General features: G+C 51.5%; 362 protein-coding genes across 427 annotated transcripts; 175 read left to right on the top strand and 187 right to left on the bottom strand.

The window, feature by feature from the left end:
• Positions 1-4,336: 4,336 nt before the first annotated feature.
• On the bottom strand, positions 4,337-5,501 carry AAFC00_003299 (uncharacterized protein; the record flags this gene model as incomplete). Its single annotated transcript, XM_069342754.1, has 2 exons — positions 4,337-4,856; positions 5,131-5,501. 2 exons carry the CDS (start codon positions 5,499-5,501, stop codon positions 4,337-4,339), a joined length of 891 nt encoding a protein of 296 aa, XP_069199258.1.
• Positions 5,502-8,637: 3,136 nt separating this feature from the next.
• On the bottom strand, positions 8,638-10,802 carry AAFC00_003298 (uncharacterized protein; the record flags this gene model as incomplete). Its single annotated transcript, XM_069342753.1, has 5 exons — positions 8,638-8,716; positions 8,780-8,927; positions 9,039-9,956; positions 10,024-10,121; positions 10,177-10,802. 5 exons carry the CDS (start codon positions 10,800-10,802, stop codon positions 8,638-8,640), a joined length of 1,869 nt encoding a protein of 622 aa, XP_069199257.1.
• A 1,612-nt stretch (positions 10,803-12,414) lies between these two features.
• Positions 12,415-15,453, bottom strand: AAFC00_003297 (uncharacterized protein; the record flags this gene model as incomplete). The annotated part of the gene is made up of 1 exon (XM_069342752.1): positions 12,415-15,453. One exon carries the CDS (start codon positions 15,451-15,453, stop codon positions 12,415-12,417), a length of 3,039 nt encoding a protein of 1,012 aa, XP_069199256.1.
• Positions 15,454-15,907: 454 nt separating this feature from the next.
• On the top strand, positions 15,908-16,813 carry AAFC00_003296 (uncharacterized protein; the record flags this gene model as incomplete). The annotated part of the gene is made up of 2 exons (XM_069342750.1): positions 15,908-16,651; positions 16,748-16,813. 2 exons carry the CDS (start codon positions 15,908-15,910, stop codon positions 16,811-16,813), a joined length of 810 nt encoding a protein of 269 aa, XP_069199255.1.
• A 292-nt stretch (positions 16,814-17,105) lies between these two features.
• Positions 17,106-18,232, bottom strand: AAFC00_003295 (uncharacterized protein; the record flags this gene model as incomplete). Its single annotated transcript, XM_069342749.1, has 2 exons — positions 17,106-18,029; positions 18,119-18,232. 2 exons carry the CDS (start codon positions 18,230-18,232, stop codon positions 17,106-17,108), a joined length of 1,038 nt encoding a protein of 345 aa, XP_069199254.1.
• Positions 18,233-18,847: 615 nt separating this feature from the next.
• AAFC00_003294 (uncharacterized protein) lies at positions 18,848-20,989 on the top strand (the record flags this gene model as incomplete). Its single annotated transcript, XM_069342748.1, has 4 exons — positions 18,848-18,948; positions 19,003-19,723; positions 19,777-19,960; positions 20,016-20,989. The coding sequence occupies 4 exons, from the start codon at positions 18,848-18,850 to the stop codon at positions 20,987-20,989; spliced, it is 1,980 nt and encodes a 659-aa protein (XP_069199253.1).
• Positions 20,990-21,341: 352 nt separating this feature from the next.
• Positions 21,342-22,005, bottom strand: AAFC00_003293 (uncharacterized protein; the record flags this gene model as incomplete). The annotated part of the gene is made up of 3 exons (XM_069342747.1): positions 21,342-21,783; positions 21,845-21,899; positions 21,966-22,005. 3 exons carry the CDS (start codon positions 22,003-22,005, stop codon positions 21,342-21,344), a joined length of 537 nt encoding a protein of 178 aa, XP_069199252.1.
• A 5,445-nt stretch (positions 22,006-27,450) lies between these two features.
• Positions 27,451-30,333, top strand: AAFC00_003292 (uncharacterized protein; the record flags this gene model as incomplete). Its single annotated transcript, XM_069342746.1, has 4 exons — positions 27,451-28,292; positions 28,348-28,431; positions 28,484-29,351; positions 29,404-30,333. The coding sequence occupies 4 exons, from the start codon at positions 27,451-27,453 to the stop codon at positions 30,331-30,333; spliced, it is 2,724 nt and encodes a 907-aa protein (XP_069199251.1).
• Positions 30,334-36,714: 6,381 nt separating this feature from the next.
• On the bottom strand, positions 36,715-38,545 carry AAFC00_003291 (uncharacterized protein; the record flags this gene model as incomplete). Its single annotated transcript, XM_069342745.1, has 2 exons — positions 36,715-38,194; positions 38,250-38,545. 2 exons carry the CDS (start codon positions 38,543-38,545, stop codon positions 36,715-36,717), a joined length of 1,776 nt encoding a protein of 591 aa, XP_069199250.1.
• A 1,170-nt stretch (positions 38,546-39,715) lies between these two features.
• Positions 39,716-43,443, bottom strand: AAFC00_003290 (uncharacterized protein; the record flags this gene model as incomplete). The annotated part of the gene is made up of 8 exons (XM_069342744.1): positions 39,716-40,412; positions 40,465-41,027; positions 41,085-41,174; positions 41,232-41,411; positions 41,460-41,603; positions 41,657-43,258; positions 43,317-43,371; positions 43,430-43,443. 8 exons carry the CDS (start codon positions 43,441-43,443, stop codon positions 39,716-39,718), a joined length of 3,345 nt encoding a protein of 1,114 aa, XP_069199249.1.
• Positions 43,444-44,236: 793 nt separating this feature from the next.
• Positions 44,237-44,880, bottom strand: AAFC00_003289 (uncharacterized protein; the record flags this gene model as incomplete). Its single annotated transcript, XM_069342743.1, has 3 exons — positions 44,237-44,566; positions 44,620-44,810; positions 44,868-44,880. The coding sequence occupies 3 exons, from the start codon at positions 44,878-44,880 to the stop codon at positions 44,237-44,239; spliced, it is 534 nt and encodes a 177-aa protein (XP_069199248.1).
• A 1,100-nt stretch (positions 44,881-45,980) lies between these two features.
• AAFC00_003288 (uncharacterized protein) lies at positions 45,981-47,073 on the top strand (the record flags this gene model as incomplete). The annotated part of the gene is made up of 4 exons (XM_069342742.1): positions 45,981-46,050; positions 46,184-46,381; positions 46,509-46,664; positions 46,766-47,073. 4 exons carry the CDS (start codon positions 45,981-45,983, stop codon positions 47,071-47,073), a joined length of 732 nt encoding a protein of 243 aa, XP_069199247.1.
• Positions 47,074-47,320: 247 nt separating this feature from the next.
• On the bottom strand, positions 47,321-51,675 carry AAFC00_003287 (uncharacterized protein; the record flags this gene model as incomplete). Its single annotated transcript, XM_069342741.1, has 2 exons — positions 47,321-51,561; positions 51,672-51,675. 2 exons carry the CDS (start codon positions 51,673-51,675, stop codon positions 47,321-47,323), a joined length of 4,245 nt encoding a protein of 1,414 aa, XP_069199246.1.
• A 467-nt stretch (positions 51,676-52,142) lies between these two features.
• On the top strand, positions 52,143-53,687 carry AAFC00_003286 (uncharacterized protein; the record flags this gene model as incomplete). Of its 2 annotated transcripts, none has more annotated exons than XM_069348077.1 (5): positions 52,143-52,155; positions 52,211-52,832; positions 52,889-53,377; positions 53,434-53,579; positions 53,662-53,687. In XM_069348077.1, 5 exons carry the CDS (start codon positions 52,143-52,145, stop codon positions 53,685-53,687), a joined length of 1,296 nt encoding a protein of 431 aa, XP_069199244.1. The 2 variants fall into 2 exon arrangements, with proteins under 2 accessions (XP_069199244.1, XP_069199245.1); XM_069342739.1 differs by having other exon boundaries at positions 53,659-53,687.
• Positions 53,688-54,111: 424 nt separating this feature from the next.
• AAFC00_003285 (uncharacterized protein) lies at positions 54,112-55,144 on the bottom strand (the record flags this gene model as incomplete). The annotated part of the gene is made up of 3 exons (XM_069342738.1): positions 54,112-54,689; positions 54,780-54,853; positions 55,002-55,144. 3 exons carry the CDS (start codon positions 55,142-55,144, stop codon positions 54,112-54,114), a joined length of 795 nt encoding a protein of 264 aa, XP_069199243.1.
• A 592-nt stretch (positions 55,145-55,736) lies between these two features.
• AAFC00_003284 (uncharacterized protein) lies at positions 55,737-58,878 on the bottom strand (the record flags this gene model as incomplete). Its single annotated transcript, XM_069342737.1, has 2 exons — positions 55,737-57,459; positions 57,515-58,878. 2 exons carry the CDS (start codon positions 58,876-58,878, stop codon positions 55,737-55,739), a joined length of 3,087 nt encoding a protein of 1,028 aa, XP_069199242.1.
• Positions 58,879-61,384: 2,506 nt separating this feature from the next.
• Positions 61,385-62,463, top strand: AAFC00_003283 (uncharacterized protein; the record flags this gene model as incomplete). Its single annotated transcript, XM_069342736.1, has 3 exons — positions 61,385-61,742; positions 61,795-62,099; positions 62,161-62,463. The coding sequence occupies 3 exons, from the start codon at positions 61,385-61,387 to the stop codon at positions 62,461-62,463; spliced, it is 966 nt and encodes a 321-aa protein (XP_069199241.1).
• Positions 62,464-62,951: 488 nt separating this feature from the next.
• Positions 62,952-64,737, top strand: AAFC00_003282 (uncharacterized protein; the record flags this gene model as incomplete). Its single annotated transcript, XM_069347744.1, has 2 exons — positions 62,952-63,857; positions 63,928-64,737. 2 exons carry the CDS (start codon positions 62,952-62,954, stop codon positions 64,735-64,737), a joined length of 1,716 nt encoding a protein of 571 aa, XP_069199240.1.
• A 685-nt stretch (positions 64,738-65,422) lies between these two features.
• AAFC00_003281 (uncharacterized protein) lies at positions 65,423-66,989 on the bottom strand (the record flags this gene model as incomplete). The annotated part of the gene is made up of 5 exons (XM_069342735.1): positions 65,423-66,241; positions 66,295-66,423; positions 66,473-66,626; positions 66,696-66,815; positions 66,880-66,989. 5 exons carry the CDS (start codon positions 66,987-66,989, stop codon positions 65,423-65,425), a joined length of 1,332 nt encoding a protein of 443 aa, XP_069199239.1.
• Positions 66,990-67,449: 460 nt separating this feature from the next.
• AAFC00_003280 (uncharacterized protein) lies at positions 67,450-68,557 on the top strand (the record flags this gene model as incomplete). Its single annotated transcript, XM_069342734.1, has 3 exons — positions 67,450-67,531; positions 67,600-68,337; positions 68,400-68,557. 3 exons carry the CDS (start codon positions 67,450-67,452, stop codon positions 68,555-68,557), a joined length of 978 nt encoding a protein of 325 aa, XP_069199238.1.
• A 475-nt stretch (positions 68,558-69,032) lies between these two features.
• AAFC00_003279 (uncharacterized protein) lies at positions 69,033-69,755 on the bottom strand (the record flags this gene model as incomplete). Its single annotated transcript, XM_069342733.1, has 3 exons — positions 69,033-69,405; positions 69,482-69,696; positions 69,753-69,755. The coding sequence occupies 3 exons, from the start codon at positions 69,753-69,755 to the stop codon at positions 69,033-69,035; spliced, it is 591 nt and encodes a 196-aa protein (XP_069199237.1).
• Positions 69,756-70,601: 846 nt separating this feature from the next.
• Positions 70,602-72,179, bottom strand: AAFC00_003278 (uncharacterized protein; the record flags this gene model as incomplete). The annotated part of the gene is made up of 2 exons (XM_069342732.1): positions 70,602-71,622; positions 71,677-72,179. 2 exons carry the CDS (start codon positions 72,177-72,179, stop codon positions 70,602-70,604), a joined length of 1,524 nt encoding a protein of 507 aa, XP_069199236.1.
• Positions 72,180-73,040: 861 nt separating this feature from the next.
• Positions 73,041-73,869, top strand: AAFC00_003277 (uncharacterized protein; the record flags this gene model as incomplete). Its single annotated transcript, XM_069342731.1, has 4 exons — positions 73,041-73,242; positions 73,300-73,511; positions 73,561-73,777; positions 73,829-73,869. The coding sequence occupies 4 exons, from the start codon at positions 73,041-73,043 to the stop codon at positions 73,867-73,869; spliced, it is 672 nt and encodes a 223-aa protein (XP_069199235.1).
• Positions 73,870-74,693: 824 nt separating this feature from the next.
• On the top strand, positions 74,694-76,890 carry AAFC00_003276 (uncharacterized protein; the record flags this gene model as incomplete). Its single annotated transcript, XM_069342729.1, has 3 exons — positions 74,694-74,942; positions 75,005-76,713; positions 76,776-76,890. 3 exons carry the CDS (start codon positions 74,694-74,696, stop codon positions 76,888-76,890), a joined length of 2,073 nt encoding a protein of 690 aa, XP_069199234.1.
• Positions 76,891-77,570: 680 nt separating this feature from the next.
• Positions 77,571-83,844, top strand: AAFC00_003275 (uncharacterized protein; the record flags this gene model as incomplete). Its single annotated transcript, XM_069342728.1, has 3 exons — positions 77,571-77,637; positions 77,755-78,521; positions 78,577-83,844. 3 exons carry the CDS (start codon positions 77,571-77,573, stop codon positions 83,842-83,844), a joined length of 6,102 nt encoding a protein of 2,033 aa, XP_069199233.1.
• Positions 83,845-84,495: 651 nt separating this feature from the next.
• On the bottom strand, positions 84,496-87,169 carry AAFC00_003274 (uncharacterized protein; the record flags this gene model as incomplete). Its single annotated transcript, XM_069342727.1, has 2 exons — positions 84,496-87,056; positions 87,112-87,169. The coding sequence occupies 2 exons, from the start codon at positions 87,167-87,169 to the stop codon at positions 84,496-84,498; spliced, it is 2,619 nt and encodes an 872-aa protein (XP_069199232.1).
• Positions 87,170-88,380: 1,211 nt separating this feature from the next.
• On the top strand, positions 88,381-89,586 carry AAFC00_003273 (uncharacterized protein; the record flags this gene model as incomplete). Its single annotated transcript, XM_069342726.1, has 3 exons — positions 88,381-88,526; positions 88,580-88,950; positions 89,009-89,586. The coding sequence occupies 3 exons, from the start codon at positions 88,381-88,383 to the stop codon at positions 89,584-89,586; spliced, it is 1,095 nt and encodes a 364-aa protein (XP_069199231.1).
• Positions 89,587-89,792: 206 nt separating this feature from the next.
• Positions 89,793-91,131, bottom strand: AAFC00_003272 (uncharacterized protein; the record flags this gene model as incomplete). Its single annotated transcript, XM_069342725.1, has 2 exons — positions 89,793-91,024; positions 91,095-91,131. 2 exons carry the CDS (start codon positions 91,129-91,131, stop codon positions 89,793-89,795), a joined length of 1,269 nt encoding a protein of 422 aa, XP_069199230.1.
• Positions 91,132-91,668: 537 nt separating this feature from the next.
• On the top strand, positions 91,669-93,737 carry AAFC00_003271 (uncharacterized protein; the record flags this gene model as incomplete). 2 transcript variants are annotated; one of them, XM_069342724.1, is made up of 3 exons in its annotated part: positions 91,669-92,148; positions 92,315-92,473; positions 92,553-93,737. In XM_069342724.1, 3 exons carry the CDS (start codon positions 91,669-91,671, stop codon positions 93,735-93,737), a joined length of 1,824 nt encoding a protein of 607 aa, XP_069199229.1. The 2 variants fall into 2 exon arrangements, with proteins under 2 accessions (XP_069199229.1, XP_069199228.1); XM_069342723.1 differs by having other exon boundaries at positions 91,672-92,148.
• A 538-nt stretch (positions 93,738-94,275) lies between these two features.
• On the bottom strand, positions 94,276-94,894 carry AAFC00_003270 (uncharacterized protein; the record flags this gene model as incomplete). Its single annotated transcript, XM_069342722.1, has 3 exons — positions 94,276-94,445; positions 94,593-94,695; positions 94,772-94,894. 3 exons carry the CDS (start codon positions 94,892-94,894, stop codon positions 94,276-94,278), a joined length of 396 nt encoding a protein of 131 aa, XP_069199227.1.
• A 404-nt stretch (positions 94,895-95,298) lies between these two features.
• On the top strand, positions 95,299-96,880 carry AAFC00_003269 (uncharacterized protein; the record flags this gene model as incomplete). Its single annotated transcript, XM_069342721.1, has 3 exons — positions 95,299-95,742; positions 95,795-96,443; positions 96,507-96,880. The coding sequence occupies 3 exons, from the start codon at positions 95,299-95,301 to the stop codon at positions 96,878-96,880; spliced, it is 1,467 nt and encodes a 488-aa protein (XP_069199226.1).
• A 697-nt stretch (positions 96,881-97,577) lies between these two features.
• On the bottom strand, positions 97,578-98,231 carry AAFC00_003268 (uncharacterized protein; the record flags this gene model as incomplete). Its single annotated transcript, XM_069342720.1, has 3 exons — positions 97,578-97,631; positions 97,712-98,007; positions 98,144-98,231. 3 exons carry the CDS (start codon positions 98,229-98,231, stop codon positions 97,578-97,580), a joined length of 438 nt encoding a protein of 145 aa, XP_069199225.1.
• Positions 98,232-99,167: 936 nt separating this feature from the next.
• On the top strand, positions 99,168-102,399 carry AAFC00_003267 (uncharacterized protein; the record flags this gene model as incomplete). The annotated part of the gene is made up of 4 exons (XM_069342719.1): positions 99,168-99,290; positions 99,384-101,058; positions 101,115-101,431; positions 101,569-102,399. The coding sequence occupies 4 exons, from the start codon at positions 99,168-99,170 to the stop codon at positions 102,397-102,399; spliced, it is 2,946 nt and encodes a 981-aa protein (XP_069199224.1).
• Positions 102,400-102,847: 448 nt separating this feature from the next.
• On the bottom strand, positions 102,848-104,397 carry AAFC00_003266 (uncharacterized protein; the record flags this gene model as incomplete). Its single annotated transcript, XM_069342717.1, has 2 exons — positions 102,848-104,163; positions 104,286-104,397. The coding sequence occupies 2 exons, from the start codon at positions 104,395-104,397 to the stop codon at positions 102,848-102,850; spliced, it is 1,428 nt and encodes a 475-aa protein (XP_069199223.1).
• A 383-nt stretch (positions 104,398-104,780) lies between these two features.
• Positions 104,781-105,740, top strand: AAFC00_003265 (uncharacterized protein; the record flags this gene model as incomplete). Its single annotated transcript, XM_069348076.1, has 2 exons — positions 104,781-104,820; positions 104,881-105,740. 2 exons carry the CDS (start codon positions 104,781-104,783, stop codon positions 105,738-105,740), a joined length of 900 nt encoding a protein of 299 aa, XP_069199222.1.
• A 32-nt stretch (positions 105,741-105,772) lies between these two features.
• Positions 105,773-106,732, bottom strand: AAFC00_003264 (uncharacterized protein; the record flags this gene model as incomplete). Its single annotated transcript, XM_069342716.1, has 1 exon — positions 105,773-106,732. One exon carries the CDS (start codon positions 106,730-106,732, stop codon positions 105,773-105,775), a length of 960 nt encoding a protein of 319 aa, XP_069199221.1.
• A 340-nt stretch (positions 106,733-107,072) lies between these two features.
• Positions 107,073-108,735, top strand: AAFC00_003263 (uncharacterized protein; the record flags this gene model as incomplete). Its single annotated transcript, XM_069342715.1, has 2 exons — positions 107,073-107,150; positions 107,212-108,735. The coding sequence occupies 2 exons, from the start codon at positions 107,073-107,075 to the stop codon at positions 108,733-108,735; spliced, it is 1,602 nt and encodes a 533-aa protein (XP_069199220.1).
• Positions 108,736-109,244: 509 nt separating this feature from the next.
• On the bottom strand, positions 109,245-110,660 carry AAFC00_003262 (uncharacterized protein; the record flags this gene model as incomplete). The annotated part of the gene is made up of 6 exons (XM_069342714.1): positions 109,245-109,817; positions 109,867-110,177; positions 110,242-110,404; positions 110,461-110,503; positions 110,558-110,571; positions 110,625-110,660. 6 exons carry the CDS (start codon positions 110,658-110,660, stop codon positions 109,245-109,247), a joined length of 1,140 nt encoding a protein of 379 aa, XP_069199219.1.
• Positions 110,661-111,254: 594 nt separating this feature from the next.
• Positions 111,255-113,989, top strand: AAFC00_003261 (uncharacterized protein; the record flags this gene model as incomplete). The annotated part of the gene is made up of 2 exons (XM_069342713.1): positions 111,255-111,272; positions 111,329-113,989. The coding sequence occupies 2 exons, from the start codon at positions 111,255-111,257 to the stop codon at positions 113,987-113,989; spliced, it is 2,679 nt and encodes an 892-aa protein (XP_069199218.1).
• Positions 113,990-114,363: 374 nt separating this feature from the next.
• AAFC00_003260 (uncharacterized protein) lies at positions 114,364-115,975 on the top strand (the record flags this gene model as incomplete). The annotated part of the gene is made up of 4 exons (XM_069342712.1): positions 114,364-114,376; positions 114,439-114,483; positions 114,539-115,450; positions 115,506-115,975. 4 exons carry the CDS (start codon positions 114,364-114,366, stop codon positions 115,973-115,975), a joined length of 1,440 nt encoding a protein of 479 aa, XP_069199217.1.
• Positions 115,976-116,696: 721 nt separating this feature from the next.
• On the top strand, positions 116,697-118,178 carry AAFC00_003259 (uncharacterized protein; the record flags this gene model as incomplete). Its single annotated transcript, XM_069342711.1, has 3 exons — positions 116,697-116,753; positions 116,818-117,957; positions 118,017-118,178. The coding sequence occupies 3 exons, from the start codon at positions 116,697-116,699 to the stop codon at positions 118,176-118,178; spliced, it is 1,359 nt and encodes a 452-aa protein (XP_069199216.1).
• Positions 118,179-121,809: 3,631 nt separating this feature from the next.
• AAFC00_003258 (uncharacterized protein) lies at positions 121,810-123,097 on the top strand (the record flags this gene model as incomplete). The annotated part of the gene is made up of 4 exons (XM_069342710.1): positions 121,810-121,843; positions 121,912-121,937; positions 122,005-122,976; positions 123,032-123,097. 4 exons carry the CDS (start codon positions 121,810-121,812, stop codon positions 123,095-123,097), a joined length of 1,098 nt encoding a protein of 365 aa, XP_069199215.1.
• A 6,643-nt stretch (positions 123,098-129,740) lies between these two features.
• Positions 129,741-131,050, bottom strand: AAFC00_003257 (uncharacterized protein; the record flags this gene model as incomplete). The annotated part of the gene is made up of 5 exons (XM_069342707.1): positions 129,741-130,304; positions 130,362-130,470; positions 130,523-130,752; positions 130,815-130,889; positions 130,949-131,050. The coding sequence occupies 5 exons, from the start codon at positions 131,048-131,050 to the stop codon at positions 129,741-129,743; spliced, it is 1,080 nt and encodes a 359-aa protein (XP_069199214.1).
• Positions 131,051-132,042: 992 nt separating this feature from the next.
• AAFC00_003256 (uncharacterized protein) lies at positions 132,043-134,056 on the bottom strand (the record flags this gene model as incomplete). Of its 2 annotated transcripts, none has more annotated exons than XM_069348075.1 (5): positions 132,043-132,336; positions 132,393-132,440; positions 132,491-132,558; positions 132,612-133,544; positions 133,600-134,056. In XM_069348075.1, 5 exons carry the CDS (start codon positions 134,054-134,056, stop codon positions 132,043-132,045), a joined length of 1,800 nt encoding a protein of 599 aa, XP_069199212.1. The 2 variants fall into 2 exon arrangements, with proteins under 2 accessions (XP_069199212.1, XP_069199213.1); XM_069342706.1 differs by having other exon boundaries at positions 132,612-133,518; positions 133,604-134,056.
• Positions 134,057-135,234: 1,178 nt separating this feature from the next.
• On the bottom strand, positions 135,235-136,163 carry AAFC00_003255 (uncharacterized protein; the record flags this gene model as incomplete). Of its 2 annotated transcripts, none has more annotated exons than XM_069342705.1 (6): positions 135,235-135,366; positions 135,432-135,562; positions 135,623-135,726; positions 135,832-135,875; positions 135,929-135,959; positions 136,027-136,163. In XM_069342705.1, the coding sequence occupies 6 exons, from the start codon at positions 136,161-136,163 to the stop codon at positions 135,235-135,237; spliced, it is 579 nt and encodes a 192-aa protein (XP_069199210.1). The 2 variants fall into 2 exon arrangements, with proteins under 2 accessions (XP_069199210.1, XP_069199211.1); XM_069342704.1 differs by having other exon boundaries at positions 136,027-136,046.
• Positions 136,164-138,476: 2,313 nt separating this feature from the next.
• On the top strand, positions 138,477-141,514 carry AAFC00_003254 (uncharacterized protein; the record flags this gene model as incomplete). The annotated part of the gene is made up of 2 exons (XM_069342703.1): positions 138,477-138,564; positions 138,633-141,514. The coding sequence occupies 2 exons, from the start codon at positions 138,477-138,479 to the stop codon at positions 141,512-141,514; spliced, it is 2,970 nt and encodes a 989-aa protein (XP_069199209.1).
• A 692-nt stretch (positions 141,515-142,206) lies between these two features.
• On the top strand, positions 142,207-144,637 carry AAFC00_003253 (uncharacterized protein; the record flags this gene model as incomplete). Its single annotated transcript, XM_069342702.1, has 5 exons — positions 142,207-142,226; positions 142,302-142,371; positions 142,445-142,539; positions 142,656-144,392; positions 144,469-144,637. 5 exons carry the CDS (start codon positions 142,207-142,209, stop codon positions 144,635-144,637), a joined length of 2,091 nt encoding a protein of 696 aa, XP_069199208.1.
• Positions 144,638-152,369: 7,732 nt separating this feature from the next.
• Positions 152,370-153,722, bottom strand: AAFC00_003252 (uncharacterized protein; the record flags this gene model as incomplete). The annotated part of the gene is made up of 2 exons (XM_069342701.1): positions 152,370-153,494; positions 153,546-153,722. The coding sequence occupies 2 exons, from the start codon at positions 153,720-153,722 to the stop codon at positions 152,370-152,372; spliced, it is 1,302 nt and encodes a 433-aa protein (XP_069199207.1).
• Positions 153,723-154,832: 1,110 nt separating this feature from the next.
• Positions 154,833-157,773, top strand: AAFC00_003251 (uncharacterized protein; the record flags this gene model as incomplete). Its single annotated transcript, XM_069342699.1, has 7 exons — positions 154,833-154,928; positions 155,000-155,636; positions 155,698-156,038; positions 156,090-156,437; positions 156,491-156,743; positions 156,793-157,235; positions 157,282-157,773. 7 exons carry the CDS (start codon positions 154,833-154,835, stop codon positions 157,771-157,773), a joined length of 2,610 nt encoding a protein of 869 aa, XP_069199206.1.
• A 2,054-nt stretch (positions 157,774-159,827) lies between these two features.
• Positions 159,828-160,727, top strand: AAFC00_003250 (uncharacterized protein; the record flags this gene model as incomplete). Of its 2 annotated transcripts, none has more annotated exons than XM_069348074.1 (2): positions 159,828-160,252; positions 160,310-160,727. In XM_069348074.1, 2 exons carry the CDS (start codon positions 159,828-159,830, stop codon positions 160,725-160,727), a joined length of 843 nt encoding a protein of 280 aa, XP_069199205.1. The 2 variants fall into 2 exon arrangements, with proteins under 2 accessions (XP_069199205.1, XP_069199204.1); XM_069342698.1 differs by having other exon boundaries at positions 159,948-160,252.
• A 1,138-nt stretch (positions 160,728-161,865) lies between these two features.
• On the bottom strand, positions 161,866-162,771 carry AAFC00_003249 (uncharacterized protein; the record flags this gene model as incomplete). The annotated part of the gene is made up of 1 exon (XM_069342697.1): positions 161,866-162,771. One exon carries the CDS (start codon positions 162,769-162,771, stop codon positions 161,866-161,868), a length of 906 nt encoding a protein of 301 aa, XP_069199203.1.
• A 331-nt stretch (positions 162,772-163,102) lies between these two features.
• AAFC00_003248 (uncharacterized protein) lies at positions 163,103-164,962 on the top strand (the record flags this gene model as incomplete). The annotated part of the gene is made up of 2 exons (XM_069342696.1): positions 163,103-163,255; positions 163,316-164,962. The coding sequence occupies 2 exons, from the start codon at positions 163,103-163,105 to the stop codon at positions 164,960-164,962; spliced, it is 1,800 nt and encodes a 599-aa protein (XP_069199202.1).
• Positions 164,963-165,594: 632 nt separating this feature from the next.
• AAFC00_003247 (uncharacterized protein) lies at positions 165,595-167,338 on the bottom strand (the record flags this gene model as incomplete). Its single annotated transcript, XM_069342695.1, has 2 exons — positions 165,595-167,195; positions 167,272-167,338. The coding sequence occupies 2 exons, from the start codon at positions 167,336-167,338 to the stop codon at positions 165,595-165,597; spliced, it is 1,668 nt and encodes a 555-aa protein (XP_069199201.1).
• Positions 167,339-167,868: 530 nt separating this feature from the next.
• On the top strand, positions 167,869-171,747 carry AAFC00_003246 (uncharacterized protein; the record flags this gene model as incomplete). The annotated part of the gene is made up of 2 exons (XM_069342694.1): positions 167,869-168,826; positions 168,956-171,747. The coding sequence occupies 2 exons, from the start codon at positions 167,869-167,871 to the stop codon at positions 171,745-171,747; spliced, it is 3,750 nt and encodes a 1,249-aa protein (XP_069199200.1).
• A 165-nt stretch (positions 171,748-171,912) lies between these two features.
• AAFC00_003245 (uncharacterized protein) lies at positions 171,913-172,602 on the bottom strand (the record flags this gene model as incomplete). The annotated part of the gene is made up of 2 exons (XM_069342693.1): positions 171,913-172,236; positions 172,477-172,602. 2 exons carry the CDS (start codon positions 172,600-172,602, stop codon positions 171,913-171,915), a joined length of 450 nt encoding a protein of 149 aa, XP_069199199.1.
• Positions 172,603-174,198: 1,596 nt separating this feature from the next.
• Positions 174,199-175,500, bottom strand: AAFC00_003244 (uncharacterized protein; the record flags this gene model as incomplete). The annotated part of the gene is made up of 4 exons (XM_069342692.1): positions 174,199-174,459; positions 174,510-175,244; positions 175,303-175,385; positions 175,458-175,500. The coding sequence occupies 4 exons, from the start codon at positions 175,498-175,500 to the stop codon at positions 174,199-174,201; spliced, it is 1,122 nt and encodes a 373-aa protein (XP_069199198.1).
• Positions 175,501-178,320: 2,820 nt separating this feature from the next.
• Positions 178,321-180,763, top strand: AAFC00_003243 (uncharacterized protein; the record flags this gene model as incomplete). The annotated part of the gene is made up of 6 exons (XM_069342691.1): positions 178,321-178,390; positions 178,451-178,548; positions 178,618-178,893; positions 178,957-180,319; positions 180,375-180,567; positions 180,625-180,763. The coding sequence occupies 6 exons, from the start codon at positions 178,321-178,323 to the stop codon at positions 180,761-180,763; spliced, it is 2,139 nt and encodes a 712-aa protein (XP_069199197.1).
• A 608-nt stretch (positions 180,764-181,371) lies between these two features.
• On the bottom strand, positions 181,372-183,117 carry AAFC00_003242 (uncharacterized protein; the record flags this gene model as incomplete). Its single annotated transcript, XM_069342690.1, has 1 exon — positions 181,372-183,117. One exon carries the CDS (start codon positions 183,115-183,117, stop codon positions 181,372-181,374), a length of 1,746 nt encoding a protein of 581 aa, XP_069199196.1.
• Positions 183,118-184,778: 1,661 nt separating this feature from the next.
• On the top strand, positions 184,779-186,705 carry AAFC00_003241 (uncharacterized protein; the record flags this gene model as incomplete). Its single annotated transcript, XM_069342689.1, has 2 exons — positions 184,779-185,806; positions 185,862-186,705. 2 exons carry the CDS (start codon positions 184,779-184,781, stop codon positions 186,703-186,705), a joined length of 1,872 nt encoding a protein of 623 aa, XP_069199195.1.
• A 668-nt stretch (positions 186,706-187,373) lies between these two features.
• AAFC00_003240 (uncharacterized protein) lies at positions 187,374-189,197 on the top strand (the record flags this gene model as incomplete). The annotated part of the gene is made up of 6 exons (XM_069342688.1): positions 187,374-187,451; positions 187,505-187,543; positions 187,626-188,050; positions 188,110-188,254; positions 188,321-188,952; positions 189,017-189,197. The coding sequence occupies 6 exons, from the start codon at positions 187,374-187,376 to the stop codon at positions 189,195-189,197; spliced, it is 1,500 nt and encodes a 499-aa protein (XP_069199194.1).
• A 431-nt stretch (positions 189,198-189,628) lies between these two features.
• Positions 189,629-191,372, bottom strand: AAFC00_003239 (uncharacterized protein; the record flags this gene model as incomplete). Of its 2 annotated transcripts, none has more annotated exons than XM_069342687.1 (4): positions 189,629-190,412; positions 190,522-190,538; positions 190,720-190,845; positions 191,190-191,372. In XM_069342687.1, 4 exons carry the CDS (start codon positions 191,370-191,372, stop codon positions 189,629-189,631), a joined length of 1,110 nt encoding a protein of 369 aa, XP_069199192.1. The 2 variants fall into 2 exon arrangements, with proteins under 2 accessions (XP_069199192.1, XP_069199193.1); XM_069342686.1 differs by having other exon boundaries at positions 191,190-191,342.
• A 592-nt stretch (positions 191,373-191,964) lies between these two features.
• AAFC00_003238 (uncharacterized protein) lies at positions 191,965-195,163 on the bottom strand (the record flags this gene model as incomplete). 2 transcript variants are annotated; one of them, XM_069342684.1, is made up of 4 exons in its annotated part: positions 191,965-192,785; positions 192,833-193,549; positions 193,603-193,808; positions 193,863-195,163. In XM_069342684.1, 4 exons carry the CDS (start codon positions 195,161-195,163, stop codon positions 191,965-191,967), a joined length of 3,045 nt encoding a protein of 1,014 aa, XP_069199190.1. The 2 variants fall into 2 exon arrangements, with proteins under 2 accessions (XP_069199190.1, XP_069199191.1); XM_069342685.1 differs by having other exon boundaries at positions 193,863-195,151.
• A 1,780-nt stretch (positions 195,164-196,943) lies between these two features.
• Positions 196,944-198,179, bottom strand: AAFC00_003237 (uncharacterized protein; the record flags this gene model as incomplete). Its single annotated transcript, XM_069342683.1, has 4 exons — positions 196,944-197,392; positions 197,460-197,887; positions 197,953-198,038; positions 198,090-198,179. 4 exons carry the CDS (start codon positions 198,177-198,179, stop codon positions 196,944-196,946), a joined length of 1,053 nt encoding a protein of 350 aa, XP_069199189.1.
• Positions 198,180-198,869: 690 nt separating this feature from the next.
• Positions 198,870-200,876, bottom strand: AAFC00_003236 (uncharacterized protein; the record flags this gene model as incomplete). Its single annotated transcript, XM_069342682.1, has 1 exon — positions 198,870-200,876. One exon carries the CDS (start codon positions 200,874-200,876, stop codon positions 198,870-198,872), a length of 2,007 nt encoding a protein of 668 aa, XP_069199188.1.
• Positions 200,877-202,803: 1,927 nt separating this feature from the next.
• On the bottom strand, positions 202,804-207,849 carry AAFC00_003235 (uncharacterized protein; the record flags this gene model as incomplete). 2 transcript variants are annotated; one of them, XM_069342681.1, is made up of 1 exon in its annotated part: positions 202,804-207,849. In XM_069342681.1, the coding sequence occupies one exon, from the start codon at positions 207,847-207,849 to the stop codon at positions 202,804-202,806; it is 5,046 nt and encodes a 1,681-aa protein (XP_069199186.1). The 2 variants fall into 2 exon arrangements, with proteins under 2 accessions (XP_069199186.1, XP_069199187.1); XM_069342680.1 differs by having other exon boundaries at positions 202,804-203,727.
• A 3,665-nt stretch (positions 207,850-211,514) lies between these two features.
• AAFC00_003234 (uncharacterized protein) lies at positions 211,515-214,128 on the top strand (the record flags this gene model as incomplete). Its single annotated transcript, XM_069342679.1, has 5 exons — positions 211,515-211,625; positions 211,712-211,764; positions 211,842-212,056; positions 212,130-212,771; positions 212,849-214,128. 5 exons carry the CDS (start codon positions 211,515-211,517, stop codon positions 214,126-214,128), a joined length of 2,301 nt encoding a protein of 766 aa, XP_069199185.1.
• A 3,609-nt stretch (positions 214,129-217,737) lies between these two features.
• AAFC00_003233 (uncharacterized protein) lies at positions 217,738-218,808 on the bottom strand (the record flags this gene model as incomplete). Its single annotated transcript, XM_069342678.1, has 1 exon — positions 217,738-218,808. The coding sequence occupies one exon, from the start codon at positions 218,806-218,808 to the stop codon at positions 217,738-217,740; it is 1,071 nt and encodes a 356-aa protein (XP_069199184.1).
• Positions 218,809-219,968: 1,160 nt separating this feature from the next.
• On the top strand, positions 219,969-220,637 carry AAFC00_003232 (uncharacterized protein; the record flags this gene model as incomplete). The annotated part of the gene is made up of 1 exon (XM_069342677.1): positions 219,969-220,637. The coding sequence occupies one exon, from the start codon at positions 219,969-219,971 to the stop codon at positions 220,635-220,637; it is 669 nt and encodes a 222-aa protein (XP_069199183.1).
• Positions 220,638-222,569: 1,932 nt separating this feature from the next.
• Positions 222,570-224,353, bottom strand: AAFC00_003231 (uncharacterized protein; the record flags this gene model as incomplete). Its single annotated transcript, XM_069342676.1, has 2 exons — positions 222,570-223,846; positions 223,915-224,353. The coding sequence occupies 2 exons, from the start codon at positions 224,351-224,353 to the stop codon at positions 222,570-222,572; spliced, it is 1,716 nt and encodes a 571-aa protein (XP_069199182.1).
• Positions 224,354-225,431: 1,078 nt separating this feature from the next.
• AAFC00_003230 (uncharacterized protein) lies at positions 225,432-225,905 on the bottom strand (the record flags this gene model as incomplete). The annotated part of the gene is made up of 1 exon (XM_069342675.1): positions 225,432-225,905. One exon carries the CDS (start codon positions 225,903-225,905, stop codon positions 225,432-225,434), a length of 474 nt encoding a protein of 157 aa, XP_069199181.1.
• Positions 225,906-227,967: 2,062 nt separating this feature from the next.
• On the bottom strand, positions 227,968-229,436 carry AAFC00_003229 (uncharacterized protein; the record flags this gene model as incomplete). The annotated part of the gene is made up of 3 exons (XM_069342674.1): positions 227,968-228,158; positions 228,211-229,182; positions 229,277-229,436. The coding sequence occupies 3 exons, from the start codon at positions 229,434-229,436 to the stop codon at positions 227,968-227,970; spliced, it is 1,323 nt and encodes a 440-aa protein (XP_069199180.1).
• Positions 229,437-230,286: 850 nt separating this feature from the next.
• AAFC00_003228 (mitochondrial 37S ribosomal protein mS47) lies at positions 230,287-231,847 on the top strand (the record flags this gene model as incomplete). The annotated part of the gene is made up of 2 exons (XM_069342673.1): positions 230,287-230,406; positions 230,465-231,847. 2 exons carry the CDS (start codon positions 230,287-230,289, stop codon positions 231,845-231,847), a joined length of 1,503 nt encoding a protein of 500 aa, XP_069199179.1.
• A 292-nt stretch (positions 231,848-232,139) lies between these two features.
• Positions 232,140-234,483, top strand: AAFC00_003227 (uncharacterized protein; the record flags this gene model as incomplete). Its single annotated transcript, XM_069342672.1, has 2 exons — positions 232,140-232,753; positions 232,821-234,483. The coding sequence occupies 2 exons, from the start codon at positions 232,140-232,142 to the stop codon at positions 234,481-234,483; spliced, it is 2,277 nt and encodes a 758-aa protein (XP_069199178.1).
• A 229-nt stretch (positions 234,484-234,712) lies between these two features.
• Positions 234,713-235,534, bottom strand: AAFC00_003226 (mitochondrial 54S ribosomal protein bL19m; the record flags this gene model as incomplete). Its single annotated transcript, XM_069342671.1, has 2 exons — positions 234,713-235,245; positions 235,360-235,534. 2 exons carry the CDS (start codon positions 235,532-235,534, stop codon positions 234,713-234,715), a joined length of 708 nt encoding a protein of 235 aa, XP_069199177.1.
• A 319-nt stretch (positions 235,535-235,853) lies between these two features.
• AAFC00_003225 (uncharacterized protein) lies at positions 235,854-237,028 on the top strand (the record flags this gene model as incomplete). The annotated part of the gene is made up of 2 exons (XM_069342670.1): positions 235,854-235,956; positions 236,028-237,028. The coding sequence occupies 2 exons, from the start codon at positions 235,854-235,856 to the stop codon at positions 237,026-237,028; spliced, it is 1,104 nt and encodes a 367-aa protein (XP_069199176.1).
• A 482-nt stretch (positions 237,029-237,510) lies between these two features.
• Positions 237,511-238,101, top strand: AAFC00_003224 (uncharacterized protein; the record flags this gene model as incomplete). Its single annotated transcript, XM_069342669.1, has 1 exon — positions 237,511-238,101. The coding sequence occupies one exon, from the start codon at positions 237,511-237,513 to the stop codon at positions 238,099-238,101; it is 591 nt and encodes a 196-aa protein (XP_069199175.1).
• Positions 238,102-238,940: 839 nt separating this feature from the next.
• On the bottom strand, positions 238,941-242,053 carry AAFC00_003223 (uncharacterized protein; the record flags this gene model as incomplete). Of its 2 annotated transcripts, none has more annotated exons than XM_069342667.1 (4): positions 238,941-241,610; positions 241,668-241,701; positions 241,752-241,872; positions 241,942-242,053. In XM_069342667.1, 4 exons carry the CDS (start codon positions 242,051-242,053, stop codon positions 238,941-238,943), a joined length of 2,937 nt encoding a protein of 978 aa, XP_069199173.1. The 2 variants fall into 2 exon arrangements, with proteins under 2 accessions (XP_069199173.1, XP_069199174.1); XM_069342668.1 differs by having other exon boundaries at positions 241,942-242,041.
• A 1,447-nt stretch (positions 242,054-243,500) lies between these two features.
• On the bottom strand, positions 243,501-245,722 carry AAFC00_003222 (uncharacterized protein; the record flags this gene model as incomplete). The annotated part of the gene is made up of 2 exons (XM_069342665.1): positions 243,501-245,475; positions 245,526-245,722. 2 exons carry the CDS (start codon positions 245,720-245,722, stop codon positions 243,501-243,503), a joined length of 2,172 nt encoding a protein of 723 aa, XP_069199172.1.
• Positions 245,723-247,319: 1,597 nt separating this feature from the next.
• AAFC00_003221 (uncharacterized protein) lies at positions 247,320-248,504 on the bottom strand (the record flags this gene model as incomplete). The annotated part of the gene is made up of 5 exons (XM_069342664.1): positions 247,320-247,394; positions 247,453-248,100; positions 248,166-248,295; positions 248,353-248,427; positions 248,488-248,504. 5 exons carry the CDS (start codon positions 248,502-248,504, stop codon positions 247,320-247,322), a joined length of 945 nt encoding a protein of 314 aa, XP_069199171.1.
• Positions 248,505-249,426: 922 nt separating this feature from the next.
• Positions 249,427-250,659, top strand: AAFC00_003220 (uncharacterized protein; the record flags this gene model as incomplete). The annotated part of the gene is made up of 2 exons (XM_069342663.1): positions 249,427-249,498; positions 249,655-250,659. The coding sequence occupies 2 exons, from the start codon at positions 249,427-249,429 to the stop codon at positions 250,657-250,659; spliced, it is 1,077 nt and encodes a 358-aa protein (XP_069199170.1).
• Positions 250,660-251,220: 561 nt separating this feature from the next.
• On the bottom strand, positions 251,221-252,858 carry AAFC00_003219 (uncharacterized protein; the record flags this gene model as incomplete). Of its 2 annotated transcripts, XM_069348073.1 has the most annotated exons (2): positions 251,221-251,386; positions 251,438-252,858. In XM_069348073.1, the coding sequence occupies 2 exons, from the start codon at positions 252,856-252,858 to the stop codon at positions 251,221-251,223; spliced, it is 1,587 nt and encodes a 528-aa protein (XP_069199168.1). The 2 variants fall into 2 exon arrangements, with proteins under 2 accessions (XP_069199168.1, XP_069199169.1); XM_069342662.1 differs by having other exon boundaries at positions 251,221-252,858.
• Positions 252,859-253,857: 999 nt separating this feature from the next.
• AAFC00_003218 (uncharacterized protein) lies at positions 253,858-254,580 on the top strand (the record flags this gene model as incomplete). The annotated part of the gene is made up of 1 exon (XM_069342661.1): positions 253,858-254,580. The coding sequence occupies one exon, from the start codon at positions 253,858-253,860 to the stop codon at positions 254,578-254,580; it is 723 nt and encodes a 240-aa protein (XP_069199167.1).
• Positions 254,581-254,632: 52 nt separating this feature from the next.
• On the bottom strand, positions 254,633-256,110 carry AAFC00_003217 (uncharacterized protein; the record flags this gene model as incomplete). The annotated part of the gene is made up of 2 exons (XM_069342660.1): positions 254,633-255,158; positions 255,218-256,110. The coding sequence occupies 2 exons, from the start codon at positions 256,108-256,110 to the stop codon at positions 254,633-254,635; spliced, it is 1,419 nt and encodes a 472-aa protein (XP_069199166.1).
• Positions 256,111-258,901: 2,791 nt separating this feature from the next.
• Positions 258,902-262,905, top strand: AAFC00_003216 (uncharacterized protein; the record flags this gene model as incomplete). Its single annotated transcript, XM_069342659.1, has 4 exons — positions 258,902-258,975; positions 259,073-259,260; positions 259,312-262,809; positions 262,865-262,905. 4 exons carry the CDS (start codon positions 258,902-258,904, stop codon positions 262,903-262,905), a joined length of 3,801 nt encoding a protein of 1,266 aa, XP_069199165.1.
• Positions 262,906-263,768: 863 nt separating this feature from the next.
• On the top strand, positions 263,769-264,668 carry AAFC00_003215 (uncharacterized protein; the record flags this gene model as incomplete). The annotated part of the gene is made up of 3 exons (XM_069342658.1): positions 263,769-263,806; positions 263,877-263,947; positions 264,031-264,668. 3 exons carry the CDS (start codon positions 263,769-263,771, stop codon positions 264,666-264,668), a joined length of 747 nt encoding a protein of 248 aa, XP_069199164.1.
• Positions 264,669-265,206: 538 nt separating this feature from the next.
• AAFC00_003214 (mitochondrial 54S ribosomal protein mL43) lies at positions 265,207-265,836 on the bottom strand (the record flags this gene model as incomplete). The annotated part of the gene is made up of 3 exons (XM_069342657.1): positions 265,207-265,498; positions 265,640-265,722; positions 265,798-265,836. 3 exons carry the CDS (start codon positions 265,834-265,836, stop codon positions 265,207-265,209), a joined length of 414 nt encoding a protein of 137 aa, XP_069199163.1.
• A 320-nt stretch (positions 265,837-266,156) lies between these two features.
• AAFC00_003213 (uncharacterized protein) lies at positions 266,157-267,590 on the top strand (the record flags this gene model as incomplete). Its single annotated transcript, XM_069342656.1, has 5 exons — positions 266,157-266,182; positions 266,238-266,476; positions 266,539-266,666; positions 266,727-266,823; positions 266,923-267,590. 5 exons carry the CDS (start codon positions 266,157-266,159, stop codon positions 267,588-267,590), a joined length of 1,158 nt encoding a protein of 385 aa, XP_069199162.1.
• A 2,846-nt stretch (positions 267,591-270,436) lies between these two features.
• Positions 270,437-271,804, bottom strand: AAFC00_003212 (60S ribosomal protein uL4; the record flags this gene model as incomplete). Its single annotated transcript, XM_069342654.1, has 4 exons — positions 270,437-271,199; positions 271,260-271,410; positions 271,523-271,617; positions 271,695-271,804. 4 exons carry the CDS (start codon positions 271,802-271,804, stop codon positions 270,437-270,439), a joined length of 1,119 nt encoding a protein of 372 aa, XP_069199161.1.
• Positions 271,805-272,682: 878 nt separating this feature from the next.
• Positions 272,683-273,786, top strand: AAFC00_003211 (uncharacterized protein; the record flags this gene model as incomplete). Its single annotated transcript, XM_069342653.1, has 2 exons — positions 272,683-273,209; positions 273,255-273,786. 2 exons carry the CDS (start codon positions 272,683-272,685, stop codon positions 273,784-273,786), a joined length of 1,059 nt encoding a protein of 352 aa, XP_069199160.1.
• Positions 273,787-273,909: 123 nt separating this feature from the next.
• On the top strand, positions 273,910-276,583 carry AAFC00_003210 (uncharacterized protein; the record flags this gene model as incomplete). The annotated part of the gene is made up of 3 exons (XM_069342652.1): positions 273,910-274,765; positions 274,838-274,895; positions 274,945-276,583. 3 exons carry the CDS (start codon positions 273,910-273,912, stop codon positions 276,581-276,583), a joined length of 2,553 nt encoding a protein of 850 aa, XP_069199159.1.
• Positions 276,584-278,190: 1,607 nt separating this feature from the next.
• AAFC00_003209 (uncharacterized protein) lies at positions 278,191-279,537 on the top strand (the record flags this gene model as incomplete). Its single annotated transcript, XM_069342651.1, has 1 exon — positions 278,191-279,537. One exon carries the CDS (start codon positions 278,191-278,193, stop codon positions 279,535-279,537), a length of 1,347 nt encoding a protein of 448 aa, XP_069199158.1.
• A 743-nt stretch (positions 279,538-280,280) lies between these two features.
• On the bottom strand, positions 280,281-281,620 carry AAFC00_003208 (uncharacterized protein; the record flags this gene model as incomplete). The annotated part of the gene is made up of 2 exons (XM_069342650.1): positions 280,281-281,467; positions 281,527-281,620. 2 exons carry the CDS (start codon positions 281,618-281,620, stop codon positions 280,281-280,283), a joined length of 1,281 nt encoding a protein of 426 aa, XP_069199157.1.
• Positions 281,621-283,141: 1,521 nt separating this feature from the next.
• AAFC00_003207 (uncharacterized protein) lies at positions 283,142-284,638 on the bottom strand (the record flags this gene model as incomplete). Its single annotated transcript, XM_069342649.1, has 1 exon — positions 283,142-284,638. The coding sequence occupies one exon, from the start codon at positions 284,636-284,638 to the stop codon at positions 283,142-283,144; it is 1,497 nt and encodes a 498-aa protein (XP_069199156.1).
• Positions 284,639-285,100: 462 nt separating this feature from the next.
• Positions 285,101-286,423, top strand: AAFC00_003206 (uncharacterized protein; the record flags this gene model as incomplete). The annotated part of the gene is made up of 3 exons (XM_069342648.1): positions 285,101-285,386; positions 285,446-286,300; positions 286,365-286,423. 3 exons carry the CDS (start codon positions 285,101-285,103, stop codon positions 286,421-286,423), a joined length of 1,200 nt encoding a protein of 399 aa, XP_069199155.1.
• A 1,187-nt stretch (positions 286,424-287,610) lies between these two features.
• AAFC00_003205 (mitochondrial 54S ribosomal protein uL1m) lies at positions 287,611-288,675 on the bottom strand (the record flags this gene model as incomplete). The annotated part of the gene is made up of 3 exons (XM_069342647.1): positions 287,611-287,703; positions 287,767-288,331; positions 288,407-288,675. The coding sequence occupies 3 exons, from the start codon at positions 288,673-288,675 to the stop codon at positions 287,611-287,613; spliced, it is 927 nt and encodes a 308-aa protein (XP_069199154.1).
• An 868-nt stretch (positions 288,676-289,543) lies between these two features.
• Positions 289,544-291,315, top strand: AAFC00_003204 (uncharacterized protein; the record flags this gene model as incomplete). Of its 2 annotated transcripts, none has more annotated exons than XM_069348072.1 (4): positions 289,544-289,887; positions 289,956-290,104; positions 290,183-290,550; positions 290,614-291,315. In XM_069348072.1, 4 exons carry the CDS (start codon positions 289,544-289,546, stop codon positions 291,313-291,315), a joined length of 1,563 nt encoding a protein of 520 aa, XP_069199152.1. The 2 variants fall into 2 exon arrangements, with proteins under 2 accessions (XP_069199152.1, XP_069199153.1); XM_069342646.1 differs by having other exon boundaries at positions 290,162-290,550.
• Positions 291,316-292,351: 1,036 nt separating this feature from the next.
• AAFC00_003203 (uncharacterized protein) lies at positions 292,352-293,697 on the top strand (the record flags this gene model as incomplete). The annotated part of the gene is made up of 3 exons (XM_069342645.1): positions 292,352-292,408; positions 292,917-293,162; positions 293,218-293,697. The coding sequence occupies 3 exons, from the start codon at positions 292,352-292,354 to the stop codon at positions 293,695-293,697; spliced, it is 783 nt and encodes a 260-aa protein (XP_069199151.1).
• A 390-nt stretch (positions 293,698-294,087) lies between these two features.
• On the bottom strand, positions 294,088-295,139 carry AAFC00_003202 (uncharacterized protein; the record flags this gene model as incomplete). Its single annotated transcript, XM_069342644.1, has 2 exons — positions 294,088-294,981; positions 295,056-295,139. 2 exons carry the CDS (start codon positions 295,137-295,139, stop codon positions 294,088-294,090), a joined length of 978 nt encoding a protein of 325 aa, XP_069199150.1.
• Positions 295,140-295,462: 323 nt separating this feature from the next.
• AAFC00_003201 (uncharacterized protein) lies at positions 295,463-295,881 on the top strand (the record flags this gene model as incomplete). Its single annotated transcript, XM_069342643.1, has 2 exons — positions 295,463-295,660; positions 295,726-295,881. 2 exons carry the CDS (start codon positions 295,463-295,465, stop codon positions 295,879-295,881), a joined length of 354 nt encoding a protein of 117 aa, XP_069199149.1.
• A 227-nt stretch (positions 295,882-296,108) lies between these two features.
• AAFC00_003200 (uncharacterized protein) lies at positions 296,109-297,019 on the top strand (the record flags this gene model as incomplete). The annotated part of the gene is made up of 2 exons (XM_069342642.1): positions 296,109-296,174; positions 296,228-297,019. 2 exons carry the CDS (start codon positions 296,109-296,111, stop codon positions 297,017-297,019), a joined length of 858 nt encoding a protein of 285 aa, XP_069199148.1.
• Positions 297,020-297,661: 642 nt separating this feature from the next.
• On the bottom strand, positions 297,662-299,123 carry AAFC00_003199 (uncharacterized protein; the record flags this gene model as incomplete). Its single annotated transcript, XM_069342641.1, has 3 exons — positions 297,662-298,656; positions 298,720-298,831; positions 298,944-299,123. The coding sequence occupies 3 exons, from the start codon at positions 299,121-299,123 to the stop codon at positions 297,662-297,664; spliced, it is 1,287 nt and encodes a 428-aa protein (XP_069199147.1).
• A 1,370-nt stretch (positions 299,124-300,493) lies between these two features.
• Positions 300,494-301,683, bottom strand: AAFC00_003198 (60S ribosomal protein eL13; the record flags this gene model as incomplete). Its single annotated transcript, XM_069342640.1, has 4 exons — positions 300,494-300,895; positions 300,953-301,111; positions 301,195-301,275; positions 301,681-301,683. 4 exons carry the CDS (start codon positions 301,681-301,683, stop codon positions 300,494-300,496), a joined length of 645 nt encoding a protein of 214 aa, XP_069199146.1.
• A 480-nt stretch (positions 301,684-302,163) lies between these two features.
• Positions 302,164-305,311, bottom strand: AAFC00_003197 (uncharacterized protein; the record flags this gene model as incomplete). Its single annotated transcript, XM_069342639.1, has 2 exons — positions 302,164-303,618; positions 303,671-305,311. The coding sequence occupies 2 exons, from the start codon at positions 305,309-305,311 to the stop codon at positions 302,164-302,166; spliced, it is 3,096 nt and encodes a 1,031-aa protein (XP_069199145.1).
• A 4,174-nt stretch (positions 305,312-309,485) lies between these two features.
• On the bottom strand, positions 309,486-312,216 carry AAFC00_003196 (uncharacterized protein; the record flags this gene model as incomplete). The annotated part of the gene is made up of 2 exons (XM_069342638.1): positions 309,486-311,792; positions 311,851-312,216. 2 exons carry the CDS (start codon positions 312,214-312,216, stop codon positions 309,486-309,488), a joined length of 2,673 nt encoding a protein of 890 aa, XP_069199144.1.
• Positions 312,217-312,776: 560 nt separating this feature from the next.
• AAFC00_003195 (uncharacterized protein) lies at positions 312,777-313,952 on the bottom strand (the record flags this gene model as incomplete). Of its 2 annotated transcripts, XM_069342637.1 has the most annotated exons (2): positions 312,777-313,597; positions 313,649-313,952. In XM_069342637.1, the coding sequence occupies 2 exons, from the start codon at positions 313,950-313,952 to the stop codon at positions 312,777-312,779; spliced, it is 1,125 nt and encodes a 374-aa protein (XP_069199142.1). The 2 variants fall into 2 exon arrangements, with proteins under 2 accessions (XP_069199142.1, XP_069199143.1); XM_069348071.1 differs by having other exon boundaries at positions 312,777-313,952.
• Positions 313,953-325,813: 11,861 nt separating this feature from the next.
• Positions 325,814-326,516, bottom strand: AAFC00_003194 (uncharacterized protein; the record flags this gene model as incomplete). Its single annotated transcript, XM_069342635.1, has 4 exons — positions 325,814-325,872; positions 325,928-326,110; positions 326,190-326,361; positions 326,481-326,516. 4 exons carry the CDS (start codon positions 326,514-326,516, stop codon positions 325,814-325,816), a joined length of 450 nt encoding a protein of 149 aa, XP_069199141.1.
• A 712-nt stretch (positions 326,517-327,228) lies between these two features.
• AAFC00_003193 (40S ribosomal protein eS30) lies at positions 327,229-327,671 on the bottom strand (the record flags this gene model as incomplete). Its single annotated transcript, XM_069342634.1, has 3 exons — positions 327,229-327,252; positions 327,329-327,433; positions 327,612-327,671. 3 exons carry the CDS (start codon positions 327,669-327,671, stop codon positions 327,229-327,231), a joined length of 189 nt encoding a protein of 62 aa, XP_069199140.1.
• A 394-nt stretch (positions 327,672-328,065) lies between these two features.
• On the top strand, positions 328,066-328,827 carry AAFC00_003192 (uncharacterized protein; the record flags this gene model as incomplete). Its single annotated transcript, XM_069342633.1, has 1 exon — positions 328,066-328,827. One exon carries the CDS (start codon positions 328,066-328,068, stop codon positions 328,825-328,827), a length of 762 nt encoding a protein of 253 aa, XP_069199139.1.
• A 515-nt stretch (positions 328,828-329,342) lies between these two features.
• Positions 329,343-331,708, bottom strand: AAFC00_003191 (uncharacterized protein; the record flags this gene model as incomplete). Its single annotated transcript, XM_069342632.1, has 2 exons — positions 329,343-331,415; positions 331,478-331,708. 2 exons carry the CDS (start codon positions 331,706-331,708, stop codon positions 329,343-329,345), a joined length of 2,304 nt encoding a protein of 767 aa, XP_069199138.1.
• A 3,081-nt stretch (positions 331,709-334,789) lies between these two features.
• Positions 334,790-336,511, top strand: AAFC00_003190 (uncharacterized protein; the record flags this gene model as incomplete). Of its 2 annotated transcripts, none has more annotated exons than XM_069342631.1 (1): positions 334,790-336,511. In XM_069342631.1, the coding sequence occupies one exon, from the start codon at positions 334,790-334,792 to the stop codon at positions 336,509-336,511; it is 1,722 nt and encodes a 573-aa protein (XP_069199137.1). The 2 variants fall into 2 exon arrangements, with proteins under 2 accessions (XP_069199137.1, XP_069199136.1); XM_069342630.1 differs by having other exon boundaries at positions 335,714-336,511.
• Positions 336,512-336,775: 264 nt separating this feature from the next.
• On the bottom strand, positions 336,776-337,368 carry AAFC00_003189 (uncharacterized protein; the record flags this gene model as incomplete). The annotated part of the gene is made up of 3 exons (XM_069342629.1): positions 336,776-336,930; positions 337,014-337,281; positions 337,342-337,368. The coding sequence occupies 3 exons, from the start codon at positions 337,366-337,368 to the stop codon at positions 336,776-336,778; spliced, it is 450 nt and encodes a 149-aa protein (XP_069199135.1).
• Positions 337,369-338,817: 1,449 nt separating this feature from the next.
• On the bottom strand, positions 338,818-339,928 carry AAFC00_003188 (uncharacterized protein; the record flags this gene model as incomplete). The annotated part of the gene is made up of 4 exons (XM_069342628.1): positions 338,818-339,303; positions 339,376-339,617; positions 339,688-339,736; positions 339,791-339,928. The coding sequence occupies 4 exons, from the start codon at positions 339,926-339,928 to the stop codon at positions 338,818-338,820; spliced, it is 915 nt and encodes a 304-aa protein (XP_069199134.1).
• Positions 339,929-341,339: 1,411 nt separating this feature from the next.
• Positions 341,340-341,971, top strand: AAFC00_003187 (uncharacterized protein; the record flags this gene model as incomplete). Its single annotated transcript, XM_069348490.1, has 3 exons — positions 341,340-341,402; positions 341,777-341,846; positions 341,925-341,971. 3 exons carry the CDS (start codon positions 341,340-341,342, stop codon positions 341,969-341,971), a joined length of 180 nt encoding a protein of 59 aa, XP_069199133.1.
• A 563-nt stretch (positions 341,972-342,534) lies between these two features.
• AAFC00_003186 (uncharacterized protein) lies at positions 342,535-343,286 on the bottom strand (the record flags this gene model as incomplete). 2 transcript variants are annotated; one of them, XM_069342627.1, is made up of 5 exons in its annotated part: positions 342,535-342,668; positions 342,721-342,802; positions 342,863-342,986; positions 343,053-343,129; positions 343,200-343,286. In XM_069342627.1, 5 exons carry the CDS (start codon positions 343,284-343,286, stop codon positions 342,535-342,537), a joined length of 504 nt encoding a protein of 167 aa, XP_069199132.1. The 2 variants fall into 2 exon arrangements, with proteins under 2 accessions (XP_069199132.1, XP_069199131.1); XM_069348070.1 differs by having other exon boundaries at positions 342,863-343,129.
• Positions 343,287-343,788: 502 nt separating this feature from the next.
• On the top strand, positions 343,789-345,275 carry AAFC00_003185 (uncharacterized protein; the record flags this gene model as incomplete). Its single annotated transcript, XM_069342626.1, has 3 exons — positions 343,789-343,825; positions 343,908-344,550; positions 344,618-345,275. The coding sequence occupies 3 exons, from the start codon at positions 343,789-343,791 to the stop codon at positions 345,273-345,275; spliced, it is 1,338 nt and encodes a 445-aa protein (XP_069199130.1).
• Positions 345,276-345,490: 215 nt separating this feature from the next.
• Positions 345,491-346,522, bottom strand: AAFC00_003184 (uncharacterized protein; the record flags this gene model as incomplete). Its single annotated transcript, XM_069342624.1, has 3 exons — positions 345,491-346,136; positions 346,201-346,378; positions 346,435-346,522. 3 exons carry the CDS (start codon positions 346,520-346,522, stop codon positions 345,491-345,493), a joined length of 912 nt encoding a protein of 303 aa, XP_069199129.1.
• Positions 346,523-347,161: 639 nt separating this feature from the next.
• AAFC00_003183 (uncharacterized protein) lies at positions 347,162-348,295 on the top strand (the record flags this gene model as incomplete). The annotated part of the gene is made up of 6 exons (XM_069342623.1): positions 347,162-347,201; positions 347,264-347,334; positions 347,390-347,412; positions 347,472-347,530; positions 347,587-347,702; positions 347,759-348,295. 6 exons carry the CDS (start codon positions 347,162-347,164, stop codon positions 348,293-348,295), a joined length of 846 nt encoding a protein of 281 aa, XP_069199128.1.
• An 879-nt stretch (positions 348,296-349,174) lies between these two features.
• Positions 349,175-351,404, top strand: AAFC00_003182 (uncharacterized protein; the record flags this gene model as incomplete). Its single annotated transcript, XM_069342622.1, has 8 exons — positions 349,175-349,200; positions 349,301-349,351; positions 349,412-349,437; positions 349,503-349,529; positions 349,587-349,622; positions 349,676-349,824; positions 349,885-351,197; positions 351,254-351,404. 8 exons carry the CDS (start codon positions 349,175-349,177, stop codon positions 351,402-351,404), a joined length of 1,779 nt encoding a protein of 592 aa, XP_069199127.1.
• Positions 351,405-352,250: 846 nt separating this feature from the next.
• On the top strand, positions 352,251-353,796 carry AAFC00_003181 (uncharacterized protein; the record flags this gene model as incomplete). 2 transcript variants are annotated; one of them, XM_069342621.1, is made up of 6 exons in its annotated part: positions 352,251-352,364; positions 352,433-352,466; positions 352,566-352,654; positions 352,769-352,799; positions 353,070-353,581; positions 353,647-353,796. In XM_069342621.1, the coding sequence occupies 6 exons, from the start codon at positions 352,251-352,253 to the stop codon at positions 353,794-353,796; spliced, it is 930 nt and encodes a 309-aa protein (XP_069199126.1). The 2 variants fall into 2 exon arrangements, with proteins under 2 accessions (XP_069199126.1, XP_069199125.1); XM_069348069.1 differs by having other exon boundaries at positions 352,769-353,581.
• A 473-nt stretch (positions 353,797-354,269) lies between these two features.
• Positions 354,270-355,394, bottom strand: AAFC00_003180 (uncharacterized protein; the record flags this gene model as incomplete). The annotated part of the gene is made up of 2 exons (XM_069342620.1): positions 354,270-355,035; positions 355,123-355,394. The coding sequence occupies 2 exons, from the start codon at positions 355,392-355,394 to the stop codon at positions 354,270-354,272; spliced, it is 1,038 nt and encodes a 345-aa protein (XP_069199124.1).
• A 543-nt stretch (positions 355,395-355,937) lies between these two features.
• Positions 355,938-357,446, top strand: AAFC00_003179 (uncharacterized protein; the record flags this gene model as incomplete). The annotated part of the gene is made up of 4 exons (XM_069342619.1): positions 355,938-355,983; positions 356,032-357,179; positions 357,237-357,323; positions 357,390-357,446. The coding sequence occupies 4 exons, from the start codon at positions 355,938-355,940 to the stop codon at positions 357,444-357,446; spliced, it is 1,338 nt and encodes a 445-aa protein (XP_069199123.1).
• Positions 357,447-357,974: 528 nt separating this feature from the next.
• On the top strand, positions 357,975-359,252 carry AAFC00_003178 (uncharacterized protein; the record flags this gene model as incomplete). The annotated part of the gene is made up of 3 exons (XM_069342618.1): positions 357,975-358,193; positions 358,247-358,525; positions 358,578-359,252. 3 exons carry the CDS (start codon positions 357,975-357,977, stop codon positions 359,250-359,252), a joined length of 1,173 nt encoding a protein of 390 aa, XP_069199122.1.
• Positions 359,253-359,925: 673 nt separating this feature from the next.
• AAFC00_003177 (uncharacterized protein) lies at positions 359,926-360,393 on the bottom strand (the record flags this gene model as incomplete). Its single annotated transcript, XM_069342617.1, has 2 exons — positions 359,926-360,275; positions 360,360-360,393. The coding sequence occupies 2 exons, from the start codon at positions 360,391-360,393 to the stop codon at positions 359,926-359,928; spliced, it is 384 nt and encodes a 127-aa protein (XP_069199121.1).
• Positions 360,394-362,643: 2,250 nt separating this feature from the next.
• On the top strand, positions 362,644-363,662 carry AAFC00_003176 (uncharacterized protein; the record flags this gene model as incomplete). The annotated part of the gene is made up of 4 exons (XM_069342616.1): positions 362,644-362,924; positions 363,012-363,099; positions 363,175-363,489; positions 363,546-363,662. The coding sequence occupies 4 exons, from the start codon at positions 362,644-362,646 to the stop codon at positions 363,660-363,662; spliced, it is 801 nt and encodes a 266-aa protein (XP_069199120.1).
• A 963-nt stretch (positions 363,663-364,625) lies between these two features.
• On the bottom strand, positions 364,626-366,047 carry AAFC00_003175 (uncharacterized protein; the record flags this gene model as incomplete). Its single annotated transcript, XM_069342615.1, has 1 exon — positions 364,626-366,047. One exon carries the CDS (start codon positions 366,045-366,047, stop codon positions 364,626-364,628), a length of 1,422 nt encoding a protein of 473 aa, XP_069199119.1.
• Positions 366,048-370,970: 4,923 nt separating this feature from the next.
• On the top strand, positions 370,971-372,381 carry AAFC00_003174 (uncharacterized protein; the record flags this gene model as incomplete). Its single annotated transcript, XM_069342613.1, has 2 exons — positions 370,971-371,386; positions 371,445-372,381. 2 exons carry the CDS (start codon positions 370,971-370,973, stop codon positions 372,379-372,381), a joined length of 1,353 nt encoding a protein of 450 aa, XP_069199118.1.
• Positions 372,382-373,596: 1,215 nt separating this feature from the next.
• On the bottom strand, positions 373,597-375,066 carry AAFC00_003173 (uncharacterized protein; the record flags this gene model as incomplete). Its single annotated transcript, XM_069342612.1, has 4 exons — positions 373,597-373,682; positions 373,763-374,401; positions 374,453-374,570; positions 374,626-375,066. The coding sequence occupies 4 exons, from the start codon at positions 375,064-375,066 to the stop codon at positions 373,597-373,599; spliced, it is 1,284 nt and encodes a 427-aa protein (XP_069199117.1).
• A 1,088-nt stretch (positions 375,067-376,154) lies between these two features.
• Positions 376,155-376,859, top strand: AAFC00_003172 (uncharacterized protein; the record flags this gene model as incomplete). 2 transcript variants are annotated; one of them, XM_069342611.1, is made up of 1 exon in its annotated part: positions 376,155-376,859. In XM_069342611.1, one exon carries the CDS (start codon positions 376,155-376,157, stop codon positions 376,857-376,859), a length of 705 nt encoding a protein of 234 aa, XP_069199116.1. The 2 variants fall into 2 exon arrangements, with proteins under 2 accessions (XP_069199116.1, XP_069199115.1); XM_069347743.1 differs by having other exon boundaries at positions 376,179-376,859.
• Positions 376,860-377,241: 382 nt separating this feature from the next.
• On the bottom strand, positions 377,242-377,958 carry AAFC00_003171 (uncharacterized protein; the record flags this gene model as incomplete). The annotated part of the gene is made up of 1 exon (XM_069348068.1): positions 377,242-377,958. The coding sequence occupies one exon, from the start codon at positions 377,956-377,958 to the stop codon at positions 377,242-377,244; it is 717 nt and encodes a 238-aa protein (XP_069199114.1).
• A 594-nt stretch (positions 377,959-378,552) lies between these two features.
• Positions 378,553-379,189, top strand: AAFC00_003170 (uncharacterized protein; the record flags this gene model as incomplete). Its single annotated transcript, XM_069342610.1, has 4 exons — positions 378,553-378,561; positions 378,626-378,664; positions 378,730-378,804; positions 378,890-379,189. The coding sequence occupies 4 exons, from the start codon at positions 378,553-378,555 to the stop codon at positions 379,187-379,189; spliced, it is 423 nt and encodes a 140-aa protein (XP_069199113.1).
• A 312-nt stretch (positions 379,190-379,501) lies between these two features.
• AAFC00_003169 (uncharacterized protein) lies at positions 379,502-380,434 on the bottom strand (the record flags this gene model as incomplete). The annotated part of the gene is made up of 1 exon (XM_069342609.1): positions 379,502-380,434. One exon carries the CDS (start codon positions 380,432-380,434, stop codon positions 379,502-379,504), a length of 933 nt encoding a protein of 310 aa, XP_069199112.1.
• A 444-nt stretch (positions 380,435-380,878) lies between these two features.
• Positions 380,879-381,593, top strand: AAFC00_003168 (uncharacterized protein; the record flags this gene model as incomplete). Its single annotated transcript, XM_069342608.1, has 3 exons — positions 380,879-380,938; positions 381,004-381,500; positions 381,569-381,593. The coding sequence occupies 3 exons, from the start codon at positions 380,879-380,881 to the stop codon at positions 381,591-381,593; spliced, it is 582 nt and encodes a 193-aa protein (XP_069199111.1).
• A 6,966-nt stretch (positions 381,594-388,559) lies between these two features.
• On the top strand, positions 388,560-390,170 carry AAFC00_003167 (uncharacterized protein; the record flags this gene model as incomplete). The annotated part of the gene is made up of 3 exons (XM_069342607.1): positions 388,560-389,477; positions 389,575-389,896; positions 389,986-390,170. The coding sequence occupies 3 exons, from the start codon at positions 388,560-388,562 to the stop codon at positions 390,168-390,170; spliced, it is 1,425 nt and encodes a 474-aa protein (XP_069199110.1).
• A 661-nt stretch (positions 390,171-390,831) lies between these two features.
• On the bottom strand, positions 390,832-393,235 carry AAFC00_003166 (uncharacterized protein; the record flags this gene model as incomplete). Of its 2 annotated transcripts, none has more annotated exons than XM_069342606.1 (6): positions 390,832-390,962; positions 391,018-391,653; positions 391,702-391,945; positions 391,999-392,126; positions 392,181-392,401; positions 392,457-393,235. In XM_069342606.1, 6 exons carry the CDS (start codon positions 393,233-393,235, stop codon positions 390,832-390,834), a joined length of 2,139 nt encoding a protein of 712 aa, XP_069199108.1. The 2 variants fall into 2 exon arrangements, with proteins under 2 accessions (XP_069199108.1, XP_069199109.1); XM_069342605.1 differs by having other exon boundaries at positions 392,457-393,001.
• A 1,192-nt stretch (positions 393,236-394,427) lies between these two features.
• Positions 394,428-395,313, bottom strand: AAFC00_003165 (uncharacterized protein; the record flags this gene model as incomplete). Of its 2 annotated transcripts, none has more annotated exons than XM_069342603.1 (2): positions 394,428-394,842; positions 394,907-395,313. In XM_069342603.1, 2 exons carry the CDS (start codon positions 395,311-395,313, stop codon positions 394,428-394,430), a joined length of 822 nt encoding a protein of 273 aa, XP_069199106.1. The 2 variants fall into 2 exon arrangements, with proteins under 2 accessions (XP_069199106.1, XP_069199107.1); XM_069342602.1 differs by having other exon boundaries at positions 394,907-395,301.
• A 1,826-nt stretch (positions 395,314-397,139) lies between these two features.
• Positions 397,140-398,026, bottom strand: AAFC00_003164 (uncharacterized protein; the record flags this gene model as incomplete). The annotated part of the gene is made up of 2 exons (XM_069342601.1): positions 397,140-397,763; positions 397,829-398,026. The coding sequence occupies 2 exons, from the start codon at positions 398,024-398,026 to the stop codon at positions 397,140-397,142; spliced, it is 822 nt and encodes a 273-aa protein (XP_069199105.1).
• A 998-nt stretch (positions 398,027-399,024) lies between these two features.
• Positions 399,025-400,931, bottom strand: AAFC00_003163 (uncharacterized protein; the record flags this gene model as incomplete). Its single annotated transcript, XM_069342600.1, has 2 exons — positions 399,025-399,366; positions 399,420-400,931. 2 exons carry the CDS (start codon positions 400,929-400,931, stop codon positions 399,025-399,027), a joined length of 1,854 nt encoding a protein of 617 aa, XP_069199104.1.
• Positions 400,932-403,444: 2,513 nt separating this feature from the next.
• Positions 403,445-403,788, top strand: AAFC00_003162 (uncharacterized protein; the record flags this gene model as incomplete). The annotated part of the gene is made up of 2 exons (XM_069342599.1): positions 403,445-403,701; positions 403,785-403,788. 2 exons carry the CDS (start codon positions 403,445-403,447, stop codon positions 403,786-403,788), a joined length of 261 nt encoding a protein of 86 aa, XP_069199103.1.
• Positions 403,789-403,834: 46 nt separating this feature from the next.
• On the top strand, positions 403,835-405,230 carry AAFC00_003161 (uncharacterized protein; the record flags this gene model as incomplete). 2 transcript variants are annotated; one of them, XM_069342598.1, is made up of 4 exons in its annotated part: positions 403,835-404,043; positions 404,097-404,201; positions 404,267-405,161; positions 405,228-405,230. In XM_069342598.1, 4 exons carry the CDS (start codon positions 403,835-403,837, stop codon positions 405,228-405,230), a joined length of 1,212 nt encoding a protein of 403 aa, XP_069199102.1. The 2 variants fall into 2 exon arrangements, with proteins under 2 accessions (XP_069199102.1, XP_069199101.1); XM_069342597.1 differs by having other exon boundaries at positions 404,264-405,161.
• A 2,410-nt stretch (positions 405,231-407,640) lies between these two features.
• Positions 407,641-409,275, top strand: AAFC00_003160 (uncharacterized protein; the record flags this gene model as incomplete). The annotated part of the gene is made up of 3 exons (XM_069342596.1): positions 407,641-407,670; positions 407,824-408,013; positions 408,251-409,275. 3 exons carry the CDS (start codon positions 407,641-407,643, stop codon positions 409,273-409,275), a joined length of 1,245 nt encoding a protein of 414 aa, XP_069199100.1.
• A 1,419-nt stretch (positions 409,276-410,694) lies between these two features.
• Positions 410,695-412,481, top strand: AAFC00_003159 (uncharacterized protein; the record flags this gene model as incomplete). The annotated part of the gene is made up of 2 exons (XM_069342595.1): positions 410,695-410,751; positions 410,841-412,481. 2 exons carry the CDS (start codon positions 410,695-410,697, stop codon positions 412,479-412,481), a joined length of 1,698 nt encoding a protein of 565 aa, XP_069199099.1.
• Positions 412,482-412,743: 262 nt separating this feature from the next.
• AAFC00_003158 (uncharacterized protein) lies at positions 412,744-414,697 on the top strand (the record flags this gene model as incomplete). Of its 2 annotated transcripts, none has more annotated exons than XM_069342594.1 (3): positions 412,744-413,042; positions 413,117-414,046; positions 414,658-414,697. In XM_069342594.1, the coding sequence occupies 3 exons, from the start codon at positions 412,744-412,746 to the stop codon at positions 414,695-414,697; spliced, it is 1,269 nt and encodes a 422-aa protein (XP_069199098.1). The 2 variants fall into 2 exon arrangements, with proteins under 2 accessions (XP_069199098.1, XP_069199097.1); XM_069342593.1 differs by having other exon boundaries at positions 412,984-413,042.
• Positions 414,698-421,510: 6,813 nt separating this feature from the next.
• Positions 421,511-422,758, top strand: AAFC00_003157 (uncharacterized protein; the record flags this gene model as incomplete). The annotated part of the gene is made up of 3 exons (XM_069342592.1): positions 421,511-422,312; positions 422,379-422,651; positions 422,706-422,758. 3 exons carry the CDS (start codon positions 421,511-421,513, stop codon positions 422,756-422,758), a joined length of 1,128 nt encoding a protein of 375 aa, XP_069199096.1.
• Positions 422,759-424,032: 1,274 nt separating this feature from the next.
• On the bottom strand, positions 424,033-425,094 carry AAFC00_003156 (uncharacterized protein; the record flags this gene model as incomplete). Its single annotated transcript, XM_069342591.1, has 3 exons — positions 424,033-424,867; positions 424,924-424,973; positions 425,029-425,094. 3 exons carry the CDS (start codon positions 425,092-425,094, stop codon positions 424,033-424,035), a joined length of 951 nt encoding a protein of 316 aa, XP_069199095.1.
• A 994-nt stretch (positions 425,095-426,088) lies between these two features.
• AAFC00_003155 (40S ribosomal protein eS25) lies at positions 426,089-426,618 on the top strand (the record flags this gene model as incomplete). Its single annotated transcript, XM_069342590.1, has 4 exons — positions 426,089-426,091; positions 426,153-426,207; positions 426,315-426,524; positions 426,590-426,618. The coding sequence occupies 4 exons, from the start codon at positions 426,089-426,091 to the stop codon at positions 426,616-426,618; spliced, it is 297 nt and encodes a 98-aa protein (XP_069199094.1).
• A 550-nt stretch (positions 426,619-427,168) lies between these two features.
• AAFC00_003154 (uncharacterized protein) lies at positions 427,169-428,162 on the bottom strand (the record flags this gene model as incomplete). Its single annotated transcript, XM_069342589.1, has 2 exons — positions 427,169-427,702; positions 427,899-428,162. The coding sequence occupies 2 exons, from the start codon at positions 428,160-428,162 to the stop codon at positions 427,169-427,171; spliced, it is 798 nt and encodes a 265-aa protein (XP_069199093.1).
• Positions 428,163-429,407: 1,245 nt separating this feature from the next.
• On the bottom strand, positions 429,408-431,238 carry AAFC00_003153 (uncharacterized protein; the record flags this gene model as incomplete). Of its 2 annotated transcripts, XM_069342588.1 has the most annotated exons (5): positions 429,408-429,522; positions 429,582-430,280; positions 430,338-430,439; positions 430,497-430,624; positions 431,233-431,238. In XM_069342588.1, the coding sequence occupies 5 exons, from the start codon at positions 431,236-431,238 to the stop codon at positions 429,408-429,410; spliced, it is 1,050 nt and encodes a 349-aa protein (XP_069199091.1). The 2 variants fall into 2 exon arrangements, with proteins under 2 accessions (XP_069199091.1, XP_069199092.1); XM_069342587.1 differs by lacking the exon at positions 431,233-431,238 and having other exon boundaries at positions 430,497-430,705.
• A 1,702-nt stretch (positions 431,239-432,940) lies between these two features.
• AAFC00_003152 (uncharacterized protein) lies at positions 432,941-433,777 on the bottom strand (the record flags this gene model as incomplete). The annotated part of the gene is made up of 3 exons (XM_069342586.1): positions 432,941-432,967; positions 433,059-433,648; positions 433,729-433,777. 3 exons carry the CDS (start codon positions 433,775-433,777, stop codon positions 432,941-432,943), a joined length of 666 nt encoding a protein of 221 aa, XP_069199090.1.
• Positions 433,778-434,652: 875 nt separating this feature from the next.
• On the bottom strand, positions 434,653-436,991 carry AAFC00_003151 (uncharacterized protein; the record flags this gene model as incomplete). Its single annotated transcript, XM_069342585.1, has 5 exons — positions 434,653-434,837; positions 434,899-436,468; positions 436,529-436,755; positions 436,808-436,892; positions 436,962-436,991. The coding sequence occupies 5 exons, from the start codon at positions 436,989-436,991 to the stop codon at positions 434,653-434,655; spliced, it is 2,097 nt and encodes a 698-aa protein (XP_069199089.1).
• Positions 436,992-437,604: 613 nt separating this feature from the next.
• AAFC00_003150 (uncharacterized protein) lies at positions 437,605-438,783 on the bottom strand (the record flags this gene model as incomplete). The annotated part of the gene is made up of 2 exons (XM_069342584.1): positions 437,605-438,277; positions 438,392-438,783. 2 exons carry the CDS (start codon positions 438,781-438,783, stop codon positions 437,605-437,607), a joined length of 1,065 nt encoding a protein of 354 aa, XP_069199088.1.
• A 1,123-nt stretch (positions 438,784-439,906) lies between these two features.
• On the bottom strand, positions 439,907-440,545 carry AAFC00_003149 (uncharacterized protein; the record flags this gene model as incomplete). Its single annotated transcript, XM_069342583.1, has 3 exons — positions 439,907-439,982; positions 440,039-440,143; positions 440,202-440,545. 3 exons carry the CDS (start codon positions 440,543-440,545, stop codon positions 439,907-439,909), a joined length of 525 nt encoding a protein of 174 aa, XP_069199087.1.
• Positions 440,546-445,358: 4,813 nt separating this feature from the next.
• AAFC00_003148 (uncharacterized protein) lies at positions 445,359-448,005 on the bottom strand (the record flags this gene model as incomplete). Its single annotated transcript, XM_069342582.1, has 2 exons — positions 445,359-445,768; positions 445,839-448,005. The coding sequence occupies 2 exons, from the start codon at positions 448,003-448,005 to the stop codon at positions 445,359-445,361; spliced, it is 2,577 nt and encodes an 858-aa protein (XP_069199086.1).
• Positions 448,006-448,530: 525 nt separating this feature from the next.
• AAFC00_003147 (uncharacterized protein) lies at positions 448,531-449,739 on the bottom strand (the record flags this gene model as incomplete). Its single annotated transcript, XM_069342581.1, has 2 exons — positions 448,531-449,208; positions 449,263-449,739. 2 exons carry the CDS (start codon positions 449,737-449,739, stop codon positions 448,531-448,533), a joined length of 1,155 nt encoding a protein of 384 aa, XP_069199085.1.
• A 553-nt stretch (positions 449,740-450,292) lies between these two features.
• On the top strand, positions 450,293-451,405 carry AAFC00_003146 (uncharacterized protein; the record flags this gene model as incomplete). Its single annotated transcript, XM_069342580.1, has 1 exon — positions 450,293-451,405. One exon carries the CDS (start codon positions 450,293-450,295, stop codon positions 451,403-451,405), a length of 1,113 nt encoding a protein of 370 aa, XP_069199084.1.
• A 336-nt stretch (positions 451,406-451,741) lies between these two features.
• On the bottom strand, positions 451,742-454,714 carry AAFC00_003145 (uncharacterized protein; the record flags this gene model as incomplete). 2 transcript variants are annotated; one of them, XM_069342578.1, is made up of 1 exon in its annotated part: positions 451,742-454,714. In XM_069342578.1, one exon carries the CDS (start codon positions 454,712-454,714, stop codon positions 451,742-451,744), a length of 2,973 nt encoding a protein of 990 aa, XP_069199082.1. The 2 variants fall into 2 exon arrangements, with proteins under 2 accessions (XP_069199082.1, XP_069199083.1); XM_069342577.1 differs by having other exon boundaries at positions 451,742-454,318.
• An 835-nt stretch (positions 454,715-455,549) lies between these two features.
• Positions 455,550-456,946, bottom strand: AAFC00_003144 (uncharacterized protein; the record flags this gene model as incomplete). Of its 3 annotated transcripts, XM_069342576.1 has the most annotated exons (7): positions 455,550-455,583; positions 455,637-456,065; positions 456,124-456,267; positions 456,323-456,379; positions 456,435-456,589; positions 456,647-456,764; positions 456,891-456,946. In XM_069342576.1, 7 exons carry the CDS (start codon positions 456,944-456,946, stop codon positions 455,550-455,552), a joined length of 993 nt encoding a protein of 330 aa, XP_069199079.1. The 3 variants fall into 3 exon arrangements, with proteins under 3 accessions (XP_069199079.1, XP_069199080.1, XP_069199081.1); XM_069348067.1 differs by having other exon boundaries at positions 456,647-456,946; XM_069342575.1 differs by lacking the exon at positions 456,891-456,946 and having other exon boundaries at positions 456,647-456,730.
• A 4,745-nt stretch (positions 456,947-461,691) lies between these two features.
• On the bottom strand, positions 461,692-463,187 carry AAFC00_003143 (uncharacterized protein; the record flags this gene model as incomplete). Its single annotated transcript, XM_069342574.1, has 3 exons — positions 461,692-462,485; positions 462,542-462,981; positions 463,045-463,187. The coding sequence occupies 3 exons, from the start codon at positions 463,185-463,187 to the stop codon at positions 461,692-461,694; spliced, it is 1,377 nt and encodes a 458-aa protein (XP_069199078.1).
• Positions 463,188-465,265: 2,078 nt separating this feature from the next.
• Positions 465,266-466,367, bottom strand: AAFC00_003142 (uncharacterized protein; the record flags this gene model as incomplete). Its single annotated transcript, XM_069342573.1, has 2 exons — positions 465,266-465,639; positions 465,710-466,367. The coding sequence occupies 2 exons, from the start codon at positions 466,365-466,367 to the stop codon at positions 465,266-465,268; spliced, it is 1,032 nt and encodes a 343-aa protein (XP_069199077.1).
• A 513-nt stretch (positions 466,368-466,880) lies between these two features.
• On the bottom strand, positions 466,881-467,723 carry AAFC00_003141 (uncharacterized protein; the record flags this gene model as incomplete). The annotated part of the gene is made up of 3 exons (XM_069342572.1): positions 466,881-467,330; positions 467,391-467,512; positions 467,576-467,723. The coding sequence occupies 3 exons, from the start codon at positions 467,721-467,723 to the stop codon at positions 466,881-466,883; spliced, it is 720 nt and encodes a 239-aa protein (XP_069199076.1).
• A 1,108-nt stretch (positions 467,724-468,831) lies between these two features.
• AAFC00_003140 (uncharacterized protein) lies at positions 468,832-470,440 on the bottom strand (the record flags this gene model as incomplete). The annotated part of the gene is made up of 2 exons (XM_069342571.1): positions 468,832-468,906; positions 468,962-470,440. The coding sequence occupies 2 exons, from the start codon at positions 470,438-470,440 to the stop codon at positions 468,832-468,834; spliced, it is 1,554 nt and encodes a 517-aa protein (XP_069199075.1).
• Positions 470,441-473,763: 3,323 nt separating this feature from the next.
• AAFC00_003139 (uncharacterized protein) lies at positions 473,764-475,613 on the bottom strand (the record flags this gene model as incomplete). The annotated part of the gene is made up of 3 exons (XM_069342570.1): positions 473,764-474,485; positions 474,540-475,415; positions 475,478-475,613. 3 exons carry the CDS (start codon positions 475,611-475,613, stop codon positions 473,764-473,766), a joined length of 1,734 nt encoding a protein of 577 aa, XP_069199074.1.
• An 893-nt stretch (positions 475,614-476,506) lies between these two features.
• AAFC00_003138 (uncharacterized protein) lies at positions 476,507-483,023 on the top strand (the record flags this gene model as incomplete). The annotated part of the gene is made up of 4 exons (XM_069342569.1): positions 476,507-476,668; positions 476,726-481,972; positions 482,020-482,934; positions 483,006-483,023. 4 exons carry the CDS (start codon positions 476,507-476,509, stop codon positions 483,021-483,023), a joined length of 6,342 nt encoding a protein of 2,113 aa, XP_069199073.1.
• Positions 483,024-486,707: 3,684 nt separating this feature from the next.
• AAFC00_003137 (uncharacterized protein) lies at positions 486,708-488,691 on the top strand (the record flags this gene model as incomplete). Of its 3 annotated transcripts, XM_069342567.1 has the most annotated exons (6): positions 486,708-486,817; positions 486,873-487,175; positions 487,227-487,454; positions 487,509-487,545; positions 487,597-488,528; positions 488,604-488,691. In XM_069342567.1, the coding sequence occupies 6 exons, from the start codon at positions 486,708-486,710 to the stop codon at positions 488,689-488,691; spliced, it is 1,698 nt and encodes a 565-aa protein (XP_069199070.1). The 3 variants fall into 3 exon arrangements, with proteins under 3 accessions (XP_069199070.1, XP_069199071.1, XP_069199072.1); XM_069342568.1 differs by lacking the exon at positions 488,604-488,691 and having other exon boundaries at positions 487,597-488,559; XM_069348066.1 differs by lacking the exon at positions 488,604-488,691 and having other exon boundaries at positions 486,867-487,175; positions 487,597-488,559.
• Positions 488,692-490,305: 1,614 nt separating this feature from the next.
• On the bottom strand, positions 490,306-491,373 carry AAFC00_003136 (uncharacterized protein; the record flags this gene model as incomplete). The annotated part of the gene is made up of 1 exon (XM_069342566.1): positions 490,306-491,373. One exon carries the CDS (start codon positions 491,371-491,373, stop codon positions 490,306-490,308), a length of 1,068 nt encoding a protein of 355 aa, XP_069199069.1.
• A 3,573-nt stretch (positions 491,374-494,946) lies between these two features.
• On the top strand, positions 494,947-497,748 carry AAFC00_003135 (uncharacterized protein; the record flags this gene model as incomplete). 4 transcript variants are annotated; one of them, XM_069348065.1, is made up of 5 exons in its annotated part: positions 494,947-495,378; positions 495,429-495,526; positions 495,579-496,364; positions 496,419-497,454; positions 497,497-497,748. In XM_069348065.1, the coding sequence occupies 5 exons, from the start codon at positions 494,947-494,949 to the stop codon at positions 497,746-497,748; spliced, it is 2,604 nt and encodes an 867-aa protein (XP_069199067.1). The 4 variants fall into 4 exon arrangements, with proteins under 4 accessions (XP_069199067.1, XP_069199068.1, XP_069199065.1 ...); XM_069342564.1 differs by having other exon boundaries at positions 495,142-495,378; XM_069342565.1 differs by having other exon boundaries at positions 496,419-497,748.
• Positions 497,749-507,077: 9,329 nt separating this feature from the next.
• On the bottom strand, positions 507,078-508,475 carry AAFC00_003134 (uncharacterized protein; the record flags this gene model as incomplete). Its single annotated transcript, XM_069342563.1, has 1 exon — positions 507,078-508,475. One exon carries the CDS (start codon positions 508,473-508,475, stop codon positions 507,078-507,080), a length of 1,398 nt encoding a protein of 465 aa, XP_069199064.1.
• Positions 508,476-509,278: 803 nt separating this feature from the next.
• AAFC00_003133 (60S ribosomal protein eL20) lies at positions 509,279-510,050 on the top strand (the record flags this gene model as incomplete). Its single annotated transcript, XM_069342562.1, has 3 exons — positions 509,279-509,482; positions 509,613-509,789; positions 509,892-510,050. 3 exons carry the CDS (start codon positions 509,279-509,281, stop codon positions 510,048-510,050), a joined length of 540 nt encoding a protein of 179 aa, XP_069199063.1.
• Positions 510,051-510,458: 408 nt separating this feature from the next.
• On the bottom strand, positions 510,459-513,564 carry AAFC00_003132 (uncharacterized protein; the record flags this gene model as incomplete). Its single annotated transcript, XM_069342561.1, has 3 exons — positions 510,459-512,827; positions 512,901-513,467; positions 513,528-513,564. The coding sequence occupies 3 exons, from the start codon at positions 513,562-513,564 to the stop codon at positions 510,459-510,461; spliced, it is 2,973 nt and encodes a 990-aa protein (XP_069199062.1).
• A 1,302-nt stretch (positions 513,565-514,866) lies between these two features.
• Positions 514,867-515,787, top strand: AAFC00_003131 (uncharacterized protein; the record flags this gene model as incomplete). Its single annotated transcript, XM_069342560.1, has 2 exons — positions 514,867-515,415; positions 515,482-515,787. 2 exons carry the CDS (start codon positions 514,867-514,869, stop codon positions 515,785-515,787), a joined length of 855 nt encoding a protein of 284 aa, XP_069199061.1.
• A 284-nt stretch (positions 515,788-516,071) lies between these two features.
• Positions 516,072-517,543, bottom strand: AAFC00_003130 (uncharacterized protein; the record flags this gene model as incomplete). The annotated part of the gene is made up of 5 exons (XM_069342559.1): positions 516,072-516,245; positions 516,311-516,431; positions 516,496-516,903; positions 517,041-517,143; positions 517,243-517,543. The coding sequence occupies 5 exons, from the start codon at positions 517,541-517,543 to the stop codon at positions 516,072-516,074; spliced, it is 1,107 nt and encodes a 368-aa protein (XP_069199060.1).
• A 3,117-nt stretch (positions 517,544-520,660) lies between these two features.
• Positions 520,661-520,975, top strand: AAFC00_003129 (uncharacterized protein; the record flags this gene model as incomplete). The annotated part of the gene is made up of 1 exon (XM_069348063.1): positions 520,661-520,975. The coding sequence occupies one exon, from the start codon at positions 520,661-520,663 to the stop codon at positions 520,973-520,975; it is 315 nt and encodes a 104-aa protein (XP_069199059.1).
• A 105-nt stretch (positions 520,976-521,080) lies between these two features.
• On the bottom strand, positions 521,081-522,429 carry AAFC00_003128 (uncharacterized protein; the record flags this gene model as incomplete). 2 transcript variants are annotated; one of them, XM_069342557.1, is made up of 5 exons in its annotated part: positions 521,081-521,226; positions 521,282-521,373; positions 521,428-521,575; positions 521,635-521,675; positions 521,729-522,429. In XM_069342557.1, 5 exons carry the CDS (start codon positions 522,427-522,429, stop codon positions 521,081-521,083), a joined length of 1,128 nt encoding a protein of 375 aa, XP_069199057.1. The 2 variants fall into 2 exon arrangements, with proteins under 2 accessions (XP_069199057.1, XP_069199058.1); XM_069342558.1 differs by lacking the exons at positions 521,081-521,226; positions 521,282-521,373; positions 521,428-521,575; positions 521,635-521,675 and having other exon boundaries at positions 521,686-522,429.
• Positions 522,430-523,239: 810 nt separating this feature from the next.
• AAFC00_003127 (uncharacterized protein) lies at positions 523,240-524,429 on the top strand (the record flags this gene model as incomplete). The annotated part of the gene is made up of 4 exons (XM_069342556.1): positions 523,240-523,494; positions 523,563-523,674; positions 523,759-524,195; positions 524,286-524,429. 4 exons carry the CDS (start codon positions 523,240-523,242, stop codon positions 524,427-524,429), a joined length of 948 nt encoding a protein of 315 aa, XP_069199056.1.
• Positions 524,430-525,077: 648 nt separating this feature from the next.
• AAFC00_003126 (uncharacterized protein) lies at positions 525,078-528,431 on the bottom strand (the record flags this gene model as incomplete). Its single annotated transcript, XM_069342553.1, has 3 exons — positions 525,078-527,722; positions 527,776-527,958; positions 528,014-528,431. The coding sequence occupies 3 exons, from the start codon at positions 528,429-528,431 to the stop codon at positions 525,078-525,080; spliced, it is 3,246 nt and encodes a 1,081-aa protein (XP_069199055.1).
• Positions 528,432-529,175: 744 nt separating this feature from the next.
• Positions 529,176-532,033, bottom strand: AAFC00_003125 (uncharacterized protein; the record flags this gene model as incomplete). The annotated part of the gene is made up of 3 exons (XM_069342552.1): positions 529,176-530,684; positions 530,901-531,734; positions 531,797-532,033. 3 exons carry the CDS (start codon positions 532,031-532,033, stop codon positions 529,176-529,178), a joined length of 2,580 nt encoding a protein of 859 aa, XP_069199054.1.
• A 376-nt stretch (positions 532,034-532,409) lies between these two features.
• AAFC00_003124 (uncharacterized protein) lies at positions 532,410-533,217 on the top strand (the record flags this gene model as incomplete). Its single annotated transcript, XM_069342551.1, has 7 exons — positions 532,410-532,464; positions 532,527-532,549; positions 532,626-532,659; positions 532,840-532,874; positions 532,931-532,957; positions 533,012-533,081; positions 533,153-533,217. 7 exons carry the CDS (start codon positions 532,410-532,412, stop codon positions 533,215-533,217), a joined length of 309 nt encoding a protein of 102 aa, XP_069199053.1.
• A 698-nt stretch (positions 533,218-533,915) lies between these two features.
• Positions 533,916-535,742, top strand: AAFC00_003123 (uncharacterized protein; the record flags this gene model as incomplete). The annotated part of the gene is made up of 3 exons (XM_069342550.1): positions 533,916-533,980; positions 534,063-534,111; positions 534,183-535,742. The coding sequence occupies 3 exons, from the start codon at positions 533,916-533,918 to the stop codon at positions 535,740-535,742; spliced, it is 1,674 nt and encodes a 557-aa protein (XP_069199052.1).
• A 63-nt stretch (positions 535,743-535,805) lies between these two features.
• AAFC00_003122 (uncharacterized protein) lies at positions 535,806-536,793 on the bottom strand (the record flags this gene model as incomplete). Its single annotated transcript, XM_069342549.1, has 3 exons — positions 535,806-536,020; positions 536,080-536,458; positions 536,560-536,793. 3 exons carry the CDS (start codon positions 536,791-536,793, stop codon positions 535,806-535,808), a joined length of 828 nt encoding a protein of 275 aa, XP_069199051.1.
• Positions 536,794-537,090: 297 nt separating this feature from the next.
• Positions 537,091-539,037, top strand: AAFC00_003121 (uncharacterized protein; the record flags this gene model as incomplete). Its single annotated transcript, XM_069342548.1, has 2 exons — positions 537,091-537,133; positions 537,230-539,037. The coding sequence occupies 2 exons, from the start codon at positions 537,091-537,093 to the stop codon at positions 539,035-539,037; spliced, it is 1,851 nt and encodes a 616-aa protein (XP_069199050.1).
• Positions 539,038-540,079: 1,042 nt separating this feature from the next.
• On the top strand, positions 540,080-541,207 carry AAFC00_003120 (uncharacterized protein; the record flags this gene model as incomplete). The annotated part of the gene is made up of 1 exon (XM_069342547.1): positions 540,080-541,207. One exon carries the CDS (start codon positions 540,080-540,082, stop codon positions 541,205-541,207), a length of 1,128 nt encoding a protein of 375 aa, XP_069199049.1.
• A 5,767-nt stretch (positions 541,208-546,974) lies between these two features.
• Positions 546,975-551,021, bottom strand: AAFC00_003119 (uncharacterized protein; the record flags this gene model as incomplete). Its single annotated transcript, XM_069348062.1, has 4 exons — positions 546,975-547,829; positions 547,879-548,608; positions 548,660-548,730; positions 548,778-551,021. The coding sequence occupies 4 exons, from the start codon at positions 551,019-551,021 to the stop codon at positions 546,975-546,977; spliced, it is 3,900 nt and encodes a 1,299-aa protein (XP_069199048.1).
• A 509-nt stretch (positions 551,022-551,530) lies between these two features.
• AAFC00_003118 (uncharacterized protein) lies at positions 551,531-552,493 on the bottom strand (the record flags this gene model as incomplete). The annotated part of the gene is made up of 2 exons (XM_069342546.1): positions 551,531-552,369; positions 552,439-552,493. 2 exons carry the CDS (start codon positions 552,491-552,493, stop codon positions 551,531-551,533), a joined length of 894 nt encoding a protein of 297 aa, XP_069199047.1.
• Positions 552,494-553,537: 1,044 nt separating this feature from the next.
• On the top strand, positions 553,538-554,963 carry AAFC00_003117 (uncharacterized protein; the record flags this gene model as incomplete). The annotated part of the gene is made up of 4 exons (XM_069342545.1): positions 553,538-554,245; positions 554,320-554,410; positions 554,498-554,577; positions 554,658-554,963. 4 exons carry the CDS (start codon positions 553,538-553,540, stop codon positions 554,961-554,963), a joined length of 1,185 nt encoding a protein of 394 aa, XP_069199046.1.
• Positions 554,964-556,344: 1,381 nt separating this feature from the next.
• Positions 556,345-560,268, bottom strand: AAFC00_003116 (uncharacterized protein; the record flags this gene model as incomplete). The annotated part of the gene is made up of 1 exon (XM_069342544.1): positions 556,345-560,268. The coding sequence occupies one exon, from the start codon at positions 560,266-560,268 to the stop codon at positions 556,345-556,347; it is 3,924 nt and encodes a 1,307-aa protein (XP_069199045.1).
• A 1,698-nt stretch (positions 560,269-561,966) lies between these two features.
• On the bottom strand, positions 561,967-562,904 carry AAFC00_003115 (uncharacterized protein; the record flags this gene model as incomplete). Its single annotated transcript, XM_069342542.1, has 5 exons — positions 561,967-562,098; positions 562,165-562,370; positions 562,430-562,583; positions 562,655-562,747; positions 562,848-562,904. The coding sequence occupies 5 exons, from the start codon at positions 562,902-562,904 to the stop codon at positions 561,967-561,969; spliced, it is 642 nt and encodes a 213-aa protein (XP_069199044.1).
• Positions 562,905-564,124: 1,220 nt separating this feature from the next.
• AAFC00_003114 (uncharacterized protein) lies at positions 564,125-567,432 on the bottom strand (the record flags this gene model as incomplete). The annotated part of the gene is made up of 6 exons (XM_069342541.1): positions 564,125-565,191; positions 565,243-565,465; positions 565,512-565,730; positions 565,783-565,983; positions 566,037-566,402; positions 566,455-567,432. The coding sequence occupies 6 exons, from the start codon at positions 567,430-567,432 to the stop codon at positions 564,125-564,127; spliced, it is 3,054 nt and encodes a 1,017-aa protein (XP_069199043.1).
• Positions 567,433-568,658: 1,226 nt separating this feature from the next.
• Positions 568,659-569,126, top strand: AAFC00_003113 (uncharacterized protein; the record flags this gene model as incomplete). Its single annotated transcript, XM_069342540.1, has 3 exons — positions 568,659-568,819; positions 568,876-568,999; positions 569,058-569,126. 3 exons carry the CDS (start codon positions 568,659-568,661, stop codon positions 569,124-569,126), a joined length of 354 nt encoding a protein of 117 aa, XP_069199042.1.
• Positions 569,127-570,377: 1,251 nt separating this feature from the next.
• AAFC00_003112 (uncharacterized protein) lies at positions 570,378-571,244 on the bottom strand (the record flags this gene model as incomplete). Its single annotated transcript, XM_069342539.1, has 1 exon — positions 570,378-571,244. The coding sequence occupies one exon, from the start codon at positions 571,242-571,244 to the stop codon at positions 570,378-570,380; it is 867 nt and encodes a 288-aa protein (XP_069199041.1).
• A 698-nt stretch (positions 571,245-571,942) lies between these two features.
• Positions 571,943-572,960, bottom strand: AAFC00_003111 (uncharacterized protein; the record flags this gene model as incomplete). Its single annotated transcript, XM_069342538.1, has 3 exons — positions 571,943-572,559; positions 572,620-572,712; positions 572,771-572,960. 3 exons carry the CDS (start codon positions 572,958-572,960, stop codon positions 571,943-571,945), a joined length of 900 nt encoding a protein of 299 aa, XP_069199040.1.
• Positions 572,961-575,163: 2,203 nt separating this feature from the next.
• On the bottom strand, positions 575,164-579,270 carry AAFC00_003110 (uncharacterized protein; the record flags this gene model as incomplete). The annotated part of the gene is made up of 3 exons (XM_069342537.1): positions 575,164-575,193; positions 575,268-578,317; positions 578,382-579,270. 3 exons carry the CDS (start codon positions 579,268-579,270, stop codon positions 575,164-575,166), a joined length of 3,969 nt encoding a protein of 1,322 aa, XP_069199039.1.
• Positions 579,271-584,380: 5,110 nt separating this feature from the next.
• On the bottom strand, positions 584,381-587,160 carry AAFC00_003109 (uncharacterized protein; the record flags this gene model as incomplete). Its single annotated transcript, XM_069342536.1, has 2 exons — positions 584,381-586,859; positions 586,919-587,160. The coding sequence occupies 2 exons, from the start codon at positions 587,158-587,160 to the stop codon at positions 584,381-584,383; spliced, it is 2,721 nt and encodes a 906-aa protein (XP_069199038.1).
• Positions 587,161-587,850: 690 nt separating this feature from the next.
• Positions 587,851-589,503, top strand: AAFC00_003108 (uncharacterized protein; the record flags this gene model as incomplete). Of its 2 annotated transcripts, none has more annotated exons than XM_069342534.1 (5): positions 587,851-587,971; positions 588,029-588,156; positions 588,210-589,118; positions 589,180-589,334; positions 589,440-589,503. In XM_069342534.1, the coding sequence occupies 5 exons, from the start codon at positions 587,851-587,853 to the stop codon at positions 589,501-589,503; spliced, it is 1,377 nt and encodes a 458-aa protein (XP_069199036.1). The 2 variants fall into 2 exon arrangements, with proteins under 2 accessions (XP_069199036.1, XP_069199037.1); XM_069342535.1 differs by having other exon boundaries at positions 589,437-589,503.
• A 564-nt stretch (positions 589,504-590,067) lies between these two features.
• AAFC00_003107 (uncharacterized protein) lies at positions 590,068-591,466 on the bottom strand (the record flags this gene model as incomplete). Its single annotated transcript, XM_069342533.1, has 2 exons — positions 590,068-591,233; positions 591,289-591,466. 2 exons carry the CDS (start codon positions 591,464-591,466, stop codon positions 590,068-590,070), a joined length of 1,344 nt encoding a protein of 447 aa, XP_069199035.1.
• A 1,983-nt stretch (positions 591,467-593,449) lies between these two features.
• On the top strand, positions 593,450-594,642 carry AAFC00_003106 (uncharacterized protein; the record flags this gene model as incomplete). Of its 2 annotated transcripts, none has more annotated exons than XM_069342530.1 (4): positions 593,450-593,610; positions 593,665-594,276; positions 594,367-594,541; positions 594,595-594,642. In XM_069342530.1, 4 exons carry the CDS (start codon positions 593,450-593,452, stop codon positions 594,640-594,642), a joined length of 996 nt encoding a protein of 331 aa, XP_069199033.1. The 2 variants fall into 2 exon arrangements, with proteins under 2 accessions (XP_069199033.1, XP_069199034.1); XM_069342531.1 differs by having other exon boundaries at positions 593,477-593,610.
• Positions 594,643-595,397: 755 nt separating this feature from the next.
• On the top strand, positions 595,398-597,046 carry AAFC00_003105 (uncharacterized protein; the record flags this gene model as incomplete). The annotated part of the gene is made up of 3 exons (XM_069342529.1): positions 595,398-595,409; positions 595,486-595,831; positions 595,890-597,046. The coding sequence occupies 3 exons, from the start codon at positions 595,398-595,400 to the stop codon at positions 597,044-597,046; spliced, it is 1,515 nt and encodes a 504-aa protein (XP_069199032.1).
• A 652-nt stretch (positions 597,047-597,698) lies between these two features.
• Positions 597,699-599,862, top strand: AAFC00_003104 (uncharacterized protein; the record flags this gene model as incomplete). 2 transcript variants are annotated; one of them, XM_069342528.1, is made up of 5 exons in its annotated part: positions 597,699-597,760; positions 597,823-597,948; positions 598,006-598,682; positions 598,734-598,838; positions 598,889-599,862. In XM_069342528.1, 5 exons carry the CDS (start codon positions 597,699-597,701, stop codon positions 599,860-599,862), a joined length of 1,944 nt encoding a protein of 647 aa, XP_069199030.1. The 2 variants fall into 2 exon arrangements, with proteins under 2 accessions (XP_069199030.1, XP_069199031.1); XM_069342527.1 differs by having other exon boundaries at positions 598,731-598,838.
• Positions 599,863-600,966: 1,104 nt separating this feature from the next.
• On the top strand, positions 600,967-601,769 carry AAFC00_003103 (uncharacterized protein; the record flags this gene model as incomplete). The annotated part of the gene is made up of 2 exons (XM_069342526.1): positions 600,967-601,477; positions 601,561-601,769. The coding sequence occupies 2 exons, from the start codon at positions 600,967-600,969 to the stop codon at positions 601,767-601,769; spliced, it is 720 nt and encodes a 239-aa protein (XP_069199029.1).
• A 275-nt stretch (positions 601,770-602,044) lies between these two features.
• Positions 602,045-603,181, bottom strand: AAFC00_003102 (uncharacterized protein; the record flags this gene model as incomplete). The annotated part of the gene is made up of 1 exon (XM_069342525.1): positions 602,045-603,181. One exon carries the CDS (start codon positions 603,179-603,181, stop codon positions 602,045-602,047), a length of 1,137 nt encoding a protein of 378 aa, XP_069199028.1.
• A 785-nt stretch (positions 603,182-603,966) lies between these two features.
• AAFC00_003101 (uncharacterized protein) lies at positions 603,967-606,813 on the top strand (the record flags this gene model as incomplete). 2 transcript variants are annotated; one of them, XM_069342523.1, is made up of 1 exon in its annotated part: positions 603,967-606,813. In XM_069342523.1, the coding sequence occupies one exon, from the start codon at positions 603,967-603,969 to the stop codon at positions 606,811-606,813; it is 2,847 nt and encodes a 948-aa protein (XP_069199027.1). The 2 variants fall into 2 exon arrangements, with proteins under 2 accessions (XP_069199027.1, XP_069199026.1); XM_069342524.1 differs by having other exon boundaries at positions 604,765-606,813.
• Positions 606,814-607,595: 782 nt separating this feature from the next.
• On the top strand, positions 607,596-608,936 carry AAFC00_003100 (uncharacterized protein; the record flags this gene model as incomplete). Its single annotated transcript, XM_069342522.1, has 3 exons — positions 607,596-607,617; positions 607,726-607,747; positions 607,982-608,936. The coding sequence occupies 3 exons, from the start codon at positions 607,596-607,598 to the stop codon at positions 608,934-608,936; spliced, it is 999 nt and encodes a 332-aa protein (XP_069199025.1).
• A 476-nt stretch (positions 608,937-609,412) lies between these two features.
• Positions 609,413-611,073, bottom strand: AAFC00_003099 (uncharacterized protein; the record flags this gene model as incomplete). 2 transcript variants are annotated; one of them, XM_069342521.1, is made up of 2 exons in its annotated part: positions 609,413-610,702; positions 610,777-611,073. In XM_069342521.1, 2 exons carry the CDS (start codon positions 611,071-611,073, stop codon positions 609,413-609,415), a joined length of 1,587 nt encoding a protein of 528 aa, XP_069199023.1. The 2 variants fall into 2 exon arrangements, with proteins under 2 accessions (XP_069199023.1, XP_069199024.1); XM_069342520.1 differs by having other exon boundaries at positions 610,777-611,049.
• Positions 611,074-611,523: 450 nt separating this feature from the next.
• On the bottom strand, positions 611,524-615,670 carry AAFC00_003098 (uncharacterized protein; the record flags this gene model as incomplete). Its single annotated transcript, XM_069342519.1, has 4 exons — positions 611,524-612,119; positions 612,173-613,012; positions 613,069-613,337; positions 613,395-615,670. 4 exons carry the CDS (start codon positions 615,668-615,670, stop codon positions 611,524-611,526), a joined length of 3,981 nt encoding a protein of 1,326 aa, XP_069199022.1.
• A 322-nt stretch (positions 615,671-615,992) lies between these two features.
• AAFC00_003097 (uncharacterized protein) lies at positions 615,993-616,388 on the bottom strand (the record flags this gene model as incomplete). The annotated part of the gene is made up of 3 exons (XM_069342518.1): positions 615,993-616,015; positions 616,072-616,104; positions 616,211-616,388. 3 exons carry the CDS (start codon positions 616,386-616,388, stop codon positions 615,993-615,995), a joined length of 234 nt encoding a protein of 77 aa, XP_069199021.1.
• Positions 616,389-616,916: 528 nt separating this feature from the next.
• Positions 616,917-620,284, top strand: AAFC00_003096 (uncharacterized protein; the record flags this gene model as incomplete). The annotated part of the gene is made up of 3 exons (XM_069342516.1): positions 616,917-619,430; positions 619,483-620,045; positions 620,104-620,284. 3 exons carry the CDS (start codon positions 616,917-616,919, stop codon positions 620,282-620,284), a joined length of 3,258 nt encoding a protein of 1,085 aa, XP_069199020.1.
• A 969-nt stretch (positions 620,285-621,253) lies between these two features.
• AAFC00_003095 (uncharacterized protein) lies at positions 621,254-622,264 on the top strand (the record flags this gene model as incomplete). Its single annotated transcript, XM_069342515.1, has 2 exons — positions 621,254-621,332; positions 621,390-622,264. The coding sequence occupies 2 exons, from the start codon at positions 621,254-621,256 to the stop codon at positions 622,262-622,264; spliced, it is 954 nt and encodes a 317-aa protein (XP_069199019.1).
• Positions 622,265-623,151: 887 nt separating this feature from the next.
• Positions 623,152-624,275, top strand: AAFC00_003094 (uncharacterized protein; the record flags this gene model as incomplete). The annotated part of the gene is made up of 5 exons (XM_069342514.1): positions 623,152-623,536; positions 623,588-623,768; positions 623,819-623,919; positions 623,975-624,090; positions 624,138-624,275. The coding sequence occupies 5 exons, from the start codon at positions 623,152-623,154 to the stop codon at positions 624,273-624,275; spliced, it is 921 nt and encodes a 306-aa protein (XP_069199018.1).
• A 196-nt stretch (positions 624,276-624,471) lies between these two features.
• Positions 624,472-626,479, bottom strand: AAFC00_003093 (uncharacterized protein; the record flags this gene model as incomplete). 2 transcript variants are annotated; one of them, XM_069342513.1, is made up of 5 exons in its annotated part: positions 624,472-624,706; positions 624,840-624,988; positions 625,070-626,042; positions 626,160-626,304; positions 626,365-626,479. In XM_069342513.1, the coding sequence occupies 5 exons, from the start codon at positions 626,477-626,479 to the stop codon at positions 624,472-624,474; spliced, it is 1,617 nt and encodes a 538-aa protein (XP_069199016.1). The 2 variants fall into 2 exon arrangements, with proteins under 2 accessions (XP_069199016.1, XP_069199017.1); XM_069348637.1 differs by having other exon boundaries at positions 626,365-626,410.
• Positions 626,480-627,125: 646 nt separating this feature from the next.
• On the top strand, positions 627,126-628,332 carry AAFC00_003092 (uncharacterized protein; the record flags this gene model as incomplete). 2 transcript variants are annotated; one of them, XM_069342512.1, is made up of 3 exons in its annotated part: positions 627,126-627,488; positions 627,538-627,861; positions 627,922-628,332. In XM_069342512.1, 3 exons carry the CDS (start codon positions 627,126-627,128, stop codon positions 628,330-628,332), a joined length of 1,098 nt encoding a protein of 365 aa, XP_069199014.1. The 2 variants fall into 2 exon arrangements, with proteins under 2 accessions (XP_069199014.1, XP_069199015.1); XM_069348061.1 differs by having other exon boundaries at positions 627,538-628,332.
• Positions 628,333-628,844: 512 nt separating this feature from the next.
• Positions 628,845-631,676, top strand: AAFC00_003091 (uncharacterized protein; the record flags this gene model as incomplete). Its single annotated transcript, XM_069342511.1, has 6 exons — positions 628,845-629,029; positions 629,090-629,470; positions 629,520-630,089; positions 630,146-630,252; positions 630,302-630,507; positions 630,561-631,676. The coding sequence occupies 6 exons, from the start codon at positions 628,845-628,847 to the stop codon at positions 631,674-631,676; spliced, it is 2,565 nt and encodes an 854-aa protein (XP_069199013.1).
• Positions 631,677-632,173: 497 nt separating this feature from the next.
• AAFC00_003090 (uncharacterized protein) lies at positions 632,174-633,439 on the top strand (the record flags this gene model as incomplete). Its single annotated transcript, XM_069347742.1, has 4 exons — positions 632,174-632,495; positions 632,689-632,862; positions 633,029-633,086; positions 633,172-633,439. 4 exons carry the CDS (start codon positions 632,174-632,176, stop codon positions 633,437-633,439), a joined length of 822 nt encoding a protein of 273 aa, XP_069199012.1.
• A 191-nt stretch (positions 633,440-633,630) lies between these two features.
• Positions 633,631-636,678, bottom strand: AAFC00_003089 (uncharacterized protein; the record flags this gene model as incomplete). The annotated part of the gene is made up of 1 exon (XM_069342510.1): positions 633,631-636,678. The coding sequence occupies one exon, from the start codon at positions 636,676-636,678 to the stop codon at positions 633,631-633,633; it is 3,048 nt and encodes a 1,015-aa protein (XP_069199011.1).
• Positions 636,679-637,805: 1,127 nt separating this feature from the next.
• On the bottom strand, positions 637,806-639,346 carry AAFC00_003088 (uncharacterized protein; the record flags this gene model as incomplete). Its single annotated transcript, XM_069342509.1, has 2 exons — positions 637,806-638,197; positions 638,254-639,346. 2 exons carry the CDS (start codon positions 639,344-639,346, stop codon positions 637,806-637,808), a joined length of 1,485 nt encoding a protein of 494 aa, XP_069199010.1.
• Positions 639,347-641,675: 2,329 nt separating this feature from the next.
• On the bottom strand, positions 641,676-643,587 carry AAFC00_003087 (uncharacterized protein; the record flags this gene model as incomplete). Its single annotated transcript, XM_069342508.1, has 6 exons — positions 641,676-642,709; positions 642,766-642,850; positions 642,900-643,052; positions 643,105-643,298; positions 643,369-643,421; positions 643,475-643,587. The coding sequence occupies 6 exons, from the start codon at positions 643,585-643,587 to the stop codon at positions 641,676-641,678; spliced, it is 1,632 nt and encodes a 543-aa protein (XP_069199009.1).
• A 1,945-nt stretch (positions 643,588-645,532) lies between these two features.
• Positions 645,533-647,890, top strand: AAFC00_003086 (uncharacterized protein; the record flags this gene model as incomplete). The annotated part of the gene is made up of 2 exons (XM_069342507.1): positions 645,533-645,900; positions 645,961-647,890. 2 exons carry the CDS (start codon positions 645,533-645,535, stop codon positions 647,888-647,890), a joined length of 2,298 nt encoding a protein of 765 aa, XP_069199008.1.
• Positions 647,891-649,066: 1,176 nt separating this feature from the next.
• AAFC00_003085 (uncharacterized protein) lies at positions 649,067-650,131 on the bottom strand (the record flags this gene model as incomplete). Its single annotated transcript, XM_069342505.1, has 1 exon — positions 649,067-650,131. One exon carries the CDS (start codon positions 650,129-650,131, stop codon positions 649,067-649,069), a length of 1,065 nt encoding a protein of 354 aa, XP_069199007.1.
• Positions 650,132-653,063: 2,932 nt separating this feature from the next.
• Positions 653,064-655,761, top strand: AAFC00_003084 (uncharacterized protein; the record flags this gene model as incomplete). The annotated part of the gene is made up of 5 exons (XM_069342504.1): positions 653,064-654,260; positions 654,385-654,814; positions 654,880-655,339; positions 655,400-655,487; positions 655,543-655,761. The coding sequence occupies 5 exons, from the start codon at positions 653,064-653,066 to the stop codon at positions 655,759-655,761; spliced, it is 2,394 nt and encodes a 797-aa protein (XP_069199006.1).
• A 2,075-nt stretch (positions 655,762-657,836) lies between these two features.
• AAFC00_003083 (uncharacterized protein) lies at positions 657,837-659,730 on the bottom strand (the record flags this gene model as incomplete). The annotated part of the gene is made up of 4 exons (XM_069342503.1): positions 657,837-658,098; positions 658,149-658,622; positions 658,677-658,985; positions 659,042-659,730. The coding sequence occupies 4 exons, from the start codon at positions 659,728-659,730 to the stop codon at positions 657,837-657,839; spliced, it is 1,734 nt and encodes a 577-aa protein (XP_069199005.1).
• Positions 659,731-660,776: 1,046 nt separating this feature from the next.
• On the top strand, positions 660,777-662,250 carry AAFC00_003082 (uncharacterized protein; the record flags this gene model as incomplete). The annotated part of the gene is made up of 2 exons (XM_069342502.1): positions 660,777-661,810; positions 661,863-662,250. 2 exons carry the CDS (start codon positions 660,777-660,779, stop codon positions 662,248-662,250), a joined length of 1,422 nt encoding a protein of 473 aa, XP_069199004.1.
• Positions 662,094-663,079, bottom strand: AAFC00_003081 (uncharacterized protein; the record flags this gene model as incomplete). Its single annotated transcript, XM_069342501.1, has 2 exons — positions 662,094-662,449; positions 662,578-663,079. 2 exons carry the CDS (start codon positions 663,077-663,079, stop codon positions 662,094-662,096), a joined length of 858 nt encoding a protein of 285 aa, XP_069199003.1.
• Positions 663,080-663,992: 913 nt separating this feature from the next.
• AAFC00_003080 (uncharacterized protein) lies at positions 663,993-665,120 on the top strand (the record flags this gene model as incomplete). The annotated part of the gene is made up of 2 exons (XM_069342500.1): positions 663,993-664,867; positions 664,928-665,120. 2 exons carry the CDS (start codon positions 663,993-663,995, stop codon positions 665,118-665,120), a joined length of 1,068 nt encoding a protein of 355 aa, XP_069199002.1.
• Positions 665,121-665,775: 655 nt separating this feature from the next.
• AAFC00_003079 (uncharacterized protein) lies at positions 665,776-666,733 on the top strand (the record flags this gene model as incomplete). The annotated part of the gene is made up of 5 exons (XM_069342499.1): positions 665,776-666,016; positions 666,075-666,101; positions 666,162-666,298; positions 666,362-666,596; positions 666,651-666,733. 5 exons carry the CDS (start codon positions 665,776-665,778, stop codon positions 666,731-666,733), a joined length of 723 nt encoding a protein of 240 aa, XP_069199001.1.
• A 967-nt stretch (positions 666,734-667,700) lies between these two features.
• AAFC00_003078 (uncharacterized protein) lies at positions 667,701-669,780 on the top strand (the record flags this gene model as incomplete). The annotated part of the gene is made up of 6 exons (XM_069342498.1): positions 667,701-668,037; positions 668,278-668,624; positions 668,717-668,816; positions 668,880-669,238; positions 669,363-669,441; positions 669,602-669,780. 6 exons carry the CDS (start codon positions 667,701-667,703, stop codon positions 669,778-669,780), a joined length of 1,401 nt encoding a protein of 466 aa, XP_069199000.1.
• A 512-nt stretch (positions 669,781-670,292) lies between these two features.
• Positions 670,293-674,294, bottom strand: AAFC00_003077 (uncharacterized protein; the record flags this gene model as incomplete). The annotated part of the gene is made up of 1 exon (XM_069342497.1): positions 670,293-674,294. One exon carries the CDS (start codon positions 674,292-674,294, stop codon positions 670,293-670,295), a length of 4,002 nt encoding a protein of 1,333 aa, XP_069198999.1.
• Positions 674,295-676,944: 2,650 nt separating this feature from the next.
• On the top strand, positions 676,945-677,623 carry AAFC00_003076 (uncharacterized protein; the record flags this gene model as incomplete). 2 transcript variants are annotated; one of them, XM_069348060.1, is made up of 2 exons in its annotated part: positions 676,945-677,425; positions 677,487-677,623. In XM_069348060.1, the coding sequence occupies 2 exons, from the start codon at positions 676,945-676,947 to the stop codon at positions 677,621-677,623; spliced, it is 618 nt and encodes a 205-aa protein (XP_069198998.1). The 2 variants fall into 2 exon arrangements, with proteins under 2 accessions (XP_069198998.1, XP_069198997.1); XM_069348059.1 differs by having other exon boundaries at positions 677,272-677,425.
• Positions 677,624-678,115: 492 nt separating this feature from the next.
• Positions 678,116-680,042, top strand: AAFC00_003075 (uncharacterized protein; the record flags this gene model as incomplete). 2 transcript variants are annotated; one of them, XM_069342495.1, is made up of 6 exons in its annotated part: positions 678,116-678,118; positions 678,191-678,276; positions 678,335-678,637; positions 678,692-678,784; positions 678,843-679,206; positions 679,266-680,042. In XM_069342495.1, 6 exons carry the CDS (start codon positions 678,116-678,118, stop codon positions 680,040-680,042), a joined length of 1,626 nt encoding a protein of 541 aa, XP_069198995.1. The 2 variants fall into 2 exon arrangements, with proteins under 2 accessions (XP_069198995.1, XP_069198996.1); XM_069342496.1 differs by lacking the exon at positions 678,116-678,118 and having other exon boundaries at positions 678,200-678,276.
• A 206-nt stretch (positions 680,043-680,248) lies between these two features.
• AAFC00_003074 (uncharacterized protein) lies at positions 680,249-682,229 on the bottom strand (the record flags this gene model as incomplete). Its single annotated transcript, XM_069348058.1, has 8 exons — positions 680,249-680,867; positions 680,920-681,034; positions 681,087-681,216; positions 681,268-681,574; positions 681,632-681,659; positions 681,718-681,852; positions 681,905-681,920; positions 682,140-682,229. 8 exons carry the CDS (start codon positions 682,227-682,229, stop codon positions 680,249-680,251), a joined length of 1,440 nt encoding a protein of 479 aa, XP_069198994.1.
• Positions 682,230-682,716: 487 nt separating this feature from the next.
• AAFC00_003073 (uncharacterized protein) lies at positions 682,717-685,389 on the top strand (the record flags this gene model as incomplete). The annotated part of the gene is made up of 1 exon (XM_069342493.1): positions 682,717-685,389. One exon carries the CDS (start codon positions 682,717-682,719, stop codon positions 685,387-685,389), a length of 2,673 nt encoding a protein of 890 aa, XP_069198993.1.
• Positions 685,390-685,801: 412 nt separating this feature from the next.
• Positions 685,802-688,655, top strand: AAFC00_003072 (uncharacterized protein; the record flags this gene model as incomplete). 2 transcript variants are annotated; one of them, XM_069342491.1, is made up of 3 exons in its annotated part: positions 685,802-686,096; positions 686,169-687,167; positions 687,274-688,655. In XM_069342491.1, the coding sequence occupies 3 exons, from the start codon at positions 685,802-685,804 to the stop codon at positions 688,653-688,655; spliced, it is 2,676 nt and encodes an 891-aa protein (XP_069198991.1). The 2 variants fall into 2 exon arrangements, with proteins under 2 accessions (XP_069198991.1, XP_069198992.1); XM_069342492.1 differs by having other exon boundaries at positions 685,805-686,096.
• A 922-nt stretch (positions 688,656-689,577) lies between these two features.
• On the top strand, positions 689,578-691,563 carry AAFC00_003071 (uncharacterized protein; the record flags this gene model as incomplete). 3 transcript variants are annotated; one of them, XM_069342489.1, is made up of 6 exons in its annotated part: positions 689,578-689,714; positions 689,772-689,833; positions 689,890-690,283; positions 690,344-690,403; positions 690,455-690,996; positions 691,094-691,563. In XM_069342489.1, the coding sequence occupies 6 exons, from the start codon at positions 689,578-689,580 to the stop codon at positions 691,561-691,563; spliced, it is 1,665 nt and encodes a 554-aa protein (XP_069198989.1). The 3 variants fall into 3 exon arrangements, with proteins under 3 accessions (XP_069198989.1, XP_069198990.1, XP_069198988.1); XM_069342490.1 differs by having other exon boundaries at positions 689,593-689,714; XM_069347741.1 differs by having other exon boundaries at positions 689,659-689,714.
• Positions 691,564-692,541: 978 nt separating this feature from the next.
• AAFC00_003070 (uncharacterized protein) lies at positions 692,542-693,645 on the top strand (the record flags this gene model as incomplete). Its single annotated transcript, XM_069342488.1, has 1 exon — positions 692,542-693,645. The coding sequence occupies one exon, from the start codon at positions 692,542-692,544 to the stop codon at positions 693,643-693,645; it is 1,104 nt and encodes a 367-aa protein (XP_069198987.1).
• A 666-nt stretch (positions 693,646-694,311) lies between these two features.
• AAFC00_003069 (uncharacterized protein) lies at positions 694,312-697,155 on the bottom strand (the record flags this gene model as incomplete). Of its 2 annotated transcripts, none has more annotated exons than XM_069342487.1 (1): positions 694,312-697,155. In XM_069342487.1, the coding sequence occupies one exon, from the start codon at positions 697,153-697,155 to the stop codon at positions 694,312-694,314; it is 2,844 nt and encodes a 947-aa protein (XP_069198985.1). The 2 variants fall into 2 exon arrangements, with proteins under 2 accessions (XP_069198985.1, XP_069198986.1); XM_069342486.1 differs by having other exon boundaries at positions 694,312-696,507.
• Positions 697,156-697,756: 601 nt separating this feature from the next.
• Positions 697,757-699,092, top strand: AAFC00_003068 (uncharacterized protein; the record flags this gene model as incomplete). The annotated part of the gene is made up of 2 exons (XM_069342485.1): positions 697,757-697,911; positions 697,970-699,092. 2 exons carry the CDS (start codon positions 697,757-697,759, stop codon positions 699,090-699,092), a joined length of 1,278 nt encoding a protein of 425 aa, XP_069198984.1.
• Positions 699,093-699,342: 250 nt separating this feature from the next.
• AAFC00_003067 (uncharacterized protein) lies at positions 699,343-700,377 on the bottom strand (the record flags this gene model as incomplete). Its single annotated transcript, XM_069342484.1, has 2 exons — positions 699,343-699,604; positions 699,731-700,377. 2 exons carry the CDS (start codon positions 700,375-700,377, stop codon positions 699,343-699,345), a joined length of 909 nt encoding a protein of 302 aa, XP_069198983.1.
• A 1,167-nt stretch (positions 700,378-701,544) lies between these two features.
• AAFC00_003066 (uncharacterized protein) lies at positions 701,545-703,071 on the top strand (the record flags this gene model as incomplete). Its single annotated transcript, XM_069342483.1, has 2 exons — positions 701,545-702,202; positions 702,263-703,071. The coding sequence occupies 2 exons, from the start codon at positions 701,545-701,547 to the stop codon at positions 703,069-703,071; spliced, it is 1,467 nt and encodes a 488-aa protein (XP_069198982.1).
• Positions 703,072-703,792: 721 nt separating this feature from the next.
• Positions 703,793-705,892, bottom strand: AAFC00_003065 (uncharacterized protein; the record flags this gene model as incomplete). The annotated part of the gene is made up of 4 exons (XM_069342482.1): positions 703,793-703,975; positions 704,040-705,614; positions 705,672-705,816; positions 705,885-705,892. 4 exons carry the CDS (start codon positions 705,890-705,892, stop codon positions 703,793-703,795), a joined length of 1,911 nt encoding a protein of 636 aa, XP_069198981.1.
• A 662-nt stretch (positions 705,893-706,554) lies between these two features.
• AAFC00_003064 (uncharacterized protein) lies at positions 706,555-707,791 on the bottom strand (the record flags this gene model as incomplete). The annotated part of the gene is made up of 4 exons (XM_069342481.1): positions 706,555-706,593; positions 706,650-706,695; positions 706,762-706,871; positions 706,925-707,791. The coding sequence occupies 4 exons, from the start codon at positions 707,789-707,791 to the stop codon at positions 706,555-706,557; spliced, it is 1,062 nt and encodes a 353-aa protein (XP_069198980.1).
• Positions 707,792-709,182: 1,391 nt separating this feature from the next.
• Positions 709,183-709,626, top strand: AAFC00_003063 (uncharacterized protein; the record flags this gene model as incomplete). The annotated part of the gene is made up of 3 exons (XM_069342478.1): positions 709,183-709,243; positions 709,360-709,447; positions 709,536-709,626. The coding sequence occupies 3 exons, from the start codon at positions 709,183-709,185 to the stop codon at positions 709,624-709,626; spliced, it is 240 nt and encodes a 79-aa protein (XP_069198979.1).
• A 397-nt stretch (positions 709,627-710,023) lies between these two features.
• On the bottom strand, positions 710,024-711,506 carry AAFC00_003062 (uncharacterized protein; the record flags this gene model as incomplete). Its single annotated transcript, XM_069342477.1, has 2 exons — positions 710,024-711,203; positions 711,352-711,506. 2 exons carry the CDS (start codon positions 711,504-711,506, stop codon positions 710,024-710,026), a joined length of 1,335 nt encoding a protein of 444 aa, XP_069198978.1.
• A 318-nt stretch (positions 711,507-711,824) lies between these two features.
• On the top strand, positions 711,825-712,515 carry AAFC00_003061 (uncharacterized protein; the record flags this gene model as incomplete). The annotated part of the gene is made up of 2 exons (XM_069342476.1): positions 711,825-712,028; positions 712,144-712,515. The coding sequence occupies 2 exons, from the start codon at positions 711,825-711,827 to the stop codon at positions 712,513-712,515; spliced, it is 576 nt and encodes a 191-aa protein (XP_069198977.1).
• An 865-nt stretch (positions 712,516-713,380) lies between these two features.
• AAFC00_003060 (uncharacterized protein) lies at positions 713,381-716,085 on the bottom strand (the record flags this gene model as incomplete). Of its 3 annotated transcripts, XM_069342474.1 has the most annotated exons (6): positions 713,381-714,226; positions 714,275-715,434; positions 715,498-715,669; positions 715,733-715,859; positions 715,910-715,996; positions 716,057-716,085. In XM_069342474.1, the coding sequence occupies 6 exons, from the start codon at positions 716,083-716,085 to the stop codon at positions 713,381-713,383; spliced, it is 2,421 nt and encodes an 806-aa protein (XP_069198974.1). The 3 variants fall into 3 exon arrangements, with proteins under 3 accessions (XP_069198974.1, XP_069198975.1, XP_069198976.1); XM_069348057.1 differs by lacking the exon at positions 716,057-716,085 and having other exon boundaries at positions 715,910-716,007; XM_069342475.1 differs by lacking the exons at positions 714,275-715,434; positions 715,498-715,669; positions 715,733-715,859; positions 715,910-715,996; positions 716,057-716,085 and having other exon boundaries at positions 713,381-714,124.
• Positions 716,086-716,596: 511 nt separating this feature from the next.
• Positions 716,597-717,406, top strand: AAFC00_003059 (uncharacterized protein; the record flags this gene model as incomplete). Its single annotated transcript, XM_069342473.1, has 1 exon — positions 716,597-717,406. The coding sequence occupies one exon, from the start codon at positions 716,597-716,599 to the stop codon at positions 717,404-717,406; it is 810 nt and encodes a 269-aa protein (XP_069198973.1).
• Positions 717,407-717,654: 248 nt separating this feature from the next.
• On the bottom strand, positions 717,655-719,816 carry AAFC00_003058 (uncharacterized protein; the record flags this gene model as incomplete). The annotated part of the gene is made up of 2 exons (XM_069342472.1): positions 717,655-718,331; positions 718,385-719,816. 2 exons carry the CDS (start codon positions 719,814-719,816, stop codon positions 717,655-717,657), a joined length of 2,109 nt encoding a protein of 702 aa, XP_069198972.1.
• Positions 719,817-720,705: 889 nt separating this feature from the next.
• On the top strand, positions 720,706-723,715 carry AAFC00_003057 (uncharacterized protein; the record flags this gene model as incomplete). Its single annotated transcript, XM_069342471.1, has 4 exons — positions 720,706-720,855; positions 720,919-721,016; positions 721,329-721,457; positions 721,513-723,715. 4 exons carry the CDS (start codon positions 720,706-720,708, stop codon positions 723,713-723,715), a joined length of 2,580 nt encoding a protein of 859 aa, XP_069198971.1.
• Positions 723,716-726,159: 2,444 nt separating this feature from the next.
• AAFC00_003056 (uncharacterized protein) lies at positions 726,160-728,663 on the top strand (the record flags this gene model as incomplete). Its single annotated transcript, XM_069342470.1, has 2 exons — positions 726,160-726,167; positions 726,263-728,663. The coding sequence occupies 2 exons, from the start codon at positions 726,160-726,162 to the stop codon at positions 728,661-728,663; spliced, it is 2,409 nt and encodes an 802-aa protein (XP_069198970.1).
• Positions 728,664-730,156: 1,493 nt separating this feature from the next.
• Positions 730,157-736,011, bottom strand: AAFC00_003055 (uncharacterized protein; the record flags this gene model as incomplete). The annotated part of the gene is made up of 4 exons (XM_069342469.1): positions 730,157-731,147; positions 731,206-735,738; positions 735,814-735,836; positions 735,958-736,011. The coding sequence occupies 4 exons, from the start codon at positions 736,009-736,011 to the stop codon at positions 730,157-730,159; spliced, it is 5,601 nt and encodes a 1,866-aa protein (XP_069198969.1).
• Positions 736,012-736,916: 905 nt separating this feature from the next.
• AAFC00_003054 (uncharacterized protein) lies at positions 736,917-738,857 on the bottom strand (the record flags this gene model as incomplete). 2 transcript variants are annotated; one of them, XM_069342468.1, is made up of 1 exon in its annotated part: positions 736,917-738,857. In XM_069342468.1, one exon carries the CDS (start codon positions 738,855-738,857, stop codon positions 736,917-736,919), a length of 1,941 nt encoding a protein of 646 aa, XP_069198967.1. The 2 variants fall into 2 exon arrangements, with proteins under 2 accessions (XP_069198967.1, XP_069198968.1); XM_069348056.1 differs by having other exon boundaries at positions 736,917-738,605.
• Positions 738,858-740,470: 1,613 nt separating this feature from the next.
• Positions 740,471-741,963, top strand: AAFC00_003053 (uncharacterized protein; the record flags this gene model as incomplete). Its single annotated transcript, XM_069342466.1, has 2 exons — positions 740,471-741,659; positions 741,722-741,963. The coding sequence occupies 2 exons, from the start codon at positions 740,471-740,473 to the stop codon at positions 741,961-741,963; spliced, it is 1,431 nt and encodes a 476-aa protein (XP_069198966.1).
• Positions 741,964-743,904: 1,941 nt separating this feature from the next.
• On the top strand, positions 743,905-745,160 carry AAFC00_003052 (uncharacterized protein; the record flags this gene model as incomplete). The annotated part of the gene is made up of 3 exons (XM_069342465.1): positions 743,905-744,018; positions 744,086-744,152; positions 744,205-745,160. 3 exons carry the CDS (start codon positions 743,905-743,907, stop codon positions 745,158-745,160), a joined length of 1,137 nt encoding a protein of 378 aa, XP_069198965.1.
• Positions 745,161-746,098: 938 nt separating this feature from the next.
• On the bottom strand, positions 746,099-747,672 carry AAFC00_003051 (uncharacterized protein; the record flags this gene model as incomplete). Its single annotated transcript, XM_069342464.1, has 2 exons — positions 746,099-747,435; positions 747,489-747,672. The coding sequence occupies 2 exons, from the start codon at positions 747,670-747,672 to the stop codon at positions 746,099-746,101; spliced, it is 1,521 nt and encodes a 506-aa protein (XP_069198964.1).
• Positions 747,673-748,166: 494 nt separating this feature from the next.
• On the bottom strand, positions 748,167-749,083 carry AAFC00_003050 (uncharacterized protein; the record flags this gene model as incomplete). Its single annotated transcript, XM_069342463.1, has 2 exons — positions 748,167-748,483; positions 748,555-749,083. 2 exons carry the CDS (start codon positions 749,081-749,083, stop codon positions 748,167-748,169), a joined length of 846 nt encoding a protein of 281 aa, XP_069198963.1.
• A 1,126-nt stretch (positions 749,084-750,209) lies between these two features.
• Positions 750,210-752,790, bottom strand: AAFC00_003049 (uncharacterized protein; the record flags this gene model as incomplete). Its single annotated transcript, XM_069342462.1, has 2 exons — positions 750,210-752,200; positions 752,262-752,790. 2 exons carry the CDS (start codon positions 752,788-752,790, stop codon positions 750,210-750,212), a joined length of 2,520 nt encoding a protein of 839 aa, XP_069198962.1.
• A 358-nt stretch (positions 752,791-753,148) lies between these two features.
• Positions 753,149-754,992, top strand: AAFC00_003048 (uncharacterized protein; the record flags this gene model as incomplete). Its single annotated transcript, XM_069342461.1, has 5 exons — positions 753,149-753,165; positions 753,224-753,255; positions 753,315-753,349; positions 753,412-753,800; positions 753,855-754,992. 5 exons carry the CDS (start codon positions 753,149-753,151, stop codon positions 754,990-754,992), a joined length of 1,611 nt encoding a protein of 536 aa, XP_069198961.1.
• A 65-nt stretch (positions 754,993-755,057) lies between these two features.
• AAFC00_003047 (uncharacterized protein) lies at positions 755,058-756,345 on the bottom strand (the record flags this gene model as incomplete). The annotated part of the gene is made up of 2 exons (XM_069342460.1): positions 755,058-755,234; positions 755,317-756,345. 2 exons carry the CDS (start codon positions 756,343-756,345, stop codon positions 755,058-755,060), a joined length of 1,206 nt encoding a protein of 401 aa, XP_069198960.1.
• A 1,094-nt stretch (positions 756,346-757,439) lies between these two features.
• On the top strand, positions 757,440-762,407 carry AAFC00_003046 (uncharacterized protein; the record flags this gene model as incomplete). The annotated part of the gene is made up of 1 exon (XM_069342459.1): positions 757,440-762,407. One exon carries the CDS (start codon positions 757,440-757,442, stop codon positions 762,405-762,407), a length of 4,968 nt encoding a protein of 1,655 aa, XP_069198959.1.
• Positions 762,408-763,079: 672 nt separating this feature from the next.
• On the top strand, positions 763,080-765,064 carry AAFC00_003045 (uncharacterized protein; the record flags this gene model as incomplete). Its single annotated transcript, XM_069342458.1, has 4 exons — positions 763,080-763,146; positions 763,353-763,745; positions 763,810-764,465; positions 764,522-765,064. The coding sequence occupies 4 exons, from the start codon at positions 763,080-763,082 to the stop codon at positions 765,062-765,064; spliced, it is 1,659 nt and encodes a 552-aa protein (XP_069198958.1).
• A 591-nt stretch (positions 765,065-765,655) lies between these two features.
• On the top strand, positions 765,656-766,299 carry AAFC00_003044 (40S ribosomal protein uS13; the record flags this gene model as incomplete). Its single annotated transcript, XM_069342457.1, has 3 exons — positions 765,656-765,736; positions 765,796-765,884; positions 766,002-766,299. The coding sequence occupies 3 exons, from the start codon at positions 765,656-765,658 to the stop codon at positions 766,297-766,299; spliced, it is 468 nt and encodes a 155-aa protein (XP_069198957.1).
• Positions 766,300-766,776: 477 nt separating this feature from the next.
• On the bottom strand, positions 766,777-767,834 carry AAFC00_003043 (uncharacterized protein; the record flags this gene model as incomplete). The annotated part of the gene is made up of 3 exons (XM_069342455.1): positions 766,777-767,627; positions 767,684-767,735; positions 767,814-767,834. 3 exons carry the CDS (start codon positions 767,832-767,834, stop codon positions 766,777-766,779), a joined length of 924 nt encoding a protein of 307 aa, XP_069198956.1.
• A 1,009-nt stretch (positions 767,835-768,843) lies between these two features.
• On the top strand, positions 768,844-770,582 carry AAFC00_003042 (uncharacterized protein; the record flags this gene model as incomplete). The annotated part of the gene is made up of 3 exons (XM_069342454.1): positions 768,844-769,306; positions 769,364-770,280; positions 770,343-770,582. 3 exons carry the CDS (start codon positions 768,844-768,846, stop codon positions 770,580-770,582), a joined length of 1,620 nt encoding a protein of 539 aa, XP_069198955.1.
• A 423-nt stretch (positions 770,583-771,005) lies between these two features.
• On the bottom strand, positions 771,006-775,018 carry AAFC00_003041 (uncharacterized protein; the record flags this gene model as incomplete). 2 transcript variants are annotated; one of them, XM_069342453.1, is made up of 2 exons in its annotated part: positions 771,006-774,732; positions 774,801-775,018. In XM_069342453.1, the coding sequence occupies 2 exons, from the start codon at positions 775,016-775,018 to the stop codon at positions 771,006-771,008; spliced, it is 3,945 nt and encodes a 1,314-aa protein (XP_069198953.1). The 2 variants fall into 2 exon arrangements, with proteins under 2 accessions (XP_069198953.1, XP_069198954.1); XM_069347740.1 differs by having other exon boundaries at positions 774,801-774,886.
• A 1,202-nt stretch (positions 775,019-776,220) lies between these two features.
• On the top strand, positions 776,221-778,590 carry AAFC00_003040 (uncharacterized protein; the record flags this gene model as incomplete). Its single annotated transcript, XM_069342452.1, has 1 exon — positions 776,221-778,590. The coding sequence occupies one exon, from the start codon at positions 776,221-776,223 to the stop codon at positions 778,588-778,590; it is 2,370 nt and encodes a 789-aa protein (XP_069198952.1).
• A 1,004-nt stretch (positions 778,591-779,594) lies between these two features.
• AAFC00_003039 (uncharacterized protein) lies at positions 779,595-780,272 on the bottom strand (the record flags this gene model as incomplete). Its single annotated transcript, XM_069342451.1, has 1 exon — positions 779,595-780,272. The coding sequence occupies one exon, from the start codon at positions 780,270-780,272 to the stop codon at positions 779,595-779,597; it is 678 nt and encodes a 225-aa protein (XP_069198951.1).
• Positions 780,273-780,904: 632 nt separating this feature from the next.
• AAFC00_003038 (uncharacterized protein) lies at positions 780,905-782,760 on the bottom strand (the record flags this gene model as incomplete). The annotated part of the gene is made up of 7 exons (XM_069342450.1): positions 780,905-781,309; positions 781,371-781,459; positions 781,539-781,711; positions 781,828-781,872; positions 781,987-782,118; positions 782,562-782,651; positions 782,747-782,760. The coding sequence occupies 7 exons, from the start codon at positions 782,758-782,760 to the stop codon at positions 780,905-780,907; spliced, it is 948 nt and encodes a 315-aa protein (XP_069198950.1).
• Positions 782,761-783,809: 1,049 nt separating this feature from the next.
• On the bottom strand, positions 783,810-789,306 carry AAFC00_003037 (DNA-directed RNA polymerase II subunit RPB1; the record flags this gene model as incomplete). Its single annotated transcript, XM_069342449.1, has 4 exons — positions 783,810-783,822; positions 783,877-788,813; positions 788,881-788,951; positions 789,018-789,306. The coding sequence occupies 4 exons, from the start codon at positions 789,304-789,306 to the stop codon at positions 783,810-783,812; spliced, it is 5,310 nt and encodes a 1,769-aa protein (XP_069198949.1).
• Positions 789,307-790,315: 1,009 nt separating this feature from the next.
• Positions 790,316-791,749, top strand: AAFC00_003036 (uncharacterized protein; the record flags this gene model as incomplete). Its single annotated transcript, XM_069342448.1, has 1 exon — positions 790,316-791,749. The coding sequence occupies one exon, from the start codon at positions 790,316-790,318 to the stop codon at positions 791,747-791,749; it is 1,434 nt and encodes a 477-aa protein (XP_069198948.1).
• A 5,731-nt stretch (positions 791,750-797,480) lies between these two features.
• AAFC00_003035 (uncharacterized protein) lies at positions 797,481-799,086 on the top strand (the record flags this gene model as incomplete). Its single annotated transcript, XM_069342447.1, has 2 exons — positions 797,481-798,019; positions 798,075-799,086. 2 exons carry the CDS (start codon positions 797,481-797,483, stop codon positions 799,084-799,086), a joined length of 1,551 nt encoding a protein of 516 aa, XP_069198947.1.
• A 490-nt stretch (positions 799,087-799,576) lies between these two features.
• AAFC00_003034 (uncharacterized protein) lies at positions 799,577-800,477 on the bottom strand (the record flags this gene model as incomplete). Of its 2 annotated transcripts, none has more annotated exons than XM_069342444.1 (2): positions 799,577-800,083; positions 800,139-800,477. In XM_069342444.1, the coding sequence occupies 2 exons, from the start codon at positions 800,475-800,477 to the stop codon at positions 799,577-799,579; spliced, it is 846 nt and encodes a 281-aa protein (XP_069198945.1). The 2 variants fall into 2 exon arrangements, with proteins under 2 accessions (XP_069198945.1, XP_069198946.1); XM_069342445.1 differs by having other exon boundaries at positions 800,139-800,420.
• A 744-nt stretch (positions 800,478-801,221) lies between these two features.
• Positions 801,222-803,086, bottom strand: AAFC00_003033 (uncharacterized protein; the record flags this gene model as incomplete). The annotated part of the gene is made up of 3 exons (XM_069342443.1): positions 801,222-801,328; positions 801,384-802,841; positions 802,909-803,086. The coding sequence occupies 3 exons, from the start codon at positions 803,084-803,086 to the stop codon at positions 801,222-801,224; spliced, it is 1,743 nt and encodes a 580-aa protein (XP_069198944.1).
• Positions 803,087-803,839: 753 nt separating this feature from the next.
• Positions 803,840-805,115, bottom strand: AAFC00_003032 (uncharacterized protein; the record flags this gene model as incomplete). The annotated part of the gene is made up of 4 exons (XM_069342442.1): positions 803,840-804,356; positions 804,409-804,854; positions 804,911-805,035; positions 805,088-805,115. The coding sequence occupies 4 exons, from the start codon at positions 805,113-805,115 to the stop codon at positions 803,840-803,842; spliced, it is 1,116 nt and encodes a 371-aa protein (XP_069198943.1).
• A 920-nt stretch (positions 805,116-806,035) lies between these two features.
• Positions 806,036-808,175, top strand: AAFC00_003031 (uncharacterized protein; the record flags this gene model as incomplete). Of its 2 annotated transcripts, XM_069342441.1 has the most annotated exons (7): positions 806,036-806,389; positions 806,445-806,527; positions 806,583-806,994; positions 807,043-807,263; positions 807,318-807,667; positions 807,724-808,024; positions 808,103-808,175. In XM_069342441.1, 7 exons carry the CDS (start codon positions 806,036-806,038, stop codon positions 808,173-808,175), a joined length of 1,794 nt encoding a protein of 597 aa, XP_069198941.1. The 2 variants fall into 2 exon arrangements, with proteins under 2 accessions (XP_069198941.1, XP_069198942.1); XM_069348054.1 differs by lacking the exons at positions 807,724-808,024; positions 808,103-808,175 and having other exon boundaries at positions 807,318-807,711.
• Positions 808,176-810,494: 2,319 nt separating this feature from the next.
• On the top strand, positions 810,495-811,774 carry AAFC00_003030 (uncharacterized protein; the record flags this gene model as incomplete). Its single annotated transcript, XM_069342440.1, has 2 exons — positions 810,495-810,816; positions 810,876-811,774. The coding sequence occupies 2 exons, from the start codon at positions 810,495-810,497 to the stop codon at positions 811,772-811,774; spliced, it is 1,221 nt and encodes a 406-aa protein (XP_069198940.1).
• Positions 811,775-812,969: 1,195 nt separating this feature from the next.
• Positions 812,970-814,526, bottom strand: AAFC00_003029 (uncharacterized protein; the record flags this gene model as incomplete). Its single annotated transcript, XM_069342439.1, has 1 exon — positions 812,970-814,526. The coding sequence occupies one exon, from the start codon at positions 814,524-814,526 to the stop codon at positions 812,970-812,972; it is 1,557 nt and encodes a 518-aa protein (XP_069198939.1).
• Positions 814,527-815,695: 1,169 nt separating this feature from the next.
• Positions 815,696-818,286, top strand: AAFC00_003028 (uncharacterized protein; the record flags this gene model as incomplete). Of its 2 annotated transcripts, none has more annotated exons than XM_069342437.1 (9): positions 815,696-815,768; positions 815,829-815,894; positions 815,954-816,002; positions 816,057-816,196; positions 816,259-816,353; positions 816,407-816,583; positions 816,651-816,795; positions 816,843-816,998; positions 817,046-818,286. In XM_069342437.1, the coding sequence occupies 9 exons, from the start codon at positions 815,696-815,698 to the stop codon at positions 818,284-818,286; spliced, it is 2,142 nt and encodes a 713-aa protein (XP_069198938.1). The 2 variants fall into 2 exon arrangements, with proteins under 2 accessions (XP_069198938.1, XP_069198937.1); XM_069342438.1 differs by having other exon boundaries at positions 816,256-816,353.
• Positions 818,287-818,799: 513 nt separating this feature from the next.
• AAFC00_003027 (uncharacterized protein) lies at positions 818,800-820,683 on the bottom strand (the record flags this gene model as incomplete). Its single annotated transcript, XM_069342436.1, has 1 exon — positions 818,800-820,683. One exon carries the CDS (start codon positions 820,681-820,683, stop codon positions 818,800-818,802), a length of 1,884 nt encoding a protein of 627 aa, XP_069198936.1.
• Positions 820,684-821,384: 701 nt separating this feature from the next.
• AAFC00_003026 (uncharacterized protein) lies at positions 821,385-822,800 on the top strand (the record flags this gene model as incomplete). Its single annotated transcript, XM_069342435.1, has 1 exon — positions 821,385-822,800. The coding sequence occupies one exon, from the start codon at positions 821,385-821,387 to the stop codon at positions 822,798-822,800; it is 1,416 nt and encodes a 471-aa protein (XP_069198935.1).
• Positions 822,801-822,907: 107 nt separating this feature from the next.
• AAFC00_003025 (uncharacterized protein) lies at positions 822,908-824,011 on the bottom strand (the record flags this gene model as incomplete). Its single annotated transcript, XM_069342434.1, has 1 exon — positions 822,908-824,011. The coding sequence occupies one exon, from the start codon at positions 824,009-824,011 to the stop codon at positions 822,908-822,910; it is 1,104 nt and encodes a 367-aa protein (XP_069198934.1).
• Positions 824,012-824,523: 512 nt separating this feature from the next.
• AAFC00_003024 (uncharacterized protein) lies at positions 824,524-826,123 on the top strand (the record flags this gene model as incomplete). Its single annotated transcript, XM_069342432.1, has 4 exons — positions 824,524-824,571; positions 824,792-825,042; positions 825,145-825,424; positions 825,503-826,123. The coding sequence occupies 4 exons, from the start codon at positions 824,524-824,526 to the stop codon at positions 826,121-826,123; spliced, it is 1,200 nt and encodes a 399-aa protein (XP_069198933.1).
• Positions 826,124-826,435: 312 nt separating this feature from the next.
• On the bottom strand, positions 826,436-829,402 carry AAFC00_003023 (uncharacterized protein; the record flags this gene model as incomplete). The annotated part of the gene is made up of 1 exon (XM_069342431.1): positions 826,436-829,402. One exon carries the CDS (start codon positions 829,400-829,402, stop codon positions 826,436-826,438), a length of 2,967 nt encoding a protein of 988 aa, XP_069198932.1.
• A 977-nt stretch (positions 829,403-830,379) lies between these two features.
• AAFC00_003022 (uncharacterized protein) lies at positions 830,380-832,422 on the bottom strand (the record flags this gene model as incomplete). Its single annotated transcript, XM_069342430.1, has 1 exon — positions 830,380-832,422. One exon carries the CDS (start codon positions 832,420-832,422, stop codon positions 830,380-830,382), a length of 2,043 nt encoding a protein of 680 aa, XP_069198931.1.
• A 2,874-nt stretch (positions 832,423-835,296) lies between these two features.
• On the bottom strand, positions 835,297-837,239 carry AAFC00_003021 (uncharacterized protein; the record flags this gene model as incomplete). Its single annotated transcript, XM_069342429.1, has 5 exons — positions 835,297-835,561; positions 835,632-836,212; positions 836,272-836,710; positions 836,762-836,967; positions 837,168-837,239. The coding sequence occupies 5 exons, from the start codon at positions 837,237-837,239 to the stop codon at positions 835,297-835,299; spliced, it is 1,563 nt and encodes a 520-aa protein (XP_069198930.1).
• Positions 837,240-838,015: 776 nt separating this feature from the next.
• On the bottom strand, positions 838,016-839,052 carry AAFC00_003020 (uncharacterized protein; the record flags this gene model as incomplete). Its single annotated transcript, XM_069348489.1, has 2 exons — positions 838,016-838,983; positions 839,037-839,052. 2 exons carry the CDS (start codon positions 839,050-839,052, stop codon positions 838,016-838,018), a joined length of 984 nt encoding a protein of 327 aa, XP_069198929.1.
• Positions 839,053-840,153: 1,101 nt separating this feature from the next.
• Positions 840,154-845,966, bottom strand: AAFC00_003019 (uncharacterized protein; the record flags this gene model as incomplete). Its single annotated transcript, XM_069342428.1, has 4 exons — positions 840,154-841,147; positions 841,208-841,598; positions 841,771-845,736; positions 845,822-845,966. The coding sequence occupies 4 exons, from the start codon at positions 845,964-845,966 to the stop codon at positions 840,154-840,156; spliced, it is 5,496 nt and encodes a 1,831-aa protein (XP_069198928.1).
• Positions 845,967-851,200: 5,234 nt separating this feature from the next.
• AAFC00_003018 (uncharacterized protein) lies at positions 851,201-853,636 on the bottom strand (the record flags this gene model as incomplete). The annotated part of the gene is made up of 1 exon (XM_069342427.1): positions 851,201-853,636. The coding sequence occupies one exon, from the start codon at positions 853,634-853,636 to the stop codon at positions 851,201-851,203; it is 2,436 nt and encodes an 811-aa protein (XP_069198927.1).
• Positions 853,637-856,350: 2,714 nt separating this feature from the next.
• AAFC00_003017 (uncharacterized protein) lies at positions 856,351-856,954 on the bottom strand (the record flags this gene model as incomplete). The annotated part of the gene is made up of 3 exons (XM_069342426.1): positions 856,351-856,419; positions 856,479-856,795; positions 856,930-856,954. The coding sequence occupies 3 exons, from the start codon at positions 856,952-856,954 to the stop codon at positions 856,351-856,353; spliced, it is 411 nt and encodes a 136-aa protein (XP_069198926.1).
• Positions 856,955-858,424: 1,470 nt separating this feature from the next.
• Positions 858,425-860,252, top strand: AAFC00_003016 (uncharacterized protein; the record flags this gene model as incomplete). Its single annotated transcript, XM_069342425.1, has 4 exons — positions 858,425-858,528; positions 858,584-858,838; positions 858,892-859,301; positions 859,351-860,252. 4 exons carry the CDS (start codon positions 858,425-858,427, stop codon positions 860,250-860,252), a joined length of 1,671 nt encoding a protein of 556 aa, XP_069198925.1.
• Positions 860,253-860,665: 413 nt separating this feature from the next.
• AAFC00_003015 (uncharacterized protein) lies at positions 860,666-861,025 on the bottom strand (the record flags this gene model as incomplete). The annotated part of the gene is made up of 2 exons (XM_069342424.1): positions 860,666-860,858; positions 860,925-861,025. 2 exons carry the CDS (start codon positions 861,023-861,025, stop codon positions 860,666-860,668), a joined length of 294 nt encoding a protein of 97 aa, XP_069198924.1.
• Positions 861,026-861,520: 495 nt separating this feature from the next.
• AAFC00_003014 (uncharacterized protein) lies at positions 861,521-863,345 on the top strand (the record flags this gene model as incomplete). 2 transcript variants are annotated; one of them, XM_069342421.1, is made up of 3 exons in its annotated part: positions 861,521-861,848; positions 861,902-862,072; positions 862,126-863,345. In XM_069342421.1, 3 exons carry the CDS (start codon positions 861,521-861,523, stop codon positions 863,343-863,345), a joined length of 1,719 nt encoding a protein of 572 aa, XP_069198922.1. The 2 variants fall into 2 exon arrangements, with proteins under 2 accessions (XP_069198922.1, XP_069198923.1); XM_069342422.1 differs by having other exon boundaries at positions 861,767-861,848.
• A 686-nt stretch (positions 863,346-864,031) lies between these two features.
• AAFC00_003013 (uncharacterized protein) lies at positions 864,032-864,575 on the top strand (the record flags this gene model as incomplete). The annotated part of the gene is made up of 2 exons (XM_069342420.1): positions 864,032-864,140; positions 864,265-864,575. 2 exons carry the CDS (start codon positions 864,032-864,034, stop codon positions 864,573-864,575), a joined length of 420 nt encoding a protein of 139 aa, XP_069198921.1.
• A 27-nt stretch (positions 864,576-864,602) lies between these two features.
• Positions 864,603-865,143, top strand: AAFC00_003012 (uncharacterized protein; the record flags this gene model as incomplete). 2 transcript variants are annotated; one of them, XM_069342418.1, is made up of 2 exons in its annotated part: positions 864,603-864,953; positions 865,033-865,143. In XM_069342418.1, 2 exons carry the CDS (start codon positions 864,603-864,605, stop codon positions 865,141-865,143), a joined length of 462 nt encoding a protein of 153 aa, XP_069198919.1. The 2 variants fall into 2 exon arrangements, with proteins under 2 accessions (XP_069198919.1, XP_069198920.1); XM_069342419.1 differs by having other exon boundaries at positions 864,612-864,953.
• A 319-nt stretch (positions 865,144-865,462) lies between these two features.
• AAFC00_003011 (uncharacterized protein) lies at positions 865,463-868,112 on the bottom strand (the record flags this gene model as incomplete). Its single annotated transcript, XM_069342417.1, has 3 exons — positions 865,463-867,787; positions 867,860-868,008; positions 868,073-868,112. The coding sequence occupies 3 exons, from the start codon at positions 868,110-868,112 to the stop codon at positions 865,463-865,465; spliced, it is 2,514 nt and encodes an 837-aa protein (XP_069198918.1).
• Positions 868,113-868,539: 427 nt separating this feature from the next.
• On the top strand, positions 868,540-869,430 carry AAFC00_003010 (uncharacterized protein; the record flags this gene model as incomplete). Its single annotated transcript, XM_069342416.1, has 1 exon — positions 868,540-869,430. The coding sequence occupies one exon, from the start codon at positions 868,540-868,542 to the stop codon at positions 869,428-869,430; it is 891 nt and encodes a 296-aa protein (XP_069198917.1).
• A 198-nt stretch (positions 869,431-869,628) lies between these two features.
• Positions 869,629-871,259, bottom strand: AAFC00_003009 (uncharacterized protein; the record flags this gene model as incomplete). The annotated part of the gene is made up of 4 exons (XM_069342415.1): positions 869,629-869,745; positions 869,815-870,729; positions 870,798-871,061; positions 871,152-871,259. The coding sequence occupies 4 exons, from the start codon at positions 871,257-871,259 to the stop codon at positions 869,629-869,631; spliced, it is 1,404 nt and encodes a 467-aa protein (XP_069198916.1).
• A 602-nt stretch (positions 871,260-871,861) lies between these two features.
• On the top strand, positions 871,862-873,893 carry AAFC00_003008 (uncharacterized protein; the record flags this gene model as incomplete). Its single annotated transcript, XM_069342414.1, has 4 exons — positions 871,862-871,929; positions 872,062-872,089; positions 872,339-873,670; positions 873,735-873,893. The coding sequence occupies 4 exons, from the start codon at positions 871,862-871,864 to the stop codon at positions 873,891-873,893; spliced, it is 1,587 nt and encodes a 528-aa protein (XP_069198915.1).
• Positions 873,894-874,572: 679 nt separating this feature from the next.
• On the bottom strand, positions 874,573-875,875 carry AAFC00_003007 (uncharacterized protein; the record flags this gene model as incomplete). Its single annotated transcript, XM_069342413.1, has 6 exons — positions 874,573-874,645; positions 874,706-874,778; positions 874,837-875,370; positions 875,426-875,531; positions 875,607-875,648; positions 875,717-875,875. The coding sequence occupies 6 exons, from the start codon at positions 875,873-875,875 to the stop codon at positions 874,573-874,575; spliced, it is 987 nt and encodes a 328-aa protein (XP_069198914.1).
• Positions 875,876-876,811: 936 nt separating this feature from the next.
• On the bottom strand, positions 876,812-880,329 carry AAFC00_003006 (uncharacterized protein; the record flags this gene model as incomplete). 2 transcript variants are annotated; one of them, XM_069342411.1, is made up of 3 exons in its annotated part: positions 876,812-877,093; positions 877,151-879,840; positions 879,915-880,329. In XM_069342411.1, the coding sequence occupies 3 exons, from the start codon at positions 880,327-880,329 to the stop codon at positions 876,812-876,814; spliced, it is 3,387 nt and encodes a 1,128-aa protein (XP_069198912.1). The 2 variants fall into 2 exon arrangements, with proteins under 2 accessions (XP_069198912.1, XP_069198913.1); XM_069342412.1 differs by having other exon boundaries at positions 876,812-879,840.
• Positions 880,330-880,737: 408 nt separating this feature from the next.
• Positions 880,738-882,229, top strand: AAFC00_003005 (uncharacterized protein; the record flags this gene model as incomplete). Its single annotated transcript, XM_069348053.1, has 2 exons — positions 880,738-881,535; positions 881,588-882,229. The coding sequence occupies 2 exons, from the start codon at positions 880,738-880,740 to the stop codon at positions 882,227-882,229; spliced, it is 1,440 nt and encodes a 479-aa protein (XP_069198911.1).
• A 5,082-nt stretch (positions 882,230-887,311) lies between these two features.
• Positions 887,312-888,319, bottom strand: AAFC00_003004 (uncharacterized protein; the record flags this gene model as incomplete). Of its 2 annotated transcripts, none has more annotated exons than XM_069342410.1 (1): positions 887,312-888,319. In XM_069342410.1, one exon carries the CDS (start codon positions 888,317-888,319, stop codon positions 887,312-887,314), a length of 1,008 nt encoding a protein of 335 aa, XP_069198909.1. The 2 variants fall into 2 exon arrangements, with proteins under 2 accessions (XP_069198909.1, XP_069198910.1); XM_069342409.1 differs by having other exon boundaries at positions 887,312-888,223.
• A 2,525-nt stretch (positions 888,320-890,844) lies between these two features.
• On the top strand, positions 890,845-892,815 carry AAFC00_003003 (uncharacterized protein; the record flags this gene model as incomplete). The annotated part of the gene is made up of 1 exon (XM_069342407.1): positions 890,845-892,815. The coding sequence occupies one exon, from the start codon at positions 890,845-890,847 to the stop codon at positions 892,813-892,815; it is 1,971 nt and encodes a 656-aa protein (XP_069198908.1).
• A 1,675-nt stretch (positions 892,816-894,490) lies between these two features.
• AAFC00_003002 (uncharacterized protein) lies at positions 894,491-896,107 on the top strand (the record flags this gene model as incomplete). The annotated part of the gene is made up of 5 exons (XM_069342406.1): positions 894,491-894,602; positions 894,676-895,230; positions 895,290-895,595; positions 895,697-895,805; positions 895,927-896,107. The coding sequence occupies 5 exons, from the start codon at positions 894,491-894,493 to the stop codon at positions 896,105-896,107; spliced, it is 1,263 nt and encodes a 420-aa protein (XP_069198907.1).
• A 214-nt stretch (positions 896,108-896,321) lies between these two features.
• On the top strand, positions 896,322-897,237 carry AAFC00_003001 (uncharacterized protein; the record flags this gene model as incomplete). Its single annotated transcript, XM_069342405.1, has 2 exons — positions 896,322-896,524; positions 896,655-897,237. The coding sequence occupies 2 exons, from the start codon at positions 896,322-896,324 to the stop codon at positions 897,235-897,237; spliced, it is 786 nt and encodes a 261-aa protein (XP_069198906.1).
• Positions 897,238-898,295: 1,058 nt separating this feature from the next.
• AAFC00_003000 (uncharacterized protein) lies at positions 898,296-899,161 on the top strand (the record flags this gene model as incomplete). The annotated part of the gene is made up of 2 exons (XM_069342404.1): positions 898,296-898,569; positions 898,626-899,161. The coding sequence occupies 2 exons, from the start codon at positions 898,296-898,298 to the stop codon at positions 899,159-899,161; spliced, it is 810 nt and encodes a 269-aa protein (XP_069198905.1).
• A 259-nt stretch (positions 899,162-899,420) lies between these two features.
• On the bottom strand, positions 899,421-900,749 carry AAFC00_002999 (uncharacterized protein; the record flags this gene model as incomplete). The annotated part of the gene is made up of 2 exons (XM_069342403.1): positions 899,421-899,581; positions 899,642-900,749. 2 exons carry the CDS (start codon positions 900,747-900,749, stop codon positions 899,421-899,423), a joined length of 1,269 nt encoding a protein of 422 aa, XP_069198904.1.
• A 1,109-nt stretch (positions 900,750-901,858) lies between these two features.
• Positions 901,859-902,945, bottom strand: AAFC00_002998 (uncharacterized protein; the record flags this gene model as incomplete). The annotated part of the gene is made up of 2 exons (XM_069342402.1): positions 901,859-902,764; positions 902,835-902,945. 2 exons carry the CDS (start codon positions 902,943-902,945, stop codon positions 901,859-901,861), a joined length of 1,017 nt encoding a protein of 338 aa, XP_069198903.1.
• A 473-nt stretch (positions 902,946-903,418) lies between these two features.
• On the top strand, positions 903,419-905,427 carry AAFC00_002997 (uncharacterized protein; the record flags this gene model as incomplete). The annotated part of the gene is made up of 4 exons (XM_069342401.1): positions 903,419-903,601; positions 903,675-903,905; positions 903,978-904,135; positions 904,194-905,427. The coding sequence occupies 4 exons, from the start codon at positions 903,419-903,421 to the stop codon at positions 905,425-905,427; spliced, it is 1,806 nt and encodes a 601-aa protein (XP_069198902.1).
• Positions 905,428-905,599: 172 nt separating this feature from the next.
• On the bottom strand, positions 905,600-907,299 carry AAFC00_002996 (uncharacterized protein; the record flags this gene model as incomplete). Its single annotated transcript, XM_069342400.1, has 2 exons — positions 905,600-907,225; positions 907,294-907,299. The coding sequence occupies 2 exons, from the start codon at positions 907,297-907,299 to the stop codon at positions 905,600-905,602; spliced, it is 1,632 nt and encodes a 543-aa protein (XP_069198901.1).
• Positions 907,300-907,743: 444 nt separating this feature from the next.
• AAFC00_002995 (uncharacterized protein) lies at positions 907,744-910,557 on the bottom strand (the record flags this gene model as incomplete). The annotated part of the gene is made up of 4 exons (XM_069342399.1): positions 907,744-908,082; positions 908,141-908,328; positions 908,377-908,694; positions 908,769-910,557. 4 exons carry the CDS (start codon positions 910,555-910,557, stop codon positions 907,744-907,746), a joined length of 2,634 nt encoding a protein of 877 aa, XP_069198900.1.
• A 703-nt stretch (positions 910,558-911,260) lies between these two features.
• AAFC00_002994 (uncharacterized protein) lies at positions 911,261-912,434 on the top strand (the record flags this gene model as incomplete). The annotated part of the gene is made up of 2 exons (XM_069342398.1): positions 911,261-912,332; positions 912,394-912,434. 2 exons carry the CDS (start codon positions 911,261-911,263, stop codon positions 912,432-912,434), a joined length of 1,113 nt encoding a protein of 370 aa, XP_069198899.1.
• A 113-nt stretch (positions 912,435-912,547) lies between these two features.
• Positions 912,548-913,596, bottom strand: AAFC00_002993 (uncharacterized protein; the record flags this gene model as incomplete). The annotated part of the gene is made up of 2 exons (XM_069342397.1): positions 912,548-912,648; positions 912,705-913,596. 2 exons carry the CDS (start codon positions 913,594-913,596, stop codon positions 912,548-912,550), a joined length of 993 nt encoding a protein of 330 aa, XP_069198898.1.
• Positions 913,597-913,978: 382 nt separating this feature from the next.
• On the top strand, positions 913,979-916,078 carry AAFC00_002992 (uncharacterized protein; the record flags this gene model as incomplete). Its single annotated transcript, XM_069342396.1, has 9 exons — positions 913,979-914,251; positions 914,332-914,484; positions 914,675-914,696; positions 914,751-914,803; positions 914,858-915,022; positions 915,075-915,283; positions 915,347-915,875; positions 915,929-915,988; positions 916,055-916,078. 9 exons carry the CDS (start codon positions 913,979-913,981, stop codon positions 916,076-916,078), a joined length of 1,488 nt encoding a protein of 495 aa, XP_069198897.1.
• Positions 916,079-923,679: 7,601 nt separating this feature from the next.
• On the bottom strand, positions 923,680-924,685 carry AAFC00_002991 (uncharacterized protein; the record flags this gene model as incomplete). The annotated part of the gene is made up of 3 exons (XM_069342395.1): positions 923,680-923,785; positions 923,905-924,446; positions 924,572-924,685. 3 exons carry the CDS (start codon positions 924,683-924,685, stop codon positions 923,680-923,682), a joined length of 762 nt encoding a protein of 253 aa, XP_069198896.1.
• Positions 924,686-925,150: 465 nt separating this feature from the next.
• On the top strand, positions 925,151-926,697 carry AAFC00_002990 (uncharacterized protein; the record flags this gene model as incomplete). 2 transcript variants are annotated; one of them, XM_069342394.1, is made up of 3 exons in its annotated part: positions 925,151-925,248; positions 925,305-926,561; positions 926,619-926,697. In XM_069342394.1, the coding sequence occupies 3 exons, from the start codon at positions 925,151-925,153 to the stop codon at positions 926,695-926,697; spliced, it is 1,434 nt and encodes a 477-aa protein (XP_069198895.1). The 2 variants fall into 2 exon arrangements, with proteins under 2 accessions (XP_069198895.1, XP_069198894.1); XM_069342393.1 differs by having other exon boundaries at positions 925,166-925,248.
• Positions 926,698-926,770: 73 nt separating this feature from the next.
• Positions 926,771-928,396, bottom strand: AAFC00_002989 (uncharacterized protein; the record flags this gene model as incomplete). The annotated part of the gene is made up of 5 exons (XM_069342392.1): positions 926,771-927,128; positions 927,231-927,541; positions 927,673-927,818; positions 927,991-928,168; positions 928,361-928,396. 5 exons carry the CDS (start codon positions 928,394-928,396, stop codon positions 926,771-926,773), a joined length of 1,029 nt encoding a protein of 342 aa, XP_069198893.1.
• Positions 928,397-929,238: 842 nt separating this feature from the next.
• AAFC00_002988 (uncharacterized protein) lies at positions 929,239-931,038 on the bottom strand (the record flags this gene model as incomplete). The annotated part of the gene is made up of 1 exon (XM_069342391.1): positions 929,239-931,038. One exon carries the CDS (start codon positions 931,036-931,038, stop codon positions 929,239-929,241), a length of 1,800 nt encoding a protein of 599 aa, XP_069198892.1.
• Positions 931,039-932,169: 1,131 nt separating this feature from the next.
• AAFC00_002987 (uncharacterized protein) lies at positions 932,170-934,795 on the top strand (the record flags this gene model as incomplete). 2 transcript variants are annotated; one of them, XM_069342389.1, is made up of 12 exons in its annotated part: positions 932,170-932,393; positions 932,459-932,722; positions 932,775-933,375; positions 933,426-933,516; positions 933,569-933,674; positions 933,730-933,870; positions 933,935-934,054; positions 934,110-934,263; positions 934,316-934,432; positions 934,482-934,548; positions 934,599-934,674; positions 934,723-934,795. In XM_069342389.1, 12 exons carry the CDS (start codon positions 932,170-932,172, stop codon positions 934,793-934,795), a joined length of 2,034 nt encoding a protein of 677 aa, XP_069198891.1. The 2 variants fall into 2 exon arrangements, with proteins under 2 accessions (XP_069198891.1, XP_069198890.1); XM_069342390.1 differs by having other exon boundaries at positions 933,423-933,516.
• A 116-nt stretch (positions 934,796-934,911) lies between these two features.
• AAFC00_002986 (uncharacterized protein) lies at positions 934,912-936,068 on the bottom strand (the record flags this gene model as incomplete). Its single annotated transcript, XM_069342388.1, has 3 exons — positions 934,912-934,950; positions 935,012-935,500; positions 935,556-936,068. 3 exons carry the CDS (start codon positions 936,066-936,068, stop codon positions 934,912-934,914), a joined length of 1,041 nt encoding a protein of 346 aa, XP_069198889.1.
• Positions 936,069-936,494: 426 nt separating this feature from the next.
• Positions 936,495-937,745, bottom strand: AAFC00_002985 (uncharacterized protein; the record flags this gene model as incomplete). The annotated part of the gene is made up of 2 exons (XM_069342387.1): positions 936,495-937,344; positions 937,402-937,745. The coding sequence occupies 2 exons, from the start codon at positions 937,743-937,745 to the stop codon at positions 936,495-936,497; spliced, it is 1,194 nt and encodes a 397-aa protein (XP_069198888.1).
• A 1,555-nt stretch (positions 937,746-939,300) lies between these two features.
• Positions 939,301-940,197, bottom strand: AAFC00_002984 (uncharacterized protein; the record flags this gene model as incomplete). The annotated part of the gene is made up of 1 exon (XM_069342384.1): positions 939,301-940,197. The coding sequence occupies one exon, from the start codon at positions 940,195-940,197 to the stop codon at positions 939,301-939,303; it is 897 nt and encodes a 298-aa protein (XP_069198887.1).
• A 982-nt stretch (positions 940,198-941,179) lies between these two features.
• AAFC00_002983 (uncharacterized protein) lies at positions 941,180-943,427 on the bottom strand (the record flags this gene model as incomplete). The annotated part of the gene is made up of 4 exons (XM_069342383.1): positions 941,180-942,330; positions 942,387-943,196; positions 943,275-943,301; positions 943,388-943,427. 4 exons carry the CDS (start codon positions 943,425-943,427, stop codon positions 941,180-941,182), a joined length of 2,028 nt encoding a protein of 675 aa, XP_069198886.1.
• A 1,529-nt stretch (positions 943,428-944,956) lies between these two features.
• AAFC00_002982 (uncharacterized protein) lies at positions 944,957-947,097 on the top strand (the record flags this gene model as incomplete). The annotated part of the gene is made up of 4 exons (XM_069342382.1): positions 944,957-945,279; positions 945,356-945,395; positions 945,453-945,774; positions 945,833-947,097. 4 exons carry the CDS (start codon positions 944,957-944,959, stop codon positions 947,095-947,097), a joined length of 1,950 nt encoding a protein of 649 aa, XP_069198885.1.
• Positions 947,098-950,358: 3,261 nt separating this feature from the next.
• On the top strand, positions 950,359-951,728 carry AAFC00_002981 (uncharacterized protein; the record flags this gene model as incomplete). 2 transcript variants are annotated; one of them, XM_069348052.1, is made up of 2 exons in its annotated part: positions 950,359-951,388; positions 951,442-951,728. In XM_069348052.1, 2 exons carry the CDS (start codon positions 950,359-950,361, stop codon positions 951,726-951,728), a joined length of 1,317 nt encoding a protein of 438 aa, XP_069198884.1. The 2 variants fall into 2 exon arrangements, with proteins under 2 accessions (XP_069198884.1, XP_069198883.1); XM_069342381.1 differs by having other exon boundaries at positions 950,770-951,388.
• A 1,808-nt stretch (positions 951,729-953,536) lies between these two features.
• Positions 953,537-954,943, top strand: AAFC00_002980 (uncharacterized protein; the record flags this gene model as incomplete). Of its 2 annotated transcripts, none has more annotated exons than XM_069342379.1 (1): positions 953,537-954,943. In XM_069342379.1, the coding sequence occupies one exon, from the start codon at positions 953,537-953,539 to the stop codon at positions 954,941-954,943; it is 1,407 nt and encodes a 468-aa protein (XP_069198881.1). The 2 variants fall into 2 exon arrangements, with proteins under 2 accessions (XP_069198881.1, XP_069198882.1); XM_069342380.1 differs by having other exon boundaries at positions 953,567-954,943.
• Positions 954,944-955,606: 663 nt separating this feature from the next.
• AAFC00_002979 (uncharacterized protein) lies at positions 955,607-957,879 on the top strand (the record flags this gene model as incomplete). Its single annotated transcript, XM_069342378.1, has 4 exons — positions 955,607-956,881; positions 956,935-957,070; positions 957,121-957,631; positions 957,690-957,879. The coding sequence occupies 4 exons, from the start codon at positions 955,607-955,609 to the stop codon at positions 957,877-957,879; spliced, it is 2,112 nt and encodes a 703-aa protein (XP_069198880.1).
• Positions 957,880-958,886: 1,007 nt separating this feature from the next.
• AAFC00_002978 (uncharacterized protein) lies at positions 958,887-959,319 on the top strand (the record flags this gene model as incomplete). Of its 2 annotated transcripts, none has more annotated exons than XM_069342377.1 (3): positions 958,887-958,979; positions 959,035-959,113; positions 959,171-959,319. In XM_069342377.1, 3 exons carry the CDS (start codon positions 958,887-958,889, stop codon positions 959,317-959,319), a joined length of 321 nt encoding a protein of 106 aa, XP_069198878.1. The 2 variants fall into 2 exon arrangements, with proteins under 2 accessions (XP_069198878.1, XP_069198879.1); XM_069348051.1 differs by having other exon boundaries at positions 958,962-958,979.
• Positions 959,320-960,160: 841 nt separating this feature from the next.
• Positions 960,161-960,994, top strand: AAFC00_002977 (uncharacterized protein; the record flags this gene model as incomplete). The annotated part of the gene is made up of 2 exons (XM_069342376.1): positions 960,161-960,393; positions 960,469-960,994. The coding sequence occupies 2 exons, from the start codon at positions 960,161-960,163 to the stop codon at positions 960,992-960,994; spliced, it is 759 nt and encodes a 252-aa protein (XP_069198877.1).
• A 336-nt stretch (positions 960,995-961,330) lies between these two features.
• On the bottom strand, positions 961,331-961,993 carry AAFC00_002976 (uncharacterized protein; the record flags this gene model as incomplete). Its single annotated transcript, XM_069342375.1, has 2 exons — positions 961,331-961,752; positions 961,882-961,993. The coding sequence occupies 2 exons, from the start codon at positions 961,991-961,993 to the stop codon at positions 961,331-961,333; spliced, it is 534 nt and encodes a 177-aa protein (XP_069198876.1).
• A 1,508-nt stretch (positions 961,994-963,501) lies between these two features.
• Positions 963,502-964,087, bottom strand: AAFC00_002975 (uncharacterized protein; the record flags this gene model as incomplete). Its single annotated transcript, XM_069342374.1, has 3 exons — positions 963,502-963,704; positions 963,759-963,963; positions 964,016-964,087. The coding sequence occupies 3 exons, from the start codon at positions 964,085-964,087 to the stop codon at positions 963,502-963,504; spliced, it is 480 nt and encodes a 159-aa protein (XP_069198875.1).
• A 1,075-nt stretch (positions 964,088-965,162) lies between these two features.
• AAFC00_002974 (uncharacterized protein) lies at positions 965,163-966,596 on the top strand (the record flags this gene model as incomplete). Its single annotated transcript, XM_069342372.1, has 1 exon — positions 965,163-966,596. One exon carries the CDS (start codon positions 965,163-965,165, stop codon positions 966,594-966,596), a length of 1,434 nt encoding a protein of 477 aa, XP_069198874.1.
• A 964-nt stretch (positions 966,597-967,560) lies between these two features.
• Positions 967,561-969,923, bottom strand: AAFC00_002973 (uncharacterized protein; the record flags this gene model as incomplete). The annotated part of the gene is made up of 4 exons (XM_069342371.1): positions 967,561-967,737; positions 967,806-969,488; positions 969,556-969,699; positions 969,801-969,923. The coding sequence occupies 4 exons, from the start codon at positions 969,921-969,923 to the stop codon at positions 967,561-967,563; spliced, it is 2,127 nt and encodes a 708-aa protein (XP_069198873.1).
• A 1,742-nt stretch (positions 969,924-971,665) lies between these two features.
• Positions 971,666-972,759, top strand: AAFC00_002972 (uncharacterized protein; the record flags this gene model as incomplete). 2 transcript variants are annotated; one of them, XM_069342369.1, is made up of 2 exons in its annotated part: positions 971,666-972,299; positions 972,377-972,759. In XM_069342369.1, 2 exons carry the CDS (start codon positions 971,666-971,668, stop codon positions 972,757-972,759), a joined length of 1,017 nt encoding a protein of 338 aa, XP_069198871.1. The 2 variants fall into 2 exon arrangements, with proteins under 2 accessions (XP_069198871.1, XP_069198872.1); XM_069342370.1 differs by having other exon boundaries at positions 971,837-972,299.
• A 75-nt stretch (positions 972,760-972,834) lies between these two features.
• On the bottom strand, positions 972,835-974,176 carry AAFC00_002971 (uncharacterized protein; the record flags this gene model as incomplete). Its single annotated transcript, XM_069342368.1, has 3 exons — positions 972,835-973,269; positions 973,318-974,040; positions 974,126-974,176. 3 exons carry the CDS (start codon positions 974,174-974,176, stop codon positions 972,835-972,837), a joined length of 1,209 nt encoding a protein of 402 aa, XP_069198870.1.
• A 3,668-nt stretch (positions 974,177-977,844) lies between these two features.
• Positions 977,845-979,509, top strand: AAFC00_002970 (uncharacterized protein; the record flags this gene model as incomplete). Of its 2 annotated transcripts, none has more annotated exons than XM_069342366.1 (1): positions 977,845-979,509. In XM_069342366.1, the coding sequence occupies one exon, from the start codon at positions 977,845-977,847 to the stop codon at positions 979,507-979,509; it is 1,665 nt and encodes a 554-aa protein (XP_069198868.1). The 2 variants fall into 2 exon arrangements, with proteins under 2 accessions (XP_069198868.1, XP_069198869.1); XM_069342367.1 differs by having other exon boundaries at positions 978,163-979,509.
• Positions 979,510-979,900: 391 nt separating this feature from the next.
• AAFC00_002969 (uncharacterized protein) lies at positions 979,901-981,026 on the bottom strand (the record flags this gene model as incomplete). Its single annotated transcript, XM_069342365.1, has 3 exons — positions 979,901-980,040; positions 980,114-980,474; positions 980,538-981,026. 3 exons carry the CDS (start codon positions 981,024-981,026, stop codon positions 979,901-979,903), a joined length of 990 nt encoding a protein of 329 aa, XP_069198867.1.
• Positions 981,027-981,921: 895 nt separating this feature from the next.
• AAFC00_002968 (uncharacterized protein) lies at positions 981,922-983,697 on the top strand (the record flags this gene model as incomplete). The annotated part of the gene is made up of 1 exon (XM_069342364.1): positions 981,922-983,697. One exon carries the CDS (start codon positions 981,922-981,924, stop codon positions 983,695-983,697), a length of 1,776 nt encoding a protein of 591 aa, XP_069198866.1.
• Positions 983,698-984,196: 499 nt separating this feature from the next.
• On the bottom strand, positions 984,197-984,677 carry AAFC00_002967 (uncharacterized protein; the record flags this gene model as incomplete). The annotated part of the gene is made up of 3 exons (XM_069342363.1): positions 984,197-984,274; positions 984,355-984,505; positions 984,640-984,677. 3 exons carry the CDS (start codon positions 984,675-984,677, stop codon positions 984,197-984,199), a joined length of 267 nt encoding a protein of 88 aa, XP_069198865.1.
• A 523-nt stretch (positions 984,678-985,200) lies between these two features.
• Positions 985,201-986,686, top strand: AAFC00_002966 (uncharacterized protein; the record flags this gene model as incomplete). The annotated part of the gene is made up of 4 exons (XM_069342362.1): positions 985,201-985,537; positions 985,596-985,690; positions 985,743-986,617; positions 986,680-986,686. 4 exons carry the CDS (start codon positions 985,201-985,203, stop codon positions 986,684-986,686), a joined length of 1,314 nt encoding a protein of 437 aa, XP_069198864.1.
• Positions 986,687-989,890: 3,204 nt separating this feature from the next.
• Positions 989,891-991,707, bottom strand: AAFC00_002965 (uncharacterized protein; the record flags this gene model as incomplete). The annotated part of the gene is made up of 5 exons (XM_069342359.1): positions 989,891-990,720; positions 990,776-991,166; positions 991,229-991,292; positions 991,342-991,481; positions 991,549-991,707. 5 exons carry the CDS (start codon positions 991,705-991,707, stop codon positions 989,891-989,893), a joined length of 1,584 nt encoding a protein of 527 aa, XP_069198863.1.
• A 533-nt stretch (positions 991,708-992,240) lies between these two features.
• Positions 992,241-993,264, top strand: AAFC00_002964 (uncharacterized protein; the record flags this gene model as incomplete). The annotated part of the gene is made up of 3 exons (XM_069342358.1): positions 992,241-992,739; positions 992,794-992,910; positions 992,975-993,264. The coding sequence occupies 3 exons, from the start codon at positions 992,241-992,243 to the stop codon at positions 993,262-993,264; spliced, it is 906 nt and encodes a 301-aa protein (XP_069198862.1).
• A 43-nt stretch (positions 993,265-993,307) lies between these two features.
• On the bottom strand, positions 993,308-995,007 carry AAFC00_002963 (uncharacterized protein; the record flags this gene model as incomplete). Its single annotated transcript, XM_069342357.1, has 3 exons — positions 993,308-993,335; positions 993,409-994,883; positions 994,975-995,007. The coding sequence occupies 3 exons, from the start codon at positions 995,005-995,007 to the stop codon at positions 993,308-993,310; spliced, it is 1,536 nt and encodes a 511-aa protein (XP_069198861.1).
• A 1,278-nt stretch (positions 995,008-996,285) lies between these two features.
• On the top strand, positions 996,286-997,689 carry AAFC00_002962 (uncharacterized protein; the record flags this gene model as incomplete). The annotated part of the gene is made up of 4 exons (XM_069342356.1): positions 996,286-996,313; positions 996,371-996,457; positions 996,512-996,741; positions 996,796-997,689. 4 exons carry the CDS (start codon positions 996,286-996,288, stop codon positions 997,687-997,689), a joined length of 1,239 nt encoding a protein of 412 aa, XP_069198860.1.
• A 375-nt stretch (positions 997,690-998,064) lies between these two features.
• On the bottom strand, positions 998,065-998,974 carry AAFC00_002961 (uncharacterized protein; the record flags this gene model as incomplete). Its single annotated transcript, XM_069342355.1, has 3 exons — positions 998,065-998,459; positions 998,526-998,852; positions 998,911-998,974. The coding sequence occupies 3 exons, from the start codon at positions 998,972-998,974 to the stop codon at positions 998,065-998,067; spliced, it is 786 nt and encodes a 261-aa protein (XP_069198859.1).
• Positions 998,975-999,381: 407 nt separating this feature from the next.
• Positions 999,382-1,000,808, top strand: AAFC00_002960 (uncharacterized protein; the record flags this gene model as incomplete). The annotated part of the gene is made up of 3 exons (XM_069342354.1): positions 999,382-999,771; positions 999,830-1,000,145; positions 1,000,348-1,000,808. 3 exons carry the CDS (start codon positions 999,382-999,384, stop codon positions 1,000,806-1,000,808), a joined length of 1,167 nt encoding a protein of 388 aa, XP_069198858.1.
• Positions 1,000,809-1,001,088: 280 nt separating this feature from the next.
• AAFC00_002959 (uncharacterized protein) lies at positions 1,001,089-1,003,531 on the bottom strand (the record flags this gene model as incomplete). Its single annotated transcript, XM_069342353.1, has 4 exons — positions 1,001,089-1,001,248; positions 1,001,360-1,002,942; positions 1,003,048-1,003,310; positions 1,003,363-1,003,531. The coding sequence occupies 4 exons, from the start codon at positions 1,003,529-1,003,531 to the stop codon at positions 1,001,089-1,001,091; spliced, it is 2,175 nt and encodes a 724-aa protein (XP_069198857.1).
• A 591-nt stretch (positions 1,003,532-1,004,122) lies between these two features.
• AAFC00_002958 (uncharacterized protein) lies at positions 1,004,123-1,005,794 on the bottom strand (the record flags this gene model as incomplete). 2 transcript variants are annotated; one of them, XM_069347739.1, is made up of 3 exons in its annotated part: positions 1,004,123-1,005,113; positions 1,005,166-1,005,729; positions 1,005,784-1,005,794. In XM_069347739.1, 3 exons carry the CDS (start codon positions 1,005,792-1,005,794, stop codon positions 1,004,123-1,004,125), a joined length of 1,566 nt encoding a protein of 521 aa, XP_069198855.1. The 2 variants fall into 2 exon arrangements, with proteins under 2 accessions (XP_069198855.1, XP_069198856.1); XM_069342352.1 differs by lacking the exon at positions 1,005,784-1,005,794 and having other exon boundaries at positions 1,005,166-1,005,632.
• A 975-nt stretch (positions 1,005,795-1,006,769) lies between these two features.
• On the top strand, positions 1,006,770-1,007,539 carry AAFC00_002957 (uncharacterized protein; the record flags this gene model as incomplete). The annotated part of the gene is made up of 4 exons (XM_069342351.1): positions 1,006,770-1,006,789; positions 1,006,860-1,006,880; positions 1,006,940-1,007,079; positions 1,007,142-1,007,539. The coding sequence occupies 4 exons, from the start codon at positions 1,006,770-1,006,772 to the stop codon at positions 1,007,537-1,007,539; spliced, it is 579 nt and encodes a 192-aa protein (XP_069198854.1).
• Positions 1,007,540-1,008,237: 698 nt separating this feature from the next.
• AAFC00_002956 (uncharacterized protein) lies at positions 1,008,238-1,011,133 on the top strand (the record flags this gene model as incomplete). Of its 3 annotated transcripts, none has more annotated exons than XM_069342350.1 (4): positions 1,008,238-1,008,331; positions 1,008,391-1,008,714; positions 1,008,802-1,010,802; positions 1,010,874-1,011,133. In XM_069342350.1, 4 exons carry the CDS (start codon positions 1,008,238-1,008,240, stop codon positions 1,011,131-1,011,133), a joined length of 2,679 nt encoding a protein of 892 aa, XP_069198853.1. The 3 variants fall into 3 exon arrangements, with proteins under 3 accessions (XP_069198853.1, XP_069198851.1, XP_069198852.1); XM_069342348.1 differs by having other exon boundaries at positions 1,008,259-1,008,331; XM_069342349.1 differs by having other exon boundaries at positions 1,008,259-1,008,331; positions 1,008,391-1,008,732.
• Positions 1,011,134-1,011,891: 758 nt separating this feature from the next.
• On the top strand, positions 1,011,892-1,013,893 carry AAFC00_002955 (uncharacterized protein; the record flags this gene model as incomplete). Its single annotated transcript, XM_069342345.1, has 5 exons — positions 1,011,892-1,011,996; positions 1,012,061-1,012,125; positions 1,012,190-1,012,320; positions 1,012,376-1,012,875; positions 1,012,928-1,013,893. 5 exons carry the CDS (start codon positions 1,011,892-1,011,894, stop codon positions 1,013,891-1,013,893), a joined length of 1,767 nt encoding a protein of 588 aa, XP_069198850.1.
• A 5,048-nt stretch (positions 1,013,894-1,018,941) lies between these two features.
• AAFC00_002954 (uncharacterized protein) lies at positions 1,018,942-1,019,730 on the top strand (the record flags this gene model as incomplete). The annotated part of the gene is made up of 4 exons (XM_069342344.1): positions 1,018,942-1,018,996; positions 1,019,086-1,019,225; positions 1,019,301-1,019,429; positions 1,019,491-1,019,730. The coding sequence occupies 4 exons, from the start codon at positions 1,018,942-1,018,944 to the stop codon at positions 1,019,728-1,019,730; spliced, it is 564 nt and encodes a 187-aa protein (XP_069198849.1).
• Positions 1,019,731-1,021,658: 1,928 nt separating this feature from the next.
• On the top strand, positions 1,021,659-1,022,233 carry AAFC00_002953 (uncharacterized protein; the record flags this gene model as incomplete). The annotated part of the gene is made up of 2 exons (XM_069342343.1): positions 1,021,659-1,021,841; positions 1,021,892-1,022,233. The coding sequence occupies 2 exons, from the start codon at positions 1,021,659-1,021,661 to the stop codon at positions 1,022,231-1,022,233; spliced, it is 525 nt and encodes a 174-aa protein (XP_069198848.1).
• Positions 1,022,234-1,022,334: 101 nt separating this feature from the next.
• Positions 1,022,335-1,023,115, bottom strand: AAFC00_002952 (uncharacterized protein; the record flags this gene model as incomplete). Its single annotated transcript, XM_069342342.1, has 5 exons — positions 1,022,335-1,022,465; positions 1,022,513-1,022,549; positions 1,022,606-1,022,750; positions 1,022,811-1,022,884; positions 1,022,942-1,023,115. 5 exons carry the CDS (start codon positions 1,023,113-1,023,115, stop codon positions 1,022,335-1,022,337), a joined length of 561 nt encoding a protein of 186 aa, XP_069198847.1.
• A 501-nt stretch (positions 1,023,116-1,023,616) lies between these two features.
• On the top strand, positions 1,023,617-1,025,487 carry AAFC00_002951 (uncharacterized protein; the record flags this gene model as incomplete). Its single annotated transcript, XM_069342341.1, has 3 exons — positions 1,023,617-1,024,293; positions 1,024,352-1,025,202; positions 1,025,279-1,025,487. 3 exons carry the CDS (start codon positions 1,023,617-1,023,619, stop codon positions 1,025,485-1,025,487), a joined length of 1,737 nt encoding a protein of 578 aa, XP_069198846.1.
• Positions 1,025,488-1,025,947: 460 nt separating this feature from the next.
• On the bottom strand, positions 1,025,948-1,028,731 carry AAFC00_002950 (uncharacterized protein; the record flags this gene model as incomplete). The annotated part of the gene is made up of 1 exon (XM_069342340.1): positions 1,025,948-1,028,731. One exon carries the CDS (start codon positions 1,028,729-1,028,731, stop codon positions 1,025,948-1,025,950), a length of 2,784 nt encoding a protein of 927 aa, XP_069198845.1.
• Positions 1,028,732-1,029,964: 1,233 nt separating this feature from the next.
• AAFC00_002949 (uncharacterized protein) lies at positions 1,029,965-1,030,881 on the top strand (the record flags this gene model as incomplete). Its single annotated transcript, XM_069342339.1, has 4 exons — positions 1,029,965-1,030,113; positions 1,030,179-1,030,537; positions 1,030,605-1,030,776; positions 1,030,830-1,030,881. 4 exons carry the CDS (start codon positions 1,029,965-1,029,967, stop codon positions 1,030,879-1,030,881), a joined length of 732 nt encoding a protein of 243 aa, XP_069198844.1.
• A 382-nt stretch (positions 1,030,882-1,031,263) lies between these two features.
• AAFC00_002948 (uncharacterized protein) lies at positions 1,031,264-1,031,939 on the bottom strand (the record flags this gene model as incomplete). 2 transcript variants are annotated; one of them, XM_069342337.1, is made up of 4 exons in its annotated part: positions 1,031,264-1,031,484; positions 1,031,565-1,031,703; positions 1,031,833-1,031,874; positions 1,031,937-1,031,939. In XM_069342337.1, 4 exons carry the CDS (start codon positions 1,031,937-1,031,939, stop codon positions 1,031,264-1,031,266), a joined length of 405 nt encoding a protein of 134 aa, XP_069198842.1. The 2 variants fall into 2 exon arrangements, with proteins under 2 accessions (XP_069198842.1, XP_069198843.1); XM_069342338.1 differs by lacking the exon at positions 1,031,937-1,031,939 and having other exon boundaries at positions 1,031,833-1,031,898.
• Positions 1,031,940-1,033,792: 1,853 nt separating this feature from the next.
• On the top strand, positions 1,033,793-1,035,585 carry AAFC00_002947 (uncharacterized protein; the record flags this gene model as incomplete). Its single annotated transcript, XM_069342336.1, has 5 exons — positions 1,033,793-1,034,252; positions 1,034,306-1,035,221; positions 1,035,280-1,035,401; positions 1,035,457-1,035,527; positions 1,035,580-1,035,585. 5 exons carry the CDS (start codon positions 1,033,793-1,033,795, stop codon positions 1,035,583-1,035,585), a joined length of 1,575 nt encoding a protein of 524 aa, XP_069198841.1.
• Positions 1,035,586-1,037,447: 1,862 nt separating this feature from the next.
• Positions 1,037,448-1,037,873, top strand: AAFC00_002946 (uncharacterized protein; the record flags this gene model as incomplete). Its single annotated transcript, XM_069342334.1, has 2 exons — positions 1,037,448-1,037,745; positions 1,037,803-1,037,873. The coding sequence occupies 2 exons, from the start codon at positions 1,037,448-1,037,450 to the stop codon at positions 1,037,871-1,037,873; spliced, it is 369 nt and encodes a 122-aa protein (XP_069198840.1).
• A 1,055-nt stretch (positions 1,037,874-1,038,928) lies between these two features.
• Positions 1,038,929-1,040,554, top strand: AAFC00_002945 (uncharacterized protein; the record flags this gene model as incomplete). Its single annotated transcript, XM_069342333.1, has 4 exons — positions 1,038,929-1,039,061; positions 1,039,124-1,039,194; positions 1,039,265-1,039,939; positions 1,039,994-1,040,554. 4 exons carry the CDS (start codon positions 1,038,929-1,038,931, stop codon positions 1,040,552-1,040,554), a joined length of 1,440 nt encoding a protein of 479 aa, XP_069198839.1.
• Positions 1,040,555-1,044,924: 4,370 nt separating this feature from the next.
• Positions 1,044,925-1,046,586, bottom strand: AAFC00_002944 (uncharacterized protein; the record flags this gene model as incomplete). Its single annotated transcript, XM_069342332.1, has 1 exon — positions 1,044,925-1,046,586. The coding sequence occupies one exon, from the start codon at positions 1,046,584-1,046,586 to the stop codon at positions 1,044,925-1,044,927; it is 1,662 nt and encodes a 553-aa protein (XP_069198838.1).
• Positions 1,046,587-1,047,485: 899 nt separating this feature from the next.
• AAFC00_002943 (uncharacterized protein) lies at positions 1,047,486-1,047,833 on the top strand (the record flags this gene model as incomplete). The annotated part of the gene is made up of 3 exons (XM_069342331.1): positions 1,047,486-1,047,605; positions 1,047,666-1,047,686; positions 1,047,789-1,047,833. 3 exons carry the CDS (start codon positions 1,047,486-1,047,488, stop codon positions 1,047,831-1,047,833), a joined length of 186 nt encoding a protein of 61 aa, XP_069198837.1.
• Positions 1,047,834-1,048,024: 191 nt separating this feature from the next.
• Positions 1,048,025-1,049,273, bottom strand: AAFC00_002942 (uncharacterized protein; the record flags this gene model as incomplete). The annotated part of the gene is made up of 3 exons (XM_069342330.1): positions 1,048,025-1,048,685; positions 1,048,812-1,049,196; positions 1,049,264-1,049,273. The coding sequence occupies 3 exons, from the start codon at positions 1,049,271-1,049,273 to the stop codon at positions 1,048,025-1,048,027; spliced, it is 1,056 nt and encodes a 351-aa protein (XP_069198836.1).
• Positions 1,049,274-1,050,074: 801 nt separating this feature from the next.
• AAFC00_002941 (uncharacterized protein) lies at positions 1,050,075-1,054,226 on the bottom strand (the record flags this gene model as incomplete). The annotated part of the gene is made up of 3 exons (XM_069342329.1): positions 1,050,075-1,050,361; positions 1,050,412-1,050,560; positions 1,050,616-1,054,226. 3 exons carry the CDS (start codon positions 1,054,224-1,054,226, stop codon positions 1,050,075-1,050,077), a joined length of 4,047 nt encoding a protein of 1,348 aa, XP_069198835.1.
• Positions 1,054,227-1,055,138: 912 nt separating this feature from the next.
• On the bottom strand, positions 1,055,139-1,055,847 carry AAFC00_002940 (60S ribosomal protein eL33; the record flags this gene model as incomplete). The annotated part of the gene is made up of 4 exons (XM_069348488.1): positions 1,055,139-1,055,236; positions 1,055,290-1,055,390; positions 1,055,444-1,055,539; positions 1,055,819-1,055,847. The coding sequence occupies 4 exons, from the start codon at positions 1,055,845-1,055,847 to the stop codon at positions 1,055,139-1,055,141; spliced, it is 324 nt and encodes a 107-aa protein (XP_069198834.1).
• Positions 1,055,848-1,057,752: 1,905 nt separating this feature from the next.
• AAFC00_002939 (uncharacterized protein) lies at positions 1,057,753-1,059,687 on the top strand (the record flags this gene model as incomplete). Its single annotated transcript, XM_069342328.1, has 8 exons — positions 1,057,753-1,057,796; positions 1,057,864-1,057,957; positions 1,058,019-1,058,363; positions 1,058,424-1,058,621; positions 1,058,675-1,058,759; positions 1,058,816-1,059,100; positions 1,059,154-1,059,525; positions 1,059,581-1,059,687. 8 exons carry the CDS (start codon positions 1,057,753-1,057,755, stop codon positions 1,059,685-1,059,687), a joined length of 1,530 nt encoding a protein of 509 aa, XP_069198833.1.
• Positions 1,059,688-1,060,783: 1,096 nt separating this feature from the next.
• On the top strand, positions 1,060,784-1,062,568 carry AAFC00_002938 (uncharacterized protein; the record flags this gene model as incomplete). Its single annotated transcript, XM_069342327.1, has 6 exons — positions 1,060,784-1,061,035; positions 1,061,086-1,061,224; positions 1,061,278-1,061,467; positions 1,061,517-1,061,635; positions 1,061,685-1,062,069; positions 1,062,127-1,062,568. The coding sequence occupies 6 exons, from the start codon at positions 1,060,784-1,060,786 to the stop codon at positions 1,062,566-1,062,568; spliced, it is 1,527 nt and encodes a 508-aa protein (XP_069198832.1).
• Positions 1,062,569-1,063,216: the final 648 nt, after the last annotated feature.

Genomic DNA, 1,063,216 nt, shown 5'->3' with positions numbered 1-1,063,216 from the left:
CATCTCCGGCGACTTGGGCGACATCGAGCATAACGAAGCACGTATCCGCGCTCTCGATAAAGCCAGAGAGAATCGCAAAGTCGCCTGGACTACCACACATCACATAAAGCGTGTTATAGTCGTCCCGAAACGCGAGGTACCCATTCCGCGAAAAGAAAACCATTACACACTTGACAAAATATCTGGAAAGCAAGTTCTGGATTGGCGTTCCTATCTGTCCGCGAGGTCTAAGCATAATGTGCTCAATTTCGTGCATAACAGCATGAGACATGTCGACTATGCTGGACAGGCACCTTTCGATCGCGATACAATGATCGGACAACTAGAACGTTTGCTTATCGCATTCTCGCCCTGGCAACCTTTCCTTGTATCTCTACGCCAACTCTATCGCTGGGAACACCCGGCAAAGACAGGGCGGTGGCTGTTCGTCTGGTGCATTGTATGGTACATGAACTACGTAGTAACCTTTGCCCTGGCATACTTTGCGTTCAAAGTGTTGGAGAACAAATATAGCGAAAAGAAAGCTTCTGCTATTCGAGAGTCGTACAACCGAACCAGAGACAGTGGCAAGGCCGCACATAGGCTGACCGAGCTTATCAACAAGCACGGAGACGATTGGCCGGATTCTGCCACGGAGGAATTGGGTAAACTGCAGTACTACACATCCGATGTAGCTAGCTTCCTCGAAATAATGAACAACTTCTATGAGTGGCGTGCTCCTGGACTGACCTGGGCATCACTCTATTGGCTCGCTTGTGCTGTTGTCTTTGGCACTTTGACCAGCACGGATGCCAGCATGAAGACCGTCTGGCTGTTTTGCATCTCTAATTTCTTCTTAGGGTTTTGGGTAAGAAGTTGGTATCCACAGTATAGGCATATTGTCAATACAATCATGTGGATTTTCTGGGATATTCCAGATGACAACGAATGGTCCATGATGTGTCTTCGAGAAAAGGCACAGAATACACGAGTCCGCCTCATCGAGAGAAAAGTAGAGAAACAACACGCGAAAGAGAGATCTCATGCTTCAGCTTATCTCGGCGGCACGGCTGTCTCTGTCAACGGACCAATAGAGCCAATCGATGACATGCACAACAATGATTTCTACGACAGCAATGACGAAACCACCACATCCAGCAGCGACAGCGAAAGCTCGGTTGCCAGTGATACAGCATCCTTTGTGAGCGCCAAATCCTCGACCAGTATCCTAGACAGTCAGGACATCCTCTCTTTCCGCGCCCACCAAAATCAGATCCGAGGACATCTGACAATATACTCGTCCGGTCTGCGCTTCACGCGCCTCGACAAGAGTAAAGAAGTCTGGCGCCATACTTGGCCAGAATTGATCGAGATGCGCAAGACATATTCTTCTCTCGCACCTCCCGGTCTGCCTACCATTCCTCTGGTGCCCACCAAAGCTATGGGTCTGGAGTTTGTGTTTACAAACGGAGAGACCATGACGCTAAAGGGTGTCAAGGGCAGAGATCGAGCATTCAATTGCATCGTTGGGTTTTCGGGGCTGAGGTTTCAGGTCTTGCCTGTTGTTGCTGAGATTGATCCGAGGCAGTTTTGGAAAGAGATGAAGGGAGTCGACGGTGGGACGTGGTGATTTATTTTCCTATCTTTTATCTCTTCTATCAAGCGTTCTTTACTTGTCTTCTGCTTTTTGTGCCGTTGCATGTCAGTCCAGCAAAATGCGACTGTGTCCTTGCATGTTTACATGCCATCATTTCAATTGCTTCACCATATACGATTGCTTTCTGTGGTCTGGTATGTTACATGTTTATCATCGGCTCAGTAGCACTCTGTTGTCTTCCTTTCGGTAGCTAAGATCCGGCACTTAGCATGAAGCATCCTGCCTCTGAACAAAAAGGGAATACACAAGCTCCTTGCAATATATATTCCTCTCAGCTCCATGAATAACAGTCAAGGTATGCAGAATCTGAAAGTGACACTTCACACTTCTCGTGCTGAGACACGTTTCATCTTATCTAACGCCACAGATACTCTGACAACACTTGCATAACGCAAAGATAGGATACTTCTCCCATGTCATCCCTTTATTTATCTCACTCAAACGGCAACTCATACGACCGCATCCTATCTTGCTCTTCGAGAGTCTTGCTCCACCTACACCACACCCCCCTCTGCCTCCTTTTGTATACATCTATAAGAAACGACTCATATATGAAGAACTATATGTCAAAGCCAAAGTCCGAGCTCTCCCACTATATTCACTTCACTGCTACAGAGCAGAAGAATCTAGGACCGCTGCTTATCAGCAACGAATCCAATGCTAATAATCGAAAGGTCTAGTAAGACCGCACCCGGCGCTTACAGACAAGAAGCACACCCCCCGGTGGTATCTCACAAGGCATTCATAACACCTCGAAGCACAACCGATTCACAATTGCACCCCTAGATACAGGCAGGGAGACTTTGTAGATGTCCACTACATCACAATGAGATATCTCTTGATCTCACAAACAATATCGATGGTTCTATCAGCCGGGTGTCTGATTGTAGATTGATCTCTCGGCTCTCTTTTTCCTTTCTCGATATCTCCGCGGTATCCCCTACCGTTCCATTCTCGAGGGATATACGCACTTTCCAAATCTGGTAACAAGACGAAGACATGAGAGACATGGGGACTCGAGTAATGGAAGAAGAGAAAAATGTCTAGTGTCGACCACGGTATCGACCGCGACGTTCCGACTCCACGAACTATATCGACGGGTTTTCCATGGGCCCTGCGGCGAGTGATTTATCCCATACCTCTCTGCGCGGGGCGGTGTTTCTACATTCCGCAGTGATGCCCCCGAGACACATTTCATTGCTAACACCGAGACAGAGGCAAGATAGCTACGAAGGTCTTAAGTGAGGGTGAACCAAGCAATTAAGAAACCCCAGAAAATGTCAAGTGATTAGTCCATGGTACGAACCATACCACGAACTCTAGACCCGCAGACTATAGACCATGATCAAGAACCATCGTGTCATGAAGTATAACCCACATCTTTTGACTGCCAAAGGTCACAGTATCTAAGATGACAGCCAAGGACCGACAATTTCCGAGGATACGACTGTACCTGCATACCCAAAGAACAGAAAGAAACGTCTTGGAAATCGGAACCTCTGAGGGAACAAAGTTTATATATTTGTACATAAGAAGTAAGGAGCGGTAGATGCCAGAAAGATGCGACTGGGGTGAAACATGCACAAGAGAGATCCTGGTGAGATACAGCAAGCCAGCTCGTAGGAGATCGAGCGAGAAGAGATTGATTGCTGAGGAGGTGATTGAAGAGTTCTTGAACAATGAAGGGACGGAGATACGCCAGTAGGAGAGAAAGACATCATATAACCGAGCGCTTGGTTTCAGAGACCAGTAGGTTCACTACAAGTCCCTGAAAACGAATAAGCAAGTGTGCCTTGTGATTCCCATTGAGCACATGGAAACTTCAATTAGGTTGCATCAGCAGTAGCAGCGACAGTAGCAATGCCAACGACTCGGAAATACCATCGGCGGTTCCCCCTTCTCCTACTCAAAAGAAGAAGAACAAGAAGTATGCAGAAAAAAAAGAAAGGGCTAAGAAAAGACCAAACCGGAAGAGTCTGCTTTGGGATTGAACTAAAACATTAACAGTCGTTCGTGCCATCCTGCTGGAAGCATGCTACTGTAGATATTTATAACAGGAAAAGGCACAAAAAAGAATTAAGAGAGAAAAAGGAAAATGTCTCACTTGATCTCTTCACATCCCTCTGCTTTGCTTTCTTTTTCTTCATAAGAACGCTTGCATGGTGGTGGCGCAACGCATATGCAAGAACAATAATATTCCCCTCTAGTTCCTCACATCACCCCTGTCTTCTGTCGCGTGGCTGTCGAATCACACAGTCTGGGGGGTTTCAAAGGATGCATCAGCAGAGATGAGACCTCTCTCGGTCCAGCGATCCGAGACAAAACAATCACAAAATAGCATGAGATGGACCAGTAAGATCATTCAAATGTTTTGTCAATTATGTACTTTCAAAAAACCTGTTTCAAATCCATGCCTTGAACGTCAAAGACCTTTCTGTAGTCTTTGCGATTATACCCCAATAATATATCGCCTTCTAGTTCATATCTCGTCACATCGTCATTATTCAGTATACTCGACGAGTCCCTCCTCGTACACTGATCTCCGTGGGTTGCTCAACTTCAAAAAGGCCCAATCTCCGAATAGAGTCATTGCATGGACGATCTCTTTCTGTGCCATGTGTGTATCCGCAAAATCATGCAGGTGGCCAGGCACTGGAAAAAGGCAATCCGGGGCTCCGACACTCATAAGTGACTGCCAATCTACTCGATACGGACATCATCAGGATCCTGACCGACCAGGTAGTTCCCGTTGCATGCGTAGCTCGGGGTAGTGTCGTATCTGTTGTCGCCGTACTCCTCCGTCCGCTTGCCTGTCGTGTTGACGAAGATGTATCTGTACTCGAAATCGACACCAGGTTCGATGTCCACATATGCGGTGAAGATGGGCCATGCTGGGGGTGGGCTAGGAGAGCTACCCTTCATCTTGATCGCTTTCTTGGCGTTCCAGCTTCCGAGCTGTGGAAGACTACCAGTGAGGAGAATCGTTTGTCCCCACTTGGTAGGGTAGGCGGCCATGAAGGTGGCATTGACGTTTTTCGTGCAGGCAGTCGCGGGGACGACGTCTGCGGCTGGAACGGTAACGACAGAAGCATTCGCGGCCATGGAACAATCACCATGAGCGTGCTGGACGTATTCGACTTCGCTTGCTGTAATATCGCAGGCATATGCAGAAGTCGTGTTTGTGACGTGAGTAGTAGTAGTTGCGGTCATGGCAGTTCCACTAGATGCACACAAGAAGATCAGCACAATTGCTCATTGATGAGAAGAACAATGTTTGGTTCCCCGGAGTATGTAATCACTCTTGCGCCGAAGCTAGAGCAATGCGGTGATGCGTAGAAGGAAACCAAAGAATACGGACTGGGAGACATCGCCGCAGTGAGAAGACCCCAAGGCCAACGATACAAGGAAAATTGTGCGCGCTTGAAATGGAGGAACGCAGGAGGGAGTAGATAGAAGACAGAATCACAAGTTGCAGAGAAAAGGATAATACATACGTGGAGTCAGTGTAGTTTTCCAAGAGTCCAAGGGAGAAGTTTCCAATGGAGAAGTAGGGATACAGCTGGAAAGCAAAGTGCTGATCCGACCCTTGACAAGGAATCCAGCTGCCAGTCGGCACATTGACTGAGTACGCCTCCTGTTGGCTGTACGAGTTATCACCCCACGTTGCCCAGCAGTTGACTGGAGCGCCATCCTTGCTACTCGAGGACAGGTTGAAATCGACGTGGTAATAGTTCACTTGGCCATCTGGATTGCCAGTGGGTTGGTGCGAGGTCATGTACTCGATGACAAAGGGAGCGGCAGATTCAGCAGCCATTGCTCCAGCCGAAGCTACTACAGCAACTGAGAGGATTGAAGAGAACAGCATGATGAATGATCGATGAATCAAATCGCAACGGAATGCAGATAGGGTCGTGATATGTGGCCTTTTTTATGCTTCACGATTATGCAAAGTGAAACAAGCGGTAGACGAGCAAAACGGGTGTGGAGAAGAGGGAATCAGCCGCAAGTTTCAAAAGATTGTGAAGTCGTTTGTTTAGTGCCACGAGCAATTGTTGCTTACACAGGGCCAGAACGAGTGAATTGGAGATGGAGGATGAAGAAAGAATCGACAAGGAAATGGAAAAGACTATAAATGATCGGCGGAAAATCCCAAGGCACACGCGATGATGCTTGATGATACAAGTACCTATGCTGGAAAATGGGACGGCACGATGGTCTGTCGTTGCTTCCCTACCGGGCCCTGCATACAAGGTCGATGCACTGCCCGCACGCACGACCGTACGGTGCGCACATCAGGTAGGGTACCATACGCATGTAACCCCACCCCCTCGGACACGCTTTACTAGAACCGACTCGACGAATTCCGGATGGGGCTATCCAGAAAGGTGTGGAACGGATGCAAAGCGAGAAAAGACATGAATCAGAATCATGAAATAAAGTCTATAAACAGAGCAAGGAGGGTGTGTGTGCGACAAATCAGAGTGCACGAGGTGGCGTTAATGTCTGTACGGAACACTGTGACTGCAGCAAGCAGAGCAGGAAGCTCTGCAGGGCGAGGAAACACGAGGCACGGAAAAGGCGGTGATCATCGATAATTCTCCCATACCTGGTCATAGTATGCACGAAAGTGTACGCGAAAAAGAAGAACAGTTGGCGCGCGCACAGACACGGTGCGGCGCGGGCAGGTGAGAAACGTTGCAAGACACATAGGCAGTACAAGCTGCAACGCGCGCGAGCGAAGGCTGCGGCAGGCCCGAAAGTTACATACCCATGAGGATCTTCAGACTTGTATCTTCCATTGCTTTGGTATGGGATTGAAAGCGTGTCACTATCACGCTAGTCGAAACGGCCTTGAAAAGCTCCAGGCCGAACATGTAGAACGAAAGGTCTCTACAATATTTCTGCAGTGGTGTTTGCGTTCCCATGCATAGGCTGGCCGTGCAATGGTACACTAGAGGGAAAGCGCGTATTATGGACGCCTACGGGTCAGAAGGATCTTGTGAAACGCAGGCTTACTCGCGGGTTCCTGCAGATCAACCGTTCGAAATACTACTTATGCAGCTGAAGCTTTTAATAATTTTTGGCGTACCATAGTGCTGTATATAGTATTACGAGAAAGTCGGACCATCGATAGTCACTCTCTCGATTCCTGGACGGAGACAATTATCGCAGGGTTCGAACCCGCCAATGATATCCTTCTCCGTTAGTTCCGGACTCTGGGAACCACTCGAGACATGGTATGGGAAACGCTTGGGAAAGGGTTGGGAAAGGGATATGGTGACACGATTAGACAGGCATATGCGAGCAAGCTGAGCAGATCACCCGAACAGTGTAGAGTGAGAGACATGGAACTAGAAAGCGTACAGTAAGATATGAAGCAGAGAAACAAAAGATTCATGCCTAGACTAGCGGAATCGTGTACTGGCGAACAAAGGGTAGGCAATGGATCATCTGTTACCGCTAGTAAAAGACACGCACGCGGGGAATAAGACGTTGGAGTGGCGGGCAGTGGAGGTGGAACGTATAAGATAGCAATGGACTTCGCTCGACCGGTTGGAAGCATATCTCTGTCATAACGGGGAGATCTACAGCTCGCGTACACGCTTTCCCACCCCGTCACGTTGAGCAATCACGCTGGATCGGAGCCGACGATTGATGAGAGACAAGCGTAATGGACGTCGGCTCCGAAGGGTTGGTAAAGTGAGACCACTCAGCTCAGACCGGAACAGTTGAGCGAGTTTTGGGAGTCTGCAGAACTTCAAGTTGCCGTCAAACGTTTGTCAAAAACGTGATCTGCTGTCTGTGCCAGCCCTGGAATTGATGGCGACAAAGCTTCAATTGATCGCCGCATACCTGATCTGGCCTTCAACGTCTGTAAGCTCTGAGTGACATGTACCTTACCGTAGAGAAGGCCGGTAAGAGCAGCTCTGCGGGGTGGGGCTCCATTGCCACTCTGAGGCTGTGTTGAGTGCTTCTCACCTCGAAGATAAGGTATGATTCAAAGGCATGCTAGTCAATATAGTGTGCCTTGACTGGAAAAAACGCGCTATAATAAGATAACTTGACCCATATCGAGCAACATAGTCGGGTAGTTACCTAAGCGAATCTTTCAGATATCGTGAAAAGGCGAAAGAGAGAGTGCACACATGCTTCCAAAGCCCGGTCCGGCCCGTGCGCTTGACCGTTCGCATCCCGATACAGCAAATGTACAGTAGCATTTGGACCACGCATTTTGCAGTCGTCGTGGGTAGACTGCATGTTCTGCGCTGTACTGCATATTGGTTCCTGCAGACTCTCAATCGAAGGTCGGCTGCCATTTCATCGATGCGAGGCAGATCATTGGCATTATTTACCCCCATGTAGAAAAACTCGGTTACATCATATCGTTACTATTCTTATCATGAGGTACCTTATGTTCATGCGGGATTAGTGGCGATTTGTATCGTCCTTACACTTTTTACCCTTTGTCAAGATAATGGTTTATCTACTTCGTGTATGGCGTAGATCTGCTCCCGAACGTCATTTATCGCGAAGTGGTCCGTTGTGGCATCTCGGACAATTGTCAATCGAGTATGGTACAGGGGTCCTCTCCCTCCAATGTGGAGAGAAGACCTCGACCGCAGATATGCAATTTCGAAGATAAGAAGAGTGTTTGGTCGGTCAGTCGGTTGATGTACATAGGGTTACTTTGCATACACTAGCCACCCACATGCCCACGCCTACGCTATGGATAACGGGATCGAAGAGCAATTGTAGAAGTAGAATGGCCGGAACAATCTGTGCGATCCCCCGTTCAGTCACCGCCTTGGTGTGTGATGGGGATCGAGTGACCATAGGAAAATCCAGAAGCAAAACGGAAACGCCGATCATCTTGACCTACCTGCGAAACGCAAACCTGCAAACGCCCTTGTCCAGTCTTAAAAGTCCATGTCCAAAAGTATCCCGTGTCCTTCACCGAATTCACATCGTGTTCAGGATCTTTCTCTGCGCTCCTTGTTCCCTCAGAGCCCGTCACCGAGGTTTCGTCCGAATCCGCCAAGTAGTGCGGACGCACGCCTGGCTACATAGTCATTTGACCATCTGTGGTGGATGGTCAGCATTATCGTTGACAAGATCAGTATATGGGAAGCTGCAACGACATACATCTTGACTTTATGATCATCTCCAGCGGACGCGAATATGCCAAAGTCAGTCGGGTGCCAGGCCACGCAGTTGACAGTGCCCGGGTGATGCGCCTCTAGAGCAGCGACCTGTTGACCTGTCTGTGTTCGCCAGATGTAGAGACGTGAATCTGTGTGACCCGAGTTAGCGCCAGGCATATCTTAGCTTCCGATCCGCTCCTTCCACTTTCTGTGTTGTTGATGACGTTCGTCGCCAAGAAGAGTTTTCGGGAGGAACTCACCTTCGCTTCCACTAACGACAAAATTCTCGTTCGCGCCCCCAAAGGCACTTCGAATGACGAATTGGCTCTGCTTGAGACCGGCATATCGCTGCACAATCTCTCCAGTCGTGGAATCCAGAAGCATCAGGCGACCTTCGTTCATGCTGATTAGCACGGTCTTACCATCACGACCGAGAGTGACGCAGGTAAGTTTGTCTTCCATGTACCAGTCGGCTATCTTAACTTTGGTCTGGAAGTCGTATACGAGGACTCTGTTGTCGTCCGTGATGGCCGCTAATCGACTGCCATCCGGGGACATGCTGCAATCATTGACACGAAGCTTTCTCGAGTCATCGCTGTACCAGGCATGGATCAACTTCTGGTCTGTAAGCTGATAAAGGCCGAGTGGCCGATCGGCGTCTTGCGAGCCTACGACAAAACTGCCTCCGTCAGGAGCCCATGCTGCAGTTGTCACAGGATAGGTGAAGTGGTCAATACAACCCATCTTGTATCCACTCTTGGTGTCGTAGATGACGATCTCTTTGGCTTGTGAACAGCTGAGCAGATAACGGTCGTCAGGACTCCATGTAACATAACACACGCCTTGGTCGCTGGAGCCGCTATCGTGAATTTCTTGGAAGTTCCACAACTGCCGCCAGTTGTTGGTGTTATATATGATGACGTTATTGTCCTTTCCCGCAGAAGCGAGCATGGATCCGCTGTGTGAGAATTCGAGATTCCAGACCTCGTCAGTATGATCTTTGAGTTCCTGAAGAATGTGTAGAGGAAAGTCATTGCCATCGCAAACATGATCATGGTAGAGCGATGGTGGCGTAGTTGTATTGTGGTAGAGACATTGGCGGATCTGATGATCCTGCACTTGATCTAGTAAAACAGCCAAGCGATGTTCAGGTATCATAACCGACGGCGATATCGATTCTTCGGAAAGATTAGTTGAAGATACGAAGCGGAGAACGAGAGCAGAGAAGATGACTAGAAGACTCACTTGATAGCTCGGAAAGCAAACTATTCCGAGATTGACCTGCGGAGCCGTCCCAGTTCGCTTGAGATCGTAAATCACTTGCTGAGTCACACATTATCAGACTAGGAAACATCAGCGGAATTCATAGAACAAGGACTACATGAGGCTCGTCAGTACCTCGAAAGCGTATGTAGGCGTGACACGTCTTGATGTAGCGGAGTCAGCTCTTGACGAAGGACCATGAGCGCGGTAGCCAGATCGCCACTCTCCAGCAGTTCGAGGTATTTCTGTTGACGGATGAGGAAGAGCATCTCATGACGATCAGCAGACTCGGCCAGGGGCAGGCCAGCCGAGTGGATCGCCGGCGAAGAAGCGCCACTCGTCTTATCGCTGAGGAGTGGGTAGGCAAGGTTGAGTGAGATACCGTTGTCCTGTCGCCGGCCAAATAGAAGTGCCTCGGCTTCAGCCCACTCACCAGCATGAATGGCAGATCTGAAGGCAGCGACAGTGGGAAGCTCGAGTTCGAAGCCGCTGTCCCTGCTCAAAGTGCTCGCAGCATTGTGATAGCCTAATTCAGACAGACTCTGTATGAGTATGCGCGTCACCTCCTCCCGGTCGTGGCCGAAGAAAGGGGCGGTCGGCCTCTCGAAAGAGTGGCCATTTGTGCGGGCGTCAGATGTCGAACCGTTGCTCATAAGGCGAGACTTTGTAGAATCAGCATTGTTGCTAGAACCATTCGACAGGGGCTGTGACAGTATGTGGCTGCCGTTCGGAGAAGACTCGTCAGGATTGTCATGTCTCATATTCTCGGGGTACGAGGCAGATGCTGCACCCTTGTGTCGCTTGGCAGGAGGCGAATCAAGATGTGAAGGTGTCGCTGACAACAAAGGCAACGCAGGAACAGCGGCAGAGAGCGGTGATGGCGAAGGACTGCGGCGCCGCTTGTTCGGGGAGGTCAACGAAGCGTGGAGATCTCGCGTCGGCTGGATCGGAGGGACAATCGTGCTCGGACCGTAATTTGGTAGAACGGGAACAGAGGGAGCAGCAGGTGGAGAAAGTGAGGGGGGAAGAGGAGGCGGAGGAGGAGGGGGCGGAGAAAGAGAGGGAGAAGAAACGTTGATTCGGCGGTTGTCAGCCAGTCTGACTGAGGGCGGTTTGGTTCCGAAGAGTCTACACGACCTGAACCGGCCGGAGACTCTTTGACTGGGGATCCCTCAACTTTATCTATGTTTCTTTTGTTTCGCTTGTCTTTTCGTATTGCCACTCTCTTCGGCCAGTCCTGCTCTTGTCGCTGGCTCGCTTGTGCTTGTGCTTGTTTACGCCGCCAGATTATGATCCGACTGTTGCCTTGGTATCTTTTGTCTCTTCCTGTTTCCGTCCTTTCTCTGACGAACGCACGTTCGTGTCAGGCTCTGTATAACGGTCTTCTCTTCTGCCTGGGAATGCTAGCCTCTGGCTGCTGTGCCGGAACCGAATGACCTTTTGACAGAGGCTGGCTGATGGAATGACTCGTGTTCCGCTGGTCGGCGACGTGGACTGACCACCGTCAAGAGTTTAGAGGTCAAGGGCGCACCGGAGATGATTTCCAAAGGGTAGCGACAGCCGCAAATGTCGGCAGAGCGAAATGGCAATGCTGTAGGTCAATCAACTGTGTGATGGTTATCTGGGCACCCCCGCCAAGACAATGTAGAGTGTTATGGACGCAGTCCGGATGCGTGAAGTTTGGGAACAGGCAGCCACAGAAGCAGTGAGTATCAGAGTATCAGAGTATCAGAATCTCAACCTGTCAATATCATCAGGAAGAATGCCTTGAGTTGACTTTGGTATTCCTGCTGCACGATAAAGGTACGGTATAGGTACAGAATGTGCAGTACTGTAGTTGTAACAGAGCGACAAGGTAGGTAGTCAGTCAATGTGATCGGGTGCTAATAAAGACCGATGACCTAATCCAGCAGCCACTAACCTTCCAGTCTTGAGTCAGAGGGGCCATTCCGTCACCGAGGATACTCTACCATTGTTCTACCTAAGGTACCTTGGGTACTGTACCTACTCTACACCAAGACCGACGGAAGCCGCTACAGTGCGAATGCCTTACTTGAGTTTCCCTCATGTTATTCCCGGTAATAAGAATACAAGTCGTTCTAAATCGAGAGAAGAAAGTACGCGGTGGTCTGCTGATTGCGTGCAACATACTGTACCGTGGCTTGGATACTGCTACAAGCTCAATTCTAATTCGACGTGCAATAGCCGAGTACCTTCCACAAAATGATTTGATGCCGACACCTTGATAACAGAGTCAAGATAGAGCTTTATCAAGCTTTTAATCGACTCAAAGGGCTAATCGCTGCCCTGTATCATGCTATCTTGCTGCACTACCTTACCATTACTTGTACCACTCACCGCTCCCACGGCCCGTCACATGCCAAAAGTCGTTTCCGCCCTTGAATCGCCCCCGACGCCTGCAGGCACAAACCGACTTCTTCCAGACTTTTCGTCGTACATCAAGGTCCCCATCTTCCACTTCGCTGACGATTGCTTATTTGCTTCTCCGCCCCCGATCCTGTCAGATTGTTCATCTACATGAGCAACCCGACGGTCGTAGAATTCTATACTCTCCCGAAAATGTCCTCGATTGAGACGCATTGCTTTGGTCACTGTAGAGCATGCACTCTTGATCTGCTTTCCGTCTACAAGTACAACCTTTTGAAGACCTGGGAATGCCTGGCTCTCGCTGACCGTCTCCTCAAGGTGACGGTGACAATCTGAGTCTCGATCCCAATGTGCCAGGTTTGGGACGACAGTGACACCGATTGCTTCCAGCTTTTGCATCAAATCCTTGCTCTCTTCCACATCTCCTGCTGTGTACACGACTGTATTATGAAAGAGTCGGCAAGCTTCTCTCACATCTTCGGCGACTTTTTTGTTGTTCTCTCCCGGTGCTGCCTTCGTTGGCACCCCATTTTGAGCCGGACAGATCTTGGCTGCTGTCTGCATTGCCTTAACAACCTTCGGTCCTTGGTGACGTCTTTTCTGCGGCGATTCACCATTTCTCCCACTAGCATCGGCTGCAACTGCATTCTCGTCTTGAAGCAGACATCGCTCGTGGACCTGCGATGGTGTTGAGCTATATCGTCCTTCCGGCAAGACATTGGTTGTGCCTGGAAGCCTATCTCGCAAGGGTGAGGATGAGGCGGGAGTTGGCAACGGGACAATGCCTTGTGACGCTAGTCTTGACCCTCTAGTGAGTTGCAAGGGACGAATGGGCGCCAGAGGCGATGACTGTACATCATCTTCGTATACCGCTGTCGGTTCGAGTGCCTCACGCTTGCGACTTTTCATGACTGACATGCTTCGAGGGGTTGGCACACTTCGCGCAGACGTTGGGGTAACGTTGCGGCTTATCTCTGCGAACTTGCGTTTGCAGCTGCGTTCCAACCGTGCCATCCACTCAAGCTTCTCTTGTGACTCACTACCCATAGGCGCACTCAATGCTTCTTGAGCCGCATCTTGCAGTTCATCAAAGGTGATACATTCACGCCAGCTTCTGTCACCATGCATTTTTTTGACGCGAGGGTGTCTCAGCATGTAGAAGCCAGAGTCAGATGGTCTGCAGAAAGAGCTCCCGAGCACCTCGAAGACAAACGGCTTTGAGAAGTATACATCGGGTTGAAATGTCTGATCAGCATGCACACGCAAACTTGAGGCCGGTCGTTCAGCAAAAAACTTGCCTTCAGCATTGATCTGCTGCAAGATGGCAACTGGAATGCACTGATCCATCGAGATCGTTCCCACGATCTTGAATATCGGATCGACTTGGAGTCTTGTGACATCAGCCTCATTCACGAGGCAACCGAGGTGGAAGTGCGTCCAGCTGAGATCGAGCTCTGGACGTTTGTTGGCTTCTTGAGCACTGTAGGATGCCCCTATCACGGCGAAATCTGCCTCGTCTCCCATTCCTGCGACATAATCCTTCTTCAACTTGATGGCGGCGTGACAGGTTGGTCTGGTGTCGCTGCTCGCACCTGACGAGGGTATGACCAGGTAGGGAACGTCGCATGCTTTGAGCACTAGCCCCTCGTGGCGTAATGCATTCGAAGCCGCAAATTGGTGCATCAGCTTACGTTCTGCTCCGGGGCTTCCAAAGTCTATCACTGTGCACTCAGATGTCTGGGCTCTCCCATCGATCTTTTTGTACAGCGAGCTCAGACGGTGTCTACGTTGCTCGATTAACTGGTTGAGTATATTTTCGTCATCCAGAAGCAGTAAGTCAAAAAAGACTATCATGAGATGCTCTCCAGCTTTGGCTGGCGTGTCTTGCCCTGTACCGAGAAAGATCCCGGCGCGCGATACGTGGTTTCTGATCCTGTCGAAGCTGACTATACACTTGTCCGTCTCGCTGTAGACTACCATCTCGCCGACGAGTATGCACTGCCGTTTGATTTGACACCTGTCCGTACCTATACGAAGGCACTCGCGAATGGTGTCGTGCAGTCCTTTCCGGTCTTGTGTCGAGTCTCGACCGCTCTTGGAATATATCCTGACCCAATTGCCCTCGTTGCGGAGATCAACGTGTATTTGACAATATTCTCCGTCGTACTTGCGATCAATCAACCACCTGCGCTCGGCTGTCATGTTCAGGCAGTGTTGTATCGAGCGTGCTTTGCAGAATGCAGAACGGCTGATCATTGTGCCGACAATCGGTCTCATTGAGGCTGCCGCAGTCTGCCTGAGGATGATACGGGATTGCGGATCAGGCTGGCTGGGGTAGCTCGGGAAGGATGTCTTGAGCACTTTTGTTGCTGCCTCGATTCCATTGTGAATCATCAAAATATCACAGATCAGAAAGTGAAACAGGCGTAACACAAAGGGCTCGTCTAATGTAGCTGGTGAAAGATCCTTCAAGATCAACCGAGTGATCCACTTGGTTTCAATGGCAGTCATTCGCAACAGGAGAACCTTCAGTCTTATCTCACGGTCATCAGGAGATCGTGAGGGGGCTTGCATGTTAGCAGCGGAGAAGCGGTTCTGACTGGCAAGACATTGCATGAGGTCGTCCACTTCTACAATGCTGACCGCATGCATTGCTGGTGGGCCTCCCCTAAGGAGAACACGCTCGACGCAGTCACCCAAGTCCCCATTGCCGGGAATTTTGTGGAGCGCGAGGTCATGTCGCTTCGAAGCATTCAGGCCCAGACATCTTCCGAGTATCTTGACGAGTGTTGCGCTTTGGATGCCGTATACTCGATCCTTGCGTTTGTGCGGAAGTAACGTCGACAAAAAGGCAGAGGAGGACTTTGCATCTGAAGCATCGATGAGTTCGCGATTCGATTTGAACCACCTAGTTGTTTCGTCAAGATTGTGCTCGCTTATCTCCTTGCTGTTGTAAGGTGGGTCATGGCGCGCGATGTTTTCGAGTCTTTCCAACAGACCACAGACTTGGAAGAACTTGATCATCACTCATCAACATGGTGTCCGGCTCTGGCATATATCTGGACGATGGGAGCAAGTTCAAGCTATAATTGATGATCATGCAATGTGGGAGGTAATGTTAATCGGTATAGGCCTGGGCACCAGTGTTACGCGAATTCTGCGCGTCTTCGTCGTCGAAGACGCGAAATACTGCAAAGGGACAAAGAGGATTCCCCGCCCTCCGACCGTTGACGTCAAGACCCTGATCCTTCGGAGTTACGAGCTGCATCTGTGTGCCTCAAACACAAGGTATGGATAACTACCTCACCTTACCTTGCGTTGCCTAAGGTAATCTTAGCTGAGTGTTCACTTGGCTGAAATACACTCTCCAGAGCTCAAATCTGAAAGGAAATCTTCCCGATCGTCCTGGATGTTCTTGCAGTTTCCCTCTCTCCCGTGAATCTCCTCCAACCATTTGTGAGAACAAACAATAGCAACAATGAGTGACGCCGCAAAGCAATCACCACCACCACAAAAACATCACCGCCTGGTACAACGAGGCATCAAAGAGCCCAGTCCCCTGGGCACTGGACTCTTCGTAGGCCTCCGCAGTCTCGATCCATTCCTCCAGTATGGCATCCTCGACCGTGGCGTGGGCGCCTCACTCCTCCACAAAGCAGGCATACGCACTCTCTCCCAAGGCCCGCCAATAACAACCAACACCATCATCGACCGTCTCGGCATGTCACCCTATCGCCTAATCCTACTCGCCATGTCCGTCGGCAGCTCACTGAAGCAAAACTACTGGCTCCTGAGCATCTCGCAAGAAGAATTCCCCGCCTCGACCGCGCTGACGGTCTCGCTCTTCAACAGCGTGTGGAACTCGATCAACTCCTTCCTCTTCATCTGCAGCGCCACGTCGGCCTCGACCAACGGCGAACACTTCCCTCAGACACCCCTGATCGTCGGCTCGACGCTTTTCGTGCTCGGAGGCTTCACCGAGACCTTCTCCGAGTGGCAGCGTAAACACTTCAAGCAGGACCCGAGCAACAAAGGTAAGGTGTTTGACCGCGGGCTGTTCGGTCTGGCTAGACATATCAACTACGGGGGCTACACGCTCTGGAGAACGGGATACGCGCTCGCTGCTGGTGGGTGGGTCTGGGGCGCTGTCACTGCTGCGTTCTTTTCATGGAACTTCATCACCGAGGGGATCCCGGAGTTGGACGATTATTGCTCCAAGAGGGTGAGTTTTTCTGGTTCCTACTTTTCGTGTCTTTTGGTCTTGTGCTATTACTGGTACGAGTTATCGTTGCTGACTTACCCTTTTCTTCGCTGCTAGTATGGTGAGAAGTGGAGGCAGTACAAGGAGAAGACGCCGTTCAAGTTACTGCCTTATATCTACTAATCATGCAGTGGTGACCGACGCTAGGTGGTTTCTTTGGCTTGTTCTCTTCATCTCTTCTCTCTTGTAGTGTAAACGACAAATCCCAAGCTCTTTTAGTCTGTCACAAGTCAACAATCGAAAGATGCGTGGAACGAAAGGAAAGCTAGACGTGCAGCTTGTGCATGATTAAGGTGTTGTATTTGTCAAAACGAGATTCTTTTTCTCCTCCTCTGCTCTTGCAATTCTTTGTACTTGAGAGATAGCCGTACTGCGCAGGATACAGCCTCTAGTCAAAAAGAGTGAGAGAGCCTGTCTATTTGCTTCTCTTGTAGATCTTGCGCAAGAACTCCTCAAACACTCCCTTCTTGAGCCCCTCGCTCTCGTCGACGTTCTCAATCATCTTCTTGATCTCGCCGACCTTGTCCTCCTCGTAAGCGTGGTAGACCTGGTCGAGCTTCATCTCGTCGAACAGAGCCTTGACCTTGGCCTCGTTATCCTTGTTCTTACGACCGTAGTTTTCTTCCAGCACGGCGCGCTGCTCCGCCGTCGCGCGCTTCAGCGCCTGGTTCACGAGCCAGCTGCACTTGTTGTCCTGGATGTCGGTGCCGATCTTGCCGAGGGTGGTCGGGTCCGCGTAGTTGTCTAGGTAGTCGTCCTGGACCTGGAAGTACTCGCCCATGGGGATGAGGATGTCGCGGGCCTGCTTGAGGTTCTTCTCCGTGGCGGCGCCGCAGAAGTGCAGCGATAGCGCGACGGGCAGGTAGAACGAGTAGTACGCCGTCTTGTAGATGACGATGAAGGTGTATTTCTCCAGACTGAAGTTGTCGAGGTCGATGTGGTCCTCGGGCGCCGTGAGCAGGTCGCACGCCTGGCCTAGTTCTGTCTGGAAAGAGACTTCGTGGAAGAGTTCGATGAGGTCGATGTAGTTCTTCTCCTGGCGGAAGTATTTCTTCAGGAGAAGGTAGATGGCGCTCTCGAGCATGAAGGCGTCGTTGATGGCGATCATGCCGACCTTGGGCATCAGGTACCAGCACGGCGAGCCGCGGCGCGTCTTGGAGCTGTCCATGATGTCGTCCGAGACAAGAAAGAAAGCCTGGAGAAGCTCGATCATCCATCCTAGAGTTGCGGAGCGGAAGTATTCCTCTTTCGTGAGGTCTCCGCCTTTCAGCAATGCCGCAGTGTCAACGACTGACATGCCACGGTTGCATTTGCCTCCGACTGTGTTGTGGTTCAGTGACTGCCAGCCAGGGTCAGCTGACTTTATACAAAAATGGCAGGAGCAGCCAGGGGAGCGACAAAAGGCTGTGCCGCAATGGACGCACTCACCTCGACAAACCAGTTCAGTGCCTGGTCAGGCAACTTGTGCTGGCCGCATTCTGCCTTGAGATCTTCGACCAATTGAGGCCAGACGCTCTCGAACTCTTTAAGTGTGGTAGGCATGGTTGCGCAATGCTGTCGGGTATGGAGGGGCTTGCCTTGGACACGGGGTTGATATAAAACAGACACCGCTCTGACTGTGGGGAAAGGACCGATCCGAACAGTAAACAATCCACGAGAAGGCTGCGATAGTGCCAAACGAGAGTGGCGGAGGAAAGGAATGGCGAAGGATTGGTCGCGTTATTCAATCACTGCGGTGTCTGACAATTGTCAAATCGTACGACAATCAAATGGGGGGCGGTAAACAATTAGCATCTGTGAATCTTTGAAGATATGCGGGAAGCGGGCCGAGCCTTGTCCCATAGAAACCGAGACATTAGGCTGCAGGAACAGTCCGTTATATACATGATATCTACGATCATCGCAAAACCACATGGCAAAAGTGCGTTAACCGCTCGTATTCCTGACATCTTCGTATCCGGACAGGGAGCTTCAGGTAGATCTGATTCGCCATTGAATTGGCCTGAGTTGTGAACGTACTTGTGCCATCTTCCATTAATGGTGTAGCAGGGATTGCACAGAACACACCTACCCGATTGTTGGTATACTCCCTATCAGCCATCACACTTGGATCGGAAGAATCATTGAAGAGCAACGCGTAAAGCCAACATTTCTCGGATGGCGACACTATCATCCGAGCAGCGTCTGTTACTCCAAACTCAGCTGCACCAGGCTATCATAGCATGTAATGATCGCTGTTTATATCAATCAGCCAAATGGTAAGTCTCTACTTGAGCCAATGCCTTCGATACGGCCCAGTTGATGGTTCGAAGGGCAGCAGAATTACTAGACTCGTTTCCTGATGCGACGGATGAAGACGAAGACCATGGCTCGGATACCGAGCCAGACTCACCTCTGGATCAGACATCTCATCCAAATCCTTGGAGCACCAAGAATTTCACCAGCGATCCGGCAGAAGCGCGCTTGGAGCAGCACGAGTTGCCCAAGTTCCTCCTGGCTAAGTCTTTTTTTGATTGTCGAGAGTTCGATCGATGTGCAGCTACTCTTCTGCCAAATCTACTGCCTCAAGAACCTGTGTCGCGAGCATCGCCCGACGTGGAAAAGCTAAGTTTGAGCTCACCATCAAAAGGGAAAGAACGCGCGACCTCACGGCCGAAAGCAGCTCAAAAGCCAAAGACTCCACGATTAAGTCAAAAGTCTCTATTCCTCGCATTGTACGCCAAGTACTTAGCGGGCGAGAAACGTAAAGAAGAAGACAGTGAGATGATCCTGGGTCCTACTGACGGGCCGGTCACTCTGAACAAAGAGTTGACAACCATCTCTGTCATCCTTGGCGAGTTTCTTGACCAGAGAGGAGGTCTCGAGAGCAATGACGCGTCCCAGGGCTTCCTTGAATATCTTTACGGCATCATACTACTGAAGGGCAAGAACGAAGACCTGGCCAGAGCATGGCTGATTAGAAGCGTGAACCTCTACCCTTGGAATTGGGGCGCATGGCGAGAGCTCGCTGACCTTCTAGAGTCTGCGGAAGAGGTATGAACTAGAATTACACAGACAGACATTTCACCACTGACTTCCTTACGCAGCTGACCCGCATCACGGCACAACTCCCAAAAAACATCATGACTTTTATGTTTCATATCTACTGCAGTCAGGAGTTGTTCCAATCAAACGAACAAGTATACGGAGAAATCGACCAGATCAGCACTATATTTCCAAAGTCCGCTTTCCTGCAAACGCAGAGAGCTTTACTTCACTATCACTCAAAAGGTTCGTGCTGGGAAGGCGCAAATTCATGATTGATCGATTCCTGATTCTCTCCCAGAGTTCGATGAAGCGGATAAACTATTCGCGAATCTTCTGACTAACCACCGATACCGACTTGATGCAATGGATTCGTATTCGAATATCCTATATGTCATGCCCAACAGGCCGAAACTGGCATACCTCGCGTCTGTCGCATCGTCGGTCGACAAGTTCAGACCAGAGACCTGTTGCATCATCGGGAATTACTACTCACAGTCATCAGAGCACGAGAAGGCAGTCATGTACTTCCGCCGCGCTCTAACTCTGGACAGACAGTTCCTGTCTGCATGGACTCTCATGGGTCACGAATACATCGAACTGAAAAACACACAAGCAGCCATTGAGAGCTACAGGCGCGCAGTCGATGCGAACAGAAAGGACTACAGAGCCTGGTACGGTCTAGGGCAAGGGTACGAACTGTTGGACATGCACTCTTACGCGCTATTCTACTTCCAACGAGCAGCGGCTTTACAGCCCTGGGATCCAAAGATGTGGGCAGCGGTCGGGAACTCGTTCTCGCACTGCGGCAGATTACAGAATGCCATCCGCGCCTTCAAGAGAGCTCTTGTGGCTGGAAGCTATATCGACAACGGCAGTATAGCAGGCAGCTTCACATCATCCGCAGACCCACTCGTCGGAGCCGTTGGGGGTGCGCTCGATCCGGAGATATTATATCAAATTGCTCTGCTATACGAGCGCGACAACGACATGGAAGAAGCGGCAGCGTACATGGAGCTCACGCTCGCGCAGGAGGAAGGGCCAGACGAAGACGATTTACCACCGGGAACTCTAGCGGCAAACCCCGGCATAGGCGTGACTCAGACGACAAGTAAAGCGCGCCTCTGGCTTGCCAAATGGAGTTTCTACCGGGAAAATTGGCAGAGAGCAGCGCAGCTTGCCAACGAGCTCTGTCAGGACGAGGTCGAAGTCGAAGAGGCAAAGGCTTTGGTCAGGGATGTCAGAGCGAGGCTGGACGCGGAGAATCACGGTTGAACCCAGTAGCGTTGTTGATAGGGCTCGTGGGATCGAAGATCAATAGATAACAAATCTTGGACCGATGATCGCAGCCCGTTGTGTGTTGGAATTTGCATCTTTCGTGTCCATCGATGGGCATATGTACGCTTATGGCATGATGATGGTGCTGAGGGTGAGCGTCACAGAGACTACAATTCAGAGATCACCACAGGTGAAAAGGTTCAGTAACGTCAATTCTCGGCATGCTGCTCTCATGCTCTTATACTCCAGAACCTAGTGTATGTACCGAAAAGGAAAAGGAAAAAAAGGTATACAGTTTCGCCAGCCCCTCTGCATCCGACGGCTCCGCCAGTTCTTGCAACAGCGCAATCTACAAGAAGGCCAACAAGGCGCTGGAGAGGGTGGTGAGGGCGACGACGGACCATCCTGTGATCTGGACCTGCTTGTTGGTAATGCCAACAGTGACGTCCCAAGCCAAATGCCTCAGGCCGTTGAAGCTGTGGAAAGTAAAGGGCATGGCAATGATGAACTTGGTGAGGAACTTTGCGGCAACGGGCCATGCGCCAAAGGCGGCGGCGATGCTGGCGCTCTCGAGGTGCCAGCCGAAGGCGGGAGCGGCGAGGTAGGCCAGACTGAAGAGGTAGAGAGGTGCTGAGAGGGTGATGCCGGTGATACGGTTCAGAGACGACAATATCCAGGTGATCTGGGGTTTGTAGATGGTGAGATGGGGAGCGACGGGGCGGTGGAGGCGTTGTTTGGCGAGGATCTGTCGCGAGGCCTCGTCCTCGGGCATGTGCTGGGTGGCGGCAAGTCTGTCGTGGACGAATGAGTATTTTCTTCTTTTTTTGATTCCTTCTGTGAGTCCTTTCGTACCTCTTCTGGTTGATGATGCCAGTCGAGACAAGGGCGGGCTGGCGGGCGACTGCGACTACTCGAAAGGTCAGCATCCATCAATCAGCACGGATGAGTGCGGTCGTCGTCCAGGATCACTTACGCCGACGCAGCGACTGCTGGGCAATTCTTTGAGCGAGCATCTTGATGTTTGGGGATGGGGTATATCAATTGACGTTACTTGAATTGCTTCAATCTCACAGCCAGCCAAGTGGTTATACCATGACAATGATGGAGAGAGTCGGAGACGCAGTCGACATTCGGCTGTAGCCGCGGCTATGCTTGCAGCCAATCACCGCCTCAGCATTGTCAGCTCTTGCCTTGGTTGGTCACATTCACCCGAATATTTGCCGGGGATAGAGACGGTACTTGTACACGGTACAGTGCAACAGCATTTCGGTTTCAGGGACGGAAACTCATTCCAGCTCCATAAGGTTCCGGCGACAGGGAGCTATATACCGGAAGATCTTGAGGGATGTTAGACGACGTCCGTCGCCGTCGCATCATGGTTGACTTTCGGCATCTGGTCTTGGTTCTTTTTGTCTTTGCGGCAGTAGGGTAGACACCTGGAGAGGAACGGAGAACGTGAGGCGTCGCAAATCATACCAAGAAATATGCCGCTTGACCTCTTTCGGACGACTCGCTCCTCCATACAAAACTTTGCACTTCCGAAAGCCAGCTTCTTCTCTTTTCTCTTTTAGTCCAGGAATCTGCCAGATCACTGCTCGGATCATCAGATATGAAGCATCGGTGACTTTATCTAGCACTGTGTCGAGTTCTTCGGCACGCCGCCAGGTAGCTCTATGCAGGTTCCGCGAAGGAATATCCAGGCCCGTCGTTAATCGCGCATGAAATCTTTCAACCGTAGAAAAGTGCGTTTCATATCAGGGCTACATAACTACTGTAGTATACTTTACCATTATTGCGTGTCTCGGTGCTCTCCTTCCTGCTCTGCTTGCCCTTCGTGTTGTGGACGTCAAGTCCACGCCCCCCCCCCCCCCAAATCTTGTCTCGTTGAAGCAAACAATCTGAGCAAGCGATCGACATTTTCGGGCGTCCGGTGTACAAGATCCTTACTACCAGCCACGGACGATGCTTCACGACGTCTAGTCTGATGCACGTCAATTGCACCTTCCGTGAATATAGCAAATCGAAGCGAGGAAAGCTTGAGCGGATTTGGACGTCGATCATAACTTACGGTATGCCGAGAAACCTCTTGCCATGCCAGATTTGAACATACCTGTATCGTACAAATTGCCATTTTTCCGATCATCGTCCGCTGCAATGATGCCCCCCCCCCTTTTTCCCATGGAGGTTTTCGTCTGCATGTTTCATCTAACGCACATGATGACGCTTGACAAACACGGTCCCAGCACATGTTTCCGATTTCCTCGAGATCGCAGGGTTTGAGTTGACGAGAGTGCTGAATCAAAGGTGACCACCTCCACTACCCGAGGCACATCTTGCCATATCTTACCAGGCTGTGTAAGTAAGAGAGAAATGAATGCAAGCTCTTGTGCGCGCGGCTTACCCCCACCTCACGAACTCAATCGAAACATCTCTAATGCATATGTTTAGCTGATTGCGAGGTGAGCGTGGGGGTTATCTCTTTCTCACGGCTAAAACCAGTCGCCAAACTCTATACCACGACATGCAAGTGCAATTCGCGGGACTTCTGACTGACCGAAAAATCATTGATTAACAACAGACCGCCGGCAAGTGACACGGCCACTTTGAGGACATGGACGAGTCAGAGTGGGACAAGTCACAGAAAAATGGCCATGCTGCTGTCCTTACATGATGGTCATACCAACAGATCATTCATTGCCGTCACACGCCGTTCGGATCGAGGCTTGACCCTGTCATTAGTCATGGCATCGATGCTATAGGAAGTGCAGTGTACAGTATGTGGAGACTAACGTCTGCGACTGTTGCGTTGCACAATGCACATCCTCGTCACGAGGCACTAACTCCGCACTGATTAGATGATTTTTCTCTTCCTTTCTGAGCCTCAAGTCCTGGATATAGGCGTTCTAGCGCCCACTCTGCTCTCATTGCTCTACACCAATTGCAAAAGCCCGATCGTTGTTGATTCCAGAGATGCGTTTAAATCACTAACTCATCTACGCACTAGTCTTGGGCGCCCTAGTGCACTGTACATATGATACTTGCCTCGCCAATTACACATAAGTCGCTCTCGATTAGATCCCTTAGTGCCTGTCATTGAGCAAGTTGTTTGCGCACCATATGGTCCAAAGTGAAGCCGTCGCTAATGCCCGCAGATGCATCCCCCGATCCGATAAGTTGAACCCACTGGGTTCGAGCTAAGTGAACGCCTGGACTTCATGGTCGTTTGAGATAACATGGGTGGATATATCAGTCCTGACTCAGACCAATGCCAAATAGGGTCCCAATATCACCGGGACGCCCCGCACTCCCGCTGTCTGGAGAACACCTCAATTAAAGGTGTCCTTCGTTCCATGGTAAGGCAAGCAGGGAGCCAACGTGCCATGCCAGTCGAGGTAGGAAGGTACCTTACCTCAGCTACTTATGTCTAGCCTTACACGACTAAGGGCCTACGGGAAGGTGACATTGCGGTGCGTATCCAGACTCTAGACCGCGCATCGCATGCGTCGGCAGGATGCATCATTTCAGATGGGCGTATAGTCATCGTGGATGCAATTACTCTGGACAGTGGGTGTCCGACACTGTAGCGCAGCTTTGCGTATGCTCAATGACAGCACGCTACTTGTTCGCTTCGAGACTGCAACCATTATGCAGTGCAGGCAGCGTCGACGAGAGATCCAGTTTTTGTGCAAGTCAATCAGCGGGAGGATTTCTTGCCTGCTTGTTGACGGCTGATGCCGGTGCATCTGGTATACTTACATCATAGGAACTCAGGCCAAGAAGTAAGCCGCATATGCTAAGAACATCCGTCTCGAGCACCAGGCACGCTCAAACAACCAGAGGACAAGACTACTCGGAGCTTGTCACGTTGCACATACTCACCGTGATGGTGCCCCGGAACTGAGCATTGACAATAGATATTTGTGGCGTCACTTCGAGGCGCGCCAGCACACGAAGGTTCGGAGTCTCTTACCGAAGTCATCGGCATTGCTCGCTTGTAGACGCCATATTCTAGCAACAATTCAGGGCATTTGTAGGTCCCGTAAGTGCCTGACAAGACGTTTGTGTCCAGACCTCAAGCACGTCCTGTTGACGATAACACGAGACAGAAACTGTAGGGGCTTTCGCTTGTACGGCTATAAATGTAACTGCCATATTTGCCAAGGTGTAGGTTCTCGCATGCACTGTCCGTAATCAGTATCCGCATAGAAACATCATTCTGCGCAGAGGTGTTTCTCAACCGGTCGTGGAGCGTCACAGCCAGCCAATGAGATTCGCCATGTCTTATTTGTCACAATTGCCTGTGTGAACGTTTTCAGTGGTCCCAAGGCATGGTAACTTCCACATTTTCATTCTGGTGAAAGACTTGTGAGCATTCTCGATGTGGGCTAAGTCGGTCCGAGAGCTTGAGCTGAGAGAGGCAGCAATAGGACAAAGATTTCTAGGATCTCGTGCAAAGTTTTGGCTTCAACGCACTCCGCAATCGCACGTCGCTTAGCAGATTTCTTCGACAATTGATTATCTCGAAATCAATCTCGTCATGATCCGTACTCGATTCTGAGACTACAAATTCGAGTAAGAAGTGAGTGAGGATCGGCTGCATATATCCGCTTACCATCCTCCGAGAGAAAGGCGCAGACGGTCTTTTCAGTCGCTTGCTGCATGAGAGGTCCCTTCACTTTATCTAACTTACCAGCCTCTGGGGATGGCTAGGAGGGATGGCAATGACCGAGAAGAACCGGTGGTCTTCCAGTGCCAAGGAACGTTCAACAGTGGCCTAGCATTGCTGCTGTGTGGTGTGTCAGCCCGAGCTCCGTCAACGCTGTTAGTAGTTTATCCAGGTTCCTGGGCCTTTCGCTCAGAGTCTGCGACTAAGTGCACCTGCGGACGCGACACAGCACTGATTCAGTGAAGGATCAAACGGCGTTGTCACTTGCCCTGCTGGCAGGATCATCACAGGGTAGTGGATAGATCATCACAGTCATCATCTAAACTTTACGCATAATATCTTTCATTCGCTGCGAGTAACCCTACGCCACAAAAGCGTGTTACAACAGGCCCCGTAGCAGCTTAGATGAAAACTTGCGGCGTTATGCGGCTTGCTGTACGTTGTCCTCAAGGGGTTTGAGGCGCCTAGAATGCTCGCACATTTTGGCCTGGAAATCGAACACAATGATGACACCGGCCCGTCTCGAGACTATAGCAAAGTCCCGGGGCCGTGGCACGCTAGGCCGAGCTTAATAGATTGATCCTGTGCGCAATCGCATTTGCAGTACATGTAAGACTCGCTCGGACCATGCGGCCGTCAGCTGAGATAGATATTGCTGGGAGGCCATTGTCCTGCAAGATGTGTTTAAGCAAAGTCCTTACGGACCCACGCTCCGGGCCCGGCTTCAGCCAACCAAGTCGAGCTTCTTTGTGTCCTATGACATCGCCGAATCACCATGATCACCTGGGTTCTCGAGACGATGTTGGTTGTAGCTCCGATACACTTTATGATGGATTGCCGTCTATGGTGGACATAGGCTAAAAAGTCTCGGTTGGCCCGAACGTTCCTTGCTTATAGTAAGGTACGTGCCTATTTGAGTGCACGGCAAATTAGGGTGTACGTGATGAAGTAAAACGTGCGGTCCACATTGCGGAGAGACAAGCGCCATGACTGAACTACGATCCATCGCGCCCGAAGCATTCCCGCATGTGTTCGTTCTACATGATCCTCGCTATGGAGGTACTACGACACTTGTACATCGTCTGACAACGGCAGCGCATTGGGCTCCTCGGGTGCCCCGGCGCGGCTCCTCGTCTACTGGCGACCAGATACAGTACCTCTCCTCCAAGTGGAAACCTTTGAGAGAAGTACTCCCAGCCCATACGTTTGCCGATCTGCAGACTTTAGTTACTGGGAATAGTGTTCATTCTCGCAGATCTCCTCTCGGCAGGCGTGGGAAGCGGCAGGTTCAAGAATCCGCCTGCTAAATCGTTAGCCTTCGATTGGTGTCTACTAAGATCGCACCCAAGATATCAAACCGAGTATCGTCACATCGTTGAGCTTCCCCACTGTTCTTCGAGATGCTTGCCAACAGGTGCAATCTGTCCAAACTGCACGGCACGTATTACTAGAGGAAACTTATTTTTCCACGTACCGAAGGCTGCCCACATCCACACTCGGACGTTTACATACCGCTTCTCGGTTCTCAACCCTTGAACCTTGATGCACCGATGTGTCCCTGTGGCGTCGTTCCATGAAGCTCATATCCTGTTGCATTTAGGGCTTATGTCAAGACTGTTAATGAACGGGACGGTCCTAAACCTTTTTGTGCCCAAAGACTTTCACATTCCTGAATTACTTTCCGCCTTATAACCTTTCAATCCAGGAACAGCAATATCTAATCCACCGCCCGCCGCCCCCCCCCCTGTCTTATGTTCTGTTGCATAGTCATTCCTTATACTCAAACTTGAGAATGACTTCTGTGAGAGATGAACACAAAGTCTTCGCACAGTCGAAACCATTCTCTCATTGGCAGCAACGAGATCCACCTGGACCAGTTGCACAAACAGATAGTCATTGGCCTATAGTGTTACAACGCGAGCCTCCACCACGTCCAGTCGAACCAGGAGCAGGACTGAGCCCAAGGGGATCGTATACTGATGCTACGCATGGTCCGCCAAAACAACAGCTGCCTGGAGTTCAAGAGTTACTGACTCCTTCCATTCGAGATGAAGATCGTGCACCCAGTGTGGGCTCCTGGCTACGTAACAGCAGCACCCAGATATGGCACGACAGGGTTCTCCCATCCCTTGGCCAAGGTCTACCTAATGGGTCCCCCTCATCCCTAGGTCCGATGAATAGGCATCTACCAGAAAAGCTCGTGGAGGATCCCTACAGCAGATCTAGTGTGCATCTGCTTTCCGGTGGCCAACCACCTCAGACGATGCCAGCACTACCCCTGAGACGATCTGGACTGTCCAGCCCGGTTGCACGCAACGGCCTAGAGAGCATGCCTCAAGTCGGAGAGTACTTTGCACCTTCATCTTCTTACTACTCGACAATAACAGGGAACCCCCATGATGGCCACCTAGGAGAACGTAGAACAAGCTCCGTGTTCCCTGGTAAACTTGGTGGACCAGCCGGCCTATTCAGCTTGCAGATCGTCGGCCAACGAGATATCCCTGGCGAAGGGTTGTGTTATGTGTTCAAGGATGGGACGACTTGTCCGACCATCATCGACGGCGAACCTGTCAATCCATTGTGGGGCACCACGAAGGCGGGCAAGGCTCGGAAGCGACTCGCACAGGCTTGTCTGTGAGTTTCAAGATCGAGCATCGGACTCATACGCCACTTTTGCTAATTTGAGCAGAAATTGCCGCGAGAAGAAGATAAGGTGCGAGCCTGGGGAGAGTAGCTGTCTGCAGTGTGAGAAGGCGAAGCGAGAGTGTTTAAAGTACGTATTGGTCCAGCCAACATGAGACTGGCATCTCCTTAACATGTGCCAGGCCCTCAGCAGCCCAGACACAAGCGGATCTGTCCGCCAGCACATCATTCAACACATCACCAGAGCGTGACGATTGGAAATACCAGACCTCCCCGCGAACCAAGCAGCCCTCGGATGCACCGGCGCCCAAACGAAGACGCTCCGCTCACGCGGCTCAACAAGAGATTGCATTGGATCAGACCTCAACAGGCGACGATTCTCCTAGCATGGGACAGAAACGACGATTATCTGGCGACACGTCTCCAATCTTACTCAAACAGCCTAATGATCGGAAAGATAGCAAGCGTGGTACAACAGAAGATCTCGAATGGGCACCTTCAAAGGTCTATAGGGACACGCTGGACAGCCTACCTCAGTCGGAAGATCCTTACCAATTCGAGCCTGAAGGGACGATGCTCTTCTTGGATCTGTTCTTCGCACAAGTTGCTCGCGAGACTCGCATTATCTTCCCTCGACATGCCTTTAGACGCTGGGTGAGGAACTGTGATTCCAGGTATCAGAGCGAGTGCATGGTGCTCTATTCTGTACTAGCTGTAGGGTCAGCCTTTAGCAACGGTCGTTTCTCATCATTCAGCAAGATGTGCGTCGACAGAGCAACCCAGGCGGTCGCGAGCTCATACGGACGATTTAGCCTGGCCCTGATTCAATCACGGCTGCTCTTGGGTGCGTATTACCATCTGCAGGGAAAAGGCTCCATCTCGTTGGATTATACAGGTGCTGCGCTTTGCGTCGTCGCTGCGATGAGGCTCAACACTGAAGATGGCTGTGGGGAAAATCTCGACGAGCAAAGCAGACGAGTGTTCAGCTTCACTCGCGAGCAACTACGAGAGAGCCGGCGACGTACGTTCTGGGCTGCCTTTCTCGTGGATGTAAGTTTTGCCACCTTTAAAAAACCCTGGCCCATGTACTGATTTTTGCCAGCGATACAACACCTCCCCGAGGCGTCAAATGAACACCATCAATGAGGATGACGTGCAGACTCGCTTGCCTTGTGCGGAGCAGGTTTACGAAGACGGCTCACCCTCATCAGCTTCTTTACTTCAAGACATCGGATCCTCGACCACAGACGCACATAGCGCCACAGCCTATGTCATCACCGCAAGCACTTTGTGGAAAGACGTGATGCAATTCTTGCATCGTTCGATTCATCTCCCTCGGTCGACTTATCGAACAAAATTTGAATCCTTCCAGGAAACTATGCAGAGGCGCCTCTACGATTGGCAGCAGACCTTGCCGCAACACTTCAAGTATAGCCGCGAAGAGTTGGATCAGGCTATTCATCGCGGCTATGCGGGAGACTTTTTGGCAATGCACACGCTATACCTCTTCTCTCAACTGAAACTGTCGCGTATGATTAGGCACGAGCTCCTTCCGATGGATGTTGTTGCGCGCAGCATATGCGCCGCACATTCTCACGCACTACAACTACTAGCGCTGCTATGCGACGTCACGATACTTATCGCATCCGCCTCCAATATTGGTATTCGAACAACCGATCTAATGTCACCCTTCATAGCACAAGCAATGTCCTTTGCTATCGACACCTTGGGTGCGGGCGGCTTGCGAGAAGAGATCGTTACCACACAACAAGTGCTTTCGATTGCGATTGAGGTGCTACGTGATCTCTCACAACACTGTGTGAGCACTTGGATCTTAGTCAAGAAAGCCGAGAAGCGTTTGACGCAAATCGAGTCTTGGCCATCGGAATTGGACATCCGAGCGGGTAGAGGACAAACCCGAAGATGTTGGAGGACCCAGGAGCCCATGGACAAAGCTCCTCCCCTTGAGCAAGACGTCATGTACGGGGTCTCGTCTGCAATATTTTCCGAGGCCCTTACCGAAGGACGGTAATGATAGACGACGGAACGAACCATATTACGACTAGCATTGGAAGGTTATAGCACTTGCCACAAAGCATCTATACATTGTATTTTTAGGCAGGTTGTACACGGACTCTGCCGTTGAATTGCTTTGCCAGCCGGGCCGCCGGCGCATGCGATATCCTTTTCAAGAAAAGCTCTCAGAGAATGAAATTGAAATCATCACATGCGACAAGTTACCGAGCGTACGGCGCTCCAATAAAGCTTCGGCGGGCAGGAAGCAGGCATTGAACGAACGTTCACATAGTTACAGCACACTTCGCAAACGAGAGTACTATCTAATAAAGTTATTAGTTGGTGTGAACGCTTTGCCGCTGCGTGTCACCTCTGGCCGGAGATATGCCAAGAGTATCTTTGGGCGAGTCATAGTTTGATTACCAGTAGCACTTACCTCCAGCCGAATGCAAGATGTGTCCCATTACCGCGCCAATGATTTCATTTCGAACCTTGCCGTACCAATGCCTAGAGACAATCTGCCCTGGCGATCGGTCGCTTGTGATTTAGAGTTCACAAGTTTTCTCAATGCTATGTTCCTTGCGTAGGACTGTACGACTTTGCGCGGAGTGGGACCTCGACAACGGCCTCCTAACGGGCCAAGAGCGGACGTGGAAATAGTGGGCAGGCTAAGCTTTCTGGACATCACAGCCATGTACCTGCGTACTCGCACTTAAACTTACCCGCCCGGCATCGTACCGTAACGCAAAACCGCACAAGTAGCACTTTGTTCGTGTCAGGCGTGGGGGTGGTGGAGCGACGGACGAACCACCACCCGCTGAGAAGTGCGGACATACGTTCTTGGTTCACAGGCGCTCATCTTGTGACAGGCTAGTAAGCACCCGTCTCGCCTCCGACGCAGCCGAAAAGCTAAACGTATAAGCTGGCCGGCACCAAGCACGAGCAGAAAACAATTGCGAGATGAAACGTGGGATCATAGGTTCCTGAGATAAGGTCCGTGCTTACTCAGTTGTTTGTTACTCTGTTCAAGGTGATATACATGTCATAAAGGTGGGCTATCTGTGGTGATCACTTGAGTAAGGTACCTTAGGTACTATATGCCCTACTCGATATAGGCAAGTGATGGCTTTCACGAGGAAAAAGTACCTCCATCCGCATATTACAGTCCCCCGCCTCGAGGGTACCGTCATCGCACGTTGCTTCTCAACGTAGTCGGATCATGACGAGCATAAATTCAAATTATACGTTGTAGACAAGGTTAGGCTTTCATAAGTGCGAGCAGATGGCAGTAGCCCCGGCGCTACCTTCCCCTTGCCGGGTGCTTCACGTACCGGAAGTGTAACGAACAAGAAACTTGTACACAAGGCTAGGCTCTTCCGTCGCCTGGCAAAATGCCGCTGTTTTAGGGCATCGTCCCTTATTGCAAGTACAATATTGTCTCTAGCATTGTCGCCGTTGAGATCCTACCATTGTGTGGAGCCAGCTCGGCGAGCAATGTCCCAGATATCCAGGTCGTCGCAAAGCAAGCCCCATCTAGCCGGGTCGCATCGAGGACACCTTTTCTGGAGGTTCCACATGTTACTACTTTGATAGCGTAGCATACCTGAGTTGTAACAGCGAACGCCTGCTCGCTCACGAGATAGCTCCGAGTCAAGGGCACGACACGTACCTGCAAGCTCGGCGAGAACGACGACGACGACGACGACCACTACCACCACTATGACCCCAGTTTCCAATACTGCCGAGACTCGGCGATGCACGCCAAGCTGCGCAGACTCACGATGCTTACCCATGCCTAGATTCATTGAACTCAATCACAGGCCAGCTCGGGGCGCAATAGAGACAGGACTCTCGCCTTCAGATCTCTCTTTCCTTCCACTACGCCAGGAAAGCGGGCCAGAGAGGGCACCATCCTAGAGCTGAAGAATGCTGACCACTTATCGTGATGTATGCATGCAGCACTATTCTCGCAAAGAAAAAGGCTGTCGCACTGCTCAGTAACACTTCTTACGGAAGCGAATCATTTGGAAGATGCAGACCTGGCCAGGTGTAACTGCAAGTCCTTGGCGCTCACTCCATGAAGCTGCTGCAATCCAATTACTAGAAGCAGCTCCGTCGGAGTCGGTGCCACCAGAGCATTTGTGTCCCGACTTTGTGTTGCGAATGTGCAAAGATTCATGTCGGTAGGCCTGTGGCCTCCAACGGAATGGTATGTCAACCTGCCCGCACTCTTAGCCCGGAGAACGTTTGTTCTGTCAAGGTCTCTTTGTTTCTAATGTATTCGGGCCTGTATTGAAGGTGCCAAGTACTTGTTGACCATAGACTATCATAAAGTAGGCGGTCAAGGCACCATGCATGCGGTCCGATGGTGTCAGTCAGAGGTAATTGGCAAACCTGCGGATGTTGCATCAGTATTATTGGCACAAACTCGTGTCCTGATCGAGCGCAGGCGCAGGCTATGAGAGGAGGATGAGCATCGACCGACCATCGTTTCATGTCGAGCGTACATCGTGATCCCAGCAGACCTGAGCGTACGTGGCGACGGTACAGTTCAGCGCGATCACAGGTTGCAAACGTTTTCGTGTGCTGTGCTGAGCGACCCATTCACAGTGCCAGTAGTATGGAATTGGAGCGTCGCTAAGTGATGCAAGCAGTTGCATGCTTCAGCGCACGCGGCTCTGCTAGCCTACCCAGCCGATCAGCTCTTATTGCTAGGTACACATCGAAGGATCACGTACGATTAGGACCGAATAGCCTAATAGCACAAAATTGGGGCTCTCGTACAGGCACCCGGGTCCACCTCCTGGACAGCCCCAGCCTGCCGATACGAGTGGTCTGGACTTCTCCTCCAGATTCGATCTTGAGGCGCAACAGAGGCTAACGTTGATATTGTGTGAAATTGACAGATCGATTAATCCGCTGTTTAAAAACAGTGCATGACAGCAGTTCCATTCCTGCGGCGGTTATCAAGGCACCTGGTGATGCGAATATGCCTGAAGCCCACGGCCAGATGCGTCTCACTTAATACGACCTTCAAATCATATTGGCTGTGGTACTGTCTCCGACGGGAACCTGCTTACTATACGGACTTGAGTCCGACCAACTACAGGTACACGACCCCTCTTCGTTATGGCTTTGATTGCCGGTGACCATGCATGTCGCAATGCCGGTCATCTGCATGCGTGATCCCGCAGCTTACAGCTTGTTGATGCGTCTCATCATCGTACAAGTACATTACTATGTCGGCCGGCTACAGAAGGCACATAATCAATGTAACCCTAGCGGCAGTGTTTCCGGCATTGTCTTACGTGTGAATATCAATCTGATTGTTTACCCGGGGATGTCTAAGATCCACCAATCTCTATACGAGAACGATCACTCCATACATAAGAGATTTGAGGCATAATTGGACGTCGAATGCGGAGCAAAGTCCGATGGACTGCAGCAGATGCAAGGCATGTGTGGGGTCCGGCTACGTACAAGACATGCAAGAGGCTTACGCGGCGATGTCTTTTTTGCTACCCAACCGACGTACGCATATTCACCCCGTATTTCCGACTGCCTCCTCATGGATTACCTGGTCAATGGTCTTGCATAACCCTAGAACTCCCAAGCAAGCCACCTTTCCTCCTCAATTTGTCTACAATCTATGAGGCTGCTGCATCCAACATGTCTCATGCATATCCCCACATAAGCCTCGGTCGGCTACCTACTTTACATGTGGGCGACCTGGGAAATGAGGTGAGCAGCACGGCAGGTCTTATTGCTTTGGGGGCCGGCAGTCACGGCTTACCTTATATGGTATAGGAGAGTGTCACTGTTCACCGCTCTGGCCAACGATGCCGTGTGGTGGCTGGAATGGCAATGTTCTTGGGAGCGGCTTTACTAGAAGAATCCTGATACGGTTCCATGTTCTGGTCGGGTATTTTGGCATCCTTTTTGATCATCGAGGTCGCAGTACTATAGTGCTGCATTTACCGGTATAGTACTGTGCTGGCTGTTTTGTTTCTCCGATTCGCACGAGCTGTCTGTTTTGCTACCGCCACGATACAGAAGTGGATCCAGTAGTTCAACGATGAAGCGTCGAAGGAAGATGACTACTTGTCTAACTAGTTGTGGCAATTGCAATCTTCTGCACTATTTGAAATCTGCGAGCGATTGGTGGTTACGGCTATTGTCCAAGGTAGGCTTTTAACATGTCGCCGAGGCTGTGTTCCAAGAACCACATTAACGGCGTAGCGAATTGATCGAGCCATGCTTTTTGCCCGGAACAAATGAGTCGAGGTATGGTAGCCCTGGAAGGACGTGAACCTGTATCATACATCAAGATTTGGATACCTTGAGTATTGAGATGTGGCGGTGCCGGGCAAACGATGAACCGTTCGAGGATGTCGAAAAACAAAGACATGGGGCGACCCTGTCCCTCATGACTGCGCTTTCCCAGCCGCTGGTAGACAGTAAGTAAGCAGTGATATTGTTTCGATATTGCTCATCTGATTGTGTGTTCCACATTCGCCCGTTCTAACGACTCACTTCTCTTGATGGCTCTGAGTATGCTTTTCCTCGATAAATCATCACTGTGCACTTAACAACTCGAAGAAATGAAGAACAGTAATGCCCTTTCGTTTACAAACTACCTGTTATATATCTTACATACCAACGCCCATCCCCATCGCTTGATTTAGTCTACAGGAATAAAATGGTAATCTCAATAGACCCGCGCACATGGTACTCTATGTCCTTCCCCACGAGAACATAGAACGACTCATATCCCATTGCTGTAGTGCCACCAACTGTCCTCATGTGATAGTGAACTACATATACCGCAATAAACCCCAAGTGAACAAACAAGGCAGAGGGCAAGCAAAGAACGAAGACCAACGCATCAAGCAGGATCAAGCCAACATATCCAAAGTGAAGAGAACAGGCAACCGCTTCACTCGCCCAATGCTTCAGCTCCACCATCTCGCTGCTCCTCCGTCTTGGTTATAACCACAGCCTGCTGCTTCTTCTCCAGTCTTGTATCTAGGTGAAGGCTTATTGACCTGGTCCTGGCAACCTCACTGTCTAATACCCTTTGCTGAAGGACGGTACACATGGCAAGTACCGAGACAGACCCAGGACAGACCCAGGACAGACCCAGGACAGCCCCAGGACAGCCCCAGGACAGGGCTACGAACAGGTCCACGAACAGGTCTACGACAAATCCCTCTTCATTCCCAGAGATCTCGGCCGGAGATGCCAGAGCACCATGCCTTGCTCCAGCATCTAGTACTAGTAGATATCGCCATCATGAGAGCAGTTGTATCTGTCTTGCTGTGCCTGCCTGCTTGGTGTCTGTCTTCCTCTCAATCAACGCGTCCGTCCGGAAGCCTTCAGGCAGGCAGGTATGATCAGTAATCCGACCGAGCTGCGATTGTCGTATGCTCGGTGGCAGTAGGGCTATAAGCTGAGATTGTTATTTAGGAATCAAGTGTTTCTAGGTTTATTAAGCTGCGCGAAACGAGGTGTTTGAACTACGAGTTGGTTGGTTGCGTTAGTAAGGTTTAATGAGAATGATAACGGAGAAAGAGAGAGAGAGAGAGAAGGTCGTCCTCGCGGCCGTTTTTTTCTTTATATTCACTGATAACTGCCGCGGAGCAAAAGGCATACTCCTGTAAGAAGAGTCGAGAGAAGAGTCAAGAGGAGAGTCAAGAGGACATCACCAATTAACATCCATCGTCGGGACGCCGAGCAGGACTCACATTGTCCACATTGACTCTCTTTCCCTCTTGTTCTCTATTTCTTTACTCTTCCTTTTTTGCCTTTAGTGATTAGCTCACCAGTCGGCGTCCGCGCATGGCTCGCCTTTGTGAACCATACTTCTCTCTCTTGCGGTCGACACTATAATGGAATGACAGGCAGATATGCAAGCCAAGGGCAAGCAAGGTGGCTATATCTCTGTTCGCCATAAGACGGTACTGCCAGGTAGACTTCGCGTGACGGAACCAGGAAAGGGAGTGGGGGGAAAAAGATGGAAATTGGGTATACTCTTCGTTATGGGGGATTTTCTTCTGCTTCTGCTTCTGCTCCAAAAAAATCAACGTCAGCGCCTTGATATGACACCCTCCCCCAACACCCCGTGTGGAAACAGGGAGTCAGGTTGTGGTCAAGCACCTTTTGTCCACGCCAGCCTTCGCCTACCTATCACAACCCACTCGCACTTCCCTTGCCCGTCCAGACCTGGTGTAGCAGATAGACCCGAAAAAGAAAAATCTAGAGAAATCAAAAGGAAAATATGATGCGACCGTGATACCATTCTTCACCACATTTTTGCGTTTCTCTTTCATGATCATACCCTTCACGAAAAGGAAAAGACAGAAGAGAAAGGGAAAAGAAGAAAAGGAAAAAAAGCTTCTCATCGCCATAGATCCTGTCGACTTCCCTTGCGTGCGTGACCGCCACCGGCGTTAGCGAGACTAGGCGGTGGTTTCAGCCAACTCATCCTACTGCTCGCGCTTCCAACACTGCTGTTCGCCCAGTCGCGTCTTTGGTCATGGTTGCCGCCCGCAGACATGGGTCTTGGTGCTTCTTCCTGAGGGACAGCGAGAAAACCGCCGAACCCATTACCGACAATGACACTCTTGCGTGCGTCACCACCGAAACCACCCTGAGCCCATTGAGGACCCAGACCGCGAGAGGCGCTGTAGGCGCTCATCGGTCGGCCTCCGGTGGCAGATGCTTGCTTACCAGGGGCGGGAGAGGGTGTGATGGCCGTGAAAACCCATTCCAACTCATCAAGGCCTTTGCTGAAGACTTCGAGGGGCTGGTTCATGCCTCTTGGTGGTCCGATGCTCATCGTGCTTGCGCGCATGCCGCCCTCGGCGAAGGGGGTTGGTGGAGGAGGAAGCAGGATCAGCTCTGCAAAGTCGGGATCGCGCACATAGAGCTGGGTCAGCGCAGGCATGGCGTTGCCTTGCAATGACTGGGCCAGGTAGGCGTAGTACGAAGCAGCCGGCTTCTGCAAGCCGTGAGCATCATCTGAATCAGTAATCTCAAAGTGCAACGTCTTGAGAGTGATGGAGGTGAGTGGAGGGAGGTCGGCAAGCTCGAGGGCAAGGGATTTGGTGACGGTCTCGACGACGGCAAGGAAAGTCAGCGAGGCAGCCTCCCATACGACAGCGTGGAGATCCTGGATCGCAACTCCGGTGTTGTTCAATGACAAGCTCGACAGGATAGCTCTGTTCTGCGGCTTGGTCACGTATTGCACCAGGCCCTGATAGGTGAGAAGAGGCGTATTCTCGAGCGAGAGTGATTGTAGAGGTGGGAATTCGGGCAGCATCGGCGAACTAGAGAAGATGGAGTCGTCAAGCCATGCGATGTCGGAGATGGTGAGTTCGTGAAGGGTGGGCAGAGAGGCGAGCACGATACGGAGAGTGCTGGGCTCGACGGCGATGTTGTCGAGCTCTAGGATCTCGAGAGCCTGCCAGCATCGGTGAGACAGCAGCTCAAACGAAGCTTCCGACCCGCTCCTGTAGCTCATCTTTCTGATATCTGGACATCTCGCCTGCAGCTCGTGCACAAGTGTGGTACACCCCGGGTCTCCAGTAAAGGCGCCATCGGGAAGGTCGACGTATCTGAGGTTGGGCAAGGCAGAGATGGTACGGGCGAGGTCGGCCTTGCACGTCTCGCGTGTCATGTATGGCAATTTGAGCAGGGTCACTCTCGATCCTAGAACAGCAGATTCGCGTACTGTTCGACAGAAAAGACCAAGTCTGATCGAAGGAACATCCCCAGACTCGACAACCGCCTTGAACAAAGATTTCTTCTGTCGCTTCTCCGCCAATATCTCTTCCAGGTCACAGTAATGTACCGCGTCTATGCGTACGCTCCCGTATCTGCGTGTTCGCCATCATCAGCCTCTGCTTTTGCTTGTGGTAACGGGAGACTTACAGCATGTCCTGAGCTATCTTGTACCACCTTCGACACACTCGAGCAGTGTTGCCCATGTCTCGGAGGTCACAGAGCATGCAGCCATCGCCTACTGATGACCTCTCGCTGGGCTCGTATGTGTCGTCCTGGGTGTGGGGGCATATCTGGACAAAGATCCTCTGTAGTATCGCATCGGGCAGTTTCGAACTAAAGTCACGACCGAACCTGGCGGGGTTGGCTGAGTTGCGTGCCGGGGTGACGTGGTGGTGATCATCTCGGAGACGCGACTTGGATCGCAGGTGCTTTAGGAAACCCATGGTGGGCGGGATGTGGTATGGCCGATGAGTTGTGGTTCAAAGCGAAGGAAGGTAGCTTGTGGGTGTGCGGGCTTGGTCGATACGAGTGTGAATGTGAATGTAAATGCGAGAGATAGAGAGAGGGAGAGCAAGGCAGAAAGCTCGTTCACGTCAAACCGCCGCAAGGACGGATGACTAGAAAAGAAGGTCGAAAAGTAGATATTCCGCTGCAAGGCAACAAGCAAGAGCAAGAGCAAGAGCAAGAGCAGTCACGGTAAATGTGGCAGTGACTGTGGAAATTAAAAAAAGTGGACAAGTGATTGTTGTCAGCAAAGGCATTGGCTGCCTGAAACACACACACACACACACACAGAGCTTGCAGAGATGAGGGGAAGAAATCTACAGTATCAGAATCTCTCACTCTCCAAAAGACGAGACAAGTAAAGCAGGGCAGGGCAGGGAAAGAAAGACAAGAAGATAGACAAGTGCAGGATCGCTGGCAGCTTCATCTACACGTTCAGACGTCAGGTACGGGCACGAGGGGCCAGAAAAAGACCTGTGTTGTTTGGTTCAGGTCCAGGTTCAGGTTCCGGTTTAGGTCAGACTAGACTAGTAATTGATTAGCTACCTTACTCTACTGTCTCCGTACAGTACAGAGCATTTTGAATTCCACAGGGGTAACGCGATGCGGCTTTCAGAGTTTCAGGTTGCGACGAATAACAAAAGGGTCCAGCTCGAACCCCGCTCCAGCCGGTATTTACTGGTGCATCACTGCAAATCTCTCCTGAACCAAACGCCAATCGCAATCTTTTATCACATCTGACCATCAACGGCGCCTCGACGCGGCGCTTGCTCGAGAGAAGAAGCTTTGCTGACTGAGCTTGCTGTCTCTTATCATGACGTTTTCCTTTTTTCTCGTATCTGGCACACGGCAGCCCGCGTCGTTCGGACAGATAGGTAGGGTAAGGTAGGTACTATATGTGTCGAATGCTTAACGCGCAACGTTCCCTGGAGGGATCGCCCGGCTGCCCTTCGGTCTTGAGACGCGCTTTGGCAGCATTCTCGTGTATCAACCAGCCCCTGCCCGGCTTTCCTGACATTATTGCCGAGACGACACATGTACTGTAATGTGCTGCTACCTGTCTGCTGGACCTACTGTAGCTAGCCTCGATCAAACACTCTGCTACAGCCTCAGAATTGTCTGTGGTTGATGCCATTTGCGTCTTCACCTTGCCCGGACTCGGCATCTCTAATTCCCGCCTGATCTCCCGCTTCTTCTCGTCCCGCTGCAGGGCTCACTCGGCTGCCGTTGGTAGCATTATCGACGTCTGCGCCAGCCCGTAGTCTTCCGTCGTGACTGTGGTTTCGGTTGTGGTGTTGTTGTCTTCTGGCCTCCATTGCCTCTCCAATCTCTTCTGTCTCTGAGGCCATCGCCCTCTCCTCCGCTTCATCCTCGTCGTCGTCGTCGTCGTCATCATCCTCATCGTCGTCATCGTCATCTATCTCTCCAATATCTTTACCAACACCTGTGCCAAGTTCGGGTTTTCTCCTGCGTTCGAAGTCCTGGGCGTGAGCAGTGTGAAGCAATGTTCCGACTCTACTAAACGCCCGTCCAACAGGTGAATCACCTGCCATCGTAGACCTGCGTTGACGAGGTGTAGTGCTAGTTCCAGTCCTGCCTGGGGCATCGATGCCACTTGTGCGAGAAGCGACCGGCTCGAGCTCCGCAGAGGGTCGAGGTGCATGATTCGCTTGTGACTCTTCGTCAGGTTTGCTAGTTGGTCTTCCATTGGCTTCATCTGAGGGCTTGCTGGTAAGGCTGTCCTCTGAGGTCGACGAGACCTCGTAAGGGAGAGGTATATCACGGGAAGCGCGGAATCGCCCAACACTGTCTTCTATTAGCATGCCGGCGTGACCTGACCGAGAAGGATAATACGTACTTTGTGCAATGCTCGTTCTCGACACGGAACAGCGTCCACATGCCACGTCTCAGTACCTCACTGAAGGCGACCATGAACGAGACCACACTGGAATGCTGCGTTGTGTTGCCGTAGATGGCGTAGAAGATCCAGTTGAATCGGATGATGGGATCGATGACCATGGCGATATAATACCACCATGTATACTTGAAGGCTAGCGTCGAGCGAAGGAAGCGGTGTTTAGCATAGGGATCCATCAAACTCCAGTCCATGACTATATCCCAAACACTGCAATAGATTGCGTTGATTGTCGCAAAGAATATAAACATTGCCCGGAGCGAGTTCGTCTTGTCGATGCGATACAGACTCAAGCTCATATAGTACAATATTGTGAAACTGTACTTTCCGCCGTTGACCAGATGCGGAAAGACATTCCTCGTGTCCCAGTATCGGCGTAGACATTGCAAGAGACGCCAGATACCCGGCAGTGTCGAGAAGAACCCTAGCAAGCGTGAATGTGACGAGTTGCACTGTGGCGGATTATTCCAGTGCTGTGCATACAGACAGAAGAACAATTCGAGATTCTGCCCTCATGGTCAGTTTGATCAAGTGCAACTCTTCATTCGATCATGCAAGTTTACCCCTAGCGCATAAGTCTGCGAACAATACATATCTCCCAAGAAGAAGTCTCGGAACTCGACGGGATACAGACCGGCTACGAGCAAGCGCCACTACACGATGTTAGTCATGCCCTCGGTCGTCAAGACGAAGCAAGATGATATACATACGTTGGATCGGATGAACCAGAAGCGGCTTTTGTGATAGAGCACTGGGAATGGGGTGAAGACGATCAGAACTGAGAGACCTATGAGTACCACTGGCCAGTATATGTACATGGCGTCACTGGTAAAACGGCTGAAGTTGAGCCACATCATGAGTCCAAGCAAGAAGAACAGGAAACAGGGTATCTACTAGAGTCAGTAACAAGGTCGTAGGAAATCTGCCGTTCCACCTACCTCAGCTAATTGTCTCCAATCGAGGTTGTGACGGGTGTCGAATTCGAAAATGAACGCATAATTGACCTTGGCTCGCTGCCAGACTCGACATGCCAGACAGAACAGTAAAGTGAGCAGTAACATCATAGCGTATCCACCATATATCTGGTGGTCCGTCAGCATTGGTATTACAACACAAAAAGGAGAGCAGCTCGTACCTGCAGAAGGTAGCTGGTGTGAATCGCAAGCACAGGATCAGGATCGAAGGTCAAGTCTCCTCCATAGACCACGGCCTGTATGGCAAACACCGCACCTATACCCAGAAGCACTCCATTACGGAAGACACCACCGGTATAGTCTCCAGCACGCACTCCTTTGGCACGCAATTTGCCGACTGCGATCTTGTGATTGCCACGCTCGAAGTAGCGAGCATACAGGTCCTCCACTGCCTGAATGTGACTTTCCACAATACTACTGTTGACAAAGTACGCCTTGTTGACCTTTTCACTCATATATCTTCCGGACGGACGTGCATTGACGGTCTTGTCGAACTTTTTCGTGATTTTTCGGAAGGCAGTACGATTGAGTAGTGCATAGGACTTCAGCAGCTCCAATCCTCGATAGTACTCGGCCATGGCGATTTTCAATTTGTGCTTTGCCGCTCGGTAGGGAACCTCGGGTGACTTCTTGCGACGAACGTAATCCTGCATAGCATCCAATGGTCTTGGTCCCGAAGGCGTCCCCAGCTTCTTCATAGACTGAGCTGTCTTTGTAGCATTAGAACGTTTTACTCGCAGTCCTTTCTGAAGTAACCGCTTGGTGTCGTCGCCGTTGTTCCTCGAATGGTCCCCTGACATGACTTCGTCCCCGTCGGCGACTTGTCGATCACGACTGGTGCTCTTGTCTCGAGGCGATCCGGCGTGGAGGAGCTCTTCCACACGGCGATCTCGCATGATGTGCAATTGTTCTCGCAACACTTTCAGTCTATCGGTAGCCTCATCCTCCTTTTGCTTGTAGAAATCCTCGATCTTGTCCAGCTCTTTGTCCAAAAATGAGAAAAAGTCGGCCTGGCAGAAGTCGACCTCGCGATAAGCGTTTAGTGCAATGTCGTTAGGTGCGATAGATCGCGAGCCCATGAACGTAAAGGCCCTTTTCGTAGTAGATTCCGGGGCGGGTGAATGTCCGTTTTCGAGACCGGACATGGAACTAACACGCTTCGGCTGGAATATACTGCGGTATCTCGGCGCGAGAGGAGATTGATGCGATGGGGCATCGTCGCCGATCTGATAAGCGCTTCCGGTGCTTTGGTGGCTGACAGCACGTCGAGGCCTCGGAACAACAGTATCTGCCGAGTCTCTTGACACTTGCGGATCCAAGGCTGGACCAGGGAGTCTCAGAGATGAAGCTCCTCCACGACTCCATGTAGGGCTGCTCATGGGCGGACTCGCTATGATGCTACCATATTGGCTCACAGAGCGTCCGTCTCCATCCTTTCCACGCTGCAACGGAGTCCGCTCTCCATCGCCGGAAGCAGCTGCTGGTATAGGTTGCGACCGGCTAGCTGTCAATGCATTCCTGTGATTGTCGTCGTCGGCGTCGTAGGTATTCCGATGTGATAAGGTGGATGTCGGTCTTGCGCCGGAAGAGATTGGGCCATCGGCCGAGTCGTGAGTGTTGGACCGATTCAAGAAGGTATAGAATGGTGCATTTCTGAAAGTCGAAGAAGCAGCCTGAGCCGTATCTGGTCTATTGCCCGTTTGCGGTGTTCTATCGACATTGCGAAGGGCGCGAGCGATAGCCTTGAGCTTCTTCTTTCCCGTCTGCCTTCCACTTTAGCGATTTGTGAAATCACGTCTTTTATTTACAAGGGCGACCAACTTTGTAGTCCAGATATTTCACTCTCCATTCCGGAACCAGATCCTGATCCAATTCCCTGCTGGAGTCAGTAAAAAGTACACATCAGGCGCATCGCGTCTGCAGGCCAGCCTCACTTGGCGAACTTCATGGCGGTTCGAGTAGTTTTATCTCCTCTGATCTTTTCTTATTCGCCTTACAGTCATACACTATGTCGAACACACACACAACCGCAGACAGTCACACGCGAGACCTATCAGGAAGGAATAATGCTAGTTTGTGAGAGGCTCATGGCGTAGTACCAACGATATGATCGAAAGTAGGTACCGTACGGTAGTTGATAAAATAGGAAAACACTATGTCACCGCCAAGTCCGACCCTTTTCTTTCGTACCAAGTGCTGGGCAGCAAGGGGAGGAGATACGGAGACAGAAAGAAAGACCATTGGCACTTTACCTTGGCCTTATCTGATCTTGGATATAAATAGGGGATCGAGCATCCCGTCGCGCTTGTCTTACTGTGCAAGAGTGATGGGCGCGAAGGTCGATCATGCGGTGCCAAAGTCTCTTCTCATTCGCTGACGTCCATGGAGTGCGCGTGCTCTGCTACGGACTTGCACCCCACAACATCCAAAATCATGTGCCCGATATAACATTTCACGGATGACATATCTATAACACTTCTGCAACGCACTTGCCTCTCAGCAGTCCTCGATGCGGACTTCTGATTACTGGTCTGAGTATGCAAGATGAAAGTGCTGTGCATCACGTTGTTTCATGAAAGAACATGTGCACCGATGCGCTTTGCTCAGGAGTAAACGTCGATCTCTCAGGCTTCCATTTATTCGATTTGTATTCGTGAAGTCGTCTTCTGATCCTGTTCTGATACACTATCTCCGATCATCTATTCTGGTTCCGAAGTGTATCTCTGTATATTGCCTAAGGCCTAGTAACGGTCGTAGCCTTGGTTGTAGCCCTGGTTGGGGCCTTGGTTGGGGCCTTGATGGTAACCTTGACCAGGACCTTGGTTGTAGCCTTGGTTGTATCCCTCACCAGGGCCCTGGTTGTACCCCTGGTTGTGACCCTGGTGGTGGCCTTGGTTATAGCCACCGAATTGGTGCTCGATGCGCGGAGGAGGTCCCATCTGCTGAGGGTTGTACTCGTTATGTTGGCCATAGTGTTGATCGTACATGTGCTCGGCGTTCTGCTTAGCCTGGTGCTTGGCCTTTTCGCGGTCGAAGAAGTCTTCACCCTTGGTCTCAGCGAGCTTATCGACCTACAAATAGTCAGTCATATTTGGCTAGATAGATCTGGCATGGATGCAATTACCTCGGCGCCAGCAAAGCCTGCAAGAAGCTCTTTGGCGAATTGGTGGGATACAGGCTTTCCTTCCTTGCGTTGGTGGTCTTCAAAGGCCTTGAAGGCGGCAAAGGAAGCACCGCCGGCAATCAATTCATGACCGAAACTGGACTCGTTCTTCTCGCCATTGTAGACGCGGTTATAGGCGTCGTGGTTTTCGTCTGGGCAACATTGTCAGCTTCAAGTGCACCGGGAGCATTACATTGCTCGCGACTTACCCCAGCCAGGCATTATGAAGATGATTATATGGTGTTGGTTGATAGAGCAAGAGGTAATGGTACGGAACACTCGTCACTATGTGATAGTCAATTGCAAAAAAATGAGCGAAGTACGAGTGAGACTACAGCTTATATACTTTCGTCAGAGTTCCATTGGAGAATCTCTGACCTGAGCTTAGACAGCACGACTACACTCGAGGCTGGACCCATATATCTTGCCCCACTGATGCAATAGTGTGGCAGTTCTTGCCGTCTCCAAACACACTACGCAGGCGCGTCTTACAGCATGTATTGTGCATGTCACCTTGATGAGAACCATTCTCTTGGCTCGGGTATCATTATCCGAGCACGGCTAATTCACCGATCGAGACCGATAGTTGGAGATGGCGAATGACTTCACATGATACACTTTACTCTCGAAAAAGAGCCCCGCTCGATGATCAATCCTTAGGGCAAGGGACCCCCGCTGACTGAGCCTCTACGCCGACTCTGAACGGGAAATCCTGTAGGCCTTTTGGCACAGGAAAGGCGTTTCTCGAAGACCGATGTGGGAGAAGCTATTACATCTCGAGCATCTCTCGAGAGCAGCTCAGGAACCATATGCCAGACGGCAACACGGCATGTCGAGGCGTACTGTATGCTAGACCGATCTTGACCACCAGCTTGTGCAGGGACTTCTCTCCCTGGCACCAAGCAACATACGGTAAAGAAGGCCGGCGGGCGACGTAGCAACCGTACAATGATCAGTGAGCCCTAGAAGCGTTTCGCGATTCGTCATGGAAATTACGTGTATCCAAACAAACCCTTGGGGGTGAAACTCCACAAGGAAACCTATTTTAAGGATTGTTCGGAGTAATCATCTATCTGCCCTGTGATAGTCACTGTACAGCCACAGCTGTTGTGTGATGTGCCAAGCGGCCGGTCTTGAGTAAGGTAAGGTAAACGCCGAAGCCACCTCGGACTGAGCCACGATTCGAGAAGGCTGCGGTGGGCGGCTGTGGATGGTGAACTGCGCCACATATTCCGCCTCCGCTCTCCATCGACATCACTCTGAATGTGAACATCATACCGATTAGACTTTGTGATAGAGGCAATAAACCGAGCTGGCGAAGAATGGCCACGGAGAAACGCTTACCGACCAAAGAAGACTTTGATTCATCATGGACGCTGAGTATCACACCTCGTAAGTGTGCTGTACTTTTTTCCTAACCGTAGTTGTTGCTCGCCCATGTAGAGTATACGGTGCTTAACCAGAACAAAAACGAATATGCGCACGTAACAAATGAGAGCAAGGCATTGACACGCTCCGTCTCCAGCGCCCAAGAACCAAAAACCAACAAATGTCCTCTTGTTCTTCCACGGTCTAGGCGGGAGTCATGAACCTTTCGCTCAACTGGGCACGCAGATGAACCTGCCCGAAACAGCATGTATCTCTATCCGAGGACCCGAGCCTCTGCCTTTTGAGCCGGATTCTTTTCACTATGGAGACGATGTCATATTTGACAATACAATTGGTAAGGTCCTTTCTCTTTTCGTTTCTAGAAGGCAGCAAGTGCACGACTGAACCGCACCCTCTTTCCCATCCCTCCGTTTCTCGAGTCCTCACTTCCCGCCAGCTCATACTGATTAAAGAAAAAAAAGGCTCGATAGACCCAGACGGCGGCTTCAAAAAACAATCCCCCCGGATCCGGCAGTCCATAATCCAAAGGACCCTGATCCAGATATGCGCGTACAAGCCACGCGAGATCTTCCTATTCGGGTTCGGTCAGGGAGGCATGTTGGCGTTGGACATCGCAGGTCAGCCCCTCCTCTTTCTCATCTCAGTCTCTCCTCTCTCTCTCTCTCTCTCTCTCTCTCTCCCCCTCTCTCAGTGTCTCAGAAACACTAACATCCACCAGCATCAACACCAACCTCAGAACTAGGCGGCATAATAAGTATAGGCGGCGCCCTACCCTCATCTACAACGCCCCCAGCAAACAAGATAAAAACTCCGGTTCTCGTCGCCCATGGCATCGACTCGCCTTGGTTGGCGCCCCAGGCGACCGATCAGCTCAAACGCGTTTTCGAGTCTGTGACGATAAATAAGTATCGTAGACAGGGAGATTCGATGCCGCAGAATCGCGACGAGATGATGCCTGTTATGCGCTTCTTTGGGTCGCGGTTGAGGAGTACTGCTGGGGTGCCCGAGGGGAGTATCGAGGTTTGATTCATCGGTATGGGGTTGGAGAAGAAGGGGAGACGTGAAGTAGATCAAGGTGGTGCATGGCATCAACGTATTCTGAGAGGATATGAACCCTTCACGGCTGCGAGGAAAATGGAAAGGAAAAAAATCGAGAATAAATGTCGTCCATCTTGCATCTTCGTGACTACATTCAGACAATCCGCCATCATCGTCATCTATTCTACTTTGACAAAAACATTCCATCATAAATATGAAATATGGGATGATAGGATTACTCGGCGGCGGCAGCACCGGCGCCGCCTCTACCTCTGGCACCACCTCTGGGCGCACCCCCAGCTCCGTTGCCGCGACCACCTCTGGCGAATCCTCCGCGGCCTCCTCGACCTCTACCTCTGCCTCCAGCACCGCTGTCCAAGTTCGCGGGAGGCGGGACGTTGGAGTAGTTTTGAGGGCGGAAGTGGGGGTTGTTGCGAACAACACCCTCGGTAGGATCAGATTTGTCAATAACGGTGTAACCACCGCCCCGTGCGGCGCCAGCGCCTCCACGGCCACGACCGCTGCGGATTCCGTTGGCGGCACCACCTCTGGAAGGGGGGCCGCCATGTATAGGAATCTCATGAGAGCTTCCACCGCGTCCGCGACCACGTCCGTTTGACCAAGCACCACGTGCAGGGATAGGTGCTTCACGCAACTGTCCCTGGCCACCTGCTGCCGTGGGGGCGCCGTAGCCATTCTTGGTGCCGTTGCTCACAGTCCACTGAGTCTGCTGATGAGCAGGTGCACGTTGGGCACCAGCGCGGGTCTGTGCGATAACTTGCTTGTCGCTCAAGTTCAGCACGCTGGTCACAGGTACAGTGCTGCCTCTGAATGGACTGCATCGCTCGCCGAGAGTGGTTCCCGACATGAAAGTGCTGTCGAAGACAATGTCGAGCAGAACAGTTCTTGGGGTACGGGTGATACCAACAACAGTACCTCTCGACGCGATAGGCACGCGGCCGGAGTCGGCGACATACACTATACGGTCGCCAAGAGTAAAGCGCTGATGACCGATGCGTTGCTCGGCGTCGGATGGTTTGAGAAGAGCATTTCGGGGAATTCCTCCAATCTTCTTACTGGAGATGGCAGCGCCGTTGGCGAGGTAGTAATCTGCAGCGCGCTCAATGGCCATGACCGTCTCGGAGTCCATCTGCTCGGCGTCCAATGGGACACGTTCGAAGGACTTGGTCTCGACGCTCTTCAGCCAGGCACCGATCTCCTTCATCTTCTGCTTGGCAATATCCGCGGGGTAGAAATCGGTATCGTTGAAGACGTCGCCCGAAGGGTTGGCCTGGATGCGGGCAATAAACTCAGGGAAGGCAGTCACATAGGCTGCGATGAGCTCCTGTGCCTTGCTGCTGAACTCCCAGCCGCGGTCAGACTTGCGGCTGTAGCCAAGAACTTTCATCTTTCTGGCTTCAAACTTCAAGTTCAGACCCAGGTTCAGCTGCAGACCAGAAGAGTTGACTCTGAAAGAGGCTGTAAGCTTAGACAACACCAGGGGATGAAGGCCGAGCTCTCTAGCGATTGCAAAGGCGGGCTTGTAAGGAGCACGCTGCGACGAAAAGGTGGCAATTTCGCGACCAAACTCGTTTTCTTTGGCTTCAACAGTCGATACAAGCAGCTGTGCCTTGTTGTCCGTGTGGCCCTGTACGACAGACGGTCTACCGTAGTTGAATTCACCAAGGAAGAAGACGTGGGATCCAACGGGGAACTCTTCCTCGAAGGGTACAGCCGCCTTCTCGAGGAACCTTTGGTCCTCGGAGGTGACTTGGTCCACGACACTTTGCGAGGCAAAGTCGGTCTCGAGGCCTTCGACAAAAGAGTACTGCTTCACAGTCGCTCCATCGTCTTCCTTTCTAAGGCCGACGAGCATCTCGACGTGAACCAACGATTCGACGTCTCCAATAATTGTACCGAGACGCTTGCTGTAGACGCCTTCGATGCGGTTAGCCTTCTTCTTCCAGTTCGAAATCTCCTGGGGCCCATGGGGAAGAGCAGCGATGTTTGCAGGTGTGGCCTCGGCCGTGGGGTCGGTCAACTCGTAATCAAACAGCTCGTCGGAAACCTTGACGACCTTGGCTTCTTGCAAGAAGGGATATCCGACATGGACCGCCTTGCCGAGCTTAGCCTTTGCGTGTTCGATCCCGCAAGTCTGCTCGGAGTTCATGATAGTGATGACCATGCTTTCGTTGCGACTCTCTTGCTGGAAGACGGTGACGCCGTGGAAGCCGAGGGTACCGGTGTGTGGCAGAGTGCGAAGACTGGGGAAGCCGGCCAGAGCGGCATCACCAAGCTTGACGCCCTGGATGAGACCGACGTGGTAGTCAAGTCCCTCCATGGTGGGGAGCTCGAAGATGTTCTCGACACACTTGCAGTTGGGCAAATCAGGGAAGATACCAGGCAGAGAAGAGGGGTACGTGTAGCTGATCTCCGGTGCGTAGGTGAATTTCAAGCTCACGCCAAACTCGTTTCGAGCCTTCTCATCGGGCGACAGAAGATTGTCCTTGGTGGCCATGGCGCCCAACAGACGCTTCTCGTCAATGAAAGGAATCTTGACAACAGCTTCCCACTCCATCTTCTTTCCGTTCATATCCAATTCGAAATCACGGGGATAGAAATCAATAATTGGCGAGTCCGGGTTGGTCATGAGGTCATGATAGACGGTGGGTACGATCTTCTTACTTCGGTCCGGAAGCACACCCATCAGTTGCTGGTAGGGGCGGAAGGGCTGACCGAGGTTGAAGTTGATGTTGGCCTTGAGTCCCTTCCTGACGTCGGAGATCATTGGCGCATAGTGGTATCCGTAGAACCAGCCCCAGGAAGCAACTCCGCGATAATAGTAGAAAAGAACCCATTGCAGACCCTGCACGTAGTTTTCGGTGAGTTTCCTCATCTCTTCTTCGTTGTCAATGCCCCATTCGAATTTGGTCATGTAATGCTCATTCTTCCAAGCATTGAACTTTTCCTCGTATTTCTGCTCCATCTTACTCTGGGCTTCCTCGGCAGACATATCCACAATCTGGGCCTTGTCGAAGCGCTTGATGACGCGCAAGAGCGCCGAGTGAGCCTCTTCGTCTTGGTCGTCATCAGAATCGTCATGCTCGGCACGTGGGAATAATGATAGCTCCAGATGTCTCTCGCCCTCGTCGTCAACGACACTCTTCCACTGCATATGAAGACTCTCGGCGAGCTCCTCGACGAACTTTCGATCGCGAGCAGGCAAGCCAGCAGGCAGTACGAGAGGCTGCTGGTCAGCTTCGGCTGGGCGGTTGGTCACATACTGTCTGACTTGGGTGTAGATATCCTTTTGTGGAGTGGTCATGATGACCTGGCCACCCTTCTTCTTGGTGCGCTCCATGACATCTTCTTTTCCGATCTGCTTGCCCTTGAACCAGCTTGCATCGGCATTTTCAGCCTCGAAGAAGCGGTACTCGACGTGAGAAAGCTCGTCGAGAAGCAGGGCCAGCCTTTCCATGTTGATGGTGCCGCCTTCGTTTATGTAGCCCTTGGCCTTGGGCAGGACCTTTTTGTAGACGCCAAACATGAGAGCCAAAGCTCCCTCGTTGATGTGGAGATGAGGCAGATTAGGCAAGAAATCGTTGCCGACAAAGAAAGCCATGAGAATAAAATCGTCGATGACGCGCTCCATGTCGAAGGGAAAGCCAAGAACACCAGGCTCTTTGATCTCCTGAAACTCCAATTCCAGATACTCGCGAACCATACATAAATGCATCAAGTAGAAATTCTGATGCTCCAACTCCTTGGACTTCTTCTGATTCGAACGTCCGAAGGTGACCTCTTCTCGCAGGAGACAGAAATGGGGGTCGTGACTCAGCAGACCCAACATGACAAGGTCGGCATCGAGACCGTATAGACAGTGGCGCACGTTTGCGTCATAGTCCGGTTGCGACTTTGCTTTGCGGATGTATTCCATGATCTTGTGTTCTCCCTCTCCTGGGACTTCGTGGCCGGAAAGGACGACCTCTGGGCCCTGCCAGTCGATGTCCTCGGAGATCTTCTTTGCGACAAAGTACTTGAGCTGCTGGGTCAGACGAGCCATGAACTCGGTACCGGGAGTGATGCAATTGCTGTCGAAGGGATCCTCCTTGGGCATCTCCGTGCCTGCGGCGATGGCCTTGTCTCTTGCGGTTTCAGCGTCGAGGGCGGTGCGGAATCGTCGGGCACGCTGCTGGTTCATCTTGGCACGAGGGGCGACACCGTCGATGGCCATGAAGAACAGCTTCTTGGGCTTGATCTTGCCGAAGAGATGCTCGATGTAGTTGAAGATGGCGATGTACATCTGGTCCTCGGTCATGCGTTTCGTCACCGAGTCGCCATCGCTGTGGGTGCAGTTGTGGATGATGCCGTTCATGTCGAGGTAGAGACAATCGAACTCGGGGATGCGGTTCTCGGCGATGAGCTGCGAGATGGCGGGATAGCGCTCGCTCATCCATCTGAAGAACTTGGGGACACCTGGATGCGGACGTGTTCGTGTTAGCTTTGGGAGAATGCTGTGGCGTCAGGGTAGACGGTGGAAGGTGGAAGGTGGAAGGTGGAAGGTGGAAGGTGGAAGGTGGACTGACCCATGATGACCTGTGTTTCAAGGTATAATCGACCACGCGGGCGGTGGGTGTTGGTATAGATATGATCGCCTCGGCCGGCGATGTGTAGAGAAGAAAGGCAGAAAGGGAGAGAAAGGTGTGCACGGGATATTCGACACGGAGTCCTCGAAGAAAGAAAGAGAGAGAGAGAGAGAGGCAGAGAGGCAGGAGTGTATGACTGCATCGATGAATCGAGTCGGTCTGTGCTTGTTGCCTCGCACGAGTCAGCATTGCTGTGATAGCTGTCTCTACGTGATTCATGATCCATCAGTCTGCAGGTGATCAATGAGGAAGTCGTGTTCTGCTCCTTCCCCACACGTCAAGGCGCGTCGTCTGGACTTGTGCCATTAAATCTACGCATCGCGCTCGCGCAGCTTCATAGACCACTTTCGCATACTCCGTGCTACTGTACTCTATAGGACCCATCTCTCGGCTTTGCACGCTCCTACAAACATGGCTGACCAAGGTATGATCGTCGACCCTCTCTCGACTCGACTCGACCTGGACTGACTTTCCTCCAGACATGACGCTGCAAGGCGACGCCGTGGCCGATGCCACGACCGAAAACAAAATCATCAACGAGGAATACAAAATATGGAAGAAGAATGCCGTCTTCCTCTACGACATCATGTACAGCCGCGCTCTCGAGTGGCCCACTCTGACAACACAATGGCTGCCCGACGTGCAACAACTACCCAACAAGAACTTCTCGTCGCACCGCATCATCATTGGAACCCACACCTCCAGCGAAGCCCAGAACTACCTTCAGATCGCCCAGATCAACTTGCCCAACCGACCGGCCGCCAACCCCAACGAGTATGATGCCGAGAGAGAGGAGCTCGGCGGCCATGGAAGTGCCAAAGAGCCCATCAGCTTCCAGGTCATCCAGAAGATCAACCACCCGGGAGAGGTCAACAAGGCCCGCTACATGCCGCAGAACCCCGACATCATCGCCACCATGACCATCGACGGCGATGCATTGGTCTTTGACCGCACGAAACACACTTCGCTGCCGAGGGACAACACCATCAACGCCCAGATCACTCTCAAGGGTCACGAGAAGGAGGGCTTTGGTCTCGACTGGAATCCTCATACTGAAGGTCAGATGGCCACGGGTAGTGAAGATTCCACCGTCAGGATATGGTACGCCCTGAAGTTCTTGATATTCACCAGACACTCGAGCTGACACAACCATGAAGGGACATCAAGGACTACCAGGCAGAAAACCCGACATTGACCGCCGCTCGTGTCTTCAGGCAGCATCAGGCCACTGTGAATGACGTGCAATGGCATCCACACCACGGCAAGAATCTCGTCGGATCCGTGTCCGACGACAACACCTTCTGTTTGATGGACCTGCGAGGAAGGTCGGACACGAAGGCAGCCATAACAATCAAAGCCCACGATGATGCCGTCAACGCACTTGCTTTCCACCCCAAGCACGATGTTCTGTTCGCCACAGGTTCCGCTGACAAGTCGGTCGGTATTTTCGACATGCGCTTCCCTGGCCACGGCAAGATCCACACCATGGAGGCACACGAGGACGTTGTCACCCGCGTCGAATGGCACCCCCACGACAGCAGCATCTTGGCCTCTAGCGCCGATGACCGTCGCGTCATTTTCTGGGATGTCAGCCGTGTGGGAGCGGAGCAGACGCCCGAGGATGCCGAGGACGGACCGCCAGAGGAGTGAGGTTCTCTTTGCTTTGCCTTCACTATAAACCCATTGCTGACATTTGTCCCAGACTTTTCATGCACGGCGGCCACACGAGCCGCGTCTCAGACTTCAGTTGGAACAAGAACGACCCATGGGTCATGTGCTCCGTGGCAGAGGACAACCTGCTTCAGGTGTGGCGCGCATCACGGCACTTGGTCGAGACCTTACCACCATGTACGTCTTTTTTTCACTCTTTCATTTCTAGTCTTCTTTATCTCATCTCCCAAATCACTTGAACTGACTCTCACCACAGCAGCCAAGAACAGAGACGTGCAGGATTGAGGCAGATCGGTTTCCTTCGCAGTCGAGTAATGAGTAACAAGTAATACGAAGCCACGACGTCTGCGCGCTTCTTCTGTGCTTTCACAGAATCTGTCGAGTTCAAGTCCGGGATCCCGTCCTTGCCAGTGAGAAGCCAAACAGCGCAGCTTTGGCCGAAATGCAGAGAAGCACAGGAGACGAGCAATCTGATCACAAAAGGAGCAAATAGCAAACTCCCAGAGAAGGAAGGAGGAGAAGCAGATGAAACCCGAGGGCACATGAGAGCAAGAGGAGATACCTCGAGAGCGGAGCCTGGATGCAAAGACACCTGCGCCTAGAAGACGAGAGCAGAGTCACGTAGAATCCAAAGACCAGTTCAGCATCCCCTCTTTCTCACAAAGCGCATTTCGTGACTTCCATTCCCAAGTATCAGTTTTCCCTCATCCTAGGAAGGACTACCCCTCCGCCTCTCAGCGCCCGTCTCGGTCCTAAGATCATCCCTACTCTTCGTCGCCCCCTTCTCCCCTCCTCCAACCTTGTTCACAACAACAGGCATCTCAAACGTCCCACTCTCGCCCCCCTGCACCCCCTTCCACGCCAACCCCCTATCCTCCTCCGAACTCCACGTCAACGCGCCCACCCACGGCTGGATATTATACCTCAAATGCAGCCTGCAATCCTTCAGCCCTCCAATCTTGCTCCACGGCGTCGTGATCTGGTATTTCGGCTTCTGGCTCTTGAGCCTCAGAATCCCCGGGCCGGCGGAACCGGCGGGGTACGACTTCAAGCCGGCTCTGAGCTTGGATTTCCGAGAGGTGGAAGAGCTGGACGAGGACGGGGATGGGTGGATGTAGGTGTTTGCGTGCTCGGGCGCTGAGGGGTGAGGCAGGATCGCGTCCCAGATTATGGCTTCTGATGATGAGGAGTCGGACGAAGAAGACGACGAGGTGTTGGCTGAGGCGAAGGTCGCCGTTATGTACACGAAGACTTGTTTCGTGTTCCAGGTGAAGAGCGAGGTTAGGTCTATTTTTGCTTTTTGTCAGATGGGTCGGGCTTTGGGAAGTAGGGAAGAGAGAGAGAGAGGGACTTGGTGGTGAGAGAGGGGAAACGTACCGGCGTCCAGGTCGAACTTGATGTGTGCGTATTCTTCCTTTCTGGCGCTGTAGTAGTGCGGCCGGCCTTTGACTCTGCAGTATCTCCCATCAGCATCCGTTCTTACATATATCTTCACCTTTCCCAAACAGCCCAGCCCGGCCCAGCCTAGCCTGGTCCATCCCACCCCTCTTCAACCCGGCCACAGACCAGAAGACAGCGAACGAAAAAGGAAAAACATACACCTGCACATTCCTAAGCCTGAGCTCCGCCCGAGGCGTCTGCGGCGACACGACGACACTCAGCGCGATCAGAGCGCCGAGCGTGAATGCCACGGTCGTGAAGAAGCCAAAGACATTCTGCACTCGGACTAGGGACGAGTGCATCTTTCTTCTTTCTCTTTTCTTTGTTTTCTGCTGCACTCTTGGGGGCGGGGGGGGGGGGGGAAAGAGAGATGCCACGGTAACAGGCAGAGTGCGGAATAGAAAACTGAAAAGAAAAAAGGAAAGCAACTTTGGTTGTTGTGCTGGATTACTGTATAGTGGTTAGCTTGTCGGCTGGTGTTGTCTTGCTGCTGTACCTACAGTATGAAGCCATGTGGCCCTTGTTCTACTGTATGAGCTAAGCTAAGCTGAGGTATCTTCCCCGGACTTGGGAATGTTAGCGTCCGAGGGACAGAGAGATGCAGTAATTGATCAGAAGACGCAGAGGGTTCGCATCTGGAGAATCTGGGGAATCTACCTCAGTCTTTCTTGTCACAATCATCATCAGGCAGTAGAGCAGCCAGTATTAATCGCTTTACTTTCTTTGCGTATGCTGCTGCCACGTCTTGAATGGTTTACATGAATTCATCATTTTCCCTTTTCTTCTTCCTGTTCGCTCCCGACTCCTCGTCTCCTCCGTCTGCTCAAAAAACCACCGACCCATATTGCATGTACCCATCCCGGCCATGTCTAAAGATATTCGAGAATAAAAAGATCAGATACCCAGATCCGACGACGTCTTGATCTTCTTGGTATCCCGTTCGTCAACCAGCGCGCCGTCTGGCTTGCGCTTCTGCTCCGCCGCGCTCTCCCTATCTTTCCTTCTCGCCTCGCGCTCCTTCTCTTTGCGCAGCGCCTTGCTCTCGAACTCGTGCCAGTCTCCCTCGAGGTCCTTGAGTCCCCACGCGCGCTGTGCTTTGGGCTCCTCCGCCGTAAAATAAGGATGCTCGAGGACATCGCTCGCGCTCGGTCTTGCATTCGCATCATACTGAAACATGGCGCTGAGAAGATCAAAGGCTGCCGGCGACACTCGTTCCTTGTATTTTTCTGCAAACGTCGGCGGCAGTCGTTGCGTCGGACGCAAGAGTTCGTACCATGCCATGTCCACGATCCCCGGCCAATCTTGCCTCGAAGGCGTGCCGAGAACATTGTAGATCTTGTCCAGTTGGCTGATCTCGCCTCCATCACCAGGGAAGATGGCATGCCTCGTGAAGATTTCCACCAACACACATGCCGCTGACCAGATGTCCACACTGGGTCCATATTGCGTCTCGCCCAGCAACAACTCGGGAGAACGGTACCAGATAGTGATGACGCGGTTCGTGTAGTCCTGCTTCTTTCTTGCGTTCTTGTTGTAAAACCGTGCCAGTCCAAAGTCTGCGAGTTTCAATTCTCCATCTCGGGACACCAAAATGTTAGCCGCCTTGATGTCACGATGCAGGACACTGCGCTTATGCAGATAGTCCAGTCCTTCGAAAAGCTGCTGCGCAAGGTGTTTTTTGTGTGCCGAGGTTAGTGTGAATGACGGGTGGTTCAACAGGCCAGTGAGGTCATGAGAGAGATACTCGAACACCATGAAGCAATCGTTGCGTTCCACCATGACTTCTTGCAGCTTGACAACGTTGTTGTGGTTGAGAGACTGCAAGAGCTTGATCTCACGAATCGCAGTGACCGGAAATCCGTCCCGCTCGCCCTCCATACGGATCTTCTTGAGCGCAACCTTGTCGTTGGTGTATACATGCACGGCCTTGTAGACTTTGCCGTATGTGCCAGATCCAATAACCGACTCGTTGCCGACCTTGCGAAAATAAACCGAATCCGACGCAGCGAACTCTTCGCTCAGCTTGGGCTTAGGTTTGATCCGTCTGCGTTTGACAATCTCTTTCCTCATCTGTACGATCGGCGGGGTATCGTCCTTCCTGTCCGCCATGCCCTTGATCGAAAAGCTGATACCTGGCTTGCTGTTGGATCTGGTGTCTTTCTTGGTCGACTCGTCTTCGGCGCGCAAGTCTTTTGGAGGTCGGAAAGGATTATCGTCATCATCGACAGAAGCAGGAGCATGGCCCGCTGGACTTGCTGCGCCAGAGCTTGAAGGTGCTCTAGGAGTGGTGCTGTTGTTAGACACTTTACCACCCCGGCTTCCCGTGGTCGGCGTCCAAGACAAGTTGGCGAAGTGACCACCTCGGCCCCTTCCTGCACCGGGAGGCGGCCCCTGAGAGCGACTGGAAGGACCATAAGAAGAATTACGTGGTGGTGCGCGAGGAGGCGGCACGTGCGATGGGTAAGGTTGTTGCGACGAGTATGCGGGGTGAGCTTGGGGCGGAGGCGCGTAGTGCGCTGGAGGTGGCTGTTGATAGTAAGGACTCGCTCCAGGGGGTGGATAGCCTTGCGCATAGTGGTAAGGCGACGGCTGCGGTGAGTAAGCGTGCACAGGAGATCTTCAAGGTAGTTAGCATCGAAAGGCATTAGTGAGATGTTTCAGGCGAGACTGACCCGTGATAGCTACCGTAAGCCGGCTGGGGCGCATAACCTGGCCTGCCATATGGAGAGTGCGCGTGAGGGGGCGAAGGTCCGGGTACAGCAGGTTGGTGATACGGAGACGCATGTGAAGGTGGGTATCGAGGGTCCACATATGGCGGCCGACCCGGTGGTGGTCCTCTTGGATAACCACCTCGGCCGTACATGTTGTCGTCTGCTTGGTCGCGCAGACGCTCTCGCCTGGGCGAAGATTCGTAGTATCCTCGGCGACCGCTGTCGTAAGGTCGATCCCTCTCTCTGCCCCTGTATCGTGCGTCTTCTCGATGATCGCGACGCGAGTAGGCGGGTGAAGGCGATCTCGAAGGGCGTCGATGTCTGGAGGGCCCACCCTGTTCTTCGCGGCGACGGCTAGTGGCCAGCTGTGAAATCAAGTCCGAGGGCGAAGGCGATCTCCTGGTGTCCCGCAGGGGCGAGCGAGTCGACGTGGCAGGCTTGCTGTGTCTGGTGCCGTAATAGTCTTCGTGGTGCCGAGATGAGTAGTCGGCGTCTCGTTCGTCCCTGTAGTTCCTTCGACGAGGTGGGCCAGGTGAGAACCGGCGTCGGTCGTGGCGTGGTGGGGATCGAAATCTGTCCCTTGGATTTTGTTTTCCTCCTCTTGCTGGCCTATCGTCTGGGGAGCGTCGCCGACTGTACTTGGAGGTGTGTGGTCGATGTCTCGACTCGACAGACCGAGAGCGACGACGGACGGGAGGCTGATGAGGGTCGGGCGAACCCCTATGACTTGCCCTGTCACCTCTGCTAGGGTGGGGAGAGTGAAGTCTGGAACGAGGCGGCGATATGCCACGACTCTGGCTTCGTCTTCGCTTGGTGTCCCTCGTGCGCTGGCGTGGTGGTGAAGGAGAGTAATCGTAGTGCCGCTTTGCCTGGCCGTGTCGACGTTGGTCGCTTCCGTGCCGGGAGGAGTGCTTGTCGACGATAGCTTTTCCACCCTTTGAAGAGCTCGACCAGCGCGGCCGATTTTCGTCGGCGGGATCGTGTCTGCGACGCGGCGGTGGTGACTCACGGCCGCGATGTCTGCTTCTTGAAGTGGAGCGAGTGCGGTGATACAAGGAAGGAGAATGTGGTGGGGGATGAGTATTGGGGGATGTGACAGATCGGTCTTCGTAGGAAGGCCCTCGAGCAGCAGCAGCAGCAGCGGCGGCAGCAGTAGCAGCAGCGACAGAGGCAGAAGCAGAAGCAGAAGTGGTGTTGGCAGCGACAGCGACAGCACTGGGAGACGATACCCTCTCTCTCGACGAGACACGAGCAGGTGCTCTCCTATATTCACGCTCCCTGTCTGAATATTCACGACCCCTCCAATCCGATGCGTTACCAGCCATAGGTGCGAGCAAAGCAGGTCGGGTTAGAGAAGACGCCGAGATGTCATGAATCCAGCCAACGCGACCCAGAAGCAGGCCGACCGACCTTGAACAAAGATCGCTAGTCTTGGAAGGTCTTCTGGAGCTCGACGAGACAAAAAGAACAGAGTCAAGCAGAGCAGGAAATCACAACGCTAGAAATAGTGCATGACAATACAGGTGTGACAGGGGGAAAGTGAAATGCAACTGAACAAACCTCACCTTCTCTGGACCGCGACCAGCTTTTGGCAGTGATACAGTACAGTTGCTGTAGCCTGCTGCTGCTGCAATTATGCTGTTTGGCGTTGCTTGATTCGATTCGCCTCTGGCCGGCTTTGCCTTTGCTTGTCCTGCGCCGGCTGCCCCGCAAAACTTGATGGCACGTGACTCGGCGTCCGGCGTCAATACTGTGGTGTTGTCGTTCGGTCCAGGTTAGTAGAGCATGAGGAACATAAGGTATAGAGCAGTCCGAAGAGCTGGGAATCGCTGATATCCTTCAGTGTCAGCGTAGCAAAAGGCCAGTCGGGCAAAGTGCTGCCGGTGATTGTGCCGCCATTGACCGTGCTTCGGGGCAGAACAAAAATGGTCGCAGCAGAGATTGGACATCATGTAGTCAGTCCGTCGTGACCAAGCCCTTCACTTGAATCATCCAGACAGTGTTCACGTCATTGCATATGCATCATAAACCATCGCTTCCCTCAGATATCTCCACCGTAGGCAGATTATTAGAACAATACCTTTGACCTTCTCACAAGCCACAAGTGGCACACACTGCTCGTTTACCACTCACTTCTGGGGAGGCGACCACCGTGTGCCATCAAAAGATCAGGCACGTTCGCAAAGGCTCCATATGCCTGCTCATCTGGCATCCCGCGGCTTCTCGGCGCAAGCAATAATCGAGGCTTTCGGGCACGCGACTTGCCCTTCTCGACGAACCAAATACTGACTGCCAGTGTGTCGCCCTTGAACCTGCCATTGAGCCTCCTGTGTTGCGATACCGATCGCGCGATCAGATATTTGCCGTTGATCTGTGTAAGGCAGTGCGGGACAACAAGCAAGCGAGATGGCGTGCTTGTCTTTTGCAACCCAGCTAGATAGCATCCCATAACAAGCTGTGCCATCATCTAGCACATGCTGCGAGACAGTACTACTATGTGATTCTGTACTTGGACCAACAAGGGGCTCGGTTCGTGAGTCCACCACCAACTACAGTGGATTCGCCCCGCCTGCAATACAATTACCAAGAGAAGAGCTGCTTTTTCGCAGGACCATGGCCAGAGCTTGTCTTCGTCGGGCAGACTTTATCTGGACGGAGGGGCGTGAGTGAGCTCGAAGTTATATGTCAATGTCTGACACACTCGCCCATGTATGGCCAACACTTCATGTCATTGATGTGTTCGCATTCCGGATCCTCGAATGTCGACAGAGGCGTCGGATCTGATTATCTGGCGAGGTTGATCGGGGATACCTGCATCACTCCACAAAATCCTCCCAGATTTGCAATAGACCCGTTAACGAGCATGCATCCCTCGCATACTATCATGTTGAATCCGTACGTCGCATTCAGATCGCGATAAAATCAAGGACGTGGTGAGGCACATGTGTAGTGTCTATAGCTAGGATAGAAGGAGGGGAAGATAGCTCCCGTCATCGACAGAGCGCTGCCTGGAATACATGTCAAAGACGAGCGTTTTTACACCGAGTCTTTCTTTCATGACGAATGCTAGCAGGGTAGTGGCATGTTCGTAACTGCTAGACGGAACAACAAGGGGCGTGGGTGATGATATGAGGTGAGTCTTGAGGCTGTCAGCGCAAGGTAAGCTTCTCCGCCGATGCCCGAGTGTGTCAAAAGATATGGCCAGACGCTGGGCGCCAGGGCTGAGCTAAAATCATCTCGCATTTTGACCAATGCACCTCGATCAATAACATCCCTAAGCAAAGCAGCTGTTTAGTAGCAAGAGCGACGACTTTCTCTATACTAGCGCAACCAAAACTAATAGCTAGATATAGCCACTAGTCCCATACCTGATTGCGCATATAAGATTGTATAGGGACTTATCAATTATGGGGTGACGTTGAAAGATCATATCGCCGTCTTTTCTCCGCGTGGGGGACCAAGGGAAGGAAAAGCTTTCTGTCTTATTATGAGGCATAAAGAGGAAATCAAGAGGGACGTTAAGGTAGTCATATCTATACTATCAGTCGCCAAGGACGGTGTACTGTACTGTACATTCATGTTCAGGTAACCATGCAGGCGTGTATTTTCTGTTTTGTTTTATAGAAGTATCCTTTCCGAATCACCCCATCTGAGTCTGCCGCGATCTGATAAAACTTGAAAATAATTATTAAAAAGTCTCCGGGGATTGTACCCCGCCGTCTGTTCGTTGATCCTGGCATACCTAGTCATAATTTTTTTTGGTCACGACCCCCAAAGGGTTTCTCTGTCTCCATCCACCCCACCACCGTGATCAATAAATTCACATAAGTTATGGATCATCAACCTCTCTCGCCCCGTCCAAAGCCAAAAGCCATACCACTCATCAACGGATCCTCCCCTCTGCACACCACGCAGGAGAAGCGCGACGCCACCGAGCGTGAGAGCGCATTTGCTTCAATAAGATCATCCATGGGTCCTCGTAAAGAACCCATTGACCTGGAAGACGGCCACTACTTCCAGCCTCACCAAGCCGTAGCCAAAGACAGACGCCCTATGAGACTCGCAAACCTAGAGGAGGTGGACGCGCGAGACCCGCGTGACGAGGCTCCTACTCCCACAACGATTAGCCGCAGCAGCAGTCCATACACGGCAAACCCTACCGTTGACTTTGACGGTCTGAGCTGGCCCAGTATGAGCACCCATGTAGAATTTTCACAGTGCATTGATTGACGAGTGTCTAGGCATCGGCACGCGCGAGAGACTTGAGTCAACGCCAGAACAAGCAACCGAGAGACTGGAGAAGCTGTCCGGTGCCGTCCGCACCCTGCTTGAATGCATCGGCGAGGATCCTGACAGAGAAGGTTTGCACGGTACCCCTGAGAGATACGCAAAAGCCATGATGTTCTTCACAAAGGGTTACGAGGAGAACCTCCGGGATATTGTGAATGGAGCGGTGTTTCACGAGGATCACGACGAGCTCGTCATCGTCAAGGATATCGAGGTCTTTAGTCTCTGCGAGCACCATCTGGTGCCCTTCACTGGCAAGGTAAATTATGCTGTGTGGGGAGTTTTTCATGTGTTTGATGTACTGACGATTGCTGTTATAGATGCACATTGGGTATATTCCGAACGGTCGCGTCCTTGGCCTTTCCAAACTCGCTCGCATTGCGGAGATGTTCTCTCGCAGGTTACAGGTGCAGGAACGCCTCACTAAGCAAGTGGCGCTGGCTTTGTCAGAAGTTCTCAAGCCTCAGGGAGTCGCCGTTGTCATGGAGTCGAGCCATCTGTGCATGGTGATGCGCGGCGTGCAAAAGACCGGATCGAGCACGACAACCAGCTGCATGCTTGGCAGGATGAGGTCCACCGCAAAGACGAGAGAGGAATTCCTCAGCCTGCTGAACAGGAGGTAACCCTTCGCATTGGGAGGCATTTTCGCATTGGGCGGTAACATCTATGATTGTGTTAGACGGCTTGAACAGGCAAACGGCGTTTTTAAGGAGAAAGAGAGGGAATTACTGCCATGGAGGTCAGGCGACTGGACGGGCACTTCAACAAGCCACAGGTCGGATGTTTCAAGTGATACCTCTCAACGTAGCGTAAGTGGGTTTGCAAACGGATTTTCTCATATGCACATGGCGTCAAGACGGAAAGGGGGATTTTTGGTACTTTTGATAGATGCTGCAATGTTTCACATTTACACACGGATTGATTGATCCCCAGCCGCCTATCTACTTGCACAATCGTTCTTTCATATTGTTGCTTTTCTTATTGTCAATCTTCACATGTAAACTCAGACTCCATTTGCCACCCACACTTCTTTCCCCTCCATCTTTGGAGGCATCAGTGCAACTGATCCATCATCGGAACAATGTCATCAAACGACGATGCAGACGTCAACATGGGAGACGCCTCTGTCGACAGAGCCAACTCCTTATCACAGCCAACCAACCTTCGAAAGCGCCATCTGTCCAGCTCACCGCAAGGCTCAGATGCAGAAGACGACAACCCAGACCACGCCGTACCAGCGCACTTGACCATCCGCAAGCGCCGTCGCCAGAACCAGAACGTCACAGTCGAAGCAGCCACCTGCCAGAATCCTCTCGACGTACTAGCACTCGCAGCATCAACGAGGCCCCACGAGCCAGCGACCCTGCAAATAAAGCCACCCCGGCGCCGCGTCCTGCTCCTGAATTCCCCTTACCCCTCACCACTGCTCGCCCAGAACAAATTCGACCTCCTGACCAGCCTGCTCTCGCACGTCGACATCCTGCTCAACATCACCAGCCACTTGCACCCTCAAACCCTTCTGAACCTCTACTCCGTGTCTGCGGCCTTTCACTACATCATGGACAGCCACTTTACGGCTTTCATTCTCGCGGGCACGCGGCTCTGGGCGCCAAAGGCAGAGGTTATCTTTCCGTGGTGGTGCTATCGCCGCCTGTGCATCGAGGATCCTACGCTGCAACCCACGCGCACTGCAGATGAGAAACGCAGTCTGAGCTGGACGGATCGCAATGGCGTTCCTCACCGCACCATCTACCATGCCTTGGCATCGGCGAGGGCGGAACCGATCGATCGTAGAGGACAGCGCAAGGTGTCGGACGAGCATAGACGGGTGTCTGATCAGGCGAGGAAGAGTCGCGAAGAAGAAGCAGGAGGTGCAGGAGTAGTCGTGCGAGCGATCCCGGGGTTCCGCTGGTTGAAGATGGTTGTTTATCGCGAGGCTGTCTCGCGTGAGATTATCGGGTGGATGGCGGCGCATGGACATCGCATTGCGCGCGATGAAGGTGTTGATGCTGTCAAGGTATTTTCTGCTCGCCCCCCTCTCCTCCTTATCTGCATCTCTACAAGCTGATTGGGAAAACCCCTGACAGAGAATGTGGTTCCTCCTCGACATCCCCGTAAACGCGCCACGCCACGCCCTAATCCACAACCCCGTCTACTTCACGACCTCAACCCTCTACCACCTACAGCTGATCTTCATCAAGCTCGAAATGCTCTACACGGACCCTGTGTCGCGCGCCGGCGGCGAAGAGCGCCTTGTGCACTTCCTGCTCTCCGAGCGCACGCTGACAACCCTCTGGAACTTCCTGCGCGGCGCAGACGGCTCCTCGCGCCTCGAGGTTCTGAGACTGTGGGTCAAGCACTCGTATCGCCGCCCTGTGCCGTTTCCACGGCCTATGCCCCAGGTCGTGCATGAGGCGTGGTTGGCGCGCCAGGAGATGCCTGTGCTTGGCGTTCCGGCGCATTTAGTTGGGAGATGGGGATATGAGTGCTGGGGACTGGGTAGGGAGAAGCTGATCAGGCCTGATGAGCTGCTTGTGCGCGAGGGAGTCAGGAGACGACTCGAGTTGCAGAGGGAGTGGATTCGCATGATGACGTATGGGTTTCTGGATCGGACTTTGACGCCTCTCGCTGAGGCGAAGGCGGATGAGGTTGTGGTTAGTTTGGTCAGGAGGAAGAAGAATAAGGAGAGGGAGGAGAAGGAAAAGAGAGAAAGGAGGGAGGAGATGGGGAGGGTGGTGGAGGATGTCGTCATGCAGGATGCTGCGCTTGAGGATAAGTGCAAGAAGAACGCGAAGGGCAAGGGAAAAGCAAAGGTGGAAGTGAATGAAGTGAAGCAGCAAGAAGAGGATGAGCTTGACCTTGTGCGTCAGAAACTGGTGGAGATGCTGAAGATCTGAAGGCGGTGGGACAGAGTACACGGCAGATCCCCCTTGGACGTGAGTCACTCGACTCTCAAGTAGACATGGTAGCTAGGGTAGCTGACCTAGGACAAAGGTAGCCTCTAATGCATTAATGCAACTCTCCACTTCATCAAAAGTAATTCATTCCATTGACTGAATCCATTGATAAATTTCTCGTTTTCAGGCGACCTCGTCGCCACTTCCTCTCCATCTCTCTCTCACAGGCTTCTCGATCTCTGGTGATACGTGAGTGGTATATTCCACTATCCGACCAGAGCGGCGTTCGTATCTTATCCAAAGTGCATGTACGGAGTGAGATGGTATCCGTCCTCTCCATACGGCTTGTTCTGAGCTCATAGGTAGTGCGAAAAGGCGTACAGGCTGCTGAAGTATCTGACATAGTAATCTCTGCCATGCGAATTTAGTTCTCACACAAAAAGAGGAAACAAGCCCTTCATGTGATTTTCTCTGCAAGCAGCAGTCGATCGTCCAAGCCCTTCTCCGAGCTTGCTCTGTGTTTGCAGCACTTCCAGTTATGCTCGGAGCCTCAAGCCCAGGTTCTATTGAGTCAGGTGTAGAGAGTGCTCTGCTCGGACTGCTGAGACGGAATATATATTTCATTTCTTGCGTTGACCGAAGAGCTATGCTCTCCACCATGGAAACAGGAGTGCTGTCTTGCTCTCTAGATGGCATCCATACTGGCACGCGTACTCAAGACTTCGTTCTTGTTGCCGAGCTTACTAATGCTCAAGAAAGCGTCCACACCATAGCCTTCAAGACTATGCAACTCCAGACTACCCGCCCAGTACTCGGCGTAGATGCGACTCATAGGCAATCCTATGCCGAGTCTGAGGTCGGGATGTCTACCAGTAAGGGTCAAAAGCGAACTGTCATGTCTGCTCTTGCCATCATGGTGAGCATGGTTGTGTTTATGGTGCTTCGCCGTGTCTGGGGGCATCTGAAGCTCTTGCAGAGTGGCGGCAAGTCGTGGGACGTGTTGCAGGTTCTCAAGACGCTTGTGTCTCCGGGGGCCCTTACTAAAGGACCAGAGGTAGGGTAGGACTTCTCGATCAACGCCACCGCATTGATCAGAAACTCGTATCAGGACGTGTTGGGCAGCCTCGCAAATGAGAACCTCGATCGGGTTCATGTTGCCAGGAGTGCTTCGCTCCATGGCCGCCTGGAAAGAATTTCGGAGCAATTCACCAATGATGTACTCGAGGTGTGACGGGATGTATGGAAAAGTAGTGTCGAGGTGTCCTCGTATCCTCACTTCTGGTAGCTCTACATGTTGACCATAGGCATCGTAAGTGAGTTTTCGAACCGTCTCGGTGCATTTCTCGATGATGTCTTTGGCACTGCACTTGAGTAGGACTTCTCCGATCAGATCGTCTTCAGGTGCAGTCATGGCCGTTTTGGGCGCCTGAGGAAAATGCCAAGGCGAGTGAAAGGTTTCTGTCAATGCTAGATGCTGCTCGGCAATGACTCGACGACTTATTCTCTGCATCACCACGTCAGCGAAACTGCCCCTTAAAAAAATTCAATGCAACTTACAGCTCTCAGTAAGGTGGTCATGAGGCGGTCGCAGTCTTCGCTGCGGACCGAGTCTTGAATCTCAAGAACACCCATGGCAAGCCGAGGGATCACGCTCAAGTGTTCCGTAAGGCATTCTTTCATGACATCCTGTGACTGATCAGCATATGAGGGCTATGAAGGAACAGGGCGATCATACACAGAATCTATCATTGTCCTCAAGTGTCTTGATCTCGGGCACTCTTCGGAACTTTTCGAATGCACAATTATATAGCTCGTAGACGTGGGCGATATGAGGATTCAGCAAAGCAGAATATGGCAGATTCTCGATATTCCGTATCCTGTGGGCAAGCCTACGGCGAAACACATCTTAACACACTGCACAACTAGCAGACGGAACAAGCAGAAAAGGCATTGCACACCTAGTAGGGAGCTCCTCGCGGACATAGTTTGCCGAACCAAGAAGGCGACCCTCGGTCAAGACACGGCCGAAGAAAGTAAGCTGTCTCAGACTGACTGGTCTGGCTTCTCGGTCTACCCATCTGTGGAAGTGTCTGGTAAGGAAAACAATTCAAAAGTATATCAAAATGTCTACACAAAACCTACTCGTCGAGTACAGATGTGCGCCGCCAAGTGCCATATTGGCGCGATTGCAGAGGCTGATAGATGATATTGCGGGTCGTTTGCGATGGTCTGAGCAAGTTGCGTTGCGGCATGGCCCAATGGCTGCTCACAATGAGCTCGTGGGGGCTGTCGTTCGGCTCTTTCTATATATATATAAAAGTGGTTGGTAAGTTAGGTATGCTCAGGTACGATCAGCACCTGGGGGGGAAATCTACAAGTATCGTAGAATAAATTAGAGTTGGCCTGAGGAAAACAAGCGGCTATCATCGCTTTAGCCGCGCTATGGTTGGTTCTTGGTGCTCGGGGACATGACGTCGACGTCCCTCAGGGTCCAGAGGATTAGATACCTTAAGGGACGGGACTTAAGGTACTTTGCTACATCAATACACGAGAGCTTCAAAACTTTCAAGGGTCCGGAGCAACTCCGTCATCTGATTGGAGGTTGAGTAGACCTTTTTCTTCTCAGAGCTCCATTGATCTTCTTCAAACTCTTCACTTCCACTTCACTTTCGATTATTACCTTATACATCTTATTCAAATCGTACAGACACCATGGCTGAAGAAGAGGTCCCCGTCTACTACGAGGATTTGGCCAACATCGAGGCCGAGTTCGATGAAGTCGATACCGAGATCAGTTAGTTCTTTACCTCTGCTCGTAGCATATAAAGTGTCCTCTCTCACATGTAAAACTCCAATCACCAGTGCGCCAACAATATGTCATGAGCGCGCCGATATACGAGAAGCGTCAACAAGTCATCAGCAAGATCCCCAACTTCTGGCCTCTAGTCTTCGAGCTCGCGCCTCCAGAGATCGACCACTACATCCAGCCTACCGACTCCGAGATCATTGGCAAGGCCCTGTCGAACCTCGAGGTCAAGCGCTTCGAGGCCGACGGCGGCGACCCACGCAGCTTGCAATTCCGCTTCGAGTTCGCCGAGAACGACTGGTTCACGGACAAGGTGCTCGAGAAGAAGTTCTGGTACCGCAGAGCCAAGAACGGCTGGGCCGGTCTCGTGTCCGAGCCTGTCAAGATCAACTGGAAGAAGGGCAAGGACACCACCAGTGGCCTGATGGACGGCGCCGTCAAGCTATGGGAGGCTCGCAAGAAGGCCGGTGACATGAACAAGAAGGATCTGAAGGAGTACTCCACCATGGCTAAGCTCGTGGAGAACTGGAACGGCGAGAACACTTCCTTTTTCACCTGGTTCGCTTTCGTCTGCGCCGCTCCCTACGTCACAGCCGAGGAATCCGCCGAGGCCACCAAGGAGATGAAGGAAGCAAAGGCCAAGGCCGACAAGGGCGAGAAGGAAGAGGAGAAGGACGAGCCTGACGCCGAGGATCTCATTGACCTCGAGCCTGGCGTCGAGGTCCACGAAGCCGGTGACGACCTGGCCAATCTGATCGCCGAGGACCTCTGGCCTGGCGCCATCAAATACTTCAGTAAGTTGCGACGACTACCCACCCCAGTGCTCCACATATGCTCCTACTGACAATCTTCGCAGCACAAGCGCAAGAAGCAGCCGACATGTCCGACTTCGACATGGAAGACGACGAAGACGACGAGGACGAAGACGATGACGACGACGGCCCTATCGACATCCGAAGCCTCGTGCAGGCCAAGGGAGGCGACGAGCCCCCAAATAAAAGGCAGAAGAAATAGGCGTGTGCTGTACTCAACGTGAGAAAATTAAAAAGAAATGTAGCCGGGTAACGGACATTTGCGTAATGAAATGATAGGGTATCGCATTGGATATGCGCGCGTTCATCACGAAAATAGCTTGAATGTTTATTGTAGTTGGAGATCAAAAGTGTAAAGGTTGGATAGGGCGGTTACTTTCACGCGCGCGACAGCTCAGGCTAGCTGGCTTTGGAACGTGTAAATATGAATATTGGCTATTCGGTCAAGATGTAACAACACCCGTGGGAAAGAAGGGTAATTTTTGCAAATTAGACAACATTACTGTGAGCCGACACCGTGAACGTGATGAACAGAATATTAGGAAAATGCACCATAAAAGACCGCAAGTCGTGGGTATCAAACAAGAAAACCCCGTCCGCCCAATCCCGAAAACGCCAATCCACCATTTCCCCCCTATACAGCAGCTCTGCATTCCCACCTCAGGTTTACATCCCTACTACGCAAAAACGCCCGCCCGCCTCATAACATCCTCAAACTCCTCCCTGCCTATCCCCTCCCCAACACTAGCACCCCCATTAGCCTCCCTAAGCATATCCTTGAGCACGGCATCCCCAACATCCTCTCTCAACTCTCGAGCGACCCGTCTCAGCATCGCCAGCGTGATCGTTTCGCCCTCGCCGCGCGTAAACAGCTGGAATGCAGTCTCGACTTCTTCGGCCTGCGCATCAGGCGAGTCGTGTTTCGAGTGCAATTTCAGTGCTGCGACGGCTAGGAAGTGCGGGTAGCTGACGTAGCCGACGCCCGAGGGGTCGAGGGTGGAGAGGATTTCCGAGAGCTCGGATTGCGAGTTTGGGGGCGTGTTGAGTGCGCTGTGGATACATGGTCAGTTTTTCGGCTGTCTTTGCTTGATCGCAGAGAGCAGGGATGTTGCAAGAGGGTATTTACATCAGACATCTTCTGACATCCTCGATCTTGATCGCTCCCTCTTTTTCGTCCTCAAAGTCCGGGTGGTCTTGTACGGAGAAGAGCGCAAAGGCTTCTTGAATCTCGGCTTCTTGATCTGCGGTCAGGTCGTTCTCTTTGGCGAGTTTGGACGGTCGCTTCTTGGGTGCTGCTTTGGCTGCCGACGAGGCTGTCGCTGGTGGACGGCGTTTAGGAGGCTGTGTTTTGATCAGTATCTGATTTCATAGATCTCGTGACCAAAAGACTAACGTACCATTTGACTGATTGTGAGCGACAAGTCTGCGACAGCAAAGACTCACGACATTCACATTCACATTCACATGAACAACCAAAAGTTAAGATCCGCGCCGAAACAGTGACGTCTTGATGCCTGGAGCTGCGGGACCCCTGGTGTTTGATTTGTTTGTCTCGACGCACTGACCTTCCCTACGACACAACATCAAAACTCGAACTTCTCGAGTTGGACAACCTTCAAAACCTCAGCTCATTCTTACACAGCACGAAAAAGAAAGACATCCGAAAATCTTCCCGTATCGTCTTGAGATATAGAGAATATCTAGCAGACGGCGTGGTGAAAGGCTTCAACGATGTCGTAATTCTTCCTTGCTCATGAGCTATCTTTACCCAATATTCGTAGACATCCCTTGCACAACACGCTTCTTCTTAGCTAGAGCTCATCACCGTCAAGGGGGAGACCCCGACCTACCAGGGTGAAATGAGTGTGGACACTGAAGCAAAATTAAAAACCCCCCCGCTGCAATTCTCATTGCTTCGGGCTCCACGTTGCCCCGTTGTGTTCGGTTCTTGGGCGCCCTCGACCGAACGGGTGATGGAGAGGACATCTCGTCATTGTAGTATTTCTATCTTCTTCTATCGTTACATGGTTCTTCCTCGCAGAGTCATGGGTATGATGCATGCTCCCTCGCTCTGCGCCACGCTATGCCTCGCGAATGATAAAGCAGCACCACGCTGATCTCAGATGGTCGAGCAATAACCCAAAACATCCGAATGCCTGACCCTAGCAATAACACCGCCAATCCTGTCCTGGGTATCTATTGCATGCCAAATTGCGCCGATAATGCTATGAAAAGCTCCGAGTACCTCAGTCCGCCCTCCGTGAGCGTCTAGCGGAGCGCTGTTGCAGTTGACGCTTCATCTCTGCACTGCGTTGTAGATCCTTCGTAACGATGTGATAATTACCCGGAGCGTCTGTCCAGCTGACGCTGTCAGACCAGTACATCTCCTTGCGTTCATTGACAAGGGAATGCGCTATATCGTTAATATTGGATTCCTTCAGCTCCAACCCCTCTGGTTTGAAAGGTTTGAGACTGACAATCTTGCAACCATCCTTGAGGTCCAGGAACATGGTGATCAGATTCGAGTTGAGATCCGGATTGAATGCCTGATTGTTGACCAGGACCACGTCTGCGCGCTTCAAGACTTCCATGATCTTGGTGTTCTTGGTGAAGTCGCCCTTGAGCAAATGCACTTTGCCGACCGCCAACCCCCAGAGCCTGGCTCGCGCAGCAAACTCCTCACGCTGTAGATCGGCAAGCTTGCACGGATTCTCCATCATTTCGATTCCCCAGCTCTCGCAGCCAACCTCCAATGCGGCCTGCAAAACGACGTTGCCGACACCAGAACCTAGATCAACGAAGACCTGTCCAGACTTGAGCTCGGTCTGCTTGAACATCTCTGAGATCAAACGGGGCTTGAGTTCTCCATAGACGTTGTCGCTGAACCCTTCGTAGACTCTCAGGCTCTCCACTTGAGGCGAGACAGTGCGAGCATATACCTGGTCGAGAAGACGTTGGACCCAGTTCAAGTCGCCCAGGCTGTGCTGTTTCTCGAGAACGCTGCGAACCTCTCCCTCTTTCCTAGCTTTTGTGATCATATCGTTGAAATCTCGAATGACTGTCTTGTATTCCGCCGAGGATCCATGTCTGACTGCTTTGATCAAACGGGCTTCGAAACCAGTGTCTTCGTTCAAACATTCGTCGGATTTTGCTGCGGGCAGATAGTGTTGACAGATGAACTTGACGCTCTCTCTTATATCGTCCAGAGGCTGGTAGTCGGCGTTGGTGTTCTTTGCAGTCTTGACATCGTTATAGACAAGAGTAAATCTTGAAGGACAGTCAGTTCTCGGCTCCTTATCATGGATCTGTGTCATGACTTACCTTTCGCGCCGAGAGTCGCTGGGGTATTGCAACTCTATCCTAGCAGGCTTCTCCTCTTCCTCGAAGACATTGAAGTATTTCTTGCCCGCCTCTCCTTCCACCAGGTCTGCGCCATGAATAAATCGGAACTGTCCGCCATCTCTTCGAGACCTATCCCTGACGTCTAGAATGATCCGATCTGCGTCAACCGGGCCCGCATCCGGTCGTGCGCGCTTGTTGGGGGTGAGTGATCTTGCGCTTCCTTCCCCGTCGGTATCGTCGTCGCTACTCATGGCAGGAGACGGCGTATGCGACTTGCGTTTCGTGGCGAGTCTCTTCGCTATTGTCTTCGGCTCGTCTTTTAGTGTGGGCGGCGCTCTCCGTTGTACGACAGGAAGTGATCTCGTGGGCGCGCTCTGTGTTGTCTGAGGCCTCGGAGACGGTTTGACGGGGACCTTCATCGTCACTTTTTTGATCGTCGGCGGCGGCGGCCTGCTACGACCAGGGTCGCCAAAGAAATTCATGGTTGTGCCGGAGGAAGATGCTCGCCTTTAGAAATGGTGTATCTGAGCACTACGAGGCATGTGAAGCGATGCTGCGGCGTGTGTTATATGTCCCGGAATGAAAGCATGCAAGGGGAGCTAAAAATTCGGAGGTGTGACGGGGGAGTGGTATGTATGTCTTTGGTTGTTGGAATGTAACAGTGTAACTTATAAAAGTATGGAACGAAAGAATGCACTGGAAAGTTGTTTGTACAGTAAGGACAAGCACAAAGTAGAACCCACGCCTTCGGATTAACCTAACGTCCACCACTCCACCCACATGCAGGGCTCAGCCAAAGTGCGGGCTTCACGCTTCAGTGCTTGAAGATCCCGTTGGAAAAAGTGTGGAGCGGCAAACTTTCGTGACTCGCGTTCCACTTGGGACCAAGTACCGACGCCTGCCGAGATCGGCCTCAGATACTTGTAGTGGACGCTGAAACTCGCCCCGTGGTACAGTGAAGTACTGTAGATGGCTCTAGCAACGACTTTGCTGAATGTACTGCACCGTCAGAATGACTGACAGTGTTTGTATAAGCAAGGTGCAATACCCTGTTGCCAAAACCTGGCCACCTAGGTATGTAAGGGACCGCGATATGTGATGTTGTGATACATCATGGGAAGCTCTGCCATATTCCAAACGTCATCGTGCGTTGCGTGCATCTATCCCACGTGAAGTCCAAACAACCTAAGATAAATCACAGAGTATATGCACGCATTTATCTTATACGAGAGTAATCACTTTGACAGTTCTACACTGTAATATTTCTTAACAGGTTTACTTGCTCCATCGCCCATCAATCAACTCATCTGAAAGCATCGGTGGTAATGAGCCATTGCGACGAGATGGTAACTAGCTCTGATTCAAGAAGCATTAAAGGCGAGCCTGAGTCTCTGAAGAACAAGACTCTAGAGACAGGCGCAGGCATGACTCAGGACTTCAGACCGGTCAAGCGTATCTGTGCCCACCTCAACGCATTTCATTCCTATGTCAGCAAACCTGGAACTTGTGTTGAAGCGAATCATTATTGCGCTCATCTGAACGATGGTGAGACACGACACCCAGTCGAACGATAAGCCGCATGTGGGCTGACGCTGTCCACAGAGGTCCGTCAGTGTATCCTCTACGATTCTCCAGAGCCTGGCGCTCGCTTGATAGGCATTGAATACATGATCACACCACGTTTATATGAGACTCTGGACAAGAAGGAACGCGAACTCTGGCACTCTCATGTCTTTGAAGTCAAGTCAGGTATGCTCGTCATGCCTCAGCCTGTTGTCCCCTCTGCTGTATGGGAGATCGCCGAGAATAAGGAGGTAAGATCTGCAAAGTTGCCTTACCCAGAATCACATTGACAATATGAAGATGGAGGAAGTAGTACATCTCTATGGAAAGGTGTACAACCTATGGCAGCCTGGTGATGCACTTCCGCTCGGGGAGCCGCAGCTTATGACAAGCTTTACATCGGCGGAGCAGTTCGATTTCGAGAAAGTAGTCGGCGAACGCGATCGCCGATTCGGCACCGATTACAAGCAGAAGCAAAAGGTTCGCGAGTATATACAGGAGCCGAAAATCCATCCAGGTGAGAGTGATATACGATCGAATGAATCTGGACTATGCTTATCAAGAATAGATGCCGATGCGGCTTGGGCAAAAGGAGGTACCGGTCATTGAGAGGTGTCTTTGTAGCAAATGATTTGGGCCAGGCTGATATTCAATTTCACGATTCGACATTTTCCCGTAAGCCAGAGGGGTCAATCTATCCTCGATAGCTGCATAGCTGCATAGTACTGTACACTAGGATCGTTTACTACAGCGCTATGTGGGCAGCGGAAGGCCTTCCTCTGACACTCAAGTTTTCGTCTTTCACTCGAGTCTCAACGAATGCTTAGCATATCTCTTGCCGGTCAATGCTCAGCACTTGCGATTTACTATGCTGCGCTTAACATGTTAATATAGTGAAAGTAGAACCACCAAAACGCTTAGGCTTTGAACTTGTAGAGATCAGGTTGCACCTCCAAATTATTTAGCCTACTATCTTACTACTAAAATACACCAGGCTCTCATAATCTTTGTTGTATGAGCAAAGAATATCTGCCCATGTCGGTAACTGCTTGTCTCGCCAAATAAGCTCCATTGGGATTGGTACGCATTTGAGCAGTCTGCTTAGGAGAGAAGATACCCAATAATGTATGAATTTATCTTTGCTGTACATGGTTGAGCATTATGAATTCCTATTCCATTGTTCCTCGCCTTGCATAGCAGATAATCTGCCTTCAGTTTTGGATTCGTGAATAGATAATTCCATCAAGGTTAATGTTGAAACCTTACCTCGGAATATATCGTGATCTGCGCCAAGTTTATACTTCGGCTTCGGCTCCACGTCAACTCTCCACCATTACCCGGGGGGTAACGACGAATTTAAGAATCTCATACTTGTTGGACCGTAGAGAGGCTGGTGTCGCTTTCTACAACATAAACTGTCAGACTAAATCCAAATGTCAACAACAGAGAGTGCAGCTGGTCAGAATGACCAAAATCATCAGGAACTCGTCCCGGCATTATGGAAGCACCCGGCACCTGAAACTACTCAGATGTGGGAATTTCTTCAGAACGTAAATAATGAATATGGACTACACATGAAGACATACCCAGAACTATATCAATGGAGTATCGACAATATATCAGACTTCTGGACGGTTGTCTGGAAGTATGTTGGCATTGTATCTTCTGCCCCATACCAAGAGGTTAGATAGATCAGCCGCCTGCATGTTGCACCCATGCTGCACGAAATGCTGAAAACAAGTAGGTTCTTCCTGTGAGCGCGCCAATGTTTCCTAGACCTCCGTTTTTCCACGGTGCAAGGCTCAACTTTGCCGAAAACCTCTTGTTTCCTCCTCAATCGCCCGACCCTTCTAGTGTTGCAATCATTGCTGCAACCGAGACAAGTAGGGAAACGGTGACCTGGGCAGAGCTTCGAGATCGTGTCAGGCTATGTCAGGCCGGCATGCTTGCCTCCAATGTCAAGGTTGGTGATCGTGTGGCGGGCTTCGTTGCAAACCACACAAATGCCTTGGTTGCTATGCTCGCGGCTTCCTCGCTTGGCGCAATTTGGACGGCAATCAGCCCTGATACAGGAGTCACTGCTGTTCTGGATCGTATGGTGCAGATCGAGCCGGTCTTGTTGTTCTGTGACAATGCTGTCATCTACAACGGCAAAACGCATCCTACTTTGGCAAAGGTCGAACAGATCGGCGAGTCGCTGCCTTCGCTGAAATCCATCATAATCTTCGAAACAGTCCAGACGCAGGATAGTGCCAGCATCGGCTCTGGTTCTCTGGCGAGCAAGGCATTGACTTACGAGAAGTTCTGTTCTCTACAGAGCCCACCAGAAACGACCGAATTCAAGCAGCTCGACCCCGATCACCCTGTCTACATTCTTTACTCGTCTGGCACTACAGGAGCACCAAAATGCATTGTACATGGTGCCATAGGTACACTTATTCAGCATAAAAAGGAACACATGCTACAATGTGACATACGACCAGGCGATCGTCTGTTCTACTTCACGACATGTACTTGGATGATGTGGCATTGGTTGGTATCTGGTCTTGCTAGCGGTGCTACACTCGTGTTGTACGATGGCTCGCCTTTCCGCTACACCAAGAATGGCGAGTCCGTTGCCGACGATCTCGCCATGCCTAGGCTTGTCGACGAACTAGGAATCACGCAATTTGGAACATCCGCAAAGTATCTGTCTGTGCTAGAGCAGAAGTCGATCATGCCGAAGGATCACGTTCTCAGCTTGAAGACTCTCAAAGCTATTTACAGCACTGGTTCCCCCTTGGCACCTTCAACGTTCGAATATGTCTACAAGGCCTTCGGATCCATCAATCTGGGTAGTATTACAGGTGGTACGGACATTATATCCCTATTCGGTGCGCCTTGCCCATTGACGCCTGTGTATACTGGCGAGATTCAAGTTCTCGGCCTGGGCATGGCTGTACGCGCTTGGGACTACGAAGGCAAAGACGTCTCCTCTACGGGCGAACCCGGAGACTTGGTCTGTGTTCGGCCATTCCCTTGTCAACCCGTGAAGTTCTGGGGGCCGACAGGTGAAGCCAGATACCGGAGCTCCTATTTCGAAACGTTTCCTGGTGTTTGGCATCATGGTGATTTCATACGGTTCGACCCCGCTACGGGAGGACTGTTCATGCTCGGACGTAGTGATGGCATACTAAAGCCTAGTGGAGTGCGCTTTGGGAGTGCGGAGATCTACAACATCCTGCTAAAGCACTTTCCCGAGCAAGTTGAAGACGCGCTGTGCATTGGGCGTCGGAGGGAGAGCGATACTGATGAGACCGTCGTGTTGTTCCTGAAGATGAAGATCGGACAGTCGTTCTCCACCGAGCTTGTAAAGGAAGTGCAAAAGATGGTAAGGCAGGAGTTGAGTTCTAGACACGTTCCAGGTATCGTTGTCGAAACGCCTGAGATCCCCATCACCACGAACGGGAAGAAGTAAGTCTTCCATCCTATACACTGACTCCGCAGGAGTTTCATACTGACGTGCTATTCTGCAGAGTCGAAGCAGCGGTCAAGCAGATTTTATGCGGAATGAAGGTGAAGACATCAGCATCGGTTGCCAACGCTGAATGTCTGGACTGGTATCGTGCATGGGCAGAGTCTCATGATTGAAAGTGCATACCGCATGCTTGACATGACAAAACTGGTATCTTGTAACACGAGAGGGACCCTGTCCAATCTACATGAGCCCTTGTTTCTGCGAAAAAGTCGACTCAATCTATAGCGTTATAGTTCGCTCTCCTGGACTTAGAATATAAAGAAATCTATGATATGGAGCATGTTCTATTAGCAGTCTTTGCGCCATCCACGCAATATGGCAAGATCATTCACGCTTCAACGGGAGAACCAAGACACAGGCTGCGGGAAATGGAACCAGATACTTGGAGACATGCCTGATGGCTAAGCTCGTCACATACTGTGTGTACTACTTGCATTCATAAAGTAGTGAAATCCATCAACGTGTTAACAATCATGTCTCCTTGCAGGAAGATTATCGACGAAGGTCATGGGTGCCTAAGGCGACAATGATAAGTGTAAGACGCAAGCCAAGACCGCCAAAGCTCGGACCCTTTGTCTTGTACGTCCCAGCCACAGCACCGTGGGATAATTCAGAAGCTCCTGTTTCGATTCTCACCATCGACTGTCGAGAGCTCTTTCACCTCGCGTTCGATTCTCACCTCGAGCTCTTGGTCCACATTTCCTTTGGTATTTGTATATACACGTGTATATTTGTGCATAGCATACAATCACTTGGTCTTTGGACATCATAACAGAGCAGACCATGCGCAAACATGGCACTTGACACTGACGGTTTACTGGACCAGCTTCTTTTCAAAATTGCGCTCGCTGGTGAACATGGTAAGTCCATGCTTATGCATATGAATACTTCGGTCAACATTCGGCAAATTCACCAAATTCGGGCCTTCCTCCAAGCATTATTCGATATATACAATATTCACAACTAACTACACTCAGGTCTCGACGCACATGGACTGAGTGATGCTATTAATGCGTTCTACGCGCAACTTCCAGCTGCGCAGGATGAGAACGATGAAACGGACGATGCAGATGGAGAAATACTGTTCTCACTGAGACCACCTGGATCTAATTCAAATGCCTCTCCCCAAGCCTCTGATCCTCAGCGTTTTGAAAAGCTCTGGACATGGCTTGTTGAGCATTCTGATATTGAAGTCCGAGCTGCTAATGTCAAAACCGAGGGAGACGTTGCACCCTCCAACATTATTACTACCGGTGATACGAATCCACTGACCCAGACTTTGGCTGCACATGCGAATGAGCGTCTCTGTGCTAATGAGAACCGCATATGGCATTCATTGACCGAACATGGTGTGGATTACAAACGAATCCCTAAACTAGAGTTTCAATGTCTTTCTGTGATAGCGGCAGCTGGACCTGCGGGCCTACTACAGCCGGACGTCACGAGAATAACAGGCCAGGACAAGCGCTCAGTACCCAAGCGAACGGACGCCCTTACCCAGAAAGGTCTCATTACTAAGGAACTGTGTGTTGGGCTTGGAATGAAGACTAGTCTGCTTCGATTCAAGAAGTTTGTGCAGCAAGGCACTAATCCAACGCATTTTGAGGTCAGTGAGGGGGGTGTACAGCGCAATCAGGATGGCTCCAATCGTATGATTCGGTACGAGGAATGGTTTCATGAGATTATCGGACATCTCAAGAAGAACAACAACACAATGGCTGTCGAAGATCTGCGCATTGAAATGGTGAGACTTTTGACCTTTTGCTAGCAGTGATCTTGGTCGCTGATTTACTTGGCAGGGCATCCATGGCAAGAAATGGGAGACTAGGTCACTCCACCGATGTATGCGACGACTATTCAAAACTGGCTTACTTCGCCGACTGAAGGCGCAGGCTGGTGAGCAGCCTGTCGAAGAAATGGAACTCCAACCTGATTCCGATGCGGAGTCTGAAGCCGATGCCGAAGCCGATGCTGAAGGTGAAGATGCTCTAGACCTCACCGATGCTGATCATATTCGCACACCAAAGATAGTACGGCTCCGGCCGCAAGCAAAGGTTCGCTGGGTGCGCTGTATCAACTTGACGCGTGAACCTACGGAAAAAGATAGAGCTGCTTTCACATCCACTGTGGTAGCTGACAGTGATATGAAACGGGAGAAAGACATCATTCCTATTGCACCAGAGCTTACGATTGGAGAGGCTGATGGACTGGGTTCGAAGGACAATACAAACGACGTCGAATCAGGAACGAAACAGCGGATCCCACCTCAATGGCACCCGGGAATCCATCATACCCAATTTGTTTTCAACCTGGTCAACAGCTGCGGTACAGAAGGGATCAGTACTATGGACTTGACGGATCGTGCCATGGGTCATCTTTGGAGGAGGCCGCTTGACGAATTACTGGGAAGGCTTACAGACGTGTGGCGGATCTCGCAGCCGCCACATCTACGCCATCTCTCTGTCATCCGCGACACTGCATTCATAAATAGGGCTTCCCATTATCAGTTTCGCAGCTTTGAGCATTTCAAAAAGCTGGTGGAGGCTGGCGAAGTCACTTGGGAAGCCATCGGGATAAAGTCCTCAGACATTGAGAGTGAGAAGGCCGATCTAGATCAGTGGGGCTTTCCTCGAGTTCAGCCGGCACTTATGTTCGGCCACGATGGAACGGCGAACATGGCAGTCTGCAAAAGTACGGTCATCAAACCGCATCATCGGAGAGCCTACGATCCGTCAAAGAATAAACGCCTCTTCGAATCGAAGCACGCATTTGCTACAGCAAATCCGTCGCTCAGACGCCCAAGTTCACAGCGCACGTCTGCGACACCTGCACGACAATCTCGAATAGATTTTTCTCTGGGGCCTAGCACGCGCAAAGCAACCAAAGTGAAGAAGCTCTTTGAGATGAACCCGAAGCGTGTCGAGGCTGAATTGAAGGCATGGAAGGCAAGATCCAAGAGACTCGCGGACCATTTGGCAAGCGTTGAAGTCAACCTTCCCGATGTTGGTAGTGTACAAGAACATGAGAGTCCTCATGCGAAGTCTGTAAAAAGGCGCCGTAAAGATAAAGGCACATCAGATCCCGCACCTACTAGTGCATCACTAGACTCTCAGTTTGAACAAGTGTCGGACGAAGTCACCACTAATAAAATGCCCAAGGTTGCTCCTGAAGAGAGGAAAGCTGAAATCGAGGCGGAACTACTGAACATGTCCCAACCACGCATATACATCAATCCTCCAGGATCTGGCCAAGCAAAGATGACCATAACTCAGCCTACGGGACGTCCGTCAAAGTATCTCATCGCTGTCGCAAAATCATCAAGGTTGCGTGAGCTGAGCTGGTTCGTCGAGCAGCAGGGAGATGCGCCACACAATGAAACTACGTCTGATCCTAAGACGATACCACCAACTCCTGATAGGGATGGCGAAGCTACAGGAATACAGGAAACTCCGCAGGCCGATGATACACACTCGTATGTCCATGAGCGGCAGCAGAACAATATCACTACAGTCGTCGAGCCTTCTCCAGAGGCGCATGTCAAGCCAGACTTTGTGATCACCGGTGGAAGGAAGAGGCGAAGTCGTACTTCGCTCAGAGAACATGTTGGAAAACGGCAAGCTCGAATTGGCGCAAATGGTCAACCCAGCTTTACTCCGATCAACCAAGAGCTTGCAACATCCGCGATGCCTGAGGCATATCAAGAAAGCTCACTTTCCATGGGATCAGATAGCGATGCGAACAACAAGACAGCTTCATTTGAGCACGTCCCAGATTTTACAAAGGACAGAACTGGATCAGAGACATATAACTTCATATCACGAGAGGTGGACACCAATGTTGCGGATGTCGAAATGGCAGAAGCACCTGCGCTGCAAGATACAGAGAAGGTTGGTACGGCGTCTTCGGATTCCACAACTATTCCAGCACCGTCCTCACACACAGAAATGTTGGAACCTCAGACACGGGCTGATAGGAATGTGATACCTTACACTCCCGGAAAGGCGAACGATAGACCCTCAGGTCATCATATGCATAATGGCCACAAGGCTATCGAAGACCTCACCCAACAAACTCGTGCTTCTGTGGATCAAGCGTCAGAAATCGTTGAACAAACTCCGAATCCGCGCGGTAAGGTGGGAGTACCGAGGTCAGGCGGCATAACGAAGCACCAACGCGAAACCACAATTCTTGCCATCATTCACCAGCACGGGGGTATATTTGGCGGCGACAAAGAGCTACACTTTCCGTTCGTGACTCAATGGGAAAAATCGCATACGCAACGACCAGACCGTAGTACCCTCGATCGAGTGTTGAAGACCTTGGTGGCCGACGGGCGCTTGAATAAGATTGCCTTTACCTTCAAAGCACCTAATGGGAGTACAGTCACGAAACACATAGTCACGGAGCCTGAAGTGGATCCGGAGTCTCAAGCAGTGAAGCAGCTCCGCGACAAGATTGTTACTGTCTACCCTGACTTGTATCTGCCCTTCGGAATAGAAGTGGCCACAGATCTACAGTCCCGTGTTCACTTCGAGACTCCTGACGGTACCGGTTTCAGTAGGAAGAACATACAATTAACAGCCAAGGATCACTTTTTGGAAGATCATACAGCTTTCGTCAAGAGGCTACATCCATCATCGAGACCCATACCTGTAAAACTTGGAATGACGGAAGCGAAATTGGAAAGAGACATGACATACAGGAGACGCAAGAGAGAGCAAGAAGAAAAACGACAAGAGCGTTATCTACGTGCGCAGCAAGAAGAAGAGATTGAAGAAGCACAGAATGCTCTGCAGATCGACTTCCAACTTGAGACCTACGAGCATGAGCCTGAGCGCGCAAAGGTCGATCGCGGACCCAAAGGCCGCTCGAGGTTGTCAAAGCTACAGCGATGGGGAGACCTTGGTCTGAATGCACATAGCAAAGCACTTGGTCTTCTAGGAGCAACAAGAAACCAGCAAGGCGAAAAGCGACAGCATGGTAACCATGCACGGCGTTTCCGCATCAACGATCGACCAACTGGCAATACGATCGGGTCCAAGAACTTGCATCACAGTTTTGGTGGCCAGCACGGATTTGACTCCACAATCAGCGAAGCTTTCACTTTCACCACTCCATACCAACGCTACTCTGCAACAAGTGGCACATTCTCTACTGACCCACTCGTCCTGACCGCAGCCAATAGATCAATCGCACTTGATGCGGACGGTCTGTTAGGACTTGGAGCCGAACAGTTGTCGTTGTCGCTTGCGGATCTATTCAGGCAAGCCAATACAAGCGTACCGACAGCAATTACGAGTGCGTCTAGATCCCGAAGTGATGACGGGGTGCCGTACGAGAGAAGTAACAGCGTCCAAGTACTTGGACAGAGCATGAATGCAAATAAGAGGCCACGGAAGCCCCTCCCGCCAGCTCTTGAGCGTTTGTCACGACCATCGTCACAAGCGAAGACTGTGCAGAGAAGGGATGTGGCGCCAAGGGCTTCCAGAACTGGAATTTTCACAATGACAAAGGAAGAGGAGCAACGCTTGATTATTGCATATGTCGTTTCCAAAACGCTTGCTGGAGGGCTAGAACAGATACCGAACTGGGGCATTGTGCATCAGATCTTCCACTACAAGTTCGATCCCAACTATTGTCGTAATCGCTGGTCCAACATGCGTGGAAGGCATGCAGCGGCAGCGGATAAATTGCAGGCCAAGTTTCAGGATATATTCATTGAGGCATATGAGAAGGGTGAGCTACCAGAAATTGATTATCTGGAGCCCGAAAAATATGACTGGAGCTCTCTTGTGGATTGGGCCCAAGCCAGGCTCGATCCCAGAAGGTTCGAGACGAATGTCGACGAGCTACCTGATCTCTCTCTAGATCGAACTCTTTTGGATGAAAGATACGAGATCAACATACCAGACGATGTGTTTGGCATAAACAAGGAGGAATACTTTGCACCACACTGCCCACTCCATCGTCGGGATGAGCTTGTTATGGAGGCGACTGATAGTATTGCCCTTTCGAGTAACTCTGCCTTCGAGGGTGAGGACGAAGATCGCTTGATGTTGGCTAAATCATGGGTGCGAGCAAATGTCTTTACGCCTGAAGCAGCCTTTGACAGTACGACTGCCCACGAAAAGCTCAACAGTCTCGGGCAGGATGTCCTGCCGCGTGCACTTGAAGAACTTCTTGGAGCCAGAATCCTACGCGTAGAGAACAGAGGCCGTACCGTGCCAGGCCGCAACTACGACATTTCAGACACCGTGCTGGCAGCATTCAAACGCACCTGGGACGCGAACCACCTTCGACAAGCCGCGCGCTACAAGATCGACGTTCTAGACGCCACATTTGCCTCCAGAAACAAAACCAACCCGGGGCCCAAAGTCTCTCTGCCAAACCAACCTCCCGACCACGCCATCCTGACAATAACAAACCTCGTAGCCCGCGGCATGCTCACCGTAATCCCCGAGCTACCACCCATAAACAACTCTTTCGACGCGCCCTGGCCCCGCCTGACAAAATGGGGCTTCACAGACGGGAACTACAAAACCGTCCAACTCGACCGCGAGAGAATGCATTTCGAGATGTCCCTGCGACCAACCCCAAGCTACGTCTTCGGCAACCCGACACTCGACGTGCCACCGCCCCTCGAATTACAAGTGAAACATGAACTGGGTGCCAGACTGCCCCTGTGGACCGACATCAGCGGCAAATTGATCAAGAGCGTCTGGGACATGGTCTCGATGGCTACTCTGCACCTGATCGCTTTCAGGCCCGGTTGCACCGCCCAAGTCCTCGCCGCATCGTACAAGGGCAAGATGTGGAGGTGGGAAATAGACTTGTGGCTAGACTGGGCCGAGCAGGCTGGGGTTGTCAGGAGGATTGTGGGCGGTGGAGACGCTGCTGCTGCTGTTAATGGTACGGGGCTGGCTTCTCATGGTGATGCGAAAGACAAGGAAGAGGCGGAGAAGAAGATCCGTGAGCATGTGGGATGGACCACTACGGATTTCTGGTGGATGTGCTTTGCAGACGGTGTCACGGACGATCATGGCGCAGGGCGCGTCAACGATGAGTGATTTGTGTAAAGTAATAAGATGCAACAGGAGAAGCCCTCTTACTGCTTGCACTTCGAGAACTCGGTTTGGCATATACCGACTCTTGCTTCCTTATCATCCCTTCCCGAAACCCCTCTTTGGCTGTAGAGAGGCACGCATGTGCATATGAGGGGAAACTTGAACATGAACACCAAAGAGCAACAACAACAGTACAATCATAGTGTGTTTCTCTCATATATGCATATATGTATATATTTGTTATACACCTATCTTATTGGTTCTCTCTATGATTCCGTACAGCTCTGCTTTATCTTCCTCTTGGTTTCTCTGTCTTCTGCAAAGAGTATTCCCCAAGGCTCCATCAACAAACCCCAGTAGATAGCCTCGGTCCTGTGATTTCCTTCATGTAAGAGCAAATGTTCAAGAAAGAGGCAGCACACACACGCCACGCCGGAAATTTTGGCCGCCCGATCCCCGGGCTCTTGCGATAACATAAATATGAAAGAAAAGCCCACCGCCTAAAGTAAATGCTAAAAACCCCCCCAGGTAATCGAATAAACAGATGCCCCAAAGCGCCTCGCAAAGTAAACAAGGGTCTATGCAAAAAAGAAGAGAAGGGTAATCCACGAGGGATTGAAGGATGAAATTAGAAAAAGATGCTTGGTCCGAAGCTCAATAGATATTGGCGGCAAATGATAGTGCGCCAATTGCCGCTGCTAATAGTGCGATGCTGTGGCTCGCCAAAGACGAATCCGCTCCGCTTGATGTACTGGCCGCCGCGGGCGCACTTGATACGACCGAGCTTTGATCTTGTGTTGTTGTGGTGCCTCTTGAGCTACTTACTACGCGACTTGACGCTGATGAAGACGCTGATGATGACGCCGATGAAGATGCCGGCGAAGACGACGCCGCGGACGAAGAGTCGGCGGCAGAAGTGGCTGCGGCGACCTGGACTGCGGAGAACTGTGCGGTGCTGCCTCCAACGACGACACAGTTGCATGAGCTGGCGACAGAAAAAGCAACGCCGTCGATCGTGGTAGCAGGTGCGCCAGCGGTGATGGTTTGAGAGCCGATGGCTGCGCCGTCGGGACACTCAGTCACGGTATAGCCCTTGTTTCTGATACTGACGACGGCGCCGTTTGTGTCGCCAGTGGCAGCAGGGGCATTATTTGAGTATGCGGCTGTAACTCCATTGACCACGATTCCATCTGTGGCTGCTGAAATGCGGTTACCCCCGACAATAGTATCTGCGCCGGCAGGTAAGACTTGACCTCCAAATGTCAATGCATTATTGTCGCTTGGATTCTTGCCTATCGCAAGGTCTCCAACAGTCGTGAATGCTCCACCTGCCCGTGTTGGAGACGGTGATTCTTCTTCGGACGCGGTCTCTGTCGCGATGGTCGAAGGAGAGGCAGAACTCGGTTCTGGAGTTGGTGCCATATGGTTGTTGGTGTGTGGGATGGTCGCTGTCGCAGCAGCAGTAGCCGGTTGCAAGGCTCTAGGAGGATCGTATAGACCTCCATACCACATGTGACATTGGTCCCACTCAGGTCGCAATTTGCGAATGGCTGGAGGCATGGCGAGTTGTGGATTGAAGTCATTCTCGTAGATAACATCACAGCTGCCTGGCTGGGCCGGCTCACACATCTGTTGGCCGATCCAAGCACTATATGGGATAGGCTTGTTCATATCGGCATAATTGAAAGGATAACCCGTTTGAGATTGAGGGTCGAAGAAGAATTCAAAGTGATTCTGCTGGCCTCGAAGACTCAAAAGTGATTCTGTCGGCATGGCTAAGAACGCGGATGTCACTGCACCTCCTGTTTGTCCCAAACATCGGTTGCCTGTGTATACTGTGGCAATAGAAATATAAGCTGATCCAGAGGTGAGCGTGTTGCCGTCGACAATAGCAGTCTCGGGCTGCGATCCATCGCTAGGCGGAGTGCCTGCAGGTATGGATCCGGCGTAAGCGTAGATTCCTGTATCAGCATACCAGGTTTTGGTCACAGCGGGTTCCGAGGCGCACATGTCGCGCGATGGGGAAACTTCAGGGAAGTACAGCAGTTGAACATTGTCTCCATAGATAGTACATGGTCCACAGGCTGTCATCGAAGCTCTGACACTTGATTGATCATCAGCCATGCTAACGTTCTGACAATTTGGCTGTGTTGGCGGAGCCGTAATGCTAGGCGGCGAGGGTTGCGCAATGTATGCCGATACAGAAGAAGTGTACTCTGCCCAAATTGTGTCGCAGTCACTCGGTTGTATCGAGCAAGACGGTGATGAAATGGGGAAGATCCACCCCATTGATTGAGTTTGTGTCACGGTGGATGTTGGCGTGCGCGTAGTAATGACAGTGATACTTGTTGACTCCAGAATGGCTGGCGAGTAAGTCACTCGGGGATGACCATCGCACAGAGTTGATGCGTCCTTGTAATAGCTGACGGTTGACGTTGTTGTACCACCGCCAAGTGTCTCCGTGTCAACGTTAACAGTGAGATGCTTTGTATACCAGGACTGTGAGGCGGATGTGTAGGCGTGGTTGATAGAAGCACAGGAGCTTGCATAATCATATCCGGTTCCCGACGTTGCGATGGGAACCTCGACATAGTGTATATCTGTATAACATAGAGAGTGAGGGAATAAACATACAGTGCTCTCACTGAGTGCTGAAGTTGAAGTGTTAGCGAAGACACCGGCTACAGCGAATGTTGTTGTGTCAGGGGCTGGCATGTTCGAGGTCACAGGGTTCGCCTTTGAAAGTGTCAGAGTTGCCGGTGATGAGGAATATGAAGCAGCATCTGACAACTCTGACGTATTTGACGCATCTGATGCATCTGGCGCATCGGAGGCTGAAGCAAAAGAAGCCATGGTACTGGTGACCCATATAGTGGAGACTTCAGAAAAGGATCCATCCTGAGCGTCGGCTGGTGCTTCAGACGCTGCAGCGACCGAATTTGAGATAGTGTTAGTCGATACAGTCAAGGTCTCTGGAGAGGAGTTATCTAGAACAGCATCTACTGATTCAGATGCTGAAGCAGGTGCATCGGAAAGACTCGAGCTCGATGGGCTAGAAGCCTTTGATGATGAGCCACCTAAAGCAACCATGATATAATCCCCCAAGCCCAAGGTAGTCGACACTTTCGACACTGCCGAAGCTACTATCGACGTAGAGCCGATTGGGCTTGAAGACTCGAGACCTAATGATACACTTGTAGTAACATTTGTTTTGACTGTCGTATCATGAGTATTGTCCGGAGAAATGTCATTGTGGATAGGTAAACTCACATATCTGGCCCTCAACTGAAAGCAGAAGCAATGCGGTGATAGCGAGTGTGGAAGTCATGTTGGTCGTGACGTTGTCTTTGAGACAATCTCACAACATAAAACGTGATCTCGTGTAGCACCTGCGCAGTGAATAGTCGTGAGAGATTGCGTAAAGACTGCAACTTAGGAGATGAATCACTATGATCTATACATCACAGGGGCAGAACAATGAAAAAGAAGAAAGGCAGGACTCTACCAGGACCAAATGTGACAGTGGCGGGCGCGCCTTTACGGTATAATATGGAACTGAGGGAACGGTCGATGTCTTAAGGACGACCACAAACGAAAAACCTGGCTGTGCCTACCGTTACCCTAGGTCAACCCTATCCGGACCTCGAGTGGCCTTGGCTTCGCTCATCCTTCAGTGCGAAGAGGCGGCTGGGCTCGTGTTCCAAAGGCTTGAACCAAGAGCATCTACCAAGCCCTCCTTGAGACTGTGCGTTGAACAAACGACTCGAAGTTTCAGAGAGCGGACCGATCTGAAGTCCCAACCGTCTTGTTTATCTGATGTAGGACATGCGGTTTGGGCAAGACTGGGCACCTCCAGGTTTGCGAGCGTGGGGTAATTAATGGGAAAAGCGAACAGACCAGGCCGATTGTGATCTTCCATCGACCGGCAGCTCGCACATCGATATTTTACCTGCAACATATACCTCACGCAAATGTCGGAGGTGTAGGCAGTCTCTGAAGGAGAGTTCATAGCAGTGGCGATCATGTCTGGAACGAGAGTTGCACCTGTGCATTTTAATCTTCTCGATAAATTCGTAGTGCCGATGCACATGACAAGCTTGGCGACCATGAGTCGTGGTAAGAACAAGCACGTGAACGCGTGTCAATCGAATTGGTTCTTTGGATGATGGAAGAGGAACTTGCGCGCCTTACGGTAAAAGGTAGTTGCACGGTGGGGAAATTCTTGTTTGTTTCTATATCGGGCGATGACTAAAGTCCGCCTTTGCGTAAAGTCGAAAGTTATGAATCAATCACAAATCGATAACAAATCAAGCACAGGTGGCCACATACAAGGCTAATATGTGGTTCACTAAACGCTTGCCAAGCTATCAAAGTTACCACCTTACCACACTTGCTTGAGCTCCCCTCAACTACATCACTTTTGTCTGTACAGTATCTAAAAGTACAATCGACAAGTGCATCTTTTACACTAAAGTGTTTTTCTGTCCTAGTACATTTCCGATCTGAATTCATCTGCTATTCGTATTTCGGAAATTCAAGATGTATTTCCGCCTCGGTCACATACTCGCAGGCTCCCTCGCCATCTTTGGCGCATCTGCATCGGCAGTTCTTGACCTAACCCCCGACAACTTCGATGAGATCGTATTGAAGTCTGGCAAGCCTAGTCTTGTTGAGTTCTTTGCGCCGTGAGTCGCTCCAGTCCCATCCCTATCCCGGTAACACGGACTTACAAGATCAGATGGTGCGGACACTGTAAGAACCTAGCTCCCGTTTATGACGAACTCGCTGGGGTCTTCGAGTCGTCAAAGAGCAAAGTCAACATTGCAAAGGTGGACGCAGATGCCCACAAGGAGCTTGGTCGTAGATTTGGTGTTCAAGGATTCCCCACCCTCAAGTGGTTCGATGGCAAGAGCGACAAGCCTTCAGACTACAACAGCGGGCGCGATCTAGAGAGCTTGAGCGGGTTTATTACTGACAAGACCGGTCTGAAGTCGAAGAAGAAGGCAGTTGCCCCCAGCGCTGTTGAGACATGGAACGACGGCACTTTCAAGGCCGAAATCGGCGGTGATAAGGCGGTGCTTTTGGAGATCTTTGCACCCTGGTGTGGCCGTATTTATCCCCATTTGTCTCACGAGCCCCTTGATCTCATGACTAACCTGTGGCGTAGACTGCAAATCGCTCGCTCCCATTTATGAGAACCTGGCCACTACTTTCGCAGGTGAACCCGAAGTGGTTATTGCAAAGATGGATGCAGAGTCCCCTACCTCAAAGGCCACCGCTAAGGAGTTGGGTGTCAAGTCTTATCCTACCATCAAGTTCTTCCCCAAGGGCTCCAAGGAACCTGTCGCATACGAGGGTGGCCGCACCGAGCAAGCCTTTGTCGACTACATCAACGAGCAGACTGGTACCCACCGCACCCCTGGAGGCGGTCTCGATGCTACTGCCGGTACCATCGCTGCCCTCGATTCTATTGTCGCCAAGTTCACTGGTGGCGAGGCCCTGGCAACTGTCGCCAAGGAGATCACCAAGGCAACGACTGGTGTCCAGGACAAGTACGCAGAGTATTACGTCAAGGTCTTCAGCAAGTTGTCCGAGAACTCCGAGTACGTCGAGAAGGAGAGCAAGAGGCTTAAAAGTCTCCTCAGCAAGGGTGGACTTGCGCCCGAGAAGATTGATGATCTCACCAAGCGCAGCAACATCCTCAACAGTTTTGCTGTCAAGGCTGGCATCAAGGAAGAGTTGTAGATTTCTCGACGATCTAATTCGAGAGGAAAAATTATAATGAAGAAAAGAACGATGACGATTGTGCATTCGTTTTGATTTTGTCAAAAAGCAGGATTTATTTAGATTTGACATGTCCTATTGCACTTTCAAGGGTATCGTATAAATGTGTCGGACACGATTTGATGATCCACAATGATCTACACCACGAGATCCAATGTGTTGGCCATTCAAGCCTCGGGAGACGACGAATTCCTGACTCTTTCCCTTTGCTGATCTTTATTGTCTCTTTCCTTCCTCGGCTGACTTCCGTTTTGTCTCTTGGCCGGCACCTTCTGGCGATCATAACCCTGGGGAAATTCGTCGTTCCACTTGGCCAACATGTCGACGACTTTCGGTCCCCATAAATCTTCTCCCTTGGCCAGATCTTCGTACTCGAGGACGTTCTTGTTCAATTCGAACATGCTCTGTCGGGTTCGTGACAACGATGACATGAAGGCTAGGGAGTTGAGGGCTATGCCAAGATCGTGACAGAGACTTCGGACGTAGAAGCCTGATGATACCGTCATTCTGATCCGGGCCGCAGGAGCAGGACATGGCGGCTTCGCTACTTGGGTAGGTTCTGGTTCTGTGGTGGTGGCTGCTGACACTTTGTCCGTCGTGGTATCTGAGTCTTGCTTTGCTCGCTTTGTTGGCGCCGTAGTATCGGTGGTTTCACCCGCTGCCTCCTCATCTCCATCTTCTCGCTTTCGCTTCAGCTCCTGTTGTTCGGCGCTTGTCGTTTCTGTCGTGGTCTCTTTTGTAGTCTCTCCACCCTCGACTTTCATCAATTTATCCGCGACCTCCTTCTCTTCCGGCTCTGCCTCACGGTCCGGGTAGTGGTAGTTGTGTGTGCCAGGCTCCATCCACTCGAGACACTCGAGCTCGGAGACCTCGACCGGCCTCTCGCGAATCTCCACCGGAACCTCCTTGCCCTCTCTTGCATATTCGTACAGTCGCTTACCATTCACCCTCAGTGCAGAGAAGATAGGCGGGCGCTGCATGATGAGACCTCTGAACTTGGCCAATGCCTCCTCAAAGGCTGCTTTTGTGATGTGCTCGGTAGGCGCTCTCTTGACGATTTTGCCCTCGAAGTCATATGTGTCGGTGGCTGCGCCAAACAGCAGCACAGCTTCGTATGTCTTTGTGCCGTCGAGGAAACCCTGCAGAGACTTTGTGCCATTGCCCACACCTACAATCAGAACACCGGTCGCCATAGGGTCAAGGGTGCCACCATGTCCCATCTTGACCTGCACAGGACCACGACTGCGACGCGATCTCTTGCCTCTCTGGTTGTGCGATTCTTGATCTCGTCGTTGGCGCTCGGCGTCTATCCATGGTGCAAACGTCTTGGAAGGATTCAGATGAGATTGGAGGTCGCGAAGGACTTGAGCCGAGGAAATGGCGGTAGGTTTGTGAATGGCTGAGGGCAGATTGGTGTTAGTCTGGTAGCTGTTTCTAGTATCTCTGTATGAGATGATCGAGGTGTTTACCAAATACACCCTCAATAACGGGCTTAGGGTTGCTCATGATTGATCGCCAGATGACACTCATCGACTTGCTTGCTCGTGAGGAGGTATGTTCTATGTGGGATTGAGATTGGTTCTTGAAGGGTGGGATAATAACGGACATCAACTGAAGCATGTGAAAATACCATGATAATAATTATGCCGAAAGCTTGCAAGAATGCGAGATGGACTTGGCCCAAAACAGCAGGATTTGCCGGCTTATTTGAACCGATAAAGAAATCCAAGGAACTCATCGTCGCATCCACTAGCAGGATGGTGAGATACCGCAGGTAGCTCTAAAACAATAATACTCGGACATACCAGAAGTCCACTCTGCGGGGAAAAGAAGACCCTCGGCGCCATCGCGTCTCTAACTCTGCATTCTCGAACCACGCGAAAATGTGACCGATTGGGAGATAGATTGTCAGACACACACCATCCACCTACCTAAGCTATTTCTGTTTATCCATACCAATCCATTGCTTGAGCTTGGAAAATGAGACACTCCTTAACAAGCCTTACAATGTGCCGATAGTGAATCGATTAACACAGAGACAAGATGATGTCTCCGCTTTCGCCAATCCACGAAAGCAATATCTTGAGCCCTCGAGACCCTGCCATGCGGAGTTCCGACGACTGGCCCATCTATACTCTGAAGAACGCGACCGTCTTCGACCCTCTTGATTCGTCACGAACACCCATCAATCTTCTCCATGCAGGCGCCTACAAACCGCTCACTGTTTCTGGCAAGCTCGATTCTCCGCCGCCGACTTCCATCATTGCCTCTACGACTTACGGCCGTTCGCAACCGGTAGAGGTGACGGGCGTGACACAATTTTCCTATGGCCAATATGAGGATGGGAGTGTTGAGATATGGGCTGCTGGCCAAGCAGGCTGGTTCACCATCGTGCCCGCGAGAGGGTACAAGGACGTCTATGTGGACATGGAAGAAGCTGTGCAGCTGCTGTATTTTATCTCTGATGCCTACAAGGAGGTCAGGAAGCCATCAGACCTAGCTGCACAAGCTATGTTCGCTCTGGTGAGTTTTCTCTTCTCTTCCTGTTCTATCAATACCTGAGACGTCCCGAATTGCGCAGTTGGTTGCATCACGTGGCATGCAAGTCTTTGCATTCCTCACACTTACCTCAGCACAATGTGGGGTGTCGTGTAACACAGCTCTATGATTTGTCGCTGATTCCGACTAGTACCGCAAACAGCACGCCGAATCGTGTGTGTCGTCTGCTCAAGCCGAGGATGTGTTTAAGAGGCATCGCTACTTCCTCTTTGCGTCCATGTTAGATGGGAAGGAGGATGTATTGTGGAGAAACACCCCGCTGTTCAAATACTATGAGACTAGATTTGCAGTGAGTACTTCGTCTTCACTCTTGACTGCTTCTTTTGGCAAGCACTCATTGTTCAGTTCTTTGGCTGACTTGATGTCAGGACGATGTCGCAATAATCAGAAAACGACGTGCATTTGCCATGCAACCTCCGAAAGTGCCTACCAGCAAACACAGCACACAGTCACCTGCGCCCTCGACCTCTAGTCTTAAAAGAAAGCGAAGGGAGCGCGAAGCTACGCCATCAAGCGTAGTAGGCAGTGCGACAGGCAGACGGTCAAAGTCTCGCTCGGTATCTGTCGCCACCACAGCCACCAGCGGTTCCGTCATGGAAAGTCGTAGGGCTAGAGCCAGTTCCAACCGCCCACAATCACGAAGGAGTCCTAGACTCGGATTGGACCAAACACAACCACGGGATACCGATACGCCCGGCATGGAAGAAGAAGTCGACGACTCCAGTAGCGCCGATAGCGATGATTCTGTCGAAGAGCTACCGGTGTACAGAGGAAAGACAAGATCATCTCTACGGCCCAAGTCAGCAAAGTACATCAACGCCCGACAAGCAACAGATGCAGTCCCAGGCGACGGTAATGAAGCAGACGATGACGAGACCGAAACCGATCTCAAAGGCCCTGTGCAAGCTTCGCCCTCCTCTAAGCGCAAGATGATAGATGATCTCCGCTCTCGACGCGCCAAGCGGCGCAACAGTGAGATGCGCCAAACAAGGCGTGTCGACGACGCGGACGAGGAGGCTATGATTGTCGACGCGGACGACGATGATGACGATGCCGGACGCTCGCTTACTCCTACCAACCCGGCCTCTCCACCCGTGTACTACAATGCTCAAGATGATCAAGAACGAGCCGACTCTTCCATTAGTCAGAGCTCGCTTAACTCCAGCGACGTAGCCACTAAACCCTCGCACAACAATACTCCAGATGACCAAGAGCGAGTCAGCCCTTCCGTTAGTCAGATCGACATGCAATATGTACCGCCAACCCTAGCTTTCCGTTTCCGAACAGACCAGAGCGATGGCGAGGAAGACAACGGCGACGTATGGCATTGCCCAACGGATGGATGCATGCACAGAGTCTATGCTGCTTCGGAACCCGCATCACAGGCCATTATCGCTGATCATCAGCGCTCTCACACATTTGATGACGACCAGAGAGTGCAACTAGTGAGGCGCATGCAGGCTCCCTGGTTGCCTGTGAGTCGATTGATGGGGAGAGTCAGGGAACTGGCCGCCCAGAGTGGGACGCCTACGCCTGTCGTGCAGAGGTACTGAGTCTTCCGTTATTTTCATTCTTTTCGTTTTGGAGTTTTGGTTGGAGGTTATCACGCTTGAGCGTCCGGAGATACCCCGGAGGGATACCGGATGGAGTGCAGAGGATGAATGGAACGGCGTTTTCCCAGGGCTACCCTCTCTTCAATCGAGGGTTGGCAACTTCCAATGGCTCTACGGAATTTCGTTGGTGCATGCTTGATACCACGGCACAATTACATCAATAGGCACCGAGGCTAAAGACATAGGGAGTCCATCGTTAGGCAACAGGATAGACAATGATCAGATGAACTTCGAAACAGAAACATAATAATAGATACGAGACGCACACATTGGTTTTTCTTTGCCGCCTATAGCATCACCATGACCTCCATTTCTCTATTATGTATACATGAGTGAGACCGAACGCTAAGGAGAAGCAAATCATCGCAAAAGAACAAGATAGACCCCCCTCCTCACCCTGACCAGTCGTGAAACGAGGACCAAAAAACAATAACCAATGACAGCCCCCACGCAAGCACAGAAGAAAGACCCAATTCCACTACTCAAAGTTCTTACCACTACCGACCACCTCATCATCCTCGACTGCATTACTAACACTACTTGCGGCATCAGCGCCAGCGCCAGCGCCAGCGCCAGCAGCAGTAGCCTTACTGTTCGACGACTGGATCGTCGCTTCTAGAGTGTCTAGTCTGCGGGACATGTCGTCCACTTCGGGTTTCGTCTGCGTTAGCATTTCTGTCTCTTGGGAAAAAGGAAATGGTAAGGAGCTACAGGATAGGGCAGGGGGTAAGAGAAGGCAAGGGGGAGAAAGGAAGTGGGAGGAGGAAGAAGAAGAAGAAGAAGAAGAAGCAGTACTTTTACCCAACAGATCCGAAGATATGTTCGTGAATTTCGACGTCAACTGGTTCAACAGGTCGTCGATTGCTGATGCTAGTTCCGAGGGCGACGTGTCTGACGTCTTGTTCTTGTTCATTAATTTTTCGATCATTGTCGGATATGGGAAAGTCAGAAGACCAAGGAATGGTGAAACTCACCCCTGCCAATGTGTTCTCTGTGAATGATGATTGAGAGGGCGAGGATAGTGAGTCTGGGCCCCCTTTTTGGATGCTCAGGTCTTGTGGTTGTGGTGGTGGAGGAGGTGGGGGAGGGGCAGCCATTTTGTGTGTGGGTTATGTTTCTTTGTCAATCTTTCCAACACCCGTTTATCGGACTGACTGGGTTCTGGAAAATTGCAGCTTTGGCAGCAGCAGTAGTTGATATCGATGCAAATAATTGGTCTCAATAGATGTACGTATAGGTCTTGTATTTACATATTGTCACTAAGGGTCCGATCAACCGACCACCAGAAGTCGGTCGGTCGGGATAAAGCAAGACCTAAACGCCGTCCCTCTCTAACCAAAAGCAGCGCTAGTCCGACGAGACGCCAAAACTTTCCCCAGACTTTTGGCGAATCGCCGACATTCTCAGTTGTGCTCGAACTTTTTTTCTTTTCTATGAGGATTATTATTACAGTCCAGTAATTCATCTTCATCTTTTTCTTTCCTACCAGAAATAGAAAATCATGGCGAAAGGAAGCAAACTCAAAGCGGCGCTCGACAACTACAAAGGTGTCGACAAGCGCGCCGAGCACCAGAAACAAGTCCAGAAGGCCGGAGTCAAGAATGCGGAAAAGCGCAAGAGAGCCAGAGCCGAGGGCGAGGGCGAGGATGCAGTGTTAGAAAAGGCTGTCAACGAGGCTGCTGAGAAGACGGAGAAGAAGGCTGGTGACAAGAAAGCTGCTGCTCCTCCGGCAAAAAAGGCAAAGAAGAACAAGGCGCAGAGACAGGCCAAGCGTGTTCAGCTCGCTGCTGCTGCCGCTGCCGTTACTGCTGGATCTGGCTCTGAGACGAAGATTGATGATCTGGTTGATGATGAGGCCAGTGAGGACAAGGTTGAGGAAGACGACGACATGGATGCTGTCGAGGAGGAGTGGGACACTGAGGATGAAGAACATGACACACATGCCGTATGTTTCTCCTCATTCACTACACATCAATCGTCTTGCTAACAAACCACAGGCCAACCTTGCAAGGTTAGCGGAAGATTCTTCCGACTCCGAAGACGAAGAGGACGAAGAGCTCCCAGCACAAGGCGGCATGGAAGTAGACGAGGACGAAGACGACTCCGAGGACGACGAGGACGACGAAGACGAAGAAGACATTGCCCTATCAGATCTCGAATCCGTGGCATCAGAGGAAAAGGGCGACATCATCCCCCACCAGCGCCTGACAATCAACAACACGGCCGCCCTGCTCAAAGCCTACAAATCCATTGCTCTGCCCTCGTCGCTCTCATTTTCCGAAAACCAAGTCGTCGTCAGCGCCGAGCCCGTCGACATCCCCGACATCGACGACGACCTGTCCCGTGAGCTAGCCTTCTACAAACAATCCCTCGACGCCGCCCATCGCGCACGAGGACTGCTGAAGAAAGAAAACGTCGCCTTCTCTCGCCCCGCAGATTATTTCGCAGAGATGGTCAAGAGCGACGAGCACATGGGCAAGATCAAGCAGAAGTTGATCGACGAGGCGGCAGGAAAGAAGGCGTCGGCCGAGGCGCGCAGACAGCGCGACCTCAAGAAGTTCGGCAAGCAGGTCCAGGTCGCCAAGTTGCAGGAGCGCAGCAAGGAGAAGAGAGACACGATGGAGAAGATCAACCTGCTCAAGAGAAGTACGTTTACTTCTTTCCTTTCCTTTTCCTTCATTGCAATCAAAAACTAACCTCTCCTGCCAGAACGCCAAGGCGCAGACATCACGAACGCAAACGAAGAATCCATGTTCGACGTCGCCCTCGAAGACGAAGCCACCACGAACAAAAAAGACCGCTCAGACCGCAAAGCCCGCAGCGGCTCCGGCGCCGGCGCAGGCACAAACCACAAGCGCGTCAAGCGCGACGAGAAATACGGATTCGGCGGCAAGAAGCGCTTCGCGAAGAGCAACGACGCCACTTCGGCCGCTGATGTCTCGAAATTCAGTGTCAGGAAGATGAAGTCTGGCGGTAGCGGTGGTAGAGGTGGTGGTGGCGCTGGTGGACGAGGAGGTAGAGGTGGTGGTCGCGGAGGCTCGTCGAGGCCGGGTAAGAGTAGGAGACAGAGCAGTGGTAGGTAAAATGGCTCATGGGTAAACATGAGGGGAATTCCATTGGGGGGGGGGGGGGTTGAAGCATGGAATTCGTACAAGGAATAAAGGACTAGGCAAAAAGGATGGAGAAATGTACGAATGTTGCTGGGGAAAGAGAAAAAGTAGACGTTGTAGATTTTCTGTCTGGCTTGTATCCCATATTTGAAAGGCCGACAAATCATGGTCATTCAGTAACAAGCGTCCTGTCTGGTCCATCATCACCACTATTATCATCAACTTTTCTCTGGTTCACAGGCTTGTATTCTCCTTTCGAAACGTTTGAAGAGGGCTACAGGAAACGTTCCAGCCTGCCAAAAGCAGAAACACAAGGACAATTGTACATTTCCAGCAGCGGATTCGTCATCTCGTGACGTCTTTTACCTCTTTCCCGGGGAAACAAGGCAGGAGAATTGTAAGTTGGGCCAAAAAGAATCTTTGTATATTTTTGGTATTGCGAAAACGTGAATTGATATATTTATTTATACATGAAGATGCCGTGGAGAGTCTTCGAGTGATGTGATGGAAAGTAGAGGTTTGAGGGGCTGGGATATGATTTTACACAAGAAGGAAAGAATAACCAGAAGTAGACCCATTGCAATATTCGTGTTCATCTCAGTCCTTTTGGCGGGTCGCGTTCTCATGCTCTTTTCTTTCGTCTTCTCTATTTTTTTTTTATTGCGGTTGCTTAGAGAGCGGGGCTTGCGCCTTGGGGCTGAGCGCCTGCACCGGCGGTGAGAAGCTGTAAAGGCAAAAAGAGTCAGCATAAGAGTCGCGTTTGGCAGAAGCTGTAGGCAAGAGTTGTTCGGTCTCAACACATACCTCATTAGCGCCCTGCTGCATCTTCATCTCGCGCTCCATCTCAGCGAGCTGCTGCTCCTCGGCAAAAGCCAACGCCCACGGCACACCGAGCAAGAGCGCGCTCGTGCTCACAACCCACAGCGTCTGTCCGCTGAACTTGAGACCCGAGCCGACCCAAGAAGTCGTGGTGGCGACGGTGTTGGAGATGAATTTGCGTTGGGTAGGGGGGATGATGTCCTTGAGGGCGTAGATGCGGTCGGCGAGGGACTCGTCGGCGAGGGCGAGGTCGTCTTCGTCATCGGAGAGGATCTCGGAGTCTGTGGGTTGCGCCGGAGAACAAAAAGTCAGTCCGGTGTTCTTTTCTCTGAAACGCCGAATATACAGGACCAAGGCGTACTCGATGTACAGAGCCGGTCGTAGATAGAGCCTCGGAGTTGTCTTTCTTCTACTTACCAGAGTCGGTGTCCCAGTCCTCGTCGGCATCGGGACCAACCTGGGCCTTGTTGAACTCTTCGTCGAGGACCTCTTCAAGCTTGACCATGTTTGCGGCTGTGGGATATGTGTGGGCTGAGATGTAAAAGTTGACGGTCTGACTACTCGGATGTGGCCGGTGATTTGTTGATGATAATGGCGTGCAAGTTGTGGTAATAGACTTAATTGCAGCTTTCTTTCTCTAATACATCACTTTTCTCAAATCCACGAGGTCCAAAGTTGGAAGGAATGACCGCCTTCCGCTCTGCGATGCTTGGTCTGTGCACCACCTACTTGTACAAGTGCACCTACCTACAGATGGAAGTACCTACTCGCACCGATCTGTAATACTGACCGAGTCTCCACGAACAGTGTCTTGCTGACAGCTCCTCTGTGATATACCTTATCTAGAGACTTGTCGCCTTGTCTTCCTCGGTATCAAAACGTCTCTCAGGACTTCTTGACAGTCAATCTCCCGATGCGCCGTCGAGAACTCGACAACTTCCCGCGGCGCATACTGTCGCACGTGATCACATTCAGCAGTGGCTACCTTAAGGTGGGCAACCATAAGATACGCCTTTTTCCACACGATTCAAATGGCTAGATAATACGATAAGCAGAAGGAGTCGATGTACTTCCTTCTTCGAGTACACCGCAGGAGCCTATGAGACCATAAAAGCCGGGGGTATCTAGTTTGTGAATTCCGTCTTGTCGCATGAATTTAGTCGCGAATGGTGGAAGTCTGTATACAGTAGTACATCTGTTTGCGCGATCATCTTGGAACCACGCCGCATTCGCACACCGTGGCCAAAAGACATTACGATACAGAAGCAAAAAGATCACGAGTAGTTCTGCCTGGATCCACTACCTTTATTTCTGAATCAACGCTTCCACAAGACACAGAGGAGTCATCACCCCGATTCGCCATTCGATACCGCTCGTCGTTTGCGGCTATCGTCGGTCCAACACCTTGAAGCGCACATCTCGTCGTCGTCAAACCGCAGCGATGGCTATGGCATCTCCTGACGACAGATCAGTGCATGCACATCAGTCAGGCGATAAGTCCGTCACTCCGAATGCATCACATACCCGCACCTACCAAGCCTGCATACCTTGCAGACGCCGAAAGGTTTGTCATAAATCCCCGCCCGGTGTGAAGCGTCGCGGTCAGCTATTCGTGTAGACTATGTATCTTGGCTGTTGACGCTTTGCTTTTGCATAGGTACGATGCGACTTGGGTCCGGTAGACCATCCACATGAACCACCTTGCGTGCGATGTCGTCGCGAGGCAAAGGAATGTTACTTTTCCGCCACTCGACGGAAGAAGCGTGCGGCTGATTCCGGTGCTGGTCTCGAGGAAGTCGAAGTAGATGACTACGAGGTTCGTGGCGGTCGCAAACGCCTGAAGGATGGTCGGACTGAGGGCGGCAGTGACTTTGGCTCTTTTGACGCTGCTGCTGCTGCTACTGCTGCCGGACCTTCGTCCAATTCACCTGCTTATATTGCTCAACCACTGACACCAGGTGGGTCTGTCGGCCGCCACCAGCCACTCCGTCGCCCTGATCAATCCAGTCTGCATGGGAGTTATGGCGATTCTGAGAACGAGGAGCAGGTCAATAATCATACCGCCGCGATTCTGCAGACTGCCGAACTGCACCACGGTCATGACGCTCTCAAAGTACTGCTAGCTGCTGCTCAGCAAGACTCGAAACCGACAGGAAGTTTCGATCATTATGCTCAATCTATAGTAAGCCCTGTGACTGGACCACACGCAAGCCCAGAGCAGCAACGAGTCAAGCCCATGAGCAAGCAGTCGACTATGAACATAGATCCGAGTATCATGCCTGCAGATGAACAAGAGACTGCCGCCGCTGTGCAAGCTTGGTCGCGGTTTCGCTTCGTCAGAAATGGCTGGTTCTCGGCTCAGGAAGGCATCAAGTACATTGACTACTTCTATACCTATCTGTGTCCGCTGACTCCCATCTGCGTCCCTGATTATCGTCGACCGGCGATGCATCGCGAATTGTTGGAGAATGAGCCCTTACTTGCTGTGACGATATTGATGATCGCGTCACGGTATACGCCGTTATCAAAAGCCTCTCTTGGACGGTCCTCTGCTCTCCATCAGCGATTATGGAACTACACGCAGAGCATGATCGACCGCGTACTGTGGGGTCGAGAACTGCCTGGCGTTTATGCAAGCTCTCTGCACGGAGATGCAGGATGCGATGTAAATCCACTGTCTAGACGGGGACTTCTGACTTTAGGGTCTGTGGAGAGTCTGATGCTCCTGACAGAATGGCACTCTAGACACGTCCATTTTCCGTCAGATGGCGATGACGCCGAACTCATGGCTCCAGATCCTGCCGATGGTGATTCTTACAACGGAAACAACGAAAAGTCAGGTATCAAGGCGTGGATCGAGCCGTGTTTCAGGAGTGATCGTATGTGCTGGAAGCTCCTGAATATTGCCATGTCAGTGGCCATGGAGATTGGCGTCTTCGACACCGACACTACACGGCATGCGAAGATTATGACGCATGAACAGAGAGCCACTTATGAGCAGCGTCGCTTACATGTTAAGAGCATGCTGCTCGTCTACATCACGCAAACAAGCGGCCGTCTTGGAATCACTGCAATGCTGCCTCATGGCTACGCAGTCCCTGACCTGAGTGAACTGTTTCTAACAACCTTTAATTTTCGAGATATTCGTGATGTCGTCGTTCACTTCTGGCTGCAACTTGCCAGGTTGGTACAGATTGGGAACGAAAAGCTTTATGCCAATCGACTGTACACGAGAGACATAATACGGAGCGGCGGATACAAGAGTCTGCTGCAAGAAATCAATCCTCAGTTGACCAAGTGGAGGCAGGATGTGGATAGCTACCGAAAACACAGTAAGTCAAATCGTATCTGTTGCCGGCTCATCACAATGCTAAGTCTTGGTCACTAGTACCTCCACAAATGTATCACATCATGATGATCGAGTACGAGCACTCGCGGGTCTGCGTGAACCAGCTCGCATTGCAGGCAGTCGTTGAACGGTGCATCAACAATAGTGCGGCCGAGGGTGACCAAGGGCGCGCCATTCCTCCAGATCGTCTGAACCAGTGGTACGGTGAGGATCGAGAGAACGTGGGCGCTGTCATCGACGCATGCCGGAACGTGTTGAAGATTGTCGTCAACGGGCTTGCGCCTGACGGGTTCCTAACTCACGTACCAGTGAGGACGAACTTTCGCGTGATCTCGGTGACGATGGTGTTAGTCAAGGTGAGTGTGCCGAGATACTTTACATTTTCTTTTTCGTTGTCTAGTGTTGTTGCGAGCTTTTCGTCAATACTCGTTTCTCACCATGTATATCATGAAAAGTGCGTAGTTCATCTACTAATCTACACGGGATCTTGCAGACGTTTGCCTTTGGAGCCAATTCGAAAGAAATGGCAATCTCTTTGGATCTGATGCAACGCACGGTGACCGCGATTAGGTCCAATGTGGTCGACGATGTACATATCTCGAATGGATTCGCCACACACATGTCTTTGCTTGTCGAACGTGTTCCGAAAGCGCTCAAAAGGTTTCCTGGTTCTGGCGGTGCGTCTGTGACAGGGTCAGGACAGGGCGCAAGTAGAGCAGTGAGCCAAAGTCCTGCCCCTCAGGGAATGTATGCCACGTCCAGTTCTTCCATAATGGGCGGCAGTGAGCGCGGGCCGGCTGGTATGCGCGGCAATGCAAACGGCATCGACAATTGGCAGTCTTATAGTAGCAACAACAGCCGCGGCAGTAACATGAACGGATCCAGCAACAACGATAACAGCAGGACCAACAGCGGCAACGGCAACGGCAATGTCATGACAGCACAACCACCACCTCACCCTCTCGACGGCTTCGACTTCGACGACAGTAACAACAATAACAACGCAAGCGGAGACAACTCGTTCATGCTAATGCCTCCGCCCCTGCCCCCAGGCCACTCGTCCGCCTCTTCCTCAGACTACTACAACTACTCCAACGACAACAACAATAACAGCAATGGAAACACGACCGCCTTCGGCACGCTCCTAGACGGCATCTACGCCTCTCATGCAGGCAACAGCGGCGGAGGCGGCGACCAGGGCTGGCTCGCGCTACCGCTAGATAACATCTTCGCGGCGCAGAATGTGCAGCAGACGGGGTTCGGACCCGCTATTGATGGTGATGATATGCTCGAGGTTTTGCTGGGCGGGAATATGGGAGCTTAGCGCTTTATTTTCCCTTTTTTTTTCTTTTTTCTTTTTTCTTTGTAATCGAAGGTGGTGGTGGGATTTCTGTCGACACTTAAGGCTGTTTAGTGTGCGAAAGCAGAGGAATGCATGCGAGACGGAGGGAAATATTACCGAATGCAATGATTTTGTCGGCTGCTTACCTATTCTATTACTCTAATCTCTAACTTGTTCTATGACAGTGATATTTCACTCAGACTACACTTCACTCCAACAACAATTCACTCAAATGATGATTCACTCAGTCTTAAGACATTCAGATGACACTTCACTCAGATGACAAACAAATCCTCGGATGACAATTCACACTCAGATAAACATTCACTCAGACAACAGTCAACTCAATTGACGGGTTGACGCCTCAGATGACAATACACTCATCCTATCACATGACCATTCTCTGATTTTGCCATCACGTCTATCGAGTCTAATTCTCTACTTCCTCCAACGCCCGTCTCAAAAGCGGCGCAACCTGTTTCCTGCTCGCGCTCACATCGCCCTGTTTCCACATCCTGACTCTCACTTGGCCCTTGCCCTCTCCTTCATCGCTCTTCTCATCTCTCTCTTCTTTGTCGCCCACTTTACCAGGACTCGATTCGACTAATCGTAATTTCTCAGCATCAGCCTCCTCAAAGCTCCTCGCCGCGTCAGCGCCAGCAGCGTCTGTGCTCAACAGGAATAACTCGCGCCGGAACGTGGATGAAGACTCGAAGGCTGTCATTATGGCGAAGAGAGAGAGGTGTTTGGACACTGCGAAGGAGGTTGCTTCGCAGACGAGGGATTTAAAGGACGAGGGTTCGGATCCGGGGTCAGGAGATGAGGGGGAGGGGCGAGAGTACGATGAGGTCTCTGTGTCCGTGGGCATTGTGAGGGCTTTTTCCTCCAGATACGAGAGCGGTTGCACTGTGGAGCTTATACCCAGTATCGCTTGAGTTGAAGGCCCACAAGACGAAGAGGCGGCAGCAGCAGCAGCACCGGCAGCACCGGCAGCAGTAGTCCATTGCTTGTAGTCTTTCCTTAGCATGCCATTCAGAGAAAGCGATTTCGTGTCTCGCTTTGCGGCGTCGAGCTTGTTATAGAAGGACGCGCTGTCGAATGCAGGCGCGGAGAGCTTCGATAACAAGAACTCGACGGCGTCTCTGTCGTGTTTGGTCGTTTTGGATGCGTCTTGCAGGTTTCGTGTGTCTATCAAGATGGACGCAAGAGCGAGATGGGATATTTGGGATTCCCATTCGTCCGTCTTCTCGTTTGGCTGGTCGTGTGAGGATGAGGCATCGGTGTCTGAATATGGCTGGTCCCAGACAGAGCGGCGGCAATGGTTTATCACAAGACTCGAGCAACTGCCGCTCGTCTCGATGATTCTCGGCTCGTCGCCACTCGACTTTGGAACCTTGCCTTCGTCGACGTGATGGTCTACACATCCTACGACGCTGTCCGAGTACACTGACCCTAGTGTACCCTGGAAAGCATTGTGGTCGACGAGGATCCAGCCGGTGTTTTGGGGCGGTAGATGAGACTTGAGGTCAGAAGCAGAAGATGTTCCAGAAGGTAGATCATCTAAAGTGATGAGATGATCTCGTGGGATGTCCGCGTAGGGTAGTAAAGCAAGTAATTCTGGTCGGATCGAAATGTCCGCTTTCGAGATGTTCAGAAGAGGGATGTGGAGAATAGGTTTTGTATGTTTGCTACTGGCGGTGGATTGGAGGTATGCATAAATGATGGAACTTGTTATGGAATCGAGGTCTTGTGATTGGCAAGATCAGAACACGCACACTCTATAATTCATCTACATCCTGTCCGATCTTTCTTTGCACTTCGTGACCAAGTATGAAGAGGATCAGAAGTGATATATCATACCAACTCACCTGCAGATTCATTGCCTATGACAAACGTCACTCTATCCTTCTTCTCGATAGCTTTTTTGAGAGTGTGCCTCGCTTGCTGTAAGAAAGACTTCAAGGTCAAGCGAGGAGGCATGTTGACTAACGTCTCGAGACACAAACGAACAAGGGATGGAACAATATTGGAGTCAAGAACGAGACGACTTGCATGTGATGTTGGCATTTGGATTCATAAATATGCACGCTTTTATGCTGTGATGTGCAGTTGTACACTGACGTCGTCGATGGATATGCAACATGCACCTGCCTCCCCACATTGTTACTTGCGCAGCGGGGGAATGCTTTTATGTAATTACAGCAGTCCCCAAAAATTCCACATATTACTCTCTCTACAGTTCCCGAACGAAGAATCCAGATCAACTGTACAAGCCCCACCGCCAGACGGATATGCTTTCTAAGAAGATCCTTGACAACGCAGCAAGTGTCGGCAGACGCAGTTTTTCCACGACGACTCCAAGAATGACTTCGGGGGAGAGATTGCGGATAGGATTCATCCCCGGTAAGTATCGTCTCCTTGACAAGAGTAGCAAACAAGCAATTGCTGATCGCAAGACGGCAGAACACTTCTCGACCCCACTTCACTTCGCAAAGAAACACTTCGGACTCGATGCCGACCTGAAACCTTTCCCCACCGGCACCGGCGCCCTGACGTCTTCACTAAAAGACAACAGCATCGATGTCGCAATCGGCCTGACAGAAGGCTTCGTGGCGGATCTGGGCAAGACAAACGCGGCAAAAGAGACGCCGGTGTACAAGCTCGCGGGCACCTATGTCGACAGCCCGCTGTGCTGGGCGATAAGCGTGGGGAACAAGAGCTCAATCAATGACAAGTCGGAGCTGAAGGGCAGACGAGTGGGCGTGTCCAGGATCGGGAGCGGGTCTTATGTCATGTCGTATGTGCTCGCTGACCAATCTGGCTGGCTGTCTTCGTCCAAGTCGCCTTTCGACGTCGTGCCCCTGGGAGACTTTAGGGCGCTACGGAATGGTGTCAACGACGGCGACAAAGCCGACTTTTTCATGTGGGAGCACTTCACTACCAAGAAGTTCTACGATAATGGCGAGCTGAGGCGCGTGGGCGACATTCATACGCCGTGGCCCAGCTGGATGATCGCGGCGAGAGAGGCAACGGACAACAAGCTCGAGGACATGGCGGAGAAGCTGAACAAGGGAGTCGGGTACTTCCGAGACAACCGCGAGGAGTCGGTGGAACACATCACAGGCACAATGGAGTACTCAAGAGAAGACGCGGAGGCGTGGCTGAAGACGGTCGAGTTCAGCGACAACGTGCGAGGGGTGGATGCGGAAGTGATCAAGAAGACGATACAGCTCTTGCAAAAGGCGGCAGCACTGGACGACAAGTCGGGAGATGCCGAGAGCATGATTGCCATACGCAAGGCAAGCAGAGCCGCAAGCTCGTGAATTGTGTAATGATAACACAGAAACAGAATCAACTAAGCCTCCTGGGGAGTCGCAGCAGGAGCTTTCTTTCCTCCGTGGGCAAGGAGATCGAGGAAGCCCTGCTTGCTCATCTCGCTGGCCCTCTCTTCTCTTTGTGACATTCCAACTACACCCTCCTTCTTCGCCTCGGCTCTCGCCTGTTCGCTCTTGACCTGAGCTGCTCTGACAGCGTTGAACAGCTTGATCACACCGCGTTGCGCGGTCTTCTTCAAGCGTCGCTCTGCCTCTTGGATCTCTGAAGTGCTGACGTCGGTCGACTCGAGACCCAAAACATCCCTGACTCGTCCCTTCTCCATTGCCTTTCTCTTTTCAGCATGTAATTGACGCTTGGCCTTGGCTTCGAGCCGTGCATCTATCGTCTCTCTCGACGCAGTGGCGGCGTCGACACTTCGCGACAGCACGGGGTCTTGACGCTTCGATGTAGACAGTTTCGAGGACAGAATCTTGGACATGGAATTGGCGAACGCGGTGGGGTCGTTTCGTTTGCGTTTCTTGGACCCGTTCGCACGTTCTGAGTCGCTGAGGTCGATCTCGTCTTCGTCGATAAGGTCGGGCTCGTCGTCCATGTCTTCTAGATCATCCAAGTCCTCTACCAAGTCATCATCATCATCGTCGTCGCCGTCGTCTTCTTCCTCCTCTTCCTCTTCCTCTTCATCCTCGCTCTCAGGAGCAGAAGCTTCAGCAACGGCCTTCTTGGTTGTCGGCTTCAGCGCGGGCTTGAGAACAGACTTCTTCGTCGGAGCAGGAGCCTTGGCCGGTCCATCCCCCTCATCATCCGACTCCTCCATGCTCACAGGCTTGAAGTCTCTGGACTGCGTCTGGACATCATCGTCGCTCTCGTCGCTGGAACTGTGGTAGCCCTTTTGTTTCTTGAAGTTGCGACGGATCTTTTTGGCCGGTCTTCGGAAGCCGACGCCTTCTTCGCGTATTCTCTTCGCGCTCGGGTTTCCCATTTTTATGGTGTCACTTTTGTTGTTTGCAAGGGAAAAGATTATCCTAGTGAGACGGCGCAGAAAGATCTCAGTAGTGAAGAAAGACCCTGGAGAATTTCGGCCAAGGACTTTGTTGCGGCGGATGTGACGTGCCAAGAGTAGGTATTCCGCCCCGCCGCACGCTCGGGCTTCCTCACCACCGCCACCACCGCCGCCGCCGCCGCCACCGCCGCCTCCTGGGTTCTGCAAGGTTCCCCACATGTTCTATTATAGCGATAATCCTCCAATTGCCAGCTCACCTTTGATCTTTCTGTATACCAACCCCGACATTCTCTAAAAGGCAAAGCCAGCAGGATCCGCCATGGTTCTTCAAGATCTAGGTCGCCGCATCAATGGCGCCCTCAACGATCTCACCAGGGCTGCCACCCTCGACGAAAAGGTATATTGTCAGCAAAGTCTCTCTGATCGAATAGCAACTGACACCACCACGACAACCACAGGCCTTCGATGGCATGGTCAAAGAGATCTGCAATGCCCTCGTCGAATCCGACGTCAACATCAAGCTCGTGGCCGGCCTGCGCAACTCGATCAAGAAATCCGTCAACTTCAAGGACCTGCCCGCGGGCGCCAACAAGAAGCGCATAATCCAAAAAGCAGTCTTTGACGAACTCGTCAAGCTCGTCGATCCTCACACGACGCCTTACCAGCCCAAGAAGGGCAAGTCAAACGTCATCATGTTCGTCGGTCTCCAGGGTGCCGGTAAGACGACGACGTGTACCAAGCTGGCGCGATACTACCAGGCCCGAGGATTCAAGACCGCCCTCGTGTGCGCAGACACTTTCCGTGCTGGTGCCTTTGATCAACTCAAGCAGAACGCAACCAAGGCCAAGATCCCATACTACGGCTCCCTGACCCAGACGGACCCCGTCGTCGTCGCGAGAGAGGGTGTGGGGCAGTTCAAAAAGGAGAGGTTCGAGATCATCATCGTCGACACCTCAGGTCGCCACAGACAAGAACAAGACCTGTTCGACGAGATGGTGCAGATCCAGCAAGCCGTGACTCCCAACCAGACCATCATGGTCCTCGACTCCTCCATCGGCCAAGCCGCCGAAGCCCAATCGCGCGCCTTCAAAGAAACCGCCGACTTCGGCTCCATAATCATCACCAAAACCGACGGAGCAGCGGCCGGCGGCGGCGCCATCTCCGCCGTAGCAGCAACCCACACCCCCATCGTCTTCATCGGAACCGGCGAGCACCTCCTCGACCTCGAGCGCTTCAACCCGCAATCCTTCGTGTCCAAACTGCTCGGAATGGGCGACGTGGCCGGCCTCGTCGAACACGTGCAGTCCCTCAAGCTCGACCAGAAAGACACAATGAAGCACATCGCCGAAGGCCACTTCACACTGCGCGACCTGCGCGACCAATTCAACAACATCATGAAAATGGGGCCCCTGTCCAAAATGGCAGGCATGATCCCAGGGCTCTCATCAATGACAGGCGCCATGGACGACGAAGAAGGCAGCCTGAAGCTCAAGCGAATGGTCTACATCTGCGACAGCATGACGACGGCGGAGCTCGACTCGGACGGGCGCATGTTCGTCGACCAACCTTCGCGCATGACGCGCGTGGCCAAAGGCAGCGGCACCTCCGTGCGCGAAGTCGAGGAGCTGCTCTCGCAGCAGAAAGTCATGGGCGGCATGGCCAAGAAGTTCAAGGGCGGAATGCAGAACATGCAGCGCGCCCAGGGCGCCATGGGCGGAGGCAATAATAAGCAGCAGATGGCCGCCATGCAGAAACGACTGGCTGCCATGGGCGGCGCGGGCGGTGCGGGTGGTGCTGGCGCCGGCGGAATGCCCGGCATGCCTAATTTGGGCGGTATGGATCTCGGCGCTATGATGAGGAGTATGGGCGGCATGGGCGGCGCCGGAGGTGGTGGCATGCCTGATATGGGGTCGCTGATGAAGATGATGGGCGGTATGGGTGGTATGGGAGGAGCTGGCGCCGGTAGAGGTGGCAGACGATGAGCTTGTCAGAAAAGCAAAGGATGCTCCGAGCTCGCACTCGGCATTCACTAACGATACAAGGGTCAGGACATGTCTTGTCGACATGTAGCAGCCCCAACGAGTATTGATGCCCACTCCCGAACACCATCAATCTCTCCCAGTATATAACTCCATCTCACAAAATACATGTATCTTTTATCTCCCCCGCCCTTCGTCACATGCCACAAAAAGGTCTGCCTTGGTTGTATTACTTGTTGGAATATCCTTGATATTATAGTAAGCGAAGAAAGAAAAGGAGAAACCTAAAGAAAAGAGCCAGCGACTGTCTCTCTGCATCTACCAAAAGTACGACTACGACACCAGTCAACAAGGGTTCAAGTCAGAAAGAAAAAGAGGTATCTCGGCGTCGCACTCTGATGCTACCACGCACACGCACGCAAGCTTTCAAGTCTCTCCCCGTCGCTTTTTGCTGCTTCTGTTCGTACTGCCAAAACCGACCTCGCTCCATTTGCACTCCAGGTAAATGCCGCTTAACGACGACCGCTTCTAACGCTGCCCGACATACCCTCAACCTCGTTCTCCAGTTGCTTGATCACGGCGTGACTCTGCTCGAGGTCCTTGTTCAGGCGATCTCTCTCGGAGATGAGCTTCTGCTCCCAGGTCCTGAATCTCTGCTCCTCGACCTTGACCTGCTCCGTGAATCGCTTCCTCAGAGCCTCCTCCTCTTCCTTAAACTTGGGGTTGTCGAGCTTGCGCGGCCTGGCCTCGCCGAATTTGCGCGTCTCCATCTGTTGGCCACGGTAGGCTTCGTAGTGGTTCTCTTCCGTTGTGTGGATCAGGTCGAGCATGTGAGCGCGAATGAGCACGGCGCGCAGCTTCTTGAAGTCGCAGTGCTCCTCGTTCTCGACCTCGGCGACACCCCATGCGTATTGACGTCCCTTGACGGTGCGACCGTCGGCGGTGGAGACATCCTTCTCGCTGCCAATGACGGAGAAGGGCATTGCGCTGATCAGGGATTGTGCGTGCTGCATGGCAGGCTCGTCGTCCTCCTCGAGTGGGGGCGTGTAGATCTTGATGCCTTGAGCATCAATGACGCGGCGTACCTGATATTGATCAATACTAGCGTAAACTGACAGATCGAAAAGGACTCACTCTGGCCTTGAAGGCGTTCAAGTCGTGGGGGCTGAGAGTGTCTGCCTTGGCAATGACAGGGATCAGATTGACTCGGCTGCATAGGCGCTTCATGACCTCAATGTCGAGAGGCTTGAGGGAGTGGCCAGTGGGTCTGATGAAGTAGAGACAGGCGTGAACGCGAAGGTCAATCTTTTCTCCCCGGCGTGGCTGCTGCTCCTGGAGCATGTACGACTCGTGCTGGTCGTCAAGGAATTCGATGATGGGTTGCCATGAGTCGCGGTTGTTGACATAGTCGCCGAATCCAGGAGTGTCGATAACGGTCAGGCGGACTGCACCAATGCAAGTCAGTACAAAGTTTTGTTATCTCTTGCTGTGCATTGGGCTCTACGATACCTTTGAAGAACTTCTCCTCGAGCTCTGCCTTGGTGATCTCGATTTCGACGGTCTTGTCAATCTGCTTCTGGTGACGGCGTCTGTGGTCTGCGTAGTTCTTGATGGTCGTGGAGAAAAGAGTGTTGATGAAGGTAGTCTTTCCGAGGCCTGACTCTCCTGCCACCTGATTTATTATAAGCAAACAGCCACTTGATAGTAAGAGGTTCGAGCAAGGCGCACCATGATGGTGAAGGCAGCTCCACGTTTGGCGACGATCTTGTGGCTAGATGGATATTAGCGATGATGGTGGCCACCATGGACAAACCGCAGCGCGTACCGTTGGTTAGGGAGCTAATCGAACATGTCAGTACACACAACTAGGAACAATCAACAACAGCACTCACGTTGGCAATGCCAATGGGGTTCAACGTCTCGGCCATGCTGTCGAGTCTGTTAACCGATGCTGTTCAGATATGTCGGGGATGTATGAAAGGTGTTGTCGTGTTTAGCTGTAGTCAGGTGATGAAGCAAGTGCAGCAACGATTGACGGCGAATGCCAGGAAGCTGCCGGGGGTATCTCAGGTATGAATAAGGAAGGAACTTGGGAGAAGTGCAATTCTGGGGATTTGCGAATTACGAACGAATGTGACGAGAAACAGGCAGGAAGCACAGAAGGTTGAACATTCATTCGTAAGGTACGAACGGTGCTGGACCTTCTCCTTTCCCACGCCTGCTTAATCGAGCGTGGCTTCTCCCTCTTTCCCCTTGCCCTGACTTGACACGAGGCGGCCCGTGCTTGCATTCATTGAACGTGAACCCTGCGCCAAGGACCCCAATCGGCGGCGCGGTGATGTGGATTGCGGGGAAGCAGAAGATTCGGAACTTCTAAAGTCCATGCGGCGCGAACAAAAAAAGTTGTAATCGAGGTGCGTATAATCTTTGGTTATAGATCACCTCATCTTTGAAGACCTGTCAGTCGTGCCTTCCTGCCATATTCCAGGATCTAAACATTCTGGGGTTACGGGCGTCACATCATGAAGACTGATTTCAAGGTATTGTCTTATAGCTTTTCGACTCTCATCCACAACACTACTCACTCTGTTCGCAGTTCTCCAACCTTCTTGGCACGGTATACCGCAAAGGAAACCTGTGCTTCAGTCCCGATGGCACATGTCTGTTGTCTCCGGTAGGCAATCGCGTCACTGTCTTCGACCTTGTCAACAATAAATCACATACTCTGCCCTTCGCCCACCGACGGAATATCGCCCGCCTTGCTCTGAATCCCAAGGGCAACCTTCTCCTCACGGTTGACGAAGATGGACAAGCAATCCTGACCCACGTTCAACGTCGCATCTCACTATATTACTTCTCCTTCAAGGGTGCCGTCACTGCGCTATCCTTTTCTCCGTCCGGACAACACTTCGCGGTTGCCCTGGGCAGGAAGATTGAGACATGGCGAACCCCATCCACACCGGCTGACACCGAGGACGGCGGTCTCGATTTCGCGCCTTTTGTTAAGCACAGGGAATATGTCGGCCATTACGATGCTGTACAGAGCATTGAATGGTCCAGCGACTCACGCTTCTTCCTTTCCGCATCGAAAGACCTGACTGCAAGAATTTGGAGTCTCGACCCGGAGCCAGGTTTCCAGGCAACCACACTTGGCGGACACAGGCAAGGCGTCTATGGCGCATGGTTCGCCGCAGACCAGGAGACCATATGGACAGTCTCAAAAGATGGCGCTTTGTTCCAGTGGCAATACCTGCCACCTCGAAATGCTCCCGAGGAAGAGATGGAAATCGAGGAAAATTTCCGATGGAGGATCGCCGAGCGCCATTACTTCCTGCAGAACGATGCGCATCTGACCTGCGCCTCTTTTCATCCCTCGTCAAATCTCTTTGTTGCTGGGTTCTCTAATGGTACTTTTGGTCTCTATGAACTTCCCGACTTCAATCAGATCCACAACCTCAGTATTTCGCAAAATGATGTCGATTTTGTTACCATCAACTCTACCGGTGAGTGGCTGGCTTTTGGCGCCTCAGCCCTGGGTCAACTATTGGTATGGGAATGGCAGTCAGAATCGTACATCCTCAAGCAACAAGGGCATTTTGACCAACTGAATGCATTGACGTATTCGCCTTCGGGAGACAGAATCATCACCACCGCTGACGATGGCAAGATCAAGGTCTGGGATGTGGCATCGGGCTTCTGCATTGTAACTTTCACGGAGCATACGGCAGCGGTGACAGCGTGTGAGTTTGCGAAACGAGGAAACGTGCTATTCACTGCGTCTTTGGATGGCTCGATACGAGCGTGGGATCTGATACGCTACCGCAGCTTCCGCACATTCACAGCTCCCAGTCGGCTGGCTTTCTCATCCCTGGCGGTAGATCCATCTGGTGAAGTCGTAGCCGCAGGCAGTGTCGACTCCTTTGACATTCACATCTGGAACGTTCAGACTGGGCAGTTGCTTGACCAACTTTCTGGACACGAAGGACCTGTTTCCTCGCTCGCCTTTTCACCGAACAGCACCGCTCTCGTTTCTGGCTCATGGGACCATACAGTACGAGTATGGAGTGTGTTCGCCCGCACTCAAACAAGTGAACCTTTACAGCTGCAAGCAGATGTTCTCTGCGTATCTGTGCGACCAGACAGCAAACAAATCGCAGTCACAACTCTAGATGGCCAATTGACCTTCTGGAATCTATCTGAGGGTACACAAGAAGCCGGACTAGACGGACGTCGTGATGTCTCTGGCGGCAGAAAATTGACCGACCGCCGCACGGCAGCCAATGCGGCAGGAACAAAGTCGTTCAACTGCCTCTCCTACAGTTCCGACGGCAGTGTTGTCGTTGCCTCGGGCAACAGCAAATATATCTGTCTTTACGACGTCACCAGCGGCGTTCTACTGCACAAGTACACTGTCTCGGTGAACTTGTCACTGGAGGGAACACAGGAGTTTTTGAACTCCAAGAACCTTCTTGAAGGTGCAGGCCCCGCTGGCCTTATTGACACAACAGGCGAAGCATCGGATCTAGAAGACCGTCTTGACAACTCCCTCCCAGGCGCAAAGAGAGGTGACGCGGCGAGCAGGCGTATAGGACCTGAAGTCCGTGTACCAGGCGTTTCGTTTTCACCCACTGGTCGCTCCTTCTGTGCTGCATCAACCGAAGGACTCCTCGTCTACTCCCTCGATGCATCTGTCGCGTTTGACCCCTTCGACCTCGACCTCGACATCACCCCTGCATCGACTTTGAAGACACTGACGGAGCGCAAGTACCTTCAAGCGCTGGTCATGTGTTTCAGACTCAACAGCACCCGTCTCCTGACGCGAGTCTACCGCTCGATACCTGCCGCCGACATTCCTCTCGTCGTGGCAGATCTCCCTATCGTCTATCTCGATCGCCTGCTCCGTCACATCGCCACACAGTCCGACACCTCGCCTTTCCTAGAACTGAACCTGATTTGGCTCGAGGCACTCCTGAAGTACCACGGAAGAGTGCTCAAGGACAGACAGGGCGAGTACGCAGAAGTCGTCAGAATGGTCCAGAGAGCGGTGGGCAAGATCAGGAAGGACATCTTCAGTGTGGTCGAGAGCAACGAGTACACTGTTGCTTATCTACTTGCCCAACCGCGAAAGCAGGACAAGAAATCGGGGTTATTAGAGGTCAAGCGAGTCGAAGACCAAATTGTCGTTGGCGATGATGACGAGGAGATGGGTAATGATGAAGACGGAGAGGGTGAGGGTGAATGGATCGGACTGGAGTAGGAGGAAAAAGCATCAAATGGATTGTAGACTTCGATATGGTGGAAAGGCATCAGAAAGAGGCGTTCACGTGGGCCATCAGGGACTCTAGATCGGGTTGACTGTTTTCTATATGCCTAAAATAATGACATGTCTTCTTCTCATATGAAAACATCACCTCCCAGAGCTCTTGACATGTGGGTATTGGTGCGAGCGATATGGTCTCGTTGCCTGATAAGGTGCCTGAAAGTGAAGTGGTAGCTGCCCGTGATGGAAAGCGCTGTTGCCAAGATGGATGCAAACTCACATGCAAACACATCTCTGCAACTGAGGTTGTGATACATGGACCTTTCATGGCGCGCGAGCAACAATCACAGCGAAACATAAATACCGCCATCATGTTATGCGCAAGTGAGTTCTACCCGACTACATGGATGATCATGTTGTAGTAATGCGCTAATCAACTGCTGTAGTCTCTGGAGAGGCGCCCCAACAGCCTGTGGCTTCGCGCAAGAGTGGTAAGACAATACACCATACAAACAAGAAATGCGCCAATGCTTATTCTACTTATAGGCAATGTCTTTGAGAAAAGATTGATCGAATCCTACATTTCTGAGAACGGCACTGATCCAGTCACGGGCGAAGAGCTTGCCGTGGAGGACCTCGTGGACCTGAAGCAAGCTCGCACTGTTCGACCGCGCCCGCCAACTCTGACCTCTATCCCTGCCCTGCTCTCCACCTTCCAAAATGAATGGGACGCCATCGTGCTGGAGACGTACCAGTTGAAGCAGCAACTGGCAGAGACGCGTCAGGAGCTCAGTACCGCGCTTTACTACAACGATGCTGCCGAGAAAGTCATCGCACGACTACAGAGAGAACGCGACGAGGCCAGAGATGCGCTAGCCAAAGTGTCAATCACGTCGAATGGTGCCAATGGATCGAATGGCGATGCTATGCAGGTTGACGGACAGGGTCTCCCGGAGGCCATTGTCGCAAAGATTGAAGAAACACAGAAGCAGCTCTCCTCGACCCGACGAAAGCGACCCATTCCCGATGGTTGGGTCACTGAAGAATCGTTGCAGGCCTTCGATGCCAAGAACACTTCAGAGCCTCTATATGCAGGCAGTCAATCTCTAGCCGTGGACGAGAGCGGCGACTTGGTGCTTCTTGGAGGTTCAGATGGTGTCGCAGGTGTATATTCACTATCACAAGGGCAGGTCACACAAACCCTGCAGTGTGGCAGTGGATCTGTTGTTGACGCACTTTGGTATGGCAACAAGCCCGTGCTTGCTCTCTCAACTGGATCCGTCAAGGTGTTCGATAATGGCGAAGAAGTCGCAAGCTTCGACCAACACGCGGGAGTCGCGACGGCACTAGCTCTTCACCCTTGTGGCGATGTTCTGGCATCTGTTGGAGTTGACAAGAGCTACATTCTCTACGATCTTGTCTCGTTGAAGTCGCTTGTGCAGATTTTCAGCGATTCTGGTACGAGACTTGAGTCAGATAACTTGCAATTCGATCAAGCTAACAAACATCACAGAACTCACTACTGCCGCTTTCCACCCCGACGGACACTTGTTCGCCGCCGGCGGTGCAGGCGGAGCTATCAAGCTATTTGACACGAAATCAGGAGAAAACGTGGCAAATTTCGAATCCACGACCCAGACCGCTCCTCTACAGACAATCTCCTTTTCTGAGAACGGCACATGGCTGGCATCTGCGTCCAGGGGTCAGACTAGTGTAAGCATCTGGGATCTTCGCAAGATGGCCGAGATCAAGACGCTCGAGATGGGAACGGCCGTGGCAAGTGTCAGCTGGGACTACACCGGGCAGTTCCTCGCAGTGTCTGGACAAGGATTTGTAGCTGTGCAATACTACGCGAAGAGCTCCAAGAGCTGGTCAGAGCCGTTCAGAAAGGCACTTAATGCCGTTGACGCGCAGTGGGGTCCGCAGGCGCAAAGCCTTCTCGCCCTTGCCAGCGATGGCGCAATCAGCACTCTGTCAACCTAAAGGAAACGGGATACATGGCCGCCGGTATCACGGCGTTCGCGAGAAACTGCCAGGAAGAATGATGCGGCAAAAAGAAAAGGATTTGTAATGCTAAAAACCAGGAGGCTATGGAGGCTATGGAGGCTCCATTCAGACTTATATATCGTTATCGAAGAGAACATTGTGCCCTTTGTGGCTTCTCCAATTGTACAGTAATAAGCTTCGAAGAATAACCGCCACCGTACCTTAGCTACCTTACTGATCACATCTGCCTCGAAGTGACCATGGCGGTTGATGGAAACATCAGGCTGTGAAAGGCTGTCTTCCGACCTTCACATGCATCTTCTTCGTGTCTGCACTTCCTTCTCTCATCTTCTGACCCTGCTGGAACGCTGAATATCACAAGTACCTTGGCCAATCCTCCAAGCCCAACGTCACACACCAGACGAGGTCAAGATCTGTATTGTAACGCTACCTTATCCTATCGCACCGCTGCCGCTGCCGCTACCGCTACCCCACACCTTCAACAACACCATCCTGCTTGCACCTGCTTGCACTTGCACTTGCACTTGCACTTGCACTTGCACTTGCACCTCGCTAAGGCCTAGATTCTCAGCAGTCGTGCGACTGTACCTTTTACCTGCTGCTCTTGCAATCTGTACCACGGATCTTGTCTGCATATTTCGTCTTGGTTATTGCAACAAGGGCGGTTGATTACTACTCTCGTCCAAAGAAATCAAGAATGGAAGGTGGGCCATCTCATGGCATAAATCCACACCGCCAAGAAAGTCACGGCAAGGTGAGCGGCGACTGATATTATCATTAATGTTTCTTTCCGGATACTGATTGCTTCTGTCTTGCAGAGAAGCTATTCACAGATGGAGGCTGCCCACCGAAATTCGCAGTCTCAATCACCTTTATTTGTCCCCCAAGACAGCACAACGCCCGACCGAGAATCTCCCCTTCCGGTGCAGCAACGACACCCTCATCTGGCCCTTCCACCCTTCCGAGCCCGCTACGCCGGCGATGGGCTGGATTTCCGGAGACCAGCACGAACAATGAACAGTAACAATACCAGTGTAATCGACCTTACCGACGACGACGATTCCATGCCTTCGTCTTCCGCCACCCCGGTGCCAGACGCCCCTGCACAGCCGGTACGGAATCAACGTCTACCACGATTCGGCAGAGAGATAATAGATCTGTCTGCAGAGCCCGCCTCGCCTGAGCCCAGACCTGCGCCGCCACTGCACGAAGAACAGCAACCGCCGTGGAGACCATGGGAGGAACAGCAACAGCGTCAGCAGCAGACACAATCACAATATCCTCCGCCACGCTCGAGTCCCGAAGTTCAATTTGTTTCAGAACGACCGAGATCACCACGGTCACGGATACAGGAACGGCAAGCTACGCCGCACCCCCCAATACATGAACAAGAGTATCGCTTCTTCGACTTGACCAACGACAACAATGACGACGAGGTTGTACATGTCCGCACGTTGGGCAGACCAGGAGGAATCAATGTCGTCCCTCCACACGGCCGTCACAGCGAGGCAAGGCAGGGAGACTTTTCCAGCGGTCGACATGCCGCATATATCACAGGAAGAGCAAGACGGACAGGAGAAAATATAGGCGCAGGAGGCCCGGTGGGCTGGGGGTTTGGACATTTTGTGAATCTCGGTGGAGGCGACCGGGCTTTCGTGGCCGACGAGGACGAGGATGGCGATGCTACCATCATCCGTTTTGCGTCTAGATACCCTAGACGACCTGGCCCTGGTGTACCTATGACTATGGACTACGAGACCATCGGCTTCGGAGTAGTCGACGAACCCCCGGAAAGAGCTCCGACGCCGAAATACAGTCCTCCTCCAGAGCCAGCTCCTGGCTTTACGAGAAGCCCCGAAGAGGACGATGTTCTCGTTTGCCCGAATTGCGAGGACGAGCTGGGACTTGGCAAGACGGATCAGAAGAAGCAAGTCTGGGTGGTGAAAGCTTGCGGTCACGTAAGTTGCCTTTGCCTTTCGGCACATCGCTTCAGAGATACTAACACAAGCTTCATCAGGTTTATTGCGGCGATTGCATGGTCAACCGCAAGTCCAAGGCCAAAGGCAAGGGCAAAGCCAAGATCACCGATCCCGTCCTACCGCGCCCGTTCAATGCATGTCAAGTCCAGGGCTGTGGGAAACAAGTCAACAAGAACCACGTCATGCAGATCTTCCTCTGAGCATTGCATCTATCATCGTGCAAATTATTTTCATCTGATACCCCTCCCCCTTCCAGGCTTATTCTCTTCTACGGCTCCTTTGGTTATTTTTCTCTCTACTCATTTTCCACTACTACCGGCTCCACTGAACCACGACGACGGAGCTCAGGAAAGGTGCTCCCCTGCTCAGGCAGGGATTAATGGGGGAACAAGGCGAAAAATGGGGCGGTCACACAAATCACACACATACATAAATGGGGAATGGCATGACATTATCAGATACCCAGTCTTTTGTATTTCATCTCTAATTTTCCTTCTACAATGAAACGGTAGACAGTAATCCAAACACATACGAAGAGCGGCTTCCTGCTCCAGCACTGTTGTTTACTTCACTGAATGAAAGTGTCACAATAGCAGAAGAAACCAACAATGCAGTGACTGTGGTTCATCAACCTGTCCTAGTCTTCTTCTGTCTTGGCTGCTCATTCTAGGAAGACTAGGACAGGTTGATCAACCACAGTTACTGTGTCGTCAGTATGGACGTCTGATGTGCCCTGACCTCGGATGTTCATTCTGCGCATCCAGGCCTACTCAGAGAACAGGCACACACCGGAGAATATTCGCGATCTGAGAGATTATTAATGATACTATAATACACTATGCCTTGCTTCAGCTGACTTTATATACGCATCTCACTTCCCCGAGATGTACATAGTGCCCGGCCGGGCCCTATGCCTGGACACTGTCTGATGTGCCCTGACTTCGGCTGTTCATTTTCGGTATTCGAACCTGGCTCTCCCGGGATTCGTAAATCCCGTAGTCCTCGATAGCCTTGTTGGCTTCTTCTTCGGACATGCCGTGTCTCTTAGTTATGAGGTGTTTCCTCATGTCGGTGATTATGCTAAATTCAGTAATTTAGCATTAAGTACTATTCATTACAATTGTAAGATATGGCTGCTGTCTCTTCCATACCTAGATAGAGTTACCTGTCTTAAGCAGATATAGGAGACACTCATCTCCACTAAATCCATAAGTCGCCCGGTGTCGGCGAAGGCTTGCTAAGGTCTAAGAAGGATAGTTGGCATCAAGCATACACCAGACACAGAGACGAGGGTAGAATGTTCCCGACTGGAGTTTTAGCGCAGCCCTAAGACAAGGCAGGGCACGAGACAGGGCCAGGCACTGCTGTATCTCAAGGATAAAAATGTTGCTACAAGGTCAGCTGGAGTGAAGCATAATATATCATGGTATTATTGTCATTTCTTGAGATGCGCCTGGTTTGGTGTGTGCCTGTTTCTTGTGCTGGCCTGGGCGAAGGGGATGAAATAGGTACTGGGAGGGGCTGAAGCAGGCACAAGACAAAACTGGGCAGGAGGAGAGTCCGGGCAAGCGAAAGGGCCAGGCTAAGGGAAGGTCCAGGCTAGAGGAAGGTCCAGGCTAAGGGAATGTCCAGGCAAGAGCAGATTCCAGGCAAGAGGAACATTCAGGCATAGGGGAGAGTCCAGGCATAGGGCTAGGCACCATTTACATCTCAGGGAAAATGAGATGCGTATATAAAGTCAGCTGAAGTAAGGCATAGTGTATTATAGTATTATCAATAATTTCTGAGATCGCGATTAATCTCGGGTGTGTGCCTGTCCTCTAGATACTCGGCTGCGTTTTGAATCATCTTCTCAATGGATTTCCTTCCGTGCAGAATTGCGGGCTCATCGTCCTCGCTAGACTCGACCTCGGAGGAATCGAATTCCTCCGAGTCATCTACGAATTCTGGTTGAGACATAGCAACTTGAGTTACTAGGAGTAAGTCAGCGCACGCTGCCATCTCAAGAAAACACATCTGAGAACAACATGACCAGGTATTCGAATAGTCCCCAAAGTCCAGCGTACACCTTAGAACCTAAGGTCGGCCGGTGCTGTTGTATAGGTTTGGGCACAAGGCGCAATATCCCATGGAAGATGCCTTACGCAACAGCAGAAACCCACCGACCCCATTCTTGTTCAAATGTACCAAGAATACCGGATGTCGCTACACAACAGAGACTGCGTCGGCGTTTGCTCGTCACCAGTCAGCATGTACCACAAACCCCGCCCAAAGAACAGGCACACACCCAAGATCAGTGGCAATCTTGAAGACTATTAATAACGTTATAATACATTATGACTTGCTACAGCTGACCTTGAGGATGACTTTATTTCTTGAGATGTTGATAGTGCCTGGTCTTGCTGTGTGCCTGGTGGGACAACAGCTATGTTCGCATGGCTTTGGTGACCATTCGGACACCTGGTCGTGCTGTTCTTTGATGTGTTTTTTCAAAGTTCCAGCGTGCGCTAAGACTGCCGAGCAGTCACTCATCGGACATGGTAATTCGGAGCCGGAGTCCAAAGCAATTGCTTCTCTATCGCGAAGAGACACCAGATCTGTGTTACATAGTGCCTGGTTTTGAGCAAACGCTGACGCAGTCCCTGTGGTATACCAAGAAGTCAAGAGCAGAGGAGAAGTAGTACAGAGTGATAGGATAAGTGAGTAGAGGGAAAATGAAGAGCTATGAGTTGGTGAAAAAGAAAGTGAGGGATAAATGAGAATGCTGTTTATTTGCTTATATCTTCCCATTCCCTTATTTTCGACTTCTATTCACTCTCCTTTGAAGTCATCTTGACTTCAGTCTTTAATTTGAGATCATTTTAGCTTCACATTATCGATGATTCTTGTTTTACTTACTTCTTGAGGAACCTGACCTAAGAATATGCAAGACTGACTGAGCGAGCTGTAGTGGACTTCAATATCTTACATGGCTCACTACAGTCTTTCAAGTAATCTGTTCACCCTCAGATACGATAGGAGTGAACAATGAGCATCTATTCACTACTCGGATACTGCGGCAGTGAGTAATAATCGACGTGGAAATAGTCGTCACTGCCTAGAAAGTACCGTCACTCAAGCTTGAAGATCAAGCAAGATTGTGCATCTGTAGAGCATCAAAGGGTCACTTCACTTGAACACAATCATTTGTTCATGGATTGCTCACTTCTACGATCCTCAGAGAATGGAGATGAGGCGTGAATAGTAGTGAGCTGAAGCAAGGCCTGATGTGCTCTCATATCGTTCTCAATTCTTCTGGTACGAATCCTTGCAATTGTGTGCTTGTAGAGCTATCGACTCTTTAATCGTAGGATGGACAGTAATAATATTAGTCCTTGATAGCTTTAGCTTCGGCCAGGAACATTTCCGCAGATGGCGGAGATAGGCTTGTTCCTATCATGCCCCGCCTACCTCCGCCTTGTCCTCCGCAATGTCGCGACTTCGCCCGTTCGCAAGTACATTTATCGAGTACGGTAAAAGATGCTGCATCTGTCTTGAAATCTGTCTTGAATGGAAGTGGTCCACTATTAGTGTATCAGTATTTTACTCTGTAGCTGCCACATACCAAAGCACTATGCGAGATTGGTGGATAAAAGCATGGCGACATTAAGTGCAAAATGCCCGCTTGTTGTCACGTCATGTGGGGTTTGTATAGCGTATTCCCTACCACTTTCTGTAGGTCCCCACATAGAGAACAATTGCTGTGTATATCTATCTGTCCATAGCGCCGCCTCTTGTTTCTGTCAAACAAAACCTTATTAGAGACGAACGAACACGAATTGTATTGGGAAAATGGCACCACTCGGCATTGCTGTAATCGGAAGCGGTAGGATCGCCTTGGACTAAAAGTAGTGTGTGCTCTTGTACTGTAGTACTGATATGGAAATACGTTAGGACTTTTTGTCGCTGAATCACACATTGTACATATCCTCCGGACCATAAAATGTTCCTTGGGTGGATGTCTCGAAACTAATCGCACTGCAACAGCCCGCTATAGAAGCCAACTCGGAGTTGGTGACCCTCAAAGCACTCTATTCTCGTTCCCTCTCCTCGGCCAAATCTCTTTTGTCTGATATTCCAAAGACCCTAACAAAGGACAATGAGATCACTATCTACACAGACGACTCAGCAACTCCTTCCTACAAGGATCTGCTCGCTCGCGATGACATCTCGGGTGTCGTGATCGCTCTCCCAATCCCCGCGCAGCCTACCTATATCAAGCAGGCCCTGGAAGCAGGCAAACACGTTCTGAGCGAGAAACCCATTGCAAAAGATCTCGCCGACGCACAAGAACTGCTGTCCTGGTACGAAAGCAAGAGAGCTGCGTCCTCATCTTTCCCGACCTGGGGTGTGGCCGAGAACTGGCGCCACCTGCCCCGTTTCCACTACGGAGCCTCCCAGATCGCCATCCCGGAGTCTCTGGGCCGCATCTTGACCTTCCGTGCCAGAGTCCAGCTCCTCGTCAAAGACGATGGTAGCAACAAGTATTTCCTGACTTCTTGGCGTAAGACACCTTCTTATCAGGGTGGATTCCTTCTGGACGGCGGTGTACATTTCCTGGCTGGAGTCCGCGTTCTGCTCGCCGGAGGAAAGACAAAGGTCAGCCGTGTGAGTGCTTTCACCTCGCTTTCGAGACAGTGGCTTCCTCCCATCGACACTTTGAATGGAACCGTCAAATGCACCAACGGCGCTGTGGGAACTGTGGACATCTCTTTCGGTGCTTCGGGCCCGAGGGCTAGTGAGTTTGTCGTTGTCTGCGAAAATGGCATCGTTGATGTCGGTTTCGATCGCACTACCATCAAGTTCCAGGACGGAAGAGTCGAGGAGAAGTCGTTCGAGAATGATGGCAACGGAGTCAAGGCTGAGATCAAGGTTTGGAGTGAGGCTATTGGAGCTACTGGTGGGGTGAAGGAAGCGGATGTGTTGAAGCCTCAGGAGGCATTGGCTGATCTGGAATTCGTAAGTTTTGTTGCTCTATTTCCTCGCATCAAGATAACACTAACACCCATCCTAGCTTGAGGCAATGATCAAGAGTGGCGAAGCAGATGGCGCTCCTCAGGATCTCAAATTGCAGATCTAGTTGAGTTCCGAGCTCATGTCAGGCCTGTCTGACAGGCACATGAAATAGAAACAAATCTATAGATTTCGCGACAAACAAAAGCACAGCCACCTACCCCCGAGATAGAAGACTTCGGATGTACTGTTCGTCAAACTCTAATAGCCCAAGAAGCTTACTCTGTCAGTAGCAACGACACCAAACATACAAATAAAATCATTGAGCGAATGGGACACAACAAGATTAGAGTAGAGTATATAAAGACATTTGTCTTTTGGTATTTCTCATCTGCTAAGGTATTTCACCTTGATACAAATTGATCGTTTGAGATGATGATCGCTAAGACTGATAACGCCTGTTGACTCGGGCGTTGAACCAGATGGTAAGGGACTGACTGCACTACGGTAGTCTATTTGGATCCTTGTACCCATGGCGAAGATCTTGCTCGTACCTCAGACCGTGGGGTCAATGTTGAGAGACAAAAAGACAGGACGTCTGCGGGGAGCAGGCGACTCCGGTGTGATAGCATGAATGTCGATTTCAGTCTTTCGAATGTCAGCGGCCATCTTCTCCAATTCAACCCGGTATGCTGCTTTGAGCGTTGCATTATTTTCCTGCTTAATACGCTGCTTCAGGTCTTCAAGGGCGGCAGCTCTTGCGCGTATGATAGGAACGGCTTGCTGAACCCTCATCAGTGGGTTGTCTTCTGGGGATGTAACTACGTCTCGATCGCTGGAACCGGAACCGGAAGATCTCGTTTCAACTACGTTGACTCCCTCCATGATGTATTGGTGTTGCTGAGTCGGTGGTATGTGGGCTGGAGAGAGCAAATTAGGGAGGAAGTGTTGATAACAGACTGAAAGTGGTAGGTCGGCAAGAGGTGCAGTAAGTCTTACTGAGGTCAATGTGTTAAGTGAAGTAGTAGACAAGCTAAAGATGTCACTTGTATATAAACCCGACCCTGAGTCACGAACAAAGAATCGATTAGAACGTACTAGTGATGTAAACATACAGTGTCATTATCCAATTGCGGTTTCACACCCTTAACACTCAACATGAGGCAGTTGTAGAAGCTCACGTGCGCCTTCGCTTTCACTTCTGCATCTTTTCATTACCCTATCTCCTCTCCTACCTCTAATCTGGTCCTATATAAGGTAGTATACGAGCTTGTCAGCAGATAGTTTCAGCATATAAATCGAAGACAAGGGGTTTGTTTTCTACTATGATGTTATAATACTTACAGGAATCGATGAAGAGAGCAAGCGAACAGCAGCATCGGGGGATTAGTAACAAGTCAAGCTAACGCGCTGAATAAACGCTAGTCAAAGTCCAGAGTAGAGAGAAAAATGTGAAGAGAGGAAGTGTCTTTCGAAGGGTAAACAGACTACACTGTTACATCTATATGCCTCTGTTTTTGTGACAGCAAATGGTGTATCAGTCCGTTTGCCAATCTTGACTTTAGCTTGTTTTGCCCATGGCTTTGTACTTCTGATCGAAGCTGGAGTTTTGCGCCATGATGGAGTGAACTTCACCCACTACGGATGTCAGAGGATCTTTCTGCTAGTTGTTAGCGCAAAGAGACGTTTGGTGAGTGGTTCTTAACGAAGTTGACGTTTGTAGATACAGAAGGAGGATGGAACACGCATGCAAAGTGGACCTGACTAGGAAGAGAACTTACCTAAAGTGAGAAGAGAGGAAGTGGTGTTGGATTGAGGAGCCGAAGATTGCAGATGCAGAGAAGAGACTTTAGTAGTGTTGCAGAAAGGCTGCCATAGATGAACCCAGGTGAAGTCAATGCATCAAGTGAAGTCGACGCGTATAGTAAGGGCATTCACTATGCAAGGAATCGCATATGATCTTCATGTTCCGGCCGCTGTCTACGAGTGTGACTGGCTCAACGTGCGTGGTCTCGAAATAGGTGAGGGTGGTAAGTTGCGAGCAACTGACAGCGCCCCTCCCATCCAACCCACTGAAGTTGAGCTTGAGCGCTCAGAGGCCCTGAGAAGACTCCTCTGGATTGGTGTTCATGTTCCTGAAGCCGCGGCTGCATATAAGGCCAGAACTGGTGCTGCGATTGAGGGCTTTCAGGGCTATCGCCAGCAAGATGTAGCAATTTGTGATGCTCAAAACCAACTCACAGTTCCTCACAGTAGTCACGCATTCCGAATCGGTGTTTGCGAGCTCGAGACAGGCAGAGGTTACTTCGCTTTGGCTAATCCTGTTGACGGACTTTGCGAGGGTCGCCTGGTCGACCGAGACGAAATATTCTACCTTCCAAAGTTTCGTGATGAGGATGACAAGGCAATGAATACTGGAGAACGCATTGATCTCTGGGATGATGAAGTCGAAGTGTTTTTGAGAAGTAGCCGCGATGACACTGTCAGCGAAGACACCGTTTGGACCTGGCTCGAGGAAACTCATCTTTTCAATGCATCGCAGGTGTACTTTCAGCAATTCCAGAAGACAAATGACACTTTCTGGCTGAGGCTCCTCGAGGATTCGATCGCCCGACACACAGGCGTTTCCAACTCTAACTTGAACATCTGCCGTATGCTCTCATCAGAGCCTTCCACACCCTTTACTGAAACGCATGCGCGGCTCGCCTTGACAGAGCTCAAGGTATGATCGCTTTCCATCATTTCTTGCTTCGGATGACTAACGATGCCTTTCTACCTTGTAGGTTAAATACCGCGACGTCATTCACTGATTTCCAAGTTTCACATACAAGGACCTCATGTTGATGAACCGCGCCTGTCGCGAATGCAACCGTTACGTCAAACAAGGCCACCACAGGTCATTCATGGTGTATTATATCAGTGGCCTCAGGCATAACAAAGCCTTCAGATCCAGTCTCGACAATCTGGAAATTCACGGAGATAATTCTTACACAGGCCGGGGGCAGCAGCTTTGGCAGGTCATCGAAAAGACCAATGACATCCCATGATGTTTGTGCGGCGCAGGATTTGTCCGAACCTGATCATGAGCTCTTTCTTACTACGCCCAAACGCGATCCTGGCCCGATGGCATCCCTGACGATCGTACGCGACAAAATGGCGAAGGCGCATCAGCGCACAAAAGACGGACTGGCGGAGTCGATGAACGGACTTGGATTGCTTGCCATCAATGGCACAAGCCCATCTACATGCCCCGAATGGGCAGAGCTCGTCTATGCGATGAAGGAAGCTCCCCTTCCCATGCTCGCCGAATCTTCGAGACGCATTCGTGACACAACTGTATTTACACAGGAATGCATCGATAAGATGGATCGCTTTCTCGCCGAGTGAGATCCTTAGAAAGCCCTGGTTTCTTCTACGATGCCATTGTCCAACATGGCCATGCAGGAAGGAGGACTGACGCAGAAAATCGCGTGTGCTGGTAGCATCAGCAAACTCGCAGCCAAGACCGTCGGCGGCTTCAAACTTTCGATCCCCTTTCTTTTCCTTGCTAGATCATCATTCGGACGGTTCTGCCGCTCTTCTGAACACTGTTGCCAAGTTGCTTTTCTTTTTTTTCCTTACCAGAGAGCTCCTCAGACAATCCTGCCTCTATCCAAGACATCATGCCCAGACATGACAACGCAGGAAACCCGACACAAGCACACGCGCGGGAGTCGTCATGAGCTTCGAATCAGTTTTACTCTTCTACTGCTCTTTGCTACCAAAATGACTAGCCCTCGTCACTAGGACAAGGGACGTCAGGTACCCAGTAATTAATGAAATGCGATTTGAGTTTCCATACAAAACAGTAGTTTCTTCTTCCTCAAGTTTTGAATTCCATGGAATGAAATGTTGAAAATTACCTTATGCCTTATGCTTTGCGGCTGGATCTACCTCACTCTGCAAATATGATATGCTAGAACCAGGTGACTAGCTGAACTGAAGAACAGATCTCAAATGTTTACCTCACTTGTAGGAATTTTCCATCACATTCTAATGATCATAGAGGTGATCATACAATAAATTGACTATCGTGCTGACTGAAGTAATCATGTGAGGCTCCTCTGATGCATGAACGATCTTTAGCCTGAATAATAGATCTCTGAAGGATCAACGACTGATTTCATGTGAACTTCATTCACTTCTACAATAGAGAAGTAGTGAGTAAATGCTCAAGAGACTATAACGAGCATTACCTTTTCTAGATCTCAATCAAACATGCTTGAAAATTAAAATGAAGCTGGTGTGATTTCAAGTTAGAAAGTGAACTACAACAAATTGAAGGAAGAGTGAATAAATATTGAAGATTTGGAAGATTCTGAAGCGATAGAGTATAAGAAAGCATCAAATGAAGAGTAAACGACAGCAGTATTTCTATGGAGGTTTATGTTTACATGGCTTGATCACTGAGATAAGTGAACATTAGCTGAGTAAACAGTAGCTTGGTGAGCAGTAGTATAGTTAACAGTAGCTGAATGAGCAGTATCTAAGTGAGCACCATTTAAGTGAGTCGTAGTTGAGTGAGCAGTAGTTAATCAAGCAATAGTTGAGTGAGCAGTATTTAAGTGAGCAGTGGCAGAGTAAGAGAAAGCTATTGTACTCAAACTTTTTTTATATTACAAGTAATCTAGTATCATATGCTCCTTACTTATACTAGTATAAACTGCGCATTATATCACTCCTTAAACTCACTTACCTATAGCTCTGCACTTACTCGAATTTGATTATCCTATTCTTCTGCATCACTTTACTCTTGCTATTCTATCTCTCTTCGTTGAGATTCGCAACACTCTCTATTCAATTTCTTGTCTCTTCACTCTTTAGTTTCGCTGGCCTGTCTTCACTCGGATGCACTTTTCTGCTCACCCATATCTCAATCGCGTAAGTAGTTCCTTCCATGTTGTCTTCATGTCGGCCTCTCCCCATATATATAAATCTCCTACCCATCCGCTTCTCTGCATCTATCGAACCTCGACCACTTCATACAACACCACAGACTACGCAAAGGTAAGCTTGAAATTCTGGCAAAATTCTCGAAGACAAAATTTTGACGACTTTGGAGAGACGATACTCGCAAACATGGAAGATACTATTCCAACTACCGAAGTCAAAGACATGGCGTTCACGATATACGGAGTTTCGTACGATCACGGCCTCCCAGCGGCGGAGTATGAAGACTGTTGGCTCCACGTTCGCGGTCTCAAGGCCGGAAAATTGGGTAAACTGCAAGATACCGATACCGCAACCCCGCTGGACTCCGACGAATGGGAGTTCGAAGAAACTCCAGAAGACTACGATCGACTTCTGTGGGTTGCATTATTCGTCCCTGATGCCGCACCCACCCACAAGGCCAAGTTCAGCGTCGAGATTCCCGGTTTCACTGGCCGCCGCAGACTCGGACGAGCCATTTATAACGTCGACGACCCCCTTACCGTTCCGCGTAATGATCGCGTCTTCCGAGTCGGTGTGTGCAACGAGGGAACAATTGCCAGGTTCTATGCGATGGCGGACGCTTCTCATGGGATTTGCGAGGGCCGCTTGGTCGACTTTGACAGGGTCTTCGTTTTCCCAAACTATCGCGACAAAGACGACATGGCTCGCACTGTTGAACAGCGCCGTGAACGCTGGTCTGCCAAACCCAGACAGCTTTCCAAGGACAGAAACGCTCCCAAAGCCGGCGATGATGATGACGATGATGACGATATCTTTTCTGCGAAGAGCAACGTTTCGGACGATGACGATAAGAACACAACTTTGGCCGAGAACAACAGCTTGACGAAGATTGGCGAACTGGTTGCCAGATGCACCCTGGTCTAGAAAGACGCAGGCATATTGTTCACATTATTTTGCGATTTTCGGTTTGGGGAGAGATTTAGCGCCTGAGGGCGAGAATGATCAGTAGCTTCAAAAGGTTTTTATCTGATATTCACCAGAGCAATAAGTCCTTGTTGATAAAACAGGACCAATCAAATTGGAAATGCCCCTTTTTCTTAACAAAGCTTCTCGATTCTCAGTTCTTTTTTGTTCTTTTTTCTTTTTGGAAAAAGTCCCTAGAAAATGGGAATCAAAATGAAAATATGAAGAAAAAAGGAGCTTACTAACTCTCTCTGGATTTACTTTGATTTCTTTTATTCCAGATATTTGGAGATCGAGAACTTTTAGATTCACAACTTGCTTCTGCCCCGATGAAACCATTATGCAGCACATACCACATACCATGATCAATTCCCGATGCGAGTCATTTAGTCTTCCATCACGTCGACTGTTCCTGTAGAATATCGTATAGCGTATGATGTGTTGCGCAAAAGAATAGATAGCTACCGTGAATCGAAGCCGAAGGAGGGCTTCTTGCCGAGGTTGTAGGTGCCGAGTCACAGACGTCCGACCATAGTCGCGATAACCCGATACTCAATATTTACTTGCCCTTTAGTCATATGGCGATTGTCTAGCATTCAAAACACAGTGATAGTGGTTTCTTGCTGATGTTCCTTGCGTGTCGGCATGCCTTGGTGGTATGGGAAAGAATAGACTTCGGCGTCGGTGGACAAAAACCCTTCGATTATATACAATATATGGTATTTCTTTGGTTCCGTAAACTAATATCAGAGACTACATCATTTCATGACTACAGCATTGCATCCTATCAAGGTCTGCCTTGGCAGATGTGTGCTGCAAAGATGTTTCTCTCATCAAAAAATCTTCTTTTTTCAAAATCACTTCGTCGCCAAAATTTAAGCAAGCTGGCCAGCAGTGTTGAAATCCTTGAGGGCGATAGCGACACGCTTGCTCATCGTCTGCTCGCCAGATCTAACCCAAGTCCTCGGATCGTAGTACTTTTTGTTGGGCTTGTCAGCACCGTCGGGGTTGCCGACCTGGCTGCTGAGGTAGTCCTTCTTGCTGATCATGTAGTCGCGGATACCCTCGGTGTAGGCGTACTGGAGGTCAGTGTCGAGGTTGACCTTGCAGACACCGTAGGAGATGGCGTCGAGGTAGTCCTGCTTGCTGGAGCCAGAGCCACCGTGGAAGACGAGGAAGACGGGCTTGTCGTCCTTGGAGCCAGTCTTCTCCTGGACGTACTTCTGGTGCTTGCTGAGGAGCTCAGGTCGGAGCTTGACGTTGCCAGGCTTGTAGACACCGTGGACGTTACCGAAACCAGCGGCAATGGAGAAGTAAGGGGAGACCTCGGAGAGGGCCTTGTAGATGTTGTAGATGTCCTCGGGTTGGGTGTAAAGGGAGTTGTTGTCAACCTCAGAGTTGTCGACGCCATCCTCCTCACCACCGGTGATACCGATCTCCTGTGTGGCTGTTAGTTATGTGCCAGGAATAAATATAGATATCAGATATCAACGCACCATCTCGAGCCACTGCTTCATGGGGGCGGCACGCTCGAGGTACTTCTTGGTGGTCTGGATGTTCCAGTCGACCTCCTCCTCGGAAAGATCGATCATGTGGGAAGAGAAGCTGGCGTCGGTCAGCACGAGCACGAGGATGCAATTAGTGATTGAATGCTTACAGAGGAGTGCCGTTGGCCTTGAAGAAAGCCTCATCGGCCTCCATCATGCCGTCGAGCCATGGGAGGAGCTTCTTGGCGCAGTGGTCGGTGTGGAGGACGACGGGGATGCCGTATGCGGGAGCGAGAGCGCGGACGTAGTGGGCAGCGGCAATGGAACCAGCAATGGAAGCCTCCTGGTTGCCGTTGGCAACACCCTTACCGGCGAAGTAAGCAGCACCACCCTGGGAGACCTATGGAGCTGTATCAGTATGGTGGTGGACCCTGCAGAATTTGTCGCTGTGCAGCTTCCTACCTGGATGATGATGGGGGACTTGTTGTCTCTGGCAGCCTCGAGGGTAGCAACGACAGTCGAGGAGGAAGTGCAGTTCTGGGCAATGGTCAGCAAAAGCACATGTATATACACATTCAGATGATAGTTTCACATACCACAGCGGGGATGGCGAACTTCTTCTCCTGGGCGTACTTGAAGAGGTCCTTGACATCATCGCCGTAGATGACGCCGGTCTTCTTGAGGACAGCGGGGGCCATGATTGAGATGTGTGTTTGGGATGAGGTAGAAAAAGGTTGTGATTGGGAATAGAGTGTGAGTGATTGGAGCAAAGATGCAGGGTGCGAGAGGGAAGATATGTGTTGGTTGAGCTGAAGAAATCAAAAGGCTGACTGCCCGAAACCCCACTTGTTATGAAGTCAGACCCCTCCATGTGAGGTTTCATCATCGCCGAGGAAGCTCCGGTTTATCCCGCTTTGACCTCATTTGTTGAGCGGTGGAAGACATCGAGATGATCGAATGACGATGCAGGTATTGCACGACTCGCGACAATAATCTTTATAGCTTTTACCCCTCCACAGACAGCCATGTGTTTGCCTTGTGCTGTATGTTATTTTCTGAGCGCACGCTGCCATCGTCGGTCACAGCAGTAGTCAACGGCCATTCATGCTTGCGGCAAAGCGGTCGACTACTGCGTACCATACAAGCCAAATGTACGAAGCTTAGACACCACAGAATCGCCGTGAGTCTAGTAATGCCGATGGCGATGCGTGATGTGTCGTCTCAGGCGTGACGGGTATCATGCCATCCCCGAACGGGTCATCAGATCTATCACCAATGAACACCACTTGCCTTTCTTATCAGTGCAATGCTACGGACACGGGAACAGATTAGTGAAAGGATGCCAGTCCGCTGTCATCCATCTGCCATGCTGCCGACGTTACTGGGCATCTCGTAGAACATGCCACCATCGCCAACGAAAGCCGTGAGTTTCGGTGGTGTCCCGACAATTTCCAGTCGCAAGAGCTATCTTAGACAATCCAACCTCAATGAGCGCAAATACCAGAATTCATCATCCAGCACGCGTGTAGCTGCGAGACCACACATTCAAATCACGACCAAGTGCGACGATTATTTTTGCTAGTAACATATTATGATTCTCGTAATGTAGGACTGCTAATTATCAGGAAGAAACGAGCTCTCCTATCCAAGTCGAGGTTGCATTGATAAGCGAGTCCGGTTTTCTCATGACTTAGTACCTGGGAGGTGGTGGTGGTGCACCGTAGCCACCCTGCGGCTGTCCGTAGCTTGGAGGGCCTGGAGGAGGGCGACCATACTGACCTTGACCCTGACCCTGGGGGGCTCCGTAACCGCCGGGAGGTCCGCCTTGAGGGGCGCCGTATTGGCCCGCAGGAGGACCACCGTATTGTCCGCCTTGTGGAGCTCCTCCATAGCCGCCCTGAGGTCCGCCGTAGCCACCCTGTGGTCCTCCATATCCACCTTGAGGTGTACCATAGCCCTGCTGGGGAGCATTGGATTTCTCATCCTAAGTCATGTCAGAATTGAAGGACAGCAAGATTGGGGGACATCGACACGTCGTACCTTGGTATCGTAGGACGGGTCAACCGCGCCGAGAAGGAGCTTAATGATCTGCTGCGTGTTAAAACAGGTACAAGCGAGTAAGGTTCGCATCTACATACCCAAAGATCAGGAGTCAAATCGACAGGAGGGTTGGCGCGAGCCATCTCAGCAGATTCGTTTTCGTAGTCTGAAATCCTGTTAGCATTGCGCTCTCATTGTAGGGCCGCAACGTATGCATACTCGAAGTGCAGTCTACGAGACGTCCGACAACAGGATCCTCATCAAGCTTGCTCAGGAATTCACGAGCCTTCTCATCGTTGCCGACCTGGGCAAATTGGAAAGCTACCGCGCCTGGGCCGTATTGCGAGCGGCTGATCTCAGCATTGGCGTAGCGAATGGCATCGAAAACCGCGTCTGTGGGCTCGCCTGCGGGTTGACCGTCGGTAATGGCAATGACAAGCACAGGCTTGCGCATCTGTCCGCTGCGCAACTTGTTGAGCACGATTCCATCAATCACCTTCTTCCTGAGCTCAGTGCCCATAGGAGTAAGACCGCTGAACTTGTGGCTCATGATAAGCTGTTCAATCTGCTGGCTGTTCTTGATGCCTGAAATCATGGGCTCCGGCGGGTTCTGGTTCATGAAGCGGACGTCAATACCATCCTCGTCGAACAGAGTCGCGGCGAAGGCAGCGCGCTCGAGGATAAGCTGCAGGTCCTTGATGCGCTCTCCCTTCTCTTCGAACTGCATAGATCCACTGTCGTCAACGTAGATGACCACATCGTAAAGGGCGAGCTTGACAATGTCATTGCCAATCTCCTTGTTGATGCGCCACGCCTGGCACAGGCGATCGATCTGCATGGCGGCGCGCTGGGCGATCTGGTCGAGTTGTGGTGAGTTCGGCGGGTAGAAAGCCTGGAGACCCTTCTCCTGGATCGTCTGCTGGAGAGACTGCTTATAGGCTGCGACCTCAGCAGGACCGGCAGGCTGAGATTGCTGGGGAGGTGCTCCGCCGTACTGCTGGGGGGGCTGGCCGTACTGTTGTTGTGGAGGCTGGCCGTACTGTCCCTGCTGTTGAGAGGGGTATCCACCTGGGGCACCTCCCTGGGGCGGATAACCCTGTCCCTGAGGCGGCTGCTGTTGTCCACCCTGTGATAGTCGGTCAGCTTGAGATCCTGCAAAATCGACTTTGTTCTTTGTGTAATGGTGTGCAGCAATCAATCGTGAGACGAACATAGCCAGCTCCTTGAGGGTACGGTGAAGTGGAAGGATAACCCGGTGCCGGAGAACCTGCATAGGGCTGCGCGCCGCCATATGGTTGACTTGGAGCACCCCCATATGGTTGACTCTGGCCAAATGGAGTCGCCGGTGAGGAGGGGTATCCACCACCGGGTCTCAGTTGTGGTGGGGGGGGTGGAGGAGGACGATTATATGCTCCTTGTTGCGACTGGGGTTGGCCATAGCTCTGCTGAGGATAGGGCTGTTGCTGGGGGTATGGTTGGTATTGTTGACTCTGGCCATAGGGCGCAGGCGAAGAATAACCAGGTTGCGAGGCAGGCGGTTGCGACTGGAATGGAGAATTTGTGTATGGCGGCTGCGATGATGATGATGATGATGATGGATACGGACTTTGACTTGCGCCGGATCCGTATGCACCCGGATATGCTTGGTAGGGACGACCGGACATGGCGACAAAAGATTGCAAGACAGTTGAAAAGATGGATGGGAATTGAGAAATGACGATTATAATAAGAATAAACTTACCGGGTAGGCTTGGTAGGTTTGCTGTCCAGGCTTTTGATTTCAATGCGTCAGCAGACTAGCCCCTGCGGCACAGTAAATCCGACTTGGGGCCTTACGTATCCTCCTGGCCTTTGGCCGCCAGGTCCACCCTGCTGTGGTGGAGGTGCTCCGTATGAGCCTCCTGCTGGAGGCGCACCGCCTTGAGCTGCGGCGAGTTTCGAAGCAAGCTATCACAATATCATCGTCAGCTCAGGTTGTTTCTTCCAACATTGAACGATCGGTTCATGGCCGCCAGCTTTCTCGGTGACGACATGGCGGGGTATGGCTGCCAGTCACAGCGAACAGCTGGCGGAGAGGGGCGGAGATGCCTGACTTACACCCATAATAGTAGGCTGTGTTCAGTAAGGTAGCTTGGTTTGATGATATTCACGGGCTGGTTTGTCCGGGATGCGTCGTATACTGATTTCTGAATATCTGGGTGTTTATATGGAATGGACAGAGATGATGAGGGGCAAGTACATAGGAGCTTAATAGGTGATAGGACGCGCCAAGAGCACGCACCAGTGGCTGAGCACACCACAGCCGCAATGAATCCGACCTGACCCTCGTCCATTACGTGTGAAAGCATAGTACAGGCACGAGTGAGTTCTGTTAACAACCGGAATCAGGGTAATGAAGCCCTAGCCTCATGTAGGTTCTAGAAAACAGTGAGGCAACAGCAATGGACGCTTGGCTTGAATATTGGCAGTCGTTATCCTCTACAAGAATCCGTAGCAATTTCGGCAAGAGTGATCCACGTGTCCATCCTGTGTACATGTTTCCTGCTCATCATCAAGTCTTGAGCAGATGTAGCCAATTGATCGTCCGAGAAACTCCTCGGTCACTTCATATCGTTGTTGAAAAGTACAGTGACATGTCGCGGGCAACGTATGATGCTTAAACCATAACTTCATTCACTGCATTTTAGTAGAGCCTTCCATAACACTTCTGTGGTTCACAGAGCATATTCGGGCGTTCATGGACGAGATCATTGCGGATTTTGGATGTATAAAGGGCTATATATGTCACCATAAGGTGTATTTTATCTTCCCAGTCGAATACTATGCCAAATCAGACGAGAATCTACTTCTCGTAGACCCAAGAGGCCTGAGCGCTGGTCCACTTGTTGATCTCCTCAGGCTTGAACCAGAGAGCGATCTCCTTCTGGGCGTTCTCGACGGAGTCAGAGCCGTGGCAGACGTTGCGGCCGACATCCTAGATGACAAGATGTTAGTAGACTGTTCGGTCTATCTATCTATATGTTTGGACTCTAAACGTACAATGGCGAAGTCACCACGGATGGTGCCAGGGGCGGAGGCAAGAGGATTGGTGGCACCGAGGAGGACACGGCCGGTCTTGACGGCGTCACGGCCCTCCCAGATCATGGCGCAGATGGGGCCGGAACCCATGTCTTGAGTTGTTTGGATCAGCATGACGGTCGTGATTTCGTTGGGTTGTGCGTTTCACATACAGGTGATAAGACCAGGGAAGAAAGGCTTGCCGGCGAGATCAGCGTAGTGCTTCTCGAGGTGCTCCTTGGAAGCAGTGACGAGCTTGATGGCGGCAAGCTTGTAGCTGTGGTCGTCCTTTGTCAGAACATACTCATACGTAGGGCGAATCGAAGGCGGTGAAAGATGGAGAGATAAGTCAAGGAAGGTCTTTGGGATCGAAGACACATACCCACGAGCCTCGAAACGGCTGATGATGGGGCCGATAAGACCGCGCTGTGATATGTCAGTATCATCTTCGTGGACAGGTAGGTGAAGGCAAAACGTACCTGAACACCGTCAGGCTTGATGGCAATGAAGCTGGATCGGCGGTTAGCATTTTTCACGTTTTGCCCCTCATCGGCAAGGACTGATAGGGTAGACAAACGTCTGCTCGGAGGAAGACATGGCGAGTTTCTGTTGGATGGATTGATTGACAATGGTAAGGTGAGAACGGTCTTTGGGTCCGAGAAAGTTGAAGATTAGAGGAGGGGAAGATGGTTGATCTGGCAGAGCTGAGGCCATCAACACCGACTTTTTGATTCTGGGTGGAGCTTCCAGTTTCTTTGGTGGGGTTTGATCATATTTGTCCAGGGTCTGTTGAGGCACGGTCCACCTCGAACCGGGACCACACGTTTCCTTCGATGAGACTTCGATGAGACATCCATCCAGTGTTATAAGGTATCTCAGGCAAAAACGTCTATGACTTCATCGAAGAAAAGATCGACTCGTAGGGGTTGGTCCAGACTTCTTTGAACTTCAAGGTCTGCTTCCAATGATCGTACAGAGATCACTTGAAAGGGTATTGCGAGTGTCTGACGACTGCAGTATTGCCTGTTTCATGTATGTAAGTAGATGCCCGAAGGCTAAGAGCTGATTAGAATTACTATGATTGCAGAGTATAAATGAACTCGTCTTCTAGTCAGTTATTATCCACTGAGTTAGCAATTGCTAGTCATTAGAGACTCATTGACTATTCACCAAGGACTCGTTGTCCATCCATTCGTTGGTCAGTCATTCATCAAAATATGATCGTGTGCATTCCCCCAGCACTGTATAGCTCGCATAACTTACTGCTGGAGATACTACTCTTTCCCTGATGCATGCCTGCATCCAGAGTCGGGTCCTTCTTTGAGGCCGGTGACAACACGCCTTCTGGGCTTAGGCTCTGTATTGCTTAAAGCACCACGCTTCTGTAGACGCTGTTCCCAGCGCTGATTTGATGTTCCCCAAGGTACTGTTGCTAGAGCTAATGGAGGTGCGCGGTCGACCATGCAAAGCGCAGCTCGGCTCCTCTTAGGAATATTGGTGTTCACTCCCTTACGGCGAAGGTCAGGTTTATATGCGAGTCTGCGAGCCTTCCTGTTCTTCGCCATTGCGTTGATGACCCAGACCTTCTCACCCTTGATAGTACAGATGTATGATTCACCACCCGCTTCCAAACGTACGCTTTCGCCACTCTCTTCGTGTTCTGTCCATTCGTATCCCCGTCTGCTCCTCTCCAGGGGTTTCGACCCGTTTCCAAGCACATATGCCCAGCTCGAACGTGTGAGATCATCTTTGAGCCCGTGGTGATGCTCAAAATCACGTACTTGCGTGTACACTTATCGTGGGTTTATCGACTGCATAGCCTTGACGACTTGAATCTCGCCAGTGAAATTGGCGTATTCGAGTACATGGTGGGTAGAAGCCATAGTACACCGACAAGGAGCCTGCACCAGTATATGTCCATAGCCCACAGGCATTCGAGAAAACCGCACGATCTCGAAGATCGTGGTTTGACAATTATATGGTCACATGACTCCACTCAGCACTGCATATCTTGTATAGCTTACAATTGGAGATACCAGACTTCCTTGATGCAGGCCTGCACAGGCTAGCGCTTGGAGGCAATACGCCTCTTGGGTGTTGCCTGCTCCTCAGTATCGCTGAGAGCGCCAATTGGGCGCTTCTGCAAGCGCCGTCCCAAACTAATAGCGACGGATTGCAATTCAGTCACTAAGAGCTTTCGGGGAGTGAGGTTGACAAGCGAAAGCGTAGCTGTCATCTCCTTCTGCGATGCCACATCTACGCCCTTGCGTCTCATTTCGTGATAGTGGTTGAGCCTAATTGATAACACGGCGGTATGCTTGCCGTCACCCAACCACTCAAAGCTCTCGCCGCTTTGAGTCACAGGACCTTTATTCAGACCAGTGATACTCTCTTGAGCAGTGCGTTCATCATTCAGATTCATTGAATTCGTCTCCGTCCACTACTATCTTCTAGTGAAGGGAGGAGTTAGTGCTCAGTAACTTATGGCATCGAGATCTGCAACCTTGAGATCATCATGTGACTTTAGCCGCTGAATTTCGCATTAAGTGGAAACCATGAAGATGAAACAAAAGTGAGTTACAAGTAAGAGTGAAGTGGAACTGTTCAGTCGCATTCCCCGAATCTAAGATCTAGCTTAGAATGATTGGATGTGGACAAATACAAAACGCTCACGAATCTTGATGGCGTTTGTGATGGACTTCCTTGAGCCTTTGAGCGCCTACAGAAACACACATATGCCCTCTCAGTGCGATCTAGATTTGGCTGGCAACATCATATCGCTTCTCTCAGAATTAATGAATGGAAGTGCAGCGAGTCAAGCAAGCGCCTCGCATCAAAGCGTCTTCCCCAGTCGATTCCCCCCAAGATTCGGGGGTAAACCTTAGGGTCCGAACTTAAGTGTACCGCAAGCAGTGAACAGCTAGCAACTCCACCATCGTCTTCTGTTGATCTCCATTTCCCTTCTGGAAATACTTTTAGGCCACATCACTCCGATCGTCGAAGGGATTGGTTGGTGAAACGAGCGTCATGAATGCCGCCAATGTCAATAGGTTCTCCAAGTGGACCTATGTCTTTCTCCTCTTCACAGCGCTGTGTTGCTTGTTCACACCAGCAGGTAGGTTATTGCAATAGTGACATCTTCTTATTTAATATAACACTTTCACTCACTGTTTGAATTTCCAGTGTCTGTAAAGAAAGAGAATTTCAAGACATGCAGCCAATCTGGTTTCTGCAAGAGGAACAGAGATTATGCGGACTCGGCTGCCACCACTTCGTCCTGGTCTAGTCCCTATGCCTTAGACCCCGCATCAATCAAATTCGACAAGGGCCAATTGACCGGAAATGTCATCAAGACTCTCGCTACTACTGGTCAATCAGTCCGTCTACCCATTACCATCAGCTTCTTGGAATCAGGCACCGCAAGAGTCACCTTGGACGAAGAGAAGCGTCAGACTGGAGACATAGAGCTCAGACACGGTTCCAAGGCCCGAAAGGAGCGCTACAATGAAGCCGAGAAGTGGGCTATTGTTGGTGGCACCCAGCTTAGTGCTGGAGCTGCCATCAGCAAGGGCTCGGAGACGGGCACCACCAAGGTGATCTACGGTCCCATGAGCAAGTTCGAAGCTATCATCTCTCATTCTCCTCTGAGCATCGACTTCAAGCGGGATGGCGTCACCCAAGTGTTGCTCAACGAAAGAGGTCTTCTCAACATGGAGCACTGGCGTCCAAAGGTCGACAAGCCTGCAAAAGAGATCAAGGAGGGCGAAGAGGCAAGCGAGCCTGTAGAAGATCCTGCAGCAGAAGATGAAAGCACATGGTGGGACGAGTCATTTGGAGGAAACACCGACTCTAAGCCCAAAGGTCCTGAAAGCGTCGCTCTTGACGTCACATTCCCCGGTTACGAACATGTGTATGGCGTGGCCGAACATACTGGACCCCTGTCTCTCAGACAGACTCGTGGCGGCGATGGCAATTTCGATGAGCCTTACCGTCTTTACAATGCCGATGTCTTCGAGTATGAGATGAACAGTCCAATGACACTCTACGGCTCCATTCCTTTCATGCAGGCACACAAGAAGGACTCCACCGTCGGCGTCTTCTGGCTGAATGCTGCCGAGACATGGATTGACATTGTCAAGTCCAAATCCGCAGCCAACCCGCTGAGCCTGGGAATTGGTAGCGAGACTGACACCAAGACCCACTGGTTCTCCGAATCTGGCCTGCTTGACGTCTTTGTTTTCCTTGGCCCAACTCCCAAAGACGTCGTCGGCGCCTTCACTGGACTCACTGGTTACACTCAGCTACCTCAACACTTCGCCATCGCTCATCATCAGTGCCGATGGAACTACGTAACAGATGAGGATGTCAAAGACGTCGACCGCAAGTTTGACAAGTTCAACATCCCCTACGATGTGATCTGGCTTGACATCGAATACACCGATGGCAAGAAATACTTCACTTGGGACCCTATGACCTTCCCGAAGCCGATTGAGATGCAGGAACAGTTGGATGAACACGAGAGGAAACTAGTGGCCATCATTGATCCCCACATCAAGAACGAAGCAAACTATCCGATCGTTGACGAGTTGAAGTCCAAGGATTTTGCAACACACAACAAGGACGGAAACATCTACGAAGGATGGTGCTGGCCCGGATCGTCACACTGGGTCGACTGCTTTTCTCCAGCTGCACGGGCATGGTGGGCTTCGCTGTTCCAATACAAGAAGTTTCTCGGGTCGGCCCACAACCTCTGGCTTTGGAATGACATGAACGAGCCTTCTGTCTTCAACGGACCCGAGACGACTATGCCCAAGGACAACCTGCATCACGGAGGCTGGGAACACAGAGACGTTCACAATCTTAATGGTCTGACGCTCGTCAATGCTACCTTTGACGGTCTGGTTGCGCGAAACAAGGAAGAGGAGAAAGCTGGCGGTGTGCGTCCATTTGTCCTGACTCGATCCTTCTATGCGGGATCTCAGAGAATGGGAGCCATGTGGACAGGTGATAATCAGGCTGAGTGGTCTCACCTCAAGGAGTCTCTCCCCATGATCTTGTCTTTGGGTGTGACCGGGTTCCCATTTGCCGGCGCCGACGTTGGAGGTTTCTTTGGCAACCCCGAAAAGGAGCTGTTGACTAGATGGTACCAAGCTGGAGCCTTTTATCCCTTCTTCCGCGCCCACGCGCATATCGATACACGCCGCCGCGAACCTTACCTGCTTCCCGAGGTTGAAAGGGGCATCATCACCCAGGCTCTCCGACTCAGATATGCATTACTACCTACATGGTACACAGCTTTCCATGCAGCAAGTACCTCTGGCGAGCCAGTGGTGAAGCCCATGTACTACGTGCACCCCGGCGACGAGAAGGGCTTCTCAATCGACGACCAGATGTACCTTGGCTCAAGTGGACTTTTAGTGAAGCCAGTAACTCAGGAGGGCGCAACGAGTGTCGATATCTACCTCCCCGATGGCGAAAAGTACTTTGACTATTCCGACTACACCCAGCACAAAGGACCAGGGCACGTCGAGGTCGAGGCGCCTCTGGAGAAGGTGCCACTGCTCATGAGAGGTGGCCACATCTTCCCTCGCAGAGATCGGCCTCGACGCTCCAGCGGGCTGATGAAGTATGATCCATTCACCCTGGTCATTGTTCTTGGCAACGCTGGCGATGCCGAGGGTGATGTCTACCTCGACGATGGCGAGTCGTACGACTACGAGCAGGGTGCATATATCCATCGGCACTTCAAGTACGATGCCGAGACTGTGTCTTTGACTTCGACAGATTTGTCAATGGCTGGCAAGAAGACCAAGGCATACCTGGACGAGATGAAGTCTGTGCGGGTTGAGAAGATCATCATCGTCAATGCACCAGCCTCGTGGAAGCACAAGAGCGAAGTCAGGGTGGCGGAAGAGGGAGCGTCGAAGAGCAGCGAGGCCAAGGACGTACCGCTGAAGTGGTTCGCCGGAGAATCTGGCAAGGCGGACTGGGCGGTGGTGCGCAATCCCGGTGTTACCATCGGCGGTGGATGGAAGATAGATTTCTCGCTCGACAGTAAAGCTTAGACTGTGGATAGGATAGAATAAGGCTGCTGCTGTAATTACGACGAAGCGGTGTGATGCACAGAGCGGCAGAATTTCCGTCATTGTTTACTGACACCAGGAACACGATTTCTTCTGTGGTGCCCAGACTTCTCTCCGTTCTTGCTTTTGCTTGAAATCACTGTGCGCATATGTAGTCAAAAGACACATGCTGCAGGCGACAGGGAAGAGTAATGTGAGGCGTACTCTGCAACTACAACGATAATACTGCCTGACTGTACTATAATCCTTGGCAAGGGTGCAACCGTGCACTGCCGACTGGGGAGAAAAGGTCAAGGTGGCGCATGGACGTCGTGCTGCGGTAGGAAGGCAGCAGGGCAAAGAGGACGAAGAGAGGGCAGGCGCAGGGAGCAGGAGGGAAACGTCACCCTGAGATGGGCAAGTACGAAGCTCCAAGCGGCCGCTGGGCTCTAAGGGAAACCCCAAGAGTGAAGCTGAAAGATGTACATTACTTCCATGTAAAAGAGTTGCCTATCGCATTTCACCATTTTTACAATACAATCAATATTCGACCTTTCCTCTACTTTAATTCTCTCTCTATCTTTCTGTTGAGACAAGAATCCTCTTTCCAGAGTCGCCGCCCAATAGACTCTTCGACCACTGCAGCCAGCTCGAGATAGGATCAACAAGGAGGGCTTTATTGTTGACCGCCAGAGATGGCTATTAACGCGAATGCGTGAGTCTCTCGAACACAACTACGTCTGCAATAAACAACGATGACGATGGAATTCTGACACTTTCGCTCGTGCAGGATCAATGTAAACGACCCGGGATTGATCACCCTGGTCAACAAGTTACAGGATGTCTTCACCACTGTCGGAGTACGTTGAGCACATGATAATCACAACAACGATAAGCAACAAAAGGACAGGTCTCTGACAGATCGCGCAACAGGTCCAAAACCCCATAGATCTCCCTCAGATTGCTGTCGTTGGTTCGCAGTCAAGTGGCAAGAGTTCGGTGTTGGAAAACATTGTTGGACGAGACTTGTGCGCCCTCACCTACCTTTCCTCCTGATTTATTGCTTCAGGGTCGTCTTGATGCCTGATCAATCACCAGACATGCAATCCATCTGATCTAGCAGGAGCGCTGACTAGAATCGCAGTCTACCGCGTGGTACTGGTATTGTCACGAGACGGCCACTGATTCTCCAACTCGTGAATCGCCAGCCATTGCCATCAACAAATGGCTCCGCAATCGAGGGCACCACAGACTCGGCCGCCAACGTGGAAGAATGGGGCGAGTTTCTGCACATCCCGGGTGAAAAGTTCTACGACTTCAACAAGATCAGAGAGGAAATTGTCCGCGAGACAGACTCCAAGACGGGCAAGAACGCCGGCATCTCACCCGCTCCCATCAACCTTCGCATCTACTCGCCCAATGTCCTTACACTCACCCTTGTCGATTTGCCCGGTCTGACCAAGGTGCCTGTCGGAGATCAGCCAAGAGATATCGAGAGACAGATTCGAGAGATGGTCCTGAAGCAGATCAGCAAGCCCAACGCCATCATTCTCGCAGTCACTGCAGCAAACACGGATTTGGCCAACTCGGACGGTCTAAAGCTCGCGCGAGAGGTCGATCCCGAGGGTCAGAGGACTATCGGTGTCTTGACAAAGGTCGATCTGATGGACGAGGGAACCGATGTGGTCGACATCCTCGCGGGTCGCATTATCCCCCTGAGACTTGGCTACGTCCCCGTCGTGAACAGAGGCCAAAGAGACATTGAGAATAAGAGACCAATTTCATACGCCCTCGAGCACGAGAGAAACTACTTTGAGTCCCACAAGGCTTATCGCAACAAGGCCAGCTACTGCGGCACACCCTACCTTGCACGAAAGCTCAATCTCATCCTGATGATGCACATCAAGCAGACTCTGCCCGACATCAAGGCCAGAATATCCGCTTCTCTACAGAAATACTCGGCCGAGCTCGTCTCACTTGGTGACTCAATGCTCGGGAACGCTTCCAACATCGTCCTCAACATCATCACCGAGTTCTCCAACGAATACCGCACAGTGCTCGACGGCAACAACCAAGAGCTGTCCAGCATTGAACTTTCTGGAGGTGCCAGAATATCTTTTGTCTTCCACGAACTTTACTCCAACGGTGTCAAGGCTGTCGACCCCTTCGATCAGGTCAAGGACATTGACATCCGCACCATCCTGTACAACTCGTCTGGTTCCTCCCCTGCTCTGTTCGTGGGAACCACTGCGTTTGAGCTGATTGTGAAGCAACAAATCAAGAGACTGGAAGACCCTAGCTTGAAGTGTGTGTCTCTTGTCTACGACGAACTCGTGCGCATTCTCTCGCAACTGCTCAACAAGCCGCTCTTCCGGAGGTATCCATCATTGAAAGAGAAGCTATACCAGGTCGTCATTGGCTTCTTCAAGAAAGTCATGGATCCTACCAACAAGCTTGTCAGGGACCTCGTGGCCATGGAGTCATGCTACATCAACACCGGTCACCCCGATTTCCTGAATGGTCACCGCGCCATGGCCATCGTGAACGAGCGCCACAACGCTGCCCGACCTGTCCAAGTCGACCCTAAGACCGGAAAGCCCCTTCCTCCCACCATTCCTCCCCGCTCCGCAAGCCCCTCTCTCTCCACCGATGGCACAGACAACGGATCAGGTTTCTTCGGATCATTCTTTGCCAGCAAGAACAAGAAGAAGATGGCAGCCATGGAGCCCCCGCCACCCACTCTCAAGGCCAGCGGCACACTCAGCGAGAAGGAAACTCAGGAGGTCGAGGTTATCAAGCTGCTGATTACCAGTTACTTCAACATTGTCAGACGTACAATGATCGACATGGTTCCCAAAGCCATCATGTTGACTCTTGTCCAGTAAGTTTCCGAATCGACTTCTTTGGGTTTTTTACTCGTAAAATTTGCACGATGCTAACTTGTTTCTCTCCAATAGATTCTCAAAGGACGAAATGCAAAGGGAGCTATTGGAGCAAATGTACAGAGCGCAGGAACTAGACGACCTGCTCAAGGAATCCGACTACACCGTCAGGAGGCGCAAGGAGTGTCAACAGATGGTCGAGAGCTTGGGTAAGGCCAACGAGATTGTCAGCCAGGTGCAGTAAAGTAGATGATTGTATCATTGGCTGCTTGGGGTTTTGAGGGAGACTTTGCTTAGACGACGAGAAAAGAACAAGAAGAACAAGAAGAAGAAGTCAAGCATTTACGTGTCTGTTTGTGTGTATGCTGTTTCCACTTTTCCCATTTTTCTCCTTGTTCGAAACGAAGCATGAAACTATTCTCGCAGCAGTAGATTGGAATGCATGTATGTATGTACGGATTTATGTATGTGGTATGTTTTTCTTCACTTTTAAAGCAGCAGCAGCAGATATGGGAGATGAACAAGATACGGAAACACAGTGAAGATCTGTACGGTTGCTCATGAAGTGTCTGTATGTTACATCTACTCTCTCGCAAGATTCCTGCCGCTTGACGCACTCAGTCTAACGTATTACATCTGCTGTGTAAAGAGGCAGTAGTAGTGCAGCAAAAGGGAAAAAGGTACTGCGCGACAGCCAGCAGGTCTTGACCACTGGGTTACTCACCCACAAGGTAAGGTACAGCCAGCTCAAGCAACCCTCAGAACCAGATCTAGCCGCCGACATCCCATTCGGTGCCGGATTAGATCCATCACTGCTGCCCCGGCTGCTTCTACTGCGTCTGCTGCAATCGAAAATCTTTGGTGACAATGACGTAGCTTGCCTTGCTGTTGTACTACCTAAGATACCTAAGGTACCTAGCTTACCTTATGCTATTGTATTGAATTAGAATAGTGAAACTCGGTTTCGCAGACACAAGCGCCATTCACTGGGGCTGGACAGGGTTGCCTTGTAGTGAGGCGGGTACTTTGTCGCTGTTGGGCGAACAGTACGCGAAACGCAAAACACTGCACTGGCATGCATGTACAGTAGAGCTGCATCATAGCACCTCAAAGTATTGTGAGTTTCAATAAGGTACAGTAAGGCAGGTAGCAAGAGGTGCGATTTCCTCTCTTCCCTCTAGGTGTTATGGCTGGCTGGCTCGTGCGGATAGAGCGGAAATTGGGGGGAGCGGTTGAGCGATGACGAGGCGTATTCCTTGAGGTACAGTACAGACGGACGAGGAGCTGCAGTAGGTGGGTTTTGGGGATAGCATGTTGGCGTCTAGGATTTGGCATGCTGGTTCGATACTGTGAGGAGTGAGTCATGTTGGAGGAAGAATGGAACACTGTTGATGTTTTGCTGCCTTTCTCTAACTGATGTTCGAAGTAGCTTGTCATGTGTTCTGTAGATTATTGGAGGTATATATTCATTTAAAGAAACCAACCTTACAATATCAGCGGGACCGCTGGCGCAATGGTAGCGCGTCTGATTCCAGTCCAGAAGGTTACCTGTTCAAATCAGGTGTGGTTCAATTCCATGAAAAGAATTCGATTGGTTTAATTTTTGGCCCTGTGTCGTCTATGCATGCACCGTCTGCCTTACCCGACCTTATCTGTGCAGGCATGCATGCAGGCCGCCATCATGGCACACGGACTTCTCTGCCGTCACTTGCGACACAGATCTCTTCTCACCCCCATGGCACACGCTGGAAGTCACGGCATCAGATCACTCGAGTTGCAGGCTTGGCCGGGCCTCAGCTTTTCGGGCCGTCTTCGTAAGTCGTCTATCTATCAGAAGCTGGGGCAGAACAGTGGAGGAAGATGGCGGGATAGGTACCTAGGTAGGCACGAATGATGTTGAATCGGCAGGGTCGGTTGACCCGTGGTTTCAAAAAAGACCCTTCCCTTCCGATTTGACACAACCTCTCGTTCCGCCAGCGTGCCGACTGGTTGGCCGAGAGGGCAGAAACATGGTCAGAAACTACCCGTCCTCCAACCGACCTTTCCGCAGAGCAGTATTAGCTAGCAGAACCATTGAGGCTCACTTTCCTCCCGAAAGAAAAGAAACATGTCACTCGACTCTGTCGTAGGTGGAGGATTCAATACGCGGTTCTTCGGCAATAAAGCTCGCTTTTATTTCGCTCACACTCATTTCCACGACGGCCGCACCGAGGATTGAGACAAAGTCCAGGTACTGTACAGTGCGCACCGAGAGATCGGTTTGGTCAAGTTTGCATCAATTGCATTCATCTCTGCTTTCGAGGCGAGAGACAGGAAATTTGAAATGATGAGAGCCTGCTGCTCATGATAATAATATTGCTTGGCCAACGGTTCTATCCGCCGACGACATTGGCCTGCGCCGATGCTGGGCGACGAGGATGAGACGAAATAAACAAACATGCTGCCGGGCTTGCTCTTGGGGTGGTTGTGAACCAAGTCTTTTTTTTGACAGGGGGGTTTCAGCAAATGCACAGATGCCGCAGCGCTTCAAGCGTCCGGACGTTGGTAAATTTCGGTAGACAAAAATCACGCAGCGACATGTCAACCAATCACATCACGCGTAGTCATGCGCATACCTACCCAATGGAGGAGTAGAGGTAATACGGAACCTGCGGCAGCCATGTCGGAATCGCGTACGCCAGTGACCGCAAGCGCAGAAGTCTAAGGTCAAGCTTTAAAAGGCCAACATCCAAAAGGAAGGCTCGCCCGTGTAGAAGATCTTTGCCCACGTCCAGTTTCTCCTCGCACCCACGTCCTAATCGCCCAACTTTCAATCCCTCCCTCCCAATCCAGAAAGTCGGTCTTTTAATCCCGGTCAAGATGCGTTTCCAGACTGTTCTCCTCGCCGCTGTCGCAGCATTCGGCTCTACCGCCTTTGCTCAGTCCTCCGCCGAGAGCGCCGCCTCGTCTGCTGCCACCGAGGCCGCTTCGTCCCTGAGGTCCGTCACTTCCAGCGGCAGCAGCAGCAGCGGTTCCGAGTCGGCTTCCTCCTCGTCCGCTTCCTCTGCTTCTTCCTCTTCGTCCGCTTCTGCCAGCAGCAGCTCGTCCATGACCTCCTCGGCTTCCGTCACCTCGGCTGCAGCCTCGTCCAGCGCCAGCAGCTCTTCCAGCGACGATGACGAGGAGCCTACCTCGACCCGCGTCTACACCACCACTTACTACTACATCACCGAGAACCCCACCCACGCTGCTCAGTCCCCTACTCTCCTGATCGAGTCCGTCGTCAAGTCCACCTCCGGCCAGAGCGACCAGCAGAGCTTCTCCACCCCCACCGGTCGCGTCACCGTCCTCGACGTCAAGAAGAGCACCTACACCACCACTTACACCTCGGAGAACCACATCCACGCTGCTCAATCTCAATACTTCACCATCACCTCCACCGTCGTCACCACTGACGGTCTCCCCAACACCTCTTCCTCTTCTTCTGACAACGCTGCCGGCCGTCGTGGCGTCAAGGAGGTTGGTGGTCTTGCTGCCATGGCCCTTGGTCTTGCCGGCATGTACTTGTAGATACATCATGTGCCTTTTCAATAATTTACATCGGGCCAAATTCCTGGGAGGGAAATTGAACGAAAAGCTTCGACGTTTTAAACGTGCATGCCAGAGAGAGAAAAGCACTGGACGCTACTCCCGATTTCTGTGGCTAGAAACCATCCTCTCCTGTCACTCACCGACTTACTACCCTCATGTCCAACCCCTCTTATGTCTTGAGGAAAGCCATTTTGCCAATGGAGGAACGATTACGATGTGAGGTGGATATTTTTCTTTTCTTTTTTAATGTGGGATTGATTCCCATTGACTGCGTAATGGGGTACTAAGAAGATCAATTCCTGGTTGTTTATATTACTACTACCTACGAAAGCCCGACCTGACTTTTACCATGTAACTTGGGGAAGGAAGGGAACAACTTTTTTTATAATCTTACATCAAGGGCGAAAGAAATGGTAACATTATGGCAATGCGATCTTTTTCGTCGTCAAAAACTTATTACAACTCTGTGCCTTTCTCTCTTCGCTTGTGCTGCCATATTTGTTGTATGCTAATGGAAATGTGACTTGTGGACTGACTGCTTGCTTGCTTGACTGACTTGGCGTTTCGTTCCCTTCTGTCAATCACCTTGAGGGATTTATTATCCGCCATGGCTCAGTGGGAAAGCTCGGGGTTCTAATCACAAGGTAAACCACGGGCACCAAAGCGTAAGTGCAGTGTGCACGGACGACTCGATCAAATTACATTTCCCTACCGCCCGCCAGCCCCCCGCCATACATATACGGGCGGATGAAGTTGTTGAGCGATCTGAACTCTTGAGGTGAGTAGAGAGGGCCCGAGAACTGAGACTCAGTGCGCACACGCAAGCGGCTTCCAAGCCTCGAGTGGGAACCAGCCATGCTAGAAAAGCATGAGGTGCTCTTTGTTCTCTGTACAAAGCTGCCTCGAGGCACTTTCAACCCAACCGTGCCAGCCATTCAGCTAAATGCTCTGCACGCAAAAGGCCCCGTCCAAGGTGCTGTAGGATAAGGCAACTTTGTTCTGTGTAGTGTGATACCTTGCAAACCGTAACTGCAGCAGCACAGTAAGGTAGCTCAACCAAGCCCAGCCCAGCCCAGCCCCGTCTTTTGCTTGTTCTTCGCTTCCGTCACTACAGTACTGCTACTGCCCTCGCTACTTCTACTGTACAGTAAAATACAAGGTACAGCACGTGCAGTGCACCACGCTCAAAGTCTTGAAGACACAATATCTCTACTCAGCAGTGCCATATTGTCTGTCTTTTGGTTGTCTTGTACTGTTGCTACTGCTACTGCTCTCGCGTAATTGTACATTATTACGATGTTGAACGCAGTACAGTAGTAGACATACGCGGATCTATCTAGCACAAGGTAGCCAAGCAGCCCATCAGGCCGCCCTACTCGAGATCTACTGCACCTGTGCCTGTACCCGTGCTCGCACTTACGCTCGGGTGCCTGAGCCAGTGCGTGCGAAGACAAAAAGAAACGCAGCCGACTACAGTATTCGACTGCTCCGTACTGTACCGTACAGTATCGCAAGTGGGGTGGAGCAGAGCGGAGTGTGGGTATTGCGATAGTCCTTGATTAATTTCCCCTGGCCGGCCTTTGCTGTATTTCCCCACCTTTTTTCTTTTCTTTCTTGGGGGGTTCTCCCCTTCGATGCTTGTACTGTACGGAGACGCAACTTGACCGCTTTTGCGCTGTTGATCGATTCGTTTCGCGGGCGGGCTACTGTGCGGGTGCGAGGTGTGGCATATGTCATATAATATGTCATTGACGAGGGAAGGGACCGCCTTGGGAGGTCTGTGGTTTTGGGTTTCAGTACTGTACTCTCTGTATGTGATGTGATGTGATGTGATGTTTCGAGACGGTCTGTTTGGTTTACAGGTCTTGAAGATGTATCTTTTGTCATTTTCTCTTGACTTATGAATGGTGCTGGAATGTTCACAAGTTGAATCGTGAGGGCGACCCTGTCCCTGATCGCTGTCTTCAAGCCTGCGCTCTTGGAACTTGCTCTAAATCACCGTCATATCGAATATGCAAAACGCTATTGGGGTCCTTGTATGATATGTACGCTATGGCTTGTACAAAGGCGTCTAAGGATTTGGCGATTTGCGAGGCAGCAATAACTTTCGAGTTGATTGACGTGAGAAACGTAGACCGCTCCTTAATCACAGCAGATTCGTCAATGACCTCTTCGTGAATATCCAAAACAAGTTAAGAAAGGAAGTACAGTATAGCAGCATCAACAGAGTACAAGATGTTCAGGATGTATCTGAAACCCATCTGTTGTGTCCTACCTTACCTCGACTCAGACGCTGGAGGATTCATGGCATCAGTCCCTCGCGACCTCGCGTGTCGCGTCCTTCAAGTCCATTCCACCCCTTGCTTTGATACATTCCAGTCAACACGACCTAAAAAGACCTGGCATCACGTCCATTCGCGGTCTACCAGACACGCTCGATTGCGCGCGACATGATGTGACACGACTTTGCAAAGCACATGTTCCAGCCCTCTCGATGCAGAATCGTGCTTGTCTGGACTCCCCTTGCTCGAGGCTGTGATGTAAACGAAAAACATTGTAGGTGTATATATACGTGCTAAGGAACACACACTTGCCTTCAATCTTTCGCATCTTTCTCGGTCTCTTGCAAAACCAGACAATTCTCCTGCGGCGTATCACAACATGAACACCGTGAATGAAGATGAAGAGTCAATGGTTACCCCTTCACATACCGTTCATACACGCATGACGGAGAAGACAGCCAAAGGAAGATTATGCTGGATCCTCACTGTCGTGGCGTTGCATACACTGCTGTGGGCGAGCGTATTCGTGATCGTGAGCATTGCATATCTCTTTGTTGACGGTGACACATATCGACCCCTCGTTGATGATGCCCGAGGTTTTCTTGCTCGCTTCTGTAGGTGTTCCTTCCGACATTCCTAACAATTCGCTAACAGCAAATCCTTTGTAGTCCGGAGCATCACTGTCGTACTGCTTCCTCCATGGGACAACCTCGAGCCTACAAACACATCCGTGGGCCGGCTGGACGCACCGAGCGATGCCGATTCTGCGATCACTTTGCATTACGCTCATATGTTTCGTGATAGCGGCATGGCTTGGGAGTTGTGGTGTCATGATCACTCTGACTGTGATACAGCAACCTTTCTGCGAAGGATCGAGAAAGGGAACTGTTGTGATGGACGAAAGTAGAAACGACATGTGGCGGGGTGGTCGGACGTGTATGTTACAGCGGTGTGGTCTTGCCGCTGGACTGCTTGCTTTGTGAGTGGTGTGCATGGACATTTGAAGAGCATTGGACTGACTAACAATACCCATAGACTTGCTTCTGCTTTGTTGACAATCATCGTGGTGCTTTCAAACGATCCGTTTGCAGCCGGCCTGTCTGGAGAAGGGATACGAGGATCACATTTGCATGAAATTCGATGCGAAGCGCGGGCATACAGCTATCATCGCCAGCACTGCACTTGAACGCCTCGTCATTGTCATTCAAATGCCGCTCGTCTTCTTCTCTGACTGTTATCGACTCATTGTCTCCAAGCTCTGACAGGGCTTCAGAGCTCGAGAAGGCGGCCAACAGCTCGAGGGCGCCCACCTCAAGGACCTCGATCCATGCGAGGGGCCCCTCTCTCCTATCCGCGAGACCATCACTGGCATCGATAAGATCAGCTACGACTGTAGTATGCCCACTCGATCCACAGCCTCTGCCTCTTCCACCTTTACCTGCTCATTTTGCACACAAGCGACACGACTCGCGCGGAGCAGGGGTGACGGGCAGCGACCGAGCATCTTTGAGGATTGCAAGATCCTGCGACAGTTTCACAGGCGATCATAGACGGAAAAAGACTGTCCTGCCACGAACGAGAGCAGCTCTGTCGCTAGAACCACCATCACGCATCTGCTCGACTGTGGGAGGTCTAGCTGTGTCCAGTAGCGAGGTGAGGATCAGATCTACAAGTAGCAGCCTGTACAGTCGTAGTGTCAGTGGGGACATCCTCGTTCTTGGTCAAGCGAGTTGACAATTTCGTTGGTGAACGAAACCGATCAAGGTAGCATTTTCAACTAGTCGCAATTGCTGCAATCATGCGGAAGATAGATCATAAAATTGCTTTTCGATATCTACGACCCTGGATCGAGATGTATATCGGGTTATCCATGTCGAAGCCAGTTTTAACGCTGCTACAGCTATCGATAGAAGAAGCGTTGTCCGTACTGAAGGAAACGAGGTGATTGAGGGCGTGCCTTGTTCCTCGCAAGCTGTAGCTAGCCATAAACTTATGTCGAGCTTCGTGTATGGGGTGCACTCATGCACATCTACCAATTCTTCCCTGAGCGTAATGCGCATCTCCGATGTTCCATCACGAAAGTTCGTCGTGAGGAAGCTTGAATCCACCAAGCAATGAAGTGCTTCAGCGCCAGCCACCAGGCCCGCCTCGTGACCTACCGCGCGGTGCTCCTGACCCTCTCCAACTACCTCCGCGGTTGCCAAATTGGCGAGTGTCGCCAGCGTTCGACCATGCGCCCGCTCCCTGACCACCGCGCGGTGGGCCCGAAAATTGCGGCGGCGGGAACGCTCCAGGATATCTCTGGCTGGGGTCTTCCATTGGTGGAGGCATGTTTCGAGACGAGTATGGAGCCCGTGAAGTTATCTCTGCTACTTTCACAAGCTCTGGCAATTCTTTTCTGGCGCGTTGGAACCTCGTTGCACATGCTTCGGTCATACCGTAATAAGCTGGAACGTCACGCTTGCGCTTTTTGGTGGTAGCATCGAGGGTGATAGGCTGACCCAGACCGTCTAGAGTAACTGCATCACCTGATGTGAAACGAGCAGCATTGGGCTCCGCGAAGACTTTTGCCACTTCGTTCAGATGTTTCGAAACCACAGATGCAATTTCGGGATCAACACCTGAAGCACAAGGTGGTGATGGATCAATGTCCGAAGTTCTGATCGGGGTGAGTCCAGTGATGTGAGGTATCATCGAGGTGACTGGTCCGTTATACCAGACATCGTCGGTTGATTCCGGTGTTGTGTGAGTGTGTCGTCCAGGTGCTGAATATTTGATCTTCTCATACGATCTGAGATCTGCGCTACTCATCCAGGTAAGCCAAGCATTGTAGGATGTTCGATTCACATAGCGTAGCTTGACTCTCAGACTTTTGCTTAGGAGGCCGGCTGTGGTCCACGCTTCGAGAAGAGAGCTGACTTGAACATAGATAGGGCCAGCCGCAACAGAGCTACGAGGTGAAGCCAATGTCATCAATTGGATAGCATGACCAGAGATGTTTTCGGCAAATGAAAGGGCAGGAGACGCCCGATCTAGCGTGCCTAGCTTTGTCGAAGCCCGTTGCGTATATGCGAAGACAGCAACTACGAGGTGAAGAAAACGTATTGACAGTTGAGCCTGATAGACGGCGTCTCCTCCCATTGAAGGAGCATATAGGTCAATCAGCTTCACGAGATAACGACCAAATGCAAGTGTGCGAGGCCGTGAAGAGACAATATGAGTCGAAATCCTCGCCACACACTTTACAAACTGCGAATAGTTTAGCAAGTGTACAACCAAGCATGTATAAAACTAGGCGACCTCTGGACTTTGGCTTGATTCACGATCTCGTGCAATACTTATGACCAGTGGCTTCAGACCGTTTATGACTTGTGCAGGAAGCTGCGTTTTTAATAAGGATGTAAGGAGGTCGAATCCGGCAGATCTAATGCCAGGATTGTCCTCCCGCCATGTGATATCGAAGGAGGAAGGGTCCATCTCAGCGACTGGGACGAGGCTAGAATCGATTGAAAATTGCTCGTGGTTTTGGAATCGAAGACTAAGTAATGCTCAGATCTGCAATATCAGACGATTAGTTCTCGACGCCAAGTGGCAGACAGTGTCAATAGCAATAAATCGAGGGCAACAAGAGAAGGCGATGAAGGCAGCAGCAGAAGCGGCAATAATCAAACGAGTATCAAAGGCTGTGAAAAAGGCACAATGCTGGACGATAACAACTTGATCCAATGAGTGATGCTGTACGAGTACTACTCCAACATAAAATGCTATATCGGGTATTGCTGCAGGCGGTGTTCTGCTCGGGGCGAACAGTGCCAAGAAATGCCAAGTGAAAGCGATGTGTGAAGTGCGAGGTGCGAAGTAGGTACACAACGTGGAGCAAGCCACCCACACTCCACAAGTCAGAAGAAACAGATTCGCCAGGCTGAAATTATGTGAGAGGGGGAGGCGGCCATGCCGAATATAGTTTGGGTCTGTGGGACAACTGGGGGAGGACCCTTGGGTTAAACTGTTCCGGCAGAAATCCAGTAGCGCATAGTTAAAGAATCGTTATAGGGATAGTGCAGCACAGTAAAGGTACAGTGCGGTGCCTTACCGGTTCGGCTTTTATTCGACTATTACGGGTCCTAAGGTACCTACTGTACTGTTAAGGCGGAACAAATGGCCAGGCGCGTGCAACTGCGTCACACATCGCATCTCCACTACATTTCGTGACTTGCTCTACCCTACCGTAGAAAGCACACTGCGCCATTGGTTAGGGATATTTTCCTCCAACGTCAAGGACTGCATGTATTTTCTCTGATACTGCTGTACCACTGCCCGATTGCGCCGCCACTTTTGCTTCATTGCGTGATACAGTACAACTTTCGAATCTTTCATCAATCCCTCAATCCGACAATCAGATTACTCGACTGCCCTCTCTGACTGCAAACGTGCCTGACCATGGTCGCTGCCTAAACCACCCTCGCTGTTGCCCTTTTTGTCTATTGTTGATTTGCTGCCACTGTATCAGAAGCGCAAATAAGCAAAGTTCAAGACTCCACCGTCTGCCACATGTGCACGAGACCATAGGCTAGATCGGGCGCAAACATGGGGGCCGTCCAGAGCGATCTCAAATCGAACATCGTTCAGGCCTCGGCTGGAAACACTGTGATTCCGCCGTCCTCTGAGGAGTTTTGGCATACGGTAAACGATTTCTCGTGCCTTTGATGTAAATTTCGACCATCGGCTGACTGCTGCGTTGCTTGCGCCCTCAGTTTTGGGAAAGACCAGAAACCGCCGAACATGTCTTCGAGACCATTACTCCCTCGGACATTCGTAACATGCGCGACAACCCACAGACCTTTGTCAATCTCGATACGCTGATCTCTGAGACCTGCCGACATCTCATACATTTGCGCTGGACTTCCAATTCATTATCCGACAAAGACGCCGGCGCTGGAAAAGAAGTTCTGAACTGCATCCGCATCTTGACTCGGGTCCTTCCTTTCATTTACGAGTCTGATGCTTTAAGAGAGTGGGAGAGATCGACTTTCTGGTCAGAAAAGGCACCAACCCACCTTGATGGAGATCGAGAGCGACCCAACCGGCCTGTACATGGCGAGTCTCCAACTAGTGAGAATGTAGCGGACAGCACCCCGACCAGTCTTCACACTGGGACTGCCACATGCCTTGGTGTTGAGCTCATAGACTCCCTGTTAGACTTAGCTTTCTGGTCTGGCTTTACTCTGCCCGCCAACCTGGACGGTCAAAATGGACCCACATATGGCTTCTGGCAAAGTGGTATCGCTTATGAACGACGTCTCGACACAAGCAAAGAGTTCGAAAGTAGAAGGACAGAAATATTGCAGTTGTTACTAACCCTCGAAAGCAAGAGTATATACATGACTACAGGTGAGCAGTCTTTGACGTTACTCCTATATGACCCCGTCAGGCGATGCTGAATGACCTGCAGGCGAATACTCCCTTGGCGGAGGTGAGGCTGTGTTGTGTATCTCTAACCATCCCGACCGTAAGAAGGTCCAGTATCTTCTGTGCTCTCTCTTGAACACCGTCATGAAGTTTCAACCCGATGCGAGATATATCCGCTACGGTGAAAGTCCGAAGGAGGTGCATGAGACTCATGTCCGGACTTGCTTACACTTCCTGCTTGTCAACCTCCTGAATCGCGCTCCTTGGAGCGACCCGGAGGGTCATCCACCCCAAAACAAATTCCGCGATTTGTTCTCTCATCTACACAAAGCAACCCATCTGCAGTTCCTTGCCGAGGGCATTGCGAAAATACTGCGTCAGCCAGTACGTAATTCCTTCTTCCCGAACATCACGCAATACTGATTCAACCTGCAGTTGGAAGCGAGCAGCAATGCGCTGCACATCGTTCAAAGACCCCTGAACTGGGCTCATGAAATCCTGCCCCTGTTGTGGGAAGCCATGTACTGCAACAAATACTTTCGCGCTTTCGTCTGTGAGACTGGACGACAGTTCGAGCTAACTGTGTTCCTGTTATTCTATATTCTTGACCCCAACTCTAGCATGGAAGGCGTTGTGAGGGTCAGCGTCCTGTGCCTACAGGTTATGAGCGAAAGCCCTGCGTATGCATCTTCGTTGAACAAGCCTTTCGAAGGCCACGACAACCTGCCTACGTTCATGCAGATAAAGAACTTCCATGGGTCATATGCGGACTACTTATTAACAGTATGTTCGTCTTTGCTCAGAGGACCCTAGAGTTTATTGCTGACACCAGACAGTGGCTCTGTACCATTCTCAAACCTGATCATCACGGACGAATCAATGCCATGTCTGCTTCCATCGTGGGTATAATCGTCAACATCTCACCATACGTCGTGGAACTAGGCCGTGCGACCAGTTTGAAGATGATGCAAGTCTTGGATCTGGTTTCTCGCGATCGGACGCTGGTGACCACCGAGCTGAATACAGTCATCACAAGCAACCTCGTGAGGGCAATCAACACATTTGTCGAAGAACATAAAGCTGGCCACGGTACGTGTTCAATATCCAAGCTACAGTGCTCTTACTGACGACATAGTAGAGAATGAAAACATAATTTGGGCCGTATGGAAGTATGGTCGCACATTCGAGCATCTCGCTGATCTCCGCATGTGCTCCGATGAATCGTTCAAGTCCTTCGCAGAGACTATCCGACAGGAAGGCTTTACTGATCCTTTGCAATCTCCTGATGGCTCTGTACTAATCCCTCTGGTCGAGGCGTCGCATATTGTAGAGATGAACAAACGCCGCCTCGAAAGACCTGACTATCGATCGGATCCCTGGGACCAACTCGGTAGCCCCAGGAACTCCATCGCTTCTTTATCAGACTTTCCTCTCGAACCTCGAAGCCGTAGGGGATCTCGCCAGATTCTAGACGCCGAGAAGGTCTCTATCTTATCTGCGAAGGCTATGGGAAAAAAGCCTCAAAGTGTGTCAGGCGACAACCCCAAAGATACCTCCATGGCAAATGGTGACCTAGACATTGTAAGCCATCTCAACGCCCCAATCATGTTCCTACTGATGATATCAGGTCCAGGCGCTGTTTCAGCAGATGCCACTTAGCACAACACTTTGCCTTGTAGTTTCTCTCGATGCCTGGATAGACCATGTGTTGTCAGCCATAGGAACGGAACCAACTCGTGCGGCAATGGATGCACTAACGGTACCGGAAGTGACAAAACCAGTGCGTGAATGTGGGAGTACCTGCCTGGAGCCCAGCAAACATCTTTTACACAAATTCTACATTCAGCCGCCCTTCACCGCCATGTATGCGGCATTTTATTGGGGCCTGGTGGCTTCACAGGATGTCGAACGTGCAGCTGTATCTGGAAGCGGTATATGGAGCAACACGAAGATCAAGCTGTTCAGAATCAAAGCCGGCCAGGTACAAGCGCCATCTCTCTTCAGTCCGAAAGGCGCAGTAGACGCAGTGGGTGAGTCACTTGTCACAGGGCTGCAGAATCTGACTCTCAAAGCTCGTCAAGGATTGACTGGTACCAATGCTGGAGCTTCGGAGTCGTGAGGAGAGCATCTCCCTCTCAAAGCAGATTACACAATGAGGTTTACTGGTCTATATAATTATCTTGCAGGCATAAATACCCTATGATGAAGCTTAAGGTGGAGTTTGAGAACACGTCAACCCTGTGCAGTACTGTTGGAAGAAAATTTCCTCTAAACCTGCAGCTTTCTCCAGGACTTTCGTTGACGCAAAGCTACGTTGTGATCAACGACCATGCTACATAACTATATTGCTTTGATTCAAAGGGAAGCGAAGCAGACTAAGGTACTGTGTGTGCAACGCGAGTAAGCAACCCTGAACTTCATAGGAAACTATATCCACTAAGTCGGTAAGGCCGAAGAAACGTGTGCTCCCACAATCAGCACGAGTACCAAACGATGGCCATGGCGTATCAAAGTTGAATGAGTCCTACACTAAGATATTCCCCGTCGGATCTGTTGGATCGATCCTGGATTGCAGTCCCACATTTGTCCTGGAATTGCTGTTATAAACAATGTAGATAATCTGAGTAGTGTGATGTTCCACACTGGTCCAGTGAGAGAATTGCGGTATATGGCACTGTGCGGTACTCGATAATTAGCACATGTCACATGCCAGCTGCAGCCACGGCCAGAACCTTGAGCAAAGCCACATTTATGTGGCAAATTCACGTTCCGCCTCAGAGGCTGTGCTTTGTACAGTGGCGAAGCCAAGGTTCCTGACGATCATCAGTCCTGGGTGTCCAATCAGATCAGCGTCTCTCAAGCCAAGACGGTTTCGGGTCCACAAAACTTACTACATCCCACCATGCTATGTGCCATTTCTTTGACACAATACGTACACATATCTCAGACTACACTGTTTACTTCTCGCGCCTCAGGTCCCTTCGGCATCGCCGTGTCGGCTTCCTTGCTCTCAAGGCAATGACCGGTCAACCTCACGCAATAAACTCTGCCGAGAGCATGGTTGCTTGATCCACAGGTTCAAGTGAAGTGGTGATCATCGCGGGATAGTGCTTCTTTCGTTCTTCCAGCAAACGTGCTGTGTCTTGGTGCAATGACTTTATAGTCTTGTGCCTGGGACTAGGCATGCGCCGAACCATGGATTGATCGTTGTTGTGGCGCAGTGTGGAGCTGAAGTCTGCGGATGCTATTCGACACTTTCTGTCCTGATACCTGTAAGGCACAGGAACCATAACCTTACTGTAGCTCTGAGAAAGTCGAGTACTGTAGTCGAACTCGGCCAGAGAGGGAAGATTGCATCTTTGCTCTCTGCCATGTGCATGTAGATCATACGGTAGGCTGGCTCGTGGTTCCTGTTTTTTTCTTCCTACCTCGATTCCCCAGGCTTATCACTGCTCTAGTCCTCGTCCTTAATTGTTCTATATTACTTTCCCTCTGTGCTTGGTAATAGAAGTCACGCGAGTCTGCCGCAGCATTTTTCTTTGGCAATTTTGCTTCAAGTCTATAGTAGCAACTAAGTTGTTCTGATTCTTCTCAATTTTCTACCCTTGAACCCTCTTGTATTTCGGGTAGATTGACTAGGTCATCTGCGCCTCGTCCTTTTTGTTCTCATGGAGGCTCTGTCTCACTCGTCTGTCATCAATCTCAGCATTCTCATCATCACTGCTGTCTAGCTCCCTTCAGCACATGGCATCTCCCGCGCCTGATCTCAATCCGGGCGGAGGGTTCGGCAGTGACCCCCGGCCTTATCGACTACACGTAGGGCTCCCCGATCCCAGTCAATTGTCGACTATGCCTTGAACCATGTCCTGATACTCATTCGTCACCAGGTTTCACAACGCTATCTTGATCTCACGAATCGAAAGCTCGATTTGGCCCGTATACCACGAGAGCCACCAGTGACGGGAAATAATGGAAGGGGAGACACCACGAAACGCTCTGGGGAAGGCGTTTCTAAGGATATGCTGGTCAGTATCCTGGATTACTGGTAAGCAGTACGCGCGACGTGAGGAAGATGCCTGTCTTTCTTGCTGAGCATCATGATTCTCGTGTGAATATCTAGATATTGACGTTCATGTGCTGCTTGCCAGGCTGGAGTCTTATGATCATCGAGACATGGAAGCAGAATACAACGAGCGACTGCCTCAATATCGGACGAATATCACGATACCCTCCACAACACCTTACTCAGAGAAGACAGTCTCATTTGGCGCGTCCCTCTCGTACTTCCCGAATATGCACTTTGTCCATCGAAGGTCGAACTCTGCGACGGCGATCCCTCTGTTGTTCATCCACTCCTTCGGCGCCACGTTCATAGAGGTTGCTAGAATGATAGAGAGTCTCTGCGACCCAGTGACTACGCCCACGCCTGGAAGAACCAGCGAGCAAGCTTTCCATGTCGTGAGTCCCAGTATACCAGGATTTGGATTCAGTGATGCCGCTGGAGATGCAAACTTCGGCATCGAGGGTGCGGCGGACGTGTTGGATGCGCTTATGCAGAAGTTGGGGTATTCACGATATATGGTCCACGGATCGAACTGGTTCGTTGAAAATTTGACGTTTACAAAGCACAACTTATGCTGATTCGCGACTGATAGGGGGTTCCTGGTCGCTCGTTCGATAGCTCTCCGACACCAACGAAGCTGCATCGCAATTCACACGGCTGGACTCGTCGTGCCCAAACCCACTTTACGCCACACACCTTTACTCTGGCTCAGATATCAGATTGCAAGACTCACCGAGGCGAAATATCCATGGCTCAGTTTCGGATACACGCCAGAGGACTTTAGCACATCACACGACGACGACAATGCAAACCACCGCGCCTCGCCTCCGTGGTGGACACCTCACGCGCAGTACACATCGTCATCGTCAATAGAACATCTAGCAACAGAAACCAGCACTCTAGCTTATGCGCTCGCAGACTCACCAACAGGACTTCTAGCCTTCATAATAGACCTCATCCGGCCCCAATCCACCCCCCTACCAACCCTTACCAACCCCCCCCTCCCCTAACAACAATAACAGAAACAACAACAGTAAACACATCCCCACACCCCTTCTGGGTCCCCCAGGACCTCATCTTCTGGACAATGATGTACTGGCTGCCCGGCCCCGAGGCGCCGCTCCGCTGGCTGCGCAACGCGTCTATTGCCCTTTCACACCCTCCGTTTACGAACCCTGATTGTCTCTCTGTTACGCTAGGGATCACGCACTTCAGATGCTTCTGTAGCGGCTATACCAGACATTTACCGCCGTGGGCGAGTGCGCAGTTTGAGAGTCTATGGGTCAGGAGACGGATGAAGCAGGGGGTGGGGATTGGGGGAAGGGGAAGTAGAGAAGCGATGGCGGGAGAGGCGAGTGGGCCGAGAGGGGCTGGTTGCTGTCGTTGGCCGGCTTGGGAGGCCGCGGACGAGGTTGTTTTGGATTTGAGGGATTTTGCAACGGAGCTTATCGATAGTGGGCTCGCTCGGCAGGGGTGAGGATGCTGCTTGGAATATGTGTGGAGGTGGTGGGAGCTGAGTTGAGATAAAGTGAGAGAGAAGAAGAGACTTGGATGTGACTTGGGTGGCTGGTGCGCTGAGATGATTAATAGGCCGTATTTAGACACGAGACCCCCCTTCCTTCTGTGTTACCAGGTCTAGATCGTAAATATATAATAAACTTGGTTCGAGATCGAGAGCAAGTAGTAGCCAGAACACTTCAGCAATGTTCATGGACACCAAAGAACTGACGCCGCGATCACCTTCTGGTGAACTCGATGTCCATTCCCGAGTGTTTTCATTTCCTGTTCATGGCCCTTTATTCCAGCTCCACTGTTGCACAGTGGTTCTTCGACAATGGCACTTCTGGGCCGGTCAGGCAAGGCATTGCCTATGTAATGGCAATGATGCTGTTTTGATTCCGATATATCCTGTCCATATCGGCTGCGACAGGACAACGGCAAAGTGGCCATTTGTGCCCCGCTACTGGATCCTGGTTTCCGGCGGCTCGAGTGTTTTGTTGATTCAAAGTGTGATTACAACCACGTTGGCAGCCATGATAATCAGGTGACCACATCCGACGTAGTAGCAGGATCTGTATCGTTACTATCTGCTCCCGCCCTCTACAGAAAGTGAGTTTCTTCACAGCACTTCACTTAAACAAGACGAGATCATTTCTTGCCCTTTTTCTTGTGGCCGTCAGACTTGGACTCCTTCCCGGCTTCCTTGACGAACGAACCCTTCGTAAAGGCGTCTCGGGCCGCGGAGTTGATAAGTCTGAATCGATCAGGACCGAGATGGATGCCACCGTACCAGCGTGTGACAACGACCATAACGTCCCAGACATCCATCAGCTGCATGAGATGTAAAAGGCGACCGCCTGCGGCCGCCTCACCGTCGTCATCACAGTCTTGGTAGGAAGTGTCGTTGGGTCCATGGATTCGCCAAGCAGTAATGTTATGCGTCGCTTTGGCTACTTTCTTATCGGTAACCAGCAAATGATGCAAAAACGACTTGGCCTCTCCAGGAGAAGTGACTTTAGCAGCACGAGCCAAGAAGACGGATTTCTTCTCGGTGAAGACATCGGACAAGATCCACGGGGGTTCGTGATCCAGCAGATCCGACGACTGCGCTTCATCAGGATCTATAAATTCTTGGTGCACCAGAGCGGGGGAGTGCGGTTGTTGCTGACCATTCCTTTCAAAAGCTTGTTGCTCTTGATACCCTTGATGTTGGCCGACGTTCTCGAAGAAGTCCTGAAGTCTCTGATTGGACTCCTCGACCAGGTCAAAAATGCATGGCGAGCCTGGTTGGTAGATCTCGGCGAGCACAGAGCGGGATATCTCGACCACCTGGGTGCCCTCACCTTTGCCCACATTCTCACCGACTGATTGAGTGCCGAGGATGGACGGCGGTGCGTCCGGATATGAGTCTGGGAACTCAAGTCGTAGCGTGATTGAGTGCTCTCCAGGCAGTGCCAATGCACAGATTATGGGATTCCTCGAAAGGACAGTCAAGGTAGATTCAGAATATATCGCGTTTATAGAGAGGATCTCGTCCTCCAGGGCATCATCCATGTCACTGTCAAGTCGCAAGAATTATAAACCACCGCCAAACATCGTTTGCGTGATATTATGGCGAGGTTGTTCAATACTACAGATCTCAAGAGCTAGACCGAATGCCACCGGATGAGCGAAAGTCAAATACGATATATGAACAAGGTAGATCAATGGATTCAATTGATCAAAGAGTTTCGGGTGGTCAAAAGTATGGAGTTCGGCGTTTAGGAGCAAGTCACGTGGCGATACCCATCTTGAGATTTCTGGGCGGAGATGCATCAATACAACCCGCCATCCTCACTTCAGGTTATCAATCTGGACATCACAATAATCCACAAATCACACAAACATGGCGTTGGCAGGTTCGCGATCTTCTCTGTCGAGCTTGTTACCCAAGCCACGATACACGGGAGAAGACGAGGAGGCGCCCGCGCACGCGCAACCCAAAGGACCGAGGATCGTGGGAGCATCTGAAGTGGAATCACAGCAACTCGTGGTCAAGGTAATCAATTCATTCGGACATGATGACAATAGCTGTATACTGATGAGGGATGTGCTTCAGCGGAGCGGACCGCCTGCGTATGGCCAACGCAGCGGATGGCGACCTCGAAACCCAGAGGACTTTGGCGATGGAGGCGCATTTCCTGAGGTTCCCGTCGCGCAATACCCCCTGGACATGGGTCGCAAACACGCTTCGAGTTCAAATGCATTGGCGATTCAGGTCGATGGCGAAGGCAAGGTCAAATACGACGCGCTTGCGAAACGAGGACACGGCGAAGGACGCATCGTGCATGCTTCGTTCAAGGACCTGATTCCCCTCCGACAACGCGCGGATGTCGGCGACATCTCACTGCAGCGACCGTCTGAAGAGGAGGTTCAAGCCACAAAAGAAAGGACGCAGGCTGCTCTGGCTGCCTTGGTGTCGGGCGCAGTTGCAGCGCAAAAACCAAAGAACGTCAAAGGGGGATCAAGAAAGGAGCCCACCTATGTTCGCTACACACCCTCGAACAATCAGATGGGAGACAGCACCAAGAAACAGGACCGCATCATGAAGATTGTCGAGAGACAGCAAGACCCCATGGAACCGCCAAAATTCAAGCACAAGAAGATTCCCCGAGGACCGCCGTCTCCTCCACCCCCGATCATGCATTCGCCGCCGCGGAAACTCACAGCCGAAGACCAAGAAGCCTGGAGGATTCCGCCGCCCGTGTCGAACTGGAAGAATCCAAAGGGTTACACTGTACCGCTGGACAAGAGACTGGCAGCCGACGGGCGTGGACTGCAAGACGTCACCATCAACGACAAATTCGCCCAATTCGCCGAAGCCCTGGGAACCGCCGACCGACACGCCAGAGAGGAAGTCAAGCAACGCGCACTCATGCAACAGCGACTGGCAGAAAAGGAGAAGCAACAGAAAGAAGACAACCTGCGTCTCCTGGCCCAGAAGGCAAGAGAAGACAAGGCGCGCGCCGCAGCAGGAGCATCGAGCCGACGCTCATCACGAGACGATGCATCACGCAGCCGCAGCCGAAGCATAGACAGCTACTCATCGCGCTCCTCGCGCTCCCCCTCGGTCAACGAAGAGCAAGTCGACCGAAAAGAGCGCGAACGCTTACGCGCCGAGCGCCGCCGCGAAGCCCAGCGCGAGATGCGCCAGAAGAACATGGGCCACGAGCGACGCATCCAGATGATGGCGCGGGAGCAAAACCGCGACATCAGCGAGAAAGTCGCCCTGGGGCTCGCCAAGCCCACGCAGTCAAAGGAAACAATGTACGACTCGCGCCTGTTCAACCAAAGCAGCGGCTTCGCGTCCGCGGGCTTCAACGAGGACCAGGCCTACGACAAACCGCTTTTCGCCGACCGAGACGCCCTCAACAGTATCTATCGCCCGAGTCTGAACAATGACGACGAAGACGACGGCGGCGAAACGCTCAATGAAATCCAGAACACGAAGAGATTCGAGACGCTGGGCAGAGCACCCAAGGAGGGCATGAAGGGTGCCGGCACCGCCGAGGCCCGCGAGGGTCCAGTGCAGTTCGAGAGAGACAATGAAGATCCCTTTGGCGTCGACCAGATGATCGCGGACGCACAAAAGGGAAGCGGTGGTGCCAAAGAAGCTGGTGCTGCTGCTACGTCTGGTGTCAAGCGCTATGGTCTGAATGAACCCGAGCGGGAAAGCAAAAGAGCGAGAGTCGACGACAGCGAGTAAGGGAGGCTTTCACTTTGTCTGCTGACAGATAGTCTGCAGCGATACCTTGACATCTATCGCTGTCGATGGATATGATCGAATCAAACTCAACCATTCAATAATTGTACAAGATGCACGAAACGAAGACAAAAGTACTAGGAACACAGCTTGAGCCCATGAACTCGGGACTGCTCAATATTAATTACAACAGCCACTATTTGACTGCTTCGCTACCTCGCTAGGAGTTCTTCGTGATTCTAACAACCAAAAGGAGAAAAATGAGGACAGCGTGGAAATGAACTTCCATGATACCTCTCCTTCTCTCTCCCATCCGCTGACCGCATCATCATCATCTTCGTACCATCTCTCATCTGGTCGTTTGGTTCGGCAAAAGTTCCGCGGAAGGAAGAAGAAAAAACGCCATGCAATGCAAGCTATGTATGCGTTTCAGTTTTCAGTCAATAGCCAGCAATACAAACAATCGCTTGGCAAGTTCGAAACAAGAAAACACCCAGAGCAACATCCATCATCGCCGTCATCATCATCAAGACCTTCTAACTTGACTTTTTCATCCATCAATAATACTGCAGCAAGGTCTGTTCTAGTCGTCGCAATCGTAACAATCTTGTTCTCTTCATCCCCGTCACCACCCCTCAATTAGCGAGTACCTCACCCAAGGGCACTCCATGATGGCCGAAACGGGCATGATCATCGGCGACTTTACGCTTGAACAGACCCAGGTCCTTCATCAGAGAGTCGATGTCGTTCTGCCAATCGGCATGCTGACCACTGTATTCATCGTCTTCGTCGTCGCTGGCATAGACGTGAACATCAGGCTCTTCGTTTTCCTTGTCCATTTCTGGGGGAAGCACGATGGGGTTCTTCAGTTCGCTGAGCGCCAAGGTCAGATGTCTCCTCAGACTTTGCACTTCATTTCGTAATCTCTCGCTGAGTGGACGCAGCTCTTCGAGTTCGGCGTTCAGAGCACGGATCTTGACGTCTGAGACGGCGCGCGATTCTTCCATTGCTCTTTGCATTTTCGAGACTTGGCGTTGGTAGTCTTCCATCTCTTGGCCTGCGCGGTCGACTTCGTCTCGCTTGCGTGCGGCGGAAGCGTTGACTGATAACTGGAGTTGACGGATCGTCTCGCTCATTTCCTGGATCTGGGCGTCGCGCTCGGCGGCTGACATTGCGTCTTGGTTGACGTGAGCGCGAGTCTGGATGCGTTTCGCCTGGTCTGCGTAACGTAGCGTGGAGAGGGTCTCTTCGTAGTCTGTGGGGCTTATGCAGGCCACCATGGCGGTCTTGGAATTGCCTCCTAGACTGTCTTTGAGGAGCCAGGTCAGTACCGAGTCTCTGTATGGGATGACTTCCCCTCTTCGCTTTGTGCCACGTTGGGCAGCCCTCTGCCGCTTGGGATCTGACAGGGCGGCTATCACTCGCCCGAGAGTTGTGAGGGACTGATTGATGTTTCCACCTTCACGGAGGCGTTGACCCGATGCTTCTGTTCTGTTGGCTCGTTCCGATCCAGCCAGATCAACAAGGCGCATCCGGGCTGTCCTCTCAATCGTACTATCGGTTGCAATGTCGTGCTGGATCTGCTTCAACGTCAAGGTAAAGACGGAATGGGAGCGGGAAGAAGTATCGTTCATCTTGGTTGCTGCCACAGTTCGGTTCTGATCACCCATCTTCATCAAGCGTTCAACATCCTCGTATGTTTTGACGGCCGAGTCCGTGAGGTTCTGGACATAGACGCCATCCGTCTTGCTCTCACGGATCTTGAGGTAGGCTGGCGGATTGGTGCGGGGGGTCAAAAGGTCTCGCACATGCTCATTGTAGACTTCGAAATAAGAGACATGTACGCCATACGTAATGTTGCTGTTCTGTTCAACATTAATCCTTTCGAACAGACCCTCGCAGGTGCGTGGAATCAGGCCAGGCGCTTCCGGAGTGCCCATCATGGTATATGATTTGCCAGATCCAGTCTGGCCATAAGCAAAGATACAAGTGTGGTAGCCATCGAAGTTGTGGTCAAGGAAGTCCTCACCGAAGGAAGCATAGACGTCCTTCTGGTAGGAATAATGAGCGTCGTTTTCGTCGTGGGACCAGAAGGACTTGTCGAAGGTGAAGGACTTCTCCTCATAAGTCTTACGATGGCCTCGAATGTCCTGCTCGTGCTGTGGTGGAGGATGAATGATTGTTGTCTGCGTCTTGGGGTCCATTTCGATCAGACATGGCGAATGTTTCTCAAGCTCTACCGGACAGCAACAATAACAACAACTTAGCATTGCTGCTTTTCTTAGCACCAATTACTTTCCAGTTGAACATACCTCTTTTGATAAACTTCCTCACTCGAACCACCACTTTCACATTGCCAGAGTCCCCGCCAGCAGACATTGGTCGCATTGTTGATGCCGTTGTTGACGCAGGCACGGCAGCTTCTGTGGCGCGCAAGGAAGGAGCAGATGCTGAGGAATGATGATATGCAATGTCCGGAGTGGTTAGAGCGCGAGTCGCGCGAAGACTGACAGAAGTCATAGTATTATTATGTTCTTCCAACAGTTCAATAACTTCCTCAATCGCGTTTACATAACGGGCGCGAAGAGCGTAGAACATGTGGGCAAGGACGTTTTGATGCCCTTATCGCCCACGCTTGCTGGCTGATAACGTCAGTGCAGAGGGAAACTCGTCTCTTTTACTATAATCAAAACCCCAAATCGGCTGTTGCGACGGCGACGGCCGCGCTAGTGCGAATCAGTGGTCGTGAATTTTCTTGAGTCGCTATCGATAGCGTGGTTTGCGACAAGGTGCACAGTAGAGAGTAGGTGGTATAAGCCAGTCGAGGCTACCTTACGCAGGCAGACGATTTTCGAAAGTCAGGACATGCACTTGGACGACGGGAGGTAGAGGCGTGTCAGATAGGGATGATGGTGCAACCAAGTCGCTCGGCACAGACAGCTCTGGCAAATGTTTTTCTTACTCGCATTCCTCAAGCGGAGCGCAGCAATGTAATTCGGGACCTAGCCACTCACGTCGACAATGATACCCTCGACCTTGTTGCCGCTCTCACTAGCGAGTGCCCTGACGAGCAGGCTCACGCTGCTGTATTGGATTTCTTGGTTCGAGCAATTGAGAGCGGCGACTTCGCTACAGCTGCGTCCATCTATCTTCGATACTCTCACCTGGAAAAACCTCTGCTGAGGCGCGTGGGAAATGCATTGGTCCTATACCTGACTTTACTACTGCAGCAGCCGAGGAATGAGGGTGTCATTGTGCCGACTACGGAATTATCAAGCTTGGTCTCCACGGTGCAGGAACTCGGTTCAGTGGACGTGGCGAGCCACAACGCAGCAGATATCGCTCATCTGACGGCGGTAAACCTGGCTTTCTTGGGACAGGTGTTCCGCGCATCTGCTAGCACCAGTCTTGTTGTCGTCTCGCATGGCACGTTTGCTGTCATCTTTGGCCTGCTAGCGGCAACCGATTCGGTTATTGCCTCCGCTGCTAGAGATTCTTGCTTTGCATTTCTGGCAGCGTTGAACAACAAGACTGTTGAGCTGTCCAGTCGAAATGACGACTCAACTGTCTTCGACAGCTACATGTGGCGTTATATCGAGATACTTCTTGGCCAGAAGTCCAGGAGCGCCTATCGTACAACGGCATACGCAATCTGGCTACGCTGGCTGTCTCTGTCTGTATCAGAGAAGTCTTCCGAGCCAGCTATGTTGACGGACGCCTATTGGGAGTACCTGATTGATGCTCTGGCTGGCGGAGACACGGAGCAACGAAAGCTGTGCCTTCATATCCTCAGAGCGTCGTTAGCCAGCGCGCAAGACAATATTAGCACCAAGAACATGGTGCTAACCATCAATGAGAGCAGCACCGGTATGTGTCGATGAATCCCTAGTTGGCTTCACGGCCTTGCTTGTTCTTTTATGGCTTCTTCAACAGAGGCTGTGTGGTTATCCGTGAATTGTAGGCTTACGACATTCTCGTTTTACTAATCATCTCCAGGATTACGTTCAATGCAAGCGGAATATGAAAGATTCTGCACAGTTTATGAGACTATCATTGTTGGTAGGTATTTCAACCAGGCTGAGGAGTGCATGGGAGACCTTGATGTCCTGGCATCCTCCCGATCACTAGTCAAGAAGTCATGGTTGCTCGCGCTCCTCGAGCCTGCTCTATCAAATGTAACACAGGACAGCATTCGAAAGATGCTAGGTAATTGGGTAATGAGTACCGACATCGACATCTCTGGTTACGAAGTAGACTTCGCTCGTCTCCTCCAAAAGTCGTTCCTACCATGGGCCTGTCAGGGTCAGCTGTTCACTGGAAGCATCAGAGGCCAAACCAAGAACGCGCAATGCGAGCATGGAGCTAGGCTCGCTAGCTTTTTCGAAAGACTACTGAGGAATCACTCCATTAACGAAGGACTAAATGCTCGATCGTGTATCGCCAAGGCCGTTCTGGACTATTTACATCGCAATAAAACTCGCATCATTCCATTTGCAGCCGTGTATGTGTTGCAGGGCCTGGTCGATGGGCTGAAGGACCAGAGCGAACCTTGCATGGGTGCTGCGGAGCTCGAAATCTTACTGACTCTCCCAACCGGTACGGCCTTCCCGGAAGTCTCCAACGATGTCGTTCAACGATGCTGTATGGAGCTGTCGATATCAGTCACACCAGAAGCACTCTCTAGTGCCCGGAGTGCAGACTCGAGACTAGAGCTTCTGGAAAATAGAGTCGCTCACTTGAGCTTGGGACCAGCTGATGGCGACGCAATGGCCGCAACCGAATGGCAAAGTCTTGAAGGCGCTATGGAGGACATTCGCAGCTCAAAGCATGCTTGTCTAGCTGGCGGACGCTTCAAAGGCGCTTGTACATCGATCATCAAACTTCTTGAGTTTGCGGACCCTGCGTCGGTGGATGCTGATCAACTCTGTCAAATTCTTGAAGCTGTGTGGTCTGAGCTAGAGATACAAGACTATCCCAAGAACATCTTGATAATGCTGCCGAGTGTTGTGTTTCACCCAACCTGTGTCGCATGCAGCCTGTCAAACGAGGATGTGGCAGAGATGCTATCTTCGTACCTCACCGAACTGCACAGCTTTTGTACAGGCCGCGTTTACATGTGGACTCCTCTCATGACAACGCTAAGAGCTGCCCTGCTGAATTGTCCATCGGCTGCAAGCAGACTCAACATCGCAGATATCATTGTTGGTACGGCCAATAAGCCTCCAGCTGCAAAAACAGAGTTCTTGCTAGAGGCCGCGGTGACCCAGTTCCTGCCACAAGCCACGTACATCGACTACTATGGTAGCAACGACGAAGCGGGTTTTGCAGCGTTCTTCGATCTAATCAACCGCCTTCCAGCAATCGATGGCGACGTAGCCAATGAGACTTTCGAAACCCTGCTTGAACCATGGGCTAGTCAGACACCTCCCGTGCCCATTGTGAACAAATGGAAGACAACTGTTCAGCTGCAGATTATGTTGATCTTGCAAGAAAATCTCCTGAATACCATGACTATCGCTCAAGCGCGATACCATATGGATGTCCTACATAACATGCTCTCGTTAGAGCCGCTGCCTCGCTATAGGTTGTTGATCATGTGGATGATCGCACGGATAGTGATCCAGCATCCTGAAACGAACGATGACATCCTTCGGAGATTGTCCACTATCGATCACCACTCCAATCCAAAGTATCTGGCATCATTAGCAAAACTCGGCCTCATGGTAGCGTGTCTTGAAGACTGCTCCGAGGAATTTGCTTACAAGCTAGCTTGTCAACTGGTCGCACTGTCTTCCAGCTCGAAGATCATCATTCGCCACGAAGCACAATGGTCTTTCCCTATCTTGTGGGATGTTGCAGAAGCGCAAGGCTTGGTCCAGATCACAGAAAATCCTGCCTGTGCTTCGTTGAACGATTATATCCGAAGTCTTGAACGCTTCACCACGCCGCCCACCGATCGACAGCTGGAAATGATAGACCCGATACAAGGGCATACACTTTCCAATCTTCTTGAAGGGGCTTTCATGCGATTAGATCCACCTGCAGCGGTTCTGGTTTCGGGACAAGATGTACAGCGATTGCTCGAAAGCGATACTACGAGCAAAACACTACCAAGAGCATTGCCAGCAGGATCTCTTCCAATTGGCGTCAGCCTGACAGAAGAAACCGTCGAATCAAGCAAGCCCACAGTCGTTGACTCGAACAAGCAAGAGGCACAACAGTCAGCGCGCACAGAAGCTGTTGCTGCTCTGCAGACAAAGGGCACAGCCCATCTGGCAGCCAACGACACAAAAGCAGAAGCAAGCACTCGGCCAACCGATCTCATCGTGGTCGGCTCACTCGTGGACAACGCCTACAATCTCGGCGGCTTGTCGCGCATATCAGAGATATTCGGTGCTTCAGCGCTTCACATCAACAAGCCCAAGACTGTGCTAGCAAACAAGGACTTTGTGTCTGTGGCGGTGGCGTCACAGAATCACCTGCCCATCCATGAGCTCTCTGTGGGGGGCGTTCCGGCGTTTCTCACCGAGAAGAAACTCCAGGGCTACTCTGTCGTCGGTGTCGAGCAGACCGATCGTAGCGTTATTTTGGGCGATAGAGGGACCAAATTGCCTCCCAAGACGATACTTGTCATGGGAGCGGAGAAGGAAGGTATCCCGGCCATGGTGCTCGGTGAGTGTGATATCCTTGTCGAGATCCCTCAGCGCGGTGTGACGAGGAGTATGAATGTGCAGACGGCATGTGGCTGTGTGCTGTACGAGTACTCTAGACAGCACCATATCCAGTAGATAGTGGATTCTTGTTCTTCTTTCCAAGGCCATCTGGTGGCAATACATACAATAGAGTGACGGAGATGCTTCCAAAATCTTGACTGCAATACTTCGATCTAAATCTTTCGCACACTTTTTGTGTATACTTGTATTCTCCACGCGTTCTATAGACCCGTCTACAAATCATGAAGAACGAGACCAACTCACCCCCTCCACATCTCCCATCCCCTTGTTTTCATCTACAAATCCCCCCTCAAGAAACTGCGCCCGTCCGAGTCCAAAACTCCAATCCTCCCTCTCATTCCTCGCCACACTAATAATCAGATCCGTCTTGGGCAGACCGCACTCCTTGTTAAGACGCTCGGCGAGCTCGGCGTAGATGGCCTTTTTCATCTCGGCGGTGCGGCCTTGCTGGAAGATCTGGATGAAGACTAGGGCGTCGGTGCGTTCGAAGCCCAGGTTCGTGTCTTCCATTATGAGCTCGTAGGGCTCGTGTTGCGTTATGATCTTTGAGGAGAGGTTAGAAAGGGGGTGCGGTCGTGATGTGAGGGGCGATTGAGGATTGTCTTGATTTGAAGGTGGAGATGTGGAGCTAAAATGCATGTTTTCTTCTCATGTGTTTCGACTGACAAGTCGAATAGATGACAATGAAATAGCAAGGACTACAACCTCGACATATCGGACTATGTCTTAATGAAAGACTTGACAAAGACAAAAGCGGAAAAAAGGAAACTCATCACGGCTCACCTGATATCTGTCCCTGGGAGGAGCGTTGAATTTGGCAAGCATGACTTCCTGAACCACATCCGCCAGACGCTTGATCTCCTCGGGAGATCTCACGCCCTTGACCATATCAATCTTGACGAGAGGCATCTTTTTTCCTTGTCTTTTGCTTCTGCTTTTATGTGATAGTAGTAATACTGGTAGTGGTGATAGTGGTGGTCGCAAAAGTAAAAACAGAGATCGAAATACAGGAGAGGAGAGGATCAAAAAGTCATATATTCGGCAACTACATGACGACGCCCATTATATATACAAGGCGTGTAACTCTAACTTCACCTGACGATGTGCTGTGCTTCATTCTCTCAATTATCCTCGGCGATGACTAACAAAACGCTGATGATGTAGTCAAGTAAGGGTCTGGTACCTAACAGTCGTCTGTAGCTCCGGGCCGTGACGCCCGGCGAACAGGCGGACAGAAGGAAATGCTATTCGTTTGCGTTCTTCCTGATAGGAGCCCAGCGAAGAAGATGTCGAACCTGGAGGGATACACTGTACGTTTCCGGTCTCTGAGAACGTCAAAAAATTCCGGGTGGTGATAACGAGCTCATGTCGAGTTCAAAGATCTTTCTTATCGCATTGTCGCTGGCTTCGTATCGTATCAATGCTATGAAATTCGCGAATCACTGAGCTGCAATACAGCTTATCAGGAGATGAGATCCTATTGATAAGCTCTTTGATGTGAACCGATAAGGCAGGTTTATATATGAACTACTGTACAATGTCTTATCATATGCATCCAAAGCACAACTGGGGGCTTTGTGGGGCATACTGTACATATTTATGTTCATACAGGACATTGTATATTAACATCTTCCGAGACCACGCACTCCTCCGCTTTCTTGTTCTCATATACTGCGAAGCATTCATATTGTAATAATGACCGGAATAGAAACAATAAAAAGCCATGGTCCCATCGCAGTGCATCATGTCACTACTAGCAGATAGGACAGAATGAACATCCTACAAAACCACCATCACAAGCATCAGAACCGCCGCAGCCAACGCGGGAGTCCGATTCCCTGCCCGCTCAGCGGCTGCATTCGGTGCAGGAGGCACGTAGACAGAATTATCGATTTCGGGGAATATGGGGAGGAGTGCTCTCCTCTCGGCATGCCCAAGTGACATCGGACTGCTAGCGAGCGACAATGAGGCTCCCGTAGCCTGCGCTGCCGTAATTGAGGCCGTCTGAGTGTTGTTGACATGTCTCGTCTGGATCATGACTGGAAGTGGTTTTGCCAGTACCAGTGTATGGTTGGCGTCGTGAGGGAGAACTCTGGTAGAGACTAGAGGCGGCATCGAGCTGACTTCGACGGGCAGAATGGCTGAGACCGTCAGGACTAGCAGTGCCCATAGGGCGAGAAGAGCGGTTGGCTTGAACATCTGATGGTATTCGGCCAGTTATTATATGTTGCGTACAGTAAGTCGTTCGAGGCAAGAAGAATCTCAAGATACCAATCCTGTGTTGTGCAATCGCTTTGAGTGCTGCAGATTCGTCGTTGAAGTACGACTTGATAGTACCACTGAGTTTGGTTTTGCTTGGTTGCGAGAGTATGAGATTGATGGCATAATGTATCTGTATCGTGGATTTATATACATCCTCAATCCTCGTGAGATTGCAATAAGCTGCGAATCCTCTTGTCAAAGACAAGTCATCCCGAGACTGTTCAGGATCTCTATGCAATAAACCTAAAGCTTGCTCTTGCCAATTCCCCATACCTGGGCTTCAGGGTTGTTGACCCCCTTACCGACTGCTCCATGCTCACTAGTTGGATTCGCACTTGGATCCTTAATGCTCTTACCCACGATGTCGCCGGCCGGGACTTCATCGACCAGCAATGAAGCGGTCTTGCTGAGAGTCTCCGCTGCCTCCTTCTCAATACGCTTGACCAGGACACTGCAGGTAGGGATGTCGTGGATGAGTCCTATCACTTGACCGGCGGTCCATACCTAGGGTACATCAGCATGGAAATCGCATTGTAGGCTGATAGATATCTTACTCCAAAGTCCTTGTCGCCGTTCTCAAAGACTTGTCGTCCTCGCTTTCCACTCACGTAAGGAGCAATCTCCTCGAATTTTCCAGTTGTACTCTCTCTCTCAATCTTGACCGCGTCCTTTGTGACTTTATTGGCGAAGAGTCGAGTGGTGTTTCTCCATCGCCTCAGAACCAGTTCAGTATCCGTCTCTTCTGCCTCTACTATAGCTTTCTTGATGTTCTCGTGGATGGGTGCTTCCACAGTACACATGAATCTCGTTCCCATGTTGATACCTTCGGCGCCAAGACTGAGCGCGGCAGCCAGACCTTGACCGTCTGCGAAGCCCCCAGAGGCGATGAAGGGGACTCCCAGCGATTGACGGGCTCTTGAGAGCAAGATGAAGTTGGTGATATCACTTTCTCCAACATGCCCGGCACATTCAAAGCCATCGATGGACAAAAAGTCGACGCCGAGTTTGACCGCACTCATGGCATGACGGATTGTGGTGCATTTGTGTAATATCACACACGGCGGGTTCGCTGCTTTGAGCTGTTTGATGACCGGACCTGGAGAGTTTCCGGCGGTCTCGACGATCCTGATCCCTTCTTCGAGGATGACACGAGCGTAGGCAGCATAGTCAGGCGGGACCAGGGCCGGAAGAAGAGTAAGATTGACGCCAAATGGATTCGAAGTCATAGTCTTGCATCTTCGAATTTCCTTCCGCAGATCTTCAGGTGTGGGTTGGGTCAATGCCGTGAGCTATTGGCAACATATCAGCCGGAAACGATCACATATGGATGGCGTAAGTGAGCATTACGAGACCGAGACCCCCAGCATTAGATACGGCGGAAGCGAGTTCAGCGTAGCCAACCCATTGCATACCACCCTGTACGACAGGGACTTTAGCGTATATGTTAGTGCATGCCTGACTTGGTTGCAACTACTCCTTAGATACTGATATGAAGTACGAACCTCTAATGCCCAGTTTTCGGGTTAGCGCTGTGTTGAAAGGCATCTTTGGAATACCACGAAGGTTAAAAACAATTCATATGATATTGTCAAGACAGAAGGGGTTCAAAGTGTATCATAGCAATAGATGGATTCATGATATGTTTTGTAAGGTATACTAGGTCAACGTGCCTCGGTCATGGTATAGCATGAGGCATACAGTCAATCTGTGGGGTTGCCGAGGTCGAGCAAACAGTGTCTGTGCACAGACCAAGCACATGCTCCAGATATCAAGGCAAGCCGAAGCACAAATAATAATGTCTACGTTCTTGCAATTATGGTGCTGGAGAAGTGCAAAGCGTGGGAGCACGAAGCAGGTACTATATCAGGGACATCCATCATCCTACATCCCGCCACTCTGATAACGGAGGCCTCGGGTATTGAATCATCGCACAAACAATGACCTCTCTTGTTTGGGCCAACGTACGCTCCACCCACAACTCATTGCCATCTAATTATCCGTTTGCGGACGGGATCAGACCTCACGTACATCGGAAGATACAACGTGAACTCACCGCCATTGGCTGTTGTGACTTCTCGAAAAAGATTGAGACGCAAACAGCATGATGGTTGCTGCTTGTGCAACCTGAAGATTACCTTCAGGCCTCCGAGGGATTCCTCGAGTCGTCCAATCAAACGTGCAAATGGACCAAGTCATGACTTCCGAGGAATGGGTTCATCGTCGACCTTCATTCAATATATGATCGAGGATGATACTTGTAGACGGACCATGCTAAGGTACCCGTGGTCCCTGTAAACGCGGACTCGTGCACTGGTAGCTCTTTCCGAAGTCGAAGACGTTGTTTTCGTCATTGTTGTGTGAGACCCCTTTGCTATGAGACTCGTGCATATAAGAAGAGAGGTGGGAAGACGTGTGTGTCTGCTGCATCCTCTCGGTATTCCGTCAAACCGACCTGCGTCTCTTGAAAACTTTGACCACTCTTCCGACACATCGACAACAAATCCAATTCGCGACCGACAGAATCTATGACCGACGCAGGAATCATGAAACTGCTGAGCGTGTCTGTACCCACCCTCATCGCTGTGTTTTGCACAGCTCTCACCGACGCTCTCCCACATGCTACATATGGACGTGCTGTCCATGATGTCAACGTCGCCAGAGCCGCGCCACCATCTACTTCTGTAATCTGGTACCAGGAGGCATCAATGGTAAGCAACACGACGTGTGGGCTTAAAGTGTCCAATGGTACAATGGAAGTCAATTCTTGCTACACTCTGCATACAGAGGCACTGGGTGTCCAACAGCTTCCTGGTTCCGAGTGCATCTTCAAGATGTGGACTGGGGTGAACGACTGCCTCGGTAGTGGTGCGTGGAAGGAGACAGTTGTTCCCAGTGGAAACAAAACAACCTGCATTAATGATCACGTCCTGGACGGTGGAAGCTTCACGCACGTGAGCGGCATGCTTTTTTGTCCGTGAAACGGGACCAAGACCGCTCACGAGTTACGAAGCCGGCTCGCTCTGGAACATGGCGTTGTGGCTGCAGCAATGAGGGGGATTGCGAACGCATGATGACATTTACTGTACCTCCGTCCTGGAGACTATGAAGTAAGAGTTCACGAGAACAGATGGCACAGCACGTCTACGAGTCGAGAGTGACAATAGTCGCATAAAATTCTCTCATGATCATAATCAAACACCTTCATAATATGGCATTGAGATCACCTCTCCACCCCCGTTCCCCATCTTTCACAAACTTATTGGTGTCCATGGGGAAGCATACCGTACCTCGTACTCAAAATATTGCTCCAGGTTTCACAGCCGTTCGCCTACGCTCACGTGGTTATTGCCACAAATATTTCGCCGAGAACAGGTCCGGCTTCATCATGCCCCAGATCGATGTATCCTAACTTTCCTGGGGGGAAAGCTTGGGGTCGATACTACTTTAGCCGATGGATGTGTCAGGCCCTAGTCTCCACATCTTGGCTAAGACGTTGGCAAGGTTCATAAGGTTGGAGGATGACTCTGCTGGGTCTGAGATTCGCGAAAGGGAGCTTTTGGGGTGTCAACCCAGGTAGGGAGATGAGAGGATATGTTTCTGTATAGTATATTTCGACACTTGAGACTGAGCAGAAGCACTATCGCAAGTAGACGGCTCACCACGGACTGAACATAGGGTGGCATGTTCCAAAAACAGGTCCCACAACTCCACAAGGAGATTACAGCGAAGCGAGGCTCACGCTGCCCGCTCCGAGTCTCCGGCTGGGTTTTATGGGCTTTTAGCGGAAAGTACATGGTACAGGAAGAATTGCGCGAACGACTGGCGAGCCGTGCACCATGACGTTGGGTGAGTTCCAGCCACCTGTGCACCGCACACGGGGCATGCTAACCGTTATTGCCCTGCCTAAGCTAAGCTAATGTGAGGTAGCTTGTTCAGCAAGCTGTATGAGCATCTTCTTTCATCTTTCTCAATTCAAATCAGGCTCTCTCTCTTTCCTTTGGCCATTGGTAGGACATTCGTCAAGTGTTCGTACTGCTATTTCCAGATCGAGACGCGGCTGTACTCAAAGGACCTGGTGGAATTGCATTGGTGAGTGATTTTGAAGTAGAAAAGAGGATACGAGGAAATCGACGGTCTCCGCACTCCACATGTCACGCTGCACATCACTGTCGATCGGTCCACCTTCCACCTTTGACCTTGCGCCTTCCCAACTTCTTGTCTTTTGTCCAATTTTGACTGACGTCTTTCTTCTTTCTTGCAGCTAAAAGACATCGCCCATACCTTGTCATTTGCTCCGAGATACCTTTCACACTCATACAATACAGTCGACTTTCTCCCTCTCTTTGTCTCGTTATTCTCAACATAATGGCGGCGCCAAAGCGGGACGTGCGCAACCACGTTCTTTTCGAGGTTGCTACCGAAGTCGCCAACAGAGGTTTGTCTTTCCAATTCTGACTTGATGCTGAAGTGTCTGGGCTAACGTAAGGCGATATAGTCGGTGGTATCTACTCAGTGCTCAAATCCAAAGCTCAGGTGACAACAGCCGAGTATGGATCCAGATACACGTTACTGGGTCCTCTCAACCGCGCTTCCGTAAGTTGGATCTTTGCTACAGCTCACAGGAATATAAATCATCAGTCCACATGCTGACAAACAGAATAGGCAGCGGTTGAGGTGGAAGAGATCGCTCCGAAGGATCCTGCTCTCATCGCGACAATCAAGTCGATGAACGACAGAGGCATCAAGACACTCTACGGCAGATGGCTCATTGACGGAGCTCCCCGAGTCCTGCTTTTCGATACCGGCAGTGGCTATTTCAAATTGGACGAGTGGAAGGGAGATCTCTGGTCAACTGCTGGCATTCCGTCGCCTCCTGATGACCATGAAACCAACGAAGCTATCGTCTTCGGCTACCTGATTGCCTGGTTCTTGGGTGAGGTAAGCATTTCTCCGATATGTTCTTTACATTGCTCCGCCGTGCATCCGCTGATCATTGCTTAGTACGTCTACCACGAGAAAGAGCGAGCTGTTGTTGCACAATTCCACGAGTGGCTAGCAGGTGTGGCCCTCCCTCTTTGCAAGAAGCGAAGAATCGACGTCACCACAATCTTCACCACCCACGCCACTCTTCTCGGTCGTTATCTTTGTGCGGGATCGGTCGATTTCTATAACAACCTGCAGTGGTTCGACTGCGATGCCGAGGCTGGAAAGCGTGGCATTTACCACAGATACTGCATAGAGCGCGGTGCTGCGCATGCCGCCGATGTCTTCACCACAGTCTCACATATCACCGCATACGAGAGCGAGCATCTTCTCAAGCGCAAGCCAGACGGCGTGTTGCCCAACGGTCTGAACGTCAAGAAATTCTCCGCTACCCACGAGTTCCAAAATCTGCATCAGACCAACAAGGAGAGGATCAACGACTTCGTGCGCGGACATTTCTATGGTCACAACGACTTCGACCCAGACAAGACTCTCTACTTCTTCACTGCAGGTCGCTACGAGTACCGCAATAAAGGTGTCGACATGTTCATTGAGTCGCTGGCGCGTCTGAACCACAGACTCAAGGCTGCCGGATCAGACATGACAGTCGTCGCCTTCATCATCATGCCTGCTCAGACTACCTCTCTGGCAGTCGAAGCCTTGAAGGGCCAAGCGGTTGTCAAGTCTCTGCATGACACGGTGAACTCAATCGAAAAGAGAATTGGGCAGAAGCTTTTCGAGCGCTCTCTCAAATGGACCGAGGGCCAGGATCCGCCAGATGAGACGGGTCTGTTGACGTCCGAAGACAAGGTTCTGCTCCGTCGCCGACTTTTCGCCATGAAGCGCCACAACTTCCCACCCATTGTCACCCACAACATGGTCAACGACGCCGAGGACCCCATTCTCAACCAGATCCGCAGATGCCAGCTGTTCAACCACCCTTCCGACCGTGTCAAGGTCGTCTTCCACCCCGAGTTCCTCAATTCCGCAAATCCTGTTCTCCCTATGGACTACGATGATTTTGTCCGTGGCACGCATTTGGGTGTCTTTGCATCCTACTACGAGCCCTGGGGTTACACTCCCGCTGAATGTACAGTCATGGGCGTCCCTTCCATCACCACTAACTTGTCTGGATTCGGCTGCTACATGGAAGAGTTGATAGAGAACGCTCAGGATTACGGTATCTACATTGTCGACCGACGGATGAAGGGCGTTGACGACAGTGTCAACCAATTGTCCGAGTACATGTTCCAGTTCACAGTCAAGAGCAGACGCCAGCGTATCAACCAGCGTAACCGCACGGAGCGTCTGAGTGATCTCCTGGATTGGAAGCGCATGGGTATGGAGTACGTCAAGGCCCGCCAACTGGCTCTCAGACGAGGTAAGTTTCTAATTTTGCTCGCGACATGTGCTGGAGGCTGACAATGATCTTTTAGCATATCCCGATTCTTTCGATGGCGAAGATGAGCCTGGTTTCTTCGACGGCACCGAGATGAAGATTTCCCGACCGCTCTCCGTACCCGGATCGCCACGAGACCGATCTGGAATGATGACGCCTGGTGATTTCGCTTCGCTCCAGGAGGGCAGAGAAGGACTGAGCACAGAGGACTACATTGCCTGGAAGCTGCCGTATGTGGAACCCACTAGAGAATACGATCGTATTCAGTCGCTGACAGATTATCACAGTGAAGAGGAAGACGCAGAAGACGAACCCTTCCCGCTAACCCTCAACCTCAAGAGCAAGAGAGGCTCGGGCACCAGCACACCGAGTACTCCCCTGATCAACGGTAATGGCAACAGCAACGGCACCGGTACCCCCGTGTAGTCCTGCTTTGGCAGACCTTTCTCATCCCAGCTATGCGATTGACTACGAGGCAATTTTCTTTTGCTTGATCATCCTCTTCTCTCCATGCCTGCGCTGCACTCTTTTCTCTATCTCTCTGTCTCACTCTCAACCTCAATCTCTTTGTACATGACACCTCGATGGAGCTTTGCCTGTGATGCAGGGGAAAATTGCTTTCGTTTGGGTTTTTCTGACATGAGAAGAACCAAAAAAGATACCTTTCTTGTATTCGTAAACACTTATTTGAAGGCTGTATGTTCGATTATTGAAAGTATGCGTAAGGATCTTTCTCTTTCTATACGTGTTATATTGTATAAACCTGGTGTGTGATTGTTTGACTATTGGAGTGCGTGACCTTGCTGCTAGATGTCGTGATCTAAACTGGCCTCGACAGCAGCCCCTTTTCGTCTTCTTAGAGTTGAGTGTAAAATACAATGGAGCGGACGATACCGCTCGAACCGGCTCGGGGGCCTTTTCTCTTTCTTTCCGTCATGCCTTTTTTGTCATATCTGCCTGTTCTGCCCTTGTGACAGACAGGGTTGAACGTGATTATTTCGGCGCCTTTTGAGCTTCCCTTTCGTTTTCTTTCTCTACTGCCTTCCGAGTCCATACCTAGAGATAGTCTGCTGGACTTCATCCCAGCTGATCTCCCTGAGCTTGACGCCCTCCTCCTCACCCTGCTGCACCACAACGGTAGGCGCACCACTACCACCCCCGGGATTCCTGACAAGCCCTCCGAAAACCTGTCTCGCGACCTCTCTGAGCTCAGGGATATCGACGCGGTCAATGCGGGCGATCATCTCGGCGACGCCGACCTTGCGGCCGTGCACCTGGACCTGTCTGCCGAGGTCCTCGAGCTCGACCATGCGCGACTCGAGGTTCATGAGCAGCGACGACTTGAGCTGGTTCTTGGCGCGTTTGACCTCGCCTTCTGTGAGGCGGCCGATGCCCGTTTCTTTGCCGAGGTTCATGAGCTGCAGACACATGACTTGCAGCATCTGCATGGTGAATTGCGTGCTGCAGCTCGCTTGGATGCCGAAGATGCCGCTGTCCGTGTAGGCGTGGTTGAAGGCGACGCAGTTCTCGACCCAGCCGTGTTGGTTCAGCACGCCGGTGTAGAGGCGCGAGTACATGCCTTTGCCGGGCCCGCCGGCGGAGAAGGAGCCGCCGCCGCCGAGGAGGGTTTGGAGAGTTGCTAGCGCGTAGATGGAGTCGGAGTTTATCGGGAAGGACTCGAATGCTAGGTGGATGTGCGAGAGGCGGGGGAGAGCGGGGCTAGGAGGGATGGGGAGCGCGGGCAGGGTCAGGAATCCGCCCGTGTATTTTGAGGGTCGGGTGTAGTTTATCGGCGCCTCGAGGGGGTGGGGGATTATGTGGGAGGGGTCCAGTGGCGACACGGTCGCTGATTGGGAGGCGGACGTGGAGAGGTTCTTGAGGAAAGGGATCTTGGACATCAGGCGGGACTTGTCCTGGGGTGGGAGGTTTTGTGACGCTTGCGAGGAGATGGTAGTGTGCTCGGCGGTAGAAGTCGATGCTGATGTGGAGGATGATAGAGAGGACTTCATGTCTCCAAAGTGCTGCTCGGCGAGCCTGACTGCCTCGGCGTGCTCGACTCCGGCGAAAGCGACGACGAGTCTGTCCGGCTTGAAGAAGGCGCTGCGGTAGGCCTCGATGGTGCGTCGGTCGATATGCGGCAGTCTCTCGGCGGGACACAATAGCGGGTTTCCGAGGGTGTTGTCCTTGTATGCAGCCATGTGGACCAGCTCGGGCAGGATGAGCTCGGGCTTGCTCCAGATCTCTCCAATCTCGTACTCTGCCGTCTCGAGTTGCCGGTCGACCTCTTCATCGGTGATTCTGGCGTCGCGGATGGTCTCGGCCAACAGACCGATGGTGGTGGGGACGGCGCTGTTGAAGGTGGCAGCCTGGTACATCAGAGACTCGCGCGACGAGGCGCACTGGATGTTTCCGCCTAATGACTCTATCGTCTCGAGGATGTTGTCTGCGCTTCTCTTCGACGTCGACTTGAAGGCCAGACGGTCGATGATGTGAGAGACGCCGCGTAGAGCATCGTTTTCGTATCGGGATCCCGCGTCGACATAGACTCCCACGCCGGAGAAGGGACCTGCTAAAGATTCGCTGGCGACTCTGACGCCGTTGGACAGCGTCGTCACGTTGTCGAGCTCTGCAGCATCCTGAGTGCCCTGCACTTGATGATTCCGCACCTTTTCTGAGGGTTTCGTCCCCGTTGTGGCATATTGTCTGATTCGGGAAGGAACAGATCGAGACAGTCCCGGGGAGCGCTGTGCGAGTCGGCCCAGCTGCGAGGGGCGAAGCATGCCGGAATATGATTCAAGAATAGAATATATGTTATGGTCGTATTATCATGCAGATGCAATAGTGTGCAAGGCAGAGGATAGATGATAGATAATCGATAATAGTTGTGTCAAGAAAGTCATCGTCACAAGAACAAGAACAAGACGCTCTTTCCTCCGACCCGCCGAACCCTCAGACCCTTCGGACCCTTCCGTGTACACCTCTTTATCAGCTATCTCAGCCCTATCGATCAATCAACTCGCACCGATCCTGCCGTCCTCCGTTCTCCGTCTTCCGTCCACGTGGGAAATCAAAGGTAAAGGCAGGATAGGTAGTCATCTTCTTCCCTCCTCTTGGAACCATTAATGAGGGTGCAATGGCCAGGCACTTGTGACGGTCTTTCTTTGCCGAGCTAAGGTCTAGGTACAAGTCCTTGTGATCCGGTGGACGCTACAGTACAGCATGCTACAGCACCCCAAGTGCCACGAGCCTCTCGAGGCAGCGTCACCTTGGGGATTCGCAATGCCACATTTCCAAGCGCACCCTAAAGACAGCGAGGGCTGATAGATGCATATTAGGTGGAAATTGATGCCCGCAGTCCTCGGCGCTACTACCGATTGCAACGATCAAGTATCAAATATTGGACAAATCGCCCTCTTTCGTGTGCCCTCTAGGACGGCTATACTTTGTCAGACCCTGAGTACTGAATCCATGATAATCGCATAGGCAACGACTTCCTGGAAAAGTCGCCCGTCATACGCACACATCAATTCAATCGCAAGGCCATCTGCTTTTACACTAAGGTAACTTCTCCATAAGACAGGTACAAGTACAAATAGAGTAGATCGCAACGCACACACAAAATGTGCAGTGTGCCTTGGGCGCAAGACTGGACGCGCCTGCAACCCCGTCCCTCAACCGAGAGAACCGGCATTACGCATTGCGCAAAGACCAGAACAGACATCGACGTCAGTGCTGCATCTACTGTAATTACGTTCATGATTAATGTCTGCTGATAGTCGCATTTTCTTTCTCCCTCTCTCAACCTGCTGCCCTTCTACAGTATTGCAAGTATTGCCATTGTCGCAACCTCTTGTACTTTTGTCCATATCAAGGTCCTGACTCTACTCCCTTCACCCAAGCCATCTGCACCGTATCCCCGACACTTCATCAAACGGTTCGTGGCCGATTGGCGAGGCCTTGCAACTCTGCATCTCTCGCGCTTACTGCACTGCGCTTCTGATAATAACCCTTGGTCCTTGGCGCATGATCCCCCCTCCCCACGACGCATGTGTGCATGTGTGCCGCTGTCTCGACCCTTCTTTTCTCCCTGTACAGTACCCTTTAACCACGAAACCAGGTGTTGATCATAGACCGGGGGGTGTTGTGTCTGTGACATAAGTCCTTGTGTGAGCAGCCGTAGCCGCCACCAACAACAACCAACCGACCAGCCAAACGAGACGACAATTATCACGACAATTCCACGAACACGACGACGACTTGAACCAAAATAACGACTACCATAATAAAAGGGACAGGAAGGAGCACCCCTCCATCTGTATTAGTCCTCACCCTTGATGTTATCTGCATCCAGGCGACAGTGACTTGATCCTTCTGCTTTCCATACGACGCCTACCAGGAACAGGAACAGCCCCGGCGGCTCTCTCTATTACACATCTGCATCATGTTTGGCAGCTTCTCCCCTCACACTCTCACTTCGTCGACAACATCGCTGTCAACCACAACACATAACGCCACTCCCACATCCCCCACAAGACCGTCTCGGCTGAGAGGTCTGAGTTACTTGCGCAATTACACCCACAATCACCTCCATCAGCATCATCACGGGTCCCAACAATCCACCTCCCCTCCTCCGGGTTCTCCTCCGAACAGACAGCCGCTGTCCAGATCTAACAGTACTCCTGCCGTCAGTCGCCATCACCCGCGCACTCAGCAAAACTTGCAGGATCAACCCCACGTTGCGCCCAGTCCTCAGAGAAACAACACCACGCGCGGCGACTCACCCACCAGTGGTTGGCTTCCCACCGTCGGCGGCCAGAGCGGACTATCGAGAGTCGCACCGCAGCCACAACCCACTCCGACCGACTCGATCTCCTCTGACCCAGTTGCCATGACCAGACGTCCTGCTGCCACCAGCGTCGAAGAGACCACTTCCGTCGCACCTCCCACCGGCCTCGAATTTGCTGATGCTTCCGACTCGGCTGCGGCTACCGCTGCACCGATATCGAGGAAAGATATGCCGACCCTCCGTCTGATTCCGCACCACGAGCCACGGTCCAACAGGCCGTCCTTGACTTTCCCCATCATCACTCGAAGCCTTCCTACCTCAGCCACTCGGGTCCGCGTGGGGAGATACTCCGAGCGTGACAGTGGCGCAGCGGATGCGCTTACAAATCCCTTGTCGACGGCTCCTGTGGGCTTCAAGAGCAAGGTGGTCAGTCGGAGGCACTGTGAGTTGTGGTGCGAGTCTGGCCAATGGTTCGTCAAAGACGTCAAGAGCAGCTCCGGAACCTTTCTCAATCACGTGCGCCTCAGTAGTCCGGGAGTCGAGTCACGCGCCTACCCCGTCAACGACGGCGATATCGTCCAACTGGGAATAGACTTCAAGGGAGGCGAGGAGCAGATCTTCCGATGCGTCAAGATACGAGTCGAGTGCAACAGAGGCTGGCAGAAGAGTCTGAACCAGTTCAAGTGAGTCGTCTCCTTACTTTTCCGCTGATTGAATCTAGCGGCTAACATGTCACAGCACATCTACACACAAACGTCTCCTGAAACGAACACAGGGCGGAGCTTCTAAGGACAGCGACGCGCAATCTACCCACAGCTCAGAGTGTTCCATCTGCTTATGCCCGGTCGCGCCCTGTCAAGCTCTCTTCGTTGCGCCTTGCTCGCACGTCTGGCATTACAAGTGTATAAGAACGCTGATCTATCCGAACTGGCCAAGCTTCCAATGTCCCAATTGTCGCGCCTACGCAGATCTCGAAGCAGACGTGGACCAGCCGGAAGAGGAGGAGGAGGAGGAAGAGGAAGAAGAAGAGGAAGAACTCGAAGAGGCAAAGCCGCAGAGCCTAGATGCGGAACGTATTGACAACAACAATGGCGATGTCTCGGAACACTCGAGAGCTTCGACAGCAAATTCAGCCCAAGGCAACACTGCTGCTACAGAACGAGTCAATGCGGACGATGAGGATTTGACCGAGTTGATGAATCAGGACTTGGTCAGGGACTCTTCCACGTCGTCTCAGCTGACGACTGACGCCTCCGACGTCTCCGGGTCTGGCTCTGACCTAGAGGGAGATGCAGGACGACCGTCCGCGACGTCGACTTCAGCTCCTCTTCCCATCCTCGCATCTACCCGTGCTCCGGTCAACTCCACCTTGCCGGAGTCCATCATGGCACGTTCAGCAACCCCGACCTCGCACGCACAATTTGCCTTGGCTGCAGGTGTGTTAGGGGAGGGCGGTCCCACAACACCAATGAATGATTCGGGTCCCTTCATCTTCGATCACGGAGCCAGCCGTAGAGCACGGCCCGTAGATGAAATGGCTCGAGAAGCTGTTCGCGAAGAGCAGGATGAAAGCGGAGCATAACGGAACATAAGGATGCCCGACTTAGTGCTTTCGTTTAAAAGGCTTTGTGGGAATACGGCGGCGGTTAATTATGTTTCAACGGGCTTATTTACATGAGGACGGATAGAGGCGGGCGGGAGATCGATAGTAATATGGGGGGGGGGAGAGCAGAGGGCTTCTCTTTCTCCCCGATCTGATTTTGGGGCCCATCGCCCGGGTCCTATCGAGGGCACGTCTGCCCGACCTTGGGCACACGGCGTCTGGAATTCTTGTACCTTATACTTTACCTTTGACCCTGCCAGCCTATTGTGAAAATCTGTCAGCCCACGAGGCTCAATGTACCAGATAGACATTCCATAAGGTAGGGAATAACACACCGTCATTGGCGCTATGATGCTTGATGTACAAGGTTACTCCACATCCACAGCTTTATCGATAAGGGGCATTCTTCATGCCCCGCGGAAGTGGAATGCGCGAGTGACGAAATAACTGGCCACCCCAGCTACTCGTCACAAAAGATCACCCTATCCCATATCAGACAATTACCCGGTCTTCCTTATACTTGTTGTTCTTGCGCGATCCGATCTAGTGTAAGCGGGCCTTTTAGTTTCTTCAGTCGCGATCAGCGTCGACAGTTCCTTCTTTTGCGATAACAGAAACGAATCGGTGCACTCTGAAGCGACTTCGCCATGTCAACTTCCCGGTTGGAAGACCCAGAAGATGTACTTGCAGGATTGACTCGCATGGACAGCCAAGACCGTAGAGATGTATCGCACACACTCATCCAATGTGACAAGCATATACTAACAGCATGTTGTAGAGCGATGGAAGTGATTCGGAAGTCCAACGGGCCCTAGAGGTACTGTAGCGTGCCTGCCGTGCCTGACAACGCGATTCGACTTGGGACAAATAATGACAGAGTGAGCTGATTTCATCATCAGGTCTGTTTTGACAACACCAACCCTTCAAGACGCAAGTCGTCTTTCGTCAGCAGTCAAGCCACGAGGCCGGTCCACAAGCGCACTCCGACTTCGTGTTTCGTCCATGCGCTGCTCGAAGAAAAGCAAGGCTCGGGTACCGCCACTCCTAATCACCAAGGGCTGATGCAAGAAAGACCGACGGACAAGGCTTCAGATACATCCTCGAACCGTGAGGCTCAAACTCAGTCGAGACTGCTTACCAAGAAACAACTGTCAGATATGGCATATGGCATCAGGGAGTTGTCAAAACGACTCGGTCACGTCAGATTAAGACTCAAAGTCAAGAATGTGTTCTTGCTTACGAAAGTACACGATGTTCACCTCGTAGCGATCACTCGGGAGATCACCGAGTGGCTGCTGGAACAACATGGTGGCCAGTATACTGTGTACGTGGAACTACTCTTCCTCGGCCGAGTCCATCTGCTGATCAATATGGGTATGATAGTTGGGTAGAGGATACGATGAAGCATAACGAGGCGTTCGACGCACCTGCCATTTACAAAGATGACTCTTCCAAGAAGTCACGGCTGAGGTTCTGGAATGACGACCTGTGTCGAAAACGCCCGCATACTTTTGACATTGTTGTCGCTGTAAGTCGCACTGCTTGCTCCAGAATGGATCCGCAGAAACAAAATGCTGATAGGCAAATGTTAAAGCTGGGTGGCGATGGCACAGTGCTGTATGCGTCTTCGCTGTTCCAAGGGGTTGTTCCTCCGGTATTATCGTTTGCGCTAGGCTCCCTTGGCTTCTTGACCAAGTTCGACTATAACGAATATGCACCGACTTTGACCCGCGCATTCAACGAAGGTATTACTGTTTCCTTGCGCCTGCGATTCGAGGGCACCATCATGCGTTCGAGTCGAAGGACTGGGCACTCAGACGCCGATCACAAAAAGCGTGATCTTGTCGAGGAGCTCATCGGAGAGGAAGCTGATGACAACCGGACCCATCGTCCCGAGAGGACTTACAACATACTCAACGAGGTTGTCCTCGACCGTGGCCCGAACCCCACCATGAGCAGCATCGAAGTCTTTGGCGACGAGGAGTTTTTCACTACTGTACAGGCTGATGGAATCTGTGTCGCTACGCCTACGGGGTCCACGGCTTACAATCTCGCTGCTGGCGGAAGTCTCTGTCATCCGGATAACCCAGTCATTTTGCTCACAGCCATCTGCGCCCACACCTTGAGTTTCAGACCCATCATCCTTCCTGATACGATAGTCTTGCGCATCGGAGTACCGTACGATGCACGAACTAGTTCGTGGGCAAGTTTTGACGGTAGGGAAAGGCAAGTTACCCTCTAGACAACCCCACGATAGATTCTTTTCAGCTAACCTTTTGCGTTTCTGCAGAACAGAATTGTGCCCTGGAGACTACGTCACCATATCAGCATCTAGATATCCCTTTCCCAGCATCTTGCCGCTGAACAGACGCAGCGAGGATTGGATCGACAGCATCTCGCGCACGCTGAACTGGAACTCACGATCACGACAAAAGTCATTCAATGATGGCGACGGTGGCAAGAAGGGATGATGGGTACTTGAAGTAGATTGAATATATGTCCATGAAGAAACAGATACTATGAGGCAAACGACAGCATCAGGATTCAAAAAGGCTCTTTTTCTCCTTTATATTACCCAAGAATATATGCATACCATTTTGAAGGGACCTGCGATAATCATAGCATTCCATCAAATTTCATGACCTAGATTCTTCATCCTGTTGTGATTCTTGATATGCGCTTTCCTTCGCGAGCGAGTATGGCAGTCTTCTGTTCTTTTCACTACTTCTTCATTATTCCATAAGTGACAGCTAATTGCTCGTTCAAGTGGCCCCTAGCGCGCCTTTGTACTGGTCTATGAATCTGCTCGGCACCGGTATTGAGCGGGCGTCGTCGAGCGATGGGGGTAGTTTTGTTCCGCCTTATCTCTTCATCCCACAAGTGGCAGCCTCTTCTTTCCGATCTATTTCTTCATCCCATAAGTAGCAGCCAGCCTCTCGTTCAAATGATCTCTAGCGGTCAACGTGCCTTCGTTCTTCGTCATGCCCTTGACGCCGCCTTTGTACTCGTCTACCATCTTGCTCGGCACTGGTATCAAGCGGGCGTCGTCGAGCGGGTGGCAGAAGTACGCTATGCTGTACCTGTCTCCCGTTTTCTCCATCTTGTCACTTTCGGACTGCTGCTGCTGCTGCTGCTGCTGCTGCTGGGGATGAGGGAAAACGACTCTGTGGACGGTAGATCTCAGAAGGCCATTGGTCCAGTAAGCGAGTAAATCGCCGATATTGACCAGGATGGGCAGTGGTTTCCTGCTCGTCTCCTTTTCCGCCTCAGACAAGGACGACGGATCAACAGGCACACCAACCCACTCGCCCTCTGGCGTCAGGATCTGAAGACCCGGCTGACCGGGTAATTGGAACAGCAGCGTGACGCTCCCGTAATCGCTGTGCGCGCCGGCTCGGATGTCGTCTGAGCTTCTCTCGCTTTCCTGTCCTCCTTCCATCGTCCCGACGTCGGGGTAGTAGAGCAGGCGCAGAATACTCCCCGACGGACCTTTGCTCTGGTCGTGCCGGTCGCTGAACCAGTTCTTGTCGCCCAGGGACAGGCCCTGGGCGAAGAGTTGCAGGATGCGCTTGCAGAGGTTGTGGCATTGGGTTGTGAAGGTTAGGAGGGTGGGGATGTTGGAGTCTAGGGGTGGTGCTAGGGGCTGGGGGAAGGTGGAGGAGACGGGCTCGCCGAGGTTGAATGCTCTGTGGTGGGTTAGTGGTTCTGTACTTTTGAGGTCTCCTCTTACTTCTACTCTGCGGTTTACTTCTCTTTGGCGAAAGAATGATAAGTGCAAGGGAAAGGCAGACGTACTCTTTGAAATCACCTCTCTGGAACGCGTATACTCGTCAGCTTACTTTTCCTCGAATTCACACTTGCATAGATGAAACTTCCGACAAATCCCCAGCTCGGCTCATCTCGTCTCGTCACACCTCTGCCTTCAACTTGTCGTCGTTGGCTGGAGAAGGAAAGAAAGGAGAAACCGGGGGCAGGAGCCAAAACAAGACTCACTTTCTGACGACTCGGATCAAGCGTCTCGGTGTGCATCGACAGCCAACCTTTGTTCTTGCCCGCTTTATTCGAGTTTATCGAGCATGTTTCTTTCATCTCTGTCGGGCTTTGGAAGAATTGTTTGCTCTGCGTTTTTGGTCCCTGGCGTTAGTCTTTTGGGCTGGTGGATCTTGACGTTGCGCATAAGAGATCAGAGGGAAATGGCAAGAGGTCTAGAGCTAAGGGGATGCTGAGGAAATGGTGGTGATTTGTTCTTTCTTTTTCTTTTCGCGGCTGAGATGTTGGAATGAGATACTTGAAAGTGACAAGGGAAGGCTTATTGGAGACTCTGAGCACAAGTAATCAAAAGCAAGGGCATCACACATCAAAATGTCGACATATCAACCCAGGCAGCTGAGATATATAGTCCAACAACAAGCATCCTACAAGCACCTATTCACCTCTAAACAATGAAAGAAGAAAATACACACCAACTCAAACATCCCCGCCACATCCTGAGCGGGAACTCCAGCAGCCTCATTGTTCTCAACATACACGAACCCAAAATCGATGGCCGCGCAGAGCATATCAGTCGCAGCGTTTGGATTCGAAGCTGAAATGTCGATTACTGGTATCGAGGCCATTGTTCCTGAGGGGGCTGTTGCTGAGGGCATCCTTTTGGTTGTAACCTCGCTTCTTTACTTGGGGGATTATATGTCTTGATGTTGGGTTATGAGGGAATGGTATGGACTGGTGGGTGATTAGATACGAATGTAGAATAATGTAGACAAGATGTTCGTGTCTGTCTTCGTAGCATTTACAGCTTATAGTGATAAGGATGGTCAATTGATAAGAGAGCTATGGTAGATTCAGTAGATGCATTCGGCGACCGCGGGCTCCGGGCGTCGGCGGCGTCCGTCATCTTATTCTATTGTTGATGCTAAGGTACCTTACACAATCGTTCACAAGTCCAATCGTTCACAAGTCCTTCGCACCACATGTACGCAGTGTCATTCATGACCACGGAGACCATGGCAAACATTCGAGCACAAGGCTTAGGTGTCGACGCAGTCATAATCAATAAAGTCAGGGAAACATTGAAATGCATCAATAGACGCCTAGCAACGTTGTAGTGATTACTATAGTATATACTGTATATCGACATAAAAGTGATTAAATAGGCCGTAGAGAACGTCTCGCTACCAGGCGCGACGCAGTCGATGATGGCTTGATAAAACGTGAGGCAAAGATCCAGTCCAAGGCTTTTCAAACAATGCTTCTTGAATCATCTGTTTTCCTCGGATCTTCAACAACAGGAGCATCGTCGTCCTCATGCTCATTCTCGTCGTCGTCGCTGCTGTCTTCATCTTCAGACAGCTCCTCGACCTCTTCCACCCCCTTCTTGATGATCGATGCCGAGTCATCGGCAGCCCCTTGCATTGCGAAGTCGACAACCTCGATCTCGCGAGATGCTAGCGCAGTGTTCAACGCTATCGCGCTGGCCTTGCGACCTCCGTAAGTGACGGACATCTTTCGCTGGTCAGACATGCGCGACGTGACAAGCGTCAACGTAGGCATGCGAGACATGGACATTTCTCTTTCGAGTACGAAGGTGTCCTCTTTCAGAGGCTCTGCTTCGGCAAGGCGTGATCCGAGGGTGGTGACTGTGACTCTGCGAGCTCCAGGCTCTGAGCTGGTGGCCAACTCGGTTTGTGTTCCAATGGCTGTGACGGTCATGCGACGGCCCAGACGTTGCTTATCAGTACCGTTCTCCTCGAGCTGAAGAACGACATTGACCGCTTTGTCGTCTTCGATGATTTTAGCGTGGCGTTTGGCGAAGTATGTCGCGTACTTGTATATGGCCCAGTAGCAACTGGCTACATTCACCAAACTCATGATGAACTTGTATGGCATGTAGTAGAGATATACGCATTTCCAACCGACGCGTTCGCCCTTTAGTCGTAAGTGGATCTCATTGAATATGACAATGTTGATAAAGTACAAGCCGAATGTACCAGCCAGAAGCTCAAGGGTGAACTGGTATCGCACGACAAGTGAAATGGGCAAAACAAATGGAGTGAAAATATCTGCTTTCGTCAGCGTTGGCAGCACAATTGCAAAGAAGCAACCTTACAGAGTAGTGACTCGTACGTCTCCTGGAAGACGAAGAGTTTGGCACCCAATTCCCACCAGCCCAGTTTCCAAGATGTCAGGATATACATAAGGTTGTAGTACATGCCATTGACAAAGAAAAAGTTCCAGCGTAGGAATCGTTGCTTGAAGACTGTCATTTCACCGAAACCACCTCTTTCTCCGCCAGAGCTGAAGAAGACAGCGTCTGGGGTCTCGGTTTCGATGAAAACGGATGTGCACATGGTGATGCGAGATCCCTGCTCTCTTGCAACGTGACCGAAGAACCAGTCCTCGGACACACTGAAACCAGGGTGCTCGTTGAAGGTGCGAACGAGGAAATCGCGATCCCACAAGGAAATGGCACCGTGAGGGAACGTCGCTGAGCCGATCTTGCCTGCAAGGGCTCGTTGTAATCCTGCTAGCTTGTACTCCAAATCTTGCGATTGTTGGCACAGTGTGCCTGGGGTCGAATTAGGACCGACGGATTTGATCGTGTAACCTATGCACTTGATCCGGTCCGTCATCCGGTCTGTCACGATGGGAAAATTAGGCGGCAGCGCGCAGTCGTCGTCGATCAGAAGAACATTCTTGAATCCCTTCATGGCATGGCAGCCCACGAACTGCGCCACAATCTTGGATCCTACAGGACTCCAGATGTGGTTGACACCATATTTATCGCAGATTTCCTCCGTGTTGTCGAGGGGCGTCGGACTGTTACCTAGTTGGGTGTTAGAGACAACAAAAACCACCAACACACAGCTTGGTACATACCATTGGCGATTACGAAGATATGCGAGGGTGGGAAAATCTTAGTAGCTGCCTCGAGGGTTGGGCCGATTAATGTTGCAGCCTTATAACAAGGAATCATCAAGGCGCAGTCTTGCACTCCAGGGGTTTTCGTGGCGTCAATTTTATCCAGATCTTCGGGCATTGGCGGGTCCTTTTCGAATAAGATGAGTAGTGGCGTGTATGCATAACTATTGTCAAGTTAGATTTGTCAAACACTCGGTATAACGCGAGGGAAGACTTACACAAAGGCAACTCCGATCACCACGGCCCATGATCCAGGTACTGCGAATTTGTGCGAGAAGGCGTACCAGAACCAGTAGACTGCGCCCTTCCAGAGAGGCAGTCCAACAAGCACCAGATATATAAACGCCACGATGAATGTGTACACAGAGTACTGAAACAACAGCTGAACCCAACGCTTGCGTTGCAGCTTTACTTGCCGTACTTTGGCGTTCTCGTATATATCCCACATCGTACTTCTGCGGACTGTTTCGGCCACATCTTCTAATGCGGAAACGGTTCGTTCGAAGATGGTCCCCCTTCTTGAACTGTTCATAGTCCCTGCAGTAGGCGCTCGCCAAAGGCTCGGAAGTCTGGATGCCTTGCGGGTATGGGCTTCAGGAATGCTTCCTATCGTTGACTTTTCGTCTTCCTCTTGCTGTTTTTGTCCTGGAGTGAACGAGAAATCGCCGAAAAGACCTCCGTTACGCTTGTTGTACACAGGCTCCGGCCGTCTCGGCTCCTTCTCGAACGAGCTTTTCTGGGAAACCATTGCAGGATCTATCGAGGAGTCATTGGTGTCGTATCTCTCGAGCTCCGATGCTTCAAGGTCCTTGTCACTGGCGATGACGGCGCCAGCAACTGCGCTCTCGACTTCACGTTGTTGTTCACGAGCTATGGCTGCAACATCAAAATTGCCCTCCGAATCATTTCGAGGCGCAGACGAATCCTTCCTCTTCGTGGGTTTCTCTTGTGCCCATGAGGTCTCCATGTGTCTGATAAGCGATGCTGGTATGACTACGTTTTGAACGGAGATTGATTGGCGAGGCTGTGTTTTCTCGACTTCGGGGATAGATGCCATAGACGCTACGGAATCGCCACGGCTCCGCTGGTTCTTATGCTGACCCGTACGGCCTGTACAAAACAATACCGAGGCAGTAGATGCTCTTCTGGTGCTTGATGAGTGTCTGTGAGAGTCTTCGGGAGCCAATGAATCGATTTCATCTGAACTTGTGCTTGATCTTCTTGCAAAGTCAATCGCCGCTGTGGTTCCTCCAATCAACCGCCTTGGTGCCTCCATTGATGTAGACTTGCGATGATACCGGTCGGACCAGGATGGCGCACTGAAGTTGCGTGTGCTTATTGAGTTGGAGCGGTTGTGTGATTTGGATGTCGTTGATACATCGGTCGAAACAGAAGATCTAGCATCCATAGGTCCGATATCTTCAGATCGGACTTGCATAAGGTCATCGTCATGCTCAGCCAACACCTCCAGAGGGCTTTCCCTCATAAATTGATTCCTGAAAGACATATTGTAGTTCATGTGCTCGCTACAGGGCAAACGAACGAACGATGGAGGGAACTACTCAAGGGGCATCGTGGATTTGTAGGTGAACGATCTACGCAGACTTACGAGCGTCATGACTACACTTAAAGAAGCCGATACCCACCTGGGTGCTATAGCGTTCCAGGCTGAACGCAGTACTTACTACGTTTGAATTAGATTGAAGACCGACTTTGATAAAGGTCGATGTTCTCCGGTTGGAAGACCAAGGCTGCTTTAAGACATTCAATACTGTTGTAACGGCGACCACTGATACTCCGGTTTTACGATTGACGAGGCAGAAACAACATGTCAATCATGTGTAGAGATACCATCAGCCATGAGTACCTACCAATAGTGGATTTATTATACACAGCATCCGATCATGTCGACTCCTGGCAATAGCATGTTGAAAACTGTGGCAATGACCACGCTGATATGCACATCAGCTATGTCCTTGCATGATGCGGCAGCCGAGGCCTTGAGACCATGAATCGTAGTCATGGTATGTTGTAGATGACCATCATCCGGACCACGCCCGGCGCCGAGAAGTCTTCCGTTGCTGGACGTTGTGCGGCTCATGTCCCCGTTGCATGCAACGGCGCCTGTCTCTAATCCTTTAAAATGTGACGGAAAGACCATGCAGAAACTTCGGCTTTGGTGACGTTGCTGAGAGGTGGTTCCGACCGGTCAGGTGGACACTTCCAGCGTTGATGTCTTGAAAAACTATTTGGCATGCACACTGTGTGTTGCCTCGAGCTCACAGATGCTCACGTACTGTATGTGAGTTCTGGGCTCGCCTCGTTTGGCACGAGGCTCTAGCTTGAAACTTCCGGCATGAAATAGGCTCGTTGTGCCGACGTTAACTAGACCTTGCGAGGGAAGCAACATAAAATGCGTTGATCAATAAATGACTACTGGACTTAAAGACTATCATGTTGTTGACTACAAACAATTTGACAACATGAAGCTGCCAATTGATGTGAAATGTGAGAATTGTCGTTCGTGGGGTACCGACAGGGGAATGAACAGTTAGTTCTTGGCGATCGAACCCCAGTCACAAAAGTAGATGCAAGTCAGTAGGCATTCTACAGACAAGCGACGTTGCTACTAACATCTATGATCCCCATCTGTTTTATCTCTTCCAGACTTAATCCCTGCAAGAAAATCTCCGTCCTGGGCAGGATTGCTAGACACGTTTATTCAGCAGCGACTTCGCCACCCATGTCACCACTCGGCAAGGCAAAATTTGCCGGGGGTGTCGCCGTGGATTTGGGTAAACCGTTGCGAAACGGTCTGAAATTGTATTGCCAGGCACACAATCAGCTAGCATGGGAGAAACGTACTACACAGTACCTCTGCGTATACACCTTGTTTTTCCTATTGCAGTTAATGAGCAGCTCCACAGCAGATGGCTACATGGCCGTGGGTTACCGGGCTCAGAAGCGAAGAGGAAGCGGAAACAACGTGTGAAGATGGATGCGATCCCAAAGCGGACGACTGTCATCTCCTGTCAGAAGATGCTGCTTTCATCTGTTCAATTGGATGGTATGCGGCTTCATATGTCAATACCGCGTGCGTCTAGATCCAGCACTTTCGGACTGCAGGGAATAAGGTGGCAGGTGGCTGGTGGCCGGTCGGCTGCTCAATTGTAAAAGCAATCCTTCCCTTGCGTAGAATGTCTTAGTATCTTAGACATGCCGAATTTGAGCCTTTATGCAAGAGAAAGCCGGTCGCCCGATATTTGGAAGTCTGTAGGATAGCCTAACTCATTTCAAGTCTAGTCCAGCAACTTGTGAAGCAGACCTTTAATGCCATGCTTCTTGCTGCTGTGTGATTCCGAGCCATGGTCAGCACCCATGAAAGTATGCACGTCTGTCAGAACACCCACGCCCCCTCCCATGAAAGGTCCACCATCATTGAACACAACTCTCTGCATCCTTGCCTTTCTGTTGTTCCAGCCATCGCTGGGGCCGTCTGTTGCGTGATAGATAGCTACGGTTTCGTCTCCGATATGCATGAAAGAACCGTGACCAGGGCCCCACGGTCCATTGCCATTCGTCCCGGTTTGGACGAGCGGATTCATGCTCTTCCCCCATGCTCCGGGGTTCAGAGGATCACCGCCACGGAACCGTAATGTATTCATTTTGTATTCATTGGTCCAGCTTCCCGAGCAGCTATAGGCAATGCCCCTCCATGAGCCATCTGGGCTTGCCAGATATTGGGGTCCTACTCAGGAGTGATTAACTTCATGTTTCCTCAACGAGGACCTAACGTACATGAGGGGGAAAATTACCTTCGTTGATATGATGATCGCCTGTACGCTCAAATGGTTCAGCTGGTCTACAGATTTCAACAGCTGGAGAGCTCGCGGTGATTGGATCACTTAATCGCAAGATGAACAGCCTCTGTATGAGATCTGACTCGTTCGGATTGTCAAACGGCCAGCCAGAGTAGACAAAGTACATCTGGCCATCGAGTTCGATGACGGTGCCGTCGATGGCCCATTGCCTTTGATCCATGTCTCGAATTGGTCCTAAGAACTCCCATGGCCCTTGTACGGGGTCTTGGTAAGCTGGTGGTCCACCGAGGACGATCATTCGATGAGACTTGTTGCCCTTGTGTGGATTGCATGCTGCAACATATATGTACCATCGTCCCTGCAGCCTGTGCAGCTCTGGAGCCCAGACATCGTTGCTGTAGTCTGTGTCTGGTGGAGGACGCCTATAATGACGAACGTGTCAGCTCCCGAACTGGGTACCTATCTAGATGCCTGAGGCTAGCTTTACCACACAACATGCTTTGAACATCGGTCGTTAAAATTCAGAAGACTGTCTGCGCACCAGATCTCGACTCTATCGCCGGCAGTAAAGGTCTGTCCACTTCTCAGTAACAATTGCCGAAGGTCAAATACAGTACTACTCACTAGAAAATAGTTGTCATTTGCGTGAATCACATATGGATCTGGGGTCGCTGTGTTTGTCACATTGAGCACTGAGTTGTTGTAGAGCGCCATTGTGCAGATGAGGTGAGTAGCTATATACCTCAGATGACAGCAGTCGAGTCAATCACAGCACAAAGTTGTGTCGAAAGATTTTGTAGGTCAGTGTCTCATATATATACCGTACCTGCTGGCCTCATAGGCAGTGGCACTGTCTCCAAGGTAGGTAATATATAAATGACATTACTTATCAGGCTAGAACCCCAATGACTTCATTAATGCTCGTTGCCCACCGACCGTGATGCACGGTACTGAAGCTTCGAGGTTAGTCCCCTCTAATCCGTGATCAATTACGTGTCCACCTATTGATCGTCATGTGAGTTGTACAGTAAGATATGCAATAGTAGGTGATAGAAATTCATGGTATTAAAGCATGCTTGTACAAAATTTGGACATTGCCGGTATTACAAGATGTGTTCGGTGGCTTGCGGCTGGCGAAAATGCATACCAGCACGCGAAAGAATTGCGCTCACCGCCTGCTTGAGAAAGTGAAGAAAGAAACATAACGAGCTTCGACCAAGGCATATATGTGGAGTCCCCATAAGCCTGCTATGACCCTCCCAAAACTCCAGCCCACATTCATGGGTGTACATGCCCCAGACATCGCGACTTGATTAAGTAGCCCCATGTAACTCCCGAAACTCCCGAATAACATTCTTAAACAAGCAGAGCATAAATCATTCAGGACAAAGGTTTCCAGGAACCCTATAACAAGGGCATTTTGGCGTCCTGCACACCTCGCTTGATCACATCCTCGAGTCTCCATCGAGGAGGGACGACAGGCGATGTCTTCGCGTCTTCGCGGACTTCGATCTCTTTCAAGTTCGATGCAGGTTCCTTGCCGCCAGCAACACCACTAGAGAACTTGAGCTGCAAGATCTCGCCAGCCTGATCGCAAGCGGCAAGCAGACGATCAAGATCGTCCTTCGTGTGAGCTGAAGATACGCAGAAGCGTGCACGAGAAGAAATAAGGGGAGTTGCAGGATAACCAACGACGACGACAGCGATCTTGCGCTTCAGCATCTCATGTGAAAAGGCGGGAATCTTGGCGGGGTTGTAGAGGAGGACTGGAACGATAGGCGAATCATCGTGACCGTAGACGATGAAACCAAGACGCTTAAGACCGAGACGGAGGTAGCGCGAATTGAAAGCAAGACGTTCCAGACGCTCCTGGCCCTGTCCCGGAACAAGTTCGCCGATGATGATCTTTAGAGAGGATGCAATTTGAACGAGAACGGGCGGAGATGGTGCTTCACCGAACAGAGTACCAGCGTTGGTAACACGGAGTTTGTCGATCAAAGCCTTGTCGCCCGCAAGATAACCACCGTTGGCGCCGAAAGACTTGGTGAAAGTGCCCATAAGGATGTCGATCTCAGCTGGATCAACACCAAAGTAATCACACACACCCTTGCCTTGCGGTCCCAGGGCACCAATGGAGTGGGCCTCGTCAACAAAGAGGTTGAACTTGTACTTTCTCTTGAGGGCGACAACAGCGGGAAGATTGCACAAGGTTCCCTCCATGGAGTACAGACCCTCCACAGCTACCAGAATCTTCTTCCAGGGACGGTGAGTGCGGGGTTGACCTTGAGAAATTCTCTCTCTGAGGACACGCTCGAGATCTTCCATGTTGTTGTGCTTGAACATGTCAATGACAGCTCCAGAAAGTCTCGCTCCGAAACGAATGGACGAATGGTTCAGTTCGTCGGAAATGATCAGGCTGCCCTTGCCAACCAATGCGGGGAACGCAGTTGCATTCGTACCGAAACCCATGGAGAAGATCATGGCGGATTCTTTGCCAACAAACTTGGAAATGATGTCCTCGACTTCGAGATGCAACTCTGATGTTCCTGCGTCACCTCTTGAGCTTGAGAAACTGACACCATACTTTTTGATGGTGGATTCGACGGCATCAGCGCACTCTCCATCAGATTGTGCAAACCCCAGATAGTTGTAAGAGCTCATGTTCAAGGTCTCAGTGGTGGTACCAGTGGCACGGAAGCTCAAGTTAAAGTCGTCAGAGACACGGTCGATGAGGGTGATGAATCTGCCAGGAACGCCAGTGACGGGGCGGCGGAAACAATCGTTGATCCTGAGCTGCAATCTTCGCGTATAGAAGTTATCGAAATCACTGTTGAGAGGAGCGTAGCCATCTCTGGCGCGCAGGTGGCTGTACTGTTCCTGCTTGAAGCGCTTGCCAAAGAAATCCCTCACATGGCCGAAGATGATTAGAATGAGGTAACTGATATATGTGGTGAGAAGGAAGTAATAAGGAGGGCTGTCCTCGATCGACTCCGGGAACTTCCCGCCAACGTATCTACTCGAGTAGCGGTGCTCTTGCGAGCCGATGGGTCCGAACGCTGCATGAGCTTTCGCAATGCGGCGAGCCTCCTCAGGCGAAGGAGGCTGGAAGAGAGTCATGGATTTCTCGAGCTGCTTGGACTTCTCACCAGTTGCAGTCGTCAGATTAATGGTGGGAAGAGATAGAGTTGCACCGTTGACCTGGGGAGATGGAGGGCGGAAAGAGGAAGTGTTTGTCGACGCCGGCTGCAATGTCGCCGATGACTTTGGCGTAGAGAAGAAACTTGCGAGACGGTTGTTGGTCTTCTGCACTGGCGTCTTCTGGGGTTGAATTGGTTGTTTTTCATTCAGTACATCGAAGGTCGCCGGCGTGGGAGAGTTGGAGCTGAAGGGATTGATGTTGCGTATCGGCATGGCTTAGATATACAACGACTATAAATTAAGTATTAAGATTAGTTATCAGTGTATGCGAGGACAAGATATGTATGAGTGTGTGGGTGGATGGGTAGTCGCTGGCAGAGCTGGAAGGAAAAAACAGGCGAAGACGACGAGTAAGACGCTGAGAAGAACAACAGCGAAATTGAGATGTTGTAGAGGGTAAAAGGGTTTCGAGTTATTAGTGTGATGATGATGATGACATGGAGGCTGGACAGGATCGAAATTGATTGCGGGCGGCAAGCTTCGCCTCCGCGCCTTCCGGATGGAAATGGGAGCCTCTCGTGTTCATTTTCCCTTCTGTGACGCCCCGGGCTGCCGGGCCGCTATCTCCTAGCAAAACAAATAACAGGAGATTGTCGCGGCTCGAGTTTCCCCATGTCGTTGCGACCACTTATGAATCCAGTGAAGATGAAATAATCCAACAGACAGGCCATTGTTGGTGACCAATTGCTGCAACAACAATTCAAGTCGCGGCGTCATGTCCTGTCTGTTTGGGTCCTCGATCGGTGCTTGACTTTTGCTGTCGTCTTGGAAAAGAAAAGGAAAAGCTTGTTCTTACCGTTTGCGATCGCGCCGACCACTTCCAGTTGATCAAGGAACCTGCACTCCACGAGCGATTCCACACACACACGTCGCGTGCAAGTCTCGACTCTGTGCTCTCCGGTGCACCCGAAGTGTCGCGCTACAAGCAAGGTATGCCTGTGATGTAACAATGGTGGCTTCCTGTTCAACAAGGTTTCGCTGCCCCGTCGTATAGGTGCTCAGGTGGGTGTTGCTAGGTGAATCAGAGGTGACAGTCGCAGCAGAAGGGAAAAATGTAGATTGAAAAGGCAAATTGGCGAAAGGAGTTCAGTTGACACACAGACAGGAACAGGACGCCGACCAGGTTAGAAATCAACAACAATCTCATCTCCCCTGAGCATCGGGTCGCGGGATTGTTTCGTGCCAAGCCGCTGCCGGCTTCACTCCATACCGACACACTTGACCGAAATCATGCAAGTCCCGCCTCTTCGGTCTGTCGGTTTGCTAAAGCTTCCCGTTTAGCAATAGATCTATCATAGTCAATTAATGGGCCACAGGTACCGTTCATATAGAGTCTAAAGCTACGATACAATTATCGATAATCCGCACAAGTTAAGTACCCAGAAGCCTGTCCCCTCCTTGTGAAAGCACTTATAGCACGACTGAATATTTACTGCCTGAGTACAATCTATGTCGCAAGCTAATTGTACAAATCCTTCATCCTTCTCATGCAATTCGTGGAGTCGGAGAATAGAAATGGTGGCGTGACGAGAGGCGCAGTTTGCATTTGTCCGCAAATCCCGAGGCGTCCGGACGCACCTGTTCGGTCTTCGAGCGAGAGCGCCCATTGAGCTCACATACTGTACTACACCTCTCAATCGATACGCTATGACTTTTCTGCACACACGCTCTGGATGCCCAAGCAGATGAGATCAGAGCGATGGAACGACTTGATACACGGGCAGTCGTTATTCGCCACTTGGTCCTGTTGACCTCGACGTGACCACGACAGTAGACGCACATGGTGCCCAATACCAAAGACTACAGCTTCACATCGCTGGATCATCGGCATCGACTTGAGAGATTAAGAAGTTGTCATTCATCTCTATAATTGGTAAACCATAGGACGTCATGTGCGATAATCATCAAGATATCCGAAACTGTCCAGCCCCAGCCAACAAATACCACCCGTCTGAAATTCTAACCGCCCATATCTAGTAATATTATAATATTGCCTTTGCGCAACGAGGGTATATAAAGCCAAATAAAAAAGGAATTGGAAAAGGAAAATAGAGAGGGAATTTAGAATGAGGGAGTAGTGAGCAGGTCGCTTGAACCCCCAAGCCGTTCGCGGTGGGATTCAAGCTAACCAAGGTTGCGCTCAGATGTTGGATGCCATCGCGGCCTTCTGGCTCATAGGAGCTCTGATCCCGTCGAATTCTTCACCTGGCCATCCTTGGTAGGTTGCACCATCGTCAACGATGTCACCTGCCATAACGAGAGTGTGTTCGAGGAGGACTGCATCGTTGCCCATGTTGGCTCCGGAAAGCAATCTCGAACCAGATCTCAAGACACTCCTGTCACCCACGACAAGCGGGTTGAGGTTGAAGACACCTCTGGAGTTGATGTGACTGACCAGACTAGCGTCGTCGACGTTGACTCGGTCTCCAAGTGTCAGAAGATCTGGCTCAGTGAACATCAAGCTAGGAAGACCACCCGAGAAGATGGCACAATCCTTGCCGATGGTGGCTCCGAGACTGCGGAAGTACATGACAACGTAATGAGTGCCTGTCAAAAGACCGAGGATACCGGCGCCTCCGTAGCAATGTCTTCGCAGCTTCTCGCAAGCCAAGTACAGCTGCCAGCGCTGGTTGTAGGAGCTCTTGTCCCAGTCGTAGTTGCCAGCCGTGCGCTTGCCCATGATGGCCCACTTGGCACCAATTAGAGCAGCGATAGCGACCACAGCCTGTGCCGTGTGTAGAGCTGCAATGCAAGCGCAGAACAGGCAGTAAATCATGAGAGGGCGGTAAGAGTGATGAGCAGCCACCCAGTAGTGGTTTGACTCGATTACTCTTGCCACGATTTGCAGGGAAGACGTCGTCGCCACGTTCCAGTAGAACGAAACGAAGATAGTCAGGAACGACGAGTAAAAGAAGATGGTCCACATTCCCCACACACGGTAGGCAGCTTTGCCTTCGTAGAATGCGCGACCGAATGGAGATGAGGACTTGGGCTCGGACGGCTCGTCAGATGCGACGACGACCTCCGCGCCCTTCTCCGAGGCGAAAGAAACCCTGCTGGACATGTTCGGAGTAGTGGCTTGGGACTCCCAAGCCACAGTGATGATATCTCTGTCTCTTCCTGCGGCCAAGGTGGTGGAGGAACTGTTGGCTGTAAGATCCGGTCGGCCCTCCGTGGTGACCTTGGGGTAGTCCTTCTCGTTGCTCGACTGTTTGCTTGTCTCGTTACGCTGACTACGGGTACCAGAGGTCAAGCAAACTGCCTCACCAGCCTTGGAACCAACCCAGACGGTATCGGAATCGTAGTGGCGGTCACGACGGGTCAAGGCACCACTTCCGAGAACGGTACGTTCGCCAACCGTAGCTCCAGGAAGTAAGACAACACGATCAGAGATCATAGCATTGTTATTAACCTTGACGAAATCACTGCCAGTACCGTCAGACGTGACTAGGTGAGAACGACTGCCAAAGACAACGCTGTCGCCAATTTCGAGAAGGTCGAAGTCTTGGACAGTGGGACCGGTTCCAGGCCAGTAAACTCTATTGCCGATCTTAGCTCCAAGAGCACGATAGAGGATAGATGTGACCTCGTAGTGAGTACCAAAGATCTCAGTGAGCTTGTGGAACTGTGACATGGGAATTATCTTCTTCAATAAAGCCATTCTGAAACGTTGCCAGTTGCCTCTGCTTTCAGCAGGTCCTGGCGTCAGCCTTCCGACGCTGGCATCGAGGATCTTCTTCAGCAAGTAGACGACAAAGAACCAGGCCATAGGACCAAAGTAGGCATTGAGGATGAGAGCAAGGTAGTGATATCCAATACGATGGGGCTGAGCGAACCACTCGATGATAGATCGGACATGGTCGACCGACGGTTCAGGCTGAACATTCACAAGTCCTACAAGACCTGCGATCCATGGACCAGAGCGAAGGAAAACGACAAGCATAGAGATCGGAAGGATAAGGAGGAATTCGAGCAACTTGTGCGTTCCAGGGATCCTACTGCTTGAAAGGTCTCTATTGGATTCATCCGCAGCTTCCTGGGCCTCCCAGCTAGACGAGTTAGGACCAAGGCACATCGAATCTGCCAATTCAGTTCCTGGGGCAACAATTGATGCCAGTCCGACACTAGCGTTCTTGCCAACACGGATTCTACCAAGGAACATGGTTGTGTTCTGCTCAGCAGCGAAGCCTCTGCAGATACACTTGTCAAGGTTTGCACCGTCTTCGATATTGATGAGGTCGAACTCCCGAATGGTCGCAGCGCGGTTGATCTTGACGTTCTTGCCAATCTTGGCGCCCATCAGGCGGTAGTACCAGATAGTCGTGATGTCAGTGAGACCAAAGTGACCTCTGCCACAGACAGTCAGAATCTTATCAACCATCCACCAGCGGGTGTGATAAGGTCCCCACATGGGGTGGAGTCCTTCCTTATATTGGCCGATGATAATCCACTTGAGCGCCAATCCGACCACAGGGAAGATACACCTAGAGACCATACGGCCAATACCAAGGGAGAGAATCAAGTTGAAGAGACGGCCTGCCAATGTATCGGTAGTGACCCAGTCCTTGGTCGCAGTCAACATGTACATGAAGATGGTCCAAGTGAGAGCTCGCTTCATAGGATAAAGGATGACAATGGGGAAGAGTTGAAGAACCATCAGGAATGGGTTGGTCGAGCTGTATGTCTTCTCACAGCCTCGCTGCATAGGCCTCTCCTCGGTCGCAGTTCCGCTACCGTTCTTCTCGTCAACGCGATCACCTCGCATCTCGTCGATGTTCCTGGCCAGCGCACCGATAGAGCTGTGCACAAAGAGCATGTTGATTGGGAGTCGAATGTTGAACTCCTTACGAAGTTCAGATAGCAGGCGACCAGCGCGCAGACTGTCTCCACCCATCTTGAAAAAGTCGGACTCGGCACTCAACTCATCAGCTGCGCATGACAGAATGTTGACGAAAACTGTGGCAACAGTACGCTCGGTAGGGGACAAGTCGCCGGCGATGGCGCCGCTGTTGTCGTTGCTACGGACAAACTCCTCGAGCTGCAAATTGTCGACAGAGCCTGTATGATCACGCGGCAACGGATCCTCCATGTAATGGAACTTGCTCGGGATGAGGTATCCATCGAGGTGCTCGCGCAAGACCTCGTCAAACACAGGCAAAGTGACAGAGCTTGGGTTCCAGAGGGAGTTCTTTCGCGGAGCAAGGAAAGCTTCGGGATAACTGTCGTGGGAAGCCATGCGGATATGAACATCGACATCTTCGCCCATAACCTCAGAGACTTTGCGGGACACATGGTCGTAATCAAACGAACACGGCGAGCCTATAATTGGAACGCTCAAGGCGGTGTTGTTCGGAGGACATATGGCTTCGTAATGTCGCTCGGCGAGTGGCTTGTCATCAGTGATCTCTTGCAAGCCGAGACGTTCAGCCAGCTTAATACGAAGGACTTTGTTGTTGTTCTTCGGGAGATCGTCCATGTAAACAATGAAAGCAGGCCACTTGGCCTGCTCCAGAGATCCTGCCACGGCTGCGTGCACCGTCTTGATATCGGCACGCCTAGCGCCAGGTGGCGTTACAAGCACAACTCCAACCACTTCTTGCAAGACCTTGTGGGGCATAGAGAAAGCCAGAGCAGCTGATACACGGCCGAATATAGGTGAGTCCTCTCGGCTTCCAGCAATGACGAGTGCCTCCTCAACCTCGAAAGGTGACACCAATTCGCCACCACGGTTGATGACCTCTTTGCTTCTGCCCGTCACGTACAGGAACCCGTCGGCATCGAGGTAACCCATATCTCCAGTGTCGAACCAGCCGCCATCTAGGAAACAGGCAGTATCAATCGTGTCATCGGCCTTGAGGTAGCCACCGAAGACTGGGGCACCTCTGACTGCAATACGACCAACCAGGTTGGTGGGCATGCCACGGTCATTACCATCAAGGATGGCGAGTTCAGGTCCGACACTCATGCCGGATGTTCCGGAACGATCCAGCTTGTAGTCGAGAGGAGGACTTGCGATCGGCATACACTCGGTCATGCCATAGCTGGGCAACACGATACAGCTGAATGTATCACGGAGCGTAATGGCCAGCGATGGCAGAAGGCCACCAGCTGCATTGCAGATCAGACGGATGTTGCTCTTTTCGAGTGCTTCGGGTCGATTCTTCGCCTCTTCCAAGATGACTGAGTGCATGGAAGGGGAGGCATAGTACCAGGTTGGCTGGCAATCCTCGACAACGTCCCAGAACAGGTTAGGGTCGAAGCTCGGGCAGGCGATCATAGATCCTCCGGCCATGATGGGGGCAAACAGATTTCTGATAATGCCACCAACGTGGAACAAAGGCATCATGTTCATACAGACATCCTCAGGGGTCAATCCCCATGACTCGATCACGAATCCAATGCCCGCCACCATAGTGTGTACGGTGTAAGGAACCTTCTTCTTCGTACCAGAGGTACCACTAGTGAAGAGCATAAGCGCAATGTCGTCGGGTCCATTGGGCTCATGTTGCTGTGTTTTGGTAACGGGGCTGTTGTCCATGCGGAACATGGAAAATGTCATGTTGGCATTCTGTTCGAGAAGAATGACTTCGATGCCATTCTCCTGTATCCAGGATTCTTCCAGTCCAAGTCGAGTGATATCGGATCGAATTGCAAGAATGGTCTTTGCACCGGATTGGAGAATGTCACTCTTGAACTGTTCGCCTCCGGCACCGATAGCCATAGGTGCGGCAGCATAATAGCTGGTCACGGCTAACAGAGCGAGTCCAATTAACGGACCGTTAGGAAGAGCCAGTGCTATCACTGGTCGCGATCCATGTGTTTTGTGAACAGGGAGACTGAATGAGCGAACGAAAGATGTCAGGTCTCTGTGACTTAGTCTTCCTGGTCCAGTAGGGTCGATTATTGCCGGACTCCTCGAGTCTGCATTGGGCAACAAAGAAGGCATGCCTTTGTAAGTAGCTTTGATCTGATGTGATAGACGTTCTAACAATTCGGCATGCTCGTAAGATTTGCCAGCTTTGGCGGTCTCGGGCAATTGCTTCCAAAATCTCGTATAACAGCAAAGCAAATCAAAAGTAGGCCACGTGCCCGTTTCACTGTCGAGCAGCGTTGAAAGAGCTTCGAGAGGAGCAGCAGATGGAATTGCAGCATCTGGGATAGATGCTAGGAGTGTGGACTTGCTCATATTGTCTCCTAGCAGGCTCACAGAGTCCTGCAGTGATGATACGAACGAAGTGTCCTTCAAGGCAGTGATATGGCTCCAGGTAGGTATACAATGATCAGGACCAGAGGGGTATTGTCCTCTGATAAAAGTTGATAAGATTCAATGCCGATGAAATTTCAACGGTCAATGGACGTGGCGGGTAGACCTCCGGCAGTCTGGCTGGTACGGTGGTACGGTTGGTACAGGTGGTACGGGTAGCACTGAGTGTTAAACGACAGCGAAAAGTGCACTAGGCGCTGAGAATACCCTTCGAGATTGAAAGTGTATTATCAGTAGTATAGTCATCAAGCGAACGAGCGCAATGCCCAAGAACAGACTAAGGACGGATGGCTTGAGTGTGAAGACACGGGAGATACGAGTGTGTAAAGTATGTATGTAGGTGCTTGGAAGAATATCTGCGCATATAACGATGCTGAATGAACAGCAGATAATGCTGAACCATCTCAAGAGATTGGCTCGACCTACCGCTATAAGTATACGATGCAGCATGCTGCCATCTTTCTCTGATGGCACGGATCGGCGCGTTTAGTACAAGTGTACAAGTGGGTTTGATACATCAACGGGCTCTGTCACGCAAGTCTGCTGGTGCTGCGCAAGGAACTTGACTAACAATACGCTCGACCCGCATGCACGCTCGCTCGACATGCAGGTGAGGATTGATATCATGATTAGAGGAAACACTAAGATTAGTCTTTGAGACTGCAGGACATGTGGATCCCTCGGTAGCTCAACATCTCTTATCGATGCTTGTGCTACACGCCGCCTCATTCTTGGCGAAGAGATCCCTGCTCTTCGCGTCTTTCTCAATACGGGAGTGTTCGGCGTAGTGTTATTGACGCACTAGAGGGCGCGGACTCGATGGAAAGTATCTACTTACTCGAACTTGGATCTGGTGGAGTTGGTGCTAACGCGTCTCGTACACCTTGCGCTGTTGCTACAAGCCGTTCAAATCAGATGCAAGTTCCGAGAGATCGACACATGGGTCAAACGCATCCTCTGACATGACAGAAGGGGGGGCCGGCCATAAACAGACAACACGGCTTACCTGTCCCACCAAACGGACAAAATTTCTAGGTTGAAGCTAAGCGACTCACAAACTCCAGTAGACCCCGTCGTCTGCAGTTTGCCGGGTCAGGAAGAAACTGATGCAGGTACCAGGTTTAAACAAGGTGTTGACGTGGTTCAACATTGGCTTAATTTTAAGTCCCGTCCCCGACGGCCATGCACGTGAACGCACCGGACTTAGCGGCGAGCGTGCGAAAATAGTTTTAGATGGGCTTTGTTCGCAATCGATCGAAGCGAAATCCTCCTGACACTACAATTTCGAGGCACTTGCTGGTGGCCTGGCGGTGCTGCTGGTCAATGCGCTGTTCAGCTGGACTGAAATGCTGGGATAATCACAAAAACTCTCGTGTTCTTTGATCGTCTCCTTAGTTGTTTTACTTCAGCACGATGCCTCGTAAGGGCTACGCGCTCCGGTTGATAGTCGAGATCGGCATACAGAACACTCTCTACTTTGCATATGAGGAAGTATCGGACGCTAGCTCTGACAAACGTGAATACAGTAGCGAGTAGCGAGAAGCGTCGGAAGACAGACGGAGAACTTCCTAGGCTTTCCATCGATGCATCGCCGTTGACACCCTTGCTGAATCACGTATCTTCGACACCTTCCGAAGCATGCAAGCTGATGGGCAGGCTAGTCGTGTCTTACCACATGATAGTCCGGTTCTCGTTCAACCCAACCAGCTGAAGCTGGACGCGAGAAGAAATACTTTGGTTGCAAAAAGACGATACAAGTCGCGGAGTGGCGTACATTTTCGCCAAGTAGCGAGTGATAAAGCTGTTAGTAGTAAACGTCATATGCGCTGTGTGGATACCGACTATACATGAGCGCGTAGAAGGATAAAGGAGCTGCATGGGTTGAGGCAAAATGTCTTCAATGGAATACAATGCTGGATAACGGTGTCTCCGACATGCAACCCTCATTGTCAGACTTGCTGTATGGCTTCGACGAGATAGATACTGGAGATATACCAATCCCACGAGGTGGCTTTGTGGCTTCCCGTCGCTAATGCACCTTGGTCCGTATTCGGACATTTCTTTCCAGGCACAGCCTCTCGGCACGCCACCACTACCAGTTCCCCTTGTACAGCTGTGTACTACACAGGTAAGGTAGCCATAACAGCGCCTCACACAACGAGCAGCACAGAAACCTTACCCCTATTAATTCAGGAACGCCTGGTACGATCTCAGCTGCATTTCAGAACACTTAAACACATCCGATCCACTCGTCAAGGCGAATCGTCGGCATCATTGCACAAAGCCCATCACAGCCAAGATAAGCTAGGCGAAGCCGTATAGGTGGTGTACACACCAATCATCCAGCTACACGTCAGGTGGCACAGGGGCGCAAGACAATAATGGATACGAGAATACAACCAGTGTAGCACTTATCATATCACACATCGAGTCTATCGCTTTTGACACTAATTCGGGTGTGAATGTATGTATGAATGTCCGTCCTCGCATAATTGGTGGAAGGTGCGTCTATGAACGGCGCCGCTACTGCATGCTGTATGTTGACTGACAGGCGTGAGGGGCCTGAGAGCGCGTCCTCAAGATGCAGATTTAGTGGCTTTCCATACGCGTCGCAGTCTGCAACGCAAGACTATATCGCAAGGCGAGCGAGTGACTGCTGATATTATACTCTCTGAACAGTGCTATTCCCTATTGGTGCATTGATGCATGATCGTGTCGACCTCCAACCGGGACGGTGGGTAGCATGATCGATGTCACATCATCAATGATGGGGGGATGTTAGGTGCGAGGTAGGTACTGTAGGTACCTCACCTAGAGGCTTTTCACCGGATCCAGGCATACCAAATCGCTACACTGGCGATGACGACAGCATACTAGAAGACGCCATAGCATTCAGCATGTACTACCAGTCCGGTTGTCTATTTCGCAAGATGTAGCATTTCGAACCTTTGAGTATCTAGAATCGTGGAAGCCTCGATGAGGCTTCGTTCTGCACACCGATAATGCATCGCAACGCGATAGCTTAGAAGGCTGATTTTTGTCGCTGTGTCTGCTTAGGGCAACCTGAAGGTACTGGCGAGGCCATACCATAGAGAGATCGATTATAGTGCCTGCATAAGAGTCCGGGGACAAGGTTGGTAAAGTACTCCAGAGTAAGCATCGAGCTTTTAGGTGTCAGATAGAGTGGGATCGCGGGAGATTTCCATGGAGAAGATCTGTAGTTGATGCGCGATGGCTTTGTTGCCCTGACGACGCTTGAGATTTCAAAACAGTCGCCATCGTTGGGGCTTTGTGTCTGCCACTGCAGCTTGCTTTACCTGAGATGTTTAACGTGTATCCAGATCAATGCGAGTTACATGAAATACACATACCCTCGTTTGTTGTCGAAAGCGTTTACACATTGCCATATTTGACCACGTTAGTATCGGCGTCACACGCGACTTGAATCTTTCACTGCCTGTGCCGCCTCTCTCCCAGAAGTCGCGGAGCGCAAGCGTTACCGTTTCATTCCACAACTCCAACACCACAATCCCATCCGAGGTGTTAACAGTGGTAATTCGCTACGCTGCTAGCAGGCCTTGAACAGAATGGATACGGGATATCTCTCGCAACAGGTTACGAGCATCATAAATCAGCTGCACAGCTATTTTGATGAGATCGGATTACCCAATCATGAGAGGGATTCGCGAGAATCAGAGGTTAGTGAGCAACCTCGAGTGGAATGTTCAACTCGACATCCCAATGACTGATGATTCGAGATCGCCCAACTGACATTTAGCTGTAGCTTTTTTCTGCATTATCGGAAACATTACATAACCAACTTAAGCTAGTCGCAACGTGGGTCAAGTCGAGAATTAGATGTCGAGTTCCAGCGACATGGACGCAACAACAAATTAGCTGACTATCACATGCAGTGAGAAACATGACTTAACAGAGGAGGCGCATCGTCTCATAAAATCCATTCGACAGATGGAAGTCGCACTAGATGACACTGAATACCGCCTTGAAGATGATATCGGAAGCGGTGAACTTCAGGTTACTATACCTCTTCTTCCCTGTATTCAAACACTCGAGGAGAAGCATCATGCAGTCGCAAGACTACATCGCGAACGCTATGAGCAAGTCAAAAGTGCGCGCCCGCCTACTCATTTGCCCTGGCAGGGGCTTTGCCAGAGCGAACATATTTACTGACTAGAAAACAGAACTTGCTGAAGCCCTTCGATCATATGCATCACACTTGGAACCATCCTTCGTCTCGGTCAAGCTACCACCTACTTCTCCCAACGCAAAACTTGCACCCAATTTCGATCTTTCATCGACATATGTAGCTGCCCTTGACGACGAGTTTTCGCGTGTCTATGATGAGTATAACAAACGCATTGTCACTGTACAGCAGCTAGCGCAGGACATCATCTTGTTGTGGGGTGAGCTTGGCACGCCTCAGGCACAAGTAGACAGTCAGATCGTAGAGTGCGCTAAAGAAGCACCTGAGCAACTCGGTCTGCACGAGGATGACTTGAATAGGTTGAGAGCACGCAAAGAAAAGCTTTTGCAGGAGAAGCGTGATCGTGAGCGAAGACTCAAAGATCTGCGACAAACCGTAGCAGCTCTGTGGCAGAAATTGGGGGTGGAAGAGGCCGAGTCGAAGGCATTCTTGATGAAAGCCCGCGGATGCGGCATGAGAGCGATCAATGATTTTGAAGATGAACTCGCGCGACTTAACGAGCTAAAGCGACAAAATTTGCATCTCTTTGTTGAGGATGCTCGCTTCAAATTACAAGAGTTATGGGACGCTCTTTACTTTTCTGAAGAAGAGATGCTCGACTTCACCCCCGCATTTTCCGGTACGTCAACATCAAGATCCGAGCTCGCTTATTTACCAAATAGTAACAACGACATGCTAACTGCACCAATCAAACAGATGTATACTCCGATGCTTTGCTCTCTGCCCACGAGGCTGAGATTGCTCGTCTAGAAGCTCTGAAAGAGCAACGGGCTCCTACCCTCCTTATGATAGAAAAACACCGTTCACTAATCAAAGATCGTAATGATCTTGCTGCTTCATCACAGGATGCCTCACGTTTGATGGCACGAGGCCAGAAGGGAGAAAAACGGGACCCAACACGCCTCCTGCGCGAGGAGAAGATGCGAAAGCGCATTGCAAAAGACCTGCCTAAAGTGGAAGCTGACCTGCGTGCTACTCTCGAGCGCTGGGAGGACGAGTATGGACGACCTTTCCTCGTTCATGGCGAGCGTTATCTAGACGAACTACCAGACTCATCCATGACCGGGATGACACAACCACGATCTAAGACGCCAAACCTCCCCCCATCCACTACGCAATCGAAAGTTGCAAGGACCGTTCCACCTCCGAGTCGCAACGGCACGATTCGTGGTACTGCACCTCCAAGGTCCCACACTCCCACCAGCGTACGGAATCCTGGCAGCGCATCAATTAGACCTCCATCCGCTGCAAGCATCAACTTCAGTGCGTCCATCGCCGCACATGATAGGGCAGCTCCTCCATCTGGGAGGGGCAGTCCGTCTAAAATTCCAGCAATGCCGCCCAGGGCACCTCTCAGTAGTATGCCCCTTGGCAACAACTCGCCCGAGCGGCGTCCGCGTCCTGCTATCGTCGGTCACGGCCGAGAGGATTTCAAGGCCAGCACAAGGGGTCTGATGGGCCCGCCTCGTGGGCCTGCACCTAAGATGAAGGATGCTTACATGCCTCCCACACCCACACCTATCAACTACGCCGACATGGGTGAACGTAGCGCAAGTATAGTGCGGCACGTTGATCCTGAAGACGTTTACGGTGACAATGAGTCGTTGCGTTCGATGCCTGAATATCGCCAACATTCGAGAGCTCCGTCTGAGCTCAGCAACTACCCTACACCTATGTCCATACCTGTTTCGAGGTTCGACTACCCGCCAGCACCGCCACCAGCGATGTCTCGACAGATCTCAAACACATCCTCGGTCATGACTTCCAATTCGGCGGTCTCAGGCTCGGAAAACTGGGAGACCTATACGGATGCTTCGGAAGATTGCGAGCCGGAGCCAGATGCTCGAGCCGCTTACTTTGCCAAAATCAGGACTGTGCAGAGAGGCAGCCCTGAGGGTGGGTACGACCATGCAATGCAGAAGTCTGGGGTTGGCAAGATGGCCAGAGATCGCAGGAATGGAGAAGTGCAGGTATGATCAGCTACACTCATCATACCGTTGCCGCAGCAGGTAACAGGGACGCGATCGGCTGGACCGACAGCGGAGAGACATTCGGATAAATGGGTAAAATTAAGGAGATCACTGGTCCAGAGGTATTGATCAAACAGGCGTTTTCTGGAAGCGGTAACGAGCATGCTTTTAGCTGTGCGTACGGATGTTTTGATAGCTTCTGCGCGTGCGCGTACATTTGGTCATCTGGTTACCAGTGGACTGGTCACCAAGGGAGACTGGCGATTGTAGGAGTTTTTGGGGTTTCTAATGCATAGGCAGTCGTGATAATCCTTGTTCTGCAACAGTTTCCACTCTTTCCATTTCACCCTGATGTGTGTCACGTCCTCTTCATACCAGCGTGGTATCGTTGTGTATGATGGATTCTTGGATTGTGTTTTCACCATCTGTCTAGCATATCCTTGTTCCTGTTTGGCATAGGAAATAAGACCTCACCTAGTCCAAGGTTCAAGCCAGCCTCAGCCCCGGCGTAACCCTGGGGTAAGAGGGGGCGGCATTCAGCCTCTAGTTAAGTAAGATTATGAAACTTTGAGTATAAAAAATCAAAAAACTTTGCATCATATCAACTTTTGTGTAAGATATTCCCCAAGGTCGAGACCTGGCCTGGCCAAATGACAAGTGCGTCCATGACGGTTCATGGTGGGCGGCGACCGGCCGGCCAACCGACCGGGCCCTCTCTCCTTCTCTCTCATTTCTCAGACACCGTAATTTGAGAAAATGCCCACACCACTTTTCCAACCCCTCTCCTCCGCAGCCCCAGGATGATGCGCTGTCGGCAAGGCCACCGACTGGATTTTGATATGCGAGGGCACGCCCCGCCGCCGAGGCAGACTGGGCCCTCGGATGACCGGGCCGCAGCCACAGCACAGCACAAGTAAGGTACTTTCCCATGGACTAAGTATTACCTCACGGACGGCTCGCTCGCATAGTGAAATGATATATGAAGCGACGACGACGACGGGATGGGATGAGAGGGTTATTGGAAATACAATACTACTGCATATTAAATCTCAATATTTAATCTATCTTTGTGAGACTTATCAATGCGGCCACACGTCGTTGCGTTGCGCCAAGGAACTCCGGGGGGGTCCATGCAATACATGGATCCTTGCGGTGGCTCAACATTTACATGGTATATGACGATGAGAGGGGAGTTTTTTTGCCAAGCGAAATAATAAATTGGCATTATTGCCATGATTGCGGGCGGCCTTTTGGGCATCATATCATGATCTTCGTTATCATTTAGCCAAGACCGGAAAGAAAAGAGAGACAAACGGTAGACCGCTGCTAGACAAGTCGTTCTATAGCGTGGTAAGCTTTGGGCAGTGGGCTCCACGACTGACTAGAAATGCAAGGAAAAGCGCAAGGATAGTGCATGATGATGAACATTCTCGGCCATTGTTGCATGTGAAGAATATGCGAAATGCATGCACTCCGTGTTTTTATCGTAATACTCGGCATGCATGGGTTTTGTTCCCAAGGCCGCGGGCGAACTCTGGCAAGGCAGGTATCATTGGATGCGCAGCAAGGTCATCCTTGGTCGGCAATCTGGGTGTGCATTCGAGATTATGCACATGGAAGGGACCTTGATGTGACGCTGGTTTTTTTCTTCATGTCCATCATCGCCTCGCACACTCACTGACCCAAGTCTCTGGGCTGAGCTTCAGTTTCTGTGCGCTAATGGGCCATGAGTTGGTGAAGATCGCGATTCAATACTGAGCCGTTAATGTACGCAAGTGAACATGACGGTGATTGTTGGTGGGCGAAAAGAGGAGATAAGACGTAGCTGTGCACTGCGCTATGTGGCGATTATGACATCTTCAATCAATGTGTACGGCAGGTGATGAGGCTACATTACGCAGAATGAGTGGGTTGCCAAATCGGTCCGTCTGCTTAGGATACCTGACACTTGACAGGCATGACAGCAAAAGGCCGGGGTTTTCTCAAGGAAGCCGAACAAACACGCTACCGAAGCGCGTCGACCCTCCAACGGCTTGAGCGTGGGTGGTGTGGTGTGCGTCGGGCGTTTCAGAAGTTCATGAAGAGTCAAGGTTTAGGTGGTAGCATTTCCTAGCCCATCCTGGTTTTATAAGATAAGGATCTGTCACGGCAAAGTGGCTGGTGTGGGTATGTTTCGCGCTATCTTGTTCTGAATTGCCCCGAGCTTTTTGCACTTTCCCAATAGCTTGTAGATCTACAGTAGGTGAGTACCTGGTTTTGCGGATCTACCCGTCAAAGCTTCCCAAAGCTTGGGAACTTTGAGCTACTGAGCCAAGGGTCACGTACCTCCACTACCGAACATAGCGATTGTCGATCTCTTCGGATCTATGACAACTTCGAGACTGGCTTCGACGCTCCGTCGTGTATACCACCCCAGCTGAGAAAGCGTCCTTCCAGAAGAAGAAAACTCTGGATCCCGGCTTTTGCCGGACTTGGATTAGAGCAGATCACTGATAGGCAGCTGGAGCGAGCTTGTGATACTTGTATTGTGCTCTGCAAGATTGTGCATGATTAAAGTCGATTTAGCGGCAGTGGGTCCACAGTGAGTGGGTCGTCTTGGGGTGCTTTTCAGCGATTTGCTGGGATATGGAGTAGGTTGAGCGGCTTCACGCTTGTCACGTATTTCGTCCAAGACGACAAACTGCGGCGAGGTGCCCATTGTGGATGGAGCTCGCTCCGTTTGGTTTTCGTCGCTGGTGCTTCCATGCGTGAACCGATGCACCTACGCATGTGATTGTCGCACATGGTTTCTTGACTTAGATGTCAGCGTACCCAATCAAACCCACGTTGATGGGCACTGAGTGTTTCCTGTTCTAGGCGTCAGTCCTTTCGGAGTCCCCTCGGGGTACGGAGAGCACATCGATGTGCGATGCAGTACCCGATCAGGTAGAACATGGTCAATCTTACCGATGAAACAGGTCATTTTGCAATACACTTATCTTCTCACGCAATCCACGGTATTATGTCCTACGATGTTCGGTAGACCACCCTTGTCACTGAGGCGGACTGATGGATTGAGGTTCGGTGGCGATTATGGTGCTCACACTCATCCGCGGCATCTGAAAATCACCGTCAAGGTTCGCTGCCTCAACAGACAGGACAGTGGGCCAATGACCTCCTTCTCCGAACTCGAGGAAACCTTCGGCACTAACTGAAAACGATCTCGGGCGACGTTCAGCTTGTGATCTGCATGCTGTTGAGTGCGAAGTTATCTGGTGTCTTCGTCGGGAAATGTTGAGATATCGTCTTGACTTGCAAGGTTCCCAATTCATATTGCCTCTGAGACCATTTCGCGTATAGACCAGGATGTTTCTCAAGGATGCCTAGAGCACGCTTTTGCTAAGGAACGTTCATTTATTGCGGTGGACTCTGGGTCTCACAGGGTGTTGAATGATGGCCAGTTCTGCTTTTCATTTGTCTGTATCAAAAGAGGTATCATAATCATCAATCGCCGATGCAGCATAAGTAATGGCAGTCATGCTATGGTTGGACCTTAGTGAGCAATCCTTGGTGCCTGCTGACACCTGATAACAACCACTGTCGGGTTGGGATGGCGTGCGGTTGCAAGCGCCATGTTCATCGAAACAACCTCCTGCCGCCGTTCCTCGCTGCGACGGTTTCCTTACCCTCCAGACTGAGACCTGTGAAACCGACAGTGCCGCCCTCTCGACTGAGCTTGTACCTCCTTAGAGCCTCTCTTAGGTGATCAGGCAGCAAGGGACCTCTGTCCATCTCCTTGACCCTTGCTTCGCCCTCGCCGTCTTTTCCAAAGGCCGCTTCATTCTTGTCTCCAGTAGGTAGTTTTTCAGCAGCGGCGACCCACTCTTTCTGTACTTCTCGAGCGCGGTCAACAATCTCACCAGCAAATAGCTTGCTATAAGCAGCAATAGCATTGACCACGGATGCCGGGACTGATTGTGACAATGTCTGGTTGGTCAAGCGCCTCACGGTAGGTTTGCTCAAATGGACAGAATTCCACACGCCGAACTGTTCAGCATTTGGGGGATACATCTTGTCCATAGTCAGCTGGAAAGTAGCCTTGTTTGCTTTGTCCTGTTCGGCAGCGGCCTTGGTCAAGCGGACTCCACCCTCCATCTCCGGACCAGCACCATCTTCGCCAGCATCGTCGTCGTCTGCTTCCTCTTCGTCATCTGCGGCATCGTTTGCGTTTTGTGCACCGTGAGCGGATGCAGCCGCCTTGTTGCGTAGAGGAGCAGTGTCTCCATCGATGATAGAGGAGGTGCCGTCCCTCGTCGAGGCCTTTGGTGGTCTGCCAACGCGACCTGTCTTTGTGCCCTTCTTCGCCCTCTCTTTCTTTGATGATGTGACGCTGGTATTGTTCCTGCCTGAGACTACACTTGTGATTTCATCATCGATATCCAAGCTCTCACTCCTGCGACTGATGGGTGAATAGGCGACTTGTGAGCCTTGAGTGTCAGGACTGTATGCGCGGCCCCCGAAGCGGTCTGGAGGGGGAAAGGAGGTTTGCCGTAGAGGGTGTGCTGATAGTGATGCGGTCGATGGTTTCCGGCGCTTGTGTGAAGGTTGGTTGGTCGGAAGTTGGACTGATGCACGTTTCTTCGACATTGGAAACTGAGGGTTCGCTGACGGGGGTGAAAGGGCGCGGCCTGGAGGACTGCTCGCCATTTCGAAGGTATGCGCGCGAGCTGTATGCTTTGTCTAGACTTCCAGGAGATGAGTGACCGTCTCGTTGTAGCCACGCGGTCGGGCAGCTGAGGGCGATGATGATGAGGATGATGGCGATGTTGACGATGTTGTTGTTGTCGTCTTTGGTCCAAAGAATAGTGAAAGTGCTCTCGCACAGTGTTACAGGATTATGCAGTGATGCGGAGATCAACGGCGGTTTAAGATTAGATTAGATCATCTCATCTCATCTCATCTCATCTCGATTGTGCAAATGAGGCAATAACAGACGACGGCATATTTCCTCTTGCCATTAGTAAGACCAGAGAATAAGTGAGATCGGATCTGATCGAAATACAGATGACAGACAAAAGAGCAGAAACCTTACAGCGAACTTGTGCTTTAACCTTGGTTGGTCCAGAACATTTCGTATCATGAATCCAGTCAAACTCACACCTCTGGCGTCGGTACGAGGTCGGATCTGGATCCCGACAGCATCTTTCACCTGTACGGAGTACGAAAGCAAGTCCGAGAGCGGCTATTCGAATCGCCTTCTAGAACAAAACCTACGCTTTAGAATGTCCTCATAAAGCCAATGCATACAGTGAAGATGACTTCATCACGCGCTGCTGTTTCCAACAGAGGAGTCAACAGCACATTTGTCTCGGAGATATTAATAAAAGGCGTCTTCAGAGAAGCTTAGAAAGGGACAAATGGGGAGGGGGGATGTTGCAGAGCTCGGACCAACGCCATGTGCGCCCACGTCCCGGTAATCTTCATCTTGGCCTTAGCCGCCTACCTTTATGCAAGTATGCAAGGGTGCCTTACTCTCCCACTTCCGCATTGTCACCGCGGATTGTCAAATAGTCATTGCGACTGGTCATACTACTGATGTTATGACAGAGATCTGACTTCCTTTCATTTCACATAGTCGGGGAGATCGTCGTTGAGATTCATTCGACTACCCATATCGAGGCTTGATTCCAGTCGATTGCACCACCTAAAGTCCCCCTAAGTTCTGTTGACTTTCACTCACTCACTCATCTTGCTACCTCCTCTTCTGTCTCGATTTTTTTGCTTCTTTCTGTCCAAGAGATCTTCTTTCAATTCTGCCCATTTCATACTAGTCTTTATTTCTTTTCTTATCTGCAAATCGACACATCATGGCGGACAGCGACCTGATCGCCATCACTACGGCTGATGAGCTACCCAGGTCGCCGGTTGAGGCGTCAACCTCGACTCATGCGCGACCTACGCCTACCATACCCCATGGCGGCTTGTTCAGCCCATATTCAGCGATTCAGATTGATGCACCGCCGCAGGCTGTGTACGATGCGATTGTTGATGCGGCTTCCTGGAAGCAGTGGAATAGTTTCGTGCCCAGCGCCACCATCAAGCCTCCTTCGGGGTCTACAGACACGTCAAATATGACGCTGAATGCTTCGATGACTTTCAAGGTCAATATGACTTACGGTACCACTACCGTGAGCAAGGAGCATGTTAACATTCTTGATCCGCCACCCAATACTGTTCAGTCGCAGACGGGACATATCACGCGGATATGTTGGGTCCTTGACAACAAGGCAATCATCACCCCGCGCTTCCTCATGCATGCGGAGCGCGTCAACGAGATTGAAGACCGCGGGGACGGGACTACCATCTATCGTACGTGGGAGACTTTTGGCGGGCCTCTTGCTAGATTTGTCAAGTGGAAGTACGAAGCCATGCTCAAGGACCGCTTCAAGGACTGGGCCAGAGATCTGAAGATGTACGTCGAGAGGAAGGAGGCCGTCAACAAGGAGAGGGGTACTGCTATCGAAATGCCTGCCTGAGCTTTCGTCGTCCTTTTCCTCTTCGCTGCACCTCTTGAAGCATCATGACGCCGCTGCAGGGCTGCTATAAGTTCTGCCCTCCAGCTATCTCTGATCAACCTGGTCAGCATGTTACGAATATTGTTGGGACCAGTCACCCGCTTGGTCCAACACATGATCTGCACTCCTTGGACAGTTCCGAATTTGGTGCCGTCCCGTTTCCTTTTGAGGCTTTATAAACGGATATAAGAGTGTAGCTGCTTGCCATGCTGGACACTTCAACAGCACATGTGGTCTTAGGCTCTTCGAGACCGCCGAGAACCCGCAACGGCGATTTCAATCTGCGCCTGGGAAATCATACTGGCTGGTGTCCCATCACCCACTAAAGCCAAGGAACAACACCCACAATGCACAACCCACTGGAATTTCTCTGGTTGACAGCACCATTCAGTGGCGACTAGCAATTCGTTCTTCCTGACGGACCGACAAAAAGACCCAGTATCGAGGTCCACGCCACGGCAGTCTGAACCTCACTTTTCCACACCATGTGCGTAATCGCTACAGTACTCCAGCAACCTCCTACACATACCACTGTTACCAAAACATCGACTCAGTCCTGTTACTCGCTGCGAACCTCTTCACAGCTCTACAGCACATACACGGCGAAAACCACCGCCTCTTGTCTGTCATATCTATCTTTTTGCATCTTTCTCTGTACATACTTACCCAATCTCTCCTTTGTCCCTATTTTGACCGCATCGCAATCGCATGCTTTATTTTTTGCTTTCTTTCTTTCCTTGAATACTCACAGACAGCACGGCATGGGAAACGGCAGATTTACTTTACTCGTCTCATATATATATATACCCATCGTTAGTACATCTAATCAATCAGTCAATCTGAAAACCTCATCGAACGAACAAGTTTCGTCGTCTGATTCACATGATCTCTTCGTGTACTCTCAAGAAGACGCAATGTGACATTTCCGAGGGCGAAGCAGGGAAAAGATCAAGAGCTGAAGACCAGCCATCGTGGCCTTTTCCGTACACTCACGAGTCCTGCATGTGAGACTCGAGGGCGAACAGGGAAAAAGGCCAAGAACAAGACAAGGACTGAGATGAAGAAACAGCGCTCCTTGAGCAGAAGGGGGCACTCGGCAGTCTGTCTTTGCTGTCTGTTCTGCATATACCTCAGCTATCAGCTAGCTAGGACATGAGAGAAAGAAATATGCTTGGTTATAGAGTGCAGTGCAGAACAACCATGCCGACACACGCACTGAAGAACACCTTAAGTGGAGCAAGGAAAACTGTAAAGTGATGCGATATAGAAGGAGAGAGAAAGTAGACTCGGGTCGGGATGGTGACGGTGACGCAACTATCGGAGGGAGGAGAGACAGGTGGGTTTTGTCTTCGTGGGTCTCTGCCGTACGGCTATTCTTTGTGATATCAGATACTTGATTAGAAGAGGATAGGAAAAATAGTTTGATGGTTTTGTGCTTCGTTCTGTGATTCATTTCGCTCTCTGAATATGATTCTGCTTTGTGTCTCTTCTCTGTTTGGAAAAGGGTATTCATGGTTAAGACAAGAGGAAAGGAAGAAGAGGCGCTCTCTCGTCCTTCCCGCTCGTGAAACTTGACTTGCACGCTCAGTTCCTGCTTCTTCCTGCCCTGTCTTCTTACTCTTTTCATGTTCCTTTGAGACTTTTGCTTGTTTTACATTTGGACACATCGTCGGAAAAGGCAAAGGAATAGGAAAGCAAAAAGAAGAAAAAAATATTGTTCGGGGTCCAAAAAATAAAGTCTCTCTTCGATTTTGTTTTTCTTTTCATCATCTCGATCGAGGTGAATAGCAATCGACGGGGCCTGCCCCATTTGACCACTCAACCATTCAGTCAATCGGTGGTCATGTCTCATCTGATCTCTACCCGAATAGATCACAGCCGTCCTCCTGCCCTTCATCGGCTTGACTCCTTGGGTTCGTCAGCGTCCATCATCTCCGAATCTTTGTTCCTGCGGAAGGCAGGCAGCGTGTCCATCCATCTCTCCGCTTCCATGCACGTGTTCTGGATGACCGTGTTGACGGCTTGCATCATGTCGATTCCTTCGGTGGCGAAGGCAATCATGCGACGAGCGGATCGACGCGCCTCACCGTTGGCCTCAGCTTCTGCCTCTCCTGCCTCTCCACCGTCTGACTTGGTGCCGTCGTCGGCGCTTGTTGCTGTGGACTGCGTGGCCCAGCGCCACCGCTGAGGCACCGATAGCAGTTGCTGCTTGATGTAGTCGCGAGCGTTCTCCGGAAGTGCGCCTCCTGCGTACGTAGAGACCGTGTTGACGACTGTCTTCAGAGTATTCATGATGTCGTCGCAGTATTGTTGGATGCGACGAGCCAGGACATCGGCTGTTTCGGTCTGACCTTGACCGTCATACGTCGAGACCCCAGCTTCGCCTTGTTTGGATATTTTCTGATCCGACGACTGTGATCGCTGGTCGCGCTGGCGATCCATGTTCTGCAGAACGAGCTTCAGAGCGCGCATGATGGTCTCCACATGTTCAGTAGCGGTGACGATAAGCTTTACGCAATACCTCAAACTCCGCAGTGATGCATCGCTCATGGCAACGTATAGACCAGCCACTGTCATGGCAGGTGAATGGGTACGCTTCGGCTGGCTTTGATCAGCGCTCCGATTCATGCTGTGAGGACTGACTTCCTCTCGGTACGATGGTGGCTTGCTGAGACGATATGGTGGAAGATCGTCCATCGACTCTACCATTGTTCCGTTCTCAGATACAGCCGAGTCAACGTCCATGGCGTCGCTGGCGATTCTGCGCCGCTTGTTGGACGCTTCAGAGCTGCCATCGTTGAGCAAAGGATCCTCGGCAACAGATGATGATGGATCAGCATGTTCAGGACGACCATGGCTGAGATACCTCCTCAAACCATTCTCAACACCGGTACGCTTGGCCACAACGCTCACAGTGCTTGCCAGAGGCGAACCGATGTTACGCTCAATAAGATCCGCACCATATCGCACGAAACTAGGAGAGTAGTTCTTAGTGACATTGTAGGCGCTCATGGAGCCATTGATGGTGCTGCCGACCCAAGGATGACGCCCTGGAAGGAGACACAGGAGGGGCTCTCGATCTTGCTGTTGTTGACGGGCATGGTCTTGTGATGACGGGGAGCCATTGCTGGCGGCAGTTGACGAGCGAGGATTGCTTTGGCGATTGTAACCTGGAAGAATTCACAGATGAGTACACGTTCGCATAGTTGTTTCTGTCGCCAGAGCTCAAAAAGCATACCAGATTTACCCAGACCAGACAATGCCTCCGCCGCGAGACGCACGTCAGGATCTTCAAGCGAGACACTGGTTGATCGCTGGCTGTGCTCCTCGGCGCTCATAATGCTGGCTGTGTCCGAAGGGCTGACGAGCGAGTCAATGCTAGAGCGTGCCAGCCCTGACGGTGACGAAACATCCTGGTGTGTCGAGTGACGGGGAGTGCTGTTCAGCGACGTCTCATAGTGGCCAGAGGCCTTTTTCGCGGCGGCAGCGCTATATAGAACATTAGGATGGACGGTCTTGGCAGGCAAGTCGCCGAGTACGGATCGCAAGTCAGGCAAAGTGATGTCGGACGATGCTGAAGTAGCGCGCGAGAGGTCGGATCTAGGCACCGAGGGTAGTACGAGGTCGTCGGGGTTATGTGATTGATAGGATGGAGGCCGCTCTCGATGCAGCTCCATGGCTGCTGTGAGCGGTGACGTCGACAATGAAGGCCAGTGTGGGAAATGGGAATGGGGAAGTAGGTCTACTCTGATAGAAAGAAGAAGGAAGGAGCAAGAGAAAACTGAAGTGGAAAAGGGCGCAAGAGAAGAGGTCAAGTAGCAAAGGAAGTGATCAAACTAAGGCAAGTGGTGTAAGAAAGTGAGACCCAACGACACCAAAGTAAGCGCAAGCTGCGTTTCTGAGGCTCAAAAGAGAGGGATTGGAAAGATGCATCCAACATGCAACATGACACCCATTTCTCCCATACAAAGGGACTCGACCTCTGATACCGGGAATTATATGGCTCGTGCGCTGCCCAGCATGTGATTCGGTTGTCACATGCAAGCACATGGTTCTTTTCACACCCCAAACTCTACGTCCGCACTCTGCTAAAGCCGACACCGACTCGCTTGATATATTGGCTACTTGTACGTTGCCTTGTAGGCGGTGTGTTGACCGGGTCCATTGGTTCGTGAACCCATTACCATGTGGTGTACGACTGTATAGGGTGATTCTACCTGTGCCTCGTAATAGCTATAGCTGAAGAGGCACTGATAATACAAGTACATTACACGCAATGATGTCCCTGCACGTGGACCAACGGTCGACCGAATACCTTATCGAAAGGTTACTTGTATGTGCTGCGTCCATCATGTTTGTCGCCAAGCCTGTTCCATACTTCACGGCGGGGTGCAGCACTGTACCTGTACCGCTGCTGTGAATCTTATATCCAGGCGAGGTGCCATATCTCACTCTGCGTGGCTTGACTTTCATGGTAAAGCAGTCGATGAAAATAGTTGTTGTCATACAAAATGTGCAGACTAGGACGGGGTATATTTGTTCTTGTTCTCCAATCAAAAGTGCCAAATCACGATGAAGTAATTCAACGCGCAGTGACACTCCCAGCCATAATTCCAATAGTCCCTCTGTCCATGCTTATATGATGGTCCAGCAGCACAAAGATTGCCAGCAGGTCGAGCCAGCAGGTCGAGCATCATGAATGACGGTCATGGCCTTTGCTGTACTGACAAATCGCCGTGATGCTATTGTGATCGACTATCGCTCCACTCCGAAGAGGGTAAGATAGTCTTCTTTCTTGAACATCATCGCGCTGTCCACGGCGTTTGGCTGGCCTGCGAAAATGTCGGCCTTGCCCTGCTCGAACAACACTTTGACGACTTCATCGGATCCCTTGAAAACAGCTCCTGCAAGCGGGCTCTGTCCGCGATCATTCAGCGTGTTGGGGTCCGCGCCCTTTTCCAGGAGCATTCGCACCGTATCTGGATGTCCGTAGTAGGCTGCCAGCATGAGAAGTGTGTCGCCTTTGTGGTTTGTCAAATTTGGTGGAATGCCTGCAGAGACATATTGTGACAACTCATTGGTCTTGCCTTCGCGGGCAAAATCAAATAGCTTCGTCGCCAACTCCACCGCTGCCGGTGGGAGGCTCGTGGCTCGGTCAGATAGCCCACCAGAAGGTGTTGGAGCTGAGCGCTCATTCTGCGACTCGGAAGAATGCATCGGCAGACCCATTGTGTTGACTTGCTGGAGCGATGGAGAGATTCTATTTATTCTGAGTTGCGCTTGCCTATTTCCTCACTCGGCGTACCTTTAATTTATCTTACCAGACTCGGGCTCGTCCAGCAGCCGCATCAGCCAATAATAAATAATATCATGACATCACCACCAAAGCCATACATCTCCAATGTGCCAAGACGTCTCGCTTCTGGTAGCCGCTGAGCCGCAAGGCCAGGGTCCCCCTGCAGCTTGTCGTGTTGCTATGGCAGTAGGACTCAATCTCTATCAAATGACTTCTGTCCTGGTACAAAACTATTGAGTAAGAAGTTCTAACACTTAGTGCTGTAACGTAGTCTTTCCCTCTTGACTTGCATCTCAATTGGGCTGGGCATCGACACGTTCGTGAGTACCAACCACATATCATTCCGGAACATATGGTTGTCAAACATACTCTTCTTGTTCCGGCCAGTGGCCAGTTCGAATTGCAGTAGTCCAACGTAGAAGTGACTCGTCGAGAGTTTCTCTTAGATCCCTCCAGATAACGCCTGTCCGCCCGGTCATATCCGTGGGTAACCTTACGGTTCTGCCCCTGTTCTCCAGTCCTGCTCGCCTTAATGGTTGCTGCCAAGTATCCCATGAACTGTTTAGAGGATGTTGTCCGGTGACACCTACTTGCACTACTATGGAGGCTGAGGATTGAGGGGATGACGTTATCCTCTGGCGACCTGGAATTGCCGCGCCCGACTGCATGTCATGAATAGAATGCTGGGCTGCCACAGCACGACGGGGAGAGAAGAAACTGCCTCGACGCATCGTCGTGGTCGTCGAGAGATGATCCTGCTAGGACACAGAGCTCTCGGTTAGACCTTCAGGCTCTGGGACTCGAGGGAAAATGATGGGTAAAGGATATGGCGCAGGGTGAGCGTGATGCGCCGGTATCATCTGCCCCGTGGTTTCGCCATGGTATCTCGTGTCAGAGAACAGAGTCTTACGACATATCGGACAGGTGTTTCTGTGTGATAAGTCCCCGGTAGCGATGTCGTAAACCGGCATGACCCAGCGATGTATACAGTCTCTACAAAACCTACCAGAACGTTAGCACTAATACGACACACGAAGAGATGAATAGATTAAGTCAATGAACAGATACAGCTTGGACCTAGCGATCAGATACTTACAGGTGTCTGCAGGCGGTGTAGACTGGCTGGGTGTGATATGCATGGCCGTAAACTTCCGCGCATATGGTGCACTGGTTGTCTCCATCAGGGATCTGAGCGGCTACGACTAAACCGTCTTCCATGAAGTCCTCGTAGCGCTGAAAGACTTGAGTCCCATCCGTGCTACGGAGAGCCATGCCAAAGTGTAAGCGATAGTTTTCGTTTTGTGATAAGCCAAGTGGTTAAATGATATCACGCCAATAATAGCGAGGGTAACAATGCGAGAGGACAATTCGACTGGATTGGACAGAAGAAAGTGGGTGAGTATCTACCACAGAGCGCGAATCGGAAACGAGGAGTAAGCTACCTTATGTAGTGAGATACCGACCATCACTGGTTTGGAGACTCGGTCGCACCTGCCTTGTATAGACTGCCATTGCGAACAAGATAATGTACCTGCCATGCCATATGAGAGATTCACACAATCGGCGGAAGACGAAAAAGTCAAGTGATGTTTTTCGACGCTACATGACAAAACATGTACATGCCAATCTGTAGCGGCTGTAAGCTAAAGTAGAGAGGAGAGGGGATGCCTTTTTTGAGACGCCGATATTGAAATGTGCAAGATGTGCCAAAACAAAAAACGCCCCAAAAGTGCAATGCTTGCATCCCTTTCTCTTTCCTTCGGTCGACGTTAGATCTAGTATACATGAGGAGGTATAATGGTGATTGATGAAACCGGGGGTGCGGGAGATGTTTATATATGTACAGATTGTGAGTGGCAACTCGTTGCTTGGTCACTCGCCAATCAATGGATTATCGTCGTCTGTTGAGAACCTTGATCCTAGCAAAGTCCTGCAGTCGTAGCTGGGCCGAAACGAGAGCGATCCAGCGAGGTTGAGATGCGGCGCTATGAACGCTTACTCGATGACACGGGTGATGAGACCAGTGGCAACAGTGCGACCACCCTCACGGATGTTGAAGCGCTGGCCCTGCTCGATGGCAAGAGGCTTGTGGATCTCGCAGACCATCTCGACGTTGTCACCGGGCATGACCATCTTGGAGTCGGCATCCTCGGTGCCCTCGGGCCAGGTAAGAGCAGCAGCCTCATCTGAGAGGAGTGTTAGCGTCAGAGATTACGAGAAATTGTTCATTGAACTTACCGGCAGTACGGATGAAGAGCTGGGGGCGGTAGTTGTTGTGGAAACCGGTGTGACGGCCACCCTCCTCCTTGCTCAGGACGTACATGGAGACAAGGAACTTCCTGTGCTGAGAGGTAGTGCCGGGCTTGGCGATGACCATACCACGCTGGACATCCTCACGCTTGACACCACGGAGGAGAAGACCGGAGTTATCACCCGCTCTTGACTCGTCGCAGGACTTCTTGAAGGTCTCGATGTCGGTGACCTTGGTCTTGATCGGGGCAGCGTTCTTGCCAACAAGCTCGACCTCGGAGTCCTTCTTGAGGGTACCGCGCTCGACACGACCGGAGGCGACGGTACCACGTCCAGGGATAGAGAAGACATCCTCGACAGACATGAGGAAAGGCTTCTCAAGATCACGCTGGGGAGTGGGGATCCACTCGTCAACGGCGTTCATGAGCTCATCGATCTTGTCAACACCAATCTCGGGCTGACGGTTCTCGAGGGCGCAGAGAGCAGAGCCGAGGACGATGGGGGTGTCGTCTCCCTCGAAGCCGTAGCTGGTGAGGAGCTCACGCATCTCCATCTCGACAAGCTCCAACATCTCCTTGTCCTCGATGGCATCGACCTTGTTGACGAAGACGACGATTCTCTGGACACCGACCTGACGGGCAAGCAACAAGTGCTCACGAGTCTGAGGCATCTGACCGTCAGAAGCAGCGACGACGATGATGGCACCATCCATGGATGCGGCACCGGTGATCATGTTCTTGATGTAATCGGCGTGACCAGGGCAGTCGACGTGGGCGTAGTGGCGCTTGTCGGTCTGGTACTCGATGTGGGCAGTGGAGATGGTGATACCACGCTTCCTCTCCTCGGGAGCCTTGTCAATGGAGGCATAGTCGAGGAAGTTGGCGTAGCCCTTCTCGGCCTGACGCTTGGTGATGGCAGCAGTCAAGGTGGTCTTGCCGTGATCGACGTGGCCGATGGTACCTGGGTGGCGGCGTTTGTGTTAATGAATGCGGCGGCGATGGACCAGGACAGAGCGTGGAAGAAAACGATCGAGGACACAAGAGTATTCACATACCGACGTTGACGTGAGGCTTGCTTCTCTCGAAGGCAGTGGCGTAGTTTCTCATATAAGCACCACCGCGAGCGCCCCAGGCAGTCTGGACGGGGTTGACATTTCCAGTGGTCTTGAGAGCGGCGCGAGAGGTGCGCACGAAAGCTCTAGCGAAAGAAGACATGATGATGATGATCGCGACGCCTGAAGGTAGATACGAAGCGCAAGAAGAAAGAGAAGGAGATGAAGTGACAAGAAAAGAATGCGCTCGAAAGATGCGGCGGCGGAGATGGCGGCGACGAGTTAGAAGCACAGCAATTGCAATTATTACCAGATAACTCCAGCTTCCGCCTTCCTTCTACTCTTCTACTGTAAAATTCGTGAAGAAGCTGACTCGGGACGCCTGCCGAGGCGTTGGTCTTTTGGCAGTAATGTAGGCGTTTGGCAGCACTCTGCATGACTCGAGTCTATCAGGAATACAATCGTAGGACGAATAGATCCCATTCTGTCTTCATCAATTGATAGGCTAATGTTGAGGACCCATCTTGCCATTTCTCTGGTCAATCATTGACAAGCAAGATACTGCGGATCGTACCAAGATCTTTGTCGATTTGATTCGAGTGCATTGCGTCGCCTTCCAATTCCACATACACGAGGCACGAAGCCGCATTCCTTGCGACCGTGAAAGCCCACCTAACTCCGACGGGCCATTCTTTTTTATATTGTCCAGTTCACAGGATAAAGCTTGGCTTCTGTTCCGCAAGAACATTCCGCTCGCCAGAAACATCACTCTCGCCCGTGATTTGGGATCACTCAAGCAGCTACACGTCGAGAAAGCTTTTGCACTTTACCCTGTCCAATCCTGCGCAGCTCCCTCGGCAAATCTGATATCTGCGGAGTTTCCAGTCCAGCACCACTCACAACCGAGGCTGCTTCAATCGTCTTGCCCAGCATCCGTTTCATGGCCGTATAAGGCAGATAAGCCATAGCTTAGTTTTCTGTTCATCTATCTTGATTTCAGCTGTTCTATACAAATGCTCCTCCGACCGTCATCTTTGCGGTCAGTCCCGTTGAGCTGCCTCTCACGGACAACACCAGCCAGCATGCCTCTGAGAGCCAGACTTCTCCACTCGAGCGCGTTAGCCCGACAATCGGTGAGCTCGCCATTCTTCGTTTCTTGAACGCAATAACAGTACTGATGGAAGCCTACAGTTTGCTACTTCTACCGAGATCCCCAGAGAGCTCCCCACCGACGAACCCAACGATGTCGTTTTCAGCACCACATACGGCGTCAGAGCCATCGAGTTGAACCGACCGAAGAAGCTTAACTCGCTCAATGGATCCATGGCGAGGAAGATTCTGCCGAGATTAAAGGAATGGGAAAAGTCGCAACTCGCCAATGTCATTGTTCTCAAGGGTACAGGGCGAGCGCTCTGCGCGGGTGGTGACGTTGCTTCTTTGGCTTTAGACATCCAAGAGGGACCCGAGGGACAGCAACGATCGAAAGACTACTTCGCACTCGAGTACAAGCTTGATCACCTGATCGCAACCTACACGAAGCCTTACGTTGCATTCATGGACGGTATCACCATGGGAGGAGGCGTTGGACTGAGCGTACATGCGCCCTTCAGGATCGCCACGGAGAACACGGTGTTCGCCATGCCAGAGACCACCATTGGATTCTTCCCGGATGTCGGAGCCAGCTTCTTCCTCCCCAGAATGGACGGGCAACTTGGCACCTATCTGGCTCTGACTAGCGAGAGGCTCAAGGGCGTCAACGCATTCCTCGCAGGTGTCGCTACGCACTACATCGACAGCAGCTCCCTCCCAGACCTGGAAGCGCGCCTCGCCGAACTGAACTTCAAGGACTTCATGACCTTGGATGAGCGCTACAGGATTATTGATCAGACCATCGAGGAGTTCACGACTGGCATGCCACACGACGTGCCGCACGAGATATCTGGCAATGTTCGCATGGCGATCGATTACTGCTTCCAGGAAGGTTTCCAGATCAACGAGATGCTGGATGCGCTCAAGGAGTCATATGAGAACCCCAACACGCCAGAGGACATCAGGAAGTGGGCGGAGAAGACCAGGACCACGATCATGCAGCGAAGTCCCACCAGCGTCAAAGTCACTCTTGCCCAATTGAGGCGCGGCAAGCAGTGGAACATCGCGGAGACGTTCAAGCACGAGCACAACATTGCGTCCAAGTTCATGGAACACCCGGACTTTGTCGAGGGCGTGTCAGCACGCCTGATCCGCAAGCCTGCACAAACCCCGACCTGGGACCCCCCGACCCTTGACGAGGTGTCGGACCTGACGGTCGAGAGCTTCTTCACAGATCCCCTCCAGCTTGAGCTGCTCAGCAGCAACTCCGAAGCAGCCTACACAGACTACCCGCATGCGTTCATCGGTCTGCCGCGGGAAGCGGAGGTCGAGGCAGTCGTCAAGGGCAGTCAGAAACTCGACGTTGAAGGAGTGGTCCAGCACTTCTTGCAGGCGAAAAACGGCAAGATGGGCGTGAGAGAGAAGGTCGAGGAGATTCTGGCCAGACGAACGATGGACAACGAGGGATTGCTATCTTGGCAGTAGACGTGGGATTTAGTCTAGAGAGTATGTGTGTATATTATATGTATGATGCGGCATAACTGTGCTCATCCCATCTTTGATCATCTCTCTACAGACGAAACAAAAATACTATACGTTCTGTAACATGGATGTTGTAGCGATGTGAGAGAAAGGCTATATCCCCCTCCGCCTCGCTGCCTCACGGGCGTCCGCAACCACCTTCGCAAGGCATCACATACAGCTCTTGGCACGAGCTTGAACTTCACACCGGCGGCCGCAGAGCAACAAGACATCCAACCCAAGAAAGCTCACCCAAATGCATCCACGGGTGCCATTGGCACGCAAGACCGCATCAGCACTAGTCGCATCTCCCAGATCTCGCGACTCGTTCGTGTGTCCGTCGTGCTCGCTATGGCGACTCGCCCATCCCACCGTCGCACTGCCTAAGGGCAAGAGCAAGACCGGAAGTGCGTATCCGCGCTTGACCCGCGCTCTACACACCACCACCGTCACCACCACCCGGAGCAAAGCGACATGCGGCGCAGCATCATCGTCGCGGACGACATTGCCTGTGTCGGTCGGGTCTGCAGCGGCAGGAACCAGACATGCGACCACGCTTGCGTCGCGAACGGCAATCAACTCGCCTTCGAATGTCCCCGATGCTAATCGGGGACTCTATGCGTCTATTGAACGACTGAAAGATATCGCCAGCGACTATGTGAATCAGAGCAGGCTGCAGCTTGCGCTGAGAGGATTGGAGGCAGACTGTCCGACGATAAGGATCGGGCTTTTGGGACTGGGGAGTGGGGGACTTGATGCGGCGAGGAAATTGGCGAGTGTGTTGCTCACGGATGCGTTGGCCGACGAGGCGCAGTGGGAGCGCATCTTGAGGAGTGATAAGACGAACAATGGGAAGCCTGTCTTGCTGAGGTACGGTGATGGGATTGTGGTTATTGGCGGATAGTGGGGCTTCATGCTGACGAGAATCCTAATGCAGATACGGAGCCGAAGACGACATCCCTCCTCTCAATCCACTCGTTGATACTATCTGTATCCCTTCTGCGTTCTTGCACCAGCACAATCTGGAGTTTCTCATCACTTCCTACAACACTTCTTCTGTACCTCTGGGCGTCGATCCTGCAGGCCTGGCCGATGCAATGCTGGTGCCCCCGCTGCAGACGCCCGTCGCTTCAACGGGCAGAACTGGCTTCGTGCGATATCCGGTACACAAAGCTATACTTGTGGGAGAAGGCATCGAAGGCTGCATGGACTTTGGCCGCCTGGCTACGGTCGTGGAGAGCACGATACTCGGTCAGACTGGCGCAAAGGAGAAGCTGATTCAGGTCGTGTTGAGTGTACCGAGACAGGGTCCGACTCGTGCGGAGAGCCAGCTTCACAGCGATGTGATCTTTCCTCTGGATATTCCTCAGGCTGCCGATGCGATTGATCTGTTCCGTCAGGACGTTGCCAATGGACCCGTGTTCACTGCCAAATGGCAAGCCAGCAACATCGAGAGCATAAAGAAAGCGCTCAGCTCCGACACTGCGGACAGGGTCGACGAGGCTGCGATTCCCGTGTTACGGCCAGTGCTGGAACACCACGTTCGTTCGACTCTTGATTCAACAAGCGCTGCAATCGTGACTGCGGAAGTCATGGCTCGTTCGGCTCAGCTGAACAAGACCATCCCCGATCAGACGCGCACTTCGATCCAAAACGCCATTTCGACGTGGTCACAACATGCCCACACAGATCTACAGGTTTCGCTTGCCACAGCACTAGCATCACGGTCGTGGCGTCGGACATCATGGTCACGATTACTGTGGCGGGTCGACGATGTGGGCGTCGCCGCCGAGGGAGTGCTACGGAATCACTGGCTGTTGGACGCAGAAGCGGGCCTTGCATTCTTGGCCGGTCGGGTAGAACAAGCAGGCTTCTTCCGCACGAGCAATGCTCAGGCCAACTTCAACCCGAGCTATACTCTGCACAGCGACGACAGCGTCATCGATGCCGCCAAAGGGGAAGCCATGGCGACGGAACGAGCATACCTCTCTACCGAGGCAGCAGCGGCACCGACGCTCGCAGCGCCCACCAAGAGCACACTGTCATCAAGGCTGCGCAACCTGTTCTCCAAGCAAGTCCGAGAACCGACGCCGGCAGATCTCCTGCAGACGGAAAAAGTTGTTGCAAGAGTGACGGAGCACGGCGGCATCGACATTTTCCACTCGCGTCCCTGGCCGCTGGCGATTCACTTTACTCGTCAGAAGCTTCTGCACACGCTTGTGCCTGCGCTGCAGAGCCGGGCGCAGACGCTGCTGCTGTCGACGCTGAGTACGATGGGAGGCACGAGCGCGTTGGGGGCGTGGGTGTTTTTCGCGACGGGCGGCACTGGACTTTTCGAGGGTGGAGCGGTGGCGGCTCTGGGACTGGTGTGGTCGCTGCGACGACTGCAGAAGAAATGGGAGGAGGCTCGGCGGGTGTGGGAAGGGGAAGTCAGGGAGGGCGGAAGAGTGGTGCTCGCCGAGGTCGAGGAGACGATGAGGAAGGTGGTGCGGGAGAACGAGAGGGCGGAGCTGAGGGTTGAGGATGTGCAGCATTGGAGTGTGGCTCGGGAGGCGGTCAAGGATGTGCGAGAGGCGCTCGAACAGAGGGTGTCGCATTGATCAGTACAAAAGTGGTCGTTTTGTTGTTGTACGATAGATGAACAGTCAGCTGCCTCGATTAGCTAAAGAAGAGCAAGGCGAGTTTCGACAGCTTTGACTACCTAGTCACAGGGACAAATGAGGAAGGAAGTGAAAACGGCATTCTTCTAGTTGATGCTTTCCGACGATACACCTATACACACACACACACATATATACACACACAATCAAAAGAAAAGGAAAAAAAAGGCTAGTTACTGCCCCTGGCATTACTCTTCTTCTTGCCCGCATTCGCATCGCGACTCTTGACCTCACTCGAGCGCAACATGGCTCTCTGGCGGGTGTACTGCCTCACGACACTCTCGACACTGCCGACATCATGTCTCGGCAAGCGCAAATAATACAGCCTGGCCCTCTTGGCCCTCTTGTCCTTGCGCTGCACGACTTCCACCCCCGCCACATTCGGCGAGAAGATCTTGTACCACATCTCGACGCCGACACGCGTGAGTTGATTGCGCAGCAGGACCGCAGTGTCGACGCCCGTGCGGCGGATGTTCAAGCATACGCCGCTGAAGGGGTCGCCGTTGCGCAGGCGCACCAGCAGGATGTCGCCCACGGCGGCGCGGTCCGGGTTGTCTTTGCTGAAGAGGCGGGCGCGCGCGCCGGACGGGTCGAGGGTGCTCAGCTGGGCGCTGGTGAGGGCGCCGATGGGGTCTTTGCAGAGCTTGCGTGCGGACGGAGGGTGTGGGTAGACGGGGATTTTCTTCATCGAGTGTTCGTTGGCTGCGAGGGGGTGTTAGTCCTTCGGTGTCTTTCTGATCGGGCTTGAGGGAGGCAGGGTAGAGAAGGGAAGGCGAGGGCGGAGACGGGAGGGAAAGAGGAAGACGAGGGACACACTGTGGCCGCGCATGATGGCGCCAGGGTGGAAGTTGGTCGGTCGTCCGACTGTGCTGCTGGGAGCTTCTGTCGTCGTCGTGGTCGAATACCATCTGGATGATTGTTTCTCTGCTCTGCTCTGGCGCAGTGCAGACTTGAGGCCTGCGAGCGGCCGTAACGAGTTGGGCGTGGCCATTCTGTTTCCTTTGCTTTGTTCTTGCAGACGAGTGCGGCAAGTGGTGCTTGCAGCTGTCGGTGAAGGATATGACAATGATGTAAATGATGATTATGTTCAATTGTCGTCGGCTGGTGCTGCTGCTGCTGCTGCTGCTGCTGCTGCTCGGCGGAGGATTTGCGGAGTCGCAAAAAGTTCGGAAGATCGATTGCATTGTTGCGGATAGACGACCTTCGACTTTACGCCTACTGTATCTTTCTGCCAACACCACCAATATTCCATTGACTGCGTTGTTGGACATTTCAAGAGTCGTCAGAGACAGACCAAAAAAAAGGCAGACATGTGCAGGTCATGCGCTCTTCGCGCTCAAAAGTCTTTTGTTTTCGGTTCACAGCTACTACAGAGACGAGCATTCACTGCTTCTTCGTCGCAGCAGAAGAGAGGTTTGTCTTCCTTTGCTCTTCTCTCTCTACTCTACCATACAGTAAGACTGATCGAAAAACACAAAAAACAGCCGGCCCTCCGGTCTTCGACGAAACCTCGACCCCCGCGCTCGACAATGTCCTGGCCACGCTGCGCGACAAGCACTTGATCCCGGCATACCTCAATGATCGCCAGCGCCACCTCGTCTTCGGCGACAAGTTCAAGACGGAACTCGACAACAACCCCGCATACGCCACTCTGGGAGACGAAGAGGTGCAACTCCGACACATGAACCGACGGGTCGACATTCCCGCACTGAGCCCTCTGATCGCCAAGGCCCTGTCGCTGATGCAGGACTCTCAGGACTGGAAGCAGTCTCCTGCTCTGCTCGAAGGTCTCCGGAAAGGCGGTCATGTGCGCACCCGCCACGCCGAGAAGCTCGTCCGCAAGGCCATACAGGCAGACCAGCTCGGCGTCGTCATCAGGTGTCTGAACCGCAGCGCCGCCACCGGTCTGACGCTGAAGCACGACAACATCCTGTCGCTGGTCATGTGGGGTCTTCACGAGCACGCCCAGAAAGATTCCTGGGACGAGGCTCGCGTCAGGAAGGCCCAGCGCTACGGAGACATGATCGCCGAGCTCCTCGAGTCCGACGACCACGGCTCTGCCAGGCGGCTCGGCGCCAACGACCCGCGCACGAGACCTGCCGTCATTGCCGTCTATCTCGAGATTTCCGCTGTTTTGGCTGAAAGGTACCAGGGTGGAAAGGATGTCGACGGCAGCGTGCTCAAGTATGCCACGAGGTTGATGGCCAACTTCAACCAGAAGAGCGAGCCTGCCGAAGAACCCCTGCCCAAGGCCGGTCTCCAGACAGAGTTCCTGGCCAAGCTCCCCATCTGGCACGGTCTGTCTCTGGCAAAGAAGATCCTAGGCGATTCATTACCGCAAGCCAGCAGCGCAGCCCAGATCATTTCGACTTACGAGGCCAGACTCGTTACACTCGCCGCCCAGCTGCGCGAGCAGAACAAGACCAAGCCCGGTTTCTATGCCGCTCAGGCTCTCGAGGCATGGGAGTCTGCACTCCGCAACTAGACGTCTGTTTTTTCCTTCACAAAAGAGCGTCTACGCTACGACCGCCTCTTGTACTTTTACCTGTACGATACCCTCGAAATCCCAAAAATCAGATGGACCTTCCCACCAAACGAGTACATTTTATTCCATCTCCCCATATCTTCGCTCGGTGTACAGCCTTGTTCTGTGTTCTATACCTGCTGGTTCTTTTCATCGTGTCGACGTCAATCTAATGGCATCTCCGAGCATTTCATCCTCTCATTGTCGACCGCACACCAACCAGAGCTAGGCCTGTTTAGGCAAGTACATGCACCTGCTGTACAAAGTCCCATCTTTTCTCGTCTTATCGTCTTATCGTCTGATCAGTTTCGAGGGAAGACACGACTAACCAAACAAACACCGCAACCTCGACACATCTCCTCTCTCTTCTTCACTCTCCCCCCTGTCTCAACCACACTACAGAGAGAGACCCCAAAAAAGCGCCCAAGAACCACCCCCAAAAAATGTCTTCACAAACCCCAGCACCCACCGTCTTCCCGCCGCGCCCCCCACCCCCGACTCCAGCCCAGCTAACGACCAACCTCCGCACCTGCCTAACCCTCCAAACGACCGCCGTGAACCAACACTCCAAGCGGCCCTTCTACGCGCTCCTGATGGGCCCAGACCACAGCACCATCCTGCTAACGCACGCCTCCATCTCGCACGTCGAACACGCCGAATCCTGCCTCGCGCGCCTCGCCGCCCTGCACTTCTCCCCCGCATACCTCTGGTCCTGCACGCTGTACTCCACCTGGGAGCCGTGCGCCATGTGCGCTGGAACAATCTACTGGGCGAACATCGGGCGCGTCGTCTACGCCGCTAGCGAAGAGCATCTCAAGCGCTTGACGGGCGAGGGCAACGAGGATAATTTCACCATGAGCTTGGGGTGTAGGGTTGTGCTTGCGAGCGGGCAGAAGGACGTGCAGGTGTTTGGACCGTTTCATAAGGCTGGTGCCGGTGCTGGTGAGGAGGGAGAGGGCGGACAGGTGACGGTCGGAGACGAGGTCGTGCGTGTCAGTGATGAGTTTTGGAAACCTATCAGGGAGGCGCTTTGAGATGCCGTGGTCGTGTCAGGCGAGATGTCAGCAGTCCGCAAGACCGGAGCAACAGAAGGAAAGAAAAAAAAAAGGCCGGAAAGAAATAGAGAGGCGGGAAATGCACTCGCAAATCAATACATCAATCAATCAATCACTCCATCAATCAATCAATCCATCAATGCAACCAATCAATCAAAAAGGAAAAAGTCCTTCCCCACGTGTACATACACACCGGTGTATCGCCTCGAGCATGCACACCACGAAGGAAAAAAGAAAGAACCCCATCGAGACGTCTTCTACAGTAGTGAGACATCCATCAACAGTGGATGACAACATCACGACACACGACACGAACACAGTGCAGAGAGAGAAGGGCAGAAACACCACACCGTTCCCCTCTTGATATCTTCTATATTTCGACAGTATAGATGGACCCAGACTCGATCTCCTTTTTTCTGTTTACAAACAGTGATCATATCGAAAGATACATACATGAAAGGTATAGAACAACGAAGCGGATCGCGCAGAAAAAGACAAAAAACCCGTGATTTAAATCCTATTGATTTGTGCCCCCGTATTTTCCCTTATTTCCCTTGTTTTAACCCCCTTTCCTTCGGTGAGACTGCTGTATATCGTACGTATCAGAGAAAATTACACACCCCCCCCCCCTCCGACGACGATGATGACGAGTGACGACGAAGAGAAGAAAAGAAAATTTTCCGAACCCATCATCTACTTGTCTTTGCCCTTTTGATTTTTGTTTTCGTCTTGATCTTCTTTCCTTCTGTTACATGTCTTTGTTTCGTGGTACACAGCAACAGTTCCTCATGCATCGGAAAAACAAAAAGAGAAAACAATCACTCGTGTTTCCTGTTCCCAATCGTCGGTCCAGCCGATAGCCCGGCCATGACGACCGTGCTGAATCTGCGTCTCGACCTGCCGGACGGAGTGCCACCGGCCATGGGATCTGTGCTGCGTTTGCTCGTCGTGCTGAGCTCGCTTCCTCGTCGTAAGTGACGAAGACCGGTGCCTGCGCCTGCACCTCCGTCCTGCTGCTGCTGCTGCTGCATTGTGCTTGTGCGTCGGTTCATCGTATGGTGTCTGGGTAGTCCCGGGGCTCCGTCTTCTCCTTCTTCGCCGACGCCATCACCAAACAAGGCGTTCCGTCGTTTCGCTTCTTCCTCTTCTGCGATTCTGAGATTGTCCGACGGCAAGAGAATGGCGCGGTCGAGAGCGTACGGCAGACCACGATGGCGACCTCTGATCATCATCGCGATGATGATCAGTTTCGAGATGTTGCTGAATGTGGTGGAAAAGGATGCGTTGATGTTGGGATATCCGAGAGAAAGACCGACCGTACCATAAGCCGAGACAATCTCGAAGAGGACAGCAAACAGATTGAAGGCGTATTTGTTGGGATCCTCCAGTCTGCTTCCTTCGCAGATAGCGATGATAAACAGCCCCAAGAAGATATACCACAAATCGAAACTGAGTTGTCGACGTAAATGCTGACCGACGTAGCTTCGGCCCTCCTCGTCCTCGTCTTCGTCCTCACCGCCCCAGAGACCAAGAGACTTCTCCTCGTAGACGTTTGTCCTACGAACGGAAATGGCGATGGGAAAGACTGAGATATACATCATGATCAAGTACGACACTTGAATGGCGGGGTGCAGATCTGCCAGGTTGATGACAGAGAATCCGGCGGTTCGAGTCGACGCGGCTTGGAACCAACCACTCAACACCCGATAGCCTGGTGAGAGGACAGTCACAGCCGAGTCGTTGAGATCAAGTATAATAAAGAAGATCAGATCGATGCCGTTCAGCAGTACCAAGATCCAAAAGAGCCACCACGTAGCCTTTGAGGGGAACATCAACGTGAAGCAACGTCTGGGATGATCGAGAAGAAACTTGAACTCTTCCCAAAGCCCGCTGCCACGAGGTGCAAGCTTTGACAGCACCCAGATGACGAAGCGTAGCATGCACGGGAACCCGGTGTTGCCGATGATGATCAGAAATGAACCGAACAGCAAAGGCATGACCGCCGTCTGAAAGGATATCATGCTGTCCGGCGTGAGAGTGAAGCCAAGATCGTTGAACATGGAAGCGGGAGTGAAGATACCCCACCATACTCGATTCTGTCCGTCGTTGGTGATTATAGGACCCCAATGGCTACTCCGAACAATCCAAGGAACAAACACCACAGCACCCAAGACGTGGAAGCCAACAAAGTAGCATATCAGCACGATGGCAAGCGTCTTGAGCGAGCGATACTCGATACCTCCCAGTTCTTCTCTCCGCTCCTCGGTCAGATCCAGGAACATGGAGTTGCGGCCGAGGGTGGGCTGCCAACTGAGGTACGGCATGGGATGCGAGAGGTCTCGTTCTTGACTCTTGGTGAAGCTCATGGTGCGGCTCTTCAGCGCACTCAGTGAACGGCCAACGATCCCAGGTCCGTCGTGATGAGCTTTGCTTCGAAGCCTCAGGATAGGGGCGAGGACATTGAACCGGTGACTCCGACTCGATGCAGTCGAACGTTTGCGCTCATCCTGATCGTGACGCGGATGTTCGTCGGGTACATTGATGGTGATATTGCGCTTCTGAGGATGGTCGTCTTCATTCAATTCAGCTACGTCATCTGTCGGTTTCCTCTGTGGCAATAGGGGCGGCGAACCCGGTAGCGTATTCCGTGTCATTGACTTTTGTAGGCCATTGTCGTCCAAGTCATCGCCCAGCTCGTGTGGCTTATCGCCGCGGTCGAAATCTCGTGGTCCAGGGATGCGCAATGTGCCAGTGTTTTTCGTGTCTCGTTGCTTTTGCAGAAAAGCTATGTGGTGCTCGTCGCTCTTCTGACCAGGTAATCTGTCGTCGTCGTCGAGTCTAGGCCGCCTGGGGGTCCCTGGCCGAACCTCATCCGCAAACATGATATCGCGCCGCAGCATGGGGTTGTGCCCCAGCCAATGACCTCCGCCGTCCTCGTTTTCTTCTTCTTCGTGGTCTCCGTGCTCGCTACCAGAAGTCTTCTCGTCAGGAGCAATATCCGACATGGATCTGCGAGACGTCCGTGTGTGACAATCGCTTCTCGCTGCTTCTATCCGGTCATGGGAAGCGTTGTTCGGGCCGGAGGATGTAAAGACATCAGGCACACGAGTGTCATTGCTAGATTGACCGCTTTCAGAGCTTCCACCTGGAGGGGTGGCAGCGATGCTACCTGCGAGATGCTGCACCCTATCCTTTTCACTCATACCACTCAAGGGGTTATTTGCATTGCGCTGGGTGAGGCCGTTGGGAAGGGTGGTATGGTGCAGCACGGTTATGGGGCGGCCGTTGACACCAGCCTCGAGTCGAACTGGATCGGTTTCCTGTCTAGATTCGCTGACGGTGCGTGATCTCGTTCTCGTGCGGCGAGCGCGCTGGGCCTCTTTGACTATGTGTGTGAAGCGCTGCTCAAACCAGTACAATCGGATGAAGACGACCATTGTGTTGATGAATATGGGGTTGGCAATGCAGGCCATGAGCATAAGGGTGACCTGATAACATTAATAATTAGTCAAGCCTCACGCATGGGAGGCCGTTGCAAGGAATACCTGTTGGTAAGTCTTCAGCTTGTTGATATCGATGCTGCATGCAAGTCAGTCAATTGGCGATTCAAGATCGTCCGACAGACGTACGGGTTCAGACCACTCTGGGTCGCTGCTCCAGCAGAAAGAAAGAGAGCATTGGTGTAGGTGAGCAGACCACCAGGGTAGAGAATGATGGATCCAAGTATGGATAATCCAACCATGTAGCAATCTGTCTCGCCCTTGCATCAGCCTTCGCGCGCTTTTTGTCTATTACCGATGCCTCCCAATTAGGTCTTACAATGTACAGTAATGAAGTTGAAGTGTGGGCGGCCAGGCTTGAACGTGTCCGGCACGAGGCTTTTGAGCCATTCCAAGATCTCTAGCAGGGGCTCGAACATTTTGTCAACCATGTTGCCGGGTGTATGGTACAGTGGTTACGTAGAGGTGGTAAAGTTCGGGGCGATTGCCAGAAGCAATGCGACACTCTTGGTGGTTCTCAGAGAAGATTATATTTGTATTGGTGAAGGTGAACGATCCCGAGAGCTTGATGCTCTAAATTTTATCGTGATGGATACGCCATGGTCATCTTCTCTTTTTTGCCGAAAAGACAATGATGCACACCGGTCGCCGTACGGGTGCAATCACCAAGTCCAGAGAGCGCGAGAGAGACACAGAGATACTTCTGATTTTCCGGGGGTAATTATGGAATTAAGGGAGTGCGTTGCGTGGCCAGATACACCGTATGTTATTCCTGGTCGGACGTGGAAGGAGCCTGTGGCCTGGCAGAGGCCCTTTCAAAGGAAGGTATCTGGTTCAATATGCGCGATAGACTGATGTGATGGCGGTTATAACGACGGCGGAACGTGAATATAGTAGACGCTGGACACGGCCAAGTCGTAATAATAATAGTGCTTCTGCTTCTCGAACAACCCAGGCAAACTGCACGGCAAAGTGACCTGTATTATTACTGCGAAATTGAACCAGGTGCTGAGACCAGAATACACTGTCTACCTCGAACGAGGTATCCGAACTCTCTTCTCTTCGATTCCTACAAGTTAATTGGTGCAGTGGACTGGACTGGACGGGGTCCTTGCCCCCCAAGGCCCGAATAGACTCAGCTCGCAAAGTAAGTTTGGGATGATCATAGAACATTGAGTGGTATTTGGCCTGTGCGCCGCGAAACTGCCATAGCTGCACCACGGCAAAGTATCAGTACCGGGTCGTATCTTCTGTTCTCACTTGTATCCCGTCTCCACTGCCAATTCATGCATTCATTTATTCGCCAAAACCGATCCTTGGCAGCGCCATCCACGCGACCCTGACAGGCCTGACTCCTGGGCTCCTGGCTCTGGGGAAATGGCTCCTTCGCGCTGTCACATTGACACAGCCTCCACTGTGCCAGCACGTCTGACCTATGAGCTACTGCGATGATAAACATGTGTAGTCTATTGGAGACAACACAAGTCTTGTCAAGCACATCAGTTATTATCGGAGCGGCTCGTCGATCGCCCTGCTGGACGAGCTTACGAGGATCTCCCTTCTCCTGCGTGGCCGACTATGACGAAACAAGAAGTCGGCTCGCTGTTGGCATAGTGCACGCACACACGAGCAGAGATGGATTGCAAAGTGGAGGCCATAGGTATATTATTGAGTACTATTGGTTGCAAAAGACATTATTACCATCAACCCTCCAAATCGACCACGCCAATCTAATCAGCACCGCAAACACGGAGCAGTAGATCAGTCACAAGGAGCCTTCTCGGCTAGCCATGTATCGATTGCTCTCCTCCGGCTTTGCTCTCTCCCGACGCTCAGATGTGTCAGCTCAGGGCTCGCGCCACCAACACATTACACTGCTCAACGATACGCCTGTCCCGCGCATGCAACCAGCACATCCATCGCCCTCCCATCTCGGAGGCCTTCGAAAATCACGCTGATCCTGCTGCCAATCGTCCTCCGTTCCTGCTGCTCCTTGGTGTCATTTGCTGCGGGCGGCGTTGGATGCTCAGCCAAACCCTGATGCATCCTGATGCCTAGACCTCGTCGCACAAAGTGATACATTCGTCTTGTCCCGTTGCCAAGGTAGCCGGGTGTAAGAGTTTCGTGGTTGCGGAACATCTCCACTCGAGCTTGTTCGTAGATCCCCTGAAGCAACGTCCTGACATCCGTAGTAAATTTCTCGGCGGCCACAAGGTCGAGTGTGCCAGAGCCAGATGCGCCGATTTTGACAATATCTACCAGCATGGCATCGCCTGTCTCCTCGCACCGCTGGTGGAGATCCAGAGTACTGGTTGCTGGCCACTTGACCAGAAAGCGTCGCCAAACTCCTCTAACCAGCGCGTCATCGCTTGTCCCGTAAGTAGTCTGCACGAGGTCTTGGAGCTCATCCTTGACCTTATTCATAAACATTACCTCGAGTACACGAAGGTCCAGCGCTTGGCATACCGTGAACAGGTAAGCCGCAGCCATCAGATAGAGCACATCCAAAGCCTGAAAGGTATAGCGTGCCGAAATAAGAGCCAACGAGTTCAAAGCCTGATTGTGCATTTCTGCTGATTGCACATGATTGCCGACGGGATTCGCCAGAAATCCCAGCTCAGACATGTACGATGCCATGTTGATGTCGATTCCCTTGCATGTGTAAGACAGGGAGGGATCGTCTGCCGCGAGGTTTGCCGGGAGGCCTTTGTTGAACAGGGGGTTGATAAGTTCAGTGGCCTGACTGAACATCATCTTGCCGAGACGTTCGAGACAGAGACGTGTCCTGTCCATCGTAGACGTTACTACCGCAGCCTGAAAGTTGCCTCCGTGCAATATGTGATCGCTCTCAACGTCCATGAGTGGATTGTCCGTAGTGGAATTAAGTTCGATGGTCAGCTGAGACTGAGCGAGACAAAGGTCCTCGAGCTGTGGACCTATCCACTGTGATGCGGTCCGGAGAGCATATCGATCTTGATACAGACCCGTCATCTTGGTGTCTTTGGCTCCCTTGACACATTGCGCAAGTTCAGATGCCTCCAAGAATGCCAATATATTACTCGCTGACTCGATCTGTCCAGGGTGAGGTCGCATATGCGCGATCTGAGGCCAGAAGGATTCAGCGCTTCCACGTAGTGCTTCAACTGCCATTGCAGTGAGGACCTGGGACAGCAAAGCTAGTTCCTGGGCTTGGTGCAATGCAAGAGACGCTGTTGCTGCTGAGAAAGCTGTTCCGTTAAGAAGACCCAAGCCTTCCTTGGGGCCCAGTGTGATCGGCGAGATGCCCTCACGTTTCAGAGCCACATCGGCGGTCAAAATCTCGTTGCCGCACCGAACGAAGATATCAGGACAACCTTGGATGGCACCCGCAATGTATGAAAGAGGGCTCAGGTCCCCAGATGCAGAAATACTTCCACGGAGTGGCACGACTGGAGTAATGTTGCGTTTCAACAGCTCTAGTATGGTCTCAGCAACGACAATCCTGACTGCAGAATGGCCTCGAATCATCGAATTGCACCGAGTGAGCATGCTAGCTCTGACCCAAGAGGTTGGCATTGAGTTTGTTGAGAAGTCGGCATCCATGTTGCGGCTCTGCCAGACACTGCTTATCGCATGTGTAGATTGATTACGGCCAATGTCACGGCTCGTCAAGATTCCTGAGTTCTGGTGCTGCACCAAGGCGAGCTGGAGGCTCTCGAGATCCGTCGTACGTGTATCTGCGGACCCACCGAAGCCCGTGGTAACTCCATAAACCAGATGCCCGCCCTCCAGATGGGTTCTGAGCATCTCAACACTGTCATTGATTTTCTTGAGGGTGCTGGAGTCGTGCGAGAGCGCTGCGGAAACGCCATATCTACAACTATTAGTCACAAAGTCGCTAAGTTTGATGGTTCTATCACTTACTTGCCCACAGCCACAATAGCGGGAATGTCCAGTGATTCACCATCGATGGTACACTGAGCACCTGCTAGCAGACTCGTGGTCCGCTGCCATCCCTCGATTATGGTCCTCGTCAAATTTGGCCCAGACATTCTCTTGTCGGCGTTTTTCCTGGGAGATGAATCTCTGGTCTGAGGAGGAGTCTCCATAATGGGTGACATCTTGCAGACTCTGTTCTCAGGGGGACTTGACCGAAATCAGCCGTCGCTCTCGTGTGACTTAAATGGTTCTCGCTACCTACAACGCGCTTTTCCACGACTCGGTCTGTCAAAACTGGGTACTGTAGTGTTTGCTCTTTTCTCTGGTGTTCACTACAAGGGTTATAAACACAGTGACTGCCAAGATAGTAGAAGTTTCAACAAAGACTGTTTCTGGTAGCTAAGCAAGGATCGTGCAGCAACATGTATTTATAGCAAAGCGGTGAGATATCTTCAGCTCCGAAGGCGGATTATGAAGATAAAGATGCATGGCTACCATGCACATGTAATAAATAGGAGAGAGGTGCATGCTAAGGTACCTGCCTCTGGGTGCCTACTTTGTGTTTGGTATCACATGACGTCGGTTTGTGTCGGTCTTAGTGTTCACATAACCCACGCAAGGGGAGGGGGAAAGCAAGACTTGTCTCTCAGGATTCCCACGCTGGGTCAGCTGAAGCTCAGGTGTTCTGCGATAATTACCTTAGGAGGGGGTGTGTCTTTGGCTTATACAACGACGCGTGGTCTGACCAACTGGAAAGAAGAAGACCGTTCTTCCGTCGATGTTGCATCTCAAGAGATCTATTCGGTAAGTCAATCATCTCGTGGACGTTGGGGATGGTTCATTGAGCAATGCACTTTTTCTCCCGTCGAACGTTGACTTTCGTTTTGTCTTCGCGTGCATGACGACGTCCGGCGCGATGCATGACTGGTGGCAACCAGAAAACAATCCTTGTACGTCCACAATATGTCGAGTAACGCGCTTTGGGACATCGTACCTTGCAGGCACAAACAGTATTTCCGTTATATCATCTTTCGCTTCTAAGCGGGGGTCCTGGTCGATCCCCGATACTCAGCCCCCCGCAAAGCAGCGGCTTAGGTCTGGGGCTCCGCAAAGCAAGATGGTCCCTTTCTGGGGAGCCATCTACTTTGTACAGGTAAAGCCGATGACTTCCGTCGGAACATGCAATAGATCAGGTAATTTCAAGGTAACGAGACCAACCTAATAATATGTTAGCAAACGATGATGCCTCCTATTTTCATTGCCTGGAAACTGAGTGCGTGATCATCGAGGAGTCGGATCCGGATGCTAAGGTAGGCTACGCATGTACTATCGTTATGTCCAGTACCTAGTGTCACATCTGTTCAGTATCAATGGATACGGGAGAGTCAGCTGTTGCATATTTGGGTTCTTGATTGGTATGTTGTTGCTCTACACCCCGACAGACTTCCTGGACAATCGTGCGCGAATGTGGCACTATCGGAGGTGGGCGAAGAAGGTCTCGGAACATCTCCCAGTCTCTGCTTCTAGCTAGACCTAACGTCTTCGCTCGGGATGCCCCTAGCTAATGGGTGGCTTATCGTAATCAAACAACCCAGATGCTGCAGTTTCCCAGGGTATCATCCAGAGCGAAATGTCCTTGGTCGGTAGGACTCGACCACATTCACCTGTGAACGCTTTCGTCTCTGACCAAATGGACGCAACAGACTTCAGCCTCACGTCAGGTTGAGTGCTCTGGTCCTGTGAGCCCCGCTGCAATATACATTTCGGGTTTCAGCGCATTCACTTTGACAATACCCGATCCTCGATTTTGCGCATGAGCTTGTTGGTCTGCTCAGCAAGACTGAGAGTGATGATCTGTCGCAGTATTATCAGTACAAATATACAAGCGATATTGTCAAGTGAGATAACTCACCGTATGCGGAAGGATTCGCGCCAAATGAGCGAAGAAGCCCTTATACACAGCCAGAAGACCTTCTGTCTTGACAGTCCTGTAAAGGCAGTCGAAAGCGCCATTGTAGAGGTTGCCAGTCTGGTTGTACATGCGACTCATGACCGTGTCTGGGGGGTGCATGACACAGCACACGACGAAGCCAGAGCATGCCGATGACATGAGATGTAATGCGGGACCTTCCTCCATACCTAAATGTCTGACAAGACGTCGCTTTGCGAAGAAGTAGGTTGGAAGCTGCACACTGGAGCCGAATCCTGTGCGCACCATGGCAGGACCGACACCACGGTACAATCCCTTGATGCCCTCGGCGTTGTAGATTTGTCTCATACCGTCCGTGGCATTTCTGTATTTGTGTTGTGTTCCTACAGGCAGGAAAGGCGAGTATGATTGTAATCGCGTCTTGATGAGGAAGAAAGGAGAACCGAGCATGGCACCGATGACTCCAGAACTAGCACCCGCAAGAACGTTGATTGGCAGACTCTGCAAGGCTCTCGAATCTGCGTCCGTTGAATGGGACAGAGACTTGTGTAGGTAGAGGGAGTTGGCATGAGAGCGAATAGGCTCATAGAAGCCAAGGCGCGATCCGTTGAGGACTATCTGGTACAGATACTGGCTTCTGTCAGTATGAATGGGCAAAAGTGGTCCAACCACTCGGCAGCGGCAATGGTGCTTACAGCGCAATTGAGACCTCTCAAGAGACCGCGGAGACCCTCGTTTTTTAAGATGACGGAAACGCCGTGCAATACACCTCGGTACAACTTGGGCGCATCTTTGGAGGCTTGCATCTCTCCTTGCAATTGTAATCTGATCGCAGCATAAGACTAGGTGGATGCATATAATACGTGTCGACGAGCAGCATACCGGATCTTGACCGTCTCGAAACTGTGAGTGACGGTGACTGCACCGCATGCTGCGATACCACCGGCAAGGAAAGAACTACATCATGGTCAGCGACTGACGGCTCGATTGGTAGGTTGTGCCCTGTCTTGCTCATACCCGATGGTCGTCGACATGTTGGAGGAGCGCGAGAGTACGCGAGTTGCGATGCCCGAGATTCGGCCTGATAATGTGTACAATTGACCTTTCGGAACACTGCTATAGGAGCGTCAAAGGCAGATCAAGGGCGTACTATGGCAATATTATAGTATAGTAAGTACTAGAGATGGCCGCGCATGACACACAACGAGCAAAATACTATTATAAGTCCTCTGTGAGTGTACGGTAACTTTAGATCTGCTGGCGCTGACCCATAATGTGCTAGACAAGTCCGACGTCGGCCTCGCAATAGCTATGATGTCGATTATTACTGCTCTTCCGTCGCTTTCCAACGGCACACCTTTAATCCTTTTAGTGCGTGTACTAAGGTACCTTACCTTTCCCTCACTCTATTGTACCTCTTTGCGGGTGGACGAAGTATTTGTTGCGATGCGCATTGATGCGCAAGCTGAATAGACACTGTTGAACGACAGAATGTTCAGATAACAGAACTATCAAGATCATGTACAAGATCCAAACTTGCCTGCGTATATCGATAATAATGTCCAGGGCACTCCGTACAGTAGACGGGTGAAGCGAGGCAAGGTGAGGCGAGTTATGTTCTTGGATTAACTCGATCTCTGGGTGACGGTAGTTCTCCGGTACTTGATTCTTGTATTGATCTGAATCCCTGGAGTTTGTTCCTTCTTATCTTATCGCTACACAGTTCCCGCATTTCACTTCTACAATTGTTACCAGTTGCAGGACAAAGTAAGCGGCAGCATAAGCTGTTACTTGACATCCATACCATACCTTATCTAGACATACAGCATAGCGGGTCTTGTCTCTGGTCTGAGCAAACAACGCGTAGAACCATTGCGAGGACTGAGTGCTCAACAAAGCGTCGCCTCATCAGACCCGGCGATAGAAAGCGACTGTCGCAAATAAACCACAATCGCCATGGGCGCTGATAATGCTGCACCAGCAGCTGCCAAAGTCAGCGATGTCATTTCGACCTATCGTCCAACACGCGTACGTCAACAATTTCACGTATCACAGTACTTTCCCAACCATTTTTATACCATCCATCACAGCTGCACTCCGCCCGTTCAACAAATCCATGCTTTCCATGTATAACATCAAATCCACATCAGCCTAGATTCTGACATTAGTCCGCCGCGACTGCAGCTTTTCAAATCTCCTGGCGTGCAATGCACTTCTCTTGACTTCGACACCTCTGGAGAGTTGATGCTCCTGGCCCGTACTGATGACACGCTACAAATCTACAACACCAAGGCTGGTGCCCATGCAAAAGAGTTGAAGTCTCAGAAGTACGGATGCGCATTGGCTAGGTTCACTCACCATGCCAACTCGATCATCTACGCCTCCACTAAAGTGGATGACGGCATTCGCTATCTGTCTACCCATGACAACAGTTACATCCGTTACTTCAAAGGCCACACCAAGCGTGTCACCGCCTTGACAATGTGTCCGAGCAACGATACTTTCTTGTCTGCTTCACTGGATGACACGGTCAAATTATGGGATTTGCGTTCGGCTTCTCCCCAGGGTAGTCTTAATCTATACGGTGCCTATCTGACTGCGTACGATCCTTCGGCGAGTGTTATTGCCATTGCCTCACCGCCCACGCAGTCCATCCTCCTGTACGACCTGCGAAATTTTGACAAGCCTCCCTTTGCTACCTTTGACCTTCAAGAGATCGAACGTCGCTTCTCGCACTACGCTCAGAAGCAAGGCGAAGGCTGGACCAGTCTCGAATTCAGCAACAACGGGAAGTACATCCTCCTCGGTACCAATGGACCGGGCCACTTTGTACTGGACGCATTCGAAGGCAAGCTGGAGGCATACCTCTACCGAGCTCATGGGCCGACACCGTTTCCATCCATCCTACAATCAAATGGTGCCCCTGCTTCACACCACACCTCTTCGCTACAGGGAGATGCTTGTTTCACCTCTGATGGCCGTTACGTCGTGTCCGGATCCGCTCAGCCGGGATTGTTGGTGTGGGATGTCGACCAGGGCCAGAAGAATCGCGAAGGCAGGATGGATCCCATCACTGACCTACCGGCCCCCAAAATCAGTACCATTGTCGGCGTCAATCCAAGATATAATCTGCTTGCCACCGCTGGCACAGAGGTTGTACTTTGGCTCCCTGATCCAGACCTGGCATAGCATGCTGGCGATGGCAACCGCGGATCTCAAGCGACGCACTCCAGAACTCGCAAGGGGCCTGACGCTAAGACAGCTGGCACTGCTCGTAACCCACCCAAAAGCGCGTTGAGCGGTGTTGGCGTTGCTAGTGACGTACGCGACCTTGCTCGTACGAGTCAATACATGAATTACAAAAAGTGACCTTTAGCGTGGAGTTGGTTGACTTTGAATTGGGAGGCAATGAACACAGGAAGACCTAGCGATACCCATGGTAACGAAGAAATGAAACACTCTACAGGAGCGACTTCGGCACCATGGCCTTGATTTTACTCATGTCTTTGTGATTCATTCATACGTAAAGGCCCTTTCTTTTTAAGGAGATCCTGACCTTTCCAGTTGATGCTAACCCCCAGAATAACCCGATAACAGCTATACCCCGCTCACTATAAACACTTTCCGCACTCGAGGTGACTGAACAACGCCTGACCATGCATCCAAACTCCATGCGAAGACTCGACCGTGAATCTTCTCTTCCAAGGACCAGAGAACAAAGCAACAGAAAACGAAAACCCGGAAGGGCGTTTATGCCCCATCACTCGAAAACCTCCTCAAATATGCATCCAAGCCCATTCCGATCCCATCAACCTCCATGTCGGACGAATTAGGCCTCAGCACCGGGCTACCCGGCGGTCTTGTTGGCTTGGAGAGGAAAGCGCTCAAGCCATTGATGGAGCCACTGAACCAGCCACTTTTATGATCGAATTGTCCTTCAGGGCTCATGCCGACGTCGTTAACGCACTCATAGGAGCTGAAGCCACTCGCGCTCATTGTTGTGTCGGGTCTGGCGTTGCCACTTGTCTGTTGTAAGGAATGATGTATTGATGCTGATGCATCGGGTATCTTGAATTCGTACAGGTCGCTGGCATCGGGCGACACCGATCCCGAGGTTGCAACATCGTCAGAGTCGAAATTGTAGTAGCTATTGTCTTCACCGTCCGAGGCTGCAATGCCGTGCATGGTTGCGTCGTCCAACGCATCCGCCTCCTCGTCATCAGGATCATCCGGCTGCATTTCATCCTCGTCCTCTTCCATACCGACGTGGGCTAGTTGCCGATTCAGTTCGGCGAGCACGTCACGGAGACGAGCTTTGCTCCGCGGATTGTTGAGTTGGTCTAGCTGGAGTTCTGTCTCCTGGATCTTGGAGACCAATTCACAAATCACGTCCGAAGTCGATACCTTTTGCGATTCGACCTTGGACTCTGCCGGTTCAGAAGGTGACGGGAGAGCAGGCTCCTGGGTGGCAACATCCGCGAAGCACTTCTCGAATTCTCTCAACATGGTTCGATCGTGAATTGCGAAACAAACCTCCTTGATCCCAGTCCACTTCGCTTTACTCCTAGCACCACCGAGTAATACACGCCTCCAGATTTTCGCCACTTCCTTGGCTGGGTGTCCATAGGCACCGCAGCCCCAGGCTCCGAGAACGAGTCTCTCTGCGCCTTGTTGTTGTGCAATCTGTAAGACTGCACGCATCTTCTGGGTGACGATATCACGATCACGATCGCAGTAGCTCACACCACAGCTGCACGCTGCCTCAAGGCCCTCGTCGGCTTCGAAACGCCTCGAGTTGGCCGACCCCGGAAACCGCATCATGCTCGAACTTATGACATCTACGAAGAAGCGCTCGCGCTTTGTTAGGTCTGCAGCCTCAGGAGTGCTATCCCTGTGAACCATCACATCAGGAGTGATGATGCCACCAAACTGCGGAAGTGAGTAGAAATCATCCCAGAGGGAGGGGTAGAGAGTAGTCCTCATGCACAGAAATTCTTCCTGGCTGGTAGCGCCTTCGAGAAATCCGCCTCCAGCTCGGACTGGGGACGCCATGGACAAGACGCAGACGTTCTTGGGCTTCTGTGTAGTCTCGGTCAAGGTTGATATGGAAGCATGTCGGGAAGAAGGCGTTAATTGACGGGCAGCGGTAAGTGTATCTGTTTGGCGGAGGCGAATGGTCATAGGGCACGAGGCTCCTGATGCCACACTGGTCTCGGGAGATGGAGGGTCGACTACGAGCTTTGCGCTATGTACGCCATGTCGCGCCCGTGGCGATGACTTCAACAAGTCCGGCAAGACTTTGTTAATCGTATCTCTGGCCTTCCTGGATCTCTGCGAGCGCCTAGTAGATTGTGGGCGCATCACGGCATTCGATCGCAGCCTGTCCATATTTCTACGTCTGAAACTTAAAAGATCCGCAACAGAGAGAGTGAGAGAGGTCGGCGTAGTCGTTCGAAAGAAGAAGTATGTCTCACTGTGCTGCACGTGGAGGCTTGAAGTGTGATGCGGGGTCAACGGGTTTGATATGTCGAAGAAGTGCACGAGATCAAGACTTGAGACTGGAACAAACCCTTTTCTCCAGGGCTCGCTTGGTTAAAGGAGTCAAGAAGAGGTTATCAATAGACAAGCAAAAGTCAGGATGGAGTACAGGCAGGTGGCTTGTGGTGCAATTGATTCTGGGCACTGGCTGGTTTGAGCTTTGACATGTGAAAGCAGCGCGTTGCACACCCCACGTCACCCTATTAATATACGACTCTTACTAAGACAACCTGGTGCAGCAGGCATAGGCATGAACATGAACAGTCAGAGTGGAGTCGGGTTTGAGAGGATGATACGAGTATATTCTGCACTGACTGGAGTCGGGGGCGGAGTAGCATCTGAAATCAGATGATGGCCGCCGCGATTGGAGAGCCGGTGGAACGACATGGATGTCGGTCCACCTGAGCGTGAACAGCAGCACGATAGTGTGTGAATAATCCTATGACCATGTCTCTACGATACTCGAGGTACCGTAACTCTGAGTCGGACTATGCCCTTTTGTGTCAAGGTAGGGAAAACGGCAAAAGCAGTTTACACGATTGGCATGTGATAGCGACGCACGGGCTCCTCATGCGGGCGGGCTTTTGGGGGGGGGAGGGCCGCTTTTGGCGATTCCGGAGTTGTTGCTTCCATGGGAATGCGTCTTGGCGGAAGGAACGAATGATGAATGTCCGATTGCAGCAAGTGCAGTGTTGGTATGTGCCCGAGATGTCCATGGATACCTTAGTCTAGATGCTGAGATGCTTGATCAACACGGCTAAATAACACGAGCAGAAAACGCTTACACGACTCGCCCACCGCTGTATAGCGATCTATCTTCTGTCAAAGGTCCATATATAATTACACACCATGTCTTTACGGCAGCATGATGCAGCAGCCGCAGACGTGCCCGGTGGCATGGCATCCTCAGTGTCTGTAGCATCCACAGCCAAAGCTACATACACCCCCCTCCCTCCCCCAGCAGCCTATGCGCCGCTACGCTATCCCAGCAACCGAAAGACCATCTACGACAAGAACCTCAACCGCCGGACGTCGGACGTCTCTCTAGCTTCGTTTGCTCATCTCTTTAACACACTCATTTCCTACCACCATTCACGATCCCCGAGCGTCTCAGAGCTCGAATCTCGCCTGGCTTCCTCGGCCTACCCGATCGGCGTCAAGCTGCTCGACCTCCTGCTCTACCGTTTGCCCTCTCGCACAGCATCGAGACCGACACGACTGCTGGAGCTGTTGCAGTTCATACACACGACGCTGTGGCGCTCGCTTTTCGGCAGGAGCGCAGACAATATCGAGCAGAGCAACACGAGCAAATACGAGTACATGATCATCGACAACGAGCCGCTCGTCAACACCTACATTAGCATCCCCAAGGAAATGAGCCAGTTGAACTGCGCCGCCTTTGTAGGGGGCATTATAGAGGGCGTGTGCGATGCTGCTGCGTTCAGCACAGATGGTGTCACTGCGCATTGGGCCGGCGGTGATGAGCTATGGCCCGGCAAGACGGTCTTTCTAATCAAATTCAAAAAGGAGGTTGTCGAACGGGAGGAAGCTCTCAAGGCCGGCGGTGGCTGATCTTGCTTACAACCATTGTCTAATACATTGTGTTTGGGTATATCTTATCATCTTACACTACACCGATGGGTATAGGTTCCCACAGGTCGTCCTGCCGCCACCTCCGTCGTTTTTGAGCAGGAGCGTCTGCAAAGTCCGAATTCATCTTCTTCCCATCTCGGGTCGACGTCTTTGATGAACTTGCATCGTCGAGACTACCGCTTGCAGGAGAAGTCACGTCGTCTTTAGCTGCCTTGGCTGCTTCTTCGACGTCGCTCGTCAAGTTCTGGACCCACTTGACACCGGGGTAGAGTGAGCATTCAAGGAGTGTCAAGCTCTCCCAATCCGCTGCAGTCGACGCTCTCGACTGGACCCATCGCTCCGAATACAGTATATGCATCACCCACCGGTAAATGGTCCACTTCCCGGGATCGCTTCGGTCATCGTCGTCATCGAAGTTTGTGAAAGCCGCAATGTACGACACCGCTCTCTCAAGGAAGACTTCCATAAAAGTTTCAGAGCTGAGCCTTAGTTCGAGCAAGAGCTCGTCCCAGAGCAAGTAGGCGCCTTGTAGAGCTGTGTCTGATAGAGGACCACGTCTGCGGGACAGTTAAAAAATGGACGTTGGCAAGTTCATAGCAGATGCTCGAAGACTTACTTTTTGAGCACGGGTATTATTAGTCCCTCGTCCACCAGAACACGCGCCACTTCGTCCCACCTTTCTCTACTTTCCTCTCCCTGACATAGATTCGCGCACTCGCGAGAAGTGATAGCAGCTTGAGCTTTTCCGTCTTTCTTTCCCCTGCCTGCCTTCAGCTTAGCCAACCGTTGACTCTTGAACTCCCTCAATGCAGCCCGTGACCTCTCGCGTATGGCCCCGGCAGGTAAACTCGGAGGCAAGACCTCAGCGTGCTCCTTCATCAACGTCGCCGAAGACGAAGAGTCAACCCCATCACCCTCCTCAAGTCGCGCCCAATAAACCCCCCAAAGCCACTGCCCGGCCTCCCTAGCACTACGCACCAGCCTCGCGAGCCCCGGCATCTCCTCGTGCGCGACCTCATGCCTCAGCTCCACGAAATGCATCGGCAGCGCAATTGTGCGCGCCACGTCGAACATGCTCTGTCCGATCCCACTGCGGTGCCTGCCCAGGTCCGCGAAGCCCGTCACGAAGCGCGATAGTGCTGTCGTGTAGGCTGCGCGTAGGGCGAAACTCGTTGGGGAGGAAACTGTCATGCTGCTGATGCTCCCGATGCCACCCTCGGGATCTGATGGAGCAGCTGTGGTGGTGGAAGAGCTCATCGTCCGGGCGTGGAACAACATGGCGTCGAAGAGCAGCGCGGTACTCTCTACTGCGTGTGGCACGTTACCGCGTAGCTTCCAGGCTGCGACGGTGGCGATTGCTTGGGCTTGCTCTTCCGGTGTCGTCGGCGTATATAGTTTGTTGCGCACATGCAGGAGATCCGATGGATATCGCCATGGAGTCACCGTGTGCTGGACTGCTTGTGATTGGGTTGTGGGTCGGGATGATGATGCTGACGAGGGAGGAGGCATATTGGTTTGGTGAATCACACCGCCTCCGAAAATTTTCCCGAGGGAGTTTTTAAGGTTCCTGTGAGGTTCACCAGAGATGATATTACCGTTGCAAGCAACTTAGGGTATATGCAAGTAGAACACCTTAGCCAGATATGTTGGCGGTCAGCTCGTGTTACTACACTTAATTCCTTGTCTTCCCGCAACAACACCGCGAGCAAATTTCAGTCTCCCAAACCGAGATTCCGACAATGTAGAAATATCTATATATGTATCGAGTAGAAAGTCTAACTGCCTGCCTAATTGACTCGATGATGAACTTATATGTAATGAAAGAACCAAGTCTAACAATTTTTCTAGAACAATGCCAAGACGAGATTTATACATTCAGCTTTGCGGCGCGGGCAGCCTGCCTGAGGTACCTTACAGTAGAAATATTGTAAATAACACAGAACTGACAGTAGTAGGACGCAAACATCGAACACTCTTCCACAAGCAGTTGATTTATTGACTATAGTAGCATAATGAGATATAGTGCTGCGACTGCTACGTACCTGGACGAGTTCGAGCAGCGGGTCCGACAACCCTCTATCTTTCTTTAAGTCCAACGACAGATGATCAAGATATACCAGAAGGATAGAACTGATTTTGCAAGTAGATCTAAGCGCCACTTAACAAGAAACCATTAACAGTACAACGGAACAGCAACGCAGAAGCGGTGAGGGACAATTATGTAGTCCAGCGACGTTTCCTTTAATAGATCAGAAAGAAAGTGGGTGGTACCAGACCCTTGACCTCGCGGGACGACTGACTACCTTAGACGAGGAATAAAGGACGGAGGGGCATAGGAGGGAAACTAGTGGCCTGTGCGTTTGTGTTGCATCGCGCAGTTCCTCAAAGGCGAGAGATTAGGTTAGGTACCCTAGGCCGGGAGTTTGGTTGTAGCATGGCACGTTACCTGTACTTTATGCAAGCTGGGCGAAGCGGTGGACTTGGAGTTGTGTGCATGCGGCGATATGAACAGATAACGATAGTAGCCACTACAGAAGTTTTCGCCTGAAATGTCTCGCAAACCGAAAAGATATAAATTTGATGTGGGATACTGCGGATGTGTGGAAAGAGAAACATCACTACTGGTGATCGGCAATTGTACAATGACGTACCGAAGATCAATGATCGGACATGAAGATACTGTGCTAGTACTTTGCATTATGCTCGCGAAACCACGGTCTGATATACGTGTCCTCGATCGAAGGGCGACTCTTCTGAATAGGCCTAATGCATTTGGTCTGCTCGTAGCCAGGATATGTGCTTTGTGCTATTTACGAGCGGGCCTAAACACACTTGACGGAGGGATATGGATTTGAATGTCTGAATTGTGTTTCACAGCGGCTCATTTCTCTGCCTTTAGGACATACTCTTAGCGATGTCCGCCCATTGTTCTCACAGTAGATCAGATAGACTCTCAGTGAACAGTAGCGTAGAAACATAAGAACAGCGAGCATACTCCTGTCACGCACAAAACAGGCAAAGAAAAATGATGAAACAGTGATGTCGAACTGAGAAGAGCCGCAGGAAATAGGGCTCTCCATACGGCTCGCGTCAACTTTCAAACGGCGTTCGAATGAAACGCTCGGACATTGTCAAGCGAGATCAGCGGTATTACATTTTAGGGTGCCGGAAGTTCATTACAGAGGTCAGTGCTATATGACACAGGTATGTGATCAGCTATCTGTGAGTGTTTCAGACATTTCCGGCGATATGTCTTGTACGGAGAAGTAGCGAGATCATGCGATCGTTGATTATCGGTGACTTTGCGCTTCGTCAAGTCTCCATAAATAGTGAGTCTCACTGTCTTAAGACATGCGAGACAGAAGACTCTTGCCACGAGACCGACATGGGTCATGCCCGGCAGAGCCACGCGAGAGTGTCTGAAAGCGTAACAAGTCTAACGTCGGTGCCGCATCATCGAGCTCTGAAAGGTTAGACTTCCCAGAATGCACCTGGGCGTGGGGATCCGCCCAGGCACCACAGCACCTAGCCTGTGCCACATAATTATGTCGGCCACGGGTCATGTTCACTCTACTGTAGGACTTGCGAGGCGAGTATGCAGTATCACCCAGGGTACATTGCGCCAATGCAGCTTCGTCTTACTCATACAGCTGAGCGGACATGTAACGTAGGATTTGAATTCGGAAACTTGGTTCTGGAAAGTCCATGGGCGACGGCCCAGAATGGTCGACGCTGGAGCGGGTCGCAAGTACAAGTACAGGACTCGGAGGAGACTTGAACTTGTGAACTCAGGTAGACTCAGCTGCTGCAGATGTGCGTCTTAGTGGCCAATCACGTATGTGAAGCTTTGATAAGCGTAAGATCAGCCAGAAGCTTGTGAGGTTAAATCGTCGAATCGTAATCTAAACCGGACAGCACTGAACCTCGAATAACCCATGCATGTCCACCAGGTCAACGACCCTGCCTCGCCTTTGCCCGATTGACCCTGTTGGTCTGTACACCTTCCTTTATTGTTTTTCCCTGTGCATGATTGCTATCTAATCCTGCTCTTCCGAAGAGAACGCCAACATCTCTAAATGGGACCGCTATACTGGGACCAATGTCGTGCAGTTCACGGAAAGACGTTGTACATCGCGCTGCTCCACTAACCGCGTCTGTATCGATTGTAGCCGTCAACCCCTGAACCGCGCCTTAGGGCGAGGCAGTCAACAGACAGTCGTCCGAGCATTTTCTGAACCTCGTATCTGATTTCTCGAGTTCCACCCGCGTCACTCGCGCCTGCGACGGCGACTGTGAAATTATGTCCTTGAATGGTTTGGATGCTCCGGAGGTGCAGGACATCTACAGCACCACTCTGAACGAAGCTGGCGGATGGTGAGTTGTTTGTTTTGTGTCTCACTTCTGCCCCCGCGAACGCCGTTGATTATTGTCGCAACTTGCGACCACAGAGCTGACCTTCACGCGCGTCCAGGTTCTTTTTGAAGTATGTCTCTCGTGACGAAGTCGCATTGCTCGATGCCGGCAAGGGTGGCGTCCTCGAGGCGAGGACCGTCCTGGGTCAATATGAAGACCTGTCGCCTCTGTACGGTCTCATCATGTACCGCAGGAAGAAGGCGTTGATCAAATTTGTGCCCGAGGGCACCTCACGCTTACTACAAGGTTCGATTAAGCGCATCTCCCTCGTACTTCTCTATATTGACTGGCCTTTAGCACGGACTACAGTACATCTACAGGACGTGCTGGAGAAGTACGCTCCCTATGAAGCCATGGTCGAAATCACTTGCCCCGAGGCCTTGAGCGACACCACGTTGGCTGCAGCCTTTCCGCTACATACCGCTGCGCCCTCGATCAAGGGCAACACTCTGGACGAGATCACGGAAGACGCCGAGGAACAAAGCTCACCTAGGCGAATGCGCGCCGAGTCACCCGCTCCTGCCCCATCCGTCCGGAAGGCCTCTACAGAAAGGTGGCCGTCGCGACGAGCCCATACCACCTCTCCACAGCCATCTGTCGACCTACTCAAGTCCGCTGCTGCCACTCAAAAGTCCTCAGTATCCAGGTTCCTGGTTCGAGAGGAAGCTGGACAACACTCAGTCACAGAACTCGATGCGCCGCTGGCTCCGGAACCCGTGTCAATCGCGGCTCAATCCAATGATTCTGCATCAATTCTGAGCGGTAACAGCGAGCACTCTGTGGAGAAAGATCGGACGCAAACTGGTCTCTCCGAAAATGGCGAGCTCGATTTTGACAAGTACTATGCTGAGCTATACAAGCCAAAAACGAGACTAGCCCCCAGACCGGTCACGCTGACCGCTAAAGGTCGCCGACCACTCACGTCAAGTATTCCATCGCACTCAAGACCTGTCTCTGCGATGCCAACAAGCCTACACACAAGATCAGACAGGGAAGGATCTTCACATTCAAATTCTCACACTTCAAGCGATGTCTTGTCGACGTCTTTGCCACCCTTTCCGCAACCTCCACCTATTCCCGGCGACGCGACATTCCCACGACCTGGTTCCCGAGGAAGCGCGCGGTCTCTACCGCTCTCTACCATGTCCGTTAAGACATCCAAATCCACCATGACTCCCGAGAAAATGAGATTGATGAAAGCTATGGAACTGCGAAGGAAACAGAAACGAAAGTCTACCCCACCGGAAAGCATTGTCATGTCCCCAGTGCCAGAGCACGACACTTTCTCTGCGGCTGCGGCAGGACAACGTGAGGGGACAACGACAATGCATGAAGCTGCTAGCAAGAAAGCCGACTCGGGCATTGAAGTGGACGGTGTGACCTCGACCGACACGAAGCTCGATTCTGCACAGAACTCGATACCGAGCCAAAAGACAGCTGGCGAGCACGAACACAAAGTGGCAGGACCACGCTTTGTTGACAGTCCTATGCTTGGGCGGAACGTCGATTCAGCGGGGTTTCTGCCCAGGTCCCCAGCTCTTTCGTCTCTACCAGCGTTCGAACCGCCGACTCAGTCCGCGTTTCCGGCCGGAAATTCAGTGTCCGCTGGCTCGGGACATGACATTGACGACACGCATGAAAAATCTACGATCCATGGAGATTCGATAATGGTCTCCACAGACGCAACGGCCAAAACTGCAGCATTGCTCGAGAAGCGAAGAGGATGGGTAGAACCATTGACCATCAATGTTGACGTCACTCCGCTCTCTGACCACGAGCACAATTATCTTTCTGATGAGGATTTCCTAGAAGAACTTCAAAGCGCTACGTTTCAGGAGGCTAAGCCGATGCTGATGCATAGATCACCTGCGAGCCCCTTCTTTCCACCCCGTAGACCGAGCGCCCGGTCTGCACGGTCAGCCCAATCTGTAATATCTGCAGCCTCTGGAACTTCTCTTGCTTCTGTCGTCAACGGCACCATGGAGCACTCCAGCCCTGCGTCCTCCAATGGGGCCGACGACTCAACAGTCGCTGTTGCTGCTGGACATATAGAGCCTTCGATTGAACCCAAGCCGCTCTCTGTTGAGACTATGGAGCCCGCGGCCGAGAACATGTCGCTCCCTCCTGCTGAACCCCTGGAGCCTACGGCTGAATCTACACTCACCCCTATTGATTCTGCTGCTGCATCCACGTCGCTCCCTGCCGAATCTACGTCGCTCCCTACTGAATCCGCACCGCTTGCTGTTGAAACCACCCCAACCTCCGTTGAGCCCACGCCGCTGCCTGTCGAATCTATGTCGCCCCCTGTCGAGTCTACGCCGCACTCTACAGAAGCCCCGCTGCCCTCTACTGAGACCACGCCTCTCCCTGCTGACTCAACGCCTCTTCCCGCTGAGCCTGCCCCTCCTCCAGCTGAACCTACGTCTTTGCCTACTGAACCCACGCCGCTCTCGGCTGGTCCCACATCAGTGCCTGCCGAATCCAGGCCTGCCACTGCTAAGAGCGAGGCGAGGAGCGACACTCAGGACAGTGTCCATACCAAGGCCTCCGATTCAGATGCTGGTGACTTCCTAGCTGCTCCTCGTAATCGTCAGGTTTCTTCAGGCATATCGATGAGGATCCAAGCCCTGGCTGAGAAAGCACGCCGCGAGGCCGAGGGAGGATTGGCACCACCGGTACAAAACCCTAGAACTTCGTTCATCGGCGTGCGAAAGGCTTCTGTGCGTAAGCTCGACCAGACACAAGCGTCTACGGATAAGCCTGCCTCCAGGCTTTCAGTATGGCCTGCTCCTTCGCCTATGCATACGACACCCAACAACCTTGCGATGAACAGAGCACTGAACCGCGAGTCGGTTTCTGTGACCGCTCGGATTGTCCGCCAGCCTGTCGACCGGGCCGGAGGGGCATCGTCTCCCACAGAGCTTCTACACTCTCCTATCCTCATCAACCATACGCGTCCAAACACGAACCATGAATTCCCTCCTATGGCACCAATGCTGGATCATGGCGCCACACAACAGCCGGAAGACGAAAGAACGCGCGATCGATCACTTTCCCCAACCTTTAGCTATTCTTCTGTAGACAGCGGCGCTACGAACGGTCGCAACACCTCTGCGAGCCCAAACAAGGCGGACCATGACAGTCCCAGACAAAGTCCCACGAAGAATGGCTCGACGCTGTCGCTGGCATCCGACGACTCGGGAAAGCAAAGCAGAACGAGCAGGTTCTTCAAGCGTATCAGCCACATCGGCGGCGGCAGAAGAAAGAGTCTTGCACCACAGCCTATGTTCCCTTCAGCTGAGTCGCCGGCGCCTGAGTCTTCTGCAGCTGACCCTGTAGCAGCTGTACCCGCATCGGAACCTGCGTCTGAGGTTGTGTCCGAGTCGACGCCTGAGCCCGCCCTGCAAGCAGCGCCGAAATTGGCGCCGGCTGTCGCTCAAGCCAGTGATGCTCGAACATCGAAGCGCAAAGACTCGGTTCCTGACATACCACCACCTATCATCATTGGTGATCTCAACGTTCAATTTCCCGACACACTGTTGTGGAAGCGACGCTGGGTGGAAGTCGACCCTGAGGGAAACCTCATTTTCACTGCATCGAGGCCAGCAAGCAACGCAACTGGCGGTACCGGGCGCGGCTTCGTGACAAAATTCCATCTCAAGGAGTTGAATGCGCCCTACATCCCCGATGTCGACAGGCAGGAAATGCCCAACAGCGTCCTCTTTGATCTCTCCGATGGTGCGACACTGAGCTGCTCCAGTGAGGACAGTATGGCTCAGCGCCAGCTCCTTAGCTGTAAGTACATGTTGTCATCACATTCAAGGGGACCATACTGACCTGAACCTGACAGTGCTTACCACATACCATCAAGCTTGGCAATCGGTCGCTTAGGGTCACAACTACAACGACAGCTAGAAATATTTTCTTTTCAGTCGACTCCCAGCAAGCCAGGCTCACTGCATGATCTCCTATACTCTTTTCTCTAGATACCCATAATCTTTCGTCTGTCGGTACGTACGGTTGGCCACATAATGAGCAGGGTTGGTAGCAGCGGCAAGTTTTTCACTTCACTGTATATAATCCCTTTGTAAGCAAAAAAGTTGGACATTCCGCTGGCAGTGTCGTCTATAAGACGAATACAAGATATCCTAATCTCCGCGTTCAGTTTTCAGTAGTCGTGGGTGTAGTGACAATGTGTGTATCGACAGGTGACTGCCGGAAGCGTTCGGGCTCGGCACTGGAAGATTGCAGGTACTGTAGCCAAAAAGTCCGGAAGGGGCTGCAGCGAGGAAGCCCGAGCATGGATGCAGCGGGACAAAGATGGCGAGGTCAGGTATGGTGTGAGATTTGTTACTTTGAATTGCTGTATTGAAAGGTGGGTTCCAGAGAGATAACCTCAATGTGCACGGTTCAGAAAGTCATTGTAGATGGCACCATGGCGTGTGTAGATGGAGGAGGACCGGCGTTGGCCCGAATGCCACCGAATCGGCGAAGACGAAGGTGATAATCGGGAGACATGAGGCACCACGGCAGCGTGCGAGCTTGAGAGAAGTTCGTCATTGCCCCACGTTTCTGTTGCTGCCCCTCTGGGCGGGCTCTTTCCCAAAAGCTCTGTCTCTTGCCTTTCTCAACACCGACTTTCTTCTCGACCATAATTCAAAGTTTCAACTTTCTTTCCTCACAAAACACACATACCTGCAACTTGCATATTCATCCTTTCCCCACCAACGAAACCAAAACACCAATCAGCAAAAATGGCTCGTCAATTCTTCGTCGGTGGTAACTTCAAGATGTAGGTGCCCGTCTCTCCACGAGGTGTCCAAATAGGTTAGAAACACAGCGTGCTGACAGCGAGACCACAGGAACGGCTCGGTCGACACGATCAAGAGCATCATCGAGAATCTCAACAACGCTAAGCTCGACTCCAAGACTGGTGAGTGAGGCATGTGAGCTCTTCGCGAGCTGGCGTGGTGTACGAGATTGGGCTCTACGTTTGCTGACCGCTTTGTGTAACAGAGGTCGTCATTGCACCCCCTGCGCTCTACCTTCTCCTCGCCCGTGAGCACCTCCGCTCCGGCCTCGAGATCGCAGCCCAGAACGTCTTCGACAAGCCCAACGGTGCCTTCACCGGTGAGATCTCCGTCTCTCAGCTCAAGGAGTCCGGTGTCACCTGGACCCTTCTCGGCCACAGTGAGCGCCGTGTCGTGCTCAAGGAGACCGACGCCTTTGTCGCCAGCAAGACCAAGGCCGCCCTTGACGGTGGCCTCAGCGTCATCCTCTGCTGCGGTGAGTCGCTCGAGGAGCGTGAGGCCGGCAAGACTATCGAGGTCGTCACCGCTCAGCTCAAGGCTGTCGCCGACCAGGTCAAGGACTGGAGCAAGATTGTCATCGCATACGAGCCCATCTGGGCCATTGGCACCGGCAAGGTCGCCACCACACAGCAGGCTCAGGATGTGCACGCCGCCATCCGCGAATGGTTGAGCAAGGAGGTCAGCGCCGAGGCCTCGGAGAAGACCAGAATCATCTACGGAGGATCGGTCAGCGAGAAGAACTGCAGCGAGCTCGCCAAGGAGAAGGACATTGATGGTTTCCTCGTCGGTGGTGCTTCGCTCAAGCCTGCCTTTGTCGACATCATCAACGCCAACTCTGCTTAGATCTAGTCACGGTGATTCATGATAATGAATATGGGCACCCGGAGAGGTAGCCGCGAGGTTTTATATATATCAAGATACGATTGTAGATGACGAAAAAAAAAACATGCCAACTCGAGTCCAACGAGACTTATTGAAGAATGCTTCCTCTGTGGCCATCGACCGGAAGACCAATACAAAGCATGAAGTAGTCTTGGTGTATCAACGGTTGCGATGCACGTCAATGGCAGGGCAGAATTGTGATGTAATCGGAAACAAAAGCTACATAAGGTACATGTCACAAGACAGTCGGAGTGAGAAGCAGCATTCGTGACGGACAATACAATAGTAATACATTTATCGGCAGTCCTGCCTGTGCGATTTGAGTTTTTGGTCCTGTCCCCGATGCAGGTATCCGGTATATATACATGACACGATGAGAAGCAAGAAAAGAAAGTAAACGCCTCTCCAGATGCACTATAAGTCCCCAAGCAGAAAAGACACACCCCAACATCATCTCCAGATCCCATCTCTCCCTCACGTCTGTTAATTTTCTACCTCTCTAGATACTCCACTTGTTCCCATGGAAAGGATCCCAAATACCCCTCACAGACTCATTCAGTGACTTGACGGGTTTCGTGACCTTCTTCAGCTTCTCGCCACTGGCGTCTCTGAGCAGTAGCGCCTTTTGCAGGATCTGGCCTTGCTCGAGGTTGCGCACGCACACGGCCTTTTCCCGTCCGTTGATATAGGTTCCTTTGATCACGGGGTGTTTTCGCGGGCGCGGCGACACGGTGATTTCTATTTGGGGATTCTGGGCTGCGAAGCGCGGGAGGGTGTTTTTGAGGAAGGAACTGTGTTGAGTGTAGTCATTAGTAGTGTTCTGAGTCTTGGTCCACTTTCTTTTCTGGAGGATCGTTCTCGTGGAAAGGCCCGGTCGGTGTTGGCTGCTTTCTGAACGGCGCACTGGAGGCGGGAGACGGAGAGATTCTTACTTCATGCCCTTGGATGATCCGGCCCAGTCGCAGTAGTGGAAATCGAGACGCTTGCATTGCAGGATGAAGGCGCCCACGCCGTTCTGTGTCGCGGCAAAAAAAAGACAAGTCAGTGAATGCCGGGAAAAGGTGTGTTTGGTATATTCAAATATATGTACCTGGCTCTGGGCGGTCTTCTTGAGTGCTTGTAGAGGCATTTCGTCGTTGACTGATGTGCGGCGATGATGGGGATCAGACGTGTCTCTCTATATCTTTTTTATGATATGCTCCGAAGCAGCACGACCAGCCAACATCTCAAGTCTCGCCCTCGGCGGCGGCTCCTGCCGAAGGAGGAATGAAGTTGGAGTTCCTTCCCGTTCGGCGTTCAAGTGCCAAGACAAGCGAGGGCTTGCGACAGCCGGGGCAGGAACAGCAGGCAAGCAACCTTACTGCTACTTTACTGTCACTTACGACTACTCTGTACTAGCTGACCTTCCAATCCATCTGTTCATTACTCTGTCTCGGTCGCAGCAGCAGTATGACAGACAAGCTCCCCCCACAGCTGTATGTGCTTTAGTGTTTGGCATTGACAAACACTCACTAACTCGTGTCCCTCTAGACTGCAGCTGTTCGCGCCGCGTCCAGCGCTGCGTTACCTCCCTCCCTCCGACCACGCCCCCGAAGATCGTCGCACTCACAAAATCGAAGGAGTCGCTCAATTCCTGCAGCATGTGAAGGAGGAGGCCTGGGATGACCACTATCAGCCTACCGAATCCTGGCTACAAAGAAAAGACAGGGAGAGATTGGAGACTTTGGAGGCTGCTAGATACCGCACTGCCGAGGGCTACAAGAATGACTGTACGCCGAAACCTACACATGCCAATAGATCTGGATGAATCGCTGATCGATTTCACTACCAGACAACCCAAGAGAAGATCCAAACATCAAAGGCGACCCGCTCAAGACTCTATTTGTCGGCCGTCTCAACTACAACATTGACAAGAGAGATCTTGAGCGCGAGTTCGGCCGTTACGGTCCCATCGCAGACGTACGTCTCAAACAAGTCTCTGGCTATCTCTCTATATCATTTTCTGACCATCCTACACAGATTCGCATCGTCGGCGACGAGCGCAGCTCAGACCCAAAGAAGCAGAAGAACAAAGGTTATGCATTCATCGTATTCGAGCGTGACAGTGACATGAAGGGTAAGATACTAACCCGATCCCCTTGCCCAGCCAGCTGCGCTGTCCTATGCGCTTCGTGAGTATGCCAATTCATTGTCAACTGACACACTACTCGTCTAGCCGCCTACAAGGATGCCGATGGTCTGAAAATCAAGGATCGCCGTGTCCTGGTCGATGTTGAGCGTGGCCGCACCGTCAAGGAATGGAGACCGAGAATGTACGGAGGTGGTCTTGGCGGCCGTCACTACACCAAAGCCATGCCGACGCGTCCCATCACCTCAGCCCCGCCGGCCGGTCCTGGAAGCTTCCGTCCTGGAGGCGGCTTCAGAGGAGGCGGTGGCGGTTTCAGAGGTGGCAGAGGAGGAGGCTTTGGTGATCGCGGTGGCTTCGGTGGAGGAAGAGGAGGTGGTGGCGGCGGCGGCGGTTACGGAGGGGGTAGGGGCGGCATTGGGTACCAGTCCAACGGCTTCGCTCCTGAAGGTGCCCCCTCTGGTCCAAGAGGCGGCTTTGGAGGTGGCAGAGGCGGTGTCGATCGTGGTGGCTACGGTGACCGCAGTGGTGGCGGCTACGGCGGTGGCCGACCGTCTTACGGAGGAGGTGACTCGTACGGAGGCGATCGCGGCGGAGGTGACCGTGGTGGAGGTGGAAGGTACAACGACAGACCTCCTCGTGACTACTCTTCTGGAGGCGGCAGTTACCGTGATCGCGACCGCGAATTCGACAGCCGCAAGAGACCTTACGAAGGCAGCGGCGGGTATGACGACTCTCGCAAGCAAAGGCGATACTGAGAGTCAAATCTCTCCCTTTGGACGATTGCTTTCTTCCACGAATACCCGGATCGATGGATTCTGCTGCCGCGATTTTGCTCTGGCTGTCTGTGGCACTACTGTTCTTACTCGACTTGCAACAAAAAATTGCTGAGGAGTGAACTAACAGAGAATGCGCAGATGAAAAGGCACTCGGGACATTTCTCACCACTCGATCAACACAAAAAAGGAGAAAATACACAATACACACAAAAATCATTAAAAACATCTCAAAAAGGTTAAGGAGGTACAGAGTTCCCCCGTCTTCTTCTTTTTCATATCTGCAGTCAATCAATCAGTTTATCGTTTGAACCCTATCAATTGGCGTCAAGGGTAAGAGTAAGGTATCTACTCAGGATTGCCATGTGGGTAAAGACCAAGAATAGCAGACGAGAGTTTCTTGAGGATTGGAAGACGATCCCAGTCATCAGCGATTGCACGAAAATTGGGCGAGAGATGATATCACTTTTTTACCTTTGCTGCCCCGCAAATGCAAAAAGGAAAAAAAATGGTCAGAAGAAAGGTTTGGCAGGGTACATGAACAAAGACGTCGTTGCTCGCTGCTTGTGTAAGAGATAGGAATGAAGTGGGATCGGCTGGTACACCACGCATGGGCGCGCCATGGGGCGAGAACCAAAAGCGCGAAAGGGACAGAAACACATGGCTTCTTCTTTTTTTTTGTCATCAGTTTCTTTTCCTATGGATCGAATAGCGTTGCTCTTCGCATCCTTCTTTTCTGATCCACACTCTGCCCTTCTGCGATGGAAGAGGAACGACAAAGGATAAGTAAGGTACGTAAGAAGAAAAGAAAAGTATTGCCAAACCCCTGGGTGGCTCGGAAGGCGGCGAGCTTTCGAGAAAAGTCCAGTCAGGCAGATTTTCGTGTATCAATATTCGTCGCGCTATCTTCCTTTCCTCTCTTTCTATCATTTGTACATGTCTTTACTCGTGATATCTGCTCTCGACGTTATGTAAAGACGGATCAATAATGCTCTCAGAAATATCTCGCGATGCGTTGCGCTGCTAGCTCATATTGCAACCATTCACAGGATGATCTCAAATACTGGACTTGGTCATGCGATTAGACGAAGACTCCAGTCCTTCTTCTATTCTTTCTGATTATCTGCTTCCTTCCCTTGATGAGATGGATTGACCGAACGTGGTTGATCAAGTGCTTTCAGTCGCCTGCCTTGCCTTTATCTTACCTTGTCCGTCCTCCTCTCTTCAATGCTGTTCAATCAGCTTCCTGTTCTGCTATTCTTTCGGGACCTTGGTGTGGAAACTGAGATGCGAAGACTGAGACGAAGGGTTTGTGATGTGCTAGATGAGAGGAGACATTTCTTCCACGCCGTCTCCTGCTCCTCCTCCTCCTCCTCCTCCTCCTCCTCCTCCTTTCTTGTGTTTTTCGCGCAATGCTGTTGATGGTCGAAGGAGTGGAGGAACTTTACGCTGCAATTCTATGTTCTCAGGTGGGTTTTGTGGGACTTTTGTGATCATGTATACATATGCAGGCGTTATACATATTCCTGCGACTATACAAGCATGCATGCATAAATCCATTCAAGCATTCACTCGGACCATTCAACCACTCACGCCCTCCACTCGCTTCTGTAGATGTAGCTTGGATTTGTTGCACCGTCGAGTCCTGTCTGTACTCTCTCTTCTACCTTCGATGTTTTCTCCGAAATATACCCTGAATACAGAACAGGTGGATGGACCTCGTAGCAAGGTGACTAGATAAGTGGTATAGATAGATGCCCAGACAAGCCAGTTGTAGAATATAGCCGGGTAAGTAGGCATGCATGCAGACACCTTATAGAGGTAGAGACCCGAAGCGAGCACGTATGTAATCACGTACCTTAGGTAGACACCTAGACGACCAGTCAAGCGAGCAGGCATGCAAGTATGCATGATGTGACAAAGTCAGTGAAACTTGAATTATCCTTCTAGAAGACTGAAAATAAAGAGTAGACATGGGTTCTCAGGTAGACTGCACAGGTATACGGCCCGGAAAGAACGAACATATGATTCGATACAAGTGCTATACTGCTTTTCCTTGATTGCTCACGTGCGTAAAGGGCGTATAGGCATTCGTGTAACCGACCAAGGTAAAGCTCAGCCGACTGATCAAAAGAGATTAGAAGCGAATCTACAGGTCTCGAGTAGACTACTTCTGGTCTACAGGTCCTTTGATAATGACTTGGTTGTTTGAACGAAGGATCATTGAAGCGATGTACGGGATACTGTAAGACTGATGGACGTGTACTGTACTGTATATCACCTAGATGGCTTGATGTTTGCAGTACGTATCTTGGACAGATGAATGGAGATGTCTCAGAAGGATGAATCGACTCATGCTAGACGGATGGATGTACTCGTTCTACTTCGAAGTGATGTGTACCTTAGCTGAAGCAGAACAAATGGACTAAGACGCCGAAAGCTACTTTCCGTACCCTATTGTACCAAGTGTACTTTGTCCTGTCTTGAGTAGGCGGGAACGATAGTCACGATAGAGAAATCAAGATGGTCAAGTAGACTCGACAGAACAGGGTCACTGATGCTTTTGAAAGACCGAGTCTTGTTCAGAACATGAGACGCGACAGGTTGGAGACAGAGGGGAAGATATAAGAGGAAAAAAGGAGATACGTTATTTGTTGGAAGAATTTCTTTTTATTGGGAAAAGGATTATTCATTTCCCCTCCGGCTATTACACAACCGATTTTTTCACCCCAGAAAAAAGAAAAGCCCAACTCATGAAGAAACGACAAAATGCTGCCGCTACTGCAGCAAGATGGAAAAATGACAGGCCCACACCGACCATATCACTCTTAGTTCTCGTGAAGGAGAGTCTTGAAGGTCTCGTCGACAGCCTTGGGCTTGCCCTCGGAGATCTTCTCCTGACCCAGACCAGCCTTGGAGAAAGCCGAGGCGTATGGGTTGAGGCGGAGAAGGATCTGCTTGTTGCGGAGAGGGTTCTTCTTCTGGACGTGGTGGCGCTTGGTGATGGCGCTGCCCTTGACGGGGCGGAGGACGGCCTGGACTTCGCTGCTGTTGATGAGCTTGGCGATGTCGGGCTGGGCGACCGAGTTGGAGGGGAGGAGGAAGTCCTTCTTGAGGGCGGAAGGCTCGGTGGTGGAGCCGTAGACCTTGTCAAGAGCCTGGAAGGCAGATGAGGTCCAGACGATGAAACGACCGATGTGACCACCAGGGGCGAGCTGGAGGAGGTTCAGGCTGTAGACGGGGGAGGTCTCGACACCGGGGATGTTGCGGAAAGCGCGAACGAGCTCCTTTCCATCCTCGTCGGGGTTGTAGACGACGAGGGGACCGCGGCGCTGTCTGTGGCGGCGGTTTCTGAGCTTACCCTTGCCGGCGCGGAGCTTCTTGGAGGCCTTGACCTTCTCGACGTCGGCACCAGCACCGACAGCCTTCAGGAGAGCGAGGGCGGCGGAGGTCTTGGCGACAGCGGCGTTGGAGAAAGCGGTCGAGGAGATGACAAGAGGAACCTCGGGGACGGTGGCGACCTCGTGGCCACGGGCAAGGAGGAGAGCGGCGCTGGAAGAGGCAGCGATGGCGGAAGCAGTGGCGAAACGCCTGGAGGTCGAGGTTAGTCAATTGTCTTTGTGGTGCGTCTATTCGAATGGAATTGCTCACTTCTGGCCAAGGTTGATCTTCTGGTGCCACTTTCTCCAGACCTTGGTAGGGGCGAACATGCGACCGGAACGGCACATGTTACCGAAGGCAGCCTGACCGGCACGGTGAGTACCACCACCGGAGACACGGGGGATACGGGCGACAGCGCGACCTGTTGAGCGCACAAGTCAGAAAAGAGTGTCCGAGTTTTGCACCTTTGCTATCCTTGGCGTTTTGCCTGCTGCAGAAATCGCAAAAGGTGTGGCAGATTTGGATTCACGCACCAGTTCCCCAGGACTCAGCAGAGGTCTGGTGACCGGCCTTCTCGCTCACGGCGTAAGGCTGTCTCTTGTTCTTGGCCATGCCAGTGTGGACCGACCTGCGCTACATCAGCCATTGTGTCCTTGTGTCTCTTTTTCTCGTCTTTTGCCCAGAGAGGGCGGGAAAAGTGCGTACTGGACAATGTCAGGGCGGATGGGAGCCTTGAAGACATTGGGCAGAGGGTGGCTGGCCTCGCTGGCAGAGCCATCGGCCGAGATGATGGTAACGGTGGGCCTGGAAGTCATTTTGGCCGTGGTTGTCGGATTTCGTTGGGCGTCTCGAGATGTTCCAAGGTGGCAGCGAGAAGGCGCTCGTCAAAGTGTTGCGAATTTCGTCGCTTCGCTTGTCGGAATTGGCGCTATTCCTTTTGTGGGTGGGGAACTCTTGGCGGCTCCACTCTTGTGCTGCCTTGCACTGCGACTGGTCATCGACCCTTCGTCCCTTTGTCGACCCTCCCAAGCTTCACTCACTCCCTCACTCACTCGCTCGCTCACTGTGCCTCTACTGCAGGCTCACAGGTTCATTATGATTCAAGTCAAGGTAAGGAACATTGGAATAGTGATTAGGATACTGTAACCTCGTATTGCTACACCTCTGCTCTTCGCTGCACCGCCATGCTCAAGGATCCTCGGTCCGGTTTCTGTAGAACTCATTGCCAAGTCCCTTCTTTCGCAATAGAGAGACATCCGCGCGCTTGCCTGCATACGAGCGCCGTCTCCAATAGGCCCATCACCGTAATGCTCCGCCCACAAATCCAACCTACGTCTCTCTTTAATTGCACATTGCACTTCTCGCGTTCAAGCTTATATCTATCCGGTAAGCAACAAAATGCTGCACAAATGGCAGCACAGCTATAGCCGCACAACCGTAAGTCTCAACCACGCAGATGGCTCATGTCCACTTTATCGTATGCGCCACCATCAACTGCGCCATATCTTTTCCTTTTACTGTTCCTGTTTGGCGCTTACGTGCAGGTCTCTGTCTCTATGTCGAGATCAGAGGAGCAAAATGTTAGGTTTAAACTGTCTTCGCCCGTCGCTGGGGTGTACCCTTGCTCCTCCTATACTACATCGTTACTCTGTCAAAGTATTAGTTTGAGGTTCACAATTGCGACTTCAAAGCAATGGGCTTTCTGAAACTGCCCACTAAGTCTACAAAGCAAGATATAAGGATTGATGTTCGACAGTCTGACGAGGAGCGGGAAGTGTACTCGTCTGACATATCACTTCCACATATCGAAAACGAAAAGAGAGGTTTACGACTCCATGTGTTGCCGCGATTGAGGCAGTATCGTTCCTGGAAGCCTCTGACGCAGGAACCTTACTTCCTCCTTCCTGTTTGTCTCGCATCCATCGGCGTCGTTCTGTCTTTACAAATCCTCCTTCTTCGCAGTCAGCGGGACAATGGTATTATATTCGCTTCGGACATCAACTCTCTACCTGCTGGACAGACGTTTTGCTACCTTTACCTTCCAACAATAGTTTCCCTGACTCTCGGCTTCACGTGGACCTGGATCGACCTCGATATAAGGCGTTTGCAACCCTTCTGGCAGCTGTCCCGGTTGGAAGGTGCGAGTGGCAAAGATTCTATCCTCCTCGAATACCCAGTTGACTTTGTTGCTTTCATACCCTTCAAGGCTTTGCGAAAACGGTACAATTACCCTTGCAGCTTTTGTGTATTTACTAACGGTGTCAGACATTGGCCGGTCTTCTTCGCATCACTAGCTGTGGTCCTGATTACCTGGGGCTTAACGCCGCTACAATCTGCCATATTCGCCACCGAGACAGTGATACGTAACTCGACTCATGCTGCAGCCGTCTCGAAAGAATTTCTATCGCTCGCTGATCAAGGCTCTCTTTTGACAAGCTCGTACACTCAATCATGTTACAGCATTGCCTGGCAGAACGAAACCCTCCCTCCTTTCATGAGTCGCGACGCGATGCTGGCCCCTTTCGGATTCACCGAGACACCTCCCGTGATAGAGAAATCAGAGACCTGGACCGCACATACTCGGATGTACTCTGTCGATATCACTTGTCATTATGCACATTTTGTGGATGGCTGGTGGGTCAGCAATAATGGCTGTCGTTACATGACTGTCACCCCACCCACCGTTCGACCTGGTCAGTACGAGAGCACTTATGTAGGCTATTGGTATGAAGAGAGCATGGACGAATATCTTTCCCAGTATTGTGGTCAACAGAACAATGGAACCTTCCTCTTGTAATGGGCTAGAGGAAAGAGGGAGACAACCGATTCATTGCGGCCACAGCCAAGTGCAGCTACAACATTGTACTGCGAGTCGTCCTACTATCAACAGGATGTTATCGCGACTGTCGTGCCGCCAAAGATGTCTGTAACACAAGTCACGCCCCTCGGTGCAAAGCAGCCATTGCCAGCTGATCTCTTCAACATCACCAATTTCGAGTGGAGCATGAGTGATGGTTCTGAGAAATTCCAGAATAGAGGAGCATATCCTCCATTTTCGGACTGGCCGGATGCATCGAGGCGAGTGGAGTACCTGGATCTCGCCTCATACTATGGAGACTATATCCCAGCCCTTACTGGATTTGCAATCGCCGCTTACCAACGCCCCGCGAAGGACTACATGGATGCTGATCTGCTAAGAAAGTCTTACCAGGCTGCGTACAGGTTACTCTTTGCTCGTCGCCTTGCGGATGTACTGTCGCCAGATCTCGATCACTCAGACAACCGCAATGTGACTCGGACTTACCAGATCCAAGCAGTTACCCTCGTTCCAGCTTTCGTGTATACAGTCGAGGCTCTGATAGGGATTACAGCTCTGTTCGCCTGCGTGCTGCTGATCTTCTCATACACGACAGGTAGCAATTTACAATCTGACCCAGCCAGCATTGCATCGCAGATGGCTTTAATTGCTGATGATTCTACATTCCGTCGATACATCGGAAGGTATGATCAGGCTAGTGCGGACGACGTGAAAGAAGCATTTGCAGACTCTCGCTTCAGTTTGAACAAGCATACAGGCTCCGAACAAGACCAACCATATGGGCTGAAATCATTGACGCATCCGTCCGGAGAACGATCGGTTCCACGTAAGATCGTCCCTGCAGATCGACTACTTCCCAAGGAATATAGATGGTTCTCGGGACTATCATTTCTCTTGACACAAATTGGTGTCGTTGTCACACTATCTTGGGTGTTCACACGAGCCAATGCCATCAACGGTGAGTGGGCCTGCCATACATTTAGACCATTCATGGGTCGACTACACTGCAAACTCTACTGAACACTCTCAGGCTTGCCGTTGCCCTCGTCATCTGTACTTGTGAACCAGCTGGTCAAAAATTACATTCCGTGAGTACTCGGTGCTTGTGTTTCCATACAGATCACTAAGACGTTCAAGGATGGCTGTCGCTGCTTGCTTTGAGCCGATATGGGTGATGCTGAACAGGCTGTCATGTATGCTTCAGCCGTACGAGCAACTGCGCAATGGCAGATCTCATCCTCGCAGCTCGCTGAACATCGACTACAGCTCGCTTCCATCTCAAGCAGTAGTTGGAAGAGCGGTACGCGCGGGGCACTTGTCCCTTGCTATCATCTGCACCATGGCACTTTTAGCCAACGTACTCTCGATCACTTTTAACAGTATCTTCGTCGAGGATGTGGTGGAGACCAAGAAGGCAACCACGTTCGAGCAACGCCTGAGCTTTCCAATCAATGGGTCCTCCATTGGGGTTGACATGTACTACCCTGGCACCGAACAGGCATACAAACCGTACTTTGACCCTTTCTTCATGGCAATGTCAAATCTGACAGCAGGCACTCCACGACCAAAGTGGGCAGACGAGTCCTTCTTCTATCTTCCTTTTCAGCATCAGGCCCTTTCCGAATCCAACACGATTCAGCAAGCTGTTACGCACGCGATAGGATCGTCACTTAGCTGTGTCCCGCTCACGCACTCTGGTGGGAGCAATTACAGCTACAACTATGAGCATGCACAAAGCATTAGCTTCAATGCATCAATCTTGTTTCCCGCTTCGAAGCACCAGTGTTTTACAACAACTACAAGTCAGATTATCCGTGACAATCCGCATGGCAGAGCTGCTTTGGAGGTATTCATGTTCAATTCTGGACACGCAGACGACACTACCAGCAGCAGTAACGAAGCGTGTGCTAATATATTGATCGCCGGCTGGATTCGAACAACCGACGCATCTGTGATGCACAACACGAAAGACGGTCTTTCCGAGGAGATGTGGTTAGCTTGCAAGCCAACTATGACTGTCACAAGTCGAAAGGCCACAGTGGATCTGAGCGGCATTCTTCTGAATTCAGTACCGGTCAATGATACTTCGGATTCAATCGCGAGCATGTTCCAGCCTAGCAGCACTGCTCTGGTGGCTTCGGTACATCGGGTTCTAGGCCAATTTGATGCACACATCCGTCCAACCTGGCACAATGACACCTACCCTTCTGACTTTCTCAACTATCTTATGACTAAAACCAGGAATAGCTCAGACTTTCTAAATCCGGCATTGCCACCCCCTTCTTTCGAAGAGGTAGCGCCTGCACTGAGCGCGATCAACGCGTCTTTATTTGCGATCATCCTAGCCACGAATCTGGAGGACATCCTGCAACCAGTGCAGCACACGGTTCAGGGGTTTAGTATCAGCCCTGAAAGTCGCCTGTTCGTATCGCGATCAATGTACATTGTCTCAACCACAATATTGGGTTTGTACATCGTCTCGACAATACTTGTTTATACAAGAAGGCCGTGGAGAATATTGCCGAGACTGCCGACCAATCTAGCTAATCAGGTTGCCTACTTTGCAGCCAGTCACGCCGTGGATGAGCTCAGCGGTACAGCGCTGATGACAGAGACGAATCGTGTCGCGCACATCGAGAGTATGGGAAACAAGTATGGCTATGGTCGCTTCTTAGGCATAGACAGTGGCAGATTACACGTTGGTATCGAGCGAGAGCCGTTGGTCCAACGGCTGAGGAGAAGCGACTTGCGAGAGGAGCAGGCGCTTTTCCAGTGACGCGAAGAGTCCATTGCGGGAATACCACATTTCGGTACGACACATACCTATACCATTATTCATTCATGGACCACCCCAAAAAAAATCGTAGGCCTGTTGGCGCTACCGTATGCATGTAAGGTCTTGGTTTTCTGTTGTGATTGGCGAAGCGACCATTGTGGCTTACTTTTACGTCTAGGCATGATGTGCGCAGTATTTCGGCCTTCCTAGTACGTCCTCCTAGTACCGGGACGATTATTCTCTCTACACCCTGTCTTCATGCATTGACTTGCATGTGCTGTCACGTACTGGTACCTTACCGTTACAGAAGCTCGTTCTCTAGCTTTTCTTAAGCGCGTCTTTTCATGAAACGTTCAGCGCGTTTCACGGTGTTTCTCACCCCGCAAATACTTTGCCACTTATCCCTTAGTCCCACCGCCACGGGAGACGCGATTCAGTGGATTTACTCCGGCTAATGGAAGAACACTGTGACTATTGGACAAGAGGTATCCAACAATACATGTTGATCATCCACTCACAGTGCTACAAACAATATTGAGATCTCAGTGTCCGATTCACGTTACTTGATTAACATCGGCAATGCTTCGTCACGGTCTCGTGCCGTTGATCCCACACACGCTTGGACATACCACTGTGCCCTTAGCTTTGTGATGGCGGTCTAGCTTTGTAATGGCAAAGTCGAAAGTGTAAGGGAGAAACTCCTGCATCTGAAAGCCGTTGGACAGGACGTGTTGTTACTCCTTTTTGGCTCCCAACTCTGTTGCCGGTCCGAGCAGTAGCGCCCCTTCGACCATGCCGTTCCCCACTACGAGCTGCAATGGCCTACTCAGTTATTGTTGACTGGTCCAATTGCTAGACCAGAACTGATGCGCAGCAAAGACTATGCTGGGGAACGGGTGTCTGGACGTCCCAAGCGTTCAACGACCATGCATGCATTGTGCAGATGGAGTGTTCTATACGGATCATCGGCCGAAGGCGAACCCCCTACCTCATGGTGTGCTCTTAAGTATAAGATGCTATATTCCTCTGCTCACAATTTCCTTGCCTGTATACGTTGTCTACTCAAATCACCGTGTATATACCTCACCGCCAGGCGCGGCCTTACAGTCTTTAAGTTCCGAACCAGCGGACTAGCCATTCTTTCAGTGAAATCACAGGAATCCCAGAATACTCGACATTGCTTACCCTGGTAAGTCACAAGATGACCTGCGCAGTAGAAATGCATCCGTAGCACTTTTCTTCACAAAGCCTTGTTTCTTCGAGTCTACTCCTATTGTCAATCATGTTCTATCTCACCTTCTCTATTCCTCATGTTTTCAATCATGTCACACAATGTCATGCATCTCAATCGTTTCAGCTATGGTATGGGTGTGTTAATACCTGAGACTTGTCTATCACGTACTTTCTTAATCAAAGTCTCATGAGGAGGATCTTTAAGAAGGTCTAAGACAATGGCAATTTTCTAATATCTTCTTTGCAGATCTTCTGAAATTCTATATACTCTCATTCACAGTCTACTACATATTCGCATAGCTGGCCTTGCGATACGACACTGCTTGTATCACTCTCTCGCTTTATAGCATTTACCATATCCTTATCACTCGAAGATGCATTCTCAAGGAGTTCTTCTTGCTGGCGTCTGTGCCTTGATCTCAGGCGCCCGATCTCACATGATCATGAACACTCCCACGCCTTATGGCGCAAAGACTCTCCAGACCTCACCTCTGAACGGAGATGGTTACAATTTTCCCTGTCAAAGCGGATCTCGAACGGACGCCTTCGATGCTGAGGGTGCTTCTAACCCCATGACGGTCGGCGAGGACAACCCTCTCAAGTTCACTGGTAGTGCTGTCCACGGTGGTGGCTCTTGCCAGCTCAGTGTCACCTATGAGTATCCTCCTCCTGCCGACAAGAGCAAGTGGAAGGTCATTCACAGTTTCATCGGTAGTTGCCCAGCAAATGCAGCAGGCAATCTGCCCACCAGTGCCACTGACGCAGACGGTCGTCCCTCTGGCCCGATCTGCACAAGTCCTGACCAGACCGAGTGCCTCCCGACTTTCAACTTCAAGATCCCCGAGGGCATGAAGAACGGTAACGCAACTCTTGCATGGACCTGGTTCAACAAACTTGGCAACCGTGAGATGTACATGAACTGTGCACCTATCTCCATTTCCGGTGGCTCAGACGATGACACGTTCTTCAACTCACTCCCGGAAATCTTCGTCGCAAACATCCCTGGCGAGTGCACCACTGAATCGGGCGTGATGTCTTTCCCGAACCCTGGTGACCAAGTCACCTATGGTGAGGCTGCCACCCCCGGTGCAAACGGCGGCTGCCCAGCGCCAGGCTCTGGCTCAGGCTCCAGTGGCTCTTCTTCAGCCACTGTATCTGCCACCTCCTCTGCCGCCGGCTCTGGCGCAAGCGACATCCTTCCCCTTCCCTCGATCTCGCTCGGTCTCTCCGCCGGTCTTTCGATCACCTACAGCGCCGTCCAAGCCGCGAAGACCTCCGCAGCAGCAGCAGCAGCAGCAATCGAGCCCGAGACCTCCGCCGCCGCCGCCGCCGCCGCCATCGAGACTCCCACAGCAGCAGCAGCACAATCCACCACTCTCCTAACCGCCTACAGCGCGCCGTCCTCGGCACCCGCCGCCGCCGCCGCCTCAATCAGCTCAAGCAGCGTCTCCAGCAGCGACACCAGCAGCAGCAGCAGCAGCAACGGCACCTGCGAAGCGGGCAAAGTGTCCTGCCCAACGCCCGGCTCCATCATCTGCATCGGCGCCTCTCAATTCGGCCTCTGCAACATCGACAACTGCGCCGTGCCCGAGGCTCTGGCGGCCGGCACGACGTGCGCGTTAGGCGTCATCAGCAAGCGCGATCAATACGTGCGCCGAAGCAGCCATCTGCACCGTCGTCACGCCGGGCTGCATGGGGGGGTCCATCAGCACTCTTTCTAAGGATGGCTTTTCGCTGTTTCCGTGTTTGAGAGTGCTTGGGAGTTGGGAAAAAGAGGAAAGAGAGGAGGGTCGCTGCGCGACTGGGTTGATTGCTATAGATACCTTTCTTGCCTTTTTTTGGCTGTTGCATGCTTGCAAGGGGGCTTATCTGCTTGCTTGCGAGGGGGCTTGCTTTGCACATATCGTACGACAGTCGGACATTTATAGAGCTGTATATATCTGTATATATACATTCGAGATCTATGCACAGGCATATATACATGTCTATGGTCCCAGCCCAAGGCACAGAGGGACAGATGTTAGTCCAGACGCATTTCTGAAACTTGCTCGGTTGTTGGGATATATATAACGTTACCTTCCTGCTTGGAGGTTTCTCGTGCTTTTCGTAATCTGTTGTTCCATGCATAACATGTGTTGATGGTAGTGAGCTGAGCAATAACGGTGGTCACATGGCTGCCTAGGTAAGCCAGGCTGGATGTCTGGGGAGGTTTTGGTCTTCGTCTTCGAAATCTTGAATCGCTTGTTTCACTTATTCTGTTTTGTTTCACTTTCCATCCAGCGCACTCAGAAAAGACTAGAAGTTGGAAAAAAGAACGATGGGTCTTGGATCTTCGTTCTGTAATAGATATCTAGCCAAAGTGGATTAATCTATTCCAACTGACAATGTCTGCGCTTGTGTTCTTGAGCGTATATGTATACGACTGGCTGTTCAGAGAGTATAGAAGTACAAAAAAAACAGCCATCTAAATGTTCGACGACCGTCCCGGCTGCGGGTCCAAGAAGCCGTTGATGACAGCCGTCATGAGCTGGTTAGCAATAGCCGTGGACGGAGGCAGGCGCAACGAGCCCTCCTTGTACCCCGGACCCGCATCCTCGCCCAGCGCCGACGTGCCCGTCTTGAGCGCATCCTTGACCTCGTCGAATGAGAACCACTTTGCGTCCTCGAGCTCAGGATCATTGCCCAGGTCGATCTCCTCGCCGTCGCCGGGCACGCTCTGGCCGATGGCGCCGATCATGAGGTTCGCGGGGTACGGCCACGGCTGGGTCGAGTGGATGACGACGCGGCCGATGTGCACGCCTGCCTCTTCCCATGCCTCGCGGCGCGTGGCTTCCTCGATGCTCTCGGCGGGCTCGCAGAAGCCTGCTAGCGTCGAGTACCAGTACTGCGGCCAGCGCTTCTGGCGCCCGAGCAGGATGTGCGTGTTGGCGTGGTTGACGATGGCCACGATGATGGTGGGGTCGGTACGCGGGAAGGAGATGTTGGAGACGCCTTTGCGCGTTGCGCAGGGTGGGCGCGCGGTGATGTTCGGGTCGGCGGACTGGGAGGTCGTCACTTGTGCTGAGGAGGGCAGGTCTGCGAGGTCGGTCGGGGGGCAGACGCGTTTGAAGCCGCCGTTGATGGAGAGGGTCGGGTGGCCACATTGTGCGCAGAAGGGGTTGCGGAGGTTCCAGTCGAGGAGTTGGCGGGCCTCGGCGTAGATTGCTGCGTGGCCTGCGACGAGGTCCATTGCGCGACCGGGAGCGAAGGAGAGGCCCTTTTGCTCTAGGTTCTTGAGAAGGTCCTCACATGCGTCCTTGACGCTGTCTCGCGGCGTGACGTCCAATGCGAAGTAGGGAGCTCCATTGATCGAGGATCCCTTGTGTTCGTACTTGAAAGCATCTTTGACGGACTCATCCAGGCCCAGAAAGATCATTTGCGGTATGTGCTTGGTGGAGTTGTACTGTCCCACCATTTCGTCTTCGGGCTGCTGGTAAGCATCTCCGATGATGGGCTCGACATCTCTATACTTGACAAATTCAAGAGCAGTCTTGTCTTTGATCAGAGGGGAGAGATCCCTGAGAGGTAATATCAAGGTGGAAGGATGCCTGAGGGCGGACGAAAGGAATCCACTATCGCCTCTGAGGAAACCAAAGCGATTGAGGGGCGAGCCTGGTCAGGCATTCAGTATGATTGATCGCATAGAAATAGAGATGAAACAAAAAACATACCGGCAAAGTAGTTGGCTACTTCCTTGCCGAATTTCCTGCTCAACATCGAATCGAGCGCTGGGTGTGCGGGTTGGGGGAGATCTGGGATGGGCATGACCGCCGCTTGCTTGACGGTGTTTATGTGATACGGTTTATGATTATATGACACAACAAAAGTGGTGACGACAGGGAGACTCTTGATATTGGCCCTTGGTAGCAGACAAACAGACAGACAATTCAATATGCACAGTCCAAGAGAAGAAAAGACCAGACCTTTTTTTTATATACTTGAGACCCGAGATGCGTAGTACAAAGTATTGTAGTATCGATACAGCGATATGCTGCCCCTCCAAGCCACCTGCATCCATTGGTAATCAATCAATCAATCTGGCATGAATGAATGCGCTTCAATGTACGTCAGCACCGAGGCATAAACAGCCTGCCCCAAATGAGTCAGTTTCGACATGAATCCCCAGCATCTCTGAATCATGTCTACTCCTTGTTCCTGTCTGCATGTCTGCTGTCAACTTTCACATGCATTATTATCTCTCCTCCATCTCCCAAAGCCAACCCCATGGCCTCCTACAACCCCGCCTACGACCGCTACGGCTCGTCGTACAACAACTCGGATGCCAACGACGACGGCGACGATGACGATCTAGACACGCTCCCATACCCCGAAGAATTGCCTCGCTCCGATTTCTTGGCTCCAGACTTCGATCCCCAGACTTACCTCTCTACGCTGCACAACAGACACCAGACCCTCGAGGATCTGCGGTCGGATCTGCGTGCTCGCTCGCAGCTGCTCTCCCGGGAGCTGCTGGATCTGGTGAATAGCAACTACGAGGACTTTTTAGGGTTGGGGTCTACGCTGAAGGGTGGTGACGAGAAGGTCGAGAGTGTCAAGGTTGGTGTGCTGGGCTTTCAGCGCCAGGTCGAGGGCGTCAGGGGTGTTGTTGCCGCAAGAGAGAGGGAAGTCAAGGGGCTGTTGGATGAGAAGAGAGTGATCCGCAAGGACATGCTGGTCGGCCGCAAGTTACTGGAGATTGACGATCGATTGGGAGAGCTGGAGCGGCGCTTGATGATTCAACAACAAGCAGCTGTGAACGGGGACAAATCATCTGCGAACCACGATGGCGACGAGCATGAATACGAAGAATACGACGACGACGACGATGACCAAGACGAAGACGGAGATGGGTCTTCGTTGTCCTCACAGGCTCGGCCAGCTGATGTGCTGGTCGCCAGACTAAAAAAGCACGCCCAGCTGTACCTGCTGCTTCAGCACTTGGTCCAACAGGTTGGCGCATCGCACCCCTTCATCACAGCACAACAGGCACGAACGACGCACATACGAAAGACTCTTCTGCTAGACCTGGGTGCAGCTCTCAAGCAAGCCAAAAAGGATGGCCGAGATGCTGCTCCGAGGACGCTGAGGCTGACGAGCATCTACCGTGCACTCGGCGAAGGTGAAGAGTTGATGAGTGTGCTCAAAAGTACCTGACCTGGCCCTACTTGGGGCGCTGGCCTTTTTGATCCTTTTTGATCGTTATATGAGCGACCTTTACCTTGAATTAGTCTAGCACTTGCGCTCCTCGGGCGTTTTGCGCAAGTCTTGATCCCAGACAACCAAAGATCAGAGCAGTCCCTGCTTCAGCAAATCATAGTACACCTTCTCGGGCATGACATTGCCCTCTTGATCCTCCATCTGCACCACCTGGTCTCCCGCATTCTGCTCTGATTTCTTGTCCACCTGGATCTTCTCCCACAGCCTCTTGGCCTCGTCGATGCCCGTGATCTCTCTGAACAGCGTGGAATTGGTGATTCCCAGACACTTGAGACCGTAGAGATGTCTGGCCTCGCTAAAGTGCTTGTCGAAGGCTCGGCGACCCATGTAGACAAAGTTGCCGCAGATCTCGCAGGGAAACTCGACCCCCAGACCGTGCAACTTGTACAGCCAGAAGGGTATGGGCTTGCCGTCCCAGGCAAGCGGCAGCTTGAGCGGATTGTAGATTTTCTCTTCGTCGTCGTCGTCGTCTTGGCCGTCGGCAGGGGCGCCTGTGACGCCCGTGGCCTCGGCATACAGAGCCTGCAACTCTTGCTGGCGCTCCTTGTCCGTCATTCCCTGTTTCCGCTCGACGTTGGCGCGCGTGTCTGATCTCTCCGTCTGCATGGCGGCGGCTAACCTGCGCGTCCGCCACTCTCGCTCCGCGATCGCCCTCTCCTTCAGACGCTGTCCAGACTCCTTGATGTCGATGCCGCCGTTGGCATCTTGGGATTGCGTGCGGGCCTTGCGTGCCTCGGCGTGCTTGATGTGTTTCTTGCCGGCCAAGTGAGACTTGTATATGTTTTCATTCTTGAATTCCTTTTCGCAGTCTGGGCACCACACGCCCTCGCCAGTGCCCTCTGTTGCAGGACCGTCGACCTCGGGCTTTCCCGCTCCTTTTAGCGACCAACCAGGCGCCTCGTCCTTGTCCCAAGCCTCTCGGAACTCCTTGTCGAATGAAGCAAAGAGCTTGTCGAGATCTTCGAGCGGTCTCGTGCGTCGCATGAAGCCTTCCAGATAAGCGCACAATGCGCCGAGGTAGTTGAAGTACTGGTCCTGGGTCTTGTCGGCTCGCGGGATGGCGTCGAATTTGTCGAAACTGTCGAGGTACTGCAGATAGGTGATGCGCTTCTTGAGGTTGGGCAGGTTGACGTAGTCCTCGTGTAAAGACATCATGTCGAAGAAGCGGCCGAACGCTTCCTCGCCGGTGAACATGGTGTCGATGTGCGAGGGGAAAGGAAGGACATCTCCGACAGCGCGGCGCTTGTATGCGCGTTCCAGATTCTCCACGGGCTCATTGGGATATCGCTTGTGGAAGTCCTTGACGGTGTTGAGCTGCTTGTAGAATTCGTCGAACTGGTCGCCGGTGGATATTGATTGGATTTCTTTCGTGCGTGCCTCGGAGTCCTTGTAGATCTGAAGAGCGCGCTGTGATTGTGACTTGATGCGGTCGAGGAACTGGGCCATCTCGTGGTCTCGGGCCAAGCGATCTCTGATGTGCCTGGGTTCTTCGAGCATGCGATCGCTCACCGCTTGCTCGAGGCGCTCGAGATCCTCATGGACGAAGCGCAAGTCTTCGAACAACATGGCGACGGAGGCGACGGAGGACTAGTCAAGTGCCTCTTCGGAAGGCGATGCAGAAGAAGAAGCAGCAGAAGAAGATGAGAGGAAATCAGCCTCGTTATGCGCGACGCTCAGGAAATGAGACGGCGCGATATATTTGAGAACCAAGAGCAGAGGGGGCAAAGTGAAGGTGGAGAATAAAGATATACAGTAGGTATGAAGAACAAATAAGTCCACACATGTGTTGCTCGTTGTCCTGACTAGGCAAGAACGGACAATGACGGTGGCCCGAGCGTCGCAGCTACCTGAACCAGCACCAAATCTAATGCCAAGCTTTTTGATTCAATTATGCGGAGAGTGTCAGAGCGGGAAGGTACAGCACAGTACTTGCCTATTCGTGAACATTTCCCATCACGACTGCTTGTATCTTATTCATCGCAACTCTCATCCCACACATCGAGAGGATCAACCTGTCTAACCGCAATCATGGCCGACGGAATCGACAGAAAGCAAGATGAGCGCATGGAGTTCTCCACCTCCAAGGAGGTCACGGTCGCGCCCACCTTCGAGGCCATGCACCTGAAGGAGAATCTGCTACGAGGAATCTACGCCTACGGATACGAGTCACCATCCGCAGTCCAGTCGCGTGCCATTGTGCAGGTGTGCAAGGGTCGCGACACCATTGCTCAGGCGCAGTCAGGAACGGGAAAGACGGCCACTTTTTCCATTTCTATGCTACAGGTCATCGACACAGCCGTGCGCGAGACTCAAGGTACGCATGCGCCATTGACTTGCCTTTGTCGCAGTTCCACCCTAACATTTCTACGACAGCTCTCGTCCTCTCACCCACGCGTGAATTGGCCACCCAAATTCAGTCTGTCGTCATGGCTCTGGGCGACTACATGAACGTTCAGTGCCACGCTTGTATCGGAGGAACCAACGTCGGCGAGGATATCCGCAAGCTGGACTACGGCCAACACATTGTATCTGGAACCCCTGGTCGCGTCGCTGATATGATCCGCCGTCGCAACTTGCGCACTCGCAACATCAAGATGCTGGTTCTCGATGAAGCCGATGAGCTTCTCAACCGTGGTTTCAGAGAGCAAATCTACGACGTCTACCGTTATCTGCCTCCTGCGACACAGGTTGTCGTCGTTTCTGCCACTCTCCCTTACGACGTCCTTGACATGACGACAAAGTTCATGACCGACCCAGTGCGCATCCTCGTCAAGCGTGACGAATTGACCCTCGAGGGATTGAAGCAATATTTCATTGCTGTCGAAAAGGAAGACTGGAAGTTCGACACGCTCTGCGATCTCTACGACACACTCACCATCACACAAGCCGTCATCTTCTGCAACACCCGCAGAAAGGTCGATTGGTTGACCGACAAGATGCGCGAAGCCAACTTTACCGTGTCTTCGATGCACGGCGAGATGCCCCAGAAGGAAAGAGACAGCATTATGCAAGACTTCAGACAAGGCAACAGCCGAGTTCTTATTTCGACCGACGTCTGGGCCAGAGGTATCGACGTCCAGCAGGTTTCTCTTGTCATCAACTACGACCTGCCCAGCAACCGTGAGAACTACATTCACAGAATCGGACGCAGTGGTCGCTTTGGCAGGAAGGGTGTCGCCATCAACTTTGTCACCAGCGAAGACGTGCGTATCCTGCGCGACATCGAACGTACGTATTTTCTTCTTTTTTTCCTATTCATCATTCTTCTCGTTTGCTTACCGTCAAAAACCAGTCTACTACTCCACTCAGATCGATGAGATGCCCATGAACGTGGCCGATCTCCTGACCTGATCGAACCTGGATCGGGATTCTGGAAGAAAGGAAACACTCAAAAATAGATCCGCGCCTCGACCAAGACACGACACGCCGTGGCAGGAAGGTAGAGAAGATGCGAGACAGGCCGAATCACTCGGCGAATGTGGTGGAGGAAAGGGCTTGTAGCCAGAAAGTGAGTGATCTCGCCCGTCCCTGGATGAAGACTTGGACCGAATTGACGATGCTGACGGGATATGCACAGTTGGAATATGATGATGAATCGCACTTTTTGGGGTGCTGAGGCAAGAAAAGCTTCGGTTTTGGGACCGGATCCTATCAAAATGTCCATCTTTGGATGGAGAGCAGCAACATACCCTGCACGAGATCCAGTTCGAGCGAGTACAGCGCATATGGCTGGATGGAATCCACAAGAGAATATCTGCAGTGGACTTATCACAGAAGCTCCGAAGAAAATAAAACCAGCTAGTGTCCTTATAAGTCCTATTATTTCATGGATTATTCGTACTTTGATTGATGAACTGCATGCATGCGTGTGTGTATATGTGTGGTGTGTTCGGAAAGCGAGGTGATCGCGGGGCGACCCTGTCTTTCTATCCAACAACTAAGCCAATCTCTTCTCCTTGGTTGCATAAACAGCATATTCTTTTGCATATGATATAGACCTCTCCAAGCGAATTTCTTTAACGTATAGCCTATAGGTACGAGACGAGTCGAATTGACTTGAGTTGAGATGTGGTTGTCCATCATGTATTGTGCTAGTGGATGAGACGTCTCACGGTTTTGCGGCCTTGGTGCACGACCGAGCCTGTTTCATCTCACTTTATTTCCCCGAGGTCATCGTGTGCACTGCACCACACTGTGTGATATACGTCCAATGCTCTGCATGCTCGAGTTACGACCTGCCCGTATGTTGTACTATTTTGGCCAGTAGATTCCGGATAATCTCCCTTGAAGAAATGTTGCTGATTTCATCGCGAACATGAAAAGGCAGGTGCAAACGAGGCAGGTCATGCAGGTCATGCAGGTCATACAGATGGCTACAATGAGACAAAACGTTGCTTGTCACTTTTGAGAAACGACGTCGATGCCGAAAGAGACAAAAGGGAACAGACACAGACACACAAGAGTTACACTGCGACGGGAGGATTCGTTGTATGTGATGGGTATATGAATGGTTTATTTGTACAGTGAACAAGGTTATTTTACAAGGTCGAAAGATCCTTTGTCGGGATGGACTCGGGACCTCTGAAGTCACCGTTCAGACTCAGGCCCGGTCCGTTTGTTGAGCTGAGGACCTACAGAATGGAAATTAGTGAGGTGTTGCATGGAATGGTAATGGATAGAAAGAAGAGACTTACGACTTCGTGAATGTCCTTTGCGATCCTATCGCTCAGCGTAGCCATGTCCTTCTTGACATTATCAATGAAGCTCTTGATGTTCCTCGACAACTCCTCGGGCGTCATGCCCAATTGACCCACTGCCATCCTCACCACTCCCAAACGCTCCCTGTACTCGCTTGCACCGACCATGTCCGTGACACTTGCTCCGACGTCCTTGACGACAGTGTTGGTCTTTGCACTGGGCATGAGACCTCGAGGACCGAGGATACGACCGAGACCGGCCTTGTTCATCTTCAACAGCGAGTCCTGGTGGCAGATACACCTGTCGAATTCTATCCGGCCGTCCTTGACTGCATCGAAGATGACGTCTTCACCGACGAGAGTGGCGCCGGCCTTCTTGGCTGCTGTTGCGGCGGCCGAGTCGGGAGCGCAGATGACTGCGATGCGCAGATCTGTCTTGACGGGATGTGGCAGGCGTATGCGGTTTCGCACGACGGGCCCGTTCTTGAGTGATTTGAGGCGGAGATGTAGTTCGTACTTGGATGAGGTGGGAGCACGTCCTACTTCGACTGCGCGGAGGTATCTTTTGAACTGTCAGTCTTTCTGCCGTTGCTTCTGTTTCTGCATCCTCCTCGGATGGTGGTGGTGGTGAACCTACCGCATGGCGTCCACAAGAGGAAACCGGATGGCGTCCTTCAAGTCATAGTTCAGATACGTCGTCCTGCTCTTCTTCTTCCTCGCAGACGTCGGTAGATCCTTTCGCTTGTACTTTTGTGCGTTGGCGCTCTGCACGGCATTACGCTGCTGCTGTGAGTGAAAAGGCAACAAGAATGGCGGAGGCAGCTGCATCTTCGATGGCCGCACCGCCGAGGCTGGCGACAGCGCCGACCGTGATAGTCGAGAGAGACATGTTTTGGAGGTGGCCATGTCGATGATTGACTGACGTGGTTGTGTTGCACCCTGGCGAGTTCTTTTAGTTCATTTGTTGCTTGCGACTCTGCTCTGGACTTTGCACTTTCACACAAAGTTCCCGAGGAAGGCGGCGGCTCGGCCTGTCGCGAAAGGGAAGGGACCACTTCTCGGCGTTTGCCGTCACCTCCGCATTCTCACCTTAAGGTAAGGTGTACAAGCACTCGCTCGCTCTAATGCTGTTCTAAACACAGGCAACCTACCGAACACTGCCGCAGACTCGAATACAAGTACAGAATATTCCACTAAACAGACTTACTGCCACACGTACTAAATCTCCATGGATTGAAAAACCCAAGATAGCCTTTTCGTTGTTCACCCTTTGTCGTGTAAGCGAATCATGCACACAACCCACCCCAACAAAACCATGGCTGCCAATACTGCTTACCCTGTTGTCAATCATCCATACATACCTACCATCTCATTGAATGATAAATCATAATGGACTACTGCTCTCTACCAATCTTACAGGAATCCATACTCGCTCGCGTAACTCAAGCACACCTCGTCTAGAGAATGTCCAAGATACGACCGCTTACGTGGCACGCTGATTGGCTGCTCATCTTACTAGGTAGTCTAGGTTGATCTCAAGCCGTTCGCTTTGACCCAGAGCTAAACACTAGGTCGATGTGGGGGTTCGCACTCTATATCAGATGGGGCATGGTACTGTAAGGTACAAATACAGTACATGGGCTACAGTAGGTCATAACCTGGGGCTGAGATGGTCATGCTCTGGTCCATAAGCGACTGAAATCCATCCATTAGAGAGACGCTTTCTGCGCCCATCGAGATCATTTTGTCTACGTCTTTGCTTATATCTCATCTCATGGCGATACTGAGTCTTGTGCCTGGAGTCGAGGCATTGACTGCCTCGCAGCCGTCCGTCCTCACTGTTCTGTCTGTATTCTTTGGCCTCTGCGCAGCATATCTATATCTACGTCCTGCCTTTGTTCGTCCCAAGGGAGCACCGCCACTGCTTAAAGAAGACTGGCCAATTATTGGCACTCTCCGCTTCTTCACGGGTCGCTGGGACTTCTTCCAGGAGGCGATCGCGGCATCCAACACGGGCAGTTTCTCCTTCCATGTGGGAAGCAAGCATGTCGTCGGTGTTTCCGGAGACGAGGCTCGTAAAACCTTCTTCGAGGCCAAAGACCTCGATTTTCTAGAAGGGTAGGATTCGAAGATCAGAATATGTCATGCGCATCTGTGAGGGAGTGACTGACACATGCATGCGGCAGCTACGCCAATCTGCTCGCTGGCTCACCCTCTCCTCCCAAGGAGGCAGGAAAGGAGGAGGCAGCCGAGGGTGCAGCCATAGACTCCAGTGATCCTAAATGGTTCCTGATCCGTATTCTTGCCTTTGTGAAGGGAGATGTCATCAGAAAAGGTACCGCATGCTCGTAGGCAAGCAGGCAAGCTACAGTTCATACTAACCAGTCCCGAGGCATTCCACAACTCCTGGCAGACACGAGAAAGAGCATGGAAATACTAGCAGCAGATGATCGAGGCGTCACAGATCCTTTCGACAGCATCTACAAGATCGTATATCAACTTACCATGAGGACTGTCGCTTGCAAGGAGATTGCCGAGGACCCAGCCATGTTAGAGAAGACGCTACATCTCTATGAAGAGGTTGAGAAAGCTGCTACGCCGACCGTTGTCATGTATCCCTGGTTGCCTTCGCCTGCGAAACTCAAGCGAGTATGGGGCGGCGCGCAGCTTTACATGATCTTCAAAAAGATCGTAGACGATAGAAGAAGCACCGGCCACAGGGTCGATGATGCTCTTCAGTTCTGCATGGACGCGGGCGATGACATCAAGTCCATCATCACTGTACGTATTCCCCATCTTAAGATATGTGACGTTCAGCGTTGCTGACAGATTCTCCACGCACAGTTTGTGCTGGGAGCATTGTTCGCCGGCCAGCTCAATTCTGGGATCAATGCTGCATGGGTCCTGATTTACCTCTCGCAAAGCCCCGAATGGCAGGCACGTGCTCGAGAAGAAGTCGAGTCTGTTGCTGCCAAGTACGATGCAGATGATTCGAAGCCTCTATACGAGCGTCTGTCTTCCGTGCCAGCCGAAGCTTGGGAGTCGGAGTTCAAAGTGCTGGAGCTGTGCCTTCGCGATAGCATTCGCATCCAGATGGTCGGAGCCGCTTTCCGCAAGAACATCTCCGGAAAACCTGTCAAGGTCGGTGACACCTTGGTACCGGACGGCAGCTGCGCCATGTACCATACAGGCAACGTTCACTTAGACCCAGAGATCTACCCAGAACCATTGAGATGGAACCCTGGCCGATATTTGGACCAACCTGAGAACAAAGGAAAGCCGCACACTTTCATTGGCTGGGGCGTAGGACGACATCCCTGTCCTGGCCAGCGTTTCGCTAAAGTCGAATCGAACCTCATCACTGCGTTCTTCCTCGCCTATTTCGACTTTGAATACTCGGATTCGAAAGGTAATACTAAAGACGTGAAGCCGCCACCCGTCGATTTGAACGGCCATTCCGCGCATAAGCCAAAGGCCCCTTGCTACCTAAAGTACAAACTCAGGGAGGCCAACGTAAGTCCATCCCTACGCGAAAGTGCAGCTTAGAAACGAAGGCAGCTCGATATTGCCAAGGAAAGCATCTCGATGTTAGTTTGACTTGGGTTCATACACAATCATTCATACGTATCCTTCGGACACATCAATCACAATGTCCAAGGGGAACGTTGATGGAGGACTGTTCATTGTGCCAAAGCAGTTGCGGCTCTGATCATACATACCTGAGTAGATCAGTCTCCAGGCACTAAATGCAAGGTCAATCCTTTAGCATTCAGAGTGATTCGCTTTCAGATGTTCAAGCAGCCTGATACTTCGTACTAGAACTCTATGTCAATAAGATAGTGCTCGAACAAGAGCTACTGTACCTAGAGCAAGTGTAGACATCCCCTGATCTATGTTACCACTAGTCCCTCGATTATCTATTACTACGAATGAAGTTGTGTATGCTATCAAGTTGCACTATTCGTTTGGCCAGGATCCCGAGTAGACCTCGTAGACGACTCATAAGTTAAACGAGTCTAAGATCTACAAGAATAAACAACCAGATAGAGAAATAGTCTCTCCGAGTGATGAAAGTAGACTTAAAGATAAATGCATTATGCGTGAAGTTACGCAGCGGAAAACATGATTATTTGATAATAAGCAAAATTCTTGATGACCTTCAACTCCTCCATATCTTCAAGTAATCCTTCTGCAATTCCTCAGACTCTTCGAATCTCAGTCCTATGCCTAATATACATTTCCTCTCTGAACATGATAGTGTTCTTTTAGGGGTGTGAACGAGGATAGAAACACTCACACCCAGGTGCGCGAACCGGATTACCGGCGCTTCTTTTCTCCGACCTTCTCCAGCTTCACCCATTCAATCTGGTTGTGCCCCACCACCTCGAATGCGCAGACCGCCAACAACACTGCATGAAATCAATTGCAGCCACACTACTCGTCAGCCACAACAAATTCGAACTACTGGTCGCATCTGCCTGAAGCAATATAGAGGGCTTTCCTTCACACGCGCACTATGATCAGTCTGTGATCGGGCCTCTATCTAATACACCTTTGACATCGACACAAACTTGTCACAATTATGGATGATTTTGCCAGTGAGACCGACAGTGATTACACCAGCTACTGGCGCGACTGGGTGAGTGATGTTGAGTTCTGTTGTACTTGCTTCCGTTTCTGCTTTGCATGATTTTCTTTGGGTGATCTGGCACTACCGAATAGAAAGAGATGGGATTTGGTAGACATGGCCATTACTGCCCATCTACGCCTTGTTTTTACTGAACGGACACCATCCCGTCTTCAAGCCCCTATGTTCATGCTATCTTTTGTACGAGAAGGTATTGGCATTTTGAACGCATTATTGTGGCCAAAAGGCCCATTTGCGCATTCGTGGCTTGATTCTCGCTAGATTAGCCCCCCTGATTTCTTTTTGGCATTACGCATTGCAGGTGCTGGAATGGCCCATCAGCCAAACGGGAGTCATAATTGAGACAAATACACTTGTTCGATCGGAGAACGATGGTAGCTTTGCCGATTATCCATTCTTGAAGTTGGACGACCTGGAGCCACCTCGCATCTGCAAGGTCGATGCGCTGAGGTTCAGCAATAAACTGGCAGCTTCTTGTACTGACACCGAATTCACGCAGTTCATCTCATCTCGCGGGAACGAGTACTTCTGCGAAATCGATGAGGATTACCTAACGGATCGATTCAACCTGACAGGCTTGAACACCGAGGTGCAATACTATCAATATGCCTTGGATCTGGTGACGGACGTGTTCGACATGGAGGTCGACGACGACATGCGCGAACAAATTGAGAAAAGTGCGCGGCATCTCTACGGACTCGTTCACGCACGATACATTGTAACGACGCGAGGACTTGCCAAGATGGTGCGTGTCAAGCCGCTGTGAAACGAAACGATTCTTTTACTAATCCTGGGAACAGCTCGACAAGTACAAACAAGGCGTCTTTGGCAAATGCCCGCGTGTGATTTGCGACAGTCAACACCTTCTCCCCATGGGTCTGCACGATGTGGCGAACATGTCCACGGTGAAGCTCTACTGCGCCAAGTGCGAGGACATCTTCAACCCCAAGTCTTCGCGGCACAATTCCATCGATGGCGCATACTTTGGCACGTCATTCCACAACATCCTCTTCCAAGTCTACCCTGCCATGTTACCACAGAAGACCCAGTCAAGATATGTACCCAGGATCTACGGGTTCAGAGTGCACGCGGCTGCTGCTCTCACGCGGTGGCAAGAGATGAAGCGGGAGGAAATGAAAATCCGCCTGCGGGCCAGGGGTCTCGAGACGGGGTTCGAGGACGAAGAGGAGCTCGAGGAGGAAGAGAGCGAGGAGGAAGACGTGAACAGCCAGGAGGGCATCGATGACATGTTCGAGGCTCCCGCAGTGGCAGTACAGTGAATGAAGTAGCACGAAATGGCCTTTTTTGTTTTCTTTTGGAATTAATTCTTGCACGTTGTGTGAAATCGACTAGACGGTGGGAAGGCTGGGTTTCCAAGGCAAAGCGATGGCATTCTCATGGGGAAGAAGGGAAAGGGAGGCACTAGGCGTAAAGGCGTGGCATACAAAGGCGGTACAAAGGCTCCGGATTAGGATGCTCCTGACGAACCCGATCACAAATTCGAATGTATGCAACAATGCGGCTTTATCAAAGATTACTTTTAGGGTTCTGGTCTTCCAACTTTGCTTCCAGCTTTCTTCCAATGCTTCTCTAGCTAGAGCGGTTGTTCTGCAAGCAGTATCAGGCACGACTGAAGTGGGCCGACAAAAAGGAGCGAAGAACAAGATGGTCTATGCTCTGCCCGCCTTGCCGGTCTGAATGATTTCGCCAGTGGGTCTATCATCGCCTCTCAGGACCGGCCATCCCGCACCGTCGGCCTTTGCCAACTCCAGCTCGAGCTTAGTACCCATGATCTTGAATTTACTCTTCTCGGGAACAATGGCTCCAAAAAGCGGCATCTCCTGCTCGAAGCGCTTCTTATCGGTCGTGCGCAGATCCAATGAGACAGCAGTAGGCGAAGAAAACTCGACCTTGGACTTGGACTTGTCGATATTCTTGAGATACAGCGACGCCATGACTGACGCCGAAGTCTGGTAAAAGTCCGACCTGACGCTCTCGACGACCTGCTCCTGGGCTTCTTCATCCTTCTTGGGCCCGACGAACAAGTGCTTGGTCTTGGTCCGGCACCCGGGGATGCGCAGGAACTCGTCGAACTCGAGCACTCGTCGCTTGCAGCACGTCCAGCCTTTGCTGCCTTCGTGGAAGATGGGCGCGCCAGGGTGGTGCACGCATTCTTCGGCGCTCCTGTCGCTGCCGCTTTTGTGCGTTGCGCCGCAGTTCTTTCGCTTGCAGGTTGCGTTGGCTGGGATGCTCGTGTCGGGGTCGTCCGACTCGTCTGCTTCGGGAGGCGCTGGTGAGGCGGTCGGTCGGGGCGTGGCTGTTGCTGCTGACACGGGCACACGGGGCGCCGGGTCTTGTTGTGAAGCTGGCTCGGCTGATTGGGCTACCTCTGGCTTGAGTGTGGGTGTGTCTTCGGGGGCTGGGCCGGCAGGAGGAGGTGCGGGCGTGTCGTCGACGGTCGAGTGCTTTCCTGTGGTGCATGGCGGGATCGTCATGAACTCGTCAAAGGTCAGGACTCTGGTCTTGCAGCATTTCCAGCCCTTTTGGCCCTCGTGGAAGACTGGCTACAGACAGAAAAGAAGGTCAGTGATTCGGTGTTCGGTAGCAGGCGGAGATGTGGACGAAAGGCCAGTCTTACAGGACCGGGATGATAGACGCACTCTTCGTCCTCGTGCGAGAAGGTCTTTCCGCAGCCTTTGTGAACGCACTTGCCGACTGCCATGTTGATTACTGTCTTTCTTTTCTGATGTGTTGTGTGATTCTTGGAACTGTGGAACAAAAGACTGTGAATTGTATTGTACTGTATTTGGGATTGAGGCTCGGTGGAATCTTGACCTCTGAATACGTCAGAAGCTGGTCGAAGCTGTGTCGAACATTCCACCGGCGCGGGCCGAGGGAGTCATCTACAAGTCTCCGTACAGTAAGTACATTGTGTGCCAGCAGTATCGGAATACACGCATCCAATTCACACCTCAGTGACCATCAACTGTATTGATCTCTTGCTCTCTCTATCAATCGTGCATAGCGTGTGAACATCCACCAGCCATGATTCCTACATTCGCTTTGCGTCGGTACGTCTGCCGTCTGACACTCTTCACAAGGGCAAATTGCGGCCTCTGCGACAATGCGAAGCAAGTCTTGTCCAACGTGTGGGATCGTCGCCCATTCGAGTATGATGAGATAGATGTCATGGCACCGTCGCAACAAAAGTGGAAAGACCTATATGAATTCGACACGCCTGTCGTGAGTGGCAAATGGCAATCTCCACAGCGGGCGGGCATTGCAGTACTGACACTGTGAACAAAAAGGTCCACGTCGATAAAGTCGAGGAGAACATGACTACCGAAGTCAGCACTACCGCAAAGGCTCGAAAGCTCATGCATCGTTTCAAAGAAGACGAGGTGCAGAAACTCATGGATGATGCTCTAATGCATTCTCCTTCTTCGTCTTCGTCTTCGTCTTGATCTCGCTTGCCGCTTCGGCGTGCCATGCCCAACAAGGTTGCAAACTCGGGAAGTTTGACTGTACCTGCCCATGCGGGGCAAAAAATCACTACCTTGCGGGGTCGGTGCGAATACCCGACATGCTCACCATCTCGCTGACTGTTGATGTGCCGTTGTCTCTGCTTGCTTTTTGTCATTTCGAGAGCTTGCGAAAGCATATCGACAGCACTGAAAGAGGACCATTCAGCATGCAGTCCGCCAACCGCTTACAGAATGCGCTCCGCAAGGGCGGACCTACCTTTGGCGCATGGCAGGCACGTGGCTTTTCATCCAGTCAGTCTGAGAGCTTCCTTCTGACTCAACGTAGATGTTCCCAGGCTCCAATTTATCGAGGACTCTAGCTCGTTGTGGGCCCGACTGGATATGCGTCGACACAGAGCATGGCAACATCTCCGACGACCATATGCATGAGTGCGTGGCAGCCATCGCTGCGTGTGGAGTCTCCCCCATTGTCCGAGTTGCTGCGAACGAAGCCTGGATGGTCAAAAGAGCCCTCGATGCGGGCGCCCACGGCGTCATTGTGCCTCTGATCCACACCGCCGACGATGCCAAAAAGGTAGTCAGCAGCACCAAGTTCCCTCCCCTCGGCACACGAGGGTTCGGAAGCCCCTTCGCCATGGAGAAATTCCACAGCTCCACCCCGATCAGCCAGGGCGAATACCTGACGCAGGCAAACGACGCCATCGTCACCGTAGTCCAGATCGAGACAAAAGAAGCACTAGCCAACATCCACGAGATAGCAGCAGTGCCGGGCGTCGACTCCCTGCTGATCGGCCCCTTCGATCTAGGCAACAACTTGGGCTTCCCTATTCTACAAGGCAAAATGCACGAGGAGCTCAAGCGCGCCATCGACACCATCCACGAGGCTGCCAAAAAGGCCGGCAAGACCACCGGCATCTATTGCACCAGTGGAGAGCAGGCGCAGGAGTATGCAGACCGGGGCTTCGATATGATCTCTGCCGTCACGGACGTCGCTGCTCTGGCGGGTGCTTGCAACGCGGCTTTGTCCAAGGCCAAGGGCAGCTGGGGACATGCTGCTTACAGGGGCGTCAAGGAGGGTGTCAGTAAGATGACTGGTGCTTCTTCCGCCGATGCTTAGAAGGGAGAATGGGACGGTCGATTCAGTCTACGTGACGATGCATGAACGAAGACTGGATGGTCGCAGTCTGGAAATGATCATGATTTGGCTACTACTACTACTACTACTACTACTACCACCACCACCACTATGATATCTCGAGCCCACTCGCTTGTCATCACCTAATGTGCCTACTCCTTTTTCGTTCCTTTTCCTCTAATCTGCTCTGTCTTACTCCGATACTTCTGCTCTGGCTCTTCTGTTTTGCTTGAATGTAGTGAATTTTCCTCTTCTTTCGCCATGACTATATAATGTAGATATTAAATTAAGGGTATCGTCGTGTTGAAGACCTTTTCGGGGGGGGGGGGGGTTAAGAACGGAGGAGAGGGGGGAAAAGAAGACTACGTTTTTTCTCTCCCTCGCTTCCCTCCTTTGCAATCTTTTGCGTCGTCGAGTGAACTGCTTATCGTACTACATCTCCCTCGACTCTTTCTCGGCGTGTATATCTGTCTCTTTGTATTCTCTTTTCTTCGTTCATCTTCTCCTCCTCTTCCTTTGACGTCAGCGGATGTTGAAGGGTCCGTTTGACTTTCACAATGCGAACCATCTCCTCTTTTTTTTCTTTCTGTCCTGATTTCCCATCTAGCACATGAAGCGGGACAATCACTCCTCCTGCGCCCACCTGCGCTCCCTCAACGGGGTCTCCTTGCCCGCAGCTTTGTCGCCTCCGTTCGAAGAGGCGTCTTTCCAAGCCCAGTACTCCCCGAGTCGCACCTCAGCGTACGACGCGTAGTCAAAGTCTATCTGCGAGATCTGCGCTTGGATCAGAGCCCAGATGCCCCAGTAGAAGCCTGGCACGCCGCGGAAGAGGTCGACTTGGTCCATGAGTTGGGAGAGTTCTTGTTGGAACTCAGGGGCGGGTTCTGAGGCTGTCGTTGATGAGTTTTCTCTTTGTGGTTCGGAGGTTGAGGGTTGTGATGATGATGGAATTGACAATGAGGGAGCAAAGGTGCGGTATGAGCGGAGGTATTCGGTGAGGAACTCGCGACGCTGTGAGCGCGTCGGTAGAGCGTTGTAGTCGCAGTCGAAACCGCCCCATTCGGCGAGATGGTTGGCGATGTCAAAGGCTGCGGGCGCGGGCGTGGCGTATTCGTAATCGATAAAGTCGACGGAGAAGTCGTTCGACGCCGAGTCTGTGACGATGACGTTGCCGCTGAGCAGATCGCAATGGCTGAAGACATAGTCGTTGCCGTCCAGTCCGGGAGTCTGTCCTAGCTTGCTCGACAATTCGACGAGTTCGGCCTTGAGGGTCTGGATGCGATCTTTGTCTTGTTGAGTCTGTGCTGGTAGAGCGTCAATCCATGCCTGGATCACCGTCCAGAGGTTTGGCGTCGGTCTGGTCGTGGCGGGACTGCCGTGTTCCGTGGAACCGTTCAGGCCCTCTGGACGCTTTGTCGAACTGATTGCCGAGATGGGCAATGTGCTGTGCCATTGCGCGAGTCGTTTGGCGACTGCGCGGTAGATCTGAGGTCTTCTGAGATCCTCGGGGCTGCACACATCGCCAGCGATGAATCTGTACAGCAGGCCGTTTTCGAATCTCGCCAACAATCGAGGGGCCAGGCCACGGCTGGCGAGAAGGGAATGCGACCGAGTCTCTCCTGTTTTGTCTCTGTTAATACTTCCGCTTCCTCTTCCTCTTGCGGCAAGGTGGGCTGTCTTACTCTCGCGGTCGATCAGTACATCCGTTCCTTTCCCGTATGCGCGCAGTAGTACGGCATCTTGCTCTATCTGTTCCTTGCTCAGGCCAGGCCTTTTCTTGACTGCTTTGAGTAACTGGTGCGGTCAGTAACATGATCTCCCACGACATGAGACTGGACATGGGAATGAGAACGAGCAGGACGGAGGCATGTCCGTCTCTCCCACCCCGTTTTGCGACTGGACGTACAGTATTTGTGATTCCGTCAGTGAAGCGGACAAATTCGACCGAGCCTTCCGAGTGTTCCCAGTCAGGATAGAGAGCGTAGAGCAGATGCAATGCGGACTGCTCCGAGTCGGCATTGTTGTAGCGGGAGTTGATGTGTCGAAGAGCCATGGGTGAATCCGTGCGTAGGATGGGCCAGTCCATACTATGAACGAGGGGTTTCGTGCGATGACAGCAGGTTGGGAAAGTCGAGAGGAATTATTGTCGTGTTGATGCAGACACAAGCAGCTTTACATGTTACTGCTATTCTGACGTTCGGAAAGAAGGCGTTCAGGAAAGAAGCGGGAGTCGAGAATCCAAGGCCCACTTTTTTAGGACTATGTGTCTTTTCAGAATGATATACAACAGAAAAGAAGATAGGGTAATAAGAGAAAGAGAGATGGCATTGCGTTTCCTTATAGAGTCCGGCTTGGCAAGAGCGAGATGAGGGGCGGCGGCCCTGACTCTCTCCTCCTCGCCCTGACACTCTGACACTCTGACACTCTGACACTCTGACACTCTGTCTGCCATTTGCCTTTGGATAGTCTGCCTCTACTGGGCGAATACATGTATTGTGTGACGTACGTGTGGACAAATCACTGTGCCGTCTGTGGGCAACGCTCGACGATATCAGGGTAAAAGTCGATAGCGATGGACAAGAAACGATCGATCCAAACCTTGGAGTGCAATATACTCTTCTATAGTATCAAGAATCACACACGCTGCATTCTTCTATCGATACCTTGCCTACTTCACCCACTCAGACACACATTTTTCCACTCGCTGGCGGATGGTCGCATGCCCCTGGACATTGGTCCCTTTTGGTGAGAGGATCCTGAGCCTTGGTACCCATCAGGCACGTGAGCTTAGACTACGGGCCGGCGGTCAGATCTAGCTCATCTGAATTCCCCTGACATGTGAAAGCCATTCTCTTTCACAATCTCAGCATCTGGTCCTGCTTCTGGAGCAACAATCGCAAGGTAATTCTGTGGAGGTGCACACCAGACACGTTTCTATGTCCAAGTGCAACGGTAGGTAACGCGGCATACTTTATGCAGCAATGTTCGATGTGGCTTCAGACTCGACATTCTCCTTCAGCAGGACTGCTACTTGTTCCATGTATCTTACCCTGCCCTACTTGTACCTTACCTTATCTATGGCGTTCAAGATAAGCATTACGAGGCATGCACGTGACACCAGTCATAACACCATTGAGCAATACAGTACAGTAAAGCCAAAATGTATTTCGGGCATGACCTTGTGGCAGAACCATTTCACAACAGACCAAGGAAAATGTGATGGAACAGAATCAGAAATCATGAGGGTATCGAAAGATGGGCAACTAAAGTACTTTTCATCTCCTGCTGGAATGCTACAGCAACCTAATGTAATAATCATGGCCTTGCCCAAAAGCCACCACTCAGTAGTGCTAGCAACTCCGAACAAAACGCCTTGGATAGCCCGAGTGCATGATGAGAGACTAAAGGAAGAAAAAAGGGAAACAAGTCATGAAGAAACTTTCATGGGCGAGTTCTCTATTTCTTCTTGTCGGCAGCCTCCTCAGCCTTGGCCTTGGCACGCTTCTCACGGACACCGACGAGGCGGGCCTCAGAGCGGGAGTCACGGAGCTTGCGGTAAGCCTTCTCCTCAGAGGGGTAGTCAGAGACCTTACCCTCCTTGACGACAACCTTGTTGTCAATGGGGAAGGCAGCGTTGCTGCGCTCGACGGTGGAGCCCTCCTTGGCGGCCTTGACCTCCTCGGCAGAGGCGTCACCCTTCTTGGGGGCCTTGGTCTTGCGAGGGAACAGGATAAGACGCTCACGGTAGGCCTTGAGGCGCTCGACGTTGGCCTTCAGGGACTCCTCGGAGAGGTTCTGGCGGCGAGGGTCGACGGAGATACCGATGGTGGGTGCGAGCTTGCGGGGAACACCAGCAGCCTGTCGAAATCAGATCGAAGCCCGTCAAGACATAGAATTGGAAATTTCATAACGTACCTTGAGCTCAGCAAGGGAGAAACCGCGACCAGCGCGAACGCGGCGGTTGTACTTGATGCTGGGGCAGCGGACAACGGGTCTCAGCTTGTCGACGGGGCGAGGAGCGACGGCGGCAGCCTTGGCCTGGCGGGCATTTCTGCGAGCCTTCTTCTTGCCGGCCTAGATTTGATGAAAATTCTTGTCAGGACTCTGTCTCTGACCTGCAGGCGCCACTGCTCTCAAGAGAATGAGAGGGGAATTACCTGGTCGAAGTGCACGCGCACGCGGCGCTGCCAATCCTTGCGGAAATGGTTGTGCGGGATCTGCTGGTTGTGCTTGATGGCCTGGAGAAAATTGTGTTAGCTGTATTGTTCTTCCCGCGCACGAGTGGTCGAGAAGAAGAAACCCATCCTGGCATCTGGTGCAGCCCAAGCAATTCTATCACTGTAAATGACGACTGCCTTGTTACACCCGATAACCAGCCCATTCGCACCCAATGAATCGACCGACATCCTCTTCAACGTTTTCAATCTTGCCAACTCATCGAAACACTCCTCATGATATCATGCATGTCGCGCTGTACACAGCAAACACGTCCATGCTGCAGAGCCTCAGAGACGGAAGTGTTCAAGATGTTGATAGTGAAAAAGTCTTCGAAGAGCGATCGATCGTGGAAACCGAGCGGTGGTGATAGATATTTCATCCTCGCATTCACAGATGCAATTGCTAGACGGGCGATAGAATCATACCATTGTGTCGGATGGGCGATCAACGGTCAAGTGTTGTCGATATTGTCGCGGCTGTCAAGAGAAGGAAATTTCGAGAGGAGGCGAAGGTCAAGTTCTGAACAATAAACCTCTCGCTTAGCGCTGTGCGAAGTTCGAGGCTCAGATCACTCCACGGTCCGTGCATTCTTTGCCCTTTTTCCAGTCCGTTTCCTCAAGGCATCCATCGCCTGCTACATAGATGTACAGTGCAATAAGCGAAATTGATCGCATCCTGAATGGAGTGAGGATATAATCATCTATAGTCGCAAACATTGATATTCGACAATCCAGCCTGCACTAAGTTTTGATCGGCTACCCTTTCATTGCATCATTATATATACATCGCAAGAAGGAGCCACTAACGCTGAGATATTCTTAATGTGGTTTTTGGTTCGGTCACCAGTCCTCCGATCATCTTGATGCTGGAAGCAGCGGCCTTACACCTTGATGTGGTGACATCTCATCTCAAAAAGTCTCTTCCTCGCCTACGTCTTCCACTGGGATCTTCTCTCGCAAGTGCGCCAGAATGGCTTCTGTGCCCTTTTCCAGTATGCGGTGTTGCGGAACACGGAAAGTATTGCCACTGATACTTAAGCCTCTGAGACCTTGTTCCCACAAAAGTCCAATGCGTGGGGGAATAAGCCCAATGTTGTTGTTACATAGATCAACGGAGTGCAGACCGGCCAATGCTTCTGCTGACACGGCGTCGAGCCTGTTGTCTCGTGCATGCAATTCCTTCAATTCTGGGTAGTTGCCTTTCAATGCTGGTACAGAGCCCACAAGTCGGTTGTTGGAAATGTCCAAGACTTCCAGCCGGGGTGCTAGAAACATGTCAAGAAGGGGATCTAGCGACGTGATCTTGTTGCCGCTGATGTTCAATTCTTTCAGAAATTGGAAGTTGACTACCTCCATCAGGTAGTCCCTTTCCAGCGAACATTTGGAGATATCCAGCACTTTCAGGTGTTGCGCCAATGAGATCTCGAAAGGGATCATGGTAAAGTTATTCTTCGCCAATACCAATTCTCGAACATCGTTGTTGGTACCGAGGAAGGACCGCAGCTCGTCGGCATCCTCGTTCACGAGATCTTTGTCGGCAAGATTTAGATGTCCAGACGAAAGCTTCCACGCTTGCTCAGTGCTGCCGGGTGACTGAATATCGATGCCTTCGTCTTCGAAGTCTTCTTCTGACGGCTGTCTACGATCAGGACCGATACGACTGCGCAAGTCACGCTTCAGTTGTTCGGTGTTCATGTTCAGCAGTCGTCGCTCCCGGATAGGATTTGATGCGATATTGAGAGTATCTAAAGAGCCCATAAGTCCCACTTCATTCGGTAGCTTGGCGAGATCATTTCCGGTGAAATCAGCGTGGCGTAGGCTCTGTAGACTCGTGAAACCCGTGGGCAGTCCTGAGACTTTGTTGTCCCCTGCGGCGATAGACGCTAGTTCGGTCCATCCGGTGACATCAGGCAAAGCAACAATTCTATTGTTTGCAATATTCAATGTCTTCAGAGCTGGCAAGGCTAAGCTCTCGGAAAATGCCAACGAAGCCAGAGAGTTGTTGGAAACGTCCAACGACTCGAGGTGTGACATACCGCCAACGCTGAAGCCAAACAGCGCTCCTACCATGGCATTATTTGCCACGGATAGCTCTATCAGTGGCAAAGATTCGAGCGCATCCATAGGGATCCCTGTAAGTTGATTGTGTGAGACATTCAGCACGCGCAAGTTCACAAGATCGCGTAAGCCTTCAGGAAGACTAAGAAGCTTGTTCGACTGCAAGTCAAGGGTCCGTAGGTTGCGCAAGCGACTCAGACCTTGAGGCAGATAAGCAGTCAGGTTATTGTGACCCAGCCGAAGTTCTTCCAAAGTTTCTAGTTGACTGAGGACATCCCAAGCCGTGTTGTTGAGCTTGTTATGAGACTACCGCACATGTTAGTGTCGCAGACAAGATACTGTGCTTCGCTTCGCTCACCAGATTGACTACCGTGAGTCTCTCGAGACGCCTCAAGCCAACAGGAATAGCAATTAACATGTTGCCGTGCAAATCTAGTGACTCCAAGCCTCGAAATTGCAGGCCTTTGCTGCTATCTTCGTCCTGCTCCGCGGCAGCCTCGTTATCAATGTCCGGGAATATCTCATCGGAGATAATTTCAAACTCATTGTCGGCAGCGACCAACCGTGTGAGGTCGACGGTTTCGCTCCACGTGAGCTTGCTCTTGGTCATTTCCTCAGCATCATACATACGAAGGACCTCATCTGGTATTTGTTTCAACCCCATGGCTGCTATGTTGAGGCGTCCGTCAGCTCGAGCTGCGTCTATGCGCTTTAACAAGAGACCCTTGTTATCTTTGGGCCTTGCATTGAATGGATCAATAGCCAGATCGAATTCAAGGTCCTCATTTCCGTTATGCTGAGCGACATTAGCCTTAGCGGTGGCCGCGGCTTTTGCAGCTGCTTTGGCCTTTGCTATCTGATCCCGTAGAGCTGACGAAGAGGTGGGAGCTTTTGTCGCTGCGGCTGGTCGCGCTAGAGGGGTAGGGCTCTCGGCTCGCGGTCTACCAGCCACACTAGCTACTGGTGCGGTCACTCTCTTCGCGGTCGCGTTGCGGATTGCAGTGGAAGGATGTGCGATTGCTGAAGCGCCTGCTCCTGGTGTGCCGGGTATCCGTGAGCCTGTGGCAGGATTGGGTAATCTTGAACTAGAGGGCCGCCCGATGGCGCTCTGTTGCGCCGAAGCCGGCTTCGACTGTACACTGCGTGGAACACCCGTACTAACGCTCCTTTTGGACGGAGTGCTCTTGGAAGAAGCGTAGTCAATGGACATTCTACTGCCTGGTCTTGCACTGGCAGGCACTCGTTTGGTAGGAGACATCAGCTGAGCAGTGGGTTTCGCAAATCCATCACTGCTGCCAGGGCGCAGCCCGTTGCTCATCGCCGAAGCTGGACGCGAGGGTGGCCCCATGGGACTCGGTGGGGCAAAGAAACTAGACCTCCTTCGATCCGTCGCAGGAGTTGGGGGCAAGCGTGAGATGCTGTCAATCGTCCTATCGGATAGGCTCTGACGAGCGATTTTCCTGCCCTTGGGGGTCGTCTGGGTTGGGGTCTCTTCCGCATGATGCGAAAGAGAGCTTCCTGCGCGAGAACTCTGTCTGGATGAGGAGCGGAAGCCGCCGAGAGAACCCAACCCATCGTCCGTGTCCTCCAGATAAGAAGATTGATGTTGCGATGGCAAGTGCTTTGCCGGCGTTGGACGTGCTAGACGAGAGCCGGGTCTTGACTCTGGACGCCTGCCATAGACAGAAGAAGCATTGTTGGAGGTCGATACAGACTGAGTGGCCCGATGAGTGGAAGTCTTAGGTGGTGGCAAACGAGATGGAGTGCCAATGACACTGGCTCTCTTGTTAGCTGTCGGAGCCTTGGGTTTGGGAAGAGCCTGCTTCGCGGTAGGTATCGCAAACGCAGACTTGGCCGGATATGGTAGACCGGACTTTGCAACCTGACCAGACGGGGGCAGAGAAGCAGGGATGGCAGACTTCAGAGTTGGCAGTTTTGAGAAGCGCGGGATGCCAGTCGAAGACTTGGTCGGACTAGTGGGAGGGTCAGGATGGTCCATGATAGCCTCCCGAATTCACGATCAAGGCCAATATCAAAGTACACGGGTAGACGACGTTCAAACGTCAAAGTGGTGATGTCTACGGAATATCGTATACAATACTGTGTACATCATGGACCTCCATTCCAGGCCGTTGGAGCTTCAAGTGTTGTTGCCAGGGTCTGGCGACTATTCCTGTCTGAGTAAGTTGCAGATAGAGGGGCATCCAGGGGCAGATGGAGGGATGCCAAGGTGTTTCAAGGACTCGTCTATCCGAAACCGGTCTACTCGCTAGGCACTGTACAGTACTGTACAGTACTGTACAGTAAGGTAGTGTATGACAACTGTGCAAACAGGCACAGTACACTGCCTTACTCGCTCTCCAGCCAACCCGTCAACAAGAACCGTTCGTGCATGCCAATTGCATCAATCATACTTCCGTATTGGGGCCAAGTATTAGTCCGTCACGTTGCACCTTCCCAGCCTCGCGACTTTTAGCCATCACAACCAGTAGCAGTTCCCAAAGCCTACCTGTAGCAGTTTATTTCTTTCTTGCACAGTACTTTCGCATAAACCTATCGCTCATCTCTGACACCTTTTCTCTTCCATCATTGTTCGTGCATATCCAAGCATAAACTGCAGGTTGTTGAAGAATACCTTAAGGTCACCTTACCATCATCCAACTCTTGTCGTCATCCTCTGCCCCGCGTCGCCAGCCAGCCGCGGTGTCCCAGAGATGGAAGGTACGCAGAGAGCAACAGCGACCTCTCTTCCGGTCACCCCTATTCCTACCTATGCGACTCTTCCTGGACTCCTAAGTCTTCCGAGCATCTCCAATCTCTCGAATGTGCAAGGCTTCGACAAGGCGCCACCGAGAGGTTCATCCTTCGACACGCCGCCGCCTTCGTCGCAAACACCACTTGTGCTTGCGTCATCGCGGAGCGCAAGCCCCAGTTCCAGGCCAGCAACATCGCACCTGTCTTCCCCCCCACCAACCATAAGCACTCGCGCAAGTAACCTCAATGTTGTCGCGAGAGATGTCTCGTCTTTGTCCAACGAAGCCATCCGGCAAGCATCGCCAGAAGCGCTGCGCTCCATTGTCAACGACCTGATGCCTGCACTACAAGAAGCCCGCACCGACGCTGCGCACTACAGACTGCAGTATCAGATGTTGACCATTGAGAGCGCCGAAGCCGCAGAGCGCATTCAGGTCGAGATGAACATGGCACAGGCAGAGCTCGAAGTCCTGCAATCCGGCGATCAAGCCATCGCCGAACAGCAACAGCAGCAACAGCAGCAACAGCTATACCAACAACAGCAACCACCTGCGCCTGCCCCTGTCTCGGTAGAACCCCGCATCGATCCAAACATTCGGTCGGTCCATGTCGACCTTTACGATGCTATGGTCAATGAGATTCGTCAGCTCAAAGCTCGCAACGCCCACAACGAGTCAACCATCGCCCAGCAGAAGAGGATGATAGTACAACAGGAGAGCGAGATCGCTTCCATGACCGATCGCATCGGACTCTTGCGAGAGCGTCTGCAAGAAAACAGAGATCATCTCAATCGGTATCGACGCGTGTCTGGCGCGCCGGATAGCACGCCTCGCTCAGAGAGAAGCACTCCATACCGTCCTCAACACCACGTTTCACCGACGACTTACTCGCAAGAGCCTAAGCCATTCGCTGCTCTTCTACACGCAACCCAATATATGAGCAATGCATCATCGTCGGTCGAGCCTACCACGCCTAAGCGGAAACGTGGTTACATTGCCTCGATGCCCTTGACTCCCCAAACTGCCCAGCCCCGAGCGGTGTCGCGCAACGCATATGAGACACCTCAGAGCATGCACCACCTCACGCACAACGCCAGAGTGCCCATGTCGGCGCCTGCCCCGCGAATGGGCCCGCTCACCATCAGCAAAGTCAAGAATAACCGAATATCCGCATCGACTTCCTCCGCCACCACCCCTACCGTTATACGGCATCATAGAGCCCACGATTCCGATGGCACGGTTTCCGCGACCGATGACAGTGAAGCCGAGACTGAAGTACCTGACCAAGAGGAAGTGGCATTAGACGACGATGACAACAACGCTCTGCATCGATCCCGGCCTGATCATCATGACGGTCAGGCAAGCCGCTACGCCGCCGACCTATTGCGAACTCCGACCCGAAAACGTCGAGTTTCCCCACTGCAGAGTCAAGTAAGCGGTGTATCGCCTGCACAACAGCCAATGCACCGCCCACCATATGAACTGCACTCGCAAAAGCATCCGCGACAATACTCTGCTTCATTAGCCTCTTCAACCCACCCTGGGCCGTTCGCTCGGGTCAGCAACAACAGTAGCAGCAGCAGCTTCCAAGGTGGCGTGTCATACCGGCATCATAACGAAGACGCCGATGAAGTGGGACCACAGACTAAAAGACGAGCTAAAGAGGTGCCGGATCACCGTCCTCGATCGGCCTGTTCGCCCGGGAGCAATAATAACAATAGACACCGGACGATGAATCCACAAAATCGCCATGATCGATTCTCCAGTGCTCGGATCGCTCTCGGGGACTGAATCAATGATGCCAGGCAGAAGACAGCTGTTGATTAGCAAAAGGAAACTATCGAGAAGGGGGGACCACCCCCAAGGCCCTGCGCACGACCTGTATATCACGGGTAAAAAGGCGCTGGCTGCTGCATGGCTTCGAAATACCATTACTCCGTCACAGTACTGTAAAGTAGCGTGGTCAGCTCAACTCTTAGTGTAGACTATAGTCTAGGAACTGTTGTATTTTAGTGTGATAGTCCCATGTGGGTCTACGTTATAATGTCTCTGATGGCTAGAGCCGGGAAATCGCCCCTCTCTTCTTCGCCCCCCCCCCCCCCCCATGTCCTCGATTTTTGCCCCTCCACCGCCGCCGCCGCCTCTTCTTCGCTCTCCACGAAGGGGACAATAGAACGTCGATCAGAAGTCAGAACTGCATGATCCCGTCAAATCGTTTATTTTTGGACGACAGCAGCAGACCCTTCGCATTTTTTCCCTCTCTCTGACACTACTGTACCTGCGCCCTCTCGTGCCCGTGTGCCCCCGTCGAACTACTGCATGCATGATCGCGAAAAACTGTGGGACTCGCCAGACCCTTTGGCTCAGACTTCTGGTCTCGCGGGTACAGTACATACAGTATATCCGTCCGGGCGTAGTAGTAATACCTTGCCTTCCCTCCCGATACCTAGGTTGATGCTCTATACCGCACTGCAGTAGTGGCCGGGGGGGAAAAGAGGGAGCGAGGGAGGAGCGGTGGCGACAATTTGAAACAGTATAGTGATATCACATGTGAAGTAAGAAAGGTGTGTGAGGACAGAGAGCTTCACGACGTGATGGCGAGCAATGGTGTGGGGTGTCTGGTTTTATGAATGTGTTGACGCCTCAAGCAGCGAAGTTCTCTGTCTACTACTGCGCAAGGAGTGCATGCAGGAGAGAGAAGGGATGGATGGCTTATGCAACGGAGTCAAGTCCGAGGCCTTTGCCTTTGTCTTCGTCGGCAGTACTGTGATCAGACATTGATATCGTCCAGGTATCGTGGTACAGGACGGAAAATGAATCGCCAATGGCCTCTTCTTTCTCCCTTTTTCAACATTCGTTCGTTTTCTCTCTTTCGCCTTCGGAGAAACATACCTAAAAGGATAATCGTGGACGGGTATTGACGATCGTCATTCTGTACATCATGGGTGATTTGGGAAGTCCGGACTAAAGGTAAGGTAGGTGCCTTGATGTACTACTATTCTAGACCTACTTTTCTCTCCCTCGGAGAAATTATTCAGGTGGGTGAGGAGTTCCTGCGTTTGTTGTCTTCCGTGTGTATGCGTGTGGACTCGGGCATGACTCCGCTATTTCGTCGCTTTTATGGAGAGTAAACATACTGTAAGATTGCACTCATTGGTTGTGTTGGAAAATGTTACAGAAGGGAGACGGAATGGTTGGAGCCTCGTAGCCGTCTAGCAAGTGAAGGTGCGGTACATTGGTCAGGGTACATGAATGTACCTACTTTGCATGCATACCTACCGTAGTACTGGCCTGCTCTAGGGTTATCTGATCGACAAACTTCGTGTGCCTATACCGCTGCATAGGTTCCGCATCCTGCTCCGTCTACAGCTATGTATACATGTATGTAGGAGTACAGTAGCACATTTTCCGAAAGCCAACCTAAACCACCTCCCACTCGGCCAGCCTGCCCACTGTTTCACCCGCGTTCCTGACAATACACAGTCTTCTCGCGTGGCTTTTGAGAATTGTACCTTCTGCCGCTCTCTCTGTGCTTAGTGCTTTGGACGCTAGGAGACTACCAATGGCAGTACCTTTGCCTTCAGTCAGACAGAACTCTCCTGTGGTGACAAATCCGATAAGATCTTCTTTGTCTGGGATGGGCGGATGCTGTTGTTGCTTATCACCCTCCACAAGTGACGCAGGATCACAGACCAGATCTGCTGCGAGCTTTTGTTGGATGATCGATTGAGGCAGGCCTCGTAGACCGCCGCCGAGGGAGGGAGGCAACTCTCTTTTGTAGGATCTGGATAGTCTGCTTCCAGTGGTCGGGTCAAGGGCAAGCCATTGAGAACGGATACTTGCCTCTTTAGGGATGCTGTAGATTCTCGCGCAAGGCGTTGCCACACCTCTTGTTAGAAGAGTAAGACGCACTGTCATGAGACCTCTGTCCGCGTCCGCAAGTGTTGACGATGTCAATGGTTTCGATGGCGAGCCTGTAAGAAGTGCACGAGCAATATTCGAAGGCAACTGGAAACTCGTGTTCTTCATCGAATCGTCTCGCGTCTCAGCCGTGGTGGTACCATCAAATGACCGCTCCTCTGTTCTGGTCAGGTACGTCCAATCACATGCAGAGCCGTCTCCAATTTCACCAGTCTGTCCCGAGCCAAGCGCAAGACTGTCCCATTCAACCCGCTTCCCCTTAGGCCGACGCTCCCACTCCTTCCTGCGTCGTGCGCTCTCCAATGCTTCCCATGCCTTTCCTGCTTCTGTGCCTGGATAATCCGCTGGGAACCACGGGCATCCGCTTTCAAAGGAGATTTGTCTCTGTTCCTGCAAACCTCCCAGCCTGACTTGACCACCTGTTGACAAGGGATAATACATGATACTTTGCCAAACTGGCGGTACGGCTTTCCAGGGGAGAAGAATGGTCCACTTTGTTTGCTTTCGCTTGCCAGAAGAGCTATCGAGGGAGGGATATACAAGGACTGGGATACGAGGGTCCTGCGGCAGTGGAACAGGATAATATCCAGGGGCGGCCGAGGTCTTTCTCCGGTTGATTGCCTTTTGGCTTGATAGTGCTCTAGAGGCTGCCATACGCCTACTTCTGTCAAAGAGTCCTGGTATCCTATCACTAGAATCACAGGGCCACTGAGACAGGATCTTGAGAAGATTATTCTGGTCTGGATCTGGGGCTTGAATCGTCCTAGGGGGATGGTGGAGTCGTGGATCAGAGATATCGAAGGCCAAGAGGACATGGGCTGGTAACACAGCCGGATTCGTGACACCCCCAAGTGCTGCCCATGTATCTTCAGTCTTGTTACTGTCATCACCTGTATTTGTGGCTTTCACAGGTCGCAACGCACTACGTAATGCCTCAGTTGATGCTGGGCCGGTAATTTCAATGCTTCCGATCTCAAATCGTAGATCCTCGGCCACAGCCTGAGGCTTCTGGACTTTGACCAACCGCGTTACTTGCTCCCAGAGCTGAAGAAATCCTGAAGGATGGATACGAACAAGGGCTTGACGACGAGGTTTCCTGGACCGAGAAGCATTGTGCTCGTTTGGCTTCCCATTCGTGTACTCAGCTTGGGTATGCGGTTCTGCACGCCATATCACTGTCGCTGGTGCAATTGGTTTCGTTGGGTGTGAATCTCGTTCATGTAGCCAACCTTGCCATATCCGGGTTCCATTGCGCCACCGCTGTCCTTTCTGACCCCATGGGGTTGTTGTGTCATCAGGGCTGCCGACACCCAGAGCCTTAAGTACCCCTTGCACGCTTTCCTCGATGCCCTCGATGTTAATGCAGGACATATAGCTAGTATCCCAGGCAATAGCCCCCTTTTCGGTACTGGCGCGGTGGGTCGGTCGGTAGCTCTTCGCCGTCGAAGTCAAAGGGATTGAAAACCTCCACAAAGGTTCTTGAGGTGGAGTCATATGGGCTCTCTTTGCATGATATATGTGTGTCGGTAGCCATGTCTTGTGCAATTGTCTTTTACGATACTTCGCAGGTACAGGAGGCTCTGAGCTGAGAACATTCTTCTTGACTTTGGCGGCTCTCGTCGTGACAGCAACCCCTTGGACACCGCTTTCTTGCTTCGCAGCTCCTGTACCTAAGCCTTTCTTCGCAGCCACATCTCTTCTAGCTCCAATTTCCCGAAGTTTTTTAATGGTCTCCATACGTAGTCGCATATGTCTTGTGGGCTTCCGCCTTCGAGACGTCACAGTTGGTGTGTTGTCGTCAGCCATCTGGTGCACTGTAAGACAGCAGACACAGAAAGCATACTGTATATCAATGGAAACTTACTTCTCGCACAGCTTGCTTGCGCAACCTCTTGGGTACTCTTTTAGCATTGTGACTTGCCGTTCGTCTTCTCAACTCTTTAGGGACTTGTTGGAAGGCCCTTTGCGTCAAAGCCTTCTTGGAACGCTCCAACCCTTCTTGTATAGCTCTAATCTCATACTCTCGAGCTTTTACGAACGAGCCTACATCCAACTGACCATTCTTGAATGCTTTTGATGTGGTCTGCACAGCAAGCGTACGAGCATCGCGCTGTGTCTTGACTCGCTTCATGCGCGATGCATTATTATTGTTGTTGTCTGACGAGGATCCTGGGCCTCCCTTACGCTTCTTGCTCGCATGTTGTCCATTATTTGCGTCTTTCGGCGCCATTGAGAGATGGAATATATTGTCCGCTGGCCGAGAGGTTCATGTTTTCGTAAGATTGACGATTAACATCCAAGCTGTAGAGTACGAATCGAGCAATGCATATCACGTGATTGTCACGAGTCAGAAAAGTGGCCTGATAGTCTGGACATCTTGTGTACCATTGTAGGACGTTCTGATATTAATCCACATCTGGTTTCTGCACAAAAGATGACCATCAGGCTGGAAAATGCTCTCTTGTTGTACGAATCGGTCAAAGCTGCATGTCATTTTTTTCGTCGTGCCTTGTCTAGCATTCTAATGTACCCGGTCTTTATCAGTGCATATTCTCTAACTACACCCAAAGAGCCTCCTCCGGCAAGGACAGCATCCGTTGATCCAGGCCATTATTGACCGCCGAAGCGCCGCCGCAACTCCCAACCCAAACCGAGTAGACCCTAAGCCCAGCCCATGATCTCATTGCGCCAGTCCTTATTGCGATAGTGGTATCGATGAAACAAACAAATAAAAAAAAACAAATAAAGAAGTGGAATCGTTTAACGCTTCCACCGCCACAGCTGACCGCCTCACATGCCGCCCATGATGCTAGAGGTGCCCGTGTGGCATCCCCGTTCGTGTCTCTTCATATTGCTCCTGACACTGAACGCCTTGCCGCAATTCGGGTGGGGACATTTGAAAGGCTTTTCTCCCGTGTGACTGTGACTATGGATTTTCAAGCTGCTAGGTCGAGAAAATGCTTTGTGGCACGTCCCGCAGATGTATCTGTCCTGAGACTGTGGGTAGGACGTATGGCTTGACGGGTTGATGTAGTGGTGATGTTGCCACATAGTAGGCGACGGTAGGCTCGAAGCTGCCACAACCGGTGCAGTCATGACCGGAGGGAAGTTTGACGGCAGTGGTCTTTGCTGATGGTACATTCCGCTTACTGTATAGACGCCGTCGGCTGAGTAGTATGAGCTTGTCGAGAGTCCACCTGGCGAAGAGTTGTAGTGCGGGATCGCATACGGAGAGGTCGAGTACATTGGTCCTCCCGCTTGCATCGGGACTGAATGACGCTTCGCTATCGGCGCAACTCGCTGCTGATGAGGCTCCACATTGTTCAACGACGACCCAAGGAAGTATGTCGGTGCGGAAATTGATGACTGCGATGTGATTGAAGGGCTGTTCGTAGGTTCGACCACTGAATCCGAACGAAGTGGGGGAGGTGTCGGCGCAACTGTAGGTCTTTGGTGCATTGCCATATCGGTAGTGGTGCCGTAAGTTGGTACAGATGTAGTCTCGGCCATCGTGGGCGGATAATATGCCGGTTGTTGCTGCTGTTGCTGCTGTTGTTGTTGTTGTTGTTGTTGTTGCTGTTGCTGTTGTTGTTGCGACGCAGGGGCAGCACCTTTTAGGTGTAAGTAAAAGCGATTGGAGGGAACACTAAAAAATGGCATACCATTGTCTTGATTGGGAAGAGAAGTCCTCTCGCCATCGGCGATACCCAATAGGTTGGAGATGGAAGGCAGGGAAGGTTTGTTCACCTCGTCGCTTGCGTGTGAAGTGTGCATGCTGGTGGAATGTACAGAGTGTCCGGCTCTCCTGGCAGTTTCGAAGGCACTATAGTCCGTCGGCGGATGGGACTCTGTGGCTATGGGGTGAGATGTATGCGCTCGAGGGTCTGGATACTGCGCGTAACGGTGGGTGTGGTAACTGGGTTGGTAAGACCGATGCTGGTAAGGCATGTAGGTGGCGACCTCCATCGCGGAATCTGAATATCAAGTCGGATACTGAACGTCTTTCTTCCTTGTTTGCACAGCGGAAAGTGCCAAGTTCCTAGATCGACGGTGGCGTACAGATTATGGAGGAAGAGAACGACAAGGCAATGTACTCGTGTATTGAAGATAGACGCAAGACAGTATATCAAGGTGAGGACTCGGTCGGCAGAAGTGATCCGGAGCAACTTATTCTTTGGCGTAGAGGAGACAATAATGGCAGGACAACAAGCGCCGCATATACAATGGCGGTCGACAGGTTCACGAGCAAAAGGGTGAGATGAAGGATATACACTAACAGGGTTCGAAATGATGTTAGACGCTTGCTTACGAGGCTAGAAATCGAGAGATTTAGCGAGATAGAGTGGCCGAAGATGCCTTGTTGCTTCTGGGGTGCGGGCAACGTACCCAGAGCATCGCGAGATCCGGGCACCATTGGGAGAAGCAACGCGAATCTCGTGCTAAGCGGGGAGGCTGATCCTTGCGATTAATCTATCCTCACTCTGAGATGTCTAAGCGCGGAGGGACTTGCTGCAGGCAGGAAAATGCCAGCATGATTAGCTTGCCGATGCGATGGGGATCGGCGTGGCGCAAAGACGCACATTTGTTTGGTGTAAATTGTTTGGCGTCGATTCGCAGAAGATGTGCAGGATCTTTTGACACATAGCCAGCTTCCGACTATCTCTGTAGCGCTTTTGGGGGCGCAGCCCAAAGCTCAGTCTGACGCATCGGTACCCTTCTAATAGCGTCGGTGGCCCAAGTCGCACGAGGATGGAGGGTGATGAATCGGACTAACGCCTGTCAGTCAACGGTTGACCGTTTGGCCCACAGACCATGTTCCGGATTGCTCGCTTACGACTTTTACTTCAGGGTACCGTAGGTTAAGGTGTGCAGGCAGGGTAGGGTACCTTTGTGGTGGGAAATCCCCCCTCCAAACAATTCTTGCTGCATTATTTCCAGATTCTCTTGCACTCCCGGTGGGGATCTTCGGTGGGAGTGAGCGCTTTCGGGGCTCCGAGGGCAATCAGGAGGGATCTGTCTTGATTTGTCCATTCAGCCATGACCTTACCTCGAGTCTGGTGTGTCTCACACAAACATGCTTGGCCTTCATGACAGCCCTTGTAGAACTTCACCGTGGTTTTTCGGTTCCGGTCCCGTCGCGGCAGAGCGACGACCCTTGGTCAGCGGGACGCTACGCTAGGTTACACCCCTGCTAGTTAGAGATCGGCGGTCCCTGTGTGGTTAGGCTTTCTAACGCAAGCTCTAAAAAAACCCGCCAGCGCCTTCGTATCATACTCAATGTCCTGTGCTATCTTGATCGGCGCAACTGGCGGCGCTCCCCCACCCCGTTCATTCCACGGTGAGCTGTGTGGAGCATCAACACCATGCACTCGAACTCAATTGAAGCTTGTCTCATCTCTCATTTGATGAATGTCGTTGTATCAAAATGGTATTATGAGCAGGGTTTTCCCAGAGGAAATCAGAGCGATGTAACAATAGCTTTTATCCGAGCGCTTGTTCTGCCGAGGCATGATCTAATCACAATCGACCACCTTGCCTTGACTGTTAAGAAGATCTTCACAGCATCCTCGTGGACTCCATGTAAATGATCTTTCCCGGCGCACGAAGATCCCGCTGCCCCCCTGCCGGGCCTCGCGTGGGTGAGCGTGACAAGGCTTGTCGAAGAAAAGAGGCTATGTCGATCACAACGTTGACATCTACAGTAATACATCATCCACCGGGTCCTGTACTTGCAGAATGGCCTTGGTGCTTGTACGCTACACGAAAATCACCAATCATGGTTTCGAACCTTCTACAGGAATGACGCAGTGGATTGTTCATAGGCTGCGACCCTTCTGGATTCGATGTTCTCGTCACGTGTGTGTACCTCAAGCTTCGTTACATGATGGATAATGCCCTTCCAATAACAAGTCTTCATTAATCAGGACAAAGCTCGGACAACAAAATTGCCAGTACTGCTGTACTCGTACATTTCTCCCAGCTTACCGCTGCTTTCGCATAGACAGCGCGGAATGCTGCTGAATGCCTCAGCTCGTCTGCAAGGGCATATGTTGACACGCGCATCTAATTACGTGTCAGCCTGTCATTATGGAAGTCTTCCAGAACAGAACCGTTGCTGCTAGGCTTCCTCCTGGGACGGAGTATGTGCTTGAAACTATATTCTGTGTCTCTCACACAAATTTAACCAGGGCATGACGAGAAGCCTCGATCTTGAGTGATACTACAAATGACTCGGTGAGATGAGTGGTCAGCCGTTCTGCCGAAGCTCATCTGGTCTGTGCCATCCCAAGCGGTTTGAGCCTCAGCTTCGATTGCAATAATCCCAACTGATGCATATCTCCCCATAGGCATCGAGTGCTGGCCCTCGATGCAGAAGTCTGCAGACATGAGTCTGTTGCCGTTGCAGCAGGCGTCGCATGAACGATTCCCAGGGATATGAGTCGTCCTGTGGCTCTCAGTCGATTGAGACCAGCCGACAGCCATCGATATATTAAATCATGGTCAATACACTATCAACATGCTGTTGACGATACATACATACATAAATCATCGATATCAAGTGAGGTTCTCCGCTGGGCTTCATGTGCAGCTGACTAGTCTACCACATGGTGCAGCAATTGTTGATTGCCATCTCGTACTTCCCCGCCACGCGACGTAATGCAAGCAACGAGCTCTTCCCGAAATGAGCGCGGCCTCTGATCATGACAGTCCATCCGTATCGATACATGTGCCTCTAGCCTACGCATGGAGCGCGAACTGCGAGGTTCGGCTGTCACAACGAGGATTGACAATCCCGTGCTAATCGCAGCTGTTTGGATGAGACGCTCTGTGCGTGAATCACACTAACCAAACCTACATGTGTCATGGGCCCCGAGACGAACCTCTGGTGGTAACGGCTATCTCCAAACAGCGGTTCCAAGGGACAACAATCATCGAAAACGAAAATAAAGTCCTGCTTATGCAGTGAGGTTCATCGGTACCTTTGTGATTTTGCCGAACCTAAGAGGCACCATACGGCCATCATCAGCTTACGCTTTGTTCTGCAGTTCGTTCCCGGTTCGAGTCAAGCGGCGGTATGTAAGCGGTGATATGTGCCTCATGCATGGCAATATAAAAGATTATTGTATTGCTGCGTCACGTCCAAGCGGTGCCCTTAATTCGTTTCCGCAGAGACTGGCTCATGTACTGGGGGGGCGGTACCTGGGAATCATCTTCAAGGTACCTTCGAGTTGCACACTGTCGACCATGTTTTACGCTCTGCAAGATTTTCATGTCATCATCTACCCACAGAGCAGGTTATAGCCTTCAGGCTTGAGTCGGCATATGCAAATCTCTGAGAACGAAACTATCGAGTCCTATGCAATGGTGTCCCATCACGCGCCGCGCGATCATGCAGATCCACTTGGTCTGTCAAGTATAACACCTTTAGGCAGATGATTAATCTATCCAGGAACCTTATCAGCATCGGGAAATGCCATCGATCTTCGGCCGGAGTTTCTTCGTATATTTCTTGTGAAACTATGACTTGAAAGACAGGGAAAGAGCTCTTTGTTCGCCGACCAATGAAAGTGCAGTGACTTCAACAACGTCATAAGAAGTCTCAAAGGAAGTTCCTGGTGAATCCGAGTCCATAGGCGGTGGTAGGCCAAGCTCGACAGGACGGATGCTACACCGCTATGGCGACGCGTCGCCACAGCCAAACAATCGCAATCTCTTGGTTCGCCTCCGCGGCAGTCCTTTTCAGACTGGTCTGCGTGTGCTGTGACCGGTCCATGATTGTATATACCGGCCAAGCCCACGAAGCCTCTGGCTAAGCATCGCAGTGGTTGTAGCCTTGGGTTCCTCTCTAATGAACGATAACGGAGTGCTCCAGATTCGAAACCTCTCCCCCTTGATCCGAATCCTTCCCAAGCTTCAGCCTCTGGTCAATTTAGAGCTACTCTATGATTTTCGGCGGTTCCTCACAGATCATCTACGAAACACTGCATCATTTGTGAGAGTGTCATGGAAAGTACGGAGTACACGACCTGGGCTGTCAACGAATCTAGATACACTTATGCTTGCTGTATCGTTCAACGATCTCGGCTCCCTGTGCAAGGCGAGTCGCAAGGCAGACACTGTTGGCGTTGCCCACTAACACAAGCCGAACCTTAGAGGCGCCCTGAAAGTGTCCTGGTGACCAAGAACTACTAAGGTCCCCAGATCAGATTTGGCAAGCCTCAAGCTCTCACATATGATGTAGGCCGCGCAGACATGTTTAGATGCGGGCCTATCAGTCCCTCTCGTCCCTCTCGGCACCCATGTGTTTTGCAACAATGCGGAAACTAGCCAGAAGTGAAATCTTGACAAGGTGCATCGTCATTAAGATTTCGCCAGCTGGTTTCCGTGTTTAACACACGATTTGCGAACGGTCACTTCGGGCATACAGTAGCAACGAGACCAGCACACAGATCACCGATGCTTGGTATGGCTGACATCAGTCATTGTCAACAACCAAAACGGCTCCTGGATTCCGGCTCAATGGCAACGTACAAGCGCGACAATCCCCGGCTCCCCGAGGACCGCATGATCTGGGGAGTGGTCATATCACCATCAGTGGTTGATTAATGATTACGTTTGCGTCCACTCTGATGCAACGACAGAGACCGCTTTCGTTGCTGAATTGCTCTGCGCTGATTATCATTAATGTACTTGGATAGTAGTATGATCCGATCGATGTACATCACCCTCGACCGCCGGCGAGTAAGGGATCTCTGGTCTTTTCCCCTGTCGAGATTGCCACACTCTTCTTCCCACCGTTGCAGATCATGCCCTTAATACTGCACCCCTTCGCGCGTACTCACCGATCCTCACCGACGGATCATTTTCCCTGAGATGAAGCTGCGTTTGGGAATCGTTCGTGCGCTTCACCGTAAGTCAAGGCGATATAGATGAGCTTGTCTCACTCTCCAGCATGCACTTATTCAGAAAGCTTCGAACGGTGATTGAGACGATCATTGCATACGACTGAAACCAGTGTTGCGGCTCCCTTGGAGGGTGCGAGGTCCACGACAGCTTTTGCGTCTGCCATCGTCACACAGCAATCATTGAATCGCCCTCCCGTTTCCGAAGTCGATCGGAAGGGATAGCTTGTATTGACATCGTCTCCCCTTCCATTCTCTGAAATCTACCATGGCAAAAGTCGAAAATTGCAAATCTCAGGAAATTTTCAAGACGAGGTTCAAGCAAATGACCGGGTATTCCTTTCTATTTGGTTCGGGCAACATGTGTTCACCCAGTATATCGTCGTTCATCAGAGAGCGACGTTGAGCTTCGGAGCGATTAAGCGGGCAAGGCAATGATACACGACGAACCCTCCATCTGACGCCGCTCATCATCTTCATAAAAAATCACCATCACCACAGCACTAGATGCACTTTGCGACTCTCTCCTCTCGGTCGACTCTCCTCCATATTCCCCCATGATCATGAGAGACCTCTGGGAAGAAATGCAAGAGAGGGCGACATCAAGCTGTCACGTCTGATTAAGCCTCTCGATAAGGGCTAAAGCGCACAAAAACATGGGGCTTCAAAGGCTGGAACGAGGAAGAGAGAATGATTAAATTATTCTTTTGTTTTCTCTCTTCTCCACTCCTTCACCCCTCCCTCCCCCCTCTCTATCTTTGGCTCGCCTCCTCCTTTCCCCCTCATCTCTTCCCGAACCCTCCCTTGATATCCCATTGTTCAATATATACAAAGTAGTGTAGATACCAATCGCCTCGTGAGCCAATCGACCGTCCTTATCGCGTAAGCCATCTCTCCATGCGCATATTATGTCCGCCGGAGGGTCAAGTGGTGACCCGAAGGAACATGTGTAGTGGTCTCTCTCTTTGTGTCGACCAGGTGATGTCAATTGATAGCACGGCGAAAGGGCGGGCAATCAATGATCAGATAGCCCCCAGCCTGGCCTGGTCTGGTCTGGTGATTCTTATTTCCAGCTTCGAGGGGAAGATAATCACAAGAGAGTAAAGCTCTTGATATGGGCAATGAACAATCACGTTGAAATCGATAAGGCTCTAGTGGATTGAATTCCACTTTTCATAGGAAACGAAGCAATGGATTTCCACTCGATGATTTAGTGTATTGTATTGTAAGACCCGAAATAAGATGTCTACTGCCTCGAGATTCGGGAACACTTGTCCCATCGGCGTCGAGTGTAGGCCATCCTTTCATCCTCGCTTTCAGTGTAACAGAAAACGCGTGGCCATCAGCAATTGTCTTCTTTTCCCATTCGTCACGATTAATTCAGGATAGCATAACAGTCGTTGCTGAATCATAGACGGCTTCGTAGACATGGGCGAATTTGCCAATTTCCTTTTGCACAAAGCCTAGCGTCTTGGGCGATGTTTCACATTGTGACGCCAGCTGTTTCGACAAGACGAGCACTAGTCATATGAGGAAAACGTAGTGCCTGTTATAGGCCCTTCCATCAGATGTCCTGCCTTCCTCTTGTCGTGCAGGGATCCGTAACCGAAGGTCGGTATATAGAGTCATGCTGTACGTGGTCGGCGAGAGTGTTCAGTGTGTTGTATGCCTGCTGAAAGTGTCGGGATACAGCACTACATCTTGCAACCTCAACCATTCTCGTGTAGACAGTGCACTAGACATGCCTGCTCCTATGGAGAAACGATCGCGAGTCTCATGTTCAAGACAATGACTCAACTTCATTTATCTTCGCGTTCCTGATATTGATCATCGATTAGTAAAGATCACAGATTGCCGGTAGCCCTTGGCTGGTAAAGATGTCTCACCTGCTCCCATCTACGCATCTCTGCATCGTGACCTTCCCAGTCGCCTTTGGTTTTGAGCTTCGCGATCCGCTCATGATGCTTCAGCGCTTTCATCTTGTTCACCGATTGCTGGACATTTTCGTTTTGGTGATGGCCATCCGTTTTCAAAAGGTCAGAAGGTCTATGTTCACCTCGTTCTAAGAGCAGGGAGTTTAGTGCCGTGAGAGAATGCTTCGCTCGAGGACGATCTGCCGAGGCCGAAGTGTATAGTATCTTACCACTTGCGCTCTTGCCCTCGCTCCTCAGAATGACATGAGGGCCAGATTGCATAGACGGCTCGGTACCAACAGGTCCATATAACTCGATGACTATGGGCTCCGCTGAGCCAGATCTAGAGCCTTCGGGGGTGTGTGTCTGCAAGGTCGCCGTCGATGAGGCGTCTTCATCCTGCGTGGTAACGGGGCGATCAACCACTTCGTTGCCTGTCACGGTGGCAACAGTCTTACGCTTACTACTCTTCTTCTTCTTTTTCTTGGTCTTCTTCGCAGTATCTGTGTTGACTTCTTGTGTGCCTGTTCCAGGAATATTTGAGACGACATCTTGTGGGTCGATTGGGCAAGGCTGGTCAGCTGGAAGAGTTTGATCAACGTAAATCGCAGAGCTGTCACCCACGACTTCTCGTAAATCAAGGTGAGGATCTAGCTGCACAGCGTTATAAGTCGTGGGTTGGGCGTGTTGATAGCTACCTGCTAGCTTATCGCTGTGGTCTGGAGCAACCTGCTGTGCATTCGTAGACCGCTCAACTTCGACCAGGTCTCCGGCCGCCGGACTTTGCTCTCTCTTAGTGCTAGAGCTAGATTTGTCTCCTTTTGCCGTTATAGAAAGTGCGCTTCCTAAGATTCTTGTGAGCAGTCCTTTTGCAGCTGCAGTCTTTGGTTCTGCATGCTGCTCAATGTCATGCGGTCCAAGCCTTGGGGTGTTAATTAAGCTCGAAGGAGCTGGAGGTTCTTCAATAGTGGTAAGGTATACCTCATCGGCAGATCTGACCGAGGACTGCCTTGCGGACGAGTTTGCTTCATCGCTTGCGTTAGATTTTCCCGCTTTATGATGCTCTGTTAATGTCTTGACTTTATCTTTCTTACGTTGTGAAGATCGCGCAAATGGACTAAGAGATTCTGTCTTGCTCGGTCCAGATTTGATGGCTTCTAAGTTCTTCGATGCAGCTTGACTTTTCTTAGACTCTAGTCTTTTGACCGTAATCAAGGACTTGTTCAAATCCTTCACTGCATCATCTGTTCTTTGGGCCTGTACAGGCTTTGCTACGGTAGCATCCTCGATAGAGCTGGAAGTTTGTATAGTGGTATCGATTAGAGTCTCGTTGGCTGAGGGACTTGCAAGCGGTTGCGCTTGATTCTCGGGCAACCTCGTACTGCCCACTGAGTCTGGCGTCTCGGCAGCAGTCTGAAAACTTTCATCCACATCCTCAGTTCCCTTGGGTGTGGTCTCTTCCGAAGCCACAGCATTAGATCTTTGAGGTGTGTTCATTGTCCCCGTGACACTGTTCTGACCAAGGTCAACATTGGATAAAGACAAGTGTTTCGCAAGACTAGGAAACTTGGGTCCACTTTCACTTCCTGCACTTACAACGTCAGGACTCTTAGGTAGCGACGGGGCTGGTGTTTCTTCCCGCCGAAGTATCTCTAGTGTTTGACTTCCTTCTGACAATGTGAGATCGTGTGAAGTAGTTCGATGTACCGGGAGTGTTGTGTGCATTGTCATCGATGAGGAGACTTCTGCGACACTCTGTGACTCTGGACTATCCTCAGGTCCGGCATGTTGTTGGGTAGAAGCCATTGTTGGCATATTCGAATGCACAACATATCCCTTAGCCATCGACTGCTTGTATGGTGAGGAATCACCATGAGCATAGTGCAGGGCTTTACTCCTGGACGCTGCTTGGTGCTTACGGTAGGAATCAGATGTTTGCTCCCAGGGACCACCAGTCTCTGCGGCACCCTGAGGCGCTTCAGCTCGATTCCCTTTCTTAAATTTCTTCTTATTGCCCTTCTTTGTGTGTGGTGTGCTAGCTCCTGATGCAGGCAGCATCCCATCATTAGAAGCTTCATAGGTTGTGCCTGGACTACCAGTAATGTTGGATCCGTAGGCGTACTGGTAAGCATACGGATTGATGTTATGTTGTGAGCGATCAATTTGGGTATCCATGAAGAATTTATTGCGATGACCAAGCGGGTGCGACAAGAAACGCGTATCTCCTTGGACCATACCTGGCATGTGAGATGGTTGTGAAAGGTTGTCCTGTGAGTCTGATTGCATGCGAGGCCGTGCACAATGTCCATGTAGTTTGGCGTCTCCTTTCTGGTAGCTATGTTTCCAAGGCACTTTGAGAAAGACATTCCATCCTTGCAGAATTAGATCTTTACGAGCCAGAACCTTTCTCGCTTCATCTGTGCTCTCGAACCTGGGAAATACATGAGCACTCCCTCCTTGCATTTCACTGGTCTTGACCGTTCTTGAAACCTACCAGACAAAAAGGTACGAGGGTGAAGTTGCCCTCTTCGGCGGGTAAGGTGTGACCTTCATGACTCTGGCGTATCTCTGAAGAAACTCAAAAACGGTCCGAGGGCTGATATGCTCAGGCACGCGTGTCAGGATCAAGTCACGGATGTCGTTACGATCAGGGGGTATCCAGGTATCAAGGAACGGATGGAGTCTCGTGGCCTGACCTGGATCAAGAGACATTTCTCCATGGGTGGCAGTTGCGTCTTGTCCGACTTGCTGATTGAACAGACCTGGATCCGATCCAAAAGAGGAAGATGGCTGCCGAACCCTTGGCTGGTCCGAAAATACACGTCTCTGGTATGTATCATCAGGCAGTGTTTCTGTGAACTGTTCATCTCTTAGCTGAGTGGATCCATGACCAGACGAGGTCGCATAAACCGAGCTTCTCCTGCTTCCAGCACGATTCTGACCGCGGTCAAACTTGTCGATGGAGAGTCGGCTGAACGACTCGGGGTCCATGTTGGTGGCATCTATCTGTCCGTTGGGCCAAGGTGTGTTGAGCACTGCGGTCCGGTCATAGCTAGACACCCTGGTCTGTCGAGGGTCGTTAGCTCTGTAGTAGTACTCTGGGACATTAGCATAACGCATATTGCTTCCACCCTCATCTTGCCAGATCGGAACGCTGTAGCTTGGCGCAGGCATTGCTCTTGCGGTCTTGGGCGGCATGAAGTGGGGTGGATAATACGACAACGATGGATAACTAGATGCTGAAGAAAGACCAGGCGAAGCGTAGCTGCTTGTAATCCCATCGTAGATTGGGCCTTGCGGCTTGAGCATTGGATCTGCTGACGCCGGAGTTGCCTTTGGCCTATTTCTTTGAGCGACCTGATATCCGTGTGATGATTTCCTAGACTCTGACAAAACGCTAGGTTTTGGCAGGTTCTCTTGTCCTGGTGAGTCGGCTGACTGTTTGCTCTCTGTCTCAGGAGGTTCACACGACGATGTGGTTGCTGTAGCTCCCGAAGCTTCGTGAATTTCGACTTTCGCGGGTTCAATTACTACTTTGCGGCGTTAGTGATGTTTTACAAATGTGAGCCAGATGCCTACTGGAATGGCTTGTTCCTGGTTCTTTCGCTGCTGATACCTCAGCTAGGCCAGTTGACGAAGCAGTAACATCCTTTTCAATATGCGATTGAATGTCCCTTGCAGACTTGGCGATTGTTGCTGGCTGGGAGATGACTTTCGCTGAGCTGAAAGACATTTCCTGGCTCTGACTTTCCTTGAGTGCGCGAAGGTCGTTGCGAATGACATTGATAGCGCAGCGGAGGAAGGCGGGTTCTCGCTCATACGCTTCCTCGGCAGTAAAGAACATCTTGGGGTCAACGACATCAGCACACATGGCATTGAGAACACTAGAGTCAGTATAAAAGACGTAGTGCTTGGCTCTCCACTCCATCGCAAAAGCTGAGGCTTGGTCGTGATTGAATTTGGCTATGCCGTAGAGTGCCTGTTTGAGGAATCGTGGACCTTGAACATGGAATGTGATTGCGTCGAAGTAGCGGCGAATGAAGATGTCTTCGTCTTGTTGTGTTGCTGGTTTTCCATCCATCCTGTAAGGAAAGTCATCAAGGTAGAGATTCAGACACATTGCTGGTCTGGTGAGCCACAAGTGCTCAATGAAGGGGCGAAGGTCCGCATAGGGATCACTACGGATGAGGACGGGCGGAAATCCAACCATAGGAACGCTGACAGGGGCTGGTACGCTGACAACGTTGCCAGTGACTGGACGTGCTGACTGTGTTGGCTGTGCCATTGCCCTTTACCATAGACACACAATTGCGACTGACAATCAGGCAGTTGAGAATCAGGATCAATGCTTGCTGATGAATTTGGATGAAGATGTGCTGGAATGTAAAAGTTACGTCGGATAATAGATCGCAGCTCAAAGAAATATTGAACTACTCCTAACTTGTGTAGAAACTGAGGTGAAGGTGTAAGTGTAATTGAGGGAAAGCAAAGTACAACTTGGTGAGCGGGAGGAAGGCGCGTGGCGGCAAAATAGAGGAGTAGAGGATGCGAACACTCGTGCCTGCCTGTTCCGGAAGAATCGAAACACAAACGCGTGTTGTTACAGACAATTGTTACTCACGTGGACTAATCGCTGGCATTCACATGCGAAAGGAGAGACTGTCTGGTGCACTGTTCTACCTACAAGAAGGATTATAGGTTACTGTCTTAGGACGTTGAATCCTGAAAAAGTGACCACCATCATATGTTCTTGCGACAAGACAAGCTACCGTTTGCACTGCTGGCGATGTGCTGCAGCTAGCCGTTCGTAAAGTCGCACTGGGTAGAGCATAACGTTTTTCATACTGTTGTTTGATCATGTCGAGCTGAGATAAGCTCTTAATGTTACAGGTCGGCCAGACACCCGTAGTCGACTGCTTCGGCGTCGTCTATACAGGCACAACGTGGTATGCTTTTTGTCGGTTGTTTTGATTTTTCCCATAAGTTGTGCATAGCCTACCTTTATACAATCTTACGCGTTGTTGGGCTTCTTGAGGAGTGCGAGGATCTCGGACTCGTTGTCTCCAGCAACTGTGTTCATGTCAGCACATGTGTTGGTCACCGCGTGTTTTGATCCCATGTATACCAGCTCTGCCATTGCCCCAGTCCACAATCACCGGACGTTTGAATAGATCTCCGTTCGCCTTGACTTTGCGAATCGCTTCACTAGGGGTGGAAGCTCCCTCCACGACGGATCCAATCTTGTCGGCGCCAAGGTACTCGAAGATGTTCGTCAATTGGTCGCTGGTTGGATCTCCCTCTTGGACGTCTGAAGGCTCGTCAGATCTCGTGATAACCATTTGCGCAGTTGAAGGGCGTGCGCAGCCTCTAACTGTAGAGCTACATACCCAACTCAAACTCCGATCTCTCGGTCTTAGACTGGGCATCGTGGGATGATGCTTGGTCCTCTGTCGCGGTAGCCTGAGCATTTGCGGCGGTTTGCTTTAGGAGGGTCTGAGCACGAATCGATGCAGGCGACTTGGGAGCGTGGAAGAGAGTGATGACATTCTTGACACCTGCCTGTCCAATGGTTCAGCATGCATACACAGGATAGGAACAAATGGCTAGATGTATAAATCGACAGTGGAATCGATATATGAAGCCCGGATGAGTAGGATGGCCCGTCTGAATAAGCTCACCTCCTTAAAAAGATTCTTGAGAGCGCCGAAGACCATATTTGCTAGTCAAGCTTAATTTGGATTTATTGTATTGGTTCAATGTATGTGTTAAGTGTGTATTGGTGAGTGATGGCAGCTTCATCGAAGTAGAGGTTCCAAGTATGGCCCATACAAAGCACATGCAACTTGGTTGGCTGTGACGTCTGCGCAGAAGGAAAGCACGGACATATTCTCCGTAAGGCAGAAGCATTGACGATGGACGAGCATAGAGGGGGAAGACCATTCCAAGTGGATATCATCAAGGTCAATGACGGCACATGGCTGGCCTCTGCTGTATGGATTCATACGAAAGGGGCTTCTGGCATATCGGCCTGTATACATGGATGAGACTTGAGAAGCTCCATACCACAAAAACATGCATTTCACAGATCGAGGGCGGTTCACACAACGCGAGCTACGTGGAAAAATCCTGGTTAGGAGACACAGAGGCACGGAAGACGGAGGATTGCGTTCAAAGACGTAGCCGTGTTTTGCAAAGAAGCTATCAATGACTCCTGATATACACCATTCTTCGCCCCCTCCGACATGATATTCCCTCCTCGGACACGTGCATCTCGCATTTGCGTGTCCTCGAGAATCTTCATCATCATCCTTCCTGAAACCGAGAGAAGTCCAGCGCCATTGCGGATGTTGTTGCAAACTTGTCGAAGGAGGATGATCGTATTCGCTATCTTTGCTCCATCACTCGAGAGATCATAACCGGACTCGCTTACGAGGTAGGGTTGGGGTTCATCTGATGAAATATTATCAGCATCGCTACCGCATAATGCAACTTGCTCGCATTGCGCTGAATGAGGATCACCGCGAACCTTTCTCTTGCCACCGGTCATGGTGACGTTGACGAAACGACGAGTGTATGTGATTCTCTTCTTGGCGCGGCCCTTGGGGGTCTTCTTCTTCTCTTGAGGCTCAACCTGTAGGCAAGCGACATCAGCGAAATGATCCGGTGTATGTGTATGTGTGTGTGTGTGTGTGTGTGTTGGTGTGTTGCGGTGGTTGCGTCCTGTGTTGCTGTCTTGTGTCGAGGTGGCGAAAGCAGTCGGTGGCGCAGAAACAGGAGCGCAGAGCCAGGGTGGTGGTTTTTCATCGTACCTTGGGAGTCTGCGACTTGACCTTTCCGGCACGAGCGAGGGATCCGTGAACCTTACCCATATTGGCGATTTATGGGGAGTTGATGAAGTTGATGATTGTCGTTGAACGTCGTCTCGTGAAGAAGATCGAAAGAGAGGTTTGCCGCTGCTACACCTCAAATCCCACAGTGCCCGGGGTGGTGAAAATGCGCTAAGACGCCGTAAGCGAGGCTGTGCCAAGAGAATGTCGGATTTCCTTTTTTCCTTCTCCCCTTGTGACTCGGTATGGAGGTACTCGTACCTCTATGGACGGAGCTTAGCGGGTAATCATCGCGTTATCTTATCGGGGTCTTATCAATCTTGATCAGGTGCCAAAGATTCCCCTCGTCCGCTCCATTCAGTTATAAACACATGCAAAGGCTGCCCCTCGACACCGCAAGTCTGTTTCGACACCTCATCTCATTGCTGTAAATAACATGCGGTCTGTCATCGAAGTGTTGACTGTCTTTGGCCTTGCGCCTCTAACTTTGGCTTCTCTTGTGACGCCTCAGCAGCAGCATGTCTTCAGCAACCCTGCTGGTCCGTCTACCTACCGCATTCCGACCGTTCACGAGTCCGCCGTGCAAGCCCGCCGCATCTTGCGTCTGGAAAACATCGCGACCCTGTCCACAGTCTTCCCATCAGACAGCTCATCCGTGGTAGCCTCTTCCGACAACGACGTCCATGTGTCAGAAAACCGCCCCGAGGGACTGGGTGGCGCCCCGATCGGGCTAATGGACTACTACGCCGACTGCGAGCCCAGCACTGGCAACCCCACCATCCTGGCCATCGGCATCGCCACTTCGTTCAAGAACGTCGCCGCGGGAAGCAACATCACTCTGTCCCTGCGATATCATCCTCAAGACGGCCGCTGGCACAGCGCTGCTGCCCTGCCGCGGTACAGTCTGATTGGACATCTGGAGGACATTCCTGCGTCTGAAGCCACCAAGGCTGGGCTCGCAGCCTGTTTCGTCAAGTCGCATCCGGACGCTGCTGCATGGCTGCCTGGCAACAGGATTCATGAGAGCCACTGGGTGAGACTGGTTGTGGATGAGATCTACTGGATCGGAGGCTTTGGCGATCGGGCTTACATTGGCTGGATCCCTGTCAATGAGTGGACAAACGTCACGGAAGCCGAGGTCGACGAATGCAGACTACCTGGCGAGAAAGCTGGATGGAGTCGGAGAGCATGGCTATAAGAGACACAAGTATCAACCAGAGTTCTCTGTCTATTTAGGGTGACACGACACGTGCTGTATCAAGCCGTACGCGAGACATTTCACTCTCGCATTGGTGTCCCTAACGACGACCCGCTTCAATTGCACTATGCACAACGGACTACGAAGATGGTTCTCAGTGCAAATTTCACGTAAGATCACGCAACTCAAGTCTCCATGGTCAATGTTAAGTCATAATCTTTTTCATTCGATGCGAATAGCTATCAAATTTCATTCCAATGGGTAGCAAAATCGCGCCCAAGATTTTCATGGAATAGACCGATCGTTGAGATCATGAGGGTCTTTACTTTTGGGGCCAAAACCCTCATCCATATTTTTGTTGAACTCCATCCCATGCGCGTGACACGTTAGTTGAATAAAACTTTGGGTATCATAGTGTTGAATGTGCAGCTGTTGAGTGCTGCGAAAGTCGTAAAGCCGAAAACGCCGTTACAGTATCCTCCCTTCAAAATCTCTATTAGTCATAAGCGAACCGCTTAGGAGGTGTACTTCTGGCGGTAGGCAATGGCGGCGTTGACCATGTTGGTAAGCGCCTCCTTGGTCTCCTTCCACTGGCGGGTCTTAAGACCGCAGTCAGGGTTGACCCAGAGCTGCTCAGGCTTGAGGTACTGGAGCATCTCTGCGAGGCGGTCCTTGATCTCCTGCTCGGAGGGAACGCGAGGAGAGTGGATGTCGTAGACACCGGGACCGATGTGACGGGGGTAAGCCTCGTCGATGAAGACCTTGAGCAACTTGGCGTCACTCTTGCTGTTCTCAATGGAGAGAACATCGGCATCAAGGGCGGAGATGGCGTGGAAGAAGTCCTGGAACTCAGAGTAGCAGAAGTGAGAGTGGATCTGAGTGGAGTCCTTGACACCAGCGGTGGACAGCTTGAAGCTGTCGACGGCCCAGGAAAGGTAAGCCTCACGCTCCTTGCCGGAGCGGAGAGGGAGACCCTCACGGAGAGCGGGCTCGTCAACCTGGATGACGTAGATGCCGGCAGCCTCGAGGTCAACAACTTCGTCGCGGAGAGCGAGAGCGAGCTGCTGAGCCTGGATAGACTGGTGGACATCGTCACGAGGGAAAGACCAGCGGAGACAGGTGATGGGACCAGTAAGCATACCCTTCATGGGCTTGCTGGAGATGCTGGCAGCGTACTTGGACTCCTTGACGGTCATGGGGGCGGGACGAGAGATGTCACCGACGATGATAGGAGGACGCACGCAACGAGAGCCGTAAGACTGGACCCAAGCATGGGTGGTGAAGACGTAACCCTCGAGGCGCTCACCGAAGTATTGCACCATGTCGTTACGCTCAGGCTCACCGTGGACGTATACATCGAGGTTGAGCTCGTCCTGGATCTTGACAACATCCTGGATCTCCTTCTCGATGAACTTCTCGTACTCCTCGGCGGTGATCTCGCCCTTGACGAACTTGTTACGCGAGATACGGATCTCCTTGGTCTGAGGGAAGGAACCGATGGTGGTGGTAGGGAACATGGGGAGCTTAAGGTGCTCCTTCTGCTGTGCGTAACGAGTGGTGAACTCAGACTGGCGGTTGTGCATCTCAGCGGTAACCTGGGATTGTCTCTCCTTAACCTTGGGGTCGTTGGTACGGCTAGACGAAGCACGTGCCTGCATGGACTGAGCGTTGGCGGAGAGCTGCTCGCGGACAGAGTCAGGGCCGTTGGTGACAGCCTTGGCAATGATGGCAACCTCGACAGCCTTCTCGGAGGCGAAGGCGAACCAATCTCTGACTTCTGAGGGAAGGTTCTTCTCGCTCTCGAGAGTGTGAGGAGTGTGAAGGAGGGAGCTGGAGGATGCAACGATGACGCGGTCCTTTCCGAGCTTCTGGACGGCAGTCTCGACGAGCTCGATGGCGCGCTTGAAGTTGGTCTTCCAGATGTTACGGCCATCGACGACACCAGCAGACAGGACCTGCTTGGGGCCGAGGTGCTCAATGACCTGCTGGAGCTGCTCGGGGTTACGGACAAGGTCAACGTGAAGAGCGTGAACGTTCTTCAGGGCGGCGTCAACAACATCGAGGTTGTGGACGATGTCACCGAAGTAGGTGGCGAGGACGATCTGAGGACCGGCGGCGGCGGTGAGCTTCTCGTAGGCGGGCTTGAAGGCATCCTTGACCTTGGAGGGAAGGTCGAAGACAAGGACAGGCTCGTCGATCTGGACGGTCTCGGCACCAGCCTCCTTGAGCTGCTTGAGGAGCTGCTCGTAGACGGGGAGGAGCTTCTCGAGGAGAGTGATGGGCTCCACAGTCTGGTCACGGTCGGCCTTTCCGAGGGCGAGGAAAGAGACGGGACCGAGGAGGACAGGGCGGGTGGCAATGCCGGCCTCCTTGGCCTCAAGGAACTCGCGGACAGGCTTGGGGTTGGCAGCGAGCTTGAAAGTCTGGTTGTCCTGGAGAGTGGGCTTGACGTAGTGGTAGTTGGAGTCGAACCACTTGACCATCTCGAGGGAAGGAACATCAATGCCATCCTTCTGGTGACCACGACCCATGGCGAAGTACTCGTCAATGGGCTCGAGACCGTGCTTGGTGTAACGCTCAGGTGCGGCCTGGAGAATAAAAAGTCAGTGGGGTGATGCGGGGCGTTGATCAGGGTCTGCTAGCAGCTTACGTTGAACATCTGGATGTGGTCAAGAACGTGGTCGTAGAAAGCGAAGTCGTTGCTGGGAATGACATCGACACCGGCATCCTTCTGGATCTGCCAGTGAGCAAGACGGAGTCTCTTGCCCTCGGCGAGGAGCTCGTCTCTGGAGAGCTTGCCGCCCCAGTATGCCTCGTTTGCCTTCTTCAGGTCTCTGAGGCGTCCCATGCGAGGGAAACCCAAGATGGAGGACTGAACCATATTGGCGATTTTTGGAGAGGTAGTTCCAAAGAGAGAAAAGAATGAAGATAGAGAAGAACGATTGACTCTTCTCGAAATATGAAGGGGAATGGTAGAGGAAAGAAAAGAGCTGGCCATTGGGAAGGATGGGAAAAATCCTCTGGCTTTGTACCTACCCACCTAGGCGCCCGTGCTTTACACGCCAAGCTCATCTTGCCCCGCGGCTTTTTTTTTTGATCGCGCCATTTCGTATTGTTCGGTGCTGCTTGTGTTCGCAAACATTTGATAGTCCGTGGTTTTACCATATGTAAACGCGGTCTCGACGCTCTTCCACTCCACTTGGTAGGTAAACGATGGCCGTCTTCGGCCCCGTCGTGATTTGTTCTCTCCAGTGCATTCTTGGGCTTCATGACTCTACCTGCTCCACTGTGTCCACTTGGCCGGTCGATATGCTTCGGAATTTCTCTACGCAGCGTTTTTATCTTGTGATTTTCAAGTGTTGCTAGCAATGATAGCGTGCGCATCACAGCTTGATTCCGAACCCTACAGCACAGCATTAGCAAAGCAATTTATCAATGGCCGCAGAAGCTGAGACTAGATCCATCGTGCATGGCACGGTCGTTGCTGACCCCTCATGCAAGTCTGCAAGAGGTGAAAAGTGAATGGTGATTGAGCCGATAAGCTACACAATATACTCGATTATGCGAGAGCCTGCAATGATAAGGTACCTGCTGAGTGGTTGGTATATCCGGTCGTTTGATTGCAGTGCTGATATGCATCTGTCACACATGGTCATAATCGTCCACTCTGGACCGGCATTCCTTTGAATGTGAAAATGACCCGACATCAATGTGCAACACTGTGTGCCGGCTGAAGCAAAATGCACATTCCCAGCTCATCATCAGAAGGAAAGTGTAGAGGTAACTTGATTGCCCTCGTCCTGTAGGATCAATCTGTCGTCCATAGGCAAAGTGTTCCAAGGTTCTCAAGTCAGGTTAGGTCACAGGTTAGTAACCGTCCTCGAGTGGCAGCCAACTCGATGAAGATGTAAGTACTGAAAATATGGTAAGCGTCGTGGTTGACCTCCATTGCGCCTGCCTCAAGAACCAGACTCTTGGGCAGTATCTGAATATGGCACCTCTTTCTTCTCTTACCATGACCAGCACTTCATACTCTTATCATAGATCTTGTCATAATTTCTTTGGTCTCCTATTGGTAGCATTTGGTTGAGTGTCTGCAGCATCCTTCGCAATGGCAGCGAAAATCTGCTGCACAGCTCCTTCGCGGTCTTCCTCGCCACAAGAGCCTGCCAGGCCACTGAAACAATGGAGATCTCTTAGGGCGATCAGGAGTCAACGGATCCACGAGGACCAGTACTTGCTTGATGAGTCCAGCGTTCGGGGCTCGGATGTCAAGACATCGGAAGATATAGAGCTTCAAAGAATCTTTGTGGCAGCTGCGCTGCCGGATGATCATCCCGATGCGCTTCATCTCCCAGGTCGAAAGCCTAGCCTTGACGAAAGTATTATATGTTCTCCCACATTGACCAACAAGCTGCGCCGGCAATTGAGCCGCAAGACACTGTCATCTAGCAAGAGCGGTACGAAGGCTGCAAGACTAGGACGAAGAATGGGAAGGTTTGCTGGCAAGCATCCATGCGTAGCTCCAGGCACCCGAGACCTGAAGACACCCTCTTCTTTCCTTGACGAAGATCATGACAAACTGGACTTCGATGCCGATGCCCTCTCACTACACATCAACCAATCCCAACTAGACGCACTTGCTTCCTCCAATGCCCACCAACAAGACGAGTTGATGGAAGAAGGAACAACCCGATATGACCGGCAGCCCAGAACACTGAAACTTCAGCATGGGCATCATATTGAGCATCGCTCAATCAGTCTGCCTAGACGTCTGCATGCCTGTGATCCACCTGTACAAATGCGCCGCGCGAGATCGAGCTCCGATTCCAGCGACTTAAAACCATTCGCCCCAGAACATCAGAAATGGCAGCTAACCCCCGATATGGTCGAGCTCGAAACATCGTGGCAGTTTTCACTGCAAGATATTCTATCCCCGCTATCCACCGTTCAGGAATTTCTATCACCAAGAAGAGGACAAGATTCGGTCTCGGTCCAGAAAGAAACACCAGTCGTGTCAGGATCTCCTCGAAAGGAGGTTTGTCAACCACAAGCAGCTTTGTCCAGTCGCGAGCCTGCCGACGCTCCTGCTTCGCCCGCCACACAGCCTGTGCGACCACAATCCGAGGCATCTGATACTTCGTTGCATTTACATGACATGCATATCTCCCAACACCTACGATCTCAATCGCAGCAGACTCAGGTTTCAAATTCCAACAACCCCAGTACTGTGTGGAGCCAGATGGTTCTAGGTCACGCATCATTGAACAGTGTCATATGGTCAACAACAAGTCCCACCCACAAACGAGTCCTATCTAGCACCAGTCTCGCTACTCGGCGAAGATCTTCTCAGTGTAGACGATCCAGAGTTAATGCCTCGTCTTCAGTATACAGTCGAAGTCCCAGCAGTGAGAGTAAAATGGCGCCTAAGCCATACGACATTGGATTCTCCACATATGATCCGCACGATCCAGTAGAGAATAATACGTCAGTCTGTGAAGGGATTGCAGGCGAAGGCTCGACTTTGAGCCGAAAACCTAGCCCTGTTCCAAGAGAAAGAGTCTCTTCAGAGGTGCAGCAAGTTGACCCTAGCACTCATCAATGTGCTTTCGCGAAGGGAATGGTCTATAACACAAATTCTTCGCTACCAAAGAGTAGCAGTTCCGTGAGTCTCGGGCGAATCGGTAAATTCACAGAAGAATTGGCGATTATTCCGCCGACCAAGAGCAGTAAGAAACGACGATCGATGCTCCATTTTATCTTTCCCAGACTGGTCAAACAGAAACTTCGCAGCATTAGCACACCTGTCTTATAGGAGAGTACAGGAGTAGCCAATGCGATGTTGGATGGCCCTTCCGATGATCCTCATCTACTCGAGGCACCACGACATTCACCAGAGCTACAGCATACAACGCGCTCTGTAAGCATTGATGAAGATCAACAGCAACGTCTTAGCAACGTCATGCTCAGTCCAATAAGCCCTGAATCAGCAGTCGTACCTCCTGTTGAGTCGCTCGTCGCGTATGAGTTGAACCTTTCCGTATCGGGAGACGACCGTCGTCGAGCTTCTATCATTGACGTGGAAGCCTTGAAAGCCATCGAGGAAGACGACAGACGAGAATCGGGAGGTCGACCTCTCCGTCGGGCGATTCCATTATCTTACAAGGGCACAGAGGGCTCTTTGATGGAAAAGGCCTTGCACCAGCATCACTTAGAAAAGGCTGCATTGTACCGGTCGAGCAGTAAACGCTCAGGCACAGCAAGCCCATCGAGTCAAGCGCCGATATTCAACGTTTCTTTCGGCTCATCAACAGCAAGCACGCCTGCACGCTTGCCTACGATCATGGACGATCTTGATCCTCTCGAGATCATTAGGAAGCCTGATGTACGCAGGAGTCAGAGCATGCAGCACCTTCGACCCCCGGGCGAAACAGCACTATCTTGGCATACAGCAATGGGGGTAAGCTCTACCAAAGCGAGGCCTTCTCGTAGCTCTTCGGTAGAAGCGGACAGAGAATGCCCACCCCCGGCGGCCCCTCTCGCTGCTTGGAGCCGATACCCATCTCACACTCGTGAAAGTCGTTGCGGTTCTGCTGGTCAGGAAGACAACGTCATCACACAAGACTTTGCTTATATCGATGGATCAGATTGCGATATCGACGCACCAAACATTGAAAGCCCTTACATTGGCAAGAGGACGTCTAAATTGTCGGCTCGAAAGGGTCGGGCGTGGATCGTCAAGTCACGATCAATGACGTTTGGTACAGTCGTGCGATACTATTCTAACATTTTTACATCATCAGCAGTTCGCAATCGTCGGTCGTCCATTGCGGTTGGTGGGAAGCTTGAGCATCCCGAGCTGGAAGTTCTGCCCCCTATATTCCCAATGCACCCGCTCGCGTTAGCTCATCCTAGCTTCATACCTGGACATATCGGAAGGATTGTGGACCACGTAAAGGATGAGATCAAAGAGGAAGGGCACCACTTGAGAGATGGAATAGTGGATGAGAGCCATCATCTCAAAGAGGAAACACAAGAAGCCCTTTCTCACCATCCACATCTTCAGACAAAGCAGCGAATAGCGACGACTCTTCCTGATACATGTACTCCCGACCAAGATGATGAGATCCAGGATCGTGGCTCGGACGATGACGGAGACGACAATGATGGCGAGGCGTCTTGGGCACCTACCTTCTTGGCGTTGCACATGAAGGATGATGAGCCTGCATTAGATGGTACACTTGACAACCACGAGGGCAATACCGAGCATGAAGTACTCGTACCATCGAAAGCGAAGCGCCTTTCTCGCATGTATCAAGCTTGCGTCTATTCTCCGGTTTCTCCGAATGTCAACGCTGAAGATGAGTCGACGGCGAGAACGCAGAACGCGATTCCCCGCGAAGACAGGACTTTGCAATCCCATGAGCGCTTCTTGACCGTCCCAGCTCCGAAAGGTGACCGTGATGGTGCCGTGGTTCGTCGATTTCCTTCGGTGACGGTGGTAGATGATCGAAAGGGACATTGGCGCAGTATCAGTCTCATATCGGCTCAGTCTGGCAAGAGCCTGCGAAACAGTACCAATGACCTTTTGGATCTCATCGTCAAGGCTGAGAACGCGGAGCGAGAGAAGCTGATGAAGGCTGCGGAAGACGATGGCCAGCGGACGGATTTGACAACCGAGTAAAGGTCTCTTCATGTGTGTTGAGGCTGTATGAATGAGCACGCTCGTGTCATATTCATGTTTATCACTTGGTTGCTCTTGGTAAGTAGGATAGTCATTCATGCGCGACATCGCCAAGTTTTTTCGGTAGATCATAACATATTACTTGAACACTGTCAGAGAACTCGCGATGCTGCTGTTTTGAACATGTGATATTGCATTATGTACAGACGCCACGGAATCCTACATTTCTCTGTCGCCAGTTATTGTTGATCACAATCACACTCTCTAGTCGTCTGCGGGGACCAAGACATCCTTCTCTTCAAGCAGCTTCGCCAACGAGCCGTCCTGGTGCATGGACATCATGATGTCGGTTCCGCCAACAAACTCCTGGTTGACGTAGAGCTGAGGAATGGTGGGCCACTCGGAGTACTCCTTGATGCCTGCACGCAAATAGTCAGCCATCATGTTATCCTCTCTCTCGCACGCAGCACATCAGCAGTCGTATGCATGCAGCAACACATACCCGATCTGAGCTCCTCATCCTCGAGGACATTGAACGCAGTAAACTTGGCCGGGTTCACGCCCTGCATGCCGAGGATCTGAATGCTGGCTCTCGAGAAACCGCACTGAGGGGTCTCGGGGGTGCCCTTCATGAAGAGGACCACGGGCGCCGAAGCGACGGCCTTGTCGATGGCCTGGCGGGTCTCTTGCGAGAGCAGTCTTGTTTGCAGGACTTGGAATCGTGGCGACAGAAGAGGGTTGTGTCTGGGGCGGAGGGCCGAGCGGAAGACCTGTGAGAGAAGGCATTAGTCGAAATGATCCAGTCCTTAGTCTGTGTCGAGGCGACTTACCGCTGATGCTACTGATCGTGCTGCCATGATTTATTTGTTCGAGGTTTTGTGTTGCGAGTCTGTTTCTGGCGGATGATAAAGAAGTTGTCATCGAAACCTCCGAAGCTTTGGAAATGCGTTCGCCGCATGCGGGGGGGGGGAGGGATCGGAAAATCGAACCAGCGCAGCCAATGACGCAGATCTATTTCTCAGCAACTAATTTCATCTCTTCATGTGTCGGCCTCTCAGTACCAAGACCTTTATGGAGACTTCAGATATCAACATGGTTGACTGAAGGAAGAAATCTTAGTGCGAGGCACACATCCCGTAAATCAAGCATGTCGAGCACATCTGCCTATCGTGAAGCATCACCGCTTACAGCACCATTGCGCGCCGCAGACCACGACGACGACGGGAAACCCCATCTGCTGATAGCATGCACCGGGTCCGTCGCGACCATCAAGCTGCCTCTGATACTCGCAGCGCTAGCCGCACATGACGTTCTGATCCGTGTCGTACTCACCGATTCCGCAGCGCAGTTCCTGCAGGGTCAGTCTGCCGAGCAGCCGACTCTGGCTTCTTTGTTGCAGATACCCAGAGTCGAGGCCATCTATACTGATCGAGACGAGTGGGCTGTGCCCTGGACTCGCGGCGCAGATATCCTGCATATAGAGTTGCGGAGATGGGCGGACCTGATGCTCGTCGCGCCGCTGTCTGCCAATTCTCTCGCTAAGATGGCGCTGGGGTTGTCGGATGGTCTGCTCTTATCTGCTGTTCGCGCTTGGGATACCACTGGCCAGGTGGACTTGCCGCGGCAGGGTCTCCCTGCTTCTCTCAAGACTGCCTCCGGGTCGAAACCTTTGCTTGTTGCTCCTGCTATGAACACTGCTATGTGGTTGCACCCCGTCACGAGTAAGCATATTGCTGTTCTTGAGCAGGAATGGGGCGTTCACAGTGGTGGTTGGGTTCATGTTCTCCAGCCTATGGAGAAGAGAATGGCGTGTGGTGATGTTGGCGCCGGGCCCATGATGGACTGGAGGGACATTGTGACGGTTGTTGAGGAATACCTTGGTGTTGCTCACACTAATGGAGCAGGAGTCAACAATCCTTGATCTGTGTAATTCGTGTGTGCACGTGAGTGATGCATATACGACACGCCTTGGTACCTCAGCGTCAACGTTTACTATATCCTGAAGCCATTTTTAAACTACATTATGTTCGATATACTAATAGTTTTCATCATAAACGAGTGTGGTCTCGAATGTTATGGCTGCTACAGACCCAGCTCAGCAAGCAAGAAAGCAATGCCGCATCTACACGCCAGGAGAAATGGATATAGAGAATGACCGGTTTCGCCTTTAATATGGCGCCTCGCTGGATAATTCAAGAAAGAAAAGAAAACAAGGCTGATAAGAGAAGCATAACAAGAATCAGAGAAATCCACTCCTCTCCATGGGACAAGATCTACCTCTACCGACCGCCTGGACCATCATCTCATCATATCTTCCATCTCTGAGTGTCGCTCTCACCTGTACGGCTAGGGTGCAGTGCAGAGTCTGGTCTCTGCACCAGATGTGCGAATTGAGGATTCACGTTCATTGGCGCGGAGATGTTGATGGGCAGTGATGGTCCCACACTTTCACGTTTCCTGCTTCCACCGAAGAGCTTCTTGGCCGTATCGCATGTGGCTCGCGAGTACTTCGAAGATGGCGACGGCTGCGGCTGCTCGGGCGACGCTACCGGCATTGTTGCAACCTCGGGCGATTTCGTGTACAGTGGCAGCGTTGGCATAGTGTTGCTCCTGCTCATTCTGTGGAAGGCTTTGCTGAATCGCTTTGCTGGCGTCGAGGGGCTCATGCTTTGCATTGTCGGTGCAGACCTGATGCTGCTGGTTGACATCGGCTTCTTGTGAACCGCTACTGCGCCCTGAGCGCGTACTTGACGGGCAGTTATGTCCTGCTTGTTATCGCGGAAGATATAGCTCTATTGTGGTGATCTAATCAGTACGACTCACAAACCGCTCGGGTCATAATCTTGAGCAGAGCATAAACCTACCGCAGCCAGATTGAAGAACCCTAGGATGAAGACGATGATGCCGGATCCAATGACAATCCGCCAGATTTCGAGCCCTAGCGCTTCCTGCGATGCTGCTGGCTTATTGAGATTGCCGAGGACGTTGACACCTAGGACAACCATGGCCGCCCCGAGCGCGACGAACCCATGCGCTGGGCTGAGAAGTGGCCAATTGCGAGCGAAGAAGGCTCGGAAAAGTGACACTTCAGAAGCGATCAGGAACACTTTCGAGTCCAGTCAGTACGTGGCGTTAACAGCTTCAAGCTTTAGGTACGTGATATCTGCAAGACTTACTCGATATGACAGCAGTCACAACATGACTGACCGCATCGAAGAAGAAGAACTGTACTTTGTCAGCGTGCGATCAGGCTGGAGAATCTGATTCCATCATAACCACCTTTGAGGCCGTAGAAGTCTTGACCAACATCACGACGCTGGCCGCAATGACCGCAAGAAAAGCAATGATGTTCATTACACGAATGGCATTGAGAATGATGTAGCCTGGTCCAGCCAGTGACTTTGGTGACAATGTCATCTTCTCTGCAGTCCGCTCTGTCTTTACTCTTGCCTCGAAAGGTAGGTATATGGACCTTGGTTTGGTGTTAGTGACCAGAGAGATCTGCATACTTTGCCCTCAATAGAGGTTGTGTTACGCTCACAGTTTTGTTGGATAGAGTCTCAAGAACATATATGGTGATTCAAAGGGAAAGACGTAACACGGCTGTCCAGCAGGCGTTCTCAGAGTAGGAAAATGCGGGCAAGGAATGTTGTGGTAGATGCTCGAGGTGGAAACTAGAAAGAAAGAGAAGCACAAGAGGGATTAAAGGAGGTCAGAAGCCTCCAGAGTGAATGCCTTTTTCCACTGAAAAAGGACGGACAAAAGAAATTTTGACAATAGACACAATAGAGAGCAGAGAACGAGCCGAGCGAGTGATTATACCATGAATAGGGCGTTCCACCTACAGTTCCATTGACGATGCCCGACAATGATTGATACAATAAGTTCACATGCAAGCGCCGGAGACAATCATCCAGCGTTGGCAATAGCCGCCTCTGTGAAACATCGCATCGTAGGTGGTGTCATGCGCGGATCGATAACATGAAAGCGCACTAGATTCGAGAAGGACTGGAAGGTTGTGCAAGCACAAGAGATATAGTTGCTTTTGCGTACTGTCAGGGTTGACAGTCGACATAGAGCATGGATTGGCTAAGATTGAATCCACTTTGTCAGCGGCAAAATGACTGTCGACGTGTTTCAAGTCTGCCGAACCGCCAGATGGTTGGGTCTCGCAAGTGTGTGACCTACCGCCAGGAGAGCCGGACATGTGGAGCTCTCTCCCACGTTTCCCGAAATAATATCTGGTAATTATACAACCTGAACACCCGATCAGTGGAGTTAAGAGTCTCAGATCCGCTCGACTGGACAGGGTCCCCCTCGAGATCGCACGAACCAAGACTTGCATCTTGACAGAAGCGAACGGAGTCAGACGGATGCCGATCCGGGGCTTCCTGCCGTCCAGCGACCCCGAGAGCAAAAAAAAAGGCGAGGTGAGCTCGAGCCCACCTCAGCTTATACGACGGACGTTTACCGAAAAGGAAGCAATCAAACAGATTCTAGAATAAGGTAGACAAAAAAAAAAACAGAGCGGAAAGTCGATTTGATCTTGGCGTTGGCCCATCTGGAACCCGACTCGCCGGCCGGGTCCCTCTCTGTCGGGTTCCCCCCCCAAAAACAATTAGATAAAAACACCCTTCCTCCTTAAAGTCGTTCGCCTCTTAGCCAAAACTACTTTTATTCCTTTATCCTTTAGACCACGAAAACTTGCCACACGCGACAAGACACTCTTGAGAAGAGGCCAGATAATTATAGTTCCTGTGAAAGAACAAGACGGCGAAACCACCCAAGGCGTCAATCAAGTGAATATCTCAAAGCAAAACAAAGAAAAATGGCTCGTGGCAACCAGAGAGATAAGGCTCGCGAGAAGAACCTCAAGGCTCAAGCCGCTCAAGTGAGTAGTCGCATATTGCTCTCGTTCTTGTTACAGTTTTCTTCCCTGCGAGACTTTACGATCCTAGCAATTTCCAACAAATTGGGTGGACCTTTATCTAGATGATCTTGATCACGATGAAGAGTTATGTTCTGTCATTTGTGCTAGAAGCGAGCCTTTAAAACTGCGATCTGCGACACTGACTTTGAACGAAACTAGAAATCAAAAAACAGCGTGAGATGAACCTCCTCTTTGCCCAGTATCCAAGAGAGTAAAGGGAGAGAACAACACACACATGTGTAAATGCTGCCGTGTGCTGGCTCTGCTCTCTTCTCCCTCTCTCTCTTGGGGTTGACTTGTGAATTAATACTTATTCGGATTCTGTCTGATATCAGGCTTCCGGATCCGAAATGATGAAGAACAAGGACAGCGTGGCTGAGATCATGCGTCAGAAGCAGGCTGCCGGTACGACTTCTCTTCCTGCTGTCTAGCTGTCATCCTTTTCGTGGGTTTTGCGTATGCTAATCAAAAGTTCAAATATAGCTGAGGCACGAAAGGCCGCCGAGGCAGCAGCTGCTGGAAAGAAATGATCACGACTCGAGACTTTCGACACCGAGGATCAGATGTCCACCCCGTCAGGTCCGGTCAGTGGGACGTTCCCCATGGCTACTACTACTGCACTTTCTCGAGGACTTAAAAATGAGATTCATGGTTTATTCCATTTCGAATACGAATCTATGCGTTATTGGATTGCCTTTTTAGCGAACCCCCATTGTTTTCTTCTTTTCATTTCAGTAATAGAACCGTTCAATCATAGACATGCGATTCTTTCAGCGAGATATCCGTTCCTCTTTCGGTCGTGCTGCTTGGTGTGGATTGTCTTGTGCCCTTCCTCGATCTTGAGAGGAGCATTTTGGCCGTGTAAGCTGACTCTCGTCATCAAGGACTTGGGGCGCACACGTCAGCAGGCATATTGTCCGCCGGCGCTCACATTACTGACTGCATGCACTATGGACCAGATCTGGTGGTGCATCTGTCGCCACTGTATGAGAGTGCAACAACGCCAGAAGTGACAGCTCACTCGGCTCACTCAATGGGACCCAGGCGAGTGTTAGTATTAGTGATAATGGTGCTCCTGAACGCACGGTCAACTTCAGCCAACTTTGCCAATGGCCTGTTTGCTTGCTTGGCCAGCGAGGTTGGCTTTTTGCTGGCCTTCGTAGAGGCCTGTGTAGTAGCCTGCGTAGTACCAGGACATCATGAGGTTCTTCAGACCCTCGTCTTGCACTGAGTCATGTTAGCAGGGCCGTCCGGTCAATTTGTGGCGGCATGGCAGTACCAGTGTTCATCATTGCCTGTGGCATGGCTGATGAGATGCCGTTCGTCGTGGGCAGTGGGTGCTCTACTGCGATCTGCTCGGGCTGCTTGTTGGTCAGCTGAAAGGGGTTCAATGAGACATGACATTGGCATCTCAAGCATACTTCCGACACTGGAATCGCCGGCGCATTCTCGACATGAACCTGGTCTTCCATGACTGCGTCCTTTGCCTCGCCCTCCGGAGCCAGCACACTTTTGTCCTGGAACGAACCAGCAGTCTCTTCTAGACTGCTCTGTTGGTTAGTGATGTGACCTAAGACATATATTGTATGAGTATAGCTAAAGTCAACATACACATCCGTCTCGGCCTTTTCAGCAACAGCCAAGACATCCTCGACACGCTCTCCCTTGGCCGCAATGCTGTGATATTTCTATGTTCGTTAGATCAGTATAGAACGCATATTCACAAATTCAGTGGCATAAGCGCGTGGTAAAACCAACCTTGTATTCCTCGAGTGCTTCATTCCAGGAATCTATAAGCGCCGAATCGTCCCAGACTTCGTTGTGAGACGGCTGCTCGGCAGCCATGGTCTTTCGTTAGGAACAACAGAAATAGCCAGGACGTTGTTGAAACAAAGTGTTCGTGTGTGTCCTAACTACTACTTCTGTATATGTTATAGTGATAGACCAGTACCTTAGTGAACAGATGCCGCCGAGCGAACCAGCGCGCCAAGCCCCAAGGTTTCGATGAATGGGCAAAAAAGTCCCAAGATTAAAGCAAAAAAGCGGAGGCAGAGTTGCAATAAGTGGAATGGAGTGAATCTATGGTTAGAACGGGGGTTTGTCGGGTTGACGAACTAAAGCAAGGTAAGGCAATGAAGAGAAAGGGACCCAACCCCAGCTTTTTCTTATGGAGCGTGAAAGAGAGTAGAGAAAGAAAAAGTTACAAAGTCCGTCCCCCGGAGAAGAAGTTGTGAAGCTTTCAGAGGCCAGGAAAGTCCGAGTGAATACTTTCTTTTATTTCTCTGCATCCATCCATCACACACAACATTACAATTGTATATATTCGGTCCATCACCATTGAAGAAATATGGCCAGGACTGAGATTCAGAGCAAGAAGCGCAAGGGTAATGCTTCCTTCCTTTTCTCTACGCGAAAGAAACTTCGATGAGAACGCAGAACTGACAAGAGCAATTGAATAATCAACAGGCGCCGCAGAGCCCGCGGTAGCAATCGCGAAGAAAGTCAAGACGACACCCGAGAAGAGCGAAAAGTCAAAGACTCTGCGATCAGCGAGCAAGCAGTCACCGAGCGTGGAAAAGACCACAGTCGTGGCAGCAGCAGTAGTCGACTCGAAGAACAAGAAAAACACCACCGCAGCTAAGCCAGCCAGGAAGCGTGCCGAGGATTTCCTTGAAGAGAAGAAGCCCGTGAAGGCTGCACCGAAGGCCAAGTCTGCTCCTGCCGCCAAGGAGAGCGCGTCCGCCAAAGTCACCAAGGCCAAGGGCAAGAAGACGACGACGACGACGACCGAGAACAAGGTCGAGGAAGAGCCCATCACCAAGAAGGAAGAGGTCGCCCTCGCCGTGGCCGCCGCAAAGGAAGCCGCCAGCGAAGACGAGGAGGAGGACGACGAGGATGTCGACGACCAGACCGCTGCTCTTCTCGCTGGTTTCGAGAGCGACGAAGACAAGAACGACCCCGAGGAAGATGACGACAGCGGTTCTGATGACGAGGAGGGTGTCTCTGTGGATAAACTACCTGCCATCCCTGACGAGAAGAACACGCGCAAGCAATTGAAGGCGGCAGAGAAGAAGGGCGCAGACGACAAGCCTGGCGTCCTTTACGTTGGGTAAGTGCATTTCTTGATCCTCTCCTTTTCACCTACTCGACTACACCTTGTACTAATTGGAATACAGACGCATTCCTCACGGTTTCTTCGAGCACCAGATGAAGGCCTACTTCTCCCAATTCGGTGACATCTCTCACCTGCGTCTGGCACGCAACAAGGTCACCGGACGCTCCAAGCACTACGCATTCCTCGAGTTCTCCTCGGGCGCCGTGGCAGACATTGTCGCCAAGACCATGGACAAATACCTCTTGTTCGGCCACATCCTGCAAGTACGCCGCATCCCCGACGACCAAGTCCATCCTCAGCTCTGGAAGGGCGAGGGTCGCAGATTCAAGGTCATGCCCAGAAACAAGATCGAGGGTGGTCTCTTGAACAAGGGCAAGACGAGAGGAGTGTGGGAGAAGAAGATTGAAAAGGAGAACAAGAAGCGTGCGAAGCAGGCTGCTAAGCTCAAGGACATCGGCTATGAGTTTGAGATGCCCGGATTGACGAGCGTGAACGACGTGCCCATGAAGGATGCCGTCGACGGCGAGGGACCTGGTCTATTGGACGGTGGCGAGGTCAAGGCCATCCTTGAAAAGCAGCCCGAGGTGGCCAAGGTCGAGGTGGAAAAAGAGGATGGTGAGGAGAAGGTCAAGGTCACTGCTGCTGCTAAGGCCGGCACGAAACGGGTCAAGGCCAAGGGTGATGGCAAGAAGGCTAAGAAGGCCAAGGTCGCTGCGTAGACGATGGATACCCCGTTGATTTCACGTCCAAAAAAATACTGCATTTCATTATTCTTTCGTATACTCATTGCCTAAGCTTTTGGATTCCTCAGAGCCGCTCTGTCTCGTGCTGTCAGCATCAAGTCTAGGATGTGCTAGACGCTATTGCCAACCCTCCAAAGGCACTCGATCGTTCTAAAGAGAAGCGTGTGTGAATATCTGCAGAGCAATAGCACTCACTGCACGATGAGTGCTGCGCTCGGCACTAGGCCGGCTTCTTTCAGCGTCTGGCCCATGTCTGAGCCGTCAAAGACCTTCTTGGGATAGTTCTGAGTGAAAGAGGAAGCTTGAAAGCCATTCTCTTGGGCCACGGCTTGGGCGACCTCGAAAAGGGTGGTCTCGACAGGGAAAGTCTTCTGGATGGTCCCAGATGGGGTCTGGAGACGCAGTCTGGCCTCGGTATATGAGGCAGCGGGTTTAGGCACGGATGGCTTCGCAGCGGCGACAGGCTCGGCGACAGGCACTGCTTGTCCAGCACGAGCAGCCTTCTCCCTCTCAGCCTTGAGACGGCGCTCCTCCTTATCGGCGGCAATCTTGGCTTGGATGCGCTTCTTCGCCTCCATGTCTTCTAGCTTCTCGCGTCTCTTTGCTGCTGCCTCCTTCAGTTGCTCCTTCTTCTGTAGATCTTCCTTGATGTCTTGTTGTTCCTTGGTAGACTTGCGGCGGATCTCATCGTTGCGCTTCTTGTCAAGCTTGTCCTGCTCTGACTGACCGGCGCGCTTGAGCGCTAGCTTTTCCCTCAACTCCTTCAGTCGGGCGGTTTTCTCCTCTTCGGTCAAGGGTGCAATCTCCTCTGTTGACTCTTCGAAGTTCTGATGCTCGCTGTACAGGTGAGATGGTTAGAACAGTCAAGGGCGGAGAATGGAGTTGTCAGGGTGTGTCATACCTCTTATTGGCATGAAATTCTGCCTGGGCCGTTGACCGGAATTTCTTGCCACAGTCTTTACACACCAAGCTCCTTGCTTGTTCACCGGGCTGGAGAGAAATGCCGGCTTCTTCGTCCTCGTTCATATCTTTGATGGATTTATCTGCGTTCTGTGCCAGCCAATCGACGGCTCCGCCCACTGATCCACAAAGGATTAGTTCAACCCTGTCAGATCTAGGAAAGCAAAGATCATACAGTTGCCAGTCTTCTTCATTGCAATGGTTGCCTTCTCACAGTCGAAACCCATGTCGACCAAGTTGTCGATATCGGATGAGGAAGACATGATGGCGGTAGTATGAGTGGCGTGTGCTGGTTCAGATGTATGAGATGGGCGTTACTATGTATAAATATCAAGCAGATTCAATCAACCAGATAAGGTGGTTATTTATATCAAGTTTGTTGTACGATATGTATCTATTCCTCGATGACTTTTCCGTACCGAAGGCAGTGGACAGTGGGCGAAAGTGACAAAGCTGTCACCGAATTGACAGTCTGAACTTCGGGGTTAAGCACAACACAATGACGTGCTGAAAGTGCAGGCGGTGAAAGTAACAGACCTTAGGTACCTTAGGATAGGCAAGGTGGTCAGGCAACCCTAGCCATTCAGCAATAAAACATGCTTTTATAGCGAACGGCTGCCTGGCCGTATCTTGCGAGCTAGGGCAACCTCGAGTGAACGGTACAAGTACATTGCTGTCTAAGGTAATTACATGTAAGTTCTGTATGTCTGACGTCGTCCGGCCCTCCCTGTTATCCGCTGCCTACACCAACCAACTCCCTTCTTTCCACACCACATCCATACATCCAAAGGCGCTTTCCATCTGCTCCCACTACAATTAATCATCCTTCGGCTTCTGCATAATCCAGCGTCATCGCAAAAAGTCAACCCTCATAACACAAGGTCTTTTATCTCCTGTCCAACATGTCCGTGGAGCTGGATCCAGTCGAGCTGGGCTTTAAACGTGTGTTTCCCGTCTCTATAGCGCATCGTCAGCGAATGCACTGCTGACCTCAGCTGTCACAGGTCCCTTCACCCACGAGGTCTCCCAGGTTCTTCGCTTGTACAACAAGAACTCTGATCCGGTCGCATTCAAGGTTCGTGTCCAATCTCGAACCCCCCTTCAACACATTGCTGACTTTCTGCCTATAGGTCAAAACCACTGCTCCTAAACAGTACGACAACCATCATAACTGTCCCCACATGCTCTAGTGTTGACTCTTGTGCGCAATAGATACTGTGTACGACCGAACTCGGGAAGAATCGAGGCTGGAGAGGATGTGGAAGTCCAGGGTATCGCGGATCCACAGCCCTCAATCTATTCTCTGCCTTTCACTAACCGCTGCCAGTCCTGTTGCAGGCCATGAAGGAGGATCCTCCTCTTGATGCCAAGTGCCGCGACAAGTTCCTCGTGCAGTCAGTCGCCATCTCTGCTGCCCAGGAGGTCGCCAATGTTTCGCAGATCGTATGCTTTCGCAATCACCACAAAACCGCTGTCGGCGCATACTAACCAAACAACAGTGGTCCCACGTTGAGCAGAGTGCAAAGTCAAGCATACAGGAGAAGAAGATCCGCGTCGTCTTCCTGCCCGCCGACAACGGTGTCAATGGAGGCAGCCACGTGGACGACTCCTACTACCACTCTCCTTCGTCGCAAGCACAGACCCCACAGAAGCATGCCGTCGGACCAACTTCGACATACGAAGACCGACCATCTGACGCAAAGAGTCTTGGAGAAGTCAGTGACTCTGCCTACAACCCTGCTGTCGAGCACAAGACCGTCATGGGCGCCGTCTCCAACGCCATCCCCACGTCTTCCGAGGAGATGCAGCAGAAACTTGCCGAGGCTCAGGCTACCATTGCGCGCCTGCAACAACAAGCATCCGACGCCGTCTTGCGCCAAAGAAAGACGGATGCTGTCAACCAGGACTCGAAGGAGAGGATCACCACCGGCACCACTGGAATGGGCATCAAGCAGCCCTCTGCGAGTGGCGTTCCCGTGCAGGTCGTGGCAGGACTCTGCCTTCTCTGCTTCCTGATTGCTTATTTCTTCTTTTGATTCAATGATTACGGACTAATCCAACGACACAAGCGCAAAACTTCCTTTTCCCTCCAACATGATCGATAACCTTCTACCGCTAGTGGTGGCGAACAAGACGTTTACCCGAGTACATGCTCCCATTATCATTCGACGGTCGTCCAGTCACAGTAGCCGCAGTGGCCGCCACGTCCGCAACACCTTTTGCTCGAGATAGGAGGTTTGGTTTGCTCTACGACTTTTGTTTCTTTGGCCAGCGAGATCTGTGACACAGATGTCTGAATAAGAAAGCGCAGTACGCCACATGCATGATCAATCGTTCCAGCTTTCTATCGTGTATGCTCGAGTGTTCTCAGGAGCGCGCCACAGTCCTCCGAGTAGAGTCATCTCCAGCGAATGGCTCTGTGCGAGACGACATAGAAGATTGGTGAAATGTTCCCGAGTAAGGCATGTCGTATGCAAGCATGATCCACAGTATCCACAGTAAGGTAGGTACTGTACAATACCTGTACCTTGAGTTCCTACCCTCAGCTGCGCAGTGCATGAGCGATCCACAACCACACACAGCTGAATGAGGATTGACTCGGCGCACCTGCTACCTGGGTGGCGAGATGTCCTCGCCGTTTCAATATACTTGTATATTTCTGATGCACGAAGGCGTAGCCCATGGACGAGTGTCTTCCAGAACCCCCGAGCGCCGAGTAAATGACTCAGAAGGCCAATTGGTTGACTAACCCCGCCAAGCCCGGTTCCGCAAGTCGGTCATGGCGGGCCAACCCTCCAGTGACTCAAGGCATTTTAATTCCTACATACAAATTGCCCCTCAACACACACTTGCCCTTCTGCCACTCGTTGATACTGCCTCTTGAACTGTTCCTAGACACTTCATAATCCGCAATCATGTGTGGAATCTTTGCTTGTTACCAGTATGTTGTCGCTTCGCAACCCAATTGGACGATATGCCAGAGCGCACATTTCCTGGGAGAGTTGCGTTATCGGCGGGAAAAATAACTAATTGTTATGCAGCCACCCAGATGTGCAAAAGTTCAAGCCCACAGCCCTGCGCATGGGCAAGGCGTATGTTGATCACTACTCGAATCCTCTTGCGAATGTTCAATCCACTGACTTGTTTCCCAGCATCCGTCACCGTGGTCCCGATTGGAGTGAGCAATTTCCACACGACGCTCCAACTCCAAGTTTATTGAGCTTTGGCTGATCCTAACAACAGGCGGCAACTACATCTGTGACAGCACCAGTAGGTCCATCGTCAGTCTGATATGGCTGAGATACAATTTCTGACTGCTCTCCATAGTCCTCGTCCACGAGCGTCTGAGTATCGTCGGTGTCGGTACGTCTTGCAACTCCTGTCATTGGCTCGGCCGGCTGCTGACACATGGATAGACAGTGGCGCACAACCTCTATTGAGCGAAGATGGCAGCATTGCCCTGGCAGTCAACGGAGAGATCTACAACCACAAGGTCCTCCGCAAGAACCTGAAGACCCCGTACCCCTTCAAGACGCATTCCGACTGCGAAGTCATCATTCCCCTGGTAGGACCTGCACACAGAGATTGGCACACGAGGGCAAATGGTTCTAACAATGCGATATAGTACCAAGAGCACGGAATCGATGCCCCTAAGTTCCTCGATGGCATGTTCTCGTGGGTCCTCCACGACAAGGCGCAAGACCGTGTCATCGCCGCAAGAGACCCTATCGGCGTCACCACTTTCTACATGGGCCGCTCCAGCACCACCCCTGGTGCAGTCTACTTCGCCTCGGAGCTCAAGTGCCTCCACCCTGTTTGCGACAACATCATCGCCTTCCCCCCCGGCCACATTTACGACTCAAAGACGGACTCGCTCACCCGCTACTTCACCCCCAAGTGGCTCATGGAGCCCAGCAACATCCCCACCACTCCCCTCGACCTCAAGGAGATCAGGACGACATTCGAGAGAGCGGTCAGAAAGAGATTGATGGCCGAGGTCCCCTACGGTGTCCTTCTCTCCGGCGGTCTCGACTCCAGCTTGGTCGCTTCCATCGCCCAGCGCGAGACCCTCAGACTTCAGGCCGCTTACAACGCTCAGCAAGAGCAGCGCGAGAAGAAGAGACTGGCCGGCTCCGTCAGCACCGACGGCACCAACACCCCTGGCGACCAGGAGGAGCTTGCTGGAATCGATGAGGACTACCACCTCAACACCATTCCTGTTCTCTCCCAGCTCAACTCGTTCTCCATCGGTCTCCCCGACGCACCGGACAGCAAGGCCGCCCTCGAGGTCGCCAAGTTCCTCGGCACCAAGCACCACAGCATGACCTTCACCATCCAGGAGGGTCTTGACGCTCTCTCCGATGTCATCTTCCACCTTGAGACCTACGACGTGACCACGATCCGCGCCTCGACGCCCATGTTCCTGCTCAGCAGAAAGATCAAGGCCATGGGAATCAAGATGGTCCTCAGTGGCGAGGGCAGTGACGAGATTTTCGGTGGATACCTCTACTTCCACGCCGCTCCCGACAAGAAGGCCTTTCACGAGGAGACTGTGCGCAGAGTCAAGAACCTGCACTTGGCCGACTGCCTGAGAGCCAACAAGTCGACCTCCGCATGGGGTCTCGAGGCCAGAGTGCCTTTCCTCGACAAGGAGTTCCTCGAGCTCTGCATGAACATTGACCCCCAGGAGAAGATGATCACCAAGGACCGCATCGAGAAGTACATCCTCCGCAAGGCTTTCGACACGACCGACGAGCCCGACACCAAGCCCTACCTTCCCGACAACATCCTCTGGAGACAGAAGGAGCAGTTCAGTGATGGTGTTGGCTACGGATGGATCGACGGCCTCAAGGACGCCGCCAAGGAGCACGTCAGCGACGAGGACATGAAGAACCCCAAGCCCGAGTGGGGCGACGACATCCCCGATACCAAGGAAGCGTGAGTCTTTGATCGAGTCTTTGCCTCTTTGAACATTTATACTGACTACGTTATAGCTACTGGTACCGCTGCATGTTCGACGAGCACTTCCCCCCATACTGCGCCTCTACCGTCGAGCGATGGACCCCGACGTGGTCCAAGCAGACGGATCCTAGCGGTAGAGCCATCGCCATCCACCAAGACAAGTACGAGGAGACGAAGGCCTAGAGGGGCGATCAAACTCTCGGCCGGCCGATGTCAAGTTCCTGTTCTGCACGTATGCGGGAATGACCTAATTTTATTCATGTGACTCAATTGCTTCCATTATACCGATGGCGTTGGGAGAGGATGGGTAGACGGATGTGCTACCTCAAAAGAGACAGGACTTTTGGTAGATTAAAGAGCATGCAATTGTACACGACGAATTTTGCCCCGTTCGGCAGCATCCTGCCTTTTGTTTTGTTCATGACACCTTGTGTTTGCAGTGTGGTCAGGCTCATGGTAGACGACGACTGTTGTCTCTTGACACTCGAGAGACGCTGAGAACTGGCAGGGTCGACTATAACGATGATTTGCTTCGATGATAGATTGATGAAAACCAGGTTGGCTCACTTGCCCTCTGCTCAGATTGATTGATCCGCGGTGCTCCAGCTTGGAAAACATGCAGGCAAGGGAAAACATGACGCACGCGCTTGCCTGGAGCCCGTGATTCGCCGATGATTCGGTAGTAAGGTAGGTAACTTGCAGTGAAGGCTGCTGCGGGCAACGGGTCAAGTCCGGAGGCGCGGAGGCAGTTTGTACTGTGGCTGCAGCTCCAGGTAAGGAAGGTTTAAGCACAGGGAAACAGAAAGAGCCAGCACACAGGTGGGTGCAGACAGAGGCAGAGTGAGAGAGCGGAAGCTGCGACGGCTGGTCCGAGCTTCTCACGGTGCGTAAAGATCCATTCGCAGCAATCGTCCGAGTTCCCTAAACACCTCCAGCTCTCTCTCTCTCTCTTTCTTTCTTACCTCTGTATATCCCATACACTTCTCCACACTTCTCCAAGATCATCTATCCCCCCCTCTCTCCATCACAATGGCCATTGCAGACTTCTCCGACATCTCCAAGCCCGCGGGCGTTCCCTTTGTCGCAACCCCGGCTTCCCTCCCCATTCCTGCCTTCTCCGACATTGCAAAGGCCGCCAACGACGTAAGAGAACTCTGGATCTGGGGCGCTTCTGATATATGCGGTCAAGCTGACTTTTGTTGATGTCATAGCTTATCAACAAGGACTTCTACCACACCCAGGCTGGCATGTTTCCCCTTCGATCAGGAAGTCCACGCCTGGCATTTGCACCGCCAGCATGGGCATACACAGCTCCTAGAAATACTTTCTAACATGCGCCAATAGCCAACCTCGAGGTCAAGCTCAAGGCTCCCAACGGCGCCAATGTCAACGTCAAGGGCAAGCAGGCTTTCGACGGTGCCACCGCCGGCTCCGTAAGTCTACCACCATCGCTTCGTCGCACCATCTCCATGTCGTTCTCATCGGAGCGACGAGAAGCATGACAGAAAAGAAGAAATCGAAGACTGACAAACAAATGCGAAAAACAGGTCGAGGGAAAGTACACTCTCAAGCCTCAGGGTATGCGACCACCACCTTTTTTACTGTTCAGCCGTCTTTCCTTCCCGCTCCTCTCATCAACTCGCCATGCGCTACACCTTGCACTCCTGAGCAGACCTCTCCAGGCGTCCGTTGAAGGGCAATCGGATCAAGACAGCAATGATGCAGAGCCCCCGTCCCGGCCCCCGTCCCGGCCCCCGTCCCAGTCCCCGTCCCAGTCCCCGTCGCAGCTTGATTTGCAGCAGCAGAAGTGGAATCACAATCTATATCTTACTTACGCCATGAATCCAGGAATCACCGTCACCCAGGGCTGGACCACCCAGGCTATCCTCGACACCAAGGTTGAGCTTGCCAGCGTCATGTCGCAACCCGTGAAGGCCGAGTTCCAGAACCTCTTCAACCCCAGCAACCCCAGCAAGGCCGCCCAGAAGCTCAACCTCACCTTCAAGCAGCCCAACCTCCACGCCCGTGCCTTCCTTGACCACGGTGCCGCCGGCAACATCAACGCCCTCATCGATGCCGCTGTCGGCCACGAGGGCTTCGTCGTCGGTGCCGAGGCCGGCTACGACGTCTCCAAGGCCGCCATCACCCGCTACAGCGCCGGTGCCGGTTACCAGCACCCCACCTTCACCGCCAGCGTCATGGCCATCCAGAACCTCAGCGTCGTCTCTGCCAGCTACTACCAGAAGGTCAACTCCAACGTCGAGGCTGGCGCCAAGGCCACCTACGACCTCCAGGGCGGCAAGTCCCTCGGTCTCGAGGTTGCCACCAAGTACAAGCTTGACCCTCTGTCTTTCGCAAAGGTAAGATGTCCTTTTCTCTCAATTAAAAAAAACCGGAATGCTGACGATGTACACGCGAATCACAGGCCAAGATCAACGACCGCGGTATCGCCGCTCTCGCCTACAACACCAAGATCAACCGTGGTGTCACCGTCGGTCTCGGTCTCTCTCTCGACACCGCCAAGCTCAACGAGGCCGGCCACAAGGTCGGCACCAGCTTGACCTTTGAGGGTTAAGTGTCTTTTCATTCTTGTATATATGTATGTACGTAAACTACGAGAAGGGAAAGAAAGCAAAGGGAAGGACCGGAAAAAGGTAGAAGAAGGCACGCCGAACGCAGCAGGGATTTTCCTCCCCACGATCGCGTCTTGACAGCGTGTTGGGACTTGGCTTTTTCTGTCCCCTTTTTTTGGGTCATAATTTGGGAGGACTAGAAACAAGAGAAATGAAGAAGAAGAAGAAGAAGAAGAAGAATTATAGAACCCTTGCCCCTCAGTTGTGTTCTGATGAACGAGTTTGAGGTTTGACTGGTTTTTTTGTTTGCCATGTGCATGTATCTGTGTCTCCTTTCCGCGCTCGCATGCACTTCTCCACCTCTTATATACTGTCTTCTTTCTCCTCGTGGAGACTGACTATTGCTTCCGTCCCTGTTGATCATTTTCCTTCTCTTTGCTCTCCCATCCATGGATCATGTGGGTCCAAGAACCGACTACGACGACACGGCAGCCTGACGTTTCCTAGTAGCGACCACGCCGCCACCACTAGACGACGACGAAGCCGCCGACGGACCCCTGAGAACGGCACCACTGACCCCAAACACCAGCGTCAAGATACCCGAGATCAAAATGAAATTAAACAGCATGCTGGGCCCCGTATCGCGCATCTCATCGAGCGCCACCTCGCCCTTCGTGCGCCGCTTGGTCTGATGTCTAGTGCGCTCGACAGACTCATGCGTGCGCCTGTGGCCCTCGCGGTCAAAGTGCGGCACGTCGTCGCCGTAGCCCTGCGCGAAGCCCGCGGGACCTGTCCCCGGAGGTGGCCGTGGCTGCGGCGCATGTTGTTGTTCCTCGTGGGCGGCGTGCGAGGCCCGCGACGCGTGTTCCGCTCGTTTGGCGCTCTGCGTCCCCCAGCCTCCGCTGCGGTAGAACGAGGGCGGCGGGCCTTTGAACTGCGTGCGCCGTTTGCTGAGTCCTGATGCTGGGCGCCCGCCCGGGCCGGAGTAGGCGTCGCTGTTGCTGCTGCTGCTGCTGCTGCTGCTGCTGCTGCTGTAGGAGCCCGTGGGTCTGTGGCGGCCGCCTTGGGGAGAGTGGTGATGGTGGGGGTTGCTGCGGAAGAAGTCGCGGTCGTAGCGGGCGCGTTTGTCTTGGCTGCCTAGCACCGAGTAGGCTTCGGTGATCTTGACGAAGCGGTTCGAGGCGTTTGGGTCCGAGGGGTTGCGGTCTGGGTGGTGGGCTTTGCTTAGTTTGTAGAATTGTCTAGGGGTGGGTCCTGCTTGTTAGTCTTTTTCTGGCCGTTTTACTGATGGAATGGCCATAGTGCTGGTGTGCAGAAGAGATGCTCACTTCTTTATGTCGGTCGGCGAGGCATTGCTCTGCAACTCGAGTGTCTCATAGTGATCCGGTAGGCCACCAGCGGCGGTGTCACAGCGGGGCTGTGAAGAGTGGAAGGTGCGCCGGAAAGGTCTCTGATGCTGCGTTGTTGATGGAATGGAAGGAGACGCTGCTGCAGTAGTCCAGTGGCTATGACGATGACTAGGATAGTAATTATGGCGAAGAAGAGTGTGGGAGAAGCAGCTCCTCAGCGAACGCTGGTATCGTGACGGATCGAGTGGCATGCCTCATTCCGCTGCGATGGAGAAGTCAAGTCAACAACACCAAGAAACAAGAACAGATGCCGAGAAAGATATAGACCTCCCCCTTCTACTGCAGCATCAAATACAGCAAGGCATTGATATTCCCTCTGATAGCCTCAATGGGGATAAGTCGCCGGTGTTCGCAGTGACGTACTACGACTTTCCTCGTGCACGGCTCGCCCTGCTGCTTCCGTCTCTGCCACGACATCTGATAAGACCGAGATCAGATCTGATCTTCTCTCTAGCAGAATTGATGGGAAACAAACATCGCCCGAGGTTTATCTTGATTTCGGATCTCGCAGCACCGAAGCTCCGGCTTACAGCCGAATGCTTTACTGCAACGGGCGACTTTTCTGGCAACTGAGATAATTAGATAGTTGCATCTCTCTCTCACCCCCACTATATCTCCCATCAACCCGACGTTTGCACACTGTCCTTCAGCAATACCGAGGACCTTCTGCCTCTATATACATATTGGCACACCTGTCGCGCTCGGCGTGAGAGAGGAGGCTTACCTGCGCCATCATGGCTGCGGTCGCTGATGCCACAAACGGCGTCTCCGACCTGAAGTGTGAGCTTTGGTCTGCGTTGCCAGTGCACACATAGCTGACCAGTCCAGTGGACCCCAAGCCAGCTGCAGCAGAGGAGAAGCCAACAAACGGCCAGCCCGAAGCCGAGGACTCGGAAGATGGAGGCGAAGACGCAGAGGGAGCCGCCGAGGCTGGCGACGGAGCAGCGAAGAAGAAGAAGAGAAAGCCCCGCAAGAAGAAGAAGAAGACTGCGGCATCCGCAGCCGCAAAGAGCCAGACTTCACCACCCACCGTTCCCGTCGCCAACCTCTTTCCCAACGCCATCTACCCTGAGGGGGAAATCTGCGAGTACGTCAACGACAACTCCTACCGAACCACCAGCGAGGAGAAGAGATACCTGGACCGCATGAGCAACGACTACCTCACCGAATACCGACAGGGCGCAGAGGTCCACCGACAGGTGCGACAGTGGGCTCAGAAGAACATCAAGCCCGGCCAGACCTTGACCGAGATCGCCGAGGGCATCGAGAACGGCGTGCGAGCTCTCACCGGCCACCAGGGCCTCGAGGAAGGCGACAATCTCAAGGGTGGCATGGGTTTCCCTACCGGTCTCAGCATCAACCACTGCGCCGCACATTACACACCCAACGCTGGAAACAAGATGGTCCTGCAGCAGGGAGATGTCATGAAGGTCGACTTTGGCGCTCACATCAATGGACGCATCGTCGACAGTGCCTTCACCATGACCTTCGATCCCGTCTACGACAACCTGCTCGCCGCTGTCAAGGACGCCACGAACACGGGTATCCGCGAGGCTGGAATTGACGTGCGCATGTCGGACATTGGTGCCGCCATCCAGGAGGCTATGGAGTCGTACGAGTGCGAGATCGGTGGCAAGACATATCCCGTCAAGTGCATTCGCAACCTGAACGGCCACGACATCAAGCAGTTCTCCATCCACGGAAGCAAGAGCGTGCCTATCGTCAAGGGTGGAGACCAAACCAAGATGGAGGAAGGCGAGACTTTTGCCATTGAGACTTTTGGCTCCACCGGAAAGGGATACGTCAGAGAGGACATGGAGACGAGTCACTATGCTATGATCGCGGATGCTCCGCGCGTGCCTCTGCGAACAGCGAGCGCCAAGACTCTGCTGAGGAGTATCGAGAAGAACTTTGGCACTCTTCCTTTCTGCAGGAGATATCTCGACCGTCTTGGCAACGACAAATACCTTCTCGGAGTGAGTCCTGTTGCTTGTATCATCCAAGGGATCCACTAGAAGCTAATCTGCTACCAGTTGAACAACCTTGTCCAGTCAGGCATCGTGGCAGACTACCCTCCTCTGTGCGACATCAAGGGCTCATACACTGCACAGTTCGAGCACGTAAGTAGTCTAGTGCGCTGTGCACGAAACAGATCCATCACTGCGGTTGCTAACATCATTTCGCAGACCATCTTGTTACGACCAAACTGTAAAGAGGTTGTCAGTAGAGGTGATGATTATTAGTAGTGGTTGCTTTCTTTTCTCACACCAAACATGTCGATCCCGAGAGGTACCAAAAAGTAAACAAAAGCATTCACTCCCGATTCACGCTTTACCTCGAGATCGACCATTATTCGCCACCATGGGCTGGTCCGAGACGACATTTAGACATTTATTGCGGGTCTCTGGCTGCGGACTTGTGGAGCAGATTCCAGTGACCAGTGGCCTTATGCTCTGGCGACATGGCGAGACTTGTTGGACCCTTGCCAAGCCGTGTTCCTGACTCCCACTCCCTGCTCGAGCCCTGAATGCGGCAGGAGCAGCTCCAACTCCACGCGTCCGCCCGCATTTTTGTTTCCACTCGAGCCATCTTGACAGGTCGGCAGATCAGCCTTTCCTCTTATCAGCTCTGCTGTGCTCTGTTCTTGACCTTCTTTCTCCCTGTGACGATGCTGCATCTGTGAGACTTCTCTTCCTTGTATCTTGTCTCCCATCTTTTGGCTTTGTGTGTAAACACTGCCCTACTAGAGTCGCCGTCGAAACATAACCAAAATGATCGACTCGACTGCTACCGCCACCACGACCACCATGATGGCGCCAGCAGAGGACACTGCCAGCCTTCGTAAAGTCACTGTCAACAAGAGCGATGTCTCCGAGCAGGACTTGGACTCTCGTGCCCACCTGCCCACTGATGAGGGCAACTTCTTCTGGACATATACTGAGGAGCCTCATCGGTCACGGAGAATGGCCATCATCAAGGCTCATCCTGAGGTATGGCGCATCTGATCGACTACAATAGACGTAGCGCTTACAATACGCAACAGGTCCTGAAGCTATGCGGTCCCGAGCCATTGACTGTCCCCATCGTCATTGGTGTCGTCTCTCTCCAATTCCTATGCGCCTACCTACTACGTGATACGCCTTTCTTTTCGTGGCGCTTCTTCTTGACTGCCTATATCATCGGAGCCACGGCCAACCAAAACCTCTTTCTTGCTATCCACGAGATCTCACACAATCTGGCGTTCAAGTCGGGATTGGCGAACCGACTTTTTGCCATCGTTGCCAATCTGCCCATTGGCATCCCATACTCGGCCTCTTTCAGAGTACGTGGATTCTATTATTTGACACTCTCGACAATGCTGACTAGAGACACAGCCTTACCACCTGACCCATCACAAGTCCCTTGGTGTGGATGGCCTGGACACCGACCTGCCCACCGCCTTCGAAGCCTTCTTCCTCGACTCCATTGCCGGCAAAGCCTTCTTCTGCACCTTTCAGATCCTCTTCTACGCCCTGCGACCCATGATGGTCTACCAGATCCCATTGACCCGCGTCCACGCCCTCAATGTTGTCGTGCAACTGCTTGTGGACTACCTCATGGTCCAGACCTGGGGTGGGAAAGCCGTCGGGTACTTTGTTCTGAGCAGTTTCCTCGCTGGATCTCTTCATCCGTGTGCTGGTCACTTTATTGCCGAACACTACGTCTTTGAGCGCTCCTCGCTAGAGAACAAGCGCGCCAGAGACCCTAAGGAGGGCATTCCTGTTCCAGAGACCTTTTCCTACTACGGACCCCTAAACTTCTTCACCTACAACGTTGGCCTTCACAACGAGCATCACGACTTTCCAGCAATTCCGTGGTCCAGACTCCCTGCGTTGCACGAGATCGCCAAGGAGTTTTATCGCGATCTTCCGCGACACGACAGTTGGACCGGTGTCATTTGGCAGTTCATCTGGGACAAGGAAGTGGGCATGACATGCAGAGTCAAGAGAAAGGAAGGCGGAAGGAAAGTCGGAGGGTGGAAGGAGAATGAGCTCGAGCAGACGAGTTGAGCGCTATGAGTGGAAAGGTACACATGCGGACAACAATCTGGGATGATTAGATGAGTCTTTGTCTTTGACATGCATGCATCGGGCAATTGGCGTTTTCGTCTTTGGTTTTATTGGGTTATACAATACTCATGACATGTCCTACGCCTGCTCGGTGGCTGTCCAAAAGAGTTGAACAAATAGCTGGAAGGTGGTACATAATGAAGAGCCGATAGTGGCTGTATGTCCCATACTGTACTTGTACTCTACACTGTGTCCTGTGAAACAGCTGTGATGACGAGTAAAGAGCGAGTCACCCGGCGAGCACCTCGAAGTGTCTAATGAGTCCTCGACCTGAATGCACAAGACTCGCGAACCGAGTAAACAGTATTACAAAAAGCAAAGCCCTCTCATTGATATATATAAACACACAACTCATATCTTGGCAATGGTATCGTCTGGGTACTCTCTCCGGTCCTTGGTACTTCAGACCATTATCTCTGCTGTACTCGTCTCCCTCTCCCTCGTGCGTGCGACCGCGGGTGTGTTGAATTGTGATATGTGCATTCCTCGCAGCGCCGTGTCATGTATTCCTCGCCGTCTTCTGTGTTCCTTGCTTTCATTTATACATGCTTCAGGACCAAACCCCTCTCTCCCCCGCCCTCTCACCTGAAACCCCCATCAATGCATCCTCATCCTAATCCTTCTTCGGCCCAGCAGTAATCCTCAACACGAAATTAACAACCACAGCACAAAGCAACGCAACAGCCAGCACAGAGGGTCCAAAGCGATCATCGAACCCGCTCTGGCCCCTCATGCGAATACTCTTAGCGCGCCAATGGAACGTAACAAGCGCATACACCATGGTAGCCATTGCGACCAGAGTGAAGAGCCCGGCGGAGATCTGGCCGACGCGGTCGCCGAAGTTCAATAGCCCGATGGCGAGGCCGCCGAGGATCACGGTGAAGTTTAGCCATGAGAGGAAGGTGCGCTCGTTGGCGAAGAAGACTTTGGGCTCGACGCGCGTGGGCAGGGCGATGCGTTTGCCTGGTTCGCGGGGTTAGTTGTTGGATAAAGAAGGAGGAGGTGGAGGAGGAGGGAGAGGAGAGAGGGCAAGACGGTAGTATTTACCTGGTGCAGTCTGGAGGAGTGGTTGCGAAGACATTTTGCTGTGCTGGGCTGGGCTGGGCTATTCGATGGGTTTTGTCGTGGTCTGATTCGTCCAATGGTATCAAATGCGCAATTTCAAGTGGTGTAGTCGGGCGGAATGGAGTCAGACAGAAAGAGTTGATTTGGTGGGACTTTTGTCCGGTATAGCAGTGATGTGACGTGAGACCACCGATTTAAGAAGCACTGGCTGTAGTCGTCGTGCAACCGTACACCGACTGTAGTGTATTCACCGGAAAACAAATTGGATTTCGGAGTTGAGTGGTCACAGAGAACAAGAAAACCTCTGCTGTCGGAAAGACATTCGTATTTCTTTGCTGTTTTACTATCACAGACCCCCAACCTCTGTCGTCGTCTTCTCGCAGCTTTACTTTTTGACGTCGACGGGGCGGATTGAGCTTCTATCCAGCGATCACGTTGACTTTTCGCTCGTCTCATTGGTCAATCCCGGCGGGCTTTACGCTTCAGTAAGAGGCTCGCATGCGACCAGAAAGCCTCGCTAGGCATGTGCAAACAGGGAACGGAACGCTTTCTAAAGCTCTTGGCAAGAAGCTCATTAAACGGTACCGTCCAGAGTCGTACAAATCATCGTTGTTTGCTCACACTTGAGGAACTTATTGCTGGCGTATCGATAATACCACACTGCTTGTATACCGCAGAGCAGAATGCAGCACATCCATTTTCTGCATCGTGAGTGGCCATAACTATCAGGGGCGGGTCAGTGCGTCCCAGCTAAAGGGGCGACGGGAGACGCGTTAGCACAGCGGCGAATTTGACGCCTCCTTGAAATCCCGGCGCTTCCATCAATTCTTTCTTTTCCCTCACCACTCTCTACTCTGTGACCCAACCAGCCACTAACTCCTCTACCTTTTACAAAAAGCGTGATCACAGGTGAGCGCATGTGTTGCTTACAAGACACAAAATTACAGTAAGATGCGAGAAAACCCCATTGGACGGTTCCCTCTTGACGCTCAATGAGATTGGAACAAGTGTCTTATCTGCATTGGGCCCGGTGCCGGCAGGGGGGCGGCAAAACGCGTGGCTGCTTGGGTTGGGACAGGTGGCAAGGGGCGATGGATGAATCTCCAGAAAAGAGATCAAAGAATGATGTGGTATTGCTTCACGGCATGGCAACCCAGAGTCGCTCAATACTCTTCTTCATGCGACTGACAGGTTGGGCAAGTTGGAAAAGGCAAGTATTGTAATTTCAACGTGCCTGCAGACGCGCGCCGGATTTGATTTATTCGCTGCGGGTTCTAAAGGTGCACCAGTGCTCGTTTGGTAAAGTTATCGGCCGGGGTGAGTCAGAGATTGCATTACACTCGGAGATCGGCGCACGTGACTTGGCAGGTCAAGTCCGCTTTGGGAAGGGTTGGGCGGAGGGCGGCGACTATAAGAGTCCCCAAACCCCCTCACCCTCGCTCGCGAAATTCCTCCCCGAGCTTGCGGATCTTATTAACAACGGTGCCTCAACCCACTTTCCACCCCTCCAAGACCACAGATTATACCTGAAGATACAGCTGCAATACACTCGTTGCGCTTTCTTCTCCTGTCATAATTTGTCTTTGATTAATTCTCAAATAAATCTTGGGGTCGCGCCTTCGCTGTTCACTATAACCGCAGCCGTCACACGCTACGCGCTTCACTGCAAAACGTCATAAGGGCTTGGCACGCAAACACATTGCACATCCGCGAAGCAACAGCAGCAGCATTTACTTGCTCATTCTCCGTTTCTCTCATCCCAAGAAGAAAGTAGAAGGCTTGCTGGCATCGCCTTCATCACAACACCTTCTCTCTCTCTCTCTCTCTCTCTCTCTCTCTCTCTCTCTTATACTCATCAACTGCGCTCTCTCTTGACACAGAGATCCAGTCGATTCCATATCACATCGCCTGATTAGCAGCGATTGTAGGGGACACATTTGGTTGTTCATCTCCCACTAACGGTACGGTCTATTCACTCCACAAGAAGAATCAAATAGACAGTCATCGACAATACACTGCGCGACCACTTTCGCAACGTTAGCGTCACCAGCCACTTTACCCCTCCCAACAGACCTATCATCGTCTGTCTCTACTCGCTTCATGATCTGTTGCGGCACACCTTCACCTACATCTGAAACCAAACACCTTCTCCGTTCTTACAGTTGTCCTGACAATCGTGACATTCAGACTGCTTCGCCTCTTGACGTTTCAAACCTCAAGTCGTACCAAAAAACCAAAACCAGTTTCGGATCTCACGCGCGCAACGATGGAGAACAGCAACCCCATCATGACCCACCCGTCCACCGCGGCTCAGGCCAAGAACTTCACTGCCCCGGGCAGTTTGTCCTTCCCAGGTGGTGCTGGCCAGTTGACCCCACCTTCATCTGAGAAAGATGGATCGCAGCAGGCAAGCTTGAATGGGTACGCGAACGGATCGGCTCAGCAGCCAGGAGCAAACGCCGCAAGCGGCCCTGGGGTGACTCCCGCAACTCCAGCTGCTACGCCAGGTGCCGGTCAGGGTGTCAGCGGCATTGTGCCCACGTTGCAGTGAGTATTCACCTCGCTTCTTCTTTTTTCTTGCCTCAGCGCATGTTGTCTTTCGAAACTTGGTTTTGACTGTGATCGCTTTCAAAGGAACATTGTTGCCACCGTAAACCTTGACTGCAGACTCGATCTCAAGACGATCGCCCTTCACGCCCGTAACGCTGAATACAACCCAAAGGTAATTATTCCTACCAAATCAACGACATTGATTTGTCTGGGCATTTGGCTGAACTTTTTCTTTTCTTTCTTCTAGCGTTTCGCCGCTGTCATCATGCGTATCCGCGAACCCAAGACCACCGCTCTAATCTTCGCCTCTGGCAAGATGGTCGTCACCGGTGCAAAGTCCGAGGATGATTCCAAGTTGGCCTCGCGCAAGTATGCGCGCATCATTCAGAAGCTCGGCTTCAATGCCAAGTTCACAGACTTCAAAATCCAGAACATCGTCGGCTCCTGCGACATCAAGTTCCCTATCCGTCTGGAAGGTCTTGCCAGTCGCCATCACATGTTCAGCTCTTATGAGCCTGAGCTGTTCCCTGGTCTGATCTACAGAATGATGAAGCCCAAGATCGTAAGATGCCACTGACACCGATGCGTGCTTGGCAACTTGACTGACTTTCGAACTAGGTTCTTCTCATTTTCGTCTCAGGCAAGATTGTTCTCACCGGCGCAAAAGTTCGTGAGGAAATCTACCAAGCGTTCGAGCTCATCTACCCCGTGCTCAGCGATTTCCGCAAGTCATGAGCACCAGGTCTTGACTCGCGATGAGACTCTTTAGGCACTTGTAAAACAGAAAGCATCTCCGGATGTACTTTACCCGTCTTTGGTGAGGTTATGCCGCCTCTCGAACTGATCTTCGGATGCTAGAATGGAACTCCAAGAAGACCACCAGCTCTAAAGTCGTTCAGCAAAGACGATTGTCACTTTTGCATAGCATGGCGCTCGGTTTCGGATCGATAGCCCTCGGCGTATGGCTTTTCGGATGAATCCTTCTTCTTTTGATTTTTCCCTTTCACAATAGCCCTTTCTTCTGCACCACTAGGAAGTCGCCCCCTCTCAGGGAGTGCTGGCTTTTCGAGATGGCGATGTTTTTCCCCAACTTTCTTCTACTTTTGCGGCCGCCACTTTGGTAGGGCCTTGCGTTCAGATTGATTACTGGTGGCAATAAAACAGACTGACATGATGGGAGGAGATCGGTGCTAGAAGAACTTGTGTGTGTTTTGAGCGCGACAGATGGGATTTTTGGTGGTAGTCTACGGGTGGCGGGGCAAGACAAGACGAGGACCCACGACGAATACATGTGACAATACAACTAACAAGTCAGAGACACTCGATGAGCCAGTTGCCTTTTTAGCATTTGGTGAGGCCCTGGTTCATCGATGTGTAGCGAATGGATGGCTTAAAATTAGCTGTTAAGAAATTCCATTCTAGAAAAAACTTGATCTGTTCCGTTCCATTAGTCTTTTTGTGTGATTGTGTCTGCTTCTTTGAATGTCATCAGCTGCTCTATATTGCCGGCCGGCTTACTCTGATAAGACCAGGGGCCAATATGCCTAATGTGTCCGCGTCTACAAGGGTGACTCGATATATTGCTTCGTGCGCACATATTCCCTTCCTCTATATACAACGGTGGACTCTGTCTACATCTACGCAACTCCTCCAAAACCTTTAGTTGTCGTCTTGATCGAAGGATAGACGCAAGACCACTCATAGCTTGCTCTTGACCTCCAAGCCCGCCCTGAGCTCCTCGTCAAGCACCATCCCCTTCCTGCCACCCCTCCAATCCTCAGTCCACACCTGATCCTCGACGCCCCTGACAGCAGGCCACTCCCACTTGCCCCTGAACAACTCCGGCGTCTTACCCAGGATCGTCTGCACGACGTTGTCTCCAATGACAGGCAGGTACTTGTACGCGTGCCCGCTGCCGCCCGTCGCGACAAACAGGTTCTTGTACTTCGGATGGTAGGTGATCAGCCAGTCGCCTTTGGCGGTGTCCGTGTACCAGCAGATGCGCGAGTGCGTGAACGGGCGGTGCGCGAGCGAGGGGAACAGCTCCGAGACGAACTTCCTGCAGGCTACTTGGCCTTCCGTTGGCACGGCGAGGTCCGGGGTGGAGATGTGTGTTCGGGGCAGCGAGACGGTGATTTCCTCGCCGGGACGCTCTGGATGCGCGATCGTGGTTGGGTTCGCGTAGCCGTAGCCGTGGCGCGCGACTTTCAGAAGGTTCTTGCGCGGCGGGATGATGAAGAGGCCGCTGGATTCGTTGAGGATGGTCGGGTTGTGCGCGAGCTGCGATTCTTCCGCGTCTGTTATGCGCATGTAGGTCAGGACTTGGCCTGTTGCGCTGCACACTCCTCGTGTGTCAATTAGAGCGGGCGTCCAGGCGCCTGTGGCGAGGAAGACGAGGTCTGCTGTCAGGGTCTTGCTCGTGGACTCTTGTCCCGCGAGCTGTGCCTCGACGCCTCTCACACTGTCGTCGGAGAAGTGCAGACGAGTCACAGTGCCGTGCAGGAAAGTGACGCGCTTGGTGGCTTCCACTTTGGTAAGGAGAGCAACGAGTCCCGCTTCGGCATCCGCCCAGCCGGAGCGCCAGTTGACGTACCCAAAGTCGCCGATTGCAGAGTGCGCTTTCTTTTCCTTCGTTGTGCCGCTACCAGCAGCGAGCTTGCCGCACACGCGTCTGATATCATCCGTGGACTCCAGCGCCTCGACCTCGCCTCCCTCGCTCTTCTTGCCAGGCTTCAATCCCAGCGCCGTCACGTTCGCCATGCTCTTCCTCATATACTCGCGGCCGAGCTCGCCATTGCCCACACCCGCCTCGTCGGCACTGTTGCAGATAACCGCCAGTCCCGGCTCGTGATAGATGCCGTTCTGCCCCCACCATTCCTTGCGCCATTTCTCCTGGGCCTCGAACGCCAGCGACGAGTATGCAATGTCTGCGTAGTCGGCTCTGACGATGCGCGACGTGTCGACGCTGGCGGCGTCGGCGGCGGGGAATGGTAGCCGGTCCAGAAGCGTGATCTTCGTCGACGCGAACAGGGGGTTTTGAGTCAGTGAATAGGCGGTGCCGAGGCCGAAGACGCCGGAGCCGACTATGAGGATGCTGGTAGGTATGCTTTTCTCGGCCATTGCAGACTGCGCACAAGTCTTTGAACTTGACGATTGAAGGAGAGGGACTGTGACGGCGATGATGAGAGAGGCAGAATGAGATATCGGCGAGAATGACTTACCGCGACGAAATATAAGATAAGGCTATGTGTATGGAGAGCGTCGAGAGAACGAGAGGGAGAGATATCGAGAAGAGATAATGCCTCTGTCTGCGGTTCTCCTTTCACTTTGCTTACTGTGATGACCTACCGTAAAAGAATCTACCTGCAAAGCAAGGGAAGCTTCTAAGAAAAGAGACGAAGAGAGATCCATGTTATTATCATCATTGCCCGACCGATATAGGGCGAAGGGTGTGGGGCCTGCAAGTACATGAGACTCCACTCTTTTCTTCCACATGCCGATGATAGCCGGGCACATGGCCTCGTAGAGCAGGTCCATCCTGGCAACTTATTCTTTATCAATCTGTTGAAAATATAATGTACTGTGGTTGGCATGAGACAATACATGATTCTGGTGTTATCATCCATATACTTCCAAGTGATGTGCGTTCTGACCTACAGGTCTCTATCGTCGTGCAGGGAATTTGGTATGCGGTGCTGACTGCCCAGATTGCCCCTGGTCGGGATCTTCTGCAGGGCAACCCTGTCCTTGATGTCGAATCTCGTAAATGTTGATCGATGGTATAACCATCACTCACCTGCTTGTAGACGAGTCTGACAAGACTGACATCAAGAGGACTATATAAAGCTGTATTTCCCTACATCAATTCCTCGTTTTCGTCGTTGTTCCTCTTGACTTCAGGCCACAGGTTTGAAATGCGACCCTCCTTTGACCTGACCATCTGAACATGGTACAACTCAGGCACATGCTCGAATGCAGACATGACTGTCTTTCAATGAGCGAGATTCCGGAGGGATTCACGCAGAATGTATGGCACCACACTGCAGCAAAGGTACACATGATGGGAGTCGCTGGCAAAGGCTTCGTATGGTGACAGAACACAATACCACAAGCCATATACTCGTATCCGAATTTGTTATCCTAGGCATTGTACTCGATCGAACCGACGAAGACCAAAAAACGATAGACAGAGCAAAGAGAAACAAAAGGATACACAACGTACAGCAGTAGGGATTCCCAGGTAGTCACCTACCCTAGTACTAATCTACCGGTCAACTGCTTAAATATGGCAGAGCGGACGGGATGCCTTGGTCTCAGCTGCCTCTGGCCGTACGTGAAAGCACATGGATAATGTGACACCTATGTGACGACTACTGACTTGGTGCCCCAGGAAAGCATAGTATCACCTTAATCGCAACACTGAAGTCGAGGGATTTTCGAAAGCGATGTCCTTTGCATAGCCAGCATGTAAGTCTGGACTAGGGGCACTGATACAGTGAACCAGGTAGTCAGCAAGACGTCCACCAGCGAGGCATAAACCATGCTGTGGCCGCGGACTTGACAAAGTCCTGATAGGATAGGCTCTTGTCTGATGAAAGCACAGAGGACGAGACGACTTGAGCTGATACAAGACGACTTGGTACATCGCTCACCCTGCGGCAGGGAATTACCAGTCTCTGCTCTGGAACGACACTTCAATACCCCAAGTACAGGAAGGAATATAACCGTAGTACTCCGCAATCTCAACGGAGTCTGCCTCCAAGCTCAAGCCTCGTGCCAGAAAGTTTGGAGCAAAGATGCACAACCATGATCCTGAGCGGATCCTTGTGAGGTATCGACACAAGAACAGCCGCGCGGAGGTGTGCGGAGGCAGACTATCATGCTGAGTAGTGTGCTTCGAGGAAACAATTGCGAGATAAGAGACGTATCCAAACACTGAGATATGATGGCTTGCTCGACCCCAGCTCGTCTTGCAGGAAGTGCCGCCTGGCGGGATACTTCAAAGTTTCGCTAGCTCATTCTATGAGTTTAGGCGCAGGCCCCGATACCATCCATAGCTCGACCAACTGTAAGGGTTGGTGGTTCCTGAGATTCATTCAATCCTGCTACAAAGTAAAACAGAGATATTAGAAACTATTGCCTCGACGCCTAGTTGAGATTGACGATAAGTGTGCGACGCATGGCGTGATGGTACCTGTGTCACCATATTGCAAGCCACCTAAACGGAAAAAGATCTTGCAGATCAGTGGTTCCATATTAGGACCGGAGAACATCAATGGAGCTAGTTCTGATGAGGTCTTGTACGGAGACATGGCGCTGCAAACAAGAAGCTGCTTAAGACTATTTGTTGTCAGCTCAGGTATTGACGGAGCTCTTATCTTATCATTGCGGCCGTTTCAGAAGCTTGCTGGACTTGGTTGACCAGTGATCTCGTCGCGCCGGTCCGTCTGTCAACCAGATTGATCAAATGGTTCAAAGTACTGCTATGGTTTCTTGAGCACAGAGTAGGTAAGTATGAGCGGACAACACAACATCTTGACGCTGTATTACAGCATCATGATTGTGCACTCTAGACAGAAGTACAGTATTCATGACCCCGCTTCTAATTGTAGAATCTGTGATCTCTCTGCTGATCATCCAGCACAAGTCACGATCGGATGAAGTTAGTTCTGCGGCAGGAGTCGCATAGACGTTGGGGTCTTTGAGCAAGTACTCTAATACAAATAAAGGACAAACTCCGGCTGACTGACATCCCCCCACAATTCGCCGCGTAGACGAGCGAGTGTTTGCAATGAACGCGCAGGCGCTGGCGCTGTGGCTCGTGAAGCTTCCTTATCAGAAGCAAACATCACACTACGGTAAGGTATGCTGAGTCCGAATTCTAACGGCTGCGCCGCAGTCGGAAGGCAGGTGTATCAGCTCAGGCATAAGCAATTCTTGCTCTCTCAAGCGCGAGCGGCGCTTCAATGTGGCCCTTACTCTCGTATACTACGAATGTTCAAGCTGCCGGAGTAAGAAAGGCTCGGTAAAGAAGCAATTATAGCACTGGCCAAAGGCAGATAAGCCACCCCAGGTGTGAAATCCTACAATTTTTTATTGTACCTGCGCACGACTCGGCATACGAACAACCCGCTGGCCTTCCGGTATCGAGGACGCGTGTGATTCAGCCAAGCTCATGTCGAGTCGTCGTCGTCTGGCTGGACGTATCATATAGGATAGAAAGCAGAGCCATTGCAGACGTACCTGCAGCCCTAGTAATAGATCCACATTCATCGATGAGGACAACATCACCTCACACAGCCGATCATCAGCAATGAGCTTCGTCAGAGACGTGGAGAAGTAGCGTCATGACTCGACGTCAGGACCACCCATAAGACCCTCCCGTCCCTGGCTATCATGCTTGGCTCCGCTTCATTGCTTTTGGACCAGACGGGCGGATTGACCAGTATTTGGCTCCCCGCTGCGAAGTACCCGCAATTAACCTAGAATGGCATCACGCCAATGTCAGGAAGCCCATGGAGCCAAATCAGGTAGCTACCCTATTGGCTAGATACTGTGGCCCCAATCATGCACTCCAGTAGACACTGTATGCAAGGACGGGAATGGCTGGCTGGCTGGCTGGCCGATCGCGTGTCCGCCAGCTTTCTCTGAAGCTGAAAACTGCTTGATCTGCAGCATGCGGTTTCAGGACAAGTCGACAGTCTGTCAAGGCTATCTTGTGGGGAGCTGAGATATGTATAAGCACATGTAAGACAAAAGTGAAGGGATCAATCGACTCGAAATGTGCAGGCATCTGTGCATCGAGATGGTTGTGTCATGGCTTCGGCATATCACAACAAGGTATCTCTGTACACGAAGGAAAATTTTTATGCATCGAAAGCAAGAGTGGTGCATCGAGTAAATTAGCGTTTTGTGCCGACGTTCGCCTTGCATACCTTAAGTAGCTCTAGATGAAAGCCCTGACAAGCGACTAAGCCCTACCTGACAGCGCGGCATCGCAACACCACCATCCCGCCCAGTCGGCGTTGCTGCCTCGCGCGTGCTTTGTCCCCTTTTTTCCCCCTATCGCGAACAAGGTCAGCAATTTGCTCATTTCACTCCTCCAGTCGTGGACTTGATCCAAACCATCTTATCCGTTGATTCCGCCTTTTCTGCACCATCATCAGTTCACGTAAATTTCTCCTCAGCATCATTCACCCAGATCAGCTTGTAGCAGTCCAAGACATAGACAATACTGTGCATCCATCTTCGCTAAGTAAGGTAGTCTGCACTGTAAGGTACTCTTGTAGCAAACACCACCACCACTAGTACCCGTCTGGAACTACTGTACTGTATTTCGCCCAAGCTTCGCCGCCGACGCAACGTTCGCACCAAGCGCAAAGTTGGAGCCTGTCCATCTGCCCACTGGACCGGACACTCTGACCACCCTGTCCGCACGTTCAGCACGAAAGCACCAGCACCAGCACCAGCACCAAGCAACCCAGCAGCATCAGCATCAGCATCAGCATCAGCATCAGCGCCGCCAGCGTCTGCCCGTCATCCCATTCTCGATCCGAGCTTCCTTCCCCCTTTGAACGCCCTTTCCTTTCTCAACCGTATTCCACCTTCCCAGGCATACCCGTCTCCGTCCCTTCCAGTCCTCCTCGTTTCTCCTTGCAACGCACTGCCAAACGGTCACAGTTCTCCCAATCCAACCTTGCATTAATTTCGCCTGCTGCAAATCAATCCCGAGCACCTTGGTTTATTTCCAAAGCAAGGCTCGACAAACACTCACACGCCGCGACTTTCTGACCGCATTCCTCCGATCGACCAATCAACGAGCTCGCGCCACAAGCTGCCGTGCCCGCCTACATTTCTCCCAATACTGTAGCCATTAGGAAACACGACTCCAGAGCGCAACAACATCGAAACAATTACGACGACACGCTGCGCTTCTGACCGCGATTTGCACATTAATCTTTTTTCTATTCATCATCTTGATTCATATCACCCATCAGCTTGTAATCTTATTTCATCTCTCCTGAACTTCCCCTTCGAGCCAAAATGGGTTACAACACCAGAAAGAAGTCTTTCTCCATCGCGGATCTTGGTATTCAGTTACCCAAGCGCGCGAGAGCTTCGTCTGTAACGCACCCGTCACCGCCCGCCACCGTCGTCGATGATGAGCCCACGACCAAGAAGCCCAAATGGTCGCATGCCACCACGACACCGCCTCCCACGTCCATGAGCCCGCCCACGTCAACAAACATTCGCATCAAGGCCGAGCCGCCATCGCGACTGGCAGAACACACGCCGCCACCCTCGCCAGGAACCGAGACCGTTCACAGAATCGATACGGATGGCATCAAGGACGATGTTGTCGTGGGCACCATCCGCCAGCTCGAAAAGACGGGCAACAGACCGCATCTGGTCAAAGAGCTCGCCGCCATACTCTGCCACAACATTGCAGCTGTTGAGAAGTAAGCTTGTTGCGCGGTTTCCTGTTTGTTGACAAACACTTGCTGACCATCCTCGCAGGTCCGCCAACCCGGCCAACCTCATCTCTTCTCGCCTCACCTCTTACCTGAACCGTGCATGGCCTACCATTAGCCCATGTCCACTTGCTAAGTACCAGTCGACGGTCCACCCGCGACCCTTGTATTATTTCTTGACGACGCAACCACACCAACCAATCCCGGAAATGAACCAAACCAATGTATCCATCATCGCCGCCCGTCGTATCATTTCGCCATCTCTTTCCTCCGCTGACGAGGAGGACGCGAAGTACAACCGTCAACGCGCCCACATGTCTCCCTCACCCGAGGTGGATTTGTCAAGCCCCGAGCTCGACGATGACGAGCCAACCGCACACATGAGCAGCTCGTTCAGCCATCGCGGTTCTCTTCCTCGCGACCACCCTCCTACTTCCAGCAATCTGTCGCACAACCGCCGTGCAGACAGCCCACCTCTGGAGAAGGAGGAGCGCGATTTCAAGCAGACCGCCAACGCACTTCAAGAGCTTCGTCGCACCAGCCAAGACAGCACCATGGCGCTGAAGATGCATGAGATCGACAATGGCGAGAGCGTGGCAATGTCTGTGGAGCACGATCCCGAGGAATCGGAAGAAAGTCTGGCGCTTCGAAATCACGCAGACGCTGCTGCTCTTTTTGCGGACCATGGACTCTCGAACTCTGTCAGTACCATCTACGAGTTCAGTAGCCCAATGATCAAGCCGCTCGACCCCAACGAGCTCGCTCAGGCCGAACCCAACGCCGGCCAAGGTATGATGCTGGCATCTGCCTGGCACGCATCTATAGTTGGAAAGCAGGATCTTCCCACCGATGCTATGCCTGTCGATTCAAGGACCGACGTCACCGAGGCCATGGGTGCCTGGAACCCTTGGCTCGATGGCGAGCTGATGAGCCCGGAGAATATTGAGCTGGATGAGCTGGAATGCTTGTTCGGCGACTATTGATCCGTCAGCATCTCGGCCTTTGGCAAGACACCTCTCAACTCTCTCGTATTGTTTTCATTTGGCCATAATTGGCCCTCTTGTTTTGTACCTCGTTGACCTGCTCTTTGTTCTTCAGCAACTCGACTTGAAGCTCTCGGTGTCCATTCAAAAGCTTCGGGGCGACAGTCTCTCCTCATCCTTGTATTTTGCGGGTGGGAAAAAGGACAACGGCAGCATCAGAAAGGATCTCCCCAGTCCAACGAAAGAGGCCGACGAACAAAGGCGGCGAGCTCTTCAGTGCGAAGAGCTACACGCCGCCTATGAGAAAAGAAGGAAAAAGGAAAATATTATCTGTAACACTAGAAAAGAAAGAATGACCTCAGCGACTGGAGCGCTGGCTGGAACGACTGATCTGACTGATTTGATATCTGAAGAAGAAGAGAAAAACACACCGGAGGAGCAATGATCTTTTGCTAACATCGTCATGCTTTCTCTTTTGGGAAGGAGGAAAAGGAAGGAAAGGAAGGTTATCAGACCTTTTTCTTGTACATACACATTACCACTCTGAAGAACTTACTATTCTCATCCTCACTCAGCTTCTCCCTGTCTCTCTCTTCATTTCGAAGTCGACCTCGAATTCGGCCCTGGGCCTACGATGCAATCGAGACATCTTACAGTTATGTAATGTCGAAACTGAAACGGTCAAGGTGATATGGGCTCCTCACAAGGGAGTGTCTCCCGAGAGCTCAAGCTACCTCGAGCAAAGACAATGTAAGGTAAGGTAGCTAAGGTCAAGCAAAGGTACATGGGCCTTCGAGAGAAGCTCGGGTTGATCATGGCCGCCGGGCGGCTGAGCTCCATTGCTGCGCCGGCGTTCTCTCATTTGTTAGGCAATGGCATAAGCTTGGCACAAATGCATTATTGTCCATCCACACTCGCCCTTGTCGTACAGTACTGGGTATACTATAGTGGGTAAATTGGGTATGTTGGCTATAGTACTGTCACTTCACGGAAACCGCTTTGACGATTGTATCGCAGGGAAGACATGGTTGAAGGACAACGAGACATCGCAAATCATCATGATTTACGTCCAGTGCTTGTTTGGGTGACAAAAGAATCTAATCGACACGACTATGAAAAGATCCATCATTCACCATGTTCTGAAGTACGTGAGTATAATTAGACACTAGTCAGCCAATGACCGGTTACTTCGAACGAAAGAATTCACAGGCAGAATCAGCCCAGAGTCTCGTCTACGAATACTTCAGTAAAGTCCAATGCTGCAGCCGAGCGCCAATCGGACCAGTCGTGAGTCGTGAGACCTATCGTTCGACATTATTCGTTAGCAATCTGCCATTTACGTCTCTCAAAGGTCTGTAAATCCCGGGCCTGTGTGACTTACCCCAAGTCTCGTCCATGTCTTGAGTCCCCTCGCGGATATAGTAACTCCCTGAAAAGTCCCACTGCATCCAGCCTCCGGGCCCTCCATCAAGACCAGTCAAGTACTCCTTGATGCACTGAGCGTACGGCTTGAGGTAAGTAGAGTTGTCCTGCATGAATCCAAACTCGGTCAATACGACCGGGGCAATATTGACTGCGGTCGAGGTGTTCGAAGTGTCCATTGCGTTGTAGCCGTTGTCGTACAGATCACTGTTGATCTGGCTGCAAGACGTCGCGCTGCTGTCGTAGTTGTGCAGCTCGAAGACAATCTTGTCGGCGTAGCTGAAGTCGCTGAGTAAGAATCTGCTGCCATTGCCTAGATCGCTTGCTTCCACCACGGGAGCCATCTGGGTGTCGTAACCTAGGCCGGAGAAGAATATCAGAGTGTCTGGGTTGGCAGCGTTGATGCCGTTGGCTGCGGGCACGACGTTCTCGTGCCATGTCGTCCAGTCGTAGGTTGCGTTTGCTGAGTCGCTGACGTCTGTGAAGCGGAGCTCGTTGCGTAGGGACATGGAAGTCAAGGCTGGCCATGACTTGATGTGGTCGGCCATGTAGGCCAGACCACGCTGCCAGTTGGCTACATTGAAGTAGAGGTCTGTTGCTAGAAGTCAACGAAAGACCGTTGGTGCAATCTCTGGGGGAGCATCGTTACCCCTAAACCATGAATTCCCATCATCGTGAGAGCAACACCATATTCCTTTTGACACGTGGTTGTCAAGGTGGACGTAGATCTGCTGCTTATAACACTCTTCTGCGACAGCATCGAAGACCTGAATACAACGAATTCAGCATGAATCTAAGTGGTAGTACATTAGACCACCTGACCTGCAATCTAGTAGTGTTGGTGCTGAATGTTGGATTAGCAGCCAATATCTCATTCAGCACTTTTGTGCCATTCTCCGAGCCAAGCGCAATACTGGTAGCATCCTGCAATGAGACGTCGCCACCTTCGTAGACATCATCGATCATCTCGATCGCATACGTCAGGCGAATGACATTCATCCCGAGGCTCTTGATCTTCGATACAATGTCTGCGACAGACTGATACTGCAGACCCTCGGGGATCATGACATCGGCTGCTCCTGGCCAATTGACACCGGCGTACACGACTGTCTCGTCCAGTGTATTTTTGATGTCTCGTCCTGAAGTGTGGAATGGAGCGTTAGGCCACGACGAAGCGGCATCGCTGCGAGGACTGTATCCGGGATAGGAGAGTCCACGAGTGGCCAAAGACAAAACACCAGCGAGGAGGAGAGACATATGCATCTTGAAAGGAGGCGAGGAAAGCGGAGAGCAATGGAATCATCACTCAATGGCATCATCTACCTACCGAATATATATAGGTCTATACGATTCACCCAACAGCAACGCCACAGGAACAACCGAAGTGCTGCTCTTCGGCAGAAGTCTTGCATACAGTCATCGGCCCAGCGAGTGGTAGAATTGATCCGTCTGCAGGTGATGCATTTTGAATCTCACCCAGGAGCCGCAGTAAAGTTTCTGGTATTATCCGAGAAGGAGGGGGGGGGGGAGAAACAAAGAAACAGCGATGTGGTCTAGTTGCCGCTATGATTTTATGTAACTCCATCATCGTAGAAGCACCAGAGATCTGCAAGTGAGGGGTGGTTGGATGGATGGGTTGCAGCAGATGCGGGGCCCAAGGAAGATATAGAGCCAATCCTATAACGTGGACAAAGTGTGTCCTGCAGCTGCAACGTTAGCTACACATAGGCATCGTCACTTGAATGCGAGATACTTGTTACTGGAGATATGGCCCGAACGATACTCTTGTACTGTCGTTCAATCGCGAAGAGAAGACGCATATCGTGCCTCGGCCTCTCGGTGGACCAAGAAGCTTCTTCTCACGTGCCATTAGGTGGAAAGAAGATATGTTGCGAATACATCGTCGAATGATCTTGAGTCCTTGCGTTTTACTCGAATCTCATACAGACGACTGATCAATTTGATTGTAAAGTCTTCAAGTACGAAGTGTGAAAGAAGAAGTTCCACGTCACCTACACAAGATGTAAGTAGACCAGGAAACACGCCCACACAACACGGGCTTTAGCGACACTATCGCCGTGTGATACACTGTTCGTCACTTACGACATCGCTTAAGGAACATCATACCGACGTTCTGCTTGGAGTCACCGTTGTGGCGCTGAGTACACTGTAGGGCGCGACACGCGATCTTTTGACATATCCAAAAGATCTTGGTAAGAGATATCTTACTTGGCACGGTAAACACAATGTTATGAGTCACACACACGACCAGACGAACCACTGTGACATTAAATCATAAAGCTCCAGTGTTATCAATGCTATCGAACTACTACATCGAACGATAGTACAGCATGTCTGAAACACACCCTGATGAAATGTTTGATACCAGCCCTGCACCATTCCCATCTAAGAATATTCGCCTAGCAGGCGAACATGTAACCATTGTGGGAACAACTGCAGCACACGCTCCCGCCCTATTCGAACAAACAGGAGGTTCAGCGCATGCGTCGCTCTACCAATACCTCTTCGACGGACCATACGACACCATCGAAGACCTTTCCAAAGCCTTAGCGAGACAAGCTGCGGACAACGCCACAATATTCTACACAATCCTTTTGAATAATGATGGCAGTGGTGAAGTCGGGAAGCCAGTCGGCCAATTCGCACTGATGCGTATAGACGCTGCAAACCGTGTCGTCGAGGTTGGCCATGTCCTCTACACGCCGAAGCTGCAACGGACCCCGGCGGCCACGGAAGCCATATTCCTGCTTGCTTCGCACGTTTTCGAGGATTTAGGCTATAGGCGGTTTGAGTGGAAATGCAACTCCCTGAACATGCCGTCGAGACGCGCAGCACTGAGACTAGGCTTCACATACGAAGGAATGTTCAGGCAGCATATGTTCCAGCGAGGAAAGAATCGAGACACGACATGGTTCTCGATGCTTGATGGAGAATGGCCGGGGTGTAAAAAAGCATTTCAAAGTTGGCTGAGCGCTGACAATTTCGACGAGGCGGCAAAGCAGAGGACAAGACTAGAGGATTTCAGAAGCAACTAAACGTGTATGATTTGGAGCATTAATTAGTGCCGGTGTAGCTATAGATACTAGTAAGCGGTCCCGTTCACACGTTCGAATGCGAGCTCGCGTGCTTTTTGCAAGGCTAAGCGTGAATCATCCAATGCTCGTCCAACCTGTGTCAGCTCTTGAGACATGTTTACGTGTCGTTGTTTGGCTGCATTGGCCTCCTCGTTGACCGCGGCAGCTGCCCGCTGAACTTCGGCCTCGGATGCCTTGATCTTCTCGTGGAAGTCCATATCGGAGAATATGTTGTCAAACAGAATGTCGCCCATTGCATTTCCTCTTGCGACGTTGACAGGCGGTAGGTTTCTGACTGAATTTGACATCCTCTGTGCTTGTGCGAAGTCGGTCTGAGTCTGAGCTACAAGAACTTCAGCCTTAGAGCATTACGCTCCATCATATCAGACATAGTACCGCCGCCGAACATGTCCATGCGGCTATAATCTCGCGCCTCGGCCATAGCTGCCATGGCAGTGTGCATTTTGCGCTGAGCCTGTCCTAGAATCTGCACGGCCTGGCCCTCGGCTTCTGCTCTGGTACGCAGATTATGGTAAGTCTGCAAAGCGTTCGAGGCAGCCTGTTCCTTCTGGTCTTCGTCAGGAAATTCGGGGGTGGGTCCCTCGAAGATGGAGTCATATAGAGCGTCCAGATCCTGCTGTGCTTTTACATGCTGAGCGGCAACACTTTCGAGGTTTGACTTTGCGTGATTCGCCTCTTCCAGACGACACGCGATGTCTTTACGGGTCTCCTTGATTATATGCTCGTCATGAAGCGCATCGAAGTACTCCCTTTCTTCTTTGCTTGCTTTTGCTTCGAATTTGTCGGTCCTTCTGCTAACTTTGTAGGCAAAGCGCTTCATGACCGAGTCTCGATATGCCTCATGCCCCTTTAATTCCTTTGCTCGACTGGCTTCAAGCTTCTTGATATGGGCATCCAGGTCTCTGATCTCGTTTTCAAGATCCGTGATATACGCCTTGTGCTGCTGTAGTGTCGGTGGTGCATGATCTGTTTCAGCAAGCACATTGAGCAAAGCAGAGTTTTGAGCTGCATTCTGCTGGATTTGACTCGCAACAGACATGGTCGAGATACGAGTTTTCCTTTGCAGTTGTTCTTGTCTTTTTTTTTCTTGCACCTCAATGAAATGTAATTGGATGTAGACAGAGTCTTGTAATAGACGTGGGAGGAAGATATCAGAGTAATAAAGACCTACCGCACCAATGGCGAGCATGTCGCCGGGTCTATATATCCTACCTTTCGCAGATCATCAGTAGATCCAGCGGTCACAGGACCAAGAAGCACTGCCCGAATGGGATCATTTCACGAGCATGGTTCTCCATGAAGGTCAAGATTGGAAGATAGTCTTTTTGCCGAGTGTTTTTCGAGGCGCGAAGGATTGAGGCTGAGTGGACGAGCGTTGGTGGTTGGTTGATGCATTGATGCGGGGGAGACTTGCACCAACGATGACCTGCGCTTTTACTCGTTGTAAACAAACGTTTTTGCTTCCAGGAACTCTAAGTATCACAAGTATCAAAAAGTACAAGACTTTGCATCATTTCGAGCATCAAAAGGAATAGAGTTGGATTTCTTGGAAGATCCTTTCGCCTCCGAAACCACTTTCAGCCATTGAATCGCCCCCTCCTGGATTCAACTCCTGCATTACACACTTGGCATCATGTCTTCAGTATGACCCCAAAACACGTTGTGGTCCATTCCAAGCGCATCATCGGACTAACCACGTGCCGTAGCCCGTGTCCCTCCAGAGACTCAAGCAAATAGCCACCGATGTATGTCCCTTAGGCTGGTAGATCGAGGTGCTTGTGGTGTTTGTCGTTTGCTGATCAATGGCAAGGCGTGCGACTCGGCATTAGAGAAGGCAGAGAGCTACAACCATTCACAAACCGAGCAATGGAACAACGCAATCATTGTACGATTTTTCCCAATTCAACCCTGCTAGGCTGCATCTATATCATGTCGACCCGTGATCTAACAAGCTCTCTTCTGCACTACAGGGCAAGATCCTCTCGTCTCTCATCTCCGAGTCAAAACCCGCAAATGCGCCCGCAGATGCCCAAGCACCATTCAAGTTCGCAGTCAATAGCACTATAATCCAGCATCTCTCTGATCCCCGTCCCACCGGTTCCGACAGCCAATCGAGCAGCGATCCGGCAAAGGTCGGCCGACGAGGCATGCACTCGGCCTCAGGAGCCTACTGGAACACGGAAAAGGATGGCATGTGGAGCTTCAAGTACGAGGGCGGTGAAGCAAAGGGTATGGACGTTGTCGTCAGCGTCATGTGGATCGCCATTTGAATGTGAGCTCAAGATAAGGCTCAACTGATGAAGTGTTTGACATTCGCCGACGATGAAGTGGAGTACAGGTGAAGGCGATAAACATACGATGCCCTGCACATGGACCTGAGGTGGTCGGGTCGAGGGAGCTGGAACTAGAGGGTCCTCTTTTCATTCACAAGGCGCCTGGAGTCGTACCCCTTGGGTCATTGTTGTTGTTCGATATATGTGTACAGCGTCGCTTCAAGATACCGATAGTCTAGCATACGTGCAGACGCAATCAGAGCGAGGCACGGCGAATCCTGTATCTAATTTTTGAGGGAACGACCAATATCAAGCCATTTTACTTCCTCTAGCGTCTTCAGCATATACCGCTTCTTCGCGCACCGCTTCGGCTACGCTATCAGTGCACAGCTGGTTCACCTCGTCCCAATCTCCTGCTTTCGCAGCTTTCCTTACTTTCGTGCTACTCACCCCTGCTCCTTCAGGCGCTTCGGTGATGTCAATCTGCTTCGCCCATTCTCTCTTCCCGCCGTCCACCTCCATCTCCCCATCCGCAAGTCTGGCAATGAACGCCCTCTGCTCCTCGACGGTCCCGAACTCATCCGACGGCCGTAACGTCACCCGTAGCCGGTGTCCAGCTTCGAAGAATGGACTCAACGCCGAGAGCGGCGGGTGGTACTCCGGGTAGTATTTGGCAGCGAAGAAGCGTGTGATGGTGTCAAAGCCCATTAGATGCACGTGGGTGGCTTGAGCCCCATTGACGTTCTCTCCTTCTTTCGTTATGGCGGCGCTCTTGTCCGTGTAGTAGGGTGCGTTTGTCAGCGCGATATCGATAGTCGGTATTGTTGTTGATGTCGTCGTCGATGACGATGTCTTTGTTTGTAGATCTTGCAGTAGGTCCATTGCGAAGAGAGTCATGAGTGCTAGTCGCTGAGGAAACGAAGCCGCGCTGGGGGCTTTGTCTGCATTGTGCGTGCTGAACAGGAGCATGAATCGGATGGGTGATGTGAGTGATTTAGTGAAGCTCTCATCTAGGGCGGAACGCGCCAGAGCGAGATGAGCTTTTGAGGGCGGGTTGAATGAGGAATCGAGGATTATAAGAGTCTTCGGGGATTGATGGTCGCTTTCATTTCCGACACTGCTGCTGCTCGAGGCGCTGATGCTCTTGACTACGCGCAACGCCGAACTCGATGATTGGAAGGAGCTCAAAGATGCTGACAGTTGAGGGAGCAAGGCTCGCATATTACTTCTGGGGACATGCATGTCTGCAGATGTCATTGTTGAGGGTGGAGGGGATATTGGAAAACGGAGCTGTGAATTTGCGATAAAACAATAGAATATAACAAAGGAAAGCAGCGCGGGTGGAATGATTAACTGCAGCTGTATAGATGGCTAGTCCAATCGAACCCACATTAAAGGACTTATCTTGGCGATTCAGGCACACGACGAGTGCATCTATCACAGAGTCACAGCGATTACTATATCAGGTCCACATATACAGAATGGAGTGAGTTTTGACCGGATATGACAGTGTTTGTAGAGGAAGTGACTGATGAAGGTGTCATTTCGGCGATTGTGATTGGCTGAAATCCCCCGGACCGCCGCCAACCTCGACTCCAGACTTGTTGGATGCAGCGCAAGTGTCGACTGTACTATACCATACCATCTTAGCATCTGCCCAATTGACCATCCAATCAATCACACATCATGGTTGCCGAAGTCAAGAAGATAGCGACTTCTGCCGCTGGTGCGGCGAAGCAATTCCAGGTACATTCGATATGATGCTCTTCTTACTTCCTCATTCATAGCGCATTGCTCACTTTCAATTCCAGAAATACACCGTCCAACCCACCGGCATCTATGCTAAGATCAACAACTTCTTCGCTGTCGATCCCAAGCGCTCGACCGGTGTTCCTCTCAACCCTCAGTTCCGCGTCCCTTCGCCAGGAGCCCTCGACCCCAAGGAGTACGACGACCCGACCACCGTCCCAGCCGGCGATCTGGCGGAGAACCCATACTGGAAGCGCGACGTCAGACGATCATACCCCCGCCTCAGCGTAGTCAAGCAGCCAGATGTCGTCGCTTTGTTGAGCGTTGGAAACGCAGCAAACCCCAAAGACACGCTACAGATTGGCGACGCCGGCTCCAAGCAATTAGTCGCCGTCAAGGAGGAGGGCCAGAAGGGCTTATCGGCTTTCTTCAAGAAGGACAAGACTGCTTTCGCTGCTGTCATGGGACCCAACGGTCTACCGCCTCTTCCCACTTCAAGATACCCCGGTGCTGCACCCAAGCGCTACGAGATGCTCGAGGAACAGACCTACGAGGGAAAGTGTGTATCATCGAACCTCTACTTTATCGAAATAGCGTACGAGATGCTAACCTTCATGCGCCCTCCAGATACCCTTGCAGAACTTTCGAATAGAGGAATCTGTACATATATGAGTTATTCAGCCTTCTAGCATTCGGTCGCGTCTACTTCCACAATGAATCAAAATTGCCAACATTGTTCCATACTATGTATCCAATCCACGGAGAGAGCGGCTACGGAGAGATAATGTGAGATCGTCGGCGCAGTCGAACGTACGATGTTCCAGGTAGGTCACGGCATGTGCAAGTCTACGAGTCACTGCAGGCAAGAACACTCCCACAGAGGGAAATAGCCAATGTCAAACCACTGCATGATAGGCAGGTGCGACCCACTCGGCTTGGTACTACTTGCCATCTATGGACGACATCTTCGTCTTACCTATGTCAGGCAATACTCAGCGACTTGACTGCTGTCTCGAGATGACTTCGAGGATCTGAGGAAATCTTCAAAATTGTTGTATCTGATATCCCGATTAATTAGCATGTCTGAGCAAAGTTCCCTCAACGACCCCGCCCTGGACTTCCTCGACCCTCTGGACATAATATTCCACTGCTACATCTGCCATGACTCTATCCGTGATATATACCGGCCTTCAGCCACCCATCACAATGCTGACGAGCAACTCGCGGAGCATGGCAAAGCCAATAAGTTCTGGATGACCGAGTGTGGGCATCTGATCTGCTTCAAGCATGTGGATGCCGAAGGTCTGACGCCTGCTTGATGATAGTCGAACCAATCTGATATGATTCACATTTGCAGCGGTGTCTGACCATACAGATATTGGCCGATTTCAGGCTGCGTGTACAGAGTGTGTGCGTACCAAGGACGATCACTCCATCAAGTCTTACTTTCCGATACGTGCGTTTACTGCAGGGGATCACGATCCAGTGATACCTGCAGCCTTTTTCGACTGCCCTCCGCAGAGCCTTGAAAGTAGCAAAATGGACTGCCTTCGCGTAAGTGTGCCACAATTGTCCAAAGCTCGTTCCACAATGGCCCACTGATGATGACCTAGTTTCAATATTTGAGCCTTATGTCTTACGGTAGATCTATCAGGAGAGAATATCGTCACAGTCAGCGGACCATTGTGCAGAATAAGGAGTACTTACTGGACTCGACACGAGAGTGTGAGAGAGCGCGGGCCGAATTACATGAAATGAATGAAAAGGCGACCTATTTCGAGAGGAAGTTAGAGAGGTGGAAACAGAAAGAGCCAGAGATCACACACTATCTTCGTGTCTTCAGCGTCATGTCCAAGTATCTGATTAGTTCATGGTTCTGCGCATATTTGAAATGCTAATTCCAGACTAGTGAAATAAGGGAATTACGCCGACAGCTCACCAACATGGGATACCCAGTCTCAGATACGGATTACAGCTACAAGTCCGAGATGGAAGTACCAACAGCAAGATCAGACTTCAGACCCAACTCCGGTATCCAGCAATTCGATCCTCGTGGCCCTTTGAGTACCACTTTGCGAGGTAGTTCCTCAGATACTTGTAGGCCGCCCACTCAGCGGTGTGCTCCTGCTGTTATACTAACCATAGAGACTAGTGACCGATTCTCCCGGAGACAATACTTCAAGAAAGCGTCATCACGCACAATACACTCTAGACTCAGATCGTGACAGAAGGCAGCAAGCGCAATTAGATCCTGTAAAGTCTATGCCCCCACCTAGTATACCAGCATCCAGCATAGCAGCTCAGAGACCGCCAAACTCAAAGGGTATTGAGGCTCAAAGTCCGAAGATCCATATACAGACTGGGTTTCCAGCCATGGGATCAGACACAGGCTATCGCTCGACACCTATTCCGCATGAACGCCGTATCTATGTCGACAGAGCCTCCGGACACGTTGTTCACATACATCATCCACCTCATTACCAACAACCATTGCAGAGTATACAGCGTACTGGAGAATGTGCAAAATTCGCCACAAACCCTCAGCACAGCAGACGAGTGTCGCATCCTGCCCCTCGATACCTCGTCCCGGCAGCAACAAACGAATATTCTGAATGGACAGGAAGAAACCTCAATCAAGCAAGTCAGAAAGGGTTGGTGATAGAGGATTGGAGATATCAGCCTGCGCCATTCGCACACGAGCCATTGAACAGCATGCCGGGGCCAAATCGTGAATGGACAACCACTGCAAGTGCACAGAACCAACCGATGTATCACAACCTACCGGAGCGTCACTATGGTCAACAAGGATACTTTGCAACAAGTACCCCCTCGCCTCGGAAGATGACAGTGAGCATACAACCTAATAGACAAACCGTCAGCAGCCCATTCTTCCGTCCAGAATCATCAAATAGGCGCACTGTTGTCCGAGGAGACGCCTTCGCACAGCCGATACCTCAAGACGCTCCAGCGAAGTTTCTTCAGGTCGATCGCATGCTGCCGCCATCGCACCAAGTATCACATGGTGATCCTACGGGTCAGATGCCGCTATTCAATCGCGGTACCTCAGTCCTTCGGCCAGGCTCGACTGCCAACAACTCGCGATTGTATTATCGTCCAGCCAACGAGAACTCTATGTACCACCCTACAAGCATTGTGCGACAGACACCAAGAGATAACAACGGTTGGTTCACGAGGCCTGACCTCATGCACCAGCAGCAGATGGGATATCACCACAGAAGCTCCGCTCAATACCAACAAGATTCTCACCTGCAGCAGTCTTACAGTTCTGTGCATCACGCCAACGAGCCACAGTCACTTCCGCGAGCCCGGCCTATAGAAGACGATGCTATCAAGACCATGAAAGGCTCCAAAGGCGCGGGAACATTCTCGGGAAGGAAGAGTCTCAATCGTAGCTATGCAGCTTCAGGCAATATCTTTGATAAGTCTAACGGGGGGTTGCGTCGTATTAGAAGATGAGGTCTGTACGTGGAGGGTGATGAGACAAGTACGGTATTACAGCCGGCAAATGGTGTTCATGATTCGATGCTCTAGTGATTGCAGCTAGATTCATGACGATTGTATCTTTGGACTTTAGCTTCCCAAAACATCAGGTTTCCTCGATCTTAAATAATCTTGAGTTCAGAGAAGTTATTGACTAGAAGTCTTGACACTTTTCCAATTGCTTCAACACTCGGCTATAGAATAACCAACGATCCACTGTGTTTTTCCATAACCACAAGGCAATGATGTATGGACCTCGACATGTGAATGGACATACTCGCGTATTTCTCATCTATATACATAACCTATCTCTATATACAAACACCACATCAAAGACCAGCTTTAATCAAAGAAGACCAGCTCCTTTTTCCCTGTGATATATTTACTTTTGTTGCTCCTCCTTGCTTCCAAATGACCAATAAAGAAGAAACTCCAGCCGAGACTGAAGAGACCAATCCTCTCTCTCCTTTTTCTTTTTGTTTGCATTTTCCGAAACTCCAGGTCCTGGATGTCATGCTAATTTCCATGCAGAAATGAACAGCGAGTAGATGCCAGCTCCCTCACCTGTCTTCAAAACTAAACTTCCAAGGGAAGTGAGTAAAGGGCCAGCCCTCTCACTTGTTTAACGTAAACCTCCAGGAGAAGGAGTGGAGGTCCACTTCTGTCTCTCGCGCGCGGTTCTTGGTTATTTCTTCTTTTTTTTATTTCTTTTTTTATAAACCAACCTTCTGGTTGATAAGGCGAACGACCGGCGTTTTTTTCGCTTTGGTGGTGACCTGCCAGCAGGCGCTTGAAGTTCGAAATGATCCGCTGGACCATTCCTCTTTCGTTGTCGGTGAGTTTTCCATAGACCGGTATGCAAAAAAGTGAGCAGAGAGTGCCAGCTCTCGTTTCGTGGATCATCCCTATTTCCCAGCGAAATCGGCCGGAGGGGTAGTGACTGATATATAAAAATGAATGTTAAAAACCCCGGAGAGCATAGGTCAGGCAGACCCGGGTTGTGATGTATGTTCCTATCCAGCCCGTAATCTCGAGCCGGCGAGATTATGAGGCGCAAAGCATGAGCATAATGTGCTGCTTGACCTTTCTTCCAGGATGCAGTGATATTAGGGACCGGCCCAGGAAATGAAGATTGAGAAATAGCAAGAAAGATTGACTAAGGAGTCGTCGGCATGATAGAATACATCCGAGAAGAGTTCTGAAAGGACGACGGGGTCAACCCGGTTTTTTTCCCAGAAGCTGATATTGCTGGTTTCCTTGTCCTGCAAGGAGTAGTGAATGAGCGTGGGATGTCTGGACCAGCCAGAATGTGGTGATGAGAATCATCTGAAGAGGGGTACAAGAGCGGGATCAACCCGGTCTTATGTCTAGGTAAATGGTACTGTGTCCTTGTCCTGCAAGGCTTAAATGATTGAAATAGGTGGAGATAGCTCGATCGACCAGCCACATGAGTGTATTCGTGTTATCAGAGAGTTTATCAATGTAGTAGACGCCGATACCGAAGAGCGCCTTCGCCAGCGAATTTGCTCATCGGCTTTAGCGGTGGATGATTTGTTAGATTTCTGTCATTGTAGACTCGAGACGAGAGGGTACATCTGGATGCAGGATTGCAATGATGGAGCAGATAATAATGATATAATAATGAAAGATGTGATACGTGAAACGAATGTAGGAAAGTTCGTGAATGCCCCTCAAGAGCACCATCGAGTTTCTTGGAGATGCTGAGATAATAATCTGGTGCTGCATCTCTTGCATCTTTATACCACTCCCCTCTCTCCCGGCAATAATGATCACATTGTCACGCAAGTTTCTCCGAACCAGACATTCTAGACATGTCAGACAGCGGAAGTGTACTTAAGCTTCCATTGGTTTCAGTAGTAGTTTCAACTGCCAGGGAGCGCCTTCTCCGCAGGAAACAGCTACCTTACCTACGGGGCGCATCTCCTGCAGGCGGCGGAACTGCTTGCTGTCTTTTGTTCTCTCGACTGACCTTGTTTCGCCGATCTTTCTACGTTCATACTGACACGTGGGTTATTGTCATTCAGTCGACGATGTTCTAAGACCTTGCTGCAGAACCCAGACATGACCTTACCGTAGACAGATGCGCGCGGAGGGCGGTTTTCACTGGTGAGAGCAGTTGTCACTGCCCCCTAGAACCATTTCTCGGGTTTTCAGTTAATTCACCAAATCGGGAAACTAAAGTCATTCAGGTTGACGGATATACCATTGGGAACTTGAGTGGCTGCAGTGGCTTGCATTTGATAAAGGAACACCATAGCCATCAGATGCCTCTTACGCACGAGGCGACTGCCACGAATTAATAATTCTTACAGGCAATATTCGGTTATATTCTAGCATCCACTGCAGCGACAAATTGACATCAGAATCTGATTGCTGTACCAAATTATTTGCATGGTAAGGCTGCTGCCGAGTATAAGTACCGGATGTTCTTCAAGACTTCTTCGTCAGAATCGTAAATGGCCCCATTACGGAGGCCGTCATGTAGTAGAAGCCTCGATTTGCATTGTTCTTTGCTCCACGATACGTTTGTCCTCGCAGGTGCAGAACTGTGAAGGCGTCAAACGGCGCAGGTGCAGGTGCAGGCTCTGCTTGCAGCCGTTAGCAAAGCTTATGGAATAGTGCTGTGTGCCTGCCCTCCACAGCTTTTTTCGAGACTTTGTGGAAGTGAACCCTTCTGATGATGTAGAAGTGATTTAGGGCGTTGTTATGGCTGACTGGTCAGTCGTCATTGTCTAGGCCTCGTTGAAACGTGACACAGATGTCTGTGTGTAATTTTTTTTACAGCGTGACTGTACAGCACTGTGCAAGTCAATCAATCTATGCGCGAAATATGCGTTGATACACCCGTGCGCCCTGTGATCCATCACGAAGGACTCGGTTCTTTCTACAGAAAGATGTCTGACGGCAGAAGGTGAGAATCATATGGCCACTGCCTCCGGAAGAGGAAAGCCTTGTCAGCCTTGTAACGTGAAACTTATACTAAATGCTGCTAATGCTACGAATCATCACGCCCAAATAGCGGTAAAGGACATTGAATCAGTGCACCGATGATATCTACTCGCCGCAGTAGTTCATTAAGACTTAGACATCCACAAGAACCCAGACTGGTCGAGGCAACATGGTGCATGTTGTCATCATCGACCTTGCAGGCATTGTCCATGAATTTCGAGTCAGGGAGATGCAGCGAGACAAGCAAAGCTGCTGCGTGGCAGTATTGTGTATACGTTGCGTGTCCTTGTGTGTCAAATCCACTTGAGCTGAAAGATGATTGCGTATGAAGAGTCCGACGTGATTCATCGAGTCCAGTTGACAAAGGGATCACGCTGGTACACTGTGCGCGACTGACCACGGCGTTCTTACCGAAGCATCGCACATTCTCGGCTTAAGCAACAAAGCAAATCTCTCACATGCAAATGCCAAAGCCGCCCCTACCAAAAGCCATAGATGTGCACATGCACCGTATAAGCTGCCTTTACTTGCTTCCGATTAATAGAGACGATATCAGCCGTGCTCCACAATATAGGACCATCTTTGATCATATTATACTAATTCACCGCTTGGACGCTATTTGTGATATGGAGCATACGTCAAGTCTGGAGATGAGGGGGCAAGGCGGAGACCACGCAACGACCATTGGTTTGAGACCTTGATACCGACATCACGGTGTAACAAGCACGCATCTCCCGTGGGCGTGATTTTTGAAAATCAGGGTGACTAGCACCCTCCGACTGTCCCGTAGAGTGACAAAACAGAGACCATCGGGGTGCGCAGTAGAGGAAAGAGTTCCACTCCTACTGCGTTCGGCAGAATTGGAGCCGAGTAGCGGAATCTAGATCGGTAATTTGACCCTTTTAGGCCATCTCGGCGGAGGTCACTGCGAATATCTACGCCTATCACTTGCCACGTTCGCCGGCCCATGAATTTTTCCAACAATGAGGCTCAACGTTGAGTTGAGTCATTGGTTCACAGGTTGTATATACACGGAGGATCTCCTTTCTGTAGGGCTTTTGTTCTTGTGTGTACTGTCGTTTCTGCATACGAATTGGACGAATACATGGAGAGGTGCTTCTTGAGGCTAGATTCATTTTGAAAGGCCATGTCGTCAAGGCCAAGCTCGGAGGAGAAGCCGCTGGATCACAGTGGTGTACACACACCGATCGAGGTTGCGGAGGATCAGATCAGTGTATCTCCTAGACCATGGACTGAGAAGGAAGAAGAAAATGAAAATGGATTCCAGTCTTCTCTGCCAAATAATCAGCCAAAGGGCGAGAGTATCCTCACCCGTGTTGCATCTCGACTGAGCACAAGATCACTTCCCGAGCCACCTCCACCACCGGATGGAGGACTGAAAGCATGGTTGCAGTGCGCGATGGCGTTCCTTGTTATTTTCAATACTTGGGGTTTCGTTAATTCCTTTGGTACTTTTCAAACGCATTATTCCTCGATTCTTCCAGAGTCGGCCTCGACGATTTCATGGATTGGCTCAGTCCAGACCTTTGTGCTGTTCTTTCTCGGGACGTTCAGTGGGCGAGCTTCTGATGCCGGTTTCTTTGTTCCCCTCTTTGCTGTTGGCTCAACCATCCAAGTAATCGGAGTCTTCATGACCAGCTTGGCTTCTGAGTATTATCAACTCATTCTGGCGCAAGGTATCTGCACTGGCATTGGCAGTGGCATACTTTTCACCCCAGCAATTGGAGTATTGAGCACGTATTTCTCGACCAAGCGCGGTCTTGCAATTGCATTGGCAACCACAGGAAACAGTCTGGGTGCTGCATTGTACCCATTGATGGTTCGACAGATGTTGCCCCAACTAGGATTTGGCTGGACTATGAGAGTGATAGGCTTTCTCAACCTTGCCTGTCTGAGTGTTGTCCTCGCCCTCATGCGTCCACGATTGCCTCCCCGCAAGTCAGGACCATTGATTGATGTCACGGCCCTCAAAGAGCCCGAGTTCGTCTTGCATACCCTAGGTCTTTCTTTTCACATGGCCACCTTGTATTGGTCCAATTACTACGTAAGTCCCAGAATACTGCACATTTGTGCGCCTCTCAGATGAGGATGACCTCAAGAGTCTTTTCCTTAGATGCGTCTTTGCTTACAGGAAACGACAGATGGCCTCCTACGGGCGTCAAAACTTTGGACTCTCATACTCCAACTCGATCATCCTCTTGATCATCTTGAACGGAGTGGGCATACCAGCTCGAGTGTGCGCCGGCCTGATGGCCGATCGTTTCTTCGGAGTTCTCAACACCTTCATTGCATTGCTCATCCTGGTGTGTCTGCTTTTGTACTGCTGGATAGGAGTGGACAGTAAGCCGGGTCTATATGTTTTTGTGTGCTTCTATGGCATCATCATCGCAGCGTATCAGAGCCTGCTGCCGACTTCTGTCACGACGATGATCAAGGACTTGTCCAAGACGGGCACACGACTGGGTACGTTCACCAGCTTCTTTGCATTCGTCTTCTTTACTTCCTTGCGAGCATTATTTTCACTCGCGGTCACTAATGCCGTACGATTGCAGGTATGGTTTTCAGCGTATTTTCGTTCGCCGCACTCGTCGGTCCTCCCATAGGTGGAGCGATCATCAATGGCAATGATTACAAGTACGCGCAGATCTGGGCCGGCACTTCGGCTCTGGTCGGGACTTGTCTTGTCGCGACTGCCAGGATCCTACGGTTCGGCTGGTCTTTGAAAGTTCGTTGCTGAAGCACGAAGTTTTGATGGCTGCCTTTTGTTTACACGTATGTAGCTGGGGCAAAATCCTGTGGAAATGGGTAGATAAATTGATAGACTATACACTTGTGCGTCTAATTTGGAGCGGACTAGACATGAAACAGCTTCAAAGATCATGTCACGAGTCACATGGACGCGGTCTGAAATGTGAATTGCTGAATGGCCATGAACATTGAAACGAATTCAGGCACTGCCAGGATGACCAGGGCACACACACGTATTGACGATGCCTGTGAACTGAAGGAATGTGCAGTTGCTTTCCTTGTCATGCTTAACACTAGGCAATCAGCCACACGACGCTGTCGAGTAGATACGCATACCGTACTGCAGACACCTGTGCACCTATTGGAAAATGCACTCAATAACAAAGAGCAGAGTTTACCGTGAGGAGCAAATACGACTAGTCACTCCATGTATACAACGCCAGATGCCCCAAAACACACCGTCACCCGATTGCCACTGTACCTATGTACAATATAGGAGACTCGCCTTGCGCCCGCTGAAGGAGACTTGTACGCTTGACAGTAACCCTTTATTCCCATCGACGCCGAGTGCTTGCTTACTCGCATCGGATGCTGACGCCGCTAGTGTGACGCAATTGACTAATATCAGGATGAACTTATATGGTCGACCACTAATGAAAACAATCCTTGCTGACATTGACGAATGCGCCAGAACCACCTTCAGCGCTGAGCATATCGACCAAGACTTCAGCCTGAGCGCACAAATTCTCGAGAGCAGCAGATGACGGTTTGCCGAGTGAGACTATGGAATGGTGTTAGCTCGATGAAACAAAAGAGGGAAATGCGGGTGAATATACTTAGGATCGCTGCATTGACTTCCTCCGCAATCTCTATTCGGCCTTTCCCTTCCATCAAACCTCCTACTACAGAGTCGCGAGCATCGGTGTAAGCAAGCAATGCGAACGTGTCTTGCAGAGCCTGCTGTACTGCTGGGCGAGAGTCCCCACTGAACTCTCTCCTGAGCTCTCGTCCGTAGTCTAGTGCATCACTCAGGAGACTGTGCTGATTCACTATCGTGGACTTCTGGGACGCAGAGCCGCCACACTGGTCGATCGGAGTATCCATGGAGTCGTTCGTCGTATCCTCATTAGAAGAAATCATGTTCGGGTCGAGAGGTGCCGGAACGGACAAAGGCGGAATCACAGGCGGTCGCGAATCACGTCGATAATGGTCATCGATGTCCATATGTAAGTCAGTCTCCGCCGAAAAACTAACACTCTTGTCGGGTGTCTTGCCAAAGGACTTTGGGGTGAGGTTTGAGGCAGCAGCTGAGCCCATTTCTGTACTTCGCCGCATCATCTCGATGAATTTGCGGCATCGAAGCTTGAAGTAAACATCTCTGTTCTCCACGCGCTCGAGGACATGAGGGTAGTAAGTACTGATGTATTTCAGCGCTTTATCGATGTCACCGTCGAGTATCGCAGCGCGTATTCCTAGACAGGTCAATATCACCTTGATGCTGGGGCAGGAGCTGTACGTACTTTGTCGGTTGATTGCATGTACATCTTGCGAAGGATCAAATGTCCTTAATGGCTCAGTGTCACCTGACAATGACTGGCGTTGGCCATGTACCTCATCAGCGAAAGCTCGCGCTGTTTCGACATAGCCATCGTGAGCGAGATATTGTGCAATGAGTTCCTGTATCAGAGCTCCCTCTGACAAGTGTGGTTCCAGGGAAGCCACCGATGTTCGGTTGATCTCGTCGCCGACTATAGACTTTTCAAGCTGTGGCTGGTCAATGATGACCATCGTCAAAGCGTTGTCGGGACATGACATACCTTCATCATGGCATCGATGTCGAAAACAAAAGGTGTCGCGCCAAAGTTGACGCGCAGATGTTCTCCAGGTCTCTTCATACCCACCGAGGGATATACATTGTCTATCTTGATGTTGTGAAACGCCTCACCTACGAAGATATCAGTACTACACCGCGATGGTCATGCATCTTGAATTAGCTTACCAAGGAATTGTCCGTTCTTGGTAAAGAACGCGGTTGCATGTTTGAAGTTTACGCCGCAGCCTATAACATCAAGCGAGGAGAACTTAGGGCCGTATTGCTTCCCACTGGCGGTGCAAGCAAAACTATAACCATCGTCGCCGTGATAAGCCCAGGACTCAGGTTCCCAACCTGGAAGGCGATTCAAGTTCGCCTTTTGATTAGAGAAACCGATGCCTATGAGTCTTCACCCTCGTCGTCAGCGCTGAGAACGAAAGTATGAGATATACATGGACTTACCCTTCCTTGCCACGGGAAAGTATAGTGACCTCGAAATAGAATAGGCCAACTTCTTTCGGTATGGGATGATCACTCCGTATGGCAGCCGCTTCATCACTCGTCTTGGTCTGTCCAGCAAATCTAACCTCAGAACCGCCATTCAAGACCTCAAGGCCAGAACATTTGTCTGTGTCGCTCCAAACAGTAGGCAACTTCTTGAGAGGCTCTTCAGCATGAGAAGTCGGCAAGCGATCAATGTGATCGTGAGTCCGTAAGTAGCTCGTGGGAAGCTTTTGCAGATTAGCGCTACTCGAGGAGGCAGACAAGGAAGCCGAAGGTGGATTGTCATTGCTGTAATAAACATGTCTGCCTCGGCGACGAGACTCCCTCGTGGCATCAATTGCACTTCTATGCTCCTCCGCGAGCCTCTCAGCATAGCGAGACGTTCTCAGATACGATGGACATGTGAATTCAGGCGCGTGAGGCAGGAGATCGTCCACCATGGCATAGTCAGAACTGCCGAAGCCAGTCCACTTCTTCTCAACACCTGTCTTGTTGGATGCCATGGTTGCTGTCGCCGGTGAATGATTGTAAGATGATCTCTCACTGTCTCGTTGCCCGTCCGCCTCTTCGTTCCTCAACAACTGTGCTAAGACTCCCGATCTGGTTGATTGGTTCTGTAGCGAGGCTGGTATCGCCGTCCCAGCCGTAACTGAGGCGTAGGAAGATCTTCTGAAATTGCTAGAATTGGATGCAGATGGAATCGAATATGGGCCGGCAGATGGACGAGGATTGGTCATGTTGCGGCAATATCGGGCGCAGTAGGAGTGGAGGCGGGGTTGTGCAGGGCGTGGGTCGTGTCGTGTCGCTTGGTCGGGTTCGTGAGAGAATCAAGTTCAGTCGTGAGCGTGAGGGTATTATTATCTTTCTGAGAATGCAAGATAGTCCTCCCCTGGTGTCGGAGGCTTGACTTATGTCGTGCTACGTTTCAAGGCCTGGTGGTGCTATGCTTCACTACCTCCGAGCTCTGCGCCGATATGGACTGCATGCTTGGGAAATCAACCCTTCAAAACATCATCTACACTTTGCACTTGTCTGCATGTAAGATAATGGAAGAATCTGATCACCAGGATTGCGTGTCGAAATGTACAGCGATGGTAGTACAGTATGCTGCTGGATGAGGTAGGTACCTACCTTAATCAGGCAGTCGAGAGGCGGCAGTACATGGCAGTACCAGAGACACTCCTACCACTCTCTCCGCACGTCACCCGACGCCAGAACTGGACCACCCCGAGCATGCCCAACAAACACTAAGATGGCGTTATCAGCAACTCGGATCTTGTATACTCGCACAATGACGTGTTCGTAGAGCACCTTTGGGCAAGTGCTTCTGAGCCCGGTACGCGCTGCTACCAACACTCTTGTAGTGTCAACGATGCTCACCAATGTTTTCTTGTCAGTGACAACACGCCTGACGCACTTTATCGGAGCACCGTATTTTCAGGCTATAATGTTACCGCAGCGACAATGAGGCGCCATGTGTTGAAAAGAAGATTGAAGAAGAGAAAACAACTACTACTTGTTCGGCTGGCACCTCCTTGCGCCGTGACCGTACTTGGCCAGTCTGCGCATCTGCATATCGTAACCTAGTATAACGGCCTTGCCTGAAATCCGTATCCCAAACGCCAGTGATCCGAATGTCCGTTCCATGGACAATTTCCGTGCCCATATCTGTCATTGTAACGCCATGCTGAAGCGTCCGCTTCCCCTGGTATATTGCAAACCCTTGATTCCATCCGGGCACTTTTGTGTTAACACCGGCCTACCGATTCCGTCCAGATCCCCTGATCCTTGTAGATGAACCATCTGATGTTGCGACGCGGCAACTGTTTTACATCATTTGTTGCGGTCGTGCGCCTGTGCTGCGACAGCAAAACAGGCATGGCATCGTCGATGGGTTTGACACCCTAAGTGAGTGGTCGAGGTCGTCTCTCATGCAGGTGTAGAGACCATAGGCGCAGGAGAGCTACCGAGGTTGCTCTGAGCCGCGCCATATGCGTCGCCTCCGCTGTTGCTCTGCTCAGAGGGGACTGCGCTGCTTTCCAAGTTCACCTTGGTTTCGCTGGTGCCAGAGCTTTCGCTCTTGACATCGCCGCTGAACGAGTTGTCCTTCGGAGGCGCAGACCACGAGCCAACACTCCATGTGACGCCGGATATGCTCTTCAGCGTGAACCCCTTTCTCTCCCACTTGCGACAGGGCTTGCCAGATCTGTCAAGAGCGCGCAGGCCGGCGTTGATCGCGCCAGTGTTGGCCTTGGGGCCCAGCTTGTGCGCAGTGATGGGCGCCACTCCTCCAAAAGGGCCCTTCTTCGTTGGCTCAGCAGAGCGATCGATGCTGCCATCGGCACTGTTGTTACGGGTCAGCCATGCACGTGGTAAAGACGGCGATCTCCACTTCGCATATCACTTACAGTCTGGGCTTCTTCTTCGGACCAGGCTTACCCCTGGGTTTCGAGGCACTGTCAGAGGGTGGAGCGGATCGCTTTGATCCTGATTTTGGTCCAGGGACTCCCTTTCGCTTGCTTCCAGGTGGGGCGAGAGAGTTGCCATCCTCGGCACCGTCCTCGGTGTTTGCAGGCGCCGGCGACGCATTCGATTCAGTCACTGCGTCGTCCGTGGGAGGGTTGATGACGGGAGTCGAAACTGGAACAGACGAGTCATCTGATGATTCAGGCTTCGAAGAGGGAGCCGAGTCTGATGGAAACCTGGAGAGGAGCTCAGATTTTAAGCGAATGATGACCTTTCTGCTCTGCTTTGATGATGATGATGACTTGGAAGCCGACTTTGACGTTGGAGTGGACGTCATCGTTTTAGACATTTTGTATATAGGAGGATGGATGGGATGAAGATATAAGAGAGGCGATTTTGTTGATGGACAGATCAGACACAGGCTCAGGGTGTAGTAAGATTGCGCCCGTCAGCCCGGGCCTGGCTTTGTTCACGAATTTGAGGGCAGCAGAGGCACGCTTTCACTGAGGTCGGCTGAGACGGATCTGTATGTACTAAAATCGTCGTTGTCGCGGGTGGAGGTGGTGATGATGCTTGAAGTTGACGGTATAGTGGTGCGTGAGGAAGGATGGAAGGGATGGACGGGGAACAACGGATACGGTTGGGTGAAAAGCATTTTGGTGAATTATCTTTAGCCGTCATGGCTGGTAGCGTTTGTGAGTTGATCCAGCCAGAACCGTGTCTTCTCGGAGTTCTCGCGTGATTTAGACCGCAGCGCCTTTTGTGCTGAGCTTGAGAGCGCAGGGGCATCAAACGCGCCAAGAAGGGAAGAAGCAAGATCTCTTTGGCGCAATCCACTTGCAGCAGTTGTACCTTGGGGAAATCACAGAGTGCTCTCTACTAATTATTTCCCTTGCAATTAACACTCATCACTCGAAATTATTATTATTATATTTGCGACTCATGCGGTGCTTATTACAGTACTTCTGTGTACTCGGTGACTGCCTCGCGTTTGACTTTTCACTTGTCGCTGCTGCTTCTCGATACTGTACACTCTAGAACCCACAACTTCCCCCGATTCGCAGTTTTTGGTTCCGCAACTACCTATCGTAGCCGCTGTAAGCAAGTGCAAGCTTCGCTTCTCAGCCCGACAGTTGAGTCCAGGTCTTTCGCATCCGTGCAAGGCGTAGCGACCGCGGCACGAAATAATGACGCGCAACAAAGTCCACCCATGCCCCATGGCTGATTGATTCCTCTTGTTGCACTATCCTGTCTGATTTCATGGCTTACGTTTTCGGTAAATCATTGCCACTAATCTCGCCTCACGACAACTTCCAAGAAGTCTTGGTCGTCCGCTCTCGACTTTCCATGATTCAGTGTTTCTCGCCCCCTCTTTTGGGATGACTTTTCACAAGCAGCTCGCACAGAACATGAACGCTCAAACTGGCGGCCTCATCTGCTCGGCGGTCACGACATCATAAAAAATAAGGCTTGGTCGCCCTACGAGTAATGGCCCTGGTAAGATGTATGCGATCCTCCATCCCGAGTCTTGGCGCATGGTATAGCGAAAAGTACCTCTCACCGTCAGCCAATGATACACGGCTTCTGTAGCCATAACGGTGAGCACGAACTATGGTAGGCAAGCCACATCCTTCAATAATGTTTACTGCACACCTCGAAAAATGCGAACCTGCTAGCAAATCATGTCTCTTAAATTGTCTATGTACACATTTGCTAGAAGAACCCGCGATCAAGGGTGTTGTTCTGTGTGAGGCGCAGGACCGGCCAAACATCGAATAGATGTGTGGTATCGCTGATTATTCACTTGATCGACCCCCAGTCGATCCCTTAGCCCGACCTCTTCGGCGCTATAACTCTCTTCTCTCCCGTCCCCAAACCTCGTTTCGTGACCCAACACGAAGTGCCTCCACTGCTCGAAGCGCACCCGTAGGATCAAGCGTCGCAGGAAGCGACCTGGACGCAGAGGCCACAGAGACAGTTGCCAGGTAGACCAGCTACCAGCAAGACTCTTGTGGCGCCCCGCAAAGGAGTGATTTGTTGAAAGAAAGACAGGCTTTCCAACGACGCTAGGTCATTATGAATTAATGAGTGGAGCAGTCTGCGTTACTGCAATTTTTGAAAACTCTCAGGTTCTTCGAACTCCGGAACACAGCTTTTCCCAGCTACAAATGGCGATCAACGGCGAACGACCATTCCTTGACGATGGGTCGCCTTGGCACGGTATTCACCCTCGCTCTCGCTTGAGCATTCGCTGCTCTGATCACTGTAGCCGCAGCGGCTACCGCCACAGTCAAGCTTGACCCTGTTGCCGGAGCGTGTAATGCCATAACGGTTGCATGTGCAGGATGAGCTTGTGCTGCTGACACTGCTTGGCGAACTGCTGTTGCTGCTGCGCGAGCTAAGGGATGGCACGTCCGAGTCACTGTCGCTGTCACTCTCACTGTCGGATTCATCTGACTCCGAGTCGGATAGTTGCTGGCTCTTCAGTTGCATGGCCAGACGGTCGACGTCTCCCCTGTTGAACTGCTCGGTAGCAATGGCACGAGTCTCGTGCGGCTTAGTAGGCCTCGGGCTCTTGATCTGAGAAGGCGAGAGAGATCTACCCTTGGGAATGCTGGCAGTGCTGACGCGGCGGCTGTGGCCTGAAGAGTGCTTGGTGGATGCAGCTACCGGTGCCGCGGACTTGCTGGACGACGATGACTTGGGAATATCGAGAACATTCAACTTGCGACCAGTTGTAGGTTCAGTGATTGACTCGCGGGCGGGGTCGTGAGAAACGTGGTAACCATCAATGATGTACTTTTCGAGCTAATGTTAGTATACTTTTCATAAGACCAGCGATCTGACATTAGCGATTTACATACATAATACCAGTATCTGCTACCCTTCTTGAGAGTCGCGCCCTGGAATCTGAATGTTCCCTTCCAGCCACCAGGCTTAGGCGAGGTAGGGTCCTTGGAGAGAGGAAGCTGGTTCTTGTAGCCGTCCCAAGAGCCGACCAGATGGACGGTCTTGCAGTTAGACGAGGTCCTGAGGGTGAAGTTGAGCTGAATTGCAGACATGTTGATTGCTTCTCTGATTTCCCTTTCTTTCGATTAAACTCGATATATTGGTTTTGTGATTATGTGAATTTTGAGCAAGAAGAAATTGACTGTCAGTATATTATGTGTCGACCGGCGAACACGATGGAATGGTAAATAAATTGGTGAGTAGGGTATAATTAAGTGTATGGTAATAAGAGGTCAAACAAAAAGACGAGCACCAGGCCCTATTGACAGAATAAAAAATAAAAAAAGGGGAGGGAAAAACCGAACAGACAACTCTTGAATTGACAAAGCTTGCTAAGGAAGGAAAGAATGGAGATGGAAGCCTGGGTTCTATATACTTATGCCTGGTTGGAAACTACATTGCTCACATGTTCAACATCGCACATGCGCGGATTACAAGATAGGCAAGACAGCTGCATAATGCCACTATCGAAAAGTGTGCATGATGCTGGTTGGTAGTGGTGCAGGATCAAGAGAGCGCTTGGAAGAATGCGTGGAGTGGAGCGATGGAGGTGGTTGGAGTCGGCGGTTCGGCGCTTGAGCTCATTGGCCGACTTGTAGCCACAACCTCTTCGATGCCTCGCATGCTTGACTGGCTCGTCGTGAGATCGCCAATCAACGTCAAGAAATACCTTGAATCGTGAGTTAGAGTGTTCCCTTCACACCCGAAAGGAGTTGCATACCATTGCACTTGTGATCTAGTATTGGTGAGCGTCGGCATGATCTCGATGACTAGAAGAACTACCGTGCAGCTCATCACTGTATTCTGGACGAATGAATGACGGTGAACCAATCAACAAGAGCTGCCTACTTATTGCTCGTGGCATGCGTGCATTCTCATGCAGTACCGTGGAGATCCCCAAGACCCACCGGTTCGTACAATACCAAGGCATTGCGATACTATCTTGCGGTGTGAGTGGTGGATGAGCAATCAATGTTGATATTGCCATACAAGGGGGTGGGGGAAAAGGTAATGGTTAGTTGGATCAGAATATCGCATTCCACTCTGACAGTTACTCGAGACTCATGCTTCCTAGCATAAGATTTTCTAATTCCTCCGGACTTAACGTGCTCTTTCTTCGCTTTGGCCTGCCTTTGATCTTGCTTTTCTTAGCCGGACTGCGAAGCTTGCCTATCTCTTCATCAATTGCAATGTCGAATTGAGACGACGCATGTCTGTCTAGATGATCGGCCTGCATGGCTGAAGCGGCACGCTCAGCTTCCAACTGGGCCGCCCGAAGCTTTTCCTTGACCGTCAGCTCCTCGTCCGCGACCTCCAATATCGGCGAGCTTGTCTGGTCGCCAAAGTCCAGATCTGGCTCCGAGAAGAGATCAATATGACTTCGCTTTGGGGACTTCCCAATGGTCAGTCTCATACACTTTCTCCGTTGAAACACGTAGAACTTACTAGCTGCACTTTTCTCTCAGGGCTGCTAAGGTCAGGAGCAGAGTGCTGGCTTCTCAATTCTCTTTTCGAAGCCTCTCTTATTCTGGCATGCGCGTTGTTATCTACTGGTGTGTCTCTACCGTACAACGGGCTGCTCTTAGCCGTATCTGCTGCAAATGCGACTTTGCGAGGCGACTGGATATTGGGGCTCATCTTTCGTAGGTGCCGTTCCTTGCGAGGCTGTTGATGGAAAAGTTCAGGTGGGTCTATGGCCGTGCTCGACTTCTTGCTAGTGCTATTTTGCACGCGGGAAGGTAATGGAGTTGGTAATGCCTGGTCGCTCCCGGCGTAGCTTCGAAGGTCTGACCCTTCGTTGACTTGGTCATATCCACTCTTACGAGGAGAATTGTTGACTTGATGGCTGGCAGGGTTAGACGGTCCCACAGGCGATGCCAGGCCTTCGCTCAAGCCCTCGCCCAGACCTAAGCCTCTCTTCAGATCATCGAGATTGATAGTGTCGCCACCATCCTCCATTTTGGTTCTCCAGGTGTTCATCATGGTGAGCACCTCTTTCCACCTGGCCTCCATCATTTCCCATCCCTCTCGCAGCCTCAAAATCTCTTCGTCGCGTTGCTCAACTTCGTCCATGGAGACAAAGTCGGCGCTGGTCAATACATTACGTAACACTTCCAAGGTGGACTCGACCTCTGTCGCGAGCGCCTCGTACGAGATTGGTGATTCACCGTTCCCATAATCAAGAGTGGCATTGAGGTCGACACCTTGATCCGCATACATGGTGTCATGGTCCTGTGGCGTTTCATCAAGACCCAGCAGATCTTTCATAGTTTGTATTGTCCCACGCAACATGGCGATGAGGCCATCATTCTCGTCGCTTAAGCTCTGGCTCAGTTGGGTGAGGAACTCATTGGTTTCCTGCTTCAGGCTGTATTCGGGATCTTCTATGTTCCTCACAGACATGTTGAACGAGCGTCCAGATCCGGTCGAGCCTCCGGTAATGTTCAACATTGGCGCGACCACACCGCCTTTGTTGCCGCGTTGTTGGCCCTGTAGATGTGTTTTCAACCGTTCGATGTGCAAGTCGCGTTTTCGTATATCATTCGTGCATTGTGTCTTGATGTGCCCAACAGAGGCCTTCAGTTTGGCAAGTTGGTCTTGCAATGTTTTGACGCTGGCTTCCATCCTCCTCATCTCTACCTTCATGTTCCGCGTCTCCGTCTGTGCCTGAACAACACTCCTCTCCTTCTCTCCCACTTGGGACCGTAGTCGATCAAGTTCAGCATCCTTGCGCGTTTCGTCTGTTCGAAGTGTACGAATCGTCAAGGCAACCTGCTCACGGTTCTCCTGGTCGCGGTCTCGTCGAAGAAGCAGGTCATGGACAAGGTTGATGATCTGCGCACGAGTGTCTCGAGTCGGTTTGGCGAAATCCAAAGCCTTACCATTGCGTAGGAGTCCACGAGCTAACAGGAGGTTATTCAGATACGTTGAGGCCGTATGTAGCGTGTCCGAGTCCATGGCGTCGAGTTGGTGCGTTGTATGGAAAGATCATCAATCGTCAACTTGAACGACTTCTGTGTGTGTTGACGTGTATCGGAATACACACTTCCCAGACAGGTAAGCGTGCCAAGCCACACACATTCTGTCGGAGCCCGAGATGACCTCCGGACAATGGTCGAAGCAACCGGATCGCAGCGTGATTGAGATAGAGACACTGCCACGAGCAAGATCGTAATCGGATCCTCCTGCAAACCCATCATCGCTTCGGGCTCCTCACAATTGAAGGGACAACGACAATAAATCTTTTACCAGAATATCCATCCACTATTCAGCCTCATGCTCTTGAGCACGGATCAGCGAGACAGACAAGAAGGCGTCAATATCCTCCGAACACGAACTTAATGTGCGGGAGCCAATCAGCGATCAACTATGTCAGATCATATGGAACTCCGATCTCATCATGCATAGGATCTTATACCTCAGCAGCTTGTACGTGCCTTCCACGACGCTGTGATACGATGTTCCGTCGCAGACGGAGCGTTGCGAATCATTAGAGGTTTGGCTATATCTTGTATAAATTGATTTAGCAATGGCTAGCAATGCTATCTGAGGCTGTCAAGTGTGAGATAATGGTCACAGCTAACTGTGAAGTAATGCAGCTACCAGCCTTCGGTTTTTCGTACTTTCTGTCACACTTTCCGGAATGCTTTAGGTCGTTGTTAAGATCGCGTGAAGAAGTGTTAGAACCGGGTACTTCGTCGTAGAGAGTATGTAGCTGAGGTCAGACCTTTAAAGACGAAGTTCCGAGCAGTTTTGTATGCTTTCACAGTGCATTTATCCTCAAGTTCAAGAGGTCCAAATGAGAACATACCTGACTCACCTTGCGCTTCCCGAGATACGAGGGTGAGAAAGAAACAGCCGTCCCTGCGATCAACTCTAATGTACCTGTCACTGGGGTAGGGTACTAATGTCAGACCAGAGATGCTTGAACTGCATAGTCGCCTGCTACAGCTCTACAGACAGTTGCGACAAGAACGTGAGCTGCGTGAGTGTCTCGCGAGGTTATATATGTGCCTAATACTTGGATGTGAGTACTTCACTAGAAGTACATACAAGGGCCGTGCACATATCGCAGTCAAAGAGCACGCTCACAGCTACAATAAACAACATTACAAGAGAGTCGACGGGGCCTGTCGAAGTCCGCCGACTTGAGTCTTGATATACGATGGTTCGAATAAGACTTTCAAATTGTATCTGTCTCGGGAAGAGACTCGTTTAGTGAGGCGGACCAGGCTTCTGGCAAGTACATTTCTTGGCCAAGGCTAGCGATGGACTGCAAGGCTGACACTGGAGTTAGGGATCCCCGAGAAGCCTTAGTTGAGCTCTGGTCAGCATATGATGATAGGACAAACACAAATATAGGGAACTAGGGGCATAAATGGAGTTTTTAGCAGCTGTGGCTACCTTGCTGTAGGTGATCAGGGGTGGCTTCGCCCGTTGTGACAGATACAGCGGCTGCAGCTGCGCGTACATTAGTGACAAAAAATGGAGACCTCTAAAACTGGTGTACCTGGCTTCGCGGTCTGACCCCTTTTCCCAAAGACCCCTGACCGGAAAGCTGTTTGCCACAGTAAAGTGTACAGTACTGGTGTTGACGTGTCCTCTCTATTGACCGGTGTCTTATGCAACATCCACTGAAGGTCTGATAAGAGTGCTGCAAATTGTCTCGCGTAGAGACTACGCTATCTCAGAAGCACGATAATTCCAGCCGCATCAAGACAAATAGGTTCCATGCAGATTGACCTACAGTAGGCACAAGCAGGTGGTCAATCGACGGACAGCTGCAGCCCGAGGGCCAGGAAAGATATTATAGAGTGGATAGCTGCAACCTACGGAATACCACACGATTGGTCGAGCTGGTGGTGTGCCAAGCTCTTGCCTCATCGCAATCGAGTCTAAGGAGGTAGATCCCGTGTATAGCGTCGAGCTTAAAAATGAGTGTGATTGAATGCACGTGACGACCCCCGCTTGCCTGGTTTGCAAAGCTCACAGAGCCTGAGCTGCGCACACCTTTACCTTACCACGTCCTTGCGCAGACAAAAGCATCATTTTCCTGTGCATAGTTCGCGTTTCTTCGCGTCTCTCGGTGTTTGGGTGATCTCAGTTACTGTCATCTTGGTGAGTTGTGTCCGCTTTCCTTCAAATATCCCAATATCATTTTTCGCCTCCCGCGCATTGGTGGAGCCGCAGTTCCGACAGGTGGATGGCGATACAGCAGATACGTATGCTCGGAGAAGGCTCCCTTGTGTCATCGCGCATCATCTGAGGCAGGGCGCGATCTCATCGCAGGAGCGGCGAGTGCATTCTCGATGCTTGTTCGACCTTCGCGACGCCCGAGATATGCGACATTATTGAGTCGAATCGTGACTCGATGACTCGGGTCGAAGGGGTGCGAAATCGCTTCGAGCAGCAGCTCGGCACCCTCCCAGTGTACCCCTTACTTCAACCAACTTCAACAAACAAATCTTCCCATGACTCTCCAACATACGCTAACCCGTAGCCAAAGAATTCTACAGTCAATTCTCGTCAAATTCGACATTCCTTCGGCGTATAATCGCGATCGCCTTTCCCTCAACTCGGAACTGCACTCTATCGTCAAGCTATTATCGCGCGTTCAAATCCTTGATTGCGCGCCGTCTGTCAAGCTTCATCTCTCGACGTTTTCCGACAAGTCCAAACGATTCACGGTCACGACAAGTAGTTTCAATCTACTTCTTCAATCTCGCTCGTACGTCATTGACTTGGCCTCTGACTTGTTGCTATAACGAATCACCACTCGCTCATTGCTAACCTTCCTCTTCGCGTGGACAGATAAATATTCTCTTCATTGATAATCTTTTCATATCAACACACAACTCAACATGAGCTTCCAACAGTTCGGCGAGTCTTTCCAGGCTCAGCAGCCTAACGACGAATCGGTCGCGCCTGGACCCGCTGGCGCACAGCCTCAGCAGCCACCAATGGGTCAGCCTCTGGACGGTCAGCAAGGCCAGTTCCAGGGTGCTCCCGCTGGTGCCCCAGGTGCCCCAGCCTCCGCCCAGTCTTCTGGCGATGCTAAAACCACCCTCTGGTGCGTGTCGCAAAATGCAAGAGTGTTTGGGATGGGACTGATTCAAATGATAGGATGGGCGAGCTCGAGCCATGGATCGACGAGAACTTTGTGAGAAGTGTTTGGTTCGGCATGGGCTACCAGGTTAACGTTAAGATGATCAGGGACAAATTCTCCGGGTAGGTCTAACACGCGATCCATGGTGCAAAAATGGAAGAGAAGGCACTAATCTCTGGGCCAGAAGTAATGCTGGATATTGTTTCGTTGATTTTGAGAGCCCTGACGCAGCTCAGAAGGCTCTCGCCCTCAACGGATCTCTCATTCCCAACTCGAACCGCCCCTTCAAGCTCAACTGGGCATCTGGAGGTGGCCTTGCCGATCGCAGCCGCGACGACCGTGGTCCCGAGTTCTCTATCTTTGTCGGCGATCTCGGCCCCGAGGTCAACGAATACGTGCTCGTCAGCATCTTCCAGAACCGCTTCCCATCATGCAAATCGGCCAAGATCATGTCAGACCCCATCAGCGGCCTCTCTCGCGGTTACGGTTTCGTGCGCTTCTCCGATGAGGCCGACCAGCAGCGAGCCCTCACCGAGATGCAAGGCGTTTACTGCGGCAACCGTCCCATGCGCATCTCCACCGCGACGCCCAAGAACAAGAACGCAGGCATGGGTCCTGGCGGCGCCATGGGTGGCATGCCCGGTGGACCTATGGGCATGTACGGAATGGGTGCTCCCCCAATGGGCTACTATGGTGCTGCGCCGCAGCCAATGAACCAGTTCACCGATCCGAACAACACGACCGTTTTCGTCGGCGGTCTTTCTGGATATGTGACCGAGGATGAACTCAGATCGTTCTTCCAGGGATTCGGTGAGATCACCTACGTCAAGATCCCCCCCGGCAAGGGCTGCGGTTTCGTACAGTTTGTGCAGCGTCACGCGGCCGAGATGGCCATCAACCAGATGCAGGGCTACCCTATCGGCAACTCTCGCGTGCGTCTCAGCTGGGGTCGCAGCCAGAACAACTCTGGTCCCGCCGGCACTCCCTACCGCCCGGCGCCTCCTCCGCCTGCAGCGTACCCCCAGATGGGCATGCCTGGTATGCCTCCTCAACACCCTTACGGCAACTTTGCGCCAATGAAGGTAGGCAACCACAACCACTCGGCAATGGGCATGGACAACGGCATGGGTGCTGACTATGGGTCACAGTAAACTTCCCTTTATCCTTGAACTGAAGCGGCTTTTTTAGCGGGAGTTGGACATGGAACATGTGACTGGCTGTATCGACGATTTAAACTGCTTACTTGCATGCCCTATTACGACCTCGTTGTTCTTTCCCAACCACCCTTGGCGTCTTTTCTCCTTCTTTTAAAGCAGCACATGCGCGGCAAATCTTCTTCCTACGAATTCCCTGCTCCCGGAATTTGCCTCTTCTTACAAATAACACACAAAAAAAACCCCGAAGGCGAGAAAATCAAAAACCAAAAAAACCCACAATTCTCCAAACATGACGCAATGGCGAAAAGAGGACAGGGAAATGGGCACGACTCCAAAAAAGTTGCTAGTCTTACTAGTCTAGTTTTATCACGACGGTCGGGAAGGCGACTTTTCTTCATAACTTTTTCTTCTTTCAGAGATTCCCATCTGTTTTAGTCATAATTTAAAGTAACATGATGATGACGGGAGGGGGGTGATGAATTTTCATATTCGAGTGGAAGTGAGCAGGAATAGGCGAGGCAGACGAGTGCAACGAGCCTTGGGGGGTAAAGTGTAGCTACTAAGGGGTTCAGAAGGGAGGGAAGGAACGAAGATATTCACTCTTAACCAAAAAGGGCAGAAAGGGAAAAAGGGAGGGAGTGGCGGCACTTTGTCTGAGTTTGCGAATTGCGTGTTAAGTTTTCTATTTCCTTTTCGGTGTCCCCCCCCCCCTTTTTCACCGGGAAATTGTTTTGTTTGCAGTAGACGAAGAAGAAAAGATATCATGGCAACTTCACTCGGATCTTTGTTGTGTCTTCATGGTATAAAGACTAAAAGAGGCCGACTATCGATGCCAATCATATTCGCAGCACCATGTCGTAGCTGATGTCTATTTGCATACTCTCGCAGCTGGTGAGGCTGTTGCGCAGCACAAGATGTGGAAGGGTGGGTAAACAGCGTGTAATAATACATAGAGTATATACAGAAAAGACGAGCGAAGAGAAAATCAACGCTTGACCCAGGCAGGCATCTTGCGGGCCTTGAGCTTGCCAGGCTTTTTCCTCTCGACACGACGAGGATCTCTAGTGACGCAGCCGGCTGTGATGGTGGAAAAGTTAGCAAAAAGATTTGCAAATTGAACGAATACAGGGACTTCTGAGCTTACCTCTTCGCAACGCAGGCTTGAGATCGGGTTCGTGGACCATCAATGCCTTTGAAACAGCCAGCGTCAAAGCCTCGGCCTGGCCGGTGGTGCCGCCGCCCTTGACGATACCCCAGACGTTGTACTTGTCGATTCTGTCGGTGGCCTTGAGGGCCCAGATGGCGCTCTCGCGGTCGTGAAGTCTGCCAAAGGCCTCGGTCAGGGGCTTCCCGTTGATGAGAACTTTTCCCTCGCCCTCGACGAGCTGCACGACGGCGTGGCTGGACTTTCTGCGGCCGACGCCGCGCGCCCTGCCGTACTCGTCCACAAAGACGGGCTTGGGCACGTTAAGGAAGGGCTGCACGTCTCTCATGAACCTCTGGATGGCGTCGGTGACCTCTTGCGGCATCAGGCTCGGGTGGATGTAGTTGAGTCTGTGCAGCAGCTCGACGATCTTCTTGTAGCGTGCGCTCTTGACGGGCTCGCTGTTGAGCGTCTTGTATTGGGCCAGCGTCCTCCATGCGATTCTGGGCGCCTCGCCGGGGGGAGCACGGGCAGAGTCTGGTACTTGCGCACCAGAGTCTCGAGGTGCAGCAGGTCGTCTGTGAATTCGGGCTTGCCGGTGAAGTAGGAGGGTGAGCGCGGCACGAGACGAAGACGGGCTAGAGACTCTGCTCCGTCATCTTTGGAGGCGGCGGGGGTGGTGGTGGCGGCGGCAACAGCAGCAGCAGCATCGGGATCTTGGTTCTGTTTCGAGGAAGCGAAGGCGATTGGAGGTGCGGCGCGGATGGGCTCGTTGGCGGCGGTGGTGGTGGTGGTGGTGGTGCCGGTCGGTGTTGCTAGGAAGCGTCTGGGCTGTTGCTGCTGGAAGGCGAGTCTCGTTCGTGCGGGACTGCGCACGGCGGCAATGGCTTGACGGATGCCTGACCGCATCACTGCCGTCTCCATGACTGGTGATTGTGATTGTGATTGTGATTATAGGTGCTACTGTCTATCAATGGCGTTTGATGATCTTGAGACCAAACTTTCTGAGTTGAGCATGAAGGTAGCCCTAGATCTGTGTCGGCTGTATATCCGGAGCAGTAAAACACCGAAAGCCCTAAGGCAGTAAGGTGTCAACAATTCAAACGGAAATCTCCGTCGTTGCTGCCCGCAAATTGCAAGTGGAAGCTGTAAAATTCCCACGCCGCTTTCCACCTCGTCCACCCCCCTCCCCTCATCAGACGTTTTGTTGTATAACCTCCAAATAGCATCTGTTCTTCTCCCAGTTGCATCTTATACAAAATGTCTTTCGGCAAGCTCTTCACCTACCCGGTATGTCTTTTCACATCTCACTCCTGTGCGGTTTCAAAGCACTTGGCGCCGCCACTCTTTTCTTTCTTCTCTTGGCACAGTCAGAGATCAAGAAACACGAAACACACACACACACACGAGAACGAAAATGCATGACTGACTTGTCACCGACAGGGTAACCCCCGCAGCACTGCCATTCGCGCAGTCGCCAAGGCCAACAACCTCGATCTCGAGATCGTCCAGACCCAGCCTGGCGCTGATGTCTCGACCGACTACCTCAAGCTCAACAAGCTCGGCAAGGTCCCCACCTTCGAGGGTGCTGATGGTTACGTCCTGACCGAGTGCATGGCCATTGCCATCTATCGTACGTCTGCCTCTTTTTGTTCTTTTCTTTTCTCTGTTTCCAGAAACCCACCTTCCTATCGCGCCTCGTACTTGTGCCGCTCCACCTGCAATGATGAGAAGTTTCATTCAAACAGTTATCCCTGTCTGAAGACTATTGTTGAGAATTATTCACACTCTGACATGCATCCTATCCTCTACTATTCATTTTTGTCTCCATGAAAAAGATGCGCGGCCAGGACTGACTCTGCATCTCTAGTCACCTCCCAGAACGAGAAGACCACTCTCCTCGGCAAGACCAAGCAGGACTACGCCGCCATCCTGAGATGGATGTCCTACGGCAACACCGAGATCCTCCCCGCTCTCGCTGGCTGGTTCCGCCCTCTCATCGGCAAGGACCCCTACAACAAGAAGTCTGTCGAGGACAAGAAGACCGCTGCCCTCAAGGCCGTCAAGGTCCTCGACGACCACCTCCTCGTCAACACCTACCTCGTCAGCGAGCGTCTCACTCTTGCCGATCTTTTCGTCACTGGCCTGATCGCCCGTGGCTTTGAGTACTTCTTCGACAAGGCCTGGAGAAGCGAGCACCCCAACGTCTCCCGTTGGTACGAGACCGTCTACAACCAGCCCATCTACTCCGACGTCGCCGAGAAGTTCACTCTCATCGACCAGGCCATCCCCAACCAGCCCCCCAAGAAGGAGGCCGCCCCCAAGGCTGAGAAGCCCAAGGCTGCCCCCAAGCCCGCCGCCGCCGCCGCCGCCGACGACGACGAGGAGCCTGCCCCTGCCCCCAAGCCCAAGCACCCTCTCGAGGCTCTTCCCCGCGCCACCTTCGTCCTTGACGACCTCAAGCGCAAGTACTCCAACGAGGAGACCCGCGAGGTCGCCCTTCCCTGGTTCTGGGAGAACACCAACTTCGAGGAGTACTCTCTCTTCCGTTGCGACTTCAAGTACAACGATGAGCTCACCATGCCCTTCATGAGCGCCAACCAGATCGGCGGTTTCTTCGCCCGTCTCGAGGCTTCTCGTAAGTACATCTTCGGATGCATGTCCGTCTACGGCGTGACCAACGACAGCATCATGCGTGGTGCTTTCCTCGTCCGCGGCCAGGAGGCTCTCCCCGCCTTCGACGTCGCCCCCGACTACGAGTCCTACGAGTTCACCAAGCTCGACCCCACCAAGGCCGAGGACAAGGAGTTTGTCAACGACATGTGGTCCTGGGACAAGCCCATCGAGGTCGACGGTAAGACCTACGAGTGGTCCGACGGCAAGGTTTTCAAGTAGAGGGAGACTTCGCCGCGCCTTGATGATGATGATCGAGTTTCAGATATGCTCGAGTCCTGTGACCGACAGAAAAAGGGTTCCAGGCCTCGAGTGATACGAGCAATGCTTAATAGAGACGAGTTCGCATAAAGCATGTGCATGTGCTACGCAACACCAAAATATATCCCATTACCTACCGCTTGCTTTTGATATATATATACACATCCACCGTGACATGACATGTATGATCGAGGTCTGATGAGTGCAATATTCCAGAATGGATTGTGGCAAGGCATCAAGGGCTAGACACGCCATAGCGGCCGGGCCAAGCGCTCGGTGTCTGGGAGCACTATCCGACATCACCTTATCTGCACTGAATGAATCGACCCCCGCGCTGAGACGGAGCCGCAGGGCTGTCTCCTGCTTCGCCTCGTGTCTTGCCCATTGTTGATGATCAGCACGCTCCTCTGCATGTCTTGACTCAGAAACTGAATGAACAATAGGGTAAAAATCAGATTGCAAGATGTTGAGAACCGAGCTGGCTCAGTAGCGGAAAACGCTGCTGATAATGTCTCACGTTGCTGAGAGTACCCGCTCCTCATCGCTAGTTGCCCATGGACCATAGACAGAATGGGGCGACCAACGCTTGATATGATATCGGCTTGCCCTACGGCGGGATCTGCGAGCCGCCAGCTGCACATCACTGGGCTTCCGTCTAGACTTGCGTCCGTCTCCCAGCTTTTCGCCAATTTGGGGATCATGTGCGCTATTGACAATAATAACAGCATAGTAGTCCAGATGCGAGGCTGATCTCTCTGTGTCTCTCCCTGCCTACAAGTATCTCTTTTTCCTGTACCCACATGTCTGAACACATGGCCTGCGACAATCTCTCAACCTTCCAGCGAAAGCGAAGCACTTGAGGCCTCCGCAATAGATTCACTTCACCCCGGGAATTTTGGTCTCTGCTCCTCCGTGTTCGATCAGCGCCTTGCATGCCTAGCTGCTGGTACTTGTACAAGGGCGCCACAACATTCCACACACACACACACTGCCTCTCACTCCCTCCCCTTTGTCTACCGTGGTGCAACGCTCTAGCATTCGCTTGCGAGGGACACACGCAGTTGAAGCCATTTCCTGTCTCGTCAATGTCAATACCAATTACGGGCTGGTACCTCCATCATCGCAGCGCACGGGCTTCGAGACAATAACAACGGCGACAAGTGTAGGACAAACATAGAATCTATATATTGCAAGAAGCAGACGGGCAGCGCGAACTGGTTTCTGGGGACGACTGGAATCTAAGGGGATTGGAAAGACAAGACTTCATTAGCGAACTTACGCAACCTATCCGCAGTGAGACTTCTTTGCGATCATTGCACGAGACCCATCTCCTTTGTCTTGTTGGCCCGAATATTCGGCCGAGGGCAGAGCGCGGCCTAAATGAAAGGCAGGCATGAGACACGGGAGAAGGCAGCAGCTATCCAGGTCATCTGTCTAGTGAGTGCCACACAGCTCGAACAGCTGATTCAGCCTGACTTTATTCCTTATGGACATGGCCTCGTACTGACAAACTTGCGTCTGTGAAGGGTTCTGGAGGTGGGCCTAGCGAAGACAATGTTACCGGACTACTTGTTCGCTCTATAGCCACCAATTGGGCGCGGGGATCTCTGCTGGCTGTGGATGCTGGATCGCACATGGCAGCCATCACGCGCATCCTCGAACATGACATGCCCTTGGTGTCGGAGACTCCAGATGTGGAGATGGAGGTGCGGGCGGAAGTGCAGCCAGAGGACTCTTCACCCCTGTCCTCGTCACCGCCCAGCTCCAGGGACACACCTCCACCCCCTCCGATACCCACGATATTGGAGGCTGGCCCTTTCGCAGGCCTGCCTCTGCCCAATGCTTCCGCGCGCGCGAATGCGGCACACATCGTGCGAAACCACGTGTCAACCTACCTGATCACTCATCCACATCTCGACCACTTGTCAGGCTTCGCCATCAACACGGCGTCATTCCACGCGACGTCACGGCCCAAGAAGCTTGCCGCCATGCCCTTCACCGTGGACGCTATAAAGAGACACATCTTCAACGATGTGATTTGGCCGAACCTGACGGACGAGGACGGTGGGGTGGGCTTTGTCACCTTTCAGCGGCTGAAAGAGGGTGGTGATGTCATGGTTGGCGAGGGCGAGGGTAGGGGCTACATTGAAGTGTGCGAAGGACTGGGAGTCAAGGGGTTCAAGATCAGTCACGGTCACTGTGCACGCAGCGATTCGTCGGCCATGCAACCGCACCGCAGCTCTCTGGGCAACACATCGGACACCAACTATGCAGGTGTACACACTCCCGGTGGATCTGTGGAGACGAAGAGGTCGACGTCTTTCAGTCTTCTTGGGGATCGAGGCGGCTACATGTCTCCAAACCCAGGCGGCCAGCTAGCACAAGGCTTCGTCAACGAGGTACCTCCGAGTTCCATCGTAGACAGCACGGTTTATTTCATCCGGGACGATGCCACATCGAGAGAGATTCTCATATTCGGCGACGTCGAGCCAGACAGTGTGTCATCTGCGCCTCGGCTGAATAATATCTGGCGGGAGGCAGCGCCCAAGATCGCCTCCGGGGTTCTGGTCGGTATGTTCATAGAGTGTTCCTATGACGACAGCCAACCTGACGCCGTGCTGTTCGGACACATGGCGCCGCGGCACATTGTGGCAGAGCTGCAAGCGCTCTCAGAGCTGGTCAAGGACGAGAAGGTGATCAGAGCACAAGAAAAGGCACGAAGGAAACGGAAACGCAGTGCACATTATAGCTCTCTACCGGAGCCGTCTAGTCTGAGCGAAGCGATTGAGAAGAAGCGTAGCAGAAGCATAGCTGTCGGACGGAGCCCTGGCACTCCGCTGCGGCGCAGTAGTCAACCTCTCGGGGTGCCCGAGGAGTCGGCGGTGCCCAGTCCCATGAGTCTGCCGCAGTCCAAGGGTGTTGAGTTCTCATTCGACGCACCCTCTGTCGACGCAACCTCCGTCGATGCAATCTCTGTCGAGGCGCCGCTTACAGGTCTGCGCGTGGTCATTATACACGTCAAGGACACGCTCAAGGACGGACCGCACGTCTCCGAACGGATCCTGAGTCAACTGAATGACCACGCAGCCGCACTGGAGGAAGGCGGATGGGGCAAGCTGGGTTGTGAATTTATCATTAGCGAGAGCGGCGGCGACTACATGTTTTGATGGATTGGAGAAACAAGCAGATATCTGCATGACATCAGGGGAAGATCCACGGTGGTGTTCGGGAGTCAGGAGATTCTGTCATCTCCATGGGGTAAATATGGAAGGGGAAACTCGGATGGGCCACTGGGAGGCGCGGGGGTCTTTTGTTTCGACGGCGATGGAAGGAAACACCCTCTCGATCATGACCATCCTTTTAGAACATACATTTGCTTCTGCTTCACGTGATAATCTATAAAGAAAAACCGCTTGCAGAAAGCAAGCGATGAATACGGCCATTGCCCACTCGATAGTGACAGCAGCAGCAGTGTTCACAAAACCGGTCAGTGCGGCAGCGGTGAGATTTCCGCGAGCAGCAACAGCGACAGCGACAGCGACAGCCCTGCCCCGCCATCATCAAAGTCAACGAGGGGCGACGACTCTTTTCGCCATCGAGAATAAAGCATTGTTTCATTCTTGTCGTCAACTCAACATCAATCAGAAAAGTATCGACACACGTAACAAAATGGGCAAATACGAGATTCTTGCGCTGGAGAACCCTCTCCTCGACATTCAGGCTGTCGGGTGAGTTTTTTTTATTCTTCTCCTTCGGGATATTTCCCATCCCAGCAACTGACCCTGGTGGCTCTCACCCAAAGTGACCAGGCCCTGCTCGACAAATATGGCCTCAAGCCCAACGACGCCATCCTGGCAGAAGAGAAGCACATGGGAATCTACGAGGACCTGATCAACCGAAAGGCCGACTTCAACGCCGGCGGCGCTGCCCAGAACACTGCCAGAGGTGCACAGTACATCCTGCCCGAGGACTCTGTTGTCTTCGTTGGCTGCGTGGGAAAGGACAAGTACGCCGATCTGCTCGTCGAGGCCAACAAGAAGGTCGGTCTCCACACTGTCTACCGTGTCGACGAGGAGCAGCCCACCGGTCGTTGCGGAGTCGTCATCACCGGCCACGACAGGTCCATGTGCACCGACCTCGCCGCCGCAAACTGCTACAAGGTCGAGCACCTCAAGGAGAACTGGGACTTGGTCAAGCAGGCCAAGCTTTATTTTGTCGGCGGATACCACCTTACCGTCTCTGTCCCTGCCATCATGGCTCTCGCCGAGGAGGCAGCAAAGGAGAACAAGATTTTCATGCTCTCTCTCTCCGCCCCCTTCATTCCCCAGTTCTTCAAGGACCAGCTCGACCAGACTGCTCCCTACTGGGACTACGTAGTCGGCAATGAGACCGAGGCTCGTTCTTACGCCGCTTCTCACGACCTCAACACCGAGGACATCCCCACCATCGCCCGTCACTTGGCCCAATTGCCCAAGGCAAACTCTCAGCGCAAGAGAACCGTCATCATCACCCAAGGCACTGACCCTACCGTTGTAGCTGTCCAGGACGAGGACAAGGTTCACGAGTTCCCCGTTCACGCCATCGACAAAAGCGAAATCGCCGACACCACTGGTGCTGGTGATGCTTTCGCTGGTGGCTTCGTTGCCGGTGTCGCAAAGGGCGAGAGCCTCAAGACCTGCGTCGACATGGGACAGTGGTTGGCCCACTTGAGCATCAAGGAGCTCGGTCCTGCGTAAGTCATCTTCTTTTTTCTTTTCGTTCCTTCTTTTCCCTTTCGTCCGCCTTGGTCATCCACTTCTTCCTGCATCGCATCAGTGGCATTCAGCAGGGTTCATCTCTGGCTCCTTCAACTCGAGCAATCGACCGAGCATTGAACTCGAGCTGTGATGAGCCCCACATCTTTGCCAACCTTCTTAGCGCACATGCAAGCAAGAGAAAACAAGATTACTCTGAGCAAAGGTGCAGGTACTCTTGGGTCAAGCTTGCTGTGCCCAGAAAGGGCTTAGTGCTGCAAGCATGGTGTCGCACCCCGCCTCCCCGATGTTTCTCCCCTAAACAGAAGTCGCGTCCCACATCAACCACATTTGACAAACACCCACCCGCCTTTCTCGCCGACCCTGCTTATGTCGCTCCCCATCGAATCCCTGCCTTGTTCATCTTTTCTTGCTTTGCATCTCACCCTGCTTTTCCGTTATCTCCGTACACGATCAGGTCCTGCGTCAAGTCGATTCTATTGTCCTCATGCTCTCGACATCGACGATCGACGCAGTTGATTGTCTTCTTTCTTTTTCTTGCCTCTCAGAAAAGGCTAACATTTGGAATCTTGTTTCCCTTGTGCTGCAGGTATCCGTTCCCTAAGCAAACCTACTCTGCTACCAACTAAAAAGGGAAAACACATGTCATGGGAAAAAGTATGATGTCCTCACTACTGCCAAACCACAAAATTGTCCGACGGGCATATTTATGGTAGGATTAGAATGGGGGTTTCCCGATTGGTTTTAATGCCGACTCAGAGACCATGTACAGGCAACAGAACGGTTCTTCAACAAGGCCGACAACCAAGAATGGGGGAGGAACGAATCGCATAGCAGAGGAAAAGGAAAAACGAAAACTAGATTTGTGTGATGGAGGAAAGACGAGAGTCTTTCTTCTGTCTTTTATGATTGTCATGCCATCGTCAGGAAAAATCAAAAGCATCTTCAACATGATGGAATGAGAGGAAAGTCGGTTTCTCCCCGTCTCTCACGGAACACAACAAGCGGTGTTCACCTTTTTTTTTAATATATATGTTTCGAATGAGAAAAGAGCAATAGAGAATTTGCATTGCTTGTCTTGATCCTCTGTCCTTTCCTCCTCTCTTCCACTTTGAGAACTCAGTCATCTATATGGCAGCCTGTCCTAATATGCCCAGTAGGAGAGAAAGTGTACCTCTTAGTCAAGAATGTCGCTCAAGTGAGCTTCCAAACCCATTGCATCCCTCTATTTCTAGAAGACGTACTATCATCACCACTTCACAGCAGCCACGGCACTTCAAAACATGGTGATATGAAGTTTGCCTGCAGTATAATGCAATTTCTCATTCCTGTGTACTCTCGCAAGACCGTCTACTCAACAAGTACACCTTGCCTCGAGCCTACGCTTGGATAAAAGATGGAGGAATCGAGGATATGGAACAACGGGCATAAAAAGAACACTCAAAGTGCAGATGACAAGAAGAACAAGAGAGAAGCGAGACACAGTATAGAGACCGATGTGACTGTGAATTGAGTGTAAATGAGATCAAGAGAGTAGGAAGGTATAGAAAGGAATAAGAAACAGGGAGTGAAGTAGTGACCGGGTATGATGAAAGTGAGAGTGCGAGATAAGTGAACAAAGTGAAATGAGACAGAGTGCGTGTATGTAGAGATATATTCGAATCAAAGAATTAAGTGAGAAACAAAGTGAAAGGTATGTACATGAATAAAGGAGCAGAAAAGTGAACAGCGAGTTCAGAGAGATAATAAGAGAAAGAGTAGAAAGGGATTAATCACAAGAAATTGCACATGAAAGAGCAGGAAGTGAACAGGGAAAGAACAGAGAGAGGACAGAAAGTAGAGCCGGTCGAAAGCAAAGACAGCAAGTGCAGCGCGTCGGACAAGACGGTAGAATATCAAATAGGTCTCGAGGAAGGTGGCAAAGTGGTGTGTGTCTCTTCAGAGAGTGTCACCAATAGTGCCTACCTAGGTAGATTAACCCGATTTCTGTGCTCGTTGCGGATACCACCAGATGAGACCTGCATGCTATAGTGGAATAGGTAGGTGATTGTAGTAATCTGAGCTGATAGAGACAAGGGAGGCAGAGGAGAGAAAAGAAAATGAAGGCGAAGAACGCCGGGGGGGTGTAGAAGGCAGGAACCCAGTCCACCAGTATGGAAAATGGTCGCTGATGAGACTTGTGCTGTGAACGGATGCTGCACGTTTCGGCACTTCGCTACTCGAGGAGATCGTAGGAAATATACAACGGGAGCGCGGAGTCCAGAATGGCAATCGCAGTGACAGAACCTTGTTCTCGATACAAGACTAGTTGCTTCGACCGATGGAGCGCGGGAATAAGAAGAGAGAGGCCAAGATACTCACGCAAGAGTGATACAACTAATCACATCTTCTAATGCTGCCATGTGTACTCTCAGGGCAAAGGCAAGAGGGCACGGTGGTGCTGGCAATGTCACGGTCCGCCTTGCCAAAGGTATAGTTTACACTGTTGTTGTCAGGTCTCCCGAATCGAGACCAATTGCATCGGCACTCTGTGAAGTGCAAGCGAGGACTGGTCCTCTCCAAGGAAAGTAAGGATCTTTGGACCTGATTCGGCAAAGCACAAGATGTCGAACAATAGAGGCGCAATCCTTCGGCCAACTTGATCGTCACAAGGACATCAATATCCTGATCATCACGACCAGTCGCATATTCTCAAAGGACGCGACAACATAGATGCGATGCATCCAAAATATATCGGCTCACTTGACCCGTCAAATGCCGAAGGTACGACGCACATATACACACAAAGCTTAGCCACCGCCATGCGCCATATCAGCGCAGTGTTGATGATCCTGCCCTGATCGATTAAAAAGAACAAGGCAGAAGACGTGCCGGAGAAGCTGGGAATTTAGTAATAGCACATCATAGCTGCGTTGAGTCTAGCTTCACGATGGGTTTCAAGTGTCGGATTCTACAGCGATCATCGTATCGTCGAGAGAGCGGAAAGAAGGCCGCTGGGAGGTGTTTGGTCCGGTCCAAAGAGCCAAATCATTCTAACTGAAAACCCCTGCTTCAGCGATACTGGTTCGAACGCACGAGAGCAACAGTTTTACTGCATACCGCGGCGATTGTAATGTGCTCCACTCACTATTTGGCGGACTTACCTCCGACAACCTTCTTACGTACCTTGGGCACATGCATATGTCATTGAAAAAGTGTAAGTCGCAATGATGGCGAAGCAAATACTGCATTCGCAAATTCGGTGTTTCACGCAACATGCGCAACATGCGCATCGTACGTATGGCACTGTCGATGAATAGGGTTTGTGGCCATGTTCTGCATGGTAAAAAGTGCAGATCCTCCATGGTGCCACTTATACGACCCTGAGTACTCTATCCTTGTCAAAGCTGATCGAGATCGAATATTACAGTACCTTGACAACTGAACAGTAGTAGAAGGTGATAAGTGCCAACAGTACTTTACCCTACGCTACCGCATAGCCATTTAGTGCGCGGGGGTGGGGGTTTCCTGGATGTCACTTCGTTGATCTGTGCGAAGGTTCCCGGCGAGACTAAGCCTTCTCCAACGACACCCCGATGACATGCTTCCTGGTACGTTGTTTGACAGTGCTTGTACATGGATTACATTACGAGCATATAGGGAGGGTGCTTGTGGTTAGTGGCTGAACGTCATCAACTGCACTAAGACCATGGTACAGTAGATCTGCAATCCATGTTACATAAGGTACCTGTGCTTAAGAAATTTCCCACTCGTCAGATCCACATCTGATAACCTGCATAGAAGCTATGGCACCATCGTAAGATGAGGACAGCAATCTATCTTGCTTGACGGGGGTCGTCACTGAGAACAACATAACCATACACGCACAAGAAGGCCAGGGACTCGTGCGGTTCGGTTTGAGGACAGCGCCACAACAATTCAGCTTGGTTTGTGGCGTTCTGAGCCGCAATATTGTCTTATGCATAATAGAAATTGAGCAGCAGGCTCCTGCACGGAAACATCTACGACAAAGTCTGTGCTGCAGAGATCTTGCAGATCCAAAGCTGCCAATGTGCCTTACACTTAAGTCTGGTTGCTATGAGTCGTACGCAGTACCAGTTTTCACCTCCCGCCATCTAGGCCTGATATCACAATCACGTTTTTGCAAAAGCCCATCGTAAAAGTACGAAAGTACCTATGCAGGTACATTCGCAAGGAACGCTACCTTACCTTAGAGGACATGCCATCTCATCACTGGCCCATAGGTCTGCAATATTTACCGGGAGCCTGGGTGCCTTCTCACGCCAGGACATGAGAGGTTTGAAGCTCAGATCAGATATATAAGGGGTTCATCAGCCACGGCAGGAGGCAAACAGCCTTTGATGACCCAGCTAGGTTGATCTACGTTAATAATCGGTCAAGCGGTTGTTTGATTCTCGCAGCTCCCGCATTCTTATGGACGGTCTTCTTAAGGGCAGCAACACTGGCGTCTAGCTTGAAGAGACTCGTTGTAACATCTACCAAATTGATGCTCAAGAATTTAGGCTGATCGGACAGATCGTCGCACCCCGTCTCTGGCCTTTCCAAGTCGACAGGGTTTCGCAAGAAGGAAAGTTCGTGGAATACGGCAGTTCACTTATTCAGAATTGCCTTGACGATCCTACTACATAGCCCTATTACAGCACATCGTTCTTCCACCTATCCATTACAATGAAGGGTCACAAGAACAATCTGTTACTTGCCAGACACATCTAGGTTTTCTAGTAGAACGTGCTGAGTTGTGTGGAAGTACCCCTTAACCATGCAACCTCCTACACTGTTGATTGTGATTGTATTGCTTCATCGTAGACATGATTTCGTCATCGAGTCCTGATACAATTTCATGTAAGATATCGGTCGTCTAAGTGACACTAATGGGTAGAGCGACAAGCAGGTCAACCCAATTCGGAGGCATGATCTGCTGCACGCGGACCTATACAGGTCATCCGTGTCTAAAATACTGTCAGAACTTGTGCAGCCATTGTGCCCAAGTCTGTAAGACTTGATCAATCACTGCTGCGGTCCATTCCAAAATGTGTTGGCCTGGATCTTGTACTCAGTTAGACCTCGAGCAACTCGAGCTCTAAACGCTCGTGGACATACTTACTAGGCCAGTCTCTTGAAGACATCAATCTCTATAGCCATCTTTTGACGTCTGGGTGCATAATACTTCAACCTAATACTGTATGTGAAGCATTCGCGGCTTGTACTTCTGTTTGATCGGGAGTAATGGGTTCTCGATCAGAGTCCGAAACACCGATCAATTATAGCGATATGATCCTGATTCTCCTCTCTGAACTAGATCACACAGTTCCTGGCGCAATCTTAAAAGCCATGTCATCTCAGAAGAATATCTGGCCTGTAGGATTTGATTATCATGACAGAGATGCATGCACCATGCAAGGTAAGTCTGGTTTCACCAACGGGTCCGGGCCTTCCTCGGAAGTCGCTCAATCCCTTGGAACGATGGACTGGTATGGCCCCCCTCCACAATTCAGTCTATCCTTGCTCTGAATGAGGTCCTGCGTGAGGTAATGATTGACCCTACTTGGGGCAATGTACCGACGGTGCCTTGCATTTTACCTTTGACTTTGCCAAACGGGCCTTCCCGCTTCGTATAGCCGGATCAGCACGTCCGGCACATTTTCTGTATCACTTCTCTATTCTCAGCCTTGACGGCATATGTCCGTTGTACAATCCATACGACGGCCGATGGGAAGAGTCCGGGTCTTCTTGGCATCCTGCTATGTACTCATCCGGAATGGACGACTCTGAAACATGGAAGCTGACGCACTTCCCCGAGCACACAGCACTCTATCAAACGGCTTGTGAACCTTGACCACACACCAGTATTTTAGTGTCCCAGGGTGAACGCATGCCTAGTGTTGACCGGCATGTCTTCTCTCGATCACACAAAATCCTCGAGCTCAAACCTTCCCAAGACGGTTCAATTCAAGTGTTGGCCTTAGCGACGACCATGTTAAGATTGCCCCACTACTGTGCATGAACTGTACTTTCGAGCTGTCATCCCTATCAATCGTGTTGTCACTGATACTCATCCTCGGACATTGGACCAAGCTCTTAGAGAAAGCATAGACCTGTCATGTGCCGTCAGACATACCTAGGAGTTTGGCGGTTCCTTGGTGAATGCCATGAACGATTCACGGGCAGATCTACAGTACTGTATCAGGCTTGCCTTACGAAAGACGGCTTGCTCACATTACATCCAGTCCTCGTCGGTATCGGACACTAAAGCACGGTTGTCGCTGTGCGGCCTCTACTACACTAACCCTGTGCCGGGAATGTCCAATGGCGATGCGGCGAGCCATCAAGCTACCGAGCTTCGCCGCTAGTGATGGCTTTCTCACCAGTCAGCGTCTTCTAGCATACCGATTCTGTGTAAACACGATCTGTATTCTCGTTGACGATTTTTGGGGACACAAGGATGAGGGTCTTAGTCCTACCTGCCTAGACGCCATTTCCATCTTCTCCCAGTAACCAAATAGAGCCTCGGCCTGCATCGAAGCAAGAGCAATCTGGTCATGCACCCCGTAGATGCAGTATCCACTTTCGCCTCTCAGGGAGCCTATCATCGCTTTTCAGGTTCGACGAGACGAGACCCTGCCTTAGGACTCATCTGATAGTCAACAACAAATGCCTTACATCTGCAATCATACTGACTTTGTCAAATCGTCCTTATCCGCAACCTTCTGCATGTCAACAACCCAAGTCCGGCCCAGAAACTCCAGCCGGTCAGGTACGCTTGCGGCACATAGACCGCTACCAGTACTACTTGGTCATAAATAAACGGCTCTCGCCGTCATAATAGGAAAGAACATATTAGGAAGATCAGATCTACTGTAACTCGAGCTTGCAGACACGGCACCTTTTACGAATCCGTAAATGTATGTTGATGGCCTTGTATCTCTTGCCCTCGCTCCATGTGCTCCATACATCTATAGGAGAGAGGCGCATATGCCTGCGAAAACAATCTTGCTAATGGTATATTTATACTAGTAACTGGAGTCTTTGATAGTGTTGTCTTTTCTCCCTCCAATAGCAGACCAGCGAACGCGCCAATCGTCTTCCAGCCCGATCCATTGAGTCCAATTGCAACTCGTTCATGCAATTGCATTCATCACCAAGCACTACCAGCATTTTGGAAAGCCAGGTCTCAGTAGGTCCTGCACGTTGACAATCACAGTGCCTCCTTGCATACCAAGACACAATTCGCCAGGGTTAAGCTTTCACATGTCCGCTAAAGCATAGCGACTGTCCACAAGTCAGAAGTGAGCATCGCTATCGACTGGAGTGTGACCGCCTCCTAACACACTCTCACCGTCGAACTGGCGCGTGTTCATGCCACGCCGTTGTTGCCATCCCTACGGCAAGGCTGTCACTTGAAGGAGCTTTCGCTCCTGGGTATGGACCAAAATGAAGAGTCTATCAGAATGTATCGCCATTATGATGAAAGAAGCCCAAGCGCGCTGCAGACTTCATACGGGACCTCGAACATGGCGGCGCGATTTAGACACCCTACCGCCGTCCAATCGAGTTCGGTGACAGAACCTTCGCAAGCGTTTGCGATACCAACTCAGGGGTTCATGGAGTCCAGCGGGTATCCACAAAGCTCTTTGCAGCGTAGTGGATCGCACTTCAATCAGTATACCAGCGCCGAGTCTCTGGGTTATGCTGCCCCGTACCAAGCGCAGCAACCCACGAGTCAGTACAATCATGCATACTTTTATGGCGAACAAGCAACACCATCCTCGGACCAGCCATCTCAGGACCACATGCAGCGCTATCAGGCTGCAGTTGACCGGCATGCAAGTATTGCGTCGACGTCTTCGCAGTACTCTATTCCAACACCACAGTCGCAATACTTTGCCAACGGCCAACCGACTCAATTCCCTGCTACAAATTCGACGATGGGAAGCAGCAGCAACCCTACTTCCTTCGAATCATTCTCGTACACGCAAAGCTCAAGTTTCGGGGGTAATGAACAAGCAACGGGACAAATGCTGCCGCCTAGCAGCTTTGGTGGCAGAGCACAAGGTCCGATACAGCCGAGTTCGCGGAGCATTCCAGACATAGATAAAGCCTACGAAACCTACCAGATCAAGGCAAAGGCAATATTCACCCTGGTCAAGGATCGCCGACTCAAAGATACTCGAGACTGCTTGCTGCACATCTCGCACTATCTGCTGGGCAACGCTGCAGCCTTAGGTACGCGCCAACACACTGTATACTAGAATGTGCAACGAGCTGAAGTCAACTGACTCACAGAATCAGGCCTTGACAAGGATGACAAAAGCCTCTATGATGAAAGGCTCAAGCTATGGGAGACATTTAACAACACATGGCTTACGACGTTACAAGCGCAGCTGGATCTCACTCGCGATATCATTGCAAGTGGAAGTCAGCAGATGCAACACCCTCAATCGTTGCTAGATCCTGAGGACATGGAGGAGCTCGGTCAAGAACTCGTCAAACTCTGCGATGGAATTTCCGCCTTCGGCCTTGTAGACTATCAAATGGGCGTGGCCGAGGAAGAGATCTTGGAGCGTAGGTCATCTTGAACTGCTCAATCTATCTGAACACTGCTGACAAAGAAAGCAGTCCTGATAAAGTGTCTAGATCTTATTTCTCCCTCGTCTGAAGTCACGAGCTAGGACACACAAAAAGCGGCCATTCCTCGCATTTCAGAAGTTTGACTCTTTCTAGTAACAGTGTTCATCTACGAGGAAATGATCTACTGATGATGATGAGGAAATGATCTACTGATGATGATGATGGAAACCCTTGCGGCAAGTCTGTGAGTGCCTACAAGTGTACTGACTTCAACGCACCGACACCGTCTTTCTACTATAGAAAGTGCTTTAGATTAGGGAGAATGATTCGGTTTATCACGCTATCACTTATCACTTATCACGAGCGCCAGGATTTGTATGTTTAATGGACAGCTTAAATCGCGTCAATCTTGGGTGGGATTCGCTCGTATGATTACGGGCAAAGGAGTATAAAAAGCGTGGGTTACTGTTTGTTCCTCTTGAATGAACATTCGCAGAGAGGGGAGAACATGGCGATGTAGCGAAGTGAGTGACGGAGTGAGTAGCTGACGAGTCACTCGGCTTTGTCGGCACGATACTACAATATTGTACACTAGCTAATCTATCCACAGTCTAGAGATGTGATTGCTATCTACAATCACGGTAGTTCTCTTCCAACATATAATACAATGGCATTGCAGCCACCAATACAATCTCCATGAGCCGGCATTGTCTGTATCAACTGCCAAGCGAGCCACAACATGGGTATTAAGCGGCCACAGAATGTACAACATGTACCGGCGCAGCCCCCGCAAAACAAAGCGCATGCGCTTGGACCTGCCTGACCGATCGCGGAGTCTCGGACTTGTGCAGTATAATTACACATTGAGAAAGTGGGCGCGATCCTATATCGTGCGGGTCATAGATGTCTGACTCCTGATTATCTTCTTCCCGCCAATAGATTCTTCGATGCGTCGTTATTAAGACTAGAGTGTGTGAAAGTCGTGTGTCTTCCTCAGCCGCACTATCTTGTAAATCCGATCCTTGGACTGGATCCGCGGAGTCGGTGGCTTGCTCACGGATATCGGAACCTAGGCCCGGAGTTTTGCACAGTTGGATTTCTTCGCACCAAGTCAGGTTGTTTTTGCTGCTATACGGCTATATGGCTGATCCGATATATACCAAGTGATTGGATGGGACGCTTCTTGAGCTGGAGGAATGGCACTGACTCAATGATAGCCTTGAGATGGAAAAGTGATAAAATAATAACATACAATATAGCTGAAAGAAATGATAGCCGTGGTATATCCCTCTGCTTCCGTCAAGACGCCATGCCCATTACACCGTTCGCACCATGCATTAATGTCACAAGGGTCATAGTAGTGTGCCGGCAAAGCTCATCTGCTCTGCTCTATTTCTCGTCTGCGTTGTTCGCGGACCGCAGGATCAATGGAGGGCCCGGTCCGTCGTATGCCATCCCAAGATCGATGAGCAGTGCTGCCGCCCCAGCTTCGATTTGAGCTATGCACCGGTGACCTCGGGGCTGAATGTCCATAATGATCGTGGCGTAGGATCGGGGATCCATTAGGCTGTCCTGGCTGCTCGGGCTCGTCGGTGGGCGTGAAATCGATCCGATTGAACGTACTGGTCGACGGATCCGGACTGATCTGGGATTCAGGGAGTTTGGCCAGCAGCATCAGCATTTGTTGCCGCGTGCGGTCCTCCTCCATAGACTCGTCGAGAGAGTTGGCGAGCTCATGATTGATGTATGACTGTGATGCGGGATACATATTCGCCAAGTGGTTCTGGAAGTATATGGGTGCATGATAGCTTTGCCCCTGAATGTGGTTACCTGAGCTGCGCGTGAGAAGCACGTTCGACTCATGGCTCTTGCGGATCATGCCTGCTTTCCGGCGCGCAATGTAGAACAGGACGGCGTACACAAGGGCAAATACTGCAGATCCGATGGTGGTAAGGAGGGCGGCTATATTCCAGACATAACGCTTGCCGATGAAGAAGCAATAAAGGGTGTTGAGGAGGCCAAGAGTGCATGCTGTTGAGATGGGAAGGAACACAAAGTCGGCAAGGAATAACCAGTTGTTACATGTGAGCCACAAAAGCCCGGTCAGAGAGAAGCCAACGACCAGGAAAGCCACGCCGAAGACACCCAATGCAATCCCGCTCACACGGAGCTGAGGGTCAAAGTCAAAAGTAGGAGGAAGGATGAAGAAGCTGCACCATCGGTCAGAACAACGTTATACTCGGAAGCTTGTGGTCATCACACTTACCCGCCTAATGTCAGACAGAATGCGATGATTGCCACGCATCTCCACACCCACTATAGGCAGTGTCAGCGCAGGCAGCACTCGGCCTTTGTCTCGACAGGCACTCACCTTGATATTGTCGCGACTAGCAGCAGGATTATTAAGCGATCTGTAGCTTTGCGCTCGCGGTCGCATTGGAGATGTCGGCGCAGAAGCGCACCATGTGTCCAGAATATGGATGGCAGTGGGATGCCAGACGCTGCAGCGTTGACTCTATGGTGGGTAAATTTATGATGCCTATCAAAGGCTGAGCAAGGCTGAAAGCACTGTGTACGAGGCTATGTCGACGCTATTGCTTTGAAAGTGCTTCAAGACTTCGTGGGAGGTTCAGAAAATAGCAACAGGCTCGATGGCAAGTACAATTGCGCCGTAGAGGCGAACTCGTAAAGGTGAGATTTGGAATAACAACAAAATGACAAGCAATTTAGATTGACGTGCAAGGCGATACAGATCATTGATTACTTGTCCCCGCTGTGTCACCAAGCACGAGGCCGGTCACTAAGTTGATTACCTGAGTAGTTGGCTTCCTGTTGTCAGGCTTACTATCACGCAAATTGATGCGACCTTGTGATGACAAAAGTATTCAGGACTCCCACTTCTCTCATGCTTGCTCAATTGCTGTTTTGAGGGCTTTCGACCTTACATCGGCCCTGCGATGATTGCAATGAAACAGCAAGATAAGGCGGTGTCGTAGGCCGCCCTGGGAACATCATGCCAGTCCGGCCAGCGGGACAGTGCAGGCGCTTATGATGCATACGTGCATGCATGCTGAGCTGCACCGCTACAACAACAATATGTAGAAAGCCTCACAATCAAAGAACCTGGTGTGAATCCACAGATGAGATATGGCTGCAGCTTTTCCTGTTTATCAAGGCGCAGCTCATTCCGGATCAGGTGATGATTTATTGAAAGATACTGATTGATTAGATATTGTCGATATACTGAAGATATTCGAACTCGCGATATGCTCACGACACGTTCTTGCATATGCCTGGGGTCTGGTCGCGTATGCAGCGCCAAGACATTGGGGCAACGCACGTGACCCCACAAGGCGAATTCAGAATTCAGGTTACTTCAAAGCGCACTCCCAGGCGAACTCAGTGATTAACCACCCACGACAATCGACAAAATGGTACGTCGACGCTATCACCCTATATATTATTCGGGACTCGAGAGTTGACATCGGATTTCAGGCACCCGCAGCAACCGGCGGAAAGAAGCAAAAGAAGAAGTGGTCCAAGGGCAAGGGTATGCAGAACACGCCTTTCCATCGGCACAGCTCCTCCATGATACCATCATCATCGACAAGTCGCACATCCAGGATAGCACGGTACTGACATTTCTCGCTCTAACAGTCAAGGACAAGGCCCAGCACGCCGTCGTTCTCGACAAGCAGACCAACGACAAGCTCCAGAAGGATGTCCAGTCCTACCGCCTCGTGACCGTCGCCACCCTCGTCGATCGTCTCAAGATCAACGGTTCGCTCGCCCGTCGCGCTCTCGCCGACCTCGAGGAGAAGGGCCAGATCCGCAAGGTCGTCGCTCACTCCAAGTGCACCATCTACAGTGCGTAACATGTCAAACCCCCGGCTATTCTCTGTCCCTACAGCTACTAATTTCTGTTTCTACAGCCCGTGCCGTTGGTGGTTCTGACGAATAAACGACTCGATGCTGGATATCCCGCTCTCTGAGCCAAAAGCGAAAAAGGGAGCAGAATAGTTTTGGAGGATCCATGGGTCTTGGTGTCATGGCTAGGTTCTTAGGTGAACCGGTTTTTGGGCGTTCGTGCTTTACTTTCACGTAGCTCGCATGCAGGAATAATCAAACTGTACATGGATTGGGCACATCCATAGGAATGAAATCCACGAGCATTCGCACTCCCAATTTATCGGCCCGCCAACTTGAGGAAGAGTGATTTGTAGCTTGCACTGTTGCAGACTGCTTTGACATGCGTGCCGAAGGCTTCCCTTCCCACTATACATTTTGGGCCGAGACACAGGACCGCCCAAGGCCATTTCGAACATCCACAATCGCCTTACGCCCTATAGACTTTTCGCGAAATGCGCATCGAATGTTCATCGCTCGAACCTGGAGGCTACGAGAGAGGCAGTGAATCATTCTTAACAGCTGGTAATCCACATGAAGCAGTGCAATCGTGCAGGATATGCTTGTTATGTTCTATAACCACAGAGTCAAAGCTAGAGACAAGCTCACTCCTTCCTCTTGGGCCGTCCCTCCTGCGCCCTCTGACACAACTGTCTCTTAGGCAGACGATCAAGCCAATCAGGGTCCCTCTTGACCATGCCGACCTTGAAGTAATTCTTGCCTCCATCTCCTTTAAACATCTTACTCCAGCCCTCGATAGTATCATGCACTCTCTTGCGCGCAGCCCTAAGGTCTCTCTCACGTCTGATCTTCAGCTCCGCCTTCGTAGGCCCCGAGCTCCCTCCCTTGCGCACCAATTCGCCATCAGGCCCAATCTCTTCAGCGTCGTCGTCAACAGGCACAAACGCCATCTCGGCGCCGCGCAGGTCCGGCGTCAAGTCCTCGGCGAAACACCCCGTCACGAACGCCCGCGCCGCGTCTCGTCCGGCGAAGAAGTGGTAGCTGCCTCCGGGGCCGTACATGCGTGCGCCGGCCGTCACGTCGTAGATTGTGCCGTTCAGCGCGATGTAGATTGGTTTTGAAGGGTCGGCGCCGTCGTATTGCGCTAGTTCAGCGTCTGTGAGTTGGAGGGGGCCGGCCTGTGGTCGTAGAGTATTAGTGATTTGTTGCTGTGATGTGTGGTTTTGCTTGATATGTGTATGCGAAGATACTCTGGTTGCCTCATCCATGGGGATACAAGGTCGCTTCCTCGACTCTGCTCTTCATCATATCCATATACCCTTGTAGTCCTATGCAGACATACACCCTCGCGAGAAGAAAGAAATGAACACTCACCATCCAAGCCCTCAACTCCCCCGGTTTGGAATACCAAGGCCTCCATCCCCACGTCACACTACTGTTGGTGACGAAATAGCTGATGGCACAATTGAGCAGCAATAACCCGCCCAGTATACGCAGGACATCCGTCACTCCGAGGCTGTTTGTGTTGTTCTTGCTGTTGCTTTGCGGTATATTGTTGTTGTTGGAGCTCTTGTCGTTTTCATTTGCGGGGACTGCTGCGGCTGGTAATGCTACCTTTCGGTGGCGCACGTCTGCCATTGTGTTTTGCGCCGTGCGTGGATATTTATGAGTGTATATGTATAATGTGTGTATGCTTCAAGAAAGCAGGAAGCAAAGTCCGTAAGATCGATCCAATTAAGAGAGGACAGGACGTATAGGTTGCCAGAGCAAGACAAAGATCCCAAAGGAGTAATATAGAGTGGTGAAACAAGTTTAAGAAAATAAGCAGCTGTCCCGACCGTGTAGAGTGTTTCGTCCTTGGTTCCTGAACAGATGATGCACATACAATTACCGTAATACCACCCTGAACACCTGGACACAAGTGGCGAAAAGACCGACACGACCCCACCCGTTGTCGGCGACCGTCTTTACAGTACAGAAGATAGTGTTTGAGTAAGTGTGAGCGTGTGCACAGTCCCGGTCTCTCTTTTTCGTGTTTCAAAAAGGGCAAGTCATGGGACAAAAGTGGTCCTACTATTTAATTTTCTCAGCCCTTCCTGTCCTGTTGTTTTGGGTCCGCAGGTCTTTCTCTTTTCTGTCCGTGGTAGGGGGGAGGAGAGCAAAACCAAGAAACCGACTACCAAAAGATTATAAAGAGACTATACACGCATGATGAAAAGTCACTCCACTTTTGGGACTCGGTTGCTTTGCTAAGTATGGACTCCAAGTGACCGAGGGCAGTGTCACGCGCTACAGCTTTCTCTCTGTTTTGATTTATTCGCCTTTTTTGTCTTTCCAATAGACGCAGAGATGTTCGTCAAACAGACATGCTACAATTGCTACACTGCACGATCGATGACATATATCCTGCTTGTGAATGGTAGCACGACGACGACGGCGGCGGCGGAGGTAAAGTCAGCTTCGTAAAACACCTCAGCCGAGTTGCCTCGGACCTCGAGTGATTGTAATGATGAAACTCAAGGAAACGCCAAGACTTGTTTGCTCTTTTCGGGAAAAATGTGGGCACTGATCAGCAATTGATTGGGGAGGTTGGTGGATCTATAACTGAAGAGGGCGGGCAAGGTTTCAAGAAGGTTGAGAGTAGAACGATAACATTTGGAAATAGAGGGGGCGGAGAAGACAACATCGGTTGGAATGAGGAGATGATCTGTCTTGATGACAACAAGAAAAGGCATTTTCCTAATTCGACTTTCCTCTTCTGTTCTTCCCGGGAAATTTGATATATGTATATACTTTTGATAGTTCAAGCACGCAGGAGATCTCTTTTCAGCCTCTCCTTATCCTTCCCTCGAATATCGTGCCTCTGTTTTGGTTCTAGTGGTTCTACCACTGGAAAACTTTGGCCAGAGCTTCCTGAAAGACCCCGACGTTGTAATCTATGAGCACCTTCCTCTCCATGGGGTTATCGTCTCCCATAATGCATACTAGTGCAAGATATCTGTGGCCCTCGTCAGTATCCTCGTTCACGATCCATACTTATGTTCTGAGGAAACATACCTGTTCATCTCGCGAAGGTACAGGTAATTGTGGCCCTTCTTCTCCATGGTCACCATGCTCTCACACGCATGGTTGCCAAACTCCAATCTATCTGACTGGTCGTCTTTCGGGCGCGGCCAGCCATAAAGCTCGCTGATATCAACCACAACGTCGATCAAGTCGGAGCAGATCTCATAACTGTTAGTGTCTTGTGGACTGGTGTCCGACGCAATGTATATCTTGGTGATGATGTCGAAAAGGTATGCCTTCTGTATGCGACACGTGCTACAAAGACTGTTGAGCAGGCTCTCCAGAGTCGGTAGCTGAGGAAGCAGCTTCTGTATGACTTTGCTGATGGATTCGAACACCGAATGGTCGTAGATGCTCGTCTGGTAGAAACTGACTGGAGCATTATCATATCCCATGTCGCTTAACTCATCCAGTATTCGCTGTCTAATGTCGCGAAATGTGTCGTTTTTGTACTCCTCGGACAGGCCATCAACCTTGTGAACAAAGACTTCGACGTTGATCGCAGGCCATGTTTGCGCAAGATACGTAATGGTATCAATGAGCTGGTTTAAGGCGTCCAGATATTGATCTTGGGCATCGATCACCCATATGATGGCACCTATCTCAGCAAATATATTCGCCTGATTGAAGTCCGGGGTGAAGTAATTCACATGTCCGGGCAATTCGGCAATCTGGAAGTCCATAAAAGAGCTTTTGCTACTGTCAGATGCAACGTCGCGCATAACACAATTCGAATTCGGTACTTACTGCGAGGAGGACTCTTCGGGCCTTGTAGTCGTCTCCAGGTACAAGGTTTCTGATGGGGGCATTTTCTGGAACACCACCCCTGATATAGATGATTTGCCACTCCTGGAAATTCAAGTAAGCAAAATTGCAAGTGATCTGGATCATGAATGTGCGGCGGACCTCCTCTGTCCCATGAGCATCAACTTTGGGCGGTTGCGACCTTTGCCTCCATTGGGTACACGTCCGGTGTGATACCGCTCAGCGGCAGCTTCACTGGACAGCTCAGGGAAATCGGCGTCGGATTGCTCCTGTATATAACTCATTAATCTCTCGTGGCTGAAGACTTCGTCGCGTGGTCCCTTCAGGACACGCATGCTTGGTCGCGTCATGATGGCAGAGCTTCTTGTTCCGATTGGCTCGAATGTCTGTTTCGCTGGCCGCAAAGTTCATGAAGTGGTCAAGGTCGTTGGACTGGAGGTAGAGAAGTCGACTGTCAGCTGAGTGGGAAGTGAACAGGCCAGTGAATTTCACGGGGCTGTTGCAATGATAGGTCTATCAAAGTTCACTGCTCGGCGTATAATGCCACAGTCCGGGGACGAGATCATTGGCCATGGTTTGCCTGCACGCGCCGTATACGACCATAAGCCATATGGACTTTTGATCATGAGGGAAAGAAAAAAAAGCCAAAGTGGATATAAACAAAGTAGAAAGTAGAGAGATTGTGAGACTTACAGCAAACGACAAGTGAGTCCAAGCCAGGGTGAACTCTTATTCAATGCACGCCAATGCGAGCACGAAAGGTATCCGCAGCGCAGCGAAACAACGTGACAAATAACATGATCCGCCCAGAAAAAAAAGCAGTCTCACGAAATCAAGGAAATGTCATGAGAAAAGAGGGGAAAGCAGATTGGCTCACCTCCATGTTGCATATATAAGGGACGTGTCAAATATGAATTTCTTGTGATCGCGGTGGCTTGCAAGGGGAAGCTCTGCTCCTGAAGGACCCGGGCGCGCGCGCAAACGACGACGCAATGACGGGATTCAGTGCGATGAAACCTTCCTTCTCTGGCTGTCTGGACAGAGTCAACAAGCTCCAAGGACAGATCAATCGAGTAAGGCGAAAATTTGTGGTGGCCCCAGTAACCTGGTTTGACAGTGCAAGGCCTAAATGCCCGACTAGCCGGCTGGACGTTGTACGTGGCTTGTGCGATGCAGGTCCCTTCTGTCGTCCTGTTCCAAGACTTAGACTCGCTCTCCCCGACGGGGAACGAGGTGCCGGGCTTGGTTGGCGTGGGTTGGTGCGATTTCAGAGAGTCTAAATCAAGATGACAGGGGCATTAAATGACGATGATAAGGTATCCTTCTGTTCTGGCACTGCGAATACGCACGCTAGAAACGATTTCGATGCTGTGCAGACGCTCGCTAGAAGGTGAAGAACTTTGAGATCGACTGCGATATCAATGGGATTGCTTCTGATAAGGAAGCAAATACCAATGTGAGATAATGGTTTTACGGCCTAAAGCGGGCCGGGCCACAAGCCACCGGTACCTGTTATATCAACGAGCATCATAAGGCGCGTCTTGCTTTACTGTAAACCTAAGGTACCTGTAGTAACCGAGTCATTAACAGAGGAGCTCGTACTTCTTAAGACCTTATTGATAGCTCTTTAAAGGCTTGTTCCTCACTCTTCTTCTTTTCAACGACTCGTTCATCACTTGCCAGCGACCCACATGTTGAATCCTAAGAACTCGCTTACTGCTTTCCTAACACTTCGCTTACTGCCCGAGTGCTACTAAACCAGCCATTTATTATATGAAGCTTAAATCATAAAGTGAACGTGATGTTCGGAGTAAGCTCTATCCTATACTTGTACTATCTAACAGACCTGAAATGTAGTTCTCTCTTGCAACTCCTGACCTTGGCGTACCTTAAGCATTACCAAAATTCCTCATCGGCGATACCACCAAAAGTATCGCATATACATATATACGACTTGACCATTAGACCCTGGTCACGAAAGCACACCTGTCTGATAAATACCTAGTTGCGTAGTCGATGAGGCTATGATGAGTGATCGATGAGTCACTAGTGAATAGCTAATGAATCTTTACTGAATGGTCAATGATTGCCTAATGAATGGTCGCTAACTTGACCGAGCCCTTCGTCATGCTTAAAGCAGCATTGTGTCATAGCACGAACTCGCCAATGCAGTTGACAAGTAATGTAGCAACAGGACTACTGTCGTCAGTGCAGCAGATATAGCTAGCAAGAGCTGTCTTTCAAGGTTTAGATAGAGAACAGACGTTGGCATATGAAGAGCATGACTGCAATGGAACTGCTCAATCATTGCCTGCTTACTACATGGTTCTGTACATTGACACGTGACGAAACCAGTAATGTTTGGACAAAAGCTCGATACAATAAACGTTGTATTGCATAAAAAGGTGGGTATCGGTGGTTTACGAAACAGCAGAAAAGATTGCAATGATAGACTTGTTCATCTTTGACCACACTGTTGCGCATAATCCCTGCCCCTCTTCTCAGGCACAGAGATGGCTTGGAATGTTTCCGGTGGAAGAAAGTCGTAAAGTTTGTATGGAGGAGGCGTTGTCCTGCAACGAGATCTATCTCATCTGCGGAGGCCTTGCTTCCTGTTTTCGCGTACAGTCAGCACAATGCGAATAGTCAGTGGTGCAGGTAAAGAGAGCATCACCGAAGAAAGAAAAGGACAAATAGACAAACCTTGTTCCACTTGATGCGGCTGCAGAGCCACTCGACAGCCTCCTTGACTCCAGTACCAGTCAGGGCACTGAGCGGCAGAACTCTGCTGTCTCTGACGCTGCCGCCCTTTTCTCCCTCGATGACCTTGCGCACGAGACCCTCCTTGATGCGCACGACCTCGACGCAGTCCTCTCTGTCCTGCTTGTTCGCCAGCACCAGGACAGGCACGCCCTCGGTGTCTTCGTTCAAGAGCACATCCTCCAAGACCAGCTTGCACTCCTCGAGTCTGCCCTCCTCGTCGACCTCGTGGCCCATGTTTTGCTTGTCCAGGCGCTCCGTGTCCGAGTCGCCAATGTCGGTGCTGTCTATGACGAAGACGATGGCGTGGCAGCTCTTGTAGTACGACTGCCACAGGCCGCGCAGCGAGTGCTGGCCGCCGACGTCCCAGATCTTGAGGTACATGTCGGGGAGATCGATGGTGCTGACATTCTGGCCGACGGTGGGGACGGTCTTGAGGTTCGGGTGTAAGTGTGGGCTGTGGAGGGCTTTGATCTGTTCCAGTAGCGTTGTTTTCCCCGCGTTGTCTAGTCCGAGCAAGAGGATCGAGTACTCTGTGGGTCTTTCACTTAGTGAATTGAGGTCATTCGATCCTGGAGCATATATGTACATATATGATTGAGATATTAGCTACCTTCTTTACTGGTGGCATGCAAGTACACGGATTTGATCAGATGGTACATGGCGCGGTCGCATCACATTCAGCGAGGATATTGCAGGTTCATCTGATATCGCGTCACTCGGCAGCAGTAATTTCCCGACAGACAGGAATGCAAGATAGGGAGAGCTGGCGGAACTGTCAAGGTATTGTTGTATACCGCATCAAAGTGCCAAGGCCGCCGTTGACTGCAGGGGCACCCTGGCTGCTTCGCTCGTCGTAGCTGAGATAGCCCTTCAGACATCAATCTGAGGATAACGGGCAAGGAGAGAGATCAGAATTGTCGTGTTCCAATGCAGCTTCAAGTCAGTGTCGAATGTACTCCGACAGCCTTTGTATATGTACAACGATCGAAGGTTTAATCCAGGGCGAATGCAATCATGGTCATTGCTGGATACCTAGCAACAATTTCCCCGTCATCTCCGGATCCTCGTGAATCTTCTTGGGCTCGGTCCCTCGGAACGGGAGAGATAAGGATTGCTTATCGCTAGCCGATTACAGGAACTCTCTCGCTCTTTTCTAAACACGACATTGATATTGTTGTGATTGCAACGTCCTCCCTCCAGTGCCTATAGACTACACCATACACTACACCAATGTGACAGACCAGGAAACGTGGATTTCGTATCTGTCATGTCGGCGCAGATCGCCAAAGCGAAGAAACCAGCAACAACAAAAGCCATATCCACGAGAGCGTCAGGAACTCGGCGCACGTTATGAGCGACGAGACGACGTGCAAGTCCCGGCAGAGCATCAAGCGCTGTCTGAATTTGGCCTAGACGAGAAAAAAGAACGCCTTAGATATGCATTTGGTATGCAAGACTCGCGCGATTCAAACAACGGAAGCGGCTCAAACAAGTCTTACTACCCTCCGTGCGCGGGGAACTTCTACTGAGATACTCATTCCTCGTCCGTGTCCGTGTCGGTGTCCGTCTCGCTCTCCGTCTCCTCGTCTTCATCTGTGCCGCTCTCGCTGTCGCTCTCCTCGTCCGCCGCCGCCACTCGTTTCCTTCTCTCGGTCTTGGGCTTGGCATCTGCCGCCGTCGGTGCGCCTCGTAATGCTGCCATTTGGCCTGCGATCGTGTCTGTAATGGAAACATTAGCCAATGGGAAAAGGAAGCAGGAAATAGAAAGACATGTGCATACCTTCTTCGGGCTCGCTGATGTCGTCATCCTCGGCCACCTCCTCGGCCTTGCTGGGGTCGTCTAGTGTGAGCAAGACATCCACCTTCTCGTCGAATCCAACATAACTGTCACATAACAACTGCATCTGGAACTTGTATTGTCCGGGTTGAGGTGGAGCCTGGAACTGCATCTTGAGCGTCTGCACATTGTACGTCGGCTTGCCCGCCTCGTCGAGGATGGGCTTGTCAAATGTAGTAAAAGTAAATGGCGGTACAGCGATCTTGTTCTGTCGGGTGTCGCCGAGGAACAAATGCCATCGGGGAGAGTGGTCGCGGGGAAAGTAAGGGGCGTGGGCGAGAGGAGGCTGATGCTGCTTGACCTCGCTTTGAGAGATGCGGCGACCGTTGCTGTCGAACTCTTCCACGTCGATATCCTCGAGATCTGACGGCTTGACGGCGGGGACATCCTGGGCGCCGGGAGGTATGAATCGAGCCTTGACCACGAATTGGACAAGGGAGCTAGGGATAATGTACTTTTCGCCATGCACCTTGAAGAAGGTACGTTCGACAACCAGACGCGGCAGCTGTCTCGCCACCGTTACAGCGCTTTCGTACTGTTGCGGGGAAATGCCTGCAGACTTGACCATGTCGCGTCTAGATTGCTCGGGAAGATCCATGAAGCCCTGAACGGTGAGATGGCGATGGTACTCGGTCTTTGCCGCCTCTTCGATCTTCTTGATAGCGTCGAGGGAGAAGTGAGGTAGTTGCAGTAGAGGCGGCGAATCGGGAGGCATGGCCTGGATCAGGCTCTGCGATGTCGTGTAGGCGTGGAGGACGGGCATGGTGAAGCCAAAAGCGAGAGCCATAGGGATAAAGGCGTCGTTCAGTCGATGGGCGGTCGGGGCCAATTCGTATTTCTCTTCATTCAGAGTGGCATCGTCGAGTTCCACGCGACCCAGATAAGCCCACAATAGGGCGAGAGTCTTCCTGCGCACACCATCGTCCAGCTCCTGTAACTTCTTGCGGTCCTTCTCCGCGAGCACAGAGGAAAGCAGCGAAGCCTCGTTCTCGGCAAGGACGCGCTTCTCCAGTTGACCTGAGCCAGTGTCGGCCTTGTGCCCCTTGAGGATGTCTGCATACTCAGCTCCACTGCTGAGGGCATAGATGATTCCGTTCTTGTCGAGACGCTCGCTGTATTCCTTGAAGAGATTGCCGGCGCTCGTGACGAGGATCTTCTCTTTGGTCATCTTTTGCGAGCCATACCACCATCTGCCGACAAAGTAGGGCAAGAGTACACCCAGCAGCGCTCCATAGATAAGCAAGATGTATTTGCCGTTGCCTTCGGTGACGAGGAATTGTGGTAGAGCGATGCCAAAGCTGGTAGACTGCTTGCCATCGGGGTTGCCGTACATGATGAAGTTATTGCGGATGTCCTCGTCGGTCAGAGCCTTGTAGGCCTTGATGACCTCGACCCATCGTCCGTTGATGTCTTCTGCCGTCTCGTTCTTGGATGCGTCGGGCTGAGCCTTGTCGGGATGCATCGTAATCGAGAGTCTTCGGTACCTGGACTGAATCTGCTTCTCTGTTGCCGACTGGAACTTGTTGTCAGCGCTTTCCCACCCCACCCCCTATGAGTCGAATTGACCACATACCATGGGAATGCCCAGGATCTCATAGGGATCCCAGATCTTCGTCTCACTCCTCGCGGTGACGCTCATGAGGTAGATCATCAGGGCCATAAAGGTCCAGCCCGCGGCGGCCACAATCATGCGCTTGAGCTTGCGTTCACGTCTCTTCTGCCTCCGTCTCTGTCCTTCAATAAGATCTGCATGTTCGGGCTCGTACGAGGACTGTATCCGCGGCGCAGTGTTTTCCAAATCTAATGGCTGTGAGTATGGGCGCGACTCGGGGAGAGATTGCAAGTTGCGCACCTTTGCTGGGTCTAAGGAGAGAATATGTTACGGGGAGCGTCACTAGACCGGCTACAGTGACGAAGAAGAAGGGGAAGAATTGACCCTGATGAAAGTCAGTGATGTGCTTTTTGGTCACCAGGAGGAGACTGCTGTGCATTGCTGTCCTGCTTACCTGGTCATCGTAATTGTACTCTGTCGACATGTTGTCGGCGTTTGGTCTATACTGATTCACCAATCAAGGTACTGCGCTCTGCGGCGCCTGTGACAAGGACGAGACTCGGCAATCCAGAAGATGCGAGCTTGTGGCGAGGGGAATAGAAACACCAATTGCTTTGGAGACAGGACAAAGAACAAGGAAAGGGCGTCGAGAGGAATGAACGTGTTGCGCAAGGCAGGTGCTTGTTCAAGTCAAATAAGTGGTGCTTTGTTACGTTGCAACAACTACCGTACTGCTAGCAACTTCACACTTCCATTCTTTAACGTGGCTTCTACTCCGTACGCTTCACATGGCTTTTTTAATCACTTTAATCGACCCCGGACAGCTGTCGCGACCTTCTGAAACCCTCCTCAGCCCTTGGACCAGATTGACTCTTGCCGCGGCATCTTCCGTCATCATTCTGCATCTTGCAAGAGAACGATAGGTACCTTACACATCAATGTCCTGTTCGATGACAGCGCTCGTAGAGAACATTAAAGCCAGTGTTCATTGGAATGGAAAGATTATACATTGAACCGAGAAAAACACATTGATATATTCGTCACAGGGTTTTTGACCATGACAAGACTCCCCTCTTCTGGTGGTGACTTGGTGTCGTCTACTCAGACTGTCTTGGCTTCTTGACTGACTTCCTCAAGCCTATCAGCGCTGCAATCATTTTGTCAAAGTCGTCCGTCCTGTGATCGAGCGCATGTCGAAGCTTGTCCGCAGCCTCTCGCACTTCGTTGTCCCTCTCCTTCTCCCTGAACTCCGTCAGTAGATCCTTTGCCTGCGTGACACGATTCCAAAAGTCATGCAGCATGATCTCGTACGCGGTCTCATTCAGTCTCTTCTTCCAGGGATTTACTTCCGCAGTCACGTTCTTGAGGTACTGATCCATTGCATTCCATTTGTCGCCATTGACATCAGTAAAATGAACCAGCATGCTTCCCTGACTCGCCTCAAAATAGCCATGTGCGTGGAATGCGTTGAACCAGCCTCTGGGTTCGTAGATTGTTCTGCCACGAAAGTTGGGGTAGTCCAACACCTTTTCAATTGCCGGAGCGTCCTTTGACAATGCGGTCTGTATCGTGCCGTCTCTCAACGGCACTGCCAGAACATCAATCAAGAACTTGAAAGTCCACTCGCATACTCGGAAGAACAAAACTCCAGTATTGAGGCCATCCGGATCGTGTGTCGCAATCATGTGTACGTCAGTCATGTTCTTCGGTGGCAAGAATGTCTCCAGAGGTATCAGCGGGTTCAAGATGATCGTGTCAGGATCACACCACCTGGTTTCGCATCAAAGTCAGTCACCATATTCCGCTATACAATGATATCATATTTTGATCCTTCCCGCTCTTTGTGTTGCCGAACCAACCAAGGAAAGAAAAATAGATACTCACACGAGCCATTCATTACGCTCGAGTTCGGGCCTAGCAAGCTCCTCGACAAGCATGGCCAACAGCCACGAAGGCTTGGCCCAATAGCTGCTCGTGATCCTCTCTCTCAGCACCTGCATCTCGTACCCGTGTATCTCATTATGGCGCTCGTGTGTCTTCAACGCCCTTTCGTATAGATGATTACGCTCGCCAATCAAGGCCGAAACCTTCTTGATCCGAGCGAATCCCTTTTCCGTGCCATTGTAAAGTTCCTCGTGCGGCACCTTCTCGAATGCATCTATTTGTGAATGTGGCGCTGTCGGAATGGATATGGATAGGCACAACAGGCCGAAAAGAATGAGGATGGCGCCGACTGCGAGGCCGAAGCTTCGTAGTATGCCTGAGGTGGCGAGCATGATGCGGTCGGCGGGCGATCGCGCGCGGTGGTCCGGTCGGCCCGAGTTATCCTCTACCAGAGTTAGGTCAATCCAGGGTCCGCGACTGGATATGGCTTGTGTTGTCAAGATTTCTGCTGCTGGCGTACTCGGGTTTGTTGTAAAGAGTGTCGCATGAGTAACAATATGGAGAGCGAGAAGAGAAGAGGGGGTGGTCTCAGCTAATGGTAAAGTGATTCACATGCGACGGGTGGGAGTTGAATAAAACGTTTACCAGCTTCCTTTCTTCAGTGTACAGTACTGTATAGGTACTCTCCCCTCTCCCTCCCCACCGCAGCTTTTCTCCTATCCTAAAGTCTCCCTATCGCCGGTCTTGGCAACCGTTCCATCAACTGCTCAACTGTCGGACCTGAAGGCATCGCACCTAGACAAATCCTGCTTTGTTTGGGCTGCAGCACTGAGAGTCTACTCCTATTAATTGGGCCCCTTGATTTGCAAATAGCGTGACGACAATCACATACGTGTTTCTACTCAGCTAGCAACTGTGGGACTAGGGTGGATGGGTGGGGTTTGGTCTTGCACACAAACAACGTACACAACATCGGAGAGCAGCTACTATGACACGGCGCTGGAAGGATTGGATCGAGGGTTTGGTTTTATTATCTTGTTTTTTGTTTTGGCTCGAAAAACGCTCGCGCTGTTTGGTCTGTTATCTAATACAGCGCCTCCAAAATCTAATAGTTAATGTTGTTACAGTAGAAATGGAATATAAAAAAGAGTTCCATGCTACTACCTTGCGCTCTCTGTGAAGAAATGATGCTGCAGGGTATCTTGCCACACGCTGCATATAATGCTCTTATCCAACGCTTGCTGTCGGACGAAACTGAGCCGGTATCGAAGTTATGTATATTGTGAACCAGAAAGAAAGAGCCTTGTGGTGTGGGCATTTCAAATCAAAAGGCTGACCTTGAGTGAATCCGTGTATGTCCTTCCGTGGACATACGCCTGGATCCCTGGTGAACCTGAACGCCGCATGAAACCCTGACGCTGGAACAGAAAAAGAAATGCCCGCGTAGTCGAAAATGCATCCATGCCGTTGACGCCTTGCGATATGCCATCCCAAAACAATAGTAATCCGAAGTCATTATTTGGTACCTCGTGACTTGCCCTTCTTGTGGGCCGAGGTGATCTTGCTCGTCTGTATTAATTCACCAATGTATCTGGAGTGGTTGTAAGTCTTGGCCCTTTGGACTTATGTCATGTGTGAGAAACTTACGATTGGAGAAATTTGTTACCGCCTTCGAGCTTCTCATGTTCGACCTTGACCGTTTCTACCCGGTCGACGATGGCCATCAAGCTGGCTTGTAATTGTTTTGCTTGTCTAGAAAGGTCGATCGTCAGCACGCTCGATTGTTATATCATCAAAAAGAAAAACATACTCGATGAGATGTCTTCTGGCATCCTCTCCTAGCTTTTCGGTGACCTCACTGGTCCGTCTAGGACTCAGGTTTCGGACATCGTCCTCATCATATTCCTCATCCTCGGGTCGGAGCTCCACTTTGGGACTGTCTCGGGGGATGATCATGGTGCCGCTGCTTTTGCGACTCGGTAATCTCGGTCTGGGAAGACGAGCTTGTGGTGGAAGACTATCTTCTGATGAATTGGTAGATAAAGGTGGAGTCTCTTTCTCTGCTCCGGATAAGCGAGACACCGGTGAGATGGCGTCACTGAGGGAAGGTGTAGGTATCGAAGTGGAATCAGAATTTGTCGAGTCAAATGTCATGATATGGAGGGAAGGAATTCGTGGGCCGAATCTCTCTTCTCAAATCATTCAATGTGCTGTTACGAGCGGTGCACCAGCGCCTGTAACACCATGTCTTCCGTTATATGTAGATAAAAGGAAGATCTGGAGTCCAAAGAGGGGAGGGGGGGAACGAGAGAGGAGGGACGGCGGCGTTTAGAGTAAGGTAAGGGTGGCAGAGGCCAGCGTTCACGAAAGAAGAGCATACAGAGGGACTCTCTCACTCTTGCTCCGGCATCAGTGGAGTCTTTACCCGGCGGGACTGCTTCTCTAAAGGTTCGACGTTGCCCTCGCACATTTTAAGCTAGGGCGCACCTCATTGAATGACTATGACGCTATTCGCCTTTAGCGCATGGCCAGGGCCTGCATCCGAAGTAACGCAGATACCCGCAGTTCCCCTCTGCCCTTCTCTCAGCCACTCATGACAATCTACCAGTAATTGGATGATGCGCCGGCTACCATTACATGGGTCTCATTAACAAGACTACTCTGATCCCCACAGCGCATTGTACAGCATCTGCGAATGCCCTCGCTACGCTTCCTTGCCTTTTTTCTCGTGCATCTATATCTGATACGACAACAAGGACTGACATTCTATGCTCTCCCCCTTGACCCACAAATTTGCAATTGAAGATCGCTCTACAAGAACGCGGCAAAGATCTTCACCAATCGTCGGTCACTCCCAGGTTTTTGCTGTACTCGGCAGGTCCACCATCCGATTCCAATGATCCTTGAAGCAGATCTTATCCCTTTTGGCGACTATAGAAGGGGGTCTTTTGCACTCCTTCGACAAGGGTCAGTTGGTGAAGCATCCACAATATGAATCGTCTACCATATGCCTAGCGCCCGGCCACAAGGACTAGCTGAGTGACATGACCGAGCGACGGCCGCAATTTGCATACAGACCCTCGAGAGAAAAACATGTGCGCCGAGCTCCCGGTCAATTATGTACACACATACGACGACACACTACTTCTGGTTGCCATACCCCATGTCGATGTTGCTTGGGAAAGACGCTTCGACATTTTTCTTTCTCCAAAATCGCCACAGGTGATCCAAAGTCCTACGAGGAAGGCGCGGTCAGCCTTATTTTGCTTGACCGCTCTTGTGCCTAGGTAGCTTTGCAATCTTCTGGTTCAGGTCCTGCTATGCGAGTCCGCTGATCCACCGCACCATAATGTAGCAAGCATCGCCTACCGCTTGTCAAACCTGCTGTGATGCCACATCAGTCATACCAGATAGGTATGTATCGTCTTGCTCGAAATGCACGGTGCGCGAGTAAGGTCGCACTTTATCTAGTCCGGCACCTACCCGAACCTACGTTCACGGGTCCCTTGAGTCTTGTCGGTGGGTCGAAATTCACCACTTGACAACACAACTGTGCCAAGCAACTCACACGTCAGGTTGACCATGTTTGGTGGATCATTAAGTTATGACGATCGTCACCACGTTTGGCGGTACCAGCCAAACTTCTTGACACATCTGTACCATTGTGAGACATGATTCGAGTCACTTGACGCTCACACCTGCACACCCTGTTCACGTAGGGGTGAGTCCTTTAGAGCCTCTCAATGTTGCATCAACGCTGTCGATCTACATAGTAGTGACTGGATGACAATTGCAACTAAAATGCCTATGGCCAAAACGTCTTTTACTTCGCACATGCGGCTGGCCGTTGAGGTAAATCCTGACTTCTGGTGTTTTCCACGGCAACTTTTACATTGATAGGCCTGCCTAGTGTCTGCTATACGAACGAGTGACAGGATCGTCACATGGCAACTGTGCAGGCGGGGCGCGTTATAGCATGCACACTGTGTAAAACTTCCATGTTACCTGGCGATTTTCTCTGACGCCAGCCTGTGTTTTGTGTGCACCCGCTCACTCGCTCTGCGCAAGCGTAAAGACTTTCGATTAAACCCGGAGATTTAGAATCCGTCGTGAACCTGCTCAGCTTGTCTCTCCGCCACCGCCGCCGCCACGCCTCCGCCGCTTATCGTCAGCACGCGGCAAATCAAGTGCACTGTAAGTTTGGTAACGCCTTACACAGAAGTCGTGGAGAAGCGAGACAATCTCGCGCCTTTTCGTGTCAACATGCCGATATTGCCATATGATTCTCCGACGATTGGTGCACATCCGCCTGTCTTCCACTCGTTCCCGTACATCGTCTTTGCGACTCATACTATTATTGTGCTTTGGGGAGATGAAGTCGATAATGTGAGGGGTGACGATCCAATTTCGATTCGATGAAAAAATGCCAGAAGCAGCAGGACGCGTTTCTACGCGAGCAACGGGCATCAATCTTACTCTGCAGTATAATGCCCACTGTAATCGCGACATGGGCACATATGATCTTCCATCCCTATCTCATCTTCTAGTTGTTGCATAGTTGCCTTTTCCCCCCAATATCACATCAGCCACGATTGGACGGCCCTGAGTAGTATTATTATTAAACAATGATGACGAGGAACCTTGACAGATCACCGAGGGAAGCGCGACCACGAGTGAGGGTAATTCGGAACAAAGCATCATGCCTTCAAGCAAATTCAGCGCATGCTTAGTAAACGGCCCCTACAGGCATCGCATTCACTTACCTGAGCCTCACTCTCGTCGTCAGCAAAGCGTTCAAGCTACCATGAATCGACCAAAGCGTTCCGTCTAAGGAGTCTCACGTGCCTAAGGTATGTATCCTTTTCTTGGTACAAGGACGGAAGTTTCCAAGTAGCCGTCGCCGACCGAGGAAAGCGTCATGAACGTTGTGCCTTACTTGTCCCCGAGGGAAAGATCATCATCTCTGGGCACGCCAAAAGGTGCTGAGAGCCTATGACAGAATTTGCCTCGGGATGTGGTGATCCGCTTCGAAGTCTTTTTCAGTGAGTCTTCGGTGGAAGGTCCACTCGGAAAGGGTAGGTGGGGACTATGGGCAGAAAGACCCGGGGTAAAACAGACCGTAACACGCCTCAGGTCCTATCTAGACGCAGAAAGAGAGATGTGCGTTCATCGACATTGAGCATTCCCATAACCATCAGCCCGTGTCTTTATCTTTTACTTCTCCATCACTCCACTTGCTCATCATCTTCCCCATATGGCGCTTCACCAACCACGCTCTCCTCATCCATTTCTCCACGACTTCCCGCGCCCCCGTTGAGATCTGCAAATTCAACAATGGAGTGAGGGAGATACTTGACGATGAGGATTCACTTTGCGTTTTGCTTGCGTGTTCCTGAGGGAGAGAAAGCGTCACAAGCCTGAATGTGCTCTTATCTCGCAATCTCTTTTACTTGACGCCCTCACTGCGTCTGCGCGATCAGGAACAATCCGCACGAGAGAGAAGACACGATATTTTCGCCCTCTCCCTATCCCATCGCCTTATCAGACCTCTTCTTGCCGCTTCCTTCACTTTCCTCGTTCTCGCACTCCTTGGCCTCTTGACGGAGCTCCACCCCCGCAAGATCATCCATTTCATACAGTAGATGCATGTGATACGACAAGAAACCCAATTGCCGGCTAAAGCCGACGGTTGGATCTCTTTATCCTGACACGCATAACAGACTTGTCCCTGATCTCATGAAGCAAAATCACGATGGACAGCGGGGGTGGGGCGGGGTGCAGGAGCAGCAGCGGAGCATCCTAAGATTACATCTCATCACTGCACAGTGGAACCAAACAACAAGAAAACAAAGATAACGGTATGGTACAGTAATTAGCTGCTACACACTGGTAAATGTAGGCGACGTGGAACGTCACTGCGCCCCTCGACTTCCGTGATCTTCAGTGTCCTGAGATACCATTGCATTTCCGCGCAGAAGATAACATATGCGCACAAGAGTACAGTATATCATGCTCACATGTGACAATGCTGACCTGCGATGATGTCTACAAACCGTATATTTACAATTCACAAGCGCGAGTCTGACAGCAGAAGTTTCAGTCCATTTAAACCTTTGCCCTGCATGTAGCCTCCACGCGGAGGGTAAGAGAAATAAAAGTCTATATAAGCGAAATGCTTGATTTGCAGGTAATAATGTACGACAAGCCGAAGGTAAAAATGTTGCTACTGTGACTGCTGGTACAGTGGTGAAGAACGGCACACGTCACACGGTAGATACCAGACTGTTACTCGTATCTGTACCACTACTACCTCACTGCACAGAAAAATAATGTACAGGATCCGTAAAGCAAGTCGTCTCCTCCGTACCCTGAGACACCCTCCCGGTCAATGGGAGATCAGGTACCTAGGTAGCTACGATAAGGTCTACCTACATGCATACATGCAGACACTTTGTACAGACGATCACGAAATTAATCGCAGTTCTACCGGTCTCCTGCATCTCTTCTGCTTCTGTTTCTTCTTCGTGCTGCTGGCTTAATCAACGGAGGCGGTCAATATAGGCTAAAGTCTTCTCGTAGCTCTCTCTCGCGCCTTGCCACTAACGACTTAGGTAGGTAGGTATGCAATCACGATGATGGGAAAGCGCCGGCTGGTCAGCTGCGATGCCCACGTTTTTTCTCTGCTGCAGAGCCATGAAGGCAAAGTCTGATTGAGTGTACCTCTTGAGATCGCGAAGGGCTAAGGGAGGTGGTGAGAAGGTGTGGCTCACACGGTTACCTTAGTCACCCGCCTCGCTAGTATAGTATGATGGGTCCGACAAGATGACACTACAGTACGGTACCTTATCGTGTACGGTATAGAAAGAGAAAGGAAGGAGAAGGAGAGAAGGGAAAAAAGGCACGTGCTTCCTTGGGAGCGGTCTCTTGGTCTCGCGTCATGTGAAAGCTTGTGAAATTGAAATGAAGATCAATGACCTATACCCCCAGCGATCCAATTGGCGAAATTCGGATCACCGGGTGGAGGGAAGAAGCCTCCTCCCGCTCTGCCATCTTGATCCTCTTGCCCTTGCTGTTGCTGCTGAGCGACGCCTTCTTGTTCGCGCCTTCTACGTTCTGCTAATGCTCTCTGTTGACGATAATATAGCAAGAACGCGAGTGCGCCTGCCAATCCTATGATGACCAGCATCTCGATGAGACCATCGTCGATTTCCTCATCGAAGAAGTCGTCAGCCACGCCTGGCATGTGACCGGAGTCCTCGTCGTGGTCGTTGCCGTTGCCCCAGTCATCTGACTCGCCATATTGGTCTGGGTGCATGTTATAGTCTGCTTCGACAAAGTCGTTGAGCCATTGGGTTAGGGTGCGCTTGCGTTTAAGTGCTGCACAAATTGTGGTTAGTGGGTGCCAATTTCCTTCCAGAATCTGGAGCAAAGGCTGGTGTTTACTTACTTGGTTCCTCTCTGATAGAGTTCACTTTACCGCCAGAGACCCCGTTCCACCAGCTGCGCAAGTGCAGTCTTGCGAGGCTCAGCTTAACGGGTAGATACGCCTCCGCGTTCGTCTCGAGTGCTTGGTCATAGAAACGTTTGGCGAGGTGGAAGTCCTGCTCCATACCGACGCCATTTTCATGCATCCAGCCAAGATTCCACATGGCTTGCGCACTTTGCAATGTGTCGGCTGCTGCTTGATAGCATGCCGCTGCATTCTCCGCCGACAGCGATGCGCCCATGCCGTTGAGGTAGTAGTCGCCCATCTTGACAAGTGAGTCGATGTTCTGCTGTTTGGCAGAACGGGTCCAGAAGATCAGAGCCAGCGCGGCGTCGGTGAAGGCGGTAGCTTTCCCTTGCAACACTGGTAAGAAAGACGCCAGGGAGAAGGCGGGCCGAGTATTGTCTAGCAGATAGGCCACATTCGCCTGTGCATTCTCGTATCCTTGCTCAGCAGCCATCATATACGCGACGAGAGCAGTCTCCAGGTCGCCATCGTCGTAGGCATCATTGGCTTCGACGAACGGCGAGTGGATGATCTCGGCCTTTTCTGCAGCGATCTTGTAGTATACGGCAGCAACGCCACATGACCGCTCTTTCAGCAAACCCTGGTTGCTGATCTCAGCGAGATAGTAAAATGCTTCGATATGGCTATTTCGTGCAGAGAGTTCAAAATAGTTCTTCGCAGTGGCCAAATCGCCCTGATCCATAAACAGAATGCCGAGCTCGGTCTGGGCGACAGCCAGGTGAGAGTCTGCTGCCGGAGCAAAATACTCTGCTGCTTTCGTGACATCCTTGGGCACACCGAGCCCGTATAGATACATCAAACCCATCGAGTACTGACACAGCGGCTCTCCGCTGCTCGCAATGCCTCGCTGGAACCAAATTTTGGCCTTTGAGTAGCTCTGTTCCATGCCCTCGCCGCGGAGGAACATCCTACCGACGTACCCTGCAGCTTTGGGAGCTAGCTTCTCGACAACTTGGGGAACGTCCTTCATTATTCGACCGTCTTTGGTCCAGTAGAGGCGAGCAACTTTCATGAAGTGCTCCTTGGCAGCTGGTAGGTCTCGTTTCAGTCCCCTGGATCCTTCATAGTACAGTCGGGCCAGGTTGAACGTCGCTCTGTGGTCTCCTTTCCGCGATTGGAAGTCCAGGTATTCGAGCACATCCTCCAAGTCGGCATATGCATCGGAAGTGGGACCGCCCTGCTTCGCGTGTGGACCGGAGCTGCTGACACTTGCACCTTCGCCATAGACTCCGCCCTCCTCGTCCGCTAAACGATATGAATTTTTGAGTAAAGAATGTCCTCCAGGCGGGCCAGATTTGTAAAAAGCGACTGCCTTATCGGCGACTTGTCTGTACCAGTGCACGGCTTCGTCGCAGTTCCTGGGCGTGCCTATCCCTGTGTGGTGGCGATATGCAAGAGTCATTTGTGATCTGATGTCCCCTCCCTCGGCTGCGAACGAGTGGTATAACAAAGCCTTGGCCTGGTTCTGCTCGACAGCGTTTCCTATACCTGTAGCGTACATGAAACCGAGCATGTACTGTGCGGAGCTATTGCCAGCGAGGGAGGCCAATTGCGAATAGCGTTTGAAAGCGTGCTTGTAATCGCGCGGATGGGTATAGTTGCCATAGAAATTCATCTCCGCCAAGAGCCATATGGCATCCGGGTCATGGTAAGAATCAGCGGCATCTGTTAACAGGTGGACAGCATTTGACAGTGCAGGGCTCAGCTTCTGGGGCTGCGAGCTGGTGGTGAGCAGGTCAGGTTGCGGAGGCCCGTTCATGAATAGCAGAACAAACAACTCTTTTGCATAGTGTATGCTCGAGCCTATGATCCCTGTGGGTTTACTCAAACGCGATAGTCGACTCGTTGGAGGTTTGATTTTGCGCAAGATGGCAGTGGCTTCCTGAACGGCTGCCTGACTCTTGCCTGCTCCTTCCTCGCCTGCTCGATATTCTGCATATCCATCCTCCCAATGCGAACCTTGGGCTGCATCCGATGCTCTTTCACCCTGAGATAACACCTGCTGGTCCGCGCCGTCTCCTCGCGCAGGACTGACTTGCAATAGAGCAAAGAACAGGAAGAGCAGAAGCAGCGGGGTAGTCCGCCGACATGGTTGTATCATTGTTCGTTATATCTGCTTTTTATAGACCGGGTATTTGGACGCGGCGAACGAACCGCATGATGCACTCCTCTTTCAAATCGCCAGACTCGACGAAGATGAGCACGCGATGATGCGTCAACCTTTTGCAGTGTTTCCTCGGTATAACGTGGACTTGTTGATGCCAGCTGGTACTTCATCAGGCAACTTCCATGTATCAATCACTCTACCTGGCATCGCGGACACTACGGGAAAGCCCAGCCGAACGAGCAGGAGATCGCGCTTGGACCGCGACATGCAGACTGACGTCACGTTATAGCATCTCCACGTGCTGGATTACCCTTGTGTATAGGCCTTTGTATTATTCTCTATTCGAAACCCAAGTTCAACGTAGATATAGACAATCATGCTTCGTATCCTACCTTGCTCGCATACTCCCTTGGCACATCGGAAATCACGAGGTGGTTCTACAAGTATATCATATTGAGGTTGACATAGTCATCTAACTTGTGCGAAGCTAATGTTATATGAAAGTCTGATATATTATCGTCACTCGAGCACCAATGACTCTCCGTTACCGAGGTCTGTCCAATTCACCCCAGAGAAGGATCCCAGCACGTCTGTCGTGGGGCTCGCAGGTCTGCCAATGCTAAGCTGTCGCTTGCCATCCCTCCTATTCAGCTCCTCTCGCACTGCGTCTTTCAGACTGATCTTCCTTCGGCGAAGCAGCCATCCGACTATACCTGTGCCAGACTTGTGTTCATCGTGAGTTCCGATCCAGTAGTGTGCCTTCAATATGCGCTGAGCCCGAAGGCCATTGTGGGCCCCCAGATTTAGAGGAACAGCCCCCAGAGTTATGTACTCCAAGCCATGCAGCAAAGCCAAGGTCTTTATAGGTGGGTCGGCAGTGGCAACAAAATTGAGGTCATCACTATCGCTGTGTATGCCATGAGGAGTATATATAACTGCTTCCGCAGACTCATCCTCGGGCACTTGTCGTGCTTTGCCTGATCTCGAAGGTACCATGCCCATGTTGCTGTTGAAGGCGATGAGTATGGCAGAATGGAAGAACAAGCCCATATCGCCATTGGTGATCAGACGAGAGATACCGAGCCACTCTGGTAAGGGATACATGGACGTTGCATGCCAGTCTGGGTCATCGCGAAAGTTTGGTATCCTTTGGACCAGCCGGAAGTGATCCCAAGAGTCGATTAATGACACTGCTTTCTTGTTTGATTGATCAGTGAGGCTCGACCTCGTGCGCAGGAAATAAACACGTACTTCGGCTGCGAACACAGGAACATCAGGATGCACCTCAAGCAAGGTCTTTTGGTGGCAGTGATCTGTAAACTCATGCGATATGGCAACAGCATCTATGTATGTTTCAAGATCGCCACTCTCTTCCATTTCTTGCACATTGCTCTTTCTAGCTCTACTCAGACGTGTGCTAGCTCCCAGTATCTCTACTTCGCGCAACAGCTGCTCGACTGCTGCGATGTTGGGTACTCGAGGCCGCGTGGCATGCCATTGCGTGCTTAGCCAACTGGTGACGTCCGTCTGGGTTCCCGAGAGCCATGGGTCTATGAGGATGTTAAAGTAGAGTCTCCCGCCTCTACGGGTCGCCTGTTGTGGTCGAGGCAGCTGCAGCAGCCAGGCAGTGTCGGCGCTGAGATGGTGAAGCAGCGGTCGCCGAGTCGAGAGGGCGTCTGTCACGGCATTCCGCAGTTCCTGGTGAAGCTGCGCTGAGGGTGCATCCATATCACCGTCAGCATCCTTGATTCATACACGCCATGTGATGAGCTCCTGGGCAGATGTCTTGCGGTATGGCGGAGAGTAGACATAGATATACCACTAAATACTCCAATTATCTTTCGGGTAAACACTGACAACAGCAAATTGTCAAAGCGTCATAATTCACTACGAGTCATTCGCTGATCCATTCGCCGAGCTCTGCGTCATACCCCGACCACCACACGAGCCACCCTGACTCATGTGTGGGAAAGGCGCAGCAGTAGGATCCATCTGACAGTGCAACGGTATGGCTACCTGCCTTGATCCTTGATTTTGCATGTTGGCGTACGAGTATAAAGTCTTTGCCACATCCCTAGACCTGAACTTCTGCTCACTAAGTAGGTAGGTACTACAAGGCTTTCAATCTATTCTCAATCGCATCATTCCGTACTTGCCCCAGGCATCAGCACTGTACTGATACCTACATCAACGTCTATCATAAAACCCATCGTTCAATCTTCTTCTTTACACATAGTGTGCTCGCTCGAGAAAGTGAAAGCTCGAAGCTTGATCTTTCAGCATGTCTGGCAAGTCCAATTTCAACCCTTTCCGTCGATCCAACAATGCCTCGAGCTCGGTGGATCCCACGCAGCAACCATTTCCTGGAGAGGAGAAGTTCAGCGCGCCTCCAGGTCCGCCTCCAGGTCGAGCATATGCATCACAAGGCGAGGAGAAATTCCAGCCTCCGCCGGGCCCACCTCCTGGGATGAGGCATGCACCGCAACAAGATGAAGTCTACGCACCTCCTCCCGGCCCTCCTCCATCAGCCCTGCATGCTTCTTCTGAGCAACAGCCTCCACAGTACGCGCCATGGATGGCTATCCCGGATACATCCCAACTCCCTCCACCCCCTTCTTTGGCATATGAGCAATCCCCAACAGCAAATGCGACCGAGAAATCAGATAGCGACGCAAAACGATGGTGCAGGAGCAACCCCCTGATCAACCCCCGCCACCTACTCTTGTCCGACAAAGACAGACTGGCAAAGTACGACATCAACCTGACCCAACCACCTCAAAGCTTCATAGGCAAATGCAGACGCACAGCGCCCGGAACCTGGAGCGTACAAACCAGGCCCAACTGCGAAGACACGATCCTGCTGACCGACCTCCCCCTCTTCTCCGCCCTCGAAGACAACGTGAACCTCACCGGCAAGCCCAAACCAATCTACTTCGAGATCAAAGTAGCCAGCATGACCTCATCCTCATCCTCGTACTCCGAAGCAAGCGCCGGAATCGCAATCGGCTTCCTGGCCCCTCCCTACCCGCACTGGCGTCTGCCCGGATGGGAGCGCGCGAGTCTCGGCGTGCACGGCGACGACGGCCGCAAATACGTGCACAATAACCTCGGCGGCCAGGACTTTACCACTTCGTTCAAGGACGGCGAGGTCGTGGGAATAGGCATGACGTTTGCGCCCTCGAGGGGCCCGAGGCCGAGTGTGGAGGTTTTCTTCACGCGCGAGGGCGAGCGTGTCGGCGGCTGGGACCTGCATGAGGAAAGGGATCAGGATGATGGTGGGAGTGTGGCTGGGCTCGAGGGCGATAGGGACTTGATTGGCGCTGTTGGCATGTTTGGTGGGGTTGAGTTTGAGACTAGGTTCAGGCGGGATCAGTGGTTGTACAGGCCACGATGATCATCATGATGACTATGAAGTATGTATTTTTATGAGGCGGAGGTTTTATTTGTCCTGTTCCGGACTCTTTGCCTTCCAGATTGGTTTCGTGCTTCAGAGCCATCTTCGTCCTACAAACAAACACCATGTTCCGATATTCAAAAATGGCACTTGTGTCTCCCTGGGAATTGGTTGATTGTAAATCTGACGGGGTATCATATCTATCTGTATATTTCATGAAAACGGAAGAAGAAAGAATCCATACGATTTAAAACACGAGAAAGTCCTGTCCAGTCTTCTGTTTCTCTTGTCAGACGCCCCGACCCCCTTTCGGCAGTCTTGCTTTCCCTCCTTCTCTCATGAGCTCGTTTTGGCAAAGATAAAGTCGACTCGACTTCCCTCCTCGGCGACTACTGTCCGGAGAGCCTGATCTTCAATGGCGGACTCGAAAGTAAAATCCTCCTCTCTGGCACCGCCTTCGTCATCTACCTCCTCGTCCTCCAGGCTCCCCATCGACTTGATCTTCATGCCATCGCCACCGCTTTGGCCCACGCTGCTGGCTCGCAGTAATACACAATCCACATGGGCGTACCTCATCAGGCTTTGCAGTTTACCGCTTCCTTTGTTGTCTTTATCCTTGGTCCTGGTCTTGGCGTCCACCCTCGCGATCTCCAGTCTGCGTCTCTCCTCGCGCTTGACTTCTTCCACCATCATGTCGACTTGACTCGAGCGCATGAAAGTTGGAAGGTCAGGCAGATCCGGCAGGCTCTCTACGTCATCGCTGTTTTCATCGACGACGATGTCATCGTTGTCAGCCTCTATGGCGGCGTCGGTATCCAGCGAGGGAGGAGACGGAGCCGCAGAGGGGTTCACAGACAACTGCTGCGAGTCGGTCTTCTTGCCGCCACATGGACAGGCCAGAGAGTCATGTGTCTGGCAGCCAACACGTCGATCGAGCGTGAACAAGTCACGGAGTTCTTGCGCCGTGAATGTGCTGGCCGTGTTCTTGTTGTCGACTATGTTGTCAGACAGATCCTGCTTGCTCAGCTGCCGCTGATAGATCTTCTCTTCTAGCGCGCCCTTGGTGATGAAGCGATAGATATAGCACGGTCGTTTTTGGCCGTCGCGGTGGATGCGTGCCATGGCTTGTAGATCGACGGCTGGATTCCAGTCAATGTCGTATAGGATGAGTCTGCTGGCTCCGATCAGATTGATACCCACGCCGCCGGCTTTGGCTGACAGCAAGAAGACGAAGCTCGCTGCAGCCGGTGAGCGGTTGAAGCGGTCGACCAGATCTTGACGCTGGGCGACTGGTGTGGATCCATCCAGACGCGAGTAGGGATAATCCATGGCTACCAGAAGCTTGGTAAGGGCATCAAGAGTTGCCGTATAATTTGATACAATTACGACTTTCTCTTCCGTCGTTGTTCGCAGAACATGTAGCAACGAGTCCAAGACATGCATCTTGGAGCTGCCTGACGAAGACCGGAGGTGTTTCACAGGGACGCGTTGGGTTATCGCAGCAACAAGAGTAGCGTTCGGCCCTTGTCTGTCCTCACTCGTTTCCTTGAGCAGTAATTTGGGTCCATTGCAAACCTTCTTGAAGACATTGATGAGCTGGAATGAAGAATCGCTATTTCTCAAAGCATTGTCAAAAATGTCAGTGCCAATGATGGCTTCGTAGCATGCTACCTGTACCTCCGTCGGACGACAATACAGGACAAACTCGGTCTTTGGAGGTAGATATTTGGCCAAGATGTCAGCTGTTCGACGCAGGATGAACTGGCCCGTCAGAGATGCCAGCTCCTGACTCCGATCGCGGCCTTTCTCTATGTCTTTTGCAGAGGCACCGGGCTGTCTGCTTTTGAGAATTGGGGTTTCAAAATCCCTTTTGAAAGTGGTGTATTTGTTCAGTAAGCCTGGGTTGACGAAGTCTACCATGGTGTAGAACTCGCTCAGATCATTTTGGATAGGCGTGCCCGACAAGATGATCCTTCTCTCTGTGCTGAGAGACTTGATCGCCATTGCAGACTTGTTCTGAGCAGTCTTGAGCCGGTGGCCTTCGTCACAAATGACAATGTCGATTCCCGCTCCTTTCTGAAGTTCAGCCTGCACGTTTCGCAGCTTCTCATAGCCAATGATCATGACGCTGTAGCTTTTGCCTTTGGTGAAGTCGGTCAACCTCGTCTTGTTATTCTCCGCGACGAGGACACCTATCCTCTCATTTCCTAGCCACTTGCGAAACTCTTTGCGCCAATTATTGATCAAAGTAGCCGGACAGACAATCAGTGCCTTCTTTATCACTGGACCATCCTCATATATCGGGTTCTGCTTCAGCAAAGTCCAGATCAGAGCGATGGTCTGCAATGTCTTGCCGAGACCCATCTCGTCTGCTAGAATGGCCCCCTCACCTTCGAAATCCCTCAGCCCCATGACACATTCGTACATAAAGGCCACGCCAGACTTTTGGTGGTCTCTCAAGTGCTTGTTGATTACTGGGTCTATGACTACATCGACAATGTGCTTTCCGTTTGGTGCATTCAAGGGTCGCTTCATGACCAGCGCACCTTCCGCATCGGGATCGTGCCGAGGGACAGGAACTCTCACATCTGAAGTTGTTCGCGATAATTGCGTCTTTTGTAGCAAAGGGTTCCGGAACTCGGTATTCGTTCTTTTCGGTAGCTCTTGAGCTCGAGCATGTATGTTTCGAGGTACTACAACATCAGTCTTCTCCAGCTTCACGATTGGCTTCTTAAACATGGTCGTGGCCTGGACTGGACGAGGCGGGATATACGAAGGCTTGACAAACACGGGCTTGACTGTGTTCGTCTCGCCGTCTTCTTTTGCCACGACAGAATCAATCTCGACGTCTTTGCCGCCTATACTCAGAGTAGAGCCTGGCAAGAGCGGGCCAGTGGACGCCGTCCTGCCCATGTCTCTCCCTCCCACATCCTGAAGTATGGCGTATCCTCCAGACACGACAACGAATCCATCGCCATCCCAATTCTTGTGCTTTTTGTTGGTTTTCTTACGCCATAGAGCAGTATATCGTCGAGTCACATTGGTGGTCGAGTCGGTGGATGGCGGTGGTGAGTCTGGAACTGCCAGAACAGACGAAGGGCTGACAGTGGCAAGAGGCCGTCTCAGAGGTCTCGCCGATGGGATGGATATCTGTGACTCGTGCTGCGAGGAGTGCGCTGGATCGTCGTCATTCTCTTTCGCTGTCTTCCTCCTCTTGGGAGGAGGCTCAGTGGGTTGTGCTTGTGAGGGTCTGCGTTCGACTGTTTCGGGACGTCTGGTCACAGTGGGCACCTTAAATGGCTTAAACATCTAATCCAGCTTTATGTCTTGAAGTACACCGGCGTATTTGGCAAGACTCTTCAGTAATGGTACGTGAATTCATGCGGGAGGCGAAAGATGCCTGAAATCCACAAATGCACATTAGAGGGTGACACGCCGAAGACGCGTCGGGGAAGCGCGAAGCTTGCACGTCTCGACGTGAAATTGGAGCTGCCTATTTGGACTATTCTAAATTCAAATCACCAACCTGAATGCATCAATGTTGAACGATTCTTCTGCATATCGTCGTATTGGCCCTACAGACCAGTGTCTTTTCGTGTGTCCGAATCATCTCCTTCTGAGATCATGAGATATCCGACTCCCGAATGCAATCCTCCGCTCTGTTCGCGCATGCGACGTTCTCCCTCGTATTTCCCACCTCCGCCCCTCTCATCACCCTGTTACAACCTCAGTGTCTAGTGGTTCTCCAGGCATCAGGTCGGGCGCAGACGTCGGCTAGGGCGAGCTCAAAAGCAAAAACTCCGTCATCATGATATAATATATGTCCTTCGTGTTCCCGTCAAAGAAGCAAACAACGCCATGCTAAATCCAGAGGGCAGCCTCCGTCGCCCGCTTCGCCGGACCCCAGCGATCCGCGGTATGCATGCTCCTTCCGGTGTCATCAGGCCACGAACTGTGTCCTGTTCTACTCGACTTCCAGCCCCCATGGGGTGGGACAAGCTAAGGGCTAGCCTGGCTCCGGACGTCTAGCAGAGATAAGTCCAATGCGAGTCTCCGAGGGTCATGATAGGTCTGGTATCTGAAATATCAAGGAAATCCAATCGTTGACGGGCCCAGAGCTCCATCAATGCCGGGTTCTCCTCTTTCAGTATGCTGGTCTTCTGGCGGTCCAGACGTGTCTTTTGGCATGTCAGCTCGGCCCGCGATGCTCCAGAGCTCTGTGCATACTTACATGTTGTTGTACTCGTGTATCGCTTTGGTGCGGATCTCCGTGCGTGCTGCTTCCATGAGACCCTTTATCGATTCCATGTCCCACTGCCAGAGCCTCGAAAACAATGCCAGACTGAGCGCTTCTAGCCCGAAGCAGGAGTCCAGACAGACTTGGTGATAGTTGGCAATGTTGAAGTGCATCGGATCGTCGTTCCAGGAACACAGCGGCGCTTGTATCACGCGCTCTGCAATGTCAACGAACCCGGCCTGTAGGAGCAATTCCCGTGTGTTCTCTCGGTATGCAATGGGCTTGTTCGCTTGCTGGGATGCTTGGCTGAGATAGTTGTACCAACGGCTAAGCCACCCGTCTGCACTCATCGTTCCGTCGTCACACCGCGGTCGATAGTCAATCTCGATGTGTTGGATGTAACCATAACCAGGTCGGAGATGCCTTGTTGGGGTTAGCTGATGACCAGAGACGCAATATGCCGAGCTAAGTCTTTGCGTACGAAAACACCTTGGCGTACATGTTGCGCCAACTTGAAACGCTTCCGAGTAATGCAGACATGTGAATGAGATCCCATGAGTCTTGCCCAAATGTCCAATGGCCCTCGATGTTTGTGGGGATTTGAAACTGTACATTTGCTGGTATTCTATTGGAGCTTAGCATAATGGACTTTGTGAGCGTTGTGAGCGCTAAACACTCACTGTGCGGGTTGGATGTTCGCCAGATCCAATCCCAAAACCTCTGCTTGAGGGTAGTCGCTAATAGGCAACTCGTCAGTACAGCGACTAGCACACATAAGCATTGAAGTCGTACTCTGCTATAGACACAGCCCAATGGCCTGTGCCACAACCAACGTCCATGATTCTAGGCTTGTTGGGTATAGCGGGGGTCAGTCTAGGCGAATGTAATGGTAGGCCAGCTATCCGGTATAAGAGATTATGGTAAATGTCCATTCGTTCTTGTTCTTGCTATTTCCACTGTCAGCATTGCATCGCTCGCCAATCTTTCCCGCTCGAGCACCTTACCTCGTCTAGCGGGTACATATAGAGACCCTTCTGCCAATTATGATACAACCGACCATTTTCCTCGAACCATTCGCTCTGAGCCATTGGCTCTTGTGCAGGCGTTTTTAGGGATAGCGATCTATTGAGATGCGTCAGGTGACTTGTGGCGACAGACATGTTTTCTACAGCAGGTCGTCTCTCTTCTCGATATTCACGTTTGCGAAGAAAGATGTCAGACTTGCTGCGGAAGGTTGGTTTTACGCACAGTGAAGACGAAGGAGTAGAAGGAGTGACCAAAGATGCGACCGCGATTTTAGACATTATCATATATCAACGGTACATGATTCCCGTGCAATGCGGGAAGCCTAAGTGGGATAGGACGGAGTTGCAGTGGAAAGGACACACAGATTCGAGCAGCCCTTATGTGATGTTAGAGCAGCAATGTCAGGCGGCGCCGTGGGGCTTTAAACGCAAGCAATCAACCAGGCGACCCAAGGGTCTGGTTAGCGGGACGGTTAGCTGCACAAGACTCAGACAGGCTCCCGGGCTAATGTTTCTTCAAGGAACATAGTGTATCTGTGCAGACGCGCAGATGGGTAAACCATGGATCCGACAGCAATAATACAAGAGGCGCAAACACACACAGGAGGTATACAGACTAGGTTGTGACTTTTTTGAGCAGTGCTGGTAGCAGCAGCAGCAGTCCCAGCGGCGGACTCGCTTGTCCATCTTATGTACATTAGCCGAATCTTCACACAACATGCTGGTTAACATCTTGTTTGGCGAGATGCTCCGGACGGCGAATCCTTGACAACGGCACGATCCCACCCCACAGGAAACAGCAAAACGTAAACAGAGTTTCAAGTCGTGCTTGGTGTCGACGCCATGGCAGCCCGGCTTGGCTTGCAGATGACCCACCATGCACTTGAGCTACGGGCATCGGGTTCCATTCTGTCGGTATAATGCATTGAATCCCGTCCTCTTCGAATCTAAAAACGAATGATGTTCGTGTCAAGAAGCACCTAGGCGTAGTGATGACATTTTGGTCCACATTTTTCTATGCCTGTACTGTCCCTGTATCAGTGTTTTTCCCATTATCTCCCCATCAATTTCCACACGAGAGAGAGGGCCGACCAGGCAATGCTACTCTAACCAATGTCAGCCGTGCATGGTGTTGCTTGTCCCAGCTCAGTCAGCTTGTAGCACCCTTGTGTGACGCGCGAACACCAGGCTGCACACACGTACTCGCACACACACACACACACACACAGACACGGCCGGCTCTCGATTTCCAATGGGACAATCTCCGAAAGCAGGATGCTCTCGTTGACGTGAAAACTTGTACCGCAGTTCCAGAGTATCGGCAATGCAATAATCGGGCTTTCCAATCGCCTGGGCTCGGAGTGAGGCGCGCCTGGGTCTCACTCGGAAGATAGGAGATATAGGGAATGCATCCGTCGCGACTGGCTTTTTCCCCTCGCTCCCATCTTTCGAATACAGCTCGGCCTCGAATAATTCCACCGCATGGGATAGCGTCAGCGGACCCCTAACTCGTCTCTTGCGACGATATGAAGTGATCTCCGAGCTTCCGATTCGGAATCTTTCACGCGTAGGCGCATGTGTCTCATCAGCACCCTGCAGTGGTCCGCAGGTGCAGTGCCCTGGGAGGGGGGTTGTGTTGTTCCACCGCGTTAGGGTCGAATCGAGTGTTTAGCGGACTATCTGTTGGTTTCGACTAAGGATCCGCGCCATAGTCCAGGGTAAATTTTGCATAGCCCGAAGTGTAGTACATAACGGAAGAGACCCAGCTGCCTGCCAGCCCTTTCTCCTAACTTGGAATCACACTATGGAAATGACGAGACTACTGTTCACCTTGCCTCCACTTTGATCGACGAGAGCGAGATGATTCATGGTCAGACATGCGGTGAGAGTCGGGCAGGTAACTTGGGTGACCGTACACGGGGACGGTCCCGCACGATAATCGTAAATTATAGCAACAGAAACGGCTACAAAGTCAGTACCGTACAAGTGACAGTACCATCCCAGGACCCAGTGGTCACCCATCCACCGGTTCGTCTCCGTAGCGCTCTCTGAGGAGTGGTTCCCTTTGCCAATGCCGAGGGTCATCTGGAGACATTTCCTTTTCCGAGCTTTCTGCGGCGGCGGCCACGCGGGCTGCGGGCCTCTAGCGTGAGTCCCAATCATGCATGGTGTATTCTAGCTCACCTTTTTCTGCTATGGGGAAAGACTGTTCGCCAACATGTGCTGTATGTGCTATAGCACCTGCGGAAATGGGCCACAGAAAACCGTGCGAACCTTAAAAGCGCACAAGCAAGCAAAAAAAAACATAGACGACCGACGACAAGAATTAGACATGACATGAGTTTTTCCGTGTCTCTTGGAAGTCCATGCGTCTTTGCTTTGCATATAAGCCACTTACTCCATGGGAAAGCTATGAAGCCGTAAAAAAGTGAATCTTGACATAGAATATTGAGCATCTAGAACCTATAACTAGTACATACAGTACATACAGTCAGCTCCAACCGCCTGGTGATCCGGTCCCATGGCAGTGGCTTGATGTGGGCGCGCAACGCATGCCGTCGCTGGCGGTGAGCAACCAGATTCCAAAGTCTCGAAGCCGTGGTACAGCGGTACTTCGCTTACGCGAGCCCTCGTTGGAGGATGGAGAAGCTGCACAGTTAGGCTGTACAAACTACTTTTTGATCTGGTGCAACGGGCATAAAGAAATAGCCTAAAACTAATATAGTGACGCCGATCGGAACAAGGTAATCATGGATAACGCATCATTATCATTGAACATGACTACTGTACCTCATACTCATACAAGACGCAAGAGATGTACGGTCGATGTACCGTTCTGTCTTGCCGCATCGATAATTATTGTCTCTGGATCATCACTCGTTCGCTATAAGTTACTCTTTCGAAAGACTCCCTGGATGATGAAAGGGTCAATCATCCAACCACCACCACGACGCCCCGGCACGATGCAGGCGAACAACTGCCCTTGCACGTGGCGACCGACCCGGATCAACTCCTGCAGGCTATGAAGAAACGCTCTAATGCATGAGTCCACTACTGGTATCTGCAAAGACTGGCAACCAGATATCTGGATATGCTGCACACGACAAGCGAAGAAGCAAAAACAAAGAAACATAAGACCCAAAAGCGCATGCGTTTCAAGATAAGCTGTTCGCTTTGATCAGGGCTGGGTTCCGGTTTTCCAACGGTTGTCTCGTGCTTCACTACTATAGCAAGAAAAGGCAGTTAGAGTGCCTCTGCTATTGATCTCTTTTTATCATAGTACAAGTACACTGCGCGTGTGGGGCTGCATAATGCACTATTCCCCATGACAAAAACGGATGATAAGGCAGGGTAGACGATCCTCGTTTTCTTCTGGTCTCTTGCTCATCGCAATGTTGTCACTACTTGCCCGGAATCGACGTGCAAATGGGAAATCGCATAAAGATACCCCATAACTGCTTAGTGCTGAACGGACAGAAGGCCGTAAAGTCATCGTTACGTGGCACGACTTAGACTGCTCTGCCGTTCGAGAGACACAGATCGCAAGCGCGGAAATACCCTCCCATCGACGACAATAGTTGGAAGCCAGAGTGATAGAAGAAGAACAGGAAAAAAAAAATGTGATTGATCATAAATTTCCCGATCGGTCTGCTGCCCTGTTTCTCTCAGATGCGGGGAAAGTCCTTACTGTGCGAGGATCCGCATTACAGAACATCGAAACCACCAATCAAGACAGATGGAGAGACAGGCAGACGAGATGGGACCCCCGGACGTGCAGCTGCCAGATTTGTTCTTGGGGCTCAGGATGTGCTTTAGTGGTTGACGGGGCTGAGGTCGAAAACGTGCCTACCCAGTCGTTCATGTCGCGAGCCAAAGGCACCGTGCAGCAGCAGCAGCAGCAGCAGGCGGCTGCAGAGTCACTAATACTGTGCTGCATCGATTAGATGATTGATCTCCCCCAAATACGCAGCTAGGGGGTCTGTGACTATCGCCGCAAGATCGCGGACATGCTAGACAACAGACCTCGGCTTGTCGTGAATGCCAAGTAGACGTGTAGAAGCAAGTGAGGGTAGGATTAGGAAAGATGCAGTGTAAGTCGTAGTAGTATGATCTCGAACAACCGACTCGACGAGCAAAAGACAGTACAGTACAAGTAGTCTGTTGGCCCGAACCTCTGGTGCTGTACTAACAAGGCAGCGCCGCAAGGCAGAAACGTCAAATATGCTAAATCCTGCCCATGCACTGAATGCTTCTTGATTCGGAAACTATAGAACATTGTCCACCGCGACAAAAACAGACAATTCAACAACTTCAACCGCGGCAGGATGAGCCCTATGGTACACTGTCACAAGCATCGACGCCACGGCGCGAATGTGGCATTTGCCTGCTGATTATGTCGTACTTGCAGCAAGGTAGACAGCCCTGGGCGGCTTTTATCAAGAGCCGCTGGACACTTGGTTCAGCAGTCCTATATACAACATACCTACCTACCTTACCCTTACTGTATTATCATCATCCACAAGCATTCACCACCTAAACCCACACCCACAGGAATTCACCACTTAAACCCACTTCCACTATCACTTCCACATCCAAATCTATACAGATAGATACGAACATAAGCATCACGCCCCCCCCCCCACCAAACGATCCACACTACAGATACGAAAAGCTTGATTTTGACTAAAACAACAGTACAGTATATTTACCTTAGTGTACCTTGATGATACAGCTTTGCTCGGCCCTGGCTCTGCTCTGCTCTGTTCCACTATTGACCTGCAATCTTATTCCTCTTCTATACTGTATCAGACGGTATTCACTTACTCTTTCCAGACTGGGCTGAGACAGGGGTAGACATAGTAAGTACGGCAGGTGGTCAAGGGCGAAGGAAGTACATGCCGTGTATCACAGACGGGGAGATAGAAGAGGAAAGGCCATGGAGGTTCAGGTGTGAAATTGGCATGGAAGCATGGGTGGGAGAAGAAAAGGCTCATTGGTACGAATTCGTTCCACACTCGCTCCATCTAATGCGTGTACTCCTTCTGCAACAGACGAGCAATAGTCTGCAACTGGATATTACTGGTTCCCTCGTAGATGGCTCCGATCTTGCTGTCGCGCCAGTACTTCTCCGCAAGCCCTTCTCTGACAAAGCCCATGCCGCCCATCCATTCAATCGCCTGTCCAGACACCCTGCCGGCGACCTGGCTGGAGAACAGCTTGGCCATGGCGGCGTCCTTGACGAAGTCCTCGCCTGCTTCCTTCTTGCGCGCCGCGTTGTACACGAGGGCGCGAGCGGCGCAGATCTCCGTGTATGCTTGCGCCAGCTGGTGCTGCATGCCCTGGAACTCACCGACGAGCTGGCCGAATTGCTTGCGGTCGTTCCACACGTATGAGGCGGCGTTCGCCCAGGCGCCGAGCGCGAGGCCGGTCATTTGCGCGGCGATTCCGATACGGCCTTCGTTGAGGATGCCGATGGCGTATTTGTAGCCTTGGCCTTCTTCGCCCAGTAGGTTTCCCTTGGGGATGTCGACGTCGTCGAAGTTGACGACGCAGGTCGACGAGGCCTTGATGCCGAGCTTTTTTTCTTTCTTCGAGATGGAGAAGCCTTTGGTGTCTTTGTCTACGATGAAGGCGGAGATGCCCTTGTAGCCCTTTGAAGGGTCGAGGTTGGCAAAGACGATGAAGAAGCCAGCCTCGAGGGAGTTGGTGATCCACATCTTGCTTCCGTTGATTCGGTAGCCGTCTGCGGTCTTCTCGGCGCGGGTCTTGAGAGCAAATGCATCTGAACCGGAAACAGGCTCGGACAAACAAAATGATCCTATCGACATTAGAACAACAGGTTTGATGACAGCAGAAAGGAGATCTTGAACGTACCGACGGTGTTGGTAGCCAGCTTAGGCAGCCACTTCCTCTGACTCTCAGCAGTACCATACTTTAGAACAGTCGTGTTGACAAGAGTATTGTGCACATCGACCATGACACTGACACTAGGGTCCACGCGAGCCAGTTCCTCAATGGCGACAATGGCAGCAGTGAAGTTCATGCCGGCACCGCCGTACTCCTCGGGGACTTCGATGCCCATAAGGCCTTGCTCGAAGCATTGCTCGACGATGCTAGGGTCCATCATTTCCTTCTCGTCCATGTCTCGCACTTTAGGGAGGATGACATCTTGGGCGAATCGCGACACTTGCTCGGCCATGAGGGTTTCCGTCTCGGAGAAGTGGGTTATCGGAGTCGGTATGACATCTGTGGGATCGTAGGGTTCGCCCGTGGTGGTCTGTCTGCGCGACTGAGATGACGAGAGCGGTCTTGTGCTGTGTTGCGTCCCATACCGTCAGTTTTTGTTTTCGTTGTATATACATAGTAATGGCACGAACCTTTGTCGGATTGCTGGCAACACACGCAGAATAGATCGCGTAACTTGTGGAGAAGAAGAAGAAGAAGAAGAAGAAGAAGCAGCAGCGGCAACAGCAGAGCTCCTGCAAGCCAGCGGTCTTAGGTTCCTGACAAAAGTCGCCATCTTATGTTTCTATACAAGCCAGGTTCAAGGCACCCCCAAAAGCAGAAGAAGTCTACTACAAAGTGGAAATGAGTCCTAAAGAAAAAGAGACGAGGTCACGAGGTCAGACAGGAAAGTGAACACAAGAACGCAAAGTAGATTTCCCAAAAAGTATAACCTCAAGTCCTAATCACATGCAACGAGTCCCGGGCGACCGTTGTCGGCAACAAAGTGTCAAAGGTAATAGCCTTGGTATATAGAATCATCAGAAACAAAGCTCTCATTAGACAAGAGGTGGAGAGCAAAGTTGGGGAAAGCCGAGGCACGTCTTTTGGTGCTTATGCCGGGTGTCAGGCGCGCCATAACTCCGCGCAGCTGACTCGGGTGCGGAAAGAAGACACATGATAGAAAAGTGATTACGATGATGATGATGATGATGATGATGATTATAATGGGGGGACCAGACATTTGTGTGGGGAAGACCTTTTTGGACCTCGGGGAAAGTGAAAGAGCCAGAGCCAGCGTGCAGCGTTGCAGTAAGTGCGGAGGACAGTAGCTGGCTGGGGCAGGGAGGAATTAGCGAGAAAGAGAGAAAAGGCCCCTGATTGATGCACGCTTCATGTACGACTACTACAGGCGAGACAGGGTAGTCAGCAAGCAAAGCAAGCAAGCTTGTCCACACTCTTGAAAACGTGCTCATGACCTACATACAGTCGCAGATGTATGTGTGAGGCTAAGGTAGGTACCTGCTTGCCTGCCACTGTGGCCTCCCATAAGAACCTCTCTGAGGCAAGGCAGACAGACAGGCAGGCAGGCAGGCAGGCAGACCTATTATTACTGTAGATATCAGTTCTCAAAGACCCGATACCATGGGCCCCCTCCAGTCCAGTGACCCAACCAGCTGGAAGCGAGGGGTCGAAGCAGAGACCGAGAGAGTGATACCTTGCTCTGCATCACTCCCTTCTCTCTCTTCTGTTCTCTCAATCTTCTTTCGTACCAGTACATATACGACATACGATCCACATACAGTAGATTAGACAACCGGACAAGGCAGGGTAAGCGCAAGTGGGACAGTACCGTGATTCACGTTCGTCCCCCGTTTTATCCTGACTACCGCTCGTATTCGACGCACCTCGATGCCATGCACCCATGCGTCCGGGACCATGGCAGATGAGAAACAAAGAGCAGAGAAAGAAAAGAGGGCTCGATTGATTGATTGCTTTTATATTACCTTACCTTGGCCCCTCTCGTTCTTCTCCCAAAGATCTCAGGCCGACCGGAACCTTGTCCTTGTCTTTGGTCTTGTTCCCTTGCCTTTATATTGCTTGCATCACTGCTGCTGCTATTGCTGCTCCGAATTGGTCATGGTGCTGTCGCTTGTTATATTACCTTGCGCTTTCTATCGAGAGTTCCGGCGGAACGAGCTCCTGGCCAATCGCGTTACGGTCTGGTGTATTGATTTGGTGAGGTTGAATCACCTACCCAACCATATGAGCAAGACACGTGGAAAGTGACAACATGACATGGCACGGCATGGCTACTGGGTCAAGGGTGTTCGAGTAGTACATACATACTGTAGCACTAGCATCAGCAGAACATGTGGCAAGAAGCAGGGATTATGAGACGAGAGTAGTCAGAGTAATCCTTGAGGTAGGTGAGACACTCCAGAAATACAGGATAAGAACAATTGGTTTACAGTTTACTCCGTCCCTTTCGCCACGAGAATATTCGTTGGGGGCGGATAGATATGGGAAGAGCCATGGCTTGCACTGGACAAGCCTTTGTCCTGTCGCGAGATGCTGTCGCGAGTATCTGACATTTGCAACCTTTTCTGTCGAGGATGAGAGGAGAGAGTGCGGGCTCTTTTGTCGTTCTCCTTGTAGGGGTTGAGTGGAACGGTATTGTCGTCTCTGTCGGATAGCAAGGCTTCTCTTGTTGCATTAATTTTGTCTTGGAGGGAGGAAATGAATGCCAGGAGTCGGTCTAGAAATCGATGATTCTTCTGCGCTTGCTTTTTCGCTGAAAAGATCAAATGTCATTCTTTCCCACCCAATGCCTAAAATGCTTCAATAATGAAACGAAGAGAGAAGAAAAAAGACTCAGTTGGGTCTGAACTTGTTCCTCCGTCCCCTCATCTCATCCACCCTCCTCCTGTCCTCCTCGAAGCCCCTCATGAGCTCGCCCGCCCTCTCCTTCTTCTTCTCGCGCATCTGGAAGCGATAGAAGTCTTCCTTGCCCATGCTCTTCTCCTTTTGCTTCTCGGCCTTTTCTTGCGCCTCTTCCTGTCTGGCGGGGCCGGCGCGACCTCCTCTCGTCACGGTGATGAAGCCGTCTTCGTCGGGCACGGAGCGTTGAGCTGCCAGGGAGCGGACACGGGCGGCTTCTTGCGCGGCGAACTGGGTCATGTATGCGTCTACGTTGGATTGTAGCGTCGAGGCGGACGGGTAGCGGAGGGTGTGGTGGGTCAGGTAGCCTGTAATGATGAGTATTCAGGCTTCGGAATAGCAAATGTCAAAAGTGGAAAGGAAAGAAAGGAAACATACGAGCAGAGCCCAGAGCAGGCACCTTGTCCTCGACTGCACCACTGCCCCAAAGCACAGCAGCTGCGCTCTTGGGCGACGTTGTCTTTGACGAAGCCACCGCTCTCTTCCTGGCCTCCTTGAGCGCAACGTCTCTACTCGCTTCGTCGACGAAGCAGACGACAGCAGTAGCGCCGCTGCCCCTGACCTCTCTGTCCCACGTATCAGGCAACTCGACAACGGCGTCGACGCTCTCCTTATCCGCCCCTCTCTTTCTCTTCTTGCTGCCGCCGCTACCAGGCCCAGCCACAGGCGCAGTGACCTTGCGCCCTACACCTGTGCGTCTGGCGCCCTCGAACTCGACGCTCTCGATGCGCGTGGCCCCGAGCGCGGCATCGGCGAACAGCGAGCGGATGTGCGTCTCTGTTGCGTCGACGGGGACGTTGACGAGGAAGACCTGGCGCGGCGTCGAGTCTGTGGGCACTTTGGGGTCGTGAGGCCGCAGGTACAGGTAGTGCGTCGTGGGTTTCGGGAGAGAAGCGGTCGGCGGCAGGATCAAAGGCAGGACGGTGTAGTCGTGGACTGTCGAGGGGATGTCTTTTCGTGCTGGTTTTGTCGTCGTCGTCGTCGTCGTCGTCGTCGTCGTCGTTGTCGTTGTGGACAACGCTGTTGCGGGCGCCATGCTTGCTGGCTGTTTTCGTTATTTTCGATCCTTAGGCTGTCGTCGACGGAAATGAATATCAACGGGGATTAGGATACAATATTCGCAATTGTGAGATGCTGAGGAAGAAAATAACTTGGATTGCGACAATGAAATTGACGCTGGTGTAATCAATCACTTCCACTTTGCTTTGCAGATGAAAAGTTGCTGATAAGGCGATAAGCTTTGCGGAGCGGAGGATCCAAACACGCTTCAGCGGTTCCACCCATTTTGCAATTACATCTATCTATACGGCAGACCGAAAACCCACGAGAAAGGACGAGAGATTTAATAGAGAAAATACTGCCATAGCAGAAACCTGAGGTTTCTTCATGTTGATACGATTTGTGATCAAAATTAGCCTCGTCAGCCCGAGCAGCTGTCCGATGAGTTATTCAAGGGCATTAATTCATGCATATATGCTTGCTAGAGGCTTTCAAACATGCCAGTTCTGCTTTCCAACTTAGAAATGTCACCCAAGCACACATATCCCTTTCATGCCACAACTGGCGCGGGGACGATGGGCACGACAGCAACAGGGACAGGGCCAGTGCCGGGAGCGGCGGCGGCGGCGGCGGAGGCGGAGGCGGCAGCAGCAGCAGCAGCAGCAGCGGTAGCACCGTCACCGTTGATCCCGGCCTGGGGGCACTCGCGAGAGATGTGACCGGTCTCGCCGCAGCGGTAGCAGGTCTTGCCCGCCGTGTTCAATGGGCCACCGTTGGGGGCAGTGCAGTCGCGCGAGATGTGACCGAGTTTGCCGCAGGCGTAGCACTTCATGGCCTGGGCCTGGCAGTCGCGAGCAAAGTGGTTGGGACCACCGCACTTGTAGCAAGTGGCCGGACGGGCACCGCCAGCGAAGCCGCCACGGAAGCCACCAAAGCCTCCGCGAGGAGGACCGCCAGCACCGCGACCAACGCCGGGAACAGCGGGGTTGGGACAGGCACGCTGTAGAACATGTCATCAGCTTTTGTTCGGCGTCGGAGACTGTCGTAGAACAAGACTTACTGCAAGGTGACCGACCATACCGCAGGAGTAGCAGCGTCCGTTCGATGCGCCTCCGTTCAGGCGAAGGGTGGGGCAGTCAGCCTGGACGTGACCAAGACCCTGGCAGTGGTAGCACTGCTTGCCTGTGTATTCTCACATCAGCATTTTCATGTCCAGTCGACCCGAGGCCGCCGGAGACAACTCACCCTCGGTGGTGCGTGGATGGGGGCAGTTGTTCGACTCGTGTCCGGGCTGTTTGCAGTTGTAGCAGAGACGCTCGGACGAGGAGCAAACCTCGGCGTAGTGGCCGACATTGCCACATTTGTAGCAGGCACGACGAGAGAGGGAAGACATCTTTGCTCTCTTGGATGTATAAACTGGACAGCCCGCTTGTGTCAACACTACTTCTTCAACTCGTATGTCCGCAGGTCATTTGAAAGAAATGCATGTTTCGGTACAGCGCCAGACGACAGCATGAGAGATTCTTGCAGCGGTAGAGAATAAGAAAAATCCAAGACCAAGTCGACGTGGTCGTGTGTTGATTTGGTGGTAGCGGAGGCAGGCGGCGATAACGGAGGGCAGTCACTCCCAACCAAACACAACAGCTTCAACTCGGCGCATGCTGAAGCTCTGGCGCAGTCGGAATGGACGGTGATGCGAACATTTGCAGAAACAAGGTCGATATTATGCGACTGACCTTATGATACCGCTATGGGTAATATTCCGTGCCTGTCCAACGACCCGAGGATCAGTATGACAACGCTCCAATGTGTTTGCGACGAACGTTGGGTGCGCCGGTCGGCTGATGGAAATGATAAGAGCGAGAGCTATTACACACTTGGTAGTCCAGAGGATGAAACACTCCTGCCCGCAGCAACTCTCTCTCTCTTCTCTCTACTCTTCTTCTACTTCTTCTGCTTCGGCTTCTTCTTCCTCTTTCTTCCACCGAGGAATCGTAAAACTACCGTACTTCGCAGCAAACACACCAAGACAAAAACGTGGGGAGTTCTTTGTAAGAGTCGAGCAGCCGCATCAAAGTTGGAAACACACGGCGGTCGCCCATCGGCCGGGATCCACACCATCGTGCACGGTCTCCCTCTTCACATGCCGCCCGCCCAGAACTTGCCAGGACGGACAAGCAAAAGGACACCAAGGACGGCGGATCAGTCAACCCTAAGAATACACAAGCAGACGCTGTGCTTGTACATGTTTCGAACATCCAGCATATTTGACTTAGGTTCAGCCTCTCAAGGTAATAAACTCTTTCATCAGTCATCTCTAATGTGTGTCCGTGTCGGATCGAATTGGCCAAAACAGAGAACATGGTAGAAATATCAGTGCTCCAACACGCCATATAACCCGCAGCTCGCTTCCATTGACTGGTCAGTTGTCACATACAGTAGTCCGCTCCGTCCACTACTGCGCAGTCTTGTGAGCTGGTATGATCCGTGCACGATAGTCTTTACTGCTTCTCCACCTCGATAACAGCCGGTGCCTTTAAAGTCCGACCATGTAGGAACTCTAGTCCCTCACCGCCCTGTTCATTCTGGTCAGTAAACAAATTCGGCATGTGTCTCTGGCTGCCGACTCACATAGCTGATCTTGGGTGATACCTCCACACCGGCATCCGCATTCTCACTCTCCACAACGCCTCCGGCTGCCTGAATCCACCTGGTGCCTTGGGCTGAGATGTCGCGCTTGCTGGTATCAGGGTCGTCCTCGCCAGTGCCCCTTGCGTTCTTCAGGGGCGAGAATTCGTCTTCTCGCTTCACTTCCATGCAAGCAAATTTGTCCATGGAGAGGAATGGGAAACAATCAAACACGAATTGCTCGAGCTTGATGCCATTCGGCTTCTCGGGCTTGATGGTCTCTCCCTTCTCGGTATCGACGTACGGAATCTTTTTTCTGGCGATGTGGTGAGGAAGCTTGTGAGCCCACTCCGGGATGCTTTCGAGGAAGCCGTAAGAGTAGTAGTGGTTGACGATGTTGGCCGCGCGGAACTTGAGGAGGCTCGAGTCTTTGGCGTCCTTGGCCTCTGCCGTCTCTGTATCAATTTCCGAGTACTCGACAACATCAGGCTTGCCATTCTTTTGCAGAATGAGGCCGACCGACTCCTTTGCGTTGCGCTTTCGTACCACTTTAGTGGCAATGTCCACCTCCTTGGATGCCGCGAATCCTATAAATGTAGGATCGGCGACACGCACAAGGCAGTTGTCGACACAGTAGGCGTGAATGTGCTTGATGCCTCTCTTCTTCATGTTTGCAACAATGCCGGTACCGATCAAGGCAGGGTAGATTCCACCGTTTCCATCAGGTGCGACAGCAACTCTTGATTTGGTCTCGAGAAGAATCTTGCCGTCATTGGAAATGCAGGGTAGAGTTCCCTGCTCGAAGAAAACAACATTCTCCTTCTCCAGCCCAAAATATGCGTGTTTCTCAAAGAACTCCTCGGTAGGCTTCCTGGTCGGGCCACTTGTCATGATGTACCATGGCACTACGACATTCTCTTTGTTGTGCTTGTGCTCTGCGAGCTTCTGAATCTTCCAGATTCTCTCTGCCTGTAGCTGGAAGAGCGACTTCTCACTGGGCAGACCAATGTTGAAACAGCCCTTTGGCGCCGAACTGCCCAGTCTAGTGCCCTGACCTCCAGCCATAAGCACCACACCCACCTCGCCGTTGGCGACATATTGCAAACCGGCATCATACCACTTGCTGAGGTCTCCTGAAGCCGAGTCATAGATGGACGACAGGGCGGTGTCCGGGAGGGGTTCGAGCTTTGGCGTAGCATCCTCGGACTCGGCCTTGGGAGGGTTCAATGCTCTGTCTGTGATGGAATTGACGTACTCGGGGTCAATGCCAGAGAGCTGCTGATATAATGCGGCCTGCTCGGTCTTCTCCAGAATATCCCAGAAGGCAAAAACCTGCTCTTGGCCAGCCTTGGTGTATGCTTCTCGGAGCTCCTTGACCTCGTCGGCAGAGGGCTCTGGTAGAGCCGCTTCCTCCGTGTGCTTCGAGGTCAGGTGGAGCTTCTCCATCATTCCACTCGCCATGTCCTTGATAGCCGCTGCCATTCTGCTTGCCTGTGTTGTTGTTGCACAAAGATGTCGGTGTGGGATCGGGGGTAGGAGGAGGATAGACAGAAGATGATATAGAAAGTCAAAAAGACCAGTGTTGTAAAAGCTTTTCTTTGTTTCAGTAGCAGTAGCGTACCTTGACTATATACAGTAATGGAATAATAGAGAGATTGGGTGAAAGGGAGAAGCTCTCAAGGTTTCCGCCTTTGAAACTTGCCCCGCCATTCATTACGCATTAGCCACCGCCGACATACACAAAAGTACGTCACCTTTCTATTTTTTGCCTGTGCAAGTGCAACGCAACGCTTCTATTTTCGGCTTCTTCTGGCGTGCTCGAACACGCGATGCTATTGATTGAGTGTTTGTGCATTGCGATATACATGTATGTTTTGTTTCGGACGATGTTGAACATTCCTCTATACTGGAGTGTCTTGTCTTGATCTAGAAGTCACGTTCTTTGTCATACTCGCGTCCCTGACTAAGACAAAGAACTGCGATGCTCATCGAGCATCTGAAATGCAAGCATGCCATTGACTAATGTCGTCCATATTCAGTGCAGAACAAGTTGCTACTTGTGCAAAGATCACTGGTATCACGTATCTACTCTTGTATCTTTCTTAAGAAGGCCGGGCCCCTCTTGGAAGCGACACCTTGAAGACCAAAGCCTGGTTGTCCAGATTGTAGCCCGACGCATTGGCATACTGGTATCGACCAGAATTCAGATATCCTGGGTTCGGTCATTTGGGGCAGTTCGCTGCCGTATCAGGCTTCTCTGCTTCACTCACCATTGTGCGTGATGAAGTCGTTGTCGCTGAACGCAAAGACAAAGTATTCATCGCTATCAGGATCGTAGTTGTTGACTGGTACTATAGCCAAAGACTCCCATGTCTCGTTCAACAAGCCAGCGTCAGAATCCCCTCCGTTATGTACGCCGAATCGATTCAGTTGGCTGTTACTGTTGATGTCAAGGAAGCTACAGTATGCGGCCGGCTGAATCCCTGTGCGTAAGGTTCCTGTGGTGCTTGCAATGGAGCCATTGAAGGCGTCATTCACAGCACTCGTGACATTTGTCGCGTTGGAGATGTCAATTACATCGATATGCCGATATGAGCTCTGGGTCTCGCTTTGCCCTCTTCCGGCATTAGAATCGCGAGCCAATAGAATCTCAGATTGAGCAGCAACAGAGCCACTGCCGTAGAGTGGAAGAGGTACAATATACTCGGCCTCATACTCTGGCTTCGCTCCCGAGATGTCGTACTTGAGAAATCGCGTGTATCTGCGGTTCTTCTTCAGCCCGCCTTCCTGATTCAATGCTGACTGGAGAAGCACGTAGAGCTTCTTGCCATCTGCCGATGCGGTCAAACCTTCGAACCCTTGATTGTTGCTTCTACCACTTGGGTTGTTCGCCGGAAAGACCTCAATCGTCGGATCATAGTATGGAAAAGTCTGCACTGAAACTTTCGGTCCCGTTGCGCAAAGGAATGAACGAGTTGGGCGGCCGTATTACCTCCAGCATACTGCCAGTCCTCGAGAACTTATAGATATAAGGCCCATACTCATCCGAAACCCAGAATGACCCATCAGCATTCGGTACAAGACCTTCTGAATCAATCGAGACACGATGTCCTCCGGTTCCATTACCACCAAATCCATCCCCAACATATGTGGTCGGTGGCAGGTCAGTGCCGTCAAAGCTGAGATATGGTCCATCTGCATCCGCGTCCAATCCAGAGACAGCCGAACCATTGGGTCCTGTGAAGAGAATAATGTCTGTATATTGAAAACTAAGGTTCGGAGGCGAGGGGTCATCGACGGTGGCAATTCCGCGAAGCAGAAGCTCGATGGAGAACTTGTGAACCCTGTTCTGATAATTCAGTGTACCCTGGATGTTCCAACCTCTATCTACACCAGATGATGAGCTGAATTGACTTGTGGCGATGAGTGACTCGGGTGATATGCGACCTACCAGGCAAAGCCCAGAGGACACCCGTATAGCGGTCCCCTTTCCTCGTCCATGACTTCTTGTCGATAGAGATGGAAGATCCGACCCCACCGATCGTGTCGCCGAACTTATCGCGGGCGTCACTAGGCACGAACCCATATCCAGCCAGTTCATGATATGCGTATGCTCTACCATTGCAATCGATCGAGTGGACGGCGTTTGTCGTATTATGCAGAGGTACTGCTTCTGCCGAGCGCGGTTCGTTAGGGTGCGCAGAGCATAGACCGGCTAGAGCATACACTGCCCAGGATGAGAGAACGACATTCATGGATGACAGCATCGTGCAGCATACGTATAGCCAAAAGAAATGTAGGAAATGATTAAACAAAAGCCAGCGCTTCACATATTTATAGACACTCAACCTCGATCACTATATAACAAAGACATATAACCACCTTTCATCCGCAATGGCGAACTTATCGCCCCCCCCCCTTCCTTGCCCGCACCTATGACGCGAGAAAAGTCAATTGAATGGTTCTTGAGGGTGTCAAGAACTAACCCAGGTACGGTCAGGATCTCTTTCGTTGAAAATCGTCAGGACAGATCGAATCGAACACAGCAGACTTCGAGTATCGGCAAAAGCGCGAGACCAACAGACGAGGGCAAGGGAAACACATGGTCGTGACGCCGAGCTGCTATTGGTCAAGTCATGTCGCGTTCTCTCGTGGTCTCGGGCAAAGTCTATGATAAACTATCGTGTATTGTCTTGCGCATCACCGTGCTTGTAGGATATGCATTGCTATTGATGTTTCTGTGTCCATGTCCTGTGGCTCTGGCGGTTTGAGACATGCAATAGTGGTCTGGTTGTTAATGGAGGCAGGTATCCAATTTCTCGCTTAGTTACAGACGCTGTCTTGTGATAACCGTGGGATCCCACGAACAGTCTTGGTAGATACTGGAGTGCTTATGCAGGAGAGGTATCATCGCACGCAGTGACCGAGGTGTCGTAATCATATGGTGCACAACATGCATGTCATTCGTCGTGCAGTTCTGGAAGTATGGAAATTATGTCTGATGTCTGGAGGCTAACCCTGTCCAATTCGCCGTGATGTTCAAGAACCATGAGATGAGTCGCAGGTAGTGAGCTTCCATAGACTAAGTACTCGTGGGAATGCTTCATCGTCAGACTAGAGTATTGTTCGATGGATATTCTTGTCCGCATAAACTACTTGAGATAAACTACTTGAGATTAACTACTTGTCTTGTATTCGATTACTGTCTTTGTGGTACCGCACTTGCAGTCCCCAACGCCAACCAACCAAAATTAAATGATTGAAGCATAATACCAGCCCATATACGTTACGTGCCCCGATTATTACTACTCGTCAGGCTCCAGGTCCCGGTCACTTCCATACTCCAAAACCACCCACTGACAGAACTTTTCCCATTCCTCTGCCCACTGCTTGAGTCGCTGTGCCCTGACGCGCTTTCCGAACAAACCGTCCTTGACATCCTGGCCCCAATCTTTGGCATTGAGATCCTCAAATGAAGCCCAGCGTACACTGTTCTCTGCAAGACTGGCCAGACCCGAAAGGCCCAGGTTCTCCCATCCTTGCAGCGCCTGCCAAAAGTCGTGCGTCATGCCACTGTGGCCATGCCCAAGGATGGCGGGATCGTCATTACATAGTGCCACTGGAACGCCACGGGCGAGCAGCGCCGGTAGAGGGTGGGACATGATGCTGCCAGTCAGTCGCAATACTTCGTTACTGATGGGACAGCTCTCGATGAGGATTTTTTTCTCTTTGATCATGTCGATGAGTAGAGGATGCTTGTAAAGAGAGAAGCCGTGACCAATGCGGCGTGTGCCCAAGAGGATCGCATCGAACAGGTTTTCATCTGTTGAATCTCCATCACCCAAGGTCTCACCCGCATGGAAAAAGAAGGGAATATCGACTCCAGACTGAGCACAAGCCTTCTTAAACCAGAATAGCTCTGGTATCAGGTCTGCCAGAGGTCTGCCAATGTCCTCTTGTCCTACGAGATCAAACCCAGCGATGAGATCAGGAAACAGTTGCTTCATCACGATGCACTCTTGCATACCTAAAGTAGTATCAGCGCACGTTTCGCACGTCGGGGTACATGCTGTGGACCTACTTTCAATGATTTTCCTGGTATCAAAGTGTCGTATCGCGGTCCAGATCATCCTTGCACCCCAGAAGGTCTTACCAGCTTCTGATCGCTTGAAAGCGTCGATTTCTTCTTCTAGCACTTCGAGCATATACTCGAAGTCCTCCTCTGGTTCTTCACTACCCTTCTGGTAGAAGGGAATGAGGAATGCCGATCGGATATCCACATATCGAACTCCATCCTCCACCAATTGACGAAACATGCGGCGCAGAAATTCTCGATATGTTGGTTCGTAATGCAGCAAGCTGGTGACGATACCAAAGCAGGACTGAAACTTTCGCCAAACATCGTTTGGGCCGTGGTGGTGAGCTAGAGACTCTTCATGGGTGATGGTCGACCTTGCTCTCAGCCACAGCTTGAAACCTTCCGTGCCACCACCGGGGAAGCTATCTGCCACATGTGTAATAGGGACATACGTCCCTGGTACATATGAACTGCTCCAAATGGAAACATCTGAGTTTCTACTGTTTTTGAGCCACTTGAACTTGAAGGGCGTGAGCGATTGCGACATTTCAGTATCAAGAGGAGCATCTGCTTGCACATGGATTCCTCCGAGACTAAAGGCGTGCTCCATGAGCCAGTCTAGGTCAACCATAGCTTCAAGGTGGCAATGTAGGAGGGCGCCCTTTGGCATCTTCTTGACGATCTTCCACAAGTTAGATTGCTCGATTCTTGGCCGAGCCAAAGAGAACATCATGCCAGGAAACACATCTGGAGTGGCAGATGCTAGGCTATCTTCATAGTCTTTTGTCCACAGGGTCTGCTGTTCTTCGAATCGAATGGCTGAAACGATAGCACAAGCCTCAGCGGCCATGGGTGACAAAGTTTGCGTGAAGGCATGGTCTAATGACACAAAAGTCAGGGTCAGATCTTTGTTACCTTGTTCGATAAACACACCTACGAACCACTGCGCTGTTTTTTCTCTTCAGCTACCAAGGCATCTCGACCTTGGAAATATTTCTGAATGAAAGGTTGATCGTTGCTAGGAACGCCTTGTTCCCTGATCCATTGCTCGTCGTCATTAATGGTAAGCTTATCCATGATTACCCCCTTTCAGACTCCTTTAGTATCGAGCTTGTAGGTATCGAAGTAGGCCAATGTAAACGAGTGTACGGCTATTGTAGATTTGAAGCACTTAATGTAAGATATTGGACTGGTACCACATCACATGTACTTGTGCTCCGTACCTAGATGTGTGAGTGTGGGGGAGACGGGAGTCTGCAAACGCCAAATACTGAAATAGATGACGAGATGCTCAAAGCAATGACGGGACAGGCGCCATGGAGAGAACCACGGAAGCAACCACGGAGACAACGGAGACAGCGGAGGCAGCCACAGGGGCAACGCAGGCAACTACAGGGCGGCCTCGGCAGCGGCCTTGGTCTCCAATAGAGACTGAACGGCGCCCTTCGGCTTTTATCAAGCCCACGGCCTTGTCTCCGATCCTTATCGGACGATAACAGTGGACTTCATCATCACCGCCACGTGCTGGCGACCTAATGATTAACGGCGAGCTCGCATGACTTTATTGAGACCCGACACATCCCTACCTACTCAGTCGAAACAACAAGAGCAAGAGTGAAGCTGACTGCCGCACTCGACGAGCTGATTTGAAGTGTCAAGATGACATGACTACAGTTTCGATAGCTTTCACATATGAATCAAAATAGTGCAACAACAGATCACCTGCACGGATAACATGCTTCAAGCGGCAGCTCTCGACGTACCAAAGGGACAACAGTGCAAGAGCGCGTACTGCCACATCCCCGCCCTGATCACCAGTCACATAGCAGTGACCCTTGTATAGACAGCGGAGCCGAATCACGTCTCACAGTCTGATCAAATACGCCTGGTAACTTGTCGAACTGTTTGGTCATTATTTGCAACCTTTCCCCCACAGTCAGAGGCCGTAGTTGCCTGCTAGCTTCGACGCCATGGATTACTTCCTGCCTTCTTCAGTCAGAAGTCGACTCCTGCGGTTCGCCCTTGCTAAGACAGGCTTCCTGGACACAGATACTCTTGATCTCGACAAGCTCAATTTCACTATAGGACGGAATAGCAGCGCGGAGTTCAAGGACGTAGGCATCCGTTTAGAGGTTCGTTTGTGTATTTCCAGATGTGATATATAGATAGTATCACTGATATGCAGGCAGAAACTTACTGCTCTACTGCAACTGCCCCCAACGCTACAGATTCTTGCAGCGCGGGCTGTGACGGTCCGGGTGAATGTCGCCAGTGACTTGACAATAACGACAGAAGTTGACGGCGTACAACTCCGCGCCCGAGTCGAACGAGTCGAAGTGGAGACTGAGCGGGACTTGGAATCTTCCAAAACCCCGCGCCATCGCAAGACTGCAAAGCGGATAGACTCTCCACCTTCTCACGATCCCGGTGGACGCCAGTTTCGTCCTGTCGAAGATGCAAGCCTCCCCACCGCGCAGGATCTTGCTACTTCCTTCCTCGATGTTGAGCCTGCAAAGGAGAAGCGAGAGCTTGAAGCCGCCATCCTGTCTCAGTCGAAGAGCATCGAAGCTTCGATTACAAGTGATGATAGTGATGAGGCAATCGTTGGCACTGGAAATGCTTTAGGGCTCCCGGGATTCTTGGCTAGGATGTTACAAAGTATTTTGGATCGCCTGACAGTAACAATCAGGGATATCAACATCAGGTGTGATGCAAATGTCCCCTCAGTGACTGGGCCAACCCGCCTCGTGCCTGTTGGCATTGCGCTGAATATCGCTCACATACATATCGATCCGGTTGCTTCAATCGAGGTCAATGCAAATAGCCAGAGTCCTATCAATGAAGCGTATGTAGGTCGTCGGCGGATTTCTCTGGGGGCACTGAACGTGGACCTTCTTTGCGAGCCGGCTAGCTCTGGTGATACTTACGGTTCAGCAACATCTCCGTCAACTCCCGCAGAGTCTCCCTCTGCTCTAAGAAGTCCTAGCAAAGAAGGTGCACATGCTTCGCCATCTCAGGTACCCCTACAGGTATCTGTACCACAATCAAATAAGGACGAGCCTGCAGACTACGATGAATCTGCACCTACGACGCCGACGTTTGAGCAATCATCGCGAGATCACTATAGCCCAGCAGTTTCACCTGTTTCTGTCACTACGTCTACAAAGGGTCGTTTCGCAGATGCCGCTGAAGATGACAGTATAGATTCCACCAACGATACAGATGTTTATGACATTCGTGCAGGCGAAGATAGCCATTCCTATACATCTCGGCGGAGTCAAACATCTTCTGATCCGGACAATACCGCCTTTGCGCCTCTTGAAGACTCACAATTACTCTCCGCTTCCATCGAAGATTTTCAGAGTTCGGATGGCGAGTCGACAAGATATGATTTCCATTCGATAAGACCCACTGCTGAAGCTCCGTCATTCGGTATTACCCAAGACTCCTCTCCACGAGTGGTTGATTTTGGAGCCCGTATTACTTATCAGCCGCAAGCATATTCTGATCACGACTCTCCAACCTTTCCCAACAGCCCCGACGATGATGATGTGAACGATCCGATGACTCAATCGGTGATGTACAGTCAGGAAATGGGTAAGAGTATGTATTTGAGTGCGATAAGTCAGAGTACTCCATCGCCACCTGAATATAGAAGAGCTCCCGGATATTTTCCTGATGAATCGTATCTCGAATATCCAGCACAATCTACCAGTACCCTGAAGAGTGCTGAGGCTCCAGACTCGAACGACTTGGAAGACCGGGCCCCGACCCCCAGAGCGCGTGAAAGTCGAGAGACATTACCCGATGCCGGATCAGAGTTCCATACTACTGGTAGACTTAACGCTTCAAGATCTGGTATGGATGATAATAGTCAAAACCAGGAGAGCCCAAGCGAGGTTTTCAAACGACTACTTGTGCTTGACAGTATGACAGTATGGCTCCCTAGCACACAGCAAGCAGCCAACCAGGACCAACCGACAATCCAAGCAGGAACCTTTGAGGTTTCACCACAAGATTCCGTAACAGCATCGCTTTACGCAAGAGATATGCCTGGGACATTTTCTGCATATGCCGAAATGGGAGGATCACGGCGACTTCAGGCGTCATACGTCCAGGACCAGCCTTCAATCTCAGATCTGAGCAGCTCAACAACCATTGATAAAGCAAACATAGACATCAACCTGAGTCTGTTGAACATCCAGGCCGATATAGCTGCAGTCAAACTCTTATCTCAGGTACATACATTGGTCGAATCGAGTGCCAAAGAGTCGCATGACGAAACAGACAACGTAGTAGAGCAGGCAAACCAGACATCTCTACCGCAAGTATCTCTGCGTCTAGGAACTCTACAGCTATCCTTGGTTGAACAGGTTACTGAAGTGCCAGTATCTCCCTCCGGGAAAACGCAAGCCGATGATATGGGAGAGCCTAAGGTTGTTATGCGCGCGAAGGCCAAAGACCTCACCTTCGGTCTACATTCACAAGCAAATACTCCCAACGTTATCTTCGCAATCCGCAAGTTGACTATCGGTACCGCCTCAAAAGACCTTCTATCTTTCAAGCAACCAAAATCTGCTCGAGTCAACAGATCTGGATCGCCTGAAATTTTGGTCAAATTCCAGCGCTCCCAGCCCACCTCGCAGGGTAATTCTGTCACAAATATCCGTACATGGATACGACCTCTCAACTTGGACCTTGATCTTGTTGCTATCGATGATGCATTGAGTGTCTTTGGCGGCGTCAGTGGTATTATGGAATTGAGTGCTTCCGTTGCGAGCAGCGATCCCGGTCCAGCAAGCATACCTCGGTCTCCCGTACGGAGAGGCGTTCGCTTCGAGGAAGATCTCGAGACTCCTGCCATAGCTTCAGGCACAACAGAACTCAAACTTAATACCAGCATACAAGGCGCCACTATCGTACTCAGATCAGGCTCTTGTTCCCTTCAAGTGCAGTGCTCCTCCACAAAGATTAATGTACGCCCCAAGTACGTTCTTGTCACTTTAGGCAATGCTAGCCTTTGTGAGATCTTCGATGATGAAGTTCTGTCACGCTTCATGGTTCATATCAAAGATCTCAGGCTTGACTACCTTCCTGCGCCTGAGGATACAGACCTCGAACGTTTGCTGTCCCTGATTACACCGTCAAAGAACAAGTACGAAAACGACGACGATATCCTTATGGACACCCTTATACGCCAGAGACGAAAGGGTGCAGTCTTGCGGATCAAAGTCGCCTCCGCCGCAATGGAGATCGAGAGTTGGGCCTTTGTTTCTGACTTGCAATTACTTGGTGATGAATTGAGCAGATTTTCTGCGGTGGCCAAGTATCTTCCCGAAGACGATCGACCCGGGTTGTTGATACTGCCGCGGATTGTAGATCTCAACGTACGGGTACCCGTGAACAAGAGTTTCGGCACGCTCGAGATCTCTTGCAGAGACCTACAATCAGCTTATGTAGGCTTGCCAGCCCTCATTGCTTTCTCCGTGGGCAGCATCCGGGCAGGTCCGCTTGATGGCCGCGACTTGGTCCACGAAGTTCGCCCAAACGACCAGCTACCCATGATCATGATGAGGATGATTGGCGACGAAGTCGAACCTACCATCAAGGTCAAGTTCTACAACCTCGCTTTAGAATACGATGTATCGACGATCGTTGCATTGACTAGTGTGGATCATCCGCTTGAGCCAGTGGATGCAGCTCTTCAAGCTTCCGTTTCTATACTCAGTACTATGGTTGCTGAGGGCCAGGCTTCACCACCTTCTCCGATCATTGAAAGAGGGTCTGCTACGAAGGCTGGCAAGAAGGTACGTTTGGATGTTCTACTTCTCGACAGCGCACTCGGGATGAATCCTTTGGACTCCGAAGCCAGAGGTGTTCTTGTTCTGTCAAACACAAGACTAGATACCATCATCCCAGCGGATCAGACGTTCACGGCCACCTTGGAGCTACGCAAAGCTTCTCTGCATATAATCGACCAGAAACAAAGCAGTCCTACACCAGCTGAGATTGTTGCCAGACCGCCGGGCTCTGTCGATCGCCTTCAAGCGTATCTGACCGCACAAGGCTACATATCTGTCAGCTCGATCATGTCGGCGAAAGCAACAGTCACCATCACGGAGAACCAAATCACGAAACAACGCTCCGCAGACGTTGAAGTCAGGGATGAACTGTTCTTACTTGAGACTTGTGCGGACTCGACACAGACACTTATCAGCATTCTCAACGGCCTTTCACCTCCAGCTCCGCCGAACATGGAACCCAAGTTCCGCACTGAAGTCATGACAGTACCAGACATGATAGCTTCTTTCACCGGTGACGCTTTTGGAGAGTCTTCGCGAACAGCGGATACTTTATTTGACGCGGATACTACCTCACCTATCTCTGAGGTTGATGATCTGCTCCAGCAGTCGAGCTTGACGAACAGCTTGTACGGTCCAACGGATGCATTCGTCCACTCCGATGAAGAGCATGCTATATTTGACAACGAGCAAGACCGAGCCCAGACAATAGAAAGCTTTATTGAGGAGGAAGGTTTTTACGAGGTGATGGAAGCTTCGAGAACACAACATTTGGACAACGACTCTTTACTGGAACATATTCAGAGACAATCTAAGCAAAGCAGTGGGAGACCAGAGGTCATGCTCAAGTCCTTTTTCTTTGGTGACGAATACCTTGACAAGGCTCACAGTACTGTACAGTATCCGGCTCGTGTCACAGGCACGACACTTGGTGGTGACGGTGGATTTGCCTCACAGATTATTGAGCCGTTTCCACTTCAGCTCCGTGTACGTGATGTCCACGTCATATGGAATCTTTACGACGGTTACGACTGGAAACGAACGCGTGACGCTATAGCAGAAGCCGTCGAGGATGTGGAACAGCAGCTTGAAGAGCGAAAGCAGAATCGCAGAAGGTCTACGGAGGCAGAAGACGAGGACGAGTCTGTCATTGGCGACTGCCTGTTCAACTCCATCTATATTGGTGTTCCTGCGAATCGCGATGCAGCCGACCTTCGACACGAAATCAGTAGAGGTATTGATGACTTGGTCAGCGAATCGGAGAGTTATGCAACTTCCGGTACTTCGAGGCCGACCACGCCTTATTCTTCTGCACGGCACGGCAGACCGCGTCCACGCAAGAGGAAATTACATTTAGCGCGCAGCAAAGCCCACAAGATTGCATTTGAGCTGAAAGGAGCATCCTTGGATTTCTCCTTGTATCCTCAGGGCAGTGGCGAAGTACAGAGTTCTGTGGATGTACGACTCTCAGACTTTGAAATATTTGACAATGTCCCGACATCAACATGGCGCAAGTTCTTGACATACTCTCAAGACGACGAGAATATGCGAGAGATGATGAAACCCATGATTCATATCGAGGTTTTAAATCTCCGGCCAGTAGCGGATTTGGCTGCGACCGAACTGTCTCTTCGGGTAGGGAATATCTTACTTTTGCTATGAACGAGTGCTAACCCGCGAAGGTCTCCGTCCTTCCCTTGCGACTTCATGTAGATCAAGATGCTCTCGACTTCATCACGCGTTTCTTCGAATTCAAGCCAGACACAGCTGCACCTTCTTCACCGAGCAGCTCGCCTTTCATACAACGTATCGAGGTAAACACGGTGGGGCTTTGTCTCGACTACAAACCGAAAAAGGTTGACTATGCTGGCATCCGTTCGGGACATACTGGAGAATTCAAGAACTTTGTCATTCTCGACAGAGCCAACATCAAGCTGAAACATGTGATCGTCTACGGTATACATGGATTTGATGCCCTACATCCTACGCTAAGTGACATTTGGACACCAGATGTCATTCGCAATCAGCTTCCAGGAGTACTGGCGGGTCTTGGACCGCTCAGATCCCTTGTCAGTCTTGGTGCCGGAGTCCGTGACGTTGTTGCTATTCCGGTACGCGAGTATAAGAAAGATGGTCGTCTAGTCCGCAGCGTCCAAAAGGGAGCTTTCCAGTTTGTCAAGACTACCACAGCAGAGCTTGCTCGTCTGGGAGCCAAACTTGCTGTGGGCACTCAAAATGTTCTGTCAGGTGTGGAGGAGACTCTGGGACACACGCGGGACGAGGGAGACGATGGCTCAGAACAAGAGGACCGTCGGCTTGTGAGCAACTACGCGGACCAACCTTTAGGCGTGCTGCAAGGTCTACAATCTGGGCGTCGACAGTTGGAGCGTGATCTCCTCACCGCTCGCGATGCTTTCATTGCAGTGCAAGGAGAGCTCGTCGATTCCAGCAGCGCAGCTGGAGCAGCGAGAACATTCGCTAGGCACGCTCCAACGATCATTTTACGACCCGTTATTGGTGCCAGCAGGGCGGTTGGGCAAACGCTCATGGGGGTCGGCAATCAGGTCGATCGTGCCAACGTGCGAAGGACCGAAGATGTGAGTATCGTATCTAATCTCCAGAGCAGATGGGCCCTGCATAAGTGACCACATACTAATCAACCATCCAGAAGTACAAGCCTCGCTGAGATCGATTGCGCGCATTTTCGCGAGGAAAGGTGTTACATTTGGGTACGTTTTGCCGGTATGCAGATCAATCTGGTGAGATTGAGACAATATCTTTAGCCGAAAGAAGAAAGATTCGAGAGCTAGGACAGTTCTCGTTCTGCCGGAACTGTAATTCCTAGCCTCAAAGTGTGGGTTGAAATCGCAGGGGGAAGTACATTTCTACCGCGTTTCATCTGCACCGTTCCAAGAGGTTGCCGAGTATCTGCGAGTATCTGCGAGCTTTTCAAAGACCGGACCAGATCATAGCCGACATTTCGCAACATCGCATCTGCGACGTACTTGACGTCGTTCGTCGCAACTTCGGCGGCTCTGCGAAAACCATGCGATAGGCTTTGGACATACTGTACTTGACTTGAACTGTAATTGAACTGTAATTGTGTCTGGAATCCTGTACAGTAAAGGACTATCAGGGCACGGCACAGCTAAGGGGCATAACTAGACTCCACCTCCCTGGCCTCAGAACAGTGGAAAGTTTCCACATCTTATTTACCTATACAGTTTCACAAGTGATAACGGAGACGCAGTACAAACGCTGTTAGTGGCCCCGACATTCCCAGCGTGACTTTCTCTAGATCACCGACTAGTCTCAATCATGTACCTGTACAGATACATCACAGGCGTTTCAGCGAGATCGACATGGATTTGAGTTGGTGTAGTACCCTATCAGATTTTTCCTTCCGAATAATTTCGACAATTCAACACGATGTACTCCGTACCTTTGCATGTGGATGCTGTTATTTCGTCTAGGCATTTCTTGATTTCCCGCGACAGTGGAAAGAAAAGAAAACAACAACCACCAATCCCCAAAGAATGCCAATAGATCTCCCTTTATTCATCCCTCAGTATTGGCATTGGGGCTGAGAAGTTTATCGTGATGTCGTAAGAACAGGGTACGACTCCACAGAGGAGATGTTGATGTGCGGACACACTTGGCAACGACCGTTTGTCCTTTCATCCAGGCAGCCGGGAGGTTGTGACGAGGTTCGGGCTGAATTCAGTCGTAGTAACTGTTTTTCCAGTCTAGCCTATTTGATTCTCTCCTTTCCTTTTTGTTTTATGTTCTTCCTTCTCCCCCCCTTCTTGACGTAGAGGCCGACGACCTATGGGACTTTCAAGCTTTTTTTACCGAGGAGGCTGGGCTGATTTCCTCACACAGGGTCTGTGTCAAAAGTTCTCTGTCATAGCGAAAAAAGGCACGTGGTAGGCCGCTCCGAGACTTCCGCCGAACCTGATGCTACCCGAGTTTATGCAGTCATCTGTGAAGAGAGGGGGAGGGGACAGAGGGGACAAAAACGGCGCGCATTACTTCATTCTGGTCGGATGGCACCCGCGCACGTCCATGACCATGAGTCGCCCACCCCGCGTGTAGTGATTCAAGAGAGGCTCGGCTAAGACAATATCTCGCTCCGAAAATGTGTCCCGTATGGTACCTCATGTAGGTAATTCACGAACGCACGCACAGAAAGCTGTTATTCTAGGAAGGCGGATAGGGCTCGAAAGCTTGAGCCATCACCTCTTCATATCGAGAAGCCCCGCTGTTATGTACTTGTATAGATCTAGTCTCGACGGATCCCTCGAAGCTTATTAATAACTAAGTTAGTACTCCGTAGAAGCGTGAGAACCGAGGTCCTCAAGCAATGTGGGCCGCGTACCGTGGAGGAAGATAGCGATGTTCGTGTGGTTTACAAGTAGCCCACCGGGTAAAGTGGACGCGAGCACTTCCCTTTTCCATCTGCACATGGCAAGAGTTTTCGTGACTTTGGATCGGGAAATGGAGAAGGAACGCGCAGCCAATAGCCGATCGGGCACGGCATTCTTTCGTACCGAAAAGTCAGATTTGCGACAAAGGTTACAGTGCCAAAACCAGCATGTCACTTGAGATATCAAAAGAGGGCGATACTCAGGGACGAGTAAACGTTCGGTCGGATCCCGCTTGCGATCATGCCGGAGTGTATTATTTATGGCAGCCATTTGCACGGATCGTGCCATAGCTGCGAAGTTTTAGCCTGCTCCCAAAGTACAGTACTGTAAGATACAAAGTATTCTTATTAGAGTTCCGTCAAGTCATCGTCAAGGTCAAGGCCGCCGATTGCTTGACCGCGTTTTCGCCTCTTGCAAAAAAAAGCCAGCCATCTCCCAAGATCTAGGCGTATCACAAGGAAGGCATTTCGATAGCGCCATGTCATGGCCGATCGCTGCAGGTGCCACATGATAGCTTGCGCTTGGAATACGTAGAGTACGCATGATGACTCGAGCTGAAGGCAATAAGCAATAATGCGACATGCACCAAGTAAGGTGCAGCAAAGGTCTCAGGGAAGCATTGCGTGATATTGGGTAGGAAGCGATGGTGGTAGATTGACGGACTGTACCATTATTACTGTAGCACCAGGTACGAAATCAAAATGCTCCGCAAATCACGAATTGGTGCACGGATGATGAGCGAAGCGGTCGCCACTGGCGAAAGGTTGTTGCAAAGCCAAGTGAAAGCGCGTGGTGCGGGTGCAAGCCATGACCAGCCGAATACAAGCGGTAATTGTCGGCTCACGACCTGTCAAATAGCGATGGCCATGCGGATCTCGAGCATCAATGGGTGCGCCGGTAAGATGTATGTGTGTGATGTAAGGTAAGCAAGAGTTCGCGCGCCGTCAACGGGTCGTGGCGACGTTCAGTGGTATCGTGGTGCGCGCCAGTATGCCAATGCGGTAGTGTCCAGGATTAAAAATAGACTTGTCACCGGAGCTCGGCGCGCCTTGGAGAGACCACATGGTTTTGGATGATGGCTCGATGCGTCCGCGAATGGTAACGGCCATCAGGTAGTCACGACCACGTCCGTCAATTCTCTGTCAGAAGCTGAAGATGGTGTAGCCAATGCTCGCTGTATCATCCGGCGTGCCGGTCGGGCCAGCAGTGCAGCAATTTTTAGGATCGCAGCAGAGTGGTCGGAGTCGCCGAATTCAAGGTATTTTTCTTCGAGGAACCGTTGGATTGAGCGCGACTGAATGTTAAATGCGACACTGGACTGTGCATGTCCAGATGTGAAAACACCAGTGATGCTTACCCGTACTTGCTCAGGGCTCTTCTCCAAACGCCTAATCCACCCAAAGACAAGCTTTCTACATTTGGGTCGAGGGTCGCGAGTCTTTTTCTGGAATCGTCCTACACCCGATTTGTCTGATGCCTTACCAGCTTGGGTAGTTTTCACGGGCATGGTGCACGATCATGGAGAACTGTCAGAATGTACCACAGGACGTCATGGGACTATGTCGTTGTGGCCTCTCGGTAAAAATAGCATGCAGCTACTTCTTACCCGTGTTGTTTCTTGAACTATATACTGTTCCCCATACCGCTACCACTTCGCGTTGCACATCAGCACCATCGTTTGTCGCTAATTGTCCTAGCCTCGGGTCCACTTAGACACAAAGACCCGTAACATTCACTTGTTTGCATATCAGCACTCTCGTTGCCTCTTTCTTGCTCTTCCCCACCACTCCTTCCCCTCACTAGACACTTCATTGGGACTGACCGTCTGATTCCTTTTCTGAGCATACATAAACGAGTTGTTGTCAAGCGCTGTGCGTTGAATCACAGCGGCCAGATCACGAGATCCTTCCGCGAGCCAAGGATCTGTTTACGATCTAGCAACCATGGCAGGCCAAGGCACAGGTCCTTCACGAAGAAGCCATACGAAAAGTCGCACTGGATGCAAGACCTGTAAACGTAGGCATATCAGATGCGATGAAACATTCCCTCAATGGTAACACGCACCCAATCCCGTACAGGAGCGTGATCTCCCGCTAACGTAGTTGTAGCCGCAATTGCACAAAGCACCAGGTCAGGTGCGACTACATGGAAAACATGCCAGCCGAGGAGGAGCAGCCACCTGGCCCTGAGCGAGCCAGTCTACCCTGCTCCGCAGAAACCGAGCAGAGTGTCAATCTATGGCTGCAGACGGGCAATTTCCCATTCCCTGAGCTGCAGGTATTCCCGACCCCTCAGGTTCAATCTTACAGCAGGAACGATCTTGTATTGATTGCACACCTCTCATCGGTAGCTCGCTCATTACTTGTCAATGGTATGGGTGGGGTCAATGTCTGGACAACCAAGATCCCACAGTGCGTTATTGCAGCCCGAAGATCCGTGGGCCATTGCTGAAATTGGTATAGGTATCTGAGCATCGCGACCTCGTATCCATACGTCATGCACGCTTTCTTGGCGTTCTCTGCTAGCCATCTGGCCTGGGTGTCTCCTGCATCGGACGCTCGTGAGATGCAGATACACCATGGCAGTATTGCAATTCGAGGTCTTCATGACTCCATCAACTCATTCTCAAAGGCCAACGCGGATCCGATACTTGCAGCAAGTCTTCTCTTGATGACGCAGGCTAACGACTGGTAAGAGCGGTGTCCTGCTTTCCATGTGACCCACGTATGCTGACTCCATTATAGGCGCACATACTCGTCGCTCCAATCTGGGGTTTCAAGTGTAAGATTAACGCAACATACTTCGATGGCCAAGGATTGACCCATGATACAGGTATCAAGCGCTATGGAGGGCTGGAAGCACGAGTCCGTATTCGCAGACATCTTGGATTATCTTCCCACCGTAGGACAAAAGGATGTTCCTCCAATGCCAAATATGCAGGAAAGACAAGCTGTACTCGGCAACATCATCACCGCATTACAGCGCCTTCAGCCATTTTTAGCAGGTCACGAAACCGAGTCGCAGTGGATCAATCAGTTGCTTGGATATGTGCGAACACTGATCGCCTCACCGCCGCCGCAGTCCGCCGTGGAAGAATTCGACCAGCTCTACAGACTACGAAAGTGGGTTTACTTCGTACCGTGCCTTCTCTTGGAGAGGCCTGTCGTCGATGGGCCTGCTATCTTGGTATTGGCACACTTGTATGCAATCGCACTCGCCGTTGAACCACTTTTCCCTTTCCTTGGACCCGCGTTTTGCTCAGCGATCAGCATTGGAGCCCTCGAGAAGATCATCCACATGACTGCGCCAATGCAAGTCGAACAACAATTCGGACAGACAGCGGTCGAGATCAGTAGCCTCATGCAATTTCCACAGCAAGCTGCGACGAGTTATCGCAGTCGTACGGAATGGGAGCGACAGCAGATGATCGAACGATCCAGACTGCGTAGCTCGCCTGCGCATGCCTCATACAGCGATCCCATAAACATGGATATGAACAATCTTGCATATCAGCCTTTCGCCAACCTTAGTCCTGGATTTGTGCCTTCTTCTTTGCAATCGCGAATGTCCACGGGGTCACATTCACCTTTCCTGGACGTACTAACTGCTGGATCATCTTATGATGGTTCAGCGTACCATAATGGAAGCCATGTTGGCTGGAGTACTACGCCTTCTCCTGCTTTTACACCACAACCGTATATGAGCCATGAGGATGTGCGTAACTATATTGAGGTTGGAACGCCGTACGGAGGTTTCACTGGCGGGTTCGTAAATGCCCCTTCGATCTGGACTTGACCACGCGCCGAATGGACCAAGACTAAAATTTACCCGCATTCCAGGAGCACTTCGAATCACCATCACTTTGGGCACAATCCGGTTCCGACGCAGCCACGACGGGATCCAAAAGGCAAGGAACGACAGCTATAGGCAAGCAGGCCAGTACCGGTCCAACTTCAGCATGCCTATAACCTCGCTGCAATCACGACAGCGCTTCCTGGGCTAGAAAGAAAAAGAAAACACCTGAAGCCTTTCCGCCCTCACCATTATCTTTACCGACTCTTCGGAGCATTTTAGATCGTTTTCATACCCAAGCTCTGTTTCGACTGCGACTTTTTATTATTTTTTACACGATACACCTGCAGACACCATTATTGTTACAATTATTGGCATCATCATCATCGATATTTTCGACAGTACAAATTTTGCAAACATTATCATTGAGTTCGATCGGAGGTTGCGTTTGATCGGAAGGAAGGAAAGGCATCCAAAAGCTATGGATGGCAAGCCACATGAACAAAAGGAGTTTCGGCGAAGGCAGGACCAGCGCAACAGCCACTGGGTTGGCTGTATGTATGACGATTATGTATTTCACCATAGATGGGCGGTTTAGAGTCTGGGCCAGTAGCATAAGCACGGCCATTTAACGCATTCTTTCCACGAACCTGTTGTCTCCGCATCACCACCGCGTGATTTTGTCATGCTTCGACTAAGGTAGACGATTGGACTAAATATAGCTGAAATAGCTTGAGAGCTCTGTGGAGCGTTATGTTGACTTTCGTTGTGTGGCTTAATTAGACCCCGTGTACCAAGTCAAGCGAGAAAGTCATGGACTCTCGCAAACACTACTGTTCTAGAGAAAGCTCGAAAAACAACATATTCAGGGCATGGTGGGCATCTGATCAACCACTATATTATTTTTCACGACTAGACCGCACATTGAAAAATGTTCGAGCGTACACAGCTGAATCAAAGGTTTCGGCAACGCGTCGATCAGGGGAATCGGTCCTGTACCTGCTGCTAGATGAAGATAGGCACGATATAATAAATTCGGCTCGTATACGAACGTGATACACAGTCTATATGTGGGCGGCGCTTTTTTGCTTCGCGTGCCATGGATTGATCTCAGATACATGACTAAGGATGAAAATAGAGCATGAATGATTTGCATAAGACGATCCTGCTCGTAAACCACATGATCCGGGACTATATAAATGGCGTTGCCTTCCCGTTCGTACAGTGCTTTCTGTTACATGACTCTCCTAGCGGGCCTGCACGGAGTCATCTCATGTACATCACGAAGGGTGATCCGACTCACAGCGCTTTCGAGTTTGACCACTTCGTCCGACTCTGCTCACCACAGGCTTTCCAGCGCCGAGACGATATCTATAGAATCAACAAATATCGCATATTGACTGCTCAAAGAACAGACTGCTAAATCGGGTCGTAATATGTCCAGAATCATTTCGTAGACAATTCAAAGACTGGTCTGCGGTGGTGCGACTCGCGTAAGCTTGAACTGATGTCTCTGCGACTATCGTCGGCAAGATCATGGTGCCAGTGGTATGCCGTGCGGCATGGATATAGCGGCACATGAATGCTGGCTTTGGCCATACTCTTCATCACTGTGCTACCTGGCTTCCGCTCCGCAAGGGTGTAATTCTGGTCATTATATAAACCCGAGCCAGACCGTTGCGGATACATATCACTGATGCCCTATGACTCTGCCGCACGCATGGCTTGATCAATCTCCAAAGGATGGGCTCAGCCCTGGAGTCTGGACTGCCAGAAAGTCGTGACTTTCTCGAGACGAGTAATGAGCTCATCCTTGCGAGTTTGCGAGCACCAACTTCCCTCGATACCTGCGCGGCAAATACCAGACCATTCGTCAATCGTGAGGTCAAAAGCTTCATGCACAGCGCAATAGTTGTCGAGGACGTAGCCGCCAAAGTATGCAGGATCGTCACTGTTGATGCTGAACTTGACACCGACGTCCAAAAACTTGCGGATGGGTACTTCCTTGACTTCCTTCACGCAGCAGAGCACCACGTTGCTCAAGGGGCAGACAGAAAGCATGGTGCCATCTTTTGCGACCCTTCGAAGTAGCTCTTCATCTTCAGCAAGGCGAATGCCGTGATCGATGCGCTCGACGTTAAGCACGTCCAGAGAGTTCGAAATGTACGTTGCTGGTCCCTCCTCTCCGGCATGAGCAGTCCTTCGAAGGCCAAGCTCCTTGGCACCTGCGTAGATTTCCTTGAACAGTTCGGGAGGGAAGGGCTTCTCGCTAGAGTCGAGGCCAATTCCGGTGACGGCGCCATTCTTAAAACTTGCCTGTAGGTCTGCGTTCTTGAAGGTCTCAATGCACTCTGGGACAGGGAGATGGCGAAGGAAACAGCAAATGAGTTCACTGGTGATTCCGAATTCCTTCTCAGCACGTTGACGAGCTGAGGTGAAGCCGGTAAGAACGGTGGCGTAAGAAATGCCTCGAGACAAATGGGCCTGAGGATCGAAAAACACCTCTGCGTGAGCAACACCATCCACGTTGGCATGTCTGAAATAATCCATGGCTAGATCCTCGAAGTCTGATGCTTCGACCAGAACAGACATGCCAATGTAGTAGTAATGGAGGAAATCATCAAGGGATGTGAAGCGGTTGTAGCGAGCCAGCAGAGCTTCTGGTGATGCAAAAGCCTCGTCGTCACTAGGCAGAGCTATGTTGTTCCTCTTCGCCAAATTGAACAGGACCTCGGGGGTGAGAGCGCCCTCCAGATGCATATGGTGCTCGCATTTGGGGAGCTCCTGGAGAAAGTTATGGAGATGAGAGTTGCACATGGTTAAGATCAGTGGTTGGCCTAAGACGAAGAGAAAGCTTCAATGGTAGAAAGAAAAGTGAATTAGGAAACAAAGTCAAATATACTGTTGGATACCAACTATCTTAATAACTACAGGAACGTCTGCAAGTATCAAGACATAGGCGGCTGTGATTACGATACTGATCCGTTCGTAGCAGGAGAAATTTTTACAAAACTAAGCAAGGGCACGGTCTGCGGACTTTGGCAAAGAACAAAAGAAGCGGCGGTCTCCGACGCTTAGATTTATCATCTTTTGCAGAATTGTAGCAACACACCAGATGCAATTTCAAAGAAGGCCATGCACAGCACCTGTGCACATAACAATAGGTCGTATGGGAATGATTCGTAAAGTAGGGATCGTGTAGTTGGGAAATATCTATCAACTATAGATACGGTATCTACGATTGAAGTTCACTTTGAAGTGGATCCCTGAGCTTGTGATGCATCTTGGCGCAGGCTCAGCAAGCATCCTGGTCCTTGACTGGCGGCCATATGCAGGACTGACGGCTATAAGTAACATAGCAGCTGCTAACAGTAAGTGTAGTCAGTATGTGTGAGTAGGTCTGTCTTTCGCAATGAGAGTGCGTCGCGGCTGAGATAAGAACACGTTTGTGCTCTTGGCATATGCGTTAGACAAAACTGCTCAAGGACAGAATTGGTCAACGAGCTTGGCGCAGACTGAACAAGCGTTGCGTTATCGTCTGGCGCAATCACTGTGCTTAGCATCGTCGGACATCCGATACCATCTATCGAGGTGGCATTTCGCATTCGGTAAAGACCACCACCTCGCGTGGCATTCGATCCTTCTACCGTTACGAGTGCCTGACCATTGCCCCACATGTACAGTACCTTCTTACGGTGCAAGTGCAAGTACTTCTACAGTACATACTCTAGGCATGATACACGCTACTATCACCCAATTTAACAAACTCTGGCCGACATCTTATTGGCCAAGCCTCGGAGGAAGATCTTGACTGGACCCTCATACCTTACAATCTCTACTCAAGGTGAAGGACCGAATGTCCAGTCAACTAATCACACTGTATAACGGCCAAGACCTGGATATCTGCGTCGAAGACATCCGAACAGTACCCTTGTGCGAGTCATACTTGCTATACTTGCTGTATAAGTCGACTATATGGATGGCAGCTGATACTTTGCCAGCGATGCATGCACTGATATTTACTGTACAGTAGTGATCGCGACTGCCATCTCCTCGTTTAGGATGCGGATCGGTCGTTCTAGAACGAAGAGAACTGTGTTGATTGGTCAATGCCTTAGGGCTCTTTCCCTCGCATTCTTCTCCACCATTATTTGGCTCTCCTCATATTTGACGAATTACATGACCCGAATAGACGAGGCACTGAGACAAAGTGAATGGGAGAGAAGTTCACTGGCATATACATCCTTTGAATGCATATAAGTATTCCTGGCAGCAACCCACCATGATCACTTTGTACGTGCGACAGCTTCAGCGGGCAGACATGCTCTACTTGAATGCTTTAGCGTTTGCTGAGGATCACCATGCATAGGATTGCGATCTTCGCAATATCCAACGGGTGCGCACGAACTGAGGCTGTGCAGAATCGCAAGCCGATTGCTCGCTTGATCCGACTACATAAGGCCAGCATCACGAGTTTCCAACAGAAATCTTAATTGTTGGGCATACTGCACCTTAGTGATTGATGATCAGAGTAGATGGGCATCTATGGATCTCGCGTCGTGATAATCGTCCGCCTCGTAAATTCATCCTTGGTTGACTCCTGCCGTGTAGATCAACCGTGGCCTATTTTACCTAAACAGCCATGACAGGCGGCGCACTGTATACATGTCTCATGGACATGGGCGTACCATGCCTCGGCAACGCCACCGAATAGTTTTGCAAACTCGGAACTAGGCTAGTTCCGAACCTGAAGATGACGAGGAGAGATCGCGGTTAGATCCATGGCAGCATCTCCGGCTGGATGCTGCCGCACACGCCGTCCTCCCGGTAATGCAGCCGATGTGAAGCACGAATTACGCAAGATGCTCGAGCAAGTGGAGGAATGAGATGAATTGCAATTAAGAATAGTCTGTGGCACAGCAGAGCCCTGCGTTCTTGCCTGTTTTCGCTGGGCGGTACTTGACTACATCCAAGGGCCATCACAGATTTGCGACGCGAGGGACTGCTGCATGTCCACGAATGGACGCGTCAATCGGCGGCAAGGGCCGAGAGACGGTGAAGAGATCATCAAAAAGACGACCATCGGTGCGATTGTTCAGGTCAGACGAACGTTCGCTGGTGAAACAATGGGTCCAAAGCGGATGTATCATGTGGAGACCATTGCGAAATTCAGCGGTCAAAAAGGACGATCATGCACTTTGGACAACGCTGCTAAAGGATAAAGGCGAGGGTTTCCACGAAAGTACTAGTTTCCCCCCTTGGAGGAGGAAAGCTACAGAGCATGGAGGCTGAGATGTGCTTAGGGCAGGCCCCACCACGCACGGCGCAACAACCGAAAGGCTGCTCCCGACGTATTGATGGTACGCGGTGACATTGCCAAGGCGGGAGCCCTCGGCGGCAGTTGATCGAATGGGGAGCGCAGGGATAAGGTAGTTCTAGCGGTAGAAGCGGTGCCATCATGTCGGAATCTTGCACTCAGTGGTTGGTTGAAGTGGCCCCGTAGACATGAGTGGTGCCTTGCTCTGTGTTCCAGTCCAGTCAGCCCCGGTCATGCATGAACAAGGAAGAATATCATCAGTCGGGTCTGTACTCGGATAGGAAGGTGGCAAAAGCTTATGGCTGGCTGGCTTCCGTGCTCTTGCAATTGAAAGAGGCTCGCTGTTCCGGACATTATTTAACAGAGCAAGCAGAGCAGATAGTGTACAGGTGCGGGTACGGGCAACAGATACTAGTACTACTAGCCGCAAGGGCCATGCGAGCGAGCGAGCGAGCGAGCGGGAAAGCCAAGGTCTGTGCAGTAGCTTTGACAAAGTTACCTAAGGTCAGGCAAGGTAACTCCAGGTAATAATACCTAGTGGTAATGGTAGTTGGAAGTTCCTGTGCTCGTCGATTCCTACACCAACCTTGCCCCGGGTACCGATCCCGCTGACGACTAGCTCAGTCAATTTGAGCGCGTCTTCGGGCCTGCGACTCTCTCTCGCATCCTGCATCTCTGTCGACCACGTTGACACGACGCCATTTTTCGCCCTGTTGCCCCTCGGTGGATGTCTCGCTCGCTGGTCTTTCTTGCATCGACCTCTTGATATTGATTCATCACCTAGACACCTTGTCTTGTCTGTCGCGTGCCACCTGTCACACTCATTGTGGTCCTCCAGCACTGTCACAGAGTGTTTCTGAATTGGTTTATCGCACCACTCGTTAGCTGAGGAGTCGTTTTTCATTCTCTTGTTTGCTGGGTGTAGCTTGCACTACTTTCGGTAATGGGCTCGGCGTGCCTGTGAGGATTCCATCACCATTCACTTCGCAACATCTGGGTTGTCAATTCCATTGCATCGTTACTTCAGAGAAGGCCCAACCAGGTTGTAGTCTTCTTGTATTTCTGCCATCGCGATGGTGACGGACGAGGTCAAACCGCCGTCTAGGCAACAGCACGAGGGCTATCCAACTCACTCACCATACGGCGGCGGACCTGGATATTCTCCGAACGGTTCACATCACAGCTCAGTCCACCCATCACCGATGGCGTATGCCATGCCAGGCCCGAGTCATATGCAAGTAACGTCTGCTCCGCCAGGGCCGCCAACAATGGCCATGTCCGGAACGCTCCCGCCACCGGCATATCCTCCGGGGTATGGTATGCCGATGGGCTCCAATCCTGGCCCGATGAACATGGCAGAGCCTATGATGATGCATGACCCCATGATGGGTCCCCAACTCTCGCCTCGTCACCCCTCTGTAGCAATGCTCTCTGCGCACAAGCGCGCGTACCGACAGCGCCGCAAGGATCCGAGCTGTGATGCTTGTCGCGAGAGGAAAGTAAAGGTGTGTTCACTTCGTCCCGAGTTCTCGCAGGTCGTTGACGGAAGTGCCAGTGCGATGCAACAGATACGTCGAGCTGTACCGAATGCTCTAGTAGGAGTGTCAAGTGTCAATTCACCAAGGATACGAATCGGCGCATGTCCTCGATGAAGTACATCAACTCTTACGGCGCTTGCACCAGGATAGATACTAATCTCGAACAGGCATGCGCAAGACCTTGAGCGTCAGTTGGACGACTCACGCCAGGAGATCAAGCAGCTGCGCAACATGCTCCAGGAGCAAGGCGGCCCTGCTAATGTACCACAGGCCGCACCTGCAGCAAGTATAGGTGTGCCCGAAGTTGCGCCCACGAGAGAGCGCAGTCACCGAAACCCAGTCATGTCAAACTTTGACGACGTCCGCGCGAACCTCAGGACTTTCAGCAAAGGTATCTTCCAGCCGCCGCAACCGTATGGTCGTCCTGTGATTCAACTGCTATGCACCGATTCAAGCACACCGCTTCCTCCAAAGGCTTTGGCCGATAGGCTTGTTCACCAGTACCGCACAGTCTTACATCATCTGGCGCCCATGCTTCATTGGCCAACATTCCACCAGGAGTATGAGAGACTGTACCAGCGCGGTACGTTTCAAGGCCTCCGACAGATTTGGAAGGCACTGTTCTTTGCAGTCATGGCTTGCGGCAGCCTGATCACCGATCCTCACGGAGCTTCACCAAGTAATGCCGACCAGGACATCATGAAGTACTGCGTAATAGCGAAAAACTGCACTAAAACTGTGGACGATGATCCTTCAGTCGACCACGTCCGAACTTGCTTGCTCTTGAGCGTGTGTTTCATGGATCTGAATCGTAAATCTGCGAGTTGGTTTTGGTTGAGTTGCGCCGTACGATTCGCGCAATTCCTGGGGCTCCACCGAGAACAAGGTCAATACCTCGAGCTGGAGGCAGAGATGCAGAAGAGGGTTTGGTGGTCCACATACAATTGGGACAAGTACGCGCTTTCACTCCTCTCGTGCTTTGCTACGTTTTGCTTATGATTGCGCAGGATTTTGTCACTGGAACTTGGACAACCGCCTATCATTGATGATGCGGATGTGGAGGTCAGCGAGCCTATACCGGTCGACGACGCTCACATCGGCCCTAATGGCCTCATACCTTCTGCCGGCCACACAATGCCGAATGCCCTTATAGCATTTGTGCCCGTCGTACGCATCATCTGCGGGTTGAAGAAGACCCTCCGGTCCAGGACTATTACCGCTGCAACGCTTGATGCCTATGACGAGCACTTCAGGGCAATAATGAACTCTTGGCCAGATCCATACCCAATACATTCGAGCGCACCTCTCGATCCTGCTTTGTTTAGCGCTACGTTCTTGTTACAGATAGCGAGATTCCACCTCTACCGTCACAATTCCTCTCCGGCCTGTCGCCATGCGGAGCGCCAGAACGCTCTGTACCGCTGCCTCTCCGTATCGAAAGATACGGCGGCATATCTGCAACGCTCCATGCAGACTTTTCCCGTCCCTAGAAGCCAGTCTGCAGGCCCGGCTCCTGAGTGGACCGCAAGAATGGCCAACAGCTCTCCGTTCTTTGTCATTACACACTTCTGGCGCTGCGCCCTCATCTCTTCGTTTTGGGCAGACTATCAAACCGCCATAACTTGCGCTACAGCCATGGCCAGCGTCGGAAAGAACTCGAGTTTCAACGGACCTTGCGGACGATATCTGGAGTTTTTCTTGGAACGCTTGATTGAACGATTCCAGACTGGAAGAGGATCACCAGAAGCACTTGAAGCAGATGAAGAGATGCTTTGCTATGTGAGTGGTGACATGCAGGGGTCTCGCGAATATGCGTGGGCATGGACAGGTAGTGAGCCTTCGCAGCGGATGTCTCTTGTCTCGACCGTTCAGGCTGAGCCTTTGCTAGAGCCCAGTGACCCATCTACCCCAAGCGCTCCTCAGGAACCCGAGTGGAACAATTGGCAGCGGGTTTTGGAGATGTTGAACCATCTCCACCAGGAGCACCAGCATAGGAAATCTCAAGCTGTAGCACCACAACAGCCGCAACAACCCCAATATCAAGTGCCCATGCCGCCTCAGTATGCTCAACCTCCTCCTCCTCAGCAGCAACAACAACAACAACAACAACAACATCAACAGCAGCAACACCCACAGCAACAGCATCATCAACAACAGCAGCAGCAGGCAGCACCAGCCACAGCATATTACCCACCACAGCAGAGGCCACAGACTCCGCTTGGAGCCCCTATGCCTCACCATGCCCCGAGCAACGGCCCTAGTCCAGGGCCTAGTGACACGCGACCAGCTGCCACAACGACCTCATCAAGGATGAACATCAAGGATCTGATGCACTGATGAGAAAAGCTCCGACAGACATAGACTTTACCGCGACTACGGATGATTGAAACGTCGGTTTGACTCTGGCAAGATCAGGTTCTCATACAATCATGACCTGCACGACACTTGCATACTTCTCACATGGATCAACGGCGAGATCATTGGAGGATAACACGAAATGAACATGTACGAAGGGAACAATAGTGGGCGAGCTCTCAGCACCGCCCTACATGGGTTTACTGGAGACATTGGTGAACGATTAAGAGAGAAGGGGGAAAAGGGCGCATAGCGGTTCGGGAACGGGCATGACACGCGCCAGTACACGACATGATGATTGCGGTGTAAGCTATCAAGCTACTCGACTATTAGAAAACATCAGTAACAAACCCCATGCCAATCGACTTAGCAAAGGAGTTGCGGGATGAGGGCTGGATAGTCAGGAGACAGCAGCAGGGCGGATATCAGCGTGATCGAATATTTCGGATTCAGCGTAGCAGATTCATGATAGCAGCAGTTTTACGACCACAAAAGATCAACATATAGTTTCTAATTTCTTGAATAGACATTTCCCAAGCCATCATTTGCAAAGTATGTAAAGAAATGGCACACGTCTCCTGATCCACGATAAAATTCTGTCTTCATATGCAGTACCTAACGCCAGCACGGTCTTACCGACAGAACGGATCGGCAAAGCTCGAGATTTAGCGAGTGGGAACTTGGACAGGACAAGGGAAGGTAGGTGCGTGCGGGCCCCACACGCTCACCCGCTCGCTTCCCATGAGTCCGCAAACCCGTGCTACCACTTTACACCCTGCCCACCCGCGGACGAAAATCGCGTGCTGCCGCGCCGGCGGCCAATGCTGCCCAATCTTTGGTCCTTGTTTTTTCTTTCCTTCCTTCACGGCTTCTTCACTTCCAGCTTCGGCCAAGCCAGCGGATCCCTTCGGATCAAGAGGTCGAACTTCAACGACGAAGCGGAGTTTTCTCACGCGTGCAGCACAGGATCAAAGAGAAAAAAGGAATCCTTCTCGATCACATCGAGACAACCAAGGCCTAGGATACATCTGACCTCTTTTCATTGGTCGACTCAACGGTAAGTCTACTGCCTGAACGTGCTCGTAGCGGAGACGAAGGGTGTATTTGCTGTAGCACTTCTCGATGGCTATGTCGCTCGTAGCTACAGTCGTACTATGAAGCAAGCAGCTGTCGTCGAAGCCTACGCTGATGTGTAACGTTTGCCTGAGGCACTCCCTGGTTCACCACGCTGCTTATAATGAGAAAGATTGCTAAACAAGCAGGTTCAAGGGTCTATTAGGGGAGGTCTTTGCTCACGTCGTGCATGCTTTGCTACTGATGTGTCGTCTTGTCTTACTGTAGTATGTACAGCACGTGCTTCGTGCGCGAAATGGCATGCCGGGAGTGGTGACTTCCGGACACCTCATCTCCCATGCTGAGACTCTGTCATGAAATTTGGTTCATTGCCCATTCTCTCTTGATCTTACATGACCTGTAAGGGAAAGAGAAATAAAGTAAGTCGACGTGAGTAACACAGCTCCTCCACGAGAAAGAAAGAACAAACACACACGCACACACACATCTCCCTCTCCTCTTTGCTTTTCTGGCCTTCACCAGCCAAAAATCAGCAAAAGGTCCTCTGCCTCGCTCAACCAACCTTTTTCACTATATATTGGTTTCGAGCTGGATTGTGTACGTATGTATGTATTTTTACACGCACTCGCACACAAATGGACTAGAACAAAGCTTCGCTGGAGGTCTTTGAGTACGATTACTTTCTTTTTTCGCTTCCAAGATTGTTTTTGATCGTAATTTACTCTCCGGTACATTCTTTTTTTCTATCTTTTCCTCTCTCTGATTTCCAAGGAGATTTGATGTTGCGGGCCTAGTCTCTGGTCGGGGGTACAAGGTGTTGAGTTCTGGCGTTATATGGTTCGTTGGCATTGACCATTCAAGAGGTGGATGATTCAAGGACCGGGGGCAGCAGATCCTCGTCTGATTTGTATATCTATTCATTGATTAGGAGCTGGACATGTTGCTTAGTGTTAGGGTATGCACGGTATCGCTACCCTTGCGCCTTTCATCTGTCCTAGAACAATTACTAAAAACATTCCACTCTGCTCTTTTGATCAAATAAACGCGCGACTCTCGCTCCCTCTGTGGCTTACTGTACCTTGGTCTATCTCGATCGATGATATCAATTATCCTATACTAACACTCTGCCACTCACTTGTGTGTGTGTCCATCCTCCCACTTTCATTGCACTTCTTCTCATTCTGGTCCTTAGAAGTCAAGGTCGCCGTCACGCAGACACTCTTCTCTCCTTTCATTATATCTATATTCCCCAGCTGGGATGGATAAATAGATATAGATCGGCGTCCCATCACGCAGAGTGACCCTGTCCACGAATTTCTCTCTCTCGTTACACTCGTTCAGCCTCCCTCTACCTTAATCACACTTCGCGGGCCCCAAGCCACAGCCTTCTCTGCGCATACATGTATGCATTTGCCCTAATTGGCTTGTGCGTGCCTCGTGTCTGAGGGATCGAGAGAGAGACTAAGGGCCGACCCTCCTCTCCTAGCTGACCCGATCAGCCGACTAAGCAGCCACTCGGCGAGCCCGTCAGCCAAACGGACCCGTCACGCCAGCCGTTCGATCTTTGATATTGAAGAAAGCCATACCCCGTATTCAACTGGCAACCTTGACGTAAAGTCTACGGATAGAAGCGAGAAACCATGTACCGTTGATTACTGAGATAGCACAAGTCAAGGGCATGAATGGATACGGACACGAACATGCCGTCAAAGGTGAGTGGTATTGCAAGTGCTGCAACTAGACAGTTGACTATGGACGCTATAGGACGCTAGAGCAAGATATATCATCACCCTTTTTTTTCCCCCAGGCTTTCTCGCCTTTTGTGCCGACGAGGGATTAGTCAAAACGATAAACCCAGACTATACTGTGGACCTGTAAGACCCTCCCCAAACCCTCCTATAACACCGCGTCCTGGTATAGCTGTAGAACCACCCTATTGTTTTGTGGAGCAACCCCTGTTGAAGAGTTAAGGTTGAGAAATAGGTGGAGACGGAGATCAAAACTCGTGACATGCTTGTTGACAGTACACAAAATAGGTTTCGCGAGGGCAATTCGGTTCGACTGCGTATGTCGTGCCGAGCAAGAAGGATACAGTGTTATCGCGCGAGGAGAGGTCCGAGGGCTTAGATCGTCATTTGGCGCTATACTGCCATAACACTAGGGCAAGTTGTAACTCACCGCCAAAGAATACTGTAGGCCTTGATGCCTGAAGAGATGATTAGGGCATCGATAGTGGAGAATGTGGACCAGGTGGCGTGTCATTTCGTACATGATGCCAAAAGCTACTGTATACCCCTTGTACGGTGCGATACAAGAGAATCAGAGCTTACTGAGGCAGCTAGTGAAGTATAGAATCGAACAAAATTCGAGCATCTCCGGACCGTGTGACCCACACGTACAAAGACAGACCTGCGATCCGTCATTAGAAGTATAATCCGCGAACTAAGGACTATGCAACCGAACATGAGCGTTGGGCTTTCGCGAGGTTACTCGGACTGTGGAGGAAAAATCGCTGCTGAGCCGAATCAACATATTCAGAGTGCTCTGCAAGCTGCCCAGCATCATCGACAAGGTCTGGGCGGACTGGGAATAGAGTTCATGTTGAAGTAGAGCACCCGATGAAAGCCGGCGACATGTCGGAGGTTAGAACAAGCAATTTGGCTTTTCCTGCAACACTACTGTAGGGATGCCATGCGGACGGGTCGACGACGGAGCTGCTTCCTGAATTCATAGGTTGCAGAACAGCGGTGCGGTAGGTTCTCCTGTTCTGGCCGTCGTGTAGATGAATAACGAGAAGAAGGTACGGAAGTACCTGCTTCAACGGCGGTGCACTCGAGCGCAGAGCTTCAAAGTATAATCTGCTGCCAACTCGGAAGCGGTATCTCATGAGCGCCGTGGCGCGATTCGTTTCTTCATATGGTGGCGGGTACAGGTGAACCTTGAAATATTAGAGCAAAGGGACGACGAGGTTCTGGCAGTGTTGAAAGAGACTTCACAGCTTGTAGCCACCACAACCTTAGCCTACCTGCCAGCTCATTGTCTCGCATCGTCGGCGACAGACGGTAATGGAGCATGGCTTTCGGATTCGGAATCCAGATGTATGAGGTTAGCAGGCAAGGGCGAGATGAGAAATACCCACGAGGATTGTGGTCTTTGCACGATCAACCTTATATCGACGTTCGACTTCTCGGTAGTGTCTCAAGGAGGTGCGACAGACAGGTCAGTGTGCAATGTGCGATCGGGCGAAATCGCGTACGATGCACAGATGCACAGATGCACGATCGTCATGACAGTTGGAGATGCAATTCAGTAATGCGCAGGCAATGGCGTGACATGATGGATCCGGACGATAACGACATACGAAGGTCCAGAACAAGTACGCGTGTATCGATGGTGGTGACATTAATGCCCAGCAGGAGTGCGAGCGCGATCGAGGGAGCATTCATGCACGAAACGAGAGCCTGCAGACGAGTGATCCCTTGACACCAGAAGACAAGGTGGGACACAATGAATGGAGCGGTAGTTGCAGTGGGCCATCAGCAGCAGCTTCCTTCTTGCCATGAAGACCAGAACATCAGATGGGTGAGAATGCATCAGCTGCATTTGAACAGATGTATATCCATCAAGAAAACATATACAATCTTCCCACAACGAGGTGCCAGCCGTCATGTCTATTGAGGTATATGCTCATGTGCAACTACCAATTCTGCTGGTGGCATACCTTGTGCAGCACACTCGGCATCAGTCTGGATGAGCTGGAACTACTAAGGGACTGAAGTCGGGGACACAATGTCATCATAAAGTCGAGTGATTGAAAGGCAGTACCTGGAGGTCATTTTGCATAGAACAAGAGATATTCTGTACAAGATGTCATGCCGGCCCCCAGAATGATGCAAGTAGAGAACTCACAGCGACCCTGTCTATTTGAAGTGCAAGCAGAGAGATGCAACGATGTGGGGTGTGGGCTTGGCACTGAGGCTCGAATCACGCACGGAGTCCCGGCGTTAGTGTAAGACCGAGGACGGGCGCGCGTTTGGATGCTTCTAGTAAAGTGGACAGAAGAGCATCATTATCATCATCAATAATCAATCAGTAATCAACAATTAATCAGACAGGCCAGTGTCAAATGTCAAGTGTCCAGTGTCGATGAGAGCGCGCCATTGCAGTAAACCATCTGTCGCTGAACACTCTCTCAAAACACATTGAGCCAACAGGCGTGCATATAATCCCGTGACACAAGTGTTGGAGGCTTGACCAATAAACACCCTCTTGCTCTTGCACAGTCACCATAAGACAGCGACTGCAGTCATGTCGAGCCACGAAGGCAACGATGGTGAGCCGGCACAAGTCGTAGATGGTGCTCCGGATACACACACAGCGACTATACCGCAAGAAGACTCGTCGTCATCACCACAACCGACGGCGCCATCAACAATATCAGTATCAAAACCAGAGGACGACGGACAACATAGACAGAATGAACAAACCTCGCAGGCGCATACAATCAATCTCAGGATCCTGTCTCCGGCATTTGAAGCCACAGGCGGCGGCGTCCTGGTCAGCTCAGTATCCGTGGACACCACTGTCGCTGCCTTGAAACAGAGGATATGCCGTCTCATCGACTTCCATCCCGAACCTGAACGTCAGCGCCTCATCTATCAGGGTCGTCTTCTGGCCAATGATGGCGACACTATGACGACAGTCTTTGGAGCCAGCCACGTGCGCAACCACTCCGACTTTATCATCCATCTTGTTGTGCGACCTTCGACTCAGCACGGCCATAGCCCCAACCCGTTGGAGGCGGCAGCTCGCAGCTCTCGTTCCCAGAGTCCTCATGTCGCTCTGGCCGGTCCTCGCCCTCCTTCTACTCGTCCTGCCCAAGCTCCCAATTCAGCTTCACCAGCACCTCCAAGTCTACCAGGACAAGCAGGACAAGCAGGACAAGCAGGTCAACCACATCAACAACATGCACCGCCGCAGCAACAGATGCGCATGCCACCCATGCCCCATGGAGGCCCCGGCTTTCCTAGAATAGGCGCCGTCAACCCTGGCATGCCTCTTCATATCCCCCACTTCCACCCCGTGCCTGGATTCATACCACCGCACTTTCCTGCTCAACACGTCAACAACGTCGCGCCCTTGCTCGCGAACCATTTCCCCGTCAATCCCAATGGACAAGGACAGGGAGAAGGACAGGGAGAAGGACAGGGACAAGGACAGGGTCAAGGGCAGGGGCAAGACCAAGGTCAGACTCCCGCTCTCGGCCAAGGGCACGAACAAATCCAGCAGAACCAGATCCCCGGGTTCCCGGCTACATCAGCATCGACTCGCACCTTCACCGGCCCCGACGGCAACACCACATACACGGTGAGGGTCAACCAGAGCACCTTTGCCATCTACCCTCCGAACAATGGTCAGCCACACCTCGGCCAGCCTCATCACAACCTGCCCCCGCACTTCTTTCCGCCGCAGAGTCCCGCCCAAGCTCACCAGGCTCGACCTCCTCAAGGAGACATCGCAATGGACGAAGCTTTTGATTCACGTGTCACCGCCAACGAGGTCAGGGAATTGGCAGAGCTCACGTCGCAGTTCGCACAGCTTATGCAAGCCGAGGCTGGCATCTCTGAACAAGCTCGTGCCGCCGCCGAGACACTTCGCACCAATACTGATGCTATAGCCTCCCGTCTGAGAGAGAGCGTGGCTCGCACTCGCACCAGAGCTTCCCGCAGACCGACACCCACTGCCGAAGCAAATCACCGTATCAACGCCTCGTCCAGTCCCGCTCCTCTGCCATACCAAGGTGTTCAGCAGCAACAGCAACCACAGTCCCAGTACCAAACGCCAGCGGTCCAGCAATTAGATGCTACCGCCGCCACAGTCTATCTTCTGAACTCCCCTGCCGGCCCACATGCCCTACTCTTTGCACCTCAAGGCACCTACACTGGAGCGCAGTTTCAGCCTCAGTCGCAGCCAAACCACTTGTACAATATGAATCCGATGCGCAACGTAGTGATGCCCTTTGCTCGCCACCACCCTCATCTTTTGCAAGCCCAGAACGGACTCGCAGCACCTGTCGCTAACCAGCCCATTCCGTCATCGGCCGCCAGGGAATCTAACACGGCTGGTCTTCCTGACCCTCCCCAGAATGCCGCACAGCCAAACCAAGCCAATGCACAATTGCCAGGCGAACCAGAACTACGTGAACTCGTCAACCTGCTAAACCAAGACCATGCTGCGGGCGTCCAGGCTCTCGACCTTCGCGCACAGTGGCAGCCCGTAATGGCTCAGTTCTGGCTCCTGCTCCGTGTCATGATCTTCGCGTACTTTTTCTTTCCTACGAACATGGGGTGGTTCCGTCCAGCCGCCATGATGTTTGTCAGTCTTGTTTTCTATCTGCTCAACGGTGAAGGCATGGGAAGACAGATCCGCGTAGGGGTTCGGGGGTGGTGGGAAGGTGTTATTGGCATTCCAGCCCGCCAGGAGGAAGCAGGCCGAGATCAACCGGCAAATGCTCAGCCCGCTGCTGCTGCACAACAGCAATTGCAAGAACAGAACGTTCACTGGGTCAGACAAACACTTCGACCGCTCGAGCGCGCCTTGGCTTTGTTCCTCGCCTCTTTATGGCCAGGCATCGGCGAACGAGCAGGAGCGGCCAGACGAGAGGAAGAAGAGCGTCAGAGACGGCAAGAGCAAGAGCGCATCGTTGCCGAAGCCGCAGCGAGCGACGTGGCCCAAGCCAGCATCGAAGATGTCCCTGCCGCATCTGTTGACGTTGACGTCAGCACCAACGAACAAGAACAACAGTCTTCCATTCCGATCCCCACTGTGACGGGTGTAGCCACAGGTGCCGACATCACCGGTAACATTGATACCTCCACCGCCGCGAATGCAGCTACAGGGATGACGGATGCTCTGCGGGAGCGCAAGACAATCCCTTCCCATCCTTCTTCTGCGTCTGTCGAAGACGAAGAACACGATGCGGCGAGAGGCACGGCCGCCGAGACTCAATGAGAGGAGACGTGTTTGGGTTCACGTACTGCTGGACAGTGCCCGACTTTTGTTTTTTTCTCCTTCTGTTTCTTGTGGCCAGGTCAGGCAAGGCCTTCGTGGTGATTACTAGCGATAGCATACATGTGCATATAAAATCTCCTGTTTTAGTTTTGTCTTGTCGAAGAATGATAATACAGATAATCGTACAAGGTCAATTCTCCCCTTCTCGTGAATGTGAAGATCTCGGTCCGCTGGATAAGCAAGGAAATAGTCGAATGCAATAGAGAAGACGTGTATACATGGTAGAGGGAGCGTGGGTTTGTGTAGTTGATTCAAATTTCTAGTACCGGGTTAAGGTACGTTACTTTGAGACGACAGACTTGACGAAATGGCAAGACAAGGTAAGGTGAGGCAGATTACTTTATTGTAGAGGTGAGGTAAGCTAAGGCACCTACCTTTATGGTAGTGTAGACTTCGCTCCTTCCACTTGCTCGGCCTTGCGCCTTCCTCTTCGTCTCCACTGCTGCTTTCTTTCCGCATACCTGTTCGCTATCCCTCCACTTGCTCGCGCCGTGCAGCTGCCTTTCTCTGCGCATTTTGTCTTTCCGGCGAGGAGATAGCTTGATCCCGCCCGTCCTATTGTTGAAGCCTTTCCATGCTTGATCTAAAGATACACGAAAAAAAAGGCAGAGAGACAGATAAGGAATGTATATAATACTCGGCCCCCATGTGGAGTATGCATACACTTCCCCCCTTTCTCTCCTACGCCTTTGATGCCCTGAACTCGGTTTCGAGGCAGTGTTAGTTCGTCGACGGCAATTGTGATTTTTCCTTGTTTTTTGTTTTACTTGTCGTCTCTGTCTTGTTTCGTGGTCATGCGGTTGGTTGCTGGGTTAGACTTGGTTGGGACGTGAGGAGTTCGGTCCATTTCTGTTGGCTTGTGACAGGAGCAGTACGAGACGGAGTGGTGTTTGTCATCCTTTTTCTCTCTCTCCTCCGCCGTGGGATTTGGGTGATTCGTTCGTGGAGTTGCGTCGAGGTAGATTGGGAAGGTGACTTCACCTTATCTTCCACTCGCTCTACCTTCGAGGTTCAAAAGGAGATGTCATGCCCCGGTCATGTTGACCGTTTCTCTACGAGTTCATGTTCTGGTGGCGATATAAACAGATCATCATTGGCGCGTTCCGTCATAGTAATCTGGTCCAACGTTTCATTGAAACTGTGAACAGGAGAGGTGGAAACACAGCTCAAACGCCGGTTCCCGGGAACGCGGCTCCCTTTTTATTGACGACAACCATCTGGTGAGCACGAGAAATGTACCCCTTCATCATATCCTTATAGATCAGATTGGCAACGAAACACTCGACCTCCTCTCCGTCGATGTCTCTCTCGCCACCGAGACTCAACGCCGCCTTGAACTCGGCCAGAGGAATACGACTGCGACGCGTCGTCGTGTCCGCCTCGAAGCCTCCTGCGAGATAGACCTTGCGGAACAAGTTGCGCATGCACGTGTCGCGGCCGCGCTCGAGGGTGAGGTATATTCTCCGCTTGACGAACTCGTCTTCGCCCGCCTGCAGCGCCTTGTCGAAGCCTGCCAGATCGCCGGACTTGATACACGATGCTATCGGACCGAACAGCCTCTGCAGACTCGGATAAGGCGCCAGAAGCGCGGGAGAGGGAAGCACGCCCGAGGTGATGAGTTTGGTCGGGATCAGGTATGTCAGGATCAGTTTGATGTTCGTTGTCGAGGAGGCGAGAGACTGGGCGTAGGCTGCCGAGAGATGCTCTTCGGCTTTGACGTACGCTTCGTCGAGAAAGTGGATGACGCCGACGTAGTAGTTGAACGTGACCTGATGCGATTTGGGGAATGCCGACACAGGAGGCATGTCGACCACTGTTGCAGACAATGATCGCAGGATGTTCTTGGATAAAGAGACGGAGTTCAGTTTGAAGTAGGTTTTGAACATGAGATTCGTGATGTAGTAGAGTCCCCATTTGCGGGATTCAGTGATGGGTGCTCGGTCGCTTATGCAAAGACTGAAGATGCGGTTGATCTGTCTGGCGCAATCTTCCAGCTTCTCGTTGCCGCCCTGCTGTTCGTCTGCCACGACGTCGTCCTCGCATGCCGAGTCGAATGCGTTATTGTTACTGCTGTTCTTCTTGGCGTCGCGTGCGCTTTCGTCTGCCTTGATGGCGAAGACTCGGAGGTATTTGCCAGTTATATACAAACACGGTATCGTCCATGCTTCGAAGCCGGCGTTCTGATATCCTTTGTAGAGGGCGTTGAGCAGATCTTTCCACGCATTATACACTTTATCCCAGTGTGCTGCCGCTCCGCCATGTGAGCCCGTGTTCCTGTGTTTATTCATTGCTTCATCTGCGACCAGAATCTCCACCACTGCCTTCCAGTACGCAACATAGACGTCGACCCAGCCATTGCTTTCTGAACGATCCAGTGTGAAGTTCGGGTTGTGGCCTATGGCATAGCGCAAGTCGACGACGACACTCTGCGCATTCGTGGATTTGCGCAGAGCATACAGTCGTGCTGGGTCATGCTTGGGTGGGACGGGCGATAGTGTTGCGGCGAGAGCGTAGCCGTCTTGTGAGTTGATCGCCCGGCCAAAGTCTACGATCAGGGCATCCATGTTCCGGCGATCACGAGATTACTCTACTTTTCACTCACAAGTGCGCGCGACTCCATCAGGTTGAGATGCAACAACGATATATCTCGACACAGAACAGTATAAAGTACCGTGCTTGGCTGCGGTATACACGTCGACTGACATGTGAAACGACGCGGCGCGTGGCTGACACGACTCAGGACTGTAACGCCAAGACTTTGGGTCCTCGAAATCAAGAGTCGCTGCTGGTGATTGGCTCGCTTAGCGGTAGCAGAAAAGCGCACCCACGGGATTCGCCGTGCCAGTGCAACAAGTCGTTCGAAGTTGTCCGCAAATTCTTGTCTTGTCTTTTCGTATCGCGACCGTCAACCATCTGTACTAACCTCCAGCAGATCAAAATCAACAGTAAGTAGTCTCATGAGGAAGCGTCGTGTGTGGTCTTGTCAAGCTGATTCTTTTGCAGATGGGTAAGCACACATTCTCTTCCTTAGGAACCTCTGGCGTATGGCAATAGCGACCTCCTTCACCATCAGCGCAAAACTTTCTCGACAAGCTACACAGAGTCGGATGGGGCAGCAGTGAACGCAATGGCATTTGTTTGATGGAATTGGAGCTGGGATGGAGAGCTGCGTGAAAGCGTTGACTGGATGAGGAAAGAGATTTGTTCATTGGAAGAGCTTTTCTCGATCGCGTCCATTGAAGACCACCGCAACACACCGCCATCGACTGCATTCGCCGCAATCACCGCCTCTCCATCCGACTCTGTCTGGCCGCCGCCGAGACCGAAAACCAAAAAACCATGAAAAAGAGCAAGGAAGTTGGCTGACATGTGGACAATCACTTCAGGTCGCCTTCAAGAGTACCAGGTCATCGGGCGCCTCCTCCCCAGCGAGGCCAACCCCACCCCTAAACTTTACCGCATGCGCATCTTTGCCCCTAACGAGGTTGTCGCCAAGTCCCGTTTCTGGTACTTCCTCTCCAAGCTCCGCAAGGTCAAGAAGGCAAACGGCGAGATCGTCACCCTGAACCAGGTACTTTCACACCTCCTCCACTTCATAACCTGAGCCTCAGAGCCAGAGACAAAAGAGCCATGACCTCTCAGTCGACAATGGGCTGCAGCGCTAGGCGTTTTTGGAACGCATGTTAATCACGCGCCTGCAGATTCATGAGAAGCGCCCTCAGAAGGTCAAGAACTTCGGTATCTGGATCCGTTATGACTCGCGCTCCGGCACCCACAACATGTACAAGGAGTACCGCGACATGTCCCGCACCGACGCCGTCGAGTCCATGTACCAGGACATGGCCGCCCGCCACAGATCTCGTTTCAGATCCATCCACGTACGTTTTTTTTCTTTCTTCTTTTCTCTTCCATTCAAATCTCCCGCAGGTCGCCACTCTGCCTGCTCGGTCGAGTGCTGTGCTGACCCAAAAACAACACAGATCCTCAAGGTTGTCGAGATCGAGAAGTCTGACGACATCCGCCGCCCTTACATGAAGCAGCTCATGACCAAGGACCTCAAGTTCCCTCTTCCCCACCGTATCCCCAAGACCGCTGGAAAGAAGGTCTTCGCTGCTCACCGTCCTTCCACCTTCTACTAAGCTTGTCGCCTGTTGCGTTATTGCCGGGGTCATGGGTTGGGTACAGTATTTTTTCGGACGAGTTCACCAGGGGTTGTTGCTCAACTAGACGGAATACCAAAGTTAGGAGCATCGACGCTCCCCCCGTCCGGGGAGGTGTCAAAAATGAAAAGCCATTTAACGTCACCATTATGAAACTTGCAATTTTTTTTCCCTTTTTTCCATGCGTTGGTAATCATATGTCTTCATATGTTTATCTTCGGCAGAGTAGAGATACGATCACGTCTTTAGGTGTGCGATAGGTGAAGGGATCATTGAGAACCTTGCACCCAGCATAGGAATTGAAATGCTTCAACAGCACATCGATACAATCACCCAAGATCCATAACATTGCAACAGGAAAAAAACAAGAGTCATGTGAATTCTCATCTATTTAGGCGCAAACTCTTCAATGACACTCTTCGGCTCCGTGTACACACCCAGAGCCTTGTACTCGACATCTTCGTACCCGAAAGCCTTGGGCCCACCAATTTCCAGACCTCTTGGCGTCTCAGTCCATCGAGGGGAACAAGTGATACCGAGCACGACAACTTGATACCCATACTTGAACTCCGGAACACCGAGAGCGCGTCCAGACTCTTTGTCCAGCACAACAATGAGATCGGGAACAGCAGCGACAATGCTCTTCGTTCCGTCCTCGGCAATGTGCTCCGCAAAGAGACTCTCGTTCTTGAAAGGGATCTCCATGAGGCCTCCCTCTGCCACTGCGGGCATACGCTTGTCGTCCACCGCGCCGTCGTCGTCCTCGGTCGAAACATTCGCAATGTGGATTTCGCCGTACGAATGGCCTTTGTAAAGTCTACGCTCCACGGCGACGATCTTGCCGCGGAACAACACTTTCGCACTCTGCTGTCCACCAGCTTCTTCGATAATGGCTTCGGCGACGGTGGACAAGCTGTTGGTGGCTTCTGCTTTGGCGATGCAGCGGCCTACACGCCATGCCATAGAGCACGTGTTCAGCACAGCATGCTTGCGAACTTTGTCCGTAGTCGTAGGCTTCGCCGCCATGCCGACTCGTGATCCCATTTCCGAACACGACGCTCGGAGGGCTCTGTCGACAATCTCGTCGTCCGGAGCTCGCACCATCAAAATCGACTTGCCGTCTCCGGAGTCGATGGCGCAAGGCACCAGTTCTCCGGGCGTGTGCACGGCCAGTGTCGTCTGCCAGTACGTAGGGTATGCGCGTCCCATCCAATCCGCGTCGATGACGGGTCTGTCGAAGAAACGCGAGGATCCGACCAGGAAGGGCTCGAGGCCGTTGGCACCGCCGATCTCGAGTCCACATACTGCGTCAAAGGTGTCGTGGTGCAGATACTCCATGAGAACTTTGAAGGCATCCACCGTTTCTGTCGACTGCAGCCTCTCGACTGAAGTCGCCGGCGATCCCATGTGTCCTCCCCAGTAGATGTTGGCGCTCTCGGGCAGACTGGAGTGGTCGATGACACGCATCCGGTAGCCAGCGCGTAGCATATCCCGTAGTTGGATTTTGGATGCCGCGGGACTGCCACCTCCGGCGCAGCCAAGAACGTAGCATCCATCTGCAAGATAGGCAAGATCTGTCTCCGAGATGAGCCACTCCTTGACGCCTGTTTCTTTGTTCAAGACAATTTGGGGTCGGTATGTTTGGGGGTCGACAGTCGCGACTTCAAGCACTTTTTGGGTATGAGATTTAGCTTCTTCGACTTCTTCATTGACTTCTTCCTCGGCGTCGTCCCCGTCTACCTCAACCGTCTTCGCAACGTTGATGTCAAGCTCTCCAACAGCTTTGACGATGGTCCGCAATCGATTGGCGACATACTGCAAGGGCATCGTATCGATTTCGGCAATGAAGACGCTGTCCTCGACTGCTCCCGCAGCGATCGCCCGCTGTATGGCCAGCTTCTTGGCGTGTTCAGTAGCCTGAGCCACCGTCTGATTCGACACACCCTGCACGATGTCTACGGATCCACCGACTTTCGAACAGGCGGCACCCACTGCGTTGGCAACATCATGGAATGGCGGGCAGATGAGTTGAGAAGAGCCAGCCAACACTTCGGGTGCCAGAACAGAGCCGCCACCTACCAAAAGGACAGGCAGAGGTTCCGGCGAAGTCTTGACGACGTCTATGGCGCCTTCCAAGAGTGCTTTGATACGATGCTGTGCGTCGCGAACAAGTTCTGGACTGAGCTGGCTGACGGCTGACTTCTTGCCTATATCTGCTTTGCCCGAAGCCACGGAGATGTCGGTAGCCGTCAAAGTGCTTCCGCCAAAGACGAGACCTTCGGTGGTCAGATTGTGGCCCACAGAATCAGGACCAACAGTGATCTTTCCGTCTACATCTCGCACGAGTGAACCACCTCCAAGGCCGATAGAGTGTAAGTGGGGCATCGAGTAGTTCACTCTGACGCCTGCGACCGTCACGTATGCCGACGCTTGTCTAGGCAGACCATAAGGGAGCAAGACACCGACATCTGTCGTGGTGCCTCCAATGTCTACCACAATCGCTGATGATTTACCTACCTCATGTCCGGCGAGGTAAGCTGCTCCTCGCATCGAGTTCGTGGCACCAGAGGAGAATGTGCGCACAGGCACTCTGGCAGCAGACGCGGAGTCGAGCAGTGTACCGTCATTTTGAGTTAGGAACAGCGGGCAGGTCAATTGTAGAGCGTTCATGGCGAACCTGAAGCGCCGGACTGTTTTCCTGGCGTATTTGAGGATTGCCGCGTTCAGGATGGAAGCGTTCTCTCGTTCCAAGAATCCTGCATGGTCACTTATGGTCAACAGGACTGCACCATACCGGCCACTCATGATGGTGAAGCGCTTTGGTCTTACCAATGTTAGCAACTTCGTGGGAACAAACCACACTGCACCCCGGTATCTCTCTCATGACAATCTCCCTGACTCTATCCTCCTGCCTATGCGTCTCATCGATAGGCGAATAAACACCAGCGACAACAACAGCACTGATACCCAACTCGATGATTTCCTTGCATTTCTCTACAACCTGGGCCTCCACAACAGGAGCCTCTTGAGACCCATCTATGTGCAATCCTCCATCCACATAGCCCACATAACCTTTGATGATAGATACCAAGCCAGGTGGCCAATCCGAGAAAGGCTGCACTTCGCGCAAGAACGATTTGGAAAGCCGCAATACTGCTACTCGACTCAACCGACGTGCATCCTGCTCGACTACAGAGTTCAAGAACGCTGTTGTGCCGACTGTGACACTGGCGATGGATGATGATGGGATCGAGGACGAGGTCAGTACTTCACGAACCGCTTCCTCGATGCCGCTGGTTATGTCTGGGGTTGTCGGCGCTTTGTGGTGGGCTAGTACACCGCGGGTTGGAGTGTGTTTCTGTGTTGGATCGATCGCTACGGCATCGGTGTTCGTGCCTATAATGTTTTGTGAGCTGCTCCGGAGGTAGATTGATAGTGTGGAGCGATGTCATTGACCTCCTACATCTACACCAATTCTGATGTGTTTAGACATGTTCACTTGCTACTCCTATTTGACCTGGCCCTACTCTGTGAGTGAGTCAAAACACTTTATGCATTATATACACTTCACATACATATATGTGACCAACATGTTCTAGCGAGCAATACATTATCGCCCAGCTCATAGACACCTACCTTACAAAGCAAGCGATAAGAGAAAGCATGGCCTATCAACCCGGCCGAGCGTAGATACAAGCAGCATGTTACACCATTCTTCGCCTGCTGTTCGTTACCACATCGCTTGCTCTGCCCGACATCGTATCCGAAGATGCTTTTCGAGTATCCATTGTTAGAGACTATCAGGAGCGCAGATCAGATGTGGCTGTTTGCGAAGAATTAAGCTTCTGCGATAAGGAATGTTACTCAAGCTGAGTCGATGAACGAGTTGGCCGTTCGGTCACCGAGAGGAGTATGGACTGCCAAGCCTGATGCTCATGCAAGGCACCGCCGAGCCAGGGCTGTTCACTTCCATCTCCTACCTTACTGCTGCATGCCTGTATGCGGCAATGAGTCACGCATATAGACGTCTCCACTGCCAGCAGGCGAATCAAATTCGTCGACCGAAATACTGATCGATCAACTGTCATGATATAGCCTGACTCAGAACCTACAATATCTCCGACTACCTGTCCCATGGAACCGGGACGCACCACCAGTGTATACCGCAAGCCACATCTATTCTGCTTCACTGCTGCCTACAACCCCATGACACCCTAGCCTACGGTAGCCAGGCAGCTTGTGAAACACTGACGCCTTGCATGTATGCATGCTAAATGACTCCCCTCGTGATATCGCGGCGTTATCGCGACAAGGGAGGACGCGTTAGCCAGGACGACGCGTACCAATTATATCTATTCCTGCTTCTTTCCTTTCAACTCTTTAGGGTGCCATTGCTTTTGACTCAGGCTATCAATAGCGTCGTCAGTCGGTCAACTGTTTGCCTGGGCGTTTCCTTTTGTTGGGCGGGCGCATGATGTCTGTGTGAGTGTATGTGTGTGTGTGTACGCCCGGGGGCTCGGGTGCGTGCGAATGTGATCGCCTAGGCGGTGTTTGAGTTGGGTTAGGTACCTTATTTCGAGGGCTGCCTTGCAGTGTATATAAGTAGCTCATATAGTAGGTGAGTTGATGTATCCTGTTTCCATATACACGTTTTCCTTGTTCATATCCCGATGCTTTAGTCACTGTCAGCGGTCTTTCACCCAGCCCTCATGTGAAAGTCGAAGTCTACTATAAAGACTGCTACAGTCTCCCCTCAATCACTGTTCACATTGTTCTTCCTCGCCTGCCGGCCACGATGCTCGGATCCAGCAGAAACAAAGATCATGGTAACCGCCACCATAACGACCGAGTGCAGAAGAGCTTCAGCAGAAAACAACCCTCTTTCTCGTTCCGCACTGCACAGAAAGAGAGATCGTTCAAAGAAGCAGCTGAGGTGTACCAATCGTCCAGCAGCCCTGCCTCGGCGCCATCGCCCTTGAACTCCAGCATTATCACTCTCTGCGTCGGCCCTTCCCGTTGTATCTTCGCCGCCCACGAAGAAGTCCTGTGCCACTCCCCCTGGTTCGCGGATATTCTTCGCAGACAATCGCACTCACATGCTGCAGTAGAGGCGCCGATTCGCTTCACTTCCGAGGGCCAACGCATCGACTTGCCTGATCAAGAAGCAGAAGTCATCAGTAGCGTACTTGAGTATCTCTACAAAGGAGACTATTCGCCTCGACTGCTCCTTGACAAAAGACGGGGCACATGGACTCTCGAGGACGACAGGGATAGTCAAGGTACCGAGTCTGTAGCGCTGCCCCATGCATCCATGGGACCAGTGTTGAAAGACACAGTTATTTACGTACGTTATTTTATCCCTTCCTGTTTTTATGCCCTGCCCTCCGCAGAAGCTGACAGCCCAAATCAGTGTACAGCAGACCTATACTCCCTCCCAGAGCTTAAACGCCTTGCGCTCAAGAAACAAGGCCTGCACCAAGGCATTCAATGCGCCACGATCCTCAACAGTGCGCGATTCGCCTACGATAACACGCCCGACACGGACTCGAGGCTGCGAGCTCACTATCTCGCGTTAATCATCAGAAGCAGAGATGTCTTCAGGCGGAGTGGGACCATGCAGCTCGAGATGGACAAGGGGGGCAGGATGTGGTTTGATTTGTTTGTGGCGTTGGCTAATCATTTGGATGATGTTATTGGAGTCAAGGAGGGTCGTTGATGACTTGTGTATGACTTGAAACAGGAAAACGAGAAAAGGACTAACGGGAGACAATGGGGGGACGGGGTGTGTATCAATTTGCCATTGGCCTGCAGGACTGTGATGAACTCGGTCTGGCCTGATTTCGCACGAGAGAGGGAACTCGATAAATTGCACAAGGACAAAATGCTGGAGAATAAGGCGGATCTCTCTTCTCTCATGAAGATTTTCATACTTCTTACATAGCGTCTGTATAATTAGAACTTTTTGTTATTCATTCACGTCTCTGCTCTTGTGACAAACCATCAGTAAGGATTGAATCTATCCTTCTTCTTCTGCTTCTTGTCCTTCCTCCGCTGCTTCTTACTCCCTTCACCATCATCGACCTCCATAGCCCCGGCTTCAGCGGCTTGTGATCCGCCTTCCTGGGCCCATAGTCTGACGTGGCCGTCTTCGCCACATGTCAATATGCATTGACTCTATTCCTGCGTCAGCTTTTTATACCGTTTCTGATGACTCATGATGCTATTGTTGCCTTGCTTACTGTAGTGTCAATGAGAATATCACGGACGATCTCGTCTCCGTGAGCGCCTGAAAAGTCCATAACCTCTCCGACATCAAATGACCAACTCGGCCTCAGCGGTATCATGGTCAATCTTGATGTGCTAGCTCCGAAATTTGTCAGTCGCCGTATACGAACGCTTAGAAATGGAAAAGGGTGACTCATACCCAGTGTCACCTGCAGCTATCCATGCCGGCGAAGAAGGATACACATCGATGACATAGCTGCACCCTAACCGCTCTCTCACGTCACCGAACGCCGTGATCGGCAACGTCGCGTCCTCGGGGTCAGTCGGCTTGCTCAGCGTATAGACGGAGAGCTGCTCGTCAGAGCTGATGGCATAGACTTGGTCGTCGGACAGAAAGCCCGCGCAATGGACTGCAGCTTTGTGATTCAGCACTTGGACGAGGGCGTCGTCTTCGTCTGCGATTGTGGTGTCGAAGATTGATACTAGGCCATCCGTTGCTGCTGATAGGAGGGTCTGTGGTCGCGTCGGGTGGAATGCTAATTGTGTGATTGTGTCGTTGTGGCTCTCTGTGTATTGCCGCAGTGGGGTGCCTGTGTTTCGCATATCCCTACAGTGGTCTTGTCGTCAGGTATGAGAACACAAAGACCATAGGATCAAAGCTCCACTTTCCCTGCTTGTATCTGTGGCAACGAAATTCACAAAGTACGAGAGGGTGATATGTATGGAATGTAGAAGCAAACCTACCATAACAATATGCTCACATTGCCTAGACCTTCCTTCAGATTCTCCGTACCAGCCGCGATGAGATTCTCTCTACATGCTAAAGCTGTAAGGCCAGAGCCACGAGCTACACAACACAACTACGTAAGCACATCAAATCCTCACTCGCGACATAAAATGTCCCCAGGAACAGAGAGCATTCTTTTTCTCTGACATCAAAACTTACGATCATTCATTACCGCCCCCGCAGAACTCGCCCTTTCGTCCCAGCATCTCACAGCACCGTCCCGACCAGCAGTGACCCACCCTCTCCCCTGCGTGTTCGCTCTGAGACACGTCAACCCATCGTGCGCCTTAGTCTTGGTATGCAACAGAGCAAGACTCGAAGGATCGAATACGCGGAGCGAGTCGTCCGAGGAGATCGCGGCGCAGAAGGTCGCCGTCCGCGCAAGGGAGTAGATATATGTATCTGGTGGAACCGAAAGGTTCGACGATGCGAGCTGTTTCGTTGTTATCGTCGTCGACATTTTTTCTTTTGCTTTTGCTGTTGTAATGAGGTGTTTTCGTTTTGCCTCTTTTGATTTTTCTGATTCTGCTAAGGTACGATATGGAGCATTTTTGGCGGGAGCTCGCTTGCGAATCTCCTGGGAATGATTACCAACTTCTCTTCTTGGCGTTGGAAGTGCGACTGTCAATTTCACTTCACTCTTGACTGTTGAATCGGTAACAGCATTTCCGAACGCATACAAGGGGAATCATGTGATTGATGCCGCTTGAGAGCAGTTGTCATGTAGTCGTAACCTGCCCTGAGATTGGCAGCACACCTTGCCTACTCTTGTATATGATGTGTCACCACGGATATATCGCGATATAAATGATGCTACAAGGCATCTTACTAGATTTCAAGGACGCCAACTTTCTACCGATACATACCCACTTGTGAGCTCACAATATCAATGGGTCTGTATTCGACATCATGTCGGTACCGAAAACAACCTCGAAGGCTACTACCACTCTGGCTTTGTTCTGTCCCAAGGAATGGATTTCTTTGTTTCGCTTCAAATGATACACACCACACTACGGCCAAGTATGATTTCAGGTGAATTTTTCTTCCTTATTTCTTCGTACCAAATACACAACGTATCGACGCAAGCGTCGAAATGACTCGACCGGATGCGGTGCCAATCTGGCACTATAGTGATGCTTTCCTTAAAATCCCAGTTCGCAGTCTACCATCAACCCACTCAATCTTCTTGCACAAATCTGTCCATCTAGCGTGAGCAAAGTATACGACATAGAATAGAAGCCTGTCATTCAAAAAACATTGAGCATGGGAGATCGGATCGGCAATACAGGGAGACCCCTGAATCGAACCATGATCGGAGCACAGCAGCCTCCTCCTCTCACCCTTGGTACGACAGGCACGACGGGAACTGACAGTGACCAAGCTATGGCTGATGCCGCACCTGGTGGAGGGGACACTCATGATGATCAGGACACAGTAATGGCTGGCGATGACCATGAAGACGTGGCAGACTCCAGCGTGGTTGAGATATCTGCTCTTTCGCCTCCGGCGCCTGCTGTTCCTGTCGAAGATAATGCCACCTTCCTGCGAGGCCCACATCGACGCCCAGCTACAAGCGAGGACTACTGGCAGGGGGTCAAACTCCTAGGACGAGGCGGATTCGGAAGGTCGGGCTTGTGGGTCAGATATAATCGAAGAACTCATCGAATACTGGAGAGAATGGTAAGTGAACAACATCGGCGGCAAGGTAAAGCTCACCACGTGTACACAGGTCGTGAAAGAAATCCAACCTCGCCGCGACAAATTTGATGACGAGGGGGAGTGGTGGATAGAAGGGCACTTGCAGAAATATGATGCGCCTCGTGAGGCTATGGTCGCGATGATGCTCGCACATGACAGTATAGCCCGAACACTGGCATACAGCGTGGACGAAGTGAACAGGCGCTACAGAATCTACATGGAGATGGTCGGCTATCAGACTCTTCAACATCTATTGGACATTCACATTGGTGGACAGTAAGTACAGATCATGGTGTCGTGAGCAACAGCGGATATTGTTGACTGGTCTTAGGCAAAGTCTTGACGATGGTTCAGTAGTAACTGTTCCTGGGCAGCCGTTTCCAGAGCCTTTCTGCTGGTTTGCACTCCGGCGAATGGCGGCGGCGGCTGACATAATGCAACGTTTCCCTCAAATAAACCAATCCGAAGACTATCCTCAGTGGTTACATGTTGCCCAGGTCGTCCATCAAGGTAGGCGTGTCCAGCCGGTTATCATTATATTGGACCATACTGACGCATTTCGAAATCGCCAGATATCAAGCCGTCGAATATTTTTCTCGCCCCAGCGGTCGCCTCGTCATATCCTGTGTACCCTCGCGCTAAGCTTGGGGACTTTGGATCGGCGCGTGTCACATTCCCTGGCGATGGATCCAACTCACGTGGCTGGCGCGATGGGACGACTCTTGGTTATCTGGCTCCAGAGATGGATAGGATTTTCAAGGCTCATGGGTTCCCAATGGGGGGCCCAGGTCGACATTCGTATGCCACGAACATATGGCAGATTGGTCAGACAGTTCGTCACATGATGATGCTGCTAGACCATCCTTCTCAACACCAGATCATCTATGCAACCACCCCAATTATCAACTGGGGGCAACCTATGACCAACATGGCTGCTGCATACAGTACAGATCTGATTGATACGATCCGAGCTTGCCTCAATCCTACCTCAGCTTTGAGAATAACTCCGGCAAATTTGATTGCCGCATGCGACAATCTGGGAGCCAACCACATGTCGGACATGGACGACCGTCGCCTTGCGAAAGATTCTAATCATCGGCAATATCATCTACGACCACACGAGCTGAAAGACGACTATGAGGTTGGCATGAGACTGAACGAGGCCGTCCTCTTCACCTGATCGTGTTGCCTAGGATGATGTGCTGCCTAAACCCTTGCTTTGTAGAAATCGAAGGCAGATCTGACAATGGTCACAAGCTCGATCAGATTCAATTTCATAGGGTTCCATATATTCGCTATTTCATTGTAAGCCGTAACGTGATTTCGACATGAATATATTGTGTAAATTGTGTCAGTATCGATGATGACACTTATTAGTTCCCATCATAAAAGGCGCAGCAGTAGTCACATGTGCAGTCGTCTGTGTCACAATCGTTCGAGATGTGGTCCTAAAGCAGTCATAAAATTTGGTATCGACGGACGGCTCCAAGCTGGTGAAAGCCGGGTCATGGGACCAAAGTCTAGCCTTGGCGGACGGAGCCTCCATGTTTGCCCGATGAGTCACACACCCAGATCCGCCTCGGATCTCGAACCTCGAGCAGAGCGTACGAGCTTGTTCGATGGATTTCTGTGCATCTGGTTTGCGCCTAGACCAGTCACAAAGTAGCACAAAAATGTGACACTTGCAGAAGAGTCACGTTATTCCGAGATCGGGTACCCGCCACGTTGAAGCCTAAGATAGCAGTCAAGTATATAGGAGCAGGGACAAAGGTAGGCTGTCTGTCTTCACTACATACCATCCATCTATCTCCTTTCTTTTGCAAGCCTTTCCTTTTACTATTTTCCTACTACTTGCGCATTCCATATCCACTTTTTCAACATGGGTCAACGCCACAACAGGAAGCGCACTAGAAGCAGACCAAGAAGAAACACAGGCAATACAGGCAACATTGGGTCTGTGCCCAACGAAGTCGCCTATCCATCAACGATCCAGTCGCTTCCATTTATCTCTGCTCCCAGCATCAATAGACCAGGATCTCCGGCCTCAGCCTGCAGCGACTCCGAGGATCATACAAACGCTAGGCGTGTGCATGTCTTTGGTGGTGATGCGGGGGATGAAGCAGGCGAGCTCTGTGCCCCTATGCTGCAAGTTCTTCTTGATCTCTTCGATGGGGTCGACTACGATGATAAATGATTGAACGAATTTCTTTCTTTCCTATGATACCCCCTCACACACCCATCTTCGGTGCACGGTGCGCCTATTCATGTACATATGTACATACTGGTCAATCAAGCAATATCACTTGATTTGTTTTGCCACATCTCCATCCATCTTCCAGATTGCTTTCTCAATAAGCTGCGACAAGCTCGCCACACTAGTATCGGCAAAGAACTCCTTGAGCTTCTTGTCCAACCATTTGACATCTTCTGTGCTTTGTCCTGGTCCTGTATGACAGCTTCATCAGTGACATGAGCAAATTATTTCGGTAAATACACACACCTCCAGCCCAGTGTCCCCATATCGACGGGAATGCTTCGCAGACGCCAACACCCGGCCTCATGCATTGAACCTCACACTCGGAGTCTTCAGGACTGCAGATAGCACATGTTATTACGAGCACCTGAAGGAGCTGAAGCATGACTCACGGGAAATATAAGTCCGTCTTGCCGGGCAGAACCAAGGTCTTGGCCTTGATTCCTTTCATGGCCGCTTCGAAGTCGTCGTTGTATGGTTCTTGTGCTGAGACGTCTCCAGCCTGCCACGTGTATAACATACACAGCATGTTCTCGGGGTCTACGGGTCGCATCAGTCAGCGGGCTAGTGGAATTGCAACCATGCATAACTGCGCTTGCCTTTCGAAAGTGCCCATGCCTCCCAAAACTCGACCATGAAGCTATCATTTTTCAAATCAGCAAGGAGCGACAGCACCGATTGGACCGGACAAACCTCTCGAGATCCTTGTACCCAAGCACATTCTCATACAACCTGTCCCGATAAAACGCTTGACTGAAGCCCCAACCTGCATAAACTCGACCTAAAGCCTTAAGACCCACTTGACGCTCTTCGTCCGAGAACGCCCTGTACCCAGATGAATGGACTTCGCCTTTGCAGATGCCGCCTGAAGAAGCACCTTTTGGCGCAACTAGCGCGACCTTGACGCCTTCGAGGAACACCTGATTATGCAAGGACGTCTTGGCCGACCCGCAGAAGGGCACAGTCTTGTCCATGAAATCGGGGTATTGGGTCGCCCACTGATATGTTTGACCGGCGCCCATGCTCCAGCCCAAGACAGCAAACGCATGGTTTATACCCAAATGCTCGGTGACGAGTCTGTGCTGGGCATGAACATTATCATAGAAGAGGACTTTAGGAAAAGGCCTCAGGTCTGGGAAGTTGGAGGGAGACGAGGACTGACCGTTGCCGAACAGAGCGGTTATGATTATGAAGTACTCGCTTGGGTTGAGGGTTTTATCCTCGCCGATGAGCCATTCGTTGTCTGATATCGCGCCACTGTACCATGTAGGATAGATTATAGCTGGCGATTTTGGGTCGCCGAATGTCTTGTACGCTATGTACGCAGAGGGGATTAATTCTCCGTTCTTGAGCTCAAAGTCGCCCAGGGCGTATGTCTTGTAGTCGTGAGACATTGTCGTGCACGGTCACAAAGAGTCACTCTAGGTAGGTGCAGTGTTTACTAGTCAATACGATACTCTCGACATAGAAGATGGAATGTTGAATATATGCCACTGTATAAGCAGAGATAAGGACCCCGCCTTTCCACTGTACTAAGGTAAGGTACTGTAAATATTTATGCCGTGACGTACTAGTGGCGCCTGGAAGTAAGGCATCCTCCTAATGTCAACTTCACAGAATAGTAGAGCAGTATGTGTATAAACAATGGCTGCTGTACGCTCCATCGAGGTTGGAACCTAGTACAGAGGCAACATTGTGAATTTGACAGCCCGATTATCATCTATTGCGGTCACAGTCCTTACCAGACCGACTTCGGGAAGTCTGCCGCGCAGAAAATAGATCCGAGAAGAGAGGACGAAATGGGAATTCACAGGCAGCTCCTCCAATCTCACACTGAAAACACTATCTTATTGACGAACATAGTTCGCAGCTCCAAACAAACCTTGTCAAGCAGAGAGGTACTGTACAATCGTCATTCTGATTCAAGAATTGGAATCGGAGAAACAAAGAAGGTATCCGGTAATTGGTAATAACGCGGAGTTTACGTGCCCCGCGAGCGGAATTACGACATCTCTATCTCTAATTCACGGACCCTCCTGTGGGGTATCGAAATATGGTGGATACAATCGCTGAAGAAGTGCCGGAAACTCATGGATGCCCTAGGGTAAATACAACTTCCTCGTCATCATAGAAAACAAATCCATACATAATCCACTGCTCACCCCCCACAGCATTTCTTCTACAGCGCATTGCAAAGAGCAAAGATGAGTTCGGACAAAGAACAACGCACCCAGGACCCCACTGCAGCCGAGCACAAGGTCAACGAGGCGGCGGCCCCGCCAGCCCTCGACGCTGAGAAACACGTCCAGCGCAACCCGCACCCAGACTTCAAGAAGGTCGAGGCCTCGAGGCCAGACTGGAATGAGAACACGAAGTGGGAGTTTCACAAGACCCGAAACCCGGACTGGAAGTTGGGCGATGGTGCTAATGATGGAGGAGCGAGTCAGAAATATGATCACGTGCGTTTTCTTTTCCTTGATATGAGTTTAGTACAGAGATGGGAAGTGCTGATATGGTACCGTGACAGGTTGAGATTGACCCTTACGAGGAGGGAAGGCCGGCCGTGTTCAACTACAAGTTGCTCATCTCGACCATCATCCCGCGCCCCATCGGGTTCATCTCTACAACCTCGAAAGATGGTAAGTGGCGACAACCTCCCGGAGTGATTTTCAAGATATGGGCAAGCGACATCAGATCCGCTTGACACTGACTCCACCCCTCAGGCAAGAGTTCCAACCTGGCCCCCTACTCCTACACCCAGCTCGTAAACCACGACCCACCAATCTTCATCGTTTCACACGCAGGCGGCGTCGCCAACGCCAAGGACTCATTCAAGAACCTTCTCGAGACCGGCGAGTGCGTCATCAACATCGTCAGCGAGCACTTCCTCGAAGCCGCCAACGCGACATCCATCAACGCGCCCTACGGCATTTCCGAATGGGCGCTCACGGGGCTGACGCCCGCGCCTTGCTCGCAGGTCAAGGCGTCCAGAGTCAAGGAGGCTGTCTTCGCCGTCGAGTGTAAGTTGATGGAGACCAAGGAGTTCGAGAGCAAGGCGACGCCTGGCAAGAAGACGAATGTCCTGGCTATTCTCGAGGGCGTGAGGTTCTGGGCTCGCGAAGATGCTATTAATGCCGATAAGAACATTGTTGATCCCGCGGTATGTCGCTCTCTTTCCTCACCCTTTCTTCTCATCCACTTCTCGTAGGAATTGTATGTTTGAGACATGAGCTGACATTGTGCAACACAGATCCTTCGCCCAGTGGCCAGATTGGGCGGCATCACCTACGGCAGAGTGACCGAGGGCATCGAGCTGCCCCGACCTGATTGGGACGAGCACAAGGACCAAGCCGAGAAGCTGGGTCTTGTTCAGCCCAAGACCGAGGGCCAGTGACTGTCTCGGGCGAAGTTGTAGATCTTTCTTTCTCTCTGTCCACGTGAAGAATATAGCTGTCTCCGGCCGTCTCCATTTTCCGAGTAAGGACTGGTCGGTCTTGTGTAGACTGTGGCTTAGACGGTAGATGGAAGGAAATGGTTAGAGATATACATCAAACCTAAAAGTAAATCTGGTATCTTTGTGGAACTTTGTGTGACTCTTGTGTACGGACTAAGAGATGGTGGAAAGGCTACAAAACAAGCGGTAAAGACTGTGATTGCGTGGTTGAACTTCTACCATGACGTCGAGAAATGCCATCTCCATAAACGAATGAAGTACAAAATTACTTGACAGGCGAAAAGCAAGGACAGAAAACAAGGAACCAAGACTTAGCATTACAATCGTCCACCTCACTCCCACATGAGTCTCGACTCGCCCCGTGACCACTGAACCCAAGAGCCGACAATCTTATAACTTTTCTGCCCCATCGCTGTACCACAATTCGCTCCTTAATCTTTGAGTATTTCTTCTTTCTCTCTCTCTCTCTCTCTCTCAGAGCATGCATCTTACCATTACATACCTCATAGATCGTGCTCGCACAAGTCTCTCCCAAGCTTCTTCATGTTTCGTTGTCAATGTCATCGAATAAACTGTTCGACTTGACACCTAATTGTTTCCCATCGGATTATCTTCCATCACACTGTCTTCCTCGACGATGAGTTTGGCATCATAGCTGTGATGATCCTGGCTATATGCCAGTGTATAGTCTGCGACTGTCGGGGAGTCGACTGCAGTAGCAGGCGAGACGACACTCAATGCCAAAGCATCCGCAGGAAGTCGATATGACTCGGCAACAGCAGCAGTAGTGGTTGCGACAAAGCCCAGTTCAGGAGACACCTCAAGCCGTGACGATGACAAGTGATCCAGCTCGTGCTCTTCTTGTCCATGTAGCCCCCAGGGACTATGTTGTATGCTGACTCCTCGTATTGCGTCTTCATTGTCGGCCTCCATGTTGCCATCAGTGCGACCATCAAATTGCCGAGCTTGCTCGTCTAGGGTGGCAGCGCCAGTATTCCAACTCGCGGCACCAGCGAAGGCTTGACGTCGATAACGTCTTGCTTCGCTTACCTGCTCGATTTGGCCGTGAGTGCTGCGCAGGGGCACATTGATGCGAAGAGGGCGAGGCTGATGGATTACAAGTCCATCCTTGTATTGATCGTCATGAGGACCGGGACCAGGCTTGAGAGGAGCTTGCTGTGCTTGTTGCAGCTGCATGATGCCATACTGGTCTGAGCCGTGAGCTCCTATATACTTCGAGTGTATGTCGTGCTCGCGGTTGATACAAGAAGTAATGCCTTGGGCGACATGTTGACTAGGAAGTATCTGAAAGCCCGGTGGATTGACAATATGTTTGTCTGTAGTGTCGTTCCAAGTACTACGCACGTTCGGCTCAAGGAGCAACGGATCAGTGGTGTGCCGATGGCGATCAACATCCGAGGCTGTAAGAGCTTTGAAGTCTTCCATACTGGTAGCCATGATCGAACCGCCATGGCTTTGGTTCTGAGATGATGTCGAGGTCGGAATTGCTTGACTTTGAGCCTGGTGTTGATCCTGTTCGGGAAATAAGGTGATAGAGACGCTAGACTCCCCAGGAAGGTCGATTCCATTACCTGCTGCAGTAGCGCGATAGCCCGAGTCGAAGTAAGAATCGGAGTAGAAACTAGGTCGCTGATACTGCATACTTTCCAAGAATGACTGGTAATAGTTCTGAGCAGGAACGGCAGCATAAGGTAGGACAGCTCCTACACAGGGCCATACGTCCTCAACTACCGCGTCACTGTCGGCTCCCTCATTGATCTGCTGATCGAAGAACATTGGTGATTTGAGTGCCACCAAAGCTGAAGAGCCTCCTACGGAACAACCGTTGGGCGAGGCAGACTTCATGATACTAGCATACTGCTGCAAATACTGGCCGCTGTAGCTCTCTGAGCTTTCCTGGGATGAGAAACCAAAAGGATTCAGAGTAGCGTCCGCGCCAACGTTGACATGATCTAACGAAGAGATCTGGTCGTAGATATACGAAAAAGGGTTATTGTTCTCACAGTGAGTGTGGAAGCCATGACGTGACACTGTTTGTGACCGATTCTGTGGAAGCTGAGCATACTGTTGCCATAGATTTGGTACTTCTTGAGACTTCGCTCTGTTCCGGTCGGCCTCGAGTCGTCGGTGTTGCTCTCGTCGCGCTTTTGGGCCTTGCCCCTTTTTGCCACCAGACATTGTAGAAGCAGAAGGGGCAATGACGATCTCATCGCAAGTCGTGCGCCCTCTTTCTCCCTCCTTCGCGAGCTGGAACGTCCAGAAAATCGTGAGTACCGTCTCTGTGTCCGCGCCGTCGGGCTGTAGACTTGCAACAATATCTTGGACCGCAGTCACACTGTTGATTTCTTCCTCGACCGCTTCTCTTATCCTGGTGACTTGAGTCCGGCGTGCTTCTAATGTTTCATGCTCGTCTTCCGCAAGCGGTGTAGAAGCAAGGATGTCAGCAGTCTGCTGATCACGAGCAAGACGCCAGAATAACCCAGCCCAGAACACTGATCGGAAGTTCGTGACTACATACTCGGTCCTTGACTCTCTCTGATTCACGTCGTCAACTGTGGTCACATCTACCTTGTCAAACCTGGCAGGCTCGGGCATGCCGGTGCTAGTGTCGAGAGGGTCTTCTAGTTCGCCGTTGATGTAAATTTTCGTGCGACAAGCGAGGCGAGGCAAGCTTGTGTTGGGCCGAGGGTGTGACGCCGTCGCTGCTCTACTTGTGGACACTGGGGGGCCATGAAAAGCAAATGAGATAGCCAATTCGATATCCGGATTGGAGCACACTTGCTGAGTATCATGGAGGGAGAGCGTGGCATCAATGTGCAAGGTGCGGCCAGTTTGGGGACGAATGGGTTTGAGCATGGCAATGCAAGGGTGGATACGCCAGAGCTCACATATGTCTTTCATTTGGATCGATCGTACCACATTGTTGTCACCGTTACCAAAACTGACCGGCTCATAGCTAGTATAAGTGTGCACAATCTCGGGTCCGCTATGCTCAGTCTGCGCTGGTGTACGTATGTACATCTGAAACTCATCAAGGATAAGATGCAGATGTTCATGCAGAGCTGAGTGTGCTTGTCTGCTTGATCGGAATCTGTTAGGGGAGAAAAGCTGGTGTGACGTGACAGGGTACGTTGAGGCCTGCCGTCGGGCTAATGCTGCGTTGTCTCGACTTGGATGTTTCTTGTATGCTGCACTCGACAAGTAACACATGACTAGCAATATTGTCAGTCTAACAAAGTATACTGGTGACTAAGGTAGGTCTCACTATCGGGTTCGATACGGACGAACTCTTTCAGCGTCTGAATATGGCTAGATATCTGTTTTCTATGCCTCAGTTCGCCTGTGAGTTGCAGTATGTAGTCAGAAATGAGTTCATTGCGACCCATTGCCTTCATACCAGGGCGAGGAGAATGTTTCTTGCGGCCGACGGGTGGCCAACGGACAAGCGCTGTGAGATAAACAATCAGTTGAGGAGCTCTCAACCTTCGACATAGATTACAAACCTCTCAAGAAGGCCTCCTCGAGATGATCTGGCCATTTCTGTTCCTCCTTCCCCTTTCCCTCCTTCGGCTGACGTTTGCGGTAATTGCGATAGCCTTCACATTGAGCAAAGAGGGCCGCCAGCTTCTTCGCAATGGCATCCTGTTCTCTCTCGTTCCGCGGATCATAGCGTTCATACTGTCGACCCTGAGCCTGATATTGTCGGACAAGTTGTCGGTTGGTAGGAACGGCATTATGGAAACCGCTTTCTTCAATGTCACTGAGCTCCTCCGTATCTTGAACAAGGTTGCAAGTGCGTGTTGGAGGAAAGCCGAAGTGCTTGTCATTCCATCCATCTTCCAACATCGGCATTTGCTTGTCGGCACCTTTCAGAGGCGGAGCGTTTGATGGCACGATTGGAGTGCGGATGACGTGGCCCATGGTCCCACTTCTGGAATGATCTCAAGTGAAGAATGTTATGATGATAAGAGAGATCGCTTCACAATGAGAGAAATGTTGTGAAGCCGGTTTGCAATCGTAAGGAACGTAGAAAGTTGGATTATAAGAATATTTGAAGGAAAGAATGGTCCTAGTAAAGACAGGTCTAGATAACTGTAATGTCATGGCCTATGGCTTTGTTTATACATCGTTGGCCAGTCTCCAAGGGAGCCAGATCAGTGCGCCTGTAGTTGACATACATGAGATGGATAGGCCAATCTCAGAGGCGCTGTCAGGCAGGAGTAGTGAGAGAACTAACGGTTGAACCTTCCTCTGTAGCCGAGAGGTGGTTGTGCAGCGATCGCATAGAATTGCTCTTGAGCGACAGTAATCTTATGGGCAGCAAGGGTCTCTTACATGACGACTTTGGCCACCGGGGTGGTTCCAATCACTTGCACCCTACGTCCCAAATATAGGGATGCCTTTGGGGAAGTGCTAATCTCGAACGACGAAGAAGGAATGCAGAATAATACGATCAGCGTGACAGGTGATTGGTGACACACAACATGACGAAATGACCAACCTTGAGCGTGGCACAATCATATATTGCCGTTGCCGATTGAAAGTAAAATTGACCTGCGTATGGTAAGCAAAGCCAAGGGAGGAATTTGGATTGCAGAGCCTAGTGGGAACGCAAGGGGTGAGGGTCGACACACCACCCGGAAGCCAAGTTCGGGTGGGGGTTGCTCAGTCCTCTGCCATATCTTGATCATCACCAACTCTGAATTTTTTGCGACCTGCGCCGGTGAGCTTCTGCAAAGCAACCTTGTTGAGTTGTGAGCCGGCTTTCTGTTGCATCTTCTCGATCTCGGCCTCGGCGTCTTCGGATTCTTCGGCGGCAAAGTCGAGTACCAACCTACGTCCAAGCAAATGAGTATCGCGGAGAGCGTCCATGGCGTTCTCTGCTTCCTTTGGTGTTGTGAAGTCGGCGAAAGCAAAACCACGAGCTCCTTTGTCGAATTTCTTGGGAACGCGAACGGATCGGAGCTGTCCATATGCACCGAACAAGGCCCTGATATCCTTCTTGGTGGCTTCGAATGGCAAGTTCTTGACGATGATCTTCGTTCCTTTCGCAGCAAGCTTCTTGGCCTTGTCTGCATTACGGCGCTCCTCTGCAGCATCGGTTGCTTTGTGCGAAGCACGAATTTGTAATTTGTGTCCATCGAGGCTGTACCCGTCCATGGCCTGCAGAGCAGCCTGCGCTTCTTGATGCGATCTGAACTCCAAGAACCCGAAACCCATACTGAGGACTTGTCCAGGTTTCTTGGCATCAGTCCTGGTCTTGACTCTAGCAGTAAGGAAGCCGGTCAGAGGTTTGAAAACCTCGGTGAGACGGTCCGACGTGGTCGAGAAGTTGAGATTGCGTACGAACAGGGTAGCTGTGGTGCCAGGGGTTGACTGATCAGCGCCATCCTTGTCCAGTAGCTCTCCAGTAGAGACCTTGGCGTCAATGCCGCCCGACTGCGCAGCGCCAGTGCTATCGATGGAGTCGGGGGCACGTTCCGTGAAAAGGTTCTTCGGACCCTTCTCGAGGAACAATACAGAGCTTCTGATCTTCCGATATGCCAATGAAGCGAATGCCGCGCGAGCTTGCGGTGCCTGGTCGAACTCGATGATTGCTATCGTGCCGGCAGGAGGCATCAGGAATCTCTTAATCTTGCCGTGCTCCTCGAAAAGCTCTTTCAATTCGGAAGCTTTGGCATCATAAGGGAAGTTCTTGACGAGTATAACGGTATCACCACGTGATTGTCTCTTGAAGGCATCCATATCGACGCCATGATCCTTGAAGTACTTCTTCGTCTCCTGAATGACGTGAGTTTCGGCATGCGCCTGCTTGACAGCGGCGTCTGAAGATGTAGGATCGAGGAGTTCAGATTTCGAGACGCCGAGTCGGTCCGCAACAGACGACATGACAGCATCGGCGTTCATGTAAAGCGCATTCCAATTGAAGGTAGACGTGGCTGCGGCTCTCTTCCGCTTGATCTCTTGCTGCTTCTTCAGAGGAAGCTTCGACAAGGTGAACTCGTCGAGCTGCGTCTCGCGCTTGGCTTGGGCAGGAAGGATATGCAGCAGACGACCCTGAAAGACCTTGCCGTCCATGTTGCGAAGGGCGGCCAGCGCACTTTCCGCATCGGTGAACTGCAGATACGCGAAACCTTTTGCAGTGCCTGTTTTCGAGTCCATAGCGACGTGTACCTGAGAATGATGATTAGCAATTGCTCGCCCTTGATGCAATAATTTGTATGAGACAATGCTGGTTGTTTCGTTTTTCAGACAAGAGAGGCATCTACTAAAATACTCTATCCTAATCACACCATTTGCTTAAAAAGCATCTGATGTCCCTATCAGATGTTCATCCTTTGAAACAAGGAGAATGTTTGTGCACATACAAATCAAAAGTAAATGTCTTACCTCGTCAAGGTTGCCGAAGTTCTCGAAAGAACCTCGCAGGTCCTCCTCGGTCACGTTGTATGAGAGGTTTCGAAGGTACAGTCGTTGACTTTTCCGGATCTTTTCTTCGACTTCGTCAACAGGTGGGTTATCATGTTCTTCCTCTTGTTGCTGAGCGGGCGTGGGTTGAGAGGTAGTTTGTGCTGCATCGACTTCCCCAAAACCTTCGAAGTCTTGCTCCGCTTGGTCTTCTGGCGCAGGATGTGATGAAGTTGTCGGAGCCGGGGCGGCGGCAGCTTCCTCTTCGTCGTCGTCGACGATACCAAGGAGCCTGCTGGTACGAGAGCGTAGCCAATCATCGTCGGTGAGAGGAGCAGCGACGGCAACACCGCCTTCGTCGTCCGGATCTTGTTCATCATCAACCTCTCGGGCAACTTGAGAGGCTGATGCATCTGGGCCGTCGACAAGCATTGCATTTGGTGAAGGATCAGCGGCCGGCTGAGATTGTACAGGTGCTTGAGCCGCAGTGGTCTTGGTCTTCTTGGGAACGTTCTCGTATTCGGAATCGCTTTCGCCTTCGGGTAGATCGACCTTGGGTTCTTCGAACTTGTTCACCGCGTCGATGACCTCGGGATCAGCGCCGGCATGACCTCTGAGCTTCGAAGGCGGCTTCATGGCCTGAAGAAACTCTTGCAGCTTAGGATCTTTCGTAATTGGTTCAGGAGACCCCCGCTTCCTTTTCAATGCGTTTGCAGAATCGGCAGAGACAGGTGCAGCATTGGCGTTGGTCGGAACGAAGGTGTTGCCACTTGGAGCCCAAGGCTGGTATTGCTTTCTCGTCGGAGCCTCACCAATCTGGACAGAACAAAAGGATCAGCCAGAGTACACCTGAGATGGCAGGCGTGCTTTAGACTTACAGGTCGGGCAAGCTCTACGGCGATTTTCGACATGCGGATGAAAGTCTTATTGAAATACTTGACCGCTTTTGCAGCATCGTCGGGTGTGTTGTAGCCCACATAGCCGATTCTCCTCTGAGGAAAGAGTCGTGTGTCAGTGATGGCGTATTTGCCAAAATGCTTCTTGAACTCTTCGTCGTTTATGGTCGGCGGTAAGCCTCGCACGAATATGCGTGACGACTCCTCGGGAGTAGCCATGATTAGAGCACAGTTTTAGAGAAAAGGCTGTATGTGTAATTGCTTTATGTCCTACGCGTGCCGTTACGGCAATGGGCGTGATGAAGTGAAGATGGCTACAGCAAGTTATAAAAAAGTGGTGATGATAGAAGTGATAGAGAAGATAAAAAATGGCAGTTGCAGCAATTCTTTTCGCAGCTGCCAAAAAAAAGTCCGGACGCCATGTGGAGCTTGCGAGTTTGCATCAGTTTGCGGTGCCATTCCGGTGCCATTCATGACACGCTAACGCGATATCCCAACATGACACGGACGTCAAACCCCCTCTCGCAATTTCTCATCTGTGCAACTCTCGTGGAGCGCATAGAAACGAGGATTTCCAGTTCATCCAAGAAGCAGAATGTCCGACGATAAGATGGCGACCGGAGGTCTCCAGACCACCGAGAAGCTCGAGGGTGAGATGCACAGCCATGACTCGATACCCCATACCGTAACCCCATACTAACACCTAGATCAGCCCAAGTCAAGTCGGCAGACATGGTGAGAAGGATGCTTTCACGGTCATGATCAGTGGATGAACATGTGTGGCTGATGTGTCGTTTTCTCTGTTTCGAAGACCGAGGACATGCAGCAAGAAGCCATCGAAGTTGGTAAGTGTTGTCTGTTTACGCCCCTTTCCGCCACATCGGCCATGTTTGCCAGGACTAGTCATATAAAGATGGTTTCGAAGTCGGGAATGTTTCGCCGGATCCTTTTTCTGGAGCGCTATGGAATGTTATGCCGCGCTGCACCGAGTTTGGTCAGACATTTTACTAACATCATGATTGCAGCTCAAGAGGCCATGGAGAAGTTCAACATCGAGAAGGCATGATTATATTATCGTCAAGCGACGGGGAGTTTCCGTGACTGACTTGTCTACAGGATATTGCACACCACATCAAGCGCACGGTAGGGACAAGGCGATGGTCGCTTGAGTCCGATGCATATACTGACGGCAAGCAGTTTGATGACAGGAAAGGAGCTACATGGCATTGCATTGTGGGACGCAACTTCGGCAGCTTCGTCACCCACGGTAGGACTGGCCACTGACCTGCACACTCAGTGCCGACTGTTGTCTGCTCTTTGCTAATGGTCATACTGCAGAGACGAAGCACTTCATCTACTTTTATCTCGGTCACTGTGCCATTCTGCTTTTCAAGACTCAGTAGGTTGGGAGGGACTGTGTAAAGGGTGCTTTCAGCGAGGCGTCTTTTCAGGTTTCTGTCTTATCAACAAAAGGATCATCTTGGGGCTTTCATTGTCGCGTGGTCGCATAGCATGACATTCGAGCGCTGAGTCAAGTTGATCTGTCTGCACTCGACTTTGGCATTTGATTACTTTCCGCTGTTTACAGCATCCCTCGGCAATTCGGGCCTTGGTGCGACTGAATTAAATTTTGCTTCTCTTCTGGTATTGCGTGTGAGGGATTTTCCCGTTTTCTGAAAGATTATACACTCCATTACTGGTTTGGCTTCAGTGGCCACACATGAAGATGTATGTCTGGCGAAGATGACTTCGTTTGTGTGAGATTGAATGTGACACATGGCCATCTCATGCAGGGATAAACCATCTCACAGATCACAACAGAAGTGGGCAGACTTCAATTTGACCTGCGAACAAAACATGTTTCGTACATCTAAAGATATATGAATCGACATTCAATGTTTCACCAGACTTATTGCATGTGATTGTCTTGGCGCTCTCGACGCGCCAAGCCAAGTGTTTCGTTGCGCGTGAGAGGTGTCGCGCTGAGACGGACGTCATTTATCACCGCCCGCGAATAACTCCAGATACAATCCGACACCTTTTATCTTGTTTGGTTTTACTCGACGCAAGGCATGATTCTGCTCGAAGTCAGCATCATACCATGTCCGTGATGGAATCCAGCGAAGACATATTGGAGCAAGCGGCTCGTGATGGGTCCATCGACATGTAAGGCGCGATTCGATAATCCCCCAGATGTGGCATCCCCCAGATGTGGCAGGCACGGCGAAGAGCTAACACAATCTGGCAGTTCGGAATGGCCTCGCGTGCTCGAAAATGTGCTTCAGAGACTACACAATGTACGTCGCATACCTCATCTCGCTTCTCCTTGCTCTCTGCAACCCTCTTCAGCCAGATTGACAATGAGTAGATTGTGCACAATGACTTTCCGATTCCTCAAGTGCCTGCCTCGGCCTCGGCAGCTGCACCCGCTCCTGCCTCCTCTATAGCACCAGCGACTGCTACAGCGACGACGACACATGCAGCTCCGGTAGACCTAACTGTAGCTGCTGCTGCTTCACCTCAAACATCACAATCATCGGACCCTTCTGTCCCTTCTTCTTCTCAGACACAGACAGATGGCTCCACCGACGATGCTGCGACGGCTGCAGCAGCAGCAACAGAGCCAGAGCCTTCTTCACAGACATCGGCGACGACCAACAAGGAAAATGCGCCTCCTGTCCGACCGCCAGTGCCGTCGTTCTCTGGCACAGCCAATACTCCGGCGCCTAGCACTTCTGTGGTTGAGATGGAGCACACGCCGCTGCCTGACTCTTCTCTTCCTCCCGATCTCCTCAGCTCTTATCAGTCGTCTGTCAACATTCTGCGCACCACCTTCTCCCAAAGTCCTCCATACACGGTTCAACGCCTCGCCGAGCTTGTCCTTCAGCCACGCAGGCACTACAGATACCTACCACCTTTCCTCTCCGCACTTGATCGTGCAGTGTCGGTCACTTCCACCGTCAACGAGTTTCCAATCCCAGTCGTCCAGACCAGCGGAGCTGTCAAATTTTTCACCAATGGCGACAGCACCAATGGAGTAGGCGATCGAGCAGGATTGGGATCAGATGAATCCCTTGGTGGTGCATTACTGACACCAATCCCTTGGATCAAGAGACAGGAGGACGACGAGAATGCACACATGGCACTGGCCGATCCGACGAACACGAATCAAGAATTGAGGACAGAAGACGAAGAGACAATCGACGGACCACACGGGGCTGGTCGCGTTGAGACGGTCTCGGTCACGACAAACAGCCTACAAAACAATCCCACGCATGCGCAAGCCCCGACCGGAGATGGAGACGGCTCGGAGGGAGTCCAGGCCCACGAACAGGAACTACGGTCGCAAGGTGCAGTGACTCAGGGCGAATTATTGCGCCAAGAACAAGAAGCAGGCGTCGTGCCCGACGGTGGCGAACCCATCCGCCGTACTCTGCTTGCTGGAGCCGGTGCAGCAGCGGTAGGCAGAGATGCCGATTCCGCACTCACACAAAGTGAAAATGGCGTTGATGCTGCCTCAACAGGGAGCACAGGAGCAGACGAGCGTCCACACGCCCGCGGTCCTGATCTGATAGGAATGGAGGACACTGGACCACAGACACCCTCTGCGGCTGGAAGACCTCTGGACATGGAAGCCGCTGCTGGCAAAAAAGAGAGCCCGCATTCCACATCACCAATTGCCGAGTCTGAGCAGCAAGCTCATGAGACAGCCAGCATCGTCGACAAAGAGCAGGGTGATGCCACTGTTGTCCAAGGCAACGAAGGCGGTGCTTCTGACACTGCTGTTGCCGAAGATGCTGCGGCAGCGCTCGAGAGAAAGCGCAAGCGGACAGGCGGAGAAGAAGAGGACGGGAAGGCTGACGACAGCGAGAAGGAGAAGAAGCTCGAAATGGCCGACGATGATGAGATGACGGATGTGACCTTCTAGGTCCGGAAAAGGAGACGATGGGTTTTTTCGAAAAGGGGGGTTTCTATGAACAGGATAAAAAGATCACTCTTCCTCCTCTTCCCCATCACTCGCAATACCAGGATTCATGACTTGCTCGATGAGTTTCAGCGTCGGTCGCAGGGGCAAGCCGACGATGTTGCCGTAGTCACCGTTGACTCTCTCCACCAAGATTGCGCCCATGCCCTGAATGCCGTAGCCTCCTGCTTTGTCTGCTCCCTCGCGTGTCTTGACGTATGCGAGGATAAGATCGTCCGTCACTACAGCGAAACACATGAGTATTTCCTCCAACAAAGAAAAGGCAACAGCGGTCACTCACCTTCAGAGTCAAATTTGACGTTCGTCTCCTCACAATGCGTCTTGATGACATATCCGGGATCGGCAGCATCCTCTCTAGGCGCCATACAGACGACAGCGGTGTAGACCTTGTGCCACTTTGAATTCCTCAGCCCCTTCAGCACAGCGATATGTTCCTTTTCGCTCCTGGGCTTTTCTAGAATCTCGCCCGTCGAGCTCACGACGACGGTGTCGGCCGCCAGGACCAGCGCGGGTTCGCCTCTGGGACTGTCGAGCTCGGAGCGGTAGACGTGCATGGCTTTCTGCTCGGCGGTTTGCAGGACGTACTCGAAGGGGGTCAGGGATTTGGAGAGGTCTTCGGGTAGAGTCGAGGGGATGATTTCGATGTCTGTGAGGCCTATCTGTTGTGTGTCTCTAGTGTCAGCCTCTGTTTCCCTCCTTGCTCTGTCTTGTCGCATCTCTCTTGTTTCTGCTTTCCAGCTAGGCGTGGGGCTTTTCGTACTTGTGCGAGTAGTTGTTTCCTTCGTGGCGAGGCAGATGCTAGAATCACTCTTCTGCCTCTCAATGCTCTCAATGACGGAATGTCAAGCGGTAGTGGCAGGCGCGGCCCTGGTCCTCCTTTCACTATGGAGACTGGTCGAGTCGGAGGCGGCGCCTGGCCTGCTAGGAGGGACACATGCTCGGCCGCGCTTTCGTATGTCGGCGGGTCGTCGAGCGGGATCTTGACGTCTGACATTGTGGATTGAGTCGAGGTTGTGAAGAATCAGAGAGAGAACTATCAAGATGGATATATGGGAATATGATAATAATTCAGCAAAAGATGCATCTCTCCTTATCGAGTGAGTCGTTTCCTTATCCGCCTTATCAGTCCCTTCCTCGGCAAGGGACTAGTGACGTCGATCTATACACACCCCTCCCCTCGTCTGCGCATCCAATGTACTGTATCTTACTGATATCTTGCTCAAGTGCTATCTGTTTGACCATATCGTCGAGTCTCATCGTCCTCGGAAATAAATATTGTCACTGCCCAGGCATGGACCGTCTGCCCGATGAAATAGTCGTCCAGATCTTGTCGTGTGAGTGCTTTTCTTACGAAACCCCCCCCCCGCTTGATGGTCCTTCTCTGTAGGTGAACACATCCAGATCAAGTTTAGACAGGCTGACCTTGGCAGTCCTGAACGCTTCGGAACTCATATCTTGCCAGCAGGTCTCTCGTCGACTTCTGAGTCTCTGTCGTGACAACAACTTGTGGAAGCAGGCTTGTTTCGATGCTTCGAGGGCAGGCTTCAGACGCCACAGGGCGGAGCAGCAAGAACAGGAGCAGCAGCGCAGAGATGCTCCTGACGAGCAACTGGAAGCATTGAGGGCTGCTGTGACAGGTCTCTCGACTGCTGGCCTTGCTCAAGAACGTGTCAGCTATGCGAACAGGTCTTCTGGTCGATTAAGATTGCGTGCTCTTGCGAATTGGGACCCTGCCTATCCACATGAACGTGTAGATTACTATGAGGAGTATATTCATCGTCACGCCGATATAAACATCGGCTGGCTCGCTACTCCGTCCCAAGATCCAAGTGACGACTCTGAGCCGAGCGAGGCTGTTGGTGTCGGCTTATTGCAGGATCTCAGCTCCGGTAGCCCTCGTCACGTTGTTGCTCCTCTTGACGACGGCAGCGTGTGTATCTGGGACGTCCAAGCTAGATCCACCGGTGAGTCACCAAAGCAAGGCAGTCTTGCTGGACGCAGTACTATAGGTCTTCTGTCCGGTACTTCACCGCATAAACATAACCGACATCAGATCCGAGACATCATGACCGAAGTCGGCGCTGTCGAGACTGTGAGTATTGACAGCACACAGAATAAAGGTTACTTCGCCCAGAATAATACATTGGTTGAGGTGGATCTTGCTACTTTGCAGGTTGTGTCTCACGAGTTATTTCCATTCCCCATCACTGCGCTTTCAGAGACGCGGCAGCACAGCCTGGTTGTAGGGACTAATTTTACAGTTCATGTTCATGACCCCCGTAACAAATCTACCTCGCCGGTCGATCCATCGCGGACAGTCGAGGTGATTGGAGGGCCGACGGCGAATCATGCTAGTCTTTCACAGCCGGGACCGCTTTCGATACTGAACCGATTGGAGGATGACTCCATCTGGGTAGCAGGCCGATTCACTCATCTTCTCAACTACGACCGCCGCTTCTTCCCTCGACTACGTGGGACCGTCCATTCTGGAGCTCGAATATCTTGTATTGCTACTCTGCCGTTCTCGACGATACCTCGAACGATGGACCTGCTCAAAGACCCTTCACTAGCGATCAATGAGTTGTATACCGCCAAGTCAGCACCGGGCTGCACTCTGCTCGCTGCTGGCGAATACAAAGGTAAAGGCAGTCTTGAACACTACAGCCTATCTACTTCTTTGTCTGGACCTCGATCGCTATACGGGTATCAGAACAGACAGACAGCATCGTCTACAAAACTACTCTCGGTAGCTTCGCATGACCTGTCTACTGTCTTTAGTGATGGCAATGGCAACCTCAAATGGGTAGAGCGAGACGGATCGACTCCAATCCGGAGCTATAACATCAATGAGCCCATGACACCTCCGTCCTTTAACCAGGCTCAAAGTTCGGCACAGCTCATCAATGCGCCAGAAGCAGGCGCTCAAGGTGACATTGTGCAGAAGATCATCCCGCTCCTGCACCATTCATCAGGATTTTCCAATAGCAAGAGAGCCGATATCAACCAAACCGACCTTCTCCTCAAGACAGGTGACGGAAGGATTGGAATACTGGGGTTCGGAAGTGAGAGTTTGTATGGTAGGGAGGAGCTTGTGGGCGTCACTGAGAGTACAGAGGAGAGGGCACGAAAGGATGCTGAGAAATCGTATCAGAACTCCATGGGGAGACTTTTGCGGAGACAAGCAGATGTTGCAAAGACACTTGATGGCATGTTTCGTGCTGCTTTCAGTCGAGGCTAGAGGGGTATCTTGACGCTATTCGATCGCCCAGCCATGCGAGTTTTGGAACAGCTTGGTAATTGCCAAGATTAAAATGGTGCTGTATTTGAATCGCAAGATTGAACAATATCGGTTGTGGTACATATCACGGAGGTCCCTCGAACCACATTTTCGTCTTCCAAGAAATGCAACACGGCTTCCTGCAACACCTTACTAGCGATGGGCTTTCTGATCTGCACCGCTACAGTGGCACAAGCAGCCTGGTTTGTACAGGAAAGTAAGGTTTGCTACGCAGTACTAATGGTTCTTCCTCCTTGAGAAAGACGAGCACGTTCGCCGCCCGTTTTCATTTCCAGCAGCAAACCAAGAAAAGAAGTACCTCCAATCGACGAGCAGGCAGACGCCTTGGTCTTAAGTCACCAGAGACGCATGTAGCTTCTATCAGTCGTGTCTAGATGTCGTATGTGGGGGGGGTGGCATGTCTCCGGAATGGTGAGGGTTCCTTTCTTTTCCCCTATGTGGGCTGTACTTGCGACTGGAGTTCTGTTAGGAAACAAGGATGATGAAGGCTCGTGTCTCTCATGTTTCTAGTCACATGTTCCGACCGCGATTCTGGAAGAAAAGGATGAGGAAATACGAATCTGGCCCACCTTGAACAAGCTCAATGCAAAAGCTTGACACTCGTTAATCAAACAACAGAAACATCAAGAAGTATGCACATAAAATGATAAAATGTCAGAACCAGCTTGGCCGTGTACAAGTACAGTACGTGTAATCTATACCAGACCCTTGATTTTGGCCTATCTATCCGCCCCACTTCCCCGCCATGATTTCTTGTGGGGAAGATGACTGTGTGTTTACCCTCTTACACAACATGAGCATCAAATTGGACGAAAAGTAAAAAAGCAACCATTGGCATCGCTCGCTGAAGCGCCTTGCTCTTCTAATCACACATATTCACATCAATTGAACACACTTCGCGCGTCCTGCACCAGAAAAGAAACAAGCCATGTCTATATCAACCCCAACTCCCCATCCCACCACCAGCAACAATGACACAGCAATGCCTCCAACCATCAAACCCCGCGTGCCCCAAATTCTGCTCTTCGGTTCGGGAGCCGTAGGCGCCATCTACGTCTACATCCTCCAGAAAGCCGGGTGCCAAGTAACGACCGTGTGTCGAAGCAACTACACCGCAGTCCTCGAGTCAGGGCTGCACATATCATCAGCGATTTTCGGCGAGCAAGTTGTGCGACCTCATAAAGTTGTGCGCACCGTGGACGAGGCAGTTTCCTCGCTGTCTACCTCTTCATCCAACGCCATCAGTGACACTCAAGGCGAGTACTTCGACTTCGTAATCGTGTGCAGCAAAGCCTTCCCGCCCAGCCCTGGGGGAGAGAGCGCCGCCGCCTCCAGCGCCGCACCGACAACAGCAGACCTCATCTCTCCAGCCGTGACTCCCTCACTGACCACAATCGCCCTGATCCAAAACGGCATCGGCATCGAAGAAGAATACAGCGCGCGCTTCCCCTCGAACCCCCTCCTGAGCTGCGTCGTGTATTTGCCCGTGACGCAGACGAAACCAGGGTGTATAGAGATGGGACCCGTCGAGCTCCTCGAGATCGGGCCGTACATTTCCGCGTCCACACCTCCATCAGTAGCACCCTCGACTCCAGAAGAAATGCAACCCGCAGAAACCCTAGCGAACCTCGTGACAGCCGGCGGCGGCACCGCACTCGCCTACCCCCGCATCCAACCCCGCCGCTGGGCCAAAATGCTCATCAACGCCACTTGGAACCCCATGTGTGCGCTGTCGCTATCTTCTGACGTCGAGGTCATGGCGGCCTCGGAGGTCGCCACGGGCTATGTGCGCGCGTGCATGTCTGAGGTCGTGAGCTTGGCTGCGGCAGTGCTGGGGGATGGTGAGGGGGTCACGGAGCGGGATGCGGATGTGGCGTTGAGTCGGGCGGTGGAGAGGGTTGGACAGGGGAATGGCAGGGGGATCGAGCCGTCCATGCTTGCTGATGTTAGGAATCGGAGACGCATTGAGGTCGAGGCGATTCTGGGAAATGCTGTCAGGCTTGCGAGGGATAGAGGGGTCGTCGTCACGAGGTTGGAGGGGCTGTATGTGCTTGCAAAGGCCTTGGATGAGAACCTTGCCAGGGTGGCGGCTGCGACTGCGAGATGTTAGTTCGGCTGAGTATCAGGAATCATGAGGGTTGTGCGTGAAAGAGGGTGTTCATAGAGGTTAATGCTAGATGTCATGTTTGACTCATAGACCAGCAATTGATCGACCTTGGATGTCATATAGGAGGCCACGGTCCAGGGAAAACCTAATTCACATGAACACAAGATTTACCATAATTGTTGTTGCACTGTGGTTGTTGTCAAAAGACTTTTTTATTTTTTGTTTATTTCATTCAGGCTTCTACACATCTGAATCTTTCGCAAGAATCATGTTGTCACCCGGAACCATCATTCTCCATTCTCCATCCATAAAAAGGCCATTATGCATGTTCGTCGTTCCCTAAACCAGTCAAAGCTGAGTGACTGGTCAAAAGGATAAAATCGTAATCATGCAAAAGAAGATAAAGAGAACGGGCATGTGAATAGGGGGCAAAAATAAGGTGCCATGATCATCCACCAGTCAAAGTTGAGTGACTGGTAGAAAGGCGGGATAATTATCGTGCAAGTGAAGTAAAGAAAACGGGCAGGTGAATAAAGGGCAGAGACAGAGGTACCATGATCGTCTCCCAGTCAGAGTTGAGTGACTGGTAGAAAGGTGAGCTCAAGGTCATGCAAGTAAGAAAACGAAAACGGGCAGATAAAGGGAAGATGACAAGTATGAGGGTGCGGTCCTCATCTCGTAAAAGGCGCAAAACATCCGGTAGCAGCTCCAAAGGGTGATGGTGGAACGAGAATCATGCTGTGAGCAAGGTGTTGTGAAGCACCCTAGGTCCAGTAAAACCCCCAATGAAAATTTGCCGTGGTGTCGTATCCAGAAAAGGACCGACGAGGAGGATGTAGCTTAAAATTGCAAGACTGATGTTGAAATGAAGTCTCTGCTTAGGAACAATGAAGCCATGCCAGTCGTCAGTTTTATCAAGGTTGCAGAGATCATGTTGAAGATGTCTGGAAACCACGAAACTGCAGATTTGTTGCTCAAATTCTGAAGTGCACCATGTCTTTCAGCCAGCGGGCGTCTCGCGCACAAACATACAGATGATGGCGACGATTCCGGCCACAATGAGGACCGCCCATACCGACATCAGGTACTTGGCTACACGCTTTTGCTGTGGATTTGGCTTGGCCCATTCATTCTTGGCCATGCCGATAAGGCCTTCGTCGAAGATTCCTGCAACAAACAGAGGCAGGAGGAATGGAAACCAAGCAATGCAGGCAAGAGCGACCCAAACGAAGCGTTCTCCACGCTTGTGCTTTTCGCTACGGACCTCATAATGACGAACCGGACGGGCAAGGGACGGGTAGCGGTTGTGAACAAGCCGTTCATGGCTGCCATCTGGGTTTATCTGCATGATGCTTCCACCTTTTACATAGAAGTTGCGCATGGAAGATGAAGGTCCGTCGTTCCAGCGTTTGCTCTGCTCGAGCATGTGCTGGTCGTATTCATCGAAGAAGCCTATAGAACGGTTGGTCGCGGTACTTCCACGAGAGTGAGAAGTAGCTGCTTTCTCAGGCGCTTGAATCGGCTGCAATTCGATGCCATCGGTGGATACCACAGGCTGCTTGCTAGACTGCTTGCTGGATGCCTTGCTAGGCTGACTTCCGTGCCCACTTGGAGTCATCACTTCAAATTCTGGGCTTGGATAACGTCCCTTCATGACTCCTGAATGGCGTGTGACGTCCGTTGGCGGGTCTAGGTACGACAGAGAACTTGAGGCGGCTGATTGAGACGACTTCTTTTGATCTTTGGACTCCGAGCTAGAAGTGCTGTGTATTTCCTGGTCTGCAGATGTATCCGACTTCACTTTGTACGGGACAGGGCTTGGGTGAAAAGGCTGCATTTCACTGAATGACAAAGCGCGCGAGCCCGGTTCGGCGTAAACACTGGATGAACGAAGAGGGGACCCTGAGAGCAGTCTTGGCTCTCTAAGAAGTGGGTGCACGCGGTCTGGATAGGTGATACCGAGACCTTTGGGCTGGTAGGGGCTTTGCAAAGCCTTCCATGCGCGTTCCTGTCTGTTAAGGCTGTCCGGGGTCCTCTGTGAGCCGGTACCAAGCCTGCCGACAGGCGTCTGTAAAGCATAAGCGGGTCTGTAGATTTCCTGTAGGCTTTGCTGCTCATCAGCTTCTGTCCAAGCCTTGTAACTCGCCCTTCTTTCATCTTCTTCCACATCTAGTTCGCGGCATATATCCTCTAGTGAGTATTCGTTGAATCGGAATGGATCAGCAGATGCTTGAGTCTCAAGGTCAAAACTCTCCCAGGAGGTAGATGGTTGAATCAGGCCAGATTTTTGGCTTTTCTTGCCACGTGAGCCATCAAGTGGTTCATCTCCCAGCTTACGGACCCGGACGGAACCACCACTCCACTCTTGCGGGATTTCAACGGCAGGACGAGGAGCATTGCTCCAAGCTTGATGTTTGTTGCTCGATGCTACATCAGCGCTGGCGCGAAGAAGGTCATCTTGCGAGGCGACATGATTGAAGTTCTCTGTGAAACGTCCTCCAGAATTGTTTCGTGAGAAGAGAATCCTCGTCGATGGCGTATGCGACCAGCTTGTATCAAGTCGATCAGAAGGGCTGGGACTGTTTTCGGTCCAGCTGGAACTGTCGCCACGCTCGTTGTCAGGAGTGGGCTGGAACAAAGGCACTGACTCCGTCTCATTGGAGAGTGTAGTCTGTTCGGACGAAGCAGACATTTGGTGGTAGTGAGATAGTGACTTGGCGCCTGTTGCAGTTGCTGCAACGGTAGGAGACACTTCTCTCGCATTCGCGAGCGCGGTGCTGGGGCCATCCTTGAGCGTGACCGTAGATGGTGTGGTCACCTCTAGGATGGTCGATAGATCACGAACAGGATGACGATATCGCGGTGCAGAATTGGTGCTCGCACCGAACTCCTCCTTCGCCTCATCGTCGAAGAGCGGGTGAGCATAGTTGTCGTCTTCATACCCATCAAGAATTGAGTCTATCGAGTCATTCGCAGGAGTGACTGTACGTGTAGATAGCTCCTTCGATCTAGTGGGTGAAGGGGTGAAACGCCTGGCATCCAAGTCTAGGTCTGCAGCAAGTTCAAAAGGGTTGCTAGCTTGTCTCCTGAGAGCTGGCGATAATCCTGTTGATGTTCATCGGTCAGATCTCTTCTACACAGTACCAGATGGCAAAACTTACTGGTGGGCATGGTACTGCTTGAGGGCACCACATGAGAAGCTGATATTGCCCGACGATTGGTGATATGACGAAGTGCTTCAGTTGGATCATTATAGAGACGCCTCTGTGACGCGCGTGGACCTGTTCGCATTGCATGAGCAAATAAAGAAGTAGTACGAGGGACGATATAATCACTAGTGGCTAGGGAGCTATCGGACTCTGTCCTCGTCGCCTTATCTGTGTCATTAGCGACTTTGCGCTCCTTGGAGCGCGTTCTTAGATTGTCTTCCGACAGGATGGCCGTCTATAAAATGTCAGCAAAGCCTTTACATCAGTATGCGACTGTGAACTTGGGTAGTAACCTTTCCGACAGGAGCACGTGGTGGTGCAGGCCAATCTTCAAGACTGACTAGGGTGTCAAGACCCGATAGATCTGCAGATGGGCTAGCAGAGTCAATCTCAATGGGGCTCGATGGTGAGATGTGACGTCTGGTTGACCTTAGGACTTCATATGATTGATCTACACTGGTCATCTGGGTTCTGTGGTGAGTTTCCGGAGCTGTGATGGCATCATTCAGGAGCTCAGTGGCTTCTTCAGAAACACGTTGTGACTGCTTTGTCGCGAGAAGATCGCTTGATGCGACATGCGCATTGTCAGCCATGGACGCGTCGGATATGGCCAATGGAAGGCCTGAAGACCTCTGCAGTAGAGGTTGCTCTGGTTCTGATGATGATATAGACGGTCGCAATGAGGGTGTGCTGGTCAGAGTCTTGCGAACGATCAATCCGCGTGGAAGTGAAAGAGGGGAGATGCTGCGGGTAAAGGTGGTCCGAGCGCCTTGCGCAGGTGGTCCGACTGGCGAAGACAAGAGACCCCTCCTCGTTCCTGGTAGGATTGGTGGCAGACTCGTGTAGTTGTATGCAAAGGAGGGACGTACTCGACGCGTGTCTGGTTGTGAGTCTCGCCTAGGAGTAGGCAGACTAGGTAGAGCTATCTCTGGTGGAGGGTTTGCGGTCCCGGTCTCACACCATGAGAGTGGTATACCACCATCGTGATCTGCGGTATCAGTATGTTCCGGTGTTGAGAGGCCAGGACCAGCGAACAAACGCCAGGGCCACGGCATGGACGCGATACTTTCGTGTCAACGGGACAAAGCGACAGGCGTATGTTCTGATTTCCCCTTTCTCTCATTCTTTCTGTGAATATTTTGCTCATGATCATCCATTCGTGCGCCGGGAATGCGAATATCGGAACAAGTCCGCTATAGTATCCACGGTCCAGGACTTATCGAGTTCTTTCCTTGTGATCCCGGTTCCGAGTCGTCGCTGTCGCCACTCATACAAAACACCAAGGACTCGACGGGTCACCTCAAATCAGTCGTTCCAGAGAGAGCAACCAGCAGGTCGGATCGTGGATCCAGCGTGGTTCCGGATAGTCAGAATATCAGCAATATGAGTGCATCTTTTAGGATCGCATGTGTCCAGATGGGTCGTCTTTAGTACACCAAACGTCTCAGATTCTCTGTCGAAATTGCTAGGTTTGTATCGCCTCTCAGATGACTCGAAGCATATTCAAGAAGACGTTCTTTCGATACAACAGGATGTGTGAAGAGAGTCCGCGTGACGGCCTTGAAAGAGACGACAGGTTTAGAGGCATTGCTCATGCACCGTTGGAAGATTGGAACCCAAGCTGCGACGGGTAGCCTGAGCCCAGCTACACTTACCATTGCTACCCCTTGCGAGATGGAGCCTACCGTACCTTACCTAAGGTATCGACAAGTTCTGGCATACAGCCCAATACTAAATGGCACCTTACTCGCAGCACGGAAGGTGCGATGCAATCTCCCTGAACCAGCCACTGTTGGGATCGCGAGGTAGGCACGATTCATCGAGTCCGACTCACTTGGCAAGCTCTAGCCTGATGATCACCTTACCATGTGCATCTGCACAGGATCAGGTGGCCAGCGCATCCGTATTCAATCTAAGTGTTGTATCCATTGCTGATGGCAACTTCTCTCAACTACAAGGGCTGATGAGTGAGGACAGTAGCACGTTAGAGCATAGGACTTGATTCTGGATCAGTCCCGTGAGGTACCTTCCAGGGCGGGTGACCGAACCAGGGCACCAGTTCGCATTATACATTTGACATCACGTCGAGTATTTGCGAGCGGCATATGCAGAAGGTCAATGGGAGCAGAACAACACTACTGTCAGTCAGTGATGTGTATACCCGCGCAAGTATGCAAGCTCAAGATATCTGGAGCTGAAGTGCAGCTGAGGTTCACAGCGTTTCTTGGCAAGCTTCGGCGCGACTACGGATTCAGTAGCCGACACAGTGTGACTTCTCACCCATCCATTCTTGTCCAGCTCCAATACTTCGAAGAATTGGTAATGAAACTCGAACATCCATTAGCCACTGAAAGGCGAAATGGCATGATGACTGTATGAAGCAATCGCACTCGCACACTCGGATGCAGAATGTTGAAGATTAGAAATATCATAAGAGTTTAAGTCACAGGTTCTCAGTATAAGAAATTTATCGATGATCAACCGACTTCACATCGTAGGAAGACTTCCTAGAGTGTGTCCAAGCTGTCCCAGACGATGTCTGCGATGCTTTACGAAATCGTCTACTTCTTGTGCTTGATAAGTTTGTTCAGCTTCCTGATCTCAGTCCACCTACTCCAGGCGCCAGTTTCCAGTAGGTTCATCCTGCGCACCTTGCCTGAAGGATTGCCGATGATGACAGGTTTGAAGTATGGATCATGCTCTGCCTCTTTGACTTGCCAGTCGTGCGAACTTCGCGCTGTGCCCAGAGCATGGTTCGGAATGACCTGTATTGATCGGAAGCGCCACAGCACAACGGATAAAAGTATCGTGAACACAAGGAGTACGCCAGCGACAACACCAATTGCAGCTTGCGCGCCGATGTCTCGAGTAACAGTGCCACTGATTGCGGTCATAACAGCCGCAAGAAAGAAGCCAACCGCTTGCGCGGTGAAGATCGCCGCTGTAACCCGAGGGAAAGAAGAGTAGTTCGTGCGACGTCGTCTTGTTGCGCTCTCCATACTCTGCAGTCGGTGCTTTGTATTGACACCAGGCTGCAGATCACTTGTATCGAAGGTTTCCATCATCAAGCCAATACACTCGGCGACCGCGAGGCAGCTAAGGAATCCAACGAGACCACTCAGAATGGTTGGTGCAACCCAGCTCATAGACGGGCCAGGAGAAGCCAAACAAAACCCCACGCCAGCAATGGGAAGGGTAAAGGTAAATATACAGCGACGAACCAGATGTGATGTCCAGGTAACTCTTGGTTGGAATGTCATGCTGTCTGTCCGGGCTGGATGCGCTCGATCGCGGGATAATATGTTGGCCTTGGTCAGTGGCACGGCCATTGCTGCTCCGATCGCCACAGCAAATACAGCGAGGCCGATGTGGCCCGGATGCCACCTGTAATCTCGCGAAAGTAATGCACCAAGCAACTAAATCTATCTCAGCATAAGCTCAAATCGTGTCGAGGAACGTCCTTACCAATGTGACAAGAACAACCAAGGCGTAGATCCACGCAAGATATAGCGAAAGTACGAAGGACCCGGGCTGAAGCATCATTCTTCCCATGAGCTCAATACCGGCGAATGCTTCTTCCCACCAGTATTTCGGACCGTCCATAGATATATGCAACTTGACCTCTCCTCTTGCCACTCTTCGTCTGACTCTGTCATCTTCGTCAAGATATTTCAAGACAGATCTCCTGTAGGCAGCACGCCTGGGCTCTGGCGCGATGACGTTCATCAACATAAAGACCGCGATGATGATGACTACGACATAAAACCCCCAAGCAGGATTCAGGCTGGCAGTGACAGCGGCGCCAATCAGAAACCCAGCAGAAAGCGATCCGACAAAGCACCATGCCCAGAGTCCAAGCCAAAGACCCATGCCACCTCCCTGACGACGAACGTCATCCATAACTACTATCTCCTGATGCGGATTTGTTGACTGTAGCGATGCGCCGAACAAGTCCAGAAGAGTCGTTATAAAGTTAACATTGGCAAACCCAAGTGCCAGGCCCATGAAAGCTCGAGGCAGTAACAAGCCAACATAGTACTGTGTGCGTGGTGATCTATGCGAGCCTACCATTATAGCTTGGGGGAAGTTGAGCGGCAGGGCTATTGCTAATGCAGCAAGAGTGTAAGGCTTTCGCCCATGCAGAAGAGGCAAGGGCCATGCAAACATCGTCGATAAACCTAGGCAGATGTAGAAGCTTGAAAGTATAAGTGAATGCGTATACATCGCTGGAATACCGAACACTCACAGCACATTTCCCAATATCACCCTGTGCTGCATATCTGCCAGCTGATACTGTATCTTGGGCACCTCGCCGGCCTTGAATTGGTCAGTCGAGCATCAAAGGTGGGAGGGAATGTCCTTACATAGATGCCTGCAGTAAGACCGACTAGAGCTGTATTGAGACAAGCAATCCCAGCCGTAACTCTTTTCCGGGTGGTGCTCCATTCACGAGCAATTGGTTGGCGTCGATACCTGTGCAGGCGAAACATCTGGTCGTCTGAGAGGCTGATATGATTTCTACGCGGGTGTCTTAGACTCATGTTGAGAGACAGGTCTTGCGCGAATTGTCCGTACCTGTTTCCCACACCTCCCGAATCCTCGAGAATATCTCTTCCTTTGTCGGGCAATTTGGAGTGAGGACTATCAAAGATCCCACTAGCTCTGATATGTGGAACATGTCTGCGGTTGTTTTCTCGGTAGGAGATACGTTGGATACTTCCGTGATCCTGCGACGCAGCAGGTACTGTACTTAGATCATGCGTTAGACCATTTGAAATTGGTTGGCGTGTTGTCCTCCTGCGAGGTATTTCTGGCAGAGACATAGGCTCCACAGTAGGTACTGAACCTACGATTGTGTTGTCCCTAGTCAGAAATCGAGTGTGATCTTCTGTTGGTACTCGTATTGGAGCAGGTACTGCCACTGACGCTACATCCACGGATGAGTGGTTTGCAGATTCTGCATTTTTTGAGTCCTCTCGTAGTCCTCGACGCCCAGGGACACGCTTCACATACGCCCAATCAGTAACGGCAGACTTCCTGGAAGGCTGACGATACATTGTCAATGGAGTATCGACGATGGACTTGTCATCCGAGGACGAAACTGCCATCTTTTGGGACTCCGAAAGTCCACGCCGCGAAGTGGGACGTTTTCCGTTATTGAGGAAGGCCGGGATGACAGTCGGACTACGGACCACACCTGAATGAAGTCTGCCTGTGCCAAGTTGATCGGTATTGTTCGTACCAGTGCTACTCACAAATGTAGTGGCCGTTGTGGATGGCACAAAGCCCGGTCCACCCGTGATAGCACCTCTGCTATTCGCATACTCCGACGGCATATCACGTCTAGAGACTTGGCGCAAGGACCCGATGGAGGAAGTATCAGACTCGATGTACGCTTCGGAATCAGATCCCGACGTGTAGTCATCAGAAGACGAAGCGCTGGCCTCCATGCCGTAGCTTTTCAAAGGCATGTTCATGTTATCTTGTACTGTGTTGGCTTTTCGCAAGGCAAGCGTAGCCTCGTTCAATATCTGTGCGACTTCGTGTGTTTGGTTTGCTTGAGCAGCTTCGGTTGCGACAAACAGTGCTTCATGCATCAGATCGTGCAATCCATTAACTGCCCGCTGCATTGAGTCTGATCGTACGGTAGGAGCTCTTGCATTTGGTGGGACCATCGTCGGTGGCACTGATGATTTGGGAGACACGTCTGCAGAGCGGATCTGTCCTGCGATAGCAGATCTGTCCAGTCGAGCCTGTACCGATGAAGCTCTGACCGTTGGCTTCCGAGAAATGGTGCCGTCAGTGTAACGCCCAATGCTCGAAGGGGAACTCCCGCTTGAGAGTTCACGAGCTGATTGGGAGCTTCGAAGACTCGAATGACGTTTTGCAGGTTCACTGAAAGCCAGGCTGGACATGCGCATGGGAACGTCGGTTTCGGACAATGGTACCATTGGCCATATAGAGGGTTTTCCAAGTGCTTTTGTTGGCATTACTTGATCACGTCCCTGCTTGGTGCTAAGTCGCCTGGAAGACTCTGTGTCTCCTTTCGCCAGGTCGTACGGCGTACCAACTTGACCAGGAAGACTTTCGTCATTGATCAAAGGTGGATCTAGGATAACAGCATTGGTTGTTGGCCAGTGTCCAGGAATACGAGGCTGGTCTACCGTGGCACTCTCGAGACCAGCCAGAAGTGGTCTTGATTTGGGGCGTTGTGTCGGTCTTGGTTGAACGACTTCTGACTGTTGAGAACTCGGCAAGCTCAAATCGCCCTCTTTGTGTTCAAGAGCATCATCTATGAGACCGTGTGGGTCTGACTGGCCTACTTCTGGTGGAGATGTGGCGAAGAAAGAAGGGTTTGCTCCAGCATCGAACGCGCCAGGCATTTCGCTGGAATTGACATTGCCATCCAGCCATGGTAACCTGCAACGTCTACGGCCCATACTCGGGATAGCACCCGCACATGTCCTCACCGCAGTACTTGCTGAGGCCACCGAGCGGACATCTAGAAGCATATGACTGGAGTCTGTGTCACTTGGATGAGACATAGCCGATGCTTGCGTCTCGGATGTCATAATCGAGTTATGTTGTGTGCTGGCGGCCTTGATCATAGTGTCTGAGCTTGCATCGTCATCGAAGACAAGGACAGAGTCGCTCCTAGTGATCGGCTTTGGAGAATCCAGCCTGACCGATAGGCTCGTACTTGTTGTAAAATTACACAGAAGAGAGATATGCGTGTCGCTAGGGGTTTCGGACGAATTGTACGCGAGAGAATGACTGACGACTATTAGGTAAGTGTTGCAAGGTTGAGCAGTGGCGCATGAATAACAAGTGACTCTGCTCGTTATAGAGTTAGAATGAGGTAGTATATACGAAGGACAGGAAAGGTATCAACCTGACAAAGCGACCAACACAATTTGCAGAGGACGATGGATATCATGGTTGCTGATATTGTTGGCAATCCATTCGAAGTAGTCTATGTTCACTTATGGAAGGTGCTACTCCCGTGACATTGAGCCACTGCCTATGAGGACTCGCCTTCCCGAACCTCTATTGAGACTGATGAAATAAGCTCATATAAAGTTTTCTTGTCGTTATTCCCTTGCGTTGTATCATTGACTCATTCTTCGTACTTGACATCTCCTTTACTGATATCGGGGTAGACGTCGAACCTTCTCTGGATGTTGATAGGGATACCCTTGCGCACCTCTTCGATTCTCTCGCCGTTCAAATCAGCATAGGCAATATCCTCCTTCTCCTCCAATTGAGACAGGATTTGAGCATTAGGGTCAACAATCATACTATGTCCCCATGCGTTATAATCAGCCTCCATATCACGAGCAGGAGAACACAGTCCGACGTAGACTTGGTTGTCCATTGCCCTTGCCCTCGCTTGTAGCTCCCAGTGCAAAGCGCCAGTCGTCAGATTGAAAGCACCAGGGTACAAAAGCAGGAAGGCACCGTTGCGTGCTGCGATGGTTGCCAACTCGGGGAAGCGCACATCATAGCAGATAGCAACAGCTATTTTGCCATATTCGGGCAGATCTATGATGGTGACCTTGTTTCCTGGCGACAAAACCTCACTCTCCTGAAACTTGATCTTGCCTGGAATGTCGATATCGAATAGATGAACCTTTCTATGCGTCGCTAGTAATTTTCCATCGGGGCCGAATGTCAACGAAGTATTGTAGTGTTTCTTGGTCTCCTCCCAATATTCTGGAATACTGCCACCGACGAGGTATGCTTTGGACTCCTTGGCCAATGCTGACAGAGCATGATAAGTGGGGGACTGTTCTTCAGTGGGTGGTGAGGGGATCAAGGTCTCTGCGTATTTGGGAAAGTATTTGGTTCCATATGGAGAATTGAAGCATTCGGGAAGGACAACGATATTGGCGCCGTTCTTGGTTGCCTCAAGCACCTTTGTTCGGGCTCTGGCCAAGTTTGCTGTCTTGTCCGAACCTGAATATCTTATGAGCAGGTGGGTCTTAATGATTGGGTCAAGAATGAACATTGTGCAGACGTTCTTACCAGATGCAAGCTGCACCAACGCGAGCTTTAGGGGTTTCTTGAGCAATTTCGCCATTTCTATATATTTGGATATGATCAACGTTATCTGGTTATATGTGCTAGATATTGTGGTATAGTAAACAGTGGCATGTTGCTGTCTCGGGGAAGCTGTCTCTAGAGTGGGGCATGGCATGACGTCCTGGGGCTTTCCGATCTCGCTGATGCACGATGTCGAAGATCTTGATAAGATTATCTGTCTCCATCGACCTTCTTCTGTGACTGCACTATACTCTTTCGCCTGGGTCCCTCGAGACTTGATAGTTGTGATGCCGTGTAGGATGTTACTATCTCAAGAGCAGATATAAGGTTATTTGCTCTTGTCAGTGTAATGAGGTAATCATCAAGCCGCAGACACGGAGCATAGCAGCACTGCCCGCCCACAAAACAGGTACGCACGCGGATGCCCTACGTGCAACTTTTCCTGCTCCAGGAGTCGAGCATCTTTGCCATACAAGACTCTGTACTCCTTGCACTACTGTCTCGACTCACCAGAAGTACCATTCGACCACTGTGCACAGCAAAGACCTGTAGGTATCCTTCGTGGCACGTCTCGCGAAGGCATCGTGTGTCATAAGCGTATGATCTTCATCGTGTCGCCGGGGGGTACGAAAGATATGTCAGATGGGATATTTCTGGTTCGCTCCTGGGGGTATCCGCAAGACATCCATCTAACTCCTTACATGCTTCGATCAAGCTTGATCGGCCCCTGGCAGCCTTGTACCATAGACGCGCCTGCCCTTAATCAGATCTTGCCCCCGAGAAAGTACGATATTTATCTGATCTGGTCCGCAATTCGCGGGTTTGGGTGGGCTCTGGTCATCACCTTGTTTCTGATTGGCCTGTGTGTTGCATATATCATGCCTGGGCGTAGTACATTGTCAATCGCGGTCACATTCATGTAGGTGGTGATTTTTGGCTATGCGTTTCATTCGTCAGTAGGAAGATATCAGGATTGCTGCTATATCTGCTGCCTGCCCCCGGTGGTGGAGAGCTGGTCTTGCACTTTCACTATCTTTCTTTCCTTCTTTCAACAAAACCTAAACCATCAAAAGACCAAGCCATGGCGCATTACTCCCTCAATCATGATGCATCTCCTGTTGAAGCCTCGGGGGCATATGGTCCTGCTATCACTCCTCACAATGGCAAGTCCACAGACTTTATCCGTGGACTTCCCGAGACCCATACCACACCGCACGCAAAAGAATCCCAAGCCAGCTCCCCTTCTCAAGAAATCTCTCCAGTAGAATCCACTACTGCAACTTCAACCTCAACAACCTTGACCCCTTCCGCTTCGCTCACTATTTCCTCTTCTTTCCCTACTCCAACCTCATCAGAGACCAGCAACGGCAAGAACAAAAACAGAATCTTTCCCCCAAAGCAAGTCCTGATCCGAGACTTGATCCTCGGCTTCGCGGACGGTCTCACCGTCCCCTTTGCCTTGTGCGCGGGCCTTTCCTCTCTGCAAAACAGTCGAGTCGTGGTCATCGCCGGCCTGGCAGAGCTTTTCTCTGGCGCCATCAGTATGGGGCTGGGCTGCTACCTTGCTGCTGTGACCGAAGGTAAAGTGTATGATGTTCGTAAAGGGGAAGTTTGTGAAATGTGGGAGAAGAGGAGAGGAGACGGCGGAGGTTGCGAGAAAGGCGTTGTTGGGGGATCTGGTGATGACGACGATGAGTTGTATGGGATGTTCGAAGAGTATGGAGTTGGTCGAAGTGAGGCGTCGGGTGTTGTCACGGTTTTGCAAGGAAAAAAGGATGCGTGGGCCAAAGTACGCATTATTCTGTCTTGCGACACATCCCGCCGTCCATGACCGATAATGGCGAACTGACATGATATCCACAGTTCATGCTAAGCGTCAGCCTCAAGATTGAAGAACCTGCTCTTCGAGGAGCATGGGTAGAAGGCCTGGTGATGGGTATCTCGTACTTCATCGGTATGCACACCAACCCTTCCTTTTTTACTATATGTCACCTCTCCACCATCGAGTCTATGCAAGCTAATTCAAACGCGAATTGATAAGGCGGTCTCCTCCCTATGCTCCCATACTTCTGCACAAGCTCGACTCTTCACGCACTCATCGTGTCGATTGCTCTGACAGCCGTATGTTTCTTTGTCGTCTCTCGACCCCCCGCCCCTTGCTGTCCCTCTCGATTTTGATGACAACTAAAAACAATACCCAGACAATCCTCCTCATCTTCGGGTACACGAAATCCTACATTTCCACTGCACCCGTTTCAGCAAAAGATACCAACAGCAATGACAACCCAAAATCTTCAAACCATCCCTCCCCCGTCTCCAACAACAGTCCCAACAACTCAAACGAAGAGCAGATGAGAAACCAGCACAAAAGAAGAAAAGACGCCCTGATCTCGGCGCTCCACACGCTGATCACAGGCATCGTGGCTGCCGGGACGAGTTACGGTATCGTGAGGGCTGTCGAGTCTTCTACTCATTCTGGTACTGGTTCTGGTTCTTCTGCTATCTAGGCGTTCTGCTTCTTCTGGTATTCAGTGGTGGGACTGGAGGGAGGGTGATTCTGCCATCTAGTGCTTCTGCTGACGGGTGGTCCTGCGACCTCTGCGATTCAATGGTGCGATCGGGGCGGGTGACTAGGGAATGGAGTTAGGCGTGTTTGGCGTAAGGGCGGGTTTTGCTACTCTATTTACTGAGAGAAGGGGGCGAGGGCGTGATCGGTGCTGCGAGCGAGCGAGCTGCCTCTATCTCCAGGGTCTCACGACTTTATCATGTCTCTTCTGCAACAACATTTACATGTCTCTCTTATGACTGTCATATGTCTCTTCCACAACTATCGTCTTTTCACTTTACGATTCATGCAGCAAGTGTTTTAGTGCTACTCATTATGCTAGTCCTAACTTCGGGTCTCTGCGCTCGGCGTTTTTCATCCGTTGAGATATGTTCTTTTATACACTATTACCTGCTTAGCTTCCGTCTCGTAAACAGACAGGTGATAACGCGTATGCATACAATAACAAGGTGAGAGAATCCGTCTAGTTGATCGAGTCATATATATAGAGTAGAGGGGACAAGAATCAAGTGCAGTACGTGGGTAGGTATCGTGTCATATTATGTTATCCTCTTGTACTTCTAAACACATACAACAAATCGAAGTAGGAAAAAGGCAGAGCAGAATTGCACAGAACAGAAGCGAACGCCGCGTAATAAACGCACTTATGAAACAGAAGCATCAGACTAGAGGTATACGCACTATCACCATCACCCTCAATAAAAAGAGAAAAGAGAAAAAGGAAAGAAGAAAGTGAAAAGCCACGACATAAAGCATCAATAAGAAGAAGAAAACACCAGACCGGTATGTACTGCTCCCCATCTAATGATTTGACTGATCTAAGGTAGGTAGGTACCTTGACCTCCCATGTTGTATCTACCATCCTTTTTCGCCGCACGCCTGTTAACCTCCCTTTGCCTCCTGACCCTTGAACCCTGTGATTATTACCTTTACCCTGCCTTGCCTTGCTTTCGTTATTCCGAGTTTTCGTTACGGCTGGCTACCTGCCTGCCTGCCTGTGTTTGTAGAGATTGGTGATGCGCTCTTTGCGTTTTCCCTTTTTTTTTTTTATGCTATGTATGTCGTGGGGAGGAAGTTTGGAAGGAGGGTATGTATGTCTTCAATGCAACAACTTTAGGGGTTGGAGTCGATCAGATCATCTGTCTTCTTCCAGAGTTTGGGTTGGAGAAATCATGATGATTTAGATTCGTCTTCTTCACCTTTCCTCGGCTTAGACATGGTCCCTCCTCTACTGCCGTTAAGGACCCCTGTTGTTGATGTTCATAAATAGTCGTTTGTAATGATCAAGTCACCCCCATGCCATCAACCCACTGTCTACCTCTTCAACGCCCGCGCACAACAAGTGGATCATTCATGTTGCGATTGATACCAAAGAGGTAAGCCAACTCCTGAGGACTGAGCCTGCTCACGCCCTGCGAGGCCTTTTCATCCAGCGCCTCCGAGATGACGGCTCTTTTCTTCTCTTGCAACGCCAGGATTCTGTCTTCGACTGTTTCTTCAACCAAGATCCTATGCACTTTGACTGGTCTCGTCTGGCCGAGTCGGTGCGCGCGATCGATGGCTTGTTCCTCGATATATGGGTTCCAGAACGGGTCGAGGATGATGACTTGGCTTGCGACGTTGAGGTTCAGTCCTGCGTTTCCTGCTTTGAGAGAGACCAGCATCATGCGCACGTGGCTCTTGTTCTTGAAGTCTTCGACTGCGTCGCCGCGGAGTTTGGCGTTCATGCTGCCATCGTAGCGACGGTATCCGAAGTGGTGTCTGTCGATGTCAATCTCTAACAGGTCGAGCAGAGAGGTCCATTGCGAGAAGATGATGATCTTCTCTTGATCTTCCGGGTTGTCCATTACGCCCTGTATGATTTCCATCGTCTTTTCGATCTTAGCTGATGGAATGTAGTCCTTGCCCACCTTCTGCATGTACAGCTTCTTGTGCTTCTTGCTCTGACCGGCGAGCTTCTTCAGCTCGGGAAGCGTGTAGTTTGACTTTTTCATCTTTTGTTTGCCTTTGGCCTTTTTGCTCTTTTTGGGCGTCTTGCTTGACGACGCCTTGGCTTTGCCGCCGAAGAATCTCGCCGTTTTCTTGCTCTGTTTCTGCCTTGAGCTGGTCTGAGCCGGTGCAGGAAAGTCACTGTTCTCCCGAGACTCATCGTCGGTGGGCGCCTGAGAGTCGACTTCGTCCTTAACGATGAAGCCTCCAAGCGTTCCATCCTCATCCTCCGAATCGTCTTCCCTCTCGGAGTCCGAGTCGTCAGAATCAGCCTCGTCTTCGCTGTCGGTTTCTGCATCTGCAGCATCAACCTCGTCCGTCGCAGCAGGTTCAAGCTGAGGGGCACCCATATGGTGCCGCCTGAAGCATTCATAGTCGATGACGCTCTTCGTGTTGATCGGAGCGCGGCATTCAGGACATTTGGCAGAGACACCGTTTTCGTCGCCGTTGGCCACACCGTTCGCAGGATCTGCGATCCTAGTGAAGCATTCCGTGCAGGTCTTGTGGCCACATGGGACGAAGATCGCTGGGTTCTCCACGGCGTCGAAGCACACCGGGCACTCGAAGTTGCCATCCGCTGCCCTGAGACGCTCTACAACGGCCTCGCTCAAAGACTCACAGAGCTCGTCCATGGTCTCTTGCGAAATATCAGCGGCGGCCGCCACACCGAAATCTTTGATGAGATGGGGATGGCAGCATGCTTGACGGAGGCGGAGCAACAGCAACAAAATGTGCGCGTATGAGCGACCGATGGTGCCAGCTTTGAGGTACTTGTTGAACTCGATCTGCTGTTTTCCTTCGAGCGCCATGTAAAAGGCCTTTTCGTCATCACTAAACACCGCATGGGTCTCCTCGATAACACGCTCCGGCAGCGTGAGGATAGGTCGGCCATTAACCTTGGTTTGCTTGTTTCGCCTGAGCAAGACAGCTTTGAGCAAAGCCTGTAGCTTTTGCATAGCCATACCCCTATGATTCTCGTTAGTGCTCTTAAGGGGTCGCACAAAGTCCATGTTGAACTTCTGCCACTCGCTATAAGGCTTGATCTTCAGGAAATGAACGAGAGAGTACAACTCCTCAACACCGTTCATCATCGGTGTACCAGTCAAACAGAAGCGAGACTTGGCATGAAGCTGATAAGTGGCTTTCGCAGTCCGCGTGCTTTTGTTCTTGATGCATTGCGCCTCGTCAATGATGATGCGGAACCATTTGCAGTCTGAGCCTATGAAAAGACACTTCTCATCATCCCTGGGGGTGGCCTGGGGATCATGTTGCTTGCGCAACAGGAACTTGTCCATCCTCTTCTGCTCGGCCGCGATCGTACCGAATGTGGTCAAAACGACATCGAAATCGCGAAGTTCTCTATGGGTCCTCTTCTTGACGCTGGCGTGATGGAGGAAGACGCGCAGCGCGTGAGTGCCAGGCTTGATCTTGGAGGCAATCTCTTCTCGCCACTGTCTCAGAAGAGCAACCGGTGCAAGAATGAGCGTTGTCTTGTTGAAGGGATCTTCGGATCTATGTGTGACCAACAGTGATATAGCCTGCACTGTTTTGCCCAAGCCCATGTCATCGGCAAGAATACCACCTCGGTTCGAGCCAGTCTCCATCTTCTGAAGCCATTTGAGACCGGTCATTTGATATGGCTTGAGTTTCACAGTCATTCCAGGTATAGGGAAGTCTTCCTCGGCGGCAACTTCTTCTTCCTCGGGCTGGATGTTCTCCATCAACTTGCGTAGATCTTCCCGGGTTGTTTCGGGATCGACCATGCCATAGTCCATGTCGCGTGGTGTGTAGCCTCGCGGATTGAGGTACATGTCGTCTTCAACACCCAGTCCGCGGCCTCTAACCAATTCGCTGAGCTGACTCAAGTCACCGACAAAATCGCGAACACTGTGACTGGCTGCACTCAAGCCTGCCATGGCTGACTGTGTGAGAGAATAAGGCGCGCTCCTCGATGAGCCTGGGTAGACGGGCTCGTAGCCCGATGCTCCACGAGCGTTCATCTGTTGCTGCAACATATACTGTCGCTTTCTCGTCTCGGCTTCCCAGATGGAGCGTTGTCGGTTGTGCTCCTGAATCGCGTGTATCTGATGGGACGTCATTCCCTGAGGGTACGGCGCAGGCGTGCGGTTGATGTTTCTGGTCAGGTCAATAACCTGGTTGTTAGAATCGTCGTCATCAGAACCAGTCAGGTCAACGACTTGCAGCGGCGCCGAGGCTCTTGGGTGGGCATGAGGCATAGCTGGACGTTGCGCATCACCGTTGGCTTCGGTCTTGACTCGATGCTGAACGGGCGGTAGAGTCAAAGTATTTGAATGAAGACTGTTTGAATGGACTGATGGAAAGTCAGAGCGATAAGTTGACGGATGGCTCGGGGCTCTGCTGCTGGAAAATCCTGGACACACGGCGCTGGTCTCTGCACTCGGGGTTGGGGTAGATGGCTGCTCTCTTTTCACACGGTAGCCGGAAGGCCTGAAGATGGGTTGCCACTGGCTGGGTGAAGTCTGCGTATCTTGAGCGAGCGATGTGAAGGGCGACCGAGAGGGACCAGCGTTCGAGGAAGTCTCGCCGTTCTGGCTGAGGCTGACAGCCAACGCAGCATCTGCCTTCTCCGCCTCGCGCTTTCGCTGAAAAGCCTCTTCACGCAGCCGCTGTTGCATGAGCAGCAGTGCGCGGCGATCGTGTGCGCTCGCCGTTTGCGACTGGCTTGTGCTCTGGCCCTGCGAGGGTGTGTGCGATCTCGACGGGGTCGGAGTGAGTCTCTTGACCCGCGCCTCGTTTCCATCGGGTGAAGAGGGCTCGAATGGACGTTTGTAGCGCAGAGAGGGCTGCCCAAAGGTGTGCGCATTGTTGCCATTTGGAAGATAAGGATGACCGCAGGACATGTTCATCGTGTTCGGGAATAGATCTGGGAGACGAGGTAGAGTCGTGGTGGTCGAGGAAGGATGCGCAGCGCTTGGATTCGGGTTATTTGTATTATCGTAGGAGTAGGTCGGTCTGCTCTCATTTCCAGCATCTACGGGGCGTCCAGAGGTCTCGGTATCGGTATCTTCGCCACCAGCGCTGAGTCCATCTCGCTCATCCCCGGGCGCATTGTGTTCGACTGATCGCAGACGCTCTTCTAAGTCGCGGATCGTCCTTTCTATCTCGTCTCTGATCCCGTGATCGTCATCGTCCAGGGAGTCCAGCATGGTCTGTTGAGCGATCAACTCATCCTCGAGTTCCTCATAGCTCGCATTCGGCGGCGGAAGGGAGACCATGGCGGGCAGAGGCGGCGACGACGAAGAGATTTAGAGATGTCTACCGACCCTCGAGGGGAAGGCGGCACGTTCAGGTGAGACGAAGGCGCAATGTGGCTGGTCCGGAACGAGGCAAACTGCAGGCAGGCTACTGCTGCGCGACCGGTCAAAGGGTCAGAATGGTCGACGAATCGTAATGCAAAGTAGTGGCGAGGAATAATTCATGTATTAGATTCAGGCCGCAGCGAAACTCGGGTGAAAGTGAGGCGAGCGCGCAAGCATGGCAACACGCGAGTCGGTTCGGTATAATCATATACTCCACAGTGCCTGATATGAGGTGATAAGAATTTCGTTGGCGGCGCAGACGAGAGTGAAGGAGAAGAGGGCGAGAGAGAAGGTGGGATGCGATGATAACCGGAGAACAAGAACACGACCAGAGTAAGGTGCTAATGAATTGAACTGAACCGAACCGACTGTTTTTACCGCATCATTATTACTGACCATCCATCAGCACGCGGGAAGAGGCTTTCCACTCTCGAAATGCAGGTGGATTTATGGGGTTCTACTACAAAACCAAAGGTACGGTACGGAGACAGCAACTGCGAGGTATCGCAATCAACTGTACAATCGCTCGCTAGCGCTTCTGTCGGTACAAGTATCGCCCCCAAAGTCAGGCAGGTTTCACCTTTCGTCACCCGAGACCTGCACGGACGAATCGTTCGCTCTCTGACCCTTCTTTATTATTTCCCGGCTGGCTTATTTGTTGCCTGTCGGTCATGGGAAAGCATAAATTTATCTACTGTACCTTGCCTACCTTACTTGCCTACCTTACTTGCCTACCTTACTTGCCTACCTTACTTGCCTACCTAGCTACCTACCTAGCCACTACAGCGTCCGTGTAGCCTGCCTGACGTTGGGCATATACATAGTTTCTAGAATAGCCTGATGTGGCGAGAGATCACATGCTCATGGCCAGCCTGCGAGCCCGGTGAGCCTGTACAACCATGATGCTCAGTGGCGCCTTGCCGACAAGCATGTGTTGCAAGACTATATGCATCACATGAGGTACTCAACAACAGCGAGACGCGACTCACCCGCTCATGGTTTGTACGCAAAGCACATACGAGATGCATCCAAGCCCAAACAGCTGGGCTTTTCATGTGTTGGGGAACAGAATCCAAGGCAGCTACGGCGTTGATCATTTCTTGCAAAAACAAAAACAAAAACAAAAGCTTTCTGGCGCAACCTAGAGTAAAAGCACACTTTTGGTTTACTTGATACACGTCATGTGTGTCTATCTAACGCAAAGAACTGCATCGAGACTGGTCGAGAAGGGCATAAAATCAGGCGTGCTCGGTGCATTATGGCCCAGAGCCCAGAGGAAACCCGCGTTCGGGAGGAAGAGGCGGTTTTCCTGAACTTGGTCAGAACAAGGAGATATACCAGAGCGTCCGGGCCTGTTCCGGCCTGACCTCTCGTGTTATCGTATGGTATTCTGGTTGCTGGTGAGAGAATATGGAGAAAGAAAAGCACAAACGCTGTAAATTCCAACATGTCCCATGATGAATCGTTTTTGTAGTTTCATCATGTCTAAACCCGTCGTCAGGAGAGCGTGGCTACGCTCGCATGCCGAAGAAGACCTCTGCTAAAGACTTCCCGGTGCACGATCCGTCATCGCGCGCTTTGTAGTCGCGCTGGTGGAAGTTCGGCGGAATGCGCTTAGAGATCGGCATCCTCCTCGTCGGGGAGAGGCATGTCGGCAGCCTCGGCCATCTCCTTTTGGTACTGCTCGAGAACGGCCTGGTCGACCTGGACCTCGGGGGGAGCGAGAGCAGGCGCGGCGACAAACTCCTGTTTCGTCATGTTAGCATGTGGTCACGACGAAAATGCTCCGAGCGCTGCGTGAGTGTGACGTACAAGCTGAGCGTTGCCGACGAGCTTTCTTGCGAGCCAGAGGAAAGGCTTCTCGAAGTTGTAGTTGGACTTGGCAGAGATGTCGTAGTACTGGAGGTTCTTCTTGCGGTGGAAGGTGATGGTCTTGGCCTTGACCTTGCGCTCCTTCACGTCGACCTTGTTGCCGGTGAGAACGATGGGGATGTTCTCGCAGACGCGGACGAGATCACCTGCGGGCGCGGGTCAGCTCTACTGCAGACTTGGACTGCAAAAAGGGTCGGGGTCTTACGGTGCCAGTTGGGGACGTTCTTGTAGGTGATGCGGGAAGTGACATCGAACATGATGATGCCGCACTGGCCGTTGATGTAGTAACCATCTCTGAGACCACCGAACTTCTCCTGACCAGCGGTGTCCCACACGTCGAACTGGATCTGACCGAGGTTCTGGCTTGATTGTTAGTGGACTGCAGCTCGTGTCACGGGGTGGGCGAATTGGGCGCATCGCTTTGACGTACGGTGGTGAAAGCGAGAGGGTGGACTTCGACACCGAGGGTGGCGATGTACTTCTTCTCAAACTCTCCAGTCAAGTGACGCTTGACAAAGGTGGTCTAAGTAAACAAAAGTCAGTCAGCGCAAAGGTCGCGTCGGAATGGGAGCGACACGGCTCCAGCGAGGGCGTGCAGAGGCGTGCGTGGATCAGCAGCGCACCTTTCCAGTACCACCGTCACCGACGAGGACAAGCTTGAAGGTTGGGACTTCGGCCATGGTTGTGATGTGCTGTGTGTTGTGGAAGGTAGAATTAGTCGTGAAGAAAAGAAAAAGGCTGTATCTGTTTTGCTGAAGATGGTCAGAGCAGGATTTATACAAGGCGCAGGCAGCGAGAGGGTGTGCGTGGTGGATGAGACTGACCTTTTGAATCACAAAAAGTGTGAAAGGTAAGTTGTCGGTGATGAAGCAAAGGGAAGGCTAAAGACTTGTGAAGTGGTCTCTGAAGGGCGGTCGGTCACACACTGAGGGGCGAGTCAAAAGTGGGCAGGAAGTGTTTTGACGTCGGAGTCTGTCACTCCGTCGGGCAGCTCTTGCACCGCCAAGACCGGGGATTTTCCGGCAATCGCTTTTGTTGGTGTTGCAGACTGGGCAGTTGCTCCAGCTCTTCACTCGTCACTCAGTCACTCAGGGCAGTCACTGATCCGAATTACCCCTCCACGGTTGAGATAATTTCTAATTCTCCATCGCCCAACAAAAGCTGCCACTTGGATCTCGCCAGTCACTGTCAGATGACACCCATCAGACGGTCAAGCACACAAGATAACCAACTGATTGGTTGTCCATCAGTTCATTCTACATTCCAAACTCTATCTTACCTAGTCCGAGACTTGGGTTTTGGTCTTGACCTGCTGATAAGTCGAGTGGCTGGCAATAATCATAATAATAATATTTACTTTCAACCCCGCACTTCTTTTCACAAGCTGCACAACTGCACACACACAACCCACAACGGTATCCTGACTTGCTTCACTTCAAGGTATCCATTCCATCCATCAGGCACTGTGAGCGCTACAGGTTATATGGTCTCACATCTAGCCTTCTTCATCCTGTTGCATATTCCAAGACAGGAGGTCGTGAGTGTTAGCATTGTAATCATGCTGCCGTTGCTTCTGAACAATGAAATGCAGAAAGCTTAAACCATCCCTCGTCCACCGTTGCTGTCGAAATGCCTAAAAGGTAGCACACCTCTACCATCGCTGTGGTGGCAGGGCAAGAATGCGGGGAGCGTCTGGGAAGCTGCACTACCTAGGAGACACCTTAGCGCGTGCATGACTTCAATATCTCTACTACGCGGCGTGAGCCCAGCTTCTCGGTGAACAGATCTGATTGGTGTATCGATACAAGAGCACCATTAAAGATCATAACAGACTAAGGTAGTAATGATGTAGTGATCGTTGTTCCTATACCAGATAAGTCCGACACTAACTCTATAGCCCTCACGCGTTGCCTAAGAATTTCATGAGCTTCTCCTTCTTTCCACCCTCTTTCGCTGCAGGTCTGGGTACGACAGCATGGATCGACTGCCTAGAGCAAGACTCGCCCCCTTGAGCCGAATGATGTATAGAGCCATCACGAGTCGTGGTCGTCTCGCTTGCGTTGTCTTGGTGTATATTATTGGGCGGCTCACTAGGCACCATTTTGTTCGTCTGCTGCGAGAAGAAGAAGGGCGAACGTGACCGATCGTGGCCTGCCATTGTGAAGCTCCGAAGCCCTGATCCTCTGCCACCTCTCGATCGTGGATCCTGTAGCTCGAAGTCCTCCGGCAGGAAAGCATCAGGAGCGTGTTGAAAATCAATCAGTGGTGGTCGTCTGAGCTTGACATTCTCTGGCTGAGGCTTCCTTGTTTTTGGTGGCTTCATGCTCACCGGTTGTCCGCTATTGGCTCCGGTGTAGCTCAATGACCTCTTGGAGAAGTTGCTAGCGATGCTTGCCATGCTCAGCTTTCGAATCAGATCATTCGCCGTGATACGTATCGAATAGTCGGAGCGGCGCGTCGCCATGCCGGGAAATGGTAAAGCATCTTTGGTCCACACATCGCCTACCAGACCTTCTAGCTTTATGCGCTCCTGGCGCATCGGTGCTAGCGTTGGAACATGGCTAGGTGTCATTACTGATTGCGATCGTGGTATAGGCAGAGACGATGATGAAGCATTGGCACTCTCGACCTTCGGGGCTTCGGTATGCTTGATGATAACCTGGTTCGCGTCGGCCAGAGGCCCAAGTGTGGCTGTGCGGCGTATCGAGAGCCGCCGAATGAATCCTCCAGCCTTGCCGTACGCCTTACCGATGCTTCGGAGCTCATGTGTCAGTGGCGATGATAAGTCAGCTGGAACATCATTGCCTTCTGCAAGACTCTTCGTTTCCACGGCAATGCGTGTCGACATATGCTCTCTCCAGGAGCGCTCTTCTAGTGCCGAACAAGCTGCTAATATGACTTCGTACATCTTTCCCGCACTCTCAAAGACGACTTTCCATGTATGCGGTGCTGTATGGCATTGTAAACCTGCATGTGTGAGTTGGATGGATAATTTCAAGTTTGGGAATCCATATTTACCTTTACTGTTATCCGTTTCCTCTATGGTGGTGGTGGCCATCGATGTAGATATGATAGCATCGTATCTGGTGGAACCATCTACGGCAGCGATAATCAAGCTAGATTCGTACAATACACAGAGCAGATAACGGCCTTGCACCTGACTGCGTGTTCGATAGGCGACGAACAAAACACCGCAAAGGACAAGACGACCTAGGCGTGGGAAAAGTAACGAATGAGATACCTGAGTATGTGAGCACAAGTACTGGATCGAGTCTGGAATGCTGTACCCGATCACTGAAATGGAGGCGCTCATGAAGGAGCCATGAGTTTTCCAGTACTCGCATTCTTTCCGGATTATCTTTTGCTTCGTTGACACTACGGCAGGTCGCACTGATTTGATCAAGAGCCTCTTCAAGCATGTGATGAGCATTGGGATCATCACAGGAAGGCGTGTATCTGCAGAGATCGCGAAACAGCAACTCATAGCGAGTAATCCTTTGTATTGGCTGCGTTTGGAATGTCAGTACGGTGATCGTCCTCTTCCTACCTTCTACAGACCTTGATTAGCAGATCCTTGAGACTTAGTGCTTTTCTTTTATTGATATCTTTTGTATTTGTGGGATTAGAAGAAGCACACAAGGCTTCTATTGCTTTATCATAATCAGGGCCTGAAAGTGTTGTTCTTTGGAAGAAGTCCACTTCACCCTGCATCATCTCGCATCTGGCAACATACTCCTCATAGATGTTGAACTTCCTAGCCTGTATCCCCGTCAGTCGATCGCGATATGCACCATGCGCTCAGGCGACTTTACCTTGCGAGTGAACAGCTCAGCCACGTGTGCTATGATCTCTGGACTGCATGCGGATACAGGTTGGTCTTTCAACAAGGTAGCTCGAACATCAAAAGACCTCCGTTTCGACCAGCCTGCATGTCCAACTTTGTGTTGTAGTCTCAGGGGGCTAATTCCATCTTCGCTTACCCATCTAGCGTGATCTGATCTTGGCGATGTGTGTCTTGCCAATGGCATAGAAGTGTCACAATCTGGTGAGGGCAGGAGGCGGTGCAGTTCACCGAGGATTTCGTCATGGAGCCCTATCATGCTCGTAATGTTACTTCTCGCGGAAGATCTGATATGTGCTAGACTGGGCGATAGTGGGGGCAAAAGAGTAAAAAATGCCTGTTATTGAGCATCAGTGTAGTACAGCTTCGGACTTCGCACTTGGACTTGCGTTGCTTAATGCTTTCAAGTCTGCCACATAGCCTTCCTCGATCCGTAATAGCTCTTCCAGCTTTTCACGGCGTTTTCTTGATCGCTCTCTTGCAGCTTCGTCGATGACTGACCTTCGAGACGGCGTGCTGCTATTAAGTGACTTGCGCACATCTGAGCCATCGGGGTCATGCCAGCGTCCTGATTGTGTTGATACATGAGTTCCTGTGCGAGACAACGACCTAACACTGAAACTTGCTAACGTAACGGACGCGGATTTGACAGCAGTGACTACTTCGATCGAAGAGGACCATGAGTGCGATTTGTGGTGATGCTGAGGAGAATTCACATTGCCAGCCGATCTCTGAGAGCTTGCAGCAGCCACAGTAGGAAGTTGCTTCACCTTCCTTCGTCGTAGGGTACTCAGCCATCGTGGAAACGGTCGGTACGTCTTAGCATCCGAGGCGGTTGTGAGAAGCTCACCAAAATCAATCGTAAGATCTTGAGGAAGTGGACTATCTTGGTTCGCGTCCCAGGTATTCTTGTCGCCGTCGTGGTATTGATTTATGCTACCAGGTGCTTCTTCGCTCCTCAGATCCAATGTACCTGCATGGATCACACGTGGGAGAGATATCGCTTTCGCCGTGGCCGCTTCTCCGGCGGCTGAGACGACAACGCCAGGAGGTGATCGAGCCGACAATGAGAAGGCATTTCTGGGTACATGTGGACGCGTACTCAAGGTGCAATGATCAGTGGAAGATAATCCAGCTGCAAGATCTGAATAAGCTATAGACCTCAACGGGGTATTATGCTCAGCAGATCTCCATGAAGTAGGATATGAGGACGATGCAGATGCCAGCGATCCTGCAGAGTGTTGACGGTTGCGATAGGCTCCCGCCTGGCCATTGCTACCCAGAGATGACCATGACCGCTCGTATTGACGTTCTTGATAGGGCGCAGCCAAAGAGCTGCGCGGCGTAAGAGAAAGGACATAAGCCATGCTGTGATTCCAAAGTAGTCCAAGAGAAGAGTAATTCTCGCGATCAGTCCATACAATGCATTCCAAAACAGCCGCAGCAGTTCACGATTGATGACAGGGAAAGAAAGTCATGCCTAGAGGCAGGCCACGACGATACATCCAGGACATCGGCTGGGATATGCTACGGATCGACGTGGTCAAGCTTGGAATATCGAATGGATTGGTTTGTTGCCCTGACATTCGTACTTCGAAGTCTGTGATACAGTGGAAAGTGCTTGTCACAGGCTCCTTCCAGATTCGACACCGTGAGAAGCTCGCCTTACGTTAAAGTACCTTAGGTAGTAGCGTTGAGGACGGGATGCAAGACGTGGTTTTCTGGTTCCATCTTACAATCTCAAGACTTCGTGCAAGCCCAGCGCAAGATCGGGTGGATGCCATGATGTATATACGATCTCGGGGTGCAGAGCTTTCAGAGAACCTCGAATTTGCCAGCACTTGGAACAACTTACATTAAGGTACACAACAAATATGTATCAGGCTATTTGTGATGGCGACGCTGTTGCGTCCGAGGCCGCCGCAAAGCTCGAGATAAGAATACGGCCTCGTGTATACATCATCAACACAGCTACTACCTTAAGCAGCGGCAGCTGTTCGTTTGAGATGTAGAGACACACTCGTGAGTTGTACTTGATACCGAAGCCCACGTTCATACGAAGTCGTCTTGCTATGAGTAAGAATTCATAAGGTAAGGCATGTAAGTTAGCTACCTAGCCTTAGGTAAGATCAGATACAGGAGTGCCCAGACTCAAGCCTCGTCATTTCATGACCAGCCTGTATTTTCTAAATTGTTTGGGCTGCTAAACAAGATGCGTTTCATTTGGAAGGCGGAGTATATCGTTGATATTAGAATTCATCAATGATTTACTTGTAAGTATGCCCCGTGATCGAGAACAAGTTGGAAGTGGGCAATGAAACGACCCCTCGCATGAACATCCGTGCACTGGAGGTCCAAGTACTGCAGTGCAAGGTACCTGATGACGTAGGAGTGGGAGCTCAGGGCAATGAGATCACCTGGTCGCGTGTCGGAGGGGCATGTCTTTTTAATGTTGACAGCTTGACAGCTACTTTACCTTTGGCTTCTCTTTATACCAACTACAAATACAATCTTCTCAAACACCATCTCTTGCAATCATCACAGATACGAACTCTCTTCATACCTTTTTAGTCCATCCACGAATCCACTCAGCATGCACGGAAACGCAGCTCAAGTCAAGGTCCACTACAAGGGCGAGGGCGATGACTTTGTCATCTTCGTCGACTCCGCACAGTCCGTCAGAGACTGGAAGGCCGACAAGTCGGTGCCATTGGCTCAGGTTGTCAACGGCTGGAAGATCTTCTGCACCCACAAGTGAGTCTTGGAGCTTTCGTTGCCATACAGTCGGAGCTGCACTAACAGATGTACAGGCACGGAAACCAAGGTCAATTAGACACTGCCTCCAACTCTCAGCTCGACAACGAGTTTGGCACTCACAAGGAGGAGGATGTCGTGATTCAGATCCTCGAGAAGGGTAACATTCTGGAGACCGAGGTATGCATCGTCGATAAGAAGACCAGTCATCATCCGCAAGACTAACACCATCTCCCAGGCTGCTGGCAAGAGCGGAGATCGCAACACCCAAAACGGTCCCCTTGGAGGCCACGGTGGTGCTCACTAGATCTGAAGATGTCATCGCATATTTCGCTTTCTCACTATGAGAGTTTGAAGGTCGATATTCAAGACCCATAGGATACCAGGCAATGTCTGTACAGGTAGACATAAGCCCTTGCATATTATATATCACGAGGAATGAAAAAAAACACAAATAATAGCTCCAAGCCAGCCATTCTCCTTCGTTCGAACAAAACACTTTGGATACCAGACCCTTGACATGCACACATACCAACTCCCACAGTTGCCTTGTACCTCTCGGATATACATGGAATGCCTAGTGAACCAGTAGTGCTCCTCTTCATCCCACAATATCTTACAAACACTCGAACTGTCGCCCTAATACTCCAAAGCCTATCCCTGTGTAGGTACCTGCATAGCATCACCAAAGTAAAACCACGTGCATACATATGTGTCATGAACTGACACCCGATTGCATGCCGTACCATGGCCCTCAGTGGATCCCAAAAACGCCAAGACCTGGGCGTGTGCTTCTACTCTTGTTGTACTTCAAATTGTGGGAAGAAGGGGCGACCCTGTCGCTCGATTAGGTGGTCGTTCTCAGTTTCGAGGGTCAATAGATCTGATATCTGATGGATGGTATGCTACACGGTGATATCAGTATGGTGATTATCGGGGGGTTTTTTTTTACACTGTAGGGTAGATCTTGTAGATTGCTGAAAATGTCTTGGTTCTTCATTGCTTCAAGATGCTGCGTCTTAGGGAACGTGAGGGCACGGGTGGGGCACGCGACCAAGCACGATAGAGGAGTGTAGGTCTACTCCTTGAGGCAATAATGTTGCTTGGCTCTTTGTGAGAGATATCTATACACTGGTCAATCACACCATTGCTACATGATTTGAAATCCAGAATTCTGGTCGAAGAGACCCACGAATACTGTTCATTCATTCATTCATTCACGTCGTAGAAGACATGATCTCACCCAAATGAGTGGTCCCATTTGTCATGAAACTAATCCTCCTTCCCTCCCTCCTACCACTCGATATGTAAACAGCCAAAGCCGACTTATGATGAATGACAGAATCGCTACCCAGAGCAAGAGCTTGTTGCCCCGTGAAATGACTGGCTGTTTTGCGAATACAGAAAAGGACGCCCAATGGATGCTACTACGCATGCGCTAAAACACAAACGCCATAAAATTGCCCAGAACCAAACAGCCATGTAGGAACGGACGTTACTTATATCCAGCACAGAGAAAGACAAGACTGATTTCATCGACCGAATAACAATTAAGCAATCAATCACAGTCCATGGGCTGCAAGAAGTTGACATCCCCATCATCGAAATCATTAATCGCAGTAGACGAGGCGAGAGAATTGGCCGCTAACGTGCCGGGCGAAGCTCTGGCTCTCATCCTCGCTTTCGGCCTGCTGCCTGGATTGATGATGCCACTTTTCCGGTCCAGTTCCGGCATACTGGAATGGCTGAAAGGGCGGGTTTTCGATTTGCTGCTGTTGCCGGCGGGTGATGATTTGCCGTCTAGGGTGTCGTTGTCGACGTCGTCTTCGTCGCCTTGCTCATCGGAGAAGATTGCGTCCAGTTCGTCCTCGATCTCGTCATCGTAGCTGCGTTTACGGAGATTGTTGTTGCTATTGTTGTTCATATGACTTGCATTCGGAGTGCTTTGCGCGGCAGTTGATGACCAGGAGGAAGCAAGGGTGGATTGAGAATGAGAAAGCGCCGGTAAGGAAGACGTGGGCTGCGAGGCATAGCCGCCAATCTTGTGAAGACCACACATGGGCACAAGCTCATTGGGCTTCGTGTATAGAGTTGCGGGTGCACTGCTGGATGGTGCCGACTCCGAGGGCGTCAAGGTTGGCTTTCTTGTCGTGGGGGCCATCATCGGCGGCGCCGAAGAAGTCGGCAGCGTCTTGTGCGTTTTGTAGCCTTCGGGGACGGACTTGCGGATGCGCATACCCATGTTCATGAGTTGTGACTGCACAGGGTCGGGGAGTGGTGGCGCAAAAGCAGGTTGATGTTTGCGGTCATAGGGATCATAATCGGCAGGAGGATTGCTTGGATCAATGCGTGTGAAGAAGGAAGTGATGGAGGATTGATTCGGAGTGCCGGACGACTGGAATTGACGCTTGCGGATATGCGCCATGGCTGTAGGTGGATGTTGTGTAAAAGTACAGTTAAGACTGTTATTTGTGTTGCAGCAGAAAATGTATATCAAAAGATATGAAAGTCAAGTAGAGTGAAATGCAAATTGTGGTTGAGAGACATTCGCGACTTCAATTAAGCTGCCCCGCGATCTCTCGTGTCTCTAGCGCGCATTCGGCCCGGCAGATGTGTTGTTTGTCGTCTGGGAGACCATCATCTCTCATTGCATCATTGTCATCGAACCTCATTATCACATCGTGCCTCACTTCGACGATGATGCTATTGTTGCCGACGGACATCGCGAGACAGTGCAGCGGCATCGTCTGGGCCTCAGCCTTCTCACAGAAGCAAGACCTTAGGATCCGTTCACGGAGCGAGTGAGATAGTAGTTACAGAGCGTCCCGCATCACCTCTATCTTTGCTTGCAGTACTTATAAGAAGTCTCTGTGTAGTGCAAGACATGTGCTGTGCGGCTTTCCAACCAGTGCGTTCGAAACACGTCTACATGTGCGCGGTCTATAATTGGTAAGTGTATAGAACTCTTGAACTCTATATGATTTAGGTTGATAATAACAATTATTGACGTTCAATGACGTCTGTCTAAAATTACTAACATGAAATAATAGTATAAGAAGGAGCATTGTAGAGTCTCTCTTGATAGCAGCGCAACAGACTAGACAGACAGCAATTCGAGAAAGACTATTTTTCGGGCATGTCCGTCTGCATCGCCGCTTCACCATCGTACAATTTGTCGATGTGTTGATCCTCACTCTGACCGATCCTTTGGAGCAGCATGCCAGGGTGAATGATATTGTAAGTGATGACGGCTGCAGCCATAGACGCACCGTCCAAGGCGAGGAAGAAGCGCTCCGTCTGGATCACATATCCTTCCCAGCCACCAGCAAGTTCAATGGTACGGTAAATGCTTCTCATGACCACAAGCGTGATTACGAATCCCGTTGAGAACACCAGCGTTCTCATGTTCTTGTCTGTCTTGAAGACAGGCATGTGAAGGATGACAGTAGCCCGATAGATGACATAGGCAAAGAATGCGGTGAAGATGATGACCGAAGCCAGCTGGAAATCGATACCGGCCACCATGGTATCTGTACCTGGCTTCGTGTTGGTCTGTGGAGTGGAGTTAAAAGCGACCGCGGCAAGACCACCTCCAACCGCCTGGATGACGAGAGACATCACATCAATTGTGCAAAAGATCCACAGATACATCGCAGGAGAAATGGGCGAGGTTTTGCGTCCTAGGATCTGGATGATACGCCCGAGGATGACATATACGCCCGCGGTGAAGAAAGTAGGGGCTGTTTAGCATGTTAGACCAATGCGCTCACAGTAACAGACCTCAGATCAAGGATATATACCGATAATCAGCGTGGTGATTTGCATGAGGAAAGCATTGGCGTTGTACGGACATTCTGATGACCATGTCCTAGCCGCCCATCCTAATAATTCCGCTGTTTGGAGATCACTTGTTAGTGCCGCTCTGTCCGATTGCGGAAATGTTCGACTTACTCAGAGCTCCCACAGCGAAGACCATTGACCACCACGACCTGTAATAGATGGATTGACCGACATGTACCAACATCGACAGCCCGAACAGAACGCAGAAGACGATACCGCCGGCCAATGAAGGTTTGTAGCCATAGGCATTGCCGAAGCTGGGGTCCCACGCTGGGGTACAGCCCGAATTGCCAATCGCCATGTTGTCTGCTTATGCGATTATGCTTGTTGTTGTAATCCGACTCGCAAGAAGAATAGACGCGGCCAAGAGATGTTGTTTAAAATCAGATGCGAAGAGTGAGTACGCGGAACCAAATTGAGTATCAACAGAATTAGACACGAGTGGATAGAAAGCAATATGCACGTAGCTAGGTGCGAGACATTATCATCAAGTAAGAATCCTAAACCATTGAAGATTGAGATAGGATTGCAGTGTTGGATTTATTGTCAGCGATTCCTTTTGCTCGGGAAAGTCTCTCGAAACGGTAATTTGTGCGGATTTGGGGGCACTAAAATGGTTTTCTACTTCACTCTGGGCGCCGTAGCGGCAACACGGCAGCCACCATATCCGTGTCCAACCTAGAAACGGCCACCGGGCTCGGGCCCTACAATACACGCCACTACACAGACCAAGCTAAACCACCTCAGGTATACTATGCGGGAAAGAATAAGAGGTTGCAAAGTGGTACCTTATCCATTCTTGAGATGAAATGGCGATAAACGAATGAAGGCAGCCTCCAGTGACCCAGTCAGCAGCTTTATACTCAGGGTCGGCGATATGCCAGACGCGGTGGAACATGTCATATTTAAGCTTCTTTTCCTTCCCGTGAAACCGAGTTTTCTTTGCTTGCATACCAGGTACCTTACCTTGTGTAGTGCGTAACGTACGTATGTACATGTCAAGTCTTGCGACCATTAGAGGCAGTTCCGAAAGACAGAAAACTCTCCCACTGTCTTACAGTAGATCCGGAGTAAGCACTAGTCATTACGAATGACTCCACCTCACACTCATCGCGAATCATCTCGAAAGCTTCCAAGTTCAAAGACCATTACTCCACGTAGAGAGGAAGAGACCTACCTTATACTCACAGAAAGCGAGATAGAGTGGCATCGGCTCGACGATCGGCAACAACAGTACGTAATCACTTGTGTAACCGCAGGGCGTACAACCAACTGAAGTAAGTAAGCGAGCGAGCATTTACTCCGTACGAAACCGATTCGTCAATTTCTGCGCGGGTGGAAAAAAGCCACCAACTCTCCCCCCGACTGAAGCGAAAGGGTCAGGGCTTCTCTCTCGGCAGGGCTTGCTAATTAGAGCGAGGTGCGTTGCCTTTCGCTCGCTTAGTGCCTAGCTGTAGGTGCGCTTTACTGTACCTGATTTTTACTGTACAGAGAGATACAACTGGAAGTATTTCTTGAGCAAGCTTACAGTAAGGTAGCTATATGACTACACGAGAATCACAAGGCAGAAACCCAGGCAACTGAGAAACCTATTCCCTTAGCCGCCCATCCAAGCTTCTGCCCTAGGCGGAGAAGCCCAGCAACCCATGACAATGACACGTGAAACGCGGATCGCAGAATATCTGACACTTTCTGACAGGCCAGCCGGACAGATCTTTAAATGGATACAGTATTCGATTTTGCTGCTATTGCAGGGATCATCAGAGCCTCATGAGGCGCCCGCTCGCCCACGGGGGCCAGAAAAAGTCTATATCTTTCTTTTGACTTCGGGTGGACTTTTCGCCTTTTGTTATAAATAACAGATAGGATGGTGAATGGGATTATCACTGTGGTCTCGAATGTCGGTTCATCGAACGACGGGCGGATTATGCGGCTGACTGAAATTATCTTAAAAGTAACCATTGTCCCTTCCTTTCGTTCGTATCGTATTTACGTGTGTACTTATAGTAATAGTGGTGGTGGAAGCAGAGAGAGGTGGTAGTAACAGCAGAGATGACACCCTTCCTTTTACTCCTCAGATGTATAGAGATCCGATGCGACAAGGAATGAAGAATACAGAAAACCTTATAAGACAAGACTGCGAATACCAAGTAAAGAAACAGTGAATCCGCGCGACGAGAAGAGCACGCACAACTCCGCAATGCTGTTCGTTTCTTGCCCTGTTTCAAAACACCCATATGCTCCACCAATTGACAATGTTGGTTTCTCTTTTTTTTGCTGCTCCAATATGTCCGAACCTAGTCCCGTTTCCCCCTCCTTACCATCTTCCTTCCAAATCCAGAACACACGCACCATCGCTTTGTTGTTGTAGTTTTCAATTACCCAACGCCTCTCTGACGCCTTGCCATGCAATGTAAGTAGAGCAATGAAAGTCGAGGTTGAGCTTCACACAGCTCTATGTTCTCAGACGATCATGACCGGCTACATCTACAGAAATCGCAATCTTAACTAGAGTGAGATCGCATCAAGATTTCCTGCATACACAAAGAAAAGTTAGTTAATGTAAAGTAGGGAACCGTTTTTGTACTGGCGGAGGGCAAGAGTTTACCCTTTCTATTGGATCCGTCTGATCTGCAGTGAGAATTGCAGGGCTGTCGAGAGGGACTTCCGTGTAACCTCTCACCTCCATTTGCGGCCGCTTGGGCGTGCTAGAAGTACTAGACGGGCTTGATCCAGCAGCGGGTGTGTTTGGAGGAGGTAACAATCGACTGTCTGCTCGGTTCTCCTCAGCAATCGTCATGCGCTGGTCCTTGTTGCGCTCAAGAAGGGCGCCGCCAAGAGTTGCACACTTCAGAATAGTCTGGATGAGCTGGTTGGGCTTCAAGGGTTTGGACAGATATTCATCCATCTGAGCCTGGATGCACTTTTCACGATCGCCCAACATGGCGTGTGCAGTCAGCGCAATGATAGGAGAACGAGAGAGCTGGTGTTCTCGTTCATAGTCACGGATCTTAGCAGTCGCTTCGAAGCCACCCATGACGGGCATCTGAACATCCATGAGCACGACATCGTATCGCTTCTTCTTGATAGCCTCGAATGCCTCAAGACCGTTGTTCGCGACCGTCACGGTGTGGTGATGCTTTTGTAGAATCTTGACAGCGAGACGTTGATTGACAGCGTTGTCTTCCGCGAGGAGTATGTCAAACTTCATGGACGGATCAGCAGATGCAGGAGCTGCACGACCCTCTAGAGCAGGAATGAGAGAATTGCCCAAGTCGATGGCCAAGCATGGCGTTGTCATGTAGCTGGCAATGCCATCTTCTAGTGCACTCTTAAAGTTCATAGAGATAACAGGTGCTAGCATGACGATGGGTACGTATTTGAAGTCCTCGACGTTTCGGAGAGATCGGGCAACTGAACTACAGTCGACTATAATGCAGTCGTACGAGGTTCCCTTGGCGGCTGCAGCCTCGGGTGTGGGTACTTCTTCTTCGTCCTTGACAACCATGGGGACAAGGCTGAGCTCGCGCAAGTGTTGCAGAATCTCATCAAAGCATCCAGTCTTGCCCTTGTCAATGAGCAACACGTTGTGACCGCGGTAGGCAGACATCTGTGTTCGGATAGCGGACAGGTCGGGGTTGCCGACACGGAATCTAGTCGTGAAGAAGAAAGTACTGCCGTTTCCGTAGTCGGACTCGACCCACATCCTTCCGTGCATGAGTCCGACAAGTCGGCGAGAAATGGAGAGACCCAAGCCTGTTCCACCAAATCTTCGAGTCGTGGATCCGTCTGCCTGCTGGAATGTGTCGAAAATGAGATCAAGCTTGTTGCTTGGTATGCCGATACCAGTATCTGTCACGGCAAACTTGATTGAGTATTCGCCTGAGGAGCAGCCAGTCTGATCAGCGGCAGAAATTATCACTCTTACTGACCCACGTTCGGTGAACTTGATAGCGTTTCCGACGAGGTTGAGAATGATCTGTCTGAGTCTGAAGGAGTCGCCTATGACATAATCAGGCACAGAGCTGTCAACGTGATATGCGAGATCAAGTCGTTTCTCGTTTGCCTTGACGGCTAGCGACTTCAAGCCGTTGAAGACCTGGCCCCGAAGAGAAAAGGGGATCTCCTCTAGAACCATTCTGTTTGCTTCGATCTTTGAAATGTCAAGGATGTCGTCGATGATGGTCAACAGGCTGTTGGCCAAGTTGAACACGAGATTGAGCATCTCTCTTTGACTCTGATTGAGCTCAGTGTCCAACGTCAACTGAGTCATACCAATGATACCGTTCATTGGCGTTCGAATCTCATGAGACATGTTCGCCAGGAACTCTGATTTTGTCTTGTTGGCAAGTTCTGCAGCTTCTCTGGCAGCCTGGTTTCGTTGAATACTCTCCCGCAGGCCTGTGACCATCTTGTTGATCTTCTGCTTCAATTCGTTCATCTCGCCAGAGGCTTCGACAGTGATCATCTGGGTGAAGTCGCCGTCCATGGCAGCGTTCGTGATATCGCCGAAAGCGCGTACCTGAGACGTCAAATTTTGAGCCATAGTGTTAACGTCAGTTGTGATCTCCTTCCATCTGCCGCCAATACCTTCGACATTGGCTTGACCACCCATCTTACCATCGACACCGACATCGCGGGCGACGCGCTTGACTGCGAGCGACCAATCGTCCAGACGAGCAACCATGTCGTTGACGGTGTCCTTGAGGAGAAGTATCTCGCCTTGCGCATGCACCTTGATCCTTTGTGTCATGTCGCCATGGGCGATGGCTTGCGTAACGTCGGAGATCCCTCGGACCTGGTTAGTCAAGTTGCTGGCCATGGTGTTCACGTTGTCGGTCAAATCTTTCCATTTGCCTTCAACATTCTCAACTTCAGCCTGACCACCGAGGACTCCCTCGGTACCGACCTCGCGAGCGACCTTGCTGACCTCGAAGGCGAAAGTACTGAGGCGGTCAACCATGGTGTTGATGGTGACCTTGAGTTCCAGGATCTCTCCCTTGACTTCGGCCCCGACCTTCTTGCTGAGATCTCCCTTGGCGACAGCCTTTGTGACCTCGGCGATCTCTCTCACTTGAGTCGTAAGGTTCATGGCCATACCGTTGACGTTCTCGGTAAGGTCCATCCAGGTGCCTTCGACACCATGCACAGTTGCTTGGCCGCCGAGTCGTCCCTCGGTACCGACCTCGCGAGCAATCTTCGTGACTTCGTGTGCGAATTGTCGTAGTTGGTCCACCATACCATTGATCGTAGACTTGAGCTCCAGGATTTCTCCCTTGCATTGCGCCTTGACCTTCTGAGTGAGATCACCTCGCGCGACGGCAGTGGTAACTTCTGCGATATCCCGCACTTGCGTGGTGAGATTGTCGGCCATGGCGTTTACATTGACAGTTAGGTCGTTCCACATGCCTTGGACTCCCTCGATCTGGGCTTGTCCTCCAAGCACACCTTCAGTGCCGACATCGCGAGACACACGGGTAACTTCGGTAGCAAATGTTCGTAGCTGGTCTACCATTCCGTTGATGGTCTGTTGTAGCTGTAGGATTTCTCCCCGAGCGGGACGTTGGATTTTTCTGCTCAGATCGCCTTGGGCGACAGCAGTCGTGACAACTGCGATTTCTCGCACTTGGTTGGTCAGGTTTGCAGCCATAATGTTGACTGGTGATGTGTTAGAACCCTGTGGGATACAGTACAAGCTAGACACAGAGAACACAAGACTTACCATTGTCTGTCAGCTCGGCCCAGATACCATCGACTCCGGGCAGAACAGCTTGACCACCTAGTCTGCCTTCGGTGCCGACCTCCTTGGCCAGATGTGTGACTTGACTGGCAAAGTCCTGCAATTGATCCACCATCTTGTTGATGGTTCGCTTGAAGGTCGCAATCTCGGGATCTCTTTCCTTGGCATTGATGAGGACCTTCTTGCTCAGGTCACCATTGGCAACGGCAGTGACGATGCTGCCGATTTCTCGCAGAACTTTTTGGTAAGTCGAGTTGATCTGCTGATTTTTGGACAGCTCGCGTTTTAGCGTTTCGACATCATCCATTGACCCGGTGATGCTACCCAGGGCGTGCTCGGTGGCACGTCGTTGCTGTTGGAGCTTGTCGTTTATGCTGTCAATGTACTCCTTCTGCTCTCTGATCTGTTCGCTCTGCTTGTCGACATGATCGCGAAGCAGAATGAGCTCTTCTTCAGTGAATTGCCTAGGCAGCTGCTCGCCCTTGGGACTATCCGACTTGGCCAGCAAGCTGTTCACCAGGGAGACAGAGCCTCGTCTCGGAGGTTGTCTCGCGGCGGTTGGAGAATCGATAGGGGAGGCATAACCAGGGAAGGCCGAGGCCAGCGGCTCATTTGGCGTTATCGGTAGGTTAGCAGCGGCGGTAGTGCCGACTCGGCTCTCGAGGTATTGTATCCTTGCCGCCAACGCGGCGACCTCCTTCTCGAGCAGGCGTTTCTCATCGCTGTCGGGCCCAGGGAGATGTACAGTATTTGTTTTTGAGGTGTGGGTGGCGATACGACTACGGAATGAGTTGTCGTCGACAGGATTGAACTGCTTGCCGAGATTTGCCAACAATCCAGCCAGGGCCATGTATGGGTCTGGTTCTCCCATATTTGAAAAGTGGTCGTTCAAATTCGGCGCGTCGAGGCGCATACGGGACCGACAGGAAAATGAGTGACTCGATTAGGATGAGAGGGGCGTAAGCGACGCCCTCGTCGATATGAGACTTTGATGGAATGTGGTGTGGGCGACAGAAAGGACAGTAATGGTACGGAGAGATGGTTTGCAGCTTGCGGATGTAGCGTGGCTTGCTGCACGGCGCCGGAGAACAAGACGCTGGTTGTGTGCTGGGGCTGGCTGGGAAGAACAGCACTACACTAGGTACGCTTGCTGTTGCGTCAGATCGTACGAACTGGACCGCTGAACACACAGGGAGCGTGTGGGGCGGGGAGATAGCCGTGTAGCTATTTCAGTTTCTTATTTCTTTTTTCCCCCTTGTTTCCCTCTGGTTCTGGGATTTGATTCTGTTGATTTTTCCCTATTCGTGTCTTCAAGTTGGAAGGTGCCGCACTGACTTGCACATCAACGCTGTCGAGTACAGTGTGGAAACGCGGTGAAATGGACTGAAAATGGGAATGGAGATAAGGCTAGTGTGGAAGGCGAGGCCCCATAGACTTGGAGACGCACTTAAACACACTTAGACACACCTAGACGGCCTAGACAGCGTCCAGTGAGGGCCAGGTAGCGGCTGGATGATGGGTGGTAGCTGCAGCTATGCGAGCGCGTGCCAAATGGACCGACTTTCGATCGATCTTTGATCCGGCAGTGAAGCACAGGAGAAAGACGAACCACAAGACCACAGACGTGAAAAGTGCCTCGAGCAAGTGCAAGCAGCTTGTCCCGGCGCTTCGTCACGAAATGGCAGGCTCGAGAGTGGATCGGCGATGTGCAGAAATAAAAAACCAAGGTCAGCTGGAAGTCGGTAGTAGATGCAAGGTGTGGTACAGTAGGATTGTCGCGCTGCCTTATCGCTCGCTCGACTCTGCTCCAGCTACGACTTCTGTCCTCTCAGGTGGATAAGGATGGAAGAAGGAAAATAACCTCGAGAAGTCGGGAGACTAGGTACGAGCAACATGAGATACATACGGAAAAAGTCACTAAGGCCCAATAGAAGATAAGGTGGTCCAGCACCAGGCAGATGGGCAAAGGGCAAATGGCAAATGCGACTGCTAACTCTACCTTACCTTACCGTAGCCCGTACACGACACGACTATGCAATGTGCAACATCGCTGCGAAATAGGGCACTCGCCAAGTCATTTACAACCGGGTCGCCCGTGCGTATACTTTACCCGTCAGGCATGGCGTCTTTGATCCTAACTCCGTCCGTCATTTTTGACAGAGACAAATCCCCTTTTGCTATTCCCGCAGAAGCAGCGATCGCTAAGGGTACCAGGAGAACAACGGTGCCTTGGACCCCTTTCTGTCTCGCTCCTACCAGCGGCTTGCCCATGCGCCGAGAAACGTGAAGGCTAAGGTAATAACGGAAGGGTTACGGCATCTTCTTACGCCTCGCGAATAAACCTTCATATCGTGTCCCCCCTCCTCTGCGACAGTCCTGTGAGTGATGATACGAGTAGATAATGTATCGTATCGCTCCCTCACTCACTCCCACCGAACCCTAAGCTCGCTCGCTCGCAGACACACACGGTAAGTCGTTCGTCGTGCATTTTTTCAACCCATGTGCGCAGCATCACACGCCACCCGAGACATTCTGCATCGTCGCTTACTGGACCACGTATCACACCTTGCCTTTCGCCTACCGTCACCGTACGCCACCGCTTCATATGTGTCCAGTCGTGTTTTCACAAAATGCAAGCAATATCGGCCACTGACCCTGCCGCATATCCGACGACAAGCGGGATGAGCCTTTTATAGCAGTGATCCGCAGATGACGGCGTTGGACTCGCTTGAGCTCGTTTCATCCAGTGGAGATCTGCACTTTTGGGTCCGTATCCAAAGGTCGCTTTCACTCTGACCCCCACCCCAGCTCCCCTTGTACGGGACTCGATTGCTAAGACACGTAGCTAAGTGTACCCAGTGTCGCGAGTGCGAGGTGAGGGATGCCCGACACGTGCAGACTTTAGGATGATTTACCTCATCTTACCTTTGTGGATCAAATGGAGCCAGCATAACGCCAACGATTCCTCCAATCTTAGCTCCAGTGACCGTCTTCGGTCCCTTTCGCCGTAGCGTTCAATTTCATTATTTACCTACGGGCGGAGCCTTCTCTCGGCTGCAGGGTCTTTTTAGTCTTGTGGAGATGGTTCTCTTTACCATGACTCGGACCACCCAAAATCCTCTTGTCATCGCTGCGGTGCCCATATCGCAGCTGCTGATAGCATAGCAGAGATAAGATCGCAATATCTATAGCAGAACGATCCAGACCAAGAAATCTACTTGTGTTTCCTTGACCGCACTGTCTTTGCTTGCTGTCGACAACGCACGTCATGTCTGCACTGCCACGTTCGTTATATTGCAACGAATTTCTTGTCATCATGTCCTTTTTAATGTTGATGCGGCTGTCCCAACGGTGAAAACGATTAGCAAAATTGTTTGCCATGCACCAAACAAACCCAAATGTAGATTGCATTCAAGTGTGCTTCGAATACTAAGATTCCGTATCTATCAGTGCAGATGGACCGCAGACGCGGATGTGCACAGATACCATCTACTGTGTGCCACCATTCGCTTTTTTATCACGGTCTGCATCAGTGTACAGTGTCTCGAACGACAACTTTCTGAACACAACTAGTGAAGGGCTTCTGTCATGCCGACCACATCGAAGGCTTCTGGAACATTTGTAACCAGATATGCGTTCTGTACTGTACATGAGACGACCCCAATGCCCATCTCTTTTCTTTAACCAAACGCTGGTCCCCAGTGCGGTCGAGGCTTCTCGATGGATTCAGCTCTGATCAATGCTCTTTGACGATCTTTCAAAGTTTTCCGATCCTTTCCCAATTGCAATTCATATCTCTGTGTAGCGCGCAATATTGCAACCCAATAAATGCATTATACCCTTCCATCCCACCTCTTACCAGATTTTCCGGCTGCCCCAGGGTAATGCTAGCATCGGCTGGATTGGTGACGACCTTCCTCATCTGATCACCTTTGGCGCGGAAAAATGTTCGCTCGTCACGGAGGTCACCCCGAAGGGAGGTGCGGAAACCGGCGAGCCTCCACTGTCAGCCGCCAAAGCAGCGTCAAGCTATCGCTTACAATGCCTCTGATCGTTCAACTATCAAATGGATATACAGAGAATCAAAGTGCGTGTTCATATACAGGAAAGTGTCCGGTCTTCTCTTGTTTCAAATGGCCATCGTGGATCCGAGCTCGTATCAGTCGATCAAGGCTCCACATGTCGAGTCCAAAATTCCCAGGTCTGTTGTGTTGGAAGGACCACGCTGATTCGAAAGACCAACTCGTGCCTAGAACGCTGTATCGCCTTCCCCGTATATTATCAATAGGCCTGTCTCGAGCCTGCACCACAATGTACAGCTGTGCACCCATACGATGACTTCCTTTAATCGACAGGCCCGTTTCATCTCCAGACCTTTTGGCTGTCGCGTGGATTGCTCTTTCGAGTGGCAAATGAGAGACGCGCGCTCACTGTCACCGCAGTACTTGCGACTATGAAGGAACGGGGCTTGCGGCTCTTCGTGGTCGCAGGCCAACCCAAGACCCGAGCCAGCTTGCCTAATCTTGCTTTGGAAAATGGCCAAAACAGGCTACAATACATCTTCGACGAATAGTCAAAGGTGATAGCTCGCCATCAATGCAGCTGTGTCGAGTCTGCCACGACCGTAAGCGCCTGCTGAATGACTCGCGTTTATGAAATCATCCTTGTCGTTGGGATCGGATATACAGCTATATATCGAGCCTTTTGCTGCTCGACGGGCACTCCGTCACTTTTTGAGGCCATTTTGCTTTTGCTTTTCCCTTTCCACTACGCGTCGTCCAACTCGGACGATTGACTAACTAGCTAGCCATGATCCACCGAGCCGACTTCCCGGGGCCCAACCGGCAAATGGATACTGCATACGCATTCTTTCGCCCCGCGAGTGTCAATCTCCATTACTGCATGCCGCATGGCAAGAATGGGAAACATGTGGCCGACAAATTTCCAGAGCGCGTGGGTAAAGAAAAAAAAAACCCACTCACCTCCGTGATGCTGTCATTCCAATGCCTGATGACACACTGCGCCAAAATCCCATTTTACCCCATTATTAAGCCACAGGCAAGAAAACTCGGAGGAGCACTCCGAGCGGATCGACGTGGACCAACGACGCGAATGGACCACGACTGAAGAGGGAAAAGGGAATGGGCCGCAAGCGACCGAGACCGTCCAAGCAGCGTCGTCGTTGCCAAACGCGGACGGACGTTCACTTTTCCACGCCCGCGGTACAAATGCATGGTACGCAAGATGGATTCCTTCTTCTTCGCTCTTGTATGGGAAAGCAATGCAGCACGTGGCAATGCGGTCGTACAACAGTCTGGTGCTCACTGTTGATGCGTGTCGGCGATATATTACCGTCTGCACGTGGTTTGCTTGTGGATTGAAAATGGCCGGTTCACACGCCGTCGCACGTGGATATATTACCATTTCGAGAAAACGCTTAGATCTTCAAGGTAAGGCAAGGTAAGGTAGGTGAGGTATTTCAAATGCTATTCAAGGCACTGTAGATTGAGCCATCGTTCCGCCCTCTGCTCCTGTGTGAGCGTGTCTGCTGGAGTGACTTGTGGGGACGATGATCTGACAAGTAAGTCGATTAGATGCGAGCGTTCATTACGGAACAGAAGCAATACAACAAGTAAGGGAAGCCTTGCTTTGACTGGCCTAGTCAGACAGTCAGACTAATGAAGCAGACAATACGTGAACACATGTCAGTTCTGACAGATCGCACAAGGAAAGATGTCATTTTACTGGATGCCGCAACTAGATATTATACACATATAAGATGAATATGACAAGTGCTATTGCTTGGAGAAGAATGCAAGAACAGAAGAACGCGCGTCACAGTTGTGAATGCCCAATTGCGCCAGAGACGCCTTGCCCGTCGCTATCACCCAGAGGTCACCATATTTCCTGCCCCAGAGTGCCTACACAAGAAGCCATAACCGCAAAGGAAGTATTAAGTATCATTGCCCTCGACGTCCCATCTACATGACGACGCAGATCTTTCCCCCCTTCCCTTCACCGTCCTCGAGATCCTTGACTCGATCCTCGACGGCGCCGACAGCCCTTTCAAAGTCCTGAACACCAACCTCCACGTCTTCGATCTTGCCTCGCATAGCACCAATCTCGTAATCCATACGCGCAGACAGGGCTTCGAGTTCCTTGGCCGCTTCGCCCAGCGCGTCCTTTTCGTCTCTGATCAGTGCGGCGCTCGAGTCGTGGAGGTCTTGCAGCGTGGTCAAGGGTTCGTAGTAGAGTTGTTCGATCTCCTGCGTATCTCCGTCTGCTTTGTCGAGCAGGGCGCGCAGAGCGAAGAGCTGCGAGCGTGTCCATGCTGCTTCTCGGCTGTCGAGTTTGGCGATCAAGGCGCGCATCTCTTTGAGGTCGGATGAGGCGTTGACTTCGTAGGCGAATTGAGTCTCTATTGGATCTGTCTTTGTGGGCATCGAGTGGCTGGATAGAGTATTTGCTATGGTGGGGTTTATCGTGCTTTCCTCGGCGACGCTGAAACTTAGGTGCCGAGGGAAGTAGTCGTCTGCGCGGGGCTTTGATATGTTGGCAGTTATGAATGTGGAAAGCGAATTCGTTCGACGGAGCAGTGGACCGATTTCTTGAGCGAAGCTTTGTGGCTCAGGTAAGATATCGTGGAGGTCTATGCCGTGGTAGAAAGAACCGGCTATTGATGGTTCGTTTGACTCAGCATCCTCTTGCTCGTCTGCTTTTGCGTCGCGTGTGCTCGCTGTGTCGTTGTCCTCGACGTCTTGTGCACTCGATTGGCCGTCTTTCTTAGCCTTTTCATCAAGGCTTTGCCGACCCAACGGGATGAACCCCTGCCGAGATTCTTCTGGTGTCTGTAACAAGAGATTCTTGTCTGCTGCCGTGGCTTCGGAGTAAGATGCCGCACGATTGCGATTCTCTGGGGGCTTGAGTGCGTCTCCTGATTTATGCTCTTGCTCTACCGGGCTCGTCGGGCTGACCGGAGGAGATGTGTGAGAGCGCCACAAACTCGGCCGGCTGCTGCCATGTTCCGTGTCGCCGAGACCTGTATGCGGTTGATCATCCTTTGAGGGGGTGCCACGGTGATGGCCACGTACTGCATCCTTGAAGCGACCGAAACCTGTGGCACCTTTTACATTTATGCGACCGGTCGCTCGCCTGATGACGGACTTGTGCGGAGCGGGTTCTTCTGCATTCAAGTCTTCCATGGCCTCTTTACTGGAAAGTGTAGGTTCGAGGTCTTGCTCAGTAACATCGACAGCACTTTTTCCGTTCTGAGCCCCGTAAGTGGCATCCTTGTCACCAGTCCATGTGTAGCCACCGTTCTCATCTGGCTGCAGTATCAAATGACGCTCTGGGACGGCGAGCTCGTTATCCATCGAAATACTTTTGAGTGGCTTGCCCTGCCAGAGCCATCTGCAGCGCTCGCCATAGACTAGCTGAGTGAAACGCTCGATGTCGGATGTTTCAATCTCAGAGATACCTGCTTTATCCCTGCGACCTACAACCTCGGCCAGCATTTCGCCACCCTTGCCACTCAGTTCGGCGACAGTAGACTTGACAGCGCGTGGTACCGACCAACCCTCAGAACTCGCGGCCTTTGCGGACGCCCGGTGCAATCGAGAAAGAGTCTCACGATCCAGTCTCCTAGTCCTGTTGATCCGTTGACTCTTCTGAAAGGAGCCTATGGCGCGCTTCATTGGGGCCATATCGAAAGGATCTTTAGGAACAGAGATATTGATCGCATGCATGCGGTTGCGCGCACCCATGAGTAGACCAAGCAAGGCGACAACGGTGGTAGGCCCCAAAATGCCATCGTGAGGCTCAATGTTGTGGAACTCGGACCCGATGGCAAGCCACCAGTCATTGACAGCCTTCTCGGTAACATCACAGAGGAGACCATCAGCATAGTCGATTTCGAGTTTGTCATAGAGATGCAGAGCAGCCTGGCACAGCTTGACTAGCTCGATGACAGCACTATACAAAGGATTTTTGTCGCTTGTCCGGTAAAGCTGGTGAAATTTTGCCGTTGTTGCTCCATTGGGCTGTGCCAGCGAGAGACCAACTCGGCCTGAACAGCCCATACGTTTCAAGTTCTCATTCACAAAGAAGTCGAAGCGATGTTTACGCAGATCGCCATCTGGTACGGTAATGACAGTCAACGAAGAAGGGAAGCCTGATAGGTTAGTGATCATCAAGATGCCAAGGGGGGTCTCCCTTCTTCGAGCATGGTACTGGTTCAATGCCTTGAAATAGACACGCAGTCGTTGAGACCATGACGATTCATCAGTGGGAACACTCAATACACCCACATAGGCTCGATGGGTGGGATCGCCAGTGTAGGTGGTAATGACAAAAGTGGGATGAGATCGGGAAGTAGCCCATTGCTCTACCACATATATCTCGTAGCCGACCAATTCACGGCGACGCTCGAGGACGGTCACGGAAGCATCGTCTTCCAAATATCTGGAGTGGATCATGAGTAAGGATTACAAGCCTTGATGAAAGACAATGATGTGGCAAACCTGAATGCTATTGGATCTGTAAGGACGAATCGCTGCCGGGTTGGGTCCTTGGAGTCCTTGGACTCGTCGGAATCTTTGGAATTTCGATGGTCTGATCTGGAGTCTCTATTGCCTCCACTGGGAGACTTCCGCGAGTCTTGTCTGGGACTCTTGGGTGACTCCGCAGCGACATATTGCACCTCTGGCTCATGAGGGCCGGGGGGCCTCTCCGAGTCGGTGTTAGTTCGCTTTAGGCCGCTCATTAGCAAGATCAATCGCAGCCGCTTTCATCATCCAGGGACACTTTGGATTTATGCATCCACATGCGCTATAGTTGATAATGCTCTGATGGGTGATTTATAGATGAGTATAATGTGGACAGTCCTTTGGTGTCTCTGTTCCGATGGCAAGCAGAATGGGCAGAAGGCGTCAAGCATTCCACAAATGCACATACCGTAGTAGGGCAAGACGACCAATGATGATGATGCGGCGGACCGTACCGCAGCGATACGAGCGGACGACGACGACGACGACTCAGGAGCGGAATCTTACTGTAGGGAGCTTAGTTTAGTGTGCTAAGAGATACTGTCGGCGGAGGCAATTTGGAGAGGGAGACGAGGGATGCTTGGCATGTCCGCGTTCCGCAAACACCCCACGTCACGTCATGTGCCTACTATACCTTGGTCTATAACATATATCTCTCGTCTGATAAGACTCCCATAGGACAATTGCTGCTGCTGCCTCGACGACTGTCCATACACGTGCAACTATACCATGTTTCTAGAATGAAAATAATCCCGTGATCAAGATGATCCTTCGCTACTGAGTTAAATCCAATCCCCGACTTTGCTACCCGATATCCACCGCTCTACTGGACTTTTCAAGTACCGGACTCTGTTCACCGTAAAATCGAAAGAGAATAGCTTTGACAGGTGCTTGATCTGGTCGTCAACATGGAAGCCTTGCTGGCAGAGCAGTCGAAGTTGGAGAAGAAGGGCAATCTGGCAAAGACTATAGAAGATGTACAAAAGACAATCGACCTTCTGACCAATGCGAGAGCATCCGTAGCAGCTGGTATGAAGATGCAGAACTCAGCGGGGAGATAGTCACATGTGTTGATAGCCACTATAGATCCCACCTCGCATGCTATGACTCTGGCCAAGTTGAAGTCACCACTAGACAGCTCCTTCGACAAAGTCAACGCGGATCTCAAAGAGATATATTCTTCATTGAACAAATACTCCAAGGCTCTTGATAAGGTCAGCGTGGATAGAGTAAAGGCTTCTGCGAAGATATTGACGAAAGTATGCAGAAATTCAGACCAGTTGCTCTTCCTTCAGGCAACGATGATCCTCTGTCTTCTCGTCAAGCCCTCACCAATCGGGCAATAGCAATGCATCTTCTTCGTGAAGGTCAGTTCGGAGTGGCCTCGACCTTCATCGCCGAAGCGAACGCCAAAACCCCACCTCAGGACGTGGCGACGGGAACCCCGTCCGACTGGTCGGCCGGCGCTACTGGAGGTCCACCTTCGCCATTTGTCAACGACGATGTAGAGATGGAAGATGCTCGACCAAATCCTTGGACCAATGACTCCGGCGGCGGCGTCTCATTCAACTCGAGCACCTCCACAGAGTCGGCAGCAAAAGTAGGAGCCGGCGAACTGCAGGCAAAGTTCACAGAAATGTATCATATCCTACACGCCCTGAAGAACAACCACGATCTACAACCCGCAATCCAGTGGGCTCGTAAACACAGCGAGGCCCTCGAATTACGTGGTTCCAACCTCGAATTTGAGCTCTGTAGGTTGCGTTTCGTCGAGTTGTACAACTCTACTTCCGACTCGGATGTCGTGACAGAAGGCGGAGCGATTGGACCATACTTCAACATGAACGGTCCACTACGCGCTCTCGAGTACGCACGAAATACCTTCTCACACTTTTCCAAGCGACAACTGAGAGAAACAACAGCTCTTGTAGGATCTCTTGCTTTCTCCCCTGAACTGGTGACTTCGCCCTACAAGAACGTATTCTACGACTCTGAAGCATGGAATGATGTCTCCAAAAGCTTTGTAAGGGAGTTCTGCGGCATGCTTGGACTTAGCGAGCAATCGCCACTATACACGGCGGTAACAGCCGGTGGTATTGCACTGCCAGTATTGGAAAAATTGGAACGCGTTATGGGCGAAGTAGGAGGCCAATGGACCAGCGTCAACGAGCTACCGGTATGCTCCTTTCTTCTTCTGTCGTGAGTGCCTATTTGTATTGACAGATACCCCTCTCCAGGTCGAAATCCCACTACCACCAAGTTACCTCTTCCACTCCATCTTTGTATGTCCAGTCAGCAAAGAACAAGCCACAGACGCGAACCCGCCAATGATGCTTCCTTGTGGGCATGTCATCGCCAAAGAATCCATGGAGAAGATCAGTAGAGGGAACAAGTAAGTATCTTTTTCGATCTGTGTCGGACATTCCCATCACCACTCTGTTCTTAGTCCATTCCTCGTCAAAGAATCGTCAATTAAATACTGACTCCTCCCGAGAAGATTCAAGTGTCCATATTGCCCCGTCGAGAGTTATCCTCGGGATGCCAAGAAAGTCATTCTGTGATTTGCAAACGATGCCGAGGATTAGTACTGCTACTACGGCTGAGACTACTACGACTACGACCACTACCACTACGACCACTACCACTACCGCCACCACCGTAAGGAGACGGCGTGTAAGACGGCGGATAGTACGCAGAAACGTAGAACAACAGGAAATAGAAGAAGAGAAGAAGCACGAGAAGAATAAGAGACGGCTGTACTCGCCCGTCCACACACATTCATCACCCCCTTTGCCCCAGAGATCGATCGCATTCAGGAAGGAGATCAGGCGATAAATCGGCACTCTCTAGACAAAAGACGGGTGAAGCGGCCAACACAATTGTTAGTAGCATAAGTCAGCTTCGATGAGGGAGTAGCATGGGTTTGTGGGGTTCGTTCAATGGGATTCTGTTTTCGCTTGTTTGCTCACATGCTTTACTATTGCATGTTGCATGCTACTGCTCTACTGTAATGAGAGAGTTCTGGCAGTGACGCCAAATAATTGTCCGAGAGTAATCTAGATACGAAGTATACCTTACCAAATTTCATGCTTCCCAGGCGTGGATCTGTTTACAAGCCGCTGCTTTCAAAAGGGGTAGAGACCTGTTCCACCACCACCACCATCATCATCATCATCATCATCTTCATCGGACAAACACAATGCGTCTTCGTCCGAGCCTCCGCTCCACGTCTTATCATCGTCGTCCTCTCCTTCCTCCTTCCCAGCATGGCGCACATCGTTCGTAGCAGTAGCGCCAGCACCAGCAGCAGTAATACCACCACCACCACCAGCTGACCAGAGCGCCATCAAGACGGGGGGTAGAGCAGCAGGTAGATCGTCCGTCTGCTCACGTAGTTCCAGAGACCTGTCGGCCATGGTGCAGACGACCTCCAACCTCCCGTCTTTTCTAGCTTTAACAGCTGCAATAATGATTTTCATCAACTTCATCAGCCGGGCAATCGTCTTGACATTCTCCTCTTCCCAGTCCTTGACTTTCTCACGCACGTCTATGATCTCTATATCGTCGTGCGCGAAAAGTCCTTGTTTGTGGTAGGCTAAAACGAAGTTTGGGGTTTGAGTCAGCCAGAGACGAGGCAGTTCTTCCTCTAGAGTGTTGATCATCTCACGACACTTTATGGAGCGGGTCTTGAGATCGAAGATGCTGTCCTGAGGTATACGACGGCCAGTGCGTTCGAGCGATAGTTTTGTTTGAGCGGGGGCTGGCGTGATGAAGCGCGCCTGGTCGTCAGCTTCTGGAGCGTGTTTAAGCTTCAGTTCTGCAAGGTCGGGAGGATAGCCATCTGTTTGTGATCTGACGATGCATGCCAGTCCACCAAGGTTGTAGCGAATGAGCCGCTGATGCGAATCAGATCCTGCAACTCCCGCGTCCCAGGCACAATATCTAGCTGGAAAGGAGTGTCCAAACCCGCGGACGTCTTCAATGATCTGTGTGGGACTCTTCTCTCGACGCATGAAGAAAACAGTGTTGCCAACAAGCTCAACCAGAAATCCGAAAGGTTTAGCCCTGGTGTCTGGGCTTACGAATTGAAGCAAGCTGCGAAGAATGCTTCCGCAAGCGAACACGTCGATTTCATTAGTCTCGAGCTTCATGTCCTCCTGCAAAAGCGCGCGCACGCCCGGCTCAGTTGGGTTATCGGAATACTTCGCGGCGTTGGAATCCCGATAGTATATCCCACTGTCTTCATCCAACCGACCTTGCTTGTCAGGTGGTGACCAGCAAGGAGGCTCGCCTGCTCAGAAGTTTGGTCACAATGTTCAAAACATTAACGATGATGATTATCTTACCAGGAACTATAATAGTTGGGTGTTTGTCGGTGGTCCAATTGTAAGATGCAATATAATCGCAATCAGAGATCTTTGCTACGCTATCTTCCGAATAGTTGTTTTCGTCAAGAGCGTCGCGTGTGACAGAACGCACGAGCAAGCCGAGCGGAAGGTCTCTCGTCTCAGCTGAACGTTCCATAGTTGCGGCAGGTATACGCCATGAAGAGGTACCAATACCTGACTTTGAAGCGAAGCCACGATGCGACCATCCTCGATTGGCTCCACGCCAGGACGACATCTTCAGGACCTTTGATAGAATGGCCAGATGCTATATATCAGAGGACCACTGTTCTTGTATCTGACAAGAAAGAGTATGACGATATCCGCACTGGACCCTTGAGAGTCCTTGCTGGAAGGACACAACAGAGCTGAGCCGTACGATAACGCTATTGGAGCAAGTACACTCAGGCGACGTAAGATTCCAGAAGCTGATGCGGGGAACGTGCATATAGTACGTGTGTTGGAGAGATGGCGTTCTGTGAGGATATGAAAGCTCTAAGAGGTAGAAACCGCAGCTTTCAACCTTCGCTGTGAAAATCACATGTGATTCTTGTGGCTGAGACTGGCTGTCTCGTCAACTTTCACATCTATCACTTTACAATCCGACAAGAGCTCAATTCAGCTCTCCTCCACGGGTGTCAGCAGTCCGGTGTGGGCGTGCGAGACCTCCAGCCCATTAAGCAAAAACATTGCTGCGATTTCAGCGGCCAAGTCAGCATCGTCATCAGCATCAATATATCTCTCGTATGGCTCCTTGACTGCCGGATCCCATTCTGCAGTGAAGACCTTGAACGTTTCTCCGTTGATGAAGCGGTCGAATTCGAAGTGTCCTTGATAGGTGAGTACTCGGCCTGGTTGCATGACACCCTGCACAGCACAGTGGTCTGATGAGCCAACAACAATCCACCCATGAGGCAATCTCCCTGTGGGAGGAAGTACTACATGGTCTGCATGTATGAACTGCATGCGGAGCTGGGTCGGACAGACTGGCAGTCGATGAAGCAGACTCTGTTTGAGGGTGGAACAAAAGGCGGGCGTGAGGGTGACTGCATGGACACCTATCTCCCAGCCCTCTGGGTCTTTCGTGACACAACCACCGTGTTGAGACAGAAGTGCTTGGCAAATGATCTGGTGACCAAAACAAGAACCGAAAAAGCGTATCTTGGGGTGGTCGCGGTATACATCTTGGATAAAAGTGTTCAACTCCAAGATCCATGGCTCTTGGTAATATGCGGATGCGTGAGATCCAGTGATGAGTATTCCATCACACTCGGACAGGTTGGGAGGATATTCTCCGTTGATCACATCATAACCCTTGAACGACAACGTTCCGCCGGCACTGGATCCTAATCGTTTGCATGCACTGTGCAGCAAGTCTGCAAATACATCGCTATATTCGCCTCTGACGCTACGAACAGCCGGTACAGGGATGTCGGCATTGAGTACAGCAATGTTCAAGGATGGACTTGCAGTCATTTCGACTTTGTTTTGGGAAATCCAGCGAGTGCTTTGAATAGTCTGCGAAAGGAGGCAGGGGGGGACCACGATACGACGATTCGCAAACAACAGAAGTGCTCGGAAATATATATGGCCATTAGACCATTGCGATACCGCTCCCATGCCGAGACATACTTCACCGAAACTCAGAACTAACGCAGTAGGAAAAACAGTCCTAATTGCCAGGAGATCACGTAAAATGCTACCTTAATTCGACGTTATGCTCCAGATAAGATAAGATAAGGAGGAGAAGGCGTTAAGCGAAAGCCGCAGTGTGTCATTCTGTCGCTGGGTTTCATGTTTCTTCAAGGCTCTTTTAGCCTAGACCTACGGTACTTGTGCTCTGGCATTCGGTCGCGGCGGTGATTCCGCTCACGCAATAACTGATGCAATGACCGATGCGGGGTGCTCCACGATGATGATCCTCCAGCAGACAGCTTACAAAACACCCCTCCAACGTTCCAATTGCTAGCTATCAAATCCTTCTTCCCAGTTGAAAGAGCCTTCATTGTCGAATTGTATGTCTTATCAACGTCTTGCCTTTCTTACAACACGTACGCTGAGCTCAGCCTCCAGGGTCTCGACTATCTCCGCACATCTTCGACCAAGTTTTCAGATCCGCACAATGGCATCGCAGTCCATTCCTAAGACGATGAAGGGTGTCATCATCGAAAAGAACGGAGGAACTGAGGTGCTGCAATACAAGGAAGACCTGACAGTGCCTCAGCCTGAAGAAGGCAAGATTCTGGTCAAGAACGACTACGTCGGTATTAACTACATTGATACGTGAGTTGCTTCGTCCTTGAGAACGCGAACAATATTTCTGATCTCCTCGTGTAGATACTTCCGCACGGGTCTATATCCCGCAAAGATGCCTTACATGCTCGGTCGTGAAGCAGAGGGCATCATCGTCGCGACTGGACCCAACATTGCTCAGGACCTCAAGGTTGGCGACCGCGTTGTATACCTCAGCGAGGCAACCTACGGCGAATATACCGCTGCGCCGGCTGCAAAGGCGATCAAGATCCCATCCGAGATCGAGCCTACCATCGCATCCGCCTCATTGCTCCAGGGTCTGACTGCGTTGACGCTTATTCGTGAGGCCTACCACGTAGAGAAGGGCGACTGGATCCTTGTACACGCTGCTGCGGGAGGCGTCGGCCTGTGGCTCTGCCAGCTGCTGGCCGCCGTGGGAGCAAAGACGATTGGCACTGCTAGCACGCAAGAGAAGTGTGATCTGGCCAAGAAGAACGGTGCAACAGTCGTCATCAACTACAGCCACGAAGACGTCAAGAGCAAAGTCATGGAAGTGACCGGTGGTGAAGGTGTCAAGGCTGTTTTCGACGGCGTTGGCAAAGACACATTCGATTTGAGTCTGGATTGTCTTGCAAGGAAGGGAACAATGGCCAGTTTTGGCAACGCTTCTGGAGCTGTGCCGCCACTCACGATTGCGTAAGTCCCAAGTATCAGATGTCGCCAAGGCATCTGTTATACTTATACCACAACTACACCCGCAAGATACAACGGCTGACAGCTATACAGACGCCTCTCCGCCAAGAATGCCAAGCTTCTGCGACCTACTCTGTTCAACTACATTTCGACACGCGAGGAGTTTGAGACTTACACTCAGGAACTCTTCTCATTCCTCATCAAGGATAAGCTGGATGCGCGAGTCCACAAGATCTACGATCTGAAAGATGTCGCCACAGCACACGAGGTAAGTGGAATAGAGTGGAAAGCGAAACGACTTGCAACTGACCTTTTGTGTAGGACCTCGAAGGTAGGAAGACTACGGGAAAGTTACTGCTCAAGATTTAAAGTTAAATATACCTTATTTACAAATAGATAGCCTCGAAAAGGTGGCTCCTCGGCGGCTGTATGCATGGTTCCATTATTTTATGAGTGATTTCATGAGTGATAATCAAAGAACCGTACTTGTCCGCAACTAGCGCCCCCTCGGCGTCCATCATCCACCAAACTTTGGGTTCTCTCAGAGCAAAGCAAGGGCCAAGTCGGATTCTGTAACTCTCCAGCTTTTGAATGTAAAATGTACGGCGCCATTCCTGATACTGATCGCACAAGAAGATGTTGATGTGTACAAGTCCCGGCAGAGGTCGTGTCACAGATACAAGCAAACGCCCAGGATGACCTGGAACAATTTACATGCGAGGTCAAGACGAATGACGGACGTGAAACCATGCTAACTGCGGTATTGTATGGAGATGGGATGCCGAGGATGCCGTATCTCTGCGGCGAAAGTTGGCGCCCAGCATTTCACGATACGGTAGCGTAGTTCCAACAACCTGAATTGGTGGAGTGCCCACTGTGTGGGACCTTTGGGTATGTGCAAGGTATTTAATAATGTTGATTCCCAGCACCGCGGTCAGTCTAGAGTTGATGCTCCTGTGTCCATTCCTCTTACTACTTTCTCATCGATTGTTTTCTCGAGCTGCGCCTGCCCTTTCCGGTGCTCCTTGTCCTCTCGCTAGTCTGTTCTGTCTGGACCACAATCTAGAAACACCTGAACCCATACACTCTCAGGATCGTTATCATCTTTATGAACTGTCGGCAAGATGCGCGTGTCTGTAAGTTCAACGTCCGGCTGATTGATCTGCGCGATATGACAACCGAAGCGCATGCACTGACACATGCTTTCCCCAGATTGCTACCACTGCCTGTCTACTTTCCGCAATTTCTACAGTCTATGCTGTAAACACCATTGAAGTCCGTGGACAGGACTTCGTCGACTCGGTCACCAATGATCGTTTCGTCATCATTGGGGTCGATTACCAGCCCGGCGGACAGGGCGCTTACGGCGAGGCGAACTCGCAGGATCCCTTGAGCAATGCAACGGCCTGTCTCCGTGATGCTGCGCTCATGCAAGAACTGGGTGTGAACACCATTCGCACCTACAACGTTGATCCTACCTTGAACCATGATGAATGCGCCAGCATCTTCGACTCTGTGGGTATTTACATGATTCTGGATGTCAATAGCCCTCTTTCCGGTACGAGTAGATGTATCTCCGATGATGCATTGACTTCATACTAATCACACAACCACAGGCGAGTCAATTGATCGAAGCAATCCTTACGGCACATACTCGACCTCTTACCTCGAGCACATCTTCTCTGTTGTCGAATCATTCAAGTCGTACCCCAACACTCTGGCTTTCTTTGCAGGAAACGAGGTTATCAACGATATTCCAACTGCGCAAAATGGCAACCCGAATGTCATGAGAGCGGTTGTGAGGGACATCAAGAACTACCTCAAGAACAACTCACCGAGACAGATCCCCGTCGGCTACAGCGCTGCGGATGTGCGTGAGGTCCTTCAGGACACTTGGGAATATATGCAGTGTGCCATCGATGGTGATGAAAGCGACATGTCTCGCTCTGACTTCTTCGGTCTCAACTCTTACTCTTGGTGTGGTGGAGACGCGACTTTCTCAAGCGCAGGCTACGATGTTCTCGCTACTATGTTCGCCAACACATCCGTACCTGTCTTCTTCTCTGAATACGGCTGCAACGAGGTCACGCCGCGTGTTTTTGATGAGGTGCAGGCCCTCTATTCGCCCGAGATGACAGTCATGTCCGGTGGCTTAATCTACGAGTGGTCGCAAGAACCTTCAAATTACGGACTTGTCACCATCTATTCCAACGGATCTCTTCAGCTGCTTGGAGATTTTGCTGCGCTACAGGGACAGTACAACAAGGTCAATGTCACTCTCCTCGAAAACTCTAACGCTACCGCGACCGGTATTGCTCCTCCTACTTGCGCTTCGAGCCTCATCTCTGATGATGGTTTCTCGTCAGATTTCGACATTCCCTCCCCACCGGACGGCGCTGAGGATGTCATCTCGTCTGGCATCTCCAACGCTCCGACAGGCTCTATTGTTCCAGTCACTCGAACTCAGGTGGACCTACCAATCTATGCAACCAACGGTGCTTTGATCAACGACCTGGTCATCAGGGCAAGTAACGGTAGCAACACTCCTTCAGGCGAAGATACCGGATCGAAGGCCTCAGCATCACCTAGCTCGAGTGCTAGCAGTGCTAGCAGCGCTAGCAGAACCCAGTCTGACACTCCCACTTCGACAGGATCCAGTGGGGCTTCATCTGCAGCGACTGCTACCAGCACAGGAGCCGCTAATGCATTGGTCGGAATCAGAGCCTCTGGAGCTCTTGCTGTACTTCTGGGTGCCGGTATGCTTGCTCTGTAAACACAGCATACCATTACCAAGTGATGTCGATCGCGTCGCAAATTGTTCTCCTCTCGTCACCAAACAAATACTAATGTACATATTTACTTCAACGAGACCCTTTATTTTCTACGGCGGCGCATCTCCAGTAGAGCATGCCTGCTTGGCTGTTCAGTAGCATTATGAAATTATTTAGAAACATTATCCTCATACTGCCATCCACGATCTTAGTTCTGGCAAAGCATGATTGGCTGATCTTTTACCGTTCACGACTATTTGCTCTTTATATTATGCAAAGCACTGTATGATCGACCGACCCTGCCTATCACGGTTACGTGCCAACAATTTCTACTTTGCAATACAACCAAATGATGCAGCCTCAGATCAAGCCATCACATGTACGCCTCCGTTTATTTCGCTTTCATGCTTGAGGATAGCAGATGAAGTGATAGCGGTGTTTCAGATTTGTCGGCAATCTTCCAACCAGCCGATAACCCGCATGGAATTCGCAGAAGCAAAGCCACGCGATGCGCAAGTGGCGTTTCGGACGGACAGAGCTTGGCGTCGATCAATCTAATTGATGTTTCTTGGAACTTGTGTAAATGATAATTACCATGTTGTTACTCTGCCGAAATTTTCGAGCGCGACCCTAGTGTCGTACACGATCGCAACCATGGCTTTGCCGGTGATTGAAGGCATCGAGTCATTCGATGAGCTTATAGCTGAGCTCGCACAGTTCGTCATTGCTTGGGATTGAGTAGTGGTTACACTATAGCTAATCATAATGCCTCCTCTAGAGCTTTCAACAAAACCGTTACTAAACCATGCACCTTTGAAGAATTGAGACATGGGCCACTGCTTACACCATTGGTCAAATACTTGCACACTGATGTCCATCATGTTGCTCTTGTTCATGCCATCATGTACGAGTCTCCTTGCAAACGAGGCATTACAATATATGATTGCTGAGTATTGGCCAGGGCCTTGAGAGGACATTTTATCTCTCTCGAGACAGATGATGTACAAGATGTCAACATTACGCGCGCATATGCCTGCGAAGCTACGGCATTGAGATTTGTCAATATGCTGTCTGGGCGAGAGAAGATTGACATGCTGCTTTATGAACTACCTTGCCCTGGTGATGTCCCACAGGAAGTAGTTGCCAGCAATGACTCTGAATCAAATTTACCTCGTACACCTACCGAAAGGTCGCCATTGGTGACCCGGCAGAGTGGGACCAGTACTATCGGAGCGGTTTCTAGCACTGGAAGTGAGGAAAATCTGCCAGCTAGCTCTTCTGACCACGCCGAGCATTTCGAGGGACTCAATGCTCTCGAGATTGCAGCTGTTTCTGGAGCGAAAAGCTTTCTCAGCCAGAAACCGATCCAGCGGATCATCGATGCTATCTGGAAGGGCGATATCGTGTTCTGGTCTATTTTAAGTTCTCATGCAACCAAACGCGCTCAAGTGTACCAAAGGAAGACGATTGACCCTTTCTCCCGTCTGAGGGTGCCTGTCTACTTGAAGGCTTTCGAAGTCTTATTTTTCGTGGCTTTTCTGGCATTCTACTATGCTGTGTTGGTCCAGCGCGAGTTTCACTATGTTACTGTGAGCGAGATCTTCTTGTATATCTGGATAGCGTCTTTTGCGTATAATGGTAAGCTTACCGTTATGTTTGTTGTTCAGAGCTCTCGTTGACAGACAGCAGAGATTGGCGAATACTGGGATGCAGGAAGTGCTTTTTACATGAGTGACTTCTGGAGTGCATGGGACATCTTCATCGTGCTCATCGGGGTTGCTTTCTTCATTGCTCGTAAGTTTGTTTCGTTGCCGCACCAAAATGTCCCTGATTGACTGTTGCAGGCATGATTGGTCTCGCCAAGGGTAATGACAGGATCCTCGACACAGCATTCGACATTCTTTCCATGGAAGCTTTGTTCCTAGTACCGCGGATCTGCTCACTACTCAGCATCCATCCGTACTTTGGTACACTCATACCATGCCTGAGTGCGATGACGATCGAGTTCACCAAGTTTTTGAGTATCGTTGTAGTGCTCTACACTGGATTTTTGACTACATTTTGTCTTCTGGCCAGAGGATCTTTCACTTTCAGACAAATGACGCTGATCTTGACAAAAGTCTTCTTCGGCTCTTCCTATCTCGGATTTGATATTGCCGAGAAGATATCGCCTTATCTGGGACTTCCGCTGATGTTGATCTTCATTGTTCTGACGAACATTTTGCTCATCACCTCTCTGATTTCTATTCTTTCGAACAGCTTGACAAAGGTCATCGATCATGCTCGCGACGAGTACCTTTTCGTCTACTCGGTGTTCGTGCTGGAAGCCTCGACCTCGAACCGACTGACTTATTTCTTGCCCCCACTTAACCTTATACCTCTAGCTCTGAGACCACTCAGGCTGTTCCTTTCTGCCGAACAACTACGCTCAACTCGCATCCTACTCCTCAAAGCAACTCACGTTCCTCATGTTCTCGCCATAAGCCTCTACGAGAAGCTCCGCCGTTCAGTCGACCACAATCGTGACACAGGGCTCGGTCTGAGCGCTCCCAGACCCAGGACCAGCGAGCTGCCCTCGTCATGGAGAAGGTCCGTGTTGAACAACAGGCTCTCTGGACCGTATCCGCTGGTCGCCGCTATTCGAAGCCAAGGCTCGTCGTCGTCAAAGACGCAGTCTCCGCGCAAACCCCGCAAGAACGACAAGCCAACCAAGGAGTCACAAGAAGACCTGAAGGCAATACTCGGCCAATTGAAGGCCCAAGTGGATCACTTGGCCAAGATGATTGAGCAACAGAGTGAGTACGATCGGGACAATTGAGTTTCGGGATACGTGAATGGTCCGATGACGAATTTGAGGATGTCATGAGGGGTCGGGTGGTTGGATGGGCGGCGTTTTGCGTAGTGGTTGGGAAGTTTTTCTTGTTATGTTGCAGTAATGGTGTTTAAGCGACATGAACATTATGAATACACAGTCTATTCTCGAGTAGCAATATATAGCCCTTGAACATATATCTACCAGTACAGTGTCAGAGCCTGTAAGTACTGTATGTACTATCTCACCAGATCGATATCGAGTCTTGTTGATCTAACATGTAATTATTCCATTAATCAGGGGAAAACTTGGGGAAAGGAGTACACAGGAAGAGTAGTCCAGTCCAGTCCAGTCCAGTCCAACCCCAACAAATGGAAAAAGTTGAGATTGTTGTCCTCCTTCCTATCTTAGTTTAGCGTACCAGAATGGCTATTTGTAGGCACGCAACTGTATGCATTTATTCGGTCATTCATTCATTCATTCAATCAATCATTCCATCCGATCTGGCGAGGAGTGTCTGGCTTCCAGTCCACTTGATGAGAACCAAGTGCCGAAGTGGGTTGACGGAGTGGGGGTTTTATCGTGCAGGATTCCGACGTGATACTACCTTACCTACCTTACCTTGCGTTGACTTTGCATGCTTTTTGAATGCCTGAAATGTCAAGGCAAGGCAGAATAGGTACCTACCTTACCTAGTCATCATGAGATGAATATTTCTGCCGCTTCCAGTTAGAGCTCTGTCTCCATCCTCTCTGACTCATAAGACTGTTGCCCATCCCCATCTGCATTTGTATTGTGTTGCATGGAAGTCACTACTACTGGCTGAAGATATGGCTGAGGTACGGTCGCAAATTGCGTGCAATTGGCTACTGGTCTTGATTTTTTCTGTGTCTCAAGCATGATTGCATGTGTGTGGGACTGCAGTGTAGAGAAGGATCATTAGGCAACTACTTTGCCTGATCTGACTAGTTTGGGGGTTCTGCGTGTTTGGCATATCTCGATGCATATATACATCAGTATATGAACAACGAACACAACACATCCAGAACAATTCCCTTCCTTTGCCAATGAACCAACAACAACATTGCCAACAGTGCCAACGAACCAACCATGTCCACCTCAAGCACCCCCAAAAAGCCCCTGCCCCACCAAACCTCCCCCATGCCACACCCTTTCAGATCCGCCCGTCTGACCTACACAACGCCAGACTGGACCACGACCTTGTCCCCGCACACCTCCCCCGCCTCCGCAGACGACGCCTTCTTCCACGCGCTAAACAGCAACTACACGGGCCTCGCGAACGCCTACCCAGGCCTCTTGAAGCCCGTAGGCACAAAGGACGTTTCCGAGCTGAAGAAGTTTCTCGAGGGATGTCTTCTGAGTGTTCTCATGTGTATCGGGCGAGCGACCGGTGCGGTCGATACAGACGGGCAGGACGAAACCGAGTTGGTGCGTATCGGCGAGCTGCACCTCTCGGGCCCGCCGCCCCACGCGGCTCATCACCGCCGCGCTATGGACAGCATTAACATGCTGCCGGAGTGGCAGGGCCAGGGATATGGCTCTGAGGCCATCGAGTGGGTGCTTGAGTGGGGGTTTTTGAGGGCGGGGTTGCATCGCATTGGTATGGTTTCTTTCCCCCCCTCTTCTGTTCATTTCTCTTGAGTCTGCTGGTTGTTGTTTTGTGAATTGATTGAATGAAAACAGGCATAGGGGCGTTCGAGTGGAATCCTCGTGCGGTGGCGCTGTATCAGCGGTTGGGGTTCGTGCTGGAGGGTAGGTCCAGAGAAGCGTTCTTTTTCGAGGGTGAGTGGTATGATGGCATCGAGTTGGCGATGCTCGATAGGGAGTGGAGGGCGATCAAAGAAAAGAAAATGAAGAAGAAGGATGAGGAGGAACACCCCTTTGCGTTTTAGATGGATTCTAGATGGAGGGAGTAGGTATTCGGGTTTGTGGAGTCTTGGATGATACGTTCATTCAAGACACGAATGATTGAGCCATGGCGCTCCAAGCTACCATCTGGTAGGGACCAAACTGTCGTCGAATGACTACGCAAGGCACAGAGGGGGAAATGATACGAGAAGGGGAAAAAGATCAGAGTCTGTCATGAAACATGCAGTTGCATTCATTACTATTAGCTAGCTTTTGGTCGTCAGTTTGAGTAGTCGTGAGTGGATCGTTCAACGCAACACTAAATGAAGTCACCACCGCCAAAGCCACCAAAGGGATTATGAGGTCTTCCACCAGCTCCTCCGCCAGGGAAGTTGCCACGTCCACCGCTGCCCCTCGGCGCCCCACCAGGTCCGACAGGATCATAACGACTGCCAGGAGGAGCTTGCGGGTCATATGGTTCTCGCCCTCTGCCTTGACCAGCAAACAGGGGATCGTCGAATGTCGGGTGCATGCCACCTCCACCCATACCGCCGCCGAGACCCGGGCCCACGCCACCCCATAGCCCGTCTCGTGGACCAAGACCCTGAGGGTACAAGTCGCGTTCTCCGATGTTGCCAAAGCTAGGCATGCCACCGCCCATGGGTCGAGGTGGCCTTGTCATATCATAAGGATCTTCAAAACCGGGAGGCGCAAACTCTCCGGCGGGAAAAGGACGGGGGTGCGCGAGAGGATCGTGTAGCGGATATGGTCGAGCAGGAGGTTGGTAGTCGTCTCGCAGAGGATCTCGCGGTGGCGTGTTGCCTTGTCTGGCTGGCGTCTCTCGTGTGGTAGATGAGGTCGACTGCGATGCTGGGGTCGCGTCGTCCTCGTACCCTGGCTTGTGTAGGCCCGGTGCGAGCTTCTGGATTATGCTCAGACGGAAAAGGGCACCAAAGTCGGCCAAGCGTCCGGTGGATATAAAGGTGTCGATGATGGCTCGCTCGGCCTCGCTCGTGTCTTCGGGTGATGTGACGGGTGTGGCTGGAAGAGAAGAGTGTGAAATGTAATCGACGACTCTGACATCGAAGGTGGCGGTTCTGTCGTCTCCCAGGCCCATGCCCATGATGACGGCCTTGTTTCCCATTCGATTCACCTTGAGCAGATACTCCATCGAAGACTGCGAGTGTGCGTAGCGGAAGGCGTAGTTTGGCTTCGAGGTATTCCACTCTGCTGGCAAGGGCGAAGGGTGAGACGGGTCGGATTGGGCCTCGATCCTGTGGTCTTCGCCGAGGCCGATCAGCCTGAAGCCCACCGCCGACATGGCGGCGTGTGAGGCCAGAGCGATTGCATCGTAGGGAGTCTCGATCTGAGGTGATGCCGTGCTGGACAGACTCTGGGCGATGAATCTGGCCAGCGACTCGGAGGCGAGAGCGTGAGGTTGGCGTGTGCCAGTCATCTTTCTGGGTCGTTTTCTAGTGACTGACAGTTGTGTATGCGTCTTGAGGGTGATTGGTGTGTGATTGAAACAGAGTGATGTTCTCGGAAAACGAGCGCTGAGGAAATCAAAAAGAATCAAAGAAACAATTGAGACCCAAGGAAGGCAGCCTCATGCAGGTGCAGGCAGGCAGCAGTCGATGACGACGAGGAGGGGTTTCTTAACTCCGTCTGAGCACGCCGTTTGACCCCGCGGGATGCTCACCTGCAGTTTCGCCGATGCACGGACCCACAACCTGACTTACCGGATTGTCGGCACCTTGATTGCCTTACCTACTCAAATGTGGGATGGATGCCTCATATCATTCACCACGGAGTACAAAGTACTGTACTGTAATTAAGGCAGACAGTCACAGGCCAGGGCAGCTAGTCAACCTCGGGATCTGAGCAGCGCTGGGACCTCGCCCCATTGCCAGCACCATCCTCATCATTATCATCATTATTGTTATCACCACTGTTCGGCGCGCGTGTTCCGCCATCTGCTTGCTGAATGGCATGACAGCAAGACAATGACAGAATGATATGACCCGACAGACTATCTGGATCATCGCCTGAAACTCGTCTTCACCTACACCTGACTCTCCCTCCTCCTCCTTCTCCTCATCCTCACCCCGCAGCAAACGCCCACCTGCCCAGTCTGACCGACATCGCGTGCAAACGGACAGACAGTATGAGCCGTTGCACCCGGAGCGGTTGTTTCAGATAATCACCAATACAAGAGGGGGAGAACATAACAGACAAAAAGCCATGGACGTCAACGCCACCACTCTGATCCCCTCGTCCAACGACTTGCTCTACGCCGTCCCGCGCCTCGCCCGCAGACTGGGATCCCTCGCTCTGGCTGCGCTTCCGGAGCAGCTCGACGCCGTCGTTGGCAAGATAAGAGACGGAGGAAGTGCGCTGGCCGAGGCGACTGCAGCAGACATGGCCAACACCACAGCCTCAAACTCCACCTCCTCCACCTTTGCTCAGGGCATCGACGCCATGGCCGCATCCACCACTGCTGTCTCTGCCGCCGCCGCCACGTCCGCCATGGCCGACGAGTCTGGATGGATCTCGTCCCTCGCCATTCCATCTTTCGAGGCCTTTAGAGGTTTCGGCGGCATGTTCTCCTATCTCGGTTCACGATGGGCTCTGGCTACTTTCGTCATCTCCATCGTGCTGAACCGTACCCAGTTCTACGCATCGTCTCGCCAGAACCTGACTCTACGATGGAAGACACGTCTGCTCCTCTACTCGGCCTCCATCTTTCTCCTGCTGCTGTCTCTCTACAGCGTCCTGCGCGCCGTCAAGTGCCAGACTTCTCCCGAATACGCCATGCTGCGCTACAACAATCCTTCCAAGCTGTTGCCCATCAACTTCGCTGGCCAGAGCGGCTTTCTCTACCATCTCAGCTCCAAGCTCTTGTTCTGGAAGACTGATGCCGAGTGTTGCCTGGCCATGGACATGGCTCTGACCGACGCCGGAAAGCTCAAGGTGCTGGGCTCCAACAACGTCATATGGCCCGTCTTCCTCGCCCTGTGTTTCAGTCAGTTCATTGAGACCATGGCCTGCGCCATCCAGGGACGTCAACTCATGCCCGAGACCGGCATGACTCTTTTTGAGCACTCCCTCTCCTTCGCCGAATGCGAGACCATGTTGTCCAGCGCCATGGGTCTGGACTTTTTCGCTTCTCCGCGACTGAGCCCTGCGCCGAAACCTTCCCAGTCCGCATCCTCCTCTGACTCGAGCGCCTCGGCCTACCCGCTCCTGACCAAGCCCATGGTTTTGAAGCGACTCAATGCTCCTCCCGAGGTACTTCTCATATGCCTCATATCTTGCCTGAGTCATCTGAGCAGCGCTGTCTTGGCAATCACAGGAAAGAGAGACCGATTCCGCCTGGTCAACACAGCAGTCTGGGCCATGTGCTACATGGGAGCCTTTGTCTGGAGCTTCGTTCATGTCCTCAACAGCCCTCTGGAGGACGTTGAGGATCTGGGCATGCTACGCTTCCCCACCGTCTGCGTCATCGGCTTCATACCACACATCTTGATCTTGACTGGTATTGCCGTCTGCGCCGTCATATACGCCATTGCTTTCGTCATCACTGCCCTCTCGCTACCTCCCAGCCTGGCCGCGAACCCGACACTAAAAGAACGCTTCACTCTGGCCTTTGGCAACCTGCAGGCGAACTTTCAGTTCTCGTCATCCTCCGCCATCAAGCTCAACTGGAGTGAGGATTTCTACACTACCCTCCTGAAAGTCGGCTTCAGTGTCCTGACCGCTGCGAGCGAGGCCGTCTACCTCAACGAGGGCAACAGAGTCCAGATCCACCGCATGACTTGGCTCGAGCAGAAGCGTCTCGAAGAGCTGACGTCAAGAGTCAATGCACGACGAAACTTGCCCTCTGTCCCTCCAGAACTCGTCGGCGACCGCACTGCTGGTGGCCTTGACTTCACCGACATCACAAACTCCACACTGCAGTCTGGTTATGCTCGAGAGCGCCGATCCAAAGCAGGAGCAGCCGCCAACAAATCAACAACCTACGACAACGGTCTGGGCATTGCGGAACGACGTGGAAGATGGCAACTGACCTACGAGTTTGCAAAAGGCATCCGGACTTTGATCGTCCGTCTGCTGGCTAGGTTGACACTGAGGTCACTCAGAGCGATCGGTATAGCTCGGGTGCCACAATGGCTTCGACGACTGGCCGATGTCCGCGATATCAAGATCGCTGTTGTAGTGACAAGGAATCGCCGAGCTGACACTCCAGACTTCTGGCTTGTTGCCGACGATGGCTCGCTTTCTATACCTCAGAACGGTAATGTCGATGTTGAGGTGGAAATGCGTCGCCGGCTGAGAGCTGAAGCTTTGGGTCAAGACCCAACCAACGAGGCTTTGGACGCCGGTCTGTACGACTGGTGGAAACAGGGCGGATGGTGGGGCGATCTCGACAAAAGTGGCGAGTATGTCGCCCAAAGCATCGAAGACGACACCACTAGCCTTATCTCCATGTCAAGCAATGCGAGCGAGGCCATGTCTGACGACGAAGACGGCCGGCGCACCCCTACCCAGGATGACTATAGCTCTCTGAGTCGCGAAGACACTCCGGAAAACACACTGAGCATGGCTGATCTTGCTAGGCTGCTCGATCCCAAGTCAGCCCAGGAGCGAGAAGAGGCCCAGATGCTTGCCCGCCATCTGCAGAGCGATCGACCCATGACGAGATCGCAGTACCGCAGGCGTATGACGCGCGAGAAAGCACGACTGCTGACTGGACCATTGGATGGACCTGGGTCCAACGGTCTCGACGGCGACTACAAGACCGAAGCCGAGGAAGAGGCCGCTCTCGAGCAGTTTGTTCTCGAGAGACGGGCTGCAGTCGGTGGTGACGCAGCTAAAAGCGGCTCCTGGGACTCTGGCGCCGAAGGCATGGGCTCGAGCGGTCCTCAGTGCGTCATCTGTCAATCCAATCCTCGAGTCATCATGGTGTGGCCCTGCGGCTGCTTGAGTATATGCGACGACTGTCGCGTCGGAGTCGCAACGAGGAACTTCAATAATTGCATGACTTGCAGGACTCCCGTCACCGCATACTCTAGACTTTATGTGCCGTGATCATTTTCTTGGCGTTTCGTTGGACATTTTGGAATGATGGGGGTCCTATTGTTCTCTCAGGGCGGCATCTCATCAAGCAAGCAAGTTTTGTAGTCACTATTTTCAGATTACTTTTCTACTTTTTTTCCAATAAATACCCAACTCTTTCACGTTATGCCAAACTTTCTTGTGCAATAACACATAACATTGTAATCCATAGTAGTGATGCATTGCTTGTCGCAAATATATCCAGCTCAAGCACCAACCAGCCAGCTAAACTCCGACGACCGACACCTACCAGGACCCAAGACCAGAAACAAGGGTCCACGACGTCTGGTCTAGTGTATGTACTACTACTACTACTGCTCAAGAGAGTGAACATACAAACACCTTGATAATATACCTTGTACAATCCACGTGCTATATATCCTACTTCAGCCCCACTCGCCGTGTACACATGCGTTGGCCACTGCGCTTACAATCCAGCTGCAGTCAGGTTCAAGTGTGAATCCCTGACAGATTGCCGACCGATTGGGATTCGCGAGCAGCGACTAAGCATACCGCGCGACTCTTCGTATACGCCTTACTTTTGCCAGACGACGTGATAACACTGCGACTATCAAACGACCCGTCGGGTATTCACGACTTTCATAGTGCAAGGAGAGGATTCTACTTTACTCGTCTCGCCACAGCGGAGCAGGCTAAGGTAGCTAGCTAGCTACGTGCGACGACGACGACGACGACGACGACGACGACGACGACGACGACGGTGGGGTGGCACGTCAGCAAGGAAGGCAGCCATAATGAGTGTTATTCTATGTACCGGTACGTCTTTTTTGGTTCCTTCTTCTTTTGCACTCTTTGGATCTCATCTGCAGTTTCGAGTTTTTGCGTTTGTGTGAAAAGGCACTTGCTGACGGCGAGGGCGTGTAGCTGGGTATGATCATACTATTCGGTAGGTGAACTCTGTTTTCTTTTTTTGTTTGGTGTTGCTGCGCTTTTTGGGGGTTTGTTCCTGTTTTGACTATGGGAAAGAAAGGAAGGGAGAGAATCGAATGAGGCGGAGTGCAGTCTTGTCAAGCTGTTCAGATGTCCTGTACTTGCATCTCAAACACCTTTTCTGGCTGTTCTGCAATCGACCATGTACCATGGTCACTATGAACTAATCTCAGAAACGTATGCGCCACAGATTCTGGGAAGCATTATCCGGCATATGTAGCCGCACAATCCCCCATCCGGACAGCCAAGTGAACCGTCTCTGCATATCGCCCGACAAGCGATTCCTAGCAGCAGCAGGCCACCACACGGTCAAACTCTACGACATCAAATCCACGAACCCAGCAGCAGTCCTGACATTCGAAGGCCACACGAACAACATCACCGGGCTAGCATTCCACTGCGAAGGTAAATGGATGGTGACGAGTTCCGAAGACGGCACCGTCAAAATCTGGGACACGCGAAGCGGACACATCCAGCGAAACTACTCGCACGGCGTGCCGGTCAACGACGTTGTCATCCACCCCAACCAAGGCGAATTGATCTCGTGCGACCGAGGCGGCAACGTGCGGATATGGGATCTCGCGGAGAACAAATGCTCGCACCAACTGATCCCGGAAGAAGACAAAGCCGTGGCATCCGTCACGGTCGCCAGCGACGGCAGTCTGTTGTGCGCAGCAGTCAGCAACTCGCAGCAAGGCGCCGTGTACGTGTGGCGCATCATAACCGCCAAGGACGTCACGACTCTAGTCCCGGTGACGAAATTCAAAGCCCACGAGACCTACATCACGCGCGTCTTGTTGTCCCCCGACGTGCGCCATCTGGCCACCTGCTCCGCAGATCACACGGCGCGCATCTGGTCCGTCGACCTCTCCTCTCCCTCAGCAGCGGCAGCAGCAGCAAGCATAGACTCCCCTGCGGGCGCAGAGCCTAATTCCCCTTTCGAGCTCGAGCAGGAACTCGACGGCCATCAGCGCTGGGTCTGGGACTGCGCGTTTTCCGCGGACTCGGCGTATCTCGTCACCGCGTGCAGTGATCACTATGCGCGTCTGTGGGAGCTGAGCAGTAAGCAGGTCATCAGGCAGTATAACGGGCATCACAGGGGTGCTGTTTGTGTCGCGCTTAATGATTATTCCGAAAGCCGATGATGATTTATTTTCTGCCGTCGTTTTTGGTTCTCTTGGGCTGCATTTGGGTTTGATTGGTGGAGGTGCAGGTGGAGTGGATAGTAGTGGTGGCGAGAAGGACAAGACTTGATGGATTGGGGGACGAGGACAAGCCCCCAGAGTCACTGGAAACGGCGAATGATATCTTTACTAGATACATGTCACTCATCTACATGCAAGGCGCCATGCTCAATACAGACTCTGACAGTCAATACTCGGGACAAGAAACAACATACAGGATTCCATCCATGCTCCTGTTCAGTGTCTTCTTTGTGTCCATATCACCTCTTTAATGTACGAAACAAGTCGTCACACCCACCACAAATTCTCTGGAACAGTTAAAAGCTCAATTCATGCAAGCACAAGTATATATACATAAAGAACAAGGCCGAATCCCCTCTACTGTCCTTGCCAACAAAGACGACCCATCGAGGGACCCCACACCACACCACACAACCTTACTCAGTAACCCTCTCCCTCGTCCCATCATCCTCCTCCTCCTCGTCAACCTCCTGTTGTACGCCCCCACTCCCAGCAGCAGCAGCAGCAGCAGCAGTCTTCTCACTAACCACACTCTTCGCGCGCCGCCTCCCCTCAACCATCATCATCATCTCGGTATACGTGCGCGGCATGACGCGCAGGTCCCGCTCGACGGTGAAGGTATAGTTGAATTGGCCCGTGGGGCGCGCGACGCCGTGCTCTACGTCGCGGACTTTGGTGTCGACTCTGACTTGCACGCGGGTGAAGGGTTTGCGGGGTTTGGGTTTTCGGGGTTGCTGTGAGGACGTAGGGCCGGGGGCAGCAGGAGGAGGAGGAGGAGGAGGAGGAGGAGGAGGGGAGGGAGAGGATGAGGAGGCGCCAGCGACTGCTTTCTTCGTCGCTTCGGCTGCGGCGATGGCTTCTGAGCTCTCGATCAGTGGCGGGTCCGTGTAGACGACCGTCGCAGTCATGTACAGCACGCTGCCGACGGGCACGGGGTTCTGAAAGGTCGAAGGGTCCAAGGCGACGAAAGTCGGGCGCGAGTGCGCGAAACTCGCCGCGCAGCAGAAGGCGAGCTCGAACGTCTGTTTCAGCAGGAAGCCGCCGAAGATCATGAAGTTGTGGCGGTTGCGGTATTGGGGCTGCATGATGCTCGCGGTGCTGAGTTTGGTCTGGTCCATGAAGAAGACGTTGTCCGGCTTGCGCAGAGCGTCGTTGGGGTCGTGGTAGCGCAGCTGGCGCTGCCAGAGCGCGTGGATCAGGTCTGATTCTGCGTCGTTGGGCGTTTCTTTGAGCAGAGACCGCGCTTTGAGTTCTTTGCGGTGCGCGCTGTTGATCTTGCCTTGCTGGAAGATGCGCGCTTCTTCGTCGTTTTGCGGCACGATGCTCGGGATGTTGACGGGTTTCTTGGTGCCTGGGTCGAGGGATACCATGGTGAATTGGCAGGTCATGACTACGTCCTCGGGCTTCGCTTTCGTGCCTGGCACAGAGGGTGCTTTGGCTACTTGCAGCGTGATCTCCATGCTACTCCTCCCCGTGGCATACGTCACTTGGCCGCTGTATTCCAGGTCGGAGATTTCTGTTAGCGGCGACTTGATGGTGATTCTGTCACATGCTGCCGTGACTGTCGCGACATCACCTCCTGCATGCTTGGCTGCTACTATTCCCGATAGTGCATCGAGATCCATGAACAGCGTGCCGAGTCTGATGTGTCCGTTGGCATTGGCATAAGTGTCGAGTAACCACGGATCTTGCGCGAGTGGGAGAATCTACGTCGAAAAGAAAAAGGAAAGAAAGAATCAGCGATAGTCCACAAAGTCATAAGACAAGGCAAAATCCATACAACGCTGTGGTAACTATCAGACATCGTACGAGGACTCAGATCACGATCCGCAGGCAAGCTCGGAACACCCGATGCCTTGGACGGATCATGGCCGTCTCTCTGTTTCTGTCTCAACGCCTCTATCCACGGTTTCGCGACTCGTTCGTCCGTCAAGGCTCGAAAAACACCGTCGGTCTGTAGTTGTGTGGTCGTCGATAGCAAGCGCGATTGTCGGGGGATCTTGGTTTTATATACACTGGTCTGTCTCGCAGCACTTGGTCGCCGCAGCAGCATACGATTCGGTAATCTGCAAGCCATGTCTGTTTTCTGCCAACCGAAGACGTTCGACAGCAGTCAATCGCCGTAAAAGAAAACAATCTACTGGACCCCAAAAGGGTGTTATATCTTTCTCCAAAACAATGATGCTTTCCCCGTTTAAACCCGAGTCTTCGGAAGAGCTGCTTCCCTTTGTCCCCCACATCACATCCGATGCAGTAGTCGAGCTCGGTCCGTGATCGACGGCATCTTGCGGCTTTGCCCACACCCGTAGACTGCAGCCGTGCTTTTCGGGTCATCATTTTTTGCTGTTCATCATTGGTTGGACTGCGTCAGACAACATTGACGTCTGCTTCTTGTATAGTAGCTGGAAGCAATGATGCTAGCAATGGACGCGAGCACTTTTGTATAGATGATGATGTACCATAGTCTTATATAATGCAGCGGCAGTCCTGGTAGATTGCACCAACTTGCAATACTGGATGCAACCACCTATCCTAAGAGCGACAATCGCGCAAACTGCTTGACCACAGGCGGCTCACGCTTCTTTAGCGTCTCTCCTTGTGACTCCCAGAACACACCTTCACCTCCAGCAGGCTTGTTCGGATCCCGTTCCTCATCCGCTCCCTCGCCTGCGTTGTGACCGAGCTGCTGCTGCTGCTGCTGCAGCTGCTGCTCATCTACCTGGAAGACCTCTGGAATGCATGCCGAGCACATTGTCGTGACCTCTCCCATGGCAGCTTCGACAACGGCAGCCCGTTCCCTCATCGCCCGCCTCATCAGTCCTTCGACTAATCTGCGGACTTCCTCGCTTATGCTGTTTGCACGTTCGATGAGGCGGCCGATAGAGTTGACCAGATACTCTTCCTCGTACACGCTGCCTTTCTTGCCTCTCGCACGCTTGCGCTCCTCTCGTCTTCTGTTCTTTGAAGTCTTGCGTGTGGCGTTTGAGGCAAGGGTACCCGTACTCCTGCTCGTGTAGCGAGTCATGAAAGTGCCTGCTGATGTCGAGGCTTGTGTAGAAGCCAGAGAGATGTTGTCAGGGATGTCAACACCACCTCCAGGCACATCGCCGCCGTAAAAGGCAACTGCAATACAATTAGTATATCCAAAATACGAAGCATCAAAAGGGATCACTTACGAGGGTCTTCGGCCTTCTTCTGCCTCAACTCACGGAGTCGGGGCACTTGAGCGGCTAGTTGGCCCTTCATGTCCGCAAGCATCTCAGTCATGGTAGCAGACCCTTCGACGAGACCTGGATCCAGTACGGATGTGAGTAGCTCTGCTTCCCGCCGCAGGCCAAGGACTCGCATGGCTTCTGCGTAAAAGTAGCCTTTGCAGAATGTTCGCACAGCGGCTTCGACATCGCCGAGATAGTCGAGTTGGATAGTGGCAGCGGCAAAGTGGTCTTTCGATTCGATCAACCCTTCCGCTAATGATTCCGCCATCGAAACCAGCTCGTCCTCGGGCATCGGTATTAGTGTCGCCGACGACAGGCACTCACGCCACATGATCGCTGCACGATACGCATCGCAGGCTGAACTGTAGTCGTTGAGATACTCATAAGCGATGCCTGCCTCCTTGAATCTGTTGCGACTGTTCAAGAAGTCTGCGTATATTCTCATGATCTCGGTCAGTCTCTGGGCCTGATATCTGTACAAATGCACTGCTTTTTGATGCAGCTCATGCTTTGACATGTACGTCTTCACTTCCTCGAACTCATCTAGTGCAAACAGATGACCTAGAGCTTTGTCGTATTTCTTGAGATCGTTGTCGATCGTGAATTGTCTTCGGAGCTGGGTCAGTTTCCCGAGTCCCTGGACATAAGGAAGGTATTCTCGCGGATCCTTTTGTGATTGTTGAGCAACAAGAAGCGTCACGTCCAAATCATACAGACCGAGAGCGTGGTCATATAGCTGGTTGACATCAGCCAGGAAGCAAGTATGTTCAACCGCTCGCTCCACAAGGTCGGGTTGGTTTGCTGTCCGCGAGTAATTAGTACTGTTGACATGAGAACGAGGCTTCGGTCAACCTTACCTCTCAATTCTGCGATCAAACCCAGTGCTGAGTCCAAGTCCGGTGGTGATTTGCAAACATGTGATGTGATGATGTTCTGCAAATTGGTCGATGTGCGTGTCCTCAGAACATCCAGGAAGGCGTCACAGATACGATTGATCTTCGAGCCCGAGGCCGGTTTGATATCTTGCGAGGGGCTTGCCCCTTCTGCTTGAGGCGCGTCTCCATGCAGACCAAGCTTGGGAGCACTGAGAGTCTCTTTATACATTGTCTCAGCCACGTCCTCGTCTCTGCAGATCTGTCAGCATGATACGATACAGTACGTCGTAGACGTCAGGACCACGAACCTCAGTTGTGACAAGAACAGGTCAATATGCTCAACCTTCTTCAGTTGCTTCACAAAACGTAGCACATTTGTCATGAACTGCTGAGGAGCATAGTCGTGAAGAATGTTCATGTCAACTCTGTGGTTTCGGCAAGCAAAGAATGCTGTCTTGTAGTCTTTCTCGGTGATACTTCGACGGATACCCGCCAATACCAAAGCACGCGGATAAATCGTCTCCAGGTTGCCCCTAGGCATCTGGAGAACAAGAGAGAAAGATGTGGGCATGACGTTCACCAACTTGGCGCCTCTCTCGATACTGCGGCAGCGTTCGTCCTTTTCGGGCTCGTCAAGAGGCACTTCCAGATTTCCTGTGTGTATGTGCACAAACTTGAGGAGATGCTGCGTGGTAGTGAAGATCAGATGGGCAGGTGTGACGAGGAAGGATGTGCAGTTCCGTACTTGGAGGCGCTCAGAAGCATTCGACTCCTCATTGGTCTTTCCATAAGCATAAAGTGTGCCGTTGGCAGAGAGACCGAACACCAACGTCTGTTCAGAATCTTTCCAGACCTCGAGCGAGGGGCAGTGGACGGGAAGTTTCACGAGACGTTTTGTTTGCAGTCTCGACGCCGATTCATCAAAGCTCTCGACTTCGAAGCAAACTCCTTGGTCATCCTCGAAACACAGGCACTCATGATCTGCGCGAGGAAACACCGCGGACACTTTTGCAGGCGTATCGTATGGAAGCGATACAGCGCCTGCGGCAATGTCAACGTGATGCATCGTGTCGACGGTAGAGTTGATTTCGCTACAGAGGACCACAATCGAATCCTCTCCAGCGAACGCGATCTGTCGTGCTGACGCAGTAGGTATCGTGTATGTGTGAATCAATTCTGGATGCGAAGCTGGCTTGACTGCGAAGTTAAATTGGAAGAGGCTGACTTTCTGACCATGCAGGACTGCTACGCGAGTCGCAGAATGGTTGATTGCTACGTCAACAGTGTTTCCTGGCAAGTCGACCTCGGAAAATGCCATTGGCGGAGGGACATTTGCAACACGTAGGGGTGTCAGCTTTAGGTTGCGACCATCGACGACAGCCGTAAGTCCGAGGTCGTAAGAGGGGGAAGTAGAGGCTCCAGAAATGACAAAGGAGTAGGTAAGAGCCTGAACGGCATGGCCGGCAGAAAGAGACAGATGCAAAGGTTTTTCTGGGTGCCACGATACATCCACCGGTGCTGAAGACTGACCTGCCGAACTGAATGGGATCTCTTGTTTCAGGTAGTAGTGATAGTTGCCCATGGTCCATAGTTGAACTCGATCCTTGAATGAGATAGCCAGAACTGTCGAATCACTGTTCCACTTCAGAGCAATTGCACTTGCCCAATCCTGTATCTCCTCCGATGTGAGACGCAGTGTGAACTGTCCATGGCGGAGACCGTTTCGCTCGAAGAAGACGATATCCGTTCGATCGGCAAGGCGCTGGACAGTAGCCATAAGGTTGCCTGCTGGTCTCCATGACAAAGCGCCCTCGAGACCATCCACAGGCTCACTGACACTATCTAGGATGCCCTCTCTGGTAAACACGCGAATCATGCGTCGTTTATCGTCAGTGACGGAGTTGACTGCCACATAGGTACCGTCGCCTCTCCAGCTGATGGTAGTCTCTCCTCCGTCCGAGGGGCTCAGTAGGCCTTCGTCGATGTGCTCTGGGACAGTGGGATCGCGCATCGCCTTGGCGCGTTTGCCATGAAATTGAGTTTCCTTCTTTCCCCAGCCCACAGACACATGAGCAGACACCTTGACATCCTCGGGGGAAAGAGTGTTATTCGCGATACTCTCAAAGTCGCGAGTCATAAAAATGAGAGTATCCGCCCGCGTGTTGAGAGCGAGAAGCTCTTCGTCTGGAGACCACGCGGCAGCGTTAATGCCAGCATCGACGGAGCCGACGATTTCAATCAGATCCTCGCCGGGAAGAGGTTCTTCTCTGACTATGACCAGATCGCCACCAGCAAGAATTAAGCATATCGTTGCTGTGTCGGCGAAATACTGCAGGCTGAGAGGTTTGTCCACAGGTAAATCTGGCAGTGGACTCGGGGCATCCCACGACGCGATCAGCGTAGCATCGTCTGGCGAAGAACGATCTTTTGCAAAACGCTTGATCTCGATGACAGCACTCTCCTCCGAAGGACCAAATGCGCAAATAAGCGAGTCACTGGCAGGGTCCCAAGTGGCTGCGGTAGGTGGCAACGAATCAGAAGGAAAACTGATCAGAAGGTTCTTGTCATTCCGGAGATTCCTCATATTGAAAAGAATACACGAATCACTAAATAGTCATGGCGTGGTGGAATTGGCGGGCGGGCGATATATAAAAGAAGCATACAGAAATTTATTTGAGTAGCAAAGCTCGTGCCAAGACGGGTCTACAGGCTCACAAGGGTGGAATAAGCTGGCAACACAGCAGACATGGACAAATTTAACATGATGGATATGATCTGGAACAAGTTGCAATGGATGCATTGAGTGTTTATATACAACGTCCAATGTCTGTCGGACCTCCGCCACCTCCTGTTTGTGTATGCTCAATGCATTTCCGCCGCTCCGAAACACGCAAATACTGCAACATCTAGTTCTTGTAGGTTTGCCAGACTGGGGAGAAGTGAGTAATATGTTCCGAACAGTCGAACAGATGTAGATCTTCATACCAGCAATGCCGAAGGGAGCACCGAAACCGACGGCTACATGGTAATGTTAGCATTGCAATCAAAGACCGGAAGTGCCGTGGGGTGCGAGAGAGAGTGTGCGCGCGCTCTGGGCTGGACACGGCGGCGAAGATTGACTGACCCATGAAGCCCCAGTATCTGAGCCAGAAGAATCTGGTCAAAGGGTTGAAGGGAATGTTGCTGCGAGGGCCCTCGGGGTAGTGGTAAGGACTGGCGAGCTGGGCGCGAGTAGAGTGGAAGCCGCGGCGGGAGATGGTGTTGGCCGCAGTGGGCATGCGCATGGCGGTTCTGGAAAGCATCTGGACAGGGAATTAATTCATCGATCTATCGCCATGGGTGGCGTGGCTGAACAGGCGTACTTTTACAGAGTGGAGATGTGAGGAGACGGTGGATTTGACTGTGGAGAGACGGAGAGCAAGAGGACGAGTACAGTATAAAGTCAGTCGGTTCACGGCGATAGAGCAGCGGAGTGTAACTGCCTTTCCTTGCCTGACTGGCCCGCACCTGCCCTCGTAGGGCTGACATGATACTGGACTGTTCAAGTCAGTCTGTGTCTTGGCGGTCTCATGATGTTTCTGACCAATGGGAGCGAAGAGCCCTCTGCGTTCCTTCCTGCAGTGTGCAGCCTTCAGCCAGACCTACGAAAGCCAAGACCCGGGGTCCTGCTGCTTGGATCAATCTTTTGATCTTTTGAATCAATCTGTGAATCTTTAATTCATTCACGAACTCGAGGCTGCTTTTTCCGCCTCGAGCACTGCTGTTTGCAGCTCTTTTATCCACCACAACCACCGTCTTCCACTCGAGTCGCCAGTGGTAAATCGCAAGCCATGGACGACTTGTTCGACGTTTTCGAGAATGGCCCTGCCAAATCCAAAAAGAACCTGGACGTGAAGCAAGACAGTAACACAAAAAAGAGATCGGTGAATGGAAATGTGAAACAGGCAGAGACTACCGACAAGAGCAATGATGCCGACGTGGATATTGATGGCAGCGCATCACCTGATGGGCTTGACAAGAACAACACCGACAACGCTGCACAAGAAGACGCCGATTCTGGTGCCTCGTCACCGAGAGAGTCGAAGCGGGTGAAGCGCGACCAAGAACCAGAGGCCGTCATCACCGATGATTTCGAGACAGAGCAGTCGCGAGAGGTCGCCGCCGCCGCTGGACTTCAAGCCCAGAAGGATGGCAACGCTGTTGTTCTCTCTCACCAAGTTCGCCATCAGGTCGCCCTACCGCCGGACTACGACTACATCCCCATTTCACAGCACGTACCGCCGGAAAAGCCTGCGCGCACCTGGCCATTCACCCTCGATCCCTTCCAGCAGGTCTCTATTGCCAGTATCCAAAGAAATGAAAGTGTTCTGGTCTCTGCGCATACCAGTGCTGGAAAGACCGTGGTCGCCGAGTATGCCATTGCTCAGTGTCTTCAGAACAACCAGAGAGTCATCTACACGAGTCCCATCAAGGCCCTCAGCAACCAAAAATACCGAGAGTTCATGGCAGAGTTTGGCGATGTCGGCTTGATGACCGGAGATGTCACCATCAACCCCACCGCTACCTGTCTCGTCATGACCACCGAGATTCTGCGATCCATGTTGTATCGCGGCTCCGAGATCATGCGTGAAGTCGCCTGGGTCGTCTTCGACGAGGTTCACTATCTTCGTGACAAATCAAGAGGTGTCGTCTGGGAGGAGACCATCATCCTGCTCCCCGACAAGGTTCACTACGTCTTCCTCTCCGCCACCATCCCCAACGCAATGCAATTTGCCGAATGGATCACCAAAACTCACAGTCAACCCTGTCACGTTGTTTATACCGACTTCCGACCTACTCCCTTACAGCACTACATGTTCCCCGCCGGCGCCGATGGCATTCATCTTGTCGTCGACGAAAAGGGCGCCTTCCGTGAGGAGAACTTCCAGAAAGCCATGTCTACCATTGCCGACAAGGCGGGAGACGACGGGTCAGATCCATTGGCTAAGCGCAAGGGCAAAGGCAAAGACAAGAAGACCAACAAGGGCGGCAAGAAGGATGGACCCTCGGACATCTACAAGATTGTCAAGATGATTATGATGAAGAACTACAATCCTGTCATCGTTTTCAGTTTCAGCAAGAGAGACTGTGAGAACTACGCCCTGCAGATGAGTCAGCTCGCTTTCAACGACGACTCTGAGAAAGCAATGGTCAAGAAGGTCTTCGAAAGCGCCATCGAGATGCTCAGCCCTGAGGACCGCGAATTGCCCCAAATCCAGCATCTCTTGCCCCTGCTCAGGAGAGGTATCGGTATCCATCACTCAGGACTTTTGCCAATCCTAAAGGAGACAATCGAGATTCTCTTCCAGGAAGGTCTCATCAAGGTCCTGTTTGCCACCGAGACCTTCTCCATCGGCTTGAACATGCCTGCCAAGACCGTCGTCTTCACCAGCGTGCGCAAGTTTGACGGTACCTCGCAAAGATGGGTCACTCCCTCCGAGTTCATCCAGATGTCTGGCCGTGCTGGCAGAAGAGGTCTCGATGAGAGAGGTATTGTCATCATGATGATCGACGAGAAGCTAGATCCTGGTGTCGCCAAAGAAATCGTGCGGGGTGAGCAGGACAAGCTGAACTCCGCCTTCTATCTAGGATACAACATGATCCTCAATCTCATGCGTGTAGAAGGAATCTCGCCGGAGTTCATGCTGGAACGTTGTTTTTTCCAATTCCAAAACACTGCCAGCGTTGCTGGACTCGAGAAGCAGCTGGCTGATCTTGAGACTGAGCGTGCTAACATGTCCATCGAAGACGAACAGACTGTCAAGGAGTATTACGACCTTCGAACACAACTGGACGGTTATGCCAAGGACATGCGAAATGTCATTAACCACCCACAGCATTCACTGCAATTCCTGCAGTCTGGCCGTGTCATCAAAGTCAAACACGGGGACCACGATTTCGGCTGGGGAGCGGTAGTCAACTTTGCAAAGCGCCGAGGACCTAAGGGACAAACCGACGAGGTCCCCGACCAGAACTCATATGTTGTCGACGTCTTGCTTCAGGTCGCGAACGACGCCAATGTGCCAGCTACTAACAAGAATGGCGAGGACTTGCCACCTGGAGTTCGTCCTCCGGCCGCAGGTGAAAAGGGCAAGATGGAGGTTGTGCCCGTATTATTGTCAACCATCGACTCCATCGGCCATCTAAGGGTGTTCTTGCCCAACGACCTTCGATCAGCAGATCAGCGCAACACGGTGCGCAAGGGTCTTGATGAGGTCAAGCGAAGGTTCCCAGACGGCATTGCGATCCTGGATCCGGTGGAGAACATGGGTATCACTGACGAATCCTTCAAGAAACTTCTCAGGGTAGGTTGTCTTACTTCTTCGCAAGGAAGATCAGAGCGCTAACAAATGACAGAAAATCGAGATCCTGGAGTCAAGGCTGCTCTCCAACCCTCTGCACAACTCGCCTCGTCTAGCTGACTTGTACGCTCAATACAGCCAGAAGGTCGAGCTTGGCAACAAGGTCAAGGAGGTGAAGAAACAGATTGGCGACGCAATGTCAGTGCTGCAGCTGGACGAACTGAAGAACCGAAAGCGTGTTCTGAGAAGACTCGGGTTCATCAACGACGCGGATGTGGTGCAGCTCAAGGCAAGAGTGGCGTGTGAGATCAGCACTGGTGATGAGCTGGTGCTGAGCGAGCTGCTCTTCAACCGTTTCTTCAACGAGCTTACGCCAGAGCAATGCGCGGCTGCGCTGAGTTGTTTCATCTTCGAAGAGAAGAGCAACGAGACACCGGCGCTCAAGGAGGAGCTGTCGAAGCCTTTCCGCGAGATTCAAGCACAGGCACGCATTGTGGCAAAGATCTCGCAAGAGAGCAAGTTACCTCTGAACGAAGACGAATACGTCGACTCGTTCAAGTACCAACTAATGGAGGTTGTCTACCGATGGTGTAATGGAGCGACGTTTGCAGAGATCTGGTAAGTAACACTGTTTCGTCTCTTTACTTGATTGACCATGCGTCTGACAGGCAAATAGCAAAATGACGGATGTCTACGAAGGAAGTCTGATTCGTCTGTTCAGACGACTCGAGGAGTTGCTCAGACAGATCGCCCAGGCTGCCAAAGTCATGGGCAGCGACGAACTCGAGCAGAAGTTCGAAGTTGCACTCACCAAGGTTCGCAGGGACATTGTGGCAGCGCAATCTCTGTATCTATAGATAAAAAGTGTCGTATGCGTCGAGATTAGAGAGCAATTACTGATGATGAAGCATGGACTGGCAGGGCAGGTCGCAATGGCATTTTATTTTGATGGCGGTCCTTTTTGTACATGCGCACTGTCTTGCAATCTTGGGAGGTGTGGCATATGGGCACGTGCGAGGTGTGGCTTGCTTCAACCTTTAGTGTACCTTAAGCTTTGGTACGAGAGAGTCGATCTGGGCGTAAAATAATGCATAAAAGTGCAAGCATCTTGAATTGATGATTACCTATAATCCTGACCTGGTGTACAACAACGTGGCATGTCATGAATACTATGAAATCACACAACTACTAGTGTCCGTCACATTGTCCCCAGTGACACTGAATGCCTACACAATATATGTCGAGAAGGACTGTTAAGTTCGAGACAGATGCGAGTCAAGGGGTTCTAAAAAGCACAGAAGTGATGCTGCCAAGGCGGCAGCTGTACAAGTCTGGTACAGTACAAGTCCGGTACAGTACAAGTATGTACCTGCTAGGTCACCAGGTACCTTACTACTGTATACCTCCGCTAGGTATAGCACATAGTAAAATGCAGTGAGGGAACAGTGAGGGAGCACTTGTAGTGCAGAGTACAGTTGGTTAGTGGCTTCTAGCGGCTTGGGCTTCCGCCGTCGACCATCATCTTCCTGGCAAAGTTGGGGCTTTCTTTCACCGACTTGACTTGCCCTTGCACTTGCACCTGCACTTTGCCCATGGCAACAACACCTTGATCGTCCAAACCACATCTTCTACTTGTTCATCTTCCATCCTCTTCTTCATCTTCTTTCTTATACTTTAGCGTCATCCAGCCCGCCGAATCATCAATCCCTACTCATTCTCATATTCAAGCGGTGGTTGAGGTGAAGATCCATCGCATCTTGACCATCTAACCACTTCTTTTCTTCTCTTCTCTCTGTCGCCCAGGATCAGGCGTCAACCCCCTCGCGATGAACTCCGTCATCTCCAACAATCCCCTGTTCGCTCCCCATCTCCTTGGAACTCCTAGACTCTCTCCATCCCGCTCAGGTAAGTTTCGAGACCTGACAGCGCACCCTTTGCCGATCCAATTCTAATTATGAACAGACAACTTCGGCGGTGGTGAGAGAATGTCTGGGCGGAAGAGAAAGGCGTCGGATGACGACCAGGACGAGCGCATGTCGGCCTCTCCCTCTGCCTCTCCATCCACCTCCTCTCGCTCTCTTCCTCACGCATTCGCCCATCGATCGTTCAAGCGCACCCGCACGGCCGTCTCCACCGGTCGCCCCCTGGATCTGCCCCGCCTCCTCGAAACCCTCTCTGCCGACGAGATGAGAAATCTACTCCAGAACATCTGCGATCAGAATCCTGCCATTTCCCACGAGGTCGTCACCAAGGCCCCGAGGCCCAGTGTGGAGTCTACTCTGGCTGTCCTCCACAAATACGAATCTACTTTCAAGCAAGCCTTTCCTTTCGGCAATCGTCCTTCTTCCGACTACACATACAACCGCGTCCACCGACCCATGATGCAACTCATTGAAGCTTTGAGAGATTTCACTCCTCATTTCCTTCCCCCTAATGAACCACAACCTACTGTGACCCTGGCATACCTCGATGCCGTCACCCAGATCATCCACGGAATTCCTCATTGGGATACTTATCAACACAATCGCCCCACTCACGAAGCTTACGACGAACTGTCTCACGCCTGGGCATTGGCTATCCATGAAGGAGCCAAGAAGGGCGGCGGCTTCCATCTGCAATATTCGGGATGGGATCAAAAGCTATTCAAGCACAACGAAGATTCCGGTGGCAAGATGCAAGAAGCTGTAAACGAAATGAGAGCAAGCATCGGCTGGGCCGGACCCTCGACTCAATCTCCACCTCCTTCTGCACCGACTGATGATCGAGCTTCCATCAGACAGCAGATCCTCTCAGGCACTTATGGCCAGGACCTCCCTGTTGGTGCTGGCCGATGGTAGATCTTCTTCAACGGCAACACATGGCAATGCGCCTGGAACACTGGCAGCGGCCGCAATAATGACAACAAAGATACCCTCGAGAACATGGAATCTCGTAACTCAGGTGGATGGAATGTACTCTTCTTGCACACGTGCTGCTTTCATGCTTCAAGCAGCGAACGTATACTGGCATTGCAAAGGAGTTTGGATTTCTTTTGTTTTCTTTCCTGTTCCTAAAGAGAACGGTGCTGGTACTTTTACCTAGTCAGCTCCAACGACACGTACATAGCTCCAACTTTTATGAAGAAAAAAATAGTAAAACTAACGGTAGTAATTGTTGCCGCACAAACCTTATACTCATCGTCGGCTAAGATCCGACAGCCTGTCGCAGCGTCTCACTTCGAAGTTCACAAGCAGCCATTGCCAGTCCCTATCGCACGTCTGAGCTACGCGCCGAAGCTGCCGCGCGCCTTCTTGATATTATCACGGCTGTGTGCCTGAGTTGTTCCTTCCGCTCCTGGAGTCGTTGCTCCCCACTCAGATATATTTACCTCTAGCATTCATTCTTCTATCAGTTCCTTGCGTTTGCACGTACCACCAATACCCTCACTCTCCAACTTGTGGTGACCTTCTAAGACTTTCTTATTCATGTGTCTTGACATTGAATTCTCCTGCTAATATCTAAACCCTCAACTTTCAACTTGTGCTTACTTCTTGGACCACCACGCTCATGTATCTTACAACCACATCTTCCTCCTAACGTCAAAAGCATCCATCTTCAAATCAATCCATGCAACCTTCGTGACTTCTCCCAACTGCTGAACATACAAACTCCCAGAGGCTTCTTTCGTTGCCCCCGTCATCCGATTAGACACAAATAAACACGGATCTGATCTCTGTCATGCACCATGGCCATCATTCCTGGCGTCCCAGGTCTGGAAGTCTCTATAGTCGTCGACGGCAAGCCTCTGCACGAATATGTGGATGAGTACGAAGAAGAGGAAGAACATGTTGGTGACATCACAAAGAAGGTCACCAGGTATGTCGAGTGTCAGAGTGGAAAGGCGTTCGGCGTGCAAGTTAAGTTTCGCCCGGGCTTCAAGTCTGTGGCAGAGAGGGAAGTCGCTACAGCAGCAGTCAGTATCGATGGACTCCCCATCGATCATCTCCATTATGACCGAAGATTCCGCAATCGTCGTAAAGATATCTTTAATCATATCTTCTACGGTCCGGCACATATAGAAAGTGGGCAAGGCAGGTACAAACCTATGCTGTTCACCGATCTTGGATTAGGTGAGCGCTCCAGCAAGTACATCACGGCTGATCACCGCTAAGACGTGACAGACGGAGAAAACATGCAGGTAGAACGTGCATTGCCCATAAAACATCTGGGAACAATCTCGGTCAAGATACAACGTGGCATGAAGGTAGCCCGTAATGCAAATACATTGGAGCGTTCTGGTCTGCATCGACCTTCAGTGTCAGAGAAGGCCCTAAAGGGTAGTAGTGTCTCCCATTATGTCAAGTGCGTACAGCTCTCCTACAGGTCAGCGTCTGGTATTGACAAAGGAGTAGCCTTGGTGAAGCGCAGCACGTTTCGGAACCGACATTTGCCGCCGTGAAACTTCGTGGCGGAGCACCATTCGCAAAATTTGATTTTAAATACCGATCAAGAAGTGAGTCAACATGACGTTCATCAGACGATAAAGCTCAAGTCTTATGCCAGTATAGAGTCTTTGCAGGCACTTCTTATCATCCCCAGAAGCCCATCGCCGACCGCGCTCGAAGACAAAGACCCAGATGACCTTACACTTGAGGAAGCCAGGGAGTTGCTGCGCAGACAGAGGGTATGTACTCTTTTGGTCAAACGTTGCGCAGTGCTAATGTGGACCAGGCGAGATCTCCAAAGAACAAGCTAGAGCTCAAGCGCGAGCATACGACAGACGCTGACAGTGATGAGGATGAGCTTTCTATTGTTCCCGCACCGAAAAGATCAAAGGTCATCGAGACCATTGACCTCACGGACGACTAAGTGCTCAGTATTGACTCGTCAGGTACGGCCGAAACTCGTGGTTCGGAGAGGTTTTGGAGAGACAATTTAGCTGTCAGGCACAGCGCAGATCAGAAGCCTCGGATGTTAGTTTGACAAGCGATCGAACATCTACATGGCTTGAGATTTTAGGCGTGTAGTTCGCTAGTATAACGAACTATAATGCTGCAGAGCCCTTTCACACTTGTAGATGCTGCAAAACAACCACTGACTCCCCCCTGATAATCCTCAGCGCATCCTCTCCCTTTGCCGTGTGCGACATCAACTCGTACCCCGAAGGCGTAATGAGAATATCATCTTCAATGCGCACTCCACCGACAGGCATGTACCTTTTCACGACCTTTTTGTCTATGTATTTCGAGTGTACCGGAGAGGGATAGTAGATCTCCTCCAGTGCATATCCATTAAAGTATCTTTTTGGTTCATTTCGTCAGCATTCGGCATGAGCAGATATAGAAGTGATAGAAGCGAGACCAAATAAAAGGAGACGTGGAGAGAAGAGGATCAGTCGGCCAAGAGAGAAGAAAACGAAATACAAAAACTCACATCCCGGGTTCGACGGTGATCACCATTCCAGGCTGCAGACCCGAGTCATAGGTCCGACAGGGTGATCTGCAGATATCCGGATCAGCGTATTGCTGTGACGAGGCGTGGTAGGCTGATTCGGCGCCTGCGGTCGTGAAGTGATGTCGGATCTGTTTATCGTGGGTCGTGAATTAGCTTCATGGGGACTGTATAACTTTCTGTAAAGATGTTGGAGGGGTGAGTGTGCGTACCTCGATGGGTATCTCTCTACCTTGCTCTCGCGAAGTAGAAGAAGAACGAAAAGGAGAAACCGAAGGGGGAGACACATCATGGACCTCAAGCCCCATATGATGACCCAAGCCATGAGGGAAAAACGCCCTCGAAGTGCCCGCCTTGTAAATCTCCTCTATGCTTCCATCACGCAGAATACCCAGCTTCAAAAGTCCCTCGATAGCGATGACATGCGCCAGGTACTGGTTCTCGACAAAGTTCTTCCCTGGCTTGAGGTTCGTGGTGCAACTCGACTGCATGAGCTGCACGAGATTGTAGATTTCCTTCGATTCCTTGGAGGGCCAGTTCCCCGACAGTGGGAAAGTGCGCGTGATATCGCTCGAGTACGACTGCCATTCGGCGCCCGCGTCAAGACACATGAGCTGGCTGTCTCCGAAGACGGCGTCGTTGTTCTCATAGTGCAAGATCGCGGCATTGGACCCTGAGCCTGCTATGATGCCGTAAGATTGGTGTTTGGCGCCGTGCGCGATGCTGACGTCTAGGAAGTGGGCTGTCACTTGCGCTTCGGATTTGAATGTCAGGAGGTTGCGTAGCACGGATTCGTGGGCTTTTGTGCTGATTCCCGCCGCGGTTCGTATTAGGTCTATCTCATGGGGGTCTTTGATCACTCTGCAGGTGTCTGTCGCTGGTTGGAGAGCTGTCGTGTTGAGTCTAGATGAAAGAGACTCTGGTACTCGAGATTTCTTGTCGGCAGGGTGCAGCACGAAAATGTCACCGCCGCTTTTGTGCTTGTTGGATGATGCCCATGATTCCAGGTAGTGCTTTAAGTGCGGACTGTATCTCGCGTTGTCGATGTCGTATTTCTCCAGTGCTTCGGACGTCGTTGAGCCTCGTCCTACCCATACTACTACTTTGGGATCTATGGGGGGCAGCCAGAGAGTTAGGTTTTCTGTCGCGATGTCGTAGGTTAGGTGGCAATCGGACTCGTCCACGCTTTTTAGACTGTTAGTGGTATGTCACAGGATAACCCTCGTGTTTCATGATTTTGGAATGTAATGTCGACCGACTGACTGTTTCATGACAATGACATATCTAACAGAGCTGACTTACCCACTCAGATACAAAAAATACCGCGATTGTCTGAACGGTCGAGGCTGATCGCTATCCGCATAATTGGAAATGGTTTCTCCAGGCAGGTAGATCAATCCGTGATCTACACCCAACACCGTGGCCACTCGTGCAGCATGTTGCTTCGCTTCATTGTCATCATTAACAGTCTGCTATATTTCATCACATAGTGTTTTCACTTGCATACCAGGATACTTGTCCAGTGGACTCTCAGCACTCACGGAGATACGCATCCCAGCATACCCAAGACCGGCCGAGTCCGGTGATCGGAACAATCGTCCTTGTTTAGCTTTTACTCGCATAGCGATCTTATTTCGATCTGTTTATCTCTATGATGTAAAAACGGATGTGTCTGCGAGGGAACGTTGTTACATCAAGTAGTGTGTCGCCCAAGTACTGTACACCTCAGTCAACACAGTGTACCACGTGGTACGTACCGGAGATAAGAAGGTGTGGCTTGTACGGTTATGTGGGAGCAGATAAGGGGTGCATCATGCCGTATGCCCAGCAGCGGGCGGGCAGCATGCTTTGCGGCCCGTGTGGACCCTGGAAGGGATCAAAGATTGCAGCGACAACGCTCAAGCGCATGGGGAAAAAAAGAGCCCATCACGTCATCGCAATATAAACAACAAGTGAAATGCTCAAACATGAGTGGTGCCTTCCCGATTCCTTGTTACAGCACCGTCGCAGGAGGCGGCGCGGCTGCGATTCCTTGTTTCCCATTGATGGATAAGGCATGCGTGGTATAAGACCTGCAATGCCTCCTCGCAGGGAGGTCATCTTCGTCGGGTTTCCTCGTTGCCTTTGTCTAACGTACGCGCCTTGTATCATCTATTCTCCTATCTCTAATTGTCGCTGACAACACAAGACCTGATCATTTCCGTATATATGTATACTACACCGAATAGTAATCTTGTCTAGTCATTCTTATTGAACGCAGCCGAAAGTATGAAATATGATGATGTGTTTCTGGTCCTGGCTCTTGCTACTAGAGCAAATGGCTTACACCACATGAAACGAGAAATCATATTGCGTCAGCAAGGATCAAGCCACACAACTCCTTTGGTCGTATCGAACAACTGCGGCGAGACCATCTATCCTGGTATCCTTACCCAAGCCGGCACTGGTCCAGCAAGCACCGGCTTTGAGCTGACACCCGGAACCAACAAGTCCCAAACTGTGTCTCACGACTGGCAGGGACGAGTTTGGGGGCGGACGAATTGTACGTTCAACAGCCAAGGAACCTCGATGGGAGGAGGCAAGGCTTGTGGATCGGGCGATTGCAATGGAGGACTTGGCTGCTTGGTCACGGTATGTGAAAGGAACGCTACGGGATCATAACATACTTATCTTGGCCTAGGGCGACGTGCCGGTGACCCTTGCCGAGTTCACTCTGGATGGCGGAGATGGCCAAACTTATTTCGACATCTCTCTTGTTGATGGTTACAACCTCCCCGTGGCCATAGTCCTGGTTCCACATGGCAATGTTTCGCTGGACGACATTCCTCCCAATCTCACGAGCCCTTCATGTATAGGAACAGCAAGTCAGCTCGCAGAAGCAACCTACGATCCATACTCCCAGGGCCAGCAGACTTTCTTGGGAACGAATTCTTCATATCCACTACCTTTCGATCAGAAACTTGCCACATCAACAGTGGCTCAATGGTGTCCTTGGGATCTCCAAGTAAGCCCTCCGAAAGCCCCAGGAGATGGCGTGTATCCATACCCGGATGACAATATCCAGCGGCCAGCATTCAATCCTTGTCTTTCCGCTTGCGCCAAATACAAAGATCCCAAGTATTGCTGCACTGGCAAGTACGACTCGCCCAAGGTATGCAAGCCCAATTACTACAGCACTGTCTCCAAGGAGGTATGTCCTGATGCATACAGCTTTGCATACGACGATCAGTCTTCGACGTTTATCATACCCTCTGGAGCTGGTTTTGAAGTTGTCTTCTGCCCAGGTGGAAGAAGCACAACGATATTGAAATCAAAGGCAGCACAGCTCAGCGAGCTGGCTTCATCCGGGACCGTCTCGGGTTCAGGCGGAGCAAGTGCTACAGCATCGAGTCTGGCAACCCCGAAACTTGACGCCCCAGGCGTGTGTCTTTGGATGGCTATCCTCATGGCTGCTTTTATGATCTTGTTCGCGTGAGAAGTCTGTACACATCGCACATGCCTTGTTGCATATTGATACCCACATGGCGAATCGCCTCTGTTACGATAAACCTGATGAAATGAAACGCACTTATGATCAAAGTAATATGAGCTCGAGCGATATCTGTTATGCTTGTCGCTGCTACTACCTTGCACGGTGATAGATGTTGTGCTACCCCTCGTCTTGGCAGGCGTGTTGATCACATCATGAGACCTTGATGACCTCTTCTCCACTGATATGCATCGCCTTGAACCATCGGCTCATACTAAAGGAGAGGCTGCGTCTTGACTTGGCGGTAGATTACTATAGCAGTGCTACAACGTGATAGACCGTCATTCCGGTGTTCGCAAGGTCTCGGGCAATATAGCCAGCTCACTATCGGACCTCCTAGCCGGGCCTTGTTCCAGATATTATTTGTACCAAAGACCAGAACACGAATATATTCCAACCTGCTTGCACTTTATACTACAACCACGTCTAGTCGTATCATTGTCTCGTCCTTGACTACTATGAAAACTTCATCTGCCACAAACGGCTTGGCGGACAACTGGGAATTAGTCAAGCATGCAACGAAACCCACCGTCACTCATGCTTTGAGCCATGGCTGGGAGTTCAAACAAACTGATACTGAGGAATGGCTACCCGTCAAGCGTATTCCAACCAATGTGCACCTGGATCTTCTAGCGAATGAAAAGTGTGATGAAACTCTAGCAATGTCCGACATACTATACCAGTGCTGATTGCCTTTGCGAAGAATCCTCGACCCGTTCAAAGGCTTCAACGAACTCGATTGTCAATGGGTAGCAGAAAAATGTTGGACTTACAGGACCAAGCTACCTGCGGTCTCGACAACGGGAGATGGCGAGATACACGAAGTCGTCTTCGAAGGACTCGACACTTTCGCAACTGTGAAGCTCAACGGAGAGTGCATCCTCAAAACTGATAATATGTTCATACCGCACAGAGTCGATGTGACGACTAGGATCAAAGAAGGTGGTGACAACATTCTCGAAATCGATTTCGCTTCGGCTTTTTTGGAGGCTCGTAAGATCAAAGACGCTCATCCGGAACACAAGTGGGTTGGTTTTAACGGTGAGACAGCGAGGCTGGCTGTCAGAAAGGCACAGTACCATTGGTAAGTGGACCATACTCTGTAGCAATTCAATCTTGTTGACCACAGCTAGGGGTTGGGACTGGGGTCCAGTTCTGATGACTTGTGGTCCGTGGAAGCCAGTACGCGTTGAGACGTACCATGCTCGCATCTCCGATGTTCGAGTCGACTACAGCGTAGCGGAGGATCTCAAGTCCGTCATTGGCCACATAACTGCCCCTATCGAAGGGCATGCTGGCGATTCGGTCAAGTTCTCGGTCGCTTTTGCCAATGAGGTTGTATTCGAGCAGACTACGGAGATTGCTACTGATCGGACGGCGAACACAAAATTTGGTCTCGATAAAGTCAAATTGTGGTATCCTCATGGCTATGGTGAGCAGCCCCTATATACTGTCCAAGTATCTCTTGTTTCTGGGAAACGCGATATACATACGGTCTCAAAGAAGACCGGTTTTCGCCACGGTCAATTGGTGCAAGAACCTGATGAAGTGGGCAAGACTTTCTTCTTCAGGATCAATGGCGTCGACGTCTTCTGTGGTGGGTCGGACTGGATCCCGGCGGACAGTTTCACGCCGAGCATTTCAGACCAGCGATACAAGCAGTGGCTGCAGACACTGGTGGACGGTAACCAAGTCATGATCAGGTAAGTCTCCCGGCCATTACATTGTTCGAGGACCCCTGTCTGACGAAATGTGCAAGGGTGTGGGGAGGTGGAATCTGGGAGGCAGACATCTTCTACGAGATCTGCGATGAGCTGGGTATACTTGTATGGCAAGATTTTATGTTTGGTTGTGGCAATTACCCTGGTCAGTTCCGCGCCTCTCAAATACGTATCAAGTCACTAATCTGTGCCAGCCTACCTCAGTATATTGAAGTCCATCGAGGCTGAAGCTGTTGCTCAAGTTAAGCGATTGCGACATCATCCCTCAATTGCTATATATGCTGGCAACAACGAGGACTACCAAGTACAAGAGCAATTCGGCTTGTCCTATGACTACGAAGACAAAGACCCAGACAACTGGTTGAAAACCGACTTCCCAGCAAGATACATATATGAAAAGGTGTTTATATTGCTGCTGGCGACTTTGGCATGTGCTGACGGTCCTTTTTCCAGATCCTGCCCGAGGCGGTCGCAGCTCATTCTCCTCATATTCCCTATCATCCAGGATCTCCTTGGGGCGATGGACGCGTTACTTCAGATCCGACTGTTGGTGACATGCATCAATGGAATGTATGGCACGGAACCCAAGAGAAGTACCAAATCTTCGACACACTAGGTGGCCGTTTCAACTCCGAGTTTGGCATGGAAGCCTTTCCGCACATCGATACAATCAGGTATTTTGTCACAGACCCGACACAAATGTACCCGCAGTCTCATATGATGGACTTTCACAACAAAGCATCCGGACACGAGCGACGGATCGCCACTTACTTGGTTGAGAACTTTCGTACACAAACTGACCTCGAAGCATTCATTCATCTCACACAGCTCAGTCAGGCAGAAGCACTGATGTATGGATATCGTGGATGGAGACGGCAATGGGGTAAGAAGAGACATTGCGGAGGTGCTCTTGTCTGGCAGCTCAACGATTGCTGGCCGGTAACATCATGGGCGATCATCGACTATTTCTTGCGCAAGAAGCCTGCATACTATGCGATGCGCCGGGTTCTTGCACCAATAGCTATCGGCGTGAAGCGCTCTCATCACGATTGGAGTGTTGTGCATGCTCGTCCAGCACCAACGAGCGACTACGAATGCTGGGTAGTCAGCAGCAAGACACACACGGTGGCTGCAACGGTGGAAATCAGGTTTCTGTCGATCGCGACGGGCAAGGAGATCAAGACGAAACTAGTCAGGAAGGATGTTGAGATAGCCGCAAATGGGACGACAGATGTCTTCAAGGGTGTGATCGACAACCAGAAGGAAGAGCCACATGTACTGGCAGCAAGAATCTGGGTTGGTGGAGAGCTTATGTCTCGTGATTCCGACTGGCCACAACCTCTGAAGTATCTTGACTTGTCGGATAGAGGGGTCAAAGTTGGCTTCAAATATGGCAAGATCACAGTCGCGGCCAAAAAGCCTGTCAAGGGTTTGGTGTTTGAAGAGCGCGAAGGTGTGCTTGTAGATGACAGCTGTCTGGATGTCATGCCAGATGATGAGCAGGTTGTTACGGTCACGGGACTACGAAAGCTGGATGAGCCATTGAAATGGCGATACTATGGACAATAGACACATGTCGACGCCGTACTTGCAGTCGTTTTGCCGGGATGAACTTCGATGCCAAATCCTGTCGAACGGTGGTGCAGAAGAGACGTTCATACCCTCTCCCTCAATTGTAATTATGTTGTAACTTGACTGATTCAAGAGCAGTAGACCAGAAACAAATAGAATATCAGAATGATTATTTACGACATATTTGTCTCGTATCCTCGGTGCTGTGTATTAGCTTTCGACAGCGACCCTGTCCATACTATAGCCGAACCAAGCTGACCGTGCGCATCTCAGTCATAGTAGACGTCACGCTGCATGACCATACGTACCTTATCTTATTATATACTCCTTTGTATAGTAGCAGTTATGATCTCTTTGGAATAATTGAGAGAGTGCCAAAACAATCCAACGTTACAGCATCCAAGTAGACAGCCGGAATCACTTTTCAACATATCACCCTACCACTCGACCTTCGAAGCAACAACTCCCACCTCCCATAAAATAACCACTGTAGCATGTCGACCACCTCACCAACGACGGTCCTAATTTTCGGCGGCTCGGGCAAAGTAGCACGCCACCTGACTACCAAATTAACCTCCTCCTCCTCCTCCTCCTCTGGCTCTCATGCAGCCTTCAAAGTCCACTCCATAATCCGCAACCCAGACCAAGTCTCAGAGATCAAAGCACTAGGCGCAGCACCAATCGTTCAGGATATCGAGAGTGCCAGCGAAGATGATCTGGTTCGTGTGATCGAGGATGTGGGCGCTGATATTGTGGTTTGGGCTGCTGGGGCGGGTGGGGGGAACCCGGAGCGGACGGGGAGTGTAGATCGTGATGGTTAGTTTTGGTGTCTTATGTCTTTCTTTGCCTGTTCCTTGTGGTTGGGTCGGGGAGAGATAGACTGTGTGAGCGAGTGACTGGGCATGTCAATTCTTGATTTGGTCGCTCACTAATTACTCCTTCCACTATTCGCTCTTTCTCCTATGAACTTAAGTAAGAGAACAAGACAGAGATGTACTAACACGTCAAGGCGCCATAAAATCAATGAACGCAACCGCGAAGACAACTTGCAAGCGCTTCATCATCGTGAGCGCCCTAGACGTGCGAGACAGAGCGCGTAAGCCTGTCCCGGAGTGGTATGACGAAAAGGACAAGACGATGAGCGGACGGGTGTGGGGCGTTATTGAGCCTTTTCTTGAAGCTAGTATGTTATTTCTCTCCCCTTTTGTGGTCGGGAGGTTCGATTGGTCATATCTTGTCCTGTTCGAGAGCAATATGCAGATGAACATTGCTTCCCGTGTCGACGGGAAAGGAAAAAGAACAAGACTCGAGCTTAGTGAGCTACCCTACTAATAACGGACGAAACACAGAACTCGCCGCCGACAAAGACCTGGTAACGAACAACGCGCGCCGAGGTCTAGAATACACGTAAGCGCAGATCCTTTCACCTCCCTATCCCCTGCTTTCTCATCACAACTTCCACTGACCTGAGACTAATCCTCGAAAACAACAGTATCATCCGCCCAGGCGGCCTGACCAATAGCCCGGAAACAGGCAAGGTCCAGGCGGGCAAAGTGCACATCACGACGATGATATCGCGACAGGACATCGCTGAGGTGGTCAGGCAATGTATTCTGCTGCCGGAGACTAAGGGGTTGGCTTTTGATGTTGTCGGGTCTGGGTCTGATGATCATGGAGAGGGGGCGACGGAGAAGTGCGTGGAGGAGGTCGTGAGGGAGGTTGCTAAAGGGAGGGTAGATTGTTTTGAGGGGTTTTATTGAATTTTGTAGAGGTCAGTTTGGGGGTTGTGAGGAAGGGCACTGCGGGGTTGGGAGGCGTGGTTTTTCATGATACTATGAAATTGAGATGAGGAACGAGGAAGAGGAGGAGAAGGGTATATTGCATGTATGTACAAGTACATCTTGACATGTATGAACAAAAACGCTCGACTACAAACGTCATTCAATCTTCTCTAGTTGAACCTTTTACCCTTCTCCTTTTTGTTCTTCTTGCCGCTTCCATCTTCGTTGACCTGGCCGCCCTTCTTTCCCTTGCCTTTACCAGCACCTCCTGCCTTAGCCTGATTGTTCTTGGCATTTCCCTCCTCGACCTCTTCTTCCTTTTCCTCAGCGGCAAACAGCTTGATCAATGCAGGCGTCATCTTCTCCAGCTGCGCAATCTCTCCGACTTTGACTCTCATCAGATCAAACGCCACGCAGACTTTCATCTCTGTGCCCTTTTTCAGCTTGATGGTTAAGTGCTTCGGGATGTCGGCCGCCTCGTCGCTTCCAGCAGCTTCCTGTCCTGCGAGAAGGGGGCGAGTGGAAGATGCAGCGTCAGGAGTTTCGTGCACGTCGGTCATGGGCGCGTCCATGTCGTCGTCTGGGTTTGTGGACACGTCTTCAGTGACACCACCAGTAGCTTTACCATACGACGGGATGGCATCATCATCGGAATCAGTATACTCCAGCACAGGTACCTTTTGGTACCGTTGACTGAAGTGCGTTAACACGCATGCTTTGGCATCCATGGCCAACGCGACGCCGAGGGCTTCGCTGGTAGTTGTGTGGTTCTTGGCTAATGCATCGCCCTGGAGTTCGTCGTCGAAGGTGGCCTCGTGGATACACACGGTCGAGCCCTTTCCAATGACCGAGAATGGTTCCGAGGGCCGGCAATCGCCCGAGTACGAGGCTTTGAAGCCAGAGGGGAAAGTGATGGAGACTGCGCGTGCACCGTGGCAATGCTGGACCAGAACGGCTTGGATGTCTGCGAAGCCCACCACTGAGGCTGGAACCTTCGCACGGAGACAAATCGCGTAGTATTGCTTACGTTCGTCTGCGGTCGGGTTTTCGCTGGGGACGTTCGCAAAGAACCACTGAAGATCTGAAACGACTCCGCTTGCCGGCCGTGCTGGTGAGATGATCAATGGTGCCAGGTGAGAAAAGCCATAGTCCTCAACGTTGCTGTACTCGTGTAGCCAACGTACCATCGGCACGTCTGATATTACGGCGAGGCGTTTTTGATCTTTGAACAGGGAAGCTGGATCAAATCCGTTATCAAGAGGCGAAGGCGCTGATGTTGGCATAGAGCCGTGGACGGCCTGAAACCAAGCTCGAATCACAGACACTGTACCAAGGTGATGGTCGGCATGCATATGGCTTATCCATATAGCCCGTAGGTCATGTAATACATCTCTGAGCTCACTTTCTGTATACATACGTTTGAGCTGACCGAGAGTGTTCTCTCCACAATCGAGTAACACAGATCCCCATCCAGGGACCCGCAACAAGGTCGCTGAGACATTGCGATATTTCGAGGGAAGAGCGGATCCCGTGCCCAGAGTGATGACCTCGGCGTCGCCTTGCGGCACTCTACTGGCCCAATCGTCTAGTTCTGCCTTGTTGTCTTCGATGCTCTTCCGTGCTTCGGCAGCAGCCTCGAGGACATCAGGTGCCATTTCAGACACAACCTTGTTAATATTCAGCAACGGACTGGATTCTTGCTCTCGTACTTCGAACGTCGGAGTGAGTTGAACCATCATCCCCCGATCCGCCAGAATCGTGCCTTCGTCGCCAATTTGAGGTTTCTCGCGTTGGTCATGTACTGGAATGATGTACCTCGCGGGATCCACTTTCATCAGCCTGACAGTGGCTGCCGCAGCCGAATCCATGGAGATCCTGTTCGGACAGACGTCTGATGATGCAATGATGTGACGCGCTTGACCCATCGATGACATGAACTGCTTCAGCTTGGGGCTTGCAGCGACGCCTGTACCGAGAGACCATATGAAAGCACAGAGATTGGACATGATTTCCTCATTCTTCCACTCTGGACGATTGACCAGAGACTCGACGTATTCCTCGGATGGCAGATCAATGATAGCGGTGGCGTTTCCTTCTTTGCCCTCTTCGAGGACCATGTCCGGAGTGATGGTCTCGCCATCAACATTTAGCACGGTTTCACCATTAGTCAATTTGGACCACTTCAGACCCTTCTCCACCTTGAGCTCTATAGCACGTTGCGGTCGAAACCTGCCACGTTGGCGGTGGAGTTTGACGATATATGAGATGGCCTCGCGCGCAGGCTCTGTCGGTGGCAGCGACTCGACAAGAGCACCCGGCCAGGGTCGACGAACCAGTACGTTAATACCAGGTACAGGCTGGGAGCCACCTGGCATAGGTCCGGTGTACTTGACAGTCTTTCCGGTTTCTGGATCCTTAACGAATAGAGCTGCTGGCAACCTCACTTCATTGATTGGCGTTTCCACCAAAGCGTCAAGACGCCAGCTCGACTCGAACATTTCCGACACGACGGACTTTGCCATCATTGCAGTTTTCTCCCTGTCAGTGAGGGTGCTCGTGATTCCATCTCGAGAATCATCTACTTCGTCGTAGCTTCGCTTCCGCGGGCTAGCTGTGCGGCTGGAGTTTGAGGAAGTGGTAATTTTCGGCGGACTCGGTACTATTGGCAAGGTCCATACATCAATGTTGTCGTCACTATGGGTAGGCCCATTCTGCACCGCTCCATGGGGCGCCGAAGACTGCCGCGAGAACTCTTCAACATCAACAGGCATGCCCTTGCGGAAGACGAAACGTCTGGCCGTGGCGAGCAAGTAATTGAGATTCGGTGGACCGAAGATGCGAAGCCGTGTCTTTTCTTTGACCTCTTTCGCTAGTTGAGCGGCGAGCTTTGCCTCGTTGATATCGGTCTGTCCCTCTCTCTTGAGCTTGGCAATCATTTTCTTCTTCAGCTCTTCCGTGCTTGTCGTCACGCTGGACGAGGATGAATCGGCTAGAGTCAAGATCATACCGATCAAGCCTCCAACATTGCTCCATTCTGACCTTCCGGTAATGAAGAGGTCTGAGATCTTCAATGTCTTGACACCTTGTTGCACCAGCGCTCTCTGTGTTCCTTCCGATATGCTTCCAAACAAGTATCTCTTGTTGTCGAAATGCAGTAGTAACGTAGTCCCCGGGGTGTCAGCCGTAGGCGAAGTGACGAAGCGGAAGTGAGAATGCATTCTGTTCCTGCAGATGATGTCGTCTTTCCTTGTCAGAGCCGAATATCGAGCGGATCGTGGAAAGATGATTTGGACGTTCTGAGCTACGCCTCGTATCTTCGGATAATCATACACAGGACTCTTTCTCTCTGTGGCGTGGAAGTGAAATCGATAGCCACCGGTTTGCGGTCTGCGCTGTGATGTATCAAATGCCCTCTTTGCCGGAACGGGAGCCCTCGAGTCTCCTAAGGGTCGATAAAATGTCCCAAAGCGATCTCTATGTGTCTCCGCGCGTGGTGGTTTGGGTGCGACAGCCTTTCCGTCCTTTTCGAAGTCGTGAAATAATTTCCTTAGACGATAACGGGGAGTTGCCGTCGTCGTGAAGAGCCGACTGCCTGATGGGCGGAATGAAGCCAACTTGACGTCTTGAAATCTATCTTACGGCTGCAGTGCGAACAAGGTCGACTAAAGGCTCGTCGTGCATCGATGTGACTCTTGTGAAGAAGTCGATGAGTTTGTCATTTATGCTGACGAGGTTATACTGTATGATGCGTATAGAGATGCGCCATTACCCCAGATATTCTACAAATTTTGGTGGCGCTTGGAGAATTATACGTGAACAATGCAAACAGAGGCTGTTATTACTCAGTAGCGTCCGGTTTGGACACGAGTTTGGACACCTCGATTAGCAAGGCTATTACGCAGGGGCGATCGAAAAGCGATACAGGCATTTCAAAAGATGATCGATTCCAGAATAAAGAGCTCAAAATTCGTTGTCGACTCCATCACGGAGTACAATATATACAAATGTCAATGAATCAAAGTTACCACCAACCAAAAAAACTCCAGACTACCATCTTCTCAGCTCCACACTGACCAATAGTCTCTGATACTGCTAAAGGTAATAATCCACCGATCCGAAAGGAAAGACGTTTCGATGCGATGCGCCGATGACAAAGAAAATAAGAGAGCACGACAAGGAGTGACCAGGGGCTTTTCGAAGAATCATTACCCGTATGAGAGTATAAGCGCCTGCGAATCGAATAAATTCATCGACGAGGGCGCGGATCCTCTGCATTTGCCGAGTCTTGCTTCATGAGACGCATACTGAGAGCAAGTTCTCGGCTGCAGAAGAATCATGTGTTATTTTAGAATCCTCGCGGCTGGGAGAAATCAATGGCCGCGTTACTGGGAACAGCAAAGCTGTTCTTGTGGTTGAGGTTCAGCATTGAAAGGTCAACAGGAGTCTCGAGCATAGGCATGCCTGATTGACGCTCACTGCCGTCATGAGCAGAGGTCTGCGCTGATGCAGGAGTAGGTGCGAGAGAAGTAGGAGCAAGGTTGTGCAGAGGAGCGTTGACGACGGCAGGGTCCTTGGCAAAATCCTCGATGAAGGGAGCGTAAGCGGGGTGGCGGAGCAGAGTCTCGATCAGGTTGCGGTAGCGGCTGTTCTCATCTGCCAATGAACGGTTGGCTTGCTTGACCTCGTTGCATTCCTGTGTCTTAACGGCAACTTCGCCCTCGAGCTGAGAGATGTATTCTATCGCCGCATTGTCAGTACAGAGTATGGGCATGTTTCGAGCTTATGTTACTCACCCTTTCTACGGGATCTGAAAGCACGCGCAGAGACCTTGTTGCGAAGCTGGCGTCTTTCCTTGCTGCTCAGCTTCTTTCCCTCTTCGCTGGCCAACAGACGCTCATCCTCGTCCATTTCTTCCTCCTCCTTTCTCATGCGGCTGACGTGGGGGAGCATACCGCCGTCAAGCGAATCATCACCTGACATGGAAGGGACGGCGCTGTTCTGGCGCATCTTGTTGAGCAATCTCGAGATGCTTTCTTCGGTGTGCGCATCCGTCTGGTATGATGATGCACGACTCTTGGCGGCTGATTGTTTGGCTTCCATTTGTTGTTGTTGAGCCATGCGCATTTGTTGCTGTTGTTGCTGTTGTTGTTGTTGTTGTTGTTGCACTTGTGCCTGTGCCTGTGCCTGTGCTTCGAAGTGCATTCTCTGTTGCTGGGCCTGGACCTGAGCTTGAGCCTGGGCTTGTGCTTGGGCTTGTGCCTTAGCCATGGCCGCTTGTTGAGCCTTCTGCTGGTGCATACCCGGCCAGAGTCGGCCAACGTTGCTCTGACGTTCGTCCTGGCCTCCAATGCTAGACGGGTCGACGAAATCTTGGGAGCGTGCTCGGGAAGGTAAAGCAGGCGGGTAGAGCATGCCGTTGTGATGTTGGGGGACGGCGTTGAAGTCCATGTTGACATCGGCATCCACATCTAAACCAGTAGACCAGGATGCGTTGAAGCCGAAATCGGACATGTCGTCGATACCAGAGTTGAAGCCGCCGCCGACGAATGCGTTGCTCGGGTTGAACGAGTCCGAGACGGTGTTGATGGTAGGGATCGAGGCGACCGGACCGACCGGAAAGCCGGTCTGCTGTGTGAAGCGATCGTACTCGTGGCTGGGCGCGGCGAAGATCTGACGTTCCTCAGTAGCATCAAATGGTGATGGCGCATTGTTCGAATATGCGTCTGAAGAATGGCGAGGAGTGAGCCCGATGCGAGACGGGGCCGAGGGAGTCGCAGGCGAGTTCAAGGCAGTGCTCTGGTTGAAGTCGAAGAAGGTATCCATGTCAAGATCGGATTTGATGCCATGTTGGATGTTGCCCATCTGGGCAAATTGAGCCGTGGCCATGACGATGGGTGTTCCTGGATGTTGTGGGCGATATGTATTGATGGTATATGTGTATGAGGGATGTGCACGTTGCGGGCTGACGCGGCCTGTAGCCTGGTTTCCCTGGCGGCTTTTAGGGTGCGGAGCGGGTTTTACCTGGGATGACGATTTATTTTTGTTGAACGAGCGACTCGGCAGTTGTAAAACCAAAGGACTTGGAACGAGCAGTAGATAGTTGATGAAGTGGGTGTTTTTGACGATGAGTTTCGATGGAAAAAGTGATGGGAAAAGGTCAGGGTTACAAATGGAAGGTGATGAAATGAGAAAGAGCGGAAGAACATGTGGTGATGGCACAGGCAGGCAGGCGGTAGGGCTCGAGAGGGTTTGGCGTTTCCAAGTCCGAGGGGGGAACGAAGGAGCCGGCGACACACAGTCCAAGTTTACACACACACACGCGCATAATACCCTACACTACCACTGTCCAACTGGTCCTTGATCAACCTTACAATTCCCACCTCACCTTTCCTATCCCGTCTTCGTCACAGCCTCTGATTGGGGAAGCATTGTACTTTGCACTAAGTACCGTTCGCAGTCCGAGCCTGCACAGCCCAGCTCAGCCCTAGAGGTAATCCGTGCAGCCCTAGAAGACTTTGTGCAACTCGAGCCATCTGCCTTGAGACATCAGTGCATCCAGTCGAAGCCAATCTAAGCCAGTCGACATGCTAGCACGGTAGGGGATACGCTTGCCGACTGGCGGACCGCGGCGTTTCATCATTCCCGGTCCTCCGACTTCCACGGTTTGCAGTTCATGAACGCAATGTATCCGTGCCCGCTTTACCGATCTGCGAGAAGTGAGGATTTGCTGTATGCTGACCCAGAAACACTTCTAATAACAGCACAGTACGGCAGGCCATTTCATGATACATGGATACTGTCAGATCAGCAAGGCGAGAATCAGTAGTACACCATGTATGGCATCTGCCGTGCTGGGCCAGCATAAGTAGTGTGCTTGTGCGCTCGGCGGTCGCTCTTCCAAGTCTTGGTTTCGTGATAAAACTGTTACGATGTCGATGAGGTAGTTTCTGCCCCTACATGACTAGATGCCTTACTTTCGTTCGCGCGAAACGACTATGCTCCGATCGCGGCCTCGGTCAGAAGGTAAAGGGTGATGAGAGTATACCTTTGTGCCCTGATGCGAACCTTCTTTTGGCCCTTGCCCTGTTCGGCAACGACCTATAATGGCAAAAGCTCATCTGCGCGCTGCTTCCTCTTGCGGCAGCGAAACGTCGATAGGCGTGCACGTACTTTATGTGTCTAGGCCGCGTAGTCTGTGTTCAGAGAGGACGTAGTTCTGAACTATAAACAGAGGAAAAGATATGACAAGAAGACAGCCACAGTATAGAAGTTAGGGCTGGCGTCGGTTCGAGCAGCGAAGCCCTATACCTATCTGTCCATCGACGAGATCTCAGTCGCTAGCATTGAGGTTTTGGATTCGACTCCGGCACTTGTTCGTTTCTTCGTCGCGTACGTTGCCCATGTGTGCGATAGCTGCGCATCGGGCGAGTCATCGTCGTCGACATGACAACATAGCTGCTCACTGAGAAGGCATCTTCCAGGGCCGTTTGGGCTGTTGTTTCTCAGGGGTCTACGCGGCCTGCTCAACGATTCCAGGTGATTCGGGAGTTGGACAATAGCTATGGGTGCGATGTCTCTGCACAGAGCCCTCCATACAGCTGTGTAGAGGCTGCGCACCAGCGATGAGGTGTACGCGGTGGCGAAGCAGGGCAAAGCCTCCTTTCTCGAAAGGCTTTCACGCTTCGAGGTTGACACTCTTGTCCGCAGAGAGCTGCTATTTTTGTAGGATATTGCAGAATAGAGGGAAAAGAATAGCAGCAGACTTACGAGACCTTCTCTTCCCATCTGCAAGCTCGAGCTTGATTTCCATCTCCTCCAAGTCCTCCTTGTTCTATAAGACTTACTTGTGCCATGCATCTCTGCACCATTGCGGCTATGTTGTCACTCTTAGGTCTCTCAGGTCTTTATGGAATGTTGTCTGGCTATGACGCATTGAAGCTCACTAACGAAAATAGCTCCATGCGATGCCAAGCACATTCACTTCTTATGGATGGACAGTGCAGTTGGACAAAAGCCCCCACATCAACACAAACACAGACACACAAACACACGTGGGTCCTCATTATTTTGTCCTGAGCACAAATGCAATGTCACATACGTCAGATCAATCTAAGTGAGACCATGGATTGTGGAAGCCATCGGATTTGCTGGGTCAGATCCACCGTACCATGACAATCTACGTCAGATTATCATATACCGCTAAAAGCGAACCTGCTCATATAGTTTCCGACCGCCTTGCGTCTCTTTCCCGTTCCTGCATGCGTCGAAGATTGGCTGTGCTATCAGCGCCTCGGTTGCTCGCTTCGATGTCTTCAGCTTCTTCTTTGCCCGTGACGAGATGTAGGAGCTGCAGTTCAAATTTCCCTAGGTGATCTTCGTGCAATCGTTCTCCCTTAGCGACATGCTTATCATCGCCCACCCACTCGTACCAAGGCGCCGATCCTCTGAGTTGCGTGAGATGAACATTGTTGACAGCAACATCGTCGTGAAAATCATGTCCATCGCGGAGCAGCCATCCTTTGAGTGCCGCAGGTCGGTAGACCTCTTTACCAGTGCGTCGCAAAATGGTATGCACAAGGTTCAGCAATGAGGACCAGATGTGCCAATCCTTCGGATTATCCACTGGAGCAGCGCCGCCCAGATCGACGCGTGCTCTTACTGAAGCATGAATCAATTCGTTCGTATCGCGGAGACGGACACCGTGCTGCGGTTTGAGCGTTTTCTTATGTAGACGGCGATATCTCCCAGGAGTTCGGTTTATCCACCCAAGAAGACTTACTGGAAATTTAAAAGATTTGTACAAAGCGCCCTTGGCCCAGCTCGCGAATGGTGGATTCCGCTGGTGCCACAGTCTGTGCAATTGATGCAGGTACGGAATGAAGTCATCGTCGAATTGGATCCACTTCTCGGGATCCTTGGGAGATGTCGAAGTTGACGACTGGCCTGCGAGCTGGTCCATCATCCATGCGAGGGAGATATCGGCCGAGCCGGTGTCATCATATCCGCCGCCAATTCCAGAATGTGCTCCGGGAAACCACACTTGCTTGAGGTTGGTCTTGCAACCTTCGGGCCTCTCCCACACAGCAGGAGAAAACGGTGCGCGGTGTTCATCGAGCGCCAGTGCTTGGAAGGCGTTCATGATGTTGTCAGTCAGGCTGGTGTCCATCCATCTCAGATTTTTGAGACGTAGAAATGCTGGCAATTTGAAAAACTTCTGGAAGAATGGATTGACCGGTATTCCCAGAGCACCTAGCGAACCAGGTTAGCCTCACATTTGGAGACTCTCGATTGCAAGAGATATTTACCGACTGTATCCCAACATGCGACCGCTTGAATGCGTACCTCTTCGGCTGGGTTATCTCGAGCCGGCGCTTTATGCATAAGACCGAGCTATAATCGTTAATAATCAAGTCTTCCGAGCATCAGAGGATCCACTTACGGATTGCAGCAGTACCCGATACTCGCGTAGGTATTCGACAGCCCTGCTGGGCACATTGGCTGGTGTGTCGAGAGAGTACTGTGCGCCAGTGACTTCGTCATGATAGTTCTTCAGAAAGAGGGGGCCATCAAAGTCAGGATCACCTGCATGTTCCTTTTGACGGTCAGCGTGAAATGCGCTAGCCAGTTTTACGCCCAAGACTAACCCAATCCTCGAAGATCTCGTAGAAATATGCGAGGCCTTTTTTGTTCAATAAGCCAAGCTGACCTATCAGGCCCGCCAGACTGCGAGCTGTAAAAGCACCTCTGGAGAAGCCAAGCAGGTATATGAGGTCTCCTGAGCCATAATTATTGGCTAAGAAGGAGTAGCCCTCACGAATGTGTTCGGCGAGACCCGAGCCTTGGGTCAAAAGTCAGCTTGTTGCACTCAGAGGGTTCCAGGGACCAAGGTGTTTGGGCGAAGTAGATACCTGTCGCTCCACCTAGGAGTTGATCGTCTATTCCAAGTCCAGTCCCGACTCCGCTGTCCAAGATCAGCCGTGGCCTCTGGAGGGATGAGTTGTGCGAATGGCTTACGCTTGATAGTAGACTACCTGAGGAGAGCCGAACTTATCCTCGCAAGGAATGGCATGAGTTATTCTTGTGACGTTGGACGGAGTCTGCAATTTCTGGCCGCCAAACCAACCCATGCTTTCCCAGCCTGAATCACTGTTCTTGATGGGCTGTCAGCAGGAGCCACTAATGTTCTCTCTCAAAGAGACGTACCATCCATGTTCCTACAGTCTTTCGTCAGCGCTGACTTGGGATTGTACTGATTGATCAATCTACATACCGTCGCAGCATACTATCAGCTTCTTGGGCTTCCGCAGAACGGCCGGCTCGTCGACACGGCCAGGCATGATTTCGGTAGGGTTATTCAATGTTTCGCCTGAGGAAATTTGAGGGCAAGATACTCGATGACAATATCGCTGATCACAATGGTGTGCAAGGCATACTAAACATCGAGGGTAAGGTGTGTATTTATGTTTCTCTTTTCAAGTCAGGCAGCCAATGACAATATATAAATTTTGAGGTAGCCGCCGCCATAAGGCATGGTGCAATCCTACTTAAGCACTACTAGGTAGCTATCGGACATCTTGGGGGCTAAAGGGTGCGGCTGAGATGGAGACACAGGCTGAGCGATAAAAACGATCCATCGAGGGAGCGCCATGCCCCGCACTTTTTGTTGTAGGCAATAGACGATGCCTTGCGACGGAGGATGGTGGTAGCACGAGTGAGATTTTGGGATCAGTGTACCTGCATAGCAATGCCTCATTCAAGGCCTCATGGACGATGTTAAAAGTCAGATGGCCGGTCCATAGAGAAGGACCAAAACATGGTAAGGTGGCTTGGTGTGCCGGTGATGCGGGCCGTGGCCGCCATGTGTGGGTTACAACAATAGGTATCCTCCGCACGCTAGAGGGCTGTACTTGTAGGTTCCCCATCGATGGCTTTTTTGACTTTGCAATGTGACAGGACGCCCTGTATCTTGCCTGATATGGATAAAGCTCGATGAACCACGAATACTATTGCGGACTTCGACTTTTGATTATAACTACTCTTGATCCAAGCCATGTAGTGAAATTGTACTTTGTTACCAAGAAGCTAGGATGTCCGATAGTAAGGTGAAGATTCGAGTCGAATGATTGGACAAGGATGCATTATCAGCCGAACAGCTGAACGCCATCGAAGGTGGAGAATCGGTGCCACTGCATGTAAGTAAGCATGTGATTTGGCGCCGAACTCCAGATATAACCAGCGATAAACAAGATAGTCCGCAGTAAATAGATTCTGGTCTTTCACTTAGTGTTGTACCGAGGGGCGGTAAGGCACGCTCAGTTGTAACTTCTTATGGTAGGACAGGTAGAAGTGAGACACAACTACCGACAGGGTTAGGCAGCTCACAGCACGACTCAGATGGCAATGCATCACCGAACGCAAAAGGGTATGTAAGCTTCGTACTTCCTGCGGCACATTGGGTCAAGCTCGCCAGTATGCCTCTGCAAGGTATGGCACTAACAAGTTGATGCCAATGTTGATGAAAGGGTCAACGCCATCCTCGCCTGCAAGCCACTGGTGAAGGCGAACCCACAATACGGAAATAGATACGCGTCCAAACAAGACATAAACGAAAAAGTCTGGACTTGATCGTATTGGACTCAATGAGTAGCTCAAGAGTGCGTTCAGGATGAGACTGAAGACCACGCAGGTCAACGCGGCATCTGCTCGTCTGCTCAGAACGGTTGGCGGCATTTAGTTTGTAGTTGTAGCGTTTCTGTTTTCGGTACACAGAACAAGGTAATCTCGCTATCTCAGCAAGTGGAGCTGGTCTGAACAATTCGATTCGAGTCGTGAGCATCGCTCAATCAGGGGATAGAATTACTAGTAGGCGAGTACAAGGGACTCGCTCGAGTGGAGTAATGCTCACATCAGGCAGGCGGTGGAGGGCTCCGCGGGGATTGACTATTCCAGAAAAGGAAGTAACGAAATAATTCTGCCAACAGTCCGCCCTGAAAGTCTCGACTTTTTGGTTCGACGACATTATCAAAGAAACATCATTTATTGCTGTTCATCCCTTTCTCACAGATATCCACAATGAAGCGGAAAGTCGGAGCCTTGGAGAAGGTGGATGCTGATCTGCCCAATCTACAATACAAAATACGCAGAGACCCGGCCTCGTACAGAGATGACTTCCGGAATCAGTACAGCCAATACCAGGCATTCCTGCAGCTTTTTATGCAGGCGCCGACCTCGACCGACGACAAGGGCATAGTCTCGTTGCGCGATCTCATCGACTTTGTCTCTCACGTCGCCGACTGTTATCCCGCCGACACCAAGACCTTTCCCGACGACTTGACGACGCTGCTCAATCTCCACCATGCTGTCCTCGAGGCCGAATTACGGGACAAGATCGTGGGCAGTCTGGTTCTACTCCGCAAGAAGGACATCATCGATTCCGTCACGTACGTCTTCTGCTGCTTGTTCTGCTTGTCACTTCTCCGCTAACCTCTGCTGAACCGCAGTCTGCTCAACACCCTCTTCCCTCTTCTCGTCTCTACCCCCAGCAAGAGTCTTCGCACCCTCCTGTTCCAGAAGATCCTCTCAGAAATGCGAACTGCAAACAACAAAGCCATCAACCACAAGCTGAACCGCACCATTCAGACCGTCCTGTTCAACCTGGTCACCTCCGAGCCGACCTCGCCCAAGGGTCTCTGGGCCGTCAAACTCACGAGAGAGCTGTGGAAGAAGCAGATCTGGACTGATGCCAAAGCGGTCGAGATCATGAAGGAGTCTGCTCTGTCACAGAACGAAAAGGTCATCACTGGTGGTGTACGCTTCTTCCTGGGCGGTGACCAGGAGCGCGAGGAGGCTGCGGAAGAAGACAGCGACGAGGACGACGGCATCGACATGGCCAAACTACGCCATCAAGCAGGCATCAACAAGAAGACCAAGAAGAAGGCCAACGATCTCAGGAGAGCCGCCGCCACGGTCAAGAAGAAGGAAAAGAAGAAGGGCGCTCCTCACCCCTTGAACTTCTCCGCTCTGCATCTGCTCCATGATCCTCAGGGATTCGCCGAGCGACTCTTCCAACAACACCTCCAGACACAGGCTCCCAAGGCCAAGCTAAACCTCGAGCAGAAGCTTCTTGTGCTCCAGCTTGTCTCGCGTTTGGTCGGCCTTCACAAGCTCACTCTCATTTCCCTCTACTCCTACTTTATCAAGTTCCTCACTCCCAAACAACCCTCGGTCACATCCTTCCTGGCTTCTCTCGCACAGTCTACCCACGATCTTGTGCCGCCAGACGCTCTGGAGCCGCTGGTGCTGAAGATTGCAAACGAGTTCGTCTCGGAGTCCGCGGCCGGCGAAGTCGCGTCTGCAGGTCTGAACGCTATTCGAGAGATCTGCGTTAGGCAACCCCTCGCCATGAACGAAGCCCTCCTCCAGGATCTCGTCGACTACAGGAAGAGCAAAGACAAGGGTGTCATGATGGCCGCCAAGGGTCTCCTGGGTCTTTACCGTGAGGTCGCCGCCGATCTGCTGAGAAAACGAGACAGAGGCAAGAAGGCCGCCATCGCCATCCAAACCGGCGAGCGGAAAGAACGGAGATTCGGAGAAACCCTCGAGGGCGGCATCGAAGGTCTCGAACTGCTAGAAGCCTACAAGGAAGAAGAGCGACGAAAGCGCAGAATCGAAAAGGGGCTTGACCCGGACGTCGTCGGCAGCGACGAAGACGAAGACGACGACGCAGAGGCAGACGAAGAGGCAGGCTGGAACAACTGGGACGTCGAAGACGACGACAGCGACGACTCAGGCGGCTGGATCAACGTCGAGAGCGACGGAGAAGAGATCGAGATCAGCGACGACGAAGACGACAAGCCCAAAGCCAAAAAGCTCAAGACGGCCGCCGCAGACGACAAGGACGCTTCAGCAACCCCAAGCGCCGCCGCAGCAGTCCAAGACGCCGACAAGAAGACCGCCGACGAAATCTCCCGTCTGGCCACAACCCGCATTCTGACCCCCGCCGACCTGGCCAAATTGCAAGAACTCAGAGCCAACGCCTCAATAAACAAGGTCCTCGGTCCGGCCGCGCTCAAACGCGCCCAACAAGCCGCCGCGGCCGCCGCAGCGCGTCACGCAGACGACCCGCTAACAGCAGCGAGCATTGAAGGGCTGGCATCTCTCTCCTCGCGCGCCACGAAAGAAGAGAAGATCGCGCTCGCAAGGGGCGACAAGGACGGCAAGCACCTGTCGTCGACGGCGAAGCGCAAGGAGAAGAAGATCAGCGAGGGCAAGAGCACAACGAACAAGGAAAAGGCCCGCAAGAAGAACTTCCTCATGACGCTCGGCAAGGCCAAGCGCAAGGGCAAGAGGAGTCTGGTCGAGCAGAAGAAGATCCTCAGAGGCCATATTGATCGCAAGAAGAGGGGCGGTAAGAGGGGAAATAATCCTTAGACTCGTTCGTCGCTTGTCTCTCTTTGCTTTTCTTCTTTTTCGTAGCCAGTGCAGCTCTGACGGGTGTATTTCTCTTCGCGAAATTCACAACGAGGAGGGAAGGAGGAACCCTGTGGAAAGTGTCGTGTGTTTCTGGATCTGACATGGCCACCTACTCGTTACTTGGATCACGGCATTAGGTGGTTTCGTTATCGGAGATGAGTAACAAATAGCAACCAAACCAGAGAATACAGATTATGGATACCCCCACCACCGTCTTCTACAAGCCTCTTTCTTGAATTCTTGTTCTCTGATTTAGTTGTAGTTGTAACTAGGTACAGTGCTCAGGTATAAGTACACAGGAGGTGAGTCATGCCTTACATGAACCCTGCACATTATCTGTTCATCTACAGAGAATCGATCACAGGATTGTTCCATCTCCAGCATCCATCTAACCGTCGACACCTGACTGTCTATGCATCCTCTCTATCAAGAGCCCAAGGATCTATCTAATCCTTGGCCTGTCCCCTCTCTCCTCTCTATTTCCTTTCCCTCCCTTAAGTTCAGTGAAAAGTCGTAATGCCATCAAGTGGTCCTATCCCAAGAGTAGAAGTCCTTCTCTACCCCCCTGTTTCGCCCTTTTCACGTACAAATTGATCTAGGACTCGATTGGCTGTCTGTCGAACTATACGTGATGTCTGGGAGCGGAGTAGCCGCATGCAGGAGGGGAAACAGAGGTCGGCACTTCTCTACTCGTCTTCTTCTCTCACGTCTCCTTCCACGAAGATAACTACAGCTTATGAACATGAGTCGTGAGGACTAGGACTCCATATTCGCTGTATTCGTTCGAGCACGTTGAGGGATAATGCTGCCATTCGACAGACCGGGTGCTGAATCTTGAATGGAGTTTGTTGACGGTTTTTGAAGAGTGATTGATGCCGCATCGCTACTGCTGGCGGAACTGGCGTATTCGTCGCTTGGAGTGTTGCTCTGTACACTCTGCGTTGCTCGGGAAGGTTCGGTGTGTGACTCAGGGCACAGGAAAATGAGCTGGTTTCCATTTCCTGGGACGTTTTGCGATACAGAGTGAATCATTGCCTTGGGCCATCGTAGTTGTCCTTCTGATCGCCTCTGTCGATGAGAGACCTGGCTTTATGACTTTCTTCCTCAGGGAAGGCATTGAGCGCCACAAGAAATTCAATCGGGATCGCTGGGGTTCTGCTGTGCTCCTGGTGTCTTTTGTGCCTGTGCGACTGCAATTGGTTCCACTTCCTCGCTTTGGAGGTTTACAGCGGTCTCGTTCTCGGGAATCGAGGCCACTGTCTTCGTGGTTTCGGCAACTGCTTGCGACGATTGTCGTTCCTCAATTTCCGGATTCGGTTTCGTGTCTACAGCAGCCGGACCTTCAGACTGCTCATTCTTGTTCTCGGTGGAAGTGGGCTTTGCGGATTGAGATGATTGTAGCTGGTCCGCGTCGCCACTCTTGCCTTCTTCTGTAGCAATTTGCAAGGTCTGTTGCTGCTGTTGCTGCTGCTGGTGCTGCTTCTCCGTCTCATCAATTTTCTTTAGAAGAAACGCAACAGTACTGTCTCTCGCCTTGTCCATCTGTCTCAGTCTGTCCAGAGTCATGGACGCATAATCGATTTTCCTCGTCAAAATAGACGCTGGTGCACTCGATTTAGAGATTGCATCGACGACCTCCCCCTCGCCCGCCTTCTGCGCATCCTCAAGCAGACCCCTGAGGACCTTAATGCTCTGGTCTCTCTCTCGCAATTCGAGAACCAGATTCACCTTTTCGTTCGCTTCTTCGGTCACCTTCCTGCGCTTCGCACCCTCACTTTCTTCCTGCTGCTGCCAAGCGCGGACGGCGTCCCTCGCGACATCCTCGATGTGATTGAACCGAACGGGGCCGAGCATCACGCCTCCATACCATCTAGCCACGACAAGCGAGCCTTCGACACGCATCTCCTCGAGGACCTTGAGCACGCGCTTGCCCCCGTACTGCTCGCCATCGTCGTCAGAGCCCAGCTCGAGCGCGCGTGAGTGGGTATGCAGAGTGCGCTGTGAGCCGGGTTTTCTCCACGCAAGCATACGATGCGACGCAGCACTTATCTGCGCGGTGGATTGGAGCTCTTTCGGAGGCATTGTGGGAGAGAAGTAGGCTATGAAGATAGACGCGCGGTCCTCGATCTTGGTCGACTGCCAGATATCATGATCGTCCTTGCGACTTGCCGCGGACGAGGCAGAACGCTGTCGCTTCATTGTGTTTTACTCTTTTGTCTTGTCTCAACTACGCTGGTCGAACCGAGATGGTACAGCCAGCAGCAGGATGTGGCCGCTGTTATCACCTTGCGGTCGGCAGGATGACACACTGCCAACAACTATGTCACTGCATAATTCCCACCAAATGTATCTAATCTACCATATGATTGCACTTTGATCGGACTTCTTACCTGTCAGTAATGCCAAGGTGTAGTATTAGTATGAACAGGCAAGATGACGTCCGTCGCAAACGCAGCAGACGCCGATATTGATTGCAGTAACGAGAGCGGTACCTCTTACAGGTACAAGTACGCCGCAGCCGGGGCAACTGGGGAAGGTAATGACATGCGGCAAGTCCTGCCGAGGTAAGAGCGGACGAGCTACAGTGCCTTGTTCGTGTAATACAAAGTACAATTTATCCCACGGATGAGTAGTTGCGGAATGAAGGATAGAACGGAGCTTTCAACGCAACACTGGTGTGTTGACGAGGAAATCCTCTGTCTGAGAGAACAATGGATCTGCCAATCAAGGCACCAAGATCTCGAGGGACTTCCCATCGAGTGTAGCCTGAAAGCAATCAACCGCCAGGCGGACTTGAGGAGATGGCTAAAGCATCCACTAGCGAGTCTTGACTCCGACAGGAATCACATTCAACGCCCAGGCCTACCAACTAGGGTCGCCAAATGCTATATTTCTGTGGAGACAATTACATGAGACTCGTGGGGAGGCTGATGGGGTTACAGACGAGTAGTCAAAGGCGCACAGGTGCATACATGTCAGATGAGATGTAAACAATAGGCAGAGTGATAGCAGGGCGCGAGCCTTTAGCAAAAGGTAAACCTCCAGCCGGATGGATGGCCATAGCAACCTAGACAACCCAGCAGTGGTTGCCATGGCCTGACTGATGCATGAAAGTTTGTTTGAAGACTCCCTGCGATCAGGCTTTGTTCACAAGCGGTAAGACAGCACCGAAAAATCCCTCGTACTTGAACATGCTGGCACGTGTACGAGTACAGCCGCCTATCAAGAGGTGATGGTCAAGGGCCAAATTGAACTACTGGTAAGTGAGTCCCAACGGGAGCCAAGAGCATGTGAGTACGATGATGTGTGATGTGTGATGAAAAGATCTGCTTATGTTAGAACGGGAGGATTACATTCCTGCTGTGCTAAGGAAGTCAAGGCGAATATCAACTATCAGAAGTGATGAATGGCCTTTTCACACAGCCAAGTGACTTGGGACAAATGGATCAGCGGCCACACGGAGGGAAGGGTTTGGAGGCGAGAGCGGGTTGTTGAAGCGCCACAATCGATAATGGCAAAAAGAGCTGCCAAAGCGTTACTGGCTTAGCCTCGAACAGCATGTGACGACTGTGTAAGGCAATGATGGTGCATTGACCACATGCCGACTGAGCAGTTGCAAGGCACAAGCGGAATATGAGGCTGACAATTTTCACGACATCTGTGTATTTTATATTGAACAGTGATTGCAAAGCATGGTAAGCGATACAGTACTTATGTGGGAATTGAGAACTAGTGCATGGCAGAGAAGATCATTGTGGGATCTTTAGCGATGGAAGAGCTTCCTGTGGTGCATCGTGCAATATGCTTTGCCCCCCATGTACCTGAGGTGCTTAGCCATATGCACCGCCGAAAGTCCGGAGCAGCTCATGTGTCTTAGAATGAGACAGGAGCATCGGTGGAAATGGTAGGCAGAAGTTGTTATCGCACCAATGTCTGTAGGGAGAAAGCAGCTGAACAGAGAAAGAGAGGGAAAGATCAACATGGGCATATCAGTGAACTGCAAGGCTAGAATCAAGTGGTCGGACAGTCCAGACAGAGACGGACGAGAACGAGCTGGCGGATTTGTTTTTAGCTGCTGTGCTGGTGTACAAGTCGCGTACCCTGAGGTACCCTTATCCTTTACCCAACTTGCCTCATTCAGCTCAGGTGTTGGCGATCCACGCGGCAAGACGGCGTCATACGGGCGGTGCTGAGCATCTGCTTCCGATTGAACACGCTTTCACTGTCATCCAGAGGGGGTCGAAGGACAGCGGGAAAAATGACAGTGAACTCGATGTACAGTACAGTACGGTTACCAGTAGCTGCACTCTAGCGCAGAGATGGAGTCGCAGTAGCAGCAACAGCAGCGGTTTGACATGGTCCTTGTGATAGACAACACAATTAGCAATGTCGAGGCTCCTGATCAGGTAGTTTGTAGTTCTGTGCAGCAGTGTGTGTATAATGTGAATCCGCGCTTTCACCAATGGCAATCACGCGCCTTGAAAACTCTTGATCATTTTGTCTCCTCCCTCCAACACTGTTGCAACACGGGCACAATAGCAGGCCGAGGTTTTGCCCATTGAGCATTTCCATTGGAGTATCTTGTTGGTTGCGCGGTGGCTTTCGGTTGCATCGAATCACGGGTCTACACTACACTACGTCCTCTCCACTCTCCGCTTGCACTGACGACAATCATCTTCCTGCTTTCTCGAAGTGTAACGATTGCCTTCTCGCATTAGCGATTCCAACACACACATCGACTTCCCATGTAGCTGACAGGCCCCGGTTGGATCATTCAGAATATAAACCAGAGCCACTGTCGCTTTGGATCGTTTGTCTTTGCGCACTTGTATTTCGTTGATCGCGCGAAACGAGGAGACTAAAGAGAGAGAGAGAGAAGGAGCCAGAGAGTGAGCGAGAGACGAGGAGGAGAGTAGTTCAGAGCAGGGAGTCACGCAGAGACGTGGGCAGCGACTGAGAGCAACCAGAGCAGACGACAGACACGCAAACATCAGAACAGAGACATCAAGAGCCACTGGGCCAAAGCAACGATTGTCGAGGTCTTGTCAGTCGCTCAGCTCAAGTCTGGTCTTGCCTCCAATAGCGCTTCTGACAACATCGACATCGACCACCAAGACTTGAGATAAGCACAATGTCTACGCCGTCTACAGCAACCATCACTCTACCGCCCAACCACCAGTATTATCCTCAGTCCCAGTATCTCCCTCCCATGGCCGACTACCACCACAATGGGGCTGCTGCCGCTGCTGCTTCATACGCTCCCAATGCGGCGTCGTCGTCGTCGTCGTCGTCTTCCAAGTCGTATTCGAACGGTTACGTCAACGCTGCCTCTGTGCAGTCACAGTCACAACCACAACCTCAACCTCAACCTCAACCACAACCACAATCCCAGCCACAATCACTGACCGGGCATCGACGATCAAATGCTGGTGCTACTGCCGCTGCTGCAGCCGCTGCCACTTCTTCGTCGAACCAAAGACACTCCCAGCGACAGCAGCAACAGCAACCACATCATCACCAACAACAGCAGCAGCAGCAGCAGCAACATCATCAGCAGCACCAGTCACAGCGACAGCACTCCTCCCAGTCGCAATCGCTGGCCACAGCCTACCCCAACTATGACCCTGGCGCGCCTCCATCTTCCAGTGGATCGGCGACTGGAGCTAGCGGCAGAAAGAGAGAACGAGCGAGAGAAGAGCCTGTGGATTGGGAACGCTATTTCGGCGGAAAACCGCCCAAGGAAATCATTGTCATAGACGACGACGAACCTTCGGCATCGTCAAATCCCTCCCAATCCACCGGCCAAGTTGGTCTCGCTGGCTCGAGCCACTCTGCGGGTCACCCTCAGACCCATTCATCTACCGTCAACAACGGTTCGTCATCGTATCACACCGACAAGAGACGAAAGATGGCCACCGCCTCGTCGACGTCCTATGACCCTGTCTACAACCAGCACAATCACCATTCTTATTCCAACACTCACACGCCCTACTATGAGTCTTCTGCTCGACCATACACTGGTTCCACCGATCGTACCGCTTCCTACAACACCACTACGGCGCCCACATCTCTGTCCAGCAATGGCAATGCCAATGCTGCTCCCAATGCCGCCGTCGCTGCCGCTGCCGCCGCCGCCGCTGCTGCTGCGCCTTCATCAGTTCTAGAAGAGGGCACCGTCGGCCAGAAGCGAAAGAGGACCACTCGCCAGGCCGCTGCAGATCAGAAGAAGCGAGAGGTTGCCACCCGACCGGACCCATATAGCGAATATGTCCCTCCACCCAAGCCCCCACTCAAGGCCAAGGACGTATATGTCCCTGTCATCCATGATGTAAGCCTCTCTTCTTCTTTTTTCTTCCTTTCCCCCTCCTCATCTCTCTGCCCCACCATCACGATCTGAATCATCCGCTCTCCAATGTACGCACTCACTAGCACTCATGCTGACCTCCTCAAAGCGGGTCGCCTCGAGATCAGAAAAGGTCGATGACGAAGACGGTCACTACATCGTCGTCGATGGCAGTGAACTGACCGAACGCTACTCCATCGTCCGCTTGCTCGGACAGGGTACTTTCGGCAAAGTCGTCCAGGCTTGGGACCGCAAGCGCCAGTCCGAAGTCGCCGTCAAGATCATTCGTTCCGTACAAAAGTACAGAGATGCCTCTCGCATCGAGTTGAGGGTTTTGTCGACGCTGTCTCAGAACGACAAGCAGAACCGGAACAAGTGCATCCACTTGAGGGACACCTTCGACTTCAGAAACCACATCTGCATCGTCACCGACTTACTCGGCTCGAGTGTCTTCGACTTCCTCAAGAGCAACCAATTCGTCCCGTTTCCTAGCAGTCACATTCAGAAGTTTGCAAGGCAACTCTTCACCAGCGTTGCCTGTAAGTTTTACCTCTTGCACCCTCTCCACATGACATCAACTTGTGCTGATCACATACATTTCTAGTCTTGCACGACCTCAACCTCATCCATACGGATCTGAAGCCCGAGAATATCCTGCTGGTGAACAATTCATATCAGACATTCACATACAACCGGAATATCCCATCTTCGTCCACAGCCACTGCTCGCTCTGCCAAGTTCAGGAGGGTCCTCCTCGATCCTGAGATCAGACTCATCGACTTTGGTTCCGCCACATTCGACGACGAATATCACTCGTCCGTCGTATCGACCAGGCATTACCGAGCTCCTGAGATCATCCTGAACCTGGGCTGGAGCTTCCCCTGTGACATTTGGAGCATTGGATGTATTCTGGTCGAGTTCTTCACCGGCGACGCATTGTTTCAGACGCACGATAATCTCGAGCATCTTGCCATGATGGAAGCCATTTGTGATGGACCCCTCGATAAGGCTTTGGTGCGACGAGTCACATCAGCTCGTGGAAGCAACAAGAATGCTGCTGCTGCGTAAGTCTTTTACTCTATTCGCCACTTGATGTGTTTCTGTAGCTCACGTTCGTGGTCCAGATATTTCAAGAGGCAAACCCTCGATTACCCTCAAGCCGAGACTCCTCGATCGTCGAAGAAATTTGTACGAGCGATGAAACATCTTCACGTAAGGAGAAACTTTGATCTGCAGCTGGTAAATCACGAGCTGACAACGAATCCAGGAAACCATACCTCCACACAACGACTTTAACCGAAAATTCCTCGACTTGCTCAAGAAGATCTTTGTCTATGATCCGAAGAAACGCATCACCGCTCATCAAGCCTTGCAACATGACTGGTTCCGAGAACATTTCGAAGACGATGGCACCGAGGCTGAGAAGATACGATATGAGCGCGAGCGCGCGGAAAGACTCAAGAGAGCACCGGTTGCTCCGCGGTGACGAGCCACATCGTGCGCCATGACAGATGCGTCCGAGGACGAGTTGAGCCATTTCGTTGCGACATGAGCGGTCAGTGTTACCGGAGCGACCGGCTCTGTGACCCAGAGTCACCGTCGATCTCTATCAGATTTGGAAGGTCTCTGGAATGCCATCACTGTCACGGCATGAGGAAAGCGGCTGTATGCACGCCACTATATCCGTGTTGCAGGATCTCGGACGAGCAGGTCGATGGCACGCAATGTGCAGGTACTGGCTACAACCAAGCACCTCTTGAAACAAAGACATGTTCCATTTATCGACGGAACGGACTGGAAAATTTCCTTTTGTTTTTTCTTTCCAATCATTTACGAGGATACATGACAAGATTACCAAAACCAAAAGAGAGGACTAAACACCTTCTTCCCTGTCTGGGACCAGGAAGAAACCCAGAATGGGCACGGGGGACGGCACGGTAAACGGAAAGGCTGGCTTAGGATTCTCGATATATACTACACTAAGGAGGTCCGAAAAGGGGCAACACCGGCGAAGACGATCAAAGACTGAGGGCTACGTCTTTAGATCCGGTTTTTTCTTCTTCTTCTCTTCTTCTACTATTCTTCCACTATGCCCTTACTGCCGTAACGGACACAGGCAAACGGCGTTCTTTTTGCTTCTCTACTCTGCCCTTTTTTTTGGCTTCTTCTCTACAATAAGGTCTCTCCTATATCTTCACTCTCCTCTTGAACTGCTGGGTTTTCATCAACACAGTGAGAAGAAGGGGAGAGTCAAAAGTGGAACCGCTACGAATACAATCATACTTTTTTCATCTGTCCTTGTCATCTGCTTTTCCTACCAGTACTTGTCTGTCCTTGTGCTGCTTGACCAGTGTATGTGAAAATTCCACTTATCTCTATTCAGAATCGACTTGGACTCTGATGGGCAATACCGCGACATGCTGGCTACTTACTCACAAGATATAGCTGGACCATCGAAAAGGAAATTTCATTACTTCAAATAAGTCAGTAAAGCATAAAACATGTTTTTTCTGCTAAACAGATGCCTGATTATCCTTCGTTACTAATATTTCCAACGTAAGTAGGAACTCAATACACCTTATTTTAACACTATAAACCAGGCTGTGTTCGCTCAGTTGTCCTGACATAGAAAGGAGGAGGGACGCTGTACAGGATAAGGTATGTTCTTAGCGTTGGAAATGAGCTCCTTTGTCTTGATGATCTTTGATACGGTGATTGATAAAAAGAGAAATGTAAAATGGTAAGCTCGACTGCATTATCTACTAGCTTTTTTTTCCTCTAGCGAACGAGAAGACGGAGGTCTTCTACTCTAGGTCATAAGACGAGAATTAGATGGGAAGCTCGACTATTCGCTGCTGCTATTGCGGGTTTTCTACAACTCTCTAGGTGGAAGGCTTGCGGTTATGTGCATGCCGTGCGCCTTATGTAGTAAACGTTGCAGGATGTATTTATTCTAAGAGCCGCATACAAGGGAAATAGTAAAAGGAGGTGATGATTTTATCTTCCATTTTGTGTTCGCGTAAGCTGTCTTTTGACTGGTATCAACTAGAACATCAAAGCTATCATCGCGTCTCTTGTCATTGACAGCAGTTTTATGAGTGTTGCTCTGAACACTCTCTAATCTCTCTCTGCAAAATCAATTTTCTGTCGTCCTCATCTTCGGAGTCGCCCATTTGCCCAGGATTTTGCCCCTGTTGTTGATCAATTTCGAACGTTTCAAGCGGGCGCCTTTATAGACGAACGCCGCATGACTCCTGTGCGGTCTTCTTTAAACCCCCCGCAAGAATCCCTTCTTCCTTCCCACCGTATCCCATGCAGAGAAAAAGGAGCAGGCAGATACAAGATGTAGGTGTGTGAGTTGGGGAAATACACTTGGGGGACGAGGTAAAACAAATCAGGGTGGCGAGGCCCTGTCGCAATGAAGAAGAGGAAGCAGCCGCGCGCAGCAAACAAAGCATTTTACCTTTGCGACTTCGAAAGCTAGACAGCGTGTCATGGCTTAGCCGGATGATTTGAAGATCTGTATCAGAGAAGTGTCATGAGGTTCGATGACCTACCCGATCAGAGTGATGCGGCCTTGGGGAAGTTCATGTTGTAGACAGCATCGACGACTGGCTGAGCCGTCAGTGTACGACCACCAAAGTACCTGCCGTTGAGCCCCTTGAGGGCGTTGTCGCCGCCAGCAAGGTCGGCAAACTTGACATAGATCTCTCCGTCCTGGCTGTCGCGGAAGAGTCCAATGTGCACAACACGGCCATATTTCTGGGTGCACTCATCACGGAAGTCATCTTCAAGGTCTTTGACCCAGTTGGGTTCGGTTTCCCTAGAAACTGGTCAGCAATGTGTTGATTTTATGTAAGCAATGCAACTCACTCGGCTTCATTGTAGGCGTTCTTGACCACGATGCAGCGGCTAGGGTTGGGCCCGTGGGCGGCGGCCTTTCCAAGGTCGACGCGAGGACGGCTTGCGGGAGCCTGAGCTTGAGCGGGGGCGGGATCCTCAGTTCTAGCCAGCTTTCTCATCAACGAATCACGGCTGAAGTTATTGAAGTTTACTCCGCCGACGTCAGCATCATCAAGAGCACTGGCTCCACCGGTACCCTTCTCCTCACGACCACCTGCGCGATCAAAGTTGTTGTTGCCTCCGGCATGAGCACCTCGACCACCAGAGCCGGAGAAGGCAGAGCCTTGGAATGCAGAGTTCTGGTTGCTAAAGCGGTGCAACAGGTTGGCGGTAGACTCTGGAGTGAACTTGTCGCTGCCGAGTCCAACACGAATGGGGCGACCTGCGATTTCAAAGCCATTCATGTCCTTCAATGCTTCTTTAGCGTGAGTAGGGTCAACATACCTATTGTCTCAGTGTTAGCCTATGGTGTAAACGATCAACATGAACAGCACTTACTGAACAAAGCCGTATCCCTTGCTGCGACCAGCATCCTCCTTTTGCAGCTGAACAAACTCCAGCTCTCCAAATGGGGAGAAAACTGCATTGAGATCCTCCTCTGTGACAGAAAAGTGAATGTTGCCGACGTAGAGCCTGTGAAAGGGAATGCCGTTAGACTGGGTTGGAGCACCATCGGTAATGCGGGCTTGTCTGTTCTTCTCGGCCTCTGTCAGTTGAACAATGACTGGAATACCGAGAAGCTTCTGGCCAGTAAGACCAAGCGCTTTCTGTACAGATTCCTCTTCCTTGAACTCCACGTATCCAACTCTGCAAATAGAGTTAGCTTCAACATGTACTGTGTTTGAGCAATCAAAACTACATACCCTTTGGAACGTCCACTGACTCTGTCCTTGACGATCTGGGCTTCTTTAACGGGGCCTACTTTAGAGAAGAAGGATTCAAGATCCCTGGTCCTAAGACGCGCGGCGAGCTGCTGTACGAAGACAGTGCGGCGATCACGCTCATCGTCGGTCGGCTCGGGAGTTCTGGCCCTAGTTGGTGAGCTGTTACGCGCTCTTGGTGCGCGGTGCGAGTCGCGATCACGCTCTCTATCACGGTCGCGGCGGTCGAGGTCGCGAGGGGAGTGTCTGTCTCTATCGCGTCTTGGGTGTCTGTCTCTGTCATCGCGACGGTTTGAAGGTCGGTAATGTCTGTCGTCACCAGATGGCGATCGGGTTCTGCCACGGCCTCCACCACGATAGTGGTCACCGCCAGATGTGCGATAAGTATCATGGCGACGGTCACGAGAAGAACGACGTGAATCACGAGGACGGTCCATCGGACTTCTGTGGCGTCTGCTCCTTACGCTACCATTAGCAGAGGCAATATCACTGGTGTCCTTGCCATCATCGCGATCCGTCGTCGGACCACGGCTGGACCTTGGACGCTCCGAATCGCGTCCTCCTTTGCGCTGTTCATGAATGTCGTTGCTGGGGGTCTCTGGCTTCTGCTGTTCTTGAGCGAACATGTACCCCTCAACAAGCTCCTCGGCGGAAATGCCCATCGCTCCCATGACTGGAAGATTCTGTTGATGCTTCTTGCTTCGACTCTAATAGGACTGTGTGATACTAGGTCCTCTCTTCTTCAGATTACGGCGCGTGTGATTGACGCGAGAGACAAGGTGGAAGATGTCAAGATGGGCGGTGGAAATGCGATAGTAATGTTCACTTTCTTGCAGTGGCAAATATCTACCGTTGGGACTACACTTGTGGCTTCGTGCAATGTTAGAATCGCAAGCGTAAGTGAAGTGGTAACTGTATTGTAGCGGCAGAGTGTAGCGCGGTTGTGCTGAACATGAACTTCAAGGGATCAAATGAAGTTCATCTGCGCCTGCCACTTGTCGGACACACTGAAAGTTGCATGTGGGGAAAGAACGAGAAAAAAGAGCAAATGCAGCAAACTCTCGGAGACAGCCGCTCGGAGCCATCGGGAGTTTGAGACAACGTCGTCCGTGCCGAAAAGTCGTGCATGTCACAATCACAACTCGAGAGCCCAAGGAGGCCATGGAACAGGCCGAAAGGATTACCCGCCAGGGCTGAGCTCGAGCGGGCAAGCTCTGTGCTTCGGGGACAGCGGAGGATCCTGGATCAGACACTCTACTGGCTTTTCAGAAACAAAACCCGTCAAACAGCTCACAGTGCGCAGGCGAGGGAGAAGCCTCCCTATATTCGAGAGAATCCTGAAGCCGCCTGAAGGCAAAGGTCAGGGCTCGACCAGCCGAATGTGGAATCTGGAGAGCAGCGGCTCGGTCTTGTGCATTTTCACACCCAGACAAGCCGAGCTCGTTCAGGGTTCTCGTAGTGTGTAGCCAACGGTAATCTCCCAATCTCTTCTCCTGTGGTCTGACGTCTCGCCCAGTCTCGCCACTAGGTTAACTTTCCAGGAGTGAAAAGGTCTTTGTCTGTATATATCAACATTGAACATCCTTTCCTATCCGTCTTTTACCTACTTTATCCCTCTCTCTACCCTTTTCGATTTCTGGAGTAGTAACGTTGTCGTGTCTTTCTCCGGATTTTGTCTGTTTTGATCTCCGGATTGACTCGCCACCCTACAGCAACCATGCCCGGTGTCATGTTACCTACCATCCCCGAGGCCGATGTGGCCTCAAAGAACACAGCCAAGGCCTGCTTTGTTACCGTCGGCACCAAGGTCTTTGATGTCACTACTTTTCTGGAGGACCACCCCGGTGGCGGCGACCTGATCCTCGAATACGGAGGCAAAGATGTCAAGGAAATCATGGACGACGAAGCCTCGCACTACCACTCTGAGTCCGCATGGGAAATGCTTGACGAGTACCATATAGGCTTTGTCGCCAACGAGCCCGTTATGAAGACTGTCGCTCACAGTGAGAACCCGAGCGGAATCGTGCCTCTGCCCCCAACGAAAGCTGGCAAGGAAGAGCTTGAGCGCGACGGTGTCGATGTACCCGGAGAGACACGTCCCATTTATGCAAGCACTGGCATGTCTTGCGCAGAGGACCTGAACAAGGAGACCGATCTCTCAGGTGATTACAAGACATACAAATTTCTCAACTTGAACGAGCCTTTGTTGAAGCAGGTTTGGTTTGGTGGGTTCACCAAAGAGTTCTACCTCGAACAGGTGCACAGGCCGCGCCACTACAAAGGTGGTGCATCCGCCCCGCTGTTTGGCAACTTCCTCGAGCCTCTGACAAAGACTCCCTGGTGGGTCGTACCCACGGTTTGGCTTCCACCTGTCGCCTACGGCACATACGTGGCCAGTCAAGGACTGAATGCGCTCTCATTGCCTGCTTACTGGGTGGTCGGTCTCTGCATCTGGACTCTTGTTGAGTACGGACTGCACCGTTTCCTCTTCCACATCGACCACTACTTACCTGACAACCGCGTTGGTCTTACTCTTCATTTCCTGCTACACGGTATTCACCACTACCTGCCAATGGACCGCCTACGCCTGGTCATGCCCCCAACCCTGTTCATCGTTCTCGCCACACCTTTCTGGTATCTCGCACAGGCCGTGTTCGCGTACAACTGGTATGCCGCGACCGCGGTTTTCTGCGGTGGTATCTTTGGCTACATTTGCTACGATCTGACTCACTACTTCCTCCACCACAAAAGGTACGCAAAACCGACACTGATCCCCATTCGTTATTACTGACTCGTCTCCTAGTCTTCCTGCCTACTGGCGCGACCTCAAGAAGTACCACCTGCAGCACCACTTCGCCGATTACGAGAACGGCTTCGGTGTCACCAGCCGCTTCTGGGACCGCGTCTTCAACACAGAGCTCCCTCCCCCAAGGTCCTCAAGACCACTTGAAGAGACAAATGATTACGGAAGCATTTTGCGAGCATCAGGACAGGCGTTTAGTAACGGGTATCAAATAATGGCTGGGTGGAATTTCTATGACTTTGTCTTCTTCTTATCCTTTTTCTTGGGGGCTCCCGAATCCGAGGCACCTGCACCACCTCCCAACATACCAGGAGGCAGGTCAGGCATTCCAGGCATTCCGGGCATTCCTCCTTGGCCTTGCATTTCGGCCATCATATCCTTGAGATAGTTCTCGTTGACACCGCCTCCGCTCAGGGCTGGTGAATGTAATGGTAATATGGTACCCATCTTCCAACCTTTGGGCGCGGCTGGGGGAGGGATCGGCTTGGTTGGCGGAGGGAGTCCGGCGATGCGGAGTCTACTGGCGGATTCCTGGGTTGTCGGGTGATCACGAAGATACTCCGCGACCAAGTTGTACAAATGGTGTTCTGTAAGAAAGACGAATATATCAGTATCGAGTATGTAATAAAAATCCCCATCGTTATCAGACGATGATCAACAATGTAAGAGCATGGTGGCTTCTCGTGCAATCAGAAAAGAAAGCAAAGTGACTCACTGTTCTTGATGCCCCCTCTGCCAACAGGCTTTCCATTCTCCTTGATCAGAACCCTCACCCGACCAGGATTGGCCCAGTCCTTGGGATGAACCTTCCCAGGCTCAAAGACAACCTGACCGGCGACTGCCATCTGCGAGACAGCCTGCGCGATATCCTGCGCCAACGGATTCGCCACTCCCTGCTCCTTACCCACCCGTCTACCCTCTGCGCGCGAGCGCGTGCTGTCAAAGTAGATTGGATAGAGACACTGGTAGTGTTTTGTGCGTTCACGGTCGGCAGCTTGCGAGGCGGGCGGACGTCCAGACAGGTGGGGCTGCAGCATGGGCGAGGAGAAAGGCTGGCCAGCGGACGACTGTTGAGGTGACGGCGCCGTCGCTGCTGCTACGTCCGCTGGGTTCATGATGGATTGCATTATGTTGGATGGGTCAAAGTCCGAGGGATCCATGTCTGAGGGGTCCGAGTCGCTGTCGGACACTTCCTCTATTCTTGCGTTCCTAGACATTTTTTCTGTGAAGATGTTGTGGTCGATGTATTCGTTGATGTCGTCTCAGGCAGTATACCATGCGTGGACTGTGGGCTGTGGTGGTGATGGTAGAGTGAAGCAGTGACGCCAGGTATAGCAGATTAATTTGGCGTATACAGTGCAGTACCCAGAATACAGTACAGTCAGTAAGGTAGTAGTGGCGGAGAAAGAGCTCCCACACTTCGACGCTATGCGGGCGTGCGACAATACTGTAATCTGTGCTTCCTCGTATTGTACAGTAATAGCAATGGTAGCTTACAGAAATAATCAACCACAGTAATTACAAGTGCAAACTCTGGTGTGTGCCCTGCGTGGCTTGGAAACCCGAACAGGACTTTACAGCACCAAGGAGGAAGACACAGCAGCGCAGCGGCAGACCGCATTATTGTCCACCTCCATTCGTGTTGGCAGGTGCTTCATGCTTCATATAATTGCTGCCAGTGCTTTTCTACCTACTGCCTTGCTATCACCGTACTAACTAAGCTGTTTGAGTGCTTACACCGTACCTTGAGCTGCTCACACGCTATCGGCGAGAAAATCACCTTAGCTGGAATCAATTCGAAGTCAGGCACTCTTCTTGGCACTTCTCTCTGTGATTATGTCTCTGTTTCAATAGAGCATAGATCCGTCCGGCTGGATCAACGTCCTTGGCTACGTTCCGGCTGTTTTAACTTCTCTCTTCCTCTTCCCTCCATCTATCTCCGGCATTATCTCATCAATCCACCAAAGCTCTTTTCTCACATCATTAACATTCTCCTTCTGTTCTTCTTGTTTTGCACATCTTCTAGCCGAGACTCAAACCTCTGCATTGCGCATCTTAGTTCGAGCCTTCCTCGGTCATTCCGCACAGTCCGCAGCGAACACCTCCGCCTGCTTGATAATCTAGGCAGCCATGCGACCACACTCGCTCAACTTCAGCCTACCATCGGCTCTCTTATTGCTACCTGCTCTTGTATCTGCTGTCACGCTAGACTGCAAGCATATCCGGGTGGATGGCCAGTCCTTTGATCTGAGCGAACTCGGCGGGCCTCGCTCCGTTTCACTTATTGAAGAAACACCTCCCAGTCTTACAAACACGACATTCACCGTCGACATTTGCAATCCCCTGCAACGGACGAAAGGAGTGCCCAAGGCCGACGAATGCGCCGGCGGCACTCGAGTATGCGGCATCGAGTACGACTACAATCTGGCCGATAATTCTAGCACCATCAGGAAAGTCATTCCTATCGCTGGCGAATACGCTAGCTCCAATGGCCGTTCTCTCGACCCTGTCTTGACTCGCCTAAAGAACTCGGCCGCTCATGGTGATGCTGACAGAGAAGGAGTGAGAGTGGAGTTGAAAGGTGGCAGATATCCCTTTGACAAGTCCAGTGGACAACAGCAGAGAGCCATCATTGAGTTTGTCTGTGATGCTGAGAGGACAGGACTCGAAGGCGTTGGTGCTGACTCAAGGGAGAAGGAGGAGGACAACGAGAAGGAGGAGACAGAAGGACTTCTCAGCGTCCGTGAAGAGGGTGACAAGAAGGACGGCGACGACAAGAAAGACGAAAAAGACGGAAAGGATGAGGGTGACAAATCTGGCGACGACAAAGAGCAGGACTCAAGTCTGCAACTCATCAGCTACAAGCTTGAAGGCGAGGGCGATCGACAAATTGAAGTCCTCAGGTTGAATTGGAGGACCAAGTACGCTTGTGAGGGCCAGACCGAACACAAACCATCTGATAATGGATCGAGCCACTGGGGTTTCTTCACTTGGTTCCTTATCATGTAAGTCGCGCTCTTGCTCTCCAACCCTGAAACCGCGAATCCCCGACTAATACTCTATAGTGTCTTCATGGTCGTAGCTGCCTACCTCATCTTCGGCTCATGGCTGAACTACAACCGCTACGGCGCTCGAGGCTGGGATCTTCTGCCTCATGGCGACACCATTCGCGACTTCCCCTACGCTTTCATGGACTGGTGCAAGTCTCTCGTCAGCACGGTCCAGACAGGATCGCGAGGTGGTTACAGTGCGGTCTAGTAATACAACAAATGTCTGTCGAGCAGTGTTTTCAATACAATTAGCGATTGTATTCATAGTGCTTGGAGTTTTTGTCATTGCCGTGTAGCAGTTTCGTTGTTGAAGAATTGAAGCAACATAATATATCGTCTGTCAATGCTCGGCGACTTGATTGTTCATCCCTTACTATCGGTAATCTACTAGTTTCTCACATGAACTTCCGTGACATACCGTCTCCATCTTTCCCTCGGTGAAAGGTCCCACTCTGCTTGTGTCGAGGCGACCATAATCTGGGGATCGTGACCAAAACCGGCCAATCATCGCCCGCCCAAACATTTTAGAGTAGCTGCCAAGTGATGATCTCACTAGCCACAAATCAAATGTAGCACATAGCGCGACAACCAAAGATGCCTTGCGCTACGGGTACACCACGTTGCTCAATACATTCTACATCATTCGCTGCCAACTTGTTCCTGTTTCTTCGCCGGACTGTCGCCAACTCTTCTTCTCCATTGCTATACCTTATTCATTTATTTGATTGGTTCTGGTGAACAATCACGTAGATCTGCTCTCGCTTGCTCACTGTACCATACTCGATTATCCTCTCTCCATATCTTTCCCGTCCCCCAGGTAGATTACCGGACCCGGAACGCCGATCGATCTCAGCCCGTCAAACATGGCACTCCCTCTAGATATCCCGGCCAACAAGAGCAAGATTGCTCATCCACCTCACCCTTACTATCCTCTTGAAGTCGAAATAACTGGCTATCTGGCTAATGAATGGAGTGTGCCGGCGCTGCTTGGTGCCTTTTCGACGGGATGCGCTGTCATCTTCGGGATGACTTACATCATCATTAGAAGAGTGCAACCGCGTATGCCTGTTCATGAAGTGCTCACTGTCATGTGGTTTGTGTTGAGTAAGTTTCCGACTTCTGCCTCTCGCTCTTTGTGCAAGATACTGACTCGTTGCTTCAGGCGGAAGTATACATCTTTTCTTTGAAGGTAAGGAGGATCGTGTCTGTCTAAATCATGTCCGGACTTCCGATGCTGACCTGTATGTAGGCTACTATGCTTTGAACCAGGCTCGAATGGGAGAGCTCCAGACTCTCTTTGGCCAACTATGGAAGGAGTATGCGCTTTCCGACTCGCGTTACCTTACTCAGAACGCATTTGTCTTGTGTATGGAGTCGATGACTGCGGTGAGTGAATAGAAATCCGCGAACGTTTGGATCCTTGACATACATGTTACTGACATTATTCAGATTTGCTGGGGTCCTCTGTCATTCGTTGTCGCATCCATGATCGCTATTCAACATCCTCTGCGTCATCCCTTACAGGCTATGGTGTCTCTTGGTCAAATCTACGGTGACGTCTTGTACTACGCGACTAGTCTCTTCGACCACTACTATCTGGGAATCACTTACTCGAGACCCGAGGCTTACTACTTCTGGGGCTACTACTTTCTCATGAACTTCTTCTGGATCGTGATACCCGGCAGTGAGTCTACCTTATGCGCAAATAAGTAGACATGTGCTGACATGGAAATGATAGTTTTGTTATACAACAGTGTCAGTGCTACTGGAGAGGCATTCAAGCAGGTCCAGAAGCTTGGTCTGTCTAAGAAGACTACTTGAAGATCATCCGACGCGTTTGCTCGTCTCCGACCTTGAGATGGCTCGGGAATATGCTGTCGCTCTCGAACGCCGGCTGTGCTGTACGATCGATGTAAGCACGAACTAACGTTAATTTTTCTCTGTTCTTGGCTTTTAGCGCCTGCTTGACACGCGGGTAGTAGATGCCAGACTTGGGTCGTCTGGATCTCCGAAGTCGTCGAGATTCACGCTGCAGTAACGTTATAGCAATAAGAACTACGACTATACGAGATATGTCTGCTAACTATTTACAATATCTACCAAGAGCTGATCTCTCCTTCAAGACACTGAGCCATCCAGCTGACGAACGTTTGAACAACTAACTGATCGTACTAATTGTCTTGTCCTCGTGTTCCGTGAAAAGGTGGATGTTTTCAATGTCCAATGAATTGCGGGGTATACAGGGTGGCTCATCACTCACAGCGTGTGAGCGTTGTATGAAGATGGCCCGCCACGCTTGTTGTCTTTTATCCTGTCTAGGTAGGTACAGTACGAGTCCAAAGGATAAGGTATTGTAAGTCGCGATTGTGCCTACCTTCCCTACCTGTACCTTATCGCTATTGTGGGGCAGAGATACAATATTGGCCCACTTAAATTGGCCTGTAGCCAATATATGCAGGTACCATACAGTATTTGTGACTCTATGTGAGTACCTCCGCTTGCTACCGTCCTTATGCTTGTAAAGTAAGGACTTGCAAACAGTATTCTCGATGTATCCTTATCAAGGTAGAGTGTAGGATCGATTGTGGATTAAGCATTGCTCCTGGCTATCAGTCCACCAAATCGTGTTGTGAACGTTGTACATTAAGAACAGGACTACGCATGTCATTCTGAACACATATCAAACCTCTGTCCTCATCATTTATTTCACATCTACTGTAATCTACGGCTCATTGACAATCGTTATCTACTATCCAGTGATCTAAATCGATCTCGCATCGCATTCGAAATGGCTCTCCCATCAACATCAACACAACCGGCGACCACGACCTCCTCAATCCTACATCGAAGTCTGCATACCGACCCCCACAGCGTAATTACAGCTAAAGACAACTATCTGACTCTCTCCAACGGTCAACGCATCCTCGATGCCACAGGAGGCGCAGCGGTGACCTGCTTGGGTCATGGAAACACGCGCGTCAGAGATGCTGTGATGAAGCAAATGGACGAGGGAGTGGCGTATTGTCATTCTTTGTTCTTTGCCACTGCTGCTGCGGAGGAGTTGGCGAGTGAGCTGATTGAGGAGACTGGAGGGGTCATGGAGAGAGTGTTTGTTGTTAGTAGTGGTAAGTCTAGAGATTCTGCTTACTTCCTATTGGTTTCGATGTCTGCTTGTTTATCGTGAAGGTTGCTTTTATGGAAGACCAGACGGGTATGGAAGTAAATCAGAATGTAGAAAGTACGGTGTTTTGGCGTTTCTGTACATGTTCATATGCACTAGATGGCTGTTACTTCCAATGTGGTTCTTCACCTTGCTATTCCAGTCTACATTCCTTGACAATACTGACCACCATGACCATACGCAGGTTCAGAAGCAGTAGAAGCGGCATTGAAACTAGCCCGTCAATACTTTCTTGAAATTCGACCCGCCCAACCTCAACGCACAAAGTTCATCTCTCGCCTGCAATCGTACCATGGCACTACGCTCGGCGCTTTGGGGGCAGGGGGCCATCTTGCCCGTCGCGAGGCTTTCGAACCTCTGCTCATCCGGACTACAGGGAGAGTCTCGCCGTGTAACGCGTACAGAGATATGCGTGATGGCGAGTCAACCGATGAGTATGTTGCACGCCTCGCGAAGGAACTCGACGATGAGTTTGTTCGATTGGGACCGGAGACTGTTTGTGCTTTTATTGCTGAGCCGGTTGTTGGTGCTGTATGTGCTATTGAATCTCTCACTTTCCGCTTTTATGATTTGGTCTTTTCTTGTGGACGAGAGATTGGAGCTGACAGAACATATGCATACAGGCACTGGGATGTGTACCGCCTATACCGGGCTACTTCCCAGCCATGAAAGCCGTGTGCGAGAAACACGGTGCCCTTTTGATCCTCGACGAAGTGATGTCAGGTAAGCCCTCACACCCCTCCCTCCACCTGCCCCTTTTCACGAACTAACGACTCCTCTCGACAGGAATGGGACGAACAGGCTACCTGCACGCCTGGCAGAATCCCTTGGTCGGCGTGACTCCCGACGTCCAAACGATCGGCAAAGCCCTCGGATCCGGATACATGCCCATAGCAGCCATGCTCGTGAACCGCCGCGTCGTGGCCACGATGCGCGCAGGTTCTGGCGCGTTCATGCACGGTCAGACGTATCAAGGTCATCCGGTCGCGTGCGCTGCCGCATTGGAAGTATCCAAGATCATCAAGGAAGACAAGCTGGTGCAGAACTGCGCTGAGATGGGAGAGTTACTGGGCCAATTGTTGAAGGAGAAAGTGCTGGGTCTCGAGGGGGTCGGCGATGTCAGAGGCGCTGGGTTGTTTTGGGGCGTGAGTTCGAACCTTTTCCTTTGCTGTTCCTACCCACATCTGATTATGCATTTCCTTTCTCGTATTGTCCCTCTTGTTCACATCCAATTCATGCAGTCAGCGAACTAATCGCCGAAAAAAACAGATCGAGTTCGTCAAAAACAAGCAGACGAAAGAACCCTTCGACCCAAGCGAGGGCATAGCGATGGGTGTCCACCAACTAGGCAAGTTCTCCCTTTTCTCCCGTCCCTCTCCCCTCTCTCCGTCTTCCACCCTTTCCTTTCCTTTCCTTTCCTTTCCTTTCCTTCCCTTCCCTCCTCCCATGTCTCTCGACAAGGCAATCAAGACCGAGAAACCACAGAGCATCGACTGATGGTAGAAAAGCGATCCAACCTCCCTTCAACATCTCAATTTACCCCGGAACAGGCACCGTGGACGGCAAGCGAGGCGACCATGTCCTCATCGCTCCGGCGTATAACGTCACACCCGGCTTTGTGGTATTGATCGTTAATACTGTTGCCCAAGTCATCAGCAAATTTTTCGAGATGAAGAAGGGGCAGTGAATGATCACGACTACTCAGAGACATTAGACATGTTATCTGCAGTCTGATGCGTCTAGTATATAGATATGGGGGGAAACACAATCGCCCATCAAGCTGGCAGAAAGTCTAGCACACTGTGGGAAAGTGTTCGAATGCGCAAAAGATTGATGAGAGAGAGAACGAGATTTCATTGTAAGTCATTGCTGGTTTTTGAGGTATCTAGTATAAGTGAGCCGGCCTCCATGAAAGTCCTTGGGCTTGATGATTTGTGAAACCGAAGAACACAGGAAAAAAAGAGAGACAATTACAATGCATCGCTTTGTGAAACTAAAAGCAGAAGAAAGGCAGAAACAAGGAAATCATTCGCTATGCCAAAACGCCCCACACACTCGCTCCGCTCCAAGTCATGCATGTGCACGCATGCAACGCTGACCAAATGTCATGGGTATTCGCCCCTGTGTGGAAAGATAAATGTTGGCTAGTAAAGCAAGAAAAAATGCATCAAGTGTCGTATGTGCTCCTTGGAGCAGCCTCTAAAGGGCGATCAGGTCCACATTGGCAAAGTCAGGGGGACTTCGCCTAAAAACCACCCTTCCTTTGGCGTCCAGAGCGGTTCCTTCGTTACTAACCCAGATATTTGTCTTCATCTCTCTTTTCTCGGTCTCGGGGTCAATATGTTCGACTGTGCTCATCTCCTTGCAACGCTCAATTTCGTCATCGGAAACACCGAGATGATCACGCGGGATCCAGATGACTGGGCGTCGGGCACGCAGTGCAGAGTGTTGGAAGGAATAACGAATGAGTACGTCGCGCTCTTCCGGGGTCAAGTCTTCCAACTCGTCGCTGAAGCCTCCGAACAGGACATCGCCGACTGCTTGTTGGGACTCTTCATCAACACGAGTGGTCTGTGGATCTACTCCTGTTGCTGCTGGTCTTATGCCACCTTGGAAACCATGGTTCTCTCGACTGGCGAAGACCGAATCGATAGGAGCTTTGGCTATATGCCCCACATGGAGCAGTTGCTTCACGGGTTGCTGGCCAATGTCCTTAACCTTGTTCCATCGATTTTCTGTTCGAGACTTTACAGGCTTGGTTGACATGATACCTGAGGCATCACGGCCTGATGCTGAGGAGGTCATTGAGCGAGAATTGCGCCTGTACTGTCGAATGCGCTGTCGTTCCTCTGCGGCAGCCGCTCGTTCTTCCTCGTCAGAATTTTTCCGCTTCTGCTGATGGTCGAAGTCATAGCTGTCATCGCCATCGCCATCCTCATCCCTTTCCTCGGTGGTGAGCCGTTGGAACTTTTGGCTTTGCGCGCGTGCAAACTCCTCATCTCTAATCACTGCGTCGTCTTCTAAGGTGATTGGGAGGTAGCGGAATAGGGGACGGAAGGCATCGTTCAATAACCATTGGTACAGTGCGGTAAACACAAGCATAACAATCATTATTACAGCCTGCGGGACTGCAGAAAGATTGCCATTCTCGTCCTTCGCCAGGAAGAAAAGTCCGATGAGGCAGAGTTCCAGGGTGTATACGCCAACCATGAGCTGATTGATAGCCGTAGGAAACAGCAGACCACCAGTATCGATTGTGAATTGATAGACGTATAGCACATTGTAGCGCTGCGTGAACCAATAGAGGGAAAAGACGATCAGGTTAAACACCATGATGAGTGGCGCAATGATAGAGAAGATGATACCAATGACGGCGAAATTGGTGAAGGGCGGAAAGAACGAACCCCATTTGATGTTGTTGAGCCTCGTTTGTCTGGACCACTTCTCGCGTGCGGTGCTGTCGGCAATAGGGGCCCAGACAAACCACTTAAGTAGAGTGGCTACTTGTACCAAAGCACTTGCGCTGTTGCTGAGCGCTTGAACGGTCAGGTAGGAGAAGAAATAATTGGATGCCTTTGGAAGGTTTCTGGCCAGCACGGTCGTGATGTTGGATACATTGCCGACCAACTGTCGGATAAAATCTGTGATTCCAGAACTGAGAGTGACGACAAGAAAGACCTGGATGAAGAGGAACACGAAGTAGTAAACCTGGACGCTGCCCTCTCTGTCACTGCCGGTTGGTACGCCGCGTTGCTTCATCAGCAGTCTGAAAATGACGGGCACCAACGAAAGAATGATGCTCAAGATCGCTGGAGGCAGGACACCAGTGATGATAGCCTTTGCCTCTTGCGGCAGTGTGGTCAGCCAGCTTAGCCAAGGTATTATCTGTGCAATGTAGTTGATTTGCGATAAGAAACCAGTAAAGGCAACGGGAACTGCGTAGAAGATGACCAGGCCTATCGCAAGAGCGAATGAAATCCCAGTGCGGAGGTAGCGCTCCCACCACTTCATTGACATGTTGTCCCAAAGAACGTCTGTTGGCGAAATTTCGACCATTCTTGGTGTCATGTGGTGAGGAATGTGGTGACTGAGTGACTGACAAGCCATGTGTGCAGCGACCTGGTGATTGAATTGGATGAAAGCCGAGTTCATAAATGGAAACTTCTCGACGTTCTGCTGATCTTGCTCAATTTCAGCATTCAGTCTAGCAAGCTTCTTACGGAGATGATAGATCTTGTCCAACTTCTTGCCAACCAGTGGAAGGCGAGGAAACCAACTCTTGTTGAACAGCGGGGCTCGGATGGTCTCGCGATCCTTTGGGTCCATGTATTTTCTCCAGACAGGTTCGCCAACTTGGTCTTCTGCACAATCTTCGTTGTAGGCGTCTGGATAGTACTCTTTCTCCTCCTCTTCATCGTCGCTCTTGCGCCAGAAAGCAAGCCATCCAAACTTGTTCGCCCATTTACTCTTGGAAAGCTTTTGATCAGGATTCTCCTCCAGATCTGCGCCTTTTGTTCGGCTCATGTCATGAAGAGGAAACTCGTCCTCCTCGGTTGTGTGAGGTTGAGGACTTGGGAAGGGAAGCGGTGGTTCTCTGTGAATAAGAAACTTCCAGGCCTTCTCTGGAGCACTAATACGATTGGCCTTGGACCTTTTCTTGTAGCCCGGGACAGTATACGTCACTTGAGATTCTTCTTGGTCGCTGGAGTTGCTGTCAAATGGCATCAAAGGAAGTGGGGGCGGTCTGTCGAGTACGTTGACATCTGTAGGCTTTCTGAACCCGGTTGGTTTTCCGCTTGAAGTCGATCTCGGCGAATCAGGTAAAGGCGACTCAGCATCTTCATGCTCCTTCCTAGAGATGGCTATTGCAGATGGCGCAGGTTGCTTCTTCTCTGGTCTTGGTTTAGGAGCCACCCGATATAGCTCGTCATCGTCAATCACATATCCAGACCCGAAGCCTGGGTCGTCGTTGGCTAGCTCATCAGTATGGTCCGAAGTGTGAAATGCACGATTCATGTCGTTGGTCATTTCGCCCGGGAATTGCATCAACTTGCGACCCACGTTCTCAAATCCATGTCCGACTGCACCGAAGCCGGCACCAATGCCTTCTCCGAGCTTGAGCATGGGATTCAAGCGATGTTGCGAGGGCTTTTTATGCTCTTCAGCCTGCTCTTCCATGTCCTCGACGACTTCGTGGAGATTATGAGGGATGTTATGGGGATCGCCTGAACTCTGACCTTGGCCTTGGGCAATGTTCTCCGCCTGCTCGTTAGCGGCTATCCTTTCCTGCTCCTTCTCTTCCTTTGTCTTCTTTCCACGGCCTTCCAGCTTAGCCTGCTTCTCTAGATCTTTTTTATATCTCTTGACGCATTCACGGATGAGATTTGTTTCTGCGCTCTCGAGGGAGTGCGCAATGTCATCACGCTCGCTCACTTTCTCAGCCAGCTCATCGAAATTGCGGTTTATCCAGATGTTGCGGATACCTCCCGGAAAGACATCATATAGACCGTCAAGAGCTTCTACGGTCAACCACTTCTTGGGAATACCGCTCACCAAGACAGTCGTGGCAGAAGCCCGGAGTCGATGTTGGGGAGACGTGAGATAGGCCTGTCGGATTCGGATATAGCCTCTCAACTCTGTGTATATGACGTACAGCACCCATCCCACAACTACAAGCGCCAGGAGCAAATGCGCCCACAGTCGATGAGTGTGTGCGGGACTGACATTCTGCCAACCTAGGACATCAACACCACGTGCAGTGCCATCGCCGCTGAGTTCATTGATCGGCAGTAAGATGGGGATGATGAGAGCAGCTAGAGGGGTAAATATCTTCAGTAACATGAACAAGTATCGCAGGAAGAAGTAAGCATCCAGGCCACATTTTTGAATGATCGTGGCATCAGAAGTGGTGAACATCGGAATAATCCATTTGTAGAGTCCGCCAGGCGGAACTTGGATACGTTCTCTCTCTGCCACCAGATATGACTTTGGTCTGTAGATCCTGCTCAGGCGTGTGCGCAGAATGATGAAGAGAAGGAATTGACCACCAAACGAAGCAGCAGCTGTATAAATGGAGGCAAGAAGAGGCCGAAAAGACTGGCCTGACTCTTCAATTGCTGTTCCGGATCCGCAGTCCAATATATCGAAGAACCCATGGCCACAAGATGGCATACTCGAGCCAGCCGAGGTTGTCGCCGACATGGTGCTGTCTTGACTAGCAGCTATGCAGCCAGAGGACTCTGCTTGTGTAAGGGCGGTAATATGTCTAGGGGTGAGTTATCCCGGAGAGAGTTGGGTGAAGAGAGAAATGATACAAGTATCAAGACTAATATGTGCACGGCCTCTATGCGTCTTCTCCCATAGTGTACAGAAATCTAGACTCCTGTCACCAATGCTGAAGAGCGATGTGCTGTACAAATACAAGTACAGTAGACAAAAGGTCTAAAGATAAGGTCGAAGGGTTCCGCGCCGGTCTCAGGCACGGGACCCTTTAAAAACATGTGTCTACCCGCACAAAGACAGTGCCTGCACCGGCCAAATGTATGATACAGTACAAGAAACGACACGCAGGGGGCGGCTGCTTTGTTGTTGAAAGTAAACTTGATTTTAGGGGAAAAGTAGATATGTACAGTACTTTGCTGCACGCAATTACACTTGACGACCATGGGCGTCTCCTTGGGCGAATCAAAGCCCATGGACTGCTGAGTTTCAAGGTTAATGCGAGATCAGCCGTGCCACCGGGTGTTTTATGACGTATCGCGTTACCCCCTCGCGCGCCAATCTGCAGATCTTGTGCTGCGTGCGTTGGTTATCAAACCCGTCTCGCCAAAAGAGTTGGCTACAAGCGAAAGCAGCAATATAATTCTAACATATCTAGAGCGCCGGTCCATGTGAACACTTGCATTTTTATCTTGACCAACGACAAGCCACCTCGCATGTGGCTGCAATGACATGGAATTCTCCTGCTACGAAGGTGTTGCCTCGATAGCAGCAAGCCAAGCAGCGCAGGCTAAAATGGTGCATTGAACGCCGATCGCACTTTCTCACAAGGAGATGAACATTGCTTGCACATTTCCATGTCCGTATGACTTCACCATCATGTTCGAACGGATCAAGTCATTACAATTTTCTGTCTCAATTTCTGATGAGACAGCACATGCTGAGATGCACAATGTTGCTTATGTCAAGAGATGATACTCTGTTTTAGTGCGAGTGTAGGTGTATTGGGGATCTCGGAACCAGACGCGCTTCCTTGTTCGGATCGACTTGGCTATAGTGTTTTGCATCAGACTTGCTCGTTCAGTCTACGACAGACGAGAATGTCCCGACCCAAAAGACAAGCAAGTGCAGGTTGTGTGAATGATTGGTAGCTGATCCCTAACTGGCGAGGCTCATGTTCTCTGACCCTGTGAATACTGTCCAATTACACCCCACATCCACCCATACAGTGCTTTCTTGACAAACGTGCCAGGCAACAACATTACATTCTGCTTAGCGCTAGGCAAGGTAGTCGCGGACTCTAACATCCTATCAACCTCTCACCAGCGCTTGCCCAAACCACGATCGGCTCGCGAGAGAGAGATAACGATCAGCTAGTACTGTTGCAAATCAGCTCATCGCAAGCTTCGAGCAGAGCACTTCCTACCTATGTCTTACCCAGTTTATACTGTAGAGACTCTCGGCACTTCCAACCACATCGCTCTATTCGTCGAGACGGGATCGAATGGGACCGGCACACGTCTTCATGTAGTCGGCAACATCCTCACAGGCATGGTGTTCGAAAAATCAGCCTATGATCCTGCAACATCTGTCGAATTCATAGCAAGATCTAAGCACCTCGCCGGCCGAGTAGAGAAAGAAGACATGGAGCAATTCGAGACTGTCTGCCGAGACAACCATCCTCCAGGTCGCCAATTGACATTAAGCGGCAAGCCGATAGACGCCTCAAAGCCTCTCCGTCGTTGTGGCGAATGGGTCAACGAAATAAAATCTAAGTTGATCGCAGATGGTCTTATTCGGATTGATGGATGAACTCCAGATCCTCATCATAGTTTAGGCCACCAATACACATCACTTTCTACGCGACCATCAGATTTTCAACGCGAGCGTACAAATCGAAGAACTGACCGCTATGAGTGAGGGGCTCGAGCAACGCTTGTCATCTAGCCAGGCTCTCAATATCTGCTACCTGCGACTCACGCCTGGGGCTGACTGTAAAGTCATGAATATTGCAGCTGGAACATTGGGGTTATGTTCCATTCGCGACTCAATTGTCCTCTTTGCTATTTGATCACCCGGAGGCTGTCATAGACAAGCTGGTCATAAATAACACCATAGCTGCAGAATTTTACCAATGTTGAGAAGTGGTTGTTCTACTTTCGTCTAGCTCTTGGTTGACATGTTGTAGGTCAGATAGCAGTTCTATCTTCCAAGCTAGCATCAGCAGAGGGTAGATGAAACTTGCAGCATGCACTATTCAAGATAGCGGAAGAATGTGCGAGCTTCAACGCTCAGCCCTTGTCACATGTGTTCCCACATGCACGTTTGTTAGGGTAGTACCTTATCCGGTAACGACGTCCCAGTGATCTTGCATGACGCAAATTGCAAAATACAGGAGGCAGGTTCGCTATGCGCACATACTGATATAGTTCAAGCGCATCAGGAGCAATGCCTTCTTCTTGTTATGGTGATATACATGATGAATAATACCATGGGCTGCAGCTATAATCAAGCGCTTTGGAGTGCAATTTCGACTGACAGGCCATCCTGGATGATTGAGATCTGTGGCACAGTGTGTGTTCAGCTTGTGGCCTTCTGGATGCCTTCGTTTGCTCTGATCTGCTTCAGCAACATGGCACCATCATTTTTCAGTCGCCACAGAATCCAGCCTCGTTCGCAGCGTCTGTCCATCGATGATGTGCGCATGTGTGGATACGTCGTAGTTCGCAATCAGTTCATGTCCTCTCTCATCGATGTCGTCAAGCTAGCCATTCTAGCTTCATTTCGAGTACCCTCATATCGCTTGGGTGTAGTGCTGCCTTCAACGACAGAGATAGTGCTGTCATGTGCTACTGCCATCCTGGGATGCGAGTTGATTTTCTATTACGTTCATAGACTGTTGCACCGGCCGCAATGGTACATGCTTTTCCACAAGCAGCATCATCACTTCAACGCACCGATGGCCCTCGCAGCTCAATACGCACACCCTCTGGAATATCTTATGTCAAGTGTTCTGCCCTTCGAGATACCTGCTCGTCTGCTGAAGATGCACATCGTCACATACTGGATCTTCCTGAGTGGTGCAACACTCGTGACTGTGGTAGCTCATTCGGGTAGACACTGATCCGTGCGCTCTCCATCAAGTTGAAACCATACTTATTTGAGATCCTGCAGGTTATGACATATTTGCTGGCCTGTCCTTGAGACACGATTTACACCACGAGATGAACACAGTCAACTTTGGCACACTAGGCTTTCTTGATCGAATCCACGGGACTGGGTATACGCCATCTTCTCGAAAGCAACGATGATTTCGCCAAGATAAAGGTATGCCTCCATCACTTCCCATCAATCGGGTTTCAAGATAAACGATAATGGAATCTGCCGTATCAACATGATGCTCAAAACATGATAGCAACGTGTGCCACCCCCTGACCGCTATACGTTTGAGAGGTGGATGTCGGCATCGAGAGAAGCATGCAAGGGTGCTGGGGATGATAGCTCAGATAAATGCCAAATCTGCCGTTAGAGCAGGTGTAGCGAAGGCAGGAAATCCGAGTGCCCCTCCAATGAACAAGGTATCGAACGGCTGAGAAATGGGGAACTTGATTCGTGGGGGTACGCGGGGCATAAGAGATCTTGCAGTAAGTACCTTACAGTATATCGAACAAGCAACGCTAAGATATCTGGACTCGATTCAAACATCTTCCACAGATCCTTCGATCATATCGTACCAGTAGGATAATGCTTAGGCCTACCATGAGCTCATGGCGAGGAGAGCATCTGCATATTTAAACTGTGCTATGGTAAGCCCGAAACCCCCTACCAAACTCCATTGTCCGTCCATCTCCTACATTTCACCCTATTGCCTATACTAGAACACCATCATGTTAAGAGTACTCCGAAAACCTCCCGGATATGTGCTTGCGACATTCCTAGTATCCCTAGGAGGTTTTCTCAACGGGTTCGTAATCCAAAAAGTCCATACGTATACCATGTCCATTGCTGAATGACATGTTTAGCTACGACACCGGCTCCATCGGGGCTGTGACCGAAATGCCGTACTTCGAGGCGACATTTGGGAAACTATCACCTTTCCACAGAGGTTTCACTGTTTCCTTCATCATGCTCGCTGGCGCTGTACCATCTTTCTTCGCTGGGCAACTGGCGGATCGATTTGGTCGGCTCTCTATCGTGTCATTTGGAGCTCTCGTATTCATGATGGGAGTCATCATGGAGGGCCTCGCATCTCACATCGCCATGTTCCTTGTCGGTCGCGGTCTTGGTGGATTGGGGGAGGGCCTTTGGCTCTCATGTGTATCAGTGTATGTGATTTATCGGAATTTGATTGTGTGACTATGCTGAACTTCCTCGCCCAGTTATGTCACCGAAATCGCACCATCTGCTCGTAGAGGCATGCTTGTCTCAATGCCGCAATTGATGGCTTGTGCTGGAATCTGTGCTGGATACTTGTGAGTCATTTGACAATTTGCATTTTCTAGCTCCCAACGCCACTAATGCGAAGAGAAGTACCTGTTATGGCACAGTGCAGATCCAATCTGACATGTCTTGGAAGACACCATACATCATTCAAGCGGTGTTCGCAGCAGTTCTAGCCACGAGCCGATTTGTTCTACCACAATCGCCGCGCTGGCTTCTGTACCATGGACAGCGAGACAAAGCAACTCGCGAGCTCAAGCGTCTCGACTTCAGCGCTGTCGAAGCTGAGAAGGATCTTTTGGGTCCTGCTGCCGGGCAGCAATTATCGATCCGTCGTCCGGGTCCTATCGAGGGACTACTTATGATCTTCAGAAAGCCATACCGGAAGTCGACTCTTCTGGCTTTGTATGTGCTGGGCATGGTCCAACTCAGTGGCATAGACGGCGTGCTCTACGTTAGTACTCACTAGAGGGCAAAAAACTTCCCTTCTCACCTGCTGACAATGATCATCAGTATGCGCCTACACTCTTTGCACAAGCCGGTCTACCCGCAACGACAGCGTCTTTCCTAGCTTCAGGACTCTCCGCGATCCTCATGCTTCTGATTTCCATCCCCGCCCTACTGACCGCCGACCGCGTGGCGCGCCGGACCTCCGTCATCCTCGGCGGGATAACCCTCACAGCCTGCATGCTGACAATCGGGACCTTATACGCCGCGGATCTCGTGCACGCCACAGGCCCGGCGCGCTGGGTAGTCATCATTCTCGTCTTCGTCTTCGGCCTAGCCTACGTTTCGACCTGGGGTCTCGTGGGCAAGATCTACGCCTCAGAGATCCAACCGCCCGTGACGCGCAGCTCGGCAAGCTGTGTGGCCCAAGGACTGGGCTTTTTCACAAACTGGCTCGTCGCCATCACGACACCTGTGTTTCTGGCGAACTCGAGCTTCGGCGCTTATTTCTTGTTCGGAGGCATCTGCCTCGCTACTGTTATCGTGCTTGCTGCCACGATGCCTGAGACTAGGGGACAGAGTCTCGAGGCGATTCAGATTGCTATTCAGAGGCCGTTGACGGATGGTGGAAGGTTGACTAGTTGGTTGAGGAGGTGGGTTAGGATTCAGAGTCGGCCTTCATCTGTTGCGGGGACGCAGCAGACATATGCTGATGGTGCTGGTGTGGGTGAGACGTCTGGCGATGAGCCGGTTGAGATGACTGGGGCGGTGCTCGCTACTGATACTGCTGATGCGTCTTCCGTTGAGCCAGGGTTGAGGGTTATGTCCCTAGAGACCCGCTAGGATGCCTCGAGAACTAGGTCAGCTGTATGTCGAGGACACGGATGGATGCTCAAGAACTGGCATGGGGCTTTACTTTGTTTCGCACATGAATGGTACATCTCAGTATGGTGGTTATGGTCTATCTCAGAAAGAACCCCAGTCTATCCTAACACAGCTCTGCAAGTAGTTTGAGCGTCTTCCATGAGCAACCAATCTTCGCAAAACCTTTAGATACCCGCAGGCTCGACGCTTTCAGGGAAGGCGTCCTGGCCCAAACGGGCACCGCATGCCTTCTTCCAATTCGGAGGTGTGAACTTGTCGACGATGGTCTTGAATGCCGTGAGCGTACACAGGCTCTCGTCGTCACCGTAATGTTTTCCGACCGGGCGACATCCAGGAACAGACATGACACGGTCGTTGTAGCGTAAACGAACATACCATCCATCTAGGTTCTGCTTGTCTGCTTCGGTGTATTCTGTTATTGGGGTACGCGGCGAAGAGGCAGAGGCTTTTGCCGAGCCGAAGATACTGGACCACCAGCCGGCCTTGGTGGACATGGCCGGCACTTGGGAAGTCGAGGGCTCACGCTTCTTGAACAGTTCAATCGCAATGTGGGAAGTGTAAGGTGGCCAGGGCTCACCAGGGAACGCACCCAGACTAGACAAGAGCGCTGCAAGTGTTGTGTCGTGACATCCAGAAAGTGCAAACTTGACGTCCTGTGGACTGCCACTGGAGGGCACAGCAAGCGGTTCGCGAGATTTCTCGATCATGCGAGAAACGATGTCGCCTGCTAGTCCACCGATGCCCAGCATGCGGTACTCCTTGGACTCTGTGTAGCCAGAGAACCTGCGACGAGTGTTAGCCTGTGAGCCGTCACAACCTGGGGAATCAGACGCACCACTCCTCGACACCAATCTTGTCGATGATTGCCCGTCCTTTGGCATCGTAGAACTCCTTGGGCAACTTTGTCGGTTTGCCATGTGCCAAGGTGGAATTCACGGTGTCCATAATACCTGTCATCATGTTATGAATATCCTAGCCAATGATTTGTGACAGCAAACGTACCGGAAAGTCTTGGATGGCTGTCAACCTTGACAGTTCTGGATTCTTCAGGCATCCACTTGCCAATGAGATTGGTCAGGTAGGCCATATCAGAGCTATCGTTCCAACGATCTGCCGTTCGTTGCGCAAAGGCCTGAGAGCATTGTCAGAATTGCTATACGTGCAAAGTGAGAATACACCCTACCTGCGACAATTGGGCGAAACGTCGGCAGCCACTTTCGTTGGGGAAAAGAGTCTCGTCGTTCGGTTGACGACTGACGATAGTGGGAGTCTCGAAACCTGGCGAGCGAGCTGTGGGCGGGTACATTCCGTAGAAGGTCTGCTGCACACTCTCGAGCGCTCTGGGAATAGGTGTGGCCCTGAGATAAATGTTCTCGGTGGTATCGAGAACGCCAGGCATGAATTTTAGTTGGTTAACATATAGATGACGGAGCCTTTTGCCAAGGGCCAGTGTTGTGTCCCGACCAAGGTCAGTAAGCTCGCCAGGAAGACTGCAAAAGGTACGTTAGGCATACAGAAGCATAAGTCGTGGCCAATGAATCACATACCAGATGTTATTGGTTTCTTGCGCTGGTCCTGGGATTGGTTCAATATGAGGCACAAAGAGCATTTACAGTAGAGTCGAGTAATTTACCTGAAGCGAGGGTTGGACTATCGTCTACGCTATCGAACGTCTCCAGCTTTCTGCGATAAGCGAGATCATCCCAAGATTCATCGCTTGCTTTGATGACACTCTTGAGGTGTCGAGCAGCATCGCAATACGGCCAATCTGGTGGATGTAAGTAACCCTGACACAAATGTATAGGATGTGAGTTTCATACATGCGGGAAGTCCAGCCTAGTGGTGATCAGTCAAAATGGAAGGCAAGAGTCCTTGACGTTATGGACTCACGTTCTTAAACCTGGGCGTCACGGGGGTACGTTCGCCTGGCATTCATTAGTCATGGAGCCTAGAAAGACGTGGAGGAGGGATTTACCATGACGCAAGAGCTACTCAGACGTCAGTGAATCATTCGAGATGATAGGTAAGGTATACAATTGAATGGTGTGGACTTACGATCTGCACTTGCTGCAGGGCCAACGTCTCGGGGTATAGTTGTTTTAGTTCATCTTGAGTGTAAGCACTACGGGGGGATAATGTTGTCATGATGGCGAGCAGAAGATGAAAGTCCCTACTTGAACTTGATAAAGTGAAGAGAGTTCAGAAGAGGAGTCTTGAAACAGAATGAAGGATACCTTAGTCCAAGATCAGGTAAACGACAGGGGATGATGTGTTGAATGGTTGTTTGTGAAACACGTGCATGTGGTTTAAGCCGGGGCGTTACTCAAAAGCTCGGCCCGAAGCCGAGGGTTTGCATAAGGTCACACAGTAAGGTACAAGTACTGTAAAGTACGCTCGGTACGGTATCGTAAGGCTTCTGGCTTGGCCTCCACCTGGGTGTTCTGCTGTATAGCAGATTTAGCTTTACTGTAACACATAATCTGTGGATTTCCATGTAGTTTACTAACACAAGTCTCCGACGCTTGGTTGAGATTAGCTATCTGTGTGATCCGAGATTTCCTCTCCTTAGCTTGAGCTCAACTCTCAGTATATTGGTGTGTTCGGTGAGGATAAAAGATTGCAACAGCAGGGCATGACAGTACCGTATGTGTGCTCGGCATGCTACCACCGAATGATGCGCCAGTCTGTGCAATGTGCAGCGAGTAAGAGACAGGTCGCGTGGGCGTCCTCGCAAGTAATCGAAGACATCCTATCCGATTCACCTCCTGTACCGAGGACGGTACGACGTCCACGATATGCAACAACACCACGTGATAGTGCGCCGAACGACGACTTCACCTCATACATTGCCAACGCAGCATCGAGCCCCAAGACTATTGGCCGCTACTCTCGTCAACCGCGGGCAGTAGACTCTGGTCCTCGTCCTGTTACAACCAGTACTGAAACTAATCGAACATCACAATCGCAAAGATCATATACGGCAGAGCTAGAGATATTGGTCAGGAACTCTCAGCTCCTTGAGGCATGGGACTTCTTCTGTGAACACTACAGCAGCAAAGATAGCCCGGCCCTTGCTAGACCGTCCTTCCGAGATGTTGCTAAAGTGCGCAGTGGCAATGTCTTTGCCTTCTTGCTGGCGAGACTTGTGACCGCATGGAACTCTCGCCTCAATGGTGCTGACTCTGATCTGCTTCAATTGCCATCTCCGTCAGACGTGGTAAAGAGGTTCGAACAAGTCGGTATTGCGACTCCAGCAACATATATGAGGACTCTAGCATCCATGTCGACCGCCCTGTTAAAAGCTGGTGTAACTTCCACTTTCGACCCCGAGGAGTATTCACGTGGAGTGAAAGAGCATATGGATTTATGGAGGCTGTGTTTGCAGCGCGATGCACTTGCTGAGAAGGAGCAGGACCAGAAGCCAGATGCGGATTCCCATCCGTCGCCCTGGTCATTCATTCCACATGATCTTCTGGTTCATCGACGGGCAACCCACCAAGATAAGCGCTTCGACCATAATTTCGCCCTTCTGGTGCCAGTCGCGACGTCAGGACTACGATCCGGGACGATGGCAGAGAAAGGCCGCTTCAATCATTTGGCTGCGTCGGCACTCGTCACCTATGATCTGCTTAATTATGTGCTGCCGAAATGCGATGTCCCCTCATCGAGCACGGAGCCATATACTGGATTCATTAAGTCTATCGACGAATTGTTCAAACATACCACTATGGATCCGGCTAGAGTGTCTGCACTATCGCAGAGATTGCAGGAGTTCGGACTGGGCAGCGAGGAGGTACAGGGGCTTGTGACACGACTCGGACACCATGTACGCCAGGAAGCCAACAACGAGGTGCATCAGGATCCGTCTCACTCGAATGATTCCGAGCATACGTCCCAGCAGCTCATACGAGGTATCGGTCGCGCAAGTGAAAGGCAGGATCTGGATTCGTTGGAGAAGATCTGGAAGAAGGCTCAACCATTCTGCCGTTCACAAGTTGATGCAACATCTAAGGATGCTGTCACCAAGCTCTATCAGCAATTTCTCATCGCCTTCTTCAAGCTGAAGCGTCCGCAATCGGCACTGAATATCTGGAACACGATGATCAAGTCGAACATCGAGCCGTCCGTCCACACGTGGTCGATCATGATGAAGGGCTGCCAGTACTCTCGCGATACCCATATTATGGAATCACTATGGCATCGTATGCGTCAATCTGGAGTACAGCCTGATGGATTGGCCTGGGGTACAAGGATTCATGGACTACTGAAAACGCGCTTGGTGCAGGAAGGGCTGCGAGCACTAGAAGAGATGGGTCGAGAGTGGATTGATGCGCAGAAGCGACGTGGCCGATCTGCGAAGAATGAATCTAGCTCAGCCGTCGGTAACAATTCGAGAGAGGAGGTCATCGATGGGATCCCGAAACCAGACACTGCAATCCTGAATTCAGCACTCAGTGCTCTTGGGAACAAGTTTAGCAAGCACATTCCAGACGTGCTCGCTTGGAGCAAGACCTTCGACATCCAGCCAAACATCATCACATTCAACACACTGATCAACATCTACTTGGCTCAGGAGCGGCCCGAGGAGGCGCATCAGCTCCTGAACAGCATGGCTGCAGCGAACGTGCAACCCGACTCAAACACCTTTACCATTTTACTGAATTCTATGTTCTACTCGTCTATGCTGAAGGGCCTCAGCCGTGCTGAACAAGAAGAGACAGTCATGCAATATATCGCGTCACTCGAATCAGCAGGTATGGCGATCGACGAGAAAGGCTACGGGCTCCTTGTCGATCGACTGCTCAAGGAGTATGGCAATCTGAAAGCAGTTCAGGCAGTCCTCGCGCACATGGCGAGGTCAAATGTCGAGCCGACGACGCATATATACACCATCCTCATGACATATTACTTTGATTCCGATCCTCCGGACTTCCAAGCAGCGGACGCTCTGTGGAACCAGATCCGAAGCCGCAACCACAACTACGGCGCGGTCCTAGATGTCATTTTCTACGACAGGATGGTCGAGGCGTACGCCAGGCATGGAAACGTGGGTCAGACCATGGCTTTCCTCACACGGATGAGCAAAGAGGGCAAGAGACCAGGTTGGCTGGCTATGGCGGCCGTGATCAAGTGTCTCGCCGACAACGAGGAATGGGACAGATTGAAACAAGTCGTGCTTGACTGCCATAGACAAGAAGGACTTTTGAGCACAGGCTTAAGGGGAGTCAAGGGGCAAACCGATTTCTGGCAATTGGCTGCCGACTTGGGGGTGCTGGATGATCTTGGGATCAACGTGTATCGATAGTATGTGTACTGTAATATGCTGTATGTTAGATTGCCACGAAGATATGTATCATCCTGCTGCCGCATAAGCCTCTCTGTAGACCTCCGGAGAGGCAGAAGAAAGAAAGCCTGCTGGAGAGTTCGGGGAGCTCCGCTTTCTACATACACGATAGATAGTTCCAAATCGTGGCCGCGCAGGCGAGACTTATCGCCAACGCTTACGTGAAAGACGGCAGGGGGCCTTTGCCCGATATCTCCGCATTCGCTGGCGGGCGGTTTACTTTTTGTGGAGTCAGATTTACGTACCAGCAGAGATCTGTGGATGTACATGATCCTTTGGATGACCCGTCTGTGATCCCCCATCCTGCGCTGTTTCCGTGCTGAACTTCAAAGAGATCGAGTGAGGAAAACATGTTCAGTCACGCACACGTCCAATGATGCAGCGTTACTCGTCCGGTCGTGGCATTCTACGCGCGCTGCCGTCGTTGCGGCGGCGGCAGACGGTGCGACGACTTGTTTCTGCAGCTGCGTCTACTGTGCAACATCAAGAACCCACCGCTCCTTTTCCCTCTCACCCCTTGCCTGTCAACACTGAGCGCAGGCGTGCGATAAGGGATGCGAAGCCTTTCTCCGACTTTTTGACCGACACGTTCAATCGCCAGCACGATTACCTTCGTATCAGCGTGACTGAGCGCTGCAATCTACGATGTCTATACTGCATGCCCGAAGGTATGTTTGAACTGCCACATTTTCGAGTTAATACTTTGAGTCTTCTGTGTGACTGACTTGACGATATCGCAGAGGGAGTTCCGCTATCTCCTCAGGCACATCTTCTGACAACACCCGAGATATTCTATCTCTCATCCTTGTTTGTCTCGCAGGGCGTTACTAAAATCCGACTCACTGGTGGCGAACCGACGGTTCGACCGGATATTGTGCCTCTGATGCAGCAGATTGGTAGCCTTCGAAGCAAGGGCCTGCGAGAGCTTGCTCTTACCACGAACGGCATCAGTCTGCACAGGAAACTCGACAAGATGGTGGAAGCAGGACTGACAGGTCTCAATATCAGCTTGGACACACTGGATCCTTTCCAATTCCAGATCTTGACCCGACGCAAGGGCTTCGAAGCTGTCATGAGGAGCATAGACCGTGTTCTCGAGACGAATCGTCTGGGAGCTGGCATCAAATTGAAGGTCAACTGTGTAGTGATGCGAGGCATCAATGATCGAGAGATCATTCCCTTCGTCGAGATGGGTCGCGAGAAGGATATCGAGGTCCGTTTCATCGAGTATATGCCCTTTGACGGAAACAAATGGAGCGAGCGCAAGATGCTGCCCTATGGCGAGATGTTGGACATGATTCGAGGAAAGTATCCTGGTCTGCGAAAGGTGGAAGGCCATTTCAACGACACCAGCAAGACTTATGAGGTCCCTGGCTTTGTTGGAAAACTTGGTTTCATCACCAGTATGACTCACAACTTCTGTGGCAGCTGCAATCGTTTGCGCATCACCGGTGACGGCAATCTCAAGGTCTGCCTGTTCGGCAATGCTGAGGTTTCACTACGAGATCTCATGCGAAAGGACAACAACAATCAGCCGATCGACCAAGCAGCCTTCGAGGCGATCAAGGAGCTCGAAATGAACCGCCGACAAGGTCTTGTTGAGGCAACGGGGCCGCAGTGGATTGACCGCGAGGCCGAACTTCTCGACGTCATCGGCATGGCAGTCAAGCGAAAGAAAGAGAAGCACGCAGGAATCGGCGAGCTCGAAAACATGAAGAATCGACCGATGATTTTGATTGGTGGGTAGGTCCACTTCTCGCTGGTCCTGTTGGGTCAGACGATGGCTTTAGGGCGTGCTTCTGGCCGAGACGCGCTTGATCAAGATGGTACTAATGATTGTGATAGCTGAAAGAAAAGAGACGGGACACATGGAGGTCTCGCGTGTTAAGCGCATGGCCAGGTCGCCAGTCTTGTCTGCGAACTCATGGTCTCAGATACCGCTGCACTTGCTGCACTCAAATGTTTCTAACACGTCGCATGCGCGTTTATATTCAACAAGTTCAGCAAGTCGACGGGAGGCGCAAGTCTCCAATGCGGAGGAAACGTCGACTCATGAGGTTCATGATGAAAAGAACTACAATGCCGATGCTGAGGCGGAATTGATGGTCGACGTCAAGGATGGAGCAGTCCCAGCATTTCAAAGCTTAGGTGCCTTGTTTCCTGAGCGGATGCATGCTGCAGATAGTCCGTTGCTTTCGACCGGGACCAGAAGTGAAGCCGAACCAGAGTCCAGTCCCACCAAGTCTCCCTCGTCAGATCGAGAGGCGTTGACTCTAGAAAGCGAAAGACGTTCGAACTTGCGAGCAAACACGTCAAATGATAGAAGAGCTTCACTGCAAGACAAAGCGACGAAACCAGTATCAGAACATCAATCGAATTCGGCAAGTCGCGAGGGAGGAGCGAATCCGAGTAACACCACGCTAGCTCCTTCTGAAAAATCAGAGTATCAGGTTTATCGACCGACTCACTTTCAACACTCACATAAGGGCTCTCGAAAGGCAATGGGCAGTGATGACGGAAATTCTCTTCGTGCTCCTTGGGAGCTTCCGCGCGATGCAGCAACATCGCCTTCCTCAATACTCGATCCAAATGCAACGGCAAATCTCGGAGCTGTGTCAAACGACCCGCTGCCTCTTCCCGTTACTTCAAAACGATCTGGCTCTCCAACCTTGACTCACGTCACTTCGACTGGTGAAGCACAAATGGTCGATGTCTCGCGTAAACCCTCAACGCACCGATCCGCTACAGCACTCAACTTCATACGTTTCTCCAATCCTGAAACACTTGAATTGATCAAAGAGAACAGCATCAAGAAAGGTGATGTTCTTGGTGTAGCGAGGGTTGCTGGTATCATGGCAGCAAAGCGTTGCTCGGACCTCATACCACTGTGCCATCCTCTGGCGTTAAGCAAAGTTGGCATCAAGTTCTACATGGTGGAACCACAAGAGCGTATCACATGGGTCAGATCAAGTAAGAAACGCGCAGGTGGAGGTGTGGTGATAGAGGCCAAGGTTGATTGCTTTGGTCCAACCGGGGTGGAAATGGAGGCTCTGACAGCCGTATCTGTCGCTGCACTCACCGTGTTCGATATGTGCAAGGCAGTTGATCGCGATATGCTTATTGATTCTGCCGCAGTCATCCTCAAGACAGGTGGAGCGAGTGGAACCACAGCTGACTCAGACTTGCAAAGGATTGAGTCGTGGATGAACACAAAACCGAGTCATTAATGTCGCGAGAAGGTCGCACGATTTTGGTCCAAGTATTCGAAGACCGCTCCAAAGTTGGCAACGGCATATACGGTTTTCATCGTTAGATCTTTGTACAAACATCACACATATAGAGCAGCACAAGAACCTACTGTATATTAAAATAGCGAAAGTTCCATCAATCAAGACTTAGCAGACAATAGTGGTCCAGTCAAATCCCGGTAGCGAATTGATGTTTATCGCAAATGCGGGTGAACATGAAACGCAGCTCTCACCTGTGTAGAGTATACACTTCTCCGGCACGAAAACAACATTGGTCAGCCTTGCGTCTGTTGCCTCCAGACGCACGTAATGAGATCCGATTCGGCATGAGCTGTCGACGAACTGCTGTCCAGCTTTATTTATGGCTCCTGAAGCATCGAGCCGGACAATATCCGCTGCCACGAACATTTGTGACCAGGCTTACCCCTGAGCTCTATTACATCTTCCAGCAATGAAGATATGCAGGTGTAACTAAAGACAGCATTCACAATGCAGGCAAGATCTTATCCTCAAAGTGCAGACAGTGAACGCGTATGCTCACCAACAACACGTCAATCAACTCGCTGAAGGATCGCAACGATTTCCGTCGACCCGGTCTAGCTGTAGCACTTTTTCGAGTCGTACAGGCCTACGGAAATCCTCCAAGCATATTTGTTGAGTTGTCGTACCTGACGAGTGACCAGTCTTCACGGGCTTTTACTGTCTTTTCCGTCGTGTGTCCCGGACTTTTGTTTATCATTTAGGCAGTGAAGGGCGTACTAGCGATGGCTTGTCCGATGGGACGAACCATGCCTTTCAGCTCCTGGACGATGTCGTGATGCTTACATATTGCTTCGTGCCTCGTACCTCCCGGGCTCTTTTCCTTCGAGTCTTTCGTTTCTACCATCAGGTGCCTCTTTTGATGATCAAGCCAAGCATGTCAGGAAATGCCATGATCGCTGCGATGTTCGAGCCTGGAGTTCATCATATCAGCCACGATGAAATGATTCCAGGAACAGAGGTGATGAGAGATGATATACAGGGAACCTCGCACGCCGTGTACGTTCTCGTCTACGCATATAAAGGTTGAAACTGGCTTACTTTTGTTCTTCATAGCCTCGTCCCAACCCCGTCGAGCTCAAAGGACGACCCATTGAACTGGTCTGTAACGTGGAAAAGTATGTTTCCCTTGTTCTGAACTTCTACAATATCAAGACTGAAGGACATCACTTAGCCATTGTTGCCGTCACTCAGCTCATCTATGTATGGGTCGGAGTATCCTCAGCACTATCATTAGCTCCAGTCTTTCCTTTCCTCGGTGCCGAATTTCATCTGAACACCCAGCAACTATCGCTGCTCACTGGACTCAACGTTGTTACTCTTGGTGTTGCGAATATCTTCATCGTACCGATATCAAACATCTTTGGCCGAAGACTGACCAGTATCCTTTTTGGGGTCCTGCTCGTCCTGACTTGTGTCTGGGAGGCCCTTGCTACAACACACAAGAGCTTACTTGCTGCAAGAGCATGCAATGGTATTGCCGCTGCTACAAGCGAGTCCATCATGGTGCAGGTTATTGCAGACATGTGCTTTCTCAATGAGCGGGGAACACTGATGGGCGTGTACTTGTATGTGTGCTTAATACTTCATGCCTGCAATACTTCGACACTTTGCTGACATTTTCGAAGCACAACCTACTTCATGGGAGCATTTCTTGGACCTATCATGAGCGGCAACATAGCTGCAAGGTTAGTATCCTTGTGTCGTGCCCGGCACTTCGTCTGACAATTGGTGTACAGACACGGCTGGCGTAGCTTCTTCTGGCTCTCGACGGCACTGTCAGTACTCGCTCTCGTCCTCGTTATCATTTCACAACCAGAGACAAAGTATCATCGACTCCACCGCACCGAGGGACATATGCCTCCAGAGATCCAAACAACGAGCCAGGCCGAGAAGGTCGCATCGTCGAACGATGTGACTGAAATGAGCAAAAGTCCGCCTCCAGAGCGATCAAACTCGGTCACGACTGCAATCTTCGTCGGTAAAGGTCGACCTAGCAGACGACAATTCGCCACATACCAACGACCAGACAAAGCGTGGAAGAAGTTTATTGTCCGAGACGTCACCACTCCGCTCCTTATCTTCTTCAATCCCATAATCTTCTGGGCGGGTCTCATGCTAGCAGGTCCTGCGAACCTTTTGCTTATCTACAATCTGACCGAGTCGAGCATACTCGGTGCATCCCCATACAACTTCAGCGCCGGTGCTGTGGGATATACGAACTTCGGATGTGCAGTCGGCGGACTTGTCGGAGTTGCCACTGCTGGTCCATTCTCTGACTGTTAGTAATGCCTGCTTCACACATCGTGTCAGCACATACTCATATTTCACGTGATCTCTTTCTCCCTCGCCTACTGACAAATCACGCTCGAAAACAGGGATAGCTAAACGCGCGACGACACGCAACTCAGGCATTCGCGAAGCAGAGATGCGTCTCCCAGCCCTTCTGCCTTATGCAGCTCTGTCCCTTATAACCTCAGTAGCAGGTGGTTTCGCTCTGCAAAACCACTGGCCGTGGCCCGCCATCGTGATACTATGCTACTTTCTCTCCGGGCTCTCCGTGTCTTCTTTACCCACCATAGCCCTTTCATACGCAATCGACTGCTTCAAGCCCATCAGTGGCGAGATCATGGTCGTGGCCACATTACTCAAAAACATTTTGGGGTTTTGTCTGAGTTATTGGGTCTTTGACGTTGCTGCAGCAAAAGGGTGGACCGTGGTCTTTGGGATCCAAACCGCTGTAGTCTATGGGCCTGTGATATTGAGTCTACCACTTTGGATCTATGGAAAGAAGATAAGAAGGTGGTATAGACAGTCGGGCTTGCACAGGATGGAGGAGATGATTTGAAGATGTTTATCGCTCATGATCAACAACAGGCAAAGTGACGGAAAATGGTGGAATTCAAGGGATATATACTTATTAGAAAGGAGTAATTTCAATCCCTTCATCCATCGCTAAACGATGGGAGACAACATGGCTGTCTGGCGCAATGGTAGCGCGTCAGTTTTCGGTTTCGGTTGTTGCTTCTGCAATGACGTACCAGGAAAAGTTCACTGAAGGTTTAGGGTTCGAGTCCCTAGGTGGTCGGCCAATTTTTTTCAAGGATCTTCGATCTCTTTTTGTTTGCCAGGAGTCTGCGTTACAGGGATTATTTCTTTCGATATTTTGACATGGATTCCATTGTTGGATTGTTGTTCTTGTTATAGAGGTTATGTATATTTTGCGACTCAGACTTTGAGATACTGTATTACCTGGCCAGTCGCTAAACGATCAAGACGCCAAGGAGAGAAGTTGATCACAGCGAACCGCTCTATATGGTGGTCCCTCCCAGCTTCTATATCTATCCACTATTTCCATATCAGTGCTCTTTCATTTGTATCCTTGCCACAAAAGACCGAGGAAAACACGCTCATCGTACTCATCAACTTGAACGATACTGGACCACTAGATCAAAAAGAACTTGTCTGAAGTGCTGAAGAGCAAGAAAGAAAACAGAATACTCTTGCTTCTAGATCGGCGCTTCGAGTATTGATTCGATATCACAAGCGACTTTACGAGAAGAGAGTGAACTTCTTACCATTACGGACCGGACTGTACTGTACTGTACTGGACTGGTCTGGGCTGGGCTTCATTGCAAGCAATTCCCGATAACCTAATTGTGGCATTGTGCTATCAAATTGCCAATAAGATACGCACTTGAGAACTCTGCATAAGGTGCAGGCCATAATCGAAGACCTAGACTGGAGGCGTGACTGAAGGATCAAAAGGGTCTAGTCTTCCCATTGACTTCCAAGATCAATATCCAGGAAAGGAAGAAACCAAAAAATGGCGGGTCTCATAAGTCTAATCAACAAACTCCTGCCCTTCGCCACTCCAGGAACGCCCATCCTTCAAGACCTCCTCCATCTGGCCGCACTATGTACGGCGCTGTATTACGCGCCTCAGATCCAGTCTTATGTGCAATCGCAACTCGATGTCCGGCGAGACTCGGACTCGGTACCACAGCAGACTGATGACAGTGGCGCTGCTGGGGACCAACAAGACCCCGGAGCCATGGACAGGACCGACGAGCAACGAAACGTGCAAAACGGCCAACCGCGTGCTGCATTCGTAGAAGACGCAGACCTGACTTCCTCGGACGAAGAAGACAACAACGAACTCGAGTTCCCCGAAGGCCATCAATTCGGCGTCCCTGCAGCAGGAGCAGACAACGAACAACCCGGCCTCGGCGAACCCGGCCCCGCCAACCCCCAACAACAACAACAACAACAACAACAACAACAACAACAACAGCACCAACAACGCCGCGCACCCCCAACCAACATCGGCACCAAGAAAGCGCGCTCCCTAGCCCGTCGCGAGCAGCGAAGAATGTACCACGAGCAACAGCGATCAATCGGCGAAATGGAGCGGGCGCACGCGGCCGCGACCGCGAAAGAGCAATCAGCCTATCTCGCAGCCGAGCGCTCACGACGAGAAGCTGTAGCCGCGGAAGTCGAGCGGCGACGTGCCAAGGAGCGGGAGGAGAAGAGGGAGCGGGAGGCGAGAGCTGCGCGAGAGGAGAATGAGCGTCGAGAGACTGTTGTGCGAGGCGTCAGAGAGGGCTTGGGGGAGGGTATGAACGTCGATTTGCAAAGATTGGCTGAGTCGGTGGGTCAGACGAGGGCGTGGGTCGAGGGTTTGCTTAAGGCGAGTGGGTTGCTGGGCGTCAGGGCTGGCGGAGACGAAGTTGTTATGATCACCGAGGCGGGATGGGTCGTCAGGGTTTCCAGGAGGGATATGCAGACGACTTATGAGACTCTGCTCGCGAGATGCGAAGGTGCTGGCGGGGGCATTAACGAAGAAAGTGGTAGGGTCTCGTTAGAGGACGTCGGGACTGTGCTGGAGGGGGTTTTGAAGACTAGGGGCGCGGCTATTCCTGCTTCGTAGATGGAAGTATGCGGGTATCACAATGGAGACTTTATTACGGCCCAGAGTCCTGATGATATCTTACTCTTCTGCTCTCGAGAAGGAAGTACAGTTCCTGAAGGAAGAATGTGTAGTCTGTTATCGAGTCCATGATTCGGACAGAACGACATGGAACGAACGAAGGAAATCTTCAGGACGTTTCGTGATCATAAAGATTACTTCGTGTATTTCGTTTCGTTTCAACTTCTTTTATGGATGGATATTCCCGTTTTCTCTTTTTCTGTCTATATATACATATGTATCGATTGAGTCGCAGATACTGAAATGCAAGAGAAAACAGAGCGTCAGGTACATATAACCCAAGTAAAAAAGAAGGGAAAAAGGGAATATAGTCGTCAAAGCCGTCCTCATTTTCATTCTCATTAAAAGACAGATAACGGAAAAAGGAAAGGAGAAATAAGACCATCATCGATTCTACAATGTACAGCGTGGAGAGGACCAGGAAACAAGACAGACGTGCAACAAGGTCAGAGCCCACGAAACCGCCGAAACGCCCCCTTTTGTTTTCGAGTAAAGATCAAAACTTGGAAAATGGGGGGGGGGGGGTTATCATTAAAGGAGCCTGACTCGTCTCGAAGAAAAAGAGAAACGAAAAAGCCAACCACCACTGCGGATCGATAAACAACCTCAGCCCATGCCAGTGCCCGGCCGACCGAGGGCGCTCTGCATAGCGGCAAACTGCTGCGCCAGGTCTTGACCAGACTGCTGATTCCTCAACTGCTGCATCTGCTGGGCCTGCAACATGTTCATCTGCTGCTGTTGCATGTTCTGTGCACCGCCACCGCCGACATTGACACCGCCAACACCGCCGACCCCGTTGCCGGCCGCTTGCATCATGTTCTGTTGCTGTTGCTGTTGACTGACGGCTTGGTTCCTTCGCTGCATTTGTGCGAGCAGAGCTTGTTGATTGCGGAGGTTCTGCATGTATTGATCCGTGTTCGCCGGGTCTCCTAGGTTCTGGGTGGCGCGCATCGCGGCCATCTGCTGCTGTTGCAGGTTGCGTTGCTGCATTTGCATTTGTTGCATGCGCTGCGGAGGGATCTGTCCGCTGGCGGCCATTTGTTGCATCAGACGCTGATTGTGCAGCATTTGCTGGGCGCGCATCTGCTGTTGGCGCTGCAGCAGCTGTTGTTGCTCGTTTGGGCCAAGTTGCTGCTGCTGCTGTTGTTGCTGCGTTTGCATTTGTCCATTGTTCGAGCCCATCTGCTGCATTTGCGTGCCGCCTTGCACGTTGTTCATCTGCTGCATGCGCTGCAATTGTGCAGCGTATGCCTGCGGGTTCATCTGCTGTTGCTGTAGCGCCATTTGCTGTTGGTTGCGCATCATGGCGATCTGCTCGGGAGCCATGTTCTGTGGAGAGCCGTGCATCTGAGGGATCTGGCCGCGGCGTTGTAGAATAGCAAGTTGTTGACCAGGGGTCAAGTGCTGCTGGTTCATCTGAGGCGTGCCGTTCATCATGGGCTGTGGGGTGCCTTGTAGTCCGGCCATGGGGCTGCGATGTTGCATCTGTGGAGTGGCGCTGATTTGACGGTGCGGATCGGCCGGCCCTGAGGCGGCCATACGAGGGGTGTTCTGCGCCATCTGGGGAGTGGCATGTCTGCTTTGGTTTTGTTGCTGCTGCTGCTGCTGCTGCTGCTGCTGCTGGCTCATCTGGCGGGCCATGGCGACGTTGGCATGTTGCATGGCAGACGCCGGTCTAGCTGGACTGCCGGCGCCCTGGCTGGAAGCAGTGGCTTGCATGGGGAAGCCACCCATTGCAGCATTCATGGCGGCAGCGTTCTGAGCCAGTGGTGATGATGCCATCATGGGCGTCTGTTGGCGAACGATCGGCGACGAGTGTCCGACAAGAGCAGCCTGCTGTTGGAGCTGTTGTTGCTGGGGATTTGTGGGCATGGGAGTGGCGTTGTGGGCCATGTTCTGGACATGGTTCGAGGCTTGCTGGTTCGGCATAGCTTGGTGCTGCTTCAGCAACATCTGCTGCTTCTGCAGAGCGAGGTGTTCCTGCCGCTGCCGGTCCTCCATCATCTTACGCTTGGCGAGGGCAGCGTCGTGGTTGCGCTTCTCGAGCGCCTGTCGGGCCTCTTCCTCCTTCTTACGGCGGTCGTTTTCCTCGTGGCGCTGCTTGATCGTCTCGAGTGTCTTGAACCTCGAGAAGCCGAGGGCAGAAGAGGTGGTTTGGCCTTCGCCGGCCGCCATGCCTGCACCAGGACGGATAGAGGGCTTGACGCGCTCGTCCATGATGAGCATGCGGCGTTCCTCTTCTGCGGCCTGGGCGTCGTCTGCCGCGATCTCTGCGTGTGTGCGTTTGCGCGTCCTGTGCGAGGGAGCGGGCTCGTTGTGAAGGGGGTGGTTCAGTAGCTTGAGCGCTTTGACGGCTTCCTCTGGGTTCCGCGCCGGGTCTAAGAGCAGGGGAGGCTCGGTGGACATGAGAACCTCGGCCTCGAAGTTGTAGTAGTCCTTCTCTTCCAAGTACATCTTCTGTCGCTTGTTGGCTGCCGAAAGAGGAGTGTTCGCGGGCTGGGCACCGGCAGGGGTTGCGCCATCTCTTGAGGGCTTCTTGTTGGCTCTGGGATCAGCGATGGGGGTGTTGGCCAAGATGAGCATCTCCTGCTGCCGCGTTTGCGGGGTGGGATGGAGAACAATAGTGGTGATGCGAGGGCCCTGTGCAGTCTTCGTGGCCGGCGCATCCTCCTTCTTGTCGCCATTCGGTAGTGGTGTCTCGGTCTTGGTGGGTAGCGAGGGCGATTGCTGGGCAGCAACGGCAGGCTTTCGAGGACGCTTGGCGAACGGCGAGGGAGTGATGTGGTCGTGGGAGTTGTGCATGGAGAAAGGGACATTGTGGTCAGACGCAGCGGAGGCCGAGGCGGAGGCGGTGGAGGAGGAAGGAGCAGAGGAAGGGTTGGCGGTGGCGGCGGCGGCGGCGGCGGCGGCGGCGGAGGTCGAGGCAGCGGAGTTCGCGTCTTGCGTCTTGGCGGCGGTGGACTTGTGATCGTGGACCTGGACAATCAGGCATCCATCGTAAAATGGAACCTGGTTCTCCAGCAGCTCCTCGAGAAACTCATGGGGCACTGTCTGACGTCGCAGATGGACAAGAAAAGACTTCATGGGTGAATCATAGCTGAAGCTGCCGTCCTGCTGGTCGAAGCGGAAGTGAGTGGGGTGTAGATGAATGATGAGCGACGGCGGTCTTCCACGGAATTTGCGCAAGATGTATTTGCCGCCTCTGACAAATGCCTCAGCCAGTCTCTTGGGTGTGGGTTTGGAGGTTGCAGTCATAGCAATGACATCGCCGCGATCGGATGCGCCAGGTCGCGCCGGGTGTTTGGATGTCGTGTCGGGGGAGGCGGCCACGAGAGTCCCATTGACGCCAGCGCCGGCGGAGCTCCCATTGACCGTTCCATTCCCGATATTGTTCAGACTCGGTCGCTGGCGTCGCAGGGCCTGCCCCGGTTTGGCCACAGCTGCGGCCATGACAACAATAGACGGGCGCGAGTGACGAGTGACGAGTGACGGGTGACGGGTGACGAGGGGGGAGATAAGAATATATTGCGCCGCCCACCAATGCGCTAGAGTCGCGGATTATGCGACCAGACCAGAGGGGGTGGTAGAGATGAAGGCACTCATACGACAGACTGGGGCATTTGTCTGTGTCTGGTGGTTGTTCTAGTCGTGTACTGCATATGGCTGCGGTATAGTCACAGTAGTCGTGCATCTGCTGTGCCTGACCTCGAGTGACCGTCAGAGCGAACGGGGTAAATCCACAATAACCCGCATCTGTGCCAAGCCTACTGCAGACAATGCACATTAATTAATCTCTTTATCCTTCTTACCCCGGCCCGATGCGCGTCGCTAAGAGACCCTATCCCCGATTGGGTAACTACAGCTACCTTGCCAGGTACAGTAAGATACTGTACATGACAGTATTGACATCACCGCCCCTGCCTTCTGCTATTGACTTCTAGGTCACAATTATTGTCTCCTCTTATCCCTTTGTTATGCACCCTGTCAATTCCAACTTCTCTCCCTCTCTTTCTCCAAATCACGCCACTCAGGACCAGAACCACACTCGACAATGGCCGAAATAGCTGCAGGCGCAGTCGTGGCCGAGCAGGTCGTCAGTACCACGCTCGAGGGAGGGGCTGTCGCTGCTCACTTTATACGTAAACCGACCATGCCTCTCAAGGCATCATTCGTTCAATTTGGCACTGCTCCCGCCAACGACACAGAGTATGTATATCTATCTATCCAATCCCGGACGATGACATCATGCTCAACTTTTACTCAGACTCTCTCTGGCTCGTTCTCATCACACTCTCAACGTTGCAAATCACAAAGCCTACATCTTTGGTGGTGAGGTTGCAAATGGCAAAGTAGCCTCCAACGACATTCACGCTTTCACTCTGCCTTCTGCTGCGGGCCAGCAGATTGATTCAGAGTACGCTTGTTTTCCTGCCGTCAGTCGACAAGAGGGAGACGAAGTCCCTTGCCCGCGGACACGACACGCTGCCTGTGTCCAAGGCCATGAACTAGCTGTCTTTGGCGGCTGTGACGAGTCTGGTCAGACTGTGGACAGCGAACCGTATATTTGGCTTTGGGACACACAGGTGTCCAAGTGGCACAAGATTCTTACCACCGACCAACCTGTACCGTCTTCGAGATATGACCACAAGCTTTTCGCCTATGGCGGCCACCTGATCCTGTTCGGCGGACGCTCTGATCCAGAGACCAAGCTCCGTGATACTTGGTTTTTCGACTTCACTGCCCATGCTTGGACACAACTTCCCGATGCCCCCGTCGCCTCGGACAGTGTTGCCTTTGCCGATGGCTCTCTGTACCTGGTCACGAGATCGCGAGCCGAAGGTGTCTGTCACGTTTATGCCCTCGAAATCGGTGGTAGTGTGCCAGGTCACAAGGCTGGAGAGGGTCTGGAATGGCAGAGGATACTGTTCCAGTCGGACTCGCCTACTCCAGGCCCTGACCTTCGATCCGGCACACTGCTTCCCTTTTCCACCGGCTACGGTCGCATATATCTAGCATATCTGTTCGGTTGTGTGGATAACCCGCGCGATGTCGCAGAGTCGGAGCATATGGAAGAAAAGACGTTTTACTCGGATCTCTGGACTTACCAGGTCCCTTCAAAGTCAACCAAGCCAACCTCATGGACCGACTTCAAGCCAGCCGCTGTGAAAGATGCCATTCGGGACAAACTTGGCTATGGTTCCGGTGGCTTCGAATGGGCTGAAGTCGAGGTCATGGCCACCGAGCAGACGGGGCATGAGGGTATGCTGCATCCCGGCCCGCGGGCGTTCTTTGGCGCCGACGCCGAGGACGCCACAGTCGTGCTCTGGGGTGGTATCAACGCAAAGGGAGAGAAGGAAGCAGATGGCTGGATCATCAACTTCCAGTAGTGTTTCTTCTCTTTCAATTCACTTACCATCGCTTCATGCAGAACGCTTCATGTAGAAATGATACCCATACGATTCGAACAGCAGATGATGTTTTTGCTCTTCTGTACATGCAAGACAGTTGTGATGAGAGTGCATGTGAGTGTCGTAATAAATGAGATGCCTGCAATTCACGGATGAGGTCTGATAACAAAAAGGGTGAAAAGGGTATCATTCATGTATATCGTGCACGAAGGAAGTAAAAAGGTCATCCTCATCGCCCTCTACCCGAAGCAGAAGACGAAGAAGCGGCAGCAGCAGCAGCAGCAGCAGCAGCAGAAGAAGCAGCAGAAGAAGCACCCACAAACCTCGTCATCCCCATCAACCCAGCAGATTTCTTGTTGTTTTTCTTCCCACTGCCGCCGACGTGATCAAGCGGATGTTCTTTTTCCCACCGCTCGTCCTCCTTGTATGCCTCGACGGCGGCTTCGAGATCATAGTCTGCTTGCTCGAGGTATAGTAGCGCCACGTCGTATCTGAGATGAGGCGGAAGACTCGGTATATTAGCCAATGACTCTTCCACGCACCATCACCAGCCATCATATGCGAAACAATACGAAGAATAAGAAGCAGAGAAAAAGAAAAGAAAAGGAAAAACTCACTCGGAGACTTTACACCGCACCATCCACCTGCGCACCTTCGACCGCCTCAGCTCCTCCTCTTCGCCCTCGACCGGCCGCGGACTCAGACTCACCCCGCCTTTATAGTACTCTGCAGGAATCAGCAGCGTGCGTCGTCCCTGCAGCAAGTGGTCGGCGAAGATGTTGTTGCTTCGCCGTAGCGCGTCGAGGGGTACTTTGTAGGCTAGAGAGAGTGAGAGCAGCGTGTCTTGGGGTGTCAGGAAGTGCAGGACGTCCTGTGGTGGTGTGGAGGAAGAGGATGGTTTTTCGAGGGGTGCGGTGGAGGGGTTCGTGATGGTCGAGTAAGACGGTGGCTCTGCGTCGTCGTCGTGGTCATTATCGCTGATGTGTCTCTTCTCGTCAACAGAGTCTATCGCATTGCCGTCTCTGACTGAATTCGAGTCATAGGGTGGTGGATCACGCAGCCCCTGCGGCAGAGGTGACGGCTCCGTGGATATCTGACAATAAGGACAATATGCCTTGTAACGCGGATTGCTCGCTATGCATCTTTGACATATGGCTCTCGTGCAGCAGGGCAGGTAGCGGGCGGCGATGATTGGTTTCTCTGTCTTGCTGTCGTATGTGTCGAGCAGGGACGAGCAGATGCAGCAGGCTTGGGTCGTGGCCATGGTTTCGTGTGAAGCAGGATCAGATACACTTTGGTATTATTGATTGCACGCCACAGAGGAGGAAGATATGCTTCGATAGAGCAAGGATAGACACCACACAATTTACTCAATATCCCGGTCGGTTTACAGAGTACTTTCGGTATACCTACCTTACCTTTCTTTGTTCACGTTTCGCCACACGGGGTCAAGGTGCCTCATGTCGGATCAACAATGACGATGTCATTTGTGAACCTGAAGTTTGGCCCGAGGAAGATGGTTATCATTATCAGATCAATCTCTTTCCATACCGACCGGGAAAAGGCGAAACCGGGGCCGGCGTCTCATCTTATGCCAAGAAGTGCACTCTAAGCGGCCTTGAGCTACGACACAATCAATACAATATCAATACTTGTACAGCGGATGCCGAAACGGGGCCTTATTGCGGGATTTGCCACAGTGAGTCCTTTTCCACTTCGATCCCCCCGAGAGTGGATCCCAATCTGCCGTTTCGCTTCTCGCGCGTGATTGGTGCTCGACGAGCTAGAAGCAATGGATAGCCCTCCAGCCGGTCGAGCCGCTTGCCGCCGATGACTCGTGACAGATTCGCTCTTAACGCTCAAATAGACTCAAAAGTCAAGCCAGAGCGGAAGTGAGGTGTGGTGAGATACGGGCTGTAGCTGTCAGAGGAAAAGCAGTCACAGTTTGGTAGTGGTGCCTCAGCGCATGACGCTTCTTTCTTTTCGCTCTAGAAAAAACAGAAACATCAGGAAAACGGTCCCTGGCTCTTTATATTACCTGTTGCCCCGTCTTAACTGTAGTTTGGGTCTCTTGTACCTCGACTCTGCTATTTTGATTTAGTCCTGCTTCTTACTCGACCTATTCCACTTGCCCCTCATTCCTTCTGACCTCTGTAATCAATTCAACCCTACCCTCCCTTGTCATTATCACATCACCTGAGAGTCATTCACTCTCTTCGCACCAGAATCCCTCTGGGCTCCTTCGGGATACGACACTTGCAATCTCGGTGGTTTTTCTGTTTATTCAGCCCCCCTCGTCATTCCGGTTGTCGCGTGCTTAACGCCGGATTCCGTGGCGACCGCAATTGAACTTCTTTCCACTCGAACCGTCACACTATCCTGAAGTTTCCTTGGATTCATGTCACACAACAACTTCACATCTAACCTCGCCATGTCGAACTCGACTCTGCCTCCCCTCCCCACATACTCGCTATGGCCTTTGCCACCGGTAGTGTCCTGGATCCCCGACAAATACCTCACCCTCGTCCTTCCGATCGTCGCTTACTGGGCTTTGTCGCTATTGTTCCATTGGATAGACGAATTGGATCTCTTTCCTCAATACCGCCTACACACCCCTGCAGAGGTCCTTAAGCGCAACCATGCAACGCGGTGGGAAGTCTTCCGCGATGTCATTTTCCAGCAAGTGATCCAGACTGCCTTCGGTGTCGTGCTTGGCTACCTCGAGGAAGACGCCGTGACCGGAAAGGACGATTACAATGTCGCTGTCTGGGCTCGGAGACTCCGTCTCGCTCAACGAGGTCTCCCCGGTGCTCTGGCGATGGTTGGCGTCGACTCGACCGGCATCTCCAAGAACCTGGCTCTGGCGCATCCCGTGCTCTCGAGCGTCTTTGCTGGAGGAGACTACGGTCTGTATCAGCCAAGCGTGAGCGGCGACATTGTGCCAGCCTTCGCTTCGTGGGAGATCCAAGTCGCCAAGTTCATCTACTGGTTCGCCTTCCCTGCCATGCAGTTTGTTTTCGGTGTCCTCGTGGTCGACACATGGCAGTACTTCTGGCACCGCGCCATGCACATGAACAAGTTCCTGTACAGTAAGTTTCTTGTCCACTTGTCCACCTTTGTCGAATGCAGCACCCTAACTGTGAGAACAGCAACCTTCCACTCGAGACATCACCGTCTGTATGTGCCTTATGCATACGGGGCTCTCTACAACCACCCCTTTGAGGGCTTCCTTCTCGACACCCTCGGCACTGGCCTCGCCTATCTGCTCGCAGGCATGACTTGTCGCCAATCAATGTGGTTCTTCACCTGCAGCACCATCAAGACCGTCGACGACCACTGCGGCTACGCTCTCCCATGGGATCCTCTCCAGCACATCACGAGTAACAACGCCGGCTACCACGACATCCACCACCAGAGCTGGGGCATCAAGACAAACTTCAGCCAGCCCTTCTTCACCTTCTGGGACCGCCTTTTGGGAACCATGTGGATTGGCGGCGACGTGAGCGCACGCTACGAAAGAGCAAGACTCGCCGCGCAACGAAAGGTCGACGCCGACACCATCTCACACACCAACGTGGAAGACAGCCTCGCCGCAGCAGACGACACAGCACCTTACCAAATCGAAGCCCAGAACGCATCATCACTAGCCAAGACCGCACAAGCCTCCCTCCAACCCTCCATTCCGGCAGGCAAAGCAGAGCAGCAAGCCCTCGGCTCCCGTCAACAAGTGCTCGACGACAAAGTCAGCGGCGGCATCTCCGTGCTCGTCGAAGAAGACGCAGAGGAAGCCGAAGCTCAGCGCGTGCTACGGAGAAGTCCTCGCAAGAAGACCTTGACTTCGTCATCGAACAACTCTTCGACGACCACTGCCGCTGGCCTCAAGGGTTTGAGGGACAGGATGAACGGCTCGCTGCACGGCAAGGCGAGCGGTGTTCTGGGCGTCGAGAGCAGTCGGTAGATTGCTTTTTGAGGTGGAACTCGGCGCACGCTGCGAAGCTCATGACACTTGCACACTTTTCTCTTCACTTCTTGTTCTCGACAGACTCGAGGGTTCCGGTCTTTCTCATCTCGTCTGTTCTCTGTAACAACAGAGAACTCGGCGGTTTCTATTATCAAGGCGTAAAAGGGAAACGGGGGAACACTGGATCAAGTCGCCTCTTTTTCTTTCTGCTTCTTCTTTTACTTCTATCTTGTTTTATTGGCGGCATAGGGGCCTTTCTTCTCTTCTTTTTCACTCTTCTTCGACAAGCCCTTTTTCTTTCTTGAATAATGTTTATTATTACCACCTTTCAAATCACAATTCAAATCAGACACATGGAAATCATATTCATGTTTTTTTTCTCTCTACGAGAAGTATAAGTTGGGACTGAGAGCCTTTCGCAACACGCACTTTTTCCGTTCTTCATAATGTTGGTGGAAAGGACGGACATTACTTCTTATTCCTGTGTTTGTGCGTAGCTGAACATGCAGAGGACAAGCTCCGTCACGCCAATAGAGCAGATTCACATCGAACGTAGAATGATAATTTGCCCATACGTGACTGACTACAAAATCCGCTGAGACGATAGCAACAACAACAATAACAGCTCACATGTACTTATATCCTGCTCTCCTTTTTTCCCACGTCATTACTTTTTGAGCATCTTTCAAGATACTACACGATTTACATGATTTCCCATTTACGCAGAGCCATTCGCGGCCTTGGCTTCCAGATTCGCGACGACATGGCTCTGTGCATCGTGCCCGCTGGCGGGCGAGTCATCCGGCCTCAATGGCGACAAGTCCGTTGTGCCGTTGAGGTGTTGGTCGTCCGACTTCTTGGGGCGGAAGGGGATTGGGGTGCTCGGTCTGCTTGAGAGGAACTGTTTTCGGCAATGGTTAGTGAAACAACGCTTGGGTGAGCGGAATACGAAAATAAGCACTCACGGATGATGCGGCAGATAACAAAGCAATCAGGGAAGCCTGGACGACGTCCTGGTGGATGCCGACGCCCCACACGCGCTGGTTGGTGCTGGTCTCGAGACACTCGATGAAAGTGGCTGCCTTGACGTCCTTGCCGCGACCGATGGCGTGCTCCTTGTAGTCCGCAACGTCAAGGGTGATGCCGAGGGGCTTGAGAGCGTCGGCGAGAGAGGAGAGAGCACCGTTACCCACACCCTTGATGTGATGTTCCTCACCGTCAATGTCGATGATGCCGCTGAACCTTCTGCGGAGGTTCTTGTTCGATTGCGTCTTTCCTTCGCTTGGGGGTGCAGGGGAAACGGAACGGTCGGTGGTGATGTCGTAGTCGATCAAGCTGAAACGAGGGTTCTTCTCCAAGTGGTAGGCATCAACAAAAAGCTCCTTGATCTCGTTGGCTTGGAGTTCGCGGCCGAGCTTATCGGTTTCCTTTTGGACGACCTTGCTGAAAGCGATCTGTAGTCCTCTAGGAAGGTCGAGTTCGAGGGTGCGTTGAATGATCCAAGCAACACCGCCCTTGCCTGATTGGGAGTTGACACGGATGATGGCCTCGTATGTTCGGCCAATATCCTGGGGGTCCAATGGAAGGTAAGGAATCTGCCATCTCTCGGTGTCGTTGTCTTTGCCTCTCCGTTGGTTGAAGCCCTTTTTGATGGCGTCTTGATGTGAACCCGAGAATGCGCACACGACGAGCTGTCCGCCATACGGGGCTCTGGGATGCACAGGAATCTTGTTGCTCTTCTCGACAATGTCGATAACACTGTTGATGTCGCTAAAGTCGATTTGCGGGTTGATACCCTGGGTATATAGATTCAAAGCAAGGGTGACAAGGTCGACATTTCCTGTTCTCTCTCCGTTTCCGAACAAGGTGCCCTCAACTCTGTCGGCACCAGCCATCTGTGCAAGTTCTGCGGCGGCAACAGCGCAGCCTCTGTCATTGTGCGGGTGGAGGGAAACGCAGATCTTCTCGCGCTCGGAGATGTGGGTGCAGAAGTACTCGATCTGATCGGCGTACACGTTGGGGGTTGACATCTCGACCGTGGCAGGGAGGTTGAAGATGATGGGGTTCTCGACCGAGGGTCCCCATGCAGCTTTGACAGCCTCACAGACCTCAATCACGAACTCTGGGCTGGAGTCGGAGAAGGTCTCGGGGGAGAACTCATATGACCACTGTGTACCGGCGTGGCTGGGGTCGTCTTTTGTGATGCTTCGTGCGTACTTTGTGCACTCGACGGCCAAGGCGAGGCTCTGCTCGTTGTTCATGCCAAAGACAATCTGCTGGAAACACGGACTCGTGGCAAGGTAAAGATGGAGAATGGCCTTCTTGACGCCCTTGAGGGAATCGACCGTCCTTTTGATGAGCTCCTTGCGGCACGGTGAGAGAACCTGGATGGCGACATCGTCGGGGATCACGCCGGGCGTCTCGACCAAGCGACGAGTGAATGCAAAGTCGGTGTCGGATGCGGAAGGGAAGGACACCTCGATTTCCTTGTAGCCAAGCTCTACCAACATCTTGAAGTAACGCCATTTTTGCTCTCCGTCCTGTTACATGTCAGTCCGCGAGTCCCGAGGAAGGCGCTGGTGGGTCCCTGTACGCACCATTGGATCAACCAGACTCTGGTTGCCGTCTCTCAAGTCCGTTGACAACCATCTCGGAGGGGCATCGAGGGTCTTGTTCGGCCATTGACGATTGGGCAGATCAAGAGGCTTGAACTTTTGGTATTTCTTTGAGGGATCTTTGAGCCTGTAGTCGAATCGTCATAAGCTTCATGATATTCGATTATTACACATGCGAGAATAAAGGCTGCTTACATAGGCATCTTGTGGGATGACGATTGGCCGCAGTAAATTCAAGATACACAATTTAATCAGTACTATGAACTGAGGAGGATTTGCAAATCAAAGGCTTTCAAGTGGTTCATAAACAAGTTACCACAATAATGGCTTAAGTAGTAAAATAAGATAGATCCGGCACACTATGTCTTTCACTAGGAAAGAGTCACACTTCTTGGTGGAGGGGTCGCTATGACTGTGACGCAGCAAAATTTCAAAATTTTGCGGAGAAGGCGCGCCCTTTGCCGCCCGCATTACAAGAGATAGGGCGTAGAGCGGGGGGTTTACCTCTGCGCATACAGTCGGTATAAGGTACTCCACCTTGGCTGGTGCTTTACCAACCGATACACACAGACACCATTTTGTCAGGATACCCTTACTGTACGATGTTTTTCTTCTTTGCTGCTGTCACATTGCGAGGTATATGTTTTCTTGCTTCATAAGACCTCAGTGTTGGTGCATGTGGAAAAAGAATCCATATTGCCTTTACTATATAGACCAGAATAGAGGGTTACAATTACATCAGACCCTTGATAGACAACCTTCTACTGTGAGTCTGTCGGTACGTCTGTCTGTGTGCTGCGCTCTCGATCCCATAGACAAAACACCAGAGCACAACACATGTCGAAAGACGAGTGCTATACGTGCTTTATAGCTTGCTTGGGATTTGCTTCAAGCGAACCACTCCCTTTACTCGGTTAGCACCAATATAATGCTCCACACTTCGCATCTAATTTAATTTACCTCTTGGACGCATGTAGCTATTAGTGTGCCATCCTTGGTGAATATCCTATAATGCATCACGTCACGTCAATGAACCCTTTCTTATCTACTTTGGACTTCGTGTCATGCATACCTCTGTGTTACCAGGCCTCTTCCATCTCCTGCCCATGGACTCTCCATCTCGCTCAACATCCAATCATCAGCTCGGAAGTCTCGGGGGTTGTGAAAGTATATCGTGTGGTCCTACCCAGCTACATCAGCGAGGCTTCAACTGAGCGCGAATCGTGTCGACTCACCAGAGAGACCATCATTCCGATCTCAGGCCTTCTGTTATGCACGTTGTGCACCTCATCGTCGCTCATGGTACGAATCAACTCAATGACATCCTCGTCCATTCCCGGCACCCGCCTCAGTGTTTCGTCGTCCATCGCCCGCAGCCGCCTGACCACCTCTTCGTCGGGCCTCGCACTCCCGCTCATCTGATACCGCTTCAACCGATGAACCCTCGACACAGTGCCGATGAACCAGCTGTCGCTCATATATGCCAACGCCGAAAGGTGCGCCTGATGTCCGCCGGCCTCACTGATCGTGTCTCTAGCCCTGCTCCACTGTCTGGTCTTCTTGTCTTGCGGTCGATGCGAATCGTGATTCAACATATCGACCCGCTGGCTCACGAACGGGCTGTCATCACCGTGAGGAATATCATCGACATCTGCCTGCTGCATCGGACCCGGTACGGCGGGCATGTCCATCGCGTGCTCGACTACTTGCTGTCCACCGCTCTTCTCCCTGACGAACGACATGGTGGTGGTGAATATCGGCTTGCCTTTCTGACGAGCCTGTACCGTTCGTGTGATGAAGCTCTTTCCATCTCTGACTCGCTCGACATGATAGATGATCGGTATCTCGGCGTTGCCGGCGAGCACGAAGTAGCAGTGCATGCTATGGATGGTGAAGTTGTCCGGCACGGTCCTCTGTGCGGCCGCAAGTGTCTGAGCAATCACGCAGCCACCATAGATACCTCGGGCTCCAGGTGGGTGCCATAATGGGCGAGTGTTTGTGAATAGATTCGGATCGATGTCATTGAGATGTGTGAGCTCTAGTACGCTTTCGATTATACTTTGGCTTGGATCCGGAGGTGGTGGTCTAATCAAGGTCGCCATGGTGTGCGTTACTCGCTGTGTAACGAAAGAAGGAAAACAGAAGAGCTATCTATGCTTGATGTGATTTACCCCTCGGTTCTGCCTTTTTGTGAGTATACACATGGACTTGCGCCAGATTGGCGTGTGACAATAGTGTGCCTCGGCTCGGCCACGGTGGGCCGACAGCGGCTACAAATTCCGAGCATCGTGGGGTCAGTGGTGCAAGCATCATCCATAATGGTATTCACCTTCTTCCCTTCTTCAGGTACCTATACCAATACCAATTGCACAACAACAGGGATATTTGCAATGATTCGCTTTCCTTAAAGGTCGGTGACGTCCAGCGCATGTCTTCTCGATGTGGAAAGTCGATATCTGCCAGTCAAAACGATTGTCACAATCACAGCAAATACGGACAAGGTCGCCCATTGTTCAAATTGCCTTAAGTGGTGCAAAGCTTAGAGTAAGATATTGCAATTACACAACCTACAATGGTTCTACAAGGACTGGAACCTATGTGGATGTCTTGCCTTTGTACAGTACTAGAATCAGCACCTGTGCCAAACTGACTCTGCAACTTCGCTGTCTACCTACCTTACCTCTTATAGTACACGGTCAGACGCGTCAACGCGTAATCACACTTCCTGATGCGGTAGGCTGCAACAGTTCTTCCTTCCACTAAACACAACACATTCGCAAAGCTTTCGGCATACAGATGCGTCTGCCCGCACGTACGCGTGCACAACACAATAATGTAGATAAGGTAACTAAGCCAGAATCAAGGCAACACCGACTCCCCTTCGTGTTGAATGATAATACATCGACGTCAAATGTCATTTAGGGAGTTGACATCAGACCCTAATCTATATGAAGGAAGCTTGCCCCTCTTGAATGCTTGAGCTCTGAGCCTCATGAAGAAAGATCAGCTTCAGCCTTGGTCTAGCCCAGTCGTGCTTACTGGAGTCATGTAGCTGCAGTCTAAGGTCCACAGACTCATGTGGGCGTGGGCGTAAGGTACACCAGGTAGGTAGTGTGTAACACGATCCTGCTGTGCTGCGTGCATGTACATCATCATCACATTGAGCTATTACATGGTCCCCATTGAGAAGGCATGAGGTGATGATTGGAAGGAACGCGTGGGTTTCTCCAGGCGCGTCTGCCTATGTCTCGAACTGATCTGCTGCTATACTTGCTTCATCGCTCTGATGCCTTGTTTGTACCCAGGGTAGTTTCCACTTCTGATGAGCAGGTGAAAGATGTTGTGCACATATAAGGTATATAAGACCATCTCACTCTGTCTCGTCCCGTCACTTCTTTATTACACTCACACCTGCAATCTTCTCAGTTGAACATATCCCAAAGCTCTCCAATACACATTCTACGCAAGCAAGCAAGTCAACAACTAATCCACAATGTCCGCCCCAAACCCAGACAACGTCGCCGCAGGCCACAAGGCCAACATTCACAACCCAAGTCCGTGTCCATATTCTTCTCATTGACTCTTCTTCTTTTCATCGTACCCCTATTGGGCGCAGTCTTGTCACCTCGAAAGCCCATTGCAACGAAACTGACAAATGCATGGAAAATAGACACATCCAAAGAGTCCAAGGAACACTCTGAGCAAGTCCTGGAAGCGCAGTTCCACACCACCGGAGACGGAAAAGACTATTCTCACGTGTACGTTGAAACCCTTGGTTCATGTTCTGTCTTCTTCTCTTATACTCAAAGCTGTGTCGAATGATACTGACTACTTGGTGACATACAGTGTCGGTGGTCTCAAAGCAGCCACCCATAACCCAAACGTCAGGGAAGAGGCCAAGGAGCATGCTCAGGAGCGTCTGGAAGAGTTGAAGTGAGGGTAGTGCCTGAGTCCTTCCAAAGCTCGGAAGGAGGAGCTGTCCTGTCCACAAGATAGCTTCGTTTCATGACTGTGGGAACCATGAGTTCCGGGGGAATTAACGACGGAATGAGTTCAAATGACGAAGATTCCTCGAATGCGCTTCACTATAGTCGATGTTGACTTGATATATTAATGACAGCTACCAATTCGTGAAATGATACGCTTGATGCAGTACAAAAAGTGCCGATTTTGCCAACGTGAAGTACAATCCGTGGAGGAAGTCTGACCGTGGCGAGTGATATTAATTCCACAGAAACGAAGACCATGACCTACTTTAATATGGCTTCTGTATACCTATCCTCTGCGCTGGTCCTTTAATCTAGTGGAGAGACGACGACGAGTCCCTCGCTAGCTCACTTCTTCCTCGCCACCCAAAAGCTAGGTCTATAGATATTCTGCAACATGCTCGTAGGATCCTGGATATACCCAGACTCGATGGCGCCACTGGCATCATGTTCTAGGATCTCAAAGCCAAAGTGCTCCAACAAGGGCAACACTTCATCATCCGCCAATTCAAAAGACCCCGCCTCCCCGATGCCCTGGTTCGACACCTCTGCCGCTCTTTGCCTGTTCTTCATTTCCCTCCCAGATGACGACGACGATGAACCTTGGCTCTGCTGCTGCTGCGACTTATTGTTCCCACCACCGTCAAAATGCCAAAGCAACGGACCGAGATTGATCCACACGCCACCGGCCCTCAGAGCATGCAGCACCGTCTCGATATACGCAATGAGGTTCGGCGCGGTATCGATGAAGAAACAAGTCGCGACGGCGTCGAACGTCGCCCTGTTCTCTGGCTGCTTGTACAAGACGCAAAAGTCGCCCGAGGACATACTCATGCGCTCAAAGGCATGAGTCTCGCAGTGCAGAGCATCACTAGCTCGCGCCAGAGCGGGGCCAGGCGCGAGGTCGGGGATCTGGACGCGCCGTAACTGGTGTGCGCGAGAGGTGTGGTTTGAGAAACTCAGCGCCCAGGGGAACAGAGAGTGTTTCGGGGAGGAGGCGGTTTGGTGGTTCAGGATCCAGTTGGACACGAAGAGTTGGTGATACGATATCTCGTTGCCTTCGACCGCGTAGCCGGCGCGGTTCAGCTCGAAGACGAGCCGGCCTAGACCTGCGCCTGGCACCAGGACGTTCACGCGGCCGCGCTGAGAGGGGGACAGGACTGGGGCGGTGAGTTTGTTCAGGGCGTTGATGATGGGGTCGAAGCATGCGGATCGTTCGTCCGAGGCTTCGACGGACCAGTCGCGGTAGATTTGTCGGATTGTAGAGCGCACTTTGTCCATGTCGGAGGGAGTCGCGGTGCCGTGCCATGAGGTGTCGGTTTCCGCGATGCCGTAGGTGGACAGGGCGACCTCGAGGATTTGGTCGGCGAGGTCGGCGTTTGCGTCGATTGCGTCGTCTACTGCGTCGAAGGTCTTGGGGAGAGAGAAGGGGGGAGAGGAAAGCAGAGCCATGTGGGACGAGGGCAGAGAGTAGAAGGATTGTCGGCGCAAATGAGTGATGTTGTAGTGTGCTGCATGACGGTATTGTCTGTGGATTCACCTTGACATGTCAGGATGATTATGTACTTTGCCAACTACGTATGACGAACAGGACGATTTGATTCTGGTTCATCTTGTCTTCTTCTTGATATCACGAAGGCGGAAAAGAGTACGTTCAATTGCGAAAAGCGCCTCACCTGAAAGAGTCCAGGGCAGCATAAAGAACCCTCCTCTCCTCGGGATCAGATAGAGGATCTATTTCCTGACACTCCTCCCCTGCCCTTTCTTCCGCTGCACTATCAATCGCAGGAGCAGTGACATGTACCTGCTGCGCGTTCGACTCCTCTGCCATTGTAGCGGATCAACACTGCTAGACATGCAGTATATCAGCTCGAACTGTCAAGATACATGCGAAATGTCAAAACAATCAGTCAGGCGAAGCGATTTATAGTCATCGGGCATAGGCGGAGTTAAGCCATGATGCGCATACAAAATCAAACAAACAACCCCACCAAATAAAGCCTATACCGCTTTCAGATGGCACACCTCCAGCGATTTACAGGACACCAAGGTACTTTTCCTCAACACCATCGCATTCATCGCGCCCACTCTCCGAGTGCACTCCAATCCAGCCTATCCAACTCTTTTCTCTCCCGAAGAAAAACCCACAATGTCACTACAAAGCGGCTCAACGCCAACAAACCTAGCCTCAACCCTCGAACTCTCCCTCGCTCTACCCCGCGCCTTACCAGGAAGTCGCATTCACCTGCGCCTGACACTCCAGCCCAAGACCCTGCTGCTCTTCCTGTCGTCTTCTTCAGGCGAAGGCACGCAACAAGCGAGTCTGGGCACTTTCGTCTACGCCATGCCTGACGTAAGCAGTTTCTTCCTTGCCCTCGCTCCGTTTTAATTACCTACACCGTTCCCCCAACTACACGAATAGAGAGCCATGAACGATGAAAGGAGAGGAAACTGACACGACACAACAGAGATACAACCCCACTCAACCCCTGAGCACATCCCTCTACACCTCTCCCTCGAGCGCCATAACCGACTCGGCAACTCGCATGGCCAAGATCCTGGCTCGACGCACCGGCCGCGCAGTCTACGTCGGCAACAGCTGCTCGAGTTTCGCCGCCGCGTCTTCCGGCGACAGTGGTGGTCTAGAGGGGATAGGAGGGGTCGGTGGAGGAGAGGAAGGAGGCTTTCACTCGTTGGAGGACGAGATGGAGGGATTTAGGCGGGTGGTGGATGTTGTGTTGAGGGAGGTCAAGCGGGAAGAGGAGGAGGGGAGGTTGCGGGACGGAGATGGAGGTGAGAAAGAGGTTGTTGGTCGGGTTCAAGGGTTGAGCGTCAGATGAGGTAGGGGCTGTGTATTCCGTGAGATATATGGATAATGGACGACAAGGAAAAGGAAAACCATTATAGATGGGCGACGGGCTGATATAACGAGTCATGAAAGAGCATTTAATGGATACATATTGGCATGGGAAGGAACAGAGAAGAGCCACGACGGTGCAGGTCGAATGAAAAGTCTGACGATTGGCCTGAACGTACCCTCCTTCCTCACACACTACCTACATACATGCATGCATCATCAACATCATCAAGAAGCAAAAGAAGAAAAGGGGCTTCATAGTCTGTTTCCGGGGGTTCTTTGGCAAAGACTATGACTAATAACCACTAGCATGACTACTACTGATCCAGGATGGAGAGAATCAAGACGAACGTCCAATCAGACTGGTCAGAACAATCCGCCCACCTCCGACGAGGTTGCTAGCAAGCCCACCAAGAGAAGAGGAAACGGATAACAAGAAGCGGTATCAGGACAAGCCGAAAGATGATAGCCCAATATGTGGCTTACATGTGGTCCTAGTGGTAGCCTTGATTGCCATTGTCATCAGTCAATCCTTTCTCGGGCCTCTTCACTTCCGCAGTAGGAGTTCTGAGGTAGGACTACGTTCAGTAAAACCCATCTCGATGCGATACCCTATTGAGGAAAGCGCGCGATACTTATGCGCGTGCTCTCAGGGCATGGCTGTTGTATGCTTGATCGAGCATTGCCAGCACAGAGGCTGTCACGTACGTTTACTTGATGCAGTTGCAAGTCTTACGTGTTGAAGTTCCATGGTCATTTCCGCGTTTGACACCGCAGGTGGACCGCGGAGCACCGTTGATAATACGCGGGTATGTTGTGAGGAAAAGGGCTCTTTTGGCATCCGCACTTCAGCCGCCTTGGCCATTCGACGGACTTGTGTTGGAAAAGCTTCCGCGAGGTCCAGTGCTCCATGGTCCGCCGCCAGCGCCAAAGAGCAATGGACTCTGCATGCCACTGTAAGACCCAGGGCCATGAAGACTTCCGACTCGGTTGTCGTAACGTCCATTGCCTCCTCCGATCAAGGGCTGCGGCGTTGGTTCAAAGGAATCCCAGCCATCTGGATTCGGGAGTGAGCTCTTCAGTGATGTTGCTGAATTGACACGAGTGTGGCCTGCGCGACCACTTGGCACAGGATACATCGACGCGTTCGAAGACACGCGACGCGTTGCGAAACCGGTATGAGGATTAGGAGTCAGTGGACTAGTGTTGTGAGGAATGTCGTTCCAGACACTGGAAACCGAATGGATGCGTTGCGAGCTTCTAGTTTGCCAGCCACCAACGTTCGGCCCGATCTCTGGTGTTCGGATCGGCGGAATTGGTCGAGGAGAGCTGCCTTTGCTGTAAGATCCGTACTTGACATCAGTCTCGAAGTAAGTTCCCGTCGCAGCATTCAGCATGGGCATCGCTGCCGATTGTTGTTGCATTGGAGGCGTTGGCGGGAGGTTCTCGTCATCATCTTCAGGTCCAACGAGATCATCGACCATGTTTCTCAGATTTGCTTCCATGGTGTAAGTCTTGGGCGGTGCTCTGACGGTCTCAGGAACCCTCTCTGAAGATGTCTGTTGCTCCGGTGCTGGTGGTGTGAGTCGCATCTGTTCTAATTGAGGTTTGATCTTGATGGGTGATTGCGTGACCTCGGCCGGAGGCTTCTCCTGGACGACGAACCTTGTGCCGTCGTACGTGATAGGAACATCCTACAACATTAGATTTGCCTGATGTAGCAGTAACCAAAAAGAACTTACATCGTCCACAGCTAAGCGCATGGCATCGTATTGGAGATCTCGCAGCCTGGCAAGCATTTCGATGTCGACAGCCAACCGCGGCAGACCCATGTCGTTGAATTTGGGCTTGTTTTCGGTGGATCCAGGGGTCCGCCATAGGCTTTGAGTGTGCTCTGAAATTAATGGCAAGAAGCCATACGCATCGACATCCTCCTCGAGCTGATAGCCTGCCTCTGGAAGTTGTGTATACGGGAAGGCGATGGCGACAGCTGATAGGGTAGAAGCGTATTTCATCCAGAATTGGTCCACACTTTTCAGTAGATCGTCGTCCCCTACACCTGCAGCGACCAGATGCGCATTGCCGAGGAGCCATGCACTGTAAAGGCGGAGGCATGGCAACACGTGTCGTGCCTGATCGGTGATTGCTTGCGAAAGTTCTCTTGCACCTTTCGGTCCTTGATCTCGTGTGCCGACTTTGTCCAGATCAGAGGTGTAGCTGTCGAGCAAAGTGATGAAAAATCTAACGTTCAGGCGGAGGAAGAAAAAGTAAGCTTGCATGTACTCTTCGCGATCCGGGGCCTGCTGGAGTCGAGTTGCAGCACAAGCTTGGGCGGCGAAATTAATGAACATGATCTTTGGCAACACCCCATCGAGAGTACCATTCTTCAGCTCTGATTCGGTCCTGCTCAAAACTTCCTTCTCCAGCTCCTCGTACTGAGAAAACTGCTTGCCGCGATAGCACATGCTGTGGAAGCGGATGAACCACGCCACCAAGGCCTTGCGCGAAGCTGTCTTGTCGTGAGGGAGGTTCTTCGGGACAAGATCACCCTTGTTCCATCCTGCGATAATCTTCTTGAATTGTAGTTCAAGATTAGCAACGGCGTTCGGATGGGGTTCCTCGACAACTATTGCACGATAGAGGTGATAGGTAGAGCGAAGATAGTCGCCTTGTTCGAAAGCGACGACAGACTGCTGATGGAAGGCCACTCCAGACGTGGCCCGCAAGGAAGCGGCAAGCGCGTAGTAGCCGATTGCCGGACCCCAATCAGGCACTTTGTCAAGCCTCTCAGCTGCGCGATACCTGAACAGATCTCCAAGGTAGATCAGAGTCTGATAGCAGGACAGAATGACCTGTTCTTGGACATTGGCAGGAAACCCGGACTGGAGATTTGGTTGGACAGCTTTTGAGATGCGTTAGTATGTGTGTATGCGTCTGAAAAGGAGAACAGCGCGTGACTGCTTACGCTCTGACTTGACCTGACGAGCAATGCGCTGCAGCTCGGCGATTCCGCCAAAGCGAGCATTCAGCTTCTGGATGTATCCGCGATAATAGCGCAGGCTGTCCTTGAGAAATTCGAGGTAGAACTTGGTGAGTTTGCGAGTTTCTACGGGTTTGCTAGATCGCTCCTTGCGCAGCTACGCCTGTGTCAGCGCAAGTGTTCCTTTTGCTTCCTCACAGCTCGGCGAGAGTGTTCTGACCTTGTTCAACTGCTTGCGTAAACGAGCATTCAATTGACTGTGAGCGAACCATAGGAGTGTTTCCACACCAGCGGTACGGGCTTCGAGAAAGTCGCGTGTGAGGGCTTCGTCTGTTGCCGCGCGAACACTGATTACATCAATACAGTGGACTTAAATTCGAAAGACTACATGACGCACTCTTTAAGCGCAACAATGACTTCCTCGAGGGGTGTAGCGGTGTCTGCGAGTTTTTGTTCAAACTGCTTTTCCATAGAACGCGCCTTCCTGCTTGACATGAGCTATGATGAACCGAGGAGGAAGTCGAGCATGACATTTGATACGCACGTCACGGCTCGTGCGAGGTGGGAATCCATGGTATCGAATATGTCGGCGGGCTGACGCTCTTCATTGAGCGCGCAGTTGTTTCTGCGACCCCGCGGTGTCGAGGTCAGATGTAGCAATGGTATCCGGAGATTGCGGAGGTTCCGATGCGATCCATGGAGGGCAAAGAGGAATTATTGCGAATTACAAGCAAGTAAGCGCGACAAGTCGATGCTTGCGGCTTGGGCGCTGTAATGTGGGAGTGGTGGTTGACAGATTGATACACGGAAGGTGAAGGCAAATGTGATGTGGAAAGGTCGAGAGGCTGACGATCCACCGAGGTGTCTGGAGATTCACCAGTATATTAATTACAATAATAGAGGAGCGAGAAAGTCATGGACCGCCGGGGGTCGGCTATACAATCTTCCGTTTATCCAATGTAACACTACCACCACTATATCAGCACTAACCACCAAGCCTCGCCCTTTTGTTCCACGCAATTCTAAGCCAAGAGAACGATTTACGGTTCTGCCAGTCTCCAGTCAAGCCAAGCAGAGTGCAATCATGGCCAAGCGACAGCGACAGGACTCCAACGTATCGCTGCATGAGCAAGACTTATCATCTGCCGCCGCACAAGAAATCGTCCATCCCGGCAAGTATACCCATCTAGATGCAACTCCCGCAGAAACCACCAAGGGAAGCAGCAGCCAGACCATTCAGTGCGCCTTGCCACCTCATAAGCCCTTGCTCTTTGAGCGTTACTCCGATTACGAGGTGCACTACCAAAAGACGCATGTGAACAGGTGTCTCGAGTGCAACCGCAACTTCCCCACTGAGCACTTCTTGGATCTTCATATAGCTGAGAACCACGACCCATTGCGCGCAGCGAGACGTGAGCAACGTGGCGAGAAGACATATGAGTGTTTCGTCGAGGGTTGCGACAAAGTATGCAGCACGTGGCAGAAACGGCGAATGCACCTGGTGGCGAAACACATGTTTCCGCCCGAGTATGACTTCTTCATTGTCAATGATGGGATTGATAACAGGACTTCGATGTTGAGGCCAGAGAGCAGCTATCGCGGTCGAGGACGTTCTTCTGCTGCTACAGGTACTGCGGAAGCAGTTGATAACAACAAGGGCCGCGGTCATGGGCACGATGCGGTCAAGATGGACATCTGTGGTGATGAGGGTACTGTACCTATGACACAGGCAGATGAGGATCAAACTACGCAAACTACGCAAACTGAATCAATCGACCAGCAAGCGGATGACGCAGTGATCAATAGTATCACAGGGTCGCTCGCAGCTCTCAACTTTGTGCCAAAATCCGTGACATTCGGTAGAAAACAAGGTGGAGGACTCGCGAAGAGCTGATGCGGCTTCGTCAGTGGCCTATAGGACCTTACTGTTAATTTGCTCTGCGTCTCGAAGAAGATTGAGTATACTCTGAATGTAATTGGCTCTCTCTATAGCATTTGTAAGGTCCCGCCCAAGCGGCTAGGATTAGCTAATGCAAAGTATGCCCCAGGCGTAGGAGTATGTCACTGCCCGGTGTGATATGGAAGTCCAAGTCGTCTTCTATCAGCTCATCGTCGCCGCGCTCCTCGTCTATAAGGTCTGTCCTACGGGCCTGGAGTGCCAGACGGTGCGGGACTAGGGCTGTCGAGCCGCAACAACGCCTTTTGGAGAGCCTTCTTTTCCCTTCCATCGCGCTCGAGGACTTGGACCCAGTCCCGGATCTGAATCCCCCGCCCTTCGATGCCGTCTTCGCGCCAGCCACCCCATTTCCGTTCTCGCACTTGCAGAGCCTTGTCGATCTTGGGCTCGGCACTGCCTGCAGGACTTTTCCCGGACGGTGTGCCGTTCGCCATGGGACTTGGAGCAGGCTTGGCTGCCTTGAAAGGATTAGATGGTACTGCCGATGCACCACCACTCATCCAATTGTATTTCTTCTTCTTGCCTAATCCCAATGCCATTGCTGCCGTCACATTGGCGTTCTTGTGCAGGACATCTTCCGTCTGTCCCAGCTTAGCCTGCCTCTCACGCTCCTTTTTGGTCATCGGCTTCTCCGGCGCGACTTGAGAGGTCTCAGGCGCTGGTGTTGCGCTTGGTGTGCTGATGTCCGGCTTGAGATCCATCGCACCGTCGTCGTTTTTCGCTGCCAGACGTCTTGCACGCTCCTGCCGTTTCCTGACACGCTCTTTCTCGGCATCGCGATCTTGTATGGCCAGATTGATAAGGTGCTTCGACAATGTATCGGAAAAGGATATCGTAGGCGCAGGGCTGGCGGAGTCCTTGGCTTTATATATATGTCAGTACAGACTCAAGATCATAATCATAGTCGGAACTCACCTTTGATGTTCCCATCCGACCCCCTCTTGCGATTCTCCCACTCCGGGTCGATTATGGGATCCGGAACAGCAGTGGTCGGCTGAGGATCATCCCCGGTTGCGAGGTCGGCCAAGTCTGGCGGCACCAGGCCATGACTGCCATAACGCCGAGCACGAGCCAGGCGATACGCATCGTCGAGCATAGCTCTCAGGCGTTCGTTAGCCGCGACGGAGACGAGAGTGAGAATATCAGCAAGTGGAGCTGTCTCCTGAAGGTAACCATCTTTGGGTTTCTCCTGCAGGCCCCGCTTGTCCTTGTCCTGGATCGCAGCAATACCTTGACCATTCGGGCCGGTCATGGTCTGAGTATTCGGGGTTGGATCAATCTTGTCGAATAGTCCTTCGACGTTTAAAGCAACACCTTGTTCGTAGGCGACCTGATGCATGCGGTGGCGGATTCTGTTGGATACGAGGAATGAGTCCTTAAGGTGCTGCTGCCGACTGATGGCCAGCTCGCGGGCTGCGGCTGCGTGTTTGCGCTCAACCTCCTTCTGTATGTCCTCTTGAGTCGCAGGGGCTTGCGAGACGGGGCCGTTGCCTGCAAAAGCTGTCTGAGAACCCAGGTTACCCTGGCTCAGATAACCAAAACTACTATTGGGTGAGGGCACAGTCGAGGTGGATCCAAAGGAGTTATTGTACGAGCCGGTGGCATGTGTGTTGCGAAAGGTACTGCTCATGTAGTTTTCCTCCTCTCGCAAATCAATGCCTGAGCCGTGAAACACGTCGGTCACATCGTTGATGTCGTGAATCTTGTCCTTTTCTTCCTTTTCGGGCTTGTCTGCATTGGGACGTGGAGGAGGACCCATGGCGCCTCCAGCGACAGGTGACGCAGCATATGGCTGAGGCGTATTGAACGGTGGAGGGCTGGGGGCAGCGACAGGAGAATAGGAGTTGTATGGCGTGTTCTGCGCGTACGGAGTCGGGGTGTTCGGGTATGGCGTTGTCTGGTAGGGAGCATCAGGCGAAGCATACTGCACTGTCTGTGGTGATGAAGGATTGGGCGACAGGCGCTGTCTCTTGTTTGGCGGCACCGCGATACCAGGTCCAGGTGAGGGCGCGCTTTGGTAGGGAGAGTAGGGCCTGTTGACCGGTGGTTGAACATGTGGCACGGCAGGAGTAGTTGCAGAGACAGGGAAAGACGCAGGAGGATGGACAGGTTGCATCTGCTGCTGCTGCTGCTGCTGCTGTTGTTGAGGTTGTGGTGGTAGCTGCGGTACATGTGGCTGCTGTGTTTGCTGCACCTGCTGCGTTTGGTGGACCTGGACCTGTGGCGCTTGCGGCAAAGGTTGCTGCAATGGCTGCGGTGACTGCTGCGGAGATTGCTGTGTGATCTGTGGCTGCTGCTGGTATGGCTGCTGCTGGCCGTGAGGCGATGGTGATGGTTGTTGCGACATGACTAAATGTCGAAGGTGATCCTCTCCACCTTACACTACCACGCGTGCCTTCCTTATCCGAGACCAAAGCTCAATGTTGTGAGCGGTGTTGCGCACACTTTCTGCAAGAAGACGTAGCTGCGGCGCAGCGACTTCCTCAATGCGCGCGCACACTCAGTCCATGCTCTTGCCTCCTAGGAATATGGGTCAGAGATGGAGATGTAATGAGTAAAAGTGTTTGTTTTTGTAAATCGTCAATCTGAGTTATTGCTATAACTCTGGGTGCTGGATGACGGTATTCAGGTCGTGTATGCGTGATCTCGCGTGGTAGCCTAGCAAGGTCGCTTGGAGCGCAATGAATAAATTGTCTGCCAACGTTGTATAGGCGAGACAGATCGTGTATCAATAATATGACTGTGGTCGATGCGACAATATGAGCAAATTATGCGCGTAGATGACCTTTAGTAATGAAGAACCCAACTGAAAGGGACCAAAGGTAAGGTATACAAAGATTACCTGTATAGACAGTGTCATCCAGTAGCATCAATCCTTTGGTTGCTGGACGCTTTCACCTTTCACGAAAGAGCCGCTTGGCTTGGCGGTAACTTCCGTGCTTCCTTGCGCTACCTTTCGACGCTCACTCCAGTCCTGTTGTCTACCCTGTCTACCCTGAATCGACGGTCTGACACTGATCCTGTTGTTGACGATATACTCACAAAACAGCTTGACGTCCTGCTGTCTTAAAATAGAACTTTTAGAGCTCTCAGTGCCGCCGAGACGATGCTATAAAGCCAGTCTGTCACCAAAGAGGAAACAGTCCGTACCTTGACACGCCCTGAACACTGTTGCGCGCCTGCCACTTAAACGACACTTCGCTGCCAGATCGTCCGACATCCACACAATATACACAATGGCTACCAAGCGTAAGCTAGACACCGCTACGCCAGAGCAAGAGGAGCCCGTAGACCCCTCAGATGAACTTACATTTATCTGTCTTGGTGGTGGTAACGAAGTCGGAAGATCATGTCACATCATTCAATACAAGGGCAAGACCATCATGGTATGACCGGAAAGAAGAGGCCCCTGTCCTTAGCATACAATGCTCGTACTGACCATACGACAGCTCGATGCTGGTGTCCATCCCGCGTACGATGGACTGGCTTCATTACCATTCTACGACGAGTTTGATCTAAGTACCGTAGACATCCTACTCATCACCCAGTAAGTCAAGTAACGTATCTCGACTACCATTACTCTATTTCCTTTCTTTCCGCTTGGTATCATGAGTTCAAGAGTGCGGTCACAGCATAGCCCTACATCCAGCACACTACGCACTTCAGATTCTCCCTCTGCCCACCTCGAGTCGGCATGGGTATATCCGTGTATACTATGTACATAACGAAATATAAATTTGCTTTTAACCACCGCTGTGTCTGTGACCGCATCCAACTCCTGTGTTCCCGAAGTTTTGTTCCAGTTTGCCTATCGCCAGAAGGCTCTCCGTTGAGCTCGAGAGCTGACCAAGCACCACAGCTTTCACATGGACCATGCCGCCTCTCTTCCATACGTTCTAGCAAAGACGAATTTCAAAGGAAGAGTCTTCATGACACATCCTACTAAAGCCATCTACAAATGGCTTATGCAGGACTCGGTTCGTGTGCAGTAAGTTCAATCGTCCACATTCTGACCCGACTGGACATCGTCTGACCTAATACAGGAATACTCACGCTTCATCCGAGAACTTGAACCAGCTTTTCACCGAACAAGACGTCCTGTCCACCCTCCCTCTGATTCAGACAGTTGCCTTTCATACCACGCATACACACTCATCTGTGCGCATAACGCCATACCCAGCTGGTCACGTTCTGGGTGCCGCAATGTTTCTCATTGAAATCGCCGGTCTCAACATCCTTTTCACAGGAGATTACTCCCGGGAGCACGACAGGCATCTTATCCCTGCAGCAGTGCCCAAGAACGTCAAAGTTGACGTGCTCATCACCGAGTCAACCTTCGGCGTTGCTTCACACATTCCTCGCTTGGAGCGCGAGACGAAATTGATGAGGACGGTCACGAATATTCTGAACCGGGGCGGTCGCGTGCTCATGCCTGTGTTTGCTATCGGTAGAGCTCAAGAGCTTTTGCTGATCCTTGAGGACTATTGGAATCGTCACCCAGACTTCCGAAGATACCCCATTTACTATGCAAGCAATCTCGCGAAGAAGTGCATGCTGGTCTACCAAACTTACATCGATGCCATGAACGACAACATCAGATCCATATTTCAGAACCGCCTTGCCGAAGCAAGCAACGATGCAAGCAGTGACAAGGAGGGCTCTGGCACCGGAGGACCTTGGGACTTCCGATGGATTCGAAGTCTGAAGTCTCTTGACCGCTTCGACGATGTTGGTGGCTGTGTAATGCTTGCCTCTCCTGGTATGCTCCAGAACGGTGTGTCACGTGCTTTGCTTGAACGTTGGGCTCCTGATCCAAAGAATGGAGTCGTCATTACTGGTTACAGTGTCGAAGGTACCATGGCCAAGATGATCATGACCGAGCCAGAAAGCATTCCTGCTGTCACCTCTCGTGGTGTGGGAGGCCGCGTGCAAGGCGTCGGCGGCAGAGGTAGGCCAGGAGCGGACGGCGAAAAAGTCATGATACCTCGAAGGTGCACAGTAGACGAATACTCGTTCGCAGCTCACGTCGACGGAACAGAGAACAGGGAATTCATCGAGGAAGTCCAGGCGCCGGTCGTCATTCTCGTGCACGGCGAGAAGACAAACATGATGCGCTTGAAGTCCAAGCTTCTATCACTAAACGCCAGCAAAGCGGTCCCGACAAAGATCTTCTCGCCAGCCAACTGTGAGGAGCTTCGCATCCCTTTTCGTCAAGACAAGATCGCAAAGGTTGTCGGACGCTTGGCGAACGAGATCCAGGTCCCAAAAGCACTCCCGTCACCGCCTTCGTCCGAAGATGAGGCTGGCGGACCTACCGATAAGAAGGTCAAGGTGCAGCCATCTGATGGTCAGATCGTCACAGGCGTACTGGTACAAAACGACTTCAAGCTGAGTCTCATGGCCGCAGAAGACCTCAAAGAATATGCCGGGTTGACTACAACCACGATCGTATGCCGCCAACGGTTGACGCTATCGGCAGCGGGAGTGGATCTAATTAAATGGGCCCTAGAAGGTACTTTTGGCTCGATCAAGACCGTCTCTGCCCCACCCAAGGCCGGCAAGAATAGTGCTAGCAACGGCGATAGCACTAAACAAGAGGAAGAGGACGCCGATGAGGAGATCAACCGCGAAGCACCCATGATTCTCCAAGTCATGAATGCAGTTACAATCGCTTGCCTTGCTCAGGGTGAAGTTGAGGTAGAGTGGGAGGGCAACATGAGCAACGATGGAATTGCAGATGCCGTTCTCGCTGTTCTCTTTACCGTCGAAAGCAGTCCGGCCGCCGTCAAGCAATCGTCGAGACCACACTCACACTCCCACTCTCATGATCAAGACGAAGACCTGCCGAAGCGCAATCCTCATGCAAGCATGGACCCACAGGAACGGTTGTCCAGGCTATGCATGTTTCTCGAAGCTCAGTTCGGCGAGGATGCCATCAAGCCCATCGAAAAACCCAAACTTCCACCTTCGCTGCAAGAGAATGGCACTGCATCTGAAGAGGCTACAGAAGGCGATGACATGGCGGCAGAGAAGGTCCGAGCGCAGCGCGAGTTGGCTGAGCTGGAGCGCTTGCACGCAGCGGGTATCCCTGTACCGGGACTTGAAATCACCTTGGATGAGAAGTTCAGCGCTAAGATTTGGCTAGAGACGTTGGAAGTCGAGTGTAGCACCAAGAGCTTAAGAGAGAGAATCAAAGCTGTGGTTGAAAGGGCCGCCGAGGTAGTTGCTCCATTGTGGGAGGAGTAGGTAGTAACTGATGTCTCGGCGCGATGCCCACACGGGAGATAAGAACGGAACTCGCATCGATCATATCTATTTGCAGGGATGGTGCTTTGCATAAAGTAAATTCGCTTAATTGTCGGTTCAGCTTCTCCACAGTCTCATCGGAAAGATTGCGCTTCCGAGAACCCATAGCATAGGAAAGACAATACCGGGAAGGCCGAATAGGAGAAACATAAACAGATATGCTTAATTGATCGCTTAATGCTACCTCTGTACACTCTGCAATTGATTTCGACCCGAAGGCTCATACATACTACCTTATCTTGCTTCATCGTACCTACTGTACAAGATGGAATACATGATAGTAGCATCGACAGTAACACCCAGCCACGGACCATATAACCATAACAACTCCTTTATCAGCAAGTAAATACTGTCGGATAAACCTGCAACTCTCGCAATCGTGTGTTCTTCGGATCGGTCTACCCCCACCATGCCATATCCAATTATATCTGCCTCTCTACTGTTCGAGTCGTCTAGGCACTGCTACGAGCATCATGTAGCATTCCCCCACGAAACGATCACCGTGTAGCAAGACTAATGCAGACGTACATGTGATACACTTTGCTGATTAGGGATCATGACGTCTCGGGAATCCCATCAATCACATGGTTGGCTTCCTTTGCTCCTGCAGGGCTCGACAAGAGCAACCAAAGTGCTGTGACTTGTACTGACGTACCTCCAACAGACAGCGTGTCTAGCCGCATTGTACCTGTGATCGAGGGCACATCACAAGGTGAGGAAAGACAAAAGGCGCGCTAACTAGGGGATGAATATGCGGCTAATGCTGTAGCTTGTTTGCATAGTCTGTGATATCGACTCGCGCAAGCATTTTGTATTCGCGGCCGCCGGCACCAAGGCACGTGCAGAGCAGGGCTTGTATTTTGTGGCTGCCCATAAATTCAGCGGAATGTAAAGCGGCATATCATATTCGAGTGTGGAAATGTGAAACCGCATAGAAAGAAGTGGTGTTCGCAGCATGAGAAAGTGGGTAAACGCCTGTGACAAGTGATTGCCATATCAAGTTCCAGCGGACGGGTTACCCGGCAGTTTTAATGGTTACCTTAGGCATGCATGCAGCGTTGATCATGAGATATTTGAGAAAGCGGGAATGGCGCTTGCTATCCATTAACGGCCTTTTCCTTCGTCCCATATGACCGGAAGAGGTTGGGGAGGGCATCGCGGCACCACGGGTGATCGTCGACTCGGCCAAGCCCTTGTTGATCGTGTCTGGAATGGGTAATCAATCTAGAGATGAGCTTCTAGCGAGGTCGATCTACTGGGACGACTAGCAAGAGTAAAGTTACAATATGCATTGACAAGTCACAGCTATCTTGACTTGCTCACAGCGGAGTCACCGATAATGATGGATTCTGCCAGCCTCTGTTTCTAAGTCTAAGGTATCGACAGCGAAAGTGGTGGAGACGTTGCATGATTTGTTTTCCTGGGGATTCCAAGGAGGTTCAATTTTCTCATTAAGCGAAAAAGCCCGATAAGATTAAGCGTTTGGCCCAACTTTGGATAAGTTCAACCGAAGGGGAAGGTCAAAAACGTGCTTTCAACGATATAGCGAAATTAAAGAAATGAGTATGACAAAGGGAAGAAAACGTAGTAGGCAAGTCGAGACTTGTTATCATGTACCATGTGGCGATACGAAGGAGTGGCGCTGAATCGTAAGGCATTTGTCGTATATCAAAGTGTCCCCTCATGAAGCATTGCTTGGCTTGATATTGGTGCCTGCATGCTGTGATGGTTCAGCCGACCAGAAGATGTTTCAACTCACGCACCCACTTTTCGTGTGGAGCGGAGTCGAGCTACACAGCTTTCTCCTCGAGACTTCCCTGACCAAAGCAAATAGTAGCGAGGGTTCCGAGGAACATTGATGATCCACTTTATAACCACTCGGGCGATGGTATGAAAGGGATACAACGGTGCTACAGCCTGCACCATGGTTACTCGTCTGTTGTAAACGGGCGGCACAGCGAATACGCATGAGAGGGTTGCAGCAGTTTGGCTAAAGTGTGTAAGGTGCTCTCGTCGACTCCTTTGAGCATTACGCTCTGCCAATCCACAAACCGGCCGCCGGGGCAATTGCGTGTTCCAAGCTAGCAGCCGTCAATCTAAGCCATAAACTTTAGACAAACGTACCTATGGTAGGGGCCGGAACCAAGATCGTGGCATGTCAATCTACGACTGTGCGGGTCTGGTCTGCAAGGGGAAGTCTGGTGCTTGTCGGACCTCATTCCTCTCGAAACGATCACTCTGCTGCTACACAGTGCGACTTTCTTGACTCTCTTTTGTCTCAACCACTTCGTCTTCGCGCACACTCGACTCGGGGTCCAAGTATCTGGAGTTTACAGTGAGGAGAAAAAGGTGTCTCGGTGTGCACAAGGCACTACCCCGCAAATATGGACTGGTAATTACATGAATTTCCCCTTCGACATATGTTGCTTGCAATAGTGGCAGATGTCGAGAGAAAGAAGGAACAAGCTTGCTGATACTCGAGACAAGGGATTGGCAATTCCTCACGCCGTCTTCCACTCCGACGACTGCCTCATTTGAGTGTAACACGCTGCAGACGCCTGCACTGAACGCTCATTTTCAGGATGCTTTTTCACCTTATCTCGAGTCTCATCAGCAACAACAGCAACAGCACCAGCACCAGCAGCTCCAACGGGACCAGCCTGCTCCCGCCCAAATTGGTGGCTCGACATTGGACTTTGGCGATGGCTCATTTTACCCCCAACAAAACACTCACATGCTGCAACATGCATATGCCCAAACCTTTCCCCAACAGCAGCAGCAGCAGCAGCAGCAGCATCAACTCCAACAACAGCAACAGCAACCTCCAACTTTACAGCAAGCATTCGCTCCACAAGGCCGACCAACGTTAGCTCCAGCTGCACCGATCGGGAAGGAACTTCAAGATGCCGTTCCCCCTCAAAGCCAGAACATATACCCAACCCCTCCTGATATGTATCAAATGAACACACCTCCCCCGACTCGAGGCTCATCTATCAAAAATCGCACCGGCCGCAACGAACCAGCAGCTTTCGGGACGCCTTTGTCATTGGCTGACAACAAACCTGGGGTCCCGGACCACCACAACTTCTTCCAGCCCAACCAGATGTCTCATCGTGATGCCTCACCCTCCAAAATTATTCAAGCCAACATGCCTCAGACACAATACCAGTTTCCTTACCAGCCTCCTCAATCACAATTGCAGTCCTCTCAGTCGACTATGGTCTTCGCCCCCCAACCCCGACCTATGAGCAACACAAACAACAACCAGCCTTGGGCTACTCTTGATGACCCGTTCGTTGTTGGCTCTGCACCCTTCCCACAACCTGAAAGCAGCGGGTCGTTGACACGCAGTTATTCGGCAGCAAGTGGTCTACGAAATACTGGTGCTCATAGATCCCGTCCCTCCACATCGGATGGAACTCGCAATCCTAACTACGGTGGTCATCTCTATGGGCCTCGTCAAAGTCCAGAGAAGAAAAGGCTCGGCCCTGCTAGCGTTGACCCGAGCCTGGTCTACAGTTCACCGAGCAGGCCTTCCACAACAGACAGCTCGAAGACGACCTCGTCAAATCGATCATCTCCTTCTGCTGGTGCTAACCGTGTCCCCTATCAGCACACTTTGACCGATCCGCGGCAAGAGCTTGACACTCCTCGTGCTAATCGCTTCAGATCCTCGACGGCAAGTAGTGGTTCGAGACCGAACTCACAGGCTGCATCCGGCAGACCGGAACTACAGCGAAGTAATACCCTTACTAGCTTGAGATCCAATCCAGCACATGCCGCTCCAGACATGGGACAGTCAAACATGCTCACGAGAAGCAACTCCGCTGTCAACTTGCCTCGACGCATGTCTCCACTGAAGCGAGATCGCATGAGCCACGTCTCCCTGTCATCTATATCAGAGACCCCAAAGCCCAGTGTACGGACATCGATTGTGTTGACTGTCGATTCGAATGGAAGGGCCAGAACCGAGACGCGGGTGGTTGACACCAGTCCTACTAAATCTGCAAGGGAGAAGTATCCTTCGTTGTGGGATGAGTCTGATAGTGAGTCCGAAACACCTGTAGTGAACTCTACAACACAATGGCCAAGTCGGAACAGCTCTCTTTCGCAAGCAAGAGATGAGAGACATGCGAAAGTTGCTAAGCTCGATCCTCCTTTGGAAGACTTGGAGAACCTTCACTTGCCTCGCTCGAATTCTTCTGCCTCACTTGCTTCACTCAAGACACCCTCGAAATCAAGCTATTCCTCTATCACACAGCTGCGACGCCAAAGCAGTACCCAAAAGCCCAGAGGATATGCGCACAGCAGGCGTAATACGTTGGCCTCGCTCAATAGCTCTTTTGAGAGTCTTGCGTCTTTTGAATCTAGTTCAAGCGATCTTTCTGCATCACAACAGAGCGACGCCGGTTCTGCGCTGAGGCAGATGAGATCCAGCCGCGGACCTAACAAACCCGAGGGCCCCGAACTGACAGAGGCGATCCCGGTTATTGCGCGTCAGCCTCCTCCTCCACCGCCACCGATCTTCGAGCAACGCAAGTTCCACCAAAAGTCTCAGAGTCTTGCAGCTCCGATACCGACGTATCAATACAACCGCCCGCAGTACCCCGTCGACTGCGCGCCCATGCAGGTGTCATACCCTGTTCCCCCTCCCATGAATCATGTACAAGGCCCCATGTTCCGTTGTGTTTGCAACCTCCCCTTTGACGACGGTCGTGGTGCGATAGCCTGTGGCTTCTGTAACATGTTTCTCCATGCAGCGTGTCTGGGAATAGATCCTCATAACATGCCACCATCTTACATCTGCAATATCTGTACAAACTCTGCCAACATGCTTGCCCCAAATTCGGCCCAGGCTTATGCTGGCTGGGGCCTTGCCGGCATTTGATATGGAGACTGTCTTATGTCTCCGACGAAGCACGAAAAATAAGAAAATGCCAAAGAGGCATTTGCTGACGATTGATAATGAATAACTCTTTCATCAACAAGAAAAAGATCTGAGCCATGACCAGACACGATTAGAAAGACACAAAGAAAAAGAAAAGCGCTCTTAATGATTCTTCGCTACTACTGAAATCCTATCTACGAATGGGGGATATAGCCAAAGCAAATTATTGCATCGGAAAAACTTACGACCGTCTAATCCATTTCCCTGTCACATCGTAGCATAGAGTTCTATGCTTACAGACCAAAAAAAAGCATCCAGCATTTCTCAAGACAAAAGTGGACTAGGGTTAAACAAGCCTCTTGCGATTCGGAAGATTAATGAGAAGGGGACAAGAATGTCTACCAACGATTGATTTTTTTCTCCTCTTTTTGTTTGTACTGCTTATACTCATCCTCGTTTTGCGCTTGACCAGCGTGCATCTTCGTTCAGTCTTCATGACTCTATTTCTACCTTCTCACCTTTTTTTTCTGTCTTCCTCTCTCCTTCAATCTCAAACTTATTATGGTATTTGCTTCAATCTGTAAAGCCCATGCATGTTTGGTTTTCTATTTTCTGATCAGATCATTATCACTATCGAGGGCTCTTCTTAGAATAATGTGATTTTATCTAAATTCTACGCCTTTTTTTCCACACTCTACAATTGACTGTCTCTCTGCCTCTGTGACATTGCAGTTGCCGTTCCCATCTCGTGATGCATCTGTACAGGTCTAGTATTTTGATTATTGTGTGTCAGTCTTCGTCTTATTATCAGGTAGTCCTTGTCTGATGTACTTGCTCTTCTTCTTCTTCCATTGGGTAGCCGAGTAGAGATACAGTAACATATGCTCCTGTCAGGAGGAGGATGTGAATCAATCACGCAAGGAAAGGCAAGGCAGACTTTTTTTGTTTCCATCCCTCCATGTCAGATGGATAAACGCCATGTTTAATCACAAAGAAAGGGCCAAACCAACCACGCGGCGTGATTCGAGAGGACTAAGGACGAGACGAGTCAAGACGAGACAAGACGCCACTCGATCATGCAAGTTGTTGGCTAGTGTCAGACATGAGGAAAATATGATATGTGATATGCGCGATATATGTGTAATAATGTATAATGTATAATGTATGCCATTTCTGTCTTTGTTCTACCGTTTTCATTTTCATCTTCGTTCTATTCAAACAGAACTGACAAACTATGTATTGTATGTATGGCTACGTACAGACGGTACAGTATACATGACATACATACGGTAGGGAAAAGGAAGTGAACATGATCAAAAAGAAGCTGTATTTTTTCAGATGATGGGCGGGGATTGGAGAAGAGGTGTAAACGCCCCATGTCTACAGTCCCTTTCCGACGTGAGATGGCAAGGAGGACAAGAAGGTATATGCTCTTTTCCTCCTTCGTCATGGCCCCCTGATGGAGAAAGAGAGGAGAAAAAAGACGTCGTCGATCAATCACTATCCGACTCGGTGCGATTAGCGATGCGCAACCCACCTCTTCTTGGCTCCGGCTCGTCGTCCATCGGGAACTGGATCGGCGAGGCCGGGCGATAGAGCAGATAGGGTTCCTGATGCGCTTCGTAGCCACTGCCTGCGTTATGGATGCTTTCTGCTTGTTGTTGGCGTTGATACTGCTGTTGTTGCGACGATGAGGGGTCGAGGTGTTGTTGTTGTTCGAACATGGGCATCGACGGGTTGGGACTCTCGTAGAACATCCGTTGGCCGTCAATGGGCGAGTAGTCGAGGGTGGTGTTGAGCTGTAACGGACGTCGTTGGTGCGGGTGCTCGTTTGTCGGCGTGCGGTCGCTGCGGCCGTCGTCCATGTACAGACCTTCTTCGTGGATCATGGGCGGTGCGTCGAGAGGATCGTGGTCGCTGTCATCGTCGTTGTCGTCATCATCGTCGCGGTAGGCGTCGGCGATTTGGAGAGTGAGGCCTTCGCCGCCGTCGCTGACGCTGTGGTGACGCGAGTACTCGTCTTCCTCTCTCATGGGCATTTGTGAGATGCTTTCGACGTTGCGGAGCGAGCTGCCTGCTGTTCCTGGGTTGCGGCTTATGCTTCCCGAGCCTGTTGCGGCACGATTGAAGGTGCCTGTGTTGGTTCTGCTCATGGACTGTATGCTGCCGCGATATTGACTTGACATCATCATGTCGTCTGGTACTTGAGGTGCTACGGTGCCTTCAGCATCAGGGTCGCGGATGCTGAATTGAGCTATTGTGCGCATCTTGCGGGACACCCAGGTCGCGAGGATCTTGCCTCGCTGCTTCTCACCAAGACGTGATCGTGGGAAATCGCCCTTTTGGACAAACGCAACAATGTCGAGGACAAGTTGGTGCTCGTTCAGAACAGTGTTGACAATGACGGGGACAATCGATGCAAGATAAGCTCTTGTGCGAGATTCGGCAATGAGCACGAGCAAGGAGCCTGCTTGGAAGATTGCGCTAGAACGATCAGTCAGCCAAAGAAAACAGTCACTTGTGACGCAATCAGGAAACTCACCATCCACCTGGTAGCAAAGCTCGATGGCATCGCTCAACGCTATTTTCAACGTCGATCGGAAAGTGTTGCAGGCCATTCACTTCGAATGTCTCACCGATACCACCAAGTACGAACAGCACTTGCATCTCGACCATGCTGCCACCAGGACCGATAGGCCTGCTGACATTGTGCAAGAAGCCCAGGTCTCCTGTTCGTACATATCGCACACCAGGATCGCCATCAACTGTGCGACCGTTGAATCTTTCCGCGTCGAAGGCGTCCTTGGACCCGTAGAAAGAGTATGCGGATGCTTCACTCTGCACCCAGATTTCTCCATATTCTCCGACAAGGCAGAGTTGATTGGTTTCAGGATTGACAATGCTGATCTGAGTGCTGACTGGTACCATGCCCGAGTCTTGTACCAACAAGGCAAAGGGCTCGGTATCAGGATCGACTGGCACAACCAGGCCACGGCGCAAGGAGTGCAAGTCAAGGTACAGCTCTATTGGCTCAATACACATATAACTCCGGCTCGCAATCATTGGGTTGAGCACATGACTGTATATAGTGTTGATGGCAGTCCTGTCCAATCCGGCTGACGCAAAAGCGACTCTGACTTTCGAGTAGACGTCGGCTCGAGGTCTCTGATCAGTGGCAATCATGAGGTTCTTGAGTTCCATCAATGATGATGCCTTGCCCGCCGAGTGTGCTATTGCGTGCTCAAGCATCTGCGCGGTGGCATAGGTGTCTTTGATCTTGTACCGTGACAGTGTCTGGAAGAGGATGTTTGGGTTTGCGGCAAAGTCCACTGGTGACACGAGGTAGGTCGGAGCAGCCAAGAAGATACCCATCATGCATGTATGTAAGAATCCAATGCCCACTGTAGATCTCACGCATCCTAGGATTGGTCGCGTAGACGTCATCTGGCAAGTTTCCTTCTGGACCTTACACAAAGCCATGATGGTGTCATGACCAAGCTGCACGGCAACACGTCTTTGATCCGGCGTCCAGTAGGTCCAAATCACGACGGGATATCCAGGCGCAACCCAAGCTGGACGCATCGTGAAGCCGAGCTCTCGACAGCCATGCGACTGCTTCGAGGGCTTTGTAGTGTTGTAGATACCAGGAAGGTTGACCTTGAGAATCAGAGCCGATTGTTTCAAGTGCTGAGAAACGACCTTCTGTCTAAGCAGTGAGTCGACGTCAGCATTGACAATGACGGCCTTGATCCGATAGTCTGAGATGACATGCAATAGCGCAGGGGAGTCTTCGTTGAGTCGATTGGAATCAACAGGTGCCATGGGAACTGCTATAGCTCCGAGTGCCATGCAAGCATGTAGGGCATAGACAAAGTCTTCCGAGTGAGTGTACATCAATAACAGATGGTCGCCAGCCTGCACTTTGACTTTGTTGCGCAAATAGACCGCCACAGCAGCTACTTTGAGATCAAACTTTTTCCAATTAACGCCTTTGCCTTCCCTACCGCGACCGTCTACTGTGCAGTACGACAGCTCCTCGGGCTGTCGAGAGACTCTCCATTGCATCAGGTCATGGATATTCGAAAATTGGTTCAGAGGAGTGGAAGTTCTGTCATCGATGACGACTTCTCGGTGGTCAACACCAGAATACTGCTTGTCTTGCATCATCAAAATATCTTGCCGGACCTGTGATGCCAGTGGAGACCAGATACCGCCACCTGGATCATCGCCCAGTGGCAGATTTTGCACGGAACGCTCAATGCCAAACTTGACGTGCACACAAGGCAGTGCGCCATTGTCAAAGTCTTTGCGGCAGAGCATGTTACCGATATCCCGCCGTCCGTTTTTGATGACTCGGGGTAGGGTATTTGGCGCTGTCATCATAACGCAGTACACTCGGAGATGGTGCTCCTGGTACAAGACTTCCATAACGCGCTCCGATAGGGAGTCGAGGAACGGTATGTCAAGTTGTCTCGGCGGACCTCCAGCTGTTGTCGGAGCGGTAGACGCAGCTTGGGTCTCTATGAGGACGAATGGTAAATACTCTCCGTTAACATGAGCGTCGAATGCCGAGCAATCGTAGATCTTGGGTACCGTCTTCATGATGCTCACCACGAGGTGTTGCACGAAGAAATAGCGATGTTCCAATTCCTGGACTCCGTCTTCGACCCACTCCACCCTTTGGCGAATGCGATCTTCGTAGAGGCCAAGGACGTAGATTTTGCCCTCGATGATGCATCCAAGTAAACCCGTTCTCAAGAACTCGGGCTCGACCAGGACGGGTGTTGGATTGCCTTCCATAAATCTATAAGGTCTCGCATGGAATATACTCTCGGTGTGTCGTGGCAAGGCCCAGAAGCCGCCTGAAAGGGAGGGGGAGTCGACCCAGATTTCTCCGACTGCATAATGGGAGCAGAGCAAGCCAGTCTCCGGGTCGACCAGAGCGAGTGTAGCGTCGGGAATCGGGTAGCCAAATGCTCCCGCTCTGACAGTGCCTGGCTCATTGGCGCGTCTTCTTGCTTCTTCACCCATGGCTAGAACAACAACCTCGTTGGTCTTGAGGGCTTCCTTGTCCAGCAGAGCCTCGCTGAGTTCGGTCCGGCTTTTCCGGTGTTGCTTCTTAGATCCTCCTCCGCCACCAATCAAGCTGGAATAACCGTTTGTGCCGCCAGGACTCGACGGGCCGACTGGTCGTTTGTCGTCATAATCGTCATCCTCATCAATGCTCAATGCGCATCCCATTCTCTCCTCCCCGCCAAGCCAGTCACGGACAGAGATAATCATGCCTCCATGTTCAGGCAGGCAAAGCATGGGGGCAACGATCTCCCGGGCTCGAGGATTGCGCATAGGTCGCAGCCAACGGTCTGCAAGAATCTCGTGAAACTCGCTGTCGACCGTGATGGTATCTATGAGGCATATCTTGACGCTGGAGAAGTTGGGCTCTGTGTTTTTCTTGAAGTTCCTCGTGGCCATCGGATCCTGTTGGTAGTTGTATGCTGTGCGCTTCAAGCCAGGATAATCGGCGACCATGATTGTGGACCTATATTTGGAGATCAAATGCGCGTACATGCCAGGGGTATCAACCGTCTTGGATTCCAACCAGACTGTAGTGTGGCCTCCGTAAACACCAAACAGAACTCCAAGAATCATGCCAACGCCTTCTCGTGGGTCAAGATAAGACAGAATGGTCTCGGCATTCCTCGAGATGGGACCCATGAATGCGCCGGTGGTTGTGCGCACGAGATCCGAACTTTCGGCCGGGGGGATAGTCGAGACTATGGCGCTGATGCATGCCATCTGATGCATGATAGTCCGGTGGCTCAGCACAACACCACGCAAGTCGCCTGTCGGTGCTCGTGAGAACTCGATGTATGCGAGATCCGGCACTTGTAAAGCAGGGGTCTCGTCTTTCTTCTTAGGGTGATAACTTCCAAACTCATTTGTTTTCCACCACTCGACGCCGGTAGGCCATTTCAGACGCTGCTGACTGATGTCGCGGTGGAATGCTTTCAGATTGTTGTCGGTGGTCAGAGCCAGATGCGCTTGCGTGGTTGTAAGCAAAAGACCCAGCTTCTGGTAATCATCAACATTGTTTATGGGAACGGCCACGACTCCAGCGATAAAGCAACCCATGAGTGCTACGGCGAAGTCGATGATCTCGGTGTCGCGGTAGACCAAGGCAACGCGATCGCCACGGTAGAGATTGCTCTTGTCACGAATGACTTGGGCAACCTTTTCCGCCCTGCTGGCCAGCTTTTCCCATGTTATCGATGCCGTCTCTTTGCCCTTGGAATCAAGAACCCAATAAGCCGGCTGGCGGGCGTTGGCCTTGCCCCGATGGCGTAGCACGGCGCCGATGCTATCGAATTTGGACATTGGCACAGTCTTGTCATGGGGGTCATAGACAGCAAAAGGAACCTCGCGGGGCTCCAGAGGAAGTTGATGTACCGGGGCGGCTGCGTTCGGTAGATCGTTAGAGGTCAGAAGCGGAGGTGGTATGGCTGCGGTCGGTGAGAAGGCTTCGCCGGCAGAATACCTTTGCGGTCCACCGTAGCTCTCTCGCGGCTGCTCCTGCATCTGCTGGCCAGCAAAGTCGTCGAAGAAGCCCTGTTGGGAGTCCAGCATCGTACTCAGACGACTTTGACCATCCGGCGAGGGGAATCCGGACAAGGGTCGCTGTTGGTCGCCGGAGGGAGTGTATTGAGTCTCGGGGTTGAAGGCATAGTCTGAATTCACCATTGTGTTGGACCCAGATTCCTGCCCGTTTCCAGAGAGCATGGAGGGAGAAGTCTGGTAGGAGAAAGTTGGCTGCTGCGGAAATGGTGGCCTCATTCCCAACTGCTGCTCTTGGAACCGTGCGACCTGGCCTTGGGGTGGTGGTTCCTCTCCATAACGGGCTGGTAGCGGTCCGTTCTGGTTGCCTGGATAGGGTCCTGCATTGATGCTGGCCAAGGATGCGGCGCGCGCATCTTCGCTGGATGGATGCGATGTGTCGTCTGGCGCATGGATGCGGAGGCCTGCCGGGGATGCATCGCCGTAGAGTTGTGATAGAATCAGGGTACGGCGTTTCTCGTAGCTATTCTCAGGGTGTCATATCAGCAGGTCGCGTGCGCCGTCAATGGGGGAAAGTCAAGAGTGGATGGCAATGTACCCTTTTTGTGTAATGTCACCTTCCTGTCAGCGAGTGTCAGCCTCCTATCAGCAGAGTATAGATGATGCGCATCGCCCATGGCTGGCGACTCTTGGAATTTGCCCTCTTTATGCCTCTTGTTGTCTTCTGTCATGTTATACGAACCTCTAACTCATGCTCCAGCTCCCTCAGCTTCGCCTGGAGCGCTTGCTCGGCCATGATGGCCACATGGGCTTACGTCTGGTCTTGGTGCGATTGCACAGCGCTCTGCTCTTCCGTCTGTCGAGATTGTGCTTCTGCCAGCCCGAGGGTGTGTGTTGCGTGGCCGGCGATTGCGTGTGTGCGTGTGTAGCGAACGCGAATGCCAATGCTACCTTGCCGATCTTAAAGATAGCAGACAGGGAGGGAAACGACAATGTCACCGGCTGATTCGAGACGTCGCCGTTCAGAGAATGTGTGGAAAGGGAAGGAGCGGCAATTGTTGGTGAGTTGTTGGAGGTTAAAAGTCGGGAGTCGAGACTGATGAGTGCTGAATGGTCATCCAGCAGTCGACGTATACAGTACCTTACTTCTCCCTCCCTCAACTGTACTCTACCTTACTTACTGTACATGTTACAGTACTGTATTTCTGACGACGATCTCCGCCGGCTGGTCGCGTCCAACCGAACAGAGTTGGCGCTCAACCTTCGTCCCCCACACCTTTTCGTTTCCGCCTTTACCTTATTTGACTACCTATCTACCTTCGTGTTTCCTTACTTGCCCGTCCTTGGTTGCACCAGACCTCGCAAGGTACTGTATGTACGACAGCTTGACAGCGCCACATCTCATTGCTATCCGCATTAGCCACTGCTGTCAATCACTCGTATCCACTGCTGTGCCATCTACAAGTACAGTACAGGCAGTTTCAGATGCAGATCCTCTGCCGTGTCTCACTCAATATAGTAAACATCCAGGCACTCGTCTGGTCGACTACTTGAAGTGATATGATCGGAGGGGCAATGGATGATATTATGATCTTTCGCACAACTCCCGGGCTCGTCGCTACTGGTATTGTACCTATATACAAAAACATCGCCTGCCAAAAGACGCTCAGAAAAAGACACAACAGTCATGTACAGGACAGCTCAGTAGCTGAATCCTTCCTCTATAAAAACCAACGAACTTTCATCCACCTTTCTCCTCGCCGCAGCTCTCACGCTGTCTGCGAATGCACCAGGCCCGCAGACCGTGATCCCCATGGCGCCGACCTGCTCCGCCACTTCTTTTTCTATAATGGTCGTCGGGTTGCAACGACCGGGGAACATTTGCACAGTGCCTGTTCGGCTGTTGACCTCGTTCTGGTGCCGAGGTTTCGTGACAAACAGCTGCACACGGAGGACATCTTTGCGACCCTCCATCCTCAGGATATGGTCCATCCAGGGACGTGCCCACTCGAGCGCTTCGGTGTTGGGCACCGACCATACCAGCAGTATCTTTCTCGTTGAACACGTGCCCTCGTTGTATTGTTTCAGGAGGTCGTAGACGTAGCCCACGCAGTGCGTGATGCCCACGCCACCGGCGAACAGGATCACTGTGCCGAATGACGAAAGCGACTCATGTCCTCCATAAGGTCCTTCGATGGCACCGTACATGACGATCTGACCGTTGGGCGCCGCGGACGCCTTGTCGAGCAGCTTGCGAGTCATACCTGCTCTTGCGCGCATGATCAGGCTGACAGATGTGACCGACGAGTTTCGTTCTTCGCTGTCCCGCGCCAGCGTCGTCACATTCCCGCCCTTGGATTGTCCCACGACAGATTGGTGCTTGAACGAGGAAAGCTTCTCCATTTCGATATCCAACGCAGCGCTCCTCGGCCGAGTCTCGGCCCATGCGACGGAGAACGGGTGTGACGACCACAATCCGATGGAAGGTAGGTAGGCGTGGACATGTGCTCCAGGTGTGAACTTCCAGGGACGGGCGAGCTCAAAGGTCACACGACAGGCTTCAGCCGGAAGTGCCTCAACGACCACTCTCGTCATACCGGTCTTGAGGCTCATGTTGTAGTAAGAAAGACGTACAAAGCGAAGGAACCATTCCGCGATCCAGAGTCCAAATGTCAGCTTGACGTACGGAAGCTGAGGCAGGTTGGCCTTATCCAAGTGGACATAGACACCGATCATGCCGAAAAGAGCCAGCAGGCGATGAACGTTGATGAAGACCTCATAGGCGGCGTGTCGAATCGGCGAGAATGCTTGGATGGCGAGGACGGTGAACATACACGTACCCAACATGCCCCAGGAGAAACTGGCACTGGTCTGTAGACTGAGCTTGATAGATAGCATGCCGCCCGAATTGCCAGTGTTCACCAACCATGCAATGGTATGGACGATGCTCTCGGCCACACACACACGTGCACACCATCTGTGAAGGAGATTGAAGGTATCGTACGACACCCGCAGCAGCGGGATCAGCGGGTTGTTGCGCAGCGCGAAGAGAATGGTGGGGATCATGTTGAGGGCCGCGAGCTGTCCGCTTCGACCACGCAGATCTGCAAGGATGGAGGGAGTGGGCTCGTGCCACCTCAATACTAAACAATATGCGAAATTCGATAGTATGTAGAGAGTCAATAGAAGAGTATGGTAGCGCGACGGAAGCGTACCAAGACCGATGCTTGATGTGAGTTGCATCTCACGGTTATGGCGGGTCTTGAACAGCGGAGCATAGAGCAAGTGTTTCTTGATGGCAGGCCACCAGGTACCATGGTTTCGTGCCCAGTATGTTTGCCTTTCCGGGCTGTGCATGGTCAGAAGGTGGCGCATATGTGCGTTACCCATTGCGAGCCATCTGAAGAGCAGAGTCAGGACACACAGGCCGCCAAGCGTTAGACATAGGACTTCAGTGAGAAGCCAATTCGTGTCTTGGTCGACTCCTGCCAATCCATGAGTGAAAGGCGATGCGCTGAATCCTGTAAGATTGGAAAGGATGCCGAAATCCGTAACATTTTTGGAAAGCTCTACCATGACAGCCGATTCCTCCGAACGGCCAAGGTGGGAGTGGAAATGTGAGTGGTGGTGAGAAGAATGCATGACGACCAGCGTAATATCAAAAGAACAAAGGATCAAGCGTCGAAGTCGAACGTCCGAGTTCGGGTATTAGCGATGCTGCTGGAACAAAGAGACCTGCTCGATGATAATTGAGAGAACAAAGCAATTCGTACGGTGGTGCTTCCAGAACCACGTCCAACGAACTCAACCAAGGTATATTCTCTAGTATGTTTTGTGAAGCTATTGGGTCTGATGACTCAATGCCGATATTTCAAGTGAATGTGTAAAAGAAATTCGATCCCGCGGCAAGACTCGGTGATGGGGTTATTGAGACATGTTGTCTATTGATGTCAACAATAACAGAGATCAGGTCTTCCTTCGGACAATAGGACGACAATAGGCGATGTCGACGCGTTAATTCTCAGAAGATGTCCTTTTATGGCAAGGCTCGAGAACAAAATGAAAGGTGCAAGATGATGTATATCTTCTGCAAACACTGCGAGTCAAGGGATGTGAGTGAACGCAGCGTCGACCGTGTTGCAATCGCTTGATCAGTAATAGGCCAAAGGGGGTTATGAATATGATAATGCCTGTGCAAGGTGTTCCCTATCGAATGATCGTCGAGTGTCGTATAGTGCGAGAAGAAAGTACTAAGAGAGCGTGATTGGCAGATGTAACAGACTTTAAAAGTTAGGGAGACCGGAAAATGAGTGGCAGGTTTATGTGGTCGCATAAGGCACTGAAAGCGTTGCCAACGGAGGCTCGAGTATTATTATTATTATTAGTCCCAAATCACCATATCCATACAGCCCCAAGCACCGAATACACACCTCCTGGCGCTAGCGTGTTTGTCCCGGTTAGCTTGCCTAGCTGACTTGGCGGTAGCCGCCGCCTCGCCGTCATTGGCTGTAAGCACATCTCTCAAACACCCATCTCGCACGCCCTCCAGATGGCACCAGACTCTCTCGTGTCCCTCAATTTCGAGCAGATTAGGCCCAGACATTCCACTTTTCCTACTCTGTCCTTTATAGCTCGCTTGTCATCGCGCTCAAGCCTTGATGATTCACATTGATCAACGAGCACGACGGCTCAGTTCTCTTCACGTCGCTTAACAGGTACTTGTAACGGCTAGGCGTTGCTCGCAGAGAGATGAGTCTTGGCTACACCGTTAAATACAGCCACTTTTGCTGCTACTAGGCTACTGTCCTTCGATTGTGGATGTTTATGTTGCATCATATCACCAGAGGCCTACCGCACGCGTTCCGAGCGACGTTCCAGGTTTGCATTATCGCTTATGCATCGGAACTCCCAAGGCCCCCAAGGCCTCCAAGAACCAAGGCAACACTCCGTATATCACTGTAAGACTTCGTGGCATTCAGAACTTGGCATCGCACACCAAAAGCATCGTACATCACGCATCTGTGCATGTTGCTCATGATATCGTAATCTGTAAAGGGTCCACGCTTTAAAGGAGAGTGGCAGTGCACCTGCTTGGCGCAGCCTGCTGTGTCGAGTCAGGGACGCGTCACATGTCGTGGCGACAGCTCTGTATTTTCTAGAACGATTCAATGTGCATCTCATAGTGCATCCACACATACTCATAACACAGACAAGTGGGTCATGCCGTGTCGGAGTATGACATATATTTCGTTATCATGACTTTCGATCCTGATCTCCATCGAGCAATTAGTATGAGACCTGCTCCATTGCACGCTCATCCCGAAAGAGTAGAGCAGCATATACACACTGAGGAGCTTTCCCCTAATGGCGTTTCGTCCGTGCTTGCCACAAAAGCCCAGCCCAAGGCAAAGCTCATTGCTACGACCTCATCGTACGAAGCGCAAGATCCACAAGCGGAAGACCACAATCCTGTCGCGAGGCCAGCTCATGCATCCAGCGTTGGCGATGATGTGGAGAACCAGCGTTTGCCGAGTTACACTCCCGAGAGTGACCCATACCACCTGTCTAGCTGTCTGAAGTCTCCGGAGCAAATTGAAGCTATACGCGCGAATAGCTCTCGCAAAAGAGGTCCAGCTAGTACCCTCTCATGCGCACCCATCACGCAGGGCAAAGATGCCGTGCAAGCCAAAAGACTGCAGGGCTTTTACGAAACCCAGAACGAGAACATTGAGCGCTTGCTGAAACCTGTAGACGACCATCGGAGAGAGGCAAAAGAAGAGGCAGGTGCAGAGCAGCTTCAGTTCAAGATTGCCGTTCACGGTTCCTTTGCGGCCAACGTCGTACTCGCGGCTCTTCAGCTTTACGGTGCTATAGCATCAGGCTCGTTGTCGCTGTTCACTACCTGCGCTGACGCATTGTTTGATCCCCTCTCCAATATCACTCTGATCCTTTGCAACCGGGCAGTCAACCGAGTAGATGGCCGCAAGTTTCCTGCTGGCAAGGCTCGCATCGAGACGGCAGGAAACATTTGTTTCTGCTTCCTCATGTGTGCCGTATCTTTTATTCTGATTGTCGTCTCTGCTCGCGACATCGCCGAGGGCTCAACCACCGCAACAACGACATTCCATCTTCCCTCGGTCATTGCAGTCTGTGTCGCATTTACGACCAAGTTGGGCCTCTTCTTTTATTGTTGGGCGTTGCGCAACAAGTATTCTCAGATTCGCATTCTGTGGGAAGACCATCGCAACGATCTTTTCATCAATGGCTTTGGTGTGTTGACTTCCGTTGGAGGCAGCAAACTCGCGTGGTGGATCGACCCGATGGGATCCATCATACTATCTGTATTAATTGCGACTTTGTGGCTTCGGACCGCATACTCCGAGTTTCAGTTATTGATAGGGGTTACCGCCGACACACAGACCCTCCAACTCATAACATACATTTGTAAGAATATAACGACAGCTCTGTTGTGTTGTTGTTGTCTTCCATACTGACATTTACTCAAGCTATGACACACAGTCCACTCATCGTCAGCTTAGACACTGTACGTGCTTGGCATTCTGGTCCAAGGATTGTTGTCGAGGTCGACATTGTACTCCATCCTGACCAGTCGCTGAGGGAAACACACGACATTGCAGAAGAGCTTCAAACCAAATTGGAGAGCCTTCCTGTGGTGGACAGAGCGTATGTGCATGTCGATTACGAAACGTCACATGCACCTGAACACTTCCTGAAGAAGCAACTATAACGACTGTTCGAGACTTGGTCGGAAAATGTGATCCTTGACCGTACATGGTTGACTCGATGTAGTTCTCGGCAGCTACGATGATACAGAGGGCGGTGATGTCCTTGGCATATGTGAATCGCTTATTGCTGCTTTTTTCTCTGTCATGACGTTTAATGAAATGAGGGCCATGGCCTCGCTACTATAACAACCACCGACACGTTGCAATCCTCAAGCAAAGGGAGCCTGACGCGTCATAATTATCATGTTCGTGAGGCGTTCGTACCTATTCTCTTTTCTCAAATTGGTCACTAGTGGCCGTTACGGCCCTGATGTTGCCGTTCAATTGGGATTACTGGTTGGTTAAACGCTTTGGCTGGACCATGAAGAACTTTCACGCGGAGATACACTATACTTTTTGTTAGGAACATCCTGTCTCGCTGAGCCTATGATATCTCCGGCGTGAGGACTTTGTTCCGATAGTGATTATATCACACCTAATCTCTTTCCGATCCCTGGCAAGTGCCATTGTAGTCAGGGCCTATACTGCCATCACAGCATACTGTTGAAGCTGCGGTGGCGTGAAAACCAGTCAAGAAGCCCCAGGAAACCGTTTGAAAGCATGGCTGGATGACTGAATGTGGCTTGGTCTGTTCTCTCTTCTTTGAAGGGTACAGTAGGTCTTCAGTCCTGACGACATGCATAAAAAGGTCTCTAGACAACCGTACATCGATTGTACTCGCCCATATCATCACTTATACTGGTGTGAACGGATTCATTGCTATACCCGTCTTGAATGCACAATAGCGTTGGCGGCATCTTGGCCATGCTTTCTCGGCATATGGCAGCTCATTCCCACAGTAATCCCCAAGTCTTGCAAGACCTTCGTTGGGCGAAGTTTCTCCGCTCCGAGCGTTGTCTCACCCCATGTGACAAAGAGCCTCAACTCCATCATAGTACTTGTAATTAGGGGTAGACATTATGAGCGAAAACATCGGAATACATGCATATCGGTCCAAAAGACCTGATTAGTACGACAGCACTATGAAGCAATAGCAAAGTCAACCGACCGATTTCGTCAGATGCCTATTCTACAAGTCAGGCGATATTCTAGAATGTCGAAATTCCTTTTTTGATTCGAGTTCTGAAGATGAGACTCGAGATGTACGTGTGTATGCGTAGCAACTATGGCTGGTCGTGGTGATGACAATTCCATGAGCGTACGGCATCACATATCCTGGGTCATGAAGCCAAGCGCCGCCATGAGACTCTTTTCATGCAGCACTCGAAATGTGTTTCACAAACCTCATCATAAGATACAGTAATCATCAAGACAGTTCTTATGGGCTAGATCCGGTCGAAGAAGTTACCCATTATGGCGGGCTTCGTGGTGCCGTTGGATGTTTCGCAACGTTATGCAAACGTCGATGTCTTCAAGCCAGTGACGAGTCTTTCAAGGTCCCAAGACTGGCAGTAGCCTCCGGCCTGCTGTGAGCGGCAAAACTGACATGCTGCTCCAGACGTCTACTGCAATTCTGTGTGAGACCATTCCAACGACGGGCGTAATCTGGTAGCATCCAGGTCTATTGCCATGCCTTGCGCATGGCTTTCTTCTGACACGGCTAGGTGAGCCGTTGACATTGCCCGTTATGACTATCACACAGTATCGGTAGTTGCTGAAGCATGACTATGTATAAGATCTCTTGCTTTCGGAGGTCTTTTTCCACAACCATCAACGCATTCTTTTAATAATTCAAAACTATCAAAAAGGGATTGAACCTGGTTTGTTCACTCACTTTACACATTCACTACCAAATCATGATGTACTACACTTCTGGATGTTTGGTTGCATTCGCAGCGTTGAGCGTGGCATCGCCGGTCGAGCCACGACAGTCGTGGCGCAAGGCGTTCACTGTTCCACAGGTCGAATCAGGCTATGTCCAAGTGAGCCCGCCAGCAATATCTATGCTCAAAACATATGCAAGATACAGTGCAGCACCACCGACGGATGTCAAAGTGGCTGCCCAGAGCGCAGAGCAGTCACAACAGTCTGGCACAGTCGCGGCAATTCCTCAAGCTGTAAGTTGGAACTCATACAACCCTGCCGTTCACCAACACAATGTGCTGACTGGTCATGTCTCTACAGTACGATATGTCATATCTCAGCCCTGTAACGATAGGTGGACAATCCCTCAACTTGGACTTCGACACTGGTACGTGATATAGAGTTCAGCAAGATATGTGCGATGCTAACTAACTGATCAGGAAGCGCCGATCTATGGGTCTTCTCTGACAAGCTGTCAGCTTCCGATCGAGGAACTCATGACTACTACAACACAAGCTCAGCCACGCAAATGGCTGGCCAGCAATGGGGCATCGGCTACGGCGACGGCTCCAGCGCCAGAGGTATCGTCTACGCCGACAAAGTCGTAGTTGGACAAGTCACAGCCACTTCTCAAGCCGTGGAAGCAGCAACATCAGTCTCCAGTCAGTTTGTGTCAGACACTCACAACGATGGACTTCTCGGTCTTGCCTTTTCCACCATCAACACCGTCCGTCCCAACCAGCAAACCACTTTCTTCGACTCGGTCAAGAGCTCGCTCGCACAGCCTCTCTTCACCGTTGACCTCAAGAAGGGCCAAGCCGGCTCTTATGACTTCGGTTTCATCGACAGCAGCAAGTACACTGGAGAGATCAGCTATGTGAACGTAGACAGCAGCGGCGGCTTCTGGCGATTCACCGCCGACGGATGGGCTGTTGGTGCTGCTAAGTCGTTCAACAAGACTTCATTCACCGCCATCGCCGACACTGGCACTTCGCTCATGTACCTGCCCCAGGCCTCGGTCGACGCCTACTACAACTCAATCTCCGGCGCAAGCTACAACGCCCAGGTAGGAGGTTACATTTACCCTTGCAATGCCGATGCTCCCAGCTTTCACATCATCATCGGTGGCTCGGCATTCACTGTGCCAGGGTCGTATATCAACTACGCCCAGGTCTCGCAGACCATGTGCTTCGGCGGCCTGCAGAGCGACTCCGGCATCGGATTTTCCATCCTCGGAGACGTTTTCCTCAAGTCGCAATTCGTCGTGTTCTCTGCTCCCACTGGTGCTACTCCTCAGCTTGGTTTCGGCTCTCAGAGCTCGCTCATCGGCGTCGATGATGACTTTGAGGAGTGGTACCTCGAGTGCAACGGCGCTGATGCTCCTCCTTCTTCTTAGATGAAGATGATGATGATGCCTCTCTTCCGGAATCGCATATGTTCATCAGCATACACATGGCGTTTGCATCTTAATCGGGTATTTTCTCTGTTTGTACATTCACTTTCACTTCACTTTTCTGATATTTGTAACAAACCATCGTTTGGCCTACTGTACTTTGTTTCTTCTTTTATCCAAAAAAAGGGCGGACTTGCTATGATATAGACGGAACGATATCGCTCGCTTTTCACTTGCATACAAAAATACATACATATACAGATATGTAGTAAATAGACCATAAATACAGCGATTGCGCTGGACGCAATCGAGTCTTCTGAAGTTGATCGTGTTCCCTTTGCTCGGCTGTGCAAAAATTCCTTCTAGTGCTGTTACTTATCAGCAGCAGCTGGAGAAAACATCGGTTGGTGAGATGTAGTTTCCGAAAAACAGAAGATATAGGTTGATTCCGTCACGCGGATAGTCAGTCTGTCCCCTCTTCTCGTTCCGGACTTCATGCCGGCGGACGACGGGGAGTGATGAGGCGAGAGTTTAGTGTAGGGGTCCGTGGAGAAAAAGGACACATAGAGAGCAGCAGTGAGGAAAGGACACAAGAGGCACATATGTATGCACAGAAAGACGAAGAGAAAGAAAAAGAAAGTGCAGAATCTCGATTTCCTTTGTTGCTGCTGACGCTGTCGATATGTATAAGGACGTGCATGCATGCGCCCCAGCGGAACCAAGCAAGAAGTAAGAATCAAAATAAATATTTGCAGAACGCCTATTGTTGTCTAGTATTGTCCCACACGCCTCCCCCCGCCCCGCCTTTCCCTGAATGATTTTGTTGTCTCGCTTGATGTGATGGAAGAGACTGTGCTGAAGACCAGAAGAAAACCAAGAACTTTGTACGGGACCTTTCTCCTGTTCGGTCGACCTCGTGTCCGGGCTGGCCCATGTATAGTCTACCTCGGCTTGCTCGAGAGTGGAACGGGAGGCGGAGCCGGTGCCGCACCACCACCCAGCTCCCTCTTCTTTGGTGGAGGCGGCGGCGGCGGCGCTTTCTTTGCACCAGGAAGTGAAGGGGCAGGAAGGATCGAAGACGGAGACGACGAAGCGCGGGAGAAAGCCGGCGGGTGCGGTGAATCTGGGCCTGCAGCAGCGGACGGCGACGGTGCCGAGGGGGCAGATCTGTAGCTCGCCGCTTTGTCTTTGGCAGTGTCGGCGTAGCCCTTTGCACGGTTGGTGATGCCGTACTTGTCGTTCATCTGTGAGGCCTGCTGTCCGTACTTTGAGCTTCCGGCGCGCTCGGTGATGCTGTACTTGGTGTTGACATTCTGCGCGGACTGGCTGGCGCGCGAGCCTGCGTCTTTGGCTTTGTCCGTGATGCCGTACTTGGTGTTCATTTCTTTGGCTTGCGCGCCGTACTTGGACCCCATCTCGCGGGCCTGCGCCCAGCCTGACTTTACCTGATCGCCATGGCGTTGGCGAAAGTTGTTCGCTGTCGATGCGGCGCCGCGAGCATCTGAAAAGGAAACAGACGAGGGGTCTTTGTGGAACTTGGCAGCCGTGTCGGCGGCGGCTTGTTTCTGCTGCCAGGAAGTGCCTTGACTAGGTTGTTCGACATGTTGGGTCTCGGTAGGTTGGCCATGTGTAGAGGGGAAATTCATCTTGGCAAAGCGCTCTTGCAGCTCGTTGACTCTCATGGCTTGAGGAGCGCCCGGGGGTGTCGGGTGACGATCCTGGATCCCGTGCGCGGAAGCAGGTGCACTGTATGATTCATCTCTACCGATATCGAGCCCGGGAACACTGACGCCCGCCTGACCCAGCCTGCCCATGGCGGCATAGTCTGGTTCAGGGACTGCTGCAGCCTCGTTGTAGGAGGGCGGGGGTGGAGGGGTGTCAAGATCAGGACGTGAGTTCTGACGAGGTGGAAGACGAGGCGGCAGTCTGGGGCCAGCTGACGGAGGCGCGGCAACAGCAGCACGAGGCGGAGGAGCAGGCGAGGCACGAGCTGAACGAGGTGGAGGAGGGGGAGATGCACCGTCGACTCGTCGCACTGGCGGAGGAGGCAGATGGGACGTCGACAGCCCCGTCGTGTCTCTCTTGTATGGACCAGGCGGCGGCTTCTCTTCCTCCTCTTCCTGCTCCTGTTCCGCCATCCTCTGCTGGTAGTGTTGCTGTGCTTCTATCTCGTCTAGTCTCAGAGACGCTCCCAGTCCGCCGGCGGCTTGGGTTGGGCGAGGAGATGCAGCATCTCCAGCGTAGCCGACATGCTTTGGTGGTGGCCCGAACGACGACGCTGCGGACCAGAGTCAATCTCTGCAGTCTCTCTCTTTAGGACAAATGACTTACGGTCTCTCAACGAAGTCAGCGGCCGCGAAACATGCTGCTCCTGTTCGCCCTCTGCATCCGGGTCCCTTCCTTTACCGAACTTGTTCGCAATCTGGTTGATGCCCTTGAAGTCGCCCCGCCACGACTCCTTTCCACCACCTTTTCCCTTGGGATGCCAGCCACCTTTCAAGCTGAACCCAGACATTGAGGTGGGTGAGTGAGCTCCTGATTGATGAGATCAAGTGAACGAGTGACCTTGATGATGCTACAGAGTCGACGGAAATGAATCTGAACGCAGCGCACCGCAGCGGCCGACGTCAGCGGGGTTAAGCCCGTGCGGGTGAGGGTCTCAAAGCCGACCTTATACAATACTTGTATATTATACCTTACACAGAATACCTCATCCATCGTCAATAGTATATCACTGCTATGACAATGCGGATGAAGAGAATACTAAGATAGTCTGTCTTCTGCCAGTGTAATTCAAGCGTCTCAGTAGTGAACCCATAGAGCTGAAAAAGCCCGAGGCCGAGACAGGTCGATTCAGTGTGTGGTCTACAATAACTTGACCTGTGCGCCTTCTACCCAATAATGTGCCAATCAATACGCCCTGGGATATCTCTAAACAAGCAGAACAAAAAGACCATAATTCCCTTGTCGCCGAGTCAAGCACTCACGCTTGCCGAATGTGCCATTGTCTCACATCTGCACACTTCCCCGCCTTCCCTCGGGTTGGAGCTCCACACGCTTCCACATGCCGATGTGCTCAATACCCTCTTCGAACCACGTTCCCATTGACTCGTCCTTGACGAAGCCGTGGGACAGGTACACCTTCTCCACTGTCGTCTGTGCATGGATGAGCACCAGACCTCTGAACACGTTATGCTCGGGGTCGTGGCCAAGCTCGAGTCTGCGTTGCTCGGCGGCAGCGGGGGAAAGCGGGGGAACAACATGCTCGTGGTTTTGCGAGATCCACGACAGTGCTGCTCGAATGAGAAGTCGGGACAGTCCAAGGCCTTGGAACATATATTAGTATCAACATCGATGCCGTGGCCTATGTGATCCTGTTGTCGTCCATAGTACTTACCTCTGAATGGTGGAAGAACGGCCAACCGGCCAAGCTTGACATATGGCTCCTTGCCGTCGTAGATCACGTCTGGGTTGGGACCTGCCTCAGGCTCTGCGCCCTTAGGCACTCCCTCATGATTGTCAATCGCGTGATGAGACTCCGGTTCGGGGTGGGGTGGATGTGGCGGTGGCACCAATCTGATAGTGCCCACGGCCAACTTGTTGGCGGTGCTACCTTTGCGACCAGATCCATCCGCCTCGACGACCCCGTCCTCCTTTTTGGCGCCGTCTATGGCGGCGGACGTCTGTTCCGTGTTGCGGGTGCCCACGCTCGCATAAGCCACCCAATGGAAAGACCGAGGGTCGTCTAGGTCGAACTCGTTCTCCAGAGGCACCTTTTGTTCTTCGACAAATACCTCCTCACGCACCGACATGGCATCACAAAAGATCTCGGGCACGTCCTTGTGCTGCGCGGCATGTCGTTCCCGGGCATTGTAATGGTTGAGTGCCTGGCCAGGCGGAGGCAGGAATGAGATGAATTCCGACATGTTGCAGAGATGTGAGAGACTTTGATTCTATGTGGATTTCTCCAATCGTCCTTGCAGTCGATCGGGTGCAGAAGGAGAAAGTAATGGCACGATATGTGACGGCTCAACTAATCTTGAACTTTTCCCTCTTGCCTTATTATACTGAATTTAACTTTGGCTTGATGCTCAGCAAGGAAGGTAGGGTGATATCACATTATAACGCAGAGCCTTAAAACCGATAGGACAATCGAACGTTTTGTGTTTGCCCACGCAAACCCCGTCTCACTTTCTGTTCTTGATACCTAAGGTATTTATCAGATTGCTTCCTTCTCGCCCAAGCGACGATCAGCGGGGCAAAAACTTACCGGAGGGACGAAACAGTGTTTAGTGCTTTGTTGGAGCTGCCATTGAATGCACACAGAAACTGAAGCTAAAGGCGACAGGGTCTTATTTACCTGACGTAATAGCTCCAAACAAACGGGCTAACGTCGGAGGATCGGGTCTTCTGCCGTCTCCCTTAACATCTGGATACCTTGAATGCACTGCAATTGGTGGTGATAAGGCATAATACTCAGGTGAATATTCGCCCAAGAGTAATCTCCACTCCACTCCGCCACTCCACATCCGTGTGGGTACTTGTACAAGTACTAACGGACGCGATCGGTGGTTCAAACAGAGCCGGAAAAGACTCCGTCTCCCGGTGGGTCATGGATGCCAAATTGCTATCCAATGTGCGCACAAGCACGACTCATCTGCGTCCCTTGACTCAAATGCTGCGACCCTATGATGCAAACTCGATATGACATGTCGTGCTCTTTGACTCTCGGCTTTGAATGAGCCAAAGTACTATCAGGTGATTTCTTGCCTTGTTGCGGACGAACACCTCCTCGGCGGCCCGGAGGTCGTCTCCATGGGCTCTCGCTCGGACGCTCACATCTGCTCGGAAGGCCAGCAATGACTCTCGAACTCGTGGAGTGCCCCACTCAATTATCGCCGTGGTTCGGATTCAGTGTTTGAGCTTTTCGGCTTGCATGACTTGTATGGGATCTTCAATCATCTTGGTCCCGTCAAGTCTCAAAGTCGCATGACGATGACATGCGTTTTACTATCAAAATTACCTATCAGACCGCGAGCCAACGCGACGACTCTACTTGCCGTCCTCCGTGCGCTTGTTCCTCTTGCTTCCTGGTACATGACTGACAATCTCCTTCATGGCCCCCAATACGCTCTCATACTTGGTGCGCATCTTTCCGTCTGGCGGAGCATATGCGTCTGCAAGCTTCATATTGATCCGCTCCATTTCCACGCTCCTGGAGACTTTCTCCTCGCCCGCCGCACGCGCCACATCCCGCCAGAACCATCGACCCTGGTTCTCTTGGAACAGTGTCCATGCCTCACCCTGCCTATTCGCGCGAGCTGTGCGGCCCACACGGTGCACATATGTGGCCACCGATCGCGGCATGTGATAGTTCACTACATGTGTCAACTGGGGAAGATCAAGTCCACGCGAAGCGCGGTCGGTGGAGATGACGATGGAGGCCCCGCCAGATTTCGCACTCTTGGTCATCTTTGTCGCCAGAGAGCTGGGGTTTGCTGAAGCTTTGGTGAGAAGCGTCGTCATCGGAGCATATGCAGGTTCGAGGTGCGTGATGAGATGGTGCAGACGAGCAGCCTCTTCTGTGCTACCCGCAAAGATGAGGACCATGGTCTTTGTAGATGCCGTTGCCGCTGTACTCGAAGGCTTTGGAGATTTCGTGGACGACACCGAAGACTCGTCGGAACTGCTAGAGTCGCTGTCGCCTTCGCTAGAGCTGCTCTCATCCGAGTCAGAGTCGGAATCGGAATCGGAATCAGAATCAGAACCAGAATCCGAGTCGGACGATTCGGAGCTATCACTGTCGTCGCTGGAGGAAGTATCCGTGTCGGACGACGCTTGCTTCTTCCGGGATGCAGCAACCCCGGGCAAGATGCGCGTCTTCAGCAGCTGTAACAGGAACAGCGGTTTGTCCGAGCCGTCACCTACCGGGACGGCGAACTCCTTTAGCGTACGAGGCAACTCATAAACCTCACCGTTGATGGGTTCGGCAGCTTGCGCGCCGTCATCAGCTTCTGCATTGTCGCTCTTGACCTGAACCAAGGTAGGTCTGCGTAGTTTCAGTGCACTGAGCTTGGCGATGTCGCGTGTCATGGTTGCGCTCAAGATGACTTTCCTGACGTATCTGTCTTTGACCTGTGGTAAGGGGAATCCTAGGGTCCGGTTGACAATCTCCGGCCTCGGGTCTGGCTTTGTAGAATCCAGTGCGCCAACCACTTTGGCTACCCATTCTTGGAAACTCTGATCCAGCAAGCGATCGGCCTCGTCAATGATCAGCCATTCCACATGGTCCAGATTGAAGCCGACAGTGCTGTTCATATGCTCCACTAGACGTCCAGGCGTACATATCAAAATGTCTACGGCCGAGGTATAGGTAGGTGTGTGATCGGTGAGAATCTGCACCACATCCTTCAGTAGGGTGTCCTTCGCGATAGAAGCCGCTGTGTTGTCGGAATCGTCCTCGGTGTCCGAGTCTTCTTGGTGACGCATACGTCGGGTGGCTTTGGCCAACAATTTCTTGTAGCCCTCCGGGTCGTATTTCCGACCTTTCTTGATCAATAGCTCTTGTTCGGCGGCAAGGGTCTGATTACCGACTGCTGTAGCGATATGAAGTCTCGTGCCCGTCGCACAAGCCAAAGCAACCTCCTGAGCCTGCTGGACCAGCTCGCGGGTTGGCACTACAATGACGGCTCGCAATTTGACTTCGGTCCTGCTTTTGAGTGCTTCGATGATGGGCAAGACGTAGCCCAGAGTCTTTCCACTCCCCGTTGGAGCACTAACACATATGTCGTTCGGGGGGAGGTGAGTGAGGTAGGGGTGGGGTAGGAGTAGTGGCAGCAAGGCAGCCTGCACAGCAAAAGCCTCGTTCCAGCCTTTGGACTGTAGTTGAGCGATCGTCTTGGAGCTCAAAGATAGGTCACTGAAAGGCTTAGTCGTAGGTTGGGAGACTGTGACCGGGTGTGTCATCCAACCGGGGAGAGCAGAGAATGTCGGTATGTACTCTGGTGTCGCTTCGCGTTCTTTCTGCGGGAGTGGTACGATATCTATGGACAAGGCGGGTCAGCAATAGTCCTGAAAACAACTAAATATGGAGGGGAGACCGACCATGTAACTCAATATCACCCTCGTCGTCTTCGGAGTTCTCTCCAGCGTCTGCGGCAGCCTCCTGCAGTTTTGCAGAACGTTGTGCAGCCTTCTCGAACTTGGAAAAGACTCCGGTGTGTTTGCCGGGTCGCGAGTCATCCTCGTTATCAACACCGTCCTGCTCGATTCCAGACATGTCTTCTGCATCTGCCTCTCTGACCTGTTCTTCCTTCTGTTTCCTTGTCTTTTCTGAGTGCGATTTTGACTCGGCATCTTTCTTTCCTTTCTTGCTCTTTCTGGCCGATCCGTCCTCGGCAAGAGGCTCTATCTCGTGCTGTCCATCCTTTGTGGATTTGGCATGCTTGGGTGCCTTTCTTTCTTTTCTCCCTTCGTCACTGCGCTTTCTCTTTTTTTTGCCATGGCTTGTGTCTTCCTCTGATCCTCCCATGTCCTTTTCGGCGAGGCTTTCTGCATGCGATACTGACGTCTCTATGCCGCTCTGTGGCGTCACAGCCTTCGAGGGCACATAGCGCGTATATAGCGGCGCCATTGTTTAGGTGATGGGCAAAAGTAGCAGATGGCAGCAACAAAAAGTTGGAGGGTAATGCGCTTCTGCTTGTACCAATTGGGACTGACCGCCTCCGGCTCCCGCTTCATCCTCTGCCGGCGCCATCAATCAAGTCTGGGGTAAGGTATGGTATACGCCATTTATATTCTACTCGAGGTATCTTCCTCCACCACAGCATGATATTGACTTAATCCTGACCGATACGATACATAGTTCACTATTGCTGCGACCTACCCCCATTGGCCACGGTAGAAGCCAATGACTTGCGCAAGAGCAACATGAGGCTGTCGCATACGAAGACACTTGTTGCTGTTGCCAGGGGACGGCGAGCGGAGACAAGATGCCTTACAATATTGCGTATGCGCACATGGCTATAGTCGGTGACGAAGATCAGGGTGTTGACTTTTGCTATCAGTATGATCAGTGATTTCTTCTTCCCTCAACCAGGTTCGTGCCCCGAAGAAGCCCAGCCAATGCGACAACCTTGAGTTAACATACATGCCTAGGCGGAGTGGAAAGTCACATATACCAATTGTCAACCGTTCGTCTATACGCAACTCCAAGCATGTTTGTGTGTACACTCATGCTGACAACCCCTATCAGAAACTCATAGACCGGGGCCACAAAGTCATCATCATAACACACGCCTACCAGGGTCGGACCGGCGTACGCTACCTGACGAATGGCCTCAAAGTCTACCACGTCCCCTTCTTCGTCATATACCGAGAGACCACCTTTCCCACCGTCTTCTCCTTCTTCCCTATCTTCCGGAATATAGTCGTCCGGGAGAGCATACAGATCGTTCATGGACATGCCAGTCTGAGCAGTCTGTGTCACGAGGGCATCTTGCACGCGCGAACAATGGGTCTGAGGACCGTCTTTACCGATCACAGTCTATTTGGCTTTGCCGATGCTGCTAGTATCCTCACCAATAAGCTGCTGAAGTTTACTCTGAGCGATGTCGACCATGTCATTTGCGTGAGCCATACGTGGTACGTATCAGATGTGTATCGGCTTTTTTCCAACTTGCTGATCATCGTATGCAGTAAGGAGAACACAGTGCTCCGCGCTTCGCTTGATCCTTTAATGGTCTCTGTCATCCCGAATGCAGTCGTGGCCTCGAACTTCCGTCCCTTGCATCCGTCGGAGCTTGCTCAGGCTCACGCGAGCCCAAATGTCTCCGCACTGCCACCACCGCCTCCAATGACCTCGCAGCCGCTAGGCCCCAAAGACACAATCACAATCGTCGTCATCTCGAGACTTTTCTATAACAAGGGCACCGATCTCCTGATTGCCTCCATACCTCGCATCCTGGCTCAGCACCCCAATGTTCGCTTCATCATCGCTGGCTCCGGTCCCAAGGCCATTGATTTGGAGCAAATGCTAGATCGCCATATACTGCATGACCGTGTGACATTACTGGGTCCTGTCCGCCACGAGGAAGTTCGAGATGTCATGGTTCGCGGACACATTTACCTCCACCCCAGTCTCACTGAAGCCTTCGGCACCGTCTTGGTCGAAGCAGCAAGCTGTAACCTGCTGATCGTCTGCACGCGCGTCGGCGGCATCCCTGAGGTCCTACCAGGCCACATGACCGTCTTCTCTAAACCCGAAGAAGACGACCTCGTGCGCGCGACGAGCGAAGCGGTAGGTCTCATGATGGGCAAAGATGAAAAGGGCAGAGCTGTGCGTCGCGAGCGGTTCCACGAGCAAGTGCGCATGATGTACAGTTGGTCCGACATCGCCAGACGAACCGAACGCGTCTACGATCTCATCACGGGCAACGAAAGCGATGCTGCTCTCGAGCGCAATGGAGCAGGTGATGAAAGCGGCTTCTATAACGATTCCGAGGACGCGAGATGGCGCCACTATGGCCAGCAGGTGTCGCCTTCGTCGCAATCGTTCGCCCTCATTGACCGCCTCAAGCGATATTATGGCTGTGGCATATGGGCTGGCAAGTTGTTCGTCATTTGCGTCGTCATCGATTACCTGCTGTTTGTGTTCCTGGAGCTGTGGTTTCCTAGACGTGACATTGACATTTGTCGGGATTGGCCCAAGAAGAAGTCGACAACCTCTGCTGATGACGGTGTCGGTAACGGCAAAGGCGAAAGTGACGACACTGCGCTTAGGAGGAGGTTATCTAGGCAGCAGTCGCAGCTTGATATAGCTGCTGTTAGAGACTAGCCGTGGCGTCAGTCGTAGAGTAGATATCCCCCCTTATATTCGGTTTCCTTTTATTCCCTCACAGCCTACTCCTTTCTATCATTCGAGATGTTCGCCTCGCCCCGGCTTTTCTTTCCAGGACCAAAATCAAAAGTAGCGTACAACGGACAATGATCGCTCGGACCTCTGTCCGCAGGCGTCTCCAGCATCCCAGCCGAAGCAATGTTTTCTCTCAGCGATGCCGAACAGATGACCATATCCACCTGGAAGAAGCGAAAGCGTCAGCTGAAGTCATGTTCATAACGTTTGACGAGACGAGAAGGGTATGCAAAGGGGGACACATACCCTGTCACAGCTCGACCCAAAGGTCCCACCACGCGGATAATAAGTATACCCCTTTTTGTCACGATGGAGGAATCTAAAAGTGTCTATCGCGCCCAGTCCCTCATCGTCTCCTATCTTCCCTCCCACCTCACTTCCTACACCACGACCATGCCCAAAAAACTTACCATTAAAATCCTCCCGATTCAGCACATGCTGCTCAGGAAAAGTGCGCAAACCAGGGTGTCCATCGATGCGCTCACGAGCGATATTCATGTCGCCAGCGAGAACGACAGCGTATCCTTTCCTCTCCAGCTGTTTGCATTCGCGCCGCAGGAGAGTATGCACGGCGAGTTTGCGCGTGTGCCGAGTCCCAGTCACGAGGCCGGTCCGGGGGTCTTTGTAGGGGCTCGAAGTACCGTTTACAGCGTAGATGTTCCAGATACTGAGGGTTGGGAATGCCGTTGTTGCTGGGCTAGAAGAAGGAGACTGCCGAGTCTCGATGATCGAGAATCGACCCTCGAGGTCCCAGTCCACGGTCCTCACGACGGCATTCGTGGCCTCGAGGAAGTCGACGCGCACGATTGTGCATACGCCGTAGACTTTGCGGCCGAAGCCTCGCGCGTTGTGGGGATCTGAGGGCAGGCAGAAGAAGGCGCGGTAGTCTGGTTCTTTTTTGTCGTTATTGTCGACGTGTGTAGTTGATGCTGATGATGAGGAGGACGAGGAGGGGGGACGTCGCACTGCTTTCTCTACTGCGCGTTTGGTCGCTTCGTCGTCTGGGTTCATTTTCACTTCTTGAAGACAAAGCACCGTGGGCCAGTTCTGTCTGCGCAGGAAGTCACGCAGTGAGGCATGGGCTGTGTCGTCGGGTTTCTTGTCGTGGGTCTTGGACTGGAAAAATGATTTGATCGATGGTTGGACGAAGGGGGATATGCCATTGATGTTCCATGAGTAGATGGAAAGAATATCGTTTTCGTGCTTTACAATTTCAGTCCTGTCTGGTTCGATGCGTCGTCGCTTCGTTGGCGGTGGACTTATTTCTCTGTTCATGGTTGGCGTTGGAGAGGTATGGTGGCGAATCATGAGCTTATTGGTCTTGTGTATCCCAGGATCGCTCGGTATGGTCCCTTTGTGACAATATACACGAGTGATACCAAGGAGATAGTCGACAAATTGACAGCGCGCAGCAGAGATATCAATGATGAAGTGGTGTACAGTACTTCATGTCATGAATGTACTACCCTTATCCTAAACTCCACGCACAGGACAGGGTACCCCCACTTGACCTCGGATTCAACGATCAATTACAACTATCCTACGAAATGAGGTTCCATGCCAGAGAAGCAATTGGACGATACCAACGGAGCGATGAGGAGGTAAGCAGCAAAAAGTGAATGTTTTTTCCAACTTATCCAATTCTAAGGTACAGTACATGATGCATACAGATTTACAGAAACCTAGGTAGTCGTTGTTTCTTCGAGTTGCTCACTAAGGTGTTTTGCGCTTTCCATGACTCGTTAGACTTTACCCAGATCGCGATGATGCGTGCGTGCGTGCGCGTGGATACCGTTCAAGCATGTCGTATGCTGTGAGAATACGGAGTTGTGGTAACCTAGAGGAGCTTTGATTTGGAGAACCATGTGTGAAGCACTCGTGACTTCAAGAGACATATCGTAGGCACCAACAGAACAGTGTGATATCTGACCCACCAGCGGTGAACAAAAGGCAAGGTACCTTGATATAAGGTACGGGCAACATCAACATTGGGCTGCTCCGCATGTGAAAGGCAAAGCCAAAAGGCAACCGGAGTCATGACTCGCCTGTTGCCAGTGATACGGTTATCTTGTGTTTACAGCTCGTCCAACCCTAAGCAACCTTTGCTGTACTACTGGGGGCCAGCGCAACCTGTTTGGCGGTTCATCTGTCTCTGCGACTGTGCAATCTCGTCTTAACCCTACGAGGGAATCTCAGGCCCCAGGAATATTCAATCGTTACATTGTCAGGATTGCTTTCTTATCTAGTCAATTTGTATTCTAGAAGACTATTGAACGGCCGTTGCGAATCCATCATCCAGTTCTGACCGTTGCGACCCGATAACAACGTTCCATATTTATGGTCAGCAGCAGCAGCCAGCCACCGGACAAATGCCTCCTGGCCCTGCCAATGCAGTGAAAACCGGACGCCGTGCAGAATCCTCTGCGAAGGAGGCAAAGGTGGACATTGGCAAACAGCTGGGTCAATTTGACACGCCTAATGTGAGACACAGAGTGCGCCAGTGGCAGGCCGAGGGCGGAGGTGTTGCGCAGGCACAGAACGAAATCGTGGTAGAGTACGACGATGACGAGGACGATAGGGCACAAAAGCATGAGAGTGGCACCTCTAGGAAATCAACACCCAAGGTCGACAAAGATGCAGGAACAGATAGAGAGGACTATGCTCGTCGGCGCTCACCAACAAAGTCTCCGCGACCATTACCGCGCGCACGGGCGAAGACTGGCCTGGACGATGGACGAGGAGGCTGGGTCCGGCCTAAAGTCAAGCCAAACAAGGAGCTCGAGGAGGAGATCAAGTTCGCCGGCGCACCAAAGAAGCGTGTCATTAGTGATGGCCATTGGCGAAAGGACCGATCATCACCAAAGCCCAAGGACACGACCGAGTCGAAACCCTACACCATCAACAGGACCGTAGTGTACACGGAGAACGATCCCAAGAAGCCAAGAAGACCCCTTTACGACGATGGCATCAGAGTCAGATCGATGCCTCTGAAACATGTTTCTGGCAATCGCTCCTCGCCCGACTTGATCAAACGCCACTCGCCGAGAACACCAGACTCCAGCAGACCTGTATCTAGAGGCGCCTCGGACAGACCACATCACAGCGGACCGGATCGTGACAGCGACCATAGTGCAGGCCACACGAAGCGCAAAGATAGTCGGCGAGTTCCATCACCTTCGGAACGCAGCTCAGCAGTCGGCCAAGAGAGCTCGATTGCGCCTGATGACAGTATCAGTAAACGTCATGGACAGGCGCCAAAAGCTGTAGAGAAGAGCCCAAGAAACAAGACACCGGAGTTGAAAAAGTCGCATTCCAAGAAACAGTCTGATCCGTTCATCGACGCCCCTGTCAAAGCGCCACTTGCAACACCTCCCAAGGTTCATGGCAATCGAATTGAAGCTTGGCTCAGTGCGACACCAGAAGGGCCACCAAGCGAAGCTGATGACGCCTCCGAAACCGCATCTGTATCGCGCAAGAGCGTGAAGAGTAGCCGGGAGCGCGAAGACAGGAAACCGCCTGTGCCATTACACACTGATGATGGCGCACATGCATCTTCAGCAACGTCGTCCGTTGCAGCAACCGAACTTGACCTTTCGGATAGAACATTCAACAAGCATACCCCAGGGGCGAATCTGAAGAGACAATTCCCTAGCACAGGGAAGCGTCTATCTACCATTGCGTCTGTGGAAACACTCCAAACCCGCGCTCAATCGCCTGCATTATCCGAAGTGTCAGAGCAGCTGACCATCGTCCCTGAACATGGACGAGGACCGACCAGCGGATCAGGGTTGAAACGCCGATTGACGAAGCACGAGGACCTTATGTCTGTGCTCTCCATGCCGAGAGCAGAGCCCAAGAATGCAATGTCACATCGCACAAGTAGTCGCATGCGCAGGGAGAAGATCACCCCGAAAGACCTATGGAATGAACTCTCCGTCGACGAAGCCAAGTACCAACGCGAACTCCGCACGCTAGTCGACGGCGTGATTCCAGTCTTGCTCTCCTGTGTATTATCCAAAGCCGACTCTCCGCTTGCCGCTGGGCTGTTCGGACGATCAGCACCGAGTGAGGCTACGGTCACAAAGCCAATCGTGGACATGGGCATCGCTCTGGAGCGTCTCAAGGCACACCACAAACGAATCCCTGCGAAAGAAGAGACGTCTCTCTACACCTGGGCTCAAGGCGCCACACGAATCTATACTGACTACCTCAAAGCCTGGAGGCTAGGCTTCCAAGACGTGGTCGTCAACCTCGCTCCTGCCAGTAAGAACGATAAGCCTGGCTGGGATGATGGGCTCCTCAAGAATGAAGAAGGAGACCTCGTCAATACTGATGGCGATCGGGTCGACGTGGCATTCCTGCTCAAGCGACCTCTTGTGCGTCTCAAGTATCTAGCAAAAACATTCAAGGGGTTCAATCACGTGCTGCCTTCGCCTACAGCCAACACACTGGCGGATAGATATCAACAGCTTGTTATCGAAGCACGCAAACGATCTAACGAAGAGCGCGCAAGGCTGGAAGACGAGGCGGCTGCAAGCATCGACCCCAAGCGAGCTCGCGATCCTCGAAACCTGGCCCCCTTGGCCGGTGTGAGTATCGATCCGACTCGTTGTGTCCACGCAAGAGACTACTTCGACGTGGAGCTTCGGCATTCCAGCGGACAGCAGCTCGATTGCAAGATCGAGATGATCTTGCGTGATGACGCCCCTGATCGTGGTGATGGGGGTGACATTCTCATCTGCGAAGTCTCTGACACTGGACGGTGGTTGCTGTTCCCTCCTACCAGACTAGACCTTGTGTCTGCTAGGAGTGGCAGTCGCAGTGGTGATCTTGTGGTAATGATTCGAGGCGTGCAGTCTGATGGTCGGGAGTGGCAAGAGCTCCTTTCGCTACATGCGAATGAGGATGATGCTGCACCGGAATGGATTCAGATGTTGGGCATGGAGCCTGTTCCTCCCTCGCTCAAGAGAGGACCCAGCTTCTTGTCAACCCCTGCACGGCCATCCAGCAGCCACTCCACCCCATCAAAGGTCGATTCAGGCCTGGGCAAGAGCAGACCTCCATCCATCAAGGAGATCGAAGTGCCGATAGGCGAGGTCGCTGGTTCCACGTCGAAAACGTGGGAAGACAACGCTTCGCATGTTTCGTTGGACAATACCGAGGAGGCATCACCGCTGCGACAATCGGGAACAGTACACCGGAAGCCCATTCCCCCGTCTAAGTCGGGCGGCGACAAGCCTGCTGGCCCATCTAAGTCACCATTACGCGAGCTTTTCACCTCTATCGACAACGCATTGAGTGACAGTGCGGCTGCTCCACGACTGTCTACCTCTCTGGGTCTAAAGCGATCAAAGGCAAAGAAATACCGCCAATCGCCCCTTTCACCTCCAGGATCTCCTCCTCTGTCGGAAGCATCGTCAAGCAGTTACATGGATGTGCCACAGCCTCTAAGGACTACTCGTCCAACTCATTCAAGGACACACTCAGAGGCTACGTATATGTCTGGTGATACTACGTCTACTGGCTCCAGAAAGAAGAGCTATACTGTTTGGCTACCGCCATCTACTGCAGCATCTGATGAATCCGAGTCCGACGGAGGGGATGCAGACGAGCTTCTACAAACACCAGTCCGGCCACTCTCTCATCGCAGGACTTCATCTGTGCCTTCTATGGACCTACCCAGCAGCCCTAAGGTTCGAAGCCCAAGTGCGACTTCTCAAGATCCAACGAAGCCCGGGGAAGAAATCGACGAGCCGTCGTCTGCACCGGCGAAGCTGCAAAAGCGGAAGAAGAGCGTGTCCATCGAGGCACCGGTAACAAAGCCTAAACCTCTTTCACCTACACCTCCTCCAGCAAAACACAAGCTCTTCTCGATTCCATCCTTCACTCCAGCATTCCTGAAGAGACACCGAAGGTCATCGTCGCCATTGAAGCACCAGTATGAGCCCTCGATCATCTCAGGCTCATCGTCGGATAGCATGTACTCCGACGAAGACGATAGCGATGACTCTATAACCTCCGAGTCGTCAGACGAGTCCGACGGTGCGGAGGAACTCAAACCACCCGCATTGGACCCAATTGGAGAGTTCGAAAGACAAACACCACCAAGTTCTGAGCCATCGTTACCCAACAATACATTGTCGCCGTCCCAATCCGCGTCCCAAGCTCCGTACAGGACCGTCCCCCAACAGGCTGGAGGGGCTTCGAGGGCTGTGGCGACAATATTCTCGTGGTCAGACAGGGGTGCCTGGGAGAATCTGCATCCGCAGGAGTGCAATATCGTTGTTACACCTGGATTGATTGAAGCTTTTGATATAGATACGACACCGCCGACCACTTCGGACGGGAGTGAAGTCACCAGCCCATCTTCGCAGGGTCATCAGCCGTTGGTCGCTTTTGAGTTGACACCACTTGTTCCTCTGAGACGAGGAACTGCTCTGGACATATCAATCCGCTCTCCCCCAACGGAGAAGTCACTCATTCGCTCTAGCAACAATGTCATGTTCCGTTCGCGTAGCGCTGAAGAGTGCGAGCAATTGTACTCGATGATCAATATGGCAAGAATTAACAATCCTACGTACATTGCTCTACAAAATGCCAGAGGACCGTTCAACGAGAACACATGGGCGGCGGCCATGGAAAGACGCAATAGCAATCGTACTACCAAAAACTCTTGGTGGGGTTTGCCATCACGGAAGAGCAGCACTTATCGATCCAAAAGCTCGCGGCCTCAATCAGTCAACACGGATTCATCCGTAGGAACGATGAACAGCGCGTTCTCGGCGCTTCGAAGATTCAGTGGCTCCAACGGCATCTTCGACATTGCCAAAAGCAAGATAACTTCAAAAGATGGAAGCCTTGCCACAAGCGAGTCACTTTCTTCTGGGTCATCGACGCCGATAGTCATGGATCCGAGTCAAGGCACTCCTCTAGGGATCACAAATGCCAAAATCAGATTGCATTTTCGCGAGACCCAAAACAAATGGAGAGATATGGGATCTGCCCGAATGACCATCATGCTACCACCGAGGCCGTCTCCGAACGCCCCTGCGAGTCCCCGAACGACGGGTCTCGAGAAACGAATCTTGATCCAAGGCAAGACGCACGGAGAAACACTACTAGACGTCACTCTAGGAGAAAGTTGCTTCGAACGAGTCGCAAGAACAGGCATCGCCGTGAGTGTGTGGGAAGACAACATGGGTCCGAACGGCGAAGTGGGTCATGCGGCCGCGGTAGGCGGAGTTATGAGCTCCAAGCCGAAGATCTACATGATCCAGATGAAGTCCGAGAGAGACTGCACCTACACTTTTGGTATGGTGGGCAAGTTCCGCTACTAAGCCACAATGTGAGTAGAGCTTCCTCGACAAAAGCGACGTTGTTTCGAGAGAACATCACTGACCTCTTCGATAGACATACGGCTGTACATACAATATTAGATCCGTCAACAATCTGAGCCAGGTGGAATCACCGCCGTTGCTTCCCTACCGCGTGACGGTGATGAGGTGTTATGATACTGACATTAGCGGTGGCGTTCGGTGCTGCAGTTTGATGCTTGAGATGGGTTTTTCTTTTCGCGTGTTCTTCTAGATATCCCCATCAGTTTTCTTTTATACAGATTTCTATCATAACTTTGTTCTTCGTTGTCGATAGATCGCATTAGCTACAGTCAATGTTAATATTCTCGAAAGCTTTTCTGCAACAACAGAGACGTATCCTGAAAAAACTTACCAGAGATATCACAATGAACCATAACTAATGCACCGCGGGGTCTCTTCAAAGATAGGTAGCGCTGGCATTGGGGCGGTGTATCTTGAGATTCTCGGCGTAATCCCAAGTGTGACTTAATACAAAGCCTGTAAATAAACCGGGTTTCTCAGCGAACAAGCTGGGGGCATAATAATAGGGTATAAGGTGGAGCAAGCAAAGTCACATCAACAAGCAACCTTTCGCAAAACCATTTCTTTCTTCTTGATTCTTTCTTGTATGCAATAATATTACGTGTAAAGAACATGTCTTCCTGGTTCAAAGAGCGCCTTCTAAAGGCTGAAAGCAAGATCGAGCAGCATTTCAAAGACGGTAAGATATTACATTCCACCCCCGCTCTGGTCCCGCCCGCACGCTCGTATCGTGAGAACCCATCGTGCATTACTATATGACACCCTATGCTTTTTTTTATACCTTGTCCCGCTCAGAAACAACAATGACGCAAAGGTCTCACCATACACAAACCCAATGGCATAGTACAATATCTAACGAGACGTGATATTATTACGAATAAGCAGGTCCTCCAGAACAAGAGCACGGCGTGCCAACACCGCAGAACCGAACCCTCTTCCAAGCCTTCGAATGGCACTCTGGAGGCCAGCACTGGACGCACCTGACGCGCGAACTACCGTCTCTGGCTGAGATTGGCGTCACTAATATCTGGCTGCCGCCTGGCTGCAAGGCTAATAGTCCCAAGGGTAACGGATATGACTGCTACGACTTGTGGGATCTCGGCGAGTTCGATCAGAAATGGACAAAGGCTACGAAGTGGGGGTCGAGGCAGGAGTTGGATGACTTGATTGCTTCGGCGAAGGGATTGGGCGTCGGTGTTATTTGGGATGCGGTGCTGAATCATAAGACTGCTGGGGATAGTACGGAGGAGTGCTGGGCTGTGGAGGTTGATGCTGAAGGTACGTTTGTATGCTGGTGGTTGCATAATAGAGAAGTGGGGACTGATTCTTTGCCTGATTGCAGATCGCAGACAGGAGACATCACGACCGAAGAAAATCGAGCCGTGGATCCATTACAACTTCCCTGGCAGAGGCGACACGTACAGCCCCATGAAGTGGCATTGGCAGCATTTCAACGGCACAGACTGGGATCAGCACGCGCAGCGCCATGCCATCTACAAGATCATCGACCCTCCTGAAACAGCCCCGAGACCAGGCCAATCGACGACTCGTCGGCCGAAGGGCTGGGCACCGGACGTGGATGACCTGCATGGCAACGCGGACTATCTCATGTTCTCTAATATCGACCATGCAAACCCGGAAGTCAGAGAGGATCTCATGAAGTGGGGGCAGTGGATGGTACGAGACGTAGGGGTGGATGGATTCAGACTCGATGCAGTGCCACATTACAGCTGGAACTTTGCGAGAGATTGGGTCTGTCAAGTCATCAAAGCCGCTGTTCAGCAGAGGCGTGATCTGCTTATATTGGGCGAGTATTGGATGCCCAACGTGGCCAAGATCGTTCGGTGGGTGGACAACGTGGGACAGGGTGTCAAGGCCATCGACGCTCCGCTTTACATGAATTTCTCCAAGCTGTCACAGTCGAAGTTCAAGCTGGAGGCCGATCTGCGCAGGGTGTACCGCGATACTCTAGTAGCTGCCCGACCAGACAATGCGGTGGTAAGTTCTCTTGCTCATGGAGCCCTTACACATACTAGACTGACCGAATGAAACAGACGATGATTACAAGTCATGACACCCAGCCTGGCCAAACCATGGCCACGCGCATAGAGCCGTACTTCAAGATGCTAGCATATGCTATAATGCTTTTGCGGAAAGAAGGGCTGCCCTCAGTCTTCTACGGTGACGTCTACGGTACCAAAGGTCCTCACGCCGAGCCGCGAGCATGCGATGGCAAGGTTCCAGCATTAGTATTATGCAGAAAGCTATACGCATATGGCAAACAAGCCGACTACTTTGACAGCCGATCGTGTATTGGATGGGTTCGCCAGGGCACGTGGGACAAGACCGACGGATGCGCGGTCGTCATGAGTATCCAGAGCGCCGCAAAGTTGACCATGTTTGTCGGAGAGGAACACGCAGGTCAGCAGTGGACAGATGTGCTCGGCAACCGCGAGGAGGCTGTCGACATCAACGGGAGCGGATACGGCAATTTCCCATGCTCGTCGAAAAGTGTGAGCGTCTGGGTCAAGCAGAACGCGCAAGGTAGAGACCAATTCCCGCACTCGTGTGGTGAGCATAGATTTAGATCAAATTAGACAATAGACACGATGTACAAGCAATGTGAAGGACGCAGACATGCACGTCAGCATGCTAGACTGTGCATTGCACGGTGTTGGTGCCATATGTTCTGGTTGATAGTAGTGTCCAGGGCAAGTGCGGACCCTTTGAGACTTTTGTGATCCGTTGGAGGTATGGAGTGAAAATGGTGCCTAATTAAGCGAACCTTGCACGTCACGCGAGATAGTGGTCACTCAGGAACCATGAATACCCAAAAAGACCACAAGACACGGGCAAAAATATTAAAATAAGGTATTATACTTGCCTCTGTTCAAGACATATATGTAGTATAGTATAACAGCAGAGTAGCACTTGTTGTTAGCGAAGCTATAATAATTGCAGCAGCACAAGTAAGGTGGGACGGCTCAGAGTGGGTGGGTTTCCCGCCGAAGCTGTGAAGCTGTGAAGCTGTGAAGCAAACCTGGAAGCTCAGACCAAGCGACCCTCTTCGCAAAATGCACGTGACCGTGGTCTGTGCATCGCACACTGATTCTTCTCGGCCATCAGTCTGGCAAAGCAACACTTTCTCAGTCGTGCCTGCGAAGTAAACCCCATCAACCACCGCCACGATGTCGCTCGTCTCAGGGGAAAAGTCGAACTTCCAGTTCATCCTGCGTCTTTTGAACACTAATGTCGACGGAAAGCAGAAGGTCGTCCGCCCAAAGAATCAGCACTTCCGACCGAAGAATCATCATTAACATTCAAGCAGGTCATGTACGCCCTGACCAAGATAAAGGGTGTCGGTCGCCGCTACTCCAACTTGGTCTGCAAGAAGGCCGATGTCGATTTGAACAAGCGGTACGGATATATCCCATCGAAATGAAGAAGAGCAAAAGAGATAGATGGCGGAAAGCGTCAAGGATCGAAGACAGGAATTTGGAGCTTTTCAGAATTGCATTCTAACACGACTTGCAGCGCTGGTGAACTCACCTCCGAAGAGCTCGAGCGCATTGTCACCATCATCCAGAACCCCACCCAGTACAAGATCCCCGCCTGGTTCCTCAACAGACAGCGCGACATTGTCGACGGCAAGGACTTCCAGGTCCTCGCCAACGGTGTCGACTCCAAGCTCCGTGACGACCTCGAGAGACTCAAGAAGATCCGCGCACACAGAGGTCTTCGTCACTACTGGGGCCTCCGCGTCCGTGGTCAACACACAAAGACCACCGGCCGTCGTGGCAGAACCGTCGGTGTCTCCAAGAAGAAGGGTTAAACGTAACGCACGATCGCATGGGACATGCTGGGTGCTGGTGCAGGCTAGGCTTAAGAGGCTGCTTCGCTTTACGGATATGGCGCAAAAAACTTGGTTGTACTGCACGTTCAATGCACATTCAATGACATCCACATGTGCCCTATCCGTCATGGTTTTTTTCTGTTGGTTGCAAGCGTCTCCGATGTGCCAGATGTGCCAGACTTGTGGTTCATGACTGTGGTCCTTGTGGATTCCATGACCAGTCACTGCATGAACCATTGCTTAAGAACAGCTACAACGGATCGCATCCAAGTATTCGCTTAGTTTTCTATTTGCAATGCCCACCATCGCCTCCCAGCCAAGTCTGTTCAATCAAAAAAATCATTTCTTAGTTTTCATGATCTCGCTCTCATTGACACATGACTGAGAACATTGACTATCGATGTATTCGCTAAAACGCAGTGAAAGAAAGTGAAATGTTGCCTTGGGACGAATAAATCAGTCCGTCTCGTGGACAACAGCCATGTCTAACACCTCGACTTTCGCCCGTCCTTTGGTCTGTGTGCTGATAAAGTCGCCCAGCTGCTTGAAGCTTCCAGGCTCGACGAAACCGACCACCTCCCACTCCTCTCCCAAGACATCCTGGTTCTCGACCTGCTCGATGTAACCGAGGATGCGATCCTTGACCGTGCCCTTTGCTCTTTCTTCTCCATCGTCGTCGCCGGCTTTCGGTGCGCTCTTGACACCCTGCTTCAAGACCGGAGTGGGGCAGGTGACTCGCAGTCTCATCCTTGCTCGTGCAACGGGGATGGGTTGATGTGCGATGAGAGCCTTCATGGCCTCTAAAGCTTGCGACTTGGCCGAACGCGTCGTCACGACACCAGTCCAGCTAGGTTTTGACTTCTTCTCCTCGCCGTTCTCGCCCTCGACAGGCGTCGCAGTGCCGCTTGCGCCCAACCCGGCGTCCTTTGTCGCCGACTGCCCACCTTTGCTGCTGAGCTGATCTAGCGCCTTTTCGATCATGCCCGTCGTGTAGACGCGCTGACTCTTGGGGTCGATGAGCTTGCCGGCGACGATATCGATGACCTCGTTGTGCACGCGCTCGAGCTGCGCATTGCGCTCCTTCTCGCCGACCTGGAACTCGCCCTTGTTCAAGATCTCAAGGATGATGTCGTCGGTCGACATCTTGGGAAAGGCTTTTTGCAAATCGGCTGCCGGGGCGGTGGCGCCTTTGGATACGTTCAGGAAGACATTCGGGATCTGAAGGACGTTGTCCAGGTCTGTCTCGACGCCCGATCGCCATTCCAGCACTTTGTTCTTGTAGCATGCGATTTCGAAGCGCTTCTTGCCTGCGAGGCATGTCAGTGGTGGCGAGTCGGAGCAGATGGACAGATACAAGGCGTACCCTTCTTCATGCGCACAAGTGACACATTGGTCAACTTGATTTGATTAGACGGCTAGCAATACATGTCAGTCCAACATTTTTCTCTTTCTTATTTCCGTATATATCTTTGCAGTCAACGGTAGTCACCCACCTGACTGATACCGACGGGCATTTCTGCGTTACCGCGATAGCTTTCAAACACAGTATAGTTCAGTACAGTATGAAGTCTGGCTACAACAGAAAAAAAACGTGCTGTAATTATTGAAATCCTATATAATCATGTGTAGCAGCCCCAGCCCGCCCGCCTCCAAAACGTGATTATGGAGATTTGATTATTGATAGACCGGACCCTATGCGTCACATCTGCCAAGACCAGGACCTGACCAGAACAGAACAGAACAGACTTGGGACTGGGACTCTTGACTGGGATCATTGTGCGGAGATAGCCGTGATCAGCACTACAATCTGTCAGTGCACCCCCGTGACGTGCTGTACTGCGCTGTGTTCTGTTCATCCACGATGCCTGCAGTCTATCTGTGAATAGGTACTAGGTAGGTAGGTACTCCGTACTGTACCTTAGGAAGCCCGAGGAGTGTGCTGGACCCGGACCTTGCAGACTTGTACTACCGTATGATGGTTGGCTAAGCCCGATGGGGCAGGCAGGCATGATGTTGCCGGCGAAACGGTCACTGGTCTGCCATGGTTCCATTGGTCGCTATTGGTTCTCATGCTCAGAATGGGGCAAGGCACCAACTTAACGCCGACCCCAGCCGACGCCCCCAGAAGCCGATTGCGTACTTGTGTGTGTGTGTGAGGTGCAGGAGCCAAGCTACCTTATCTGGATGGACGAGAGAGAGAGAGAGAGAGAGAGAGAGAGAGAGAGATAGAAGAGGAACAGACAGAAGCTCAAGCACACAGACACATGACCTAAGTGTGCCTGGTCTGTCCTCCTCTGCCATCATTGCCTCGAGCCTTTATTGACTCACTCCTGCCCTTCTCCCTTTCTCTCTCATCTCTTCTTTGCTACATTACACTGCTAGGCTTTCCTTCTCATCGTATATCGTGGGAGGTCGGCATTGTTCATCTTTCACTTTGTCTACGGTGCATTCATCCGCACCTTCTACTCTTGGCTAGCTCTCGTTAACTAGGCTACCACATTCGAGCTCCCAGACAATATCATTATGAAGGTTGCAGCGTCAGCTCTCCTCATTGGAGCAGCTTCTGCGGCTGTTGCACCCCAGCAACAGGTCTTCCAGACTCCCAAGGCTGCTTCGTCGGCATGGAGGAAGCCTCTCCACAACCTGCAGGAGTCTCTCAAGACCTTGACTGGTGAGGCTCGCCAGGTCTGGGATGAGGTCGCCATGATGTTCCCCGAGGCGATGGATCAGGCCAGCTTCTTCTCTCTGCCCAAGCCCCACACCCGTAAGCACGACAGCGCGTGGGACCACATCATCAAGGGCGCCGATGTCCAGGCTGTCTGGGTCGAGAACGCCAAGGGCGAGAAGGAGAGGGAGATCGAGGGCAACCTCGAGCACTTCAGTCTCAGAACCAAGGCTGTCGATCCTAGCATTCTTGGTGTCGACAAGGTTAAGCAGTACAGTGGCTACCTTGACGATGACGAGGAGGACAAGCACTTGTTCTACTGTGAGTGGCGAACATGATCATCCAGACGCCAATTGCAAAAAGCTAACGACCGTGTAGGGTTCTTTGAGTCCCGCAATGACCCCAAGAACGATCCTGTGATTCTCTGGTTGAACGGCGGCCCAGGCTGCTCGTCTCTCACCGGTCTCTTCATGGAGCTGGGTCCCTCGTTTGTCAACAAGAAGGTCGGCCTCGACTTCAACCCTTCTTCGTGGAACGCCAACGCTTCCGTCATCTTCCTCGACCAGCCCGTCAACGTCGGCTACTCCTACAGTGGTGGCTCCGTTAGCAACACTGTTGCTGCCGGCAAGGATGTCTACGCCCTCATGTCCCTCTTCTTCAAGCAATTCCCCGAGTACGCCAAGCAGGACTTCCACATTGCTGGCGAGTCCTACGCTGGCCACTACATCCCCGTCTTTGCCTCTGAGATCCTTTCTCACAAGAAGCGCAACATCAACCTCAAGTCAGTCATGATCGGAAACGGTCTCACTGATGGTCTTACCCAATACGACTACTACCGCCCCATGGCTTGTGGTGAGGGTGGCTGGCCCGCCGTTCTTGACGAGCAGCAATGCCAGGCCATGGACAACGCCCTTCCCCGTTGCAAGAGCCTGATCGAGAGCTGCTACAACAGCGAGAGCGTCTGGTCTTGTGTTCCTGCCTCGATCTACTGCAACAACGCCATGATCGGTCCTTACCAGAAGACTGGCCAGAACGTCTACGATGTTCGCAAGCCTTGCTCTGGCGGCGATCTATGCTACGACGAGCTCGAGTGGATCAGCACCTACCTCAACGAGGACAAGGTCATGAAGTCTCTCGGCGCTGAGGTCAGCAAGTATGACAGCTGCAACTTTGACATCAACCGCAACTTCCTGTTCGCCGGTGACTGGATGCAACCCTTCCACCGCCTTGTCCCTGGCATTCTCGAGGAAATTCCCGTCCTCATCTACGCTGGTGATGCCGACTTCATCTGCAACGTAAGTATCGCCTTTGCTTGTCTACCAGTATCTCCAAATCATTCACTAATGACCATAAAAAGTGGCTCGGTAACCTCGCATGGACCAAGGCTCTCGAGTGGCCCGGCAAGAAGGACTACAACAAGGCGCCCTATGAGGACCTCAGCCTCCTCGAGGACGACTCCAAGATTGGCTCCATCAAGACATCCGGCAACTTCACTTTCATCAGACTACATGCCGGCGGTCACATGGTCCCTTATGACCAGCCCGTTGCCAGTCTCGAGATGGTCAACCGCTGGATCTCTGGCGAGTGGTACAACTAGGATGTTTATTTGAGATGTCACGTTAGAGCTCCGGAATCGCAGAATGATATGAGTTTAGTTAGTGTCCCTTGGTTGGACTATTTATGCAAGTCTGCTGCAATTTATGCTGCAATTATACGCAACGAGTGCTCTGGGGCTCTTTTTTTCTGTTTCATGATCTTGTTCATTGCACTCGAAGTTATATTTGTTGTGATGTTTTGTGTCTGGAATTTACTTTGGATCATTCATGATTTATCCCTATCGAGTGTCGAGTGGGCTCAGGGGTATTTCCAAGAGGCGCCTCACTCTCAATTTCATTATGAGCGTCACATACATCTGACTCGGGCATATTTTCTTCTTCTTATAAACATCCGAATAATGGAAATGTCCATGAATGAATGCCCGGGCGTAGTCTATATGCTATTGAGCAAAAGTACCTTACCCTCAAGGTCTCAGCGCCTCGGTATCATCATCGACGTCCTCAGCATCCCTAGCGGCTGCCGCAGCAGCAGCCGCAGCCGCAGCCGCGATCCTCTCCTTCTCGCGCTTCGAAGACCTCATGCTGCCGCCAAAGACACTGCTCCAGCTCCTCGCGCTTCCTGTGGCGCTTGCGTTTCCGTTCCCACCAGCATCGCCCGCCGCCGCGGTGGAGCGCTTGTTGTTGTAGTCTCCTCCTGCCGCAGACAGAGAGTCCAGACTCGACGCCAGGGCCATGTCGTCTGAGAAGCCGGTGCCGCTGCTCTCGCCGTCGTGAGGAGACAGGAGGTTGTTGTTGGTGTTGGGGTTCTGGGATGATGGGCCGGAAGTGGTGGCTGCGCGGCCTCGGCGCTCGCTCGAGCGCGTGAAGACCGGCAGGCTGAATTTGCCGCTTGATGACTTGCGCGTGAGTTTTGCCATGAAGGACTCTTTGTCTTTTGTTGTGGAGGTCGAGGTTGTTGATGCTAGGGATGCGGGGCCGGCGGGTTGGGAGGAGAGGAGGCCTTCTGAGGGCGTGTGAGAGGCCGTGCGGGATAGTAGGGAGGAGGCGTCGTCGTCGCGGGATTTGTTGCGGCGTTGGGAGGGCGAGGTCGACGAGGGGGAGAAGGTGTCGTCGTTGTCGTCGTCGGGGCGGCCGAAGAGGAGAGGTTCTTTGCTTGCTAGGTGGGGAGTCGAAGTGTCGAAGTCGTCGTCGTCGTCGTCGTCGTCTTCTTCGTCTTCTTCAGCGGCTCCTTTTCTCCTGTTGCTTAATTCATCCTTGTTGCGAGATCGTCTGTCACTGCGGGAGAAGAGTGACTTGAAGTCTTTGGCTGCCGGGTTAAGCTTCGGCGAGGGTGGACGAGGGGCTGGTCGGGTGCCTATCGGTGGCAGTTGTCTTCCTTGTGGGCCGTCGTCTGGCTCGGAGCTGTAATCTGCGTCGTCTTCCAGTATATAGTCCGGAATCCCACTCGCTCCGCCGTGTTGTACCGACGGTCTACGGGATTGATGTCTTGATCCCCATGGTAGGCTACCAGCTCCAGACAGACCAGGTGGTGGAGCGGCCCAGTCTGCGCTCAGCGGGCTGCTCCTCTGACCGAAGGGTTCGACTGCAGAGGGCCACAGTCCCCATCCCGTCAACGAGTCACCAGACGGTCGCGGCAACTCGGTAGAGTGAGTGGAGCCTGGTCGCGGAGAGGAGGGTCTGTTCTCTTGGCCTAGTATGGCAGCCCATCCATCGGTCTTGGAGCCGAACATGTTGAAGGGCCGTCTACGGGTGGCAATGTGCTTCTGGCTTGGCAGAGCAGTCGCAGAGGCACTTGCATCAGCCCCTGTGCTTTTGCTATGCGCGGAGCCGCGACCGAGCATACCCCCAAAAAAGTTACCCGAGTGACTGCTATTTCTTCGGCGTCCCAGAATAGCTTCGGCCTCGTCCATCTCTTCCGACTGACGCGGCATCGATTGACTTTGCGACTTGGTCAGGCTTCCAAATGCGGGGCCATCCTCGGAGACGGTCTTGCCTCTCTGACGGTTCAGCTTGTCCAGACCCAGGATCTGGGTGAAGCGACTCCCGCTGTGCGCCATGCTGCCACTCGCGGCTCGGTGAGACCTATTTGATCTAATGGAGCGACGGTCACTGTCCATGACATTATCCGGGGAATTGAAGACGAGGTTGCTCGCGCTGGCTCCAGGACTCGCAAAGACACTCGGTGAACGACTGCCGATAGATCCGGGGCTTGCTGGTCCAGTGTTTCGACTTGATGCACCCAGGCCGGGGATGACGCCCAGACCAGGTAGCGCACCAAGCCCGGGCAGCATCTGGGTGGATTGTTGACGGCCGTCTGAGTCGCCATCGCTGCTTCCTCTGCTGTTGATGGGAGCTGCGGGCCCAAGAGTCAGAGCACTTCGTGAGCCTTGTTGTTGTTGCTGTTGTTGTTGCTGTTGCTGTTGCTGTTGCTGCTGCTGCTGCTGCTGCTGCTGTTGTTGTTGTTGTTGTTGTTGTTGTTGTTGTTGTTGTTGTTGTTGTTGCTGTTGCTGGTGGTACTGCTGCTGCTGCTCTTCATCATCGGCGATGCTGAGCAGATCAGCAGGTAAGAGTTCGACGCCTGCGCCAGGACTCATGAGGGCACCACCAGTGAGTTTTTCGACTTCGGACTCAGACAAATGCATGCCGTCCAAAGGACGGTCAAGTGTCATGCCATTGTTGATGTTGAAAAAGCTAGAACCGGTGTTGGTGAAATTGGACGAGGGCACAGAAGGCATGTTGTTGATGAACGAAGGTCCGCTGGTTGGGGGGAAGGGTGTCTGCGCAGACGGCTGAGTGGTCGGTAGAGGACCGCTTGGGGGGCGCATGTTTTGGTGTCGCTGGCTGTTGGCACGAGACATGGGCTGGTCGAAGGTCGGCACGGCAGCGGCGATCTGGGAGAATTCTACATGGCGTTGCTTTGCGGCGGCGAGGTTTCCTGTAGCTTCGTAACACAATCTTCGCGCGTTCTCCATGGCTTGTGCGGCAGCGATGTACTGCTCTTCGATGGCGCGAAGGCGCTCGTGCCAGTAGCGGTCTTGCTCGTATTCCTGGGCGGCGAGGACGTCGTTGTGCTCGTTGGGCTCCGCGTTGCTGGGAGAGTCGTTGGCTTCGCGCTCCAGCTGCTTGATGTGGCTGCCAACTTCGCGGTTCTCGTCCTCGATGGCTTTGAGAGCCTGCAGCTCCAAGTTCTGCTTTTCGACGAGTGCGGCCTTTTCGGTCTCGGTCTCGCGGTGCAGAGTGGACTTGTAGTCGTGGGCACGAGCAATCTCGGCTTGCATGTCTGTAATATCGGATTCCCAGCGCACAGCATCATCCTTGAGCTTCTGCCTCTCGTTCATCTTCTGTTGAAGCAGCTTCTCCTGGGCATTCTTCTTGTTCTGAGCAGACTGGTTGTTGCGTTCCAGCGTGTTGACTTGCTTTCTCAGATCACGGCTCGTGTCTTCCTTCTCGCGCAGGTCAGCCCTCAGCTCATCCCTCTCCTTGATCAAAGCTGCGCGTGCGAGGACAGCCTCCTGGTCATCTTCCTGGATCTGGCGGTCAACGTCTGCAGTCTCGCGGGCGATCTCGTCCAGTTTCGCCGTCAGAGCATGCTGTGTCTCCATGGCATCGTCCTCGTGATCGTCGTCGTATGCCAGGTTCTGGGTGTCGATGCCAAGGATGGCGGGCGAGGGTCTGCGGGAGATCAGGCTGCGCCTGGGCAGGCCAGGACCATTGCTGCTCTCTCGCAGCAGCGGAGGCGGCGTGGCTGGCGGAAGGGCCGAGGCATCGACAAGAGGTTTGACGGGCCTGACAGTGGGAGGGCCAGACGGGGGATCGGCGTTGGCAGCGGTGGGGTGGAAGAAGTCCTGCGACGAGGCAGGTTTGGTGTAGACACGAATGGCTTCGCTGGCCGCCCGGAAATCCAATGAATTGACAGTGATTACGCGAACAATGTATAGCTGTTCCGGACGCAAATTCGCAATTACAATAGACGTGTCGGCATGAGAGACGTCTCCAATAATGGTGCCGTTGACCTGGATGTCATATCTGTGGGTGATTTTGCGGTCGTCGGTGGCCTTCCAGTGCAGCACGAGACCGTCTGCTTTGACGCCAGCGAGGTCGACCTGTGGACCAGTAGGGATCTCGAAGCCCAGCAGACCCACTAGTTCCTCGAGTGGTTTGTTAAGGACGAGACAGGCGCGGTATGTCAGCCTTGTTCATGTCAGCAGGTGATTTTGTGAACACAAGAACGCGTAGCGTGACGCATGGATGCTGCTTACCAAACGAGTGCGGCGCCAACACACAGAGTATTGAAAAAGGAAGTGGCAAAGAGCGAAAAAGAGTCGAGCATCATGACGAGTCGCATAGTGGAGAGGGCGGTGTGTCGGGCGCCTGGGTCGGAATTGTCTCTTGCTGCTCCTGCTGCTGTTGCTCCTGCCCCTAGGCTGGCAGACAGGATGCCCGTCGTGCGCAGTAGACTCAGACTGTCGGCTTCCATACTCCTTGCCATGATCTAGAGAGATGCATCGAGAGGCGAATGCGGATGGATGAATTGGAGCAAGTGCCAGACTCCTCAGGCCGAATGATAGCGCAGTTGTGTATATTAGTGTATGTAGGGCAGGTACGAAATGCTGTCCGTACAATTGTACAAAGTAATTACTGCAGAGAGTAAGAGTGATAGCCGCCGTAGGGCTGAATTATTTCCTTTCTTCTTTTTGGAAGGAACCAGCGTTTGCTCTCGGTCTGGGGTTAGCGCGACTTTGTTGTACATTCTGTTGTACATTCTGTGTGTCTTGTACTCCGTGCGGTACCGTCATCTGGGATCCATGGATCCCTTCCTTCTCTCTACCTTTATGCATCACCATGCAGCCGCTGCGGTTATGGCGCCCTTTCCGGCACTTCTGCTAGTCCGCATCCGGTAAACCAGCCCCTCTTTGCCCATGGCGAGTCATGCAGTCTTCTTCTGTTCTTGTGCATCTGCAGTACCTTAACTTATTGCTGTACAAAGTTTGGTGCTTGCAGTCAATCAGTGTACGATAGGAGCAGCCGTATCACTACTCGACGTCGCTGTATCTCCCTTTGTTGAAGCTGATATCAACCGGGTGCCCAAAACACATACGATACCTTGTACAAGCTACCGTACCTTGGCCAAGGTACTGTACCTCCGTCAGCTGCTCTTCTCAACAGTTCATCGCCAGATGAGCGTTCTTTCCATTTAAACTGTTGCCTGCAACCGCAAATACTCCATCCCAAATTTAGAAACATACTCCTAACTCGTATTCTTTGATATTGTCCCATATGTCACAAGGAACAGACTCTGCTCGGTCGGCTCCTCGGTCTTAGCTCAGCTTGCCTCCTCTCGTCGTGCTTCCATTACACATAAACCGAATAGCGTCTGCCGAGCCGTGACGTTTCCCCCTCCGCATTTCGGTTCTAGTTTATCCTTCCATCGTGCCATCTCGCTATCTTATTGCCAGCACTAGCACCGTGCTGTAGCTATTCTTACACGACAATCTCGTCCGATCTGCTTTTACCACCAGACTACCAATACTCGGTGCATCGCTGAAATCTCTCAAAGGAAATGCAACCGCTGTGACTGCACATCAGCGACAGCGTACTTTACGCTACCAGTCTCATCTCCGTCGGAGGTTACGACACTGTGATTGACAGAAACAGCAACACCCCTCCATCTGCACCGAAATGCAGTACGTCCGTTCCTTGTCTGGCTCTGTTTCCAAGACCTGGAATTCGATCAACCCTGCTACCTTAAGTGGCGCCATCGACGTTATCGTCGTCGAACAAGAGGATGGATCGCTCGCTTGCTCACCCTTCCATGTCCGCTTTGGCAAGTTCTCTCTACTACGGCCCTACGAGAAGAAAGTCGAGTTCAGGGTGAATGATGAACGCCGCGACTTCCCCATGAAGTTGGGAGAAGGAGGCGAGGCCTTCTTCGTCTTCGAAACCACTTCCAGCGTCCCTGAAGCTCTGCAGACTTCACCTTTAGTCTCACCCGCCACGAGCCCTCATGTCCGCGCGAGCCCGTCATCCACCTCACTGAATGAACCACCGGCTTTCGAGCTGGATCCTCAGTCCGACACGGATGCCCTCTCCATTCCCGATGATCCTAACAAGCAACACAGCAAGTCGCTGGGCGACATCGAACAGTCGTTCAACGATCAGCGAGCGCAGAGCGACATGGGCTATCCAGCCATGCCTCCGGCGCGCCTAGGACGTGCCGTCACCGACGATGTCTTGCCCGCAGCAAAAGCCGCCATCGAACAGTCCATAACCGCGAGCGGCAACTATCCTGCCGTAGAAGCCGCCATGTCAACTCGACCTGCTCCGACCTCGAGGACGGATCGATCCGCAAGTCCGCCTCCCATGAGCTCCGAAGACGCCATGACTCGCGCCATCAACCTGTCAAAGAAACTTTGGACGTCCAACATCGCCTCTCAAGTCACGGAAAAGGGCGATATAATGCTAGATATGACGGGATACAAGAGCAGCGAGGACGAAGCTTTGCGTGCCGAGGTCGTCGCCCGCAAGATCCTTTCCGAGGAGCTTGAGGGGGACTACGACATTGGTTCTCTCATAGGCGCTGACGAGAACGGCAACCTGTGGATATACGGCAGCGAAGAAGCCCGAGACAAGGCGAATGCAAAGGCTGCAAACGCAATGGGCACCTTGCAGCATGCTGGCTTCACTTCAGCCGACAATCTCTCTGACCCGGGTTATGCTAGCGATGATGCTCGAAGCCAGGTCAGCGCTCCTTATATGAGTTCACAGCTACGACGTGACTCTGACAGCGCTCTCGGCTCGTCGCCTCCCACTACATCAGCAGATACACCTACCGCCGGAGACCCGAACCGCAATTATGCAAAGACGTTGCGTCTGACCAGCGATCAACTGCACTCTCTGAATCTCAAGTCTGGCGCGAACAGCATGAGCTTCAGCGTCAACCGTGCCACGTGCACAGCTAATATATATCGCTGGAAGTACGACGTGCCCATTGTTATCTCCGACATCGATGGCACCATCACAAAGTCGGACGCGCTAGGTCATGTGCTCAACATGATCGGACGTGACTGGACGCATCTCGGCGTGGCGAAGCTATACACCGACATTGCCGCCAACGGCTACAACCTTCTGTATCTCACCTCGAGATCGGTCGGGCAAGCAGACACGACCCGCGGCTATCTCCGGGGCGTCGTGCAAGATGGTGGGTTTAGGCTACCCAAAGGACCCGTCATCATGAGTCCAGACCGCACAATGGCCGCGCTGCGACGAGAGGTCTATCTTCGGAAACCTGAAGTCTTCAAGATGGCGTGTCTGCGAGACATCATGGCTCTCTTCACTGGGTCAGGGGGAAGCAACAACGCCGCCACGGCAGGACCTACGACTTCAAAGGACGCCGTCAATGGATTAGTAGGCGGAAGCCGTGGCAGAGGCGGCTCGCCCTTTTACGCAGGGTTTGGAAATCGTCTGACAGATGCTTTATCATATCGCTCCGTCAACATCCCCAGCACACGAATATTCACCATCAATTCCAACGCCGAGGTGTCTCTTGACTTGTTGACACTGAACAAATACAAGACGGGGTATGTCAGCATGCGCGAGATTGTGGACCACTATTTCCCGCCTGTCAGTCTTTTGGTCAAAGGCGGTGGCGAAGAGTTTACAGATTTCAACTACTGGCGGGAGAAGACGCTGGACCTTGCCGACTTTTCGGATTCGGAAAGCGACTCCGATGACGACGATGACGACGGTCGATACGACCAGAGTCGACGAAGCAGCGAAGACGAAGGCGACGCCATGGGCGAGAGTTATCTCTCCGAAGCCAGGACGCGAGACAGCGAGGTGGAGAATCTGGAGGAGTCGATTATGGAGTCCGTCGAGGATCCAGACGATTACATCCACGACGATGGCGACGAAGAAGAACGGGAAGTCGACGAAGACGAGGAGTATGACGAAGAGGAAGAAGACATGGGACCGATTCGGGCGGAGAGTATCGTCGCTTCGCCTCGGTCTATTCGGTCGAGGACGTCTTCTTCTGCTACTCCTCAGCGATGACACAGCATACACGAGTCTGTCAACGAAACGTTGACATAGAGGGAGATACGGGAGTGAAAGTGAAAGAGGAACTGTAGCAGCACACCAGATTTCAGTCTTCTACTCTAGTCTATTCTTTTCTTCGACTCTTGTTTCTTCATCGCCTTCGCCTTCGCCTCCTTCTTCTTCGCACATCTCTTGGACTATATAATCTTTTTTAAAACACATATACAACTTCTTTGTAATATATGAGACAAAATCCAACCATTCAATCAGATATGAAGAATGAATATAAATATGAAATTATCGCAACATGTATGATATCATTCGATGTCTGCATCTGAACGTGTCTACTTCTGTACATAAATGTACCGATCTAGCTCGAGGGTCTTGCGGCGAATCGAAGAGAAGCTGTGCTACAGCACTGTGTGCTCTATCCCTCACGCCCTTTTCGATATAGACTTCGAAGTTCTCGTCTATCGCACCCTCGGTTGAGTCTCCAAAATGACCAAGTAGAGGCTCTTCGTATTGGTGCGAGAAAGATCAAGTCTTCGGCTACCTTGCTTTGGACGCTTGCACCCGCGCCCGTGCCTGCGCCTTCCTTTTCCAGTTGAAATCTGGGGGCTGGAGCTGGAGCTGGATCTGGAGCTGAGGGTCATTGTTTCTGGGCCCCCTCTGCCTATGCCTTGATTTCTTGTCCGAAGAGACAAAGTAGTCGATGCTGACGCCCTTATTCGGTCCGATGAGGAAACAGCTATTCGATGGACCTGGGAGTCCTGATGTTTTCGCGTTCTTCGACAAGTCACTTTCTGTAGCCTAGTGATGTGGCTGGCCATGGTGCAGGTCATCGCCTGCTGCTCGGGGTCTGGAGGATGCGTCTTGGATCTTGCAAGTTCTCCCTTCATGGCTTGCGAAGAGTTCTCGCTCCTTCGTCTCGTCTCTGTCCGTGCGTGTGCTCGGATGGCGTCTTGTTTTGTTCTTCGCTACGTGAGCAATAGACGATGAAACGGTACATGCTTCGTTCTTCATCCCTTGTTACCGCTTCTCGCAGCGAGGTTCTTAGCCTGTCTCTTGACAAAGTACACCTCGAGACTGAGATCCTTTTCGGCGGCGCGAGCGGTGTATTCCTTCCTCTTTGTCTCGTCGAGAGCGTCGAGAGTCTTGGGCTCTTTTTCCTTTTTCGTCTTGGTTTTCTTGTCCTTTTTGTCCTTCTTGGACGAAGATTCGCTATCTGTCGTCGCGGCAGACGCTGACACAGACGCGGACTTTGACTTTCTCGCCTTTTTCTTTTCCTTCCTGGCGGCTTTGTCCTCGGCACCGTCGTCGTCAACTTTTCTCTTCTTGCCCTTCTTCTTCGCCTGCCTCTCTGTCTCTTCAGTCTTCTTCTCCTCCTTCAGTTCAGAGAACGTCCCTGGGACCCCCTCACCCCTCACAAACCGTCCATACAGTCCACCTCTACTGACTCCCAACTCCCTGACATTCCCTAACAGACTTTTCTTGCCAGTGCCAAAGTCCTTGAGACTCGAGTCGAACGCTTTCATCCACCACTGGTCGGCCACGACGTCGTGCTTGTTAATGCCGATGCCCAGCACGTCGATTTTCTTGCTGATCAGCAGCGGCTTTTTGAGGCCTGTGTTGGAGGCGTCGAGACTGTGGCCTGCGCCGCGCCAGCCTTGTTTTTGGAGCAGCGCTGAGGCGTTCATTTTTTATTTTTTTGAGTCTCTTCGAATGTCTTTATGTTCTCTTTGTTGTTGGATGCTTTTCGTCGAGACTACTCCCTCGTTCGAGTGCTGGTTTGTTGCGAGCCGACGAGATGAAAAGTGGATTGATGCGGTGATGATAATAATTCGTCCTTGATCCTTTTTTTACACGATATCTGCAAGGTTGCGGAAAGCAAGTCTCTTCCGCTATTCAACCAGGAGAGAAACAAAACTCGCTTGTGGAGATAAACAGAGCTGCTGCGATATTACGCACTACAAGCGTGAGCGTGAGCGTGGATTCTTCTCGAGGTGGGATTTACAGAGATAAGGAGAGACGAGACGCGATAATCTTGTATCAATAAATCGAGGCTGATATTTTTCTTTTTCATGGCGGAATGGAGCTAACGCCGACTAATGCCGATACCAGTGCTGGGGAAAGGGACCAGGGTCGCCCTCGGGAATTGATTAGGTATTGCAGCTTGACACTACGTGATTCAGAGGTAGAGTAGGGACTACTTGTGTAGGAGGCGGATGGTCCAAGATCTGACATAGGGTTGAGGCTGATTGGAGATACAAAAGAAAAAAAGGCTATCAGTTGTACTCCTTGATTTTCGTCTCCAGTAGGAACTTTAGGTCTATCTCGCCCCAAGAATCCACGGTCTCATTTCCCAAAACCCATCCTTGATAATATCCACATGCTCGACAACAACTCTAGCCTTTTGTCTGTTCTTCTTGTCCTTTTCTCGCTGTGTCTTCGATTTCGCCTTCAGCCTGTCCTGAGCAGGGACTTGGATCTTCTTCTGCTTGAGCGAGAGATGCTGCTGCTGCACCTTGGCATATTCTTTTTCGTCGTCTTCATCGTTCGGCGGCGGCTGTGTCACTTCTGGTGTCGTCGTCGTCGTCGTCGTCGATGATAAAGACTCATCACCAGAGAGGTCTCGATAGATGACGTTTCCCTTTTTCCATATTTCCGGCTCTTTGTTGTAGTTGATGCCGAATCGCGAGAATAATATCTCGTTCTTGTCGGATGACACTGTGCCCTTTATACGTGACCATCATCAGCATTCAACGATCGAAGGAGGAAGACAGGAGATGCCATACTTTTAGCGCCAACTCGGCTTCTGTGCCGCTCATCTCTCCTTTCAAGACCATCGACCAAAATGTCGTGTTGTAAAGATTATTGATGTGACCTGATTTCAGTACAAGTCGGTTAGCAATTAGATCAATTCTCACTTTCAGAGTCAAACATTCGAAGAGAACCAGACTTACAATCTGCTTGTCGCCAGCTCAGGTAGTCTCTCAGTATGCGCGTCTTGGGATACACAACACATCTCCCGTCGAAGGTAGGGTAAGGTCTTGTAAGTGGCGAGTCCGGGAAGAAGAGGGGCCACTGCATTGCGTATTCCACTGAGAATGTCGCTGCTATTGTTGTCGATACTTTTCTGTTACGAAGGAGTGTGGTTAGTAGCTTGAATCAAGTTGATCCGAGGTCGGCATAGGAATACAGCACCAGATTGGGTTTGATGAGGCCAATGACGAAAACATATCTTGAACTTACTGTGCGCGTCGATCAAATAGAGTAGTATCCTCGTGGAAGACAAAACTGAGAACAGTATTCCATTAGTAAAGTGATAATCCTCCGTACCATACTCTGCCTATAACTCGATGAATACGAGGCAGAGGTCACAAGAGGAGGACAAATAATTCGAATACACACCTGAACTCATCACTTTGTCCGTAGGCGATCACGATGTCTGTGAACTGCTTTACTACCTCGACGGCCGCAGCATTCATCAGATCAACCGCTCGTCGATCATTCGGTTTTTGAAAGTCGTATCGCTTGGAGAATCTGGAGGTGTTGTCAGTATACTCGGATTTTTGCTCAGAGTGTCCTCATGTCTTCTTCTGTCCATGTTCTGACAGTATTCACTGTTCAGCCAGCTGTATCACACAAGATGACCATACCGACTGTACAGAAGGAGGTACGATGATAGATTATATCAAGACAAGCAAGAGATAAAAGAAAAGTCGAAAGCACATTAACGCGACGATAGCTCCTCATGCTAATACACCATTTTTCTTTGCTCTGCCTCATAGTTCTTCTCCTGGAGGACAAAAAATTCAAGAAAACAGTGCAGCCAACAAAATATTCCACCTCTTGACCCAGAACACAGCGAAGAGACAAAGATCAAAATCCCATACAACTACCACATCACAGCAGCAAAGGATCAAGCAAAACCCACACAAAACCAGAAACACCAGAACAGAACAGGAAAAAAAAATTACACTTACTTGCTAAACCCCCGTCCATCAATCCGCACAACAATCCAATTATCAGGCGCAAGAGCATCCCACTGCTCATGCTTGCGCACATATTCAAATCTATGACGGAGCAAATCCGCCCCAGCAATTAGGATATGAGTCTTACACCAGACAATTCACCATCGCTAGTGAGGCGAGGAAGAGACAGTGCTTACTCGCTGTTTGCCATTATATAAGAAAAGAGTATGTAAACGTGAAATGTGTAGATGGCGATGAGAAATGATTAGTACAAAGGGAGTCAGATAATGTTTTCCTGTGACCAATATTCGCTAGAGGTACAGTACGTGAAGCTTTGGGCAATAAGATTTAGACGTTTAAGGTAGGCGAAACTGCTTCAAAGCACTTCTTGGGCAGCACGACTGGTACAGTGTCTGTGAGGAAACTTGCATTCTTCTCCGACTGCATTTAGTAAATATGGAATATGAGGTAGTCAGTCACGACAAAGTCACATGCGCAGAATAGACGACTGTCGCTCGTTATGATTGTGGTATCTTTATTTTGCTCCATGAGGAGGAAAGTGTATGTCTCTAATGCCACAAGGGGCCTGGTTTAGAAACCCATAATGAAATGATAACAGCAAGTTAGTGTTTGACCGAAAGGTAGAAACAACGATGATGAAAGCGCGTCAGCCAAAACGTTTTCGCCGACTCTACCGCATTAATGATCATCATCAAGCATCCTGTTTTCTCCATCCGTCTCTTTTTATTTTCTTTCTTTATGATGGTCGTCCTAGTCTCTCCTTCGCAATCTGTACTTTTTTTCGTTTCCTGATTTTGGCGATTGTCAGCAAGATGAGACTCCTTGCTCTCTGTTCCTCCTCGCCCAACCCCTTTTCGGCTTCTTATGCAATTTGGTAAGCCAATCCACCTCCTCAAATGAAAATACGAAGAAATCGGTGAAGACAAATTAACAAAAGGTAAAAAACGTTTTTCCACACCGCTCCCCTCAGCTACCCACGAAAATGCAGACCAGACGCCGCGCCTGCCCATAACTCCGCTGCAGAGAACTCAAGTATGATATTTCTCCATTTGTGCTGCATCAATATGCAATTAAAAATCATGATATTGGACGAGACCTGTAAGACAAGATCTGTATCGTCCATTCCACTCGCGCTTGCAACGCTCGTCGAAAGGTGATTATACAGTCGGCCGGGTGTAGAACGTGACCCCAGCAAAGGGAACGTCATTATACCACGAACTGTTTCACTACTTCTTTCCACTATTTAGGAGAACTAGATAGGTCAGTAAAAGTCTTCCTACAAGAGAGTAAGTTTGCAGAAACTCACTTGGGAGAGAATTGGGGACTAGTAGGCGACCACTTCGGAGAGGCAGATTGGCCAGGGGAGTTCGGAGTGAACGATGGCGATGTCGGGGAGTAAGCTCCTCTCTGGTTCGGGCTTGTCGGGCTGTACACGGGAGAAGTTGGCGAGTAGCTCGGGCTAGTGGGCGACAAGCCTCTTCCAGCGCCGCCGTTGAACTGCGGGCTCGAGGGGCTGTAAGCCGGGCTGGTGGGAGAGTACTGAGGCGAGGTAGGCGAGAACTGTGGAGAAGTAGGACTGTATTTCGGTGAAGTAGGCGAAATACCATTCCTGGCACGTCCCGGGCTGGTAGGAGAAAAGCTGGGCGACGTTGGAGAGTACTGGGGACTGGTAGGGGAGTACTGAGGGCTCGTAGGCGAGTAAGACGGCGAGGTCGGGCTTGCCTTGGACGTGAACGCAGGCGAGCTGGGCGAGTAATTCGGAGACGTCGGGTTGTAAGCAGGCGACGATGGCGAACCGAGAGCATAGCCTGGACTGGTGAAACCCTGGCCCGGAGAAGTTGGGCTGTAGCCGCTTGGAGAGGTAGGCGAGTAGCTGAGCCCTGGGGAAGTGGGGCTTGTGCCCATGCTGAATGGACTTGTCGGGGCGTAACCAGGACTCTGTCCACCACTGTAAGGACTAAAACTACCACCACCGTAGGCAGTAAAGCCTCCACTCTCATCTCCGCCAGCTTGTACCATGGGCGAGAAGGAAGCACCATAGTCGGGACCACCAACGTAACCACCCTCTGCCAGAGGAGAGCCCATGTCGTAAGGCGTCATTGAACCCTCGAGAGGCGAAGATGCGCCAGCTTGAGTACCAGCACCCATACCATGGTGACGAGAGACGACAGTGCTGAGCATCTGCTGGTCGAGTAAGACGTCGAACTCACCAGTTCCGGAAGGAGCGAGTTGTCCAAGGATGATGTTCTCGGAGACACCGCGACAGTCGTCAAGCTCACCAGAAGAAGCAGCATCAAAGAGAATCTCGACAGTCTCTTCGAAAGAACAACGCATCAATGCACCGGTATCTGCACGATTAATACCGTGACGAGTGACGGCCATGAGATTTCCGCGAGCAGTCATGATATCAACAAGCAAGGCAAGATGGCGATGGTTGACGTAGGAACCATCGAAGGACAGCACCTGCTTCAGCTCTCTCATCAATGCTGCTCTGGTTGCTTCAATACCGAAGACGTTGAACACCTCGATGAAGTGATTGGAGTAAGTGCGGTGAGGGTCCACACCTTCCACGGTCAAGACGTCCTTGAGAGCGGTTCCACTGGTGTCGAGAAACCATTCCTTGCACAAGGGATCACTCTTGGACATGGTGAGTGCACCATCATCGGTAACGCGAAGTCTCTCCTTGAAGTTGACGAAGGCTCTGGAAACGTTGGGCACACCACGCAGCGTGATGTTGCTGAGGAGGAACTCCTGGAGACGCTGGATAACGAGATCTGCTTCAAGTCCCTCATCGTCGTCATCCTTATCGGCGCCGATAACGTTCAGCGATGGACGGATACGAATGACTTGCTCGTCGGCGTTGTCATCACTGAAGATGATGGCCAATTCGCTCTTGAAGGTAGCCTTGATCTTGGCAGCAACGTCGGATGCGTTCAGACCCTTGTCCAGGAGCTGTCTGCGACCAAGTACGATACGCAGGAGCCACTTGGAATAAGAGTCCGGACTCTCAGCGTTGTCCTCAGGAATAATGAAGTACGACTCGACCATGTCCCTGTCGGCTTCGATGACAGTGGACTGAATGTCAGGATCGTACCAGATCTCAGTCTTCTCCGTGACACTTCGCAAGCTGGTGTACTCGACCAAACTACGCAGAGTCTTTGCCTTGTCCTGGTCAAGACGGTTCTCCTCGACCTGATAAACGGTCATGGAGGGAGTCTTGATATTCGTTGCAACGTTCAAAATCTCCTTCAGACGCGGCACACCCAGGGTGACGTTCTTAGAGGACACACCAGCGAAATGGAAGGTGTTCAGCGTCATCTGAGTTGCAGGCTCACCAATAGACTGGGCAGCGAGGACACCGACCATCTCACCGGGACTGACAAGAGATCTGGCAAATCTGTTCTGGATGTCGCCCAAGATGTTGTCAAGCGCAAGCTTGTTGAGCGAGTGTTCTTTGACCAGACGCTTGAAAGCCAGTCTAGATCGCAAGAGCGCCTTGAACAAGATTGTGGCATTGAGCTGAGCCTCTTGCGACAAGGGGTCGTCTCCGCGTACAACGACAATGCTGTCAAGCATTGCCTTGACCTTAGGGATGACTTCCGATGGGTGAAGATCGCTTCTAGCGCCATCCTTGATGCGGAAGCGAGTCCTTGCACTCTCGATGATGCGAGTGATGTTCAATGGAAGTTGATGTTGCTCGTCATCATCAGTGCGGCCATCTCTCAGCGTGGCTCTGTCAGCAAGAAGAGCCTCCCACTCATCATCAAGGTGACGCTGAACCTCAACGTCACCTGCAATCTCATGAGCCTGTTCAAGAATATCAGGAGACAGAGACATGGCGGGATCCATGACATCCACACGGAACTTCTTTTCGAATTGAGGGTCGGAGCAGGAGATGATATCCAGCTTTTGGCCCTCGATGTGGACGGCATCGAGACCGTCCTCTCCATACACGAATTGAACGATGTCGCCGAGCGAATTACGGACAGTTCCATCGTACTTGGCCATGACCTCTTCCAAGGCCTTGACGAGACGGCGTTGAATGTAACCAGTCTCTGCAGTTTTGACAGCGGTATCAATCAGACCCTCACGACCGGCCATAGCGTGGAAGAAGAACTCAGAGGGAGTCAAACCACGGAGATAGGAGTTCTCAACGAAACCGCGAGCCTCGGGCGAGTAATCGTCCTTGGTGAAATGAGGCAGAGTGCGGTACTTGAATCCGAAAGGAATGCGCTTGCCCTCCACGGACTGCTGTCCGACGACAGCGGTCATTTGAGAAATGTTAATGGCTGAACCCTTGGAACCCGAACGAGCCATTTGAATGGCGTTGTTGATATCCTTCAAACTCTTCTCGGTCCTGTCACCTGCGTTGTCACGAGCACTGTTGAGCGCCTTCGAGACTCTGCTCTCGAAAGTCTCGCGAACGTTCATACCCGGAAGAGGCTCCAGGGTGTTGGCAGTGGCAGAAGCTGTAATGGCTTCGACTTCGGCCTTTTGTTCGTTGACTGCATCGGTGATACCCTGTGCCGTCTTCTCATCAGGAACGGTGTCACCGACACCAATACTGAAACCATTATGGAGTAACCAGTAGTTGACGACTCGTTGAGTACCGTTGAAGAAGTTGACAGCGGCCTCCCAGCCCTTCTCGTTGTAGATGATGTGAATAACACCACCACCGCTAGCGCCCACAGACTTCTTGCTGAAGAGGCCGTACATCAACTCACCGCCATGAACCATGAGACCGTTATCATTGATTGTATTCATGCCCTCAGCGTCGCCACGAACCAAATTGAGGCCAGCGGGGATGACGAGACTAATAATCTGCTTGCCGGTCCAGCGCGGTCTCGGTTTGATCAGAGCTGGTGGAGGGAGCACTCCATCCCAGTCAGGCACCCACATCAAAATGTTCATGACTTCGCCCTTGGTCATAAACACATCTCTTCTGCACATCTTGTAGATACCGCAAAGGGTGTCTTGCACGATACCCATAAGGGGACCGTTTCGCTGCGGGGAGACGATATTGAGAGGAACCATGCAGAGGTTCATGACCTCTGATCGTGTCTCGTGACTTTGTGGAACGTGAAGATTCATCTCGTCACCATCGAAATCTGCGTTGTAAGGTGAGGTGACAGACAAGTTGAGTCTGAAGGTTGAGTATGGCATGACACGAACTCTATGACCCATCATAGATTCCTTGTGCAGCGAAGGTTGTCGGTTAAAGATGATGAAATCTCCATCAACGATGTGTCTTTCCACCTTGTAGCCGTATTGCAGCTGGATTTCGCCAGCACGCTTGTGATGGCGCAAATCAATTCTCTCACCGGTATCTCTGATGACATACTTGGCACCGGGGTGCTCATTAGGACCGTTGCGCACAAGTTGTTGGAGCTTGTCAATGTTGAAAGCATTGACAGTCTCGGGGAAGGTCAGGATGCGAGCAATGCTGCGAGGAACACCGACCTCATCGAGAGACAGATTGGGATCACCTGTGATGACGGTACGAGCAGAGAAGTCGACACGCTTACCCATAAGGTTACCACGAAGACGGCCCTCCTTGGACTTGAGACGAGCACGGATCGCCTTGATTGGTCTACCGGACTTCTGAAGTGCCTTTGGCTGGCCAGCAATGTCGTTGTCCATGTAGGTGGCAACGTGGAATTGCAGCAACTCAACGAACTCGGCGACAATATGAGTGGGAGATCCTTCTTGCTCGGCTTTGCGAACGTTGGCATTGGCTCGTACGATATCACTAAGCTTGTAGGTCAAATCATCCTCTGAACGCATGCCCTGGTTCGTGCCATCGACAGAAACACTGGGTCGAACGGCGGGAGGCGGGACAGGCAGCACAGTCAAGATCATCCACTCGGGACGGGCATAGTCAGCGTTGAGTCCCATTCGTGCCAGTTCAGTATCCTTGATAGAGTTGAAGATGGTAAGGGCAGCCTGAGGCGTGATCACCCGCTTCTCGACTCGCTGCTCGGTATCGGGCTCCTTCGGGTAGGTGAAAGTGCCGGTGAGCTTGAGACCATCCTTTCGGATGCTCGGCTGAATGTTGCCACATCCACCGTGACTTCGCTTGTTCTGCTTCTTGAGCTGGTCCTTGGGATCAGCACCAAAGGCGCCACTGTCATCGGGGGCTTCGTCAACTTCGCAAATGAGCTTCGGCTTGCATAGTCTGTGGACAGCATCAAATCTCCGCTTCGGGTCACGCAGACGGATGGCTTGCGCGAATTGAGGCGTGCTCTTTAAAGGTAGTATTAGCACTGGAAACGCGCGCTGAAATGTCGCTCGCGCGTGGCGATCAACTTACTTCGTCAAGCAAGATTTTACCGCAGCTGTGGCACACAGTCTCCAGAATCTTCTTGATCTTGGTTACAAAACCTAAGGTATTGAACGTCAGTAGCGTTCAGAGAAAAAACGCCTAAAAGATGAACCAGAGGCACTGACCAACGTGGAAGACTGGGACTGCAAGTTCGATGTGACCGAAGTGACCAGGGCATTCAAGCATATCTTCACCACAAGTTCCACACGCCACCGAACGATCGATAGAACCCAGCTTTGGGTCATTCAAGCCTTTTTCGCGAGGTTTGTTGCGTTGCTCATCCATGGTCTCAGGGTATTCGATTTGACAAACACTCATGTTCTTGATCTCTTCCGGGGAAAAGAGACCGAACTGGACCTCTTGGATGGTCTTCAGCGGCGCGCTGGAATAGGGGAAAGAGTTTTGGCTCGCCATGTTGAAGATGGACGATGATCCGGATGATGTTGATGGATGTCGAATGGGTCGCTGGACCTTGAGTGGCGCGACGTATTGGCCCTTTCAGGAAACCTCAATGAGGACCTGCCTCCTCTTCAACTCCGTCGCTTCCTGCTGAAACCTCCTTTCCTCTTTGCCCTCAATCAACCGTCTGATGGATTCGTCTTGATTTATTGGAGAATGCGCGTGTGGGTCGGGAAAATCGCCGTCTGTCTTTTCGCGGCGGAGACAAGGTGTCAAGTGAAGAGGCGACGCGCGCGCCTTTTCACGGAACCGTGGAATATCGCTTCCACCAAGGAATGTTAAGGGCGGTCACGAGCAGGCCGGACACACCTGTTGATGTCGGTATATTATAGATGGGTGGTGATGTAAGAAGGTGGTGATGGACAAGGCGCTGCTGTCTGGCTGCTGTTGCCTTCTACTTGCAGCGATGAGGTTCTTGGACGCTCGGGCCAATGGCATGTCGCCTGCACGTGACAATAAGGTAAGCTTGGTGCAATGACTCGTGAGTCGAATGAGAGGCATGAGTCGAATGATTAGGTAGGGTTTGTCGGAAGCACCGTGCACACTAGCGCTGGATCCGTACAAGTGGTATCATCTCCGTCTGACATTTTATTGTGCAGTGTGCAGCATAATAATATTGTTACTCTGACGTGCCTCAAAGCTAACAAATCTATTCGCACTCACAGCTTCATGTGATTCTGCACTGTGGTCGAATAACAATAAAGTTCACCTAAGAGAGCTTCACCCGAGAGGTCTTTCGACTTACTGTACCACTATTACTTACGCGCAAGTGACCAATCAACAACCACCGTCACTCGTGTGTTATGTATTGCGAATACTGACCACATCGTTCATTGTGCAAATCATCTACTGTACCACCGCAGCATGCTTGGTCGTCTGAAAACAAAGGCTCTGCATTACAGCCTGCCCTCGTCCTGATATCATTTCACTTACGACTTCCGCATTCGGCTGACAAACAGCAGTCATGAATCTCGCACTCGTTGATCCCTTTATTCTCGCTCAGGACATTCCCGAAGCACTCATCGCTCGATTGCGCAGCTCAGGCACCGCTGTCTGCCTGAGATTCAGTCGTCAAGGAGATCTCCTCGCTTCTGGCACCGCCAAAGGCGCCATCGCCATTTTTGACCTGGAAACCAATGGCGTCGCTCGCAAACTTCGTGGCCACACCCCCGGCCGTCAAGTACAGTCATTGAGCTGGTCATCTTCCGGCCGCTATCTGCTCAGTTCATCGGTTGATTGGAAAGGCATCCTCTGGGATCTCAAGGACGGCTCTCGCATCCGCACCATCAACTTCGGCGCTCCCGTCTTCATCGCTGAACTGCACCCTAGCAATCACTTGCTTTGCGCTGCTGCGCTGTACGAAGATCAACCAGTGCTGGCGGATATGTCTAACACCATCGCCGTGAAACGAACCCTTCCTAGTCTGCCTAAAAGATCTTCCTACGACCAGGAAGCCAATAGTGAGAAACAAGCCGCGCAAGATGCAAAGAATGTCACTACCGTTGCTCTTTTTACCCCATCTGGCAACCACATTATTACTGGCACTACCAAGGGTTGGCTGAACATCGTCGACGCAAAGACTTGTACCGTCATATACTCGGTGCGCCTGAGCGCAAAGGCCCTTCTTCTGTTACGCCTCACTCCGTCCGGACGTGATCTCCTCGTCAATGCCGCTGACAGCATCATCCGGACCATCAAGCTCCCTGACTTCTCCGACCCGAAGCTAGATCCAGACAACATTCGCCTTGACGTCGAACACAAATTCCAGGACGTGGTCAACAGGTTGTCGTGGAACCATGTCGCCTTCAGCTCGACCGGCGATTATGTCATGGCATCAACACTCATGAATCATGATGTGTATATATGGGAGCGCGGGCATGGCAGTCTGGTCAAGATCCTGGAAGGTCCCAAGGAAGAGCTGGGTGCGGTCGAATGGCACCCGCAACGCCCTTTTGTCGCTGCAGTCGGGGTCGAGTCAGGCCGAATATATCTTTGGTCTGTGAATACACCTCAGAGGTGGTCTGCTCTCGCTCCAGACTTTGCGGAAGTGGAAGAGAACGTGGAATACATCGAGAAGGAAGACGAGTTTGACATCCATCCGATTGAGGAGCTTCACAAACGCCGTCTTGATTTGGAGGATGAGGACGTCGATGTCTTGACTGTCGACCCACCAAAGCCTGGTCAAGTCGCCAACGAGTTCCGCATGCCAGTTCTCTTAGACATCGACGCAAGTGACAGTGAAGACGAAATCATCGCAATTGGCACTGGTCAATACCGGCGTAAGAGCCAAGGTGACCAAACTGATTGGGTAGATGATGAGGACGACACTATGGACGAGCAGCCTGCAACCAATGGCCATTCCTCCAACAACTCAACCAAGCGGCGACGGAGGGATTGAGCAATCTTGCACACTTGTCGAGCCTTCTAATTGATTTTTTGTTCTCTGCAATGATATGAACAAAGCGCAGTATCTTCGCTCTACCCATCCATGAGCAGGGGTAGGTCTTTGCTCAAGCTCCCTACGACTTTCGATCGTCAAGCCTGTCATGTCTCGCAATGTAATGGGCGACAATGAACGGTAATTTTCGACGGATCCGGCGTTTTGTGCTATCCTGGAACAAAGATAAATCTTTCCCTTTAAGGTTGGATCAACACCGAACTCATTGGAAGATTTAAAGTGTTCAGCTTCTCTTCCATCCGAATGCCACTCGAGTACACCCTTGAACAGATCTCCAATCATGTGTAGACCAAGACCACGTAGGCTTCGAAGACAAGCTGGCCGTGACAGAAGACATGGTCATTTCGCTCAAAGAGATTCAGGCACTGGACTGTCTCAATCATTTGGAGCAATCCGACTTAACACTTTGTTTCGAAGAAGAAGTTCTGCTTCGATAGGTCCTGGAAACGATGTCCAAGCGGCACGAGCACCGAGTCCACCAGCAGGGGTCACTACTCTAGGAAACCTCCCTGCTGTTGACCCAAATCTGATACCTGTGGTGAATACAAATCCCCTACCAGGAACATCTAATCAAGGAAGTGATGCCGCCGGGATTCCGCTGGGCTCGCTACCAACAGGTCCTCAGGCGGGCGCTGCTACTCGAGGAAGCTCTGTGGCAATCTATTCATCCGGTCCATCGGCCGTCGGTCCACAGGTGCCGCCATCACCCCCCAGAAACTACAGAGTCGTAAATACCGACCCGCTATCCTTAGGCTCCCGAGAGCCTCCACGGCCTCCGTCACCCTCAAGAGGTGCTGGCGCCGGTTCTCAAGCCCCGCAATCTTCGTGGCCCCGAGCCGCGCTTCGACCGCTTTTCAGAGATTCTGGGGATGCCTTGCCAGAGCCCTTGCCAGCAAAATCTCAGGCAGCAGCCCCAGCAGTACCACCAGCAGTGTCTTCAGTAGTGCCTTCAGTAGTGCCTTCAGTAGTGCCTTCAGTAGTGCCTCCAGTAGTGCCTCCAGCAAATCCAGCAGTGCCCTCAGCAGACCCGACAAGTGCTGCCGGTCCACCTCGCTTCATCACGCCTTTTGCCTCAGGGGGAACTGGGCAAGCTGTGAATCAAGCGTCTAGCTCGTCGCAAATCAGTCCAGGAGCTACTCGTGCAAGGCCGCAAGACGTAGCGCCTCAAGGAAGGGCCGCGCAAATGATGCAAGGAGCCATTCAAGCATTCAGAGCGATGCATGACAGACGACGAAGAACTCTCAAGCGGAGGATGCTGCTCACCGGCCACAGACTGAACAATCACACCGAGGCCAATTGGAGAGGGGTCAAAATCCTTGGATCCGGCGGCCAAGGCGCTGCGGCTCTTTGGGTCCAATACGACAACCATGGCAGGGTCGTCAGTCGCATGGTTGTCAAGGAAAGTGTTCTATCCCCGCAAAATTTCGACCACCCCTCTACTTGGCGGGATGGTGTTCTCTACGGCGAACCCCATGAGGCATCCATGAACTATATGGTCAACAGTGAGCACAACAACGAGTTCCGACACAGAACGAACACAGTGACAATATACGGATTCAGTGTGCAACGAGAGCAAAGCACATATCGCACTTATATGAACTACTATCCCTACGGCGATCTTTGGGAAATGGTCATGGCACAGCACAAAGCTGCGATTTTCAAAATTTACTTGGCGGATGGCTTTGTTCGTGAGATCGTCAAGCCCGCCAATGGACATGTCCCTGAGCCTGCAATATGGTATGTGTTCCAGTGTTTGGCGAACGCAGCTATAAGCATGAAATATCCACCTCATTTACCACCCGGTTCGCCTGCTGGCACCAACGTTGTCCATATTGACATCAAGCCTGCCAACGTATTTCTCGGGGGACCTGCTAATGGTGGCCCTCGAGAGACGTTGTTCCCATGGTACCCAAGTGCGCACCTTGGTGATTTTGGCTCGGCAGTATTGACACATGATCACGATCCAGACAACCCAGATGCCTTCGACGGCCAGGCGCAAACACGAGGATATAGAAGTCCTGAGCTCTATGCAATTACAAATCCGCGATGGCGACTGGGTGCGTGGACCAACATATATCAAATCGGAATGGTCATATTTGCACTTCTAAAGGGCGACGGTAACGACCCGCAACAAATGGATTGGCCCACCCTGGGCGACGTTGACCTAAATCATTGCATCCCCGAAGTGGGTGCGCGCGCTCGAGCTCTTTACTCCGGAGATCTGATCAACGCAATGGAACAATGTATCCACCCCGTGTGGCACGTCAGACCGTCGCCAGAAGACCTGCAAGAGTACTTTCGAGAGATCATAGGTCAACGTGCGCAGGGCATGGACACCGTGGCCGCGTTCGGACACGACAAGATGAACCAATGGCTTCACATGTCTATGAAAGACGAATACGCTGTAGGTATGCAGATCCCTTCGCTGGTAAGGAGAACCAGGTCCACAGTTCTGCCAACGAACGCGCAAGCGGACGTGCCTCCCCGTGGTGCAACGCGTTGAACGCTCGATTTGCTGCTTGCATCTGCTCTGTGTGTTGTTGTGTTTCCAGCTGCTGCCCACTCTTTCCTCGTACTCTGGAGTATATCGCTAGTCTTTACTTGCTTTTAAATTGTTTCTTGTCCCTTCGAATTATGCGCAATACGTTCTGATTGCAGGTTATGCTTGTTTTCATACGCTTGTTCACTATATATACGTCTGTAGAACTCAATTACTCTTTCACGGGCAGGAAATCCATCTTCACTTCCTTTCCCCCAACCATCCAAAGCTACAGCCAAAGTGCTCGATTCTCGATAAACAAAATGCTGCAGGACAAGCAAGAAAATGGCCTCAGCGCTGCTTGCATCCATGAGTCCTCTGGCCAAGCACGCACACATCCTCTGATCCTATTTCTAACGACGACGCAAACAGGATCATCGTTTATTCCCGTTGAGATCTAGATACTCGAGAGTGCGCAACAAAGGCCGAGAACGAACGGTGATCCGAAGACAAAGAAACGCGCTCCGGATCCGGCTGTGGATGATGCTCGTGACACAATGGGACGATTGATGATGACGGATAGGATTCCATACCGCGTCCGCCTTGACCTTTCCATCTTGCTCTCGGCGTACCAGAAGACAATAGCCGTCTCGTGGACGAAGCGATAAGAGTCAAGACCGAGGGACAAAAAGTGCAGTCATCAGAAAGTTGACCATCGTCGCATAAGCAACAAATCCGAGGGACTCGAAAGGGACAGAGAAAATCTGCAAATGGCAGACGAAGAAGACGTTCCTTCATGGAGTGAGCTGAGCGAGACGCAGAAAGAGAGACTGATCCGGACGGCTAGGAACGAGTACAGACCGCGACACGGAGGCGCGGGACACCTTCCGACTGCGGCGGGGGAGTGGAGGAGTGGACAAGTTATTGGTGAAGGCGGCGAGGGGGTGGCGCTTGTTTTCAAGAAGGTCGTGAGTATATTTCTCAGGTTACTTGCCTATCACATTAGAGGGCTGGAGCATGAAGAGAGGAATTGACGATGATGATAACAGGACACATACCAGCGCGTGACGGACAGTACAGTGCTCAAGGTAATCCAACTCGGAGTCGACGCCTACGACGACAAGACTCGATACTACAAAGACCCAGACGACAGTGACACGACAGACAACCACGACGGCGCGCTGGTGCCGGGCGAGGCGTTCTGTCAAGGTCTTGTATCGAATCGTCGAAGTGACTTCAAGTACTCGGTGCGCATGAGGGCGTGGATCAAGAGCGAGCGCTTGACGCGCTGGTTGATTTATTCCGATTACTGCGTTTACGAGCAGTCACTTGAGCAGCTTATTGCGGCGCATGCGAAGCCTGGGTATGAGGAGAACCAATCACCTTGTTGATACTTTGGGATTGAGAGCGCACGCAGTGGTTGTTCGCGCCGTGCTGCTCCTATTGACTAATTGTTTGATTGTGTAGAGCTGACGACGAAGAATCCGAACCCTCTCATCCTATCCCTGAGCCTGCGGTAGGTTGATGCCAATTTCATAACAGGGATGCCTGGAGCGACATACTGATCTGACATGCAATATTAGGTATGGTACTTTGCAGAGTGTCTAGCTCAAGCGGCTGTGGCCATGAAAACTGTGCCTACGAGATCCCGTGCTCGGGCTGCGACTGACGACCAGACTCGGGGCGAGGTTGTACATACGTGAGTATTGATATCTTCAAGTATATTCATCAAAGTAGACTTGACCAGCTTACATTATGTGTGATCTAGCGATACCAAACCCGAAAATAGTACGCATACTCGACATTCTGGGGGGAGGCATTGCTCGGACTAACAGATGTACAGTCTATCTGGATCTAGCGGATCCGTTGAGATTTCGAGCATATCCGATTATAAAGGTCATCTAACCTTAGCATTGTGTTGGATTCGGCGGAAACATGCTGACCGTGGAAATAAAGGTTGGCGACTACGGAGGCGCCCGATATACTACCATGTCTGACGCCAACAACCCGACATCATTCCTGGAAGGTGTCACAACTAAAGGCTACATTCCTCCAGTAAGAAGATGCAAAAGCGGACTGCCTGCAGAGAAAAACGTAGACAATCAGAACTAATAAAGTACAGGAGCTATGGCCCGACCCAGAGGATCCCGATAGCCAGCTGGAACCGCTCGATCCGCCGTACATGCTTGACGAGAAAACTAACATAGGGCAGATTGGCAAGGTCTTGATGAGCATTGTGTCCCTGCAGACGCGGATAAAGGTACGTCGCAGACACCAGATCAAATATGACGAAGCAGAGGATCCGGACGACTGGACGTATCCCGTAGCAGACGATCTCCCAGACGGAGCCACCTACAGTGAAGAATTGCTGGCGCTCATAAATCGTTGTTTGATGCCCTTACCTAATGACAGACCTACTGGGAACGAGCTGCGCCAGAATGTCGCGGCTGCTAGTCTAGGACATGTGCGAGGAATGGACACGGTGGAACAGCGAAGGCTACCACACGGACATCCTTGTCGACTCGGGCTCGCAAAGACACACCAATACGGAGAAGGCATGTCACGCGCTCGAGCTGTGCGTAAAGTGTAGATAATACGTTCGCGGAAGATTCCTTGAAGCATCATCGTTCGATGGTCCATAAGCGAGCTGCAGAGGAGTCGAGAGACGAGCGAAGGTGTCGTGGAAGTTCCAATGGAGTCATATGCTCCGAGCAGTCTTACCGTCCTCGTCAAAGTTTGTGACATCGTTGGCCTCCGGTGAATGCGGAAATACGACTTGATCAACACTTCATCCTTCTCGGCCAGGTAGACAGCGACACGAAGTGCCATGCAACTCATCGAAAACCATCGGTGTTACTCACTGACTGGATGGTGATCCTTACTCTATAGCCTTCGATGAGCTCACTCACTTTCGTCTGATGTTATACAATCAAATGATAGTAGGCAGTGTCTAGTTGCCTACTGCTGTACTGTAGCTGTACCGAAGGACGTCTCGCCTCCCGCGGAGCCCGCGGGCACCGAAGCTTCGATCAACGCGGACAAGATGACGCTCATGGAGTATATCGCTGGCAACACCACTAAAATGATAGAGTTCGAACTATTCGTTAAAAGCGAGCAGCTTCGCAACATATCGTAGACATAGGATGTTACTGTATCACTCTCCGTTTTTCACATCAAGCTGTCCGTAGAAGCATGTTTACCTGGTTGAATGGATCGGACACAACCCCTCCAGCGTTCCTCGAGGTTCGAAGCTCGCGCTGGTTCATCGTTTTCACTGTCGCCGCCGCCGTCTTCACCGATATCTTTCTCTACGGAATAGTAGTCCCCGTATTGCCCTTTGCATTGACGTCGAGGGCTGGCATCGCGCCCGACGATGTGCAGACTTGGGTCTCCATTCTCCTCGCCGTGTATGGCGCAGCCCTGCTGGTGGCGAGTCCCATCTGTGGATGGTATGCAGACAGATCGTCGTCGCGGAAGATGTCTCTCCTCGTGGGCTTGGTGATGCTCGCTGGATCCACCGTACTCCTCACTGTTGGTAGTAGTATTGGTGTTTACGTCGCTGGACGAATACTACAAGGCTTTAGTGCCGCGGTGGTATGGGTGGTTGGTCTAGCTCTGTTGTCTGACACAGTCGGCACAAACGAACTGGGAGAGTACATGGGCTATGTCGCCATAGCAATGAGCATGGGCATTCTCGCAGCGCCCTTGCTGGGAGGTGTGGTGTTTGACAAGTGAGGAAATTAATATGCTGTACAATGATGAATCTCAACTAATGCTGGTTTCAAGGGGCGGATATTATGATGTTTTTGCCATGGCTTATGGTCTTATAGGTGTGGACATTGTCCTACGCTTTGCGCTAATAGAGAAGAGAGTGGCAGCGAAGTGGCAGAGTCAAGACGACGTTACTGAGAAGACCGAGTCGGACGACAAAGAAAGTGTGGCGCGTGCTGCTGTGCAACCTGAGATGCAGGGAAATGACACGACGTTTGACCTGAAAGATCCAACCAAACAACAATCAGCTGCATATCCTGGAACAGCAGGAGAGCAACACCTGCAAAATCATGTTACAGCCCTGCCGTCCGAGCAAGAAAAGGGTTGGGTTGCACGGCTACCGCCCGTTGTTACCTTGCTTGCATCTCGCCGACTCGGGGCAGCCTTGTTTGGATGTATGGTACAAGCATCCCTATTGACATCCTTTGATTCCATCTTGCCGCTACGCGTCCGAGAAATCTTTCATTGGGACTCAATCGGCGCTGGCTTGATTTTTTTGCCGCTTACTATACCTTCTTTCACATCACCGATCATCGGTTGGGCAGCGGACAAGTATGGCACTCGATGGTTGGGTACTGCTGGGTTCATACTTGCAATACCTCCACTTATCCTGCTGCGTCTGGTCGACCATGACTCTATACGACAGAAAGTACTCCTTTGCGCGCTGCTGGTACTCATTGGCGTGACACTGGACATGATCCTTGTACCACTCATGGCCGAAATCACATATGCTGTGGAGGCGAAGGCAGCAAAGAGACCACCTGGCTATTTTGGGAAGGGCGGTGCATATGCTCAGGCCTACGGACTTTTCAACATGAGTTTTGCAGCTGGATCTATGGCAGGGCCCCTCTTGGCAGGTTTGATAAAGGCCCATTCAGGCTGGGGCACTACCACTCTTGTGCTAGGATGTGTGAGTGCATTTTCTGTAGTACCCACAGTCATCTGGGGTGGAGGGTCCATTTTCAAAGAGAGGAGGGCCAAGAAAGCAGCTCGAGACGAATCAATAATGGAAAGTGGCCAGGTATAGTTCAAGTCCACAAGTTACAATAGTGATAGTATTCATAATTCTCTACTCATGGCTTGCATGGTTCATTCCTCTGATCTTGACTTACATGGTTCATTGCTCTGTATGGGCTTCTTGGTTGCACTTTGACCGGCTCCTGACTTCATGGCAGAACCTGATGACAGGCAGATCTTCAACAATACTTCAACAAGCATTGGAGGATGTTCGAACAATGACTTTCTCGCATTTTATTCAGCATTTTGTCCCTCTTGGCATGATTGCCCTTGACAGTGTTAGAGCCATATCATCGCGCCTTGGGGTCGGTTTACTGATCTGGGTGGTTACATCACCGATGGAGGCGAAAATACCATGGTAGTGGTTGTAATAAGCACATGGAAACAGTGTCCTGGGCTTGTTGGGGTGTGTCAGGATTCAGAAGACCTCATGGCATTCTGGCAGTCTTCGGTGGCCGGGTACCAATAGATCAATTGGACCAATGCGGTTGTAGGCTCGTTCACCGGTGTAAGTCTGTACTTCTCCTACGATCCAATCTTCTGTTCACCGCGCCGAGGACAACCTTGAGGATTCCGTCGGCGCTGAGTGTAGCTCCCTCGGCGGAACGGAAGGGTACGGTGTCTACCATGTCCCGAATTTCGCCACCCGCAATTTCTGACAACTCATCGTCTAGCTGCTTGAGATGAGCTCTTGCATTTTCGTCTCTACCGACTTGGAAGAACTGCACTCCGACCTGCCAAGGCGGCGCATCGAGTTTGTCCAGTTTCTTCGCAGCTGATACGAGAGCACTCTCCACATCATCGGTAGGCACGCCATCGGTGACGACGATTATGTTCATTGGCTTGACCGCATTGATGTTCCGAGCACATTTCTCCAGGTACGGTCTCAAGATCGAATCCAGACGCTGTCCAGTGGGAGTTGAACCTCGCGGTTTGACTGATGAAAAAATCTCCCGAACGGTAGCCGATGAATGTACATTCCGGTGATATGGTGAGTCTTTGGCATTCTGGAAGAGCATCGATCAGATCATTGAACTTTGGTCATATAGGGAATGCACTCACCAGAAAATATATATCAATACCATCAGCGTCATGCTGGACACACACAGGGATTATTGTTTCGAGGGCGTCTTTGGTCTCGCGCCAATATCTGCCAGCCATGGAGCCCGAGTCATCAATCAAAAAGACTGTATCGAAAGTGGTTAAAAAATCATATGGATCGTCAGCAGGAATATCAGTAGATGAGACCACTGCGGAATCAGGAGTTATAGTTGCGGTGTAGACTGGTGGTGGCACATCTGCTCCAGCCGACTTGATTTGTATGGTCGGGATGCCCGTAGTCATAATGCGGTCCCTGTAGGAAGATGTACGAGAAATGTGTTTCGAAGCTTTATGACCCATAATGTGATTGCTTTGGGAAGTGTGCCCGTAGTTCTGATGCAGCTGTAAAGAATGATGTTGCGGTTTTGAAGGCCGTCGTGATTGTCCTCCGGTCAAGGCAAATCTCATGGTTGACAACCAATCTTGCTTGGGCACAACTGGGTCTTTTAACAGGGAAGGAGGTGTGACAGCGCAGCCCAATCTTAGAGACATTGTGGACGGTCGGTTCACTCTTGACTTTTTTGCTATGACACTGAAGTAAGATCGTTAGAGTGATTGGCTGGTGCTGGTAGCGTGATAGTTTTGAGAGTTTGACTTAGACTTCTTCGCTGACCTTGCGACAGCATTTATATATGCTCGTAGTGGCATTGCTGGAGTTGTTACCCCTTACAAATGCAATACCTGAGACCTTGTCTTGTATTTTCATAGGCGCTTGATCCACACCTGGCGACATGACACCACAATTTCCGCAATATCTCGGAAGTACCTACTTTGTCAGAAGGAGAATGTGGAATTGAGCGTTGAAGTTGTTGCGGTCGTCTGCGAGGCTGGCAAGGCTTTCAACGGTGGGGGGCTTAGAGGTGCGAAGCCCCAAAACTCCGCCTGCCTCGTGCCGCCTGTCTGGCTCGTTTGCGCAGTAATGCTGGATGCCTTATGTGTCGTGATCATGTTATCAATCATATGGATAAGCAACATAACTCCGAACCGCAGTAGGCATTGGTAACTACAAACCGAATGACTGCCATTCTATTGTATTGTAAATGCTTAAGCGTCATCGAATCCGGCATCATCTTCATCCGTTCCCATATCCATACCGCCTTCGTCGTCACTAAGGCCCTCGAAAACCATAAACTTTTCGTTCTTCGCCTCAGCTGTAATTGTGTCAGCATATCAGTGGTGGTTGCAAGTCAAAGGTCTGGTACTTACTGCCCCATTCAACAACGAAGCCACCTTGGACTTCGCAGTCGGTCAGCCGCGTTTTATCATCATCCTTAGAACCACTACCCTCCACTTTGCACCTCCTTCCCAATATACAACCGGTCAATGTAACATTTTCGCCAACAACTGCGCCTTCCATCAAAAGACATCTGGTCAAGCGAGAGCCGCTGCCGATTGTACAACCCACGCCGATGACACACTCCTTGATGTTGACTCTGCTCTGTATGGTGACATTCTCTGCCACCAAGCTGTCTGTCTCAGTCACTCGTGATTGCTTCTCGATCATATCTGGATGAGCAACTTTGGCCTGGTGTGCGAAGGCAGAAGGTGATGCCCCCGTCGAAGATGCCTCATTGATGGAAGGCAACTTTGCCAATCTCAAAGATATAGCCAGTAATAGAGCTGACGTATCGACACGACGGATGAGAGATTGTGGTTGTGTTTCTGATTGTGCTGGTTGCACGTATGCCAAAATTGGAGGAACAGTCAATGCAGTTTCTGCCTCCAGTCTGGCCGACTCTGGAACTCTTGAAGCAAATGCGTCCAGGTTTTGCATAGAAGTGCTGGCAGACTTGCGTCGCACGGAAGTGCTGCTCATGCTAGCCAGATCGACTTCTTCCTCCCCAAAATTCATGCTGCTTGCCATCATCATGTCTTCTGCATCTGGAGTTGCATGCCCATCCTCCAGAACGTCTCGTAGTCCCAACTTGTCTGCAAGACCGTCTTGCCAACCAGCTTTCGCCCACCAACCAAGCACATCTTCTGCCACAGAATCAAAGGTCTCGTTCTTCTTCATCATCTCCTTGATCCAATAGGGGAAGAAGTAGATGTGTGCGTCTCTGTGACTCGTCTTCATCTTAATTCTGCCGTGTCTTTTTAGTAATCCATGCCTTACGGGAAAACTCTTCTGTTCCTCCGTGATGTCCTTCATAGTACTTGTAGGGATACTTAGAACCAACTTCTCCACATCTGGGCGCAAGGAACCTTCAGGTGGTGGCACAGCAGAAGGTGGCAACGGTGTGGTGGCGATGAAGTCGGTCTCTTCGCCTTTTGTGCTCACTCCTTCAAGGCCTTTGGTCGGATACCACACGCCCAGTCCGCCTCTGCGGCCACTCTTTTCGCCGCCCGAAGATGGATTCACAGCCATACCGTCGACTATGCCACCGGTTGCGCCACCAAGACCGCCCTCCAATATCATCCATGACTGCAGCAAGGCAGCGCCATCGAGCTCGCAAATCAGATCGCAAGGTAGGACCACAAAGTCCGAGGTGATGGCCTTTTGGATTTCAGGCAGTCGGAAGATCTCGCCAGTTCCAGTGGTTTGAGTAAGACTTTTAGGAGCGAGTACTTCAGGGCGTGGTGCGGGTAGGCCTGTGAGGTGCGGGTTCTGGGCCAGAGCCGTCTCTAGCGGTGCTGCACTCTCGGCGGGAGTGATCAATGTAATGTCTGCCAGACACGACCAAATGGTCAGATGGTTTAGTCAAACTAGAATCACCCAAGCACGCCTACGCACCTGTCACGCCCATACGGTAGCACCAATCTAGAGGATACCATACCATAGGTCGATTTGCGATTGGGATCAGGGCCTTTGGAAATTCCTTCGGATTCGAGGTAAATGTGTTGAGAGACAGACCGGGACCGCAGAGAATGAAGGCCTGGAAGCCTGCATAAGGCAAAGCTGCATGTGGCATATTCGCAGCCGTGAAGAGAATATATAGATTCGGCGCAGTATAAGATCAAAATTGAGAAACAATGCCGGGGAGGGTGGAGATGGATGAGCGCAGATGTGTTGGTGAAGCAACCAGAACCAGAGAGCACTTAGAAGGATATGCTGTTTATTGGTCAAGATGCACCACCTACGTCCCGGCAGATGTGTAAAGTCATCTATGGTGGTATAGAAGTATTTACTTTACAGTACCTCAGGCATCTCCAGCTGCTTTAGAGTCATGACTAGGACGGCTTGGGACGAAATGACTCTGCCAAGATTCCAAATTTCAGTCAGACATTCTTTCGGATTTAGGACCGTAATTCCCGTATAGTAGCAATCGACGCGATATGGACTAGCGCATCACCTCTAGAACCAAGCATCTCAGACACATGGCCAAGCCTTGGCTGACAGTACCTTACTTCGATGTGCAATCCTGTGGAAACATGCAATTATAGCTTCTAATTACAGAAAAGCTATGTGGCGGGGTCGTCTTCGAACCTTCTACTGTAAGTCAATACCAAAGTGAGTATGTGCGTTTCGTAAGCATCAGATTATATCATAAAACTACTGCGATGTGAGTCGCCGATTTCACTTCTCTCCCCGCAATCGTCAGTCCCTGCTCTCGTGGCGATTGCTAGCCGCTAGCCGCCTTGTCAAGGCTCTGAGTTTCATGGTTACGAAGAAGTTCCAGCATGAACCTCTCCTCCTTTCGCTCCTTTGATCACTTCATCGCACTTCAACCTTGGACTTCTCTAACAGCTGTGGCTGCTCCAGCGTCGCTTCCCTCTTTCTTGCTGAACAGCGTCTCCACGTTGTCGCTGTCCTGTCTGCTCTCAATACCGTGGCTATCGCTACTCTTGGCCTTGGTCGATGACTTCAGGAATGGCAGGTGACCTGTGTTTTCTTTGTAGCGCATTGTGACAAATGAAATGATCACCACAAGCCAGTAAAGATTGTATGACAGAACGGAGCCATATGTTGCGGAATTGGTCCATCCAAAGATGGCGTTGAAGATGCCCCAGCCACCGCCACCATTGAGTTCAGGGTTACAGCAGTTAACGTGCCAGACGCTCTTGCGAATATCGTAGGATCCAGGACCCGAACCGACCTCTGATGCATCACCTCCGATGGTCTTTCCCCAGGCATGGTTTTCGAAATACCACACGGCCTTGGAGAACAGACCTGCAGCGACAAGATACAGGAAACATGTCGAGACGATGAGGAACATCTGCAGTGATGCTTGGTTGCCTCCACTGTAATGCATGAGTATACTTGTCCATGGTGACCGGACTTGGTTCCACTTACCGGTAGATCAAATACCCGACCAGACAGCCAGCACCAAGGCCGCAGATGACAGCAAGGGGAAACGCGGTAGCAGGCAAACCAAGACTCACGCCTCCAATGAAGATGACGGCCTCAAGGCCCTCACGAAGAACAGTGATGAATGGCAAGAGGAACATGGCGTATTTCTCACCCCAACGCTTCAGCTTCGTAGTAGCGGTGCCAGTGTTCGAGGTCTTGGCCTCCAATGCTCTGGCAAGCTTCACACGCCACTTGTCTTGCAGCTTGGAGACTCGAAGGAGAGCTGCGCCCATCACGGAAATGATGAGAGTGGCTACGAGGCCAAAGCTGCCCTCCCAGATGTCCTCAGTCGCAGCAAAATGGTCCTTACCGAAGCCATAGAAAGCTCCTATCATGCCACCGCCAATTGCGAGACAGATGAACAAACCAAGTCCGACACCACACCATACCTATCAAGGAAATCAGCATAAATGGGTATTACATCTCTGGCATACTCTGTTCTTACCTGCTTCACGAGTTTCTTATAAACCACGGGATCCCTCTCAGGACCAAGTGTTTGCTTGAGGAATGCCAAAAGGACCGAGACGATGATGCTGGTCTCAAGACATTCCCTGAAGCAAATGAAGAAAACTGTAGGGAGTTAGGTCCATGTTTACGAGGAAAGACAACGCAGCTTGCGTACCAGGGACGGCAAAAACGTTCACAGTCATATTGATTGCCCGAGGGAATTATAACGATTGAGGCTACCCTGTCAATGACTATTCACTGAACGAATAAATCGAAAAGTAAACTAGCTGAGGCAAGGATGATCAGATATGATAAAAGTCGAGGTGAGCAACGAGGAGCGAAGCGGAAAAGATCTGATAATAGCGAACAAGCGGGCTACAGCTGTTGGTCTGCCGATCTTCGGCTTTAAAACAACGGTATTGGTCTGCTAGCGCTGGCTAGATCCACACCTCCCTAGCATCAGGGAGCTTTGACACGAAGACCCTGTTTAGACGTTTAAAAATGTGAGGATTTGTGAGGATTCACATGAGGAAAACTTTTATAGAGTTATACTAACAAAGTCAACAGTGATCTCCTCCCAACACCCCGATAGCTTACCAGTTCCCATTGCAAATAGTTGTTTCATGACAACGTTAGATGCGCGAACACGAAGACCGGAGCATACTGATCTAGACCGTATGCAGCTAGCCGTAGCGAGTACCCTCTCACGCGGGGCTTATCAGATGAAAAAGACTCAAGCTTTCGGCGGTTCTAGGCGAAGCTTGCACCAATGAACGTGTGAAGATCCTCGATTGTTGTCTACATCTAAGATAATCGCAGCCCTCAACCGCTGTATACCGTGCATGTGGTACGATACACAAGCGCGCGCTGCAAAAAGGAAAGACCTTCCAAAGCATGATAATTGATAAGATCATACGACCCGCCCTACACCCGATTTCGCGGTGGCTTGATTAGACTTTACCGTCTCACGGTGGCGTTTTCTCACGACTCGACAGCATTGCCGTGGTCGCAAGGACGGATCTGATTTTCACAATCACTCAATCTTATCAATCGTATCACTCCCTCATTTACGATCACTCGACTTTTGTAGGAACCCGACTCGCAACGACTGTGTGTAGCAATCATGGCTCTCTCATTGTCCAATTTTTTGGTGGCCTTTCTGACCTTGTCTTGTAATACCCTTCTAGCAAATGCTGCTACCGTCACGTATGACTGGAACATCACATGGGTCACTGCAAATCCCAGTGGCCAAGAAGAAAGGCCAGTGATTGGCATCAATGGCCAATGGCCGCTTCCAATGCTCAACTTCACCAAGGGTGACCGTATCATCGCGAATGTGCACAACCAACTTGGCAATCAATCAACGAGCATACATTGGCATGGATTTTTCCAGAATGGAACCAATGATATGGACGGTCCCCAAGGTGTGACCCAGTGTGGCATCGCGCCCAACTCTACTTTCACTTACGATTTCACGGTACGGTCTGCTCAAATGTCTATTTTATAGGGACTGTTATATTGACATTCAACAGGCGGATCAGTCTGGCACATACTGGTATCACAGCCATACTAGGAGCCAATATCCTGACGGTCTACGCCAGGCTCTTATCATCAGGTGTGTCTTTCCGCTAGCATGACATGTGTCGCCTGTGAGCTAAAAGCAAATTCAGTGATCCCGAAGATCCGTATGTTGGCAAGTATGATGAAGAGCTTGTCATCACACTCAGCGACTGGTACAACGATCAAATGCCAGAGTTGATGAAGCAATTCATTAGTGTTGCAAACCCTACCGGTGCTGAGCCTGTTCCCAACGCTGCGCTGATGAATGATACCCAGAACTTCACCCTCGGTGTGGAGCCGGGCAAGACGTACATGCTCCGTCTGGTTAACGTCGGAGCTTTCGCTGGACAGTACTTCTGGATCGAAGGGCATACCATGCAGGTCATCGAGGTCGATGGCGTTTTCACCGAGGCCGCAGAGGCGGATATGATCTACTTGACCAGTGCGCAGAGAGCCAGTGTCTTAGTGACGACCAAGAATGAAACCGATACCAATTATGCTATGGTTGGTAGCATGGACACTGTATGTATGTCCCGACGATGTTACGATTGCAAGTGCTGACAATGTCAGGATCTCTTCGACAGCCTTCCGACGACTCTGAACTACAATGTCACTGGTTGGCTCGTGTACGACAAGGCAGCGCCGCTTCCTGAACCAGTCGTGATTGATGAGTTCGATCCTTACGACGACTTCAATCTTGTTCCTGTCGATGGTGAAGAGCTTTATGAGCAAGCAGATTACACTATCACACTTGATCTTACCATGGACAACCTTGGCGATGGTGCCAACTAGTAAGTCTGAGATCGTGCATCCTACAAATTTTTTATGATGTTGACGCGTCGCAGTGCTTTCTTCAACGACATCACATATGTCTCTCCGAAGGTGCCTACTCTGTATTCGGTCTTGACCACTGGATCGAATGCTACTGATGCAGCGATCTATGGTACTGATACCAACGCCTTCGTGCTGGACAAAGATGAGATTGTCGAGATTGTCCTCAATAACGATGATCCTGGTAAACATCCTTTCCATTTGCATGGACACAACTTCCAGGTGATCACGCGTAGTGAGGACGATGCTGGTCACTACGATATCAACAACCACTCTGCTTTCCCTGCCGTCCCAATGCGTAGAGATACGCTCATGGTCAGGCCCAATGGCAACTTCGTGGTCCGCTTCAAGGCTGACAACCCAGATAAGTCTATGCTAGATCCCTTGACCAACAAAGCATGTCACTAACAGCATCAGCACGAGTCTGGCTATTTCACTGTCACATCGAATGGCACATGGACAGCGGCCTCGTCGCAACCATGATTGAAGCTCCACTCGAGCTCCAGAAGTCGCTGAGCTTACCTCAGGACCACCTCGACAACTGCAAAACCCTTGGCGTGCCCACCGCAGGCAACGCCGCGGGTAACACGAAGGACTTCCTCGATCTGACGGGGGAAAACAGGGCGGTCCCACGACTGCCTGCCGGCTTCGAAGCTAAGGGCATCGTCGCCTTGGTCTTCAGCTGCATTGCAGCATTCCTTGGTCTCGCCGCCATTGCCTGGTAAGTGCATCCGTACATGATCTTTGCCCACATGTTATACCCAACCCTTTGAGCTTGGCACTGATATGTCTCTACTAGGTATGGCTCTGCGCCTCTCAACCCTGCCACCGAGGCTGCTATCGAGCAAAAAGTTGGGGAGATCAACATTTGAGAAGTAATGAGACCTTGAGAAAAAGACGAGGACGATCGTCATTGATTCATAGCAGCAGGAGTCCGGAGCGGTGTGCTGCCAGCTATGTTGTGGTGTTTCTTACGTATCGCGTTTCAATAGTGAAAGCGGCCGAACAGGCGACCGATTGTGTCGACCCAACGGCCTGGGTCACGACATTAGTTTCAGTTTGCCCTGCAACAGCAGCAGATTATGGATGATGATTTTATGTCGAAGCTTCCCATGAAAGATCTTGTCGGTCTTCGCGGCAGTGCCTGCGGACATCCGATTGAACAGCAGGCGAATGTTATCTTGCTTCACACGCATGACCATATATTAAATTGTGGTTGTAACAGGAAGGAGATGCATATGCTTGTATGCAGTATCGTGACACGGATGTTATCGGACAGGCAGAGAGGCAAGGAGACGCGGTCATAGGTCTACCGGGACTGTTCAACGGGCCTATGCAACATCACGATTTCTGTCGCACCGAATAGGAAGGCGACTCCACAGTCGCAGATCGTCAAACAATTAAGAGTCAAGGTACAAGTTCGGTACTGTACTGTAGTATAGAGATGCCGCCTCGAGCAAATCACAGGTCGAAGAACTAAGGTGAAGCCTCGGCAAGAAGATTACGCGCAGGTGAATGGCGTGAACTCCTAGTTCTTGCTCATACAAGTAGCTGCTCGCACGGCATACTCCGCGCAATTGATCCGTTGAAGCCGTTCGATAAAGAGATAGTGATATGTAGCACTCGACCGCTTACATCAAACAAGGATTGGTAAAGATTGTGGCTCCCCCTTCTCATCATGAGGCAGTGAGTCCAGCGAGTCCTGGTCGTCAAGCAGAGTCACTATCGACCAGTTGTCAGACCCACTTACGCGGCCGCCAAAAGCGGTCGTGAACAGCACTGGAAAGCAGGCGAGGCGCAGATTTGCATTGATGCGCAAGTGCATTCAGCTCACCGGCTAGCTGCAGGACAAGTAGCCAGGGAAGGGATGCGGGACGCTGTTGTATACAGGGTAATTTACTGTATATCTGTCTGTACGACGTGGTCGCGTCACAAAGCAAGACATGTAACAAACAATAATCTGGAGCTACTGTAGAACAAGCAAGCGGAGATGCTGCCGATGGCGGGAGGTAAGGCAGAGGCAAGGAAACGTCAAGGGAGACGGGCGTCCGGCGCGCCGCACTCGCAATGACCAACCGCAGTCACATAAGGTACGATACGAATAGAGGCAAGGCGGAGCGCGAAAATGCATTATTCGTGGGCTCAAGCAATACTTATACAGACGACGGATCCGCCTCCTTACAATCTCCTCTACAATTCCCTAAAAAGGTACCTTAGCCTACCTAAGCCACCAAGAAGCACTACTCTAAGCACTAATATCAAGCACTGCCTGCCGTCGGAACTGTGCCTACTGGACCAAGTCAGTCCGGACGAAGAGGACAAAGCCCTGCAATCGGATCACCATTGGAACCGAAAGTGAAACCAACATTGTTGGTTTGCCTGTACTTGTACCGTTTGCTGACCCAGGCCCCCCACCACTGCTGCTAATAGTGGATTACTTGGCGCTTCCTCCTCTCTGGCGTGAACGGCGGAAGCTAGGCAACTCATACTGGAAAAGTCACGGGCAATATAACAACATCCCCTTTGACACTTTTATTCTCCCTCTTTGCTCCTGGCTGTCGTTACATTATTTGACTAGTGATTTGCTTCAAAATCTCGGTGATTCACTCCCTGCAGATCCAATCAACAGCCGGCAGGCCGCCCACTCTGTACCTTGCCTTATCACGCCTGATAACAGAGGCAGCCCTTGACCTTGGCTCCTGGTGAGGATATTGTAATTCGACCACCATATCTTGGGGGAAAAAATACTTCTCGCTTCTTCTTGCTTTCGTTCTCACAACATACAAGTACTGCCCTAAATTATACTTTGACTACCTCCTGCTACTTGTGCTACCAACGACAAGCAAGTACTGCTCAACTACTGTACTTCCACTCTTGCTATCAACCACCATACTACTAGTACAGTACCTGTAGCTTCGCCCCCCCACCTCACCTATTCGTCAATCTGTGTTTTCGGCTGCCCGGCTTATTTGCTACTTCTTAACGTTGAACCAACGCCATCAACGCCGCTGCTGTCTGGGGCCCTCCTTTTCTTACCCCAAAGCTTCCACAATTCTCAGAGCCTTATAGCAAGCAGCACATTTTGTGTAACTTATTGCTACTCGTCCACCAAACCATCTTTGGCTAAGATAGACTTTTTGGAAACTCGGAATTGAAATTATTCTCTGGCGCGCCCGTCCCCAATTTCGACCATGTCTTCGACTACCAGACAACACGCAACGTACTCACAGTCGTACTTTGATCGCGCTTCGCTCCCCAACACTTCTCCCGTGGCAGCCTACCTCCTACGACTGATCGAGATAAAGAAGACCAACCTCTGCGTCTCGGCTGATGTCAACACGACACGCGAGCTACTGCAGCTTGCCGAAGATGTCGGTGACTCGATATGTCTTCTCAAGACTCACGCCGACATCATCAATGACTTTGGACCACGCACCATTGAAGGCTTGAAAGAGGTAGCCAGCAGGAAAAAATTCCTTGTTTTCGAGGACAGGAAATTTGGCGACATCGGAAGTGCGTCTGCCTCTTCTATCAAGCTTCCCCAATTGAAACCATGATTAATAAGTAAGCAGGCACCGTACAAAAGCAGTTCACTGCTGGCCCACTACAAATTATTCGCTGGGCGAACATTGTCAATGCGCACATCTTCCCTGGACCAGCCATCATTCGTGCCCTGTCCGAGGCAGCCAGCGGAGCCGTGCACGCTCTGAACACTCAAGTCACCACATCCATCTCGGCCTCGCCTGCAGTATCGTACAACGACGATAGCGATCAGGGCTCGCGTTCTCCTCGTGGAGGCAGATACGAAGATGACGACGATGTGGACGAGGAAGGGTGCGAGGGTACTTTTACAGAAGAGGACGAAGAAGAGCCGGACGATTACCACGAATTCGGCACCTTTGACGACCGCAATGCTCGCAAGCCCAGCGTTGTCTCTGTATCCACGACCATCAGCACCAAGACGGAAAGCATCAGCCCGCAACCGACCAGCACCCAAACATACACCAGCTGTCCCAGCTCGCCAGTGCTTAGTCGCCACGAGGAGCCTAACCAATCGGCAGCCTTTGCTCGCCTAGGCCAACCACCTCTGCTTCGCTCGCTATTGCTTCTTGCCGAGATGAGCAGTGCTGGCAACCTCATGACCGGCTCATATACGGAACAATGCGTCGTTGAGGCGAGGAAATTCCCTGAGTTTGTCATGGGCTTCATCTCACAACGTTCGTTGAACGAGCTTCCCGAGGACAACTTTGTCACCATGACTCCCGGGGTGCAGATCGGTTCTACGGGAGACGGCCTCGGCCAGCAGTACAACACCCCGGAAAAAGTCATTGAGACCGGCACAGACGTCATCATCGTCGGACGAGGAATCTATGGCGCCGCCGACAAGCTCGCTGCCGCAGAGGAATACAGGCAAAGAGCATGGAAGGCATACGAGTCGAGAATAGCCAACGCAAGGAAGGTCAGCCGATAGAAAAATATCCTGCATTTCTGGCTTACAGGAGGAAGAAAGAGGAAGAATCACAAAAACCCGAAAAAGAAAAAAGGTCCCCGTCAAAAAGCGCTGGCGTCCTGGCGACGGTGAAGAGGTTGAGAATGAAAAGACGCATGGAAAAATGGACATTTCTTTCTGTCCACTGTCTTCCAGGGGAAAATGAGACATGTAGTTGGCGCCTTTCAAAGGCATTTGTTTCTTTTGCATCTTCATTTCTGGGGGACCTTTGGCCGCTACGATGGCACAACTTCTCCATCACATTTTCTCTTTTTTTGTTCTCTTCCCACAAAAAATCAAAGTTCGGATCGGTGTATCATCTTTTGCTCTTTTGCATGCCGTAGTGGCCTTGACCTTTTCTCAGTTACCAAGTATTCAATCTATCGACATGGCCATAAGAGCATGTCCGAACAACAACACCTGCTTCCCATCCTCTCGATCGCCCTGGCAACTCGTTTTTCGAGTGTCACGCGCGGATCATGTTTGTAGTCTCTCTTTACCTCACTTATAGAACGTAACAGGAGCTTTTTAAAAGAAGCTGTTCCAATTCTTCGCTATCTATTTTACTTTGGCACTCGTTCATGAGACGTCCCGTGCGTAATATATCCCCTTTGCTAATAGCCGCACGTGGACCAGAACTTGACTTCCACTCATCTTCGTCATACATACTCGTTTGTTACCATCGTTGTCAAACCGAGCATAGGATAGCCGTTTTTTGTTGAGAGCTACAGTATCTAAGCTGTGAGGTATAAAGTAGTTATGGGGGGGCTCGGTAGCTCGGGATATCGGTGTCTCGGAAGCTCGCGTTGTACATAGGGTAAGGTAAGGTAAGGTGGTAATTAGGTCAGGTACCTAGAGGTTGAGGTAAGGTACAGTAACCTGTAGGGAGTGACTGACTTCTACTATTTGTATGTCCGAGCTTCTGTTCCCCACATTGCGGAGATGTAGTTAGGTAAGGTACCTACCTTACCATACTTTACCTACCTTCCAAAACACTTATATACCTTATCCACCGTGTAAGGTTACTACCAGACCTTAAGGTTAGTGAATGCACGTGTCCACGGCGGCTAGAGGAGATACGCAAAGGTAATATCTTCACAAAATAAGGTACGGTATATATATATATCGATAACAAGATCCCAGGCTTGCGCTCTGTCTTTCTGTCCGGTATGTGAATCTATGCAGTAGCTTCCTCGCCGCCTTCTCCATCCTCGTCATCATCGTCGTCTACAAGCCTCTCCACAATCAGGTTCCCACTTCGCCCGATGCGGCTACCGATACTGCCGCCTTTCTCCAGATCGTACACTTCCCTCGGCATGGGCGAGACCAGCTGGAACTCGTACTCGTGTTCGTAGCCGGCGGGTGCTTCTGCTGCTTTCTCTGAGCTTGGTGCTTCGTTTTGGAGTATGTTGAAACACTCGACTACGGCATACAGCTCTTCTAGTTGTGCATCGGGGGCGAATCTTCGCACCACTCGGTCGCCAGAGGGCATGCGCAGACTGATGCGCACCACGTCCTTGGTGTCTGCCGCGGGCTCTTCAGCGATGGACTGTGCTCTCCACGATCTCCAGGCGGCGACGTTTCGTGCCTTTTGTGCTGCTGCTTCGGCTTTTTCTCTCGCTTCCCGCTCTGCTTGCTCTCTGGCGGCTTCGGCCTCCCTTCTCTGTCTCGCTCGTTCGCGGTCTTGTGCCAATGACCTCTCGTATGCGCTGTTCTGCTCGTCTCGCATCGACCTCGTCGCCTCTTGCTCCCGCCTCTGTCGGCGCAGTCTCTCGAGCTCTTCGCTTCGTTGTTGCATGCCTTCTTGGAGCTTGCTGATTAATGCTGCGGGGCTCTCTGTGCCAGCAATCCGTGCGGCAAAAGCCATTGACGTTGGCGACGCGGGTGTGTGAGTGATGAGGCCTGTGAAGGGGAATTTTGTGACGTTGAAGTTGTTGGCTACTTGATATGCTTCTGAGTCCTGTACGCTTCCGCCCCAGATGATCATGTCGTCCTTGTGACTGCGGAAGAAGCTGGTGACCTCGGGCGCCAACAGTGTTTCCCCGAAGAAGGGAGAGGTGTCATCGTGCTCTGGCGAGACCAAAATGACCAGTAAGTATTTGAGATCCCGTTTGGCTGCATCAAACGCCTGCGCATATCCGCTTTCGACAAAGGGTATCGTCTCTCGATTGGCTCCGTACTGCTCGTTGCATTCGGCGATGAAGCGTGATGCCGTGTCTCGAGGATTGAGCGGTCGCCTTCCCGTATTCCGAGATGGGGACAATTGGCGTGGGAATAGTCGGTGTAGGAGACGGGGTATTATAGGGAAAAAGTAGCCGACGGTGCCAAAGACACGGCTGAAGATGTTGTATGTGATGTTGAAGGGCAGAAACAGAAGTGAGAAGAGCAGCGGTGCAGGCTGGACCCTCTGACTCTCCGGTGTCGCAACCACACGCGGGGCAGGCTGGACTCCAGGTCTATGGGTGGGAAAGGTCGACAAGGGAATGCTGTCCATCAACGTCTCTGTCCGCCTCGAGTTCTGCGGCGGTGGGGCACGCGCTGCTTCAGCGACAGGGTCGACCGTGTCTGCATCGCCATCGAAGAAACGTGTGATGGCAATCTGCACATTCCACTGGCATTTGTCTAAGAGAGTGATGGCACTGGCGACCTCTTGATCCGTCACGGCGGTGAATTGTTGCAGTGCCTCCTGCTGTTGTTGTGACAGGGTTGCAATGTCTACCGATGGCGTCGCCATGGTGAAGAAGTCACAAGAGCCTGGGTCGAGCAGCAAAGGAAAAGGACAACGAGATGCAAGAGTAATGTCGATGATCTGAATGATGGGACTGGTCAAGTGAGACAAAACGTATAGGTAGCCAGAAACACCAACGGCAGCACTACATCACAGCACCGCAGCCCTACGACCCGTGGAGACGGGGACGGACGCTTGCGGGACGATCCAAAGCCCTATCCGAGACATGTTACTGCTGCACTGCAATATTACTGTACAATGGACTCTCGCTGCTGTAGCGCAACAGGTGTTTTTAAGAAGATTAGTGTTCCGGTATCATTACGAAATGTGATTTAGAGTCAGAACGGCTCGGAGGCTTGTACATAAATTGCATATTTGATCAGGTATATCGCTTGATCATCCCTCTATGCTCGGAGATGCTGACGGTTTTCATGGAGAAAGGAAGCTGAGCCCTTACCGGAAAGAAGCCGCCCCCGACATCAGGTACTACTGTAGACATCCACACACGTCGCTGCCATCTCAGCTCACACCCTATCTTACTTTTTGTCCCCGAGCCATTGTGCTGGATCCTTTTTCTCGCTCTCGTCTCTTTCGTTCATTCGCTGTCATGTCCTGTATAGTAGCACTTTCATAGGTATGTCCATTCATTCGTCGTCTCGACTCAACGCGATCCTTTATCTCAACCAAACAATCATCGAGCAGGGACTCGGTTATGGTCAGGGCATACTATGTCCAGAGCCAACCATATACCAGTGCAACTCTTTACATACTGACAATCGCGCCAGGAGCCTGTTTCGATGGCTTTTGTGGACTCGAGCCGCCCAGAAGCTTTCGTCACATGCCTTTCGGCTAACGCAATAAACCCATATTCTGTACAAAATTCAAGACATCTTGAGAGCACATCTGCGTAGCCACGCTTGTTTTGTTTTTGACTGGTATTGGTCAACTCTTCTTTCGGCATTCTGTTCATGAACAGATTGGAGGGCTACTTGCTTCGACGACATCTCTCTACCCAATCATACTAAACCTCGTATACGACCCGGCGGGACTCATTCACATGCTTGGGTGTTGTTTGCAGGTCTCAATTATTGACGATTCTTGTGCTATTGTTACTCTTCTGTCGCGCATTTCAGTACAGACTTGACTGTTCCTCTTGAACCTTTGTCTCAGATCAGATGGCAACCGCAGGTGGGGCGACACCTGCTGATGTCCGTCGTGGACATCAGTCTCCCAGACCGAAAGGTCGTGGTATGTTTCAGATGCTGTCGACAAGTGACTGATCACAAGACTAATCCATGTCTCGCGCAGAGAATGCCAAAAACGTACTCTGTAGAAATGTGACGATATACGGCAGCTGCAGGGCCCAGAATAATGGTAAACGAGCATGTCAACAGCAAGCGAGACAAACGAGATTGGTCTGACACGTTTGCTAGGATGTCCGTATAATCACGACGTGACAAAATCCAATCAGCAGAACGACAGGTAAGGAAGCGCGCACTCTAAGGTCGTTGACACCCACTGATCAGTCCTTCATAGTCCGAAGCGCTTCCTTAACGTGGACTCGCCTTCCTTCACTCCTCTTTCTCCCGTTACAAATATGGCTCAGACCACCACCAAAAGCCTGGGAATCTCCCCTAAAGCTGCAGCGGCTGCTGTCTTCACCCCAAAGTCTGCAAGTATGCCATTACTCACGCTAGCGCCGGTACTGTATTAAACACACTGACACTTCTTAAAGTAGGAACGCCAGTCGCACAGACTAAGCAACCATCTGCAGAATGGCCACAGCGTAGCATACAGGAATTTGTGCCACAATCATTTGTTCCTTCCCAATCGGTATCTATAAAAATGCGCTTTGACGTTAATCCGCCGCTGAATTGAAAATGCAGGCCGATAACACACCAACTGCCAACAATCTTAATGCTTACGACCCTTTTACTATGCAAAGTCTTGCAGCTGGTCTGTCAGATGGAAGTCATCAGGCCCAAATAAACCCCTATGCTCATGATTCGGCTGGTGTCGCAACACCTTCTGTGTTCCAAAGCACAACGGCCTTTGCTCATCCCGTATGTTTTCATCTCACTTTCTCCCACACCAACAACAACAACAACAACTTCTGACTCTTCCCATTAGCTGAATTACCATTTATATGCGCCGATGGGTCCCCATCGAGAGAACCTCATGGCTTACCAACGGACCACGCATGATTTCTTCATTCCAGACCACCTTAGAGAGGAGTTGCAGCGCAAGTCTGAAGCGTCTTTGCAAGCCTTTGCAAGTGAGTTTGTATGGTTTTATGCTATGTGGCGTGCGCTGATGAATCAGACTCTGGTCTACCACAACAATTGGAGCACTTCCATTCTCTTGTGGCATTAGATACAAACACACAAAAGACGGCTTCAGCCTACGGCTATCCTAGCTGGATCTATAAGGCAGTTTCGAGCAAGGACGGCTATACATATGCGTTGCGCAGGCTTGAAGGTGAGTTCTGTGTTTATGACCGCGTGAAGCGGTGCTGACTCGCATAGGCTTCCGACTCACCGACGAAAACGCTGTCCGCACAATACAAACATGGAAGCGCATCAGTAATGGCAGCGTCGTCACTGTGCATGATGCATTTACAACCAGGGCCTTCGGCGATAGTTCGCTGATTGTGGTGACTGACTACCACCCAATGTCGCAGACACTTGCGGATAAGCTGTTTAACCAGCCTGCAAGACACCCCACGAACAGGCCCACGACCAACTATGTGACAGACCATGAACTTTGGGGCTATGTGGTCCAACTTGCATCTGCTCTGAAGGCCATCCATTCTATCGGCTTGGCAGCTCGTCTGATGATTCCACAGAAAGTCCTGGTCACCTCGAAGAATAGACTGCGCCTCAACTCGTGCGGCATCTTGGACATCACTCAGTACGACCAGGGCAGAAGCTTGGCTGAATTACAGCAGGATGACATGTTACAGCTGGGGCGATTGATTCTTTGCATCGCTACCAAGAATCCCACCTCTCACCACAACATGCAGAAGTCACTCGATCACGTTGGCCGCATGTATAGTGAGAAGCTGCGAGAAGTCGTGACATGGCTTCTCACGCCTCCACCGCAGTCTGCTATTCCACAAGCCGTGCCCGGTACTGCAGGAGCTGCCGCGCCTCCAGCGACCGATCACACCATCGACACTTTCCTCGGTCTTATTTCGTCTCAGCTTGTACTTATTTTTGACGCCAGCCTCCACGAAGGCGATGCGTTGACGAGTAATTTGGCACGAGAACTGGAGAACGCGCGCTTGGTGCGACTCCTGACCAAATTGAATATGATACTTGAAAGACCGGAGCCGAATGGTTCAGTCAATGTAAACGGAGGGGCTGGCAGCAACGGGCCGGGCATGATGGGCAATCCTTCTGGACCACCGTCTTCTGCCACGGCAGCGGTGGTAGCCGCGTCTTCAGCAAACCCAGGCCAGCCCGTCGCGCCGCCACACACGCTCAACATGGCTTCGTCCGCATGGGCAGAGACGGGCGAACGCTACTATCTCAAGTTATTCCGCGATTATGTTTTCCACCAGATTGACGCCGACGGACGGCCTGTGTTGGATCTCGGCCACATATTGGGTTGTCTGAACAAGCTGGATGCAGGAGTGGACGAGAAGGTATTGCTTGTCAGCAGAGATGAGCAGAATTGTTTTGTTGTGACATTCCGAGAATTGAAGAGGGGTGTCGAGAGTGCTTGGGCGGAGTTGATGAAGGCGAGTCAGGGCGCGAGGAGGTAAACTTGCTTCTCTTCTCTTCTTCTTCTCGCTCTGTTGCCACTTGTGAGGGAAAGAAGCAAGAGACGCAGACGAAGCGTGGGTAATTCGACAAGAGAAAAAGGAAGAAGAAGAAGAAGTCGCCGTCATTGCTGTTATTGTTTTACTTTCTTTGTCCTTTTCTTGTCCTTCATCTTTCTTTTTCTTGTCATCGGAATAGTCGATGAAAGAAAACAGATTGATGAATTAGCAAAACCCACCAATACACAAAAAAAAAGGGAGAAATACAAAATCATTCACTACAAATTCTTCTGTTGCTCTGGTCTCCCTGGTTTCGAATGACGCATTCGATGGCAATCTACATGCCACAACAGAGGGAGATAAGACATTGTAGTGGTGAGAGTGGTATATCTACATGATGTTCTCCATCTCCATCTCTACATGAAACGAAGAGTGGTAAGTAGAGCAAGACAAGTAGAACAAGTCGTGTCTCAAGCGCGGAGCATAGACGCATCATCTATCATCTTTTGGTAGTGCCTATCCACAAACCATGCCCTCCTTGGGTATCCCTTCCGTCTGCACCTTGCCCTCCTCTTTCATCCCCTCCACTCCTTCCTGCTCCGTCGATTTTGTTTCCGTCCCGTTCGCAGTAACGAGAAGGGTCTCGACCCTGCCCTCAGGCTGCAATCCCGCCGCTCTCGTCTCGTCGTCGTCTGCTTTTTGCCGCTCTTTTATTTGCATCTCTTCTTGGATCTGTCCGGGAGTAGGGGCGGTAGTAGCAGCAGAGGTGGACTCGGAAGCTGCAGCAGCAGCAGCGAGCGCCTTCTTTTCTTTCTTCGTCAACTGCATGGATCCCTTGAGGAGCGCTTCAGCAGGCAAAGGCCGCACGTACGGCTGCACTACGAACCAGGGGCGTCTACATCTCTTTTGCGTTGCGAGAGACGACTCATTTCCTTCCGTTGCTGTCATCGTCGTCGTTTCCTCGGCGGCTGCAGACGAGCAAGGGAACGCGAAAGCCTCGGGGTCAGCGTCGTACTGCATCAGCCCCTCTCTCGTGACGTCTTCGACCATCGACAGGACGCGCTCGAAGGCGTCCATGTCGCCTGCTCGGCTGCGCGCTAGGGCGTCGCGGATCGCGGTGTGCTGGCTGACTAGTGGGCGCAGCAGGTGGAAGAGGTGGGCTTGCATCGAGACGAGGTTCGGCGAGGTGCAGGGGGCGGGTTTGGACTTTTTCTGCTGGCTCGGCGGCGGCTCTTGCTTTTGCTTTTTGGACGTGTGCGTCGAGGAGTCGGGGTTGGGGGTTGATGAGTCTTCTGCTGAGGCGGGGCGCTTGAGGGATGAGGTAGAGGAGGGCTCTTGCTGTGCGGCCTCTGGGGCTTGGCTTGACTCTGCTGAGGCAGGAGCAGAAGTGGCGGCGTCGGAAGCGATGAACAGTGGTGCTCTCGCCGGCGCTTCTTGACCCAGGACGTATCTGTGGATTATGTCCATGTACCTCCGCAGCACACCGTCCATTCGATATCCCCCCTTGCCGTCTTTTCCTCTCCAGTACTCTCTTCCCTCTTGGCCCACGGGAGGCGGTCTGGCGAAGATGGTGGGGTCGTAAAGATTGCCCTCGGCGCTCATGACGCCGTCTGCGCCCGTGGCTTCCAGACATGCGGCCATGTCTTGGTGCTGCAGGATGTTGCCGTTGGCGAATAGAACAGTGTCGGCGGGCAGGTTCTCACGCAAGAAGCGAATCATCTGCCAGTCTGCGAGACCGGTGTTGTGGCCCTTTTGGTGGCGTTGTCGGCCGTGAACGGTCAGAATACTGGCGCCCGCGGACAGGATCATCCTGGCGTAATCGAGCGTCTTTTCCTTGGTGTCGAGGATGCGCATCTTGGCAGTGACTGGGATGTCAAGGTTCAGATGCAGCGTGTTGATGAGCTTGTAGATGGTGTCCCAGTCCTCCTGCAGGAACGAGCCGTAGTTGCCTCTCTTCGCGATTCCCTGCGGACAGCCCAGGTTCAAGTCTACCGCATCACAGAAGGGCTGCACGTGTCGCGCAGCAGCGAGCAGCTCCTCGGGCTTGTTGGCGCAGAACTGCACGAACAGCGGCCGGTCGATCCTGGTGTTTCCGTCGAGGTACTGGTCCTGCTCCGAGTACTGCCAAGTGTGGTATGCGTCCGGCGGCGAGGCGATCGACGTCTTGATGGGCTGGAAGTGCGACTCGCGGTACTTGGGAGTGTCGACGAACATGCGCGAGTGGAACATCGGGGTGTAGGCGAGCAGGTCGTGATTCGTTTCCGGGGTCATGTATGAGCGAGACAGCATGCGCCAGGCGAACTCGGACTGCTCGACCATTGGCGCCAGGATCATCTTGGGGCTGCCGATGCTCTTGTAGAACTCGCGCCCGAACAGCTTTTTGCTTTCTGGTGCAGACATGGTGCCGGCTAGGGATGGTATGGATCCGAAATGATGGTGCATGTCGCGACGAAACAAGAGGGAATCCACGCCTGAGACGGGCACTGATGCGCCTGGCCTGACAGATTGTGCAAGAGTAAAGACACGCATGCAGCCAGCGCGTAGAGGTGCCGGGCAGAAACCAAGAAGAAGCAAAAAAAGAAATATTCAAGCATTCAGCTGTTGTGGGGCAAAAAAAGTCCCGCCTCGATTGAGGTACATACAGTACACCATAATGGACCCTGACGAGACGGAAATCGGAGATATCACCTGCTTTTCGTCTTTCCTTACTCCACTCGACACCAAGACAGTGTCTCGTTGGTCTGGTGATGGAGCAGTATGTCCTGCTATGATACACATGAGGAGGAGGAAACGAGACATATGCGATTGGGTGCACTGGACCATGATACACGAGACCTTGGTAGGATGCAGGTTCATGATTGCCTTCGATACAATCTCGGTGGAGCTGCCCGCCATGACACGAGAATCGTGCCACTCGCCGCCACTCCTGACTCGCGCGTGGCATCAGATCAGTGATCAGCCTCGACTCACACTTTCCACCCGACAATACACTACAACCTCGGGGTGCGTGCCTGCTGCTGTAGTCCGAGCCACCATGTTCTGGCCCTATCCATAAGGCACTTCAAGCAGGGTCGACGCTTGGTATCATTCTACTCCAAAACATGCAGTCCACGCCCCTGAAAAAGAGCAAGGCTCAGACGATCAAGTCCGCCACAGCGAAGGATACCAAACAAACACCACAACCACCAGATCCTCCTGTCGAAGTCGATCCTGCGCTCGTCTCTGCAAATGGCGATCTCGTCCTCGCGGTCAAGAGACAGCTCGAGAACCAAGCAGATGACGTCTTTCTCTATCGAGTAGAGTCGAAGCGTCTGCGTGAGGCCTCGCCCTACTTCGCCCGCCTCCTCGACCCAGACAAGTTCGGCGAAGGAGCACAAGTCAAGGAATCCCACTCTGTCCTCAGGACCAGATACCCGAGTCCTGCTGCGGTGCCGCTGGAGGAGCTGCCGCAAGTAGACGTCGCCGACGTCGGCCGGATCTCGTCGAATGTCAAGAGCATCCGGAATCTTATGGGTGACTTCCTGCGCGCTCTCCACGATGCACATCTCGCCGTCAAGATCCCTCCTCTTGCAAATGTGGCCAATATGCTGGTCGTCGCCGACAGATTCGATGCTCTTGCCGCTGTGCGCCAATACTTCGAGAGGCGGAAACTCATCGCTGCCCTCGACGCCACCAGAGGACAGAACAGCAAGAGCGGCACGAAACCCGAACCGGAAGAGAGAGTGAGACAGAGACTGCTGGTCGGTCTGTTCCTCGACAACCCTTCGTGGGTCTGGTCATCCTCGCTGCGCTTGATCCATAAAGGCTGGCTGGGTCGAGAGACCGACGTGACGAGCGCGCTGTGGTGGGACCTACCCCAGGGCATAGAGGAAGAACTCCTGTTCCGCCGCGACTGCATCCTCGAATCAATCCAGTCTCTCCAAACACACTTCTTGCATCTCTACACCTGCCGCGACCGCCAATGCAAGCTAGGCTACGACTCGTCGGCCGAGTGCGACCTCTACCAGCTCGGCCAGATGGTCAAGTTCTTCAGGAAAATCAACACGCTGAACCTGCAAGGTCGGCTGATCTCGACGACCCCGGAAGGCGAACCCTGCGAGACGGAACAAGACTTTTACTACGACGCCGACCTCTTCGACCTGCTCGACGAGTTCAGGAAGGCCCCCGAGTACCAAATCGACAAGAACCACCGCCACTGCGGCCTGCGCACGCGCCTGCTGCCGCTCATCGATCTCGTCTCTCTGTCCTTGTCGTCTGAAGTCGGCTTGTGTCTCAACTGCTGGCAGGAGAGCCGCAACGAATACGCCTGGTCGAGGGTCAAGAGGCCTCTGATCTGGACGCACGGCAGCGCCGGGGCGGGCATGGCGAGTAGGTATCGGGATGGTCAGACGCAGAGACATTTGTTCAGGCATCTGGATGCGCGGGATCTGTTCGTGGCCAAGGAGAGGGTGTGGACCACGAGTGATGAGGGCAGGGTCGGAATCGGTTGGTCGCATCCGAATCTGCCTTATAAATAGCTGTGAGCAAATGGAATAAGAATAAGCTACATGGCTCCTTTTTGTTTTTTTATGTAGTAGAAATGTTGGGTTTCTCGTCTGCTCCCGCACTCTGAGGAAAAGCTATCCTATCTCCTGCCGCCACTTCTCCCCTTGCCCTTACCCCTGGCCTTGACCTTCTCCTCAGCATCCACCTTGGCGTCCTCGACATCATCCAGCAGGGTCCCCTCGATGCTCAAGAACCCCCTCTCGCGCTCCGTGCTGGGCGCGCTCTCGAAGTCCTTGACTCTGAAGCGCAGCGAGCCCTTGATCTCGTTGCCCTCGGCATCGACAAAGTGTCCGTCCTGCTCGTCCTCAGCCGAGTGTTTGCTCTTGCCGCGCATCCAGTCTGCGCTCGCGCCGCTGATGGTGTTGTCTTTCTTTGATGCCGCCGCCGCCGAAGAAGAAGACAGAGACACCCACGTCCAGTCGCGGGGCAGCCTGGCGCGCGGAATGCCGGCGTTGAAAAAGTTGTAGCATACCAGACCAAGATAGGATTCGTTCTGCAGACTGATGTGCCCTTCGATGCAGGAGCCTTTCGTCGGGCGCAGGAGCACGAAGTCGGCCGTCAGCCAGATGTACGAGGGCGCGTATTCGGCGATTGACTTGGCCATGGGCAGGGTGGCTGGTTCGTCTGCGGATGGGGTGGCCTTTTTGCTGCTGCTCTTTTTCGCTGGTGCAGCTGCTGCTGAGGAAGAGAAGATGGCTGGGTCGTGGGGAGTGCATGTCAGGCGCGGGTTGGAGTACGAGAGTAGGACTCCGTTCAGGGGCGGGTAGTACGTCAAGAGTAAGGGGGAGAGATGCTCGGCGCAGAGGCCCTGGAGAGGGAAACGGTGAGCCACAGGTGACAGGGCCAGGTAGAGCGAGGTGGTTTGCTGGAGGAACGGCGATTTCTTCTCAATGTCTTCGTCGGTCGGCATGTAGGCGCCGCTCTCGACCGGTGCAGACGGTGTTGGATCGACGTCCATGTCCACGTCATTGTCGTTGTCTAGTCGCTGACGCTTGCTGGGCGAGGAGGGAATGGCTTGTTGTGCTTCTTCTTGCTCTTGTGCTTCTACCACGACATCTTCCTTTTTTAGCAGCTGCTGCTCCTCGCGCGATCGCTTCTTGGATGATTTCTTGCTGCTCGATGAATCCTTGGATTTTGACGACTTCGTTGCTGCCTTCGGCGTCGTTTCTAATGTAGTCGCCATTTTGGGGGGGGGGGGGGGTTTGTGGCAATCTGGCGTGTAGACTGCGCAATTGCAAGAAGAGAAGAAAGAATTGCTGGGTTTTGTTCCTCGCTATCCAATTGATTTTTTGAAAATGCGCGCAATGCTGGAATTACAATAATATCTTTTCTTTCTTTCTTTCTCTCTTTCTTTCTCTCTAATTTGTTCCGGAAGTAGGAATTATTGATCCACCGACAAAGTCCGGGGAAAAGAGTGATTTCGGCCATGAATTCTGGACCTTTCATAAACGTGCTTGTGGCCAACTTTCTGTCACGATGCTGACCCTTCTTGCTGGTCTGCGTCTGACTCGACGGATTGGACTCCTCTGGCTGCTAACATACAAATTGTATACAAAAGTCTTGGCCTCGGCTAGAATTCACTACCTTACTACCAGCGACAGTAGTACTACTCCAGCTGTACACGTCTGTGTATACAGGTAACCCTTTCCCGCACGACAAAAGTCGTGTCGTACTGTTGAAACCAAAACACAGAACATGTCGAGCAACCTGCTGTCTCTGGCGGGATGGTACTTCCTACCTAATGTGAGTTCTGTCGTCTTGTGTAATATGTGTTGTTGTTATGTGGTGGTACAGTAGTGGTACAACACCTCTGACTATTGATCTATTTGGCCTGGTTCTCCATTTACTTGAAGCATTCATTCTTGATACATACCCTTTTGCTTCATGATCATTGTTCCAACATTCATCACTCCACAAATACTGCCTCTGAAACCAACAACCCCTACTAACACCAACCCCCCAGCTCGTCACCGGCTGGGTCCAATCAGCCTACTACGCAGTATGGATCCGCGCCGGCGAGCCCAAACCACAACCGGGCTCGCGGGCCTTTGCCGTCCACCGCAGACGCATCCATATCCTGGTCATCCTGGCCTATCTGTTATATACCATCTACGAAGCAGACTATGAGATACGACAGGCGGGCGACTTTTATCGGGATCTTGGCGTCAGACATGATATTGATGATAGGGGACTGCAGTCGAGATTCAGGCGGATGTGAGTGTTTTGCTTTTGGCATCTCTTGTTCTCTGAGGCATCAAGTCTACTGGACTTCTCGTCCTAGAGAACTTTCGCCACCGCGACTGACAGCCCCTCCAGAACAATAACCCACCACCCAGACAAAATTAGCGATGCGGCAGCCCGTCCGGCAGCAGAGGCCCTCTACGTCCACCTCAAGCTCTGTCGCGACGTCCTCATCGACCCAGCCAAGCGCTTCGCATACGACCGCTTCGGGCCCGACATTCTACGCTGGAGAGGCTGCACGACCATCGCCGACTACGTCAAGGCCGGTCTGCGCAACACTCTCATGTACTACTTCGGAACCGGGGCGGTCATGATGTTGCTCGGTGTAGTCGGGTACTTGAAGCAGGCGGCTTTCGTAAGCATTTCCCCCCATGTCTCATGTAAAAACATGTATGACCAAGAAAAAAAACTAATAAGAAAACAAAAACCACAGTGGCGCTACCTAGCGCTAGCAACCCTCTTCACCCTCGAACTGCACACGCAAACCCACCCTTTCCCAATCCTAACCCGCCTCTCCACATCCCTGACCCCCACCCTGCCCCTCCCCTCCTTTGTCTCTTCTACATCTCCCTACCTCCCCTACCAAGCCCTGCAACTCTGCCGCAAACTCGTCCTGACATTCTTCATCGCCCTTTCCCAAATCGGTCCTTTGTTGTCTTCCTCTCCGCAAGGCCCCTCCTCCCCCCAACAAGACGCAAAGGGAACCACAATCGACCCTGCCCAACTCGACCGTCTCGTAGGCACTCTAAACGCTACAGACCAAGAAGTCGGCCGACTGCTGGCGCTCGAGTTGACGCCCTTTGCCTCTCCTCCTCCTCCTCCTCCTCCTCCTCCTCCTCCTCTTCCTCCTCCTGCCACGGCTTCGACAGATACCGAGACAGTGGCGGGGAACAGCGCGAGTGGCAACACGGGCATGAGAGATCTCAAACACGCCATGCGCAGGTGGTTGGTGGACAACACGGTGCGGTCGAACGCCGAGGTCAGGAGTGCTGTGGGCAGGGTCATCGAGCGGCGCAGGGGCGGGGTTCCTGCTGGTGCTTTGGGGAATAGGTAGACTTTGATTTCTTTCACATAGGGGTTTTGGCAGGGTAGAAGAAGTAGGGAGTTTGGGAGAAATGGCATTGATGGGGGGGTTTTTTTCTCCTTCGCTTCGTCGACGTTGGTTTGAGTGGATTTGCTTCGTGTTGCACAACGGACAGCCCGATCGATCAACTCGTGGAAGTAGACAAGTGGATTAACAGCTTCGCGGGAGGAATCAAATCTATTGCATTGCGCAATTCCCCATATTCTAATTGATAGATTTCGTTTCCAAACAGTAGCAAAGAGAAACACTTCTCGAATTTCCACGTTTTGTTTTGTTCTATCCTCACAGCTCCTCGTGCTCGATGACGACGGGCTCTTCCACGACCACGTTATCATCATCAACATTAGTCTTGCCACTTCCCGAAGCGGATGCAGATCCAGAGGGAGAAGCCGACGAAGAAGTAGGGCTCTTTCTCGCCTTCCTGCTCTTCGCCGACGAAGACTTCTTCGAGCCACTGCTCGACGACGACGTCGACGACTTCTTCTTGGGAATGTTCATCCTCCTCTGCACCAGGTCCATCATGGCGCGGTTCAGCTCGGAAGCTTTGGCTTCGATTTCCGCGACTGTTACGACAGGGTCCTCGGTTGCCTTTAACTCGTCCTGGAGAGAAATCTTCTGGGACAGCCAGGAAGCAATCGAGTCGTAGGTTTGTTGGAGGGTGCTCAAATCCTCGGCGGTGTAGAGTGACGACTCGGTGGTAGGCTTGGAAGGGGCGGCCGAGGATGACGAGGATGACTCTGGTTCATCGTCGAGGTCGTCCAATTCGTCTGAAGGGCTACCTGTGCTGCTTGATGCGGCAGCGTCGCTAGAGGTGGACGAGGAGAGCGCGGCTTCAGAGGACGAAGCCGCTGCTTTGGCGACTTGCTCAGCGACGATGCTGACAAACGACTTGGTCTGATCGAGAGACGTCTGTAGAGACTTGAGCTTCTCCGGCCGGCTGGCAGATTCTCGGATGCGAGCCTGGATGGGTTCGACAAGAGCCTTGAGGTCGGCTAGTTTGGTCCTGAAGGCATCGACCGGGGCGGAGGAACCCTCACCATAGAGCCAGTCGCTTGTGCTGCTCAGAAGAGAAGATATCTGTTCGCGCACTTCATCGGTCGACGCGGCTGTGAAACCCGCGTCTTCCAAAAGGTCTCTTGCTCTGTAAGTAAAAGCCTCGAGGACGTTGAGGGCTTCTTCACGCTGGATGCGGGCTTTGTCTGATCGGTCAAAAGCGGCGAGGCGCTCCTTCATCTGTTGAATCTCACTCTTCGAGGGCTGGGGAAGACTCTTCGAGACGGAAGTGAACTTGATGTTGATGGTTTCGGTATGCTTCTTTCCCTTGGTGTCTGCTTCAGCCTTGGGAGTGGCTTTGGCATCCTTGGAACTAGACGATGCACTAGATGATGCCTCGACAGTCTCAGAGGGATTCTCACCATCCTTCAATGGTTCTTGTTCGCCCTTCTTGGAACCAAATCCAAACAATCCCTTGACAGAGTCGCCGAGTCCGCCAGCCTTTGCGCCACCCTCAACCTCACAGCTGACTGAGCCAGAGAGGACCTCGGGAATGCCATCGATGGGGTTGAGACGAATGTTGAACGCGGTCGAGATGTCATCCTTGGTGCAACCAAACTTCTCAGTCAGTGCCGCAACGGAGGCAGTCAAGTTCTCCGTCTTGATGTCCAAGACAGGTCGGTCAACAGACGCAACATTCTGATACAAGCCAAACTCAAAGTCCTCGAGGTTCTTGAGGGTGAATTGCTTGACTGGCCCGACCAGCGAAGTGGGCACAAACAGCTTCTGCTGTCTCTGCTTGCCATCGCTGGGGTAGACAATGCCAGCAGGGTAGACGGCGGCGTCAGAGTCGCGGATCTCCTTGACACGAAAGCTTGGGCTGAGTCCAGCGGCCTTGAAGGCAGCGCCGTGAGCTGCAGACTCATCGGCATTGACGTTGGTGCGAACCTCGGTGTCTTTGCCTGTCATGGCCTCGAGCCTCTTCTGGACAAAGGGCGTGCGCATGGCTCCTCCGTGGAGGATGACCGAGTCGAGATCCTTGAGCGTAAGCTTCGCAGCTTCGAGTGCCTGCTTGACAGGTGCTTCGACGCGGTCGGCAAAGGAAGCCGCCAGGTCTTCAAACTCGACACGGGTCAACTTGGAAGAGAAGTCAATATCCTTGTAGAAGCCCTCGAAGAAGGAGCGGACATCTGAGTTTGCGCTCAGAACCTGTCTTGCCCTCTCGGCTTCCTTGTAAAGCTTCGAGGCTGTTCGGCCATGACCCTTGATTTCCTCTGCTGTGATGCCTGCGCTTGTGACTTCGGATTTCTTGGTGAATTCGCTGACGAGATGGTCTGCGACGATCGCATTCAATGCATCGCCACCGAGTGTCCTGTCCCAACCCGCTCCTAACACGGCAACCTCTTGCACAGTCTTATTGAACCTGCCAATGTCCTTGACTTCCTTCCCTTGGAAGCGGAGGATCGTCGCGGTAGTGGACGAAGCGCCCATGTCGAAGATGAGATGGATTTCCGGCTTCTTGCCTTCGCTGGCACTTGGGAAAGTGCGCTTCACGGCGTAGTCGATGCCGACAGCCAGGCCATCACTGACAAGACCCAGAATATTGATGCCTGCCAGGTCAGCAGCGCGTTCGATGGCGCGCTTCTCGTTGGCGGTGTAGAAGACAGGAACAGTGACGACTGCTTCCGTGACCTGACTTCCCTTGCCCGTCATGGCCTCGGCGTTGGCACGAATGTTCTTGAGCTCCATAGCCAACAATTCATCGAGGCTCCACGGCTGGTCCTTTGGACTGAAAGCGGGCGATTGAAAGAAGACGTTGCCCTTCTCTTCGCGCAGAGTGATGGCCGGATGTCTCTCCTTGTATTGACTGATCATTGCCGTGCCCTCCTCATCGGGTACCAGCCCAAGAAGCGATTTGAGGTTCGTGTAGACATCGCCAGGATAACGACCTCCGAGTGCCAATGCATCGCCTCCGTACAATCTCTCGGGGAAGCTTCCGACTTCTACTGGTCCTCTGGGAGATGGCTTGAAGCCAACGACACTCGCTTCTTTGCGTTTTGAGTCCTTGGTCGGCACAATGTCCAGAGGTGTGCCAGGCTTGACAATGGCTGCCTTGATGTAGGAGCTTCCAAAGTCAATTCCCAGCACAGCTGATGCCGCCGACGCGGTACCAGTAAAGAGAAGGAGGAGAAGTGGAACGATTGTGGCCATGGACGGCTGTGTGAGCCGCCTGCGGCTGGGATGAGGTGTGAGCATGTTGTATAATCCACAGATTATAAGTGTATAATAGGTCTGTATGCTGGTCGCTTTCTTGATGTCTTTAAGGTATGCTCCAGTCCCGCCTCAGAGCTGTCTTCGTGATACTTGGTGATTAGTCCTTTTCTTTGTGATTTCCCTATGACATGGCGACCTCGATTGAAACGGTCTCAAGGAAGACAAGAGCAGTATTATACACTGATTGGAGAAATGGAAAGCTGACAAGAAAGATGTCTTTTTCTTTGTACAGTGTGTCCTTTACTTGCTGCCACTTGTTCCTTCCCCCGCGAAACGTTTGTCGCGAAGCTTCAGAAAGGGGCCCCTGCATGCGCAATTCAACGTCACCGACTCTATTCGCTACGTCAACACCATTGAAACGTGAAAGATGCCTTGAATATGCGGAACATACCTTAGCAATGAGAACCACAGAACCGACATCGTCACTGGAAATCACAATTCGGAACGAAACATACTCTGTACGCGACCTCGCCAGAAGTGCAGCATGCAGCGCTTGCATTGCCAAAAGGCATACCACGGTACCTCAAGGCACTCACGACGTCGTGCCATAGACCCTTTGGCGATTCGGAAACTTCTTGCAATTATGACAGTAGGATCAGGACACGATAACCATGTGCGAAGAGAAGCAATAGTAGTTTTGATAAAGCTTTGGATTTTATGGCATGTATATATAGACTTGCCGATTGGTTGTGCTACATATTCAATACATACATTATAGGACTGCATAGAGTCCGCGACAACTTAGGCCGTATATCCCATCATAATACAGAGATTTTGTGCAGTGGTGGAAAAAAAAGGGAAAGAAGGCGCCATTCAAAAACAGAAAAATAATCGGACTTTATCGATCGCCGCCAAAATGCTGCCATATGGTGCCGTGACGCCATACATCGAGGTTGAAAGAAAGAAGCAAGCCTGGCACTGTAAGGGGGGTTGTCGTGCCGGACACATTGTGGGTGCGCTTAGAAGAGAGCGGCAAGAGCCATGAGACCGGCACCAGCGACAACGGCGGCGGGGGTGTTCATGCTGGCAGCACCAGTGTAGGTGGACATAGGAGGCTGGGTGGTGGCCGAGCCGACAGTGCCAGTAGGGGTGGTCACAGATGCGACCGATGAGGTAGGGACGTTGACACGCTGGCTGCTAGTGATCATGGCAGTGGACTCAGGAGTGCAAGGGCCGGTGCCAGCCTGGATTTGACCGTCAGAGATCTGGGAAACAACGCAGAAGGCGCTGGACGATCCAGAGCTGACGGGTGCGGGAGGAGCAGGTGCAGAGCTGGAAGGAGCAGAGCTGACAGGTGCGGGAGGAGCAGGTGCAGAGCTGGAAGGAGCAGAGCTGACAGGTGCAGGGGGAGCAGGTGCAGAGCTGGAAGGAGCAGAGCTGACAGGTGCGGGAGGAGCAGGTGCAGAGCTGGAAGGAGCAGAGCTGACAGGTGCAGGGGGAGCAGGTGCAGAGCTGGAAGGAGCAGAGCTGACAGGTGCGGGAGGAGCAGGTGCAGAGCTGGAAGGAGCAGAGCTGACAGGTGCAGGGGGAGCAGGTGCAGAGCTGGAAGGAGCAGAGCTGACAGGTGCGGGAGGAGCAGGAGCAGAGTTGGAAGGAGCAGAGCTGACAGGTGCGGGAGGAGCGCTGCTAACAGGGACGACAGGGACACTGGTGGTGAGGACCGAAGTGTGAGTCGAGACTGTCTGGTAGATGCTAGTGTAGGTTGTTCCCGAAGAAGTGACGTAAGTAGTCACGGGGCAAGTGGTGGTGTACACAGTGGTGTCGATGGTGACGGTGGTAGGGGTAGGAACGACAGGCACCACGGGAGTAGACTTGACGACGGTAGTGGAAGGAACGGTCGAAGTCTTGGTCAAGGTGCAAGGGCAGTCGGTGATGGTCAAAGTAGTGGGAGTGGTGACAGTGTAAGTCTTGCCGCCGTGAGTAAGGGTGGTAGGGACCGGGCAGTAGGTAGTGAAGGAAGTGACAACCTCAGTGGTGACAACGGTCGAAGCAGGCACAGTGACGGTGGAGTTCTTCCAGACCGAGGGAGAGGCAATGACGCTGCTGGAAGGTTTGGCGGTGCACTTGGGGCAGTGAGTGATGGTCAAGGTCGAGGGCTTAGTGACGGTGTAGGTGGAGTGGCCGTAGGTCAAAGTGGTAGGGACAGGGCAGTAGGTGGTGAAGGTGGTCTTGACCTCCGTCTCAGTGGTGGTAGTCTCGTTCCAGACAGGCTTGCTGGAAGTCCAGGGTGCAGAGGTTGGAACAGACGAAGTCTTAGCGGTGCACTTGGGGCAGTGAGTGATGGTCAGGGTCGAAGGCTTGGTAACAGTGTAGGTGGAGTGGCCGTAGGTCAAAGTGGTAGGGACAGGGCAGTAGGTGGTGAATGTGGTCACAACGTCAGTCTCAGTAGTGGTAGTACCGTTCCAGACAGGCTTGCTGGAGGAAGGGACAACAGTGGTGGAGGCGTTCTTGGTCTCGGACCAAGAGCTCTTCGAGGTCGAGCTCTCAACAGGAGCAGACGACGTCTTGTGAGCAGTGCACTTAGGGCAGTCGGTGATGGTCAGGGTAGTAGCGGTGGTGACAGTGTAGGTAGATTGACCGTGGGTAAAGGTAGTGGGCTCAGGGCAGTAAGTAGTGAAGGTGGTGTAGACATCGGTCTCGGTTGTGGTAGTAGCGTTCTCGGTGCTGGGCTTAGAGGAGTGGGGCACCCAGGTGGAAGATGTGACTCCGGTACCGCTGGATGTAGGAACCCACGAAGAAGAGCTGACGGCAGTGCCAGTCGAGCTCGTAGGCCAGACCTTGCTTGAAGGAGTAACCCAGACTGATGAAGAGGATGAAGAAGGGACCCAGACGGAAGAGGAAGAAGGGACCCAGACGGAAGAGGAAGAAGGGACCCAGACGGAAGAAGAGGAGTTGGCCCAAGCAGAGGAAGGAGGAGGAGGAGGAGGTGCCTCCCAAGATCCAGAACCGCCAGTTGCACTGACGAGGCCAACCAGGCCTGCGATGGCTGCGAAAGACTTCATCTTTCTATTATGTGAGGGAGATAGTGCGTGTGGAACGAAGGATATCTCTCAATAATACAACGATGGATATAGAGAGACCTTAACGAACGAGTCTGCTCTGGTGATTTTGGCTTAGGTGAAGCGATGGAGTGAGGAAGATGAGATGATTCGAAAACCTACCAGAGTGGTGGAGATGTAGTATCTTATATCCCAATCTGCTGCTGGAGCAGCATGGTCCTCAACAAACACAGAACCTTCTGCCTGTCTTACACACCTGACGTTACCTAAGCCCGCCGCTGATGAGGATCTCCAGATCAGAGCATCGTAAAGAATGTGCTTGGAGGAGGATTTGCGGTACGATCGCTGTGCACAGAACTTGGCGCCGAACCGAAAGTCTCTCGTGTGTGTTAGTTTTGCGCTTGCGCAAGGTACAGGTACGATCAGTGGAGCAGGTGAGAGCATGACAGAGCGCTGCCGCCCCAGCAAGCGCCAATAGGAAAGCGCGCTTGGATGCGGCATGCCATGCGACTTAGTTGGAGCTAATCATCTGGCATGAGCATTTCTTCTTCAATGTGCACGCCCTCCTGGATATCCTGACGTTGTCTGAAATCATAACTTGAGGCTATACCTACTGAAAATGTCTCAGATAATTTGCCTACGCTGTTGTGCCTTGGTATGCTCGTTAGGTCTGTTGGCTATCCGGTGAACTCATAACGGTTCGCCAAACGGTGTGAATCAATAACGCAGAACGCACCCACTTCCTCGGGAAGGAAGAAGCCCCGCTCCATTGACGGGCTGGAAATAGAACCTGGCGATCATCTTGGGGAAAATACCTGTCATGAACTCAGGTACCGAGACCCTACCGCCCTACAGCCACATTGAGCTTCTCACCAACCTTACTCGGGCTGTGGTCGCCATTTCTTCAGGCCTGAGCTGAGCTGCTTTTTTGTCTTGGACTCGCACGTTACAGCTACGGTACGCAAGCACGTGTTGTGCAACAATCATGACGCGCCGCTCAGATATGTCTCGAGTCAATGTACGTTCTGGCCTATTCTTCTGGTGCTTCTATTCTCAAGATCCTGAAAATTGGGCGTTGTGCGCTGGCGTGCTCACGCAAAACACAGGCAGATTCATTCAGGTAGCCGTGGAATTTTATAAATCTGTACTGTGCGATAGCGTGACTGACCTGCATGAGGTGTTTTTTTGTTACCCACACTAAGGTACTTGTGGTACCTTCGTAACATCGTATTGTGGTTGTCAGGTCGAGCATGCACGGCATGCTTCGGCTGCCAAGGGGTCAAAAAGATAGAAAGCCACATACGCAACCCCACTCACAATTTCACTAATCGGAAGCTTTTGCCCCGCTTAGAAGCAGACCGAGATGAGTGTGAGACAATCCCTATTCGCTGTGTGTCATCCGCGGATCTCTTCCCGAGATACATAAGCTCTGAGCTTCATGCGATAGCGATGAGTCTATCCGGATACTATAACCAAGCCAAGCCTCTCGTACCTTCTTTGCATTGTCAAGATCGAATCCGTTTCAGGACACGACTGAGTAAAGCAGAGAATTTGTGCACGGTCATACCGTGGCCTTCACTGAATCAGTCGGATAGGATCACTCTTGGTAGGCACTATCATATCCACTATTCCTTCGCATTCTCGTATTGGTGCCCATGGCATACCACGGCAGGATGCTGCTAGCGAAGTCAGTCGACCATTACCCAATGAATCCAGACTAATCATGCACAACGAGTCACCCCATGGTCAAAAGTAACAATGTCCTCGCTGCTACGTTACTGTAGCAGGCCGACATGGGTGTAGTACCTGGGGTAACGTGTTATGCTTGTTCGCACTCAAGAGCCCTTCCCAGCCAGAGTCAGCAGCACGACTGTAGGTACAGTACCGAGGGTGTACCTCGCGCCACGAGCTGCCATATTCGACCAACTCCACAATCAACAAAACCGATACGAAAAGCTTTTACGTACTTTTCGTTTTGCTCCTGATGATCCATCGAGCTTGTATGATAATTTGCGTGAATCGGGCATTGTGTTGACTTTGCCCACAGTGTTGACGGCTAAAATACGAGACGTGCAGTGGCAGGAATGTCAGATGTAAGCATATTCTAAATACAGTATCGCTAAGAACAAATACATACTTTTTATAATCGTCACAATCATGTGGATAGACTCTACATGGAGTCGTTGACAACGGTCGACTCAACGACCGCACAGCTGCCCGCATGCGAGCTGTTGTGCTACACGAACCTTCCACCTGCTCTTTTAGGTCAATGGAGCCAATAGCATGACAATTATCTTGTAGGTGATCGAGATCAGAGACATGGAGTGCCGCCCGTCCGACTAATCATCATTGTTTTGTTTCAGCAGCCTGAGTCGAGAAGTATCGGAAGGTTCTGTTTTCACAGTAATGAACCGAGGAACCTCAGATACTAGGCGGGTGTAAACCACGAATGTCAGTGGGAGCGAAGCGAAGCGCGCCAACGTTGACAGTGCTTGCTTAGTACCCAAGTGCAGAGGCGCCCGCCGTTAAGCACCGTTTCGGCACAACCGACGCCCTCGTCGAAGAACGTCCAGTAAACCGATGAGACATGAGATCATCCAACGGGACCACGCGAACATGATCGCTGGCTATGTCTCACGTTCTAACTTGGTCGCACAGCCCGCTATTGTTGCAGTGGGGCAGACTTTGCAGCTCTATCACAGCGTTCAATTGTAGGCTGCAAGCTCGTCTTTTATTTTTTAGGACTGAGATGCTCACATCGTCCATTGGCTAGCATAGATCAGGCGCAGAAGCTCATGTGAACAATACTCCTTCCCAAAGTCCTGTTTTGGGCATCCTGAGGGTCAGCAGCAGAGGTCCCCGCGACGCCGAAATTGATCACGCGTCATCATCAATTTCACTATCGCTATCCCACCCGTCCTCGTATTCCTCGCAGATACTGATCAGCCCATCACACAAGGCTTCTCGCTCGTCGATGCCCACGAGTGACCGTGCCAGACCCTCAATACGTCGTACTCGGTGAGAAACCACAGTGGATGTCGACAGTGCGGCTCGTACAGCAATCTTCTCGTATGCTGGCCTGCTGAATGCAAAGATACGAGGGTAACTATCCAGCATGGGAAACAACAGAGAGGTCTGATACCTGTACGTAGGTCTTGTCAGCAAAAGCACGATACCATTCGACCGGCCCATTACGGTCAATAATGACTCACCTCTCCATCTTGGGTGCATTAGAAAATCTGTTGCGCGAAGCAAAGTTCGTATCGTCGATCTCGAAAGTTGACAACCACTTGCCACGAAGGCTTTGCAACTGACTGAAGACATGCGACTTTGATGAAGCGCTGGATCTATCAGACGAGCCAGCGACCTCGGGGTATAGGTCAATGTCGAGCTTGTCGACGCTTGGTTCGCCGTCTTCAGCCACGCTTCCATTACTATGCCCATTGCTACCATTTTGTCCGTCGGCACTATTCGTTGCAACATCGTGTACTGTAGGATCTTCAAGGCTCATACTCAGAGCGGCAATCCTACGATTCCCATCGTTGCTTAGGACGTTCTCGATGTCGCCGAATGATGTACGTCCTGCTTGATTTGACCTTAGACGAGTCGGTAGAGTCAATGACTCAATCGCCAGTACTTGCAACGCAGCGGTGTGCCATTTCGATGTTCCATCAATGGTTACATATGAAGGAAGCTGTGACGGTGTGCTGGTAATTGGGATGTAGAGTGACGCTTGCTGTGCGATGTTGTATATCGATTGTGCACTATTAGCAGTTTGCAACATCTGCTTAGCCTGTACGTGTTTGTTAGTAAAGTGATTCCATAGCTTGCAGCATTTGGAGTAAACAATACCCTCGACCGCCGTCCACCTTCTTCAAGACCAAACACCCAAGTACTTGCCTTGCCTAGATCGTCACGTATCCTCTCTAGGTACTTCGCGGTGAATCCACCCCAAGCATCGTCAGTACGGGTCATGATTTGAATCCCCTGCATCTGATCGCACTCCTCTAGGAAGCGTCGCAAATCACGATCCAGCAGGTCATGTTCTCTATCCAGATTATTGAAGAGGTCTTCGCCGGTTGTCCAGCTCTCGAATGGCATCAGCGCCGAATTGAGCTCGAACTCATGTAATTGTACGATTGACCGCGGGTTGTAGAAGACGCGATTGTAGTCGGACCAAAATCGCACGTTGGGAGTGTCCAGAGCGGGCGTAGGGAGACCCTGGTCAAGATGTTGCTGATATGCACTTTGCGGTATAGCTTCATTCCTGATCACATTGGTGCTTCCGCTCCTGTTGTGTCATATTAGACGAGAGCAAAGGCAACGGCAGTGATTTACATACCACATCTGCTGTGAAATCTCGGTGGGATCATCTTGTAATTCATACAGAGCATTTTCTCGCCTTAGCGTACCGAACGCGCCCTTGAGGTCGTAGATGAGAGTTCGCGGTGTATATGTCTCTGACCCATTTGCGCCTATGCCTGGTCTGAAGTGAATGTCATGGTCCACGGGCGACTCTTCGTCCGAGCCGTATGTAAAATATGACTCCTGTGCTCAGGTTGTTAGAAACTTGCGCAAATTTGCTTGTCAGACCCGAGCGACTGTAGCGAATGTGTGCAATCGAACGCTCCACGTCTCCTGGCCAGATTACGAAGCTTAAACCCAAGTGAAGGAGGTAATCGCTTGATCGTGAATATGATGTATAAAAGTCCTCCATATATGCGTGAGTCACTATCGCTTCCACGTACCTGGGTGTTCCAAAAATGGGTTCCGACGTAATTAGCCTGTTGGCCAAATTGTAGAGTCACAACCTCATGCATTGCAGATGTAATATTGTTGATGACAATGAATATCCTTTAGTGATTCAGATCATTGGATATGAGTATGACTGCGCCTTGACCGATATATGCGCAGCGTGTAATAGGCTGTATTGAGGGACTGGCCAGTACAGCTGCGTCTCCGCTTCTTGAACGCTGGACAGGGTGACTAGGTTTTGAATAGAAGCACGAATGTGAGAATGATCCACAAAAGCCATCGAGGACAGATTCAATCATATCAAGAACAAATCAACCGTTGTAATTCAACAAAACTTCGCTTTGGGTCGACAAGATCATATGTTGACATCACGATAAGAACTGTACAACGCAACAATTTTTACTTCAGACATATACAGACATAATAATAAGGAAATAGAATTGGGGTCATGAATATCTGTACAAGTAGCTCTGTGATCAGAATGTCTCACAGTAGTAAGTACACGATGAAAATAGCCACAATGGCCGTGAGAAAATAAAGAACAATGAAGAGAAACGAGCCAATGGCCAGCGATGAAATAGAAAAGAGAACAGGGTTACGATGAAAAGCACGAGATTTTGAGGGCATGGTCCGTAAGCTCCACCTGCTCAGTTCGAAGGACTCGACAGTCGATACATGTCTGAGCCGCTCAATAGTCGCATCTACCTCATAATGACTCTTCCAGCACGCCCTCATCTCATGGCCGGGAAAACGATCAATTAGCATATCAGCTCGGACGATGTGTTCGATTCAGATTGTTGCTAGTAAAGTGAAGATCTTGAAGACAGCCTTATCATCTAGTCTACTGCACACTGTCCTCGGAAACCTGACTGACAACCCTACAAGTCTCGAGCTTTGTGTTGCTTGTTTTTCTGCTTTTCGGTGGAAGCGTCAGAGGAGCATTAGCATCCTTCGCACCCAAGACGCTACGATTGCGCTTTCGAACAAGCTGGTCAAGGGGTTCAGCACCTCGTTGCTCCGATGAACCTGACGTCGCGCGATGTGCTGGACCATGAGCACTACCACTAGTGACACTGGTAGGCTGAAGATTGTTTCCCGACTTTGGATCATGAATTGATCCATTTCTTCTTGGGTCGTCAACAATGCAATCCGGAAACTGAACACATGCAGTATGCATGCTGATGTCCGAAGCATACGAGGGCTGTCGATCAGAGCGATTGTTTGATGTCTCACATGCCTTTCCGGATGGCTTCTTGGCCTCACTAATTGAGTTCATTTGATGAACGCTGCATGCCGCGGCGGCGTGCACAGACTGCAAAGACGACTTCACAACATCTTCTCTGCTCTGGCCATGCGGAGGACGGTGACGCGGCCCATATTCGCTATTAGCAAAGAGACCTCTTCCTGCCACACTGCGCGGCATGTCATCTGTCGCTCTCAAGAAGAGATCAGGTAGCAGCGTCGTTGATTTCCCGGATGCGCGCGTGTACTTGAATCCAGTGTCAGGTTCTTTCCATGAAGCACAGCGAGTCGATAAGGCGTAACTCTCATGCTCTGAGGCGGCGGCCATACTGCTCAGCATTTGACTCTCATTACGTCTTGACGATGAGGGAACATGAGCATCAGATAGGTCGGCACCTGTGCACCCCAGAAACGATTCCGAGAATGGGGATAGTCCAGGATCTCTGCTGACTGTCTGCATCGCTGGATCTCTGCCGGTTCTTGGAAGGAAGTATATCTCCGGACCCGACTTTTCAATGCCATAGATGTGGTTGTTAGGCCATGCAATGTTCAGGTTTTCCAACATGCCTTTGTAGTATCAGTTGTGTTCAGAAAATGTATAGCAACTGTCTGAAACTCACCCAAAGGAGCATGCATAAAGCTGAAGCAAGCCACATGTGAGACTGGACGAAGGCGAGAAGTGCTTACTCCACTACTGGTATATCCTTCAGAGAGCAGTACTTTGATACGCCCGAGGTCTTCAGCAACATCGATCTTACGACGATGGAGTATAGATTCATGAAAAGGTGGGAACAGGAGCCTTGCACTACGTTGCGTTGCGTCTGCATATGTCAGTACAATACCTACGAATGGCGTCACTATAGTTTAGCTCAGGTGCAACGAGCACTTACCAATGGTCACTGGCCAACGAAGTCCGTCGCTGAAGACACCATTACTTTATGGGATGATTAGTCTGAAGTGGAAATATTGCAAGAAGAGATGGAAAGAAGAGAGCATGACCCACTACACAGCGTGTCCATCGATGAAGACCTTCACTCCCCAGACCGCCCGAGCTCCATCTTCTTCCGAGAGACGGGAGGTAAGTTCATCGGAGAACGTTGGGCCAGCCCAGCTGTGTATGGAAATTCGAAAGGGTTGGTTCATTGGCATGGAGGATATGAATGTGTTAATCATTGCTGTGCGACCAAGTTCTGTCATACTCAATTAGTGATTAGCACCTCCTACTGCGGATTGACATACCTGTTTCAATCCCGTGACATGATGTTCTGAACTCCTGCAAAGGTGCTGACGAGTCCAGCGGGAAGAGGAGAACGTCCCAATCCTTGAACCGCATTATGAGTTATTGGTATGAATTGATGTTTGCCGAATAATAAGGTATTTGGCCTGCTCCGCTGAAGGACAGCCCAGGTTGCCACAGCTATGACACGATGGAGTGCTCTGAACGAGACAAGTCAAGGCAAGGCAAGGCAATGTCTGGGTATTGTGTAGTGTGCAAGTGGGTCCAAGCAAGTTGTGTCACTCCGGATGAGGCAGGCACGACAGAAGCGACGTTATCGCAAACGAACACTTCGCCTGCCGAGAGACAATAAGTCAAAAATCCGAATGTATACTGGTTTACCGCCGACCGTGATACTAATACAAGAATATATACAAGAATGATGATTGTTTTCGTCAATGAAGTCGTCGTGCCTCATGATTGACAATGTGGAAACTAACCTGACGTGCTCTTGGCAATGGTCACCTCTTGCAGCACATATCCAGAACTTCCTTGATGTCCAATGCGTTGAGCCCTTCGAAGCCATCCATTCTCCTTCCCGCCATCATGCCTTCGGTGCCCCATACACCCCTTGACTTGTCATAGCGGCGGAATCGAAGTTCAGCTTCACGAGGGAGGCCAGAGAAGACGACACTAGCTAATGGTATAGCTGGCCGATCCTCCATTGATGCAGCCAGGATGCCATAGTCATGTGCGAACAGCAAAGCTTGAGTGAAAGCATGCTGATGATGTTGTTGTTTTGCAAGCAGGGGACCAGGTAGGACCAACAAGGAAGGACCACAGTCCATGACAAAACACCCCTCGGGCTCCAGGTCGGTCTGAGTAAAGGGACTAATTTCCTTCACGGTGATATCCACCTCTTGCCCGGTAGATGAACCACTTGCTGGCCTTTCAGGCGGTGTGGTTTTATTACCAGTCCACGAAGGACGCCGTGATAGGAAGGAGCTGAACAATCCAGCGCCAAGCTTGGGTGACGCCGCTGAAACTCGGAACAATCTTGCAGATGAGTGATCCCAGCGATTCATGGTCCTGTTCCAAAGCTCCGGCGATCGACAGACATCGCTTCTGAGATCACTCATCAGTAACAATAGGTCTTGAGGTTCTTTGCCCTCTTCGACTTCAATGATCTCTCCCGAGGGACTGAGATCCATCCCTATCAAGCGAGCGCTGCCGATAGCCTGAGGACCACATGCGTTGCCCTTCCACAGATACAACTTTAAATCTTGAAGAGTGATGGGACGCGCGACGATGTACGGGAAGTCAGAACATAATGATGCTTTGCTTAGCTCCACCTCGTCGAAAGCGACATGGCCCATGTATGGTCGACCACACAACATGAAGGGATTGGAGGTTCGATCGGCACGAGAGCCACGACGTACGATCACGATGCCACCTAAGGCCTGGAAAAAAGCTGGTGGTTCACGGTTTTGATCGATGATTAGTAGCTGGGTGGATCTATGTAGGATATGTCAGCATGTGAACTAATGTGAGATTGTCTCTTGAGCTTCAACATACCTCTGACCAGCTCCGGCTTCCTTCGCAATCCGTTTGGCAAAAATCTGAGCATCCTGAATGGCAGACTCTGAAACGCCATTGCCGGCCCAAAGGTACACCTCAGTTACCTTCGTACCCTCCGCAGTCCCGAAGACGTGCGTACAAACATACATCGCATCCTCGTACAAGATGTGCTCTTCTTGTGCAGGAAGAGATGTCAGCTTCCCGTCTCCCGTGATTTCCTGGATGGTTTTTCGAAGAGTCTTAATCTCGCCCGTCTCTCCGGGTCTGGCCTTTAAGATCGCCTGAGTGTCAAGTCGCAAACGCTCATCGGAGAAAGGAATGTCACCGAAATGATCCATCAAACAGCGTCCGGTTTGTGTCACTCGAGGATCAGGGAGGCTGGGCAAGTCTAGCATTATCGCAGACGTCAGCTTCCCGTGTAGTCAAGTCGAACCGCAGCACAACATTTTCAAACTACGCAAAAGCAATCAGACATGGCACTGAAGCTGAGGACGCAAAAGGACGGGAGTACTAGAAGATAACCCACAGTGGCTATACATATAAGAAAAAAAAAGACTTACCTTTACTTGAGAGGCTCGCACTGACGACTCTAGAGCTCTTAGGTGGTGGAGGGGGGGCTCCCGATGAAGGAGAACGAGCCCCACCATCTTCACGCTTGGATATACCGAGTCCAAGAGGGGGAGAATTGCTGTACCTAAGCGGAGAGTTTGACAAAAGGCCGGCAGATTTCATGGCGGCTTCCTCATCTTTCTTTGTTGGCAATTGGATCGGAGAGCTACGCGACGCAACACGCTCCGCTTGTTTTCCCCACATGGAGGCAGCGCTCTTGACGGAAGTCGCACGATTCTCCTTGTTGGCATCGTCAGATTCTGCTTCCTTGGACACTGTCAACTTCGCTTGTCGCTCGACAGTGTTCACTGAAGGAGACTTGCTCCCAGATACTTTCAGTAGCTCCGGCTTTTCCGACCGCACAAGACTAGCTGATTTACTAGGCGTGCTTGGAGGAAGGCTGGACTTCGGGGGGGTCTTGGGGCTCGACGTTGCAGTAGAAGGCTCGAGACTAGCTGTTATTGCAACCGACTTGAGTGACTTGGTACTGTCAGGTGTTGTTGGACTTTCTGCCTTTGTGAATTGACCCGAAGAAAGACGTAGTGAAGCAGTTCGGACCGCTGCGGACTTAGGAGGAGGCTGCAACGGGGCCGCTGTCTGTGACTGTCTCTTCGCAGGCTCAATAACCTTGCTAGCTTGCTCCTGGGACATTGTTGGTGCTGCTTTGTCACTCGAGTCGGCGGCCTTTGCGTTGGGCTTGCGTCGTTTCGGTCCTTTGGCACGGTTCTTTGTCATGTGAGTCAATTGAACATCAGAAGCGGGCTCATCTGATGTGGCAGCAGCATTTCTTGCAGGAGTGCTACTGCTAAGTGGGCCGTTCGAGTTCGCTGGCTTGATGGATGGAAGTCCTCGAGCCAGGAGCCCGGCGAGTGCAGGATTGAACCGGTCAGCAAATTTATTTGCCAAGGGGGCAGCTTTGGGCTCTGATTTCTCAGGCGATGAAGTTGGCTTCAGAGATGGCATTGCTGTGGGCTTCTCGACCTCATCTTTGAGCGGCTTCTCGTCAGCTTGTAATGCAGGCTTCTCGGTCGATTTCAGCCATGGCTTCTCAGCAGCTTTTGGTGCAGGTCTTTCGGTCGGCTTTAGCCACGGCTTCTCGACAGCTTGTGGTGCGGGCTTTTCAGTCGACTTTAGCCATGGTTTTTCAACAAGTTTGCCATTAGGCTTGTTCTTGACTTCGTCGATTGTATTTGGCGTAGGCTTTTCGGGCTGCTTTTCAGCAGGTTCGTCTGGAGGCTCTACCGCGGTCTTCGCTGTTGAGAGCGAATCTTTGGTTGGTGAGACAATTGTGAATGTGACGGGTGCATCCTTCTCGACAGGTTTCTGCGAAGCACCATCCGGAGTCTTTGCCTTGGAAAGCAGGTCCTTGGATGGCGATACACGTTTCGACGCGGCGAGTGACTTCTTCTCGGGTAAGGTCTTCTCGGGCAATGTCTTGTCGACCTTCTCCGGTGACGGGGCGCGATTCTTGTTTCGCAAAGTCTTGTGCAGAGAAAGAGCTTCGGGGGTAACATCACGACGTTGCTTCTCTGGCGGCACAACATTGAGCGTGCTGTCCGATCTGCCGAGTTTCTTCCTAATCGTAAGAGCTTCCGGTAAAGCCGTAGGCGGCGCTGGTGAGACCTTGGGGACAGGAGGATCACTGTCACGCTTAAGCTTGATCTCTTCCTTCTTCTTGATGAGACTATCTCTAAGTTCATCTTTGCGTTCTCTCTTCTGGGGTCCATCGCTGAGGTTGAGGCCGGCTTTTCCACGAAGGATGTTATCTTTCAGTTCGTCGGGTGCGACATATTTATCAGTATGCGCTTTCTTCAACTTGCCGAACACCGCCCGGAACTCAGGCTCGTCCTTGGTAGAGGCATTGCCTAGATCAGTTCGAGATCTTAGGCCAGCACGGAAGTCTTTCTTTTGAAATGGCTCTGTCTGTGTTTGTGGCGATGAAGATGAAGGCTTTGAAGGAGCCAAAGGTCCCGGCTTGAAGGAGTCCGAAGTCCCTGGATCTGGAGATGCAAATGGCGAAGCAAGGGGCTTCGGCTTCACGGGCTCTGTCACTACAGCCTCTTTTGTAGCATCAGCACTAGGTGCGTTCTTGTCCGGATTGGAAGTACTTTTAGATGCGCCATCATCTGAGGTCTCTTTCGCCTCGGCCTTGACTTCTAGAGAAGTAGGTCTCCCTGCCAGGCCAGCTGGCTTAGCTTTTGTTGGCGGAGTGAAATTTCTGGTAGGAGTCGTACGTGAGTCAGGTCCCTTGGAGTCCAATCCCTTCGAAAAGTCCTTTTTCGACAATGGCAGTGGCTTCAGCGGTTCATCAGTCGTCTTTGGTCGAGATTGAGCCTCGGCAGCGTCAAGAGTGTCTTGCGATAGAGTATGCTCGCCGCTGCTCCTTTGCTGTTTAGCCTTGCTGATATTGGCCATCCAGCTGGGTTTGTTGGATTGCAAAGTCGACTTCGAGGTGTCGGAACCAGTAGCATCAATATTATCCTGAGATGGTGTAGAGTCCGCAGTACTCTTCTGCTGCTTGGCTTTGCTGAGTTCAGCCATCCAGCTGGGCTGATTGGACTGCAGCGAGGGCTTCGGCGACTCAGGACGGGCTAATGCGCTTTCAAGCCAGCTCGATTTCGTGGGACTGCGACTCCATCTCTTGGATGGGCTGAGAGGGGGCGAGGTCATGCCCTCGGCGGCGGTACTTATTGAGGCGACTGACCTCGAGCGAGAGTGAGAGTGTGTTGGTGCTGGGGCTTCAGCTGGTGGAGCATCAGGAGCCAGAGCAAGATTACTGATCGTGCTATGGGATGAACCGGGTCGATAACCTGATCCCGGTCTATGGCTAGAACCTGGTCTCGATTGCGACTCAGCGCCGGGTTGAGGTTGATCGAAACTTGGCATGCTGCGTGAAGCAGTCATGGCATTGTCTCTAACACTACCGAAGCGGCCGGGAATGCTGGCTGTGGAGTCTTGACGGTTCAGGGCGGATCCAGGAGTCGCACTCCATCTCTTGTTGACACTGTCTGTTCGCTTCATGAACGCACTTTGCACGAAGCCTCCCATACCTTTGGTGGGAGATACAGGCCGGTCTGCGGCAATTCGCGTCTGGGCATTAGACATGGTCCGGCCGATAACGGGTGGTTCTCCGTCAGCCGTCGAAGACCGATCGCGACCAGGCGGGACAAATCTGCTGGAGTCGAGTGTTGGCAAGGGAGACTTCGTGTCAGATTTATGTTGCTCTGAAATTGATGCCATGCTCGTAGGTCGGCTGTTGGCCACAGTGCCCTCGCGAACAGAAGTGATTCTCGATGGCGAAGATGGCTGCGCAGGCTCCGGAGGAGGACTACTGCGACTGGCGGACGTCGTATCCTCTTCTTTGTCGCGCGTCATTCCCGGTAATTGTTTCTTGACTAAGAAGGAGTCTTTTGTTGGCTCTTCCTTGCTCGATCGATATGCAGGGGAGCTAAGACCTCGATCGGGAGTCTGCCTGAACCATGTTGGATCTTTGGACCCTAGAGACTTGGCTATCTCGTCCTTGGAGGGTGCGACTTCTGACTTGTCCTCCTCTGTCTCGACCGCTCGCTCAGGGGATCTTTGGGGTGAACGAGCAGCGTTGTTCTCAGAGGCAACAGCAGATAGCGGCCTGTTGCGCACACTGATGGATCCAGGACGCTTTTGCCATGACATTGTGCCAGAACGCGACAGCCCAGTGGAGGCTTTTGAGGGACTTGATGGACGGTCAAGAATGGACCGCGATTCGCGTCCCTCGGAAGGCATCGTGGTTGAAGCAGTGTTGCGCGATGATGGTTTAGCAGCCGGCGATGCAGGTGCGGGGCCTGAGATTGGAGAAGCGGTCACTGGTGTAGCTTCCCTTGTGCCATAGCGCGATGACTGAGGTGTCGTCTTCTCTGGAGATAAGGATCGCTCTCGTTCTGTCGTGCGCGTCTTTAGCACACCATGTCACGTAGTGTTGTTGTTGTTTATTATCATATCACAGCTGAGTACTGCTTGACTTACCCAGTTTCCTAGCCTGTCTCAATTCGCGATCCTGCATGATCTGTGCCTCTAGTTGTTCATTACGCTCCTGATCCTCCTTCTGACGCTTTTCCTTGAGCTCACGCACGCTCTGTAGGAAGGCATTTGGGTCGAGATCCGATTCCATTGTTGTCGTTCCCATGCGGTGATGTGAGGAGGGACCTTGGCAAGGGACTCGGGTTGGATAAAGACCTTATCGTATATATGATTTTGATTTTGAGCGAGTGTGGATGATTACAAGGACGATAACAATAAGTCTGCCCGCCGTTTCCTCTATGCCAAAAAGAGAGAGCGTCTATTTGAATGATTGAGGATAACAACCTCCTAAACAAAAAGTGGCATGCCAGTGTTGACATTACGGCAGCCCCCATTGCAACGCCCGCTCCACACGGCCGCGACCCGTGTGTAGCCAATCACACTTCTCACCGAGACTCCTCGACCATCTTTGTGCCTGGGATAGCTGCCCTACCAACCTTACACAGTTAGTGACCTTGCCTCACTTGCATACATCTATGGTACTTTATCTTGCCTATGCATCCTCTTTCTCCACTCTCTCAGTAATCTGCTCCCTGACGCTTGCGCTTCCCTGACGATGCCTTGCAACAATCAACGCAATTGAACTTCAGGGCTCTGTTGTAGGCTTCAAGGTGTGTGCTTGGCGGCAAAATGCACTGTTTGGCCTCGGATTGTAAAGGTGCTCGACCATCTTTTAATATAAGAACAGCCTATCTTTGGCGTCTGGTACTACCCATTGAAGGCCTTCTTGAAGATTGTGACCGGTCATTACAGTGCATGTCATGATAGTCCATGTGTGTGCTTTGATTTCGTCGAGTCGTGAGGTCTGTTTCAGTGTGTCAAGATTGTAAACATGCAGATGCTGCCGAGGGAACGTCGAACCTTGCGGATCTCCGCCACCTTTATGCAGCCCGGGGACATCACTTTTCTTCCCGACCGCTACAATGACAGACTCGCCCCAGTCAGTCGCTCGATGTGTGCGTTAGCACTGGCCGGACCTTATCCCGGAGTGTAAAAGTTGGGATTGCATGTCTGTACATAACCTGCTGCAGCAGCGAGCCCGCGAGCTCTTGTCAGCAATCATCCATGTGCTCTCTCCCAGTGGAATCGACAACACTGTGGCTGTCCTCGCCCATAATGGGCACTCTTCACTATGAACGTCTTACTGCTGTTGTTAAGCCCACCACTTTGAGACATAAGCAAGTAAAGCTTGCATATGCAGTCGTCCGCATTCACTACACAGCATAAGTATTCGCATCTCCTTATCCTTTACTCTCTCTTTATGCCAAAGTAAGAGCATCTCTGCGACTTGAATCACTGTCGAGTGAGAGAAGCAGTTCTTCAATTGGCCGCGAAAGCAAGTCGAAGTAATACGATCCTGTGGTCTGTGCCTACCTTATACAGCCCACTCAGCTATCTCAACTACCTTACCTGACCTGTACCTTGAGGTAGCTCACTTCAATTTGTGCTCTTTCCTTAAACTTCGATCACACTCGGCAGTACCCGTCAAGTGCTGCATCAAACAAGGTAGGTCGATGACATCGCTCGTTCACTTGGCCACTCAGCTGCTCTCCTCCTTACACCACACATCTAGAAGGCGCTTGGGTTCATGACATTCCTTTCCTTCCTTTCCTTCTCTAGGATCTTTTAAACTCTGTAATGCGCGAGCACTGATACAATTTGTCAGCTTCCTTGGGCTCATCTTAACTAACAGACCTTCTCTTCTATAACACTTGAAGATTGCTTGTTAGTTCGCGGAGCACTTTGCAATGTCAAATAACTTTGTTCCGCCTCATCGGCGTGTTGGCGCTGTGCCACAACCCCAGTCAGGCGCAACTGCCATTCCTGGCAAGAATTCGCTCGCGCAGGAAAAGCCTCCTACGCTCCCATGTCTAGCCACAAAGCCTCATCCCCATCTCTCCGAAGAACGTTCGGCGAGTTCTGATACAATGACGCCGGCGAAAGAAGCGGTCGTCCCTTCTTCCAGTAAGAGACCGTCAGTCTTGTCCAACGCAGTCCAGCAAAGTGAAAGTGCGCCAAGTGCTTCGGAAAAGGGGTTTCCTACTGCAACCCCACTCCCGTATCGCAAGAGTGACAAGTGGATTAAAGACTCCGACTTGAAAAGCGGTCGTTGGATGGAACAGCAGATGAAAGACGCCGCGGCTGCTGGTACTCTAAGTGGATGGGAAGAGGCTTCTAACTCGAATGCTGCCAAAGATGAAGGCTACTCAATCTACAATTATGATGGCACGTGGGCGCCAGCCCCTGAGAACTGGGATGCTCGACCTGCTTTCCGAGATCACCAGTCTTCAGAGGCTATACAGGCCTGGCTGGATGCTACTGCAGCTCCTTCAAATCCTCTAGAATGGATCACCAAATATGCTCGCTATACAAACTTTTATCAAATTATCGAAGAACAAAGAAGGCTCGGCGAAAGTGGCCGCACAACTCGTTATCACTTCTGCTCTGCCGCGGGAGAAGCATCAATGGGTGCAATCGTTCCGCTTTACTGGCGGCCTGAACCTGCAGAAGGTTACACGTCTCTAGGCCAATTTTGGAACGCCTATCTAGCTATGCAACCTCCGCCATATGACGAGAATGACCTGAAAGGGATGCAGCCATGGTGGGAGCTATGCCCTTCACCAATGGCATGTTTCCAGTATCTTCTCCAACAACCAGATCACGAAGGTTTCTGCCCAGAAGATGAGGACGACGAGCAGCGCAACAAAAGAGCGGCCGACAATGGCAGTGAGGGCGCTGTCAAACGTTGGCAGCGTGGTATCCGACCACCTAAAGGCAGACAAGCAAGGGGCCCTCGCGAATTGATGTTGTCTGCTCCTCCACGCAGCACTCCTAAGGTCGATCTTGTCGAAGATATCCCCATCACAACTCAGCAAGAAATCGTTGTATACGAAGATGTCTATGATCCATCCATTCATCCAAAGATCCGATTTTACATACGTCCGGCACAAATCAGTGACTTGCCAGCAGTCACCCGCATATACAATCACTATGCAACCAATACATTACGCGTGCCCGAATGCTCCTCGATTCTCCCTAATCATATGCACGATCGCCTGCGTGCAATAGAAAGTGTCTCCCACACATTTAAGGTTGCATGCCTTCCTAGTGGAACGTCCAACAGAGTCAATAAAGGCAGTAGAAACGTCAACAGAGGCCGTAAGACTAGCAGTGGCGATACTGTCATAGGTTTCGCCTATTCCGACGACTTCAATGATCCTCTAGGCATGTATCGCTTTGTTGCCGAAGTGGAAGTATATACCGATCCTCAACACACAAGGAAGGGAGTCGCGACCTGTCTCATGGACGACCTCTTGTCAATCTTGGACCCATATTTTATCCCGCGCCGTGGCTATGAATGTCGCAGTCTGGAATTGGCAAAGCCGGCTTCACGCCTGCTTTCATGCCTTTGGATAAACTTCGCCTATGTGCCGGAAGAGAACGATAAAGAGTGGGCTTCAAAGTGGCTAGAGTCCATGGGCTTCGAGCAGACTGGTGATCACAAGAAGGTCGGCTTCAAAATTGGCAAGAGCGCCAATCTCGCTGTTTTCACTCGTCCCACTGGATATGAAGTTGATCCTCTTGACCCTCCAATCGACATGGCAATATGAACTTAGAACTGTTGAGGCGTAATGACGCTCGCTATGATCGACTGGTTCCCTACTTCGTGCACCAGATCATGCTACACAAAAGGTATCACGCATTTGAGTATCAGGAACTCCACCAAAAGCCGCATATTATCCTGCGGGTGCTGCAATAAAGTTTTCAAAATTGAATCTAGCATCACAAAAAACTGCGAGAGAAGCGCTGGAAAAGATGGACAAGGAAGGTCTCTGACCAGATTGTGCTGCAATCTATAAGCGCAGAGCGACGGAATGTCATCCGAGGCTAGCTTATATGAGGTGGGGAGCATCAAAACACCATCGTCTCGTAATGTACAGACAGCTCTTGATGCTTCGAAGCTATGAATGTAGTACAGCAACTTGCGGCTGAAAATCAATCATCAGCATTCACACACTTGTAAATTGTGCCTAAGTGTGTTTCTTACTACTAATCTACCGCGACACAGTGGAGGCGATGTAAAATTGAGTAGAGGGCGGTCGAGCTGGCTCGGTTCACTTCATCTTTGTGTTTTGTTGTTGGCAAAGTTGTCATTTCGTGTTATCTCAGAAAGTATGAGAAGAATCTACCTAGCTACAGAGAGTAAAGGTCCCGTATCCCCCAGCGCATGGTATCACTTGTTCGTTGATTTCTTGCCCGCCCTACGCCGTTTCCGTGCCCCCCTGTCACCGCCCCTCCTTCCCTTTCATAGCCATCGATATCGAAAGGGCGATTCCTCCTCTTGCTCTATCCCATCAGCCTCCGTTCCATGTCCTCGTTCGTTCCTTCCACCCTTGAGTACAGCTTCTCGATTGACAGCGATATTCCACACCTCGGTACCCGGTGCGATCCACCACTTCTTAGCCTCGACGGCATAGCCTGCTCGATTTCACCCTCGGATCTCTCTCGCCACCACCACTCCTTCCACCTTTCTCGGTTTCGTTTTCCTCCCCTTAGATTGCCCCGCACGCCACTTCTTGATTCTTGGCCAGCCAGATAGAATAGATGTTGTTCAGAACTCCTGTTTCCTTACCATCCATGTTTGTTTCATAGTGTCGCTTTGGGGGGGATAATTGTATCGCATCCTTATCCTCTCGTTTCTTCCTCCTCTTTCTGTGTTGTTGATTAAATGGACCTGGCCACAGCTTGATGGTCACGCTCCGGTGAATGCTAGTGTTTATGCTTGGTATAGCGATGCTCGCGATGTAAAAATAAAAAAAGAGACGCAAGAAAAGGACGAAGGAAAAAAATGCAAATGAGAAGCAACGGACACACAGCAACGGCCGAGTTGTATTTCCAGCGCAGAGGAAGAGGGAGAGGAGTCACATTCCAGACGTCTGCATCGCCTGCTTTTGATAAATGTGAGTTGAGTGACGGCGTGGCTCATAACCATTGCTTTTGGCCTCTCCCTTTCTCCTGGCTAGAAGCTCTCGAGACCGTTTTTGGTATGCTGTGTGTGGGCGTGTTGCTTCTTTGTCGTTAAATGAGGCGATTGCTCGCCTTTCGCTATGCTGATGCTAATGCTGTTAATGAAAAATATATTCTGCCTGCCTGAGGCAAAAGAAAGGCCGTTAGTAGAAAAGATGAAACAAAGCAAACGACTAGAGAGGGTGTCTCTCTAGTCATTGTTGTCATTGCAGTCGTTTAGAATGGCTGTTGAAGGCCGGGTGAGAAGAAGTCAGCGGCATAGCAAAATTGCTCATGCGTTTGCCACTGCTTCTCCTGCTAACACTTCGCTGCACTGGACCCGCTGGATGATGATGACGCAGACGCAGGTAAGACGTATCGAGCGACCGAACCGCAAAAGTTGTTCCTGTTGTTCGAATCGAGCATCTGAGGTACCCCGTCTAGAGTAATCATGTTGACACTGGCTTTGGTGTTGATGGCGTACATGTTGATGTTGCTATTCGAGCCCTGAATGCCTAGGATGTTGCGCTGACAATTGTTGTTGGCCACACAGTCTTGGTCGTAGTTCTCGAAGAACGAGTACAGGCCTGCACCGTGGAGGAAGACGTTGGAGGAACCCATCACACGCAGACCCCATGACTTGTAACACGTTGCATTGGCGACGGAAGTCTGACGTGAACACCAAGCCCAGTTGGGATCGGAGTTACTGCCCCAGTTGTAATTGTCGATGAGGAGCGGCAAAGGCGCCTTCGGATTGGCTTGGAAGTATGGCGTCTCTGTCTGGATCATACCCATGAACACGTTCTTGGCACCGTTGATCTGGTAGTTGTAGAAGATGTTGTGCTCTGATGAAGTACCGTAGAGCCACACCCCACCACCAGTAGATTCGATGAGAACGCCGCGTCCATTGTAGAGATCAATTTGACCGTGTCCAGCGAGGTCAAGCTCGTGATCTGCAACCCAGAACCAAGTGTTCTCCAGATAGACTCCTCCAGAACTGGGAGCAGCCCAAAAGAGCAGGAAGGCTCCTTCGCAACCAGTGTTACCGTCCGTTGAAACAGTAGGATTTTTGGCGCATTTATCACTTTGTAGCTGAGTGCCAGCACTACCACCAATGCGTACGTGGGTGTCCCACATGCCGGATTGTCCGGGAGCAGACACAAGATTCCATTTGATCATGATCGCACCAGGCGCAGGTCCCATCGTCTCGAACATCATATCCGTGATTTCAACAGCACCAGTCTGTCCGGAAGTTCCGACGTTCCACACGGGCTGCGGGCTTTTCTCGTTGGCGAAGAAAGAACCCTTAGCCATGATGAGAGGCCAGATTTCGCCGGTGATCTTGATGTTTGGAGGGACCTGAATCGTCTTGGTGACGACATATGCGCCATGGTCAAAGTAAAGGACCTTGCTGCTATCCTTGCCGACAGCGTTCATGGCGTTCTGGATTGCTGCGGTATCGTCCGTTGTGCCATCACCCTTGGCACCATACACTGCTTTGACGCTGACGAAAGCACTAGCATCATAGTTCTGGTATTGGGGCTTGGACCGTTCGTAGAAATAGCCATTGGAAGCCAACAACGCGGAAGGCTTGGATGGTGCGGAGGCTGAGTCTTGCACGCGCGCTCCCGTGGTCCCGACGTACTCCTTGCCTTCGCGCCAAAGAGCGATCTTTTGATTGCCTCCCAGAATTGTAGAACCACCATAAGCCGCAACAGCTACCGGAGCGTTGGGCCCGAAGTTCACGTTGTCAATGACGAGAGTGCCTCCAGTGACCGGGGTACTTCCAGACTTGAAGAATGAAGTCTTGACACCAATAGGAGTGTTGGAAATTACAGAGTCCATGAGAATGACGGAGCCCACAGTCTGAGCAGTTGGTCCACCGTTCGACATGTCGAGTCCAACACCACAGTTGTTGATTGTGACTGACTTGAGTGTCCATGCCCAGTTCCAGTTCATGAATATGGCTGTGTTGCAATCATTGAATGTCCAGTTTCGAGAAGTAAATTGCTGATTGCCCAAGAACGCGCCGTAGTTGCCACCGTCGAAAACCAGATCGCTCATGAAACCTCCAGATCCATTGTCCATAAAGATTCCCTGCTGCTTCGAAGCAGATCCTTTGGTCATCTTGAAGTGGATGTTCTGCAGAGAGGTTGCTTGAGCGACCTGCCAATGGATTCCGGTGCCAGAGTTTCCCATAGGTGTCAGATCAATGACAAAATTGCGAATCTGACGGAAGAAATTGTTCTGGTTCGTATACCAATTTGAGCCATCGTTATTGTAGGGATCTGAGTCAATCAAGGCAATTCCGGCAAAACCGGAATCGGCGGTGATCGTGGGAGGGGCGATAGCATCACCAACGAATTGGGTATAGTAGAGCTGAACAATAGGCTTCGAAATCTTGTAAGTACCAGGAGGGAAATAGATGAGTGCTGGCGTGATTGTGGAACTATCACAGCCATTACCGCAACGGCTGCCATCAGTGATTGCTGCGTTGATAGCTGCGGTGTCATCGGAGTTTCCATTGCCAGTAGCGCCATAGTCCTTCACATTTCGATAGACGGCGTAGTTGCTGTTCGAGCCAAATGCTACCTGACCTCTTCGTGCAACATTGGCAAGCCAATAATTGCTGGTAGCTCTCTCCGAAAGTGTGGCCAAAGGCGATGCCGCAACCGGTGCGGGTCCAAAAATCGAGAGAAGTGTCGCGAGTGTTGTTAAGAGGCCTATCAACGTATAGGGATTGATAGAATGCATATTGGGTTTGCTTTGTATGTAGAAGTTTGAGAGTTGTAAAGAAAGCTGGTAGAGAGTGTAGACTGGATAGTATCAGTGCCTGCACCGGATAGATTCAAAGTAATTGCTCGCAGAGCGCGCTGGAAGAAAATCTGGATATGCGATAGGAAAGAAGAGCTGAGAGAGGCTCGCCTCTGTGGAATGTAGAAGAGGCTGGTTGATGCCCTCTGGAACAGAGTGGCAAGACAACGAGCGTCGTGGACAGGACAATAGCCAATCAACTTTTATTGTGATCTTCTAACATGAGCAGCAGCTTGTCTCACTGTATTGACTGGCACAAAAATGCGTGAAAATGCAGCGTCGAAGATAAGCAGTTGAGACAGCAAAGAGAGCGGGTAGTGTAACGAAAGAAAAGAAAGCCACCGGTGCATGTAGTACAGAGAACGCGTTCTCCCTCTCTTATATGAAGTTCAAGTAAGGGGGGTAAATATAGCACTCACCCTGCTGCAGATTCAGGTCCTTGGTAAACTTGAGTCTCTATGCCCGCGAGTGTTTCAGATCGGGTCCTGCTTGAGCTCTACTCCTTCTACTGTTGGCCACTGGAGCGCGGATGGCCATCTATATACATCTCACAAGAAACCAACCTTAAAGAACGTTTATCCTGGCGCAACCACACCGGTCCCCAGTGCCATTAGCCTCATGATCACAATTTGCATGTTGGTAGTCAGTGTGAGTTGCACGTTTCCTACTAGCCTTTGATTCTCATATCTGGAATGTGACCGTCACCTTTGGGGGAACGGTCAGCGCGGCAGACCTTGAGAATAACCACCCTAATTTACATTCTGGTACAAGCGTCTGACGTGCTGAGCCCATAGTTGCGGCAACTATACTGAGCGTTGGTACACGTCGACCAAGGGACACTTCTCGGCAAGGGAAGAGCGCCAACGCTATTGTCATTTGTAGGAAAAGTCGTGCTTTCGTGGGCTGGCAACCAACAACGATAATTTCAAAACGGCCAGCTGCCACGGCCACGCGCCCGTTGGCATTCACATATGGGTACGTCTTTTGCAAGACGACGTATGCTCAATCTCGTGGCACTGGCTAAAAGAAGGACGCTGAAACGTCTCCGGCGAAACGGTGGAGAATCATTCAGTCGGGCTTTCGTGATACAAAGTGCCGACCATCCATATGAAGCGAGCGCCCTGTGACTAAGTTTGGGTACAGAGTCTCACCGGATATTGCATTTCTCAAAAATACATGAGTGTATCTCTGTATGTCAGTCCCGTCCATGGAACACAGCCACGAGTCACCCTGAGATCAAATAACCTTCGCCAATCACGGGGCTACCTGTAGATCTCGAAACCGCACCTGATAGTGGGCACGCCTTCTATCTGCATCAACTAGCTGAAGCCTTTCACGACTAAGGTTGACCGTAAAGACCATTTAACGTACGATGTTTCAATCTGCTACGAATCTATTCCACAGCTCCGTAAGATAGATTGCATGTCTCTGACGACGCACCTCATAGCACGCCACCAAAGAGAAGTGAAGACAAGTATATATTTTATGCTAGGTGACCTCGAGCATTGGGTGAAGTACAAACTGTAGCTCAACACGAGACTCAGACGTTGGTACAGCCTGTGACCTACACTTCCTGCTGATTACCCAGCTCGTAGAGAAGTATCCGCTTCGTGATCATCTTTGGACGATCTCGCCCCTGTCGCTTGTGATACCGTGGGCTTCTTGTGTACGCTAAAGCGCACTCATGGCTGACCTCAAGGTAACCCCATTGTTGCCACGATCAAAGGCTACCACTCTGTTGTTGGGGCAGACAAGACATCACCCCAGACCAGATTGCCATAGCTGGAGCTTGTGTATTGTCCATGACATCGCTGCGCTATAAAGATGTCACCTTTCTGTAGGGTCAAGAAGTCGTCGAATTGCTACATAACAGAGGAATTGGGGCAGCACATGCATATGGCGATGTCACAGTCAAGGCATCAACCGGCCGGACACGGCGCTAGACGCGTCCTGTTCTGTAAGGTCAAGCGTCCTTGTCCATCAGCCTCCTAAGTCCTTCGATCAGGGCATGCTAATGCTCTGCTTCTCACCGACTTCCCCAGTCTGCAACTCAGCAGGTGTAGCTCGAATCACTCATGCGTGCACGAACTTATACTGAAAGAACCCTAGACGAAAGTCATGGAGCATGAACCGGGCATGCACGCCGTATACCGAATGTCCGGTACCTGTAAGCGGCACAATCAGAACATTGTCCAGACTTTGGCTCATGAGATCCAGATCTAAGACATACTACGCGTTGAGAGATCCGTTTGTGGCATTTCGCATTGACCAGACAAAGTGAAAGGACACGAGTGGACATGTCTGATTCCCGCTACATTTAGGAGCGCCTGTTTTGGCTGTCGTGGCTCCTGAACACAAGCTGCTATAGCTTCGATCTCTGCGGTCGAGTAATTGTTACGAAGGACTCCCTCGTGATGACAGATAAAATCATGACATGTATCGTTCAATAGAAGACCTGTAAGCCAGATGACATTGGTTCAGGACGAACACGATGGCTTCAGAGTGATCTCAGCGTGGGCAGAATTGTTCGGGTCTAGGACACAAGGGTCACATTCAACAATGCCCATTTGTGTATTATCATCGCATACGAAATACCATCAACGGACGCCAAGCTATGTCCAATGCGAACGGGATATCTCAAAATGTATATACAATCAAACCTTTTCCAACCTCCTGACCCGATCGGATCGTCTCGGCAGTGTCCATGGTTTTGCACAGACGATCTGGAAAGGCTCGTCAGTATCTCACGACCATGGCTATCCATAAAAGAATTGACACATACCTCCCCTTCAACGTAAGCCCAGAACCATACTGCAACTCCAACCATATAGTAAAGCCCTGCATTCGTGGCTTGATAGAGCAATATAGCTCCCAGTGCACACAGCGGGTACCAGAACGTACGAAACTCAATGCTGCGATGTATGACAGTGCCTGCGATGAGGCCGAGCGGCCACTCGTATGCAAGATTGAAAAGCGCGAGGACAATGTTGATAGTCTGAAGAATGGGGACTGGCTTGACGGCAAGATCGAAATTCTTCGTATAGAAGTCGAAGAAGAATTTCGGCCAGAAGAAAGCATGAAAGGAGCTTGCGAAATGGTCTGAGGCAAAAGCGTAAGACTTGTGTCGATAGTTGATAACATCTGTCACAAGGAAAGAGGGAGGTCGGTATGATGAGAGAAGAGGAAGCCGCATATGATGAGAGTAGCTTGAGAAATAGCACTTGTGGACTTACATGCTGCTGCTGTGAGGATGATCATTCGGGCCCAATGATTCTTTATCAGCTTTCCCATCGCTCGGTGCGGAAGCGATCAGCTAGCCGACTAGCTGTTGGTATAAATCGCGGCTTCGAGTTTCTTGTAGACCAGATGCTATTGGTACTACATCGATGACATGACCGTCATGTTGTATGTTGATCACAACGACGAGCGAGCAAGTAAGAGGAAAGTAGGGAAAGGGATGGATGAGATGAAGTATGCGGTGCGTGAATCCACCACTTGCTGAAAGGGGACAGCACAACAGCGTGGATGTAATGGCTCTTTCGATCTTCTGATAATAGGTCGGAAAAGGTGCGGTGAGGCTGAAGTGAGGGTGGTTACTGTGGGGGATATGAGATATCACATTCGATAGTGTTCAGTAGCAGCAGATGCAAGGTACATAAAGGGGGGTTCGTTCTCTTTTCTCGAAGCGAGTCTCTTGATTAAGGCCAAGAGCGTGATCATTGACTAATATTCCTCGCAGCTATATGCGTAGTATGTTGAAGGCGTCATTTACCGCCCTTGGCGAGGATGGTCTTCCACGGTCTGGAGGGAGGGGAGACAGTGATAAGTGGAAGGAGAAGTCGTAAGCGCCCAGGTAGACGAATAGGTTTCGTGGATAGACATACGGAAAGGTATGCTTGCAATGCACAATCGCTAAGTGGGCCACATCAAGGTAGGCCAACAATATGGTGATGTCTTTAGACGGCACCTAATCTCTCAAGCTGATTGTTTCCCAATCGCAGCAGCTCACTGGCTCTCCACATCTCCGAACGGACCTTCCAGATGAACTTCCCAGCGATCATGATATCAAACGTGCCGAGCCGTCTCATCTATTTTGGAGGTTCATGCGCAACCTTGCAGAAGCATGGAGTACTGTGCGAGTAGTCGGCGCGTACACGCCCAATGAAGCTTCACCGAACCCCAGATTGTCTGTGTGCTTGGCCTCTTTCAGCTCGCACGTCACATCTAGTCTCACATAGCACACCGGCCATTATCTAAGTCACTACAATGATAGGACACCATAACATGCAGTATGCCATGGCCTCGACCGCTTGTTCTGCGGCCGTAGCGTATGCATAGTGGATATTCATTCTATTGATCGAGGATGAAGTTAAGACAAGATCGCAGGAAGCGCTCACTCAGCCCTTCCGCTAGCATGGTTGCGGATGCACATCTCACATCACACTTTCATGCTACTTTAGAACCACGCGTTCGAGATTGAATTCACTATTCCAGCGTCCTGGAGTTAGGTAGGGTCTTCAACATTCTCCGTTGTACTGGGAGCGATTTCGAATCCCAATAAGCCTACCTTTTGGACTGCTTTGACCTCCATGCCCTCAATGATTTGATCACTGCTTCAACGCAGCAAATCACTAGCCACCTTCATTCAGTACCTGCAACTTGTGGACGTTGAACTGTGTCCATCTGCAGTGCTGGACCTCATTATCTTTTCACGGGGTCACGTTCGACATGGCTTCTTCGAAATCAAGATACGAAAGACAGTTCACATGGAGGAAGGTGACTTTCTATTTCCTGTTTCACGGACTTCACGTTGGCCTGTTCGTCCTAGGATGGTAAGTGTGTACTGGATGGAGATTGCCACTGAATATGTGGATTGACTCACTTCAGGTGGAAGCAAGCGTCCGATGGGAGGTTAGCAGCTTTGAACAGCCTGCTGTTCTCTGTATGGATCTCTCGTGGTGCAGGCTTGGTGCTGTCGGTAGACTGCACATTGATATTACTGCCGATGTGTCGAAACTTGCTGCGAGTCGTGCGACCTAAGGTCAGATGGTTGCCCCTCGATGAGTCTCAATGGTTTCATCGCCAAGTGGCATACTCATTAGTACTATGGACAACGGTGCATACTGCGGCTCATTATGTCAAGTGAGCCTTGTGAGGCTCTAGATCAGTATCCTCAAGACCTGACCATCGTGTAGTTTCTTCAACGTCGAAAGAGCTCAAGCACGACCTGAGGCGGCTGTTGAGATACACTATAAGCAAGCAGGTGGCATCACCGGACATGTCATGCTTTTTTGCATGCTCTTCATGTACACAACTTCTCACCACAAAATCCGACAGCAGTCATTCGAGACTTTCTGGTACGCTCATCATCTATTTGTACCCTTCTTCCTCGCTCTCTATACCCACGCCACCGGTTGCTTCGTCCGGGACACTGTCGAGCCATATTCGCCATTCGCTGGCCGTGTCTTCTGGAATCATTGCCTCGGTTACGAGGGATGGAGGTGGGAACTGGTAGGAGGCGGTCTATACTTGATTGAGCGTGTGTATCGCGAAATCCGTGCTCGTAGACCCACCGAAATTATCAAAGTCGTCAAACACCCTTACGGTATGTTGTTAGGTCGATTTGACGAGAGACGCACTGACAGAGCTTGCAGACGCCGTGGAGATCCAGTTCCGCAAGCAAAGTATGAGTTACAAGGCAGGACAGTGGATCTTTATCAATTGTCCAGATGTCTCGACGCAGCAATGGCATCCTTTCACCATAACGTCATGTCCTTTTGACCCGTATATCAGCATTCACGTGCGACAAGTCGGCGACTGGACTTATGCGCTTGCAAACGCATTGGGTGCAGGTCATTCACAGGCAGAACTCTACGACGAACTCGATCCAATGGGCATGTATGAGGTGGCGCTTCAACAGGACCAGGAAATGCCTCGACTTCGAGTAGATGGACCGTACGGCGCACCAGCTGAGGACGTGTTCGAGAACGAGATCGCTATCCTGATCGGTACCGGAATTGGGGTGACGCCATGGGCAAGTATCCTGAAGAACATATGGCACATGAGGTTGAGCCCGAATCCTCCAAAGCGGTTGCGCAGAGTGGAATTCATCTGGGTTTGCAGAGACACGACCAGCTTTGAGTGGTTCCAGGCACTCTTGAGCTCGTTGGAGGCACAAAGCATGCAACTGTCAGACTCCAAAGGCGAAAGGAATGCAACGACCGAGTTCCTCAGGATCCACACCTACCTGACACAGAAGGTGGACGTGGACACGGCAAATAACATTGTCCTGAATTCGGTCGGGATGGATCGAGATCCGCTAACCGAGCTGAATTCGAGGACCAATTTCGGCAGACCACATTTTGAAAAACTATTCTCGGCCATGAGGGAGTCTATTGTAGGGGGAGAGTACATTGACGGACTTGGAGCTGGCGGAAACACAGAGATTGGCGTCTATTTCTGTGGACCGAACATCGGTGCACGGGACGTTCAAAAGGCGTGCCAACGCGCGAGTAAGCGGCCAGTCAAGTTCAAGTTTTGGAAGGAACACTTCTAGCTGTCATCAGTCAGTATGTCAACATATTCCCCTTGTGTTTGGTACTTTGCGCGCATGTTGGCTGCCTCGATTGTAGGAAATAGTCAGAGTGATGAGCCTTTTGATTGAAGTATTGAGTATTTCCCACAGCTTCCAATGCTACCCAGGTATGCTTGCCGACTCAAGAGCCCATAGACTGAAACAAACCGCTCCGAGAAAAAATAAAATCGTAAGCGGAGCGCAAAGATGATAATCATGCTGGCTCACTCCAGACCTAAACGCCCTGTCCCAGCAGTCGTATATAGGTCCCGTAATGTTACAAAAAACGTCTCTTTTCTCGTTCTGCACCTCCAAGCCAGGCGACTAATCCTCCCTGGCGGTTCAGGATGCTGCCGGATAAACATGGCAAAGCCCGTTGTGTGTCGGCGTTTCTCTTACATGCCAAAGCCTCCACCCATACCACGGCCCTGCGAGGCATTTGCTTCGCCCTGCATCTTCTCCGAGACCTTGACGTTGACCTCGAAGAACTTTCCGACGCAGCGGTCGAGGCAGACTGACTCGCCCTTGTTGAGGTCGGCCTCGCGGTAGGTGGGAGGAATGCACTTCTTGGAGCAGGTCTCGACGAGGCTACAGATGTTATATCAGCATCTATTCAGAATAATCCAAACTGATACTCGGCGCGATGGTTGATACCGGTTGTACATGTCGGAAACCATGTCGATTTCGGCCTCGACGGCTGCGATCTTCTCTGCAGAAGAGGGTTGGGGACGACCACCACCGAAGAGGAAAGACATTGTTTGAGATGTATGGAGGGTGGTTGAGGTTAGGTTGGGGGAGATATTGGGTGACAGTAAGGTGTAGAAGAGAGTGGTAATAATGTTCTTTGTGATATGCTTCCAAGCAATGATGATGATGATGATGGAGTTGGCAGAAAGTCGGAAGCTTTGGCCACATTTGTTCACTTTTCTCACTTCTGCTCCGCCAGCTTTTCTGCCCTTCCATCACAATCACCATGTGAACCATAACTCATCCGTAGATTGTGTTGCTTCACATTCTATCATACTGTAAGTCTCTTGCCACGACGGCTCCTCATTTTCTCCCTACTCTTCACATGTGCAAGGATGATTGTTGCAAAGAACCGCTGCGTATGACACCGCCGGGTGCTTGATTCAGCTCTGACCTACTGTCTGATCACTTTTTTATTCCATTCGAGAATATTCTTCTACTACATGCCTCAACGATAGCCAAATTCTCATTGAATACTGCTAATTGGCTGTTAACAGTTATACATGTTCGCTGAAGGCTGCCGTACCTTGCGGCCAATCGCGCACAGCGGCCTACGCACATGTGCTAATCCTGCATATGCACGCTTCTTCTCGGCATATAAGAAATTATATGGGAAGCAAAGCCATGCCTCGAAAGAGTCTTCTCACGTCCCACATGGGGACTATGAGAAACGCCTGGCTCAGCTGCAGAGATACACATCTTTCGAGGAATGTTATCCTCGTTTGACCCGAAGCTCTGAATGCCTGAGAATGTCAGCCGGAGCCGTCAGGACGCAGAGCGAGGCACTAGAGGTCAATGCGACGGATGCCTCGAAGAGGGTCAGCATTTCTGGTATGCCACGCTTGACATCCCGAACATTACTTTCGGTATACTCATGGCTCTAGGCAGAGTACGGAGTGTGAGAACAGCCGGCTCGAAGCTCGTCTTCATCGATCTAGAAGATGTCGACAATAATGTACAGGTGGTTTGCAACCTTGGCAGACTGCAAGAAGCTGGCGTTAGCCAAGAGACATTCAGATCATTCAGGCACATAGTCCGGAAGGGCGACTGGTACAGTAAGTCTATTCGTAGCTTGCAGCTACATTATCACGATGTTAACATGATTTAGCTTTCAATGGAAATCCTCACAAAACGTCTACCGGCGAGCCCAGCCTGCTCGCACAAGGATTCCAACTGATGGCTCCCTCGCTTCACCAATTGCCAGACCAGCTTGATGATGCAGAGGTTCGAGCGAGGAGGCCTCATGTCGACATGCTTGTCAACCCCGAAGTCATCCAGACCCTGAAGATGAGATCACAGATCGAGCGTCGCATCGCGAGCTTCTTCGATAACGAGGGCTTCAGTAGAGTCACAACTCCACTGCTGACCGCGGGCGCCGGTGGGGCAGTAGCTCGTCCCTTTGAGACTGTAGCAACGGAGCTTGAGAACACTACACTGAATCTTCGAATTGCCCCCGAGTTGTGGCTGAAGAGGCTAGTCGTGGGCGGCATGGGGAAGGTTTATGAACTTGGTCCCGCTTTCCGAAATGAAGGCGTGGACGCAACTCATAATCCCGAATTTACCATGTGTGAATGCTACACTCCCTTTGCTGATCTCGAGCATCTCATGACCATGACGGAGACTCTACTTCATACTGTGTATGACGAGATCCGGATGCTAGGTCGAGAAAGCTTCGCAGAACTCAAGGAAACGGTTGTTGATTTTGAGGGGCATGCTGCTGGCTTCTTTGCCGGCCCGTTTCCTCGCATCAGGTTCATCCCTGGGATTGAGCAAGCGATGGGCAGGAAGCTGCCTGACCTCGACGCTCCTACTGCGACAGAAGATCTACGAGGGATCTTTGCGGAGCTTGCGATCAAGTTACCTTCGAAGCCCACTCTTCCGGGCCTACTAGATGCCCTTGCTGGCCACTGCTTGGAACCACTTTGTGACAGACCGACTTTCATCACAGAGCATCCCGCCGTAATGTCTCCTCTCGCAAAATCCTTCACCTGCCCAGAGTCCGGCCAACGTCTTTCTGCACGCGCCGAATTGTTCATTCGTGGGAATGAATATGCAAACATGTACGAGGAAGAGAACTCGCCGTTTGAGCAGCGGAAGAAACTCGCAGATCAGCTGGCATACCGGAAGGTGGACGGTGAGAGCGACGGTAAAGGCGAGGTAGACGAAAGCTATCTCGAGGCGCTGGAGTGGGGTCTCCCTCCTACGGGAGGATGGGGAATGGGCATTGACCGTCTTGTCATGCTCTTCACCGGCCAGAAGAGGATAGGCGATGTATTGCCATTTGGTACGCTGAGGAATGTCGTTGGGCTTGCTCAGAGACAGAAGTAGAAACCAACATACGAGTTACGTTCGTCACCGATCAGACTACAATCAGCGATTTGACTTTCTATTCATGTATGTAAGAACCGCATATCTCCTTGTGGGTAGTCCTGTCAAGTGTATGTGATGAAGTGAATAATCGCACTTTGCAGTAGGGTCCTCGCATGTCTTGACGGCTGTCAAGATTAAGTCGTGTCTCAGACCATCATCAATTCTGCAGCAATACAGATTGATACCTCTCGTCCAAACTTCCCGGCTCCGACGCACCAGTAAATGTTCTCGATCCCCACACCGCCAGTGTCTTGATTGAAACTGCGTATTACAAAGCCGTCCACACTGTACTGTAGAGGCCGTGATTAGTAAAACTCGAAGAGTCTTATCACCAGATTTCAGCCGAGTTATCATGGCGATCAAGGGTGCCTTCAGCCAGCTCGAGTAGCGACTTGCCCCACCACCCCGCCTTGCCTGCGTCGCTAGCACGGCAGCTAGATGGAAACATACGTAGGGGTGTCCACTCGACAGTGAGTAAGCAACGCAGGTGCTGCACATTTCTTGTGTCGTTAAGGTAGTCTTGCCTTTCTCTTCTGTCTCTTTACTCACTTGTATCATCTCACCTTCTCGGAGTTGTCTTCTGCCCAATCACCATTTAGTCCTTTGGCCGAAACTTGACCTCGATCTTTCCTGTGTCGTAAACAATGTCTCGTCCTGCTCCTGCTCGTTCGGCTTCGACCAACCTGGTCAGTGGCGCTGGAGCTCAAAGGTCTCTCGAGGGAAAAGTGGCTCTTGTCACTGGTGGCTCTAGAGGTATGTAATCACTTTCACCGAAAGAACGACCAACTAGAGTGCGAGTGGCGTATATCTCCATGCCATCCCAGTCCGTGACAGGTACGGACAAGGAAACAAAGGCTCTTACAGAAAAACATCACAGGAATCGGGAAAGCAGTGTGCGAGAACCTAGCAGCCAAAGGCTGTTCCCTCTTGATCAATTACACGAGCGACAACTCGACAGCCAAAACCGCCGAGTTCGCCAGCCGCCTCGAGAGCACCCACGGCATCAAAGCCCTGCCGGTACAAGCAGACATGGGAACCGAGAACGGACCAGCGCACATAATCTCCACAGCACTGAACCACTTCGCACACCCGAAGACGCGCAAGTTGCAACTGGACATCATAATCAACAACGCGGGCGTGGCGAAGACGGGGCCCATCGAATCCATCACGCCCGACGTCTTCGCATGAATGTTCAACGTCAACGTGCGCGGGCCCATGCTCCTCATGCAAGCCGCGCTGCCGTATCTTCCTCACGACCGCTCCGGCCGCATCGTCAACATGTCCTCGGTGTCGGCGGACCTAGGCTTCCATGACCAGAGCGTCTACGGCGCGACCAAAGCCGCGCTGGACGCCATGACGCGCACGTGGGCGCGCGAGCTCGCCGAGCGCGCCACTGTTAACTCTGTCAACCCCGGTCCCGTCGCGACGGATATGTACGGTGGCACTACGGAGGAGTTCCAGACGCGCATGGGCTATTATATGCGTAACACGCCGCTTGCCGCTGTCAGAGATGATGTCGACAGTGAGGTGTTCGTTAGGGACAAGGAGAAGAATGGCGGGAGACCTGTGAGTTTTTCCTTTTTCTTTTCCTCTCTGATGCTCTGGCTATAAGTGTTCCGGTTTCTGTTACTGACTAGGTGGAAAGGCTTACGACTATGAAATCGCTGGCGTCATCGGCATGCTGTGCTCTGCGGAGAGTGCCTGGTGCACGGGAAGTGTCGTCTGCGCCAACGGTGGCTTCAAGTTCAGCTACTGAGGGGTTTTCTTCTGATGTCGAAAGGACATGAAGCTATGGACTGAATGCATAATTATAGAGTAGATTTTATCTGACGATGGTTTCTTTCTGTTTTATGATGACAATTGACGAGAACCTGGTGCAGTCCATGTTAGAAATGTCGCTGTGGTTTTTGTGAGTTTCTCCTGTTTCTCAAAATGGATGATGCCGTACTTCACCTGCGAAGAGTGCAGCAGAATGGAAGCTCGAAACAACCTGGGCAAAAGAACTGGAAAGTTTCACTGTCTCGAGAAGACAGTAAAGTAAAGTGGGTATCTTTCATGTTGATATTTTCATATGCCTATCCGACCAAGCGCGACTTCTCATCGCCGTCGCTGCTTTCACTTTCACTCTCTTCTTCCTCGTCTGTCTCTTCCTCTTCTGACCCATCCTCCTCGTCTGTCTCTTCTTCTTCCTCATCACTTTCCTCATCAGTTTCTCCTTCGGTCTCGGTCTCTGTTTCCGTCTCGTCTTCTTCATCCAACCAATCATCCAGCGTCTTCTCCTTGGCCGGAGCAGAGGAAACGGCAGCTTTATACCCCGGATCGCCCTTGAGCGCCTCGTCGAGCATTTTCCCAGCGGACATGGCGCCCCTACTAGCGCCAGCGGGGGACGCATACCCACTACCTCTTCCACCTCTGTATCCATCGCCGACCTCCTCTCTGAGCCTTGGATCCGGCTCTTGGCCTTCCTCGACCCAGTCGGGCAAGGGCTCGTAGCCGCTCAACCCGGCGATTCCGCCTTCGTCTCCGACAATCAGCGAGGCGGTGCCCAGGACGTAGTTCTTGCGGCTTTCGCTCGGGCTGGGCGCTTGTGGTACGGGTTTTGGTGCGAGGAGCAGCAGGGATGCTAGTTCTGTTGACGAGGAGACGGCGAGGAGTTGTTTGAAGAGACGAGCTCGATCGCGTAGGTCGTAGGATGGCGTGTAGCGTGCTAGGAGGAGGGTGTGGTGGTACAGGAGTGAGATGGTGCTTGGCGTTTCTTGCGCTTCTTGAGCCGCCGGAGGGTGATACATGTCGGTGTCGTTGTCGTTGTCGTCTCTGAAGCCGCCGGATTCTTCTTCGTCCGGGATTAATACTGAAGAGCTGTGGTTGCGCTGTAGCGTTGCAGGTGGGCTTTTCTCCTCGTTCTCCTTCTTGGTTGCGTTCTCGGCGTTCAGCCAGTGTAGGTAGACTTTCGCTGCTAGCAGAACGATTTGCTGGCGCACTTCGTCGCTCTCATTCACATAGCCACGCACAAGAATACGCAAGACATCCGGTGCGATGCTTTGGTCTTGTGAGTAGCCCGCGAACTCGCCGACCAGCCAGATGACGCTGGCGCGTGCAGCGGGACTCGTCAGCGTGTCGAGATTCTTGGCGAGTCTGATGACTGTCTTGGTGTGTGCAAGCGGCTCCCTCTGGATGAGGTGACGGATGACTTTCAGGGACTCGGCGACGAGATGCTGATCCGGGCTGTGGATCTGACGCAATAGCAGGCGCAGGCAACGTGTGCCCGTCCTCGTATCAGAGCTCTGAGCGCAGCGACCGATGGCGCGCACGGATTCTCGAACGAGTGCGGGATCATGGACGCACGAGAAGTGCTCCATTTCAGTAAGGATAAGTCCTTGGGTGTCCGGGGCGCTGTATGGGAAGATAAGCGTGAGCACTTCTAGCTTCAGACGCCAGGTCTGAGGGCCTTCATTGCTCCGCAGAAGGAAGTGGCGGAAGTAGGGAACGAAGTGGTGAGGGTAGTCCAGGCATATCTGGACAATGTTGTAAAGGCCGATCTGATTGATGTCGGGAGGCCCACGGAGCAGGGCTGTCAAGGGCCCAATGGCGTGGTGTAGATAGTGTGCAGGTGCGAGATAGAGATACGCTCTTGCGACGGCAACGACAACAGCAGAAGTGCGAGATTGCAAGAGCGGCAGAGCAGATGAGAGAAAGAGATCCAGATCCGGGTCAATATATGCAACTTCATCGTACTCGGCCTCTTCGTCCTCTTCGACCTCCTCATCATAAAACGCCTTCTCCTTGTCTGCCTTGGACTTTGATCTCTTGACTCGCCGCGTCGTGAGAGGAAACGACTTCCTGGCATAGACCGTCATCAGTCGCAACGTCGCCAATTGTCCCCACTCGTCCATGTCGACCAGTTTCTTAACCAAACTCCTGTAATGCGGATGGATCAGATCCAAGCGGTCGGGACAGATTTCATTGAAAGCAGCCACGGCACCCCCCGCAACGTAGTATTGCTTGTCTCCGAGTAAAGTCGAGATGAACTCGGTGATCTGCGGAAGAGTCGAAGGATCCAGCTTGACACACTTGACGCAGGCAAAGGCGGCGGCTTTCCTCACCACCGGGCTCATGTCGGCAACGCCTTTCTTGATGGCGAGCGACACAATTTGACTGATGACCGGGACGCGGATTCCTGACATGGTCTTGAGCGCCATCGCCCGCACCCGGGAATTCGAATCCGAGAGTGACTTCTGGATGGTGTTGACCGAGAGCAGAGCTGTGTCGGGATCGGCTTCGGCATGGTGTAACAAGTATGTGTAGACGAGCGGTCGAGTCGAAGATGTCTGGTTCGAGAGAGTCTTGAGGACAGAAGGAAAGAATGGGAGCGTCACGGACAGCGGCGAGGTGTATTGCATCTGTTAGGGAGCATGGTTAAGACCGGATCATGTGACTGGCGACAATTATGTGAGATGAAAAGTGTGGCATACGGCAACGACCCTGCGCAGTCCCTCCAGCACATCTCTTTCATTCCTACTGTCCAGCAACTTCTTGATCTGTGAAGCCGGCATCTGTCGAGTCGTCGACCTTCGCGACGCTGCTCCTGCATCCCGAGCAGCCTCTAGAGTCAGGTCTCGCGCTATGGGGAGTATATCAGCTTGGTGGTTCTTTGGTTATTATATGCTCGCTCATGGTCCAATTACCTGTTTCCAGCATACTAGAGATCCTCGATATCGACTCCATTCTGCCCGCTCTTCACTCCTTCCTGCGCGTAATTGTGGTGATGATGTTCAAGTGGCAGCTGCTGTTTAAAGCATAAGGTTGGCGTTTGGCGGGGATGAAGTTTGGCGGGCAATTGCGCTTGTAGCCTGTGCCTGACCGTCAACGTCACCGTTTCCATCCACTATTGATTGGATACCATATCTTCGTGCTGTATGCCAACGTCTCTACTGTAAACCAATTGACAGTCGTGGATCACATGGGACAGCAGAGCGAGGACTTCCACAATCAATCTTCACATCTCTGTTTTCTATATTGCACACAATCATCGTTTTGCATCAACGACAGTGCACAATCAAGACAAATATTCATCGTAGCTTCGGTATGACGAGGCACAGACATATAATTCACTTCGAGGCGGACACGAGAAGAGGGTGGTGATAGCAAAAGTATGCGCACAGCTAATTCACTTCCACTCGTACTGGAGGGCATCACGACGTCGAGCTTTCTTCAATATGTCATGCAACAACATGCTGCGCCGACACATTTGATCATCTGTTCTACCCGAGATGATTTCTTGCGTGAGATGATCACCGAGATGAACCCTCCGTCTAGTCCTGCTCCAGAGGATCAAGGAACAGTGGACAGTGAACAAACGGGGAACAACCAGGGTCAGACGGTAGAGCAAGAACAGCTCAAAACATCCACCATGTTGCTACAGCCGACTCTCAGGTTTCTTGCCACTTCGCAGACTGTCAAAGTCTCGTTCTGTCCCGACCTGACCCACTTGCTCGCTCTCCTTGCTTCTCTGCCCTACAGACATATCAATCATGACGACAGCGCTTCCCCACATGTCGCGCGAGGACAACAACAAAGTGGTGGCAACGATGGCTTCGACAGGCATATCAAAAGACGACCAATCCTAGCGATATTGAATCCCATCCGTCTGCACAAGCCTACCTCCTCCTACTCGGCTCAGGGCTTCAATCGCACTTTTGCTTCCGCTGTCGAGACTGCCTATCTGCTCGGGCAACAATTGGTTCTGGTCGAGGCTCCCGAGCAGCCGTCTACGAATGTTGCGAATGACTATGATGATGAAGAAGAGGATCGACCGATGTATGATTCTGACCACGAGCACAAATCGCGTGACAGGGCTAGTCAGCCTCATGAGCATGTCAGTAGTCCCTGGGACGAGCAGCTCTCAATGCTCAATGTCACAACCAAGACTTTCGGCGTGGGCGACCGCGGCTGGGCGGGGAGGACCGTAAGCATCAGACAAGTGGCTCAGAGGTGGTGCACATTCGTTCGGCTAGAGGAGACCTCAGTAGTGGAAGTTCGGTGAAGACATCATCGCTCGAAAGCGTCAATTCTCACGGATCGCGGAGAGATGAAGTTTGCGGTCCATCATTTATACATAAAACGCCGACAAGACAGTAAAAACGAAGACCAAATGACAAATTGCGCCTGACCCAGGGGTATCAACATCTGCCTCGTAAAAAAACCAAGAAAACCAGAAAACGACAGTCGAATAATCTCCAACTCAGACCAAGCTTTGCTCCATTTCCGTGACATAGAGCTTGACGTGGGATTCCATCTTCATGTACTCTTCCCTTGCGCTCTGGACTTCGTTTTCGATGTTCTCCTTTAGATCGGCCATCTGTGATATGCGTGTCAGTGGCTTGGTTCGTAGACAATGGACTCAAGGGCTCCACAACAGGAGACTCACCTTCTTCTCGGTCTGCTCGATCCTGATTCGTCGTCTCTCGACCTCCTCTCCTCGCTTCCGTCGCTCAGCAGCGAGCTCGCCATGCGTCTGCTTGAGACTCTCCATGTTGCGTTTGGCCTCTTCCGCCTTTGCCTCGGCGCCTTTGCGCAACTTCTCCGTCCTATCCTGCATGTTGCTGAGCTGCTTCTGCAACAAGCGCTCCTGCCGTTCGACATCGCGCACGTTGTTGGAGCGCTCGGACAGAGCATCCTTGTTCTTGCTCGCTCTCACCGCCTCTTCTTCCTCTTTGCTCAGCTCGGCTTGCAGGTCTCCCAGTAGTCTTGTCAGGCCCGTGACGTCGCCAATGAGCAGGCAAAACGTGTCTGCGCTCGTTTGCAGCGCACGTGCTCGTCGGTCAAGTCTTTCCATTTCGGACTTGTCGTTCATGAGACTACCGTTCAGCTCTCTCAAGCTCTGTTCTAGGACAGCAGGACTCTGTTGAGTGTAGGGTCGTAATTTGTCGGCTTCCTTGCGCACGTTCATCGCCTGGGTGTTCGTGTCTTCCAACACAGCCTTGAGTCTAGTCTGCTCGCCTTTGACTCGTTCCAGTTTTTCCGCGACTTTTTCCTGGCCCTTTTTCAACTCGAGCAATCGGGTCTTGAGCTCGCTGTTTCGCTTTTCCTTGTCCCGCATGGCCTGCTCGACGTTCTTCCGGTTGCGCTGCATCTCCTGGAGCTGTTCTTCTTTTTCCTGGTTGGCAGCATAAAGCTCCTCGATGCGCGCCTTTGTTCGCTCGGCGCTGTGGAAGTGCTGGTCGATGACTGGGGTCTGCGATTCGCGGAAACGGATGAAATTGATAATGTAACTAAAGATCTTAACCAGCCGGGGGTGGGTGGGCTTGTAAAGGTCCTGGAAGGTAAAGTCCTTGACTCCGCACTGTAGTGAGAAGAAAAGCGAAAGTCAGCGACAATACATTTCCGACGAGCAAGTCTGGCAATGCTCACCTCTATCAACAGTCGTCGCAACATGACGAAGAACCCCATCAGCTCGCGAGTGTCAGCGGTGAAGATCCTGTCCATGTCGTCGCCGCAGAGATCCTCGGCGGCAGCCCTCATCGCAGGCGCCACCACCTCTCGGGTAGTGTTCATGAGCAGCTCCGCGAACCACTCGAAGACTTTCTGGATCTGCTGAGGATTGGGTTTCTGTAAGTCTTTAATGGAGAAGCTGATTCCTATATCCGTGATACATCCTGCGATCTCACGGTCGGGCTGCGAAGGAAGATGGCTTGTTAGTCTTTTGGCTAAGACCATGTAAAAGTCTGGCTAGAGTTCAGGGATTCAAGATATTATGCAACATACAAGTGTCATGAATGCGTCTTCAGGTTCTTCCTTGCGAGTGCGCGGTTGTTGACTCTGCTGTTGTTGCGAGCTGCTGCGCGCCATGCTCATGCGCCCACTGTATGCCATGATGGACTGTCGTAAACAATCACTGGAAATTCTTCCTATACGCAGTCCAAGACGTGTGGAGAAGATAACTTCTGCTCTGAATGTATACTGCAGATATTGTATGACTAAAAGGCAATGACTTAAAGACGGTTATACAAGAATGCAACCAAGTCCCAAAGGCACAAAGGCACAAAAACAAACTCGGCGGAGCAACTGAGGGACAAGATGTAAACAATGATGAAAGCTTGGCTCAGTCATTCCCTGAGTCGCGCTCAAGGGTCCCCGCTGCAGATCTTGACTCATAACACGCAGTGGCAATCCGTCCCGTGCGGGAAACACGCCTTCGTGCCTTACACAACTACCACCACCACCCCGCCTCGCCGGAGCAACATCGCGACGCCAGCCCGCAACCATCTGCTTCCGCAAATAAATCCAGAAGACGAGCACAACGCGCCCATCATCGTGACCAAGACAGATCCATCAAATCCATCGAAAGTTTTACCGTAAAACTATCGAAAAATAGTTGCTAAGTGCGACCCCGCGAGCAAGATAATTATAGAACAATAATCGTACAATAACATAAACCAAGCCCGAAACCAAAAAAGAAAAAAGAAATAATCATCATGGGAGGCCATGATAAGAAAGACGAGGAAAAAGGCGAGATGGGATTCGCCACGCTGGCGACGCTGAGGTATGTTGTTCTGCACATGTTCGTTTGTTGTAGTTGGGGGTCGCGAAGTGATATGCGATCGAAAGGTGGACTTTTTTGGGGGGGGAGGGAGTTGGTATGATATAGTACAGACATGCTGATGCTTTTTTATAGGGTTGGTGTCAAGGCTTGGGTCGAAAAGGCAAGTGTTTCTATTTCTTTCCTCTTTCTGTTTTTCTGTCAAGAATCGGATCGTCTGTTTTTGTAAGAATAAAGGACACCTGAAAAAACCCAGAGCAAGTGAGAAGTACGAATGAACATTCGTTTGCCAAACGCCTTTTGCCTTCTTTTTACAGCGCTCTTGTCGTCGTCAGAGAAGGAAGAAAAATCATTACAGACATCGCAGTGTAATCGTGACAAAACCAAAATCTAACAACCAGTCCGCGAACAGGATGGAGAAACGCGCAGAGCAGAGATCCTGTCTATCCAGACACGCAAGGGAAGACCGACGTTCTACGTGCACTACGAAGAGTTCAACAAACGTCTGGACGAATGGGTGCAAGCAGAACGACTAGACCTGACGCGAGAAGTGGAATGGCCAGCACCCGAGAAACCAGATACCAAAACCAAGAAAACGGCACAGAGCAAGACTCAGACGTCAAAGGCCAACAAAGCGTCCAAACGATCGCGAGCGTCGAGTATGAGGGAAGTATCCGCCACGCCGACAGATACCTCACAGGCGTCCAAGACCGGGGCAGGAACGGCGACGAGACAGCCGTCCGTGGCAACACCAGGAGCTACTATTCCTGTCGGCGGCAAAGACGCAGGATCGCCCTCTGTAGCATTCGTAGCCACAGAGACAATGCCCGACGGCAGCACCCCTCAACCAGACGTCCACTCCTTCAGCGGCGGCAAGACCGACATGCTGCAAGACAATGACACGACCGTCGACCTAATAGATATGCAAGACGCCGCGGCCTCGGCAAAAGCAAAACCCGACCATCTCTACTCGCGCGAAGAAGAAATCGAAAAACTGCGCACCGGCGGCTCGATGACGCAGAACCAAACAGAGATCAGCCGAGTGCGCAACCTCGAGCGCGTGCAGATGGGCGCCTTCGAGTTCGAGCCGTGGTACTTCTCGCCCTACCCAATCGACTTCACGGACTGCGACATCGTGTACATCTGCGAAATGTGTCTTCTGTACTTTGGCTCCGAGCGATCCTTCCACCGACACAGAGGCAAATGCACACTGCAGCACCCGCCGGGCAACGAGATCTACCGCGACGAGAACGTGTCGTTTTTCGAAATCGACGGCCGTCGCCAGCGCACCTGGTGTCGCAACCTGTGTCTGATCAGTAAACTCTTCCTCGACCACAAGACGCTCTACTACGACGTCGACCCGTTTCTCTTCTACTGCATGACTGTGCGCGACGAACACGGCCACCATCTCGTGGGCTACTTCTCGAAAGAAAAGGAGTCCGCCGAGGGCTACAACGTGGCTTGTATCCTGACGCTGCCGCAATACCAGCGAAAGGGCTACGGCCGACTACTGATCGCCTTTTCGTACGAGTTGTCCAAACGCGAAGGCAAGCTCGGCAGTCCCGAGAAACCCCTCAGTGATCTGGGACTGCTCGGCTACCGCGCCTTCTGGCAGGAGACGATCGTGGATCTTCTCATGGAGATGAAGGGCGAGGTGTCGGTCGAGGAGATCGGAGCCGCTAGCGCGATGACGACGAATGATGTGCTGCATACGCTGCAGAATCTCAACATGCTGCGTTATTCTGTGTGTTTTCCTTTTTTCCCCAAGAACAACAAACAAGTGTAATGAAAGACTAACGAAAGAGCAGAAAAACCACCACGTCATAGTGCTGACAGACGCCATCATCGAGCAAAGAGAGCGACAGAAAGAAAAAGAGAAAGTAAAGGGCAAGAGAGTCATCGATCCGGATCGCTTGCAATGGAAGCCTCCTGTTTTCACTGCTTCGAGCAGGACTTGGAATTGGTAGTCTTCTGTTTTCCTCTTTTTGGGTTTTCTCTTTTTAGCTTCATCTTGGTGTCTACGAAAGGAACATGGGCAAAGGCAAGGGAGGAGAATTGATGGTCCTTCTGTACATTTTGGTACTTGAGGAATAACAACAGCGAGGCGTTGGGTCGGCGATTGATCATGTAAAGGCATGTATATAGGGGCGCAAGGTCACGAATCTCAGCAGATGATGAGAGGTGCTTTCTTACGGAGATCACGAGTATCGATCCTGCAATGTAGTCCTCTTGTCGTTTTTCCGTACATTCCGAGTCATTCTCGTGCACGGTGTTTATGCGATCGTGTCACCATAGCCAGAGCGTAATCAGACAGGAACTTTACGGGCCATGACATGACACATGAGCTAAGCACAGATGAACCTCGAAACAGCCGCGGACAAAAGAAAGGAGAGAAAACATATAAGGAAGCCGAGAGAAAAAAAGGAGCCAAGGTTTGCATTGATCGTCCTTTTCTATGCGATGACTGTTTCGGTGTAAGAAACAGGAAAGAGAGGACCACGGAACAGAGGCAAGAAGTGATAGGTATAAGTGTACAACTATCGTGTTTCGCGCCTTGGAGTGTCGAAAGTGGTGGTTAAGGAAGAAAGCGCAGAGGCATATATGATGCATGTAATGTCATTGATGGATTTGTTGGTGACGATGATTCTAAAGGAAGTAGTCGGGAGTGCGACGTGACACCATTGGCTCTCCTGCGCGAGGGCATGGGTCGAATTGTAGGCTGTAAGAGGTGGCATGTCAGCTGCGAGAGCAATAGCAAAGAAAGAGGAGGGGCACTTACAAGGTGTACTTCAGATGCTCATCAATCTCCATTATTGCGGCCTGGTTACCACATCTGTAGCAGTAATTCGGTGCTGTCCCCGGTGTTAGCGTAAACCGTGGTGGGAATAATCACGCAGAAGAAAGGCTTACCGGAGAAGATGGTGACAACATTTCTGTCCTGACTCCAGTTGTACCCCTCCATGACCAGCTGATGGGCTCTCGCGACCAGCGTCAAGCCGTTGTTGTGGTTGAAGGCCTCACTGATGTCCTGGCCGAAGGTGTAACCGGCACCTCTGGGGCTTATCCCCCATCCGCATCTGTCATCCGGGTCACTCCAGAGCAAGTCGCACATGGGACCCTCGTGGGGCACTTCTTGGATTCTGTCAAGGGCGCGGATGTTGTCAAGGGTGTCGATCGAGGGCGAGAGACCTCCGTGCAGACAGAAGATCTGGTTGTCGATGAGGGCGGTGAGAGGGAGGTAGTCGAAAAGATCGGTGAAGAACTTCCAGACGTTGGCGTTGCCGTATTTGCGCAGGCACTCGTCGTAGAAACCGTAGACCTGGGTGATCTGACGCGACTCGTGGTTTCCGCGCAGGATGGTGATGCGTTGTGGGTAGCGGATCTTGAGGGCAACGAGGAGGGTGACGGTCTCGACGGAGAAGTAGCCTCGGTCGACATAATCACCTGGAAGTTGTTAGATTGTTTTGTTTTGTTGTCAATCAAGAGACAGAGCACGCACCCATGAAGAGGTAGTTGGTGTCCGGGTTGGGACCACCGATCTTGAAGAGCTCCATCAGATCGTGGAATTGACCGTGAATGTCTCCACACACTGTGACGGGACATTTCTGCGAGAATCACACCAGTGTCAGCCACTTTATCAATTGTTTTTTTTTGGTCTGGGGAATAGGGAAAAGACATACCACTGGCTGGACGTTGGATTCGTCCTGTAACACTTCGCGCGCCTGTTGTTGATGAATCCTGATCAGCTTTTTCTTGTCTTTTCTGTCGGTTGAAAATCAAGACATCGCACCTTGTCGCAGAGTCTCTGAACGTCAGCCTCCGACAGTTGCTTGCAGGCCATCAAGCTCTCAATCCACCCATCCAATGTGCCGGTCGTCGGCGGGTCTGAAGGTGCCGTCATGCCTGCAGGCTCCTGCTTTATGCTGACGTCTTCCATGTTTGTGTCCATGATTGATGATAATGCTGGAAGTGGTCGTGGAGAGGGGGTGGTCACTGCCTTTTGGGGTACAGACGGTGTGCACGCGTGTGAGTGACTGCCTTCCTTGCACGAGGACGAGCTATGGGCGCTTCCAGATGGACAGTCAGAGTGACAGAATGGGTCGATTCGCTGGAGATTAAGTTACGAATGCAGTGAACTGCTTCGCTCACGTGTCGCTGTTGTTGCTGTTGCTGTCGCTGTTGCTGTCTCTGTAAGTGTTGATCCTGACGGGAGAAGCAACAGTAAAGCCCGGTCAGAGGTAGAATCGCTATGTGCGCGCAGTGCTTATCGATAAAATCGAGGTGCAGGTCACGGGGTATCGAAAGATGCAGTCGACGTCGATGGCCGAGGGTGGTTGATGTAAGGCGGTGATGGTATAACAGTAGGAGGTAGGGTGGGATACGAGCAAGGGCAGGGCCAAGGCCAAGGGTGCACCTGCTGTCTCTGTCGTTGAACCAAAACCAGATCCCCACAAGCAGCAGCCGCAGCCCAGCTCTCTCTCGCTCGCTCTTGCCTTATTTCCTCCACTGTCTCTGTCTGAGTCCTTGGCACCTGTTTTTGCTTTGCTTTGCTTTGCTTCACATTACTCTGCTGTAGCGTCATTTCTTGGTCCGTGCATACTTTATGCTAAGGTACCTTATCTCAGACACCTATTTCAAGCAATTACATTGCCTTATTTTGTATAAGGTATGCAGTAAACCGTGAACATCAGAATGCTTGTTGCTAGGCATGGACAAGCATGTGCAATGCGGCTATCAGAGTCGCCGACCAAGTCTATACCCGCTCTGTCTATAGCGCATATATGTACTTTACTCGATGAGCACGCGAGCAGTTGCAGTACTCCGTGCCTCTCTGACACCGTCACGTGGAGTCGGTTCCGGTCCTGTCTGACCCGTCCATCCCCTTTCACATGGCCCTGCCTTTGCCTTTACCCGTGTACCACTGCGCTGCCGTTCCCTGTGACGCCACCGGGTATTCTTCTTCCGTCTCCTCCCTGCCCTCTGTCAATGCCTCGTACTTGCTCTGCTCCTCTGCTAAACTGAGCTGTAATGCAAACTCGAGGTCCGACAACTCTCGCGCATTGCTGCCCTCCCCCGCCTCCGCCTCTTCGTCCACTTGCTGGTCCTCCCACTCGTTCGCCTTGTCTCGCGCCTCCTGTTCGAGGCTCAGCCGTATAGCCTCGGCCATCTCGGCACTGAAGTCATCGTCACCCCGAGGCGTGTCTGACTCTTCGTCTTGTTCGACCTCGGGGCTTATGCTGGTGTTCTGCAAGCTGTTTGCGATGACGCTCTCTATCGCATCGGCATCGCTCGCGTCGCCTAGCTTGCGCTGCGCTTCCTGTGCTAGCGATTCTTCACTCAGTAGGCGGGCGTACGCGAGAATCTCTTCCTCGCTTGCGTCGCTTCCGAGCAGCTCCGTACCGAATCTCCCAGCTAGACGAGCGGCCTGCTTGGCTTCTTGCGCTGCCTCCATTTCCAGCTCGTGCCTCTCATTGGCGATGAAGTCCTTGTAGTTGCCTCTCGGTACGTTGGGAACTCCTGCGCCTATGTTGCTGCCCCTCTCGGCTCGCCGTAGACGCCGCTTGCTGGACTTGTACTGGTCCGCTGCCGATGAACTATAGCTCCAATACCTTAGCTGCGTGCCGATCGATACCATGCCTCGAAGAACACCTGCGTCCGGGTCCAGACAGATAGCGCCCGCAGCGAAGAAGTTGATACCGACTCCCTGAGCTGACGCTTCCGCCTGTATCAGTCGTCGCCGCGCGCGCGAGGAGAAACGTGAGTTGAGTGTCCTTATCGGACTCATACTTGACGCCAAGGGATCCCAAGCCTGCACCAAACCGTCGTTGCCTCCATGCACAAGGTACAATGACGTGAGCGCGAGGCACGATATTTCTGGCGACTCTGTGAAAATCACTCGCACAGGGTCCACCTCGTTGACCACGATACTAGACTGGGGAATCGTTGCGCGTACGTTCCACACAATGACACTGCCAGTCTGAGTTCCTGCAGCGATGAGACGTGCTCGTTGTCCAGGGACATCGCCACTGCTTAAAGGAACGGTGTTCTGAGACAACGGCGTGAGAGAAGGTGACGACGTGTTTGATTGCGAGGACAACGTCAGCAAAGGATCCTCGGACGTTGTCAGTGTAGCATAGACAGAGCAGTCCATCGAAGTAGCAGTGATCTTGACGCCTTTGTGCCCCCCGAAAGACAATGCCGATACTCTCCATTCGTCTGGAATCTCCTCCACCTTGGCATCGGAAGACTTCCTGGCGGACTTATCGTCGTTGCTTGTGGACATGAATGTTGGAGTCGCCACGCCACCGAAGATCGAGGTTGTAGCACCTGCATCGGCTTTACGAGCAGCATTGGTGGGTGATAGACCACTTGCTTGGTGGGTTTTGATTCGGACATACCGCCTGATGGAAGCCTCGGAATCCTCGTCGAGACCGCAGCTGAAGACGACTGCCGTTTCGCCAGCAGTGTTGTCGTCATCGTTTGCAAAGTCCACCTCCAGCCGTCTACGCATGTCCCAGCCTAGACATGAGCTCTGGAAATCCTTCGGCTTCTTTGCAAGGTACTTCTCAATCTCGCGAGTCTCGGCCTTGATTTGTTCGAGTCCCAAGCCCATGCCGACCCACGATGACCGAGGGGAGTAACTGCCATCAATCGCCTGCATCTCGTATGGGTTCGGCCGTGACAATCGTCTGCTCGATTCGGCAATCTCCCAATACACACTTCTGCCGACCAGCCATGCGTTCCGTTCGTTAATCTCGTCGACGTTGTGTGCTCCATTTTCGTCGTCCCTGCTTGAGGTTTTGTCGTCGGCATTGTGCTTGGGAAGCTTCTTGAGATAGAACACCTCGCCAAGAGCATTCAATGCGACAGCCCAAACGCGATCCTGTGCTTGGCGCTTCGGCGAGTATTGCTCGTCTATCGCGAGAGCTATGATGGGCACTCCGGGGCTGAGAACCCAACGCGCGGTCACCTCCCCTCTCCCGTAACGCGGCTCCCGACTTCCGAGAGGACCTATGCTGTAAGCGGTCAAGACACCGAGAGAAGAGCCAGCCAATATTCCCATGATGCCCTCGGTCATAGACGGGATCGTTGGCGACTTGGCGATCCAGACACTACAAATTGCCTCATTCACCGCGGTGATTTTGGGTATACCGAGAGACGGATACGATATTCCGGTAGAGAAGCTCAAGAAGCAGCCTCGCAGCTCCTCGGTGGAGCGGAAATAGACCAAGCCATGTGGGGATCCTTCGCCATAGACCATGCCATGGGGTTGGCTGACATCCATGACATTCGGAAGACCAACAATTTCTCCAGGCCCAAGCCCGTATTGGGCATCGCCGGGATAGCGATCTGAAAATTGCATGAATGCTTGTGGGTCACCGAGACCCCATGAGTCGACTTTTCCTGTAGAAGGATCACTAAGGGAAGCATAGCCGATTTCGTCTGCGCCATGTATGAACCGTAAGGGCCGTTTGTTAAGGCTTCCATTGCCAAATGTAGCGTGAATGTGGTTGACAGGGGTGAACATCTGTAAATTGTACATGGTCATGGGTGTAGCTACGTGGCTTTGGCCACTACGCGCAGCAGCGGGTGAGGCGATGACTTGCACAGGTTTACCACGCGCAAGACTGCGAAGAAGACGAGTCCGAATGATATATTCACTTCTCCAAGACGCCAGACTGCTGAGCCTGGTGAAAGCTCTGCGCTCCGTGCGCACCAAATCACCATCTTCCTCGTCGCTTTCCGAGTTGGCCTCAAAGTGTGGACCTAAGGAATCGGGACCAGGGAAGAAGCGCGAGAAAGCCGTGCGCCAAGCGTGTGGAGTGGTGACGAGCTCATGGAACCGGCGCGAGACAAGGGAGATGGACGATAGATCAACCGGGGACAGATGAGCCAAAGTATGGGTGAGGACCTCTGCACACGAAGATTAGTCAAGGCATGCTCACGATTTCATCGTAGCGCGCTTTGCGAGAGTGGTCGCCACTTACCATTGGGGAGCTCTAGGATTGGAGCTCGCTTGTCTCCAGGCTGTCGGGGCTTCTTGATGACTTCAAAGCCAAGCGTCTCGGCCCTCCTGGGTGTGGAGGCTTTTGAGGCATTCTCGTATTCAGTGATGCGATTGCGCGATCCGGTGGCGGGTGTATGCGGTGCGCTCAGCTCGTAACTCGGCCGGGGAGGAGGTATTGATCCTGCTCCTGCTCCTTTCCTAGGACGCAACTCGTCAACGCCACTCGTGTCCGATGACCGCAGACCCCCTTCGTCCTGACGGAAGAATCCTGATGACGAGGAAGATGATGGTAGGCTGCCATCCTCGAGTCCATGCTGGGTGGGAGCGGAATCTTCTGCGGGGGGCGGGGTGTCAAACTCGGTGTGTTGAACAATGGGAGGAGACTGTGGTTGCATAAAATGTCGCGTGAAAGGTTTCCCTTGCGTGTCTTCCTGATCCAGTAGTTCTGGGTCAGCCGATAGCCTTGCTTGCCGCTGTTTTCTTTTCAGTGAGTGCGTTGAGTAAGGTATAAGTGAAAGAAGAGACGAAGGCAAATCGCTATGGATGGAAGTGACTGACGTACGATTTGTGCGCAATCTATGCCAATCTCATAATCTCATGCACGGACCTTGCACGGTATCTATGCAACGTTGGGTGAGATAAACCCCAACTCTTCCACTCCACTAATTATCTGTAGAATATTTGTACAAAAGATATCTAGACACAGTGTTTGTCCTCAGTCTCGAGAATGATTCCGTGCAATCTGCCATTCGCAAAGTCTTCGGAAAGCACATGGTAATCCATGGTCTTCACCTTCATGACAAATGGCATTCAACGAGGACCTTGGGCAATTGCGACTCCACTGTCCTGCTGCAGGTTTGTCCTTGGTTCTGTCTAGCGCGGCTCGCTTGAGCTCGATTGACCCGGCAAATGCTGCTACTCTCAACCATCTGCCTGCGGGTCCGCCGATGCATGACACTCCTTGGGTTTCTCGTGGCAGGAATATGGCCCTGCTACTGCATGTGCGTTTCCGCAGTACCACTCAGATAGGCCAGATCAGATGTGATTTACAGAATCGACTCACAGCTGCCTTGGAAAATGCAAGTATATGGTCGCAGCTGCAACTGAAGCCGTCAATCACTACCACGGCCTTGCCATCTGTAAATTCACTGGATCAGATTTCGATCGCTCTGTCCCACGACTGTCCCGAGTTTGGGCAAGGTCCATCGTCTTTACATCGCATCAGAACCGGGGTGCCGAGCTCACATGCAAGGCCTCCTGATGGCGTACCGCATCTGACACTTGACACAGCTTACCTAGACATGGACTTTGCATGCGAGTCCACGGCCATGTCAGGAGGCCATGCTCCCCTTCCTCCAGAGTCATCGGTTCTGGTCCGGGGCTTCTCTCCTTCAACAGGATTGAGGTCTCACTCTCCGAGTCAATCACCGGAGCCTCAAACCTCAGACATTGATCGTGTTCTTTGCCTCGTGGATGTTGCGCTGCGCTCAGCTATCTCGAAATTTGTGATAAAAGGCACCAAGGTCATCGTGAAGGAGACGAGTTCGTTCAGACGTCTCGAAGATATATGTCCGGCAATGTGGCGCCCTGGCTACCTTCTGGTGAGACTCTTGCAGAGTGTCAATCTCGGCCACGACTAATTGTCCGGAACAGGCCATTGCTTCCCGAGCGGTCTTCTTGCCAGCAGTCAGCCACACTGTCTCTCATGTACCACATGATGGCCCGCAGTCAAGGACACTATCGGCTAAGCTAGAACTTCTTTCTATGCAACGCTCAGATGTCTCTCTACCGTGGGGGCCATCTTCGACGCAGAAACTCGTAAGTATTCGAATGTGGCAGACGATGCAATATGGCTTGTGTAATGTAAATCGTGGCGCCAAGCTTGATTCGGTTCTGAGTGCTGGTGCAACCTCGTGCACTTCTCCGGAGAGAGATGTCACAAGAGTCGTTGAGGGGACATGTCGCTTCCCGTCTCCTATTGATCCTATGATGAGGCTTCCTACAGAACATGAGGACGCCCTTGTTGATGCGGAGCGCGATAGCTCTACTGTGGCACTGATAGCAGCGAAGGATTTAGTCTGTCAAGGTTCAGCAAGCAATCTGTCATTATCCAACATCTTGGAATGGGGAGACCGTCTACCAGATCACGAAGACCTAGTGGGATTGGCACTCCTTGACAATATGGATGAAGAACGTTTTCCGGTGGAATCAACTTGGGACTACATCAGCGGCAACGATCACGATAAATTTTGTGTTTTTGGCGAAGTGAATGCTGACATGGAAGAGGATTGGTAGATCTTCGAGCTGAGTCCGACAGGGACAGGGTCTCCCATGATCCTAGCAATGCAGTTGGTATAATAGCAAAATACACAAATTTGTCACTAGCTTGTAATCATGCCATCGAATTTCGTTTTAAAATCATATTCAAGCTGCAGAAGCAAGCTCAGATACATACTCTAGGACCTCGATTACCACGCAAGGAACCTGCACTACTATACAATCATGCGACGCATTATTATTTGCGAGGTTGATCCATCGCTCATGAAGATCTCCCGCTGCCACAAACGCAATGATCGCTGGATCCGAATTTGAAAGCGGCCTTGAAGCTTTGCGCCTTCACAATGAAATGCGTTCTAGAGCTCAGTCAATATATACATGTTGCATGTAATGAACAAACTAAGAAAATAAAAATAACGCGAGAGAGGAAACATCGTATCCAGATGAATATCGGGAGCTTTTCCGAGATCGATTGCTCGCTACAGGAACCACCACCGTACATCGGGAGTCGATTCTCAAGATATCTACATACAACGTTAGTTCGCATCTGCCCCGCATCCGGGTCGGATCATTAAGGTGAATGACCGAGGTGGATCTTCGCCAAAGCTGAAAAGAGCTCCTGATTGGCACAACGAACTTGAGTTCATCTACCGTTCAACCGGACTTTGACAAGTCGTGTGGCGTGCCTAACGTAAGGTAGCACAGGCAAACATCATTTCCCCACATAAGGTTGCGGGATGGTCTATCAGAGGGCCTCGTTGTGCGCTACACAAACCTGGGTGTAAGGTAGACGGACAACTTTACAGCATCACTTTGCGATGTGCGCTCCTCCTAATGCAACCATTCATAGCTGCTCGGAGCGTTAGAGTCCAAGGACCTGTAACGCTTGCAAGGCCGTTGGGCCCTGCTAAAGCCCTTTCCCTGGTTAGGTGCAGGCACAGCAAGCAATAAGGCACCTCAGCCCCATGTATCTGTACAAGGGGCCTTCCTCTCCCTTGCAGCTACCGGCGCCACCAAACAGTAATCTCAGAACCCAATTGACCAACGATGCCCGCTATCGGGTGGAGCTCCTGCAGTATCCATGTCACGCATGGAACGAAATCCAATCCAGTTTGGAGCGCTTATATGGGCGTCTGCAGCATTAACGTCGGGTAAAGCGTTCCCCTAATCAGCAGGGGATATGCATCGCGTCATGCATTGTTACTGCTGCGAGAAGACCAGACCGCGACTCCTCATGGTATGCAATTATCATCATGCCTGCATACGAGCCCTGGAAGCTTCTGCGCCCGTGAGTCCCCCTGTCCGCGGATCATTACTACTGCGCATCTGTTCTGGCAACCTTGTTGTCTGTCGTATGTCACACGAAACGCACATCTATTGCGCCCACTGAAACGAGGTTACTTTACATCCATTTCCGACTAATCCTCCGCTGTTCCAACTCTCCAATCTTCCAATTTTCCGTGTGCTATGTCTTCATTATGGATATCACTACTTCTTGGCCCGTAGTCGATGGATACTAAGGCGACATCTAATAACTAACATCCTGTGATACAAAGCATTGGTCAACATCATCGAATACCATTTCGGACTCGAGCACTCAGTAGCTCGGATCTATTACACGACGGACCCAAGCAAGGATTGATATCGTCGTTGACACCTGTATTGACTACGTTGCTGGGTCGGGCTCGCTCGCTTTTCCGGTCGCAATCCTGGGAAATTGTATCGTTACCCACATGAGGTTACAAGTGCTGTAGTAACTTAACTGCCACTGCAATACTCTATAAGCACGCTGTTGGGTAGTGCTGAGAGGAGCCATTCTGCAAGCAAGGTGAAAGCAGACGACAGTCGTTCGTGAGCGCAATATCATGGCACCACTCACATCTCAAGTCATCAGCGATGCTTTCGTTCTACCAAGATCTTCCCTCACATGGACCACGAGCCCTGCTTATCGACCCGGAGATATAGTGCCATGGCATTTCATGCCTGGTATTATAATAGCGTCTTTCTTTGCAAGTCTCACAGGCACCTTGCTCACTGTAGAGCTGCTGCATCGAAAACGCCTGGGCAAGTCTATGATGAGCCGGTATGGGAATAGCACACCTGATTTTCAAGCGCACAATACCGGGCTAACAAAAAGTTGTTAGAATACATCTCTTCGCTTGTGCTGTCTCTATGGGGCTAATAGGCATATGGTGCATGCACTTCATCGGAAACCGATCAGTCATACTCGCTGACGGCGAGATTGGCCTACAACTCGTCTACAGCTCTGGTTTCACGTTTCTATCTTGCGTACTTCCGGTCCTAGGCCTGACCTTTGCATTTTACATCGCCGAACTCCGTGTCAAGTCTTTCACCGTCCGGAGGGTCCTCGATGTCGTCACGGGTACTCTTGCGGGGCTATCTATTGTGGGAATGCATTATATTGGAAACCTAGGCACGATGAATTATACCTTGACGTATCCACCACGCTACATCATCGCGGCCTGTATCATTGCCGTTGGAGACAGCATCATTGCACTAGCCTTGTTCTTTTACTTCAAAGAACGCTGGATCAGTGTCTTCTGGAAACGATTGTTCTGCGCCGTCATACTCGCAGTCGCTGTCTGCGGAATGCACTTCACCGCATCCATCGGATGTAACTACCGGCTAAAGGTGGCGGAAGCAGCAATGGCTGGGCAGAGGAACACTGCGGTCATAGGTAGAGACAAATCTTTCCCATATAAATTCGATTATATGCTAATTCTTCCACAGTGGCTGGAACACTGGTAAGCTTGTGCGAAAATTGTCTGAGTTATCTTCTAACATATCAAAAAGTGCTTCGTGGCAGCCGTCTCCGTACTGGTGGTCCTGTTATATACCAACCATCGTAGCAGGGTGCTAGCAGAGCGGGCTCAACTAGTCATGCTTGCGTGCGCCTATTTTGATGAGGAGGGCAATATTATGGTGACCACGGAAGGCGCTCTACCTTCTCAAAAGATTGCAAAACGCTTTGCCTTACAGGTCAGTAACGCAGCAAGCAATAAGTTTGCCCTGCTGACTTGGCTAGAAATTCGACGACGAGTTCGGGGTTCATCATCCGGTATTTCACTGGATATGGAAGGTCTCTCATGATTGGGAAAGTGTAGCAGACCTGATACCAAAAATGAGAAGTCACTTACGCAGACACGACCCTTACAGTGGCAAGATCTCCTCGACAAGCTCTACGAGTAGCTTGTACGATGAGGAAAGCTACAAGGAGTCAACAGTACTGTTTCGAGAAGGTTATTGCGTGGCTGCATCAGACCTTGCCGAACGCTTACACGGATCGCTCGACAGTCTAGGAGCCTTGTACGATCAGGTCATTGGAACCGGTATCGTATCAGCTAATAAAGGAGGAACGGACAGTATCGAAGAGGCCAGCATAGCGTCATCCGCTCTCTTCGAAAAGGGTCAGCTACTGTTCTTCACCCGCAAGCTGCGCGCAGATGAGACAGATCACTTCACCGCGGCCGGATTCCGATTCGCCCCTTTCAGTCGTGTGGAAGCCATCATTGCGAGAAGTACGCAAATTCCGACAGGATTGTTGAATGTTCAAATCGGGAAAATACAGGAGTTTGCAGCGAGGAAAACCTCCCCTCCTCCGCCCAAGCAGGGTGTATATTTGGTGTGTCTTGCAGCTCTTGCGCGGGTTCGCAGTTCGTTCCTAGTCCTGGTCAAGAAATCAAATCAAGATGAACTTCCGGATGTGCAACTGACGCCGAACCAACTCACACCCTATCAGCTGGACTACCTGCGCAGTCATGACGGGTGGACTGCTGAAAGATTTGTGAAAATGATTGAGTGGAAAGACAAATATCGAAGGTCGCTGCCCAATGAAGAGAAGACATTCGTCCTGTTGCTTCGTAACGCACTTGCGGTACTGGGGGAAACCCTTGGTGATGAATGGTTCACCGATCTTCAGTTCAACGCACAACCGATCAATATGCGTTACGGAGCGAACAAGGCTCAAGGCTCCGCGCAGACCACCATTTTCGGCTTCACCAGATTGCTTGACATCCATCACTGTTCTCAGAAACACTCCGAACACCTCTGTCTTGTTAGCTGGGAGTTCCTGAAAGTGCGACAAATATACTACCCTGGCTGTAACGATCACGGAAGGATGCGCCATGAAGTACATGCAGAGTTCAGTCCGCTCATCACAAAGCACGATGAAGCACAGCAGTCCGATGACCGGAGAGGTAGTGTTGTCAAGGCTCTGCACAAACGCGGCTTCGGAAGACGTCAGCAGTCGACCATCTCGCGCGAAGACAGCGTCTTTCGATCCGACAACTGCTCTTTGAAGGATCTCGTGAGCTCAGAAGAGCAGTCTGTGGACTTGGCCCAAGTCCCCACCACCGGATCGACACCGCTTTGGGGAGGCATCCTCGCCACCACAGACACAGTCATCGTCGAGACTTCGAAGCCCCAAGGGACGACAGAGATGAGAAACATGGGCCCTCAGGTTACCGCCACAGCTATGACACGCGTGCGAGAACCCAAGTCTTACGTTGACATTCTCTACGCCCAAGCAAAGTCTCACACGTCGCAAATACCTAAGACGGCGCCTTAGCAAGGCTTGAAAGTCTTTGAGGCTACGGCCTTCTAGTCCCATTTGATGAGATGTCATTCAGATGATCATGCTTCTTCCCTGTTGTATTCTTACCCTAAGGCCCTGTGGATGGCCTGTCGTTCTCTAGCGGAAGTATTGCTTTGTTCTTAAGACGTACCAGTTGGGAGATACCTACGTAGACATTTCCATTGCCCTGGTGAAATCGTTTTCGTGACGGCCGAGCATATCACAGGAGAGGAGATCGGACATTAGGGAGTGCATGCTCTTGTGTTGGCACTTTTTTCCCTGGTAGTAGATAGTATACAGTAGCAGGCGTCATCACTAAGATACCCTATCATTATTACAAATTCTTCTTCTTCTTGATTATGTGTCCACAGAGCACGAAACAATGCCCCCAACGCCATGCTCGCTGATAGCAAATGAGAAAGCTACCACACAAATGCTTGCAAATCGTCAAGCTATGAAGAAGAAAGCAATAACAAAAAAACAGGTGCTTGAAAAAGAAGACCCCGTCAATCAACAACAGGCGCATATGGGCTTCTGTAGATATCCAGACCAGCCGGAGAACCCCCGAGACCCATGCCCACACCCGCCAACGCAGCTTGCTGCTGCCCGCTCTTCGACAAATCAGGATAGATGCTCTGATAAGCAGCCGCAGCCGGCGTCGAGTAGGCTTGCGCGAGCAATGGATCTATTGCTTGCAGGTCGTTTTGCTGTTGTTGGTGCTGTTGCTGCATCTGCAGCTGCTGCTGCTGTTGATGCAAGGGGTGTTGTTGTTGAGGCGTTTGCCGCAGTCGGTTCGTAGTGGTAGGGGAAGATGTGTCACTTTGCATCTGTCCCCATGATACGTCCTCATCGTCTCCATCCAGGGTGTGGTCGTTCTCTATATGTGACAGATCTTGGGTGGTGTGAGCGGATAATGGGATATGTGACTCAGTCATCTCGTTGCTGTCGGGCTGCTGCTGTTGCTGTTGAGGGTCCAGTTGATGATCCTGTTGTGCAGCAGCAGAAGATGACGACGCAGCAGCGCCTTCACTCACTCGTCTTCGGCCACTAGCCGAATTACGGGTTCGGAGAGGCCTACCATTATTGACGCCAGCACGGGTTATCGCGCGTGAAATGGTAGACATGGAAACAGTCATGTGCAATTGAGTCTGCATGTGCTTCCTCATCTCCTCGAGTTCCATGTTTGGTTTTACGGCTAACAGCCCCTTGATGAAATTGTCGACGCCCTCGCCCATGATGCGTGGGCGGCCGAGCGTCTTGGTCTGCACGCGGCCCACCGTACCGTGTTTCTTGAACTTTGAGATCTTGAGGTAGACATTTGTTCGTGACACGGAGGGCACGGCGGCGCGGATGGAAATGGCCGATTTGCCTTCGGTTATCATCCGCTCTATTGTTGCATTGTCCTCTTCTGTCACCATGGCTGCTAGGCCTTGCCAAGTAGCTAGCAGACTTGTGTAAAGACTGGAGAGTAGCACCCTGCCGAGCCTCTCGTAGTAGACCTGTCTGTGTGACATGTTAGCCGTGTGGGATTTATCAACTTTCTGTATACGTTTGATGTGTGCCTACTCGGAGCAGCCTTGAGTACAATTTATATACAGTGTAGTAGATGGCAATGTACCATTACTTACCTTAATTCGTGGGGCTGATTCCCACTAGCAGCGGCGTTTGTGTTATACAAGGGAATTCAAGGCAAGAGACAGGCAGTTTTCAGGCAAATGTCCTGACAATTTTGACAACAGCCTGCGAGTGCTTGGTCTCAAGCGGAGGGCCACGTGCAGCCGAGGGTGGAAGGGACTTCACGGGCCGAAGCAAAGGAACCTTATGGTCGACCAAACCTGGAAGAGAAATCAACTGACAGTAAGGACAGGGTTGCCCTCGATTCCGATGGTTCAATCATTGTGTATATTCATCCAACAATATTCGTCGAATGTTACAGATATTGTGGTACCCTGAATTGCAGTAACAATACTACCTATGCTTTCACACAAGCTGCCAGAAGGACAATCAACATTACTCGAACGAGCGGACTACGAGCGCAATCGTGAGTACTCTGGCTCCACGTTATTGACGAATATATGCGTTTGTCTTTCGCTCCTGCAGCATGCTACGCTCTAGGGGTAATTACCGAGGATAGAATCACCTTAACAATACTTCGCCACCTCGTATCTAGCAACGACCCTCAAATGAAGCATACTAGGTTAGGCGCCAACTGCGGAGTCGAAACCACAATTCCCCCTTGGAGCCAGAACACTGTTGATAGGGCTGCTCCTCCTCGTATACAGCAACGCTATCTTCACACTATCGCCCTTGACACGTTACTGATACCACAGTATCAGCTATCGCCTTATCGACAATGCTGGGGAGATTTCAATTGAAGATTGCATTTAGTCTCACAGAGCGTCATTGCGAGGGGCAAGCACGAAACGTACAATATCGAGAGATGTGCTGTATGACGTGTGGCCCAGATTCGTGGGAGGAACGTTGAAATGAATCAGGTGCGACAAGTACTATTAGAACAGGATGAACATGATGAATCCGGAGAAGCCGGTAGCACCTCTTCCTTGTCTATAGTCTCAGGCAATAGCTGTCTCACGAGAGACATGAGAAACATCTGGTCCCCTGAATTTTCTAAAGTTTTGTATAGATACGCTAGAGGATTCTGGCTCGACGTTGCTTGCAGGAGAAGAGTTTCACGAGACGTTCGAATCGCCCCCGAAACTCGCGTCTAGACGTACGCGACATTGCAGAAGGCAAGACTGCAGCTGCGCACGCAAGGCACATTGCATTCTGTCCAGGCAAGGTACAAGTAGCGTATGGGAGCTACTCATGGGAAAATAGACGACAGGTAATTATAAACCTGTAACAACTCGGCGCGGGAGATGACGCTGCAACAGAAGGCTTGGATCTTGATAAGGATCAGCGGAAGGTTCCTGATCGACGGATATAAATGAGCGTGCGCTCATATAAAGAGCGAAAGCGGGTCAAGCTTTAGGCATGTTTAAGGGCCCCTTAGGTAAAATGTGGGTGATGCTCGACAGCCGAGATTGGAATGAAGCCTCACATATTGACTCTCGCAACGGTTTGCGCCATCATACCAAGCAAGATCCATTAACAGATTCCCGATATTGATGTGACACAACGCATCTCGAGTGCCGTCGCATGAGCTGTTACACGCCCGATAGCAGCAGATGTAGCATGACAAGCTGTCATGCCTGATGCCGCATCTGAGACAACGGACGACAGCAAGCAGCAGCCTGATGCTACACAGTCAAGTCTTCCTTCGAACCACGATGCCTCCCGCAGATACATGCACGGTCATCGTTCTTTCCGTTAGAACATTCTGCCGCAGTGAGGCCCGCGCTCTGTTATAATTGCCATGTGCTCTTGAAATCGACGAGACGTTGTGTCAGAAACACTGTTGCCCGGCTACTACCTCCTTTGCCAAACGGTGCTCTCCTGGAACAACATTCCCAACTCACTTCCTTGCTTCCCTTTTGGAGGTTGGCCTTCCCTTCCGTAAAGATCTTCTACCTTCCATTTCCTCTTCACTTTCACTTGTGATACCGGGATACCCTCCGACCCAAAACCCTCTCCTTTGTTCTTCTCTTCCCCACACGCAAAGTGTTCGTCTTCACTACAGTAGAACGCCCTACTGTACTGTACAGCGATTCTCTTTTCAAGGTCTCGGTTGCACTTGTTCCGATCAAACGAATTTGGCGATCGCTACTACTTACCTTAGTAATTGGTTAGTCTAGCCTGTGGCATAGACAGGCACCCCGAGCAATTTCCTCCTCACTGGACTATTTCGAAAGGATAAGCGATTGCGACTCCCAGCAAGAGTCACATTTAGACATTCTCATCCTATATCTCATACCATTCCACACGCACTATCGACATAGGGGAGAACTGGTATCTCATCCTATTCGCAATATCATTCTAGTCTTCTGCCGGACCCGTCTGGAGCGACGACGTAATCGTCAACATGGGAGATCCAGCCAGCGGTCGGGGGAGCAGAAGAAACGACTCTATCAGCAGTGTGATGTCTTTCACAACCGATGCTCCAGCTTGGACCCGTCAGGGCAATGACGACTGCAACGCAGCCCCAGCAACTCCACGGGACAATCAGCGACTTTCACGTGCGAATAACTCAAGGTCATCATATCAGTCGCATGGTGTTGGTCATGAGGGCAGTATGCCAGCTCAGCATGATCAAGAGCATGTGCAGGCCGACGTTAACAACTCTGCCGATTCTATCTCATCTATCCCTAACACCAAACAAGAGAAAGTTAGCGACAGAGAAATCATGTATTCTCTATATCGTCTTCTGGAACAACTGCCAGCCCCCGAGGATGTCGACTTGGTCGACTTATACCAACGAGCTGCCCCACTACCACCTATTACCCAGGATTCATTGGCAGAATTAGAGGTCACACGCATTGTTAGCAATCCGAAACTTCGACACGACGTAAACTTTGACAGAGAGCTGCATTTCAGGCCTAATCTGGATGGATCACGTGGCAAGCACAAGATCAAGACGGCAGATGAATACTGGAAGGCGCTGATGGCAGAGCTCGAACTTTACCGGGCTATTGGTGGCCTCCTTCTCACTTGTCAGGACGAAGAGCAATATCAGCAATTATCGCGCATGATGAAGGCTAGCCAGATTCGGATACCTGGTATTTTCGAGGCTATAAAAGAGATCCTGATGACACTGGTTCCCGCGCGTGATCAGTCCGTCGTCGAGGAACGTCTGGATATCCCAATGATAATGCAACAGATTTCCAATGGAGTTTTCAACCTCATGGATCTTGCTTTGTGGCTCGCCACTTTGCTCAAAGCCCATTGCGCTCCCATGAGAGATGACTGGGTCGATCAGATGGTGACCCAGATCCGCAGAGGCGTTGAAGAAGGCGATCAGAAACGCATTGCCCTCGGTCTCCGCCAAACGCTAGGAGTTCTCGAAGCGATGAAATTGGATGTTGCGAACCATCAGATCAGAAACCTTCGCGCCATGCTCATCGAGGATACCGTGAATTTTCAGCAGCGCTATCACCTCACCAGGTTACACCAGGGTCGTCTGGATGTTAGGCGTGCGCGCATGTGGTACAAGAGAGAAGCTTCTCATCTCATTGCATGCGACCCCACTGTCACTCCAGTGGAGATCTTTTCATCTGCACTTCTCAGATCCATTTCGTCTCAAAGCTCCATGTCTTCTTTGCCAGAAACTTTCCAGCTCGATGCTGAGCGCATTCGCACATTGCGCACTGATATCAACAGCCTCATTCAACTTGATATCTGCTGCGACCTGTTCGATTTGCTGGTTCGCAACAAAGTCAACGTAGAGGTTGGACAAGCTGCAAAGAACACTATTCGAGCATCCATTTCTGACATCGTCGGCGAATCTCGTCTCTTCAGTGAGAACGCGGGTAACATTGCAGCCGAGATCGTCCGTTCAGCATTGATCCTGGAGGGCGCGGCAATCTGTTATAACTCCGAGCTTGCGGATTTTGTTGAAAAGCAGCTTCAAGTGGATTTACAGCCTTCATCGGTAGCTTTTGCGACGCGTGTTCAGAACCTCGTGGACAAGAGCCTGCCAGTCCTCCACGCATCGATTGCGTCGAACATGAGGCACACAATCCTCGAGCTGCACGAGGCTATGCTTCCGTCTTCACAGCCGACTGTCGCTGCCTTTACCAGCATAACAGTCTCGGCTCAGTCGCAGCCCCGAAAGCAGGCTCTACAGGACATCATTCGACGTATTACACATCTAGCTGTCATCCACTGGCACATTTGGTCGCCGATGGTGTACAACATCAGAGATGAGTCTCAGTTATCCTCCACCAATTCCGCGGCATCCGGTCATGTAGGACCAGCTGTCGGTGACGGAAATGTCATATCTTCAGCCGGGACTATCTTCACCTCGTCCACACAACCTCAAAGTACTGGCTTCGCAAGCCAACCATCCGATCATTCTGAGCCATCTATGCTTGACGGAAGACCCCCACAATGATTACTTACGGATTTCAAGCATGTTGAAACACGATCCTTGTCACATCAAGCTACCCGACTCATGCGGAAGCATACATAGCCTGCTTCTAAACGCATCGGCAAGTCCAATGACTGGCCTCTGCTGACAAAAACATCCTTGGCCCGCGCCCCTATCGCGCGGTGCAGGAAATCCATTCTTTGAGCGGGACATTCTAGGACTACGAATATGGCCTTGACCCATATCATCCTTGACGTGGTTTTCTTTTTACCTTCTGGACAATAATTTGTAGTGTGTCGGTCCACCTTGCTTATACCCCTTTATACCTGTCTTTTCTTTGTTTTGTTCATTGCATTTCAGCGAGGCGCTCCGGAGGTCTAAGGGATGAATGTAATTCTTCCATAACAGCAGAACATTAGCTGCATTACAAATTAGCACGAAACGTGTAAATCAAAAACCTCATTAATCATCAAACCACTTGTGCAACTGTCGTTTCAAGCTTTGACCATTGTTATTTCCGATCCATATTCGTCTGCTCTCTGAGCATAGGTCAGCTGCATTGTTCCGTCTCTCTGCGATAAGTTGAGGACATCATTATGATGAGATGTACTCCATGCGCCTGCCCCAGACTCTGAATATGCTTCCTGTGTTCGCTCGATAGAAACGTAGTTCATTATAACTCTATATCACTCGGAGACGAGAACATCATATGCCCAGTATACCTACTGTCCACGCATATCATCCCACAATCATTGTAGCCATAGATAGTAAGCCATGTTTCCTAGCAGGGCATAGTAGGTACAGTATAACAATGTGCACAAGTACCTTGATGTAAAGATCAGCGAAAGGAACTACCCAATCGAGCCAACACATTTGAAGTTTCCAAAGGAAAGGAAACCAAGAACATGGTAAAAAAGCTTGATCCGGATCTTGACTCCGTGCGCACAAACACACTGGCAATCGATGTACTGTACAATAATATATCAACCTTACCATACCTTACGGTAACCTGGCCGTGTAGGGTCGCTCACACTGTATGGAGGTAATTTGTACCCTACGTCTCTGATGCTTTATATCCTCGTTATCTCCGTCTGTTCACCGTGGACATGCAGGGTTTATTTAGGGGCGACTATTTGGGAGCGACGAACGACGATTCCCCCACTACAGTACCTTACCTTATCCACTTTAAAGCCGGCAAGTTACCGGGGTGCATGTTCGATGAAGTCATTGTGATCGTTCACGGTCGTCATTACTCTTTTTGTGACCCCCCTCATATTGCTTGTGAATAAGACAGTAGCTGTATCTTGTGCAAGGAGGGAAATAGCCGTGATTTGGGTTATTGATCTGGTTATAAAGGCATTGCTTACTCGCGCGAGCGATGACTTCTGGAGGATGTTATCTTGTGAGGTCCAGGAGGGGTTGTAAAACAAGGAAGAGGGTGGTAGGGATTACACTGTGATTATATCACAGTGTAACCACAGTGTCAGGTAGGGAATAATGGAAAGCGTATATATCCCTCTCTGATCCAAGTCTGATCTCATCGATACGATTCAGTCATATACATAGTACCTTTACCATATTTCCATAGTACTTCAATCCAACTTTGATACTATCTCTAAGTCGTCCACTCCAGAATAATCCATAATACTCCAATAGACCTATCCCATCTTTTATCTCTGATTTCACCTCGCGGTCAACAATGGATACCAAGAACCCAAACAAGGACTTCAGGACCACTCCCGAATATGCCGAGTATCAACGAGAGAACTTCATGGCTGAGCCAGAGGGCAGAGTCCCGCCTTTCAACACCCGTAAGGATGATCCTCATAGAATAATCAAGTCTTTTTCTGGCGCTCAAGTGCTGATTTTTCCGAATGACCACAGACCCCGACAAACTCGAGGAGCGAGCCAAAGAGCGCCTGACTGAGAACGGGTGGTACTACGCAAGTTCCAACGCCGGCCAATCGTTCACGCACCTCGCCAACAGACAAGCGTTCTATCGACACCGCATCATCCCTCGTACGCTGGTCGATACCAACAAGCGTGACACTGCCACCGAGATATGGGGGCACAAAGTCAGTGCGCCTATAGGCTTCGCTCCCATTGGCATCAACAAGATCTATCATTCTCTTGGAGAGCTGCCTGTTGCAAAAGTCGCCAAGGAATTGAACTTGCCTTATTGTCTGAGTACGGCGGGATCGCAGCCGATCGAGGACGTGGGTGCAGCCAATGGAGAGGGACCGAGATTCTTCCAATTGTATATGCCACATGATGATGAATTGACTGTATCCTTGTTGCAAAGAGCGATCGACTCGGGCTTCTCGGCTTGCATTCTGACCGTCGACACTTGGCAATTGGCTTGGAGACATGATGATGTGGCCACCAGTAACTATGCCTTCTACAAGGGCATTGGTCAGGATTTAGGCACTTCTGACCCAGGTGAGTGGGCTCTCGTCAGGGGCTGATCGACAAATGATGGCTAATGAGAGCAACAATAGTGTTTCAGAAGAGACTCGCTGCCCAAGGCATAGACGCAAAGAAAGACCCGGCCAAGGCAGGCGCAAAGTGGATTGACAATGTGTGGCATGGTCGCGCACACAGCTGGGAGAAAATCCCCTGGCTGGTCAAGACATGGAAGGAGATGAGCGGAGGCAAGCCATTCGCATTGAAAGGCATCCAGTCAGTAGCCGACGCTAGAAAAGCAGTCGAGGTTGGCTGTGACGGAATCGTGGTCAGCAATCATGCAGGCAGACAGGTTGACGGCGCCGTCGCCAGTCTAGACGCCCTAGAGCAAATTGTCGATGGTAAGTCTTGCATCTACACATTCGCCCGTCTTCCTCCTCAACCATCTCTGCATACTCCACTATCATGTGGATCCATTGCTAATGATATTGGTATACAACAGCTGTTGGTGACAAGACCTACATCATGTACGACTCGGGAGTACGCGGCGCAGCCGATGTTTTCAAAGCGCTCGCCATTGGTGCCAAATTCGTGTTCGTCGGCAGACTATGGTAAGCGACATCCGCCTTTTCTTTTCCCACGTAGATGTCGCCATACGGTCCCCACCCCTAGGCTTCGAGGCCTTTTATGTCATGCAAGATCTACCTGCAGCTGACCATCTTGATCCAATAGGGTTTGGGGTCTGTCGATCATGGGCGAGACTGGCGTCCGCCATGTGATGAAGTCGCTTCTTGCAGATTTTGATATCTTGCTTAATGTTGCTGGATACCAGAATGTTGGCCAGATCAATCGAGATGCGCTGGAGTCACTACCAAAAGCGTATAGCCTGATTCAGGAAAGGGCCAAGCTCTGAGTGAGTCCGAGGTTATGTAGAGATGGAACGTAGAAAAGGAGATATTCGTATTATATGGAAATATGTTCATGATCCAGGGCACCTTGAACATGCTTTCGTGTAAGAGTTTGGCTTTACCTTGTGTTAGCCGTGTCGCAGCTGGGCCGTGCGCTCTATACTACTGTATATCACCGTTGATTCATTGACATGAATGCAACATCATTCACAACCAACAATGTCGACTTCCGACGAGCTGCGCTGTGACACTATCGGCTTGAAACGCTTCAAAGCGGAATTGGATGGATACGGAGATGTGGTGCCGGAGAAGGTGGGCGAACTCGAGCAGCAACGCCTGGAGATCATCCCTCGAGCGCTAGCAGAACGCGAGATCGCCTACCTGACAAAGGCCGAGATACAAACACTGGTGGACTGGAAACTGTACGTGAAATCAGCAGCACCGGCGATCACGCAATATGCGCTAGTGTAATGTTCTGCTTCAAACACCACGCAATTCGGCGAGGACAGGAAGATGCAAAAGTTTACGCGTAGTAATGTGCATACTATACAGATCCCATGGCACATTCAGACCGTCACTCCAGAAGCTAGTGGCTTCAAATGCGGAAGAAACAGTTGAAGAGAGCACGAAGGCGGCATTCGCCTATTATGGCGCAAATAATACAAGATGGGATGATGCGGTAGCGATGCTTGCCAAGGACCTGAGGGGAGTCGGGCCTGCGACGGCGACGCTGCTCTTGAGTGTTTTCGACAGTGTCAACATCCCTTTTTTCTCTGACGAGTTGTTCAGATGGACTACGTTTGAGGAAGGCAAGGGTCGAGGATGGGACAGGAAGATCAAATATTCAATTGGCGAATATAAGCAAATGTATCCTTTAGTGCAGGCTGTGAGGGACAGACTTCAGGCAGAGGGGCAGACCGTCACAGCGTTGGAAGTGGAAAAGGTTGCGTATGTTATCGGAAAGAGATCAGGCACTGCAGCGGTAGCGGCAGACAGCAAGTCCACAAAGGCAACCAAAAAGCGGAAGCTTGAGGAACCAGATAGCGCAGGTCAAGAGGACCAAGAGGTCGAGGCGCCGCCCAGCAAGGAGACCAGGAGGACGTCTAAGTGGAAACAGTTTCCTCCTCCGGCATAGAAGATTTGTCGACAGAATGTGTCACTCAGGCTTGCTCTGAGACGAGTATTGGCTAAGTCAGACAGGAAAGTAATTAACATGGATTGTAAACGGTCAACATGCATAAGAATCGAGAGATGTCGGCAGATAGCCAAGCATGGATATCGGCATTAGTAACTTTTTTGTTTGACGATTCATACTACTAGTAATTTTGGTCTTGACATGCTGTCTGTTATAGCTACTATACGAGTAGCGTGCAGATATAGCAGTATAGTAGCTTAGCAGTATCTCTGCTGCATGGTGCTTTAAACCACTTGGACAGAAGATAGGAACCAATAAGGCAATTTCAAGAGACAAATCACAAGCAGACTCGAGACATTGTGCGTGACGGGAGTCGCCTGGTCCGACATCCGCCGGCAAGCTGCCCGAAGTGGGGGCTATGATTTTCCAGGTTACAGCCAATGAGTGTGGCGCACTGCAAATCGTGTGGATCCGCGCGAGATTCGGAGGTCTACCGCGATGTACAGGGTACGGTACCGCGGTACTTCGAGACGATGCAACGATTGCAGACTCGGCGAAACGCAGGGCACAAGCCTCGTCCCACTTTCGCTTCCCCCTCTTCACTTATTGTTGCTGCCCTCATCACATCCCACCAGAAAGTCCACGACCAACGACCAATAATTCTCATCGTATCGCAGCACAGAGGGACCCCCAGCTACTCAATTACCCGAATAGCTCAGAGTCTCTGATGACTTAGGGCGAGCGACATCCTTGTTTTTCTCGCATTGTTTTACACAGGTCTACTGTGTCCCTTACCGCCAATTCCGACGTACCTTCTCGTTTTGCACGCAGACAAAGCGTTCTTTCCGCCCGGGCGCACTCGACAAAGCCGGCGCCGCACAAAGCAGCAGCAGTCAACGACATCATTACAAATCCACCCAGATCCTCCGACCACGTGCAAATAACTCTACAACTGCACATCCCTACCCCTCTTTGCGACCTATATCGATAATTTCCTGCGACATACATCTCAACCCTCAACCTGGATAAATAATATTACGCCCCCCCCCCCCCCAGCCATGTCGTCGTACAATGGTCGGCGCGCACCTAACGTGTCGCAATACATTGCCAATCTCAACACAATCCCCTCGGTTGCCGACACTGCCTCCCAGCCGGACTTTGGCCCTTTCCAGGATGACCTTGATTTGTTCACAAACACTCAATTCTTCGACTTTGACATGAACGAGTCTGTGCCGAAGATGGATGACCTGGGAGGCCTCTTCTCCGCCGACCGGCCGCAGACACGACCGCAACAAGGCCCGGTGGTCGTCGGCCAGGATGCTCAAGGGAACCGTGAGTGTTTCTTCAAGCAGGAGCCAGTGTGCATGGACTAACGTATTCTTTTATAGAACCTACCTTCCAGTTCCCAGACTTCAGCTTCCCTCAAGCCCAGTCCATGACCGGCCACAGCTTGCCGCCGTCTCCTCCTACCGCCCTCGCTCCCTACCCTACGCAGCAGCCCGCTCAGCCCGCCTTTGCTGCTTCGCCTGTCACCGGCGAGAAGAGGAAGTCGACCGCCGCGTCCATCGCATCCCCCGCCGACTTCGAGGAGCACTCCCGCCATGCCGCCGAGGAGGATAAGCGTCGCCGCAACACCGCTGCCAGCGCACGCTTCCGAGTCAAGAAGAAGCAGCGCGAGCAAGCTTTGGAGAAGAGTGCAAAGGAAATGTCGGACAAGGTGCAGTTCCTCGAGGCACGCGTCGGTCAACTCGAAATGGAGAACAAGTGGCTCAAGGGTCTCATCACCGAGAAGAACCTCAAGGTCGTCGATGCTTCCAGCACGCAGAGCGAATCAGACAAGCCAAAGGCCAACAGCGACTCAAGTAGCGAGAAGCGCAAGGACGGTGTTGGCACTGAAGTCGAGGCGGCCAAGGCTACTGCATAAGCAAAGCATTTTGCATGGTCCTCCCGCCGACACGAAACCAATATGTCATGTTTGTTACGTCTTTTCTTCTGATTTCCATTTTGTCGCACATACACGCTCTGCCTACAGACAGCACTGCGGCCCCTGGCTGTCGCGAAGCCTCGGGATATTATGCACATACGCAACCAAACTCGTATAAAAGTAGATGCTATATGCATAATTATTTCAGTTATCTTTACACTTTCACACACATCTACCATCCCTCGGCGATGATGCTTGTCTACAACTTCGCCATGTGTCGTCGTCCTGTCTCGTATGGGGCTTCGAGACGTTGAGGCACGAGATGGTCGACATCCAGCGTGTTGACCAGGCCTGGGTGGACCTGTGAGAGGTTGGTGATGCCAAGCATCTTCATGCTAGTTTCAATCTCATCTTTCAAGGCTGCATACGACGTAAGTATTGTGGCATTGTCATGAACAAAGGGAAAGCAAAGTGGCTTACTGTCAATGAGATGGGCTACACCCTCCTCGCCGTAGTTGACGGCGTATAAAGGAGACCTGCCAAGGCCCACAGCTGTAGCACCCAGACACAAACACTTTAACACATCTGTGCCTCTTCGAATGCCTCCATCGACATAGACTTCGATGTTGTCGAAGATCTCTGGACAACATCGTCGACACTCCAGCAATGCCATTATCGAAGGCGGTGAGGTGTCCAGACTCCTGCCACCGTGGTTGCTCAGGATTATGCCGTCGACGCCTGCGTCCGCTGCTTGCTTTGCATCTGCAGCGCCTTGGATGCCTTTGAGCACGATCTTGCCGTCCCACACACTCTTCAACCACGGCAAGTCGTCCCAGCTGAGACTGCTGTCGATGTAGCTTCCCATGATTCGACCCAGTCCTCCGCCTTTCTTGTCATTTACTGCTTTGGCCCCTGACATTGGCGCACTCATGCTTTCGTCCGATTGCACGCGCTCGTCCGCCTCCCGTTTACCTGGCACTGGTGCATCGACAGTGAGAAAGACAGTGGATACTCCTAGCTTTCTTACTTTCCTCAGCAGCTCTTCCGACTGTTTGCGATCCTTGTTAACATAGAGCTGAAAGAAGAAGGGATGCTTCTGTCCCTCGCCACCGCCATCTCCTGTAGGTGCAGCAGCAACGATATCCTCAAGCGCATACGACGCATTGGTAGAGACACACTGCGGGATCACCGTCTCCGGTCTCGCACACCCCCTCGCGATAGCCAATTCACCATCCGGATGGACCAGCTTAGCCAGCGCAGCAGGACTGACGAAGAACGGCGCCCCAATATCATGACCCAACATCTTCGTGCTCGTGTCCACACTGCTGACATTGCGCAACACGCGCGGGCGCATCCAGATGCGCGAGAAGAACGATCGGTTCTGCGTCAGGGTGTGCAGGTCCGTCGCCGCCGAGCTGTAGAACGCCCATGTTTTCTTATCGAGCGTCCTTGAGGCTACCGTCTCAAAGTCGTCAAGGTTCAGAATGGTGGATAGAGGCGGTTTGTCGGCGGATGCGTACTCTGACGTCTTCTCTGGCGGCGGCTTTTGGTAGTGGTTATTGGGGTTCGAGGATGATTTGTTGCTCATCTTGAATTGAATGTATTGCCTTGCCCGGGAAACTAGATCTATGTGTGTATATCCGGGATAAGCAGGCGTGAATACAAGATCTCGGTCGTCAGTCGTCTTCACATTAAAAGCACAAATAGCAGAACACGACATACAAGACAAAGCAAAAAATGAATTCAATCACCGATATATATCATAAGACTACGAGAACTCAATAGCCGCTTCGCTCCTCAGTAGTCCACCAAGGTGGTCCGGTTCTCCGCGCCATCTATCACCGAACCCTCTTTTGCCTGAGTTGCCACCGATCTGCCCTTTCCCCGGGTAGTATTGTAAAGAGACAGACTCAAAACCTGTCCAAAGTCTTATTGAGCAATTCCCCATCACCTACTTCCCTCGCCCAGTTCGATAGCAAGTAACGAGCAAGAGTAAGGCAAGGCAAGTCATTCCAATCCCCGACAATCGTCTGATCTTCTATCATCGGCAATTGAACAGGAATGCCTGGTGGTCAGTGATGGTCGAGTGTGACCCCACATCGACTATACTGTATGTACTGTGTAGGTACAGAAGTATCGTAGCTACCGCGTGCTTGGCGTCTGTCACGGGACTTCCTCATACAAAGTCATAGCCGCAGGCTGGGCTTTGGCTCGCTGTAATGATTGCCGAGAGGCGATTTGTACAGTACTGTCAGCTGTGATGCTCTGCTCTTCGAGGGGGTCTTCTGAGATATAAGCCATGGATAAGGTCATTGTTGTTGTTGTTGTTGTTGTTGTTGTTGGTGCTGACGTACAGTTCTCCCGCTGCATGTACAAGTATCTTGGTTAAGGGAGGCAAGTGGATCCACGGAGTGAGTGAGTGGGGCAAAAGTTACCTTAGGTTGCCTGTATGTGTGTGCGGGGTGGGAGAGAAGGCCGCGGCGCGTTGGAGAGGCAGTCAACCAGGCTGGTTAATTGTTAGTATACCTGGAGAAGATGCAAGGCAGGATAGCAATTAAAATCCGCTGCATACGATAAGCGATGCAGATATACATATTGTGTTTTTGAATCCTCTTTCTATTCTATGTGAGCCACAGTGTATACTAGGGTGTTGCACCTGATACAGATATGAGACGAAGAAAGATATGAATACTTCAATCATCGCTCGCCGAGGCCAAACATCTTGATTGAATTGTCCCATGCCGCTTTGCATACTTCCTCGACAGGTATTCCTTTGATGTTGGCGATTGCATATGCCACACTGCTGATCGCGCACGGCTCGTTTCTGCCCTTGACCATGGTTTCTGCCGTCCACTTCTCCTTCTTGACGGCTTTGGGCAACGCCGGTGCGTCCTTGAGATATTTCGACCCTGCGTGCGAAGGTCTCATCTCACACCATGGACCGTCGGTCTCGATCTGTAGTCTCTCTAACGGCACTTCCTTGACGACTGCGACATTGTCTTCGGTCTTGAGACTGCAACCGTTAATGCCCACATCGAAACCCATGTCCACGATCCGCTTCATCTCTTCTAATGTTCCTGTGAAGCTGTGCACGCATCCTCGTTTGGGTAGCTCGTCGAGTCGCTCACGCATGATCGCCTCGAAGTCCTCGGCGGCAGCGCGTTGATGTAAGAACAGAGGTAATTGCAACTCGACAGCGACGTCTAGCTGAGCCTTGAACGCCTTGATCTGCGTCTCTTTGTCGGCGTAGTGGAGCCTGTCATAGTCGAGCCCGAACTCGCCAAAAGCAGCCGCTGTGCCCGCAGCTTTTGCTTTCAGCGCCAATTCGCGGATCGCTGCTAGCAACGCAGCTCGCCCTTCAGGATACTCGTCGAAGCTCTTCGAGGAGCAGGGATGCACGCCCACGGTCGCATAGCAAAGACCGGGATACGCTTCCGCCAGTTCGAGTGCCTTTTGCGACTCGGGGAGATCTGAACCGGTGATCATGAATTTGCGACAGCCTGCCCTCAGAGCGCGTTGGATAACGTGAGCGAGATCATCTTCGTGGGCTTTTTTGCCGTGGTATTCGCCTCGAAATATGGGATCACTCAGGTTGATACCGATCTGTAAATGCGCCGAGAGTCAGTGTCGTGGTTTGAGAGTCGGGTGTGGAATCTCGGGGGCGCGAACCAACATCAGCATATCTCAGTGTCTTTGTGTCATCGTCTATTGCACTCAGGCCTGTCGAGAGAGGATCGACTGCCGGTGCAGTGGCGGCGGCGGTATTGGTCGGTGTGGAAGCCATTCTGACGAGTCGTGGAGTGTTGAACGAATGAATTGTATATCGAACGACGCACTGTCTTCGTGGCAGGCAGAACTCAGCGATTCGAAATGAGCGTAATACCTGCATGAGAATGCGCTCGATGATAAAGCATTCTGTACGGGAAAACATTATACCAGAAATGTTAATCGCTGACGTCGTCGTTGTCATCGCTCCCTGGCCTTGGCATGCATCGTCTATAGCGGCGACCTGGTGGTAGACAATGATTTCTCTCTCAAAATCAACATTGCATCTCGAATCTGCTATTCATCGTCGCGTGTCGCTGTCGTTGTTGTTTCCGATATCTGTCACGATGGAGCTATGAATACATGCGTCTCGTATTGATACAGAGTGTTCATCTAAAATGCTTATAAGGGGTTCTCGAATATCAACAACCACATAGCACCCGGCGTGCTTATTTAGCAGAACTTGCCATAGTTCCACGGCACCCTTGCAAAATGGACCCCTCTGCAAGAAGGGTGTCACTGCTGCGTGATAAGCTATTCTGGATGCTGCTGGCCTTCCGAGTCTTCAACGCAACCCAGCTCTCGACCTTTTTCCAGCCAGACGAGTACTATCAATCGCTCGAGCCCGCATGGAATGCTGCTTTTGGCGGCGATAGCGGAGCATCTATAACCTGGGTAAGACAGACTACATATCGTAGAAACCTCCAACACTGTAAGATTATTATTCTGAGATTTGCACCCCAATCAGGAATGGCGACAAAGGCTACGCTCTTCTCTACACCCTCTCTTGTTTGCTGCTGTGTATCGTATAGTCGATGCACTCTCGTCTGCTTTTGGTATACTTCCACCTCTCCGTACTGAGATGCTGCTCGCTGCACCGAAGCTGGTCCAGGCGGTTTTTGCTGCATTGACAGATTATTACACCGTTGCATTAGCTGTAAAGGTGTATGGGCGTGGGAGAACACCCGCCTTTCACGTTGTAGGTGCCACATCATCTCGTTTTGCATAGTGTGAGATCCAATAACAGAATTGCTCACTTCTCTTATCTCAGCTGCCCCTCACCGTGCTGAGTCCGTGGCAATTGTTTTGCTCCACACGTACATTGTCAAACTCGCTCGAGACTACTCTGACGGCGGTGGCACTCTACTGGTGGCCCTTTGATGCGTCACTCGGGGTTGACGAGCATGACACGCGGCAGGAACACAATAGGTTGGTTGCATCCAGTATGCCAGACCCGAATGGTCTCACTAAACAGAGATCACCACAGAATGTGCATTGCTTTCGTCTTTGCCGCAGTAGCAACGATTCTCCGGCCGACAAATATCATAATCTGGCTGGTCGTTGTGATCTGCACGGCAGCCTATGCAGCACGCTTCCGGTTTACAGCTACCATCAGAGCTCTGCTCGTCGAGACCAAGGCCGCGATCCCATCTGGCCTGGGAGTAGTCGCTGTTTCTGTAACGGCTGACCGTCTCTATTATGGCGAATGGACATTTCCCCCTCTTCGCTTTGTGCATTTCAATGTCGTGCAATCACTCGCGGTTTTCTACGGCCGCAATCGACCCGACTACTACATCACCGAGGGTCTACCTTTGCTATTGACGACATCTCTTCCCTTTGCAGCATGGGGCATATATCGAGTCTGTCTCTCTGGACGAACCAAATCATCCATTCGGAACACACCAGCCGCGATCCCGAGTATCGACAAGAGATCCTCGACCCTGGAAACCCTTACACTGACAATCCTAATCTTCATGACCTCGATGAGCCTCATCGCCCACAAAGAAGTGCGCTTCATCTATCCTCTCCTCCCCCTCCTACACGTCCTCAGCGCCGAACCCTTCTGGCTCTTCTGCGCCGGTCGTCGTCTTCCCCTCAACACCCTGAAACGGCTCGTGCTGTGCAGCATAGTCGTGCTCGACCTCATACTCGCATGGTACATCTGTACAGTCCACCAAAGAGGAGTGTTAGACGTCGTGACGACCTTACGAGCAGAATACGAAACGCACTACCTCCCCGCCCTCGACGCATTTACAAAGGAAGACAACAAGAAAACGGGCAAAATGACGGTCTTGTTCCTCATGCCCTGCCACAGCACGCCGTGGAGAAGCCACTTAGTCTACGAAGGCATAGAAGCGCGCATGCTGACATGCGAACCCCCGATCGACGTTCCTCTTGATCAGCGGGCAACGTACCTCGACGAAGCGGATGTCTTCTACCAGGACCCGCGAGCGTGGCTGAGGGAGAATATGCAGGATTTGTCTTTGATTTCTAGAAGTGGTAATGCAACCGAAGATACGCAAAAGGGGATGGAGGAGGCGGGCATGCCGTGGCCTGATTATCTGGTTTTCTTCGAGCAGCTGAGTCCCGTCATGGCTGATTTCCTGGAGGGCAGTAGGTATTCGACCGGGTGGGAGGTCTTTAACACTCACTGGCACGATGACTGGAGGAGGCAGGGAGATGTGGTTGTGCTCAAGAAGGACATGGGGAGTGAGACATAAGGAGAGCGCTGGCAAGTGCAGATACAAGGATGCGGTTTCTGGATTTGCGTGGAAATGGAGGAGAGAATCATGCATCGTTGGATGGATTCAAAAGATTACTCGTCCGATATCCGAAACCAGAAGCAGGTTTCGAGCAAAGCAAAAAGAGAATATCAAAACTTCGGATCATGCATCATAAAATCACCTTTGATGCCAGACTGAGCAACCACGCGGCATCTTGCCATCCGCCCTCGCCGTCTTCTCCACCGCTGGCCTCTGTATTGGTTGCTTCTTCTTCACCTGCTAATCCCGGGACCTGGAGTTGCTTCCTTGTGACCCCATCCTTTACGACTTGACCATTGCCATCGTCATATTCTTGCTTCTTCCCGCTACTCTCAATTCTGCCATTGTGGAGCCCCGTCTTACTTCCATCACCAACATCAGCATCAGCATCGTCATTAGTGTCTTCATCAACATCAAATAGACTCCACCCCACAAGCCTATCCACGAACCCACCGAACAACGACCTCTGAGTCAAGCGCTCTCTCTGCTCGCGCGTCAGTCTCGCGACTTCGACCTCTGCGTCTTCTTCGTAGTCGTCTTCGTTGTCTAGCACGTCGCTTTCTTGTAGGTTCACAAAGTCCGGCTCCATGCCTGCTGCTTTCGTCGCTGCGGCCGAGGGTGTTTGGCGCGGAGTGGAGAAGTAATCGTCGGCTGTAGCAGCGATGTGGTGACGATGCAGAGCCGGGGATGCAGCAGCAGATACGAACGTCGGAGTGCGGAGGCCATCGTTGTCGTCGTTGGACTCGGCGTGGTGAAGCAGATCTACATGGCTGCCTCGTCGACTGTTCCGTGCACTGGCTGCGCGGCTGCCGAAGCGGCTTCCCCAGGGACTGCTTGCGCTCTTGCTGCTCGTCGGATTGGTGTCTAGTGCGTGAAAGTAGTGTGGCCGACGAGGCGTGTCGGGGCTCAACTCGTCGTCTGCGAAGAAGGAATTGTTCCTGTGTGATGAACGATCCAGTGAAGCCAGGCTCGCGCGCGACTGCTGCGTAGACTCGTCTTCGTTGTCAGACGCCGAGGCGGAAAAGGAGGTATATGGAGAGTGATAGGTGCTGTGATCGCGCTCTGCGGCGCCGATCAACGACGTCGAGGACTGGTGCGAGGAGAGCCATGATTGACCTTTCGACTCGCGCAGGATACTCGTTGTCGTGAGAGCAGCGCGCGTCAGCCAGTTGTCCTCGCTTGCCCCGTCGTTTCGTGACCGAGCACCACCACTAGTGTGAGAGCGTCGATGGTGGCGTAAAGGCAGCAAGTGTCTGTCTCCGCTGGTGTAAGGAGCAAAGTGCGTGTGAAGGTTAGCAGAATGGGCAGCAGTAGCAGTAGTAGCCGCAGCATCTCTGTCGGCGTAGAGCAAAGCAGCATCGCTTTTCGCCTTGGGGATCTCGACTAGACGCGTCGCGTCAGGGCGCAGCCCATTCAGAGGCGTGCCGTCACGATTGATAGCCACAGCAGCATACGTGGGAACTCCGCTTTCGGTAGTGTGAATAGACAGTCGACGACTCAGTCCACCGCTCAGCTTGTGTCGACTCGAGCTTCGACCGAGGATGCCTGGGGTCGAGGGCGCCGATCTGTCCTGGATGTAAGAGCTGTGGTGGACCTGGTAGCTCATGTCTGGATCATCAGAGACAAGAACAAGGACTCTGCTGTTTTTATCATTGCTTGAGACATTGGTTGAGAGAGGCGCGAGACGCAGGTTCGAGAGGTTGGTATGGGACCTTCTCGATCGAGAAGTGGACCGCGTGATATCCTTCGTCTGTGGCTAAGATCAGAATATCAGCAAGGGTTGTCCCTGCCGGTCATTGACCCTGTCACTTTGCGTTTTCTCACCTCCATGATAACAGACAAATAACCCCGTAGATCCCCGAGATCGAATATGTTATTGTCGAATGGGAAACACAAGATTGCACAAGATACACAAGATACACAATATATCCCCCCCGAGAGTCACTCCACAAGGTCTGATATCTCCGCATTTCCCCGCGAAATCACATGCTGGCGATTTTCGCGCGGGCCGAACCGAGCTGTGATTGATTGATCGATCTCCCTCTTAATTGCACAGTCCATGATCACACACTACAGTAGGCCATATGCTCGTCCATTGTATCTGTTAAGCTGTAATACCGCACATCGGTATCATTAGAGACAACAGTCGCAACATCGTCATAATCAAGAAGAATGCGCTGCATGCGCGCACGAAAGGGCCAGTTGATAACCACGAAACCCCCCAAAACGCCCTTCATAAATCACTAAACTCACACTTCAATCTTCGTAGCCGAATTACAAGCGTATGTTCGCGCCGATACCACGGCCCCGATACCATATCCGCTCCTCCCAATCCCCAATCTTGATGCCAACCACTGCTCTCGCCGCCAGCCTCAGCGTGCCTCCAAGGGCGCGACGAACCGCATCGTATCCTACACTGCCCAAGTTCCACTGCACTGGTAGTCTCGGCGACTTTGTTGCGCCAGGAGGAACGGCGAACGGCAAATCGTAATCGATGTGACCGACTTCGTCACCGCGATAGAATGCGGTGGCATTGATGGACGTGACGTACAACGTCGACGTCTTCAGTGGTGATAGAAGCGTGAACGTCGCTGTACTTGTGAATAGGTGCATCTGCAGCGGCGCGCCGTTAGAAGTGACAATTCTACTCCTATAGTTGCTTGTGACATACCGTAGCGTCCTCAATGAAATGAGGTCCTTCCTCGCCATCGCCATTGCCGTCACCTTCACCATCCCGCGGGGGCCCACGCAGGTTGGGTGTAGGCAAGTCGACTTGGAAATCCTCCAAGGCTCGTCCCAAGGCTGGCTGCGAAGGTATTGTGCCCTCGTAGGTTCTGAGAGTAATGGTGGTATTGTAGCCTGTTGAACGTCAGCCATCAATTTACTAATTCATTTCTGTTGACATACCTGAAATGTACTGGGACAGAAACTCAATCCCCACCGCCCGAGCATGCTGTCCTCCCATGACCATTGGGTCCCACACCGCAGTGACTGGGATATTCGTGTTCATTCCAGGTCCGATGCTCAGCGTCTTGGCTGTAGCGTGTCCCAGCAGCGTGCCGTTTGTCAAGATGTGAATGTCAACGTAAGGTACCACGGCCGAGTATTCCGTCGGATTGGTGAAATTGACAAGCGCCGAGAAAGTGATGGAGCTCTTCCCGGTCTCGAGGATCTGAAGATTGCTTATCTCAGGTTTGAATGCACCAATGTTTCCTCGATTGATGGCTGATCAACCTGGTATTAGCTATATAAGCCCACTAACGCATACGAAGGAGAGAATACAATAGAGAATCACGAACGTTTGACCGGCACTACGCCTTCGGCCGGGACCTTCCTCACAACGAGATCTCCGAGTGCTGTGTTTAGCTTCACGTTGACGTTGGCCTTGATCGCCAAGATGACGCTCTTTCCACCGAACAGCATGGCCTGAATAACATCAGAAAACACATCGTCGTCCGTTATCTCTAGTGGCACATCTTCTATCGCGGACCGCACGGCGAGCAGTGGACCTTCATCGTCTGTACTCTCGACGCGAGTGGAGTTTGCAGCTTGCCATTTGCTCAAGTCAAGACGGCCAAGCTTCGAACCATGATAGAAGACATCGGCATCTGCAGAGATTGCGTTCACGTCAAGGTTGAAGTTCATCTCCTCTGGGAGTGAGATGAGAGCTTTAACCTCTGCTGATATCCGTGGGCTTGCTTCTGGCGTGCCGGTTTCGGCGAGAGGATTGGGTAGGCCAAAGTTCACATTCGCAAGTGTGAAGTTCTTGATCAATTGACCAAAGCTATGTCCTGGCACTGGCACAGGAACAATAATGTCCGACACGAGGTCGATGATCCAACGAGGGGTGTCCAGAGACGGCGAGTCGGAGCCACGTACATACACTGTAGTGTCCTTACCACGGATATAAGAAGCAAGGAAAGCATCCATGGGAGACTCATGGGTCCCTGGACATGCTTGAGTGAAGGAGTCGGGTAGGCGACGTACGAAGGCGCTGGCATTGACATCAATGGTGCGCTTGGGCTCGACATGCAGCTCGTCGGTGGTTGCGTCTGCTAGCTCAATATAAGGATCGGCGGCGGCGCAGTTGTCCACGAGTAGGACAAATCCCAAAGGTGGCACGACGAAGTCCAAGGGATAAGGATTGCGGACAGATATGGAGACATTGCCTTGGATGCCTCTTCGAGCATCGGGCAAGTCCACCTCATGAAGATTCAACTTGTGAATCCTGTATTCAGGCATAGTTGGTATGTGCTGGCCGGCAAATAGCAGAGTCTGGGAGATGGTCTGGCGACCAAGATTGAGAAGTCCAGACTTCAATGGCACAGAAGCCTCGCCTCGAACGCGTAGTTGACCAAGTCTGCCATCGAGCCAGTCGACGGCCATGCGCCGGATGCCATCCACATCGCCTGGATGCAGGTCTGCAAGGACGTCGATGTGGGTCGTGTGTGTGTTCCGTATATCGAGAAGAAGATGAGGAATCTCGGCCGTGCCTAGCACAATGTCGCCATATTCCGGTAGGATGACCTGCACCTGGGACTGTCCCGTCTCGACCTTCCTCGCAATCCAGGTTCCAAAACGGCCCAGATCTCTCACTGGCTTCTTCTTGACCTTGGAGGCGTCCATGGTAAAATCGCCCTGGATGCGCGCTTTTACCCCATCTGAAGTAAAGGAATGAATAGACAGGCTGGTCGGCTCGAAGGTGGCGGCCTGCATGGCATACTGCTGAACCACAGCAGGAGCAAAGAAAGCAAAGACTATTATGAGGAGCACAAGTAAACACAGCAACAGCAGTGCTAGCAAACTGGGCCATCTGCGAGAAGCTCTGGAGTGTTTGCCTTGGAATGTGCGCAATAGAGCGGCGGCCGAGAACGACCGCTCGCTGTCATCGTTCTGAGCTTCGTCTGCCTCTTCTTCATCGCCATCGGGCCGAGCTAAGAGCGGAGTGTACTCGGAAGCATGGGTATCTGTGTATTCTGTTCCCGTCCCGACCGAAGATGATTTGTGTGAACGAGTCGAACGGGCGGGCGATGCTGGACCTGCCGACGTCGACTCGGAGTTAGGAGGTATGGAAGCGTGCTCGGACATGACTGATAATGGATCTATTGCGCTTTACTGCGCCTTTGTGGATGACTGCCGTGTCAGTCTGGCCATTGTGCGCTCAGCGCAGATGTGTATTTGTAGAGGGATTGTGGACAAATGAAGAAGGATGTGATATGAGTGTGGTATACGGCAGGTGGTGATGCAATGCACTATGAACGACGGAAGGTGTGGAGGAGAGGGCGGAGAAGTAGCCCTAAGGGTACCGTACCTTGCTTGTACCTCTTAGCCGATATCGATATGCCAAGAAAGGTAACATGTAAGCTAAGCTATCTTCTGCAGATGCTACGAGTGGATGAATACCTTATGCTGGAGGTGTCCATATGACGTTCTCGACGAACACATGTACTACCATGGCTGCTAGTTCATCTCAATATCTAAGTCATGCACGACCAAGGTGATCTGTCGATGACACGATACGAGTCGGGTGATCGATCTTGCTTGCACATTGCGTGACTCGAAGAAGTGGAGCTTGTAATCTTATCTGATCATAGTCATCTTATCACTGCGATAAGGCGCGAGGGGGTCTGTGCGGAAGAAATAGCAAAGACACAAAGGTAAGCAGAAAAGCTTATGACACATCGGAACCAACACAGGCATACAAGTGCTGTACCATACAGCAGCTGTCGATATATACTCATTGGACGTTGATTTGTCCTTGTTTTCTTCTGTCTCTTTTTTTTGCCCAAGAATGGCTCCTCTACCATCTCTGCACGCAGCTTCGTCATTGAGGCTGCAGAGCAAGACCGCCGCGTCCCTCGTCAGGCGATATGCCACCTCGTCGGCTACACCAAGCACGCCAGCTACTTCACCATTCGCTCCAAGACACTTGATGTCAATTGCTGATCTGACTCCCTCAGAGTTGACCAAGCTTGTCCGAAGTGCTGCATCTCACAAGACCGCCGTCAAGTCTGGCAATGTTCCCGCCTCTCTGAAAGACACCCTCACCGGGCAGTCGGTGGCCTTGACCTTCAGCAAGAGATCGACCAGGACGCGCGTGAGCACAGAAGCTGCTGTCGCTCTCATGGGCGGTCACCCCATGTTCCTAGGCAAGGACGACATCCAGCTAGGCGTCAATGAGTCTCTCTACGACACGTCGGTCGTCATCTCTTCCATGGTCTCATGCATCGTCGCACGAGTCAATGGCCACAGCGACGTCGCCGATCTGGCCAAACACTCGTCCGTCCCTGTCATCAACGCCCTGAGCGATCTCTACCATCCTCTTCAGACCATCGCCGACTTCCTCACCATCCACGAAGCTTTCCCCACTGCACAGACGACCGCCGCCGACAGCTTAGGCTTGGAGGGAAAGAAGATTGCTTGGGTTGGAGACGCCAACAACGTGCTGTTTGACCTCGCCATTGGCGCCGCCAAGCTCGGCGTCGACGTCGCGGTAGCGACACCCAAGGGCTACGAGATCCCTGCTTCTATGCGCGACATCATCCAAGCTGCTGCCAAGAGCGCACCCAACCCCGGCTCCCTTACCGAAACCACTGTCCCAGAGGAAGCCGTCAAGGATGCAGATATCCTTGTCACTGACACCTGGGTCTCAATGGGTCAAGAGGAGGAGAGCATCAAGCGCATGAAGGCCTTCGAGGGCTTCCAGATCACCAAGGAATTGGCAGATAGGGGAGGCGCCAAGCAGAGCTGGCAATTCATGCACTGTTTGCCTCGTCACCCCGAAGAAGTGAGCGATGAGGTCTTCTACAGCCCAAAGAGTCTGGTCTTCCAAGAAGCCGAAAACAGACTCTGGGCTGCCGTCGGTGAGTTTGCCGGATACATGTCGTTTGACTCGTTCCTTGATTCATGCTTACTCCTTCACAGCTGCACTGGAAGCCTTTGTAGTGAACAAGGGAAAGATCTGATACAATCCGATAATACAAATGTAATGCCACAACCCCATGTTGATGCCCGCGTGCCTGCCATCTCTGTGTCTTGAACCCGATTCCGTACTCCTAGATAGCGATTGCCGAGCAGCTTAACCTGGAGGCAAGGTGCTTGCATCGACAACATCCTCTGCCTCCTTCTCCTCGAGCTCATCAGGTTCGTTGAGAGGTGATCTCGGAAGAGCCATTAAACCTGTGAAATGTCAGTCATGTAAAAGACCATTTTGCCAATCCCCGAGTGTGACTCACCAGTTCTGGCACTCTCCAGAATGCCAAATGGAGCAATGAGCTTCATGAATGAGTCAATCCTCGAAGGCTTTGCTGACACTTCAACAATGCAGTTATTATTGCTGATATCGAGCACTTTGCCGCCGAATTGATGAGTCAGGTGAGTGATGGTCTCGAGATGCTGGTGCTTGTGTCTCAGAGCCTCGCTGGGGGGCAATCGGCTGGGGTGGAAGTCCTGGCGCAGAGCCTCGTTCTGCGCCTTCTTGTGCGCCTCAATCTCCTCCGGGCTGAGGTCGTGGCTCTGCAGCTGTGCCTCGGCATCCGTCATCTCCCTGTGGTGCGCGAGAAGTTCCTCGAAGTACTCTGGACCGAGGATGCTGACCTTGGCCAACAGCAGCTCGCGTTGGACGAGCGGTGCAGCCGTGTAGTCCAGAACAGCCCAGACGGGCACGAGATCCTCGAGCTGGCGGCGAGCTTGCTCGACGACGCCATCCTGACCCTGAAGGACAATGGTCATGCGAGAGAGATCCTCGACCTCGGTGTTGCAGACAACAAGACTGTCGATGTTGAAGCCTCTTGCTGCGAGGATACCAGACACACGGGAAAGGACACCCGGCTCGTTCTGCACCAGACAGTTCAGCACATGGCGCTTGGGAGGAGCCTGGGAAGGAAGAGGGGTCTCATAGATGATGCTGGAAACAGCAGCAGCTGGGGAGACGGAAGGGATGGTCGATGCCGGAGGCAATGGGTTGACGCGACGGTGCAGCGCCTTGTATGCGATAGCTGAGGTCGAAGACGACGAGCTGCGGGAAGGAACCACCGACGCCAATCTCTGCCTGGGAAGGCATCTCTGTACGAGTTTGGTCAAGGACGCCTCATTGGACCACGCGGTCCATAGTCTTTTCGAGGCCATTTGCTTGTGTGACAAGTTGAACCTGACCACATACAAAGGATACCTAGGTAGGATGACCACTCCCTTCCAAACCTTTATCGAAAGCAAAGCAGGCAAAAAGTCCGGCCGCTGACTGGTTGACTTTCCCCACGGCCGATGTCGCTTTCATCCGAAGCCCTTCCACTTCACTTGTATGAATCACAAATCGCAAATCACACGTGAAGTGGCATAACCACGGATGCAAGCGCGAGTCAGCTCTTGGCTTTTTTTATGCCCGGCATGTCTTCCAGACGTCGGTCGCGGCCGCGTCTGCTTTGTATACCTTAATTATCTTCCAGACTTTGTTCTTTTTCTGTTGCGCGTGGCATTCTACGAGCAGCACATCACCAAGTAGACCGTCGCAATGTCTGAGGAACCTCGTAAGCGGTCGCGCTTCGATCAGACCGACCCCGAACCACCCCGTCGATCGCGATTCGACCGTCGCTCCCGCTCACCCTCCAACAGGGAGTCCGAGACACGACGCAGTCGTAGTCCGATTGCACGCAACTCTGGAAGTCCAGCAACAAACGAGTCCAAGGATCCCGCTGCCGCTGCCGCTGCCGCTGCTGCCAGAATCAATGCTCAGATCCAGGCTCGCAAGGGTGTTCAGCACGTAGACGTTCCCCCAATCCGTTCGGTATCACTCACTCTTCTGCCTTTGGTTCACAGTTCTATACATCAGAAGACATGGCTGACATCCTTCCTCTTCTCCACTAGACCGAGAGCCCAGGTGGCGCAAAATCACCCTCTGCCGGACCAACCCCGCTGAACCAGGACATATACACCCAAGACGGAGACTACATCCGAGACGTCGAGGTCAATGACCTTCGTAATCGATACACTCTGACCAAAGGCTCAACCCAGAAGATGGTAAATACACACTGCTGCAACCCACTGATAATCCTAGGCACGAAAGATTGTCTGTTTTAAGACCAGAGGTTTTCTTGTTCTTTTGATTCTCAAGCAGATTATTGTCAAATGGAGAGAATGCTCACGTCTAGCGCAACAGCCCACAGTCTCCCCGTTTTGCAGATGCTGACCTTACTTGTGTGACATTTAGATCAAAGAGAAGACAGGCGCCGGTATGCTCACTCATTCGACTAACGTGTAACGAATAACTGCTTATGTGTCTGAAGATGTCACTACAAGGGGCAACTACTACCCAGACAAGAGTATGGCCACTGCTGCCGTATGTGTTATGCACCCCTCTCGCAAATATGAGATCCAGCTGACAGTGTCGCAGAATCCGCCTCTGTATCTCCACATCACTAGTACTACTAGAGAGGGTTTAGAGAAAGCCGTCGCCGAGATTGAAGAACTAATGAAGCAGGAACTTCCCAATCTTGTTGATGAAAGACGCTTCCGTCGTCGCGAGCCGGAACAAGTCGAGCGCGACTCTCTTGGACGAGTGCGATTCATTCATAACTCCATTTGAAACCAATTAGCTGACAAAGTAATAGCGCAAATGGCCCGAGGAGAAGATTCCCGTCGACCTTGAACCTATTCCTGGCTTCAACCTGCGCGCTCAAGTTGTTGGACAAGGTGGGTCATACGTCAAGCACATTCAGCAAGAAACGAGATGTCGTGTCCAGATCAAGGGTCGTGGCTCCGGATTCATGGAGCACGAAACCGGAAGAGAAAGCGACGAGCAGATGTATTTGCATGTGGCGTAAGTCTTGCTACTCCAGTCCTTGTAAGTCTCGTCTAGGACACGCAGCTGACGATGCATCAGAGGTCCTGATCCCAATGAAGTTCAACGCGCCAAAGAGCTTTGTCTCGACCTTCTGAACAACGTTCGCAGCCAGTATGAAGCCTTCAAGGAGCGCGGTCCTCGCGGAGGCGGTGATTACGGCGATCGTGGACACAGAGGTGGCGGCGGCGGCGGCGGCGGCGGTTATGGAGATCGTGAGCGTGGCGGCTACGGCGGCGGCCACGGAGGCGGTGGTCATGGAGGTGGGTATGGTGGACAGAGTGGTGGTTATGGCGGTGGCTACGGTGGATACAACTCACCTGCTGCCGCAGCACCGGCGACTGGTGCCGCCATGAGTCCGAACGCCATGCAATCGGCCACCCCCGACTACACACAAGCTTACGCTCAGTACTATCAACAAACCGGACAGGATCCCTATGCTGCGTACGGTGGCTATGAAGCGTACATGAAGATGTATATGGAGTATTACGGCATGCCTCAAGCAACAGGTACACCGCAAAATGGCGAACAGCCTCCTCCACCACCGCCATCTGACAATGCGGCTCCACCAGTAGGCTCAAGTCCATGAACGATGGTGACGCAGAAGACTGACGCACTCTCCAGCCACCGACTGACAATGCCCCTCCTCCTCCTCCTCCACCCGGTGCGAGTGGTTACAATGCCGTAAGTCTCATGCTCGACAGTTCTGTCGATCTTAAAATGGCACGGGTCCAGGACTGACTGTGAAAGGTGCCACCGCCTCCAGGCATGTGATGTACTAGGAGCATGAGGAATAAAAAGTACCGTGCGTATTGTTTCTTTGTGGGCGTATCGCTGCTTTACATCACAGTGGCCTGCAGCAAGACACTTCGAAAGACGACACAAATTGTGCCTCAATCTTCGCTCCATCGGCAAGCTGCATTAGGCAAAATACTAAAGGTTGGGCAAACTTGCAAATAAGCGATGCTTACGTGACGCACAGCAATGTGCGTGCCTTTCCTAGGTACCTTACCTGTATCATCCATAGAATTATCGAAGAAAACTTGCGGGAGTACCCGCCTGAGTGAAAGAGGCTTGCGCTATTGGAGGATCGATGCTATTGTACTAGGCAATGTACTCCACAATCTATACCCCGCCACGGCTTCCTTAGCTCATTTGCATCTAGTAAAAAGTGTAGCACTATATGCGGATTATAGAAAGGATGTTGGCCGCGGCAGGTCATCTGTGAAAGTGTCTGCGATTACCGTGCTGGTGCTTGATTGCGAGTTTAAGCCTCGAGCACGCGAGCAAAGTATAGACCCGAGCAGTGCACAGCAAAAGGAAGGGATCGTCGATGAAGCAGTAGACTGCACGCGGGACACTGTTCCAAGCAGGTGGGTGCCATGACAGGTACAGATTTCAGTCGCACTTCTCCAATGCGGACTGTGGCCAATGGCGTCACCTGCAACTGGATATAATGCAATATATGAGAATTGTAGATTGTTCTTGGTCGAGCATCTCCACGCAAGATGAGTCTGTCTCGAAACGGACACCACACTTCGACTGAGGCGTTCTCATCAAATTTGCTAGATACGGGGTTCGCTACTTAGATTGGGCCGCTAACATTGGCATTATGCCACGAGTCGTACGATCTCGTTGACAATGTGCAATTTAGGCAAAGACCCACAGTATCAAGGCAAAAGCTGGCATGCGCGACATGCACACGGGTCACTCAACATCAGGGGTTGACCATTGATGAGGCTTTGGGGATCGGTGGAAAAAAAAAACTTCACCACACGGCGGTTGGCCATTTGGCATGCAGCCACCCGTGCAGCCAACTCCGTTTACCCATCGCCATCATTGGCCCCCTCACTGTCAATCCATCAAAATCTTGGCGGAATGTAAGAGCACTTTTGTTGGTGCCTATTGTTTGACAAGGACATGGCTCTGGTGAACACCGTGGCTAGCACGAGTCTTTAATATAACAAGAATCCAAGCGTGGAGGCGGGAGGGGTAGCGCTCTACCATGCCCGAAGAGGCACTCATCGAAAGTATCCCTGTACCGGTTGTGTCAAGGTAAGGTGATGTAGCCCCAGAGCCATAGAGGGCTGCTTTACCATCGCATGCAGTTTTAACTTTTGCTCTTTGCGCTTGCACAGGTAGGAAGTAAAGTACTACTGTACAGGTAAGTACAGTAGGTACGCCCCACAGCGTACTGTACCTCATCTTTTAGTTCAAGCGATCCTACCTCACATTACTGAGTGTACACATTTCGCATTTATTGCTGCTCCTGTTGCCGGGCTCTGCGTGCGGTGCGCTCGCTCACTGCTTCCATGTGGTGTATGGGGCTGCGCGCACGAGCAGTCACTCCAAGCGTCATTGCTACCCACCCTCCTCACTGTGATGTTCGTGCAATACCTACTACATATATCGTACTTGCACCTGCGCTGTCTTTCTAGCTGTTTGTCTGCTGTTCGTCCTCATCTTGCAGCCTGCCTTTACCCTACAGTACGCTACCTCACTTCACCCACTTTACCTTACCCTAAAAAGTGCTGTACACGACTCACTGTACTTGTACCAAAGTTGGCACGGACCTGCTCTCAACGCCCCGGCATCGACGGACAGTCAGCGCTTCTCAAGGGTTCGGGAGCCCACCTCGATTCCGCGACTTCGCTCTACCCAATTGTTGCGGGCAGTCGGTGCTGTTGTGGAAGTTGCTTTGATTGTGCAGGTGTGCCATAAGAGAGACATTAGAAGCCTCTCGGAAGAAAAGTGAACTGTCCCTCTGTATCTGCATGGGCTGATCTGATCGTCTGCCACCCCGGCCTAGAAAGTTCGGCATTCTACAAGTATCGTCACCGCTGTCGCTGTCACTGTCGCTAGGGTAAAGTAAAGTACCTTACCTTAACCTCAGGCACACACGACCGCGGACGCCCAAAGTTACTTCACCTTTCCTTATTGCGTCGTCTATCCAAGCTTGTCCCCCGAACAGCGCTGGCGGGCACCACCTCCTACCCACCGGTATTTGTCTCTATCTTCACTTCCTTCCGGTCCGCTGAGCCGTCGATTGCCACAATCTCTTGTTCGACATGAATCATTTCCCCCTTCAGTAAATTGGCGACTCACGATACCAAGAGATCGGAACCAGCCCCGCCGCTGGCTTTTGACTGTGCGAGTGACATCAGTCTGGTCAACACCTCGTGTGACTGAGCCACCGTGGACTCGCACGCAACACCACGCACGCTCTGGCTGCGACTCACTGGACTTCCGCTGTTTCAAGTGGCCATGGAAGAAGAGCATGGGCCAGAGGCCGAGACACAATCAAGACCCGGCAGCGGGTATGATGGCACGCAGACACCGCGATCAAACAACCCCTCCCGACCTACTTCCACCAGTCCTCCGCGGTCGACGCATTCTGATGCCTTGAACGATGGAGCCTCTGACAATGGATACTTCAAGCCTCGGTCGATACACAGTCGGACTTCTTCGCCTGTCTCGCACTCATCCTACTCGGCGACTTCTTCATCCTCAACCGAACGCGGACGGACCAATGATACCACATCACCCGAGGCGATGCGTCGCGTGGCAGATTACCCGGACATTATGGGAAGACCCGGTGTGCAGAGAGATCAGTCACACGAGTCGACAGCGAGCACACAGAGCAATGTAACAGTGACTGCGCGTAACTTTGATTATTTCCATCCTCCTGCGAACCTTTCAATCGTCACCTCCAAATACCCTGCATCGTCTTCGGGACCCGCCTATCCCAACCAGGCTTTTTCCGCTCTGCAACAACAGCGCTACCCTCCGCCCCATCTGCCGCCTACTTTGCGCACCCAGACTTATCATCCTGCTCAACCACAAACTTTCCGCCAGGCTATTGCATCGCTACACCAATCTGCCACGAGGTCTGCCGGTCACTCGCCCGCTGTCACTCCCGGTCTTTTCAACCCCTCTGCTCCTCCGGCCACGCCGCCGTCTGATCTGGGTCCGGATGAACAGGGCTTTTACGCCAGTCCATTCTTACATTTCACCCATCGTCAGGCACCCAAAGAAACTCATATAGCGGATGTCGACATCGATCCCATCTCGGGACGGAAACTGATCAACAACTATGAAATCATCGACGAGCTCGGTAGAGGTACGCACGGAAAGGTCAAGCTGGGTCGCAATCTTCAGACCAATGAGTATGTCGCAATAAAGATTGTTGAGAGGTACTCAAAAAAGCGCAGGCTCGGCAAACTCGGTAACGCTGAAGACAAGGTCAAGAAAGAAGTTGCCATTCTGAAAAAGGCCCGTCATCCCAACATCGTCGCTTTGCTGGAAGTCATAGACGACCCCGCACGCAAGAAAGTCTACATTGTTCTTGAGCGCGTCGAGCTAGGCGAGATTGTGTGGCGAGCATCAGCGCCCAAGGAAATAGCACTCATCGAGTGTCGCCGTTACGATAGAGAATCAGAAGGCCTGTTCGACGACGAGGAAGCCGAAGCGATAGATCGGGCCATCCTGGATGAAGCTAGAGCGAGGCGACTAAAACAGCAACGGCGACAGCTTCGCAAACTCAGACGACAGAGACTTGCCGGTGGCAGTGGCCCTGAGGCGTGGAGTTTTGAGTTTGGAGGCGACTCCGACGACGACGAGTCCGACATCGAGCGTGGTTCCAAAATGTCGACGACGACCGAGGAAACCAGCATGGAAGCACTCTCTAGGGTGGCAACGCCCGCGCCTCGCGCTGAAAGCGAACCACTGGATCTTCCCACGCCTATCCAGTCAAGTGCGCCAACTCTTGAGATTCCGCGACTAGATCAATTCGCCGACTCTGCTAACCTTGAAGGGACCATGTATGGATCTTACGAAGGGGTTGACATCCTGCGAACCCCTAGCTTGGCAAGCAGTGTGCAATCCTTCGGTGCGCGTGGTCTCTCCCACTACGGGGCCAGCAACAAATACGCATCTGCAGCCATCGAGATACTGGATTCGGACATCCACCCTGAACTTCTGCACGTGCCGTGTATGACACTGCCTGCTGCAAGAGTCGCATTCAGGGATACCGTTCTTGGGTTGCAGTACCTGCACTGGCAAGGCATCATACACCGCGACATCAAGCCTCCGAACTTGTTACAGACGTACGAGCATCGGACCAAGATATCCGATTTCGGTGTCTCGTACCTTGGACGCCCCATCAACGACGAACAAGCAGAGAACCTCTCCGAGTCCGACGCACAGGATTTCGACGAAGCCAAAGAGCTTGCTAAAACCGTCGGCACCGCTGCGTTCTATGCTCCCGAATTATGCTACACAGACATGCCACTGGATGGCGAGACGATCCCTTCGGTCGGTAAGGCCATTGATGTGTGGGCTTTGGGAATCACCCTATTTTGCATGCTTTTTGGACGAACACCTTTTGTTGACAGCGAGTACGTTGTCATGAGACGAATAGCTGACGAAGACATCTACATCCCGCACAAACGATTGCGACCTGTAGACCCACGACCAAAATCACGACCTTCCTCTCACGGCCGCTATTTTCCACCTGCCGCATCTGGCAGACGCTCCGAGTACGAGCTTGTTTACGAAGAACTTGACGATTCACTCCTCGACCTTTTACATAGACTGCTGATCAAGGATCCTGAGCAGCGAATAACGTTAGAAGAAGTACGCCATCATCCCTGGGTTTTGCAGGACATCCAAAACAAAGAACTCTGGTTGAGCGACACGGATCCATCACGGCAAGCACAAGGCAAGAAGATCCAGGTATCTAAAGAAGAATTACAGGACGCCGTCGTGCCTGTTAAACTTGTCGAGCGTATACGCTCAGGCCTGAAGAAAACAGTCGGAGGTCTTATGAGCGGACTGGGGCGCGCGTCATCGGCTACTGCACGACCAAGAGCGCCGTCTACATCTGGATCCAATGCTTCATCGGTGCCTTCGCCGATCACCACTCCCGGTGGTGAGGGCAGGCGAAACAGCTTACGCGGAGACGAGTCTATATTTACTGCACTACAAGCTTCGCGTGAACGCGAGCACCCCTTAGCCCAAAGTGTCACCGCCAGTCCGATCCAGTCACCGGGCGACACGACCGCAACTACCCCTACCGCGCTGTCGCCTGACTTCAAAGATATATCGCGCTCGTCTGACACTCTATGGGCAAATTCCGAGAGGTCCAGGGCAGCCATGTCAACCGCGACCTCGGCACGAACCATCCGACAGGGTGGCACAATGTCTTCACCGAAAGTTGGCTCACCTCCCTCGTCGCCCAATCTTCTGAGCTTAAGCGAGACGTCCACCGTATCGAACCTTGGGGGCTTGTTGAGCGGTGCTGGACGGCGGATACTGAAAACTGTCAGAGACAGGAGCGCCGCCGGGCGCAGTGTGGATGAAACAGAGTACTACACCAACCGCGAGCCTACAGACCCGATGGACCCACATGCCGGCCCTAGTATAGCCGTGAATAACATGCAAGCGTCTGGCCACGTCAATCCTCCCCAAGCACTGCAATGCTTCGCTACCGCTGGAAGTGCACCAACAAGTGCTGTCGGAAGCGCGTTAACCAGTCCGGTACACTCCCGGTCCCACTCTGTCGCAGGCCATCGTGATAGTCTCAGTCTAGCTCAAAAGGCGTCTTCCGCTTCTCTGGCTGCACGGCGAATGCTCGATGCCGGCATGGCTCCGAAAGGTTCGTCCAAGAGTCCCAGGATGATCGCCAATGACTCTACGGAAGAGGGTTTTCGCCGCGCCGAGGACGAATACCTGCGCAAGCGAGCCAAGGAGAGTCGAGAAAGAGCATCGTTCGGCAACAATGTGAGACCAATGAGCCCTACGACTTGTCCGCCGAGCCCCGACGATGAGATCGAATACCGAAGAAATGTGAAGCTGCACCAAGAGGGTGTCTCAAGTGGCCCATCCATGGAGACGAGTCCAACAAGCCGCACTTCGAGTGGTTTACCAATCATGACGCCCAGCTCGTCAGAAGATCGATTCCGCACGGGTACATGGATGACTTTCTCGAATCCCTCTATCCCATCTGTCACCACAGTGGATTCGGACGCCGCCACTGACGACCGCAAAACGCTAGTCGTGGGCGGAGAACCCTTGACGGTGGGTGATGCAATGAAGTTACGGCCCTTTTCCAACCTTGAAGACGACGGATACGTAGGTGATGATGCAATAGAAAGCGAGGAAGACGAAGATGACTACGAGGACTCATCCGACGACGATGAGGGTCTCCAGATGGTCCGTCGTCGATCCATGCCACGCAGTATACGACAGAGCTTCGGAAGCAGCAGTTTGAAATCGCAGCATCGCCAGAGAAGGGAAACAGGATCATCGGCATTTTCCAAGAAGTCATCACGCAGCGGCAGTAACAATACCATGAAAAAGGTCATCAGCAACGAAGACGATGGCAACAAGAGCCAAGAACGCTCATGACGGTGATGGTGTTATTTATTTGCTGGTGTCAAACCTTTTTCTCTTCTCTACTCTTCTTCCTATTTTACTTCTTCGGTCTATTTTACATTACACCCTCTTGGTCCTCGTGGGTTTATATATGACATTTATTACGGGCTCTGGGTGCATGGTGGTCATAGCCAAGGGATGAACGCAGTCTGGCCTGGCTTGGGCTGGTTGGCTGGTTGGCTGGTTGACTGGTGAGTGGGCTGCTGTGGACTGGCTGGCCGCCTGTCTTCTCACAACAAAAGACATGTCAACCTTTTCTCCACCAATATGAGCATCTGACACAAACATTGAGCGCGGCGCTAGATCCCATTTTCTTGCTTTCTGTTTCATGTTCTCAATGCGATGATTAGAAAGGAGGGTGAGCCGGCAAAGGAAGACTGTAAATTTCTGCCCCTTTTTCATGCTCTTTGTTTTCTCTTCTTGCTTGGAGCAGCAGCAGCAGCAGCAGCAAAAGAAGAAGAACTGACCAGTCATGCTGTTCTTTCTACTGTAGACGCTAACTATGTACAACGATCCCCCACCATAAACATCTTTTTGAACTTTTCATTCTTTTTTGGGTCCTTACAATTCGAAGAGCAGGGAAGAAGAGCTATAGAGAAAGGTCAATCGATCAACCATACTATCAATATTCTCTTCGTGACTGGAATTTCTCTGCACAGTGCTGTGATGAGCTTGCTCTCAGCCTATAACCACATTAGGGGATTGTCCTGAGATGGATGCATGCGGCCCGAGTGAGTCTTCTGACGTTCACTTGCGCAGCTTTTCGTACTCTTGCATTCGTGAGCTTTGATGATCATGAAATATTTTCTTTTCTTCCTTCGAGCTGAAGCGTGACGGACGGCTTGGGTATATTCTATCATCCAGGCAATCATGGGTTGGGTGAAGGTCTTTTTTCTTCCTTTCCCGAGGCCCACATCAACATGATGAACAAGATTGTTGCGTTATAGCATGTCTTCGTCGTCGTCATCGTCGTTATCTTTTGCGTAGTCGTCTCCTTCGTCGTCTTCTCGTTCTCTGCGCGCTTGTTCGCGCGACGCTCCTAGTTTCCTGTTTTGTTCTAGGTAAGTCTCTACGAACCAATAGATCGTGAGCAGGCAGGGAGACCAGTGCAAGTCGAAGCACCAGAGACCTCAACACCAGAGGAAAAGATATTACAAAAAACATACCTCAACCCATCCACAACGCCGACAATGAAATTCCTGCTCTCAGCAATCTCCATCCCGCCAGCACCATTCATCTGCACACCACCCCCCGCATCAAGGACCTTGATTCCCTTGCGCAGCTTCGCCATGCGCACCTCTCTCAGATCGCGCAGTAAGCGGCGCACGGTATCCGGTTCCTCGAAGTCGTCGGGCGCGGCAGACAGCAGCATGTGGCTGAGTTCGAGCCAATGGTACGGCAAAGCCTCTGGCGATGCGGCCGTGGTGCATGATTGTAAGAAGGGAGGCGCGAGTTCCAGATCTGCTATGTCGAGGTAATTTGTCGTTGATCCGAGGTCAGAAGAGTGGTTTGTTGTGCGGTGAGGCAGGTTTGGAGGCGGCGAGAAGGCCTCGTCGTGCTCGACTTCGATTTCTAGAATCGCCGATAGTGCCGAGGGAGATAGCCATGCCGGCGGAGATATGTTCGCTCGTCGTTGTCGTTTGAGTAGTAGTGCTAGCCAGAGGGGCAGAGAGGTTGGAAACGGAGGGTTCAGTGGTTGTGTGGGTCCCTGTTTCAAGAGGAGATGGAAGAAATTGTCAGATTGAGTCGCAGCAGTCCTTTTCACATTCCTCTCTATGGTATGTGCTATGTAACGACTGACTGACGAGGAACGTACAGCTGGGTGCAACTCACTCCTAGCAACTCGAGCGTATCAAGACGTTGACGCGGTATCACCGTCACCATTTCCATTTCGCATATGAATGCAACTTCTGCAGGCGTCAGACCTGGTTTCAACGACATTGCCATGTTTCTGTGCGTCGACAAGGGGGGACTCTATCTCTCCTCTTTTCTTTTTATATTCTGTCAAGTCAACTACTAAACAAATCACTGGACCAATATATCAAGGTGTTTTTTGTTGTTTCAAGGGTCCCGCGTCTGACGCGCCGCGGGGCAGAAAGAAACAATTCCGAGGTTCAGCCGGTGTGGCATCGATGCGTTGCGCTCTGAATCTCCAGTCACAGTCATATCACATGCAGGAATTTGTGCTGTGATGAATTGATATACCGTCTGAGAACACAACACTTGACAACGACATCTGCACCATCTCACTGGTTCACGTAATTGCCCGACTGTACTAATCATTCACCAAGAAGTTGGAAAGCCAAGCATCCATAGACTTCCATTTCTGACGAGGACAATTTCTGACTGGCTTGCTTGCACTCGTTATTTGTAGGCTGGGAGACCTTTGAATAATCTGAGCAACTCATCATAATGCCCGCTGCAGTCATGTCTGCACAGCCTGGATTATCTTCATTTCTAAAGTCCCTCAAACATGCCGATGTGGAGACCTCTATCGAGCACTTCATCTCGTACGAAGATCTTTATATCTGCTATGTTGATAGTTGCCATAACTAACAAAATAAAGATTACTGAAGAGACGTCAGATCAGGAACTCAAGGCCATGCGCTATCGCGACGACACAGCTCCTCCTGCGAGTTGTGGCGACTTCTCGTGTGCGGGATGCCGGATCTCTAATTGAGCGTGTGCGAAAGGTCGGACAGCGTCTGATCGCGGCTCAGCCTCGAGAAATGGCAGTCGGAAACATTGTTCGACGAGTCTTGGGTCTCATCCGCGAAGTTGTCGAGGAAGGCGCCGACAGCGATGCTGGAGCCCCCACATCGCCACAGCCCGGCCACAACGACTCTTTCCAACGACCTGGCCTGTCGGGGTTCTCTAATCTCAGCCAGGCCAATTCACTACCACATCACATGCAAGTGGCGAGCCGTGATGCTTCGCCCGCAGGCTCTGACTCGTCAAGCATGGGTCATGCTAGACCACCGCTCCTGAGCTCTCACACGTCTTATGCTACTCCTGGACCTCACGTTACTTCTTTATTCGGACTTCTTTCGCATCCAGATGAGGCTTCTCCGGTCCCAACTCCACCTCCTGGTAGTCAATCACCAGTGCACAAGTCCGCTTCCTCGACGAGAGGTTTTGCCACTCCACCAACGGAACCTAAGGTGGACATCAAAGCCGAGGTTATTGATGGCATCAAGGAGCTTCTCGACGAACTAGAAGTTGTCGATGATCAGATTGCCGCTTCGGCGCTGGAGCACATCCACGCGAACGAAATCATCCTCACTCACACATCATCGACTACTGTGCAAAAGTTCCTGATCAACGCGGCACGAAAGCGCAAGTTTACTGTTGTTCATGCTGAAGCATTTCCCAACGACCACGTGGACACCCATGCAACGATTATGACTGGTGGAAAGAAAGACGACGACGACGACGAGCCCGAGGACAGATGGAAGCCGCTGACTTCCATGGGTATCACAGTCATCGTCATTCCAGACTCGGCCGTGTTTGCGCTCATGTCACGCATCAACAAGGTCATTCTCGCACCTCACACCGTCTTGGCCAACGGAGGGCTAATCGCAGCTGCTGGTGCTCTGACGATCGCTCAGGCGGCAAAGGTGCATCAGACACCCGTTGTTGTGGTCAGTGGTGTTTACAAGCTCAGTCCGGTCTATCCGTTCGATATGGAGGAGCTTGTCGAGTACGGAGACCCAGGCAAGGTGATTGGATTCGACGAAGGCGATGTGGTGGAGAATGTCGAGGTCGTCAACCCCATCTACGATTACGTCAGCGCCGATCTGGTGGATCTCTACATCACGAACTTGTGAGTCTCTTGCATTGTGACTTTCCTTGAACGCAATCGCTGACGGTGTTTAAACAGGGGCGGTCATGCACCCAGCTATCTCTACAGAATTGTCGCAGACCATTATAGAGTCGAGGACATTGTACTGACAAACTAGGAAAAGTCTATACATGACAAAGAATAGGTAGATGTCAATTTATACTGGTATTGAATAAACACAAGAATATTCACTAAAAGGAAAGTTCGTAAAACGCCTCAGGCTCAGTCGGTCTACCCTCGATCACTTTGGCCGCACTGTTCGTCAAGTCCATGACAATATTAAACAGCGTCTCTGAGTGATTTCCTTGCTCCTGCGCTCGACATATCGAGTACGGGTAGTTACTCTCATCTGTGAAAATGCTTTGCACGGATCGGAGGCAAAGTGTGCCTTCGAGCTTCGAGCACAGCTCCTCGACACGCTTGATGCGCACTCTGCTGTCCTCAAGCCAGACCGTTTCTGTGACGCCTGTGTGTGGAAGCAGAAAGTGGTTGGAGTGGAACACCTGGTTAGCATCGTTCATCGCCAGCTTCGCAACGTCGATGTGGCTCCTGTGTCTTTGGTCAGCCTGGTGCATTATCGACTTGTCTTTCTCTTGAGAAACAAGGAAGCGGAAAGGTTCAGAATATAAAGAAACCAGTCTGGGAACTCACCACTCAACCCCAATCCCTCCAGTCCGATCAGCAACAAGCATATGACAACTCGAGGCGATCCCAAACCCCTCCAGCTTCGCAATCGCCTCGTCTCGAGACTCGCTTTCCAGCACCATGCGCAGACCCAAATGACACGGCAGTCGACTGGGATACATACCCTTTGCGCGGATCGCATTGAGACATACGCCCACGCCAGAGCTATTGAGCCCGATCTTGGCCAGCATACCTGCTTCTGCGACGGTTTTGATCGTCGGCTTGCCCGCTTGCTCGATGGTTAGGATGACGAGGTTCTCTTTTTGTTGGCGCATCCACTGTGCGTTGCGTGCAGCCACGTCGTTAGCTATGTAGCTCTCACAAGCTGACGCTGGATATCTACTTGAGGGCACACGGGAGGAGAGAGAGAGAGCGAGAGAAGAAGGGTGCAGTGCTGGGATGAACTCACGTCCCAATTCTGAGCCAGGAAGCTAGCCTCCCCTTCGCGCCACGAAAGCGCAGTGCACCCGTCGCTGAACAGGCCGAAAGTTATCTCGGTTCGCACGTTCAGCGCTATGATGTCCGAGACCTGCTTGCCTGCCCCCGCAGCTATACCTGTGTTTTTGGATATACATATCAGCCATACGCTTCTTGACACAATCGTCGTTTGTCTCACTACTCAACCACTCCCACTCCAATCCCAAACATCCAGAGACACCCAAACAGTAGCATAGACAACAACACGAAAAAGCAGTAGTGAACAAAAGTCAGAACAAAGCGTCCTCACCTCTCATCTCCTCATAATACGCAGGCCAATTAGTCCTGATCCTCGGCTCAAACTCCCGCGTGGCCACGTCCCGCACTTGCGACCATGTCAGCTTCGCAGAGTCCTGGAACAGCGTCGTGTAGAAGGCTATGCAGCGCTCGATCAGCTCTTTCGCCGCCGAGCCGTGGTGGTGGCCTATCTGATTTCTTATCAGTCTTCGTGTGTGTCTCTCGCTCTGCACGTCTTGTTGTGTGAGATATGGAGGAGGGTGGCGTTCGGCTATGCTTGGGGGTGGTTCAAGATCAGGCTGGAGAAGCTGCTGCTGCTGCTGCTGCTGCTGCTGCTTGTGGGCCGTTCGATGGGATGAAGGCTGATCTCTGCGGAAACTCACTTCGAACGGCGTGCCTGAGCATTGGATCTGTAACATCTTGGTCGACTGTATGTATCGCAAATGGCGCAAATGGCAGTTGGGAGGAAATGGCGGCGGGACTGATCTTGCCCTTTATCAACGAAATGGGGATATCGAAGAGCTCACTCGACTGTCTCCATGTACGCGAACTAGAGTTGGGTGACGAATCTATCAAAGACTGGGATTATCTACAACACGGGTCCATATAAGAAGAGAGGAGGGGAAGATTGTATCTGTATCTCGTCTCGCTATCGATTATAATAATGTCCGCCGACGGACACCTTGATCAACTAAACTAGGCCGAATGAACCAGGTACAGTAGGCCGGACGATAAGGTTGGCGGAGAACGACAGATAGGGAGATGACTGAGGTGCACATTAGGCAAGAATAGCCTTGCGCCCGGCTTTGCTCGATACCGAGCAGGACCGGGTCGCCCTCGAGTCGTTCTATTTTCGAGTGCCTATTGTAGTGTTGTGCTTTACTCCGTACACTTTGCCCCCTGTAGAATTATTCTCTCGTCCTTTCTCCAAGGAACGAAGATTGTCATTTTCATCGCTTGCAAGTGTGACAAGAAGCGGTCTGGTCGTGCGTCTAACACTGCTGAATCACATGAAAAGCTAGCTAGGTTTGGAAGTCAGGCTTTCAGCAACCTTTCTTCTGTTATCCCACTAATGATAAGTATCTTCCGAGTGATATCAAGGTTCGAGAAATTTGGGTTCGTGGGGTCTATATACAGTCTATAGGACCTTTCATTATTGTCTGATCAGTCATTTATTAAATGTCTAGGATTATCGCCGAAGCATAGGTAACGGAGGGGCAAAGCGACTAGACGTGAGGTGATCACGTCCACGTACAAGGGCCTAATGGCCCATAAAGAAGCAGAACATAAGGGCTAGGGAGATCATCAACAGCGAAGCAGAGGAGCTTGCGATAGATCCCGAAGCCTTGGTAGCTGAAGCAGCAGCCGCAGAGGCGGAGGCGGAGCTGGTACCGCTAGACCCTGCGGGCGTGGTACTGCTACCTGACGAAGATGTCGGCGTAGTTGTCTCATCAGAAGACCCCAATGCCGAGCCAATTCTTGCAATTACAGCCTGGCTGTCTCGTACAGGGATTGTTGCGATGCCGTTGCTGTCGATATCAATACCCTGTGCGCTCTGTTCCGAGGTGCTAGGGGTTCCGACGCTGTCCTGCTCGAAACTGATGCCGTTCCAGGTTGCATTGGACTTGACGTCAGCTCCATCTGCGGTGAGGTAAGAAAGGAACACCTTTTGACCTGCGAACGCAGAGAAGTCTACGGCAAAGGTAAGATTTGCCTTGGACGTTGAAGACGCATTTGCCTGGTTTGCGTTGATAAGAACAACGGAAGTAAGAGACCCTTGCTCATATGCAGCGTAAGCTCTGACATTCGGCATAGCTGACGAGAGAGAAAGAGGAGCGATTTGAGTGGTTCCATTTCCAGCGCCGAGCAATTGAGCGAAAGCTGCATATGCATAGTAGGTCGGTCTAATGTTGGGACCTACGTTGTTCATGTTTCCAGGCTGCCATGGGGCCGAGAAGGAGTTGTCTGTCATGTGCATCTGCACGCTCGAAATGTTGAGACTTGCAGCGTAAAAGAAGAAGTTGAGCTGCCAGAGAGCGGCGCCAAAAGTATTGCTGACACCATCCTGGCCAGTTGGTCCAACACTCTGCATCTCACGCAGATTGTATGGTAAACCCGTTTTCAAGGACGTTGCAACCTCCGACGCCCAGTACTTGAATTGGCTGACGGTTTGATCCAAGTTCATCATCGCTTCCAATGTCAGGGGGTAGGTGCTGACTGAGATGAAATAGAAATAGTCATGTTGGTTCCAGGACGAAATGAACTTGCTGCCGTTCACTGCCGCAGTCATGCCTGCATCGATGAGATCTTGGACAGTGAAGGTCGTTGATATTGTCGAGGCTGTGGAAGCGGTTTCGAAGAAGGTCGAAGGCATGCCCCGCGGCTGGAGGACACGGCGATAGACAATCCCAGCTCTATCCAAGAATTGCTGGGTATACGTCGTACCATCCCATTGCCCAGTCCTGAGGGAGTCCCAGTTCTCGAGATAGAGATCGGGCTCGTTGCCAATCTCAAAAGACACAACTTTAGTGTTGTTCAGCTCGTCGAGTACACCTGCAGCCTCGGCGGCGATTATATCGGCGTAATCAGCCCCTTCATATGCCAGATTCAGACCATACGTTATAGGAGTATCCGTGGGAAATCTATCCAGAGCTTTGAGATAGTCGGGCCCGAAAATATACTGGTTTGAAGACATGCCGCCTTGACTAGTAGAATATTGATTCTGGTGCAAATCGAAGCCTTTGTATGATGCATTATAAATCATATAGTCACCAGTGTTTCCACCAATGCGCAGATGCGGTGGAGCGCCTGAGTAGTTGGCCAGGTTCTGGAGCAAGTTGATAGATAGTTGATTGGGTTCATCTCCGCCAGTGAATGAAAACAAATTCGATGGCTCTATGCCCATGCCTGCATATGAACGACTGAGCTGCTGCGACAAACCAGAGGCTTGCGCCGCCTTGGCTGCAGGTGTGACAGAAACAGCATCTTGAGCGAGAGTAGATGAGAATAGAGTAGTTGCGACGAAAACCGTTGCGCAACGGATATTACTATAAGTATACATGTTGAGGTCAAAGAACGAGTGGACCTGCAGGAACTGTCCCAAGCAAACCTACACAGGAAGTCAACGGCATTTTGTTAACGAAGAATGTTGAACGCGTGGAAAACTTGGCCCATTCGCTACCTTCAAACAAGGCACGCGGCTGGAGGAACGCGGCTCGGCGTAAGTCAGTGATGATGATGTAAATGATGGAGAAGTAGGTCGCAATCCAACGCCGGGACAACCTTCAGAGCCGTGTGGAGATTGGTTGGCACGCCTTGCTTGATCTAGTAAAGTAAGTGCATATTGCAATTACCTTTGCGCTCTTGTAAAAGACTCGATATGTGTGGCTATGTCGATTTCTCCGGCCACCAATGTTCAGATCGTGGGCCGTGGTAGCCCTACGACATACTCTGCTGTCGGACGGTGCTACAATATGTCTCACGTAGTGTGTTGTCCAACATGATTGATTAAGGCGGTCAATCGACTCCAGTTTCTTTGGCGCTCTCATTGGCGCTCTCAACATATCCTCTAGAGTGCGCAATAATATACGGAGTACTACAGGGCAGTATCGTACCATTGCATCTCGTCCTCCTGATTGCAATGCGAGGAGAATTCTCCGCTGCTTGCTTTGCGTCCGAGCCTGAATCGCAGCTGCGCTGCCATTCCATCATCATCGATAGTGGATTGTTATGCCATCTCACGAATGGTGAGAAGTATGCAAAGGGGGAAAAGACAGCTGAAGCTTCTGGAGAAATGACTGAAGAATATCCCTCGTCTTCCAGTGCGGCCTCTTCATGCACATAAGCGTGATCGACCTGGTGATATACTGTAACCAGTGTGATTAGCCAGGTACAGAACATACTTTATGCAAGGTTTATCTACCCCACGCTCATGCATGCATCTTTGATAACCACGGGCAGTTGCTCCAAAAGACCTTATACAATATCTTATCGTTAAATTACTAGACCGCTCGAGGCTTTCCTGCCTTAGGCAGGTCAGATACCATGTCTACTCGATTGTATGCCGTTGCTTCATACCAGTATCTCAATATCAAGGATATCAGGAGCAGTTGGCTATATCTATATAAGTATTATACGATGGTCGCAATGGGGACTCTTGTAGCTATATCCAGACAACACAAAGAGCGGCAGCATGAAGATTGCCCAAGTAGTGCGTAATTTAGTGGCGGCCTCGGTCGTATGCGAGGCTGCATCCACCTACCGTGGTCGTGCTTCTCATGTATTGCACGAGAAGCGAAGTGACGGTCCATCAGCATGGACAAGAAGCGTCCGAGTGCACCGAGATGCAATATTGCCAATCCGTATTGGACTAGTACAAACCAATCTTGAGCATGGTTATGATCACTTGATGGATGTGTAAGTCCTCCATCGATAGTTACTACTCTATGCATTTAGAAGGACGTCTACTAATGTTGGCCAAGGTCTCACCCTTCGTCTCCAAATTTTGGTAAGCATTGGACCGCTGAACAGGTTCATGAGGCATTCGCACCCGAAGAAGAATCCGTCCAAGTAGTCAAAGATTGGCTGATCGCGTCCGGCATCGATGAGAATGATATCGTTCAATCTGACAACAAAGGTTGGTTGGCCATGGACATTCCTGCTAAAGATGCGGAACGACTCTTCCAGACCGAATACCATGAGCACGAGCATGTGCGTACAGGTAGTACTAGGATTGGCTGCGAACAGTATGTCAATGAAGAGTATGTCTCACGAGATACTTTGTTAACCTTGAGGTAGTTACTACATTCCAAGTGATGTAAAGAAGCATGTTGATTATGTCACTCCTGGCGTCAAATTATCCGCTCCTGTCAAGAAGCGAACTGTCAAACGTTCGATTTCTCCAGCCTGGAAACACAGACCTGGTCCTCCCCATATGATTCCTCCTCACAGTCCGCACCCTTGGGTCATGCCAGGTGGTGCTCATCAATTGCCTCCGCAACTCCAGGACTGTGGTCGGAACATCACTCCTGCGTGCATCAAAGCACTATACATGATACCAGATGCTACCCTTCATGACTCGGTTAATTCACTGGGTATTTTCGAGGATGGTGATTATTATGCTCAGGAGGACCTTGATCTCTTCTTCGCGCAATATGCCCCCAATGTCCCTCAAGGCACGGCACCAATCCCTGCTTTCATTGATGGTGCTCAAGCTCCTGTAGCTCAGAATAGTTCCCTCAACACTGGCGAATCTGACATTGACTTAGACATGGCCTACAGTCTTATTTATCCGCAAACGGTTACACTATATCAGACGGATGACTTCAACTATGCAGAAGCGGAGCTGAGCGGAGACTACGAGGGTTTCTTAAATACCTTCCTCGATGCCCTGGACGGGGTAAGTTCATACTCTATTTTGAGACTTGTATCCCTGGCTAAGAGTAGCAGTCGTACTGTAATTATACCGCATATGGAATAACTGGCGATAGCCCGGGTATTGATCCATCCTATCCTGATCCGGCTGCCGGAGGATACAAAGGTAAGCTCAACATTTCCCCGAGCCAGAATATAGTAAGCTAACAAGCAGACAGGAGCTTTACAATGCGGCGTCTACAAGCCTACTCGTGTCATCACAGGCTCTTACGGCGAAGCAGAGTACGACCTGCCACCGAATTACCAGAAAAGACAGTGCAATGAGTCAGTGAACACTCCTCGACGTTGGATGTGGAAGTTGCCTAATGACTGTGCACAGGTTTATGAAGCTTGCTCTCCAAGGGCACACCATTATGTTCTCGTCTTCTGATTACGGAGTGGCCTCTTACCCAGGCGATGTGAGCCCAAGTGGTTGCCTCGGTGCAGATGAAACCATCTATAACCCGGACTACCCTGCAAAGTAAGTTTGTCATTTGTTTATCTGGCTGGTCTGGAGGTGTACGCTGACATATATCGCTGTTCAGCTGTCCATACATCACGGCAGTCGGAGCTACTAGGCTCTATGCCGACCAGACCGTACTCGATCCCGAGAGTGCTTTACAAGCCGATCTAGGAGGCGATGCTTCGTTGTTCTCTAGCGCAGGGTGAGCATGTCCTAGACGACAGCATAGAAAACCTCGCAACTCATGTTGTTTCTAGTGGATTCGCCAACTATTTCAAAACACCGGACTATCAGAAGAAAGCTGTGGGCGAATACTTTGCTAGACATGATCCTCTTCACCCGTATTACGTTTATGACGGTACAAATTCATCTATCGGTTCGCATGGGGGAATCTACAACCGTGCTGGCAGGGTAAGTTGACTTGAGATCGAAGCCGTATAGGTGTCGCTGACATGAGACAAAGGGCATACCTGACGTATCAGCAAATGGTGCATTGTTCAGGGCATATACTGATGGTATTGACTACCACTACTATGGTACCAGTCTAGCTTCTCCACTTTGGGCCTCTATCATTACACTGGTAAGGTTTGCGAGTCTTGAAAATTGATCCAGGCTGACAATACAACCAGATCAATGAGGAGCGTACAGCAGTGGGCAAGGGCCCAGTCGGCTTCATCAATCCAACTCTCTATGCCAGTGAGTTAGGTTGTTCCGCATGTCAACGTCACGAACTCACGCTCTCACAGATCCCAATGTCCTCATAGACATCAAGAACGGCTCGAACCCAGGTTGCGGTTCTTCAGGCTTCAGTGCTGTTGAGGGGTAAGTGAAACACGGTGACAGGCAGACGAATCAGCTGACACAATACAGATGGGATCCAGTGACCGGACTTGGTTCGCCACATTATCCCAGCTTGCTCAGACTATTCATGAGCTTACCATAAGCCTTACGAGGGACGATCTTGTAATGTGGAGTGGCAAACGAAGAAATTCGCTATGAGGAAAGATCTTATGCATTGTATGAGATACAAGATCTGCTCAACTATGATCGAGGAGTAGCTTAGTCCAAATACAATGTAAACACGCTAGAGCATACTGCCTATTGAAACCCTCATGTTAGTTCTGAAATTCAAGGATTGACAGACGTAAGGACCACGTACCTTGCGACGCTTCTTGAAGTCTTCGTACAGCCACATCCAGTAGTTTCGATTTCTGCAATCTTCGCTTCCATCGGTCTTAGGTATGCATTTTGGCCACATAGCCTTCCGCTCTGCCGGTTCGGAAGGTAACCAAGGCTTGGGAAACGGCCAGTCAGAAAAGTGGACGAATTTGACTTGATTCATGACCGCGTCCGGATCCCAGAGGTTGCCTTCACCGATATAAGAGGCATGCTGCTTCCGTCTGAACTCGCCGGATACGACCCAGTGCTCGTTTGGCAAAAGCATGGCGTTGCCGGCGTACAGATCGTTGACGATGTCCATGTCGAACTCGTCTGAGGTCCTGTTCTTCATGGCGCCGAGGACTCTTTTGAACTCATCCATGGAGGGTTCAATGAGCATGATTGCAGATGACAGACTACTGTTGTCTATCCAATATGCATGCGGTGCCGCCACAGGTGCATGAGGAAGCAGGAACAGGTCATCCAGAGGCTTCAAAGTCCGAAGTCAGCCAAGATGTACTTATAAGATAGATGCTTCAGCTTACCTTCAAGATCGTAGCATCCGAATCCAGAGACAAGACTCGATCGTATTGCGTCTGCTTGAATGCGAGGAGCTTCGTGAAACTCTCCGCCCAAGTACCCTCTCCATCGTCAAAGTGTTGCACACGCACTGGCATGATATGCACGCCATAGTCCTTTTGTGCCTGGTGCAAGAACTTGCTCTGCCAAGTCTCTTTCATAGGGTAAAGCTCCCATTGGGACGGATACAGCAACAATCGGTCTGCTTTACTCTGCAACCGATGCAAAGACTCGAACATCATGAGGCTGTTGCATAGATATTCAATATCAGTGACATATTGGCAGTACGCAAAGCGAGACCAGTCGATGCCATCGTCTGGTTCGTTGTTCAGCTCGGTCTCATTCTCAGGGACGGCAATGGCTTTTTGAGCTTTTGGAGTGAAGAATCGATAGACCACAAGGGTGCATGCAATTATCGTGATCCAATGCCAGATTGTGGCGGTTCGGATGAAGCGTTTTAAGCGATACGGGAAGCCCATGCCCGATTGTCAAACAACACCTAGTATTACTCTGATCGAATCCTCATGTACCGGTAAGAAGTCGCACTTGATATTGATTCACTGAGTGCGTAACAGCATCATTCAGAAGATGCGCAGGAGTCGTTAGCAGTGTGCTTGTTATGGACTTTAGACCCTACAAAGTCTGTGCAAGACGACATGTGCGTATTGCTTGGCAACTCTATATGCAAACCACCGAGCTAAGCACTTCATAATCTACAGCAATAGGACAGACATGGCGTTCTAAAGATGCGACAGCTAAAACACATTGAATTTATCTGGCATGAATTCTATATAAAAACAATGGGCATATGTACTTGAATGTAAAATGATAGGTTTGAACAGAAGTGACGTCTCCACCGCCACGAAATTTTCTCGTTGCAAAACAGACGATGCTTGTTCTGTTCCTTAAAGATCGTACTCATAAACGTATTGCACCTGGCAGTCAGCGTTCGAATCCGAAGGACCAGAAGCGGATCCGGAAGTAGCGCCGGTGGCGGCTGCAGCAGCAGCAGCGCCGGAGGCAGGAGCCACAAGTGAGGAGCTGGAAGCAGCGGCAGAGCTAGAGACAGGAGCAACGATCGAAGAGCTCGAAGCAGCGGCAGAGCTAGAGACAGGAGCAACGATCGAAGAGCTCGAAGCAGCGGCAGAGCTAGAGACAGGAGCAACGACTGAGGAGCTGGCAGCGGCAGCAGAGCTGGAAGCAGGTGCGACCACCGCGGAGCTAGATGCAACTGACGATGACGACGCAACTGGTGATGAGGATGGTGATGATGCTGCGACTGAAGACTCAGAGGAAGCAGGAGTATATGCTGCAGAGGATACTGCGGATTCCACCTTCTTCTGCGCGACGGCAGGGGATGAAGACGCAGCAGAGGCTGAGTCAGAGCCAGAGGCATAGGCAACGGGAGTCTCGCCATTCCTTGTGCAACCAGACTTTGCAGTGAGCTCAGCAGGGCAAGTGATCTGTTCGAAATCCACGGTAGGGTTGTCTGCGCCCTCGAACCAGTCCCAGCGGAAGTTGCATCCGGGCTTGAGCTTGGCTGGGAAGTCAGAGCAAGTGTTCGAGGAAATACCTCCGTACTGTGCACCCCAGCCAGAGCTGGGAGCGCCCCATTCGTTACTGCAGCCGTTGAAGATGCCAACACCACCGCCGGGCATAGCAAGATCGAATTGGTTGGAGCCAAGATCACCACCAGTGTTGGTGGCTTGCACGATGAGAGTCTTTCCTGCGATCGAAGTGGACGTGAAGGTCAACCTAGTTCTCAAGGTCAGCTCGGTGTTCTCTTATTCACGCCTAGAAGGTGAGCCTTACTTGTAGCAGGCGCAGCACCATGAGCTCTCAGAGCCTCCAGCAATGTTAACAGCTGCGAATCCAAAGGCAAGGGTATCGTTGTGTGCCCATGGGGTCTGGTCAGAGCACATGTAGGCGTCGCCACCATTACAACCGCTAGCGGTGTCGTACGAGCTCAAGGGATTGTCGTTGATGTCGCAGGTGGTAATTGGGTTGCTGACATCTGCTTTGCCAGTCCATGCACAAGATCCCTTGCAGCAGTCCCAGTAGCGTGTAGTTTTACCAGAGCCAGACGCTTGTGCATTGCTGATGGATGCGAAGCCTGTGGTCAAGGCCAACAAGGCGAGTGACTTGATAGACGACATTTCTCCGATAAGTAGTCGATCTTGCGTGGTAGGAATGATTGTATACAGAAGATAATTTGCACGTTAGGTACCAGACCTCTGAAGTCGTGAATGAGTGAATATGTATGCAAAGCAAGCGAAAGAATGTCCGGAGCGGATACTTCGTGAAGGAGAGGCGCGAAGAGACAATATGTACAGAGCCATGAGTCCTTTATAGGACACTTCCGTTCACGCCTTTTCCCTAGTAATTGCCGTAGTTTCCGTTGTATAGTAGATTTGATGTTAGGAATTAAACGACCCCCACATAGTCACTATACATCTAGGTATGCTTTTGCCCATGGCTCATGCATAGAGTGATTGGAGATGCGCTTGGAGGCATTGTAAACGATATCAGGACTAGTAGTGGAGTCAATTGTGCTCAGGAAGCTCCGTGAGTGGTGCGATTTGAACTTTCGAGATCGTTTATCTCATGATGCAAAATAAGGGAGGCGAGATTGGGTGTGTTTCAGGAACATCTTGGCGGCTGTCGCTTCGGTAGAAGAGCTAGTTCGCGTAAACGGTTTCGAAGTCACCTCTCAAGCATTCTCGAAGGCAGACTTTGTCTATACTGTAGGTAACAGATATCTATTGAGAGCAATGTGTTGTCCGTCAGACATAGTAAGCTATCGCGGTTCGTCCGAGTCATAAGTATTTGTCGTCGCAAGGATGCAACGCTTGTGCTGCTTGCCTTCAGGGATCGAGCATGCAATATCTCCGACCGCGACCATCTCCAATTTATATGGACCACTGTTATTCCCAGTACACTGGATCATTTATCTCACAAATCTCGTCAGGGGCATAGTCGGGACCGACCCCTGCAGAGATCACAGGCGAAGCCTTACAGATTCAATTTACGAAGCTTAATTGATAGCTTGTCAAAGCTATGCCATATTACCAGCCATGTCTCGCTGGAAGTCCTGTTTGCTGGACTTCGATAGAATGATCTTGTAAACCAATTCGAATTCTACGAACCCTGAGTGAAGTGTCATTAGATATTAGTATGTGGCATTGGTTACCTCCAGTCAAGACAGGTCTGCTGAATTACAACTTTCTGGCGCGCGTTATATAGTACATGCGACTTCCGGTCGGTTATGCTGAACTCGATACAATTGACTGCCTCTCCTACTGTACCTTGCCTAGCCGTTACCCCAGTCAGATATCTAGTGCATACCATTTTCTGTCACAGTAATCGGAGTATGAGGAGAACTGATATGTACGGGAAGTATTCATAAACATGTCTGCCCAACATACCCTTTCACTTTGAGGAGGGGGTATGGCGATGACTTTAGGGATACAGTATATCGTGGAACGAGACATTGGGTTGAAAGGGTAATGAAAGATGCTGAAGTCGAAAGTGTAGTGAAGTGATTTCAAGTACTGTGTCGATGCGGTGTGTCCTCTTGCACAGGCCCCGAGTGCTTCAGCTATATAAGTTCTTCGTTAAGGTTGGAGTTTGACACAATGGGAGAGGTATACGGAATTGAACAGATTCTTGACGTCGCACTATGTTTCCCTAGGCTAAGACAGCGAATTACGATTACATAGCGATTAGAGCTCCTAACGCAGCAGCTACCATTCCCACACCCGCGGCGAGCTTTGACGATCTTGTAGCGAACGCAGCCGCAGCCCCAGTATTGACATTAGTAGGAGAAGCTGAAGAGACCACTGCTGACCCTGTGCTACTGGGAGTGGCATTTGATCCTGCCTTGGATGATGACTGCTGCGAGCTCAGACTCCTGCTGCTGCTGTTACCCACAACTAGACCACTCGAGCTCTGGGCTGTATTGCTGCTCGTAGTGCCAGAATCAGAAGTCACTGCCGATGTGACAGTGGAACCGGGATAGGTTGTTGTACTAACATCGACACCACAACTCGGATCAGACGACGATTGTAAAGCGCATATCAGAGGTTGGCTGGCAGATGGTACAGTGATAGTGGCAGAAGATCCTGTGACCGTTGTATCGAATCCACCAGTTGTCGAAGTGATGACTGGAGCATCCGGTGCTGATAGCATTCCCTGAGCAGATTCCGTATGAGCTGAATAGACCGGGCTCACGGAAGATATGCCTGATGTGCCGCTGCGGGTCATGATGATGATGATGCTCGAGGTGTCAGTATCGGTGGCAGTGGGAGTGGCAGTGGCAGCGGGAGCATTATAGCCGTCGAGATAACTGGGCGAGTATGTCGCAGTACCGGTGTACATAGGACAGCCAGGTACATCGTAACGAGGGGGACCTGCGCCGCCGCCGCAATCAAGAAAATCGCATCGCTCGCCGGTCCCAGGGACATACCACGCGACGCTCGCCCCGGCAGGCGAGGACACGTCGGTGGTGGTGCAGCCAGTCAGATCGGTTTTAGAGACTACTCGAGGCCATAGCAGTGACAACACCATGACCAAGCGAGGGACGGTAACGATTGAAGGAGAGGACGACATTGCGTAGTAAATGTGGAATCAGCAGAACTATGGGAAGAAGGAAATCGTTCAATAACAAAGGAGACAGGTGATGTGTTTCTTCGACAGATCTTTAGTACTTAGTCCTTCTATGCTCACACTTGAAACGCTGTTTGATGGAAGTGATTGAGGAACAGAATAACCACGGAAAGATGTCCATTTACGAGTTCTTTAGAACAAAGAACAGCAGCATTGTTTGTCTGTCCATCCCAGCCGTGTTTTGTTAGACCCAAAAATTGGTAATTTCAGTGCCCGAAGGAATCTAAAACGTGCAGTCTAACAGGGCGGCTGAGTGGTCCAGAAGCGGAACACGAATGACTCGGAATCTGAGGACGCAAGGGCGAAAGGACCTAGTTCAAAGGGGTGAGTCAAGTGAGTAACATGCTTAGGTCTTGTCATCGTAGTAATACTTCCAAGTCCCAGTGCTCAATCGGGCCCGTAAACATGTATAAGACTTCCGCAGAACACAACTTATCATCACATTGATTACTGTTTCGCAATTTTCTAAGGTAAGTCACCATGGGTAGAAATAAGCAAATCATGGCGTGGGGCATGGTTTGCACTAGCTGTTTCATGTCGGAACCTCTGCGCAGGTACGCCATCTAGGAATAACGGGTCCTGTCCGCCGGCACAGCCAGCTAGCTCCCCCTGTAACGGCTGTCGTTTACCATACTTTCTATCCCGGCTAATCGATTTACAAAATAGCAGACATGTGTCGTAACGCCACAGCATTACTGTGAATACGAAGACGCGGGATCAGTCTTTGCCTGCGTTCGAGGAAAAGCGCTAAGAGACACACACTATTGGCGCTAGAAGGTGTTTCAACGCTTGACTCGCCCATGACTCTCGGCCTTCACCTCGAGAGACTGGAAAGCGGACATACTATACATGTCCGATCATAAGGTAGATCGGAATCAAAACAATCGATTATTTCATTGCGTCATCTGCTAGTAGAATAAGAAATCTAAGAGCCACCCTGCCCATGACCATGTCTATTGCCTGCGCTTGGATCAAGAAGCAAATGCGGTTTGATGAAGCCCTCGTCGAAGCGAGAGAACATATTTGCAGCATCCTCGGTGGTGCCGCTGAACAGCTGACTCAATGCCCCGCGAGCTGTGAGGTGACTTGGCTCCGTATCGTTAGGGATCGGCTCTGCCGGCTGGCTGAGGTATGATGAATCATTTTCGCTGGTGTCGGTGAAGGTATCTCTGCTGGGAGACCGGCGCGCTGAGGGAGGCAGGTCGAGACCGGCTGCTTCGTCGTCAGAAACAGATCCGCTTTGAGTCTCAGCGTACAGTAGCCCCTGCTCTGCAGTATTTTGATCTCGCATCGCATTACGACTGCTGTTTCTGCGCAACCCGTCGCCAGGTCGGATGGGTGGACTACTGGCATTTCCAGTGCTGTACAAGCTGTTTCGGTGACCTCTGATTGTGCCACTCACTCTTCCGTTCAGTTGCGCGCCGTCGGTCCCGACATCATGGAGAGTGATGGCCGACGCGGCACTGGGTCGAGGAGTGTGCCCGAACCCTTTGCCAGAAGTTTTCTTGTAAGTCCCACCACCGACCACTTCAATGTCGAACTCGTCGTCACTGTCGATCTCATCTACGACTCCAGTGCGGATGTTCAATATCTCGAGCATACGCGCGGTTGTGCCCCCGAAGATGATGACAGTCAGGACGACAACGACGAGAACAGTCGCGCGTAATGCAAATCCATTTGGTCCGGTCAGACCAGCGGCAAGAGCGACACCGACAGCACCGCGCAGACCAGCCCAGAAGAGCATAGCCTGATGGCTCTTTGGAATGACGTCTGCCACGTCGCGACCCCGTTTGCGAGCCCTGTAACGGATGACCGTGTTGATGGCCAGCGATAAGGGAAACACAGCGCAGTAACGCGCGACACAGATGCCGACGACTGTGACGAGGATGAACAATGGCTTATACTCCAGTCCAGCCTCAGTGAACAATGAGAGTCCGAGATAGATAAAGATAAAGTTCTCGGATAATTGAGCCATGATCTGGAATATGAATTTGGTGGTGAGCTGAGTCCGGCGTGACATGTTGTGGTATGCGTAATGTTTCATACAGATACCACAGAACAATAGAGAGACGATGCCTGTATAGCGCATGAGTGATGTCGATTAGGGAGACATTTTACGAACGGAAACTTACCAGACATGTGTACTGCATTAGAAAAGAAGTAGGTGGCATATGCAATGAGAAGAACGAGACAACTCTCGATCTTCGGAAATCTTCGGACCAGTGTGTACTTCAACAACAAGCTGGTCCCGATGCCGACAACGAGACCAATGACCAAACTGCCAAAGAAGACGAGTAGGAAGACGCCGATACTTTCAAACAGACTCAGAATGGTCAAGTGACCAGCGGCAGCGCCCTCTCGGTACTTTTGCGCAGTCTCGAAGAGCACAATGGCAATGGCGTCGTTCAGGATAGATTCACCGAAGATGACAGTGTACAGCTGAGGGTCGACTTTGTAGGTATTGAAGATAGCAAGAATTGTAACGGGATCCGTAGCGGAAAGAGTGGCTCCAACGGACATTGCCTCGACAAAAGATATGTCGAGGCCTTCAAGTGGAATGCGGGTCCAAAGGTAAAGAATCACGCCCAGGACCATGGCTGATATGAAAGTACCCGCAAAGGCAAACGTAAGAATGGAGCCGATATTACGGAAGAAGTTGCCTTGATGTAGTTCGTATCCAGAGTTGAGGATGATTGGCGGCAGAAGAAGATTGAAGAAGAACTGGTAGTCAAAACTGACGGCGCCCAAGACGGATTGAGAAGCAGTCAGGCGCAAGATCAGGCCGACAACCATTCCGGCGAAGATGGAAAGGACTGTTTCGTGGACGGCCTGGATCTTTCTCATCTGTAGCATGTAGCTGGTGAATAGGGCGATGATCAGGAGTATGATGAGGATGAAGAGGGACCACGAGGCGAATATCTCTTTCTGGCCAGCTTCGGGCTCTGCTTGTCAATCAATACAATGTCATTCTTTATACAGCGGTCGTGTCTATGGATGTGATGGGTGCGCAAAGTACTGACCCTCTGGATCAACGTCATCTTGTCGCCCTGTACAAAACGAGGCATATCAGTATCCGAGAATTAGATGGGCGCATCATGACAATCAGTCCGACGATGAATTGCACGATACATACGGATGAGTTCGAAGACGACATCTTGAAGTGCGGCAGACATAACGGGTGAATTGGATGAGTGTATATTAGAGCGCGGGCAGCACACTGCCTTGGAAATTGTTATCGCATTCGCATCCAGATTATGCTATGGCTGTTGCCTGATTGAGAAGGAGACGGAGATGAGAGAAGTGACGGCGGTCGTGGGGATGGGCAGTTGCAGTAGAGTAAGAGTGAGCGCTATGCTGATACAGCTGATGCAGACCAACTGGTGATCGAAAAATGAGCAGATCCTGTATCGTGAAGTCGCTAGCTGTAGATGCAGGGGCAAGGGTATACTTGTATCACAAAAGACCAAGATAACAAATGCTATCCGAACTAGTCGTCTTTGTTTGTCTGTGGAAGCGGCCAGTTGTTGGAGCTCCACTTGATGTCGCCAATAATGTCTACCTTACCTTAATTCTTAGCCCTAGACCCTCTCTCTTTACCCCACCAAGTGTCATGTAAGGACGACCACATAATACTCAGATATCCGACATGACTCGTTGTCGCTGACAATCTGAGAGAAATGCAGCATGCCGACATGGATGTATACCAATAGAGAGGTACCGTGTTCGACCTGCCTTGCCTTGTGCTTTAGCTTGTCTGATCGACACAGATGCCTTGTAAAGGCACTTGAGCTGCCGCTCAGCCAGTATATACAGCTTTACCCTGAATCTTTCGACCACGAGGGTGAGAATATCAAGCCTAGGCTGTTTCCGGACTACCAAGCCTCAGGATCTACACATGCCGCTTTTGGGGACGATGGAGTTCGGAAGGGCCAAGGATAATGACCAGGCAGAGAGCCGTGCAGCAGAGGCATCTCGCATGGGCTGTATGTAAGGCACGAGGTACGACGTCAGTGTGTCGTCCTTTAGATATACGGTGTACAAAGGACAAAGATATCATCAATCAGCTACCAGCTTCCTCGCTCCATCCTTTGCTGTGCTTGTATTACTGTACATACAATATCCCACACTTAAACATACCTTAGCAGTTTAATATCTTCTCTTTCTCGATCACCAACCAAAAGCCAGGAGAACTGCACCTTACCGCACTCTGCATGTATTTTGGAAGCAAGGCAAGTAAACCAACCCCAATAATCCTTTCAGTTCTCTCCATTCAAGGTTGTGACCCCACCACGCCCAACACCAGCTTCCAGAACAGCACATGCATATCGGATGCTTGTCACCTGCGTCGTCCAGCACTTTTTCCTGTACAGCACATGTATCTACTCGTGAGACTGTACCTTGCTATATGTTTCGCTGACGCTCATTCTCAGCTTGTTTGGCCTGCTCGACGCTGCTACATAGCCTTGTGACCTCGACCACCTGCCACTATTAGACTATCTGGTTCTTCACGCGACACATCCATCGCAGGCCAGATAGATTTCGCCTGGTCCTGCAGCATCTAATTCTCAGCTTCTCCTTTTCTTGTTATCCTTGACCCCCAGTGCCATCTGAACAACGGCTATACCGACTCCATCACGAAACGTCTTGATCACAGTCCTTGGCCGAGTTCCGGCTCTTGTGCAATAGGTGTACTTATCTCCTGATGAACACGCCAGAAGGGGAGTTGCGACAACCTGCCTCCCAAGCCGATCGATCTTCACACCAGCCCAAGCTCGCAGCATTGAGTCAAGAATCACCTTCAGGTCCGCAGTCTGCTGGTGAGATTGGCAAACGACCAGCTTCAATTGACTCTCGTAGAGGACAGGATGAGTTCTCTCCGTTGATAGCACCGGCGAGGGAGGACATCGAGTCTCCGCCTGCTTTTTCGAATGTGCAATCGCCTGCTTCGTCTGATGAGTGGGACGTCGAACCGGAAGAGACCAAGAGCAGTTGGTACCTCTTTCTCCTGACACTTTCCATTGGAGGGTAGGTCAAATCTTGTCTCCGTATATACTACTCAGACTTTGCCATAATCCTCGATGCTCACTGACTCTTTATCTAGTCTACAGATTGCCTGGTCGGTTGAGCTGTCCAATGGGTCGGTATGTTGCAGTCTCATCACAACATGTGTTTCGCGATCTTAGCTGACGAATCTCAAGCCCTACCTTCTCGGTCTAGGGATAAGCAAAAGTCTCCTGGCTTTTGTTTGGATCGCTGGTCCACTCTCCGGGACTCTCGTCCAACCCTATGTTGGCATCAAAAGCGATCGCTGTAGATCCAAATGGGGCAAGAGAAGGCCGTTCGTCGTCGGCGGCGCACTCTGCACCATAATATCACTGATCTGCCTAGCATGGACGAAGGAAATCGTCGCGAACGTCCTCTCTCTATTCGGCGCCGGGCCCGACTCTCCGGCCACCAAGAATACGGCTATTGTGGTAGCAGTTATTTTCATTTACATATTAGACTTTTCAATAAACACTAGTAAGCAACAACAAGTAACAGAGAGCGTCAGAGAACGCAAAAGCTCATTTGGAAATAGTTCAGGCGGGTATCCGCGCATTCATAGTCGACAACGCTCCTACACACCAACAGAACGATGCGAATGCATGGGCTTCCCGGCTTTCTGGTGTGGGCAACATCCTTGGTTATCTGTCTGGATACGTCAATCTTCCTCGTTACATGCCATTCTTCGGCAATACTCAATTCAAGGTGTTGTGTGTCCTAGCTTGTCTAGCCCTTGTCGTCACCGTCACAGTATCCTGTGCTACGGTCAGTGAACGCGACCCTCGTCTTGAAGACGATCCTCCAGAACAAAAAGCTGGCGTTGTTGCCTTCTTTGCCTCCTTATACAAGTCCGTACGCCGCCTCCCTCCTCAGATTGGCAAGGTCTGCCAAGTACAATTCTTTGCATGGATCGGCTGGTTTCCGTTTCTGTTCTATATCACCACTTATGTTGGCGAGATATACGTCGAGCCTTACTTTGAGGAAAATCCGCACATGACGCCTGAGGAGATCGATCAGACATGGGAACGTGCCACTCGTATGGGCACCTTTGCCCTTCTAATATTTGCCATCACCAATTTCGCAGCGACAATCGTGCTTCCGCTTCTGATAGCCCCGACTTTCGAGCCGCCGCCACCTCAGCCTCACACCCCGCTGCGTGGATCCCAGACATTTACACCAACCACTCCAGGTTCAATGTCAGCAAACGGCTACTTTGCTTACCAACCAAATTCATCCTCCCTCTCATCTACTTCCAAGAAGTCAAAGAGCCTGTTCACAAAACTGCGCAACAGCATACCCAGTCTACAAATAAAGGGCCTCACATTGCGGCGTGCATGGTTCCTCTCGCACCTCATGTTCGTTGTTGCGACATGGATCACCTTCTTCGTACGCAGCACCACCGCTGCGACAATCCTCGTGGCGTTCATCGGTATTCCCTGGGCTCTGACCAATTGGGCACCATTTGCCCTCATCGCCGCAGAAATCAGCAAGCGCGACGCCATCCGAAGACGCCGGATACCCGCACCTGCGACTGCCGAGGGCGAAATGCTCACACACGGAAAAGACCCTGCGGAAGGTGCAGACCAAGCCGGAGTGGTCCTGGGTATCCACAATGTGGCGATAGCAGCGCCGCAGGTCATCGCGACTTTGGTGTCGAGTGTCATATTCAAAGTACTGCAGAAGCCTCGTGGTACCCCTGGAGATGACAGTGTGGCATGGGTGCTAAGGTTCGGTGGGTGCGCGACCCTGGTCGCTGCTTACCTCACTACTAAGCTATCTGAAGATGAGGATGAGCGATGATGAACACCGAAAACTGCATCGGTCATCGTGTCTCTACTGCGATGGAAGCGAGGGTATTCTAGCAATAGAAGACTTTTTCAAATCGTCTTCAATGATAACATCTCCCTCTCTGCTCATGGACTAACTCGTCTCATCAGAAACGTCGTATCACGATTTTTTTTTGAATGTGCATAACCGATTGTTCATTTATTCATCCATCCTTGATACTATCACACCTCCAGGCCAGGTCCATCACATTGGATGAGAAGCAGTTGGTGCCCCTATAGACACCATGGACTCGATAACACTCATTATTACGCCTTGCTATGTGGCAATAAAGAAAAGTGGGAACACGCCACTATGACCAGACCCGAACATGAGCATGCCGCAAAGTAGGTACTGGGTCCCGCTCCAAGAATCTGATATCGGATCAAAAAATCTGGAAGGGGTGCAATGTATAGATCATGTGAAGAAAACCACACTTCAACAAGCCTCGCTCGCCCGCCTGATATCTTTCCTGACGACCACTGCTCCCTTATCCAACAGCATGTTTCTCTGCGCCAGCACTTCCTGGCCGACGACCCTATCGCTCCACGCGTCCGCACTGACTTCTGACCTGGTCGTCGCCACCACCCGCCTAAATGGTGGTAGAGATGAGGCTTCGTCGTGTCCATGCGTGCTCATTTCCGTCATCGCAAAGGTGTCGCTTTTTCCTCTTATTGGTGCGGCTTCTTCGTCGTCTTCGGTGGACGATGGGCTGTCTTTTCGAAAAGCGGCGAAGAATCTCGGTAGCAGCTTGCTGGGATGTTTGTCGCCAGTCTTCGCTGGTGTTGGATCGGTTGGGTCAATGTGGTTGTAGTCCTTGCTTGACACCAGGGTCGAATCTTTTGATCTATCGATATGTAAGTCTGAGTTTGCATTGAGGCGAAAAGAGAACTGCTCACGAGAAAGTGTTCAATTTGTTCTTGATGATCAGTTTTGCTTTGCTGCTCGCAGAAGCCTGAAGTGAGGAAGACCCGATATTGTGTCCAGCTTTTCGGACCAATGATGGAAACACCTTCCCGAGGCCAAGATGACACAACCATCGCGCGTACATCTTCTGCGCATCTCTTCCCATGCCGAAGAGTATGAACAAAAGGAACCCGCACGCTATATTTGTCCAGCGATCGTAGAACACGGTGCTGTGGTACAGAACTATGATCCTCCAGGTATCTTTGTTGTGGACTTCGCTCCATGTGAAGCCACCGTTGGTTCCATGGCGTGGCAAGTCGGTGATGAGGGCATAAATCTCATATGGAAATAGCACAAGAGTCAATATAAGAGATATCATGAAGAGCCTTAGGAAGCGGGATTTGGTCGTGTTGCTGCTGGCTAGGATGTTGTGAAACGCCGCTCGATATCTGAACAGACGCCACATGACAAGAGCTAAAATCTTCGATTAGCTTCTTCACGCCTGACCGAGAAGAAAATAGTCGATCATGGCTTACCTGCGTAGAAAGCATTTGCTACACTAAGCAACAGAGGAGGCAGACCGATCAGAACGACCGAGAGCCAACTCGCCCAAATCGATGGTTGACATCCTGATACACCAGCAAGGAAATACCGATTCGGCTGTACGATGTAGTGGAAGAACATCATGATTGCCGGAAGACCCAGACACCAGACCAGATCCATGACTGCCATCCGTCTCCGCTGTTGCTCCGTCGGAATGGCAAGGTTCTTGTTGGTGTTCATGACGTTGGCAAGTGCGCGAATAATGCACAGCGTTGCAGCAGGCATTGCCACCGCTCTGGCGACCATGAATTTGATCTCCACATCGCAGAGTCCCTCGCCATTGTACTTGCTCTCAAAGTTGTCGGTCGGCCAGATGAGGACGTTTATGAAGCTGATGAAGTTGTGGAGGACGGTCCAGACTACGAGGCTGCCGGCGGCTGTGTTACGGTTGCGGATATGCCATACCAGTGGTGGGATGTCGATCAAGACGGTCACAGGCGCCAGAATCACAAGAGCAATCCCGGCTGGTGTTAGAGTATCGGTCGTCGGTAAGACCCCTGCAGGCACAATGTTGCTTGGAGGAGTTGTTGCGTTCATGTTGGATAGGCCAGCTGAAGATGCTCAGAGAAAGGACGATGAGGGGATTCTTTTGGTAATTTGCTGGTACGCAGAGAGGAACAATTTGATATATGCAAAATCAATAGATAGATATTAATAAAAGTGTAGTAAAGTGATCTCAATAACTGGCAATGGCATCAATAACCTCAATAACTTAATATAGATCGTAGTATATGTTGATAACCTTGAGAAACAGAAACACAGGCATGCACCTTGGTAGGTCTCATCTTATTGACGATGTTCAATAAAGACTGTATTCGGGGATATGGCTTCTGGGCCTTTCTCAAAAAGGCGGATCTCGACATGGCCGGATTTGGTGCTCAATAGGAGAGACATGGTCAGCCAGCAAAGCCAAACCACATAGTAACGACCCGCCTGTAGGCGCTCAATGCAATCCTCCGTCTTGCTTTGATTGGGAGCATACCTTACATTGCATTTGATAGTTTCTTGGTTGAGTGGCGTCGTAACCGAACAGATGTAGAAGCATGCTGGGGGCTGCACATGTTATAATCTGAATTTGAAGGCATTCTCCGCATTCGAGGCCTTGAGTACACCATCTTGACATTGCATAAGAGCCATCAGTGACATATTACCTAATAATCTAATGATAATGACCAGGACCAGAATCTCTGGGAACAGATTCGTGTTCGCCACTGACTAACAGTAACTGCTCCCTAAGATTTCGAGTTCGATGTCAAGGTTCACCTCATAATGTAGGACTTTTCTCTCCATACGCATGAAGATTTATCAATGAAGCAACAATGTGCCCATCTCGTGTTCAAACCCAACTCGAGTCGACGAACGCGCAGCGTGTTACGGCAGAGGAGTGCCTATAGTGACGACGCATAGAATCGTAACAATGAGCATCTTCTCGCTGGTTGCACCTAAGGGACTAATGATGGCGTGTCCCAGCATCAACCTATGTTGCTCGAGACTCTATTGTAGGACCAAAATACCTATGCACCTGCATTGTATGTGTCCCGGGCCTAGGTCCTTTGCACCTTCCTGTTGCTTCACACAATCTGTAACGTCATCTGCGAGCATCTGATCTCTGCTTGAACAGCATTTCACTGACGCTCTTCCGCTCGAGTCGTTGACGAAAGCTGCAGTGACCGTCGGTCTTGACCCGTAGTGTGACCGAGTCATCGAAGTCCTCCTTGGAGTTGAGCTATGGTTTCCGAGAAAGAGAAATACCAGCAATTCATTGCAGCATGGCACCAATCTCGAAATGCAGGTCGTCATTTCATGAATGTTAGCGATTCTGTCCCAAGAGCTGCTCTATTACAGGATTCGAGTGTCAATGGCTCCAATGTCTTTGAAGCTCCATACTGGGTTCCAAGCCAGACAGCCATGTCCCAAGACCTGTCTTCCGGAAAGCGTAAACGACAAGATATTGATCAGATAATTTTGCAAGTCAACCCTTCCACAGGCCGCCCTCATACACATGTGCCACAGAGTGTGCACAGTCTAAGCACAAAATCTGCGCCGATAGCTGAAATGGTGGTAGCAAGACCACCATTGTCAGATCTATCCACCAATTACGCAATAAAGTATAGGTGTGCAGAACAACAATACCCTGGGATGCCACAGCCTTTACAGTTAGATTATAAGGCGAAGGCTTCTCCTGGCAGCCCTTACAGCAACATCCTGCAAGCAGATCGGAGGCCTAAAGCGGCATGTCGTGAGCGCAACGCAATCGCAGCACCACTTGCAAGAGCTGCCAAAAGTAGTGATGAGAATCGCGACGCCTTTGTCAACGGCTCTCGGGAGTATACAGAGATGTTGACAGGTCCTACGAACCAACTAGCCTTCGAAATTGACATGTATAATTTTGCGGGTCAGTCTCTTTACTTTCACACATTGGCAGACAAGTTGAAGGCACGCAGTCGTGGCTTCATGCAGCCTATCGATGTGTACAGCGAGAGAATGAAGAGACCGAACATCGAGACGATAGATATAAACCTGGCATGGGTCCCTGGGCCACTCTATCAGGAGGGCCTCTATCCATGGCAACCAATCTGTGGACCGGCAGCTTATATTGGAGGACTGAGATCTGACTTGAAGCTCTCTTATACTCCGGACGAGCCCATGTGGTTGGAAGGCAAGGAAGTCGCGCCTCGTGATGACATTGACATACCGATGCTGCACTATGCTCGAGATGTGCTGTGGAACCAGAGGAAGTTTGGCCGTACGGCTTATGGTGAGTCATCAATCAGCGACACATACCATTGGAGAGATCGTAATGCCTTCTAGTGCATACGCGTGACATCAGTAGCGGTGGGGAAGAGTGCATGTCTTTTGTGCCCAGTCAGGCAGAGTGGAGTCCAGACTGTCTTCCACCTTCAGCAGCAATGCTAGAGCCTTTGACAGTGAGCAAAGCCCACGTTCCTGATCTGGTCGACAGTCTCGGCAACACCATCCAGGATGCCAACGGGTGGACACGCAGAGCCTTTGACCATGTGCTGCCGGCCAATATCCCCAGGTCGGTGCAGGGTTGGCTTATCGCAGCATGGCTTGCGGAAGATCCTCGGATGACTTAGAGAGACATCGAGGCAAACTTGCGTCCAGCTGTGAAAGACAGCAGAGAAGCGAACCGACTGCGTGAGCGGTATGTCGGGTATCGCAACTCGATTATGGCAATGACGCGTGATGAAGCTTTATCATCTTCTTCGGCCGCACCGACTAGGTCTGATCTGATGGTGGTGCAGACGCACGACCTTCCAAAGCTACGTGGGAACTGCTGGTGGCACGTTGATCTTTCAGCAAGAAGAATGTGTCAGTTCGCGGAGCCCATGGCAGCGTTGTCGGAGCATCTTCCAGCATACAAGCTGCCGATCCAGCGGAGCATGCACTTTCAGTACAGTAAAAGGATACGATCTGCTCAGTCAGCAATCATGGTTGAAGAGGCCGAGGCCAGTTCTACCAAGCTCCTCGGTGCTTTGCTAGATCACGAAGTGTCTTCCTCTACTCAGAAACTGCACTATGACCAAGATGGTAGATGTTGACTGAGGGAAAAAAGGCACCGGAGGTCGATGTATTGCCGTGGTGCATTATTGTTTACCTTGGCGCACACGAACTTTGGAGAAGCGTCGGCATGTTTATGCAAATAGACCTGAGCGTCAACAGTTTTTGGCAGTCGGAGGAGGCAACTGGATCATCGTTCGTCTGGTGATCAATGCCTTTGCTTAGAGAGCAGCATACAGTATATGTTTACCAGGATCCGAGCTTATGGTCGCGTCAATGTTGCACTGTTGGGACGCTGACCGCCAGTATGTCTCTACTCCAATGCTCCCATGACTATAGTTCTTACGTATCCAAGTGGTGTCAGGCCAAGAGACATGTTTGACGCGCAAAATCGAAACGAAGTCGTCAGGTCGCCGCTGAGTACTGAGTAGCACGAAACCTACGCTGAGAAGTTCCCATACTGTACCTCTAGGCAGGCTAGACTCAATAAGATGCGGAGGCGAAGGCGCGTCCGTGTACAAGTGAGAACGGAGTACGGACGGACGTTGCAGCTTCCAGCACGTGGCATTCGAACCTCGCGACGAGCGGGGCTATTTTGGTAGGCGTCTCGAGTCACAGTCGATGGGTTGGCACGTTACCACCGACCACTTGTAGCCAGCCTAGCCGCGGTCGCATTGAGGCAAACCGAGGCGAACCAGCCCAAGGTGGGTAAGGTAAGGTGTACAAGTAAGGTGCCCTAGGCGCGGGTCGGTCGGGACGGCCGTTTATATGGGCACCACAACGGCAACCGGTTTCCCCAGCCTCTTCTCGATATGCTGCTCAGCCACGCGTTTTGAGTGCCACTCAATTTTAGCGATCGACGTCAGTCATTAAAAGATAGACAAGGAATACGGAATGAAACTTCGCTTATTATGCAGCACTTTACTTTGTGAAAGATCCCCCTGAGATTCCTCAACTTCCGTCAAACATCCGAAACTACAGTAAGACAAGTGTTCGTCGTGGCATCGAATCCTGAACATACAGCACCTTGCACATCAACCAAAAACTAAGGTTCCCGTACCTCTACCAAACTTTCGAGGGATTCTCTCGACGGTCCGGACCTGGGGACGAAGTCTATATCTGCATCCCGGGATATCTTGCTCGACCCTCTCAACAACGAAGAGCGGGGTTGTTGTTGTTGTTGTTGTTGTTGTTGTTTCTGTACAGAACAGAGTCGACTGGACGCCTCAGATTGCAGTGGACATATCTGCGCTGCAGAGACACAGGTCCGAAACAGATCCAAAACGCACTCTTGCGCTATCAAAGTCTTGGTTGTGTTGTGCACAGCTTCGGTGTAGTACCGCGTGACTTGACATAAAGTCGGGGCGTAAAAGGTACACATCACATGCTTCCGGAGGGTGAAAGTGGACGCACGATGAGCAAATCTGCCGAAACAGCCTTGTCTTTACCGTCTCGCAGCTCTTCTCTGCGCCAGCCTTCTCATTCTCGAGTTCACACCGTCGACTATCACGCTACCGATTATAATAATTATTCGAAAGCATTTTCTGAAGTCACAGCATACGACAATAAAATCACCCCTAGCAGTACCACAGTCTTATCATCGCTGTCCAGAAGCAACTCGACCCGTCAGATCGAAAGCTTTGGAAGCAAATTACTCAACGCCATCTCTGGAGGTGCCAGAGGTCCACCAGCTGCCGCCGGCCTTGCACGAACAAAGTCTTTCCACCAAAGAGCCAAGTCCCTGGCCAGTTTCGTTCCATCTCTCAGTCCTTCAGCCATCGAAGGAGACAGCACCCGAAAGGGCCGTCCATTCACTCCCTTGTTCAGTAGCAATTCTACCGGGAGATTGTCCATCGACCGCCTCGACGAAGACGTTGAAGACGAGGATCGAGAGTACTACAACCCCATCATGGAATACAAGCCTGCTTTGACAGGTGGCGACAGACCTTCGCGGATCTCAAACCACACCGAAAACAAACCTCAACCACCACCACCGAGTCAACCGAAGAAGTTCAGTTGGTTCGGAGGACTCAAGCAACAACAGCCACGAGACACAGCACCTACACAAGATCAGTCCTCGGCAGATCCCGATCTAATGTCACCCGCAACGACCCTTCTCTTTCCCCACGGCGCTCTCGACCCTGAAGACCCCGCCTCTTTCGCCAATCTCCTGAGAAACGCCGAGACTTTGATCACAAGATTGCAGACTGCCTACAGGCAGCAAGAGCAAGAATTAAAGACGGCGAGACAGGAGCGAGAGGCGTCTGCAGAGGAGGCAGAGGAAGCTGACACAAGGGCCCGCCATCTGAAGCTACAGCTAGATGAAATGGGTAAAAAGGCAAATGAGCAGAGAAAATCGTGCGAGATCATTTCTCAGGAACTGGCTTCCGAGAAACAACGACGAGCAGAAGAGAGCGATGCCTCTTCCACTCATCTTACCCCGAAACGAAGACCCTACCGTGACAGCGCTGGCAGTGCCAGTACGATGTCTTCCATTGCTTCAGATAGTGGCTTCGAAAGCGACTACTACCAAGACACTGAGACTGACACCACTGCCGAGTCCATCGCTTCTAGACCCATGAGTCCGGTTTTCGAACCGAAACGCTGGGATCTACCAGCCCAACCCACGCTACGACCTGCCTCGAGAGGTAGTAGCATTCAAGGTACATCTTGTAACGTGGATGTCCGAGTCTGGACATATATGAAGGAGGAGAAGAACCGTCTAGAGAACAGGGTGAAAGAACTTGAAGGAATTGTCGATGGCTGCTTGGATCTGGTATCGCATGCCTAAGCGAGTCATCATAGAATGCATGGCCAGGGCGAGGTTGGGTTATTTTACTAAGGCGTTTTACACAGTGACGTCACCTGTTCACTTCTTATTCTACGAACCTAGACGTTCGAGTACTACTAGTTACAATGCTTTGTAGACATAATTGTAGATAGACGATGCTATGCATCCTACTTTTAGGACCCGATAGAACTCGGGCTCTTGTACAAACCATCAAGACTTCACGCTTCTCTGTAAGCCGACTGGATTTGAGTGGGTTTGTAGTCTGTGCTGTCAAAAGCTGCATGAGGAAGGTCCACTGCAACGTCCATCGACTGCCTGAGAAGATATCAGACATGAAACGTCCGACGACATGTCCTTATCTCTATCCATCTGCCACTAATATGGCCCCGATGGATTCATCTAGGACCAGGGACCATGGCACTACAACTTTCCCATAAGCGACTGCGGTGGATACCATTCCTATGGCACATGACCTATCATGATTAGCCCCTCATACCCACTTTGATGCACAAATGCATACCTGTATGCATGTGATTAATTGCAAGTGCAGGTCGAATGGCATCACGCATGCCGGCAATATTATAAAAATGTAACATGTTGCACGCGAGGTGTAAACTCATGCTTGTTCATATGTACGAGTAGCTCAACCACCAGCTGGAAATAATGTTGCTACAATCGTCTTGCCTGAAGCCCCCTCAGCCGCCTTTGACCTACGATCGAAGTCCGGAGGAGATTGTCGAGCTGGCTAAAGTCACGATCATCTCGTGCCAAGAACAAATCGACGGGATATGCTCGTCTATCACAAGAGAAGCGGCTACCTTTGACAATGTCCTTCTACAGCTAGCCTATATCGAAGGAGAGCGCGATTCGGTGGCTCAGTACGTAGCACTACTCAATGGAGTTTCTCCGGATCTGAAGATACGTCAAGCAGCCTCTGATGCCTCGAAGCTCTTCGATATGTACTGGACCGACTTCTATGCTCGAGAAGACCTTTTCCTCTTAGTTCAGTGTGTGGTCCAGCAAGCACCATCCCTGGATCCTGAATCTCAACGATATCTCGAAAAGACGCACCGGAGCTTCCTTGATGGAGGTCTCGGACTCGCACCTGGTCACGAGAGGAAGAAGCTCATTTCGATCAAGAGTACGATCCAAGAATGCATTCAAAATTTCATGAGGAATCTCGGCGAGAAAGACGATGAACTCTGGTTCAATCAGGAGGACCTGGCTGGAGTCCCTCAGTCTGTGGTGGATGGTTTACAGCTTAGCTCGGATGGACTGCTGAGACGTCTCACTTTCAACAAACCTGATGTTACTGCTCTTCTGAAATATGCTCGCTCAGAAGATACGCGAAGACGAGTATTCATCGGTGATCAGACCATTGCGGCAGCAAACGTCGCAATCTTCAATGACTGCCTTATCTTACGTGACGAGATGGCAAGATTATTCGGCCACCGCAATTTCGTGGAGTATGCACTTCAAGATCGGATGGCGGAATCGCAGTCAAGCGTCGAGAGTTTCCTTGATGATCTTCATGAGGGGTTAAGACCAGCTGCTATTGAGCACATGCGTGCCTTGCAGCAGTTGAAGCGTGACGAAATGAAGTCCACACCTGTCAACCTCTATGTCTGGGACGTGAGCTACTACAATGAGCAATTGGTAAAGCAACAGCATCAGATTGACATGGAAAGAGGATCAACATACTTTCCAGCTCAAAAAGTGATAGAAGGCATGCTCGAGATATTCGAACAACTCTTCGGTCTCGTCATTGTGGAAGTGAGCTCGGAGACACACTCGAAGCTCACATGGCATCCGGATGTTCGGCTGTTCAGTGTTTGGGACAACGAGGCAGAGGGCGGCGCCTTCAATGGTTACCTCTATACTGATATCTACCCACGACAGGGGAAATATGGACATAATGCCAATTTCAACATCAATCCTGTGCGTTGGAGCTCACTAGGCGCGGAATTGCTATGACTTACTGGCTTCACCAGGGTTTCACAGACAGAAATGGTAGGAGACACCATGTCTCTACAGCTCTCATTTGCAATCTAAATTATCCATCTGCAACAAAGCCAAGCCTGCTGCAACATAGGCAGCTGATTACGCTCTTCCATGAACTGGGCCATGGTAAGACTGTCACACGCACTCTAAACACAAGACACTTTTGACGAGAGCAGGCATGCATGATTTGTTGTCTCGAACACAATACTCTCGTTTCCATGGCCACCAGGTAGCACGAGATTTTGTAGAAATGCCCTCGCAAATGCTTGAGCACTGGTGTTGGATACCGAGCATCTTACAGAAAATCTCTTGCCACTATTCACACCTCTCAGCTGATTATAGTCAGGCATGGGTGCACGAGAACCCAGAAGCGCAGGGACAGCTACCACCGATGCATCTTCCCAAAGACATGGCAGAAAGTCTTGTCCACGCGAAAGATGTGACGGCTCCACTGGAGCATATGCGGCAGATTGCACTGGCGAAGTTTGATCTCGAGATTTACGGCCAGGACAGCGCTTCTAAGACTGCAGCTGTAGATCCGTCCGTGGTCTATAATCAAAAGCATGCCGAGCTGGGGCTGGTGCCTGGGCCAGAAGCTCTTGGTGCAGGATACTCTTGGGGATTTGGCCATGTCAGAACATCGCATTTCATATGGGGTAACGAGGCTGGATACTATGGGTACAAATAGTAAGTCGCTGTGCGATGGAACAGCGCGAAGGTATACTGATCTCGCAACCAATTGTAGCTCTGAAGTCTTCTCGGCAGACCTCTTTCAATCAGCGTTTCAACCAGATCCGATGAATGTTGATGTAGGTCGTCGATACCGACACATGGTACTGGAGAAAGGCGCTAGCCAGGATGAAAAGAAAACCTTGAAGGAGTTTCTTGGGAGAGAGCCTACTCTTGATGTGTTTAGGAAGGAGATTGGATTGTGATTGATAGAGGCTCACATCCATGAATGGCCGAAAGTCGGTCTTCATGTTTGAAAACAATAGCAGAGGAGAAGGGTATGCCGGCACCTGCGACGGTACAATGATCATCAGTATTCCTATATAATTGACGTAGATTTTGATTGTGCATCATGAGAGGCAGGGGCATCATCCCAAACCATGCTTCCCTGCTTAACTAAACATAGTGATTGGTGATGTAGGATATCCTGTCGTCGGCGACTCCCGACCCACTTCTTCTCCACCATCCCGCACTCCCCCGACCATGATCAACATCCACCCCTCACATCGCCTGACAAACCATCTAAGCAACGGATTGATCCCGAGCGACATCAACATCATGTTGAGTCTTTTCACTTGTGTTATCAGGATACTGGTGTCAATAGGAGGAATCATTGATCCTCCAAGCTGACTGGTGACTGATGGCTTAATTGTGGTGATCATCTTCCACTATCTTTGGGTCTACCTGCTTACCACGGCATCGATACAAGGCAATTGTATGCTCATCAATGGCGATCGACCACCCCGAGTAATCAAATAACGGTCGGTCCAGGCACCGTACCCCGAATAGCAGGGAAATGATAGGAATCGCATTGGTGGAAAAGCAAGTTGTTAAGGGCAAATCCGCGTCCCCGGCTGTGGCGTGGGTACTGGCGTGGCGTGGTGTCGGCAGACCATCACCTAAATTTCGCAGCCTCTTCGAGACAACCTTTACCGTTTCCGGTCAGACATCACCAGTCCTACACCATGCGAGATAATCCTGAACGTCCACGCGACGAATATTCGGTAGACGTCGGGCATCTCAGCTGGGTCGACGTGCATATAAACCAAAGGTAAGGGCGATGGTAAGAGGTCTAATTTCACTCTCATCTATCAAAACAACATCAAGTGAATACAGTGAATCGAACAACACCTCAAACAAACCCACTTCGCGTCTTTGTACATATATCTATATCTATATTACAGCATTCATTATTGCAAACTACTCATTGGCAATGCTTTCCTCTAAGATTCTCTCGAGAACGTCAAGGCCGGCCGCTCAATGGCTACGCCAAACTACTAGCAGAAGGATGGCTAGTTCTTTAGCGGTGAGTGCATATCTGCCTACATCTCTGATCAAACTCTTTTACTGATGCTAGATAGACCAGTGAGGAACATGCCGCACATGGTGGAAGTATCAAAAAGTGGGCAACCTCACTCCCCGTTGAGATTTACCCATTGTGTAAGTTTTCCCAAGCACTCGGTTGAATACAAGGAGCATAGCTGATTCGCAGTGCAGTCTTCATCATGGGCTGCTCCCTCAGTTACGGCGTCTGGTCATTTATCAGGCCTGCCAGAGAAGATCCCACACTACGTCTCCGCAGGTCCGGAGGCTTCGGTGGACACAACTCGGCAATGAACTGGCGCGACCAGGTCAGCACCAATTAGATGAGACCGCATCATGGCGAGCATCACATATACCCTTAGGACTGGCTGAGTGATGCAGCCACCTTTGAGCACAGCAAGAAGGCGTTTGGGATTGGCTGGATTTTGTTTTGCCGTGCTGTTGGATGCTTCGTAGTGAAGATGACAGGGTGACTTGATATGATACCCCGTACACTATAATCGAAGCGCAATATTATTACCTCATTTTCAGAAAGAAAGAACAAGTCTTCATGCTTCTGGATCAATCCTGGTTTACTTATGAATTTAACTCCATTCCTTTGGCGGGTTGAGGTTCACCAAACCACGTGCGCTGCTGTACCTTAATGCATACGGTAGAGTTAAACCCTCCCAATGTCAAAGAGCCGCCCGCCGCTGTGCTGTTGAGTCGCGGAGATAAGATCGGAATACAACAGACGTCACACAGCGGAGATGCCATACAAGGAACCAACAACACTTCTACCAGCTGAGTGCCATCCATCGACCTCGAGTTCATCCGTACTTGTACGGTGAACGGGAATGACGGGTGGGGGATCGGATCAGAGCCGATTTGGACCCCTCCCGGTTCGCCACGGTGCACAGAAGCCGACTTGGCACGGAGAGGCTCAATTGATGGCTTTCCAGTTTTATGCAACCCGCTATCCGCCCGCGTCCGTGTAAGTTTTATACAAGTACAGTGTGCAGTTCAGTGCAGTGAATCGAGTTGTTTCCCCTCCTCCGCAAGTCGTCCCTTCTTGCTGTATGACTTGTTTCCTCCACCATTATTTCCTAGCCTTTCTTATCTGTTGAACAGACGACTCGATACCATTCTCATTCCATCTAGAGGATTGAATAATAAAATCCAAACATGAAGATCATCCTCGCTGGAGCCACGGGCTTTTTGGGTTCAGAGGTGCTTCGTCAATGCATCGCTAAGAGCAGCTACGTCCAGCACGTATATGCCGTCGTCCGCAAACCGCTAGAAGATCGAAAACTCGCACAAGACCCGAAATGCACAGAGATAGTGCTCGAGGACTTTGAGCAATGGCCTCAGCATCTGCTTGAGCTGTTCAAGCAAGAGGGGGTCAGAGGCTGCATCTGGTAGGTTGTTGTCTGCTCACCTGCAGTGGTGGACAGTACAGTAAGAAGGTGCGGTTAATTGACTGATTGTTATAGGTGCATTGGAGGCCCAGTTGGAAGCTTCAAGGATCTTGAGACCGCCCAGCGCGTAAACATTGCCCTTCCACAGGCTGCTGCCGAGGCCTTCGCCGTCCACGTGGCGCCCACCGCCTCTGAGCTGCAGAGCATGCCCAAGAACAGCCGAGGCAATGCTTTCCGCTTCGTCTACGCATCAATGGTCGGAGCCGAGCAGAACCAGTTTGCCTCGTTGTGGTCGCAGGCCCAGACGAGGAAGGCCAAGGGCGCCGCCGAAAAGGGCCTGTTCGAGTACGCTGACAGCAGAGACCCGGGCACCTTTGAGGCCTACGCTTTGAGGTTCGGCCAGATCCTGCCGGGTGGTCAGTCAGTATACAACATCATGCAGGAGAGTATGCGCGTCGTCATCTCTGATGCGCTGGCTGCTAAGAAGATGATTAGCATTGTGCTCGAGGGAAGGAAACAGGAGGAGGGAGGTCGATTGTTGGAGAACGCCGATTGCTTCGGCGAGGACTGGGCAGACATCAACACTGTGGGCGGTCTATGAGCGCATCGAAAGAGAGAGGTGTTTCGGGCCAGTGGTTGGCGTTCTCTGTTGGGTTTACATTTGGAGTCAGGCTGGCGCAAGTGTCGACATGTCAAGGCATTTGTAAGTATGAAATAATGACAAAGGTACAAATTTCATTTCCGTCCCCTCGAAAGCCATATGTGAAAGTTCACTGCTTGTTTCTGTTTCTATTTTGCAAATCTAGCTTGAGGGGTGAGCTCTGGGAGGGCCGAAGAGCCCATCCAGCAGTCTTGCGCTTGATGCGTTCCCAACCTTCGACGACTACCCTGCCAAGCCAGGAGCCCTCCTTATGGCATTGTTAAGTCACGAGCATGCTCAGGCATCACTCTCGACATGAAAGTCCGAGCCACTGTTGTAAGCGCCATCGTCGTCCGTCTCCTCATACTTAACAGACGCTCTAGAGCGCTTAGTGGGAGACGCCTGAACCGATCCACCGTCCAAAATACCCAACTCAGCCCTGAGCGCGATAGTCTGCTCACTGTCGTCTCCATCAGAGTCCTCAAGATCGACATTACGCTTGCGCTTCGAGGTCGGGGTCTTGACTCCATTTGCTTTCTTCGAAGGAGTGGCGTTGGCGGCCTTCTTCGATGGCGTGTTGCGGACCTTGGTCACTTTGGTCGGTGTTCCGGAAGGGGTAATGGTTCCGTTTCCGTCGGTGAATTTCTTGTTCTGCTTGCGGATCTTCAAGAAGTGCTCCGAGACGGCTTTTTTGGTTGGCACGTCGCCGAAGTCGGATGCTGTGGGAGAAATTCTGGGTCAGTCCATTGATTCACTTGGTTTGCCTTTGGTTGAACTCGACAGGCATTCCACGCTCGCAGGAACGCCAAGTTCATGGTATGGTCATGGTCAGGGGACATTATACTCACGCCATGAAGTGATGATCGAGTCAATAACGCCATTGCCGACGGTGATGGTAGGGTCGGTCAGGAGACAGTTCAGGATGAACTTGTCCTTGTCTGAATCCCACTTTACGGGCATCTTTGCTTTGTTGTAGGCAGGAAGAGAAGTTTCTTGGTTATGTGAACTCACGCGTCTTTGATATTGTCGAGTCGAAGTAGAGGTTTTGTTATAAGACTCCGTTATCAGTAAATATGCAGAGGACGCGCGAGAGACAGAGAAAGGGAGAACAAGCAAAGCAAGAGTGTATCAAAGTAAGGAAGAGTGAAGAGAGAGACAGCGTGAGTGCAAGTGAAGAAACACACGCACATGCACCCAGATCCACGCACACATGCCATCCTATCCTCACAACAACAGCAGGCGAGAACAGGACCCCTCGACACCTAAGCAGCACACAGAAAACCCCACTGCACACCCGTCGCCCAGGCAATGCGAGTAGAGTAGGCAGTGTAAGGTAAAGCGAAGAGCACACAAGCAAACAGACGAAGAACCAAAAAAAAATCATCCTCGATTCTTCTCTACACGTCATTTCAATTAATTGATTATTTACCTCACACCAGACTACAGATCACCTACTGCATATAAGTCTTTCTGCTCGAAAACACTCATCAATCCATCATCGCTTTCTCCCACTGTAGAAGAAGAAACGAGCAAATTTCGGGCTGGCTAGTTGGCTGCCTAGAGCTTTAATGTACATGTATATATGTCTGCACGCATACAGCTAGCTCCTCATTGACGCTGTCCGCCTCTCTGAACATGCAGCTCAGCTCTTCATTGCTCCTCGTCCTCTCAAGCTAGACATTTCCTTCTCTGTCACTTATGCTGCTACGCACTAGTTTGTCGACCGCTAGATGGAATGATATATAAACAAGGACTTCGATGTTCTGTGTGTATGTATGTATATATCTACTATATGTACAGCATTTCGGGATAGCAGCCGTACTATCTATCAGTCGTCTGACATATATTAACTCCCCTTCCCACTTTTCCTTCTGCCCTGTAGATTGTGCACGCACCGAGCAGACCAGTAAATCGCATTTTTGGTCGATATATACCCTGCTTTATCCATGCAATGCACATATTGCATTGGCATCGTGCATATATTGGTTTGCCTGTCTGCGTGTATAATATATGTGTGGTAATTAGGGCGTTATCGTTAAGGTATCATGGACGTCCACGCCTCCCCGGCTCTTTTCTGTTCGACTCATAGACCTTGATTCGGATGTGGCTGCATGATCGTCTACAAGACCAGGCTACCTTACCAGGGAATTCACATATTGGCGTTTACTTGCTTGCTACGAATATCCACGAATATGGGCGTGCATGTGTCTTGATTGACGCTACTTAAAGTGTTGAACACGGTGGGAGGACATGGTCTGACGTGAGAGAGATGTTGATTTTCTTCCTCGTGTCGTTGGAGGCTTGCTTTCACCAGGACTTATAACCCCATATCCTTCTGTCCAATGGTGCTTGCTTTAGATAATATACATGCCTTCCGTCGTAAATTCTGTCTCGGGACTTCTCATCCTGGTGTGTTTCTTACGAGCAAGGTCGCTCCAAGATCATTAGATCTCCTCACTTTGCCTCTATCAAGCCAGACCATCGTTCCAGTCCGCTGCGAAACTTCCACCATTATCGAAGCTGGCAAAGTTCATGTCGTCAAATCCAAACGCACTGGCCGTGGTGGCTTGAGACTCGTCTATGACAGATGATGAATCCGAGCTAAGAGTCTCGTGCTTGACGGTGGATTTTCTTTTGGTTGGAGTCTTTGCCACACGGCCTGTAGCAACACCTAAGACGAATTCAGTCAATGCGTCGTGCTGCAAGGCGGAAAACAAGTCATTACCATTCAAATCGCCGCCTTTCTTCTTTGGCGTGCTGCGAGGCTTGCGAGGACTTGAGCTACCACGCTTACGCATGTCCATTTCCATGCGTCCAGCGTCCTCGGCCTCTTTGACGAGTTTCTGTCCCTCCTTCTTGTAGACGCGAGTACGGTTCTCGACGGCGTCGTAGGTCTCGTCCATGTACCTGGCGACCGCTTGGTTGTCGACCTGTGAGAACACAATTAGACTGAGCTTGTGAAACAGTAGTGAATTCACCAACTTTTCCGTTGTTCGCAGCAATGAGTGCTGCAATGAGACGCTCTAGAGTGGTGGGAGATTTCCAATCTGGCATGGTGATAAGTCTGTTACGGTAAATGTAGAAGATTGTAGTTGTGTTGAGAAGTATCAAGCGTGTGAAAGACTGTCAATGACTGTCAACTTGAGTGCAGGTGAGAGTGGAGTACACGCAAGAGGAGTCGCGGTGATGTGATGGACAAACAGGTCATAAATACGTGACGAGAATGGGCAGTCGCGATACCTTCGCGCATACCTGATGCATGCAATTTGACTACTTTGGGAAAGAACTCGACGGCTGCTGCCTGGCATCTACAGGGGATCCTGATCGGCTCTTCACTGTCTTGATATAATGTGAAACAGAAAGGTATTTTACTTGGCCTGTCACTGTGTCAACCAGATGCACGTTTGCAGGCTACTGGAGATCGATCGTAGGGTTCGAGGTTTGCTGCATCTCCACAGCCAATTCCTCTTGCATGTGACGCTCGCAGAGTGAGAGGTGATATGCAGTGTCGAGGATATTACAGCGGTTAAGAAAGGAGCAGCACACGAAAATGACCAGTCATTTTGTTGTCCTCGGGCTATATCGACAGACCTTTGAAGGACGATGGAGACCTTGGTGGAAGCAGACTTGATGTACCGAGCTCAATTTGACGATATAAGAAGTATCCGCCATCAATGTTTTTCTTAAGAAAGGTGTATGATGTGAGCATATCAAAACGTCTCAAGTTGAGTAGTGTTGCCTTACGCCTTGCATATCGAACGAATAAATTGTGGTAACGTCATAGACAGTGTCAGCTAGACTATATGATGTATATGCCTATCTCTGGAAGGGCTGTTATCGCTATCACATTTGCTCTGTCCTTGGGTATGGACAGTGGGCAGTGAGATGGAGCCCTCGGTTGACGTCCAAATAGGATTTCTCGCTTGCTGCTTGGTCAATCCACCATAACGGCTTTGTCGACGCCACGACCCTTATACAGAAGTTTATATGGCAAATTTATATATAACATTACACGAATGAACAAAAATATATCTCTGAAAATCTGGGCCGAAAAGGGTCGGACTCCGCATGCGATGATGGCAAAGAAATAAGATCCATCACATATATCTTCCTTCATCACTCCGCTCTCATGACCAGCACAACCCAACCTCTCCAGATCTCAGATCTCATCTTCTCGAACTCCAAGACAGACTTCAATAAACTCCTCGGCGACCTCAAGCGCTCGACTCTCTCTCTACAGAACAGACTACGCTCGATCGAGCAAGATGCCTCTTTCGTATCTGCGGTGGCAGAAGCGTACGGCCTACCACTAATCGCCAACGAGAGATGCGGCTCATGGTATATCCCGCCTGGCGCAAAGGACGGCAGTGCATACTTCAAGTCCACAGACGGACACATGTCACAGTGGAGTTTCAGCCTGCGAAGACTAAATCTACAGGTTCTGGAAGTCGTGAGTCGGCGAGGCGGGTGCATTATCGTAGACTCGACCCGAAGAGGAAAATCCATGCCAGATGCTTTGTCCAAAACCGTGCCTATCTGGACTTGTGTGATGAACCGGTTTTTGTTTCCCGAAGCAACCGACTTCCATGACTTGCGCACACCTCCCAATGTGATTGGCGCATCAGAGCATACTCAGATCGCCTCCCGCATCCCTGCGTTCGTCGAGGCGGTTAGCGGCCTAGGACTCGACGTGAAACTTCTTAAAACGCAGCTGAAGAAACCGCTACGGCCAATCTGGGTCACTCAGGATTCGACTCTCCCACTTGAAACCCCAGTGTTCGAGGACTTCTACCCTATCGTCTGCTGCACATCATCGCGACGAGTGCCCGGTGGCGAAGCGTCCGAAGGTGGGTACATACAAGGCGCAGGCGACGACGCAGAGAGCTGGGCCCACGGTCTGACTCCGCCTCTGTTCTGGGAGCATCGTGACGATCTCGTCAAGTTGTCCGAGGAAGACTTACCGGGCTTCATCGAGCAACTCGTCAATGCAGCAGGGATAAGTCAAACCGACAAAGAAAGCAGTATCCTGATTAAACCGACCCGATTTCTACACCTCGGCACCCTCGAGTACGCAGAGTCCATCACATCAGCTGCAGCCTTCGACATCGTCATCACCGCATCTCAATCCTCGTCTGCATCTCTCGAGAAAGTCTTCAAAACTCGCTACCTCAATCTAGCATGTACCCCAGGCAAATTAGGCAGCCGAACGCTGCGCCACGAACTGAACAACCTCCACCCCTTCCTATCCACGCACCTCCCAACCCTCTCACAAGCCGCTCGCGAGAACGACAAGTCCCCTGTCACGCAACCTAAGATCCTAGTCGCCTGCCCGACAGGCAAAGACCACAGCGTCGGTGTCGCGTTGGCTCTGCTGTGTCTGCTGTGCGATCACGACGGCAAGTTCAGAGGAGCAGATCATGTTTCGACAGAGAGGGATGCGAAAAGCGTGGACATGTCGAAACAAGTCATCAAGCAGCGTCTGAGCTGGATCAGTGTTACGGCGCCAGAGGCGAATCCGAGTCGGACGACGCTGCAGAGTGTGAATGCTTTTTTGCTTGGTTGAGGACGATGTGTGGAATTAGGTTGATTAGGTCGGTGAAAATGTCGATTTAATGGATGCTATGCGAGCTTTTCGAGGAGGCAATCTATCATCTAATCTCGGGTCTGGGATTCTTTCTATCGCTGGTGGTGAGGGTATCTGCCAAAGTTGACGATTGCACAAAAGGCATCTTCGCCATAAATGCACAGCAAAATTATTATCGTCCGTCGTCAGAGGAACAAAAAGTGGATGTTCGAGGATAGTCACTCTTTTCTCTTTTTTTGCTTCGATTCGGACCTCCAAAACTAAGGTAATCTAGTGTACATGGGGCGTAATCACTACCGCTGGGGCGCCGCAGTTCGATTCTCGCCATCCAGCACATCCTCAATGGAACCGCACCTGCCTGCGTGTCCGCCTGCCCGCTGAGGCCGCCCAAAGATAAGAAAGATTGTATCTCCCCCCTTTCTACGCTTTCAATGCGATCCGGGGTCTACAGTAGGATACCAAGCATCACTTTTGCATGCCCTTAGCATCTGTGGGGATCGGGCTTCTGGGCCGGAGATTTGCGAATGTCCTATTTCCGCCCCTCTCGTCTGCCCGCCCCGCCAATCGGCCAGTCAGCCACTTCCGTGGATGCCGAAGAGGATCCTTTCCTCCGAAGAAGCTACTGCTCCTCTCACCTCGTTCAATTATTACGATGAAGGTTAAGATTTGTGAAAGAAAAAGCCGGATCCTTCTTTGTGTTTGTCGGTAGCGTAGAAGGAAAATTCGAAGGAGTCGGTCGTTTGGTCACAGCCTGACGGAGAAGAGAAAGTCCACTAGAGAAGGGTTTCTCTCCGCTTTTGAGAAAAATGCGCAAATGCTGGGTATATAGTGGTGAAAAAGCGGAGAGAGAGAAAGCCAGAGAGAAGAGTTGCGGAGGTTCCGAAAACACAAGAAAAGTTTTGTTCTTCTTATCAAAACGTCCGATGAGTGAAAACTGTTCCTTCTACGCAAGGTGAATCGGCATGTGGTCGCCGTTGCCGAAAGCTTTACCACAAGAGGGGCATTTCCTGTTGCGGTTCTTGATGAGATTGTCGACGCAGTTGGTGCAGAAAACGTGGCCACACGTCTTGAGCATGTGGTTGCGGATCTTGGAGTTGCAGATGGGACAGATGGCGATACGCTAGAGCGAAGATGTTAGCACGATGCCCAAAGAGATGGCTCAGGGGTTCGTAATTTCATATGACTTACTCTCCAATCGTCGGACCCGTCACTGCTGCCTTTGCCGGAATTTTTGCGTTTCTGAACCTCAAGTGCTTTCTTGGTCTCTTCTAGTCTAACCTTCAGTTGTTCCAGCTCGACTTCTGCATGACGTTTCGCGGTTGCGGCAGCGTGGGCCGTGCTGTCCTTGTCGGTCATGAGTTTCTTAAGCCCGGTGACATCTGACTTGAGCTTTTCCATGACAATGCTCGTCTCGCCAATCTTCTGCTGTAGCGAGCGGTTCTGTTGCGAAAGACTGGCCAAGGATTCTTTGGCTTCGGACAGTTGCTTCTCGTAGTTGATTATCAAACCCCGGGAGTTGGCCTCGGCGTCCTTGAGTTGGGAGACTATCTCGGAACTCCTTGCATTCTGTGCTTTGAGCATCCTCAGTTCGCCTTCTCGCGCATCCTTGGCCTTGACGGTCGAGTAGTACTTTTGGTCAGCCTTTGTCTTTTCGCCAATCAGCCGCGCCCGCTGTTCTTCCCACGCGGCGACTTCGGCGACTTTCTTGGTAGCCAGAGCCTGCGTCTTACGCCAAGCGGCCTCCATGGAGGGCAGTTCTTTCTCCAGCAGTGAGTACTGCGACTCTAAGGTTTGCACACGGGCTTTCAGCGCATCGGAATCCAGATCGTCCAGGGCGGCGGATGATGCGGCGGTGCTTTCGCCGAGCTGAAGGCGCATACGTTCAAGCTCTGACTCCAGTGCAGCAATGCGATTCTGACTGGCATCAGCTAGTTCTTTCGTTTGCTCGAGGGTCAGCTTTTGTTGGTCCTGTTGAGCAGTCCGGATGTTGACATCTCCCTGTAGTTCGTCACGTATATTTCTGATACGGGCCAGGTCGGTCTCGGCACGAGCGAGTTGGCTCTCGAGCTCGCCCTGAGCTGCGCGCGACTCGTCTTCCAGTTGCGTACGATAGGCGGTGCGCTCTCCCTGTAACTTGTGGGCCTCTTCACGCAAATGGACGTTGGTTGCCTCGAGATCGTTCACACGCTTGATTACATCCTCGTGCTGTGATTTGAGCAATTTGTACAAGTCGGTCTTTGCATAATCGTCGTCGGATAAGGATGCTAATCTCGCCTTGGCTGATGTGAGTTCTTCGGTGAGACGCTTGTTCTCGACTTCGAGTTGTTCCGTCTGCACTTTGCGCCGCTCGGCAGCAGCCAGGGCTTCTTTGCGAGCGGCGTCGGATGCAGCTGTTGCCGCGGGATCAACCTCGCCGTTAGTCTCGGTGTTGTCTTTTGATGGTTTCTTGTCGGTCGTGTTCGAAGAATCGCTGTTGCCGCCCATGATGGCTTGACTTTCCAATTTCTGCACAGCAGCACTTTTAGCTCGGTCCATCTTCTTCTCGGCCATAAGATAGCGATACGAGGCATGTTCCAAGCGCTTTTCGAGCTGATCCCTTTCACTGATGATGCGCTGGCTCTCTACAATGTGGGCCTTCTCGGCGGCTAGCAAAGCAGCCAATCTTTCCTGTAGATGCTTGACATCGGGTTGCGGGGTGGGCACTTTAGAGAAGACGTCTTTTATTGCGGATTTGATGTTAGCAGAGCGTTGTTTCAGGTGTTCTTGAAAAACATCTTGGTTCTCGAAAAGGAGAGATGACTTGAACAACTCTTGCCCGGGCTCGTTGGCAGATACAATGTCGCCGAGAATGAGGCGAATCTCGTCGAGGAGCTGTGGTTCTGGTTAATCTTGCTGAACATGTCTGAAGGGGCTACAAAAGTGGCAGAAGCGGCATTACCTGAGAGAACCAGGCATCTATGGTGCGAAGGTGATCGTCGTGGTGTTGCGAGCGCTTGGTGAGATCGGAGACCTGGGCCTCGTAGAGATTGCGCTCGCGCTTGTATTCGCGCATTTGTCGCAGGATGGCGTCTTTCTGGAAGTTCTGGATTGCGCAACAACAAGTCAGTGGATGGCGGCTGGGGCGAGCCAAGGAAAACAGCAAAGAAGGGGCAAAAAGTAAAGAGGAAGGGAAGAGAAATTTACCTCAATGTCCTTTTCCTTGTCCGGATCAGACATCCTGATGTGGGTGCCGTTGGTGGTGGCTTGACGCTTCGAGGGATACGACTCGTCGGGGTCGGCTGCCAGAGACCTCTTGCGGTCTTCCATCTTGGTCTTTTGTTCGGCGGCAGAAAGGGGGACAGAGTGAGGCGCGGCGACCTTCATCGAAGCCGAGGACAGAATCTCAAGTGAAAAAGGACGAGAGGAGGTCTCTATCTTTGGTCTGCAACAGGGCCTAAGCAGTGAAGCCGGCTCTTCTGACTGACCAGTCTGGTAGTACCAAGAAAGGAGCAGCGACGACGGTGCAAGAGAAGGGGCAGTAAAAAGGGAGAGGAATGAGAGCGAGAAGAGAGAGAGAGAACAAGCAAGGGCACACGTGCGTGTATCTTCAAAAGACTCAAGTCTCAAGACTCTACGAGACGTTAACTCGACCGCCAAGCCTCGCTCCTGCCATCTCTCTTCCCGCTCTTGCCTCTGTTGCCTCTGTAGCCTCTGTTTGAGAATGCCAAGACAACCTTATTCTTCTCCCTTAGAGCCTCGACCGCTGCACCTGCACCTGCACCTGCACCTGCCACAATCTGACCCTCGCCTCGTAATCAATCCGTCCATCTTGCCGATCTCTACTGCGCTGGTCTTGCTTTCAGGAATTACAAGCATCATCACTGTAATATTACCGTACAGTATCATTTTCTACAGGGTCCGGCTGGCTTCACTCTCGTCTTTCGATCTACCCAGAATTGAGGTAGGTATTCTTCTCTATCACTCCGATTCACTAGCCATCTGCCGCATCACAGTGCTGTATATTTGTCCGATGGACCAGCACGCTCTTCGCAAGTCAACGCCCTTGCACTGCCTCTCCTAGACATACATAGAGTGAACGACCAGCGACCCCGCGCCCGTCACGAGTTCCTCAACCGCAGTTTCCTCCTCCCTCTGCGCCGCAAGTACCTCCCGCTGGAGAGCAACCCAACGATGAGGCATCCGATCCGCCTCGGGATCCACTGCCAGATGTCGTGACTTCTCCTCCGCCATCAACACCTCCTCAAAGCCAGGAAATCCTGACGCTCCGCCCTCTTCAACGTCCACAAAAACTCACCACACACCCGCTATCAAGTTTCGACCTGCCAATACTGCCGCCCCTTCCGTCGCTTAGGTAGTATCATCACAAAGAGCAAGGACTATAAGTCCCCGCCATATCCCTCTAGTCGCCGATGCGCCCTTGAGCGCTCCTCGGCCGTCCCGAGTAAAGCGATAAAAGAACGTACCTGTAAAGCGGTGGAGTAGTCGAGTGGTACTGAACAGTCGTGCTTGTACAAAGAAGAAGGAAATTGACGAGGCTAAGGATTAACGCGACATCTAGATAACAGCTCGCGAGAAGGAGCAGAAGGAAAGAGCACAGATCCGCAAGAACAAGGCGATGCAGCGCAGGGAGAGGCGGGGGATTTAAGGCACGGGCGCCATTTAAGATGGTTACATCGCAGTCATTGCATGCGGCGTACTCAGGTCGCCGTCTCCACCACTACTATTCTTTACTTTTGACGATATCCCACGGAAAGACAAGCACATACACGCCGTATTCTATCATCGCTTATGCTTCTACTCCTGAGGTCTTTGATATGATCCAGTCCATCCCCTCTGCCGATGCTCGGGTATCCCCAAGAGTCAGTGTCGGTTGTTGCATTGCCATTCTTGGGACAGCGACACCATGATCACAGGCAGTGCCTAAGCATGTGTATTGTGCACAGTATCTACCCTACCTTGTGCATGTCATGCATCTCTACTTATCGATTAACGGAACGGCCCGGTAGATCCGTTATATAACCCGGGTCCCTAAGTAGCCAGCGCATTTAATGCAAGGGTTTAAATGTTCGAATGCGGGGAAAGAGAAGAAAGTCTCACTTTTGGAGAAACAAAGAAAGTCTTCGAGTCTCGCCTTGTGCCCGTACAATACACTTTCTCCTCAGCCGAACGCCCACCCCACCCCCAACCCGACAGTAGACGACAAGAAGGTCGCGGTAGAAATGGGCAGGAAACGCAAACACCAGCACGGCACGACGCCGGCCCCGAAACGCGCGCAACCAAACGACCACCTGCACCAACCGCCCAAACAGCCCAAGACCAACAAAGCCGCGCAGCCGCAGCACTCGGAGCCCACGATCCCCTTCGACGTCTACGACCGGATCCTGCTCGTCGGCGAAGGCGACCTGTCCTTCTCGCGCTCTCTCGTCTCCGAGCACGGATGCGCAGATGTTGTCGCCACGACGTTTGATTCCGCCGACGAAGTGCGCGAGAAGTACCCGCAGGCGGCGGAGAACATAGAGTATATCGAGGGCGAGGGGCAGGCGGTCATGCATTGCGTTGATGCGACGAAGCTGGCGCAGAAGGAGTTGAGGAAGGGCGCGCTGTGGGATCGGGTGATTTTCAATTTCCCGCATGTCGGCGGCAAGTCGACGCATGTCAATCGCCAGGTTCGCTATAATCAGGGTATGTGTCTCTTCTTCTCTTTTTCTTTGCCGGGTCGAGAGGTGGGGCTGGAGTTGGCACTGATCACAATTCTACAGAAATGCTCGTGGCCTTCTTCAAAGCGGCCGCGCCCCTCCTGACGCCAGACGGCACAATCATCGTGACGCTGTTCGAAGGAGAACCCTACACGCTATGGAACATCCGCGACCTAGCGCGCCACTCCGATCTCGAAGTCCAGCGGAGTTTCAAGTTCCAGGCCGACGCGTATCCTGGTTACTCACATGCTCGTACCTTAGGCAACATACAGGGTGGCGGTGGTTGGAAGGGCGAGGACCGGCTGGCGAGGAGCTATATCTTTCAGCCGCGGGCGCAGGGCAAAGAACTGATGCAGCAGCAGCAACAAGCCAGACTGAGGCAGAAGAGGGGCGAACAGGAACGGAAGAGAAAGAGAGCGGACGAGAGCTCAGACGACGAAGATTGACCCAGGGACAAAAATCATTATTCGTTATTCTATGGACGGACACTGCCCCCCTCTCGTCACCACGGTCTCCCGTCTTTACATGACAAAGACCTTCTTGATGTCCGTCTCCTCAAACTCCTCACCCCCGAGATCCATAGGATCCCTGATCTTGCCCTCGGGAGTCCCTATCTTCTCATTCAGCACCATCAGCCTCTCCCGGCCATATATGCGCCCATTCGGCAACACGACGGGGTCGTTCTCGACGTAACTCTTGCTGTGGTGCGCGTACGGCACATTTCGAGCCAGCTCATTCAGTTCCGTGCTGCAGATGGGGCATACTGAGGTCGAGGACGACGATGAATTCGACGACGAGCTGGCGAATGCAGAGTGACACGAGGGTGTCTTGAGCGCTGATAGACCAGCCGAAAGAGCAATATGCAGGAGTGGGCGTGGGGGCAGTGAGAATATGTCGTGGTGTGTTCGGATGAAGAGTGAGGCGAGAAAGTCCCAGCGTGACGCTGCGTACATGGACTGCAAGAGTCAGCGAAAATAAAGAAGAAAGGGGGGATTGTCTTTTACCTTGTATGGTTCAATGGCGGTAGTGCCCGGATTCGCCAACAGACCTCCAGCTCGCATCCCATACTCGGTCTCTTGTGTGCCCAGATATTTCCTGGCGTGCATGGTGGCATCTATCAAGTTCTTGACTTCGCCGCTCCTGGCCATTTCAATAAACTGTTGCAGCCGCAGCTCCAGCTCCAGATTGCTGTTGATCTTCTTGAGCGCCTGCTTGTTTTCTGCACACCACGCAAGACAGTCCTTGGTCTCGCCCTTGCGCAGGCTGTCCTCTATCCTCCCACATTCAATGAATTCACCAACATCCACCAGATCTTCTATGCCCTTTTCCTTTGCCAACTGTTTCGCCGACTCGGTATATCCCTGACGTAAGAGATGGTCCACCAGCATGCGGTCAAGCCGGATCTTGCTCCACTGGTCATACTTGACATCCGCCAGACTAGGAATCTCGTGTAGGTCTTGAAGATGTTGTACTCTGGCTCGCTGTGATCTCTGGATAGTCTTCTCCTCGTTGTGCAATGCCTCTAGTTTGCGTTTGAGCGTCTGGGCTCTAGCCAACATGGCATCGAGGCTCGCTAATGTCTGGTCTGGTGTCGCTCCGCCTGCCGCGCCGGCCGTGGTCTGGGCCAGTGAACTCGTGAGGTCGGAAGTGCTTTTCTCCACGTGTCTCTGTGCCGTCTTGAAGTTCTTTCTTGCCAGTTCGTAGGGCAGTCGTAGGAGCGGTTGGTCCTGTGCGGTATCATGCCGCAGTCAGTCTCGGAAGGCAAAGGAAACATGATGTACCCTGATGGTAGAGTGGGGGAAGGTGGCATACCAGTAGAAGATGTTGCTCCGCGTTGAGCTTGAGGCTCGTGAGTTCTGCCATGCTGTCTCGGGTGGGGTGCGTCTGACGGCAGCCTTTCGTGTCAGTATGTTGGTGGTGTAGGACACGGCCACGAAGAAAAAACGTCTCGAAGGTGGTGGTCTGAGTAGTGATTAACATATAGCGGCAGGTGCGAAGAGGGTTTCCTACCAGTCACATGCCGGTGACGCATTGTGGGGAACTTCAAGAGACCACCTGCATATACCACCACTAACCACTAAACCACTTGCATAACTAACTACCTTACATGCGAATGTGCAAGACATTCTACGTTTCGTCAACAGTCGATTGAGAAGCACTGTCATTTCCTGCATATAGAATCTCGGTCTGGCTCTACTTTTGAGCACATGCCATCTCCATCTGGATTCAGATTGTGACTCATTCCCAACGTCCATTCATACACGAGTGCAGAATATATAAATCATCTTAGACTTCATCTTCCCAAACTATCATTGGACATCTCTCACACTGTTGGGCATCCTCCAAAGTGGGTGACCATCCCTCACATCACTAGACATGGACTCCGATTCTTCGACCTCATACGCAACCTCTGCCCCCTCCCCAGACCCAAGCAAGATCCGCTTGGACCACATCATCATTCTGCTACCTTACAAAGATCTCATTGATCTGCCTTCTCACTTTACAGACAACTTCACCATAACCCCAGGAGGACGCCACGCCGACGGCAAAACAGAAAACAAGCTGATCTTGTTCCACGACGGCTCCTATGTAGAGCTCATCGCCTTCATCGACGACTCGCCAGAACACAAAAAGGATCACTGGTGGGGTGAGAAGTTGCCGGGTCTCATTGATTATGCCTTTACTACGGATGGCGATGCTACCACCCATTGGAAAAGTATGCAGGCGCGTCTCGAGGCACTTTCGCCTGACCTTGCCGCCAAGTATAGTTATGCTCTCCCTGTGGCAGGAGGCCGACTGCGCGACGATGGTGTGGATGTGAAGTGGCAAGTCACTTTTCCCAAGGGTGCGCCTAGAGGTGTTCTGCCCTTCTTCTGTCACGATGTCACTGCCAGGGATGGACGAGTTCCTCTCTCTGATAAGGCTTGTACACATCCTTGTGGGGCTTATGGTCTGCGATGGATTGACTGTGATGCACCGGATTCTGAGGAGCTACGTTCTGTCTACTCTGCTATTTTGGGGAGCCCGATTGCTCATCCCTCGAGTGAGGCGGAGTTCGCTGTCAGCACTGTGCGTGTGGTCGAAGGAGCTCATGCCCCGGGACTACGTCCCTTCCATTTCCACCGCTCGGACTCGGATTTGCCACCTTTGGCCCATGGTTCGATTGTGCTCGGCAGATTTGGTCCACCATGTAACCAGGTTGATGGCATTTGTCCTGGCAGTGACCACCCACTCATATCTCTTCTACATGTACCTCGCAAGACCAACAGTGCAGCATAGTGCGTAGGATATGATATACGCATGGTCGAGATTTGCACACCTCGCCAAGTCTTCACACTTTGCTATGCCCCTTCATTTAACTGACAGACCACTCTTGGTTCCCACAATGCTGACGACATCTTCATCCTGAACAACATGACTCAGACCGACCCTTTGTGGAACATGCTTGGCACTTGCGCCCCATACAAGAGCGTATTTGAAGCTGTCCTTGAGCGTCCTGTGGATTTGGTCGCACACGTCTTCGATTGTTGCGTTGTGCCGAACAATAAGAGCCTCGTCGAATGAGGGGTCCTCTCCTCTCCTAAGTCACATGTGAGCATGGTACGAATTAGAAAAGTACATTAGTGCGTACCTTTTGGTGTAGACTCGAATAAGCCTCAACTCCTCCCAACAACGGTCTACCACGTCTCGGACACCGAGGTCAAGTTCACATGACATAACAGCCGTGTTCTCCTCTCGGGCCAGACTGTCAAGATGCTCCAGACCTATGGCGTCGACCTTATTGTATACGTAAAGGCTGTAGCGCATTAGCTTTTCTGTACTGGACTTGTATTTCTTTAGTAAATCATACCATTTGATATACGTTCGATGCTCCTTCATGATCACATCGATGAATTCATCCACAGTAACTGAGGTTGGTTAGCAAGGCTCTCCACTGTGACGCAGTCGCACCTACTGTTTTCATCTCGCACGAGCACTTCGCAGTTCAGGATCTTGTAGTCTTTGAGAATCGTATACAACATCTTCTCGTCCACTTCCTTTGGCGGATTTTGGAATGTGATCTTCATACCACCCGCCTTCTTCGGCTTGAGGTAGATGTTTCTGCTTCTTGTCAGCCCGCTCACCTCTCAGAAAGGAAACACAACATACGGTGGCTCCTTGTTCAATCGAATTCCCACAGCCTCCAATTCCGCCTCGAGTAAAGCTCTCTGCTCCGCTCTCTTCGTTGCGTCAAGGATCATGACAATCATGTCGCTAGTCTGTGACCATTGCTATAAGCAGGCTTTGCATGTTAACCTCGTCACGGGCTTTACATACCTTTGCTGCACTGATAACTTGTCGTCCACGTCCCTTGCCCTCGGCTGCACCTTCAATGATACCCGGAAGATCCAGCACTTGGATCTCCGCACCGCCGTACTCGAGCACACCCGGGATTGCTGTGAGCGTTGTGAATGCATAGGACGCAACCTCGGACTTCGTCTTTGTGATTTTTGAAAGGAATGTCGACTTTCCCACTCTACATGGCTGTCAGATCGTGCAAGTTTCAGGACAAAATTTGGAGTCACACATACGAGGGAAATCCAACTAATGCGATACGAGCATCACCGCTCTTGCTGACATCGAAGCCACTGCCACCACCTGAGCCAGCACCCTGGGCCGGCTCAAGTAGTTGAGCTCTTAGTCTGGCGAGTTTACTGTCAAAGAAATCAGTTTCCACGAGTTCAAATGTGCAGTATACTTTGCACAACTAACCCTTTCAGTAAACCAAGATGGTAATCTGGAGTTGAAATCAGCATGCGAAGGTTGTGAGATTGCTCAAATCGAACGTACTTGTGGCCTTGTTCTCTGCGCAGATTGTTAGCATATCTTCTTTTAATTTCAATTATGCCAGATGTTCATACTCTGCGTCTTCGCCATCTCATCCTCGATCCTGATCCATAGGTCAGCATTTGCTCACTACCATACACCAACCGAACTCGACTGACTCCTTGATCTTCTCCGTAATGTTCACCATGATTGCGGTTGCTACTTATCGCGTAGCTGAATATACAACAAGTGGAATGAAAATTACTCAGAAGAGTATCGCAGTGTCCGATATCAGGCTCGCAACCCTTCTGCAATTATGTATAACCCGAGCTAGTCGATATCGAGGTTCTTCTCTCTTTGCTTTCGCTTGCGAAAATGATGGGACCGCTTCGCTGTTTCTTATGAATTTCCCCGGCCAAAGGCACTTGGAAGATTTACCTTGGTCGCTCCACACACACGCCTCGATATCCGACGTCATTCGCCGCCATCAGACAGGGCATCTCTACCTTAATCATAAAACAATATCACAAGCGCCCGTCTCGCGCAACTTAGGATGTAGTCATAGACAGTAGGTGAAACTGATATATGAGTTACAAAGTGTACCTTCTTCGTTTACAAACTGGTGGCACACAACTCACAGCGAAGTCAGCGATACATCGAAAAGGTAGATCAACCTGGTGCCTGGCTTGAGATCACCACAACCACTGCTTACACATCGACGGAGAATGCAGCTGTTTTCCAGTGAGCCCAAGTCACACCATGAAGTGATCCGCAGTCTCGAATCTCGTTATGACACGCTCATCTCGTCGGGTTTGAAACGACCATACGTGTATCCTGGCGCCTCGCTTGGGGCACTGTTGGTTATAGTGTATCTATGCATAGACCATAGACGTCGACCATGGCTTCAACGCAGCAGGTTTCTGGTTTGGGGTGTCATGGCTGTCATCTCGGGGTCTTCCATATATCACTGTCGAGCGAGAAACCCGGCTGCAGCTTTTGGAGTGGGGCTCATCAACTGCTGGGCGACTCTTTGGTGCGCGGTGATGCTTGTCTCTAATGATGCACAGAGGGAATTTCAAAGGATAGAGAGAAAGGAAACTCCATCGGGAAAACAGGCTCTGGATGCCACAGACCCAACGAACGGTTCCGCAAACGGTGTACAGGTAGATGGCGTCCAGAACGGCGAATTCAGGAATCGCAAAACTGTTCCAGCCTCGATGTCAGATCCTGGATCTACCCTGGGCCCACGAGACAGAAAAGGCACCCTGACATGGCAGTCGTATCCCGCTGGACCGTTCATCGAACGACTCGACTGGATCTGCGACTTATTTGGTTCCTTCCGCGGCATGGGCTGGAGCTTCCGCATCGCAGGCCTCCCGCCGCCACCAGAATCTGTCCAGCACGACCTCAGCATGAACACGGGACAAGCGCCGTACGAGGGCGACACGCACGTCGGCCGATCCGGTAACCACAGATACCACACGCGGCGCGAAATACTGCGCTATAACGGATTTCTGCTCGTCCGCAACTACCTCATCCTCGACTTGCTCAAGACCCTCATCGTCAACGACCCATACTTCTGGACGGGCTCGTACACCCAAAGACCAAGATATCTCCCCGCCTGGCTAGACGCATACCCCGTGATCGACCAGTCGAGCCGTCTCCTCATCAGCCTAGCAGCAGTCTACTACTCTCTCGAAACGATCTTCTCTCTCGGCCCTCTCTTCTTCGTCGGCATCCTCGGCCCCCGGTATATAGGCGTCCGGGGCGAACCCTGGATCTACAGCGACCAATTTGGCTCTTTCTCCGCCGTCCTCGACAAAGGCCTCGCGGGCTGGTGGGGCGGCTGGTGGCACCAGACCTTCCGCTTCGGCTTCGAGTCCCCGAGCACGCGCCTGCTCGCCCTCCTAGGCTGGCACGATAGGAAGTCCCCCGCGGCCAAACTCCTCCAGCTCTGCGTCGCCTTCGCTCTGAGCGGATGCGTGCACGCCTGCGGCAGCTACACACAGCTAGGAGACACGCAGCCGCTCAAGGGACCATTTCTGTTCTTCGTGCTGCAAGTCGTGGGAATCAGCGCCCAGCTCGCTCTCACTGCTTTTCTGAACAAACTCGGCATCGCGAGCCGCACTCCGAAATGGTTGAGCCGAATGGCGAATTTCGTCTACGTGCATGTCTGGCTGTATCACACTGCGCCGCTGCTGGTCGATGATTTCGCCAGAGGAGGCGTGTGGCTTTATGAGCCGCTGCCGTTCAGTCCGCTGCGAGGGCTGGGGTTCGGCGCGGACGAGGATGGGTGGTTTCCTTTGAGTGCCGGGAACGCGGGTGGGGTGAGAGACATCTTTAGGTGGCATAGGGGCAGTACGTGGTGGAACAGCGGGGTTGCACTTTAGAATAGAGATATGATAGAGATCCATACTTGCGTGATTCTTCTGTTCTTCTCATCCTTGACATATATTGCCGGAGCATGTCGCAAATACAACCACACGGGCAAGACCTAGAGGGGCAGAGAAAACCCGGAGAGGGCGCTTCGGCAACGACAACAACACTACATTCTCGAACGTGCTGAAAGGGGTTGCAATGCGATGCTTGCAAGAAACTTGATATAGACACATGATGGAACCTTATAAACCACTACAGCAAATGTTCAAGGGGAGAGAGCACACGCCCGGTAAGAATGGGAGGGGAACCCGCTTGACACAACCCCCAGCCACACATGAAGAAAAAAGGGGGAGGAAATTATATGGAGACGGAAAACCACTATCGATGGAATAGATAGAGCGTCTAGATGAGGTCACGCTTGACGAACTCGGCGTGGAGCGTCTTTCCGAGGTGGGCGGGCGAGCGCTCGACGATGACACCGGCGGCCTCGAGGGCGGAGATCTTGGAGTCGGCACCACCCTTGCCTCCGCTGACAATGGCACCTGGGGAGAAAGTCGGTGTCAGACGTGCTTTCTCTGTGGGGAAGAAAAGAAAAAAGAAGAAAAAAAGGCTTACCAGCGTGTCCCATTCTTCGGCCGGGAGGAGCAGAGATACCAGCGATGAAGCTGACGACGGGCTTGTTGGCCGTGTTGTACTGCTTGAGGAAGTCGGCAGCGTCCTCCTCTGCGGATCCACCAATCTCGCCGATCATGATGATTCCGTCGGTCTCGCCGTCCTCGAGGAAGACCTTGAGGCAGTCGATGAAGTTGGTGCCGGAGAAGGGGTCACCGCCGATACCGACGACGAGCGATTGACCGAGACCGGTCTGGGTGGTCTGGTTGACGGCCTCGTAGGTCAGGGTGCCGGAGCGGGAGACGATACCGATGCGACCGCGCTTGTGGATGAAACCAGGCATGATACCGATCTTGCATTGTCCCTGTTTTGTTTTTCTGTGTCAAATGAAGGAAACGTGAGAAGAACGAAAGGACGAAAAGCGTACGGGAGCGATGATTCCAGGGCAGTTGGGTCCCACGAGTCTGGTCTTTCCCTGGGTCTTGAGGATGTCGGTGATGCGCACCATGTCGTGTTGCGGGATACCCTCAGTAATGCACACGACAAGGGGGATCTCGGCGGCGATGGCCTCCTCGATACCGGCAGCGGCGACTGGGGGAGGCATGAAGATGGCGGAAGCATTTGCTCCAGTCTCTTTCACGGCATCGCCAACAGTAGCAAAGACGGGCTTGCCGAGATGGGTCTCTCCAGCCTTCTTGGGGTTGGTGCCGCCGACGACGTTGGTGCCATACTCGATGGCCTGCGAGGCGTGGAAGGTGCCCTGCTTTCCGGTGAAACCCTGGAAGATGACCTTGGTGTCCTTGCTGATACGGAGGTTCGCATTCGTGGCGGCGTACGCGGATGAGGCGGTAGAGTATTGGTTACGCGCGAGGGTGGAGCGCAGGGCCGAGGTCAAGGGTTTCCTGAAGCTCTGCATCTTGTGGAGGGCGATTGTTAGAAGAGAGGGAGGGCTTTCAGATGTGGTGGTGGAGAGAGAGAGAGGGAGGGGGGTATCAAAAGCGTAGTTGCACACAGTTGTGTTTTGCGGGTAATCAGTTGTGTTTCTGCTTTTGTAGCGTTAGACCTTTACGAGGCACTGTACTGTACAAAGTGCCCTGCCCTGCCCTGCCCTGCCCTGCCCTGCTTAGCAGCAATAGAAGACTACCGCAACTAATTGACCCGCAATCGAATGGATCTGCTACCACATACCCTGAACGAACCGAAGCCACGACTCGAGCTTCGGCATCGGAATGCCGCTGCTGGGCTGCTCTCTTCCCGAACACTCTCCTACTCCGCTCTGCTCTGGCCTACTACATGTACATTACTCTGCGATAACCTCTCTCCATGACTCCCGCTTCCGCCCTTTTATCTTGTGTCTTGGCGGGAGTCGGTTCGCTTCCCTGACCTCGGAAGAGCATCCACAGATCCATACAGGAAAAGGACCATCTGCTTACTTACCGTACGTACATACTTTGTATATGGAACAACTCGTTGCAGCCGTTGTGGCAGGTCCGCCCATCAAGGTCCAGTAAGCTGTATTTCTATATCCTGTGCAAGCTGTGAAAATACGTGTGATTACTTGTATCCCTAGACAAGGTCTCGTCGGCCGCCCAATCGCCGACTTTACATCTATCACAATCCTTACTCCACATTTCTCTGCGCCCTTTAAGATTTACAAGATTGATCAACTTCCATATTCAATATACAGCAATCACAATTGGAATCCCCAGCGTCACAGCAGACGCGTACATGCAACCAAGTGAATCCAGTGAATGAAAAGAACAAGTGTCGGTTCCGCACAGTCACTGGTATAGCATCCATCTCTACCCGTCATGGCCACCATGACCGTGACCGAGTCGCGGCAGCACAAGCAGCGTCTGCCCAAGAACGTCAAACTGCCTCCGGAGAGTGAACGATACATGCGCGCATGCGCCGACGTGGCCAGCGCCCTGGTCGAAGACTACGAACAGCAGCTCGCCAACCCAAAACAGACCAAGGATCTCAACCTCAACTCGCTGCGCAACAACATCGCAAAGAAGCATTTCCTCAGCAATACCCCGCCGCTGACTGCAATCATCGCCGCCGTGCCAGAACACTACAAAAAATACATCCTGCCCAGACTCATCGCGAAGCCTATTCGAAGTGCTTCTGGAATCGCCGTCGTCGCTGTCATGTGCAAGCCGCATCGCTGTCCCCACATTGCCTACACCGGAAACATCTGTGTCTACTGTCCTGGAGGTCCCGACTCTGATTTCGAATACTCGACCCAATCATATACCGGATATGAGCCTACGTCGATGCGTGCAATCCGTGCTCGCTACGACCCCTTTGAGCAAGCCCGAGGAAGAGTGGACCAGATCAAGTCTCTCGGTCACAGCGTGGACAAAGTCGAATACATCATCATGGGTGGCACGTTCATGTCTCTGCCCCCGAGCTACCGCGAGGACTTTATCAGTCAGCTTCACAACGCCCTGAGTGGATACCAGACGAGTCATGTCGACGAAGCCGTCATGGCTGGCGAGATGAGCAACACCAAATGTGTTGGTATCACCATCGAAACGCGTCCGGATTACTGCTTGGAGACTCATCTTACTGACATGCTTCGTTATGGATGCACTCGACTCGAGGTCGGCGTTCAGTCGCTGTACGAGGACGTGGCCAGAGACACCAATCGTGGACATACCGTGGCTTCGGTCGCCGAGACCTTTAAGCTTTCCAAGGATGCTGGGTTCAAGGTCGTTTCTCACATGATGCCCGACTTGCCCAACGTCGGCATGGAGAGAGACCTCGACCAATTCAGAGAGTACTTTGAGAACCCCGACTTCAGAACGGACGGCCTCAAGATCTACCCGACCCTCGTCATTCGCGGTACCGGTCTTTACGAGTTGTGGAGGACGGGCAGATACAAGAACTACACCCCTAACGCCTTGATCGATCTTGTCGCGCGCATCCTGGCTTTGGTGCCCCCATGGACCCGAATCTACCGAGTCCAGCGTGACATTCCCATGCCTCTAGTCACATCAGGAGTCGAAAACGGCAACCTGCGTGAGCTGGCTCTATCAAGAATGAAAGACTTCGGCACCACCTGTCGCGATGTCCGAACGAGAGAGGTGGGCATCAACGAAGTCAAGAACAAGATCCGACCCAGTCAAGTCGAACTGGTGCGGAGAGACTACACGGCCAACGCCGGCTGGGAGACGTTCCTGGCATACGAAGATCCCAAGCAAGACATCCTGATCGGTCTGCTTCGTCTGCGCAAGTGTAGCAAGACGCACACCTTCAGGCCCGAACTCACAGGTCAGCAGACATCGTTGGTCAGAGAGCTACACGTCTACGGCTCAGCGGTGCCCGTGCACGGAAGAGATCCGAGGAAATTCCAACATCAAGGATACGGCACGCTGTTGATGGAGGAAGCGGAGAGAATCGCCAGGGACGAGCACGGCAGCGAGAAGATCAGTGTCATCTCGGGCGTGGGTGTCAGGCGTTACTACGCAAAGCTTGGCTACTGGCTCGACGGACCCTACATGAGCAAGTGGCTCAACAAGACCCACGAGGCTGATGACGAGAGCGACGACGACGTTTCCTCTTACCGAGAAAGCATAGACTGATACGAACGGGAGGGAAAATGCAAACCATCGGGTGGCGTTTTAGGAAAGCATGACTCGGCGTTCTTCTGGGACAAATCGCCTGGCTAATGGCGTTTAGCATATCATCTGATCGGCCGTCACCATCAGCGGGGGCGAATCGGAAAAACAGGGATATACACAGGTCGAACGCGCTGATAGGACGCGTTGGGGCTTTATTAATCTTGGGGAAACAGAGCAAGGATTAGACCAAAAAACAAAAAGCCAATTATAACGCCAACGTTAAATCTCTATAGTCCATACGGCTACTCTCGTGGATCAAACGCCAGTTGTACAATGTACAGTTCGTAAAAAGTGTCGTTGTAGTGACCATGATGTTGCTGGTGATGGCGGCGGTATCGCAAGGTGCCAGATGCACCTAATCTCCACTCGTCCTCTTCTTTCTCTATTTCTCGCTGCCTTCTCCGTGACACCTGTACCTGGATATGACTCGTTTCCTCGCGTTCTTGCAGAACTACAGCAGCTATGACAGCGCAATAGCTCCCCGTCTCCGCTCTCTTTGGTGTAAGAAGGCCTGACTACCGCAGAAGAGCAAGAAGATCTATGTCGAAACAAAACCATTAGCAATTGCGCCCAACCAGAGAACTGCTTCTCTGTCTTCTGTTTCTGGGAAGTACTCACGCCATAGATCCCCACGGCACCAAAGACAGCGGCGGCAACAGCGCTACCGTCCTCTGGATCCTCGTCCGAACCCATGACCGTGTGGTTGTTCTTTGCGAATAGCGTGCCCAGGACGGATAGAATGACGATTGCAAAGACGGAGATGACGATGCTGTTTTCGTGTAGATCACAGGTCAGTGGCACGTTCTTTTCATGTGTTTGTGTTTCTTCTTTTTGGTTTCTCGGCTGCATTGCAGGTTGACCATGTTGGGGAGGCGATGAATAGGTGAGGGAAGGAGGACTGACCATGTCCACGCGTTGAAGGCGGATACTACGGGCTTCATCTTGAAGAGTGCGGTTTGTGGCGGTTGGAATGCAGCTGTGTAGGTGGACTCGCTCGTCGATGCTAGAGAGGTTGGTAGATAGTAAGGCGTCGAAGACGATGGGATGGCAACCGGATGTCTTTGGCCGGAAGAGGGACGATGATCAGAGTTGTGTGTATACGTTGAGCTTGTCGGGACTGCGTCGAAGAGCGTTGGCACCTCGTTCAGTGTGGCAGAAGCAATGGCCGTGTTGTTATAGACCGCGCAAGATACAAAAGCTGGTGCACGATAAGGTCCTCTCTGTCGCTCTCTCTCGCTGCATCAGCGTCAGCGTCAGCGTCAGCGTCAGCGTCAGCGCCAGCGCCGCCGGGAGCTGGTACACGCCAAGACAGTTCGGGTCCACCGTCCCTCTCCGCCCCGCCTCCCCGAGGGTGTCCGTCGCGGCCTGCGGACGGGGGCCAGCGGGACCTGTGTTGTACAGCGATTATACAACCAGACGTCTGCCAATCTTGTGTCGACAGTCCCAACCCTCCGAATCGCGAACATGATCTCGGGAATCCTCATCTTCAATCAAAAAGGCGAGAACCTCATCTTCCGTGCCTTTCGAAATGACTGTCGTCCGCGACTGGCAGACGTCTTCCGCATTCAAGTCATCTCGAACCCCCTTGTCCGCTCGCCGATCCTGACTCTCGGATCCACCACTTTCAGCCATGTCAAGCATGAGAACATCTTCATTGTGGCTGTCACAAAGGGCAATGCCAATGCAGCACTGGTCTTTGAGTTCTTGTACAGGATGACCGCTTTGGGGAAGAGCTATTTCGGGAAGTTCGACGAGGAGGCCGTCAAGAATAACTTTGTTCTGATTTATGAGCTGCTTGATGGTGTGTTATTTCTAGTCAGTCCTGTGGCCAAGCCACTTTGCTCACCTTTCGAATCTAGAAATCCTGGACTTTGGCTACCCTCAAAACACGGAAACCGACACGTTGAAGATGTACATCACTACCGAGGGTGTCAAGTCGGAGCGAAACGTCATCGTACGATACACCCTGCTGGACCATCCAGATCACCTGCTAATCACGGGCGCAGGAGGACTCGTCCAAGATCACAATGCAGGCCACCGGAGCCATGTCCTGGCGACGAGACAACATCAAGTATCGCAAGAACGAGGCCTTTGTCGATGTCATCGAAGATGTCAACCTGCTCATGTCTGCGACCGGAACTGTCCTTCGTGCCGACGTCAACGGCCAGATTGAAATGCGTGCCTACCTCAGCGGCATGCCCGAGTGCAAGTTCGGCCTCAACGATCGCTTGACGCTGGGAGAGGATAGTCTCGGCAGTCCATCTGGCAACATGAAGGGCACCAAGGCCACCAAAGCAGCAGCCGGTAGTGTCACTCTGGAAGACTGCCAATTCCATCAATGTGTGAAGCTCGGCAAGTTCGACACAGACAGGACTATCAGCTTCATCCCGCCGGACGGATCCTTTGAGCTCATGCGATACCGCGCCACCGAAAACATCAACCTGCCGTTCAAGGTCCACGCCATCGTCAACGAGGTCGGAAAGACAAAGGTCGAGTACAGCATCGCCATCAAGGCAAACTACGGCAGCAAGCTTTTCGCCACGAACGTTGTTGTCCGTATCCCTACTCCTCTCAACACCGCAAAGATCACCGAGCGTACGTCTCAGGGCAAGGCCAAATACGAGCCCGAGCAAAACAACATTGTCTGGAAGATTGCGAGGTTCACCGGCGGCAGCGAGTACGTCTTGAGCGCCGAGGCCACCTTGACTTCCATGACGAACCAAAAGGCCTGGAGCCGACCTCCCCTTAGTCTCAATTTCTCCTTGCTCATGTTCACGTCTTCTGGTCTGCTCGTGAGATACCTCAAGGTGTTTGAGAAGAGTCAGTACTCCAGTGTGAAGTGGGTTCGATATATGACTAGAGCCGGAAGCTATGAGATACGGTAAGTCGAGACAAGTCCACAAAATCCTTTTGCTCGCTGTTTTTGCTAACTCTTGTCGCTAGTTTCTGATTGATGTCGACACTATTTACACATGTACATATATTATCGGGTTTCGTTTGTTAGGTAGGTAGGTAGGTAGGTAGGTAGGGGCGGCATAGCACGGCGTTTTGTATTCGAGATACCCGCTTGGCCTGATCACATCGGAGCGGTCGGGTCATGAATCAGTGAGCACTCACTCATCAATCACTTGCAACCCTTTATTCTTCGTTTTGATCATGCTGTACCACTCGACCTCTTCTGATACGAGTTTGAGTTGAGGCTGAGACCCTCTTGTGTCTTTTCTATCGCCTTCAGTACAAGTGAACCCTGACCTGTTTGGGACGTTTGTAACAACACAATCCTTACATTCACTCTGCGTTTCTTGATGGCCACTTCACTGACATCCATCAATCACTCAATTATCTTCGTCTCACTCCGAAGTAGCATAGCCGAGTGGCGTCTGTGACAAGCGACCGACATTAAGGCTTCGCTTTCACACCTATGCATTGTCGCTCTTGCTGTCCTTCCCAACCTCCTCTATTGACTTCCATCCGCAGCACCTTGCTACTTTACCCAGCACAACTGACACAGGAGGACCCACCCTTGATCTTCACACCCGACCTACGCGTCACGAACCACGAGTTGTATACCACCGCTTCATCAACAACTCCAAAATACCAGCATCGTTTGCCTATCTACTGTCTTCTACGCGTAGCTTGCCAGAGCTAAACATCAACCAGTTTCTGGACTCATCGTGCAACAGTGCTGCCACTTCTGTCGCTTCACGAGCCATTATGGCGCGTTACAAACAGACCGAGAGACAGCCAGCGAAGGGCGGGATCGCTGAGCGGCTGTATGGCGGTCGTCATCCAAGTATGTTCACAAGTTCTTACCCATGTCATTGGAATCATAACGCAAGCTGTGGTCCTCTACAGCGTCTTCGCCACCGAATTTGCAGAATTACTGATAGACGCAAAAGCAGAAGAACCACCGCAAGAGGGCCCACGCAGGTTGCTTCGTACGCTCAATAAGCGTAAGCTGAATGTGTTGACTATCGAAAGCGACGATGATGATGATGGTGATGATGACGACGGTGATGTTGACGACAGCAACAACGCCGCTATCGACGATGGTCGCGGCGAAGTTGAGACCAAGAGACTCAAATTTGAGTTGTTGAAGGATGAGCCTAGCGGTGCGTTCCAGTTTTCACATGTACTAAAAGTCGTTCACTGACCCAATGCATCAGAAGAGCACGATATCTATGCAGCAGACTCCCTTCCCTCGGAGCATAAGATCACTACAGACACAGCCCATCCCAAGAGACAGCTCCATCGCTCGAGTCAGTCACAGTCACTGGATGTTAACTCCAGCACCGGCACCCTCTCTGGCTCCCCCACGCTGTCAAGTCAACACGCACAAGCGAATGCACGAATGATGATCGTCGACTCCCCGGGACCGCCACAAGCAGCGTATGTCTCTGAGCAGACTTCGGGTGTAGCCAAGAGCACTGATCCAGAGCACCACTCCATTCTCATCAGAGCACTGAAGCACTCAGATGGTGAGTGGTCTGATCAACGAGCTTTCTCACACAACTTCACTGATGCGCCTCCTAGGGTCCGGAGAGCCAGGCGATCTCGTCGCTGTTGTTCTAACTCCAGAAGAACCACCTCTTCTGATGAACAAGGCCGCTCTAGTCAGGACTTCAGGGTGGTTTGCCACAAAGTGCGCAAACCCATTGCCCTGCGATAGTGGTCTCCGCCACGGAACCGAGATCGAGTACAAACGCGTGAAACATGGTTTCGCACTGCTGGGAGACGTGGAGAAGAACAATCTCCTGGAACTGGTTCAGGTGCGCATACATTGCGGCATCGATAGACTCCGAGATTATGCACCACCGCACGCAATCAAGACCGAAGACGACGACACAGATGCTGCTATGCCAGCAAACACATCTCAGCGCCGCGATTCCTCGACTCTTTTACACAACGCAAGAGAGGCATACAAAGGTCTCTTCCAGATCCTCGAGCTCATCCCACCAGGTCTCGTGAGATTCATCGACGAAGACTCCTCGCGCGTCAAATCCACTCTTCTGGCCAACGCCGTGACTCTCGCCGCACGTCTTGAGGCGCTTCCCGCACTACGACGCCATATGTCTGGATTCCTGTACAAGAAACTCGGCCAGCGACGCTGGGCAGCGATAAAAGACGATCCGCCTCTATGGCTCAACATGTCACTATCACTACAAGACGTCGAGATCTACAAAGAAGCCGCGATCCACATCATCGGACGCAACCTCTCCTGGCTCCCCTCATGGACCGTTCCTAAATCCTCAATCCCAGACGCAGTCCTCTGCATGCTCGAGCGCAAAGCAGACCAATTGACGCTGAAGATCTACCGAGCGATCCAGGCGCTCAACGCACTGACCATGTACACGCCTTCGCACGACTACCCGGGCGGGCTCGAGCGAGTGACGCATATCCACGACCAGCACCTCTGGCTCATAAACAGCATCTGGCACGAGTGGTGGCGCGCGTCGTGCAGCAACTGCGTGCTTCCCTATTACTCCCCGCCTCATCTCCCCCCTACTACGAACGACCAGAGAGGCATGCATTACGACCCCCACCGCCTGACCCCCCTGTTCCGCGTCCTCGCTGCAGGCGGCGAATCTTACCTCCCCAGCCACGCTACCGTCGAGTCGATCAGGACTTGTCTTTCTCCTGCTATTGCCGATCATGCGCTGTATGTGCTTGCGGATCTGAAGACTAGGGCTGCGAGGATCGCGCGAGGGGTGCTCAGGAACGAGTTGCAGGCCAGAGCTGAGGGGGCAGGACTGATGTATTTTACTTGTGTGGAGTTGGGGAGCGGGGATGTGCCTTTTGATGATGATGAGGACGAGGAGGGCGGGGATGGGGTTCGTGGCTGAGGTGAAAGTTGGAGGATAGTTCGATGTCGTCTGGAGTTTTGGGGTTAGGGGAGAAACCAGTAGAATGGATTCTTTGGGAAGGTGCTACTTTCGCTAGCCTAATAAGGGGTTCCTGGTGGGGAAAAGGTTTGGTGTATGGGCCTTTTCTTGGGAAGGTGCAAGTGCTGCTAGCCTGGATAGGTGGTTTCGCATGTGCGATTTGGCTTCACGTTCTATACCTGCACTCGCGTTGCGATTGGCAACCAGTTTCTACGCACGAAGCTGTTTTATGCTGTCATACGAAGGGAAAGACAGAATACAATACCGTTTCATCAGATCTTCTTCTTTCCCTCATCAACCTTTCGGCCAAAAGTCCCCCTCAGCAGCACCCACGCCACCCACGCGAAGCCCATGACAACGACAAACGCACTTCCGGCCTCCACATATCTCGATTTCTGCAGATCCAGAACCGGCGCCTCCAATTTCTCGTACAGCTCACCGTGCTCTCCTCCGACGCGCGCAGGAGGTACGTGATAAAACATGGTCTTTGGTCCGAAAAGACCATCGTACCCCAGATTGACTCTGTCGAAGGGGTTGACGCCCATCTTCAGGCCTTCCTCGGCCTCGCAGGCCCAGAAGACTGCTGGCCATGGTATTTTCGTTGTGCGCTTCCCTGGTTGCGATGTTGAGGTCATGTTCTCCCCTCCGGATGGGTCCAGATACCTCAAGTGCAGGGGTATAGTCACGTTCCAGTCGCCAGCCTTGTTCTGGTCTTCGGTTGAAGCAGATGCAGACAAGTCATCGTCGTAGTAGTCTCGGGGAGACTTGAGCTCGAAAAGTGATGCTGAACCCCATTTCTTGATGACCCATGCTGGAGCTTCCAGGTCGCTTTCTCCACTCAAGCTACGCAGGGACAGCAGATTGTTAGACGCAAGGAAGAGAGGGTCTGATAGTTGATATCTGTCCAGAAACACGGTAGACGGGAGTGTTAGATATGTGTGCAACGAGCAGGATGGAGAAGGCGGTTTCAACGACTCTTCGCGGAAAGATAGCTGGAGAGTTGGATGAAGTCCACTGGGCTGCTGGAAGGATGTTTTGAATGCTGTCGTGTCCTCAATCGGCAATGGGTGGTGTCTGGCAGGGAATGAGAACAGTGTGGCGCCTGTGATCATTAGCTTTAGCATAATGAGAAGAAGTACCCGTAGACAGAAACTTACTAGGCTTATCATCCTCGCCGAGTACAGTCAAAAAGCCCCCAAGGGAAAGCTCCTCTGGTTCAGTCGGCTTCTCCGGGTTGAGGACGCCAACTTCTACACTATCTGACTTTGATCGAAGTCGAATGACTTCACTCCAAGTCGGGCCTACAGGACTACGAGCCCACGTCGTAGTAATCTGTAGAGCATGCGATATCGTATCATAGTCAAGATCTAAAGATGCAGCTTTGCTCAACTGAGCAATCTGATCTTTACAGACTGTGTTCTCTGCGCTGCACACTTTGTGTTGCAAGTACACAATGAGATCATGTAGATCAGGGAGAGATTGATAGTACTGGTGTGAAGCGGACATGGCAAACCTCTCTGACAAGATAGGCGGCGTACTGAATGACTCCTGCAATACATAAAACGCATCAGTAGAGTCAGATAGGCAATAACCAAGTCAACAACCCCTACCTTTACCGAGTGGCAAGATATACCTCTTCCAAACACATTCGTGAGGAGGGGACAAAGTACGTCTCTATAGTATCTGAGCACATGGACCACAGTACATGACGACAACAACATACTGCGAAGCATCTTTCCTAGGAGTAAAGAACACATGCAGGCCGGGCGGTGTCCGTGATACTAAAGGCGAAATCGCATCGTATGGCGTAGCAGACGTCCAGCGAATATGAAGCTCATGGCTCAATTTGAGGACTTGCCAGATCTGCATTGTATAAGCACGCAAGCATGCGTGATGCATCTGGATTTACCTTTTGGTTCTACTGACTGACCTCTTGGGGAAGCTCCTTCGCGCCAACAGTGATTCGCCATTCTTTGGCGCCGTTCAGTCCTGGTATCTTCAGAGAATCTTTGGAGACTTCGAGTGTCGCCGGGTCGACTCCTCCCTGCTCGTGTGCATTTTTAAGCAGGTAGGTAATTCTTTGCTTCATCTTTCAAGTGCGAGATAACTTAATACCCGGTAGATGTACAGCGAGTGGTAGTGTTCGACGTCAACAAAGAACTGTGCTGCGTTCTTCACGTGTACAGACCAGCATATTCGCCGTGAGGCAACAGCAGCTAGATGTCACGACACCGTGTCCTCGACTTTTGCCACCGATATAACACATCAAAAGTGGAAATTTATTATTGTGCTCGTGAGAAAACCGCTGCAAATACTTTTATCTTCCGGCTATCATTCTGTTACAGCCAAAGGACTTCCAACCTGTGGTGCGGCGCGCGAATCGACCGTACAATTGGTTTTGGAGCACGGGCAAGCTAACTTAAATCCACCACATCACTTTGCGTATACACAAATCAACAGTTTCGAATCATATTTGATACTGCATACACTGCAGAGGCTGCCAACGGCCCAGCTCGATTACTCGATCCCTAGTCCTCCGCAACTAGGAGAATTCATTCGGCATTCAACAAAATCAGCACCCCCAAGGTTGCCGCAAACACCTTTTGTCTGCAATAGAGCAACATGAAGATACAGACTCTGCTGCCGCAAGTCATCCTTCTCTTGTCATGCCACAGCATAGGCACCTTTGCAGCACGCAAACCCTCCAACAGTGTCCTGCTTTCAAACATCAAAAGCCTGACACTCCGCGGTGGTAAAGATACTACAGCCCGTCGACTGAAGCCTGTGCCCCAATTGAGCTGTGTTGGTGGCAATGCATGCGATCTGTATGACATTGATGTGATGCGCTGTACAAACAGCGGGTCGGACTACGACGCCGACAACGTCCAATGGACTTGCAAAGCCTCATTACCACCAGAATTCAAGCTTGGTGCGACTGATGTCATCTGCGAAGGGTACGACTCGGCAGAAGATCCATATATCCTCAAAGGCAGTTGTGGAGTAGAGTACAGGCTCGTCCTCACGGAGACTGGCGAGGAGAAGTATGGTCATCGAGATGATTACTCAGGCGACGGCCCGGCAACGAGGTCAGAGAGGATCATGTTTGGCTTGTGTTTAGCCTGTAAGTTCGCGATGAGATCGACGCAAGTAATGTGCCTCTACTGACATTAAGTAGTCATTGTTGGAGTTATTGGTTATGGAGTTTGGACGTCATGCACTCGTGGTGCGCAGCGTCCTCCCGCAGGAGGCAGAGGTGGAGCGGGAGGAGGTTGGGGCTGGGGCGGAGACGATGGTGAGTTTCACAGCCATAGCATAGGCCAAGCCATCAAGATTTGAGGCTCTGACGCTTGATACAGACAACGACGATCCGCCACCACCGTACGACCCTCGACCACCCGGAACCAAGGGGAGTCAACAAGCACCAAATACCCAGGGCTGGCGACCCGGGTTCTGGACCGGAACTGCTGCTGGTGCCGCTGGTGCCTATATGGCAGCCAACAGGGGCTTCGGCCAACGTACAGACCCTATGGTAGGTAGTTCCAGATCTGCTCAAGCGCGGAGTAACAGCAATGGCTCTTCGTCAAGTTCCCCGCCATCGAGCGCTAGGTACGAGAGTACTGGTTTCGGAGGCTCAAGAAGGAGGTAGAGAGGGGCTTTTTAGAAACTCTCTATGGTCAAATGCACCTTATTCATCGCAATTCAATCGCAGGGAAGAATCTGCCATATTTAGCTCAAGGCAATATCAATGTAACCTGAAGCCAGCGTTACTGAGGGACAGAACATAGCATACCTTGGTCCGGCATACCCTGAAGCAAGCACAGTCTGAATGTCGATGTTCTTCCCCACATATGGTGTTTGGAGTTTGAGTAGAATATGTGTTCCCGACACGGGAGGGTCAAATCTGATAGCGACCTTGTGCTTACCGTCTTTGATGTGAAAGCGTGCACATGTGACTCCGTCTCCTTTCACCTGACCGAGTTGCGGACTAGGGAGCATAATGCCACGCTCTTTACGGCGAAAGTTTGGTCGCCGTGCTCGGCCCGGACGCGAGTGTACGGTATGGAAACGGGTATCCCAGCCGTAATTGTCCTCATCATCGACGATGGCCACTCTCCTCTCTCGACGTTGCCTGTCTTCCAACACGTCCGCTCGCGATGGGACTTCTGGCCATATCACCTCATCATCTGACAGCATGACGACTTGAGTGTCTTCGTCATGAGATGACTCTGCCTGTTCTTCGCAAGCATGCATATCAGCGGCTCGGCGAGCGTTGGCTCTGCGCAGGTGCGACGGGGCGAGGGCCGGCCAACTGGGTCCCCGCATAGCAGATGTGAATGAGTCAGGCGTCAGAGAATCGGTGTCGCCATGCTCCGCATTGTTGAAGGCGATCGGGGAGGGGGCATCTGAGGGTGAGCGGTCCCTGCTCTGGGTATGTAGAAGGGCCCGAGATACTTCAGGGTCATTGAGACTCTCGAGAAAGCTTATATGATGATTATCACTATCGCGGTCGCGGCGAGTCGGGCTTGCTGGGGCGAAGGAGCGTGGCACTCGTTGTGAGGTAGGCTCCAGATAAGGAAGAAGGTCAGTGCGATCCATGGCAACATAGATCAACCCCTCCTTCAATGGTGCCGTAAACCCATTTTCAGGAGCCAGGATGTGCAATTTCTCGAGAGTAAAGGGGGAAAAATCATGGTGGCGTAGGACAATGTTGCACGTCGAGTCTCTTGTGCAGTAGACACTCTTATCATGTTTGAGAATGTTTTGTGGTCCGTAATAGATGCCGCCGTGATCGTCATGAACATTCCCATCGCAACTTTCGACAGATAGCTTGAGCAACCCAGGCTCGACCTGACCGTGCCAACCATATCTGAAAGCGGCGTCTGCCATAGGGTGGTGCAACTTTCTGCGCTTCCGCCTCCCTTGCTCTTCGGCATCGGCATCGGCATCGGCACCGCCGTGACCATCAGAAGCTGGCTGACGTTCGGTGTCCGAGTGCGGTAGGGCATTAGATCCTGGAGGCGAGAGCGGAGTGGCATAGCTGGAGTCTCTTGTGCGACGTCGTCTGGGCCAGTCGGTAGGGAATCTCGGCGAGGCTCGACTCGACGAATATCTCTCTGACCCGGCAATCTGTATGCGGCTCCTCGCTTGCTCACGAGTCTGTTCCAGTGCTCTGCGTAGATTGGCAAGGCGAGTGCTTACGGCGCTGGAGGCCGACCATAAGTTATCGTTTGACGATGTAGCCGGCGGAAAGTCGTGATCATCGGACTACACATTGACCTGTCAGCCCGCGGCCACGTTGGCGGTGTTGACAGTGTATCGCCAGCCATGTCGCTTGGTGATGCACAAATTTACCCACCGTGAAAGGCGCCAATGATCTCCGGTCGGCCATGGTTGTATACGAGTGTGTATTCTTATCGAGACTCGGGAGTCCCCATCATTCGGTTTTTTGGTTGTGGGGTCCGGAGTTTATTATCTGGGAAAGAGATGGACCTCGGATGGCGTTAACCTGAACCAGTTGAGCGGCAGGGTGTGGTCTAATCACTGGTCAAACAGAGCAAATAATTCACTCTTCGGATAAACACACGGTAGAGTTCACTTGGATAGGGTGGCCTAGGGATGCAAACGGATCATACGAGTGATGAATAGCACATGTGGTATGAGACCACGAAAGCAGCAAGAGAACAATGCAGTACAGTGACCGCCGCTCATTGCATGTGGCTTTTAAGAGGGTCCAGCTCGAGTAATACTCGATCTTGATAAACGCCTAAAGGATCACCTAGATTCAGCACAGCACACAGGCTGGCAACGAGCCACCGATACCATTGTGCATGCTAGACTAATGCCGCAACCATACTTGTATCAATCATCTCTCTGGATCTGGAGTCACATATAGACACCGCAGCGTGGTTCCATCTGTGCCTCGTTGGCCACCACTGTAGTGATAATCTACAGTACAATACGGTAAATTACATGTGCGTCCGGCTTGAGACATCCCGCACTGGCTGATCGCTCTAGCTGATAAGATAAGGACTCTTGTATTGTCCTGGTCTATACGCATCTGTATGATGTTAGTTTGCTTCCTCGGGCAAGACTTAAATTCGGTATCGTGAACTGTACAGTACGTATCCCTCGTGTCCTTTCGCTCGTCCTTCTGGAATGTTTACTGTAGGTCGTTCGCACGCTGCAATAATATCAAGTCAGTCGTTGTCGAACCGAATGAAGTATAGGAGATTAGGCGAGCGTGGCGTTGATTGGTCGGTTCGTGAGTTCCGAAAAGACCGCATTGAGCACAACGTGGCTCCTCGATAGAAGAGTGAATGTAAGGTACTTCGGTTACCTCGTTTTGACCTACTGTATGATTATAGATGCATCTCGATTTACAACTACTGTTAAACTCCATCTCATAAACATTTCAGACCTATACAGGAAAAGACAGACTACGACAATAAAGGCTAGTCCCCATAGAGACACCAATATCAAACCTCGTTTGGCCCGGCGTCGAATACTTTCTGCGATTCTTGTGGCGAGAACATATTATCCTATTTATCCACTACAATCCGAAGGAGATCCTTGTGGCACATAATATCTACCGCTAAAAAGCCTCTATCACTTGAGACTCCCGCAAGTCTAGGGCGCGACGCTTCTCCCACCTACTTTAAATACCGCGATGGCTGATCTGCCGAATGGGTCGACTCGTGAGTCCCATTGCCTCATTCGTTGCGCGAGTCTCGTCACTTACTGCCAACCGACAGCGGTCGATGCCAACGTCATGCAGATGACGCTCAACCCAGCTGTAGAAGCGGTCGGTACGGCTGCGCACGCCCAAGCCATCTCTGCCGGTATGCTATCATGTAGTCCGACCTTCTCATCTCGTCAAGACTGATCGTGAGCAGACGAGATCGCCCTGTACGATCGCCAGATCAGATTGTGGGGAGTCGCTGCGCAGGAGAAGATCCGTTCCGCGAACATTCTCCTCATCTCCATCAAGGCGCTTGGAAACGAGATCGCAAAGAATGTCATCCTCAATGGAATCGGATCCCTTACCATTCTCGACGGTGGAGTGGTGACCGAAGATGATCTCGGTGCACAATACTTCTTGCGCGAAGAAGACATCGGCCGAAACGTAAGAACTTGTTGAGCATGACATTGATCTCTCGGTCTGGCTAACGTGACTTAGCGAGCCGAAGCTGCAACGCCACGCCTTCAGGAGCTCAATCCTCGGGTCAAGGTGACGACTGACAAGAGCGACATACTAAGCAAGGGACCAGACTATTACGCCCTCTTTGACCTTGTCATAGCCTGTGATCTTGACTTCTTGACTACGACGCAGGTCAATGCAGGATGTCGTATAGCTCAAAAACCATTCTATGCTGCAGGTCTCCATGGGTTTTATGGATACATTTTTGCAGATCTAATTCAGCACGAGTATATCATCGAGCGCGAAAAGTCAAACGTCGCGACCGTGATCAAAGCAGAGTCAACGACTCGAATGATCACCAACGTTGCAACAAAGCGAGAGAATGGCAAGAACATTGAGCTTGTGACCAAGCGTGAGATCTACTCGCCCCTTCTACTTGCCAACACATCACCACTCCCGATCGAATACATCCGCAACCGTCGCAAGATGCGATCTATCACTCCGCTCCTGCCTGCTTTGCGCGCTCTGTGGGATTTCGAGCGCAAGTACAGCAGAATGCCATCTCATTCCAAGGAGGACCTCATCATATACACTTCACTCGCCAACGAGAAGCTGCTAGAGCTTCAGATGCCCCCAGAAACGCTGAAGGCAGACTTTCTGCGAAGCTTCCTCCAGAACATCGGCAGTGAACTCGTACCAGTCGCCGCATTCGTGGGTGGTCGCCTTTCCGAGGACGTTATCAATGTTCTGGGAAAGCGCGAGCAGCCTCTGCAGAACATGGCGTTCTTTGACGGCGAGAACTTTGAAGGGCCCATCTACGCATTACATCCCATCTTCCCTGAGGACACGGCTGCGTTGACGGCCACGGCAAACAACCCGCCTTCAAACAACGGCGTCTCTGCAATGAATGATATGGCGCCTATCGTACTATGAGTGGTCAGTATGGACCGAATCACGCTTCTCTAGCTTCAAGTTGTCACGGCATGGCAGGATCTCGCGCACTGGGACATTGCTTGCTTGGCCCCCGAGAAGTGTAGGAAACGAGGTTTTCACCCGTCGTTTTGACTGGTATGCTATAACTCCAAGGGGATTTTCTAGAGGCTGGCGACTGTTATTAGAGATTTCCTTCCCCCATGATACCCATTTACCAAAAGCTCTGAACGTCGTTCGGTAACGACCAGGACTGAAACCATGTGAAAGTGACCCTTCGGAGAGCGCCAATCGTCATGCTATCGTCACCGCCTGTATCCATACTAAACGCCATTTCCGTCTGTCCCTGATATACGATAAGACCAATTGTGGTTTCTCTCAGACCGTGCCTGCCACGCTCAGTTCCCTGATCTCCTGTAACACTTGCTCGACCTTGGTATCGAGATGGCCCTGCGCGTACTGCTCCCTGGTGTCGGCATCGAGATACTGTTGCACCTGGGCCATTCTGCTGTACGCTTCGGCACAGAATCTCAATTGGATCTTGACCAATGCTTCGAAGCTGGGGTCGAGGTAGGGGACGCGCAGGTCGATGAGCTGAGGCAGTTCGGTGAAGAGCTGATCGTTGATCTGTTCGTAGGCTGCCTTGGCCATTTCCGTGTCCTTTTCGGCGCGCGGCAACTTGGTGACGTCCTTGTCGGGCTTTTCGGTCAGCTTTTTCACCTTGGCGCGCATGGAGTCGTAGTCCAAGAGTTTGTGGTTGCGCTTCTTGATGCCTGTAGTTCAGGTTAGATAAATTCTGTAACGCAGATGGAGTTTTGTGGCGATTCGAGGGTGCGTACACTCATTGATATCCGGGAAGTAAGCGCAGAATCGATTGATGGGCTCCAAGACAGTGGTTCTATAAGGTCCATCGAGCGCCTTGATGGTTTCCGCGTCCAGGTCCTCGACGGCCTGCTTATAGCTTCTGCTCACACCATCGCTAGCACCGGCATCGCCGTAGAAGGCATCGATGGTCTCCGCGATGCGCATTTGCGAGGCGGTCATTGCTCGTAGCGAATCTAGGTAGCCGCGAGCTTCCTTCTGCAAGCGCACGGCGGCGTTCTCCAGCGTGCGGTATCGACGCTCTTCCACTGCATAGTCCCGGTCGTTTGTCCTCTCGACATGGCCTGAAGCTCATCGTAAGCGAAGGAGTTGTGGTAAGTGTTGTCTATGATTTAAATGTACCAGTCTTCATCATAACCTGGGTCGTCGCCCGGTTGACGTTCTTCTTGAACCCCGCCCACGACATGTTTGCGATGTTATGCTGGTTTTACTAAGTGTATTGGCTGTGTCTATGGTTTGGTGTTGGTTCTACAAGCAAGAACAACGTAACCCAATGGTTGGCTCCAGTGAATGTTTATAGGATGACGTGGCTGTGCTACACCTAAGCCTTAGGTTCTTTCTCTACCTCGTACTAGACGTACAGCAAGAGTAGCCTTGGGGGGGGTTTATACAGCACGAGGGACGTGGTTCATGCCCAGCCAAGCCACTGCGTCAGGGCCGACGTCCGCCGAGACCCAGAGTTCCGACCTCCCGACTAGTCGGATCTACTTCCATGTAAGGAATCCATCAAACGAGACGGCATTTGCCATACCGCGTCTGCTTGTCGAGACTACAAATTTCCCCGTCGCCGAAATTTTCGATTTTCTAGTATAAATGCCTGCTGTTGGTGTGCCTGCTCGTCTCCTCGCGCAACATACCAAGTTCGCTCGACTTTGCTCGAGTCCTTCAGCAGCTGTAAGCAATGGGTTGACACTGCAGCGGCGGTCATATGTGACGCCCAGCTCGTCCAAAGTCATCTTCTCTGGCATTCAGCCTACGGGCGTGCCTCATTTAGGAAACTATCTGGGAGCCCTGCAGCAGTGGGTCAAGCTTCAGAAAGAAGCCGATCGAGACACGCAATTGTTGTATTCGATTGTCGATCTACATGCTATAACAGTCCCACAAGATCGGGCTTACCTACGACAATGCAAGAGAGAGATGCTGGCCACTCTTCTTGCCATTGGACTAGACCCTGATCGGTCGACTATTTTCTACCAGTCTTCGGTACGGTCCCGTCTTGTCCATATACTGCCATCTACTCTTGCTGACGGCGACTACATAGGTGCCTGCCCACTCCGAGCTCATGTGGATCCTCAGCTGTGGTGCATCTATGGGTTACCTGTCTAGGATGACCCAATGGAAGAGTAAATTGGATCTCGCAGACAATGCGAATCCACTGGATCAGTCGTCCAAGTCCAAGCTGAAGCTCGGCTTGTTCTCCTACCCAGTGCTGCAAGCGGCTGATATCCTTGTACATCGTTCCACTCACGTGCCTGTGGGACATGATCAGAGCCAGCACTTGGAATTCGCACGAGAGTGCGCCAATGGCTTCAATCATGTTCATGGCAAGGTGTTGTCGGCTCCAGAGACATTGTTGTGTAAGTTTGTTTGTACTTTCTTTTTCATGCATCACCTCACCCCTCAAAAGATGATAAACTTTAGCTCTAGAACTGTAGCTGCACTATCAAACAGCGTCGACAGATAACATACCAATTTCTGAATCCTTCTCAAACTTGCGAATCTATCACATGAAAACCTGGCACTTTTGGCAGACTTGCTGACAATCTTTGCTGTCAACAGCTCCAGGAAAGCGCGTAATGTCTCTCGACCGACCGCAATACAAAATGTCCAAGTCGCATCCGAACCCAAAGTCCAGGATCCTGCTTACCGACTCTCGTGAGGAGATACGCAAGAAACTCCGAGTCGCTGTGACGGACTCGATTGAAGGTGCTTCGTACGATCCGGTCCAACGACCTGGCGTGTCCAACCTCATCGAGATAGCGTTCAACCTGCAGAACCAGAGTGAAGCTTCGTCGCCTGAAGACTACGCTCGTGACCTCGAGGGTGTTTCCCTCAAGGCTCTGAAGGACCATGTCACCGAGGCAGTAGATCAACATATTGGACCTATCCGCGAAAGGTTCGAGTCCATCATCAAAGGCAGCGGTAGAGAGCTCGAAGATGCCGCCGAGCTGGGTTCGCAAAAGGCTAATGCCTCTGCCAATGCTACGATGAAGCTAGTCAAGGATGCTGTTGGGTTCTGATGACTGGCATGTACCGTGTCTCGAAAGACACGAGACGTCCGGAGCAGACATTGTAATCGTTATGTATAACATCAAAATTCTTCCTAAGTGGATCACCCACCACCAATCCCAGAAATATTTCATTCTCTCATCCCTAGCAACCCAATTAGAGCAACCCTTTGCCCAGCAATCCTCTTTATGCCCGGGTTCCTTGGTCGATGAAAACAACACAACCTCGCATGCAAACTCAAAACCCTCCTCGTCAACGCAACCCTACCGTAGCTCGCACCTCATCTTGACCTCACAGCGTAGCGGAATAATAAAGATTCAGCAAATTCGCCGCACCGCAAAACGCAGTCTGATCCCCAGGACAGTGACGCAAAACATCAGTATCACACGCTGTGGAGTTGGCTCCTGCGGACAGGGTGTCGGCGCAGAAACATTGGTTGCCGTTTTCGATGCTTGTTTGTCTCGCGTCAGTCACGAACGTCAAGGTCGTCCTGCTTTTTTTCGATTACAAGGGCGAAGTGAAGGGAAGGTCAAGGAAGGGTCAAGAGAAGAGGGAAACTCACCCAGCATAACGATATCCGCCCCTCAAGCAAGTCCCCACGCACACCTGGGGCGACATATCCGGCGTCGTCGTCAGACTGCCTCCAGCGAGCGCGCGCGCACCAGTCCCCACCTTCGCGGGCTCCAGCACACACCCTTTATTGAGATAGCGGCCGACATTCCGCGTGACGACGGTCGGCTGCCACAGCGGATTCGAGTACAGACTCAAATACCCGCCCTGGCCACAGACCTGCGAGAAGTCGCCTGCGCAGCGACTGTTGCACGAGCTGCCGGTCAGAGGCGAAAGCAGGGTGTCGACGAGTCGGGCGCCGGACGCGAGCCCGTTGCCGCAGAAGCATTGCGTCGTGTACTCGAGGCCGTAATACGCGTAGTTGTCTGCTTGGCATCTCGAGCGGCAGTAGGCGATCGTCATGTTGTCTAGGTGGTACTCTGAGCCGTTCAGCGCGCGTTGGCCACCGATCGTTGCTTCCGAGGCGCAGCCGATGTAGGTGTCTATGTAGGGAGCCGGGGGCACGGTCAATGCGATGACGGAATAGGTCAGGTCCGTCGTGGGCACGAAGGCTGGGTCGGTGTTGTTGTAGACGTTGACGTAGTTTGGTCCGCCGCAGAGTTCGCTGCGATTGCCGGGACAGGTGTTGATGCAGCCGTCGCGGGTGGAGAAGTTGGACGTGAAGATCGTCGATGGGTTCACCGTCAGGTCGCACCAGCATTGAGATCCAAACTGCACGGCGGAGACGCGGTACCCGCGCGTGTTGCAGTGGTCTTGACAGTACTCTACGCTCATCGATGTTTGGTTGTCGGTCACGCGAGCGGCAACCGCGCGCATTGGTGAGCCGTAGCTGTCGTTTCCACAACCCAGGTTCACATTGTAGGGGTTCCCGATCGGCTGGCCGATGGAGGGTGTGTAAGTTGGTAATGGGGTGGAATTGACAGTACGGAAGATAGCTGGCTGTGGGACTCCTGCAGCACACTCCATATCAGCCGCGGTCGCTGGGTTCGGGCCTTCAGTGACTGTGATACAGCCAGGGAGTTTCGATATCAGACCGTGCACTGGCTCATCAATCTGAGATGGTCGAACAGGGCAGTTGGCTGCCGCGACTCTGGTGTCTGACTCGATCAGGACAGGGCATTCGTCTATTGTTCCAAAGGGAGCGCCATTATATAGCAAGCATGTCTCGATGGCTCGAGTGAATGTATCCGTTTCCCATGCATTGAAAAAGTCCCCATGAAAACCATAGCCTGTTGGGTCGCCCTGTGAGAAGACGTAGCGGCCACCGTCGTCGTTGCCGGGCACATTCACAACTGCATAATTGGTCTCCAGGAAGACGTGAGGCAGCTGATATGGGTAGCTGGGGTGGCAGACACCATCATCAATCTGATTCGTGTGCGCGACATGGCTGTTGTCCGCTTTATAGAGATCCTTGCCGTTCCAGCAAGTTTGGAAATGTATTTGAGCGCGTAGACCATTGATGCATGATCGAACGTCGACCAGGTTGTAAGTGTCAGGGCCAATATTCTGGCTGAGGCAGGCAAAGCTCACAGCCTCCGATACGGGTCGACTAGGGAAGGTGGCGTTGCCCCAAGTCTGTTGAAAGTGTCAGTATCAAGACCTCCTGTAAGTGCACTCACTAGGCACTTATCGGTGTTGCTTCTGCTGTCAAATAGCACAACCACGCTGGGAAGTACTCACCATGCCAGACTGGTTATACGACCTGTTCGACTTGTTCCCCGAGACCATGCGAAAGCCTTGCGGAAATACAGTGAGGTCGTTCTCATTCGGTCCACGTGTTGTATAGTAGACTACACTACCATCGTGAGGCACTTCGAAGAAAGATCCATTGGCGTATTCGTAGTAAAGGTTAGGTGTCCAATAAGACGATTTGTCTTTGCCTATTTCGCACGAAGTACATTCAGAGTTGTACAAGGACTCGTAAGTAGAATTGACGCCAATGTCTGTCACGATCATTAGTACGACAATAGCCATCGTTGTGGAATTCTCACCCACTCGATGCGCCCACTATAGTATGAGCATGTGCAGATATAGCCCCCGGGTTGATGATAGGATCAATACGCCCTGTTTGAACAACATAGCAGTTGATTCGGAAGAAGGCATGGACTGTGTGAACACAGGCGAGCGTCACTACTGCGATGAGAGCACTGTTGAACGTGCACATTTTGAGTAGACTGGCCAGCAAGTCAAGTCAGAAAGTGCTTCAGGAAACCCAGATCGAAAGGCAATTGTGCGTCGATTTCGCAACGAAGAGAAATGGCTCTTGATTCTCTGAAGGGGCCTTTCTCTCGATTTGAACACTGGAAACAAGGAATCCAGACATATCAACAAAAGGTGGTAGACATAGCGTGTCCTTGCGCGTAGCTGGAGAGCACGATCAGCAAGGGTTGGGCCCTGGAATGCTGCATGGCTTCACATCAGTGAGCGACGAGGACCATAGAAATGCGTATAGTGCCGCGTAGCGTGACAATGCTTTCAACAGCTTTCGAGGCAACGTCGATATCACAGACAAGGTGCGGTCTTTTCACATCGTTGGACGATCGCATTTTTTAAGCCATTGAGGGGCGGAGCACTGTACAATCTCAGTATTAATGGATAACTTGTTTTGTGTGTGGATGTCGCAGCCTGATCTTAGGCTACTCCATTCCACCATGATATCATAAGTCATAAAGTCAGAAGCCCAGCCAATCGATCAGAATGCTCGGTAAAGTTACAAAGACCAGACCGTGTACGTGTTATAGCAATTTCTCCTGCATCACCGCTGTCTCCCAAAGTACGCCTCATCCCGTTTCCGATCCGACTTGGACTTTAGTTGTACCGAATCGTTCTTTCGAGTACGCTTCTTGGGTCGGCCGTATATAAAATCGCTTGCCCCCGCAAGAAGACTTTCCAGAGTATGCAGGGGCCAACTCAGAAAAAGCCAGACGACCTCCAGCGGCAGCATCAGCAGACGACTCGCTGCAGACAGGACAGCGATGACAATGCCTGGCTTGTTCGTCGACTGTGCAGCAACTGCAGCAAGGCTGAGGGCATCATGCAGCCTCGCCTCAAGGGACTGTAGTCGCTGCTCCGTCAATAGTGTCAAGGTCGTCGCTCGCTTCTCGTAACGGCGGACAGCACGTTCCAACGCTTCAAGACGAGGTTCGTATCGCCGTCTGATATCGGCAGATAGGGCAGTCATATCTTTTTGAATGCTAGTAGACACGATTGCGTGATCGCCCTCATTCTTGGCACCTCTTTCCAACACTGTTAAACGCTCAGCGATATCCTCTATAGATCTTCCAAGTCCAGCTCCGATCGCAGGTGGGTCGTGAGGACCGTTAGCAATGCGTTGAAGATGAAGAGTGCGGTTAGTGATCAGACGGATGAGTTGTCTCATCGGCCTGATTTCAGCAGCAAGGAGGAAAATTGTGAGGTTGTAATGAGATACGAGACCTTCCGAGGGACGCGAGAGCTGACAGCGTATGAGATGCAAGAGGTAGGCAGCGCAAATGGGCATGACGAATGTCAGAGCCAACGCTAGGACCTCGTGATACCGCAAGCGTGATACAGCATCTGCCACCTCGTCAGGTTGATCCGATAGCGTCCCAGTGCGGCCCTGCTGCGGGAGTGTGGTACTACTGTCGCCGAGCGAAGCAGGCTTGCCATTCGGTTGTCCATCGCTCTCGCTTTCCTCTTCATCAATAGTATCAGAGCAGAGTCGAGGTGGGATCCTGACAGACAATTGAGCTGAGTGATACCAGTCCCTGTGAGAAGTCAGTCAAAGAATCACGATGGTCTAGCAGTCGATGAATATACCATGGGATCCTCACGCTCCAATTCAGGAATAGTGCAGCAAGAGCGAGAAGTAGGATATCTGTAACGAATGCGCTACCATTGGTGAAGAACAGACCAGCGACGGCGGGGAGAAATGCAAATGCTATTGGAGACGAATGCCAATTGGATGCTTCTTCGTGTAGTGCGGGATCATCTCCATCCAGACCGAGGCCTGGTCGTATGTAGTCACGAGCCGAGTAGCGTGTCTCGTCGAGGCTCGTGAATGAAAGAATAGATGAGCGTCGTCGAGGCAGTGGAGGGGCTTCTAGCGGTGACGCCTTCGAATCAGCGCCGGACTTTGTCTGGAGTCGTCCTCGAAACAGAGGGGCATCAGGTTGGCCGTCTGGATGGGAACTATAAGATGACGAGGTTGCGAGCCTGTGATTCGGAAGAGATGGACGTGGTGCCGGTGAAGTATCACGCAGCTCGTCCGTGGCTATCGAAGGCATGACTGCGTTCAGTGTTTGTGACAAAAGTAGGAAATCAAGTATTGTGTCAAGGTGGTATTGAGTCGAAGCATTGGCATTTGTTGCATTACAGCGTCTACTACGATTTGTGTAAGGTCGACTCAATCAAAGGGCGAGACATTCGAGAGCTTACTGTATGATCATGATGCAGTCATGTTTAAAGCAGGCACTACCAAAGCCTCAGCTCGGCCGACCGAACGGCACAACGCCCTGCTTTCCGCTGCACAGTTCAGGGTGCGACTGGCAAAGAAAGAGAGGGGCAAGGGGGAAACAGGTGATGAATGATGACGGGTTGGGTGTCATGGCAAGCTCGACCCGGTGCAACGTCGTCGGCAGCGTTCCTGCAGCCAGCACCATACCTGTTATAGCATTGCAAGCAACACACCGCGGAGTCTCGAGCTGTTATGCATAATGTAAACTGCAGATCGCAAGGGACTGTGGGACGAAGCCGGCGGGGTTGTCGCCAAGCCACGGTGCGGTACCTGTGTAAGGCAGGCAAAGGCAAGAGACCTTATGCTTCTGTGGTTTATATGTACAAGCAGAGATCTACCCGCATCGTGCAGAGGAAGCGGTAGTGTCGTCTGCCACTTGCACTGTGGATCCTTCTTACTTCACAGGTAGGGACAGTAAGAGCTGACTGTGACAGGCCCATAATCAACGCATATGCAAATCCGAGGGCGACCCTGGCCGCTGCCTGGGCTCAAGGCTATCAGGACTCACGAAAATACCGTACTGTAAGCCACACTAAGACATTAATAACGTGAGTAGGCTCGATGCGTATCATATTGGCCATATCCCTCGCCGTGTAGAATATATCGGTTTTGTATTTTGATCTGATATGATGGTGGAGTGACTACAAAACACATGTCCAAGACATAATATTAGTATTCGATTAGGATAAGCTACAGCGGAGTAAGATTGGTGGAAGTGTGTAGAAGGGCAATTGCTGGACGCGGGAGGAGCCGAAGCTCGAGGCCAAGCGATAACGTGCAAGCGACTTTCCTTCGGCCTACGTTGACAAGTGTCCGGTCTACAAACCCTCAATCACACATTGTTCGCACCAGACCGGTTCACTGCTTCTTTCAAGTCACAACGAACAGCACGAGGCAAGCCGTCAAGATGGGTCTCTCTCCTCAGATGTAAGTCAACAGCGAGGAAGCGCAACACTATTGGCGACCAAAGCTCGAACCTGTTCTAATTCTGTCGCAGTACCAACCTGATCATCATCCTGTAGGCAACAAGCGCATAATGGCAGGAAGCGGCGAGGCAGCGAATTGACAGCATGATAGGTTTATGATGCAGGTGTCCAAGAAGATTCCCTTCGAGGACGAGAATGTGCTTAACGGTGTGCGCGGACTGTACATCGTTTCCAACTTGATCATCGCTGGTGTCTACACATACTGCCAGATGCAGATCAACAAGAAGAAGGGTAAGAACAGATCCGAGACCTCGGTACGGTTTCGTTGGTGCGGGAGGCTGATTCAGTCATAGACATGACGGTCCTCAAGTACGTTGAGCCTGCCCCCATGGGCTCTACCGAGGAGCCCAAGGCCGTGACCACCACTGTGCACGCCTACGACATGCAGCAGCTCCGTGGACTGTTCAAGTCGCAGCTCATGGGTGTTGGCATGATGGGCGTGATGCACTTGTATTTCAAGTACACCAACCCCCTCCTCATCCAGTCTATTATCCCGCTCAAGGGTGCCTTCGAGGGCAACCTCATCAAGATTCACCTCCTCGGCCAACCCGCCGTCGGAGAGCTCAAGAGACCATGGAAGGCAGCCGGCGGTCTGATGGGAGCCATGGCCGGCGGCAGTGAGATCAAGACCGACAAGAAGAGCATCGAGGCCGCCGAGAGAGCTGGCCGCGGTGGTGCCAAGGAGGAGTAGAACGGGCAGAAGAAATCAATCATCACGAGCACCGGCAGATGGGTTAAGGAGAAAATGTTGGTCAGCGCTTGTCTTTATACCTTGTAATACACACTCGGTGAGGAAAACCGCTCAGACAGTGCGAAAGTGAATAAATCGTACAGGAGCACTGCAGCACACATGTGCGAAGAAAATAGACAGATGAAGTGCAGACAAGATTAAGCTGTGGCAGTGCTTTCATGCCGTGAGACCTTTAGGGACCTTTAGGAACCTTTGAGGACCTTCTGGGTGTTCCACATAGATAAAAGATGCGCTGCTAGGAGCATCGGGGAGGGGCTTGGCATCTCTCCTAAGCTCTCGTCTCCCTCTCCCGAGCGACGTCGCTGTGTGTCGCCGCGTTCACCTCCACAAATGTGCACAACACCATTACATTACTTGCTCACCACACCCACGCCCTGCTGACCTCTGTCGTTCACCTCCACGACACAACAAGATACAGGTCCAGCTCCTTCGCCACATGCGCATTGACCTGAACCGCCCCTCAAGCTCTGTGCAACCGCCAACTCGCTCGCCCAGGCCAAGTCTTTGGAAACAGACAGGACAAAACAAGTCGATCGCTCGACCTCGGCAAGGCTGGTCTGCAGATGAGATAAGACGCGAGTGCTGAAAAAGAGCCTGGGAAGTGGTAGAGAGGAGAGCGTCCTCGGTTGCAGGAGTCGATGGCATTCCAGCAGGGAGGCATGAACTCGGGGGGTGGTGCTGGCGGTGCGCCGGACCATCATGGCCCTCAAGGCGCCGAGTACACACTCCAAGGTGCGCATACACAGATGATCCATGCAGAGAGAGAAAGAGCCGTTCCTGACCACGTCCAGGTGTCATGCGCTTCCTCCAGATCGAATGGCATAACCACGAACGCGCCAGGAATGCTTGGGACATTGAGCGTGCAGAGATGAAGGCCAAAATTGCAAAACTCGAGGGCGAGAGCAGACACTCGAAACGAATCAATGAGCAGCTGGAGAGGCAGATTCGCATGCTCGAAATGGTTGTCAAGACCGAACGGGCAAAGAACAGAGGCCAAGCTGCGAATGACGCGCAAGCACCCAAGGACGCAGCATCTGTCAAGACCGACAAGACGAACAGCAACAACAGCAACAGTCAGAAAGACAACGACAAGGACTACGACGCTGTCAGAAGTGGTATGGACCAGAACAAGCGTGTGCAGCCCTGTTTGCACTCCTTTGCTTGCATGCTCTGCGATGAAATATGCTGACTCGAATGTGTAGCCCGTATGCGACCGCATAATTCGTTCCTGGACACCTTGGAGGGAGAAGAACTGCCCGTCGAGGCCCCAGAAGACAAGGAAAAGTACCGCGACAAGTCTCGAAGATATCTGGAGAAGTGCATGCAGGAGATCCAATACCTGCTCACTCCTCCTTCGAATCCTCCGCCCCTGCCTCCTCCGCAGATTCCTCTGAACAACCCTGCCTATACCGCTCTGCCCGACCCTCCCATGTCCTTGGACGAATTGTACATGCGTCAGCGCCAGAGAGGTCATCCTAATGCATCACACATGCAACATCAGCAGCAGCAGCAGCAGCAGCAGCAGCAGCAGCAGCAGCCCTCAGCCATGGCGAATCACCAGCAGCACATGTCTCTCTCACACATGCCCGACGCCGTCCTCGCCACTTCTGCCCCTTCGATGCAGCAGTCATACCATCCAGACCAGAGATCAGACTTGGCGTACCAACACTCGCTTGCTTCTCAACCCCCTGCACAAACGTTGCCCCTACCTCCCCAGCAACAGCAACAGCAGCAACATTCTCAGCTGCAGCAACAGCAGCAGCAGCTCCAGCAAACCGTCCCGAATACTTCATCAGCGAGGTCGGCTTTCGATCAGTCTTCAGAGCATTCTACACAGGCATACGATGCCTACGGGAGACCCACCAAGGATGACTCTGCTGATTCGAGACCTGCCCCGAAAGAGGATCCTGATGGATGGAACTTCGACGACCAGCCGCTTCCGGCGCAACCTGCGCCTCCCACTGAACCCCAGCACCCTCCGCGGAGACCTGACACAGACGTCTTCCCTAGCGCTGTAACGCTGCCTCCAAAATCACCCCCGAGATTAGGCGCTACGCATCGTCGCAAGTCTTCCTCTTCGGGCAGCACCCGCAGTCGGCGAAGCTCCGGCTCTGCCTCGCACGACACCCACGACAGCGGCATGGAATTGCAAGCTAAACCTGACCCTTCTGCTTTCAAAGTCAAATTCGCATTGCGCGGTCATCTAGATGTCGTACGCTCTGTTATTTTCACTGGAGGAGGCAGTCCCTCGGAACCCGAAGTTTGTACAGCCGGCGACGATGGCACAATCAAACGCTGGATCATTCCCGCCAGCTACACCAATTTCCAACACAACTCCGCAAGCGACCTAGACATTGCCTGTTATTTCACCCACCGTGGTCATGATGGCGTCGTTACATCCCTGGCCTCATGTCCTTCCACTACAAGCTTTGCCACGGGTGGCCGCGCGTCCGGTGACGGCTGGATCTTCTCTGGAGGCCAGGACGCTACCATCCGCGTCTGGGAACGAGGCAGAGTCGACCCCAAGGCTACTCTGGATGGGCATACCGATGCTGTATGGGCCGTGTGTCTGTTACCGGGCACCACTGGGTCCGTCTTCGGCCAAGACTCCTCGAACTATGGCGGCCCTGAGCGAATTCTCCTGGCCTCCGGTTCCGCAGATGGTACCATTAAAATCTGGGCCATCAGCGCTCCGCCGCAATTGGCCTCTCCCGCGACAGGATCGCGACGGGGTGTGGGTGGCAGCCGTCGCCATTCAGTAACATCAGGCAGCAATCATCCCAACTCGCCGCAGCCCAACGTGGCATCGACTATACCACTCCACTACACCCTCGTACATAGCATCTCCCGATCAGGCGCTGTGGGCGCATCGCCAACCTGCATTGCGCCCCTCAGCCCCACCGGCGAGACCTTTGTGGTGTCTTACACGGACTCCAGCGTCCTGATCTTCGACACTCGGACAGGTGAAGAGATTATAGGCATGGCGAGTAACGAGACGTACGACGGCACGCTCAACACCAGCATCAATGCCGTAGTCGCCACGAGCAACGCGTCGTTTGGTCTCGAGCAGAACCAGAGCTGGCAGGACATGGCGGAGAACGAGGAAGTCGGCGCCGGTCCGACCGGGTCTGCCAGAGGCGTTGAGGGCGTCATCATCAGTGGACACGAGGACAGGTACATCCGATTCTTCGATGCAAACAGCGGTAAGTCATTTTGTTCCCCTAGCCTTCCCACATCTCTATTGTCTCGCTATTACTGACACAGAAACATGAAGGCCAATGCACATACACGATGCTCGCGCACCCTTCGGCCATCTCCTCACTATCTCTGTCCAAAGACGGCCGCGAAGCCGTTTCGGCCGGCCACGACGCCTCGATCCGCTTCTGGTCGCTTGACAAGCGCATCTGCACGCAGGACATCTCGTCGCATCGCCCCATGCGCGGCGAGGGCGTATGTAGTGTTGTCTGGAGTCAGGACGGAAGATACGTGGTCAGTGCCGGAGGCGATGGGGTCGTCAAGGTCTTTTCGCGTTAGAGGAAAGCATGCAGGCGACAGCAGGCTTTCCACATTAAACCTTCTTCTTTTGCATATATACATATTATATATACTGTAGTAGATGGAAGGGCAAGACGGAGGGAAGCGGGAAAAGAACCAACCCCACGATCCAAACTTCCACAGCCTCCTAAATTCAGTTCTTCCTTCTTCATCTCGTTGTATATCGTTGTTGAGGTAGCCAAGGAATCGACGGCATCACACCCCTTTATTATGTATTTCCCCCTCTATTTGGTGAGGGTGATTTTTGTTCTTCTGCCGCTGCTTTCACAATGTGGTACCAAAGTATTCTCGATACGGTAGTGGACTCGATGGTGGAATCGTCAGCTCCATCAGCGGGCAGCGGCCGGGACATTGTGCTTGTGAAACGGACAGTAAGGCAGTACAGTAAGGTAAATAGAATAGTACGGTAAGGTAAGGTAGCTTAGATCAGGACGCGAGAAGAGGGAGTTCGGTCCGGTGTGACGTCCGAAGCTCGTGCACCTTCCTCCACCTTGGGGTACTTGTACTGTGCTGCATGTGTTATCGACAATCAACATACCGTATCGTGCATACCTTGCGCCAATCCCAAGATACAAAACCACACAACCTGAATGACGGTATCTGAGTAGACTTCCAACGATAGAGAGACGTTCCAGAAGAACACACCAGGACTTACTGTCACTCAACCTGATGCGCTGAACACAGACACCGCCGCAGACGCTCCAATAAGCCTGAGTATCAGGAACTGAAACGCCGCGATGGACGTCTTCCAAGCCGTCTCTGGTTATGTCACAAAGATGGTGTCTGCCGGAGACGGTCAAGGAAGCTCCAGGATGAAGATCTTGCTTCTGGACAACGAGACAGTGAGTTGCGCCGCAAGTCGGCTCCACTGCGCAATACAACCGAGTGCTGATGTTTCTTCGATAGGTGTCGATCGTATCTTCGGCGACTACACAGTCCGCTCTTTTGAACCATGAAGTCTATCTTACCGAGTAAGTGATCTGACGCCTCTAACGATCACATGTAAGAAAGAAAGTCTGACAGTGGCTGTCACAGTCGCCTGGACAAAGACAGCAGGGAGAAGATGCGTCATTTGCGCTGTCTATGCTTCGTACGTCCCTCGCCCGACAGCATCCAATTCCTCATCGACGAATTCAGGGAGCCCAAGTACGGAGAGTACTATATCTGTAAGAGTGGAACCCCGAATGGGCAAGGGTGATCTTCTGACTGATGCAAGGCTAGACTTCAGCAACATTATCAAGAAATCAGCGCTCGAGCGTCTCGCCGAGGCCGATGACCATGAAGTTGTCAAGGCGGTGCAGGAATACTTTGCCGACTTCCTTGTCATCAATCCAGATCTAATGTCACTCAGTCTGACACATCGCATCTGGAGCTCCTCTCCAGACATGTGGAACCAAGACTCGCTGCAAAGGTCCACGGAGGGCGTCATTGCCTTGCTATTGTCACTGAAGAAGCGCCCATTGATTCGCTATGAAAAAAACAGCCTGCTCTCCAAGAAGCTCGCTACCGAAGTTCGCTACCAGATGACGCAGGAAGAGCAGTTGTTTGATTTCCGGAAAACAGACACTCCTCCCATCCTACTGATAGTAGACAGGAGGGACGATCCGGTCACCCCTCTCTTGACACAATGGACCTACCAGGCAATGGTGCATGAATTGCTCGGAATAGAAAATGGACGAGTGGACATGAGCAATGTGCCTGAAGTGCGGCCTGAATTCAAGGTAATGAACTCTATCTACCATAACCTTGCACCCTGAACTGACATCTGTCCAGGAAATCCTCGTCAGTCAAGACCAAGATCCGTTCTTCAAGAAGAACATGTACCTGAATTTCGGCGACCTCGGACAAAACGCCAAGGACTACGTCGAGCAATTCGCGTCAAAACAACAATCCAGCCACAAGCTCGAGTCGATAGAAGACATGAAGCGCTTCGTCGAAGACTATCCCGAGTTCCGTCGACTGTCCGGAAACGTGACCAAGCACGTCACCTTGGTAACAGAGCTGAGTCGCAGAGTGGGCGAGGACAACTTGCTCGACGTCAGCGAGCTAGAGCAAAGCCTGGCATGCAACGACAACCACTCGACAGACGTCAAGAACCTCCAACGTCTGATCCAAGACCCCAAAACACCAGCCGACAGCAAACTCCGGCTCGTCGCAATCTACGCTCTGCGCTACGCATCACATCCAGCCAACTCGACCCCGGCCCTGACAGACCTCCTCTCCGTCGCCGGCGGCCTCTCGCGCCATCGCATAAACCTCATCCCCAAACTCCTCACATACGCCCACTCGCTGCAGTCTCTGCCGCAATCAGGCGCTATCCCCGACCTCTTTCAACCATCCTCCATCTTCTCCGGCGCCCGCGACCGCTTCAACCGCGGCCTACGCGGCGTCGAAAACGTCTACACGCAGCACTCGCCCCGCCTAGAAACCACCGTGCAAGACCTGATCAAGGGCCGCCTGCGCGACACGCAGTACCCGTTCGTCGAAGGCGGGGGCACGACGCGAGACAAGCCGCAGGACATCATTGTTTTCATGATAGGCGGCACGACGTACGAGGAGGCCAAGATGGTGGCGCAGGTCAATGCCAGCAGTCCGGGCGTCAGAGTGGTGCTGGGCGGCACTTCGGTGCATAATAGCGCTAGCTTCCTCGATGAGGTCGAGGAGGCCGTGGACAGTTGGCCCGAGGCCCCGCCTGAGAGTGCTGGGGCGAGGCTCAGACGTGAGGTTGGGAGGGCATGATGGCTCTAGTAGATCGACTAGTCCTTTCTCTCGTGCATGGAGAGACACGTTGTGTTTTTATTCTAATACATTTCACATTCGTGTGGGAAAGCGCACTACCTATAGACGAGATAGCTAATCAATTCCTGGTTCTCAGCGAAGACCAACCCCCATTAGTATTGCGACTATAGCGTATCCTACCTCGTTTTACGTTATCGAAGATTGCTGATCGTGTAAGAAGACTCTTGTCTATTCCGAGATCGTCTGAGCAACACTTGCTCCTCCGTGTGCACCGCTCGCAGCAGCAATAGCAGTAGCTGTAGCGGTAGCCGCAGCCGCGGCCTCGTATTGCTGCTGCTCTCTCTGCTCCTTCTGGATTCTCTTCACTTCCTTACTAGCCGCAAGCTTCGCCGCCGCATCAGCGATCAAGCCAGCCTCGTGTTCCAGCGCAGCCATGGCGGCACGATTGCCCGCCTCGACCTTGTTTCTCCCCTCTCCGTATCCCAACTTCTTCTTTTCGTGTCCGTAGCCTGTCAGGTACAGGCCGACAAAGTACTTCTGGATGTGTTTGCTCTGTTCCATCGGTCTGTCTTCTAGGTATTCCAGCTTGACGTCCTGCGCGAGGATTTTCTGCTGGAGCTCTTGTTTCGCGTTGGCGTTGTATTGCACACTCGAGGACTCTCCAGGGCCGGGACCGAGGAAGCTGAGGAGAATGGGCGCCCAGAGCTCTGTCAACCATGTCTCTGCTCGCGCGAAGCCGTGGACTTGGTCAGAGAGCACGACGGCGGCGACGTAGGCCTCGAAGACGTCGGCGAGGATCTTGGTGGTGCCCTTGTGGCCTGCGTGTGCGAGATCCGAGGCGTGCAGACGCGAGCGGAAGTCGTAGAGGGCGGCAAATTGGGCGAGGGTTTCGTTCTTCACCAGGCGCTCGCGGGCTTGGGCTTGACGGCCGGCGGGGAGTTCGGGGTAGCGCGCGTAAATGAGACGGGTGGCGATGATTTCTATGTATGCGTCACCAAGGAACTCGAGCTTCTCGTAGTTGAGATCTGCGGCTGCTGTGACGCGGTCGTGGGTGGTCATGGATTTGTGGGTGAATGTGGCCTGAGAGTAGGGACCTGGAGGAATCGAAGGGAGGGCGGGAAGAGGATATGGTTGGAGTGGTGTAGTGGTTGTGTAGGCATGTACAGATGGATGTTCAATGGTTGGAGGTTTGAAAAGGTCGAGTGAGGCAGTGGCAGTCTTGTCGCGAGATTGTAAAGAAGACAAGAGCTGGTTTGCGCTCTCCAAGGCATTGCTTCCAAGCACGCTCCTTACGGTATCAGGGTTGGAGGTGAGCGACTTCAAGAGACCTTCCAGACTGGCGGCAGGATCTTGCGCGGCCGGCACTGTTGAACTGGCCGACCTGGCATGATCCCGTATTTCCTTTGGTATATGCTGCTGGTAGGCAGGGTTGAAACGTGGTCGTTGCTGCTGCCCATGGTGGTTGTAGTGGTTGTCCGAAGGGTGGTGATCTCGTGGCCCGCCGTACCGCGGTCTTTTGGCATCCGAATATACGTCACCTTGGGCTTCACGCTTCGTTGCCATTGTATCTCTTTAGGGAAGAGTTGGAAATGATAAGAGAACGGAGCTGATGGTTTGTAATGATGGCTGACTGGATCACAGCGTTGGTTTGTACTTTCAAAGGACGAGAAGCCACGCCGAAAAGACTTGATGTGTACTCACTACTCGTGTTGTATGTTCTCAGATCAGTTGGGAGTCCGTGGCTATTCGCCTGTGATATAATAGCGAGATGGAGAGAAATAGCTTTGAGATGAATAAGTTGAACGAGGAGTTCTGATGTGATAGTTTAGTGCATGATGAAGTATGAATCTTGAACGAGTGAAATCATGAGGCGGCCTTAGTAGACTTTCGGCCCGTGCTGCTCTCTATTTCAGGCCGAGTCCCTCCATCAAAATGCGTTCGTGATGGTCGAAATCAATGTCGATTGTGTGTGGTAGTGAAAGTCGCTTTATGCTCAACGATGCTTTTGTCTGTCATCAGCCATCTCATTCGTTGTTTCCAGATTAGGAAGGCATAACGATTGTGGTCATCAGGTGACTGGCGAAAGCACCACTGCACCAAGAATCCACTGCTCAAATTTGTACCTGCAATTTTCACATATGGTCGGGTTAGACAACATGCAAGATATAGATTGGTAGAAATGGCAGATAACACAATTCCATGCGGAGCTTCTGTCTAAATCAAGCAGAGAGACACTGCTGTGGCACCCATCGACGCTCTTCGGCCTTCTCATCTTCTCTCAGCAGACCAACTTTTCATGTGCAAGCGCACACGTCTCATACGTCATGGAGGTGATGGAACTGGGCATGATAAAAGACATATCACTATACCTGCCTTAGATCATCGACATTTGCATTGGACTCGTGCAAGCTGTCTGCGCAACATGTGCTTCGTAAACCTCGCCTGTCGTTCTTTCTGTCTTTTCAGAGACGGCAAGCAAAAGGTATAGAAGACGACAAGAGCAAGGAGATGTTGTACCCGAGATGAAACGAAGGCCGTGCGACTCATTTTCGAAACGTGAAAGTTTTTTGACAATTCTTTTCAGCCATAAATGTAGCTAGCACGGAGCCTGAAGCCTGAATATCGCTCTAACGCCATGCAGCCTTCGTGCCCAGCAAACCCCGAGCCCATATCTCCTGCCCATTCTCAATTCGCCACGCTTACACGGTCTCGAGAACGGTCTCCTTGAACTCACGCTCAACCTATGGCAAAAAGAGATTAGTATAACGAGGACGAGAATCAACGTCTCGGAGAATATCTTACCTTCTGGCCAGCCTCGTTGGTGTCGGACTCGCCGTGGAGGTTGAGAAGAGCACCAAGGTCGAACTTGGGTGCCTTGAGGAGCTTGACCTTGCGGACGTGCACGTTCTGGAGAGGGTAGATGCCCTGGGTGGACTTCTCGATCTCGCGGCCCATAACCTCAGGGATGAGCTTCTGGGTGAGCTGAGAAAGAGTGCAGCTGGAAGCCTCGCGAGTCATGATCTCGGTCATCTTCTTGCGAATTTGTCTGATCTGGGAAGAAGCGGCGTATGTGGTCTTCTTGATCTGGTTGGGTCTTCTCTTGGTGAAAGCAATGCAGAAGAGTCTGAGGAGGTAGTCGTCGGTGGTCTTGACGACGACGTTGGCCTCGATGAGGGATTGCCACTTGCGGACGAGAGAGCGCAGCTTGTCGGAGGTGAAGTCGAGACCGTGGAAGTTGGTCAGGCAGTTCTTGCCCTGGACCTCATCGACACGGAGCTTGACCTTGCGGAAAGAGTGGTCCTCATCCTTCTGGAGATCGGCGAGCGAGACCTCGAGGATACGGCCCTTGAGGGCATCGTTGGCGTTCTTCAGACCGGTGGTGCGGTTGACAAGGGTCTTGCCAACATCGCGAACGGCGAAAGTGGAGGGGGCCTTGATGGAGTACCAGTCCTTCTTGCTGTTTTTCAGTCAGTTCTGCTGTTTCTCTGTCTCTGTCGTCGCTCTCGTCGTCCTCTGGATGGTTGCTTACGCGAAGGGGTCCTGAAGAGAAAAGGTCAGTAAAAAGCTTTTCACAAGACGACATGCATCGCGGTGGATGAATTGCAATCACTCACTTGGCGCTTCTTGAGGCCCTTCTTGCCCTTTGACAATCTCTTGTTCTTTCCGACAGCCATGATTGCGCTTCTGTAGTGCAATAAAAGTTGTCTTTGGCGGGATTTGTCGCGATCACGGTCTGGAGGTGAAGTACAGGCGAGCGTCGAAAATGCTTTGTCGTGTGGATTCGCTGCTTGCCGCAGTTATTCCGACCGACGCTAGGACTGTGTGTCAGCTCGCTTCGCGAAAGACTTGGCGTCACTGTACCTCCGTTACCCGGATGAAGTACTGTACTTGTACCTGCCTTACTCATGCGACCTGGTCTGGCATGTGCTTGTCTGTCACTCACGTCTGTTTGTTTCTTGTGAGCTCGTATGACCCTGGCCATACAACGGTTTGCATTCTACTAGGTAGTAAGTTGTGTCGCGCAGTGCGCTTTGCTATTTATGCACCTTGATCATTTCTCTGCGCCCCTAAGACACTTGCCTTCTTCTACTTGTAGCACTGCTAAGTGGTGTTACTGTACTGTATATCTAGTCTATGATCACGCATTGATGTTAGACACCTTTACTACATTATCACGAACAAAGGTTCAGCACATGGCTACAACATCATGGTGTTCTAGACAATTTTATATTTGCTGCAAGCATTTACTACTGCATGAAATGCTCTGCAATAATGCCCGTGCCGTGGTGCATAACCATTCGCAAAACAAGATCGTTCAAGGATTTTGAGGCGTTGCATTGTAATTTACAGTACCTCGGATCGTTCCCCGGCTGAGAGCTCATGCGCAGACTGCCACGACTCGTAGCGACATCCAACATTTATTTTATCAACCGTAGCGTTGACCTGGCGTCAAAAGTGCTTCGGCAGCAATTAGAGACAATCTCATCTATTGCGTCAAGTCCTAATAGTTTGAATTGTTCAGTGCTGTCGCTTGTACAGTAGCTGATGGCCCGCACGATATAGACGATTATTGGGAGTTTGGAGCCTTGGCCAAGCTTTTCCATCATGTAATAATAACCTTGAAATCTCAACAGTCGTCATCTCTGCTCCAAAGTCATTGCCATACCTTGGGCTGGTCTATTTGGTTGGCTTTTTTCTTTTCTTCCTCGTATGGAAGCGTAAGCACTCGTCAAATCGTCATTACTCTTTTACCAAAGGCTCAAAGGAAACGTTCGATAGCGATCGTCGGCACCTAAAGCCAAAAGACAAGCTTCCTCTTCAGGGTCAAGGATAGGTCCAGTTTACCGTTTGTCTCAACGCCAGTCCTCTACAAGTGATTAGTTCCATCTCTTCTCGCCTTGCTGTATTTCAGAAAGAGCTTCAATTACCCGTGAAACAACACATCCCGCTGTTGCACAGAATTTATTTCGATCAATTCAGGCGTCGTATCAGACACCGCAAATCACTGCAATCAGGCTTCACTGCCTAGAAAGAGCTATATCGTAATCATGCCTCCACAACAGAAGCAACGCAAGATGGCCATTGTCGGCTCCAGATCCGTCGGTACAGCTCCCCTTTTGCATCTCATGCGCGAGAACAACCTGTCGATATTGTCGGCGGAGTGAGGCGCGGTAGCTCATTCGCAAACACAGGAAAGAGTTCTCTCACAGTTCAGTTCGTCGATGGACACTTTGTCGACTCCTACTACCCCACCATTGAGAACACCTTTTCCAAGGTTGTCAGGTACAAGAATCAGGACTTTGCAGTCGAGATGATCGACACTGCTGGCCAGGTGTGTACTTGGAAGCATCGCCTATAGCGCGAGCACTTTCTGTTCGCCAAGGCGTGTACTTATGCCATTCAATAGGACGAATACACCATCTTGAACAGTAAACACTTCATCGGCATCCATGGATACATGATTGTGTACAGCGTCGGCAGCAAGCAGAGTTTCGAGATGGTCCGCATTATCCGCGACAAGATTCTCAATCACATGGTACGCAGCTCTACCTCGCAGGCATTGATTCTGGACCACTCTCACTGAACTATTTCACCAGGGCGCCGACACAGTCCCTTTGATCATTGTTGGTAACAAAGCAGATCTCCGCCCCGAACAACGCCAGGTCAAGCCAGAGGATGGCAAGAAGCTGGCCGAGGAGCTCCAGTGTGGATGGACCGAGGCCAGTGCAAGGTTAAATGAGAACGTAAACAAGGCCTTCGAAGGCATGATTGCCGAGATCGAGAAGGGTCAGGAGGCCGGACAACCCAAGGAGGGTAAGAACTGCGTCGTCATGTAATTGTGACCTAATCGCTCCTCGAAGCTAGAGAGATATTATTGCGTTTCGTATTTGATGATGGGGAGGCCCGAGCATTGGGGATTCAAGGTGTTACAGGGAATGGCGTATGGAGATTGGGGCCAGGTTTTATTCCTTCGAACGGCAGCTCACACATACAGTACTTTTGCGATGGGGATTAGTCGTCGCTCGTTGCTGTGGTTTCAAGACTACCTCTACACATATTCATGGCGATGATCTTCCTTTATTGTTTTCCAGCCTGTGGCATGTCTCTCTCTTTATCGGGGGCCTCCGCCGATGCTAAGCGCCTCTATGCCTGATAAGATTTCTCTATCTGGCTGCGAATTCTCGCATTACATCCCGCCAGCTCACCGCCCTAGATGAGCCCAAGATGAGCCCCCACCCACACACACTTTGACAGCAGCATGCAAGGCTTACGGAACCCTCCATCGCCATCTGGACCTATCATCCACCAACTTTTTTCGTTGCTTGAAGCATGCTGTTACCGCTCTGTCTCGGTCCGATCATCGCGGGAACGCGACTGGTCATCACATGTGATTACTCTGATTGTATTATTCAGCTTTGCTCTTTTCGAGGGTGTTTAGCCAGGACATATGTCTGAGGTCTGGGCTGTTTCTACGTATATAGCTAGCTGAATATGCTGCATTGTTCTCCAGAGTTACAATATCACCAGCTCACATTAGGCGGTGTCGTCATTCCTGTAGATTCAGTTGAGAAGGCTGGACAGACCTGAGCCTCTTAACAGATCTACAAGGAGGCTGGTACTCGAGTAATTAGTGTACATAGTCAAAGGTCTTTAGGAAGGGGTAATCTAATCAATTTCCTTACTGAACTACCTTACATATACATACTTCAACAGATTCCGGCACACTTTTGTGCTGTTCGGTAAAAACTGTATCAGTATTAAGATATCGATGCTATACATCGTCTCATATAGTTCTTGAGAATTCGTACCATAGTTGATTGATGCCGCGAGATTGCGCTGATACCACGCCTAGGCTGTAGTCGCGCATGAGAATTCGTTGTTCATGTACTAGATGTGCTGTAAGGATACATACTGTACAGTCATTGAATGGCGGCTCCGACCAATATACTAGCCGATATGGCTCGACAATACCACGACTAACTTATCAGGGCTAGCGCAGTACCTGGGCGATTCACAATCGAGCAACAGAAAATTTAGTCGTGCGTTTCATGTACTCGCAAAAGCACTTTGCTTGAGAAAGTAGCCTACTTCAGCTAGTGCCACTAATCCACGTACTTGTATATACTGTATACACATCGCCACCTCACGTTCTGATGACTTGCTGGCATCGTGCAGTGTTTATATCACAGAAGACATGCTACTGAAATATCCTTCTCGACCCTCCTTACATCATGAGCTTAGCTCCTATCGTGCTCTCAGCAGGGATTCGTACAAGATAAGTCTAGATCAATCCTAGACGCAAGATGTGCCGGGCTGGATATGAAAGCCCAATGCCATAATTGTAGTGATGTATGCGATATCGACCATTCTTTGAACAAGATACCTGATTCCACATCTGAAAAGTGGCCGGTCGATATACAGGTTACTTTACCGCAGAGGGAGCCTATAGCTGCCCAGACATGATCGTAATCTATCCGCTCGTCATTATTGTGAGCGGAGTACAGCCTTTTATCTTGTAATCAAATGGATGTAGTACCGTGGTGGTTGAAGGGTCCAGTAGAGGAAGGGTCCAGTAGAGTAAAATGATCGGCCATTGCGGACATAACGAATTGGCACAGACGTTGCGTGGTGATCGTCTCGCGGGGAAAGCAGCAACATTAGCCGCAAAAAATCTGGGAACTATTGACCAACACATCTTTTTTTTCCACGGTTCAAGCACTGCATCTGTTCATCTCAAAAAGCAAAGAAACAATTACTCGAAAAGATGCGCACTTCTCCGAATATCATCATAACTGGCACGCCCGGTGTGGGCAAAACCACGCATTGCCAGCAACTCGCCGAAAGCAGCGGTCTCGCGCATCTGGACGTCAACAAAGTCGTGAAGGAGAGGAATTGCGACGATGGTTACGATGAGGAGTTGAAGAGTGTCATTGTGGACGAAGACAAGGTTCGCACACACTTTGCGATGGGGCTATGATGTTGTGCTGATTGGAATAGCTACTCGACGCGATTGAGTCAGAGCTCGAGGCAGGCGGCCAAATCATCGACTGGCATGCGTGTGACCTGTTTCCCGAATCACTCATCGACCTCGTCGTGGTTGTCCGCTGCGACAGCACGATTCTATACGACCGCCTCAAGTCGAGAGGATATGCCGACAACAAAGTCGAGGAGAACATGGACGCCGAAATCATGGAAGTGCTTTTACAAGAGGCTCGAGACTCGTATGCCGAGGAAGTGGTTGTGGAACTTCAGAGCAACGACGCCGATCAGATCGATTCAAATGTGGAAAGAATTGAGGCGTGGATAAAACAGTGGAGAAAGGACCATGAGGATTCCTGATTTAACAATCAAGGAAATTCACACTGTGCATCCGTCATGACTATATGGGCGGTCTAATAATGAAGAACTTCCGCGAAGCCCGCAAAGCGGCGAGTCACACCCTACTCGGTGTGCTCATTTAGCCACTCTGTGAGCTTCGCAAGAGCTCTACCACGGTGAGAGATCTTGTTCTTCTCTGCCTTGGGCATCTCTGCATAAGTCTGGCCATCGTACTCGAAACAAGCATCCCAACCTATCAATGTCAGCATTTCCTAGATGCGCGGACTGACTGGTGCTTACCGAAATCCGTGGGTCCTCGAGCTGCCACAATTTTACCCTGCAGAAATCGGTCAGCGTGAGATCACTTGCAGCAAAACATTCCGAGATGCATACCGCTGTCCTGCCTTGGAAAACGATTGGCTCGTGACCCGGGCCTTCAGAGTACGCGAATGTACAAACAGCTTGTGCACCCTTGTTCTCGAAGCCTGCGAGCAGTTTGTGGAATTGCTGCACGCCGAGTGCTTGCAAAAACCACTTCCTGTTATCCCATTAGCGTCGCATGCGCATATAGGCCAGACTGACACGCGACAATTCTTACACATATGGACCCGGTAGCTCATCAAAGGCATCAAAGCAGAGACAGGTGTCCTCGACCAGTACAGGACCGCCAACCTTATGATAGTGTTAGCTAGATTAGAGCATATGATTATAGAGCATGTAGAACATTACCGTATCTGCAGCTCTTCGACACTTGTCCTTGGAAATTTCTTCAATTGTGCCTTGAATTTCTAGTAGATCAACTGACTGACTCCGAAGATTGACTCCAGTAGGGGCCAGAATAGCTTGAACCTCAGCAAGCTTATTCTTGTTACCCGTGATGAAGTTGAGCTCCTTCGGGGCCATGATGGGCTGCTGAAAAGTAAGGTGATTTATTGTTAGATTTCGAACTGTGAGTCCGACAGGTCTACAATATGTGGGACGCAGAGTGACTACTCGTCTGAGGCTTATTTGAAAATTCAGAAGATTGCTCATATGGTACCACAAGTAACACAGGATACGTACCGATTCACTATAACAAAGATTATGGATTGTATCTTGTGCAGAAGAGGCATGGTGCACCTCGCGCACCCTTGAAGGAATGGTGATGCCAAGATTTATACAGCCACGGCTGTCGACATTAACAAGAGCTCACATGCTACAAGTATTTATTATCAACATCAATTGTCCATGGACAGTCCGGAAATCCAGGCTACAGCTGATTTAGCGTGTCTATAGCGATTTGGTTGAAGTATAAAATCATGCCTCTATAAATTACGTTCAGCATTCGTCCGCTCGCTGCTAGCAAAGCATCGTTTTAGCTCCTCTTCAAGGGGCTCAAAGGGGGTCCCAATCACGGGGATCGATATGGACATCAATCGCGCACCAACGTTCACGAGCTCGGCTCAAGATGGACACTGGATGCCAAATACGTGGACGGGCTCGTGGACCACGATCATATTCGGCATCTTAGCCCTCTCAGTGGCAACTCGTCTGTTCAGCGGCATATTAGACCATTCACAACAGAATATCGATGGTGACGATGGACCGAAAGGGGTGCCCAGGATACCGTATTGGCTGCCTATCCTTGGACATGTACCGAATCTCATCTTCACAATGGTCTCCTTCATGAATTGGGCTCGCTCTACGTACAAAGGCGGTGCATTTGCGTTGAATCTGGGAGGGACTTCGCACAATTTCATCTTCCATCCGGGGCTGGGCACTACTGTGCTGAACGACAGAAGTGGTTCTGCAGACTCAGACGCCTTGTTCCAACGTATAGTATATACTGTTTTCGGATTCCCTCGATCGGAACTCAACAAGTATGACAGTGCATTGCACGACATATCTGCATGCTACAAATACCTTTTGTCAGAACCATCTCTAGGCAACATGGTACAGAAGACTGTAGATGTTCTCAAGGCCAACATTGCAGATTTCGTGACGTTTGCTCAAAGCCCCGTCGATCAGAGCCTTTGGGAGCGTACGAGTAATGCCGATACGATTGAGGTAAATGGAGAACGCGTTGTCGAAGCAAACTTGCTGTGAGTCCGTCCGCGAAACCTGATTCTTGTATGTTGGAATACTGAACAACTACTCCAGACCACTGGCTCGCGATTTCGTGACCTTTGCAGCCAACCCGTCCCTCATCGGGACAGACTTCATGCACAACAACCCCAGTTTCTTCTCCGACCTCTACGCAATGGACAAGGGCTTCTTCTATTTGGCTACAGGCCTACCTCGCTGGTTCCCCTTTCCTCCCCTAACAGCAGCCCACTTGGCCCGAAGCCGCATGTTCCGAGCACTGCGCGCCTTCGAAACAGCCATGGAAGCATCGCGCAACGGTCAAGATCCAGGAAGCGAATGGCGCAACCTCGAAGACGTCAACCCGCTCATCAAGGAACGTCAGGAAATCTACGAGAAACACGGCTTCTCCATCGAAGCCCGCGCCTCAATCGAACTCAGTCTCCTGTGGGCCATGAACGCCAACGCCAACCCCCTTATTTTCTGGCTCCTCAACCACATCTACGCGGACAAGGACCTCCTCGAAAAGTTGCGCGAGGAAGTCAAACCGTACGTGCGCGCCGTGCAGCCCAAGCAGGAATTCGGCATCCCGGAGCCTCCACGCCTCGAGTCCATAGACCAAGACGGTCTGGTGGCTAACTGTCCCTTGCTGAAAAGCAGCTACATCGAGACTCTGCGCGTCGACACGTCCATCTACAGCCTCAAGTACATGGAAAAGGACTTTGTGCTCGCAGGGCGGGACAAGTCCGCCGACAAGTACCTGCTCAAAAAGGGCACTTATACCCACGTCGCGCATGATCTGCACCACAAGGATCCAGCGTACTTTGATGACCCGGAGACGTGGCGCGCCGATCGGCATGTAGTATACGTCGAGGACCGCGAGGGCGAGAAATGGGTCAGTGTGAACATGGGCACTGTGAGACCGTTCGGTAAGTCCCCCTTCCCTTCCACAATCCGCCTCCTGATACCACCGAAAAAACAGAAAAGGCTAACAACAACGCACAGGCGGCGGCCAATCAATGTGCAAAGGCCGAGCGTTCGCGCAAAAGGAAGTCATGGTCTTCGCGGCGTCCATCATCAGCTTCTGGGACATCGAAGCCGTCGGAGGTGGGCCCTGGAAGATGCCGCGGCACAAGTCGGCCGTGGGCACTTATACCACGAGCGTCGACAGTACCAGAGTCTGGATTAAGCGGAGAGCGTTGCCGCAGGATTAGAAACGGAATTTTAGTTTTCGATTCTCCACTTTCTACCCCTATTGATGAAAATGCTTGAACTGCGGCTCTTGATTGGGTTTGGTTTGGTATGTAGGATTGGCGTGGCGCCACATTTCGCCCATTGCAGGAGAAACAGACATTAAACAGGCAAGATCGTGATATTGAATTTCGTCCTTGTGTCAATTTTGGCATTGTATATATATGTCAAATGTAGCCACAAGCAAATGAACCATCGCCAATGGGTTTTAAGTCTACAAACAAAAGTCCTATGCTTCAGGGTATCAAGCTTGAGAGAAGCAATAGCCAAACGCCTCCCGTCCTTTTGGTGGTCCATATACCTCCCATGTCACCACCGTTCATTCCTGTCATCATTAACATGTGAGCTCTCATTCATACCCATCTATCCATGAGCTTCCGTATCCCAGTTGCCTGTCCACTGCCATTAGCACAAACGCCATCACTATTCGTCCAAATGTCGCAAACATGACACGATAGCCATCAACCTCCCGGTAAAGTCTCGCCAGACCTCGTGGCCTTCGTCATTTTCCTGCGCCTGGCTATCGACCTTTCGATTATGGTCCGCAAATTCGTCGATAGCCAGCAGAAGAGGCTGTAATTTTCGATCCGGAAAATAAGCACGGACCTCATTCCGCGCCGTATCGTTCTGACAAATGTTGCCGAGCAGAACTGCCAGAAAGCCGTAGGCGACGTTGCTCTGAGTCTCCTGCTCGGATTGAGCTTCTTCGACCTTAGCCTGCCCGCGTAAGAAGATGGCGACAAGTGAAGAAAGGCCATCGCTGCCTTGTAGTGCGACTACCTGCTCGCAGGCTTCATCGCTGAACTCTGCCAGATTGATCATGAGTCCGAGTGATAGAATGAGGGAGTTGAGACGAGCAATGTGTTCTTCTTCATCAAGTTCGTCATGCAGAACCTGAAAGCCACTAACAATGTTGCGCATGATTACTGTAATAACCTTGACGTCGGAACACGCAATGCAGTTTTGCGGCTTGTGGTTCGTTAGATTGATGCAGATCTTCAACACCAGTGCATGAGCCTGGCCTTGTAATTGTAGCAACACAGGAAGAGCAGTGACAATTTGCTGCCAAAGGTCGATGGACCACACAGCAGCAAGTGCACTCGACGCCGATGCAAATTCCATTACAGATAACGTTAAATCGGCGGCGATAGACTTGGATGGGGGTGCTGAAGCGGAGCCATCGATGTTTGTAGCCAGATTAACGAGGATGGCAATCGTGCTGGCATCCAAGCTACTACCCTCGTCGTTATGACGCCTTAGATCAAGCATGATAAGCTGCATACACTTCAGCCCAATTAGTCGCGGAGTCAATTCTTCCGGTTGGCTATCAGACCATATAGTCGACGTGCGCAAGGCTTCCATCAATTCAAGGAAGGTCGATTGGGCAACCTTGGACATATTGTTCGATCTCTCCCTCGCGAGTTGACTGGCAGTTTTGTTTTCCTCGACGCACCTCTGCGCAAGTCCCATTGCACCAGCCTTGTACAGTCTCGTTGTGGTTTTGTTGTCCACACCTGACAGCTGAGCAACGATAGTGCAAAGTATGACATCGGCAACAGGATCAGGATATGGCGGAGAAACTTCAGCCGTCAACTCGCGGTCGAAGCCATGTTCTAGGAATCGTGCGAGGAAGGTTTTGTCCAGGAATTTGTTGGCCAATTCGATCAAGGCACTTCGCCTTCTCGATCGCGACGCGGGCTTGTGGTCTTTGATGTCGTCAAACAAGGCAGCGTTGTCGTCAAGGAAGCGGTTCTTGTTTCCAGCGGCTCGTAATTCATGGATACTGCGTATCCCAGTCGTTCCTGCATCGTCGGAGTCACTGTCGATAGACGTGTTGGACTTGGACTTGCTTTTGCCTGCCAGTGGCTGGCGACGCGACGCTGCAGGAGGCCTACTTGTCGGCATGGTCGGCAGAGCGAGGGACTGCATCAGGCTCTCTTCCAGACTATCTTCATACATATACGAACGCATTCGCGCATACGTCATTCTCGTGCCTGATGAGTTTTGGCTGTCTGTCTTTTGACTCTCAGGCAACTGAGGCTGAGTTGATCCCGCTGGAATGCTGTCCTTGGCTAAAGGTTGATCGGCCTCGGTAGATTGTAGGTCCAAGGTAGTCAAAGTGTCGTCCCCTTCCTCAGAGTCGTCTTCTTCGCTGTCAGATTGTGACAGAGGAGTTGCAGTCTGCTTGAGGCGGTCGACTAGCCTAGATGAAGGCGGGACACTCGGTGTCTTGTTTTTCAATATCGAGCGATTGACAGAGGCTCTTTTGGATTTCGCATCAAATGGCTTGGCAGGGACGGAAGCATGTGAAGAGATGTCACAATCAGGCTCCACGGGATCTGATGAAAGAAGTTGACTCCAGAGTTGTGACTGTTTGGGTGTTGTAGAAGCGTTCCTCTTGAGAGCAGGTCGTGATGGCGGAGTAGCAGGAGGTGAGGCAGCGTCTTCCAGTGAACTCTCGGATATCATCGCATCCAGGCGTGCAGGAGCTGAATATCCAGCAAGGATAGAAGCATTTCTAGCGGCTTCACGCGTGGTGCGTCTGGGGTTCGCTTTACCATTGTGATGGGTCTGTGGTGTAGGTGTCTTTGTCCTCGAATGTTCATGAAGCTTGACAAAGGCGGTTTCAGGTGGCGAGTCAGGCGATGAAGTCCTCACACGCTTCGAGGCAGGAGCGTTGATAGGCGATTTTCTTTTATGCTCTTTCTGTTGCGCCCCAGAAGCAACACCATCTTGCGCTGTCTGCTTTGGCACTCGTGTCTTGTTGGATGACACTTGCCTGGGTGGGAGCCGGACAGGGGTCTGCTCTTCGTCGGACAAAGGCACATCAAATTCATCAAGAGAAATATCATGTTTAGAGCTTTGGGAGTTGTATGCCGAGGAAGGCTTCTTGATCAGCGAAGACTGTCGCAAGAGTTCAGACTTGCGCATGGGTAGGTCTGTTGCTGTTGATCGAATGATGGGTCTTGTGGCATGTGATGAGGGTGTACGATCATTGTCAGTACTTTCGTCATCGTCGTTACTGTCGTCGTTACTGTCATCGTCTCGTGTTGAGTCTTTCGACGTCGTCGCATTCCCCTTTTCGTAGAAGGAACCCACACTCTGTGGCGTGAAAGCCTTGTTGCGCGAAGCTCTGCCATAGGTGATAGGCTTCTTTCGTCTCGAGGCCGAGGAGAAGGACATTGAATCTGAATAGGTTGTAGCCATGGCGCAAAACGGTGTCAGACAGGAATGCGCCTAGTGAGTTTCTACAAAATCCGTCTGATTCTGGGCTGCGCGAATTATATAGTCCAGCTACTGTAGGTCCATGGTGGAATTGAGGATTGTGGTGATTGCAATATTTCCTGTAGTTCACATGTAAAGTGGGCAGATAATCTCCCTGGCAATCGCCATGCAAGTCGGGAGCCAGTCGCGAGGCAGTCGCGTCGGAAGTTGAGTTACTTATAGGAGGAAGTGACGACTTGCACGTCGTTCTGTCCTATCAAGAAGTCGAGCGGTATTGCTTTTTGCGGATGTCGTGTGAATGAGGTGTCTTTGTCTGCGACAACGCGACTTGCTGTATGCGCGTACACTTGGGATATCATAAAATACAAAGACGTTGGAATAGGGTAGTAGAGTGTCTAACGTATTGGACCCTGGCGAGCATGGCCTCTGTACGGCCGCCCGTCCTATAAGTAAAAGTCCCCGAGATCCCTTATGTTGCGACGACGTGCATCACCCACAGCTTCACCTCCACCTCCACCTCCACCTCCACCTCCGGTGCCTGCCAAGACTTCCGGCTCAGTTGTACAAGTCGCGTGCCTTCTTGCTGCGTGCTGCATACTTTGTACAGCAGCAAAGGTAGAGGTACTGTAGCTAAGATATGCAGCAAGGCACTGTACAGCACATGCATCGGTGAAGCTCATATGGACCACGTTTTGAAGTACTTGTATAGTATGGCTGCTTAATGTCTTTGGCGACTTTGTGAAACAGCGCTGATACTTCAATCTGGCTATTGTCGATAAGAGAAGATGGGTCTTTATCCTGCACTTATGGTGATCTCTGAGGACCCTGCTTATCACCTGTGATCACACGATAAGCAAGATAGAGTAGCGAAAAGAACCCCTACAGGAGCTGGATGGTGGAGGATTGCGGGGTTTGTGCTACCAACGGGCAAAAGACACAGTAATTGCTGCTGCGATAAGATGGGCTCATGTTTACTGCAAAGGATAGGCCAGCTCCGACGCCTCTAATTATACTGTAAATGCAACATATATCGTAACCACATTGTCTGCCCATATATTATACAATTGACTCGTCTCCTTTTCTCTGCCATTAACCGAGAAAGATAGCCTCCACTTCATAAGTTACAACAAACCAACATAATCTTCACACCCCACCACAACCACAACCACAACCACCCTTTGACAACAGCTTGCGGTCCATATATTTAAAGACAACATGAGCGCAGAGCAGAGCGCCCCTTCACAGTCACTTGGACCTGACTATCGGTCTGCTGGCGACAAGCCTACTGCCACAGTCTCCAAGGATGTGCAACACGACAATGTCCACGTTCTGGCACAAACACCACAGCTCATCGCCCTGCTGACGTACGTCTCCTTTTTCTCTCCTACCTGCGCGCCCATGATTGTACCAGCTAGCTCAACCTCCCTAGTATGATACGAGATCGCAACACCAACCGCGCAGACTTCATCTTCTACTCGAACCGCATCATTCGCCTACTGGTCGAGGAGGGCCTGAACCACCTCCCCGTCGTGCAACACGAAATCACCACCCCGGTCGGCCGCACATATGCCGGTGTCAAGTTCGAGGGCAAGATCTGTGGTGTGAGCATCATGCGCGCTGGCGAGTCCATGGAGCAAGGTCTGCGAGATTGCTGCAGAAGTGTGCGCATTGGCAAGATCCTCATTCAGAGGGACGAAGACACTGCCAAGCCGAAGTTGTTCTACGACAAGCTCCCCAGCGATATCGCCGACAGATGGGTGCTCTTGCTCGATCCTATGCTTGCTACTGGTACGTTCGTGGACCGCATCATCTGTCGTCTTCTTCTGCTTCTCTCTTGCTAACAAAAAATTCATAGGTGGTTCCGCTCTCATGGCTGTCGACGTTCTGCTTTCAAAGGGTGTGCCCGAGGATCACATCTTGTTCCTCAACCTCATCGCGAGTCCCGAGGGAGCTGCCAACTTCGCCAAGCGCTTCCCCAAGCTGCGGGTTGTGACAGCCTTTGTGGACGAAGGTCTAGACGAGAAGAAGTACGTTTTCCCTGTCCCTCTTTATGCTTGATTGGCTGCTGACAGTTCGATAGCTACATCGTGCCTGGTCTTGGAGATTTCGGCGATCGCTTCTTCACCCTTTAAGTCTTAGTCTTCTCCGAAAAGCGATGGGATCAGTCCCATGAAGATCTAGCTGTGGTCTCGATCTGGGTCATATGTGTTTGTATGACACACGTTGCAGCATGTGCTGCATCGATAAATTATATATAGAAAATGACATGCCGCGCCCTCTCGGTGGCGGGCCAAATCTCACGCCTTACGCCTGTCTGTGGTTATGTTACAACCTCCTGTGACCCAATGCTTTTGGTTGCATCCCATACATCTACCGGCCCATAGCGCCTTGCTGAATCACACCTTCTCCCGTACCACCACTTCTTTCCTTCGTCTCGTCAAACTCAAAAATTTGCCCTGATATCGGTAACCCACACTCTTTGCGACCAGTTGAGACGACTCAAGAGTCTTCTGCTCAATCATCACCATACTCCGCTTCAGCATCCACCTCGTCGTCTTCGATGAAATCGTCACCAAGACTCTCTTCGCCGCCGCGTCCGCCGCGACCGCGCGCAGAGGCATTCGCACTGAGGTAGGATGCGCCGCCTGATTTGGCAGTGCTGTCGGCCGCGCCCTTGGCCACGGCGTCGCAAGCATCCACCCAATCCGAGTAGACGTCTACTGCTTGGCTGAGGTCTGCATGTTCCATCAGTTTTTTGTTCGCTCTTGCTTGTCTTTGAGGGCTTTTGCGCTTCTCGCTTGAGTGTTTCACGCACAGTTCACGCCGGTCTGGAATGATTGTCCGCAGACTTTGCAGGAGAGATCGCCCGTGCCGCTCTTCTTGTCGATTTTAACCGTCACTGAGTTTTCGTGGTTGCAGAACAGACATTGGAATGAGGTGGCCAGAGGTTCGCGCTGTATGTTTCATGGATTCGTTAGCATCGACTCTCTTTCGCTGCACACCTCTCTCGATCTTTGCTATCTCATGCGCCTCCCTGAGTGAAAGCCAGCAGAGCTATTATCCGAGCGGTAGAGGTAGCCTACCTTTTTGGGACCTTGCGGTTTGCTGGATGACTTGCGTTTACCCTGTTCAGAAATAAGCTGCTGCATCTTGCGTCGCTCGTATGCGGTACGATGATGCCACCCACCATCTTGGTTGCTTCTAGTAGAAATTAAGGTACTGCAAAAGAGAAGTCGCGCGAAGTTGGGTATTGGTCGAGTCTGCAAATCAGAGGCACTGCGATGGTCGTCTCAAAGAAGTGATATAAGATAAACTCGTGCACTCGACTTCTGTGGTTTACCCTGACTTTGTGATATCGCGGCAACATGTGCGGACGCGCTCCAAGCGTGACGTACATTTCCCTTGGCACGCTTCTATACTGAATTACGCTGATTCGTGCTACTCGGAGTGTCGTACAACAGTTCAACGACTACATGTGATCTTTATCGACAGATTCATCGATGATCCATGTTTGCCAGATCTAGCTCTGAATAGATAAATGTGGCATGTCACAAATTGCCTACAACACTTGTATGACTACTTTTCTGACTGAGCTTCAAGCGAGCAGTGAACAACCAAAGTCCAATTACAACTAGGAAGGACCACCAGTGAGATGCGGAGTGTCGTCTTCCGAAAGTAACCCTCGACCGAAGAAACACTAATGGAATCAAGGGCTTATATATGGCTTTTGGGACCTCTACGCTCGTCTGATCAAGGCTCTTGAGCGATTGCAGCCCGTATATATCTTTAGATCACACTTAGCATACCGACCTAACATAGAGACACGATACTTTAATCAAGACCATACACGGGACTACTCGTCAGAGACTAATATTGCGACTACTTGTGATTGATCGATCTCACCATGAGAGGACATGTCGAGATGGAGAGAGCATGTAGAAGCATTATTCTGATCATCCCATGGGCGGCCATACTAACCATTAAAAGAGCAGTAGAGAAAGTCCAATATAAGTATCAACCATTGGAACACTAAATAAGAATTCATTCAAAACAAGTGTTAGAAAAGACACAAGATGACAAGTGAAGACAATACAGATTGTTCCGCGATAGATAAGTGAGAGATAGTCAATAGATAGGTGAAAGATAAGTAAAACATGGATAAGATAAGTAAATTCCTAGCATCGGAGACGAGAAACCTTAGATAAGAGAACAGTGCGAAGACGCAGCATAGCATCAAAGAAAAACACGAAATAAATACTAATGTCCAGCCAGATTCAATTGCTACAGCTTTTGTGTGCACTGTAGTCGCAGTCACTGCAAGTGCCAGGACTATTTAGTTACTCCTGCTCTGCCTCGTGTGACGTGCTTCTACTGCTCCTCACTCTTCTCCGAAATGCATTAGTAAAGTACTGTTAAAGCATTCATTGCGATTTCGAATGAAGCCACACCCTCTAGGCGTCTGCTACTGCACTCTTGCTATCTCATCATACACAACGTACTGTACTAAGCGCTCGTTGGTAGCCGACATGAACAGTCATAATGTTTCCGTGACCTTCCTAGTCTTTGACTGCACGGCAGCATGCGTAAACTCGTGCTGGCAAAGCAGACATCTTGGCACGTCCAACGCACTCAGGTTCGATTCGGGTGGGGATGACCGAAGTGGGGTTATCGTCCTGAATGATATCTTATCTCAGCTCCTAAGGTCCGCTGACTGAGTGCTTTGCTGTACATACATACATGTGCATATTGGAGAAAGACGGTGTACTCTGCGCTGCTGCATATACTTCGACATATTCCTGAATTCTCCGTCTCTGCTGCATTCTTCCTCTCATTCGCCACAGCTGTAACTGCGATTTGTGTTATAGGAACTGACTCGGCACCTCGGCCCGCCGTATCTACTCGTTCTACGTGATCAACGATATACCCACGTTTCTGTTGACCTGCCTTTGCTATCGTTGAGACCTGACTAAGAGTCCCTGTGTTTCCTTCCTATTCCTGTCCTGGCTCGTAGCCTGTAGTACAAGCACTCATCTGCGTCGCATTATGTATCATGCAAAACAGTCAGAGTTGTCCAGTGCCGACAATGCCATCTTGCAGCAGATTCTGGCGAGCTTAAAGTCTATCCAACAGGAGAATGCTCAACTTGCTGCTGCAGTTGATGCCATCAATGGCCGTGTCAATATACTCGCAGGCGTCAAGCAGATGCAAGATGGCAATACTGCGGAAGCTATCGTTGACCAGAAACCTCCTCAATTTCAAGCCGTAGCCACGTCCAACGGAACACAAACCGCGACTGAGAGCATGCCAACAACCCCCAACCTGTCTGGATCTCCTGCGGTCGACCCAGCCCGCAAGTCCAGTACTACCTCAAAGATCATTCTCACTTCATATCCTGGTCAAGCCGGGGTTGATCCTCTGCCAATGAACTGGGGCCACAAGGACCCCAGTACTCGTGGCCCTGTAGTCGTCTCTCGTAATCCAGGCACCATCCGTCGAAGAAATGGTGAGTTCATGTGCTTTGGGATTCACGTAACTCTGCCTGATTTTCGAACATAGCGATCGGTGCCCATGGTGGTTCGTACTCGATTTACCATGCTCTAGCCGTGGCAAGCAAGAATCTCGACATCGATCACAAGCCAGACTTCACCAATACCGAGCCAGCTGTGAACATCGGCCCATTCCCCACATGGTCGGACCCTAAGAAGATCGTGGCAATGGATCCCCTGGGACATTTATCACCTTGGCTGTACAAAGATGTCATTACGAATCAGAATGTTGAGATCAGACCGACAATCGCCATCACAAAAGCCCACATGAAACTTCCAGAGCTCGAAGAGAGTGTTCGAAAAGGTAGACTCGTCCCCGATGGCAAAATCTGTCTGAATGCATCGGGAGAACTTGCCGTGACCAAAATCGCCGTGGAACCGGTCTGGTATCTCCCCGGGGTGGCGGAACGCTTTGGCATTGACGAAGGCACTCTCAGGAGATCGTTGTTCGAGCACACCGGCGGCATGTATCCCGAGCTGATTACTCGCGGTGACATCAAAGTATTCCTTCCGCCTATAGGAGGGCTGACCGTCTACTGCTTTGGTGATCCTGCGAAGATGTCTGATCCCGACTCACGCTTGGCGTTGCGCGTGCATGATGAATGCAACGGCAGCGATGTTTTTGGATCCGACATTTGTACTTGCCGGCCATACCTCATCTTTGGTATTGAAGAAGCAGTCAAGGAGGCTCAGAAGGGTGGAAGTGGTGTGGTCATCTATTTCAGAAAAGAGGGAAGAGCTCTTGGTGAGGTGACCAAGTATCTCGTCTACAATGCGAGGAAGCGTGGCACCGACAGAGCGAGCGAGTACTTCAAGCGCACGGAAAACATTGCTGGTGTCAAGGATATGCGGTTCCAGGCTCTCATGCCTGACATCCTGCATTGGCTAGGAATCACCAAGATTGATCGCATGTTAAGCATGTCCAAGTGAGTGGCTGTTCCTTGCCCCTGCATGAATTCGTGTCACTAATCCATCGTGCTTTAGCATGAAGCATGACGCTATCGTCGAGCAGGGCATCCCCATTCACGAGCGCATCCCTATCCCGGACGAAATGATTCCCGAAGACTCTAGAGTAGAGATTGATGCGAAAATTCACGCCGGGTATTGTAAGTTCATTAAGTGGGAAATTAATCTAATGAATTGTGCTAATGGCTTATGCAGTCACCACGGGTAAAATTATGACGCTGGAAGAGTTGAACAATGTCCAAGGCCGCGCGTGGGAAGACGTCGACGTACGTAAATCTGATATCGGATATTCGCATGACACTGACGTATGTTCACCAGCACTGATCATAGACGAGTTGCACCATGCTCTCTCCTCGAGACCGGAGGCTGTGTCATTTATTTTTGGCGTCCACTACGCGCGTGCTCACGCGCACCAATTGGTTAACGCGTGCACGCCGAGCACATATCTTAGTTTAATCTTTTACCTTTTGTTTTTTGGCGCGCGGACGTTAGGAGGTTTACATTTGATTGCTAGACGTAGATCATTTCCTTGTCGCATCTAAGGCAGATTCGAAGCAGAATATGAAATACATGTGTGAGATCGCTGCGCGAATTACCACCACGAGCCTTAGACCAGGAACGGGCCGCTGGCACTCCGCAGCAGACATACATTAGCAGCATGTGGAGGAACGGCTATGCATGCATAGCGGGAAATCCGATCGTGGTCCTTTCAATAGTAGGCAAACGCAAGTAAAACCGTCTCTCGATCCTCGTTCAGCGTCAAAGACGGACGGAGATCGTTCATAGTGAGAGAAAAAGAGCCCAAGCTGTGCATACGTCAAATACGAGCGACGTGTGGAAGCAAGGGCATCCGAACGAGTGCGTAGAAAGTGTGTCCTGTGGCCGTCGCACGACTACAATAGCACGGCCATGGCACAGTGACACGACTCGCCCGGCATCCAGTGGTCATTCGCCTCGACGAACAACACGTGTCGAGCGATAAATTGCCACATGCGGACGTCCATTGCAACCATTTTTGTGTCGGTGAAGTCGGTTAGCGGGATGTTATAGTATCGTACATCATCTTCTTCCAGAAGCCGCCGCCCCACGACGACGCCGCCGTCGCCAGAGTGTGTCAGGCACATTATCATTAATTAAATAGATGACAAAGAGAAGAGTCAAGCACAGAAAGGAAAACGACCCGAGTCCGTTTCCCGATCCCCCAATCCTTGGAAAAGTCCGGTATGGAGGCTAGCGATACTAGCGCCAAGACCCGAGCATCCCCATTCGACGGAATGTGAGTAAGACCGCTCCCCGGAATTGGGTTGGGCCTTGCTGCAGCTGCACGTCGCTGGTGGGCCGGTGCGTGGCATTCTTCTCTGCTCTCTCTCTCTCTCATTTTTACTCTGATGATGGCAAGAGAGGTCCAGTCAGCGAAGCTCAAATGTGGCTTGGAGGCCCAAGCCAGCACCAGATGGTGCCGTGTCCGCTAGTCCTGACAAGGCTGCGTGGCTCGACGTGGAGGTACCTGACGAGCTGATGATGAGGCTCCTCGGAGCGTTCGCGGATCGGCGCACCTTGTGTGGGAACCCAGAGGCAACGCTTCCGCACGTCGTTAGTCCTTTACCCGAAAAGCTATGAATCGAGTGCGAAATGGGTTGCGCAGGCGGGCTTATCCTGTCTGGGGAGGTGGTAAGGGTCTCTGCTTCCCTGCTCAGACCTGGATCAGAGGGAGATTCCCACCAAACAAAACGACACGCGACAGGTTTTGGGCGCAAAGCAAGGTCTCGAGTCGTGCCCGTGTCGTTATGTGACAGCACACCCCTGAACCATCGGCAGATCGGCCGTGCGTCATGATTACTGGTTCTCGGGCTCTTCCTTTCGTAGGGCCAAGGTCTAGAGGGTGAGTGTATGTGTGAGTCGAGGTACACTAGTACTGTGCAGTTGGTACTCAAATATGGTGTTATATACAAGTAAATACAACGCCACCCTTGCCTGGCAGGTTACTTACTACATTCAATCCCATCGTGCCATATATTTCTCACCTTCAACCCCGCTCGTTCAACCGCCTCACTTTCTAAGATCAAATCATCTACACTTGTAACTCAAACAACACCGACTCACATTCGCTTCCTTATCATCTTCAATAGAAGCCATACCAATACCACTACACATCCATTTATCCTATTCCAACGAATACGTCAACAATGGCCAGAGAAAGTCAGCGTATTTCAAGCTCGCCCAGCATGCTCATGCGTGGGACGTTGAAAGCATCAACGGCCATTCCACCATCGTTAAATCGCCAGAACTCGCATACATCTCGCCATGGCTACAGCAGAGCAGCATCCGGCGATGCAACATCAATGCTGTCAAGAGTGGCATCTACATCGTCACGGAATCCGACGCCAAGGAACAGTCCCCCAGCGTCACCTTCCACAAGCCCTGGGCAGGACAGCGAGATCCATTGGGAGGTAGTTAGACGTCGACTATCGGACGACAGTCAAGGTAAGCATTCCTGATGTACCTAATCCTTCCGGTGTCTTTCCTGACATCTGCAAATAGAGGGCTACGTTAGTTTCCCAGACTTCGATCACGTTCAATCGTCAAGTGCTCCTTCCGAGGACAAGCCTTGACCCTCTGGTTTGACACAGTCGGAGCGTAGTTGAAGCACATCAACATGCACGCAACGAAAGTCCCCACGGCGGCCACTATTTCCGGCTACAAAGCCTCGCGTCTCTGGCATGGTTCCATCACAACACCATTCATGATAGAGGCTCTTTCGATTCATCAATTACAGGCTCGCCTGTTACTTTTTCTTTTCACTTTTCAGCATTACATATCGCGCTGGCATAAGCGCAATGTGGAGCTATGGCATACTTCAGCGTTCAGAGCATTTGGGGTTTTTTATTTTAGCACGGGCGTCAAGGGTTCCTGCCTAATGGGTGGCGTGATTGAGTGCTTATCGAAGGAGATGGGAGAGCCAGTGAGGGCAAAGCACGAAAGGAAGCGGAGATGCATGATATCTCTTCCTGCCCCCAAGCAGGGCATGTCGATTTATCGCCCATGTTTATGGGCCTGCTGCAGGAAAGGACCCGACGAGGGCTCGCCGCGGTAATCAAGAAGGTTGTAATATGAGACCGAGAAATGTGAATGGAACGTCTATCAGCCACAAGACATATGCTGAGCCAATTGCCCCTGTAAACTTGTACATGATCGACTTGCTTCGACGGCAGTGGTAAGGTAGCTTCAGGATGTAGGAATTGGAGAGATAATCAATAGGCTCCCAATTGGGTTCGCATACAGTTGTCATCCAGCCTTACAAAAGCTGTGTACCTATCAGGTAAGATGCCAAGGTGCTGCAGCTATAATATTGTAGCATCATACTGTGCCTACAACAATTGCCGACACGCAGGAGAAGCGCCTGGCCTTGCTACCTTGGGTCCAGACAGACAGACAGACAAAGCCAAGACATTCGACTCACCGCCAGCGATGGAAACGAGGGTCTTGAGTCAATCACAAGCCGCCCCGCACCCTCATAAGGATGCAATTTATTGGGCATACGGTATACGACAAAACAGCCCACCTGTGACAAGCAAACCAGTCCAGAGACGCTGTTCCGCGGAGTCAATCACATCCACCATCACAAGCAGCACGAAAGTCACTCGAAAGTGACCGAGCCCAGAACAAGATGTTGGACGTTAACGACTTCATCACCGAGCGTGGTGGTAATCCTCAGAAGATCCGCGACAGTCAAAAAAAGCGCCATGCCAAGGAGGAAATCGTGGACGAGGTCATTGCCATGTTCGAGGACCACAGAAAGAGTGAGACTGCGATTTGTGTTTTGTCTCTCCTACGCTCTACTGACAGATCCCCCCGTGTTCAGCTAAATATGCTGCTGATCAGATTCGCACCAAGATCAACGCTGTGCAAAAGGAGATTGGCCAGATCAAAAAGGTCAGCGCAACTGCAGCATTGAATACAGAAACTTTGGGTTAGCGCTGACCAGTCATATTGCGGGAGACAGGCCAAGGGCGATGCGGATCACTTGTTGAAGCAGAAGGAGGAGCTACAGAAGGAGCAGAAGCAGTTGGAGGAGTCCGCCCGCGAAAAGGAGCTTGCACTCAGGAAGACAGCTAAGAGTGTGGGTAACTATGTGCACGACTCGGTTCCCGTCAGCGACAACGAGGACAAAAATGCGCTCATCCGTGACTGGGCCCCTGAGAACACCGAGGTTGTCAAGAAGGATGTTCTCTCCCACCACGAGGTTCTCACCCGTCTCGATGGATACGACCCTGAGCGTGGAGTCAAGATTGTCGGCCACCGAGGTTACTGCTTGACTGGCTACGGACTCTTCCTCAATCTTGCTCTCATCAACTACGGTCTCGAGTTCCTCTTCAACAAGGGCTACAAGCCCAACCAGCCCCCTTTCTTCATGCTCAGAGAGGCCATGGCCAAGACTGCTCAGCTCGAGCAGTTCGACGAGGAGCTCTACAAGGTCACTGATGATGGTGACGAGAAGACGGACAAGTACCTCATTGCCACCTCCGAGCAACCCATCTCGGCCCTGCACGAGGGTGAGTGGCTCAACGACAAGGAACTCCCCATCAAGTACGCTGGCTACAGCACCTGCTTCAGGAAAGAAGCTGGATCCCACGGCAAGGACGCTTGGGGTATCTTCCGTGTCCATCAGTTCGAGAAGGTGGATAAGTTTGTCTCCTATCTTCCATTTCCATAGCTAATCTCGCTCTCACAGATCGAGCAGTTCATCTTCTGCAAGCCCGAGGACTCATGGGAGCACTTCGACTCCATGATCAACACCTCCGAGGAGTTCTACAAGTCGCTCAACATCCCGTACCGTGTCGTAGCTATCGTCTCGGGTGCCCTCAACAACGCAGCCGCCAAGAAGTACGATCTCGAGGCCTGGTTCCCCTTCCAGGGCGAGTACAAGGAGCTTGTTTCGTGCTCAAACTGCACTGACTACCAGACTCGCGAGCTTGAGATCCGTTTCGGCCAGAAGAAACAGACTGACAGCGGATACAACAAAGCTTACGTTCACGCACTCAACTCTACCCTTTGCGCTACTGAGAGAGCTCTCTGCTGTGTTCTAGAAAACTACCAGACCGAGGACGGTCTTGTCGTGCCAGAGGTGCTCAGAAAGTACATCCCTGGCCAGCCCGAATTCTTACCGTACGTCAAGGACCTCCCCAAGGACTCCACCAGCTTGAAGGCCAAGGGCAAGGCCGAGGCAAAGTCCCAGCCTGCTCCTAAGCTACCAAAGGAGGGTGAGCTTGCCGACAGAACCAAGAAGGAATAGACAATCATTGTGACCCGCAGCATACACGTGCTTGGATTGCCCATTACTTGGAGGTGGTCGAGGTGGGCATGATGGAAACGAAATGATTAGGAGCTTGCATTAGAGAAAGTGCGCTGTGATTTTGTCAGCGTCCAGGAGACGCTGGTATGATTTCCAAGACCAGGCTCAGAAGACACGACCAAGATAAAAATCGCAATAGAAGTTGAAATCAAACATAAAATATCTACGAATAGTCGAAGTCTTTCCACAAGAAACGCGCCACCTTAGACAGAACGTGGTGCACTGTCTTTATTGTGAGCTTGATCGAATCTACGCTACGCGTGTGCACGAGCAGTCGCGACGTGTATGTACTGTACCCAGAACACGAACATGCAGCGATTGCAGATTGGGCAGCTAGATACCGATTTCCATATCTACTGCCGAAGTCTCGAGCCGGGCAGGACAAAAACTCCTTGCCCCTGTGCTCATTCTCAGGTGACTTTTTCCGTCCGCTCATGCAAGCTGCTGTTTATTCGTTCGTTACGGACCGACGATTTGCGAGATCGCAACTCTGCCCTAGTGTACCCAATCTACGCCGCTGCTGCAGTAGCGATGCAACCGAATGCTCTATAAAGACATCTACCGCGAAACTCAAGCATACGCGTGCTGTCCGCTACATACCGCACATTCGCGAGCTTCCGCTGAGAGATTATGAAATTGTCCCAAATAGCGACGTGTAAGGCCACTACGGTAGAGATGCTACTGCAGCATACCTTGACTATCTACGATGAGGTGATGTTTAGCATTGACTCAGATCCTCAAGCGGCTCCTTAGGGCATCATTGCGATATGCTACTCCATAAGCTATTCTACAGCGGCTGAAGACCCACAGATTTTTACCTTGGAATGTCCCGAATATGCTTCCGCTGTACAGACCGGTGGACGAATCCTGCTTTCATGTTGTGTATCTTGCGGTGGGTCTGGCGATAGCCAAACACGCCTGTTGCGATGCCCTCTGTTTTGCCAGTCAGCGGCTGCACATGCAGACGGTTTTTCCGACTCTCGTCTCTGCGAAGGTGCTAAATGGGTCCTACTTCGGTGTTGTCACACGGCATTTGCCTACTCGGCACTTGAGGCCCCAGAACGCGGCATTCACTTGCTGGAATATTCTTCAATAACAATGAGACGAGTCGCAGTTCTTTATCACGGACAGAAGATTGTAACGCTCCTCCTTTATCGTCCATAAGATCAAACTCCTTTACTTTTTTGCTTCAAGGCTTGTACTTGGTATCACTCGCTTCGGGGGTCAGTCTAGAACCTTAAGGTAAGGTAGTCTGAAAGGGGGATCTTGGCACTGGAGAACACATCTTAGCGCCCAAGCCAAGCGAGGAACGTCATGGCGAATAGTCCCGGGACGAGTTTCTCGAGTCACCAAGATCACAAAGAAAGCAAAGCATCGTCGATACATTCCACAGACGAGGGAAAAGCAGAGTCGGACATCATACCTCATGACTTTCACGATGCTGAGAAGTCTGGAGGGCGGGCAGAGCCAGAATTGACGCGGATAGAGTCGATCGTTCGCACTAAACCAACCGCATCCATTCCGAACGGTGGCTTGGTTGCCTGGATACAAGTATTGTCTGGATGCCTATGTTTCATGAACTGCTGGGGACTAGTGAATGCCTTTGGTGTCTTTCAGGAGTATTACTCGACAACGTTGATCCCAAATGTATCCAATTCGGACATTTCCTGGATAGGCAGTATACAAGCATTCCTGCTTTGTAGCGCCACGGTCTTCGCTGGGCCAATCTTCGATGCTGGACATCCGCGGGCACTGATAGTATCTGGCACATTCCTCGTTGTGTTCGGAATGATGATGACGAGTTTGTGCGACTCCTATTGGCAATTGATGCTGGCGCAAGGACTATGCGTGGGCATCGGAGGTGGCTGTCTGTTCCTGCCGGCTGTTGGTATCGTGCCATCGTATTTCACGACCAAGAAGTCATTCGCAATGGGGATCGCAGCGTCGGGTAGTAGTCTGGGAGGTGTCATCTATCCCATTGTGTTTCACCGTCTACAGCCCACGATTGGGTTTGGCTGGGCGACCAGGGTTGTTGCTTTCATCTCTCTCGGCAGTCTGATCACCCCTTGCTTCTGCATCAAGGCGAGGGCGTTTCCCTCGACTCGCAAAAAGATGCTGGATATCTGGGCGTTCAAGGAGGCTCCCTTTTCGCTATTTTGTCTCGCAAGTTTCGTCGGCTTCATCGGACTGTACGTTCCCTTCTTTTACGTGTCCGAGTTCTCGACGGTCAAGGGCGGCATGGACCCTACGATTTCATTTTACATGCTTCCCATCACCAGTGCTGGGTCCATCGCCGGCCGCATCCTCCCTGGCCTTGTCGCCGATCGTCTGGGCCCCGTCAATGTCCTTGCCTTCTGTACCATCATCGCCGGTGTGCTAGGGTTCTGCTGGATGGGAATCGGAGAAGGCGCTGAGGGCGGCATGATCGTATGGTCGCTACTGTACGGCGGCTTTTCCGGCTCTTTTGTCAGTCTGCAGCCATCAACAGTCGTGTCCATCACGACAGACCTGAGCACTTTTGGCGGCAGGATGGGCTTGAACTCTTTCTGCGCCGCGCTGGGTATCTTGATCGGCACACCCATCGCGGGTGTGCTAGTCGGTCGTGGCAGTTGGATCGGCATGCAGGCGTTTTGCGGCGGCACTTTGCTCGCTGGTGCGGCTCTTGTCATTGCCACAAGCGTAGCGTTTTCGCATACAGAGCGAGCGACGCGTGAAGGTGAAGAAGACTAATGATATTGCTTCTTGCTTGTCTTTCCCTCCCTCTGCTGTATCAAGGGTGCCAATGCATAGATGTTGCACTTTTGTTCATAACATGCCTCCTTTACCTCTGTCACGATCAACAGAGTAAGGCGACACTTGACGGAGATCACAGCAGCTATACTATCAACCTCATCAAATAACCCTATACAAGAGGTTTATACCTTTGCTTGATGTATAATACCCTAACATGTAGCGTAGCGAGTTTTGCTTTACTTCTTGTTCAACCCTCTCCTATGAATCATTAGACTTATATAGAACACCTACTTACTCGCTAGATAGATAAATAGATAATTATACACATCGAAAACAAGATTCGCTCAACAAGCCATGATCCTATCGTCCTACTTGCGGAACGTAAATGTTCGACGTAACATAATTAGCAGAATGAACAAAGCGAGAAATGGACATCCCCTAGTCCCACCCATGTAATTTGGCTTAGAGCGAGAGGGCGACCCTGTTCACATACTGCGCTCCAGAAGCCAGTCTTTAGATACAATCAAGACCTCCTCTGGATCCGCCTGTTCGTCACCATTTAACAAAGTCTACGTTCAAGGGTAGGCAAACATCACTCTATGATTCAATTGGTATAATACATGTGCTACGCCCTGCCGCGGACTTTTGTACTCGTTCCTCGTTCTTAACTTACGGAGCTTAGTGACTCAACAAGTTCATTCCAGTTTGCTACCGACCCCACGTGATATCGTTTTACTCACTGTTCCTTCACGAAATTATGTCAGGAAGTAGCCATGGACCTACTGAACAACATTTCTTTCGTTTTCTGTGATACATGAACTGCATACAGGTCTTTGTTTGTCCGTCGGTCTCGCAGAGGTCTGCTGGAAACTCACTCCGCTTGTAGCGATGAAATGTTGCGGCTAGGGATGGCTGATGGGCAATATTACCTTAGTGTACTCGCTGTCGCTCTTACCTAGGTACTGACCCATGTGACTGTCTGCTCAATGTCGAGTTTCTGGCCTCGAGAAGCTACCTTATCTTGCTTGTCACGATTGTCGTTGTGTGATGCTCTACGTTCGTTTACCTTGCTGGCCTGAATTATTCCTTCCCTTTTACTTCTACATTTTATTTCCGACTTCCGACCTCATGTTGTTAGCACTGACCAGACTGCAAAGCAGTCTAGCCTACATCGTGCATCGATGGAGACAAGGAGAATGAACGGTAGACCAGAAGATATTACCAAGAGGACCTGTTTATGACTTTTTTTTTGGTATTGTTTCTTTTACTTGTTTCGTTTTTGACACCAAAAAGGGGGGTATTTCTTCTTCTTTCTCCTTACTTTCCTTTTTGATTACTTCCGTCACTCATCACACCACCACAATGGCGACCGTCCCATTTCATGAAAACACATATTCATCCCATCTTTGTTTGGCGCAAGACTGACTGAGCCCGATTTAACGCCACGCTAGAAAAGGGAAAAGGAAAAAAGCCCAATGTAAAAGCAAAACGCTGGATGGAATCCTTTTTTTTTTCTGTTCGGCGCTCAATGGCCTGCAAGACAAAAAGGATATTTGCTAGGGAGAACGAGGCCATCGTTATCGTCTGTGGTAGAAATCGCGCTCCCTGTCCTGTAGTCGCTCGCGCCTCTCACGTTCGGGGCTCCTGCTTCTGGTACTGCGGCGGTCGGAACGTACGTGCTCTCTGTCTCTGTCTCTTCCGCCCGCACCAACGATGGGAGGACGATCGGCTCGCTCCCGTTCGCGATAGGGTGCATCGCGTGGAGGCCCTCGGCCAACGACCGGCGGTGGCTCGTGTCTGGCGGCAGAGTAGCTTGGTATGTATGTGTCGACGTTCGGACCGCCACGGCCATTCGCTGGCGGCATTGGTCGAGGCGGTAGGCGACTGTCAGGCGGCGGCGGAGGCAGATGCGAATTGCCATTAGCATACGGGGCTACCGAGCGAGGAGGATGTCCTTCCGAGCCATGTTGTTGCCAAGCAGGTCGCCGAGAAGGCTGGCGGGAATCAGGATGACGTGAAGGAGGACCGCTCACAGGGCCGGGCCCGGGGCCACGGGAGGGTCTGCCGCGTTCATAGCCATTCGAGTAGGTATTGGGATTCGAAGGTGGCCAGGCCTCGTCTGGACCCAAGCCTACAGTGCCGCCGGCGGGAGCAGGAGGAAGAGCGACTCGGCGTTCCTGGTGCTTTCTACGGTCCAGTTCGTGAGACTCTTCAAAGGAAGGCAGTTGTTCCGGACGCGAGGGAAGTGGCTCGGTCTTGAAATATGGATGCTGGAGCGCATCAATTGCGTTTATACGCTTCTGCCAGTCCAGCTTGAGCAATTCCTTGAGCAGTGCCAGGGCATGAGGGTGAAGATTTCTGAATCTGTGATTGATATTACCGCGGTGTGATTCCCATTCCTTGACACCCTCGCAGCCGGGGAGTTGTGACCAGCCGGGCATGGTGGCCTCGTTAGGCGAGCCGACCAGCTCGAAGATGATCTGGGCCTGATTGAGGTCAGACTTGCCCTCGAGGATAGGTCGACCCTCAAACATTTCTGCAAAAACACAGCCAGCGCCCCACATGTCAATGGCCGGAGTGTATCTTCGAAGTTGCAGTAGAAGCTCTGGAGGGCGGTACCAGCGAGTGACCACGAGAGTAGTATAATCACGAACGGCAACACCGTTTCCTTGACCTGGCTCTGGGGTGGGGCCATCATAGTGTCTGGCGAGGCCAAAGTCGGCAATCTGGAGGATACCTCGGTTGCTGATGAGGATGTTTGCAGCTTTCATATCGCGATGAAGAATGTTGCTATCATGCAAGTAGCGAAGACCCTCGAGGAGCTGCAGCATGTAACACTTGATCTGGGCCTCGGTGAAGCGAATGTCGGGGTTGGTCGTCATGCCGGACAAGTCGTGATCCATGTAGGGCGTCACCATGTACAGCGTTGCTCGCTTCTTGAGATCCTTCCTGTTGCGCTCGACGGCCATTTCGTCCAGGTGCAGGATATTCACGTGGGAAAGCATTTTGAGCAATTTGATCTCGCGCAAGGCGGTGATGGGAAATCCGTCCTTTTCGTTGTGGATCAAGATCTTCTTCAGCGCAACAACAGCGCCAGTACGCTTAGAGCGGCCCTTGGAGACTACGCCAAAGGTGCCCTCGCCGAGCTTCTGAGTGACTTCATAGTCTTCCAGTTTGGCGCATCCCCGGAAGCGGCGCTGTGCTGGGTCGGCCGAGGCGGTGTCGGTGGATTGCGCCATGGTCGGGCTGAGACGGGAGACAGCGACAGATGACTGCGATACTCATGTGAGTGCGTGAGATGTATGTGGGCGCATGTGTCCGCTGGCGCAACAGCAGCGCCGGAAGAAGGTGATTGCAAAGTCCGGTACGTGGATCGTCGAAGACAATCAGACAAAGATTGTTGCGCAGATGCGAAATGCGGGTAGTAATAATCCAATTGGGAGAGTCCCCACTGTGCTGGAGCTTGTCGATCGGGTATTGTATATCGACGACAATAACAATCGCAATCGGCCTATTCGAGCTCTGCAAGACCGCGCAGAAGGGAAGGCGAAAACAACGTCCCTAAACAGCAGGGGCGAATGTTTTTACAGCACAACAAGAAGGCGCGAGAAGCAATGAAGCCCAGAGTGCGTACCTTAGTCGCGTCGAGAAAGCAACAAAAGTGTCAAACGTACAAGTAAGTCCAAGTCTCGCGGGTGCATTACCCTATTTGCCCCAGAAGAGAGTTCCGTAACAGCAGCAGCAGCAGCAGCAGCATCAGCATCAGCGGCATTAAAGTGCCCATTTTAGCTTCGATCTTGACGAGCCCGGCGTCCTTCTCCAAGATCAAAACTCGAGCCTTGGCATTGACGAGGTCCGTCTCCCGTCTCACTACAGAAGTTCCGCCCACCACCCGATCCCTTGGCGCCTCCACTCCCAACAACGCGAAGCGGAGGCGGAGGAGGGCGGACGAGTGCCAACCGGAACGTCTCGAAGGCTGGCTGGCTGGGATTTGATGATATGCAGTATACCTGATTGGATACAGACAACCCATACACCACCGACCCGTCTAACCTCCCCAATCGTATGTGCAACGGGTCCCACTCTTCACTGCGCCGCACGACAGTTGCAATACTTACACACCTCCACAGTTCACGCAATGGCAGGAGGTCCGGCAAGCGGCGCCCGCGCTCATGGCGCACACCCCATCCACGTCCACCCCGTTCGACCTCTCTACAGATTCGCTGCTACCGGTCTCGGCGCAAGCATGTGGTTCTTCGTGAGTTCTCTGAAGGCCTGATGTTGTTTCAAAGCCGTCCCGCTGACTCTCGCTGCCTAGTTGATGTACAGAGCGAAGAAGGTACGCCGAAAGTGACTGATCCAGCAGTCCCCCCAACCACCATTGATACCGATTGGACATGATCAACTCGTCGATTATAACAGTGACTAATAGCGTAAACAGGACGGCCCTGCGCTTCTCGGCTGGAAGCACCCCTGGGACCATTGATGGGGTTTCTTTCTTTGGTCAGCATTCTGTCACACACATGCATCAAGGCATTGTACACATTATCGAGAGAAGTCCAATATATCACACACTCGATCACGATACCGTCATTATCCGCAACGCAAAACACAACCAATACCACTTACTTCCGTCTATCTATTTCCTATTCTCTGAAAGAAGGCCAAGCATCGTCTTCAAGCCTTTTCAAACAAGTAGTGGCACACGCCCCAAGTCTCTCCGCCCTCGTACGCAAACAGCTCGGCACACGCCAGATAGAATATTTGCCACCGATGGAACCACGTCGATGTCTTTTCCTTGCCATATGTCGCCTCCAGATGCGGCCAGATCTGCTTCTTGTTGCCATTCATCGTGCTGAGCCAGTCTTCGCACGTCTGGGCGTAGTTCTTGCCGTTGACCCACCACATGCGCTTGCATCTGAGATCGTCTTGAAACCAGAGCAGAAGATCTGCCGACGGCATGGTTCCGCCAGTGAAGAAGTGCTGTGTCATCCATCCGTCTTCGAAATCATACGGACTGTCCTTGTGCGCGAAGATGTGCACGAAGAGCTTACCACCGGTCTTGAGAAGCGTCGACACTTTCTTCAGCAGAAGCTGGTAGTTCTTCATGTGCTCGAACAGCTCGATCGACAATACGCGATCGAACGATGCTGCCAGATCTGTGCCTTCGAAGTTGTACTCTGCAACGTCACCAGTGACGATTGTGAGATTAGTGAAGCCTTTAGACTTGGCCTCTGCATCAATATAATCCTTTTGAGTGCGAGAGTTCGAGAAGCCTGTGATCTTGCTGCTGGGGAAGCGCTCTGCAAGGAACAGACTCAGTGAGCCCCAACCGCACCTGAACCCACATTAGTACTTTGAACACGGTGAAAAGTCCCATCATACCCCGCCCCATAGCTCGTAGCAAAGAAGACATGACTTCGCACGAACGACTCTGCGTCGGGAACAGCAGAAAAAGACTCACCCGAGATCAAACATGCTCATGCCATCGCTAAGCTCAGCCTTGCGCACATAATCCTCCAACATAGCGACCTCGGCCTCACCAAGCCCCGCACGATACCCCTTCTCGAGCCCCTCATACAAACAGCACGAGTACTTCATCCGGGGCCCCAAGCAAGCCTTCAACACCCCCGTGCCGACCTCGTAATGCTGCTCGTTGGCCGCCGCCGTCTCGATGGCGATCGGCCGCGTGCGCAGCAGCTCCACGTACTTCATCTTCGTCGAGTAGGATGCTGCGTTGCTCGTTTGAGAGATCATGGCTAGGCGCTGGCGGAGCTGGCCGCGGATGCCTGCCCGGATCACGGGCGTGGGCAGGTAGCCCCCGTCCAGGAGGGTTTCTAGCATCGAGTCTGTTTTGGTGAGTCGGACCGTCATGGTAAAGGTACCTTACATTGCGTGAGAAAGAGAGGTACGTACTGTAGTCCATGGCGTTAGACGGCGAGTCTCGAGTGAATAAAGTAGATGAGGCGAGTCCTTTCTGGGTTACGCAGTCGAACCACAGGTAGAAGCGATATTCCACTACAGATAGCTAGTTCTCGAGTCCTTGATCTAATTCTTGAATCTACAGCAGAACGGAGACAAGTCTTGAAGCCCAAAAGTCCAATAACCAAATCCGTAACTAAGATGGTGTCTCAACAAGGTTGTTCAAGAAACCGTTTCACGCGCGCAAGTACACTCGAACCACAACAGTAGATTATGATGCAGGGACCTAATCCTTCAAATGAACCTCTGAGCCGATGATTCCTCGAGTCACGATCATGGCAATGTTATCTTTTCTTTCCCCTACATCTTGAGAACTATATCCCACCTACGGCAAAGGACCTGACTTGACGTTTCGCGATGCCTATAACATGTCATGATGTCATTGCGGAGCGGAGCTAAGAGTGCGGTTAAGGCATGCAGGAGAGCAAGAGTGCAGCACTTTTTGATTAATTCGAGTTTGGAATTATAACCTAACATACTTTTTGGTGTAGGGATTACGAGATGGAGAAAACTGCTCTGGGGACGTTCTTTTTATTGTTCGACAAGGAAGAACGGACTGCCGTCGGTGATCGACGAATGGTACCTGTAGTATAGTACTTGTAGCGAGAGGCCATAGCGGGGTACGTGCTGTGCGAGCAAAAGTTCACTCCCGATCGCGCGTTTTAACAAGCACACTCGTTGCATTACTTTGTACAAATATTATGACTTTCATGTACTCTATATACGAAGCAAATCCTATCTTCATCTAAATTCTCATGCTCTCCTGGACCAGCTTGTACTCCTTTCTCTTCTTCTGGTTTCTAGGAAACAATTTCGCGTTCGCTTTCCCGATAAATTTCGCCAGATGCGGGAACACCAGACGCTCTGCTAGGTACGAGCACCCGAAGCTTCCTACTGCGAGGGCGGTGATGAATCCCCTGAAGCCCATGGGCATCCAGGTCAGCTCCATCAGACTGACAAGCCAGGGTGCGGGGTCGAACAATAGGTAGGAGGATATGCCGATCGCTACTACCATAGTAATGACAAAGGGCACTATGTCAATTAGCATTGGTCAAGCCAACCTGGCGAGGCAGCAAACTTACAATTATGTCCCATGGACTGTCTGAATGGGCGTCCAACGCTCAATACGATTGCCGAAAGGATGTACTGATAACACGATAGGAGGAAGAGAGTCGTGTTCTCCGAGTTCTTCGAATTCGAGTGATCCCTGTCGAGAACAGGAGGTTGATACCTTGACGAATCAGGTCAGCATAGATTTAGTGAAATTGGAAGAGCACATGTCTTACCACTCCTGTCGCCGAACAACCTCCCAGCCAATCAGCTGGGTCAGTACACAGATAGCAATTTGGCCAATCAGAGGAGTGAGCACCTTCCTCGACACCAAGCTTGCTGTAGGTCGCTTGCGTGCCAGAGTCGGATATGCTCCAGTCCATCCCATGAAAATGGCGATTGGGAGGATCAAGAAAAGATCGATGTAAAGAAACTGAAAGTCGCCAAGGTTGGACGCAGATGCGTACAGGAAACTGACCGAGGTGAATTGGATCGCAGAGTACAAACTCATATACTTGAAGCAGCTGAAACTTGTGACCAACGCTGCCCGTCCTTCTCGGATTACCTCTGGAACGCAGGATATGTCGAACACACGACTTGTGAATGGAGCAGCCACGGACGCTTCTGCTTCAGAGAGGGAAATGCCAACGTCAGCTGCCTTGAGAGCACCACAGTCATTGGCGCCGTCACCGCAAAAGCCAGCACAATAATCGATACTCTGGAGCTTCTCAACAAGTTCATGCTTTTCGTCTGGAGACATGCGAGCAAAAACCTGTCCGCACACCAGCATTTCTTTGAGCACTTTAGGAGAAGCGAAATCGATGATCCAGCGGAAGACGTCGCCACTCACAGCGATGGAGTAGTTGCGTAGGTTAGAGACATCGTAAGGGAGAGACGAGTCGTGTTCGGCTGGTGGAGGGAGAGGCTTGAGCGTGTTCTCATCGAGGCGATAGACCGGATTATCCACACTCTCGAAAGTAAGGCGCGATAGGGCAGTCCGCGAATCTCCTTCAACAAAGTGAGGAACGAAACAATGCGCAGTGCGATCAATCAAGCCACACTCCCTTGCAACACTGATAGCAGTAAGAATATTGTCTCCGGTGCACATGACAGTACGAATGTTTGCATCTCGAATCTCCGAGATCACGTCGGTAGTCGTATCCTTAAGCTTGTTCTCGAAGATGATGAACCCGACGAACTCCAGATTAGACTCGGCCTCCTCGCGCTTCATCTTCTGCACTTTGAGCCAGTTGAGCTTGAATATATGCTTTGTAGCACAAGCGATGACACGGAAGCCTCTGTGTGTGTAATAGCTCAGGAGCTCTTCATAGTCTGGCGGGAAGCTGTCTGGTCGGCAAATCTCCTTCATCGCCTCCGGAGCACCCTTGACGTAGACATCACCGCTCGGATCACCGAATTGACGAACGATGACACTTGCGCGCCTGAGCTGAGATACAAATTCGAATGACTTAAGAACACCAAGTTCTATGCGACGCTGGCTGTTCGGCGAGTCTCGCTCTTCGTCAATGTCGAACTCCATGCCTGGCGGAGGCCTTGCGACGGATGGCGAAAGCGAGTTTTGCTCGTCGTCTTCTGATGCGCCCGGTCGCTCGGATCCTTCCTCATATTGCCAGCTGGTGAATTGGAACATCTTGAGGTCCAAAGGATCACCAACAAACTCATCTTCGACAATGCGAAGCGAGTGACAGGTTGCCATGGTGTACAGAATTGCCTTGTTAGCGTTATAATCAACAGTGGGATCACGCTCATAGGTCGCTCCAGGGAGTAGTTCGGTTGCATCATTCAGTATCTCGCTGAACCTGTTCGAAGGCCTTTGTACAACGCGTACACCCAGGACGTCCAAGCCATCTTCAGTCAAAGTACCAGTCTTGTCGAAGCATACCACATCAAGCTTGCCGCCGACGTTGACTCTCTGAGGGCTAATGCAGAAGATCTGCTTCTTCTTCAACCTGGACAATGCGAAGTTTGTTCCGATCGTCAGAGTTGCTGGAAGTGCTGGGGGAACCACAATCGTAATCAGATCCAAAGCGCGCACGACTATCAAATGCCATGCGAGTCCCAATCGCACGAAGTTGGCAAACGAAGCAACAAAACCGATCATGGCAATGCCACCCATGACCGAGATGTAGCGGAAGGAATCGCGGTAGAACTTGAATCCGGACGGCTTTGGAAAAAGCATCGAGCGTATGAGGGCACCCTTTGTAGTGTTGAAGCCTGTTCGAACGACAAGAGCCAAGGCAGCAGCCTCGTCGCTCTTATCCTCCTGTGGTCTGCGAGCTCTAACAATCTTCGTGCCACTGAAAAGCAGATGCCTAGCCACTTCCGGGTGGATTGACGAGGCACTCAAATCCAAAAGCTCAAGGGATTCGTCTGTTGCAGGTGTCTTGGACACGGGGACGGACTCTCCAGTCAACATGCTTTCGTTGACGATGCAGTCACCAGAGAGCAAGAGACTGTCGCACGGGAATTCTGAGAGGTTGGGATCTGTGATTTCATAGACGTCTCCAGGGACTAGATCGCTAGAATGGACATGTCTCCAGAAACCGCTGCGAAGCACACGGATCTCGCACTCGAAGCGGGAGATCTCCTGCAGACGTCGTATTGTCGCCTTTGTATCGATCAAAGTCGTCACAATACTGACGATAGAGATGATGAAAATACAAACAGCATAATAATAGTATTCGTCCACGGACCAGAGGACCAAACTCGCGATCTGGAAGATGTAAAAGGGATGCAATGCTTCGTCGACCAATAGCTGTCCGGTGGTCTTCTGCTTGATGTTGATCAAATTCTTGCCGAATATGCGTTCTCTGTTTTCCTGCTCTTCGCCGTCGATACCAACGCGCACAGAGGCAACGTCAGTCCAGGCGGGGTCTTTCCAGACGTTGCTTGGCAAGAACTTGTCCTTGATGGGATGGAAGCAGAAGCGAATGTAGCGATAATCAAGAATTCGAAGTTCTTCCAAGATGGGGTCGTCGTAGTCTTCGTAGTCTCTCATCTTGCCCTTACCGGGGAGACCAAAGACAGAAGAAAGGGGCATGTCGAAATCCTGCTTGCTCAGGTGTTGAACAACCATCTCATTCCACTGGTTCTCGATGACAAGCCAGTCGCATTTGTAAAGCGGGGCAGCTGAGCCGAGAAGACGAACCCTCCATCTCGGGAGCCATCGAAGAAGTAGATAGCCCAGGCCTGCGGTGAGTATGCAAATGCTGAGATAAGCAGCGTAGCCTATGACAGATGTCTTGAAACCGGCGACAACAATAGTCATATCTTCAGTCTGAATGTATATCTTCTGGCTGAATCTGCCCCCGCTCTGATAACCACTCCGATCAGTGTCGGAAGAGTGTTGTCTCCTTAGGAGTGGGGCGCTCGAAGTACGCGAATGTCCAGAGGATTTGCGACTTCTGATCGAAGGCCGTTCATTCGACTCCAGGTCAGCGTCGTTCTCTGCATAGCCGTTCGAGTATCCGGAGTGTTCAATCCCGTCCAGGTCAACATCATCGTCGTCATCGTCAATTATAGCCGTCTCCTCGCGGAAGGAGCCTTCATCAGTGTCCGTGTCGTGAGCATCTTGTTCGTCGAAATATGCAAAGCTGGTGGTCGAGTCGGCCCTCGTGCGTCGATGGGCGAATGAGCTCGTGGCTGTGGGAACACTCTCGGACATGGGTCCCGAGAAAACCTCATCGTTGGCCATGCCGACATCTGTAATAAAGCTCGCCTCGCTCATGTTCGACTCCCGCCTGTAGAGGGAGCGGCGAGACTGCACCGAAGCAGCATCGTCGCGAGAGGACGATTTCCGACCGAGACTCTTCGTATCGCTGGCCATCCTAATGGTATGGCTGAGTTGACAAGTCTCAGCACCTATCTTGCTCAAGTGGCATCCTAGTATATGGTGCGAAGGTGTGAGTGTAGTCGCAGCCTTTTCGTCTTCCGTATCCGAGAAAAAGAATTACACCAAGAATGTTGATTGCAGAGGCTTAGGCCAGGGCAGGATAGTCTAGCCGGCACTTGCAGCAGGAAAGACCCCACGATACGGCGATGACGGTGTTCCCGAAGTCCACAATACGAATTCTCTCCGGGTAGTCTTCCCTAGATAAGGCATGTCCATCATTATTGCTTAGACGCATGTCACTGTCATTGTCATTATTCAAGATATTTCGAGCACATTGCGATTAAGCGTCATCTGGACGATCTTGGAGACTAGCATCTAAGACCTGGTCGGACAGGGCTACTCTGAGCCATGAAGCAGCTTACAGGTCCGAGGTTAAAACACAATCAGGACGGTGATGGACCAACCATCACATTACGCTTGCCGTAAAAATGAAATGGGCAATTCGAACAGGACAGGGCACATAGTTTTGCGAACTGGATGACAGATACATGCGGCTGGGAAGGCTGTTGCAAGTACATCAGGTGCGACCAAAAATATCCACCATCGTAGATCCGAGCAGACGATCGTGGGTATGCAACATGGAAGTGCGGGAGTGTGTTGGCCGATAGAACAGTAGTGGAGAGTGCGATATTGAAATCGTCATCATGCCTATTGCGGCATATCGGGACGCTTTTGCGTTTTGATTTGTTGGACATGAAAGTATTTTGGCGGCTTTCCTACCCATGAGAAACGCCTTTCCTGTGAACCGCTGGCCATGCGCAGAAAGCCAAAATTGACTGCAAAGCAACACCGCTACCACTCTGTCATCCTCCCCTCATTTTCACCCTCGTTTGAGACGACCTTGACTTATATCGAAGAAGGGTAGAGCATGACGCGGACGGTGGCACCGAAAGAGCGGGGAGGGAGGTTGTTGCGGAACTGAGCCCTGACGACACCAGAGTTTCCTGCACACTGTTAGAATCCTGGAATCGTCGGCGTTCGTATGTGTGCGTCCTACCGTGAGGTCTGGTGACCTTGCCCCAGATGACTCTGATCTTAGTACCGCGAACCTCCTTGGAAGCGCGGTAGACGAAAGCGACCTTCTTGCCGAGGTAGAAGCTGTGCATCCATCAGAAATGTTCGTAGCGACCGAGAGCAGTGGTGTTTCTCACCTGGCAGCCTTGGGGTCCTCAACACCCTCAATCTTAATCAGACTGGTGCCGGGGTTGGTGTTGCGCTTGCCACGCTGGTAGCTGAGGTGGCGGCCCCTGTTCATCTCCAGTCAATGTCCGTTCCATGAGGTCCCTGTCCACATTCAAGTCCTCCCAGATATTCCATTCGGATCCATGTCTCCTTGAGTCGTTGTTTCGCGGCGCGAATGTGTGATCGATGGCACTCCAGAATCGAGATTGACGGGGGGTTACTCACTTGACGTAGACTAAATGCACAGATTTTTGTTAGCAAACTTGAATCATCCTTGCGACATGCATCGTTTTTGCCCGGACTGGTTTATCTCGAATCCGGATCATCTGTGGATATGGGCAAACTCACGGCGGTGGTTCTGCTCGGAAGGCATGGCTGGATATATTATGGCCGGATTGTCGAGGTCAGGTCGTCGTGTATCGCTTTCGTGAATCGTTCAATTCGACAAGACACTTGCTTGACAGAATTGGAGAGTGTCGCGAGTGCGCCAAGACGGTAGAAGTCCGGCCTTGGCGTCTGCCGTTCTTCTAGACGCCTCGTACCTCACTTGCTGCCGCCGGGCTGTCCAACTGTACTATGCAGTACTGTATAAGGTATCTTAAGGTACTGGACCCTATCTTATCGAGCCAGGCTGGTTGACACCATCATTTCATCTAGCCTTGCGAGTTGTTTAAGCTCGAGAGAACTCCACAATTGTTCAGTGTATCCCCAAGTCGCCCCTGATCCATATGAAACTGCCCCAGATCCGCCACAGCTCTTAATTATATGAAGTCCTTGTCGTTCAAGTAGCTTGTTATCTGTTGAACATCGTACAATACCAAAGTTTAATACCATGTGTTGCGAGTCGCATGAGAATACTTTTGCTAGTAGTCTACATGAATGACCTGCTGGCTTCAGCGAAGCAGTGTATTCATGTCCACATATGCTGTGATACCGAGGGATTTGTCAATGGGTCGAACACACCGAGTAACGATCATGTATTGTCCAACATAGATCGTGGCTCTCTCCTCTGTCTAGTGTTTCTGACATGACATGCCAACGATTATGCCGCGCAAGCCTTGAGTCTTCGAAGCAAGTGTTCCTGGGCGGTAAGCACGTCGAAGCACATCAACACATCGCTACGTCTAACAGAAATGATGTGCACTTTACATGTCCCATAACAGTGGAATCAAACACAGAATCATCGAGGCAAGGCACCGGGATAGCAGTAAAGATGCGATGGCAATGTCAGGACGCATAGTCTACACGGTGCGGTCGAGATGCCCGAGGTCTTACTCTGGTCAAATTTGTGCACGCGTCGAATTTTCCGGTGTTGTATACGACTTTGTCAAACGAGGAGCATGAGGTGCATGAGGAGGAATTGTCAGCGCGTCTTAGAGTGCCCAATGCCCAATGCTTCGAGGTGAAGCATGCCGAGATGGCCACCATGTACAACCCGGGGCAGTGTGATCCGGCCCTTTGTAATCGTCAGTGGTATTCGGTTTAGCCGTGAAAGCGCCTGGTGACATGGGGTAGTGGCCACAAATGCCCTGAAAAGAACCGGAAAATCCTTGAGGGGTATTGCTACACATGCGAGTCACCGCGGCCCTCATACCCGAGGAGTACTCGAGATGCAGACGCAGAACAAGAATTGGAACGATCGCATCAAAATGTGCTGTAAACATCACGAAGCAGCGAGCACGATGTTTGGCATATGCAAAGGCCGCGGGGCTGAGACGGGTAAAGCAGCTTCGAAGCCGGCCTTCTAGAAAATGATACGACTATGAAGCGTACATATCTGATCTTTATTCCGGAGATAAAGGTTAGCGATACCGCCGATTCGGCCCCTCTTTGTGAACCATGCTGGGCCGAAGCTCGCTGGCACAAGTCCGTAGTCTAGCTCGAAGCCGAAAACTTTGAGTTGTTCAGACTGTGATTGTGAACTGGGTATTGTGTTTCGACGCAGTCGCTGACACGGCGTCTGGAAACATATGTAGCAGCTATGTAGGCAGAGAATAATGATCAATAATGACAGCATGAACACGACAGACAATGGCAGATGCAGACGTGTATGTACAGTAACCTTAAGGTAGAAAGCAGCGAAACACATTTGCAGCTCCGCGCCTGTGCACTTTGCAACTAACGTCATTGCCTTGGCGGGCTTCTGGCTCCCGTCGGACAATTCGGGGCGTGTCCCTCAACACTCTCTCACATTGCTGCTCTCGACTTCTACCTCTAGACCACCGCAAATTCCCTCTCGATTCCATTTCCCTATTTTCCATTCGCAAGCAAGCTCAAGATGGCAGACACCCTTGTGCAACCCGAACAGGAGCAGAATGCTGGGTTCGTCATTTCTCGGAAGCTTTTTGGTTTCAGTAGGCAGTGAGGGGCAATGCTGACAGTAGGACAGCACCATCGAGCTAAAGGACAACACCGTCATCATTGTCCTTGGTGCATCTGGTGACTTGGCCAAGAAGAAGACCTTCCCAGCCCTCTTCGGTCTCGTAAGTCGATAGCATTTGGAGTCCGTCCAAGTTGGCGTCCTTCGGCTCACCATGTAAACAGCACCGCAACAGCTTCCTGCCCAAGGATGTCAAGATTGTCGGATATGCGCGGACGAAGATGGACCACGGGGAGTTCCTCAAGCGCGTCAAGTCATACATCAAGACGCCGACCAAGGAGATGGAGGAGAAGCTTGAGGAGTTCTGCGGCATGTGCTCCTACGTGTCCGGTCAGTACGACAAGGACGAGAGCTTCCAGCAGCTCGAGTCTCACCTCGGAGAGCTCGAGAAGGGCCGCAAGGCCACCAATCGCATCTTTTACATGGCTCTTCCCCCCAGTGTCTTCATCCCCGTTTCCGAGCAGCTGAAGAAGAACTGCTACCCCAAGGATGGCATTGCCAGAATCATCGTACGTCACCACTGTCCTTGACGGCATTGTTTTTGTATACGACTGACACTTGTTCAAAAGATCGAGAAGCCGTTCGGTAAGGACCTCGGCACATCCAGAGAGCTTCAACACGCTCTTGCACCCAACTGGAAGGAAGAGGAGATTTTCCGTATCGACCACTACCTCGGAAAGGAGATGGTCAAGAACATCCTCATTCTCAGATTTGGCAACGAGTTCTTCGGCGCCACCTGGAACCGCAACCACATTGACAACGTCCAGGTGAAATATTGCGCGGCTTTTCAATCCCGTGAAAATATGCTAAGTCGTCCCAGATCACATTCAAGGAGCCTTTCGGTACCGAGGGCAGAGGAGGCTACTTTGATGAGTTCGGCATCATCCGTGATGTCATGCAGAACCGTGAGCCACGCCAACGGCAAACTTTTGACGTGGGATCAATTATTGACATTATCCAGATCTCCTCCAGGTCCTCACTTTGCTCGCCATGGAGCGCCCCATCTCTTTCTCCGCCGAGGACATCCGTGACGAGAAGGTCCGCGTCCTCCGCGGTATGCCACCAATCGAGCCCAAGAACGTCATCATTGGCCAGTACGAGAAGTCATTGGACGGCAGCAAGCCCGGCTACAAGGAGGACGACACCGTGCCCAAGGAGTCTCGATGCCCCACATTCGCATCGATGGTCGCATACATCAAGAACGAGAGATGGGACGGCGTTCCTTTCATCCTGAAGGCCGGCAAGGGTAAGTCGAACAAGCAACAAGAGTCTCATTGCGGTGAAACTGATATTCTGCAGCCCTGAACGAGCAGAAGACCGAGGTCCGCATCCAATTCAAGGATGTCACCTCAGGCATCTTCAAGGACATCCCCCGTAACGAGCTGGTCATCCGCATCCAGCCCAACGAGAGCGTGTACATCAAGATGAACTCCAAGCTCCCTGGCCTGAGCATGCAGACCGTCGTCACCGAGCTCGACCTTACCTACCGCCGCCGCTTCTCCGACCTCAAAATTCCCGAGGCTTACGAATCCCTCATCCTCGATGCCCTCAAGGGTGACCACTCCAACTTTGTCCGTGACGATGAATTGGACGCCAGCTGGAGAATCTTCAGCCCTCTGCTGCACTACCTTGACGACAACAAGGAGATCATTCCCATGGGATACCCCTACGGTACGCAGTCGCAATCTAGATCATTAGCAAGACATGAACTGACACAGCTGCACAGGCTCTCGTGGACCGGCCGTCCTCGACGACTTCACGTCATCTTACGGCTACAAGTTCAGCGACGCTGCTGGTTACCAATGGACCAACGTTCCGGACAACAAGTTGTAAGCGAATATTCGGGCCAACACCCTAATCGTCTGGGCGTTTTTTAGTCCACGGACGTACGATCACTGGTAGTAAGGGGCGGTGAAGATTTGCCGCTGGCTTAGATGGAATTGAAAGAAACGTAATGACACGAATATACCAATCTTCGAGATCACTTTTTGATTCGATTCGTGCTATGGAGCATGTAGCAACGTGATGTGGCGTATTCGGCTGAGCCAAGTATAGTAATGCTGCAGAGCCCCCTTTGTCCTCGTAGTCAATTTCGGACACTTATGTAGATGCCGACGTATAGTGGCTGAGGGAGCCTCTCTGATATCTGGTCGCTGATCACATCTGCCTTCTCCATTATGGTTGACATGACTTTTATTGAAGAAACTGTGCTGAGAGGTTTTTGTGATGCAGGCTCGGCAGGCTCGCTAGGATAAAGCGTTTCTTATCGACCGTCTCAAATACGGGGTTACCCCATGTTTTATGAGGGGCTCAGGTAGGGAATCGTGTTGATAGCCAAATATATACAGGGGACTTGAGGTACCTGTCAGATGCAGGTAGACATGTTGAATGCTTATTATTTTTAGACTACCTGAATTTACACGTACCCCATGACATCGCCGACACGCAATGTTGCGATCACTGTCGATACGAGCAGCAAAACACGTAATTGTCTGGAGGATTTGCAATTGAGCTTATAGTTCCCTCCAGAAGCCAACAACTAAAGATAGAACAATCCAAGTGAGCTTTTGGACGAAAAGGGGGGTCATCTAGTCGCTGCAGTTCACCATCAATGCTCTGTAACGAAGACCAAACAACGCTTCTGGCGACGTGCTTTCTTCATCAGAGCAAGATCAGACTGTCTCTTGCCTAATCATGGTGACTTCTCCGCTGTGGCTAGGACAGCCACATGTGAAGGGTTCCACAGAAACGATGCGCATGGCGCTCCTGACATTCAGTATCGTTGGCTTACAGTAATGATATGCTTTTTTCTGCCAATTGCTCGGAACTACACTGACAAGTTTCGCAGATTCACATGGGGTATGAAGCATCATCAGTATTGCCTACTGGAAAACGAAGATGACACTCATGCACCGCTTCAGGAACCGAAATGACTTATTGCACGCCATACCTCCTTCAGCTCGGTCTGACTAAGAGCAAGCTTTCTATGGTGTGGATCGCTGGCCCGTTGTCAGGTCTGATCATGCAGCCTGTTGTTGGAATACTGGCGGACAAGAGCACCTCGAAATGGGGACGACGAAGACCGATAATGATAGCTGGCACAGTCCTTGTCAGCTTATGCCTATTTGTTTTGGGCTGGACACCTGAAATTGTGGGACTGTTCGTCTCAGACGAGGCATTGGTCAGTTGAGTCTTCGTCTTGACAAGAAAGCATATGCTGAGTACCTCCAGCGGCGCAAAGCAACCATTGTTCTTGCCGTCTTCTCGATCTATGCCCTCGACTTTGCCATCAATGCTGTGCAAGCGAGCTGTCGATCACTTGTAGTGGATTCACTACCTGCAAGCAAGCAACAGCTTGGGTCTGCATGGGGTAAGCGATGTGTTCTGTCAATCCTGCACAATGGATTCTAATTGCCTGCACAGCGAGTCGTATGGCATCAATTGGCCATTTGATTGGGTATGGCATCGGCGCCGTCAATTTAAGTGCAATTTTTGGTACCACGCTTGGTAGTACCCAGTTCAAGCAGCTTTGCGTTATCGCCGCTCTTGCTCTCATAGCGGCCGTTGGCGTGACTTCATGGGCAGTACACGAACGGGTCTTGGTGCACAATGGGTATGTCAGGCTGTTTCTTTATCTGATTTCTGAACTAATCAGAGGATAGGGAAGATAACGAACAACCGAATGGTCTTGTGAGCACTCTTTCACAGATCTACCAGACCACAAGGAACCTACCGGCTCGCATTCAGGCCATCTGTTGGGTTCAGTTCTGGGCTTGGATTGGTAAGGAACAATGCGCTTGTTTGAGAACCTAATCTAATGACTCGACCAGGATGGTTTCCATTTCTGTTCTACAGCTCGACATGGGTTGGCGAGATTTATCTTCGATATGATGCGCCACACGCAATACAGAACAAGGACACGCTTGGAGACGTCGGTCGCTTAGGCAGCAGCGCTCTGATAGTGTTCTCCATGGTGACCTTTACCGGATCGTGGGTCATACCATGGCTCGTCAAATCTCCGGAAGATGAACAGCCTGGTTTTACACCCCGTCCACCTGCGAGTATTGCCCCGGTGGTCAAGGTGGTCTCGAAGTTCAGGCCTAGCCTATCGGTAGCATGGACGATTTCGCACCTGATTTTTGCAATGTCGATGGCATTTGCCCCTTTCGTCACATCATTCCGTCAGGCGACGCTGCTCATTGCAATCTGCGGCGTGTAAGTGTGATTTCTGTTTACTTACTCAAGACAAGGATGCTAATTAAACAATCTCAGTCCATCCACGCTGGCGAACTGGGCCCCATTCACTTTTATGGGCGTCGAGATCAACAAACTACCCTCGACGAAACCCAGGTCAGAAGGACCTAACCACCAACAATCTATCGAACTCTCCAGCAACAGCGATACCACATCCCAAACATCATCAACGCGCGCCCACGACTCCAGCAGCGCTGCTCCAACAAGCGAACTAGCAGGCATCTACCTCGGCATCCTCAACCTCTACACGACCCTGCCACAGTTCGTAGCCACGGGCGTCTCGACCATCGTCTTCAGCGTGCTCGAGCCCGGCAAAAGCCCCGAGCTGGCCAAGGACGCGCACCCGGACGAACACCACGGCACGGATGGGTATAATGGGATCGCGGTGTGTTTGTTCATCGGTGCGGTATCGGCCATCGTGGCTGCGCATGCTACGCGCAGGTTGAAACATATTGCTTGATTCTTTCTTTTCTGGTCAAATTGATTTAATATTCGAGACTCATTGTTTGGCGTCGAGGGCTTTGTTGTTCTCTTCTGATAGCTAGATGTAGAAAGTGTGATCCATCCATCCGCTCTGAAACTTTGTTGCCTCTCCGGCTTTTGTTTCTTCTCTCTGCGTCCAGGACGAGGATAAAGCGGCAGCGCTATAAGAGTCCCGACTCATACAAGATAGAGATCATCCTCATTCCTCTGCTCTGCCTGCTTCGTACATTTCTTCGATGCTACCAGCAGCACATGCAAAGAGCGATCCATCCCAAAGATTCCAATCTCAATCGAGGAAGACGAACAGTGACGGCACAGACACAACAGAACGAAGCCAGGCAGTGGTTGTAGCCGAACATCCTTTCCTGGCTATATCTATTCTTCTATTTGATGAAAGAGAAAAGACGTTGCTAAATCCAGCATTTCCTCCCCTTGATATGTCTTCCTCATCTATGTCTACGTATCGACTTCTATGCTCGCTTCCGATAGCTCGCTCCCTGATTGGTTCGTATATACAGGGCATGCATCTAATCTGAACGACCCATGTAAGGTATCCTGAGCTCTATCCGTTTGTCTATTCATCTGTTGATGCATGCGAAATGGTCTGTCTCTAATCAGGCCTTTT

Source organism: Neodothiora populina (assembly GCF_041146345.1).
Source record: "Neodothiora populina strain CPC 39397 chromosome Unknown canker_contig_15, whole genome shotgun sequence".
Classification (NCBI taxonomy): domain Eukaryota; kingdom Fungi; phylum Ascomycota; class Dothideomycetes; order Dothideales; family Dothioraceae; genus Neodothiora; species Neodothiora populina.
This window is presented reverse-complemented; position numbering and strand designations above follow the sequence as displayed.